The following is a 1,153,433-nucleotide window of genomic DNA, read 5'->3' on the forward strand; positions in this document are numbered from 1 at the left end:
AAGACAAAGATTGTCAGAATGCATATGACATGGAGTTAAAAGTCATTGGCCTGGATGAAGTTACTCAAGAAAAGTATTCAGACTGAGAAAAGCAAAAGTTGTGGAACACGGTACTGGGAACACAGATATTCAAGGGGTGAATGGAGGGAAAAGAGACTTCAAACAAGGCTAAGAAAAAAATGGACAGTAAGATAATTCCCTATATTTTGTAGTTAAAGAAATTAAGGTTAAATTATTCAACATCTTATGATGCTTTTATTATAAGTCTGTAAACCCTAGCTGTAAAATCTTTCAATCAGTGTAGCCAAACCAATACCAGAACCCATGCCTCAGAAGCTAGTGTTAGATTAAACCATAGGGTTTCCATAATACAAGCAAGCCTTTCTTCCTCCCTTCCCTGACAGCAACAGGAATCACATACCCAGTTATACCCTTAAATTCTTTTACACAGCCTCATCCACCATCCCTTCTTAAAAACTTGTTGCATTTCCTTTCTATTGCTACATTTCCTTTTGCAGAGGAATAGTGTATAAAAGTAGTGAAAGTCACAACCATGCTGTTGTACCACAATAAAGACCATTTCAACTAGGGATCAAACCACGGGGTGAAGAGATGAAAGGAGTGACTTTTAGGTTGTAGATCTCAACATTGGCCATGTGGTCTGTGGCAGGATACATAGCAAAACTAAGTCCACATCAATTGTAAAAAAAGGTGCCCCATTCTTGAAATTTTCAAATTAAAAAAAAAAAAGGATTGCAGAGTTATTCTTTGCTTTCAAGATAAAACACTCTTCTAACAGCTTCGGGGGTCCAAATCAAGATACAAACGGACTTCCTCATGCCATGTATTCATAATTTCTGAGTTTCCAATGATCACATAAGCAAGTAAGAAAGACACTCTTAGTACCTCTCTCCCTAGGCCTTACCATTTAACAAAAATTTCAAGCAAATGACATATTTTCAAAGAAAGGTAGGGATAGAGAAGTGGAGTGAATTGTTTTAATTATAAGGTGGAGTCATTTCAAAAGAACAAGTTTCTCCTCTGAATGCACAAGAGCATAGGTACTGATACATCAGTGATACAAAGACAACCCAACTTGCCTCAATTTGGTGACCACAGGATAACTTAGAGAAAACTTATGGGGGAAAAATGATTATTTCATGTTTTCTGGTCCTACGATGAGTTTCAGAATTAGCTTTGCTACAGTTTTGGACATTGAAAGTCCAAACAATTTAAGATAGATTACTGCAAAGAAACGCAAACATACATTTTTCAAACACTCTTACTTCCCCATTCTCTTCTATAGTTTGAAATTATTTTTTATTAAAATCATTGTGCACACCCTCCACTATCATCAATGAATATTTACAGGGCTGCTTCTGGAGCAGAGAATAACTATCCATGGTTCTTCCCAACTCTCTCTCTCTCTCAACCAAAGAAAAGACTGAGGATTCAGCCATCAGCCTGGCATCCCTGCCAGTGTCTGTATCTGGATAAATGTATCTCATGCACTTTCTTCTTTCAAATTTCATGTCCTCTGTGAAATGAGAAATTTAATTTCTAAGGTTCCAATCCACTAACTCAAAATATTATTTGGTGACACCTACTAGATGGCCAAAAACCCACAAAACTCCTCGCCTTTGAAGAGAAATAACACATGCCCTGAGCAAATGAACTTCAGTCTCGCACTCTACTGTGTGCCATATCAAAACAGGGCTTCAGAGCAGGGCAAACACTTCTCTGTGACAATCCATTAGCAAATCAGGGTGCAGTGCTGAATCATCACACATATTTTCCATCTGAGAAACCAGAGGAAAAAGAACTGTAAGTCTTAGGAGAAAAAAGGCAAAATAACAGGGAAAGCAATATGGAGTGAAGTTAAAAACACCAGCACTACAATTCCAGGCTGAGTTCACAAGACTATTTCAAGCATCCTTGCCTCATTCTACTTCAACTAAAATGCAGCAGCTCTGCAGGCATCACACACTAAATTATACATCTTAATTTGGTCTACGAAGTGACCTTCTCTGGTCGTGCTCAGTGTAAAAGCACTTTGTTTCCCGGGGAGTCTTCACATCTTCCATTTCCTCTGGAAAACTCCAGGCTGACACTCTCTCCAAGACAACACTGCTGCGATGATTTCTTCCCTGATTCTTTTTCCAATAAGCAAGTACATAATTTCATTCTACCCAAAATGGAAATATCTGTTGTACCTCATCATAATGGGAAATTACTGCCTTTAAGTAGATGTGATTCACTGCTCATAACATATTTCACCAATGCCTAAAATAAGATCCAAGAATTAGCTGCAGTCATTCAGTCTGCTTACTATAGATTTCCTAATTGATTATGGCCCTAAAAGGCCAACGCAAACCTTAATTTGCTCAGCTATTGGCACAGTCATGCCCTAAGACTCCATCTAAACCCAAGACTGCTAAGATAGATTATCTGTAACTTCCATTATTAAACTGGACATTGTCTCTTTGTTCATTCAGATTCAGGCTCTACCCTTCTGCACACCACTCTAAGCACCAGAATATTGACTTTTAAGGATTCAACCAACAAGCTCCCTTGCACTCTGGCTTCTACTAGGTGTAGCTATTGGGAATTATTAGCAGTAGATGGGAGGGCAGAATGCAAGAAGGATCAGGATATTTATTCCCTGGCTCCTTCTAGGCTATGGTTCTGCAGTAGGCATGTCCTCTAGTGTAGACCATAGCTCCTCTTGGATACCTTCCCCCAGCTACAGGTATTCCCTCTGGGTACCAGTTACTGCTCCTCCTATTGCTCATTCAGGCCCAGGTAGCTTTGAATTCTGCCTCTCATGTGTGATTTTGAACAAGTTAGTGCCTGCCTGTCTCCTTCCCACCCACCCTTGAGCTGAGTGCAGTGCTACTGTTCTTCAAATAGAAGATCTAAAAACAAAGATAAGTCTGCAATAGCTCTCTAGCTCTTTTCCCCCTGTTGGAACTTTTCTTCAAAGAATCTACACACTGTAGGAGTGAGAAAATAGGAGTAATAACTAAGGGCCCATTCTGTAAGATATCAAAGAACAGATCAGAGGAGGTCAAAGAAAGGAGGGACCACATCATGTTTGTAGGATCAGAAAATCCTTTAGGAAGAAGAAAGCATTTGAAATAGCTCCCCACTAAAGGGTAACATTTTGACAGGTAACAGTTAAGAAAAGGGAATTCCAGGAGGAGGGGCATTATACAAAACTGGGAAATCCACTAACATGTACAAAGGGAAATATTTCTCTCTTTTTTAGATATGTGTCAGGAGAGATAAGTAAGAAAGATAGAGTGATAATGCTTTGTAGAAAGATTTGAATCCAGGTTGGTGGGAAAATAATGCTAACTTTAGAGACGAATGAGAAGCCATTGATGGATTTTGATCAGGAAAGTAACACGTTCAGCACTAAACTTAAGGAAGACGAACTTAGCAGTAATGTCAGAACAGAATGGAGTAGAAAGAGATCAGAGAATCAAGAACGAGAAGCCCTGGAAAACATCAAATTATGGAAAAAGGTTGAAAAAGAAACAAATTAGAAGGGGAGATTACAGGCAGAGTTTTAGACAGTAATTTTAGTAGAGTAATAGAACACGAAATCATATTGCAAAGAGTGAGAGAGAAGGCTGATGGTTGAAAAAGAAATAAGAGTAATAACCTGTACAGGTATCAAGACTTCGTCTTTGCTGTTACTTTTGTTTTGTTTTTTAAGACACAGGAAACCTAAGCACGTTTTTAGGTTGAAAAGAAGAAGGTAGTGAAGAGGGAAATATTGATTATACAAGTGAAAGATGGGGAAAATATGGGACAATAGACGAAGGAAGGCACCAGAGAAATGAGAAGACAGGGGATGGAGGACATATGGGAAGGATCAGCCTTGACATGGAGGGCCGTTTCATGCTCAAAGACTAGGGCTAAGTAAAGGGGAGAAGATGATTATGAGATAGAAAGCAGTGAAATTGAGAGAGAACACATATTATCTCAATGATTTTTATTTTCTTCATAAAGACTATAATTTTATGATTTTCTTTGCATGCTTACAATCTCACAAGAAAGAAAGTTCTAAGCCAATCTATACTGCAGAAGCCAGTTTCTACCTTTGAAACTCTGATTTGAGTATGAAACGACCAATACTCCAAGCTAGGCCTTATTATAACGTACTGGCAAATCTCTACAAAAATAAAATAGAGGCCAAAGCTTGGTCAACAGAATTATTTTGGGTCAACAAATTTCTAGCCAAAGTCACAGCTGGTTATCAAAGGATAAGAAAAAGGGCTCCTTTTTCTGTTTATTAGTTTTTGCCCCATAAACTAACCCACTCAGATACTCCAATATGCTATGAGGTGTGAGCGTTGAAGATTTTCTCAAAGATTTCAGAGGATCCTTCCTTCACCTCTCCCTTAACTCTTCAAAGCTTCATTACACAAAGATAAACAAATATCAGCTTTCCACGCGATCTCCATGAAAATATAAGATATTGAAATCTTCAACACATCCCTGGGACTCATGTCACCATCTAGCTTATATCATCATCTGTGGGAGACATATGAGCATACTAAGGGAACAAACCCTTTCCCTATAATTTAAGAAAAGAATCTGCACCTTTGAGATTCTTACTGACTGAATGTTCAGGGTTCAATGGTCAGTGTCTGACTGCATAGCATCTCACAAAGGTGGGCTTGGTACATTCTTGGTAAGACAAAGAGAGCTTCCTTTTTCAAATTGGGAGTATCTTTTTATATATGTGAACCCATTCTGTGGAGTTGGCTTTTATGAGAACTTTAAATCAGGAACATTCCTTGCTTATGTTAAGGCAAATTTGTGTTTCCAAATTAAGGAAGCTGCTCGTGAACAGTGTCTTTCCAATTAGAACAAGGGATTTAAATAGGCTTTTCTGTTCAACAGACCATGGCAGTCCCATTTTATGAAGGAGTAAGGACCCAGGCAGTGTGCTTTGAGGCCACTCTCTTGTTTAAAGATCTGCCATAGAGCATAGCCCTCAAGTAGGTGGGGAGGAACACGTGGACTGTCAGAGAGAAGGCGACTCTGCCATCTCTCCATTCCCCCTATAGCCCCTCTGTTGGAAGAAAACCTGTTTTAACTGTATCACATGGTGTTTTAATTTTATAAAATGCTCCAAATATTTTCATACATCACAATAACATGACATTTGTATAAAATTTCCATTAGAGAATTGGTTGGGCTTGAACTTCCATTTAACCATACAACCACTCTGTGAGACAGATATGACGGATATTGTCATTGTCACTGCACACACAGCAAGGCTAAAGGAGACCAGAAAGTTTAAAGTGACTTGCCCCTGGTCACAAAACTAGTAAGCAATAGAAGGGGGACTCAAATCCAAGTTTCTGGATTCCCCGTTCAGTGCTCTTTCTACTACACCACTTAAGCTGACAGACACTTTTTTAAATAAAGAAGAATAAGAAAACAAAGTGCCACAAAAAAAATTTGTTGCTGGATAGAACTTTAAATGCAATGTAGTACTACATAGATGAAGCAAGTGGGCTCAAAGCTACTCCTTCGTAAAGGGCTCTCATTTAAATAGGATTTTTTAAAATCTTGAAGCAGATACCTTTTTAGAAGAATTCTACATCTGATTAAATATTCAAAAACCTACAAGTGACTATAATTTATAGGCAATGGTTTCTTAAGGTGTGTCTGTTTCCTTTTTGCTTTGTTGCTCTTGTTGAGGAAGACTCATTCGTGTTTGAGTTTCACAGACTCTTACATTGACGATGGAGATCAAATAAGGCCCTTATTCATCTTAATCTAGTGTCATTTCATGAAATTTGCCATAAGAGTTAGTTATTTTGAGACGTATTTTGCACAATAACAGTAACTCTCTCTATATAGTGTTTAACAGAAGGATCTCCCAAGAAAGGCACAGGGTAACCCAGTAAGGAAAGTGCTGGGCCAAGAGCTGGAGGCACTGCATGCCAAGCCAGAGTCCATGTCTGTTTCAGCAAGACAGCTGGAATCACCACTGCTGTCTGGCAAGCTCATTTCCTTAGTTGACTAATGAAGAGGGAAGAAGATAATAATTTTGGGGGCAGGCAGTAAAAACCCATAAAAATTCAAGATAGAGGTGTGGTAATAAAATAGGTAGGGTCATACTTGGTTGAGAAGGAGGAAGAAGAGGAGGGGAGGAGGAAATGGAGGAGGAAGGGAAGAGGAGGAGGAGGCGATATTAGCCACCATTTCATGAGTTAACAAGTACTAGGCCCTAGTTAAGTGCATCTCATGCCTCATTCATTTAATTCTCACAGTCCTATGAGATGGGTACCAGTAATTCTCTCATTTCACCCCTAAGAATCATGTAAGCTTAGAGAGGTTAAGTAACTTGCCCAAAGTCACAAAGCTATTAAGTCACAGAATAGGAACTTGAATCCAAGCCTGTCTGTCTTAAAAGTCTTCATGTAGAAGCTGCAAAATAGTGCATTTCCTAAAACTTCAGGGAGAGATAATGAATCTGTTAAGGGAGACACTCAGGAGACCTCTAACATCTCTACATAAGGATTCTTTCCCTTCTCTTTGGAAAAAAGATGGTTAACAGATTGTGGCTATTAAGAAGTAACACCATGAACGAGTGGCTCCGTAGGTGCCAGGGGCCGTGTGGCCCGCCCTGTGACAGCACTTGGCATCGTTCACCTGCTTTGCTATTTCACAAAAGCAGATGTGAATGTGTCCATCGAGAGAAAAGTCATCCCTTTGGTTTTTACTTAGCATGTCTTTTACAAGGGACATTTTTCTTTTGGTTATCAAAATGAAATAGTCATAGTCCGTCTGTGAGGATGTTCTATGCACGCCCCACTTTGGGTGGCATCTTTCCTAATTAACGTTGACCCGCGGTTGGTCCACGTCAGCACCGCTGCCGGCCGTGACCCCCTGGGCGCACCCACAGCAGATGCGGATGGGGAGGGAGGAAATGCCTCCTTCAGAGAGAAGCCCGAACCCCCTGTGTCCTCTTAGCCAGAATATAAATTATCCATCTGGCAGCAAAGAAAATTTTGGAGCATGTAATGTTTGCAAAATTCCTGTTAGGAATTCCTCCTAGTCCTGAAAGTATGTTAGCATTCACGGTTTAATGTTTCTGTTAGGGCCTAGAAAAAGACTTGTCCCACAATGCCCCAGAGGAAGTGAGAAACATTAAAATAGGACATCACCATTAAATAAGCCTCAAGTAAAGTAAGAGAATTATGATTGAATGTTGGTAAGCTTCTACCATAGGAGATGTAATAAAAAGTACTGGAGTACCCCCAGCCTTCGAAGAGTCCCCCTCGTGATCAGGAGCTTGGCTGTGGGTATGGACACTTGGAATTATGTCTGCTCAAACATTTAAACCATGCGACCTTTAGCAGAAGGTTGGAAGCTGCTAAGGGAATATCTAAACAATGTCTAACTAGTCCCTATCTTTTGACATCTGAATTTAAAAGAATTAAAGTCTCAGCCACAAAAGGTAATTATTTTATCCCTAATTTCAACAGGTCCCAAGACAGAGACCTTCTACGTCACAGCAGCTACAGTCAGATCTAAGAGCTTAGCAAAGGAAGAGGTACCATCTTGGGCTCAGTACACATCTTCCGTCGATAAACTGAGCTGCTCTGAGAATTTCCCATTTGACTGCCACTCAAAATGTCACTACCTTATGCAAAAATATGTCCACAGCTCTACAACTGGATATGTCACACAGAAGGTGTCTAAGAGTTCTTTCACACCATTTACATACAGTTTCAGAAGCATTTCCAGATGACGTCACAAGTTCATTCTCAACAATATGTTAATTGATCTCGATTGAAAGGCAAAAACATAAAAATGATATTATATCAGAAATCAAAAATTGCAGCTATCAAAATAGCAGGCTTGGAAAGAATAAAGGTAAACATCTAAGTACATATTTATGAAACTGATAGAAAAGCCAAAGCTTTGATGTAATTATGGTTGCCCTAGATGAAACCTGTTATGGCAGCCTCATGTTGCTTCTAGAAATCTGTTTCTGGGATTCAAAACACACCCAAAACGGGGCTGGCCAGGTGGTGCAGTGGTTAAGTTCACATGCTCCACTTCGGCAGCCTGGATTCGCCTGTTCAGATCCCAGGCATGACCTATGCACCACTTACCAAGCCATTCCGTGGAAGGTGTCACACATACAAAGAAGAGGAAGATGGGCACAGATGTTAGCTCAGGGCCAATCTTGCTCAGCAAAGAGGAGGACTGGCAGTGGATGTTAGCTAAGGACTAATCCCACCCCCCTACAAAAAAAAACAAAAACACCCTCCCCTCAAAATCCTTTGAAAAACATAAAACAATTTAATAAGAATATTTCCAAATTTGAGATTGCTAAAACCTATAGGTAGATTGAAGAAAAAATATATGCAGTAAAAAAAATTGAAATTGAATTTTGAGACAAATAGTTTTTCTGATTCTTAAGGGAGTGGTGGCTCTCTCCCCGTTACCAGCACACAAGGGAACCCCTGGGAACTGAAGGACTCTGAGCACAGTTCTAACATCAGAAAGATTTTACATTGTCTGTGGAAAATTTCAGACAGTTTGAAATAAAACAAATACATAATAAGTACAGCAAATGGGTCTGCGATGGTAGGTAGAATGCAGACTGAGAAGGAAACGAAGGCCTGGGGTTCCATAGCTTACAGCCTTTTACAAAAAATTGCAATTGGCACAAATATCTGTCTCACAAGTTGGAAAGTAAATCTGAATCAGATGAGACCACTAGGGCCACACTACTAGGTACTCTTTCGCCATTAGATTAAGTAATAACGTTCTCTAAAGTGGACACATCCTTGCATAATAAATCAATTCGCCAGTTGGAGGGATTCTGTGTGGATTAAGAGATCAGGATTTACCAAGAAAATCCTTCTTAAAGGGCCTGACATCATCAGGAGAAACAGCCGTTTGGCTGCATTGGGGCCTATCTGAGCCAAATAAATTGACAGCACTCAAATCATTCTTCTAAAAAGCATGCTTTGGAACAGCAAATATTTTAGTAAATACCAACATTTTATAATATAAACAGCTTCAGGACATACAAGTTTAATCCCACCAATGGTTCTTGAATCTTAACCATTAATGGAGGGAAAATGTACTATGGGATTTTCTTAAATCTTGACGTTGGAAGACAGGATATCTCATTTCCACATTCCTTTTCTTCGGCCTCAATTGCCTTCCCAGACCCAAAATGTCACTAATACAATCATAACTACAGTTAGTTTTTCAATTCTAAGGTGTTTCAGTAAAATCTATACAATGAACACATATTCACAATTGCAGTCAGAAATGCGGTCATTTATACAACTATGTGTCAATATCATGAGCGGCCATTATAATGTGGGGCCAGGCATGACATACAAAGCACAATGATCCAAATGGGAGACACATATTACACATTTAAGGTGTTCACAAATTTTACAGTCTTAATGAAAATTTGACGCTATTACTAAGGTGCAAAGAGGTGGCACACGTGGGCTTCTGACTAAATGATCAATCTCCATACTAGCTCAAGGTCCCACGATGAACTTGACGCAGAGGCTATAGGTATATGAGTAACCTGGGAGAAGGATGACAAGATGAGGAAAGGAGTGTCATGTGGATCTGCACGCAGTGATGAACTGCAGCCAGTTACACAACTAAGTGCAACTTGTCACCAAGGGATGGGACAGAAAAGGGAAGAAGGACAGGAGACTGACACTGGTTACGTGCTTTGACACTGAGTTGGAAATTCGCCATTTGTTATCTCATTTAACTCCAGCAATTATCTTCTGCTCATAAGGTTCTTATCTTCATTTTATATAACATAATAAATGAAGTTCACAAGAAGGAAGTGGGAGAGTTGGGTTTCAACACGAGGTCAGTCTAACCCCAAAGTCAAGAGTCCTCTCAGTACAGTACATTTGAGTAGGAGGGACCTGAAGACTGTCTCTCAATACTCTAGTTTATCATAAAGGATTTTAAAAAATAGGAAAAAGGAGAAGAGAAAGCAAATGATTTCAATAAAGCTGGAGAAAACATAAAGGACGAAGAAGTAAAGACTGACTTGTAGGAGGAAGAGAAGAATAGGGATGGGAGCCATATCACTGAAATGATGCAGAAAGTATAAGGATGCTCTTCCCAGAGGCTTGCTGATAAAAGAGCAGCATCATATATCCCACAGGAAAATGAGGGCTCAGCTGAAGAACCTCAATCTAAAGTTGTTGGGTGGCAGAATGACATACCTGAGCCCAGCCTAGGATATCCAGTCCAACTCTTTGTGAAACTGACGGACAAGGAATCCTTCATGAGCTTATTATATGAGCAGATAAACGGAGAAGTTCTGGGGATTAGAGGAACAGGAAGAAGGAAAGGGTCATACTTATAGGAATCTGGAGAGAGAGGGGAAGTTGTGGGTAAGGGATAGGAGGAGAGAGAAAAAAAGATGAAGGCAATGGAGAGAAAAGAATAGCATCTGACCTAGACAAAGGAAAGAAGGTAGCAAACTTCTCTGTGTTCTTAAAAGACTTTGTAAGACTGAAACCAAGCAGTGTTGCTTCAGGGCTCAGGTGAGAAAGCATGGCCAGACTCGGAGAAGGGGCCTTTCTTCCCCATGTACCATCTCCTTCAGTGCGCTAAGAACTCCAAAAGGCCATTACAGAAGCCTGCTGTGCTCAGAGGGTGTTGTTTTAATGGAAGGCACCAGCAGCAGAGGCCAGGACAACATGCAGTGAGGATGAGGCTGGAGGACAGTATGACAGTCCGCTGAGCACACAGAAAACTCCAGGAAATAACTAAGGAGGTTTTAGGAGGTAGATGAGTCCCATGTAAACAGGAAAGAAGTAAGATTCACCACAACAGGATATTATTATTAATGTGGCCTCACTGGAACCCATAAACAAGTGACTGCTGGGTTATTAAGCTTACATAGGGTGAAGAAGCAGCAAAGGATACAGAAAAGTATAAGAAAGAGAAGAAACTCAATGATAAAGATGGCTCCCACCCCAAAGAAGGGAGAATCAAAGTCATCCAAACGACATGGGTTTCTTTGGAAGGCTTGCTATCGTTGGACATTTTTAAGTGCATGTTGGTGACTATTTGATAGAGCTTCTGAGGAAATTAAAGCATAATCCACCAGTTCCACAGATCTATCAGTCCTTCTTAATCCCTCACCCATCTCAGATTCCAATCCATTACCAGGTCCTGCTGATTTTACCCCCAGGAACAGCTAGGTGCTTGGATGAGCTGACCTTCAGAATCACTTGCAACCTAAGCTAGTGTTATTTTTTTGTACACATTATGGTATATATTCTTCTTTGAAATGAAAAGAATATTTGCTCTTTTAAGCTATATTTCATAATACTCCACATCATAAAATTTTCACTTCAAATAAAAACAGTAGATTCCAATAATCACTAGCATTTTCATGATTCAGTTAATTAGACCATTTAATTCCTTAAAACCCAGAATCTGATCCACTGATACTTGAGGGATTAATCAAATGTATCTAGACCAACAATGGCCTCTAGATTCTTGGGAACATAGGATCAAATGAGCAAATACCATGTAGTTTCTCAAGTTCCCAACTCCCATGCTATATGAGTGTTACTAATGACAAGATCCCCGTGTATGACTGACTGGCACATATCTGGACTTACAGAATAGTTGGGCAAGCAGAAACATCTCCACGTTCTACACTGCAGTGTTTCCAAAAGCAAGGTGTAATGGTTCAATTGCATCATGACTTCTGTTTCAAAATCTGGGTGCTGACCCAGGGGACTAAATGGGGAGCTCACAACACTGAGGAGAACTTTCAGATGAAGAGAATTTTTCCCACCACATGTTGGCTTTAATTGATAAAATTAGATTCCTTTAAGAGGAAGGAACTGTTCTTTATGAGCTGAGTTTCAATCATGGTGAATTCCTAGGTTATTTCTAGACAGAGAATTGACATTCTGGAAGAAAACCCCCTCAGTCCTCTAAGTTTTTTACCATCTGTTTTCTCCTTTCATTATTTCTCTTTTATAAGAAATTCAAGAAGGCAATAAGCCCCTATTTCTCCACTTCCCCTCTCCTTTCTTTTATTTTTTTGTGAGGAAGATTGTCCCTGAGCTAACACCTGTGCCAATCTTCCTCTATTTTATGTGGGACGCTGCCACAGCGTGGCTTGACAAGCAGTGCTAGGTCCGCAACTGGGATCCAAACCCATGAACGCTGGGCTGCTGAAGCAGAGCACTCAAACCCAACCACTATGCCACTGGGCCAGCCTCCCTTTCCTTTGTTGTTTTTTTAAAGATCAGCACTTGAGCTAACATCTGTTGCCAATCTTCCTTTTTTTTTGTCTTCTTCTTATTCTCCCCAAAGCCCCCCAGTACATAGTTGTATATTCTAGTTATAGGTCCTTCTGGTTGTGCTATGTGGGATGCCACCTCAGCATGGCCTGATGAATGGTGCTGGGTCTGTGTCCAGGATTTGAACTGGTGAAACCTTGGGGCACCAAAGCTGAACGCATTCGAACTAAACCACTCGGCCATGGGGCCGGCCGGTCCCTTTTTCTTTGTTTTTAAATAAAAAAGTGAACCCTCAAAAGCCAAGCTTACAAGACTTCACACAGTGCTAGCCATATATCTGCTGAGGTGGGAACTGGAAACCAAAAGCTAGGTATGGCCCTAGTGGAGTCAAAATTTAGTACACATTAAAGTAAAGACCCTGAAAATACCTACCCCCTCTGTCTCCTACAAGCACACTTAGTGGTACTCTGCCATGGATGTCAAAAGCATCAAGAAATTCTCACCCATATACCATGGCCCTCAAATGAGAGGTTCTGCCCAGTTAGACTATTTATTATTGTCAGAGTTGAACTGAGGCTACAATGCCTCAAAATTCCACAATGCCTCATACTTTTTGAAGGAATCTCACACACACACGATCTTATTTAAATATGCAATCTATCTGAAAATTGTAGAAGACATGATCAGCACGTGAGGCACAAGCAGACATCACTGAGGAAGGCTTGAGAGAAATACCAGTTGGAGTGCTGCCACCACAGTAAATGGCACATTTTCCATTTAAAACTCATTCCTTGAGGCCAACTGTGTTAGACGTTTTTCTGTACACTATTCTAGATGCATATTTTGTCTCTGGCATCTCCAAACAGCTTCGTTGTGTTTCCCTTCCTCTCACTTATAAGACATTCTCTTTCCTGTCCTTAAGAAAATTCACTTTCAAAATCTGACCAGATATAAACCCTTTAGATTTTGACTACATATGTCAGCCATCACAGGAGTATTTTCATTTTCAGGGTGGCCCTGTCAAAGGGAAGGATAGGGTGTGCAGCCAACTTAGGGAATTCCAACTTAAATAGAAGAGGTATGATATGGTCAGAGGTCTTCCTAGCGCTGACAAAATCCTACTGCTTCTGCCTGCAGCTAAGACACGACTTAGGCATGCCAAGAGTATTTCTAAGCATTTGTTCTCAAGCGAAAGATGAAGGAACAGTCTATGTCTTTAAATAGTTAAGGTAATTACTATTTAGTGATCACTTGCCATGGTACTGGGCACTCTTCTTAGGGCTTTATCTGTTGTAACACATTCACTTTCACAAAAAAAGTCTCTGAGGTAGGTACTATCATTATTCCCATTCTACAGCAAAGAAACTGAGGCACAGAGAGAGTAAGAAACTTGCCCAGGGTCTCAGAGCTAGTAAGTGGCTGAGCCGCAATTTGAACCCAGATGGTTCACCCTAGGGCCCTGGCTCTGAAAATCCCTTACGGGACTGACTGGGGACACTGAGTCTCATTCAGAAGACAGACCCACTCGTTTACTAACTCTTCTTTTTAAGTCATAGAATAGGGAGCACTCACCCGTGGCACAACTGGTCCGGGACTGATCAAAGTCTTCCCGTGGGATAGTTTCCCCTCAGGCAGTGCAGACCGAGGAACAGTGAAGTCAGAGGCTTGGGCTCAAGTCCAGCTCTGCAGTTACTAACAGAGGGGGCTTCTGCAAGTCATTTAACCTCTCTGTACCTCAGTGTCCTCTTCTGCAAAACAGCTTTTTATTCTCCCAATTTACGGTGCAATTCCATAAAGCCCCCTGCAGAGAAATGGAGCCCACTCTCCAAACTGCTTTCCTAGGCCGAGTAAATTCAGGGCACACACGGGATCTGGAGCCAAAAGACCTCACAGGATGGTAAGGGGTGGAAGCAGGCAAGGGGAATGGCATAAGAAACTTACAAGTAGGGGAACCAAGCCAAACTTTCATCAGGAATGCAAGAACTAGAAGGAAAGCAAGTGAAGTGTTGAAAACAAGTAACACTGAATGTAAAATTAGCACTGGTGAAAAAGAAACGAATTAATCAAGGCTTATTATTTCCACCTCTACTGTAAAAGGAAGTTCCTTGTTAGCTTAAGTGAGACCCAGGGCACAGTGATCTCTCTGCCTCAGTACTTCTAGAGCATTTTTCTCCCTTTGCTCCAAACCCTTTATTTGGCACTCAACGTGCACTATCTGAAGAGGGTCTTCAATTGCTCCCTCCACGGCCTGCTCTGGGGCTCAAATCTCTTTAGCCTTCTTTGTCAGAACGTCTGGCTAAATCCTAACTATACCCATGACCTCAGACTTCAGATGTCCCTGGGCTCCGTGACTCACAGTCTTGAGGTCCTGAGTGTCCTCCCTCCATCCCCTTGGCACAGCTTTAGGACCCATTCTGCCCAGGTGCAAATGCCAGCTCTTCCCCTTAGCATGGTAACCTCAGCTATGGAATCTCTATGCACCTCAAACTACACCTAAACTACAGGTAAATCATGAAACCTGACAGACCTATTGGCATTTAGAACCCAGTGTCTGATACATAGTAGGGGCTCCATAAGTAATTGCTATTATTAGGATGTGTTCCAGACCCCCATTATCCAGGAATAGAATCCCAGCACATTCTGCTTCCTATTGACAATTAACGCTTTTCCCTGTTTGATTAAAAGCTTCCCAAGCGGAGGGACTCTCATCATCATCATCTTTGCATTCCCTTCAGTATATGCCTTCAAGATGGGGACATTCAGTAAATAGTGGACTAAAGTGTCATTATCTCAAGATATAAATTCAACCTGTGTCTCTGCCTGAAAAGTCAAGCACATTAGTATTTTAGCCAGAATGAATGATTAATGATAGCTTGAGTCTTACTTTCCAACAAACACAACAATTAAAGTAGACAAAAAATCATTATCAGAAACAAAATTGACTTTCTATCGCTAAAACATGTATCAAGGAAAGAAAAATATGAAAAATACAAAAGTTAGATTAGAGAGTAAAAGACTAGATCAATACCAAAATTTCTATTAAAGATCAGATTAAAGTGACAGTAGGGAATATGAAAAGTGAAGAGAAGAGATTTTTATTCTCTTTTTGGTGAGGAAGACCATTGCTGAGCTAACATCTGTGCCCATCTTCCTCTATTTTCTACGTGGGATGCTGCCACAGCATGGCTTGATGAGCAGTATGTAGGTCCACGCCCTGGGTCTGAACCCATGAACCCCAGGCCGCCAAAGCAGAGCAAGCAAACTTAACTACTATGCCACTGGGCCAGCCCCAAAAAGAGATTTTTCCACATGCTCCAAGATATTAACCAAGGGGAAAAACTGGATTTATGAAACCTTGACCAGTGCCTGAGACAGAACTGAAAGGTGTGATTTCAGGATTCTACCATAAACCAAAGATATATATATATATTTCATTGTTCCCTTTGCCTGACCTGCCCCAGAATGTTTATGACTCAATCTCTGGCTACATTCAGGTATCTGCTCAAATGATGCCTCATGAAAAGGCTTCCTGGGTGACTCGACACGAAAGAGTACCCTTAGCCAATGTGACTCTCCAGCCCTTACCCTGAGGCATTTGTGTCCATGGAACTTGTCACCTGCCACATTATATACCTATTGGTTACTTGGTCTCATCCCCACACACTGTAGAACACAACCACCATGAAAGGAGGAGCTTCGTTCCTGTATGCCATGTGCTTGAGAGATTAACTAGAAATCACAAGTGCTCAATAAAAGTCTGTCCAATGAGCGATCCATTTAGTAAGACAAATATTAATAAATATATATGTGAAGTGTTTAAAATAGTGCCTGGCACACAGCGGGCCCAGTTAGCTATTTACAGTAGGAGTAGGCATAGCAGTATTTCTCCCTCAATTCTTTGTGATGGTTTAGTAACAAGTCTTCTGCCTCTAGTGACTAGAAAAGTGGGAAGAATTAGATAAGGAGCGGGGGAGGCAGCTTTGAAATCTAAGAGTGGAGTTATTTACCTTATTTAGGGGGCAAATGGGAATTACTAACATGCTCTGTAGTGGAGCATGGTCAAAAAGCAAGCTTTAGTGGGATTGGGGGGCTAACAAGGTGGGAGGGGGAGCAAGGCTGGAACAAGGAAGCTGGGGATGAAGTGTGGGCCAGGGAGCAGCTTGCCAGTGAGAAGTACAACATGCGGCAATGATTTAGTCCACCTTCTTACCTAGATCGACCTTCGCTTGGGCAGGCTCCAGGCTTTGAGATGTCAAAAATGTGATGCCACCAGGCCTGTGTAGAAAAAAAATAAAGGCTTACCTGAAGCAATTTGCACCTTAGGGCTGTGTGTGTGCGTGTGTGTGTGTGTGTGTGTACTGCTATGTTGCTGTGTTGCTTATATTTTGGGGGAAGACAATTCTAAGGAGATCTCAAAAACAGGGAATCATGATCCTGACCCCTTTTTCTTCTGATGAGTCTAGCAAAGATCCTGTATCTTTCATGAGCCTACCATCATCTCTCACCCGAAAGACTGTATAGCACAGGGTGACCAACGGCACTGGCTTGCCCATGATTGAGGAGTTTCCAGGATGCAGGCCTTTCAGGGCTAAAACCAGCAAAGTCCCAAGCAAACCAGTACTGGTTGGCCACCCTCCCACTGCAGGGCCTCCAAACTGATCTGTGCTCATTCACCTGCTGTTTGCACTGCCACCAACAATCTTTTCAAGACAAAAATTTGACCGTGTCACCTCCTCAACTAGTCACACGCAGTCAAAGCCCTTCAGTAGCAATCTTGCTCTTAAGACAGATTGCAGCCCTTAACACAGCCTGAAAGGCTCTACACAGTTGGGTCCCTACTTATTTTTCCAGCTCCATTTCATACAATGCCCCAGCCACAGTGACCTTTCAGTAAGGCCACACGCAGGCCACTCTGTCCTGCCACAAGGGCTCCACACATACTCTTCCCTCTGCACAGAATATGACTGCCATCCCTCTTTTACACAGAAAACTCGTCATCATTTTTCATATCGTAGCTCCATCACCGTCACTTTTTCAGAGGAGTCTTTCTTGACTCCCCTGAGCAGACAAATCCCTTCTTCTGCACCCTTCTGGTGTCACAGCCACTGCTGTCAGGACCCACCCCTATCCTCTCAACAGGCATGGCCACACAGCAAGCACTACTCACAGCAAACACCTGTGACTTTCTGCCCCATGGCTTTTGTCTGTCCATGGGAGCACTGTCACCTGAACACAGGCTGCTACCGAGAGAGACTGGAGACTGGGGGCCATGATACAGAATCCAAATTTTATTCTAAGACCAACGGGAAGCTTTTTGAGAGTTTTAAGGAGAGACGCGATCTGATTACATTTTTAAAAGGTCACTTAGGCTGCCATATGGAAAACAGACTGTGAAAGGGCAGGCGAGAAAGCAGAGAGAGAGACCAGACCATTTTTCTAGAAGGAATCATTGTGGAGGTGCAACTGAAAACATAATAAAAAGTGGCTATTTGTAGCACAGAGCAGTCAGAGCCTTCAAGTGTAGGGCCAGCTCCTGACCAGCAGCTTATCTGAGAAGGTTCTCTGAAGTCTGTTTCATTCAATTTGGTTCTTGGGAGGGGGCTAAAAATCTTACTCTTTTTATGTATGAAGTAGAGATAAACATATAGTACATCACCAGATATGCAGTTTATCTGTGATATTAACATTTCATGGTAGGGGACAATCAGGCAAAAGTCTAAAGTAAAGAGACAATGAAAAAAAGATTGAGAAACACTGTTCCAGAATATTAGACAGGCCGCAGGCTTCTTCCTCAGACCATTAGGTGCTCTTAAGCTGGCCTGGGATGGCCCCTGGCCTCCTGGACAAATAGCCCAAAAACTGCCCTGTCCCCTCACCTTTCCTCAGAGCTGCACAGACACTGACTAATTCACCTTCTCAATGGGAAGATGGTCCAGTAAGATACGATGGTCTATTTGCAAGCCAGCCTCTCTAAACACAGATGCTCCTGTTTGGACACTCCCGAGATGGACAAGTGAAGGAAGTTTCAGGAATTACACAGGGCAATGCAAATACTGTGTGTCTGGGCAGGATCTTTCTGTCAAGACTCTGTCTACCGGGTTAATATCCAAAATATACAAAGAACACATACATCTCAATAACAAGAAAACCAACAACCCAATTAAAAAAATGGCCAAAAGATCTGAACAGAGATTTCTCCAGAGAAGATATACAGATGGCCAACAGGTATATGAAAAGATGCTCAACATCATTAGCTATCAGGGAAATGCAAATCAAAACTACAATGAGGTATTACCTCACTCCGATCAGAATGGCTATAATTAACAAGACAGGAAACAACAAGTGTTGGAGAGGATGTAGAGAGAAGGGAACCCTTGTTCACTGCTGGTGGCAGTGCAAATTGGTGCAGCCACTATGGAAAGCAGTGTGGAGTATCCTCAGAAAATTAAGAATAGATCTACCATATGATCCAGCTATCCCACTGCTGGGTATTTATCCAAAGAACTTAAAAACTCAAAGGCATAAAGATACATGCACCCCTACGTTCATTGCAGCATTATTCACAATAGCCAAAACTTGGAAGCAACCTAGGTGGCCATCAAGGGATGAATGGATAAAGAAGATGTGGTATATACACACAATGAATACTATGCAGCCATAAGAAACGATGAAATCCGGCCATTTGTGAGAACATGGATGGACTCTGAGGGTATTATGCTGAGTGAAATAAGTCAGAGGGAGAAAGTCAAATACTGTATGATCTCACTCATAAGTAGAAGATAAAAACAACGACAAACAAACACATAGCATTGGAGATTGGATTGCTGGTTACCATAGGGGAAGGGTGGGGAACAGGGTGGGGGGCAAAAGGGGTGATTAGGCTCACAAGTGAGGGGATGGACTATAATTAGTTTTTGGGTGGTGAACATGATGTAATCTACACAGAATTCAAAATATATTACGATGTACATCTGAAAGCTATATATTATTATAATCCAATGTTACTGCAATTAAAAAATAATAAACATTTTAAAAAAAGACTGTCTACCTCTCGCCTGATGAATTCCTATGCTTCCAGCAGAGCCCAAATCTTGAGGAAAAAATTATTCCTTCCTTTGAGCATCCAGAGTAGTTTGTAAAAATAGTATTAATGGCAACTATTTCTTGAGCACCTGTGGCAGGCATTATGCTAAACATTTTACCTTAATCATTTCATCTAATCCTCCCACTATTAATCCCATTTTACAGATAGGAAACCGAGGCTTAGAGAATTGAAGGAACTTGCTTGAGGTCATAGCTAATACATGGTAGAGTGGAGACTCAACACCAAGCAGCCTCTTAATCCCTGGACTGTACATACACTGTTACACTACTCACTCCACCGTATTTAAATCAGCAATTTATGTGCCTCTTTCCTGTATTACTTCTAACATAAATGACCCAAGCCAGGTGTCATGAAAAAAGAATGAGTAGTACAATCAATTCTAATGCATAATTTTGGGATATTACTTACTGAGACTCAGCTTCCTCATTTATAAGATGGAGACAATAAATGCCTACCTAATAGGTTTGTCATCAAGATAAACTTAGACATAACTTTTAATGTACTACCACAGTTCTGGCACCTAAAGGCCCATTCAATTAAACAAGTACTAATTGAGGGCCTATAGAATTCCAGGCTTCATGATGGGCACTGAGGATAAAAGAAATAATAAAATAGCTCTTACAGAGCTAACACACTAGGAATTTCATATATTCTGGTTGCTCTCAGTTTTTGAAGGCAGGGACTATGTGTTATTCAACACTGAATTTTTAGGGTTCAGTAACGCCTAGCACCAAACAGGCACTCAACAAATTTTTAGGGAATGAACGAAGGATGGTCTACACAGTTTCAGAGACCCTACATATTGGGGCTTACGAATGACTGTGTCAAGTTAGTGTTGACACTTACCAGTCAGCAAAATCACTGAAAATAAAGCACAAAGATATCTCACCCAGAGTCTATATGCATTAAATTCATTTCAGCATCAAGTTACTATTAAAAAACTCTCAAAATTATATTCACAGAGCAAAATGGAATACCATAACCTGAACAATGTGCAAACAACTATACATCGGACAACAGCCGGGAGGTGGGGAGAGGTAGACAGGAGGAAGATCCAAAAGTGTTAATCTTTAAAAAAAGAGAGTCAATGGATACTGTCTAAAGAGGAAAACACTTCATAAAAACAGCAATATAATTAACGATAATGACTCTAAGCTCTTAATATTTTTCATGATACTTTAGCCATAGAGAGATTTTTTTAAAGAAATCATATATTTTGAAATGAGGTAAAATTCTCTGAAGTTTGACCATTCTTTAGTTTCAATTCAGTTTCTAATTGCTTGAAAATTTGAAAAATTAATTATTTTTGTTATAAATAGCTTCTTCTCTACTTATTTTTATAAAAGTATTTCTATCTAAGCACCCATCCATCCTTAGCTAGGTAGGTAGGTAGGTAGATAGACAGACAGACAGACAGACAGACAGATAGATAGATAGATAGATAGATAGATAGATAGATTTATGTGTGAAATGATGGTCACCTAAGGTCAATAATGGGAACTGTAGTATTTGAGATGGTTTTAAAAATTGCTGTCTTTGTAACTTTTTGCCTTATTTGAGTTCTTGAAAATCAACAGATATGACTTTTTAAAAGTGTGTTTCCTAAAAACAAAGGGAGAGAATACGCCAAGATGTAGTTAATTCTTCCTAGTGGCAATATAGATCATTGTTATTTTCTTCTTTGTACCTTTTGGTATTTTCTACACTTCCAAAATGATTTTTAAAAGGGTTTTACATCAGATTTTACAGTCATGATTATGTTTCTCTCCTCTTCAGTTAGACTCTAAAATAGAAAGGTTTTTTTTCTACTTATGTTGCAAATGATGTCTTTAAAGTGACTTGAGAATCCAATTTGCAAAGCAGAAAAGACTGGATTCTTCTGAATGTTCTTTATAAATGTAATCCACCCACTTAAATAGAGTAGAGAGCTAATAATGGCTATATGTATGCTTGCAATTTTTTAAGGTTTTTACCTGAAGCATGAGAGATTATGAAAAGCTTCATGATGTCAGACTATGTCTGATGCAGTCTTGAAGACCAAGATTTCAAACTGAGTGGCTTTCCTTGTCCCTTTTTGTTTAAGACATGATTATTGAATGTCAACATCTGCTTGCTGTGGTAAACGACAAACTAAAATAATCCAGTCATTACCTTCTAGTTAAGAAGACTAATCTGAAATACACAAATGGTTACATAGCTGTTAAGGGACTGGCTTATGTGAGATGCTTTGGAGAGTGACAGGTGTAATACATAGGCTACCTGTACAGGTTTTGTAGAAGGGGCCATAGTAATATTTTTTCATTTACAAAGGTTTGGGAGAAAAGTTGGGATTCTGACTTATTCCTTAAAATAACTCAAGGAATCTATTCAGTTTTATGTAGCCTAGAAATTTAGGGATAATAGAATTCAGTGTTCCCTGGGTGTTGTATGATTATATTAATATTACAGAAAGTTTTTTCCATTCAGTCAACCTGGATGTGAAACCGTTGATCACTGTCAATTCCAATTTAGAAAATAGAAAATAAAAAATTCTTGCTTTTGGGAACTGTCTCCTCTCAATGACAGTTTGTAGCTTATGTTTGCTTGTTTGTTTTTAATGAAGGAAAGAAAAACATTTTCAGAAAACTGTATCTGTGAAACGCTTTAACTACTATTGCAGTCTGTCAAAACGTGGGTTGGCATTTTTCTAGTCCAGGAGTTAATAATATTCATAGGGAAAATACTGGAATCTTAGATTTAGAGAAACTAGGAGTTATCCATTCCATGCCACCTCTCTCCCAACGTAAGACCCTCTCCCTCACTGTAACCCTCATGGATGGCCTTCCAGTCTCAAAATCAACTCTGCCATGGCAAAGTGTTCTCTACCCCACGAGGAAGCCTCACAGCATTCCAGACAGCCCTAAAAGTAAAAAAAATTATCTTGTTCTGAGTCATAATCAATTTCCCTTGATATCTTTCCAGTGATGCTTGTTATTACTTCCAGAGCTGCAATGAGTAAATCCAGCTCCTCTTCTGTCCAGCAGTCCTTTAAACACCTGAAAGCCAGTCTTGTTTCCTGAGATGCCTTCCCATCCTCACAAAACCACCCCAGTCTCTCCAGCAAGCCCTCAAATGGAAGCCCTTCCATCCTCGAAAACCCTGTACACCGTCTGACTGTTCCCCAGCATCCTACTACAAAGCTATACTACAAAGCAGTGCCCGCAGCTAAAAGCAGCTCAGAAAATGCCAAAAGTTGCTCCAGGGTCACAAGTACAATTCTTGCAACAGTCACTGTAAATCATTAGACAAACACACCTTAAATGGCTAGATTCTATCTTACTATCTCGTCACCTATCTTGAGTTTCAGTTTCCTCTTCACCGTGGGTTTCTGCCTTTGCAATTTTGAAGAACATTCTTAAATTACTTTTGGTAGCACACAACTGAAACTGATTTTGTCTACCTTAACAAAAAGAGAAATGTATCCAATTTCATGAAATTCATGGGCAATTTCACGAAATCAGAGAAAGAGGAGAAAAGCCAAGAGCAGGAAGAACAGGAAGCAGAGCCTTCCAGTGGCCTCAGCAGCAGGGCGCGGAGGCCACTGCTGCGGAGGCCAACACCCTGGAGCACTTCTCTTATCGTGATTTAATGCCAGCAACTCTTAGTCATTTCAATCCCTCAATCCTAAACTCCAATTCTTGGTGAAGAAACGCCACTGGCTCAGCTTGGGTCAGATTTCTGTCCTTGGTTTAAATAGCACTGGCCAGGGACATGCTATTGTGTATATGGAGCCCAAGCTTGTCTACTGGGGTCAATTTTAGAGAAAAGGAAATGGATGTGAACAAGACAGATATCCCAAATTACCGTACTTCTAAAGGAAAGTAATATTCCAAGATATTACTCTATGTTTCTTTTCATTTCTCCTTGTGTTTTTCCCCTTTGGTTGGACCCTCCCAATAAGGCAGGTATCAGAATTGGTGTTCACTGCATCAAGAGAGGTAATGTGGCAAGGAGAAAAAGAGAAATAGCTTGAGAATATTTCTGGATTTTGTTTTCCAATCCTAAACTCTTAGAAGAACATAGGGAATTTTCTGAAGGAGATAAAAAGGAATGAGATGTATCGACATGAAGAATCTTGAAGAAACATGCAAGGATTTATCTCCCCAGGGCTGTTAGGAAAGGAGAGAGAGACTTATGGATCCTGGGAGATGGCGAAGCCAGGCCCTGCTTTTTGGCAGTGTCCCAGGGAGGCCACAAGACCCCCACAGCTGTGTGAGGTACATCTAGGCAGAAGGAACGATAGGAAATGTCACCAAAAGATTTCTACAGACCAAGGATGACCCAAACAACTGTAACTGAGAGAGCCACGTGAGCAGAAACAGCAGGTGCTACGGCGTAAGCTGTGTGGTCAGATGCCTCAATGACCAGAGGGTCCCCCTCCCAATGCTGCTCCACTGTGGCAGTCCCCTAGAGCCTTGACACAACTCTGGTAAGTCCTGTGACCCTAAGAAGGACTGAGGGTAAATCTTCCACAGTCCCAGAAGGAAGAGGCTTGAAACAGAAATGAACACGATTTGTAAAAGAATAGAGAGCTGAGGGGCCGGCCCACTTGCACAGTGGTTAAGTTTGCACATTCTACTTCAGTGGCCCGGGGTTCACTGGTTCAGATCCCGGGGTGGACCTATGCACCGCTTCCCAGCCATGCTGTGGCAGGCATCCCACATATAAAGTAGAGGAAGATGGGCATGGATGTTAGCTCAGGGCCAGTCTTCCTCAGCAAAAAGAGGGAGGATTGGTGGAAGATGTTAGTTCAGGGCTAATCTTCCTCAAAAGAAAAATTAAAAAAAATAAAAATAAAGAGCTGAGACACTATTTATATACCTGCTTTTGTAGATGGAGATTCGCATCTGATACACTTGAATGGGAAAGACAAGAGCAAAATAAGAATTGAGTAGTTCTGCTTTCATCTCTCTCTGTGATTTTGACTCCACCTTTTTCAAGCGGCAGAATCTGTACATCATGCACTACTGCAATGTTAAGAGCCCTCTTCTATAAAAATTGGCTTAGTAATTTTTTCAAATCCTCTTCTTATTCATGACTTCAGTTTTCCTGATGCTATTATTCTGGGTGCCTGGGTGGAATCTTAGACTATATACCCCTCTGCTCTCTTCTGTGTGTTTCTTCCTCTTTAGATGAGGTTCAAGTACAAGCTTCCTATACAACCACTGTAGAATCTTCAGCTACTTCTCCCTTTTGCTTTGTCATTTGCCCGATTTGTGACTAAGATATTAGAATTTTGTTTATCTTTTTAAGATTTTTCATTCATTTTGGTAAGAACACTTAACATGAAATCTACCCTGTTAACAAATGTTTTTGGGTTTGTTTTTTTTTTTGGTGAGGAAGATTGGCCCTGAGATAACATCCATTGCCAATCTTCCTCTATTTTGTATGTGGGACGCCACCACAGCATGGCTAGATGAGTGGTGTGTAGGTCTGTGCCCAGCATCCGAACTCATGAACCCTGGGCCACCAAAGCAGAGCATGTGAACTTAATCACTATACCAACAGGCCAGTCCCATCCATCTTAACAAATTCTTAAGTGTACAACACAGTATTATTGACTATAGATACAGAATTTTGTTTTTCCTTACAAATTCTGTCTTAGTTAAGATCCTAAAGCTAGCTCACCATGTTGCAATTTGGCAGCTATTGATATGTTTTAACCAAAAATGGAAAAAAAAAAAAAAAGAGCAAGCCCTAAAAGCTGAGTCTGAGAGGTGACTGTCCTTTCATTTTTGTCGTTGGCAGGGCTGTTACTTTTTGAAGAGAAGTTGAGTGATGTAATAAACAAAGCCCAAGGACTCGGGTGACCTGGATCTATTCTTGGCTGTGCCACTGACCATGAGCGACCTTGAGCAAGTCGCTTTTTATCTCCTCATCTCAGTTTTCTCCACTGTACAACTAGAAAAATATCTCATCACCTACCTAAAGAATAATTTGGGTACGAGAATTACAGAGGAAGAAACAAGATATTGCTGCTTGAGAAAACGGTAAGTTTTTTTTTCAATCTGCTTCCGTTTCCCTTACGACCCTAGGGTATCATGGAGTTTCAGTTGTTCAAATCATCATGAAAGTTAGAATTAACCTATATTTTCAGAGCTTAAAAGAAAACAGGAGCAGTTTAAGACAAATCAGAAAGTGACCTGAACACAAGGACAGTATACCCTATTACGTGTGATATGTTCTACTTATATTTATTTAGAGTGGGTGGGTAGGAAAGAGAGGATTCAAAATCCAGTTGGTCTCCTGTAGGTAAAAGGTAGAGGCTATAACCGCAAAAACAGATAAAAGGAGATACGGACATCGGCAAATGGGGACAGGACAGATGCCAATTCTGTAGATGAATTCCATTTTCTGCAGATCTGTGGGCTTTAAAAAAATTATTTGCAAAGCTTTCCAAATATGAACTAGGCTTAGAAAATTTTCTAAAGTAGCTGTCTTTATCTAAGAAGAGAAAGGATAATCATTTTAATGTCTAAAAGAAGCAACTCTTGCTTTTCACTAGGTCCATACCCAGAATACTGCACTATATTTATGACTTATCCTGCTTTGAAAGTTTAAAAAATTTTAAAGCCAGGAATGTTCCCTGTAGCTTACTAGGGCACAGACAGAAGGCAAAATACAAGGCCAGCAGGTAGAGTAAATACTACCCAGATTCCTTTCAGAGCCATACTCTTAAGTAAGTTCTTTAACCTCTCCGAGCCCTGATTTGTTCATCTATACGAGAGGTAGAATACCACTTACCTATGGCACAGAGGTACCTACTAGTAGACTAGGTAACTAAGGGAAGGAGCTTAAATCTCCTGTATGAAGCACAGGATGGACACAGAGGAAACATACAACTCATGCTCACTGCCTGCCCCTCGAACTGATTTTGAGGACATTCTTCTTAGAATAGAACATCACCAAGTTATATGGACTCCCTAGTGCAAGGATGAGAAACAGGCTTTATTAGTACTCATAGGGCTAAAACCATAGAAATTCAATCAGTGTACAGATCAAAGCAGTAATACACCCTTTGGAAACAGTGACAAATAAAGATTTTAGTGACCAAACACATTTAACCCAGCAATATTTGCCCAGTTGTAATTCTCACAGAGAAAGCTCATTAAACACTATGACAGCAATTGTCCTTCCAAAGTACTTTCTCCATGCCAGCTCAGCAATCTTTCCAACATCGAAGAGCAGAAAAGCTGCTCTGAAACACTTAAGGAACTGAGAGAAACTTGGAGAAACAGAGACATTGGAAAGAGCTCTTGGGGAGCACGAGACGGTAGTACTGCGATCATCTATGTGCTGCTCACAAGGGTTTTCTCTCAGCCCCCGATGATGCCATTCTTTCAGAGAATTTCACTGGAACTTCATCTGTGCAAACGTCATGGTCTGGAAAACGTTACCATTTCTCAAAATTACCACAGTGAGTGGATCACTGTGGGGAGCTTCTTCTCTTAAGTAGACAGGTTCTCCCTCGCCCTGAAACATCCGTATTTTTCCTTCCATGTTTCACAGGCGAAATCATTGGACAAAGCACCTCGGCCTGGATGAGTGAGGACACATACTCATGTGGGCAAAAACAGGACAACTGTAGCTGAAGAAGAGCAGCACACACTGCTCTGTTGGGCAGATTTCTAAATACTGGCCTGCAGGTCATCCCATATTCTCTGTGCTTCTTTCACAAAAATGTACACTAGAGCACCCTTACTGCGATGTTAATACCAGTACGTGACAGTGGCCCATAATGGTGTTTCCTGCCCTACTTTTACAGCCTTACCTACCCTCCCCAGTCAGCCTTCGGGCTGCATTTGCTACTTGTCCATTAATGCCCATTAATCCTGATGACCAACATGAATATTAAAAAGTCCTGCCTACCCAACCTTCATTCCTGTGGCTGTGTAGGCCAGTCAGAAAGTTCACTGGAACACCAAAGGCCATCACCAGAGACATTAAAGCTGTAAACCAGGAAATTCATCAAATTGCCACTGCCTGTCCTCACTCCATCATGTAAGTATGCTTTGAATCCAATATCTAGAAATAATCTCCACCAACTGCCCTCTGGACTCAAAACTGGGTTTATAGAGATAGAATAAATGAAAAGCAATACGGAAAGTTAACATATTGAGGTATATGAGGAAGCCATCTTGGTTTAAAACCGATTCGGCCTGAGCTTGTTTTTCCAGAATGGCCTGATGTGGCCTGCTAAGCATGCAGTGTACATCAGCTTTAAACATTTAGCAAAGCAAAGACTGATGCCTTTAAAGATAGAGATGGATGTCTCCCCCCAACATCAGCATTTCTTTAAAGATAAGCATTCCTTCCCAGAACCCACGGTCAGATTGACCTGCTGTGTACATCTTGCGACTAGAGTAAAAAGACAAAAAAGTATTCCTGTCATATGTGATGGCTGTTCCTTGTTCCCGGACAGTATATAACCATGCCGTACACCTCACTTCTCCAGAGGGCTTCCTTCCCTGGTGGAGGTCCCTCTCCTGGGATATAGTCCTCAGAATTGGCTCAAATATTAAATTCACCTCAATTTTGACCCATAGATTGATTATTGGTTATTTGCATCAACAACAGTTCATTCTAACCATTAACATTTGTCTTTTGTTCCCATACAAATGCCCCTTACTAAATGCCTAATTGCTTACACCCTATAGAGGCCTACCTTACTCTCACCGACACCACTGCTTCCTTAAATGAGATGTACCTGTTTAACTGGAATGACTTATGCCCAGGACTAGGAGACTGATTCAAGGAGATGGGGCAAGGCATTTAAATTTGTCCTTTTCTGTCTTCTCATCCTTGTTCCAATGTATGTTTTTGTCTCTCCCCTCTTTGCAGATCTCTCATCTTGCAAACCCCAACCCAAATCTCTCTAAACTACCAGCTCAGCTTTTGATATATGAAACTTCCTCAAAAAAAAAAAAAAAAAAGACATTTCAAAGGGCAGAATGAGGGGTACTGGAAAATGCTACAGCAAAAGATGCCTCTTTGGCATATGGATTATTTTGAGCTAAAGGCCATAAGAACCAAGATGCAGAAAAAGCTCTAAAAACAGTGCACATGTTTTCCTTCTTAAGGCAACTTACATTTATGAAGGAAATTTCAATTTGTAAAAGGTGGCTCCTTCTCCTACGCCAAGAAGAGTAAGAACACTTAAGAACTCTTATCAATGGAAAAGGCACAGACTTAAACCTGCATAACAAACCTTACTAAACAACCCTTGTCTACCATACTTTTCCTGGTCGCCTTCCCATAACTTCCCTCCCCAGAAGCCCAAAACTCCTTTTCCTTTAACCTAAGATGGCATGTAAGCCCATGATCTAACCACCCCTTGGAGCTACCCATGTCTGGGTGCTCCCATGTATAAGTGTGATGTACATGCTAATAAACCTCTATTTTTCTCTTTTTCTAAAAAAGTCCTGTCTACCTCCAAAATAGTTCCCCCAAAAGCACGTGACTCAGAAGACCAAGGCAAAAAAGTGTTTTGAAAGATGTTGGTCTTTACCAATGAACCACGACACTTTAGAAAAGAGAAACAGGTATCGCCCCCATATGATGGAACACAATACAGGTTAGTCTTGATTAAGGAAATAGACGAATTGGTTTAAAAAAGCAAAAACAAGGGGTCGGCCCTGTGGCCAAGTGGTTAAAGTTCTGCATGCTCCACTTTGGCAGCCCAGGGTTTGCAGGTTCAGATCCCGGGTGCAGACTACTCCACTCATCAGGGAGCATCCCACATACAAAAGTAGAGGACAACTGGCACGGATGTTGGCTCAGGGTTAATCTTCCTCAAGCCAAAAAAAAGAGGAGGACTGGCAACAGATGTTCACTCAGGGTAAATCTGCCTCACACACACACACAAAAAAAAACAAAATAAAAGCAAGAACAAAAAACCTAGCCAGTGGCCTGCTTCCTGCAGAGGTGAATTACAGACAGCATTTCAGGAAAGTAGTGAAGTAAGGTGACCCAAAGGGAATACCAACTCTTCCTCCTGCCTCAGCCCCATACACAGACTATGGCATTATATATTCAAAGCCTACAGAAACACAGATTACTCAGGGAGATGTTTACATCTAGCCAGAGAACTTGAGAAACCTAAGTGGGAGGAGATAGTCCATTTCCCAGAGCCTGGCATTTTTTAACATGTTGACAAGGAAAGGAGGTTTGTAGCCTTCTTTCCCTTTTCCCACTTTAGTAACTTTTATATTACAGGGCACAAGATGACTGCTTTGTCAGCACTTCTGCACAGATGCTAAACACAGGGCTGTTTCAATTCCCTTGCAAGGCCAGCCTGTTGGTGCAAGCTCCTATTTGCTCCACAAGGATACAATTCCCATGGTTTAGCATCTCTACAAGATCAAGCAAATCAGATTAATGGTTGTAATTCTGTCAACACACAGGCTGAGACCTGCTGAGAATAAAGCTGATTTTTAACATGGAGACTATGTGCCTCTAAAAATAATAGCTCCTGTTAAAACAAAATCCCAACAAGAAATTCTGAGTAACCCCCAAACACTATCTACCAACAGTGCAATCACTGTCTATTATTAAATATCTCTGATAAATATTCACAATTACGCAAGTAAAGTTTTAATAAGAAAACCATTAAAGGCAAGATCATCTAAAACATACCACTGCCTGGGATGACATGCATGAGTCCAAAGCTTTCATATAAAATTAGACTTTGAGTCACTATATGTGAGGTAGGAGAGAAGGGCTTCTGAACCCTCTATGAAGGATGTTTACTCTCATTCCTCCCATTCCTCTTCCTTTGGGGACAGATCCACCAATTTTCTGTCCGGAGAGGGAGGAAGGCAAGGATATAAGGACCACTCCCAGACAATCATGAGACTCATAGGACCCCATTCCCTTAGCCAAGGTATTCATTCTAGGCAGGGTTAAGCCTGTGACCGAAGACTGATCAATCACAGTTCTTTCCTAGGATTCACTTTGGAGCTAGAGGAGAAGAAAGCTCTCCTTGGGTCACAGAGCTAGACGGACATGAAACTAGAGCTTAAGAAGCCACTGAAAGGAAAAAGTCTGTGATAGCAAAGAGTAAGGCCAAGACAGAGAAAGAAGAGCAGAAATAAAAGACAGACCTAAAGAGACAGACAGAGACAAAGAGACAGAAATCAGGCTAGCAACCAGAAAAGCATCTGAATCTCAGGACCTGCCTGCGGGTAGACCAGCTTCCTTCCCAAGACATGAGAGTCTGGTCATGGCTCGGTTATGTTAGCCAAAATGCCCATTTTAGCTTATGATTTTTTTCTGCTGAATTCCTGTCCCATACAACAGGAAGGATCCTAACTAAAATAGTCGACAATATACTCTAAAATTCAAAGTGGCCCCAAAGAGCAGATAAGACAGTTAACCTCTCTTTCTAAATGAGAAAATTGAACCACATAGCTATTCAGTAATTGCTTGCTGTTTTCTACAAGGGCAAAGAGAAATATATTCTTCTTAGACAAGAAAAATATGGTAAAACACAAGTTTTTTCAGGCTCGAAAGTCAGACTTTCTTCAATTCCCAGGGAAATTTGAAGAAAAGCAGTTTTTTTGCTTCCCCTGGGCAGAAGCCAATGCATTCACTAGTCATTCTGTAAAACGCACAATTACCAAGTCAGTACACTGGACAGCCAAGGAGAAAGGAGCAGCCTGGGACAGGCCCAGAGGCCCCGCAATCATCTCTAAAGCTGCATCTTTCATGCACTTAATAGAGCTTGCTAAGCATTTGCACAGGCTGGTGAGAAAAATGTCTGTCCAAACACAGGTGGCTTCAACCAGTGCCACCCCTCTAAGACAGAGTGCTGTGAGGAACCTGAAGACTGCCATCCCCCATTAGCATCAGCTGTAAGACCAAAAAAGGATGGAGAAAGATAATGGGGAAAAAAATACACATTTTAGGGACAGAATACTTGCCTTTATTTTCCTTGTGGGCAAGTATTATTAGTAACAGTTACCATTCACTCCCCACTTACTCTGTGCCAGGAACTACTAAGCATTTTATAGTATCTCATTTAGTCCTTAAGACTTCCCCTATGAGGCAGGTAATACTATGCCCACTTTACAAACAAGAAACTAAAGTTCAAAAAGGTCAATGACTTGCCAAAATCATTAAGCTAGTAAGTGACTGGTCCAGGATTTGAGCCCATGTGACAGGTTTATGAGTTTAATCATTATGATGCACCATCTCCCAACTTTTATCCCTTGTTTTTCTCCAGTGAGGCCACTACTCCTTAGTTCCTACAGTATATCTAACCGCATTTTACTCATTGGTCCTACTACTGGGCTATAAACACAGTTGGGAAAAAGGATACTAAGGGTTAGCTCTCTCTGTCCAAGAAGAAGTAGAACTTTTATAACACTTTTAAAGCAATATCTTCTATAATAACAGGTAATCTGGTATGTAACTCTCAGTTTTCCCTCCTGAAAAAGGGTTAATAAGTCTGAGATCCAAGTAATCTTGTAATAAGCCCTAAGAACAGCTGAGCAATGGCTGTTGAATCCCAATGGTGTGCCCGTAAGATGCTACTTGCTGTAGACCACACAACATAACTCTCTCTGCCAGGAACTTAGATCGCCCAAGGTGGCATTGTCCATGATGACACACACCCTATATGTAAACACCGATCATGCTTTGGTACAACTGGAGCCATAGTGGAAGAAAGTCAGATCTCAAGCTACTTGACTTGGTCCTCTTAAAGGCTTGGGTCTGGACATTCACCTCTCCATGACTGAAGCACCCAAATTGCACAGTCTATACCACTGGTCTTGGACTCTGCCTTTAGCCCATCAGAAGCATGTGAGTTTCAAAGTCAAACTCTCCAGGAGTCAGCAAGCAGCAGTGGGGATGACTAAAACAAAGCATTCTCTGTGGTAATCTCAACTGCAAATGGGGATACGGAAACTTCCCCCATTCACAACCTGCTCCAGCTACTTGTCCTTGAGTCAAGTAAGGACTTGGCTCTGGCTTCAGGGTGCAAGGGCACTGATTGTTATTTGGGGGCATCAGCACTTACATGTCTGAACTGAGTCTGTCTTTGCAGAACTTGAAGAGCTCTGGTGGAGGAAGGAAATGTTGATGGTGGTGGTCGTGGTGATGATGATGATTAAAGAAGGAAACAGTGTGGGTGAATGTCACCTATGAATATAAGCAGAAAGCAGCACCAGATAGCCTTCTAGTCATTGCCAGTCAATCACGAAGCAGCTTCTGTTCCCAAACCAACCCCACTGAGGTGCTCCCCCTCTGAACTAAACACATCCAGCTTCAAAATAAAGCGCTGTATCCATCCCTCCCTCCCTCGCCCGCCCTTCCGTCCTTCCTGTGCCAAGCTGGGAATGAGACTGCAGCGGCGGGTCAAAGGGACTCGGACCTGAGACTTAACTACAGTTCTGTAGTGAGGAGCCTTAAGGTGAGCCGGGGGGTCCCACCAACGCACTTTGGAGCTTGAGGAACCGACGCAGAAACGGAAGAAGGTAAGGTAACCGGGCAAAAGATTTGATGCCTTTTTCCGAGAGCCCTGAAGACCCGGCAGGCGGAGCAGGTAGCCTTTGGTCGGGAAGGAGAAGAGGCGGGGCAGACTGCCAGCAAGACAGACGAGGCTCTCTTTACCTGACCAGGTGCAGCAGCCGTAGCGGCTGCGGCGAGGATGCTGCGCTCGAGTCCAGAGACAGAGCCCAAAGCGGCCGCAGCGCCAGCCTCCGCCAAGGCCCCGCCCCCAGCCCCGAGACCCCGCCTCCCTAGCACGCGCCGGCCCGACGGGCTGTTTGGGGGAGGTAAGCTGTGAATTGATCGGCGTGGCTGATGACCAATGGAAACGTGCAGCGGCGCCAGGGGTGGGCGGATGGCAAGGTGGGGCGGGGGACGTCGGCGCCCAATCAGCAGCGGAGCCGCTTGGGCCCGCAGGGTGCTGCGAGGTTATTGGGCAACGCAAATCCAGGCAGCTGGGCTGGAGGCGGTGGTCGCTAGGCTAGGTCAAGGGGGACCGCCTGGGCAGCAACCATTCCCCGATTCCTTGTCCTCAGCTTCCCTCCTGCCGGGCACCTCTCGCAGCGCAGGATGTGGACTGAGTCAAAGCGGTGGGGGGAAGGGAGCAGGTCCCAGACGACCACGATTCCCGAGGTTCCCACTCCCTGGAGACTCAGTATGGCTGTACCGCTCCGGTGGTCTGGTCAGCGCACCTTGCCTCTGCACACCCATCCTAGCCATTCTCGATCATAACTGCTAAAAGGAGCAGAGGAGGAAGGCTTAAGAAGTAGAATCCACGTGTAAATCCAAACCCTTATATTAGTCTCCCCATACCCCCAAATCCGCCTCCAGATAGCTCTTTAATCAGAACCCCCGGCAGGTAAATTAATTTGACTGCTTGGAGTTAAGAGCTAAATAAGTTTGGGTGAAAAAATGAGCTAGGACCTTCGGCGATCCGGGAAAGGAAGACTGAGTTCCGACGTCAAAAGGCCCCGGCCTCGCATTGGAGGCTACCTGATTGCTGGAAAACTGTAGCGTTCAAGACAGTGTTGCCACTGATTCTGTGCTGGTGAATCCGTGTACACCATGATACCAAGGTAAAACTATTTTGCCCCCAAATGAGTGTCTAATCATTGCTGAGATTAATGAACTACCTTCAAACCTGTCGTAAGAGATGTGAAGCCTTAATGATACTGTGATTTGGGCTATGATTCAGGTGGCGTTTGAATCTATTCCAAGTAGGTAGGCAGGAAAGGTCATTGCCTTTAATCTGCTCCCTGATAAATGCAAAATTTGTCATGCATCTGGTACCTAAGAAGAGAATTCTATCCTGAGCAGATTCTGCTTTCAAGTAATAAATAAATGAAAAAAAATTGGGAAGATGTTTTAAAGTGATTTTTTCCCTGAGATTTTTTTTCTAGAAATAATAGCTTATGGGAACTCTGGTTTATTCTTACTCATGATATTAGCCAAAACTGATAGGCACTTTATATATATGGATATCTTCTTCAATCTATACATCTACCTTGTGTAAATTCCACCTTACAGGTAAGAAAACTGAGGCTCAGAGAGGTCAAGTAGTTGTCCGAGGGTCACGTAATTAGGTAGGAGTGGAGTTAATACTAAGTCAATACTTCTGTCTAAAGCCCATCGTTATCAGTTAGAAGAACCAGAAGCATTAACACAACTCTATTTCTTTGAAGCTTTTTTTTTTAACCTGAAGAACTATCCCAAAGGGACCCAATTCCCACACTAGTGACTTCTTGAAACTGCAGCTTGAGATGCACTTCCAAGAGTGAAGCATCACCTCTGAAATGTGTTAGGAGCAATTGCAAGTCGGCCTTGCTCATAGAAGGGAGCTGTGATTTGATGGGACGGGAGTAATTTTTCCAGGGCTTGAGTCTAACTAGATTTTAATCGATGTAGGAATCTCTTAATGTAAACCAACAAATTAATATAAAAGCCATAAGAGTGTAGTCCTAGAAAGGAAAAAGAGGATGATAACCCAAAGTTTTATTCCAGCATTGTTTCAACAGCTTTCAGAAGAGTTTCTTAAATCCTATCCTGACCTTTAATCAAATCCAGAAATATGTACTTACTCTAAATTTGGGAAGGAGAAGTGTATAGCAGGTGGTTTAAAGTCAAATGCGAAGAAGAAAAATATTTTCCTAAAGAGTCTATTTCTAAAGACAAAATATAAATAAGTTAAAGGTTATAGATCAATACAAAAGTATATACTAATTACCAGGTTAATGGTATAGACATTTAGGGTTGTATAAGCTCCTTGTTTAATAAACAGTTACTAAGTGTCTAATATATCTTAGATACTGGGGATATTCATTCTAGTAAAACTCATTTCCTGACCTCAGAGAAGCACAGTTTAGTTGAAGACACACAATCTGGGTCAGACTTGAAGAGATCACTTTAGAAACATAATTGCTAGATTCACAACCACCCAACAGGATAGGTATTATACCCATTTCACAGACAAAGAAACTGAAACTAGAGAGAACAATAACTCACTTGAGGTGGCACAGTTGAGAAAAAAGTCTTAATCCCAAATCTTTCTGACCCAGAGGCCCAAATTTTTACAGTACATCATGCTGCCTTCTTAAGAAAAGAAGCAGGCCGGCCTGTGACGCAGCGGTTAAGTACGCACGTTCCACTTCAGCGGCTGGTTCGGATCCTGGGTGCAGACATGGCACCGCTTGGCACGCCATGCTGTGGTAGGCATCCCACATATAAACTAGAGGAAGATGGGCACGGATGTTAGCTCAGGACCAGTCTTCCTCAGTGAAAAGAGGAGGATTGGCAGCAGTTAGCTCAGGGCTAATCTTCCTCAAAAAAAAAAAAAAAAATGAGAGAAAAGAAGCTCTCTCTGATGATCCCAGCAGAAATGCATCCCTCTCTGAAATACAGGAAATATACATGCAATGCCTGTGAATTTTAAAAAACTGAATTTTGGCAATTTGTTTATCAGACTACCCTACTTTCTAAATGGAACCAGGAAAATACAAAAAATAGTTCCTGCCTAGTTGGGGCTTCATGTGGTGTTTACATGTCCTCTTTTTAAGCCCCTAGTGGGAGGTAGAAGGATTTCATGTAATTTTCCATCCATTCCCGACCTCTCATTTACCTCTTGGTTCACTCTTAGTAAAATGGGATAGTGACGTTCACTCCAGTGTGTGGTCAGAAGATGAGCAGGATTGACCTCATCTGAAAGCTTGCTGGAAATGCAGAATCTCAGGTCCACTCCAGATCTATTGAATTGGAATCTGCATTTTCATAAAATACCCCAGGTGATTCCTATGCGCTAAAGTTTTGAGAAGGACAGTTTAGCCTCTGTAAAATGCATTTAATAACTCCAGAAGCTTACTGCCCAAAGAGGTTTGTTCCTGACCTTAGACTGGGGACAAAAAGGGAGGAGAGGGAGGGGGAGGGGAATGTCTGCATATTCACTTACACTTCTGCCGTTACTTCCAACAGCAGGAAACATTTTACCCACACATCACTGACTCTCAACTTCTCTCAAAATATTAAACCATCCCTTATCTAGAAGAAGGGGAGAGAGAGAAACTTAAGCCAGGTTCCAATCTCAGATGGATCCTATCATATACCTGGAGCTTCCAAGTCCTACTCATTGTGACTTTCTACAGTCAATGAAAGCCCCGGTGTCATAGTTCAACCGCCAAGTGCTTCCTTTCAAAGAATGGAACAAACAGATCCTTCCACCATTAAGCTCCAGCTCACATGCCACTTCCTCCCTGAAGCCTTCGCTCACTTCCTCTCAAGAGTTCATTTCCAGCTCCGTGCTTCTGTTGCATGTTGTGTGTACTTCTCTTATCTCCTTGTCCCTTTGAAAGGGTGGCAGACATATGGTTTCCCCCTCTGGATTCAACACCACTTGCAGGCAGGGATTGGCTGTGGTTTACTTTATTTTGGCTGTGAAAAGCCCACAATGCCTTGCATATAATAAATGGTCTGCTTTGTTTAATTAAATTTAATTTAATTAACTTAAAAGAATCTCTGCCCTTCCCTGAGGTGCATGACTTCAGTGTGTGACCTAGAAAATCAGAAGAGGTGTTCAAAAATGAAGCAGAGAACCAGATGCAGAGAAAAAAACATAAACATTTTGGTGGCTGCATTTGGAAGGATTCCGATCTAGGCAGGAAAAAAGATGGGATGTGGCAGCTGACATCATCTGTGGCCTCAGAGTCCCATCTTCCCATTACGTGACCAGTCAGGGGCAAGGCGTTTCGTTGACCCAAGAGCTGATGTCTGGGAATGGGGCTCTGTAGATCCCACGTGTGGATGTCAAGGAGAGACCAGCTGGTGGGAAAACGGTAACTAGACACTCAAAGTGAATTCTGGAAGGTGAGAAGGGAACAGGAATAGGAAGAGTGGGCACTCCCAGGGGAGGGGAATGGACTTTGCTCTCCCACAAGGAAGGACTGTGCTCTGACAGGTTATGACAGCATAACAAATAATTCTAGAAAAAGCCCAACATTTCATCAGACTACAGATGTTATGTCCCCAGCCCAAATCACCTTAACCAATCTGGATCTCAGTGTCCTCATCTGTCACAGATGGAGGATGACAAAGTTATCCCCAGAGTGCCTGTCACAGGACCACTACCGCTAATGTCCTTCTTCGTCTTGACTGAACTAAGTTTATACAAGGAACCTCCTCTGGGATAGATTTTATATTTATTTCAGCCCCAAGACAAACAGTCTATGGGAGAGAAAGGCCGTCCACGGGAAACAGTAAACGTGAAACTGGTGATTACCTCCCTCTGAAATGTAGGACACCGGGAGCAAACCTAATCTCCAAGATGTTTCCACCTCATTTGCCCTCAGCTGTGTAATCAGCTTTTCATCTCAACGCCAGATGAAAGCAACGTGCCTGCTGCCACATTCGTCCTCATATAGATGCTATTCTATCCATCACCAGCTACTCATCACCCCCAAATTTCCTGAAAATTCTTAATGACATCAAAATGCCAATCTCTGCAGCATATCCAGAGACCCAAGACACAGGAAAACAGATTTGTGCTGCAACTTTGTCGCTTCCTGTGGGTTGACAGCCTGAGGAAAGATAAATTGGGCCAAGGAAAAGTCAGAATTGAAAATCCTGATTCAAACCACCAGATCGATGCCTCTCCAGACGGAGGGGCTCAGTCTCTTCTGATGTACCCTCCACATTTGTTTATTCCCCCTCTCAATCCAAAAAGGATCTGAAATGACAGATTATCTTTGTAATGTGGCAATGCGTAGGTGAACATTGTGGAGGCTGGTAAAATGTTTGCAGACTGACAAGATTTTTTTTAACTTGCCTACAGAAGTATTAAAAATATCTTAAATGCCACCTGAAGCGCCATATGGAGGAATTACTCTCGCTTAGCTACAACCCTAATTGCATTGGTGCTGTCAGTTTGTAGGAAGAAAGGAAGAACTTGAGTCTCAAGCTGAAACCATTAAATCACTCGTCTTAATTCTCTGAAAAAGCATAGGTTTGACTCAACGGGAAAAGCCATAATGACTATAACTCTTTTGAAGAAAGGGGAGTGGAGTGGAGTGATGTGTAAGGGTTTCATGCCAAGAGATATGTCCTCAGACACTACAGCAAGACTCGGCTCTCCATAAAATCCCACTGTCTCCTGATTAGCTGCCAGGTCGGTTTAGTCTGCTGCTTTGTCAAAGGGTCATCTGCTGAGTCATGAGAGCCACCAGGCTGTGCACCTGAGGGCACAGCAGGCGTCCAAGTCAACTGCTTTGTGGCGAATAACCCAAAGGATTTGGGCAGGGAAGAATATTTCCGGCTGGGACAGAATTTCAGACAATGCAGCAAAATCAAGTTCCATGGCCTAAGTTAGCCTAGAACTTCAGCCGTCAGAGGAATCAGCGCCAAAGGCAGCAGGCTCTGCAGAGAACAGCTGCAGCCTCAAAGGCAAGGAAAAGCTCTTTTTATGATTTTCTTTTTATTATAAAAGTATCACATGATCATTGTAATTTTAAAAGTACAAGAAAGCACAGAGGAGAAAATAAAAATGGGATTATATTCTCACCAATGATCTATTTAATTCAGCAAGTATTGATTTATTTATTTAATCAGCAAGTGTCTCTTGAGCCCTTTCTGACTACCAGGCTCTTTTCTAGGCACTGGGGATGGAGAGGTGAACATAGACCTGCTCTCCTTGAGCGTATAGTGCCCAAAGGGAGACAGATGAATCATGTAATCACGCAAATGAGAGTATCATTACTTACTACAAAGGAGAGTATCATTACTTACTAGGCTGAGTACCACATGGAGAGGAATGCAGTTCCTATAAGCAGAATATAAGGGAATCTGGCTAGACTTAGCGGGGATGGGGATAGGAGTGGTGGTCTTAAAAGGCCTCCTGAGGAGATAACTCTTAAACTGAGATCTAAAGGATGAGCAGGAATTAATTAGTCAAAAGAAGCAGAAAGAAGAACATGGGCAAAGCTCCCTGGCAGGAGGGAACACAAGGTGTGTTGAACAACTGAGAGAAGCCAATGTGAATAGACTCAGAGCTGGAAGAAGAGGGTGGGACTCGAGACTGGAGAGGTGGGCAGGGCCAGACCACGTAGGACATTGTCGATCTTCATATAAACCCTTCAAATATTTTGTTTATGTATATATATATATGTACATATGTGTATATACATAAATATACAATATATGTATATATAACGTATTTGTGTATATATATGTGCGTGTGTGTGTGCAAGTGTCTAGTTTAATCGTTACCATCAAACTGCCAAATTTCCCCCCAGAAAGGATGCAACTATTTATACTCCTACACTATATAAAAGTGTCAATTTCACTTCATCCTCAACAACATTCACTATCTTTTTTTAACTTCAACATTGATAAGCAAAAATATATCATTTAAGTTTTCATTTCACAGTGAACAAATATTTGCAGGGGCTTATGCATAACATACATGTGGCGTAAATGGCATCTCTTGGGACTGAAATCACACAATGTGGCTGCAAAAGTTGCATCTGTGGGGAGGTGTGGGGAGGTGTGGGAATGGGGCAGGGATGTTTACCTAGTTCACTCACTGGGACACTAGAATCTTGACAGCAGTGGTCAGGAAAGACGTAGTCCAGAGAACTCGCTGCAACAACACTGTGGTAGTTGTTTAACTTGAGAACTTTATGAAACAATAAGCTAAGAAATTGAGTTCCACATACATTTTACTACATAATCTATATGCAACAAACTACAAATACGATAAAGTATGTTTCCTGTATAAATTTCTAGTTCCAGGACGGGGGTGGGTTAAGACATTTTCTCTCTTCTGCTCTATGCTGGATTCCTCTTCTTTTTCTGGTCCCTGTTCTGTAAATGACCTTCTGTGGGTCTCAGCTCCATGTTGTAACAGCATATCCAAGTCCAGCTTCATGGGCATGTGACCTGTGCCGTCACATACAGCCCTGAGTATGGACGGACCCCACAGTTCTTTAATGCTCTGCTGTCTCTGTCTTGAAATTCTTGATAATTTTTAAATAAGGGACCTTGCATTTTCATTTTGCACTGGGTCCCACAAATGTTGCAGCAGATCCTAGTTCCGGAGATTCTTGTTTGCAACACTGAACGTTTTAGAAGATTCACGTTGTAATTGTGTGGTTAGGAGAACATGTTTGGAACAATACAGACCAGGGTTCACGTCTTAGTCCTGCCATCTCCTGACAGTGTGATTTTTGTGATACAAGATCTCTCTAAACCTCAGTTTCCTTATCTGTGCCTACCTCATAATTTGATTTTTCTATTTTTTAAATAATTAAAATGTGGCAAAGCACTTAGCACTGTGCTTAGCACAATGCATGAAAATACCATTAGTGTGTGATTAGTCACATTTTACTTTTATTGTGTGTATTTGTTTTGCTATTTAATGAAGACTTGGCTTCCCTCCAATATGATCAGCAAAATATTTGCCACTAGTTACCATAGTTACAGCTTGTCTGATTGTATGGTCCTTCAGATTGGCATCCGTCTCTGTCTCTGTGCTCTGCACATGTTATCTGGTCAGTGTTTGTTGAGTTCTTCCACATTGTCTTCCTCCCATTCAGCATTTTGCATTCTCTTTGTGGCCAAGGGAGGGTTGTTTTTATTCTGCAACTTTAGGCAGAAAGAATAACTCCCAGATTTGGATCTGGGCAAAGAATGGATTCTGAATTCCCAAATCATTCCTCACCCTCACCCACTTCACCCCCATTCCATGACAATTCCTATGTAACACCATCAAGCATCAGTCCTACCCACAGTGGTGCAGTGGCCTTACTAGTAAACCATTTCATACCCCAGGATGTATAAGCTGAGACACAGAAGCTTCATTTAAAACATGCACGTGGGTATATGCATGAACACATACACACACACGCGCGTACAGATAAATAGTTAAAAATAGATCAAACTAGAGACCAAAATGGGCAGCCAGGAGTGTTTCAGAGGAAATGTACTGATGTTTGCAATTCACATTGAAAGGCATACAAATTAAGATAGACTGATGGATGGGTAGAGGGATGGATAGATGGAAAAGTATGTGATAAAGCAAATTATCCCAATGTTTCCTGTAGAAACTAGGTGGTGAATTTTTGAGTATTCATTGTATAATTCTTTCTTATTTTCTGTACATTTACAATTTTTTTATAAAATGTCAAAGAATGTCAAGTAATGTTTTGTTTGCTTGCATAGTCTGCCAAAAATCAAGAGATGTAATAAAATCCAGATTTTTGTCTTTCTGTAAAAATCTAAATTCTGGTAATGCTGAGCATACATGCCAACAAATGGTTGGGGCTGAGTTGTAGCTGCCTTTTCAAGGGGCGTGAGTCCACCAGGTCTCCACATCCCTCCCATCTCCTGTTCTCCTGCCGCAGGTCCTCCCTGAGTCACTCATTCAGGTTTCCTGCCTGACGCTCCTAGACATTGGAGTTGCAACCCATGTAGTAAATATGCAAGTGTCAGTGGATTGATTATAGAATGATGATTCACTTCATAAAAGTATTCCTCCCACAATTCCTTTTCCAGAGAGTTTTGATGTGAAGGTTTTAAGGTTCTCCTTTGGAAGTATCTATACACTTCATGAGAGTGTGTGTGCCTAAAAGTATTGTGTCTGTCCCCTTGTATTCATTTTTCTGAAAAGAGAGTCCATAAGCTTTTTATGCCTCAAAAATAATTAGGAACTAACACAAGTTAAGGAGTGGAACTAGTATGCTTTAAATGATTCAAATAAAATAATGCTATGTGCATATAACCAATCAGGCACACTGTTACCTTGGGACCCATGTTATCTTGGATAAGAAGCTACCTGTGTCCCCCTTCCTGAACCAGAACGGGCCAGGGATCTGTGTGTAAGAATGTGAGTGAGTGAGTGAGTGAGTGAGTTAGTGAATGTGTATCTTGAAGGTAAGGTGAAATTTACTGAAGATGAAGGACCAGCACCTACAGAGTCCCCAACAGTCTGTGATCCCAGCATTAGGAGTCTACTCCATGTGCGTACATAAGGGCTGGTGATCTCCACGAAGCTCTGCACCATATGTATACAAGTCAATAGACCAAAGTATTTTGGGGGATCATACCTTGGATATGAAAAGTTTCAAAACTCTCTCCCTCTCCACTTCAAGTCCTGTGTATAAGAATGACCAGTAGTATCTTGTTTTCCCTCCAAAACTCGATACCAGGATTTCTTGGTTTTATATAGATAGTGATAGTTTATTATTCTAAGTCTGCTTGCTCACTCATCTCTCCCTTTCTGCCAGAATGTGAGAAGAGGGGTGGGCCTCGTGGCCAAGTGGTTAAGTTCACGTGTTCAGCTTCGGTGGCCCAGGGTTTCGCCAGTTCAGATCCTGGGCATGGACCTAGCACCGCTCATCAAACCACGCTGAGGCGGCGTCCCACACAGTAACTAGGAGGACTCACAACTAGAAATTACAACTGTGTACTGGGGGGCTTTGGGGAGAAGAAGAAGAAGAAGAAAACGATTGGCAAGAGATGTTAGCTCAGGGCCAATCTTAAAACAAACAAACAAAAGAACGTGAGAAGAGATAGTTGTTAAACAGTTAAGCCTTCCTTTTTATACACAATGATTCTTTCATCAGCTTTCCTGATCTTTCCATAATTCTGAGTGAATACAAACACAAGTTAGAAATGGATTTCATTCAACAAACATATATTGTGAGCCTACCATGTTTCATGAAATGTGCTAGTCTCTGGGGCTAAGAACAAATATGACTCAGTCCCTACATTCAAGGAACATTTGCTATGAACACTATTACTGGTTGTTTGAATAAGTTACAAAACAAACAAATCCTTAAGACTCTATAATATTAGAAATACAGCTTCTTGCTGGGAGTTCTTGTGTGGATTACCAAAACTTTGATTTTACTAGTCTTGAGGTTTTGCCTTTCAGAACTTTTCTAATCCCTTTTCTCTAGGGTTGCTCACTCTAAACTTGATCTTGTGAACATCCCTCCCAGCCAAGCGGGTGTTCAGGCAGCTGTGACCTAGAGTCTGGACTCAGTGGGTGTGGGTGTGGGGAGGGGGAAGGCACAGAATAAGGCATATCAGGCAAAGCAAACATCGGAGCCAAGTAGACATCTAGTAGGGGCATCATCAGGTCCTGGGCAGGGAGGTGGAAAGTTCTTAGGAATTAACAGCAAGATAAAAGTAGAGGTACCTGGATGGAGAACAAAAGTGGAAATCTAAAAAGATTCTTTTAGGTACTTCAGAAGCTTCTCATAGGGAAAAGGAAACTGTCAGGGTCTGTGGCACATTTACACAGAGATCTCTTATATAAACAATTCTCTACACCCTCAGGTACTCTTCAATCAATCATTAGTATTTGCCATCTCTCCATTTCAAATTAAGCTTTCTAATTCTGTCACTGACAATTTTCAGAATAATTCCGTCTCATCACTTCTAGCCTCATTGCATCTAAGCACATCCCTGAAAGTCAGAGTCTGGAATTACACATAGGTGATGAGTTCCAAAGAAAAGCAACTGATTTTTCCAAAGTTCTTCCAGTGACAGAACCAAGACAAGAACTCATACCTTGAATTTAAACATAACTTGAGAAGTGACTCTTCTTTACTTAAGTGAGCTGGAAGAGTCTTTGTAAATCCAACCAATTGATAAAATGCCAATATATCACCCCATCGAAAGTTTATGGTTATAACTCCGATACTAGAGGGGCATTAAAAAATAGGTACTGACTATTTCTGTAAATTCCCCAGCAATGCCATCCCACTATATTCATCTACCAACTTGGAAGCTGAGGCAGGTGAAAACTGATGACCAGACCCATATGTAACCACCAGGGATCCATATTATCACCTGAAGTTTTACTCCCCAACATCCCCTAGTTACCCCTCCCCAAATCAGCTACCTACTCAAGAAACTCACGTAGTAAAGCTCTTATTTATCATATTCTCTGAGTCAAGCAGAACCAAGACGATAAATCTAGACAGGATTTCTCAACCTCAGCAATATTGGCATTTGAGGCCAGATGAGTCTTTATTTGGGGGGGACTGCCTGTACATTGTAGGATGTTTAGGAACATCCCTGGCCTGTACCCGCCAGATGCCAGGAGCACCATCCACCCAGCTGTGAAAACCAAAAACGTCTCCAGTCATTGTCAAATGTCCTGTGGGGGAAAAATCATAAGTACGTTAACATTAATTATGTGTATCATTTAATCTTTAAAGCTCAGAGGGAAAATCTGAACTCCAGAACTCAGTCTGGAGCAAAGGTCTTCCATCTCCACTCCCAAGGTTCTATCCACCATACCACAGCTATCCCAAAACAAATGTTAACGTGCTATTGGGCCGAGGTTTTCAGATTTTTCTCTGCAGTGCTAATTCTGCTTTTTAGGGACCAGAATGAACATTGAAGTCCTTCCAGATTGTTCTCTTCTTGATCGTGCTTACTGCTTTAGTAACTCAGCTTCACCCCAGATAACCCAATTCACTCGCCAACGGGTATCACTCCTACTTACTGGATTTTTGGATGGATTTCATGACAGGTCTTCTTCAGGACAAGCTGTTCAGCTTAGTTTTTCTCATTTAACACAAAGCATCTAATGCCTAGATACTGGAGTCATGCGAGGTGGGAGGGTGCTCCTAGCCAGGAAGAAGACAATGCTGACCACTGAGCTGGAACTTACAATTCCCTGTGGAAAAGGGAAAACAGGAGCAAGAGCAAGGCGCACCTAATAGGGATCTGATCTTTCCTTCCATGCACACTTGTTACAGGGCACTGCCACCTCTAAGCCAGCAGATGGCTTAGCTTTCTGCTACAATGAAAGGAGAGTGTGTTTGTTCCTGCAATATTGACAGGCCAGCTGTTTTACTAAATGTGATCATTAACAAAAGTGCAATTCTTTGCGTGGCATCAGCTCAAAGTATTATGTCTCAAAGGATTAAAAAAAAAAAAAAGCAAGTTCACATCTGGAATGGAGGTAGGACTAAGGTGACCAGATGTCTCTGCTAGTCACTGGATTTTTTATCTTCCTGAGTCCACTCATTGGGCTCCTACACTGGAGTGGAGACTCACTGGCTCCTTACCAAAGGGCATATGAATCGAATGCCCATATTTTCTACAATTCTAGAATATTAGAAAGAGAAAGGAGATTAATTGGTAGAAAGATAGTCTTCACCCTTAGAATTTCCTTTCCTTTCAAGTTTTATGTAACAGATTTGCATATCCATTGGTTGAGGGCAGCATTCTGCAATTAGTTCATCCTGGTGACAAATAAAAATGGCAAGCAATAGGATATATTGGAGTATATGAGGAAGCCATTTGATGTAAACCTAATTCGGCCTGACTTTGTTTTTTCCAAAAGGGCCTGACATGGCCATTGAGCACGCATTGTATATCTGCTTTAAAATATTTCCTATGGCAAGAACAAATGGCCTTGAGATAAAGGTGCAACTTCCCCCAACATTGGCATTTCCTTAGGGATAAGCATCTTTCCTCAGACTAGGAACTGATTGCTGTGCTCACCTTTGACCACCCAGCTCCAGACAGCAGACCTGCCCTGCCACCCTGCTGTGTTCACTGAGACAGCAGACCTACCACTGTTTCCATCAATCGCTGTGCCGACAGAGCAGTCTCGTGACTATTGTAAAAGGGACATTTCAATCCTATGTGAAACATCCTCTCTGGGGGTATATAACCACTCTGTGCACCCCACTTCTTTGATGCCCTTTCTTCTTTCAGGAAGAAAGGCCCCGGGCCATGGTCCTCAGATTTCAGCTCAGAATAAACTCACCCAAATTTTCATTTATAGATTGGTTATGGATTATTTTCATTGACACTGGTTATATAAACTACAAAACTATAAACTATAAGACAGAGACTTAAGACACGTTATCCTGACGGTATGAAATATATTTAACGTTCAAGAAAACAGGAAGGGTGAGGAGGAAGCTCCCTGTTTTGTTTCATTTTTTCCATAATTTCCCTCAGTAAGCTAATTGGCTTATCTTTGGCAAATTAAAGAGATTAAGTTAATTTAAAAAGGGTTTTGTAATTTGAGTGCTTGGAAGAGATGACTGGGAGGGTTAAAAGTTTAAAAAGCCCCACATAAACAAATGGCATTTACCTAAAGTTAATACTAAGCTGAAACTTCCTAAAAATAAATCTTTTATAATGTGTTTGTGGAAGATTAGAAAGTCCCACCATTGGACTCTTCACACCAGGCAAAATGTTTATTTTGATATAGTCGGGATCACTCCCTCTTCCTGTTCCTTCATCCTCATAATAATGTGTAAGGGAAGATGCTGCATTTGATCTTTGAGCTCTCAGGAGCCTGAGATCTGCCTAGAGATCAACTTGGAGAACCGCACCCATGCCCTAAGGCCTAGGGGATTTAACCACACTCAGTGCTGCAGCAAATCCAGCTGAAATTTAAGTCAGCTGCCCCAAATCCTTCACGAACAGGTTCTGAAGGGGGTCCCAACTGGCTAAACTGAAATTAAGTCACCTGGGCAAAAACCTATTAGCCAGAAGGATACACCTAAGAAGACAGTTGTGCCACCATTTGAGTCATTTGGGTCGAGCCTGGCTCAATTCTATGTCATTTTTGTGTTTCGTTTTTGTTGTTGGGTTTTGTTTTTAATGGGTTTTCAATTGTAGTGAGAAAGAAAAACCTGAATAGCATGAGATCAGTAATTATAGGTTGCACTCAGGCTTAAACACCAAATATTCTTTGGGGGTCGGGGGAGGACTGAAGAGGGATAATCTTATAGTGTCAACAAAAGCATTTCCCAGGACACTCCCTAAACAAATGTCATCATCCAGAGCCAGGAAAATAGCCCCTCAATTAAGATTAATATCAGAGCACACAAAGGATAATGGTTTCATGGCTGGGCTGGTGGCATTGTGGTTAAGTTCGTGAGCTCTGCTTCAGTGGCCTGGGGTTGGTGGGTGCAGATCCTGGGCACAGATCCCAAGCACAACCTATGCACTGCTCGTCAAGCCATGCTACAGTGGCATCTCACATACAAAATAGAGTAAGATTGGCACAGATGTTAGCTCAGGGACAATCTTCCTCAAACAAAAAGAGGAAGATTGGCAACTGGTGTTAACTCAGGGCCAATCTTCCTCACAAAAAAATATAAAAAAAAGATAATAGTTTCATTGAATATTCAATTATAAGGAAACTCCTCCTCTCTGGTTGGGAACACCTTCTCAATATCATAAATATTTTGTAGTCAGAGAGTAAGGAATAAGAAAAAGTACAGGGGCTGGCCCCATGGCCGAGTGGTTAAGTTCCTGTGCTCTGCCGCAGGCGGCCCAGTGTTTCGTTGGTTCGAATCCTGGGTGCGGACATGGCACTGAGGCAGCATCCCACATGCCACAACTAGAAGGACCCACATCGAAGAATATACAACTGTGTACTGGGGGGCTTTGGGGAGAAAAAGGAAAAAAGAAAAATTTAAAAAAAAAAAGAAAAAGTACAGATGAGACCAGTTTATAAGAGCAGAGTGGAAAGGATCCCTATTACCTTGTGAAATTGGAGAGAAAATCCACAGGAAAGGAATTGCTGGTGGGATTTAAAAGTTTTGTGTGTGTTTTTATATAACATTCAAATTAGGTCATAGATCATAAAAGATCTCTCATTTTAGTTGTGTGGGGAGGTTATTTAGTCCATTCTCTTCACTTTGGAGCCATTCTGGAAATTTTTTCCCAGTTTCGTATATCAAATTGTTTCCATTTCAATTTTTAGGTTAATGGTATATGATGAGGATGAACTTCTTCAGCACATTTGTAGTTCTTTCTCTGCATCTCACATTTATCCATTGTGTTTTCAGAAATATGATTACATTATGATTTACTGCAGCCATTTCATGTGTTCTACTTTCATATTTCATATGACACAGTACTAAAAAGAATAATTTTCTATAACGAATTTATTCAAAGACTTCTAGTTCTTATTTTCATTGTATTTCATCTACAAATCAGTCAAACACTCCAGAGTTTTCATTTTGTGGGAGCTTAATATCAAGTCTCTTATTGCTCGTGAAATATGTATACCCCTGACTGTGGATCTTTGACTCCTCCTTTTATCTCTCCTGAATTTCAGCTAAGATGTAAATTAATCATAAATATCAACATGATCATCAATTACAGGTTTGTTGGAAATCTGCTGTCTGCCAGACCCTATACTTACTGGAAGAGGCAATCTGCTGTGGACTCTGAACAACCCTATGTGTTCTTGCTGGGTATGCCAAGAATGTAAGGCTCTGACCAATCTTTAGCCAGGCCATTTCTCAGAATTGTGTTTGCAGCAAGTAACCTTGAGGGATGAGGTAATGTCTCCCCCTGCACAAAGAACAAGCTTGCTTCTGCTTATTATAAAGTGATAAATCCCCAAACCTAGTGTCCCTCTCCTGTAACTCAACCTACTGTGTGTTCAAGTGCCTATCACAAGTCTTGTGTTGCCCCCATGGGCCTTGGGGGACATATAGAACCAGTGCAAATGAGCATGAAGCTCTGACTACGGCTTTTGCTGTGATTAATAAAGTTCCTTGTTTCTGACTCAGGAGTCTGGCATCTTCTGCCAGCATCCTGTGGCAGACTAAGTTGTTAAATTGTAAATAGGGTGAAATTACAGACCCTGTCTGCATGGTTCCTGACAAAGTTCTGTATGTGGATTATCACATTTAATCCTCACAAAGCCCCTATAAGGCTTTTATCTCCCCCTTTGCTGAAATGATCAATACCCTACTGGTCATACTTTTCTTCATTACTAAGTCTAGACCCTATTGTCAGCTCTCTTGTCAGCGTTCTAAACTCCATAGATTTTCCCTGCCACAGCCAGGTAAAACCCAATCCCAGTTAAACTTCTCTACATCTGTGCTGTTGAGCACAGTCCTTCCATCTGCAGTCAGTGAGATTCACAACATCCGGCCTCAGCTGAGCCATCGATGACTTCTCTTTGCTTGTCGTTGGGTAGCTCCTCATCTCATTCTCCTCAGATACTAGAACTTCACCCTTTCTCAAAAGTTCCTCCTCTAACTCATTGACTTCAGTGTCATATTTCACAGAAAGCATAGAAATTCCCAGGAAAAAAGCCCACCAACTCCCCCACACACAGACCCTTAAAGGTATGGCTATAAACGTGGCCCCCATATCCTCCTACCTTAAAAGCCCAGGCTGTTCAAGTTAAATGCTTCTCCCCTACCCATGTCATTTTTAAGTCTTTGCCCGTCTAACATCAGTCCAATGGTGAATTGGAAGGTGCATGTATCACCAGTCATGCTTGAATTCCCCTCAGCCTATAAACATGCTCAAGACTCTAGTCTGAAAACAAAACTTTTCCTCAAAATTCCTCCCCTAAGGTTCTTTTCTTTTCACAGCCAAGATTCCTCCTTCACACCTCCTCCAGGCTTTGCATCCATTGCACCACAAAAGTGCTCTGGCAAAATTCAACTAAGCTCTCCCAGTCCAGTGGATTTCTTCCTTTTGCCACACACTAAACCACAGGGATAAAGGTTACCAGAACCAGGGAGCAGGGCTAGGATGCTCTGTCCTCGTGGAGGGACACAGCCAGCTGGAGGTAACCCTGCAAGGAGTAGCCAGGAGAATTACTACCTTGATCTCACTTTCCTCTCTTGCACTTATCTATTGTGAGTGCTCCACATTGGCTGGCCCCAATTAAAAGCATGGAAGCCCTATTTATGCAGTCCATAGAAGTCAACCCCCAGGGCCAGAGAGAGTAGGTGGAAAAGGGTGAGAGTTGACTAGGAGGGCAGATGAAGAGCTAGCGTACAATCCAGCACAGCACACTGTATGAGAAGTTCTTAGCGATATTTTTTCAAACCTTCAATAAACAACCCAAATTCCTGTCTCTGGAGACAAGAAAAGAGAAAGTGGAGTATATCACAATCAAAACATGGCACAGAACCTAAAATTACGGAGGAAGTAAATGGCTTTAGTTTTTCTCCAATAACAAAGGAAAAAGCACCACTTAAATTTCTAAGATGATTTCAAACTGCAGTGTAATTGCGATGTTATTCTTAAGTGATCATAAAATGCCAAGTGTTAACTATGGTAGGAGTTGACATTTGAAGAGGCAGTGAACTAATAGGTTACTTATAATAAATGATCTTCAAACAGGATTTGTTGGGTAATTTCTGTAGGGAATAGAGGAGCAAAATATTCTTTTCAGTTTGAGGTTAACTTATTTGGTTCATTTTTGGATACTACTTCATCGTGTGCTTGTGAGTCCTCGGGTAGTATGTAACATAGCCATCAGTGCTGTTTAATTTTCTGAGAAACTTAGATATTTACCTTAAAGTATAAGAGTCAAATATTTCTTGGCCCCTTGACTTCCCTTGGCTATACTCTGTATTTAATCACTTAGCAACCTCCTCCCCCACGATGTCTGCCAAGGACAGGCATAAAATGTGAGAGTGGAAAGGACCTTGAAGATTACTGAGTTTACTATCAAAATTTTACAGATGAAGCTAAGATCCAGAGATGCCACAGGAATTACCTAAGGCCAAGCAGAATTATTAGGAGAGATTAAACAAGAATTTGAGTTCCCATTACACTTAAAAATAAGTCTGCTCTTATTTCTACTTCCCCTGACTTTGCAGGGGGCCACTCAAAATGTGGAGCAAATCTTTCCCTAAATGCTATCCCATTTCCCAGAGGCTCCTTCAGCCAGAAGCATCGTGAAGCGATTCCCACTGCTCAGTGCTGAGCATTTGGGCACCTGTGTCAGAACCAGTCTCTGACCCAACAGCATGAGTGCCCTTGGATAAGCACTTTTTTCCATCTGAGCCTAAATTTCTCCTTCTGAAAAAAGAAGTTTGGAAGGGAGTTAGAACAAAAGATTCCTAAGCTCTCATTCATATCTAATGTTGCGCAAGTGCATAACTAAAACTTGAGTTATGCTGTGTAAATTTGTTTTATGAAAATAATGGTGTGGTTGTCCTATATCTGGAGGGTATCTTAAATCTCTCTACAGATGTTTAAGGAGATTTCTAAGAATTATTCATCTAAGTGGATTATATTCTTGTTTCTAAAAAAGGAACACTGACTGGACTTTAATAACATCGGATTAGGATCGCCAAAGGTGATATACATCCAGCAGACAATTACAAAATAAACACATTTTTGACGAAATACTTTAGTGACTCCCCCCCTCCTCCAAGGACTAAGAGAGAAGAAACTGGTCCTGAATTAATTATGACTATTTTCCCATTCGAAATATTTGAAGAAAAAATGGTAGAAAGAATTGTTTGTCCAGGCCCTCCAAGAAGCAGACATTAAGCTGTGATTAAACATGCAAAGATGTTATTAGGTGATATGCCTATGAGAGAAAATGAGGAGAGAGCCAGGAAAGGCTGAGAGAACAACCAGACTATGATGCAATTTGACAGCAACTAAAGGAATGGGGGAGGAAGTTTGGGTGGAAGCAACCTAGACAGCCAGGCAGTCCCAGGAAGGTTCTGCAAGGCCATCAGGAGTCCTTGAACCAAAGCTGGCCATCAGAAGAGTCCTATCTCCAGGAACAGACTTGCCTTAGTGTCCCTCCTGTGTTCAGGGAAGAGGGATAGAGTATGGAAATCCATTCAGAACTTGGGACACTTGGTTTAGTAATTTCCCTTTTTTCTTCTTCCTCATCTTATCCCCAAAGCCCCCCAGTACATAGTTGTATCTTCTACTTGTGAGTGCCTCTGGTTGTGCTATGTGGGACATTGCCTCAGCATGGCCTGATGAGCAGTGCCATGTCTGCACCCAGGATCCAAATCGGCAAAACCCTGTGCTGCCAAAGCAGAGTGTGCAAACTTAACTAGTTGGCCACAAGTCCGGCCCCTAATTTCCCTTAATTAAGTTCTTTGAGGTGCGTTCTCAAAGCCTCCACACATTTAAAATCTTTGACTTTTAGATATCTTAGGGAGTCTTTGCTCTAGGTCCCAGTTATCATTTTACTGGTCTTCTCCTATAGGTAATCCATAAAAAGAAGAATATGAACTCTAATTTTATAATTTCCTCTTGATCCTTCTGGAATTAACTTTTTCCACATATAACATTGGCTTCCCTCATTGGTCAATCTTTAAAAAACCTTACTATAGAGAGTGATATCAGCATCATGGTGGAGTGAGCTCTTCCCTTAATCTCCTGCCCAAGATACAGTGAAAAGGACATTCATAAACCAACAGAAGACGTTCACAGAAAGCAATAGACATCTGAGAGATCTATGCAGCCACACGTCTAAAGATGGAGGTACTGGACCCCCCAGGAGGCAATGGAAGGAGATAAGCAGATCTCCTCTACCTCCCCCAGTGGCAGCAGGCAGTGATCTAGGGTGCAGGACCTTGCACGGCAGCCAGCATGCAACTGCAAGAGAAGGGAGAACAGGCAGTCCTCCATGGGACTCCATGGGAATGCTTTCACTCTCAGAATTGTTCCCCAGCCCGCAGGAATGCTCCACACCAAAGCAGCTAAGCAATTGCCGCATTATCCTCACCATGCCAAACAGCACAAGCAGGCAGAGACTGAGTCCAGAGCAGGAGCATGCAGGATCATGCATGTGAAAGAAAGCACCTCTCCAGCTCCTCCCACCTGGCACACCAGCTCAGCTGGTTGGCCAGAGTAGGGGATCCCTGCCAGAGCATCTGTGCCTATGTATGTAAAGCAGCAGTGGCCAATGGGCAAATGCAGACAGACATTGTCAGCACAGCTTCCAGTGGATAGGCAAATCTTCCAGGGGTCACTGTGAGCTCAGAAAACACAGCTCCTGCTGCCCGCACAGTGGTGGCAGGTGGACTCTATGATTAGATACTACCATCAGGCAATGGCAAAAGTCCACCCCATCAAATAGCATGAAGAAGTATATTAATACTCCAGGCCAGAAGGAAAATGAGAAGTACCCAGAAATCAATCCTGAAGTTACAGAAATTTGCAATCTAAATGACAGAGAGTTTAAAAGAATTAACATAAAAAAACTCAACAAGTTACAAAAAAAAACTCAGAAAGACAGTTCAATGAGCTGAGGAGTAAAATTAATGAACAGAGGGAATTCTTCACCAAACAGGTTGAAACTATTGACAAAAAAACTCATCAGAAATGTTGGAGATGAAGAACACAATGAATGAGATAAAGAAAAATCTGGAATCCTTAAAAAAATAGAGCTGATATTATGGAGGCCAGAATTAGTAATTTAGAGGACAGAAATATAGAAATGCTTTAGATGGAGGGGAAGAGAGAACTAAGACTAAAAAGAAATGAATAAATTCTCTGAGAAATATCCAACTCAATTAGGAAATGCAACATAAGGATTATAGGTATTCAAGAGGGAGAAGTGAGAGAGAGTGGAACAGAGAGCTTTTCAAAGAAATAATAGCTGAGAACTTCCCAAACCTGGGGAAGTAACTGGAATTACACGTAAATGAACATAATGGAACTCCTAATTACATCAATGTAATAAGACCTTCTCCAAGGCACATATTACTAAAACTGGCAAAATTCAATGACCAAGAAAAAATATTAAGGGCAGCAAGGCAGAAGAAAACCTACAAAGGAACTCCTATCAGGCTTTCAGCCAATTTATCAGCAGAAATCTTACAGGCTAGGAGAGAGTGGAATGATATATTCAAAATTCTGAAAGACAAAAACTCGCATCCGAGAATCCTCTATCCAGTGAAAATATCCTTCAGATAAGATGGAGAAATAAAAACTTTCCCAGATAAACCAAAGCTGAGGGAGTTCATCACCATAAGATCCCTACTACAAGAAATGATCAAGAAGGCCTTAATATCTGAAATCAAAAGAAAGGGTTTACAAAGCCTTGAGCAAGGAGATAAAGAGGCAGACAAGATCAGAAAATTGCATCTCTCTATCAGAAGAGGTTAGCAAATACTTAATTATATAACATTAAAGATAAAGGAAAGGAAACCATCAAAAATAACTATAATCACTTCATTTTAATCACAAAGCCACAACACACAGCAGAATAAGTTGTGACAACAATAACTTAGATGGAGAAGAAGAAAGGGATGGAAACTGCTAGACTAAAGAAATAAGAGGCTATCAGAAAATGGACTCTATGAGATCTTGTATACAAACCTCACAGTAACCACTAAACAAAAGTCAGAACAGAAACACAAATGATAAATAAAGAGAAAACTGAGGAAACCATCATAGAGAATCACCAAACAGAATTGGCAGTCAGAAATACATGGGACGAGAAACAAGGAAAATACAGAACAACCAGAAAACAAGTGATAAAATGGCAGTATTAAGCCTTATATATCAATAATCACTCTAAATGTAAAATGGATTGAATTCTGCAATCAAAAGACACAGAGTGGCTGGCAATCTTCTTCACCAAAAAAAAAAAAAAGACACAGAGTGGCTCGATGGATTAAAAAGCAAGACTCAACAATATGCTGCTTCCAGGAAACACGTCTCAGCTCTAAAGACAAACACAGGCTCAGAGTGAAGAGGTGGAGGATGATACTCCAAGCTAATGGCAAACAAAAGAAAGCAGGTGCTGCCATACTTATATCAGACAAAGCAGACTTCAAGACAAAAAAGTCAATGAGAGACAAAGAGGGGCAGTATATAATGATAAAAGGGACACTCCACCAAGAGGACATAACACTTATAAATATATATACACCTAACACAGGAACACCAAAGTAAATAAAGCAACTATTAACAGACCTAAATGGAGAAATTAACATCAACACAATAATAGTAAGGGACCTCAACACCCCACTTACATGAGTGGATAGATCATCCAGACAAAAAGTCAACAAGAAAATAGTGGAATTAAACAAAAAACTAGACCAGATGGACTTAATAGATGTATATAATGTTCCATCCAAAAACAGCAGAATGCATATTTTTTTCGAGTGTACATGGAACATCCTCAAAGATAGACCATATGTTGGAAAATAAGGCAAGCCTGAATATATTTGAGAAAATTGAAATTGTATCAAGCATCTTTTCCAACCATAATATTATGAAACTAGAAATAAACTACAAGAAAAAAGCTAGGAAAGTGACAAATATGTGGAGACTAAACAACCTGCTGCTGAACAACCAATGGATCAATGAAGAAATTAAAGGAAAAATCAAAAAGTATCTAGAGAAAAGTGAAAATTAAGATACACCATACCAACTCATATAGGGTGTGGCAAAAGTGATCCTAAGAGGGAATTTCATAGCAATGTGTGCCTACCTTAACAAACAAGAAAAACCCCAAATAAGTAATCTTAAAGTGCACCTAACAGAACTAGAAAAAGAAGAACAAATGAAACCTAAAGTCAGCAGAAGGAGGGAAATAATAAAACTTGGAGCAGAAATAAATGAAATAGAAACCAAAAGAAAAACCTATAGAAAGGATCAATGAAACTAAGAGCTTGTTCTTTGAGAAGATGAACAAAATTAACAAATGCTTAGCCAGACTCACCAAGAAAAAAAGAGAGAAGGCTCAAATAAATAAAATTAGAAATGAAAGAGGAGAAATTACAATGGGTACCACAGAAATACAAAGGATTATAAGAGAATACTATAAAAGACTATACGCCAACAAATTGCACAACCTAGAAGAAATGGATAAATTCCTAGACTCATACAACCTTCCAAAACGGAATCAAGAAGAAGTAAAGAATCTGAACAGACGAAACACAAGTAAAGAGAGTGAAATAGTAATGAAAAACCTCCCAAAAAATAAAAGTCCAGGACCAGATGGCTTCTCTGCAGAATTCTACCAAATATTCAAAGAAAGTATAATACCTATCCTTCTCAAAGTATTTCAAAAATTGAAGAATATGGAACACTTCCTAACTCAATCTACAAGAACAACATCACCCCTATCCCAAGGCCAGACGAGGACACATGAAGAAGGAAAATTACAGCCAATATCACTAATGAACACAGATGCAAAAATCCTCAACAAAATATTGGCAAACTGAATACAGTGATACATTAAAAGGATCATATACCATGATCAAGTGGGATTTATACCAGGGACACAGGGATGGTTCCACATCCACAAATCAATCTATGTGATACACCACATTAACATAACATAATAAAAACCACATGATCATCTCAATAGATGAAGAGAAAGCATTTGACAAGATTCAACATCCATTTATGATAAAAACTCTCAATAAAATGGATATAGGAGGGACCTCAATAGAATAAAGACCATATATACAAACCCACAGCCAACCTCATATTCAAGGGGAAAAACTGAAAGCCATCCCTCTGAGAACAGGAACAAAACAAGGGTGCCCACTCTAGCCACTGTTATTCAACATAGTACTGGAGGTTTTGGCCAAAGCAATTAGGCAAGAAAAAGAAATAAAAGGTATCCAAATTGGCAAGGAAGATGTGAAACTCTCGCTGTTTGCAGATGACATGATCCTATATATAGAAAACCCTAAATAATCCATTGGGAAACTATTAGGAATAATAAACAACTACAGCAAAGTTGCAGGGTACAAAATCAACTTGCAAAAAGGAGCTACATTTCTGTACTCTAATAACGAACTAACAGAAAGAGAACTCAAGAATACAATCCCATTTACAATCGCAACAAAAAGAATAAAATATCTAGGAATAAATTTAACCAAGGAGGTGAAAGACCTATACAATGAAAACTATAAGACATTATTGAAATAAATTGATGATGACATAAAGAAATGGAAGGATATTCCATGCACATGGGTTGGAAGAATAAACATAGTTAAAATGTCTGTACTACCTAAAACAATCTACAGATTCAATGCAATCCCTACCAGAATCCCAATGACATTCTTCACAGATATAGAAGTAAGAATCCTAAAGGTCATATGGGGCAACAAAAGACCCAAATAGGTAAAGCAATTCTGAGAAAAAAGAACAAAGCTGGAGGCATCACAATCCCTGACTTCAAAATATACTATAAAGTTATAGTAATCAAAACAGCATGGTACTGGTCCCAAAATAGACACCCAGATCAACAGAATAGAATTGAAAGTCCAGAAATAAAACCACACATCTATGGACAGCTAATCTTCAACAAAGGAGCCAAGAACATACAATGGAAAAAGGAAAATCTCTTCAATAAATGGTGTTGGGAAAACTGGACAGTCACGTGTGAAAGAATGAAACTTAACCATTATCTTTCACCATGCACACAAATTAACTCAAAATGGATTAAAGACTTGAAGACAATACATGAAACCATAAAACTCCTAGAAGAAACTACAGGCGGTACACCCTTTGACATGGGTCTTAGAAGCGCCTTTTTGAATCCCATGTCTACTCAGGCAAGGCAAATAAAAGAAAAAATAAACAAATGGGATTACATCACACTAAAGAGTTTCCACAATGCAAAGGAAACCACGAACAAAATGAAAAGATGCAAATCATATATCCAACAAGGGATTAATCGCCAAAATGTATAAAGAACTCATACAACTCATCAACATAAAAACCAACAACTCAATCAAAAAACGGGCAAAGGATATGAACAGATATTACTCCAAAGAAGATATACAGATGGCCAACAGGCACATAAAAAGATGGTCCACATCACTAATCATTACAGAAATACAAATCAAAACTATAATGTGACATTACCTTCCACCTGTCAGAATGGCTATAATTATCAAGACAAAAAATAACAAGTGTTGGAGAGGATGTGGAGAAAAGGGAACCCTCATACACTGCTGGTGGGAATACAAACTGGTGCAGCCACTATGGAAAAAAATATGGAGACTTCTCAAAAAATTAAAAATAGAAATGCCATACAATGCAGCTATCCCACTATTGGATATTTATCCAAAGAACTTGAAATCAACAATTCAAAGAGACTTATGCACCCCCATGTTCATTGCAGCATTATTCACAATAGCCAAGATGCAGAAGCAAACCAATTGCCCATCAACGGATGAATGGATAAAGAAGATGTAATATATATATACAATGGACTATTACTCAGCCATAAAAAAGACAAAATCATCCCATTTACAACGACATAAATAAACCTTGAGGGTATTATGTCAAGTGAAATAAGCCAGACATTGAAAGACAAACACTGCATGGTTTCACTCATATGTGGAAGATAAACACATGGACAAAGAGAACAAATAGCGGTTACCAGAGAGGAAGGGGCTTGGTGGGGGGTGCAAAAGGGGTAAAGGGGCACATATATATGGTGACTGACAAATAATAACGTACAACCAAAATTTCACAATGTTATAAACTGTTGTGACCTCAATAAAATAATTTTTAAAATTTACTATAAAACATCATTGAAAGCACCTTGTAGAAAAACTTATAAGAATGGGTTAGGCTATGGAAATTCTAGGAGCCACACAGGGAAGATAGAGAAGACTCATGGGAATGGTTGGAAAAGACACACAGTCACATGTCCACACTTCTAGAACACTTCATGTGTCTACATTTCTGACCAGCCCTCCCAGGTCTCAATTTTCTTCCCGAAGGAAGCCTTGTCTAAAGGGTGTTAGAGCCTCTTATCTAGATCTTTACGGTTCTTGTGCCACACTCCTCCGGTTCTCGGATGGACTTTCCCTTATATCGGAGACCCTATGCTAATTGCAGGAAATGTGCACACTCTCATGCGGTTAGTCATGGTTCAGATTTTAAATCTAGAATCCTCATCTGTGTTTAGAGAAAGTTGCTTTCTTCCACTTACTCTCCATTAAATGCCTGCTACCTGTTTTTTATCACTTGGGAGTGTGTTACAAATGGATATAAGCCAATTTGGTCATGCAAACTCTCTTTGGTTCTTTTTAACAACAACAACAACAAATTACAGTCACTAAAAAGTTTGAGGTGGCTGAGGATTAGCAATCCTCAGTGGCTGGAAACAGAACCAATTTGGGATCAAGCCTTGGGTTCCATACATGAGGTGTAGGCTATATGCCTCACTGGATTCTTAAACTCTCTGTTTGTGCATGAATAGGGAGTGGATTAAAAATATTTTGGCTGGTCCACAAAATTGCCTACCCTTAATTTCACCAGTAAGAGCCAACTTCCTAACATTCAAATATGTTAACTAGCCATTAATTTTATAGATAAAACTAATTTTTGAAATTCATTTCATTACCCAAGCTTCTGGTGTTGATTGGGTGATGGATAAGAGAAGTGTATGTGGTTGTTGCCTTTAGAGCACGGGCTTTCTGATTTGATGCTAGCTGACCCTCCAGGCCAGTTGCATTCATGATTGCAATACCAGCTGAAGCTGGGCTGTAGTTTAATCTAATCTAGCACAGACACATAATATCACGCCATCTATGCTGAAGTATCTCAAGGATGTTTACAGACATTGTAATGAGATGATTTCTCTGTCTCTTCTTTTTTGTCAACACCTCTGCCTGCTGCAGGCACGTGAGTTGGCCTTCATGTACTCTGACTTTTGACAAGAAATGCCTCTGCTCCCTCCTGAGCTCATCTCTCCGCATCTCTCCTTTCCTCCCAGCACCACTCTGAGGAAAGCTAGTTGTTTCCCTCCTCAAGGCCTTCGCTCTTGCTGTTCTCTCTTCTTGGAGTGCTTCTCCCTTGGCTCCTCACTTGCTTAGCTCTTTCTCATCCTTTAGTTCTCAGTTTGAATGTCACCTCAGCAGAGCAACCTTTCCAGTGTACCCCATCTAGTTCAGCCAAACCTTCTCCCCAGTTACTTTTTATGACACCCCCAGAGTGTTTCCTGCTTATCACCTTTCATATCTGTTTTAATTTGTTTGTTGTTTATTGTCTTGTCAATAAACGTTAATAGATTGTTGTCTTAATTCTTTCTTATTCGTTGTCTTATTTTAAGGGCCAAAAGGCCAGGTACCTTGTCTTCCTTGCTTACTGCTGTCTCCTTAGTGACCAGAGTAGTTCTTGTACTTAGTAGGTATCCATTAAATATTTGCTGAAAGAACATATATGGTCTCACCCACTGGCCAGGAGGGATGGACCATATGATCCTTAGGTAACACTATTAAACACTTTTGCTTATAGCAGGCAGGGTTTTCCTCTATTCATTTCAGGTCACAAAGGCATCTTTGGAGATCTTCAAAAAACAAATATTCCTTTATCTATCACTAGATCTTTTATCTTTCACTCCAAACAAACTCCCCTCCCTCCCTGTCTGTGAGAGTAGGATTGCTCTGCCTATCACTCTGTGGCTGGCACAGGTCTTTTCCCGTCATTCATCTAAGTTTTCATGCCAGTTATAGATTATTGACTCTGAACTCCAAATTCATCCTTTTTGCCTCCACTGTGAAAATGGATCTTGGCCCCTCAAATATTTTTCATTTGGCAGCTGGCCAAGTGTTAAGCTTTGTCAATAGAGGGTGCTGGAGAAATATTGCAGGAGGAAAGGATTTTGCCTCCCCCTTCCTGGTTTGCTATGCACAGATTCAACAGAGCCAGGTAACCTTGTAGAATGTGTATGTATCCCAAGCCTGGAGACAGGAAGACCTGGACTAGTATTACAGTGGAATAACGCTGGGTTCCTAGTCTTGAATTCCAACATGAGAATTCAGCATCTCCATAGGACTATCTTGTCTGCATGACCTGGTGCCAAAATTGTTAGTTAATAAAGTTTCTTCTAACTTGTCAAAATGTATTCACATTGTGGCACAGAATTTGTGCTCATGTTTCTTCTAAAAATTTGTACACAGCCCCGAGAAGCACAATTCATTAAAAGGAATCTGTTGAGAGCCTCTCTGCCATAAGTCTTCAAATAGACACTATAAGAGAATATAAGTCAAAGCTAAAGCCCTTCATCGAAAGCAGAACAATTACAAGTAGCATAGCAAGAGCAAAGTGACATATTGCACTCATGAACAGATGAATGGATAAACAAAACGGGATATATACCTAGAATGGGGTATTACTCCTCCTTAAAAAGGAATGAATGAACCTTGAGGACGTTATGCTAAGTGAAATACGCCAGTCACAGAAGGACATATATTCTGTGAATCCACTTATCTGGAGTAGTCAAATTCATAGAGACAAACGTAGAATGATGGTTGTCAGAGGCTGGGAGGAGGAGAGAATGGGGAGTTAGTTTTTAATGGGTACACGGCTTCAGTTTGGGAAGATGAAAAAGTACCAGAGATGGATAGTGTTGATGGTTGCACAACATTGTGAATATACTTAATACCACTGAATTATTCAGTTAAAAATGATTGAAATAGTAAACTTTATGTTATGTACACTTTACTGCAATATAATTTTTTTATATTGCATATTCCAAGATGAAAACCTAAATGGCATCTTGCCCTGACTCCTTCTATTTCCAACAACACACACACTCACCTCACCCTGTCTGAATTTTGTAGGTTTTGTGAACATCATTCTTTTTCCTCTGAAAAAAAGGCAGGTTAAAAGGTAAAAGGAAACAACTAAAATAGATTTTAATGTTGTGTCTTACTTAATCCAATAATTCCAAAATATTGTCACTTCAGTGTGCAGAAAATTACTAGGGAGATATTTAACTTTTTTTTTAATCATGCTAAGTCTCTGAAATCTGATGTGTTTTACACCTACCTCACATCTCATTTTGGAGCAGGCCTATGCGGCTAGTGGCTAGTGTACCGGACGGTGCAGCTTTAAGGGCTCCATAGAGAAATTTTAAAAGTAGAATGTGTTTTAAAGAGTTGATGTTTGATTTTTCTACAATCCAATGTAAGAGTTATCACATGGAAAATTGTATCTCATTTATTTTGTGATTTTTAAACTAGAATTAGAAATGGTGCATGTTAATAACATTTCATGGTTTAATTAGCAGTCTTTTTTTCCTAGTGGCACATGACATAATGGTACATATTATGATTAATGACATTTTAGATTCTAAGAAATACAAATCTTATCCCTCAGAGTCTCTGGTTCTTCCTCCGTAAGATGGAGCAATAAAAGGACCTATGGAATAGGGTTGTTGTGAGGGTTAACTTAATGTGTGTAAAACGTTTAGCATCTTCTAGAAGGTGCCTGTGTTTCTTGGCTCATGGTCCTGTTCCATCTCCAAAGCCATCGCTCCAACCTCTGCATCTGTCATCATAGCTCCTCCAATTCTGACTCTCCTCCTTTCCTATTTCACTTGTAACCACCCTTTTGATCACACTAGGTCCACTCGGAAAATACAGGATAGTCTCCTCATCTCAAGATCCTTAACTTAATCATATCTGCAAAGTCTCATATAAGGTACATATTTACAGCTTCCAGAGACTAGGTTGTGGCTATCCGGGGGTTGGGCTGGGGTGGCATTATTCTGCCTCCCATATCTGGAAAGGGGTAAGTCGTTGCTTTACCCTTATCATATGCTCTCTTCATGGAATAGAAGAACCCAATATGCTAAAGAGACTGTTCTTATCAGTGTGAGGAAAGTAGGAGCAAATATAGATCCTATTGGGAGATGCCAAAGCACCTGTAAGTAAACATGAAGAAAGAATAATCAGGAAGGGTGGCTTCATATTGAGGTGAACTCTGTCTTCCCACATAGTTATCCCTGCCTCTTCCCATTTATTTTCCCAATTTGGAAACAGCTCTCCTACCTCTCTCTTATCTTTACATAAATAGTCTGGAGTTTACTCTAAACGCTTTCAGAGAGGTGGTTCTCAACTTTAGCTGTATATTGGAATTACCTGAGGTGGGGAATGAGGGTGTTCTTTGAAAATACCCTTGCCCCTAAATGAAATCAAGACATCCGGGTTTGGGGCCCAGACACCAATATTTTTAAATATCCCCAGGTGATTCTAATGTATTTATTAAGGTTAAGACTCTGGTGTAAAGGAAATAACTGGATTCCTCTTTCACAGGACCACAAAGTGTTCTTTCCTTTTTTCTTTTCTTTTCTAAATAATGTTTCACTTTGGTCTGAGTATCTCTGGGAATCAGTGGGCTTGAAGGTATAAGAATTTAGAAAGTTCAACCTGGGAGGGTTTTGGAGGAGGTCATTGAGAGGACGTGACTGAGTTGATCTGTGAGCTGGCCCCCGGCTATCGGAGGCTCCTAAACCCCTCCCCCATCCTTAGAATGTGCTTTCCACCTGCCTTCCCCACATTAGAAGCTGCCTTAAGGTTTCAGCCTTAGGAGAGTAAGGTGTTTTTGAGACCATCTGGATGACATACTTAACTGAACCCAGTGAAGGCCTCTATATAAAATTTTAAGATTCTGGCGGGTGAGTGAAGAGATCTACTTGTCTTACAGCCGTCCAAGACAAACTTTGTGCATTAAAAGTCCCTTTCCTCATTAAACCTGCCACCTACCAATCTGGGGTGGTCTGTCTCTTCCTTCAGTCTCTCCTTGCCCTCCATGTATGGGGGCCAGTTTGCAAACCAACAGAGGCGCTCAGGATTATCTATGTTCTCTTCTCTTCAATGCTGTCAATATCTAATCCATTGGAGGCAAAAGTATATTAAATGCATTTTGAACTCTTTCTTGCATACCAAATGGTAGTGAATAATTAATAATGTCTCTTGAACAATTAGTAATCAAGTAAGCTGCTGTTAAAATTTTCTTTTCCAGGAGAATTTTCTTTCAATAGTCAAAGGATTAGTGTAGCTCTACCCACTCCCTGGGTAGTTCAGATTAGTTCATTTAAAAGCCGGGGGGAGTATCTGGATCGTGCTTCCTTGCCTTCCCTCAGTTACAAAGCTCTTCTTCCTCCATTTCCATCGTTGAAATCCTCTCTCTCTGTCAATATTTATATCCAATGACACCTCCCCTTAGTTCCTTCCTGTTCTAGATGTAATCTTTTTCCTTTGAGCCTCCTTGACACTTTGTATCCTCTTAATCGTACTTCCCTCACTCTTCTTTGCATTACAGTTACTGAATACTTTCTTTTTTCCTTGCTAAAAGATTATAAAATCTTTCAAGGTGAAATTATACAATAAAAACCGCAATCCTGTTGTGCCTATTTTTCCTAGCCGAGTAATGCAGGTAAGAGGGACATGAATATTTGTTGAATTGACATTTTTTCTTGTAAGATTGGTCAATGATGATCTTCCCAGTAGGACAAGACTTCGGTGAGAGGATAGGTTTCCCTTTGTAAAGAAAGCCACTGGTACACTAGGCTCTAGGCTCTTGTTGACTCAGACCATGCCTGGCGAAGTGGGTGGATCTTTCAGCGCCTAATCTCAGATTCACCTCTTATTTCCAGACTGCAGTGCTGACTGTGAACTGTGTAGGGTTTAAACTGTCATGTGGTTTTATTTAAAGTTGACTGCAAATATAGTTCTGGGTTAAACTGGCCTGGAAGCTAGGGAATCTCCTAACTGCCTACATATGCAAGAGGAAAATTCTAGCTAAACAAAGGATCCATGCCAGGAAATCCATTTCCTTTTCCATCTGACCCTCTTGAACTTTCCCCTTCTGCTGTGCTGCCCCATCCCTCACCTCCACCCCATCTCACCACACCTTGAACTGTCATTCTCCTGATAACTGCTGAAAGTCACTGCCGTTTCTCCTTTCACTTCTCTGTGACTTAGCTCGGTGGGGCTGAAAAACTCAGGATCTGAAAAGTCTCAGATTAGATTGAGGCTCCACCAACCTGCCAACAGACCTCCCAGAAGAAAAATAAATGCAAAGTCCCAAGCACAGGCTCAGCCTCCTACAGACTGCTGGCAAAGAGTAGACAACCACACACCAGGGCAGCTTTGCCATCTGAGAGCCATGAGGACAGCAGCAGGAAGCCTTCTACCCGCCCAAGCAAGTAGAAGGAGCAGGGCCTGCCCAGTCATGGTCCCTGCCACAGAGCTGGCGGCTCTTGAGCTCAGGACCATAAAGCCCTTTAGGATTCAAACTCACTCCCAGAGGAAGCCACTGATACTGTTCTTTCAAATTGCCACCCACACACACAGGGAGATGATCATGCCATAAAGGCAAGGATTTCAAAGGAGCTGATTAGATCCTAACTAATCAGTTTCTATGGAGTGTGGGGAAAGACCCACCATGAATGTTTCAACTGGGCTTTGCAGGGGAGCAAACTGCAGGGGATAATGGCACCCCCTGGAATGGGTTGGGTCCCCTCCAAGTCCAATTATGCAATACTAAAAGCTGTAATGACATGACAGGGACATGGCTATGTGTGAGAACTAAAGCTTTTACATGGGATCCCCAAGGGCCATTTCAGGCAATGCTGCTCTTGGTAAAGTCATTACTCTAACGATCACTTCAGCTTCTCTGCTACTTCGTCCATTCGGCACCCTCATCCACCTGTAGTTGCCAATGGCCTTACTCTTTCCCTCAGCCCCCAATCCCATAGAACCCAGTTCTCTCACTGTGTATTCACACTAAGGTATGAATGGCCCATAATGCCTCAAGACAGCATTTATCCAAGGCATTTTTAATTTTAATGGGAATCATTAAACTAGAGGTATAATTAAGCTCCAAAGTAAAATTTAAGACACTGAACTGAATGATATTGGATCTCTATAGTAAATTTAAACAAATTATAGAGAAAAGAGGAAAATACGTAATGGAAAAGTAACTGGTTAGGACTATTGATTCAATAGTTCTATTGATTAGCAGACTAATGTTGGATTTGAAGATGACTTCCAGGGTGTTTGTTACATCTGATATGTGAAAGGCAAGTGTCCTGGGCAAGTCCAGAGGTGGCCACGAGCCCTGGTGCTGCCATTTACTGGCTGGATAATCTCAGGCAGTTCACCAAACTATGAAAGGGAGACTATATGGAAGTACGCAAGAGTGTCTGTAATACAGTAGATGATCAATAAATGTTGCGGCTGTTGATCCTTCTGAGCCCCCATTAAGTCAGCATTTACACTTCAGAGAAGCTTCAGAGTTAACCTTGATGTTGGATGCTGAGATCTGCCACAAAATCGAGAGTGTTTGAGAGCATGACTTACTGCTCATTACTTGAACTGTCCCCTCCCTTCTTCCCCCATTCCCAGCACAGTCATTGTGCAGTGCCTGGCACAGAATACAAACTCAGTAAATGTTTGTTGAACTCAGCCTTTGAACCAAACTTCTTAACTCACTCTCAAGAAACGCTGTTTCTTCTCAAGAAGATAAGAATCATAGGAGCATCACCCACTGAGACTCCTGACAAGGAGAAGGGATGCTGGAAGCACTTCAGGCTTCCAGAGGGATCCCTGGGAAAGAGGAGAGGCCTAGAAAGGGCTAAGACCCCCGGGAGCGGGGAAGCCTGGTGGGCTTGGTTGGAAGAGGCTGTTTCTCACTCCTGCAAGGACCTGAATGGACTAGTTCATGGAATCAAAGAACGTCAGCATAAATGATCTTAGAAAGCACTCAGAAATCAAGCTTAGGCCTGGACAGGATGTGTGGGTTGTTTAAAACTAGATAAATAGGGCCGGCCCCGTGGTCCAGATGTTAAGTTTGCATGCTCGCTACGGCGGCCCGGGGTTTCGCTGGTTCAGATCCTGGGCACAGACATGGCACCGCTCATCAGGCCACGTTCAGGAGGCATCCCACGTGCCACAACTAGAAGGACCCACAACTAAAATATACAACTATATACTGGGGGGATTTAGGGAGAAAAAGAAGGAAAAAAAAAGAAGATTGGCAACAGTTGCTAGCTCAGGTGCTAATCTTTAAAAAATAAATGAATAAAAATAAAATAAATAAATAAATAAAACTAGATAAATAACAAAAAGGCTGGGACCAGAGTATAAGACTTGACTCTTTATTCAGTGCTTTTTTCAAGACAACACTGGGGTTTGCAAAAATGTCTTATAAAGTGCATTTTTTCTTAGAAAGGCCTTCCAGCTCTGTGTTTGGAACAGGAGAGATGAAAGGGATAGGCCACTCCTGAGGGCACGGGGTGTAATGTTAATAGATAAGAGTCTTATTTCACATTGGCCTTCTCTATCAAGGAAATTGATCTTTAGCTTGATAAAAAGGACTGTCCAAATAGTTAATAGGTAATTAAGTTTTAAGATAGGTGAGACGATATAAGGAGAGTGACTAATCCATTTAATTGAATTGAAGCTCCCAGACCCCGAGAAATTCCATTTCAGAATAGTGAAAGAATATGCAGCTTTGTAACTCACTCACGGGGGAGAGTGTGTTAGCCACTTTCGAGGAAGGGTTAGCTAGCTGCCTGGGTCAACAGTTATTGCAAGACTAAAGGAGATTTCATGCCCAAGCTTCTCTGCATCCAAAATTCAGCCTCTTCTATTCCACCAGGTATCTCTGGTCCCTAAATGGGTTAGTGAATTCCTTCATAGAATCAGGGTCTTGAATGATTACAAGAGACTAAAATGAAGCAGCCCAAACCAACAAGATGAAATTTAACAGAGCAAGTGGGAAATCCTTCATTCAGTATTATTTTCTAATCTGTACAAATACAAAACAGAGGCGATACAGAGTAAGAATAATTCACGTTCAAAAGGGTTAGGAATCTTGGTTGACTCCAAGCTCCTATCTTTGGGTGATAGAGCTGCCAAACTGCTGATGAAATCTTAGGACACATTAATAAAGGCAGAGTGTTCTGAATAAAAGGAGAGTAAGGCTATTGTACTTGGCAGTCAGACCTCATCTGCAGTGTTCTGTTCAGCTTGGGAGGTGTCCAGAGAAGGCTAAGAGAATACAAGATGTCATGTGACAGCTTAAAGGACTTGGGGATGTTCGTTTGGGGAACAGAGGCTGTTCAATTTCAGTGACTACAATATGAAGGAGACAGTCATTTTGCTGTGTCACTTTCCCAGACAGAACTAAGATTAACTACGAGATGAAGGCAAACTTTTATCTAATATAAGAGAAAGGAAACTCATGTTGGTCGAATATCCACCATGTGCTCTTTGTTGTGCTGTGTGCTTTATATTAATTTGTTAAAATCTTCCAGAAACTGACGGATTTGGGGGGCGTGGGGTGGGTGGTGGGAAGCTCCCAATCGCTGGAAGTCAGACGTTCAGCTCAGCTCTGCTCATTTAAAGCAGTGGTCACCCCTCTTCTGCTTCCTAGACTTAGGGGTGCCATCAGGCCCTTCTGGAGCCAGCTTCCTACTTGGAGGACACAGAAAAGACCACCGTGCTTCTGCAATGTGGATTCCCAGCACCACTTCAAGGTTCCAAATCCCTGCTGGACCACTAACTGTGAGTGAGGGGCTACCTAGTTCCTATTTCCCCAAGCTGACATTTCCTAGCCAGTCTTGAATATTGGGATGGGTCCATGTTTGCCTAGGATGTCTGAGGAAAGGACTGGGCAGTGGAGGAGAGCCTAGGAGTTCCATGAGCTTATGAGAGATTGTGTGACCGGAGATGGAAATAGATCTCTGTGAATCTATTTCTCCACCAGTTGCAGCCATTTGCTTTGCATATACCTGTAGTCTTAGAATGAAACCCTCCAGCCTGAGGAATGCTTCTGCCAGTGAACAGTCTATCAGCGAGGGTCTCGGCGGGAAGCAGAATTCAACTCAGAGGATTCCAGTGAAGTGAGTTTAACAAAGGGACGATCACAGACATGTGAGCAGGGAATCAGCAGGGTAACCTCAGACTCACCAGGCACGCTCCAGCCTCAAGGCCGTGTACTTGCCATCCCCACCCCGTGCTACCCACCCGTGGTATCCACGTGGCTCCTTCATCTCATTCAGGTCTTGGTTACAGCGCCACCTTCTCAAGCGAGCATTGTAAGTGCTGCTCCTCGACACTCCCTTCCTCCTCCCCCACCTAATTTTTTATATCACCTGATATTTCCATATTTATTTTTTATTTTCTGCCTCTACCCACTAGAATGTGGGCAGAGATTTTTGTCTGTTTTGTTCATTGCTATGATACCAGTGCCTAGAACACTGCCTGGCCCAAGGAAGAGGCTCAATAAAAATATTTGTTGAATGAATGAATGAATGACTACTAATTGGACTTATTAGAGCTCATAGAGAGACTTGTCCAGGAGTGACAATTGATCCATCTTTCTTGATTCAACTTGCTGATCATGTCCCTGCCTTTTTGGGGAAAGCCTGCAGACACGCAAAGAGCTTTTGTTTGGCCACTAGAGGGTGGCGTTGATCAGTCTTTTCATTTTTTAGGAGTCGTGTTCTGAGACCATTCACCTTCTTTCCCCCAGACCCCAAAAAGAAGAGGTGAGACAGGCTCATGTCTGCAGCCAAAGCAAATGCACAGTGTATCTCTCCCACCCCAACAATGCTGTCTAAATGACATTCAGTTAAAACCTGTATCAAGAATGGTCTTGAAAGGAGCAAAGCTCTCCCCCATAGACACCATCAGCTGGGCAGATGACCTCATTATTTTGTGCCATATCCCTCTACCTCCCTTCCCTTTCCATCACCAATGCCCAGTTGGCTCTATTTGTAAAACAGTGAGCTCTCACAATACAGCGTCTAGTCTCATGGTTCCAGTTGTCACTGTCCAGAAGCCCTGGGAAAGAAAGAAAAACTCTTCAAGGAATCATTCCCTCTTTTACTAAGTATCTACTTTGTATAGATGCTATGCTAGGGGCCAGGGAGGATGATACAGAATAAAGCGTCATAAGCGCCCCCACCCCCCACCCCCCCACCCCCGCCTCCAATGCATAGAGTAATGACACTACAGGTGGAAATGGGCAGGGCGGTAAGGGAAGCTGAGAGAAGGTAGAAGGGGCATTCCAAAAAAGGCAGTGGAGCTGTCTCAGGTCGGGAGAGATCAGAGGTGGCGTTATGGGAGAGATGACATTTGACTTAGGATTTGAATGGTAGGTAGGTGCAAAATTGTGTTTGGCTACATATAAAGCACTTCCTTTTTTTACACACTGCCTTTTATAGGGTGCTTGAATTGTAGGGTAATTTTCTTCTCAACTGAGGATAGTAACTATCTGTGTACATGAAAAAGGTCAGCTTTGCAGGACATCCCACTCCTGTAAGGCATAGCATAATATAAATAAAAGAGCTACGGTGGGGATAATGTGTTGTGAAAATACTAGATGGGAGCAAGACTTATATGCACCTAGTGGTTCCCCAACTGAATGCCCTTTGTGCCCACCCCACAGTGAGGGCAGAATCTAACAAATGAAGACGTGATTTTTTTTAATTTTAATTTTTTTTAATATGGAACAGAAAATGGAAGTGCTGCAGAAGTTTTTATTATCTCAAGTACAGCTTTTCTCAAAGGCATGGGCTGGAAACCGTGAGTGCCTAGTGAGGCCCCAGGACTCACAGACCAAATTCACAGACCAACACATGCACTTTGGTCAAAAATATTTTTTATTTAAAAGAGAGACAATCCAGAGAGAAAGCAAGGGAAAAGAAGGAAATGAAGAGGTCAGAGTAGCAGCTCTGAGTGAAGGCTCCCAATTCCTTGCTGGCCCATACCCCACAGGAGGCCTCGCCACACCCCCCTCTTCACTCGGTGTGGTCTGAAGCCCCCCCAGGTCATCCTAGACTAGGGTGGTAGAACTTCTTCCACTTCTAGAATGAGGAAGGGAAATAAGAGATCGCTGGGCCTCTTCAAGGTGTCCTTGCTCATTACCATGGGCAGGACGTCCGCAAGAAGGTCTGGGTTTATGTGCTGCAGGTGGAAAAGCACACAACCCAGCAGCCTAATGAAGATCATGACCATGAAGACAAGACTCTTGAAATGCCTGGAAACAGACAGTCATCGTTAGCATGGGGGAAAGAGACAGAATCCAGCAAGGAGAGGTGAACCTCACACTCATAAATGACTGTGAATTGCTTTCTTCAGGCAAAACTGATGGGGACATGGGGAATGGAGACACAAAGGGTGAGGTCAGGGGATCAGTGATAGAATATTGATGTAGTGGTTAGGAATTGAATACAGCCCTCCTGACATGTAAGCCCTCCAGCAGAATAGATGTCCTTATAGAAAAGATTAAGGTGCAAAAGGAGAAGACTTTCTGGTTACTATATATGGAATGGCCTTTTGGAGGTTGTCAGAAAATGTCCAGGACCATCACACTTGTGAGTCTCATGACCAGTGGCCCTCTTCAGGTCCATTATAGACAAAAGTGCTGCAATTTGAAATAAGACTGGACCATCTCTGACATTAACATCCAGGCAAAATGATTATGATTGGTTTTATCTAAACATCAAGCACCAAAAGAGACCAACTCAAATAATAAAAGGTGTGTGTGTGTGTGTGTGTGTGCACGCACATGCGTGTGTTTTCTTGTGTCCACCCAAGAAAATTCCACCCTGAAAACTAGTCTGAGACCTTCAGTCTTCAACTATATTGAAATGTCATAAATCATAGCTTTTCATTAAAGTCCCACATGGAGCATTTCAGAATTAGTCTCCTTGCTTCAAAAATTAAAAAAAGGAAAATGCACAGGGAGTTCACGATTTTTTTCTAAAATTTTCCGCAGTAGAAGAACTAAGAAAATTAATGCGCCCTGAATCCTCTTCAGCAAAAAGCATAGCAGAGATTATCATGTTCAGGATGTGAAAAATAGGAAGGGGCCATACCAAGGAACCTAAGAATGGAAATTGAAAGTCTAATGCAACCTGCAGCCTTCATCTTGAACTTCTCAGTAATAGCCACTTTCTCCAACCACCAAGTCCTATGTAACTCTGGGGTGGAGAAAAGATGGAAGGAAGGGTTGGGAGAAATCTGGGGATGCCTGACTTTTCTGGTTGGTGGATGTGCTTATTCTTATTCCTTATGCCCTTATCGAGTCACTCACTTCTACAGAGTGAATGTGGCCTAAATCAGGGGGGAAAACTAAGATCCTACCACTTACCAGTACCAAGAGATTCTCTTCTGTTTCTTAGTGAAGGTCTTCTCCTGTGGGAGCAATAACCGTCACAGCTGTGCCTGCCCATGTGCTCATAGAGAGGCAGTATGGTAGGGTGGCTAAGAGCTTAGACCCAGGAGGCAGGCTGCCCTGGCTCTGTCATTTCCTCACTGCCGTGATATGGTGCAAGGTACTGGACCTCATTATTTCCCAACTCTAGGGTTATTAAAGGAGCAGGGGAAGCAGGGAGCAGGGAGAGAGAAGCCATGGGAGGAAAGGATAGAGGGAAACTCCAATTTAGGACAAGGAAGACATACCACGTTGCTTTGGATGGTCTCCACCGGAATTGACCCCGGCTTCCCTCTTGAGGAGGAGTTGTTCTGGGCTTTGACTCTAAGTGAAAAAGATCAGTTCCAAGAATTATGTAGCATAATCTGAGGGGTTGATGAAAGGTGCTCTTCTAAGTCACGCAACATCTATGATTTTTTCCTAGATTCTTGATAACATTCACAATGCTCAATATTTAAAATTTGTAACTGCTCAACGTGCAAAAAACCAGGAAAATGTGGTCCATTCTCAAGAGAAAGGATAATCAATGAAGGGTAACCCTGGCATAACCTTGATTTTGGATTCAAATTGCAAAAATTTGTCTCTTGGTGGCGGTTCAAATCTCAGTTCGGGTCTGAGATCCTCAATGGGGCTGCTCACAGACTGCCCTGAGCACGCCCAGTTTGGAGGTCAGCCTGTAATTTGGGCAGAGTTTAGAAAAAAATTTGAGACTCTCCATCTCTGGCTTTCTGCTTTTTATCCAGTAGCTCTGACTACCCTGAACTCTGTCCTCTGTTTTTTAGCCCCAAAAGATGCAGGTTTTCTCCCGGTGTTTTAGCTGCCCCTCACATGCCAAGTTTAGTCTGCCTTCAGGTTAAAAGTGATGCAAATGGGGAAATCACCCCTTCCTATTCCCTTCTTCCAATTGTCAACTCTCTCCTGACTGCTTTTATTCACTCTCCAGTGCCTTCTGATTGTTTGTTCATTTCTTTTGTTTTCTTGTCCAGAATTTAGAGCTATTTCCTGCCAGAGGGTCAGATCCAGTAAAAGCTTACTCAGCCTTTTCAAGGGAATATCTTTTTGTAATCATCAAATAGAGGAGGAAAGGGAGAAGTGGCCCAGACTCTTGGTTCTGGCCATGATAGAACAGCTTCCATCAGACTAGCCAAATTCTAAAAGCAACTGTAAAAACTGGACGCAATGCATAAAACAGCTGTTTGACTGCATTGAAGAATGCAGTCAGAAGCCGAGGGGACAGTGAGGGAAGTACAGCACACTGAAGTGAGCTCCTCTTTCATCCGGGCTTTTCCCCAAGGGCATTTGCCAATTCGTGGTGTAGGGAATAGAGTCCAAGGAGCAAGCGGCAGCACTAACTGGCTGAGAGAGAGATTGGAGTTCAAGCCCGTCAGAGTGACAATGAGGGGAAAATCCAGAGGAGGGGGGAAAGCATAGGGAAATCAGTTCACATATCTGCGTGAACTTCCCTCTCAAGGCAACGCTGGCTCCTAAGCTGCGTGTGTGTAGCTCAAGATTCCGAGAAAGCTCAGAAAGCAGAAGATGCCTCAAGAGCTGAGCAAAGATTGAAGTAGTCATGCAGAGTCCTGCTGAGCCTGCTGAGTCTCAGTCATGCTGAGGAGTAAAAGTCAGAGTTCCAGACCTGTTAAACGTGAAGGGAGACTGGTACATTTCCAAGGGGAAAAATGTGATTCTTTCAATACATATAGAAAAAGCACTTAATAAAATTAATACCTGCTCATGATAAGCACTCAGCAAACTCAAAATAAAAGGGGACTTTCTTAATCTGATAAAGGGCATCTACACAAAACCCTCACACCATACTTAATGGTGAAATATTAAATACTTTTTCCTGCTAAGTTGGGTAAAAAGTCAAGGATGCCCACTCTAGCCAATATTGTACTAAATATTTTAGCTAACGCACTAAGTCAGGAAAAAGAAAAAATACAAAGATTAAAAAGGAAGAGATACAACTGTCATTATTCATAGAGGGAAATCTAAAAGAACCTATGACCAAATTATTAGAATAAGTAAATTTAGTAAAATTGATGGATATAAGTTCAATATACTTAAACCAATTATATATGTATGTACTAGCAGTAACAGAAAACCAAATTAACAAGCATCTCATTTACCATAGCATCAAAAACATCAAATACCAAGGAATAAATCTGATGAAAGATGTACAAGGACACAATACAGAAAACTACAAAACATTATTGTGAAGAATTAAAGACGATTTAAATACATGGAGGGACAATGATGTTCATGGCTTAGAAAACTCAATGTTGTTTAGATATTAATTAGCCTCCAAATTTATCAATAGATTCCATGTAATTTCAATAAAAATCTCAAGTTTGTTTGGTAAAAAGTGAAAAACTAGTTTAAAAATTTACATGGAAATTCAAAGGGCCAAGAATAGTGAAGATACTCTTGAAGAAGAACAAAAAATTACAAAACTTAAGAGACCATATGTCAAGATTAATTATAAAGCTACGGTAATTATAACAGTGTGGTATTGGCACAAGGATAGAGACCTGGACTAATGGTACAGAATAAAGTGTTCAGAAACAGACTTATACATATATAGTCACCTGACTTATAAAACAGGGCACCACTGAAGATACACGGTCTCTTCAATAAATGGTGCTGGGTCAATTGGCTATCAGACAAATGTAACCCTAAGTGTAAGAGATAAAATAATAATAAAAAAAATTCCAGGAAAATAGTTTTATGACCTAAAGAAAGCACTAAGTAAAAAAGAAAAAATTGATAAATTTGATGGATTGGATTTCCTTAAAATCAAGAAATATTGCTTATCAAAAGATTCCATTAAGACAGTAAAAAAGGAGAGCTGTAGAATAGACTGTAATACCTATATCTGACAAAGGACCTTATCAAAAAAACATAAGGAACTCCTATAAATCAATTTAAAAAAGACTGACAATCTCTCAAATATAGGCAAAAGACGTGTCACAAAAGATGATATCCAAATTTCCAATAAGCATGTAAAAAGATATACATCATTAGTAATCTGTAATGAAATACATTATTAAAATAAAAATTAGTTAGGGGCTGGCCCCGTGGCCGAGTGGTCAAGTTCGCATGCTCTGCTGCAGGCGGCCCAGTGTTTCGTTAGTTCGAATCCTGGGCGCGGACATGGCACTGTTCGTCAAACCACGCTGAGGCAGCATCCCACATGCCACAACTAGAAGGACCCACAACGAAGAATATACAACTATGTACTGGGGGGAGTTTGGGGAGAAAAATAAAAAATCTTTAAAAAAAAATAAAAAATAAATAAATAAAAATTAGTTATCACTATACCTCTGCCAGAATGGCTAATATTCAAAATCTATAAATACCAAGTGAAAGGATATACAGCAAATAGAACCCATGTACATTTCTCATGGGAGAAGATATTGGTACAGCAACTTTGGAAAATTGTTCAGTTTTATCTAGTAAATACAAAAATGTGTATGCCCTATGAGCCAGCAATTCCAGTCCTTGGTATATACCCAAGAGAAATGAGTATGTATGCCATTAAAAGACATGCACAAGAATGTTTATAGCAATTTTATTTGAATAGTTCGAAACTGGAAATAACCAAAATGTTTATCAACAGTAAAATAGATAAATCGTGCCATATTCATAGAATGGAATACCACACAGCCGTGAAAAAGACAAACCACAGCTGCGTGCAGCAACATGGATGAATCTCAGTGAAAGCTAGACACAAAAGAGAAAACACTGAATTTGTATAAAGTTCAAGAACAGACAAAATCAATCAAAAATGATGGAAGTCAGAATAGTGGTTACCTTTGCAAGGAGTATTGACTGAGAGAAGGGCACAAGCGAGCCTTCTAAGGTACTCAAAATATTCTGTATCTTGGTCTCGGTGGTGTTAACATGTGTATATACATATACAGAAATTCATGGAGCTATGTACTTAAGATTTGTGCACAATGTATTTTACATAATACATAATATAATTAAAAAGTATAAACAGAGGAAAATATGTCAAGTCCTGAAGCACGCAAGTCTTTGGATACAGAGTGTATGTCAAAGGACATCACCGGGGCCTCCAATCAGTGTGGAGACCCCCCACGCCCTGGGAAGGGGGACAGCACACACGTATGCAGAAGCATTTCTGGGTCTCTGGGCTTCTTTTTACTAGGATTCTTCTTGTTTGAACCCAGCCTGAGTCAATTTCCAAGATTGACACTCAACTAAGGACCCAAATAAAAAGCTTTTTAAAAAGACCTTTTAAACACCGATTGCTGAGAAAGGCAAGAGAGAAACCTGAATGCTGATGTTTTTCAGTCCAGAATGGAGTGACATTCTAGACATTTCAGTCTAGAACATGGAGCGGAGGCTGACAGGCATGACTTGTTGGGTGCCATGTATAGCGACACCCACTGGTCTGAGAAGTATTCTGCCCCTCAAAAACTGCCCAGGGGCTGTCATTTCAGTCCGTCAGGGAGGTCATTTTTCCAAACTTACACTTCTTTTTCAAGAAACAGTGCCTCCTTTTCCTTTTCCTTTTGCATCAGAATTTCCTGGTACTTCTTCCCATGGAAATAAAAAAAATACGTATTTGTCATAATCAAGAATTTTTATATATTTCATTACAATATCATTGATGAAAGATTCTCCTAAGACGAACTCTTAATATTCCAAATGGTGCAGGCATGAGTGTGTACACACAAGTAGAGAGATGTTCTAGCAAAAAATTAGGAGATTAAATGACCAGACATATATGAAATATATAGGAAATATATACATACACGAAATATATATGATGTGTACGAAATAATATATATGTATGGATATATATGAAAAAAAATAGTTGTCTCTTTGGATCTTGTTCGTATTCAAATCCCAGCTCTGACACTTGTTAGCTGTGTTTCCAGAGTGCGTTACTCAACTCCTTTAAACCTCAGTGTCCTCTTTATCACAACAATATCATCTCCATAGTTATTGGACAAATTGATGGAAAAAAATACTGTATGTCGAGTGCTTAAAAACATTGTATGTGCCAGGGGCTGGCACAAAGTAAATCCTTAAATACATCCGTTTTGTTGTTGTTGCTGTTGTATATCAGGCATTTTTCCCCAGTGGCAAATTTGAGCCTAATGGGAAACCAAGGAACCCATGACCTTAGCGTAAGTCTGCCTCTCCTCTAACTTTCGCCCAGAGGCAGCGTACCTTTCTGTAGTGGCCCTGGTCTTCACAGAGCTGATACATGCATTGGTAGTCGCTTTCTATCTGGAAAGAAAAGAAAGTTAACAAATCTCACAAATTAAACCAGAACCAAGCCTTGGCTGCTCCCTGGGACCCTAAGTCGTGCATTGGACATTTGGCTGGTTACCTAGCAACTCCCTACTCACAGGGAAAACAACCATGTTGCAAAGCAGTGATCTCATCCCTCACGGGCAGGGTCTAATTTCCAGCAAAGGAAACTGTTTGCCCAGATTGTCACATGCCTGTCAGGTGAAACATCAGGAGATGTCTCAGGGCACTTGGGTTTGGGATTCAACAATAGCATTTGAGTATTTGAGGTAGAGGAGTGTTTAAGAAATGGTAAGACCAGTACTTTTACCAGAAGCTTTCTTTTCCTTCACCTGCACGTGAATCAGAAATTCATTTGCCAGATGTCCTTGCTCCTCCCTCTCCCGTGCCTCAAGCTGTTCTGTTTCAAAGACCTTTGAGATTGTCTCCCATTTATACCCTGGATGGACCCTCAGTGGAGGAGACACTGCCTCTACCTTGCCCAGTTCCTTCTCTTGCTTGACACAGGACTCCGTTGACTTTTGGAGTCTCGTCTATGAAGACAATGAGTGATGGCAAAGAGTTAATAGCATTCTTTTGTGGAAGGCAAATGGATAATGATCAGCCTCTCTCTAGACAGGCAGAGAGCAAGATAATAATGGCTCTGATATATTGAGGACATCTCATAATAATCTGGGGTGGGCACGTTATTAGCCCCATTTTACAGATGAGGAGACAGAGGCGTGGAGAAGTTAAGTGCATAACGTGTTCAAAAGTCACACAGTGGCAGACTCGACATTTAAACCTTGGTCATCTAGTGATTCATATGATCCTCCTTCCTCCACTTCCAATCCCAAGCTTGCCAGCCTCTTTCTCCCTCTCATTTTCTGTAGGGTGCACACACATGCTGTCTGAATCACGTAGGGGGCGTAAGAGAAACATTATGCCTCTTTTTCTGAGAAAAACAGAAGACAGTAGGGCTCTGGCATGGTGGGTTCAGCCAAATTGCCATGTTTGCTGTATACGTCTGCAGAGAACTTCCCAATAGAGTTTCTGCCGTCTATGGGCATCCAATTCATTCATTTATTTCATAAATATTTTATTGAGCATCTACTATGTGCCTAAAACAGTGCCTACTGGGGAAATAGGAAAGAACAACATAGACAAAAATTCATGCCCTCATTGGGTTTACCTTCTAGTAGAGAAAAAAGATAAATAAAATTAAAATTTCCTTGGCCTATAAGCCATGGATAGAAAGTCAAATAAGATTTTTGACACATACTTGTATAATTGTGGAAGTTCATATTCTCTTCCTACTTGAATACGTGTATTTATGTGTCTTCATTTAGATCATAAACTTCTTAAGGGCAGGTTGCGATGGGCATTCAGGATGTGTGTTCTACGCATTAAAGGATGATGAGGTCTCTGGAGCAATTCCCTCCACTTTGATACCATTGCGGTCATCTCTGCCACTATTGTGACTAGTAATGTTATGAATGCCCATAGGCCATGAAGTAAAGTAGAGGGAACAAAGGACACTGGCTCCCCTCTGATGAAGACACAGACATACCTAGCTTGAGTGAGTCCTTGAAAGCAGTTCCTCCCAAAACCGTAATTGACACATCTCCCAGAAAATCTCTATGTTTGCTTTTCTAGTCAGCTTCAATTCTGCCAACATCTGCTTTAGGGGTCCTTTATCAAGGCCAACATTCTTCAATATCCCTGAAATTTGAAATACCATCCCACAAATCATGAACTGAACAAAGCACAAGGACATGAAAACCTGGGGTAGAGGCAGACTTGGGGGTCTCGGGGCTGCAGAATGGTGATTAATTAATTCAGATCCCAGATAGAAGCTTGACGGAGAAGTGTCTCCTTCCTACTATGGAAGCTGCCTGACTCCATGCTAGCTGGACAGACCTTTTTGCCCATTGCCCATGGAAACTATGGCACAGTAATGGAAAGAAGATGAGGAGAGAGGGAAGAGAAAATGGGGCAGAGTGGTTGGGAAAGGGAGGAACAAATCTTTTCTCCCTCCACAGCCCTTTAGCTCTCTCACCACAGATCTGTAATTCCCAGAGAACAAACGGTGGTATTAATCAGAGCTTTTTCTAAGAGATTCAGAAGGTGGCAGTGGGGAGGGATCACACAGATTTTGCTGGCTGCTCCTTCTCCAGTCTTTCTGACTGGGGAGTTCAGGAGGTCAGACGACTCCGTTGGAATTCCTAAGAAATGAGCATCCTTTCAAGGGTGGACTTATCCTGGGACCCTAAAACCCAGGGTCCTCCTTACATTCTTCTGAAGCTCCACCACATTCCTGCTTAGAATCTTGTTGCTCTTTTCCTGCAGAAAGAAAGAGGTAAAGTGGACAAGACTGCTCTACTCTTGAATATTCCCCCTAATTGGGCCCCTGAAATACCATCTGGGGATAAGTGTATCGAGTGGGAAAAGGCCACTCTGGCCCCACTCAGAGGCTCTGGGCACAGAGCCCAGGTGTCGAGCTCTCTTGCCAAGTGCTTCATTCTCAGAGCACTCTCTTAAACAGCTGTGATTTCTGCAGACACAGAAGGGATGACCACGTTGTGATGATCCCCTGGGAAAGACAGCAGCAGACTGTGCGCAAAATACGCCAGACACTCCTTTTCTAGACACCTCCTTACCAGCTTTGCCCTCTCTAATTCCAGGTCCCTCAGGGCTTCCCCCTTCTCAGATATGATGTGGTTCAACTCCTCCCTCCCATGGGCTCATCCTACTAACCCAGTGATCTCTTCCCAGACTGAAACGTAGTCACCCAGGTGTGACTCCGTCCTTAAGGATGCTGCCAGGGCCCCAGCTTGGGGAGCTACTGTCAAGGTCTCAGGGAACCAGAGTGACTAACACATGCAATGGCAATAAAATGTCAACCTAACCTGGAAATTATTGGAAAAGTCTATACATGAAGCCTTTTGAGGGCACCACAGTTGATTTTTCAGAATTTAAACGACACACCAAGATCCACCGACAAAGAAGTCAACCTTCCTCCCGCCTTCTCTCTATCCCAGGGGGTTCTCAGGTGCGGAGCCCTTCCCTCACCAACTGCAAAGCCTGACCTTTGAATAATTTCTGCTATCTCTTGAGTTTTTCCAAGAAGAATGCAATTTGTCTCATCTAGTCTCTGCAGGTCCTTTTCAAGGTCTGAGTTCATTTGGTCAAGGTTCTGTGTTTGACTTCTAATTTCAGTATTTCCATCATCTCCTTCCCACAGAAAAATCTTCTTCATTACTAAACTCAGGACAGGAAAACACAGGAGCCCTAAGAAGATTTCCCCTGGTAATCTCATTCATTCCGCCACCTTCTGTTGTTTTTGTGCCTAACCAGCCCTACATTGTCATTTTCCGTGATAAATTGATTTCTACTGTGTTTTGCCTAAAGTAAATTCATGGACTCAAATCACATTTTAAATTTAAATATTCTAAATGGAACCCATTAAAACACAAATCTTTTATGAAGCAAAAGAAGTATTTTTTCATATGAATAATTAGACTCTAATTTACTTGTTTAAAACATTTATATGGAGTATGTGGAATCCAAGCCACACCTATAAAGCATTTAAAGATCTGCAAGGGAGAGGAATTTCTTCAGTCCCCTTTTGTTACATTCTCCTAAGAGGAGTTTATGTTGAACATTTTCCACCCCAGTCACACGGGCACGTAGGCTGGGTGGGGCACAGGCACAGGAATGGATCTTTTTCCCAAATACGACTGATTTGCTTTTTGAGATGTGAGTTATCTCTGACAACCCCACGATTCTTATGATGAAGTCTGAAGAGCTGAAACCAAAGTTTTTTCTCCCCAAGAAGCCTCCCCAGACTTGAGGAGATAATGTCCTGCACCATGAAGGTTTTCTTCCTTACTGGATCGCTGTAGATTCTTCCCATAGAAAGTCCTATACTGAACTCTTCCGTCACCCTCATTACTTACACGTCGTCGTATGGGTCCTGTCCAAATTCTTCCGTCATTAATTTCCTAAAATGTTAATAAAAACATTTGTTATGGAAAGGAAGCCCTTGATGTCCAACATAGTAATTGGCCGGGGAGAGAGCAGGAAAAAGGTTTGACCAGGCAAGACAGAGCCAGGAAGAACCCCATGTCTGCTAGAGCCTTTCCCTTTCCAGGATCAATTGCAAAATTTTGCTAAATTTCAATAAGCCAGATCGTATTTTAACTTAAAATCTCATGAATGAATCCCACTGGAGTATGGAAATCTTTTTGTTTTCACAATTTTTCACATTTGGCTACCTTCCCCCTTCCTGGCCTGCACTTGCCCAGCCTCAGTTACAGTGCTGGGGGTACTCAAGCTTGTCTGTTGGCAAATATACTGAGAGTTTATTCTAACCCAGACCTTCAGGGAAACTTAGGAAAAAAACAGAGTCAGAGGGTACCCAAATTTGGCTGCCTAATTTCTATTAGTCTATTGCCATCCTGCTTTCTAACAATCTCTGGATGGTACAGGCTGAGTTGATCCTGAAACAGCAGCAGAAACAGAAGTGTGGACAGCAGGACACAATCACTGAGAGGAAGAAACAAATGCTGGGCTCTCAGGGATGGTGTCCCCTATCCATCACACCAAAATGAAAGTTCAGGATTGAAACCAATCCAAGAAAAGTAGAATATCAAAACTTTCTTCTCCTTTCTCATTCCGTCTTCTCTTCTTTTCCCTTCTCCTTGAAGCTTTTTTGTTTTGACTCCCTTTTTAATTCCTTCTCTTTTCATCACTCTCCCTGAAGTTTTCTTTTCTTTCTGCTCTCTTTACACACAAGGCATCCCAGCCTATGATAGTGCCCTCTGAGCTCACCCTTCTCTTCCCAACCAAGAGTCCTTCTGTTCCCACTGAGATTTTCAACTGAAGTCAGAACTTTCGGAAAAGGTATCTGCTTGTTGATTGAGTTCTCCACACATAGCTGGACCTGTCCTCCTAGTGGAGTGGGGCAGCATGTCATAGTCAGGGGGAAGGGGAGGGGCTGGGGCAGCAACTCATCATCATCCCTGTAGGCAGAGCGGGAGCAGAGTTCAGGACTTTAGGACAGCATAAGTCTCTCCCTAAACAGCACTAAGATTTATGGAACAAATTTCTGGACATAGTTTCAGTCTCTGCTGAAATAGCAATCAGCTCTATAGAACACATTTCTCCATTTCCCCAAATCCCTAGTCCTAGCCGCAGTGGAGATCACTCTCATTTCTCTTCCACCATCTCTGTGTGGTATGTGTGCAGATTGCTGCCCCCAAATCCAAACCATGCATCTCTAGTCAATGCATCTAAGAGGTATGGAGTAGAAATGTCTGAGAGGAGCCCAGGAAGAATCTGAGAGATGTCTTATCTATGAGTCAAGCGGTCTGTCATTCTCACCAAGTTGGATTCTTAGACCTGCAAAACAAACTCCTTTGTTTTCCCTGAATTGGCACTGCCAAGACATTGAGAAAGAAAGGTCTGATGTTTCAGAGATGGAGTGTGTGGAGGTGGAGCAGGGAGGACGAAAGAGGAGTGTTAGGTCCAGAGACCCAATTCTACTGCCCACTCCTTCAGAATTCCCTCTTTATTTTTTGAGGTCTTAAGTTACTGGAACAGTAGATGAGATTTTATATATCAGCATCACTCTCCTAAGCAATTCTGGATTCTTCTCTGTGTCCATTGAGACAATGAGGCTGGATACAGAGTTGGAGAGATATCAATGAAGGTGTATGCTTGGAGTTCCAATCTGTCCATTTCTGTCCCTTACACTCAATTCACTCCTCCACGTTGTGAGTCTAAGCTTTTCCAAGAAAATTGTACTAATCTCAAGTCCCTGGAAAGGTCTTATAAAATATACGACTATCTCTCCAGGAAAATGTCTCTACCATGCAGTAACATCTGTCATAATCTTATCCATCCCTCTCAGCTCAGCTCAAATGCCTCTTCTTCCAAACCTTTCCAGATTCCAAGCCCCCAATCCCAGCAGAATTAATCCCTCCAAGCTCTGTTCTCTTCTTTTGTTTTTTTATATTGTTTTTAGGAATGTACACACACTGGTCTTCATTCCACAATTAGGCTATAAACCTCTTGAGACAGTGTGTTTTCATCAAAACCATTTTGATTTCCTTCCCCAGTTATGCTCCAGGGGTACCATTTACACATAATTCAATGGGAATGGTGCCCCTTCGACTTGTTCAAGAAGGAATGGCCCTCAAAATAGAAAGTAGAAATAGGCTGGGCTAGATACAGAAAGCACATGAGTTTCGTTCTATCCTGGCACTTTGTAGTTGTGTTACCTTAAGCAAGTTACTTTCTCTCTCTGAGCTCAAGTGTCCTGACCTGAGAGATGGGCATTACTCCTACTTCACAAAGTTGTGGTGGAGATTAAATGAAATAAGATAAGTAAAGCTCTTAACCCAATGTGTGGCATGCAGAAGTACCTAATTCTCATCCATTCTCAGACACAATACACGTTTCATTTTTCTACCTCATATTGCCTTTGCACATAGAATATGTTGAATGTTTTTAGAAGACATGAATGAATAAATGACATGGTACTCCCTTTATCTAGCAGCAGTGTTGTTTTCCCTTTCCTTCCAACACACAGAGAGACTCTTGCCTGTACACTCCCATAGTACACTCACATTAGTAGCACAGTATGCTGTAGCGGAATTCTCAACAGAGGGCCACATAACCCAAGAGACTGATCTACAATCATCAGGGGTGTGATTTGAAAGTTTCTGTTAAACGTCCTGGAGCAGCAGTTGCCTCTGGTTGAGAATCACTGAGGAAGAACATATTCTTTCTACCACACTGCCTCTTCCTTTCCTTAAAGACACTGCACAAATTCGCTTTCTCCATGAAGCCTTCCAAAATGAACTCTTCTCAGCTTTTCACCCCAAATAGACAATGTGCACTTTGAAAGTGACTATGTCTCCCTTTTTGCTTTGACACCAAGCAGCAAAAATGCCACATTTGAAGCCCTGAATTTTTGCGAATGTGCTGGACATTGTGGTCTGTATAAGTTTCCTTCAGTCTTATTCTCCTATTCATATTTCATGTGGTACTGATTTTTAACTTATTTTCCAGTATTTTGTATTAAATATACATTTAGCTCTAGATGATACAGATCTAGATAAACAAACATGGACATAGTTATAGAGATAAATGATAGCAAATAGGTGTACATCTGAGAGGAGGTAGTGGGGTTGAGTGTAGTGCATAAGAACATTGGCTTTGGAATCAGACCAAACTGACTTTGAAAATCTGCTCCACCACTTCCCAGATGCGAGGTCTTGGACAAGTTATTCAACTGAGATTTTCTAATTTAGAAATGGAGATAACGGGTACCTACTTCATAAAATTATTGTGAGATTAAAAAAGAACCTATCACAATGCCTGACATAAAATAAATGCTCCATAAATGGTGACGATGATTATCATCATTGTTGCAAGCATCTCCATTGGCTTGGCCCTGTTAATAGTCTCCTCTCCATCCATCGCCTCAGGGAGTTCCTCGAGGCTCTGTCTCCACCAACCATCCTAAACCTTATGCTCTGCTCAGATGGCTCCCATTTCCTTTCTTAGCCACACCTTTCTTTGGTTTCTACTTGTCTGTCCAGCCCTCTTGGCTTCACTTTTTTGCTTCCAAAGTGGCCTTAAATTTTATGGCTTTTCCCTTGGACACTGTCCTTATGCTCTTCCTTGGCTGCACTCTCTGTCACCCACAAACCATCCTCCCCCAACTCTGTACTCAGTTTAGCACCTGGAACTGTAGGTCCCCATTTGTTCAGATAGGGCATGAGGACCATCAGATGCTTCAAATCTTTTGTGGTGATAAAGGAAATGTGATGACCGTTACAGAGGTCAACATAGTGAACCCAAGCTGATTTACGCCAGAGAACGGGACTCAAACTGGTAAGCAAATAACATCGTTTCACTGAGTAATTGGCTGGGGGAGAAAAAAAGGGGGGTGAGGTGAGAGGTTCACTAGAAATAGAAGTTTTAGGGGTTATACTAATTAAAAATTGAAAGTTTGCACTGTGGATAGGGGGAAATAAAATTTGTGTCTTTCATTAAATGATTTAAAATAAATGTCATTGTCCATTGGTAGAAAAGAGTTTTCAGTTTGATCCAATAAAGGGCTAGCATACTGGGATCTCTTGAAGTTCTTAGTTATTTATCACCTTTGACTGTTGGGTTGCTCCAAGAAGACAGTCTTATTTTTAAATAATTACAGGAAGTTGCAAAAATAGTACTGGGAGGCCCCATGTACCCTTCATACAGTTTTCTTTAAACAGCTTAAATAACTAAAGTACAATATTGAAACCAGGAAATTGACATTGGTACAATGTGTATGGATATTTCTATGACATTTTATCATAAGTGTAGATTTTTATAAGCACCACACAAACAATGATTCAGAACTTTTGTATCTCCATAGAGAACTTTCTCATACTATCCTCTTACAGGCACACCCACTTCCTTCCCCTCTACCATCCCTTACTCCTGGCAACCACTAATCTGTTTCTGTCTAATTTTGCTACTTTGAGAAGGTTATATAAATGTATTCACACAGTGTGTGATCTTTTGAGATTGGCTTTTTTTCTCACTTTTTTTAATTCTAGAGATCCATCCAAATTATTTCATGTACGAATACTTTATTCTTTTTTATTGCTGAATAGTATTCCAAGGTATGGATGTAATACAGCTTGTTTAAATCATTCACCTATTGAAGGACATTTTGGTTGTTTCCAGATTTGGCTATTAAAAATAAAGCTGTTCTGAACATTTGTATAAAAGTTTTTGTGTGGATGTCCATTTTCATTTCTCTGGGGTAAATGGTTAGGAGTGCAGTTGCTGAGTTGTATCATAAATATATGTTTAATTTTTTAAGGCGTTGTCAAGCTGCCTTCCAGTCTAGCTGTACCATCTTATGTTCTCACCAGCACTGTATGAGAGACCCAGTTTCCTAGGATCCTTTCTTGCATTTGGTACTGTTGTTATTTTTCTAAAGACTTTATTTTATTAGATCAGTTTTAGGTTTATAACAAAATTAAGGAAGAGGTGCAGAGATTTCCCGTATACTCCTTGCCCCTGCACATCCATCGCCTCCCCCATTATCAACATTACTCACCAGAAGGGTACATTTTTTACCAAGTATGAACCTACATTGACACTTCATAATCACCCAAAGTACATAGTTTACCTTAGGGTTCACTCTTGGTATTGTACATTCTATGGGTTTGGACAAATGTATAATAACATGTATCCTTCCTTATAATCTCATACAGAGTATTTTCACTGCCCTGAAAATTCTCTATGCTCTGCCTATTTTTCTCTCCCCCCATCCCTTACCCCTGGCAACCACTGATTTTTTATCGTCTCCATAGTTTTGCCTTTTCCAAATGTCATACAGCTGGAATCATACATGTAGCCTCTTCAAATTGGCTTCTTTCACTTAGTAATATGCATCCAAAATTCCTCCATGTCTTCTCATGGCTTGATAGCTCATTTCTTTTTAGCACTGAATAATATTCCATTGTTGGGATGTGCCACAGTTTATTCACCTACTGAAGGGCATGTTGGTTGCTAGCAAATTTTGGCAATTGTGAATAAAGATGCTATAAAGAGCTGGGTGAAGGTTTTAGTGTGAATATTAATTTTCAACTCCTTTGAGTAAATACCAAGTATTGAGATTGCAGGATCATATGGTATGAGTATGTTTACTTTTGTAGCAAATCACCAAACTGTCTTCCAAAGTGGCTGTACCATTTTGCATCCCCATCAGCAATGTATGAGAATTCCTATTGCTCCACATCCTCATCAGCACCTACTGTTGTCAGTGTTCTGGATTTTGGCCACTCTAATAGGTATGCAGTGGTATTTCATTGTTGTTTTAATTTGCATTTTCCTGATGGCACATGGTGTGAAGAATTTTTTCATATGCTTATTTTCCATCTGTATATCTTGGTGAGGTATATATTAAGGTCTTTGGCCCATTTTTTAATCAGGTTGTTTTTAGTTGACTATATTTATGAGAGTCCAAACAAAATATGTACATGATCTGTATGAGAATCACAAAACTCTGATAAACGAATCAAAGAAGAACTAAATAAATGGAGAGATGTTTCATGCTCATGGATAAGAAGACTCAATATTGTCAAGATGTCATTTCTTCCCAACTTGATTTAAAGATTCAATGCAATCCCAATCAAAATTCCAGCAAGTTATTTTATGGGTATTGGTCTTGACCTCAAGACTTACTGTAAAGTTACAGTAATCAAGACCATGTGGTACTGGTGAAAGAACAGACAAACAGATCAATGGAACAGAATGGAGAGCCCAGAAATGAACTCTCATAAATATAGTCAACTGATCTTTGAGAAAGGAGCACAGGCAATACAATAGAGCAAAGATAGTCTCTTCAACAAATGGTGCTGGAACAACTGTAAGTAGAACATTTTTTCTTTCTTAATGGTATAGGCAGAGCAGAAACATATAATTAAATATATTTTTTTGGCTTCCTAAGTAACTCTATTAGCCCTTAGCTAGTACGTATATGTGACCAATTAGTAAAGTACATTTGCATCTTTCTAAGGCATATAACATATTTTGAACTCATGTATCCTCATTGATATAAACTTTTAAGAGTATGGGCTGTGAGTTCTTTTTCCTTGGTTTATCTCTGCACAGTGTATAATCCTTCTTGATACAGTTCCATTCATGTCTTCCTAGCAAATAGAAAGAATGATATCACATGTACCAAGATGACAAAGACCCTTATAAGACCTCAATCTTTTTATGTGAATCTGAAAACAATCAGCCATTTGGACTTCCAATGGCCATCTCTGTACATAGCAGTACTTGCAGTGATGCACCAGGGGGCTCAGCTTCAGCAGCTTATGGAAACAAAGAATTGAAGGCTCCTATTTACTGTTTTGAGTTCTGCCTTCCTATTTTCAACAGTTTAGTTTTATTGAGAACTGCTCCTGTTTTGTTCCTGTGTCTGAGGCTGTAGAAGAGGTCTATGCTAATTTGCGTGGCTACAGAATGCAGTTTTAATCTTTTTGTTAGAAATCCCACAAGTCAGAAGGATTTGTGTTATCATGATATTTTAATTCTCTACAAATATCACATCATGGCAAGGCCAGTGTCAGGAATTAACTCTGTTTTCTGATTAAGGAGAATTAATTTTCAGTAATTGGGTTGCATACCTGGAAGAAGATCAAAAATGTAGATTTAATACATGTTTTAAAGACTTTGCATTCCTCACTTTACATGCAAATATGTGAAAAATTAAGTCTTTTGAGATTTAGAAGAGATCCACTTATTTTGCATTTTGTATGACTTTTCATAACATTAAGACTAAGTTGTCAATCAAAACTAATAGAATAACATAAAGATTTCCTACATCATTAAGAGAGAGTTGTTCATGAGGTAAGAGTGGAATTGCACAATTTGTGATCAAAGTTTATAATATCAAGAGGGAATTAGAATGAATAGCTTTATCACCAAAAAGGAAAAATTTACCTTCCAATCCATCATGACAAAAAACTTTTCTCTTTATTTTCTTAATATTGAAGAGGGATCTATATACTCTAAGAATCTCTGGAGTATTTTTAGCACACTGGGATCATTTAAGATCAAAATAAGGCGAAATTGGATTCTTGAAAACTCCAAAATCTGACTTCTCCTGTGTAAGACCACCTATAATAGAGTGTATTGGTGAAAACTTTGCTGGTGTCTTGCCCTTTATATTAGCTGGATTCACTGTAAAAATAAAATTTCAGTTAGACAATGTCAACATATGGCCTAATAATTTATGCGCAGCAACAAGAGTTTTATACACTGCCAATGGGATGTAAATTGGCACAATAACCATGGAAAGCACTTTGGAGAAAACAACCACTTTGGCAAAACCACTTTTGGAAAACCGTACATGGCAAAATAGAACATGCACCCATCCCACAAGCCAGTAATCTCACTCTACAGCATTCCCTAAAAAGACTTGCACATGTACCCCAGGAGAGAATGTACAATAATTTTTACGCAGCATTGTTAATAGCAGCAAAATGCTGGAAGCAACCCAAATGTGCATCAGCAGTAGAATGGAGAAATAAGTTATGACACAGAGTAGAAGAAATAATTTGCGATTATATTCAATAACATGGATGAATCCCTTAAACATAATGTTGACCAAAGAGGCGGATCACAGGAGGATGCATGCATTCTAATCTGAGATATGCCAAGTTCAAAGTAAATTCAACTATGCAATATATTTCAGAGTACATATTTAGGTAACAAACCTATTAAGAGAAGCAAAGGAATAATTATCACAAGATTCATAATCATGGTTAATATTCTGGAGGAGAATGGGGAGGAGATCAGGCTAGGACACAGGAGACTTCTGGAGTATATTTTGTTTTCTGGACATGTTACTTAAGTGTTGACTAATTATCATTCCATAAACACTACACACGTGTTTTTAAATCACATTTATTTTCTACTTTACAATAAAACATATAGAATAAAGGCACCTGAGTTTGGGGTTTTTGATGTCTGAGTTCGCTACACCCCGGGGGGGTGTGAGGGATGTGGGAGAGATTGTTCTCAGTTAACAGCTGAAACAAAGAGTAATGGCCCTTCCACGAAAGGCAGCTCTAAGACAGGCTTTTTCCCTTAGTCCAAGTCTAGCCTAAGCCAGTTGAAACAATCACTCTGGATTTGCCAAGATGGGAAAGTAATGGCAGTCATGGCTTTAATCACAAGTAGGAAGGGGCCCATTTCCAAAAAGGGGAACTTGTTCTGGGGCTCAGAGTTTGCAAACTGCCAGTGAAGGCGAGGGGCTCGTATTGGTCATGAACATGTTAGATTTGACCCCCACATACTTACAATTTTTTAGCTAGTTGGCAGCAACTTTAAAACAAGAGGTTTCATGTGAAAATCTTGAATTCCAGTTCCTCTTGAAAAATAAAAGCTGATAGCATTGGATGTGTACTTAGAATATTCGCTATTCAGTTCAGCACGGTCCCCATAACCCCCTATTGGCTTGCACTGAGGTTACTCATTTACATTAAGGGACTGACCTCTGAAGGCATGTGCAACACCTGGTTTGTGGATTCTGCGAGTGGCATGAAAATGTGGCCCTTTTGTTTCCAGTGCTCCAGAAACAAGACTGGGCATAGAAGAGGCCAAGGGAACACTCCTGGAGGCTGGATGCTAAGTGATGTGGTCTCTGAAGCAACAGTGAGGGCCCCTGGGGCCATGGATGTAGCATGGAGGGACAGGGTTCAGTGGATGTGGCCAGAAGAGCCACATGGTTGCCCCCCAAACCTCACAGCAGCCTGGACAGAGAGAATGTCAGTGGAATCCATCATCAATGGCTAACTCTTCTCTCTCATTTTTTCTGAATGATGAAATCTCAGGATCCTGGTATAACGTAAGGAGAAGTAGATGGCAAGGGGAGGAAGCCACAGAAACATGATTGATATTGGGCATCTCATTGTTCTTGAAAAGGTGAGCTCCAAATCAGATTTGACTTGATGAAGAAAAAAAAAGAAATATGATCTTTTCTGCACCTTGATTATGGTGGAAACATTCATTCATGCCTTTTATGTGGTGTTTTTTAATTAGCTATTTTGATGGAGTTGGAAAAAAAAAAAGATTAACATATGTCTCCAGTCTCCTTCTCTCCTCCCATTCAGAAAAAGAGTCTAGTGTTTGCTAGTTCTTGCCCCCTTCCTCTCTCTCCATTTATCGCTCCCAGAACAGTTCCTGTACTTGCAAATGCCAGACAGAATCCGAAATGGATGGGAAAACAGCCCAAATGACAGGAGGGGGAGCGGGGAAATGTAGGAAGGAAACCAAATTGAGCTTCATAATAAAGGGCTGGGAAAGAGAGGAGGGAGGGAAAAAGAGGACGGGATAGAAAAAGCCTGGGAGGCAGCAGGATGTGAAATCAGTCTGGGAGCCAGTGATGAGCAAGACAGTTGTGGAAGACAGAAAGGTGAATACAAGGGTTGCTCTAGTCATGAAATAAGTAAGATTCCCTTAATATGTAAAACTTTTAATATTTATGACAGACACAGGTTAAAGATTGGAATTGCTATCTGGGAGGCTGGAGTGGGTGGGAGACTGTTTGAATTCTTCTTCTTTGAACCTGATGCTGACACTTACAGAAACAGGACAACGAAGATCTACAGCTCATAAGGCTTCCCCATCACGTGGAATTCAACAGACCTCCTCTCTAGAGTGAAGGAGAGGACTTTCAGTTAGGAGAAAGGGACCTGTTCAACTTTAGAACCAGGGAGACAAAGGAATAGAACCTAATGGAACAGACAAGACTTGGGCAAAGTCTTGAGTCCAAAGGGAGTCAGCAAGGATGGTGCAGGCTGCGATGTGGGCAATCAGTGCTAAAGCAGAAGCTGAGTGCTCTCTCTTCATGTCTATACTGCCCGCAGGGGTGGCAGGCTCTCATGGTTGGCAAGGAAGTCAGATGAAGGCAAGGAAACCCTGAGCTTAGCTGCCACTGGAGCACTAAAGGTCCTCACTATTTGAGGGAGAATATTTGGTTAAACATTTTCCATTTATATGCCTATCTTGATAGGCCTCGTTGCTGATTGGTGGGGATTGATTTACTTGGAATATAAACAAGTGTTGATTTTTATGATTGCTGTAACGTCAATCATGCCACTGTAAGTATTGAAATTCAAATATATTCACATTAAACTTATGTAAATTTGATGCATATTTGCTTAATGCCTGTTGTTTATATATAGTATTTGAATTTTCCAATCATGCCAACAGTGTTCTTTATAGCATTTTTCCTATATCCAGGATTTCATCTGGGATCATGCATTGCATTCAGTTGTCATTTCTCTTTAGCCTCCTTTCATATGGAACGGTTCTGCCTTCTTTTGTCTTTCATGACACTGACATTTTGAAGAGTACAAGCCAGTTGTTGCATAGTGCATAATACATATTGTCTATATAATCTCCTTAATACCAAGAAAGATGCAGGGAGAGAGAGAATCTTAGTGCTCAAGGGGCCTGTGAGATTATTCCACATTGCTTAATTTTACAGATGAGAAAACTAGTCTACAAGCGAATTTAAAATTAATTTTAAAAAAGTGATCCAGCTGTCAAGTTTTCGGTAGACAGTGGCACAGAAGGAAAGTTTGGTGAGAGCTTCAGTATATTCAGAAGGCTCCATGAAGGAAGCAGGAGCCTGAAGCCTGGTAGGACTTAGAGAGAATACAAAGCACCAGGTACCTTATGAACAGGGTCCCTCTCAGTGGAAGATTACATTTTCCAAAGATGGCCATAATAATAGCTCTTTCTGGGACCTAGCCACTCTCCTAACAGAGAGGAGTCCATGTCACTTTCTCCTCAAATTTGGCCAAACTTGTGACTGTTTCCATAAATTGAATGCAACGAGTGACACTGAGTGGCTTCCAAGGCTAGATTAGAAAAGATCACTCAGCTTCTGCCTTGTTCCCTTGAAATTCAGCCATCATGTTTTGAGGAAGCCCAAGCAGTCCGTGGAAAGAATCAAATCACTGGGCCCATAGGCCTGGCTGAGCTCCTTGGCAACAGCCAGGTGAGCAAGAAATCTTGAAGGTAGGTCTTCCCGCTCCCCACTCAAACAGCCTCAGCTAACACTATGGAGAAGAGAGTAGCTGTTCCCACTGGTCCCTACCAAGTCATAGATTTGTGAGGAAAAAAGAAAGTGTTGTGAGAGTTTTAGGCATCTCAGTTTTGTGTGTGGTTTGCTGTTACACAGCTATAGATAACCAGAATGCTGTCTAACCCTCAGGCATCACATGAGGAAGAGGCAAGATACCAGGAGTGAGGCACTTAGAATCCTTTCAGATACAAAAACCAAAACAGTGTTCCAGTTCGCAGATACTGAAACTGAAGCGACCAGATAAGAAGAAGTTAAACAGAGGGCTCTTGACATCCACTGGACCTCATAAGCAAGAAACAGCAGTCACACCAGAAAGGCCACAGCTGAAAAACCCTGACTGCTGTCCAGGCTCACAGCACGGCTCCAAGGAGCTTTGCTGGATTATCCCTTTGACCGCCTGCACTCCGTCTCAGTCCTTCACACTGAAGACCGCATCTCATCTTTGTCCTGCTTCTGTGGATTATAGCGACCGTCTTCCACCCACTCTCTGCCTCACCCGGGTGCTTAACTCTGGGTAACTGAAACTGGGACCGTTGAGAATGTAAATGCTCAGCCAGAGCCTCTACACTGTAGACCCAAAGTCAACAAAAGCAGTCGCAGCCATCGTGCCTGAGACCAACCCAACTCCCAGCAGCAACAAGTGTCTCTACACAAGGAACCCAAGTCCTGAGACTGACTGTCTCAGGGAAATAGGGGCTCCTCTGTGACAAAGACTTCCCGAACATGGGTTAAGATTTTCTCCCATAAGCCCATAGTGGGCCCTTGACAGCCACAGAAAGAGCTTTCAATCTTTTCTAAAATTTATTAGCAACTCTTTTTCCTTTTCCCGACTACATCAAGGGAATAGTTGAAAGACTTAACTGAAATTGATAAACTGTAATTAGGGACTTATGGTTTCCCTAGAGTATAGGGCCAATAGCTACAGAATCTTATTAGAAAATTCAATTAATGAATTTTCATTACATTTTCACTTACTAGGAAGGAAACCAGAACAGTGATGGAAAGCTTTTCACAGAAATGAGAAAAGTTAGGTAAATTACCATTTTTAAAGCCTGATTACAAAAGAAAAAAACCTCTTTTAACACAATCTTGTTCAGCTAAATGAGTAAAAATATTTCTCTGCATTTTTTTTTTTAATTGCCATCCCTCTCCCTAGTTTTAAAACAAATTAAGACTGAAAAAGATATTCCAGCTTCCAGTGAAATCAGTTCCTCATAGACTGGGAAAAGTATAATCTTGATTATAAAGGGCAAATGGAACAAAGATTACTGTGGCTAAAAAACAACATTAATGTCTGATTACTCAAAGAGGGGATAATATTTCACACAGTTCTCTCTATGCTGTGACATAGACATTAAAGTCACTGTACTAAAATATATCCCCACCAATCTACCAAAATGATTGAAATTCCACAAATAGTCATTAAACCTTTTTTGCATTTAAGATCAACCTGTTAAAATATTATCATTCCTGGAAAGAGTATTGTATCAGCTGTGATCAGTTATTAAGGTTTTATCTTGGACCCTTTGAAATAGAGAATTGTTGCGTTGGAAAGCTAAAGCACGTGTCCTGAGTGAATGAGGATGTAGGGCTGATGCAGTTTGATGTGGAAAGGAGTTTAATAGCTTTTCAGGAAAGCTGGTCTTTGTGAAATGAAATAGATGCATAAAGTTAAATTGAGGGGCCGCCCGTGGCCAAGTGGTTAAGTTCGCGTACTGCACTTTGGCGGCCCAGTGTTTCGCCAGTTCAGGTCCTGGGCACAGACATCTCACCACTCATTAAGCTATGCAGAGGTGGCATCCCATATAACCCAATCAGAGGCACTCACAACTAGAATACACAACTATGTTTTGGGGGGCTTTGGGGAGAAAAAGAAGAATACAAAAAAAAAAGATTGGCAAGAATTGTTAGCTCAGGTGCCGATCAAAAAAAAAAACACAAAGTTAAGTTGCAGCTCAATTTCATCATTTTCCAGGATTGCCCTTCATCTTTGGTAGTAGAACCAGAGTAAACTAGATTACAATTTCTTAAAAATAATTACTGAATTAACTGTAATGAAAGTTTACCCCCTCAATGTCTTTCCTCTTTATCTGAAAGTCCTTCTACACTTCTTTTCCGGGCAAACACTTAGTCTTTTCTCAAGATTTAGCTCCTCTGTGAAGCCTTCCATGGACCCTCAACTCCTAGAGCAGTTAATTACCCCCTCCTTAATCTCACAGCATTTTGTGTATACCTGCATTATAAATACATAATCCCTGTGAGAACACGAGCTCCCAGAATTTTGGTGATGCCCAAACAGAATGGTGTCTAAAGGTTAAGAGATGAAAGAAGAATTGTGGCACCTGTAATTTCTGTGCAATGGGAGAATTCTTTTCCCATTCCAGTGCAACCCATATGTTATTTTTCCTATAGAGGCTTCGGGAACATTCAGAATAGAAACAGATAGAAGGCATCAGCAATATGCAAATTGAGAAACTATTCCCAGCTAATGAATATATATTGGCAGGCATTTTGTCAAGCTTACTTAACAAAGCAAATATCCTGAGAAATAAAATTGACAGGAACCCTGTTGCATAATATCTGAACCTGTACGTTTGCAAAACAAAAACCAGAATTCTCTGAAATTGGCAACAAGTGCCTGGATACAAAGCGGCAGCCAGACCAGGCTGGAACAGGAATAGCAATCAGTAGAATTTGAGTGAGGAAGAAAAGAATACAGAGCTGAAGAGAAATAATTCACTAATTTGTAGTAAGGTTGGATTGGAAGTTAATCCCCAAACACCATGATATAGCATTTTTACTTACTCTATTCCTCTTCATCAATCTGTCATTTAGCTATATTTAAATTAACTCAATGGTAAACTATTGTTCTTGTTCATCAATGTGAATTTAGGCATTCCCAATCTTTTGATTAACTTTACAATTACAAATAATCTCTCAAGTATTGTCATAGATAGCTATCTGAATCAATTCAACCTATCCCGAAATTGCAAAGGTAATCAATGTTCTAGTGCTTAGATTGAGTCACCAGATAAGCATTTTTTCTCATAGTATTTTCCCTTAATAAGGCATATTTCTGTCTGAGTGTGCTATACACCCTCCAAGTGTGCACCCTCTCTAATTTTGTATCCTCAGTTACCAGTTCATCTAGTTACTACTCTTGACATGTAGTTGGCATTCAATAAATATTTGTTGTATGGATAAGTGAAAAAAAAGGGGGGCCATGGCTCCCATTAGCTAAAATCCCAAAGTAAAGTAGTTGACTGTTTTAATGGTTGGTGCATAATCCATCTATCTGTTGATGATAAATGTCATACAATAAAATACTGGTACAATAACGACTTCCATTAAATGAAACTGTTCTTTGCTTGTGTCTTCCCATCACTATACTGAACAACTGGCATGAGTGCTGTCTTTTTTTTTAAACAGTGAATGGGGCTCCTATAATTTTTTTTAAAAATGTGTTCTTGCAGAGCAGATGGATCTACATGGGGTCAGCTAAAACTCCAAAATTTTATTTCCTTCCAGTTTAGCTGGGAATCATGAAAGTAGATGGCAATGAAGAGAAAGGATGTGGATTTTCAGTTCTATGTGAAAGAAATTCTTCTCCAAAGTCACATCAGGTCAAGTTTGCATAACTTCTGATTCTGTATCTCTAGACCAAAGTGAGCCAGAAAACACTTTTCCAAACTGAATTCAGATTGATTTGGGTTAATCTCTCAAAACTGGCGTCTGAATAGGTACTCTGAGTGTTAGATTTCAGTCAGGCTCCCTTAAGCCATAAAATACTCCTTCCTGTCGTATTCCTTCAAAATCAGAAAAGTAGATATTTTCTTTTTTGATAAAGACATATGCTAAAGTCATAATTGCTACTTGAAATGGGAAAGATGGTAGAAAAATTATTTTAATTAATACTTGGCAGATATGCACGGTTACACATATTTTTGATGAAAGTATTTGAAACTAGACGAATGTCAACACAATCAGTCGTTGTCACCATTTATATTCACACATCAAGGTAAAATTGTAACTCTGGGATAAAAGAAAAGTAATAAATAGTAACAGTAAAGAAAATACTTTTATTAATTGGTAAGTTGAGTTATACACAGAAACCTCTGCTCAAATTAGAGTCAGAGGGGTGGTTCATACAAAGATGATGACCTGAAGGACTAAAATGTTAACTATCTCAATTCTCTTTAATTTTATTAAAATAGCCTCTTTTATTCCGTAAGAAAGGGTCAAGTCTTTGAAAGACCATATTTGTCATTCTCCTGTGATGCTTTTGTGCAGTGACCCTAAGTAATAAAATGGTTCTTGAGCTAGAACCAGAAGTATGCAAGTTTGTGGGAAGTCTAACTGAATTCAAACCAAGAGGCAGGAGGGCTCAGAACTGACCTGTTAGATGTAAATGGAACTCTGGCCTCCTGCCGTACCCTCTGACCCACAGAGAGGAAGATCTGGGTCCATTTTCAGATTTTAATTATAATAGTGGGCTAACTAGACTCTTTTATTATGTGGAATGGAGCCTCAGTCATTGAGTTAAGAAAAATACGGCAAATCCTAAGGATATACAAGAACCAACCCTTGAAGGTCTTCAGGATCTGAGGCAGGTCTATTAACCACGTACTCCTTGCTTTCACTCTTGGCTGGTGAAGCCTACCTCTTATGAGGTCTTGCTTTGCTGGGCATATCTATTTCATCAGCCTGTTTCCTTATTTATAAATGAGCAGACTAGTTCTTACTGCATAGGGCTATTGTAAGAATTAATGAATTAATTAATGCAAAGCACTTAGAGCAAGAATACATTGTTTCGATCCACTCATTTTTTTCTCTCTCCTCAAAGTGCCTCTCTTTCGTTAAACCTCCCACAATGCCTTCCATCCTCACTCTCAGCTGATGACTTGCTTCATATTTCAGTGTGAATCCAAAAGCGATTAGAAGAGAATGTCCATACACTCCACCCACCACCTCAACTCAATAACCAGCATTGGTGCCCGTGTACTCTGCCTCCCCTCCTGGAGCCATGATGTCCTCCTGTGGACCTCTCCACTCCTGCATTAGGCCCGCTCCCCTCTCTTCTACACAAGGACACCACACTGTGCATGTTCTCTCTCTTTCCTGTATCATCATTTCTCTAGTGGATGAAGCTCATCGTCTAACAAACAAACTGAGTTCCTCTCTCTTTCCTGTATCATCATTTCTCTAGTGGATGATGCTCATCATCTAACAAACAAACTGATTTATTCCACCATGAAAAAATAAAACTAAAAAGACCCTCTCTTGACTCTTGCACCCACCTCTGGCTACTACCCCATTTATCTCTTTCCCTTTAGAGAAAAACTTGCAGAAAGAATTGTCTATTCTGATTCCAATTCCTCTTCTCCAATACTATCTTGAAACCACTCCCATCAAGCTTTCATCCGCCCAACATTCTACCAACACTGCTGTTGTTAAAGCCATTAACAATTTCCACAGTGCCAAAGTCCACTGGTCTCCCTTGGCTGTCTGCGGTATTTGACACAGTTTATTCCCTTCTCCTCGACTCCAGGAAACTCCTAGTTTTCCATCTACCTCACTGGCTTCTCATGCTTAGCTTCATATCCTGCTTTTTCTTCATCTCCTAGATCTCTAAATAGAGACTTGACCCAAGGATAGTGTGTAGACCATTTTTCTTCTCTACTTGCTTTCTCTCTAGGTGATCTCCTTCCATCTTACATGCTGGCAATTCTCAAGTATATTCCTGGAGGACAGTTTTATATCTAATAGGCACTTCAAACTTAACATATCCAAACTGGACCCTGGCTCTTCCTCCCATAACCTACTTCTCCCATGGTTTTCCTTGTGACAGGAAATGGCAACTTTGTCTTTCCGGTTGCTCTGTCAGCCTCGACTCCCTCTTTCTTGGAACCCCCCTTCCAATCTGTCAGCAAATCCTGACAGTTCTATCTTTAAAACAGATCAGAAGCTTGCCTCCCACTTCTCACAATTTCCATGACTACAGCTCAGTCCAAGACACTATCGCCTTTTCCCCAGAATATCCACCCTGGGCCCCCAACCGTCTGCTCTCAACCGGAAACCAGGGATCTTGTTAAAAGGAAATCAGAATACGACACTCTTCTTTGTCCACACCCAGTGACTTCCCATTTCACTTTACAGTAAAAGTTCAAGTCCTTACTGTGACCTATAAACAAGGCCCGACTCAAGCTGGTCCTCCCTCCACTCATTAAGCTCCCACCTCATCTCCTGTCTCCTCTGTTCTCCTCCTGATTCCCACACTCTAATCCAGCCTTTCTGGCTGCTCAGGGCCTTGGCACTTGATATTTCTTCTGCCTAGAATGCTTGTCCCCCCAGATTTCCACATGGCTCACTCCCTGACCTCCTTCTCGTGCTTATTCAAATATCATCTTTTCCAAGAAGTCTTCCGGGCCATTGTATTTAAAATTCTACTCTCCTCCAGCCTGCCCCCCTTTCCATTTTTCACCACTTATCACCCTTTAATATGCTATGTATTTTATTTGCTTGAAAAATTGTTTGCCTCCACCTGAGAATGGAAGTTGCATGAGAGCAGGGTTTGGTTTTATTTATCTCTACATCTCCAGTGTGGAAAAGTGCTTGGGACAAAGTAGGCACTCAAGAAATATTCACACAGGGATTGATGTGGGATAAACGGTCCATAAATATCAGCAGTAATTATTGCCTTGCTCTCAACTGACCAGTTCTGCTTCCCTGAGTAGGGTAGTTCATGGGGAAATTTAGAGAGAACATGGGCTAAGCAAACTCCCAGAGCATCTGCCTCTGTCCTTGTGGAGCACACAGCTGCCTGCTCAAACTGCTGCCGTCATATTTAGCACAACTGAATTCCACCCCTGAGAAGGTGCTGAACTGTGTTCTCTGCTTGCTCCAATGCCTTGTCTCCAGTTCCTCACCCAGAGCTAAGACCTACCCCCGGGTGGAGATTAGAGGGAGAGTGTGAGGGCTACTGTGCTCAAAGTAAACTGATGAATATAGAAGAGCCTGGAAGTGTCATCAGGAGGTTAACGGTTGTCTCTAGAAGAGTATTTTTTATTTTGCATATTTTGCTTGTCTGAATTTTCTGTAATAAACAGAAGCAAAAGGTTTGAAAACCTTGTTTTATAAAAATGAGAAAGAAATGTCAGATTCAGAGGTTTTTATGCCAGTAGGATGTCTCCAAATTGTCCAGAATAGGGAGTGCCCTACCCCAGGAGTGGGATCTACTGACCTAGGACAACTGTGTCCCTCGAGAGGAGCTGAAATGCATCCACCCCACATCAGTGGGCATTAGGTCCACCCGACTGGTTGCACTTGCTGTGATGCCCTGATCACCAAGCAATGCTCTGATAATTTAGTATCCCAGGAAAATTGCCTACAGGGAAAGGGTGCGCTCACCGAACACGAGCATCCATCTTCCTGATAGTTACATTTTATTCATTAAAAATTAATATATTAGTTTTTTGGATTTTGTTTTTAAGCTGATGGAATTTTTTGCACATCCTAACTGAGAACAACCTACCCTCAAAGCTATCCTCTTCAAAAATCCTATTCCAGTCTGGCTAACATGTTCGCCTTCATATACCTTTGGGTGGACGCAGGCTCTGCTTCTCACCTGATAGTGAGAGCCGATGTGAATTTCAGTTAGCAACTGTAACCAATTCTTCGGGGTCTTGCAGAAGATCCAGTATTTTGCTGAAACTATGGCAGGGAATAGAAGGGAGATTCCACTGAAAGAAGCAAATGTGCCTTATAATGACGGTGAAGTAACTAAACCTCCCTTTGGTGGATGGCTGCATGTTAAACATTTATTTCCTGCCTGCAGCTGCAAATTTTAATCTTCTCCTTCTCAGAGAGTGAACGATGTGATTTATGCCTGGCAATGTCTCTACAACTTTATTTGCATAAAAATCTCCTGGAGAGCTTATTTAAATTGGAATCCCAGGCCCCACTCTCAGACTTTCTGCTTTTGGCCAGCACCCACGGAGTGGCCCTCACTGGCCCTTGTTTGGTGCCTCTGTTCTGTGTTTCAAACCCAGCAAGGCTCAGCCCCCTCCCCTTGTTCTGCTTTCCTCAGTACACTTCTGCTCTTCTTGCCTACTGATCTCTGGCCTATTTGTCCTGAAGCTTCTCCTTTGCCCTTCCCGTCTGATGCTTGTTAATCCTCTTTCAGCGCTGAGCTCAGGTTTCTATCTTTGGTCCATCCTTACTCCTCAGAACCCATGGTCTGTGATCATCCCAGACCTGATCCTAGTGGCTGAGAAAGAGAATAGTGGTTGGGAGCCACTGCCGCAGGCAAATGTATCGACTTTCAGAGTCCAGGAAAGAAATAAAGGCCTCAGGATCTGCATATTTGGATAAGAACCCCAGGAGGTTATGACACAGCGTGTATGTGGAAGGAGAAGGTCTTTGGATCACATTTGAGAAAGATTTTTAAAGGAGTAATCATTTTTCAAACTACTATAGATCATAATCCACAAGTGGGCCACCACATCAATTTAGTGGGTTTCTGCCAGCATTTAATGAAAAAATAGAATAGACTAGAGCAAAACAGAATAGATCAGAGTACATCACAGAAAATAAAATGTATTTCTTGCTAAAGACTGCACTTAAAACAAAAAGGGAAAGATCCTGGTTTAAGGGATAGACTCAGGAATCATTAGCATGAACATTTGTCATCAAATGCTGATTTTGCTTTCCATACTGGAAAAGTGGGTAACTTTTCTCTGTTTTTCTTATGACCATACACTTTCCTGGGCCAAGGGTATCTCAAGTTCGGTGTGTGCTTTGCCATTGCTATGGTGATTTTAATATTGGGTCTATTCCAGCTCAATTCCCCCACAAACATGGCCTTCCTTATTTTCTAGGCTTAATTTGAGATTTAATTAGACAATGTTACAGACTCTTCTTCATTTAAATAGTATTTATTCAAAGATTATCTTGCAGGCTTTCCAATTTAATTCCTTAATAGAACAGTGGAGAGAAATAGAAATCTGCAAGACTAATTTTAACTGTTCATCAAATCATTCAGGAAGGATTTGTAGGTGAGCAAACAGCCCAGATAACCTGTGTTTCTTATCTTGGCAATGGGGCTGCAGACAAGGGGAGAGAATGACAATGTACTCTGGGTAGCTAGGTAGCTGGTGGCTGGTCCCCCAGGTGTCTCCATTCATTCTCTACCATGAGTGTGGCTCATATATGTAGGTATATAATTATATAATTATATGGTTATCTATAGACAGACCAATATAATTGATTTCTTGTCATCTTTCTTTGAGACCAATACTTTGTGGCTTCCTACCTCTAAGCAACCTTGAGGCACATTGTAACATACAAGGAAAAGGTTGATACCTCACAGAAAAAAAGAAGCCAATTGAATTTCAAATCTGAGGGGTTCTTGCTTAAGCAGTTTAGTAAATTCAAAAATGTTAAAAGCAAATCTTTATGGAGGTAGAGAAGGGATTTCTAAATTCCAAATGTCCCTTCTTTAACAGATCAATGTCTAGTGGCCTTGACCTTAGAGCCTCAGGTCGGGGAAGGCCTGTGAGATAAGACGTGGATGTGAGGAGCCTGAACTTTTCAACACTGTCAGGTCTGTGAAAAGAAGAAATGAATAGCAAGTAGGTCCAGGAGCACTTTCTCCTCATCTGGAGCCCAAGCCTTGAGCGACTGAGAGTATGGGAATGCTAAGGTAGATATTGAGGCATCCACAATCCTGGGGCTCAGGGCTGCCTTCCGGCAAGAAGCCTGAAGAAGGTTACAAGTTTCTTGGGAGCCCTGGCCCTCTGCCTGGCTCCACACCCAACATAACATTGGAATGATTGAGCAGAGGGAGCCGACTGGACCGGCGAGCCTGGTGCAGTGCTCCTGGCTCCCTGCTGGCTTCACCTTGCCTTCAGAGATGCCTGTATGCCCCACTGCAGGGATGGGAAGTGCTGGCAGAGCCAGGCACCAGCGGGATGGAGGAGGCTCCTATGAGAGGGGTCTTCATGATGGGGCAGGTGGCTGGGACCACAGACGCCAAGGACGGGCACCAGGACATGACCTGAGAAGGCCGTGTGGCACTGGTCACATCACAGTGATTACCGGTTAAGGGTGCAGGTCAGAAGAGCCATACTATAGCAGAGACCAGCAGGCCCCAGAGGATACCTACCGCAGGAACCCAGTACCTCATACAACTCTTAGGAAGGAGAAGGTATGTAGAGCAGCACCCTGGAAGGCTGAGAACTTACCCGGAAAGACCAAGTCATCCAAAATATATGATTTATGCCAGTCCTGATAGGAAACCGAACTTGGAATATTCTGATTGCTGAACTAAAAGGAGATTGTTTAAACCCCAAAGACAGAAACTTCATAGCAAGTTAATTAGCAAGTTTCTCTGGTACCTAGTGAAGGTGGAGGCTTATAGAAAATTAATTACATCTTCGTACGTATGAGTATAGAGTCTGAGTTATTTGTAATTCTGTTATATTGGCTGAGAAAACACACATGAAACCCCAAAGAAAGTTCTTTCTTTCAGTTTTGATTGATTGCAAACTCCATTTCGTCAGGGAGGCAGAGGGCTAGGTGGGCCTGGTCTACCTAAGTCACCACGCTCCACGCCCATGAGCTCAGCATCACTGTCCACCCTTTAAGGTGATGTCTTGCGGGTATCCCTCTCACCCCACAGCAAATCACTCTCCAGGACCTCTTCATCTTCCCCAACTCCTAGTGACTGAACAATAAGGAAATACATTCTATTCCATAGCTTTAATCCAGAGGCTTCAGGCTTGTTTGATTCAGTGGCTCAGCAATGCCACTAAGGCCCTGGTTCTGTTTTGTTCCATCCCTCTGGTCTGTTATCATTGGGGTCATCCTAACTCTTATGATGGTAGAAGACTACTGAGGAAGCTCCAAGAGTCACACACAGACATAACAAGGTCCTGAGGAAGGGACATCATTTCTTCCTGTGTTTTCTGTCAACCTACAAAAAACAGAAACCAGTCCAAGAGACAAAGCATTTATTTGGGATCAAATAGTTGCAATTTGGGAAGCACAGATTCAGGTAGAAACTCAAGTGGTGTGCCAATGACACGGTGAAAGAGGAGAGTTTTTATGGGGAAAGGAAGGGGCTAATCATGCAAAAGAAAAGAAGGAGGGAAAGTCATCTTTTATAGGTGTCGATAAGCTGGGTTCTTCTTTAGCTGTACATGGCTGGTTACCAATTCTGTCTTCAGAAGCAGAGCCCATGATCATCAGTCTTCATGGTCCGGATGGCTGTTTCCCCGTTAGCTTTACAAACAGTTGTTTACAAGACAACTGTTCTGGCCCAGGTCAAACAGTCCAAGGGTTCATGGAGTAAGATGTGCAGGCACTTCCTCTGAAATGGCTGCTCTGACTCTATTTTAAAATGGCTCCAATAAAGTCAACTTTGACACTCCCAAAAGCCCTCCTCAGACTTCTCCTGAGTCTCATTAGTGGAATTCAGTCACCAGCCTATTCCTAGCCAAATGCTGACAAAGGTGATCGAATTACAAAGATGAAATTAAACGAATTAACTGCAATGAAATTGGTAATTTGAGATCAACAACAAATATTCACTACTCCTTCCCCATTTTTCTGGTTCCAGCAATGGATGATTAATTGATTCTTATCCTTTGAAGTCTCGGGTATATGTTGTGTGGGAGAGAGTTCCCTAACCTCTTCTGAAACCTTCAAGCTGTTGGCATCACACCATGCTCTGTGCTGAAGCTTCAAGTGTTTACTACAGGGAGGGAGGGGCTTCAGGTCCTGAAGGAAGAGCAGGGTAGGAACTCCAGTGAAGAGATCTGACTCCGGGCAGCAGCTCACCATATTTTTCTTTTTCTCTTGGTATAATATTGTTTTAAAAAGAAAGAAGGAGACATCTCTGTGTGGGAGCTAATCTTCCACCTAACTTTCGAAGCTTATTGTGCCAAAAGAGTATCCGCCTCCTTGTCTGGGTTCACATCACAGAGCTGTCTCCTCCTTACTTCCACTCACTTTACCGCTTCAGCTGCAGGTTTGGAATTTTCCTTAACAGCTTGACTGAAACTGGTTGGTGATAGGATCACACTGTCACACCAACTGCTAATTACTTACCAGAGTAGAAAATGCCAAGGCTCAAACGATGGGCAGAGAAGTGGCATCTGTGTGCAAATGAGGACCACAGAGATCAGCTCAGAAGGAGGGAGGAGTACAGTGCCCTGTCTGCAGTCTGTACAGTTCCAAAGTGCCCATGAAAGGATGACTGGATAAAGAAGATGTGGTATATACACACAATGGAATACTACTTAGCCATAAAAAAGGATGAAATCGTGCTATTTGCAAGAACATGGATGGACCCTGAGGACATTATGCTAAAATAAGTCAGATGGAAAAACACAAGTACTGTATGACTTCACTCATATGTGGAAGATGAACAAACAAACAAACACATAGATAAAGAGAACAGATTGGCGATTACCAGAGGGGAAGGGAGTGGGGAAAGGGCAAAAGGGGTAAAGGGACATAAATGTATGGTGACTGATGGAAACTAGACTATTGGCGGTAAACATGATGCAGTCTATACAGAGGCTGAAATATAATGATGTACTCCTGAAATTTACACAATGTCCTAAGCCCCAGTCCAGGTGGGGCTTACCTTAGTTCTCACTGGTAGTTCAACTCTAATAATCTGGAGTCGAATAGGAAATGACTTTCATTTTACTTGCACAGAGTATGGTTCACTTTGTTCCTACAAAGCTCCAAATATAGCCCTTAACATTCAACTATTTTTATAACTCCGATTACATAGGTACAAAATATTAGTCCTATTAGAACATTCATATGTTAATTTAATGATCAGAGGAAAACACTCACAAAAATTGTTTTCTCCAGTTAAAAATGTGAAAACTGTACTTTACTGAAAAATTATAAACTACAAAAACACACCAAGAATAAAATAGCAGTAACGCCAACACCACCACTGCAAACAGTCTGCTTTGTCTTAGTCTGATGATTTTTCTGTATGTGTGAAATTTTTGTATGCACATACCCACACAGACTTATACACACAAACATATACGTGTGTGCGTGTTTGTGTATGTGCAATTGGGAACACACTACATACCATTTTGTAAATTGCTCTTTTCACTTAAAAGTATAACACGAACATTTTCCCACTTCATTATTTTTCTAAAACAAGTATTTTGGTCTTTTCTTAATAACTCTTAATCATCCTGATGAACACATTGTGTTGGGGGGATCTGCAGGGAGCGCTGGAGAGAACAGAGACGATCTTGCCCACCTTCCTTGCTCACAGATGAGGATATTGACCCAGGCAGACTCTATGACTTGTGTCAAGTACACACAGAAATTGGTGGAAATAACAGACTAGAGCCTAGACCTGTAGGCTGCTAATTTCCATTCTAACAAACTGTTTTATGCGACACCTCTCATTTCTCAAGTTTTCTGAGTTTTTATACAAAATTAGAATCACTCATCTACAGTCAGCAACAGTTATAAGACATTTTGATTGCCCAGAAAAGCATCCTTTGATTGGAGTCTGAAAGAGGATTTCTCTTCACAAGTTTTTCTTTGGGGGAGCATTTTGGCCCAATACGGTTTTCTAATACCCCTGGGGTCACTGGAAATTCAATGTACAACGCCGGCCCCTTTCTGACAGACTACATCATCTTTTTCTTTTTCTCATCCCTCTTTCTTCCCCCAGGCCTGTCCTGCTGCTCTGGGACTAGATGGGAAGCACAACAACATATGCAAGTAATCCTCCTGTGAACAGGGACACAAGTGAGAATGACACCTTTAGAGAGCCCAAGGTGAAGTCTGTGTCCATGTCTTCCAGAATTTGGCCTATAATCTTGACCTCATCATGAAGAGCTGCAACCATCTGACCTAATGTTACTCAGTATTCTTCCTGTCAGAATAATACATGATGAGTATTTTCATTTTGTTATCATGGTTGTGATCCAGATTCCCTGAGTCTGGATAACTACCTGGGGTGGGAGCATTACTCACTTAACAAATACATATGGAAGTTTCCCGGTTGTCAGGCATGAAGGAAGCACTGGGGCACTGGACAAACGTGGTGCCCACCTTCAAGGAGTTACAGTCCAGTGAGGACGCCCATATCTAAACAGGTGAGTACAACAGAGAGTCAGAAAGATCATGCATGACTGGAGTGCATAGAATGTGCTATGGCAGTGCTAGGCGGAATCCTTTACTCAAATTGGACAGGGGAAGGCAGTCAGGGAAAGCTTCCCAGAGGATGGTTTCTAGGCTGAGAATGGAAGGATGAAAAGGAGTTGGCCAGAGAAGAAAGCAAAAGTTGGAGCTGTGCGGGAGACATTACAGTGGAGTGAAGGGCATGTGCAAACTCAGAGTTTCTTGTTCTTAATGAAAACACTGAGTACTGCTTTTGTGTTTACAAATGTTCACTGCAGCCTGCCCTGCTCCCACCCACTTAAACTCAGAAGGAAACACAGAGTGCTGTCAGTTAGTAGGCATTCAACTGAACAGAAGTTCATTTCTGTATGTTTTACTAATAGCATTCCGAATAAGCATAGCTGTACATCGACATTTAGACACCACTAACTTGAGAGGTTTCCCCCCATAAAAGAATTTTATTCAGGTAGCTAAATGCTGGTTTAAAATAAAATTCCAGCAGTTACTTTGATCTACGGTACTGCAGAGTTGTCCCATGGTATAGAGGGATACTTAGCACAGGGCTTTTTGTTTTCTCTTATATCTCCTTTAGACTTTTATCTTCTCTCTTTCCATCAGAATGTTAGCTGTCCCTTCTCACTGATGTTTGTGTCCCTCCCAACAACACTCCTCTTCTCCTTCAATTTCAGATGTGGGCTTGCAAACCATCTAGCCATGTTTGTTGAAAGTGCATACAATATAAAAGCGTGTCATCTTTGAGTGAGGAACTCTCCTCTGAGTAATATACTTCTGCCTTTGGACATGAACTTTGGGAGCATTTATGATTTCTTCTATTCCCAGTCATTTTTTGCTCCTTTTCAGTTGTGTTCTAAAGAGGAAAGTGTGTTCTGAATATTGTCTACCTCATGTCTAATTCCTGTTCTGTGGCCTGTAAACACTCAATGGGGATGCAAGTACCAAGGTACAGCCATGATAGGTCAGAGTTGTAGGTGGGGTGACCAGAAACCATATGATCCATTGAGTAAGGGTGGTTTACAGGGGGAGGCCAGAGAGGGCAGAAGAGCCAGAGTTCAGTTCTAAAGAAGGCTTCACAGGCATCACACCCAAGGGGTAAGAGAAAAGCTACAAACCAAGTAGACAAGAGACATGTAGCTACTCATCACTTTTTTGTTGTGATTATGTTGTGTAACAAACAACCCCCAAACTCAGTGTTTACAATAATAAACCTTTATTTCTCCACCACATGTCTGTAGGGCCAACTGTGGCTCTGCTTAGCTTGGCTGGACTTGTCTGGGCTTGTCCAGACTTAGTCTAGGGTTTAGGTCCACGTGGAATAGGCTGAAAGAGGAGTCATTAACTAGGGCATGTGATTCCGGCAGAGGACAGGAGGACAAGGGGAGAAGCAGAAACAGGCGATGTCTCTACTCAGAACTTGCACCTGTCCTCTCCTCCACATGGCCCAGTCCAGAGGCAACTGGTAGAGCAGTCTCCGTGCTGAACAAGGCTGGGAAGGAGGAACTGCAAACAGAGAATACATTCTACCACAATAATTGATAAGAGAAGAAACTTGTTGGGAAAAGCAGAGATAGTGGAGGCTTAACATTTCAGGATACTGACAAACAAATGGCAAGCAGTAGGATATTGGAGCATGTGAGGAAACCATTTGGTATAAACCTAATTTGGCCTGACCTTGTTTTTTCCAAAAGGGCCTCATTATATATCTGCTTTATGCATTTGCTATGTCCCAAAGAAGAGAACAAATGTCCTTAAGATAAAGATGCATCTTCCCCCACATTGGCATTTCCTCAAGGATAAGCATCTCTCTCTAGACTAGGGATTGATTACCACGTTCACCCTGTGACCACCCAGCTCCAGACAATAGACCTGCTACTCGCTTGTGTGAATAGCTGTGTTGTGCCAGTGAGGCAATCTCATGACTGTTGTAAAAGGGACATTCCTATCATATGTGATGTATACTTTTTGTTCCAGAAGGGTATATAACCACTCTGTACACTCCACTTCTTTGGTGCCCTTCCTTCCTTGGGGAAGGAGGGCCCCAGTCTAGGTTAGTACTCAGATATAGCTCATAATAAACTCAACCCAATTTTGACTTATAGATTGGTTATGGATTATTTCATCAACAATATGAAAGTACAGTCAAGAGGGCACCAGCAAGCTCTGGTCAACAGGGGCCTCTCTTATTTGGCCTGGTCACATGAGTGGCCTGATAGCTGGGCAGGACACCAGGCTCTATGGGGGGCTGTGAGTCTGAGAGGGATGGTCAGCCCCGTCCAGCGCCTCCACTCTTCCGAAAGCTTATCTTACAGCTATGGGGCTTGCTTCTCCCCTTTCACCACTCAGCAAACTTTTTTTCATCTTTATTGGGAATTGATGCAATTCTTCTCTGGCTGATTGCACAAATAAAAATCTACCAGCTGGACCACAATTAGATTTAATTGGGTACTTTAACAACAACAAAAAATGTCAACTTACCTATTAAGTGTTCAGTGATTCTAGTCTCAGTCTGTGTTATTCTGTTCACACCTCTTTCCTGAAATTATAGTTGTTATTTTGAAATCTCATCAGTAACTCTCTACCATGGTCACTAATTAAACATTTCCAGCTGTGAAGGAGATGCTATTGTCTCTGGCACCTTGACTTGAAAACTGAGCTGCTGCATTCATGTCTATCGGGTTGCCAAAGATGGGCACCTGTGGACTGCCTCTCCCTTCCTCCTCCTGTCTAGTCCTGCCACCACCTGCCATTTGCCACCTCTCACCCAGACGACTGGACTAGCCTATTGGGAGCTTCCTAACCAGTCACTACACTCCACTCCATCACTACATTGTGTGCTTTATTTTTTATTTTAATTTTAATTTTGACATAATTTTAGATTCACAGAAAAGTACAAAGAATTCTGGAATACCTTTCACCCAGATTCCCCAAATATTAACATTTTGTCATATTTGCTTTTTCATTCTCTCTCACTCTATAGATAGATAGATACACACATCCCCCGTATACGTGCGGTTGCCATCCACATTACATACACATCCATATGCATGTGTGCATATATCTATATTTCTGAACCTGTTGACAGTTCCAGATATATGTCGTTTTACCCCTAAATGCTTCAGTGTACACTTCCCATAAAAGAACATTCTCATATATAACCACAATACAATTATCAAAATCTAGAATTACATTGAAACAGTACCATTTTCTAATATATGGACTTTATTCAGATTTTGTCAATTATCCCAATAATGTCCTTATAGCTAAAAAAAAATAAATAAAAAATTCCAAATCACCTGTTGCATTCAGTTGTCACGTTTATTTAGTTTACGTTGGAATCATTTCTCAGTCTTTCTTTATCTTTCATGATAGTAGTACTTTGAAGAACACAAGCCAGTTATTACACAGACTACCCCTCATTTGAAGTTTGTCTGATGCTTTTTTACTATTAACATCACTCTTTTTTTTTTTTTTAAGATTTTATTCTTTTTCCTTTTTCTCCCCAAGGCCCCCCAGTACATAGTTGTATATTCTTCATTGTGGCTCCTTCTAGTTGTGGCATGTGGGACGCCACCCCAGCGTGGCCCGATGAGCAGTGCCATGTCCGCGCCCAGGACTCGAACCAACGAAACACTGGGCCGCCTGCAGCGGAGCGCGCAAACCCAACCACTCGGCCACGGGGCCAGTCCCAACATCACTCTTTTTAAAGCTCCATTCTGGTCAGAAAAATACCTTCAGTTACCACCCATTACATCACATGTTCATGTTCTCTGGCCTCAAGGATCTGACTCGACTCTTCTCTTCAGTCTAACTTTTTATACCCGAGCCTGAATGGACTCCACAGTTTAAAGTCATCTCTGACTGTTCTTAAGATGTTCCTTCACACTGGAATGTTCTCTCCACTCCCATTCCACCAACTGGTATCTACTCTTCATCTTTCAAGGGTGAAAGAAAATACCACCTGAAACTACCCATATGTTCTCCTCAGTCATGGACTCTTCCTCTCCTTTTTCTGAACTTCTCTTCACTTTGTTTAGAATTTTATGTTGATCCCCAGCAAAATTAGGATGGATTATGAAACACAAGTCTATGAACACTTAAAAAAGGAAGAAGTAATCACTGGAAGCCAGCTTCCCACAGTGAGGGCAAGCCACATCAGCATAATTTCATTCCCTTTTATGATAAGACTGAAGGCTCACAGAAATAACAGAGGCATCTCCAGCTGAGCGAGGCATGTGAGCAAGCCTTGCAGAGTGAGTGGACCAGGTGTAGAACTGCGAGCTGCTTAGTACTCTTGACATGTAGATTCCTGGCCTCTAGAGCCTCCTCTCCCTAAACCTGGGGCCACTGATCCCCCACCTGCAGGTTCAGCCCTAGTCTGTCTCCAGGCAAGAAGCTATCAGGTGGTCTAGCCCAGGTCACACTTGTGGCCAGTTTAGCCAAGTGGCATTTCTAGTCAGGTTTCTTCCTCCTGAAACCAAGTCTCCACTTGGCGTCCAAGTTCCTGTAACTAGATCCAGTTCTTATTGGCTGTCCATGCCTAGTTGTAATCTTTGTTACATTCTTGGTTCTCTTTTACCTTCAGGACCAGGCTTTGATATTACAATATCTTCCCCTGAAAACTGGAGTCCTGCCCATGAGCTTGACCAGTAGCTGTGGTTCTACCAGATCATAGAGTGTATTCCTGATGCTAATGTCCCCCTGGATTTCCAAATATCTGTCTTTCACTCTGCCCTACTCACCTTTAGGAATAAGCCCGTTACATCATGTAATCCCCCTTCTCTGCCTTCCCAGTGACTACCTGCTTGATGTCTGTTACCGTAACTTCCAGATCCTGCCTGTTGGGCTAGGTTCCCTCCAGCATTGACACGTGGATCTGTCTTCTGATTCCTGGCCTCCCCTTTGACAGGTGTGCTTTCGTATCTGAGTCCTTTCCAAGTTATCCTAACCTGTCATTTCTGGCCATAGGTAGCCATAATATCTCTCATTACTGCAGAGTGTTAGCTAATTAAACAACCATATGTGTGGACAGCTGACTGCTGGATCAATGTCAATTTGGCTGGAGATCTCTAGAGAATACTGAAGGCTCTGAACTTGGTGCCTTTTTTTTTTTAATCAAGGATTAGAAGGAAGCTGGAGAAAGAATGTTCATCAAATTTTCAGATGATCTGTAGCTCAGGGAAACAGCGAATATACTTTGAGAATATTCTAAGATTACTACTTTCTCTTCCATCTAGAAAGTCCTTCCTCATTCCTTTCATCTGCCCAATTCCTCCGCATCCTATGAGACTCAGACAGTCGCCTTCTTCAGAGGTCTTGCTCCTCTTTTGTGGCCCCTGCATGTTTCTCCATCGTTGTTCTGACCACATTATGTAGTAGGTAGACAGCCTGTGTCCATCTCCCAAAGGAGGCTGTGAGAACCCTGAGATCTGGCTATAGGTCTTTTATACCTAGTGCTTAGCCCAAGGTATGGCACACTGTAAATGCTGACTAAGTAAAGATGCTAGAACAGTCTTGGTACTCTCAACAGCTTCCTCTTCTTCTCTGGGCTCACCCTGGAAGACCTAAAACAGGTTCAAGTTACCTTTCTGGATTCTACCACTAAATCCTTTGTATCCTTGGCTTTTCATCTTCGCCTGCTCCTTCTTGAAGCCATTTCACTGTGGATCTTGATTTTTATCTTGACTTGTTCCTTAGAGGTTAAATTTCTAACTTTCTCTTGTTTCTGGCCTGCTCACATTCAGGACTCTCATTTTGATTTTCTTCTTAATCTGGGCCCCCAAACCCAGGACAAGGGCCATCCTTGTTCACTCCTTTGTCCACATGCCCAGATCATCAGTGATCTTTGCTCCTGTCTCAAATCCTTCTATTAAAATCTGACTTTTTTTTCAAATTATAGAGTGTTATAGCAGACATTTAAAGCTCGGATGCATTTTTATCTAAGAGATTAATATTTTTTTTACTGTGCCATGTTCCTTGTAAGATATCTTTACAGAGCTATAAAACCTTTTTGTGGCATGAGTTGGAACACATTAACTGAATAGTGTAGCTTTAGTTATACTACCTAAATTCAGTGAGAAAAATAAAAAATATTCACTTCTTTATTAATTATCAACAGCAGCAGCAGTGTAAACACATACTTATCAAGGGTCAAAGCAAGAGATTATTCACTTTTTCAGACTGATATGAATTTGCCCTTGCAGTGGACATCTGTTGAGCTATCTGCCCTAGGCCCCAATCCCATCGAGGCCACCCTATTCACAGCTACAGTTAGATAGACTTAGGTGGGTCCCTGACCAAAGCTGGACTCATCACAGCCTCTTCCTCCAAAATCTGAGCTTGACATTAAATGTCAGGCCTTCTCTTTGTGGCTGTGTCTGTAGCATGTCAACTTTGATGCTCACTCCTGCCATATGTCCCAGTGTCTTCCAAATAATCAGAGGAAACCTTCCTCATGCATTCTTTGTTTTTCGCTGTCTCTGTAATCTGCATGCACATATTACTACGTCTGTGCTGATTACAATCTCCTGGAGAGTATTAATATTGAGTTAATATTAATTTGGCTAATATTTGGGTTGCAAGTAATATTGGAAGCATTTTAAGAAAAAAATAGGAAATTTATTTTAAGACTATTGAGGTATCTAATGAAACTCAGGCACACAGAGCTTGATAACAGCAGTATCAGGACTAAAATCCTGTCTGATGATTAAGCCTGTTGCTTGGGCAATTTTTGAAATTCAATTGTTAAAATTTTTTCTTATCTCCTGGATATTTTCTACACTTCTTGGCCTGTTTTTCTTTTCAGGTTCATTTCAAGTAGCTTTATGAAGGTTGTCCCAGCTGAGAACACCTCTTCATAAACCAGAGTGTTTCATTTGCCATCAACAATGAAAGCTTATTTACCAGACATTCTGTCAGTCTCAGTAACACAGAATTCCCATTAATGGTACTTCTGTTGATACAGTAGTACAACGAATATTACTTAGGTTCTTCAAGATCTCAAATTGCTTTCTGAATTCTTTACAAGACATTAAACAAGAACTGTAATTACGTGTTTGATGTTTCTCTATTCTGTAAAATTGTGTTTGTATTTGCTACATGAAAACGCTATTTACCAGAATGCAGAACTCAAATCAAAGGGATAGCAGACGATTCGCACGCTTTATCAGAAACTAGATTAGCTCCCTGCCACGAGAGGGCGGCCTAACCTAATTATGAGGAACTGTGAATCAGGGAGACAGAATCTGGAGCGCACCCCGAATTATTGAAGGCGAAATATCACAAGCAAGAACATAAACTTGGAGAATCAAAATACAGAGACCCATGCCCATTTTTCTTATTCATACTTCCTTGTTTCTAAAGAGCCCGTTTTATTCATTAGGAACGTCTTTACCGTTCTCTACCTGATGAATTTGCCTTGGTTGTTTTTAATCCCTGCTATTGCCTCGTTGCTGTCTGAGGTAATAAAAAAATGTGTTTCTTTAGGTCAAAAGATTATATAGAAAACAATGCACTACAACATTTGCAACTCACTGCCTAAAATTGAAAGGTGGCCTTGAGCCCCTCCTAACACAGAGGGACCCCTCCTGTTTTAAAGATTCAGTGAGGTGTCTATTCCATCAGCTTCCCTGTTCCCCTCCCCACTGTTACTACAGCAACAGAGTTCTCAGGGTCTATCTCAGATTCCTAGGAGTAGTAGAAACCCACTTCCTCCTCCTTTCCCCAGTAGTCATGGAAACATCTTGTTAAACACATGGAAAGTTTTGTTAGATCCTTTCCTTGGCCTTTCACTCTTCTAGTCAAATAACGTGCGTTCTTTTTTGCTTCTTTTCAGACATTACATGACATTGCTACTTTCCAACTTTTCTGTTATTTTGGTGGCCTCCCAAAATAGGTGGATCCGTTGATTTGATTTTCGGCACCCTCTTGTGCCAATCCCCTGCATTAGTGTGCCTCTTGCAGTGCCAACTCCATCTGTACATCATCGGGGAAGTGGTGGGTGTTTCCTTGTTTATTTTGGTTTTAATTCAAATACACACCAGAGCCAGCCATTCAGTCTGAATTCATGCTACTTTCTATTCCTTCAGCAGAACAAGAAAGCAGTCCCCAAGCCTGTCTCCAGACAAAAAGCATATCATTGCCTGAAATCAGCCCTCTGATTCCTAAATGCAACGGGCGAGTCACTGCCCCTCCCTGCTGAAAGATCTTTTGGGGGCAGGCTGCAGACACAGCCCAGCTTGCAAGGGCCTGAGAGGGGAGGAGCCTTTGAAGTTAGGTGGCTGCTGTCCCCGGTGCACATCACTCACGGCATTCATCCCTAATAATATCTCATGAAGACAATCTTTTCTGGGAAACAAATCAGGCGGCCGCGGCAATCTGTGTGACGGGCTTCCAAGCCATGTGTCACGCTGCAAATATGTGGGCATTAAGGAGTATGTTTTCCTGGCTCCAGACCTGAAAACCTACTCTGTCCAGAGACTTAGCCAGCAGCCCAAGGACCCACGGCAAACAAACACGCTGCCTGGTCAACGCCGTGTCCTTTCTGCTCCCGCCAGAGAAGCTTCTGTTCAAATGCACACAGGATCTTGCTGGATTGAAGTGGATTGTCGCCAATTCACACACAGCAGGGGGTCAAAGTGGAAGCACATTTTCTGCAGTGAATGTGTGACTGTCCTTCTCTTCCTTTTCCTTCTTTTCCTCAATCTTCTGGCATTTGATGAGAATGAAAAGCAAGATGAGCTCTGTTTTCTCCTTTCCCATTCTCGGCAAGCACTGTGGGAAACAATTGTCTCTCTAGTGCGTAGCCTATTAAATATTAACTACCAAGGAAGAACAGAAAGTCCGTTTTGCAGCCCTTCTACTCTGCCTAACACAAAGAAGTATAAGATCTATCATAGAACCTTTTTTCAGATCTTTTGCTGTGCCAGCCACCTGCGCTAAGCACTCGTCATATATTGTATCATTTAATTTTCACCACAAACTTGTATTGTATTACAATTATTTCTATTTTACAGATAGGGAAACTGAGGCTGGTAGAGTGTCAGAAATTTGCTCCAGATAGTCAGTAAGGTGAGCTTTGAGTCAGCACTGGCAACCATACTCTAGTCTGGACTTAAAAGCTGTTCTAGAAGAGAGCATGTGAACAAGTAGGACATGTTGGGTTCTATACCACCCATCACTATCAATTCATCTAAGATCTCATGCTGTAAAAATCGGTGTCATGCCCTGTCGATTTCTCTAAACAAAGCAAAACCCCAGAATCTCCTAGACTTAGTGACGCTATGGACTAAAGAGAGGCTCCGGTCTCCAGACCAGGTTCTGGCTTCTTGAAGGGGTGACTGGACCTTTCTCCTGTCCCTCCCCCACCTCGTGGACTCGCACAGTAGCTGCAACAGGCTGAGGGAGGGGGGTCTCCCTAACTGCTTGGGTTAGCCTTTGAGGTTGACGTTAAGCTCCTTGAGCTATTTGGTAGATACCCCCTTATTCAAAATTAATACATTTCGTACAACTGAAGATCAACAAAAATCAATGAATACATTTTATAGAGGATGTATCATGCGTTCACAGCCCTGCTGGCTTCTGCAGAAGATAAAGGAGGAATACAAAACATGGCCTCTGATGTGGATTTGGCCACGAGGAGAAGGGACAGATCTGAGGCTCCATGTCACTCTAAATCGCTCCCAATTCCTGGGGCCAGCCGATACCCCTTCAGGGCCCACTGTGCTTCCTGGTCCAGCAGAAGCATGATGAGTGATCTATAGAAGCAGTTTCTCAAGCTTTTAGGTTTTAGGAGTCCTTAGACTCTTAAAAATTATTGAGAACACAAAGAGTTTTTGTTTATGTGGGTTACATCTGATGATATTTATCATATTAGAAATTAAAACAGATACATTTTTAAAAATATCTCTATATTAACTTATTTAAAAATATAATAATAAACTCATTGCATTTAACATATTTTATGAAAAAAAATTGTGTTTTCCAAGAAAATTAGTGAGAAAAATGCCATCATTATACATTTTCTCAAATCTTTTTAATGGAGGACAATAAAAGAGAATGATTCTCTTATCTGCTTCTTCATTTACAATCTATTGTGATTCTTCTTTTTGTTTTTTGTGAGGAAGATTGGCCCTGAGCTAACATCTGTTGCCAATCTTCCTCTCTTTGCTTGAGGAAGACTGTTGCTGAGCTAACATCTGTGCCAGTCTTCTTGTATTTCATATGTGGGACGCCACCACAGCATGGCTTGATGAGCGGTGTATAGGTCCATGTTTGGGATGCATACCCACGAACCCTGGGCCACCGAAGTGGAGCAAGCAGGCTTGACCACCATGCCACTGGGCCAGCCCCTGTGATATATTGTTTTGATCGAAGTATTTAAAGAAAATACAGCCTTGCACAGGTAAGCAGCAGGAAAAAGAGGACCTAGCAGACCCCCTGCAAGTGTTTTGGGGACCTCTAGTGGTCCTCAGGCCACACTTCGAGACCAGCTATCTTTATGTAGAATTCGAGCCCAGATAGCTTGTGTGGCTTAATGTCGTTCTATGACCTTGAGTCCCCTCATGTGCTGATCATCAGCCTAATCTTTGGGTCAAGACATTGAATGCTCCTATTCAAATGTAAATTTATCAATCATCCTTTAAATAAATCTGTATAAAGTGACATAAAAATGTGCAAGATTCAGAAAGCTAGGAACATAAGTGTGAATAAAACAGAATAGCAGAACAATTTACTAGAAACTTGTTCCCTGAGAGAGTGGAAAATGCCACAGGTTTTGATGGGACAGAGAAGAGTGGCTGAAAAAGTCTGAAGGAGATACTCTTAAGGACTAACTCAGGCCAAAGTGAAAGTGGCCAGCATGCACAAGTTGAGGACCATCCAGAATTCTCATCTGGAAAAACAAAAAGTACCTGTAAAAACTCATTTCTTTGAGTTGACCCACTCTTCTTTTGAATGAAAATATGCCTCCATCTCCCAACCACGTAAAGACCACTTTCAGAACCTTGGATGTTCCCATCTGCGTCATTCAGGATTCCACCAGAGAAACAGAACCAGTAAGTTCTATAGTTATATACCTAGATCTAGATATAATCCACATACACACATTTTTATACATACACACGTATATGCAAAGAAACTTATTGAAGGAAATTAATTTATGCGATCGTGGGAACTAGGCAAGTCCTAAATCTGTAGGGCACACCGTCAGGACAAGAAAGCTGGAAACTCTGGGGCAGGAGCTCATGCTGCCATCCACGTAAAACATCTTCTTCAAGGAAATCTCAGTTTCAACTGATTGGATCTGGCCTGCTCAGATTATCCAGGATAATCTCTTTTACATAAAGTCAACTGATTGTAGATCTTAATCCCATCTATGAAACACCTTCACGACAACACCTGGATTCGTGTTTGGTTAAATAAGTGGGTACTACAGCCTAGCCAAGTTGACACATCAAACTGACCATCACACCACTTTACTGTGAGTCTGTTTGATCGACTTCTTTCATCCGAAAAATTTGTTATAAATTAAAATTTAAAAACAACCTAGGGATTAAGAAAGATAAAGAATAAAGAAAAATACAGAGCAAGAAGAAGATAGAAAAAGAAAGCTGGTCAGGTGGCAGGGGAATGGAGGAGAGACAGAATGGAAACAGAGGAATTGCCACAGAAAGACATACAAAACTATGGGGGAAAGACAAAGGAGGGGAAGAGAGAGAAATAGAGAAGAGTGACTGTTCTAGTTAAACTTCTCTCATCACTAACTTTAAAGTAGGAATTACAGAAATAGTATTCCCAAATCTTTATTTCCCTTACCCTGAGTTAAATGGCGTCGCTATGGGAGTTTTCCAGGTAGGGAAATGTAACTCTTGAAGCTCAAGTAACCTGAAATTTATTAACTTTAGATCCTGTCTGGAGCTGGTCCCTGGGCTAGAAGTTCCCCATCCCTACCCTCTTTGTTGAGATAGGTTTGGTTTTTCTGAATTTGACCATAGGGAAAAGGTGTGACCCCTCTCCTCTTTTGGTCAATGCCTTAGGCTCTGCATTCAGACTGTGTGGGAGGCGTCCTTTAAGACAGCCCCCAATGATCCTGTCCTCTGGCATTCACAACTTTTGTATTATCCACTCTCCTCAAGTCTGGGTTGGACCTAGCGCATCACTTTCAATGAATAGAATGTGGGAGAGTGATGAGATGTCACTTCTGAGATTAGGTTACCAAAGATTGTGACTTTCATCTTGCTAGCATTTTCTCTCTCTTTCTCTCTCTAAATCTTCTTGCTTACTTCCTCTAATGAAGCAAGCTGTCATGTTGTAAGCTTCCCTCTGGAGATGTCCACGTGGCAAGGAACTGAGGGCAGCCTTTGGCCAATAGTCACAGAGGAGCCGAGGGCCTCAGACCAACAAGCCACATAGAACTGAATCCTACCAATAAACAGGTGTTGGAAGTAGATCCTTTGCCAATCGATCTTTGATATGACCAGCCATTACTGACCTTGAGTGCAGCCTTGTGAGAGACCCTGAGTCGGAACACTCAGCTAAGCTGCACTCAGATTCCTGACCCATAGAAATCATAAGATAATATTGTTTTAAGTTGCTAAGATTTAGGGTAATTTGTTATATGGCAATACATTACTAATACTGATTGCCTGAATTTAAATCCCACCGCCTATTTGCTATGTGACCTTGGGCAAGTAACTTGAATTCTATGCCTCAGCTAACTCATTTGCACAATGTGGACAATAATAATAATAATACTGACTGCATAGGGCTATTGTACGAATAAATGATTTAATATATTAAAAAACTGAATAATGCATGGCACACAGTAAATGCACAGTAATTGTTAGCAAACTATTGCTGCTCCTGCTATCACTGTTATCATCATCATCATCATCATCATCATGGTCGTCGTCAAAAGCTTAGGGATGGATCACTTTGTATATCCTTCTTGGGAAACACGTAATGTCCCTGCGAGGCAATTAAGACTAACTGCTGTCCCTTAGGGAGTTAACCATAAATTTTCATCATTAACTTCCCAAGCTCCTGCTAGCTCCATGCACTTCTAAATCTGGAATGGCACGTGCACATATACAAGTGGTCCCAGAGAGCCCAGTGCCTCACTGCACCCAGAAGATCCTCAAAGATTTCTAAGGAATTTTGGAAATGTCTTCTACAGACATCTTTTCATATTTGATCCCTTTCATCATGGTGTCATTTTACAATGATTTTTAGTGCTCAGTCATGGAATTACCTGCTGAAAAAATGGAGGAGACTTTTGGCCTCAGGGAGTGGTGAGCCAGTCACTAAAGCAGAACACTGAGAAGACCCTGCACCTACTCTGCCTGTGGTTTGCTCCAGAATTTTGCAGAGCCTTTTCGTCTGGGGTTGCTGACTCGGGTGGGAAGAAGGGGGTGTCTGCAAAAGGGAAAGACCAAACAAAGGGTCGTTATTGGTCATCTCCCTTTCCTTACCTGCAAATGAAGGATAATGTTTTACCCTCGCTACTTTCTAAGCTGTCTTATTAGGAATGAATGAATGCGTATCTGAATGATGGTATCTTTAACACATCTGTTACAGCAAAAGAAAGCTTCAGGTAATGAGTGCCTCTGATTTAAAAAAAAAAAAAAAAAAAACTGCCAAAAGGTAACAGATGGAATGTTAAGTACTAGCTGAATAAGTCTTACAAGTTTTGCAGAAATGGGGCTGAACTCAGATCTCAAGGAATTCTTCCACTCCTAGAGATCCAGGAATGCCATAAATGCACCATCTTCTTGACCAAGGCAAAGAAGCTGTCACTCAAATGGAGTTCAATCTATTCCCTTTTGTCCCTTCCCAATTTGTTTTCCATAAGCTTGCAGCAGCTGCTAGGGTAGATGTGGCCTTACAAGAAGTCCCCAGAGCTGTGCTGATACTGAGGAGACTAAACAACCTATAAAGACAAGTGCTTTGGATCAATCTGCAGGATGTAATTTGGCAATCCCAAATTTAAAGTAATTAAGAGAGTTCTTTCCATACCTTCTCTTGAACGAGAGGCATCAAAGCATAGTGAGTTGGTCTGGCTTTGAAATCAGATACACTAGGGTACAAATCCAAGTTTAGCTGTGAAACTTTAGGGAGTTCCTTAACCCCTACTCTCAAACTCCTCATCTATAACATGGCGATAGAAATGCCCATTTCACAGGGTTGTTGATAGCTACTATTACAATTTATTATTATTATTAAACGAGAGATAATGTTTAAGAGGGAAAGTCAGTGAAGGGGTGAAGAGAGAGAGGGATCTGCCTCTGGGAGTGGTGGTTTGGGGACAATACATCACACTGGCATAAAGACTTTGCATATTCCAGGATAACTGAGGGATTGTGTTAAGCAGCAGTCCCGGTCCCCAGGCCTTCAACATTGACAGCCAGCATCCAGATCAGCAGAACTCTGGAAATTCTATCTGCCTCTGTTCTTCTAATTGAAAACTAATTGTCCTGTAGGGCTGAGCTTAATCCTATCTACTCAGTGGAGCCCATTCTGACGGCCACAGCCAACGGAGATCTCACTCCCCCAAACAACTTGTGCTCCTCTCACTGGACATTTAGTAAGTTCTAACTTCCATTGCTGCTTACCTTACTGTACTGTATTTATAATTTGTCTCTGAAACAGTTGCAGTTCCTTGAGGGCAGGAAGTAGATTTTTACCGTCTTTGAATCACTCCCAGGAATAGGGTCCATGAACTCAACCATCTGTGGGTCTCTAAGATTCTGTAGAGATGACTCAGGTATGTCACCTGGGATGAGAGACCTGGGCTCCCAGTGCCAAATCTTGGGCTTGTCACCCCCACTCTCTCCCATCAACTTCAGCCAGAAGAGCCCGGCTTTCATCTGCTTTGCCTTTGGACTTCAGTGGTGATGATGACGATAGCATATTTATTGAGGATACTGGTAGACAATGTTCTCATGCCCTACCATTGTGTGGTACTTGCCAGCCCAGTTGCCAACTGCCTGAGGTCTTTCTCTGGCAGCCAGAGCAAGTAGAAGAGCCAGAGAATTCACACCCCTAGGAGCAGCCTGCAAACACTGACTGACTGGAATAGTATATAAATATCCCAGCTTCCTTGACCCTTGATGCTGAGGTGGGTGGTCCTCATTGACTCCCGGAGTTCCCCAGTGAGATCAGGTTCTACTTTCTCACAGTGGTAACAGACTTGGTAACTTACCCCTTCCTGGCTTCTCTCCCTTCCCTCTCTCACTCCCTCACTCACAGGTATTTCCTGGGATCATTTCTCAAATCCTCATCTCAGGGTCTACTTCTGGGAAACCAGACATTAACTACTCAGCATCTGTTCATTACCAATCTCTGATCTAAAAGCTTTACAGACGTTGACTATTTCAATTCTTGAACCAGTCTATTAAAATTTTTTTCAGTTTATTTTTGTTTTGCAAATAAGGAAATTGAGGCAAGGCACGGTTAGGTGTCTCCCTGAATTCACAAAGCTGTGTTGATGCCAGGATTCAAAGCATAGGGGTCTGTAATGAAGAGACTTTCAAATTTGCTGATCCAGGTAGATACCCTGTCCATTGGCTAAGAATCACAGTGTCCTCCAGAAGTCCTTGGCAAAACTCATTTTCTCTAATTAAATCCTGAATATCGTCTTTTTTTTCAATATTTTAAGTCTAGATGGCCTTAGTCTGTGGTTTGAAGGTGACTTTATCAGAGGCACTACTTTTGTTTCTTACATACACGGCTAGAGGAGGGGAAGTGCAACAGGAAGAAGTAGCATGTCCCGACATCTTGACTGAGCGGCACTCCTTATTTCTGCTGGTTCCCTTCCCAGTGTCACTGGAGGAATCAGGCCTTGGTTCCAGTAACTATTCCTCCACGGATGGCGGTACCAATAATACAGATAGAGATGTTGGGAGGAAGGAGAAGCCAGCTGGTGTGGAATGGGAGTGTGAATGGGGAGGGTCCTCAAATATGGAAAGAATTCTGTTTCAGTCATGTTGTGTTTGAAGAAATGGTGATACTTACAATTGGAAATATTAAGTATGTAGTTGGAAAAGTGTGTTGGGAACTTGGAAGGAACTTGGAACTAAGATCGGGACATAGAAGTGGTGGTGGCTGAAGTCATAGGATAGGATAAGACTTGAGTTTACACAGGATGAAGGAGGTTCAAGGACGGAATCTTGGGGAATGCCTATTTCTGATGTCAGGATAAGGAAGAGAAGTCATCAAAGGAGGTGGAGAAGGAGAGCCAGGACAGTGTCACAATAGGGACTCCAAGGATGGGGAGTTTAGTTCCAAGAAATAGCAACTAATCAACAGTGCCAAATACCTTAAGGGTGGAGTTGGAGAACAAGGACTAAAATTTAAATGTAGTGCTTAGGCTATCTCTCCCAACCTTTGGGGTCAGAGCCTAGAATGTTGAGGTAGAAACTAAGAAGAGGGAGGGTATGGAAATGTAAAAAGTGGTGAATAATTCATGCAATTTAGTAAATCAATCCCTGGCTTTTGTGAAGGGTATTCTAGAACCACCCCCTAATACAGGCTCCACCAATCCCCAAACCTCCTCAACACTCTGTTTTTAGTGTACAATAAGTGTTTAAGTGAGGAATCTTTAGGAGTGACCTCAATCTTAACTTTCTGGGTTTCTTTTGTTTGTTAGTTTGTTATTATTGGTTTTAAAGACTAGTAAATAATCCCTTAGGGAACAAGTTGTCTAGCTAGTCACTAGAGAAATCCCACACACATACTGTTGGTTTTTAAAGGATTAGACCAGCAAATTCACTTAAGATCACGACTTTGTAGAGGACAAAATAATTGTATTTGATGATTAAGAAGACACTCCAAGATCTTGCTGTACCTCTGGGCCATTACCCTGGATTCCATTACAAAGAAGTCAGGGAAAATAAATACTAGACAAGGAGCCAGGAGATCTGGGCTCTAGTCCCAGCTTGCATCAATTCAGTTCACCTCAGATTCCTCATCTTAGAATGAGGAGCTTGACCTTATTGGTGATTCCCAAACCAGTGCTGGTCTCTGATGATGTTTTCTTCTTCTTCTTTGCAGCAAAGGACAGACGGAAGAAGAGAGAAAGAGAGAGAGGGAGAGAGAGATTATGTAATGAGTTATTCATAAAGTCACAATTTATTTATTTTTAATTCTACAATTTGTCCCCTCTACTGTTATACTAAAATGTCCCTTCTTTAAAAAAACCATGGTCATAGGCATTAGCAGTGGGATTTTTAATGTGCTTAAATAGCAACATCAAAAGCTGGCAACCTCATAGTTTGGCTGAAAATTTCCTCTAAGTTTTTGCTGGCCTATGGACCCATGGGACTAGAATGCTCATTTCCTCTTCAATTCTAAGCTGAATATGGTGGGTAGAGTTTAAAATCTCTGACTTTTATTTTGATCTCAGAGGAAAGCAACAGGAGTCACCCAGCAACCCTGCCAGTCTCTCCACCTCTTATTCGAATCTGCGAGCTTCTGCTGTACTTGTCAACAACAGTGACATATTGAGAAGGAATTTCAAAAGCAGAGCTTGCATCTCAGGACACTGGAGCTCTGAGTGCCAACAGAAAATTGTGCATCCTTGCAGTGTAGAGAAAAAGCAGATTTGCTTTGTTAAATTCCTTGAATCATTTCAAAGGAAATTTCCCCAGCCCAGAGATACTGGAAATGAGATCTGCTCAGAACAGGCTGTAGAGACAAATTGAACCCAGGGGCTGGCTATAGAAACATTACCCCAGAACCAGAATAAAAGTTACTTACTTACATTTTTACCTACTGAAATGTGGGTCTTACCTTGGCATCTGAAATAAATGACATAAAACTCCATTCGTCTCCTTCCCACTGTGTACCCACCTATTTCGGCAGGAACTATTAAAACTGTAGCAGGTCAGAGCAAATTGTCGCTGGCAGCAGCTTCAATAAATCTGTGCCACTGAACTGCAGGAAGAATTAAAATGCAGAAATTAGAAATCAAAGGCACTGAGTTTAGTGTAAGTGCGACTTATCTGATTAAGCGCAGTTCCATAAACCCCTAGATCTCCATCTCATAAAGCCCTGGGGAAAACCTGAGGGGGTGGGCACCAGTAATTTCACCTTCCAGAGGAAGCCATGAATTTCAATACGCCATAGCAACAGAATACATTTCTCATTAAAGATGAAGACGTAATACAGCTCAGAACAAAACTCCCTTGGAATCAAACATTGCAAAGTGGTATTGGTGTTCACCATTAACTTGCAACGCATGAGATCTGCCCAGAATGTTTTGCTTATTGGGGCAGGAAATTGTTTCCTGAAATCAGAGGAATTGAGCCTTTTTTTGCGGGTAAGGGCCTCATGAAAAGTCAAGTGAGAATGGAACTTTAAGAAAGGCAGGAACACAAACAGACCCGAAGGGCAGGCATTGGAAACCAACACAAAGGAGAAGGAGGGGAACAGATCTGCAAGAGACATCTCAGGATTTTATACTGGGCGCTGTTACAAGATACTCTGCAAAGCATTTTCTAATCACTAAGTTACTGAATCTTTAAAATCATCTTGGGAGGGAGGGATCTTCATCCCCATTTTCCAGAAGATGAAACAGGCTCTGAGTTTAAATTCCTTGCTCAGGGTCATAACAATCCTTCAATTGTAGAGTCTCACCCAAGACTCAAACCCTCACTCACCGAACGTCAAATTTTGCGCTATACAACAGCCAGAGTACAAGTTAAACAGAGGTTGACATGGAGGCAAATGAAAATGAACTATGATTCTGTTGGTGGCTTAGTTCATGGCTTTAACAAACTGTTCCAGCTGGAGGTGCCCTGAAGATGTCAGCTCTGTGGATGGCACTTGGTGAGAGGATGGGCCTCCCAGGCTTCTGCAGGTGTGCCCACCTTGCTTCCACCTCTTCTAAGACTCAGAGTTGAAACGCCCCTGGGACACAGCCCCTCTCAGAGTGGTTTAGTTTCAGGAGACTTTCACCAAAGTGGCATATTAACTTTAGCCTTATTTTGTAATCTTCCAATCTTAAGGTGTCAGGAAAAAAAAAAAAGACATTTCCATGTGTTCAGCTGCAGGAGGTAGCCTTAACTGTGGATCCCTCCGTATGTCAAGTAGTTGAAACACCTGTGGCTTTTATGAGAGAGAGAAAACAGATATCATCAGGAAAAAGAAAAATATTTTCCTGCACCTGTCCCCTCCCTAATGAAGAAAGGAATTCAAGTCAAGGCTTTTGGGCATGGGTTCCAATTCTTTGCACCAAGGGAATATGTCAACATAGAAGCTTATTGCAAAGATCTTGGAAACTATTGGTAATCATTTCTTAACTTTAAAAAAAAGGCTTCTGGAGGCTGGTCCCATGGCCTAGTGGTTAAGTTCACTGCACTTGGCTTTGGTGGTCCAGGTTCGGTTCCTGGGCATAGACCTACACCACTCATTAGCAGCCGTGTTATGGTGGTGACCCACATACAAAATAGAGGAAGGTTGGCACAGGTCTTAGCTCATGGCAACTCTCCCTCAGCAAAAAGAAAAAGGCTTCTGTAAGTGTGTATGCTAACCTTCCTATTGGTACCAAATCAAAGGCAGGTGTCCTTTTAGGAATTATTTTTGTTCATGGGCTTAATTGGTGACAATATCTTCTTGCCTCATCACCAGTAAAGGAGCTTCACAATTTAAATACCTGAAGAAAAAGCACAGAAAGGTGTTTTTTGCCTCTTTGCTAATGGAAAAACAAATAAATCCTCAGTCAATATACGGAGAGTACTCATATATATGATGATGTGTCAAAAAAGATGGCAGGTAGCAAAGGTCAGCCCTCTCAGCTTTACAGTTCTTCTGTCTTTGCCTTTTCCACTTTTCCTAGGTGGAACCTGTCACTGCAGACCAGAGCCATGAATGCAATTAACTGGAGAGATGTGTTTTCAGCAAGTGGATAACTCCTGTAGTTGGGAGGTGAGTCTGAAATGGATATTGAAGACAGAGTCAATGTTGTGTAGAATTTAATACATCTCCAGTAATCTGGGTGAAGGCTGTCTTTATCAAGTGTGACCCCTTTGCTTCTGTCTCCAAGCATGGTAGGTCTTAGTTAGTGACCAGGCTTGGGCCTGCCTTCCCTGTGGCTAAACCAGCAAAGATTTATGAGCCTCTCGGCCAGAGCGAAGGGGCCAGGGTCTTTGACCAGCAAATAGAGTGAAGCTAACTGGCCCTCCTGGAACTGAATCCACAACCCTGGCCTCATTAACACCACCTGGGCAATCGGCCACCATGAATAATCAACCATAGCAAATGAGATAGTGAATTATATGACTATGGCCATTTTTCATCAGTATTTTAAAGCTGTATCAATCTTGCTGGTTAAACACACATAAGAGGCCCTGTTATGACAGAAAATACTCAGACCAATACTTCATTTCAGAATCTGCCATAGGGGAAAATAAATACATGAATTTTATTTCAATAATGAGGCTTCAGATTTACTCAGGCCTTTACAAACTATATATGTAAAAGGTATAGAAGTGCTGAAAAGATAAAAATGAAAAATGTCTGGTTTGGCCCTACAGGACGAAAGTTATTATTATGTGCTTTCCAGCTGTTGATATTGGTTGCATGGTGCCCCAACGTTCAAGTGCTGCTGGATTTCAGGGCTGGCTTTGAATAACTCTAGCACCCCCAATGTATTTTATTGCTTTGTGGGCACCTCACTGAAGTGCTAATAATGGCTGAAAGCTTTCTCCAAGGGTCAGAAACCTGGGAGGTTTGGGATTTTTTTGATGAGATGATATTCTGTCTTCTAAGACCTAAGGTATAAGTCCTCTAGCTCTCTATGAAGAGTAACTGGTTTGGGGAGAGATTCAGTTTAAAATACAGGATGAGGGAGCAAATCTGATATGTGGGGGGTGAAGGGTGGTGGGGTACAAATTCACGGTCCTAGAAGCGAGGTGGTATAGTGTAAAAAGTACTAAAAAGTATTAGGCTTGGAGTCAGGCAATCCAAGTCTGAATGTCAGCTCTGCCACTTACCAGATGTATATATTTAGAAAGTAACTTAATCTTAGTTTATTCTCATCTAGACTTGATGGGAGGACTAACAGCAAAATATATGAAAGCCCAGCGTCTGAAATCTATCTATCTATCTATCTATCTATCTATCTATCTATCTATCTATATATCTATCGTCTAGCTATCATCTGGCTGTCTATCTTACCCATCCTAGTTTCCTTTCTTCCCACTCTTTCTTTCAACTATCCCTGAGGACAAGGACTTTGGCTGTCATATTCAACATTAATTCTGCAGACCTGGGTGAATTAAATCCTAAGGTGGTGAAATAATTTGATCACCTGACTACAGCATTATTATTGGTATATTTTTGGGAAATCTTAGAAAATGGAAGAAGATTTCACATAGAAGTTAATGCTACTTTCCCCAAACTATAGGCTGAAACTATAGGGTGAGAAACTATAGGCCAAGCCCTAGAACAATCCTAGCCTGCGTAATTAGACAGCTCAATTTTGAGCACAGTAAAGGAATGCAAGGATCACCAGGAATCCAAGTGGATGCACTAATGACGTCGCAGTGCTCCTTTCCCACCTCCTTTTGTGATGGGTTATTTGATGATAAACCAGGTGGTGTCCTGCCTCATGTATCTTGATTTCAGTCAAGTGTGTGAAAAAGGCATTTGTAGTATGCTCATGAACAAGAATAAATTTGGGCTGCAAAATTTACATTTAGGTAAGCTCTTGACTTATTAAATAATCATAAACAAAAGTATGAAAGTCAACCCAAGTGGTACGCCAACAGTGTGCCTTATCATAGGTTTGTGATAATTAGCACTTCGGATGGCATAATTGAGATTCAAAATTTCTTAAAGGACCATATATAGAAAGAAACTAATAAAGTGAATTATAATAGGAAGAAATATTTTTTAAAGCTGGTACTGAAGTACTTGGACATGACCAAAATGGAGAATATTTGACTTTAGTGGTTCATATGGGAGAGCAAAAAAAACAACCCTAGAAATTCTAGTCAAATGCAAACATAATAGGTGTCATTGGAGCTGCTCTGAAGCCAATCCAATATTAGGTTGCATGTGCAGACTCTCCCAAACAGGGGAGGAGAGCACGACCATTTAGGAGGAAGAAGACAAACTGGAATGCTTATAATAAGGCCATCAAAAATGATGTAGGCTCTGAAAACTGTGCTACAGGGAATGTTGAGGGGAAGAGGAATCTTCAGCCAGGAGAAGAGTGGATGGTGATACACAGAAGTGAGCATGCCAGGTGCCCTCCAATACGTGATGGGCCACAACCTGCAAAGGGTTTGACTTATTCTAGGCAGGCTTCAGAAGAGGCACTAAGACCAAGATTCAGCCTCTAAGCTGCATTTGAGTCCACCACACACACATTAGAAGGAAGCAGTTTGGGTACAATAAAAGAAAAAAACATTATTTTTCTCAGTATTTCTGATATCCAGTAGAAAATGTGGGATGAGAACTCAGGAAAGAGATTTTTAACGCAGAACCAAGAGAGAGGTCATCTACAAGGAAGCTGTGAGATTGGTTAGGGTTTCCAGTGTCCTCTGCCACCATGAGCCCAGAATCATCACCGGTACATCTTCTGGGTTTCTCTTCATCCTTGGTCTACATCTCTTCCCAGAGCCCCTTCTCTTGAATGCTTCTCTTGCCCTGGAACTTCCTGGCCAGCAGACGGAAGGGGGCACCTTGCACCCTCAGCTTTAGCAAGGACCAATTTGACAGCCCCTAACCCTGGGAATAGACCTAAGGTTGGGTGGGATGTTCGCGGCCCAAAGACCTGGAAGGGGTCCCACTGTACATACTCTCCTCTGTCCACAGGGCTGGCACCCTAAAATGCAGAATAAGTTTAAGAGATGAGAGGTAGGCAGAGAGAAAGGGTTCTGATGCCACCTGACCTCCAAATTGCGGATGGAATGGGGAGCCCGGGAGGCTTCCTAAGGTACAGAGAGAAGTTATTTTGTTCAGCAACAACGGACAATAGAGGGGTTTGGTAAAATGGACTGACTGGATTTTGAAGGGGTTCTCTTAAGGTGCAGAAAGGGCTATGGAGGGAGTTGCAAACTTTGTTATGAATGGATGGACACCCTCACCGCACCGTTTTCTCCCTGCTGCTTGAAGACCAAGGGACACCCCTCCCAGCCTTCCGCGCCTCGGAGTCCGAACAAAGCACTAGGGTCGGAGCAAGTCATTCAAGTCCACCACACACACACACACACACACACACACACACACACACACACACACACACACACACGAGGGCAAAGTGGGCAAATAGAGAGGGTTAGTGCCCAGTCTCCGCACACTGGACCTAAGCAACTGGGCTTTGTTTCGGAATCGGAGCAGGGTAAGGGGCACCCTCTTGTCGCCGCGGGGCGCGCGCCTCCGCTGAGTGTGCGGCGCCGTGCGGGGCGCTGCGGTGCGCTGCGGGGGAGGCCCCACGACAGCCGCCCGGGGCTCCGCGTCGCCCCCGCCCGCTCGGCGCGCCCGGCGCTGCGCTCTCGGCGGGGCGGGCGGCCGCCGCGCACTTGGCTGGGGCGAGAGGAGAGAGGGGTAGGCGGGCTGCTTGGTTGGCGTTGGCGCTCTGCAGTGCAGTGGAGTGTTAGCCCAGCTCCCTATATGGTCGGGGATTAGCTCGGCGCGGCTGAGGCTGAGCCAGGAGCCGGAGGAGGAGGAGGAGGAAGAGGAGGAAGAGGAGAAGGAGCGCAGCAGCCGCCAGCGCACGCCGAGCGGCTGCCGGAGGAGGCAGAGGCGCCGGAGGCTGGGGCACCGCCGACGCCTCGGGAGCCATGGCCGAAGGGGGAGAAGGAGGCGAGGACGAGATCCAGTTCCTGCGGACTGTGAGTCTCCGCGGCGGGGGCGAGGCGGCGGGCAGGTGGGAAGGAGCGCGGAGCCGGGCGAAGAAGGGCTGCGCTGCGCCGCGGTGTCCGATGCCCGGTGCCCGGCGCGTTCTCCGCACCCGCGGGCTGCAGAGGCGGACCGGTCACCCACTCGCGGGGCCGCGAGGGGCTGCGTGGGAAGGGGCACCTTCTCCTGCCTGTCCCTTCTTCCCCTACCGCCACCCCCACCCCAGACCTCCACCTCCACCTCTACCGCTCTCTGGGCAACTTGGTACTTGATCCGAAACCCTTGATGCCCAAACTTCCAGCCAGGGTTTGCTCGTGGTCTCCCTGACAGGAGGATCAGAAGTGGAAGATCGCGCCCCAGAGTCGATCCGCTCTTTCATCCCCAACACTCCACCCTAGCCCCCTGACTCCTCCGAGGCGCCCCCGTGCACTTGGGAACCGCCAGAAGGAACCAGCGGGCCGGGGGCGAGCGTGGGGAGCCCAGGACGAGAAGCGGGCGCGGGCGCTCGGTCCCAGTCCTGGGATCGCTCGGAAGGGAATTCAGCAGCGCTGCCCCTCGCACGTTAAGCCCCAAGCTGGCAACTGCTGCTGGAGCGTTACTTGACTGCCCCGAGTGTAAGAGCCATGGCTTCTGGTGCCGGCTCTCCCGAGCTCCGCAGGACAGGGAAACCCCGGTCTGTGGATCCGCGTCACTCAGGTCCCCTCCCTGGCACCGGAGGGCGCTGCTCCGCCCCAGATTTTATGAGTAGTGGCGGGGGTTGGGGAGGGGAAGGGGTAGGACGGGCATGGGGAGTCTGTTGTAGCTACATCAACCTTGCCCCTTAGGAGTTAACATAAAGCCTTAAAAGGTGGACGATAACCAGGAGGGGTGGGGGGCATTGGGGTGCGTCCCAGCTCTGTTTTCAGCCAGGTGACCTTGAGCAAGTCGCATAATCCGCCCTTCCTAACCTCAGTTTCCTCATGTATAAAGGGGAGAAAATATAACTAGCGTTTCAGGGTGATAAGGATTAGATGAAGTAGTGAATGTCATAATGTTTTGTAAACTGTAAATTGCTCTATAAGTGTTAGATCATTTTATATGCACTGTCTAGCTCTCAGGAATTAGAATGAAATTGTTTCACTCCCTCTTCCTCTCTCCTTCTCTTTAAGTGAGCCCTTCTGACCTGGTCTCTGAAGATCACAACTTAGTTCTTGTCCATCGTTTGGACCATTCCCGCTTCCTTTTGAAGTGCTTTCTTATCCCTTTAGTTTCTTTTCCAAACATGGTTCCTCTGTAGAGCTGGGACTTGGGTTTCATTTGGGAGCTATGGAAGGACCCACCACCCTTCTGACACTGCCTTCTGATACTACGGAATTATCTGTCCCCTTCATCCTGGGTCTGATCTGCAGACCCAGACCCCATCCTCATCTCCCACACAGCGCACAAGATGGCGCCACAGTTACCACTTGTTACAGCCCTTTTGGTTGTAAAGCTGCTGGTTCCCCACAAAGCGCTGTGGAACCCCTAGGCTTTTCTTCCAACAGGTCTCTTCAATATTGGATGGGTGGCATCTCGAGTCCTCCCCACCCTGTGCCCTTCTCAACCAGTCATTTCTTCTGCTTATTATTAATAGTCTTCTAGGCATTGTTGTTTGAAGGAATTACCTTTTGACAGATAGGGTCAGTGATGAATAGATGACCCAGAAAGTCAAGGTGAAATCATGGTGGTTTCCTTGAGATTCCCATCCTATGTGTTTCTCTTGGTTTCTGTGGCCACCTTCCCTGACTTTTCTTCTCCATCAGGCAGTGTAACTGTTTTTTTGTTTTTTTTTTTGGTACAACTGTAACCAAGGATTACTGCAGAGCAGTGGTTCTTTAACTGTTTGTGTCATGGTTGTCCTGCCCAAGAGATCAGAGCCAGTGGGCTCCTTTTACAGCCTAGCCATGGCCCCCTGTGGAGTTCAAGGACCCAGGTTAAGAATCTCTGTTGCAGAGGTACTGCGTATCAGTTACGGTTTCAACGGAGAGCTGGAAGTAACCATGGGGACAAGGGACTCCAAATGTGGCATTATTGATTCTCTTCCTGCTAGTATCACCATAAGTATTTTTTAGGTGAGTTTCTGTGTCACTCCGTGAAGCAGCTTAACTTCATCTTTGGCTTATTGGGGAAAGAATAGGTGATGAAACTGAGGCACAGGAAATCAAGTGACTTGGCCAGGGTTGTCCAGCAAGTCACTGATAATTGTCATCACAGAATTTTACGTTAAATTCCCCCCAGAGCCTGGCATTGAGCATTACTCTGGAGGTTATAGTCTTAAGATTATACTGAGATGAGATCTGCTGCTTTCTGGATCTGACACTCTCCCTCTATATCCATGAATTAGACAAAGTTATTTCTTTGAACTTGATCACCCTAAGTTTTTGATCTGTACAAAATTTTGACTTGATCTTGCTGCTTTTAGGGGAGTCGGGAATCATGGGGCTGTGCTGGTAGCAGGGTTTTCTCACCTTTGAATATCTCTCGGTTGGAGAAGTTATTTCAGTTTGAACTTCCTCATCTACTTTTACCTTAGGATTTCTTTCTTTTCCCAAAACAATACCTTTTAAAGCATTTTGGCTGTATGTGAGTCATCTAAAGCCTCTGCACTGTAACATGGTCCTGGACCAGAAGGTGGTTGATATTTGACGATGGAATAGAATCCTGTCTTTGCAGCCGTGAACTTTAGTGGGTTCCCATTCCAAAGAAGAGAGGCTTTTAAACCTACTTTTTAAAAATAGACCATCGAATAGCATTGTGTTGAGGATCCTCGTCAGATTGTTGGTGGTTTTGGTGTCCTGTTTAGTATGATACCGACAAAAATGAAAGCAGCTAGAACTATGGGTGACGTGAAATGGGCCAGAATTACTGCAGTAACCCCTCTTAGTGTGCGCATGGGGGCTTTCGACACTTGCTAGGTGGTGATGTTCCTCTTGGTTGCATCCTCTGATGCATTTGAAGCCCACCCTCTCCTGAGCAGTGGGCAGGACCTACACAAGGGGTTTGGAAGTGTAAGCACATTATGTTAACTAAATGCTCCTGTACCCCAAACGTTCAAATGGCTGTGTAAAACTACATATCCTCTTCTGGCCTTCTGAAATCACTGGCAGTCATTTAAGTCAATGAGAGAGTCAGTCAGACAGCTAGACGTAAGAATTTTCTTTAAGCCTAAAATTTTCCCTCCCACTGCTGCTGGCAGTGGCATCGTCCTACCTTCCGATTGCTCTTGCTGACGTAGCCAGTGTCACTGACGTGGCTCTGAAGCTGCTCAGAAGCAGATAAACCTGCCAGCCACCCAGAGCTGAAAGCAAGAAGTTACAGAGAGGAGTGACAATCACCCTGTCTCCAGACAGTTGGTGGAGCGGCTGGCACCACATCACACTTTGAGAGTGCCAGGGAGAAGATGTGTTCTCACTCCGATTTTTTTCCCTTAGACTACAGTATCCATTAAAAAGGAAAGAAAGAAAGAAGAACCTCCAAGCCTCAGCTTATTGTTTTTAAAATACCACAGCCTTCTCCTTGCCAACCTCCTCTCTACCACAAAGTTAATTGAAACAGAGCTCAAAGTGAGACAGACATTCGTTTCTATGTTTCAATGAAAGATTGGTCATAGGTGCCTACTTTGGCCCTCCTGATAGAAAGTTGTCCTCCTTCGTCTAAATTTGTGCCTCTCAAGGGACCAGAGAACACACTTGAGCTGAGAATCAAGATTGCTTCCATTGTCTTGGGTTCCTCTCTGCAAGGGGACTAGGACAAATCCTTGAATTGGAGCTGTGGCACTAATGTGAGCTCACGTCCCTCTGGAGCACATTGTCCCAGGTTGGGATGACAGTAAACTTTCACTTGGTGGTGTATATAGATTTCTACCTGCTTCTCCCCTCAGCAGAACCCATTTACATAACAGCTGTGTGATGCCGGTGTTGTGATTTTGGTAGCTTTTCTTTGAGGAGGTATGGGGCAGAGGTGGACGCCGGTGACTTCTTCACAGTGGCTCAGGGTGGCAGTAAGTAGTGATAGAGGGAGTGTTAGAATGCAGACCCCAGATACCCTGGTGTGTGTTGTGGGGAGTTGGGCTGGGCTCTCCTGCTACATTGGGTTTGATGGTTAAAGTGACAAAACTCAGAGTATTCCCACACTCTGAGCCTCCCAATGTCGCTTCTTACTTTCTCAGTCTTTTATCCCTTGGCTTCTCAGAGCCGAGCTTATTAAAGTGCTGGACACCCAATATCCTCTCCTGTCCAGGGAAATGCCCCAGGTGGATGTGGGAGGGAAGCTAAGTCCTTCTTGCAAAGAAGTTAACTTGTGTCAGGAAGGCTGCATCAGCACCAGGGGGTGTTGTCTTATATCACCCAAGGTACTGATTACCTGTGACCAGGGTTGTCTTGAGGGATTTTAAGCTGCTGAGCTCCAGGAGAAGGAGGTGATGGTGACCGTGAACTTGGAAATGTTTGGAATGTGTTGTAGCCCACTGTAAGACAAGGGAGACCAGAACAGGTCTGCAGTTGAAGAAGGTGCGTCTGATGTTCGTGCATACTTTTTCTTACGCTAATATGATTGTTAACCAGGACGAGGACAGTTAATTGAAATTCATTTTTTAACAATTCTTTGTCCTTTTTCCAATATTGATTTACAGGCAAAACAAATATATTCCTCAGATTCCTTAGGGTTGATCTGAGGAAAAAAAATGTTGAAATAGAAAGAGTGGGAAGAACTTACCTGGAGAGCAAAATACTCTGATAATTACTTTTGAAGGATTTGTATTTAAAGAGGTCTTAGTATGTGTATCTGTCTTTATTTGCCTCTTTTGCTTGTTTTATGATCGTTTCTTTTCACTTCTTCCTGGGAACGATTTGTTATTTCATAATTTGACTTTTCCTTTACCCTACTACTTCAAGAGCTTTTCGTTTTGAAGCCGTTGGCTCCATCGTTTCTAATTGACTTGGCATCCTCGTGAATGATTCTTACCAATCTCTTGTGTAGGCCCAGGAAGTCCTGCATCTTCAGAAGCCAATGCTTTAGTTCATTTCCCACAATTCTACACTCATATAAACCCTTCTATATTAACTTTTTCTTTAAGCTACCCTTAATACTAGATTTATCCAGTTGGAGTGGAATGATGTAATTTAAAAAATTGAACTTAGAGGCAGGAATTCTAATTTCTAGCCCCGTCTCACTGTGACCTTGAATGACTCACTTAAGAAAATTGAGGTTTTGTTCTTCTGCTGTATGGAGATAGCGCCTGCTTCTGCAGCTTCACAGAAGTGCGGTGAGAGGCAGCAGAAATTCCAACAATACCCCAAATGAGAGAAGAGGGTATGTATCCTAGGGCATTATCATTGTGTATCTCCTGCACTAGGAAATCAACCCTGCTTATGACTGGATCTTGTGGTTGAAAAAGCACCCCATTCCCCCTTTCTCTGATACGGTCTCTGTCACAGGTTCTTATCTCCAACCTGGAGTTGTTAGACCATCTCCAGTGCTGGTCCAGCCCCAGTATATCTGGGAAAGTGCTTGACTAAGGCAAATGCCAACTTTTCTCAATTATTTGACTAAAAGGCCATTCAATTGGTGCAATAGCCTTCAAAAGGCCAGATAGGACCCCAGGATTCCAGACACCAAATAGAACATTCAGAGTTCTTTTTCGTCTTCCCAGAAAATTACCAAAGCTACTCCTTCCCAGAGGACTACCTTTTCTTATTGAATCCCATACCTCTTCCTTTCAAAGCTCTCCTTCCTGTTTCCTCCCTCCTGTTTCTTTCATGAGCCCATTCTTTTCCCACAGAGTACTGGGACCAGGTTTCCTGTAAAGCCAACCCTGCTTTTCCTCCGAGGGATTTTGCTGTTTCAGTCATGTCTTTCTGGGGAGTCAGGACCTTTGCAAAGTTCCTCTTGGCGCACCTGGATGAAGCAGATGCTTTCGTGGTGGGAGCTCAGCCAATGCTGAGCCTGCAGGACACCACTTGTCCCCAGGGAGCCAAGTTGGGTCTTCAGAGCCTCAGGCTGGTGTCCTCTCGGCCATCTTCTTCTTTGGAAGCCAGTGGGGTCTTTTAGGGACAAAGACGTTTCCAGCCACTGCAGCTTCCCTTGCTTCAGTGAGTTTTGCCGTCATAGCGTCTCTTCAGTTCAGAGACAAGGAAGAAAAAGTACTGGCACCTGAGCCCTGATCTTGCTATAGAGATGGGCCTTGTGAGGTGCCAAGATGATTTTTTTTCCTCCTTTGTCATTTCTAATTCCTGATTGTTAGGAAACAAAGTTCAGATCAGCTCCGAGACTGATGATGCAGTATGCAAAAATAAAAGAGCCGTGTCTCCTCTCCTCAAATGCACCTCTTCCCTTCTCTAGCTCAGAGCACATTGCTGATTCTACAGGAATACGCTGGGGTATTGTCCTTTTAGGCAGGACATGGCCTTACAGGTAGGAAACACTGAGGTACCAGGCCCCGGTATTCTGGGGTTTTTTTCTCTTTCTTTCACCTTCCACCTCCTTGGACAGGGAGTTCCTCATTGATTTCGAGTCTCCTAGCCCCCACACAGGCTTGTCTATTTGAGGAGGTCTTATTTGTATTGGATGCAGCACCCAAGAAGAAGGAAAGCAAATATTATATCCTAAAATCAGATTACAAAGAGATTCAGAAATTTCACTCAATATGAACCATGGCTGTCCCCTCTGGGGTGACAGCTGCTTGCTGCATCTTCCTTTAAGAGTGCAAAGGAGGCAGACGAGAGCTCCGGAGACAGAGCTGCTGCTGCCTGTGCAGAATCTTACAGGCCATCAACAGTTTTTCTACTGAGTTCAGTTTATATGAAGTTTTGCACTATAGGAACCAGCCAGTGTGATGAGCAAGGCAGCACAGTTTTAAAGAAAGTGTAAAAGTAAAAATCTGGGCTGGTGTCAGTGTCACAGAAGGCTCTCTTTCTCCTTGGTCTGCCTTTGGGATAAGGCATTGACTCAAGAAATTCCCTCTATCAAAATACTAAAATGCAAAATTGTTAGCTCAGCAGGTACCATTAATGATTAGCATCATTAACAACTGAGCAGAGCTAGTTCCTGTGGGAATAGGAATTGGACTGGTGAAAGATGAGAGCACTTGGGAGCATTACTGAGAGGGGTAAGCCTGAGTGAGCGTTGCACTGGTGCTTGGAGGACCCTGAGTGAGCGTTGCGCTGGTGCTTGGAGGACCCTGAGTGAGCAAAGGAAGCATCAGGGCACAGAAGTCCGGGTTCTGGGGCTCGTGGGACAGAGACTCCATCTTTATCTACTTACGACCTTTTATCCGAGGAGAAGAAGTCTTGAGCTACGTGGAAGACGTGGCCAACCTCATCTCAGGCATTAGGAAGAGCACTATTTGCAGCCAGGACTGGTGCTAATAAATACTTTGTTTCAGATAATTCAGAATCAGAGATAACAGTTAAAAAAAGAAAGTCTGAGATTTTTATAAGATCCAGTGACTCTTCGTCAAAGTGAGATCTAAGATGCCGCCTTCCTGGAGTGGCAAAGTGTTCAAGCAACAAAACTCCATTATCGGTTATCATGTTTGTTGTATTACTCATCTCCATCCCAAGCAAATGCTCCAGAGTCTGCGATCCAACTTATAACAATTCCTACAGCAAAAAAGGGAGAATGCTAAAGAGAGCTGTGTATCCCTCAACGAGCAAATAGGAAAGGCTCTTACTGGAAGCTACATGCTTCTCAACAGGCTATTGTCAGGGCTGGGCATTTACTCTCTAATAATTTCACCGCTGAGTTCTCTAATGCACCAGGGCAGAGAGAGCTAGTCAGTGGGACTACAGCAAAGAAATGGAAAGTTCTCCATCTGTGGCACATAAATGTCCACAGTGTAAGAAGTATCGGTTGGAACTGCTGCACTCTGTGCCATGGACCAGATCCAGACTGTAATAATGCTAGGGCGGTAAGAGGGATCCACTTGGCCACAGCTCTACACTGAACCAAAAGCAGAATCTGAGAAGTCAAATCAAAATGGGGCAGCTACTCCTGGAGGAGTGTGAGCCCCTCATACCCCCTTCATCTCTATCATCCAGGACACATAGCTATTGTTCACCTCCAAGTTGTCCTCTCTTCTCCAGGTGGTTAGAAAGGAGGAGTCCAAGAATAAACCATAGTGATGTCTTGAACAAATCTCATTTCTTTGCAAGAGGGATTTTAAAATGAAAAACATAACAGAGAACATGCCAGTCAAGTGGGTAAACTCAGAGCTAAAACATTTGCTCAGTTCGGTGGCATTTTTATCGCCAGATATCTGAAGGATTGTCTGCCCTTTTCGCGTTTTGGTTCATCCATTTATAAAGACATAGTAATGATGATTGTATCTCAGGGATGCCTTGAAAATATGAGTGAAGAGGCTCTGAGTCTCCATCAGGAGAATTAGGTATGTGTATATTGAGGGAGTAGATTGGAGTGAAAGTTGTTTAGTTGCCCCATTGCCTGAAAAATTTCCTATTAGCCTAAAGCAATAGCCGTACGTGATAAACTGCAAGAACACAAGGTCTTCAATTCAGTCTTCTCCAAATCCCTAGGTACCTGTTGATCAGAGGGCTCACAAACTGAAACACTTTGGGGGCCAGGCAACTAAATGTGTGAATCAGACTTTATTGGCAAAGAGAGGTGGGCCTGATCTACACATTCAAATAAGGAAATGCTTAAACACTGCCAGCCAAGCAAAACACATCTGTAGCAGCATTCTGAGCTTCCTGCCAGCTCGCAGCCATGGATGAACTCTCAGATTCTGGGTGAATGTGCTCCCTAGAATGAGTGACTATTTTTATGAGTAGGATCAGGCTCACAATACATATCGAGGTCTTTGGATGAAAATGTCAACATAAAAGATGGTGTGTCATTTATCACAGTGTCTAAGAGAGAGATTGGTGGGCAGACAGATTAATAGGCTTAATAAATGATATACTTGGTCATCAAAATGAATTCAGGTTGTACTAGCATTTAAACACCCTTGAAAATTGTCATATAGGTATAGATATCATGAAATTTAACGTAAGCAAGGTATCCATTCAACATTTGTTGACCAGCTATGCTATGCCTGGCCTTGACAGGCGACTGGGAGTTCCATAGATGAATAAGACATCTTAATGTTCGATGCCTCCACCAGCTGAGGATCAACAGGGAGCTCAGTCTTGTTTTGAGGTAGCAAGTATGTCAGTCCTTCAGATGAATTTATAACAATTAATTTAAATTTTCCATACTTGTGGGGTACAAAATTTTTTTTATTAAAATGTATGACTTTGGAGGAGTTTCTTAACTTCTGTGCCTATTGCCTCATCTGTTAAATGAGAGTAAAAATAGTGCTTGTCTCAAAGGGTTGTTGTGAGGATTAAATGAGTTAATCCATGTAAGGTGCTTGGAAGAGTGCCCAACATATAGTAAGTCCTCAATAAATATTAGCAATTAATATTGTCTCAACAAACAGTGTAAACAGTGACATTAGTCACACTAGATACTCCAAATATCATTGCACATTCATTTTATAGGTGAAAAATACAAAAGGACAATACCCTGTGATTATTCCGTGGCTTTGATTCCTGACATTCTGCTTAACGATAATATGACCAGGCCTTGTGAATGGAAATGAGCCTGAAATGGACATAGCCTCAGGAGCACAGATTGATGGGCCAGTTCTCAGAGCGTCTACTTTGCAAAACCTCTTGATGCAGATGCTCGTTGACTTTTCCTCTGGCAATTTTTAATTACCCATGTCAATAGATGGGCAGCATGGTTGGGAGAATCCTAAACACAAACAACTTGTCCTTGATTTGGGGAGATTCTTTTTCTACCTATGTTTTGAATATGGAAATTTGCCTTTCTGGAAATTCACTGTATTTTCAACAGCACAAGGTCATCCCATGGTAAAGATCTGGCTATCACCTTCTCTGATCCCTTCTTATGTCTGTGGATGCGAAGCATGAACCTAAAATAAAGCTTGTTTCTTTTAGTGCCCTCTCCTCTGAGGGGTCCCAAGCTTCTGATTCCTACTCCCTCCTCTCTACCAAACATTGTTCCCATCTTTTTTTCCTTCTGCATTCCATGGAATCAAATTGGATAATGTTGTTTATTTAATCCTTATTAAGAATTTTCCCTTCCCTGGATGAGAGTAGATGCTTACCTAGTTAAAATACTCTGCAGCTTGAGGAGTGACAGGTGTAGAGGAAGTCTAGGCACGTGGGCTGGCCAATGGCGATGGCGCCTTGTTTTTGATTAGGTTATTCACCCTAATTGGCTCTTTATTTTCACTCGTAAAACTGGTGCCAACAGCTCAAAGCTTAACTGGGCTAAGTGGATGGGAAATTTAATTTAAAAAAATTAAGGTGAGATTTTCCCAAATAATAGAGAATAGGTGGGCTTTTGACTTCCTTAAAGGAGGGAGGAGATTTCTTTTCGTGCTGAATCTGAGTGTTTTACTAACTAGCAGTAAATTTTACTTTTTTAGTTGTGAATAGAAAACTATATAGATGAGCTATTTCATTTGTTCCAGTCTCAGTTTCCTAATCTATAGAATGGTGAAAATCATAACTAATTCTCAGGGAGGAGTTAGGATGAAATGACCAGACCCTAAGGTTCTCCAGAGCAAGGCCCTATTTTATCACTATTAGCTTCCTCGTTCCCCAACATCTTATCAGATGGCTGGCACTCAGAATGTCCAGAGAAAGCATACTTCATAAAGTATAAAATGCTGTAAAGATGTCACACATGCATATTAGAATCTGGGCAACAGTGAAGTCTGATTACACATACAGAGAACTCACTATTCTAATCCAATCAATTTTAGATCAAAGTTATTATGACACATTTATTTTTGTATGTAAATATTATTGTACTGATTCATAATTAGGCATAATTGTACACAATTCACATAAATGACTATAATTAGTATAAATTTTGCCTAGCCAGACCAATCTTTTTAAAATTTTTTAATTAAATGTCCTAGTTCTCTCCTGTTATCAACCTTAAAGTTGATTGTTTCTCTGGTACCACATACTATTATCAGATCGCCATTATCATCATTGTCATCGTTGTCAACACCATTACCACATGTAGTCTCTGACGAGAGAGTAGTGAAGAGCTTAAAGTAAGACAGACCTGGGTGTGAATTCTAGATTCATCATTCGCAAGCTGTGAGACCCTGACAGTTTCCTCATCTCTAAAATGGGAATATTAATAACTTTTCATGTGGCTGTTGAGATAATTAAATGGGGTAGTGTCTGTAGAGCTGTCATGAACACAGTACCTGACTCATACTATGCATATTTTCTCTTCTGTGCTACATTAGATGCGGTGATATATACATATTTTAATGATGGATCCTACTCCCCAATGACTGGGGATTCCCTTTGCCAGGGCCCCAGCAGCCATGTTCAGCTTATGCTTCTCCGAGCCACCTGGGGTCCTGACGCAGCTGCTCTTCAGTGATATGGGAACTGTTTAGGGGGTAGAAGATATACTTAAACTGTTTATTTACTACAATTTCTAACTCAATTAATTGGAAAAAAATCTAAATAGCTCTCCCACCTGCTCCCTAGAAGCCTTAGCCAAATGAAAACCTGTGGGTGTGCGTGTGTTCGTGCTTGATTTTCTGAACACATGAATGTTGCAGTCCCAAATTGTGCTGGTACCAAATAACAGGAACCTGTGCCTGACTCCCAGCTGTTTGGTGGGTGATGACAGACACGTTGACTGATGCCAGGGCTTTGCTCGGTCTCTGGCTCTGCTAAGTACATGTCACTCATGTTCACGTCCTGGTGAGGCCTCCAGAACACACATAAGAAGGCAAATATCTCACAAGGCTAGAAGAGGCTCCCAGATCTAGTCTAAACTCCCGAAATCAAAATTTAAAAGTAGGTTTATTTGGGTTTTAGGGTAAAAGACACTTAGGGTTACTCTCTCTCTAGCCCATAGGTTGGGTGTAATATGTCATTGGGGAGGATATGAGCCCTTTGCCCCAGACTTCTCTCCCACTGTATGACAGGGTGCGTGGAATTCCTGACATTCAAGATATTCCTTTGGATGAAGGCATTGTCTCCAAGGCGAATGTATTGTCTGGGGATGAGGGAGTGGATTTAGATGTTGATGTACCTCCTCTTGGATTATCAGATTATCTAGGAATAAAACCTTGGTCTGGAAATGTGGCATTTGGGGTCGAAAGATAAGGAAGGAACAGTCCCTAGGAGAGTGGCAGGTTCAATTCCATAATAATTACGCTGGATCTCCTAGAGAAATAGGAGATGAGAGGGTGCATTAAAAAAAAGAGAGGGATGACACCTAAAGGATAAGGATAAAGAGCAGAGAGGCCAAGCATCACTAATTTTGTAATTTCTACCCCAGTCTTATTTTGTAGATACCAACTTAGATGGAACTCAGTGTTTTCTATTAACAGAGGAGTGAATCTAATGTTAAATCTCTTTCTGCACTGCCTCCCTTCCTTCACCTTTGGCACGTATCACCATCTAACCTGCTTTGTATTTTATTTACTTATCCTGTTTGTATCTCTCCTACAAGTCAAGGGACAGAATTTTGTCTTTTTTTCTCTTTGTGGTATTCTCAGTGCTAAGGATGGTGCATGGCGCATAGTAGGTCTCCGTGAATGTTCTTGAATGAATGAGTGAATCCTTAGAGGCTGGCCTTCCAGCTCACATCCCTGCCTCACTGAGTTCTCTCTGCCTGAGTTCTCCTTTCAGTGCCCTTATGGTTGGTGAGACTGAGGTAAGTGAAATGTGTGTTGCCACGAAGATAAAAACCCAGCCACATCAAGGAATCATCCAGGCTTGGGGCTAGAGGTGCCAGTGTCTCAGTTTCTAACATCAATGATTTATATGAAGTCAGCTGTGAAAATTGAGAAATGAGGGTCGCTCTGACATCACTTCCATGTTTGCCTGACTCAGGACTAAACACCCTTATGGAACATTTCTAGGTCCTATGGGAATAGAAAATGGATATGGGACAATTCCATGTATATGAAATATATGTCTGCTCTATATATCATTGATACCAGTTTGATGACTATTGATTTTAAGGTATGCTTTTCTTTTTTTAAAGATTGGCACCTGAGCTAACACCTGTTGCCAATCTTTTATTTTCTTCTTCTTCTTCTCCCAAAAGCCCGGCAGTACATAGTTGTATAGTCTAGTTGTAGATCCTTCTGGTTGTGCTGTGTGGGACAATGCCTCAGCATGGCCTGATGAGCAGTGCCTTGTCTGCGCCCAGGATCCAAACCTGAGAAACCCTGGGCTGCCGAAGCCGAGCGCATGGACTTAACCACTTGGCCCTAGGGCCGGCCCCTAAAGGTGTGCATTGGGTGAGATAAGGTTGGCCCTGAGCTAACATCTGTTGCCAATCTTCCTCTCTTTTTTTTTCCCTCTCCTCAAAGCCCCAGCACATAGTTGTATATCCTAGTTGTAAGTCCTTCTAGTTCTGCGATGTGGGACACCACCACAGCATGGTTTGATGAATGGTGCTAGATTCGTGCCCAGGATCCGAACCGGCAAACCCCAGATGGCTGAAGTGGAGCATGTGAACTTAACCACTCAGGCATGGGGCTGGCCCCAGATGACTTGATATTTTTGTAGTTTTTGTGTTTCTAGCTGTTTGCAAACTGATGCTTATTTGAGAAGCTGTAGGTTATTTTGATGTCAGTCTACCTTGTAAAAGATTTCTGTGTGTTTTTAAAATCTCTAATCTGTACCGTATACACTGTACCAAACCTCTAAGCACTCTATATGTCTCCTTTATTTCCATGAGATTCTTGAGTGCTACCAGCAGCAGATACCAGCATCCTGCACTGGTGTGTGAACATGCAGGTTTGGAGCAAAACTTGGCCATCATTCATATCTACAGATGAAGGGAAGCCATTTTATTAATAGTTCAAGTTATTGGATAATTTGAGATTGATTTTTGTTTGGCTTTGAAATGTACTTTGTTACTTTTGTGTTGGTCAGCTTGTTTCTACTTTTATATGATCCCTGTTTCTTCCTAGTCTCAGTCCTCCGTTAGAACCTACAGGTTCTAAAGCTTCTTCTGAACCTTTTTCTGAGATTTCCTCCTGTAGGATCCTGATAAGACTGTGATGAGGTTCCTCTTTCTTTCTGATATGAGTCTGTTAAGGTATTTTTTTTTCAATGTCTACTGAGCTAAATCAGACCTAGTATGTTTATAAAAGAATCATAAGACATTTATGATTTATTATTACATTATGGAGCTAGGTAAAGGCCCTTGGCAATCCTCCGTTATTTTATTTTAGGGCAGCTGAGATGCTGTGCACTATCTATGTATCCATCTGTCCGACAAGCTTTTGTTGAGTACTTACTATGTGAAAGGCTTATGCTAGGGACTAGAGGTTTAAAGGTGAGCAAAATACATAATCCTTTTCTCAAGGATCTTAACTTGTAGTTAGAGAGTGAGACATTTAAAGAACTGTCAATAAAATAGGACAAAGAATGTGTTAAGTAAAGGGAAAAGTTACACCCTCTGGAAGGAATAGTTAATTTTGACTAAGGAGTCAGGGAAAATTTGAAGAGAGGGAGTATTTGAGCTGGGTGAATTCTGTAAGATGTTGGTAGATGAAAAATGGGCTTAAAAGTGTATTTCTGACAAAAGGATCCTCATAAAACTCAGAGGTGTGAAAGTATGTAGCATGTTCGGGGAACTATAAAAACTAGCACATATTCCGTACATGGAAGACTATTGGGAGATGAGACTGGCAACTTATTTTGGGATCAAATCAAGGTGATCTGGCCTTTATTGTTTATGTAATGGAGAACTATGTAACAAAAATACAATTAATTCTAAAGATTGAGAAAGATGTACTTATGTTCAATCAGTACTGCTTGGTTTTGGTAAAGTGGAATATATAGATACAGGTTATGTAAGGGCGCTTTTTATATTGGTTTCTTCAATTCACAGTTGGATATCTGATGCTTTGAGAATCTAGTTGGCCTTTTAAGGACAAATATAGATCACTTGAGCCACTGCATCTGTAAAGACTGGACTTGAGAGGTCTGAGACTGTTAGCGAGAGAGAACTGCCACTGACAGGGGACTGGCCTTGCCCCTGGGATGGAGATGAAAGAAGAGCCTCACGTTGCACCTGAACTTTTCTTCATGGACTGAGAACTACTCTATAGCTTTAGACGATGATTCACCTTGGCTCAGGCCAAGGGGTTTAAGGTGACAGGAAAAGAAGTAGATAGTCCAAGAACATCTAGAAAATAGAAACTGATTTGCACTGAAGGACCGTGGCCTTATTAAAGGCCTTATTGAGGACTCTGGCTGATGAAAGTTAAGTATCAGCAGTGTCCCGCATACGTCAGACTCTTAAACTCTATGGCTCCTGCCCTCCTGCCACAGGCCATCCCTAGTCCATGGGACACATGAGCCCCCTAAAGCCACAGTGGTGTGTGTGTGGTGCAACCCTTTCTGGAATAGACTTTATAGGCCCAACGCTAGTTCTTGCCCTCTGGTGACCTACCATTTGCTCACACCTAATAGTGAGGAAAAAGGTGATCAAAATTCAAATCAATTGTTTGTTGAAAATTTTGCTGGAAATTTAGCGAGGAATATGACCAGAAAGTAATTGTTAATTGTTGTTGTCTGAACTAAATAATCTGGTACTTGATCATGTTATCCAAACTGTGTTTCATGGTGCATGAATCTCCTTTTCTCCACAAGACTCAATAGCTCCCTGGGGGCAAGGTCTTCTTCATTTAGTTGGTTTGAATTCTTACAGTTCCTGTTGGTGCTCGTGTTTGTGTACACAGTGGTTCAGTGATTTCTTGAATTATTTATTTATTGAGGAAGATTAGCCCTGAGCTAACATCTGCCGCCAATCTTCCTCTTTTTGCTGAGGAAGACTGGCCCTGAGCTAACGTCTGTGCCCATCTTCCTCTACTTTATATGTGGGATGCCTGCCACAGCATGGCTTGGACAAGCAGTGCATAGGTCCACACCCGGGATCTGAACCGGAGAACCCCGGGCTGCTGAAGCAGAATGTGTGAACTTAACCACTGTGCTACCTGGCCGGCCCCATGAATGATTTTTTTTAAGATCATTATTATGCTTTTTGCTTGCTCTGCTATTTTCTCAGAGAGAGAAATAAATAATACAATAAGGATATGAAGAGAGACAGACAAAAAGTAAAGAGATTAGGAGGAGATTTTTGTTTTAAATTATTTTACTGAGGTCACATTGGTTTATAACATTGTGTAAATTTTTATTCAATGTTTCTGCAAGACCTCATTGCTTAGACTAGATATTCAGCAAGTATTACTTCAGAACCCCAAATGGTGTGTTCTTACTTAATTACTCATAAAAAGAGACTCCACCTTCAGAAATTGCAGGTTCCCTTCTGAATTAGACGATGTGAGTTTCTAATGAGGAATGACTCCTTTTCTGTAAAGTTTAAAAGGTCTGTGTGTGTGAGATTAAGACAGGGACTTTGGATTTTTGTTGTTGTTTCTGGTGTATCCCGAATTGCCAACCCAGCATAGCCTATAGCATGTGCTGAATAAACATTTATAGGAAGACCTAATAAAACGAAATGGAGAAAACAGGAGGAAACATAAGTTTATTTGAAACCTGATACCTCATGTTCCAACTAAACCCCACCTTGAGTGTCCACCTGTGTATATCATTGATTCTCCTGTGTGGGCTGTTCTCACAGCTCTGCCCACACACACCGTTGTCTTTCTAGAGTGCTTTGTCCCTTTTCAAGCTGACCCTTGTTCCCTGGTAGATGTGCTTAATTAGGAGGGCCATCCATCATAGCTTCTTTCTTTCACCTGATCTTCAGTCATCCTTTCTCAGATTCCTTTCTTCAGGTCTAAAGTCCTTTGCTATGCTCTAGATAAGCACCTTATCTATCACTAATATATATGGGGTCATTAAAATTAATGCCCCCAATAATATTCGCTTTGCTTTCATCAAGAGCTTCCTTATGGTTTAGATGACATTACGTATATGCAGCTGTGGGTACATGTATTTCCCATGTTTTAGTTATGATTGATCTGTAGGCTTCCTTTCCAGATGTTACAGTGGTGCAATTGTCTTGAACTTTGATTTGTGGATCTCATACTGTCATTCAAATCCCTGAGTCATTTTGCAGCTTTTTAATAAACCCAGACTTAGCATCCATTCAAATATGTATACGCCTATAAGACTACTTTTTTCCTCCTCCTTCTCATATTTATGTGTTCTCGTTTTCTTCTTCCTTTATTCACTTTTTTTACATTGTGGATTTTTTCTCTCTCTCTTTTCCTTGTTTTCAGCCGCTTCTCTCTTTCTTCCTTTCTAGCTCTCTTTTTCCAGTCTTTCATTGGAAATATCCACAAGTACAAGTAGAGTTTAGCCCTGGAATAATATCATAGGTCAGCAGGGCTCCAAAGAAAGGAAACGTAAGGTCCGAGCAACATCAGTCGCCCTTCTGGACTTGTCCACCAAGTCTGGTCTGCCAGCTTGGGGACTATCTCCTGCCTCCTCCTCTCTCCTTCCCATCTCCTCCCCTGACTGAAAGGAGGCTTCTGGAGGATGTATCAAGCACATGGGCTGGTGATTTTTTTTCTCTATTTTACATATGAGTAAGAGCTGGTATGTAGTTCTAAGCTGGTTTCCATTAGTAGGTTAGCATCAAATATTTAACTTTATCTCCTAAGAAACTAAAATTTTTATGTCCCTAGGGAAGTCACGTAGTGAGGGACATAAGTGATGCTAATAAAAGTTCCAAAAGGTTTATATAAAAATTGGAAAGTCAGGCTTCAAATTTACCAGAAGAATATACTTGGCTCAAACCTATTATCTATGTAGGGTTTTAAAGTTCATTAAGCTGTTTGATGAGTAAAGAACTGATGGTGACAAAGGAAAATGAATGTTTCTGACAGAATATTTGCATCAGGCTCACTCATTTTGGTGTGTGGAGAGGTATTGGTGAATTTTGGTCAGAAGCAGTGGAACACATTACATACTAAAAGCTGGAGCCACACTAGTAAATGCTTACTCTCAAGTTCTCAATATTCCTTCTTATCAAAATTTCTTACCATCATAATGTGATCTGTTTCTTATAATCTGACAAATGATAGTCAATTTTTTGTTCAATGCCTGCCCACAGGACTGGTCTATGCCCAGTATAAGGAGCCCACAAAATGGTACCCAGTTGCGGGAGACTGCAGACTGTTGCACAGAGAGATGCTTGTCTGTGGCTATGTAATGCCAAGATGGAGATATTCATCAGAATCCAGGAAATGGAGCCAAAAGTCAGGAGTTAGGAGGGCAACAGTTGGTAAATCGAGATGGCAGAGCAAATGGACAAAAGGAAGTGATCCTGGATCTAAGTACAAAGTCCCTGAGGATCCTTCAAGGCAATCTTCTTACACAGGATTGAGGCATTCTGGGCCTAAGTCAAGCTGGTCAGTTTTTATTCATGTTACACTCTGCGGAGGCACCATTCTGACCAGTTAATCTCATGAGTAAGTTATCTCAGCATGGGGATTCTTGTTCACTTCAGTCTCAAGGTAACATTTCCTTTGACCCTAAATTATCGGGGTATGCTGTTTTATGGGCTCCGTGGGCTCCCATTCACCAACCAAACCTACCTGTACTTCTTCCTCATGCCTTCTGTTTATTCCCAGAATTTATACAAAATAAATCTAAAAGAGGAGTTTCTTTGTTTTTATTTTCTCTGTCTTTGTATCCTCCTTCCTGAAATAATCTCACAGGAACAGTTGCCAGGAAGCCATCTTTAGCTGCCCAGCTTTCCTCCCACTGACTGACTGTACCTTCCTGAACATACTCAGGCCTGCTGCTCATAGGCTAGCTATCCTGTGCTCTAAACTTGTCCTCGTCTTCTTTACAAAGTCTGCCCGCCCAAGAGTGCATGCACATCATGATTCTGATCAGTATCTTGTTACTGTTTCCAAGAATTAATTTAAGCTAGGGTATTAAAGAGTGACCAATACCACACCTAGATAGTTTTATTTTAAGATGTCTCCAATGCTTTGATTCATGTAAGTGGACTAATAACTGGAATTCTAGACATGCTAAGAGCAGGGGGGCATTGATTGTAGCTGCAGTAAGAATAGAGCCACCCAGCCTGAGGTTATCAATGCTCTTCATCAGTCTTGTGGATATAGTTGCACAGAATTAAACTTTGACCTAAAAAGCAGTGAAATATTAGTTTTTATAGGATTATCTCTTAAAAAAATACCCACCCACCATTAGGTGGTCTTAGCTCTGCCACTAGGTCTGCAAACCTCGACTCTGGCTCATTCATCTCTAAAATGAATATGGGGCTAGATAATTTTTAAGTTCCGTTCCAGGTCTGATATTCTCTCACAATAACAGTAACTGACATTTATTTATGAAGAACTGTGTACTCTAGTAAGCATGACATTTATTCTGGTATCCAACAGGTATTTTTTGAGTGCCTACTGTGTACCAGGCGCTGCAGTAGGCACTAGGAGTATAACAGTGAACCTGACAGATAGCGATCCTGCCCTCACGAAGCTCGTGCTGCCGTGAGGGAGACACACAATGAGCATATAAATAGTGAGTAAATATAATTTCATATAGTACCAAAGGCTATGAATAAAAATAATACATAATCAGGGGCTAGAGAGTGGCTGTTTATGGAGGTCTGGTTGTTACTTAAGGCAGAGTGATCAGATGGTTACATGTGAGTCGAACTCTAAATGGTACGAGAGAGAAACCACAGAGAACATAAGAGAAAAAAGAGAGAGAACAGGTCAGAGGCCCTAGGGCTTGGGAGGCTGGTGTGGAATGAGCGAGGGGGAAGACTGCAGGACGTGAAGGTACAGCGGAGGCAGGAGTCAGAGCCACCAGGGTCTTGTAAGCCATGTTCATATATCATGTGGGGGGAGCTAGTCTAACCCTCACATCAGCCCTATAATGTAGGTACCCAGTGTTATTATCTCTGTTCTACCCATAAGAAAACTAAGGCTCAGAGAGGTTAAGCAACTTGTCCAAGTTCACATAGTCTGTACGTGCCAGAGCCAGGTGGTCTGGCTCCAGAGACTTCAACCTTGATCATCTATCTGTTCTACTCACTTTAAACAGTAGGGATTTGGGATGTTGTTCTGATGAGAAGCCATTGGGAGGTTTGAAGAAGGGAGTGATATGATTAAGATCTCTGGCTTCCGTGTTGTAGGAGAGGAGTGGAAGCAGGGAGGCCAGTTGGACGGTGGCCCAGGTGAGGTGGCAGTGGCTTAGACCAAGGTTTGCTGGCACACTGAGTCTTCTCAGAGTCTGGTCCATGTGGTATGTGCTCGTGCATCTTTGTGCTTAATATATTTGTTTTGGTTGTGTCTTTATTTGGGGTGGAGGAGGGTGCATTTGATGGATTAAATGCATTCAGAGTCATCATTGCTCTGTAAATCCAGAGGCTTCACCTCGTTTCCAGGTAGCTGCTTTCCCAGGAGCGGAGCACTCAAGTGACAGAGCCTCTTTCGCAGTTTTCTGAGCAGAGTCAAGAGAACCTATTTTTAAAGGTTGGCGCTCAAGGTTTTCAGCCTCTTCATCCTACTGTATACTTTTTAATACATTAGAGTTAATGACTTTTTTCTAGACAAACATACTTTAGACCTTTTGAAAGGATAATCTTTTAAGATTGATTCATTCTCTTTCAAATATTAATTTAAAAATGTTCTTGATACCTAGCACCTTAGGGTACATTCCCATAGTTAAGAAGGCAAAATGACCTGTCCTTCAATTCATTCCACCTTTTATCTTCTTATGAAGTAGATCACTAGCTAATTCCACATTTTAAGAAGATGTAGTGAAGCATAGTCTGGTTTAATTAAGTAATTTTTGGTAGCAAATTAGAAATAGACTCTTAGCTAGAAAATAAAATAGACTCTTAATCGTTTAGCTAGAAATAGACTTTTCATTTCCTTGATTTACCGAGTGATGACAACGCGCTAGGTATTCTGCTATGACAAAAAATATACACATGCAATATACATTTATACGTTAAATATGATGATTATATAATTCTTCTAATAAATATATAATTAAAGAATTCTACTATGACAAACATATACATATAATATATATTTATACATTAAGTGCTAAAAATAAGATATCCAGTGAAATGATCTTTTAAGAGTGAAGACTAAGTAAAAACATTTATAGACAAAACTAATCTAAGAAAGTTTGCCACCAACAGGACTTTACTAAAGGATGTACTTTATGAGGAATAAAAATAATCCCAGAGAGAGGGTCTGAAAAGAAAGGAAATGGTAAGAAAAATAAAATAAAACTAAAATAAATAAAAATGATGAACAAGCCTCTATGAAATAGTAACAATAAGTAAGTTTGGGAGTTAAAAAAATCAATATATATTTGAAATTCTGGGCAAAAATAGCATATAAATCAGGAAGGAAGTGATTGATCATAAAGAATTCTTAGGTCCTTTTATTGTTGTAAGAAGGTAGAGATATTAATTTTAGACTTTAAGTTAAATATGCAAGTTAAAATTTCTAAATTCACCTGTAAAAAAAAGCAGAGAGTAGCAAACTTTTTCTGTAAAGGAATAGCCAGTAAATACCACAATTTACTGTCACAGCTCTGTTGCCAGCCACTCACCTTTGCTGTTGTCGCACAGAAGCAGCCATGACAATGTGAACATGACTCAGTGTGGCTGTGTTCCAATAAAACTTTACTTATAAAAACAGTGAGTGGGCAGTTTTGGCCACAGCTCTTGGTTTGTTGACCTCTGCCTTAAAGGCTGGTATTAGAAAAGGAAAATAGTTGGAATAAGTGAACTAATCCTCTAACTTAAGAACTTACAAAAAAAAAAAAACAACAAGAGAATAAAGCTAGAGAAAGGAAGAGGAGGGAAATGATAAAGACAAGAGTAGAAATGAGTATAAAGAAAGATCCCGTGAAACAAAGCCAAACTCTGCTTATTTTAAAAGATCGCTTTAGCATAGGTGCTCCAGAAAGCAGAAGCTTAGGTAAAAACTAAGGTTTCTAATACTTTTATCTGGGAGGTACAAGCCCAGGGCCGTGAGAGTGAGCTAAGAAGAGCAGCAAACAGCACAGTGAATTCTCCAAGGTGCAGAACGTTGCCATCAGCACAATCCCTCCGCAGTGTGACCTTTCATCTGCTTTCATGGTAGAGGGGTGATCCCTTGTAGCTGGGCTCCGTGCAGAAGCCAGAAAGAAGAACACGGTCACGGGAATCTAAGAATGTACACAAAGTTTGTGTTGCAAAACAAAGATTAATGACGCTTCTCAAAGTCTGAAAAGACTGATGTAACAAACAAAAGGCACGAGTAAAGGATATTAGGAATAATATTGTTAAACCTCTGATACAGCAGAGATTTAAAAGATGAGAGAAGATTATGAGACACTTTATGCCAATAATTTTGAAAACATAGGTGTTAGAACAAATTCCTAAAAGAATATAAATGATCAAAACTGATTCAAGAAGAAAAAGAAAAGTGGAATGCTCCTATAACCTTTTAAATAAAATGAATCAGCATATTGGAAAAAAATGTCCACCTAAAACACAGGGCTTGGGTAATTTTATAGGCAAATTCTACAACAGCAGCAAAAAATCAAGCAACTGATAATCCCAGTCTTGTGAAACCTTTTATTTATTTTCTATTTTTTGTGAGGAAGATTGGCCCTAAGCTAACATCTGTTCCCAATCTTCCCCTTTTTGCTTGAGGAAGATTGTCCCTGAGCTAACATCTGTGCCAATCTTCCTCCATTTTATGTGGGATGCTGCCACAGCATGGCTTGGCGAGCGGTGCTAGGTCCATGCCCAGGATCTGAACCTTTGAACCCCGGGCCACCGAAGTGGAGCACACAAACTTAACCACTACACCACCAGGCCAGCCCTTGCAAAACCTTTTAAAAGACTGTAAAGAGAAGAAACATTCCCAAATTAATGTATGAGACCAGTACAACCTTTGAACCAAAGTCAGTCAATGATTATTTATCATTGGAAAGTTACCAAGTATAGTTTTGAACATAGGTACAAAATCCTAACCAAATTATCATCAGACTGAATTTATCAATAGATGAAAGGGTTAATACATCGTGACTGTTAGTTGGTACAGCCACTTTGGAAAACAGCATGGCATTACCTGATAACATGGTAAAGTTGAACATGCACATGCCCTGTGGCCCAGCAGTTCCTTTAGCTGTAGCCCCTGAACTCATGCACGTGTACATGAACATGTATTCAAGCATGTCCGTAATATTGAACAACTGGAAATAACCACACACCCGTCAACAACAGAATGGAAAAACACATGCCTACCGTACATATGTATTCATAGAGAACAGTGAAATGAATTTGCTACACTTACCTGCAACCATGTGGGCAAATCTATAAACATAATGGTGAAAACTACAAACATTTCATTTCCCTTAAAAACAAGCAAAACTAAACAATGCATTATTTAGGGATTCATACGCGTAGTAAAACTATAAAGGAAAGCAATAGATTGAAAAACCTGCGGATTAAGGATAGCTGCTACGTCTGGCAGATGGAGGAGGGGAGAAGGGAGGAGAAGGCTTCCTAAGATTGGTAATATTCTGTTTCTTATTCTATATCTATATTGGTGATGGGAACACAGGGTTGTTGTTATTATATCATGTATGACGTTTCAAACACACACGTACTCACACACACAGAAAAATAGGAATTTTCCAGAAGGAGATGCAACTACTACATACTGGGACCCAGAGGAGTGAAGGAGCATGCTAGATTTGGGGACTGGGGAGGTGTGCTTCTGCTCAGCCTGTGGAGGTGATGGGGATGCGGCCAAAGGCCAGACTGCGAGGGCAGATAGGATTAGGAAGAGCCTTGTCTGAGATTTGTGTTTTGGAGGGAAGACTTCTCACCATATGTTGGGGAGGATATTGAAAGAGTAAGGCCAGTGAGTGGGGGACCATTATGACTTCAGGTTTAGTCTAGTCAAGAGAGAACAAGAGTGCATCAAAAGTGGTGGCAGTCAGGACAGAGACGAGAGGAAGGATTTGAATGGTATTTCAGAGGCAGAAGGGACAGGATTGGGTGCTACCTGGTGGTTATGGGGGACGAGGGACTCAAAAGAGTCAAAGGTGATATCAGGGTGTCCAGGCGGCATGATCAGAGGGGTGAACCTGCCATTGCCTGAGCCATGGGACACCAGGGGAGGAAGGTTTTTGAACAGAGAAGAGAAAAGGAAGATGACACCTAGAGCCTGAGGTCTATTCAGGGTTGGTCTGTCCGGAGGCCATTTGATCGCTGTCCTTCCTAGAGATCTGTCCCAATACTACTGCCTGCTTCTTCTGGAAAGCCCTGCACTGCTAACCTTGTGTTACTCAGTCTTTGTCTTCTCCCGATTTAGTGGCCCCTTTGAACCCTTGTTGGAGGATGTAGCTCTCACATCACTGTGGTAAAACCATTACACAAGGTGCAGGTTTGGAGAACTTCCCTTCCAAGCAGTGTCTGGCCTGTGCACGTGGTCGGGGCTCCAGGAAGCCCTCTTGTTACCATCTGTCATGCTGACTGAACAGCCTGGAGATTCCTTTGTTTCTTTAGATATTGGGAGCTTATTCCAAAATTCCAAAATCACATAATTAAAATCACGTATTCCTCTCCAGAGACTCCAAAGAGCTGGTGTATTAGTTTGCTAGAGCTGCCATAATAAAATATCACCAGCAGGGTGGCATAAACAGCACAAATTGATTTCTCACAGTTCTGGAGGCTAGAAGTCCAACATCAAGATGTCGGCAGGTTCCGTTTCTCTTGAGGTCTCTCTCCTTGGCTTGCAGATGGTCGCCTTATTGCTGTGTCCCCACGTGGCCTTTTCTTTGTGTGCACACGTTCCTGATGTCTCTTCCTCTTCTGATAAGGACACCAGTCCTGTTGAATTAGGGCCCCACCCTTGTTTTCTCACTTAACCTAATTACCACTATAAGGCGCTACCTCCAGTTACACTCACACTAGGCGTTGGGGCTTCAACATACGAATTTGGGAGAGGGGCATAACTCAGTCCATAACACCTGAGTTCTAATCAAGGCCTTAACTACACACCAGAGGTAAAATATTGGTCAAGTGCCTTTTCTTGCACTCCTGTACTCCTCATCGGAAAATGGAGGAATAAGGACTAAAACAGTGAGCATGCGTTAGAATCACCTGTATGGCTTATTGACACGCATATTGCTGAGTCCATCCCCCGAGGTTCTGATTCAGTGGCCTGAGGTGAGTGAGACTTTGCCCTCAAACAAGTTTCCAGGTGCTGCAACTGCTGGTTCAGGGACCACAGTTTGAGGACCATTGGAATAGAGTGATCTGTATGCTCCTTTTAGCTTTAACATTCTGTGACGATTCCATGAGAAGGTAATATCTTGCAGCCTTTCTCATCTGGGGTTCCTCATCTGAACCACGCAACCTAGAAAGTGATCTGAGTGGCTGTTTTCTCAGTTCTCCTAAGGTTGGTACATAACTATCACCGTTCTGGATGCACAGGAGGGAAATTCAGTCATCACAGAGAGGAGATGTCTTAGGACATTAAAGCTTCATTCTCTCATGGAACCCTTGTTGAAAAAGGCTGATATCAGAAGCCCAAGCATGCTGAGAGGACTACGTTGATGTACTTTACTCCCCTCAAGGTGGTGTCCAAGGCCTACAAGAGAGCAGAAGCCCTATCTTACTTGTCACTGCCTTCTGTTCAAAAAGGACAAGAAAAAAAATCAAAAGATGTTAGAGCTCAAAGAGATTATAAGTCATTTCTGGACAAGAATTATAATTTTGTGTGTGTGTGAGGAAGATTGGCCCTGAGCCAACGTCTGTTGCCCATCTTCCTCTTTTTGCTTGAGCAAGATTGTCCCTGAGCTAACATCCGTGCCAATCTTCAACTATTTTGTATGTGGGATGCTGCTACAGCATGGCTTGATGAGTGGTCTGTAGGTCTGTGCCTGGAATCCAAACCCGTGAACCCCGGGCTGCCAAAGCAGAGTGCACGAACTTAACCACTTCACCACCTGGCCCTGGCTGGCCCCCAGAATTAAGATTTTTTAAAGGAAGATACCTTTTTTTGGGGGGGGGGAAGATTAGCCCTGAGCTAACACCTGCCACCAACCCTCCTCTTTTTTTTGCTGAGGAAGACCGGCCCTGAGCTAACGTCTGTGCCCATCTTCCTCTACTTTATATGTGGGATGCCTGCCACAGCATGGCTTGACAAGTGGTGCGTAGATCCACAACTGGGATCCAAACCCGCGAACCCTGGGCCACTGAAGCGGAATGTATGAACTTAACCGCTGTGCCACTGGGCTGGCCCCAGAGGATACTTTTTTTAAGAGAAGGAACTTGAGGTTCAAGGATGACCTATTCAAAGCCACACAGCAAATTAGTGGCAGGGCCAGAACTAGAATTTAGGTCTAAAGATTCATCTGGCCAGTCCAGGTGCTCCATACCGACATAGCGTGATAAACCAACGATTCAGCAGAGGAGGGAAGAGAATCAACATGGGAATAGACGGGCAGGGTTTCTGCTTTCTCATGGAGCAGCAGGTCCTGCCCCGCAGCTGTGGTGGGATGGATTACTTCAGCATTTAGGAGGGGTGGCATATGTTACATAAGTGCTCCTGCTGGGAGCCTTCACTGACTTCTGGCCCCTGCCATCTGCAAATTTCCATAGTGTAGGGTTTAGAAAACTGACAATTTGTTGCATCGCCTCAAAACTCAAGTTTTATGAATTAGGAATAAAATACAAGATAATGAAAGTTACTGTCATAAGAGAAAATTCTGCCCTTTCAAAGTTGGGACATGTTCATTCTTCTCAACTGAACTGGGGTATGGGGTTAATTTCCTGTCTAAGATCTCAGCCCTTTATGCCAGTTTTCCTTTACATATCTGTTTGATGAGTTGATATCCATTGACTAAGTATTGAAAATATATTAATAGGTAGAATTTCTATAACCTGCAATAGTTTAAAAAATTATTTTCAAGGAAAGCAGGTCTCTAGTTTCACATATGTGATATTATCCAATTGTCTCCTTTAGTGTAGTTAAAGCCAATTGGGATCAGTCAGTTTCCTCTATCATAATCTTTCTTCCTTCCCCAACATTCAAAATGAGAAACAGGATGCTTCTCTTCAGATTTGCATGATTTTCATTTTTTTAAAAAATTTACTCCAGCTGCCTGAATCTATGCCTCAGATTTCTGGTTCACGTTGCTATTGTAATCAAACTATAAATTTCCTGGCCATACTCTGAGACTCAACCTCAAAACCATTTCCAAAGGAAAAAGACATTTCTTATGGATAGTGACTCACAGCTCAGATGTTTTGTTGACTCTGTCCCCTAGGCCCCTCCTCGTAGTTAATGTTGGAGGACAAATTGCGATCTCTGACGAGGTATCTAGATACAATTCCTCATCTCCTAGGATGCTAAAGGGGCAGAAGCATAAGGCTCTGAAAACACAAGAGTTGGTTGTTTTTAATGTTTCGTCTTGCTCCAGTTAATTAAGACAGAAATGAACATCCACAGCGAACCTCTTTTGATAATGGAAATGAGAAATTGGAGTCAGGGAGTGTGATTTTCTTACCTGCCCACTTCTCTACCGTAAAAAAAAAAAAAAAAAAAAAAAAAAAAGCAGCCATTGAGCTGATCCATGGAGCTGTCCTTACTAGGAATGTAGTATTTTATAGCATCATCATGGTATAATTAAAGAGAATCTGTTTCCACAGCTCTTCTGAAAGTTCTGAATTACTTGACAGCATGAGGCGGGCTCTTTGCTCCCTGCCAAGTTCCCAATTTCCCTAACCTGCCCTTTGTTGTCAAATGCAAAATAAAAAATAACCTTCGTCTTTTATTTCCTTTCTCTTTTGCAGTCTAACAAACACCTCCCTTTGTGTTTCTCTGTGTTCTGTCTTCTTTGTGGTACCTCCTGCTGAATCGCACAGGAGAATTTATTTTGAGTTATTTTGTCACTATTTGGTGCCTCCCTCCACCCCCCATTTGACTTCCCAGATGTTCTCACCTCACTGTCTTTTGAATTCTCCTGCCCTTTCCATCTTCAGAGTGATTTGTGATCATCCTTGCCTATTTTTCCCTGTCTCAGGAAAAGAGAGAGTTCCCGTCAGTGGAAAAACATTTTTTTTCCTTTAGTGTTATTTCCTGTCTACATATCTTGATATTTTCAAAATAGTTTGCCATTTATGATTAGACTCAGTGCCCGTTGTTTTGATTCCATTTTTCAGATGAAAGCGGGAGGTGTCCCCTCCCAGGGTGAAAGCAGGCTTTTGCCTCAGTTTCTGATTATCTGGACCAGTTATAGACAGCTTGACTACTTAGTGCTTCAGAAAGATGTCTCCGGCATTTACATTTTTCCTATCCAGGAGTAATTCTCCATATCTTCTGGTTTTGGAGCAGTGATTAGTGGAATGCAGAAAGGTTAAGAAGATTTCCAAGGATGATAGCTTCGGGCAATCTTATTTTAAGATTCCAAAAATTCTTTGCCTGAGGAAAAGTCTTGTAATGCTGTGGCAAGCTTAAATTCAAAAATGTATATTCACTTGCAGGAATTTTTGTTGTTGCTTTTTACAAAGCAGTATTACTGCAGAATAATGAGAAGCTACCTGTCTATATCAGACAAAGAAGGAAAACTCTGCGCTCACTGAAGGCGAGGTTTCGATCCATCTACGTAAGCCTGCGCTGAACAAGGACATTCCCCTGTTGACGTCATTAAACAGTTTGTACCTAGTACCAAAATCTGCCAAATGGTTGAACGAATGTTTGTTGATAACATTCAGTTGAGTAGTGAAGTCATTTCGTCCTAGAAAATATTTCCCAGTATTGCCCATTTTAAGACTAATATTAGGAAAATTAGACCCCACCAGGGCTGTATCCACACTAGTGAGTGTTTTCTAATAATGTTTCCAGTTCTCCATTTGCTTGTTTTTATATAGCAATTCTTAGCAGACAAAAAAAAAATTTTTCCAAAAGATGTTTTTGGAATCAGCCAGTTCATATAGGAAAGAATATGTGTTTATTTTCCCAGGCAAAGTATTTTTTCTGGGTGTTTCTTAAGACGACTGTCTTCAAAACGTTTTTCAAATGTTTCCACTCAACTCTAACTTCAAAGACTGGTTCTGGGTGACAGACTCTAGGTGAGTGTAATAATATAAACATTTTGGAGATGGTTTCTTTAGACAACAAGATCTACTTTTGGTTCATTCTGCTTTCAGTTGGATTATCAAATCTCCAGCCACTAGAAAGCTGAAGTGGTAGAGGGCAGGAGATGTGACTTGATACACAAAATAAGAGACCAACACATACAGGTCATATTTAGTAAGCGTAATTGATAAGTCCTGGGCTTAGAGCATCCCTACTCAATAGGATGATGGAACTCTTGATGCTATAGCTCATTTTCAGAATTTTATCGCTGAGATCCACCTTCTCCATCCTCCCCACATTTTACAGGTAGGAAAGAGGAGTTCAAAGGTGTAAAATGACTTCTCTACATTTGCACAGTTGATAAATAGCACAACCAGAAACAGAACTCATGTTTCTTGGTTTCTAATCCATTGCTTTTTTGCAGTTGTTGCTTTTCTTGATATCAAGTAACAGTATGATGTAGTGGCCAAAATATATAATGCAAACCCAAAGAAGAATAGAGCAGAGTGTAAGCCTATCTATTCTCAACATTATGCGTTCTATAAATATTTACTGAGTTGCCACTATATACCATGAATTGTGCTAGACAGCATTAAAATGGCTATTTAGGATGTCGTTGAACAGCTATTCTATAATTTTAGGCAGCATTTAGAACTTTTTGAAATATCGAATAACTCTTAAGAACATAAAGGCTGTCTTAGGAGGTAGTGTGGTCCCTGTGTGGAGCCAGCCACTGGATAACCCGCAGGTTGGGACTCAATGGAGCGTTTCTGCAATGAACGGAGGGTTGTGAGATAGCCTGTAGGTTCTTTACAGCTCTAAAGTCCTGTGATTCCTGGAAAAGCTTCTATAAATGTGTTCATGACAGAGTTCTGGGTCTGGATTGAGCACAGGAGCAGGGGGTGTGGAACCTAGGTCAACCATATGACCAAAAAGGGCGTCAGACTTACTTCTCTGTCACATGGGCCTAACCTGGGTCCTGGCAGAGCTCAAAAGGGAACAGTGTAGCCCTTTCCCCTGAATTTCCAGCACCTCGTTGCATCAGGCCACATGATATTCAGGAAGAAATACATATACATTTTTTAATATTGAAAATTTTTCAAATTACAAAATTAGTATACTCTGTTTATAAAAGTTCGAACATTACAGAAATCCGTATGTGGAATCCTTTATCATACCACCACTCCCCATAAAGCCATCTGGAGTACGTTTCTCCAGATAGTTTCCTCTGAATATATCAACATATGTTATTTATATATATAATAACATATATAAAATATGCCATATCTTAATAAAAATCAAATTATGTTATACTTAATTTGCAACTTTTTAAAAAACTTAATTATTATAGATATTTTTCCATGTTAGTGTATTTATTTTAAAAGGCGATGTCGTGTTCCATTGAATGGGTATATCTTAATTTTACATTACCATTTACATTTCATTTTATATATCAGGATTAGGCTAGGGTTCCTGGTTTTGGGCAGGAAGATCACAGAGGTAAAGTGCCCATTTTATCACATCACATCAAGGGTACATCTATCAACATGATTTATGGCTCTTCGTGCTGACCTCAGTCACCTGGCTGATGTAGTGTTTGTCACGTTTCCCCAAAGGAAAGTCGCTTTTTACCCCCCTTTCCACACTGTCCTCTTTGGAGGAAAGTCACTATGCACAGCCCACACTTAAGGAGTGGGGAGTTATGCTCCATCTCCTTGAGGGAGGAGCATCTATGTAAATTATTTGGAAATGTACATGGGAGATTTCTCTCTTCTCTCTATTAATTTATTCAGTCTTTTATTTATTTCCATATGGAATGATGGGTGTTTGTTTTATGCTTTGAGTTGTAATCCAATATTGCTTTATTTTCTTGCTCATGTTTTTCCAGCTTTGGCCATTGGCAACTTTCTTTTGGCTCCTGTGCCCCTTTGACGTACCCCCGTTATTTTTTTTTTAAGCACATCCTTACTTTCTGACACTTACCAAGCTCATCTTGCATGTTACCTGCCCCAGTCCTAATATCAGCCATTTCACCTTTTATTGGAGAGTGGTGTTAGAAACCAAGTTCCAGGTGCTAGATGTGCTTATGGCTACTGGCATTTTGCTTATTTTAGGTCCTTTTAACTGACAGAGCAAAGAAATATACGTGTGTATATTGATCTTTGTGTATATATATGTGTATATATTTATATAAATGTTCTGCATGTAATAATCTCTACTATATTAAGTTAAACATGAGTGCTTATTGATGTCTCCAAATCTAATACATTCCCACATGGATTGTTCTAGCCTTCTCCCCTTGGTTATCTGTAAATTTCATCCCCCCTCCGGCCCCCCCCGCCCCCCCGCAATGAGAAACCTGCCTCCCACCGTCTGCCATCCATTTACTTAATGGTTCAGTTCCAGTCTACACATATAGCACTATCAGAATTGTTAACCTATACCACCATGGGAACCTACTTAATCAGCTGGAGTCCGGTGCTAAGTGCGGTTCATTTTGCCTTTAGTTTTGTATACTTTGTTCATTTCCAAAGTTGCATAGGTTAGCATCTTTTCCCCACTCCCCTCAGGGAGGTTTTTTCCATATGTTTGTAATACAATTAGATTCTCTTGTCATCATTGTGATTCTTTCCTGATGCTTTCTGATCTCGTGAATCATTTTTTAAAATGTGTGTGCATTAAAGTTCACTTTTTGTGCTATAAAGTTCAGTGGGGTTTGACAGATGTGTAATGTCATATCTAGCATTATAGGATCATACAGCGTAGTTGTTTCATCACCCTAAAAATTCCCTGTGGTCATCCCTCTTCTCCTCCCCATGAACCTCTGGCAATTAATGGTCTTTTACTGTGTCTATAGTTTTGCCTTTTCCAGAAGGTCATATAGTTAGAATTATACAATTGGTAGCCTTTTCACACTGGCTTGTCTCACTCAGCAGTATGCATTTAAGATTCCTCCATGTCTTTTTGTGGCTTAATAGCTCGTGTCTTTTTTCACTGAATAATGTTCCATTGCATGGATGTATCACAGTTTGTTTATCCATTCACCTATTGAAGGACATCTTGGTTGCTTCCGGTTGGGGCAATTATGATTAAATCTGCTATAAATAATATTCATGTGCAGGTTTTTGTGTAGACATAAAGTTTCCACTCAACTGGATAAAAGCCTAGGAGTGTGAATACTGGATTGTATGGTAAGACTATAGTTACTTTGTAAGAAGCTGCCAAACTGTCTTCCCAAGTGGCCGTATCATTTTGCATTCCCAGCAGCAATGAATGAGACTTCCTCTTGCTTGGCATCCTTGTCAGCATTTGGTATGTCAGTTTTCTGGATTTAGCTGTTCTAATAGATGTGTAGTGATATCTCATTGTTGTTTTAATTTGCAATTCCTAAAGACATATGATGTTGAGCATCTTTTCATATGCTTTTTGCCATCTGTATATCTTTTTTAGGTGACTATTCTGATCTTTTATCCATTTTTTAATTGGATTGTTTGTTTTCTTATTGTTGAGTTTTAAGAGTGCTTTCTATGTTTTGTATACAGGTCCTCTACCAGATAAATGTTTTGCAAATATTTTCTACCATTCTGTGGCTTGTCTTTTACCCTCTTAACAGTGTCTTTCATGAATTATCAATTTTATCATCATTTTCTTTACTCTCAAAGAGTAGCCTGAGGGTTGCAGCCTTCTGGTGGTAGACAAGATCAGTTCTCCTGATGCAGTCAGTGCTGTGTTCCTCCCCTTCCTACCTTGATAGCCACTGGTCTAGATTCTTACTGCTGGGCCAAGCCCACCACACTTTGGAGCCTCCCCTTGTTGCCTTAACTAGAATGAGCAATGGCGGGGTAGGTTCATAAAAACCTGGGAGATTTGGTGCTTAGTTCTGGCTCTGCTCATTACTAGCTGTGTGGCTTCAAAAAGACAGTGGCATTTCTCTGCACCTCAGTTACTTTGGATCTGATACTCTCTAAGTTAACAGTGTATGAGATATTATTCGCAAGCAAAAGCTTTAGTGTCACAGTATTTGATTACTCTCACTGAGGTTCATAGTCAGCTACTACAGTTCGCTTTTAAAGCAGAAGTCTATTCCCATCCATGGTGGTGATTTAGAGAGTCAATGTTAAAGCCATAGCTGGACCATTTCTAGAAAATATGTATCAGCCATGCCAAATGTCTCACTTAACATATTAGGACTCTGTGGACCTCTTTGCTTTTCTCTTAGTATATTATATTTACTATAGGCTTGGACATCTTCCCTAGACCTAACATGACCTCTCCTTTTGAAAGTACCTGGAAAATCTAGGAGATTCTCCTAGAATGAGATGGAGAATCTACTCTGCAAGTTCTTCTTCTGACATGCATTATACTAAGTAGAAATGTTTGTGGTGGCAAACCCACTGTTGTTTCATCTTCTTCATTCCTCTGAGGTATATGAGTGTATTTTTGAATGTCCAGCCAAGTCTGATTTTTGCCTTGCTAAGATATTTCTGTTATTCTGTTTACCAGGGGAAGCAACTGAAAACTTTTAAGGAGGGTGTTGATGTGATTTGATCTCTTTTTTGAAGAAGTTACTCCTGATGGTGTGTACAGAAGGTATTTTAGAGGGACAAGAGTGGAAACAGGAAGTGACTGTGAAAGGAAAAGCTAGAGAAGAGCTGGAACAGGTGGTGGCATGGAGTTGGAAAAAAGGCATCAGATCTGAAGCGTATCTGGGAGGAAGAGCTTAGTAGACTTGCTGACAGATTGAAACTGTTTGGGGAATAAGACAACTAACCACCCTGGTGTGTCCAAGACTGTCCCAGTTTTAGAACTAGTCATGCTAGTAGGGATTACCCACTCTTTAAAATCAAGGATTGGATTCCCCTATCGTGAAGGTTCTTCTTAGCTCTAACGTTCTGTATTGCTGCGATTCTGTGAGATGGTCCTGCAGAGCAATTTTCTCCCGATTAACAGAAGGTCTAATGGTGATCTTGGCTTTTTTTCTAGCAGGGCCAAGGCAGACACTTCAGAAGAAGGCATCCTCTATAAGAATAACACATCCCATCCTTATAACATCTATGTGAAAGAGTTCTTTCCAAGTAGGGGAGATTTAGCTCCTATAAAAGAAATAATTTTCTAACAATATATTCCTGGGAAGCAGAAAGCTATGACTCCTCCCTTTTGAAAAGTCTTTGAAGAGGAGATTAGATATTCATTCATCTGAAGGCTGCCCAAAATCAAAGGAAAGGTTGACATGACCTCCTGAGGTCACTTTTGTGACTCCGGCAAATGGTTTGAGTTTTACAGCAAAGGAATTGGCAAATGCAAAATTTAATGAGTATTTTTGTCATTACCCAAGATAAATGTTTAACATCCCATTTTCTCAGATGCAGGTGGCATTGATGAGAATCCCTTAGAGATGCATTTGACCTTGCAGCTGTTAAATTCAGCCTCTCTGCAGCACCTGCCAAGAAACCACTTGTAAAGGAACCGTGTAGTTAGATGCCCATTTGTTAGTGTTTCAATCCACTCAGTTCTAATTCTCTCTTTGGAATCTGGTCTGCCCCTCCTCCCTTCTGATAGAGAATTGCCTCCTATTTACTTTTCTTTCTGAAAAATGCACACATTAAGTGCAAACATTTTGACTAAGCCACATAGGAAGCCTTGAACCTACCCGTGGGGAAATACCAAGAGTCTTTTCAAATCCTGTAAATGAGAGCATCATTACAAAAAAGAAAAACTGCTAAGTGTCAAGTATCACTTCATAATGCAGCTCTTGACTTCTTATTATTCAGGAATGCCAAGCCTTTCATCTACTTTGTAAACCTGCTCTGGAGTTGATTTAATCAGCTTTCTGAGCTTGGTGGGAAGTTGTGGTATAGATGTGGGGGTAGGGAGCAGTTTCTCCCTAACTCTCACTTATACTCTTAATAAAATAAGGAGATCTGTCTTTCCGGGAACGGTTCATCAAGGCTGACCTGGAAGCAAACCTTTTTCTGTGATCTTCAATTTCCTTAGCAGTTCACCAGTAAAGCAGTTAGACTCCATTGGCCGGTCTATCCTAGAACCGCCTTTCAGCAGCATTCATCGTGTACCCTCACAGCCAAGATCATGTTGTTAGCTGCTTTGGGCAGGCTTTTCATCCTTATATCTTCCAAATGAAGCAGAGGATTAGGGGAGATTGTGTTTTCAAAAATTAGTTATGAAGGTTTCTAACTTGCTGTCATTTAATGGCAAGGAGAATAAGACTCCTGCTTATAATAATAGCTGATATTTGTTTAGCATCAAACAATACCTCATTTAGCAGCCTCCTACCAGCCCCTTTGAGGTGTATAATGTTATCCCCATTGAGTAGATGAGGAAACTGAGTTTTGGAACCTTTAAGATGCTTGTGCAGGCTCACATTGCCAATAAGCATTAGCAATGGGTTTGCTCTACTACTGTGGGTACCATACGATGATCAAAGCCATGATGTTTATCCTCAGGCTTCTCTTCTGCAACATTTCCTCATGGAGTCTTAAAGAAACAATCTTTAATTCAGTCTTGAGACATTCAAAATGTCTAAGCCTCCCAGGCTGGTACTTACTCCCACTGCAGCTGGCACTGTGGAGGCCCTTTGTCACTTGAGCTGCCAGAAGGAATGGCTGCCTCTTGTCCCTGGTCTTCTGGGCTGGACAGCACTGAAGCCTGTTATACTCATCTGGGGTGCAGACGAAGAGAGCCTGGTATCTCCCAGTTCCTACACTGTGTAGGTCCCTACCATACCACCAGCTCAGTTATTGGACTTTCCTTTTTTTAAAAAATCCTTCATTTATTGTTATTAAGTGCACACTTCATGCAGGACCCTGTGTGAGAGAAACAACAGAATAAAACCTTCAGCCAGGGCATTCAAATGGAGATGCCCAGCAAATGGATAGCAGAGTTGTACTTGAACTTGGGAGATAGATAAGGATTATGAAGATAGATTTGTGAGTCATGCAGGTGATGAGGTTTGATGAAGCCAAGTGATGCACGTGGATTATTGGAAAGAGCCCGTAATTTGAAGGGAGAAGGGGTGTGTTAGAGTCTCATTTCTACCTCTTAGGAGATGCTTGACTTCTGGCAATCTCTATAACCTCAACTAAACCCAAGATCCTTTATCTCTTAAAGCAAAATAACGATCATTCCTACTTCACAGCATTGTCACAAAGATAGCAATAAAGTATTCTGACGTATTTTGTAATGTGCAATCAAAATTTCAGTTGTTGCTGTTCATTATTATTATTATTGCTGCTACTATAAACAAGTGAGAAAAACAAAAGTAAGTGGGAATGGATCCACATGGAACCAACACCCTGGTTACTGGCTACCACTTTAGAGATAGGCTTCGAAGTCCGAATTTGACTTGGTGAACCTTTCCCTAGGGACAGATGTAATGGCATAGACAGAAGAAATAATGATAGTTAAGAACATATCAGAATACGTAAAATTATGTATAGAAAAAGATTAAGTCACTTAATCTCTCTGAAGCTTGGTTTCTTCCTGAGTAAAATGGAAATGATTATATACATATCATATGTTTGTTTTGAGGATTAAGAGATTAAAAAATACATACAGATCTCCTTAGCACAGTTCCTGGCAAATACCACACAGGAAGTTGGCCCAACAGCAATTTAGAAGCAGCCTAGTATTATGGGTGGTAAGCCCTACCGCTTGATTGACCAGTTACTTGTTTTCTACCCTCTGCTCCCATATTTCTATGTAGATGGTTTATTGTGACAGTGGTTGGCACATAGTAAGCATCCAATAAATAGTAGATATTATTAACAATAAGTTTACATAATGAGTTAGTAGTGGAGTTGAAACCCGTGGAAGCTAAATGTTTAGACAGATGAGACCAAATGGGAATTTCCCATCTGTTTTTTCTGTTAGTCAGAACCAGTTGTCTGGACTGGTAGGATGGTAAAGCCTGTTTCTCACAATACTGATATTCAATAGAGCGGGAGGCAAAGGACCTAGAAAAGACAGGTGAACCCGGAATTACCACAAGTGAGCTATTTATAGGTAAAGGTGAGAAGCAGAAATAGAAGCAAAAATCAGCTGAATTTGTTGCCCAAAATTGTATAGGGAAAAGGAGAGATCAGCAAATTTTGCTTACTTGAAAGTATATAACCAAATAAAATATTAAATTTATGAGCTTATGGACTTATTAACTTCAGTAAGCATCATAGTTGGGCTGTCACACAACAAAAGCTGTTAACTCCAAAACAATAATTAGAATGATGGATTGTTCTGGTAAGTCACAGTTCATCAAAAGTACCTTACAAAAGCTACTGTTATGAGTTTATGTAAGGACTTTTTAGGTGTATTCATTATGTAGGAAGCACTAGGATCTTTCTGGGGGGCTTACTATTAGCAAATCAGAGAATGCTTTTGTTAAAGTCTGGTCATTTGGTGATTTCTGAAATTTAGTTTAAGTTCCAGCTGTGGAAGCACACCACCTGTCTGTCAGTTGCCATGCTGTGGCGGCTCACATAGAAGAAATAGGACTTAACAACTATACGCTGGGCCTTTGGGGAGGAAAAAAAGAAGGAAATTTGGCAACAAATGTTAGCTTAAGGCAAGTCCTTCCCTAAAAAAACAAAAACAAAACAACAAACCACCAACCAACCAACATACAGAGCTCTACCCTTTTAGGGACTTACCTGTTTTGGAAAACTTAATTGCCACAAGAGAAAAGGTAACACTATGTAGATCAGAGTGTCACCTGAGTGTAACTCTCTGCCTCTAGTGACATACAGGTCCCTCCATATCACCCTAATCTGTCAAGACCTCAAGACCTCGCTATCTTTCAGAACTTCTCCAATGTTCATAAACCTGCAAGTTTTAAAATCAGAATCCACTTCCATAGGCTACCCCATCTAGATTTCCAAACTTGCTGTGTTTTTGTTTTTTATGTTATTTTATAACGCCTGTTTAAAATGAGCTATATTTATAAATATACTAGAAAATTTAGAATTCATTTATAAATATTTTAATAACTTCTCCTTTCACTAACTTCTAATTACCATTTAAAAACAAACATACAGGGTACTCCCCCCCACCCCACCCCGCCTCCACCATCACCATTGAATTTGATCATGTTTTAGGTCTTTTAGATGAAAAGTATTTTACACGAATAGCAAACTTGTGTTGGACCCGGCGGGAAACTTCACTAGAAGGAGGGCTGTGTGCAAGCTCTTTTTATACCAGTATAGCCAGTAACGGATGTTTTAAATTGCCTGGGTGAAAGACTGCATTACTGCCATTTACCTTAGCAACAGCTTCAGGGGGACTCTCTTCATCTTTGATTACTTCCTTCTATGCCGGGAACTGGAGTGACGGAAAGAGTATGGAGTCAGATTGGGTCCAAATCCTGGCTCAGGGACCATTGGCAATTTACAAATCTGCTCTCAGCCTTGCTTTCCTCCTCCGTAAGTTGAGGATGATAATGCTGACTCCATGGACTTGTCCAGATAAACCACAGTGAGTCAAGCTACTGGGACCCCAGAAAGTGCTGGGTGGGGTGCAGACATGGCCCTGGTGCTGGACACTTTACCCATAGGGGCACTACTGCCCACCTGTGATCTCAGACTCGGAGCAATAAGGAAAACAAGCCCAGAGTTTCTCCACTGGCAAATTCTCTCTGCCTCCATTTGGCTTACTTGGCATATGACAGTATCTCTAGCTGACCCGTAAAGAGAGGGATTTAGACAAGGTTCAAATACATCAAATTCAGTCTTGTCTCCACAAATAAAACTCTTTGTTGTGCTAACGTGAGAAGGGGCCACAGAAACAGTGACTTGATGTGATTCAGCCCAGGGCTGAGACAGAGCTCAGGTCCTTCCTTCCTGCCCCAGAGTTTAATATTCACAAGAGTTTTGACTTAGTCTTCTTGTAATGACTGTTGAAACAGGGTCACGGTATTGTGGAAAAAACGGAAATTGTTTTAACTCGATTTTAACAGTTTGTTAAATTTGCTTCTGTCGCTTCCCTAGCACCTTAGCGGTAGTTAAACTTGTGAAGATGAGGCCCACTCACCACCCTCCGCCCAAAACACCGAAGCGCTGCCTTCTCCCGAGGGACGAGGACTGTTCTGTTACCAAAGAGGAGTGATCATTCTAGCTCACACGGCTGCATCCTTAACTACGGCCCAGGTGCTATTCTAAGCACTTTTCTATTTATTTTCTTTAGAATCTTCTAAGTACTATTCTAAGCACTATTTCAGGCGCTTGGAGTATTCTAAGTACTTTTCGGATGCTTACAGTATGAAGTACTTCAATTTTTTCTCAGAGTCACCCTCTGAGGTAGGTACTCTCTACTCCCTAAATTTACCCTGACCACCTTCTCCCACCTCCACCGTCACACCCTAGTCCAGGCCACTGTCACCTCTTGCTTGGACCCTGCAGTAATCTCATAACTGTTGCTTCCTTCTTTGCCCACTTCGGTCTCTTCTCCACAAAGCAGCCAGTGTGATGTTTTTAAAACATAAATCAGATCATATCAAATTATTTTCCTTCTCATTAAAAAAAGCCACAATAACAACAAACAAACAAACCAAGAAAGAAAGATTCACCCTGAGCTAACATCTGTGCCAATCTTCCTCTGTTCTGTGTGTGGGTTGCCACCACAGCCTGGCCACTGATGAGTGATGTATGTCCACTCAGGGGAACTGAACCTGGGACGCCGATGCAGAGCGCACCAAACTTAACCACTACGAGGTCAGCCCCTTCACTCACTTTTCAACATACTTCATTCTGAATGCCTTACACGGTCTTCAGAGCCCTTGCAGGATCAGGTCTTTACTCTCTTTCTCTCAACTTTGCTCACTTGGCTTAACTAAAGTGGTTTTTCAACCACCCCAGACACAGTTCTGCCTCAGGGCCCCATTCCTAGTGCTTGGGATGCTCCTTCCCCAGATATCTCCTTCTCCCCCTCCTCTTCCTCTTTTTCTTCCTCTCTCTCTTTTCATTGAGGTCTCTGCTCAAATGTAGTCTCTTCAGAGAGGCTTTCTCTGACCCTTTCTCTAAAATCGCACCTCTGTCCCTCTCTATCCACTTACCTTGCTTTATTTTGCTTATCACTACAAATTGAATCTATTTTTGTGCATTGATTAACTGTCTTCCCTCTTTAGAAAGTAAGCCTCTTGAGGGCAGGACTGTTTTGTTCATTATTGCATCCCAGCACCTAGAACAGTACCTGGCACATGGTAGTGCTATATATAAACAGATTTTATTGAGATGTTGTTTAAATACAATAAAATGCATTCATTTAAATGAACAGTTTGATGAGTTTTGACAAATATATAAACCTATGTGACCGCTGCTACAATCATGAGATAGAACAGTTCCCCAAAAGCTTTCCTCCTGCCCCTTTAGAGTTAGTCCCTGCCTAGCACCCACCCCCGAGCCCCGGGCAATTACTGATCTGCCTCCTATCGCTATAGATTGGGTTTATCTTTTCTAGAATTTCATGTAAATGGAATCCTGCAGGCTGTCTCTTTTGTGTCTGACTTCTTCTGCTCAACATCATGTTTTTGAGATTCACCTGTTCTTGTGTGTAACAATAGCTGGTTCCTTATTATTGCTGGGTAGTATTGCATTATATAGATGTACCATAGTTTATCATTTCACCTACTGATTCATATTTGGGTTGTTTATGGTCTTTGGCTATGATGAATGAAGCTGTTATGAACATTTATGTGCAAGCCTTCTTGAGGATATATATTTTCATTTATCTCTAGCAAATTCCTAGGAGTGGCTTAAAATGGTTTTTTTCGTTTTTATTTGAGGAAGATGTTAGCCCGGAGCTAACATCTGCCACCAATCCCCCTCTTTTTGCTGAGGAAAACTGGCCCTGAGCTAACATCCGTGCCCATCTTCCTCTACTTTGTATGTGGGATGCCCACCACAACATGGCCTGATGAGCAGTGCACAGGACCGCACCTGGGATGGGAACTGGTGAACCCCTGGCCGCCGAAGCTAAATGTGCAGACTTCACCACTGCACCACCTGACGGGCCCCTTTAAATGTATTTTTGAATGAACTTTATAAGTGGGTAATCAGAGCCATTGAGAGGGTAAATGGCCTTCCTAAGAACACACAGCCAGTAAGTGGTGACCTGGGGTTTGCTCCTGAGTGGTTCAATGCCAAAGTGTCTAAGTTTTAAATCTTTCCTTGAAGGTTTCTATAGCCCAGTGAAGCTAAAAGTCTGGCACATGTCTAAAGTGGCCAGCTCTCTGTCCTTGGAGAAAAGACCATAGACTGGGGTCTGAGTAGAGGTTGGACACCCACTTTCCTGCTCAATTCCCTTCTCTCTCTACTCCCCACCCCCTCTTCTTTCCCAACTTTCTCCTCTGAGTACAGAGCAGTGGTGGCTGCATTGAGGGAAAAGCTTCTGTAGCAGGTACTATTTTAATTGGAGCACATGGTGTGTGCCCCGCTGGCTGGCGGCTTCTCCGCCTGCACGCAGCTGGGGCCCACATGGCTCATGGACCTGCATGCAGATCATCAGCTGGGCTGGGTATTGCCAGTGCACCTCCGTGTGTATGGTGAGAAATAGACACTAGGTCTCAGTTCTCCTCTATGGTAAAGATGCCTTTTTCTTCCTCACCTGGGGCTCTCCACAGGGTGCTTGCTAAACATGTGATATAGAATTAGTACAAAAGATGGAATCCCTCGGCAATCTGAAGCCTAATTGGAAGGATGGTGAACAAATATACACTAACGCAGTTTTTGCAAAAGCATCACAGCGATAAATCTATTTGCCCATGCATGGCTTTCTCCTCTCTAGCAGTGCGAGAATTATATGGTGGTATCAAGGGGATGGACTTCATGGAAGAGGCTGAGGAAGAATGAATTTCAGAGATGTTTAGTATTACACCTTTTGAGGAGTAGCCAGAGCCAAAGAAAGGTAAAAGAAACTGCAAGGACTGTAGATGCCCAGGCCTCAGGCAGCATCATAAATGTAAAATATGCACTAAATAAGCAGCAGGAAACACTTGCGTCACTGTGAAGTTAACAGCTCTCCAGCCTTGAGGAGCCCCTTCGTTTTGTACTTTTCCCTTCTGGAGTAGGAGTGGCTTTGCCAGTAGATGAGCCAGTGGTACCTAGTTCCTGATGTGGGAGGAATAACCTGGTGGCATATTATAAATACAGATTCCCAGAGCCTACTGCCAGTGATTTGGAGCTAATCAAGCTGGGATGGGGCCCAGGAATCTGCCTTTTGACAATTTAGCCAAATTTACCTTGTTATCGGGGAGCCACACTTAGAGAAAGAGTGCTCTAAGCCTAGCATCCTCCTCTGTGAACAGCTTCAGTGGGAGCCCCAGGAAGGTAACTGATTAGAGGCCAGCTCTGCTCTTAGAGAGAGAACAGTAGACTGGGCTGAGATGTCTGGTCACTGGCCATCTGTCCATTGCCAGGTCTGACCCTCTTTCGACCATCTTCACAGTATCCCACAAGAGGTGATCGCAACAGGTTAAATAATGTGTGTTATTTATAACACATCACTCCTGCCTCCTGCAGTGTGTCGGTTCTTATTTCTGTTCCAAATGCTCAGCACCTCCTGTAAATAAGAACTCCCTGTTGGCTCGTGTGATTGCATTTATTGTTGGTATTTTTGTCTTCTCTTCTCTTTTGCCTCACTGTGTTCCAGAATGAACAGCCTGACGTTTCCCCCTCCTCTATGTCACGGGGTTGTTGGGCAAATTAAATGAGCTAATGGATGCAAAGCATTGAGAACAGGGCCTGGAATATGTGATCGCTCAAAATGTTAGTTGTCATCATTATCAGCATCATCATCATCATCATCATTTCATGATTATAAACCTGCACATTTGTATAAATGCATACATATGCTTAAACCCTCTGTTCAAATGCCTTTATGGCTCCCAGTGTTCTACTTAATAGAGTCCAACTGGTAGCCTGGCAGTCAAGGCCAATCTCAGCCTTCCTTGTCAGTCCTAGCTCTTTCTTTCATCCATACGGTGTTTTAAGTGAATTGAATTGCTCAGTGTTCCCTCTCATGCTTTTTCATGTGTCTTCTCATACTAGACTTCATGCTTGGAAAGCTCTTCCCTGAAACATCATACACCATGACCATCCTTCAGTGCCCAAGACAAAACACTCAAGTCATCTTCTCCCCCAAAGTTTCCCCAACTTTCCTGGACAGTGTTAATAGCTTCCTCCTGTGAACTCTCAGGGGGTCACCTGTATAATTTGTCTCAAGTCCCTTTTGGCACATAACACTTTTCTATGCTGTGATGGAATCAGTTGAGCTTGGGTCCTCTCTTCCCTATCAGAGAATAAGGGCAGTGGCTTAAGGACAAAGTTGTGGCTGCTTCTTTGTAGCCTCACTCTGTCCTAATTGCCCCTTTCCCAACAGTGACCACATGTGGTGGCATCTCCATGCACATTGGCTGAATGAATAAATAAAAATATAAGGAACATTTCAAGGGTACCGTGTATCAGTCATCCTTAGACATTAGAACAAGCAAGCAGCTTTCTGTCTTTCCCCTCCTTTTCACCTCTCTTCATCTTTTGCAGAGAGACTGACTTAGCCAATGTGGCCTCTGCTCCAAATTTTCCCTCTTATCCTCCCCGCTCATTCCAAGGAATACGTCTTGGTTCTGTGTTAGATCATTGGCTTGCTATTATTTTATAACTAATTTTTTGAGAATGCTAAAGGTTGATAATGGCTCACAAATGTTCTTTTCCGTGTTAACTAGTCCAGGTTTCTAATGCTCTGTTTTGGGGTGTGGGGGATCTTTTGGCCAGTGGATTCTAGCTTTTGGTATGAGAACTCCTGGGGTACGGCAGGAGTTACTACGGTGGGTTTTCAAATCCACATGCATACTAAGAAGTGTGTGCTGGCTAAAAGAATACACTCTCTTGAGATTGGTGTTGGTATTTTTTAAAAATCTACATAGGTATCACTGTGATGAGTACAGTGAAATTATTAAAGGAAGTACTAAATACATCTTTTTTGTCAGTTTGCATTTTCTCAATCATGGGATGTTAGCTTAAAAATGACTATTATGTATTGAGACCAAGAATTTTTGAAAAAGAGGAGTTCCCACCCTCAAAACTTGCTGTGTGTCTGGGCTGTTTGGCAGCCATCAGCCACACGTGAATGATGCCACTTGTGCTTGGTAATTAATACCCGTATTTAAAGGACAGTGATCATTTATTACTTACTGGAATGCAAACGTTTTTAATCAATGAATTAGGTTAAGTTAAAAAAGACATACTTTTCAATTTGCAAATGTCATGAAACTTTCAGCAGTGTCTAGGATGGTGGAATGAAACGAAAGATCTTGATGGTTAGGAATGATGGGCCTTATCTAAGAAGATGAATTTTAATAGGAATTAATGTGGGACCCTGCACTTAGTTCCAAAAATTAAGAGAACCAGCAGCAATGGTACATGTGAACAAGACTTAAGGGTTTTACATTGACAGTAAATTCAATAGGAGTCAACATCTGGTGTGCCTGATGGAGAACTAACGTGAGCTTGGGCTACATTGAGATTGACCAAAATAAATTGGGGAAGGGATTTGCTAGGAAAATGCTGGGGATGTTGAACAGCTTGTTGCACTGTGAGCTAGAGGGAAGGACTGGACACATGGGAGTGTGGAGACTGGAGACATACAGTAGATGGCTTTAACTACTTGAAATAGGAGAGAATTTTGCTATATATGAGAGACTTGCCATATGTGGCCTTAGTGGGGAACAATAGGACCAATTGGTAGAAAATAAGGGAGATGGATTTAAGCCCAGCTAAAGGAAGTATTTTCTGACAGCTAAGATGGAATGGAATATTACAGGCAGAAATAAGCCACCTCCTTTCTAGAGGGATGCAAGGACATCTGGATGACATTGGGAATATCTGATATCAGAGAGGTTGTTCTAGCACTGGGAGTATAACATTTTATTTGTTCATTCATTTAAATGCTATTAAAGACATTGCAGATGATTTAAAAACTGTGAAAAATAAATAAGAAAACCTTATTTTTATTTTTGTAAGTAAATTATTTTCAGCAGCCAGAGGCCGTGATACCTCCTAGTGGTTATTATCATCAAATCAGAAAACATGCAGTTTATTACCACATGTTAAATTCTGTCACATTACATTTCTGAAAAAAGTTCAGAAAGCAGAAAGAAAATAAATAACCTAGAAAAAAACAACAGAGTCCTTGTCTTTTTCTCCTCTGAATTCTCCCTTTTCTCACTCTTTTTTTCCTCTCTACCTCTCTGCTCCTGCCTTTTTCCTCCTGGATAATCTTTTCCTGATTTGTTATCATTTTTAGAGTTTATAGATACAATTGATTTAATTTATTCTTTAAAATTTATTTACTTACTTCAACCTTAAAGATTAAAAAAAAATTTTATAAAGTTTAAGATGTACAACATGATGGTTTGACACATTTTTAAGTATTGCAAAACGGTCACCACAATAAGGTTAATTATTTATTATTATTTAAGGAGGTTAAAACATCTCCATTCCCTCACATAATTACCATTTTTTTCTGTGGTGATAACATTTTTTTTTTTGAGGAAGAGTAGCCCTGAGCTGCCATCTGCCCCCAATCCTCCCCTTTTTGCTGAGGAAGACTGGCCCTGACATAACATCCATGCCCATCTTCCTCTACTTTATTTATGGGATGACTACCACAGCATATCTTGCCAAGAGGTGCCATGTCTGCACCGGGGATCCGAACCTGCGAACCCCAGGCCGCCGAAGCAGAACGTGCTCACTTAACTGCTGCGTCACTGGCTGGCCCCTGATGATAACATTTAAGATTTATTCACTTTACCGCTGCGTCATCGGCTGGCCCCTGGTGATAACATTTAAGATTTATTCTCTTAACAACTGTTGAGTATATGATACAGTATTATTAACTATAGTCACCGTGCTGTACATTACATCCCCAGAGCTTACTCATCTTATAACTGGAAGTTTTTACACTTGGACCAACATCTCCCATTTCCCCCTCCCCCCAGCCCCTGGCAACCACCATTTCACTCTATTTCTATGAGTTTAGCTCTTTTAGATTCCACGTATAAGTGAAAACATACAGTGTTTGCTTTCTCTGATTAATTTCACTTAGCATAATGCCATCAAGGTTCATCCATGTTGTCACAAAAGGCAGGATTTCCTTCTTTTTTAATGACTGAATAATATTCCATTGTGTGTGTGTGTTTTTGTGTGTGTATCACTTTTTTTTTTTTTATTCATTCATCTTTCAATAGACACTTAGCTTGTTTCCATGTCTTGGCTATTGTAAATGATGCTGCAGTAAACATGTGGGTGCAGATGTCTCTTTGAGATAATGATTTCATTTCCTCCAGATATATACCCAGAAGTGGGATTGCTGAGTCATTTGGCACTTACACTTTTAGTTTTTTGAGCAACCTCCATACCGTTTCCCATAGTGGCTACACCAATTTACATTCCCACCAACAGTGCGTAAGGGTTCCCTTTTCTCTATATCCTTGCCAACACTTGTTATTTCTTGTCTTTTTGGTAATAGCCATTCTAAGCTCATTGTTGTTTTGATTTGCATTTTCCTGATCATTAGAGATGTTGAGCATCTTTTCACATACCTGTTGGCCATCTATATGTCTTCTTTGTAAAAATGTGTATTCAAGTCCTCTGCACATTTTTTAATTGTATTGTTTGTTTTTTTGCTATTGAGTTGTATGAGTTCCTTATATGTTTTGGATAATAACTCCTTAACAGATAGATGATTTGCACATATTTTCTCCTATTCTGTACGTTGCCCTTTCATTTTGTTGATTGTTTTCTTTACTATATAGAAGCTTTTTGTTTTGCTGTATTCCCACTTGTTTATTTTTGCTTTTGTTGCTTGTGCTTTTGGTGTCATATCCAAAAAACTATTGCCAAGACCAATGTCAAGGAACTTTCCCCCTATGTTTTCTTCTAGTACTTTTACAGTTTTAGGTCTTACATTTAAGTCTTTAGTCCATTTTAAGTTAAGTTTCATGAGTGGTGTAAGATAGGGATCCAATTTCATTCTTTTACATATGACTATCAAGTTTCCCCAACACCATTTATTGAGAGACTGTCCTTTCCACATCAAGTGTTGGCTTGTTTGTCTAATACTAGTTGGCCGTATATGCATGGGTTTATTCCTGGGCTCTTGATTTTGTTCCATTGACCTGTGTGTCTGTTTTTATGCCAGTACCATACTGTTTTGGTTACTGTAGCTTTGTGATAAAGTTTGAAATGAGGAATTGTGATGCTTCCAGATTTGTTCTTCTTTCTCAGGATTGCTTTGGCTATTCAGGGTGTTTTGTGGTTCCATATGAATTTTAGTTTTGTATTTTCTATTTCTGTGGAAAAATCCCATTGGAATTTTTATTGGGATTGCATTGAATCTATAGATCACTTTGGGTAGTATGGACATTTTAATAATATTAATTCTTCTGATTCATAAACACAGATATCTTTCCATTTATTTGTGTGCTCTTCAGTTTCTTTCATGAATGTCTTATAATTTTCAGTGTACAGATCTTTCACCTCCTTGGTTAAATTTGTTCCTAGATATTTTATTCAATTTGATGTTATTGTAAATGGGATTGTTTTCTTTATTTCTTCTTCAGATACTTCATTGTTGGTGTATAGAAATGCAAGTGGTTTTTGTATGTTGATTTCATATCCTCTAATTTTACTGAATTTGTTTACTAGTTCTAACAGTTTTTTGTTGGAGTTTTTAGGATTTTCTATCTATGAGATCATAACATCTTCAAACAAAGACAATTTACTTCTTCCTTTCCAATTTGGATGTCTTATATTTCTTTTTCTTACCTAATTGCTCTGGCTAGGACTTCCTGTGCTATGTTGAATAGGAGTGGTGAGAGTGGGCACCCTTTTCTTTTCCTGATCTCAGTATGAAAGCTTTCAACTTTCACCATTGAGTATGATGTTAGCTGTGGATTTGTCGTATATAGCCTATATTACGTGGAAGTACATTCCTTCTATACCTAATTTGTTGAGAGTTTTTCTCATGAAGGGATGTTGAATTTTGTCACATGTTTTTTCTACATCTATTGAGATGACCATATGATTTTCATGTTTCATTCTATCAATGTGGTATATCACATTTATTGATCTGTTTATATTGGATGATCCTTTTAATGTGCTGTTGAATTCACTTTGTTAATATTTTGTTGAAAATTTTTGCATCTATGTTCATCGGGTATATTGGCCTGTAGTTTTCTTTTCTTGTAGTAACATTCTCTGACTTTGGTATCAGGGTAATGGTGGCCTCATAAAATGAGATAGAGAGTGTTTCTTCCTCTTAAATTAGTCCTTGGGTGGGTAGGTCTGGTGCCTGGACCAGGTGGGCAGCTCTGGAGCTTGGATACATAGAGACCAGCTTGGTGCCTCGGCCCACAGGGTGGGCCTGGCACTTGAGTCTGTGGTGATGGGCCTGGGACCTGGATCCCGGGTCTGTAGGGGGCAATCAGATGCCAGGGGCCACTGGGGTGGACCTAGCACCTGGGTCCATGGGAGCCAGTATGGTGTTGGGACAGGCTGGGAGCCTGGTTTCACAAGAGCTGACCTGGAGGCTAGGGCCGAGAGGGCCAGCCTGGCACCGGGATGGGCCTGGAGCCTAGGTTTACAGGGGCTGATTGGGAGCCTGGGGCTACTGGAGCCATCCAGGCCGCAAGAGCTGGCCAGCACAGAGGGGTGCTAGTACCTGGGTTCGCAGGAGCCCCCAAGAGCCACATAGAGCCTCAGGAGTTAGCCTGGTGTTGGGGTGGGTAGGTACTGGGGTCTGCAAGGAAATTGTGCACTCACTTCACTCTGCTTCTCCCTCAGGGAAGGTGTTTCTCTCCTCACTGGGCTGCCCAGGCTTGAGGGAGGGGCTATGGGGGTGATGTAAATCTGTATTTCCTACCCTCCTCAATGCGTTGTTTTTGTATTTCTCTGCTTCACCCAGGTGCTATAATCCCTCACCTGGAATCCTTAGATCTTCTGAAGGTATTTCTGTGCTTGGATAGTTGTTGAAATTGGTGTTTCTGGGAGGGGACAGGTGCTAGCAATTCCTATATGGCCATCCTGCTGATGTCATCTCAGTTGATTTAATTTAAATAGTGGGGAAGTACAATTGAATTAATGGAGAAATCTGAACAATAGAACATTCTATAATAAATATAGCTCTTCCAGTCATAAGAACATGTACAAAAGTAACTCTTTGGCAAGAAGAGAGAGAAAACGAGGCCCTAGAATCCTGCCCAGGCTTTGGCTGGATGAGGACCATTTCTAATGAGCACAATTATTGGTTGGGTACCAAGGTTGCCAGTCAAGGGATTTGTTCTTAACAAGTTAAATGATGCTTGTGTACATCGTGATTTAAAAAGAAAACAAAATTAAGCCTTTTTTCATACATAAGTACAGTATCATAACCTTCTGAACTGCTTCCATATGCCTGGAGTGACACCCAGGAGCAGTGTCGGCTGATGTGATGACAACACATTTCCCTAAGTTCCCAGACTCAGTACACTACAGGGAACCTAGGGCATGTCCCAATTCAGCCTCACGATTGTGCAGATGTGAAAGTCAAGGCCACAAAGATAACCAACTGACGTATCACGTTGCCTGGCCTCTCTGCAGCCAGTGATCTTTTACACCAGAAATTTTCCTTCGCCTTGTTTATATGACACATATTTTACTTAATAAGAGTATATAGGTATTGTTAGCAGCAGAGGTAGGAAAGGGCCATAGAGGCTTAAATTAAACTCTAGTTTTATACATATCTCATTATTCTGCCAATACATTACAAAAATTCTTTAACTTTCCTCAGGCTGCCTAATCATCCCCTTTGGAAAAGCCAGCCTAACTACCAATTCACAAAGGAAAATCACAGAAAGATGTAAGGACTCGGCGTAAGGAGCAAACAAACCCCTACCAAGTGTGAATTACCTCTGCTCATCTGAATATATAATTTGGACTGGATTCTGGGTCATAGCCTGGTTTTGCAGCCTGAGAACAGGACTCTTGTCTCCCTGTCACAGCTCTTCTTTCTCTCTCTCTTTTTCCCGTGCTGGTTCCTTATTATGAGGCATCGCCAGTGACTTCGCATCTCTCCTTTTAGAGTCAGCAGGGCTTGTGCCTTAGGGCGCAGCAGGATCCAGCTCCAACAGCCCCTACGCTGGTCTGTGTGGCCCTCATCTACTGCTGGCTTTGCCCTTGGGGTCTTCCTGAGGATGTTTAAGCTGCGACTCTGGGAATTGGTAAGATGGATAGATGCACCTCCTGGTCTTATATTAGTGGTGTTCAACTCAGTGATCATGTCCAATATAAAATGGTTGCATCATCCCAGTGAGGCACATCGCTCCCAAGAGAAATGCAGTGAGTAGTGTCCTGTTCCACCTCACTGGAATGCAGCCTCTTCACCTGCAGTGTCCACAGCATTCCACCCTCAGCAGTGGATCAGCTCCTTCAGCAGGGAGAGCAGCAGGAGAAAGTCTCTATTTGGTGGTGGCGTCTAGTGCCTTGAGATCTGACAAACAAGCTTTAAGGCCCAAACTTACAACAAGGTCCAGAGAGAAGATTCAAATCTGAAAGAATGCAGTGTCCTGAGAGCTTTTCCTTCCTCAACTCACTTCAAAATGATGGGGCCTCTAAGTCATCATCAGGGACATTGCCCAAGGGTTGGGGGCGGGCCTGAGTGAGTTCTTGCTTTGCGTCAGCGCTCTTAGAAAGGCTTTACCTGGAGCAACCACTCTGCTCAGTCGTAACATGCATTGCTATGTGCCAGATACTACTTTACACATTTGAATTGTGTAAAATCATTTCACCCTAAAACAACTCTATAATCCCCAGTTTTCAGAGAAGGAAACTGAATCACCAAAAGGTTAAGTCATTTGCCAAAGGTCAGACGCCTAGGAAGCAGCCAAACCAGGCAGGCTGGCTCCAAAACCAAGTTTTAACCACTGGGCTCTGTTGTCCTGGTATAGACCTTGTTAGCTTCCTGCTTCCTCCTTCCAGCACTCTCCTTACATTCTAGCCAAACCCAACCATCCTACTGTCCGCAAATACCACTGGCACTCTTCTACTTCTGTGCCTTTGTTCTGTTTCTTGTCCTTGGATGCCCTTGTTCTTCTCCTTGTTTGTTAAAACCTACTCATCATCCATGGCTGAGCTCACCTGCTGCCTCTTCCATGAAGCCTACCTTTCTCCTTCCAGCTTTAATAATTTTCCCACCTCTTTGCTCAAGGAGCACTTTTATCATAGGATTCTGTCTGTTATCTTCATGGCAAGTATCAGTTTGTAATCCCTTAACTGTCTGTCGATCTGTCTATCTGTCATCCATTCATCCATCCTTCCGTCAATCATCTATCAATCACCTACCCATACATTTATCTATCTGTCTATCAGTCATCTGCATCATCATTTATCTATCTAATCTGTCATCTGCTGCTCAGGTCTCCCTGCCCTAGACTGTAAAGGAAGGCATCCTGTTTGTTTTTCTTATCACTGCATACCTAACACCTATAAGAGAGCTTGGACTCGAATACTTTTTGAATGAATGAGTAAATGAATATGTATTTGTACCTTTCCTTTAGTAGCTATCACGTTCTGCTTTACATTTTAGTTCTCTTATGTTTCTCTGTCAAACTTGATTTTAAGCCGCTTGGACTCCAAGGCTTAGAGCATGAACAGCATCTTATTCTTTCCAGCATCCATCCCACACCGAATACGATGTGCCTAGCACGTAGGAAGTGTCATCAATGTATGTTTGCTCACTCGAAGTGAAGGGGCCTCACTCTTTCAGCCATCACACTGCCATTTATTTGAATATTTCAAACTAGGGTTTGAAAATGCATCTTTTTCCCTCTTGTGGGAGCCTTGATACCATGGCAACGAAATTGGTTTGACTTGGAAGTATGTCTTAGGAGCTAAAGACTTTTCCTTCTACCTGCTGCTATAAAAACCATGCACTGAGACACTTTCCAAAAAAGGCTGTTGTTTCCCCCTGAGCAGATTTCGGTAGGCAGAGCCCTTCGCTCTGCATCCTCTGACATGGTTTCCACCTGGTCTGCCCCAGCTCCACCTCTCACCCTGTTACTGATGAGTTATTTTGAGACCTTTAATCATGATGTCAGAAAATCAACAGTAATCATTCCCCTGGTGCTCTCATTGGCTCAGAACTCCAATGCCAGATGTGCTAAGAAAAGCAGCTGGCAAGCTGTGCTGCTTACAGACTGGACACAGCTGGCCATAAAGAGCACTGACTCTCAGTTCTTGGCTACGGTACTCATCTTTCACATAGGTAATCACTGTTGTGGCCCAGATGCAAAATAAACTTATTGGAGTTGTTATATGGACCCAGTTTTCCATTTTCCAGTTGGTCATTTTATGGGAATTGTCATGCCAGGATATTGGCACCTTTGGTGCAAGACAAGCAAGGCTGTGAGCCAGGATGGGGAAAGTCAAGTAAAGCATCCAGAGGAAGCAGAGGGAAGACTGGAACCAGGCCTAGGTCAGGTTTAAGGCAATTTAAGGCAAGCAAGGAAGACAGACGGAAGACCCTGGAAATGAAGATAACTCGTAACTAGAGCAGCACTGTTAGAGTCAGGTGCTTTGTCACACTGTCTGCCCTCCACATTCGAGGGAGACAGAGGCCCTAGACCGTAAGCACCGTGAGGCAGGGATTTGGGTCTGTTTTGTCTCCTGCTTGCTCCCCAGCTCCAGGAGCAGTTCCTGGCATGTGGAGGGTCCTCAGTAAATATTTGATCGAGGAATAAATGAACCCAGGACAGACAGTTATATTTGGTTTAATATTTATTTTGTAACTTATTTTTAGCCAAAGCACTCACACACCTTATCTCATGTGATCCTGCGGCAGCTCTTTGAGGGAGTGCATCGTCCTGTTTTATGAATGAGGGAACAGGCAGGGAGTTAAAGGGGCTGAGGGACAGGGGGTCGCTCAGCTGGAAAGGCATTGCGGGAACCCGGCATTGCAGGGCCTTGACCTCAAGGCCAGAGCTCTTTCCACTACTTGGAGTCAGTTGCTGCTCAGCAGACAAGACATTGGGGACAAGGATTGCTGGGAGCTGGAGACAGACTGACATCTAGCAGGAGGACTCGTATCTTTTTTCTGGGAACCAGTGACTGATTCTCCACGTAGGGCAGCACAAGGCTGGAAATGCAGCAACTCCTGATGCCTTGCAGGTTATGACTAGCATGGCCCAGGTTCTACACTGCTGCCCATGGTTCCAGGGCCTGCTGTGAGGTGGGGAGTTTGCAGAGGACCAGTGAGCTGAGCCGGCAGTGATGGCTGGCCTGCCAGAGCCCTCCTGAGCATCGGCCAGTTTGTTTACTGGGCATTTCTGCCAAGAAGCTGAGGCCTGGAGGGCTTCAATCGAAGCTTACTTGCTCTAGCCAACTGGGCATTTGCCTCCCTGAAACTGCTCTGCAAATGATACTTGACACTCGTGGATGCTCACCGTGTGCCAGTCACTGTGTGAACTGTTCTGTGAGTTAATCCATTCAGTCCTCGCAGCCGTGCTGTGAAGGAGATGCCATTGCTATTCCCATTCTGTGGCTGAGGATACTTGGGCTCTGATAGTGTCACTGCCCCGCTCACCATGCTCTGTCAGCTCTTCACTGTACAGAGTTTAAGCAGCTTGAAGATCCTCTCCTCATTAGGAAGAAGCTGGCCTCTCACAGTGTGTCCCCCTCCACAGGCCGACCCAAGCAATGCCTGGAGCGCACCTTTTGCTCTCTCCTCCTCCTCCTCCTCACTCTGCCTTTGTAAGCCTCCCACCTGCAAGGGCCTCTCCTTTCTGTCTCCTCTAATGATTTAAAGTTCCCTTCACATTGTGACTCCTCATCAGCCTTCCAGACTACTCCAAGCTGTGTTAAACTTTGCCTTCCCCAAAATCATAAGAATTTTAACTTACTGCATAACAACAGATACCCTTGCATTACTCGTCTCTGTGTTTGTGTTGGCACCCAGTCAGGATTGCGCATCTTTGCAGGCAGGGACCCTGTCTTAGTCTGCTTGGGCTATCTTAACAAAACACTGTAAACTGGGTGGCTTAAAAGACAGATATTTTGTGGGGGCCAGCCCTGTGGCGTAGTGGTGAGGTTTGGTGCACTCCACTTTGGCGGCCTGGGTTCGCAAGTTCAGATCCCGGGCGTGGACCTACACCACTTGTCAGTCATGGTGTGGTGGTGACCCACATAGAAAATAGAGGAAGACTGGCACAGATGTTAGCTCATGGCGAATATTCCTCAAGCAAAAAAAGAGGAAGATTGGCAACAGATGTTAGCTCAGGGCGAATCTTCCTCAGCTAAAAAAATAAATAAATAAAGACTTTTTTCTCATAGTTCTGGAGGCTGGAAGTCTGAGACCAGGTTGCCACCACGTTTGGTTTCTGGTGAGAGCTCTCTTTCTGATGTACAGATAGCCATCTTATGGCTGTGTCCTCACAGGATGGCAGAGGATGGGGATAGGAGAGAGAGGGGTAAAGGAAGAGAGAGAGAGAGAGAGCTCTCTGGTGTTTCTTCTTATAAGGGCACTAATTCCATCATGAGAGCCCTACCCTCATGACCTCATCTAAACCCACTTACCTCCCCAAAACCCCACCTCCTAATACCATCACATTGGGGGCTGGGGCTTCAACATGAATTTGGGGGTGGGAGTCAGCATTGTCAATAGCAGACTCTCTCTCTTCTCAGGTGACTCTCTGCCCTTGCTCCCATCAGCAAGTGTACTGAGTGACCCATTCACTTTCAGTTCGTTTTCCAGGAATGGTGGATTTATGCTAACCAAGTCCTCCTTCCTGGTCTCTCTTGAATTCACCAATAAGCGTCTGCAAATGGCTGACCCAGGGAGTCCTGGTTCATCAACTTCTGTCTTAGGAATACATCTCTGTATGGCGTTCTTAGAGCCGCTACTTGTTTTTGCTTTGTTTTTCTTCTATCTCTGTGTAAATGCCAGAGAAGATCCAGATCTCGTGTTGTATTTACTCCTAGTTCACCTATCAATGACAGACTTTCAGGCAGTTATTTAACTTCTTTGACCCTTATTTCTGTGTCTATAAAATGGACGGAGTAATACCTGTTTCATAAGGTTGCTGCAAGATCTGACTGAAATAAGGCATACAAAGGGTCTGGCTTAGTAAATGATCTACCTATTTTTAGGAAAAATAATGGTATTGGTGATACACCGCTGAGTGTGTTCTCAACATATATTTCTAGGCGTTTGTCAGATACTGATGCAACAGCTGTTCTGTGTTTTGTTTTCTTTTGCTTTTTGTCTAGGATAAGTTTCCAGGAGGTGACTTGCTTTATATATTCTGATGTGTTCTAAATTGTACACAATCTTCGTAAAAGGCATCGCAGTGCTTAGTTCTAATGCAGACCCACAACAATTAAATTGAGTGCCCTTAAATAACTCCTAAGTGATTAAACTGAGGGCTGTCGGAAGTAGGGAAAATGGATGGGAAAAAGGTAATACGCTGTCTAATTTGTCTCACAATTATCATGGCTCCATGAAGATGCGGTTTGTCCCCGGGGTTGGCATGGACAGTGAGAGAGGGGACTGGGTTCAACCGGACAGTGCAGCCCACCCTGTGAGCTATGGGTGCTCCATCCAGAGCCATGAGCTCTCACTGTCGGCAGAGTATGTCCTGAAATGCCCTAACGGCTTAATGTGTGAGCAGCTTAAATGGTGCGTGGGGCTGAAAACACAACGTTTCCTTTAAAAATAGCTTAGAGTTCTGACATTACAACCTTTAAAGTACAATATACACCTCAAGGGGGGTTGAGCAAACAGCTATTTCGTGGCAAGCGATTTGGTCCTACACGGTGTCTGTTTCTGACTCCAAATACAAAGTGTTGAAGACGTGACTCGTGCCTTTTCCCCAACAGCTGCCAGTATTTATGATACTTTGTAAAAATACAAGACAGATAAAATTCAAGTTAAAACGATTTTTAATATTTTTTGGTAGGAATAGAGAATAAGAGACCAGAAACTATAAAGGGTAATTGAAATTTACAGATAATTAACAAAAAAGAAACCTTTTTGTATGTGATGGTTTAAACCCCCTTCCTCACTACGCCTTGAATCACGGATTCTGTCAGAAAGCAAAATTGGCTGGTTTAATGTGGTGTCTTTTTATTTTCTCTGTCAAGTCTCCAGTGGAGCAGCTCATCAGCAGTGAGATGTTGAAAAGATAGGGAACTAGAAGGAGGAAGATGAGTAGCCAGAAAAAAATTTACAAAGAAAAAAAAGTTAATTTCAGACCCTGCATCCTCAGTATCTGAATAATTGACTATTAACTTGTGGCTTCCTCCTGAGCTGACTGACATGTAACTGGTTCCAAGTTTGTCCCTCATTTAGCCAGTGACCTCCATAGAATCTTTGTCTAGTTGCTGTTTGTGTCTCTGGCTCTCAAAATAGACATAGACATAGACATGGACATGGATATGTAGATATCTCAAACACACACAGCACAATCCCATCCTCTCTCGATCGTGATCAATGCCATCTCTGCCGCCCTCACTTTGAGCAGCCCCTAATAAAGGGTGGTAGAAAATATCCACACTTAATGGCACAAAGATTTCTCAGCACAGCAGATCAAACATGCCCATTTGGGATGCTTGAAGTTGTATCTGGTGGCCTGAATTGAATCTCATTGGGGTTTAAAAAAATCAATAGCAAATTTGTACTCTGAATGGTAATGAAATGGTAATATTATAATTGAGAGCAGGTGAAGTATATTGCATTAAACATTCAATGAGCAGAAATGTAATTGTGATAGCATGTGTTTGGGAATTTTGGAAATCTCCCAGAGCCCTCCAGGACATTCAGCAGCTGCATTCAGCTGCTCCATGGCCATGGCCCTAGGTGGGCCTTACCCAGCCTAAATCAGAGCTTGCAACTTGATGTCCCTTGTTTGTAAACAAAAAATGTTGTTATTTCTTTCTAAAAACTATCTTGGATATTTATTATAATCATTATGTGATTTAAAGCATAGCTATCTTTTTTTTATTCAAGCAAGAGATATTTTATTAAACATTTTGAGAGCAAATAGTGTCTAGTGGAGAGATCCAGCCTTTGGAGTCAGATAGAGTTGGGTTTGAGTCCTGGGTTTTTTGTTTATTGGCTCTATGAACATGGATAAGTTGCAGAATTTCTCGAAGTCTCTATTTTCTCATCTGTAAAATGGAGATAATAGTATCTACCTTAAGGAGTGTCCTGTTTTTAAGTGAGATAATGTATATACTATAGACTGAATTTTTGTGTTCCCTCAAAATCCATATGTTGAAACCTAACCCCCAATGTGATGGTTTTAGGAGGTGGGGCCTTTGGGAGGTGAATTGGTCCTGAAGGTGGAGCCATCATGTATGGGATTAGTGCTCTTATTAAAGAGAACTCAGAGAGCTCCGTCTCCCACTTCTGCTATGTGAGATTGTAGCAGGAAGGCCGCCTATGAACGAGGAAGCAGGCTCTCACCAGACACCGAATCTGCCAGCACCTTGATCTTGGACTTCCCAGCCTCTAGAAGGGTGAGAAATAAATTTCTGTTGTTTATAAGCCACCCGGCCAATGGTATTCTGTGATAGCCGCCCAAATGGGCAAAGACAGTAAACAAAGCATTTAGAACACGGCTCGACCCACAGTAAGCACTAGAGAAACGGCAATTATTATTACTGCTGTCGTTATTATTATTAAGTCCTCACTGGTATTGGGAATGGATGAGAGTTCATTCTTTAGCTAGGAAAATAATGAGTCTAGCCATCTGGATTCAGAGATGGAGAATATATGGGGGAAGGAAGATGTGACAGTCCTCAAAGCACCTTAAAACTCCTAAAAGGAGGGAAACCCAGCCAGATAGAACGCAGGAGAGAGTGAACGAAGAGGGTTGGAGCCCTGGGTGAAGCCACATAGGGACATTTCAAGGCTTCAGACTCGAACTGGGGAGTCGTGTTATGAACCACTCTTTAAATCTCCTGCAGTAGGGTCTCTTAGGATAGAGACCCTGCCCACACGTGGGGGTGAGAGCAAGCCCAGATGCGAGGCAGGCATTATTTTTGTTGAGATTTGCTCTTCATACAGTACAATGCACAGATCTAGAGGGTACAGTTGAACAAATTTTGACAATTGCATATACCTGTGTAACCACCCTCCTGATTAGGATATGGAACATTTCTATCAACCCAAAAAGTTCAGTTTTTTTTTGACGCTTTTCAAGCAACTTTGGGCTTCCCACCTCAGAGACAACCACTTCCTAGTTTCTAGTACCATAGTTTTACCTGATCTGGTGTTTTATGTAAATGGAATCATACCACGTCTGCTTTTTTGTGTCTGGCTCCTTTGGCTCAACCTAATGTCTTAAAGATCATCCATGACATTGGTTGTATCCGTAGTTTGTTCCTTTTTAATGCTGAGTAGAATTCCTTTTATGAATATCCCACAATTTGTTCATTCTCCTCTGATGGACATTTGGGTTGCCAGTCTTTTTGTAGGCATATAGTTCATTTCTCACAGGCTGGCCCTTCAAAGTTGTTCCAAATTGAGGCAAGGGGGCAGGTCTTTGTGTCCCCAGTTTGACCATTCATTGGATGAGGACTGCTTCTGGGGACAGACTATAACTCTGGGTGAGGCACATCCCTTTTGTTGAAAGAAACATCTGGGGAGACACTCAGCTGCGAGCCACAGTAGCCAACACCTGCAGCTGGGGGACGTACAGCCTTGGTCCGAAGGAACCTGGGTGGTGCACCACCTCATTACTGTAGCTATCTAAGAAAATTTCTCCTACTCCAAAGCATGTTTTCTCCTAGAAGTTTTATGGTTCTTTTACATTTCTGTCTATGATCCACCTCATATTTATTTTTGTGTATGGAGTGAGTTGGGGGTAAAAGTTCGTTTTTTTACATGTGGATATCCAGTTGTTCCAGGACCATTTGTTGAAAAGACTTTCCTTTTCCTATTGAATGTCTCAGTGCCTTTGTTGAAAATCAATTGACCACATATGTGTGGGTCTATTTTTGGACTCTCTATTCTGTTTCATCGATCTATTTATCCTTACATGAGACAACATTTTGAAAGAAATCTGGCAGAAACAACATAACCCTTTTGATCAGGAAGGTAATTTGGTAGTTTAGGAAAGCAAAAAAAGCAGCGTGGGTCATGCAGCTTCATTTAGGCAGATGTAGACAATAATGGGCCCTAATAATTAAAACCTGAAGTAAATTGCATGGCATGTGCTCAGAACTGGCTGGGCTATGCCATAGTTACAAATCAATCCTGAAATCTTAATGGCTTCACCCCATAGACATGTATTTCTTCCTCACATCGCCAGCTGGCATGAGTTGAGTGGCTCCCCTGGGCAGATCTTCTCCAAGCAATGACTGGGACACCCCAGCTGCTACCATCTTATAATGCATCTGGAACTTGTGCCTTCTCAGACTCCATGGACAGGGAAGAGGGAGCTGAAGGGCTGCACAGGACATTTTTAAGTGTCTAGCCTAGATGTGCTCACATTATTTCCACTCACATTTCACTGCCCAGTATGCAGTCACATGACCCTACCTAACCACACGGAAGGCTGGGAAATATAGTCTTTGGTAAACACGAGCATTGTCTCTGCCACAGATTAACCTGGGAGGAAGTGGGACTGGGGGCAAGGTAGAGTTTGTAACTTTCATGGGGTGAGGCTTTATAGCCGTGCTGTTAAATGTATGAGCTCTAGAACAGATTCCTCCAGATTCAAACCCACCTCTGCCCCTTACCACATGGGTGACCTTAAGCATATTACATACATTTCCTGATACCTCAGATTCTTTATCTGTAAAATGTGCTGGATAATAATACTTCTCTTAAGGGGTTGCCATGAGAATTTAAATACTTAGTACATGTATAGCTATTAACATAGCATTTGGCATAGAATAAGCATTGAACAAATAGTGGTTATTGTTGTGTACATCCAGAGAGGCCTGTGGGCATTACTTGAAAGGGTTTGGAGCCGGGGAGCCAGTCCAGCCCAGCTTCTTCCCTCTCTATTCAGCACTTTCTTTCACAGATCCTGGGAACTCTTGAAGGACTACAGCGTGAACTGAAACAGCTCTGTGTCCCCTCCTGCTGTCTCCAAGCCTCACACCATTTTAAACTTACAAGTGTTGCCTATCAGAAATGTTGTCAAGTGGTCAGAGGCCCTATGTAGCAGAATTTTTTAAGGATTTCTAGTCCCAAGATCTTGAACTGGAGGTATTTTGAGGCTTTCTCTTTCTCTGTGACAGAGGCTAATGTGGTTGGTGATAAGCTGGTTTGCAGTGACAGCCAATGACACCCAAGTTGTTTAAATGAGAAGCAAAGGAAGAGAGAGGACCTAGTGTTTCTTTATGGAATAAACTAGAAAGGTATTTGTACCCTGAGTATTTGTTTGGGTTGTCAGAAGTTAGGATTAGGATAGAAAGTAGATTGAAATGTTTTAATATTACATTTAATGCAAGTGAAAATCTCATCTGGATTGCTGTAAATGTTTTCTTGTCTTCCTTCTAAGTGACTGTGGATAAACTTCTTCACCCCTGTGAGTGTCTGTCTCTCCACATTCATATAAAATGGAGATGTTAAAGACAGCAAAATCGGAGAGTCTTCTGGTCAGGAAAAAACGAGTACAGGCAGTTCTGGCTACTGCTTGGCAATCCCATAACACTGGAGAAATGCTTGCCTGTGACATTGTAAAACACTGGTTTTCAAGAACTTGAAAGGTTGCTGATGTAATATTATCAATAAGGATGGACATGACGCTTGGTTATCAATGATTGGTCATGTGGCTATTTCTTATTAAAGTTTAGAAGGACTGAAATTGAAAGGCCAGGCTCGGGGATTGGGACAGAAGACACTGAAAATGGGCATTTGGCCTGATTTGATGTCTGCAAGGAAATAAAAAATCATTTTGTCATTATTCTGTTAGCAAAGTTCCCTTGTGTGGACTTGAATTGTCCTGCCACCATAGATTTAATCACTGTGTTTGTTTTTCACCCAGTTCAAGGCAAACAGTGGAATTCTTAAGTCAAGAAGAGTAGAACTGAGATTGTGTCATTGAATTCTGCTCTGATTTCTTTTTTTTTTATGCTTTTTGGTGAGGAAGATTGGCCCTGAGCTAACATCTGTTGCCAGTCTTCCTTTTTTTTTTTTCTCCTTAAAGCCCCAACACATAGTTGTATATCCTAGTTGTAGGTCCTTCTAGTTCTTCTATGTGGGATGTCACCACAGCATGGCTTGATGAACAGTGTGTAGGTCCGCACCCAGGATCTGAACCAGCGAACCCTGGGCTGCTGAAGCGGAGCATGTGAACTTAACCACTATGCCGCCCGGCCATCCCCTTCTCTGATTTCTACATTGATGACTTCTCTCTCTGAGTACCTTACATAAAGGGGCTCCAGACTTAGCAAAGGAGACTGACCAAAATGCCTCCTCTTGGAGGCAGGAGATAGAACTTGGGAGGGGGTTACTTAGTAAGTGTCTATTACTCGCTCCAGGGAAAGCCTTGCAACATTCTGTTTTAAGGCATTTTCTGGCAGGGAACATTTATCTTTGAGTGACTTCTAAAGTTCTTATAACCATGGGAAGGCTGAACTAGAGATAGCTGAGCAATTAACTACTAGGATGATAAACACTCTACAATTTTCTAGGGAGGGGGCTAAGCATCACAAATTCCACATGCTATACTTATTATCAGAATGCCAAGGGAGACAACTCACATTACTTTGGCTTCATTCATCTTCGACAATATAGCAGTCATATTTATATGCATTGTCGAGCCATTCCCTGCATAGTGTTTTACAACTGGTACAGGCTGTATGGTATTCTTTGGGCATGCAGGACATGTACACTTAAGCCCAGTCTTACACAGAGATCCAAAATTGCCTTTCGCCTGCAGAGCTCTCCCCAGTTCTGCTGATCTTGGTTGGAATCATGGCAAAGAAGCCTTTATAGCCAAGTGTTTAATAGAGGCAGTATTTTTCAGGAAGAAGTGGCTCATTCATGCTTTATCAAATCTGTGCTATTCACTCATGATTTGAATCATAGGATGTTTATGTCTGAGCCTTCATCACCTTGTAAGGATCAGTTATCTCCTAAATTGTTTCCAACCTTTAATTTTCTCTCTTCTGTCTTCAGTGTATTGGACCAATCTTTCTAAACCTCCTAAACTTTGAAAGTCTTCGCTGGACACAGATCAACAAAGGCTCCCTACTGCCCAGATGAAGGAGTACCGCCTCCTTAGCCCACTATCATCTGGTCCCACCAACGTTTCCAACCTCTTCCTATTAATCTTAGAATATGGAGAGAAAAGTGATCTTAGAAATGCCCACGGCCCACATGTTATAGATAAGGAGGCAGATAAACAGTAGTGAAGAGATTTGCTCAAGGTTACCCTGGGAATTAGCAAGAGAATGCCTGCAAGTTCTGTGAGGTCAGGGATTTTATTTTGCTTACTGTTGTGTCACCAGTGCCCAGACGAGCCGGGGTTCAATAAATATTTTTTGAATTAATTCATGAAGGAGCCAGGCCTAGACCACCAGTCATCAAAATCTCAGCTCAGCCCTCTTTCCGCCTCCCTGTTCTTCCTGGCAAACCTCGGAGGCCCCAGACTAATTGTCCTCCAGGTCAATTCAATCCTACCACTCCTTGGAATCCTTCCCAGTAGTCCCAGATCTCTGGTCAAGTGGCCTTCCTAGGTATCTGCAGTATTCATGGCTCACGTAACCCAGGCTGCTGTGAGTTGATTTTTGCCTCCCTTGAGCACACTCTCTTGCTCACCCACTTCAGCACCATCCCATCCTGCAGGAGCTCTGTTCATTGGTGGTGAGCGTGGCAATGGTACGGGGTGTGATACTGGTTTTCATTCATGCTCTTATGGGCCTCATCCCGTCTCATTTTCAATCTGGTAAGTCTCTGTTATTTCACTTAGTTATATACCTGCCTTTGTCTATCTCATGTCTTGAGTGCTGGAGCAGTGGTAGGTATAACGATTATTTCCAGAATGCACGGAGCCTAGGGTAGCACAGGAATCAAGGGAGTTCAGAAAGGGGAGGAGGGACATCAAAATTAGAGTAAAATTTGCATGCTTTTGAAATATTAGTGAAAGCGGGCCAGCCAAAGAAGAGCAGAGAGGACGTTACAGGCAGATATAACCTAGCAAGACAGTGTTTTAGGAGACAGCAGGTAGCTTGAGGTGGCCAGAAGGAAGACTGCATGTGGGGAAGTGGAGGAGGTGAGGCAAAGTGTGTCTGCAGCAGCCAGATCCTGAAGGACTTGTCTGCTGAAGGATTTGAACTTGATCTGCACTCATTGCAATTTTGTTTCTGAGAGTGAAGGACTGAAAAACAACATGAATCTCCACAGAAACGTGCTAATTAAATAAATTATGGTTTATGCTTTGAATTGAATATTATTCAAAAGAATGAAGTAGGTTTATATGTATTCATATGATATAATCTTCCAGATAAATTAGGTAAGAGACATTTATGTAAAATTATATATATGTGCAAATATATATACACATACACAGAAAAATTTTGTGATGCACAAGAAACTATTAATAGCAGGCATTCTCAGGGTCTGGGATGAGTGAGAAACTCACATTTCATTGTATATGTTTTGGTCATATTTAAGCATTTGAACTTGTATATTGACTAAAAAAAAAAAATCTTTGTTAAAACATTAGCAGATCTTTACACCTAGAACCACTTGGTTTAGGTTGAAAGATTTTATTTAGGAAGTGATGCGATTACATTTCAAAAAGATCATCGGACAATAGAGGGGAAAGGAGATGGAAGAAGGGCCTAATGGAGGCAAGAGACCAGATGGTTGTTGGAGATCAAGTGGGATGGAAAAGTGAAATGTGAGCATGTCAGAGCTCCAGGACATGCGTTTGAAGAGCAGGGAGGAGGGTAGCCTGACTGCCGGGTTTGTGTTGTTGTAGCAACTGCCTATCTGGTGTTGCTCCCACTAGAGAGGGAATGTAAGAAGACAACCAAGAAAAATGAATTCAGTTTTGAAATATGTCACAGTTTTGGGATCTGTCACCTTTGAAGTGTCTCTGGTAGGCAATTAGTATTCTCTGACTAAGAGGACTGGTAGTCCTTGTTGGTGTCTTTCAAGAATTGCCTTCTGGAGTTCACACCCAATGACGTGGGTTAACATCCAGCATTTTTATGGAGTCTGCGGCACCTAAGTCTTGCCTTTCCCGCTGCAAGGATCCAGTTAGTCTCTAGTTAGTAGGACCACAGAGGCAGAAAAACCGAAGCAACTTCTGCCCTGTGTACTCTGCCTCTGTTTGAGAGGGAGGTAAGTTCCGCCCCTGGATCTGAAATCTGGGTCTCCCTTTGGGAATCTTACCATTGTGAATATGTAGGATATAGTTTTTGGGCCCAGACTGGAGAAAGAGCTCTTGAATGCTTATGTTCTTTTTTTTAAACCTTTAGAATGCCCGGTTACCTAGATCATCTGCCTCTCTCTAGGTACTTGAAAGGGTAAAGTGATGGAAGGGGCATATAGTTTACTAAGTTATGTAGGCCATAGGCATCAGAGTGGGTTTTTGCCTGAATTGTCTGCATAATTCCTTTGATCCTTCGATTGTAATTCCGTTTTGTGGACACAAATGGAGTACTTTGCATTTGTTGTTTTGACTGATTTTCAAAAGGTTAATTGGAGGTGGTGTGGAATTTTTACGACTGTATCATAAGCATTGAAAGGCAAATGGGAACGGTAAAATATGACTGTAAGACATTAGCCTTGATGGTTTTCCCCTCCACACGTAGGTGGTCCCCATAAGGTACAGAAAGAAGAAAGCTAACTGTTTCTAGGGAAATTTGATGTAAAGCCAGTCATTCAGCTTTTTTTCTTATTCCCCTATAGATGAACCTTTTTCAGCTATATTAAGGGTTGTTTATTTTCTGGATTTGTACACCACTTGCCATTTCACTCCCAGAAGCAAGATGCCACATGATTGGTTAATAAGTGTTTATTGATTACTTCTGGGCCTCCTGGCAGAATTGAAAGAGAGCCAGGTGCTATCCGTTTGTGCTCAATGGTATTTTTCTTTTTTTGGTTTCCTCGTAGAAGATGGAGAAATATGTTCTCTTTCCTAGCAACAGTGACAATGGAAATTTTCTTTTTCATCCCTGTAAATGCCAGGATGGTTAAACTTGACTGATTATTTTTAGTTGAATGATGAGCAGTATGATTCAAGTCATTTTGATCTGTAGCTGCCCCCTCTACTGCTTTAATATGTAAGGCGAGGAGACCCTGAAGTTAAAAAGTGCCTGCCTGTCTCCCTACAGTCAAAAACGAAAAACTCAGAGTGTGTTTGAAATCCGAATGGCAAAGCCAAGTACACATCTGCTGTGTTATTACTGACTCGGGGCAGGAATGACTTGCCTTTACATCAAGAATTTTCAAAAAGTGTGCTAACACCAATGCCCTCTTTTCTCTAAAAATGTCTACTTTTGTAAAATAGAAACAATATTTCTTCAGGAAAATATTTAAAAGACTGAGCTCTTTAGAAAAATCTTTTTACCTTCTATGTCAATTTTTCTTAAGTTTTGGTAGCACTTCATTTTATTCATACAGCCTGAAATTCTTTCCCTTCCAACACCACCCCTTGCTTGCTTTATCTCTTCGTAGAAGAAGAGAGGAACTAAGAATCAGACTTCCGGAGTTCTGAACAGTTTCTTCAACTCACTGGCCTTTCATTCCTTGATGCCTCAGTTTTATCATAATTACGACCATTTCCAAATACAGAACAACTTGTAAGGTGTCAGGGAGCCCATTCTCTTGGAGAAAAACTTATGTGAATGTACAATGTTAATGTTGCTATTATCACATCCCAAATTGATAAAATTGCCGTGAACTGGCACACTAAAATGCAATTGGAATGATGCTGGGATGGGCTGAAATGGTAATTACTGGGAAGATAATGGGCAGGGTTCCAGTGCTTCTGCTACAGCTCCCTGTCAGGTTTTTTTAAAAACCATCTTAGGGCCGGCCCGGTGGTGCAGCGGTTAAGTGCACGCGTTCCGCTTCAGCGGCCCCGGGGTTCGCCGGTTCAGATCCCGGGTGCAGACATGACACTGCTTGGCAAGCCATGCTGTGGTAGGCGTCCCACATATAAAAAAGTAGAGGAAGATGGACACGAATGTTAGCTCAGGGCCAGTCTTCCTCAGCAAAAAGAGGAGGATTGGCAGCAGCTGTTAGCTCAGGGCTACTCTTCCTCAAAAGAAAAACAAACATGTTAACCATTTAAAAATGTATAATTCCATATTATTAAGTATATTCCCTGTGTTGTGCAACCATCTCCTGAAATTTTTCATCTTGCAACCCTGAAGCTCTGTACCCATTAAACAACAATCTTCATTTCCCCCTCTCCTCAGCTTCTGGCAACCACAGTTCTGCTCTCTGTTTCTGTGAATTTGGTTACTCTACATTCTTTATGTAAGTGGAATCGTACAGTGTTTCTCCTTGTGACTGGCTTTTTTCATTTAGCATAATGCCTCAGATTCATTCATGTTGTAGCATGTGTCAGAATTTCCTTCCTTTTTTATGGTCAAATAATATTCCATTGTTTGTATATACCACATCTTGTTTATCCATTTATTCATTGATGGACATCTGGGTTGCCCCCACATTTTGACTATTGTGAATAATGCTGTATGAACACAAATTTACAGATAACTCTTTGAGACCCTGCTTTCAAGTCTTTTTTTTAGAGGAAGATTAGCCCTGAGCTAACTGCTGCCAATCCTCCTCTTTGTGCTGAGGAAGACTGGCCCTGAGCTAACATCCATGCCTATCTTCCTCTACTTTATATGCGGGATGCCTACCACAGCATGGTTTGCCAAGTGGTGCCATGTCCGTGCCCAGGATCCAAACCAGCGAACCCTGGGCCACTGAAGCGGAACGTGTGCACTTAACCGCTGTGACACCGGGGCGGCCCCTCCATTCTTTTGTATATATATCCAGAAGTAGAATAGATGGATCATATGATAATTCTATTTTTAATTTTTTGAGGGACCACATACCGTTTTGCATTGCAGCTGTACCATTTTAAATTCCCACCAATAATGCATAAGGGTTTTAATTTCTTCATATCCTCATCAACACTTTTATTTTCTATTGAGTTTTTTTTTTCTATTTGATAGTAGCCGTCCTGATGGGTATGAAGTGCACATAAGCTTTTTACTGCTTGATTCTTAAATTTGAGCAACTAAGGATCACCAGATATTTGAAGTCCAGAAAAAGAGAAAAAAAGATGAATGGACAGGAAAAATGGCCTTATAGAAAACAAAAATAAGTCAAAGAACAAGAGAGTGGGTTTCTTTTTTAATGATTCTTAGAAAAATGTAACTAGATACTGCATCTATAAAATAAGATGCTCTATGGGGCCGGCCCGGTGATGTAGTGGTTAAGTGCACATGTTCCGCTTTGGCTGCCCAGGGTTCGCCAGTTTGGATCCCGGGTGCGGACATGGCACCACTTGGCAAGCCATGCTGTGATAGGCATCCTGCATATAAAGTAGAGGAAGATGGGCACAGATGTTAGCTCAGGGCCTGTCTTCCTCAGCAAAAAGAGGAGGATTGGCAGCACATGTTAACTCAGGGCTAATCTTCCTCAAAAAAAATAAATAAATAAAAATAAGATGCTCTAAAAATGGAACAAATAGCAAAACATTTAAAATATGACTGTTGAAATGAAAAAAAAATACTGAACATGTGGAAGATAATATTGGGGTAATTTCTTACAAGGTAGAATAAAGAGATACAGTGTTGAGGGCCAGCCCCGTGGTCGAGTGGTTAAAGTTCTGTGTGCTCCACTCCAGCAGCCCAGGGTTCACAGGTTTGGATCCTGAGTGCAGACTTACTCCACTCATCAGCCATGTTGTGGAGCATCCCACACACAAAGTAGAAGAATCACAAATGTTGGCTCAGGGATGATCTTCCTCAAGCAAAAAAGAGGAGGATTGGCAATGGATGTTAGCTCAGGGCGAATCTTCCTCACAAAAAATAAAAAAATACTGTGGTGGAAAATATGACAGAAAGGTAAGTCATAGAGGATAAATCCAGGAGTACCAGAAAGAGAGAACAGAGAAAAGAGGGAGGAGAAAATTATCAAAGAAATGTTTTAAGATAATTTCCTAAAATTGAAGGACACCAAAGAAAAGATTGACTGAATGTCCAGCACAAATGAATAAAACATGACGTGATCTATAGAGAAAATACACTGTTTCTGCAAGTTCTGAATACCTGGGATAGAGGTAAGCTTTTATGAGCTTCTTAAGGAAGAAAACAACCAAACAAATATACAAGCAGGTCACCCACAAAAGGACATAAATCATAGAAACAAGGGATGCGATACCTTAATAGAGTAAAACTTCGAGTTTTTGAGTGAAAATTATTTTCAATTTAGATTTCTCTGTCCAGCAAAACTGTCAGGCAAGTGTCAGGGTAGAATACAGATATCTTCAGATAGGTTCTGAGAGGAGCAACGAAAAAAAGAGAGCGAAGGTGGAATCCTAGAAATAGTCATTTCAACCCAGGAGCTTAATGAAGGAGTTTCCTGGGATGACAGCTGGGTTCTACTGACTGATTGGTAACAATTAGTCACGACTGGAGGAGAAAAGATTTCTTTAGGAGGGAGGCATCAGAGAGTAGGGATAGGTAGGAGAAAGAGACTCCACAGGTACATTACTACCTTCAGTGTTTTAGGTAATATAAGGCTGTGATACAGAAGAACATTGCAATAGAGAAAACAAGGCAACTAGAAACTCCAGGAAAAATCAAAAGCTGTACAGAAAGGAAAAAACAATCACACGGTACCATTTAGCTCCAAGAGTTGAACAATGTTTATGGAGTCATCATTCTGTAAATACTGTTTGTTGATTTCAACTTTTAGAATTAAACTATAGACAAAACATGGAAGACAGTCATGGCTACAGAACCCCAAGTAAAAGGTATCAATTGTAATATAAAAGCATGAATAGGAACAACAGAAGTTCAGAATTGGAAGTTGGGGAGGAGAAATGAAGGGGAGGATAAGGGCACTCATAATTCTTCATTCTCACAGAACGGGAAATTAGGAGAGTATTACCTGTAGTAGATGGAAGAAGAAATGAAGAGATAAGTATGGTATCGAATTACAAAGAAAACAAACTAAAAGTAATAATGAATAGATAATATCTAGAAATCAATAAATTGAGAAATAATAGTATGTGTTATTTAGTGAAATAGAGATAATCATCAGAAAAATTTAAAACAGGAGAATTTAAATAAAAGTGGTTGCTATTAGGGGATCACAGCAGCTGCAATGTGGTAAGGCAAGGGACTGTCACATTTCATTGAGACTCATTTCTTGACTATGTGATTTTAAACAATGTATAGATTATGTTGATTTAAAATTAAGAATTTTTAAACAGACATATTAAAAGTAAAACTATCTCAGTACAGCAAATAATGGAATGCAATAATAATTATAACATCTGTAGAGAAACATGAAAAATACTTATATATTAAAATCTGTGAAAATAGATGCACAATATGATCATAATTTCATAAAATGTATATGTATATAGACAGTGACTGAAAGGTAATATGCAGATAAAATAGGTATTTTGTGTGAAATTGTGAATGATTCTCTCTGTAAAATTGTATTTAATGTTTTTACATTGCTTTGTCAAGGATATGGTTTAGTATTTATTGGTTATTATTATATGCAGCTGTTTTACCTTTCAGGAATATTTATGAAAATATAATGTGACAGTGAATTACATGAGAAAATAGCATCCTATAAATATGCTGCCTTAGCACTGAGGAAGGTCACTTTGGCTATAAAAGAGTTACAATGAAGAGGGCCATTTATTTAGGGTAGAATGATCAGTTTTCAATTTCTCTCATTTCAGATATGTAAATTATTGCTGAAAACATCATGTATGTTTGAAGTAAATGGATTTTATGGCACTAGATGAGTTGGCTTCAGTGCTGGAAATCTGCACTTTTATTCCAAGCAGAGTCTCGCTGTGGGGAGATAGGAGAAGAGATGATCTCAGTTTTTTATGTGCTTTTCAAATGAGAGGAATCATTAAGTATAGCCTATTTGCACATGTGTGTGGTGATGGATTGTAATTAGTCTTTGGGTGATAAACATGATGTAATCTACACAGAAATTGAAGTATATAACGATGTACACTTGAAATTTATATAATGTTATAAATCAGTGTTACTGCAATAAAAAAGTGTATATAAAAAAATATGATAGAATAATCTAATCTTCGCTTGTCTCCTTGAAATGAGTGAAGGTGGTCAAAGGTACAAACTTCCAGTTATAAAATAGAGAAGTCCTGGGGACGTAATGTACAGCATGCTGACTAGTTAATAACACTGTATTGTATATTTGAAAGTTGTAAGAGAGAATTGATCTTAAACTTTAAGTCTTAAACATCATAAGAAAAAAAATTGTACCTATATGTGGTGATGGATAACTGGATTTATTGTAGTGATCGTTTCACAATATGTACAAATATTGAATCATTATGTTGTACACCTGAAACTAATAATAATGTTAAATGTCAATTATATCTCAATTTAAAAAAATGAAGAAGAAAAGGTATAGCCTATTTGTATTATCTGTTCGAGACTTAGAAGATAAGAGGTTTTTGATTGGTCTGTTTTTTGGCTGAGCCAAGACTGACTTCAATACCGGTATACCTAGGGGCCATAAACTTCACCTAAGCTACGTAACACTGACTTTTCCAGACCACTCAGGACCAAGCTGCTGCAGAAGAAAATTCCTGTAAAACTTCCTACTAAGTTGCTTGTCTTTGTCTGTTGATCCTATGCTACTGAAAAAGGGGGAAAATTTGACCCATTTGTCTTCACAATTGCTCATTCATAGGAAGTGGTAGATGGGCAGGAAAGAGTTAACACAGCAGGCCTGAGACTTTTTGTAGAGGGGTCTGCTTGCAAGGGTCGCCCTTGGCCGGCCTTGGGGAATTTGGCGCTCCACTCATTCTCTGAGAGATAAGGGTGGTCCAGCGTGCCTAGACTGCTTGCACAAACAATGCGGTTATGCTGAACACCTGCTTTCTTCTGGGAATCTAGATAGTGGTATGGGAAGAGTGTGCCTATGTGACCACACCCCCGTTTTTACGTTGGGTGCTGAATCCCTAATGGGATCCCTAAGCAGAAACGTTATACACGCCATGCCACTTTTAGTTGCTGTAGAACGGAGCACGCTCAAATGTGTCCCCTCCGAGGAGGGAGAGGACATAAGGAAGCCTGGCGTTGATTTTTCTGCCTGTGTCTTTTTCCATTATGCCGCAGCTGTGTATCCTTACTACATGGCTGCGATAAATCCTGACAGAGGGTACAACTATGTGCTCAGTCCCATGAATCCTTCTAGCCAATCCCCGAATAGGGCGGGTGATCTTTGAGACCCATGAAACTGGAAATAGATTAATCAACCCCCTTTTCTCTCATCCCTCCAAACCACCTATACCCCCACGACTCCCACCACTGTAAGATCAAAGATTTAAGATTAAGATTCAGTTTCCTTAGGGTCCTTAACCAAATTTGATCATTTACAAGGGATTGGAAGGGAGCGTTAGGCTCTTCCACAGTGCTCCATCCACATTTGACATTTGTCTTCTCTCTGCAACGCTGTCTCTTTAAGCCTTAGGGCTTGTATATATGCTGTTTCCTCTGCCTGGGACACTATTCCATTCACTTTTTGCCTTGCTTACTCCTACCCATCCTTTAACCTTTGGCTAAAAGCTGCTTCTTAAGGAAACTCTTTTCCCCAGATGTAGATAGGTCTCCTTATACACTCTGGTTGCCTTCTGCGCTTTGTCTTCATAGCATCCATCAGTTCATCCTTTATTTTTGTCTCTCCCCTCTGTTAGAATATGAATTTAATGAGAAGAGGATGGTGTCCGTCTGGTTAACTGTTGCAGCCCTAGAATTTAGCACAGGGCGAGGCATATGGGGAACCCTCAAAAAAAAATCTCTGCTACATCTTGATGCAGTGATAAACCTTTTGGTCTCATTGCATGCGTCAGTGTCTTGGGTTGGACTGACCCACGAGCATATCTTGAGATAAGGTTGGAGCACGAGTAGTTTCTTTGGAAGATGATCCCAGGAAGCATTGCTAGGGGAGTGGGAGGTGAAGCACAGAAGGGAAGGAAGCCAACCCAGAGTGAGTAAATAGCAGGTCACAGCTGTCAGCGGCTGAGACTCAATCCTGCTTTTGGCCTCAGAGACTGTGTAGAGCATGCCTCAGAGTTGTTCTGACTAAGAGTTGAGGAATTGGATATTTATTCACTAATTCCCTTCTCTCTTGTTTGAAGGCTGCTACGTGGATCATTAACTCCCTGATACTTGTAGCCTTTTCTGCTTGAGGGCCTAGCAGACTCCTGTAGCTAGAGAAGTCCCTGAGGCAAAGAGTAGCAAATCTTAGTAACAGCAAGACCTCATCCTCTACGGGGATGGTGTTGAGGGGAGGTGAGTGGGTCACCAACAGCATCTGCTACAGTCAGAAACCCAACTGGATGAAACTGAAGCAAGGAGAACTCATAATTGTGTCATATGTTGAAAATGAAAGGAAAAAATAAAACTTTGTATGTATATATGCAGTTGTTATTGCTGAAGTGTATTTGAGGAATGTGCAAGAGAGTAACTTGCATGAGTAGCTGCCACACTGCAGATCTACGGCTGTGGCATTAGCAAAGTTCATGTTGGCTCTAGGGTTGGAAACTCTGAAAACAGCCTCTTCTAAAGGCCCTGAATGAGTGGCTGGTATTGCCTCACCTCTGTCACATGGAGCCATCTCTATCAAGAGGGATGTTGTCGACAGCATTTGTCCTTGAGCATCTTGTTTTGCAATTGCTTAAACACTTTTAGGAAACAGTTCTGCTAGGTGGATGTTAATAGGTAGACACTAATAGCTGACTTGACTCAAGCAAGGAACTGAAACGTTCCAGGGCTGAAAGAAATCTGTGGAGTATTGTGCCATAATCGTTACTTGTTTCAGAACTTGAGCACAAATATGAAGTGAACTTTCTCCATACCGACTGACCTCCCCCTCAGTGGGATGGTTTTGTATCTACAGCAGGGTTGTTATAAAGACCACAGGAACCATGCTGAGAACCTACGTAACACGTGTGAAAATGCAGCATTCTTTATGCCATTTCTGGGAAGAAGGGGAGGAGGAACCACATATTAAAAAATAGGGGGAGGAGATAGAAAAGTTTATTTATAGAGAGGGAAGTGGTTGTGTTTTGTGGACCTTGACAACAACCCCACTAAAACTCATTATAGTTGAGGAGCAAGATGAGAAAAATCCAGCAATATAGGGTGATCGTTTGGTAGGACTCAGGATTAAGAATTTTCCATTAGGTATTTTGGGCATGGCACATTGCCAGTTTGGTGAGTTCTCAGAGCCTCTGTTGGACACTGGTGCAAGACAACAATCTTGAATTCCAAACCTGGCAGACTAACAATCTTGGATCCTTGGACCACAACATAGTATTTCCTGTTGACTTTCCTGATCTATCCGAAGGAAAGAGAATGAGCAACTACTGACAAGGGCTGTGTGCCAGACATGATGTTAGGTGTTCTATGATATGACCTCCATTGAACACATCTGGCAGGCCCATGAGATAGATGTTGCAATCCCCTTTTCGGATGAGGAAACCAAAGCACAAAGAAGTTAAGCAGTTTTCCCAAGGTCAGCCCACTCATAAGTGGCAGGGCCAAATTCACCTTTGTCTGCTTCCAAAGTTTGTGTCTTTGTACTCTTCTGTGTGGCACAGGTTACCTCTCTATTCTCCAGTGACCTTGGGAAATTAGTTGAAGTGTTATTATCTTCGTTTTCAATGTTGGGGAATGTGGAAGGCCACACATTTAATGCTGCATGGCAGTGTTTTCTCCTCAAAGTGAACTAGCCCTTCGTGTTAGCATGGTGACACCCCTGCGATGGGCTGAAACAATGGACAAGAAGCAAGATGTTACAGGATACACAAACTCCTCGCTAGAGTTCGACGTTGTTTAAAATATTTTCTGCAGAGCCCACAAGAGAGATGGGAGAATCAGAATATCCAAGGATGTAGTACTCTGGGTCCAGTGGTCGGGAGAGAAAGAAAGAGAGAGAGAGAAATGATTTACGTCTTACATTCCAACTTTCCATGCAGTTTAGGTTGGCCCAGGTTACCGAACTTTTGTTTTTAGGCCTGGGGGCAGGAAGGGGTGTATGAGACACCCTGGTTTTTTCCATCATGTTGAGTCGCAAGTTGTTACTTTGGCTGCTGAGCTGATTTTCTCCTCGGTATCTCTTCAGGGTGTTACCCTGTGAAGAGAACTGTAATTTCAGTGGAAGAATTCTTTCCTTCATTGCATGAGATTCTTCGCTGAAGCCACAAACTAAATTGATTCTGAAATGATGCTGTATCGAAAAGCTCATCTTTGAATCTCTGGGGCTTCCACCAACCAAAGATGTGCCGGTTCTGTTTTTCACAAGTCAAGCTAATTTCCAAATAATGTAGTAACCAGTTAGGGCAATAACAAGAGGGAGAGAAATTGATTTTGAAAGCCAATTTTGGGAGATGAATGAAAATAAATTTGGAATTTGAAAGGGATGGAGAGCCAGATACTACACCACTCATCATGAGGAATTTTTCAAACTACTGATGCCTGGGTCTCAGAGGTTTTGGGTTAATTGGTATGGTATGGGGTGTAGCTTTGGCATTGGGATTTTCCAGGCTCCCCAAAGTTTGAGAACTACTGGAATAGAAAAGAACATGTGTTTTCCGAGGATTATGATATCAAGGTAATTTTTAGAGGAAAAACAAGAAATTTTACTCAAACACACAAAGAAGGTGGCTTTAAGTTTGGACTATGAGAAACTAGTGTCCACCATCATAGCCGTGCATATGACAAGGTGTGACTTTTCATATTAGTCATAAACATGGGGATCTAGCTCGAGCCAGTACCTCAAACAGTAGACCGATTATGGGAAGCTACTTCTAAAGCGGAGGTGATGCTTTTATGTTTATTCTTTCTCACCCATAGCTCCTGGAGCACGGCTATGTTTCGATAGTTTCTTTAAAAATGAAACTTAAAAATGGAACCCATCCAGGGCCCTTTCATCTCCAACCACTGCTGCATAAGGCAATGCACAGGAGTAGTTCAACACTGGGCATTTCTGAATGTCAGACGAGGCTCTCAGATGACTGACAGGCAAACTAGAGAGACAGACAGAGCATAAAATTTGAGCCGGTGATAGAATCCAGGCCGGACCCAGCGACTGACATGCTGCCAGTGACACAGGCAGGAGCTCTGCTAAATCCTCCCTCTGTGGCTGGAGCCCCACGTTTGTCGGACATCCTCGAAATCATTTCTGGCTGCTCCGTGCAGTGACGAACATGGACGTGGGTCACTCTGAGGATCCTGCCTGTTAAGCCTTCTCTGGTTAGCTGAGTGATTTATCTTGGGTACTACTCGCCTTGAAATTGAGTTCTTGTCTGTCCTGCTGTGCCTGTTCCCGGTAGACATCTAGGCCAAGCGAGAGGGTGAGAGACTCTGTCCACCTGTGTTGTCATTCAGGCACACAGACATCTTGGATGTATGACTCTTCCGCAGTGCCTTAAGGGATGTAGGTGTTGTCTGAAGTGATCTCATATTCAGTTGTCGGTCCACTTGAGTAATTCTGAAAGCTGGTCTTATTCTGGCCCAGAACGGGACACCTCACTTAAAGAGCCCTGCACAGGCTTCCTGGGGACTGCACTCATTTAGATTAAAAGTCGGAAAATATATCCAGTCTGTGTGGGTGGGCAGTGGAGCACTTTTCAAACACTTCCATGTTCTGTGGCTGACACCCAGACTGGCATATTGGAGCCATGCCCAAGGGGGACAATCATGGTTTTCAATGGTCTTCTTCTGACCTTTGCCCACCTGAGAGCCACTTCACTTGCTTTTTGGTCAAGTAGTGGGACGTGATCGGAAGCTGTCCAACTCCTCATCTTGTCCTCCACTCCTTTCTCTCAAGGTCAGAGACCTCAAGCCCAGGTGATCACATGGCTAGACAGATGACACAGGAATGAGACAGACCAGTGTAAGAGGCACTAGGAGTGCTGGGGACTGTGGCAAACTGGAGAACAGGTGATCTGTCTACAGGGAACAGCTGCCACTCGGCTCCAGCCAGTTGTTGCCAAGAAGAAACTCCAGACCAAGATTTTCAAGAGAAACTGTAAATATAGAATATTATATGAAATCTCCTGGTTTTATATGTTGACACCAAATGCATAGTTTTAAAACTCTTTTTGCTGGGGCCAGCCCTGTGGCATAGTGGTTAAGTTTACATGCTTCATTCCAGTGGCCCACGGTTCACCAGTTTGGATCCTGGGCATGGACCTACACACTGCTCATCAGGCCATGCTGTGGCGGCATCCCACAGAGAAGAACTAGAATGACTTTACAGTTACATATACACTACGTACTGGGGCTTCAGGGAGAAAAAAAAAAGAGGAAGATTGGCAACAGGTATTAGCTCAGGGCTGATCTTAAAATCAAAAACAAACACAAAAGCAAAAAACTCTATATGAAGCAGATGAAAACTTCCATGGGCCAGACAGGGTCTGGGGCTGCAATTTCCAGTTTCTCTCAGAAGTAACCTCTTTCTGTGTCTTTGGGTCTCTGTAGCTCCCGGCCCCACCTCTGCCTCTCCCTGCCCGTCAATACTGTACATTAGTGTGTATGAGGTATCTAGCCTTGATATCAGCACTCACTGATATCAGTGATTTAACAGATGACCTGGGTCTAGAAGCCTTGGGAGATTTTGCTCTCACCCATAGATAGATCATCCCACAGGAAGGAAGACCTGGAGAGGCACCTTCTCCTTCAATCCCCTTTGCAGACTTTGAGACCCAGAAGAGTAATGCTCACATGGCCAAATAACACAAACCAACCTCTTTATTTCCTTGGTCAAGAAACTTAGCCAGATGTATCTTATTAACACTCTTATAATAAGAGAAGGAATAATATCTGCAGAAAAATTGGAACTTAGCCCCGAGAAGGGAACATAATACATTTGTTTTTTTGTAACATATCAAAAGCCTGGTATATCACATATATCTATATAATAATATAATCTATTTGAACTCTTTCTCTTGTCCCATCAAGATAAAATATTCAACTTGGGATCCCTTAAAGAATGATCCTTTATAAATTTAAAATAGCTTTAAATAAAATGTGTGACAAACACACAATGTTTACAGAAACTCTTGAAGGAACTACTTTTTTTGTCAAGATTTTTTTCAGAGTTGTAGAGATCATGTAATTTCAGTGGTCAAAGCAAAGTTATTGGTTTTGTTATTAGAAACTGTTGTGGGTGTCAGGCATACCACACCTCGGTGTAGCGGCCGTGCGAGCAATCTGTGACTTTGTAATATCTTTACTGTCAAGAACATCAGTCGTGAACTCTCGGAATGGTGTTTGGCAACCTCGCAGTCAGAAATTTGGGGATCAGACTCAAAGGGGTTAACAGTGAGATCACTGAAAATTTGGGCAGGACTAAAATGGGCTGTCCTGATAGAATGTCTTCAAATGGCCGGTGGACCTCTAGCGGTTCCACTTTGTGTCAAATAGCAGATTTCTCTGTTCATGCAGTTTTGGGGAGAGGAATTGTACCTGCTCTTCTCACCCAGGCAAGCAGGGCTTTGTTGTCCACTGTGGGAGTGCGGTGGCGTTAGGAGCCCTGTGAAGCTGCAGAGGTGGGCAGCACAGTAAAGCTATACCCTGAACGAGAAGAATACCCTGTGAACGTTCTTTCATAGATTTTTAGTACCCGTTTCCTACCTCTGATCTCTGAGCTGCTGTCTGGGTCACTCATACTCACCTGGAGTCAAGACAGCCTAGGCAGGTACGTTTGAAATGAATGATTTGCACAGCCAGCAGCTTGCCTTTGCCACTGTGATCTGGTCACCCTGAAACAACTGTTGGTTCTGTTAGAGATATTTTCTGGTTACCAGGACATGTCAAAGGCATTAGCAAACCTGGGCCAAATATGAAGTAAGGCTCTTCTTATCCGCATCGTGTGAGAGGTATGTCCCTCGAGAATCTCATTTAGCAGTGTTTTCTGCTCAGCTATTATGAGATCTTAAAAATAGTACTGCCTTGTTGGGACAACCGTCCCAGAGGGGAACACAGTTAAGAAACTCCTGGATGCCTTCCTTGGGATGATGGAAGCATTACTTTACATGTATAGAGCACATAAAAAGACCATTCAATTTAAACTAAAAACAAAAAAAGCAGTTTACCCATTTGTCCCACCCCTCTATCCCTCTATCCGCCTCTTCTGGCAACCACCAATCTGTTCTGTGTATTTTATTTTTTTTTAGATTCAGCGTAGGATAAGAGAGATCATGCAGTATTTGTCTTTCCCTGACCTATTTCACTTAGCATAATACCCTTGAGGTCCATCCATGTTGTTGCAAATGGCAAGATTTTATTCTTTTTTATGGTTAAATAATATTCCATTATATATATATACCACAATTTCTTTAGTCATTCATCCATTAATGGACGTGTAGAAAAGCTCTCTATATATCACATTTATAGAGCACTTTTAACTTCTTAAACTCATTCAAAAAATTGTTAATTTTATCCTTGAAATAATAGCATTGGTCAGGTTGGGTGTAACTTTCTTATTGTCTCACACATCTGATTTCACAAGTATACTATATATATTTATTTCATGAACTTAACCACCTGGTAGAATCCTGCCACAGGGCTTCCAAACATTATATTCAGCTCTGTACCCCTCCCCAGCTGAATACTATATAGCCATTAAATAATGCTATAGAAATTCTGGGATTTCTGACCTATGGAATAATTTTTTACATGGTAAAATGGATGACAAAATACTATGTTCAGTGTAATACCAAGTGGAAAAAAATTGTCATATTTCTTTAAGACAAATTCTCTTCCATTGTTTAACATTTTTGAAATAAGGATACATAATACATAATATTATGATCTCTCTCCCTCTCTCTCAAATCTGTATCTAAATAATTTGAAGACTATCCACCAAAATGTTAGCAGTGATTAGCTCTTGGTGGGGGACTATGGTGATTTCTTTTCTACTTTTCTTTTTTTATCCTTTGTGTTTTCCAAATTTTCTGAGTGAATGTATAGTAATTTCAGCAATGGCTTTTTAAAAGGTGGTATGCAAGGCCCAGGGACCCTTTAATCAGGGCAGTACGCTCTAGCAGAGAAAGATGAGGTTCTTCCCTGGGATTATTATAAAGTAGTGGATGCAGAAGTGAAGCATCTACAAATATCTTCTGCAGAAATGGTTAAAGGTCTGGAGGGAGAGGTTGGTTTCAGAGAAGGGAAATAGAAGTCAGTTTAAATGTTGTATTTCAAGAACATTTTCTTGGTCATAGATATTTCTGTATAATGTGAGAATATCAGATAGGAAAGAAATTATAAGACACTAATAAATTCATGCCTGAGTCTGTGGTTGATTCATTCACAAGTACCACCTAATAGAAAGGGAGACTATAACACTTTCCATTTCATAGACGAGGAAGGGGAATGAATGGCGCCACTGAAGTGGAGTGATTAGAAAATGACAATAGAATTTGGATTTCCTAATTTGACTTTTACTCCCAAGATATTGAAGGTACAAAGGAGGCTTTCATAAACCAGTTGCATCAAATATGTGAAAAGCGTTAAACAAGTGCTGGGTGTTTCTGTCGTAATTGTCATGTAGATTCACAGTGAGCCTTGGATAAATGTCCTTTATTCATCCGCATAATCCACACCTCTACTTTAGAGCTTGATTTACGGTGGAAATATAGACAGTTAGGCTGTTGCTGTTTTAGTTATTACTACATTGAACTTTACATATTAAACAGCTTTGTTAGACTTGGGCCACCAGCTTTGAAGATGATCTGTTCAGTGTAGATCCTGCACAGACTAAGAGTGTGTCAGTCAGAACTGCCCTTAGGCAGAGGGGCCCCAGGGGCTACTTCTCAGGGACTCAGGAGACTCCCTGCTGGGGTATCAAGTTTGTCTTTTGTCCAGTCTTCCGTAGGGCTTGGTGCTATTTGTTGTTATGAAATCATCCCAACAAGGTCAAGACTAATTAGGGTGACTGTGGTGTCGGCTGCAAAGATGTGGGCAGTTGGTGAGCTTCCCACAGATGGATGTGGGTGAGCAGTGCCCGCCTCAGCCATGACCCTGCCATGAGTGACCAAGTCCACCATCAGATGACTAGAGACAGAATTATTTAATGGCATTTCACTTTGATATTTTATTTTAGTTTGGGTCTTTATCATGCCGCAGTGTAGGAATGAATGAGTGGCTGGGACAGCTGATTTGGACATGAAGAACCTTAAAGACTTCATTTCTGAACCAGGACTCTATAAAGAGGTTTGAAACCCAGTAACCAATGAAGGATCTCTTTAGCATGTCTTAACTATTTATGTTAGTATTTACTTTCTAACCATATGCAGGTAGCAAATTAAACCAGTGTGTGATAATGCTTTTTCTTTTTTTATAAACTTTGAGCCAATATCTTTAGTTAAATTAATAAAATATTTGGCTTTGTGAAGACAAGCAAATCTAAATCTAAAGATATGTGCTTCAAGCCATGAAGCTAATTCTGAAAACTATACTGAGAAATGCTGACATTTGTTCTTTTCTATTGGTGGGTGTCAGATATTTTTAGTAATCAAACAGAGATGAATTAAAATACTTTGTAAGTGTAAACAGTACATTTTATCCAGTAATGAGTATGCCTGATACATATTAAATATAAACATCCTTAGTATGTAAATACATATACACATACACAAGAAATGAAGATGTGAGTCCTTGAATATTAATAGGTTTGATGAAATCTCTGAGGATTCTTCTAGGTCAAATTGTAAATTTCACCATAGAATAATAATTCTGTAACAAAACTCTCAGTAAACGTGTATGATGCATTGATCTAAATTAATGTAATTTTAGAAAACATAAAATGAATCAATTTTTTTTCAGTGAAGTCAATCTTCGTCTCCCATCAGCTTCATAGGTAATAATCATATTCAAGTATTTCTGTGTATCCATGACATACAATGCTGAGCTGAAATGGTTAATAGAGGGAATCAAGCTGTGCATAATCAAGTCCGTTGTTTTCTCCAATTTCTTCAAAATATCTTTACTCTTAGTTGGATTTGGCTGAGTTTGTCCTTTAAATAAATCTTGGACGGTTTCCAAATTAAAGCCAAAGACATTTTAGGAAGCCATAAATTTAGAGGAGTTGTAAAAAATAAAGGCAGTTGTTAACAAGCATATGGAATATCTTGTCAACTCAGAGATAAACAGTTGTTTTGTATGGATATTCCTCACTTATAATAGCAGGCCACATGTTCCTGTTCTTTCAGAAGTGTTTTTCCTCCCTTTCAGGGGTATATGGTAGTAAAATAACGGTTAGCTTGCATCTGGAGTGGTGCCTTTTATTTGTAGAAATGATGACAGGGTGTAAAATCAAAATATTGCTTGCATCGCTGTTTTTTAGTAGATACTGTTGACTATAAATGTGAAACATATTGGTGATCTTTAAAGGGAAGGACTCACTTTTATTGAACATTTACATGTTCATGTGCTCGTTTAACTTTCACAACAATTCTAAATGGTAAATATCCATCCCTTTATGGCCAGTTTAAACAAAGGACCCTCAGAGCTGCTAGGTAACTTAGCCAAGGTCACAAGGTCACACAGATGGGGATGGCTGTGATCTGAAACTAAGTTTATCTGATCTCAAAGCTCAAGTTCATGGGGTTAGGGCATTCTCAGCTGATTGTTTATGGTAAAACTACTGTCATTGATATAGTTAATTCAATTAGCACAATGAACACATCAACAAAATAGGGATCTCTTTATGGTTTTAAATGAAGAATGACTATTTACTACTGTCTGTTACTTTTTTTTTGTTTTTTCAAGATTTTATTTTTTTCCCTTTTTCTCCCCAAAGCCCCCCAGTACATAGTTGTATATTCTTCGTTGTGGGTCCTTCTAGTTGTGGCGTGTGGGATGCTGCCTCAGCGTGGTTTGATGAGCAGTGCCATGTCCGCGCCCAGGATTCAACCCAACGAAACACTGGGCCGCCTGCAGCAGAGCGCGCGAACTTAACTACTCGGCCACGGGGCCAGCCCCTACTGTCTGTTACTTTTAACTGTCAAAGTTGGAAAATTCTAGGCTTGAGGCACTGATAAAAGTGCACAAATCAAGCAAATCATCAGAAAACTGAAAAGCATTAACTACTGTAACAAAGTCTTAATGCAAATGGAAAATAGTTAAAAGTTCATAGTTCGTAATAAAAGTATAAACAGGAGTGATACTAATTCATTTGATTTTTGAAAGCCGTAGACTAATTTTTGTCTTTCTAGATAGAACATATACCTTTAATCCATACATATAAACTTTGTATTTAAAATCTATTTCTTCGGCATCAGTTGTCAAGTATCCTCAGGGCTGACTCCTGGGGAAACTTGGAAGCAAAGTGAAAAGGGCATGAATTCTCAAGTCAGATGACCCGAGTTCAAATCCTGGTTCTGCCACTAACTAGCTGTGTGATCGCGGGCAAATGGCAACCTTGGAAGATAAGAATGATAATACTTACCTTCTAGGTTGCTATGAAAGCCCCAGTGAGATAATGTTTAAGGAAATAAGTATATAAAGTGTTCTCTGAATCAATGGTGGTGATATTTTTTTGTCATACATACAAAAGAAAACTTTGGTCTTCTCAGGTGGGTATTTTTAGTGTGAGAGGCAGCCTAGCAATCTGAGCAAGCAGCCATGGCTGGTTTTCATTCTTTAAGGCCATGGTTCTGGCATCGGAGCCCAAGGCTCTAAACCACCCTCCTGACATGCTGCATTAAGTATGTGGCTTGGTTTAACTGGGTAAGATGTGACCTTATAAACTGTCTTGTGTCTACTCTCTAGGGATGTTCCCTAGGCCTTTTCACTGAGTTATTTGGCTAAGATTCTAAGCCAAAGATAAGGTTCTGGGACCATGGGAGGTTAATGTTGGCTTTCATAGTAGAAAGAGATAGGGTTGAGCAAATCTGGAGAACCAGGAAATTTCTCTGGTGTGCTGAAATATCCTTTTAGCCTGTATGTATTATGTGTTCAATAAATAATTTCTGCTGTAGAAAGCATAGTGGTCAGCTCATTTGATGGACTAATGTTCCTCCAATATTTACAAGCAGGTAAGGCCTGTGGGTAGTAATAATGTATATTAATGATGCTCATTCAGTTGCAAGTGTCAGAAACCCAACTCAAGTAAGCTTGCAAAGAGGGAAACTTATTTGCTAATTAACTGGATAGTCCAAGCACTGGTGTTGACTTCAGACCCAGTTGATCTGAGGATTTAGATGATGTCATCATGACTTTGCTTTGCTTTCCTTGGTTCACTCTCCTTCATTTTCAGGTGGGTTCTCTCTATGGGGGCAAAGAGGCTTATAGTGGCTGTAGGTCCATAGCATCCTCACTGCTGTATATCTTGGAGAAAAGAATTTGTCTCTCTTTTCCAGCATCCCTATGAATTCTGAAAAGGACCCTTAATGGCCCTGCTTGGGTCATGTGTCTACCCTTAAACTAAGTGCTGTCTCTAGAAGGATGTGTTATTCTGGCAGTCCAGCCTGAGTTACCTACTCACTCCTGTGGCTGGAAAAGGGTGTCCAAAGATAGTAGGGGGTTGGGATGGAAAGAGTGTCACAGGGGTTCATGCTTTGTCATGAATACACGGAAATAGTAGTCCCATAGGATGCCAAAGTAATGCTTTCTTCTCATTACCACTTTCTCTAATTAGATAGGTGATTAAAGAGGAAGGAGTGGAGCAACTGATGCTGGCTAGGCTAGCTCCCTTTGGCCAGACAGCTGGACCTTTGGGTGTTCCAGCTCCCCTCTCAGGAATCCTCCAACTGTTTTTCCTCCACCTCTGGCCTCACCCCACTTCCATAAAACCTCTATCTCTGATCTATTCACATCAGCCTGACAGTGAAAGTGTTAACCAAATGAGATTTAATTGCCTCCCAAGAACATTTACACTGGAGATTTTTTCAAAGATAGGCTTCTAGGAGCCAAGGAATAAAGAATTACCATGAAATAATGGCCAGAGGGTCTGTATTTCGCAGGCGGGCAGCCCTGTCCTGCAAATCTTCAAATAATACAGTGTAGGCAGCCACCTAGTCTGCTTCAGGCTACAGTTTCCAGCCCTGTGTTCTGAAGAATCAGTTTGGATATAGCTGAAAGTTAACCATCAGATGAGGGCATGCCAGTCGAAGAGTGGAGAATGACCTCCGGCCAGTCCATTGATTCCTTCAACAAATGTTTATTGAATTCCAAATGTATGCCAACTTTGAGTGTAGGTTCTGAGGCTAGATCAATGAACAAAGCAAAGTTCCTACCCCAATTGAGTATTTATTCTAGGATAGGAGGGAGAATGGCAATAAATAAATATGCAAGTAAATACATATGTCAGAAGAGAAGTAAAACAGAGTAATGGGGGTAGGCTGCATATGGGGGAGAGGAGGAGCGTCACTGGACAATACTTGATGGAAGAGAGAGAGTGAGCTGTAGGGCTATCTGCAGAGAGCTCCAGGCAGAAGGAACAAGACGCACATGGTCCTGAGCTGAGTCATACTTGACATGACAGAAGAACAGCAGATGAGATAGCGGGAGCCAGATCACTGGGGGCCTCGGAGGCCACTGTGAGGACCTCGGCTTGTACTCTGAGGGAGACAGGAAGGCATTGGAGGTGCCCTGCCAATGAAGGTGACATGCTATTTCACCCTAGTACCAAGACCTGAGTTGGGTAACTTTGATTTTGTGTCATTAGATGGAGTTGAATGGGATTCACATAGCATCATACCAGCTAAGTAAAAACCTTGATCCATGGTAGTGGAAAAGAGTGAGTAAAGAAAAAAATGGTTGAGTCTATAGAAAACAGGAGTGTAAAATCTGGAGAAAGGTGTTTACTCCTACTGTGGCCCCTGGATTACAGATTAACCATGCATTGTTATGTATACTTGCCATCTGAGCAGTTCCTGCAGCATACGTATTCTTTCCTTCTCCTCTTCCCCCATTCGAAAGAATTAAATCTAATAGTGTTATTCTGTACAGCATTGCTTAGGAGTAGGGTTGCCATATTTAGAAAAGGACACTCAGTTAAACTTGAATTTCAGATAAACAAGTAACTTTTAAGTCTAAGTATGTCTCAAATGCTGCCATCCTATATTTTATCTGGCAACTCTACTGGGCAGAACATAAACTTGTAATGTTTCTGGTCTGAACCCCAGTTGCTGCTCCTGTAGAATGGAAAATGGATCTTTAAGATGTATAGTCATCTACTTACTCAGAATTGTCAATGCCCAGAAAAGCGCTCCTCACAAATTCAACAGAAATCCTCTCCACTGTGCCTGTGTATACAGATAGAGGTAAAAAAAAAACAACCTAAACATCACTTTGTCATAATGCAGCAGGGGTTCACTTTTTGATTGCTAACCAGTAGCCTTTCTGTCTGCAAGCATGATGGGCAGAGAATGTCTAATTATCCAGTTGGCTTGGCCAATGGCCTAGGTAGCTGCGTTCTACTTAGAAATGCAGGGCAGGCTCTCTTGTTCCAGGACACTATCGAGGGGCCCTGCTCTGTGCAGCTCTCTCCTCTCTGGCGCTCTCTCCTGTGAACACTAGCCACCTTGGTCGCTCCAGATTCTCAGCTCTGTCTCCTTCACTCGGGCTCCCCTGGGCTTCTCCTCCACATGTCACAGCCTGGGACCCCCACAGGCAGGAAGCCGGGCAGTTGTAGGGCTCACCTTCCTTCATTGCCTGATGTCCAGTGTCTTGAAAACCATTGTTTCATAGACAGTATCTTGTCCTATTCTTTTTTTTTCTGTTGTTGTTTCGGACAAGAGGATATGTCTGATCCTTTTATTCCATCTTGGCCAGAGGTAGGTGTACAGGAGGCGGTATCTTAGGAGTTTCTCACTCCTGGAGTACTCGCTATGCCTGAAAAATAGCTGAATTAAGACCTACCTCTTGGAGGAAATCAAGAATTTATCTTGTAGACTAAAAAGGCCCAGATTGGACTAGGATTATAACCTGAGAGACTTCTGAAAGAACCAGGGTCTAGTGATCCTGGAATTCAAATCATGTCCCCAGACTAGAATAGTCCAAAGCACATATAAACCCCCAAAACGTAGAAGTCAAGTTAAAAGAGATTCTGTTTCCTTTCTTTTCATTGTTTGACTTTGAACATGGAAAAATTGTACATCCCGCTACATAAACACAATCTGGGGCTCTGTGTACAGTGATAAATGATGGCAAGAGGGGCTGTATGACTGGCTCATATAATGCAGCTGTCTGGGGAATACACGTCACAACCCTGACTAAGCAGATATTTGGGCCTGATCTGCCAGCTCATCAGACTAGGTGGCATTATTGCTCCTCATGTATTTTTAAATAAGTGAACACAATGCTTTGCTTCTTCAGAACACTTGACTTGACAGGCTCAAGCCTCCCTAGTTTGGAATCATCCGAGATGAATTGAAATGTACAGGCAGTAGCCTTCATAGTGGAAATTAATTATTCACTACCTGTCAAGATGTTGAAAATGATTTGTTACAAGTTTAAACAAACTTTTTGTCACTAAAGTTCATCTTCATTATTCAAACAGGGGACCAGCCATCCATAATGGATTTAAGAAGAAAAGCTTGTCAGGTGAAGAAAGCCGACTGCTCAGAAAGCAATGAGCAGACTGTGTGTACTTCATTGCCTTATTTTCATCTAATGATCGGAAAGAGTTGGAATTGAGAAGTAAACATGTGTCAGGGAAGTTTGTTCTCTGCTGTAAATTCTTCCAGCTTTGGAGTGATATGAGTGGTGTGGGCCCTGCACAGCACAGCAGTGGGTGGGAAGCAAGTGGGTATTGCCACCATCCATCCCTGGCTTAGAAGCTGGCTTCCTGTTGCTGCCCCATTTCTCAGCCCCCTGTGCCTGGGTTTTTCTTGCTCTGGCTGTTTGAAAGTCTGCTCCCCTAAGGCTGAAGTTCTCTTACTGAGCCCCTTAGAAAAGTTATGAGATATCCAGACTATATTGAAATAATGCATTGTTCTTGTCTCTACACAACACTTAGCCACCACCTTGGCATATTTGGGGTATTAAGTGACAGAGGCAAAGGTGCTTCCTGCCTTTAACAATTATGAGGACAGAAGTTTATAATTTGCAAGTATTGAAGCAAACAAATCTATACATTCTGTCCAAATGTAGATAGTGAGAGGAATTTATGTGGCCACATAAGACAGGAGAAGGAATAAAGATATAAGGTTGGTTTAGATAGGAAACATGCAGGGGGAGTAAGCAGTGCCACCTGTTCTTTGGGCATGCTCTGTCTTCAAAAATTATTTCTTTCAGTTATTTAGTAATTGGGCAAAGCTGCCAAAATCTGAATCACAAAACTTACCAAGACATCAATTTAACCTTAAGAGTCAATTCGCCTTACTGCTCACACAGGAAAGATTATGATGGTATCAGGGATTTTGCACTTTCTGAGAGGCTGTGTTTTCATTTAAAAATCATGTTTCTGGGCAGGTCTCTCCCCTTTGGTTGTACATGATGGTTTTTCATTCACCACATTGGTGGCCGTCACCTCCACAATAAACACCGAGAAACGGGGAGAAAAGTGTCAGAAGCTTTGCAAATGTCTGATCTGTGTTCTCTATCTTTTGGATGTTTTCTGCAGTAATCAGCTCCATGAAGACATTTTTAGGGCCAAATTAACCCCTAAGAAGGAATTTGTCACAGTTGTCTGTCAAGAAATCTCATATTACTGTGAATGTAATACCAAATTTATGTTGTTGTGTGTTGGCTACACCTGTTGTTGCCATTCACTAGGCTCCTGAGTGAATAGTTTCTAGGTTACTCAGGTTACTTAGGCAAATGGATCATAAATAAGATCACTGAAATGAGAGAGACTCATTTCCCTTTCAGACACGGTTGTGAACTCATAGAGTCAGTAGTTTCTGGTGAAGGAGAGCCGCTTTTCCATTTAATAGCCTTTTTGGCCTGAGGCTGGGAAGGCCACGGGTTGTTCTGGGCACTGACTTGCTGATGACCTTGTCCAAATGCCAGAGCTATGTTCCCAAGCTGGAGCTGGGCTTTGATGCCACTGCCTCCAGGGGAGTGAGCTGACAACGGAAAACCCGGCTCTCTTTAAGGCCTTGGGAGAGGCAGCAGGTGGTGGTGTGTGGGTTTCCATCCAGTAACTTGGTTGTCACCAGTAGAATCACTTTGCAGCACCCCCAACCAACTTTCTGTGTTTGTTGGTAGAGGCCTTGCTGCTCTCTGGGGAGAGGAGAGGAGAGCCCCATGGTTTCCCTTCATGGCCTGGAGTTTGTCCTCAGGGCTCAGGAGGATGGGACTTTGGCCTTTCCCTGAACCTCTGGGGATGCATGCCTTTGGTTGTGACTCTGAAGCTGAGCAGTGTGGCTAAATCAAGCTCCTGCTCCACACTTGCATTTTCAGAACTGTCCTCCGGTTTGCCTATTTCACACCCTCCCACTTCAGCAGTTTCCTGTTTGCAAACAGATTTGCTTGTTAGATGGAGAAAACCAAGTTTGTATGCATTTGTGTCAGGGAAAGGAGGAGGAAAGCCAATCTTCCTGGAGGAAGGCAGCTGGGGTTGAGTCTTGATCAAGAGAAACGGATTCTATTCAAAAAAATAAGATTCCATAGGCTGGTTTCTCCATCTTTTTATTGCTATGCTCTTTCGGATGGCAGGAATACCATCTTGATAATTAGGATTTTTTAATACCGAGGATGTTTTTTCGTATATAAAATGACTCTCCTCTTTTGAAGGAAAAAAATGAGGCATTCTTGCAACCTCTTGAATTCTGGCATTTTTGCTTCTAGGAGGGGCTTTGTTATGCCCTTTGAGAAAAGGAAGGTAACATGCATTTCTCAGGAAACTTGGTAAAACTCATTTGTGTTGTCCAAAAGCTCTTCTTGCTGATTTAGATGATTCTCAAAAGACTTAGATCTTGGGCAAGAGTTTATCATATTTTAGCAAACGTCTCAAAGGATGCACATTAGAAAGAGATGCTGTTGCAAGGGTGATTTCCAAAAGGCCATGAAAGAATTTTGAAACCAAAGTAGAGAACTGTTCATTCCTACTGGAAGAACCATGCTGGTTGATCGATGAGATCGTGCGGCATGTTAAGCGCTGTAATAGAGAAGTGCACTAGTGCTACAGGAGCATGGAGGATAGTGAGAGAGGGAATGACCGCTGCAAGCCAGAGCATAAGGAAGGCTTCAGAGAGGAGTTGACACTTGAACTGGACTTTAAAGAAAAAGTAGAACTAAAACAGGTGGAGAAAATGGGAAGAGCATATTCCAGGAAGCAAGGAAAGCATAAAGGAAGACAGCAAGACGTGGAAGAGCTGGACAAAGTGGGTTCTAGCAAGAATTCAGTGTGGCCAGAGCAGGGAGCAAGTAGAGGAAGATGATCCTGGAAGGATAGTTGAGGAAGCTGGACTTTGTCCTATAGAACATATGCTATAGAATAAGCTAGCCTATGTAATATGTCATTGAAGGTTTTTGAACAGGAGATGACATCAGATTTGTATTTTAAGACAACCAGCTCTGGAAGCAGCAGAACTGAGTAACTGAGAAGGGCAAAGATAGAAGCCCCAGGAGACAGGCATAAGGCCATGGTCAAGAGACATGAGGGCCTTAACTTCAGATGCTGGGAATAGGGATGAAGACAAGGTGACACATTCATAAGATATTTAGATGCTGTAGAAAACAGGATTTGGAAGTTGAGTCACATTGAGGAATCAGGGCAATCTGCCAGCATGGTGAGGGCAGAAGCCAGAATGCAGTGAGTTAGGGAGTGAATGGAAGTAAGGAAGAGGCAGCCATGAAGATAGATGACTCTCTATTTCCAGAAGCTTGAAGGTGCAGGAAAAGGCAGAGAGGTGAGTAGCCTTGGGTAGGAGGACCTGGGGGTGGTGCACGGACATCCTGCTCTGTGTGTTTCGCGATGAGGAAGCTGAAGCTTGTGGTGGGCAGAAGGGTAGGGCTCCAGGCAGAAAGAGAGAGAGAGAGATAAGAGCAAGGGGATAATTAATGGGGAAAGTTTCCTGAGGAGACATGGGCAGGGGCTGGGATCAAGAATTACATCAAGGAGAGAACTCAAATTTGAAAAAGCCATGGTGAAAAATTGAGGGTGCCGAAACCCTCAGTTCTCTCTCTTTTAGGAGCAGAAGCACAGCAGACCTTAAATTTGTCCACTTGCAGCAAGCATCCTAGAGGTGTCAGTCCTGTGGCTGCTTGCTGTTGACTTTCCTGGAAGGGGCAGGGAATCCATTTCAAGTAGGAAAGTTAGTGTTGGCTCTGGGAGGTAGGCTGTGGGCCATGGAGCAATCAGTTGGATGTTGGGATCTCCTGTCTCTAATCATAAACACTGAGCTCCTGTCCCCTGCCCCCCTTTTTTTAGTCTATTTGCTTTCCTTTGTACTTTAGTTTGAAAAGATGTAGGGAAATAAAGTATCTTTCTGGTGAAGGGCTTTGCCAAACTTAATGAAAATAGTACCTTTACCTGACAACTTGACCATATGAAATTCTCACACTTTGGGGGCTTCATTTTCTGTATCTCTAAAATTTAGGCATTAGATCTGATTATTGTTAAGGCTCCTTTTAATTCTAAAATTCTGCGGTGGTATAGTTGTAAGTGAACTGTGGAATTGGTGCCCATTCACAAGCTGTGAAACAGAAGGAAAAAATGATACAGCATGTGTTCATGCAGGAGGGAGCTGCTGTATAAAGTCCCCAGTCGCTTTACCAGGCATCTGCAGTACAAGGACATTTTGCCTGCATAAGCAGCGTATGCTTCAGCTCAGAATATATGCCAAGCACACTTGAGAACTTTCGTGTTTTGCAGCTGAAGTACAACACAGCTGGCCTCCTAAATGATTTAAAGTCTTCCTCTCCACCAGCAGAATTAAAACTAAGAGACTGTTATGCTGCCTCTAAGAGAACGGAGATGCAACCTATAATTATGAATTTATCAGACAATAGGTGACTTTCCACAGCGATCCTTAATGTGTTACCCTAATCACACTTTCTCCTTTGGAGAATCCAGCCTTGTTTTCAAGAATTTGAATTGCATGGAGGATGGAATAGGGGAAATGGATGTGTTGTTCATCCATCAAGGTTGAAAAAAGAAAATTTAATGGGTCTCCCCCTTACCTGCAGCTGAACAACCCAGAGAGAGAAGAATCAGAATGTCAGGGGGATGGGTGTTCAGCAGGTGACCCGGGAGTCTGAATCCCAGGGCCCTCTGTGTATGTCCCCACAAAACTTAATTCTTTCCTGTGTGTAACGCTACTTGTACTGGTATTTTCATTTGGCTAATATTTTTCTAATGATATAGAAGAGCAAAGCGAATCTGTTGAATTTCCTGTAGGCTGTTCTTTTCAGGGATGAGGTATCTTCACGTCTCTTCTTCTTTGTTCTTGCGTCATCCTGATAAGGTAGGGTTTATCGTCCTCATTTTGCACATGAGGAAGTTAAAGCACAAAGAAGTCAATTTCAGCCAAGCGGGTCAGGGACAGGTGGAGCTCTAGAATCAGGTCTCTAAATATGCAGCATGTTCTTGTCCTTCCCTTTAGAAAGAAAAAAGAAATTCAATTTTAAAAATCGAACTGATGTTTTAGCTGTTTGCCTAGCTCTGTGCCTACCTTATAAGAAAGGAATGTGTTTGCTTCTGATAAGGCCCAGGACAAAATATGCCCAGTTAGAAGAAATAAAACAGCAAAAATATTCTGGATCAGTACCCACCATTGGTAAAACGGAATCCCACTATGCCCATTGCCCGTATGTGGCAAATGGTAAACCATCATTTTCGGGGCATTTTTAAGTGACTGTATTGTGCCAGGCACTGTGCTAGAGACTGAGGACACTGTGAATGACAGATATGGCCCCTGCCCTCCCAGAGCTCACAGCCTAGTGGGAGACAGAAGAAAGAAAACAGATGGTGCAAATTATATGAAAAATGCTATGATCGCAGCAGTACAAGGTGTCATGGAAACAGAAGAGGAGCCTCTAACCTTTTCTTGGGAGTGGTGCTTAGTTAGGGAGAATTGCCTTGACAAGATGACTAAGTGAGACCTGAATAGGTTAGCCAGGTGATAAAGGGCACACAGTTTGGGGAGGTCGAGAGGGAAGGCATCCACTTGCTATTCAGTCTATCTGGACACAAGCCTGGTGGTAAGAATGATCCTAGGGAGCTGGAAGAGAAACGTAATGAAAGCTGAATCTTAGAGTTGAGAGCGGTGCATGATGAGACGGGAAAAAGAGACAGAGACCAGATAGGACGACACTTTGTAGGCCGCGTCAGGTGCTTAGGAGGGCCTTACACAAAGGAGCTTACCTAGTCAGAGCTGTTTTCAGTCAGTCACTCTGGGTCTGATGATGGGTTGGAAGGAGACAAGTTTAAAGGTGGAGAGACCAATTTGGAGTTCATTCACAATCCAGATTAAAAGTCCAGGCCTAGACTAGGAGAATGGTATTGAGGCTGGAGGTAATCTGGATGGTTTGGGAAAGTTTTAGTGGCGCTTGGTGATAATTGGATGTGGAGAAAAAGGCAAAGGAGGGAGTCTTCAAGGATGATGTCTGGTTTCTGGCTCTGAAACCCAGGTAAATGGTGAGAGAAGAAACTCTGGAGGAGGCGGCTTTGAGGAATGATAGGAGACAATAAACTCACTTTTAGACACCATTAACTTTAAATTTTCCGTGCCAAGTTCAAGGAGAGATGCCCAGGAGGCAGTGAATGTAGGAACCAGAAGCCTGGCTGAGAAATCTAGGCTGGAGACAAAGATCTGAGTCTTCAGCAGAGGAACCGAGGCCTTTGGAGGGGGTGAGATTTCCCAGCACACAGGGGAGAGCGGAGTGAGCAGAGGACGATGAGGGGACTCTTGGCATGCACCGTCTCAGGGAAGGACAGATGGAGAAGAACGCACAGGGGAAATGGAAAGGAGCTTCAACAGCAGTCACAAAGGACAAGTATTGTACTATTCCACTTATGTGAAATGGCCAGAATAGGCAAATCCATGGAGACAGAAAGTAGATTAGTGGTTGCCAGGGGCTGAGAAGGTTGATTGGGGAGTGGCTGCTAATGGGTATGGTGTTTCTATTTGAAGTGATGAAAATGTTTTAAAATTAGATACTGGTTGAAAGTTGCACAATTCTGTGAACATACTGAAAACCACTGACTTGTACACTTTGAAAGGGTAACTTTTATGGTATATATTTTATACCTCAATAAAGCTATCCTATAAAAAAGGAACTTCAATAAACCAAACACCTAAATTATGGGAAGGGTAGGTTAATGTAAGGTTGAAGTGTACAGGGATATTATAAATTGGTGTCAACTGTCACCTGCTTTTCTCTAATTCCTTAGTAATGAGGCTGAGCCCATCCATCTCCAGAATTGCTGGTGCCTATAAGTTTATGCTTACAATTCAATAAATTAAATTAAAAACAGCAGACCAACGTGAGAAGGACATCTCATTTCTCATTTCAAAACCGCAGGACTGTGAAAAGTGTTTTCCTTGGTACAGTAAGCATAAAGCAGCCACAATGTAAAAGAACTCGGAGGCATTCAAGGCTTTGAATTACCATCATTTTTCACATCACTCCTGAGTGAACAGGGTTATCTTTTTTATTTTTCATTTAACCATAGAATAAACAGAACCTATTCTTGCAAAAATGGCAATTTAAAATCTTTCGACTCAAGTCAAGAGTCTTTTTTCCATTGTTGCTTCTTTGGGCTTGGCCTCAGCCCCTCAGACTCTCTGGGATCCCCCTGAGCTGCTGTCCCCTTGTTGCTTAAATTCTCCAGAGCTTCCCAGGGAATTAAAACGGATGAGTTAAGTGGAAGGGAGGCAGGGAGAATCCAGCCCAGCCAGTAGTGAGAGCAGGTTCATGGGCAGCAGATTTGGGAGGGCCAGGCTCATGAATCATCTTAGTAATTAGGAAAGTACAAGTTTCTGGCCCTTATGTTTGAAATGATCAGTTCTTAGTAGGACTATTTTTTGACCAGCTTTTCACATATAAAGGATTTATGTGCATGTATTAAAATTTGGAACACAGAGGCACAGAGGAGTAAATAACCCCCAGCTTACACGCGGCATTAAGTCAAGGATCGAGAGTTGAAACCTGGGCTTCAGCCCTCCTGTGAACCTCACTATCTTTTCTTATTGTGGCATCAGCTGCAATGTGGCTCCAGCCTTCAGGTGTGGGAGATGGGGAGCATATGAGTGAGGACTTATGAATTGGACTTGCTGAAGGGTGAGTATGAGCCTTAGGACTGAGCCAAGCCACGTCCTTCTGAAATGAGCACGTTAAAGCCTCTTTGAGGTTCTGTTGAAACGTGGCACAATCTTTTTAGGTAAACTGCTCAGCTAGGCCATTGGGGACTCAATCACAGCAGAGTCCAACTTGTGTCTTTTGGGAATGTCTCTGAAGACCCACAAGGCACCTGCTGTGGTGTCAGGTGGTGCCTCCATGAAAGAAGACCCAGAACACCAGTCATTTCCAAGTGCTGGGCAGGGGCCCAGGCCGCCATAATGGAGCAATGGCTCAGACTTCCCCTTGGCTTGTTGATAAGAAGCTCTGGAGAAGCAGAAGGGAGATTTTGATATTCGTATCTAATTGTCTGTTCTATAGTGAATATAGCATGCTGGTAAGGATAGGGTCTTGAGAACAGGACTAGAGTAACAGAGGGGAGGTAGAAATTTGGTAAACACTTCTTCATGGTGATTCCTGTCTAATAAGGCCAGGGGTAGCGACTACACTCCAACTTATAAGTGGTCAAAAGCTTACTTTAAAGCTGGCTGTTAGGAACATGGAATGAGTTTTCCAAAAGAAATTATGGTGTAAATGTATATTGTAGATAATAAACAAAAGTTGAGCAGAGCTGGAATTAGCTAAAAGATGAAAGGGGAAATCTAGGCAGCATAACAACCAGGGAGTGTCTTGGAGGGGAGGGAGAAAGCAAGTGACTAGGAAGAGGTCTTACTTCATAAAACCCCATTCCAGCTACAAAGAAAAGCTGTGTGCTCAGGAGGACACCATTCCAAATGTTGGAATTCTCAGTCCTAAAGAACCAAACTCTCACTTTTAATTATGCTCTTGTAGGGCTGTTTAGGCCCTAATCATGCTGACCAAACTCATGGGAGTTTATCAGTCAGAGTATTAGTTTGTTAATTTTTATTTTAGAAACCTGTCTTTCTAATGTCTGAAAAAAACCCCTTTTTATATCAATTCTGTCTGTTAGAGCCTCAGAGTAAACCAATTATTAGATGTATTTAGAAGCAGAACAAAGAAAATGGGTGGATTGTAAAGGAGGTTTAATTTAGTCACATACAGTGTGGAAGGTCTTTTGCTTGGAAGCAGACATATTTAGTGACAAAAATAATCAAATTACCCTTTAGAAGTTTGTAGCATTGGATGGTTATTAGCGTTTTTATTCTTCACCTTCAGATTTTGCTTCCCTTCCCTGCAATGCAGCTTCAGTGCATCTTTATAATCGAACGATTCTATTTCACATGCAGCACATTTTCAATAATGAGCTTCTCATTTGCCTTCTCAGAAAACTTCCTTAGGTTCCAAATTGTGTGTGTGTGTTGGGGGGGGGGGAGTTCTTATAGTCCCACAGCTGTGGATGATTCTTTCCAGCTTTTCTGACTTTGATTGTTTTATGTTTTACTTAATACCTGGTATTAATACTGAAATTTGGTGTCCATTAAAGGACATTGAGGAAGCACCAGTGGGTGACTGCTCCTTAGAATTTGGGGGAGCAGAGTCTCCACTCCCCAGCTGAGTGCTAGACTTTACTGTCTTTCCCATTTATTAAAACACCACTTATGGAAGAATACTAGTCCCTGAAGAGAGAAATGAAATGGCATAATTCTGTTTTCAACGAAATAAGAGTCTAGTAGAATATAGACATGCAAATAAGCAATTGGAATATTATCATTACTATTCCACAGGGATCAATAAAGGTGACAGACCCTGGGTAAGGAGCCTCAGAAGTCCTGGGAAGGCTTCATGGAACTGAAATTTGATGATAGATTCATTAGGCATTTGCTAGATGATACATTTGTAGGAGGAGGGGAGTGAGCACTTTCTAAGCATATAGAACAGCATGGAAAAGCAGAGAAGTATGAGAGAATGTCCTGGGCTCTTCAGTATTGCTGAACAATAAAGTTGTAGAAAGCAGAGACAATGTGGGAGATGAAATTAGACTTGCATAGGTAAGTGGGAACCAGATCAGGAAAAGCCTTGTATCCGCTGTAAAATAGTTTAAATATTAGTATGGAGATGATAGGAAGACATTGAATTATTTTGAAGGCATCTAGTTCTAGGTTCATTTGCATATATTGTCATTCTTACTAGCACAGGGGTCGAGTTTGACACAGATCTATAGACAAGAAAGGTGAATTTATTCCCTCAGCCAGTGGTTGAGGCAACTGCACATTTGTTTTTCTGTTTTTCTTTTTCTTTGGGGGGGGGTAAATATTTTATCACAGTAACATATATAATATAGAATTTACCATTTTAACCATTTTTAAGTGTACAATTCAGTGGCATCAAGTACATCACAATAACCATCGCCACTGTCTATTGCCAAAACTTTTCCATCACCCCAAACAGAGACTCTGTAACCATTAAGCAATAACTCTCCATCCTCCCCATCCCCTTCTAACCTCTAATCTACTCTCTGTGTCTATGAATTTGCCTATTCTAGATACTTCATGTAAGTGGAATCATACAATATTTGTCCTTTTGTGTCTGGCTTATTTCACTCAGCAGAATTTTTCCAAGGTTCATCTGTATTGTAGCATGTGTCAGACTTCATTCCTTTTTATAACTGAACAATATTCCATTGTGTGTATATACCACATTATGTTTATCCATTCATCTATTGATAGACACATGGGTTGTTTCTACCCTTTGTCTATTATGAGCAATACTGAAATGGACATTGGCCTACCAGTATCTGTTTGAATCTCTCCTTTCAGTTCTTTTCGGTATATACCTGGGAGTGGAATTCCTGGGTCGTGTGATAATCCTATGTTTAACTTTTTGAGAAACCACCAAAATGTTTTCCACAGCAGCTGTACGATTTTACACCCCCACTGGCTATGTATGAGGGTTCTAATTTCTCCACATCCTTGCCAACACTGGCTATTTTCCATTTTTGTTGTTACTCTATCTTTATAGCCATCCTAGTGGTGTGAAGTAGAATCTCATTGTGGTTTAACGCACACTAGTTTTAGGATATGCAAAGATGTTTTCTAGTGAGTAATACCAAGCTTTGAAGGCATTTTTGTTGATTAGGCTTCCGAAGGTAAGTGTTCCTGTTTTTGCCATAGAAAATCACGTTTGATTGTGGATTTGTGTTTCCAAGTTAAGTCTTGTAGTTGGAGCATTCTTTCACATTTTTTAAAGTAAGAAAATCCTTTGCTCTGAAATGTGCATTTAGGATCAATTCGCTAAAACTGCAGCTCCTGGCTTTCTCAGTATGCCTCTTGGACAAGTCATTTAATCTCACTAAACCCCGTGTCCTTAGCTATAAAACAGTAGTGCCTACTTGATTGGCATGTTGTGAGGACAATGCACGTTGACTCCTTAACACCTTACTTGGCACATAAAGCGTGCTCAGTAATGGTTAGTTTGAGGTCCTGTTATGCGGCCTTCAGGTTTATCTTTCTAAAAACGGGATTATGGACTCCTCTGCTTGAACTACTTTGGATTTCTTCCCTCTCAAGGCAAAATTCAAACTGTTTGGTGGTTCAGACAAGGTGTTTTGCAGTCTAGGTTGCTAGCCCTGTCTACTGCCTCACCGCTCCTGTTGAGCCCTCCTGAGCCACCAGCCAGTATAGACCAGATACCTTCATATGACCAGTTTAGTACCTCTTTCCTGTCTGCCTTATTTAGCCTTATATACGGAAGTTGTCCTTAACTCTCAAGCCTATAGAAGGACCCTTCTCTGTGAAGCCCTGCCTGGCATGCTGGGCTGGGTGATAGCTCACTTATCTCTGTTACAGTAATCATCTTTTGTCACAAGGGTGTATTTGCATTGGATTCCTCTGTCTTATCTGATTTCTCACATCCTTTTTACATCGTGCACAGTGTGGGGCCTCAATCAAGATGTGCATAGGGAATTACTTTACTCACGCAAGTCATTTACAGAAACCAGCTCTACACCCTGTTCTCTCACTTCACATGGTTGGTCAGGATTGTGGGTAGAGTTTCCGCATCTTAAAACTTGCCTCTCTTTTCATGTGGCCATATAGTCATCAGAACAGACTCCTTAAAAGTGACCCATGGATGAATCCTGTTTGCTTCTGTTGATCTTGGCAATGTTTTATGTATTCAACAACTCTATTGAACACCCAGTTTGTGTAAGTCACTTAATAGTCTCCTGAGGGATATCCGGAATTGCCTAAGATGTTTCTGTTAATGAGGCTTCTCAAGAGAAATGTTCTTGCTTATCCTGTGGCTTTGAGGAATGTAAAATCCAGAAGGAGGAATTGTAGTCTCCAGCCATTTTTTGAAGAGGCCTTGGGAAATTCTGACTCCCCATGGTATCACTGTGTTTCCCAAATAGTTCGTCCTTCCTGTTGGCAGATGAGGCCACTTGTAGTCCTGACTCAACTCCTGAATTTCTGGTTAAGTCTAAAACTGGAGAGACAAGAAATCCTGCTGTTTGCACAGAAGTCAAGAGGGAGATCATAGTAGGTAGCAATTCAGAAGTAAACACTCAACAAAATAACCCTGTGTTGTCTGCAGTCTACAGTGAGTTTTCTGGCGCCGGCTGTTTTGGTCTGAAGCTATCCTAGGTTGAGACTCCCAATTTTGTCATTTTTCATCTCTAAAGAAAATGTGTTGATATGTTCCTTCATTGTTTATAACCTCCCTGACTTTCTGATCTTATAATAAAAGCTACAAATTCAGTAGCACTCTTTTGAAAAGACATTAACGAAAGGGGGAGGAAGTGTGAGTCAGGAGAAAAGTTCTAGCAAAAAGCATGGGCTAAGCATTCTTTTTAAAACTAGACATAAAACAGTTCTGTGCTTCTTGACAGTTAAGGCAAGAGAGAATGCTAAAATAAATAACAGGAACTGAATTAACACTTTGAGATACTATGATTTCAAAACTTTGAAATCGCTTAATTGAAAATTTTTCGTTTTTATGTTAACGTGGCAATTGTCAGCATCTACTGTGGACCTCCCTGTGCTTCAGCCTCGCTTCCAGATTTGAGAGGAGATTGAATCCAGCCTTAGAAGTAAAGATGGGTCTTTTTTCCTGAGTTTGAAAGATCAGACTATAGGCACCATTCAACATTTTTTAGCCAGTCGTTAAAATTGTTGCCCATGGAAGTGGCACCTTGTCATCTTTTTAGTGGTAAGAGTGTAATTTTTTTGGTACGAATGGTAGCTTAGTAGGTATAAAAACTACCCCAGAGTTACATGGTTTATTAAATGCTTTTATATACATCTATTTGTATTCTGCCCTCGCGATAGCCCTCTAATGTTGTATTGTCGTCTACATTTAACAAAGATAAAACTGAGACCCACACAGGTTAAGTAAATTACCGGCTAATTGGTGGCAGAAACAGGATTGGAAACCAGGTTCTGGGATTCTCAGGCCTCATTTTTTCCATTCCACCATGCTCAACAGTTATTTGCTGGGTTCCATAGTTACTGGTAAGATAGTGCCTCTGATGGATACAAGGGTCCAGAGGAGAAGATGGGGCAAACCACTGAAGTATATGTGTAAGTATATGGATATGTGAGTCAGGGGGTGCTCATTCTAAAAGTACAGTAGTATCAAAATTTAATGTTTTACCCATTCTTGAATATAGCCCCAATCTCATTTTACAGAGCTGATGTCATAAGATGTTTCTGATTAAGGATCAACAAAGATTCAAACCGTGATGACTGGTAGTTAGTAATGGAGAACTCTCCTCAAAGCTACAATTTTGTATGTCTATGAGTGTTCCCTTCAGTGCATAGTTATGATTAGTGGTCTTTCTTCTTTCAAAAATACATTTTGGGATGATGACTATAAAAAAAAAAAAACCTTGGTTTTATTTTCTGAAACCAGATATTATATGATAGCGCATCCCTAAAAGTTTATTCATGACTCTCTCTGAAGTGAAAATTTACGCATCTGAGCAAAGCTCTGCTCCCATCTCCAGGTGAAACCAGTCACCAATCAATGGCATCACAATGAAAGCCAGAGGTAGAAAGGGAGCAGGTCCAGATTCACTAATATAAAACATGAAACTGGAGTCTGACATGAAAGAATTATCATGGCTGTGTATCCCTTCCGCTGTCCTGCTAGCCAGTCATGCTGGACAGGAGCTCTGATTTCAAAGAAAATAGCAAAGGGCAGGTCTTGAGTAGACTAGAAATGCTCACGCAGGAAATGCTGTCTTGGTGAAGCTTTTTGAAATCCCCTCTCCTTCTAGCCAAAGAGAGCTCTCCAACCTCACTTCTTCCCCCTTGTCTATCCCAACCATCAGGTATAATAAGCTGCCACATTATCTTTGTATATTGAGCTCCTTAAAGGAAAGATTCACATCTTTGTCTTTGGCTTGTAGTAGTAGAAGGCCATCCTGATACTCCTGAACAATCTGGAATTTCTAGGTAAGCCTGTTCATCATACAGGTAAAACTATGGTATATTACCTTCTTTCCCTACATCTCTCCATCTCTTGCATTGCGTTAGAGTGAATAAGCTGATTCTGTATCAGATGACACAGTGACACTTAACAATGTGAGCACTCAGTAATTAATAATGATGGACACTATCTCAGGTTTAACAAATTCTGCTCGAAGATGGGTTTCACTGTCCCTTAATTTCCTTCATGAAAATTGTCTTTGTGTGTGCAGATATTAAGATCTGTACTATGAAGATTTTAATTATCCTCACCTAAATATCTTGGATAAACAAAATCCTCTATATTGTTGGACAAACAACAAAAACAAAATACCCCAGATCCATGTTTCTGGGTCCTCGTACATCCATTTAAGGCAAAATAAAATGCCCACATGGAAGCAAATCCTTAGTCTAAATTTATTCAGGGTTTTCTTCTCTCCTCTCTTTGAAGAGGAAGATGAGTGGGAAAATTCTTAGCTGTATTCCAGTTCAAAGATTACTTGATTCCTTATTCTTTTCTAGCATTCACATAGTCAGACCCAATTAAGTCACACAGTTTTTTCTATGACTTGATTCTAAAATTGAATATTAAATAGAGTTGTAGTTTAGAGGAAACATCTTAATAGAAAAAATGTCAAAGTTGTTGACATGATTCTATAGGGTTTGTCTATAGTTTTTCACTAAAGTTTTTTTTAATTGAGATATAATTGACATATAATGTTACATTAGTTTCAAGTGTACAATATATTGATTCAATATATGCATATACTGTGAAATGATCACCAAAATAAGTCCAGTTAACATCTATCAGCACACATAGTTACAAATTTTTTCTCTCTTGTGATGAGAACTTTTAAAATCTACTCTCTTAACGACTTTCAAATACCCAGTACAGTATTATTAACAATAGTCACCATGCTGTCATTACATCTTCAGGACTTATTCAATGTATAACTGGAAGTTTGTACCCTTTGTCCAGCTCCACACGTTTTGCCCATCCCCTACCACACCACTTCTGGAAGCCACCAATCTGTTCTCTATATCTGAGTTGCATTTGTTTTTGTTTTTAGATTCTACATACAAGTGAGATCTTATGGTATTTGTCTTTCTGTGTCTGACTTATTTCACTTAGCATAGATGCCCTCCATCCATGTTGTCGCAAATGGCAAGATTTTATTCTTTTTCATGGTTGACTAATACTCCGTGTGTGTGTGTGTGTGTGTGTGTGTGTGTATCTGTGTGTGTATATTTTTATATATGTACACCACATTTTCTTTATCTATTCATTCATCACTGGATACTTAGATTCTTTCCATGTCTTGGCTATTATAAATAGTACTGCAATGACTATGAGGTGCAGATATCTTTTTGAGTTAGTGTTTTCATTTCCTTTGGATAAATACCCAAAAGTGGGATTGCTTGATCATGTGGTAGTTCTAGTTTTAATTTTTTGAGGCATCTCTGCACTGTTTTCCATAGTGGTTACACCAATTTACATCCCCACCAACAGTGTACAAGTGTTCCACTTTCTCCACCTCCTCATCAACATTTGTTGTTTCTTTTTGATAACAGCTGTTCTAACATGGTAAGGGGATATCTCATCATAGTTTTGATTTGCATTTGCGTGATGATTAGTGATGTTGAACACTTTTTCATGTACCTGTTGGCCATCTGTATGTCTTGTTTGGAAAAATGTCTATTCAGATCCTCTGCCCATTCTTTAAATCAGATTTGTTTTTCTGTTGAGCTGTAAGAGTTCTATACATATTTTAGATATTAACCCCTTGTCAGATATATCATTTGCAAGTATTTTCTCCCATTCCATAGATTGCCTTTTCACTCTGTTGGTGGTTACTTTTGCTGTCCAGAAGCTGTAGTCCTACTTTTTCATTTTTGCTTTTGTTGCCTTTGCTTTTGGTGTCAAATCCAAAGGTTCATTGCCAAAACCAATGTCGAGGAGCTTATCCACTACGTTTTCTTGTAGGAGTTTTATCGTTTCATGTCTTACGTTCAAGTCTTTAATCCATTTTGAGTTAATTTTTGTTCATGGTGTAAGACAATGGTCCAGTTCCATTCTTTTGCGTGTGGCTGTCCAGTTTCCCCAACACCATTTATTGAGGAGACTGTCCTTTCCCCACTGTATATTCTTGACTCCTTTGTTATAAATTAATTGACCATATATGCATAGGTTTCATTCTGGGCTCTCTTCTGTTCCATTGATCTGTGTGTCTGTTTTAATGCCAGTACCATCCTGTTTTGATTACTGTACCTTTGTAATTTAGTTTGAAATCAGAGAGTGTGATGCCTCTAGCTTTGTTCTTCTTTCTCAAGGTTGCTTTGGGTATTCGGAGTCTTTTGTGGCTCCATACAAATTTTAGCATTGTTTGTTTCATTTCCGTGAAAACTGGCATTGGAATTTTGATAGGGATTGCATTGAATCTTTAAATTGCTTTCACTAGTATAGACATTTTAACAATATTAATTTTTCGAATTCATGAGCATGGACTATCTTTCCATTTATTTGTGTCATCTTCAATTTTTTGATCAATATTTTGAGTTTTCAGTGTATAAGTCTTTCACCCCTTGGTTAAATTTATTCCTAGGTATTTTATTCTTTTTGATGTGCTTGCAAATGGGATTGTTTTCTTAACTTCTCTTTCTGATAGTTCATTGTTAGTGTATAGAAACACAACAGATTTTTGTGTATTTATTTTGTATTGTGCAACTTTACTGAATTTGCTTATTAGCTATATCAGTCTCTTGGTGGAGTCTTTAGGATTTTCTGTGTGCAATATCATATCATCTGAAAACAAAGACAATTTTACATTTTCCTTTCTAATTTGGATGCCTTTTATTTCTTTTTCTTTCCTAATTTCTCTTGCTAAGACTTCTAATACCATGTTGAATAAAAGTAGTGAGAGTAGGCCTCCTTGTCTTGATCCTAATCTGAGAAGAAAAGCTTTCAACTTTTCACCATAAAGTATGATGTTAACTATGGGATTGTCATATACAGCATTCATTGTGTTGAGGTATGTTCCCTCTATACCCACTTTCTGGAGAGTTTTTATCATAAATGGGTATTGAATTTTGTCAAATGCTTTTTCTGCATCTATTGAGAGGACCATATGATTTTTATCTTTCATTTAGTTAGTGTAGTGTATCACGTTGATTGATTTGCAGATGTTGAACCATCCTTGTATCCCTGGAATAAATCCCACTTGATCATGGTGTGTGATCTTTTTAATGTATTGTTGAATTCAGTTTGCTAATATTTTGTTCAAGATGTTTACATCAATATTCACCAGGGATATTGACCTGTAATTTTCTGTTCTTGTGTTGTCTTTGTCTGGTTTTGGGGTTAGGGTAATGTTGGCCTCATAAAACGGGTTTGGAAGTATTCATTCCTCTTCTATTTTTCGGAAGAATTTGAGAAGGATTAGTATTAATGCTTCTTTAAATCTTTGGTAGATTTCACCAGTGAAGCCATCTAATCCCGGACTAAAGTTTTACAAATACTTGAGATAATGGGACCCCATACCTGAGTGTGATTTGAATATCTGGTAACCTCTGTTTCTTCAAGTTGTTGAAATTCTTTACTGTTGAAGCCTGAGTATTTGAAGAGCAGCACCCCCACAAGAGCCTTGTCCTCCAGCCATCAAAAGAGCCAGTGTCTCCGACATCTTGGAAAAGAAGCCACACTTTGTTTGGAGACAGGACACTGCAGGAGCTTGTTCCTCTTTTTCTCTCATTCTGTACCTTTGTGTTTTCTAACACTCCCTTAGAATAATCGTTGAAACAGATGATGCAGGAGGCACAGGAGGGTAGTCTTTCAGTGTGTCTAAGTATTTTTAAGAGTTACACTACCAGGGGCCCCAGAGAAGTTATGATTTTATTTCTGTTCAGTTATTATGGGTTGATGTGGAAAGTTGCAAGGAAGCAAGGAAACATTTTTTCAGCCCAGTGAGTACCGTATATTAGCAAAGTGTAGGAGTCACTAAGAGTTGTCATGTGGCTCAGAGAGATTTAAATTCTTTCTTATAAACTATCTTCCTTGCAACAATGAAGTCAGCCTCTTCTGAGAAAGGTTTAAAAAGCTGAGATAATAAATTGCAGGTGTAGTGCTGCAAGGTTCCTGTCTTTGTCCCTCTTAGCTTCTGGGAGGCCGACGGTGATTATCAAATTTGAGCTTTTAATGGTGCTGTGATTGACTGGTTGTGCCTTGATGCCACGAACGTTTTCCTTGTGTTTTAATGAAGCTCTTTTAAGAGAAGAAACACTCCTCAGAATTCTGAATGCTTCCCCAATAATCCTGTGCATCCCCTCTCAAAACACTATTTTAAGGGACTTTTTCTTCTGTACATTTTACTTAAATAAATTTATTCAGAACTTTTTAAAGATGTATAGGAAAATCACCAAAATCCAGTAAATAATTTAGGAAGCTACTTAAAGTGACTGGGTACTCTGACAGTTGGCTTTTGGAAAAGCAGAGCTCTGTTAAATATTGTATGACGTAAATAAGATTTCTTTTCAAAAGATGGTTCATTATTAGTGTTTCTTTGGGAAATAGAAATAGCAGCAATGGAATAAAGATGTTTCTTTGGTTTTCTGCAATCCCTTCAGCCGGAGGTTCTCGGGAGCACACTAAGCCTTCTGGCTGGGTCTGCCTGGCGTGGGTCTAAGATGAGAGGGGTGTGTGGGCAAGTGAATGGGTGAGATTCCCAACCAATATCAGGAAAAGCTAGAGAAGAGGAGGTGTATGTTGTCTGTTTTGAGAGATGTGACTATTAGTAAGCTCACCAACTGCCAGGAGCCTCAGAAGACAATCTAAATTGCCCATTTCTTTAGACTCACCTTCCCCATTCATGCCTAGAAAAATGGCTAAACTCTGAGGTCCAAAAGAAAGAGTAGACCAAAGTGAACTGCCCTAACTAAAAATGTTAACAATATCAAGAGGAGGTGAGAATGTAGGAAACTGGGCTCTCACACATTGCTAGGGGGGCAAGAAATTGCTACCATCACTTTGGAAAGGGAGTTGGAAGTTGCTGTCCAATCTAGTGTTTCTACTTCAGGATTTCTGGAAGGAGATAAGCATAAGAGTGTCCCTTGCCATAAGAGAGGTGTTTCCATATCATGGGAAACTAACTATGAAGGAGCTAAAGGGAATGGCCTAGATCTATTCCAGCTCAGCATAGAAGAATCTCCAAGATGCAGAGTAGGGGCAAAAAAAGTTGACATATATGCCTTTTCTGAAATACCTTATAGTTTCTGTTGCTGCATTCGTATACAATCACACATAGATATGACTGTATGTATATGTATATGTAAGTGGGTCTGAAAGGAAACAGACGTAATTTTTGCCACTGGGAAGAGAGAGAGGAAACAGAGATGGGGGATGATCACGGAGGATTTCACCTTTTCTGAAATGCCGGAAATGTTTAAATAAGTATGTATTCATGTATTACTGAGCTAATTTAAATCTTAAAAAGAACTGCATTGCCCCTTTTGTGGTGGGACTGGGAAGTGGGCGGGGCTGGGGAAGCTTTTGCTTCAAGTGATCTGTGGACATATTTTAGGTAACAAATGACTTATTGAAGGTAGGAATTATTTCTACTGCTCAGTCACCGGGTTTCCCTCCGTCATACTGCTTTCCCTCGCCTTACTTCAGATTTGGCTACTTGCAAAATGCTAATGTAACAGCTGGCTCTTGTTTAACTCATAGGTGCCTCTTAAATATTAATTATGCAGTTTCAGATGAGAATAAGTTCATGTTCCCCATATGGCTGAATGAGTTTTTTAGAGAAAGCCAAAATGAATGTCGCAAGCAGGAGCTTATGAGGATCGGAAAAGTCATAGGTGCCAATGGAGAAAAATGACTAGTACAGCAGGAAAAAAAACAAGTGTCTGCTTTAAGTTAAAAGGAAGAACAGCTTGATATCTTGGGAGCGCAAAGGATATTACTGAGCTACATAAATGTAGTTTTCAAAGCAATACACCTACATTTAACCTGCCAGTCCTCATCCTGTAGCTGCATCATCTGTTTGAGAAAAATTGATGTTCCAAGACTTTTCCTTCCCTCTGGGCTATGAAAGCTCCTGTCACTTAAGACTCCCACTCTTGAGCTTTCCAACAATGCTGCATTTAAGTTGGGTTTTCAGGTGACTATGGAACTAGTCTTGACATAGAGTCAAGCATCATATCCAGCATTTTTGACCATGGGAACCACTTATATTCCAGTAGATGTGAGGCTGTTTCTAGTCCCAGTAGTTTCACATTGAATTAATTAGTTTTCAATGTCTGGCTTATATGAAGTGAGGATGGAAAAATCAATAGAATTCAACTCTTTGGCCTCAATTAATCTAGTCTTACAACACTGGAAATAATGCCCATTGTGTTGCCTGCATCAAATTAGTTTATTGATCAGCTCTTTAACTTGGTTTGTCCATTGCCTGAAACTTATATTGACCTTTTCCTTCATTAATCTTTGATTCATGCGAACATTCTGGAGGAAGAAGAAATGGGAACTTCCAAATCATTGTTATCTGCTGTATAGAGATGTATTTTATATTGTATATAGTCAGGTGTGTGTTTTCTGTAACAGTACACAGGGCATAAAACTGCCAGCTGGGGTTGGACCCAGGGGCCCCCTGCTGCTCAGCTTGCTGTATCCCGAGCCAGGAAATCCATTGTTACAGAAGAGAATCCTTGTGTGATTTTTTTTTAGACATTAGTATCAAAGGTTGGGCATGTACCCCAAAACCCTTTAATCCGTTATTAGACCATTAGTCTATCTTTGGGTTTATCTAAAGCTATTTTCGCCATTCATCATTTCACTTAGTAAGTACTTATTAAGTGCCAAAACTCATCAAGTACTATGTGCTGAACATAAAAGATGAACAAAAAGTAATGATACTCTCGAAGAGTTTAGAGGACATTAGGGAAGATTGATGCACAAAGAGATAAATGCAGTGGTAGAAGTATGACCAAGGGTAAGATATTGATTCTGGAGCATCTTTTGGAATAATGTTTCATATGATTACTCTCTATAAAAATTACCTCTAGTATTTCAAAAATAAAATGAATGTGTTGGCAAAAACACCTAACTTAGTAGCTAGTACATCTCAGGCTTTTGATATAAGTTGGTTTCCCCTTCCTTCTCTCAGGCTTTGAGATGCCTCATCCATACCTTTGGGTAAATTGATGCACTTCAGTTACATTCCTTTTCAAATCTCATCTTCTAGATTGGTGAACTCTTGTATTTTAGCATGACCTCATTAGATGCAACCTCATCCCCTTGATCACTATACTTAATGTTTTTGAATCTTCTCCAGATTCATTACATTTTTCTTCAAGTGCAACAATTTGAACTGCACACAATGTACCAAATGCAGAAGCACCCTTGTTCTCCAAAATTGTAGGATAATATTTTGTACCTTTTCTCATGATAGTTGACATTTTGTTGGCCATTTTTCTAGGCAATAGCATACTGGGTCAATGTCTTTAAAAATAGTTTGTGATGTCATCAAGGCCTCTTTTCTAAGTTGTGCCAGAGAGAAAGCTCATCAGGTAGCTCTTAGAATATGCATTATTTTTTCAGTAAAAATATTGTCTTGTGCTTCCCATGGTGAAATTCATCAGTTGTTTGGTGATTGTTTGCCAGTCACAGCTTGAGAAGTCTGCTCTGTAAATCACCTCCAATGTCTCGGTGGTTGCGGTGCCTATGTTCATCTTAGCTGCAGGAGCTTTGTGTCATCTGCACATTTAACGATGTCAAAGTATACTTACTCTGGAATGTGTTAGAACTCAGTTAAATCCATTTGTTCCCTCCCAAATTTCCATGTCTTTAAAACTATCTCCTCTCTATAATACAGAACAGCATTGACCCAATTTCATGGCATCATTTTTGAAAATAGAGTTTAGTGTGGAACCTTGGCGATTTTATGAAATATTTTGTACATATAAAAATATGTAATACCTATATGTAAGGTACAAAGAATAAAGATAAAATGAACACATGTACTTACTATTCAGCTAAAGCACAAGACATTATCAATGACTGTGTCCCTCATCAAGTCTGTTACTCTCCCTCCTCCTCAGGGGTCACCTCTGACTAAAATTTTGTGTTTGTCAGGCTCTTGCCTCTCTTTGGGTTTTACTATATATGGAGATTTCTCTAAACACTAATAAACAATATTTGGTTTTTTCTTTCTTAAATTTTTATATAAATGGTATCATACTTTACATATTCTTCTGCAACTTGTTTTATTAACTGTGAGAGTTTCCTTTATGTTGCTATGTGTAGTTCTCATAAATTGATTTTCAATTGTTCTACAGTATTCCAATGCATAAATTTATCACAATGTATTTATCCTATCAGTGGAGAGTTTGGGATTTTTCGTGTGTGTGTGTGTGTGCCATTTCAAACTGTACTATTATGAACATTCTTGTACTTGTGTGAGAATTGCTGCAGGGTTTATACTTATAAGTAAAATTGATGGGTGGGATGAGCTGCGTGCACCCTCACCCACATTGCATAATGCCAAATGGTGTTCCAGAGTGATGCTTACACCAGTTTCTGTTCCCAACATCAGTGTCTGGATCTTCCTTGTTCTATATCCTTGCTATACTCATTTTTGTTAGACTTGTATATTTTTTGCAAATCTGATAGACTGAAATGGTGTCACATTGTGTCTTTAATATTTTTTAACATTGAGATTGGGCATCTTTTTCATATATTTATCAGACATCTCTCTTGTTCCTTTCTTCTTTGAAATGCCTGCTCATGGCTTTTTCCCGTTTTTATATTGGGTTACTTTCTTTTCTAAATAATTTAAAGAGTTCTTACAGAGTACATTAAAGCTCTGACGCTGTTGGTTATGTGTTACAATGATCTCCTAATTTTTGGCTTGTATTTTTACCTTGTCTTTTGATGAAACTGTAATATTAATGTTAATGCCATCTTCTCTATTAGCCTTTCAAGATGTGACATTTTTTTCTTTCTTATTTAACTATCTATATGTAACACAATGCCAAAAATATTCTTATTTTCTTCTAAAATTCTTAGAAGTTTTTCTTTTTATGTTTAAATATTTAACTCATTGGAATTGATGGTTGTATGATTTGTGAAGTGGTGATTCAGTTTTGTTGTTTGTTCATGTGACTTACCAGTTGTCTTAGCATCACTTAGTGAAATGACTTATACTTTTACCTTTGTCAATATTAGTATAGTATGTGTGTGAGTGTGAGAGAGAGTTAAAATTCCATCTGATTATAAAGAATAAAAAACATTACTACAGTGGCCCATTAAACATGGGATTAGCTGGTCTCTTGCATTAAGTAGTCTGTGGAAAAATAGTTCAAGCTGGCACTGAACTTCAGAAGCATTATCAAAGGCTTTTATAAAGCATTATCATTTTCATTATGGTTGCAAGATGGCTGCTGCGCCTCCAGGCATTATATCTGTGTTCAAGTCAGGAAGAAGACAGGGGGAAGTCTAAAGGACAAAGACTTGAGCTTTGTGATGGCCTATCTTTTTAATTTTTCAGGAAGAAAAATTTACCCTGAGGATTTATACCTAAATCTTATAGTATAAAACTGTTAACATATGCCACCCTTAGCAAAAAGACTAGGAATTAAAATAAGAATGTTTAATTGGGTAGTCTCCCCCGCAGAGGAAGGCAAGAGGCAATGGGGTTGAAATAAGTGCTGGGGAGCCAACTTATGGTATCTGCCACAGTGGCCTGTTTCTGAGCTACAGTTTTCCATTTGTGTGTATGTTCATCTTGGTGTCAACACCACATTACTTATTATAACTTAAAAAGAGTGTTGTTGTGTGGTGGGGTGGGTCCCCCTTCCTTATTCCCTATTATTCTTCTTTCAAGTGTCTTAGCTATTCCTGCCCCTTTAATCTTTCATATAATTTTTAGAATTAACATATCAAGTGAAACATACACACACACTGGGTATTTCTGTTACATTGTACTGAATTTATAGATTAATTTGAGGATAATTGACAACTTTACAGTATCATTTTTATCTTTGATCATGGCCCATTTATTCAAGCTTTCTTTAATGTCTTTCAGTAAAGGTTATGATTTTCTCCTGAAATTGATAGGTCTAAAAAGATAATGATAACTAAAAGAGAGAATAGAATCAATAGTACATTGCCATTTATGTCAAATAAATATACATGCATATAAAGCAGTAATCTACACCTTACAAGAACTCATACCAACAAAGGATACACATGTGGATGTTTTTCTTGGGTGCTGTGGAACTGAAGTAGGAATGAAAGTGAATGGGCCTGTGTTGATTGATGGGCCAGGGAGTGAGGAGTATTATTAGCTCAAAGTTCAAAATGTTAAAAAATATAATGTCCTGGGGCTGGCCCAGTGGTGTAGTGGTTAAGTTCACGTGCTCTGCTTCGGTGGCCCCGAGTTCGCAGGTTCGGATCCCAGGTACAGACCTAGCACCACTCATCAAGCCACGCTGTGGCAGCATGCCACATAAAATAGAGGAAGATTGGCACAGACGGTAGTTCAGCAACCATCTTCCTCACAAAAAAAATAAAATAAAAAAGTCCTATAATCTTTTGTTAATATATTTTCCTGGTTTATTTGTTATTGTTGTTATTTAAATCTTGTTATTTTTTAAACTTTGTTTTGTAATCTTTTTCTGCTGCTTTTTTGGATGTTGATCTTAGAACTAGACACCTTGTAAAATTCTTAATATCCCTATTTGTCTTTGGATTCATTTGGGATTTCTATGCAAGAAATTATATAGACTGCAAATAATGCCAGGGTTTTTCTTTTGCCATACTGTATAGCACAGTGTTGAATAGTACTAATGAGAGTGGATATGCTCGACTCTTTTAATTTTTAAAGGGACTGCTTCTAATGTTTAATCATTGACTATGACAAGCAAGTTCCCTTCACTTTGTATCTTGCTAGCATTTTTTGTTTGTTTTGTTTTTTCTTTCTTTCTTTTTTTTTTGTGAATGGATATTCCACTACTTTTTCTGCATCTATTATGATCATCACATGGTTTTTCTGATTTATTCCATTGGTATGATTGAGTACATGAATATATTTTCTTATGTTGCATCAATCTTAAAATTCCTGGAATGTACTCAATTAGATTATGATGTCTTTTTCTTGCTCTATTGGATTCAGTTTGCTCTTATTGTTTTCTTACTTTATACTCACAGATGAGAGTAGTCTTTCATTGGCTTTTTCCCGTCTTCTCCTTACCTAATTTTAGTCATAAAATGAGTTAGGGAATACCCTCTGTTTCAATCTTGATTCAAAATGTTTTAAGACTAAATTGACTACAACCATAAAATGGATGTGTGATTATGGACAAGTTACTCAATATCATTAAGCCTTCACTTTTCTTAGAAATAAAATGGGGATGATGATAATACCAATGCCATGGGGTTATTGAGAGTGTTAGTTGAATAATCCACATGAAGCAGTCAGCTCATTGGCTGACGTACGAGAAGCAAGCATACAAAAAATGATAGATATGGTTGTATTATTGGTAGTTCCTTCTCACCTGTAAACATATGGGCTTGCTCCTTCCTTATGGAAAACAGGTTGCCTTTTGTGTCTTATAATTACACAAGCATGGATGTTTGAAACCACTAAATGCACTAGGATTAATTCCCTTACAGCACAGTTAGAATATCCAAGCATCAGAGGGCAGGTCTGTGGGAGCAGGGCCTTGCTCCTTGGATTAAAACTCATTCTGGTTTAATGTCAGAGCAACTAGCAACAGGTGGCCCAAAAGAAAGTCCCTTTAAATTCTCAAATTATAAATCTTCTTTTAACAAATTGGGTCCAACCTCATGCAAGGTGGTATAGGAAATACAAATAAGTGTAGGACTCAGTAGCCAGCTCTGGTGGTCTAGTGGTTAAGATTTGGCGCCCAGGTTCGTTTCCTGGTCAGGGAACTGCACCATCCGTTGGTTGTCATACTGTGGAGGCTCTGTGTTACTGTGATGCTGAAAGCTATGGCACAGATATTTCAGATACCACTCTATGATGGACAGGTTTCAGTGGAGCTTCCAGGCTAAGACAGACTAGGAATAAGGACCTGGCCGCCCACTTTCGAAAAAATTGCCCATGAAAACCCTCTGAATAGCAGTGAAGCATGTCTGACATAGCACTGGAAGGTGAGAGGATGGCACAAAAGACCAGGTAGGGTTCTGCTCTGCTGTACACAGGGTCTCTAGGAATTGGAATTGATTCGACAGCGCTAATAACAACAAAAAGGAGACTCAGTATATGGAGCGCTGCCTTAAACCCATTTAAACACGGAAGCACGTAGGTGAACATATGAGCTTCATGGCTTCCCTGAGGCGGTGACCCGAGTCTCCGTTCCCACGTGTATTTAAGAAAAGACAAGCTCAGTAGTTTTCAACCACGACTGATTTTGCCCACCGGGGAATGTTTGGAGGTGTCTAGAGATGTTTTTGGTTGTTACAACCGGTGTGTTGTGGTGCTACTGGCATCTGGTGGGTAGATGTGAAGGATGCAGCTGAACATCGTACAATGCACAGGGCAGCCCTGATAACAAAGAATGATCTGATCCGAAATGCCATTAGTGCTAACTTTAAAACCTGCTTGAGAAGTGATTCTCCAACATCGCATTTCTATGTATCTTTTGGGTTTCTTGTTCAAAATTCTAAAATTCTGGGTTCCATCCCTAAAAATTCTGTTTCAACTTGGTGGAGCCCTAAAACCTGGATCTTTAAACACACAGATGAGTCTGATGTAGGTGGTCCAGGAGGTTCACCTTAAGAAATACTGAAATAGACATAGTGAGTGCTCTAATAGTGACATAGACATAGTGACATAGACATAGTGAGTGCTTTAATAACTGCATTTACCAAGTACAAAGAAGCCAAAGGGAAAGAATGTTTGGGCAGCAGCTTGAGTATTAGAGCTCTTGTTTCAGGAGCAGCCCGACTCTCATTGGCTGTTTTTGTGGTGGCAAAAATGATTTCTCAAGTCACTAGCCCTGTGTGGCAGTGCTTTCTTGCCCCAGTTATATTCACAGCACAGCTGAGCAGTTTCTGTCATTATCAAGCACTTTGTGCTCAGCCAGCCACATCTTCAGGGTCACTTCAGTGGTGAGGATCTGCCGTCATTCTAGGCAGGCTGCAAGCAAGGCTGTGTGCGATGGATTAAATGTATGGTACTGTTCACAGAAAGTCATTTATTGCAATCCTATTTACAGTTAGGGTTAAGAATACTCATAGGAAATTGCACATCCAGTTTTATTCTGTGTTTGACAAATTGTTTATTCGGGCTTTCTGACTGTCCATTTGAGGAACAGCATGACTCATGTCATTTTGACCAAAACCCATTTGTAGCGATCATCTTTGTGTAATAGGTGCTTTTTAGCCACTACTTACTTAGCACTTGCAATTTTCCAGGAATTGTTCTAAGTACTTTAAATATATTAGATGATTTAATTTTCACAATAACCTGGTAAGTAGGTGCTATTGCTATCCCCATTTTTTAGGTGAGGAAACTGAGGCAGAAGGAGATAAGTAATTTTCACACAGCCAGTACAAATGAAGACTAGAACCCAGACATTTTGGTTCTTGAGTCTGTGTTCTCGGCCTCTTAAACAAACCAGCTCTCTCAGATATTTTCTCAAAACTCTGTAATCATAGAATTAAATTTACAAAATGCTCAAGTCCTAAAAGTTCATTGTTTAAAGACTTCTGCTTTTAATTGAATTTGGATTTATAGTTTTATGTATTTGGATTTTTAATTCCACTTTATTTCTGCAAATGTCCTAAGGACCTTACTGCTGTTGAACGTGAACTACCCGTTCTAGATCCTCACATGGTCATCGCATTGGACTCCAGAGAGCCTCTTGCTAGAGACTGAATTATCATGTCCTTGAGAGTAGAAGAGAGAGGAAAAGGGAAAAGAAATTAATTGTACAGAAAGGAAGTCATTTTCAGACATACCATTGGAATATCATTCAGTAAATTAATTCTCAGTGATCACTTTGTGCATTACCCATAGAAGGTTCCAAGTTTCATTTTCTCTACACTTAGCTGGGTCATAGGCTGTTGACTGTAGGATGAAACCAGAGAGACGTCAAAGCCAGAAACTGGGGTTAGTGTCAGTGAGTGCCTTCTGAATGTGTCCCAACCAAATTGGAAATTTTTGATTTCTCACCTTGGTATTGTCTGTCCCTTACATTTGTATTTTAGAGTTCACTATAGTGATAAAGTAATCAATATAATCGATTACCTTTATTTTTTTCCACCCAAGAGAGGAAATATAGCCAAAAGATGATTGTGAAAGCAATATTCAGCCAAGTGTTTGGCATTTCCACCATGCATTAATTGCATTGTTTCATGTCATTTCACTTTTATATTCTCTGGGAACCAAGTTAGCAGTTTTCATACAACTTACCTTTGAGCATTTGTGTTCACTTTTTTTTGGTTTATTTTGCTTAATGTTAGATAGTTAAAAAATTTAAATGTATTTAATGCCTTCTAAAAGAATTTTTTCCAAGTTTCAAAGAAGAATTACATTTGAGGATTTCAATGTAAAATGGTTTTGTCTGATGCTCCTGGCAGAACTAAACAGGGAAGTGAGTTTGCAATGAAGTGACATTCAATAATAGTGACGCCGATAACAAAGACAATTAGCATTGCAGGTTAGAACCATCTGACTGTCTCAGCAGATTGCACATGGCTTGGAAATGTCATATTTTGTTCATTTATTTCCTTTCCTCAAGCCAAACAGGTTTTAGAACGAAATTCCAACCAGAGCAGTACTTCATTTATCTGCAGGTCACCTATGCAGTATCTGTGAACATTTGAAATATAATTGGTAATCTAATAATACACAAATGCCTCTGAACAGCCAAAATAGATGTCACAAAGCCAAAGCACTGAGTGCATGTATTTAGTCACCAAAATGGGCTATAATCAGAATGTTTATTCTTAAGTTAGAAGAGTTCTAATTGGCATGGTAATTAGCATTTCCAGACCACAGCACATTAGAGGGTGGGAGAAAGGAGGGAATTACAAAGTGCATAAATAAAAGCAAAACGTTTCTAGTTGACAGCTAGAAAATGAACCAGACCCTGGAAGTCAGAAAAATTCAAAGGGCAACGTGCCTTGGACTGTTAAGATAGGTCACCAGACACATTAAGGGCACAACATGATGATTAAACTTGATTACTATGATCCTAAGTTATTAACAGTGGGCTAAATTATGTTCACTATAGGCCATTTAATAAAGCAAAAGTTTATAATCCATTTAAAAAGAGGTTAACCCATTTTTTCCTGAGAAATTAGTCAACAGCCCCTAGCAATGTGACAATATCATATCAAAAGTGTTGCTCATCTAAGAGGATAAAGAAAGTTAACATTGTTCAGAGCAGTAGTTGTTAGGTTGTGAAGTACTTTATTATTTTACAAAATGGGGGACCCCAGAGTCTGGAAATGATGGAGCAGATGCAAAATGAACATGCCTACCTTGTCCATCCATTCAGGAATTCACTGCATATGCCTCAGCCGTATGCGCAGTGGAGGCTCTTTATTACATTTTCCTTATAATTCCCTCTTGTTTTCCACCTTCATCTAGCTCCTTCTATCACCTTTGGTGATTTCAGCCTCTGTGTTGACAATTTATCTGGGGTTCCGTGTAAGACAGCTTGAAAATCCATTTCATTTCCCCACACCACAGTTACTGGAGGAGGCAGCCATTGCAGTAAATCAAGTTATCTCACACCCTCTAGGTTATAGTGGAGTGATAATTGCAAGGTGCCCAGTGTGCCTGAAATGAATTTGAGGGCTTTTGTGGTTAGCAATTTTTGGAATTAAATTTTTAGTCAAGAAGACCAAGTTGGGACCCACAATAATAAAATTTTGGGGGGATTTTTGCTCTATTTCGTGAAATCTGTGCTCAAAGCTGAGACCAGGAGGCTGTCATAAGAATCGGTGTAGACAGGTAAGTGACACTAATTATTTGGCTTTGTGAGTGGGAAACTTGTTAGAACAGGAAGTTTTCTTAGCAGCAGCTCCGCAAATTAAGCCAATTTGCATTTTAATTTGCTTTGTGAAAAAATAGAAGGTTTAAAAGTATTTCTTATTTTGCTAATTCAATTTCAGAGCAATCGGAACAAAGTTCCTCGTTATGTGGGGTTCAGTGTGAAATAGCCCGGGTCTCTACTCCAAGGTAGCATTTGTTCAGTGGCTGTTTACTGAGCCACATGCTTGGCAGAGTGGTGGAGAGAAAGGGACAAACAAAACAGCACCTCCCTGCCCACGAGGAGCTTACATTCTAGTGGGGAAGAGACAAATGAGAAAGCACGTAAATAGATACCGATTGTGGCAGGTGCTCTGATAGATGTGAACAATGGTAAGAAAGAAAGTAAGGGCAAAGGGCTGCCTCAGCAATTATGTTCAAGGTTTAGACCTGAGCGATAAGTGAGCCAGCCGCACACAAAAGCTATCAGAAGAGCATTGCAGGCAGAGAGGACAGTAAGTTCAGAAGTCGTGAAAGGGAAATGCTTGTCACATTCAAGGAACTAAAATAAGGCCACTGTGAGTGGGTTGCCGCGGCGAACTGGAGGGAGACTGATGGCAGTTGAGGTAGAGATGAAAGCAGTGAAGAGCTCATGTTGGCGTTGGAGGACGCAATGAGGTATCTGGATTTAAGTGAAGAAAAACTGGACACCATTGAAGGGTTTTTAGCAGAGGAGGGGGATGATCTTTTGTGTTTTGGAAAGATTACATTTGACTGCTGAGATGACCGACTGGGCTGGATAGAATAAGAATGGAAGCAGGGAGATGAGTTAAGAAGCTGTTACAGTGGTCAGAGCAGAGGTGGTGAGAGGGTGGGCCATAGAGTCAGCAAGAAGGTTACCATGAATAGGTTACTATTTTGGCATATTCACATTGAAGTGCAAAGATGGGATACGTTTTGGTGGTGGCAGTGATGGGAACGGCTGAGCGAGTGGATATCGGAGGGATAAGGGAGAGGGTGGAATCAAGAATGAATCTTAGGTTTGAGGTGTGAACAGCTGGGTAAATGGTGATATTTATAGTACTGAGGAAGACACAAGAGGAAATTAAAAGATCTGTTTTTGGCATATTCACATTGAAGTGCCTATTAGCCATCTAAGTAGAGAAATGTATCTTATTTTTCCTGATTGAGGTCCCCTCTAGGGAATGTGGCAGGCGCGTGGGAGGCCTCAGGTTTAGTAAACATCGTTAAATTCCAGAGAACTTGCCTCGTGGTTTTTCAGTCTCAGAGAGTGAATGTCAATTCTTGTCTCCTCTTATCTCATTTTGCCGCAAGAATAGACACCGCACATATACAAACGTGAAAGCCCTTTTGAGACTCAAAGAAGAAATTCAAGGGGAGAATTCAATGAGTATTGTTTTGATGAAAGTTAAAAGCCAACTTAATTGATCCTTATTTTGTACTGAGATACTGGATCTGTACATTTTATAACCAAAGAGAAAAATTGATATGATTTTTTTATACTGCTGTAAATAACAGTAGAAAGTATTTTAAGTTAGATAATGGAGATGAGCCTTAAAATTCCGAAGGTTCTGGGACCCTGAGTCACCTTAGTAGGAGATGCTGTAGACTTTCTTTCCTTAAGCCTTTACATGACCTCTCAGGAGTAGCTGCAGTGTGGTTGTCCAGAGTTGAGTCCTGAGGATAGTGGAGGCAATTTCTTAAGAGCATTGCCACCCTTAATATTTATTTTCTGCATGAGAAGTTTCTAGAATAGAAACTAAGAACCTATCTTTTTCCATGACCTGGAGAAAATGCCTTTAATGACCATTGGCCCCACTACCTTCTGTTTTCCTGATTCTCTTGCTCAAGTTTCATTCTCATGAGGACCAGGCAAAAGAGATAGGGGTAAAAGATTTTCTTTTTGGATTGAAGACATAGGAAAATTGAGATTTCCTCTCCCAGACACGAAAACCTTAGAATAACACCAAGGTCTCTTTATATGGGTGAAAATTGTTATAAAAATAGACTTTGTATATTTATATTAGTTTGCTAGGGCTGCCATAACAAAGTACCACAGACCGAGTGGCTTAACGAAATAAATTTGTTTCCTTACAGTTATGGAGGTTAGAAGTCTGAGATCAAAATGTCAGCTGGGTTGGTTTCTTCTGAGGCCTCTCTCCTTGGCTTACGGATGGCGTCTTAATCCAGTGTCTTCTCATGACCTTCCCTCTGTGCTTGTGTTCTAATCTCCTCTTCTTATAAGGAAGCCAGTCATACTGGGTTGGGGCCCAGCCTAATGACCACATTTAACCTTAGTCACCCCTTTAAAAGCTCTATCTCCAAGTCCAATCATGTTCTGAGGTTCTGGAGGTTAGGACTTCAACATATAAATTGGGGGAACATTGGGGCTGGCCCGGTGGCACAGCAGTTAAGTGTGCACGTTCCGCTTCGGCAGCCCAGGGTTCGAGGTTCGGATCCCAGGTGTGGACATGGTACTGCTTGGCACACCATGCTGTGGTAGGCATCCCACATATAAAGTAGAGGAAGATGGGCACATATGTTAGCTCAAGGCCAGTCTTCCTCAGCAAAAAGAGGAGGACTGGTAGCAGTTAGCTCAGGGCTAATCTTCCTCCAAAAAAAAAAAAAAAGGAATAAATAAATTGGGGGAACACAATTAAGCCCATAACAGCATTTTAATCTTATTAAACCTTCCCCCCATGAAACGCATGTCAGTATAGAAACTTACAGCCTTTTTAGTCCCTCAGTATAGTTAACTGTTGTTGATTCCCAGTATCTGTTCCTTCCCCTCCACCCACACCCTCCCTCTCTCCTGCACCAGTGCAGGTGTCTTTTAACTAAACTCCATGCCTCCAATCTGGCTTTTCCTTCATTCCGTCTTCCACACAGCCTTCAGGGGGATCTAGCACATCTCAATGTTACTGCCCATTTGGTGTCCTTCAGTGGTTCTCCATTTCCTAACAAAGTCTAAACTCCTTAGGATGGCCTTTTATGTTCTAATCCCCATGTATGTTTCCATATTCCTCCCAGACTTGCCCCCTAAGTGTCAGTCATGAACTGTTGATGCTTCTCAAAGGTGTCGGGCTCGGCACTCCCCTCTTCTCTGCTGGAAGCACCCTTCCTTCCCTTGCCTGCTTTGGAGAAGACGAGTTCCACAGTGCCTTCCCAACTTTGCTCAACTGCTCCTGCTCTGAGAAAGCTTTTCTGCTCTGTCTCCAACAAATGTAGTTGATTACAGACTCTTCTATGCCACTGTATTGTGCTTCTCACCCTGCACCACAATTCTTTACTTGCATCTCTAACTTTGATTAGAATAAGAGAAATGGGCTCAAGAACTGCATTTAACTTTGTGTTCTCGTGTTTAGCCTGGCATATAATAAGTGCTTAATAAATAAGAAAGTGAAATATATCCAGGTGTTAAAATTAGCTTGGAGACAGCTTCCACTTCATGTAATGTCAATAAAGGTAATCTATTGTTCACTGCTAGAACTTGGTATTAATTACTTTAAATTCACATACTCTCGGTAGCTTCACCCAGAGAAACCCCTGACTTTATCTAGCCAGTAGCCATTAGGGTGACTAGATAGAAATGTTGATAACTAGGTACCAAATTTCCAGTATTCTTCGTAACTTGTGGAACTGAAGACTCTGTTAATGGTGGTTCAGTTGCACTCTCTTTGCCTGAAATGACTTCCCTCCCCATCGCATGCCCATTTCAAAGTGCTTTCCTCTGAGCAGTACTGGGCTGCTTAAAAGGTCTTGCAGTGTCTCTGGTCAATGCAGGCAGTCTCCGTGTGTTCCCTGTGAGAAGGACGTGAGAACGCCAGGCTGCTTCATGGACAAGATATGCCTCTACGTAGATATGTCTGCTATGGTAGCCGCTGGCCATATGGAGCTATTTAAATTTAAATTAACTAAAATAAAATTTAAAATCTTGTTGCTCAGTTACACTAATCACATTTCAATAGCCACATATGGCTAGTGGTTACCATATTGAACAGCACAGATTATGAACATTTCCATCATCACAGAAAGTTCTGTCATTCAGCATGGCTCTAAAGCTTAGATCACAGCTTTTTGTTGTAGATGATAATTGTAATAAGTACCATTTAGTGGGTACTCACCATGTGTTAGACTCTAGAAAATCTCTGTTTGAGCATGTGGAAATGCAGGCTCAGTAAGTTAAGTAATTTGCCAAAGATCCCCAAATTAGAAGGTAGCAGAGCTAGAATAATAATAAAAATATATTCTTTTTAAAAATTACTAATTTAGTAGATATAAAATGATCCTGAACAGTAGTTTCAACTTGCCTGTCTTTGACGGTGCAGTTAAATCACACAGCGCTACCCGTGAGGGGGTTGTTCCTCACCCTAAGCTGGTTTCAGGTTCCCGCTGCCCACATTGTCTTGGTTCCCAATGCCTTGAGGTAGCCGAGCCTTCCGTTGGGGGCTCTCCAAATATAAGCCGCCCCTCTCAGGAAAGCAGAAATCTGCCCAGCTGCTGACAACAGAAGAATGTAAAGGCACTTTGCCATCCTGACACCTCATTTAGGAGGAAAGGTGTAAGTTCCATGATTGCTTCCTGCTCCTCCTTCTTTTCCAGATCCGAATCGTTTAATTGGGACCAAGAGTAGGTTTGGACAAAATAGGAGACCTTTTGCTCTGAGGCAACTCAGTGTACCAGAGAAAGGACACATGAGTTGAACAAGAAAAGAACCTGGAAAGATTTAAGGAGGCCAATCATTTATTCATGTTTCTATGTGAGTTATAAAACACCCCAATCGGGAGAGACTACTCTAGACTTCCTAGAGAGATGGATACATATTTCTGAGGAAGAGAACAAAGAAAAAGCCTGAAACTGAGATTTGAATATGGCTGAACACTAAAGGAATAAGACAATGTACAAAAATACCAATCATGGGCAGGAGTTTCTACAGACGGTGACAAAGTAACGAGGGGCCTTTTGCTGATGGAGCAAAGGTGAGGTTTATCCAGAAATCAATTCTTTTCGTGTTCTTACTGTTTCAGTGTAGTTGGGCTCCTGAAGAAAATCAGAGTAGGGAACGGAGGCCATGGGAAGCGGATTCTGGGCCTCATTGGGTGACAGGTTGTCAGCTGATAGCACTTTTCTCCTGTAATCAGCTCCTGAGGACAAATGGCTTTGTCTTGGTGGCCCATTCCAATTAGCTGCCCAGAATTGTGGAAGTGATTGGAAGTGGCTGCCCAGAATGTGGGGAGAGAATGTGGTGATTGATTATCCACACCTTCCACAGGTTCAGAAAGGGAAGTGGTGGTACAAATGTCGGGTCTTTGTGACTCAAGGGCCTGAGAAGAATGTCCTGGGGAGAGTTTTAGTGCTCAGCATTTCTGATATACAGAGTAATTAGTTATCTGTTGATGTTCAATAAATTACCCCCAAACTTCGCGGCTTCAAACAGCATTTATGATCTTCCGGTTTCTGTGGGTCAGGAATCAATGCAGCTTAGCTGGGTTACCTGGTTCGGGGTTTCTCATAGGCCAAATCAAGGTGTCAGCAGGGGCTGCAGTCATCTCAATGTTCGACTGGGGGAGGGTCCACTCCTAAGCTGACTCACCTGGCTGTTAGCAGCCTCTTAGCCTTGCTGGCAGTTGGCCAGAGGTAGCATTTCCTGCCACATGGACTTCTCTCCAGGGCAGCTGGTGTCACCCAGAGACAGTAAGCCAGAGAATAAGAGAGGACACCCAGCATGAAGCCACAGTCTCTTTGTAACCTAAACTTGGTAGTGACATCACACTGTTTTTGCTGTATTCTTTTCATCAGAAGGAAATCGCTAGGTCCAGCCACACTCAAGAGGCAGAGGTTACACAGGATGTGAACCCCTGGAGGCGGGAATCACTGGAGGCCATCTAAGAGGCTGTCCACGCATATGATAGTGGGAGTAGGGGCAGGATATTGAACACGTTACAGAAATACATTTGTTTTCTCAGTATTATATTTTAAAATGTAACAGCGTCATGTGTGGTTCAAAACTGAATATAAAAATAACACAAATGCCATAATCAAACCTAGAAGAATCCTGACAGTTCCCTGAAGTTGAATCTGATGGCTTTTTGCGATGCCATGAAGAGCATGGAAGTTTTGACGATGTGTGCAGCAGTAGGTCAGTAACCTTGGAGCATGGATCTCTTTGCTCCAAGGACCGGGTACCCACGCTGGCATGAAAGGAAGGTATTCAGCCAGAGGTAAGCATAAAAACGCCAAAATTTTGGGAGGAGAGAGACAAAGGAAAGTGGAATAGGGTCTAGATGAGATGGGAGAATACCCAAAAGAAAATTTAAACCTATTTTGAATTTTTGCTTAGGGACAGTCTTACGCTCCCCTACTAGAAAGCAAAGTATCCATGAGTTCTCTCTCTCAACTCAGTCTCCACTTTTCCCTGCCCTCCCTGTGACTGAAGCATTAGGACCTGGAGAGAAGATGAAGCAGCGACAGTGAGCAGTTCTGTAGACACCTTAGCAGGAAAGTGTCTTCCTCAAATGGAAGAATGCCAGGGGCGTCACTCACCCTGCATAGCCTCACTCAAGCAGAGCTTAGCGGGCTCAGGCATCTGACCAAGAATCTGAGATTCTACAATGCCCTTCTGCACAAAGAAAACATCCTGCTAAATAAGTGGTTCTTGAGTCTATTGGCTGCAGTTGACTTGAGAAAACAAGAGCCTGATAGTGAGTTTATAACACATAATTGATTCTTGAGGCTAGTGGGCAGAGATGGGAGGGACTGGATGCCACCAAGCACCAAGCCATGCACACTGTAGCTCTGCATACAGCAAAGGCACTCTGTCCCCTGCCCTCATCTCAGGCTGCCCCAAGTCGAATGTTTCTGCACAGTGGTTTACAGAGCCCAGAGTGCTGAGACGAAACTGTTTGTTTGGAGCCGAGTGGCATTGTCTGTGACTTGGCAGAGCTGTAGCATGCTCTGCTCCTTCTGGTTTGGCTGTTTGAATACAATGTCAGCTTATGGACTACATATGTAGCCTTTATTCAGACTGCAAACCCTGTAGGATCCTTATCTTTGCAGAAGCTCTCGGTCCTGGCTCCTTGACCTTCCTGCCCAGTAAACAGATTTTGATCATCCCTAGTTCACATGCACATGTAGTTGCCAGGAAAGAAAGGGCTTCCAGAACACATGCTTTGAGCCCCAGGAAACAGTCCTGCATGTCTCCTGCTGTGGTTGCTTTGTACGGCTCCAAGGTGGAGGCATATGTAAGTTCGAGTGCATATTCCCATCCCCTCTGAGGTTTTCAGTGATCTCTGAAAGAAGCAGGAATGAGATGCTCTGTGGTCCTTGCTGGAGACTCGTTGTGGTGGCTGGAGCAACCCAATGTTGGCAGAGGTAAAGTAAAGATGAGGTGACTTTTCCCTTGATCGTTCCAGCAGACCTGGATTCTCATTTCTTCTCTACCACTGTGTGTCTTTGGATAACTGACGTATCCTCTGAGGCTTCTTAGTGTTCTCATCTGTAAAATGCATATGAGGTTATTGTCAGTATGTAATGAAGTACTGTTTATGAAGTGCCTAGCACAGAACTGGTGCATAACAGGTGCACAGTAGATGTTGGCTTCCTTCTTTTCCCCAGCAGACAGCAGTGCCTGGCAGTCATTACCTCTATTCAGTGCTGCATCCCATTCTGCTCCTCTCCCTCCTTTCCCACCCCCATACGCCTTTCAGGATTGTAACTGTCCCCATTTGCCTGGTAGAGGCTCCAGTATATAAACTGGATGGACGAGAGGACCCACAGGCTGCATAGCTCAGTTGGAAGTTGTCAGGATTGTCAGAATTTTTTTTTTTTTCCAATTGGGAACAATATACTCCACAAACAGATTAGTGAGATGGATGGCAGGTTCCATTAACTCCAGGATTGTTAAGGCGTCTGTGGCACCTGCAGCAGCCTACCAGAATTTGGCTGGATGGAAGAGAGCCTGGAAGATCTAGAGGCTAGAGTTCAAGTCCGGGAAGGAGCTTGGGAATTACAGAGAAAGGACGATAGGCTCCCAGATAAATTGGGAGACTGAAAAATAAAGTTAAAGGCTAAGAATTTGGGTCATTAATATTTGTTATGATCATACTGTGTTTCACAGTTTTTAGAATGCATCTATATGCACAATTATGTTACTTCTCACAATCGTCTCTGACTTGGGCATTATTAAGTTCATTTTGTAAATAAGCCTCATAGACGTAAGGACTTACTCAAAGCCGTGCCGCCAGTGAGTAATCTAATCAGTACTCACACCAGGGACTTGGGAATTTCATTTTCGGACTTGTTCTATTAAATCACCATCACAGACTTAATCAAACTGTTTCAGGCGCTGGAAGTCTGGTTGAAGCACAGGAAAGGGCCTCTCTACTCCAGCAACCGACTAGAACTTGAGAGTGAGGCACAACTCCCTGGGCCAGGGCGTGTTTACTTGCCTGTTTCCCAGAAGTAGGACTGGTTTTAAAGAATGGGACAGAATTGGTTATGGGGGCTGAAGGGAAGTGGAACAAGCTGTTTCTTGTTGTTAGAATCAGTCTTGGTGATCCCCCTGAGTGTTGAAAGTTCATTGCAGAACAGAAACAAGACATTTTTCCTTTAACTTAAAACTTCTAGAAGCAGGACTGATACTGTGGATTCGGGTCTGTAATCTGTTGGGGAGATTTTATATTGTTTAGGTTTAAAATGGCATCTCAGTTGTCAGAAAAGCAACCAAAATCAGCCCAATTTCTCTTTCTAAATCATGGTTGTAACTTTAGAGATATGATATGTCTGTGAAGATCAGACTATTCTATTGTTATAAGGAGACACAGGCCATTGAATGTTGGTTATTCTCAAAGGGCTTCTTAAAATGGGAATAGTAATATTAACAAAACACCGTTATTGATTGAGTGCTTGTTATGTGCAAGTACTGTTTCAGGGGCTTTATATTTACTAATTCGTTTAATATTAAACAATGCATGAAGAAATTATTATTATTCCCATTTCACAGCAAAAAAAATTGAGGCAACAAGTTAATAAAATTTGCCAAGGGCCACACGGCCAGATTCAGGGATAAGATAAGTCTGATTTCAGAGTCTGGTGCTGTTCACCACTCGGTTGTAATGGGTTTTGTATGAAAACTGAGGTAGCAAAATTAATCAATGCACAAGATAGACTTAGAAAACATCTTAATGCTTTACCCATAATTACATAAAAACCTACAGCAATATGTTAGTGCCAATGGTGGTGGTATTCCTCTGCATGTGTAACTTGTCAGATAAAATCTCCAGAGTAGCAAGGCCAACAGCATTCTGGTTCTGTCTTCTTCTATCTCTCTGCAGACTCCAGCGAGGTTTGCTGCTATTGAAACTAGGATTTTCTTCTTAAGGGCAGCGACTTGAATGGTAGGTTATAGGTTCAAAAGGGAATATAATGAAGCAACAAGTTCTCTCTAAGCTCTAAATAAACTAACACCTTTATTAAAACATCCATTTGTCGACTTAAATTGAAGAAAGTGGAGAAGGTTAAGAGCCATCTTAAAGCAAGATTTGTAGAAAAATAACCCTTAACTACTATTTAGATGGCTTTTAGGCATTTTATATCTATTTATCTCTGATCCTGGCCCATACACAGCTGACTCTACAAGCTTTTTCCAGCTTTGCTAGTGGTTACCTTTAGCTGTTTTGGGGCGTTTATATATTCCTGCTCTGGAGCAATCTCTCCATAAAAAGTCTGGCGCTGCACGTGGTAGAAAGAGACAACATCTGCTTCCATGATTGCCTGGGTGAGAGAGGCCTGTATATCGATTGCTTATCCGTAAAAAGCCAAAAATATAAAGTAGGACATATGATAATTCTGTGGGTTTAATGCAAAAAGGACCAACTGGTATACTACAAACAGTGACAATTTAGCCTCCCTAAAAATGTACATCTGTATGCAAATGTTGACTCTGCCATTATACCACAAACTCCCTTATACTTGAAAATGAGCAGTTGATGTTGCATTGTCTTTGTGTTTCTGTGATAGTCAGCACACAGGTTTTAGTTCTTGACTATTTTATCAAAAGAAAAAGAAATGAGGGTGTTGTTTCTAAAGGAAGTGTTAGCTTCAGAGGGTCAAACATATGGTTAACTTACAAAGGAACCCAGACTGCACAGTGAACCATTAAACCCTTTGACTCAGTTGGAGAGGAACACTGAGTCAGACATAGCCTTTCCTTTTTGTTGGGTCCTTTCTGAGGCTCCACAGGTAAATAATTGGCTCATTTTGAATTAGGAGTTGCTGGGTTCTTGCCAGGCTGATGTTTGCGGATGTCATTGCCCCTGAAAATTGGTAATACCTCAAAATCTGAGCAACAGGCATAGTGGGAATTTGACTTAAGGCTGGAGGACATCCCCCTGGTCTGTTCCTTCATTGCTTTCTGAGGTGAGGGATTCCGTTGACAAAGCACTGTGAAGACAGTGGAGTACCAAAAAACATGGCTCCTGACATCAAGGAGCCTCCAGTAAAAAGAAGACTTGAAGGCTGAGAAGCAAAGAGTTACACTGTTGCTAAGCATTCGCAAAGCAAACCAACTGCCCGGAGAAGGCAGTTGAGGTACTTGCTTGTAAGGCACGGTTTAAACCAGCCTGTTACCCCACTGCATGTAACATTAGCCTTTTCTTTCCATCTCCTTTCTTGTCCAGTGGCTAGGCCTAACGAATAGACTGGAAATTAAACTGTGACTGTATTGCTGTAACGTGCTCAGTCTAAACTAAGACTCTAGGCCAGCCCAGCTCAGTCATCCATTCATTAGGTGTTTACTGGACACATTCTCTGTGCAAGCCCTTGTTCGAGGCACACAGATGAATCAGACATAGTCCCCTTCTTCAGCGGGGGCAGCAGAGGAGGCAGACAAATACAGCTGCGGTTAGGGTGCAGGGTAATAAATGCAGTGCCAGAGGTGTGCAGGGAGGACTGGGAACTCACAATGGTGGACCTTTCTAAATTAGATGATATGATGGTAAGTCTCAGAAAATGAGGAGTGAATAGAGACAGGCATTCTAAGCCCAAAGAACAGTGCCTGCAAAGGCTCAGAGGTGAGAGAAAAGCCCAGCACTTCAGCTGGTTGCTCCAGAGGGCTGAAGCTTAGCGCCTGGGTGAGGGCTAGTGAGGGAGGGGAAGGAAATGAGGCCATGGCAAAGAGGTCAGGAGCCAAATGAGGAGGAGGAACTTGAACTCCCTCCACAAAACCGGAAAGTTATGGGGAAACCACTGAAGAGTTTTAAGCAATGGCATGAGCTGCCCAGATTTGCCTTCTGGGGATATCACTCTGTCAGGAGCTTGGAGGGTTGATGGACAGGAGTGAAACAGAAGGCCAAGCTCAGTAAGGAAGCTATTATAGTCATCCTAGGTGCCTAAACTCAGGAAAGAGCAGTGGGAATGGAGAGGAGGGGAGAAGTAAAGGAAATTCTAATTGGATATGCAGAGGGAGGAGCTGTGGATGACTTCCAGGTTCTGCCATGGGTATGTGGGTGAAGGATGATGCCTGCCACCCATGCAGGAGTGAAGAAGTAACAAGTCTGGGAAAGGACAGACAGGGAGATGAGTTTTGGATGAATGGACTTGGAGCGTGTGAGGGACATCCAAATGGAGATGACCAGCAGCCTTCATTCTGACATAGGGGTCTGGAGCTCAGATAAGAGAGATTGAGGAGTCCTCAGTGACGGAGGTGTGATTTGAAACCAGTGACCTGGATGGAGTCACTCAGTAAATAGTCAGAGCAGAGCAGAGGCCTGAGGACAGAGCCTGAGGAACTTCCAACTCTCAAGGCATGCGAGAGCCCAAATGAGAGGTGAGAAGATGGGAGGATAACTGGGAGAGTAGTTCATTGCCTTAGAAGCCACAAGAGAAGATCCTTTTCAGAAAAATGAAGAGATTCACAGTGTCCATTGCCACATAGGTCAAGACAGACAAGGTTGGAAAATGTCCCTCGGATATGACAAATTGGAGGTTGTGGGCAACCTGGCGTGAAAGCGATTGGCTGCAGGAGCAGAGATGATATCATACATCATTGAACAAATGGATGAGGCTTTGTCACATTGCCACAAAGGACAGACCCCAGGAATCCTGGTCTCTGGATATTCATTCTAGAAAAAAGTATTAGCAAAAACAGTCTGCCTTGTTAAATAAAGGGCAGCAAAAATACATTACTGCCTATTTATTTGGACATAATGCCATGCTAAACAGAGTAGAGGGAGAATTAAACACAGTTTATACATTCATGGAGCTCAAGTCCTTTACAGCACAAGTATCAAGACTCTAAAACTAGATAAATTTAGCAAAAATAATTTTTAATGCCTATTTCCATAGAACGTGTTCTCACAGAATTCTAATCATAGGATACTTTAAATATCCCAGAGAAGATAGTTCTTTATTCTGTTTGTAAATAACTATAATCCAATCTTGATAATTTATGGTAGTATTTAACCCTCACTTTCAGTAAGTCCTTTCTCATATCTCATTTCAGTCTCTTCTGCTATATTTTTAGGGCTTTCCTGTCTCATTCTGACCTCAGTGGATAACAGATGGTTACCATCTTCCATATATCAATCCTTCCCAGACTTGCAGATGAATAATAAATTTCCTCTCTGCTTGGAATTCCTCAGGCTAAATAAAGCCTAAAGAATTCATCTCGTGGAATGCCAAGAGGATTAACTAGTTAATGGACCCTGACTGTTGGTAGGCAGAGCAGGCAAGCACATGACAAAGGAAGCTTTTAATTGGAAAGAGAAGTGTACAAAATAGTATGTCATCTCTCAGTTGATTTTTACGTTATCTTTTGGTGCTTTGTGTGTGAATTTCTTCCCTCATCATAAGAGTGGTTTGAACTTCTGTCTTAATATTTGTATGGATGAACTCCCAAAAGGTTTGGATTCAATGACTCCTGAGGTGCTTCACCTTTAAACATTCTATGATTCCATAGAGACGGTTTTCCCTTCCCTTGTCTTGGTTTAGAGGTAGGTTGCACAGGAGAACCTGATAATGGCAGTGCAGGAGGAGTGAGGTCATGAGCACTTTCTTAGGATTTTGCTGACAGAGTTGATACTGCTTTGGGCTGTTGTTGGTATGGTCTGCTCTGTACTGTTTTAGTTGGTCAAGGCTGAATCAGAAACCATCAGAACTATGATTAGTTGCAACTTAGGATAAAATAGGGGCCTTTCTGTATGACTGATCTGCTTTGCATAAAAGGAGTGGATATTGATGCTTCATTCTAAGTTGACTACAGGATTTACAACCTAAAATTATAAAAGGAAAGGCTCTCAGTCCCTGGGACCATAAATATTGCACAGAGACTCAAATTTTACTTGTGTTCAACACATGGCTGGCTACCTATAGATGATCTTTGATTTCAAAAGCTTGTTTGGAGTATATTTATGTCTAAGTCACTCAAATTAATTAACATTGTATTGTACCAACGGTACATATTTCCCACATTTTCGAAAAAAGACAAATTGCTTTCCCTATTTCCAAGTAGAAAATATGTACCAAAGAAAAAGTAGGAAGGATACATATTAGCTTTGGAACATTGTTTAGATATTCTGACTGCTGCCACTGAGAAGAAAATGTGTTTTTGTAGAGAGATTCAGAGACCAGATTCTCTTCCAGGAGCTATCAGTGTGCAACCAAGAACAGTTCCCTTACACGTTTGGAGGCCTCAGTTATTCCTAGCTATGAAGCACTTCGGTCTTTTTAGGGAATATAAAAACTGTTGTTTATTCAAAATAATTTTACTTCCTCCTTTGAAGTTACCAGAAAGTCATTCATATTTTTCATGGAGGAGTTTGAGAATGAGTTGGAGAAAGGAGAGGACGGATCTGCAAGTATCATGGCATGGACAGTGCCAAGTACTTTGAGAACATTCAATAAGTACTTGCTGCTTGGTTGGCTAGTTTTCTGTTTTAAACTTCTCAGTCCGTTGTTAATTTATGATTCTCAAGTTTTAGAGAAGTCGATGAGTTATTCGTTTCTCCTGGTGATTCGCTTATAGCTGACAGTTCATCTTCCTAGTCCCCGTACTCAGAGGAAGAAGTCCCATAAGGCGACATTATAAAGAACAAAAGAAAAAAGGAAACCAGGCCTGTGTTCTAGAGGAACACACCTAATGAGAGGCCCACAGAGGCTAGAGAGCCTTTGGTGATCGGAGGGTCTTGGATCAACAGTGGCCTAACCTTTAGATCCTTGGTTAAAAGGAAATGAGGAACCAATACCTGATCTTTCCCCCACTATTTTCCTCTTATCACATTCAAAACACTTATTTTCCCTTGTGATTCCATAGCTGTATCCAAATATCAGCCAGCCTCCTCTGATTTCCCTCTGACCTAAGCCTGTAGAGGAGTTCTCCACCCTCCCTGTGTGCATCAGTCACCTGGGGAGACCTTCACTACCTGGACCCAGCACCCTTCCCTTGAGATCCCCATCATTTGGACTGCAGTAGGGCCCAGGCATCAATGTATTTCACAAGTGCTCCAGTGACTCTCATGTTCACATGTGGTTGAGCCCCACTGCTTTACGGCTGAGCCAGGTTTGTTTATTTCTTGTAGACTCATAAAAGTAAGAAAAATTCAGGAAGAAAAAATATAGAATAGAAATGAGTTATTTCTTCCTTGTCTTTCTCAGCAAGACAGGCAGGGCTCTGTGTCCTGGAGATCCTGGACTTCCTTTTGCCCTGACATGACTTGAGACTCCCAAAGTCTCTTGGAAGGTAAAAATTTGGGTAATCCTGGTGGGAGATGGGCCCTGAGGCTTGGACAGGTTGAGGCTAAGAAGTTGAACCTGAGAAAGCCTCTCTTCAGAAGCTGGAGGGAAGGGCCAGGTGGGGGCCTTCATAGGTAGCAGAGACTTGCAACTCTGCCATATACTCTACCCAGGAGATGATAGGGCAATGAGGGTCAAGATGCTGGACCTGAAGCACTAAGACTTTGGGGACTAAGACTTTCTGTGGCTAAGAAGAGTAAAGGAGTAGTGGATACCTGCCATCAAGTGGACCACACGGGTTGGACAATGAGTATCTTGGCAGCAATCCTGATGGACTGAAGACCAGCTGCTTTGCTCCAAATTGTATGGCCTATGTAAATCTCCTGAGATTATTATACAGCCCTGGGGAAGGGAGAGCTTCCCTAAACATGACTGAGATTGAAGTTATTGCAAGTAAAGATTCAGAGCCAGACTATATTTAGAAAAAAGGGCAATATGGATTTTTTTTTCATTTGACGGATATGGAATAAATTCTCATCTCTGTAACAAAAGGAATCAAGCAATCAGGCTAAAATAAATTGAATAACTCCATCTCATATGCTTTTTTTTTTTTTAAAGATTTTTTTATTTTTTTCCTTTTTCTCCCCAAAGCCCCCCAGTACATAGTTGTGTATTTCTCATTGTGGGTTCTTCTAGTTGTGGCATGTGGGACGCTGCCCCAGCGTGGCCCGACGAGCAGTGCCATGTCCGCGCCCAGGATTCGAACCAACGAAACACTGGGACGCCTGCAGCGGAGCGTGCGAACCCAACCACTCAGCCACGGGGCCAGCCCCTCCATCTCATATGCTTTTAATTTTATTGGGTTTTCATTAAATTTTGGTTTGACTAACAACTCTGAGGACTTTCGCTGCAGGAGGACACTTGCATTTTCTAAGCCTGTTCATAGGATGTAGTGATCTCTTCGGAATTTTTTACGGCAGGGTTTAGTGGCAGCAGTGTGTGAGTCAATGGGGCTGGGGGGTGGGGTAGACAGAGAGAATGGCCTCGGGGCTTGAAGTTGTTTTTCCACTGACATAAGATTGAAAAACAATTGGTTGTTTATTTAAGAAAGAGGAAGCTGCTACTTGATTAAAGCCTTCCAGCCCCACCACCCAATTAAATAAGAAATTGAAAAAACAGCGTCACCAAATGGGAGTGGTGTCAATTATTAAGCTATTAAAATGCTTTCTTCACAAAGGAGCCTTGGTATAGTGGGAAGAACATGGGTTTTGGAGTCACATGGAACTGGATTTAAATCCCCACTTCCAGCTTTAATGCATTTGTGTATTCTCCGGACCTAGCAGTGCATGGCGTGTAATAGGTGCTTAATGAATACTAAATAAATTCATGAATAATGGCTGAACAAGAGAAATAGCCCTCTGACTCTGGGCAGTCACTTCACATATCTGAGTCTAAGCCTAAGTGTCTTTACCTGTCAAATGAGCATACTGATAACTAACTTGATGAGATTTTTTGAGGATTTTATGAAATATAAAGCGCTTAAACTGGTGCGTGGTGGATCTGCTTGGATTTGAGTTGCCTGCTGGCACACGCCTTCCCTTAGTGCTGTGTATTCACTGCTTTGTGGTAGGAAGAGCCTTACTGAACTGAAATCCTCAAGTGCAGGAAATTATCACACACAACAGCCAACTTTTAACCCAGATTGGACTCTGAGAACTAAACACTGAGTCCTGCCCTGGGAAGATGTGTCGGGAAAAGTCCTGTCAGCAGAAATAGGTGTGGCTTTGCTTTCATGGGGCCTCTGTCTCTTCATGAGGTGTGTTTTATGATCCCTGACAGCGTCTGGTTTGATGTCTGACTCTTGGATGCTCTTGCTCTACAGCTGTTTACTTAGATTTGGCCCACCATTCTGATCCACTATTTCTCTCAACCTTCATTCTTTTTATTAAACAAACATTTGTGACATGTTTGCCATATGGTTGGTATTAGGGATACAAGACAAACAAGATGAAGATGAGCAGGGTGTAATCTTCGCCTTCTCAGCAGAAGAATTCTCGTAAGAGGGGATTTAGACAAGATATCCAAGAGTTATAATATAAAGGAGTACATTCTCTGATAGAGACATATACACAGCTCAGGCTCAGTCAGAAAAGTTGTCAGGGAGGAGAGAGCAGTTTTAACATTCTTGTGTTCTTGTCTCTAGCTTAGTCAGATTCTTCTGGTCCTCAATTATCATCATCTCTGCAAACCATTGCCACTTGAAGCCTGTTTGAGCCAATGTATATGACAGATAGATAGTCATCCACTTAGAATGGGAGTTCCAGGAGGGCAGACGCCTCGCCTGTCTCGTTCACCACCATATGCCAGGCTGTGAGACAGAGTCTGGCACATCAGTAGGCACACAAATATTTCTTGAGTGAATATGACTTAGTTCTGAATGGAGCTGGAAGAAATACATGATTTTTTAAGAAACTAATCCTGGACAATTCATAGGGCTTTATGTACCATTAAATTATGAAACACTTCTTTTGCCTTTAGCTGACCTGTTTTCAAAGACTTACCCATGTAAATGTCAGCTCATAAATTTCGTTACAGTCTACTAACTTCATCCAGCATCCTTTTTGAAGGGGCATGGCATGGTGTTCCCTAGCTATTAGATTTTGTATGGAAATTGCTGGATGCTTTGTTCATGCCTTCAGATTTTACTGCATCTGTCAGTGAATTGGAGTGATTATGCACACACACAGCATATTTGAGTGTGTCCTACATGTTAGGTATTTTAATTTTGTTTGCTTTTTCTTCAAATCTTAAAGGAGAAACTTCCACAAACTACTCTGTCTGGGACACTGCCTTGTGCAGTTAGAAAGAATCTCACTAAGTTTATTCTCCAGAAGCAAAAACAGATGGTACTGTGGTTCACTCCCCTGAGCATATGTATTATTAGATGGTCTGGCTAAAAGCAGGTAGGCTATGGAGGGTGAGTCTCATGGCCCAGGGAAGGCATTATGCTTTAACTCAGAAGCCAGGGATCCCAGAACCAATGATAAAAGCAAAGGAAATTGACTTAAAAATAAAGACTAGATCTAATAACATAAAAATGCAGGTATCATTGCACAGTTTGTCAAGAGGTTTCGGTAGTGCTGGGGTAGAATCAGAATTAGATGGTTTTGTGTCTTTCTGGGGTCACAGTGCTTAGGGTCCATCAAGATGGAGACAGTGCAAACTCACCAGCATTTATGATGTGAACATGGGAAGTTGAAGCATCCTGGTCAAATCTTTCTTAAATTAGGTTCAGAGCAATGTTAGATCCAGAGACCTAAATTTTCCTGCCATAACTTTATTGTCGACCCTTACTACCTCTTAAGTCACATTGAACATTGTGATTTGCTTTAGAATTCTAGCTTTTTCCCATTCATGCTTCACCCTGGCTGGTGTGCTAAAGAAAAAAGAAATCAAAAGGGTATATTTAAGCACCTGAGTGTGGTCACTCACCTGGCGTGTTGGGTGAGAGAGAAGTATTCAAAATACCAACATTACAAACAATTTTATAGGAAACGTTCCTGTGGGGCCTGAAATTCCCTTGGTATCAACTAGATCATTATTTTTCCATCATATGAGAGTAGAAAATTTTAAGAAATTGACTATTATTTATAGGAGAACATATCATAGGTCACTGCATTCCTCCATGTCAGATAGTAGCATCTTTATCTGAGAGGGAATTAATTGCATATGTAAACCCTAGTGCCTGTGTGTCTCCCTAATCAATTTAGCGAAAGGTGGTCCCTTTTCCCTTCTTCCCTGCAAGTTCCAAATGGACCAAGCCATGGGGGAGGCTGAGTAGATTTTATCATCAAACTCTAAACTCAATTGCCTTCTCAGCGATGGGAAGTTAGAAAGAGGAAACAGAGCACTCCTTCTGGTTGCTGGAGCAGAAAGGGCCCTGTAGGCTGCGGGTGCCTCTTTTGTTTGTCAGTCCCCAACATAAGCAAACAATCCCATCTGAGACTGAGGACTGTTAAGGAATAAAGAAATGAAAGAGTGTGATGAGTTCATAAGGTTTTGTGGGCACTGTGTTAAATAGGAACTAAGATGACTAGTCTTTCATTCAATTCTCATTTGAGGACCTGCCATGTACCAGGCACTGTTTTAGGCATCAGGGATACAGCAGTGAGCAAAATAATATCCATGAAGATTACATTCTAATGGGGGAGGAGAGAGATAAGAAGCAAGTAGTATATATTCTTAGGTGGTAAATGCTAGTTGGAAAAGAAGGCAGATTAAGCAAGGTGGAAAGTGCAGAGTGGGAATAAGCTTGTAATTTTATATTGGGTAATCAGGGAAGGCCTCTCTGATAAGGTGACACTGAGCAGACAACTAAAGGAAGTGAGGGAGGGAGCCCTGCAGGTATCTAGAAGAGCATTCTGAGCAAAAGGACCAGTAAGCTCAAAGGGTTTGAGGGAGAGTCATGCTTCAGAAATTTGAGCTCCTAGAAGGAGGCCAGTGGAGCTGAACCTGAGCAAGCCAGAGAGTGATAGAAGAGAGATTGTAGGGAGATGGGGCATATGTTTAGGCCCTTGTGACAGTAAGAATTCTGCCTTTTTCCTGAGTAAGACATAAAACCTTTGGAAAGTTTTGAGTAGTGGAGAGATATGATCTCAGTTAGGTTTTAAAAGACTCCCTCCGGCTACTGAGTGGAGAAGAGATGTGAGTGGGAAACAAGTTCAGAAGTGAGTGCAATAATCATGACAAGAGAGGATGGCATGAACCACGTGGTGGGGTGAAGAGGTTACAACGTGGTCCAGTTGGATGTATTTTGTTTTGTTTTCTTTTTTGTGTGTATGAGGAAGATTGCCACTGAGCTAACATCTATGCCAATCTTCCTCTATTTTTTGTATGTGGGATGCCACCACAGCATGGCTTGATGCATGGGGTGTGTGAGTCTGCATCAGGGATGCGAACCCATGAACTTTGGGCCCCCAAAGCAGAGAGCATGAACTTAACCACTGAGCCACCTGCCACCTGCCCCAGAATTGGATGTATTTTGAAGGTAGAATGAGTAAGATTTGTTGCTGGTGTAGATGTGAGATGAGAGGGAAAAAAAGAATCAATAGGACTCCAAGATTTTTTTTAGTTTTTAATTTTTTTGGCCTGAGTCACCTAAAGAATGGACAGAATTTGGACACATTAAGATTGAGATGACTATTGAACATCCAAATGGAGATGGTGAATAAGCAATTGGAGATAAAAGTCTGGAGTTCAGAGGAGAGGTTTATGCTGGTGATACAAATCTGGGAGTCATTAGTATACAGGAGGTTTTTAAAGCCATGAAACTAGATGAGATCACTGAGGAGGAGGGTACAAGTAAAAAAGAGAACTCTGAGAAATAGTCTGGGAGCGCTACAGTGTTGGCATTCCAGGCTCTACATGAGGATAAGCGAGCCGAGGAGACTAAAAAGGAGCTGCTTGTGTATAGGAAGAAAAAAAGCAAAAGAAAGTATATCCTAGAAGCCAAAGGAAAAGTATTTAAAGTATTGCAAAAGGAAAGGAATGATAAACTACATCAACTTTGTATGTTGGGATCCTGAAATTTCCATTTTATTGCATTTTGCAACAATCAATGAATTGTAAGGAACCAGAAATGGGAGCCATCCCTAATTTTTGACAGATTCAAAGACAATAAGGAGTTTAAAAGTTGTAACACTACTGAAACCAAAACAGACAACAGCAGCATTCCCTAGAAATGTCCCAGGGACAAGATGTAGCGTCAGCCTCTGCGAGCTGCATGTTGGACTTGTTAGCCCTCTCCCTCGGTCTATAACCTTTAGCTTCATAATCTTAAAAATAGGATTAAGAATATTTCTATGTCTCATAGGGCCATTGTGGAAGAAGCAAACAGGATATCATGGATCCCTTTATATAATACCAGCTATTTCCATGTTGGCATCCCAGACTCTACAAGTGAAAAAATGCAGAGGGATCTTTATTAAGCAATTTTGATGCATAAACATTTTTGTTAATATTATTAGCTTTCAAAGTATATGATTCTGTCGACAGATTCACAAATATCTGTGCTTTTCTACTCAGTGCCGATCACTATGCTAGGCACTCAGGGCTCATAGGGAAATGAGAATCTCCTGCCCACAAGGAGCTTAGAATGTAAGGAAGCAAATAGTGAAAATGATTGATTTTTAGAACATACAAGTGGACCACCAGTGCCATTAATCTTTGTGAAATAATCTGTGGATGGTGTCATCATCCCAAAAGCCCACTTATTTTTTCATTTAAGAGGTGCTTTGGGGTAAAGCCTTAGAATGTGCTCTCTCATCCATGTCTTTGCATATATTTAGCGGGTAGCTCTAACTGTATCAGTTCCCTGAAATAGTGCCTGATGTTCAAGATGAGTGGCTAGGACACGTCTTCCTTTTTAAAGCAATAAATGGTTATGGATTTTCCTCTGCCATAATATCTGCGCTTAAATGTGGACTATGAAATCTGTTGGATTGCACTCCATTCCTCGTGCTCCCTGTTCACGAGCTTCTGGGTACCAGTGATGTGCAGATCTAACTATAGGGCTGTCATCAGCTGCCTAATGACTGACCTTAAATAGGGCTGTCGGCCATGTTGTTTTGTCCCTAAGAGTTCTTTGCAAATGACCCAGAGAGAAGAGGGAGGGCCAAAGAGCCCCCAGCCATCAACTCAAAGATGGCAAACAGGATCGTTCCAGCCCTTGGGCTGTGAGCCAGGGTGTAAGAAAGAAGCAATCGGCATAGAATAGGCAAGCTCCATTCATTTTCAAGTTCAAAGTTCTTTAGCTAGAAGAATAGAGAGAGAGCTTTACTTTGTCAGAGATGACCTGTGATAATCTGAAATCTAAGCAAAGAGAGCCAAAGGCTGTATATTCCTGTTCAGGGACAATCACTCAACACCACCACAAGCCGAATCGATGACAGGAATAGCTGGCGCTGGGAACTGCATAGCTTGGAGGGATGCTGACATATGATACACCTTGGATTTTAATCATTTTTCCCCCTCTGCTACAAGTTTTGGGATGATGTTCACTCCTTCCGGTGTTCTAGTCATTGGGGACAGAAAAATTTTGTTTTATTGGATTTTTAGCTCTCTGGCTGTTCTCTCTGGCATTGTGCTCTGTGATTTGGTTACTCTTCAATGTTGTGTGACCATGTGAGAGGGCTGGGAGCTCTCTATTTTTATCAATACCATCACCAGGGGCCTTAGAGTCAGGAAGACATGATTCAGACCTATTGCTAAGGTCAGTCTCTCAGAATAAGAGAGCCAGTTTGGCACTATGATAAAGAGGACAGTCTCCTGATTCAGGTAATTCTACATTCAAGGTCTGGATCTATTACTTACATGCTATGTGATGCTAAGCAAGTTACTTAACCTCTCTGTGCCTCAACCTCTTTATCAAGTAGAGAGAATATTGGTACCTACCTTGTAGGGTAGTTGTAAGGTTTTAAACTGAGATGCTGTAACATGGTGGCACATGATGATTGTTCATTAAATGTTCACTCCTGTTAAAATTACCTGATTCCTCTGAGCTTTGGTTTCCTCATTCTTAAAATGGTTGAGTTGTGAGGGTTAAATTCAATAATCTAGGGGAAATTTCGGCAGAGTGTCTGGTATAGAAGTGTTGGGTGAATAATGGTTATTATTATCAATAACAGTAAGAAACAGAAACTAAAAACTTTTTAAATGGACCCCAAAGCCTCATTATTGCTTATTCCCTATTACCTTTTTATGTCAGTATCTGTTCTCTTTTCATGAGATTATTCATCTCTGACTCATTCATAAAACAGTGACCCTTCCTATAAAACCTATTGTTATATGGGTGAGAGTAGAGAAATCTCTTCTTTTAATCTGATTCCATATCCCAATCAGTTAACATGTTTTTACCAAACACGTTATGTTCCCAGTTTGGATGGGAAAGCAGTTTCCTGCTCCAACAGAATTTATAATTAACTAGGTTTACAAAGTAAAACGCCTCCCATTCAATAACTGGGTGTGGAGTATGCAGAAGGCATGATGCTGGTGAGTATCCTGGTAGGTGTAAACATGAACCAGACATGGATCCTGCCTTCAGTGGGTATAAAGCCAGCTAAGGGGAGTGGGAGAGAGCATGGATACACTGCTTGGATTGGAGACCCCACTCCACCTATTGCCACCACGAGACCTTGGCAGGTTACTTAACTGCTCTGTACAGGGGCTCCTCATTTGTTATATGGAGATATCAATAGCACCTACATCATAGTGTTGATGTGAAGCTTAAATGGGCAGTTGTTCATAAAGCACAGTGCCTGTCATATAGTCATATAGACTATAGTAAATGTTAGCCATTTCAAATTATATAATATCTTTGGGGATCAAGCATGCATGTAAGCAACCATAAAGCAAGAGTGTGGTGATATTGCTATGGATGTTTGGAGAGAGGAAGGGGCTTCCTAAAAGAATGTGGTATTTGAGCTAAGCTTGCAAGGACAGGTAATATATGAACATGGAAAATAGGGCAAATTGGGGCAGCTTTACAATTAGAGACAGCATGAGTTAAGGCATGGAGGTGGAGAAGGTGAAGGAACTATAAGGGAAGAAGTTGGGAAAGAAGGTTGGAAAGTGGAGGTCCTCAGAAACAAGAAATTTGTACGTATTTGTTTTACGGACAGTGGAGAGAGCCACTGTGGATTTTCAGCAGTCAGATGATAGGGTCAGAACTATGCCTCTGGTAACAGAGCAGAGGAAGAATGCTCTAGGTCTAGTAATAGCCTTGTCCTGGTCTCCAGACCTCTAGTCTCTCCTTCCTCTGGCCCATTTGCTGTAGGACAGGAGGGAGGGAAGACTCAGCGGCAGTGGATGTTGATCTTCACGCCTGGGTTGCCGAGAGGTCGTTAACAAACATGGGGAACATAAAAGCAGACTGAAAAGGCAGGTTTTGGTGCATTGGGACATACTGGTTTGAGGTGTTGCTACATCGATGGCTAAAGCTAGGAATAGGTGAAAATTTGGAACATCAGAATGCCACCAGCTTGGAGGTACAGCTGGCATAACAACTCCACAGAATAAAACTGGAAGCCTGAAGAATGGGTAAGATTGCTAAGAGAAAAGGACAAAGACCTATCCTTGGGCAATCCCTATATGTAGGGGTGGCAGGAGAAAGAGACAATGGGAAGGATCCATCAGAAAGGTAGGAGAACTAGGAGAATCCAGAGTTGAATAAAAGAATGGAGGGATTTCCAGAAGAAGCGTTTATGGATGCTGGGCAAGACTTATTTGGGAAACAGTAAGGCAATAGGAATGAAGGAGAGATAATAGAGATGGAAGGGAGAACTCAGCTGTGGTGGGAACACTTTTTTAAAAGCCAGATAGAGACCTTTTGACTTACTTGGTAGAAAGCAGGAAACCTTTATGTATCTTACAGATATTATTTCCTGGGAACTTAAGAGATTGGTACCCCTCACCCTTAAGGACAGAGGCTAGTTCTGAAAGGTCTTACCACTATTGATTATTGTGCCCTCCAACCTAGCAATTTTTCTCTAGTTTACCTTTCTTTTATAGATGGGAGGTGTGGTTATTTGATACTGACTGAGTTGACTCTGCTGTGAGTCGTACAGAAAAGTGGAAAATTTAATGGTCTTGTTCCAGTGAAATCGGAGTTCAAACAAGCTGAAAATGTATTACAAAAAAACACAGAAATTTATAGTGTAACAAAACTCCAAAGTGTGGTATTTTCTCTATCAAGAAATCAATCATTCTCCTTCCTGGGGTAGAGGAAATAAGGAGATGGCAGTGCCATCTAGGAACTGGAGGTCTTGATGAAGGAGAGCAAGAATAGTGAGGGTGAGAGAATGATAAAGCAAGACAGAGAGAAGATTGGGTTCATGGAGTAAGATAGTCTAGTTTTGGGTTTTAGAATTGGAATTGTCCTAGGTTACGACAAGGATTGTTCATCGTTGTCTGTTACTAGAACAAAATGGAAGTCATTTGGTCAGGTGTTTGTTTTAAATAGATTGTCCACATAAACCTTGAAGTTACCTGAGATGATGGCTAAAGTGGAATGGAGAAAGTCCACAAACTGGCCTTTCTGCCCTCAGCTCTGTTATCCCAGAATTAACAGATCTTGTCTTAGAAAACCTGGTGTACTGCACAGCGTCCTAGCAGAACACTTTGTCATTGGATGATAGTCAATAAATGTGTGTTGAATTCACATAAAAAATTTTATTAGGTTTTCTGATTGTCATTAAGAGTCAGATAATTGGCGGGAGAAATAACTATGCTGTTGATAGATTACCAAAGAAGAGGTGGAGATTGGTTGCCACACACCTCAAAAGAGAAGAGTTTTTGCACCTGAGTAGAAGAGTAATCATCTGAGTTTGGCGTTGGGGGATGTGAGGAGAATGTGTGCTGCTGGGGAGAGGAGATACCAAACGTGGAAGAATTTGCAATCTCCAATTAAAGGGGCTTCCTTGGAAATAGTATTCTTTGGAAATTCCCAGGATTGATTTAAAGCAAAAGGAGAAAGGAAGAGAGATAACGAGAGGGGAGAATGTATACATCAGTGCAAGGGTGAGTGAACAAGGTAGAGCTGGTTACTGGAGGGGCTTGGGTTCTGTGTTTTACTAGGAAGTGAGGAAAGTAATGAGATGGGTTGAATTAACTCATCTTATCATTCCAAATGGAACTTTAGTGCGAAAATTTCAGTGTCAAGCTCTCAAAGGCTCCAGATGTCTGTCTATTGAAGGTTTGTGGAGATAATAGCTGTTGTCTGGAGCAAAGGCAGTTGCAGGCTGCCTCTCCAGGTGGTGTCTGCAGTCAGGTCAGCACTGAGCATATGGTTCCAGACAGCATGTGGAAAAACGTGAAAGTGTTTGGAGAATGGTAAATTTGACCCCGAGTCACACACCCATCCGTGTGTTACCCGGAGTGCCAACCTAGGAAGGTACTTGTGTCAGGTGTCTGGCTTGCTATGGGCAGATTCGTTTATTGCATTAGCTGATTGGCAGCCTAGGTTATGAGGATGTGAATTATATGACCATTTCAGAAGACAAATAGATAGACCCCCAAGGCAGCTAGTGCAAAGTCAAGCCAAGGTGGTTTGGGCATCTTGGGGTGGAAAGGGCATGGAAAATGAGATCATGGAAAGAGACGCTCTAAGACACATATTGAAGAGAGAACTTTGTCTACTTTCACCTGTTCGTGCAAAGTCTGGTCCATAAACACACTCCTGTGACTTCCAAAGGCCTGTTTTTCACTGGTGAATTGTGTGTAGGTGGAAGATACTTAAATATTTCTCAATAGGGAGTCCTCTTGACATTTTGGACAGAAAAATTATGTTTTGAGAACTGCCTCTTGCAGTACAGACCATTGAACTCCCACGGTCCCTGCTTCACAGGACACGTATCGTCCCTCAGTCATTTTGACAACTAAGAGAACTCCACCATCGCTTCTGCCCCTTAAGAGGATGGTATCACCCCTGGTCACTGTCGGATCTGGGGGAGGCTCCACCTGGGGAAAAACTTTATTCTCTTCAGAGATTTCACTAAGCCCATGTTTTGAGAGCAGTGATATTCTGGAGTTTTCTTCTGTCTCAATTCAAACAAACACCATGAATTGTGGTTTCACTATAAGAAGAGGCTCTTGAATTTATTACTGACTCAATTTAATGATGAATGGTGACATTTCAGTACTAGTAAAAGTGTGGAGGTTTTTTGTTTCTTAATCTTCTTTTCATACATCTGTGATTTGTGGGCTCTCGCATTTTGCTGGAGCCCCTGACTAATTTCTGAGCGCCAGCAGACATCTTTGTTGGGGTCTGTTACTGTTTGAATCTCTTCACGTTCCCACCAGGTGGAAGGATTTTATTTTTCAATATGACTAGGCACATTGTAGACACAGTCTTTTGTATTTAATCTGCCTTTCCGATACTCCCAGACAAACACTAGCACCAGGGGATATGAGATGAGACGGGAATAGGAGAGCAATTGCTAAGGAGGAATCTCCGGCTGGCTCTTCTCTGGTTATTCCTTTAACTTAACCACACCTGGAGATCTTGTTGATGTTTGAAGCCCAAAGTCTCCGGCGGTGGATAGAGGGTATGGACTGGTGGATTGGAGGAGCAAGAATAGAGGAACTGGTAAGGGAAATGTCTTCCTCTCAGTCTCAGGCAGGGTTGTGCAAGAGGTGAGCATATAAGTGTAAATGAAGGTCAGCCTCGTTTCTGGACCATCAACAAGAGGCATGGCATTCAAACAAGGTCTCTGAAGTTTTAGGAGGGCTGCTTTTGGGAATGATGCATACGAGGGAGGTCCCCTTGCTGGGAATTCAGAATAGCTCCTCCACTTGACCTTCAGCTCCTCTTTCCAATCTGAATCCTCAAGGCATCTTTCAGCCTTCCTTTCCCGTATGTCTAAAACTCATCTCCTGTTACCCTCCACAGCTTCCTTCTGTCATCTCTGGCAAATGTGTTACCCGCCACATACACCCCTTCCCCCAACCAGAACATGTCTCTTGCCTCCTCCGCAACCTGACGCAAAACACGCTTTCCCTCCACTAATCCCACCTCTCTCTGATCTCTGCTGTATTCTCTGTTCCCTCAATCACATCTTGCTGTTTTATTTCATGTTTGGAGAGATTGCTTGGATTTACTTTCACATCCACTCAAGCCTTGAAAATACCTGCTCACCTGGATTGTGTGCATCGTATACCACTCAGAAGTGAGGCCCATGCTGTGCATGTACGTAGTACGTCCATTCCTTGACTTGCTCCTGCTGAGCGCATGCTAGAACTGAGTAGATTCTAATTCAGAGGAGGTGCTCAGTTATGCCATTTGAATCCAGGCATGTGAATAAAAAATTCTCCTTTATCTATATAATATGCAAAAGCATGTGCCTCTCATTAGGGATTGCCAGCTTACCTGATAAAGATACAGCAGGGTGACTCAGGGGCCCGGCTCGGCATGGGAAGGCAGTCCCTGGCCACTCATTGTGTCTCTGTTCTGCTGGCAGGAGGATGAAGTGGTTCTTCAGTGCATTGCGAACGTTCACAAGGAGCAAAGGAAGTTCTGCCTGGCAGCCGAGGGACTTGGGAATCGCCTGTGCTTCTTGGAACCTACTTCAGAGGCCAAGGTGAGCTTGACTGCCTGCCTTGCACCTTCCGCCTTGCATCCCAAGCAGTCATTTATGGGATGGGGCTGCCGGGAGATGGTGATGAGGGTGATAAGGAAGAAATTGGGAAAGACATACATATTTTTTAAATGGGAAGCAGATAAGATTTAAAATATAACTCTCCCCAGCCCAGGAAACATCACAGTAGGAACCTAGAGCAGTGTGAAGAATTGGAGGTGTCTTGTCTGTCAGTGTTCGCCAGGACACAGGGATGCCTTGAGGTCACTGTCAGCCCTCGCCAAGGAGGTTCTCTTAATATTCCCAGAACGCCTGTTCTTGTTGTTAATTTTCAGAAATCTGAGTGCATGTTCTTTCCTCCCAGCTGTCATGTTATTGCTACAGGGACTCATGGGTGCTTGGGCCTGCGTTCGCAGCCAGTACACCCCTTTCAATTCTAACTGTGCTGACATTGTTGTAACTGTCTGCCCGCTGTGACTGGGGACAGAGAGGAACCTTTGCTCTGGTCCCTGCCTGCGTGGTGGCATGTAATGTCATGTCTTTTCAGCCAAACCTTTCTTCTCCATTTTCAGACTATTTCTGCTCTTCATGATCTGTATGTCAAGTAGATCTCTGTGCTCAGCATTCTCACAGGACTTTGCAGTCCTGAAAAGACCTTTATGATCAGTCAGGGTTCTCCAGAGAAAAGAACCAATAGGATCTCTCCCTTTCTCTAGATAGATAGATAGGTGGGTGGATGGGTGGGCGGATAGCTGGGTAGATAGGTGGATACATAGATATGGATTTATTTTAAGGAATTGGCTCATGCAATTTTGGGGGCAGGCAAGTCTGAACTCTGTGGATCAGATCAGCAGGCTGGAAACAGGCAGGAGTTAATGCTGTCTTGCAACAGAATTTTTTTTCTCGGGAAACCTCAGTTTTTATTCTTAAGGCCTAATTGGATGAGGTCCACCCACATTATCAAGGATAATTGCCTTTACTAAAGTGAACTGATTATAGATGTTAATCACATCTACAAAATATATTCACATCAAAATCTAGATTAGTGTTTGATTGAATAACTGAGGACTGTCATCTAGCCAAGCTGGCACACAGCTAACCATCACCCCTCCAAGCTCAGTTCTTCTCACAGAACCTTGTTTTAATCAGAAACTGGTTACATTTTCCAATAAGCCCACCTGATTGGCATGTCATTTCTCCACATGAGCAGACACAGATGCAGAGTTTGACCAAATCCTACAACACCAGATGTGCACCATGATGGCCATGTCTCCCAGAGCCCCTCTTTTCTCTGTCACTCTTTCTCCCTCCCATGTAGGTCACTGATCCACAAATACAGATATCTGCCAGTGGCACCTATGGCCAGTACTGGTAGGACAGAGTCACATTAAAATAAATGGCAGAGCAAAGAGACAAGGAAGATTTTTATCTTTTTAAAGGTCTTAGACTTGATTTCCCTGAGGTCTTTTCTCATTTGCTTTTGTTCTTAGCTAGATATTTTTTCTTTTCATTCCCAGCAGTCTGAGATAATAGGATGATCATTAGATTAGAAGTCAGGAAGTTTATTCTCAACCATTAGCTTGCTATGTGACCAGGGGCAAGTTACTCAACCTTGCTTTCAGTTTTCTCATCTGCCAGATGAGGTGCAGTCTAGTGTAGTGGAAGGAGTGTTGGCCTGACTTACAAATCGGTTGGACCATTTCCTAGTCATCCAGTGAGTGGGGCATGGGACAGTGGTTTAGGGCACAGGCTCTGAAGCCAGACGGGCAGAGTTTGAATCCAGTCTCCACCACTCACCAGCTAAGCTAGGACCTTCAGCAAGGTGCCTCACCTTTCTGAGCTTAGTTTCCTTATCTGCTTAGTGAGAATTTAATAGCAACTACCTAATAAGAAACTTATTAGGATTAAATGAGTTAATACATGTGAAGGGCCTAGCACATGGAAATTGCCTAGCACATTGTAAACTGTATATAATCGTTGGCTGTTAGGATTTAATTTTACCTAAACCAGGTTACCTAAAACAGATTAAAAACAACTATATATTGTAACCTAAGAATGCTTTGTATCCTGCAGGAATAAAAATAATGACCCATACTCCTCACAAATGCATTAAAGATGAGAAAATATCCTTCCTAACACCCACTTGACTAAGAGATTGCTCTTATTTTAATTTTTCATTTTAAATTTAAAACAAGTTAACAAGCCTGAAGAATTTTTAAAGGAGATGTAACATGTTACCCATAATTTTATCACCTTGTCGTGACTATTGTCATTTTTGTTTTTCACTCTAGCCTTTGTCCACACACACCTGTATGTTTTCAAAGTTGTATTCATAGTGGATGTTCAGACCTGTCTGTCTTTAATGTTTCAGCCAGTTCCATATTGCTACGTAGTCTCCATGGTTATCAAAAAAATTCATATATGTAGTTTTCTTGGTTTACTTTTGCTTCCTGGAGTAAATGTCCAGAAGTAGAATTAAAGGTGTGAAGAGCGTGAGCAGTATTAAACTGCTTTCCCAAAAGGATATGCCAGTTGTTCCAGTTGCCATACCCACTATCATCACATGAACGTACGTCTTTTTCTTACACAGTATGAGGAAAATGCACCATGAAGGCTTCTCACAGAGAAACAGGGTCAAGTTCCTGGAAAGGACAGAGTAGGTATTTGGAATTTCCTGTCACCATTCCTGGGTGCAACCTGCTAGTTGAACCCATTTTCTGTGGCTTCAGTCTTTCCTACAGTCAGCTACAACTATGCGCATGTCTCTTCTGACCTGTTCCCTCTCTTTTCACTAAATGTTTCCCCTAATTCTTTACCATCAAATTTCACAACTAGCTGTGCCATTCTTAGGTTCTGAGAAGCTAACGTAAGTCATGCAATGAAGTGAGAAAGTATATTCCCAAGCCTTGCACTGGGGGTGAGGCAGAGATGTAAACACCACTCTTATCAGTTAGCTACAGACCCAACCAGTGACCTTGGGCATTCCTTGTCAAGGGTATTTCAAGCTAGTTGACACTCAGAGAGATAACATTGAGATGAACTCTAGGGAGAAAGACTTCTGAGCAAGAAGAGATGAGATAAGGTGCTCAAAAGATATTTTTAGAGTACGAGCCCTAAGAAAAGGATGTCATGTTGAAGTGTGGAGTGAGAGGGTAGAAGAATAAGAAAAGTATATCAACACTTGCTGTGGACCCAGAGACTATTGAGCACTTTGGAGAGCTCTTGTGACTTTGATTCCTATATGCCATGGCCCACTCTGCTTTGAAGTTCCCCTGAAATGCAGATATTAATAGATGGAAGCACCATTATTCAGCTTCTCTTTCAAATGAGCATAGCTCCAGGATTTAAAAGGTGACTTGTTTTATAGAAGAGGCTCAGAATTATGACTAGAGATCTGGAAACAGAGAGAGGAAATGCTTCTTTATTTTATTTTATTTTTTTGGTGAGGAAGATTCTCTCTGAGCTAACATCTATTGACAGTCCTCTTTTTTGGCCTGAGGAAGATTAGCTCTGAGCTAACGTCTGTGCCAGTCTTCCTCCACTTTATATGGGGGTTGCTGCCACAGTATGGTTTGATGAGTGGTGTAGGTCCACACCCAGGATCCGAACCCACGAACCCTGGCCACCAATGCAGAGCACACCAGACTTAACCACTACCCCATGGGGCTGGCCCCTATGCTTCTTTATTTTATCAGTGGCAGCAAATGTTTATTTACTATCATTTTTAAATGGAAAATCTGTTCCCAAGAGCTAGGAACTTACTACTTTTCCTCTAGTATTATCTCATCTATTTTGTATCTGTATTGCCCACTGAGGGTGTCTTTTTGGTTCAACTTAACATCCAGACTCATAAGTCTCTCAGAGGCCACTTGGCACCAGTCAGTAGATGTCTCAGTAGGATGGGAACCACAGCTTGCCTGCTGGGAAGTGTCAGGCACACCTGCAGGAATCCCTTTGGCAGTCCAGGGGTTGGCTTCTGAATCCCCCACCCTGGATCCTTTGCACCCTCAAGTGCAAAGAGCCAAGGTCCACATCAGGCAGTTGTGAGAGTCACCATAGCTTAAAAGCCTCATGTACCACAGAAGCCAATGTATCTTGTAACAACTCCACAGGCCTAGCTTTTGGGGTCCCCACAAAGGACGGCCCCAGCTACAAGAGTCATCACACTTGGGGAATTGCAAAGGTGTGGCTTCCTATAAGGCATTGAGAGTCTTCCCAGTCCAGATGCAGACTACCAATCAGGGATCATTTTCACTTAAGCAGTGTTCCCTAGTAACATAATTAACATATCAGTTTTATCAGATTGTCCCAGGAACAAAACTGGATAGTTAACCGAAGGTCAAATTTTCATGCAGAAGGAGGAAAGAATCTCATAAGCCTTATCCCATAGTAATCTTCATTGGTGACAATTATTTAACTACTGTGGCCTTGTCAGATGTGTCTGGAACCCCAACACCTTTCTAAATCCTGATTTCCACCTTCCTTAATTATAGATCATCATCAAAAAATAGGAAGACTATGGGAACTTTTTGTTTAAAATCAGTTTCAACAGACCAGGGTTTGTTTGTTTTGTTTCACTGATTTCAACGAGGTGAAACTGAAATTAATGAAGTGGAAAATCTTACCCTAGTGCCCTTTAAAAGCCAGTGGCCTGTCTAAAGTCTTCAGGCTCTTGGTGTCTCAGAATGACATTCCTCCTCTCTGTTGGAGAACACTTTGTCTGTCTTACTGATCATGATTTATTCAAAATGAAAGAGCCAGTTTCAAACCCAATTTTCAAACTGAAAATTTCCAGGGGAAATTTTATTCCTATTGTTTTCACAATAGGAAATGAATTTGAAATGAAGGATAGTCTGGTATGGTTTTGAAAATGAAGAATGGTCTGCTGTGGTTTCTGAAAAGTTGTATAGGCTCTCACACCCCAGGATTAAACATCTGTGATTGTGCAAACATCATTATGTAGATGACATTAATTAAGATAGAATTCTTGGGGGCTGGCCCCGTGGCCGAGTGGTTAAGTTCGCGCGCTCCGCTGCAGGCGGCCCAGTGTTTCGTTGGTTCGAATCCTGGGTGCGGACATGGCACTGCTCGTCAAGCCACGCTGAGGCAGCGTCCCACATGCCGCAGCTGGAGGGACCCACAACGAAGAATATACAGCTGTGTACTGGGGGGCTTTGGGGAGAAAAAGGAATAAAATAAAATCTTTAAAAAAAAAAAAAAAAGATAGAATTCTTGGCTGAAAAAACCTTATTTTCTATTCCTTTTATTATCGTTAGCTCAGAAAGAGATTTAGTGTTTACTCCTAAAAAACTAATCCTGTGCAAGTTTGCAGAGACAGAGGCTCAGCCTGAGGTTGTACACTCTCCTTTAAGCTTCTGATTGATATCTTAGTGTGTAATATTCTCTATGAACTTGAGATCTTATAAAAGGCCAAACTGTTAGAAAACATTTCAAAAAACTCCCTTGTCATCTAATATAAAGAGACTTACAAGTTGAAGTTTTCATCTTTTTTTTTTTTTAACATTTATCAGGCATCATGTGCTTTATGCCATAGACTGCAGTGGGTGCTGACATGCTCTCATCTAATCTTTACAACCGTATGGAGCAAGTATTGTTCTTATTTATAGAGAAGAAAGGTATAAGAATTTAGGCAAAGTTGAGTGACTTCCTGAAGATTATTCATTCCAAATTCAAACACTGTCTAATTTGGATAATATTCAGCAATGAAGAGTATCATGGATCCAACTTACTTAAGGATAGAGAAGGCATATTTCTCCATGTGGTTCGATTTTAAGAATACCTGGGCAGATCTCCATACCCCCTCCCACAACCTTCCTGCATCTGTCCTCTGAATGCCTGACATTCCAAAGTTAGAAATATGTATTTTGCCTAAATCAAACAGAAACTATTAAAATGCAAACGCTCTGAGAGAGCACATGGAGCAGTGTTAAAATTTTTAAAGCTAATTTTTTACTGTATAAATGAGGTTATCGTATATTTTCTGGAAAGTAAGTTTATAAAGGGAGATAAGGCAGATTACTAAGTGCCTCTGTATTAGGATTTAGGGCACAAAAACACTGTAAATGGGGGGGGGGGGTTAAAAGATCGACTGCATTGAATTACGATGGTTTACCTGTTGTTTCTCCTGCCCTCCCCCCGTCTGTGAGCACTGAAGTCAAAGACTATGCACAGTGGGTAAAAAACATGACCATGGAGCTAGACTGCCTGGGTAATTCTGGCTCCACTGCTTAAGCTTTTCAACCATGTGCAAATGACTTCCCTCTCTTTGCCTGAATTTTCTCATCTTTAAAACTGTAACCATCTCATAGGATTATTATGAAAATTCAATTACAAGGGTTCATTATTGTAAAGTGCTTACAACAGTGCCTGACACACCCAAAGTACTATTTAAGCAATAGCCTTTATTATCCCCAGCAGAGGGCCAGACACACATTAGGTCCTCAGGAACTGTTACTTAACTCAGCTAAGTTACCCTTGTACTGAATTAATTAACTAAATAGTTTAAAGGGCTGGATTTGAGGATCAGGAGGACGTGTGTGACCTCTAAAAGTGAAATATAAAGGACATTCACAGAGGGAACGTTAGATGAAAAGGGTTAGGTAATGGCTCAATGATTTTAAAAAGTAAAATCAGTGGGATATATATTTTTATTGTTATTGATTTCTAACTTAATTTTAATATGATCAGAGACCATACTCTGTATGATTTCAATCCTTTGCAGTTTACTGGGTCTTATTTTATGGCCCAGTGTATGATCTATCTTGGTGAATGTTCCTTGTGTACTTAAAACAATTGTACATTCTGTGGTTGTTGAATATGGTGTTTTATGAATAGCACAATGGTTGACAGTGGTGTTCAAATTTTCTGTATCCTTGCTGAATTGTAGCTACTTGTTCTATCAGTTACTGAGAGAGAGGGGTGTTAAAAATTGTGGTTGAAGATTTGTCTATGTCTCCCTTCAGTTCTGTCAGTTTTGTTTCATGTATTTTAAAGCTCTGTTGTTAGGCTCATATATATTTAGGATTTTTGTTTGTTTGTTTTCTGATGACTTGATCCTTTTGTCATCACCAAATGTCTCTATTTAACCTTGGTCCTGTATTATACATTGACTGATATCAATACAGTTATAAGCTTCCTTATGCTTACTTTTAGTGTGGTATTTCTTTTTCCATCTTTATGTTTTAAATTTGTTTGTATCTTTACATCTTTGTATTTAAAGTATGTCCCTTATAAACAGCATTTAGTTAGGTATTGCTTTTTCCTCCCATTTTATAATCTCTGTTTTATTGGCATGTTCAGTCCATTTACATTTATTGTAATAATTGATACTATTGGTTTTAGTCTACTATCTTTTGATTTTTTTTGTCCCTCTGATTTTTGTTCTGATTTATCCTTTTCTGCATTCGTTAGGATAAGTCAAATATTTTTTAAGTATTCCAGTTTATCTCATCTATTGGCTTTTTAGCTCTACCACTTTGTATTATATTTTAGCGGTTCCTTCAGAGATTACAATATGAATCCTTAGTTTATCACAATCTCCCTTGAATTACTATTAAACCATTTTCCTTATAACCTTTCTGCTATTATTGTCATATACTTTGTTTCTACCAGTTATGTAATGTGCAATACTTTCTTATTCTTGTTTCGAAGAGTCAATTGTCTTTTAAAGAAATTAAGAAATGGAAAAAGTAGTTTCTCTAATATCCACATATTTATTATTTTGAGTTTACTTCATTCTTTTCTTTAGATCCAGATTTCCATCTGGCAGCATTTTTCATCAACCTGAAGAATATCCTTTAACATTTTTTGTAGTGCAGGTCTACTGCAGACAAACTTTCCCAGCTTTTGTTTCACTGAGAATGTCTTTATTTTGTCCCTATTTTTGAAGGACATTTTCTCTGGATATAAAATCCTGGTTTGACTTTTTTGTTTTTTCTTTTGACATTTTAAAGATGGCCTTTTATTGTCTTTTGGCTTCCTTTTTTTTTTTAATGAAAAATTAGCTATCATCTTATTCATCTATGTGTAATGGCTTTTTCTCTGGAAGGTTTTAAGAATTTTTTCTTTGATTTTTGGCAGTTTGAATGGTGGATTTGAAGGTAGTTTTCTTTGTATTTATCCTGCCCAGATGTTGCTGAGTTTTATGGATCTCTTGGGTTTTTTAAATCAAGTTTGGAAATTTTAAGGCCATTATTTCTTAAAATATTTTTTCTGCCACATTTACTCTCTCCTTCTGGACCTTCAATTACTTATATATTAAACTGTTTTATATTGTTCCATAGCTCACTAAAACTCTATTTTTTCTTGAACAATTTTTCTCTCTGTGCTTCAGTTTGAATAATTTCTATTGACTTACTTTTGTGTTTACTGATTCTTTGCTTTAATGTAAATGTGCTATTAACTCCTTCCAATGAATTTTTTATTGTATTGCATTTTAAAATTATAAAATTTCCAGTAGTTTATTTCTAAGGTTTTACATATTCTCCTTAAATTCTCATTCTGTTCTTTTATTATTCTCATTTTTTCCTGATAAATTCATTAATAGTTATTTTAAATTCTTGACTGCCAATGCCAATATCTGGATATCTGTGGATCTGCTCCTAATGACTGGTGTTTTCTCGTGATTATGAATCACATTTTCCTATTTCTTTGAAAATCTAGTAATTATTTTATTGTATACTGAAGATTGTAGGTGATATTTTGTAGTTATTGTGGTTTCTCTTTTCTTCTCCTGGAGAGTATTGTATTTTGTTCTAGCAGGCAGTTAAATTACTGGTGGAGCTCCTTGACCTTGTGGAGATTTGGCCTATTTTAGTTTGGCCTTTAATTGTGGGATATAGTAATTGGCCTTGGGATGTAGCCCTACTGGACTTTAATGAAGATCCTGAAGTGATTCCTAACCCCCTCTAGATAGCAAGACTTGAACACCAAATTCTGACACTCCAAAACTGAATAGCTGCTGAAACCTTCGTTCTTTTTTTAGCATTCCAGCTGTTTCTTTCCATTGGATACTTGGCATACTACCTTGTGCATTTGATCAGTTGGCCAAAAACTTGAGGGGAATTTGTCTGTTGATTTTGGGTTTTCATCTATGGTGGTTCCCTCCTTTTCAGCATGCTCCTTCTCAATTTTCTGACATTCTGACAGCCCCAAACTGAGGCCTCTGACTCTGCAGCAGCTTTTTTCTTGAGATCTATCCCCCATGAGTCCCATGAACAGAGGAGTGCCCTCAGGGGAAAATTTAATTAAATGTGAATATCACCTAGTTGACTTCCCATTCTTCAAGAGTCATATTCCCACCAGCTTTAGATTACTCTTCGGTACCTTCAAACAGTTTTTTAAAAAATATCATTTTAGAATTTATGGCTGTTATTGTCAGGAGGGTTATTCTTCTATAAGCCTCTCTTCCTTTACCTGAACCGGAACTTCATGAGTAAGTATTCATTACTCTTTGAGTGTTCAAAGGAAGAAGAGAAAATGGTGTTGAAGCAGAATCTAGATGATCAAGAAGGAGTTTCTGTGATGAGAGACACAAGCATGTTTCTAGGTAGAGAGAAAGGATGCTCTAGAGAAGGAGAGATTGAGGTTGTAAAAGAGAGCTAATAGATGACACTATTAGTCAGGGGATTAAATCGAGTGCAGCTTTGGCATATGCAAAAGAAAGGAGAGGGAGTGAGGGCACAGATTTTGAAGTAGCAAGGAAGGGAGCTTAACATGAACAGGTGCTGATTGTCGGAGGAAAACATTAACTTGTGGAAGCTGTATAGGTTCTTCATATGTAAAAAGGAGATGAATAGACAGGGATTAAATTGAATTCAAGTGTGGTTAATGGAATTCATAGGATGGCAAGGGGATTGAAGTGAGAGGAGTCAAGAGTAACTCTAGAATTACAGGCTTTAGCTGCCTGTAGATGGCATATTATTTAATTAAAGAGGGTATATTGGAGAAGGAGTAAGTTACAACAGAGGGTGGTGATGATGTTTATGGACTGAGTTTGGGACATATTGAATTCAAAATGCCTGGAAGACTTCTAAAAGGAAATTTTGACAGGCATCTGGCTCTATGGATCAGAAGTTCAGAAGAGAGGTTGAGGTGGAGATAATATTTAGGAGATATTTGATTAAGGATAGTAAATCAAGCTGTGAGAGTGAGTGGAAATAATATGGATTAAGAATAAAAGAGAAGAGGCCCTGGAAAATGTAAATATTTAAAAATGAATGTGGGAGGAGAAATACAGCACAGAGAATAGGGAGGAGAATCCTGAGAAATCAGAGAGAAAATAAGCAAGTGTAATGTCATAGAAGTCATAGAAACCAAGGGAAGAGTGTCAAGAAGGAACACAGTCATTAAGCAAGAACGCCACTTGGAGGTCAAGCAATATGAGGATGGAATGTGTCCATTAGATGTAGTGACATAGAGGCCAATTGCAATCTTGGTGAGAGCTCTTTTAAAGGGGTGATGAGGGCAGAAGGCTTTTTAGTGGGGGTGAATAGTAGGAGGAAAGTCAAAGACAACCAGTGCAAAGATCTCTGAAAGAGAGAAAGTGATAGCTGGAGAGGGTCTGAGGATGGAAATATTTTCAGGAAATGTAGTATGAAAGACTTAAGCTTGTTTAAATGCTGATGGGAACGTACAAGTGGAGAAGGAGAAGGAAGAGATACAGGAGAGGGTAGGGATGGTTTAGTGTGAAAATTGCTGATGTGGTGGAAAGGGTTGGTATTAAAAATAGAGATGAGGAACTGACTTTCATTTAAAGGAAGAACTCATATTGCTTTGAATAGGAAGAAAGGAGGTAAGGATGGGAGTAGATCTATAGGTTTTATGCAGAAAGTTTGGAGAGTGAGCTGCCTAGAGAAGAATAGTAGGATTGCCGAGCAGTGTGATGGCCCAGGCTTGAGGGCCAGTTGAGTTTGGTAACCAGGAGTTTTTTGTGCTGCCAATTTGCTGAATCATGTCATCTTCAGCAGTCCTCAGCATTCCAAGCACAGGCACAAAGAAAGTGAATACTTAAATTCCGCCAGGGTTGAAGTTTGCCAGGTGAGTGTGATAAAGGACAAAGGGGCAAAAGAGTTGGGGAGACTGGACCATGAAATCTTGGGAGTTAAGCTGAATGAGGACAGGACTAAAGATAGGAGGAGACTGGTAGTGAAAAGGAATAAGAGAGAAAAATAATGATGAGAGTAGTTGAGTGAGTAAGCAAGCAAGGTGGATTTGAGTGGATGGTTAGACAGTGGGATGTGTCAATCAGAAAGTGAAGAGTGGAGCAGCTGGACTGAAAACAGGACCTGGGTGTATGACCGTGAGAGAGGGTGGCTGAATTGAAGTGTAGAAGACCATTGATAAAGAGGAAGCAAAATAACTGAAAGGCCATAATATATGACAAGTTTTCATAGAGTATACTCATTTCCTAGGGCTGCTGTAACACATTCTCACAAATTGGGTTGCTTATAATAACAGAAATTTATTCCCTTACAGTTCTGGAGGCCAGAATCTGAAATTAAGGTGTTGGCAGAACTATGCTCCCTCTGTGAGAGGATCCCTCCTTGCCCATTCCATCTTCTGGTAGCCTCAGGTGCTCCTTGTTTCATGGCGGCATGACCACAGTCTCTGCCTCCATCTTCACGTGGCCTTTTTCTCTCTCTTCACATGCTGTTTTCCTCTTATAAAAACTTCAGTCATGTTGGCTTGGACTCCATCCTACTGACCCCACCTTCATCATCTTCAAAGATCCTATTTCCAAATAAGGTCATATTCACAGATGTCAGAGGTTGGGACGTCAACATATATTTTGGGGGAACAAATACAACAAATAATAATGTGAATGTTCAAATCACCAGTAGCAAGAATGGAAAGGAGCTAGAAATTTCAGTGAAGAGCAGATCCAGGAAATACGCAAACAGCAATAAGGGAGGGAGTGGAGGGTGATGCTGCCAGGGAAAGAAAGCTTAAAGAAGGAGTTAACTTGTGGGCCGGAGAAGGACACAGACCTCACCTTCTAACCCTGAGTTACCTGAGGTATGTGAGAATGAGCATCCTCAGGGAACTAGGATGAGATTCCCAATTGGGAAGTCCTTGGGAATGGGGAGATCCCCAAGGGAAGTGCGTCCTTTGGGAGGAGCTGGTTTCGTCTGGTGGGGCAGTATTCAGGGAGAAGACAGTGAGTGGATGATGGAAAGTGTTGATCATGGAGTAGGTGTTGCTGCAGCTTTGGAAGGGGGAATGGGCTGGGTCAGGAGATTGGGAAGGTGAGAACATTAAGGAAATGAGAAGACAGAAGGGGAAAAATAATACAGCAGGGAATTGACACAGTAGTAGTTGTCTCAAGAAAACAGAGGTACCAGCCTTTATGGGTTTAATCTGGCAATATTCTGGAGGATGGCGCCCATGCAGTGACAGGCAGGAAAATGGAAGCTGGATGGTCATTCTATTAGACCAGACATTCTTTTTCTCTTAGCTGCCGGAGTACCTGTTTGCAGGTTCAAGCCTTGCTGTCCAACATGTCGGGGTGAACAGAGGTAGCTGGGCGTGTTCTGTACAGCTTTGTATGTACAGTGGGCTGGCCCTCTGGTGGGGTCCTGGAGGACCAGGGTAGGCTCTCTGCATTCACAAGCTACCCTACATTGAGTTGTTGTTCAAACTGGGCCAGGCACTATTATTGTTCTGTGCAGGCAGGATAAAAAGGTTCATTGCATATTGGTCCATACATGAATTCATCAAGTCGAAGGGTTATAATACAATCCTAACTGTGCGAAGATTCTGAAAACTGTGGCTGCACATTCCAGTTCTTCTCAATTAGCAGCTAAAATGTTCTCTTTCCAGAAGTTTTCTTCCCATTTCTACCTCCACATTGAGCCTCATGCTCTGCTATTTCTAACAGTCAAGAGATGAAAAGGGAAACAACTATCCAAAGAAATAGCATAAAAGTTGAGTGCAACACATGTCAAGTTCATGAATGCGTTTGTCATTTGCTGGATGTGAGGATCTAGTTAAAAAGAAAAAAGAGTCCAACCTTTTAACCCTGCGATCTCTCCTCGTCTACATTGTCCTTCCTACTTGAATTGTTCATACTGTCGGGATAACTTAGCTGCTTGAGGCAATATCAGCCCACTCTTTTGTTTAAAGACAGTCTGTACCTCAGTGGTGGGAATCTTCACAAAGAATTTATTCAGTGTGTAAAGTGGCACCATAGCTCTGCTGTTCGTTTGTCATTTACTTGTTCACAGCAGGCAAATGGCCCCAGGTGAATTCCGAGTAGGTATTATTCATACCCGCGCTCCTCTGCAGCGTTATTAGTACTTTGCTCTTCAGACTAAGAGCTGCTATTTTGATCTCCATTAGCAGTATTTTTTCTTCCTCCATCAACTCCTGAACTTACTAATTAGATCACAAAGACTTGCCTTTTTTTCTGTGATTAGGAGAACATCTCTTTCCTAGTTGTTGCTTTTACGTGGAAGAAAAATGAGGCATTACATTTGTGTTAAAATTTGCACCTTAAGAACCCAAGCTGGGGCCAGCCTGGTGGAGCAGTGGTTAAGTTCGTACGTTCTGCTTCGGCGGCCCAGGGTTCGCTGGTTGGGATCCCGGTGCGGACATGGTACCACTTGGCAAGCCATGCTGTGGTAGGCGTCCCGTGTATAACATAGAGGAAGATGGACATGGATGTTAGCTCAGGGCCAGTCTTCCTTAGCAAAAAGAGGAAGATTGGCAGCAGATGTTGGCTCAGGGCTAATCTTCCTTAAAAAAAAAAAAAAGAACCCAAGCCATGTTGCATCTATCATTTTTATTCTGCATGGGTGTTTTAAAACCTAAGTCATGATTATGACCTTTTATGTGATCTTTAGAAGTTATGTGCATATTGATAATTCATAGATTAAACTATTGTTTATGAAGAACACTGGATAGTGATTTGAGAGATCTGGTTTTGCTCTCCCTCCCACTTGCTGTAAAATGTTATGCAAAATAACCTCTCAAGTCTGGTTTCCCTGTCTGCCACATGAGAGTTTTGTAAAGGAAATGTTTAAAATTGTTTTAGAAGTTAAGATTTTCAGACGTTTAAGTTGACGATTTTATTTCTCCTTTTCAGTCGTTCATTCCTTAGTTTCATTCTTTAAAGTTTCAGTCTCTTTGGTGGCCTGAACAAATGATACGAACTGAAACATTTTACGAATCATTTGCAAACAATATCTTGTTTGTTCTTAATTTCCTTGCATGCAGCAAATAGATGATTTTAAATAATTCAACACACTATGGAGAATTAATTTGTTTTTCTTCATCCAAATTATTTCAGCAAATGATTACAAAGTGGTCCTAATGCAGTCACTCCAGGAGTTAGCTGCTTTCTCTATTAGGACGTTTTCAAATCATTTTTCTTCCATTCCAGTTCAACCCAGCTGAGCTTTACCCAAAGCCTTTACCAGATGAGAACTAGTACAAGAAAGCTGCTCATAAGCTTCCCTGAAACAGCTGGTTTTTAGCTGTAGAGTGGTTGAAAAAATTAAAAAACCCTTGACCTAATGATCCATTTCTTACTGGAGCGCTTTCATCAAGGAATTTTGCCTCAGGCCCTACTTTTGCACATCACTATACATCCCAAGGTATTTCTCCTTCAGAATGGAATAGATCATCCTCTCTTCGGGATGGATCGGGAGTGCTCCTGCCTCAGAGCACAGAGGGGGGATTCTCTGATCTGTACCCCACCTTTTCCATCCCAAGAGCGGTCACTTGAGACTTGAAATTTGAATTAGTCCCCTGATAAGCTGTGGAAGCTACGTTCAAACAATTTCACTTCATTTACCTAAAGATGAGGAGAGTTTTTAGAATTTAATGCAAGCTCTGAGACTGAGTGTACACAAGGAGGCTTAACAGTATCAGTCAGCAAAATCTTCAGTAAACAGCTAAAAAGTATTATTTTTTTGTGAAAAATACAGCCAAGAAAGATGAGAACTTTTTGATGTTCATGAGAAAGTTTCCACAAGCTCTTCTGGTCACTTTTCAAGTTGAAAAATGAGCACTGTGTTTTTGCTCACTCCCTGATTTCCCAGGTGAGTTATGTCAAGAATGCTTTATCCATAGAAATGATAAGCCTGGGCAGCATCCCACAGAGCTCACCCTGAAGAGGAGTGGTTCTCAAACTTGAACAAGCGTATCTTTCAATCCCCATCCTTGCCTTGGGTGGGGCCAGAAATCTGCTTTTTTTTTAAAGCAAACTCTCACACAATTCTTATGCAGGTGGTCCTCAGACCACACTTGCAGAAATTGTGGCAAGGCTGAATTTGTAGCCATTGGCCTTACACGGGTGTTCCCTTGTTTGACTAAGTAATGATAAGGTAGCTAGCCAGTTTAGGTGTGCAGATGTCATCTAAAATGAAGCAAAGCTATGACGTTGACTTCATTAGCATTACGTTCAAACTCACCTACAGCCTGCCATGGAAAGTTTCTAGTTGCTATAGTAATGAATGAACTTGCTTCTTTCCCAAAATGTACAAGTTTAATAGAAAGCCAAACATGGTTTTCATCTCCATCTTGTTCGCTGAGAACATAAGGACAAATGCTACTGGAAAGCAACCAGCTAATTTGAAGCATTTGTCTTGATAGGGTGTGATAGACTTTGCTTAGGTCACCATGAGCAAGGACTTTCCTTTTTTGAGGTGTGGTATTGCTCCATCAGTTTCTATCAATGTGTTCATTCTCTCTCATGGTGCCAAATTAACTCAATCATCATGTACTGGAGGTAACTCCTGGTTATTCAGGAGAGGAGGAGAAAGGAAAGGCTATAATCTGTCCTGCAACACTGTTCCCTGTCCTCATTATTGGTAGAGAACCTCTGGATTAGTTACTTAGCAGAGCAGAGGAAGGGAACTCAACTGAATGCCCAGTCCTGTGAACTTGGATGGTTGGCAGAGGCAGAACTGACATATTTCCTGGCCGGCTTCACCATGCTGAGTGATGGGTTGGGTTCAAGTAGAAGGTGACTGAGTCTCCTAAGGGTTTCCTTGTGTTGATCAGAGCTGGCTAATGTCCTGAGTGAAAGGCGTCAGTGACTTCAATGGCGGAGGGTTCGAAGAGAATGGGATCCAACAGATCTCCACAGTTCAATGAACATTATGATGATTGTCCATCCTCCATACTTAGAATGCTTCCTGGTAAAGATGATACTGTTGAAGAAGATATAGCCTGAGGAGATGCTAGGTCTCTCTATTACCATTCCACTGAAGCAATGTTATTATTAAATGAACGTTTTTAACTCATGCAGCTTCTGGCTAGCAGTACTAAATCCCTGCCTTACATATATGTTGTAAAATATCTGTGGTAAGGACTGCATGCCCCCTTGCAAATGGGGGTATGTAGTGCTAATCCTTGCACGTGGTACTAAACTTGTAAATGTAAACATTTAGTGGTATTAATTTAGCTCAGACACTATGAGGCAGGTAGAGAGGTTGGATCTAGTTCTGTATGAGAGTATGGGAGGACTTCTTCCATATTGGAGAAAAGTATTTATAACTGTTATTCATTTCCACAAAACCTTTTTAAAACTGAAAATTTTATGAATATCTATCCATATACTCCTGCCCCCCTCCCCAAATTTTTAACCTAGAACTTAGTGTATAGTGATATGCTTATTTCTATCAAAGCAACAACTCATGTAGGGGACAGAAAATAAAAACTTCATTTCCACATTGGAATTTGGATTCAGTTTCAGAGTGGGAAGGAGGCATTGGAAAAAAAATGCAAGCCATTTGGAAGCCAAGCTGTTGTCCTTGCCCTTTGTCACCCTGAGCTTTGTGCCCACTTCAGATCCTGAGTCCGTGAGTGTTCTAGAGGTGGGGCTGCAGTTAAGGCAGGACCCAGTACCTGGAGGTTTTCCCAAAAAGATAAGTGATGCTGATGACAATTGAACCTAAAGGCACAGCACCAATTTTGGGCACTCAGTGTCTGTTCTGTCTGTCAGCCTTTAGTTCCAGCTTGGCATCTTCTCAGCTCTTGTGGGTGCCCCCTAATGCTTTCCTCAGTCTTCCCCTTCCTGTTATGCAGTGAAAAGGGCAAGAGAGACACATTCTCCTGCCCTGCAGCTGCTGAATACCACTGCCTTGGTTGTAGAGAATAGCCTCACCATGGTTTCTAAATTCTCTAACCACCACATCATCACTCAAGAGGGAGGAGAGTAAGCGAAATAGCAAAGGAGTCTGTGGGAGGTGCAATGCTGGTCAGTGTTCCTTCCGCCAAAACTAAAACCAAGCTCAAGACTGAAACATAAACATTAGATTGAGCTTAGACTTTCCTATTAGCCTGCCGCCTTCAGCTTTCACCCATCTCTTGCTATTTCTGCCTATTACACTTCATTCTAATTCCAACATGTAGCCCAGGCTCCTCCTCTAGCTGATGCTCACACCCCTACCTTATTCATGGAACACGGAACATGCACACTATTTTCATCTCTTTTCTGACATGCTGCCTTTCCTCTTTCCTGATCTCTTTTTTTCTGACATATAAGCTTTTGAATATCTTTGTCTTATCTTTAGAACAACAACTTCACATTTCTCATAGTAGCTCCCATTGAAAACTAGGGAATTTAGGGTCCCAGTACCTATCCACAGAGCTTGTCGTATTAACTGTGCTACTGATTCAGCTAGAGTTTTATTTACGGCCGTGTATTTTTAGGACCCTATAAAGAGTCGTCATTTCACTTATCTCTGTCCATAAACATTAGGTGTTATTTGCTGCTCTTCCGCACAGCTTGTTTTTCCAGGTGCCAGTGTTCCAAGTTTCCACCTTTTGGCGCCTTTGATATTTAACATGCCGACCATGCCAGGCAGGGAGAAAAACTTGGCTCAATCACGAACCAAATCAACCATCCCGCCTGTCAGTTATGCTTTTTCCCAGCAGGCAGTTTTACAAGCCAGCTGCCCAGCGTTTTGTTTCTGAATCTTTGGCTGCCCCTTCTTCCTTATTTTAAAGAACACAAGCTTCACAGCACTAATCTTTGCCAGGCTCTTGGTAACATTCTTCCTAACTGTGCCAGAAACAACTGATGCTTGGCAGAATATAGATGTCCAGGGCACCTTAGCATTACTTTTGGTTGGGGCCCTATCAGGCAAGAGCATAAAAATGACAATAATTGGATTTCAGATTGCTGTGTTATTCATTTGAAAGAGATTCAGGTATTTTGATGAATTGAACTCTTTAATGAAGGATCAAGAGGAAGAATCAGTTACTTTCCGGGGACCTGAATTTACTTGTTTGGTCCAGTTGCTCAAATTGGGTTCAGAGACCCCCTGCTTCAGAATCACCTGCAATATTATTTTAAAGTACCTACCTGTAGAAGGGTCCCAGGAATCTGAAATGTTAGCACTCTTACCCAGGAGATTCTTGGGCCCACCATGTTTCTGCATTAATGCTTCCAGAACGAGCTTATTTGTCATAGTTTTGTGAGAAATCTCTGAGATTCATCAAAAGGATAATTGATGTTGCAAGTGTTGCTCTCGCTTGAATTAATAAACATTCTCCTGAGCCGAGGCTAGACTGTCATGGATCTGTCAATTAAACAACCAATATCTGGGCATTTGAGGGATGAGAAAAAGAAACAGTGATTGTGGGTGTTTTTAGTTTTTTTGTAACTTTAGGTTGGCATTTCTGGGCAAGACTTTTGACAAAGGATATTTGTCCTACAATTTGGACTTCCTGCTTCTAGGTGGCAGTGGTGCATCCCTTACTTAGGAAACGGTTCAGCAAGTGTTCTTCTTAAGTAAATATTTAATGCCCTCATAGAAGCTTTTTATTTTATTTTTTAAAATATCAACACCTTTCTATAACTTGATAACCTTCGTCCTTTTCTTTGTGTATGATCAACTTATTTCATCCCTTTCTTTCTGCATACTCCCTCTTGACTTGGAGTAAACCTCAGGCCAGCATGGCATCAGATGCTGCAATCGCTCTGCTCATGGCTGGGAGTCCCTCTGCCTAGTGAGGCTCCTTGTGCCGTGGTAGTGATTTTCCACAGCTGTCACTTCTCCCAGGGCAGCTCGCTCACCCCGGGAGGAAGAACCACCTCGAGACACTGAGAGCATCGCATTCCGTGGTTGATTCCCCAGCCAGCAAAAGGAGCCTTCTTCACTTTATTCTTTTAAAAGATTCTGGCATCTTCCTCCTCTCCTCTCAGAAAAGAGTGTTTTCCAGCGATAAGTTTAAATTTTGTGTACCTTACTGTTTACGTATAACAGCTTTGTTAGCGAATTCCAAGTAAAAATTGGAACGCAACTGTTTTGGATTCGTTTCTATATACATATTCAGAAAGACCCTCTACCCTTAACATAGCAAAATATTAAAAAATAAAAAAACTCAAGCAAAGTTTTATACATTTTAACTTTGTTTCATGATAACAGTTCTTAACACAGGGGCAAATTCTCTTCTCTCAAAATGTTTACAATCTGGATATACACGGTTGAAAATCTACACGTGTATGTCCTGCGTGGAAACTTGCCCTGTCATGCCCAGTGTTGAATTGCCTTTTGGAAGAGAGAGCTTACCTGGTAAGTCAGTCTCAGATTTTAGAACTGCACAAAGATGGAAATGATCTTTCTTACCAGGAATCTCAATGTTATAAAGCTCTTATGCCCTGATAGTCCAACTAGCTGCAGTCTGTAGTGGTTGCATTCCCAGTGACCATTGCAACATAGAGAAGTCTTTCTGAGATAGTCGAGAACCTAATATGAAGTCCTTAACTTTTTATTAAAGTTTAAGAGTTGGGAGGAAGTAGCCTCGTAAGATTAGACTTCTACAACCTTTGCATGGAGATGAGAACCTTCTCTTCAGGGACATTGACATGGTATCAGTCAGAAAGAGTTGAATTTGAAATTCTGGATGTAAATGCTATTCCTAGTATGTGATTGTGGGGAAGTGTTTCAACCTTTCTGCATCTCAGTTTTCTCATCTGTAAAATGGCTATAATCTCTTCCCTAAAAGGGTTGAGGTAAGAGTTAAATGAGATAATATTTATAAAGAATTTAGCACAATACCTGGTACAATTGTATAGATAGGTAGATACATTTAAAAAATATATATATGGATTCTATCCTTGTTTCTCCACTTGCTCATGTAAGTTTTACCTAATTCCTTTGTATCTCAGTTGACCCACTTCTAAAGCAGGTGCAAAGCCGTCATCTATTTTTGTAGAAATCCAGAGACTGGGCAACAGCTTCAGATTTAAACATTCGTTACAGAACTTTCTTCATTATTATCTATCAGAAACTTAGCAGAGATGACAAAGGTAGGCTTAAAAAGCACTTAACTGCATGGATCCTTAAAACTTGGTTGGGGCAGGATTTGGGTGTTAGTTTGGTTAATGACTGGCTCTGCCTTTGAAGTATAAACACAATACAAATAATTATGTATTATCAATAGTAGAGAGGAAGTCCACAGATGAGCTCATGTCTGCTTCAGGTGGATGAGATAATGTCTATAAACTGCTTAAAACTCCTGGAATACAAGCTACATGTTCCATCTCTGGCTATCCTGATGCTATTCCATGGGAAGTTGGTCTTGTCCAATGCCACGCTCTAGCCAATGTGGCCTTGCTTGACTTGAAACATTTCCTGGAGGACAGAATAATTTTCTGCCCCAGATGGCTTTGAAAAGTCTTCTCATCCATGGTCTTTGAGTAGGACTACATCAGGCCATCATAGGGAGGTGGTTATCAGTCATGTTTGAGGCAGTGTGATAAAATGGAACAAACATAATGCATGTAGAATTCAGGCCACTGGGGACTGAGTCCAGCTCTGCCTATTACTAGCAGACCTAGTGCCCCTGGAGAAACAGAATCCTTTAGTATACACAATTTGAAATCTAGAGCCATGAGAATGATCACTGGCCAAATTTATTCCTGGACTGGGCAGTCTCAAGCAGCGTGAAAAGAGCATGAAGAAGATAATTGAGATACTGTCCTCCATAATAAAGTTCAGAAGTTTCAAGGCTTAGCCCTGAATAGAGATGTCCTATTGGTGAGGGCTGACTGGTCAAGGACCCCCAGCTTTGCCCCCTGAGTTTTGCTGCTGTCTTGTGCTTCTTCCGTCTGATGATTATTCCTATTACCATCCTGTTTGCCATATGGAGGCACCTTGCTTTCTTTAATGTTTTGACTCACTTGTAAACGAAAATTCTTTCCTCAATTTACATCATCCAACCAAAACAGGTTAGAACTTCAAAAAAATCTATTAAATGCTAAGGAATAACACAAGAAAAATAAAGGTGGAAGTTCCAGTGTATTCCAACATTCTGGCTTAAATGTTCTGATTCTTACACAGTTAACCTGCTCACTGTTCCTATCTCTGTTTACATGGAACCCCAGAGGAAAGAATGACCTGCCCAAGTCCCTTACTTCCTACCTTCAGACTTGTCACTGGTTGGATGCTTCTGTAAAATGTACTACCCAAGAATACCCCACTGGCTATATTGACTCTCCATAATGCAGATCCAGGAATGTGAGATTCACTTGTCCCAGCTAATTCAGCCCTGCTTACTCTTACTTAGTTCTGGCCTCTGTTGTCACAGTCACCCCTTTTCCCTAGGTGATTGACATTAGAAATTCACCTTGCAGTTAAGAGTCTGCAGCCTACCTTTGGCAGTAGGACTGCATCCGTGTAAACCCATCAGCACATAAGTATAATACAACATCAATGGCATTCATCTAACTACTCAGTCCTGGGACTCGAGTGGGAGGTATAGGTAGAAAAAATCAGCAAGCAGGAGTTACCCACTGTTTTTTCTTTCTTCTGCTTAATCCCTTTACTGACTCATGATACTCCCAAATACTTGACCTTTTTCTTTGGGTGGAAAAGCAAAGAGAAGAAAGGACAGAGGTTCTGTAAAGTCCTTATTTTAAAATGCTGCTTCAACTAATGGAAGTCTAAACAGGAGAGAATACACACAAGAAAATGAAAAAAAAAACCTCTCCCATTTTGTTCATTCATTAAAAACAATTGAGTTCTTGCTACATGCCAGGAGCTCCTTGCCAACATAAACCCTCTTCAGGACAAGCTGCAGCCTGGGCTGGCCTTCCTAATCATAACATCACTGAGAGGGCTTCTGGGTCCTACAGGATGTATAACTCATACCCCTCAATTTATCAATGAATATACTCTTTTGTATTGTTTTATAAAGTCTCATGTACAGTAGATCTGCCTCTTCAAATAGGTTAAAAGTTTCTTAAAGGATAGAAATCGTGTCTTACTTTTCTCTTTCATTTCCCATAGCAGTTAGCATTGTACTAAATGTATATTATTATGTTCTCTAAATACTGGCTGACTGCTTGATGGACAGGGGAAATGAAAATGAGGTTAATTGGGCTGACTTGGGTTGCTAGGTCTCCAGGAATTCTCCTTTTGTGGAGAATATGTGTCATTCGTTCAGATTCCTCCTCTTCTCCCAGATGAGCCTACCTCTGCTGACCTCTGCAGGGAAACCCATACCTAGTCACAGAGACTTCTCCACTCTCCCATCATCATTCTGTTGGCCAGCTGGGAGATTCCCATGGATAATTTGCCAAATGTAAATTACTGTCTATGTGGTCCTTCTACTACTTAGTGTGGCTTGTTCTTGCTAAATCCTATCCTTTTTGCTCTCTTTCCCATCCACTGGTCATCTTCCACTCCTTTATCATCTCCTACATCCAATTAATCACCTATTAATAATCTCTCCTAACTCCACAAGACTGTTCAAATTTATCCCCTTATCTCCATCTCCACTGCCATTACTTTAATTCGTGCCATTGTCACCTCGTAACCAGTTTGTTGTGACAACCTCCTACTTTGTTTCTCTGCCTTGGTCTAGCCTCCTTCACACTGGACCTGCAATGATCCAGAGATGCAAATTTCATTATATCACTTCCTGCGTAATTTCCTTCAATGGTGCCCCATTGCTCTGAAGATAAAGTTCAAAATCCTTGACAAGGGGACTTAAGACCCTTCTCAGTCTAATGCCTATTTCTTCCTCAGCCTCACTTCTCACCTCCCTTTGCCTCCCTCACCTTCCCCACTTCCCTCCATCCATCCCAGCCATCTTCACCTCTGTGGGCTTCCTCACTGACCTCTGGCCCTTTTGGATCATGCTTTGGAAATTATCCGTTGCTTCCCCAGTGCTCCACTAGACCCCACAACCTTTGAAGAGTAGAGATTTTGCGTTACTCTTACACAATATAGGAACTTTCAAAATACTAGCTATGTAAATGAACATTTAAGCGAGTTATTGATGTTTTGACTTCAATGCTCTGTGCTGGATAATATCTGGACATTTATTGAGTATTTACTGTGCACCAGACCCTATTTTAAGCAATTAAACACAAAAACAGTCTATGCTAAGAAGTAGGTACTATTATATCTCTATTTTATAGATAAGGAAACTAAAGCACAGAGAGACTAAGTTACCTGCCTAACGTCATTCAGCTAATAAGTAGTTGAACAGAGATAGGACCTCAGGCAGTCCCACACTACAGTATTCATTCTTAACCAGCATATGCTGTATTGCTTTTGATTCAAAGCCATTGATGCACTTACAAAGATAATGCAGTTAAACAGATGCATTAACAGAGAAGTGGGAGGAGACCCATAACAATAAGAGAAGAAGGGCCTCTTGAATCATGAGCAGGAGACTTGGGGAAGGGGCTCTGCCAGGCAGGTGGGTGCCTACAACCACAGGCACCAACAGCCACATACTCTCAGATAGTCTTCTAGGACACTGAGTCAGTTCAGGAAGACTTAAGTTGAGCACTTGCTGTTCTGTGTACTGGGGATACCAAAAGTAGAATAAGACAGATTTTTCAAGATACCCACAATCTAGTGAAACAGACTACACTTCCTAAAGACCTATATAAGCCAGAACAGACTGTGGCTAACAGTGTAATAGAGGGGAGACAATCCCCTTCTTGTAACTAACTGCCCCTTCGTTTCCCTGAAGGCTTGGCAGGTACAAGCTAGTACAGAGCTGAGTGTATATTATGAGGTGCTAGGTAGAAAAATGCTAAATGAATCCAATCACAGGAATATCAGATTCCCACCATCTTGGATTTAGTAAACCCCAGAAAAATACTTTCAGTGCAGTGAAGAAGATGTTACATAGATGTATGGATCATGGAGGGTCTGTAGGCCTTCCCTTGCACTATTTTCTACAGAATGGGGATAAATGGATACCTACTTCATGGCTTACCCAGGGCCCTGGCATCTCAAGGTTTTCTGTAGGACATTTGGAAACGTCGTGCTTCTCTAGGCTAAGGACAGGGCTGGGGAGAGTGATGAGGAGCTATTTCAGAACAGATGTCAACAGAGCCCTTCTCTCCGTGCTGAGAATCATCAAACACATGCCTCATGCCTGCCAGGCAGAGTGACTGAGGCACAGGCTCCAGAGCACAGAGACAATGAGCTGGCCTCCTAGGGGATTCTCACACTGCAAGCAAATTAGCTTTGATGGACGAGAGGCCTTTGCGCATTCTTGGGAAATGTGGAGGTGGGAGCTCAGGCCGGTGTGGAGTTTAATTAAGGATGGCAGCTGGTGTGCCAGGTCAGATGGCTCTGTGCTCTGCACTCCATTCATGTCACAATTTGCTCATTGAATTTTGTTTTTCTCCAGATCTTCCTGCTGTCCTGTTCCCTCCCTTGCCACTGCCCACATGTTGTTCTGTGTCCTATCAGAGAGGTGTGACCTTATCCCCAAGCATAGAGAGTCCAGGCAGAGACCACACTCATGAGGTAGAAAAGATAAACTGTAAGGAAACTATTTAAACCTGTGGCAGATCCAGTGTTCCCATGTAAGATGCTTCTTCCCCGTGCTCACTCTCCCCGTTTAAATGTACCCATTTGCACCAGTTATTAAATCATGACCACCTTGGAACTTTTAATTTCTGGAAGGAAAAGAAACATATAATTGGAGCATGACTAGTGTCCATGTTATCAGTGGTCCTGCATCAGGATGGAGGATGGCAATATCTGGGGAGAGCTCGTGTCTCCCATCCAAGCAAATCAGACACAGGGAGGAAAAAAAGCTGACTTCTAAGTCACACAGCCTTGTGTAAGAGCAGGATCTCTAGCATTTGGAGCTGTGAAAGTTTCTGTCTTAAAGAGAATGGGCTGAATAGAATTCTTGTAAGAGTGAGCATGAATGTTGAGATCATGCAATTGATTAGCCAAAAAGCACCCTTTAAAGTACCAACCATGACTGCAGACATTCCTGAATAGAAAAATCTCCAAATCCCATGCACTATTGAAGGGGAGGAGGAAGAGGAAACACAAATCCTGGCTTTTTTGGCTTCCTCTTCTGGTGAGGTGAGATCCAGGTAGTCTAAGAAGTCGTGGGAAAATCCTCTAAAATCTTCTGAGGGGGCATGATATTTTGGGAGACTGAGTAGGACAATGTATGTTTATGGCATAAGCTCTTTAAGGGAATGCTTATTCATATTATTGAATGCTACTCATAATGATGCTTCGTGTGCTCTAAAACTGCTTCCTAGACGTGAAGCTCTGCTCTGCATCCGCAGCTGTCTGCTCGCTCAAGCCCATACAAATGAGTTAATTACCTGTGGCAAGAACAGACTGAAAACAAAGCAAGAAACGTGTAAAATAAAAGCTGTTGTCTTCTCATGTTACAGTTTCTGTTGGGTTACATCATTTTCATAAAGACAACTGGGCAATTCCCGTAATACTAGAATTCTAGGAAGACTAGGTTTTTAGGATTTCTGATGTAGAGACCCTGAGTGGAAGAGTCTTTAGAATGTAAGTCACCCACAGACCAGTAGCCTTTGGAATAGGTTTACTCATTCTTGGCTTAGGGGGTCTTAAAACTTTAATAATGAAAATAGTAGGCAGGTCAGCAAGTGGGACATTGTTTTACTTTTGAGGGCATTGAGTTTGTGGAGAGGGAGGAAGAATGTACAGACACTTGGAAATTAAAGGGAACTTCAGGATCACTAATTCCATTATCTTTACTGTAGAAATGAAAGTGCTGAAGTCCGAGAGGTTATCTGGGCTTTAGTAGCAGGCTTGCGTAGCTTTTAAGCTGGGGCTCCATGGAAACAGCTTTACCTGTCTCAGAGTGTTGGATGTAGCTGTTGATGACTCCTGGCCCTCATTCCTCATTCCCACTATTCTCACCATGTCCATGTTTTGCTGATAATATGTAGGAAACAAAGGCATGGTGTGCAAAGTGATTTCAAGCTGTGTTCCCAAGGAAATCGTGTCCTGTGAAACTGGACTGTCAACTCCTGAAGAGTGATGATTTTGTTTTGTGTGTGTCTCTCTCTCTCAATACCAAGCACTGTGTTTATATAATATAATACTTAGATATTTGCTGATTGAAAATATTCTAGTTGTGAAAAAAAACCTTGAATATTTCCATCAGCGGCAGGAACAGTGTAGAGTTCAGTGTATGGACTTTGGAGACAGACTGCCTGGATTTGAATCCAACTCGGCCAAGTATAAGCCATGACCTTGGGCAGGTGACCTAACTTCTTTGTGCCTTAGTTTCCGTGGATGTAAACTGGAATAATAATAATCCCTATTTTATAGGGTGGTCGTGAGGATTAAAGGAGTGAATGTGTGCAAAGCACTTAGAACAGTGCCTGGCACAGAGAGTACTGAGTGAGCATTAGCTTTTACTAGTCAGTATGCAGAGAAGGCTGTCTTTAACTGTTGCTGAGAAATATTCCAGAACAGGCAGGAATATGATAATATTAACTGAGCACACAATAAATTAGAATGATTGTGGTAGGGGTCATCAGTTCTTATAGTTCTGGAGATTTCTTTGTTCAGAACTATATTTATATATTTCTTAATCCCCTATATTGCCTCTTTTTACACTGCAATATCCAGGTTTTCTTAATGAGTAAATGGATTTACAAATGTGGTCACTATTGTCTAGAGCCACATTCTGGTCTGTCCATTGCCCTCTTACAAATTATTATGGGGGAGAACCCAGTGGCTTTCTTCCTTTGGTCCCACCCAAACATTGACATAGATTAGCCTCTCCTTTCTTTTCCTTCCTCAGCAAGGCTAAATGTATGTTCTTCTTCTGTGTGTGCCACCAGCCCTCACTCAGGTTGATCCTGACACCTTGGTCACTGTTCTCTTGAGACTTGGGGATTTTCTTTTTCTCCTCCTTCAGAATCCAGCTTGAAAGCTGTCTTAACTTGAATAAGAGAGGTCCACCTTTTATACTCCTATTCATCCACCCATCCAACTGTCACTCTGATTCATAGGCTCTTTGCCCTTGAGATGTTATTGCATGACTGATCCCCAACTGATATGAGTAGGTATCCTCATTCTGGTTTTATTTCCACAGTATGTTCCTCCAGATCTCTGCGTCTGCAATTTTGTGCTGGAACAGTCCCTTTCTGTCAGAGCCCTGCAGGAAATGCTTGCCAACACAGGTGAAAATGGCGGCGAAGGGGTGAGTACCTGAATTATGTCCTACGTGGGGATTGGGACACACCACAGCCCAAAAGTACATACTTCATTTCATTCCTCCAGTTTTGAACTGAAAAACCTTAGGATCCTTGAGATGATCCATTTAGAGATAGTAAATCTTTCTCCCTGAGTTTAATTTTTCGTATTCAGCAACCCTAATCCTGCTTCCTTTGGATTAACCAACTTCTACCAGAAAATAGAAGAGATCACCACTAATGCTGCCTGAGCAGGGCATAGGACATTGAACTACTCCCCTTCCCCAACCCATAATGCACCAGGAAATGTGGAGGGGCTGAAAGGGCCTTGAGATGGAGCGTGTCTGTTAGGCAGGTTTCTTTTTCCTTGGGAAAGTCTCATTAGAGATTTATAACTGTTTCCCAGTGGAGCACAACCATGGTACAGCACTTGAGAGGATTTCCTGTGGAATTCAGAGTCTTTGACATGTGCCCAGAACTCCACAGTTTCACTCATGATGAGCAAATACAGAGCTGTCTTGAATTTCTGTTGTCAGTAACATTGTCCCTAAGTATTTACCTGAAGGATGATGCTCCATAGCTTCCGTGTCAGAAGGCCTGCCAGGCAAGACTTTGGCCAGACACTTCAGAATCATTTTTCACTCTTTCTTTCCCTAATGACCCACATTCGTTTAGATCCATTTATCATCAAGTATTTTAATTCTATGGCCTGAATATCTTAAATCCAAACACCTCTCTCCATCCCCTTAGATACTGCATTAGTTGACTACCCTCTGTCTTCTGGATTACTGCAACAGCGTACTATTTCAGTTCCTTCTGTACTTGCCCCCTTTACCATTTTTTTCGCTCAGCTGTCATAATGTTCTTTCTAAATGCAGATCCAATCATTATATGACCCTGTTTTCAAATCCTTTATCTTCCCATTATCTCGAGAACAATCCTGAATTCCTTATCTAGACATAAAGCTTTTCAGGATTTGGTGAGCCCTGCTCACTTTTCTTGACCCATCTCTCACCACATGCCCCCAGGCACTCAGGGTTCCTACCATGTAGAATTCCTTTCACTTCCTCACACGTGACAGTTCTCTTTTGCTGTGATCTTATGTGTCAGCTGTTTCCTCCATGTAGAACAGCTTCTTCCTCCTCTCTCCCTTTCCTTATATAATCTCTACTTCTCCTTCAAGGAACCCCTTTAGATAGTAGATCTACGGAGAAGCCTTTGCTGACCCCACAAGTCTGGGATGGGTGCCCTTGCTTGAGCAACAGTCTGTCCCTTTTCTATCATAGTTCTTATCACTCTGTATTATAATTATAAGTCTAATTTCCTGTGTCCTATACTGGACAGTAGACTTCATGTATGTAGGAACTTTTTTCGGTAGCTAGCACAAGTTTATTCTTACTTGACTTGAATGAACCCATATGTAATACAGACGTGTCTCATCTGTGGTAGAAGAGACAATGACAAGGGACTCAAGAGAACCAATATCTATATTCGGTCATCTTCCAGCTATTAATGTGATCTTATGCAGGTCTTCTCAAGTCTTGGGGCCATGGTGTTCTCATCCATAAAATTAGGATGCTTAATTAGTTTTCTAGAGTCCTTAACACCAATGTTTGTGATTCTTCACTCTTTTGGTTTAAAATAATAATGCTGTCATCAACTGCCTGAAAATAGCTTTGTTTTTTCTTTAGAGCATTGACATAGATGAGTTTTTGTTCCTATGATGTTCACTGAAGTCTGTGTTCACTTCTCTCTTGCACTGACCTCAGTACCCCATGCTTTCCTCCGTGGGCACACACCCTCAAATATTTCCAGTTCAGTGCAACAGTTTTTTTTAATTGCTCGCCCTTTTTCCAAGACTAATAACTCATCATTTACAGACATCTTTCATGAAGGAGACCTGATTGAAATGAAATATCATCACGTTCAATGTCAACCAAGATCAGCTAGACCCAGCCTACTTATGGACCCTGGTTAGAAATTGGGAAGATAGAGAGAAGCTACGTTAACTGGAGAATTATTTCTTGAGTGGTTCAGGGAGTCCTGTAGATAAGAAAGTAAATTCAAAGTTCTGTTTATAATCCTTGCTCCTCTTGTTGCCAAAAACTTGAGTAATAGTCTTAACTTGGTTTTTCTTAAAGAAGAATAAATAATAATTCACTATCCAAATAGAATGTGAAGACCAACTTAATAAGATCAAATGCTTAGTTTTGGAACATATGAATAAGACTTACCTTAATTACCAGCCATGTTATAGCAGAAGTTTACTCAATATAGTTATATATTTGAGGATTTGTCTTTAATTTATAATATTTAAAAATAAATACATTAAATCTTATTGGGGGATCCATTCTTTTTGAAAACTTGAGTCTAAAATAACTGACTCATGATGTTTTTATTAAATATTCATTGGATATCAATAATCACCACATTGGGTCAGATTCTGAAATTTCCCATGTGTCATATTGCCTTTTTGTTCTATTTTACCAAAGAAGAGATCTAATAGTTATTTCCCATCTTGACTTTATTATTATGATTATTATCGACTAGAGATCTTAGAGCTAGAAGGAAGAGACTTGAAAAGAGAACTGGAGTAGAAATGGGAGAGGGTACTCTTTTTAAATTATTAAGATTTTATTATTCATGGTGGCTCCACTAACTAGTTACCTGGACAGCACCTTCAGTTATTATAATCCCCTTGGAAGTCTGTCACAATTCCATCTGGGCTCTCGATCTTTATTATGAGAAATGATATTTTTATATAACCTCTTGAGTCTGATTGTTTTGCTTTTTGGAAGTGATTGCTGTGCGCGTTTACTGTTAGTACTTAATTAGATTTTAGATGATAATATTCAGCAGGGAAGAAAAAGAAAAAGAAGAAAAATAAAGAAGGAAGTGAGTTAACATGACAGACTATAATGATTCCCTGGGGAGCCTGGAGATGTTTGAGTGGGATGACACCTCCTTTGCACGCCAGTCCATTCTGTTTGGAAATAGGCATTTACTGCTTTTAAATGGATATTACTTTCACTAATGATCATGACTGCCACCAAACGGGATGCTTTGAAGAGTGTAATTTTTTTCTTCTGGCCATAAATTGGTCCTTGCGTGGTGTATCTGTTCAATGCTGTGCAGCAACTGGACATTTTTAAAAATGACTTCAATTGTTTGTTCGTTCACATGATAAGTGTACAGAAGTCTTTTTGCAAGGCTTTACAATTCTGCAGCAATTTCTCTTGCTAACAAAGAAAACAAAGGTGTCCAGCTTGGTTTAACAACAGAGAGTTTATCATTGAAATGTCCTCAGCTTCAGCCGGTAGCACGTGGGATCCAGCTGTATGTTGAAAAGGAGAAAAAATGATATGGAGGACCTGGGGGCAGAGAATGTTTCATGCCCCTCAGGGTCCACGCTAGCTAAACTCATCCTTGGGTCACTTTACCTCTGATTAAATTCTGTTTGATTTTATTCTGGGGAAAATTACGAAGAGAGAGATGCTTGGCACTGTGGCCAGTTAAATGGCTGGAGTTTGAGGTAAAATTTCTGCATACAAATACTAAAGTATTTTCATATTTTTGACTGATTGGACCTAGCCACTTTCGGCAGGACATGGGGCTAAAAGAAATGTCACCATCTCCCTCTGAGCCCTATAGACAGGACTTTGGATATAGAGCAAGCAGCATTTGTAGTGAGAAAAGCTCAGTCTTTGGTGTCAGGCAGATGTGTTTTCAGTCCAGGTTATACTGTACCAGGTGACCTCTGGGGCAAATTATTTCTCCTTTCTGTACCTAACTTTCCACATCTTCAAAATGCAACCTACTTCATAGGATTGGGGGGGATTAAATGAGATAAGTGTCTACAAGTGCCTGTGGGTATGGAAATGGATATTAGTTCCTCTTTTCATCTCTGGTCCACTTCCTCCTGTTACAGATCCTTCAGGCCTATTCAAATGCCTCAAAGGAAGGAAAGTTCCAGGCTATATGACCAGGTGCATGTCAAATCTAGGGCTATGTAACTACAAATGGGTTTTGACATGAACGGGCATAATGCTTCTAAAAATGAGAAACCTTGATTAACACAATTACCAGCTGCAGTCCTTCTGATAAGGGCTCTGGTTTTCTATAAAAGTTGACTTAATCATTGTCAGACTTTTACCACTAAAAAAAAGAGATGAAATATACATATAAAAAGAATTAATATCAGGCCGGCCTGGTGGTGCAGCAGTTAAGTTTGCATGTTCTGCTTCGGCAGCCCAGGGTTCGCCGGTTCAGATCCCGGGTGCAGACCTATGCATCGCTTGTCAAGCCATACTGTGGCAGGCGTCCTACATGTAAAGTAGAGGAAGATGGGCACGTATGTTAGCTTGGGGCCAGTCTTCCTCAGCAAAAAGAGGAGGATTGGCAGCAGATGTTAGCTCAGGGCTAATCTTCCTAAAAAAAAAAAAAGGAATTAATATCATGAGTGTCATGTTAACATTCCTCTTTAACACATTACTTCATGAACACATAAGATTATGCTTGACTTTAGATGTGAAAATATCTAGAATGCTAATACATAATCAACCTTCTAACCTTGATTGGGAAATGTGACCTGGAAAGATACTATTTCTGCAAGAACTTTGCTCATAGATATCCTCACTGAGAGCTAATTCTTTAATTCCCTGTTTTACTTATGTGATAGTCCCATTAACCCTAAAAGGAGCTTCAGGCTGCTCTCATTTGCCCATCTTTAGAGTGGGGAATACTACACACAGCACGGTTGCTGGAAGAATGCACACGTACAGCATGGCACATTAGTCATGCCCGAGGATGCTGTGCTCGTGCCTTCCAGGAAGCGAGAGTTTGTCTCCTGGCATCATGTGACCTTGTAAATGGCCAAGGAGGCATAATCTTACATTGTGCTGTATTCATGTAAAGGTCATTAAAGTACATGTCATGAGATACGTACCTTGTAGCCAAATTCAAGACATTCCTCCATCTTAAAGTCACAGAAAATTTAGTCACAGAAAGGTAACAACATCATTAAAAGAGAATTTGCTTGGGGCCAGCCCCGGTGGCCTAGTGGTTAAGTTTGGTGTGCTCTGCTTTGATGGCCTGGGTTTGGTTCCTGGGCACAGACCTACACCACTCATCTGACAGTGGCCATGCTGTGACAGTGGCCCACATACAAAAAAAAAGAGGAAGATTGCTAGTAGATGTTAGCTCAGGGTAAATCCTCCTTATCAAAAAAAAAGAATCTGCTAAAGATGCATCTCCCTGACATTGTTAGATAATGAACAAATCAAACAGCTACTAGTGAGAGGTATTAGAAGATCAGAAGCCCCTGCTCTAAAGTTTGAACTCTGGCTGTGCCTAGATTTAGAGATCTTGTGTGAACACATTCAGAATGAAGAAGGCAAATAGGATCCTTCCCTCTTTGTGCCTGGGGCCCTGAGTTCCCACCATCATTTCTGTGTTATAGAAGAGAAGGGACACTCCCATCATCCAGATTTAGCCTCTCAAGCTGAGGGCTTTGCCTTCTCTTCATAATTATCAGGAAAGAGCCAGAATGAGAATTTATTTTGGTATGTGTGTAGGGAGGGAACAAGACTGATGGAGGAACTATGTACACAATTCTAAATAAACCCCATCGTCTTTAACATTTTTTTAAAGACTACATTTTTTGAAAGAGAGAAATAAGTCATTTAATGAGTCAAAACTAATAGTAGGGATTAATTACACCTTTAGAATAGGGCAGAAGATTCCTTTGGAGAAAAAGTACAAAGTCACTTCTGTATGTACATGATGTAAGTCGCAGAACCTGTGCAGACATTCCCGAAAGCTTGGGTAGCCAGGATGCACCAAAATAGCCCCGTTGGATGTTCAAGCCTGAACTTCTTTTGCACTGGTTTGTAAAAAGCCACTGCATCCAGCTCACCAAGTACCTCCCTGGAACCTCCACTCAGGCCCTCCCCGCCCCAGTGCCAACACCTGTCAGGTTGTTCATCCTGGGGATATCACCCCTGCCCACTGCCTAGTTGGTGAGACCCAGAAACCATGGTATTAAGTTAAATTGCCTGTTAACATTTTTGTATCGACGAAATAACAACCAAATCTATTTGGTGAAATAGGCAAAAGCTTGGGAGGAGGTTTTTATGTTGAAAACTACTCTTTAAAATCTGCCCTGTGTTAGCGGTCACTCAGATTTTCTCATGGGAGGCAGCGTGTTTTGGTGACAAAGCTGGGAGTCAGGAGGTTTAGGTTTAGTCTTAGCATTGCGACCAACTGGAATCTTGACTTCGGGACAAATCTCTGACTGCCTCTGGGCTTTGGTTTGAGCACCCCTAAACAGTGACATCACTTAGATGCAAAATTACTTTGTCCTGGCTGCAGTGGTTGCAACGCATGGAGTTAAAATGGAAAAGTGTCACCACCTCACTTCCTCTGGTGTGTCCCATTGAAAATAGCCTGTCATGAATTAGCTGTAGAAATGTTAGCCTGTTTGTATTTGCCATTATTCTCGAGACCTTGGCTCCCATAATCTTAGGTAGATGGATAAATGTGTTTATTCCTTTGTGCCTTGGTACGGACAAAGAGAATTTTCCAAACCCTATCCAGAATAGCAACCTTAAAGCACTAAGACGACTATATAATTTTTTTTCTTGAGATGTGAATCTCCTGTAAATTTTCTTGTGGAAAAATATAGGATGTATTCTGTAGTTTTGATAGAATTTCTTTCTTCAAAGAGCAGGACATTATTTTCAGAAATTAAATGCTAATAAGAGGCCTCCGAACTAAGGTTTTTAGTGTGTTTTTCCACAGACCAAATTGTAAACCTATGTCCCTTCTCTTCCCCCTCTCTCTTCTCTTTCTTACTGTTCTCTCTCATGTTATGTTAGGATTTTAGGAGTTTATGCGATATAACAGATTTTAATGTTTCTCTGATAAGTCAATACTTACAAAAATGTATGCAAATAACTCATTTCATCATTGTACTGGCTTTTTGATAACACGATATCTAATTAAAATATACCACCTGGAAGACCTTGCTTCATGGTAAGAAAGCACTTCTTTGGTATAAGAAAAGTCCAATTGATTGTTTGCAGTATTTCTAAGAGAAAGAAATCCCAAATCACCGGATGTAGATACTGACCATTTTCCTTGGGTGGATTTTCTTGCAAAAATGTAATTATGAAAAAGTGCTGCAGACAAATTTAGGCTACAGCATGTTGCTTGCTTGCTAGTTTTTTGATGACATCAGCATTGTACTGGAAAAAAAAGTAAAAACAAACTTTTACATCTAATGTCACTGCTAACTTCTAGCTAGAATAACAAAATATTCACCAGGTGGGAAATCCGCCTCCTCTATTCTCCTTCGGATTTTTCTCTGTTGTAAGTTTCAAATTACTTGAAAGCTTTCAACAAGACTTGCGCACAACAACATATCCAGTTATTGTTTTGTTTGTATCTTGCTAGCTCAGTGACCTCTCAGAATGGGTATGTTACTCCCTCCTTTAATGTACATGTACTTTGCATGGACAACTGACTCCAGCTGCGTTTGTAATGAACTGGGCCTTTCACTTGTGAGTCTTCAGGGCAATTTGCATTCTCCGTGCCTCTGCAATTTAAAAAACATCACTGCACCAACCACTTCAATCTTGTGGAATTAGAGGTGGCTGCACACTTACAAATTTGTTGCCAAGAAGCTTGTTAAACCACTGCTCTGCAATTAGGAGAACAGCTTGCCTGTGGACCCATTTTTTTCCTTCAAGACATTGAAAATTGTTGTTGAAGCCTCATTTTTTTCCCCTGAATATGATCTAGATGGCCTGTGGCCATAGGTTTCAACTCGGTAAGATGACAGAAGTGTGCAGCCTTTCCTTAATCCAAGCTTCCAGTGCTATTACGCAACTCCAGCCCTCTCTTCCGTATGGCTGGAATTCATAATGAAAATGGAAAAAGCTAGTTTGATAGTCTCCCTTTCTCATGCAACATCCTCAAAATGAGCCAGCAGAAGAATCAGACGTTAACCTGAACAGTTAAGAATAACCATTAAGGTTAACTAGCTTTTTACATGTCTTCATATCCTGAGTAGAACCATTTGCAAGCGAAAGAACCCACAAAATTAATTTTTAAAGCTCCAGACTCTATCAAATCCCCCTGCTTTCTGAATATAGTGCTTCACCTTTAGTGGAACTGCCTTTTCTTTGGTGAAACTTTTTTCGTTCTGAGGTCAGTGACCCATGTTTAAAATCAATATACCCATGTGATGCTGGTGATGTTTTGCAAATGTGATAACGTTTAGCTTTGCTAATGTTACACAAACCCTGGAGTTCTCTTCCTTCTTGCTGTGGACATTCAAATGCTCTGTTAGTATAGTCCTGTCATAGTGACTTCACTCATCTTAGAAAGCTTGAGCTTCTTCCCTATGGCTGGACTAAAGGTGGTTTTTGGTGTATATGGGGTTTTTTTTTTACATTGTAATTGCAAAAAATTTAAGGATCTTTATTAAAGTTTCTTAGAGGAGTGAGGAAGGATTGAGGTGTCTAAGCTTTCTCCAGCATATACTAAGTAGGTAAATACTTATATTCTTTGGAGGGATGTTCTGATGAGAGATTTTGTTGAAAAATTTTTAAAACATAACTGTTTAGTAGGGGGGCAAGGGCAGAGATGGGTTTTAAAAACAGATTTCAGCTGCATTTTTAGGAATGTTTTAATTCCAAGTGGTAATATATTTGAATTTAGGGGAAATGTTTTGTTTTAAGAGACTTGTTTACCTTTTAAAAATGAAGCACATTTTCAATTCAAGAAATCCTGGAAGAATAGAAACCTTTCTGTTTATTTATTAGACTTTTCCTTTAATCATGTAATTTACTTTTAATAGCTACCAGAGTTTAAATTATGTGTTCACAGGGAAAACTGAATGAAGTAGAAAAACCTCCAGCTTATTTCCATTTCATGAAAGTTTAGTGAAAGCACCTATTTGGATATCCTCGTAAAGAAAAATTAACATGGTGCCAGAGCAACTGGCATTTTAATCTTCACTGGAGTAAAAACCCTCGATCAGCACCCCAACCCTATGATTACTACTATCTGGGTTTAGAATGGAAGGATCTGGAATGACCAAGTGGAATCAATGGACAGAAAGCAAGAATAAGAACAAGATGAGCTTTGGGAGGGCCATGGGGTAGAAAAGCCTCTTGCTCTGCCGAGGGCTGGAGGAGCTCCTGCAGAGGAAGAGGAGGAAAGGTGAGGCAGAGAGCTTCTGTATTTACCTGGGGTGTCCTATGGCTGAAACTGAGCTGGGAGAGGGGAAGGTGCCGAACCTTGTTCCCCAGTCCTGAGATGTTGCTGTGGTGGGAAGGAGGAAAGTGCTGGACTGGTAGAGCCTGGGCATTCTGGCCTGGGCACTGCCCCTCTCTGAACTTTGTTCTGCCCATCTGCAAAATGTGGGCTCTGAACTACATTAGTGGCTCTAAAAATCTTAGGACACTGTCCTGGGACCAGTGTCTGTCCATGAGGAAGGACTCACAAGTCACCAAGGACATGAGGAAAATAAAGACAATGTAGGAATTGTTTCACTAAGCTAATTTAACAAATACAAAGGTCTGCCTTTATTTTCTATGATTATGTCCTTTTTAGTATTTTTATAGTATAATGGTAATAAATAAGTTGATTTGTTTTCTTTTTGGAAGTTATAGTGCTAGTGCAGTTGTGTAATTGACAACTTTCTTTTTTTTTTTAATGCTCTTATTGGGCAAAATGTAAAATTGGCAGCTATGTTAATGATCAGTTTTGCTCCTCTTATTGAAACTGTGCCGGGTCGTGAACTTGTTGACCCGTAGGCCTATTCTTATGCACAGCTTATGGTCTCCACGTTCTGAGCAGTTTTACGCAAACACCAGACACCTGTTTTGGCATAAAAGCTGTTGCTTTACAAAAAAATCTTTTGATGAAACCAATATAGTTGGCATCCTCGGTTGCAGTTATTCTCGTTTTTCTTGGTGGCTTATTCCAGGTCTTATCTCTGTGATGGAATGAGAGGCACTCTGTCTGAATTTCTAGGCACCAGTTGTGCCTCCTTTTGTTCCTGTTACTGAGAGAAAAGTGGAACCAGCACTTTAATAAGAATCACCCGCTGTAATAAGAATCACCCACTGTAATAAGAATCACCCGCTGTAATAAGAATCACCCGCTGCCCGCTCATTAGTGATGTGCTGTTGGAGGCTGGGGTGCCCGCCCCCATTTCTCTACTGCGCGTCTGCTTTTATAAGGTAGAGGGCGGTGGATGGGAGGACTGTGATGCTATTGTAAAGAGTGGAGTAAAAGCTATCCTTCTGTCAGTGAGGTCAGCAGGCTTCTGCTGAAGAACAGCCTTCGGGAATTTGCTTGAGAACGTGCTTCCTCTTCCTGACTCGCCTGAGTCCTGCCCTCCAGGTGGGGGTGGGTTGGGGCCAGTGTTGGAAACCCAGAGCATGACCACTCCTGACAATACCTCTTTTCATGGCTGTAGTGAGATATTAGAAAGGTAAGTGGAATGCATTACCTTTTTTTTTTTTTAACTATGTGTATGCCTTTAAATAGTTGTTTATTTTCTAAAGTTTTTGACTTGGTATTAGAAATTTTCAGGATTACTGTAGGGGTACAAAAATCTGCAGATTTTATCAGTGAGTAGGGATAACTGAATTGTAATTATTGAGGCACCTTTAGTCAGTCAAGCATAGAACTATGGTGCTGATTCTCTGAAACTTAAGGCAACACTCTGCACTTTCAGTTCAGGACACAGCTACAGACGAGACAGCCAGGCATTTTGTCCCACTACTCTATAGGACTGTTTCCCCCTGAGACGACACTGGCAACTTTACCTTATGGGGATTTTCCATGTCACCTTGGTAAAGGGACTGCTTGAAAACCCTCATCCAATTTTAGAATTTATACAAATTTTGGAAGTAATGCCCTGATGTAGTATAGTATCTCAAATTCACGTTCCTTCTCTCAGCCTTTAAGTGGATCACTAACATGTTTCTACACTAATTTAATCTAGAGATTTCCATTAATGGGGAGAATGAAAGGTGAATATTTAACAAGATGCTAGCATTTCAGAACTTCTTGCTCTGCTCAGCGTTGTAAATTTTATGGTGGTATTGACTCCCTTTTCTACTCCCTTACCCCACCCAGCCGGGCCTCACCTGAAGGGTGATGCTGAGGGCCTGGGGTGCAGTCTAACAGTAGGAGCCACAATTCTCTGACCGTAAGCCATTGATCCAGATCACCAGGAGAGTGAGCAACTGCTGTTTCCCAGTTCATTGTTCCTTTAGGGCAGCCACGTGGACGTGTAGGGCAACCAGAACGTACAAATCCATGATTTAGTAACTACGCTGAGAGAAACAACAGGACAGCAATATTCCCAGGCTCTCTCAAGAATGCAGTCTCAAGTTAACCTGTTTATATGAAACTCCAATTCCTTGGCTCATAACCTCAGTCTCTCCCTATGGCACAAACCCCTTTTAAACTCTGTCTCTCTCCCCCAGGTGGAGCTCCCTAGGCTGCCGTTGCTTCACCTCTAATGTTATCTACATCATTTGCAATTTTTTATTAGATTTCATTAGATCGAGCTGTTCCCAGGATGATCAGGAATGATAAGTTCACTGTGCTGAATGAATCGTGGTGCTAACAGGTTCAATTCCAACTGATTTCTTATTTCCCTTAATTTTTTTGTGCTGTAGGAATGCAAAATGCTCCTCAGTTCTGCCAGTCCCTTCCCCCCATTTGTCTGTCTGTCCATAAGGACTCAGTGATTTTACACTTTTAAAAGTATATATTAACTTCATTTCAATCCTATCAATGAATCTTGACATTTTTTTTACTTGCAAATAATAACACTCAACATTTTCCCACACTTACTTTTGGCTTCCCAAACTTCTCTGCCTGTATAAAGGGAATCTATTTGTGATTATTCTTTTTATTTCTTTTCCCCCATAGTACTCTGCTGCTAAAATATAATTCTAACAGAAGAAAAACAGCCTCTATTTTAAATTTTATATTAAACTATGTTAAGAACTCAGTTGCTTCAGTCCCGTCTTCTGAAGAGTGGTGTCCCAATTGCTGTATCTTGCAAAATGTGCCAAAATAATTAAGAGATTTCCATACCCAACATTCACCCAGGTTTCATCCAGTAAGGGCTACTTTAGTTTATTCTCAGGGTCTAGCCTAAAACAGAGGTACACCCAGCCCCAAATGACCCTGTTTTTAACATGTATATATTTATGCTCAACCCTCCAAACTAAAAGACTTCCATGTATATAGGATTTATTTTAAATGTGCTCACTTGATCTGGGAAAGGAGTCACAGGCTGAATTCAGCTTTTCTTTACAAATCCCAGGGAACTCCAGTGCAGGGGGAGGCGGAGACAACACCCCACCCCTAGTGTCTGCAACCTCCCTGAAGCTGGGACCACCTGGCCCCAGACAGTCTGGTTTGTAGCCCACGAGGCCTTGCATGGCACTCTGTCCCAGATGGAGTTCCAGCAGTTTTTCATAATGGATTATTTTTTTAAAAAGTGATTCTCTTGGTAGTTCACCAGTAAGAGATAACCTGAGTCACCTTGTTATCAAAATCGGTGGCAAGAGCCAAACACATTACTCAGTGTTCTCCCACCTTCCAAATAGCCTTTCTAATTTATGTCCTTGATTTCTAATCTAATGTTTGAAAAATAACATCAATATAGGACCGTCGTAATTTGAACTACGAATCACTGCTTTAAGACTTGGACACTCAAGTGTACATTACAGTGACCCTTTTGTGTACTGTGTCACCTCATTCCTGCTTTAGTATCATCTCAAACTCGCATCTCCCTTCAAATACCAATCATGTTCCACAATACAGTCTTCATTTTCTCTGTGATGTGCAGATCCCCTCTGCATGTTCCCAGGGAGTGCGTGTTAGGCTTATTAGCATCACTGCTGACGTCCTTGAGAGCATCCTTGCTTCCTTGAAGCAACAGGGCAGCCCAGGCCCATCCTAATTCTTCTGTCACAGACATGAAATTGAACAACTCTTGAAATATCCCTGGTACCGTTTCATGGAGAACAATGTTAGAGACCAAATTCTGCTGTTAGAGATGTTTATTACAGTTGCCCACCATGACTAGTGGGAGGAGGTATTAGTATGATGCCAAAAGAAAGATTACTAAAGCATCTTGCGATACATTGTTTTTTATGAAGAACATGAATTTAAAGTTCTCAGTGATAACTCCAATATAATTCCAGCCTCACTTAATTTTTCCTGGATTACTTAAATATGAGTACTTATTAAACTACTTTTTTTACTTTGAGGTAACAGATTGCTTATAGTCCACAGCTGTATGGTACTGTGTGGTCCTTTCTCCATTTATTTAAAAGGTGCTTATGGAGTACCTACTGTATGTCATTTCCAGTCTCTGGTTTCATGGTACAGTTTTCTAGTGTATCAAGGAACATCTTCTTCTTTGATTCTTCAAGCTGCATAAACAACTATAGATGCATATTGATTACTAGACAGTGAGAAGTTACCGGGAATTTTTATAGCAACACTGGCTCAAGTCAGTCTCTCTGTCCTTCTGACACTTGATCTCACTGTGGACTCTGTTAGATAACATATTTGCTTCTTCAGGTGTCTGAGGATCACTCACAGTCAGCAATGATCTCTCCCAGTGTAAACAGCAGAGATCAAGTGAAATGGGTTTTTTTTCCCTCAGTTTTATTGAGATAAAATTGACATACAACACTATGTAAGTTTAAAGTGTGCAGCATAATGACCTGACATACCGTATTATAAAATGATTACCACAATAAGTTAACATCCATCACCTCATATGGTTATCAAAAATTTTTTTCCTTGTGATGAGAACTTTTAGTATTTATTCTTTTAGCAACTTTCAAATATACCATACTACAGTGTTAGCTATAGTCACCATGCTGTACATTACATCCTCAGTACTTATTTATCTTATAATTGGAAGTTTGTACCTTTTGATCACCTTCACCCAATCCCCCCACCCCACATCCCCCATCTTGATAACCACAAATCTGCTCTCTTTTTCTATGAGTTTGGTTCTTTTTTAAATTCCACATGTGAGCGAGATTATATGGTATTTGTCTTTCTCTGACTTATTTCACTTAGCGTATTCTGCAAGTCTATCCATGTTGTTGCAAATGGCAGGATTTCCTTCTTTTATGGGTGAATAGTATTCCACTGAATATGTATACACATTTTCTTTATCCGTTCATTTGTCGGTGGATGCTCAGACTGTTTCCATGTCCTGGCTGTTGTAAATGATGATGCAGTGAACTTGGGGGTGCAGATATCTCTGGCATAGTGATTTTGTTTCCCTCAGACAAAAACCCAGAAGTGTAATTGATGGGTCATATGGTATTTCTATTTTTAATTTTTTGAGGAACCTCCATACTGTTTTCCTTAGTGACTATACCAATTGACATTCCCAGCAACAGTGCACAAGGGTTCCCTTTTCTCCACATCCTCACCAACACTTGTTATCTCTTATCTTTTTTGATAGTAGCCATTCTATCAGATGTGAGGTGGTATCTCATTGTGGTTTTAATTTTGCGTTTCCCTCATGATTAGTGATGTTGAGCACTTTTCAGGTATCCACTGGCCATTTGTGTGTCATCTTTAGAAAAATATCTATTCAAGTCATTTGCCCATTGTTTAATTGGATTATTTTGGGGTTTTTTTTTTTTATTGAGTTGGCTGAGTTCTTCGTATATTTTGGATAGTAACCCCTTGTCAGATATATGATTTGCAAATATTCCCTTCCATTCCATAGGTTGCCTTTTCATTTTGTTGATCATTTTGTTTGCTGTGCATTTACATTTGATGTAGTCTCACTTGTTTATTTTTGCTTTTGTTCCTTTTGCTTTAGGTGTCATATCCAAAAAGTCATTGCCAAGACCCATGTCAAGAAGCTTTTCCCATGTTTCCTTGTAGGAGTTTTATGGTTTCAGCTCTTATGTTCAAATCTTTAATCCATTTCAAGTTAATTTTTGTGAGTAGTGTAAGATAGGGATCTAGTTTCCTTTTTTTACATATGAATATCCAATTTTCCAAGCACCATTTATTGAAGAGACTGTCTTTTCTCTGTTGAGTATTCTTGGCTCCCCTGTCAAACACTAACTGACCACATGTGCATGTATTTGTTACTGGGCTCTCGATTCTGTTCCATTGATCTATGTCTGTTTTTATTCCAGTACTATACTACTGTTTTCATTACTGTAGCTTTGTAATATAGTTTGAAATCAGGAAGTGTGATGCCTCCAGTTTTGTTCTTTCTCAGAATTGCTTTGGCTATTCTCAATCTTTTGTGGGTCCATATCAATTTTAGGATTGTTTTTTCTACTTCCGTAAAAAATACCATTGAAATCTTGAGAGGACTTCATTGAATCTATAGATGGCTTTGGGTAGTATGGACATTTTAACAATATTAATTCTTCTAATACATGAACGCAGGGTATCTTTCCATTTATTTGTGTCGTCTTCAATTTCTTTCGTCAGTGTCTTGTATTTTTCAGTGTAGAGATTTTTCACCTCCTTAGCTAAATTGTTCCTATTTTATTGTTTTGATGCTGTTATAAATGGAATCATCTCTTTCTTTCTTTTCCAGGTAATTCATTGTTTGCAATGTTTTGTCATCACGTTATATTAATGGTAACTGCCAATCCCACTAGGAAATGATTGATTTATTTTCCTCCAACTGTTGAAGGAGGCCAATGTCAGCACAACTGGGATTTAATTTTGTTTATTTTCTGGTTATTCTTTTCAAATTATGAACCATACTTGGTGTTTTTGAGCCACTCTCCCCCTCCTCTCACAGATAGCAGGTGCTAATTTTATTGTGCCTTCTTCCCCTTGACCACAAAGCTTGCTGTGTTTTCCTGTAGCTCAAAGGAAGTTGGGTTTTACTGTCAGTCCCAGTAGGTTATCCTCCCAATGTCAGTGTGATGAATTCACTCCCTACACGATGGGGAGAAAATAGATCAGGTGCTGCTTGTTCTATATAGGTCCTGGCTTTCATTCACAGATCAGCAGAGGAGACTTTTTTAAAAACCATTTTTCTCTTTGGCAGAAAAGCTAATTGGTGGCAGGAACACAGACCTAGGCTAGGCCTCTGAAAGGCGGGCTTTTGAAGGCAGCCATGTGAATAACCCTGCCCATGTGTTAGATGATTCAGAACAACTCTAAGAGACACTAAACTTGCAGACAGAGAGGAAAGCAGAATTCTGTAAGTAAGAGTGCAGAATCCTGAAGTGCACCCTTAATGACTGGGGACACAGAAACCAGAATGAGAACAGAAGATGGGATGTAACTCATTGGGAAGAGGGGTGACAAGTAGTAAGAGAAGAAAAGTAAAAGTCGCTTCACCCTAACCCGCTCTATTTTTTGCCACCAACTCCATCTCTTCCCAGGCCCTGTAGAGTCCAGATTGGTGGAGAAGGAAGTCCAGATTGTGGACAAGGCAGCTCAGGAAGGGTCTAGCTGACTTTGAACAGTGTGAAGATGAGTGGGTCCAGGGGTGATCATGGTGGGCCTGCAATTCTTCCTGTGTTGAGTTTGAATTGTCTAGAGCCCTCACCTCACAGATTTTATGATAGAAATTTGTATCTTTCCACCTGTCACTTATGTGGCAGCACAGCTAGGAGACAGAGAGGCAGAGTTGAATGTTAGTCTTAGAGCTATCAAGAAGGGGAAACAACCATGTTTGTTCTTTGCTTCAGTGGGGTTCTGGAGAAATGCTAAAAGGAAAATCAGTCACTGCTCCAGAATGATGGTTCTGAGAACAGGGAAGTACTTGCTGACTGCAAGCATCATACTGATTACTGGGATGAAGGGTCCACTGCTCCTGGGGAGGTCCCACAGGGGTGGCTCTCAAGCCTGGCTGTGCATCAGAATTACCTGGGAGCCCAGGCCCCACCACAGACCTACCAAATGAGAATCTTAGGGAAATGGCCCAGCCTTTGAGGCTGTAGGTTTTTTTTTTTTTCTTTCTTTTTCTTGCTTTGTTTTCAATTTTAAAGCTCCACCAGTGATTCTGACGCATAGCTGGGATTGGGGACCACTTCTTTAGAATAAATCCATGAGAGATTCAGAAGAGTCATGCCATTGTCTTCTGAGCAGCATATGGTCCACGGACAGGTAGGAAGTAATAGGAGCACCTGTTCTCCTCTCCTCCCTCAGGTGCACACATACACAGAACTCATGGAAAATCAGCTTCTCCACCCAAGGCCACTTCATATCCTTCAAGGAAAGATCAGGCTTCTGTTTGTTTGTTTTGCTTGGAAATATAAACTTGGCCGTGGGCTTATTATGTGTGTGTAGAGAGAACAGGATGAATTGGTCTCTATCCAGCAAGATCATAATTGGGAACCATGCAAGGGGGTTGGAGGGATGAAGGACATAGAAGTTGTGTTGATAAGAAATAGGTTAAGGAGTGCAGGAGAGACGGAAGAGGATCAGACAACAAACTACATAATCGAGTTCATCTTCTGCCTCATAGCCCACATGGGTAGAGGTGTTTTCACACAGTAGGACTCATCAGTAGTTTTATGATAAAAACGTATTCCTATTTTGTTATAGCCAGGAAGCACAGTGATTTTTTTTCCTAAAGAAATAGTAGATTAGAGACAGTGTTCGATTTTTCATGTCAAGGTAATCTAAACTTTCAGATGTTCAACTCTTTATAGGAAATATTTACTAAATGTTACCTGGCTGAAAGGAAATGATTGGGCAGAGTTCTTAGTCTTGACCCTATATGATCACTGGTCCACCATTTCATCAGAGGCCTGATGAATGATGAATATGGGTGATTCAAATAAAAAACAGATCAGTGACTTGAAAACAAATCTGGCTGACAGGGTTCTTTTATGAAAAAAATGAACTTGGCAATGTCACATTCTTAGAAATCTGTTAGTCAGTTATGGGAGAAAAGGGGAAAAATTAATTCAGAGAAGAAAATAATTGCTTCACCTCCTTCCAAAGTATACTTGTCATCAGTCTAAATGTCATTAATACCCTGACAAATATCTCCTGTCAATTTGCTCTTTTAAAAGACTTCATAATAAGAAACATGTGTCAGAGCTGCCATTCTAGCTGTCTGGTTTTACTGTGGCATCAGTGTTCAAAGAAAAGCATAGATGTATCTAGAATGACCCCGTGCTCAATTTGAAGGCATCCCCAACAGCCACCTTTTTTCTCTCAATGGAGAAAGCTCATCCTCCTGTTTCACAATCAGTGTTTGTGAAATCCTAGTGGGAATTTCCAAAAGTCATTTAACTTGTTCCCCAAATGTCATGGATTGGGAAAGAGGGAAGGAAAAATGATTGCACATGTCTACCATTCTCACAGATCAGAAACTCTTATTTCTAAAGACGTGAAAGGCAGGAGATCCCTCCATTGTCTTCAGTCATGCATTCCGTCTGCAACATCTAGGGCTACTTATGGCTTTGAGTACTCACAGGGAATAATGAACTTGGGGTCCCCACAGGGGCTCCTCTGCAATCCCTAATTCATCAGAGCCATCTCTCAGATTTTACTTACCCCATGGGCCAAGTCTACGCAAAAGAGAAGCCGTGTAGGCATTTTTCTGGAAGGGACTACCTCCTTGCTATGCAGGTTCTTGCTGCAGATGAGGCTCATGACCCAGAGTTTATAGTTTCTCAGATCAGGCTCTGGCCTTTCATCTTTTTGTCCTGAAATACTTCCATGTGGCTGTGAAATTAATGATGTGATCAAGAATGAGATTGCAGAATCTTGTCACCCAGGAAAATAATTCTAGGTGCTTCCAAGAGGGAGGGTTGGCTGAATTCAATAAATTATGAACCGTGGGGATGGTAATTTTGGCATTCTGTGGTGATTGGTTGGGGGATGATTTTGGCTGTGTTTTTCTTACTTAAAAAAAAAATGAAAGAAAACAAGGCGAATAGGCTGTCTTTTGCACAGCTTTTAGAACATTCCATCCTTCAATCTTGTGATACAGTGGTGCGGAGTGGGCAGCACTGAGGGTGTGGGAGGTGCGGCTTCCTGGAGTTATGGTCACCCTACTAACCTTGCTCCAAATAAAGCAGGGACTGCCATAGGCCCTCTGCGGACCAGATTCCACCTTTTCTCCTGGGTCCTATTGTACCTCACAGCCTCTGATACGTGAACCTGTCTTTTCAGTAAGGCAACTAGGGAGACTGCCATGATCACTGGACTTGGGGGAGTGGACTGTCACATGCCGCACCTTCCTTGATTAGAATTCTATTTCATGATTTTTGTTTTTAACAGTATCCCAAGAGGCCCATGAAGGATGTCAAGAACGTGGCCTCCTTTCAAGTGCATTTATCTTAAGGGCCTGAACTGTCCTGGTTGACCTGCCCCAGGCTCACTTGAAGAGTTTCTTACAGGGGAAATCTCTTCAGCGGATTCTGTCCTGATGGTGTGGCTTTCTGTAGCCAGTAGCTCAGAAACCTCTGACTAAGAGTTTTGTTTATTTATTATTTTTATTGAGGTGACATTGGTTTATAAGATTATATAAATTTCACATGTACATCATTATATTTCAACTTCTGTATAGACTACATTGTGTTCACCACCAAAAGTCTAGTTTCCATCCATCGCTATACATATGTGCCCTTTTACCCCTTTTACCTTCCCCAACCCCTCTAGTAACCACCAATCTGTTCTCTGTATCTGTGTGTGTGTTTATCTTCTGCATATGAGTGATGACTTAGAGTTTTAGATCCATGTTGACCATCCCATTGCAAGTGGAAAATCAAGGCATCAAGTAAAAGAATGATACCTTATATTTGTGCAGTGGCTTTATATGCCAAAGTGGGAAGCCCAAGAAAAGCTAGACTTGGCAGTTACCTGGCTGAAGAGTAGGGTGTCCTATCCAGAAAAGGTTGTGAAGAAAAGGGCCGAGTGTCCTGCATTGGGCTCTCCGGGATTTTACACATAGTTAGGGAATTAGGATGGCAAGATGTGCTTTTTGAATTTCTGTCGTCATATTCCTTGGTTCTGACTCCAAATCACAAGTCAAACTAATCTGGACCTGTGCCCTCCCACCCCTGGCCTACACTTTCTAAATCCCAGTGTACCACTTTAACTATCATTAAAGAGGGAAATTTGTCCCTGTTACCAAGAGTTTACAATCTAAGATGTGTTTGGAAAATGTCCCTTCAGTCCTTTTGGTGCCATTCGAGCTGGGGAGTCCCATCTGTCCACCCCTCCTAGAAAAGCGGGGTGCTTGCATGAGATCTTGGGAGTTTGGCCAGAGAGAGGTGATAACCTGCAGCAGTAGGAGAAGGTGCCCCTAGAATCTGACAGCTGGGGAAGGGGGGCAGCCTTGGGAAGCATGGAATAGTGTAGAAACCAAGTTTCCAGAAACAAGGACGGGATCTGAGAGCAGTCAGAAGACCCCATCATTTGGGATCCAAGCAGGAGTGACTCCCTGCAAGAGCTTTTCCCTATGGAGTCTGGAGCTAGGCCTGAGGGAAGTAGGAGGGGACCAGAGGTGTCTTGGATAGAGGCTGCCTGTCTGAGGTCTCCATTCAACGCCAGAGTAGGGCCAGACTCTGGAGTCAGTTCTTTAAAGCAAGCATGCTGAAAGCCAGCTGCCTTTCAAGGAGGTAAAGTCATTTACTGAGGATGCTGACAAATCAATCACACCTTGAGCAACTGAAGTTTTAACAAATAGACAAAACACTTTTGTAACTCTCTGTTTCTTTAATCACATGCAGCGTGTTGTTGTCCCCCATAGACATACATTTTTCATTGAAATGATTATGTAGTAGCACTAAGGAAAAATTTGGGAAAACTCCAATGATTCTGCAACCAACCAAATGGCTGTTTCATTTTTATGGGTTTCTTTATCATTCTTGCATATTTATGATAGTTGAAGGCACTTTGCATTCTGCCTTTTTCACGGTGGTATATCGTAAACATTTTCTGTGTTTCCGATAGCCTCTGTAATTGTCTTCTTTAATAGTTGTGGGATAGAACATCCTGAAGAAGCCCCAGGATTTACTAGGCAATATTTTTCTTTTGGATATTTAGGTTCTTTCCAGGTGTTTTGTTTGCCCCCATTAAAGGTTCTTATCACAACAGTGTGTGTCCTTTGCTTCTCTTGAATTATTCCCAGAGGTAGCAAAGGTTGTGCACTTCTTTACAACTTTTTTCATTATTGCTTTGCAAGAGAGTTGTACTCGGTGCCACGTTGTAGAGGATCGCAGCAGCTAAATTGCAACTCTGACAGCGTTAAGGTTTTTTTTTTTCCATTTTTGCAAATTTAGTTGATGTAAAATCATATATCAAACTTGCTTTAATTGTCATTCCTTTCATTACTAGAAGAGATAAAATCTCTTCCATATGTTTTAATTTTATTTCTGATATGAATCGTTTCTTCATATCCTTTGCCTATTTCTTTCTTTGATGCTTTTTTCCCCTCCATTTCAATGAGATGTTAACCCTTTTGTCAAAGGGATACAAAGAATTTCTGTAGTCTATTAAATGTCAACGTTTCCATTGCTCTGAAGTTTAGTAATCTTAGTACCATCGTATCCGTCTTTTCTTTCCTTTGAGTTCATCTGCTGCTTCAAAGCATGGATAATATTAGGTCTGTACAGGAATGTGGACTATTTATTACATGCTAGTTGTTTTAAGAATTTAATTTTAAAATGAAATATTTGACTCTATTATCTGTCTAGAATCTTTTATATTTCCTGTGGATCTTGCTGAATGCTTTTCTGATTTGCTATCCACATACCATAGAGACATTTGCTTAGTAAGCCTGCCTTCCTCCCCTTGTACTAAAAATCTGCTTTATCATATGCTACATCATATGCTACATTTCAGATTTGTTCATGGACTGCCTATATTGTGCTACATTCTCCTTTTTGAACCTTTACCAGAAGGAATTGATTAAATTTGCTCCATAACATTTACTAAAACTTGGTTCTCTTTTAGAATAAAATTTCTTACTGTTTATATTTCTAGATTAATTTTATAGGAATTTTGTTGAATTCCAAAATACCCTACTGGAATTTTTATTAAAACTGAACTAAATCTGTAAGTTAAATTAAGAGAAGAAGCATTTACAAATATTAGTATTCTGAGTCTGTAACAAAGTATACTTTTCCATTTCACCAAATCAAATTTCATTTTATAGAATAAAGGTTTGTGGTTTCGGTTTAAAGGTTTAGCTCATCATCTAAGTAAAATTCCTAAAAATGTACTATTTTGTAGCAGTCGTGAATAGAATCTTTCATTATGTTTTCTAACTGAAAATACTGGGTTACTTGGTTTTTTTTCCTACTATTAGGTGTTACTGTTTTTCTACTTATGTGGCATCATCATTATTTAGTTGTCACTTGTGTCAAAGGAAACCTCCTGGGCACTGTAAAGGGCCTCCGGCATGTTCAGGAAATGTTGCTCTGTGACCTTCTAGAAAGGCTTCTTTCTTTCTTTCTTTGATAGCCGAAAAGCATGGAACAGAAGTGGGCTAAAGAAGGAAAAGAAAATGAAAGGCACTTATCCACATCCAGAAAATGATTTCGTGTCTACAGGTCCTCCCAGGAAGGTGACCCCTAAAGCTTTCATGGGTTATGTTAGATTCAGCAAGGAGCCTTCCTAGAGCCAGGGACCTCCAGAGTACCACTTGGGGTTCCAGATTATCAAAGTAGGTGGATTAGAGATCTAACAGTCTTGAGTCATTTGTGTGTGGCTGGAGAGAAGCAAAGTCCCCCTGTCCTTTGTTGCCATATCGGGTTTATCTCACTGGGAGGCAGTGTCCTCCGGGCACCACCAAAAGAAGCATCAGTGACAGAATTAATTTTGAAGTTATAGGTGAGATGATTGAATTAATGATCTAGTGGAACATTTTCCACTGGACATGGCATCAGGGCCTTTCACCAGCTTTGCCCTGCCCCACTCCCATCCTCTGAGGTGGTACCAAATATTCTCCTTGTGCCAATGATGACAGCCAAGGTCATCCGTGGCAGGAACAGATTGCCATCCCAATGAAGTCTCACAGCCTTGAGGCCTGGATTCCCTTTGTGAACAGGTCCATGCAGTCTTCTGTGTAGCATATCACATCTTTCTTGGCATGTTATCCCAGAATTGGCATCAAATAGTGAAAAGAGCTAGTGGAACTTGTAGTTAGATCCAGGACTTGGGGTTCATATCCAAGCTCACTGCTTACAAGCTCACCATGGGAAAGTTTCTCTTTTCCCATCTGTAAAAGGGAGACAAAAGGACCGTTTTATCCAATTATTGTTCATTCATTCAGGAAGTATGAGTATGAAATATGGAAATGAGTGTCTCCTATTTGCCAGGCACTGTTAAAAGTGATGTTGATATGGCAGAGAACACAACAAAGATTTGTGGAGCTTGTGTCCTAGGGGGAGGGAGGGGAGATACATATCAAAAATAACATGTGAATTCACATCACCTAATAATAAGTGCCATTAGAAATAATAAAGCAGAAAATTCTGATAGGGTAAGAGTAATTGTTCCTCTGGAACGAGTGATCAGAGAAGACTTTGCTAATGAGATATCTGAGCACAGAATGGAATAAAGAGTGAGAATGAACCATAAGAATATTGGAGGAAGAGCATTCCAGGCAGAGGGACACATATGTGCAAAGGCCCTGCAGTAGGAGCATGCTTGTCTGAAGGATAGAGGAAGGCCCCTACTGCTGGAGCAGAGGGAGTGATGGAGAGCATGCTTCCTGGAGGTGATAAAGTCACAGAGGGGGAAGGGAAGCCAATCAAGTAGGGCAGGGATTAGCAACCAGAGCTGGCAAGTCAAATCCAGCCTATGCCCTGTTTATGTTTAGGTAAGGTTACATATAGGTAAGAATGGCTTTTAAATTTTGAAAAAGTTGTTTAAAATTAAAAAAAAAAACTATATGTTCAGAGGCCATATTATCAGCCTATTTTAGGCTGCAAGGCCTAAAATATTGACTATCTGGTCCTTTATAGAGAAAATTTGCCAACTCCTGATGCAGGGGGCTTAGAGGTCATGGTGAGGATGTTGTACTTCTAAGTGTGAAAGGAAGCCGTGGGGGGAGGCACTTTGAGCAAGAAAGTAATGGGATGTGATTGGCAGTCTGAAAAGGATGGCTCTGGCTGCCATGTTAACTCAGGCTATAAAAGGGGGAGGATGCAGCAGGAAGCACAGTTAGGAGGCCATTATTGTGGTCCAGGTGAGACAGGGCTGTTGGTTGGACCAGACTGATAGGTAGCAGCGGGATGCTGAGTAGTTGAATACAGAATGTATTTTGAAGGTGGCACCAAAGTGCTTTGGATTGACTGTGCACTGTGAGGGGAGGAAGGAGTACAGGATGCCTCCAAGATTTTTGGTCTACACACTCTCCTTATGTTGTCATGGAAACTGAATGAGAGAATGAGCTTTTCTGCCCCAGGGTTTGACACCTCCAGTCCTTCCACCATTTTGCAGCCAGGGTTACCTTCCTAAGGTACAGTTTTGATTATGACGTTCTCCTTCCAGAAACCCACCCCAGTGTCCCCTTAGCTGTGGACCGTTCATAGCCTTCCATAATCTGACCGCCCTGCACCTGCATCCTGACTTGTTGCTGGCTGTTCCCTTTCATCAACCCCAACACTAAACAGTGAATCACCCACCAGCCCCCTCCACCCCCCGACCCCCCACCCCCGGCCCCGTGCACTTCACACTTTCCGCCTCCGGCCTTTGCCCCTATGGTTTCCTCTTTCTTGGCATTGTTACATGTGAGCAGTAATATTAGAGTCTACCTTTTCAATAAAGTTATTCTTTAGCATCCTCTTTATCCTCCCGGTCTCTTCCAATGCTCTTTGTCCTCACCTCTTTTAACAGGGGTGTCATTTCTATTTGTAACATGATTTTTGTACATAAGTCCTATCTCCTCTCTCAGACTATAGAGAGGGAGACAATACAGAATATGGTTAAATTTTGACTGTACTTGGCACCCATATGATTTTGGGCAAGTTACTTAACCTCTTTAAGCCTCAGTTTTTGTTGCTGTAAAATGGAGATAATCATCATCGTTACTGCACAGCACTAATTAAGACAAAATGAGATGATTTGTTACAACACTTAGGGTGGTTCTGTGCCTGCCATTTAATTAGAGCTCATTTAATTCCAGCGAGATCAAGTCACTTTCATCAAGGAGCTGAGGAAGCATCTTTCTAGCCTATCTTTCCTGATGCTTTGTGCACTGATTTTGTACACAGTAGGCAAACGGATATATTATAAGAAGTAGAGTGAAATGAACTCAAGTTCTGGATGGAGTTAACTGAGTTCAGTGCCCACCACCACCACATCCAGCTGTAGGACATATGGCGAGACACTTACCCTCCTTGAACTTCAAATCCCTCACATTTGGACTGCAGGAAATCACTTCCACCTTGAGAAGTTGTGAGAATGAGCTCTGATGGTATGTAAAGCACCTGACGCATAGCCTGTGCCCTCACCAGGATCATGATTATCAAAGCTTCTGCAGAAAAAGCTCCTCTACCCTTCTAGGGAAGCTTACTCCTCCCTTAAAGCAGTGGTTCTCAAAATGTGGTCACTGGACCAGCAGCATCAGTGTCATGTCCTCTGGAACTTGTTAGAAGGTTCTCAGGGTCCACCCCAGGCCTAGTAAAGCAAACACTGTGGAATCGGGGCAGCCTGTGTTTTAACCAGCTGATGAACACCGGCATCTAAGAGCTACTGCCTCAGTGGACGGAGAAGATGGGATGTGAAGCCTCCCAGATTCTGCATGGTGGTGTCCCATTCAATCCCAGGGGAGTACTTCAGTCTCTGCTTTTCTGTTGGCACCGTAATCAAGGGCATGAGGGCCAGGAGATATTTCCAACAGTTCCAGAGAAGGGAAGAGCACAAGCTCTTAAGTGCCACTTGTTGAGATTGGCAACTCTTGACTCTTATGTTACTCATGAAGATAATAGGAACAAAGACCAACTGGAGGAAGAGGTGACCCAAGGTTAACGGGAGGAAATCTAATTTAGTCAGTAGTTCAATTTGAAGCATAGGACTGGTTTGGGAGCCTACACCCACAACATAAGCCATCGTGAGCTATGCGTTAACTTGTAATAACACAAATGTACTGGGAAAATTTCAATTAGACTGACATGATGTGAAAATTATTTAGTATGACAAATTTTAATGTAAGCTGTTGACACGTTTGTAAATACAGCAACTAAAGTTCGAATGATTTCGAGAAATTTGGAAATGTCGCAAAGAACATTTAATTCCTCCATAGTATTAAAGTCTGGAGAGCTTTAACGCTTAAATATCTCCACAGCTGTGGGAAAGCCCAGGCACACTTACACAGAGTTATCGGCTCTTTTTTAAACATGATACCACACTTATCTTTTTCCTTTTTTTAGGCTCGTTGTATGACATGAAAAATCATCTCTTTGACAGAGTGATTCTGTTAATCCAAATAGAGTTGAAATACAATTGCTCCGGGCCATATGCTCCAGACCACTGCCTTCCCTCCACATCACCAGAATCCCCTTCACTGCTCGGGGCTCTGATGGCGGGTAGACACGGGAGAGGAGCAGAACCTCAAACCAGCCCCTTGGGCTGCTGGTCTGTTGCTCTGAATAAAATGCAATACATAAGAGGTGCCCTTGCCATATAGAAGGAAAATGCTAGAATTTCTCTTTATGATTAATTTTAATCTCAGGCTTTGGATTCTCTCTTTGTTTGTATTTGGGGATGGGGGCCTATGCTCAAGTAGTTTTTCCTAAAAGGGGGAGTGATGAAAAAAATTGACTGTCTCTGAGGGCAGGTTAACATGACAGGGAGAGATTTAGGTAAAAGGTTGAAAATGTTGATGCCAAAAACTTCTAGAATTTTCTGTAGATTTCAGTTTTCCATGTTACCCACTCATCTATAACTGGAATAAGTAATAGTTTTGTCTCATATCATGTGCTATTCAATTCAGATAGTGATGTGTGAATCAGACTAGAGGAAAAAGTGAGAAGCAGACACCCGTGCCTTTATGTTGGGCCGTCTCTTCCTCCTGTGCCTTTCCTACTGGTTGGGCTACCATTGAGTGGACAGCCAACGTGGAGCAGCCTAGTGAGGCAAGGAAGCTACCTAGATGGTCGGTCGACTGAAGGATCTATTCCTGCATAACTGGTTGACCTTTTAAAGTCCGGGGATTTCAGAGCCTTCTCTCCTTGATGAGACCTGGGTAAATAGGACCCATTTAAGTGAATGGGCGGAAGGCACAAGTGCTTTGCAGAAAAAAGACCACAAGGCACAGAATGTGACCATATGCCTGTCCCCCAAGCTGGCTTTCTGTTGCTAGGCTGTAGTTACATTTGTTTCTCTCTCTCACTCTGAACGCTTCTGAGAAGTTTCAAAGGAAGGTAAGCAGTACCTATCTCATTTACATGCTTCTCTGGTAGAACAGCTCTGGGTTTCTGCTGATCCCGGGAAGGGGCCATTTTGGAGAAGAGATTTGGCCCCACACACCCTCTCCCAAGGATGTTGCATGGCTGTGGTCACGAGTCTCCCCCACCCGTAGGCTGGCCACTCGCTTCTAGAATGAATCCCTTGGGAGCTTTGCAGTGGGTCTTTTCTTTGTAGTCTGTCTTCTGGAATTCTTGTGCCGCTTTGCTCTCAGGCCACAACTCACGCATGCTGACATTCTTCCTCCTCATTCCCCACAGGCAGCACAAGGGGGTGGCCACAGGACCCTGCTCTATGGCCACGCGATTCTCCTACGACACTCTTTCAGCGGAATGGTAAGCACATCGGGATGTCCACTTTCACCGTTCAAGGAGGAGGGGAAAGATGAAGAGGGAGAAAGTATGGGGAACCAGCGAGTGTCTAGATGAAGTTAACGGTGGGAGTAGTTTGGAACATAAATAATTACAGCACATTATTGTCTTAGCATTTCCTTCATGTAACTGTTTTCTTAGTGTCTGACCACCGTCCTCCCCACTCCATGAGAAAAAGGACTATGTCTTTTTTTAATTTAACTAAACCTAACCCCACCCAGTGCAGTGCCTTCATATACTAGATGCTCAATAAATATTTGTTGAATTGATGAGCAAATAAATGGTGGAATAGCTTGATTTCTTGAGTATACAAGGACAACCAGCGTAGGAGAAAAATCAGTCAAGTGGGATTTTTGTGAAATTTCTCCTCTGTTACTAGCTAAGGGATAAGTGATGATATCCATTGCCTTCAGTCCTAAAAGAATTTGAAGGTATTATGTTGATCCAGAGGCAGGAAGAAGATAAAGAGCGAAGCAGTCACAGAAAGCTGATCAAGCTATAACTGAATTAGGGATCTAGAACAAGAATTAACCAAAATGGTAATAACTCAACGTAACTTGAAAAATCTTTTTCAAGTTTTAAGTGAACATAATTTGTAAAATACAGATATTGCGGATCTTTTGCAGGGAGTATTAGGGAGAGTATTGTGATCTCAATCAAGTATAATATGTGCCAATGCTAATAACATTTACTCCCAGTTCCTATGGGTGTATCCTCACTTGCTGTCAGTGTAAGGAAGATTTGTCTTCTTTCTCTCGCCCTGGTGCGAAACTGTTACATTAACTCAAGACTTGATTTTCACACATTTACACCTGCAGCGTGCTGCAAAGTTCATCTCAAAGCTTGAACTATCAAATCGGCAGTGGGAAGAGCAACTGCTTCTTAAATAATTTATTGATTGCAGCATTTTTTTTTCCTGAGCACTGGTAAGAAGTTGACCTTTTCAGCCCGAACATTTGTCTGTTGTAGTCCTTTGTGGCAAAGGACAGAGAACAAAAGTGACCAAGTAGAAGGTCATCTGAGCAGGAGATGGGGACATTTAGAGAGGGGAGACTTTGTACCTTGACAATCGCTAGAATTGAGAGGTGATCATGTATGTTTCAGAATCTGGTACTTATCCATAGGGTAAATAAAACCCTGATACTTCTCTTTTTCTCCCAAAAAAGAATAAACAAAACCTCAAACAGCACACTGCTCAGAGCTCTGAAAACTCAGGCTAACATCATGATAGAGATATGAAGACTTATGTTATTTATCATTAGATTTACTGCCCCAAGCTCCCCCCCAAAATCCCACTCGCAGTTAACATAAACTGTACTGGCTAGTTCCTTTTAGGGCCAGCTCTGAGAATAAAGCCTGTGAGATGCGACTGTGTACAATGCAATGATTCTCCGTTTTCCTGGTGCAGAGAACTGGAAGTATAATTCACAAAACACGTTCCAAGTGCATTTCTGCTTCCCAGTCTAATTCTAAGACCAGCCACTGTGCCTGTCAATAAAGGAAGCAAGGACTAGGCCATGGGTTTTTTTGCTTTACTGTTATTTTAAAATTACTTTTAAGTTTTATATGCACATGTATTTTTATAATGAGAAAAAAACAGACATTATTTGAGAAGTTTTAAAACTCATAGAAAATTTGAAAAGCAGAAGATAAATAGAAATGGAGGAGTTATCATGGTCCCTCTCACTGTCCAGAGACAACTTCTGTTACCAGTTTGGTGTAATTCCTTTTAGCCTGGTTGCTAGGTATTTAAATTTTGCATACATGTTAACTATACAAATATACCGTTTTGTAAAGATTCCATGCTGTTACATACTCTTGATAAATACTCTTAATGGTAACATAATATTCTGTAAAATGAAGTACTTATCAACCTGCCCATTATTGTTGGCCATTTGTATCCCATTTATATTGTTCCCAATTTAAAAGTTTCTCAGAGTATCTTTGAGCTAAAGCATATTTAATAGTTCAAACTTATTTCTATAACATACAGTCCTATAAGTTAAATCACTTGGTCATCAGATAAGAACATCTTTGAGGTTTTAAATATATTATAAAAGTATGCTACAAAAGCACTGTACCAATGGGCAAGACAAACAAGCCCTTTTCACAGTAGCTCAATGTGGAAATTGACAACGGGAAGCCAGCTAGTGGGGAGATGCTGAGACCTGACAGAAGAGTGTGACTTCAGTAGCATCTGCTCTTGTTTCACAGTATCTAACATGTTTGGCTACATCAAGATCCCAGACAGATAAACTTGCCTTTGATGTAGGTCTGCGGGAACATGCCACAGGTAAGTCAACATTCCCAGAGCTCCTATTCAGTGGGGTCTTGGGCAAAGGGCTGTTGAGAAGGGTACTGAATGTGTTATTCATTTGGGATTCTAAACCAACCTGGTCAAAAAAATAGGTCTGATAAAATTTTGGAGAATAATAAAGAAAGAACGTGTGATGAAAACATAGAAAGTGTGAATGAAGGATAACGTAATGCTTTAAGCACAGTCTGCCAGTGTCTCAAATAAAAACAATTTTTTAGGGTTAGGTACTGAAAATAAGTAGAGATATTCCTGATAAGAACCGATGGTAATGAATAACTACTAAAAAACAAAGATAGCATAATAAGGGCTTACATAATGAACTAGGGTGCCTAGATCAAAGGCGTAGTCCCATTATTCTACAGTGAACCAGCTATTTCTAAAGCAGAGTTTCCCAAATGTCAGTCAAGGACATCCACAATCTTGGTTTTTCCCATTCCAGTGCATCTCCTTTATTATCATTTACTTTGTATTTTTCTTTAAATTTACTTAGTTTTGTACTTAGAATTTTAGAGACAAAACTTATACCATTGCTGTAAGTAGAAAACTAGTATCTCTTGCCATAAAAGTAAAGATAGTGAAAAGAAAAACCATGTCATTGAATAATTGAAGAGATGTTGGCAAATGTTAGGAAAGTGTTAATGATACACAAGCTCCAAACTTAAAACTTTCTCTGATAGAATCAGAGAGCTTAAAGAGTAATGAAAAGAAAATAAATTTCTCACTATATGATTCATTGTCATTGAATTGTCATTTGCCACGAGTGCTATGCATCATATACTTTGGGTTCAGTCAAAAATATTGACAGTCAAGAGATGGATCCTAAGAAAGCTGGCGACCAGGATGTTGCAGGTTCTCCCTGGAAACCAGATGAAAAACAGAGAACTGAGATAACTATCTACAAATATTTATAGTTCTAGCATCAAAGGAGGGGCTGACTTGCTGTGAGTTGTCCCAAAGACCAATAGAAGTTGAGAGGAGGCAAATTTCACCTCAGCAAAGGAAACTAGTTTGTAACATCTGCAATTATCCAGCAGAGAAACAGCTGGCTTTGGGTTGTAGCATGCTCCCTGTGGCTGAAATATTCATGAGTAATTTGACCATCTGTCAAGGTCATTACCTATGGAATTTCTACTCCATTTAGATGTCCTGCTATGTACCAATCAGGATTCTTGGTTGCAAGCAGCAGAAACTGGTTCAGGTTAACTCAAGCAGAATGAGCATTTACTGGAAGAAGGTTGGGTAGAATCTGACCCAAATCTGCAGCTCCAGGCTTGGGAAAAGGGCAGGTACAAAGAGAGGCCAGGGAAGAGAAAGGAGCCTAGATCACACTGAAGGAAGAGTCTCACTTGGATACAGTCTTTAATATCATGACATTTTCCCCCAAATAGAAGGAGGGTTCCATTGTTGGGTAGCCAAAGAAGGACAAAAGTTCATGTTGTTATTCTAAAACTGTATCGGTTCATAAGGGAGTGATCCAGATTGTCTGATTTTACAGATGATCTAGAAAAAGAAATCTACAGTTTAAACCATGTGCACCTGCTGTTTCTGCATCATGCACGGTAGTGTCCTAAGAATGCCTGAGGAGAACCCCTTTCTCTCATCCTTCTCTTCCTGTTTTTGTACAAAGCAAAAGAGTAGGCCTGCCTCTGCCCATTATGTTTTCTTCTCTAAAATAAGATTATATTTGAATTTGATTTGAGCTTGCTTTGTTTTCGGCCTAAGTGTTATTCTTAAAATATAATGTCGCCTAAAGTGTTGTCAACCTTTGCTGAAAATTACAAATGAGTGAAGTGCCACACTCTCTGAATGTAAGTTGGTTTCTAAATATAAACCAGCTGTCAGTCTTGGAGCCCATAATCAGAAAAGCCATATATGGTCATTCTATTTATATCAGTATGATGACTTTTTTTGAGAGTTGGGAAGAAATTGAGAAATACCACTTTCTACTCATGTGTTCAAGTAATCTATTTTATTTAATTACTAGAACCTCCAATAAGAAATAGAGGGAAAATATGCGGCCGGCCCCGTGGTGCAGCGGTTAAGTGTGCATGTTTCGCTTTGGCGGCCCAGGGTTTGCCGGTTCAGATCCCGGGTGCAGACATGGCACCGCTTGGCACACCATGCTGTGGTAGGCGTCCCACATATAAAGTAGAGGAAGATGGGCATGGATGTTAGCTCAGGGCCAGTCTTCCTCAGCAAAAAGAGGAGGATTGGCAGCAGTTAGCTCAGGACTAATCTTCTTCACAAAAAAAAAAAAGAGAACATAAAAAATAGAGGGAAAATAGAAGCAGGGAATATGACTCTTTCCAACACTTTTTCCTAAATTCTTAAAATTATGCTTGGTGTGAATTCTGCTGACAGACCAGGGGAACACATGTACCAACTCAAGTTCAAGTTGGCTGATCAGAAGCTGACTTATCAGAAGACAGGCGGGAAAGGGTTGGCCAGGTGTACATGAAAACCCAAAGCCTAAAATAATTTATTTTACCTCCCTCCCTCTGACCCATTTCACATTCTCCTTGAAGAAAGCGGGCTTGGTATTTGTGAGGGAGATGGAGAATGTGAATACAGCTCAGAGAAGTTTCGGTGTGGCCTGGGGTGAGACTTCTCACTTCAGGAGATTCACTCAGAATCCAACAGATTCGTGTTGTGGTTCTTACTCAGGTCATTCCGTGAATGCCCTTTTGGTTCAGAAACCTCTTCAGAGTTGAAAACAAGTAAAATGCTCAATAGTTGAGCGGAATCTCTAGGAGAAGTTTGGAAGCAGTTTCTTGAACAATTCTGGAATTTTTCCCCCTGCACAGTGGATCATAAATGATTTGACTTACTTAACAGAACTGGTGACCATTTTGCCCTTGATTTTTGGTTACTGAGTTCTTTCTTTTCTCCTTTCAAAGATTTTTTGTTTTGTTTTTAGCATTTAAACATAGCTTTGGAATTAGACTTATGAGGAAAAAAAAAGAACAAGAAACCACACCCAAAGTACTGTTATGTATTTTAGGGCCATCGACTGGCCCATATCCTGTTGTTTTGGGGAATGGCCCCATCCCTAGTCTCCAGACCACTGTCTTGTTCCCAGGAGTGGGCAAGAGAACAGGAGCTTCTTTAGAGACCCACTTCACCCCAAATACCCTTGGCTGTCCAGAGTATGTAATGGATACATGTCTCATGTTCCCATTAAAGTAGAAGTCAACTTCTTTTGTCACAAAATTTTTAATTTAATCAAAATAATCAAATTTATTTTACCAAAGTAAATCAAATTAATACCTGTACAGAGTTTAAAGACATAATTAGTGTTCCTAGGCTTTTTAGAAACATCGATTTCCTGCCCTACCCCTCCCTATTCTGGATTCCTGCCTCTCTGGGGCATCTACTTTTAGCTCCTCTAATAGTGTTCACCACTTATTTATGAATAATATGATGTACTGCTATTGAGTTATTCTTTCCAGACTATGTATGATCTATTGGTATCCTGAGTGAATAATAAAAATTTAGTTCTTATGCTTCACTCTTCCCTGTCTATTCTTTCCACCCTCCCAATGTATTTACATCTATTTCTTATGTAACTACCAAATTAATATTAACTACTTACATTGGTATAACTGTGACTTTTATTTGCAAATGAGAATAATGATATACTATGATCAGTTCACTTTATTGTATTACTTTTGAGTTTTCTAGTAGTTAATAATAGCCTTATTTGTTTGTTTTATTTTCTGTGACCCAATCATTCACTCATTTTTAAACTGTCCCATAGAACTAAAACTCTCCCCGATCAGATTCAATCATGGTAGATGTTCTGTCAGTTTCACCTTCTTAGGAACATCCACCATCATCCAGGAAATTCCCTTTGTGTCTCTCTTAGATTCCATGTTTCCTGGATCTCATGTTTTTCTCCCTTCTTGGTTTACCACGCCACTTTGGTGCAGCTCATTATCCAAAGCTTTTACAGAAAAGATCCATGAGAGGTAAATTGTCATCTGAAAGTTTCTTAATTCCAGCTTCACAAGTAATTCATAGTATTCTACATTGGGCATATTATTTTTTCTCAGCATCCTAGTTGCTTTCTTTTATTTTCTTCTAGCTATGGTCTGGCTGTTGAGATGTCTGCATTCTGATTCCTGGTCCTCTGTATGCGACCTGTTTATATTTTCTGAGAGCTGCTTAGATCTTCTTTTTTGCCCTTACATCTGAAATTCCACAGTTCTATATCTGGGCTTGGATCCCATCTTTTCTGTTCTAAATCTCACAAGAATGGACCCTGGTGTGAGTCTCTCTTCTCCGCTGTGCTACTCTATAGGCCGTTTCAATCTGATAATACTTGTCTTCCAACTTTGAGAAAATTTTAATAGTATTTCTTTATTTCCTCCCCTCATTTTCTCTCTTGCTTTCTGGAAATCCTCTAGATTGACTTTCTAATTTTCTTTTCACTCCTATTTCTAATCTGTTTTTCTTCTTGAGAACTTTTCAACTTTATCCTGTAACCTTCTTGTGTCTTTCTCTCTCTTTCAGGATCAAAAAGTTTTTCTTTTTCTCTGAAGGAGTCCTTCATGGATACTTTCATATCTGCTTTGTGAATGTAACTTTTTCTTATCTCTCTGAGATTATTAATTATATGATTTTTTAAAAGTTTTCTTTGGGTCTCTGTAATTTTTGTTTTCTCCAAGTTCCTTTCTGCCCTTTTTGGTTTGTTCCTGTCTTTTGTGTTAGAGACTTTGCTCAGATGTCAGGTGATCCTTGGTCTCTGCTCGTGTTTAGATCAAGACCGTAAAAGCTGACGGACAGGAGGCTCTGAGTGTGTGGCTGTGACTTTCAATCTGTTAGGCTTCACTTTTCCATAATCCAGCAAGGGCTAGGCATTTCACTGGAAATGCCCATGCAGTAGCAGCTTTTGTCTTGTGTAGTTGGCCTCCCTAAAGAGTAATCTTCAGATTTGGCCAGGTGGGGTCAATATTGCAGCTGGCAATCTGGAAGAGACGGGAACTGGGCTTTCACTAATCAGGGGATAAAATTTAATGATTCAGCAATACTCTTTAATTCTTTGTTTGACAGTGTCTGGTATTTCCAAAACCAGTCCTTCAGTGGTTTGCTATTCCATGAATTAAACTTCTAATCTTCTCTAGGGCGGAAGACGGAGAGTCATCTGGCTGTACAAGATAGAGAAAAGGATGTAGGGGTTAACTCTTCCTTTAAAACTTTAAACCAATTCTTCTGTTTTTCAACCCCATCTTCTGCTGCCTTCACAAGTAACTGTTACTCCAATTCCAGAGACTTTCTGGGAAATACACAGCAGGAATGACCTTATTTCTTGAGATCAACTTCTCCTCCATTTTCTTACCCCAAGACTTGAGTTTTAGCTTTTGCTTGGCTGAAAGCATCTACTTTCCACTTTCCAAAATGTCGGTTTCTTTCTTTTTTTCTTTTGCTATCAACTTCTCACCTGCTGTCTTAGTCCTTGTAGATTTAGGCCTTTTGAAAATCTCTGACTTTTGAGTTAGAATTACAGATGTTTTAGTGGAATTTCATGGGAGTGGGCAAAGAGAAAAGTCTGTAAGTGGTCAGCAGACCAATGAAGTCAATTCTTAAAACAAAGAATTGTAAGTACCTATGAATAAAGCATTTTTCTATATGTATTAAAAATACTCAAAGGCTTCTTTAGTTTCTGGCCTCTAATATCTTTCCCAAACACTGTCTTTCTGTCTCTAGAGAAAATAAAAATGATAGACATAGTCAAGAGCAGATGTGGGGCTGACTGGAATGCCTATAGATTAGTAGAAATTTAGATCTGGAGTCTGTGTGTGTGTGTGTATTTGAAGGATTATCATCAGGAGGAAGAAGAATGAGGGGCAGAATTAGGGATGCTGGCTTCTGTGAAGCAATGACTAACTCAAGGAGCCTTTATGTAGGAGAAGCCTGTTGGTGGACCATACATCCCGCTTCCAAACAGAGGTCCGAGGGAGAGAAAGTTCGAATTGGTGATGACCTCATCCTCGTCAGTGTGTTCTCTGAAAGATACCTTGTAAGTACCTCTTAACACAGGCGTCTTTCGTTTTCAGAATATTTTCTTTTAGGAATAGATGGCCAAGGAGAACAGAACCACAGCAAGCTGGGTAGGATAAGATGCCTTTACACAGTATACCTGAGAGGTGATAAATTCTCTCTCCTGCAGATTATCACGGGGCCTGGAATTTAACTGTTAGTTATCCTCTCAGATTAAGGTACTGTGCCCAGCACACTCTGCTTAAATGTCCCAGGCACTTCCTGAGAAATCCAACTATTTACACATTAGCTACCATTACTGTGAATTTATCACATTGCTTAGCTCTTGTCCAGTGAAGAACAAACCAGAAAGGAGGGGATATGGTAAAATAAGCTTATGTTGGAGCGAGGAAGAGAATTTTAGATGTTTCAGCAGGTGGGATGTCACAGTGGTTAGAAGACATGGCTGAGATTTTGCACCTGGGGATGGGTACCAGGCGAGCATCATTGATATCAAGCCCTTGGCAGGGAGGGGGTCGCCTGAAGACCAGAGAAATGTCAGAGAAGTTTTTAAGCTTCTCAGCGCCAATCCTGTCAGCAGATTTTGCTTTGCTTAGCCCAAAGGCTGGAGTAATTTTTCCTATTTGTGAGTTCCCTTATCCTATCAAGAATAGACATTTTAAAGCTTTTTGTTGAATCTGGGATCCAGCTAAGGAGATGAAGTCAACACTGCTCTGCCGCCTCTGTGGCTGAATACTTCCTCTTCCCTGAATCAAGTGTCCCACTTTGAAGCTGATTCTAGATTGGGTGGCGCAATCTCCCATAGGCTATGTAGAAAGAGCCAGATGACAGTAAGACTGTTTAATTTAATCCTTCAAATTCTAGGTGAGCTGCTTCTGTCACCCCTGGCCTGGTGATTTAAAGGCTGTCTCATTTCTGTTTCTGCTGCAGCATCTCTCGATATCAAATGGTAACATACAAGTGGACGCCTCCTTTATGCAAACACTCTGGAATGTACATCCTACGTGCTCAGGAAGTAGCATCGAAGAAGGTGTGTTTTTTATATGCATTCTGCCCCTCACCCTGCCAGTCTGCCTTGTGCTGCATATATTGACATTTTCTGCTGCTTCTCGACTCCCACCTGAATGTCTTGGTACACTGTTAGCCTGATTTTAGTGCACTTAAATTTCTTTCTCTGATGTTGGTATGTATTATTTTTTGTCCTGACTTCTGATTACACGAGCATCCCTGACATTATTTTTTAATCCTTTATAGTCCACCATTGTGTTAGCACTGTATGCATTCAGGACTTGGATATGCACTTTTTTCCCCCACTGACTTTTTATTTTTGTTTATGGTTACTAGTTATAAGTGTACAGACCTCAGCAACTTCAGTTTTAGAAGAGATTATTTGCCAAGAAGGTGATATTGTTAATATTTCTCTCGAGTGCATCTCTCTATACAAGTGGAAGAAGAACTTGATAATGAAAGTGTGTTTGGCCATTTGTTTTTACTCATATTTATGGAAGGCCATTTAAAATAATAAATTAAATTGTCTCAGTATTTTATTTTTCCCTTGGAGTTAAGATCTTCAAAGTTTGTTCAACATATCCTATTTCTTGGAGCCAGGCAAAGTAAATGCACCTTTCAAGTTCTATAATAAATATACTGGCCTTACTTTACTCATGGGTAATATCACAGCTGAGCAGAATAGTCAAATACCAGTGCCCAAAGCTTATTGCATTACATTCTAGCACTTTATAGCAAGATGAGAATTTTAAAAAATACTCATATCACAGGCTCTAACTATATTTTTAATCCTGAGCCTCATAGTTTCAAACTGGGAATGCCCTTCTATGATATGATGTTTGAAAATAGAAGAAAACTGAGAATGTCAAGGTGATCCCCCAGTTTCAGAAGGCATGGTAGCTAAACTGAACTATCAGGAAACGACAGATTTTTAACTCTTTAGGCAACTTGTAGAAGGCTTTAAAAAGGCAGGATGTGTTTGGTCCTCTTCTTTTACACCAAAATTCACCCTCCACCCTACGTCTCTTGTCAATCATCCCCTTTCTATCAGGAATCAAGAAACTCTGGGTTTAATTCCTACCCAAAGAAGTTTTGACTGAATTTTCTCCATGTTAAATTTTCATTCCTACTGTAGGAATAAAGTTATTTCCCATTCCCAACAAAGGGCTTGTAGAGATTAATTAAGAAGTGTTTGCAAATGACTTCACAAGGCCCTTGTAGAAGTGTTGAGGGCCCTTGTCATATAGCTGGATAGCTCATCATTTGAGTCATCTGGCCCTGTGGATAATACCCCCTCAGAACCCGCTGGTGAGAAACCAGTTCAGCCTTGAGAGTCTAAATGACCTCACCGTGACCCTTCTTTCCTGACTATTGTCCTGATATATTTCAATAAGCAAAGTCAAGATGCACCAGCACTTGACAGTTTTCTCTGTGTGGGTAGAATATCGATTGGAGGAGCCAGAGGACTGTAAATGATGGACCCCAAAGGGGACACACCCTCACCGTCATGAGATGATGGAGAGTTTAATCAAGAGCTTGATCATGGAAGGTTTTAATTTTCCAAATAAATTGGCTGTTAAAAATTCCCCTACAGTATATCATTAATTACTTCAATGCAAAAAAAAGTATACAACTGGAAGTAGTACAGTAAGGTAGAGGAAAGTTGGAAAAAGACTTCTGACTATTTGAGGGAAGTTTAGGAAGAACTTGCCTTGGCTGAATGAAAAAGAACGTGCTAGGGAATATCAGACTGTTCCCGTACAAGATGCACTGATGACACCCTTTTCTCCTCTGGCACGACTTTCCATTCTTACTGTTTTAACCCAACACCCAAAATAGTTTGACAGCCCCTAAAGTGATCTCATTATGTGATTTTTTAAAAATCCTGATACAGACATTGAGCATATTAAGTCCATATGTCTCCTGAGAGCAGACTAGCCTGGAGAATTTTTTAATTCAAAGGAATAATAAATTCCATTTCTTTGTGCAAGGTAAAGTTCAGACTGCGGCCCCTCTTCTGCTAGTATGTTCTTTGTATTAAGGGTCAGAATTTATTTGAAGATTAATTGGTCATCAGGCCTTTGAAGTTCATTGTTTCCTATCCATCTCTGAACTCCATGGCTCCTGAGATTCCTTTCCTGATTCTGAAAGCTAAGTGCTTGTTGATGGTGGCCTCTATGCGTGTCCACTCAGGGGTACTGGAATGTCATTATGCCTTCCCCGTGGTGTGGTAGGAATAGTGTCCAGGTTTGATCTGTGTTTGTTAGATGCATTCAAAAGCCAGCTCCTCCTAAGACAGTTCTTAACAGTTTACTGCCCTCCTTCCCAGCACCGTCTGTCTTTCCCATGACTGCAGTTACATTTGGATTTTGCCACAAAGTCTATACAAGATTGTAGGCGCTTATCCAGGAACTTGGTGATGGATGTGTTTACATCCTAAGCAATTGGAAAATCTTTGTCTTCCTAACAGTAGCAATTTAATTTTCCTTTTGCCTTTTCTTTTTTGTATTTTAAAACCTATTATTTTTTTATTGAGGTATAATTTACGTAGAACATTATATTAGTTTCAGGTGACCTTTTGGCTATTAATGATATAAATCGACACTGCACCTTACCTTTTGATGTTGCACTTGCTCATCTCTGAAACGCTATTTAACTTTCAATGTTAGAATTGTTTTGACTTTCTTCTCTTTTCTGCCTGAGGCCTGAATTCTTGGAATCTGTAATTTCCCAAATGCTTCTCTCTTGGTGGTTTCCATAACTGACTCAGTTCTGCATGCATTTACCCTTTTTAAACATGGATTGTCTTTATTAAACTTCCCTTCAGTTCATGGTAGAATATAATTCTCTTATAGGATACCTACTTGGTGGGCATGTAGTACGTCTTTTCCATGGCCACGATGAGTGTTTGACGATACCATCTACAGACCAGAATGATTCCCAGCACAGGTAAGCCAATAACTTCGTCCCTTATCTTATCTCCAGTCTCAGGTTATTCCGACTAAAGAGTTTGCATTTGGAGGTGGCCACAGATGAATTCTGGAAGGGCTGGTCAATTGACAAACCTCCCTCCAGCCATGGGTGGCAGTTTGTAACACAGGAAAGGCAAGACACTAACGTTTGCTCCCAAGAATAACCATGTACACATGCTGCTTCTTAGGCAAGCAGTTCTATAATGCTTCCCAGTCTCTTCATTTTCTTTAGTTGCTCCTGAATCTAAAGAGTTTCTGGTAGCATTAATTGTAGACTGAGCACCCATTTTGGTGACGGAAATCAGGCTAATCATTCTGGTGAGTCTGTGCACTTACAGAAATTATTCTCCAAGCTCTTCAAAGGCAGATTTTCTGTTATTCCCCTTTCATGTGCTAAGTAATTAAAGTGGAGTTTGGTGATTTCATTTTGCTTATTACCAAATAGGATTGGAGAAATCAAATGGCAATATCGAACAGGAGCTGGATTTAGTGGGGGATGGTGCCAAGGGTAACACTTAGAGGGTGCTGCTTTCTTTGATCTTCTAGTTGACCCCTCAACAAATGTTTTTCAAAAATTCAAAACCAGGAGTTGGAAAATACTAATCTGGGTCTTAAATTTATACTGAGGGATCCTTTAGTATTCTGTTTATCATCAAAGGAACAGAGCATAGAAGCTTGGCCCTTGTGACTATAGAAATCTGATATATTTTTAAAAAATCAAATCTTAGATCCAAATTAGACTGAATTTGGGGCAGCAGTGACTCTGATCTCCCAGTGGTAATACATCCTTTGTTTTTGCATAATGCCTACAGGAGCCTTGTTGACTGCATTTCTTTTACTTCATTAGAAACGTGGGACCACATTCACACAACTTAGAAATCATCTAGGTCAGTCTCCTGCCAAAGGTCACACACTGGATGATTTCAGATGGGAGCCTAGAAACCAGAGCTGTTGACTCTCCAGCCGGGGCTTGTTCCTTATTTGATGTACTGAAGGACCCCAGGAGCATTGTGCTTGAACATGTTATTGTGCATCTTCAAAACCATCCACTGGCCATATATATCCCTTCTTGTTCTGAGTCTCTTTCTCCTTTCTCTGTCCTCTGAATACCCCTTCATAGGAACCAGAGGTGACCCAAAACAATGTCTAGGACACATAAAGCCCAGACCTCTGGCCAGCACCCAATGAATTCACTCACTGCCTCCCTGTCCAGTGGTTGACAGTTATCTCTGAGTAGGGAAGTTGGGCTGACCTGATTTCCCTTAGAATGAAAGGTTCCCTACCCTAAATAATGCCATGTGATCGTATTCAATTACAATTTTCTTTTTCTTTTATTTTTAAACAATAAAATTATGCAATAGCCTGCATACTGTCTCTTTAATATCTTACTCGGCTGCAGTAAGGGGAAGGTTTGCAGGTGGATAAAGAACTGAAGTTTTGTGAGTTTTGCAGAGTTATCTACATCTAAGATGGAGCACATCAGAACTCACTAGTTCTTTCTTCCCATTCCTGTTGTTTTAAGGATAGGGATTTGGAAAAAATGAAATAACCTTGTGCGTGGGCCTTTACCCACCCACACATACACACATACACACATACACCTGTCATTAAATTTAGAACCGTATTGGAAGCAGCCTGGACAGAAAGTATGTTGCTTGGAGAAACTTCATTTGGCGAGCATTCCTGTTGAGTGCTTCAACAAGATCCTGACTGAAAGGAGAAGCGGGACAAGGATTTGAAAGAGGATGCCGGGGAGAGTGAAAACAGAAAGGAATTCCCAAAATGGGCACCCTAAAGTAGACATGCGTGCCATCGTGGATACAAGATCAACCCTTCCTTTGTCTGAGGATTCTATAGGATCTAATTTGCATTCTCGAAAAAAGAAATTTGCAGATAAAATTTAAAAGGTTTATTCCTTTCCTTTGTAAGGAAGCATGAAGGGGTTGAGACTGGGGTGAATAAGCAGCTATTCATTATACTGGAAACTGAATTTTTCTATCAACTGGTCTCTCAATCAAAAGAGGATGGTGTGGTGTTATTTGATGTCTAGGTGAGGTGAGTGAGAAGCCTTGTATCTGAGGTAAATCCTCAGAATTTGCCGAGATGACTAGGAATACTGAAATCTGAGAGAGTACACAAGAATAGGAAATCACGAATAGACTAAGAGGCCCCAGCAGCCGTTAAGGCATGCAAGTGATTCCGCTGTAGAGCGGCCAACTTTCCAGAAGAAATCATTTCTCTTCTTTTTAAAGGCTGAGAGCAGCCGGGCTGAGTAGAGAGGCCGACTGTCCCAGGGTGCAAACCCTAAAGCAGCAGTGTAACCATCTGAGCTCTGATCCTCGGCTCTGCCTCTGGCTTGTCAAGCACCCTGGGCTAAGTCACTTAACCTGTCGAAGCCAAGGCTAAGCTGTCAGCCAAACTTTCAAAGCATCTCAGCTCACCACCCACTCTACCCCTCTCCTTGGACGATTGTTTTAGAGAACAGGAACAGGTTGTTGAGGATAAATGGAGCAAGCTGCCTGCATTTCCTAGGTGGGAAGGACTAACCGAGAATTCTTCAGATGTCAGAGGGAGAGAGTTCTCTAATCCTGTGACTTAGGTGAGCTGCTCCACCCTATCCACCTGATAGATCTTGCCAGCCCTCGCTGAGTGGGGAGGAGCATCAGAGAACCTCTCAGCAAATTTTCCCATGTGGCTAGGAGGTCAGGGCTGTATCATTATGATTCTAGGCCCGGCACAGAGGCTCCTGGGGTGTTGGAGCTCTAAGGTAACATAGGATTTCTCTTTTTAACATTTATTGCACATTTCCTTATAGCATGCACATTTGAAAGGGTTTAAAATATCTTCTATAATCCCACCACCCAGAGGTAGCCACTGTTAACGTAGTGTTTCATTATATTTCTGTGCCATGTATTTTTCTATGCATGTTTATAAATATCTGTATTTAAGTAAAATTTGGGTAAATCCACAATACATAGTATTTTTTACATCCGTGAACATCTGTGTGCACATTCATTACTTTAACAAACACATTAAATGCTCACAACATTTTATGACTGAAGTACCCTTATTAGACTCATTTTCTAGATGAGGGCTGAGATAAACAGAGTCCAGGGACTTGGTAAAGTCTCACAGGTAACAGATTCAAACTCAAGCCCATATTTTCAACCCACTCATAGTTATAGTCTTAGGTTAAAAAATAATTACACATTTCTTCTTTATCTCTATTGATTTCCTATTGTCTCAAAAATCTCGATCAAGATTCATCTGGGGTTTGAGTGATTCAATTGTGATATATACCAATCCCCTATCATTCGAGGTAGGTAGGATTTTAAATTAATGAAACTAAATGCAATTAAATGATCAGTCTTGATCTAAGGTCATACTTTTAAACTAGGATAGTTCATTTAATTCCTTATAATCTATGAAATAGATAGGTTTGTCCCTATTATACTGATTAAAAAACAGACTTTGCTACTCATCAGATAAAAATGAGGCAAACCCAAATCGAGGGACATTTTACAGAATACCTGATCCGCACTCCTCAAAACTGCCAGAGTCGTGAAAAACTAAGAAAGACTAAGAAACTATAACAGAACAGAGGAATCAAGGAAGACATGACAACTGAATGCAGTGTGGTATCCTGGATTGGATCCTGGAACAGGAAAAAAATTAATAGAAAAACTGCTGGAATCCAAATAAAGTCTTGAGTTTAACTAATAATGATGTTCCAACGTTGGTTTCTTAGTTTTAAGAACTGCACCATAGTAATGCCAGATGATAACATTAGGAGAAACTGTGCGAGTCTATGTGGGAGCACTGTGTACTATCTTTCCAACATTTTGTAAGTCTAAAATTATTCCAAAATCAACATTTTATTTAAAAACACATTAAAAAATCATCCTTAATGCAACACAAGAGACAACAGTAACTAATAAAACCATGAACACTACAGCAACTGAGTGTAAAGCTTTGTTCCAAGCTTCCTAGAACAATGGAAATGAATTCATACTGTACTGCATATATGTTTTAAAAGTACGAGTACGTTTTCTAAAGATCTAAAACTACATCAAGGAGCTTAACTGGAAAGAAGTGGAGCATTCGGTATCAGGTCTGATGGTGTGTGACTGGGCTGTTTTGACTCCTGACTTGGAAATGGAGCCGATCCTTTTCATCGTGCACCAGATGGTCCATGAATGTCCATGTATATATGTGGCAAGCAGTGCCCTCCCTGTTCACACCTTTTTTCCCTTATGAGAGCGAGACTGGGAAATTGTGCCTCCCGTTGACTCTTGCTTTTCGTTTTGCTGACTCTGTAAGAGCTTAGAAAGCAGCAGGGTCTGAGCAGCCTCTACAGGGAGCTGTTCCCTGCCTGGTGCTGATCAGTGTCACGCACAGAGGAGCTAATCTCCAACTCTGCTCACAGGAGGGTATTCTATGAAGCTGGCGGAGCTGGGACAAGAGCCAGATCTCTGTGGAGAGTGGAACCCCTTCGGATAAGGTAATGGAGGGTCAAGGTGGTGCTCTTTTCAAGATTATTTTCTTTTCCAAGACAGCCTACTCTCTTAAATCCTTCATTTGTTCCACATCACCTGACAAACTGTCGAAAGTTCCTTGGCCCAGAGCTAAGTTCTGAAATTTTTGTGACTTTGCTTTGAAAGGACACACACACACAAACACACACAGGATTTCCAATACCTCTGTTTTGACTCTGAAGCCAGGGGGCTCTGCTTCCCTTGCAGCGGCTGGGTTATAACAGGCAAGCTCAGATATGTCTGCTGTAAGCCATTAAAATTCTTCTCCCATTTGTTTTCTTAAACAGATGATCTGGAACCCAGGTAAGTCTTCCTCCTCTCAGTAGCCTTGTTGGCTGCAGTGGAAAGTTAGCTTTAAATGACAGAGTGGTGGTTGAGATGGCATGAGGTAGAGAAGACTAAACATCACTGGAATGTAGGTGTGAAGGAAACAGTGTTTACTAGAACTTGTCAGAAACAATATTGTACCTGATGGAACAGGATGCTAAGGCTTTGGAGCCAAGAACTTGGATAAAAACATGGAGTCTCTAACAATCAAACCACTGAAGGGGATCCATTAAGCTCTGGACCTTTATTTTGCTGAGAGGTATTGTAAGTTAGACTAGAGCTAACTGCTCAGGATAAGAAAGGAGGTTTAAGTGTTGCCATCTTTGGTTTCCTTCACTGCCTTTCCCTCTAACTCTCTGCTCAGTCTCTCTCTGAACATATGTTCAAAATAAAAGTCTCTCATGAGGAGTGTGTGCCCCCAAGGGCTCTTCAAGATAATCCACTGGAGATCAGAAGAAAATATTAGGACTTCTCTTACACACACACACACACACATACGCACAAGGAGTACCCACTTCTTAGTTGACTTGGACATTTATATTCTCTTTCCAGCCTAATTAAAATTCTTATAGTAACAAACTCTTGTTCTCAGGATTTAGGGCTTGGTTCTCGCTTAATGGATTTTTTAAATAGTCTAAATAAGTATATAGTTCCGGTTATGGTTCTTTATTTCCCTGGAGGCCTAAACATGTAGAATTTAAGCCTTTTATCAATGTTATTTGAATTCTTTGGTGCTCCAAAGAGTCAGATGAAGAGGAGAGACATTTTAAAAGTTGACTCATGTATCTCTTAAACATTTTATTCTAGCTTAAAAGATAAATGAGTTACAGCTTATTCAGTGGATAATTTCTCCCCTGACACTTACCGTAACTTTTGTTACCATATCGTCCTACATCAAAAAAAGGTTGGCATTCAACATGGAATCTCAATCATGTTTTCCTGCTTTCCTGTTTTTTCCGTAGAATTTATCTAATATACCACAATGTTTATTTCTGTATTTATTTTGCTTGTTTATTATCTGCCTCTCCCTGGCAAGCATAAGCTGCACAAATATTTTTACTATTTCTCTTGAAGAGAGGGTTCTTTGTGGTAGTAAAATGTTTGAGTTGAGATGGCACATTTGGAAAGGCTTTACTTTCCCAGAAATGAGTTTCACTTGAAAGGGAAGCTTTCCATTCTTTTTGTGTTTTTTTTGCAGCAAGACATTTCAGTGGACTGAAGGAAAGATTAGAAGCTTGGGACTTCCACTTATGTTAAGCCATTGACCTGCCCCCAGGATTGTGTTCCTTGTTGTGCTCTTAAGAGAGGTCACAAGACAGCACCACACTGAGTTGTAGGCAGACATGAAATCCTAGAGCAAGCCGGGAAACTGGTGCTGTGTCCCTTATGGGATGAATCCCAGAGAGTTATAAGTCTGCTCGCGTGTGTAAGAAAGTGTAGGATAAGTACTAAAAATGACTTATCTTTGTGTAAATGCAATTTCTTGTCTGTTCATTTGCCCAGCTGGAGTGGCAGTAACATCAGATGGGGCCAGGCTTTCCGACTCCGACATCTCACCACAGGCCACTACCTGGCCTTGACAGAGGACCAAGGCCTTATACTGCAAGACCGGGGAAAGTCAGACACCAAGTCCACAGCTTTCTCTTTCCGAGCATCAAAGGTAAAGTGTGATGAAGTGGACTTTGACCTTATTCTAAAAGTGAAAGCTCTGAGACCTCCAGGTGGGACTATGACTGAAAAGAAAGTAAGCTGGAACAAAATGGAATTGGAAATTAGACCTGTGATAAACAATGTCTTCTTGTATCTTTTGAATCTAGTTCATAGAGGACTGCTTACCTTGGATGAAGGTTGAAGTCTTAGGAGAGAAAGAATTTAAAGGAGAGTGGAAAGCCTTAGAAAACAAAGGAATTACAAGGATGGACTAGCTCAGAGGCTAATGGAAAATACTGTTGTTGTTTAATACATTCTAAATTGTTTTTAACACTTCTTAGTCAGATGCTTCACTCCTATAAAGTAATGGTAACATGGAGGTGTGAGTTTCAGTGCTATATTTGTTTAAATCAAGGAAGTAATTTCTTTCAGAAAGATGCAGAGAAGGCGTAATTCTGGACATGACATCATCTTGAAGTTATTTTTATTATACAAAGTTACTGGTAGATTCTTCATCCTTTTCCTAGGTTGTCTCTTCTCTCCAGATCTCTTAGCTATTGCCTATCCATCCCCAACCTTCATTAACTGCAGATCCTGCGCTAGTTAGATTAACCCCAAATGTGCAGCTTTGCCATTTGCTGTGTATATTGACAACTATTTTTTTAAACCTCTATCTTTACTGTTCAGCCAGGTTTTGAGTCTGCATAAGTCAGAGCTGGATCTAGTTGGCTCGTCTCAATTGCATGCTGAGCAAACTTCTGACAGACGGTTGGATGCTCTGTCACTTTACGATTTTTCTGGAAAGATCATCCAAGCATAAGAAAGGCTCTGCACAGGCGTATGCATAGTTATCAGGAAGTCCGCACCTCCTAAGAGGACAGTTCGACATCTCCTTTGGGAGTTTCATCTCTAGTCTTCTTTGCTCTTTTCCAGAAATAGATCTTGATTTGTGTTCTCAACACGATTTCAGTAAAGAGTTATTGATGATTCTGTTCCTGTAGGCCTCGGTGTAAAGCTGACAGCTGAATTTTCTATGGGGCATCTCTGCTTCTTAATGAACCAAAGGAGGACAGTCGTCCAGCATTGCCCTTTGAAGCAGGAGGTTCGGACTCCTTTCTGCCCTCTTTTTATGGTCCTGTAGTCTTTTTAGGCAGAGATTCTCTTTGGCATACAGGTTTTTCTCCACAAAATTGCCCTTTATCAGAGCCAATATCAGAATTAGGCTTTTTTCACACCTGTATTTCAAACATTAAAAAAATGTGAGCCTGCTGCCCATATCTTTCTAAATTTCTCTCAAATATTACCTTCCATCTGCTTCTCTTCCAGTGGCCTCTTGGCTCCTTGACTTCCTTCTGAGCACATCTCCTTCATGTTAACCTCAGTTTTGTTTTTTAAGATTACCAATGCAAGAAGAATTTTAAATTCGTGTCTTTTACCTATGTAGTAAAACATTTTAGCCTCCAGGAAGTGGTTTAGGGCAGTGCAAATTGCTAAAAGAACCAGTGAAACAAAGCAACAGAAAAATCCTAAGAACAGAGACAAGCAAGATCACAGCCTTCCCTGAGAGACAACTTGGACCTGAGGGCGTGAAAGCAGGTGTGGGAGGGTGGGGTGGAAGGTGGAAAACAAAAAATGACTCATCATGGCTGATGACCAAGTAAATGCCTTTCTAAGAATGCCAGCTTGGTTTTTTCCGTATTTGAGTGTTTACCCCAATCTCCTCAGCCCACTCTAAATCTCCTGCCCTGGGACAGAACCGTGACAGAGGTCTTTACCATTTCAAAATGGGGCTTCTCTAATGCCAACAGAGGAATCAGGTGGCTTCCAGGCAGCTGGCAGGATCCTGTTCCAAGGGGACTCTTCCATTCCATTCCATTCTTGGCTCAGTCTTGTGGACCATGGCTCAGCGCTGTGCCATGGTCTCTGGGGAAAGCCAGAGAAGTTCAGAGTACCATAGAGAGTCCTTATAGCATTCCTTCCACTTGGCATCACTTGTGGCCTGTGAATACACTTTACCCTCAAAAGGCTCATTGATTATCTCTCCAAGTCCCTCGATTTCCATGTACATGGAAGGCAAAGAGCTGATGGCTGAAAGTCATCGTGGTACCCTGGGGGCTGCTGGCATAGCAGAGATGGATGTAAAAGTCACCCATGAGTCACATTGTCCTGTGCACTTGGCAATGTGGTTACATTTCTTTGGAGTCACTTTGTTAGAGGTTTTAAATAACTCTCAGTGCAGCAGTATTCAGCCCAGCTACCTTCATTTTAATTTGAAAGGAACTGGAATTAAAATGACCTGGGCTCCATGGTGGGCCAAGATAAGGCTGTGTTCCCACAGGAGATCAGAGCTTCCTTGGGACATGGTGTGGGCATGGCATTTGGCATCTTAACTGTAAAGCTGCACAAAAAGGAGAAACGTGTGGGGAACACATAGTTCTGCCACACACAATCCAAGGAGCCTTGGGAGAAGAACACTGGCGGTGCCTTGATTTCTCTGGGCCTCCAGATTCCTCCTTAGTAAATGTATTCTTACCTTGCTTGGTGCAGGCTCTCTTTGAGTGCACTCTCCAGTGTGCCTCCCCTCACTGGGGAATAGTGATGTCCCTGGCAGAGACTTGTGGCTCTCTTTTTCAGCAGTGAGAGGGCACTGAGTCATCTTGCCAGTTCTTGCCTGTTCCAGGTGTTATGTGATAGAGCAGACAGCAGGCAGTGGTCTGAGATAGCATTTCAGAATCTGGGTGGTAGCACAGAGGGACTCAGTGGAAAGGCTAAGAGGTGGAGATAGAGCGTCCTTGGTGCCTTTGTGAATGGGGTCAAGTGCGGGTATTCATCTGACCCTCCCTGTATGCTGGAGAACCTGGAAAACAGAAAAAGAGACTCCTGGAAGGAGCACTGTTTGGGCTCACGTGTTTTGGGAGGATGCTGGGTTAGCTGGGCTGTGAGTCATTTGGCAATGATTGGCTTCCCACCCTATGTTTCCTGTCAGGTTGCATTAACCTGTGACAGCTATGCCTATAGGGGCTATGGAACAGCTGCAGGTGCGTGTTAACATCCTCAGGAAGCTGCCCTTACGAGGAAGATGGCAGATGCCCCTGTGAATCTTGTACACACAGCATAGGACAGGGATGTGACTGAGCCTTACTGGCAAGTGGTCGAGGCCAAGCACCTACTGCAGCCATTGCCCCGGCCTGGCTCTGGTGGAATCAAACACAGGTCTTTGAGCAAGCTGTGTGAAACGTGTAGAATGATGAGCAGAATGTGATCTCCATCAAAGTTTTTTCCCCTCTCCTTCAGCAGGATGATCCAAATCAAACTGGAGGCCTGAGATGTATTGTTGCCTCCAGACTGCAGCATCACACCTTGGTCCTTTAATCTGGAAGTGGTTTGGTGTAAGATACAGCGTGGCTTCCAGGCTGCCTGGATCTGGCCTTGACTCCCATCCACTCTCCATGAGACCTTGAACACGATTCTTAATCTGGTTGTACCTCACTTGAAGTCTGCCTTAAAAGATTCTTTAAGATCTGACTCCTCCTGCCCTTCTGTCATCTCTATTTCCACTCACTCATGGTGCCTTGAGCTCTAGCATGCTGAATATTTATCAGTCTTTGAACATGTTCTTTTTTTTCTTACTGCTAAACCTGTACCTAGAATGTCTTTTATCTCTCCACACCTCCACCAGTGACTTCCTTCTCATCCTTCCAGACAAGTATCAAATGTCACTTATGGGAGGAAGTCTCTGCCATTATCCTCCACTAGATCTCTATTCATGATTCCAATACAGTCATCACTCACTCAACTGGGAGCCCCTGGATGACAAGGACCACGCATTACCCCCTTTTTTGCACCCCAGCATCTAACACAGTGTGTAGCATGTAGCAAGTCTGAAAATTGCTTGCTGAAAGGATACATAAATGTGGTCATACACTAAAATACAGAGTGAAGTCCATTTCATTTTAACCCCTGTCATCTTCATGGAAGTGTTCTGTTATCGTTGGGTAATCATTTGGGATCATAACACTATCCCTGTAAACATTCAAGGAGAGAGATTTGTTATTTTGAACATCTAAGTCAAATTTCTATTAACTTGATTACCCTTTTCCCATGATCTTGACATTGCAAGGCCATTCCCCAAGGATTGTCAGATGATGTGATTAAAATATTTCCTCTGGCATGGCAATACTGTCTATTTAGATGTCATGTCTCAATGTCAGTTTACAACGCTGAATTCCTTTCAAGAAAAGATGAATTAATAATGTTGAAGTGAGCATTATCACATGTAGCCATTTATTTTATAGGTATTTTTAATGACTATACCATAAGTCTTGAATGATTGAGATAGAATCTCAAATTTTGCCTCTTTTATTGCATAATGTCATATAGCTATGTGTTCTCAACTGTTCTCAATTAGAGGAAACTTTTCCTCAATGTATGAGAACATTAAATTCAGTTTTGTCAACATTTATCAAATATCTACTGTGTGCTAAGCACTGTGTTCTTGGCCAAATGAGACTTCCCTACCTGCCTTTTAAAAACTGCCCACTGTTCTCTCTGCTGTGTGTGGAAAGCATCCTCATAGACTGTATCCTCATGTGCCCTTTAACCTCAGTGGCCCCCCCACAGCCCGAAACAAGATGGCAGCTGGCTCATAGTGCATCCCTCTATGGAAACATTGCTGCTGAAATAGTGCTGTTTGAGCCAGTCCACTTGCTTGCTCTTTCCATTTCCTCACCACGTTCTCAGTTGAGGAAAGAGAGGCTATGGACGAGAGGAGGGAGGGGGAGAAGAAAACATGTACCTTAAGATTCAAACACCTAGAGACAGCGCCACTTCCTGCAGTTTCATTTTAAATAAAATCTACAAAGTATTTCTAAAATTTAAGTTGATGATTTCCCAAGTCGTTATTGTTCAAAGTGGACCAAATAGAGAAGCCGAAAAGGAAAGCCGTGGACTTTGAGATGGGAGAAACTTGGGTTTGAATCTTGGCTCTGCCATTTGCTGTTCAGGCTAAATGTCCCTTTTTGTGAAAAACAGGGGTGAAGAAGTGTGTCTTGAAGGATTGTTGTGAGGATTAAATGAGACCAGGAAGATGAGCTGGGAGAGTGTTTCCTTAACCATGAAATGGCGGTAGTGCTGCCTACTTGAAGGTGACGGTGTGGGGATTAAATGAGAAAGATGAAGGAAAGAGCCCAGTGCAGTGACTTCTGCTCAAGAAATGTGCCTTCCCTAACGAGGCAGATGAGTCCGCTCCCCCAGCACTCTGTAAATGGCAGAGGGCCTTCCTTGTCCTCTCACCCAGCAGAGGCTCTGCAGCCAGCCTTGGGGCCAGCCAGGCTCCTAGCAGTGTCCTGCAGTGTGTGGTTTTTTAAAGGCCATTCTAAGACCTCCTATTCTAGATCAGCAATTCAGAAGGGGGCAATATTGGTGGAGCTGTGAACCCAAAGGTGATTTCTCGAGGTTTCTCCAGAGAAAATTAGGAAGGAGTGAGCTAACCAGGACTTTCTTGATGGCTTACCCCCACATCCATGAATGAGGTCCATCTACTTTTCCTCTGAAACATTTTTGGGTGCTTATAGTCTGTTGGAAAAGTACTTTCTTGTGTTCTGTGTGCATAGGTGGCTTCATTATGTCAAATAACAAATTTCACTATAATTCATAAACATGAATTAGGACCTACTCTGTTTCAGATACCATGCTAGATATTAATGCTGTAGCTTTCAACTCATCCATGTCTATCCCTCATTCTTTTGAATCCATTTTTCCCATTGCTGCTGGAACGATTATTCTAAGATGCAACTCTTGTGTTATCCCCCTGCTTAAAATTCTCAGTGGATTTCCATTAAATACACTAGCTTTTCCCAAGAAGTATTCCAGACAATCATTCTATGAAAATTTTTTTCTAGAAAAGGAAAATGCCGTGTTAAACAGAGTTCAACAGGTTGTTTGGGTTCTTTTTTTGTTGTGTTTTACTTTTTACTATAGGACTTACAAGTAGAGTCCATAGCATACTATCTTACTATTCCCCTTGACTCCTAGAAAAAGATACTGTACTTGTCCAAAGTCCTCTTGTCCAGAGAACTTTTCCAACAGAAGATCTATTAACATTGTGACTTTGAGAAACATTCATGAACCTATAAGATAAAAGTTCAGAGTCCTTCCTATTCAGTCCCTTTCTGGACTTCCACTACTCTCTTGCCACGTTGTGCCCATCTTACTAGAACACCGTCACCTTCCATATTTCCCTTCTCTCCTCTCTCTCTTAGCCCAGCTCACATCAAGTGTCAGTCTTGTATAAAATCATCCCTAACTCCCTAGGCAGATTGAGTTGTTCAGTCTTCCAAACTCCAGTTCCACCTTGAATATAAACCATATCAGCTTGTTGTCATTATTGGTTTGTGTGTCTGACTCCTAAAGTTTATACAAACCCAGAGCCATTTTTTAGTAAATCAATAGCATATATTTTCAGTTTCTTCTTTATAATAGCCTTCAAACAATTAAAACATTAATACAATTAATACTTAACTGTGCTAATGGCAACCATTCCAAAAATTATGTTCAAATGACAAATGGGCTTTGGAATTATGCTTCATTTTGGATTCTGTGCCATTACTTACTAGCTACAGGGCTTTGAGCAAATTGCTCAAACTCTGCAAGCCTCAGTTTTATCATCTATAAAATAGGAGAAATAAAAACAGCAGGACCATTGAAAGGTTTAGAGAAAATGTTCTTAAAGTGTCATGTATATTACATATCACTTTGAAGGACCTTGGTAAATTCACACGATGGTGTTGTCACTGTAAAGTGCTTAGCAAAATACTTCTCTCAAAGTAGGCAGTAGACAAACACTAGTTCCAGTTCCCTTCCTTGTCCTTCTAGAAATTTTACATCAATCTGGAGAGCAACAATATAATCTTCTAAGCCAAATATTTACATGACATTTACAATGGGGTCATGAGCATTTCCTTAGTAAGCTTTCAACAGAGACAAGGGATAAAGATTCTGCTTATCCTTCAACACATGTTGGGCAAAGTAACCTACTCCTTCTTGGAATCAGCTCACTATCTAACGAAGGGAAAGTTTATGCAGATAAACAGACAAATTTATGCCCACAGACCAATAAAACAAAAACAAATTATTTGCAGCCTATTTTAAGCAGATTGTTGTGTGGAATACAAAACCAAACAAATGCCAGTCTTGCCCCTGGAGGCTTTCAACCTGACAGGGAATAGGAAGTGCCAGCAAAGGATTCACATTGCAGAAGATGGTAAAGAGCCTTGAGAGGGGGGAAGGAAAGTGCCGTACGCTCAGAGACGATGCAAAGGTGGATCTGGGGGAGGCTTGATGGATGAGATGTAAAGATGCAGAGATGAGGTAGGGGAATTCCTAGTAAAAAGCGTACTGTCAGTAAAGGCCCAGAGGAAGGAGCGCCTGATACATCGAGGGAACGTAGTCCAATTTGGTTGAAGCATATGGTGTTTAAGAACTTTAGAAATGAGAATTGTGTTCTTAGGAACTGGAAAGTTAATGGAAGGGACTGCTGAATTAGCCTTATTCTTTAGGAAGGTTCCATTCCCAGCAAGAGAGTTCGTGTATCTGGGGCCATATTCACGTGAAAACAAACAGAGGAGCATTTGTTCATGCTCAAGTCGGAAGGAGATCACCAATCTGCTGTTGGCCAAATCCAGGCTTCTCCATCATGGACCCTCTCAATTCCTTGACGATGTGTCATTGCTGTTTCAGATTTGGGTCAAGTTGGCTTTAGTGCTGGTTTGTCTCTGTTTCAGTTTTTGCAGTTGTTGCTCCTGTTCTTGTTTTAAATTAGAAGCGGCCGATGCAGTGACAGCCATAGAACTTTGGAAGTTGATGCCGTTTTGTAAAAGCAAAAACACAGAGGGACACCCTGTTCTCTCAACAGTAATGATCCATTTATTTCAGAGCTCCCAGGAAACCAGATCTTGGTATTTATTTTCTTTTGGCAAAGTCATATTTAAATAAATGAAAAGCGAGAAAATAAATGAAGTGCCCATAGTCATTGATAGTTTGGGAACATGCTCTCTTTTAACCGTGAGCTCTTGGCATCAGCGTAATTATTCATATTTAACAGTTGTACTGTATATTATTTGTATTTCACTGCATTGCCTGTGGTTGGAGAGCACGCTAGAGATGAAAGCTTTTTCATATTTTAAGTCTTGTGACTGGCCTGAGTGTCTACAGAACTATGGTTATTTCTGAAATGAAAATCAAGTATCCATTGTTTTGTAGAATAAGTGCATTCTTGACCACTTGCCTATAAAGAAATCCTAATGTGTCAAATTCTATTTTCTCATTGGCTTTTGCTATAAAATCAGAAATATGTTCCTTTGAAAATGTTAATTTTGAGAAATAAGCTGTATTTAACAATCCAATCTATGTTTCAACACACATTGAAAATAAGAATTTTCTTGTAAAGAGTTAACATTGGTCAAAATGATCCTCTAAATGTGTGCAAAATAACTAATTTTGTTTTTATGAAGGTTTGAATGATAAGAGCTGAAATTAAAAAAATAGATTTGAAAGAAAAAATTACTCAGCTATATATATAAATATATACATATATTCTATCAATATATGTTTATTAAGTAATCGGCAGGTGCTGGATTCTCTGTGTGAGGAATCCAAAATTAATTGAAATCTGACCCATGCCCTTGATTTTTTAATAGCCTGGCAAAAAGACGATGTCGTGTAAACAAGCACATTTATTATGACGTGCTGAGTGGTGAATAGAGGAATGAGACTGTGCTGGGGCAATACAGCGGGAGAGACTAACTCTGCCTTCACAGAGAAGGTGATGTCTGAGTGGGATATTGAAGGATGAGTAGGAGTTGCGATTATGGGGAAGAGTGTAGTCTCTGGAGCTGGACTTCCTGGTTTAAGTCTTGGCTCTTTCACTACTTCCTGAGTGACCTCGGACAAATTCTTTTTTTCCCTATACCTTCATTTTCTCCTCTGTAACACTGCAATAATATTTGTAGCTGCATCAGAGGCTGTTACGAAGAGTTAGTCCATGCAGAGAACTTAGAACACTGCCTTGCCCATGGTAAGGGCAGCATAGATGTGCTGCCGTTGTTCCAGCATTAAGAATGAGAGTAAAGTTGTTGCAAGCCGAGGGAACAGCATGCTACATTTTTTATTCTGTAAAAGAATTCAGAATGCTGCCTAGCTAATGGCTTTTACAAATGAGCAATTTAACGCAAGAAGTAGAAAAGAAATGGAAATAGAGGAGAACCATTCAGAGGCTCTGGTTGATGAGGAGGGGACTGAGTTTCCACACACCATGAGTCTGCTTCCTGACTCACTCTGTGACAGGCACCTCAGGTTGTCACCGAGTGGACACCTGATGCACAGTACCTCCTTTTTCCATACTGGAGAGTCAGTTCCTTGAAAATAATGGCAATTGGAGAATGAAACCCATTGACTGGATCACACACTGAGGAGCCCATAAGAAACTAATATGCCAGTTACTGCATTAGTCTTAAGGCACAGCAGCCCCTACTCACTCCAAGAGTCTGCTTTCTCTGCTGATTTCCATAAGAGATATTTATATGATGATAACAAATATATTTAAAACCCCTAAGTTGGACATTTATAGAAGATAAACATTAAAATTATGGAAGATACAGCTTGCTGAAACTAATTTAATTGGTCAGTAAAGGGTTAATTATTAAGGCATGTAAGTCAGGATGAGGAAAGTAGGGTATATAATGGACAAGTGTATAAAATCAGACCTGAAAAGAAACCTTACCAGCTGCCTCCTTTTTCCATGGATTTAAATAATCACTAAAGTAGCTGAAACTTGAATTCCATTGATTTTCCAATTAACAGCAGATAAGGGAAGCAAGCCTTTCTGAAATCCTGGCTTGGACAGGCACATCATGATTATCGTGGGAACCGGTTCCCTGGCTTACAAATTCTGCACAGGTGATTTGTTTTATATATTGCATTTCTATTTAATCAGACATGCCTACGTTTGTTTCATTTTCTGTGAAATAGGAAATCAAGGAGAAATTGGATTCCAGTCACAAGCGAGATATAGAAGGCATGGGAGTTCCAGAAATCAAGTATGGAGATTCTGTCTGCTTTGTCCAGCATGTTTCCAGTGGTCTGTGGGTGACCTACAAAGCACAAGATGCCAAGACATCCCGCCTTGGACCTCTGAAAAGAAAGGTGAGGGGTCAGAAAGACTGTCCAGAATTGTTTTATGCTGAGTTGGAACCGTAGGCAAGAGCAATGATTGTGAACGTCAGGTGGAAGTGATGTATGTTTACTTCTTACAATTCTTACTATTCTGAAGAGTTGTTCTGTGACAGATTGTATAGCCTCATTTGGTTACGTTGACCTCGTATTCCGTGAAGAAAAAAAGTTAAATACATGGCAAATCTGTGAGGAGGGGGTTGAATTTGTTCAATGCACTCGAAAACCTGAACTAAATGACTTTTGGTGGTTTGCTGTTTGGGGATTATCCACATCATTGCTCCCTTCATTTAAGTGGATGATTGAGTTACTATGCAATTTTCATAATATAGAGACTAAATAGAATCTCTCCAGAGAAAATGCAAATTGCATGATAACAAGCCCACAGGAACCAACATCCAGAAAGATGAGATATTGTGGAATGATGCTGTATCCACCGAGAATGGGCCCAGATTTGAGTGGCCCGTCACAGCCTGCTGCAGTGGGAAACCGGCTTGGATACCCACATCATCTTTCTACCGGAAAGAATTGCCCTAAGAGTGTTTCTTTTGATAGGAACCAGAAAATAAATGCCTAGGGCCTGATGCTTGCTTTCTTGGAAAACCCTTACAAAACACAGGTTTGGGTAGTTGAGTCCCAAAATAAGGTTTTAGGAGGCATTGTACACTGTAGTTCAGGTACATCAGCCTAATGTGGAGGTGACGAAAAGTTTCCCAGAAGGCTGGTTATTGCAAGAAAGGAGGTTGGGAGAAAACCATGAAGTAATAGCTTACATTTATGTAAATTGTAAGATACCAGGAAAATATTTGGAAAGGGGAAAATAAAATTGTGAAGAGGAGATAGAAAACAGCATAAATAAGAGGCCACACAGACTAGCTTAGATAAGCCCAACCTTTCCTCTGTGAACGATTATAAAGACTGGATGAAATACAAAAAAACAAACCATTTGGAGGTTTCAACAACAACCAAGGCATCCACAACAACAGCAGATAGAATGTAAACGCCCTAAGGTGAGCCCTACCTTTGTCACCACTTTCCCCTCTGTGTATTTGCTGAGTTGCAGCACCAAGGAACGGGGTCTTATGTTAGCTTCACTAATAGACTGAGATAAGGTTGGTCAAGGTTTCTGGGACTTGAGGGGCCAAGACTCTAGAGTGGAGGAAACTGTAGAAATGTGAGCCTGAAATTCTGTATGTAATTTCCCCTAGCTGCTTAAGCTGGCCATGAATGGGATGTGAAGCCAAGATAGCAAACAGAAAGCCACAGCTGTGATGGAGAAGAGCAAAGCAGAGATGTTGACAGTATGCCAGTACTCGGGAGACAGAGGTTGGGGTTCAGGGTCCCTCAAGCTGGAATGGTCCTTGAAAGTGCAGTAGGCTTTCAGTTAAATCCCAAAAGGGCTCTACCCCGGGAGTAAACACCACACCATGGAAAATAAGGGCAAATTGAAAATAGATATCAAAAAACCATTATCTACCCTACTAGGCTATCAGAAGAAAATTAAATCCTCTGTAGAGTATGATAATATCATTTAAAGTCTCTGCAATTTTTCAGACCTACTAAGGTAATGAGGACATTTAAAGAGAATGGAATTTATGGATCTCAGCTGTAAGCCTGGATTGGAGGGTACACACTTGAAGGACCTTGTCAACTAGGAGCGACCCCAGTTTGAGTTATTGCTTTATTGTGCCTGGCCCTGCCTTTCTCTCCCAGGACCATAGTCTGTAGATGCACCAAATTGCTGGAATGTGCATGTGAATTTGGGAGGTGGTTTCTGAAATGCTCTCTAAATGGTGTTGTAGTGTTCAGCCCTTGACAGGGCTGCCCTGCTCCATTTAGGGAAGAGCAGGTTAAGTTCCCTTCTAAAAATATGAAGGCGCTCCAAATCTGTGTTAAGCATTTTATGAAACAAACAAACAGGAACCTAGAAAAACCAATGGAGACTGGTCATAGTGAAAAACCTGATGAATGGTAAGTCACCTTTCCCATTCCTGTCTCAGGTCTCTGCTCTCTGCTTTGGGTTATGGTCCTATTCCTCTAAGAGAAAAAGCCCCAAGAACTGGGCTGCAGCGATCACTGGGGCCCATGATAGCAACGTTCTAATTCTCCCCATTTCTTATGACTTTCTTGTTTGGCTGACCACTTTGAATGTGTTATTTGAACAAGGAAAACCTAAGAATTTTGATCTTTAGGGACCAGATAAAGGACTGAAGCCAAAGTAAATCCAGTGTCAATGTATTACCAAATCTAAATGCAACCTTGTTCACCAATTGCTGGAAACTTCTGACAAAGTAATGTTTTGAGACAGTTGGTGAATCCAACAGTAAGGGCATCCTTTACTAACACTTAAACTACAGTGTGTAGATGGATGTGAAGTCTTTTTTCAAAATAAACATCAATACTTGCGAAAGCAAGCCAGTATTCTACTTCCTGTGTAAATTCATTATATCAGGACATACTTCAGCAGGATGAAAAAAAAGGGAAGAGATTTTCACTTGGAAAGGAAAATGAGTTTTTCCTTGTGCTAAAAATGAAACCAAAAATCCTTATTCTAAAGATATTTTCTGGAGCCACATGTAGACTATTTAATTGACATACAGACTGACCGACCCCTCTCCCAACAGGACTTACAAAGTGTCTCCCTTCACATCAAGAGGAAACCATGCCAGGAACTTGAGTCAGGATTTGACCCTGACTTGAACCAGAATCAAACCATCCTGGTTAACATCTGCACATACTTGACGCTTTTAAGGAAAAAAGCACGGAGCTCTAAAACACCAAAGGCTGCTAGCCCCACCCAAAAATTGTATGATGATGTCATTATTTATGATGATGTTATTGGTGATCAGTATGCTTAGCTTCCAGATAGCTGATCTGGGATGAGTAATATACCACCCCTTATAACAAACATCCATTGAGCATCTCTTATATTTTAGGAACCATGCTAAATGACTTACGTATAAATCATCTAATCCTCCAAACAACTCTCTAAGGTAAACCCATTTGCAGGTGGCAAGGTCAAAGGAAAGAGAGGTTAAGAAACCTGCCCAAGGTCACACAGCTAGGAAGTGACATAGCAGGACCAGAACTCAAGTTGTCTGATACCAGAGCCTATGCTTTCCAACCCACTCTCTCCTCCATGAGAAGCAAACTCCGGTCATGAGCCGCTTCCCCAGTGCTACAGTTAACTATCCCTGTGTGGCTGTCCTTCAGTAGAGAAATCCAAGTGGATTTTTGAGAGGGTTTTGCTTTGACTTGTCTTTCTTCTTCCTCAATTTATCTCTGGAGGTAAATGCTGTAAACAAAGTGACTTTTCCCATCTCCAAGAATAAGGTTTTGTTTTCATTTTAAGAGAAAAATCTATTATAAAGTATTATAAAGTATGTTTTCATCCTTCCAAATTGGCCGTGTAGGCCCAAGGAACTTATTGTAACTCATACCACAGTGGCACATAAAATTTCATTTTCATCAAAGCACCGTGTCTCAGGAATGATTCATATGTCAGTAGTAGGGCGTATGGGCAAAATAACTTTGTTAATGTCCCATTTTCAAAATGGACCCAGGGGAACTTGGTTGGGTAGAAGTTGTGCAGGGATGTGGGAAATACTGCAATAAATGTTGACTCTCCAGCTGTGGAGTGATGTGTAACCTGGTGTCCCTTGCTCTGTGGGTAGGTCATCCTCCATCAGGAAGGCCACATGGATGACGGATTAACGCTGCAGAGATGCCAGCAGGAGGAGTCCCAGGCTGCTCGGATCATCCGGAACACAACAGCCTTGTTCAGCCAGTTTGTAAGGTACCTGAGCTCCTTCCTTTTCTCTACCTGTGAGTTTCTACATTGTGGCTATCCCATCCCACCTACCCACCCCCTTTTAATGCTGTGACTTTTCAGGAAATAATTAAACATCATCAAAGAGTTTTAGCAGAGAGATCTTGAGACTAAAACTTGTTTCCCATATAGGTGACCTCCTTATCAGCTTCCCTCTTTGCCCAACAAATGCCCAACCCCCTGGTTATTCAGGTCGGTGTCGTGAATACCCAAGGTCTTTTCATGAAAATTAAATGACGAGATCTGGAGTACTTTAAGTCTCTTTTGTATTCGTTTGTAAAGAGGGGAGGAGAGAGGAGAAATGCATCCATGCCTTCTGTGCTATTTAAAAAGGCTTTCTAGGGGGCTGGTCCCGTGGCATAGTGATTAAGTTCAGCATGCTCCACTTTGGTGGCCCTGGTTTGTGGTTTGGATCCCGGGCACAGACATACACCACTCGTCAGCCATTCTGTGGCGGCAACCCACATACAAAATAGAGGAAGACTGGTACAGGTGTTAGCTCAGGGGCAATCTTCCTCAAACAAAAAAAGAGGAGGATTGGCAACATGTTAGCTCAGGGCAAATCTTCCTCAACAACAACAACATAGGCTTTCTACATCATTCAGAATTATTGCTAAGGTTTGAATCCTAGTAGATTTGCATTGGAAGCTGTGGGTTACCCGGACTATGGCTGGGACTTAAATGGGAAAAGTAACTAAACTGCATGTTTGGATCATAATCCCTCCAGCCTCAACAATGCTGCCAAAACAGAACTCTGGATTGTGTTCACCAATTACTTGAGGAAGGGATTTGGTTGTAAACAATGCAGTGTTTCGAGCTATCCTTCTCCTGCAGGAAAATATCTCTAAAGCCAAGAGGGTTTAAATTGGGTTTGTGAATTTGCATGAAATGAGAAAATTTTTTCATACCTTTGCTTTTCTTCCTCTTGAAACATTGTGATCCAAGGGGTGTATATTAGCTAGGATATAGGTGAAGCTGCTGTTGCGATTCAGGATAAACTTTCCTTTCTGTTTAAAGTAATAGTACAGGGTAGGCAACTGGTTTAGGGAAAATAGACAATCCTGCTACTGGGGCTCAGGTTCCTTCCATCTTGCTGCTTTGAGATCTCCTACAGGTTTTTAAAATGTGTCCCTGGACTAGCATAGCAGCATCACATGGGAACTTGTTAAAAATACAAATTCTTGGGTTTTACCTCCCAGCTACTGAATCAGACATCTGGGAGTGGTCCCCCAGGAAACCATGTTTTCTTAGGCCCTCCGCTTGGTGCTGATGCATGCTGAAGTTCACAAACCACTGCCCTGGAGTAGGAGTCTTAACCTTGGCCACATGTTAGATTCATCTGGGGCACTTTTAACACCCTGGTGCCCAGGTATCGTCTCAAACCAATTGCATCAGAATTTCTTGGGTGGGATCCAACACCAGCTCTTTATTAAAGCTCCCCAAGCCATTCTTATATTCAGCCACAGGTGAGACCGACTGTTCTGGTATGTTTTCATCACCCACATGGTCAAGGGGAAGAAAGAAGAAGTGGAAACAAGCAATTTTTTACCTAAAAGATAGACCGAGAAGTTGATCACATCCTATTGCATTCTCTTGACTAAAACTTAGTCAAATGACCACATCTAGCTGCAGGGACGCCAAGAAATATAATCACTGGTTGGTTGGCTATGTACCCAGTACAACTCAGGGGTCCTGTTACTAAACTTGAGACAGGAAAGTAGACAATAGAGGTATTCTTGCCACAGGATGGAACCGAGACTTGCAAGTCAACGATGCTTTGTTGCTTTTGGCTCTGCCGCTGGTTTCCTGTGATCCCTGAGCAGAAGTATTTACTCCTTTCTATGCAACATTACATCTAGACTGTCCCCCTTCTTTGAAGAAAGGATATAAAAATAAATGGCTTGGTATAGGCAGAAAAAGATAATTACATGCAAACATGAGTTTTTCATGTAACCTAGACTATCACCAGAACCATTGCCGTACCAGTGGATGGTTTTATTTATCTTGTCCCCAATTCTTTCAGCTCTGCTCTAAAACCTTTCTTAAAAGTCAGTGGTCCCTATCTTACACATATACAAAAATTAATTCAAAATGAATCTAAGACCTAAATACAAAACCTAAAACTATAAAACCTGGAAAAGAAGACTAGGCTTAACTTTTCATGGCCTTAGATTAGGCAATGATTTCTTCAATATGATACCAAAAACAAAAGCAACAAAAGCAAAAGTAAATAAATTGGGCTTTATCAAAATTAAAAACTTTTTTGCTGCAAAGGGCACCATCAAGAAAGTGAAAAAACAACCTACATAATGAGAGAGAATATTTGCAAATCGCATATCCGATAAGGGACTTGTATCTAAAATAAAGAACTCTCACAACTCAACATTAAAAAGACAAATGGACCAATTTAAAAATGGGCAAAGAATCTGAATAGACGTTTCTCCAAAGAAGATACACAAGTGTCCAATAAGCATATGAAAAGATGTTCAGCACCATTAGCCATCAGGAAAATGCAAATCAAAACCACATTGAGATAACACTTTATTCCCTCTACGATGGCTGTAGTCAAAAAGACTGTCAATAAGAAATGTGGGACAGGATGTGAGAAATTAGAACCTTCATACACTGCCGGTGGGAATGTAAAATGTTGCAACCACTTTGGAATATAGTCTGGAAATTCCTCTAGAGGTTAGATATAGAGTTACCATATGACCCAGCAATTTTACTCCTAGGTATATGCCCAAGAGATATGAAACATATGTCCACCCAAAAACTTGTACATAAATGTTCAGAGCAGCATTATTCATAATAACTAAAAGCGGAAGCAGCCCAAATTTCCATCAGTGGATGAATGGATAAATAAAATGTGCTATCTCCATAAAATGGAATATTATTTGTCCATAAAAAGTAATGAGATACTGATAAACACTAAACGTGGGTGAACTTTGGAAAGAGCGTGCTAAGTCAAAGAACCCAGTCATGAAAGACCACATATTGTGCAATTCTATTTATATGAAATGTCCAAAATAGGCAAATCTATAGACAGAAAGTAGATTCATGGTTGTGTAGGGCCAGGGTGGTCATAGGGGTAAAAGGGAGAGACTGCTAATGGGTACGGCATTTGAGGGGAGCTGATGAAAAAGTTCCAAAATGATTGAGGTGATGGTTACGCAGCTCAGTAAATACACTGCTGTTAAACCATTGAACTGTACCCTTTAAATAGATGATTGTATGATATATAAATTATGTTTCAATAAAGCTGTTATTTGAAAATCATCAGTGGGAGTTACATGCCTGACAATGGGAAAATTATCTTTAAACAGCTTTATTAGATTATAATTTATATATCATAAAATTCTTTTAAGCATGTAACTCAGTGAGTTTTAATTTACAGAGCTGTACAACCATCACCACAATTCAGGTTTAGAACATTTTCATCGCTCTAAAAAGATTTCTTAATGCCCATTGCAGTTTATATTATTTGCCACGCCTGGCCTTAAACAACCAATCATCTACTTTCTGTCTCAATTTAGTACATTAAATTGATAATTTAAATCATACAATGTGTGGTCTTTTGAATCTGACCTTTTCCCTTGGCATTACATTTTTGCGAGCCATCCCTGTTGTAGCACCTAACGGTCTTCTGTTCCTTTTTATTGCTAAAGAGTATGCCTGTGTGTGTGTCTTTTATATATATATATATATATATATATATATATATATATATATAAGTACATAGATATATATATAAAACACATGTATACACACATAAAGGTATATATATGATTGTGTATTTGGACATATATAGAAAGAGATCTTTGTATATAGATATCTCTATAGAGAGAGACAGATATAGATATACACAACAGACACACACACCTCATATTCTGTTTATTCATCAGTTGAGTTGCTTCTGTTTTTGGTCATTATCAGTAATGCTTCTTTGAATATTAGTATAAGAGCCTTTTGGATGTGTTTTCATTTCTCTTGGGTAGAAATGGTAGGAGTGGAATTGCTGAGTCATGTGAATTTATGTTTAACTCATATTTTTATGGTAAAATATACATATAAGATTTGTTATTTTAACCATTTTTAAGTTTACAGTTCAGTAACATTAAAGACATTCAAATTGTTGTGCAACCATCATCGCTATCCATTTCCAGAACTTTTATGTGATCTCAAACTGAAATTCCCTGTTCATTAAGCAATAACGCCCCATTCTCCCCTCCCTCCAGCCCCTGGTACCACCATTCTACTTTTTATTTGTATGAATTTAATATTCTAGGTACCTCGTATGAGTGGAATCATACAATGTTTGTATTTTTGTGTCTGGCTTATTTCACTTAGTAAATATCTTCAAGGTTTATTCACATTGTAGCACGTATCGGAATTTCATGCCGTTTGAAGTTGAATGGCATTACATTGTATGTGAATACCACATTTTGTTTATCTATTCATCCATCAGTGAACATTTGGGTATGTTTAACTTTTTAAGAAACTGAAAGCCTGTTTTCCAAAGCAGATACACCATTTTACATTCCACTCAGAAATGTGTGAAGTTTCAGTTTCTCCACATCCTAGCCTACAGTTGTGATTGCGTGACTTTTGATTGTAGCCATGCTAGTGGATACAAAATGGTATGTCATTGTGGTTTTAATTTACATTTCCAAAATGACTAATGATTTTGAACATCTTTTCATGTGCTTATTAGCCATTCATATATCTTCTTCAGTAAAATGTAATCAAGTCTTTTGCCTATTTTTTAGTTGGGTTGTTTGTCTTCAAATTGAGTTTGAGAGTTCTTTATCATCTTCTGGTTACAAGTTGGTTTTGTTAATAGATTTATGACTTGCAAATATTTTCTCCTAGTTTGTGCTTTTTCTTATTTTCTTACTAATGTCTTTTGAAGCACAAAGTTTTAATTTTGGTGAAGTCCAACCTAACATTATTTTTGTTTATGGATTATGCTTTTGGTGTCATATCTAAGAACTCTTTGCCCAACCCCAAATCACTAAGATTTTTCTTCTGAAAGTTTTATAGTTTTAGCTTGTATATTTAGGTTTATGATTCATTTTGAATCAATTTTTGTGTATGATATTTGGTAAGGATTTATATTAATCTTTTTTTTTTAAGAGATTGACACCTGAGCTGACATCTGTGGCCAATCTTCTTTTTTATTTTCTTCTTCCTCTTCTCCCCAAACCCCCCAGTACATAGTTGTATATTCTAATTGTGAGTGCCTCTGGTTGTGCCATGTGGGGCACACCTCAGCATGGCTTAATGAACAGTGCCATGTCCATGCCCAGGATCCAAACTGACGAAACCCTGAGACATCGAAGCGGAGCATGCAAACAACTACTCAGCCACGGGGCTGGCCCCTATATTAATCTTTTTGAATGTGGATCATGTGGATAACTGAAAAGACTATCCCTTCTCCATCAAATTGCCTTGACACTTTTATCAAAATTCAAGTGACCATAAACGTAAGGGTTTATTTCTGGACCCTGAATTCTATGCCATTGATCTAAATACCTCTCATTACACCAAAATAGCACTGTCTTAATTAATGTAGCTTTATAGTAAGTATTGAAATCAGGTAGAGTGAGTCCTCCAATTTTATACTTCTTTTCAAAATTATTTTGACTCTTCTGGCTCATTTGCATTTCTATGTAAATTTTAGGATGAATTTGTCAATTTCTGCAAAAAAAAAAAAAAAAACCTGCTGGGATTTGATAGATATTGACTTAAATCTATAGATCAGTTTTGGGACAACTTTTATCTTAATAATAATGAGGCTTCCAATCCATAAATGTAGAATCTCTCCATTTATTTATCCTTCTTGCATTACTTTCAGTCAGATATTATAGTTTTCAGTGTATTTCTCACATTTCTTATGTAAAATTATTCACAAGTATTTATTTTTGATGCCACTGCAATGGGATTGTTTTCTGAATTTCATTTCAGATAGTTCTCTGCTGGCATGTATAAATACTGGTATACAGAAATCGAGTTCTTTAAATATCAATCATGTGTCCTGTGACTTAGTTGAAATGTTTTATTCTAGTGGATGTTTTTGGTTTGTTTGGGTTTTTTTAATTGAGGTATAATCGCCATACAACATTATATTAGTTTCAGGTGTATAACGTAAGGATTCAGTATTTGTAGACATTGTGAAATGGTCAGCACAAGACGCCTGGTTAACATTCGTCACTATACATAGTCACAGAATGTTTTGTGTGTAATGAGAACTTTTAAGATTTACTCAGCAACTTGCAAATATATAATACCGTATTATTAACTGTAGTCACTGTGCTGTACATTACATCCCCATGAGTTACTTTATAACTGGAAGTTTGTATCTTTTGACTCCTTTCACCCATTTCACCCACAGCCCCAAACCCCTGCCTCTGGCAACCACCAATCTATTCTCTTTATCTATGAGCTTGTTTTTTTGTTTGTTTTTTTAGATTACATGTATAAGTGAGATTATTTCACGTAGCATAATGCCCTCAAGGTCCATCCAGTTGTCACAAATGGCAAGATTTCATTCCTTTTTGTGGCTGAAGGATATTCCATTGTGTCTGTATATACCACATATTCTTTATCCATTTATCCATCAATGGACACTGAGGTTGCTTCCATGTCTTGGCTGTTGTCAGTAATGCTGCAGTGAGGATGGGGGTGCAGATATCTCTATGAGTTAGTGTTTTTGTTTTCTTGAGTTAAATACCCAGAAGTGGAACTGCTGATCATATGGTAGTCTTATTTTTAATGCTGTTTTCCATAGTGGCTGCACCTCCAACAGTGCACAAGAGTTCTCTTTTCTCTACATCCTTACCAACACTTGTTATTTCTTCTCTTTTTGATCATAGCCATTCTAACAGTGTGAGGGGATATTTCATTGTGGTTTTGGTTTGCATTTGCATGATGGTTAGTGATGTTAAACACCTTTGCATGTACCTGTTGGCCATCTGTATGTCTTCTTTGGAAAAATGTCTATTCAGATCCTCTGCCCATTTTTTAATCAGATTATTTTTTTGTTATTGAGTAGTATGAGTTCTTTATATGTTTTGAGTACTAACCCCTTATCAGATAAATGATTTGCAAATATTTTCTCCCATTTCAAAAGTGCCTTTTCATTTTGATGATGGTTTCCTTTGCTGTGCAGAAGCTTTTTAGTTTGATGTAATTTCAATTGTTTATTTTTGCTTTTGTTGCCTTTGCTTTTGGTGTCAAATCAAAAAAAATCATCACCAAGAACGATGTCAAGGAGCTTACTGCTTATGTTTTCTTCTAGAAGTTTTATGGTTTCAGGTCTTACCTTCAAGTGTTTAACCCATTTTGAGTTAATTTTGTGTATGGTGTAAGATAGTGGTCCAGTTTCATTCCTTTGCATGTGACTGGCAGTTTTCCCAACACCATTTATTGAAGAGATGTCCTTTCCCCATTGTATATTCTTGGCTCTTTTGATGTAAATTAATTGACCATATGTGTGCGGGTTTAGTTCAGGGTTCTGTATTCTATTCCATTGATCTAAGTGTCTCTTTATGCCAATACGTTACTGTGTTGATTACTGTAGCTTTGTAATATTCTTTGAAATCAGGGAGCATGATGCCGCCAGTTTTATTCTTCTTTCTCAAGATTGCTTTGGCTATTTGGGATCTCTTGTGGTTCCATACAAATTTTAGGATTAATCATTCTGTTTCTGTGAAAAATGGCATTGGAATTTTGATAGAGATTACGTTGAATCTATAGATTGCTTTGAGTAGTGTGGACATTTTAACAGTATTCCTCCAATCCATGAGCATGAAATATCTCTGTTTATTTGTATCTTCTTCAATTTCTTTCATCATTGTCTTATAGCTTTCAGTATACAAGTCTTTCACCTCCTTGGTTAAATTTATCCCTAGGTATTGTATTCTTTTTGATGCAATTGTAAATGGGGTTGTTGTCTTAATTTTTCTTTCTAATAGTTCCTTATTAGTATATAGAAACACAATCGATTTCTGTATATTGATTTTGTATCCTGCAACTTTACTGTATTCGTTTGTTAGTTCCAACAGTTTTTTGGTGGAGTCTTTAGGATTATCTATGTATAATATCATGTCAACTGCAAATAGTGACAGTTTTATGCCTTCCTTTCCAATTTGGATGCCTTTTATTACTTTTTCTTGCCTAATTGTTCTGGCTAGGACTTCCAATACTATACTGAATAAAAATGACGAGAGTAGACATTTTTGTCTTGATCTTGACCCTAGATGACAAGCTTTCAGGTGTTCATTGAGTATGATTTTAGCTGTGTACTTGTCTAGTGAGCTTTTTTCTTAAGAATTTTCTACATAAAGGACCATGTCGTCTGTGAATAAAGAGAGTTTTATTTTTTCCTTTCCAAAATGGATGCTCTTTCTTTCTTTCTTTCTTTTTTTTTTTGCATGATTTCACTGGCTGGAACATCGACTACGATGTGAAATAAAAGTGGAGAGAACAGACACCCTTGTCTTGTTTCCAATCTTGGTGGGGAAACATTCAGTTTTTGACCATTAAATAAGATGTTAAACTATAGGATTTTTGTAGATGCCCCTTATGAGGTTGAAGAAGTTCTCTCCTATTCCTGGTGGAGAGCTTTTTATTTTGAATGAGTGTTAAATTTTGTAAAATTCTTTTTCTTTGTCTATTGAGATGACCATATGGTTTTGTTCTTTATTAATATAGTTTATTACATTAATTGATTGAGAATACAGTATTGAAATTTCCAACTATTGTTGAATTATTTCTTCCTCAATCAATTCTTTCTTCACTTATTTTGGCCTCTTATAGTTGGCATGTCTTTCTGATGAATTGACTCTTTTATAATTATAAAATGTCTCCCTTTTTTCTTTATGAACAATTTGTCTTAAAGTCTATTTTGTAGAGCCACTCCAGCTCTCTTATATGCACATTATGGGTATTGTTTGAATGGTATCTCTTCTTTAGTCCTTTTACTTTCAACCTGTTTGTGTCTTTGAATCTACAAAGTGTGTCTTGTAGATAGCGTACATTGTATCTTTTTTTAATGTAGTCTGACCATCTCTTCCTTTTATTGGTATGTGTAATCCATTTATAGTAATGTAATTATTCAAATGGTTGGATTTATGTCTGCCATTTTGCTACTTGATTTTGATATGTCTCATGTCCTTTTTGTTTCTCTGTGCTTTCTCCTTTGTGTTAGATGTATAGATATATTGATGGAAAATAGATGTTTTCTAATGTAATAGTTTAATTCCATTGTTAAAGAGTTTTTTACAACTTTTTTTAGTTATATTCTTAGTGGTTGCTCTAGCAAGCTCAGTATATATTTAACCTGAAACAGTCTCCCTCCAATTAATACTGACAAGTGAAATAAAGCAATTTTGCTCCAATTTTAATTCTCTTCCTCTTCCTTTGTGATATTTCCATGTATATTATATCTTTTTGTCTTATAAGCCCAGCCATACAATTTTACAATTATTGTCTTATGCATTTGTTTTTTAAAATCAGTTGTAACAACAAAAGAGAAATACATAATCTGTGTTTTATATTTGCCTACATAACTGCCTTTACCAGTGCTTTTTATTTCTTCCTGTGGATTCTAGTTACTGTCTGGTGTCATTTTCTTTCAGCCTGAAGGACTTCCTTTAGTAGTTCTTGTGAGGCAAGCCTGCTACCTTTTGCTGATGGACCTGCGTGTGGGTTGGATAACGTGTTCAAAGTTCAGGCAGTTTTAAGTCTGTCCTGGATTTTGCTTTCTGCTTGCACAAGGCCTAACATTCAGCCAGAGATGAGTAGATCTCTAGGGCCCTCCTGGGTCCTTCCTGAGCATGTGTGTGGCCTTGCACATGGTCTACCCCCTGCCCCACCTTAAAACTTCTTTGCTATGAAGCTGAGGGAGGGGATGGGAACTGCCTCAGGCTGAAACACCATAGACTCCCACTGCTCTTACCAAGGCTCATTATTTTTATTAAATACGTACTTCTCAATTTGTTATATGCCTTTGGTCAATTTCCAGAGACCTCAAACACTTATTTGGATGATTTTGTCCAATTTTACCATTATTTTGTGGGAGAAAAGATTTACTGAGCTCCTCACTCTGCTATTCTGGAACTCCCACTCTCAACGGGGGAGCTCTTGATTCTTCCAGCCACAAGATGTTTTAGAAGAAAGGAGGGCTAATGAAAAACTAACCAATGTGGTGGGAGAGGGCTGCAAAAGCCATGGTACTTAAATTTTGCAAGAGCTGGGAAGCAAAGGATAAAAAAATAATTTGGAAGATTCTCCTCTCCTCTTTTGAGAAACCATCAGTGCATGCTGTGTACAAATGGAAACAAGAAGGAGGGGGTGGCCTTCTGGGAGAGCAAATTAAAGTTAAAAGGATAGGGAAGGAACAAGAAAGAACAATGAAGAAGAAAAGGTGAAAGTTTCCTTATGCTGTCTCATCACTCTCTGTATAGTTGCTGGGAACTGTCCAACAGGACAAATGAACAATGCGGGAGATGATGGAGTCTCAGAAATCCCGCTGAAGAGAAGATACTATCCAGCTGTCCTCTGAGTTTAACCTTAGGAGGGAAATGATATATAAATAATTATTATGGTGATGGCATGGTAAATAGAACCACCTGAGATCTTACTTGAATTTAACAAGAGGAGTCCGTGGCAAAGATCTGAGAATGTAGTGGGGCACGGACTGTAGGGAGTGGAAGACCGGGATAAGATAGATAGAGTGTCTCATCTACTACAGTAAATGAGATAGTAGTTCTTAATTGAGACATCCTCTTGTCCCTGTCCGTCTAGATCTGTCTGGGTCTCCTCCCCAAGGTTCTAGAGTAGAATGTGAGCACTGTGAAGCCATGCAGAGGTCATGTCCATTTTCACCACTGTCCCCAGTGCCTGGCATGGGGTATGTGTTCTATTTTGAAGGAAGGAGGGATCTACCTCAGTCCATTGGAGGACTGTTATACTGATGTTTCTTCAAGGGGCAAGCTGAAGCGATCCAGCAGTGAGAACCCACATAACAAAAAATTGGACCCAGAAGGACCCTGGAAATCAGAGTGTACCTTTCCTATTTCCAGGTGTAAAATTGAAGCAGAAGAGGCTTAGAGGCACTCTAAATATCATATGGTTAATGGCAGCGACTACAACCTGGGTTTTCCAACCAGCTGTGTAGTGCATGTGCTGCCCTTTTGAGCTACAAAATGTCAACAAACCTCTTCTTTCATCTTTTCTTATCACATAAAGAAACACTATTTAACTGGCATCAGTGTCTCTAGTAAATCCAAAATATTTTTAAAAAGAGAGAGAGACAAACTGCAATTGGACCAAAAATCTTGAGGAAAATATATTCATCGCCTCACTGAATCTAGAATTGGAAAGGCATTCCTGACTGGGTTTTGTATTCTCAAACCTTCCACTCGTGTCCTCACGGCATTGTCTTCTTCACTATCTTTGTGTCCAGTATCCCAAATAGTCATTCGTGAACACTTCCTGAGCACTTACCATGTGCCAGGTATTGTCAGGGGTTGAGCACACACTGATGAGGAGTCCCTCCCGCCTGCAATAAGCCTACAACGCACTCGTGTTCTGTGCTCATTGCATGCACTTGACATTTTTTTAAACAAAATTGGAATTATTGTCACTTCATAACCTAAGTGTTTTCAGGGTTTGTTAAGCCTCTGCTTTAGGCCTAGATAAGAATCTTTTCTTAGCATGTGTCCAGATTAATTTACAGACAGTCCCCAACTTATGATGGTTCGACTTATGATTTTTCAGCTTTATGATGGTATGAAAGTGATACACATTTAGTAGAAACCATACTTCAATTTTGAATTTTGATCTTTTCCCAGGCTGGTGATATGCAGTATAATATTCTCTCATGATGCTGGGCAGTGGCAGCAAGCCACAGCTGCCACTCAGCCACGTGATCACTAGGGTAAACAACTGATACACTTATAACCGTTCTCTACCCAGACAGCCATGCTGTTTTTCACTTTCAGTACAGTATTCAGTAAACTACATGAGATATTCAACACTTTATTATAAAATAGACTTTGTGTTAGATGATTTTGCCCAACCGTAGATGATATAAGTGTTTTGGGCATGTTTAAGGTAGGCTAGACTAAGCTATGATGTTCAGTACTTTAGGTGTATTAAATGCATTTTTGATTTACAATAGTTTCAACGTACAATGGGTTTATCAGGACATAACCCCGTTGTGAGTCAAGGAAGGTTTGTATAAGCAAATACACTGTAAACACAAAGAACTCATTATAAATTGACCCAAGGAAAAGCCCTGACATTATTTACACATTCAACCAATTCTCAATCCCCCGGGGCTAATGTTGCAGTTCCCCAGGGCCTGGGTCGGTTTCCCCCTTCCTCTTCTTAACCTTTGTCCTAAGAAATGGTCACCATTGTACCTTTCAAGAGGATGGGAAAATGAAGTCTTATTTTGTCATCTATGGAGGTTGATGGTCTCTTTGTGTTGAAAGGATTTAGTTACTTTCTGGAAAATTATGACAGAGGGAGTCAGAGAAACAGAGACATATTTGGATAGGAGGAACACAACAGAATGCGAGAGATATAGAGGGCCAGGTAATGCCAAGGAAGGGGTGGGGACATTGAGGCAGAGATGAAAGATGTCGAGGGATGGGGGATGCTGAGAAAGAGAGGAGGGGGCATATGCAGAGGAAGTCAGAGGGAGAAAGAGACAGATACAGAAAGCAAAGGAGACATCAACAAGTGGAGTGGGGAAGCAGCAGTGTGGATGCACACACATAGAAACGTGAAGAGAAAAATGCATGCAGAGATGTCAAATAGACACATGGAGAGAGAGAGAAAGACAAAGATCTAGATGGACGGAGAGACCCAGTGATAGAAACCCTTCCAGCTTTATATTCACCTATTCCAAGAAGGGCATGTGATCGTGTAAAAGAACTATGGGTTATTAAGTTTATTATTTTTGAAAGTGTTTTTATTTAAAAGGAAAAAGTGTGGCAGACAGCGAGGGATCATTTCCCTTTATTTATGAAATGGCTTGAAAATGGAATCAGAATATTCTCTTCTGTTGCTCTGTTGCTTTGTTGGTTGGCAAACATCAACTTGTGGTCATTCATACAACGAGTACCCCAGGAAGCAGTTCATCATGCTCAGTATGGGGCAGGTAGGAACCAGGATCTGTAGATGCTTATCAGAGGCCCTGCTGGTGGCCCGGTGCCTGAGCCTTGTCCGTCTTGTGGTTTTTAGTGGAAACAATCGCACGACTGCTCCTGTCACCCTGCCAATAGAAGAGGTCCTGCAGACCTTACAGGACTTGATCGCCTACTTCCAGCCCCCGGAGGAGGAGATGCAGCATGAGGACAAGCAGAACAAACTCCGCTCACTGAAAAATAGACAGAATCTTTTCAAGGAAGAGGTAAGTCTAAAGACTATAGAATTGAGACTCTCTTTGTGTCAGAGCTAAAATTTCCCTGTGACTGCAATTTAGCTGTGTCTCCATGCACGCACGTTTATGAAAGAGAGAACAAGAAAGCAAAGAAACTGGGGAGAAAAGGATTAATTGGAAGCTGGTCTTCCCCATCAGTGCCCCTGGTTATGTTAGCAGTGTATATTATAGCAATGTACACAGGCACATTCAAACCAGATTATATTTTAAAGCTTCAGTGCCTCATGTGTATCCAAAATCCATTTTCAGTAAACCTCAGCTATTAGAGCCTGGCATTGGCTGTGATTCCCAGTTTTTGGAGGATGTTAGAATTACCTAGGAAACCTGTTTGAAAAATACAAATACCCATCAAGAATGACTGAGGAGCTGGTTTGAAAGATACAGGTGATGCTAGGTCCTATATAGAACTTGAGCATCTGAGCCACTAGGGATGGGACCTGGATATGGAGGAAACACTAAGTTGGGACTCAAGGGGCCCCAGCCCTTGTACTGGCTCCATCCCTGGTTCTGTGTGACCTTAGACAAGTCACATACCTTCTCTGAACTTGGACATGATGATCTGGCACTAACAGGCCATGGTTGTACTCCTTCATCACCCCCATTCCTGGGGCCAGGGCTTGTCCCTTGGGCATTTCCAAAGTTAGTGGGGTGGGATATAGACCCATCCCTTCCCATTCTCCTGATCTAAGCAGACTTGGCTCAGGGGACATTCTGCATACCTTATAGACTACTAAAACTACATTTACCATCTCCCTCCTACTCTTTAAAAACAGCTAGGCACAGACATTTTTACTGGGTGACATGTTGTTGTAAATTAGATGTAAAAGTAGTTAAAAATCCTCTTTTGGTCTTATTGTCTCTAAATCCCACCTTTTTGGGGGTGGGGGAGTTAAAGAAGCAAGCATAGTTATCTTGTGCATCTGAATGGAATTTCTTGAGCATATTAGATATTTAAGAGAAAAATAGGTACTCTGTCCAGGGCTGTTTCTGGGTGAGTCAGAATCATTTCACACCAGGCACAGCGCAGGCTTCTGTGAGACTCCTCCACGCTCCCTCTTCTTCACTATGTCCTTGAGTTGAGTTAAACACGTGGGGCAAACCTATCAGAGGAGACTGCTGACTCACTCCCAAAATGGATGCTGTTTAGGTCTCTGAGGCATAAAAATGCATATTTTGTTTTTAGGAGGAAACAATCAAAGCCCAAACTGGCACCATGAAGGTCTATTTGCATATGAGTGTTTTCAGCTTTAAAAGGTGAATGACATGGGAGGGGAAACAGCAAAAAGGATCCCACTTTATTAATCAGGAATTTTCACTTTTTCCCCAACTCTCTTTCTCAGGGAATGTTGGCTCTAGTGTTAAACTGCATTGATCGCTTAAATATCTACAACAGCGTAGCACACTTTGCAGGGATTGCAAGAGAAGAGAGTGGCATGGCCTGGAAAGAAATTCTGAACCTTCTGTACAAATTGCTGGGTAAGTGCACACACAGCCCTCTCCCTGGGAAGATTTCCAAGGGTGGTCTGTATGGGATTTCCATGGGGCAAACCAAGATCCTCATCTAGCCTCATTCCTTAGGGACCTTTTGTTAGCCATCTGATTTTAAGCCATCCATCCGTTGCTAGTAGCTTGTTGTCCTTTCCCTACTTAGAGCAAGAAGTCAGCAGCACATGGAAGCAGATGGTGATCAGTTTTGCCGAAACTACCCGTGAAACCCTTGACAGTCTCTTAGACTCTCTGAACCTCAATTCCTCATCTTTAAAATGAGGGAACAAGACTAGAACATGTTTATGGTGCCCTCCACTTCTAGACTTCTGACACTTGCCGTTTATAAGGGACACTTTCACTCTCCACTTGTTGGTTTGTCATGGTTCCTGCTGCTTTGGCCTATGATTTATTTCATTTTGGTGGAGGAAAAAAAGGCAGAGGGTAAGGATTTCTTCTCACAACACTGAGTGCATGGTGATGTTCTGGTGCCTGCTATAATCAGTGCCACCACCTGGGTCCAGACTGCCAGGCTGTAGGAGGAAGACAGTATCACCCTATGCAAGAAGGTGGCCACCAGTAGTTGCTCAGACATGGTGACAAGGCAGCATTTTAGGGCTTTGCTCTGAAGTGTAAGTCCCATTAGAGGAAGTCCATTGAAAGTTGAGCAGGCCAGAGGGGAGCCCAGAGAAGTCAGGTGGGACCCATTCTCGATGTTAAAGGTCAGGCTGATTGGACTGCCACTGTACTGTGTGACCTTGTACAGTCCCTTCCAACTCTAATATTTTGTAATGATTTGATTCCACTCACTAGTATTACAACGATAATAACTAACATTTATTGAGCTCTGTGTACCAAGCAGTGGAATATCTTTTTGGTCCTCAGAGCAACATTCTGAGGTGTAGGTACTGTTACCATTTTATTGATGGATAAACTGATGCTTAGAAACACTCAAGGTCACACATGTTGTGAATGGGGAAACTATGGCTTGGGCCCAGGCAGACTGACTCCAGAGCTGCAAGCTTAATCGCCTTGCTGCAGCTGACCTGAAAATCAGTTCCAGAGCTCAGTCTGAATTCTGCCCTCCATTGAGTGCGGAGGTACAAAGCAGAGGTCCTGAGGAAGACCTTACCTTATCCAAACACCTTACAAGCAGCTGTAAAACCCAGCATTTGAAAACCAACAGCATGAAGAGCAAGTTACTTGGGCCAATCAGTTTCCATGGACTTGTTCCAGAGTTGCATCTGCAATACTGACCTATGGGAGGAAGGTTACTTGGTCTCAATTAGGGAAAATCCAATGACAACACATTCTCTCCACCTTTTGCCGTATCATCTATCAGTGGTTCTCAAACCTGAGCAGGCATCAGAATCAGCTGGAGGGCTGGTTAAAATCCAGATGCTGGGCCCCATTCCCAGAGTTTCTGATTCAGTAGATCCAAAATAAGGCCAGAGAATTTGTGTTTCTAACAAGTTCTCAGGTGACACTGACATTCTGGTCCAGGGACCACACTTTGGGAACTACTGTCATACACTGATGTGTTTTAGATATTTTAGAGTTTCATGTTTAATTATTACTTACCTGTTCGTTTAACCAACCTTTCCAGCTGTGTTTATTTTTTATTTGGATGCTTCCTTTAGCAGTGAAAAAATAGCAAATCTCTAGCTAGGTTAGAAATCATTGCAAGGAATTGAGTTCTTAAGCCAGTTACCAAACAAATATTATTTTCTTGCTTAGCACTTTCTGAAGTAGTTTTAATTTGTGTGTTTACTGTCCCTTTATCCTACTTCATGAAGGCAGGGAATGTGCTGCCATGTTCCCACTGCTCTATTCCCAGTATCTAGACAGGTGCCTGGTACAGAGCAGATTCTCTGGAAATATCTGAGTGAATGCTAGATTTTTACTCTTCTAAATATAGAAACAGAATTGCATCGAAAGGCTCCAGAGGGGAAGATCGTCATTCAGTTCCTTTTAGTTGCCAGGCAGGTGAAGTATTTAACAGCTTCCCAAGGTCTTATGCTCCTCATTGTGCCCTTTAACCTACATGATCAAACATGTCCTTGTTCACAGCTGCCCTCATTCGTGGAAACAGAAACAATTGCGCTCAATTCTCCAATAACCTTGATTGGCTAATCAGCAAATTGGACAGACTAGAATCTTCCTCAGGTAAGAATTGACAGTAAACCACTGGAGAAGGTAGGGGATTTTTTTCTTTGTGTAAAAAAGAGAACAGTGTTGAGTCTCTGAACAATTCTTTTTTCCACTGGATTGCAAACAATCCTCAAATCGTTGCTCCAATTAAAAAGAATAAAGTCCTAAATCTTCCTGGCATGCCTCTGACTTTATTTAACAAGTCTAAGCCAGACTTCAACAATCTCTGCTTTTCTGTTTCATTTTTCACTTTGTGCCTTCATCCTCATCCCCTGGGTCCTTTCATTGCCCCCACCCAGGGCTCTGGTCTCCTTCTAAGTGTTCCTCACACCCTTTTTTTCTGGGTTTCTAAACCCTCTCTGGACATGGTCCTCCTAACTATTTTGGTTGAAAGCAGACTGAAGGATGACAGTGGAATAAGAGGAAATGATGATCCTCCCACCCTCTGAATCACCCTTGACATCGTCTATAGAGCCCGTCTTGATGACTCACAGAGAGTTTGACCAAAAGAGTGGTCATCATTGGTAAGTGACCACGCTCATGAGGCTCAGCAGTTGGCTTCCTCGGAGACAAGTGAAGATGACAGGCATGGGCCCCCTTCTGGGAAGCTAAAAGGTTTTGATGCTGTTGTCATTGTCTAGAGGTGGCAGGAGTGTGAACAGACAAGCCAAAGGAAGATTTCCCCAAGGACTATCTACCTACACATATGTCTTCTTAAGCTTCTGCTTTCTTTAGCACCTCCTCCCATGGGCCAGGTTACAATTTAGGGTAATTTATGAAAACGTTGAGAAAAACAGAATCAAGAGGAAATTTCTCAATAAAACCAGTGAAGATATTGGCCATCTACTTCCCATGCATTTTCATGGTGTTACCCTTGTAGGTACCAGGCTGCAAGCGCACCAGTCAGTTTTTCTTAAGCCTCTGCTTAATACAGAAAACCATCCAATGTGCCAAGAAAGGGAGGCAAACACAAATAATCTTTATTTACTGAGCTTTTAGATTGTTCGATCCACCAGTGCATCTAAAATAAAAATAATTTCTGGGGTGGTTCCTAGAAAAATTCTTATTTCAAGGAACACTCAAGAGTATTTTCTAACTGCTTGAATGACCTTTAGAATTTATAGTAAACTGGGCATCTGCTTTTCTATCTATTTTTAAATTAAGTATTACTTGGCTTGATCAAATTAAGGATTCCGCTTTAAAGCTGCTTCTCTATATTTGACACAGAAGGATCGGGTCTTTGTCCAGGAAGAGGGAGATTGGGTTAGTGCTAAATAAAACTCACGTCTAAATTACAGACTGGTTGGCCCCCAGAGGCTCCTGCAGTCACCAGAGATGACTGCACCTTTCTTCTGACTGGAAATATTTAATAGGGTCAAAGAATTGATCATATTCTGTCCCCTCAGGATGGTTTTTTCACTTTCAGGTTTCTAAATTCTGATCAGTTCTGCAGCTTATTTGATGTCCAAATGATTTTTGTGGCATTCATGTAGGTATCTTGGAAGTTTTGCACTGCATCCTGATTGAAAGCCCAGAAGCCTTAAACCTGATAGCAGAGGGCCACATCAAGTCCATCATCTCCCTGTTGGATAAGCACGGACGGAATCACAAGGTGAGCGTGGAGAGAAGAACCCAAACAATAAGTGCATTTACCAGGCTTTTCCCTCCCTGCCGCTTAATAACCATCGTGTGCTATTGAGAGCGTGTTGACCACTCTCTTTCTTGGCTTTGCTTAAACAACAGAAAAAAGCCTTGGGAAACTGAGATTCTGAAAGACCTTTCCTTGCCTAGGAGCACACTCCTGGCCATTCATGCTGGATCTTGGGTGGTCTCCCTCAGTTTCCACCAGCTTCCCAAAACATGCTCATCATCATTAGCCCCTAACACACAGCTGACTGTGTGAGGGACTCACCTGGGCTCCATACAAGGCCAGCTGCAGGACTGACTCCCACCCCGGGGTCTAGGAGCTTATTAGTGAAACAGCTAATACCAAGCTCTATGACAAAGATACACAGAAATCGGATAAAAATAGTGTGTAAAGTCTTGGCACTTGGCTGCTCATTACGTGAAATCAGATTTACCATCAGTCAAAGCAAGTGAAGTAAATGAATCTGCATGAGTAACCGAGAGGGCTGAAGCTGTAGATCTCTCCCTTTGATACAAAGCAGCTGTGTGACTTTGTGCCTCACTTCTTTCATCTGTAAAGTGGAGACAAGGCCACCTCACTTACTAAGGTGGAATGCTATATGTGTCAATTTTTTGAGGTCTCTTATAGTTCTAACATCTCTGTTTTTAATGCAACTGTATCTCCAGGATACAGTGATTTATGGGGAAAGTCTATTAAAATGCATTTTCTCCTGACCCTTCACCATCTGCCCCACACGTGGGGGTTGCTGCACTGATTAATTAGCAAGCAGGCAGGTTCTCCAAGGCGGAGGGGGTGCATTTCAAGAGCAGATGGCGTGATTGGACGTGAGGGACAGTAGCTGGGCTCCTGCAGAGTGGAGAGAACTCAGCTTGGTCACTGGCCCTCTCTGTTCGCAATCATTTGGTGGCGCTGCACATCCAAGACATGTCTCAGGGGATCCAGGAGAGCAAGCCTCTGCAGGATTGCTTAGATGGTATGTGTCTTCCTTAGAAAGCAAAAAAAGCCGTGGTCCTTAGCATCTGTGAAATTGCTTGGCAAAGAATAGAAAGAAATATATGGGGTCTGTAATTGCTTTCCCAACTGTGGTAAATCAAAAGCAGGCATGAAGTTGCAGCTTCAGTCCAGTTTCTCTGTGTTACAACATGTTCCTTCCTGTCTGCAAAGTGTAATAAGAATAATTGATAAGCACCCAAGTAACACATGGCCTGAGCCATGAGCTACGTGCAGATGTCAAGAGAAGCCCTTTGACAGGAAAGCTGCTCTCATGTCATTGTGCCTGGGTTTCTGTATGGTCACACCGCGTAACACACTTAATGAATAACCAAGGTTTGCTATGGCTTCTTTTAGTCACAAGCCTCAAAGCACTTAATGGATGTCACTTGATAACAAGTTGAAAATTATTCTGCCCATTCCACAGTTGAGAAAACTGAGGCCTGGGGAGTTGAGGGACTTTGCTAGGAATCAGTACCTGGTCTGCTATGTTACGAGAGTGAACTAGCAGAGTAGTTTTAATGTTCTAGAGCCAAGAAATTCTGTTTGAGAAATTCTGGCAATGTTGTAAAAGTTCAGGCAATGTAATCTTGGCCCATAAAGAGTCTCCTCGAAGATATCTTCTTTTTTCTTTTGATGGATAAAGGCTGGCTTGCCATGAATTCAGGTTGTCCCTTAGAGGTTTTTCAATTGGATAACTTTTATTTTCAAAGAGGAACCCAGTGTCAAATCATCACCAGGGGTATTGGTGGTAGCTTTGCAGATAATGTGCTGAGGCCAGACTTCATTGTGACACTTTGTCTTGGCTTGGAAAATGCCAAGGTAATGTTTTCCTACCCAGGCTGCTCTATTTTCTCCAGTCCTAGGTTTTCAGGCATCTCTAACCTATTCACTTAATTTTCCATGAAGACAGTGATTCAAAATATACCAAACTTTAGAGCCACAGGACACCCCACAATTCCAACAACAGTGACAGTAATGATGATGATGATGATAGCTAGCATTCATTTTGCATTTGACAAATGCCAGGTACTGTCCTCAATGTTCACATCTGTTTTTTCAGTCCTCATTATGACCTCGTGAAGTAGCATTCTTTTACTTCCACTTGATAGAGGCAGAAACAAGGCCGGGACATAGGCCCTGAAATGTATAAACATTTGCCAGAGGCCACACAGCTGATTAATGACAGATGAGGACCAGAATTTCGTTCGCCCAACTCCAAGTTTAATATTCTTTCCAATGTTTCTCAAGCTGTAGTCTGTGGACTTGTTCTTCAGGCTCCACATGCTGTGTGATAATATATTTGATTTGGTGTTCTTATTTTTGTAGTTATCTAAATACCAAACTCTTTGCAGTGGAAAATTCACAATTAGAAAGCATTTTCATATGACAGGTTAGTGTTTCTCAAACTGGAGTTTGAGGGCCCCTGTGGGTCCGTGAAGGTGGTCTTTGGGGTCTTGACCTTTTTCTTTTAAAAAAGGTTTGTAGACGTGGCGGATTTGAGAGACCCCCCCTTCTGTTCCACGGCCCCTCCTATCACATGCTTAGAATGAAGAGCATGTACAGTAGTGGCAGATATACCTCCACTTCCTCTTCAAGATTTTTCCATTGTTAGCTCTCTCCCTGCCATGGAAAGCATTGCTACTCATCTAAAGCCTTGTCAAATCTGAGGTCAAAAAGTTAGAGGGAGGGGCCAGTCAGGTGGCATAGTGGTTAAGTTCACACCCTCCACTTTGGTGGCCCAGGATTCTTGGGTTTGGATCCCAGGCATGGACCTATACACCGCTCATCAAGCCATCCTGTGGCGGTGTCCTGCATACGAAAAACAGAGGAAGATTGGCATAGATGTTAGCTCAGAGCCAATCTTTCTCACCAAAAAACAAAAATTAGAGGGAAAGCACATAATCTCTGGAGTAAAAAGGACAGAAATTGGGAACACTGCCTACTCCCCATCTTCTGAATGCACTGTACCCCTTGACCTCTCTTTGACGCAGCTCTTGCTGTTCCCTCAGTATCTTTGCACTTCCTCCTTTTCCAGGTCCCATCAAAATTCTATCTGCCTTTTAAAACTTAATTCAAATGCCACTCCCTCCATGAAGCTTTTTCTGATTCCGGTTGGACGTGGTCTCCTCTCCTCCATCCTTAGATGACTCACACTCTGTTACATGGTGGTCCACTCTGCCTTTCGCTATAGTTATGTTTATATGCATATTTCTCTCACAGACTCTTAAGTTCCTTCACAGCAGGGCCATCTTTGTAATCCCCATAGTGCCAAGCTCATATGTTCTACATGGCACATATTTAATACATGTTTGTTGACAATGTAATAAATGAATGAAAGGAATGAATGAGTAGAGCCAGAATCCCTGCCCATCTCACTTTGAATGGATGGAAGCTCACATATATGTGCAGGACTTGTCTCATCCAGCAGATGGCTTATCGGTGGTAAGAAACACATTTACTGTGTTAGTAGCACTGATTTTATTGTTTGGTAAAAAGAACTATTGTTGAAAATTATAACCGTCACCCTTTAATTTTCCCATGGATTAAACATCTAATAATAGTAAAATATGCCCCTTTTACTTGCCCCCCCAACCTACCTTACTCCAAGCCTTTTCAGCAATGTCACAGATAAATATTTTTTATCTTCTTTGTTTCACAAGGATTTGGAGCCACCCATGAGAAAAATATATCATAAAATGGTAATATCCTTGGTCCCAAGAAAGTATAAATAGAATTGAAGGTTTGGCCTGGGTTGGGGGGAAGAGAGAACCCGGTAAGCAAACCACGAACCTCCACACAGTTGCTACAATAGCCCCATAAAGTCGGTTCTGAGCTCCAGGCAGCCAAGGCAATATAGCAGCGTTCCCGACCACCCAGTTCACATCCACAGGGAGAATAAAATCGGTTCCTCAGGGGCTACAAAGCACTCATTTTTCAAATATAGGTCTTGATACAAAAATCAGAGAATAAGTACATTTAGCATTTTTTTATAAAGCTGTTTTTGTAGATAAAAGCTGAGGACAAAATGCAACAGCAAAGTGATGTTTCCATGGATATACACAGGTATTTTTTTTATCTTTAAAGGAGAATTCCCACATAAGCCTGTGTTTAGGGTAGAGACTTGTGGAAATAAAATCAAGAAAGAGGATCAGTGATAAAAATGAGTACAACTAGAAGCAAATGAACCCCACAGAATGGGCCAGAGTTGGCCAGGTGTATAGATTAGAGGAGCGTAACTCTCATGACAAACAACCCCAAATTCTCACAATGGAGATTTATTTTTGTTCATGTTACACACAGTCCCAGGCCAGTGAGTGGGAGGGCTTGCTTCTCTGTGATCATTCAGAGACACAGGTTCCTTCCATCTAGTGGCTCCACTGGCCCCCAGGACAGGTCTTCACAGACTATAATGTGTTGATGAATCTCTGGGGATCATGTTAATATGAAGGCTCTAATCTGATATGTCTGGGGGAGGTCTGAGCCCCAGGACTTCTGGAAGAGTCCCAGGTGATGCCCAGGCTGCTGGATCATGCTCGGAGTCAGGAGACCCTTGGACTTTGTCATCCTTTCTTGGATCTCTGCATCCAGCTGGAGGGAGAAAGAATGCAGAGAGAACTGTGCAGGAGGTTTTCCAGGGCCAGGCCTGAAAGCAACATACGTCACGCCCACCCACTTTCCATTGGCCCGAACTCAGTCACTTGACCACATGTAACTGCAAGGGAGGCTGGGAAATGTAGCCTCTTCATGTGCTCAGGACTAGAAGGAGCAGAGTCTGTTAAACGCTTGGTGGTACTTGCCACAGCCAGCCACGTATCCCAGAGGTCGCTGAGATCCTCCCTGTCCATCAAAGTAAGATAACCTCTAGGTACAACGCCTTGCATCTCCCATGGCAGGCTGGCCCTGTCTACATCCCTTTACTTTCAAGAGCCCCTTTAACCTGTTTTAGGAAAGGAAGTTAGCCCCCATACCTCCATTTTAGCCAAAGAAATGCCTTCTAAAACAAAACCTGAGCCCTGTCAGTGTGATTCTTCATGGCACCCTTATTTACAGGTGAGGTGCTACGCTATTAGGCTGTGTGCTTTTCAGAGGGAACTTTTTCTCCTTGCTGTTCCTATTGTGTGTGGACTAAGCTCTGTTTTCCTCTGGTGTGACAGCAAGGCTCCTGCAGCTGTCACTCCAAGGCAAACAGATGAAAATGTGTGATAGCCTGGACGATAAGTATTTAATTTCCTGGCCATCTATGGCTCTTAGAGTGAGAAATTTATCCTCTGGATTTCCAGTTCCATAGTCGATATGTTTCGTGGAGTGATAATGGTATGAGTCCTTCATAAAATCACCTTTGGGATTCTTTTCTGCTTGTCCCATAAATGTGCTTTGTATTTATCTGGAACGAAATTGACATTCAGGGAGTCAGATAGAAAATTGGTCTGTGAGAATTATGGATACAATTGCCATCAACAACCTGAAGCTATCCAGCCCCACTAAGCGCTGAGTCTTCGATGGCCACTTGGAAAGACTGAATTGTAGCTGTGCCCCTCCCTGTCGGTACAGCCTGCCACAATCCTGACTGCTATTTATCGACTGCTGTTTGCACATTCCTCCCAGTAGGGGAGAGGGAGGAGCAGTGTCTGGCCCAGCACAACTTGCTTTACCACGATAGGAACACAAAATCTGAATGAAAGAGGATGCAGCACAATGAGACAGGGCAGATGAGAGGCCAGTCCACGGTGGAGGGGGCTGAGGGTTGTTCCCACTTCCCAAACAGCTGGAAAACAAAGTGAAGCTGAAGTGGCTTGGTGACTGGTCTCATATATTACGGGGCCACCTGGGCTCTTGCAGGTTTGCACTCACTCTGGAAGGGAAAAGGAGAGCAGGTGAAATGTTTTGAATGTGGATTTTTAGGAATATAAAGGTATCCTCAGGAGCTTTGATGATATCACAGCCAGAGACCCAAGAACCAGAATCTGCCCTGCTGTCACCTCTGCCCCACCTACATGAGGTTTCCAAGCCTGCTACATGTGAAGGACCTTAGCCAAGTGGGACTGGAGTACCTTTCATGGAGCTGTGTGAGAGCCTGTTGATCCTGGTGCAGAGGCTGTCAAGGCCAGGTGGGAGCACGGGCTTCAGCTTGAGGCCGATGGAGGGCCTTCCAGTCCTCCCCACTGCTCCTGCATGACTCCGAGAGGAAGTTCTGCCTGGGTTTTGTGGCAGGACCTCACCCTGGTCCTGGCCTGGCTAGGATATTAACCTAGACAGTTTGTCTTCAGAGCTCAGACTCTTACCCACTTTAACAGAATGATGCCCACAGGTGGTGTGCGTAGTTTGGAGGGAAGGGGCACAGGACTAGGGCAGAGGGGCTATAAAAGAGCCAAGCGTCATTTCCCCAAGAAGCAGCAGGCTCAGGGGCATCACTCATTCACGCTTGGTAAGGGGGATGCGGCTTCTTTGACTCTGAACAGGACCTCACACCTGTCATCTCCCCCACCCTTCACGACGCCCACTTCCTTCATGTGTCGTGGCAATCAGGTCCTGCCCACCATGCCCTCCTGGTGATCCTAAGGTTTGGCGGGTGTGTCCTGCTGCAGGTTCTGGATGTGCTGTGCTCCCTCTGTCTCTGCAATGGGGTCGCAGTGAGAGCCAACCAGAACCTGATCTGTGACAACTTGCTGCCCCGGAGAAACCTGCTCTTGCAGACACGGCTGATTAACGATGTGACAAGGTAAGCCCACCCCTGTCATTCCAAAATGCCCTTCCTGTCTGGAGAACTGATCTAAACTCCAAAGCTACCCATCCATCATTTCCATGACAATGGGGGCACATAGGACGAGACCAGGCAAACATACTTTTTGAGGACCTCATGCTCCAACCCTTTAGCAGAGTTTCTCAACCTTTTCCCTTGAAGTGGCCAAGGGGGGAGTATATATTCCACCTGAAAGCTGAAAAATTGCCCTGAAGTGGTCTGCTATCTTTTACCTTAAACATTAATGCAGATCTTGTACCTTCTCTGTAACATATTCATTTTTATTTTGACATCCCAACATTTTGTTCTGAAAATCCCTTATAGAATAGATGCCCCATGTTGGTTGATACTGTGGTTTCTTGTATCTTCCTGCACACAGCCACTTAACCCGTGGCTATCTGTGAAGGCCTGGATGAAGAGCGCAGGTGCATACAGAACCCAATCCTGCTGGTCCATACATGCAACCACATGTGAGTCATGTGAACTCACTGAGCCTGGACCCGGCAGGCCTGGGGTTCTTCAGCACTGCTCCACCTAGGCCCGCTCCCTAATCTACAGTGTGAGAAAAGAACTTCCCCTCTAAAGTGTAGAGCAGCCCACAGACCTGAGCCATCCACGCAGACTTCCTTTCTTCTTGGTGCCAGCCTGGTTTATCCCTGTCCACCCAAAATGGGACCCAGCCCCAGCCCAAAACAGTAGACCTCTAAGAAGAGGATTCTAGCCAGAAAAACTCCTAGAAGTTTGTTCAAGATTTTAACCATTTTGCTGGATTCATGAAAACCTCTAGCCCTTGACAAGGTTGCCCGGTAGTGAGCTCTTCCTCTCCCCTTTTTCTGTCATCTAGGTTGAATTTCATTTTGTTCAGCTTTATTGGGGTATATTTGACAAATAGAATTGTAAGATATTTAAGGCATACAATGTGATGATTTGATATACGTATACTTTGTGAGGGGATTTCCCCCATCGAGTTAACACATCCATCACCTCACATATTTACCTTTTTTTTCCTTTTTTTTTTGGTGAAAACATTTAGTTCTACCCTCTTTGCAAATTTCAGGTACAATACAGTGTTATCACTGTAGTCACTATGTTGTAAATTAGATTCTCAGACCTTGTTAATCTTATAAGTGGAAGTTTGTGCCCTTTTACCAACCTCTCCCCATTTCCCCCATCCCTCTCCCCAGGCTCTGGCAACCACTTTTCCACTCTCCATTTCTATGAGTTCAACTTTTTTTTTTTTAGATTCCACATGTAAGTGATACCATGCAGCATTTGTCTTTCTCTGTCTGGCTTATGTCTAATAGTGACTTCTTAATGCTTTCAAGAGGCCATTATGATTAATAATGCTTAGATGACTAAATGACTGTTATGAAAGTTGGGGTGCTTAAACCAATTTGCCAGAAGATAGAACTTGAGTAAGTCATTTATTTCACTTACAGAGAGAAGCAAGGGTTTGTAATCGTGCAACTCTGTGTGATATTTTCAGCATCTTTACCCATGATTGGCACTCAATAAATGCTAGTTGCCTCGAATGGAATATTTTAAAAGACATCCTTTATATTTTGTAATGGAATTGATGTCCTAATGCCTCCTACTAAGAATTTGATCAAGTGTTGGAGGCTCGAAGCTTTTTCTACTTTAGAAAAATATGAAAAACACAAAATTGTTCTTGCTCTTGGTTTAATTGGGCCAGAGCTTACTATGGTCTGGTTCAACTTGCTTTCTCCCTCCTGTAGAGTCTATAGATGCCACATGTCTCATGTTTAATTTCAGTATTCGACCAAACATCTTCCTGGGAGTCGCTGAGGGCTCAGCGCAGTATAAAAAGTGGTACTTCGAGCTAATTATCGACCAGGTGGACCCCTTCCTAACAGCAGAGCCCACACACCTACGGGTGGGCTGGGCCTCTTCCTCAGGCTATGCTCCATACCCCGGAGGTGGAGAAGGATGGGGCGGCAATGGTGTTGGTGATGACCTGTACTCCTATGGCTTTGATGGGCTTCACCTTTGGTCTGGTGAGTACCTTGCCAAAGCTTGGCTCCTTATCGCTCACTGGGGATGATTGAGGCTCAAATTCTTCAAGCTAGAATGGTCACTTTACATTGAAATGATATAGACTCAAGAGTCTCAACTAATTAGATGGTTTAGGTGAGAAGGGCATCAGATCTGAAATGAGACTTCCTGCTTTGAAACTGTGACTTGGGCACTTCCAGCTGCATGATCCAGTATGCATCACTTAACCTTCTCAAGCTCAGTGTCTGTATCTGTACAATCCTAATTGCATAGGACTGTCAAACAAGGGAAGGAAAAGGAGACTCAGCATTTATGTATTGAGAAGTGAGTACGTATCTTTTGTACATTTTTCCCCTCTTTTATCCATATGATAACCCTTTAAGGTAGATAATATTAACCTCATGTTACAGATGTGGAAGGAGGCACAAAGGCGTTTAAGTGGTTTATTCACAGTCCCACTCAGAAGAATCCAGGTCTAACTACAAGTCCGTCATCTTGTCAATGCAGCATGTGGCTTCATAGTACATTTTATAAAATGTCTGGATCTATATACCTGACACATAATAGATGCTGATCTCTTAAAGAGAATCCAAACCTTCTTTTGTGTTAGATAAACATTGATATTTTGCCCAAGCATATCCATGGCCTGTGCCTGTGGAAGAATGGGTTGGCTTCTGCCTAGGTGAAAACGCAAGGTTAACTCACAGGCTTTCACCCAGAACAAAACTCTACCTCTCCTGTCTGTTGTCCACAACATGTCTTCTTTGTATCTTTTGCAAAACTGTATTTGGAGACATTGTGTCCCTTACAGAAATTCCTTACGTAAGCACTGTGCTGCATGCCTCTTACGTAAGGAACCATGACACACATTCTTCCTTAAATCTAGTACGAGGGAAAAGTTCATCTCTATGAGAGAAACCTGTCTATTTTCTTTTGTAACTGGGAGCTACGAAACCCATCCCATTGTCCATCGTCCCTTTAGCCTTCAGTCCAAAACCGTTAGTTCGGGTCCTGATGACATGCTTCTTACAGTTGGTCTTTATTTTCAATTGGCCAATATTTCTTAAAATTTTTTGTACTGTTTTACATTCAGTGTAAACATTTTTAAATTTTTTAGGAATGGTGTAAACTTATTTATATACTTCTTTATCTTGGATCATTTATAGGAAGAAAGAGAAAGTCTTTGTCCATTTTTTTGTGTCCCAGGGGCAGCATAGTACAGACAAAAGCAGATGCAAAATGGCAGGATGATGGGTTTGAGTGAGTGAGAGTCATGTCTTCTGTTCTCTTATCCTCCCAGCTTACCACTTAACCTTCCCTAGTTCTGTCTTCATCGGGGGTGGTAGTGAATCTTTCCTTCTTGGTTCTCAGAGTCCCATCATGGGACACTGGCTCTGTGACTATACAGTAGTAGCCTTAAACTTAGGTTATCATCAGATGTATAAGTATCTCAGAAAGCTATCTCTGGGATATGATTTGGGAAGAAAGAATCATTATGCTCACACGTATCTACAGCCCCTGAGTTTGGTAGAGTTGAATCTGTGAGGGAATGAACAGCATTGACTTGTGAAAAATCATTACCCCACTCCCTGCTGATTGCTGCTCATCTCCCGCCATCGTGTCACCATAACCCAAGAGTATTCTGTGGATCCCAGGCTACACCTGAAGAGAAGTCTGTGTGGGGATTGGTTAAGGAAATAGGAAGTACACCTATACCCTTGGATGAAGCAAATTGGACCCTTGTTGCAAAGAGAACTAACCATTCTCGAAGGGAAGAGTTTACTCAGTGTTTTCCAGACTGTGCAGCACTACATGGGACTCTTAGTGTATGTGTTTGTAAAATTTGAGAAATGAATACATCAATGAGTCAGGAGGCAGAGAACCCATTCATTGTGTGTCCAGATAAGGCCTACCGTCGGTGCATTTCAGGACCTGTATGTCTGTCTAATTGACTGTCTTTCCAGGAGCATACAGTGCACAGGTATGTACAGTGCTCTCCTCATCCCTTTTGTCCTGTCTTCTCTGAAGACCGGGAAGCTGGATGTGCCGAGCCCACGCCGGTCACTAGCAATGGCTCCTGTGATTGGAGATAGGGGAAGGGGGCTTGGGACTCAGCTTTTCAAAAGCTGACTGTGACTTTCTAAAGATTACCCATGCTTAGTAATATAATGCCATGTAGGTGCATTCAGGGTACTTGACCCCTCAGTCTTCAGCATCTGATGAGATTAGGAGAAACGGATATCTACGAGATTTAAACCTTTCATGCTCACTAAAACACAAAGCTTTCTTGGACCTGGGCATCATTCTGAATTCTCCAACCAGCACACAGGGAACATGTATCTTATAGAAAGTACTGCAGGTAAATGTGTCAGCATGTGCTTCAACTGAAGAAATAAGGTCTCTGTTAATGACTCCCACCAGGACAGCAATGAATTTCAGACTCTCTGATGAAAGGTAATTGTCTGATGAAGAAATGAAAATGGAACAATGTCACTCTGACTTACCTACTATAGGAGGGAATGGAGAGTGACTAGGGAGAGAGATTTGAAACTGGTCCTGACAATTTTTCTCCTTTTGCTTGAGATGTAAATGCCCAGGTCCATTAACTTTAAACTTATATATGTACATAAATTAAGCCACTGGTCTTCAGTGCACAGTGTATGTTGCAGTCCTTGGAAAGACTTGCAGTGCCCCTAATGCTCTGTCGATGGAAAAAGTCTGGAGTTATGCCTGAGTGTGAATCCCAGCTTCTCCACCTACTGGTATTTTGACATTGGGCAGATTACGTAACATCTCAGAGACTAGTTTTCCTCAGATAAGATGAAGATGATATAAGGCTCTTATGAAATTCAAATGAGATAAGGGACCTGAAGTTCTTGGCGCACACTAGATACCCAGTAAATATGATTTCCCTCCCCTCATTGTCTGTGAAGTCCACTGTAAGACCAAGTCCAGAGTTCTGGGTACCTCACTGGAGACCATGAGCGTAGCCTCATCTTAAGGGGATGAAGATCCCAGGTTCCATGCTGAATGGGAAAGGAAGTGTCAAAGTGACATCCTGGGAGTATGAATGAGCTTTTCCTCCGTGTAGGGAGAGGACAGCCTTAATAGGTCTTTTTAGCCACTGAGAACTATGAAGTCACTTTCAAGCGTCAGCTATAGAAATATGCCCCATCGTCCCCCTCCTGACATAGCCTCCATGTAACCTTTCAGAACAGCATTTGGAGGTGAATTTGGCTCAGAGCAGCCTATAGTATGTTACTGGCTGGGGAGCAGTTTCACAAGAGGAAATCACACGTGCTCTTCCCTTTTAACAACTGTTTGTCTTGCAAAATTAGAATAAGCAGGGCAACTCACTTTCCCGAGAATAAAAGATACAGGAAGTGAATGAATGGAATAAACTTGTGTTTCCTGATTTATTATGACCTCTGACTCATCAAGATCATTTAGCTCTGCAGTCAAATTTGTGTGAGAGGGTCTTTACCTGAGTCTGTACTGAGATGAGTCCCAGAATATTGATTCGTCTATCATAGCACACCCCACTGTGACTCAGACCTCTCCAACCCCAGTGCCATGAGGAGAGGCTCCAAGGAGCTGTAGAACAACAGCATTTTTATGTATTTGGATCCTCGCTCTTTCCAAATGCCTAAGTATTTGTGTTTATGTTATAATGCCAAACTCCGCAGAGCCTGGGGTGATGGAAACGCTGAGCATCCTGTTTCCAGTTGCCTACATTACTCATCAGAAGAGGCTAAATCCCGCAGTAGAATATCCTTGGGTTAATTTGAAGATGTGCAGCATCTGATAAAGTGGCTTTTTCCTTTATCTTAAAATGCTAGGTTTGGCATGGCCTTTCCGAGCTTCCTGGGACCTTTGGGTGGGCCTGAGCCTCTAATTCAGGAGAGGTTTCTTCAGACCAGCAGAGGCCGTGGGACTTCCCAGCTTGTCTCAGTGGGCGAGCTCTAGGGTTCCTCAGTTCCTAATATCTTGAAAAGCAGCTGAGGCGATTTAGAACAACTCCCTGAAACAAATTTGCTTTGTCTTTCTATAGCGTCACATTTCTGTTGGTTGTTTTAAAAGGGTCAAATACATTAAACATATTTGAAAGAGACTGTTTTTAAGCATTATCTTTCAATAAAGGGATTTATTGATTTCAATAACTCAGTATAGTGATTTTTCAAATCACTTTCTAGACTCAGCCCTCAGTGTTACAATTCTCCATATTGTTATTTTTTCCTAATATTACAAAAGATATAAGCTTGCCAGAACATTGTAGGAATATTATCTACTGTTAGCCTAGTAATTAGAGTTTCTGGGGCTACAAAAGCAAAGCTAATAATAATAGCATCTATTGTGGGTTACAATGTGTCAGGCACTCTTCTAGTCACTCTACGTGGAATAATTCATTCAAAATTCACAACCACCCCATGACATTATTACTTTCATTTGACAGATGAGGAGACTTGAGTCCACAAAGGTAGGTGACTTGTGCAAGGTCACACAGTTAGTGACAGAGCCGGGACTCAAGCCCAGGGAATCTGGTTCCAGAAACACTTCTTTACTGCCTTTTGTGTGGTATACAGGACATCGGTCATTCGTTTTATCAAAATCATGGGAATAATAATGGTACCTTACAAACGATCCTTGACAGCATCATTGTGAGCATTACTATACCCATTTTATGAATGTAAAAGCTGATTTTCTAATAAAATCACAGGTCCAGATTCATGTAGCAGATAAAGACTTGGGATTTGAACTCATCCCTCAGACTCCAGAACCACTTCCCACCCTCACCCCCAAGCCACCTCATCATAGAGCAATTGGAAGGATTTGTGTCTTCTTCTTTTTTTTTTTTTTTGCTTGAGGGAGATTTCCCTGAGCCAATATCTGTGCCAGTCTTCCCCTATTTTGTATGTAGGACGTCACAGCATGGCTTGATGAGTGGTATGTAGGTCCATGCCCAGGATCTGAACCCGTGAACCCGGGCCACTGAAGCAGAGTGCATGAACTTAACCACTACACCACTGGGCTGGCCCCTTAAGTATCTTTTTAAAATGTGGGTCCAGGACCCTTCTGAGTCATTTAGAACCTTGAAAGCCCTCACAACTATACAGACTGCTCCCTCTAGATGGGAATGGATTTATAAAACAGAGTATACAAAAGCAATCTCACAATTCCGTTGTTTTCTAGTTTCAAAATCTTCAAACTACTCACATTAAAACTATCTATACCTTACCAAATGGCCTTTTACAACATGAATATTATATGAAATGGACTCTTTTATTCAAATAGGTTTCCCGTTACATTGCTCTAAGTACTTGCTAAGCACATTCTTCCATCCAGGATAAACAGTCTCCCTTTAGTTTCTAGATAATATTGGTCCCAACTCTGTATTCTCTACTATATATGCTTTAAAAATAGGCTCAGACTCAGAGGGCCTACAATGGAGAAAAGAAAGTCTCTTCAACAAATGGTGCTGGGAAAACTGGACAGCCACATGCAAAAGATTGAAAATTGACCATTCTTTTTCACCACACACCAAAATAAACTCAAAATGGATCAAAGACCTAAAGATTAGTCCTGAAACAATAAGTCTTCTGGAAGAGAATATAGGCAGTACACTCTTTGACATCAGTTTCAAAAGAATCTTTTCGGACACTATAACTCCTCAGTTGAGGGAAACAATAGAAAGAATAAACAAATGGGACTTCATCAGACTAAAGAGCTTCTTTAAGGCAAGGGAAAACAGGATTGAAACAAAAAAACAGCTCACTAATTGGGAAAAAATATTTACAAGCCACTTATCCGACAAAGGGTTAATCTCCATAATATACAAAGAACTCACATGGCTTAACAACAAAAAAACAAACAACCTGATCAAAAAATGGGCAGAGGACATGAACAGACATTTCTCAAAAGAAGATATGAATATGGCCAATAGACACATGAAAAGATGTTCATCATCGCTAATCATCAGGGAAATGCAAATCAAAACTACACTAAGATATCACCTTACACCCGTTAGATTGGCAAAAAACATCCAAAACCAAGAATGACAAATGTTGGAGAGGTTGTGGAGAAAAAGGAACCCTCATACACTGTTGGCGGGAATGCAAACTGGTACAGCCACTATGGAAAACAGTATGGAGATTTCTCAAAAAGTTAAAAATAGAAATACCCTATGACCCAGCCATCCCATTACTGGGTATCTATCCTAAGAACCTGAAATCAGAAATCCCAAGAGTCCCTTGCACCCCTATGTTCATCGCAGCATTATTTACAATAGCCAAGACGTGGAACCAACCTACATGCCCAGAAACTGATGATTGGATAAAGAGGATATGGTATATATACACAATGGAATACTACTCGGCCATAAAAAAAGACAAAATTGGCCCATTCGCAGCAACGTGGATGGACCTCGAGGGTATTATGTTAAGTGAAATAAGCCAGTCAGAGAAAGACGAACTCTATATGACTCCACTCATAGGTGGAAGTTAATATATTGACAAGGAGATCTGATTGGTGGTTACCAGGGAAAAGGGGGGGTGGGGGGAGGGCACAAAGGGGGAAGTGGTGTACCCACAACATGACTAACAATAATGTACAACTGAAATCTCACAAGGTTGTAATCTATCATAACATTAATAAAAAAAATAAAAATAAAAAAATAGGCTCAGACTATGATTTCAATTTGCCTATAGATGATCTTAGCAAGTGTTCCCACAGCAACTTCTATTTGGCGTCCAGTCTCCTAGAATAAGGAAGGCAAAAGGCAGTGTCATTCACCACAAGGACATAATTGCTTGTCCTGGCTAAATACAGCTCAGAACTTGGCCTATGATGGCATCAAAGCTTTGCTATTGATGAAGAGCATCCCCCAGGAGAGCTGTTCTTTATCTTAACCGGCCGAGGCTCAGACTGGCATAGAAGCCAACAGTGACCTCTGAGATGGTGGGAACAGAGGGTCTGGGAGTCAGAATTCAACACTGTCAGTTTTGTCCTTCTTGATACGAGTCTCAGAAAGGTAAAGATCTTTCTAATTTGTATTTTTATCCCGTAAGAATTTAGATTCTTAGCATTTCAGTTGTCCAAACTAGCATTTCCAATTAGGGCCTGGTTTTCCCAAATTCACAGAAATCTCTTGGGATTTGTTCAAATGACTACAGTGATATTCTCCAAAAGTTAAACTAATTGAAAAAGAAACAGTTGAAGCAGGAAAGATTGGTTTTTAATGGGAAAATAAGAAATCTTAAGAATGAGACAATCATAGTAAGGTTTGCTGAGTTTTACTGTTGTAGATTCCTTTCATAACAGACTTGAATGTGATCAGGAAGAAAAGATGCTGGCACCTGGGATATCTAAATTCTGTAAAAGGAGCTAAGAGTGTTTAATCTCCTCAGATAGAGATATTGGAAAGGTGTCAAACCTGCACACACTTCAAGCTTGGTTTAGATTTGTTTTAAATAATATTGACTGTAAGTTCCTCATTCTCTGTCATGAAACAAGGTATAAAGTTACAAAAACAGAGCCTGAGGCCATGCCAGGCTAATTTTCCAATATGCACCAGGTATATTACGTGTTGTTTCACTATTGCGGTGCAGGTGGTCCAGTTTCTATGTTCTGGTCCAGCTTTATTCCCCCACCACAACTCCTCATCAAGCCCCCATCAATCTCAGGGTGCCTCAGCTGCACGTTCCAGCCTCACCAAACTCTAGCCATTCTGGAAATATGTCATGCTCTCCTTTTGCATAAGCTAGTCCTTTGTCTGGAATGTCTTTTCTTTCTCATCTTTCTACAGCCTCTCAATCTTCAAGTCAGCTTGTCCCATGTGCCCGGGCCCACTTGACATCATCTACCTCAAGAAGGCATCTCCTTCAGTCCAACACTTATAATGAATTGTAATTCTTTATTTGAATGTTTATTTCCCACCACACTATGGCCTTCTAAATAGCAGGAACGGGGTCTTCTGTGTTAGATCCCCAGTCTCAAGCACAATATTTGGCACAATATAGAGCCTTCTCATTTTGTGGAAAGGTAGGGGGAATACAATACAGTTTTGTCAATTGCCCAAAATAATCAGGAGGTACCTAATACATATATTTTTTTTATTAAGGGAAGTGTTATAGTTTCACTCTTTGAAAATCCACCACTTATTTTAGAATCTGTTACTAGAATAGGAATAACCACTGAGAACATTAAATAATGAAAACTAAATAGTTCTAAGTTGAGATTAGAAATCTTACATTTTTTAAGTAGAGGAGGATGGGCACAGATGTTGGCTCAGGGCTGGGCTTCCTCAGCAAAAGGAGGAGGACTGGCAGTAGTTAGCTCAGGGCTAATCTTCCCCCCCCCCCCACAAAAAAAGAGAGAAATATTACATTTTGTAGATATATGTATACGATTTATAAACAACTCACATACCCATCAAAAGAAAAATTTTTTATAACTTTCTTTTCTCTCCCCAACACCCCAGCATGTAGTTGTATATCCTAGTTGTAAGTCATTCTAGTTCGTCTATGTGGGGTGCTACCACAGCATGGCTTGATGAGTGGTGTGTAGGTCCACACCCAGGATCCAAAGCAGTAAACCCTGGGCTGCCCAAGCAGAGCATGCAAACTTAACCACTCGGCCTCGGGGCCAGCCCCAGGAGATTTTTTTTAAATTACCTTTTATTAACTTTTTTAAAAGGTAATTTCTTTTAAATTACCTTTTCATGACATATTATGAAGCCATTAAAATCCAGTTTTTAATGACTGTTTCTCTATAAAATAAAATGTAATATGATAAGTAGAAAAAACAAGTTATCAATCTACAATATCCCAGTTTGGATGAAAAGTGTATGTGTGTGTATATATATGTGTGTGTGTGTGTGTGTGTGTGTGTACACACATATATGAAACACACACACATATACGAAAGAGTAGAAGCATTTTTTATTGTTACATTTTTTCCTTGTTTATAGATATACGATGAACATTTGTAATGAACATGCTTTTTCATTATGCTTCTGTAATCAAGAAACAAGATATATTTTATAAGTTTTTTTCCTGAAGACCCATTTTAATACCTAACTTCTGCCCCTTTACTGCTCTCTTCCTAGTATAACTGTAAACCTGGTAGGGTGATGGGGGAGTGGTTATGATAATTTGCTTTTAGAACCTTCAGAATGGCATGTTGTGACATAGAAAGACTGAGAGGTGAGTTTCTCACTAAGGTCAGGAAGTGACAGATTACCTGTGAAAGAGATACGCAACAATGAAAGTCACCAATACAGGGTATAACTGACCGTGTGTTTCCCTGCCTATCTGAAGTAATGAAATTCTTTAAAACAAACAAGCAAATCATGCTGCCCAGTTTCCTGGCAGATGGCCCTGACTTTCTTTACTTTGATGGCCCCTGCATCTGATGCCAAAGTGGCCGTACCTCTACCCCCGTGAGGGCTTTCGAGGCTCCAAAAGGATTCAGAAGGGTCCTACAGTCCACATTTAAACAAGATGTCTGTGCTTCCAATTGCTCTGTAATAAGAGGGAATGGGAGTTGGGGTGGGGAGGAGTCTTCGAGTCACAGAGGGCTGAGTTCAAATCTCAAGTCTTGACCTACTACATGAACCTGGACCTGTGATTTTACTAGAAGATCAGCTTCTACATTGGTAACATGGGTACAGTGATGCCCACAAAGAGGCTATCAAGAGTTGTATGTAAGGTACCATTATTGTCCCTATGATTTTGGTGAAACGAATGATTATGTCCTGTATACTACTTAAGAGGCAGTAAAGGGGTGTTTCTAGAGCGAGAGTCTCTGGGCTTGAGTCCTGGTTCTGTCATTTACTAACTGTGTGACCTTGGGCAAGTCACTTACCCTTAGGGACTCAAGTTTCCTCATCTGTCAAAATAATAATGTCATGGGGTGGTTGTGAGTTTTGAATGAGTTATTCCATGTAGAGTGATTAGAAGAGTGCCTGACATATTATAACCCACAATAAATGCTATTATTATAATTATTTTTGTTTTTGTAACTCCAGAAACTAATTATTAAGCTTACAGTAGATAAGCTTGCCAGAACATAGTTCAGAGGAAGTAAAAGAGAACAAGTTCTTGGGCACCTATGAACCAACACACATGTGCACACACCTCACTCTGGGACCCACACCCAGAAAGGGCAGTTTGTCCACTATTTAAGACACCAAGCCAGAATCTGAGCACACGTTGAGCAGGTTGAATTCTTGTTGTCATTTCTGGCAGCTTGAGTTTCCTCTGAGACTCATCTTGTCTCAGGCTGCCCGCTCACCAGCCGGGAAATCATTTCTCATTGCTTATCTCACACGGGGAAAGCAAAGTTGCATTTCCAGTGCAGCGGCATATCCGGACCCCTGTGTGCCATCATACCTCCCCACCTCCCACTGGTAGCCTGTGAGCGTTTGCTCCAGACTCCCACATGCCTACTTCCTGTTCTTTGCTCACCAGGCCGGATACCCAGAGCTGTGGCCTCCATCAACCAGCACCTCCTGAAATCGGATGACGTGGTGAGCTGCTGCCTCGACCTGGGAGTGCCCAGCATCTCTTTCCGCATCAACGGGCAGCCTGTGCAGGGGATGTTTGAAAACTTCAACACAGATGGGCTCTTCTTCCCTGTGGTGAGCTTTTCAGCAGGTGTCAAGTAAGTTATGGCTGGGATTTCGTGGAGAGTAGCTGTTACCCCATCTCCCCACTGCTCCTGTGAGCTGGGGAGCACGGTAGTCTCTTTCTGAGCTTCAGCACCATGAGCCAAACTCCCCTAAGAAAGTGATGGTGAAAGGGGAGGAGCAACCCCGAGTCATTCGTTCCATATATGCTTGTTGAACACATGCCTCCTGCCAGGGATTAGAGAATGTCCTCAAAGAAGCAGTAAGATGAATCATCTTATGAAGAAAGCTACTTTAATAATATAAGAAGTATTCCATGCTCATTATAAGAAGTGTAAAGATACAGTTATAAATAAGACAGTAAATATCACCCACAATCCCAACATGTAGCTGTAACCTCTATTCGTATTTTGGTGTATTTTCTTCAAGTCTTTTATTCTACAAATATATGCATGTTTTTTAATTGGCATCACAAGGAATATGAAGTTTTATGTCTTGATCATTTTTCATTCAACAATAAATAATGAGCCTTTTTCTGAGTCATTAAGTATCTTCCTTAAAACAATTTTTATGGCCATATAATATCCTTTTATTTGGCTGTCCCATAATGTAGCCGTTACTTTGTTTTTAGACTTTCATGCTGATTCCACTTTTATTGTTATAAATAAAATTATTATGAACATCCTTGAGCATAACTCTGTCTGCATTTCTGTTAGTTCCTCCTAAAAGTAGGTCAAAAGGTATGAACCTTTTAAAGTCTAAACTTATGATCACATGGCCAAATAGATTTTCAGGAAGATGGTATGAATATTGCAGAATTCATTATCAACAATTCCAAAATCTAAAAAGCTCTGAAAACCATAAATTTGTTCATAACTCACTTCACAGCATAATCTGACCTGAACTCATTTTGTAGCAAAAATGGTCATCAACAGAAACGAGGCTGATTTTAGTCTTTGGTTTATTCTCTTCTTGTGAATATTTCCATGTTTAACTGCAGGAATATTAATGTATTTAATTATGGGGTACAGCCCCTCTCCTGGCTGGAGGTTTCATACATACTCTATTCTATTTAATATATACATATACATGTACCCTTTTTCTTTTTTAAAATCCAGTGAATTCTAACGTCTGAGACGCATCTCCGAATATTTCAGATAAAGAATTTGGGCCTGTAGTATCATTTATGGCAAGATATGAGAATATTCAATTGATTGGATCCTCATTAACTTTTACTGTTGTTGGTTATTTTTAATCTTTGCAAATTTGAGAAAATTGTGTCTTAAAGTTTTAAATTTCTATTTATTTGATTACCGATGCGGATAAGGATTTTATATTGTTTCGACCCAATATTTTTGTTTAGCGAACGGTACATCCAATCTTGCATGAGGCATAATGACTTTTAATCATTAACTCATCTGTCCAATCTCCCTCAGAGCAATGAGAGAGGATTTTTGAGTGCTTGAATTTTTTTTTTTTTTCTCTGTTGGCAAAGACCAGAAATCTTCTCTTGGCAAAGACCTACAGCCAGCAGGTAAAGAAATAGGCGGCTGAAGGATACACACACGTAGAAGATGTTCCTAGTATCTTGTATCTAGGTCGGCAGATCATGCAGCTTTCTCAGAGCACAGGAGAAAGAGAAGCAAAGTTCTAACACAGGAAAAATGAGATGTCCCACCCATTTATAAGGCATAACTGCTAAGAGAATTTCAGAAACGGAAGAATCCAGATGTGTTGACTTGAAAAGTTAACACCTTAAATATGGAGAGCTTCTTGTTTATAGCAGCTGAACAAGTGGTATGCTGAAGAGTGGGGCCAGGGGACTTGATGTCTCTGAAGCCTCCTTTCTATCAGGAAAGTATCACCTCTGACATGCTCTGGTCTTTGGTTCTCAGAATATGATATGGTCTGAGGAGAGATGGAATCACAGTTGCCTGCGTGCTTAGGAAGTACTTTTCCTGAAGTATGTCCAGTCCATCACCTGATGTCTTTGGTTAGGGTCAGTGCTGGTCCTTGTTGGAGAGCAGCCAGTTGGTTTATTTTCACTTATGAGCAAATAAGATCAATACACCAGTACTTACTCTTACATCAACTGGGGAAGTATGATTTGGTGCTGAAACCTGGCAGTTCCTCTCTGTTCTACTGTAATTCCATTGTGCAGAAAGCTAGAAAGAGAAACCAGGATATTAACTCAAGTTAATTAAAGTATCTTATTGAAAATAAATGTGCTTAATAATAAAATTGAAAAGAAAGTATTGTTTTCATCCAATGCAGTAGAATACTTGCCCGGTTTTATAGTGCCTCTCCCAGCAAGGTGCAAGGTTTTGCCCATGGAGAGAAAGATTCTTCTCCCATCGTAGAAGCATTCAGAAATTTTCTCATATCTTTAACTTCTGTGGGGCTTCTAAGTTAGATTTCTTTTTTACAGCCCCATTTCCTCCTATTTAATGGTCTTTACTAAAGCCATAGTCTTGATTTTGTGACCCTACAATTATTTTTATAATTACAAACTATATTGTTAATAATACCTGATTAGGATGTCCCTGCTAGCAGTCACCGAAGAGCAAAATCCTTTTCAATGAGATTAACCCACAGTGAAGTCAAACGCAGCGTGAGTAATTACTAAAATCCACAAATCAATGTGTAGTTTCTTTTCTAACTATTAGGAATGTGACTCCTTAGTTTTCTCCTCAGTGTGGTTTGTGTATGGACAATACAATTAGTATAACAGGACTTCAATGTAACAACCCTATTTATTATAGGATGGAAGCAAGGATAAAGTGTGTGTACCTTGGAGCCCACCCAAAAGGCTGAGTTACTCAGATGCCAGGAAGTTCTTAATAAAAGGTAGTCTTACCCTGCAAAATGGCATCATGGCATGAACCACATGGAGAACATTACGTAGAAGCTGTAGTATATAGTGGCATTTGGGTGCTACTTTTTGTTTTGTAGAACATTGATGAATTAGTCACTGTAATAGAATTCATTTTATAGCTATAGTTGAACTCCCCATAGATCTATTTAATTACCTTACATAACTCTTTTACCAGTCCTTTCTAATTTATAAAGACAACAATCCCCTAAGATAGTTGGTATTTGCGGTTGCTGTTTGTTTTCTGTTGGTGTCCACCAGACCTGGCTAAAATTCAGGTAACCAACTGCTTAGCTATTTCCAGCTTGCTGTGGTCAATGCTGTGGAAATTATTGCTGAGATAAATATACTTTTGAGAAGAACATGATGAGCACTGGCTGGATTGCCCTGGGCTTTCATCAAACACTGGCCAGAAAGAAATATGAATGTGGGAACGTACATAATTCAAATTGTTCTCCCATCTTAGTGATACGGACTAAAGATGCAGTTATGAATATGACTTACGAGTTGAATTCAGGTCAGCAAAAGCTTGCTAATTCCTTCTCCTGTTAACCACAGGCTGTATCCGTTTTTTCTTTGGAATGCTATGCCAACTCTGTGGGAGGATTCAATAGCAGATAAGGGTAATGAGACATCTAGTAAGTAAAATGAAAGTGACTTCACATATGTGCTAGTAAGCTATGAGTAAGGAAACCTAGTCATGCTTTCTGAGCACAGTAAAGCTTTGTCTTGATTTTTACTGTATTTTTTATTCATGGGTCAGTCTTTCAAATCTGGGAATTTGCAAGAGGTGTTCTCATCTCTCCTACAAATTGGCAAGCAAAATGCAGAAATATCAAAAGATGAAATTGAAAATGCTCGTGGGGATTTGTCAACACAATTTGCTTTGTTTTCAAAAGTAGTCAAGTAAATAAAAAATTCTTCTACACATCCCAGACTTCACTACTCCCAAGCGGCTGTTACTGAAGCTATTGCTCATCTCTGCAGTGGAGAAATCTAAAGACACAGTTGCTTACTGTAATCACTTTAGGAAGAAAAAAAACCTGCTTTGAGAGCTGATGGAATGTCTGAGTTATAGGAAGAACCCCAGAAGATGATACAAGTGCTTTAGTGGAAGAGATGAGATTGATTAATGAAATTGATTTTTTAAATCCATTAATGTAGACAGAAATCAAAGGATAAAGAAAAACTAATTTTAATGAACTCAATTCTAAAATTATCTTTTTATTTTAAACTTAACATTTTTTGTAATGCTGGAAGATTCAGTGGAACCCAAAGAACAGGGGAGAATACCCCTAGAGAAGAGAGATTTACATTCTAATTGGAAATTTCTTGTTTATGATGAGGAAAAAGATTTAAAAGGTAAACGTTAAGTGCCAGATAACAGATTTCTTGAAAGAAGTAGACTAGGTAGGTGTGACTTTGTTGTTTCTCCTTCTACCCCTTCAAATCCAAGCTCTGGATTTCTGGCCCTGGATAAGTTCTTAGGTGGATCCTGTAGATTTCATTACTCCTTTCAAAACCAAGAACAATCTTGTCAGTAATTTAAAAGTTCCGTCTGTTTGATATAAAAACTCCAGGTTTGTATCCAGTTGTTGTTTGAGCCCTCCCCTACTCTGGCCTGCAATTTGAGGCCACCCTCTTGTCCCCATTGGCTGGGCTTCTCCCCAGTTGGCCAGCTCCAGTCTCAAACCCCTCTTAAGTTGAGCCCAGGGGGGAGGTGACTGGGGGAAGGTCACGTCATAGGAAGCTGGCACAGCTGTCATGTGGCACCCACTTTTGTGCAGCAGTTGCCCACTTGTGCCTCTTTCTCTTCTGGGCCCCTTTTCTAGTTTTCTTGGAGAGCCTCAGGCTGGGAGCTTCTGACTGCAGTTCCTTAGACACAAGCTTTACCACCTGTGCTGGCTGCTGCCTTCTGGCCGACCCCAACCCTCAGTCCATATTCCCCCGCCCCCTGCACAGGCTTCCTGCCTCCCCCAGCCCCTGGGTTTTTCATCTCTGCTCAGTCATTTGCCTTTCTGGCCATAATTCCTTTCAAGATGGCTGACAGCTGGCTCATTTGTGGAATCTTCATCTAGGCTTCAAGGAGCACAGTCCAGGCCCCACCCTGAAGAGAAAGACAGCTTTTTCCCATGAGGCTCGCTCTCTCTTCTCTCTCTGCTGTATCCTCATGGCAATGTGTTCCTCATGAAACTCCAGGGGACACTTGCAAGCTTCTGAGCTCTATAGTTCCTTAAAGCCCTCATCGTTTGACTTCAGACAGGAGAGAACTCACCCCTTTCTTCCTGACAGTTCCCTCCAAATGAATTCTTGACCTTATCAGCGTGGAAGTGTTTGTTGGACTAAAGCTGTTAGAACCGATTTCACAATTTTTTGGTGGATCCTCATAGTTGATCTAGCACCTCGCTTCAGGATGTGGAAAATATTGGCATCTTCTGAATTATCTGCCTTTGGGACCTCAGCTAAAACTCTGAGACAGAGGGAAGCTCACTTTAATAGCCTGAAATAATTAAAGTGGATTTCAGGTATTTTCTTTCTTCTTTTTTCGATTGTTCCCTTGAGACCTATGTTTTATCCCTAGTTATGTCCATTGGCCTGGTCAATGTGATCTCTCAGAGCCAGTGAGGAGGACCATCAGTATTGGTGGCAGTTTGTTGGAGCCCTTCCCACAGACTCTGGGCAGCTCTTCATGGGCAGTGAGGAAGAGCCACAGATGGTGGATGTGCCTGGCAACCCCACCTGCTGGGCAGAAGGGCTCCTGTCTGGCAGGGCTCTGGAAGCAACCCAGGACCGTTCCTTCTACCCACTGAAGCTCAGCACAATGGCATTGAAGACGAATGCTTCAGTAAGCAGTAAACGCTGATTTCTGGCTATGTTAATTTTTTATTTTACAGTTTTTGTGGCCAGTAGAGGAGATAAGATTAAGATTTATAACCAAATAATCATTCTCTTTTCATAAGTGAGTATAAAAACAGAAAGCATTGTTCTCCTTCCGTGCTACATGGAACTCCACCTTTCTTGATTTGTTATTTATCCAGAAGACGATAGCAGATTTTAAAACGTAAGAGAAATTTTAAAACTCAACAGAACTGGCAAGAGAGCTCATGAATAATTAAATCCATCCAGAAGTCCTCGTAGGAGATCATTTACTTATTCTTGGCATCCGTACACTGTGAGTAACAAAGAATAGACTTGACGTACAAGCTCCCGGGCATTGGCTTCTCACAGGAAGGATGCTCAATGAGGAGAGAGAGGCAGAAAACTTCCCACACTCATTCTTTGCTCAAAAAAACTCTAGTTTTATCCCATAATTTCAACATGTCAGTAACACAGTCTGTTGCACTGGTTTGGAAGTTCTCAACAAATAATTTCATGATTTAGTCATTATGTCCTGAAGTTTCACTAAATTAGTAACATTGCAGGCTAATGACTCAATTTTGTTTTAATGTCGTTCATATTCTTAATACATGGATCATGCCCTGTTACGTAACAGTTAATGTAGGCACATTCACAAGGGGCAATTGTGGTTCTAATTCTATCTCATTGTTGGTTAGTACTTTAAAATGGGAAAGTGGGAGGTTTCAGATGATTTCTATAATTAATTTTGAAATGGCATTTTATAAAATGCTGTTTGGATAAAGACTTTGTATTGGGAAGGAAAAAAACCTTAATATCTCTCACTTGGAGAGATTTTTATTTTCCAGTTTCATAATCAGGCTATTTCCACAGTGAAAATTACTCAGCCAACACTAAGACCTTCTTGCAAGGCTGCCCTACCAGAATATTCCAGTTAAAGGAAGTGAGGCCTAGGAGAGAGTATTGCTGTGAGAGCTCTGCTAGGTCATAACCCTCCCTCCATATACCTCATCCCCCTCTATACACACATGCCAACTTTATCACCAATTTCTAACAGTCCTAATCCCAAAATAAAACTGGGATCTGACTGCTTCTTTCCATCTTCGTTGTCATCACCTTGGCCCAACCCTCCCCATCTCTCGCTGTGACTAGATTGGCATCAGGTGCCTCCAAGTGCCTGCTAATTGGTCCCCAGACCTGTCTATGAGAGCAGCTAGAAGAATCTTGTATTTCTCCTTAAAGTCCCTCATAAACTTCCCACCTGGAAGAAAGTCCCAACTATTTACCATGGCTCACAGACCCCGCTTCATCTCCTGCCCCTCGGCTCTCTGTGTTCTCACCCACACTGCCTTCCACCCAAGCTCTTCCCTACCTCAGGGCCTTTGCATGTATCGTTCCTCTGCCTGGAATGCTCTTCATCCAGATTCTTAACCTATTGGCTCCTCCTTATCCCTTAGAGTTAACTTACATGTCTCCTCCTCAGAGAGGCCTTCCTTGACTCCAATCTGGGAGCCACCCCATTCCCCGGGTTATTTCCTGTCTCCCTCTATTTCCTCATCAGATGTCTCTCAATCAATAATTACTCCTTTTTGTCTAGTTGGATGCCTGCTCTGTGCCACCAGGGATGTTGCAATCTTTGTTCATTGCTGAATCCCCAGTGCAGAGAACAGTGCAAGTTGTATGGGCTCAGTAAATAGTTGTTAAACGGAGGGAAGGAGGGAGGGAGGAAGGTTGTGGGCAGATGCTGTGTGTGTATATTGATTTTCCCGTGTGAAATTGTTGTTGACCCTGCAGGGCTACATGTCTTGCCATGTTTTAATTACCTAAAGCTGCAGTCATATTTCCTCAGCAATTTCATGTGGTTGCAGGTGACTTGCAAAAGCTGTGTTTCTGGCTGCAGACCTAGAAGCATAGGAAGTGTCATTTTGAAATAGTTCCCTTTCACCTTCTCCTTCTTGCAGGGGGAGCTTTGGGGTCTAACCCTAAGCCTAACCTAACCCGTATAGATGGGGCTGAAATTCATCCAGAATGCTGAATTAAAATACTGAAAGCCTTCACTGTGTTGGTAATTAGTACCTGCCATTACTGTGAGCCCCCAAGTGTTCTTCCCTCTCCCTTGGGAGGTCCCTGTGGGCACTGCTGGAGTGGGCCAGGGTGTCAGGCCTGGATGCCAGCAGGGAGGTGGTGCCCCTGAGAATGGCACTGGGACCCTAGTGAGGAAACCCCTGCTGCCCATTTGGCCCCCTATGGCTGTGGCCACCTGCTGATGCTTCCTCAGAGTTGCCCTCCTATGGCTGCTTTGGAGGACTGCAACCTCTGCAGTGTATCGCCTGGCATACATACTGTCTGATACTCTGGTGTTACTTCATCTTTTGCCTGCCTCTTAAAATAAGAATTTCCTATTTTCCCCAGATAATTATATCATGTTTTCTTTCATTGGTGTATGAGTCATCTCCCTCAAGTAAACAGACTTGAAGTTCTCGTGCTATAATTTCAATAGGATCTTTTCAGAGAATAATGTCATCATCACTGTTACTCTTTCCAATACTCTAGTATTATCTATAGTAATGGTTTGCCTACTAGAGTAAGGATAAACTTGATTTTTAAAATCTAGTGATATTAACATATAAATTAATTTTTAAGAACTTAGCTGATGTGAGTCAACTGAGGATCATGCATCGACAATTGGTTCTCTCCCTACTGCTTTGTTGCATTCTTTAGGATGTTTGCCGTGCTGAACCTGAATTTGGTCACTTCCCAACAAAATAATTTGGGGATGGGGGGAAGTAATCTTTAACTTTCATTTATTTGAGCTTGGATCTTTTTTGAACCTCTCTCTTCCTGGTTTCTCCATGTGACACAGAGTACGTTTTCTGATGGGCGGACGTCACGGAGAATTTAAGTTCCTGCCTCCCACTGGCTATGCCCCTTGCTATGAAGCCTTACTTCCAAAAGAAAAGATGAAACTGGAGCCCGTCAAAGAATATAAACGTGATGCTGAAGGTGTTAGAGATCTGCTGGGTACCACCCAGTTCCTCTCCCAAGCCTCTTTCATCCCATGCCCCATAGACACCAGTCAGGTAGGTTCAAGCTGGCAACAGAAGGCAATCCACGTAGGTGAAATAATAGGGTTAAATCCTTCTTTCTGTGTTGTCTTTGAACCATTCTTGTTGTACAGTCTGTAGAACTGTCGTGTAATGTGACAACTCTTATTACTCATGTTTTCACTGTATGCATAGATTGAGCTTTGAGGGATTTCTCAGCCAGTGAACAAGTTGAGCACTTACTGTATGCAAGGCACTGAACTAGGCTCCGTGAGGCAGAGCAGAAATATTTCAGTATTCTCTGGAAATTCACAGCCAAGCTGAAGAGCAAATGTATTATTGTTTTCCCTTTCCAGGGTCTCTATTTTGAGAGAGACGTGCTCACACAGTTATGCCAAGGGGCACGCAACAGCTTTCAGTATTTCCTACACACCAGTTCTGTTCGAATCACTGTTCTAGATGTTAGAGGAAATAAATGGAAAGGAGCCTTGTCTTTGAGGTGCTAGGTGAATACGTTCTAGGCATATAGCTCTATCAGCCTGTAGAAGGTCTCTAGCATGTATTTTGCTGTAACATTCGTATGACCCTGGTACATTCTGCTGCGTGTGCATGTTCAAGAGTCTGCTTCTTCCCTCCTGTAGCTAATGATTGTGAATCCCCATAGATTAGAAACAGCAGCATTTCTCTGCCTGTCTCACAGAGCCTAGAACAGCACCTTGAAAGTAGATGGAGTTGAAAATATCGATAGGAAACTGGGGAGGAATTTGTGAGCCAGAGATGATTCAAGGAATCGGATCATCTGGTTCTTGTGTCTTCTAGACAAGAAGCTTGAGGGCCAAAGAACTAAGCTGGCTTCTCTGTGGACACAAGGCTGCTAGTGCCCTAGCAGGGAGAGAACATGCATATGAGCGTGATTCCTCCTTCTCTGCGATGCCCCTCCTTACTGGATGATCAGAGATGTATGTTACTCAGAAAGGCTTCCTGTAAGAAGCCAGCCTCAAAAAGTGTTCAAGGAAAGAGGGAGACGTTTTGATGAGGGAGGAGAGGAGGGTTTAACTAAAGAGTGAGGAGAGTTTCTAAACATGCAGAATTGGACATTTGGAAATCCAAGAGTGGAGATAAATCAACAAGCCAGAAGAACCTTGATGTCTGGACCCAAAGCTGAATTTATATGGACCTTGAAACTAGGGAAATGTTCCTGGGAAATCAAATAATAGGGAAGTTCTCGTTGGAAAGGAACAATCTGTTATCTTGATTGAGACCTTGTAATTTTTTAGAACCTATCATTCTGTGAAATTATTGTCAAAGGAGAAGTTAAGTGTAAGATACTCACCCACTGTCAACTCCATCCTCCCTGGGGCACATTAACCAGTTTGCAGGCTAAGTATTGCCAGCTGGAGCCTTGTCGTTACACAATGACAGTGCCTGGTGCTTGAAGAGCTCTAGCCCCTGGCTGAGCGCTGGGAGGAAGGAGCCCAGCTTCCAGCAGCCTTCCCTTGGGACTTCAAGCCCAGCCCCCAGACACCCAGGAGGCAGGTATCAAGCCAGTGTTACTCTGTCCAGGTAGTCACCAACTGAGGTCACTGAAATTACGATTTGGGGTTATTTGTGAAGGCCTCTGTCTGCATTTTGCCCCTTCACTGAAGCATGTGGTTCTTCTGACATGCAAATCCCCTTCCAGGTTGTGCTCACCTAAGGAATACTTACTTTAAACAGATGATCTTAGTTAACCCATAAAACCAAACACACTGTAATTTGTTTGCTAATAATTTTCCCCATTTTGCTTCTTATCAAAACATCATGCTATTTATTAACTTTGACTTTTTGATAATTAAAGTTAGTTTTTTAAAAGAATGTCTTTAATTGAAAGGCAGATAGTGATCATAACCTGTGTTTTAAATATCTCATTGCTACTTTTCTCTATGATCTCCTTATGCATCACTGACTTGATATACTTTTTCTGTTAAAAAAAAATATTTTCTCCATGAGCTTCCCTCCTCAAGAGATTTTTGTAAGTAGTGGAAACACTAATAATCACTATGACAGGGCAAGGATTGTAAGGCGAGAAGGTGACGCAGAAGTGAATCAGGTCAAGTGTGCAGAGTCTGAAGTGGGTGGCTCTTTCCAGCTCCAGCTGATAGGTGCCAGGCAAAAGTGTGAGTCCACTGTTAACCATCTTCCAAACGGTCAAAAGAAACTAGAGATCTGGATTTTTATATGAAATCTCCCATTTCTTAGGAATTGTCAACTACTAAACATGAAAATAATAATTATTATAGTAGTAGTAAATTAAAATAGGGAAAAAAGAAAAACAGTGTGGGCCCCAGTTTGTGACCTCTGTGGAGAGAGGTGAGCAAAGGAAAACACAGAGAAACTCTCCCTGAAGGAAATTGGGGAAGACTTCCCAAAAGTGGTGACATTTGAGCTAAATTCAGAAGGATAAATATTGAGGGTGTTTGTATTAAAACGAGAGCTGGACAGCAGTTAATGGAGTAAAAACAGATTTCGCTTAGGAGCTATTGTAACAGGAGAAAAGGAACTCCAGTATAGAACAACTGGGGAGTTATAGCCAAGGAGCAGGTTGGGCGGGGCGGGGGTGTCAGTGATGGAAAATCACTAAGAGGAAACAGCGGGGGTTGGGGTGCATTCTTGCTGAAGGTGGGCCACAGGGAGCTGATGTGATTGGGGGGTGGCGGGGGTGAGGAAATTTGATCATATGCAGAGGGTGATCAGATATCAAGGGTGGTGGATTCTCACTCAACTGAGGTAGCAGGATTCTTGCTAAAACTGGAGTCTTGAGGACCCAAGGCCCAAGGATGGAGCCTAATCGAAAAGGGCTCAGAGGTACCTGTCTAGAGCTTGGTCAGGGAGAGAGTCTTTGTCATTGGTCTTGTGGCATGGAGGGGTGTGTGTGTGTCCATACTTCATGTATTTTGGAGAGAATTAAGAAGGATAAAGCTTGTTTATACAAGGGCACAGCACTGTGAAACAGTGTAACCTTTTGGGAGAATTTCAGGACGTTTGGAAAGGATGTGTTTGGGAGGACCACGATGAAAGATATGGAGAAGGGCACTGTATCCTTGGTTATACATCCAGGCTGTGTCTTAGGAGTTTCAGGGAACACTTGGGGACACTCAGGAGGAGAGTGTTTTGATGTGATTTTGCTGTTGTGGACTCATCACTCTGGCCACAGTGTGGAGGATATGTTGGTGAGGGAGTTGGGGAGACCACTTGTGAGGCTCTTACAATGGTCCAGGGAGAATATAATGAGGTTGAATGATATAGAGGAGGGGACCCTTTGGAAAGATGCCTAGGAAATAAGCATGGTAGATTTTGTGACTGGTTAGATGTGACTGGGGGGCAGGGAGTAATGCCGAAAGAGAAGACACTAGGTGACTTCTAGGCTTGAAGCAGTGAGCCATTCAACAAAAAAAGGGAAGGAAAAATAAGAAGAGAAAAAATATTTGAAGGATAATGAGTTCAATTTTGAATTAACATATTGAGTTCACTTTGGTGGAAAAATCCTGCAGACAGTTGGAACTGTGGGTCTGAACTTGAAGAGAGACCATGGCTGGAGACGTACTGACTTAGGAGTGACCATCTACGGGTAGGGGAGATCTCCCAAGGCAGGAGCCTAGAGAAAGGGGAGATCAGATCCAGAGGAAGCCAAAGGAGAAAGGGATCTCTGGAAACAGCCTCTCCTGGGTGAAATTTAGTGAATTCAACGAGGGCACCTGATCCACATAGATTTTAGAGTAGATTTCCATACAATTGATTCTCTCAATTCTGCTTCTGACTTTTTCCTTTTCCTTTTAGGTTGTTTTGCCACCTCACCTAGAGAAGATCCGAGACAGACTGGCTGAAAACATCCACGAGCTTTGGGGAATGAATAAAATAGAGCTTGGCTGGACTTTTGGCAAGGTGGGTGTTTCAGTGGCCAGGTTGGGGTGGACGGTGGGATTGCCTTGTTACCTGGAAGGTTCTTCAAAGACTCAGATGAGAAAGGGAACCTCAGGAGCCAGTACTCGCTCCTTCTGACTGACCGGTGTCTAGCTGCCGCAGCAGCCTTGCTTGAGGGTTTGTCTAGCCGCAGTCAGGAGAGCTGGGAACTCAGCTCCCCACAGACAGACCCGGGAGTCTCTCTCCCTCCTCACTCCTAAATGCTGGTTTCCTGTATTGGGGGAATATCAAGTGTGGTCATTCTTGGGTAGCTCCTACAGAACCCTTCCATCTCCCTTTCCCTTCAGAAAAAGCTGTCCCCTTGGCAAGGGTGGTGAAAGGAGGCTGATTCACTGTTTTGAATCAGAATTTGTTTAATATGGATTTCAGATGTATCACTAAGATTAATGGACACTCAGAGGAGGTTAAGGCATCTATTTCACTAGAATGCATTTTTCAAGGAGGATGTAAATTGACTTTATTCTATGACTTGTGTAAGGTCATGTCTGAAGGCAGAAGGATTGGTGAGTTCTGAAGCTTCCTATGACCCTGACATTGACACCCTCAAATTATGCTCGTTCGAGCTTAGTTACTGGAAGGGTCCCTGCACCCTCACGCTTACGTATTGATAAAGCTTCTGTAAAATGTTCTCCTTACATATGACCACCTCTCTGCTGTGTGCTCTTCTAACGCCACAAACCTCTCCTTTAGAGAACAAATCACAATTGCAATTTTCTGTTTATTTCTATGATTATTTTATCACTGCTTCCTGCCTGATTAGACTGTATCCTTCATGGGGCTGGGGCTATCCCAGCTCACCACTGAACTCCTAACATCTAGCTCAATGCCTACCACATAGTAGACATAAAACAAATGTTTGTTGAGCAAATTAATTAGTTAATGTCTGCATCGGCACTGTCCAATATAACAGCCATGAGCCACATGTGCCTACTGAGCACCTGAAATGTGACCAGTCTGAGTTGAGATGCACTGTAAGAATAAAATACACACTGGATTTTGAAGACTTGCTATGCAAAGCTAATATAAAATGACTCGGAAATAATTTCTTATATTAATTGCTTGCTAAAAATGGTAATATTTTTGATATATTTGGTTAAATAAAATATGTTATTAAAATTAACTTCACCTCTTTCTTTTTGCTTTTCTAATATGGCTGGTGGAAAATTTGAAGCCACAAATATGGTTCACACTTGTAGCTGATTTTGTGTTTCTATTGGACGGTGCTGGTCAGATTCTGTAGTCCTTTATGTTCTAAAGAATGCTACCCTTCGGTCACCTTATGGTTCCGTGAATTTTGGGCAGACAGGAGCATGGCCACCACGTGTAAAATTGCTTCTCTGGGAAAGTATGTTCTGAATGCAGACACCTGACTGGAAGCAAATCCACAGAGCACAAGCCACTGGCAACCTGGGGACTGTGGGTATCATTTACTAGAGAGAAGATCGTCTCTTTCCCTATCAGCAAATAGCTGTCTGTCTTACCTGATACGGATTGCCTGGGCCGTGTTTCAAAGTGTGTCTTTTTCTGTTTTCCAAGGCAGTGCCCACTGTCAAACCTTAAATATATTCTTTCTTATGTTGTCACCTAGATACGGGATGACAATAAAAGACAACACCCCTGCCTTGTGGAGTTTTCCAAGCTCCCCGAAACTGAGAAGAATTATAACCTGCAAATGTCAACTGAAACCTTAAAGTGAGTGTTTAATTGAATTGAATTTGGACCAAACAGTGAGTGGATGATTTATTGCCTATGACTAAACTGCAAAGGTATGTCTCTCGCCTTGAGAACGTGACGCATTCAGATAAATTAGAGGGACAGTGATTATTCAAGCCACAAAAGGATTTGGCACAGTGAATAACACATCCGATATTGTTATTTAGCATATATATTTCTTTAGAGACCATTTGCTATTTGCCAGGGAGAGGAAAAAGGGAGGCAGAAAAAAAAGCAGAGAAACTTAGAACTGAAGTACCAAGTGCCTCTTGTAGTTCATTTTAATGAAGAAAAAAAAGATACGGCATTTCTAAAAACCAATGGGAAAGCATTGTTTGAGTCACTAAAATTCAGTTTTAAAACTACTTTTAGCTTCTCCGTGATTCTACTTGTGGTTAAAAGCCTAATTCAGATTTTTTTAAATTTTAATTTAAATTTAACTTAATTTTAATTTTTTAGCCCAAGTTTATATCTCCCTTCTTGAATTCCTTTTGTGCCTGTTACCCCTCTCTCTGCATTGTATTTCTCTCTTCTCTAGTTGTCACTGAAGAACATTTTAATGTCGTGGCTTTTTTGGTATAACAATGCTCTGTCACGGTGCCTCGTCTCATAGGCTCACACATGTGACATCTTCTGTCACACTGACTGACGTTTCTTGAGGGTCCAGCTCTGGTACCTCACGGCATCAAGCACAGCTCAGGGCACTGTGCAGGGAGTACACAGTCAATACTCGCTGCCCCAAGGATTTGCTATTAGGATCCCTTCTTCTCCCTGGAATCAGAGAAGCAGGATGCGATCCTAATGCAAATTTGTAAACTAGAAGATGTCTCCAAGAGCGGCTGTTAATGAACTTCTTTTTTGCGTTCTTATTTATGCTTGCCACCGTCTAAATCAAGAGCTGGCAAACCACGGCCTGGAGGCCAATCTGACCAGACACCTATTTTTGTAAATAAAGTTTGACTGTAACAAAGCCAAGCTCATTGGTTTGCTTATGGTCTGTGGCTGCTTTCGCTCCATAATGGCAGAGTTGAGTAGTGGTAACAGAGACATATGGACCACAGAGCCTAAAACTGACTACCTCCCCCTTTACAGAAGAAGCTTGGCCACCACTGGTCTAAATGAATTACTGGTGTCTGTTTTATCAACTCAGATGCAGGTTGGGGTTCTTGCTGCCCTTTATCTTCAGTTGACTCTCGTCTCCTCTCCCTGTTATACCACAGAACCCTCCTGGCCCTGGGGTGCCACATTGCTCATGTTAATCCAGCCGCAGAGGAGGATCTCAAGAAGGTCAAACTGCCCAAAAAGTAGGTGATTTTTTTAATTCTTCAAGACTTTAATACTTCAGCCTGAAGTTTTAAACTGAGAGGGTGAGAGGCCCATGTACAAAGGCAGGTGACAGCTCCAGATTCTTGCTAGCACCAGCTCAAGATGGCTGCTCCAATGACTTAGACTGCACTGAGACCCCTAGTCAGAAGCCTGCTGAAATACAGGTGTTTCCAGGTTTTCCCTCTTTTTGCTCCTTCCGCCCAGACCTCACACTGCTATTGTTAATTCTGAGCCAAGAGAGACAGACTTCTCAGCTGGGCGCACTGTCTTTGGTCTGTAACAATAGTGGTTGGTTCAGGAGCTTGAAAATGGTTGGTCACCACAGCAAAGATTCACTCTTCTGGCATTGGGCCAGCCTTATAAATCCTTTGTGGAAATGGGTGTCTCTGCCAAGGTTTAATTTGGCCCCCTAAATCTGCATGTGACCTGCTCTCTCTCTCACCCCATCCATTCAGAGTCCTGTGTGCTAGCACATTGAGACACATGCTCACTGGGGCATCTACTGACTCGCTTGCTCGCTGTCCCTGTGCGCCAGGCTTGGGTGCGCACACATTCACACACAGGTGTCATAATTACTTATAAGTCAAGGAAGGTAGTGCCAGCTTTAATCAAATGCTTATCTTCCCCTTCTTCCCTGTTAAACTCCCAAGCTGCCAAGCTCCACTCTCAAAGGCAATTCCCAGTGCCGAGAGCAGCACATCTGAGAGGCAGCAGCTGGAGGGGTAGCCTGCTGGCTGAGGCTGCTGGGGGGGGGGGGGGGGGGGGTCAGTGCTCAATGACCAACACATGTGGAAAGATCAGACATCCCAGGAAGGTGAATTAGAGTTATTAGAGTTAGTATCTTATGCCTACAATGGGACCCTGCGTCTCATGCTGCTCAAGGTTCCTGGGTGGAGTGAGCCCTGCTCTGCAAGTCATCACATTTAGATTCTGGCCCTGATCTGGGCAGCCAGTGGCCCTGGGGCTGTGGACGCCTCTGGACTCACATTCCCACGTGGCTGTGATCAGCTGCTGCCCTCAGAGTCACTCCACGGTGTGCCTGGGTCCTCTTCATTCACACCATGTATCTACCTGGACTCACACTGAGCTTTTTCCCATCATCTGTCAAATTTCAGACATTTGAGACTGCGACTCCTGGACTGGACAGCACACCACTAAGGTCACGTCATGCTCACAAATTCTCTAGTGCCATGACTTTTTTAATTCCGAAAGTAAAAGTTTATCTTTGTAACACCGAGTGCTCATACTAGGCTGATTTTTAAGAAACCATTTGGTTTAAAGTCCTGTCCTTGCCAATCTAGTTATAACCTTTTGTGTTTCTGAAGTGAGATGAAGGAGCTTCTGGTAATGTTGTGGCATGCTGAATCTGTATCATTTGTAGGGCATATAAGTAGTTTTCTTAGAAATAAAAATGAACTTGCACTGACCATCCATTTTTTCCAACAGTCCCCTTTGAATCTGTGACACATATTAGCAAAAACATGGTAGATTAGGGGTTTCATCTAAGGACTTGAAATAGAGCTGAGCTACCCATACTCCCAAAGAGTAGAACCTGTGACTATGGCCTTATTTTTATCATGTTCTTACCATGTGCTATTGGTCTAAGATCTGGAATGGGGGAGCCATACAGATCTGTTCAAAATATATGTTTTCCCATTTACTTATAGCTACATGATGTCCAATGGCTATAAGCCAGCCCCTTTGGATTTGTCTGATGTGAAGCTGTTACCTCCTCAAGAAATTTTAGTGGATAAGCTTGCAGAAAATGCACATAATGTTTGGGCAAAAGACAGAATAAAACAAGGATGGACCTATGGCATTCAACAGGTGAGAACTACTGGGTCGGGCATGCTGGAAAAGCTGGGAGATGTGATCATCCATCAAAATGCCATTTTGCTTTGGTGGGTATTAGATTGGAAGATGGCGGTTGCCCTTACACTCTTTCTGTCATGCTTCAGGGCATTCGTTATTTATAGAATCACGAGACTGGATGGAATTTGTAACGGTCACATTGACATTAACTCCAGGCACAATTGCAATTTTGCAGAAATGGATAGGCTTGCCTTTCCTTTGTTAGTCTGCTTCACTCGTGATCATGCTGCCCTGTGTTTGTGCCTGCTGGCTGCATCTTCTCTCATTCCACGTCTTGGTGCTTGCATTGTGGAGAGTTGAGCTTTCATGCCACTCTCCCAGGCCAAGGTAAGGCTCACAAAAATCAACATTACAGCTCAGCAGTATTTCTGGGATGATCCCGAGTGTCTACCACTGAGGGTGAAGAGGGGAAGGTAGCCCAGGACGGGGGCAAACCAGCCTGCCAAGAAGCCTGTGCCCTCTTACTTCAGTCCATTGGGTCAAGATTCCTGGGCAGAGTTCTTGGCATGTACGAGAGGCAGCCTGAGAGCCAGGGCACAGCGAGGAATTAGATGGAGTGTAGAGCCAGGGTTCGGCCCCAAACCATCTGGCACACCTCTCTCCTTGAAATGCTTCCCTCTTCTCAGTAAGTAGCAGGGTTAGTATCAGGGAAGACCAGGGATAGCTGTGTGCGCACGTGTTCATTCATACCTGAGCCTCTGAGCCTACACATGTCTGGAAGCCAAGAAGACCACAACTATGGAAACTATAGTAGAGAGGAGTAAATGAGGGGTTCAAAACAGCAGGTCATGAATATTTGTTTCTGATGACTTATCACTGCAATTGTCATTATGGTCTTCCCAGCAGCCCCCAGGAACTGAGGAGGACTCTAATACAAATGTGTGCGACTACAGTGAAATGGACCCACTATGGCTCTACCACCTTTCCTCATGTTTCTCTATGAGCATGGATGATTCTCTGTGATGTTTCTCTGTTAAGAGGCTGTTATGAGGAGGCTGTAACAGTTTAAATCATGGCATGATCTGTCATAAGGGAGTAGTGACGCAAATCCCCATCTGCCTTGCCTTGGGAATGGAGTTTTCTAACCAATTTCATGACACTTCATTTTATTCACAGGCTGACATTATTAAAATATGTTTTTTAATACTAGCTTTGAACGTTAGTAACAAGTTTCCATTTATGCTCATTTAATCCTGAAGAGAAGTGGCAAAGATGTTCATTGCTAAATATCAAGGCACTGGGGGAAGAGCAAGAAGACGAACATGAGGAAGCCAAGACTGTTGCTGGGAATATATGAGTAGGACAAGCTATTTGTAAAGACAAAATGTGTTTTCTCAGAACCTCTTTTCTCTGGCTTTGCATAGGATTTGAAGAACAAAAGAAATCCCCGTCTGGTGCCATATGCATTACTGGATGAGCGTACCAAAAAGTCAAACAGGGACAGCCTTCGTGAAGCTGTTCGGACATTTGTTGGTTATGGCTATAACATCGAGCCATCAGACCAAGAACTAGGTAATGAGTGGACGTTGTTCATTCTGGCACCAGTTTACTAAACAGCTCCTCTTCCGGGGAAATGCTAACTTTGAATTGGTCCAACTTGTACTATTAGAATTGAGATTGGAGGGGCCAGCCTTGTAGCATAGTGATAAGTTTGCACGCTCCACTTTGGTGGCCTGGGATTCACAGGTTCATATTCCAGGCATGGACCTATACATGGCTCATCAGCCCATGCTGTGGCAGTGTCCCACATACAAAAGAGAGGAAGATTGGCACAAATGTTAGCTCAGGGACAATCTTCCTCAAGCAAAAAGAGAAGAATGGCAGTAGATGTTAGCTCAGGGCCAATCTTCCTCACCAAAATTAAAAAAAAAAAAAAGAAATGAGATTGGTGCTGAAGAGCACTAAAGTAAATGGTGTGTTTTAAGAAGTGAGGAGACGGGTTGGGAGAGGCATGTTTGATAATAAAACATTGTCCCGTTGACAGATGTTTCTATGATGAGCACTTCTATGACCCAATCCCACAGGGAATAAGTTTTTCTCCAGGGTAGCTGAGTTTTTCAGGATACTGGGTCACAAAACCAAGTTACCTTTATTTCTTTTATTTCCCAAACATGTGAATATCAGTGTACTTTTGAGCCAGGTAATCTCATCTCTCAATGAAATTCTAGCACTAATTAAAATCACCAGCTTCTAATTGATGAACGTGTTGTTGTCATCCCCTACCCCAGGAGGTACCTTAGGTTAGTGGGGCAGTATTACAAGTGGTTAAGGGGATGGATTTGGAGTAAGACAGACCTTGGTTCAAATCCTTGCTCTCCTCAGTTGATTGGCTCTGTGCCCTTGAGCAAGTGATTTAACCTCTCTGAGCCTCAATTTCTTCATCTGTAAAATGAAAGCAATATAACTGACCTCATAGGATTGTTGGGAGGGAAAACCGAGATACAGTCTCTAAAGCATCTACTACAAAGTAATCGCTCAGTGAATGGTGGCTTGTATTGTTAGATACGATGGTGATAATGATGATTATTATACTATGAACAGAATGCTATATTGGATAGTGGGAGATCTGTCATCAGTCTGTCGTTGTCAAATTCATTTGAGGAATGCTACCTAATTATTAAAGTCTGTATTCTCTCTTTCCCTCCTGTACCCTCTACTCCCTTTCCTTCTCACTGCAGCTGACCCAGCTGTGGAGAAAGTCAGCATAGACAAGATCCGGTTTTTCCGGGTAGAGCGGTCTTACGCTGTGAGATCTGGCAAGTGGTATTTTGAGTTTGAGGTGGTGACCGGAGGAGACATGCGCGTCGGCTGGGCCAGGCCAGGCTGTCGGCCTGACGTCGAGCTGGGGGCCGATGACCAAGCCTTTGTGTTTGAAGGCAGCAGGGTGAGTCTGGATAGCGTCCACACATCCTCAACCCAAGTTTTTCTTCTCCACACATTTCCCCAGAAGTTAGAAGTACTGAGTTCCTGGATCTCTGGCTTCAAAAGTGGAGTGGCCGCTACCACTGGCTAATTTAAACCATTGAATGATCATTGCCTAGTGATTGTTAGTTTGCTTTTTGGCTCTGATGAAGTGGAGGACTGTAGGCCTAAGTCCCTTCTGTAATTGCCTCCATATCTGCTCTTGCACCAAAGCCCACTGCCTCTACTCCAGAGGAGGTTCACCGAATACCATGTGGCCAGTATGTGGGGAAATCTTACCACTTTGCCCTAGTGAGACTTCTGCCTGTTGTCATAGCTGACTATTATTGGGAGACTCAGGCCACCTTTTCTGATGAGGCTTAAGTCTCTGAGTTTCATTCATCTGTAAGATACACTACTCTTCCTTGTGAGTTGTCATTGGTGGAGAAGTGAGTGCCTTGTAGAAACCAGATACCACTCACAATTAGGAGAAATCATTTCTCCAGCTGCATCGGGGTTTCTCCATTTCTCCAGCTCCATTTCTTTAAGTTCTGGGGTCTTGTTTCCTAGGGCCAGCGTTGGCATCAAGGGAGTGGGTATTTTGGACGTACCTGGCAGCCAGGAGATGTGGTTGGATGTATGATTAACCTGGATGATGCTTCGATGATCTTCACGCTGAATGGGGAGCTGCTCATCACCAACAAAGGCTCTGAACTTGCCTTTGCTGACTACGAGATTGAGAATGGTAAATCTACCACCTTCCCCCATTCCACCTCTAGGAGCTGAAGGAATATCCAGGGAGAGCTGGGGGAGCTCTTCTACCTCCTTATTTAGGGTGTGCTGACCTTTGCATATTTTAAACCCTGGCGGTGAAGACCAGCCCTTAGACTATCAGTTTTGAAGGAGCAAGACAAATAATAGTGATAGTTGATATGTGCAGCATAAACATAAGCTCTGAATTTCCGAATTGACCACGCAGCTCTCCTCTCATTCCCGACACTGTGCCTTGGCGTGTTAAGGTTCACCAGGCTTCCCAGGGTTACAAAGGAAATGCTAATTGTATATGGACTAAGGTCCCTGGCAGAAGAGAAAAGTCAGTGGATTAAAGAGTGATCCTTTTATTCTGATTTGTCAGTCTGCAGGTTTGTGTAATTGAACTTGATACTTTGATGAGAACCATTGAAACATGAAAGTTCGACATAGCTATTCCCTTGAATGAAATGTAATTTATTTTGAAATTCAGACACGCTGTGAAATCCAAGCATAGTTACACTTATTAATGGCCATGAATAGACTGCCATTAGGGCAGTGCTTCCAGCTACACAAAGGAGCAATTGGCATTTATTTCCTGTGTACGTAACTACATTGCCTACACAAGGCTGTTGGCATGCACGGGGAGGAGCACTGGACTGCAAGTCAGCTGTCTCACTCCTATCAAGCTATGTGGCTCCCAGAGAGGCTTGGCTTGACTTCTCTGGGCTTCAATTTCTTCATCTATACCAAAGAAAAAGATGATAGTCTACATGAGTTCCAACATCCTTCTTGATATAAAATTCCATGGCAATGACTTGATACCTGCCGTGTACACACCCCTGTGCTTCTTGCTCTACCACTTTCTGTTGCTTCATTAGAAACAAGGAGGAAGGCAGAGGGGTTGGGAGGGAAAAAGACTGCTCTGGGTCAGGAGACCTGAGTTCTGGACCTGCTGCTGCCCCTCCCCAACCGTGACATCTTGGGTTGACTTTATTGAACCTCTTTGCACCTCATTTTCTCCTCTGTAAATGATTAGGGCTCCTGGTAGCTCTAAATTTCTGAGACTTTACCAAAAACATAGTTCTTTCCTACAAAGCTAAAAAAGATAGAACTACATCGGCAAGAGCAGCAGAAATGCAAGAAAAAATATATATTTTTAAATATATATATATAAAACAGTCTTTATTTACAGAGTATTTTTAACCTTATAAATCACTTTCACACTTTTTACAGACACCTATTGTCTACAATATGCATATCCAACTGTACCTTAAAAGAGCTTTATAGTTTCTATGAGCCGTATATTTGTGGAAATAGAAAAGTTGCAAGTCAATTTATTTTTCTAGAAAGACAGGATGACTAAAGCCAGATGGGGTCATATTTTAATGCCTTCTGAAAAGACTTAAAATCAAAGCTTTAAAGAAAGAATCTTATTTTTGGAGACAAGTGGGAAAGCCGCTGCTAGCAGAAAGAATGGCTTGTGTGCTGGCTCAGAGGCAAAGGAGAGGAAATTGTGTAGGTGGACATAAGGGCAGCGTAGACAAGCCATCTTCTGACTCTGCTCTTAGGACACAGATGTTTATTGAGTACCCGCCACAGGCGATGCTCTCTTCTTGAGGCCAGGAGGAAAACGAAGAACGAGAAGATTCAGGCACATTCCCAAGGAAAGTGGCTCCCTAGAGTAGAAAGAGTCTGGAGACCGAGAAACTTTTCCTGGCTCTGCTGTGTGTGAACTGGGGGAGGCAACTTACCTATGAGGCTTTGGCTCAACATAAGGAAGAGTTAAGAATCTCACATGTTGTGTAGAGTTAGGAGAACTTTGTAAAGTCCAAAGCTTTGCTCCTCAAAGTGTGGTCCACTTGTTAAGAATGCAGAATCCTAGGGCCCATGTCAGACCTACTGAATCAGAAATTGCTGACAACATGCTCCAGTGGTTGTGTGCACATTAAAGTATGAGAAGCAGGCGTCTACGGTGCATACAAATGCAAGCAGGGGTAGCATCAAGATATTCATTTTCTAGTTGGAAAAAACATAAGACGAAAATATGAAAAGAACTAATAATGCAAAGCAGTAGGTTGGAAATGGCGAATGATGATACAGAATGAAAATTCTGTAAGAATGGGATTGGAATTGAATGTTAAATAAATAATACGAGATGACTACATCTAAGGAGAAGGGAATTCCCCTCAGGGTATATAACTAGAGTAACAGTAGTAGTGTGTTAATAGCATGAGTAATATATGGAATCAGGAAACCACAGGAAAGGGTGGAACAGTTTGAAGATTTGTGTATGGAATTTATGGAAGATGAAGCTGGAAACACAGATAAGGTGCAGATTGCAGCCTCAAATACCAAGACTTAGGCTTTTCGTTCAAGACATTTTATTGTCTAATCTGGGCCAAGCACCCTTGGACTTCACTCTGTAGGACATGGGGCTGTTGTGGGGTTCGAACAAAGAAATACTATAGAGAAGAGGGATGTTTTAGGGTAACTGTGTTTAGAGATCATGAGTGTTGTGATGAAGGAGGTGCCTCATAGACCTTTTGTGTACAGGGACATGATCTGACCTATAGAATAACAAAGTCTATTATTAGGCATCTGTTTTATAGTGGAATTGTACCGTATTATGTTAACACATTATACCGGAGTATCATATCACACTTTAATAACACAGAGACAAGATAATTGGAAGGTTCTTTCGGTTCTGTGATGGCTCAGGAGTCGGCGGAAGGGCAGTGAGAGGAAGTAGTCATGCCATTCTTTGATAACAACAGCCCAGAGGCCTGGAAAAACCATAGAGCATCCCTCTGTGCTCTGCATAAAGTGGAAAGAGGCAGCAATTCTTGCCCTGAGCTATTAGGAAAAGCATCTGTTGAAAATAAAACATTTTGGGCCTTGTAGCCCCTCATAAAGCAAAATCCCCTATATGCTTGTGTTCTAGTGGCCAGCATCCCAGCCTTGATTCAGGCCAACACCCTAGTGGAGTTGTGCTGTGGAAAGTTTTTTTGTCCTTTAGGGGAAGGAATGGGGGCAAGCATTATAATTCATGGCTGTTTTTTCCTCTGGGTTATTTATAAGTTGTCTCCATCCTCTTCTATACCATAGATGATATATTCTTATCTGCCTCATTAGAATTTTTCTAATCGTCATTCCCCACCCGTGTTCCTGGCCTGGACCATCACAGCTCCCAATGTTGTTGCCTAAAGGCATCTGAAGCTCAGAAACTTCCATGATGAAACCTTTGCTATTTAGTCTTCTCTTTTGTTCCATTTAAAGGAAAGGAAGGTAAAATCCTGAACATCCTGTTAGACCTCCAGATGTGACATCTGGAAGAGGCTTTAGAGCCCGTCCCCTGGGCTGCCTCTCTGCCAGGCACTCCCCTGAGGGACATCCTGTTCCTGCTACAGCTTTGGTGTCTACAGGGGCAGCCCCCCAGGCTGTTCCTGCATTGGCCTGTCAGGGTTTAGCAGATCTCCCAGCTCTGCTCCCGTAGGCGGCAGATGAAACTTACTTGCCAAAGTGTCACTGCCATCTGCGTGCAGACACATCAGTACCAAGGTCCCCCTGCCATTCTCCCTTCAAATGGACCCTATGCTTCAGAAAGTGGCTGTGGCAGGAGAACATGCCCTCTTGTTTCCTGTGTTTTCTGCCAGGCCTGTGACCATCTCAGCACTGTCCCTGAACTCTATCTTTTTGAGGATGAGCATGAAATAAAAACTAATGGGTAAAACACGTGCTGCTGGATTGAGACTCTTGAAACATACCCAGAATTGTCTGGGCAGGCATTTAACCACCTCTCTCCAAGATCTCAATTTTTCCACAACTGGTAGTAATTTACTCTCATGTCTTCAGCTTGAAATGGATTGAAAATGGATCCATGGTTTGGATTTTCTAGAGAACTGGTTTCTTTCTGAGCTCCTGAATTATAAAATGGTAACCTCCTGGCTGTCTCCCTTCCTAATCACAAAACCCGTAGGAGGCCTTCTGATACAAAGTTTATCAGATCCTGGGGTCCTCTACAGAATTAAATGCATGTGTTCCTGCCATTTCTTTCCTGGAACAAGAACTCTATGCACATCTTGGTTCAACATAATGCCATTGGCAAATTTTCTCCTCAAACCTCCTCAAAGATTTCAGCATAATTCCACCTATTAGGCCACATGTTAGAGAGAGGGTATTGCCTTCCTCCTTAATTTTTCCATCTTCTGACTTCTTCAGTCTCACTTAAAGCTATGGGTTAATCGGATTGTGTGTGTTGGGGAGGAAGACATTTCCTCTACCCTCTCTGGGTTCGTCTGGCCAGAAAGTGAATTAAATTCACATGAGACAGAATAGCAGGAGAAAATTAAACAAAGCTGTATCTAAAATCTGAGGACCATGGCCTGGGACCTTTCTTCCCAAAGGAAGAAAGGGCACTGAAGAAGTGGGGTGCACAGAGTGGTTATATACCCCCACACAGGATGTTTCACATAGGATTGAAATGTCCCTTTTACAATAGTCGTGAGACTGCTCTGTCAGCACAGCGATTGATGGAAACAGCAGATAGGTCTGCTGTCTCGGTGAACACAGCAGGGTGGCAGGTCTGTTGTCTTGAGCTGGGTGGTCACAGGTGAGCTGGGTGGTCAAAGGTGAGTGCAGCAATCAGTTCCTAGCCTAAGGAAAGATGCTTATCCTTAAGGAAATGCCAATGGTGGGGGGTGGGGGGAGTTGCACCTTTATCTTAGGCCATTTGTTCTTGCCATAGTAAATGTTTTAAAGCAGATATACAGTGCATGCTCAATGGTCACCGTCGGGCCATTTTGGAAAAAAGCAAAGTCAGGCAGAATTAGGTTTACACCAAATGGCTTCTTCATGTACTCCAATATATCCTATTGCTTGCCATTTCTGTTTGTCAATGTATGCATGGGAGAGGCTCAGGCAAGCTGAGCAACCCACCAAAATGGCTGAAACCACCACCCCAAACATCATATCCAGCTAAAGACAAAGGAGGATGTTGGGGATGGGGGGAGTCAGTTACAGGAGGTTACCAGACAAGCACAATAAACAAATGCAGATTTAAGTCCTTGCCTTCCCCATTGATTAAGAGTTTCTAGAGATAAGGTTATCTGCCCTTCCTCCTGATACAGACAGGGAGATATCTTTACAGATGGAGATTTCCTTTACAATGTAAATGTCTCTTACAAAGGGTAAGTAAATTCTACTTTTCAGTTGCTTTCCTGTCTGCAAAGTAACGAGCCCCAAATAATCATCATGCCAGAGAGACATATCTTGGGGTGGCCAAATCCAGGCCCCCACATGTGCAAAGTGCAAATGCTTGCTTATGAGAGTCAGTGTTCGCAGTTCTGCCATGTGGCCTTACCAAATGGAGCTTTTTATCCATGTCAACTCCAGGGAGCCATGTGGCCCCTTGTGACAGGCAGCTTTTTCCTCTAAGGAGCGTGGAGTGCTTTGTGGTCATGGGTCTCTAGCTGCCTGATCCGGAGGCAGGCTGGTCAACTGCATGACACTTAGGCAAATCATTTGAAAAGTGAAGCAAGAGTTAGTCAAAGCAAGTCATTATAGATGAGAGAGAGCAGGCAGCCTGGCCTCAGTCCCCATTGCTTGCTCTGGATTGCTCAAGCAGCATTGTTTGCATGCTGGCTCTGCAGCTTACTAGGTGAAAGACCTTGAGCAAGTTATTCACCTTGCTAAGCCTCAGTGTCCTCATCTGTAAAATGGGCATCATAGTGAGATAAATCTATAGAGCACCAAGCCCAGTGCCTGACACTTAGAAAGTACTTGACAAATATTAGCTATTGTGCTTGATCATCGTTGTTCTCCCATCTCTAGCTATCATGCAGAGTTATAAAGTTACATGAAGTTTTAATACCTCCAGTAAAGAAGCTTTAGAAATGGAGAGACCATTAGTTGGAGCCTCTCTACCAGGTGGAGGAAGCTAATTGAATGTATCAAGTGTTTTTCCCCAGGAGAAAGTGCTGGCACCTTACGAGGATTTATCTTTGCTCCTGGTCCTTTCTGGGTTTCCTCTTTTCTGACTGAAGCCTTAGATTTAGCTTCTCTGCTGCTGCTCTACAGAGCTGTCACAGCTGTGCCCACTTAGCCCCCAGGGGGTCCCTGACACTCGATCCCTCCCATTGCTTTCACATCCATGACTCGTGTTGCCATGCCTTTTTTCAGGAAGTGCTCAGCTCTCCCCTGTGGAGAGAGCTTCTGCCCTGGAGGGACAGCATTTGACTCTGTAATGAGTGTACCCTCCTGCCCTGGGAAATAACCGCTGTTTAAATCTGGGGCACTCATCGCCTGGAACATTCACCCCCTCTCTCGCACACTGACTGGCAGCTGGTCTGAGTCAGAGGGTGTGGGGTCTTGTCCCATTTTGTTACTTGCCCTTCTCATGACCTTGGTCAAGTCCGTTAGCTCCTCAAGTCTGCAATTTTGTCTTCAACAAAGTGCTGTCTCCTGCACTTAGGAATGAGGAGGAACCCAAGTTCCTTAGAAAAAAGGCTTCATGCAAATATTACCTTTTCTCCTGCATGTGTCCTCCATTGTCAGTGGGTTTGTAACTAGGAAGTTATTCAGATGACCTGCGTTGCTCAGAAGTCCTCATCCTTGCTTCTTCCCACTCGGCCTTTTGTACCAGCTGCTCACTTATTCCACCACTCAAGTTAACAGAGACAAAGGATTCCACCACTCAAGTTAATAGAGGAGAGATTTTAAGACATCCTGTCTCTGCTCACGTCAGGGCTGGAACACTTCGTGATCATGGCTCCACAATAAAACTACTGTAGTGACAGTTGTCTGGGTTGCGTTACCCCCTTAGCAGAAACCAAAATACTGTCTTGGGAGTAGAGATGTCTTACAGCACAACATTCACTCTTCTATATCTCATTTGTCGTCCCCTTTTCTGTAAGCTTCTTGGGATCAAGACAGTTTCCTCTCCTTCCTTCTCATCTTTTCATAGCATATCACAGAGCCCTCTTTCCCAATGGGGACCCAAGAAATTTTGCCAGCAGGCAATCCTTATTCCATTATGGAGTCAGATCTCCAAAGGTTCCTTATTTATAAAAATCTCTGTCTATAGAAAGGAAATGGTTCCATCTGTTACAGTCCTGGGCACAACGATGTGAGAAGCAAAGCAATGCTTGGGAGGTTACATGAATGGGTGCTTGTCTGATCGACCTGTCCATCTACCTTCCTGAGGGCCATGGCCACCCGTCCACTCTCAGTCCTCGGTGACCATGAGAGGAGGCTCTCTGTGCAGACATCACCCTCATTCTGCTTAGACTGCATTAAAGCTCTTTTATTTAGAAATGATATTAAACAGTATTAGTGTCCTAAATCAGTTCATAGTTTCTCAATGCAACCAACTTAGCTTGTGAGGGATTTGTTTTTCATTTATGTGACTTATTTACATAGAAACTTTGTGGCTTAAATAACAGTATATAAGCACTCGCTCTAGAAGAGTGCATTTTGGCCTTGGGTTCTGTGAATGGCTGCTCTTACTGTTGAATGTAAATTCTCCCAAAATTGGCCTTTAAATTCCCCCTAAAATAAACACTCCTGTCCTAAGAGTGACACCAGTTGTCTTTTCGGGGGCTCCAATCCCTGTTCTAGTCACCAGCCTTGTACCCCTTCCTCCCCTTCCAAGTGTTCTCCGGCCGCCTGCCTCCGACATCCTCCCACATCCAGGATAATGAGTGCTTTCCCAGCTCTGCCGATTTGTTGGTCCACAATTATGATTTATAAATAGCCCACAAACAAGAACACCAAACAATTTGAACTTCTGCTTTGGTCTGTTCTGCATGGCAATTTTTTAATATGATGAGGATACAGAAGAGAGCTTGGAGAGGCAATCACTGTAGGAGGGGGAAGAGGTGTTTCCTATGGTTCCTACCCAAAAATCTCCCCTTCCTGCTTAGGTGGGGACCAGAACAGTAGACTAGGGGATGCAAGTTTGGCAATTGTATTTTGTTAAATTTTGTTAAACAAGCAGAGTCATAGTGTTAACATTTAAAACTTCCTAGAATCATACCCTCAAAACAGAAAAAACCATTAGGCCTCTCATTTCACTGGAGAAGATGCTGAGACCTAGAAAAGTTAGGCACTTTGCACCACATCATTCTTTAGGTTTCTTGTATTGTTTGGGGCAATATTTTAAAATTTCCCAGGGCCTAATGTCAATTTTAACTAAGGTGTAGGTCAAGAATTTCACTTTTTCTCTCATTGGTTTTACTTTTCCAGCTGATATTTATTTACTTCTTAAGAATAATCTTGGCTTTTTTCCCAAATCATTTTGAATCAAATTCACTTTCTTTCCCATTCACCAAGGGCGGCCATAGACTCCACGTGGCCTCACGTTGTTGAGTTTATGTGCCAGGAAGACAAAGGATGGTGTCCCATCTTTCCTACTGGGACTCAAAGCCGTTAAGGAAGCACAGTCTTGGCTTCCTCACATCTTCCTGAGATGGTACCACAGGCTGAAGCTGAGCTTTCTTTCGCCGTTCTGCAGGCTTTGTGCCCATCTGCTCTCTGGGACTGTCTCAGATTGGCCGCATGAATCTCGGGATGGATGCCAGTACCTTCAAGTTTTATACCATGTGCGGCCTACAAGAGGGCTTTGAGCCTTTCGCTGTCAACATGAACCGAGATGTTGCGATGTGGTTCAGCAAGCGCCTCCCAACGTTTGTCAACGTCCCAAAGGATCATCCACATATAGAGGTAATGTTACACGCAGTGGGTGGCCCTGGCGGAGCAGGTGGGCCAAGACGCTAAGCTCTCGCTAATGCTTCTGTCAACAGGCAGCTGCTTGCCAGCCACCTCCTCACTGGCCCTCAGAGCTGCAGTTTCAGGCACGTTAATTAGGGCAGCTCAGTGGCAGCTTATAAACAGCAACCACCTTGCAGATACAGCCTTGCCGATCAATCCCCAAGCCTTTGGGCCCCTGTATTTTCTTCAGAAGTTCCTATACTGGTATCGTGATGGCAATGCAGTATCCAGAGACCTTAAATGTTACTTTCCTGAAAAAGTTCAACACTCAAGATATCTCCTGGACTTGATCCTTCTATTCCTGTAACTTGATTTCTTTTAGGCCCTGTTTGGTTTCTACAGAGCCATTTCCAACCTTTTAGGCTGAGGTGTAGTAGTTGATTATGATGCTCCCATCTTATAGGGGGAGCTGAGAGGAGCCAAAGATGGTAAGGAGCCCAGTTTGGGTTCTGGCTCCACATCTCCTTGCTCTCTTTTGCCCAAACTCACCATCCACCATGGTTTTTCATAGTGTGTGTGTGGGAGGGAGGTTGATGGAAAGTCAGACAATCAGCTCCATTGAAGTGTTAGATTCAGTGGCTTGCTTCCACCTGCTGTAAGTTCTCTTAGCTCACCTTCCAATCTAAATTCAACAAGCATCAATGCTTAACCCCCCACTTTTCCCCACAGTCTTAAATAGTAGAGGCTTTTATTTCTCTGATTCCTGCCTGACCATTACTTTAGGACCCCTTGGACAAACTGATGGAACCTAGAGACCCTCCACTTAGAAAAATACGCGAACCACACAAAAATAGTTAAGCATCTAGATAGACCCCAGGATAGGAACTGTTCTCTAGAATTTAGGGAGAAATGCTTAGACCATAAGAAAATTATGTCTCAATTTACTTCTTCTGCTTCCCCCCACACGCACGTTTTAAAAATCCAGTTTTGATCTTTCCTCCTCTGATCCAACCCCCTGCAATGCTTGTGCCCTGGTGCTGGGAATGTCCTCAGGGAGCCTCAGTGCTCAGGCTGTGACTGTGGCAGAGGTGAGAAATGCTCTGGGTGGGAGACGGTGTCCTCCGAGGGAGGTGGGATGTCTCTTCTTGAGCTTTGGGCTTTCTAGCACCTTCTCCCATAGATATTCTCATGCCCACCAACAAGGGAAATCTTTGGAAAGATTTTCTTCTTTGGCCACTTGCCCCCTGACCTGAAAGGTCACCCTTGGCAGGCCCCACACTGCATCATCCAGATAGTGGCCCCCTGTGTTGCACCTGTTCTCCACATTTCACCTTGCAGAAAATCCGGTGGACGTATTTTTAAATCTCTAATTTCTCCAGCCAGAGGCAGATCTGTTATTTTCTACAGGACAGGGTCCAAGGAATGATGAAAGTAATAGTTTGGTTATCACTCATGACAACTTTTATAGTTTGCAGACAGCCTTGATGTATGTAATGTCAATGAGGGAAGGAGGGACAGGGTCAAGTTCGGGCCTGAGATGTGTCAGGTAAGGACTCGTGGTGTTTCCAGGTCGTGAGGATCGATGGCACCATGGACAGCCCGCCATGCCTCAAGGTGACCCACAAGACGTTTGGCACACAGAATAGCAATGCCAACATGATCTACTGCCGCCTGAGCATGCCCGTTGAGTGCCATGCCTCCTTCAGCCACAGCCCCTGTCTGGACAGTGATGCTTTCCAGAAAAGGTGAGGGCGGGGCCTCCAGTTCTCAAAGGTGCTCATTGTGTCTGCTGTAAAATTGGCTTTCTGTGTCTTTGTTTCTTACTCTACCTCAACACTGCTAGAACTCTGGGGTTCTCTCTGCTTTCAGTCAGGTAAAGAAGTGAGGATGTCCGTGTACACGTGTGCATACATGCGCTGTGTGTGTTTGAGCAATGTATAATTAGGGGACCAATCAAGCTTAACAGGGTCACATCTGGTGGAAAAGTTTCTGCTCTTTTTGAGCTCTCTGAGTCCCTGGCCTTCTTGCAACCTACAATTCTTGTGTTTTGGAGTAAAAGGAATCTAAGTGCATGAGAGGGTGCAATTGTTGTTGCCTTTGTGTGAACTTAGAAGCTTCTGGAGACAAATACTGCCTTCTTTGCATAACTGTGGTCAGTGTTCAACCCAGCAGCTATGTGACTCCTGAGTAATGTGACTCCTTCCTTCCTGATAAAGAGTATATTCCTTGCTATCCTTCTTTCCTTTAATGTCTTTTTTTTTAAATATTGACCCTAAGCTAACATCTGTTGTCAATCTCTTTTTTTGCTTTTTTTTTCCTTCTCCCCAAAAGCCCCCCAGTACATAGTTGTATATTCTAGTTGCAGCTCGTTCTAGTTGTACTATGAAGGATGCTGACTCAACATGGCTTGATGAGCAGTGCTAGGTCTGTGCCCAGGATCTGAACTGGCGAAACCCTGGGCCACCAAAGCGAATCACGTGAACTTAACCACCCGGCCACAGGGCCGGCCCCCCATTATGTCTGTTTTCAATCGTTGTTGTATGTCTGCCTCTCTGGAGCTGTCTTGGCCAGCTTTCCTCTAATTTCACTATCTACCAACCTTCAAACAAGCACTTGAGAGAACAGGATAATGTATTCAGAGTTATCCCTGCCCATTGTTACAGCTTCCCCAACCTCTGCTTAGCTGTAATTTACCATCTGGGCTGAGGGACAAGAGTTGGAAGTCGCAGCCCTGGCTTGTGGTAGCAAGTTACAAATGAACGAGTTCCAAGACAAGTTGGAATCACTCATGTATAGGAAATGGTTTCCTAAACTGGCCTTCATCATTAAAGGTAGATCAGTTGCCTGTCAGAATTGTGGAATTGTGTATACAGCTGAATAACTAAAGCATGGATTATCTTCCCCCCAGGAAACAGATGCAAGAAATACTCTCTCATACAACAACAGTAAGTAAATGTTCTCAATTATGGTTTTAATTATTGGATTCTTTGCTGTGCCTGGTAACATGCCCCTTACAGCAGAGATCTGTCTAGAGATCCTCTTTAATTGCCAATTACTCTGTCTTTTAATATCCATCTCGATGCTTCCAGAACATATCTATGGCATTTCTCAAATGTGGGAGAGAAAGACAGTTATTCAGTGCAAAGCAGAAGCTCTACCTGGAGCTCCTAATTGGGCATCATGGTGTACTTGTTGCCCATTTGTTACCAGGGACCCAGCACTGCCTTTCTTATTGAAATGAACATTAGTTGGGGAGGAAGAGGTCTTAATTTAATTCTTTTGTTGGCTCTTTTATGTAAACGTCTATGGATCAACTCTCCCATCTCTCTGAGCAGTGCCAGGAATAATGTTGAAAGCAATCAAATGAGAAGAAGAAGCAGGGAGCCAGTCCGGAAGATGGAAGCTACTTTTGGTCCCTTTTCTATAGCTAGACAGTAGTCAGAAAGCAACACTTCTTAATTTCTTTCTTTCTCTCATCCTTCTTTAACACCTGACAAAAGACATTTCTTTGGAAGACATGCTTGTCACCCCTTCTGTGAAGTTATCCTGCAGTCCTGAGTCCATAGGTTAACTGTCAGGAATAAGGTTCTTGCTGCAGCATGTCACACACCTAGTGTGTGCAGGGCACTGCCCCAGGCCCATTGCATCACCTTCCCACCTAATTCCCACAGCAACCCCGGGAGATGGACAGTATTAAGCACTCTGAGGCACAGAGAGGATGAATGACTTGTCCAAGGTCACATGATTAATAGCTGCCAGTGCCAAGTTTCAAGACGCAGTTTGTCTGGCTGACCTTTTTATCTTCCAGTCAAGAAAATGTGACAGATTACACGTAAAAGTAACTTCGTTCAGAGTAAATGTACTCAATTTCATTTAAAAAAAAAAAAAAAGATGAAGCAGTCACTTACCTCAGTGCTTTAGCTGTTATTATAACATCGTGATACACTTCACAGATGGTTATGACGCTTGTCAAGAACTGCTGTAATTCTCACCCCTGCCTGTCACTGAGTCTAATGGTCACACAGAGGGTGCTCGGCCACAGTGTGGGCTTTTTCTTTTACAACATCTTTTTCAAGACTTTCCAAAAAAAATACCTTGGACTTCCCTGTAGAAGTGGAAAGTGCAGCAGGAGTTCTCTGACCCTCGACTGGTCCCTCTCCGAAGGCGAGGACAGTGCTCAGCTCTCCCCTGCAGCCCAAGTCTGCCCTGGTGCCCAGGAGAGGGTTAGGGCTCTGTGCTGACCGTTCTGAGGTGCTGCCACTAATTTCATTAGCAGCATCTTCTGGGCCAAGGGTGGTAGATTGAGTGCCTGGTTCTCCAAGTTCTAAAGCACGACAGAAAAGGGAAAAATAAGGAAGCCAAATTCTATAGTCAGCCATTCCTCCCAGTCTAGGATGCCGGGCAAGTCCCCTCTGGAACAGGGTGTACTTTTTAAGAAGAGAGGACCGTGTGGGCCGCTGTGTTATTTCTGCCTGTCAAGGCTGCTCCTCGTGCTGGGGGGCCGCTCACTCCCCTCTGTGATCTCTCCCCAGCAGTGCTACTACACAATCCGCATCTTTGCTGGCCAGGACCCCTCCTGCGTCTGGGTCGGATGGGTGACTCCGGACTATCACTTGTACAGTGAAAAGTTTGACCTGAATAAAAACTGTACGGTGACTGTTACTCTAGGGGATGAAAGAGGCCGGGTCCACGAAAGGTAAGGAGGCTCCCAAGGGGCTCTTCACTCCCTGTCCCCAGCGGTCTTTTTCCCTTCTACCCCCAAACCCAAGAAGAAGGGAAACATCCCAGCATCTATTAAAAAGGGAAGATCAAGCATAGGCTTAAAGTCCTTAGGTAAACCAGGAGCACCATGGTGGAGAAGTGTTGTTAGTGAAAATAGAGCATAATTTCATCACGTATATAAAACGTGACCTAGGGCTGAGAGACACAGATGGGCAATTGGGAGATCTGGGCTCCCTCTCAGACTCTTCTCCATGATTTCTGGGCAAGCCCCAGTTTCTACAACATCAGAACCAGCACAGAAAAATCCCGGGGTGCTTGAGAGAAGTCAAGTCAAAAGAAATAAAAAGATTTACCACAGCAACTGATCAACTCAGAACTCTTCATCCCAAGAGTTTGCAGTGGCTGCAAGCATGAAGAACATACAAGAGACATAGCACATTCATGAATAATAACCACCAAATAGAAATTAGGGGTCTTTAAAGAAAACATGTTTTAGACACACCCATACGCCCCCCCACCAGTCCACTGGTACTGCCACCAGAGAAAGAACCCTGGGTCAGCTCTGCCCCAGAGGTGACCCTGGAGACCAGACCTTGTTTCCACCTAGTGAGATTAATAATCTTTCCCATACAGACATGTATAGAGACATAATAAGTTGTTTCTCAAGCTGACGTTCATCCCCACAAAGTCAGGAACATTTTGCAATCAGTGCTCTTCAGATGCTACTGGCTCATCAAAGACTAGTGGCCAGAGGTCAAGTACAGTTGCTGGGTCATAGGGGACCATCGTGGGCAGGTGATAAAGAGCATGGACTCTGGAAGCAAACTGCTTGGGATTTAAACTGGGTTCCAGTACTTACTAGAGGTGTGACTTTGGACCAGTCACTTAACCTCCCTGGGCCTGAATTTCCTCATCTATAAAATGAGAATAATAGTTCCAATCTCATAAAGTGTTGTGAGGTTTAAATGAGATAGTACATAGAAAAATGCCTAGAACAGTGCCTTTACCCAAGCACTCAATAAATGTTATTATTATTACCGTTACTGAATGTCTGTCCTATGACAAGACCCAGAATAGATGCTATAAGCGACATCTGGCTAGGTAGGAAAGGAGAGTATGCAAAAGCAAGTGATCAATTCTGACTTTGCTCTTCAGCCAAAAAAACAAAAGGCAGACATGACCGTCCCATTTGGGTTTACTTCTCCAGTTTGCTGGCTGTGCCACGCCAGACAGATTACTTGATTTATCTGAGCCTCAGTGACCATATTTATTTCAAAAATTTACTGACACGTTAGCACCTAGAATAAGACCCAGTAGACAGCACGTGTTCAATAATTCATAGTTCTTTGTCTTGCGTAATAAATAAATACAGGATCAATTTTCAGGTGTTTTTAGGCATTTCATATCTGGGCCCTTTAAAATATGACAAGGCGTGGCATTTCACATGCCCATAGCTTCAATACATTATTGATTGAATTCTGTGTAGTCATCAGTGTATTTAGTACTCTAATCACTAAAAGCTGCGGTACCACAGATGCGGTTTAACCTTTATGGAACTCTAGCAATGGCTATAACTCTGTGAAGTGGTAATTTTCACTGGCCCTGCCTGAGGGCATTCACGCTGAAAAACCAGCCCAGTTGGTGCCCCAGAGGTGAACATATGCTTACAAAGGGGATTTACAGTTGTAGGGAAAAGTGATAGACTTCTAAAATTGGAAAAAACCTTGGAGAATTCTAATCAAACCCTTGGCTTTCCAAGGTCAAATCAGATTGGCCTTAGGAGGTTTAATGGGGCTGCTCTAGCATCAAGTATAGAGTTGCTCTCCCCTTTAGCTTGAGAAAAATCACTTCATGTTACTTCAAGTGATGGAGTCCCTCAGGTGATGTACACAGGGCTGGGCATGGGAGGAGAGCAAATCAGCTGTGTCTTGCCCACAGCCATCGTGAGGGGGTCTGGGAATCACCTCTACCAACTCGATACTTCTCCAAAGCCCACCCAGGTTTTGAAATCTTACAATTAAGGATTCAGGCTTTGGAGCCTTAAAGGCTTTTTGGGTATTATAGCTGGCTTTTAAATCCAAATGCCTATGATGGAGTTTGCATTCTGGGGGTTAGGAGACAGCTAGCCGAGAAAGGCACCCAAGTTGGCAGGTAGTGAAGAGTGTGAGTTGGCAGGTAGTGAAGAGTGTGAGAGGCAGAACTCCAGGGGGCTGGGACAGGCAGCACAGTATAGGTCATGAGGTGAGATGGCATCAAAGACAAGCTTTATCTACTTTGTCTGTCTTCCTGGGCCCAGGCCAGCCATCTTAAGGAAGTAGGCCTGAGTTTTCTCATGTCTTATAGCCTTTTGCTCTGACACTGGACTGGGACTCTGAAGGCAGATTTTTGTTCTTGCGCCTTGTACCAAATCCCCATATAAGTCCACCTATGGTGGTCACCCTCTCTGGGCCTCCACTTTCCATCTCTAAGGTGGGAATACTACCCTCCCCATTATGTGTTTCAGTAGGGGAATTGACGCTGACCTGGGAACAGTTACCTGAACACTGTGCTCTGGAGGGAAGGAGCCTGGTAGATTGCCTTGTCCCTAAACTGAGTGGTTTGTGCCTCAGGAGACTGGGGTGAAGCTGAATGAATCCACTTAAGAAAAAAATTATTGGGGGCTGATTAGAAAGCTTCTTTGGAAGCTTTGGGGGCTCTTCATTCCTGAGTCCTGACTGCAAATTGCCCCAGTCCAGATTCTGTGCCTTTTCCTCTCTTTGGCTCCTAGTGTGAAGCGCAGCAATTGCTACATGGTCTGGGGGGGAGACATTGTGGCCACTTCCCAAAGATCAAGTCGGAGCAACGTGGACCTGGAGATTGGCTGCCTCGTGGATCTGGCGATGGGCATGTTGTCTTTCTCGGCCAATGGGAGAGAACTTGGCACCTGCTACCAGGTAGGGGTAGCTTCTGGGGCCAAGACAGGGGCGTCCCAGGCCTGAGTGCCTGAGGCTCTGCTCCTCATTCTTCTCCATGTTCAGCATGTGGAGTTGATGAGCCCATATGGTCCAAACGCCATCTAGGAAAACAAATAATAAAGTGATTTCATTTTGTTAAGAGATGGGAAAATATCATTAGTTGGTTCATCAGATATGCTGGTCATCTTTCTAGAAGATAAGATGGGTTTTCCTTGGTGATAAGCTCTAAAAGGTCATTCATTTATTCCGTAAGTATTTTTTGTGCAACTCTTATGTTACCTGTGCTGTGCAAGATGCAAAATTTAAAAGGTGAAGAGAGAAACTCCTCATTTAAGAAACTTACACTCACTTTAAGAAACTTCTATACTCAAAATATAGACCTATAAGAACTGATTAATTTGCCAGGGAGTATCCCCTTTGCAAAAAATTTATTCTCATTTCCTATGGATTCCTTACAGAAGTCTTTTAAAATGCATTTATATAAATAATGTGTTTCCGTATTTCATTGACCGTGAACTCCGATAGAACTACTCAGGATAAACATCAATTATACACATGTAGGCTTACCTGTCATTAACCACAAGAAGACTGATCTCCTTTAAGCAGGATTTTCAGCCTTGATGGCCAGGCAATCTTGGGAAATGCCACATACTATATCCTCCTTTTGAAGTTTTGCAATAAACATCGGTACAGGAAAATTTTGAGAAATGCTTCAGAAAGAAACCTGCCTGACCAAGTATTTCTCTTATTATTTAACCAAGAAAGCTTTTTTTTTTTTTTTTCACTTTAACAATTAGTAACATTCTCTAAGCCTGGAGTTCTAAAGAGCATACCATGGGAAAGGCTAAGGAGTTAAATTTCTGTATTAAACCTTCTTGACACTGCATGGGGAGAATGGAGAGGCTCACGTGTGTGTTCACAGAGAACGTTATCCAAGTTTGAGGAGGGAAGAGCTTCCACTGAGAGTGATCAGGAAAATGTTCATTACCGAGAAATCCTGATTTTGAAGCAAAAAGGAATTCTTCCAGGTGGAAAAAGAGGAGTATAGTAGGTTGAAAGAATGGCACAGAAGCATCATGGAGAGAGAGGATTGTAAGGGATGTTTGAGGAACAATGGACAGAATAGAATGGGGCCTTTATGGTTAGTGGTAACAAATTCATTTGGAGAGGTGGGAGGTATTAACAAGAAATGAGGAGCTCCTGAAGGTTTCTGACCAGGACAATTGCAGTCCATGTTTAAGGAAGCCTAACTAACTGCAGCGGATAAAAAGCATCCTGCTACTATGTAAATGGATAAAACCCCAGATTCGAGAATCAGCCCCAGGTTACAGCCTCCAGGCTGAAAAGCTCCTTGGCAGTCCTTTGTCTGGCCTGTGGTTGGAGAGCTGGAGTCTGGAGGGGAGAGAGAGAGTAGCCACCCCAAATCTGAAATGTTTGGTGACCAAGAGCAGATGGACCAAACCCTTCCTGCGGGCCAGGGACAGCCTGCTGGCATGGAGGCACTCTTCAGTACCTCCTGCAGTGGGTGACACTTTGTGCACCTCCTTCTCCTCCTGGGAAAAGGTGGAATCATTAACACCACACAGCAGGCTTCGTCCAGCAGCTGAGACCCAACCAGCTGTTCCCAGAAAGAGGCCTTTGCAAAACCAGGCTTGGAAGCAGAGAGTGAAGGTATTATTCTTCTAGTACTTTCTCATGATTCCACCTTCCCCCTAGTCCCCTAAGAAAACGCTTATGGACATTACTGCTGTCTTTCAGAATCCATTAGCTTTTTCCCATTAACTTTTGAAATGAGTTTGACTGAAGGGTCCTCCCCGAGCTGCAGAGAGCTCTAAAGCATCTAATAACTTTTAAGGCTCGTTGGGCTTCGGAGGTCCCTAAATAAATAAATAACCCAGGGCATTCACAGCAGCAGTGACTTGGCTGCCTCAGGGACGAGCCCATGATGTTGAGGAGATGTTACAACAAAGAGCAGAATACTGTGGCCATCTTGGTCCCATCGTTCACTGTAGTTCCTGGGTGACATTGGGCTGGTCTGTTGTTTTCTCTGAGCTGCATGTTGGCACCTGCCTTCTGGATTGCCTTCCTCTACTCCATGCATATAAATCTTGATTACTCTGCTCAGTGGTCCCAGTCCTACCTCCCCACCCAAGGAATGTTGCTGTGCATGGGGAGAATGTCAGGGCTCTGCACAGGGACCTTTGCTAGGCTCGCACCCAGCCAGCCCACTTCTCATTCCAGGCGAGGCAGTAATGTGTCCAGCCGTGCATATGGTCTCCCAGCAGTGGGATAATTGTTATTCTGCAGCTGTAGCCATTTTCATTTTTCAATTATCTCAAGAAGAGCAGGGCAGCAATATTTATACACTGTCTTTCTATTCAGAAAGGACCGGTAACCAAAATAATGAGAGAAGGATTCTCTCAAACCCTGTTTCTAGACCTCCCCATTAAATACTGCTATGCAATTTGAAAACCTTTTTCTGTCCCACTTAATGTAATCATGGGAGAAATGAGAAATAAAATGTATGTCCAAGAGATACTCCTCGGTCATTGCCACCCCAGCCACACTGCTCTGAGAACAGAGGCAGCTGTAAGATTCAGATTTACGAGAGGGGTTAGCTTTCAATTCAGGCTAGTTTCTATGTCCTGACCTTCACACATGATTAGAAATAGAGTGTCTCTTATTGCAAGGACAAGATAGACCAGCCCATGATAAAGGGTACCTTAAACACAAAGGGAAGAAAGCGCTTGGTGCTTCACAACACCTTCACATCTGGGCTCACTGCTCATTCCGTTAGAATGGAAGCTCCCCGTCCAGAATGTAAGCTTCTTAAGGACAGAGGCCGTCTCTGGTCTCTCGTGTGCACTGCTGTGTCTCGTGCACGTGAACAGTACGTGGCACCTGCTGCATGCTTGCTAAGTGTTTGCTGTCAAACTGACCAGCTTGGGTGGGAAGCCACTGTTTTTTAGTTGCAACCTAACAAGTTACCACAAAATTAGCAGCTTAAAACAGCATATGTTTATTATTTCACAGTTCTGTAAGGTTGACTGCGTTCTCCCCTCAGCTTCTCACAAGGCCGAGATCAAGGTGTTGGCTGGGCTGAGTGGACTCTGCCTGGAGACTCTGGGAGGAATCCACTCCTAGCCCATTCATGTTGTTGGCAGGATCGGGTTGTGGTTGTAGGCTGAGGTTCTGAGGTCCCTGTTTCCTCACCAGCTATGAGCCAGGGCCACTTTCTATTCCCAGAGGTACATCCATTCTTTCTCACGTGTCCCTTTCCATCTTCAGAGTCAACAAGAGCACATCTGGTTCTTCTCATGCTTCATATCCCTCTGAGTTTCCCTTTTGTCCCCAGCAGGAGAAAACACCTACTTTTTTTTTGAGGAAGATTAGCCCTGAGCTAAATTCTGCCACCAATCCTCCTCGTTTTGCTGAGGAAAATTTGTCCTGAGCTAACATCCATGCCCATCTTCTTCTACTTTATACGTGGGATGCCTACCACAGCATGGCTTGATAAGCAATGTATCGGCCCGGGCCTGGGATCTGAACCTGTGAACCCTGGGCTGCCAAAGCGGAGCACATAAACTTAACCACTATGCCACCGGGCCGACCTCAGAAAACACCTTCTTCTTAAGGGCTTGTGCGATTAGATTAGGCCCCTAAGGACAATCTCTCTCTCTCTTAAGATCTATGGTTATTGCCTTACTTACATCTGCAGAATCCTTTTGCCATGTAACATTCAGGATCACAGGAGTAACCCCGGGGTCATGAGGCCATCTAGGATTCTGATCACACCACCACCAGTCACTGTTTTTATCCTCATATGCACCTATCATGAGCCCACAGTTGGATTTTCTTCTTATTTTAGTGATTGAAGAGTGTCGACGAAAATAATCCATAACCAATCTATAAATGAAAATTTGGGTGAGTTTATTCTGAGCTAAAATCTGAGGATTATAACCTGGGAGAGTCTTTCCACAAAGGAACAGAGCACTCCAAAGAAGTGGAGGTATACAGGGTGGTTATATACCCTCAAAGAGGGTGTTTCACATATGATTGAAATGTCCCTTTTACAATAGTCACAAGGCTGCTCTGTAGGCACAGCGATTGATAGAAACAGCAGATAGGTCTGCTGTCTGGGTGAACCCCTCAGGGTGGCAGGTCTGTTGCCTCAAGCTGGGCGATCGCAGATGAGCACTGCAATCAGTTCCCAGCCTAAGGAAAGATGCTTAATCTTTAAGGAGATGCCAACGTGGGGAGGGGGAGGGAAGTTGCACCTTTATCTCAAAATGTCTAAGCAGATATACAATGCATGCTCAATGGCCACAGTCAGGCCCTTTGGGAAAAAACAAAGTCAGGCCAAATTAGGTTTATACCAAATGGCTTCCTAATATACTCCAATGTATCCTATTGCTTGCCATTTCAATTTGTCAAGAGAAATTTCCATGGTACATTTTGTTGGGAGTATCTTCCGCACAGTGGTTATAAACCTAGCCCAGGGCATCCTTAGTGCTTTCAAAGCACCTCTTCTCTGAGGGGGGTTTGAGGAGGGCCCTGGTGGCATCTAGAGGGAGGTTTATGAAGGTTGCAGGGACCAGTTCTGAGGGACCTAAACACGTGCCACCGTCTTCAGCCTGTAGCTCCCTGTACTGTGTGATTTAATTCAGCATAAGTAACCTATGGATGAATGCATTTCTCTCTCCCCATGAGCACAGACTCATGGGCCTCTTGCTGGTCCAGGTGAAGTTTTCTCAGCCACCAGAGCTCTGCTTTCTTCAGGTTGTGATGACTTGAGGATCGTGCATTGTTCTAAATGTCACATATTGGGTATTTGAGAAATCTGGGGCCTGCCCAAGGATGACTCTTACCTTATGGCCAAAGTCACTACAGCATCAGATCAGAATTTCCTATTTGTGTCCCCACCACTGTAAACCCAGAGTCAGCACAAAGCAGGCATATGGCAGGCACTAAATAATTACTTGTTGAATATCCTTAACATGCTTATTTCATACACAGCCAGGATGTTCTAGCAATCCTGTCCCCATATTTTGATTTTACAGGCATTTATCCCTTCATATCACCCATGGGTGCCTGAAGCATTGGGTACCATAAAGCAAATATTTGTGCCTGAAATATGAGCCACTGCAGTGTACTAGAAGACCGTGTGCTGGGCACAAGTCTGGGGTTTAACCAGTCTGGCCCATTTCATCGTGAGCAAATGATAGCACTGGACTTCAGTGCAATCTTTTAGGTCACTTTTACAGCCCCCCAAAAGTGTTTTTTTGTAAAACTTATGTCTAACTTGAGGAAGTTCATTATTTAAGGGATGCTTGTAACAAATACCCTGACAAAAAGAAAACTCACTATATTAATTTTCTATTGCTGCATAACAAATTACCACAAATTCAGTGACTTACAACAGCATACGTTGGGGCTGGCTCAGTGACATAGTGGTTAAGTTCATGTACTCTGCTTTGGTGGCCTTGGGTTCTCTGGTTCAGATTCTGGCACAGGCCTACACACTGCTCATCAAGCCATGCTGTGGCGGCATCCCACATACAAAATAGAGGAAGACTGGCACACATGTTAGCTCAGGGTCAATCTTCCTCACCAAAAAAACAAAAACAGAACAGCATACATTTATTGCCTCACAGTTTCCATAGGTCAGGAGTTAGGGCACAGCTTAGCTGTGTCCTCTGCTCAGGATCTCACAAGGCTGCAATCCAGGTGTCAGCCAGTGCCATTTTTTTCTGGAGCTCAGAGTCCTTTTCCAGGCTCACATGGTTGTTGGCAGAATTCAGTTTCTTGCATGTGTAGAACTGAAGCTCCATTTCTTGCCGGCTGCAGCCAGGGCCGGCCACTCTCAGTCCCATGAGACCCCCTGGAATTCCTTATAATGTAGCCCTCTCACAACAGGGCAGTTTACTGCTCCAAGCCCAGCTGGAGAATCTTTCTAATCTGCTGAGATGGAGTCTTATGTAATGTACCCTAATCAAGGGAGTGACAGTCCTTTCACTTTGCCGTGTTCTGTTTGCTAGAAACAAGACACAGGTTCTAGGGAATTATAGGGATTATACAAGGCGTGACTCACTGGGGGACACCTCAGGGTATGTCACCACCGCCTACCACCCACTAATTTGGTGCTCAGGAGAGTTGCAAGAATTTCCTAATGTCTGAATTTTCTTAGAGGCAAAGGACTTCAGTTGGTGGAATTAAAGTTCCATTTCTCCTCCCATGATCCTCTGAGTCTGATCAAAACCCTGACATCAAAGTGAGCAAGGACTAAGTGGAGCCCCGATGTCATAAATAAATCAATCCACGCACCTCATGGAAGTGACAGCTAAGAGACAGTCACAGAATCCCGCGCCATTCAGTGTGAGAACCAGAATCATAAAGAGTGAGACGGAGGTGGAGAGAAATCAACAGGAACCAAGTGAAAAGAGAGATTTTGAGTGAGGAGACAGGCTCTGGAGGCAGACTCGTCATGTTATTCCAGGGAAGCACCTCACGGCCTCTGCCCGTAAAGCAGCAGTTCTCAACTAGGAGCACTTGTCCCTTTGCAAGACATTTGGCAATCTCAGAAGACATTTTTGGTTGTCATGACTGTGGTGGCGGTGGGGAGTAGTACTGGTATCTACCTGGTAGAGGCCAGAGATGCCACTAAATACCCTACAGTGCACAAGACCCCCTCCAGAACAAAGAGGTGCCCAGCCCAAACTGTCAGTAGTGCCGAAGTTGAGAGACCCTGCTCTGAGTCCCCCTGGGCTTGCCTGACCCATGTCCATTTGCCTTCGGAACTAATTCTGAAATCACTGCACTGCCCCCAATTGTCACCTCCTGTGGGCAGGAGTGATGAATGATAGTGCAACCCACGTGCACTGTGAAGAGCCAGCACATCACATTGTTCCGTGACCAAGAGCAGGCATTGCCTTTGGTGGCAAGTTAGTTGCTCTCCACCTGTGACCGTGTCCTGAGCACTGGAGAAAGCTGCTGGCTGGAGTTACCTGAGAGAGAAAATGAAAAGACGTGAGATGGTTCAGCCCCAAGTAGAGCGAGTGAAAGAGTGATTAAGGTGGGGAGCAGTGACAGTGTCTACCATAGGCACCAGGTCTCTGAGAATTTCTGAGCAGTGGAGAACCACCCACCAGCTACCTGTCCTCTTTCAGTGGAGGTTGGAATGAAGGTGTTGATTAAAACTCTCAGTGAGGGACTATCCCAGGGACATAGTGGTTAAGTTCACACACTCTGCTTTGGCGGCCAGGGGTTGGCGGGTTTGGCTCCAGGGCGTGGACCTGCACACCCCTCATCAGGCCATGCTGTGGCGGCATCCCACATACCAAATAGAGGAAGGTTGGCACAGATGTTAGCTCAGAGCCAGTCTTCCTCACCAAAAGAAACACTGAATGACTTAGCCACCTATGATTTTGTGATTCTGGGCAAACATCTCGATTTGCTTTGGTTTCCAGGTGGAGCCCAATACCAAAGTGTTCCCAGCCGTCTTCCTGCAGCCCACAAGCACTGCTTTATTTCAGTTTGAACTTGGGAAGCTGAAGGTATTTATCTGTCCCCTCTTCTAATGGCTGTGACAAGAGAAGGCAGCAGTGACCAGGGGGGGAAAATCCCACGCCTCAGAAAATGAGAATCTTTCACTTCTTGCTTTTCATATAGCGCCCCCCCCAAGACTCTACACTTGCCTGTGAAATCTATATGACAGAATGTAGATTTTTTTCCCCTTCTCCCACTTCTATTGGGTGCTGAAAGAATTAATTAGTGATCATTTATCCCACTAGGCAAGGTCTTAATTAAGGCTAATAAAGCCCTTAGAGGTCCCTGGATGCATTTGTCTCTCTTTAATTTCTACTAACCACATTGGTTGTCATGACCCAGGTGCATTCTCCAGCAACCGAGAATCTCCGTATTGCACGTGTGTTTCCTCTCTAATGCCTTTCCGCCCTGCCCCAGAATGCAATGCCCCTGTCAGCGGCCATATTTAAGAGTGAAGAGAAGAACCCAGTCCCACAGTGCCCACCTCGCCTGGACATCCAGACCATCCAGCCCGTGCTCTGGAGCCGCATGCCCAACAGCTTCCTGAAGGTGGAGACAGAGCGGGTGAGCGAGCGCCATGGCTGGGTGGTGCAGTGCCTGGAGCCCCTGCAGATGATGGCGCTCCACATCCCTGAGGAGAACAGGTAGTGAAGGGGCCCAAAGACGCAGGGGCGGGCCTGGGAGGCGGGTGAGGCAGGACCCAGCAAGCCCAGGAGGAAAGGAGGAGCATCCTTATTGGCCAAGGGCCCTTCTCAGTCCCAAGATGACTGTTGATTTCCTCCAAGCCTCTGTTTCTCTTCTTTCCCTTCCCTGCTTTCGTATTCACTCAGAAACAGCGGGATATTCACTACAATGTGCCTGCCACAGGGCCTTTGCTATAGCTCTGAGTGCCTGCACTCAGGAACGTTTCCAAGCCTTCAGTTAAAAACTCTAGTGTGACCCTAAAATACATGTATTGATGACAAGAAGGCAAAGAATGAAGTATGCCTAGCTTGATTGGAAAACTGAGAATCAGGCTCCTGGTCTCCTCTTGTTAAGAAATACTCTTGGCTATGGCCTAGGTTCAATTCCATTGCTTCACTTTCTGGCTGTGTGGCCTGGGGTAAGTTACTCATGGACTCCAGGCCTCAGTTTCCTCATCAGTACAGTAAAATAATTTCCCACCCAGATGATTATTGGGAGAAAAAAATGAGATTGTTTAGGTAAAAGCTAGTCCAGTTTCTATATGTGGTAAGAATTAAATAAATTTTATTGTTACGGATATCATGACCCCTTGATCTCTTGGACTAAGAAAATAAAGTCATGGGGAGTGAGTAGAGGTATTTGACACCTGCACAGCTCCCATTCAGGTGTTCCAGTGGGTTATGGGCAGCAGCAGGACAGGCTAGTGTAGGGAAGGAGGAGAAAAGACCAGGAGTCCAGCCAAGTAAGCCAGCTGCAAAGGGTCCTCAGATCCATGGTGAGGAGCAAGACAAAAGGGAAAATCTAAGCCAGGATCAGAGCCTATGCCCTGGGCCCCCACAAGTGAGGGAGTAACACACAGGCAAGTAGACTTCTAAAGTCAGGAAGAAGGAAATGAATTGAGTATGCCGATTGAGCTCGGGGTGGAGAATGTTTTCTCTCTGGACAAGAGTGCAGGTGTGTTTGTTTTCAGGGGAGGGAAAGCCCCGTGGATGATGGTAGACTGGAGATTATACAGATAAGGTAGGTGGTAGATTGACACAGGGCTTCAGCTGCATCTTCTTAGGGGCTCTTACATCAGGAACAGAGGATCACCTTGAACTTATAAGTAAGAAGACCAAGTCACCTCTGAATGTTTTTCAGTTTTGAGGTTTTGGGTTCTTCCCGAAAAAGGAAGACTTTCATATTTGGTAAGCCATGTGTCTTAAGTGTTCAGACCTTTGAGACCCTTGTAGTTAGGGAAGGAGGATTATCAGGAACTGGGATATGGATCAGAACTGGGAGAGGAATGATAACCTGTAAGAGAAAGTGTGGCAGAGACTCCTCCATCCTTCTACCCCTTCTGCCTTCGCTGGGTTGGGTGAAATCCCTGGGGATTCAGAGAGCGCGAACTCTGCTGACTTCTGGTGCATTCTTCTCCCCGTGGAGTGCTTGATTGCTTGTGCTGTCCTCAGGTGTGTGGACATCCTGGAGCTCTGCGAGCAAGAAGACCTGATGCTCTTCCATTACCACACTCTGAGACTCTACAGCGCTGTGTGTGCCCTGGGAAACAGCCGAGTGGCCTACGCCCTGTGCAGCCACGTGGACCTCTCCCAGCTCTTCTACGCCATTGACAACAAGTACCTCCCCGGCCTCCTTCGGTCTGGTTTCTATGACCTGCTTATCAGCATCCATCTGGCCAGTGCTAAAGAGAGAAAGCAGATGATGAAGAATGAGTACATCATCCCCATCACGAGCTCCACCGGGAAAATCCGCCTGTACCCAGATGAGTCCAAGAGGCATGGACTGCCTGGGGTAGGCCTGAGAACATGCCTCAAGCCAGGCTTCAGGTTCTCCACCCCTTGCTTTGTTGTGACCAGCGAGGAGCACCAGAAACAGAGCCCCGAGATTCCCTTGGAGATTCTCAAGACAAAGGCTCTGAGCATGCTGACAGAGGCAGTGCAGTGCAGTGGCGCTCACATCCGGGACCCTGTTGGGGGGTCTGTGGAGTTCCAGTTTGTGCCTGTGCTGAAACTCATTGGAACCCTGCTGGTCATGGGGGTGTTTGACGATGACAGCGTTCGGCAGATCCTCCTCCTGATCGATCCCTCTGTGTTTGGCGAGCACAGTGGGGAGATGGAGGAGGGAGCAGAGAAGGAAGAAGTGACCCAGGTGGAGGAGAAGGCAGTGGAGGCTGGGGAAAAGGCCAGCAAGGAGGCTCCAGTCAAAGGCTTATTACAGACCCGATTACCAGAGTCCGTCAAGCTGCAGGTAACTCAGGGCAGCAAAGATCCTGCCCTTGGAAAGAGCTGGGGAGGGAGACAGTGCTGCCTGGTGGTGAGGGTAGGACTGGGCACTGGCCTACATGTGGAGATGCTAAGAGAGAGCATTCACTGGTCATGCTTGTTTCTGACGTGGCATGTACTCTGTAAGTCTCCCGCAGCCAAAACGAAAATACTAACCCTTGTCAATAAGGCGTGTGCTTTGGAATTGTTCTTCTGATGACAAGGATGGATTTGCCCTGATCTTATCTCTTACTCTTTGGCACTAAAGGGCTCCTTTGTGGGATCCTGTTTGGAGAGGGGGAGGAGCCTTTGGCTGTGGAGTAGACCAAAGGAACTGGCTCAGAGGGTGCCCACACCCATCACCTGCGCTCATTTGTTGCCATACTCAGTCACACCAAGCTGATCTGGTCTGTCACACTGGCATTCAAAGAAACTGTCATCTGAGCTAAGAAAAAGAGTCATGCCCACTCAGAGTTGCCCCTTGTCACCACCTAGGAAACCTCAACGTTTCCTAAAACGTAGTCTTACCAGGTGTAAACCAGCATCAGTGGTGCCCTGAAGACAGCAGTGTTTGTCTCCTGAGCACTAAGATAAGAGAAATGAAAACGAATAGAGTAGAACAGTCTGCCCCACGGAGCGAGCCCAGCTCAGCCATCCCTCTCCTGAGCTTACTAGCTACATAACTGTAGCTTATTACATATTATTAATACATATTATTGTTACATAGCTGTAACCTTACTAGCTACATAAACTTGCCAACTCAGCCCATCAGATCCTTAGCCTTATGATTTGTAAAATGTTGATGATAGTATAATAAAAAAAATCAGAATGTATTTTTATAAAATATGAAATACATTTTGTCATAAGATGTTTATAATAAAGTAATCTGCAGTTGAAACTGTCTTATCCAATGTGATGGGATTGGTAAGTGGTCTGTTAATCAAAACATTGAATATAGAGAAGCAACATAACAAGTTTTACACCTACGCCTTAAACATTTTATTAAAACATATAAATGTGCTATTCTGATGTAGGGCCAGGACCTTTTCTTTATTGTGAGTCTGATTGGCACAGAGTCCGCTCTTTTGCATAGATAACACTTGTTACACACCGTCTGTGAAGACCAGTTTGGGGGTCTTTAAGGTAGGCTGCAGATTTAGAGGTAATTGGAAAGCAACCTGAGTGTAGAATGCTTCTAGATTTTTATGATTTCCCCCATCTTTTGGTAGTTGTCTAGCTCACGCCTAATGTTTAGCATTTCTTTTTAAAACGACTTGCCTTTTCCAGATGTTCTCTAGTCATTCAACTTAGCTTTCCTATTTCATTGGCTCACATAATTTTTAATTAAATGTAATTATAATCACAAGTCTGATGGGCATAAGCTCTGAGTCCTGGTTCACCGGGTGGGAGCAGAGCTGTGCGGAATGCAGAGGGAGAGCACCCCACTACCAGGGGCACCGTCGTCAGTGCCTGGACGTACTGGAGAGTGTCCGTTAGTCACGTGAGGGGTTAATAGTCACAGAGGTGAGTTAATAGAACTTCTGCTTTAATAAAAAGATCAGCAACATTAATGATTAACGGAGATAAAGTATGGCAAGTGTCTGGCATAGTGTGAGGCAAATAGTTAGTGCTCAATTAGCTATGGTTATTGTTCTTCTTATTAGTATAAATTCTAATAGTAATAGGATTAGTCATAATAACAACCTTAAAGAATGGATCACAGAAAAACAGTGCCAAGAAACAAAAACAATGAAAGATGGGAAGGGAAACAAAAGTCTCAATTTCCCATCAGCCAGAGCCAGAAATGGTCAGGAAGGAGCCTGTGCTCACACATGCAGTTCGGTGGTGGTTCTGTACTGAGGTTGGAGCCCTGTAGGAACACTCTAAGAAATGCTGCTCTCTCTCCAGAGGCAGGTACACTGTCTTTTATGAGCTCATTTTCTTGTTATTCTGCTGGCCTCAGCCCTGAAGAGCTGGTCTTTGGATTCAAGTAACAGCTCTGTGGTGACTCTGTGACACTGGACAAGTTACTTAAATTGCATAAGTCTCAGTGTTGCCATCTGTAAAATGGGGATGATAGCCACTTCACCAGTGTACGTAGAGCATTATTATATCAGCATATCTATACGCTTCTGTTGCAGATGTGTGAGCTCCTCAGCTACCTCTGTGACTGTGAGCTGCAGCACCGAGTGGAGGCCATTGTGGCATTTGGCGACATTTATGTCTCCAAGCTCCAGGCAAATCAGAAGTTTCGCTACAATGAGCTCATGCAGGCCCTGAACATGTCTGCGGCCCTGACAGCCCGGAAGACCAGGGAGTTCCGCTCACCCCCACAGGAGCAGGTAAGGACCCCTTCCTGAGCGTCCAGCCCTTTCGTGTGGAAGAACTTGAAGCCTACAAAGCAGGGGACATGAAACCTTTCTGTGCCCGGTGCAGCCACAGAGCTGTGGGAGATCAAAAGGCCCAGCACAAGACCAGGAGACAGGCCTCGTCCTCTGCTAATGACAACTGAGGAGCATCTGCCGATTATCTTGGGTGGGAAAATAACCCTTCCGAAACTGTACCTAAGGCACAGCTTCCTTCCCTTCCCCTGCTCGCTCATACCTATGCCCCCATCACTGAGTCAAAGACCAGATCACTGTCAGGATCCCACTTTCACCCAGCGAGGATCCACCACGTGAAAAGATATCTGTCCACTCCTTCCAGAAGTCACTCCTCTCTATCAAAGATCAACAGAATATGGTCAGTGTAGCCCAACTTATGAGAGTGGGTGCACAGTCTTCCTCATCCCAGTGCCCACATCCCATTGCCCCTTGACCAAGACCCCACAAAGCCTCCTCAGCCTCAGGCAGCCTGGAGGTCAGGTCTGGGCAGGTGAGTCCTCTTCTGTGATGTGCCATCTTCATCCTTTGCAGTACCCACCTTGTAGTCAGCCTCACCCCATGGGAAGGCTACTTTGAAAAGAATAAAAATCCTGTTGAGAAACTTGCAAATAAAGGAGGGCCACCTTAGAAAATAAGTTTCCATTTGTTCCTTCTGCTCAGCTGCTCACCTATGTCCTTCAGGCTGCTTGGCCACTGCTCCCTCAGTGTTCAAAAGAGATCTTTCAGTGAGGAAATGCATTTTCTGGCTCTGAAACCAGGTTTTTGGATCTTATATATATTTAATAAGCAGCCTCTCCATAAGTTGTTGCCAGTATAATTACCACCATTTTATATTAATGGCACGACCACAACTTGGTCCAGTTACTTTCCTAACCTGTTTTATAGAACACAGGTATTCATATTGGCTTAAAAATGAACCACATATCTTCGCTTTTAAGAGATTCACTTGAGTGATACTGGCCATGAAAAGAGCAGGCAGAGCTTATGTCTCTTTGCTAGAGGCAAAATGAGAAGGCCCTTGGGATTGACTGGAGTAGATAATTGGTGCCGAGGAAAATGCAGTGAGTGTGAATTACTCTTGAAGGCTTTACAAATGTTGTCAGACTACTTTTAGACTGGCAGCAGGTGTGAACGATCCCCATTTCACTGGGCAAACACTGGCTCAGCTTGTATTTGTGAATAATGGGAAGGCAGGTGATGTGGTAATTAGAACACCAGTGTTGGCTTCGGACTGTGGCTCCTGTTCTGGCTCCCTCATCAGTCGCTGTGTGGTCTTGGGCACGTTACCTCTCTCTGTCTCAGTTTCGTCAGCTGCAAAATACAGATAATTTTGGCTCTCCCTCCCAGGGTTCTTGTGAGGATCCCATGAGATAATCTATTTAGATTGCTTTATAGTGGACATTCTGTATGTACTGCGAGCTATCAATAGTTTTAGCGTTAGTGGTATTTGCATTTGCCTCATGCCATGTTCTATGACCTTCTGTCAGTGACCCTGTGAGGAGAATTTATGCCTGTTTTCTGGCATCTCCTTAACCCAGCCAGAACTGGGTTGTCCATCTAACACTATCCTCATGGACATAGCTCTTGATCCTGGCTCCACCCTTCTTTTTCCTTTCTGCCCCCTGACCTTCTCTTCTGGTGTCCCCAGGGCCTGCATCACTTCCTCCTTTAGCCTTCTAACCAGTCCTCTGAACAATCATTTCAGACGTCTGTAACTCTAGAAATTCTTCCCTCATGTGTTAGATCAGTGATTCTTGCGTAGACGTCGGAATCACCAGAAGGGCTTCATAACACACGGATTGCTGGTCCTACCTCTAGGGCTTCTAATCCCATAGGTCTAGGGTGAGGCCCAAGAATTTGCATTTTTAGCCAGTTTCTAGGTGATGCTGGTGCTGCTGGTTGAGGAAGAAAATGAAAGAAGGGACACTAAGTGTTATCAAACTCAGCTGCCCCTTGGGCACCCCCTCCCAGAGTGTTCATTTCTACAAGGAACCTACCCCTAGAGCTCTCTAAATAATTAAGAATTTAATGTCAACAAAAGATATGGAGGATTGTGATCAATTTTAGGGGATAGCAATGCAAAATCACTTGGAAAATAGGATGCATAGGAATTTGAATTTTAAAACAGCTATATGATTACCTCATTCTTCTGTAACCTTTGAGGAGAAAATAGAGGTTTTCAGCCCTGTATCCGTACAGTATTCAGACAGAGAAAAAAAATACTTGTGGATGTAACTGAGTTCGAAAGAAGCTAAAACTGAGGTTAGTCTAATGGTTGTTGGCAAATTAGCCAAACAGCGAGCCTTTCCCTTTCGAAAGGGCTTCGTTAAAGGGTATGACCTACGGCAGAAAATCCAGCTCACTCCCTTTTGGTTTTATGCCCTGCAGGCTGGTGGGCCACTGCTTCCTAAGTGGTCCCCCAAAGGACAGATATTTCAGTAAAGAAAGTAATTTTCTCCCTCTGAAACCAGATCACCAAATCATATTTTTATTTAATAACAGCCTATCATTAGATGTTGTTGATATAATTACCATAATTTAATGTTGTGGAGCAACCACAGAAGTTACTCTTCCAGCCTGTTTTATGGATATTATTTTACTGCAAACACTACCTCTACCTACTTCAAAAAATGATTTGCAGGAGAAGCTTTGAATAAGGATTTCCCTAACAACGTTAAATAAGGTTCATGTTGAATAAAAGAGATTGTAGGGTTTTCTACCTAGAATCCTAAGCAGAAAGAAAATAATACCCCTTTGCCTGGTGTTTGGGTTACCCTGCCTGTAGGAGCAAAGTGGACAAGATTGCTTCTAGTTATTGCTTCAGACCCTCCCAGTGTTGACTAACCTGCGGTTCGTGAGTCTGTGGAAAGAATTAGGATATCCAGGAATCTGTGAATAACAGCTTCACTTCCACCAACTTGTCATTAATCTCTGATAGCATTTTTTTCAATTATTGACATAGGCAGCAAAGCAAGTACCTGCCTTTCTTAAAAACAGAATGTACCGATTTTCTTATATCACATGACAGTGGTTATGATATCTTGAAATATCATTTACATTCATCACTACTTCAGGATTACAGTGGACGTGAGACCTGCCACTAGATCTTTTTGTCTAGTGAGTTAATAAACAAGTACCTATGTTAGTATATCACAGATTTATTTTTTATGATCTTGATAACTGAATTTCAGTATAATCGCTTCTCTTTGCAACCCCACACATTTTATTTCTTGTATTTAAAGTGTGAGAAGCAATCCATAGGTTTCACCGTCTGTCAGAGACACAAAAACAGTTGAGAATCTCTGAGACAAAATTATAAAGAAAGAGATGATAGACTGACTGTAAAATACAAAACCTAATGTGAAAAAAATCCTGTAAACAAAATTAAAAGCTCACTAAAAACTGGGAAACATATTTGAAGTATATGTTACAAAGAGCTAATAATCTAGAGATGTGCAAAGTACTCACCCATTAGTTTTTTTAAGGATAATTACCCAACAGAAAAATGGAGGAAGAACATGGATGGGAATTTATAAAATATGAAATAAAAATGGTCCTTATGTGTGGGAAAACGAAGTTCAACCTCACCAATTAAATGCAAATTAAAGCAACAGGAATATGACATTTTTCACCCATTAAATTGGAAAATGTTTGAAAATGTATTAACTCCCATTACTGTAGTGAAGATGGCTAAGTAAAACACACTCTTTTATAAATTTGATAATAATAGAAATTATTGTGAGCTTTCTAGAGGGCAATTTCACAATTCATAGAAAAAGCCATTAAAATGTACAAACCATTTGATCCAGTCCTTTAATTTCTAACCATTTATCCTAAGAAAATGATCAGACATGAACAAAAATTATGTAAAAGGAAATTCAAACCAACTTTATTTATAAAAATAAAAAATGAAAACAAGTTAGTAGAGTGTTATATTTTCATAAATTTTCCATAAATTGCTATTCATTCATGTGATAAAATGCAGTGCACCTATTAAAAATCAGGTTAAGAAAATGCTCAAGATAAATTGTCAAGTGGAAAAATCAGGTTTCAAAAAGTTTGTCTAGAGTATGATCTCCGTCTGCGTACATAAAGACTGAAAGATGTTAAGTAAAATATTGACAGTGGTTATCTTTGAGTGGTGAGACCTCAGTAAATTTTCTTTTTTAGATATTCTCCAAAGTTTGTGCAATTAATAAATTACCTTCATAATCAAAAAAAAAGTGAAAGTCACTTATGAATGTTGACTGTCTTTACAAAAAAAAAAAATTGAGCTAAATAAAATTTGCAAAGAATGGTAGGCGTCTAAGGCAAGATCGGAGTTCTTTTGACCGACCTTGAGAACCAAGCAGCCATTCTTCTTTGTCCCTCAAAGATCAACATGCTTCTTAACTTTCAACTGGGAGAGAACTGCCCCTGCCCAGAAGAGATCCGGGAGGAGCTCTATGATTTCCACGAAGACCTTCTCATTCACTGTGGTGAGCTTCCGGGATAAAAGCTTATCAAAGATGTGTCTGCTTCTGATTCCTTGGTTCAAAGTTGGTGGCGAGTTAGGAAGTTAGTTTTCTATTCAAAATTGCAATCCTAATTGTTCAGGAAATGAGCCTCTCCAAACTCTTTGGGCCAGAGGAGAAATAGGAAATAATCCTCATAATATATGACCCAAACTCCTTCCACCTAGAAGACATTTTGCTGAGATATAAGAGTAGGAACTGAGTCTCTGAAGAAGGAAAGAAAATATCTGATCCTTATGTAAACCTCACCCAGTTTAAAGTTAGATAGTTGGGACTCTGCTCCTAGCTGAGCCAAGTTTCTGATGCCCTTTGCTTTTTAACTTTTAAGTGATATAAATGTGGCAACTTTTCCCCTTAAGGATTCTAAGCCGGCGTTTCCTACTTTGATACCCATCTGCTGGTTTTAAGTGGCTCTCAGCCTTCATGCTGCTTGCACAAGGGTGGATTGAGAAATGTATGGATAAGAGATGATCTTTTCATTTGAAGTAACTCAACGTTAACTCTTCCCAGAGACTCTAGAGCCCAGTTTGGGTATAGGTTTAAAAAAGTTAAGTCTTGAGCTTGAAATTCCTTGATGCTCTTGTACACAAAAATCATCTTTTTAAAAAACTTGCTAAGAGACATTATGTAGATAAATATTTATGAGAGGCTGCCTATAGTATCTTTAGAAAGTTCCAGAAGGGTGGGAGGCAGTCTTTTTATGTTCTTTGAATCATTAGTGGTTTCATGTACTATTTGAGGTTTTCACTCTGTTCTGTGCCTTGCTAGGGGTTCCCTTGGAGGAAGAGGAAGAGGAGGAAGAGGACACCTCCTGGACTGGGAAACTCCGTGCCTTGGTGTATAAAATCAAAGGCCCTCCCAAGCCAGAGAAGGAGCTTCCAACGGAGGAGGAGGAGAGATGCCCTAGTAAGTGACAGTGCCTTTCAATCACAATACTCCCAACACGGTGCTCTTCTAAGACTTCGTTAAGGTAATTGGCTTTCTAACAAATACTGTAAGATAGAGATGGGCTGCTTAGCTTCAAAGGAACATCTGGGCATTTTGTTATAATTGGTGATAGTTATTGTTGTATATTTGGTGCTGTGCTTTTTTCCTAACTTAAGGAACTTACTTTTAGAGTCTTCTGAAACCTAAAAGAGTAATTGCCTGGTGGGCCTGCTCTTGTCTGTCGCCTTAAAAATGTCTGTGAAGAGATTTCTGTCCTTCTTTCTTTTATGTTTCCGTAGTCTTCCTCTTCTAACTATTGTCTCTGTCACTTTTGTTTGTGGTTCCTTAGCATTGAAAGTTGCCCCAGAAAGGAAATAAAATAATAAAAGGGGAGTAAAGGAAATAGGATGTGGAGTCGGGGGCATTGTTTTTGGCTTTGGGCCATGATTTTCATGATGTTGCATCTTAGAAAACTTTGACCTTCTATTTTTCATCATTCTTGAACCCTGTCTGCATTCATTTCTCTAATCCTAATAGCATACATGGTTCCTACCATTTGGGCCCATGTTGCAACAAGATCATAATTTGCTCTACAGGGCAGTTTACTCTTTATAAACCATTAACATTTCAAGAGGAAGATTGTCTGCATATTATGTATTATCAATCTGCTCTTTATTACCAGATTCTGCAAATATTTCATTTGTCTAAAGAAGAAGAATTTCCCAAGTTTAATATAGTTGCCTTTTATCTTGTTCCCTGTTCCTATCCATCTTAGAACATGCTTTCAAATCATAATCTAGAGCAATAGACTGTCAAGATATGATCGGTTTGTCTGAAAACACTACTTTGGGGTTCATACGTCTTATTGGCCTTTATATTGACCTTCCATCTTTGTCAGAATGTCTCTGAAGGGAAAGAATCCTCACAATTTATCAGCAGAAGTGTTGAAGCCTCTGGAAGAATGTATGGGGTACATGGCAGCAGTTGCAGTGGCAACCCTTGATCAGTCCTATTCGTCACCATGGAAAGGGTGGGTCTTTGGTGAGGACATGCCAGCAGGATTCAAAGGCACAAAAAAGTGAGTTTAGACTCCTTTTGTGGTTACTGCCAAAGCAGAACTAAAAATAAACTGAGCTGACCCATATTACCTGCTGAGAGTCTATTTTGAAAGTGGATACTTCTTTCTTACTTTCTAAGAGAATATGTCCTACAAGGTGACCATTTCATGTTAGGTAGATGGAGTCAGTCAGATTCAATCCCCTGGCTCTGTGAAGTCTCCCTAACTCTAAGAATGGTGTCCGGGATCCAAGGATTGCAATTTTTAGCATGACTACCCCATGGCCTCAGGCAGAAAGACCATGTTGTGTCTGTTCTGGTAGAACATGCAAACCTGAAAGGCCACCCCAGGGTGAGACTCCTTGTCTTCACCCCATGCTGCATCCCTTCCACAAGCAGAATTATGAGAGGTATCAGCTTTGTGTCCCAAGTCTATTCTGGAGGCCCAGAAACAGAAATAGAAGGTGGTCCAGCCTGTCTGGTTGTTGGCATATGGGTTCTCTGCCACATGTTCTGAAGACATGAAGCTCCTCACACAGGGCTGACATTTTAAGAGGAAATCTTGGGACTGGTTTAACTGCCATACTCCCAAAATTGTTTTTAACTTGATCAAATGGAAACACTTTCTGAATACATAGCCAGTTGCAATAAAGGGGCCAAATCCTTTAAAATATTGGTAAGTTTGTCCATGTTCTTGCTTATCTGGTTTCTCTTACCCTTCCATTTGATAAAATATTAAAAGTATAGATAATGAGAATAATATGCTATAGTGAATTGACAGTTTACCAAAGACTTCACATATTTTAGTTTACTGCTGTTGGTTTTTTCACTTCTCCACTGTGTAGTTGATGAAAATAGGACTCAGAAGAATTAAAGAGTACTTGTTCATGCATTTATTCTTTCCACCCTACCTGGTTCCAGAAAAATTTCAGGGTGACTGGATGTCACAGCCCAAGGTAACCAAGATGAGTAAAGCTGTGACTTGACTGAGATCTTCCCACACTCATTCCCTGCTCTTTCCATTGTCCCATGAAGCTTGCCAAAGAATTTATCAATATTTACAGCATGAGCCCCTAACATAAATATTACATACAGAATGGCTTTTTAAAACCATCATCTTGCGGGGCTGGCCCTGTATCCGAGTGGTTAAGTTCACACGCTCCGCTACAGGCGGCCCAGTGTTTCGTTGGTTCGAATCCTGGGCGCGGACATGGCACTGCTCATCAAGCCATGCTGAGGCAGCGTCCCACATGCCACAACTAGAAGGACCCACAACTAAGAATATACAACTATGTACCGGGGGGCTTTGGGGAGAAAAAGGAAAAAAATAAAATCTTAAAAAAAAATGATCATTTTGTCTTTCTTACTACGTCTGTGAGGTAACTCACTACTCTGACTCATTATTAACATGTGAAAAAGCTGAACCCAACAGAAGTCAAAATTTTAACATCAAAAAGCCAATCAACCCAAGGATCTAGATTCAGAGTTTTCAGGGTAGGTGGTGCAATTTGTCCTCTATGAGCAGTTGGTGTTGGCCAGATAACCTACAGGGGAAGCTCAACTTTTCTGGGAAAGAGGAAGCAACAGGGTCCTGAAACTCATGAGAATCCTGCTGGCTGTTACAGGGATTTGCCCAAACCTACTCCAAGTCACATTGTCGATGAAAGCTGTTACAGTCTTACCAAAAGATCATATGATAATGAAGAGGTAATCAAATCTAATAGGAGCCACCCACCGTACTGAGTCGCATTTCTTTTTAATATCCCAACCCAGCGAATTCCCTAGAAAATCTTTTGCCTGTTAGTTCTAGGCCAGTGCTTCTTACACACTACAATTTAAGCAGTGTTTTCTTGAATATAAATCTGTAGCCACTGAGTTATTCCTCCAGAAGAAGCCAGCCAGCTATTTCTGCTAAATGCTAAAATTAACAAAATGAAAATCACCTGTCACTTTACAGATCCAAGTTGGCACGTTCCTGATCTCTGTCGTTCGCTGGATGCTTTCCCCATGGGAAGTTTTTTCATCATCACCTCTCTACAAAGAAAGCTGCTACTTGTGCCAGCTCTTGCCCAGTCCCTGAATGGCCTGAGAGCCCTACACCAAAATTCTCCCCACCTAAAAAGTAAAATAACTCAGCAGTAGGTACAGCTGTGGTGCTCAGGCCATATTTCTAAGCCTCTTTAAATTCTCTCCAAACTGCCTCTTTCCAAGACACACACACACACACAGAGACGCCTCCTCCATGGAGTCCTTCTTTCAACCTCGTCCTCCTTCTCCCCGGCCCTGCCAGATCGGGAAATTTCTCACAGGGTGTGTGCAACTTTCCACCTTAGGCGGGGTGTCTGTGGACCTGTTTGTTTTCCTTACCAAGACTTAGTGCTGGGACCACATCCTCCTTATTTCCACGTTCAGTTCATGGCACAAATCTTTTTGACCTCCGATGCTTGTTAGTTACTCGAGGTTCACAACGATGATGTAAACGAGAGCCTTACAGACAAAGGAGGAAATGAGGGTGGACAGGCAACTCAATACAATCATGAGGTCCTATGTGCTATAATAAAAGTGCAGGTAAGATACAGTAGGTGGCCAGAGAAGGGGATTGGGAAAGTGTCTGTGAAGAATGTAGATGGGTAGATGAAATAAGAAGGGAAAGGCATTTTTGATGAAAAGAGTTGCTTCCACAAAGGCTCAGGGGCAAAAAATTTCATAATCCGAGAGTGGCAATGAGTTGAGATTGGCTGAATTATGAGATGGGCAAAGTGGAAAGGTAGAGAGGTGTTAGAACAGAGTGTCTTGAAGTTGAGTATTAAACTGTATTCGGTCTTAGAGTATGACAGGTTGTTGTGCCCATGTATTTTATACTGCTTGGCCTTGCAGTGTCAGGGAGGGGTTCACATTTATATGGCCCACTGTGTCCTGAGCATTGTCTTAAGCACTTCCGTAAGTATCACCTCATTTAATTCTCACAACAACAATATGCAGTAGACAATTTTATTCTTATTTGACAGTTGAAGAAACTCATGTAAAGAGAGATTTAGTAACTCTCCAAAGTCACATAGTGGTGGCGTAAAAGTTCAATCCACCTGAGTCTAATTCCTATCCATATTATATATACAATAATATCCTTCCCCCTGTAGACAGTGTCTATGAAGGTTCTTGAGGACTAACATTCATTTCCTCAAGAGTGCAGAGGTGGTTATGAGAACAGGGCACTAGAATTAGACCACCTGGTCTCAAATTCTTGCTCTGCCACATAATATCTGTGAGACTGAGCATGTGACAGCTTCTCTGTGCTTCAGTGTTCTCATCTGTAAAATGGACATAGCATTAACACTTACCTTATTTGGTTGGTATGAGGATTAAATTAGTTAATATATGCAAGGTGCTTAAAGGTGTGCCTGGTGCAGAGTAAGCACTTAATTTTAACTCTTTTTGGCTGTTAACATGTTTGTCAATCACCTCCATATCTCAGGCACTGTCTTAGGCACCGGTCAGTTCTGTTTTAGCAGGATAACAAGCCAAAGGACTTCAGGGGGAGACGTGGAGGCCCATTGGGATGTCCTGCCACTCTCTAGCAGAGAGATTCTGAGGACTTGAATGAGGGCAGTGTGGTAGGCAGGATAATGGCCCCTGAAGATGCCCATGTCCTAATCGCTGGATCCTACAAATATGTTAGGTTCAGTGGCATAGGGAGATTTAGATTGTGGATGGAACTAAGGTTGCTCATCAGCTGACTTTAAAATAGGGAAATCTCCTGGATTACTGAAGCGGACCCAAAGTAATCACGAAGGTGGAAGTGAAAAGTGAAAGAACGTGGCAGAAGAGAGTCAGAGTGATGGGGCATGGGAAAGTGTGGCTCAAGTTTCCTAGAGGAAGGAGAACATGAGCTGAGGAATGCAGGAAGCTTCTAGAATCTGGAGCTCTAGGGTTAGCCCAGGTCTGGGTCAGATATCTCATCTCCAGAACTGTAACATGGTAAATGGGTGTTGTTTTTCCACTAAGTTTTTGGGGACGTGTCACAGCAGCAATAAAAATCTAATATAGATGTTAACAGCAAAAAGTGACTTCCAGGTGTCAGATACATTATAAAGGTAGGGTTGGCATATCTTGGCAACTGCTTAGAAATGTGATGAAGAGGAAGGTGTTACAGATGGTCTTTATGGATTTCTGAGAGATGGACAATTTTGTTAACAGACCGAGGGGAGGAGCAGAACCTTACTTTTTATTTAGCTCCATAGAAGTCCCAAGGTTTTCCACGCCTAGTCTCATTCTCCTGAAGAGCCTGCATAGCAGACAAAACAGGCATCGTTAGCCATAGCTTAGAGATGAGGAAATGGAGAAGCTGAGGCATTTAGCGACTTGCCCACCTGTGAGAAGGCAAAGCAAGGATCAGAACTCATTCCGATGATCACTGGCTCCTGGTCCAGGGCTTCACAGCAATAGATGAGTAACAGGTATCCCGCACCTGTTTGATCAGTCAGTGGCAGGCCTGTTCTCTGGCAGCCTGAGTTTTACTGAGGAAGAAGAGAGTTTGGTTGTCAGAGGAAAGGAAATCTAACATCCATTGAGCATCTACTTTGTGTCAGGTTCTGTGCCAGAGGCTTCACATCACTTCATCTGCTTTTATCCTCACAGCAAACGACCAGGTGTAGTGGCAGCCAGGTTCCCACTTTGTGCACTAGGCAACTAAGCCTGAGGGAAGCAAAATAATTTGGACAAGGTTCTTGCAACAAGTAAGAAAGAGGCCAAGATTGGAATCATGCTCCGTATCCCAGGCCCACTGCACAAGGCTGGGTGGGAAGGGAGCAGGGAGGGGTGGAAGGAAGAGGATGAGGAAGCACAGATACTGAGGACACGTGGCTGGGCACTGTCTCAGAATCAGTTTATTCTCCATGCTGAATAGATGTAGAAACTAGAGTCAAGGCAGTTTGATTACTTTCCCAGCAGAGTGAAGACAGAGACCTCAAGCCCATGAGTCCTTTGCTGTCAGATCTCCGCTCCTTCGTTTCAGGGATTTCCCTCCCTCACACATCAGTCTCTTCTCTCTGCTCTTTTCCCTGTTGTCATCATCAATCTTTAATCGCCTGAATGTTTTTGAGAAAGTGATTATGAGGCTGGTTGACTGATTTCAAAAACAACAGGCTAATTTTCTGGAAGTGATGGATGAAACCCCAGGGGGCTACAGGGATGGACTGGCAGAATCCGGCCACAGCGCCTACGTGTGGTTTCGCTGGTGGCTGGCAGGGCTGCCTCTGACGGTTAGGGAGCATCTGCCAGCTGGAGAAATAGGTGTAGGGGTGAAGCAGTTTGCTTCCACACTTGTCTCCACCCTCACAAGTGGAAAGGCTCTGGCCAGGTAGAAAACTACCGTGGGAGGGAAATTCAGAAATGGATTTAGCAGAAATATCCAACTGCCACATGACCGTCCACACATGGGGTGAGAGCCACGCCCCAGGACAGCCTGGCCAGCCTGACTAGGGTGATTTCTGGCATCCACGCCAGTGGCAGATGGAGGCAGGAGGCTCGGTCTCCAGTGCTCCTTCTCCTGTGCAGCACTCACTCCCACAGCTGCCTCAGCAGACTGCTATTTATGGAAACCTTGGTGTGTTTATGAAATTGAACTGTTTCTTTGTCTAAATAAAAACAAAAAGTGGGGATTGGGCTAATAACAGCCAGCATTGTTGGAGAAACTCAATTCCTGCCACATCTTTTTTTTTTTTCTTTTGTGAGGAAGATTGGCCCTAACATCTGTTGCTGATCTTCCTCTTTCTGCTTAAGGAAGATTGTCGCTGAGCTAACATCTGTGCCAATGTTTCCCTATTTTATGTGGGATGCCACCACAGTGTGGCTTGACAAGCAGTGCTAGGTCTGTGCCTGGGATCTGAAGCATCAACCCCGGACTGCTGAGGTAAACCATGCAAATTTAACCACTATGCCACTGGGCCGGCCCCAACAAGTCTTTCTTTTCTCTTCTTACATGATGGTTGTGAGGATTAGACGATAATCCAGGTATGGTGTTAGCACAGGGTTTGACATATGGGAAGCCCTTGGTAAACATTGGCTACTATTATTGTAATGAGAAGTAGAATGTTCTAGCAAGCAGCTTATTCCCCAGCCAATGAAACCAGCAGAGAAGGAAACAAGTGTACACGTCCAAACATTAAAGACAGAGCTGGGATGATGAGAGCTGGCTTAGATGTTCAGCTGCTTGCTTCAGAGCCTGGAGTGGGCCCTGCACCACAGCACACCTCTTGGGGCCTGACAGCCAGTGCCTGCTTGTTGGGCCCTGATGACACATAGTCAATCGAGCCGTTCTTTCTTGTCACCCAGGAAAAGAGCTCCAGGTTGTCTTTGCAGGCTTTTCCTTTCAGGTTTTCGGAGCCTTGTAACCTTGTTCTCAGTGATCCCGACAGCATCCTTGTTCTAGTGAAATGAAGCAAAGGTGGTACCAACTGCACAGCCTGGGCCAGAGAGGCACTAGCAAAGCACAGAGAAATTAGCATGATGAGTTTTCCAAGTCTCCTCGGAGTTGCTGGGTTTGCCTTTCTCCCTGACCTCTGCTAGTAAGGAGTAGGTGTTTGGCCACTTGGTAATGCAGACCAGACTTCCAGCCCAGAGGCAGCCCTGGGGCACAGAGCACAGAGGGCATGAGGCCTTCCACAATAAATCTTCCCCACTAAATCCAGAGGGTGTTATTATGCCATCTGACCCCTGACATAGGAAGGGCTCTTTCTCCACTAGCAATCAGGACAGTCGTCAAAAAGGCCATCAATTGGCCACAGCTCATCTCCCCAACGTAAGTGATTAGCAGTGTGTGGCAATGCTTTGATAATGGCCACTTACTCACCATGGTCGGTAGCTGCCGGAATTATAAGATTTTGTTTTATTTCTTCAATCTCAGGTTTTACTATTAGTAAAAGCAAGCTGGGTAACATCATGATAGGGCCGGTTGGCATTAAAATGTGGTGGTAAAATTCTTGATGTTCATCAATTTAACCTGATGAAGCCATAGGCATTCATTTGCCATTTTAATAAATTAGTACAGTCCTTTCAAGAGCTCAATGGGTCAGATAGACATAGACTCCTAGAATATTAAGCCACAAGTGACTGAACTTGATAGAAGTGAGCAGAGGGACACAGAGAGGTAAAGCAACTTAACCAAGGTCACACAGGCAGAGCTGGAACAAAGTACCCAGCACTCTTGTCACTACCCCACACTTAGGTTCATTTCTTCAACATCAATTTTATATTGTTAACTTCATTTTATTGGTGAAGAAATTGAGGCTCTGGGAAAGTGAGTAATCTGCCTAGCTCAGAGTCAGTTAAAGAAAAAGCTAAAGCTTTATGATTTTCAGGATTTATTTCTGGATCTGTTTCATAGGTTATTAAGAGAGCATCTAAACAGTATAATATAAATTTAAAACATTAATAAAAATAACTATTTTTTGGAATTTGGTGAAGCTATTGAAAGTAAGCAGCTTCAAGATGGTAAAGAAGATGGGTTTAGATCCCAGCAGGCGAGGTTGAATCCCATCTGTCTTTTACATTGTGATGTTTAGCTAGTTCCTTAACCTCTGTGTGTTTCAGTTTCCTTGTCTGTGAAATGAGACTGACAATAGTTCCTAGCTCCTGGGGTGGGGGTAAGGAGAGTAAGAATTCAATAAAATAGTGCTCAGTGTTCTCGTAGTTAGAAGTTTGTACATCTCTCAGCTTCTGAAGTGAATATACAAAGTAGAGGTCATAAGAACTTCATCTCCATATTTATCATTTCAGATACTTGCAGTAAAAAAGAATAGAAAACCCAACTCAGTTAGAATAGCCAATAAGGGACTTCATTGACTGGCGTACCTGGACGTTTAAAGATGGAGCCAGCCACTGGGTTGAGTTAATCCCGTGCCTCTGCTCACTCTCCCCAGACTTCTTGTTCCGTGTTCCAGCTTTGCCCTCAGACTGGAGCAAGATGGTGGCCGCAGTGCTGGGCCTCACGTCCATGCACAACGGTGTCCTAGGGAAAAACGAGAAAGTTTCTTCTGTCCTGGTATTCGAAGCAAGGATCCTGAGATCACCTTCGACTGGAGAACTTGGTCATAGAACTGGTCATGAACCAATGAGTGTGATCTAGAAAGTAAGATGTGCTGGCTGACTTAAGTCAACAGAACCCACCTTTGGAGTGGGGTTGGGTCAGCTTTCACGGAGGAACATGGGCTGTAAGGTAGAGAGACAGATATGTGTACAAAATCAGGGTTCTGTTAAGAAGGAAGGGGGACAAACGGATGCTGGATATGTGATCAGGAATATTCGTTATGCCATGATGCTTATTATCTTAGCATCTTTCATTTACTCAGTGTTTAGATGTAGGCAGTTCTCACCTTGGTCAGAGAGAAAGTAGAGGCCCAGAAGCTGTGTTTCAGGAACTAGAGAGGATGCTGTCTGTGGTCTGTGTACCTTATCTAGTGGGCCATAGCAGCTCTACAATAGGTGCTTTCTGCCTTTAACGTTGTTCTGGTTTGACACAAGCTATGGGCCAGATCCAGACAGTCTTCAGTTATGTCAGCAGCCCTGTTTTTTACTACAGTTGCATCCACAAAAACTCAGTTAACTGAATCTCTCTCAGATCCCAGCTTCTGTGGGCACTTCCATAGTAGCTTGCTCGCCAAGACTCTCCAGTCTGAATTGTACCCTCGGGAAAGGAGTCAAATATCCTCAACCCAGGACTTTGTATCAGTGGGAATATGCTAGTTTCCTCTTGCTGCTGTAACAAATTACTACAAACTTAGTGGCTTAAAATAGTGCAAATTTATGACTTCCGGTTCTGGAGGTCACGAGTCTAAAATGGGTTAGTAGCATTCCATTCTTTCTGAAAGCTCTAGGGAAGAATCCATTTCCTGCCTTTCCCAGCTTCAAAAGGCCTCCTGCATTCTTTGACTAGTGGTCCCTTCTAGCAGTGGTACCAGTCTGACCTCTGCTTCTGTCATCACATCTCCTCTCTGATGCTGACCCTCTTGCCTCCATCCTGTAAGGACCCTTGTGATTACATTGAGCCCATTCAGATAATCCAGGATAATCTCCCCATCTCAAGATCCTTAACTGAATCCCATGTTCAAAATGTCTTTGTCATGTAAAGTAGCATAGTCATGGGTTCTGAGAATTAGGAGGTGAACATCTTTTGGGAGCCATTATTCAGCCTACCGTAGAGAGGAAGAAAGCAGAGGTCAAAATACACTTGTTCTTTGTACTTGGAAACGATCTACCACCTGTTAATGTCTCCAGAGCATTTAAAGCATACCACAAGCTGACTTTTTAATCACCTAGAATTTAAAAATAAGTGTATGTAATTTGGATGCACATAATTATTTTTCTTTTCCCATTGTAAGTGTGAGCATTATAAATTTCTTTCTAAGTTTAAACTAAGTACAGTGGAATTTTGTTGGCTCCCTCTTTTCAATGTAATCAGAACACTTTTTTCCTCCAAACTGACCCAGATTTAAGAACACACTCACAGAAATACAATACCAGCATAGGTTTGGGATCTGTGAGCTGTAGGGATTTGCTTTGCCAGTGGCCACCATCTGCTCTTTGATAGTAAGCATGTGCCTCCTTGCATGATGGCCACTTGGACTGTGATCTAAATTTAGAGATGAAAAGAAAAGATTCTTTCCAGACCCCTGCAGCCTAAAAATGTAAACCTGCACCATGAGAATAAATGACCTTTCTCTTCTTGTAGTTGGCATTGCAAAGCTGGTAATTTGACCATTTCAAAAAGAGTTATACCAAATGTGGTGAGTGACTCTCCAAAGAATTTTCTTATAAGGTTCAAAGAATGGTGGGCTTGGGGTTCTGAGGTCCAACAGCAGGTTTTTACAAAGTGACAAGTAGAAGGAAGTAAACAACTTAACAATAAATAATACCTGGGCTCCCAAACTGATAGGCTAAGACTGGCTCTAATTTAAAGACACTCTAATCCTATCTTCTAATGTGGAACATCTAACTAGTCCAGAAATCAATTAGTGATGTAGCTATTTTTCTTCTAAAGCATCTTTCAGGGCATCAAGTCTCCCTAAACAATACAGTGCCTTAGAAATACTTCCATTCTGAGTTAGCCTGAACAATCATTTAAAATGCGATTACTATATCATATATTTGATGTAATTGCCTAAATGTGACTATCCCTAATCATACTAATTGCAAAAGTGGAGGGAGTTAGAATGTTAATAATAATTTCATAAGTGAACCTTTATAATTATCAAGGAGCCTGGCTGTACATGACTAGCTTTCCAAAAGCATTCTGCTTCATAGGATTTGTTTCATTTCTCCTCAGAAAGCAAGTGCTTGTTTACGTATCTCTCTCTTTTTTGTTTTTGAAAAGAACACTATAGCTTTCTTTAAATCCCAAGAGTTGAACCATCTAGTTCTCTTGCCAAGGCCTTCTTGAAATAGGTATTTCAGTGGATGAAAATCCTAGAGTTGCCACAGAGACAGCAGAAGCAACTTCACATACACATGGTGGAGGTTCTGACTGGAGTAATTAGGGGTGTGTGTGTGTGTGTGTGAGTGTGAGTGAAGAGAGTAAGATGGGGCCGTATGTTATGGCAAATGGCAGATTTAACCTCTCCACCTCACTGCCTTTCTCCTGGAGTCTGTCCCCCTTCAGGAGTTGTGTTTCTTAGGAGTACTAAGTGTTTTTTTAGTCATTAAAGGGCAGCCTTTCCAAAGATGAACTTAGAAAAGCAAGATTAATGAAATCAGTATTTGGTTGTAACTGTTCTTAATGTACCTGTCTCTCTTTGGTTAAGAAAGAAGTTCAAATATATCTCGAGAGTTGACTCCCTTTGCTTTTTTGAAAATCCTACCAAAATTGTCAGCGTTCCCCATTGAAACCAGGAAGAAATATAAAGTATTTACGAGAGGAACTACTTGTGTGAACCATCTTTTGAAGGAAAATAGACTCCAGAACACTCGCAGCGAAGAGTCATGTGTTTTCCATCAGATCATTTCCTACATCCCTCGGAAGAGCTTCTTCAGCATAGAGCTTCTTCGTCCCTGTTGCTTTAGTCTCCATGTAATGTGGACCTATTCTACAAATATAAATAACTTTAGATAAAAGACCCACTGGGGAAAAAAAAGTAAGAGAGGAACATCTGATCATTTCTCTTCTCTGATTTCTTTCTAATGTATGTATTACTATAGAAGTTGTGCCTTCTTGTGAATTGTCTTATTTTCTAAATGTCTTGGATAACACAGTCCTACTCATTATTTTACACTTTATTTCTTATTAAATGCTTCACAAGTATGTATCTCATTTCCCCGACTAGGCTGCTGTGGGTAATAATTGTGTTTTGAAATAGTTTCATATAGAGTACCTAACTCAATATTGGGCACTTAACAGAAAATAGTGTTTGATTAATAAGCTAATTCGGTAGTGACACAACTGGAGGTAACTCAGCTACCTGAGACAGCTACATGACGACGGGCAGAAACTGTGAATGAGATATGTCCTGAGGCCTAATACACATTGCCTCCAGAGCAAAGCCTTCTGTAGTTGACAGCCCTGGTTTCCAGTATGAATAAGAGTAAAGTCATTGCTGAAGAGTCAGCTAATGTCAGGGGCAAAGAATTAAGTGCCTCTCTCTCGAACCTGTCGCCCACTTTTCGCGGTGTGTCCCATTGTACTAACTGGAGAGCGGGCTAAAGAAAGCCTCACAGCCTCAGTGTCAAAGATAGTCTTGCTCTGAAGATGACTGATCTTAAACCCAAACTGAAGAGAGAAGCATTTAGGGCCCTTCAGGCTGGCAGGGAGCCCTTTGGTGATGGATGAACAGTGGCGGGGGCCCTTGCTGACTGCCAGGATCTAATTTTCAAAATAATGGTACTTTAATCCTCACTTTATTTCTCAATGTGAGCTGTCTTGCTCTTTGTATACTCACATTTACTCTACCTCAAATACAGAAACAAACATAGAAAGCTTCCTAAGCTGCAGTTTTCAAGGTTCAGGTCTCAGCTACTTGATTAGAATCACACGGTCTAATGGAACAGGATTCATCTTACCTGGAGGGAAAGCTTTGTTTCCAGCATGGCCACCACCTGAACAGAGGCCCTTTGTATAGATCAGTGATTCTCAAACTTTTTGGTCTTGAGACCCCTTTATGCTCTTAAAAGTTATCAAGGACCCTAAAAAGCTTTAGTTTATATAGATTATATCTGTTGCATTAGATATTTTAAGCTGAATTAGAACTAGAATTTAAAACTAAGAAATTTTTTAAATATTTCTTAATTCATTTAAAAGTAGGAAAAACCTCAGTACATGTTACGTAAATAGCATACTTCTATGAAAAATAACTAAATTTTTCAAAATAAAAAAATTATGAGTGATATTTTTTACATTGTTCTAAGTCTTAGGTCTGACTTAATAGAAGATAGTTGGATTCTTATATCTGGTTAAAAAATAGGAAGAAAATTGGCCTCAAACATATATAGTTGGAAAGGAGAGTAGTATTTTAATAGCCTTTTCAAATAATTGTGAATATTCTTTGATACTGTATCAAAATTCAATAAGCAGTAGTTTCTCAAAAGTTAATTGCCTGTGGAACCTGAAACCATATTAAAGACATTTTTGTACTTGATTATATAAAAAACCATTGATCTATCTTACACGTTGAATGTAGCTTTTACCCATGAATGTTTTTGTAGCATTGTGCATCGATCATTGGGAAATTATTGGTTCACTGAGTTATGCAGAGCTTCCAAATGTTGACACATTTCATTATAAAATATTTTTTAAATCACATTTGTTAACATCAACAATTTAATCAGAAAGGTCTTTAAGTCTTGGGAAGCTGTCAGACTCACAGTGGCAGACAACCATTTTCCAAAATTCTAGTTTTCACTTGAAAGCTCGAATTTTATTATTGGCACAGACACTATCAGTTGTTTTCCTTGAAGTGACAGGCTTGCTTCTTTCATTTTTAAGAAAATGTCTGTCAGTTACTCAAGTCTGATTAACCACAGTTTGTCTGTCATTCTTTTAATTAAAAATGGCATTCTGGGCCAGCCCTGGTGGCCTCGTAGGTTAAGTTCAACATGCACCGCTTCAGTGGCCCGTGTTCGGTTGCCAGGTACAGACCTACACCACTCCTCTATCAGTGGCTATGCTGTGGCAGTGGATCACATACAAAAAGAGGAAGATTGGCAGTGGCAGCAGATGTTAGCTTAGGGTGACTCTTCCTTAGCAAAATAAATAAATAAATAAAAGCGATCTGAAAAAAAGGCAGCATTCTATGAAACAAGAGTCTAGTTCACCTGATGTCTCTCACAATAGCACAAGTGCTTTCCCTCGGGAAAACCTCTGACCTTTGACCTTTGGCAGATTGCTTTAGGCATCCTTTCTTTTGTGTCACACAGAATATTAAAAAGATGTATACTTGAGTGTATTATTAATAAAGTAGTTTTTCTATTTCCTTTAGGACATTCTTATGAGACTGGGCATTTTCCTGGGGATCTGGCAGTAAAGAATAGAGTATCATGCTAAGGCACCAGCAGTTTTACCCACCATTGCTTTTACACCATCAGTGCCCTTATCAACACAGTGAAAAAGGCAAATAACATCTTAGAATTGCTATGAAAATACATTTGGCCTTGCAAACTGCCAAAAGGGTCTTGGGGTCCCCAAGGGTCTGTGAACCATGCTTTTATATTTCTGGTATAGATAATATAATAGTTAACCTTTATTAAACCCACAGTATGTGCCAGACATAGTCATAGGCATTAATTATTTTAATTCTCAGATGTACAGATTTCTGGGGAGCCTACCACATTCTAGAAAAATGTATTCTTTTTAACCTCTCAACCCTGGTACATTGATACTGCTCTGCTGCTGGTTCATGGGAGCTAATTAAAACCTGAGGAATTTTCAACAGCGTTGCTGCCAGGGCTGTAAAGCTCTATTTTCTCAGTCCCAGAGGTGTTGAGACCATTAGAAATTCATTGATTCAGCTTTGGTTTGCTCGGTGGGTGCTGGGTCTCTAGCAGATGTCAGCCCACAGAATATGCTGTGCTTTTCAGGGCTCTTGAAAATGTTTCCTCCCACTCCCCCCGGTTTGCGTTCTTCTCATAGTCATTCTTTCTCTCATTTTCTGGACCTCTATCTCACAATCTGGAACCCTGTGCAACAAGAATGGCCTTAAATGTCATGCCTTCCACTGAGTTACATCTGTCCATCAATAACACAATGATGATGAGTCTTGCTTTCTCCTTTTCTGTCGGGATCTTGGGGCCACGTTTTTTTCACTGAGCTTTAGCCTGGTCACACACATAGATTTATTTGCCCCATCTCTAATACTCCCCTTGAAGGCTGGCCTGGACCAGGAACCCATGGTGTTTCCTATTCCATCCTTTCAAGACTAAAAGGCTGTTTTCTTTCCCATTTGCCCTGTAGTGAAATGTTTTGCTGTTAATGATCCATTCTCAAGAGTATAAACTTTGATTTGTATTTTTAAGTTGGTGTGAGGCTAAGAGCTCACCTAACTCCTGAATTAATCTGAAAGCCAGATTAAGGGGAAGCTAATATTTACTAGATTTCATTATGACTTCGTAAAATTCCCAGTTGAAAAGAGGACGGTCCTTGAGCTGATTAAAAATTCTGATAGTTGCTTTTCACGTGTGGCAGCAACTGTGATGATGTGATGAAATTCTCTGCAGAGAATTTGATTGTTAGTGGTGAGGACCATTACTCTTTTTAGGCCAAATATAGGCTTAAGAGGTGATTGTTCTTATGGGACTGGATAAGCTTCTGTTGAGTCCAAGAGTGTCTATGTTTTTGTCTTGCTTTCATTCCTTGCTGTGACTGTTAACCAGGAGAAAAAGGAACTTTTCCATTTGGGTACTGAGGTGACAAGTTCCTGAGAGGAGCCCAGCCTAGTCCATAAATAACTTTTTCCCTGGAGGGTACAGGTATTACCTAACCTAGCAGATATTAGTCAGCCATCCCTGCCTAGTGAGATCTCTTAGGAACTTCTTTTAGCTGTGCTTCTCTCTGCCTTGGGTATCCTTTTTTCAAGTTTTTCATCTTATGTCTCCCATCTGAACCTAAAACACCCACAGGGTTGACAGACACAGCAGTGAGTTAAACTAATCCTTTACATCTGCATCTCTTTTGGAGCTTTGGTGACCAAGTTCTATTTTTATATCCTTACGATGAGCCAAGAGTGTATGTAGAGCAGACGTCTGCTGTATATAGTGAAATGGAGGTAGAAAACTAGACTGTTAGAAACAGCACGGGCTACCGAAAGCACCGATCTGAGTTTATTCCCAGTCCTTTCACTGATGGACTGCGTGGCCTTCCTCATCCCCTGAGCTCTGCCTTTATCACCAGATCTGAAATAAGGATCTGGGTGTCATCCATACCTCTCAGGAATGTGAATTCACAGAGCCAGACTTGGATGTAATTATGATTTAAGAGCAACATTTCTTGCCTCTGTCATGGCATCTTCTGGAAGTGTGTGTATGGCATGGGGAGTGGTGAGCAGTGCCTCCTTAGCCATTCTGGCAGGGTCCCCTTCTACTTCGTCCTCCCTCTCAGATCCGCCTCTCCTTTCTGATCACCCTTCCACAGCAATGCCAATCAGCACTTTTCAGGGGCCGTTTTGTCCAGCCTCTGAAGGTCCCACAGCTGGTTTGAGTCCCACTTCAACGATCTTTTCTTTACTTGTGCAGCCAGTGGCATTTGTGTGCAACCAGTATGAGCCCCCAAAAATCCCGAATTCAAAGTCATACTGGTTGTTCTCCCTTGATGCTTGTGAGAGCAGTCTGTGATGCAGTGTCAGCTGAATCCTGCCTAAGATTGAGGGCCACAAGTCAGTTCAATGGGTGAAGGTCAAATGTCCAATTGCAAAGGCTTTAGACCTGAAGAGTGTTCTCAGTCCACTTCTCTCCATCTCCTACTGTATTTTTATGTTTATGTCATCTAAACTATCTTTTGCAATTCTCGAATGCATGGTATGGCTAATCAGTTCATGGTATGTGGTATCTTTACAATTCTTGAAGAACAATACCTATGGTTAAGAAGTTCCAGTGCTTACTGGTATTTTACTCTAAAGAGGCAGGGACCAATGTCATCTTCTAATGCCTTCACCCACCCGGAATCAGTCGGTCCCCACAACATCCCATGGCACTTGCCCATACCCCCATTTTAGTATTTATTACCTTCTATTATAAAATAACAATAAAATTTGGTTTTTATAAAAGCAAAATGAAAACATAAAGAACTGGCTGTGAGCACCCTGAAGACAAGGACAATGTCTCCTTTAGTCCTCTATTTCTGGCATTAATTCAAATGTCGTTAATCATAATAGAATATTTAGCACCCTCAATTCAAAATGGAGATATCTTTTCTTGTAGTATGGCTCACATATTTGTCTTTTGATGATGTATTCTACTTCTCTGCTTGTCATATCCCACCCTTAAAAACAAATTATTTTAGGGGGCCTGCCCCGTGGCCTAGTGGTTAAGTTTGCTGTGCCCCACTTCGGCAGCCCAGGTTCAGTTCCTGGATGCAGACCTACACTACTCCTCGGTGGCCATGCTGTGGCAGTGACCCACATACAAAATAGAAGAAGATTGTCAGAGATGTTAGCTCAGGGTGAATCTTCCTCAGCCAAAAAAAGCAAAAAAACCCACAAATTATTTTAGCCTTGACCAACTGAGGATGTGTCTTATAGTTGAATGAAGTGGTTGAAATACACAACTCTCCCAGAACCATGACAACCACAGTACTGGTACATCCTGTTGTCCTTCTAGCGACACTGAAGGAGCTCATCTCACAGACAATGATCCGCTGGGCCCAGGAGGACCAGATCCAGGATGCGGAGCTGGTCCGGATGATGTTCAACCTCCTCCGGAGGCAGTATGACAGCATCGGGGAGCTTCTGCAGGCGCTGCGGAAGACCTATACCATCAGCCAGGCCTCCGTGAGCGACACCATCAACCTGCTGGCTGCCCTGGGCCAGATTCGCTGCCTCCTCAGTGTCAGGATGGGCAAGGAAGAGGAGCTGCTCATGATCAACGGGCTGGGGTAGGTCATTCACAGATAAGTGACAGTCTCTCAAAAGAGCTTCAGGTGAGAAAACTGATTTCCCTTGATATATGGATACTCCAGAATCAAATCCCATAGAATCTCTGTGTGCCCCCATCCTGATTTCACTCCTTATGAAATTATATCCTTGCTAATCAGTCACCTTTGATAATCTGAGAGGCCAGACTCCCTGCTCCTCAGGGGAAAGAGATATTGCCGGAGGAAGTGGAGAGGAACGTTGGAGAAAAGCAGTCACTTAGTTTGAATCTGATGAAAATTGCCCCAGGCGGGCAATGAAAGAAGTCAGAGGAAGGGACAGTGTGTTCAGCCCAACAAGAGAAAAACCTTTTGAGCACTTAATCCTTGACTGGAAATATTCTGAGACTTCCCTCGGAAAAATTGCCACCTGATCCTTCTCTTTTCTCAGGACGAACCTAGAGAGTCATTTTTGTCAGTTCTAAGAGACACCTTTACCCATAACAATAGGTTGTGGCTTTCCTTAGAAGCCAGGTTGTCAAAAAGATAGCATTTTAGACATCAAGAAGATCTCCTTTAATTAGGCAGCACAGCACTTCCATTTTGCAGATGAGAAAACTGAGACCCAGAAAGGTTCACTGACCAGCCCACCGTTTTACTTGATTAAAATCAAAACCTAGAACTGCAGCCTTCCTGCTTCTGGCATTCCATCCCGCCGCCTTTGAGCCAGCAAACCAAGGGAGCATCCACTGCCGAGGCCCAGAAAGGGGACTTTGAGGACCCCTGGGCGGGGGTCCAGGATATGCACATGTTCCTCAAATTCATTTCTAAAGAGGAATCTTATAATAGAAATGAAAAGACTTTTATGGCAAAAGAAAAAAGCTCCAGAATTAGCCTGTCCCCTAGCCCTTGTAGTAGACGGAACTGCAGTAAAAACTAGTGCTTTCTCCTCTTGACAGCTACACCCCTGGGGGAAGGGGACGAGCAGAGGGTCACCACCCTGCAAGGGATTGTGCAGCCAAGTCACAGGCTGCTTCTCTATTTTGATTTGTCTTCAGCTTTATTATGTGAATTTGTATTGAATGATTTAAAAACACAATCTTTTTACATTTTGTTGTTGATAACTTCACTGGGTTTCAAAGACTGCTGTCCAAAAATGTCATTGCTACCTAACATACAGTTACCTTAAGAAAAAGGTGCAGGTATCAGTAAGAAAACTGAAGTGCATAGAGATATAGATATAAGGACAAGAGAATTAAAAATAGAAGGCCCTGAGGACATGGAGGAAGAGAAATTCAGGGATTTGGGCTGCCTTAAATTATTATGAGCGAAAGACCAAAGGACAGCTATTTAATACGTTATTAGAAGGAAATGTCTTAAAGAGAGAAAGCAAGTACTTAATAGAAATAAAAGAACACAAGATATTCCTATTAGCTAAAAAAAGAAAAGACACCCCACATATATTCCAGCTGCCCCAGTGCCGCCTTATTATCTTTTCAGCCATCATATTTACATTACTTCACCCCTAGTGTGTTCGTGTATTGGTGTTCTCATTCCTGAATTCTCATAGCATCAAAATAAGCAAGTCCTGACGCCTCTCTCCGATCCTTACCCTAGAGAGATAATGAACAACAAGGTGTTTTATCAGCACCCCAACCTCATGAGGGTCCTCGGCATGCATGAGACGGTGATGGAAGTGATGGTGAACGTGTTGGGTGCAGAGAAATCTCAGGTAATGCCACAAGGAGAGCTGAGCCAGAACTTGACCCCTGGGCTGGGGCATGTGAAGTGAATGGTTCACAGCCACATGGCTGGTGTCCGTGGCCTCAGTTAGTCTTCCCAGGGAGAAACAGGGACACGCACAAAGCCAGGAAGGAGCCAAAAGGTGGGATGATGCTGAATGGAATTCAGCCAGTGTAGGAGCTCCAGGTCTTGAAGCTTGGGGGCTTTTCTAGCTCATTCCACTGGGCTATTCACTTGCTAAGTCTACTTCCGGTATTCTGCAGCCTTGCTCCTTCCAAGACGGAATTCCTCTGGGTTCCACTTAGGAGCCTGGTGTGTTTTGCGCTGTGTCAGGAGTAAGCTGTTCTAAAGGAGAATGAGATCTTAATAGCGATCCTGGCAGTGCTCCCTCAGGGGTGCGCATTTCCTCTGTGAGCCAAGCTCCCGATGATGTTGGATTTCCCTGCCAGTCCCCACCCCCATCAGGAGCCTACTGTCAGAGGAAGTTCTTGCTGGCAAAGCGAAAGGAGTGAGGAGAGGTCCCAATGGGCATTTATCCCAACTTGCCTGGGGTCCTGCTCAGAGTTAGATAGCTTCTGAAGGCAGTAGATGGGGTTTGTTTTCAGATGTTGGAAATTCCAGAGTGCCAGGGTCCTAGGAATGAGTGATTTCCAAAGCAGCTCCACCAGTATTGACAGGTGGGCATGTGAAGGAAGAACAGAAGCCAAGCTCGCATTCCTTCTCACCCGCTTCCTTCTGATCTCTCGGGAAAATGGACTCTTTCTAGAAGATCCTTTGGCAAATGTCTGGATACCTCAGCAGGCAGGTAGACTTTAGGTTTCTTAGAGCACCTTCCATGATTCTAAAGGGGGAAACCAAGGACTTTCTAGGATCCTGAGCAAGGTTAACACTGCCACTAGGTATTGAGCATTATTGAATCAAAAATAAGACGTGGCCAGGCCCTGGAGATGCTAATTACTTTGTTAAGCAGAGAAGCCAAGTGCAATCAACAGTAATACAAGATGGCATCTCAGGGCTAAATTGTAAGAATCAGTTTACAAGTGCCATAGGAGGCCACAGGAGAGCAATTATCAAGGACAGAATTAATCAGGGAAGGCGCCCTGTCTGAGAGGGGGATGCTCTCTGGGCTTCCACAATGACAGGGGCCAGCCTTTACCCAGAGGACTCCGGTTTGATACACTGCTGGGCCTTCTTTGTCTGTGATCACCCATGCCCCTTTCTGAAATTTCCCATCAGAGTTCTGTCCACTCCCTTCCTAGTCGGAAACAATAGTCTGATGTAGAATAATGCAATTTCACGTGATGTCTGAGGATGCCTGGGTTTCTTATTTGACGTCTGTTTCCTTTGAAAGAAAAGATATTTCAGGAACTATAATTAGCTCTCAGTAATTTGGAAGCCTTGTCTTAGGTTTCCATTCCTGTGAATAAGTCTTAGAATATACTGGAAGTAAGGGGAAAATTCATCTTCCAAACTTCACAGCTTGCAAGACTTCAACCTAAGACTCTTTGAAGTCAGAAATTCCAGAAGGGTCTCATGATAGATTCCTTTCCTTGACACTTGCCACTTCTCCCTACAGATTGCTTTTCCAAAGATGGTTGCTAGCTGTTGCCGCTTCCTTTGTTATTTCTGTCGAATTAGCCGGCAAAATCAGAAGGCCATGTTTGAGCATCTAAGTTACCTGCTGGAGAATAGCAGTGTTGGCCTAGGTATGTCGTCTTATAACTTCCTCATTTGGGCTTAGAGGTTACACTTCCCCTACTGAGCACTTAGGAGGGAAAGGGAAAGAAGCCACGTGTATTTTTAGATATAAGAAGGAACCCTTCCTGATCTAAAAACAAGTGAAATCATGATACCATGTCTCCGCTCTCCAACTTAAGTAGAGATGTTGCTACCAACAAGCACTGGTGACAGATTTGTGTTGGCATAGTCACATAGACTTACCTTGTCTCTCTTAGGACCAAGATTTATGGGGACAATATTTATTTATGGCTCATGGTTTGTGAAATGCTGCCTCAGATTGCGGATATAGTCTGGGGACACAGCTCCTCCCAGCCCACTCAGCTGACCAGGGAGCAGTGCTAATGAGACCAAGGTCACGGATCCAATCCCTTCTTGGCAGGCTGGCTGCAGGCTGCGTGCCTGTCCCATCAGCCAACCAGCCAGTGCTGGCCATAGCCACACGGCAGACTGGCCAAGAGCAACTGTGGATAAACAGTGTAAATTGATCACCACCACTAGAAAAGCAACGCAACACATATACCTCACTCATGGTTCTGAATGTAAACCAACTGAATCTGTGGAAGATGCAAATGTGTGCGTGCACGTGAAATCTCACATCTCAGGTTTCCTATTTACCAAATGCAACCTCAGGCTGCCAACCTTTTTGTAAAATGCCACCTGAAGTTTTTCTTCATTCTAGCCTAAGTACCAAACAAAAGAAAATCAAAGACAACATTGGTGACCTGATGTAACTATATGAGCTAATGCTGTGTGAGGCTATTTTTACACTCTAGGTTGTGGCCCCAGAAATGGCCAAGTCATTTGAGCTTAGTTAGTCAAGTGACATCTGTGTGAGTCTTTTGAGTGATCACCAAATGGAGGCCTCAAGAAGTTTCATCTTAGAAAAACAGGTGAAAATACATGGTCACAGCAGATCCTATGAACTGATTTTCTAACTTCATCCATATTCACAATCACTAATGCGTGTGGGGAGGGAGGGTAGCAAATAGAGCTGTTCTTAACTTGGCCAGGTAGCCCCTGGAACAACAGCGATGTGACCCAGGTTTAGTGTGTCTGCTGCCCTCTTCTGGTCATTTATGTGCACTGCAATCTCAGCTCAGGGCTCAGTAGCCTTTTGGTCCCTTTCTCAAAGTCTCCTTCTCTCCTCCTCCTTCAGCGTCCCCATCGATGAGGGGATTCACCCCGCTGGATGTGGCAGCTTCCTCTGTGATGGACAACAATGAGTTAGCTCTGGGCTTAGAGGAACCAGACCTTGAGAAGGTAACTGGCCCTGGAGAGGCAATGTGTTTGTTCTCTCCTGCTTATCATGCAGCCAAGCCGAGCAGAAACAGACCAAAGGCTGGGTTTCCATCAGAGCCTCTTTAGTGTTCGAAGGAAATGTCATCGAAAGTGAGTAACTGGCAGCAGTATGATAATTAGGACCATAGCCTCTCCTGTGGGCAGGGAGAGCCAACTTCGTAGACGTAGATATGTGGACAGACATTTGTGCTCTTTGTATGTGGAGGCCCAGCCTCATTGGTCTACATGGAATACTACCAGGGACCTATGGTTCCTAATATGGTTCAGTGTCATCCAATTTTTAAGTTTACATACTAAACAAAGATATGACAGAAAACTATATAATCAGTATACAGGTAAAGAATGCCCACACATGTCCTCTCCATGTACAAATGAGACACAACAGACATATTAGGATTGTGAACTGTATGTCTGGTGGTGGTGATGACTGGGGGCTAATTCACCTCCATCTCTTTCGTGTCCCATCTGGGAGCTAGATCCTTGACTGAACGGCTGACAAAATTAATAATGTACTTTCTGAGCCTGGAGAAGAGCAGGCTAGTGGAGGGAACGGGGGACAAGTAAGAGGTCATCCACTGTGTAGTGGCTTTGGGAGCACCTAACCCTGACATGGGATCTGGAGGGTAACTCAGAAAAGAGATGATCCAAGGGGTGAATAGAAGCTGATCAGCCACTGAGTTGGGAAGAGTGTGCCAAGAATGACTGAGGTTCAGAGGAGAGCATGGTGTGCTTGAGAATCAGAAAGCTGGCTATGACTGGATATCAGAGAGCTGGGGGAGTGGTGAGAAACAAGGATAAGCAGTAGGAATTGGACTTCATGCTTCTATTACTATTAATCATAGAGTTCATACTCCTACAGAATCACCATGTGCCAGGTCCCACTTTGAATTAACTCCCATGGCCCTCAGAACACACCTTTTTATTAGTGTCTTCAGTTATAGGAGAGGAAACTGAGGCATAGAGAGATTAGGTAACATCCTCAGCATCGTGGCGTTTGTAAGTGTCAGAACCAGGATTCCAAAGAGTTTAGCTCCAAAGACCGTGCTCTTGCCTGTTATAGGACCTCATTCTAGAGTCAAGAGTGATAGAAACCACTGGATGGCTTTAAGCAGAGGAGCAGCAGGATACAATGTGTTTTAGAAAACACATCCTGGTTTCAATAAGATCTGAACATAAACAAGACAAGCCGCCCACACACACAGTCACAAATGCTGTGCCCCCCAGCAGTAAACTGTGTGATAGCTGTTCCACAAATGCCATGTGTATTCATGATCTCTGCCTCTAGTGGGACATATTTCAGACAAACTCTGTTATTCATACATTTAAACATCAGTAAATAACTCGGTGTTTTAGGTGGTGAGATGATAATCAATTTCTGTATAAAAAAGTAGCTATGGTTCTCTTACAACAAGACAGAGCCGCAAGGTTTAAAACTCATTACCCATCCTCAGCCCCAGTTTATATTTTGAAATGACGCTACTCAACAAAGACCCCAAGCCTTCCTTGGAAGATGCAAGATATGGTAAGTGGAGGCTGGGAGAGGGGAGAAAAGGGGCCTTAGGGAAATCTGTAAAGGGGATGATGAGGTTTGCTGCCCCTTTTCAAGTGGTTCTGGGGGCTCAGCACAGCGCACAGACTTTATGCAGACCAGTGTTGATAAATTACCCAGGTTTGGTTCCTGGAGAGAAAGAGAAGCACGGGTGAATGCTGCAGTTCCTCCCTTCTATTGATCACAACAGAAACTAGGTCCCTTAAGATTGAACAACCACACACACACACACACACACACACACACACGGGCATTTATTTTATTGGCCAGTAAAATGCCCTGTACCTGTAACCCGAAAACTCTGCCTAATTCCTGCCTTTATTGATGTTTTTCTCAACATTCCTGAGGCCAAACCAAATCTAATCTCCAAGCAGAATAGTATCCTTATTGTTTTAAGAAGGAAAAAGTGTGATGATAGTTTCTTACTGAGTTTTGACTTAGATTCATTATTCTTGCAAAATGACTTAGGGTATTTGACATGAGCAAATTCCTGATTCATTTGACAAACATCTATTGACACCTACTATGTTCCAGGCCCTGGGGATTAAAAAACTGAAAAAGACACCATTCCTGACTTTGAGGACTTTGCACCACAATGGATTCTCCTCTTCTCCCTATTTACAGAAAATATCAAAGGCTAGATTAGAATAACAACCACATTGCAAGCAAAGGTCTATTTGCCAGACTTTTTGCCTGACACCTTCTAAAAAGTAGGCAGATTCTACACAGAGCTCATAAGTGTCTGGTAATCTAGAAGCAAAGCAAACACTACCGATCCTAGTCCTTAACTGCCTGTGGCCTCCTCACTAGCCACCCCAACCTTACCATCTTGGCTTTTGACTTGGGACAATGGCTGTTGATGCAGAACTTGGTAGCGACCCCTGGTGGGTCAAGGGCCCACTCAGAGTCAACCAGACACTTGAAATACCATAACCAAATGAACATGACCCACCCAGATCCACTGTTATCTTCCAGATGCCCCCTAGTTAGGCCCATTTTTAAATGACAGCTCCCTCTTGCCAGAACAGAGACAACCAGGGAACTGACAGCTCATGACGTATTCCTACATAACCGTGATAATCACTCTTGTTGATTACTTGGAAACAAAAATGAATTGGAGGTTGTGGTCTCAAACCTACTGAATTATTAACTTTAAAAGTCTTGGGCTCTCTCTAGCTTCTAGGGAAATGAAAGCCCTTCAGTTCCTAGAATTTTGTAGGCCTTACAGCTATCTCACAAAAAGCTTAGGCACTTACTTTTGTACTGTTCTTGGCAGGTGGTGACCTACTTGGCAGGCTGTGGCCTGCAGAGCTGCCCCATGCTTCTGGCCAAAGGATACCCTGACGTCGGCTGGAACCCCATTGAAGGGGAGCGCTACCTGTCCTTCCTGAGGTTTACCGTCTTCGTGAACAGTAAGTCCCAAGTTTTCCATGCCGTTCAGACCCAGGGTGGCACAATCGTGGGTACATACAAGGAAAAGGAGATCCTTTGCATTACTTCCTATTCATAAATATGATAGATTCTACAGGTAGGTGGCAGCTGGAAGAAAAATCTCAGGGAGAGTCAGCCTAGACAGAGATCAAGAGTGGGATCCAATGGACAGAGTTCTGAGCTGGAGGACCAGATCCAGCCAGAAACTCACTGCATGGGCTTGGCTTGTCACCTCTCTGTACCTCTTCTCCTATCAGTAAAAGAGGGGCCTTATTAATATCTTCATCTCACCTATTTCACAGAATTAAATGCAGATGTGTCTCCAGATCCTTAGACTGTTCAATGGATGGATAGATGGATGGATGGATGGATGGATGGGTGGGTGGGTGAGTGAAGGAATAAAAATCAAGTATAACTGAACGGCTGTAAAACATGACTAAACTCCCAGGAGAAAAAAATTGCTATAGCAACCCTAAAAATATATTCTGTTTAATACCAGTCACCTCCCATTTATAGTGATTTCTAAGTCTAAAAATTCCTTTAGCTGCACTAGTACAATGTGCTGAGTATGGTGTAAAATAAGTGGACTACCTTCTTGCAAATGTACCTTGTCTGTCAAGATCCTGTTAGAATACTAATTCACTTGTATTTACATTATAGATATGATCCTCTCCCTTCTCGCAGTTTGGAGTTCCAGGCTAACAAATCCAGCTGGGTGGGTTCAGTGATTGCAAAGAGGGATTGCCACTAATAAGCAATCACCCCAGTTGTTCTGAGTGTGAGAATTTCCCTTACAATAATGACACGATGTGATCATTACATTCCCATGAGCTTTTCTTATCTCCCTTCACCCCAACCGCTTACTTTCCTACACCTAGTACACTCTATTGTTAATATTTTGATGATTTCCGTTGTCCAGGTTTTTCCACTTTCCTGACAGGGCACAGACCTCAAGATGTCTGTGTTGTGTTCTCCTGGGACTCATCCAGCCTGATGCTTAATCAGTGTCTTCTGCTTTGTTCTGTGTATTCCTCACTGTTGCTCTATCTGGTCACCACCAGCTTTGCGAGGCTCCATTGTCTTCCTTGCTGACCAGTTTCAGAGTATACTGTACTAGTCTGTTCCACTTGAATCCAAATGATTGCATGTCCAGAATTAATGAGGAGTTACTGTAGTAATACAGAAAATTTTTTGCAAAGTGGATTTTAAGGATTCATAAGTCTCCCCAAATTATGTAAATAGATTGTATGACACAAACCAGATCAAGACAGGACCAATTTATTCATCTTGGCCATCTTCACAGTCAAGAGCAAGAGCTTTAGGAGTCATTTAGTGGAACTGTCTATGTGGGTTAGGAAGGGAAAGAAATCCACTTGCTGTACTCCTGTATGGATTGCCTGAATTCCAGCACTTGCTTATGCTGGTGAGGTACAACCATATTGAAATAAACTCTGGACCAAAATGATTGGTCCACCGTTTTGCTTTCCAGTTGTTTTATGCCTTTTAACATATTCTCTACAGTGCAGTTTCATAATGCAACAAGCTCCAGCAAATTGGCCCATCAGTAGCAATATATGTGCATTTTAATTTAATGTTAATTGTGTCTCTATATTATAAAGACCGTATTTGGTTTTGGCAAATCATATTAGCTTCTGCTTTCAAGGAATTTACAGTCTAGTAAGGGGAGTAGACGTGGATACAAGTCACTGTAATAAGTAGAGTAAGGCAGGGAAAGCGTGCTGGAGGGCTTCCTGAGGGAAGCTCACATCCTGTTGAGGAGATCGGAAAAGGCCTCACGGAGGAGGTGATGTTAGAGATGAGCTTTGAAGGGCCACATTTGCAGATGCAGGGGTGCAGGAGAGGTGATCCAGTTGGGAAACAGCATGAGCAGTGGTGTGAAGACTAGAGTGTGCTATGCTCAGGAAACACAGTGATCTGTAAGTTGGAGGATGGATACATGGATGACAGTGGTAAGAGATGAGGTGTAGAAGGGAGCCAGGCAGCTATAAGGGGGAGGACATAAATGCCAAACTGAAAAGTTTAGTCTTAATTCATTGTGTGGAGAACTGGAGACCCTTTCTGTCAGAAGAGAGACTATTGGGAACTACTGGGAACTTCTGTGCCCAGGTTAGGACAAGAAGTTTCTGAATTATACCAAGTCAAAAGATTGGGACTGAATAGACTTGCAGGTCATCTGTAGTTGAAATAGTGGGGTTGACTTTCACAGGGAAGAGCATGAAAAGGAGTTATGGAGAGTACGAAAAACACAAAGTTAGAGTCCTGTTGAAGGGGCCAGCCTGATGGCGTAGTGGTTAAGATCAGCACGCTCTGCTTCAGTAGCCCACGTTTGTGGGTTCAGATCCTGAGCATGGACCTATACCACTCACCAAGCCATGCTGTGGTGGGAACCCACATACAAAATAAAGGAAGATTGGTACAGATGTTAGCCCAGGGCCAATCTTCCTCAAGCAAAAAGAGGAGGATTGCAACAGATGTTAGCTCAGGGCCAATATTCTTCAGCCAAAAAAAAAAAAAAAAAGAAGAAGAATCTTGTTGAATACCTAAAGGAGGAGAAAGAATAGCTAATTACAGCAGAGTGATATGGAAGTTGGGGCTGAAAAATGGAGTATCTTGGGTTCAAATATGGCTCTACCCCTTACCAGTTTTGTGAATTTAGGCAAGTTATTAAAACTTTCCTAGCCTCAGTTTTTTTATATATATAAAACAGAGATAATAATAGTGCATACCTCACAGTGTTGTTGTGAGGCTTAAATAATCCATGGGAGACTTAGACTGGCACAGTGCCAGACACACAGCAAGCCTGCAGTCATGTTACTTGTCATTGTTGTTCATGATCCTTGCAAGAATATTAGGGTATTTGAAATAGGAAGACTATAAATATATTCCTTGGTATCTCAAACCCCTTTATAAGTTTTCATGTCCAAGAGGCAATTGAAAGGACTTCCTGGCTGGCCTCCTTCATGGCCTTGGTTCAGCAGTAAAAGATAAAGGTGTTATAGGTGATCAATGGTAGATGATGGGAGTGGTCATGGTGGGTGATGGGGGGTGGTACTGATGATGATAGTGATGATAGGATATGACGGTTGAGTGGTAGACATAGTGGGTTTGGAGGGTGATCAGTGTGGTTAGTGATGGTAGGTGTGGTGATAGTTGTGGGTAGTGATGGTGGGCGTGGTCATAGTGGATGATGATGGTGATGGTGGGATATGATGATTAGGTGGTGGATGGTCATAGTGGGTTGTAGGAGTGACTGTCGTGGGTGGTGATGAGTGATGATGGAGGTGGTGATTGTGGGTGATGAGGATGATGGTAGTGATGATAACAGCTAACACTTACTCAGCATTTACCTTGTGCCAGGCACTGTGTGAAGCGCTTCTATATGTATTAACTTACTTACATTATACAACAATCCAATGAGATAGGTACAGTTATCTTCCTCACTTTAAGATGAAGACCCTGATGATTAGAGGGATTGAGTACCTTGCCCAGAATCACACAGTTCATAGGATATAATGCCAGAATTTGAACTGGAGTAATTTGGCTTCAGAGGCCAAACCTTACTCACACCATTATACAGGATTGCCTTGGCAGCACTGTCTCCCTAATGAACAAGGAGAAAGAGCATTTTTTCCTTTGAGCTCATCAGAAATTGTGACATTATTTAATAACTGTTTGGTGCTGATGCTTTTTAAAAAACATTTTTAAAAGCCAAATTAAAAGCTCCTGCTATATCAAAATAATAGAATGGGAAACATTATTTTACTAGTCTCTCTTAATGTTTGTATTAAATCTTCTTAAAAAGATTTGTTTTTAAAAGAACTTCTTAAAGCATATAATTTTCTCCACTTCATTTTTATTCACTTGCTGGGGAAGCCTTGAGTTGTGTTTAACTCTTGAAGAGTTGAATAGAAGTTGAGAAGTTTCTATTTACCCAGCAGTTGCAAACTCTGTAGCCAGTCTAGACACAAATGTGTCAGGGTGTCTGATTAATTCCTTCTTAATGTAGATTCCAAGAAGGAAGAGATTTCTTACCAATCCACAAGAAGAAGGGAAAAGTTATTCTGTGCTTCCTTTGAGTGTGTAGGGTGTTTTGGTGATGTCTCCCCCACGCTACAAACTTAATTGTGAGGGACATGATATCTCCTGGCTTTGCTGAGTCTGTTTCCCTGGGCAGATTTATCATCAGTGGCCATAACTGGGGCATCTATCATGTGATGTGTGAGGAGTATATGAGGGGCTATGAGAAGTGACAGGAGACATGCTCTAAAAGTTCTGCCCTGAAGTCACTTACAAATCAAAGCAGAAAAGAGAGCCAACCTAATAGAATTATCAGAAACATAAATGGAATAATTACTAAAAACTCTGTAATCAAACACACCTACCTACAGATTGACACATGTGACTGTTGGCATGCCAAAAATGACAGTGCTCATTGGAATCTGTAGAGTGAATCTCAGAATGCCTCCAGAAAAAGGCAAGTGTTGAGTGACATCTTGAAGAAGGAAATGGACATAGTTTACCAGGGTAGTATGGGGAGACCATACTGATGAGCCCTTGAGCTGGGAGACATAAATCTGCTAGGATATGTCAATTATATCTCATAAAGCTGGAAAAAAATCTTTTAGGGTCAAGAGGACAAAGTAGCATTTGAAGGGCATAGTAGATATAGATGCTTAAAAGAATCAGCTGGAGGCCGGCCCGGTGGCGCAGCAGTTAAGTGCACACATTCCGCTTCTCAGTGGCCCAGGGTTCGCCGGTTTGGATCCCGGGTGTGGACATGGCACTGCTTGGCACTCCATGCTGTGGTAGGCATCCCACATATAAAGTAAAGGAAGATGGGCACGGATGTTAGCTCAGGGCCAGGCTTCCTCAGCAAAAAGAGGAGGACTGGCAGTAGTTAGCTCAGAACTAATCTTCCTCAGGGGAAAAAAAAAAAGAATCAGCTGGTTCATTTCTGTCCATGTATTCAGGTTTTTAGAGACAAAAAAGGTGTAATAACCATTCTTCAGTGTGAGTGGTACTGAAGGGGAGGATGGCTAGGATTAAAATGTAAGATGTTGTTCTTATTCTCAAATTTACAATCTGAGGAAATGGACAACCCAGGCTGTTGGAAACAATGGCTGATAATTGGTCTGGTAACACAATGATGGTTAGTCACCCTCAGCTTTCCATTCAATCATCTCAAACTTCTAACTTGATGTTAAAAAGATGCTTGAGCATACAAGGTTAGATAACTCAAACGTAAAATCCCGTTCTTATTAAATACACAGTCTACTGAGGAAAATACAAATGGATACAAACAATTCTTTAATTAGACTTGTGTTCAATGCTTAAAGAAAGAGTATGGGGTGTTTGAGAGGACCAGATCTTCTGGAGCCTCCTAGTGTAAGCCGGTCCTCAAGGATGAAGTGGAATTACGTAGGTCAAGAGTTATGTAAGAGGAATGAGAAGGAAAAGAGCATTCCAGCAAAGGAACTTAAAACCGGGACCCAGTCAGAATATAGACAGAAAGAAAAGCGGTGGGATGAAGGTAAGATCATTACATCCCTACTAATCATCCCTGTGGTGAGAGTGACTTCTTCAGGGTGAAATGGGGAGAATCATTGCCTTTCCATCCAACTTCTCAGGAATGTTCAAAAGAAGGTAGTAATGTGAAGACAGTGTTGAGAGCCTTTGAGGAAAGGCACTGTGAAGATTCACACTGTTATTAAGCTCATGATTCGTCTTGGAACTCGAGCAAAAACATTGTTGTAAGCCCTTGGGCAAAACTAGTTTACCTCAGATCTCTCTCTCCCTTGAAAAGTTCCCTCAAGGAGCTGGCCCAGTGGCATAGTGGTTAAGTTTGCACACTCGGCTTGGGCAGCCCAAGGTTTGCAGGGTCAGATCCCGGGCGCAGACCTAGCACCACTCATCAAGCCACACTGTGGTGGCACCCCACATAAAATAGAGGAAGATTGGCACAGATATTAGCTCAGTGACAATCTTCCTTACAAAAAAAAAATATACCTTCAAGGTCAATATTCAGCTTTCCCCAGTGGATTTGGCTGGCAGTCCAGCTTCCTGAGCTACAGATAATTAAGAAGAGAATGTTCTCTCTCTGCTAATTCATGCCGTCTTCTCTTTGTGAAGCCTTGGGAAATTCTTTTCCTCGGTCCCCCCTCTAATTAGCAGCAACAGTTGCTCTTCAGTTCCTTCCTCTTGCAGGGTGCCCTCTGCATCCCCCACAAATGTCCGCAATTCAGTAATCAAGGATGGCTTCCTGGATCAGTTGTAGCAGCCAACCTAATTAGGTTAGATCTGAAGAACTGAGCTTCAGATAAAATAAGGCTAATTTGGCAAATAAATTTCAATAGCAAACTCAATACAGAACTTATAGTCTGGTTTTTCCCATTCTGTTGCATATTGTGATCCATGTCGCATTGAACTCCATGGCACTCAGCACTGTGGGAAGAGCTGTGTTGAAGTCAGCATGCTGGTAAAGACTCTGGCTGACCCACGAGTGTTTCCATTATGACAACTGAAAGAATCAGAGAATAATATTTAAATAAACTTGATTAACAGGGTTGTTTTTTCTCCAATTTTGACACTTAAAATTTCAAAATTTTAGCTTCATTATCCTTGAAGTGAAAAATGACAACTGGGAAGGTAGATGTTTGTGCTACCTGATAAATTTTGGAGGTCAGCATTTAAAACTAGTGAACTTTGAGTTATATCTATGGTTAAGCATATTTGCTTTCAAATGTATTGATTTTCCTATTGCTTTTCTTTAAGTGTCTCTGCTTTGGTTAAACTCTTATCAGGTATAAATGCTAGGTTCAACTGATAGGAAAGCATGGGCCTAGGAATTAGCATCATCACTTTATCTAAGCTCTTCTACAAACTGCACGATGTCACTTCACCTCTCTTTGGTTTCTCTCTTCATTGACTCTTTCCACCACACCATTATTTTAATTATTTTACCCTTTTAGCATCTCCTGAGAATTTTCTTCACATGGATTCTGGTTTAATAAAAACAAATTCTTTTTTGATGTTCTTCATTAGATGAAACTTGAAGGCAAGCTTCTTTACAAAAGTTTTAGTCTCCTTAAAGGATTTAGCTATAAAACAGTGAATGTATGCTGATGGGCTATGTGAACTCAGTTTAATGAAAATTTTTCTGAATTAAGTTACACAATTTTAAAACTTACAGTGGTATGTATTCATAATCTTGAATTTTACCTGCAGTGCAAAAGGTTGAGGGCTAAAAAAGGATGCCAACAGGCCAAGCTCTAGACCAGGACTATGGCTTTGACATAGGGCAGGCTCTCCAGTGCTGTGAGACATGTCTTGTGTTCGAGTATGAGTTTGTGTGATAGATGAGGACAAGTTAATTTCAAGCATTCAGACAGCAAGCTCAGCCCTCTGATCTTCTGGACACGATGGGAGAAATCTCTGCGTATGGTTTACACTAATAGACTCACTCGAAATCTGGAAGAGGCATGAATATGTCAACAGGGCAAATGAGGCCCAATGAGGTTGTGCAGCATGCACACTCACACAGTGATTTGCTAAAAAGCTATAATAGCAAGCCAGGTTTTCTGAGTTTCCATTCTAGTGCTCTACTGACAGCACTTCTAAGTTGACTCATAAGAATGTTCATTAAACAAAACTTAAACTCCTGTGATGGTTTTAAAATACATCTGTATTCTTCAATGCTCCTTCCCTCCAAAAGATGGAGCCTGACTCTTCTCCCTTTGAGTGTGAGCTGGACTCAGTGAATCACTTCTTATGAATAGGCTATGGCAGAAGTGACAGTGTGTGACACGTTGTAAAAGGGATCACAGCTTCTGCCTTACACTCCCTCTTGGATCATTGACTCTGTGGGAAGCCCGCTACCATGTCATGAGAACACTCAAGCTGACCTATGGAGAGGTCACGTGGTAAGGAACTGAGGCCTCTAGCCAACAGCCATGCGATTGAGCAAGGAAGCTAATACTCCATTTCCAGTCAAGCCTTCAAAAGACTGCAACCCTGGCTGACATTTTGACTGCAACCTCACAGGAGCTCCCAGCCCGGGACCACTTAGCTTAATCACTCTCAACTTCCTGACCTACAGAAACTGAGATAATGAATATTTATTATCTTAGACTGCTAAGATGTGAGGTAATTTTTTACACAAGAGTAAGTAATTAATACAACAGTTTATCAGGATGCATCCTCTATTATATAGCTGAATCCTCCAAGAAATATCTAATGATTTCGTAGAAAAGTTTTTCTTCAGACTTCATCCAGCAGACAATATTAAAAAAGTCTTGTCTTTGAGTCTTAGTCCAGGAATAAGTTCTCAGACACAAATTAAGATTTCATCTGAGACAAAGTTTGTTTTATGAAGTTGTTTAAACAAGCGGTGAAACTGCTTTTGACTCGAAGTCTTGGCTCTGACAGGCATTGGCTATCCCTGTCTACATGTGACAGTTCCCCTGCTTAATCACTTCTTCAGGAAATAATACCCTGTCTTAGTTGTCTGTGGTTCTTCCAAAGAGAAACACCAGCAGAATACAATTCTCCAACCTTAACTTTCTACAGAGCTATTTTAGGAATAACTAAGACAACTTTACCAAGTAGGTTTTCACCTGGATAAATGATTTCAGAAATACCCTGAGGTACATCCACACAAACCTGGTTGTTCTGGGGCGTGTATTCGACTCTGTGAGGATACAGCTCAGGAGCTAACATGTCACTTCTCCAGATGTTAATTGAGGCACACCAGCTCAAGTTACCATTATAACTTTTAAGGAAGTTAAAGGAAGGAAGGAAATACCTTTTAAGCACCAGTCATGGAGTTACTAAAGATGTAAAGTTCTTTTATTCTCTGTCACTTGTGAATTAGTCAGTAATCTGTGGCAGACTCCGTAGTGTATTTCTTGCCCTCTGAGGACCTAAATATAATGAAATAATCTGAGCTGCACAAAATCCTGAACTGAAAAGTAAGATTCTGTTCTATATTGGTTAATTGTAGTTCTTCGAGTAAGTGGATTCCGACCTAATTTATCAAAGCTCACCTTTGTCTCCATCACTGTTACCAGCTAAGAGTGAGTGACAAGCTCAATCAAATACTGTTCTTCTAGCCTCGTCAGTTAGCAATAAATTCTGGGGTTGTCCTTTCCAATGAGAAGGTAACAATGGCTCTTTTCCTTAGGTGAAAGTGTGGAAGAGAATGCTAGTGTCGTGGTCAAGCTGCTCATCAGACGCCCAGAGTGCTTTGGCCCGGCGCTGCGGGGTGAAGGGGGAAACGGTCTGTTGGCAGCCATGCAGGGTGCCATCAAGATCTCTGAGAACCCAGCCCTCGACCTCCCCTCTCAGGGATACAAGAGAGAAGTGTAAGTGAATGGAGTTGCCTTCTGGCACCAATATGCTTGGTGAGCTCCCAAATATTGTCAGTGCAGGGATCATAATGGAAGTGTCAATAACTTCCCCTGGTAAAGGACGCACAGGTGTTTTACAGTTGTGGTTAAAACATTTTAAATCACTTTGTCAAGCACGCTGTTGTCTTGACTCTCCCAGTAAGCCTAGAGATCAGTATCACCTTCACTCACTTCCATTTCTCCTACTCCACTCAGGACAATTGGGAAATCATGAAGTCGGCAAGCTCTTTTAGCCAACTGCATCTCCCTACAGCATCACCACAGGAGGAAGTTGTACTAGAGGCTAAAGGGCCTGGACCCACAAGGTTACAGGCATTGTCTAACTCCAGCCAGTTCCCTTCAGTATTTTAAACCTTGGTGTCTCATCTCATACTTCACTTTTAAAAAGAGATAGTACCCTCCACTTCCTCTTCTTACAGTGTTTTGATTTGATTCCTGAGGTGAAAAAGAGAGCTGCAGAATGTGAAAAACCACAGCATTCATAATCTTGGTATTTAAAGGTTAGGGAATGTAGTTGGTGCATTAGCGGCTTGCCTTGTGACTTTCCCCTTGTCACGTCTTGTAAGCATTCCCTTTCTTTTATCACGGCCTCTAGATTAGACTCCAGAATCTTGAGGAGGGGTATAACCCAGCAGAGGTAACTCTCCAGCCAGTTGGCTTTTTTTTTTTCATCATTAGTTCCGGTATGTGATCTGGTAGAGTTAGAAAGAACCCAAAATATAAGCTGTCCCAACTTCCTCATTTAACATGAGAAAAACTGAGGCCCAGGGTCGGATAGCTTGTTAGCAGCAGAGCCAGGGCATGGACTCGGCCCTCCTGACTCCTTGTCCATTGTGAATGGAAGAAAAAGGGAATGAATGTTCAGGAAGGAAAAGGAAATGAATGGTTGGTAAGAGCTTTGGGGATTACTGTGCTGTTCCATGAGTATGTGTCGTCTGCAGGATCAGCTCATGTCAGTACTCATGCCTTAAAGTTCATGGGACCCTAGGAATGTCACAGACAAATACTTCAGTTCTTTGAGCTTGTGAGTAAAACCACCTTGTTAATTTCTGGAGGCAAAGAAGGTATCCAATGGAAAAGATGCGTGATTCCCAGGACAAGCAGAATAGGTATTTCCATATCATGTGTAATAACATGGCCACACCTGCCAGGCTTCGTCACGCCTCCCTGTGTTGGTTCTCTCTCAGCAGCGTGGAGGATGCTGAAGATGACGAGATCGTGCACATGGGCAATGCGATTATGTCCTTTTATTCGGCTCTTATAGATCTGCTGGGCCGCTGTGCTCCTGAAATGCACGTAAGTGACAGAGTTCCCAGAGAGCAACCTTGAGGGACTTGAACCAAGAACACTGTAGAGTTCCTGAATGTAATTTCTTCTTCTGTCTCTGTCATTTGCTAACATGCCTTTCTCTCAGTTCCTTTTAGCTAACATCAAAAGTAGTTTCTATCTCTGGTGCCTGATTCGACAGCTTTCTAAGGAGTGACTCCTGCGCAAATCCCTGTGTTGTATGATTTCTCTGTGACACTAATAAGGCATATCCTCTTCATATTCTGTTTTGAAAACCTCCCAAAATTATGTTTCTGTGTGCCTCAATTTGGTCAAAATGTGACCAACTTGTTTCTTGTTTGTGGCCACAAGAGCACTCCACGTGGAAAACCTTTTCTTGATGACCACGGTGTTAGGCACCAGGAAGGTAGTCTGTTCCCATGGTTCATTTTGATTATTTCCCAGATGTAAGCTTTGCAGACGTTCAAAAAGGATGATTCTATTTTTATGGGATGTCTTCTCAGACTTCCAGTTTTGAACTAAAAAGTTGTGCTCTTCCTGTACCCTTTTTCACCTCTGCAGGGGGTTGAGAGAGATTGACCTTATTGCACATAAGTTCTCACATATCGTATGTGAGAGAGGAGATATTACTTCTTACATGAAAACAGAAAAGATAGCCTTTTATATTAAAAAAAATACTTGGTAATTCTTTAAAAGAACTATTTGATTTGTTCGTTCAGGGCTCAGGTGCCTGCCTGCCTCCATCTGCAGAGCTCACTGCCTTTGGATTATTCCAAAGCATCTCCCAAAGCACTTACAATGCAGATTGGATTGATATAAACAGTGCTGTCTGGTATAGATGAGATTGTGTATTTGGCCACCGCAAAGTTAACAGTGGATGTGTTGTATTTTTTTAATACTAATGAAAGTCAGAACCCATTAAAGTAGTGGCTTTCACACTTTTTGAACAAAAAAAATTGTTTTGACCATAGTAAGAAGTATAATTTACTTTGCACCCTGGTATATATATATTCTGGAAACAAAATTTACCCTTTCTACAGATACTGCACTCTATTATTTTCTATTCTATACTAATCTATTTCATGCTTTTTAATGCCAGCCACAACCCACTAACCCACTATTTGGTCTTGACCTGTAGTTTGAAAGACACTGCATTAAAGCATCCACTCTCATCTCTCCTCAGGTATGTCATGGTCTTGTCAAATACACAATCTAGCCTATTTCCAAATCCATCAGCAAGTATTAAGGGAAACCGTGGAAGAATCTAGGCTAAAAGTACTGTGGCTAGAAGAAGGTCTAAATCTTGAAAAGGGAGGCTGATTAGAATTTGTAACTCAGGATTCTTGTTCCTACTGAGATAAAACAGCTTTACCCACATAGACCCATCTGTGCCTTTAAACAAATAAAGGAAACTTGAAAGGGAACCAGAGAAAAACCCTAGTTTTTCAGTCTTGGGGGAGGTCTGTTCCCCTCATTACCTATCATCACTTTGGAAAGCAAGTTATACAGTTTGCTTGTTCTCAGGAAGACAGGCAGCATGGGATAGCTAAGCCATCAGAGCCCCATCTGGGAAGGCGTTTCTCCCTTGCTTAGTGCGCCTCTGGCCCAACATCCCCTCCCCTGGGCCCTTGTTCTGTGTGTGGGGAGTGGGGGCAGATGCCATGATCACTGACAGCCTCCCCTCTGCTCACAGGAATGAGAGGAGGCAGGTAGGATCAGCACACAGGCATTCTCCTTTCCCTGGATCCTTCAAGCGTTGTAGCCCAGCATGCCATCCAGCTGACCTGGGGTAGATTCAATTCCGAGGTTGTGACAGTTCAGTTCCTGGCTGAGGGCCCAAGCCCAGAAGCATACCTGCTGCCCCACATGCAGGAGAACGTGCCCCTGTCCGTGCTGGTTGGCCCATCCGTGGCTGTACGGATCAGGTTATCCGTCCCGGGATAACTCCACTAAGATGCTCAAGTTCACTCTGACATACTCGACACCCCTCTTGCCTGCCCACGTCCCAGCGTTAGTCAAACTTTTAGGAAACTGAACTTCATAAGTCATTTCTATGTGTAGCAGAATTCTGGAGTCTGAAATTGTGGCCACGTTGTCAACATTTGTGTCGTGGCCACTGAAAGCTCCTGATGTTGCTGTCACACTGAGACTCACCAATAGGCTCCACAATTACTGCTGAGACGTAATACACGAACTGCATGACCGATGTAACCCAGCAAAGGAGTCCAGTTGCTCTTCTTGGTCAGAGTTATTCCCTCCGTAGCACGTCTTCTAGAAAATCAGGAGAAAGGTCTTCTTTTTCCCTGTGGCTACAGGTGTCTGGAGCAATTAGGGAAACATAGAAGTAAGTGTACCCACCCCCCCAGAGAAAACCATTTTATTGCCAGAGGTTTGGAGGTGGGTGGAGCAGGGGTGTGGGAGATTCCTTTATCTTACTCTCCGACCCTGCATTGCAGCTTATCCAGACAGGAAAGGGGGAAGCCATCCGGATCAGGTCAATCCTGCGCTCCCTGGTCCCCACCGAAGACTTGGTTGGGATCATCAGCATCCCCTTGAAACTGCCATCCCTGAACAAAGGTAAGGGAAGCTGCTGAAGGCCCAGGGGCCACTCGCTCAGGGGCAGGACTGTCCACCAGCACAGCGCTCCTTACAAGCTCCGACTTGCAGGGCAGGCTGCACAGGCCAGGTGTCTTGCTCTTTTTCTGATGATGAATTCTCTCTTCCTGGCTCCAGCCAGCTACTGCGTGGGGAGACAGTAGCTCCCCAACTCCTGTCCCATAAATACGGATAGTCCAGACCTCGCAGTCTTCTGAACTCTAACCCTCTGGAAGGAGGCTGATGGAATGGGACCAATGAAACTCTCACCACAGCCTGCCTTCTCCTTTGCCTCTGTGTTCCCAGATTGTGCAGCCAGCTGGAGCAGCAGAAGGCTAGGGCCTGGTACAGACACCCTTCCGCCACGGTCCTCTGTACCTCGCAGCCATGGAGCATAAAGAGTTTTTCCCCCCAATGCCTCTTGTGACATTTGGCATCAGTCAATGTTAACTTTACCAAACTTATACTCTCTCAAAAGCATTCTGTTTCTCCATGTCACTCCACCTGCTATGCAGGCGGTTTCCTCCTGGCAGATGGAGGAATTGAAAAGATAGCATGACTCTGTACAGCGTTCCAGAACTGGTGTTCCATGGAACGTTTCTGTAGGAAATATTAATTGGTGTAGATGTTAACAAGGAGTTTGGAGTCACATAAGTTTGAGAAGTGCTGTGGAATATACCACATTTTTTCCATTTTCGTTGAGATACAATTGACATGTAACATAATGTAAGGTGTACAATGTGATGATTTGATACACATATATATTGCAAAATGTTTTACAATAAGGTTAGTTAACACATTCTTCACCTTACGTAATTACTGTTTTTGTTATTTTTAGGTGAGAATATTTAAGTTCTATTCTCATAGCAACTTTCATGTATACAGTACAATATTGTTGGCTATTGTCAACATGCTGTGCATTTGGTCCCCAATTACTTATTCATCTTATACCTGAAAGTTTGTACCCTTTGACCAACATCTCCCTTACCTCCTCCAACCCCTGGTAACCATCAGCCTGCTCTCTGTTTCTATGAGTTCAGTGTTTTTAGATTCTATATATAACTGAGATCATACAATATTTGTCTTTCTCTGTCTGACTTATTTCACTTAGCATAATGCCCTCAGGGTCCATTTTGTTGTTGCAAATGGCAGAGTCTCCTTCTTTATTATGGCTAAATAATATTTCTCCGTGTGTGTGTGTGTGTGTGTGTACACCAACGACACACAAGGGCTCCCTTTTCTCCACATCCTTGCCAGCAATTCTTATCTCTTGTCTTTTTGATGATAGCCATTCTAATAGATGTGAGGTGATATCTCATTGTGGTTTTGATCTACATTTCCCTGATGATGAGTGATGTTGAGCACCTTTTCATGTACGTGTTAGCCATTTGCATGTCTTCTTTGGAAAAGTGTAGATTCAGGTCCTTTGCCCATTTTTTAATTGGATTATTTGGGATTTTTTGCTATTGAGTAGTATGAGTTCCTTATATATCTTGGATAGTAACTCCTTGTCAGATAGATGGTTTGCAAGTACTTTATCCCCTTCTATAGGTCGCCTTTTCATTTTGTTGATTGTGTCTTTAGCTGTACAGAAGCTTTTTAGTTTGATGTAGTCCCACTTAATGACTTTTTCATTTGTTGCTTATGCTTTTGGTGTCATATCCAAAAAATCATCACCAAGACCAATGTCAAGGAGCTTACCCCTATGTCTTCTTCCAGGAATTTTACAGTTTCCAGTCTTACATTTAAGTCTTTATTCCATTTCAAGTTAACTTTTGTGAGTGGTGTAAGATAAGGGTCCAATTTCATTCTTTTGCATGTGCATATCCAGTTTTCCCAATATCTTTTGTTGAAGAAATTATCCTTTCTCCATTGAGTATTTTTGGCTTCCTTGTCAAGTATTAGTTGACCATTTATGTGTGGGTTTGTTTCTGGTCTCTCAGTTCTGTTCCATTGGTCTATGTGTCTGTTTTTACGCCAATACCATACTGTTTTGATTGCTATAGCTTTGTAATATAGTGTGAAATCAGGAAGTGTAGTGCCTTCAGCTTTGTTCTTTCTCAAGATTGCTTTGGCTATTCAGGGTATTTTGTGTTGCCATACAAATTTTAGGATTATTTTTTGTATTTCTGTGAAAAATGACATTAGAATTTTCTTGGGATTGCACTGAATTCACTGATGGCTTTGGGTAGTATGGACGCTTTAACAGTATTAACTCTTCTGATTCATGAACATAGGATTTTTTCCACTTATTCATTTCTTCATTTTCTTTCATCAGTGTCTTATAGTTTTTGATGTATAAATATTTCACATCCTTGGTTAAATTTATTCCTAGGTATTTTATTGTTTTTGATGCTATTGTAAATGGGATTTTTTTGAAATTTCTTTTTCAGATAATTCATTGTTAGTGGATAGAAACACAACTGATTTTTATGTGCTTATTTTATATCCTGGAACTTTACTGAACTTGCTTATTAGTTCTAACAATTTTTGGTGGAGACTTGGATTTTCTATATACAAGATCATGTCATCAACAAACAGAGACAATTTTACTTTTTCCTTTCTGACTTAGATGCCTTTTATTTCTTTTTCTTGCCTAATTTCTCTGACTAGGACTTCTGGTACTATGTTGAATAGGAGTGGTGAGAGTGGGGCACCCTTATCTTGACCTTCATCTTAGAGGGAAAGCTTTCAGCCTTTCACTGTTGAGCATGATGTTAGCTGTGTGTTTGTCATATATGGTCTTCATGATGTGGAGGTATGTTCCTTCTATACCAAATTTGTCAAGAATTTCTTTATCATGAAAGGATGTTGAATTTCGTCAAGTGCTTTTTTTGTATCTATTGAGATGATCATATGACTTTTGTCTTTCATTCTATTAATGTGATAGATCACATTTATTGATTTGCATGTGCTGAACCATTCTTGTATCCCAGGTATGAATCCCACTTGATCATGGTGCATGATCCTTTCTAATGGACTGTTGAATTTGGTTTGCTTATATTTTGTTAAGAATTTTTGCATCTGTATTCATCAGGGATATTAGCCTGTAGTTTTCTTTCAGTATCCTTATATGGTTTTAGTATCAGGGTAATGCTGGCCTCATAAAATGAGTTTAGAAGTGTCCCCTCCTCTTCAGTTTTTTGGAGGAGTTTGAGAAGGGTTAGTATTAATACTTCTTGAAATGTTTGGTAGAATTCAGCTGTGAAGTCATCTGTTCCTAGGCTTTTCTTTGGGGAGAGGTTTTTGATTACTGATTCAATCTCTTTACTCATTATTGGTCTGTTCAGATTTTCTATTTCTTCATGATTCATTCTCACTAGGTTGTATGTTTCAGGATTTTATCCATTTCTTCTAGGTTGTCCAATTATTGACATATAAATATTCATAAGAATAAGATCATTTTTATGATCCTTTGTATTTGTGTGGTATCAGTTGTAACATTTCTTTCATTTATAATTTTATTTGAGTTTTCTCCCTTTCTTGATAAGTCTAATAAAGGCTTGTCAATTTTATCTTTTCAAAAATTCAGCTGTTAGTTTTGTTGATCATTTTGTTTTCTATTCTGTTTCATTTATTTCTGCTCTGCTCTTTCTTATTTCCTTCCTTACAGTATTAGACCATTCTGGATCTGACTATATACTTATCTTTAACAGTGTGTTGTATATTTCATATGTTTTCATGTTATTAATTAGCATCCTTTCATTTCAGCTTGAGGAACTCCTTTCAGCATTTCTTGTAAGGCAAATCTAGTGGTGGTGAATTCCCTCAGCTTTTGTTTGTTTGGGAAAGTATTTATTTCACCTTCATTTCCGATATTCTTGGTTGCATAAAATATTCTTGGTTGGCAGGTTTTTCTTTCAGCACTTTGACTGTATCATCCCACTCTCTTCTGACCTGCAAACTTTCTGCTGAGAAATCTGCTGGTAGCCTTATGGGGGTTCCCTTAGATGAGAGAATTTTTTTGTCTTGCTGCTTTTAAAATTCTCTTTATCTTTGATTTTAGACAGTTTTATTATAATGTGTCTTGAAGAAGATTATTTTGGATTGAAATTTCGGAGTGACCTATTAGCTTCATGAACTTGAATATCCAAATATCTCCCCGTGTTTGAGAAGTTCTCAGCCATTACTTCTTCAAATAGCTTTCTGCCTCTTTCTTCCTCTCTTCTGGGACTTCCGTGATGTGTAGATTGTTTCTGTTAATGGTGTCCCATAAGTCCTGTAGGCTTTCTTCATTCCCTTTCACTTTTTTTTCTTTTTGTTCCTCTTACTGGGGAATTTAAAATGGTCTTTCTTTGAGTTCAGTGATTCTTCTGCTTGGTCCACTGTGCTGTTGAAGCTCTCCATTGAATTCTTCTATTAGTCGCTGTATTCTTCAGCTCCAAAACTTCTTTTTCATTCTTTTTTATGTTTTCTATCTCTATGTTGAACTTCTCCTTTTGTTGTTGTTTTGTTTTCTTCATATCATTAAATCGTTTATTTGTGTTATCTTTTAGCTCTCTGAGCATCTTTAGAATAATTATTTTCAATTCTTTGTCAGGCAATTCCTGTATTTCCATTTCTTTGGGGTCAGGCACTAGAAGTTTACTGTGCTCCTTTTGTGGTGTCGTGTTTCCCTTATTCTTTGTGATCCCTGTAGCCTTGCAGAGGTATCTGTGCATTTGAAGAAGCAATCAGCTTTTCCAGACTTTATGGACTGACTTGGGTAAGGAAAGACCTCCACCTTCAGGTGAGGTACACTAAAGCTTGCTATGACGCCAAGTCTAGTGGTGCAGGGCACCAAATGCAGGAGTGTTTGACAGCTTTGGGTCCAGAAGGGGCATAATGTCTTGTCAGCTCAGGCCACAAGGATCCACAACATTGACAACTGCGTAGTCCTTGACAAGTGCTGTCAGGGGTCCTCAGTGGCTACCAGGGCTGTTGGGGTCCTCAGCCGTGACTCTAGGTCTAGCAACTGGGGACCAGTGCAGGTAGTGGTGGTGGCTGGAGCCAGTGGTATGCACACACTTGGCTGCAGGGACCAGCTGCATGTGCCTTTGTGTGGCAGAAGCCAATTGCAGGCACACATGTAGTGGTGAGGGACAGGGCCAACAGCAAAGACCAGGTCCAACTATGGGTGCACTAGCAGCAGTGGAGATCCTGCCGGCCAGTATGCACTCCTGTGGCTGCAGGGTCTTACTGTGGGTACACACACAGCAGTGGAGGCCAGTGATGGTAGTTGGGATGGCAGCGTGCAGGTGCACAGCTGGAGTGGCTAGCTCTGAGAGCGCACATGGCAATGGGGATGAGCCACAAGGATCTAGGCAGCATCTTGCACCGCCATGGAGTCTGGGGCTGGCTGCCAGTGCAGATCCTGGGTTCCAGCTGTTGGTGGGGAGGCTGTGGGGTGAGACTCAGGTGGTTGGGCATCTGTGAACATGAAAACCTGTGGGGCAAAAACCAGTGAAATCTGCTGCAGTTTTGTGGTGGTTGTACTGGCCCTTGGTTTCTTCAGCAGTGAAAGCTTCTGGGTCCTCAGCATAGCAGGTCACTGGGAACCATGGTCATTCCTGCTGCATGGCCGATACTGGTAGCCACTATCCTTCTTCCTTGTTCCCAGACATCTCAGCTTTGCCAGTCTCTGGGTGTGGTGAAACCAAAGTTGGCCCTTCACAGAGTGCACTAAAAAGCTGGAGAAGCTGTCACTCACCCCACTCTCCCTTCCCTGCAAGGGGAACTATTCCAGCTGAGGAGTTCCTTCTTAGCACTGAGTGTTACTGGCCTGGAAGGTGCGGGCAGAATGAAGCTGTTTTTCCTTCCCTTTCTGTGTGCTTATTCTCAGGGGTTTTGTTCCACGGTGTTGCTGAAGTTTCCTAAGTGGACTCCTGGGCTCTCCCAGAGCTGTTTTTGCTCATGGATAGCTTTGTAATTGGGTTTTTTTGTTTGGTTGTTTGTTTTTAATTATTTTACTGAGGTCACATTGGTTTATAACATTGTGTAAATTTCAGATGTACATTATTATATTTCAGCTTCTATACAGACTGCATCCTGTTCACCACCAATAGTTTCGTTTCCATCCATCACCATACATATGTGCCCCTTTACCCCTTTTGCCACCCCCCCTTTCCCTCTGGTAACCACCAATCTGTTCTCCTTATCTACGTGTATATTTATGTAATTGCTGGTCTTAGTGGAAGGACAGAGGCTGTGGTCTCCCACTCCCCGATCTTGGTGACATCACTCTTGAATATATCACATTTTTATAACTTCATGAAGATCTTTAAGATTATAAAAGCCTCTGAGAAATGTGTGATAAAGAAAATAAATGTTGAACTCACTGTTTCCGAGGCTTTTTGATCACAAAACACTCATTGATATCCCGTAAAAATAATGTTCTTCAGAACACCAAGTGTGTCTGAGAGATTAATTCAGCCTCAGCTGTTCAGATCCAGCTCCGCCTGGTGCTCAGGGGAGGAAAATCAGGCCGCCTCCAATCCCTTCCCTCCTTGCTCTCCAGGAGTGCTGCACTGACACCTGGGCTGAATTAGGTTCTGGGCTGAACGCTAAATCTTGCGACTCTCAGGGTGCCTTATGAAGTGCAGTATTTAAATACGCTCTGACTATAGCTTGATCAGTTAGGGGCTCTCTTTCCTAGTTTGTGGTGTTAACAAGATAGTAAATAGGGCGAAAGCTGTTTCTCTTTTTTATCTTCTTCCAAAATCCTATCTTTATACTCCAAGTCAAGCAATTTTTATTTTCTTCACAGCATTCCCCTACTTCATCTTGGAAACTTTATCTTAAAATATAGTTAGAATTCTTGGATGATCTGATCTAAATTTCACCAAAATCAGCCAATAGCTTCTAAATACTGGAAGAATATGTCCTCGGTTTTGTGCTGTTTATGATGTAATGGCTACAAACATGGCACACTTTTAAATTTCATCTTCCTTATATTTCCCCCTCCCTTTCTTATGTCATCATTCAACAAAGCAATAAACCAAGCCCTCATTCCTGGCATTTGCCCATTTCTGTGCTGTTAATGCTCTCACGTTGGCCGATTTCAAGCTGCCAAAGAGATGTCACTGAGCACAAAGTTGGAAAGAGAATGCACACAGCACACCATTGCATTGTATTTCCCATATACAAATATAACAAATGTAAATCACCTCAGGAGTATAGTTTATGGTAAAATAATTAGGAAGTGACAAGTTTTAAGTATTTATTACCTTTTTAAATATAATTTACTTAACTGTAAGTTTTAATTTTTAACAATGGGCATGTCCTATAACTGGCTTACAAAATTCCTGAAATTTTTACAATCAGCTCTTCCAAGCCAGTATAAGCTGGCTCCAGCACAATATCGTATTATTTCCAAAATTCCTGTTGCGTGTTTAGGAGAACAAGCCGTAGACAGACAAGCTCTGTGTCGCCTCTTGAGACTGGAGATAGAAAAAGGGAAATGACATCCTCTGTGTGTCTTTCAGATGGGTCGGTCAGCGAGCCAGACATGGCGGCCAACTTCTGCCCTGACCACAAGGCACCCATGGTGCTGTTCTTGGACCGTGTTTATGGCATCAAGGATCAAACTTTCCTGCTCCACTTGCTGGAGGTTGGATTTTTACCTGACTTAAGAGCCTCTGCCTCTCTAGATACAGTAAGTGGCTAAAAGAAGCAAAACTATTTTCCCCATCATTTTAAACTAGTAACATTGGATTTAGAAATGAATATTTGCTACCCACTTACTGATGACATATTAGTAGCTTGATTTAAAGGGTGAGAAAACAGAGGTACCAAGAAATGGAAGATCTTAATTTATTGGGCCAGAGACTTAGATGTACATAAACCTGACCTCAGATGTTCAATCCAGCTCCCTCTATTGCAGAGTTTCTCAACCTTGGCACTGTTTGTTGTGGGAGGCCATCCTGTGCATTGTAAGATGTTTAGCAGCATCCCCGGCTCTACCCACTAGATAGCAGTGGCACCACCCTCCTAACCCCCAAGCAGCATTATAGGCAGGAATACTCTTCCCACTCTCACTCCTTAAGCTACGTGCACTGACCATCAGGAAGGAGAGCCTGAAGCTCAGGGCGTGACAAGGTCAATATAAGAGACCAAGTGCAAATCCAAGTTTGGAAGTCAAGTGTGAGGCAGAGTAATCCAACATCAACAGCCTTCAAGACCAGAGGCCCCAGAGTTAAAGAGCATAGGTGCCAGATGCCCCAAGTCAGGACTAAGCAGAGAGACAGTGCACCAGGAGTCCTGGGTCCAAGGAGCAAGACCAGTTAGATCAACTTGAGTCCGAAAAGGATCTCACCGGTTTAGGGTTGTTTTTAGAGAACCAGAGGCATGTCTTCTAGATCAGTCATGAAGTTTCTCAAAGGCTCCACCTGGTGTCTAACAGAGATAGAAGTCTTCGCTCTGGTAGTGGATGATCAGCCAGCCAATTCCTTAACTGAGATGGATTCCATTTGAATGGGTTACACAGAAACGGATGGGGTTACCCAGAAATAGAAAGCAGTACAAAGTCCATCTGAATAGGCACTCCATCCCCATATGTGGCATGGAGGTAAGAAATGGTATATCCATAATGTGTTAGGGGCATATGATCCTTTTGGATAATTAAAACTATGCTTCCACAGCTACTTTTGTTTTGAGCTTTCCTATAAATTCCTTGATTTAAAAAGTAATAATGTTTTTTAACTTGTGGAACATTCCTAAGGTTCCTGATCAATGCATTTGGTTTTTTTGTAGATCAAATAAACAGCAGGTGCTATTCTAGCACTTGGTGTTCAAATCACATGCTTGCCTAAGCACCATTTACAGCAAAAGAAGTTTTATATTCAGTTCCTCGGCACATGCATTTTCATGCATTCTCTTTTGAAAACTTTTAAGCCACTGAAATCAAAGCTCTGTCCTTCCTATTTTAACAACTCTGTCTTCTAAAGTGATAAATGTGAAAGATAAGCTGTTTCTTTTGGTATGATTACTGAAGCTTCTAGGAGAAAAACTTTTGATAATTAATAGGAACCCCCAGAGATGTGTATAGTTCAAAGAAAACAGCTTATTAAATCATAAGCTATAGAAAATGTGTTACAAATATAACGTCTGTGATCATCACAGGAAATGATAATATTTAATCTCTGTGGATCTCAAAGCTTCCTTTGAAGTTCTGCACTTTTCCAAGATGGCAGTTAAGCATGTTTTGGCTGTATTTAGTGTCACTAAATGGGCCTTCCTTGAATCCAACTTGTCTAAATGATGAGAGAAAATGTGAGTGAGAATTACAGCAGAGTTTTAGAGAAAGTCCTAGGTTTCTGTTCCTTGTACGCTTTTTCCCGTGCAGAGTTAGGTTTCCTTTGGTGACTTCTACCCTCATGTCATTTACCAGATGGCAAATTGCTCACGATGGTTATAAATTAAATGATGGGGGTCAGAGTTTGATTTTCTCTCAGTAAAACTGTCCCCAAACCAGTGAGTTTGAGAGCTTGCTCAGCCTATAACCATTTACTCATCTCAAAATCACAAGAGGACAACTTATGAGTCTCCATAAGGTGAGAAAAGAGAGCTAAAACCAGAATAATCACGTGGTAGCTTGGCAGTCGGACTTTGCAAACATCAGGCATGTTGGGTTAGACTGGTCATCAACTGGTTTTAATAAGGGTTTTGAATTTTCCTTTGAAGGGAACGGATGTCTGTGGATCATTTGAAATGAGTTAGGATCAGCCAGCTAGCCTTTGCTTTCCTTCTCTTTATCTTTTCTTTTAACCTGATTTTTTCATTTAAAATGCAAAAGAGAAATAGGTCTGCTGACAAGGTGGAAAGTTGTTCGCTCTGTGGCTGTGAAACACAGATGTGTGTAAGCTTCCCACCCTGCTAGATGGGAGCTCAGTACACAGGATAAGCTTGGCTCTGGCTTTCCTGGAGAGATTAACCAGCGTCCCAATCCCCTTTCCTTAGGTTTCCCTGAGCACCACAGAGGCGGCGCTGGCACTGAACAGGTACCTATGTTCCGCCGTGCTCCCACTCCTCACAAGATGCGCCCCGCTCTTTGCTGGAACAGAACACTACACCTCGCTGATCGATTCCACACTACAGACAATATACAGGCTTTCCAAGGGCCGTTCCCTCACCAAAGCTCAGAGGGACACCATAGAAGAATGTTTGCTTGCCATTTGCAAGTGAGTACCCCTCGCATGTTCTTCACGTCTGTGTATGTGTCCATGTTGGCTGCATTTAACTGTATAATCTAAAAACTGGTGCATCTAGTCTGAGGAAGCTTCCAGGACTTTCTTGTACACCAGCCCTCACTGAAACCTCTCCTCATAGGATGTGCTGGGTCCCCCATTTGCCACAAGCTCTTTCTGATCCCCTCTTCCTTGAGGCTCATCTCTCACCATGAGGAAGTCGGGAGGCACAGCTCAGGCTCCAGCCCTGGGGTTGGTGGACCAGGAGATGAGACTGACCTTCAGGCCAGTAGTATTCAGACTAAGAATTAATGCTCTAGTTCCTAAGATAGAGCCAGAAGCAGATTCCCCCCTTCTGAATGAGTGGACCTTTACACAGAGGCCAGATGCTAAAAGTGTGACTCAAGGCAACCCACTTCGATGCCCCACAAGGCCTGGGGCAAAGAAAAGAAGGAAACTCCAGTCCCAGTGGGGAATTAAGGGCAATAGTTTTCACCTCTGCAGATGGGCATCAGATCCAACTGAGGACAAAGGGTAAAGTCACCCCAAGAATTCTTGGATCCTCAGGAAACTATGTCCAGTCTGGTGGGGTCAAAGGAAGAGGGCTCCTCCCATGGCAGGTCTCAGCAGCACATCCAGAACCAGGATCTGCTGTTTCAAGCCAGTGGTTTCCCACCTCAGCTGCATGTTAGAATCACCTGGGGAGCTACTACATGAAGGCCCCAGTGTCCAGGCCACGGCTCAACCCAAAAAATGAAAACCATTGGGGATGGGACCCCGGCCTCTAGCTTTTGTAGCTCCCCAGTTGATTCCAAGATGAAGCCAAGATTGGGAACCACTGCTTTAGGTTGTTCTGAAGACAGGACCAGCAGGCATCACCTTTAGTGGCCAGCTGGGCATGGTCCTGATTCTTGTGGAACAGGTTGTTTCATAATCACACAGGAGATGACTGTGCAGTAGGGGGCTGGGGCTACCTAGGAAGAAGCAGTTGATCGTTCCTTTTAGAACATCAAGCTGAAAGGCAATCTCACATTTATATTTCAAATGTAACAGTGGTCCTTACATTTAAAATGCTGTATTAAAATTAACTTGTATCCCCTCTTTCTGTCTTCTAAGGCCTCCAGGCTTCAACTACTTTAGGGGACAAGCTGTGTTGTTGCCCAGGGTGTGGAGTGGAGGGTGGGAGAGTGCCTCCACTCGGGCCCTGTAAAGGGGTTTCCCTCTGAGATCCTCTATGAAAATCAGGCCCTGTGCTCTGACACTACTTCATTAATTCCAGTATTTTTATAACTGGCAGAGAATTAAGCTCATTAGGATGTCATGGGTCTTAGAAGAGAGACAAAGCTTGGTAAACACACTTATAGGCCTCAATGAATTCATAGGATAACTAGGGTTTCCATTCTGTCACTTCAAAAGGAAGAGCAATGGTCCCATTACTTGTGTATCTCGGCTTCTCCTTGTCTTCTCAGTGGTGGCTGAGGGAATAAATAATGGGTTTACACAAAAAGAAATCCTTCCTATCAGCATGGATTCTCTAATTGGCTGTAACTCCATCAATAGAACTGCACATCTTAATTCTACCTTTTGCTAGATCTGAACTCAGCAGGTATCTTAGGAACCAAACCAACCAAGGGATGCTGTCTCCCAGCGTACACTATTCCTAGTCAAAAGGTCATGAGGAAATTGATCTTAGCTGCAAATGTTTTTAAATAATCAGACCTTAGGGAAATTAGAATTTTACATCAAACCAGAAACATAGCTCACAGCCCTAATACATACTATATCTTGGGGGCTTCCACACTCCTCCTCTTGGCCCATTTGAGCTCTAGATAGAGCAGACAAATTGATACTTAACTAGATTTTTCATTATTTTTAATGTCAGGAATTAATAGAGATTGATTGCACTCCTTGATTTTATTCAAGTTAGTCAACCTAAGGTGATATTGCTAATTAGCTAAACAATGTGAAAATTTGAGGAATTTTACATCATAATTACTGCCTTCAGAGACAAGGCCATTTACTTGCTGTATATTTTGACTGACTTTTTCACTCCAGGGCTTTTAGCACAAGGCCAGCTCTAGGAAAAGTTGTGAAACTGCTAAGTCTCGTTGTCCATATCCATTCAGGTCCATTGTCCTTGTAGAGGCCGCCTGGGCTTTCTTTCCTGGCATTCCAACATTTCACTTCTTAGTTACGAACTTTGCCTCCATGGCTCCTTAGGCTTCTGTGGAAGGAATTCAAAGGGTCATGAAGTGAATTTGTAGGCCAAATTGTATGTGCATGCATGTGCACTTTTCTCTGGGGAGAATCCAGAGCTTCCACTAAGTTTTTAAAAGGTTTGGCAATCTAAAAATAAAGACTAACTCATGTTGCTTCTCTCTCCTTTCTCTATCTCAGAATTCACTTGCACCCAATGCCAGGGCCATGAACTCTTTGATAATTTGGTGAATTGTTCTCTAATTAGTGCATTTGCCTTTCAAAGGCGGTTTTTTTTTGTTTTTTTTTTTTGAGGACAGAGTTTAACCCAAAGAAGTTATTCCAATAATGAGAATTTCAGGGATCAGATACTAACTCAGAGGGCCTTAATGTTACCTTCAGATCACACCGGTAGGTGGCCTCAGATTCCACCTGTGCAGCTAGTCAACTCTAGGTTCTCCCTTTACAGAGTTCAAGGGGACGGTCGGTCCTTAGAGATGACTATAAAATCAGCTGCACCTTCTTTCTGTTATATTCTTTGCACATAATGACTGGTGTAGTTTGTGCACAGACCCTAGAACATCTGGTCACATGATGGTTGGAATTTAACCTTAGGTAGCTCTCAATTCATTAGCCACACGTCCCTCTTTCTGTATTTTAACTATACTCAGTTTTTAAGGTGTTTTATCATTGACCGTGGTTTACCCAAGATCTTGTGTTTCAGGAACTAATAGTTTTGAGGCTTAGCTCTAATATTTGGTTTTTGCTGGTGTTTCTTTCACTCTTTCTTCCTTTGTTACTTGCTTATTTCTTTCCATTCTATCCTCCTGTTTTTCTCATTCCACATGGCAGCCACTTGAGGCCTTCCATGTTACAGCAACTCCTGCGACGTCTTGTTTTTGACGTGCCTCAACTCAACGAGTACTGCAAAATGCCTCTTAAGGTAAACCTCTCCGTCGTTACAGAAACACAGCCCAGGGCACAGCAAACTGCCTTGTAAAACGTGATGTCCTCACAATTTCAGGAGCAAAATCCATGGGAAGTGGGTTTGACTCCTTCATGTTGAGGGCTGACAAGATACAAACCACAAAATCGAATCCCGTCTTGAGTGTCCAGATTGAAGAGAGTAGATCAGCTAGACTCATTGGCTGTTCCGGTTTTCCTTAATGACTTGCCACCGGCTACTTGTTATTTAGCAGAGGTTAGTGAGGGACCTGGATTTTGTGCTTTCCCACCCTAATTAGGTTTTCAGAATGTTTTCAATCTCAAAAAGCCTTGAAGGCCCTGTGATTATTCATCTAAGTGCAGAAACTAAAGCGTCCCTTTTCTATTTCATACTGTTTTGTGCTTTTTTCTTCTTTTGCAACAGATCCTCTCTTTTGTTTTTTACTTTTTTTCTTTTTCTTTATTAAGGAAAAGTAAGGCCACAGAGCCCTCTTCTTTTTTGGTTGCCTCATTCCTATTTTTCTCATAAATGACAAACACTGTACCACTAGCACTGGGTGGGGGGACCCCAGAATCAGCTGCGCCCCCAGGAGAGCAGTGTTTTGATCTTTTACTTCTGAGGCACCTGCCATATTTGCATATTCAAAAGTATCAGCAGTGGCCAGCCACACCTGACGATTCTGCCTGGTGATTTGAACAGAACTTTTCCTTCGTTTCAGAAGTAGTCCAAGCAAGGATCCCAAGAAGCATTTTTCTGGGATAAACAGAATTCCCAGGAGCCTGTAGTTCAATTCTCTTTCTCCATGCCAGGCGGAAAACAGCTTGTATGTTGCCAGAGACCCCACAGCCCTCCACAGGCCCATTCTTCTCTCTAACCCTAACAGTCCCAGTTTTAATCCCCAAAAATGCTTTAGCTGAAAACCACAGTTTTCAGAGTTCAACTTGGCCTTGCTTCCTCAGAAGCCCGGTGCTGTCAGCTGGATTCTGGCTCCCAAAGAGGCATCACTGAGAGCACTCAATAAGCTCACTTTTACCTCTCAGATCAGTGGGATTTTCCTTGGAGGATGTGGATCCCACCTGCTGGGATGGGAACATTGGTGGTGTACTTCTCCCCTCTCCTGGCCATATGTGGAACTGCTGTAACACAGCAGGGCCATCAGAAGGCTCAGAAGAAAGGCAAGGAAGCCAGGAACAGTAACCAATGTAGAGAAAAATCTTCAGACCCACAGTGTGCATCCCACCAACCTCTCCCCATATCAGCGTTACCCAGGATCTTCCAGATTTATAAGCAAAGGTCTCAGAAGCAATTCTGCCCACCTCTGACGAGCTGAAACAGCACACAGTGACTACTTTCAGAGGGTATCATTTTCTCACTTGGAGCAGAAACAATTCATTTCCTAGTAACTGACAGGGGCACCTTAGGAGGTACCAGAATTAATCAGGCAGATTTAGCTCAGGCTGGAGCTCATTAGCACAAAAGCAGACCGTTCCCAGTGGTGTTTGAGGGCCTCTGTGTGGATAACCCAACTGTTTCAAATGTTGGTTTCACTCTCGTAATGGCTGCTTGCTGTTTTGTTCTCCCCTGCATGTTGTTGCTGCCTGTGGATCTTCTCTACCCCACGCCCCCGCTGCAATGCTGTGCTGAACCTCCCAGCTGCTGACGAATCACTATGAACAGTGCTGGAAGTATTACTGTCTGCCTTCAGGATGGGGGAGCTACGGCCTAGCTGTGGAGGAAGAGCTACACCTGACCGAGAAGCTCTTCTGGGGGATTTTTGACTCCCTCTCCCATAAGGTAATGGGAGTGCTTCCTGAACAAGAGGGAGGCCCTCAATGCCCCAAGCACCTACGAATACTAATAACTAATGTCTATTCAGCGTTTCCCACATGCTAGGAACCGTGCCAAGCACTTCACAAGCATTTTATGTTCATCCTCACCCCAAATCTCTGAAATGGGATCTACTCTAATCCTCATCTTACAGGTGAGGAAAGTCTCAGAGCAGCTGAATACCTTACCAGAACTCAGAGCTGATACATAGGAGAGCGACTTTCTGAGTAAATTACAGAAACATTTCCTCGATTCAGTCTTGACGATTGACCCCTGCCCACATTCTTTTCCCCCTAACACTGTCTGGCCCCTGTTAGCCAGCCTTTACCAGGTTCAGGCCTAGAGGAGAAGCCGTGACCTCTGCTGTGTTGTTGGGATGTGGGATTATAGACCTTACACCATTCTGGGGGAGTTCTTCACAGCCCCTTGTTTGAGGAGACGCTTGAGGAAAGCTGAGGGTCTCTGAACCCCAAGCCTTACTGTACTGTCTGATTGAAATTCTGTTCCAATGCTCAGATTTGCCTCCACTCTTCTTAACCCAGTTTTAGAGTTTTGAGGTCGCCGGCTTTAAAGGTAGAAAATGTGTAGGTCTGATTTTCTTACAGAAGCCTGGAGCATGTTTGTAGCTGCATCTGTTGTTCACCTGCACTTAGATTTTCTCTACTCCTCTATTCCTGTGGTGTAGAATAAGCAGAGCAAAAACTGTCCCTAACCCCATGTTCTTTGACTGAAATTCCCTCCCAGCCGGGTTCAAGAGAGAGTGGATGTGATATTGAGCAGTCTGCTGCTGATATCAACATATGAGCCACAACAGCTCCTGAGGGGCCTGGCAGAGCTTCCGATGCCCTCTCTAGTCTCAGGTTGGGTCAATTTCTATAACCATCTATGGCAGACAAGTTTGTAGACTTCTGTGGCCTAGCAAGAACCACTTTAACCCTTAGATTTTCTTACAGTTAACTATTTGGGAACTATTGATTTAAACCTTGATATAAGATTTTCAACTTAAAGCAAATGGTAATTGAGGGCTTTACAGATTCACTTCATCCTCCAAGGATACTTTAGTTTCCACGAGGAAGTATTTAAGGGCGTCCGTGTTCCCCATTTTGGTTAACCTGGGCAAAGGCATGCATTTTATTTTTTTCAGCTAATGGGTGAATGGTTCTGCCTGGTGGCCATGGTTCGGTTTCTGTACTAATGTGGTCTTTGTTTTTCCTCACAGAAGTATGACCAAGATCTTTTCCGAATGGCCCTGCCTTGTCTCAGTGCTATAGCTGGGGCCTTGCCACCAGATTATTTAGATACCAGGATCTCAGCCACATTGGAGAAACAGGTCTCCGTGGATGCAGATGGCAACTTTGACCCCAAACCTATCAACACCATGAAGTGAGTCCAGAATCATCTCTAAACTGGTTCTTATATTTTGCCCAATAGCCAATGTTTCTCTTGCAAAAGGTAGCAAGAAATTTAACTTTCCCTTTCTTTGCTCCTGCCAACACTGTTTATCATTTCCCTTGACACTGCAAGGCACATCAGGCACTGGATTTTGTCCTCAACTTCTGAAGGCTTAATCCATCCATATCTGATTATATACTGTATTATTATATTCTAGGCTTTCTATTTTGAAGAGTGGGATTGGTTTATTTGTTATAAGAGATAGACGCTCTCCACAAATAAATGTCGCCTGAAGCATTGCAAGAACCACCCTGACAAATGATGCAATTAATTTATTAATGAGTTTTTTGACAAAATCTTCAGTCTTTGTGAATTAGGCCTGTACAGTTCTAATAGTGTCGTACATCAAAACAACTCCATAAATAACACTCAGCTGAGCTCCAGCAAGGCCTCAGGGTGTGATGGCAGAACAGCATGGGGTCCTTATTTGAGAGGCCGGACCTGCCCTTTGTCGTGCCAAGGGTTATGGAAACTTTAGAATAACCTACCACCTTTTACTTTCTTCCTCTGATTCTCCAGCACACCTCACTGGTGATGATTAGGCCATGGACAAAATATTGGACAACACGTGCCCAATTTTGGCTTGTGGCAGTTCTGCCCCTGTTATAATTATGTGTCGTGGGTCATACAGTCTTCATGTCCAGGTGCATTTTAAACGAAGAGCTCCAAAACTGCCTATAATGAGCAGGGAGAGCAGGACATCCTATCTGAGCCCCTTGGACTTGTGCTCTGTGATAGTAGTTCTCATATGAGAGGAATAGCCTGTGCCCTTCCTAGGGGCTGTCAGCTTTGATAAAGTATGAAATGTGTCTTTGGGAAAATTAAGTACATGTTCCATCAGATGGAGCCTTGAGCTGAGTGGATGGTGGGAAACAGAATTGAACCTGCTGTAAGGAAGAGGTAAAAGCCTGGGGCCAGAGAGAAGGCAGGTGCTGACTTTGGAGAGTGTCACCCTATGAAAATGTAAGTGTGCTGAAGGCTGACAAGTGGTGTGGTAACGTGAACGCTTTTATAAACATTATGAGACAATGCTGTCCTCCAGCACTTGTGTGCTAATGATGAGTGGTTCAGTCTTACTTTGAGAGTTCTGATTTCTTCACGTACACCTCTGACATCAGTATGGCTCTTCAAGTAATGTGAGTAATGGGGACTGACTCTGGCTAACTTAAGCAGAAAAGGACCTTATTGCAGGGATACAGGGTCATTATGAAAACCTAGTAAAAGCCTGACTAACCAGACCTCAGCAGGGACAGGAACCAAGGCAGAGTGACCAAATGGACGATCTCCAGGTGTCCCCATTGGATGAATCACTTGAAGAGTTCGCTGCTCTGGTCTCACCCGATTCAAGATTCAAATTCCAGGGGGAGAGAGAATCTGATTGGCCAAGTCTGGTGCCCATTCCCAATGAGACTGTGTGCACTGCGGGAAGACTTGCTCCTTAGAGGAAAGTGGAGGTGCTCTCACCAACAGAAGGGATGAAAGCTGCTGGGCTCATAGAAGCAACAGGTGTCTATCCTACTTCCGTAACTCTGGTGTTTAAACATGAGACACCAAACCCGAAAAGGTAGACAAGCTCTATTTTGTATTATTTGGTCCTCCAGCCACCCAGGTCAGCCATTCCCAGTTTGGAGCTGTGAGAGGACAGGCCAGTGTCTTTGGATGCGGGGATTCTCACTGGCTAACCTGGACAGATCTGGCTCAGGAGCCAAAGTGATTCTTCAGGAGCCAAGGGAACCCAGAGCCACTGGAGGGAGGCCGCCTATGCAGCAGAGCATACAGCAGAGACATCCCTTGATTAGCCAAGGCGAGGTGTGTGTGACCTACTCCTGGATATGCCACACCTTGAGCTCAGGAAGTTCACTGTGTCTGGAGACCAGCTTCAGCTTTGGGGTTAGCTGGTTGATCACATCCAACTGTGACAGCTGACTATTTGATCTGGCCATCTTTTCAGCACATCTGGCTGAAGTGCTTGGGGAGATTGTAATTTTTTTTCCCCTCTTTTCGCAGTTTCTCCTTGCCTGAAAAATTGGAATATATCGTCACCAAGTATGCTGAGCATTCACATGATAAATGGGCCTGTGACAAGGTAGGGATTATCATCCAACTGACAATTGTCAGGGGAAAAAAACAGCTCAAGAACATTAAAGGGTCCAATCCTGGAAATCTGCCTGATTTGTCCAAGTGACAGACTCGCCGTGCCAAGAGCATTCATTATTTCTGAGCAGCAATTTCCCAGGGTTGGTGGAGGTCGGAGAAATAGGTGGCGGCAGCTGCTGGTGCTGCTTTTTGTATTTCTCAAGAAAGTGATCGATTCTGGGAGTGTTAACTTCTTAACATTGCATTTCCTGGAGTTTGCCCCAAGCAGGTGCCTGTGCATATTTCACATAAATGCTTAATGCGGGGTGGGAGGCTTTCGTGAAATTTTTTCTTTGAATGTAGCATTGCAAAAGGGAAAATGAAATTGAAAGCCTTGCCCTTGCGTTTGGCCAGGAAGCTGAATTTTATCCTAGGGAGGACCCATGTCTTCCTATGGCAGGCAACGGTAGAACTTCCAGACACTCCTTCATTAATAAGCCTGTCCATCTGGTGTTTAAAATTCCTCGCCACATGAGGTCAGGCTGCTTAATAAGTTTAATTGCTCTGTCAGCCCTTTAATGCTGGCAGGCAAAGTGAGAAGAATGTGCCAAAGCCATCCAGGATTCCTGTGGGCAGCCAGTTAAGGATTGGGGCCGTTGTTTAGCTGCAGTCTACAGCATGTTACAGTGGCTGTCTCCACAGCGAGGCCACAGAAACCACCTCCACACAGTGCGCCCTGGGCAGGGGAGACCTTGAACCACTGGCTCAGCCTCTGTGATGTTCTGGGCTCAGCTCTCATTCTTTCATGAGTCCCTATGGGAGCTGATGGTAACCACAATCACTGTAACTACAGAATGGGCTAATAGCCCATGATTCTAGAGCAGGGGTTGGCAAACTTTTTCTGTAAAGGGCCGGATAGTAAACATTTTAGGCTTTGTGGGCCAGACATTCTCCGTTGCAACTACCCATCTCTGCAGTTGTAGCACAAAAGCAGCCTTAGACAACACATAAATAAAAGAGCGTGCCTGTATTCCGTAAAACTTTATTTATAAAAGGTGGTCAGTTGGATTTGGCCCAGGGACTGTGGTTTGCTGACCCCCCTTTCTCCAGAGCATCTTTGTTTTCTCAAGACTCTGTACCTCTGCCCATTTGACTGGCTTATAAGTTAGGGGAAAGGGACGCCTCCATGAATCCATGGCAATATCCAGTCCCTCCCTAGCGTGTGGATTTTACCTCTCAGTCTCTCTTGAATTTACTTAGAGTTCTTTCTGTCCCCGTTCCCTGGCTTTAATCCAGGCTACTGTCATCTTTTGTCCAGACGATGTGATAACCTCATAACTAGTCTGCCCACATGCACTTTCTCCAGTCTGTTCATGCTGCAGGCAGTTGACAGTTTCCTTGTGCAAATTTGGTCATATTCTACCACTGGTCTCCAGGCCAGCCCCTTCTCCTTACTATTAAGGAAGCTACTAGAAGCTTCCTTAAAGAGATTATTAAATTCCCTTAATAGCTTCTAACTATTTCTAATATAAAGATCAAAATCCTTAATATGGCCTGATAGGCACAGCCAGATCTGGCCTCTGCTACCATCTCTGGCCTCATCTCTCCCTTCACCCTCTGCCCTCCAGCTGCATCCTCTGCTTTTAGTCCCCTGCTCACACACACACAGATGCATACACATGCACAGACACACATGCACACCCTACACAGCCTGAAACCTTCCTCTTGTTTGAACCAGGCACCCATCTGCACTCGGACACGTGCACACACCATTTACCAACCCATCTTTCAACTATCTGTGCAAATGGTAATTCCTAGGATGCTTCTTTCCATACATTTACTGTTTCCATACATACAACCATACATTTACTGTTGTGGTATTTGATTAATATCTCTCTCTTCCACTAGACTGTAAGCTTCACATTTACAAGGAAACACGTTTGCTCACCATTGCCAGGTGGGCATTGATTATCTAACAAGGAAAAGAGTATTTTCCCTTGCCCTCAAGAACCTCACAGGCTTGTGGGAGAAACAAAATGAACCAGCTGTTGTGGTACAGGTTGTTCATTGCAGTGATGGGCGTGAGTGCAGGGTGAGAGCACATAGGAGTCCCTAATCCCATAGTGGGGGTCCAGGGACACTTCGTTGAGCTGGTGACATCTACAGAATGTGATAAAGGATGGGTAGTTGTTCGGACACAGGGAAGCAAGTGCACTGCAGGCCGTGAGAGCAGCAGGTACAGACCCAGGGAAACAAGAGAGAGTTTGGTGGCTTTAGGAAGCAGTAGTTCAATATGGCGGGATCATGGAGGAGAGTTTGGGAAGAAGGGCGAGAGATGAGCCTGGAGAGGTCAATAAGGTCTTTGCCACAGCTTTAGAGGCCAGAAAGAGTTTGGATTTTACCATGATGGCAGCTGAAAGTCAGAAAATTTTAAAGCAGGAGAGTGCCCCAATCAGGTCAGTTTTATAAATATCATCTGATAGTTGTATGAAAAGTGGAGTCCATGCAGAGGTGGTGAGACTGGAGGCAGGGAGACTGCTTAGGAAGCTGTTGCAGTGATCCAGGTGAGAGCTAATAGGGGCCTGAACTAAAATACTGGCAGGGAAGCTAGGGAGAAGCAGATGAATGAATACGTCTCGGAGGTTGAACACATGTGAGAAGGTGCAGAGGAGAAGTGGATGTCAAGGAAGATGCCCATATTTCTGGCTTGGAAAGTGAGTGTAGGCTAGTGCTGTTTGCGGAGATAGGGGGAACCCAAGAGGAAGAGCCGTTTAGAGACGTAAAAAGCCGGGTTGTGTTCCAGGAATGTTGAGAGGTACCTGTAGAACATCCAAGCAGAGTTTAAATAGGTTTGGAAATGAAGATAGAGGTTTGGGCTGGAAATACTGATTTAAGATTAGTCCATTTGTGGACCCTGGGCCTAGATTAGATCACCCAGGGAGGATGTGCCTCTTGAGAAGGGCCAGAAACTGGAGAAACATACACATTAAAAAGGGAGGAGAGGCAGAGACTGAGAAGGAGCAGCGGGAGGCTATGGGCCATGAGGTTGTGGAAATCAGGGGCTGTTAGTTATCTCTGTATCCACAGTGCCTAGGACAGAGCCTGGCACATACTGTGGTAGGCATTCAACCAATATTTGTTGAATGACTTTTAAAATTCTTAAACTTCTATGACTCTAGGCAACATACATTGCTGTAATTTTGCTGTGTTTGGTGGGCAAGGGGTGCAAACCAAATCAGGCCACTCCACACTGAGGGCAGGTGGTCCAATCCCCACAGGCCTTTTAGCCTTGACCTCTGTCCTTGCCTGTGAACATGACACACCGACCTGAGCAGCATTGTTCCCAGAGTCTTTTGACTCTGAGAGTCTGTCTTAAGTGGGCCTGAAACACAAGTGAGTAAGTGGAGTGGACAGCAACTAAAGCAAGAAGGAATGATAGAGCAGAGTTCAAGATTCAAGGGGCAGAGAACCTGACAGCCTTAAAGGATCAATTAGACATTTTTGAGGGGAATTTCCAAGCTCTGTCACATTCCATTATTCCATTTGTTCAGTGAAAATAGAAGCAGGGATTTGGGTCACACAGCAGGGCTCTTTGGGTGCCAAAGATATTTGAACTGAGAACATTTCTACAGAGTCAGAATGGATGGAAATATGGAATTTCCCTGGATGAAAATGTGAAGACACATCCGTTGATAAGGCCTTTCAAGACGTTAACGGAGAAGGTAAGGAGTGGGCCTCTAGTAACACTGAGTGACCTTGCTGACTTTCCTTCCTTGGGAACTGTGTCAGATGGTCAGAGGAGTTCAGGACAGTCACCCTCCAGTTCCTTAGAGACTTTCTGGGACTAGGTAACTCCTCAGGAGCATGCAAGTGGGCAATAGCCCCAGGACCAGGTTCCAAGAGCCCAGCCTCACCTTCTGTTCTTTGGCTCTGAGAGCCCATTGGAGAAAGCCCATTATCTAATCATGGAAGATAAAGGGAGTAGAGTAGAAAGTCCCCAAGAAAATATGGACAGGTCTCTTGGGTTTTTTTAATTAAGAAATTTGGTTCAACTCAGCTCTGAATTCCAATCTTGCAATCAGTAAGAGTTGTATGTAAGCTTTAGCCCTAGTACCACACATAAAGGATAGCATGGGTATTTTTGGGTGCATGTTGACCATCTATAAAATTGTGCATGTCTCTAAAGAAAATTCTAGATCTAAGAAATTCCATGTCCCAAGCTGGAAGGAGAGTTTTGTGCAGATGCATTTTGATAATGTTCCATCTTAAACAGCTACGAGAACATGAGGAGTCCCTGTCCTGTTCTTGCCCCTCTGTATCCACAAACCTTGGATAATGTCTGGTACATTCCCTCCAAAGGATGGACACTGTAGGGTCTCATACTTAACGTCAGAAAGACTGGTTGTGGGTTTCCAGTGAGATGCAGCAGAAGATATTTTGCCATAGTAATACTAGAGGAGGCGGGAGCCAATTAGCGCCCTTATCCACTGGTGGGGTCCAAGTTCTGCTGGGAGACAGGCCAGTCAGAGTGCTAGAGTGTGCTCTGCAAAGCTCTTGTGCTCACATTTTCTTCCAGGAGAAGGAGATTTATCGCTGGCCTGCCAGAGAGTCCCTGAAAACCATGCTGGCTGTGGGCTGGACCATAGAGAGGACCAAAGAAGGAGAAGCCCTAGTTCAACAGCGGGAAAACGAGAAGCTTCGCAGCGTGTCCCAGGCCAGCCAGGTATGACGTCACGCCCAGAGGCCAACACTGAGCCAGTAGAGCCCAAGGAGAAGCTGGCAAAGCTCTTCCTGGGGTGTCAGAGGCAAGAACCACCAACGACGAGCCTGGTATCTTTCGGGACACATCTTTGGCAGCTGAAGTAGGGGATGCTGATAAGGATAAGGAAGATAAAGGCAAACCCAGTGATTCTGCCTCTGCTTTCCCAGGGCAACAGCTACAGTCCTGCTCCCCTGGACCTGTCCAACGTCGTGCTCTCCAGAGAGCTCCAGGTCAGTGCTGATGCTTTTAGAACAGCGTAGCTTGCTTTCTAAAACCCCTCAAGGGCAGGACATATTACCCTCCAAAGAGTTAAAAAAAGAAAGGGGGGGAGTGGGGAAGGGAAGAAGGCCTAGAACATATTACCACTAAAATATCAAAATTGAAGAGGTTCACGCTGTACAGAGACCACAGGGAAAGGCTCAGCAGAATTAGCCAATCATCTAAGAAGGCAAGGCTTCACTCTACTTCCCAGGACATCATAACAGGCCATGACCTGATCAAAGGAAGAACAAACAGCAAATTACTGTAGTAAAACCCAACACAGACTAATAACAGCTGGAGAAATAACTAGTAACAAAGTTAGTTCCAGCTAGGAGGAAATCTATGAAACAACCCCTGGGTGGGGGTGCTTGCCAGGTCCCGGGAAGTCCCCCCACCTGTAAGGACATGTGCATATCCCACAGTGAATTCACTCGCATTGCCCATGATGGTGCCAACAAGCAGTCACTGCAGGATTTAGGGACGTACAACCAAGAGGGTGGAATCAAAAGCCGTGAGCTACCTCCTCCCCATTCTCCCTCCTGCACATTGGTGGCCATGGCTGGCCCAAGCCTGGGGCAGTTCCTCTTTGAAGAGTCCATCAGACCAGCCCATAATCCACCCTGCATTTCAGGGCACTGTTTTATGAGCCTTATAAAGATGAATTCTATTTGAGAAATCTTATTTACAGCACTTTTCTCCAACATGTGATTATTCTTCATTTGCTAGGCTAAAGGCTTTCAGGGATTCTAGATTTTTGCTGAACCCCCACTTCCACCTCCCTATCTCAGGTCAGGAATAAGATATGGAACTCGGGTGACAAATGAGGTGCCGCCAGAATGCAGTTTCAAATGGAAATGTGTGTTTCTCATAAAGGCATCAAGCTGCCAGAATAATAAGTTACAAGGGAAGGACAGAATTAGAAATTGTTTTCTGTGTGTATGGAAAGATATCAAACTAATGAGGTGCATAAGCACAGACTAATTAATGATGAGAGACCCTCTGCCATGAGCCCTTAGCATGTGGTGGTGTTCCGTTCCCAAGGCAGCCCAAAATAGCCTGGCAGACGTGAACCCATTTTTCTTTCTCGCTTTCTCTCTGACTGGCGTTTCCTTGGTGGGACACAGGGAATGGTGGAAGTCGTGGCTGAGAACTATCACAATATCTGGGCCAAGAAGAAGAAGCTGGAGCTGGAGAGCAAAGGTGAGCCTGGTGTACAACGTCCCCCACAGAAGGTGAGCTGTGGGGGCGTGTATGTTCTCCCAGAAGTGCAAAGGGAGAGCCAAATATTTTGTCATCTCTCACTCTACTGACCCCAGGTGGTGGCAGTCACCCTCTTTTAGTGCCATATGACACCTTGACTGCCAAAGAAAAGTTCAGAGACCGAGAGAAGGCGCAGGACCTGTTTAAATTCCTCCAGGTGAATGGCATCGTGGTCTCCAGGTGAGTCATCTTCCAGGGGGTGTTAGGGGGGCAGGGGCGGGCTTGGGGTGTGGTCTCTCCCTCTCCACGTATTTTATCACCTGCCTGCAAAGCACATCAGAGGAAGGATAGCTGTTGAGTCTTTTGAAACGAGAACATTTTTATGTTGGAGCCTGAAGCCCTCTTTTCTGACATAAACGAGACTAGTCAATATCAATTTTTAAATATCAGTTACAGCAAAGAACCATGACAAATTTGACATACATACTTTGCACATTTAACTTTAACTTAAGACGTATCAACACACATTCATTCACAAATCTTGTGCTATAGGCCCCAAGACCTTGTCTTTGTATGTTGTTTTATCAGTTGGAATTATAAACCACACCCCAAATCCATCCCCAAAGCTCTGGAATTTGGGCTTCTTTAAAGAGCAGTGAGAGTTAAGGTGCATTCCAAACAATTTAAGTGCAATATTCTTCTAGAAATTTTTTTTCCATTTCCTCCCCCGTCTTTTACAGCTGTCTCACTCATACCTAATTCAAAAACTGTGTATTTGGAACATTGCAATTGCAAAATATGCAACTTAGTTCTCATAGAATCGGCAGTTCTCTTCATACTTTTATTTTGTTGCTTTATATATTTAATTAAATTGCATAATAACGAGAGTAAGCATAACTGACATAAACAGTCTTTGAACAAAGAGAACTGATTCTTGGATGCAACTCCACTGGGAAGATTGAATGAATCATGATTTTCGAAGGCGTTTTGTCTCAAACTTAGGTTTATCATAATGTTTCATATGAGAATGGTCTTGGCTGCTTAAGTCTTGAAGATCGAAGCTGTTTTCTTGCTGGTCAAATGTGACGGTGAGCTGTGCCTCACAGGATCGTGCTCACTGAGTCCTTTGCACAATGAAAAACAAGCTCATGTTCCTATTCTGATATAGCCATTCCTCCTAAAAGAAATGTTTGCTGAGCCAGCTGCCGTTTCTTCTTTTGGTTGCCTACAGAATTTTGGCCACTGAATGGCAAAAATCCAAATAAAAATCTATACAAATATTTCTGTTGTAGCTCATATGGAAAAATAATAAAACTTATTTGCCATGTTGTCAGCAGGAAAGGTCAGGCGGCGGGAGACAGCCTCTGGGGAAGCATTTGGGAAAGATTCCCATCATCATTTTAATCCCATTCTTCACACCCAGATGAATGTGTACTGTGATTTGTTGATAAATAACTGGCTCACAGAAATGAAAAATTCCTCTTTACTGTAACTAAAAAGGAAATCATGGAAATAGGGGGGAAAAGGGAAAAGATCATTGAATTCAGCAAATATACCCTAGTAGCCATTTACCATGTGCCAGAGCCTATACACAGATGAGGCGGTGAGATCCCTGTCACCACGGAAGACTCCTGGTTCCCTGCTCCCCACACCTCAGACCTCTCCATTCTCAGCTTCCCCAGCGCTCCCTGACGGCCCATTCTTCCTGATGATCAAGCCAAAAACCTTGACTCTTCTCTTTTTCTCCAATCCAATCCTTCAAGAAATCCTGCTGTATCTACCTTTAAGATACGCAGACTCTGACCACTTCTCACCTCCTCCATGCTGTCAACTATCACTGCTGAGAGAACCTCCTATCCAGGCCCCCTGTTTCAACCCTTGCCCCCCACACTCAATTTTAAACCCAGAAACTAGAATAATTCTGTTACAGTGTAAGTCATATCACGTCATTCCTCCATTTAAAGCTTTCACTAGCTTCCCATCATAGAGCAAAAACAAAATGCTAGGATGGCCCACAGGGCCCTAATGATTTATTCCACTGCCTGCCCCACACCCCTCTGACTACCTAGTCATTTCCATCCTGTCCACAATAGCCTTGACAGATACCATCAACTCAGCATGTATGCTCCCGCCTCAGGGCGTTTGCATCACTGCTCCCTATGCCTAGAAAGCTCTTTCCCCAGATGTCCCAATGAGACCAGCACTGACTACCCTATGTGACACTACAGTGTTTGCCCCCACTTCAGGCACTCTTGGGCCCTTTCATCCATCATTTTAATTTTTCTTTTTTTCAGAAAATTATTAACTTCTAGCATCCCACATAATTTTTATTTTGTTTTATGTATTGTTTGTGTCTGTTGACAGCCAGCATGTAAGTTCCATGAGAGCAGAGATTCTTGTTTGCATCTCTGATTTATCCCCAGCTCAATATTTGTTGGATGAATGATAAAGATCTTTCTGAAAAATCTTCTCAGAAATTATTGTAGTGCAGGTCTTGGGTGCTCACAGAGGCAGGCTCTGAGTGCAAGGGGAAATCAGTCAGATGATGACTCAGGCAATAAGCCAGAATAGCCATTTTCACATTGGGAAAATAAAGTCACCACAGGTAGGACTGCTGATGCTCCAAAGTCACATGGTTATCTCTGTTCTCCCTGGGGTTTACCCATTTCCCACCTAGAGGTATGAAGGATATGGAGCTGGATGCCTCCTCCATGGAAAAGAGGTTTGCCTACAAATTTTTGAAGAAGATCCTGAAATATGTTGATTCTGCTCAAGAGTTTATTGCCCATTTGGGTACGTATCGTGAACTATCACAAAAATATGTGCTTCTCATAATAACTCATAACATCAAAAAGAATTTGATGGCCAGCTCAGTGGCACAGTGGTTAAGTTCACGTGCTCCACTTTGGCGGCCCAGGGTTCACAGCTTCGGATCCCGGGCACAAACCTACACACCACTCATCAAGCCATGCTGTGGTGGCATCCCACATACAAAATAGAAGAAGATTGGCACAGATGTTAGCTCTTCCTCAAGCAAAAAGAGGAAGATTGGCAACAGATGGTAGCACAGGGCCAATCTTCCTCACAAAAAGAAAAGAAGAAGAAAGAATTTGATACTTTATCAAGGAATGATGCTTTCATGCTTAGCTGTTCATGATTCATTTAGAGATATGGTTTTTGGGGGTAAATGGTAGCTGAGATTTTTTTTCCCCCACACTTAAAAAAATCAATTTCCTCCTTGGTTTCCTTACTGGGTTTGATTGAACCATTTGTCACTTTTCATATAACTCATCCTATTTTAATTTTTCCGTTATTTGCTTTGTGACTGTGGGCATGTGACTCAACCTCTCCAAAGCTGCTTTCTCATCCATAAAGTGGAGAAAGGATAGTGAAACTGCTTAGAGAACTGACACGAGAAATCACTCACCAGCACAATTGTGAAGTACTTTGTAAAATATAAGATATTTTGTAAAATCAGATGGCCTTTTCACGGCCTTTGGAAAAGCTGCTCTGTTTCTAAAATGCTGTGACTCTTTTTTTGTTTTCTTTAACTCTGATCAACTTAGTGTTACTTTTGCCTTTATAGAAGCCATTGTCAGCAGTGGGAAAACAGAAAAGTCGCCACATGACCAGGAGATCAAATTCTTTGCCAAAGTAAGTGACTCTCTGCACTTAACCCCATCACTTTCTTCTTAGGATCTGCACGATTCAGGGTACACGTTAAGCTGATCCAATAAAGATACCCAAAACTCCAATGGCTTCAATGAGATGGACATGTATCTCTCTGTTGTGGAACAGTCCCAAGGCAGGTGGGTGGTCTGAGGAGGTGGGCAGCCTGCTCTGCTCTACGCCGTCACCCGGGGACCCAAGCTCTGTTGATGCTCCATCATTTTCCAAGGCGTAGTCAGTATGGTCCAGACAGGCTCACCTGTACCACATGTGTGAGAAAGGGAGACGGAGAGGGGAGGAGAGGCTGTCTTTTCTTTAATATTTCTATCGTAGTGGCTACAACTTGGTCATTTTAGCCTCACCTGCCTGCAACAGAGATTGGGTAATGCATTCTCTAGCTGGGTGACCCCATGCCCAGCTAAAACATGGGGCTTTCTGTTGCTAAGAGAAAGAAGGGGAGAATGAATTTGTGTGCCAGTGAGCAGTCTCTGCCATCCAGCCCTACTCAGAGGACTAAATGTCTGTGAGGCCTTGGGGCAGACACACAATGCTCAAAGCTTGTAGTGCCAGGCAAGGCCTCAAGTGTGCCTGCTGGATGCTGTGCCCAAGAAGCCCTGTCTAAGTACAGATGTCGCACAGGACTCTCCTGAAAATGCTGACTCAAGGCTGTACTCCTATTTCTTTGGGATCTTAGTGGGTGGCCCTATCCTTTCACACATCTCCAAGGCCTCTGCTTTCAGAGCATAGAAGAGGAAAATGTATTAAAAATAGGACCAGCTTTCACAAGCTTTTTGCTCAGTGAGAAGGAACTTTTTCAAAGGAACCAAAGGAAAGGCTTTGGCTGGCCTCCTAGAAGTTAATTTCTGGTGGATTTTCCAGGTTCTTCTCCCACTGGTTGACCAGTACTTCACCAATCACCGCCTCTACTTCTTGTCCTCCCCTCTGAAGCCCCTTAGCAGCAGCGGGTATGCCTCCCATAAGGAAAAAGAAATGGTGGCCAGGTGAGTCTACAACAGAAAGAGAAGGTCACGGTGCTGATGTGATTTATATAATACCTCCACTTCCTGGGGACTAACTGGTGAATCTTTTGGAGAAATGAACTGTAGCCTGATGAGTGGTAGCTCAGAGGTCTGGGTTATCATCTTGGTTTTGAAAGTAATTTTATTCGTACTTACCTATGTATTATTTTGGCAACCAAGAGAAGTATACTGTTTGGGGGGTGTCAGTAGGGCTTGGGGAAAATGTACATACTCGGGTGAACTTCTGTCCTGAAATAACATTTAGAAAAAGGCAAAGGTAATTCTGAAGTTTGGGAAAAGCAAACCTACAACATTGAGAAGGAACAGATTAATGCTGCTTTCAATCCCATTCTCATCATGATTTTTAAGATTAAAATTTTAAAAAAGAATCAGATCTTACAAGTCCTGGTGTGGATGATCTGAGATTTGATATCTGGAGCGACATAAGTCAATTTAAATTCCTAATAGGGAAAAATTTGTCATCAAGAGCACTAGCCTCCCTTCTCATTCTACTAGGCATAACATGTGAATACCTCAACAGAGATAAGAACAAAGTACTTCATGATCAGGCTAAGAGATGGGTTCTGCCATACTTCAGGTTCTCTCTGTGTTTGATGTATGAGTGACAAAGAATGAATTAGACTTCTAAACGGCGAAGAGTTAAGGACTCTAAAGGGAGCAGTCTGTCACCTCTTTCCCTAGCATCCATTGATGGTGAATGGTGTACATCATACTTTCCAAGGGCCCAGCCATTAAATATCACCATCTTTGGGGGATATTACATCTTTGGATTTCTCTAACATCTATGAAACACAGCATGGCTAAGCAATGAGCTCAGTATTTCATATGCAAGAGTTATTGCCCACCTGTGTAAGTACCATTGTGAAACATCACGATGCCCTAAATTCTAGGAACTGCCTGTGTATTTTGGTCTCCATTTCACAGAGGAGGAAACTGAGGTTTGACCAGGTCCATTCCAGTGCCTGCAGTGACCTGGGTAGTAAGTTAAGGCAAGAAGGAAAACTCAGTCCTCTCTATCCAGGTCAAGTGCCATTTTCCCTGCACTGTGATTGCTTAATCTCATGTATTAAGGGAGGAGCTCATGCTGTCAAAATGAGATACACCTACAAAAAATAAAAATAAATTTAAAAACTTAATTATTTTGAAATGTACAGGGAAGTTTGCTTTGAAAAACTTCCACATACGAATTATTGCTAAAGCTGATCATCATTCTCAAATGAATGCGCGCGACGAGATAGTGTGTGCTTGTAGTTATAAAAAGGAAAGGTAAAGAAACAGATGCTCCCTTCGAGTCTCAAGAAGGAATGCACCCTTCTAATCCATTTTAGATGTTGGACCTCCAGAATTGTAACATACTAAATTGTATTGTTTTAAGCCCAAAAAAAAAAAAAAAATGAGATACACCCAGAATAGTTATGGACCAAAGATTTCCTAAATATTTTCAGGACGCACCAGTGTATTTTGTAGGAAGTGAGGGAAATGAGGGGCAAAGTGAGATATTCAGATAATCCAACAGAGGGAAGGTGTGTCTGTTTTCTGCATCTATTTTTCTTAGATTATTAATTCATGGAAATGTAACATTTGTTCAGCCAGGCACCATTTGTCACGGCTGGAAAACAACCTGGAGCTGATGATCAGCCTTGCAAATAGCTCTCAGAGCCATCCGTGTGCTTGCCGCCCTCCCACGGAAGCAGTTGTGTCTGCACTGAACGTGTTCACATCTCCAGAACCCTCTTGTTTGCCTCCTTCCCCCAGCCCCACCTCTTCTGCATCTGATGCCATTCACCAGTGCTTCCCAGACTCTCTCCTCTGGGATCCCTCTAATTTATCACCTCAAATCTGAGGTGGAGGGAGGTGCCTGGGGACTCCGGCCCCTCATAATCTCTGGGCTAAGGACAATGCTTCTACTTAAATCGTGGGCTCCACAGGGGACAATAAGGGACTCCTGGGAATTTCAGGCCCTGGCTTCGGCATGCCTGAGAAAGCACCTCTGCCAGCAGGGGAAACCGTGTTAGTGTTAGGATCGAAGAACCCAACCATCTGCTTTAGTTAGAAAAATGTCATTTTGTATTTAGACAGAGCATGAGTCCACTTTGAAGTATTTCACCAGAAATAACTGAGTCTATCAGCCCCTAATTCTAAAAATTAAGAGGATCATATGATTACTCTCTACTTACAGATGAGAAAGCTAATGCCCAGAACGGTAAAGTGGCTTAACCTCAACAGCCCAGCTAGTTATGGCGGAGCCACAGAATTCATCCTCCTCCAGGATGTCTCCTCCCCCAACTCCAAGAGTCCTGATCAGATACATATCTCCAAAAAACACCATGGGAAGAGAAAAGAAGCAGCAGTCCATATTTAATTTCGCGCTGGCTGGCTGCCAAATTTCTATTAATTTATTTTTAGTTCTCTTAAGCTCTAGGCCAAGGGTTCCAACTTATTTCCACCACAAAAACAAAGGACTAACCATGAGGGTCTTTGGCCATGATTTCCAGTAGATGGCCCAGAAAGGCCCAGGGCATTCATTGAAAACCATTTGCAGGTGAGCAAATTTTCATTCCTGCCAATGCCTGGGATGTCTTTCTTCTCCATTTGAGCTGTACTCTAAACAATTTCTGCCTTGTGTGAGGCAAGAAGCCCATGACTTCTAAGACCTTGGGAAGAACTGCGGCTCCATCTCACCTTAGCATCCCATGGCCTGTTCCAGGTGTTTTTATTCTACCTTCCCTCCTTCTGTTCCACCAGGAAGGACTGCTTTCTGAAGGGATTGCCAAGTTCTGTCTGGCCTAGCTGCGCCAGTGTAAATAATGTCAAGAGTTCTGAGAAATGCCCTCCCAAGAACATCAGTACCACAGGTCAAGTGATGGTCGTAGGGTCTCTATATAGGGTCCACCAGAAGCGTGTTCAGAAACATTTATGGGTTCTTTTTAACTGTACAATGCCTTCTATTAAACACTGTGGAAAGTAAAACAGTAAGACACAACAGGACCTCCAAGAGGTTCCATGGTAGAAAATATGGGTGAAAGCATGGTGTAGGGTCAAAAAGCACAAAAGCGTAGGATGTGGGCTTTCCTAGCTTCCAGGGACACAGCTAGGACAGCAATCTGGTCAGGCCTGTAGACTGGTGGGAGATGGCAAAGAAAAGCATTTCTTAAAATGTTTTTGTTCAACACAGTGTCCCCCATACCTGAATCATTACCTTCTTGCAGTTCTACCTTCTAGCCCACCTTCCAACTAAAGACTCACACCCCCAGTGAAGGCGGCAAAATCGTTTGCAATCTATTGCAACAATGGAAAAAGGGTGCTTCCTTCCAGAATCCTCATTATTCCTGAATGTCATACAAATGAATGTTTCAACACACAGTGTTCTATAGCTAGGGATGGTTTCCAACAACCGGGTCACTGCAAAGTACTGTAATGATTGCAGAAGGATTGTTTTCTGTAAGGTTGGAGCGGCCTGCAAGGTACCTTTCATGATTCTCCAAAAAGACAGCGGGACCAACACGTACTCATAGTGTGGTCCAGAGGAGCCTTTGAGAAGAACAGAGTGCATCTTCCTAGATACCATTCTATGGCCTTTGTTTTTCAGCATGGGGACCGGGGGAGGTACAAAGTAGTCCTTGAATCTCTGAGCCTTTCTCACTTGCGTTTTCTGCTTCAGCCTGTTCTGCAAACTCGCTGCTCTTGTTCGACACAGGATTTCCCTCTTTGGTAAGTGAAGAGAAGCATTGCTAAGGACTGCGCTCCTCCCTGTAATTACTCTGAACTTGGCGTTTGCCTTTATTTGTGACTCCCACAGACATCCGGAGCCTTAGGACTAAGGTGTCACCTAAATTTGCCATAGAAAATTGCTCTGAAGTGTGATAAATGACCTCTCTACCCATTTTACAGCTCAGATTTTCCACGCCAGTGAAGGTTTTAAGCTCTGCCTCTAACATCCATCATAAAGCGGATGTGTCAGGCCAGAGATAAATGCGTTGTCCCTGAACAGAGGCTTGGCACTTGGTGTGTTGCTGGTTAATTATGCTGGGCTGTGGTTTGTGCACATTGAGAAGATTGCATTTAAAAAACAGGCTTACAAATGTCCCCCTTTATCCCTTTTGCCCTCCTCCACCTCCCTTCCCCCCTGGTAACCACCAGTCTTTCTCTGTATCTATGTGTTTGTTGCTTTGGGGCTTTTTTCCTATGTTCCACATATGAGTCATACTTGTGTTTGTAAATGGAAGTTTTCTAATCCAGTCACTCCTGTATACTTGTATCTGCTGGCATTGTGCCGTGAAAAAGAACATTCCCTCCACCTTCCATACCATTGACATCTTTTTTTTTTGACTATCAAAAAAAAGACAGGCGAATGGTTTGGGAAGTCACAGGTGATATTTTTTATTCCAGGGAGCGATTCCACTACAATGGTGAGCTGTCTTCACATCTTAGCTCAGACACTTGACACAAGGTAAGTCTGCCTGGTTTTTTCCAATAGTTTCTCACAACTCCTTCTCTGACCCTCTCTCCTCACTTATTATGGTACTGCAGAGAAAACATGTCACGGTTCTGCAGGAGCTGGGGAGAGAGGCAGCCAGGGAAAAGATGGTGCTTACTCTGACATTAGCACTCTCTGTTTCTTGGTGGACGTGATGGAGAGCCATGTCATGGCATACGCTGAACACTAAACGCTGAGCATTTCATCAATTCTTGTCTCCTCTTACTAAGTTCATCTTTCAGAAGATAAAATATATAATGTGCTAAAGTGCCACTTTGTACCTCATTCTCCACAAAAAACGAAGAGCTGCCTGATGGGTGGCAAGGCCATAAGCATCCTTGGAGAAGGGAACCACAGCTCTCTGAATTCTAAGTGGCCAGGAGCAAAATGCAGGGAGATGTGACTATCAAAGGATCAGAGACACAGATAGTTTTGAGCCATGGCCTGAGGTTCTGGGAGGAAAAATGGCTGAAAGGGGAGAAGGGTGTCTTAAAATGTATCTATGTAAATTATGATCATATAAACATAAATGACTTATGAGATAAAAAAGAGAGGAATTGTGAAAAGGACAGGCAGGGAGCTTTCTTTAACACACCGCATTTAGTAGGGCCCTTGTCAAAGCTGGGAGGAGGACACACATTCCAAAACCCAATGCAGAAGAGAAATCCCCGCTTAAAAGTGTGGCCAGCAGATGAAAATCTCCTCAAAGAATGGTTACCTAAAAACAGTTAAGGCTAATTAAAGGGAAGTTTTGGGTTTTTGAGAGAAACAAACATGTTGTAGACATATGAGGACAGCACACAGTTTGCAGGATCAACCAAGACATCCCAGGAGACTGAAATCCTTAGTAATCGGGATGAGGAATCTACTCCCAGAACCATACTTTTAAAAATGCAGGTCAGTGTGTTTGATAATCATTCCTGACAAAACCTGCGACTAGAAAGTTCGGAAGAGAGCTTGAGAATATTTACAGGATCGGAGCAGGCTCCAATGATATTATTTCCTTGCTTTTATTTTTCTTGTTGGTTGGATGAATACTATCAAAAAATGCTGTAGATAAAAAGCATCTGTCCTTGTAGCAAGCCTGTCATAGTCTTGTGAATAAGATGTAGAAATATGGAAAATAATAGATGACTTGTAGGTTTTGTTACAATTCTAAGTTTTATAAAATCGTTTTGAGAGAGGGCCCCAGACACCCATAGCTCATCTCCATTCCCTCAGGTCACATTTCTGTGGCTTTTTCAGTGTCTGATTAAGCTGATGGTTTCAAAAGGGGCTGGCTGTCCCTCCTCCCTCCCTTTTTCCAAGCTATGACATCCCTGCAAGCTAATAGGAATCTAAGCTTCAGTTGACTTATTTATTTGTTCTCTCTCCCTCCCTCCCTCCCTCCCTCCCTCTCTCTCTCTCTCTCTCTCTCTCTCTCTCTCTCTCCCTCTCTCTCCCTCTCTCTCTCTGTAAGAGGTCCTACATCATAGGGAGAGCTAAAAGTTGCTTATCCCATGGTGAGCTGCAAGCAAAACTCCCTTCTCCCTCCTTTTGGTTAGATATTTACAGAAGTATGTAGCCTCCTGCACCATTGGCTAGATGGCAGGTGATCAATACCAGTTTCCTTCTGAATCGTCCTCTACATTTCCTGAAGAGTTGAGCACTGATTCCCTTAAACTGAGCACCCCGTCCAGTTGCTAGGCCCCTTGGGGGGTTGTGTGATCCAGGTTTCTTCCTGGATGCTAACTACTCTCTCCATTTCTCCTGACACAGTGTCATTGGGTGACTGGAGTGTCAAATGTCTGGCCCAGGTTGCACTGCAAGTCACCAGTTTCAAGAAGGGGGTTGACCCAAGGTTCAGATTAGACTTCTGTTTTGAACATTTTTTGCTTACAGGACTGTCATGAAGTCAGGCTCAGAGCTGGTGAAGGCCGGGTTACGAGCCTTCTTTGAAAATGCCGCAGAAGACTTAGAGAAGACCTCGGAAAACCTGAAGCTCGGGAAGTTTACCCATTCCAGAACGCAGATTAAAGGCGTTTCTCAGAATATTAACTACACCACAGTGGCTCTGCTTCCCATCCTGACGTCCATCTTTGAGCACGTTGCTCAGCATCAGTTCGGGGTGGACTTACTCTGTGAGTCAGACTGCCGTCTGTCATGGATTTATGTGGACATGGCCACAGATAGGAAGAATGTGACTCACTTATGTTGACCTTTAGGGCAGAGTAGAGAGATAATTGCTACACACTTTTTTCTTCTTAGATTTAAAAATGAAGTAATAGACTCTTGGAGGGAAGAAATCCCCAAATTTGAATATATAAATTTAATCTTTCCCACTATTATTCTGGACCAGAATTTTCCACCCACTGGGTTAGCTCTCAGCCATTGTGCTCCTACTTAATTTGAAAAGGTTATCTGAGTAATCCAGTAGGAGATAGAGGTTTGCTCCCAGGGTTTTTCAGACACCAATTTTCCTGTTAAGAAGTCCTAATTTATTCATTGGTTACCAGGAGCTAAGGAAAGATGCTAACATTTCATTATCTGTTCCTTCAGAAGACCATAGCCAGTTGGTTTTATTTTAGTCTGCATTTAGTACCATGTACAACCCTCTCATGCAAATATTCTGCCACCAGGCTTTAGTTTCACACTTTAAATGTTGGCATATGATTCAATTTAACCAGTTGTCTGATAGCTAAGACTGTGTCTTCCATGCCTCTGAACAAATGAAAATCAGTTATTTCCATGCAGTAGGAGGGAGGGGTGGGGGAACATCAAACTCATTATTTTGTGTCATGGAAACAATGCACTTCCTTGTTGAAAAGTAAAAAATTATATTAGTTCTCATTGTGTTAAATTAGTCCCAGCCTTATTATGAGTTCCAGACATTAATAGGGCCATGTAGCCTAAAGATTGAACTCTGTGAGTTGCTAAGCAGAACAATGCCCTTCCCTTAGGAAACAGGGCAAATTCATGACATGATTGAATTGCCTTTTGAAAAACATCCATCAGAGAGCTTGGGAGAGGCAGACATGAGGAATTTTGCTCTATCTCTAAAGAGGTAGGGATATTGTACATATCTTCCTAGGGAATGAATGAAAGTCTCATTCAAACTTCAAATTTCTTGCATTCTTCCTTTCAAAGGAAGGAAATATTGTCCCAGACAAAATTTGACCACAGTATCTCCCTCTTTTGGGGAAAAAAAATCCCATTGTGGAAGGACTCGGTCAAATGATTCCTTTCCCTGAGCAGCAATGAGATCCACATCATAAGCCACTCAAAGGGCCTGGGATGGTTCAGTTCCTGTCACTGTGTTCTCTCTCAGTTCAGCAACTAGCATCTGGGTAAAAAGGCACTATATTCAGTAGAGAGAGAGAGATCTTTGGATCTTGGGAGATGCCGGCACGTTTTTTCTGTTGGTGGACCCTTTCCATGGGGGGGAGGTGGAGAGCTGGGATTGCAGCACAGTGATGACAGCTCTTTTTTGTTCTTTTCAGTGGGCGACGTGCAGATTTCGTGCTACCACATACTGTGCAGCCTCTATTCCCTTGGGACAGGAAAGAACATCTATGTTGAAAGGTAAGTAGAGAACAAAAGAGGCCAACACATTTGAGCTCAGAAAAATGTTACATTCTTTAAATACGTAATAACATCTTTTCATTCCAGCAAAATCAAAATGCTCATGGGATGGTGGTTTTGGCCTAGGTTATGAAATGTGTATGGCAATAATAAGAAGTATAATGAGGCTCTTGAGATTTATGACTTCTGTGCAGATAGCTGGTGAATGTGTGTGGCTGGAGGAGCAATATAGCTGAGCTAAATCATGTGCTAGTGACCAAAACAAGTTGAAGAAATGTCTATTGCTTCATAATCACAGCTTTCAAATAGCTTCCAGAGTTCCTGTGGTTAAAACTTGCTGAGAAGCTCAAGGGACGCGAGGCAGTTGCTATTGTGTTTAATGAGTTTCTATGTGATACAGCCCTGGACCTTTAGCATGCTCGGCTGTCAGATTAGCTATAGTTTTAAACAAGTCTGCACTCTGGGAGCAGAAATGCTATTCAATAAGCTTGAATCTGAACAAGCTGATTTGGGAGGTGCTTGAGTTCAACTTTGCTCTCTAATCTTCCTGGAGCAACCGAGGCCTTTGGTGACCCCCTGCTTTTCAGCCTCAAATGTCATGTGTTTGTGTTGTTCTCTTTAAATCCACAGGGAAGATCAGGAGGATAAACACAGTATTAACCAACTCTGGAGTTAGTCTTATCCTTGAAAGATATTTTTTCCTTTTTTGCCCTTTCAAACGAGGAAACTGGAAGAAATTCGATCTGTGCTTAAAATTACTTCATCCAAACATCCCCTTGGTATCTATGCTCCCTGTGCCTCCTCGATCTATGATGCTTTTATCTAACAAACCAATGATAAATCCTTGTTTCACATCAAAACTTACATAAATTTAATTGCAATTTCTTCGCAATAAAGCAAAAAGACTTCAGCTCCTTCAAGAACTAAAGAACTAATGAAATCATATACTATTACCCAAAATATGCATTGAAGAAACATCTCTGTCTTTAGAATAACAGCTTCCAAATAGCTGCCACAGTTGAAGAAATTAGTTGAAAAACTAATGACTAATTTATTTTTATTATGATTTTAATTCCGATGGTTGCATAGCCTTCCTTATTTTACATAAAATATGGATAGTTTTGTCACTTAGAAATAGGACCTGGGCAGACCAAATAAATAAGAGAATTAATAAAATTTCTTTCACTTACTATTGAATTTCACTTAGGGAAGGTGTAGGTGTCTTTAATTCATTTCTTCCATTAAGCTTTTGTGAATATTTTCTCAATATCTTTTCTTAGTCTCTCAGTGTATAAGTGTGTATACACAGACATCTATATGTGTTTCTTTGTGCAGTTTTTTGAAAAGCTTATGCATTGTTCTCTTGGAAAAAAAAGGCAAAGAAGGGTCAACTCTGAAATGTCAGACCGGAAAAAGACTGCTCTTCATATGACTTTTTCTGCATTAATCATATATTCATTCCAGTTTTGTCGCATATCTGCTCTCCCCAGCACTGAATATTGGCGCCTGTGTTTTATACTCCATGTTGAAAGAAGTCAGGACTTGAAGAAGCACCTAGATCGAGGCTCCCCCTACTGCCTCTCTGTTAGTTAATGAAGCAACTAAGGAACTGAAGATTTAAAATCTTAGAGTTGTGATGCTGCCACTATTAATGACTTTCGTTTATTTTCTTTTGTGCTGTGAAAGTAAGACATGCTTATTAAAAAAAATCAAACTAGAGAAGTAAAGTTAAAAGTCCACTGTTTTCTTAGTACATCCTATAGTCATGGGACTTTGAGTTAGTGATTTAATGTATGTTTATCCTCTACTTCAGGGGACTTGGGTCAGCAGCTACAAAACAGGTTATTTCTCACTCTTCCACTCCACCCACCTCCAGTGGTTTCTGCAGGCTGGGAGTCAGGTCATAGTTGTGGCAGGTGGCATGTACCCTCCATCCCTGCTCTGGTCCTGTCTGCCACTCTGCAATGTGGAACCTGGGCCCCAAAGACACGTCGTTCAACAGGTCTCCTAGGGCCCGCTCATACCCTCAATCCTCCTTGTTTCAAGCAAAAACTCATATTCTGGGGTCCTCAAAATCTCCATGTTTACTTCCGGAGATTTCTACACTCTGCTCTAAGTCTGGACAGTATGTTTCAGTCTCAGCATCCTCCCTGGATTTGGTCCATATTTTGTGGTTTGAAGTTATCACACATTTTCCAATTTTAGCATAGATCCAAATTTCTTCCCAGTTTTTCCCCCAGTTCCTGTGGGTTTTAGGGAGGAAAGTACAATAAAACCCACCATTTCTCAACCACCTTTTACTGAACTTTCTTTGGCTAATGAATGTCTGTAGGTTGCAAGGGAACCGCTAAATGTTTGGTTTCCAGCTATAGCTTGAGTGTGCCTTGTGGGTAGAAAAGATTCCAGACACTCAGTGATAAGCTTAGCTGTGAGGTGCAAAAGTCACTGAGACAGAGTAGGGACCTTTCTTTTGGAATATTTTCTAATTGAGACAATACTGAGAAGGTGGAGTTTTCAGATACAAAATTTCAGAGAAGGGTAAAGGTTCTAGGCATTTAACCCTGGAGAAAACTTACATTCTTTAACATGGAGATTCTTTGATTAATTGATAGAGCATTTGCTGAGGTTGGTCAAGAAAACTAAGTTTGGAAATTGATTCCATTAAGCATTGAGTCTCCATTTTATTTCAAGGAAAACTATTTTTCCCTTCACACTTTAGAGAGATTTCTTGGTTCCTGCCCTGCCCCCTTTGATCAATTGTTTCTAATGAAACATTGCACACTTTCCCTAAACCTCTGAGATTACTAGTGTTGCTCTCTAGCACCGTGCCCTGCCCCTGCTGTCTGCCCCTCTGCTACGTGTGCCATCCTCTCCTTAGCATCCTCTGGAATATACATGAAGGAACTTTCAAAATTGCAAAGCACCAGATATGTGCAAGGCATAATTATTATTACTATGATGACTGTGTCTCAGCCTGTGCCTCTAACAATAGACATTTGAGAAGCAAGACCCCAGTCCATGGAAATAAAATTGAGAGATGGACTGAGGAAATAACAGAGACTGAAATGCAAATTGAACCCTCTTCAGTCCGTCACTATTGACCAAGTACTATTATATGCAAAATACTGTACTAGGCAGTAAGAACTGAGGTGGAGGAAAACAAAGAGTTTCCATATCCAGTGATAAACTCTTCATGTAGAGCCTTTTTGCTTTGTTGCTGTTTCCATAGCCAGTGATAAATTCTTCATGTAGAGCCTTTTTGCTTTGTTGCTGTTTCCATAGCCCTTGCTCTGTTTGTTCCACACCCACACTGCCCCCTAGGGGGCGCTAATGGCTGGGGAAGCCTTATAACAGCAGACGTTGCTCAGTCTCTCTTGGGCCTGGAGGCCAAGGTCATTCACTGTGGTTTTTCACAGCCAGGAGTGTTAATTGGCAGACTTCTGGGCTTTACTTTTACAAAACTTTTAACAGCTCAGCCAGAAGAACTGTTTATCCCTCTTGGCCGAGTGGCTAATTAGCATCATGTGTGTGCTCCAGACTAGAAAATACCCTGTTGTGAGTTTCTTGAGACTCAGATTTGTCAGTAATTAATATAGGAGAGGACAGGGACGTGCATGATCCACAAGTCAGCGCAGCACTGAAGAACTGTCTTTTGCCCCAAGGATTGCCTTTGTATCAGACTAACTTTCTAGAATTCCACTTTTGTGAGATGGTGACTTTAATTTTGGTGAGAGAAAGAGAAAAGAGAGGAATAATGAGTCAATTTATCACCAAGGCAACTCAGGACCAGCAGTTTTGTAGGTCCTTCTCCGTGGGCCAACTAAAATTTGCTCTCAGATTTGACATTACCCCTTGTCACCCCTGATTTTCACCTGGACTTTCTTTCATCAATGCTGTCCCGTGGCATTTCTTTCCCCGTCATGATTTATCTCCTTATTTCTTCCTCTTCCTCAAAAGGCAAGACTGAGGAGAGGAAATACAATATTTCTCCTCAGTGGCCACTGTGGTTGGTAAAAATGGTGAGACTTGACTGAAAAAGACAGCCGCCACGTATGGATCTTCATATTTGATGTACACAGGCCCTCACTCTCCTCAGTTGTCACTGAGGGTGTTGGTCATTCAGGTCTGAAGTTAAAATGATGTCCCTCTTCTTATGCCTTTCCACTACCTTGAGTTTAGCAAAGATGGGAAATCATCGAGGAAGAGATGGTGAGAAGGAACGCATGGTGGGGGTAACAGGTCTGGCCTGGGCCTGCTCAGAAGTGAAGCCACGTTGCAGAAGCTTCTCAGAGAGGAACCCTGGTCTCACACCCTCCCCTCCCACCAGGGGTGCGGCCTCCAAAGGGATCCCGAGCAGCATTAATACTCAGGGCACAGGAGGACTTGTTTTGTCCTAGGGCTGCGGCTCTGCCTCTGAGCAGACCTGGCTGGGGGATTTAACAGGCGAACCTTCAACAGAAGGACAAGCCTGCGCCGTTAGCTAAGAAGTGATGGCCTGACTGAGGACGTTCTTGCTTGCTAGAGGCTAATTTTAAAGTTACCTGCTCACCTATAAACTGAGCCTAAGAAGACAGAGCATAAGAAAGAAAACCATGTATAGTACCTGTCCTTTAAAGTAATTAAAAGATCACTTTTTTTCATAAGTTTGGTAGCTTGACGGAAGATTGTGTAAGAGTTCCAAGGAATACGCAGCTTTCTACCAACTCGTTCGCTCACTCGCTCCCTCATCCTCTCTCTAGTCCAGCAGATTCCTCTAGCATCTCCAGCAGGACAGTTCTGTGTCCCCTCAGACTAGCCCTCTGTAGGTTCTGATTCTGCCCCCAGATAGTCTTGTCAAGTTGTTTTCTCAGGACCAGTTAAGATAACATTTTTAATCCAATTCAAATGTGTCTCTTTCTCTGTGCTTTACTGAAGTTGCAAGTTGATTCTAATCCTTATAATTAGACTATAAAGCTATGTTATCACATTTCTTCAGGGTTCTCTATTTCCTCTGCATTTGTGGAGAAAGAACTTTCACCACCTGGAAGACAAAGCTAGGGTTAACACTGTCTGGTTTACTCCTCAGTCAAGATGGCTCCCCTAGCCACCCCCACTCCCCACCCCCGAGTAAATGCTTGTTATCCACGTCCAGTCCAGAGACCCTACAGTTTTGGCATTCTGGCTCCTTGGTCGTGCTGAAATTGTTGGCTGTCGTAGTAAAGGGCAACTGACACAGTCTTAGGTACAGTTTTCCATGGGGAGCTGAAGGGAACCTGAGGGCTGAGTGCCTTTCTGTTTCCACAGAATTGCAGAGTCGAGTAAGCATTTGCTCATGGCTCCAAGTGTCCCCTCCCTAGCTGACAGTTTTCTCCATGATGGTTTTGTAACATCCCCCAAGAAGCAGGCTAACACCCTCAGCCCCCCGGGATTCTGCTAGTGGGCTTCATGTACACAGCATCAGTGCTCAGTTTGAGTTGATCAGTCCCAGAGAAGGGCAAACGAGATGGGCTTGAACACTGAAAGCCCTTCCAATTCTTAATTATAATCTGATTATCTGCATTTTCACTAATTGTCTTTGTATCATGGGCTCACATTATTGGTTTATTTGAAGAAATTTTTCCCCTTATCTGGGAACTGACATCACATGTGTACCTTACAGGTCAGGTGTGTAGTCGGTCCATGATTGAATGCCAGTGAGTGGCGGAGAGATCCTGATGGGCAGAAAACAGATAGCTCTGGTCTCTCATTCATCAGAGAGCAACAGATGTCAGCCCCATACAGGGCCCTTCAAGCCAGCAGTGTCACTGTATTGTGTCACTAACAGAAAGGACCTGCTGGGTTAGACAATACAACTCGAAGGCTAGGCCCAGGTCTGGGCGGGGGAAGCACTGTTTCAGGACTAGCTCTGCTTTGCCCAGCCTGTGGCTGCTTCCATCACTTACACCTGCAGGCTCCGTCATCCTGCAAGCAAGCACACATCCTCTCAGTTGCAGAACTAGAAATCTGAACTAGGAATCCCAACCATTTTGTTTTCATTTGATTGCTTATTTCACAGAAAGACTTAAAACTCAGAGCTGAATACATGGTGGACACAAAAATATTTGTGAAAGGAAAAGGGATGAGTAACAGGTTTTAGAGATCTTTCCTCTAAATCAAGTCTTATGCTGTAGGACCTATTGTTTCTATTGCAAAGCAGGATCTCTTTTTTTTTTGAGGAAGATTAGCCCTGAGCTAACTGCTGCCAATCCTCCCCTTTTTGCTGAGGAAGACTGGCCCTGAGCTAACATCCATGCCCATCTTCCTCTACTTTAGACGTGGGATGCCTACCACAGCATGGCGTGCCAAGCGGTGCCATGTCCGCACCCGGGATCCGAACCGGTGAACCCCGGGCCACTGAAGCGGAACGTGCGAACTTAACCGCTGCACCACCTGGCCAGCCCCCAAAGCAGGGTCTTTTGTCTTGTGTCTTATTGGTGCTTTTGGCCCATTATCTACTGTTCCTACTGGTGGGCAGAGGCTCTATCCATTGCAAGGAATAGACACAAAGAAATCACACAGAAGATTTCAAAAATATTTTAGCAACAAGAAGGATCAAATTCGATCTGGATGCCTGCTAAACTTGCTCTCACACATGCTGGGAGAGAAGAACAAAGCTACATAGTGTAGAATATCGCCTTGACCAGTTAAGAACCAGGTTCTGGGTAGTGAGACCATTGTAAAGCATTGGTTAGTGTCCAGAGGAAGATGGGAGAGGAAGAAGTGCTTGCAGCCTTCTGAGCCCAGGGCCCAGGGATATCCAGTGGAGTGATCTATGGGGAAGTGGCCTGAGATCCTGGGAAAGGGACCTGGATGCCAATGCATGGGGCCATCATGTGAGTGGCACCAGTTCTAAAGGAACTTCTTTGTTTCCAGGCAACGCCCTGCCCTTGGAGAATGTCTGGCCTCACTGGCAGCTGCCATACCAGTGGCATTCCTGGAGCCCACCCTTAACCGCTACAATCCACTTTCGGTCTTCAACACCAAAACCCCCAGGGAGAGGTCTAGTAAGTATCTTCCTGCAGAGGTCATCAACCCAGGTGCTGAGAGGAGAGCCGCTGGGAAGGAAGGCCACAGAGGCAGGGACCAGCAGCCCTGCAGCACTGTTGGTTTGCGTGATCTGAGAGGAGCCGGGATGTCAGAGCTGGGGCTGTGTTGCGTGTCTCTGTCTTACTGGGAAAATGGGCTTGGGCAAGAACTGTGTCATCATTAGACTTTGGTTTTTGTCCTCTATAAAACGAGGAGACAGTGTAGTTGATTTCTAAATCCCTTCTATCCTAAAACCTCAGGTTCTATTGTCTGCCCTGGGCCTCAGTTCTCCTGCATCTGGGGATGTGACTGCTTTCTTAGAGTTTCAGCAGAAGGGGCACGCCTGCACTAATAACCTAATTACACTCCGCAAGTCCAAGGAGAGGCTGTGTTTCCAAGGCTGATGACCACATGTTCTCCATCTTCATGGGAAATAAAGCATAAAAAAACACCAGAAGGAACTGAAATTATGCAAGAAACAGAATTTAACAAGAGCACTGATGCACTAAGTTCTAGGACAGCAGTCAGCAAACCATGGCCATGGGCCAAATCTGGCCGGCTGCCTATTTTTGTAAATAACTTTTTAGCGGAACACGGTCACACCCACTCATTTACTTGTTGTCTGTGGCTGCTTCAGCACTATATAGGGGAGGAAAAGTAATTTTCCTTCTGCCATTCCTTGTTCTTGGCTGAGACCCTTCCCTCTGTAAAAAAAGACAGATTAACAGGAAGGGGAAAAAAACCATTTTAATTACATACATACAAGTCTGTACAGGAACCCCGTAAAGATATGAGACTCAAGAGGCAGCCAGATGATTAAGCCCTTATATACCATCCCGAGCTAACAAAAAGGAGAGGGTTCTGGGGCTTCAAAGGGGAGGAGGCAACTATGAGTTGAGAAGGAGGGTGAGAAGAGGAAATGTATGGTCAACAAAGGTTCCACTGCCCTGCAGATATCTCTCAGATAAAAGGGGTATGTTTGGTAATCGTTCTTGTCCTCATATTAGCTCCCTTTCTATGTAAATTTCCTTTATAAATGTAGATTTCCCTTACTCTTTTTTCAGAGCTTCTCCTTGTGCCATTTCTTAAAAATAATCAGCTTAAAATAATCCTTGGAGTGGCACATTCTGCCAGTCTTCAACTACCGTGGCAGAGTTGAGTAGTGGCAGCAAAGACTGTCTGGCCTACAATGCCTAAAATATTTACTCTCTGGCCATTTACAGAAAATATTTTTCATCCACCATTCTAGAATAACCTAGAACTGGAATCCCAGGCAGGTTGTAAACCTGCCTCTGGAGGGTGGAAGGGAGAATCTTCATATGTGTATGAATTGTGATCTTGTTGACGACCAAAGGAAGAGAACAGAGGAGCTTCAAGCAGGAACCCTGGAATCAAGCTTGGACTTCAACTGGAAAGAACTACAATGATTTAATAGGAGATGAAGCAAAAATCACCACACCATAGGCCTAAGAAATATTAAGAAAAAGAAGAAGCCATAGTAAACCGTTTCAAATTAGAACTCATCCTATCCAGAACTAGTACTTCCTCAAAATATTAAAACGCAAGGCCAGTAGATGACTGGAGTGCATAGCAATTCCTTTAGTTCGAGCCCCCTTTTCACACTGCCATGAAACCCTAAGGAAGAGAGTTCTAAGGGAGTTCGGGTTCATGGCACACTTTCCTTTGTCACCACCCTTCTTGCCATCTAAGAATGTGGAGTGCTAGGCCATGGTGCTTTCATTCCCACTTGCTTCTTCTTACTTCAAATAAAAGAAGCAAATCGCCCCCAGAAATGAGGACCAGGACAATTTAGACAAGGCTGCTTAATGAAATTCTTTTCCTGAGCTCGAGTACAGTGGAGACTAGTGTTCTCAGAGCTTGTCAAGAGAGAAGCATTGCCAAGATGCCTCAACTTTCCAAAGTCTCGTATGAAATCTCTAAGTCAATTACCCAACCCCCTCCGCCTCATCTCACCCTCCCTCCCCTTTCTTGGACTTGCAAAAATATGTTTCCAAACCTTGTTTTTCTCCGCCCTCTCATGATTTTGAGTGAGTCACATCTCACTGTTAAAGTGGGAGCTGAGCAACTGAGCAAGCTTTGGTAATGCTGAGAAATAAATGGCTGTGACATCTGTAGGCAAACACCAGCCCAAGTGTTGCTGTCGAACTCCAAAGGGACATGGGCCCTGGCGTGACAGTGCTGGATACTTACACATTTATTCTTCTCCAACTGTGATTCAGGAAATAGTGTATTTCTATCTCTGTATCTCCAATGTGTAGAACTACGCCTTGGGAAAGAGAGAGACCCACTCTGCTCTTGAGCTCATAGAAATACAGTAGCAGGCAAAATGACTTGACAAGGTGGAGGAAACCCTGGACTGGCTTTGGGAGGGAGTGGAATGACTGTCCCATTGTTCTCCTTCTCAAGGGCTATTTAAAAAATGTTCCTTCTTCTTTTATATACCTTTACATTGATTTAATAAGATATATTCATAAATGAAAAATAAGTATCAATCATTGCATACTCCACATGGAAGAAAGACAAGGTTGTGATTAGAGAGGACACAGTTCATCCATCAGTGACACACTGTAGAACTCAGTGCCCCAGTCCCCTGAGCCCATGTTTTTCGTCATTCAATTAATCAACAAAGAGTGAATGCTGACCATGTGGATGGCTCTTGAAGAGTAGAGTGTACATGAATATGTATTCTGGAATAACCAGGTTTGCCTGAAGCCAGAGAATGACAGATGGCTTAATGGACTCTAAGAAGGTAGACTTCATTCATTATACAAAGTGGGTGGCCTGAGGAATTAAGTAGGGGGATGGATTTATAGGGTGACAAATGATGGGAGCCTCTGCATTAGAAATGCAATATGAACTGATTGATCAAGCCTTCAGTCAATTGGACATCTCTATTAAATGACCGTTGTTTTGCCAGCAGAGTTACTTATATTAGTAACTCTTCTGTCCTGTAGGATCCTGGAGCATTTTCTGACTCATCCAAAAGTTATTAACATATGCCTAGAAAAAGTTTAATGCTGTTAGGTGCCAGTTATTCAAAACTAGATAAATCTTTGGTTATGTGTGTCAGTGGTCTCTTAATCAGAATCTTAGATTGACCAAAACACCCTAGTCACCAGCAGTTTACTTTCCCAACGCTTATTGGAATAATCAACCTGAAAGGAAGGAAGTCCAGCTCCCAAGTAAGCTGTCTGTCTATGCTGCAAAGAGGAGGTTCTCTCTGGTGCCATCTTCTTGAGGGAAGAGCTGTGTGGTGAAGAAAATAGGGCTTTAGAATCTAACTCTGTGGTTCTAACACCCTAGCATATATCAGAATCACTTGGAAGGCTTGCTCAGTCCTACCTGCAGAGTTCTGATTCAGTAGGTCTGGCTTTAGTAGAGCCTAACAAAGTTTGCAGCCAATGCTGCCGCTGCTGGCGGGAGGACCCTACTTTGAGAATCATTGATCTAGAAGATGAAAGGACAGTGTGTTCTAATGATCCCCTAACAGTCTTGTGTCTGATTCTAATAGGACCCAGCTGAGGCTGTTTCTCAGGTAGATAACTCAGCCACATTCATTCTGTAGGTCTGTGATGTGGCATTTGAAGTACAAAACACCATCTAAATCACAAATGTTTCTTCCACTCAAGGACCAATTACATATAAATAACTTTTAAAGGTTATTATAATGACTTTGGAGCAGCAACCTCAAGCAACTCTGTTTTTCTTATTAAAAAAAGGTGTCTATGATGATGTATTGCCGATGTGACATTTAAACACACACACCTGAGCTTTCTCATTTATAATTTTACAGCAAACAATTGTAAACTTCAGTTGCATCTGTGGCAGTTGGCATCATTCCGTGTGCAGAGCCTCAGGGTGGAAAGTTGACTTCCCTGCCTTTACCTATTTACTGACACTGTATGTGTATAATTATTTTGTTTGTGAGGGTCTCCCCAGACCCCTGTGTTGATATCACCCCTGATTCTTGTTGCTCTGCTGCAAAGTATAGGCCAGACTTGTTCTCTACAAATGACCGCCATTAGCAGTGGACTATGTCTGACGCATGTAACTCCCTTCTGCTGTAAATCACAAGAGTTCAACATTCTTTGGCTTTCATGCTCCTGGCCTTTTGAATTATGTGGATTTTAAAGGACATTGGTCCACTCCTGACTTCCAAGGAAGAGGGATCTTTAGCCTTCTGCTTACCAAAGGGCCACAGTTATAGCAGCAGAGTCATCACTAGGGAAAGGATGTTGGTACCTCATGGGGGCTGCTCCATAGTGGGAAGTCTTCTCCCAGTCCATTGCTTTGGAGCTGCACATGCCATCCACTGGAACCGCTTATCTCAGCTGCCGATTCATTGTCTCCAGGATAGCCAGGATTGTTCTGTATCTCTGCTCCAGACGGTCCAATCATGGGAGAAGTCGATACAGTTCCTTTCAACTGGCCAGTATTCCCAAAGGCCAGAGAATTTGCTGTGGCATCTCTTAACTCATTAACCCTTCAATTCCCAGGGACCTATAATCTAGAAAAGAGACACCTCAAGCCAGCAGTAACCCCAGTGGCAAAGGGCCTGCAGGCATAACCCAATTTACTGAACATAAAATTTTATTTGGCCGACACCTGGCCAAGTGGTTAAGTTTGCACGCTCCACTTCGGTGCCCCAGGGTTTCGCTGGTTCGGATCCTGGATGCGGACATGGCACTGCTCACCAGGCCATGCTGAGGCGGCATCCCACATGCCACAACTAAAGGACCCACAACGAAAAATACACAACTATGTACCAGGGGGCTTTGGGGAGAAAAAGGAAAAATAAAATCTTTAAAAGGGACTGGCCCAGTGGCACGACAGTTAAGTGCACATATTCCACTTTGGCAGCCCAGGGTTCGCCGGTTCGGATCCTGGGTGTAGACATGGCACCACTTGGGATGCCATGCTGTAGCAGGCGTCCCACATATAAAGTGGAGGAAGATGGGCACAGATGTTAGCTCAGGACCAGTCTTCCTCTGCAAAAAAGAGGAGGATTGGTGGCAGATGTTAGCTCAGGGCTAATCTTCCTCCAAAAGAAACAATTTTATTTGAAGTCTTTTGCTTTGCCCTTTGAAATTCGTAAGAACTTTGCATTTGACTCCTAATATCAAAAGTAACATCCTCAAATCATCTAGTGGAATTGGTATTCCAAGAGAACGCTCCACATTTTCCTGTGGCTTCTTGGACCCCCTGGCACCCATGGTGCCTGATGCTTTGGCCCATTGTGAGAAGTTTGGCCTGGGAGTGGAGTCTACATAGGATCTGCCTCCCAGCCTGGGCAGACTCAGTGGGGAGCAGTGGGATAAACTGATGCCCCCACAGAGCTTTAGGTATGTGCTTCTTTCTCAGACGGTCCAGTGTCCTTCCATTCAGAGCCCTTGTTATCTTCTCACCTGTCAGGAACCTCAAGATGTTTCTGGTCTCTTCCTGTCTTGTCCTGTCCTTTAACTTAAGGAGAACAGGACAGATATCCCCTGCTGCTTCTGTTTGCAATTCTCGTATCTGACAACCTTCCTCGGTTTGATGTTGAACTCTGTCTGTTGACACTTCATCCTGTCTCTCCTTGTTCAGTGAAGTGACCTCAGTCTTCAGTGTGAGGAAAAGATAAAACTAACTCACTCTTCCTTGCACAGAAGCCTTCAGAAATAAAAAGGTTCAAGTGACTGACAGGAAGTCTTGGCACAGGTCGCCTCAGGTTGCCAATAACTTCTGTTGTACATGCAAAAATCAATGCAAGTGCAGGGTTTTTCCCAAAAATTTCAACCGGTTGTCATCTCTGGTCCAGCTGAAGGAATATTTGATGCAGGGGTTTCTTTTTCCTTGTCTAACCAGTACAGATACGATCCAGGCAATTGAACCATGACTGACACCTAAACACTGATGAGTTGCTTTTCTCCTCCTAGTCCTGCCTTTGCTGCAGCGGGACGCACAAAGGCCCAGGCAGCAGGGGAAGAGGGAGAAGCCAAGAGACTGGCTTTATCACATTGAAGTCTTATGAAATGTCCCTCAGCCATGCCTCTGTTATGCTGCTTTAACCTTCTGGTTAAGTGTTTTCACCTGAATATGACATCTAGCAAGATAACCCAGCCTCTGGAAGTTGCCGTCTCTCCAAGACAGCTGGAGGACAGAAGCTCCTCCATAGCTTGCACTCACTCATATGAGGTTCTGGGATAGAAACTCACATCTAAAGACCAAAGGAAGGGTGGGACGGGGGGAGAGAAGGTTGCACCGTTCATGCTTTTGAATTACTGTCCCTTCATTCTTCCTGTACCCTCTCGGTCAGTTCTGGGGATGCCAGACACGGTGGAAGAGATGTGTCCTGACGTCCCCCAGCTGGAAGGCCTAATGAAGGAAATCAATGACCTGGCCGAGTCAGGGGCCCGGTACACGGAGATGCCGCATGTCATCGAGGTGATCCTGCCCATGCTCTGCAACTACCTGTCCTACTGGTGGGAGCGGGGGCCTGAGCATCTGCCCCCTAGCACAGGGCCCTGGTGCACCAAGGTCACCTCTGAACACCTCAGTGTCACCCTGGGCAACATCCTGAAAATCATCAACAACAACCTGGGCATCGACGAGGCCTCCTGGATGAAGCGCATTGCAGGTACCGCCAATGCCTTTCTCCCCAACCCCTGGCCTAGGGCCCAAGATGCCTGGATTCTCTTTTCATCTCTTTTGTTGATTCCATGATGGTTTCAAGCAAGCTCTAGTCTATCTTTAAACTGTTCTTTCCCACCACCCCTTTAGTTGCTTAACAGTAGAAAGAATCAACTTCTTCCTTTGTCGAGCTTCCTGAAGCTAAAGTTCCTGCTCCACTCCCCAACTAATCCAGGCCTCTCGAATCTCCAGGAAGCCCTTCTTGATAAACTCTACCCAATTCAGATGATCATTGCTTTGTTTGCTTTCACTACTTAGGAATCCCATTTGCTCTTAGAGTAATAATTGTCCATATTTTCTTGGTAAGTGATCCTGTGTGCTTTCCACACATATAAAACTCACTCCCATCTGGGCTGTGCTGTAAGTTCCTAGCATTTGTATTTCACTTTATGCTTTCTAAGGCACTGTCTAATTTAGGTTCACAGTAGCATCACTTTGTTTTTTCTTTGTCCTTTTTTTTTTTTAATATTCCTCTAGAACTCCTTGCATGCAGTAGGCTCTAAATGAATGTTGTTAGCTGATTTCTGTTCCTGAAGCAACCTCAAAAAAAGGAAAGGCTTGGAAAATGAATAACCATAAATATTTAGTGTCCTCTGTGTCAAAGTAGAGTCTGAGGAGATAGAACCTAGGGCAAAGTCGTAGCCTTTGATGGACCTATGGTTTAGACAGACAACTCCTCCATAACAGCTTCACCCATATACTCCTGCACCATGAAACACAGCGGCCAGGTCAAAGGCAGCTATCAGCCCAACCCTAGGTATTTACCTTCCTGGACACAGGAGTGGATGATGTTCTGCAAGACCAAGGAAGAAAACGTCTTACTCCTTTCCTGTCTCTGAAATGAACTGAGATCAGAATTATAAATCTTTTAAGTGCTAACGGCTACTGGACTGTATAGGCCTCTGTGAACAAATGAGTAAATAAAGATGTTTCTTTCTTACCCATTAGCCAGAGAATAGTGTTAACACTAAGGCAATTTGTTGAGGAGCTCTAATTTGTAAATCTGGATTAAGGAAAGGAAGGAGATCAAAGGGTCAGTTCCCTTAGCTCCCTAGAGGTACAGAGAGGAAAGATGTCATAGCAGGAGCCCTGCTGAGAGAAAGTGAACTTGGTCTGTTATTCCACAGGTGAATCCGCATCTCATCAGCTGGGCCACTTAACTCTTGGTGCCTAAACAGTCGATTTTAAATAGTGACCTCAAATCACCCACATCTGGAATAGCCATTTTGATGGCAAAGTCAAAAGCAGAGGTGCACTCAGTGAGGGTAGAGCGTGAAATGTGAGCCATCCCAGCACGAGTTTCAGCTTCTTGGTTAATGCATCTCAGCAGAGAGCTGCCTTCACTTTCTCCTTCGAAACAGTCTCTTTTAGGAAAGTATAAAATAAGGCAAAGTGACATTAAAAAGAAAAGTGCTGGAATGTAGGCTGTTTCCAATTGAAATGCCCTAAGCTAAAGAAACTTCACAATACACAACATACACTATACACATCGTCAGTGGTTCATGACTCTTCTTAATTTTATTTCACTTTTTTTTTTTTTTTTGAGGAAGATTAGCCCTGAGCTAACTACTGCCAGTCCTTCTCCTTTTTGCTGACGAAGCCTGGCCCTGAGCTAACATCCGTCCCTATCTTCCTCTACTATATATGTGGGACACATACCACAGCATGGTGTGCCAAGCGGTGCCATGTCCGCACCCAGGATCCAAACCGGCAAACCCTGGGCCAGCGAGAAGCGGAACATGCACACTTAACCGCTGGGCCACTGGGGTGGCCCCTCACTTATTTTTTTAATAATCACTCTGATTCAGATCTTTATTGGGAATTGGACCAACAGGGTATTCCACTTGAGCAATAGGATAAGACATGTAGGTTTTATCTTTCTCTTTAAGAGGACCAGAATCACAGCCCCACAACACCCTGATTGCTTGTTTCTGCTCTTTGACTTCTAGCGGCCTCCCCAGCCTCTCCCTCAGTTCCCTACAGCTGAAAACAGCTCATCAGCCTTTCTCAGGGGGCAGAGGAGCCTCCAGGCAGTAGGTTGACAGTTCTCAAGTGTTGGGGACTGAGAACTGGGGTTAGGTTAATGTATTTTTAACGACAAGTTTTTCTATAAAATAACCAGAAAGCATCGTATTGAATGCCTACTCTGGGCTAAGCACAGTGCTGGCTATTATGAACAAAAGGCTTCCTTCAAGGAGTTTATAATCCAGCTAATGAGCCAAAACCAACATGAACGTGCTATAAAATGATACAAGATAGTCTATTGTGAAGAGCTAAGAGGTGTGGCAAATGCTTTGCATGCATGAGGAGTTCAGGGGTGGCAGGGGACAAGCAGAACAGGAATAGGGACCTCCTCCTGTAGCTCCACCCTCCCAATTGTGGCTTCATAAGAAGGAAGTGCCAAGTGGAAGATTAAGGCAGGGAACAAGGGGCAGGTGCCATTCTGAGCTGATGGGTTTTCACAGCTTCACCTTTCAGTATCCCTTTTTTTTTTTTTTTTTTTTTTAAATCAATTGTTATACTATGTGAAATGAGCGGGAGGCCCTTTTGTTTGCAAACACAGTGTATGCCCAGCCTATCATCAGCAAAGCCAGGCCTGGCCTGCTGAGAAGCCACTTCCTCCCAACTCTGGAGAAGCTGAAGAAAAAGGCCGTCAAGACCGTGCAGGAGGAGGAGCAGCTGAAAGCCGACAGTAAAGGTGACACTCAGGAGGCAGAGCTTCTCATCCTGGATGAGTTCGCAGTCCTCTGCAGAGACCTCTACGCCTTCTACCCCATGCTGATCCGCTACGTGGACAACAACAGGTACAGGGAGGCCTGGGGAAGCCTGGCCACAGGATGGAATGATTGGGTTGTGTGACAAGTGAGAGAGGGAGGTCATGGCTGCCACCAGCAGAGCCCTCTCATGCCACCCCCCCAAAAATTCCTAGTGTAAGAGCTCTGGGTAGGGCTTTTCTTGACCAGTTGATTCTATATGGTCAGTGGAATGGCCACCCCTTCCATCCTCACAGGCTACCATAGGTAAAAGGGAATTGGTTGAATAAGGGCAGCAGTAACCCACTTCTGCCCCTCTGCTGTTCTGTCACACATTCATTCAACGGACATTACCGACTCTGTGTCAGGCACTGTTCCAGGCCTTAGGGGACAGGAGTGAACAAAACAGACCAAGATGTGTGGCTTAGGGAGCTTTCAGTTTGGCAGGGGAGTGGGGCATGCACCAATAAATAAAATAAGTACTTATACACTTAGATATTTACTTCTATACTTTATGTATACGTAAATTATACAAAGCAGAGTAAGGGGAATTAGGAGTACCAGGGTGGGGTGGAGTCACAGATTTAAATAGAATGTTACTGAGAAAGTGAAATTTGAGCAAAGACCTGAGGAGATGAGCTTGGGAACCATGTGGGTCTGGGGAAGGATGTTCCAGAAAGAAGGAACATCTAGTGCAAGCCCAGAGGAAGGAGTGTGTTTGGGAGGTTCAAGGGACCACAAAGAGTCCAGTGTAGCTGGAGAAGAGTGAGGGGTGGGAAGAACAGTGGGAGAGATCAGAGAGGCAACACAGGGCCAAGAGTACAGGGCCTTCGAGCCCACTGTAAAGACTCTGGCTTTAACTCTGAGTGAGATGAGAAGTTGGTGGAGGTTTTGAGCTAATCTGTGATGTGATCTGATTCACTTTTTGAGCACTGGCCATGGGATGGGGCAAATAAAGAAGTGAGGAGACCAGATGGGAGGCTCACAATGATCCAGTTGAGAGCTGATGATAATCCAAACAGACAGAGCAGACCAGTGGTTGCCAGGGCCTGGAGGGAGGTGGAATGAGGAGCAACTGCTTAATGGGATTGGGGTTTCCTTTTGGAGTCCTGAAAATGTTCTGCAACTAGATAGTGATAGTGGTTGCCCAACAGTGTGAATGTGTTAAATGTCACTAATAGCAGATTTTATGTTATGTGTATTTTTCCACAATTAAAGAGGAAAAAGAAAAACAGAGTTATCAGTGGCTGGGGCCAGGATAGTAGCAATGAAGGTTGCCAGAAGACGTCAGATTCTGGGTCTATTTTAAAGGTGGAGCCGTTGGGACTTCCAGACTGGGAATGGAAGAAAAGAGGAAAGTCAAAGATGATTCTGGGCAAATGGAAGGAGGGAGTTTCCAGCAACTGAGTTAGGGAAAACTGTTGGGTACAGAAGTTTATTAGGGGAAGATCAGGAGATCACTTTTGGACGTGTTAAATGTGACTTGCCTATTCAGTATAAAAATGAAAATGTTAGTGGGCAGTTGAGAATATGAGTCCAGAATTCAAAGAGAGGTCTGGTGTAGAGTTACGAATTTGGGAGTCATCAACATATTGATACGTAGTATTTAAGAACCTTGAGACTAGATAGGTAAAGGATTGAGGAGGAGAGGGAAGAGTTCTAAGGACTGAGCCTTGTGCTCTCCAACGTTAAGAGGTCAAGCAGAAGAGGAAGGACAGCAAATTAGGCTGAGACTGAGAGGGAGCAACCAATGAGACAGGAGGAAGCCAACAGATTGTTGTGTCCTGGGTGCCAATTTCACAAAGCGTTTCCAGGAGGAAAGAATGATGAATGAAGGTTATTGGGACCTTGACAAGAGCTGTTTCAGTGGAGCAATGGAAATGAAAACCTCTTTGAAGTGGACTAGAAGAAAATGGGAGAAAAGGACTTAGAGACAGCAGTACAGACAACTCGTCCAAGGAGTTTTACTATAAAGGGGAGCAGAGAAAGGGATGCTAGCTGGAGGCAGATGTAGGGTCAAGAGAAGAGTTTATAAGATAGGAGACTTGTTGACTTGTTTCTTTGTGAATGGGAAAGATCCAATAGAGAAGAGGAAATTGATCGTGTAAGAGTGAGAGAGAGAATTTCTGAAGCAATATCCTTGAGCAAGCAAAGGGTCAGCATTAGATAGTTCATCCATAGGAACAAGCAGGAGGGCAGGGAGCATGGATGCTGAGGCTGGTAGATAGACACACACACACACATACATACATACATACATACATACATATACCTCCATCCATATATATGGATGGATGGAGGTCTGTAGGAGTCCTTTAGTGATTGCTTCCATTCTCATTAATGTAGGAAGCAAGATCATCAGCTGAGAGTGAGGATGGGAGAAGGTGTTTAGAGGTTTGAGGAATAGGAGAAGATATGAGGCAGTGGCCAGGGAGAGTGGGAGAGTAGATGGACCACGGAAGTGCAGTGTGATTGCCGAGCAGCATTAAGGGCCCCATTTGGGCTCTGTGGTCATGAATTTCAAGTGAGACTTGTCAGCAGCTTGTGTTTTCTCCAGCCAGTTTAGCCATCAGGTACAGACCCAGAGTAGGAAAATAGTTGGATTTAACCGGGGTTGGAGTTTTACAAAGTGAATATGATAAAGAAAAATGGGTTAGGGAATTGAGGGTATATGTAAAAGGGTAATTATAAAGATTGACCGTGGAATTTAAGCTGGACGATGAGGGAACTGAGGACATAGGAGGCTAAGGTCCATGAACAGGCAAAGGAACAAAGGATTGTTGGTCCCAATGAGGGCAAAGACCAAATAGCTATTTTTATTATCCTAACCCTTTTAAAGTTTAAAGGCCTAAAATATAAATTTGGGAAAGTTTAATTTTAAAATATTCCACTGTAGATATTGAAAGGACCTAAGAATATTTGTGGAACATTACTAACTCTTTGAATGGTATGCCATTCTGTCGTGGGTAGGGAATAGGTCTGGAACTGGCCATTTTAGTATTTATTTTATCAGATAAATTCTGCTTACTATTTAAAATAATTTACTTAAGATTACTTATATTTCACATTTCAAAATAAATACCTTACACACACTATATATATATATATATATATATATATGTATATATATAATCTCTTACCTATCTATGGGAGATTTTAATCACTTTCTCAAAAGAAACCCTGCTTTGAGGGTCATCATTTTAGTCACTTCTGATAACATAATTATGTTAGAAGTTTAGAGAAGGAATTTGTCAGAGTTTGAGATGAAAGTGGAGTAAGGTTGCTCCTGGAATAGCTCTTTAATTGCATTTGTCACTATTGACGATCAAGACTCAAGAGAGAGTGTGTTCCACTTACACAGTGTTTGACACTTGCTAAAAATGGCAATGTCAGGGAGTCTTTGAGATCATCATTAATTCATTCATCCCCTCTTTTCAACGCATTCTTCCCTGAACACCAGGGAGGGGAGCATTATGGCCATCTGAGCCTTGCTTAGAAATACTTCCTTCCAATGTGGGTGCCTTTTCCTTCTTCAGGTCTTTTCTTCACCCAAAAGAATTAGCTGGCTTAGAATTAGGGGGTTGTGGAGTTGGCAGGAATATTAGAGAATAACTTACTTCTTACTTCTAACTAGATGAATAAATACCCCTTTCCTTTTTCCTGGCCTCTGATTATCCGCCACAGTTATAGACGACAGGTGCAGCCTTGCAGTGTGCACTCCCATTCTAGTTTCAGACAGTTTGAACCATTTTGAGCTTAAATCTGTAACTCCCAGCCACCGGCTCTGAGGTTGCTCTTTAGAGCCATGCAAAACTACTGCACTCTGCCTTGTGGCAGTTCTTCAAATATCAAAGGATACCATCTTGTCCTGTCCTCCTCCTGTTTTCCACATCATAGTAAACCTCAGCAGTATTTCAAGTTTCTTCACCATCGAGAACACTGTTCTGAAGAGAAACTTCTGTAGGTCAGTCTTCAGCCTGAAGTTGACCCCGAAAGAGCAAGAACTCCAGGCGTGGTGTGATCAGCAGAGAAAATCAACTCTCTGTCTCCTCGTACCAGGAGACACAAGTCAATGAAGGTTAAACAAATCTCCCTACATGAGGCAACGGCTTCTCAGCTTCTTTCTGGAAATCAGAAATGCTGGGAACATAGAAATGAACAACTTTAAATAGTGTGATTTTTGGTGAAAACCCATCTCTCACACTGTTGGAGGGAATCCAAGTAAATCCTGTGCAGTGACTGCCTCAGGCTGTGTCCTCTACAGGGCACTTAGGAGCAAGGCAGAAATAAGCTCTTCCCTCTGACTCGGACATCCTGACCATGAACAGAGGAGCATGGCTTTACTTTGAAAACCTGGTAACTCGACATTTTAAAAATGGAAGTCCAGCTCTCCTTATTCTTGCTGTCATCCAAGATTTGATTCTTTTTTTTTCCTTCTTCTTCTCTTCTTCTTCTCCCCAAAGCCCCCTAGTACCTAGTTGTATATTTTAGTTGTGGGTCCTTCTGGTTGCAGGATGTGGGACACCACCTCAGCATGGCCTGATGAGCGGTGCCATGTCCACACCCAGGATCCAAACCAGCAAAACCCTGAGCCGCTGAAGTAGAGCGCACAAACTTAACCACTTGGCTATGGGGCCAGCCCCCAAGATTTGATTCTTATGCTTCGTATTTTCTGTTAATATGCTCGGTAATTTCATCCACTTGTGTTGCTTCTACCATCACCGCCACAGATCTTTGCCTCTAAATCCAGCTTTCTTCCGACGTACAGCCCTGCATTTTCCGACTGCCTTTTAGCAGCACACAGTGCAGATGGTAAAAGAAACCGGCAGATCAGTTAAGTACCTCCAAAAGGATCAAGTGTCTGAGTATTGAGAGAGAGCTGAATTCCGTGGAAGACTGGGAGCAGGGAGGAGACGAGTCTGGTTAATCATTTGGGGGTAGAAAGAATATGGGCAAGTAAGAGAGGTGAGGTCAGCATCTTCTGTTCTGCAAATACCATCTTAATCTAGTTTGAGAGAGGTGCCCAGAGGTTGTGTGCCTGGGGGAAAACATTTAATGAGATCCTCTTTATTCACGCCCACCACTCTGAACCTGAAGAAAAGACCTCACTAGAGATCAAGAGTAAAGATTTGCTTTTATCTCTAAGAAGAAGAAGGGTGTTGAAAACAGAATTCATTCAGCTGAAACTGCATTCCCATGTGAAGGCAGAGGTATCAAAATCCTCCTCTTTCTCCTGTGAGGAAATGTTTACCTAAGATTTTGTTTTCAGTGCTCCTGTTACTCAGTCCCTGTGGCTGAACATTTCCTTGGCAGGACAGGACATGACCCCTCGCCTCTTCCCACTCAAGACATAGTGCAAACCTGGGAAGCTCATTTAAACCAAAACACTAAAGAGGGAACAGCTGGCACTTCTGATAAAACTAGACGCTTGACCCTGAAAAAGCACTCCTGAAAAATCAATGTGAAAGGAATCAAAAAGCATTACCCATCTCAAGTCTCAAGCTTGATTGCCTCTGGATGCTAGTAATGGATACCTGATCATAGTGGCTTAAAGAAATTAGAAGCTAAATCTCACACATAAAACAAGTCCAGAGATATCCAATCCAAGGCTAGTGTGGTTGCTCCTCATTAGAGACCCTCACTTCTCTGTCTTTCCATCCTCTGGAAGATAGATTGGTTTCCATCCTCGAGGTTACCTTATGGTACAATATGCCAATTAGAATTAGAGCCATCATATTTTCATTCCAGGCAGGAAGTAGGAAAGCATCAGGGAAAGGCAAAAGGACACCTTCAGCTATCTCTCATCCCTTTTAGAGCTTTTCCAGAAGGCCCATCCAATAACTTCCACTTCCATCATTGATCAGAATTTAGTTACATGGCTATCTCTCAAGGGAGGCTGGGAATATGATCTTCAGCAGGGCACAATGGTTCCTTGAATAAAACGGGATTTTGTTCCTTAGGAAGAAGAGAGTCAATGTTGGGTAGACGACCTATAGTGTCTACTATATAAAGGAGAGGCTAGTTGAGGTAGAAAACAAGAAAGATTAGACAAGAACATCTGTGAAACTGGAACTCAGGGCAGTAAGGAGTTGAGATGGTGAGAGAGGGATCCGAAGGTGGTCTTGACCTCACGAGTCTTCACCTTTCTTCCTTAGCTGTGCTCTCCATGAGTGGGCAGAAGGTACAGGCTGCTCAGGGCAATTCAATCTGATGTCCTAGGGCTTAAGGAACTGGCTTTTGATAGCCATTACCCTGCATGCGTCAAGGAACATTGGGTTTTTCAGGCCACTCATAAGAGCCAAAGTTTTGTTTAACCTAAGAAAGACGACAGACAATTTAACTTCACCTGTGTCACTCTATGCAGATATTTGAAAATGGCAACTCACCAAACCCTTTCAAAATATAATTTGATTCAAATGTGTAAGATACTTAGGGGCAAGACAACTTTAAGGAAATGACTGAATTCTACTGCAATTTATCTGTCTTGCTGCCACTACGAAATTTCTTAACCTAGCCTGGTTGAAAAAAAAAAAAAGAGGAGTAACATTTATGGGGAATTTCTAAATCATTTCAGAGGGCATGGGAGATGTTTGGTCTCTATCCGTAAACTTCAAATAACAGTGAAAAACATATTATCTTACAAATTGCATTCATAAAATTGACTTTGAAAGGGAAAGGGGTGCAGCCTGGGCTGTTTATAGAGTGCTCAGAATTTCAGAGGTTTGACAATGACAATTGTCAATGACAAGATTAGACGTCATGGTGACCAAGACTTGCCTGGTCTTGCTAGCCTTCTGGATTAAAGGAAGCCTGTCCCAAAAGATGGTGTGCAACCTTAATCACCTTATCAGTTTAAGGAAGAAAAAACCTACCTTTGACAATTTTGAAATGTTGATTTCTGACATCTGTTTGTTAAGATAATCCTTGAATCTTTTGGTAAAATGGAAATGATTATTGTAGGTCCTTCAGAAGTATCTACAATTATATGCCTATAAGCATTGTATTGGTGTTGAGTCTCTCTGAAGATTGCCTTCGTATGGGAATGCGGTTTTATCTGGATAAATGTGTGCATCCGATGTCGGTATAGTTTTTAGAGTGTGACTGTTTTAATCATTACTGAATTTCATATGCATATTCATTTACTTTTCAACTCAGATCTAACTGGCTCAAAAGCCCCGATGCTTATTCTGACCAGCTCTTCCGCATGGTGGCCGAGATCTTCATCCTGTGGTGTAAATCTCATGTAAGGACACATGTAGGCCCTGGCTTTAGAGATGGCTGGGAAAGGCCCAGACCTCAGAAAACTTTCTTGTAATGTTTGCTTTTTTATTCCCCGCCCTCCCCCCCCAAACCTAGAACTTCAAGAGGGAAGAGCAAAATTTTGTCATTCAGAATGAAATCAACAACTTGGCATTTTTAACCGGAGACAGCAAAAGCAAGATGTCAAAAGTAAGTCCTTAACAATCAATTTCAAAGACTCTTCGCCCTTGACCTAAGCTCTGAATCTTGGATGTATGAAGGGGTTAGCTCCGTAGTGCGTTTAGGTCAAACCACGAAAACCAACAGTCTCTACTGTTGTTTCTTTGAGAATGAGCCAGAAGAAACTGCTCTCAAATAAGCATGGTCATCACATTTTATGAAATAGCTGCTTGTATGTTAAAAAGTTTAAGTTTCAAGACTTGCCTAAGGCATTCGAGAGGTCTTCCCAACAAAGGCTGCTGTTAGTTGTTTTAAAATAGAACTACTTCCTGTGTTGTGAAGCTACAAAAATGCACGCGCTTAGAGCCACGTTTTGATTAGCTATGACGAAAGTACCTTGCTTGGAAGAGTTTGTTAGGACATATTCTTACAGTGTACTTGTTTTCCTCCTATCTGGAACATCCAGTAGCTGTTTTATTTCAGTTGTGCTGACCTCTTAATGCCTTCTGTTTATTTTTCCATGTGATTTGCATTCAGAAACCCAAACATTTGTCCATCTCCTGCAGGAAGTGGTTGAAAGAGGGCATACCAGACATCTGTCTGAAAAAAAAGAGTAACCTATAGGGAGGATTGTAGCAGGAATATGGCATGGGGCTGGGAGTGGGCCAGGGGAGAAGGGGAGAGTTGTTGGGGGTTGGCCTCCCGCTCCTCCTGAGTCAGCTCTGCTTTGCTGTTTTAATTGGAGAGAATTCTCAGACACACTCCTTCAGGCGTACGTACAAAAGCAAGACTTAACATAAATGTGATGTTTTGTCACCAGCTGTTATGGCTTACCCTTGGCTCTGTTCCCTTGAGAAGTGTGCCTCAATGAGGGTTGACTGTATATGTCAAGTATAAGTGACTGACATGGAATGCCTGAGATGTGCAACTCTCTCATTGCTGGTACAGTGCTGCCTTTGAGGAACATGAAGGTGGAGTGTGCATGGGGACCCCTCAGAAGTGAAAATCATTTCTGGAAAGATGACAATCATGGGTTTGTAGCAAAGCCTTTGGGGCATCTCTCCAAATACCCATTTGGGATGGAAGACCTGTGTATGTGGAGCTGCAGACATGGGACTGATATGACACCAAGAATGAAAACTTTAGCACCCAAAACTTCACCCTATGTGGCTAGCTCTGGTCAGCTACAGCCACTCTGAACCTTCCATGTATACAGTGCTTAATAAAATTTGATAAATAAAATTGTGCACATACACATATAGAGGTCAAAACTATATATTCACATTCAAGAGGAATCTTTGCTTCAAATAAACGTTACTTATGGTAGGTTTTGCTTTAGATAATTTTTATTTGATTTTCCAAAATTCATTTTGCATTCAACTTTTGGCAAACCCATCTGCTGCTCATGTGAGGTTTATAAGGTAGGGTTTTTCAGACTCCCAATCCCTGGACATTTATCTTAAGTTTCCTCCAAAGGGTCTTTTTACAACTATCATAGGCTATCTTTTGACCCCATCCACCTACAGCAAGTCAGTAAATCCCAGACAGATTCCATGCTACCTTCAACTTGGGGTGGAGCCATTGGCTCAGGACTGAACCAGCTGACATCCATTGTTATTGTCAGTGGATGGCAGCAAACCAATGGAAATGACTATGATGTAAGGATTTGGATCCCAGATGAGCAGAAATGGTAAAGACATCTCAACCTTCTGGTGATGAGTGGACACTCAGGGTCCTTGGGTTTACGCTTGGAAAGAGATGAGGTGACAGAGCATAACATTTCAAAACTAACCTACTAACAAATTAACATGAAATTTTGTCATTCACATCACTGTATGAGGAAAAGTGTATGTTTGTCTTGTCAGAGGATTGTCATATCCAGAATCTGTGCATCTTCCCTGTTGGTAAGGTTAGTCTACAGGAGCAAATGCTTTCATTTCATTTCCATTGACATTGTATGCCATCTTTTTCTGAGCCACAAGGGAAAGGATCAAAGTTGCATTGTGATGGATGTGAGGACACTCCCTAAATATTAAATAATATTGGCCATACTCTTCATGGTAACAATTATTGATATTATTCTTGTTGCCTCAGTCGAGACACAAAGCGTAGTGGTAAATAGGACTAGAGACTGAAAGGAAGCTAAGCCCCACCCTTGGCCCAGCTCTTAACTGGGGGTATGACCATGCATCATTCACTTAACTCCTCCTCTGGGCCCCAGTTTACCAACCTGTAGAATGGGCTTGCCACCTGACTCTTCCTAACTCTACCAGGATGCTCTGTTTAAAAGTCAGTTTTAAATTGCATCTCTAGGATAGAGATAAATGCAGCATATTATTTCAGACAGAGATACCGTGCCTCCAATAAACAGCACGTTATAGCCATTTCTGGTATTTTTTGGATGTAGAACTAGAACTACGTATTGAGAGAGGGGGGAGGGAGTATTCTTCCTTATTATCAGTTGAATCCCCATTGCTTCGCCTCCTTGAAATTAGATGTTCTCTCTCCTACCTGATCAGAGTGGTCACCTGTCACCTGTGCTTGCTTTCATCTCCAATCTTAACTAAATTCTGGTGTTGTATAAATGAAATTGGCCTCATGCATATGGCAGCTGTTGCAGAGAAATGTGTCCTGGAATGCTGCATGCCCACACACACTGCACACGCCATTGCGGATGGAAAGGAAGCAGGAAAAAAATATACAGTGGGCCACACTGTTCACACTTGATTAATTGAAGATCCGTTCAAAGATGTGTTATTTTTCTGGCAGCTGCAGCAGAGTTTTGGGAGAGCTCATTGTATATTTTGTTTATATAACACCGGTTTGTAAATATATTTTAAACTAAACGTAACTAAGCTGAGCAAGTGTTTTTTTGTTTTGTTTTTAAACTTGTTTTGTTTTCTGGAAAAATGGCAGCAGCTTCCTCGGAAGGGAATGGTAAGTTAGAACGTGTTTAGCCCAAGAAATGCCAGCTCCTTGGCCAAGACTGTAAACAATGAAAGAGTTGTGATGCAGGAAATATTAGTGTGCCTTGTTGTTTAAAGCCACCGCGCCTCTTGAGTTTGATTTCAATGTATAGAAAAGGAACAGGGAAGATGTTAGAAGACAGCTTTGAGTTTTTCAGGGGTATTCAGAACTACATGTGTGGGTTTGCTTATTGCTTCAGTCTCCCCTGCTGCTCACTCTCCTCTCTCTCATTCCCTCCACCTCCCACCTTTTGTCACTTTTATTTATATTCCCTTTGCTGTTGCATTTGTGTAGCTCTGGTCCCCGCCCCCCACCTCCCTTTCTCTCTCCCCCTCCTCCCCCTCCCTCTCCATCCCCTCCTTCCTCCCTCCTCCTTCCCCTCTCCATCCCCCATTCTTCTCACCCTCCCTTCCCCTCCCCTCTCCTTCCCCCTCCCCTTTCCTCCCCTTCTACTCCCTCCCTTCCCCTCCTCTTCCCTCCCTCCTCTTCCTTCTCCCTCTCCCCCTTCCCTCTCTCCCTCTCTCTCTCTCTATCCCTCCCTGCTTCTCCCACTGCCCTTCTTCCTTCTTTTCCTTTGTCTTTCTCTTGCTTTCTCATTCTCAGATTGGCTTCTGGAAATTCTCCTTTCCCCTCAATGTCTCATGTTGGGTTGACTTTCAGTGGGGATGAGAACTTCACACGGAGCAGATTTGCCCTCGCCCTGGGCTGTCTCAGTGTAACACACCAGCACCACGTGTGTGTCCTCCCCAAACTCCCTTTCCCTGAAGAATCTATGTTTTTTCCTTCAGTTCACACATAAAATCCTCTGTTTGATCATAAACTACTGGTGATAAAGTGTCAGAAAGTGAAATGATTTTGATGGTATAGGAATTCAGAAATTTCTGTTTGGAAAATAAAAAGTTTCAGCTACCTTTGGAAAAAAAAAAAAAAAGCATTTCCAGCATAGGAAAATGCATTGAGTTAACTGATCTTAGCAATATGTGAAGAAAAGAATAAAATTAGAACCTGTAGCATGTAGGAGCCTTTGACCTAAGGTATATTTAAAGGTCACAACACAGGAAGGGAGATGCTCTGTTGTTCTGGGCTGTAGGGTAGTCCTGAACCACTTTGGATGTTCCTAGTGTTTTTTTATTAAACTGTTTTTTAGCAAAAGCACACGCAATTGCCCCTTAGCTCAGTTCTTGCCTCTCTTTTGGTAACCACAGATCTGCTGGAGGTGATAATGTGGTGGGTGGAAGGAAGGAAGAAAATTGGGGTCTTTGGTTACATGGCAGATTGTCTGCAGCCCACCCGGGAGAGAGGAGGGAAGTGGGAGGGGAATGACTCTAGATCTAAGAGTTCGTGTGGGTGGCCAGATCTGAAGACCACCTGGGGCTGAGAGTCACACTCTGGAGGGCTGGTCTCTGAGCTAACCTCACCCCGGGTGCATTGCTTAGTCTGGGTGTAAATCCTTTTGACTAAATTAGCCTCCATCCTAACCTCCTGCTCACTCTTCATACCATGCTCAACTGGCCTCCAGAACGATTGAGTTTCTGTTGTGTGGGCTGAGAAGCTATGACTAACATGTGCTACCTAATGCTTTGGACCCCTCCTTTTACTGACCGACTCTTCTCCTTGTTTCTTCTCTTTTGTCTTTCCACACAGGCCATGCAAGTAAAGGTACAGGTCAAATGCATGACGTGTCTTTTCTGTTCTAGTAGTAGAGGTGCCAGGCTCTGGCCCCCTCTGCACTGTGATCACCATGGGGGTGGTACAGAAGCATTCCTCACCTGGAGGTCCCCCAGACCTGCTCCAGGGAAGACAACTGCCTGTCAGAATGAATGTAGGCCTACCCACCCTTGGAATGGGGAAGCCGGGGAAGCCAGCCCAGCCTCGCCCTACCTGAGGTCTCCTTGCTATCTCTGCTCCCATCCCCAGCTGCCCACTCTGCAGCCAGCACATAACAGAGATAGGGACGCTGACAGGGCTGGCTAGCACGGGAGACTCACTCCTCTGCTGGGCCACCAGGTCCCATTTACTGTCAGCAGTCCCAGCCCTTTCTCTCTATACATTTTTGCCTCTTGTACAAGGTTCTCATGATTCAAAAAGAGTTTTCCAAAGACTAAACTCAAGGATTTGAAATCAACAAATAGCCATGACTTTTTGCATAAAATGTGCATGTGGTAGGATAAACCCTGGGACAATTTTCTGGTGGCCTATACAGCTTATTACTTAGAAATATTTCTCCATCTCTTTATCAATGTGTGTCTGCTGCCATTGTCCCAAGCCCTCTGCCCTGAGGTATGTGGCAAAGAAAGGGAGATACACAGGAACCAGTCACATGCCGCTCTTAGTTAGAAAAGGAAAATGGAGCCATGGCCAGATAGACTTGAGTCTGGACCCTGGCTCAAACACTTAGCTCTTGTGTGACCTTGGAAAAATCTCTTAACTTCCCTGAGCATTATGTTTTCATTTATAAAACTGACTTGTTCATATCTCAGAGTTGTTGGGAGGATTCGAAATGCTTTATTTAAGTAGCAGTCACATTGGAGTCACATCGTATATGCAGCATTTGTAATTAGAACAACATGAGATTGGCCAAATAAAATAGCAAGAAATTACTTAAATTGTTTATCAAATCCACATATTTACATTTTGTATATTTACTCGATTGTATACTACATATTACTATTTACCTTTTACATTTGTAGGTATACGATACCTCATAGTATTTATACACAAAACCATGTTCTATCCTTTATGGATGATTTGAGGCATTTTCAAGGGCAAATGTAGACTGTCAATGAGTTTTTCTTGGGCGGAACCATTAGAATTCTATACCTGATGGAAAAATGAGTAAGAAATGTAGCATGCACTCAATAAATGATAGAACTCTCACGGTCTTTGTGGGAGTCAGATTTCTGCCATGTTCTAGAACACAAGAAGCCTCCTCCTCTTAGCCTCGTTTCTTCCCCCTGCTCATATTTCTCACTGCCCCTCCCACTGCCGTCCTGGGTCTGACCTGCTGTTTTGTAGTACCAAGCACAAAGTGTCTCTGCACCCAGAAGATTGTCTGGCAGTGTTTGGCCAGGCTGGGTTTTACCAGCCGGGGGCTTTGCTGTGGTTTCTGTGATGTAACCACCTGAAGGTACAGCCACCACAAACTGGGTGAAAGAAATCATATCCATTTTAAGAATATCTATTAATAATTATGAACCTCTTTCACACTTTGGAAATTAATTTAAAGAGATCAGTACCAAGGCAGTGTTAGTTCTGACCCTCCTCTTCTCTCAGAAAGCCAATCTCTCATAAAATGAATTCTGTGCCAACTCAGGGTCCCAGGTCTTACATGCCGGTTCCAGGAGAGGCATCTGGCCTCCCCCTTGCTCCCCGCCTTGTGTCTGTATGTCACTGTAAACCGCAACACTGCCACCTCGTTGCTGCAAATACTCATGGGCACCTCATAAAGCAAAGCTTTGGTGAGCGCCATCTCTCTCTCCCTCATGGTCCCTGACTTCACTCTCTGCTCCTGGCTACCCAGCCCTCCCATACTTCCAGCAACTGCCCGCTCAGCTGAGGCCAAGTCCTGCAAATGAGGTACCATGTGGGCAGCTTTGCTCTTTTGGAGCCTGACATCATGAAAATTGGGCCACTGCAGCGCCTGGTCTCCTTGAGCCCACCTGTAGCCACCATGTGTTGGGGACACTGAGGGTTCTCTGTTGGTAGCCTCAGCCCAGTGCGTTGGACTCTTCTCTGAAACCTGCTACTTCATTGGATGAGCTCTCCCTGAAAGGGACGAGAAGGTATCAGCCAAAGAGGGGCGGACTCTTGAGGAATTCCATTCTCTAGTGTCTCCAGTGTTTCTTCTCACTTGCCCCCAGCCAGATCCCAGAGCAGCCCTGCTTTTGGATTTCCCTTTTCCTGGGCGAGTTTACATTGCCTCGAGGTGGAGGCTGAGTGGGATGCTGGTACTCCAAAACACTAGTGTCAGCCCTGGCAACAGAACAGTTGTTCTATGGGAGATGCTCTTTCACTTGTTTACTGAGCCCCCAGCATCAGGAGTCTCAGTTCATTTCCAGAGTCATTTTGTCAGTTATCAAATCATTCTTTTTGAAAAACACTAGCTTATTTGTTCATTCAGTCCAGAAGTGAGTCTGCAAAGACTGTAGGTGTCCGTGACGTGTGTCTGGTGGCGTAGTTCTGTGAGCATGTGCACAAGGAGAGGGCTCAGGGTCAGGACCAGTGTTTTATGGCCACCTGGTTGAAAACACTCCTTTTACTATCCTTTGAAATATAGTAAGGCCCGACCTGTACTGACAGGGCCACAAGGAGGCAGGCTGCCTCTGAGGTGAGGCAGTTCCTTTCAGAATCACTGAGCCCCTCTGTTTATTTCAACCTCATCTCCTAGTCTGGAGGACAGGACCAGGAACGGAAGAAGACAAAGCGGAGGGGAGACTTGTATTCCATCCAGACCTCCCTCATCGTGGCTGCACTCAAGAAAATGCTGCCCATTGGTTTGAACATGTGCACCCCAGGCGATCAGGAGCTGATCTCCCTTGCAAAATCACGATACAGCTATGTAAGTTGCCCATCCGCTTTGGCTGAGCATATAATACAGGTGGTGGTGATAGGTGCTCATTAGTCCTCCTCCTTGGGTGGCAGATGAAACCAAGGTGCACAGAGGCAGCATACCCTCATCTTGAAAGCTGTTTTGGGAGTTAGTACATCCCTTTTGGGACACTTCTCTGTAATTTCTCTGCATTCGTTCTTATAATAAAGATCCCAGCAAAACTGTCATTGGCTGTCCGTACATCCCTGTACCCTATTTTACATTTCTATAGTGACCTCTAGGAATAACATTTGACATCTCTTTCCACAGAAGGACACAGATGAAGAGGTGAAGGAACATCTGCGGAATAACTTGCACTTGCAGGAAAAGGTGATGCAGCGGGAAGACAATGAGCTCACACAGTTTTCCTTCCAGCTGCAGGGTGCCATCCTCCCACTTAGTTCCTCATGTTTTTTTAAATGTGTTCTAAAAACAGTCTCAGAGTACTTGTGTTTAATCAGTAGGACTAGCTCTCTGTCCTTAATTTTTGTTTCTTTGCCTTTAATTTTTGTTCTTTCCTTTGCTATTACAGACAGGATGCAAAGAGGCATTTAATAAAGCTGTCTTCCCACCTCCCACTCTGTGAACATCCAGCCGTAGCAGAGTGGTTAGAGTAGGTCTCAGGATTTACTGGCTGTGAGGCTTGTTTAACAGTGAAGTGGACACCTGGGGAAGTTTTGGCACCTCCTGCTCTAGAGATTTGGAAACAAAGTAGCTTTGTATCTGAGTTGATATAATCCAAAAAGAATCGAGACATATTTTGATTTTAAGACTATTTGAGATCTTTCCAAGCCTGCAAATCTGAACAACTCTTTCCTCAGATACATTATGCCCTAAGATGGAAGACTACACTGACACACACAACCTCTCCTTTCCAGTCAAACATATAGAAATGGTGGGGAAAAAATATGCTCTAAAAAAGGCAGTAAAAAGAAATCCTAAGAGCCAGAAAAAAGAAGATGCTGTAAGTCACAGCAATGAGGAGAAGTTGATGCAGTTGGGAAAACTGGCAGAGTTCTCTGGACCAGCTATGTATGTTAGGGGTTAGAGTTTCTAATAACCTTAAAAGAAGAGGAATATGGGACCTAGTTACCCATGGTGTGCACAAATACAGAGCAAGAAATTTACATAAAAAATTAGCCTTGAACCAGTGAAAACCATGAAACTCCTGCAGAGACAACTATAAAACCACTTGGAGAGTTTCCACCCTGTAGAATGTGGGCTCAGATACCATTATATAAAACTCCTCCTGAAGATAAGCTCATATTAAAAAAAAAAAAAAAATACAAGGCATGAAAGGAAATTCACCACCATTAAAGAATCAGAAAACGCAGCAAAGGGAAGAATTCAAGCCTAAAGAACTAGGAAAGGGAAGGGATTTAAACATAAATAGAGTTAAAATTCAAGCCTAAGGACCTAGAAAAAGATACGGATTTAAATATAAATAGCGTTGAAATTTTTAAAGAGGTAAAGGTAGCAATAGAATCCATAAAGCAAGACTTGAAAATTATTTATTTTTTAAAAAGGAGAGGACAGATAGGATTGAAAAATACTACATAGTGATTGCAAAAATTAAAAAGAGTCTTTGAAATTGGGGCTAGCCCCGTGGCCGAGTGGTTAAGTTCGCGCGCTCCACTGCAGGCGGCCCAGTGTTTCGTTGGTTCGAATCCTGGGCGCGGACATAGCACTGCTCATCAGACCACGCTGAGGCAGCGTCCCACATGCCACAACTAGAAGGACCCACAACAAAGAATATACAACTATGTACCGGGGGACTTTGGGGAGAAAAAGGAAAAAAATAAAATCTTTAAAAAAAAAATAGTCTTTGAAATTAAAAATCCAATTTTGGGGTTAAAAAAATAGGCTAGACGCAGCTGAAAAGAGAATTTACGAATTGGAAGATTGCCTTAAGGAAATTAGAGTGCAGTACAGAGAAAGAAAGGGATGGAAACATGACAAGAGTTAAGAGACAGATAGGCTAGCATGAGAAGCTTCTATATAACATCTTCAGTGTTCTGATGAAGATAATAGAGAAAATGAGAGAGAAGCAATAATAAAAAAGAATCTTGATTACTATGTAACCATACTAGGAATAAAAGGCTTTTTCAGTATAAGAGGTACAGGAGATTGCTTATTTCATGTGTGTGCTTCAATTTTCAGTCTGACGATCCAGCTGTAAAGTGGCAACTGAACCTCTACAAAGATGTTTTGAAGAGTGAAGAGCCTTCCAATCCAGAAAAGACAGTGGAACGTGTGCAGAGAATTTCAGCAGCTGTCTTCCACCTGGAGCAGGTAAGGAGCATCTTTCCTGAGGATTGAGGAAGCAAGACTATCCTGGAGAATATAAAGCTTCTCTCCACAATCAGCTGTTAGTTAAAAGTGTCCTCATAAGACAGAAAACAGGGAGCAAGGATCATCCCAGCTCACCCCCAAGTGTCATCTTGGTGCCTTGTGGTAGCAGACTCCTCAATTCTTTCCCATCTCAGTTTTTTATGAATTTTTGCCATTAGCTCAAATGATGTGTTCAAGTCCCCTACCCATTTGTAAAGCTGTTGTTAAGCAATAAACAACCAAAATCAGTTGGGAGAAGGAAGAAAACCTAAGACCTCAACAAACAGTCATTTACTGCTGGGTACCTTTTGCTCACTACGGTTGAGAAATCAAAATTCTTCCAGGGTCAAGAAGTCTGGTGTGCAAGTAACTACCTTCTGCCACCCACTCAGCCTAGTGCACACCTATCCATTTAATTTCTTCTCAGGTGGAACAGCCTTTGAGGTCCAAGAAGGCAGTCTGGCACAAACTGTTGTCAAAGCAGCGGAAACGGGCAGTGGTGGCCTGTTTCAGGATGGCCCCTCTCTACAACCTGCCCAGGCAAGTATTCTGTCATCTTCCTCTGGCATGTGAGCCAGTGATAGGAATTAAGGTATCCTCCCACAGCTGTGTTCTCTCCTGGCCCTGACACTCATGATCCAAGGGGTAGGAATTGGAGTCCTTCACCCATGGAGCCATTACAGTCTGCGTTTAGTATAATGGCCTGCTAAGGCAGTCAAGGTAAACATAAAAACTGAAAACAGATGCAATTCCCTAGTACCCCATGCCTGCCTCAGCTTACTGTTTTGTATCATAAAGTCAGCCCAGTAAGCACATGGAAGCTCTTATTTTACCAAGGTGGAATTCTTTGTGAGGATGGAAAGGCACCCTGGAAAAATGGAACTATTTTCTAAAATACTTTACCCCAAATTCCATCAACAGATCAAACAATATTTCTCTGCTCAGGCACTTGGATGGCATAAAAATTACTATGTTCCCTCAGCAGTACAGAAATGTAACTTGAGAATCCTTTAGCGTAGTGTACTTGCCTTCAAGGTAAAGAAAGGGCACTGCCTAGAGATGTTCTAAGAGGCCCGTCCTGGGCATGATGCCCTTATCTGTGTGTTTAGTCTGTACTCTGAAGTCAAAAATATGTAAACGCTTTTCTGGAATGTATGTGAACATGTGCTGTGTCAACATAGAGCAGAGTATCAGTGCAGGCTGGGCCAGCATCAACCACTGAGACTGACTCAGTGCCATTGGTGACGTGGCCACATTCCAATCCTCACACTGATTGCAGAGTCAGTAAGGTTGGGCCTATGATCCATAAAAAAAGCTGGTGATTGAACATCAGCCTCTGCTTCATCAATTTTCAAATCAATAGGAATCTCCTCATCTGGTCAGGAAACATAAACTGACTTGGACAAGTACATTCTGAATCCCATGTAAATAAAGGTGTTTCTTTGGAATAGCAGATAAAAGACTGTTCCTGTGCTTGATATTTTGCACTCATGAAATTGTGCATCTTGACCATCATTTGTCCAGAGTGTCCTATAACCCTGTCCTGAGCCAACTGGCCAACTGAACTTTCCTAGTTAGGGTCTTTGAAGATGGTGGAGAATCATGGCCTCTGAGACACACACCTGCTCCTACAGGTCTTGCAAGAAAACAGACTAATGTCTTTGAAAGGGGATGAGGCACCACAAAATCAAGTAGAGTTCATGAATAAAAAGCTGAAAAAATAAGTCAAGTGGCCATGGGCATGAAGGCCGAAGTCCTGGCAACAAACTGAAATTCATAGCCCAGTGGAAAAGCAAAAATGCATAGGATTTTTGTTTGTTTTCTAGAAGTGATGAAACATCGGAAGGCCTTCACTTTCCCCTCTGGTAGAGATCCATACCTGCTGTTGTGCTGATTTGGCCTCAGCTCTACGTACATGTCTCCAGGGCCAGCTAGGCAGAAATTACATCTCTCAAAAGCAAGCATTTTTTTCTAAATCCACTGACAATGTTAGTACCATCCTTTCATATTTTGGTTGCTCCTTCTGCGACTCTACCTCTGCATGGGTAAGAGTAAGCCCAGGAATTCTCTCTATCCTTGATGAAACATGGCCACCCCCACCCCAACCCCGTTGTTTTAGAGGGGTTGCCCTGGCCAATCTCCCTGGCACGGAGCAGTGTGACTAGATTTCATAACAACAAAAACAAATACTAAGAAGATGATGATGGAGACCACACTTCTCCATCTTGTGATGATCTGAACTGCAGGGAGTGTCCCAAACTCAAGGGCTAAAGGGATTTCTTTTATTATGTGGAAACTGTTTCTCTGGTGTTAGTTTTTAAAAGAAAACCTGTATGCTTTTCTCCAGACACAAAATTAACAATTTCTTCCTGAGCACCTTTCAACGGGTTTGGCTGGAAAAGGTTAATGAAAAAACTCAGTATGACAGGCTTATACCTATTTTAATGGTAATGTAACCTGTGGAGAGACATACTCATTCTCTGCACACTCTTCTTTTCTTGATCATAATTTAACATTACCATAAAAACACACATTTGTACAATTTTTTAAAAAGAACTCTGATTGGTCAGATTTTGAAGAAAGATGGCAAGGTCTGTCTTCTACCGGAAACCATGACCAGGTCTTGATCACTCTGGTCTTGACCTTTATCTTCCTTTTCTCTCTCCTTCCTTTCTCACTATTCTGCTCACATTTGATGACCACTTTGCTATTCAGTGGCTCGTATTCCCAGAAGTCAGTCCTGGCTTATAGGGAGTCAGTGGCTCGTGCCAGTTATTCAGTGTTCCCAGATACCAGGGCCACAGCGGGAACTCAGGAGGCACATAGAAGTTGTGCTAATGAGAGCAGCATGCCCAAGCCTGGCCTTCCTAAGTAAAGCTGGCACACCTTGCAGGCGTGGTGCCTGACACACTTTGCTGTTTTCAGCATATCCGAGACTAAACCACTCACCATTAGCATGATTTAGATTGGATTACCTAGACAGGTGATCAGCCAAAAGGAATAATCAAATTGCCATATTAAGCAAATATTTCGGACTGTTCCATGAACTAATGAATTACTTCTCATTAGAGGGGAAATGTGATAAAGACCCTGTGAGACCAGAGCAGGATTACAGTAACTACCAGGTCTTGCACTAACCATTGTTATTTCATTCAGAAGATGTTCGTTCCAGATATTTGGGAACCACCATGATAGAGGGTTCTTGTTTCTTTGAAATAAATACCTATGGGCTTCCACTGGCTACCCTGACCAATCAGAAGATAAGAATTGTACAAAAGTCTGTCCTGCTTACTAACCGTTAACCGCCCCAACTAAAATAAGGTGTCCCACGGATCCCTCTTGACCTCACTCTTACCCCTTCCGCTCAGGCACCGCTCTATTAACCTCTTCCTCCATGGCTATCAGAGATTTTGGATAGAAACAGAGGAGTATTCCTTTGAAGAGAAACTAGTACAGGATTTGGCTGTAAGTACTGACTCAAATGGGAGCAGATATGGGTGTGAATGAATTTCATTTTTGTATTCATGTCTGTGCGTTATAACAGTTAAATATTCACAAAGAATCAAGTGTATAAATTGAAAGAAACTAACTATAAATTATCAGGGGAGGCCCTGCTAATCATCATAAGAGCCAGAGGATGAATTTCACTTGGAGGTGCTAGTACTGTTGTCATCCTCCTCATCATTATTAACAACTAATATTTCGTGGGCTGCACAGCCATGCCATGGAAGGTTCATGCTAAGTTAAGTTTTGAGCACCATTGGTTGTAGGAGGCCACCCCACCCTAGCCAAGGCCCTGCATTTCCGGTCAGTAGCTCTGCTTTGGGGAAGACACATCTAAATCTCCTTCCTGCATCTCACATGTCTGTATTTGGCCCTTCAGAAAATTCATCATGCCCCGTCTCTAACAGACTTCATGCTCTAAAACTACTTAAACCAACTTGCAAGGGGGATAAAGCTTATTGCAGCAGCACAGTTGAGCTTTAGTTCAGAAAGAATCGAAACCCTCCTCTCCTTTGGGCAGCCCGTGGATCTCTTTTCTCTTTCTCTTTGTTTCTCCAATTGATTCTTTTCTCTTATCCCATACTCTGTCCATTAGTCCTGCCCTGTGTTTCTCATATTTACTCTTCCCCACATTTCTTTCTCTTTCTATCTTTCCCTCTCTCTCTCTTTTTTTCTATTAATCTTACTACCCCATTTTCCTTCCATTTGTCTTCACACCCTTCATTCCTTTCATATATTCCTGTCAGTAGAAGTTTCCGTGGTTTTCCCAGTTTTTTGATTAGCGTGAAGTTGACAAGGAGCCTGACTTCAGCCCTCCACTTCTGAACCATTCACACAGCCTATGCAGTTCTCACCAATTTACAGAATATGCTCCACCCTGCTGGCTCTGCCACTGCTAGAAAACTCACTTTTACCTCTGGCGTCAACTTTCTGTAAAAGGAGATGGAAAAAAGTCTTGATAAGAGGAGAAACCGCAAGGCTTGCAGCTCCAGGATAGCGTCTCTTGGGAACAGCAAGATGTTTAGAATCAAGAGTGAGGTTAGGAAAGAGAAATGCTTATCTGGGTTGAGTCTAGAGTAGTATTAGAATAGCTATTAGACCGAAAATAGCCCCAGTGCTTTGTACCTCTTGCCCCTCCCCTACTTCCAACCCAGCTCTCCCAGAGAAATTTCAGGTGTTAGCCGAGAGATCCAGCCTCTCGGATGACTCTCCAGGGCTTCCCTCCTGAACTCGGGTGCCCAGAGCTTGCATGAGAGTTCTGCTGATTGGGGTCTGTAGCTCCTCCCCCGTGGTCAGGGCTTTGCTTTTTCTTTCATTTCGTTTTAACCTAAAATTGGAATGTCTCTTTGATTGGCTGAAAAAATATATATACATATATATTCCAAACCTTGCATTCTTAGGGCTTCTATCCTGAAATAAATCTGTGACGTAGTGGTTTCTCTTTGTGCTTTTAGTCTGATGCACTCCGTGCCTTGCGCTTTACCTTCTCTTTGTTTGCATGCGGTTGTGTGGCACGTGTGAAATCCATGCCTAAAACCTGTTTGCATTGGTTTGTGTAGAAATCCCCCAAGGTGGAAGAGGAAGAGGAGGAGGAGACAGAAAAGCAACCAGATCCACTTCATCAGATCATTCTCCATTTTAGCCGCAATGCTCTCACGGAGAGGAGGTCAGCACGACCAGAGCAGCCTGCCTCTCCCAGGCACCAGGCATGGTTGTGTCAACCCCAGACCCTCTCACAGATGGCAGTGCATGGAAAGGGGATGGCAGATTGGAGAAGCCCTCCTTGCTGCTCTTGTTGGCCATCAAGAAACATCTGGGGAAACTACATAAACCACAGCCCTGTCAGCATAATGCCAGACACTGAGTCTGAAGATTAAGCAGCCCGAAACTGTAACCTTCATCCCTGAATTCCATGTCAAGCCAATGCTGATGCAGATTTCAGAGTGGTTTCTAAGGATCGGGGTGGAAGGGGGTTTTCTAATTAATTCACTAGTGCAGTCATGCATCACTTAACAACAGGGATACTTTCTGAGAAATGCATCATTAGGCAATTTTGTCATTGTGTGGACCTCATAGAGTGTACTTACACAGACCTAGATGGTATAGCCTACTACACACCTAGGCCATATGGCACTAATCTTATGGGACCACCGTCATATATGCAGTCCATTGTTGACCAAAATGTTGTTATGCGGCACTTGACTGTACATATAATTTCAGATTTATATAGCTCTTATTCTTTTCTGCTGGGTCCAAAAGGTAGCCTGCTAAATATTTCCTCTATTCTTTCCAGCAAATTGGAAGACGACCCTTTGTACACCTCCTATTCCAGCATGATGGCCAAGGTACACCTGGGTTTTCTGCCCATTGTTTCACTCTTTCTGTCCTCCCTTAGAGCTGTGCAGGCACACAGAAACTGTGAGGTCAAGCAGCAAGCCTGGGACTCGGGCATGACGTGGGCTCCAGGCATTGCACGACTCATGTGCCGAATGGGTGACATTAGTAAACCACTCTACCATCCTCCTAAGGAAACCTTGAAGCTTTGCACAAACAGTGGGTTCTAATGGCTAGGTGTACATGGCAGTTCTAAGTCAGCTAAACAGGGCTAAGGCATATAGACCATCCATACATTTTCACTCAATGTTCAGAACACATCCAACAGTCCAAACACATCTGTAAATGAAGGAGGTTCAGTACTTATGGAAACAGGCTTAGAAACTAGAAGGAGATCCTAGTATTCTAGAAGAGGCAAAGTGACTAGAGATGATGTTTCTGTGTCACATAGAGGGATGGTGGCTCTGGAGTGCTGTGTAGATAAAGGAACTGCTCCTTCTCACATGAGAAAACTTCATGTCAGGCAGAAAGGGGGATATGCTAGGGTGTGGGAACAGCTATTCCTTTCCAGCTGCACCACAGGGTCTCGAAGGGAAGGGGCACTTGGGGATTCACATCCTAGTTGTCCCTAATCTTATTGCCAGGCCTCTGGTTCTTGTTTAGAAAAGGACAGCTCCCTGCACTCCTGTCTCTCAATTTACACCAGAACTTTGCTAAGTAGAGGCCTTCAGGTCTGTGGTTAAACCAGATAGGTCCCCACTGATTCTGTGATCCTGGTGTTCCCATTTCTCATTTCTGAACCCTTTGGTAACTGCAGAGATGGCATTTAGAGTAGAACATTGCCCTGCAGTGGTCACAATGTTCTTGCTTTTACAAAGTGCTGAGGTCCTGAGGTGCCTGTGAGTTACATCCTGTCCCCTGCCCTTGCAGAATAGAACAGAGTCTTGTTTATGAGGCTCACCTTCAATTTGTTTTCTGTCTCCTCCTTTCCCCGCTCCATGGAATCCAGAGTTGTCAGAGTGGGGAGGACGAAGAAGAAGAGGAAGACAAGGAAAAAACATTTGAAGTAAGTTTTCACTAAGATTGAAGACAGGGCTAGCCTCCAAAGCCAACAGGCAGGACTTTCAGAGGTGGGCACTGACATTACACATGCCTTACCCAACATATGTATCTGGCGGCAAATACACAGGTCTGCCTGGATAAAGCACATCCATTAGCTGCACTACTGTTGTCTGTCTGTCTGTCTGCCTAACAAAAGGTAGCAGGTAGCCAGTCAGTCATCAAATCACCCCATTAGGTCTGTTCTTCTGGGAAATTCTACTTCTACCCAAGTGTGGTAGTAACAAGGGCCATAGAAGGACAGGTTCAAACGTGTAAAAATGAACATTCAAATCAATGGAGACACCAGGATGCTTTTGGCACTACCATTCTGTAAATGTAATTAATAGCAAATTTATTTTGAGGCACTGCAGGACCCTGGATCTCCCAAGATAAAATTCTATTGGTTGATTTCTGCTCTTTTATAGACAAAGTATACAACAGTAAAAGTGAATGAATGTAATTCCAGTTCTGGAAAGCCTTGACATTCTAGTCTCTCGTATCTCCTAGAGACTCTGTTAACTGTGTTCCGAATGTTCTAGATAAATGGGTGTTTCCTACATTCAGACAAATATACTCTAGTTGACCACTCAGCAGATTTCCCCATAGGATAGAACATTGAAAACAAACACATTTTAATCTGGGGTCATGTGCTATAATTATCGTATCGAAGGGAGTGGACTGTGTGTTACCTATCAGTATAAAAAGTGGAAAAGTCATCATCAAAATATGAGGGAATTGGGGTCCAGCTGCGTGGCCGAGTGGTTAAGTTCGCGCGCTCCGCTGCGGCGGCCCAGAGTTCGGATCCTGGGCGCGGACACAGCACCGCTCGTTAGGCCACGTTGAGGCGGCGTCCCACATCCCACAACTAGAACGACCTGCAACTAAGATATACAACTGTGTACAGGGAGGAGTTGGGGAGATAAAGCAGAGAAAAGAAAAAAAAATATGAGGGAATTATGGGTGGACAGTTTTGGAAAGCTGGGTAGCGTCTGGAAGTAAACTTCAGAGATCTGCTTTGTCCAAAATGATGTGTATTGCCTTCCTTAAGCAAGTAAAGATTCTCTCAACTCATTTCATCACGGTGAATTTCCTGGGGGTAAACAAATCTTACCTTGCCTTTTTTTTTTCCAGGAGAAAGAGATGGAAAAGCAGAAAACCCTCTATCAGCAAGCTCGGCTACATGAGCGTGGAGCCGCAGAGATGGTCCTTCAGATGATAAGTGCCAGCAAAGGTAATTTCCCTAATTTCTGGATGAGCCCCTATAACTACCACGGTGATGTCATGCTATGACATGAAGTCATTATTAAAGAGTCCTGATAAAGCCCAGTAGGCTTGATTCACCCTGTTTCCTTGGTAATTCAATCAAATCTTCACCATGGCAGGGGAGATGAGCCCCATGGTGGTTGAGACTCTGAAGCTGGGGATCGCCATTCTGAATGGGGGCAACGCTGGCGTGCAACAGGTAATGGGGATTCGCGGGAGGTAGTGCAGACTTCCTGGGGTCTTCCCATTCGACAACTGTCATGCTTCAGGGAAGAAGTGTTGACTCTGCTACAGAGGGGGCTACCCGCAATCACCTTTGCTGGTGTTTGTCCTTAGTGGCCAATTATGTCAGAGTAGCTGGGAACACAGGGCTGAGATAAAACCAGGGCTGAGAGTCTACAGACAAATGTGTACTTATTAAAGAGGATTTACCTAGGGTTCGAAGAGGAAAACATTTCTTTTTTCATCATTAGATGATTTTTTGCAGAAGTATACTCTAAAGTAAGTTTTATAAACCTTGGGTTTTTATTTCAACCCTTTCACTTAGTTGCCTTACTGTGAGCAAGGAGCCTGACCAATTAAGTTATAAACCCCACACACCTGTTGTTTGTTCACTCATCCATTTATTCATTCATTCAATAACTGTTTAGTGACTGCTGACTATGCACTGGGGCCAGACTCTGTTCTAGGGGTGGAGCATGTAGCCATAAATAATGCAAATAAAAACCCCTGCCATCATGCATTAAATGAGACAACACACAGAAGCATCCTGCAGAGTGCCTGGTGCATGGAATTCATTCAGCAGTCTGAATTGAAACTGGCTGCAGAAGACAGGAATGCACTGGTGTGTCTCAGGCACTCCAGGCTCTGGCTAAAAGCATCTGTGCACAGGAAAGTGAAATTTGAAAGACTTTTGGCATTCATGAGGGTTACATCTCATGATATTCGAATTCATAACTACTGTTATTGCATATAATTTTTCCCAGCCTTTAATTCATCCCAAACAAATTGCTCATTAAGAACTGCCATTTTCTAAGATACTCCTTACTTTCTGTTCTCTTCCATCATCGCCCCACCAGTTGACTTTCCCACAGAGCCTTTTTTAAAAACAAAGCCACAACATTTTTATTACATCAGACAAAGTTTCTGCCTTCCCAGTAACAGAGAACAGAGGAAACAAAATCTCATTGTGAAGGAGATAATGAGCTCTCAACCAGGCTCATTACTGGCAAAATTCCTTGCTACAGTGCGCAAAACTCATTGCATGAGCTGTTCAGATTATACCTCAGCAACAGGAAACATTACCAGATCACAGTGCTGGTGCTTATTCCCAAATAGGAGAGACTTCAAACAGTAAATCTGGGAATGTCAAAGATCTACTGTACTGCCCCAGCAGAAATACTGGTGGACTTTCATAAAGTATAATGTCCACCCTAAGAGATTCTGGTTCCTTAGGTAGAGGATAGGGCTCAAGCACATGGAAGATTTGAGTCCACAGGTGGCTCTGCCCTGGGTCTGCCTCAGTGTGCCTGCATGGCTGGGACTTGCCATTTCTCCATCACAATTAGAAGTGTCAGTACGTAGTTTTCATTGTTTTCCCTTTTAAAATGTGTCTCCCTTGCAGAAAATGCTAGATTACCTAAAGGAAAAAAAGGATGCTGGATTCTTTCAAAGCCTTTCTGGTCTTATGCAGTCTTGCAGGTAAATATGGGAAAACCAACCATAGCATTTTTTTAAAACTCTTCACTATTCACAGGAAAGGGGGGTGGGGGGAGGACCATAAAATAAACTGATTTATCATGGAATTATTGGAGAGGAGTGACCTACTTTAGAAAGCTTAAGAGGATGGGTATTGTTCCTCCAGCAAATAGCATTCAGAGAGAAAAATGTAATCTCCTTTAGCCACAAACACACACACAACCCCTATTTGTTTTTTTAATTGCCCTTACTTCATTTTCTGTTATTTTCCTCAGAGCTGAGTATGCATGTTGAGTTTCTTCTAAACACACATGCTCATAAAAGTCAAACCTGAAAAGAATGGAAAAGAGGAAAAATACCTCACTATGACTCAAGGCTGTGTTTTCATTAGACCCATTAAGCACTTGGTTAATCTTTGTCCTTAACTAGTCTTTGAGCCTGAATAGGTATTTGGTGGGTACATATTTTGACACATCCATTTTGACAAAGGTACATTCTGACATGGGAACATTTTGACATAGCCTAAAAAACAAAGCATTAAGCATTCCATTTATATTACTAAGTTGTGTAAGCCTCCTCTCATGGCTGAACCCCCTGACAAATGAATAATTCGTAACCAAAAGTCGTAAGGTTACCATTTCAGAAATGAGCCAACAATATAAGAAAAGTGTCAGCTTATTCTCTAAGATTCACATGTATTTTTAATAGTCTGCATCTCGTTCTGAGAAAAATCAAAGTAATAATTATCTAGTTCATTTGCCTCCAATTAATATTCTTAAAAATGGAGCATTAGGTTTTCCATTTGTAAATTTGAAGGATGGGCATTCTTTTGATGAACTTCATAATTTTGCTCACCTTATTTGATTGGGTGGGATACCCTGGAGTCGCGGGGAGCATACTCAAGCTGCAGTACAAGCCCTTGTTCCCAGCTCCTTTTTCCCCCTCCGACGGCCACCTTGTTTATTACCTCTCGCCGGAAAAGAAAATGTAATATTGCCAGACAAGACTCACTGAGGCTAAAATAGTACATGTGGACTCAGAGATGGCAAAAATCAAGGCAGTTCAGCTCTGTATTGCTCATCAAATTCTCAAGTAAATTTCCAGAGTTCCCTTGGTCTGTAATATTTAATATTGCTGAACTCATTTATGGTGATGGCTTGGAGGGATAGGTGACATACCCTTAGAGGCTGAGTTCTAACAGAAGTTTTAAGATGTTTTAATGGTTTTTTGCTGATTATAAAAATAATACATATTTGTAAAATATTTAAGCATTAGAGAAATTAAAACATTTGAAATGGGTGTTTCGGGATGAAGTAAGGGTCAGCAATGTCTGGTGCATAGATTGTCTCCTGAATCAGAACTGCTGCTTCAAAGCAGCTATGTCCTGTTTCCAAATGTCCTGTTTCCATGTTATCCCCCCTTGACAGCAAAACCAAAGTAGAAGGATAGTTTTGTGTTATTGAGCAGCCCCTTTTTACAGCAGGATTGGGGAAAACCAACAAGATGGCAATAGGAATTCTCACTGTTTTCTCTTTTAAATTCATCTGAATTGCAGAATGTGTGTAACTCCCTAAAAGGGGAAAAAGGATGTTGGGTTTTCACCCAATGTCTTTCCAATCTGACAGTCATTTCCCTTGCCCAATAGTAAAAGGAAGGCAAGGTTTTGCAGAGTCTTAATGGACTCAGCCATAAGCATCCCTAAGAGCTATATTCTTGTCAGACAGTATGCTCTTATGTTCTATGAAAACTTTCAGATTAGGAAGGAGTTAGACCCTACCAGAGAAATTGAGTGAGCCCCAGTTGGAAATATGATCCTACAGTGTCCTCATTATCAAGTTTGTGGTTGTACTAGGGGTTCCTGGCTAAGTAGGATTTGGTGGTGGCTGTGACTGGGAAGCTTGGGGAAAGTGGAGACAAAAATGAAGGCCAACTTGTCACAGATTCAAGAACAGCTAGGGACACCATTGATTCTAGAAAGCTTAATCTTGGCTACCACTGGCTCCTGAATGGTGCAAGAATTCTAAGAGTATGGCGAAATCTGGAAGTTTGTAGCTTTCTCCATCAGTATTCATCCTAAACACTAAAAATCGCAATTCCTTGTGATTCTCAAAGAAACCTGGTAAATGTGGGAGGTCAACATTAATTAGTGCAATTTAAAGTAAACTTTCCCTTGAGAAATCTTAGAAACAGATTATTCCTTCTTTATTTGGAAAGGCTTTCTAAATCTTCATCCAGAAGAAAGGACTCAAACTGGACAAAAAATGAGTCATCATAAGTGTTTCTGACTCCTCTCCATGCACGTGACAAGGTCTGTGAGCCATAGGCATCCTTGGACAACACTGCCTGGCACAAACCCAGGGAACCATTAGGGTGTCAACCACACTATAATGTGTTAGTGCATTTATGATAATACAATGACAGGATATTCTTAGTCAATAGGTACATTGACATTAAAAATCCATTTTCCTAGCGTGTGTAGCCCTGAACCTTGTTTTCTTTCATCTATTACAAGTGTCCTTGATTTGAATGCATTTGAGAGGCAGAACAAAGCTGAAGGCCTGGGGATGGTTACCGAGGAAGGAACACGTAAGTAAATAATGAATGTGAAGGCCACTCTCTTCCTGATTAAAGTCTTAATTAACTATTTCTGGTTAGAGCCCCTGCTTATTCCTGCTTTATCTGCAAGGACTTGCTCCATTTCAGCAAAATATTTCCATCCCTAGCTTTGATAAAGCCAGCATCCAGGCTGAATTTGTTCATAGAGCCAGTTTTAACGAAAGACAATTTGTCACGGTGTTTATGGTTTTCTTACTTTGGATTTCTCTGTTTTTCTCTTATCACCAGTCATTGTTCGTGAACGTGGTAAGTTTGAGTTTCTGACCTGAGTTCCCACAGTGTGTGAATCCTAAGGGATCTTATTTAATTGCCTCAGTGCAGACACATTTTAGGCCTGGTGGTTGCATGTTGAGTTTAACTCAAAAGTTTGATGCTTAATTAAGGAAGAGTCTTCCATCTGCAAAGCATGGTTATGGGCTGTGAATCATTGCTGCCATTAGCCTCGTTGGTTTCCTTACAAATGCATCCTGGGGCCAAATGTTTTAGCTTTGTTGGTAATTGTGTTCTGCAGCCTCCCGTCCAGTTAATCGGGTTTGTCCCCATTCATCCAAAGTTCCCTTTCCAAACCTTTCTGACAGAGCTCCTTTAGCATCTTTGCAGTCATTGGCATTGGAAGGTGTTCTGTGTTGAGAAGCTAAACAAATGCTCACCAGTATTCTGTGTTTTGAAGGTGAAAAAATACTCCAGAATGACGAGTTTACACGAGATCTCTTTAGATTCCTACAGTTACTTTGTGAAGGACATAACAGTGGTAAGTGGAACAGATTGATTTGTCAAGGGAAAACAACATTCAGGTGCAAAATTATGATTCATTTCAGGATGCCACATTTAATACAACCAGTTGCTAACTCAAGGACAACAGTTAATCCATTCCTCAATAAGAAACCCCGTGTAACGTGATCTTTAGCTTCATGGCTAAAGTGATTTAGTGCCATCTGGGGTTAAGCTGCTTCCAGCATCTTCAGTTGGTGAATCTAAACACCCAATCCTATCTGTCAAGTTGCTCAGGGCTCATTAGGTCCAGTTTCTGGTGTCACGGGGACACCTGCAGGATGTGCCAAGACCCAAGCAGTGTGCCTTGTAAGGCTTTTCACATAGTGTGTCGCTTCTGAGTTTAGTCAAGAGGGTGTGACTAATTCCCTAGGCGTGACAGGTACCAGCTCTGACCCAGCCCTGGTGTTCTCAGACTTTCAGAACTTCCTGCGGACTCAGATGGGCAATACCACCACCGTGAATGTCATCATCAGCACTGTGGACTACCTTCTGCGTCTGCAGGTGAGTGGGAGGGCCTTGGAGGGTGGCACACCTCACATACACTTCTGAAAGCTAAAGACACATACACAGGCTCAGGGAAGGCCCGAGATACAGTCAAGCCCCAAAAAGGAAAGTGTTGTGACCTATGTCCACACACTGTGGGCAGTCAAATACCTAAAAAGTGTGTTTGAAGAGTGAAGTGGGGGAAGTGGTTAAATACCAAATCTTATATTACAAAATGGTGGTTTACTTTAGTTTTGCCAGTGAGAAGCTAGCCACAGTGCCCTAGAGCTATAAAACTGTCTGTGAATGAGACCAGCGTTTTCACTAAGAAAAAGAGGTACAGAAAGTGGTAGGAAGAACAGGAGTTTACAAGTTCTTAGTGTTGAGAGTCACTTGGTCTAATTGTTTGAAAGAAAGTCTAAATTCTATCAAGGAAATCTCCACAAACATAAAAAAGGATTGTCTTTTCTCTTTGCTGATTCTTCATCCTGGTTCTGCCACTTAGCAGTTTGTGACCTGGAGCAATCTACTTAATCTCCCTTTGTTCCATTCTCTCATTTATACAATGGGCAGCACGTGTTTCCTAGGGTGGTAGTAAAGATGGAGAGGTTTAATATATGTAACAGGCTCAGAACAATGCCTGGCACTTAGAGTGTCAGCTATTATGTTGCTGCTGTTGTTATGATTATTTGGGTGGTAATCATTATAATCTTTAATGTACATTTTCCATTGTAAATAAATTATTCTATATCATAGCCACCCAAGTTGGGGTGAATGCTGTTGTCTCTCCTATCTGTTCTTCCCTGCAGAAGGATATTTGTACTTAAAAGATGCTGGGGATCAGATATCTCAGTGCTTCTTCACAGTCTCCAGCTCCAGCTCCTGTCATAACGAAGAGGTCATAGAGATGTTCTCTTGTCCTCTTCCTGAACATTGAGTTCAGCTTCACTGACTGAAGTCTGAGAAATACTAACCTCTACTTGTTTGTTCTTAGGAATCAATCAGTGATTTCTACTGGTATTATTCAGGGAAGGACATCATTGATGAATCTGGACAGCACAATTTTTCCAAAGCTCTGGCGGTCACGAAGCAGATTTTCAATTCTCTTACGGAATACATCCAGGTGTGTGCCACACAGTGCATGCTTGAAGACAACATTTCTAACATTTCCATATTCTGTATTCCCTACAGTATTTCTTTATCTATAAATAAGACAATATTTATTTCTTTATCTTTACCTATGCTAAACAATATTTCCTTATCTATAAATTTCTTTATTTCTTTATAATTAAGAACCAATATTTCAATATTGGTTCTTTGTCTCTTAATAAGAACAATATTTCTTTATCTGTAAATAAGAACCAATAGTGCCTACACTCTGTGAGAAGCTATAGTTTATTGTCTTCTACTGTGACCTCTTCTTAGCATTGTCACACTTTATTTGCATTTATCTAGTTACATTTTGCTTTCCCTCCTAGACTGAAAACTTTCTGCGGACAGAAAATTTCTTATTCAATTTAAAATTCTTCATTTCTAGCACTATGTCTGGCACATCATAGGTGTTCAGTAAGGGTGGAGAAATGATTGATAGAATGAGGGAAAAAGGTATTAATGATGTTATCTTGAGTCTTGAGATTGATACCAGATTTCGTGAGATCATACTAATTCGTCAGAAATTAACTGTATGGAAGAGGTAACTTCAGAAGTACATGAACCATGTGCAATGGCAGTCAAATCTACAAGTGAATTTCATGTTGAGTGTCTGGATCTCACAGCATTCTTTCTCTGCTCACAACATTCTCTGTTCATTGCCTACAGTGGTCTAGCTACGATGAAAAGGAGCAAAGGGCATCCTCAGGCATCATTTGCTATAAAATCATTAGCCATATCACAGCCCTCTGAGATGTAATATAAGATCCATATGATGAGCCAGCTGGCACACTCAGATCATATTTGCATATTAAAATAAACACAAAACTAAGGCTATCAGCTTGAAAAGGAAGGTTTTAAGGGAGAGATGGATCCTTGTCATGCAAGGATTGTAAGAACACCCAGAGATAAACCTAGGAACAAGTGGCTGATCTGAAGTTTCACAGAATGTGAAATACCCATGAAGATCATGGAACAGATTTGCCAAGCATCTGATTTGCTCTCTGCAGAACCCATCCTAATCTGCAGAATTTTCTATGGAGCACTTAACCCAAAAGTAAAGGAGAAGCTTATTTTGGTGAATGTGAGTTTCTTTCAACAACCGGTTTTGTTCCAAAAAAGATCTAGAGGCTTCTAGAGATCAAACACGAAACGTACATAAACAGTGAGTTTTAAATAAGCTCACGTGATTTAGGGATGCAGGCCATGTTTCTCCTGCTCACCTCTTCCCTGGGAATTCTGCCAAGCCTTTTCTAGAACTTGAGGTATATCCGTATTCTTTTTGGAAATTTCTTCTTGAAGAGTGATTTGGAGACTGATTAAAGGGTAGAAAACAATAAACTATAAGGAAGAGTTAAGGATAAGAAACGTTGGTTCAATAATGATCTTCAAAAATGGGAAAGGTTATTAACATGGAAAATACAACCCGGTAATGAAGTCGTCTCCCTATATTTGGCTTTCAGAAAAGATGGTTAGAGATGGTATTATACCTGATGTTTAGGTTGATGATAAGAAAATCCTAAAAGTAATTGAACCCTAGGAATATTATTCAGATTTTGTTACTTGATTAGTTAGCCATGTGGTCATAGCATTTTATGTATAGCTTTGCCTGAAACAATAGGTGGGCCAGGGCCTGGTTTTCAAAGTGTGCTCCACGGAACCCTTGAGTTCCTCAGAACTCCTTTTAGGCCGAGGTATGGGGGAGAGCAGACAGGAGTGCTCTTCAGTTCTGCTTCAACCAGAGCATTTCACTCGTTTCAATAATATTGTTCAGTGTAAGATATTATTTGAAGATTGCATTCTGAGGCTAAAAGAAAATCTCTGAAAATCACCAGACTGTGAAATTCCTAGTGGTTTTTCCTTTGATCAGGGGTAGGGGGAAAAAAAAGAAAGTAAGGGGTCCAGCCCCATGGCCAAATGGCTAAAGTTCCATGCTCCACTTTGGTGGCCCGGGTTCACGTGTTCCGATCCTAGGCATGGACCTACTCCATTCATCTGCTATGCTGTGGAAGCATCCCACATACGAAAAATAGAGGAAGATTGGCACAGATGTTAGCTCAGGCTGAATCTTCCTCACCAAAAAAAACCCAGTAATATCCTGAGAAAATATTGAGCACAAAATATGTGACTTTTGGAATAAGCTGTCTGTTCATGTAAGCTGATGTCAAATGCCCTTATGAGGACAAGTTTCAGAGCAGCCCATGATGTTTAAGTGAACTAAGGATGTCCTCCTCTCCATAGGGCCCTTGCATTGGGAACCAGCAGAGCCTGGCTCACAGTAGGCTGTGGGATGCGGTGGTCGGCTTCCTCCATGTATTTGCTAACATGCAGATGAAACTCTCTCAGGTACTGTGGCCCGTTCCCCAATGTGTTGTTGGTGTGAATGCTAAGTCAATTCCCACCCCTTGGTATTCCCGTTGTGGATATGGCTGCTTGATCAAAAGGCCTGAGAAGCCATGCAGACTAGGTCTCATTTTTAAAACTGAAAGTCTAAATGGGAGACAGGATTGAATGCCTCCAGGGGGGGTCCCAGACAGGCTTTTGCATGGACGCAGCTTCCTTCCTTGTGTCCCACCAACCTACCCTTTTCATAATTGCCTCCCCACTGCTTTTTATGGTGCTAATCCTTTTTGCTTCCTTGTCACTGTTTTGTCACTTTATCACCATCTACCAGCCCTGTCTGAACTGTCAAATGTCTGCATGTCTCCGTAATTCACATATCCCTTCTCTCTCACCTTTGCTTCCCCCTCTCCCTGTCTCTGCCTTTCCTTCTCACTCCCCATCTCTCTGGCAAGATGAATCAGAATCGCTCAGAGCATTTATTATGAACAAATAAATGTAGTGTATGGAGTAGTCGATCTCCTCTCTCCATGGTAACACGTGAGGGAGAACTTCAGGATGCGTTTCAGGCTGATTAGAGTAACATTTGCAGCATTAATTTAAATAATGTGGATCTAAAATTTTCAAGGCTGTCACACCTGCCTCCTCTCTTCTGGAATGTGCTATTTAACTCTTTGATTTTTCCCCTTTTGACTCTGGCCTTGTGGGAGGAGAGAGTTCTTGGGAGGGCTGCTGATTCAGCGGTAATACGTCCACTCCTATGTCAGCCTAGCCAGGGCAGTGCAGTGGAGAGGCTCCAGAGATGAGAGTCTGGCCCGGCCACCTCCTCACTGGTGGCTTTCAGGAAGTCAATTCCTCTTTCTGGTTTTTGGTTTCATCATCTGTAAAATATTGGGCATTAGACTAGATGACCTCTGAGGTCGCTTCCAGCTCTAGTATTCGACACTTCCATTTTGTGTATAGCTGTGACACCCCCAAAGATGGGGGGGAAATCCCTCTGAAATTTGAAGGGCCAAACAAAGAACTGTCCTTGTGAGAGAGTCTGTAAAAGAAGTGTGGCCCATAGTGCATTTTTCAATCTCCCCCTCAGATTGCCCACCTCAGATCTTCCAAAGTTTGTTTTCCTTCTGTGACTTCAAAGGACTTTAAAGCACAGAGCTAACCTGGCAGTGCCCTGTCTGCAATGCTGAAATTCAAACCAAACAGACTAGTATCAAAACCATCCAGAGGAATCGCCTCAATACTATAACATTTTAAGGGACCAGTGGCACCCAGATCACCACCAACTAGAATGAGGAGAACCTAAATTAATCCAGAAAGAAAGGAGAACCCACTGGGCGATTATAACCTGATACCTTAATTGGATTGCAATAGTATTCCCCAAAAGCTCACTGGTAATTCTCCAGTATAAAAAACAATCACATAAATACTAGAGATCCCTAACAGCTCTTTGGTGGATTGGATTGTTCAGTAGTTTTGGACAACAAGTGTGTGTCTACCACACTGTACTAATAAAAGGAAAGCTGTAAAGGAGCACTATGGACGAGTCCTGCTACAGTGAGCCTCCTGATGCTACAGGCGGTGGATGATGAGACATCACATTCACAATGAGAAGGGAGCTCATTCCCGAGATTGAGGCAGCCTTCACCTGACCTTTCCAGAGCAGGCTCTTCTTGCTCACTGCCCTGTACTTTGCTGAGGGATCAGATAGCTCAGGGGTATCTCCTGTTTCTGTTCTAGGATTCCAGTCAGATCGAGCTGCTGAAGGAACTCTTGGATCTCCTTCAGGACATGGTGGTGATGCTTCTGTCCCTCCTGGAAGGTTGGGCTGTTTGGTATAACTAGGCATTCACACAACTGTAATTGGTCCAAGCACTAACCGTACTAATCACGCAGGTTATCCTTCTGGCAGGTCACTGATGCCATCTGGCATTGGTTAGAAAGGCAAATTTTCAGAAACAAAAAATGAGTGAGGGGCACATGGTCTGATGGACAAAGCCTGAAACCAACTCATTTTATATCAATAGGAAAGCCAGAATGAACTGGGGAAAACCTCCAAGCTTTGCTCTTCCCTATCCTCTCCCTCTCCCCATTGCTTTTCAGTACATCTGGCTGCCAGTGTGTATGCCAGCCATCTAGTTGGGCACCCTCCTAGGTCTAAGGGGATAAGAGGGGCACCACTTATCCCTATGTGTCCCCAATAATCTGATCATGAAACCACTTCCCAGGCCCCAGGCCAGATAAAAGGCACTGGTGTGGCCATCTCCTTATTCCCTTTGTTTCTTTCCCCCTTGGCTCCTAGTGGTGTAGTCTTTATGGCTTGCTGCTCCCTCCTACCCATTTCCAAATCATCACGGTCAGAAAACAGCTGACTGATTTGGCACATAAGTCTTCTAAAAATAGCTACCTGACCAGTTATGTGATGGCTTGGGTTTATTTATATATTTGTATGTCTTTTTGAACCTGCCTCACAGGGAATGTGGTAAATGGAACTATTGGCAAGCAGATGGTTGACACACTGGTAGAGTCATCTACCAATGTAGAAATGATCTTGAAATTCTTTGACATGTTCTTGAAACTTAAAGACTTAACCAGCTCAGACACCTTCAAAGAATATGACCCAGATGGTAAAGGCATTATCTCCAAAAAAGAATTCCAGAAGGCCATGGAAGGGCAAAAACAGTACATACAGTCGGAGATTGACTTTCTCCTTTCGTGTGCAGAAGCTGATGAGAATGACATGTTTAATTACATTGATTTTGTAGACCGGTTCCATGAACCAGCCAAGGACATAGGGTTTAATGTGGCAGTGTTATTGACAAATCTCTCTGAACATATGCCGAATGATTCTCGCCTTAAGAGTCTGTTGGACCCAGCAGAAAGTGTGCTAAATTACTTTGAACCATACCTAGGACGCATTGAGATTATGGGTGGGGCCAAGAAAATTGAGCGTGTTTATTTTGAGATCAGTGAATCCAGTCGAACTCAATGGGAGAAGCCCCAAGTGAAGGAATCTAAGCGACAGTTCATCTTTGATGTTGTCAATGAAGGTGGAGAGCAAGAAAAAATGGAACTGTTTGTGAACTTCTGTGAGGATACCATCTTTGAAATGCAGTTAGCATCTCAAATCTCTGAGTCTGACTCAGCTGACAGGCCAGAAGAGGAGGAACAGGCAGAGGAAGATTCTTCTTATGTGTTAGAAATTGAGGGTGAAGAGGAGGATGACAGGTCTTTTGAGTCTGTCTCTGCATTTGCCATGGCCTGTGCCTCAGTGAGGAGAAATGTTGCCAACTTTCTCAAGAGGGCAACCCTGAAGAACCTCAGGAAGCAGTACAGGAAGGTGAAAAAGATGACTGTGAAGGAGCTGGTGAAAGTGTTCTTCTCTTTCTTCTGGACGCTGTTCGTGGGGCTCTTCCAATTGTTCTTCACCATATTGGGAGGTATCTTTCAGATCCTCTGGAACACAGTGTTTGGAGGGGGCCTAGTAGAAGGGGCAAAGAACATCAGAGTGACCAAGATCCTGGGTGACATGCCTGACCCAACCCAATTTGGTATCCATGATGATGCTTTGGAGGCTGAGAGGGCAGAAGTGACTGAGCCAGGTATCGCAACTGAACTGGTATACTTCGTAAAGGGTGAGAAAGGAGATGCGGATATTATGTCAGATCTCTTTGGATACCACTCAAAGAAAGAAAGTGGTTTAAAGCATGGGCCCGAAGTAGGTTTGGGTGACCTCTCTGAGATTATTGGCAAGGATGAACCCCCTACGCTAGAGAGTGCTGTACAGAAGAAAAGGAAAGCACAGGTAAGCATAATTTGTTTCTATCATCTTTCTTTATCCTCAGCAAAAGGCTTGCCACTGTAACTTCCAATCAGTGTGGACACCAATTCCCTAGGAGCCACCATTGTATTAGATACCAGCTCTTCTGTGATTACTCTGATCTTATAATTCCAGCTCTGCCGTGTCTGGGGAGAAGGAGACTTAGATGGTTGTCTCAGTGTGTAATTGCTGCATGGTCTTTCAGTTTGCATTGTAGAGTTCAAACAGGATGGTCTGTGACCCTCACCTTTGCTTCCATACAAGAAAGAAGGTTAGTTCTCATAGTACACAGGTTCATTCAGTGAACTGAGAGGGTAGAAAAGCAGGTATAGGATAAGAGGAGAACTTTCTTCTGAGACAATACTTCTGCAGCGTCCCAAAAGACCCAGATGATATCATGTGATTTTGTAAGTGTCCCAGTGAGTTTTATCATGCTTGGGACATTTTTATTCTCATGGCACCCATCATCCAATTTCAACTTCAAGTCAGTCTACTAGGTTAAGTGTATAAAATAGCAGTAATTCAGAGCCCCTTGGCCTTGGAAAGTTCTTGTTCCCCTCTGTTGCAACATCCAACTCACAGCATCATTCTAACATTAAAGAGAGTATAGAGAGAAATGTGAAGAGATCATAGCCCGTGGACAACTTTTATTTCTTCATTTCATTGATATTTATTGAATAGTTAATATGCACTTGTCACTGTTTTAGGCTCTGAGAATACAGTGATGAATGAGAAATGCATTGTCCCTATAATTTAGTGGAAAAGATAGATATGGGACAAGTCATTACAGGCATGAAAAATGTTAAGAAGGCAGAACGCTAGATGCTATGGAAATGTGTAGGAGAGAACTCTCACCTGGTTTGGAGAGTCAGGGAAGGAAACATCAGAATTGTAGGCATTCTTACAGTATTACAGTATTAATTTATTTACTCTGTTTTGCTCCCTGGTGTGGCCCCAGGTCCTAGGACAGAATTTCATACGTAATAAGGTTGCTACATCCCAGGCTATGTTCCTAGGATATGAGAATACATTGCTTAACAAGAGAGACATTTTTGCTTTAATAGAGCTTAACTTCTAATGGAAGAAGACAACCAATAAAGTCATTACCATTTGTGACACATGCTACAATAAATGAACAAGGTCATGTGTTACAGAGTGAATGTGGGCCCTACTAAAACTAGCATGGTCAAGAAGACCTCTGAAAATGTGTCATCTGAACCAAGTCCTGAGGGGTGGCAGGCATGTAAAACACCAGGATAGTCATACTCCAGGCAGAGGATATGGCTATTGCAAAGGTCCTGGTGCACTGAAGGATTTAGAATGTCCCAGGAAAGGGAAAGAGATTTGGGTGTAAGAAACAAGTCAAGTGGTGCAAGATGAGGATGGAGAAAAAGGCCATGATCATGCAGGCCTTGTAACAAGGCTTTGGTAAGGAGGTTGAATTTTGTTCTAAGTACACTGGTCATCAGAGGGACTAGGGTGGTGGTAAGAGAATTGAAGACAAGGCAAGAATCCTGTCTTATGGAAGTGGGTTCTGGATTGGATCTGGTATGATCTCTGTCTGTCCCTGACTTCATGGAGCAGTAGGACCACTGCCTTGGGGCTCTGACAATGTCCTAGCACAAGTTTTCTCTGAGTTGAATAATAACAAGGCAGTTGAGTTTTCAAGTTTGAAATCTTTGTCTTGGTATTTCTCCAGAGTAGCTTCATATATAGCAGGACACTTATGTTCTGTGATCCTGAGAAAAGCAGAAGCGTGAAGAAAGAAAGCCACTGGGACTTGTGACCAAGGAGATGAAAATGGCCAATATGGCTCATCCCCATGAGCTCATTTATTCGAGGAAACCTTGACTGATTGTTATTTTTGTCTAGGCAGCAGAGATGAAAGCGGCACATGAAGCAGAAGGAAAAGTAGAGTCTGAGAAGGCAGAGTAAGTTCTTGGTAGCATCCACCACTCTAACTGCCATGGTAGATAGTTCTAGATAACATCTACTTGATAGCATCCACTATTCTATTGCTATGGTAAATGGAAAACTTGATTTCTGTTAATACAAGACAGATATTGTGCAAGCTCTGGATACACTTATTTTTACTCTAGCTATACAATAAACACATTCTAATAATCCTGCTAACTTTATAATCCAGATAGTAGATCAGAGTTTCACTATCTGGCCAAACAAATTATCAAACATTCACACTTAGTGTCTTCATATGATGCTGCTGCTGATGATATCTAATAATTATTGAATACCTTTTACATGCCAGGCCCTGTGATAAGCTCTTTTATACAATATCTCATTTAACTCTTACCACAAGCTTAGAAGAATAGGTACTATCACTAATTCCCATGAAGGCTTAGAAAATAAAGGACAGCTTTTCTGAAGGGAAAAAAGTTGCTAAGCCTAATTTCAGAAGAAGACTACAAACTTGTGTATAACTGATGTACACCGGTGACCATGGCTCATCAGAGTGGGCACCACTTGTGAATACGAAGTTGATATCCCAGCACTGTGGAGTGATGAAAACCTAAAGTTCCCACCCTCAAGGAATAATTGTAGTTCCCACTTCTCTCAGCCCAGATTTCTCTATAATTGAGTCTCCCTGTCAGAGCTAGGCCTCCCTCTGTCCCCCTCTACTGAGTGGGTTTCTCTTCCTGCAGCATGGAAGATGGAGAGAAGGAGGATACAGCCAAAGAAGAAGTGCAAGCCGAGGCCCTGTGGGCCGAAGCGACAAAGAAGAAGAAGCGACGGTGTGGCCAGAAAGTTGAGAAGCCTGAAGCCTTCATGGCCAATTTCTTTAAAGGACTGGAAATCTATCAGACCAAGCTACTGGTAAGCATTCAGGCCCTGGCCCACTCCAGGTGCAGGCGTTGGCCCAGGCTGACCTCAGAGAAGTGGCCCCATTGATTTTGTTTCACCATTTGATTAGTTACGCTTCCTTATCTTTCTCATTCCTTCTCTTTTCCTCTTCTTGTTTATCTGCCTGTTCCTTTTGTGTTGGAGGAAAAGAAAAAGGGGTAACCTGGAAAAAACCAAGCACACCAGCTCCTCTGCCCAGCAGTATCTGACCTGTGCTCTCACGAGGAGAGTGGGAACACCTCTTTCTAGCTGGTCCTTCATGTGTGTTAGGTGGGGACTTAGCTGATCCTGATCCAAAAGTTCAGAAATAGTTGATCATTTGGGATGCAGGAAGAATATTTCTTTGTTAGGTTAAGTTCTCACATAGTCCTCAAAAGCTTTATTATTCCACACACAATCAGCCCTCAGCACAGCTTGTAATGTTCTTTCTCTGACAAATTGTCCACTGAGGTACAGTTGCCGATGGCCAGGACACCGCCTTCCCCAGCACCAGCCCCCTCCGCAGAGACTGAAAGCTTTCGCTAAGCAGCCACCATTCCAGTGCTCCTCGAGTGCTGATTTTTTCCAGGGAAGGTGGCAGTGAGAATGGGAATGGGGCCTCCTGAGAGGGGAGAGGGAGAGGTTTTGAGGCTGTGACTTACAAAGGGACAAGAACTCTAGGCCACAGTCTGGCTGCACTCAGAGTGGGAGCTGCAGAGGTCTTCTGTGGGCCTAAATCACTCAAAATTTTCAAATAGACTACTTCCTGAATGGAGTGTTCACGAACACACACACACACACACACACACACACACACACACACAAGTACCTTCATAGCAGGATTTGAGTCCTCTGCTGGTGGCAGGTTTAGGCATTTGTTTCCCTGAGGGATAAGCCAGAGCAGAGTTCCTTTGAGCATCATTCTAAGCAATTTTTTTAAATCAACATTTCTGGTCGCCCCCCCCAAATAAGTCATAAGAAGGCCAGGATTGTCCTAAAAGAGTGGTTACCAAGACTAGGACTAGTCCTGTGTGAACTTCTAACCAGAAAAGACCTTCTGTGTGAGAGAGGGGCGGTCCCTTTCCCTTCCAAAGCTCTTCTACTTCTGCCTGTCCTTTTCTTTTCAGCATTACCTGGCCAGGAATTTCTACAACCTGAGGTTCCTTGCTCTGTTTGTAGCCTTCGCTATCAACTTCATCCTGCTCTTTTACAAGGTGATACTTCATTCAGGGGCTATTTGCTAAATATACTATATATTGGGGAAAAAAAGAAAATGTAAAAGAAGTTATGCTCTTAATGAGAGCAAAAATTCTAATATCTAAGGAAATTGCTAAGACATTAGCTTCTAAAAAAGAAATAGAGAGATGGTTTGCAAGGGAAGCTGGTGAGAGCACTGTTTCCATAATTCAGAGTTGTTCTAGTCATTACTTACTTAATTCTTCAAATATTTATTGGGCTTCTACTCTGTGCTAAGACCCTCTAGTAGGAACTATGAGGTATTTCAAATTGAATAATAAATACAGTTCTTAACTTGAGGAATGAGGTAACAGAGAGCCATTATAGTTGGCCCATATGTTAGAACAATTATGAAGGAAGAATTCACAGGAGTTGTTTTCTGGATGTGGGAAAAGAAGGACTGATTGAGATAAATGAAGGTTTTGAACATTGGTAAGTGGGTCTTGTACACCGTAGGCACATAGTAAGAGTTAGTGGAATGAATTAATGAATGATAGGTTCTGGGTCCTTGACAAAGTCCTTAACTGGCTATTCTATCCCTTGCCTCTCTCCCCTCCTATTTCAAACCACCAATCTAATTTTTATAAAACTTTCTTTTGTCCATGTCCACCTTCCACTTGACAAACTAATGGCTTTCTGTTACCTGTAGTGGAAAAATAGAAGCCTCCAGCGGGGTGTGACCAAGCTTGGTTTTAAACATATTGAGGTGGAGGTGAGGTGGAGGTGACTGCAGGCAGCCATTTAGGTGGAGATAGCAGGCAGTTGGAGCTGCAGGATGAATGCCTCAAAGCTGTAGACCTGGGAGCGTCTGTGTAAGAATGGCACTTGATACCATGAAAGTTAATGACATCTCATAAACAGTGGAAAATGTTGAGTGTGTGTGTGCACCGTATGTGTACTGTGTCTGCACTTATGTGTGTGCATGTTTGTGTCTTAGCCTCCTCCCATGCCACAGCATTTCAGAGATTGCCTCCTGCAGCATGGGGATTATAGAATATGTAGTAAACTTCTCTAATTTTTTGCCTTTTTTTTCAAGAGATAGCTTTTGTCTCTTGAAAATTTTGTAATTATTGGAGATACTGGGGATTCCTGGGAATGAGTTACCCCAACACCTCATTCACTCAGCAAGTAATACCGAGTCACTGCTACTTGCACAGCATATGCTAGAGATATAAAATATGTGTGGAGAGCCCAGTGGCAGGGGCTCTTTCTGATGTTTATGAGAGAGTGTGTGTCTTGGGCCAGGTCACTGAAGAACCTTTAGAAGAAGAGACAGAGGACGTTGCGAACCTGTGGAATTCCTTTAATGATGAGGAAGAGGAAGAAGCGATGGTGTTCTTTGTCCTACAGGAGAGCACTGGGTATATGGCACCAACGTTGCGGGCCCTTGCCATTATCCACACCATCATCTCTTTAGTCTGTGTGGTGGGCTATTACTGCCTGAAGGTGAGTTGCTGGCCACTCTGAATATAATCTGACGCTTTAATGAGGAAGCATCCTTTCTGGACCCAGCCAGCCCTTTGTTCACTAACACTTTGCTAATAGACTGAGGGTCATGGAGCAGCAGCATGGGCATCACCTGGGAGCTAATTGGAACTTCAGAATCTTGGGCCCCACCTTAGGCCTTTTAAATCAGAATCTACAATTTAACACGATCCCCAGGTGATCTGCATTCAAACTCTAGTTGGAGAAGCCTTGCTCTAGGGGGTCCCACTTCAGGCACCTCTTGCTGAATTTCATAAAACTAGAATCATCAGGAGGCTGGCCCAGTGGCATAGTGGTTAAGTTTGTGTGCTCCACTTTGGCAGCCTGGGGTTCACAGGTTTGGATCCTGGGCACGGACGTACACACTGCTCATTAAGCCATGCTTTTGTGGCGTCCCACATACAAAATAGAGGGAGATTGGCACAGATGTTAACCCAGTGATAATCTTCCTCAAGCAAAAAGAGGAAGTTTGGCAATAGATGTTAGCTCAGGGCCAATCTTCCTCACAAAAAAAAAATTTTTTAAACCCCTAGAATCAGCAGGCTAAGTCACACATGGAGGTAGTGATGAGAGGTTCTTCTAATCTTTTCACTGATGTTGGAATTTTTATAAATATTGAATTTCAAAAATTCAAAACTTATTCAAAAATAGTTAATTTAACTATTCGAGATATCAGAAGAAAACTTATTGATGAGTAGCTGTGTTATCTATTGCTGCATAACAAATCACCCCAAAACTTAGTGGCTTAAAATGACAACCGTTTTCTCTCTCTGATTCCGTGGACTGATGGGGCACATTTGAGCAGTTCTTCTACTCCATACAAAAGTGGCCACATCAGCAAACATCTGGTAGCTTAGCTGAGATAGACGCTCCAAGATGGCACACACTCGTGCCTGGCATGTTGGCAAGGGAACAGCTGGAAGGCTGGGTCATGTAGACTCGGGGCATCTCCCTTTCCATGTGGCGTCTCCACATTCTCTCTCCAGCAGAGTAGTTGGACTTCTTGCATATTATGGCTTTGGGTTTCCAAAAAAAGCACAAAAATGAAAGCAGCTAGCCCTCCTTAAGGCTTAGGCCCAGAATTGGCACAGTGTCATTTTGACTGCATTCTCTTGGTTAAAGCAAGTTATAGGGTCAGCTCAGATTCATTGTTACACAGGGGGTGAGGGAGGCCAAGCAAGGGCATGAAAACCAGGAAGCCTGGTTCAATGGGGCCATCTTCAGACATTACTACAGTTACATCAGTCTTCAGTCATTCTATTTTTGGTGCTGTAAGCCTCATTCTGTTTCTACTATACTACATTTTTTTCCCCTCATTACATTTTTTCTTACTTCTCTTTCGTAGGAAGTCTCTTTGGCTGTATACCAAGCCATCCTCTCCCTGGGAAGAGTCCAGGAAATACATTCCTATCCTTGTGGTCCTCATTTCCCCCAGTGAACTATAGTATCGTATAGGAAGTCCAGCTACTCCGCTGGAGAGATCATGAGCCCTAAGCCACACTGAGGACTCCGTTGTGACAGTGAAAGCGCAGATTCTGGAGTCAGGCTGCCTGGGTTGGACTCACAGCTCTGCCGCTTAACCTCACCATCCCTCTGTTTCCTCATTTGTAAAAATGAGTATTGTAATAACGACGCCAATCCCTGAAAGTTGCTGGGAGGGTTAAATGAATTAATATGTGTAAAAGTACTCAGAACACCAGACATAGTGACCTCTCTGTGTCAGCTGTCGTTCCTTAGTTCACCATCCTAGAGCTCAGCTTGCTGCGTGGGGTAGAGATATACTGATGACCCAGAGAACTCAAAAGAGAAACACTATCTGAGGAATAAAAATGTACAAGTCCCACTACGAGGGTACGCAAACTCCTAGAAGATTGAAGGGGAATGCTTCAAATCCCAGAGATCAGTCCCGCTCTAAAACTTGATGTTATTATTGTCCTTCAGAGTCATTTCAAAATGCAGCATAGCTTTATCCTTGCTTCCCCTCCCACACCGTCCATTAACCGACAGCAGCGCTGTTGGATTCCCCACCATGTGCAAGGGCTACTATTAGCCTTTGGCACCTTCCTACTGTTGGTCTTTTATTTCCTCAATGGTCTTTGGTTGTTTTAAAGAAAAAAAGAGCATGAGTTAACTCTATGCAAATCGTTATCTAAATTTTGTCTTTTTGTCTTGGAAATAAAGGAGCAGTGTGGGGCATATGGAGATCATGAGCTTTGAGAAAGAGTTAATGGAAGAAACAGTTTGGAGACCAAGGTCTCAAGGGTGTTGCCCGGTACCCAGTGGCTTCCCAGCTGAATGAGAAGCCCTGGGTCTGTCTAAATTAAGCTTCTCTGACTATTCGGACTTCTCTTTTCCTGGGATTTCAGTAGTATCCTCTGACCTGCCTAACTCTGTCCCGTATTTGAAGTGTGGGTGTCTGGTGATGGTTGGGGTGAGTGGATTATTTTCCCATCCTTTTCTGTTTACCTCTTTGGTGGTAGGTCTTTACAGCCATGCCACCATATCTAGTCTAAAGTGACAGTTACAACTGTAAGAGAACAGGGAGTGACAGAGGGAACAAATAAGCATGCTACTACCTGGCAGGAGCTCTTCTCGGAAAGAATCTCAGGAAGAAAACTTCAGTACTGAAAGACTATGTCCAGAGCCCAGTCAGCTCTCATGTTCTATCAAACCATGTTTTATTAACCAAACTTCAAAGCCACGAGATGACTATGACCCCAGCCACTGAAGCGTTTTGGAACATTTCATGGTATTCCTGTGGCTGACCAATCTATTCCAGAATAGTTTCTCTTGTTTCCAAGTCTTAGTTCAGCTCCACTTGGAGTCAGGAGCCCTAACTCCTTGGTGCAGAGACTCATATAAATATGGCCTTCTCAGGGATGGCCCAATGGTGTAGGAGTTAAGTTAGCATGCTCTGCTTCGGCAGCCTGGGACTCGCAGGTTCACATACCAGGCTTGACCATTTGTCAAGCCACGGTGTGTGAGCGTCCCACATAAAAAAGAGGAAGATTGGCACAGAAGTTAGCTCAGCAACAATCTTCCTCACAAATAAATAAATAAATAAATATGGCCTTCTCGCTAGGATGGATCAAGGAGTCCAGTTTGTATTAATATCAGCTGTTTAACCCAAATCTTAAAGGGTGGCCCACATCAGATCAGCTTTTGGAGAGGGAAGTGTATTAGCCAAAGGAGCAAGAAGAGATTTATTTGGCTTTGGACCCACAACTAGGCACCCTAAGGATCCCACCACAAAGAGATTGCGGCCCTGAAGTTGGAAGGCTAATTTGTGAGAAATGCTTGGGAGAGGACGCTTTAATTAGAAAGCCGTCCTGAGGAAGCAGGGTCTTCCCACTCCTAGGTTCCTCTGGTGGTCTTCAAAAGGGAAAAAGAAATTGCCAGGAAGCTGGAGTTCGATGGCCTGTATATCACTGAACAGCCATCTGAAGATGACATCAAGGGACAATGGGACCGCTTGGTAATCAACACTCCGTAAGTAACCCCTCCAACCCCCGCCCTAAAAAGGAAAAGGTGTCGCTGCTGTAAATAGAATAACACCTTCTTCACCAGCCTTGGAGACCGATGAATACAAACCTTCCTTTGGTTTCTGGCACTTGTTTTCTCACCTGCCTTTTCAATAAAGTAGGCTGTTGCCCCTCAAACAGTTGTATGTATGTTTCTCTCTGCCTTTAATGAGGGACAGAGGATCTTATCAGGAAGTGCTGAGCATATTTAATTAAGACCAGATGGCCCCGTCCAATATTACTTAATCTAGTTTTCTGTGTTCGAGTCATATGGAGTGTTTCCCTGGCTCAGGGGTTCAGAGATCAAGCTGATCAGCTTCTCCGAAGTCCCCATATGGCACAGCAATCCTGTAACATCACCATCTTCAAAGTCTTCTCCTTAAACAAATAGCCGGGTTGGTAAGAGAACTCGTCCAATATAATCTGACAGGCAGTTCCATGGGCAGTTAAAGGGGGGCCATCTGGGCAGGGATGTTAAGATGCGTGGAGTAAAGCCGGCCTTGTTGGTAAGCGCTTGGTATAATTAGTACTGTGGTGGGAAAGAGCATTGATTCTAGAGGCAGAGAGGTGGGATGCTACATCAGCTCTGCAAGGTCATCGCACCTTCGAAGCCTCAGTTTCCTCCTCAGTAACAGAGGGCTGTGAATCCCACCTCCTACAGTCTAGGAGGATTCATGCCTGTAGTCACACGCTTGGCCCAGTGCCTGGCACTTGGTAGGCATCAAGCTCTTAGTTATTCCCTTTCCTCAACTGTTCAAAAGACGGCCATCACCACTGGTGAGGGTAATGCTCGATGCCAGCATATTCATAATTGTGAAAATGAGACTTGGGGATAAATTAATGTGCTAAAAGAAAAATAAAGAAATAGGGCTAGATATGTAAACAAAGGTGACTGAAACTCTGAGCTGTGCCACTTAAAATGTGCACATCTGGAACCAACGGCTCTGACCCCTGGGGAAAGAAAATCGCTCCTTATGCAAAGATGGTCAGGGAAACTGAGAGGGGCAGCTCTACCAAGGCATGACTCAGCTTTTTTTAACAGTCTCTAGAAAGAGAAGACTCTTCGCTTAGGAAGAAAAGTGAGCATGCAAATCAAAAGCGTGTCCCTGCCTGCAGGTCCTTGCCAGTCTTTTCAAATAAGGAAAGATAAGGAGAACTACTGAGCCTTGTCTCTGACCCTTTGTCAAGACAGTACAGACGTTTTGGATATTATTAAATACTTGAATTCTTTGGTAAGCTTTCCACAATTATCAACAATATTTGTGTCTGTGGCCAAGATGATATGGCCTAAGAGTCCTAGTAGAAAGGCAGTTCAGTTTCCAGAAATTTATCCTAAGGAGATAATGAGATAAGTACGCTAAAATATCCCAAGAAGGGTATTTGCCAAAATTTTTTATTTGAAATGGATTAAGTGTCCACGAGTAGGGAAATGCATAAATAAGTAGCTCTTTAAAAAGTTTTCGATCAGTGAACCTTTAATTTTTTTCATGATAATGGCATTATAGTGCATGTAGTACTTTGTAACCTGGTTTTTCAGTTAACCATATATCATGGAGTGCTTTCTTTTTTAATATTTTTATATTGTTAAATACACGTATAGAAGAAAATATAAAGTGTGTATGTATATTTTAAAGTATAATAATAAAATGAACTGCAAAGGTTAAAACATGGAACATTGATGAAATCTTTGAAATCCCGGATGTTATCCTCCTTAATTGTGTCTTCCCCAACCCCCAGGTAACGACTCTCCTGACTTTAGTGATATTCATTCTTTTGCTTTAGTTTATAGTTTTACCACTTAGGTACGTGTCTCTAGATATACTGTTCCATTTTGACTATTCTTAAAAAAGTATAAATGGAATTATACTATCTGTGTTGTCTGTCATCTGAATCTTTTGTTCAACACTACTTTGGGAACTCACCTGTGTTGGTGTGTGTAGCCTTAGCTTGGTCATTTTCAAAACTGTAGCATTTTCCATTATATAAGTACATTATTGTATATTTATCCATTTTCCTCACAGTAGATATTTCAACTGTTTCCAGTTTGGGGTTATTACAAACAGTGCTACTATGAACATTTCTATACCTCACACACAAATAAAAGAGTTTCTCTAGGGTAGAAACCCAGGAGAGAAATTTGCTGAATAGTAGGATATGCAAATGTTTGTCCCAACTTACATTCCAAGGAGGACTGTATGAGAGTTCCTGCTTCTCTGCCTCTTTGCCAGCATTTATTGTCAGCAGATAATTTTGCTAATCTGGTAAGTGTGCAATGGCATCTCATTGTGCATTTCCCTGATTTCTAAAGAGGGTGAGAATCTTATATTATTTTTCTTGACCGTTCATATATAGATGTATCATTTATTTATGCATTTCCCTTCAGAAGGTTCTTTCATCCGATCCACTCTTTAAGGAATATTACCAAGTAAAAATATGTTTTCTACATTCAAGGAGCTTACATACCTAGTCAGGAGACAAGAATACTCAGACCAAGGTAAGATAATATCTGCGAAAGGGTCTTCCCCAAAGCTTTCAGTCAAGGGCCCTTTGGCATTACTTGTGGAATTTTCCACTTATGACAAAATATGACTATGGCTGAGTTGTAAGTTACAGACCATTTCTATAAAAGATTTAAGAGAAAGTAGATATCAGTGTGGACAGAGGAAGCCTGGCTTGATTTTTATTTGTTTTGTTTATTTTAGATTCTAAATGCAATACATGAAAAAATCAAGTAGCAGAAAAATGTACAAAGAAGAAAGTCAAAGTAATTATTTCCATCCCCCAGAGATAAGATCTGTTAGCACTTTACTCTGTAAACCCAGCACTTGTTCTTGTTTTTAAGTGGCATTTGGATGTTTAAGACAAAAAAATAGCTTTAACTATAAAAAAAAAATTTGTTTTTTAAATTGCCACCCTGTTGGCGGAGAGGTAGCATTTGCTCAGGGTTATTCTTCTGAGAGGTCCATGAACAGAGGGAGGCCCCCACTTCTTCATCACCCACTGGGGTGGTCTCTATAGAATAGGGGCTGTTGTGTTCCAGAGCAAACAAGAATGACTCAAATAAAGGAAAACAGAAGTAAGAATGCATGCACCAAAGGACAGAGGTTCCTGGGCTGCAGTCTAGCCTCCCAAGGAACCCTCCCAGGAAGCATCAATCATTCTGGAAAGGAGCAAAGTATTTTAAATGTTTTTTGCCAACAAACCTGAAAGTGACAGTTCTTTCTTGACTTTAACAGTAAGAAACCATTTGCAGTAGAGCTGGCACAAGCTACCAGGCAGAAGGAAGAAGTTCCCTCTGGGGGGTAGGGAGGGGATGGTGTAGGGAATCACCTCCAAAGGAGAGAGGGATCTAATTCCCTGAGGAAAGCCGACCCCACAGGAGTTACATGGGAATGCAGAATAGAGTGGAAGAGCATTCTGGTTAAGAAAAACCCCATGAACGTTAATTAAAGGTGATCCCCAGACTGGAAACATCATAGAATTAGGGACCTTGTCTGCACTTTCCACCGCTGTGTCCCTTCATGTACCCCAGCTACTGACATAAGGTAGGTACTCAGTGAATGAAGGTTGAAGCCATGTGGTTCCTACAGGGTTTGGTTTCTAGTTATACTGGGATCAAAGAAAGAATCAAGAAACATATTTCTGCTTCTGTCTGGTCTGTCATCATAATTCCTGGCTCTTAATTTTGAGGTGGAAAGTGCAGAGTGGCTTTCCAAGTGTTCCAGAAGTAACACAAAGTCATGAAACCATAAATCAGTTAGACCTGTGGTGACTCTGAACTTCAATCAAGTCTCGAATTCTTCAATGATCAGGACAAAAACCAAAGAGATCACAGGTCCAGACACTCAAACTACAAAGTTTCTTGATGTGCTGGCCCTTGATGTTGAGAACCTCTCTTTTTCATTTTCTTTTCCAGATCTTTTCCTAATAACTACTGGGACAAGTTTGTAAAGAGAAAGGTATGCCTTATCAGTGGGGGGGGAGTTCCATGACCACCAAAGAAATGCAGTAGATTTTTTTTTAAGTTCTCAGTATACAAACATGAATAAATTCGATGCTCCTTTTATGATGTTTCCTCGAGAAGAGTAAGTCACAGAAGGGGTAGATGAACATCTGTAGGTTTTCAGCTTCATGCCTATCCTCTTCTGCCTTAAACAGCTGAACACAATCATTGTTTTCTGCATGCTAGATTTTTTACTCCCTTCCAAAAAATCTCAGCTTGAAAAGCACTTTTCACTTAATTGTCTTTGTTGCTTCTGTTTTCTCTGGGGGTTATTTTTTGCTCTTTATTTTCCTGTTGCATTTTGACTCATGTCTTTCTCAACCCCTTGAAAGAGCCCAGAGTGTAGCAAAGCTCTGAAGTCATTGGGGCCAGAGTAAACATTGATGGTGACCCGTGGCCTGAGCTCACCCTGTCATCCTCTCTGCTCTAGGTGATCAACAAGTATGGAGATCTCTACGGAGCAGAGCGCATTGCTGAACTCCTGGGTTTGGACAAAAGTGCCCTTGATTTTAGCCCAGTAGAAGAGACCAAAGCTGAGGCGGCCTCTCTGGTGTCATGGTACTGAGCTTAGGAGTTAAAATCCAAAGTCTAGCTAAAGTGGATCTTTCATTTTTCTAGCCCCCTTCGGTGTCCAAGAGGGAAAAATCGCCATCCTGTCTTGGTTCTCTCAGGCTCTGGGCTGGCTGAGGTGTTTCTTCTAGGTTCTAACATATTGGGAGAGCACTGCTTTAGGAAATTTAAAGGCCTATCAAGAGAAAGACTAATTAAAATTTTAGGATGTGCCATTCTAACATTGTTGGTCTCACGGAGAACACATACAACTTGATAAAGCTCAGAGCTGTATTTACATTATCAAACCTAAGAGAAAAAATTTAATTTTTTCCCCTTATTAAACACTTAACTAAATCTTGACACTTACAAGTTTTGAAATTATTTGTTCCCCTTTAGGCTAAGTTCCATCGACATGAAGTACCATATCTGGAAGCTAGGAGTTGTTTTTACTGACAATGTAAGTATGGCATCTGAAAAACAAGATTCTGCACCCCCGGGGTCAGGGATGTCATTAGATGCCACAGGTAAACAAGCCAGGAAGGATGCCCTGAAAGATGCAGGGATTGCTTATCAAAGACGGAGGGCCTTAAAGGGGCTGGGGGATTACTTCTCTCTTGTGCAATAGTGTGAGGCAGATGGGGTTTCACTTGGCAATTCTGAGGTCAGTTCACATCCCCTTAGCACCTAAATACCCTCTATCCTCACTCTGTCCCCAAAGATAAGAACAAATGGTTTAATGAGAACGTCACGAGGCATGAATGCCTGAAAAGTTGCTAAATTCCTTCCATTTCCACAGTCCTTTCTCTACCTTGCCTGGTACACAACCATGTCAGTCCTGGGCCACTACAACAACTTCTTCTTCGCTGCTCATCTGCTGGATATTGCAATGGGCTTCAAAACACTGAGGACTATTCTGTCATCTGTGACCCACAACGGCAAACAGGTATTGGGTTTATACTGATGTAGAATAGGGCAGACCTAGATGTGGATAGAAAAAAAAAACAGGTAGTGTACTAGTGTGTGACAGGAAGGTGTGTGTCATAGTGGATAATACACCTCCCTTGGCCAAACTCTTAGACTATGTAATAGTGATTGTTTTTGCAAAATTGCAGCCATCACTTAAGAGGCATAGGACCTTGATTCAGAAACCCTTAACATTTAGACCAACCAGGGAAGAGGGGAAGGGAGGGAGGTGATGAACATGTCAGAATCACTTTGGAAACCTTTTTCAGGTTTACCCCTTCCTCCATGGATCTGATACACTCCCTCGGGGTTAGCAAGTGGGCATATGTAGTTAGAAGACTCCCCAGGTTCTTCTGACATGTGCTTCCAATTAAGAACCAGTGACTCAGACCACACATACACACATATAAACACACATATACAGCTATATGTGTATATACGTAGGCATATATATAGCTGTATACACACACACACAAACACGCACATATCCATGTGTGTGTATGTCTATATACATCTTTCTGTATATCTATATAGTCATTGCTATATCCAATCTCATCAATATCCAGTCTATCTTTTATAATATTGTCAGGGTCATCCCTTGATTAAAATCCTCTAATGGCTCCTTCTGTCAACAAATTCAAACTCCTTAGCATTTCATTCCTCATTAAGTGCGATTCCATGTTCCCTCACAACTCTAAACCTTTGTATAGGAGGAGAAAAGAAGGAAGTTCAGATGTGCCCAGGTTGGTACAGTCATTATGGAAAACAGTATGGAGGTTCCTCAAAAAATTAAATATAGAATTGCCATATGATCCAGCAATCCCATTTCTGGGTATCTATCCAAAGGAAATGAAATCAGTATTTCAAAGAGGTATCTGCACTCTCGTGTTCATTGCAGCATTATCCACAATAGCCAAGATATTGAAAAAACCTAAGTGTCCATCAGTGGATGAATAGATAAAGAAAATGTGGTATATACATACAATGGAATATTATTCGGCCATAAAAAAGAAGAAAATCCTGCCATTTGTAACAAGATGGATGGACCTTGAGGGCATTATGTTAAGTGAAATGAGCGAAACACAGAAAGACAATACTCTGTGATCTCACTTATATGTGGAACTATGTTAACTATATGTTAAACTCATAGAACCAAAGAGTAGAATGGTAGTTACCAGAGGCTGAGGGGTGGGGGAAATACAGAGTGTTGGTCAAAGAGTACAAACTTTCAGTTATAAGATTAATAAATTCTGGAGGTCTAGTGTAAAGCATGGTTATTATGGTTAAAAATACTGTATCATATGCTTGAAATTTGCTATGAGAGTAGACCTTAAGTATTCTCACCACACACACACGGAAACAGTACCTCTGTGAGGTGATGGATATGTTAATTCACTTGACAGTGGTGATCATTTTATAATGTATACATATATGAAGTCATCATGTTGTACACCTTAAAAAATAAAGATTCTAACCAAAAAAAAAAGTCAAGTTGACCTTTAATTGTTCTGAAATGAAAGGTACTAGATCATCAAGTGTTTGGGTGGCTTATTTCTTCTAGGCTTCTGGTAGTAGCAACTGTCAATGTCTCTTGTTTTGGTTGATGATAAAAAGAATGGAGGAAGGCTAGAGATAGAAGTTTGCTGTCACCTACAAGAAACTAAAGTTTGGGGAGGTAATAACAACCTGTGATATAGATGTTTTCTTAGAGAGTATTAAATGCTTCCTAATAGGTTCCCGGGAGAAGGGGCACTGTGTGTCTTTCCATGTGTGTCTTGGGGAGTTTAATCTATAAAGGCAATGTTTCCCAAGGTGTCTTCTGTAGAATACCAGTTCTACAATTCTTTTAGAATCATTTTCTTCCCCTTTCCTCAGATATTGAAACTTCAGTTTTTATTGATTTGGTTTAATGGCATTACACGAAACTGTGCCTTAAACAGAAAGTTTAAACAATGAATTTCTTATATGGGCTTGCTGAATACTCTGGCAAGACTGTAAAAAAACATGTGCCCAGCTTGTGCCACGTGCCAGGTTCTGTGACAGGCTCACAGCTACCTTGTAAGGTAGATGTTGTACTCACTTGACAGATAAGAGAACTGAGGCTCAGAGAGGCTAAGAGTCTCACCCAAGACCACACAGCTGCTAAGTGGCAGAACTAGCCTATTTCTTCCTTGGTGCAAAGCCCCGGTTCTTCCTCTCTTTCTAAAACCATCTGCTTTCTGTGAAGTCTGCTCTCCAAGGTTTGGCAAGTTACTATTCATTGTTCAAGAAGTGGCTGAAGATGCCTCCTCTGGTACTTGTCTGGGCATCATGCCCTCCCCCTTTTGTGTATCCCCTCGAGATCAGAGGTTTTATCTTGTCAACCTTCGTAGCTCCAGCTCCACACCTGGTCCCTCATACAGGCCAGAGGAGCAGGTCCCAGGTGCTCCTCACTTTTGGTACCTCTTAAAGCCAGGAAATAAACATGCCCTGTGACCTTTGCAAAGGTCCTAGGCAAATTTCTTGGTTATGAAGAATGTCACTTGGCTCAACCATCATAAATAATTCTTAGGGCAACTTCAAAGCTGTGACAATTATCCAGTTCGTGGTTATTTATGAAAAAGTGTAATGTAGGGACACCCACCAGTCCAAAGAAGGTGGCTTCTTTAGAAGCCGTGTTAGAGTGGAAGCCGCCTCAGGCAGCCTCAGGTCACTGCTGGTCTCTACAAGAAACAAGGTGACCCTCCTCCGAGCATCTTCGTTATTCGATCCTTACATCCCTTTGTAGTTCACACAGGCCAGCCAATACCCCAGCTATTAGCCTGCTCCAGCTGCCATACCACACTACCACAGACTGGGTGGCTCGAACAACAGACATTTATTTCCTCTCAGTTCTGGAGGCTAGAAGTCCAAGATCAAGGTGCAGGCAGGCAGGCAGGCGTGGTTTCCTCTGAGGCCTCTCTCCTGGGCTTGTACCTGGCGGCCCTCTGTGCGTGCAGCCGTCTGACATCTCTGTGTCCTGATCTTCTCTTCCTACAAGAACACCAGTTACATTGGAGTAGGACCCGCCCTGAACGCCTCATTTTAATGTAATCACCTCCTTAAATGCCTGTCTCCAAATGCAGTCACATTCCCAGGTGCTGAGGGTTAGGGCTCAGCATACGCATGTGCGGGGACACACTGGTCCGTAACACTCACCGTCACTGTCTCCTCGCAGTAGCCTGTCTTTCTGCTCTCATCTGTCCTTCCTCACTTGCAGGATGGCTTTCCCCTCTGCTCCCCTCACTCGGCCTCGCCTTTCCTCTCTGTTTTCTTGGAATCTCCTGAGAACCTTTCAAGATGAAGACCCACCTCTTTCTCCTTTTCTCTCCCCTCCCACTCCAGCTGGTTCTGACTGTCGGTCTCCTGGCTGTGGTGGTTTATCTCTACACCGTGGTGGCTTTCAACTTCTTCCGCAAGTTCTACAACAAAAGCGAAGACGACGATGAGCCGGATATGAAGTGTGATGACATGATGACGGTGAGAGCCCACTGTGGGGCCACCCCTCCTCAGTGGGAAAGAAGGGCTGTGAGTGGTCTGGAGAATTAAGTGAGAGGGGTAGAGTTACAGAGCAGAATAGAGATGTTTCGTCCAAGAGGGAGAAGTGTCTGGAAAGACAAAAGTGATGGAAATAGAGTTCATGATCACTTGTCTAAGCCCAGGTGGAAACAGAAGCGCAGTGCAGAAGGTCATCATTCATCTACCTTTGTTTGTGGTAAAGATGTGAATTACCTGTATCTAAATGTGAAGGGGGACCAGCCCCGTGGCCGAGTGGTTAAGTTCATGCACTCCACTTCAGCGGTCCAGGATTTCACCAGTTTGGATCCTGGGTGTGGACATGGCACTGCTCATCAGGCCATGCTGAGGTGGCGTCCCACATAGCACAACTAGGGGGACATACAACTAAAATATACAACTATATACCGGGGGGCTTTGGGGAAAAGAAGAAAAACAAAAGGGAGATTGGCAACAGATGTTAGCTCAGGTGCCAATCTTCAGAAAAGTAAATAAATAAATAAACGTGAATGGACCTGTATCTAAATTTTATGGAAGTCAAGTTTTGTTTCTTTGTCTCTGAGAGCTGGGAGCAAAGTCCCATGAGTTTGGTGTTCAATTTATTTCAGCAAGCGAGCAAGGGTTCTTTCAGAAACAGCCAACTTGGTCTGAAAAACATAGCAGCAGGATCGGGTCAGGGGGCTCCCGTCAGGCCAGCCCCTCATGGGAAAGAATAGCATAGGCCAGGGTGAGCCAGCACAGCCGCAGTAGCATCTCTCAAACTTTCTAATGACCAGATTTCAAGAAAAAAACGTGTGTCAGGGACAGGTGACAGTGCACTGCCCCAGCCTGTGATCATTTCTCTAGACAATGGATACTACTTCTTGGTTAGAAACTCTCCTTACACTTTCTTGGGGCCAGCACCCAATGAGATGGCAACACTACAGTTACTACCAGACCAGTGTGACCAGCACCCGTCTCCATGCTGCCCCGGCTTTTGATTTCCCAGTTGTTGGACTGCCTTCTTGCTTGTGGAGGACAACAGTTAGCAGCATGAATATTGCTTCTTCTGCCTTAAGGCTGTCATTCTTTCATCTAATTACATGAACTGACCCATCTTGTTAAAAACAATAAAACTCTGCAACTTTTACCTGAATTGCCATTATTTTCTTCTCTAGTGTTACCTATTCCACATGTATGTGGGAGTGAGAGCTGGAGGTGGCATTGGCGATGAAATTGAAGACCCTGCTGGCGATCCTTATGAAATGTACCGCATTGTCTTTGACATTACCTTCTTCTTCTTTGTCATTGTCATCTTGCTAGCCATCATTCAAGGTATGGTTGCCATTTATGTTAAGTATGAACAGGGCTTAATAAATCTAGTTCTCTTTACCTTTCTGCATCTGTGACTTCTTTTATATAAAGAGATTTGTACATTCATTTACTTGTTAATTCAACATTTATTGAGCATCTACTATATATCAGGGCTTGGCTGTATACAAAGCCAAAGATATACCCAGGCACTGATAACAAGAAACTTGAATCCTTACAGAGCATCCGCCTCCTTCCATTCCCCACTCTGAATTGATCACTTCCTTCTATTCTGCTTCTAGATGTCTCCTGGGGCTAGTCTAGCCCCACAGCCTCATGATTCCTGCCCTTATCATTCCCAGGCACTGGGGTGGGGAAGGAACAAAGGGAGGAGCTATGAGAGTGTGACATGTTTTGTCTTCTTTTGGGGGAGGGGTACTGATATTTTAGTCAATAGCTTGTCAGGAATTTTAGTTTGAGTCATGCCAAGTTGAGGTACCCATAAGACGTGCAGGTGTTGAGGGCTAATAAGCAATTAACTGTAATAGGTCTTTCAAGAGACGAGTCAGGAATGGAATAGGAGAGAAATAATAAATATAATAAGTACAAATAAAATAAATATAAATAAATACAAAAATAAACAATAGAATTGGGATCCATCAGTGGTGGTGGTAGTCAAAGATGTGGGTGTGGAGGAGATTTCCCAGAAAGAGAAGCAAAGAAACTGAAGAGGAACCCTGACACACTTCAGTGCCTAAGGGGCCGGGAGAAGAGGAGGTGTCCCTAAGGAAGACTGAAAAGGAGTGACCAAGCACAAGAGTACAACAAGGAGGGACTAGAGCAGAGCAAAGTGTCAAGGAGGAGTGAGTGCTTAGCACTGAATATTGCAGAAAGGTGGATTCAGAGGAACAATGACAAATGGTGAGCCAGGATGCAGCATTTGAAAACACAAGTATTTTTTCTGATTTTTCTTGAACTGAATAGTTTAGCTTGATTCACATTTTTACAAAACGAAGTGGCCTCTACCCTGAACCACTAAACAGATTATTTAAAATACTTATCTGTCTTTGTGGGGCTGGCCTGATGGCATAGTGGCTAAGTGCCCATGCTCCACTTTCAGGGCGCCGGGTTTGCGGGTTCGGATCCCAGGCATGGACATACACACTGCTCATCGAGTCATGCTGTAGTGGCATCCCACATACAAAGCAGAGGGAGATTGGTACAGATGTTAGCTCAGGGACCATCTTCCTTAAGCAAAAAGAGGAAGATGGGCAACAGGGTTAGCTCAGGGCCAATCTTCCCCATCAAAAAAATTAAAATACTTTATCTGTCTTTGTATTTAAAATTCCAGGTCTTATTATTGATGCTTTTGGAGAGCTAAGAGACCAGCAGGAACAAGTGAGAGAAGATATGGAGGTAATGTTCTACTAATTCCAACTCTATTTTTGTATCTCACAGCACATGGATCTTTTAAACAGTAGGTTCTGCCATTGCTTAGGGCCAGCCCTCGGCAAAATTACCAACAAAGCTTGTTTTCCATGCCTGTCCTCTTCTCTGTGCCTATCTACTAGCTCTAGCATTTCTTCTGCTCTGTAATCTTCCATACCCCTCCCCGGCCTGCCAGCCTGTTGTCTCCCCCAGGTCCATGCTTGGGTGGGAGCAGTATCCTCAGCTAGCGAGGAGCTAGGTATGTGGCACTATGGAGGAGATGACTAATAGCCAAAAGCATTAAAGAGAAGTATTTTTCAGTGTCTCATTTCAATCAGAGATTGTCACTGTCTTTCCACCTGCCTGTACTGTCATGCCTACTGATGCCTTTACTGCCTCTGTTATTTTTCTTAGACTAAATGTTTCATCTGTGGGATTGGCAATGACTACTTTGACACGACCCCTCATGGTTTTGAAACACATACCTTACAAGAGCACAACTTAGCCAACTATTTGTGAGTATTCTTGGTCAACAAGGTGATGGGGCAGGGGAAGGAGTGGTGGAGTAAAATAAACAGTTAAGTCATATGGTTCACCTCCCTGCTGATGTCACTTCCTCCTATTTCTCTGAAAAAGTAGAGGCTCTTAGCAAAAATCTTTGAGGAGTTTCCAGGAGCCGTCTCTTTGTCCTCAGCCTGGGATTCAGTCCCATCCCTTCTCAAGGTCACATGACTCCAACAATTTCTCTTTCTCTACTGGATTTTCCCCATCACCATACAAATGTTATTTTTTCAATCCTACACAAAGACAAATGTCTGTGGCCCCACCTTTGCCCTGCTTCTTTCGTTCCCTTCCAGGAAAACTGGAAAAGTGTCCATGCTCCCTGTCACCAGTTTTTCTCTTCCCATTCCCCGTTGAACCCATTCCAGTCAGTCCTTCCTTCCCACCATGTCACATTTGCTTGTCAAGGTGGCCAGTGACCTGCATGTTGCTGGATTCCGTGGTCAATTTTCAGGCCTCATCATGTCCGTCCTCTGCTAGTTGTACGTAAGCTCCAGGAGAGTGGAGTATGTTTGATGCGTGTGTTTTCACACTGCTCCATCCCAGGACTTAATGCCTGGCACCCACTAGGCAAAAAATAAATATTTCACTTTTTCTAAGGTAAAGCATTCACTCAAGAACAAGTTATTCAGTCTATTATGTGCCATGGACTGCCTATGAAACTTACACAGAATGTATAGAGAATATAGATTACTTGACATTTCAGCTTCTGTCAGTGATCATTTTCAAGAAAAGAAAAGAAACCTGGTGGGCTTTGTTCTGTACCCTCCCCCCCACCTACATGTTATTGTTTAGAAAATCCTGCTCTTTCCTTAGCATGGAACAGGCCTAGCCATTGGGAAAGGTGTTATTGTCAAAGAGAAGTAGCAAAGATGTATCTTTTTGCTAGAATATGAGTTTTTGAAGACAACACCACAAGTTTTTAGAAAACAACTTTAGCACACCCTTCCTCAAGTCATGAGTATTCATTGTTAATTCTTCTTAAGTGACTTTGCATCTCAATGGAGGTGATCAGGATGGATGTGCTTCCATAAAAGGTGAGCACATGGCCATATGTCAGGACCAGTGAATACAGGAGTGGAAGGGTGCTGTGATGTTATCTGTCGGGGGGACCCCCTCCCGCATCTTCCCACAGCACTCTGTATTATAACGGTCTATTTTCTGTCTCTGTGCCCCTCTTGCAGCCAGCTTGAGGGAAGAGAACCCATCTTATCAATGTTTGAAACTCCACCCAAAAATATGATGCTTTGTCAAGTAAATGTCCTAGGAAAGGAATGTCCCACATGCCTGAATCTCAAACATGATAAAGATATTGGCCATGCCTTCTTTCTTAGTCTTAATCAAGGAAAAGGGAGGAAGGAAATTTATATATTTATGCCTCTACTGTGGGCCACGACCTGAAGCTATAAACATAATACCCTGAGAGAACTCAGTGGGGCTCAGGTTCTCTCTACCCTCAGAAAGATGTTATTTCTAACGACTTTCTCTTCCTTACCACCAGCCTCACAGTGCTTTTCCTGAAGCACATGAGACTGGTTCCTTTGGAAGTTGTCTCTGAGATCACGTAATGCAAGCCCAGAGAGCAGGTCCAGCCCCCTGGGATACTTGTGTATTCCAGACAAACAGACTCAAAACTCAGTCACACAACACGGTCAGAGCAAGTGAAACTACACTGGCATTTTCCAGTTGTCTATAATAAAAACAAAACTTTTTCCCAGATGTCTATAACAAAAACAATACTTCTGGAACAATCCGAGCAACTTAATGAGATTAAATACTTTCTACCTTTTTCATGACACATCTTTGAGAGACACACATAATTTCAATTCTGCATTCTTCTAAGTTGGCCTACCAAAAATTGCATGTGAAGAGTCTGGGTTACCATTTTATTGCTTAGATTAAGATTTTTTAAAACAATAAAATAGTAGCCAAAATGCGTCCTCAGTGGGGACAGTGAAAAGGATCTTTCCTCACAAAAAGGCTTTTTTTTTTTTTTTTTTAAAGATTGGCACCTGAGCAACATCTGTTGCCAATCTTTTTTTTTTCTTCTTCTCCCCAAAGCCCCCCAGTACATAGTTGTCTATTCTAGTTGTGAGTGCCTCTGGTTGTACTATGTGGGAAGCCGCCTCAGCGTGGCCTGACGAGCAGTGCCACGTCCGTGCCCAGGATCCGAACCAGCGACATCCTGGGCTGCTGAAGCAGAGCGTGTGAACTTAACCACTGGGCCACAGGGCCAGCCCCAAAAAGGCTAATTTTGAGATTAAAGTACATTATTATTAGACAATAATGGTTTGTGTCATTATGCCACATTTCCCCAATTCTGAAAGGCTGAGTGGACAGAATGATGCTAAGCAACATATTTAAACCCTCTCTCCAGTTCACTTGACTAAATGAACTTAGGTTTCCTAACCAAAGTATCTAATACTTTTTCTCATTTATTATACTTTTTTCCTGGTTCCAGGTTCTTCCTGATGTATTTGATTAATAAAGATGAAACAGAGCACACGGGTCAGGTGAGAAATAAAACGTCTTTAATTAGGAATCATAGCCCCCTGTAAGAGCTTTCCTAAGTCCCGAGACTCACGAGAGCAGAGGCTATCTGAAATAGACAGATGACCCCATCCATCTCTTGCATGCATTTTCCCACTGCTTTCTGCATTATTCCACCATCTCTTTGTGCCTTCAGAAGCCAAAATTCTAAGGCAACTCTAATCTATTCCAAAAGACCTCCTGGTTGTCCTTCCCAACCAACACTGACATTTTCTAAACACTTACGGTTACTGCTTCAGAGTCGAATAGCTGGAGGTGGGGGGAACATTATAGAAAAAATGACAATGAGCAGCTGAGTGGGTGGCTGTAACAAAGAGCTGGAGAATCAGAGTAAAATGGGGAGAGAGAAACAGCATAAGAAAGCCAACGACCTTGTGTGGGTGACATGGGGAACGGGGAGGTGTGGGTGTATGAGTGAAAGTATGTGTCAAAAGGGAGTCTGTGATTAAGTATGAAAAGGAAATGTAAAGATTGAGAACAAGGGAGGAAAAGGTAGGTTATCAAATACTCAAACATGATTGGATTTGTAGGAAAACTTCACAGCTCAAACACTTATGAGAGAGGCAGCTGGTTTCCAGATCTGGCTTTGGCTCTTCAGGCATCTGCCTAAGCTGGCACTCAGTGTTCCCTCATCACCCATTCTTCTGCCTTCTACCCCTTCCAGATGACAGGGAATCAGCCTGCTGATAAATATTGAAGTATTTTTAGTGGCAATCATCAAGTTGGTTTCAATGTTTGGGGGTTTTTTATTGGAGTGAGAGGAATGATGGTCAGAAAGAGGGAGGAATGACTTCTTGCTCCGAAAATAGCCTGGGCTGGGACAAAACAAGAAAGAATGTGCCAGTTGGGCCTCATAAATCCACATCAGTATTCCTAAAGGGACTCATATAGAGTAAAAATAAACTGGGTTTAACTTACTGTGATTTAAAATGAAGTACCCTTTGTTCCCATTATTTCAGGAATCCTACGTCTGGAAGATGTACCAAGAACGGTGTTGGGATTTCTTCCCAGCTGGTGACTGCTTCCGGAAACAATATGAAGATCAGCTTGGATAAATCTGAATGAAAGAGCTCCACCATTCTGGGCAGTCAACTTCCAGTGAAATAAAACCCTTCTTTTACAGTTCTGCAACATATTTGAAATGTGACATTTTCTAACTGCCTCCCTTACAAGAAAGCGTTTGTTTAAAAATCTGATATTTTGGAATTGATTTGGCTTTTTGTACCTAATGGATGTACACTGTGGCAGATAACCTGTCAAAACGTCAAAAGAACAAACAAAGGATGGCAAAGAAAGAATCAAGGAAGCTCCAGTTTGAATGCCTTCAAGTTTTTCAGTTCTAACTGGTTTGCCAGGATGGCATCTTTAGGGAAAGGGTGAGAGAAGTATGAATTCTTGAATGCATAGTACCTGAAATTTTAAACAACACTTGAATGTCACATGACAGCATCCCACTAGTGACTCATGGTCTGAGCTACAAAAAATCGTTTTAACTGCAGTCTAATTTTTCCCATGGTACGTGCTAGTGAACGTATCCAGAATCAGCTTGAAAAGCTTTAAGCAGTTAAAGAAATAGAGAAAAACCACCACTTTGTCGACACCGAAATATCGATTAAGTGCCTTAAAACCTCTTTAGATATAGCTATGCAAGTTTTTTATGTTTCAGATGGACAGTTCCATTAAGTAGTTGTGTTGATCTTCTGTCTTACTTTATGAAACTGCACTTGAAGGTTATTCATATAATTTTTTTCAGTAACAGCTTATCAACTGCTGTTATTAGAAGAAAAGTACTGTACTGAAAATTCAGAAAAATCTCAATCTTATGCCAAATTGAGTAATGCTTCATGGTCCCTTGTAAGTAGTGGAGCTGCTGTGTTTAGATGAACCTCCTTAAATAAAATGAAGTGCCCACTGCAATAAAGTAATACACACCAATTCATGGTTTGGCCTTTTTTTAATGCACCACTTCTGGATGAGTCTACCATCACTCTGTGTCTTCTGGGAAAAGGGACATGAGACAGCCTAAAACCCCACACAAGAAAGAAAAAAACCATAGACCAGCGTTTGTTTTTATTTTGGCCAACTGCATGCCTTGCTGCCTGCTTCTATGCTCAGCAGCCGCACCTGCTATGTTGTAAACAAACATTGAGAGGAAGGAGGTTGGAAATGAGGGCCAGAACATCCCCTGCCCTCAAGGAATCTATTAGATTACTAAGCCAGAGAACAAATGCGACAAGCCTCTTAAATGTATTACTTTGGATGTCGCCGTTGAACACAGAGGTAGGCGTTTACTGCGGTAAGCGAGATGGAACACAGTGGCTTGGGGCATGCTCATAAACCAGCTGTTCCTGAAGGACAGCCTTGGGCCTGCCCTTACTTGCAAGGCAACCAAAAATTGCGTCAGGCACTTTTTTCATTTTCTTTCTCTCTGTCTCTTTTTCTTTTCTTTTTTGTTAGGAAATCATGCTGTCCAACCAGTCTTCAAGCTCTTCCTCAGTAACATGTTTTGATGTACTTGGTTGCTCAGATTCCACATTCTTTTCTTCCATCACAGATGCTTTTTCAGGAACTGGGGAAATAAAAGCAATGTTAACAACTTTGTCCCAAAATTGAGGGTTAAAGCTTCCCTGGGGTTCGTTCCATGATATAATTCAGCCCTAATTATTACTTTACTTTACTTACAAGGGGAAACATTCTATTATTGCTCCTACTACCTAAGAAGATACAATAATATCTAAACAAATTAATGGGGTAGAGATTTGCTCTTCAATTTATTCTGAAGTTGAATTTCACAGTTCACTAGTTTCTTTAAAACGACTAAGAGCTCAGCTTTCTTTTTCCTGTTGCAGCAATCCTGGAAAGTCATTAAAGATTCTAGAATATGGTGTGTGGATGGGGCAGTCACCCTATGCCTCTCCATATCAGATGGGCCACCATCTCGCAGAACATGCACAAATGAAAGTTTCTTCTTTTGAAAAAAAAAAAAAAAATCGAAATAGCGAGCAAGAAGTATGGAGAGCTGGTTAACTGGCCTGTTCAGACAGTCGATTAAAAGGTCTGCTGCTGCACAGCTGGGGACTGCAAGGATCTTAATGCCTTTTTATTAGCACAAGTTCCATTTGCTGCCCCCGGTTTAATAGTGCAATCAGGCAGGTAGCAGCTTTGGAAGCCCAGTATATAGAGTGAGAGGCATGTTGTCAGAAAGGTCAGTTCAGGGGGAAGCGGAGGGGTGAGCACAGAAATAGATGTCAGTGGACAAGCCCAGATCGATGTCAGACACTGATGGAGATGGGTATGGATGTGACGCAGGTGGGGCTGTTCTCACACAGACACCAGAATCAAGAAGATGGATAGGGACTAAAATGAAAGCCATACCTTTTTCTTCTTGGGCCACTTCCCCTTCTTTCTTGGGTTCCAGGTCCTGAAATATCTGGTCTGGTAGCATGTTCTCTCTCTCTCTTACAGGCGCGTCTAAATTAAGCAGCAGATCCAGTTCTTCTTCCAAGTGGTCTGCTGCTGACGGCAGTGGGGAGGCGGGTTTCTGAGAAACCTTAGAGGGCCCCGGCCTCGGGCTGTCGTTACCCAGGTACATGGGGCAGCCAGCAGTAGCGGGTTTCAGCTCTGGGATGGACCCCTTTCCTCCAGGCCCCAAGGGCCCTTTTAACTGCATCCCTAGTCCCTTGCCTTCATCATTTCTCTTTGGTTTCACCTGAGGAAGCTCTAACGGAAGGGCGGTCTGAAAGAGATTTATAATAACTGAGTTAAACAGGAGTCCTGCCACAGTTGCTGAAGCGGAAACAAAAGCTAAGGAAGCCATCAAACTGTGCGTCATAGGAAACTCAGTTCCGACCGGAAGTTCACAAACCCTTTCCGGCCTTGCCCAGCACCCTTCCTTATTGATTTAGGGTAAATGTGGGAGACTTCACTGGAACCTAAGAGGGCGGTGCCTCCCACTCTACCCTCCTCAGCTCTGTGCTAACTCAGAGGTGAAATCAAAAAGGCCATGTCTTCCTATTCGTGGCCTGAGAACTGACAGTACCATAGGTCTACTTGAATGTATGCTTCAATCTGTGATGAGACTTAAACATCTAAAAGCCGCCGAGGAGTGATTAGCCAATCAGATCTGTTCACTATACCTAAATGCATGAATACAAAGGTGAAGGGGCAAATTCGCCAGGAAGAAAACAAAGAATGACTCTTAGTAACATTATTTGAGTAAAACATGCCAGACACGAAAGAAAACATCCTATCTGATTACATCTGTAAGAAGTCCAAAAACAGACAAAGCTAATCTTTAGTATTAGAAGTCAGGATAGTGGTTTTAAGGAAGTAGTGACTGGCTAGTGGTGGGGGGTGGCTTCTGGGGGCTGGCAATATTGATTCTTGATCTGGAAGCTGATTTCACGGTTATAAATACTTATGCGTGTACTTTTTCTGTATGTCATAATTTAATAAAAGTTAAAAAACTCCCAGGTGACTGAAATGTGGGACTAAGGCTAAGAACCACTGTTTTGGAGGGAGGCGCCGGGTGACTAGCCTGGTGTCAGAGGGGGTAGGTTCAGAATGAGGTTCAGCTACCATTGGAGCATTGCCCCTTTATTTGTACATTTCAGCATGCTGAGCAGACCCAGTTTGTTAATGACTCCTCAGGAATTTTAAGACAGTGTGACTTTACACAAAAACTTAAATATTCATCCATCATTGTCAGTTGCATGGCAAAGCCAGGATGTGGTCCTCTGTTCTAACCCTGGAATCATTTAGTTGGTTTGGACTGGGTGTCTGGCATTGTTTTTCTTTTTTTAACTCCCCAGGTGATTCTAATGTGAAAACACAGTTGAGAATAATTGCTCTACATCATGGGGTGGGGGTTGGGAGTGTGGCTTTTAAAGCTATTTAGCTAGGATTTCAGAGTTACTGCAATTATTTTATACCTTTACTTGAGGGCTGGCCACTGACACAACATCCTTCACTTCTGAATGCTCACAACACTCCTGTTTCTCTCCTGAGTCCTGGGGCCCCATCAGCTTCACCTCGCTGTTTCCCTGATGTGTTCTGTTAACCATTCACATTGTGAGGGGCCAAATTATGCATGTCAGAACTCCGACCATCTCTGGACACCCAGCAGGAAAAGCAGCACTCTCCCAATCACTAGGACACCCCCAAACACCCCTAAAGCAGCCCCAGCATGATTCCCCATCACAGGCAAATGCCATCCTCTCTTCTTCTCTGCCTGGCCTCTAACTATCCTCCAGCCCTCAATTTTACTTGCTGACCTCAATTTGAGACTAGTAAGTGCAATGGAAACAACACTTGGGTGGGTAACAAATTTATGGCTATCCTCAAGCCTAGCATCACATTATGCTGCAGAACGAAGCTGATCAGTGTAACTGCTGGGATTCTATTTAAAATTAGTACTGCCCAGGGTTTCACTTTTTTAAAAAATTCAATTGAACCGCAATTAAATTTGGGGTTTTTTTGAGGAAGATTAGCCCTGAGCTAACATCTGCTGCCAATCCTCCTCTTTTTGCTGAGGAAGACTGGCCCTGAGCTAACATCTGTGCCCATCTTCCTGTACTTTATATGTGGGATGCCTGCCACAGCTTGGCTTAACAAGCAGTATGTAGGTCCGCACCTGAGATCTGAACCGGTGAACCCCAGGCCGCCAAAGCAGAACATGTGAACTTAACTGCTGTGCCACTGGGCTGGCCTGAACCGCAATTAAATTTCGAAGTTCCTTATAGTATAGTCCTTGAGCCTTCTCCTCTCTTCGTCAAATCATTAGTTGCCATCTTACACTGATTCCTCCCAAATTTATATTTCTAGCCCTTAATTCCAAATGATAAATTTCTATATCCAACTGAATAACATTTCCACTTTGTTTCTCAGAGCCACAAACTCATAAGGTCCAAACCTCTCCCTCCTGATTCTACCTACCCCTGAGTTGCACAAGCTGGAAAACCTAGAATAATTCTTTGCCTGCCCTCTCTCCATTTCCAGTATTTCACCACGTCCTGTTAATTTTACTTTTGAAGCACCTCTTGGTAAAGTCCAATTCTCTGCCATCTCTCCCATCATTACCCGAGGCTGAACTATAGTATTACTTACCTGGACCCAGCAGCAGCATCCTAATTTGCTTCTCTCATCTACTCTCTTCTTGCATGTGTGTGCAAGTGCAGATTTACCAATAAACACGTCCACCCCAATCCCATAGCCCACTCGCAGTCTATAGCCAGAATGTTCTTTATTATATTCTTGTTAATGTAGATCTGAGTGGGTCACTCTGCTTTAAATTTCAACTCAAATGTTCTTGCACCTTGGATCTCAGCTTCTCCGTCACTTCCTCAGGAAAGCCATTCCTCATCCTGCCAAACTTGATCAGGTTCACTATTGTACCCTGTACTTTTCCTTCACAGGACTTATCACAATTTGATAATCTGATGAATGCTTATCTTTCCCAATAGATTAAGCTCCCTGAGGGCAGGAACCGTGTCTGTCTACTCACTACCATATCCTTATGCCTAACACAGAGCCTGGCACGGAAATATTTTAAGTAAAACACCAGCCAGACTTTATACTTTTGCATTACAATGAATTCTAATACAGTGGGGCCTTTAAAATGTTTCAAATAGAAAATGTAAAGATAAACACTTTAAAAAATTATTTCATCCTCCCTTAAAACTTGACAAAATGCTACCTGCTACAAAACTCTCAGCTCTACGAAAGGAAAAGCTGTCTGAGACATCAGCAGAGGGATATTTTTCTTCTCCTACCCTAATCCACACCAACTTGAGGATGCTGTCAGGGTTTTTACCTGGACCAATTCAGCAGCAACATTGAGTCGGAGTGAGATAGGCAGTTCTTGAAGGGCTCGAACCAGTGACTCGCAGTCCACGTAAAATGCTGAATTCTATTAAAAAAAAAAATATATATATATATATATGTGTATGTCAGGTGATGATTACATATGGCCTTTTAGAAATAAAAAAGCAGAAGATGATCGGAAGTAACTGTAAATAAATCATCCATTGGAGTTACTTTTAGCTGAGAGTCAGATCATAAATCACACTTGATGTGGTTATACTTTCTATCATCTCTGCACTAAGATGAGCAAAACCAAAACCAAAACCATGTTCTTGAGTCACAGCTCACGCTGTCAGAACAGCTGCAGGGCTGTGATCACCTCCACATCAAGCCTGCACGGTAACCTGGAAACGGGGGACAATCTTGGAATTACTAGGAAACTGAAAGAAAAAGAAGCATTTAATGTAATCTAAGTGGACCCCTCCCTCAAATTCAGATGGCCAGTCTTTGGGAGAGGAGGGAAGAGCTCTCCAGGCAGCAAGATGGGGCTGACGGGCGTCACCGAAGGAGCCCATGCGGTATATGCTTCTCTTCCAACCAGAAAGCAGAGGACAGAAACTTACCCTCTAGAGGGCAGTACTCCTTATGAGGCCAATACTGAAAACTTCCTTTGACTCCTGTCCCATTCATACAAGTCAAGTCATATCCATGCAATGACCTCACAAATTGACAGTATTTGAGAAAACATTCCAGATTATCACATGGCTTCATAGCAGTATAATAGCTGCTTTTCAGTGCCCTGGCCACTCAAGAGAAGGAAGGAAAACTAAAATGTGGTTACAGTGACTTCACATTAGAGGCCAGCACCACCAACCACCTCGTCTACAAAGGACTGTCACAGGCCCAGATAGAACCACGTCTTATCCTATAATCATTGGCTTCAAGTGAGATGAAAACCCAGGCATCATCTAGTCTAATCTCGACTCCCCTGCAGGACTGTCTCGGTAGCTGGGAGATGGAGAGTCATTCCTGGTGCGCTCAAGAAGAGTCCCAGTACTAAATCCAGACCTACTGTCACCCTAATACCCCCAACAGCAGTATATGGAGATCGAAAGAAAGAATGTGGCTTTTCAATCGCCCTTCTGAAATTTCCCAGAGATGGCTGGCTCTTATGTAAGCAACATTGGCAGCACCAGAGGTGGCCCTTGCCCTGGAAAAAAAGGAACTTATATCGAAAAGAAATAGTGTATTTAGGGAACTGGATGGAGGGTAACAAAGTCCTGATAAGAAAGTGGAAAATTCAGTATGTGTCCAGGCCTTCCCTCAGTCCTGCGCTCACCGATAAGTGCTGTGGTCAAGACCAGCATTTCAAGTCTTTGATTGGAGAAACTTTCTCAATCTACTAGAAAAGTGTGATCCTGATTGCTTAACACACGGGTAAGTCACCACACTACAAACTGGAAATCTCACTCTTTCCACCGCCAAGGTGTCTGCAAAGTCATACGTGTAGCCCCTTCTTTCAGCCCATAAAAGAGTAAGAACTTTCCCTCTGTGATGCCCCCCAACCATTCACCTTCTGCTCTCTTAGCTGTAGAGAAGGACCCTTGAGACATGCTGGGGTCTGGGTGGAAGTGTCCAAACTTCCTCTGCCCTCTTTTGCATCATGTGCAAAATGACCACAAGGTAAACAACGAAAAGTCTGTGAGGTTGCACAAAGACCTGGGGACCAGCCAGGCTGTGCTCATGAGCCACGTCCTGAATGACGGGTGTTTGGCTGTGTCTGCTACTGGAATGTCTCCTTCTCCCATATTTCTAATTCCCACCCATCATCCAAGGCCCAGGTGACATTGCACCTCCTCCAGGATGCTGTTGAGATACTTCAAACCACCACAGTGATAGTGACTTCTCCTCATTTCCTTGCAGGAGTCCCAGAGCCTAGAATCCCCGTCACATGCCACTTTGTGAGAAGACTCTCCTTTTCTCATCACCAGTTTTCCCCTAAAGAGCTAAAGCTGAAGGCCTTAGATATAAAGTGATCTGAACTGAATTGCTTGTAATAGTAAAGTGTGAACTTAACTATCGGCTTAATTGGAATCATAACCATGACTCAGCTTTTTGCTACATGTTTTAAAATAACTGATGGGCTATTTTTGCCTGGAGAGCCCAGGCTCCATCTGCACCTGGCCAACTGTGATGGTCAGTCGCAGCTGGAGTGCACAGCCTGACCTGCAGTGCCAGGACACCCTACTGCCTTCTCTCCTGTATCCTCCATTAGTGGCCTCACCACTCACCTCGTCATCAAGCTAGAAAGCTTAGTGCCACCGCAAATCTTTCTTGTCCTTTTTTGACCTAGATCTGGTCAGTGACACAATCTACCTCATCTTCTGCTGAAGACCCATCTATCAGGAAACCATCTTCCCCTCTCACTGCAGCACACTGTCAGGCCCTCGTTCCTTTCTGTTCACCCAACGTAATACCCTCCTAACTAGTTTCCTTACCTCCAGTCTCTCATCGCTCTAATCCCTACTTCCCAATATTGCTGAGGCCAAATCTAGCCATTTCCACTTTCTTGCTAAACAAAACTTTTGTTAACAAATAATAGTAGTAATAAGAGCTAATCCTGAGTGTTTCATAGGTGTCAGGAACTGCACTAAAGGGCCTTTACTTACTATTGAATTTAATCCTCTTTACAACTCCAAGTTATATTTTATTAGTAGTTCCATTTTACAGATGAGAAAACAAGAGAAGGAAAGAAGTATGCCAACTCGTAGAACTAGGATTCACACTCAGGTTTCTCTCTCCAAAGTCTGAGTTCTTACCCACATGCTAAACTGTCCCCTGAAGAAAGTGAAGATCAAGCTGCTGGTATTAACTGGCCCAGACCCACCCTTGAAGCCCCGTCCTCTGGGAATATGACACTCCAGCCACACCCCCCACTCTGACGCAGCCTGGCCTTTCCGATCTCCTCAACCTTCTCCTATTGCTGCTCTCGACAGGACCACCAGAACCACAGTCATCCACCAAGGCCCATTCAAATGATCTTTTTCCCATGGTACTGTGCTTAATCACTTTCAGCCCAAAGTAGCTGTCCACAGTATTATGTTAATTCGCTTATTACACCACTTATTTTATGTTGCATTCTTTTTCATTTATTATGTAAGTATTTACTGATCACCTACTATATGTCAGCCACTGTGCTAAGGTGAGAGGCCCAGGGCAATGACCAAGCCTAGACTCTGTCTTATTCGTCTTTGAATAAGCTGCATCTTTACAATAAAATATCTAGTAAATAATAAGTGCTCAGCGTTTTGATGAAAGAAGAACCTTGGAATTATTTGAAACTCTCAGGATAAATGAAATATTCTCTGATAGCCAAACATGGTTCAAAAGCAGTTGAAATGTGAGTTGTTTGGCTTTCTAAACTGTACCTCAGGTATATGCCCAGACAGACTCAAGTAAAGACAAATATTTTTAATTCCTAGCTTTTTCCATATTATAATACATACTGTTTGTAAAGTGGCAGGCAGTCATTTTACAACTTCCCTCCTGTTGGTCTGTATAATCAGTCAATGTCCATCCCAAACAACTGAACAGAACACCAGCCTAGAGATAAAATGAGTCACCTACAGTGTGTGTCCTGAGCGGGTAGCAGAATGGGGAGGAGGTGCCTTAGCTTTGGGATTCGGTTCTCTTGCTCAGCCACCTGTCTCAAGCTGTGGGCAGACTGTCTAATCATCGTATCAGACAGCATGCTCTAGCCCCGGAGTCAGGGAACATGTGACAAGCCTCCACTAATTCTCTGCACATTGTTAAAGGGTAAGAATACTTGTCATCTCTCATACGGAAAGAATCAGTGAAACCCTGCTTGAAAAATACTGAGAACTTCTTGGGAAGAAATGGCATGAACACAAAGCAAATGAAGTGTTTGGGCTTTACGGATTCACTGAAAGACTTCTATGACGTTTGTTCTTATTTTATAGCTTTATCCTCCTAATTATAGAAGAGTTATTTAAAGCTATAAAGTTAAGGATTTTCTCACCTAATACCAAAAGCAGTGTGGGAGAAAAAAACTAATTTCTAACCCGAAGGAGAATTTTCACAGCAAGAGAAAAGAGGGAAGACCAAATGACAAAGTAATTCATCCAACATCATGACTATAAACTTTCTACCTGGTAACCTAGTCTATATAAATAATTCACACAGATGGCCATGTATAAAGGTGAACTCTAGCTTCAAGGACCTGTATAATTTAAGCTCCTTGAAAATTTCCTGAACAATTTAGACAACTGAGACTAAACTATACACGAATTACTAGACTCTCTTCTACATGAAGATTCTATCTCAATAATAATGTAAAAGGTGTTAGTCTTCAGCTTTGAGATGAGCCAATCTACAGTCAAGATAAAGCTTCATCTCACCTGTTTTGGACATGAAGCTTCAGCATCCCACTCTTTCTCCTCGGCAAACCGGAACTGTGCGAAGGAGTCCCCTAGGAAGAGGAGAAAAACATACAATTTTATTCAAAAGCCAAAGGAAAACACTCAGCTCTCTCAATTTCCCTTTTGGAATAAACTGCCATTGCTGAAGAGCTAACCGTTCTGAATTCAGTGATATCATTCAACAGAGGGTCCTGGCTTCCACATCCTTACACAGCAATCTGTGCATGGTTGGCCACTTGGGAATATTGTTGGCAACTTCATTCATTGTTTCACTCAACTCTCAGCAAGCCACCACCCTACATGCCTCTTGAGAGACAGCTAAACTTCTCAGGCCTGCAAACACAGCCATCTACCCAAATTTAGCATATTTTCATCTCATCTGCTTAACGTATGCAAGGCAACTTACAGTTATGATTTTGGGGGTGGGCAAAGCAGAAGAGGGAGGAGAAGAACAGAATTGAAGGAAAGCAGTTCTAGGCTGATCCACAATATGAGAGACTTAAAATATCTCTTTGAAGTGAGGTTAGTAACTTCAACCATTACTCCAAAAATCATCTGGTTAGAATGTCAAATGCAAAATAAAACTCAAAAGATGTGCAGTAGATTAGTTAACGTGAATCATGGTGCATGGCTCTGAGCTCCTGGAATAAAGGAAAATGAACATGTAAGATCAACATAAACAAGCATGAAAGATGATCCTATGCAGCAAGCTTTGAGGCAAGGTTTATTTTGTAAATGTGTACTTATCCAATTATTTGCATTAAGAACAGCTAACTTATAAATGAAGAATTATTTCTCTGCCTACTTTTCAGGATCCTCCAAAATGTGGTCCTACCTCATTAACCCATGTTTACTTCCTATTTGTTCAGACTTTCTGCTCCAGAGTCAGCCTCTTTTCACATTCCAAACATGCTTTTAACCCCACCCTATCCTCATTTCTTTTTCAGTCCTTCCCCCTTGTCTGGAAGATGTCTACCCATTCATATCCTATTCAGACTCACTAAAAATAAAGATGGCTGGAAACTAGACTTTTGGTGGTGAATATGAGGTAGTCCATACAGAAGTCGAAATATAGTGATGTACGCCTGAAATTTATATAATATTATAAATTGTAACCTTACTAAAAATAAATAAATAATACATATAAATGCCTTATTTGCATTACTGTTATCTTGTGCTGACTATACATTATAGTAATCTGTGCAATCATAAGATCGTTTATAATATAGAAGTTCAGGAGTGCAGGAGGAATGTATCACTAGTTCTGCATGAGCGCTGCATTTTAAGCTCCATTTTCCTGGCTCTTGTTTATCACGATCACCTTCCTTTACTTCCCTACAGCCCTGAGAATATGCCCTCAACGAGGACACCATGTCCCTGGGAAGTCAGAAACGAACTCTGTAGGTTGATAAGCTCACAATCTTCATAGAAAAGAGTATGTCCCAATAGTCACCACAATGGCTGCTATAGCAAATGAAATGTACACTTTCTTTTCTCCGAATTTCTCTATCCTCATCTATGAGAGATGGCATATTTGGAAGGTCAAGGTGGATCCTGAGTCCACAGGCTGACAGATCTATCCAGAGATGATTCATAGCTCAGCCTATAGGACATAAAAAATCCTTGCCACCCCGAATTTCTAGCTTCCATGGATGAGCCTGTCTAGATGCAGAGGTCAAGCACTTCGATATTTACCCTAAAACAAAGTAACAGCTAACATTTTGTCTTTTGTGAAGAAGACTATACAAGCCACTACAGGGATTAATAAAAAAAATTAGATTGAGCCAAAAGAACAAGAGGTAAGAAAAATCTCTCCTCCTGCTCAACAGGGACTTATAATTAGCTTTCTCACCAGGTGTGGGGCCCCAAAAGCTCCTGAGCATCAAATATCCACATTGAGCACTACATAATGGGATGTGCCTATCTTCCAACTCCCCTAAAAAGTTGCTTCCCCATCCGCATGGATTATGTTGAAGGAAAAGCCAAACATACTCAGGTACCACAAAAAGGTTCTAGGCTTTATGAGAGAAGGATGATGCTGACATTCTAGAATTTAGAATCTTGCTGTTTTCCCCAAAATAGTTGGTGAATATTCTGTGTTAACCTGTACCACTGTAGATAATCTAATAAAATTTCTCAATTATTTTCAGAAACAAGGCCAACATCAAACCCTGGCACAGAACTCGAAGAGTAAATAATTAGGCAAAGCTAAATAAATAAGTGAATATAAAGATCAATCCTCAGATGAACAAGGAAGTTATAAGATGTTGGAACTGCTCTGTAGTAAAACAATGTGTCACTTAGGATCAGGGCTGGCTGCATGTAACAAAGACCTGAAAAATTATGGCTTAAACAAGATGAAAGGTTCTATCTCTGACAACTAAATGAAGTCGAGACTTAGTTGGTCAAAGGCTGGTATGGTGGCCCAGGCCCCTTCCAGTTCATTGCTCTGCCATTTCTACAGAAGCCCTTCTTGTCACAATCTAAGATGATGACCAGAGCTCCCACTATCCCATCAAAATTCCAGCCAGCAAGAGGAAGGAAGAGTTGTAGAAAAAGGGGGGAAAGGCATGCAGCATCTGTCTAAGTTTTCTCAGAAACTACCACAGAACATTTCCACTTATTTCTCTTTTGGACAGAACTGTATTATATCATTTTATCAAGCCACAAAGAAGGCAGGATAGTTCATTTCTTCCCAAGTGGCCATGTGCCCAGATGAGAATCAGGAGTTTGAGGATAAAAGGGAGAATGAATATGGGGTGGGGAAGCAACTGCTCTCTGTGACAAATTACCAGAAGGTTCCACCCAAGAGGTGGGTAGTTAATAAGGGTCAGCTTCTAGTGTAGTGATTGTGCTCACTGAAGTATGAGTTGTCTCCAATTATTTCAATGAAATATTTGTAACATCCAAACTTCTCAAATTGCAATTAAAATTAATTTTAGAGAATATATGCCTTTCAACTTTTTTTTCCAATTCTGATATGAGGGAAGTGGGGGATAAAATTCTAGTTTCCAGCATTATGCAAGACCTTTTTACAAAAGTAAATACTGTTTACTACCTTCATTCATTTATTTATTAATTTTTTTCATTCTTTCATACATTTTTCAGCACAATTATGTGCCAAACACTATTGGGTGCTAATAACATATATAGCAAAGACACATTCTCTGCTCTCTGTGCTCTGAGATCCTGAGATGAACAAGACAAAATGAGACTAAAATAAACAGAAAAATATGAAATTTAAAGGAAATTGAAGAAGGGTTTGCACTCTCTCCCTTTCTTGTTTTACAGATACAAACAACATAACGATATACTCATGGTGTTAATTTACTTAAAAAAGATTTTGTCCACCTAACAGCTTTTGTGTATTTTATTTATTTATAACCTGACACCCAAAATGTTGACTTTGTTGGTTATCTCAGTTGGTGAAAACCATCATACAAATAGTGAAAGGTGCCAAGTCTAATACCTGAAGTAGACTGCCCTCTAATCCTTTTAGCAATCTTGCAATGACATACAACTCACTCCCAGAGGGAGTAGATGAGAAAGAAGAGCTAGATTAATGTCAAACTGTGATTATCTAGAAAATACCAATATTTGTAGGATGATGCTCAGATTCAAACACATGCACATGTGCACTTCAATGAAGTAGTTCAAAAAAGCAGAGTCCCACTAGTACAATGACACTCTCCAAAGATCACTGTGAAACTCTGTAAAACTTGGTCCCACAGCAGTCAAACCCTGCCTGAATTTCCTGGCCTGTAATCCATTCCTCCTCATTATTTCATTTTCTTTTCTACACTGAGTACTTTTTTGAACGTCCATATATTCCTATTACTACTTATGTCTCTCAAACATGGCATTTTCTATCTTAATCTGCCCAAGTCTTCTTCCTGCTAATAAAAGTTCTCCATCAAGAAGAAAAAGGAACCCTCATACACTGTTGGTGGGAATGCAAACTGGTGCAGCCACTATAGAAAACAGTATGGAGATTCCTCAAAAAGTTAAGAATAGAAATACCTTATGACCCAGCCATCCCACTACTGGGTATCTATCCTAAGAACCTGAAATCAGCAATTCCAAAAGTTCCATGCACCCCTATTTTCATCGCAGCATTATTCACAATAGCCAAGTCATAGAACCAACCTAAGTGCCCAGCAACTGATGATTGGATAAAGAAGATATGGTATATATATACAACGGAATACTACTCAGCCATAAAAAAGGACAAAGTCATCCCATTCACAACAACATGGATAGACCTTGAGGGTATTATGTTGAGTGAAATAAGCCAGACAGAGAAAGACGAACTCTGTATGACTCCACTCATAGGTGGTAGTTAACATATAGACAAAGAGAACTGATCGGTGGTTACCAAGGGAAAGGGGGCTGGGAGGAGGACACTAGGGGTGAAGTGGTGTACCTACAACATGATTAATAATGACGTACAACTGTAATTTCACAAGGTTGTTAACTTTCATAACCTTAATAAAAAAATTAATTAAAAAAAAGTTCTCCATCAAGATTAATGTTAAATAATTAAAGTCCCAAACACTATAATCCCATGATGAAACAGACAGCTTAAAGCATGGCCTCAGAGAAAACTGTAGGGTTTGCCAGAGAAAAGGTCTCAGCCTTTTTCTATGGGGAATGAGGTTGTTTTCAATTTGTTGTTTATTGGAAAAATGTATGCTGAGTCTCATAAACTAAAGAATTAAGAAGTCCTACCTATTTCTCATCTTTGACGTACCTGATTATTTTCTTACTGCACCTCATCTCAGTTCATTGAAATCATCTCTCTGATACTAATTCACATCTTCCTAGTATAAAATCCAAATTCATATCCACACCTTTAGCTGCTGACAGCTCTTCTTTCAGCTTCTTTCATTCAAAAGATTCTATAAAGCCTCTTTTTAAAATCACATAAGGATTTTCCTAATAGAATCCACTGCTCATAAGCACAATATTCTTCATAAAATCTCCAGTTGAGCGGCTCTAGCAAGCAGTAGTAATATCCAAGCTAAAGAGAGGAAACCATTAGTCAATACATTTTTATTCAGGTCAAGTCATGCAAGTTTGGTAGGGCAGCGTGTCCCCAGAGAAGCAACATGAGGCCTCATGATAGAAGGTAGTTTGGCCATTCAAGGAGCAGAAGGAAGGCCAGTGTGGCTCAAGCATGGTGAGGGGTGAAGAGGCAAGACGTGACTAAAGAGAAGGCCAGGGCATATTCTTTATGTGACTCAGCATTTTTCAACCAGTTACCAAGTTTCACCGCTTAACAGTGTATTCCACAACAATAACCAGGCTTGGTGGAACTCAACTAGTCCTGGTTGTTATCTGTTAAACACATTTCACATAAGTACCCAAACACATGCTAATTCTCAAGTGACAGTTATCCTCAAACTGTTTACAGATTAAACAAGACAGCACAAAATATTAACAAATAAAATAGCAGGGCCTGTCAAATTGTCACCTTCAAAACAAAAAGGGTGAAAGATACAGAAGTTCTCTTTGTCTGCACTGGGTAATTGATCGCTCTAATTAATGTTATCATGACTATACCCATTTCCCCAAGCCATTCTTGAGAACCTGGAATCCAAATACGAAGCTGAGGAATTTGGGGAGCTATCCTGACTGGTATTTAGCTCAGGGAAAAATTTCATGAGACCTCTACGAAAAGTAAGGGCACAGGAAAATCTCCATGCCTAGGAACATGCCGCTTCCCTAATTAATATCCGGAGTCACTAATCTGGAAAGCAACAGACCTTCAAGCAGTCAGTGATATAAAAGAGGGGAAATGTAGCAAGAGACAGAAGTAAATTGGGGAGAAGTATACACCTCGCCTAATAACATGATAATTCCCTGTCTCCTGTTTCAGATTAGCAGAGAGGTAACGTTCAGCCTCCTGGTTCTGTTCCAACTCAGAGTTGCCCAGAGATTCTAATCCCAGGGTCTGGCGTTGGCCATTGAACCCCATCTCCTAGACTTTAGCTATTTAAGACCACAGTTATTTCTAACAGCACCTTTCCTGATCCAATCGCTAAATAGGAACCTTGGCCTATGTTTTGACCACATTTAACTTCCAGCCTTCCCAGGTCTGCCATTTTATTTTGGTATGCATTTCATGCCTATTTTTTTCTTCACATGGATGGCTAGCAGATATTTTGATTATAGTTTACAAGTGTTCAATGCTTAAGTGCAGCACTATGAAGCAGAAATGCAAACAGCATGTTCGGGGGCCTCAGTAGGTGTTATTACTGAACATGTGTAGAGGGGCACTTTGGGGGTCCTGGCATTATTTATGTGAATGATAGGTACTGCTTTTATTGGAAAGTCACAAGTTGCCTTGTGTTTGGTAGATCTGTTTGAGAATGTCAGTCGTAAGGATGTTGATTCTCATTATTTACAGCTGCCTAGACTATGCTTGGCTTTCTTTAAAGTTTCCATTTGCATCTAAAAGACAGAGAGTGCTGAGTTTTAAGAAAATCTGATATACAAAAACACAAAATTATATGACAGTAACTTGATAAATTGAACGCTTATTGATTTTACCAAAAGATTCATGAGCAGATTCTCTTAAATACAGAGATTCCTTGACATAGTATTTAAATGTGATTGAAGTTCCAAAAGCTTTACTGAAACCTTTCAGAATACGTTGATTGTTAAATGGTAGGAACAGCAGTGGGGTATCTATAAAGAAACATCTGTTGTTTGGATGCTACTTCTCAAGTGTTTCAGTTTGATGATCATGTTTGCATTTTCTTGTATACTCCAAATAAATATTTTGCTTTTCATGGGTATTGTCAAAAGGAGCAACATTTTTTCAAGGTTTCAGAGCTCAAAGTATAATTTGCATAAGTGAACTCTCAGAGTGGTACCTCTAAATCAGCGGTACATCTCTCATGTTTTAGGAGAAGGATGAGGGTACTAAATGTTGGGTTCGTGTGTTTGCTATTTTAAAGGAAGAATTATCTTCTAAATCTTTTTACCGCCACTATATGAGAAACCTCGGCCAGGCAGGGTGCCAGTGGAATCTGGTTACCAAATTCCATTTGACAAGTTTTAGCAATCATTTTTACATAATTATCCAGCTTTGCTCCGTTTCATGATTCCAGGAGATGCCATTGGACAAAATTCAGCAAGTTAAGGGCCTAATTTGTTTTAAGCACTCACATCTGCAAATTTAGCCCCATCTGGGGCTTTCCAGGTGAGTATTAACTAAATAGCGTGTGTTTTTGGTTTTTGTTTTTAAAGATTTTATTTTTCCTTCTTCTCCCCAAAGCCCCGGTACATAGTTGTATATTTTTTTTAGTTGTGGCTCCTTCTAGTTGCGGCATGTGGGATGCTGCCTCAGCATGGCTTGATGAGTGGTGCTAGGTCCAAGCCCAGGATCCGAAGTGGTGAAACCCCAGGTGGCCGAAGCAAAGTGTGCAAATCCAACCTCTCGGCCGGCCCGTGTTTTGTTTTTTTAATTTTGCTATGTACCTTGTAAGTATAAGGTCTCTTTTCAATAAAATCTAACATTAATACTATCATATGTAAAAGCAGCAGTAACTTAGAATAACAAATTAATATTATCGAATATGCAGATAATATTTAAATATCCCTCTAAAATGTTTTGGGTTTCTCTTGGCGGGGCAGAAGCATTGTTTTTCATAGTTGGTGTATTCAAATCATGATCCAAATAAATTCCCCACGATGCACTCCATTGATGTGTCTCTTAAATCTCCTTAGTATTCACAGTTTGTTTACTGAGGAAACCAGATCATTTGATCTGTCAGTTTTTCCACTTTCTGGATTTTGCTGATTTGTTCTCTCATATTGTCGTCTAATCTCTTCTTTTAATCCTTATGTTTCCTATACACTGGTAGTTAGAACCAGAGGCTTGATCAGGTTGAAATTCAATTTTTTGGAAGGATGCTTTTTAAATCAGAGAAAATTAATACAAAATTTATAAGGACAGAATCCAATTTTAAATAAAGATGTAATGTTGGCTTTTAGAGTTATCTGGGCAGGAGAAAAGCATCCCAGACTTACTGTTGGCCTGAAATTTTGGGGAAATGAGTAGATCCTAAAGTTGCTCATCAGTAATCTCATTTAGTAGTGAAATTAAAATAAGCTTAAATTATAATAGAGCAAAGTTTTAAAAAAATGAAGTGACTGATAATGCTCAACCTGTATAATCATCAATAATGCCATTATACAAAATCCAGGATGTTCATTGACAATAAACTTTTATTTATTTTTTTTTGGTGAGGAAGATTGGCCCTGAGCTAACATCTGTGCCAATCTTCCTCTATTTTGTATGTGGGACGCCACCACAACATGACCTGATGAGTGGTGTGTAGGTCTGAACCTGGGATCCAAACCTGGGAACCCTGGGACACCAAAGTGGAGCATGCGGACTTAATCACTATGGCACCAGGCCAGACCCAACAGTAAACCTTTATTCAGATGAGAACAGATTAGATCAAGATCATCCAGGGAAATGATTGTATACATTTTCTTTTATTTGGTGAGGAAGAGTGGTCCTGAGCTAACATCTGTGCCAATTTTCCTCTACTATGTATGTGGGACACTGCCACAGCATTGCTTGACGAGTGGTGTGTAGGTCTGTGCCCGGGATCTGAACCCATGAACCATGGGCTGCTGAAGTGGAGCATGCAAACTTAACCATGATGCCACGGGGCCCACCCCAATGAGTGTACACTTTTATCCAGTTTTGAATCCATTTTGTTTTCCAAGGAAAAGAGGTATCAAGTGGAAGTGATGAGAGACACTTTGCACACCACTTTCCCATCTTGGTAACACAGAGGTAGAATACAAAGAGAAGCAGATTCATCCCCAGGGTAAATCTGGAAGAATCCTGTGCTAGGAAATCTAAAAAAAATGGTGCCGAAGTAAACTGAGATTTCCAAAGGGGGAATTATAAGAGATCGGAAGTTCTTCAGCCCACACTCCAGGCTGGCTGCTTTGTGGGGCTTCTGCAATGGCATGACTCTTGCCCCTGCAGAGTTCACACACAGAAGGAAAAGAAAGGGTGGCCACCACACACGGGTTCCCACCCCAATTCACACACAACCCCAATGTCTACAAGTTTGGTCCTTTCATTTCCTCTGCTGACTATGGCACATGGACAGTAATCTTTTTCCGCTAATCCAGGACTTCCAGCACTAAGGGAGGGGAACTTAATCTGCTTTCTGCTACTCCACATGCCTATTTCCAATGGACTGTACAAAGCATTCTGCTGTGTCCTCAAGCTAAATTTTAGTGAATGATACTTATCAAGCTCATTTATTTATAACTGTTATTGTGAAGATGTAATATTGCTAAAATGGTCTTTATATCAGAATTGTAAAGCGGTATTTTGTTACAACATAAAACTTCCATTTTTATCACCCCTTTTCAGGAGAGGAAGTCGAGGTTTTCTCTTTTTGGGGGGAATGAGGAAACAAGAGCTATTTGAAATGTCAATGTTTCTAAACCCAATGTATATTTAAAACTATTTAAATGTAATAAATTCCAGCATTTCTTTCCTTTGGTTTCTTTTCTGGAGAGGTCCATCCTCCTGCCAAATGGGAAGTAGACTTTTTTTTTTTTTTTTACAGTTGTACGTGACATTCAAAAGCTGATGATTCTACTTGTAGATAGATATAAAGTCCATCAAGGCAACTTACTGTCTCTAGAGAAAGATTAGATTATTTAGTTTACATATATTTTATTATTTTTAACTTTAAAGTTTCTTGATAATTTGTTTAATTAACATGATTAACTTTTCCCTCTTCTTGGCTTGGTTGCTGGCCCTGTGATTGCCTAATAGCACGAGGACCACACTATGTTGTCTTCATAGTGATGCACTTAAGCAATGAATTCTCATAAACTACATCAAAATATATACTAGCCACTATGTGGAGAAAAAATAGCCATGAAATGGACACTAAAATAGGAAACATGAGCTATTTGAAAATAAAAAACAAAGATCAACAATGTGCAGAGGGCCATCCATGAAAAGAGAGAGATCTTATTTAGACTTTCTAAAGTTCTCAACACAGCTCTACTCATCAAGGACTATGAACCATGGCACGTGTATGGCACAAAAGGCCACATGATCTTGGACAAGCAAGATCCAAGACACCGTTTGTTCTGACCCAAGACTATGAACCAAAGCCCAGAGCTCCCTTTCACCTGCTCCTGCCACCCAGTCCCCAGGCAAGAATCCACAGGGACCAGAGTAAACTTCCAGCCTTAGAGAAGTCTTTCATCAACACAGCTAGTGCCAGAAAACTGGACACATGTAAAAGTCTCATCCGAGTCAAGAGTGCCAGGTCCAATGATCACATAAACCAACCTGGCTGACAAGGGATATGGTAACTAGACATTGTGGATATAAAAGGAAATTCACAAAGTGTTCGTTTGAGACTTTCAGATCCATTTTTTGCCTTACAATGTTTTAAAGAAAGAACAAAAGTTTACCTGACAGATTCAATGATACTAGACCACATCATGCAATATTCAAGGACACTTTTAAACGTGAAGAACTGGATTTTCTCAAATATAATCAAGGGTGCCAAGAGAAAAATGAGATCAACCTGAAGGATACCAAATCAGACCCTCAAACCTAATTTTCAAAGAAAGAGGGAAAAGAGAGAAGAAAGAAGTGAGCCACTGGAGCAAAACTGGAGATTTTAATTTAGGGATATTTATTTTGGTAAATCAAAGTACAAGTAATATATCTGTGCTTTTATGGTGGTTAAATGATCAGGCTCTGAAGTCAGACTGAGTTTGAACCCTGGCCCCACTATATAGTGGCTGTATGTCTTTAAGAAAGTCACTTGAACTCCACGTCTCCACTTCCTTTCTGTCAAATGAGGATAACAGTAGATCCTAGCTTCATAGGACTGGGAGGATTAGACAAGCTATGCACATAAAACTTCAACACAATCATCAACAGGTAGCAAATCCTTAGTAATATTTAGTTGTTATTGACATAATCACCAAGCAAACAGTAAATAGAAACTATGATGCCACTCCACCCTGAGATATTTCATGACCCCAAAAGCCAAGTCATGCCAAGACTCCCAAAAATGCCACTTAATTCATCTAGGGCTCAGGCTGAGTTCCCTGCACCAAATTTGGAAAGACATCATAGCAAAGGAAAAAACCTTTTGCCACTGGACCACAGGAGTTAAATGAAATCAAAAAAGTGATAGCCAAATTTTGTGACTGTTTGAAAGCTTACATTTGCCTTCTACTGTAATAAATTTCTACTATAATCTTGAGTGAGAGTGAATAAAAAGGTTATGGTTAGAAATTCTACCTAAGAAATTAATTGCCTTCAAAGACCAGTAGTCTACTGCCAAACATCAAGGGTTGAGCCTAAATTATGAGGATTATAGAAATGCCATTGTTCTAAGGCATTCAAAGTACTTTTCAGAGTGTGATTTTTAAAAAAAAAATCCCACTATAAATTGTTCCTTTATCATGATACAAAGAAAAACATAAATACTAAATATTAAATTTCTTATATTTATTTAGAAATAATTCTACATCAAATATCAGTACATAATCATCATCACAAAAAATTATTCCAGAGTAAGAGGGAAGAGACAGTCTCAAAATTCACCCATCAATGTATCGTGATGTTCCAACCACCAAATCAACCTCATGTTCACCTTGTTCATCTGTATAACTCATTAATATTAATATAACCAAATTTCCCTCACAAATACAGATTTTTTAATGGTACTTAATCATTTGGCTCTAGTTTGCTGAGGGGATACCTAAACAATATACCCACATAATATAAGGTAACCAAATCTGAACTTGGTTTACATATTACTTCGATAATAATTGATTTAATACACAGGAAAATTAAAATATCTTCTGAAATAACACATCTAATCTTCCTTTAATAGGAAACCATTTTCTTAAAGTAGAGAATAATTTTTAAAAATTTATCTCTGTCAGGGGCTGGCCCCGTGGCCTCGTGGTTAAGTTCGCACGCTCCGCTGCAGGCGGCCCAGCGTTTCGTTGGTTCGAATCCTGGGCGCGGACATGGCACTGCTCATTGAACCACGCTGAGGTGGCGTCCCACATGCCACAACTAGAAGGACCCACAATGAAGAATATACAACTATGAACTGGGGGGCTTTGGGGAGAAAAAGGAAAAAAATAAAATCTTAAAAAAAAAAAAATTTATCTCTGTCACTTCCAGCTACCTGTTCCCAAGCTGTCATATCAAGAATTTAACAACAGTCAAGGGAATCTACCTGAAAAGTTAGAGAAATTGAGTAGAAGGCTAATTACAAGATAACTGAAAAAAAATCAATAACTTTTCCACTTACTATCAGTAAACAATTAGACAATGGTAGGAGGGGGAAGAACCCCTTCATGACAGCAACAAAAACTTAACAAGAAATGTTGAGACCCATATGAAGAAAATTATAAAACTATAAAGACTCTTGTTTATTGATTTAACAAAAATTTACTAAGAACTGGACTATATTAAGTGCTGAAAGTATACAATTTTATTGGCCAGTGCTGCCCTTGATGAATTCACAGTTATATAAATAAGCAGTTACAGAATATAAAATGAAAGACATAACGTCTTATGGGAGCATTGTGTGTATGTATGTGTGGGTGGGGGGAAATTAATTCAGGTTGGGACAGTGTCAGATGAAGGTTCCTAGAAGAGGTGACGCCTGACTTGAAAGATAACAGAGTTGTCCAGGCAAAAGGGTAGGAGATTATAATTAAAGGAAGAGCCAAAATCACAAAGTGAGAAAATGCAGGTATTGTGGCTACCTGCATGCAGTGTGGTGTTATTAGAGCATAAAATTTGAGGAATGAATAAAGAAAGATAAAGAAAAGGTATAAACGGAAAAATATAACATTCCTGGATGAAATCCTTCAGCTATTAAAGATAGTAAAGATGTCAATTCTCCCCCCAAAAATATTTATATTACCCATAGAAAATATTTGAGGAATTCTACTTTTTTCCTATTTTGGTAACTCAAGTAAAATGAACTCTTCCAGATATTCAAAAAAATTATTCTTGTAATTTCATATACTTGAAAATATATCTTTCAGAAAATATTTAATTACCATATTTTATATTTTGAACATTTTCCAAATTTCTAAGTAAAAACATCAAGAATTTATCCTATTAACAAAACTATAAAAATGGGCATCTTTTGACTGTTACACTACAGAGACTTCAAACGATGAATATATTAAATTTAGAAACTTTAAGACCCGCTTATCCAAATAACGATGGGTTTTTTAATCTAAGTCAGTATAATGAAAACTTCTCCAAGCAATACCAAGATCATTCCTGCGAGTATCCAGCAGATTTCTGGGTATATTGCCCTCGCCACTGTTGCCTTGTGAAACTCATCTTGTTGTTTGCTTCTGCGCACACTAGGACCTCAGCTGAGCACTCTAAATTAATGTCAGGCTCATGGAGAAGCTTACGTTGTCCCTTGGATTCACTCTCTCACATTCCAATGTAAACCTTAAACGATCTGTTTCTCTGCTCATCCTATTCCTCATCCTATTCAACCCAATGGGCGCAAAATATGTTTCTGCAGGGCAAGAAGAAAAATCAGCATCCCACTTGCCTTCTCATCCCATTAGATTTTCTTTCCTTTTATTTTTATTTTTGAAAACCACTAAAGTAGTATTCTGCTCAGCTATGATTTAAATGACCAAATGATATGCAGAGTAATTTGAATTCTTAAAGTTTTTTGTTTTGCCTTTCTGTCAAAAATTAAAGTAAATAATGTGCAAACTGTGGTTTTAATCTTCTTCGAGTCATGTCCTCTGAGACTGACAAAGCAGCTACGGTTCCTTTTCCCTGCATACACGTATAGAAAAGCTGGCATACTCTTTGACCAGGGGTGGGAGTGGCAGGGATCACAGAGCCTGGCTGTGAAAATGATGTGTGAACAAATGTGCTTTCCTCCAATGGGGTTGGGGTTTGGCAAGGTGGCTACAAACCCAGCATTGTGCAATACCAAACTTGACACAGAGCCAATATGCCACAAGGTATCAACCCAAGGTCCCTTCAGAGCGTGCCACACTCATCTCATTCTGATAGTGTGGACACAACACTGATAATGCCTAGGTTTCTGTTCCTTGATACTTTGGGTTTTTTCCTACTTCCATGAAGGAAAAGGGGTACTGCAAATTATTTGTTCAGTAGTCTGACTGAGTATGCAGTGATCTGATCTTTGTGGGGGATCCACACCATCTTGTTCCACACAAAGCCAAGATTATTTCTGCATTTTACACACACCTTCACTAAAGCAATCACCTCAAGTATTGTAACTGTCAGAGCCCACTCTTTTCATTATCACATCCTCCTGGGACTAGCACAGTGCCTGACACACAGTAGGGAGTTAGTAAATGTCTGCTTACTGTATGAACAATGTGTAAATCTATGCATGCAAGAATGAATAAGCAAATGAGTAAATAGAAAAATTAAAGAATAAATCAGTAAATTAATATAAGCCATCTACGTGACATAAAGGCGGTAGCAGACAAAGAGATAAGGGAAAATATTAAACATGTTATGTTCATGAAATTTGCAAAAAATATAGGGCAGAAACATAAAATACATAATTACGTTTGCAATGAGAACTTTCTGGTAAATCAAGGACCTCAATTAAGAACAAGTGGGAAGGAGAAGATACAGAGATCTTCAATGGAATTTCTCTTGCATTGCCCTCAAGTGGAGAAGGATGAAAAGAAACTAAGGATGGATCTCAAAATAAAAATATTCTAACAATTAACCCCAATCCAAGGCAAGTGAATGGCACAAATTTATGAGCTGATGAGCTATGAACACGATCACTGAAAAGGGAAAAAGTCCTATAGTTAACTAATTTTTGACAAGGGCACCACGAACACACATGGGGAAAAGACAGTCTCCTCAATAAATGATGCTAGGAAAACTGGATATTCACATGCAAAAGAATGAAAGTGGACCCCGACCTTACACCACTCACAAAAATTACCTCTAAATGGATTAAAGACTTAAATTTAACACTGGAAACCATAAAACTCCTAGAAGAAAACATAGGGGGAAATCTCTTTGACACTGGTCTTGACAATGATTTCTTGGATGAAACACCAAAAGCACAGGCAGCAAAAGCTAAAATAAACAACTGGGACAACATCAAAGAGCTTCTGCACAGCAAAGGAAACAATCAATAAATTGAAAAGCAACCTAAAGAATCAGAGAAAATATTTGTAAACCCTATCTGACAAGGAGTTAATATCCAAAGTAAATAAAGAATCCATACAACTCAATAGCATAAAAGCAAATAATCCAATTGAAAATGGACAAAGGACTTGAATAGACATTATTCCAAAGAAGACAAACAAATGGCCAATAGGTACATGAAAAAGTGCTCAATGTCACAAATCATCAAGGAAATACAAATCAAAAGCACAGTGAGATATCATCTCACTGTTAGGATGGCTGTTATCAAAAAGACAAGAGATAAGTGTTAGAGAGGTGTGGAGAAAAGAGAACCCTTGTGCACTGTTGGTGGGAATGTAAACTGATATAGCCACTATGGAAAAGAGTATGATGGTTCCTGAAAAAATTAAAAATAGAACTACCATATGATCCAGCAATCCCATTCCTGGGTATATATCCAAAGGAAATGAAATCAACATCTCAAAGAGATATCTGCACCTCCATGTTCACTGAAGCTTTATTCACAGTAGCCAAGATATAGGAACAGCCTAAATGTCCTTAAACGGAGAAATGGATAAAGAAAATGTTATCTAAACACACACACAGGGGCCAGCCCGGTGGCACAGGGGTTAAGTTCGCACATTCCGCTTCTCAGTGGCCCAGGGTTCGCGGGTTCGGATCCTGGGTGCGGATATGGCACCGCTTGACAAAAAGCCATGCTGTGGCAGGCGTCCCACATATAAAGTAGAGGAAGATGGGCATGGATGTTAGCTCAGGGCCAGTCTTCCGCAGCAAAAAGAGGAGGATTGGCAGTAGTTAGCTCAGGGCTAATCTTCCTCAAAAACAATAAAAATAAAAAATACACACACACACACAAATACATATATACATACGCAATATGCAGCCATAAAAAAGCCATTTGCAACAACGTGGATGAATCTGGAGGGCATTATACTAAGTGAAATAAGCCAGACAGAAAAATACAACTACAGCATGATCTCACATATACGTGGGATTTAAAATAGGAAACTCATAGAAGCACAAAGTAGAATGGTGGTTGCTAGCGGCTGGAGGGAGGGGGAAATGCGAACATGTAGGTCAAAAGGATACAAACTTTCATTTAATAAGAAAAATAAGTTCTGAGGATCTAACATACAGCAAGTTGACTATAGTTAATAATACGGTTTTGTATACTAGAAAGATGCTGAGAGTAGATCTTAAGCGTTCTCACCACACACACAAAAAAAGACAACTACGTGAGGTGACAGATGTGTTAATTATCTTGATTTGGTAATCAGTCCACAATGTATATGTATGGCAAATCATCACATTGTACACTTTAATTATATACAATTATATTTGTCGATTATTTCTCAATAAAGTTGGAAAAAATAATAGAAAATTTTTAAAGTCTTGAAGTATTTAAAGAAAAAATAGCTCTAAAATATTTGCCTGCTATTAATAAGCAAGTTTTAGAAATTCATCCCTAGAGAGACTTTAACATATAGAAAGAGATTCATACAAACACCAGCCTTGCTTATAATAGAAAGCAGTATTTGCCTGAGGAGTCTCTACTTTTAAACTATCTTTTGCAACACATGATGACCTAACATAAATTCTTTAGAAACATACTTTAGTTCTTTTTGCACTTTACCTGTCCTGAATAAAAACTGTGGTCACTACTACAAGCAAAATGAAAACAAGCGGAGATGTCTGGGAGCTGATCATAGGAACAGCAGGAAGGGGCATGCACGCCATGGGTCCCCTTCTTTGCTTAAGCAGCACCTCTGATCAGCCACTACTGGCTCAGATGAAATGTGCAATAAATCTAAGAAGCAGTTGGAAGAGATGATGGTCACAGTGTTCCCTCAATATACCAAGTTCCTTCTCAAGGTTTCTCAACCAGAAAAGAGTGGGAAGAAGAAACAACCCCAATGCCAAGAATTTTAAATAGCTCTTCACCAGCTCCTAAAAATGGAGAATGGGAAGCAGCTGCTGAATCCCATCAGATCTCCGGAAGGAGCCCCCTCTGCATAGCGTGGTTACAGAACGATAAGGCACTGACGGGCCTTTCTCAGGATCTCAACGTCTCTTTTCTGGGAAGAACTTCCACTCAGGAAAGCCTACAGGCAAAGACGGACGTGATTTTCCTTCCACTCACAGCAAATACCAACAATCTAACTAAAAGTGCAAACAAGTAAAAGAACACACACAGTTGGAGTGATAAGGTTTCTCCCCCTTTAAAAAACAAAATCTGTCAATTGCATATTCCTTTCCTATAGCTGATTCTTCAAGATTCACACTTCAACAGAATGAAAAGGTTTTTGGCATTTTCAATTCCTGACATATATTATGGAAACTGGAATTATTGGGTCCAAGGATAAAATATAAGTATACCATGTTTGCTTGTTGTTCTACTGATCTGCTGAATCCAATCTGTAAGTCTGCTTGCAATGTGTTCATCCACTTTTACACAGTATTTATTAAGTGCCTACTAGGGGCCAGACTAAAAGCTGGAGACACAGAAAGTTAAGCAAAGTCTCTGCTCTCTTGGAATTTATATTTTACTACTTATATGTCTACTAAAGGGCAAGAGTCATTTACATTAGTTCACCTATTTCCTGAAAGCCCTATCAACAACTGTGGTATGTATATTCACAATTGTACTAAGAAGTATCAGGCTTCTTAATAAATATACTTAATAATAAGTATATGAAGTATAAGGTTTCTTGCTTATTAAAATAGTAGAATGGTGTTTTAATTTACATTTAATTACTTATAAAGGTCTCCATTTTTTCATATAATTTTTTCCTAACTCTTATTTCCTTAGATGCCAATGGTTGTGTGCAATCCGTGTGATTAAAAGGCGATACCTGGGAACTAAACTTTGGGCCACATTTTGGATGCCCAGATTCTACAGCACAGCAAGATTTGAGAATGTTCCTTCGTTGAAAGCATTTTGTCTTCTTTAACCTTCCTCAGGGGCTTAGTGTCACAGCTCTTTCACACCCATTCTCAAGTTTTCAGGTTCCGCCTCTGGTGGGCCTCCTTTCTGAATTCATACTAACTCACCCTTACTCTCTAGCAGCAATATCTTTTATAAAAAAAGTCAGATCTGTGTGTTAATAGATTTGTTGTTTCTGAAGCTTACACTACTGATTTTCCATTGTTGTTGTTCTTCTTTGGTTCATATTTTCTACCTAGCGGATAGCTCTTAGATATGTACACTGCTGTCAATCCATGTTGATGATTTCCTGGTAGCAGTCACCACTGTTTGTTAACTGAATTATTGCAGCAGCGTCCTAATTGGTTACCTACCTCCAATATAGTTTTCTCAGGTCCTCAGCAACTCCACCAGGTAAACAGAAAAATCCATTCTCTATGTTACATTCAAATTGATCTTTAAAAATGCAAATCTGAACCTGTCAGCCCTTAAAACTCTCTTCAATTGCCCTCTACTGATTTTAGGTAAAGTTTAACATCTATTTCCAGCCACGTTGGAGCACCAGGAACCCAACTTGTCCTCCCACCTGAAACAACTGAAAAATCTGGAGGAAACCAGGCAGAGTCCAGCAGACTCCCTGAGTTGAGAAGATGGAACTAATTGTCCAGGGAAATCAAGGTAAAGAGAGTCTGCAGGAGAGAATTCCAGAGAGAAGGCCCCCAGCACTTTAGAGACAGGGAACTCTGGAGATCCAGGGGGTCTCCCTCAAGTATTCAGCAGCCCATGATCATTGCATAAGTGTGAGGAACTACCCAAGGCCAAGAAAAGAAATCACCAAAAGGATTATAGGAGCCAGGTGCTCTAACAGGGCCTGGAGTAGTACCTGTTCCCACCAGCCAGACTACAAAACCTCATAATTCATGGGGCATCAGCAGAGTATTCAAAAGGATCTTGCTGCAGTAGTAGGAATAATTAACTCTACACTAAGCATTGCTCTGGTCCCACCCAAGGAGTCTTAAAAGCAAGACTCAAAAGTGTCAAACTGTTTCCAAATAAAACTTAACTGTATCCCAAAACAAAACTACCTAAGATTTATAGAAATACAAGATTACGAAAGACCCAACATAGTAAAACACAATTTCTGACACACAACCAAAAATTACCTGGCATGCAAAGAAGCAGGAGAATAATAATTCTCCCTACTGAGGAGAATAATCCATCAACTGAAACCAAGCTAGAACTGACACAAATATTAAAATTAGCAGAAAATGACATTATGGCTTATTAACATGGCTACATCCCCCAATACAATCTGGACCCCACTTAATTCTCCCCCAACACTCTATACTTCAACTCTACTGAATTTATTTTAGTTCTTCAAAAATGCCGTGCTCTCTCTTGCTTTCATGTCAACTATCTCCCCCGGTTATAGTGCTTGTTCATCCAATGTGGTGTGCAGGGAAACTGAAAAAAAAAAAAAAGTCCTGATTTGATGTGTTTAATACTGTCCATGGTGTAAATACTCCCACTGTGGCCAATTTCAAGCTATCAATGGCTTAAGAACCAGCTTGCAAAGTTCCTAAGTTTTTACAATCAGCTCTCATGAACTGTTAAAAGCCTGCATTCATCCCTCCCATCATCTGCTCGGAGCCTAATCACTCATCCTGAGGTCTCAAGTTCAACATCAGTTAATCACGCATCCTCAGGCCTCAAGTTCAACATCAGTTCCTGCGGGAAGCCTTCCATGATCCTTCAAATCTAAGTTAAATGTTCCTCCTCTGTGCTCCCATAAAACACTGCACTCTCAACATCACAGGACTTAAGATATTCTCTCATTTATACCTGTCTGACCCATAAACCCCAAGAGGGCAGGTATGGTGCCTACCTTATTCATTACTGTATCTGCAGAGAATTAGCACAACAGCTACCACTAACGCCACAATAAAAATTAGCCAAATAAGCAATAAAAAGGAGCTACATGCAACAATATAGATGATTCTCAAATGTGTTATGAAATGTGAAAGAAGCCAGACACGAGAGGCTACATACTACATGATTCCATTTATATGACCTTCTGAAAATGACAAAACCCACAAATCAGCTGTCGCCAGGGACTAGGAGTAGGGAGAGGGGATTACAACAGGGAAATTTCTGGGTTGATGGAAATCTTCTTTACACCATAGTATCCTCACTAGGCAGTGGCCATCAACAGCAGATATTTGTAAAAACCGTATGCCTAAAAAGAGCGATTTTACTGTCCATAAATTATACCTCAGTAAACAGGAATTTAGGCAGCCCTGGTGGCCTAGTGGTTAAGATTCAGGGCTCAGTGCCACAGCCCAAGTTCATTTCATGGTCAGGGAACCCCACCACCCATCTGACGGCTGTCATACTGTGGCAGCTGCGTGTTGTGACACTGAAAGCTATGTCATCGGTATTTCAAACACCAGCAGGGTCACTCATCGTGGTCAAATTTCAGCAGAACTTCCAGACTAGACAGACTAGGAAGGACCTGGCCACTCTCAAAAAAATTGGCCATGAATAGCAGCAGAGCACTGATATAGTGCCAGAAAGTGAGAAGATGGCAAGAAAACTGGGCAGGGCTCCCCTCTGCTGCACACAGGGCACTAGAAGTCGGCATTGACTTACGGCACTAACAAACCAAAAACCCCAAGAATTTATTTTTTAAAAAAACAGCAGAATGAATCTGTTAATGCTGAAGAGATGATGAGTAAAATACAACCCAAATTCTTAACCAATTTACAGCATTATGGGGAGCAGGGAGCAGCAAGATTAGATAAACACACTGTACTCATTTCCTAAGGCTGCCCGAACAAAGGACCACAAACCGGCTGGCTTACAACAACAGAAATTTACTCCCTCACAGTTCTAGAGGCTACAAGTTCGACAGTAAGATGTCGGCAGGGCCACGCTCGCTCTCAAGGCTCTAGGGAACGAGCCTTCCTCGCCTCTTCCCAGCTTCTGGTGCTGGCAATTCTTGGTGTTCCTTAGCTTGTAGCTGCATCACTCCAATGTCTGCCTCTGCGGTCACGTGGCCTTCCTCCTCCTGTATCTCTCTCCTCTGTGTCCAAATTCCTCTCTTCTTCTAAGGACACCAGTCATTGGATTAGGGTCTACTCTAATCCAGTATGACCTCATCCTAATTTGATAATATTTGCAAAGACCTCATTTCCAAATAAGGTCATAGTCACAGGTCCTGGGGGTTAGGAATTGAACATACCTTTTGAGGGAACACAATTTAACCCAACACACAAATAGCTATGAAATAAGGCAAAAATATGACAACACAAAAAGAAGTATAGAGTGCTTTGGTTCAGAAGCTCTTGAAGGGTTAAGAGAGGGCTTCACGGTATTTGAAAAACAGTATTTGAAATGGTCCTGGATAGAAAAGAATGATTTGGGCCAGGAGGTATGAAAGAGAAGAGGAGGACATCGTAAGTCACAGGAAGAAATGCCATAATGTTCTAAGACAGAGGCAGGAAAGGTGGATGATAAGCAGGAAAGAATCTAATTTGATGAAAGCATTAGCTGTAAGTGTGATATATTGGAAAGGTAGGTGGGAAGCAGGTAGCAGGTGGTCAAATGCCTAAATAAGGAGCCTGTACACCATTCAGTTGATGTTTTTGGGCCACTGAGTGGGTAACAGTGGTAAAAATAGCTCTCTTTTCTCACTTCACAGGTTCACACAAAATGACAGGTGACTTTTCATTGTAGTTCTTTGGACCATTCACATTACCCACGTATCAGCAGGCATTCACATTACCCACATATCAGTTAGGGATGCCCGGACTGGTGATTTCCCTTCTGATCCAGCTAACATAATGTCAGATCTAGAAACAGCTGGAGGGCCCCCAGCACTTTGCTACTATGTTTAATCTATTTCATTCATCTGCTGAAACAGTGCCCTCTTGAAAATGCAACATTAATTCAAAAAGTTCTCATATTTATTTGCTTCAGTAAGAGCCTTTTTTATAGTTCATCTGCAAGCTGGCATAAAAAATTTAGTAAGAGTTCTAACTTGCAGAGAAACTTGTCTCTTAGGTAATTCCTCTCTCCAAAAGATTGTTTCCAGAATGCAAACTAACTCATTCTTTTAGGTTACAAAGTTGAGAATCCTGGAACTATAGTTAGGTTATTTTTTACATACAAGAAGAAAGCCAGGTGAAAACAAGTACTCAGAATAGAGAATCTAATTGACAGCAATTCCACTGAAATTCAGAGCGAGAATGCCAAGGCCACAATTATTAGATGTATCCTTGTCCTCACACTTACATGTGTATTTAAGAACCTTTTTTATCCCCCTTTTCTTCTCTTTAAGCCCTTTTCCAGGACTATGCAACTGTAATTGTTCTATGGAAATGAGTCCTTGAAACCCTTTGGGATCTAGAAGGTCACCTCTCCCACAAAGCTACATTGCGTCTACATGTTCTCAAATGTCAGATTATGGCAACTCTAGTGTGGAAAAGTGGATAGATTTTCTGAAAAACAATTTTTTTTTATTTTAAATACAAAAAAATCTCATTGCATAGCCAGATAAGTCAATTAAAATATCATTTTGGTGTCATAAGTCATATTTCTCTTCAACCACAATACAATTTCCTTAAGGTCTAAAACTTGACATTTAGCTATCGATAACAAGTTTAAATCAAATTCTATTTCCAGCTCCTAATTATTCAATTTCAAAAATGGCAACAGCCAGTCAACTATTAATTGCCAGGGACTAGCTAATAGTTTCTCCCTCAGCAGAAACCATGAGGCATCTCTCTTCCCTTTCCCACAGATTCCCCGGTTTGGGGCTAGAAAGAAAGAAGTGATGAGATGAACAAGTCTGAGTGCTGTCTCTCTAACTATATTTCAAAAGCAAATACAAACCACGTAAGGATAAGCCACTAATTTGGATTTTTGGTGCCTTTCCTGACCTCAATTAATTGAGAGCCTTGTTTCCTAAATTATCTTGCTTCACTTTCCTTATTTCTTTAATAACAGGTTTACTGAGATATCATTCACATACCACACAATTCACCCACTTAAACATTTCAATGTTTTTTAGTATATTTACACGTATGTGCAACCGTCACCATAATCAAGTTCGGAACATTTCATTATCCCAAAAGGAAACCTGTACCCATCAGCCAACACTCTCCATTTCCTCCCCACCCCCAAGCCCTAACCAACCACTAATCTACTTTTTGTCTCTATGGATTTGCCTAGTCTGGAGATTTCCTATAAATGGACTCAAACAATATGTGGTCTTTTGTGACCAGCTTCTTTCACTTGGCATAATGTTTTCAAAGTTCATCCACGTTGTAATATGTATCAGTACTTCATTTCTTTTTATTGCCAAATATTCCATTGTATAGATATAACATTTTATTTATCCATTCATCAGTTAATATGGCTTAACTTTCTTTGACCCCAGATTGTGCTTGCTTTTTTTTTTTTTTTTTTAAAGATTTTATTTTTTCCTTTTTCTCCCCAAAGCCCCCCGGTACATAGTTGTGTATTCTTCGTTGTGGGTTCTTCTAGTTGTGGCATGTGGGACGCTGCCTCAGCGTGGTCTGATGAGCAGTGCCATGTCCGCGCCCAGGATTCGAACCAACGAAACACTGGGCCGCCTGCAGCGGAGCGCGCGAACTTAACCACTCAGCCACGGGGCCAGCCCCAGATTGTGCTTGCTTTTATACTTTAAGTGAATAATTAATTTCTGCCTTAATCTTGTGTGTTTATCTTTAGCAGTCTCTCCTATAATTTGATGATCAATTTGCCCTCGACAACCTCCCAGAATTGCCAAAGCAACTGTCACCTATCAGAGCCATTTATCATTCTTTTAGTCACTAGATCTGAATCCCCTTCTTTATAAAACAGAGTCCTCTTCCTACTATCAAAGAGGAAATCCCAGATACTTCCTTTTCAATTCCCTTGCTCTAGGACATGGTCACAAAAAAAGGTCATGTTGATTATAAATACCCATCCCTAGTATCTGAATCAAACACTAATGACAAGAATAAGGAACCATGCAGAATCCACTACTAGTGTTGGGTGGCGGCAACTACAACCAGTTTCCAAAAGGACAGGAGTGGTGTCCAGTGTCAATAATATTGGTGTAGATGGTACGAACTGCAGTGTCCCCATGCATAGCAGCAGCCACAAGCTCCCCCCTCATCAGGTCTGCCATGTCATTTGGGGCCCTGTTCCCGGCCCTCCGGCCTCTGAGCCTGGTTCTCAGGCCCTTCCAGAGAGGCCGTGAGCTGCCCAATACATTTCTAGCAAATTCCTTTTTGCCTAAATTAGCCGAAGTCAGTTTCTGTTGCTTACAACTAAGACCCTGATTGATACAGTATCTTGATCCACTTAATTTTACATAGTTTTGGCATTATATGATCTCATTAACTATAAATTTCCTGAAAGCACATGAGTAAGAAAAGAAAATGAATGAGGTCAAGCTTAAAGCCATTCGCTTACCTAAAAATAGGCCCAGCTTTCCCTTAATGTCTTGATCAGAGCGGTAGTCAAATGCATTTGTGCACCCGCTCTCCTCAGTGTGTGAGATGGGATGGGGGGGGGGGGGCGGGCAAAGAAGGCAAACACTGAAAAGGAAACAGAATGTGCACCCAAGGGAAGCAGAAACCCTCGGTGCCAAAGCATCACAGAGAGTATTAGAGATACGTGAGGCTTCAGAGATTATCTGATTCAACTGCCTCACTTTACAGACATAAAAACGAGGCCCAAATTGGTTAGCTGACTTTCCAGTGCCGAACAACTAGTTAGTGGTAGAGCAGGTATTAGGACCAAGTTCTTCCAGCTGATGGTCCACAGCTCTTCCACCAAACCAGGAATGAAAAGGAAAATGATTATGGACTTGGAATGTCTTCCCATATTGGCATCTGCACCACTGCTGGTCTAGTACTAGAAAATTCCAGATCCCACCAGGATATGCCCCAGCTCACCCAACTCCAGTCCTCTGCTGACACCTACGAGGCACTAAGTTAACTGGGCCTCCCCTTACAGCTGAGACGTGAAATGCTGGAGCTGGAAGCCATCTGCTTTCCTCCCCACTCAGACATCCCTGTGCCTCAAGGGCAGCCACCTGAGGCCGGCTTTCAGGACACGCTCTGGAAATTTTAAGAGGTGATCTCAGAGGAAAGCCTGGGGTACCAAGGTCAGTTATTTTGCTTCCAAACTGGATTATGCTTTTTAAATGAGACGTTGATTCATAAGGGACACTGTCAACCCTCTGCTCCATGTTTTCACACGGTAAAAAGAATTTTGCTAAGTCAGCTTATCCAGAAGGAAAGAAATGTGACCTTGCACTGTCCTAAATCACAAAATTCCCAAGACCACAGCAAACTGTATATGGAGCAAAGATTTAAACATAAAAAAACGATGAAAGTGCTAGCAGAAAACATGGGTAAATCTCACTATATTTTATAATCTTGGGGGTAAAGACCTTTATAAACACAATACAAAATGCATATGACTCCATAAAATGGAAGGTGTCTGTATAGCCAAAAACTATCAAGTCAAAAGACAAATGACAACGTAGGAGACACATTTTCAACACAACAGATAAAAGACTATTCTTCACCCACTACAGTGGACACTTCACAAACCAATTTTTAAAAATTTCTCGTGGTAAAATATACATAATATAAAATTTATCATTGTAATTTTTTGTGTACAGTTCAGTGGACTAAGTACATTCACAATGTTATACAACCATCACCAGCATCCATCTCCAGAACTTTTTAATCTTTCCACAATGAAACTCTGTACCCATTAAACAATAAGCCCATGCCCTCCTTTCCCCAGCCCCTGACAACCACCATCCTACTTTCTGTCTCTATGAATTTGACTAAGTACTGCAGATACATGGAATTGTAGAGTATGCGTCCTTTTCCGTGACTGGCTTATTTCACTCAGCATACAGTTCTCAAGGTCCATCTATGTTGTAGCACGTGTCAGAATCTCCTTCCTGTCTAAGGCTGAATTATATTCCACCGAACGTGTATACCACATTGTTTATCCATTCATCTATCAATGGGCATTTAGGCTGTTTGTGCTTTTTGGCTATTAAAAGAAAGGACAAATAATCCAGTTAACAGACAAAACTCTACAAGGTCTGAGTCCTGGTTCATGCAGAGGACTGCTGCCAGGGAAAAGAGAAGCCAACAAAGACGGTAGTTGTCATGTGGGTCTGGAGTGACAAAACTGGATCTCGGGAGCACGATCAGTTTCCCTCACATAAGGCTTGCTGAATTCTGAAGCTGCTTGATAAACTAAAGTGTTTTTGCACATTTTTAACATCCTCTGCAGCAGCCCTCCGCCACTCTAAGCTGCGTGCCTGGGCTGTCCTTCAAATTATCTCCCTAAGTACTAGTTATTGTTTTGGTTACAGCAATCTGGTTACAAAGTTACATAGGTTCTGAGTGGCAGGCTTCTAGCCCTATTTTTCCCTTAAGCCTCGTTATTTCAGTGGGTGATTTTGCAGACTCTCAGGTTTCTCAGGAAGGCATACAGCAGAGATATCTTTACTCTACACTTGAAAACAAAGAAGACATTTTGTGCTTTCTGTCTCAGAGAGAGGAAGAAAGCTAGGTAATAGGCTGGAAATTCAGAGAGAAAACAAAAGTAAAATGTGCAAGGAAAAAAGCCGTAAGTGCTCACACGTGAATAAACTATTTGTCCACTTGTGATTATAAAGTGAGTTTATACTAGATTAACACACTAACTGTAACGTGGATAAATACTGGTATGCTACTAGTTCAAGGTTTGAACGAGAAAGCAGTAGTCTTTTCTTCCTATAACAAAACACTGCTGTAAGATACAAAATTATTGTACACAAAGGTGAGATCTTAATTGCAGGCACTGTCGGCATACTGTTCCTTGGAATAAGCAAATTTAGCTTTAGAAGTAAAAGAATCTTGGTTAGATACTAAAAGTGTCAGCTATATTCCTACCTCCATCAAGCTACCAGTTAAAAATTATCTAAGCATTTCATTTTTCAAATGTTCAAAATCAAAACAATTTTAGAACAATTAAAATTACTATAATCTAACAGATGTACAAAATTATAAACACCACAACTTTGCACTTACCTGCGACTGTTTTTTAAGCATTAAAAACATTTGCTTAGTAAGCAAAGTACAGCCTGTTAAAATGAGTCTCTTTTAGGGGTCCCCTTGGCATCTATGTAAGGCACACGTTCCCTTCCTCTCTCTGAGATCTGTCAATAGGGAGCTAAAGGAAGTGTTAAAAAACAGACAAGGTGGGAAGCTGCAAGGCGGCTGTGAACTTTGTTGGATAACTATTAAGGCATCTATTTACAAATCACCAGCAGGAAAGAACAAAAGAGAAACAAAAATAATACAAAGGCAATACACTTACTCCATGCACAACATCTGCAAGGCATTGTGCCTGGCGCTGTAGGACGGCCACACAAAAAGTGCGTGGAAGGAACTGGGGCCTGAAGACAGTTCTACCAGTGTTCGTGTGTATTCAATTATCCCATGGCTAAAGTGATGCTGGGCGTAGGCTTCCTCTCACAGAGCACTACTGGGAATTTCTGCTGTTAGATTTTCAAAAGTGACAGGGAGAGAGAACGTATCTCATAAAATGCCCAACTCGCCCAAGGGAGCGTCACTCATTATGGCAGATCTGTCTAGCGGGACACACTGATGAGGCTGGAATAACACAAACATTCTACAGATGGGCCAAGGCATTTGCTCCTGTAGGGACAGATCTGAAAAGAAATCAGTTTACTGCAGTCCAGCGGATAGTAAAGGCAGCTCTAACCAAGAGGCGAGAGACACACTAGTTCCGTTGCTACTGTTGACTAGTCATCACTTCAATTCTCCACGTGCCCACTTCTCCATATATAAAATGGGAGACATCGAGATCATAAATATTGTCTATTAAAGTGCTCTGAGCTCTCTGGAAGCAAAGCAACTTTAAAGTGATGAATCGTTGTGACAACAATGAATTAGGGGAGAAAAGCTAAAACAGTTTTTAAAAAGAAGAGTTTCAAAAACTAAACCGTATTGAATCCAATTCATTAAAATCTTCCCTCAAAAATATTTACAGATGTTAAATAAATGTTCCTTACTCCCCTCAGGACAAACTCCAGCACTGCCATCACGCCCAGTATCAAAACCATCACTGGTTTGCTCATCACTCCCAGTATCAAAACCACCTCTGTGCCAATGCCACATTAGAGGTCAAGCAAAATACATGGTGAAACTTGTTCCACCCACCAGATCTCACCATGAAGGCAGAGGACAAAGCCAGAGCCCTTTGAGGAACATGGGAGGAGAATATCCACAACACACGACAAAATCAACTGCGTCCCTAGCTATTTTCATCTGTGCTTTCTTTTTGATGAGATACACTTAATGACAAAATATTTTACATTGCCTTTCACATGGCACTATACCCCTTTCATTCAAAGTGACTTTCAGAAATAATGCAAAGCCTGGAGAAAGAGGTATACATTTTATTCGGTACAGCAAGATCAAATGGGAGAATAACTCTTTGTTAAAAGCATAAATTACATTTGAAATCTAAGGTACTCCCAGGGCAAGGGTTTTAAAGTAAGAGTTTCTGAGCCATAAACTGAGACAGTTAAAAGAGCTAAAGACAATAGTTAATAATACAAAGCTCTGAAAATAAAAGCGCATATTAAACCTTGAAAAGATACTATGTATTCATCTAATTGGCAATATGAAAAGATGGAAATCTAATTTGTTATAAATTACACAGAAAATTGGAATAGCAATTAAGAATCATCTTAGTGGGGCCAGCCCAGTGGCGTAGTGGTTAAGTTCACATGCTCCACTTCAACGGCCCAGGGGTTGTGGGTTTAAATCCTGGGCGTGGACATACATACACACTGCTCATCAAGCCATGCAGTGGCAGTGTCCCACATATAAAATAGAGGAAGACCGGCATAGATGTTAGCTCCGGGACAATCATCCTCACCAAAAGAAAAAAAAAAAAAAACCCATCTTAGCAACCTTCCCATTACTTAGAGGTTGACAACTAGCTGGTGACTTACATAGTTCCTTTGCTTCTTCTCAGTTAACAGAGTGAGAGAGAGAGATGTTAACTCCATAGGCCCAAGAATTTTCAGAGAAAGAGAGAAGAGATGAAATGCAAGTCAGCTCCCTATTTTTATGTTGGATCTTCCAATAACTGGATTTGATGAGGGGAAAGAGAAGGAACTGTGGGCTTCAAGAAAGATCTGTGTCACCTATATATTCCCTGCATTATGTAAAGTATCTGTGGATCTTTGGAAGCAGCATGAAGTAATGCAAATCAAAGAGGCATGTGTTGGGGGCCGGCAAGGTGGCGCAGCAGTTAAGTTCACCCATTCCGCTTCAGCGGCCCGGGGTTTGCCGGTTCAGATCCTGGGTGCGGACATGGCATCACTTGGCAGGCCATGCTGTGGTCGGCGTCCCACATATAAAGTAAAGGAAGTTGGGCACGGATGTTAGCTCTGGGCCAGTCTTCCTCAGCAAAAAGAGGAGCACTGGCAGTGGTTAGCTCAGAGCTAATCTTCCTCAAAAAGAATTTTAAAAAGAGGCATGTATTTAAAACTCAGCTCCACACCCATTAGCTCTGTGACTTTAGTAAAGTTAACTAATCTCTCTTAACTTTCTTATTTGTAAAATAAGGTTTAATACTATCTCCTTCATAGAGCTATTGTTAACTTTAAGTGAAAGAACACTTGTAAGTCTTTTAGAAGAGATATAATAAATATTAGCATTCCCTACATGCTTTCACTGTCCACCACTCACAAGATAATAGATCAGAGTTGGAAGGTATTCTATATAATATGGCAGTTTTTGCTTAATATTAAAAAGCCATCATTTATGGAACAGTAGTCATTGAAATTAGGTTTATGAATAGTTTTTTTTTAAAAACATGGAGAAATGTAAAATACTCACAGAAGTTAGTTAAATAAGAGCATCTAAACGAGATTCCTCACAAAATTATTATCTATAACATTAAGGATAATTCTTGGTATAAGAGCAAAAGTACAATATAAAATACCACCAACACAAATTTGCATCATTAGGTTCCGCGTAACCTGTCCCTCTCAAAGAGGGCACCTTGGTTGAAGATCTGCCCATTTGAAATGTTTAGCTGTTCTAATCTTAGCTCTCTCATGCTCTCTACTAAGGGATAAGCCTGGCTTTCACTGATAATTGAACAAATCAATCATCACAACCAGACTGGTGACATACGACACTCCTGTGTGCCCCACTCCCACTGATGCAAAAGGAAAAACCTGAGTCCTTATAGGCCAGCGACTAAAATCCATATTTGGTGAGAACTTTCTAAAATTCATTAGTAAAAATTAATCCAACAGTTATTTACAGACTGGATATATTGTTTAGAGATTATCATGTAAAAGACATGATAAAAAATTGAAAAAAATGCAGAGGAACTGCGTAATATAAAGAGACTAGAACTGAAACACAGTAGCCATGCCTACTTTTAAACAAAGGCTGAAACCAATTGTTAAACTTTTAAACTGATTGGTTTTAAAGAGAGTAGAAATATACACAGAGTGCCCAAATAATACTAATTCTCAAACAGTCAACACTGCACTTGTATTATATATGAAGAAGATAAAAGAGACGACCAAAACATCATTAATTTGGGACTATGCAGCACATTACAGAACATAAGGGGCTTTGAGCAGATTTACATTCCTAATTATGTTTTGCTTCATCTAATATTAAAATTACCTTGCAGAATTTCCTAAGCCTCATGGTGGGGTGACTAGGAAAATGCTGAGTGGCAAGCAGAGCAAGCCTGGGATGAGATCGAACATGGTAACTCTCTCACATACAAATTACCTTACGTCATTAAAGTTTACACATTTCCTGTGAAACTGAAAAATCAGCCCACTGAGTCATAATAAAATGACCAAGAATATAATTAGTCTTAGTGTATTGAGTGCTTTTCCCATAAAATCAGAAACAAGGCAAGCACTTCCTCTCCCAGTACTTGTCAGACTCAAAAGTAGACTTGAACACATGAAGACACCCCTTGCTCTTGGTAAGGACATGTCATCGTCATCAAAGGGTACCAGATGGGAGCTCAGAGCTACAGAAATCAGTGAAGAGCACAGGAAATGGTAATTATTTGAGTAGATATAAAAGGCCGTTTTTCTTCTTCTTCTCTCCTCATTTCCTGAAAAGGTAACTGAGGTTTAAAGCAAAAATAACAACATTGTAAGGTGGGGTTCACAGCATATGGAAAAGTAAACAATTGCCCAAAGAGCAGGGAGGAGGCGAATGGAATTATCCTTACATTCGAGGAGTTGGAAGAGTAGAATGACAGTTCTCCCTAAGTTAGCGTATAAATTTAATGAAATCCCTCCAAGATAGCAATGAGATCTTTCACAGTAGTTTTAAGGCTGTTCTTTACAAAGCTCGAATGTAAAAATAAACACACAGGCATAGGTAGAAACACAATGAAAAGGAAGAGCCACTAGAAAGATTAAAACACATGAAAAAGCCTCTTTGATTAAAACAGTGTGTAGCACAGGCAGACGCAGAAATGCCAGTGGAATAGAAAGTCCAGAAATAGAGCTGTGTCTAGCACACGCTAAAGAGGCATCTCAAACCACTGAGGCAAAGACAGCCCTTTTAACAAATAGGATTGGTAAAACTGGATAGCAATTTGGAAAAAGATAAATTAGATCCATTCCTTACACCACAGAAGAATAAACTCCAAATGCATCAGAGATCTAAATGCAAAATATGAAATTCAACAAGTGCTAGAAGAAAATATAGGTGAATTCCTCTTTAGCATGAATATAGAGAAAGGCTTTCTAACTATGACTAAAAATCCAGATGTGAAAAAAAAAAGAGTCATAAACTTTACTACACAAAAATAAAGACTTTTACATAAGCAAAGTCAAAAGACAAACTGGGGGAAAATATTTGCAACATACAACAGAGACAAGGGGTAATACCTCTAACATACAAAGAGATTTTAAAAATGAGGAAAGTTGGGGCCAGCCCAGTGGCATAGCAGTTAAGTTCACATGCACTGCACTTCAGTGGCCCAGGGTTCATGGGTTTGGATCCCAGGCATGGACCTACACACCACTCATCAAGCCACGCTGTGGCAGCATTCTCATACAAAATACAGGAAGACTGGCACAGATGTTAGCTCAGGGCCAATCTTCTTCAAGCAAAAAGAGGAAGATTGGCAAAAGAGGAAGATGTTAGCTTAGGGCCAATCTTCCTCACAAAAAAAAAGCGGGGGGGGGGGGAAGAACAAGAATAAAAGGTCTATGGGAAAGTAGGCAAAAAACATGAAAAGATAATTCACAAAAAAGATATAAAAATGGCCCTTAAAATATGAAAGGATATTCAACTTGACCCACAATAAGAAAAATGCACTTTGAACCATAATGAGATACTATTTTCCAGTCATCTTATTGGCAAAAACTGAAAAGCGTGATAATAAAATCTCTTGGCAATATTGTGGGGAAACAGACTCTTATTCATTGCTGCTTGGAATGCAAGATGGAACAACCTCTATGGAGGAGACCTGGCAAGATCTATTAAAGCTACATATCCATTTTCCCTTCGATCCAGCAATCCCACTTCTAGAAAAGTACCCTGAAGATAACCCTCACAGAGCGTGAGAACATATGTGCACATGGTCATCCACTGCAGTACCGTTCATAATTGAAAAAGACTGAAAGCCACCTAAATGTCCAAAAACAGGAGACTAGCTGAATATACCATTTTATACACACAACGGAGTACTAAGCAGCAGAAAAAGAGCAAAGAGCTCTATGAACTGATGTGAAGTGATTTCCAGGAGACACAGTTGAGTGTGAAATAAGCAAAGTGCAAAAAGAGTACATATGCTACTTTTTTTAAAAAAACAACTTCATTGAAATATAATTCACATACCATACAACTCACCCATTTAAAGTGCACAATTCAATGGCTTTTAGTACATTTAGACTTGTGCAACCATTACCACCATTTTAGAACATTTTCATCATCCCAGAAAGAAAGCCTGTACCCAATAGCAGTCACTCTTCATCTGCCCCCAACCTCTATAAACCCTAGGCAACCACAAATCTACTCTCTGTCTCTGTAGATTTGCCTGTTCGGGACACGGTATGTGAGAAGGAAGGAGAAAATAAGAAAGCATATATATGCTTACCTTTATCTTTACAAAATGAAGTCTAAGAAAAGAGAAGCCGGAAAACAGTGAGTGAAGTTACCTTCACGGGGTGGGGAAGCAGGGTCGAAGAGAAATAAGAGTGAGTGACACTTCTCTGGGCATGTCCCGCATAGCTGTAACTTTTGGAAGATGGCAGCGTTGTACCTACAGGTAAATCAGTAAGGGGGAGAAGGAGAGGAAACACCTAAAACCGAAAAAAATAAACATGCTCCTTTGCATTTCAAATGACTACCATAACCACACTGAGGGAGGGTGGGAGGGAGAAAGAACTAATTCAAGAAATTGATAAACACCGTATTCGACTGTATACTCTGAACTGTGGGGGGAGACAGCAAATAAACCCGAATTCTTTCTAGTAGGTTTGTTTTTGTAGTGGAAAAACGAGAGAAGCAGTTTGGAAACTATACTAGATGAATTATAGGATTGAGCAAATAAGTGTCTCGGTTGATTTGCTGAGTGCCAGGGATCTCATCATGAAAGAAGAAATACACACAAAGATGGAAGAGAGCCAGGCAAGAAAGAACTCTGGGAACAGACTAGAATTGTAAGTACTGGCATGTACTCATAATTACAAAAAAAAAAAAAAATGTATATGTAGAGATATATACATGCATATGTGTGTATGTACACACATGCACACAAGTACTTGTATTCTCTAGCTCTGACCACCCAGCAAAGGCACCCAGGAGCAATGCACACACCTAGCACCCATATCTTGGTCTTTAAAACTATTCAACTAAAAGGAATCAGGGCTCCTGAGAGAAATGGCTGATTCCAGGGTTGGGACAGGACAGGTACAAGATGAGTTTGGAACATCTTGAATGCCAGAAAGTAAGGAAGTACCCAAAAAAGATGGGGCGTGTCACAAGTATACAGCAGCCACCTAAAAGAAGCTTCCAACTGGTCGAATCTGGGATAATTTGAGAGGTGCCGTAAGTATAAAATACACACTAGACTTCAAACACTTACTATTCTTCCACCAAAAAAAGAATGCAAAGTATTGCTATAATTTTCAAACTGGTTACATGTTGAAATGATATTTTGGATACATTTAGTAAATAAAATATATTATTAACTTTAACTGCACTTCTTTCCGTCTACTTTCTATAACATGGCTAAAGTAGTCCCCCCTTATCTGTGGTTTCACTTTCTGCAATTTTAGTTACCCGTAGTCAACCCTGGACTGAAAATATTAAACGAAAAATTCCAGAAATAAACAATTCATAAGGTTTACATTGCTCCCTGTTCTGAGCAGTGTGATGAACTCTCTCACCCTCTGCCTCCATCCTGCCCGGGGTGTGAATCATCCTTTTGCCCAGTGTATCCACACTGTACACGCTACCCACCCATTAGTCACTTAGTAGCTGTCTTGGTTATCAGATCAACTGCGGCAGTATCACAGTGCTTGTGTTCAGGTAACCCTTATTTTACTTAATAATAGCCCCAAAGCACAAAAGGAGTGCTGCTGGCAATTGGGATATGCCAAAGAGAGGCCATAAAGTGTTTCCTTTAAGTAAAAAGGTGAAAGTTCTCAACTTAATAAGAGAAGAACTGTCACTGAGGTTACTAGGATCTATGGTAACTTTTATTACAGTATATTGTTATAATCATTCTATTGTATTATTACTTATTGTTGTTAATCTCTTACTGTGACTAATTTATAAATTAAACTTTGTAAATGAAACTAAGTATATATGTATAGGAAAAAACATAGTACATATACGGTTGGGTTCTATTCGCAGTTTCATGCATCCTGTGGGGTCTTGGAATGTATCCCCCACAGATAAGGGGGAAACTACTGCACTAGAACATTTAAAATTACGTATGTGGCTCCCATTATTGAACAGTGCTGCCATAGATTAAAAGAGATTTTTAAAACTGACCTACTTTTTATTTTAAAAAAAGAGGTAAACGATAGCGTCTAGAACTACATTAGGGTAATAAAACCATTTTTTTTAAACACAGGAAGCAATTACTACAAACCAGGACAGTGGTTACTCTTAGGGGAAGGTCTGGCCAGGACTGGGATGGGGCATAAGGGGGACTCCTAGACATGAAGTTCTCTTTCTTCACCTGGTGATCACAAGGGTATGAACTTTCATTAAGCTATCCATTTATTTTTGTGCAGTTTTCTGTACCCATATTTTACATAAATTTTAATTATGCAACAAAAACAGAAATGAGACATTTCACTTGAAGCTTTCTCATACAAAAGCAGATTCTTACACATATCTGAGAGCAGCAAAGCAAATGCTATTGGCAGCTTGGAAAAGATATCAACTTTTTAAAACTTCCTGAAGCTTCTTTTAAATGACCATAAAATGTAAGCTTATTTTAGCTCCCACTCCATATTTTTAAAATCAAAATGATATAAATCTAGCAGCCTTTTTCTAAATCTTGTTTATTAAATAATTTAGACAACACGAGTTGAACATTGCTATAATTTGTGCCAAAGAAAAAGAGCATTTTATAAAATTTAATGAAGCATGTTATGTCTTCTCAGTCTTTTAAATTACAGCATCCTTTTTATAATTAAACTTTTTCTTATAAGTTATATCGTTTCAAATGACTAAAAAGAATTTCTTCAATGTGGAGAAAATTAATCTACCTTTTTTTAATGAAGGTTAATGCTGTTGACTTCTCATCACCAAACACATGAACTAGCAAATGCCTTTGCTTTTGTTTGTATTTTTAAGATTCATATTAGTATCTTGCTGACATAAATTTTCTTAGCAAAAGAGAAAAATAAGTTCCAGACTCTACTCAAAACTTCAAAAATATCTAAAAACATTGGGTAATAGTAATATCGTCACCAGGCCAGGTACCCCGCCCAGGGCCCCAGCCCAAGAAAGTGGTCCCTTGGGCACGTGAGGAAGGAATTCAAGAGACAGCCACAGAATAAAGTACAAAACAGTTTTATTAAGCAATTAAGCAAGACTTAGGTAAGGGAAAGGGACAGGCTGCAGAGAGCCTGGGCTGTCTCGGAAAGGGGATTCTTTTAGGGGTTCTGGATGGGGGAAGGTGTCGCCATGGCTGGGGATTGGCCGCGGGTCACATGATCAGTTGGCTGATTGGTTCTGGAGCTGCACGTTCAGTCTGTGGTCCCTCTGCTGAGTGGTGTGGAGCAGGCATGGACGGGTTGCTGACTTGCTCCATGTCACAGGATGTGTGGCTGACTTCAGGCAGATGTGGCTTCCTATATGTGCAGACGTGTTTAACCTAGGGCCCTATCTAGCCCACTGAGATACCTGTCTCAATATTATATAGCAAAGACAAATACAGTAAGGTAATTCTAATCTTAGAAAGACAAAATTGGTATTTCTCATAGTTGTGCAACTTTGGTGTATATCACAATCACCCAAGAAGCTGTTTAAAAGAGAAATGCCCAGGTGCTACCCGAAAGCAATTAAATCAGAATCGACATGGTGGAGTCAAGATCTATAACATTCTTCCCAAGTCTCAGTGGAATATCAATTCCCCCTAGACAGAAAACAAGAAGGGCACAGGAATGGACCATATGAATGCTGAGCCCTACCTGATGAACAGCTCAGCAATGTGTGGCTCAGAATAAGACTACAGAAGGCAAAGACACGCAAGCAAAAGGCATTTTCGACGGGTGGGATGCTACTTCCAAATGTGTGAGACTCAACAGAAGCACATTCTTCAAGAGATAAAGAATTTTACTGAGCACATTTAGGTATTTAGTCTCATTCCCTCAACTATTACAAAGCACAAATATTCCAGGTAAACTCTAAGGAACTTCCCATCCATCAGGAGAATGGGATTTACAACGAATGTAGGTAAGCGTCACTTGCACAGAACACATTCGAACTTCCATTTCCTAGTCTCTGATTCCAATCTCCTGTCTCTGGCATCTTCCCAATAAAGCTGCTCATCAAGAGCCCTTCCTAACCTCTTATTTCTTCCCTCTCCATCCCCTAGCGCAGAAGTAACTGACCACATGAGTTTACTCTCCCTAGCACCTGTATTCCCTCCTAAACTGACCCAGCCAAACCCTAACCCTGGATTCAAGGCATATCTGCTTCTATACGCAACAGGACACCAGGGACAACTATGACACGCAGATTTGTCCTACATTTTTTTAAATTGTGGGAAAGTACACATAACAAAATTTACCATACTAACCATTTTTAAGTGTACAGTTAAGTATATTCATATTGTTGGGCAACCAGTCTGCAGAACTTTTTCATCTTGCAAAATTGAAACTCTATACCCATTAAACAACTGCCCATTCTCCCCTCCCCCCAGCCTCTGACAACTACCATTCTATTCTGTCTCTGTGAGTTTCATTACTCTAGGGACCTCATATACATGGAATCATGCAGTATTTGTCTTTTTGTGAGTGGCTTACTTCACTTGGTCCTATCATTTTTTGTCATTTCTTTATGGTATTTTTATAGCAGTCTCATTTCTAAATCTAACATATCTTAACGCCAGTATTCTCTTTTATCTTTCTCCTACTGTAAAAAGGACATATTCCTTTTCTGATTATAAAAGTAATCCCTGTTCAAAGCAAAATACTTGAAAAGCACAAAGAAAAAGGCATTGATTCCTGAATTCCTAGTACCCAAAAAGAATCACTATTAACCTTAGGGATGTCGTGGTCTTAATAAGGTCCTTACAGTCATTATTTTCTATGTGTCTGTTTCTGTGTATATACAGATGCACGAAAAAAAATTTTTTAACAAAGTGGTATTAAAACATACATGCTGTATTTTTCTCTCTTACTTTTATCAATCCTTCTATTGATCTGTCTTTCTCCCTGTCCTGTTCCCCTCCTGTTTTAGGTCCACCCCTGCAAAGGCCATTTAACTGCTTGCTCTTCCTGCCTTTGGACTTGCCACATATTCCACCAGATAGTCTTCCTAATTTGCAAATCTCATAGTCACTCTCTACTTAAAACCCCTGAAAGGCCACTGCATAGAAAATAAAGTCTAAGATCTTTAGGACACGGCAGAGGGCACTGTTATCTGCTCCTTGCCTACCTCATCAGCCAGACCCCTACCACTACCTATCTGTCACTTTATACTCCAGTAACGGGCACCCCCCTCTATCCCCCATGTATCTCTTCCATGTCCCAGCTCTTGCTGTTCCTTCTCTCTGGAATGACTGCTCCCTTTTCTTCTTCATCTAGCTCACTCCTTCACATTTTAAATTAACCATCATCTCTCTTCATCATCTCCTTCCTGAAGGAGTTCCTTTTGCCCACCCAGCCTGAATTAGTGCCCCTCTTCGAATCGCCATAATAGCCTGGTCATTCTTTTGCTACTGGACTCACCATATGGTTTCCTAACAACTCATTTGTGTGTACATCTATCTTTCCACCAGACTGTGAGCTTGATGGCAAGGGCACAGCTGATTCATCTTGGGATCTCTAGCACAGTGGCAAGTACATAAAAGACACTCAATAAATGTTTGATGATTAATTTTCTAAATATACTTCCTCATTTCTCAATTTTCAATACCTGAATTTATGTTTGCCCTTGATAATTTTTAAATTCTTTTCTACAAAGTCTACCTTCAACCACTTATTGTGACCATAATTCCCCCAGCGAATTTTAGTTTTAAAAAAAAAAGTGACACTCTCTGCATTAAGATTCTTATTCTCTTTAGGCTGCTAACAGGGAGAGGCAAAGTAATTAGGTCCAACCTCCCTAGAGATTAATTTCAAATCAAGGAACACGTACAGAACCCCTATTTTCTGTCATGCTAGACTTAGTGCTGGCAAACCACTGCCTCTGTTAGCTTACATGGATGTCAGACCATTAGCGAGTCTGATGATGGGGGCTCTGATCACAGGAGGCAACAGCTCTTCATTTCTTAATAACATTTTTTCTAATTATAAAAGTTAAAACAAGGTTTCTTTAAAAGAAATTGAATAAAGTATATACAGAAATCCAAAATTACCCACTATTCAACCAAACTGAGATAACCCCTCATTTTATTTTCATCCAGTCATGTGTTTATAATTTTATATGAATTGTATGCATTCTAACAACACATTTAAAATCAATATTAAATCACAAATATGTCCAAAGTTACCATATATTCTTCTACAGCCCAAACTTAACGGCTGTACAATATTTCCTTTTACAGCTATCACATAATGTAATCATTCCAATATAGGTAGAAATTTAGATAGTTTCCCATTTTTCATTATAAATGATGATTCAATTAACTTCCTTATACCTAAATCTCTACCTGATCTTCTATTTCTTCATGAGAGATTCAGAAAAGTTATTAGAAGGGAGAACTTTTTTTAATATTTGAAACATATTGCTACAATGCTGCCTTAAAGGTTCTATCAATTTACACTGCCATTAACTACATAAGCAGAGTGCCTTTCACACTATACCTTCGTCAATAGTCAACATTATCTTCTCACTTATATTTGATAGGAAAACAGTATTTTACTTTTAACCATTTTAATCGGTATTCCTTTGATAAGTATATAAAAATAGCATTCAATCTCACTAGTCAACAGTCAGCTCTATTTCTAACAGTCACAGCTTTAAAATCTGACTTTTAGAAACTAATGAGAGGAATCTCTCTGAACTGGTTGATGTGACAGCACCTATTCTCTTACCTCGCCCTCCTTACCATGTTCTGCATTTACAGAGTGATTATTATTGAATACTTCAAAGCCTACGAAATGATACCTATAAGCTCTGACATAGTCCTAACTCTTACCAATTCTGCTTATCTAAGTGAATATGGATTCCATTATCCAAATGTCTGTTTCCTTCCCCTATCTGTCACTCTCTATTCCAGGTCACTTTTCAAATTAAAAAAAAAAAAGCCCAGAGCATCTTACTTTATACTTACACTTCGTCTTTTGAGTTGCTACTTACTATTTCAAGAACTATGCTGGCATCAGCACTTTCCCTTGTTGTCACTTTATTAGGACTCTGGGGCTCTGATAGCTTAAGGGAGGGAAACCTTGTCCTAACCAGACCAGAGCTCCATCACAAAAAATTTGGCTTTGGAAATCAGTGTGCCCTGATAATGTTTCTTGCACTTAGGTAGCATGAATTACTCTGCGTCAGAACTCATCTTCAAACACAGTCAACATCTCTTGAAGGCATAACTTGCTCCCTCAAGTAACTTGACCTAGTTTAGGACATTGAAGGAAAACTGTTGGCTTTTATTTCTCCCATCTCAACAACAATGGCAATATAATAATGAAAAGCAGCAGCTCTACTATGTGCCCGCCACTGTGCTACGTACTTCACACGTTACTCAGTTAATCTTCACAACAACCGCATACAGTAAGTTCTACTATTGCCCCATTTTACAGATGAGGAAACTCAGAGGACTGTGTGACTCACTCAGGATCAGATACATGCAATTCCAGTCCCCGGGGACTTGTACTGGCCACAGAGTCCTCTACTCTTACCCACCATGCTGTCTGCATAGACCTGGCCTCACGCAGGATTGATAGGTCTGAGCTTGAAAACAAAAACAAAACATAGAAAAACAAAGAAAACAAGTATCTTACCAACTTGAAAAACGTGGCCCTGACCATATATATCACTATTATTATTCAAGTACTCTCTCGACACATGGATCAACTCCTAATAGACAGAGATCAATCCTTGCAGTACTGTATCTAAGTACCTAAGGTAGTAAGACAGTGCCCCTTCTACAGGGATCCAATTAGGGAGAAAGACAAGTTCCAGGTGACAGACACAAAGAGTAACGACTAGTGTTTCAGAAAAGAGCCTGCTGTGAACTGATAGTCAGAAACGGTTTTGCAGAACAGGCGAGATTTAATTTGGAACTGAGAGAGGAGCGGAATTCAGATAGACTGGGGTTAGCAGAGTGAGAGGGGGACATTCCTGGCAGAAGGAACTTCCCAAGGTCACAGGGATGAGGGAGTCACATTGCAGGTAGAGGTGGTTCTATCTCATTCGCAAGGAGGATTCTTTAGGAAAATGGAAACCAAGGGAGTTGAAAAGAGAAGTCGGGACAAGACTGTGCATTGCCTTGAAATGGTGGGAGAAGATATTTACATCACATCCCATAGAGTGAAAACAGAAATACTGTGGAAGCAAAGACATACGAGGACTGAATGCCAAGGATTCATTTGGACACTCCTCTTCCTATCCTGAAAACACAGATATAAGAATCATACTCAAAATCTAAGCACATCCACAGATCTTAATAAACTTTAGGAAAAAAAGAACACAAAAACCCCTCAGGGCAAATGCTGACTGGCATGGCGGTACGGTCCGCCTCTGCTCTTTCGGGTCTTTGATCGCCTGCCACAGCACAAATGCTTGTATCTGATGGAGAGGCGGAGGAGGACAAGGCGAGGGAGAGAGACTGGGAAGAAATGGTTAGCAGCAAGCCTACAGTTCATTTTCTCCCTTTGTAGGTGGAAGAGATGGGGTTGTGGAAATGCTCCTAGGAAAGAAAGAAGGCGGTTAACCTGGTCAGTTCTCCTTGTAAACATACTAGTGTCAGATCTCTTGACAAAAAGTCTAATGTTTATTAGCAGGAGAGTCCTTATCTATGGAATCATTTTAGCAGATGTACTTTGTCTGTCTTGGATTACTCATGGTTAACAAATCTGGAAGTGGCTAAACATTGCTTAGACAACTGTACCTCAAATCCAGGCCAGAGCATCCTAACGCAGCCAGAGGGGAGCCAGGGGGGAGGTTGGCAGTCCTGGTCCTCACCATGCTGTGCGGTGCCTCAACCATCTGTACCCTTGAACACTATTGGTAAAACCTGATGCACGATAAGATCTGATTCTTGCAAATCTGATTGAACAATCCAACCGTCTGTTACCTCAGAAACCTTCTCTTCTGAAGAGCTTACTTCACGAAATGTGTTTTCTGATTTTACTTTTGCTACTTTAACGTTTCTCTTTTTTGTTTTGTTTTGTTTTGTGACCAAATCCTTAGGACATTCACAACTCCCTGTACAAAACTCAAAGTTTTGTTAGGAAAGAATGAGTAAGTGAATGAATGAATGTCAAATTTATATCTGGTTTACAGGGATTCTAATCAGTATCATATATATGTTTAATAACTATTAATTTAAAACAAATCTTAGGCTTTGGAATTAACCTATGAACATATATTTTAAGGATGCAAATTTTATACTATAATTAGAACATTTTTACAAGATTAAGGCAAATACATTAAAAAGGGATAAGCTAATAAGAAGAGGATATAAGCTTGGTAATTACCGTGCTTTGTTCCATTTCAATGAAACAACCTTATTAGGCTGAAAAAAGAATTAGCAATGTAAGATTTAGTCAAACATTGTTTTACCAATTGAAGGAATGAGTACTTGGGAATTTATTCTACCCCTGAAATGTGTTTAACTCCCGAAATGCTAATGATAATTATATGTAACCTTACAATAATAGTCAAGCAGATGCACTAATGAAGAGTAATCACAGTTACTTCATCAAGGCATATTAATTGATTTATTCTGTGACTTCCAAATTGTAAGACATGCAATTGTGAGAGCCTGCAATGTTACAAACACAGAGTAGAGATCAGCAAACTTTTTTGGCAAAAGGTCAAAGAGTAAATATTTTAACCTTTGTGAGTCACATGGTCTCTGCTGCAACTATTCAACTCACTGTTACCGTGCAAAAGCCCTCCTAAGCAGTAAGTAAATGAGTGGGTGTGGTTGTGTTCCAATAAAGCGCTTTTTTTTAATTTACAAAAGCAGTCAATTGGACCAATTTGGCCTTCAAGTGGTCATTTGTCCACCGGTGATGCAGAGGATGTCCATCTCCACTAACCGTTCACCAAATGCCTAACGCATCTGGGTGCGCAGAGGACCAGGGAGACCATCTGGCCCTCATCCTCCAAAACGTAACAAAAAGCTGCTCGATAGTATACAGCAGCACATACTAAGCGTAAATAAGATGAAATAAGGTAGGATTTAGACAAGTGGAAAGAGAGGTGACGTAAGGAGTGCTTCCAGGTGGGGGAAAACAGCCGGGTGAAATGCAGACAAGCATTAACGTCATCACGAAAGTATGACGTGAATTTTGAGAGGAATGCAGGACAGGTGTGGGAGTTTGGGTTAGAGGGCCAGTTCTACATAAAGTGGGAGGCAAGGTCATTTTCAAAACCCTAAAAACCTGGATGTGATTATTAGGTGGTCAATACGAGGCTGTTAGATCTAACACAACTTTCAAGAGCAGCCCGGTCCAGCGGAACTTTCTGTGGTGATGGAAATTTTCACATCTGCACTGTCCAGCATCCAGGCGGCAGAGTTTAGAGGATTCCTTGATAATCTTTCAATAGCCAAAAAAATGCATTTACATACACCCACTTACATTAAATCATACCTCAAATTATGCTTTTCAGAGCACATCACTTAAAATGCTTTACTATGATCGTCTTGTACTATTTTATCGAATATGCTCATGGGCTTTTTCAAAGCATTTTGAAACATTAAAGTTATACAGGTGTAAGCCTTCAGAACACACTCCTGCTTCTCTTGTAGAATATTTCAGTTATCATGGATCCATGATTATTTGCATTATTTGAAGAAGCAGGTAGGCAATAAATAATTGAAAAAATTTGGTTCCTACTTTGAATTAAATAGAGAAAAAATGTAATTCTATGTTTTTTAAAACTATAAATTATATTTACAACATATATAACTGTGGTTAAATGTATTTTAAAAAATCCTTTTGTCTTATCTATAAACACTATGTTATAAAAAGTCAGTTTTTAAAAATATTTCGTTATTCATGTCAAAATTCGATTTGAAACTCGTTCTTCATTAAGCCACGTGTCAACCATGTTAACTTTTACATATCTTCTGATTAATAAAGCAACTCAACGAAGACTTCAAACAAGCCCCTTGGATCTTCCTCCTGATGACTCCCTAAAATGATTACCAAAAAACATACCGCTCTATCTCAACCTCACCAACTCATTTCTGCATTGTCTCAGAAGGATAGATGACTAGTGCTGGCAGTGGATGGAGAGAAACCTGCACCCAATCTCCCTTCTGATACCTTCCTTTAAGGCAAACCCAGGGCTGCTCACCGGATCCCAACAGGACTCAGATGAAACTGACCAGCACAGAGGACATCTCTGATGCCCATCTACGACACTTTGGTGGAAGAAATGGGTAAAAGAAGAATGGGACTGTTCCACTATCATTAATCTCCCCCATAGTCCAGTCACTGCAGTGACACCACTGCAATGGTACTGCCAACCATTGAATCATAAGGCGGTGCTTTTAAGACAGGTGTGTGGGTTAATGGCTGTTAATTGCATAAGGTACTTAAAAGTAATTCCTGTGCATAAGCACAAGTGAGAGCTGAATAATATAAACTAGTAAGACTGTAGCGAATGAGGTGCATAATTAAGGAGATTTGTATCTAACAAGGTACCACAGCCAAGTTAATTTATATGCTGGATCTTTCTTAAGTGAAAGGAAGAATTCCAAACCATGGCTAGAATTCAACCCCTTACTTGTTTGAGACAGAAAGCTCTTAATCATATGTTATACACCCTTAGAGACTGAAATTCTATACCTCCTTTTGGTGCACTGTTCTAATATTATCAATAAGAAAGCATTCTTGATGTCTCAAACTCCTCTGTGTTACTTAACCTATTTTCTCTCAATTATTCCTTTTCAGCAAATGAAGATATAGGACAAGAGTCTTTTTGTAGCAACCCTTTTATGAGCTGTTTTTTGCAAGACACCATTTTCATTTGTATCCTCAGTTTAAAAATAACTTTCAGATGGGGAAGCAGGGAGGGAAATACTACCACATCGCCTATATACATCTGGAAGCTCATATTGACCAAAAACATTAAAAATGTGAAAAGAAATACTTCTTGGAATCTAGAACACACAGTAAAATGAAGTCGTTTTTCAATAACTGCCCTCTCCCTGGCTAAACAGTCTCAACTCTTGTGTTTTCTTGGGAACCCTACTGCTTTCATTTTAGCTTCTTTTCTATGAATCTTTTCCTTTTTCACAGCTTTGCTACAACAGGAACAACGGAAGACATCCACACTATGTACACGGGAAAGGCTCCTTCCTGACACTGTAAGTCAGGTCAGGAAGATGGCGGCTCTATCAGGAATTGAGAGACAGGGCAGTGGGTTAAGGACTCAGACTGTGGAGCCTGAGCTCTAAGCCCAGCTCTGTCATTTCTTGGCTGTGGCAGGTTATTAAAGTCTCAGTGCCTCAGATTTCTCCTCTTTAAAATGAAAATAATAATGGTACTAACTAAACTCATAGACTTGTCCCAAGGACTAATTGAGATAAAATGTTTAGTGCTCCTAACAGAGCCTGATGCGTGGGAAGTGCTAACTCACTGTCTGCCATTGTTATCAACAATGCTATGTGCATGGACAGTTATGCACGTCAGTGAACTCTCTAGCACCAGCCATATGTACAAGACACTCTCAAAGGCACTGAGCCTAGACATACTCAGATAAGACACTCAGAGCTTTTTCTACCACAGAAGGTAAGACATGATCAGGACAGTTTGCAATAAAGCTAATGAAACTGACACTTCTGGGATCCTCACTTGCACATTCTTCTTTCAAGTCCCTGAGAGGTCTAGCAATATAGTCACGTGGTCATATGTTTTTACAGAATTTGCAAAAGTGAGATATTTTAACTGCAATCTGTTAAGGGCACTCTTTCTTTCTTCTCTGACTTCACAATTTCCCTTGTGTAGGGTAGCTTTGGTGTGGCCCTGGGCCTTTGGGGGATATGGATAAAGGGAATTTGAGTTGGGACATAATTTGGGTTTAGTGGGATATATGTTTGTGGTTTGCAGTCATTTCTGTAGTGCCAGCCATCTTGGAATAGGAATAGCTTTCAGGAATACTCCCACTGTGCCAACTCACTCAGCATCAGGGCACAAACGTACAGCGCTGGAGTGCTCACTGTGTGTCCTGGCAGGCCTGGTGATGAAGTATGCGGGTAGTAGAGAAGAAACAAGGTCTGAAATGTATAAAGGCAGAAGCTAATCCATGCCAAACTCTTCCAACCCTCAAACAAGTAAACCGGTAGGCTAAAGATTCATTTCTCCTCAACACTTAGTCAAAATGGAAGTTCTCTCTGTTCAATAATGCAGTGGTACTACTGTTAAAGAATGTTCCATAAAATTCACGATAAGCCACTACAACAAAGACAAGAACCAACTGGTTACTGAGGGTTGTCAATTCAAAGATTAGTGTCTACACAAGAAAACTTGAAAGCGTGGAAATATTACAGCTCATATTATAAAAGAAACTTAGGAGACATGTTCCTAGATTTGACAACAGAAACAAGGCCAGCAAGGTGAAGTGGGAGATTCATCTGAAACAGACAGGGCTGTCCAGTTGGCAGGGAAAGTGGCCCTGAAAGAATTCGAGGTAGAGAGTGATGCAGCCAGCAAATCTAGGCTGAAGAATGCATTTTGAGGACGAAAAAACAGGAAGGGAGTTTGAAGCTGAATGGATGGGGACAGTAAAACAGGCAGAGTGCTCTCCAAGAAGCAACTGACTGGGGAAGAGAGAAAACTTGCTCTTGATGGGCCCTCAGAACCACGGAGGTGCAGGATGGGAGACCTGACCCAGAATAATCAGTTGTGTTCAGCATATGAAGTATGCGTGCCTTATCACCTTAGCACCTGAGTCTTAGTTGTTCTTTGACGCATTCTGCCTCCCACGCACATTTTATTCCCTCCCAGGTCTTTATGTTGACTTTGTCACCACGGCATAGAAATATCAGCCCTGGTCACCCAGGAAATCTAATGTCATACTGCTAATGTCCTAACTTCATATTTTGAGTGATGATTTCAAGTTGCCCACACCTCGTAGCTGTAGACAGTCTTTCAAGTGACAGGACTGGGGCCAACATCTGGGTCAAGGGAAAAAAGGAAACCACTGTAGGACTGGTGCTGGTGCCAGCCCCGTGAGCTACCAAAGGACAGGAGGCTAGTTGTCCAGACTGCTAAATTTACAAATGCTTCAAGGATTCATTGGACTTTTAATTGTTTAAACAAACCATGAAACTAAAGAATTCTCTGCCAACATGACAAAATTAGAATCTGTTTCAGCAAGCAACCTAAATTTGCACACAAGATGAAAAAAAAAGTCATTACTATGACGAATTACTCTTTACTACCCTTTTCAAAGATAGATCAAAACACCTTTTAACAAATGTCAATTTGATTTTACCGCAGAAGATTAGCAGCAGGTGACAAATGGGAAACACAGTGTCCCTAAATACACAGTGAAGCAGATCAGTTTAATCTTCATGTATCTAAGAAGGGAAATTTATTCAGGACAAATAGGAACATAAGGCATTAAACTACTAGGGAACTGAATAAAAAGCAGATGAGAACAGACTGATGAATACGAGTATGCTCAGTTATATCTGGCATAACTGCTGCTAAAAAAAAATCCATCCAGTCCTTGCTCATAAGTGCCTCAGATCAATCACCTGTTTGAGACATATCAAAGGAGTCCTATAAATGCACTAGCATCTAATTAGATTAGATTAGAACATTGCTCTAATATGACACGGTAAGTCCCCAAGACAATAGAAAAAATTAACAAATACATCCCATCATTGGACAAATAATCTGCTATCTTTCTCTGTCCCTCTGTCTGTGGTTTCCTAATCTTTAAGGAGTGAGCAGAACCATGTCTCAAAGTTGAGAAGATTTTATTAGGGGAATAGAGATCTGCTTCAGGATAGCATCTTGACACCTAGCCACTCGAGACAAGGAAGTAAAGCACAACACTAGAACTATTTTGAGTCCATTTGTGACCAAGAGCCACTTTAGTAATCCTTAAAGACAGTTTATTAACTAAATACTAATTTCCAGTCCAGTTTAAGCCAAGTAAAAGTCATGTCCCTAGACATAATGAGACTTTCTACAAAAGAATATTAGCATGAATGAAATATGCATAAATTATAATCCATAACTCTTTGAGCAAAATATTCCCTCTTCCCTTCACACAAAAGAGCCTATAAATACTTTCTTGCTAAATGTAAAATGCTACAGGAATAATCCCTTATACCTGAATTTAAGATTATCACATTAAATATGAAATTCTTAATGAAAAGCAATCTGTTATAATTTATGAAATACTGAGGGCAGATTGCATGATAATCATGATAACCACGATTTTATGATTTTTAAACATCCCTTTACCTCTCTGGGTATATCCTATATTTTACATGCATATATCACCTATTCCTCAGAAAAAATAGAAGTTACAACTTCCCCTAGATGCTTTTCTTTCAGAATGATGACCAATGACAGGTATGGAATAAATAGTGAGTAAATTATATGTAGCCTGAACCATAAACCATCATCCCTCTTCACTTAAAGAAAGGCAGCTTTCAAAAACAGATTTAAATATTTAACTCCAGTTCTTGCGGTCAGCACATAACCAGCAAATTAAGGGACCTTTTAAAACCTTTTTATTTATTTATTCGTCCAAAAGAAACTAGGCTGAATGTTTTCATTAAATTCATTGAAATAAACAGTATTCCAGCAAAACCAAGTACTTAATTTTAAATATTTTATTACATCTTTTTTTTTCTTAATAAAGAGATTGGTCATTAGAATTCATGAAGCAAGGAGAATACAAGATCCAATGGGTTAGGAGGATCCTTTTCTCACAGCTAGAAGTACGGCTAATTTGCAACAGAGAAAATAGCTCATTGTAGTCAAAGTAATCCCCCTGACAGAAGAGAGAGAGATTAGAGAAAGAATAAAATATCCAGAGTCTTCACACTCACTTGGATAGGCTTGATTCTGAGACGACAACGATTTCCAGGGAAATAAATCACAATGAGAAGTATTATCCAGCATCCTATAATGTTAGTTTGAACAGACTCCCAGCATGCAAAAATGAGAAAAATCACCAGGTTGGTTAATAAGTACCTCTCACGAGGTCAAGACACAGCACTAGATGTTAGAAACAAGCTACATCTACTGACACAAGTGAGCAGAAATTTGAAGAACAAAAAACAAGTTCTGAGAATCTTTGGTCCTTTTTGCAATAAACACTGTTTAAAAACATATACCCAGGGGCTGGCCCCGTGGCCGAGCGGTTAAGTTCGCGCGCTCCGCTGCAGGCGGCCCAGTGTTTCGTTGGTTCGAATCCTGGGTGCGGACATGACACTGCTCATCAAACCACGCTGAGGCAGCGTCCCCCATGCCACAACTAGAAGGACCCACAACAAAGAATATACAACTATGTACCGGGGGGCTTTGGGGAGAAAAAGGAAAAAATAAAAAAATCTTAAAAAAAAACAACAAAAAAACATATACCCAGTTTGACAAGTTCGTAACTACTATTTCCAAGTCAACAAAATAGTTAGGAGTTTCCACTTCCACCAGTGGATACGCATGTTGAAAAGTCATACAGTAATGTTGTTAGTTGCATGTGTGCTCAGAGAAGACAAACACTTCCCAGGACAGTTACGTACACTGACATTACAACGTACACAGTACACAACTCATCTGTTCTACACACTACTGGAGTATAATGGTCTTTCAGAAGCAGGAACAAGGTTGTAAAGCTCTGAGAAAACATGGTTAGACTTGAGTGGTCTGTCCAGCTTCATATGGAGATGCAGAGAAACCCAGAGCCAGGACATGTGACAATTACACAGTGGCCATATAACAAAAGCCTTCAGTACTTCAATAATCATTACAAGATGGGGAGCTACAACAGAGGAAGCTGGGTTGTTATCATTATGACACAAAAGAACATCCTGTCCATATCTTTATCAAATGGCTGTAAACCTGGCAAGTCTAAAATACAGAATAGAAAGCAATTTTTTTTCAACTGTAAGGTTCAACCTGTTAAAATGACTATTATTTTCCACACAGATTCACCCCCCTCCCCAGTTGTCTTCACAATACTGACGAGACGGTGCCTCTGATTCACGTACTTTCTAGCCTCACTACGTCACACAATAACTGGCTGTGATGAAAGTCTCAGTGAGAAACTATCTGTCCTTTTATAAAAGCTGAAAGTGAGAAATCAGAAAGAAGTTCACTACAACTAAATTGTGTAGAGTCCACACATTCCATCATCAGAGGTAAGGCACCTAAGAAAGGGGAAATCTTTGTTCTAGAGGGATCGAGTGGCTCTGTCTCCAAAGGAACCTCAAAGAGCCAAACCTGCTAAGATACTTATGAGGGACGACTTCTCTTTTCTAAACACACTTAAGCATAAAGCAGACCAAAAATAATAATAAATGTGCAAATCTGTTAAATATGTATAGCCAACATACTTTTTTATGGCTACACATAACTTTAAACATATTCCCCCACAAGGTCAGAAGAGGTTCTAAAACTATTTGAAAGAGAAAATAATGAAGCCTCATTCAAAAAGTTAGTTGAATTAAAAGAAAAAAGTCACCAAGTCAGTTAATAAGTGCTTTACACTTACAATGAAGACTTGGATCACAAGTTATTAAGACAGATCAACCAGCTTTGATCTCAGGTATCAAACATGTTTAAAATTAAAAATCAGTATCAGGGGCTGGCCTGGTGGTGTAGTGGTTAAGTTCACACATTCCACTTCAGTGGCCCGGGGTTCATGGGATCAGGTCCTAGGCACAGACCTACACACTGCTCATCAAGCCATGCTGAGGTGACGTCCCACACACAAAATAGAGGAAGACTGGAACAGATGTTAGCTCAGGGACAATCTTCCTCACCCAAGGAAAAAGAAAATCAACATCAGCAAAAAGAGGGACCAAAAATGGTAAAAGAGTGGTTTGAGAAAAGGAATTTTCATTGCTAAAGAAATCCCTCTTTGCTCATGGCTGAGACTCAATCTATAACTTAGCAAAAGTACCTAACAAAATTAAGATAACAGGATTTAAAAGATCTTCAAGAGCTAGATTTCAAGCGAGACTTCTGAGAATCCAAAGAATAGAAAAGGATTTACAGGAGGGAATCAAAAACCATACAAAGTGTAATCAATCCGCAGGTTGGTTTGGTTTTTTACATCGATCTATCTCAAAATAACCTTGGATAGTCATTCAGAGCAATACAAATGTCAGCTAGTTCCCTTCCCTTTGTTGACTCTCTCAGCAGCATATTAACATCCTCAATAAGAGGATGATTAACTGGTAAATGATGAATATATTTAACTCTTTGCACGGTGAAATCAATACACTACGGACACAATCTGAAAATAATGTATTTACCTAGCGTCCTGGTTACATATTTTCTCAGAAATGAAGTAACTCAGTGAAAAGAACAGGAGCTCCAGTATCACAAAGATGTGGTTCCAAACTCCAGCTCTGCCACTTTTTGATTGTGCAACTCAGGAAGTTACCCACTTAAACCCTAACCTCTTTCCTCAACCATAAAAGGTAAACAAGAATACCTACTTCATGGGGTTAGGTAAAAATCAAATGAAATCGTGTAGGTAAAGTAGATAGCCCACTGCCTGGCACATCACAGGTCTCAAATATTACCTACTTTGAAAATAATCACACCCATCTCAAATGCCAGACACTCCTTCTGATTTTCAGGTTGTTCAGCGATGAAAAGAGGAAACTGCAACAGGTATCACTAAGGCCCCTTTCAGAAGTGATGTGATCCACCGAAGTGCGATGATTCCATGGTAACAATGTGCAGACAGGATGAACGTATTTTGATGGCTATATTTTTCCCCTACTTTGAACAACAAATGCACAAACTGAAAACTTTGAGACACTTAAAGTGAAGAAATCACTTTGTCATAGGTTGCCATAAAAATACTTTGCAAGACATGGAAAGTCGGGCATAGCAGCCTTTTTCTAGGAATCACACAAAAATGCTAGCACACGTAGGTGAAGACGTATGTCCACGTGTGTTCAGTCTATTACTGCAATAGTCAAAAACTGGGAAGAACTTCCTTCACAGGGGGATGTTTGGCTTACGGTATGTCCATATAAGGGAATTCAAAGTAGCATTTTTTAAAGATTGAGGAAAATGTCAATTAAATATTGTTGCATTAGAAAAGCTGCAAAATATATGTAGCATGATCCCACTTGGAATTTTTTTGAAAGGCTGTGTATGTATGTATATAAATGATCAGTCTACTTTCTCTCTACATGCAGAAAAAAAAGGTAGGAACAGTATGTTTAAATCAGTTCAGTGTTTACCAAGCAGTAAGCAGAGGTGGGGGACACCTTCTTCATAAAAGATGAACAGAAGCTTTTAAATAGCAAGATTATGACTAATTTTTACTTCCTTTAATGTGCTTGAATATTTTCCAAATTTTCTATAATGTACCATAAATGTTTAAGACTGAGACAGGCTCCTTTATTATCTCACTTTTTTAAAAAAAGTTACCCTTACTGAGTCACACATGTTCACAGTTAGTTTTGCAATACGAGGCAAGAGATGTGACAAAGAGTAACCATTTAGCTTCCTGAAAACACAGGCATAAAATGAATCACCTTCAAGATTAAAAGAAATCAAAAACAAAAATTGGAATGGAAGGAAACTTTCTTAAAGTGATAAAAGTTACCAAAAATTTATAGCAACCGTTACACGTAATGGTGAAACTTTAGAATCATCTCTGCTAAAGGAAAAACAAAACAAGGACGCCCTCCATCACTGTCTCCATTCAACATCATGCAAAAGCTAGTGTGATAAGAAAAAAAAACCAGTGGCATAAGAAGTGGAAAGGAAGAAACAAAACTGGTCTTATATGCAGACAACACAGCTGACTACATGGACAGTGCAAAAATATCTGCAGACAAACTATAAGAATTAATATGAGAGTTCACTAAGGTAAGTGAATCAAATGTATTCCATTGATAACTAAAAAATATAACTGATAAAAAAAATCCTATGCACCATATCAACAAAACCATAGATTAACCTCAGAATAAATCTACTAAAATATGTCAAAGACTCTTGCGGGAAAAATTACAATACCTTATTCAAGAATATAAAATAACTGAATAAATGGAGTAATGTGCCATGATCATGGAGGGAAAACTCAGTATCATGAAGAAGTCAGTTCTCCCCAAATCATGTATAAATTTAATGCAAATCGAAACAAAATCCTTAAGTTTGGGGTTCTACTTTAGTGTGTGTGTGTGTGTGATCTAACTACTCCTAAAATACACATGGAAGAAGAAAGCACCAAGACTAGCCAGGACAATTTTAAAGAATAACAAATTGGGAGTCTTACCTTCTCAGATATTAAGACATTATACAACTTATAATTAAGACAGTGTGGTGTTGGTACAATTAAAGATAAAGCAGAAATAAAAAATTAAGACTCCAGAAACAGACCCCTATGCCATTATAAATCAGCGGGAAAAGGATGGTTGATTCAATAAATGATGCTGGGGCAATTGGTTAGCAATAAAAATAAATAAATAAATAAAATCCTGCTGTGGACTGAATTCTCTCCCTCTAAAATTTAGAGATGGGGCCTTGGAAAGCACTTAGGTTTAGATGAGATCATGAGAGTGGGGGTTCTTGTGAGGGGATTAGTGCCCTCATACAAAGAGATCAGATTGCTTGCATGCTTGCTGGCTCGTTTGTACACAAGCTTGCTCTCCTCTCTCTCTCTCTCTCTCTCTCTCTCTCTCTCTCTCTGTTGTTTAAGCCCCCCAGTCTACGGTATTTTGTTATGGCAGCTCAAGATGACTGATACAAATGCCTACTTCACACACACACACACTCACACATACTCGCTCCAAGTGAATTAGTATTAACTATGAAAATTAAAGGATTTTAAAAAAAAGAAAGTAAAACATATTCATAAGATCTTAGAGGAAAAGAAGGATTTCTTGAAGCAATAGACCTGGAAACAAGAAAGAGAAAGGCTGATAAATTTGATTACTATAAAACTTAAAACTTGTATTCAACAAAAGACAACCAGAACCAAAGTAAAAAACGGGCCACTCTCTTTCCGTCACTTGGGGAGACGACGAGAAGTCAGCAGTGTGCAGCCTGGAAGAGGGTTCTCACCAGAACTGACCATGTGGGCGCCCTGATCTTGAACCTTTAGCCCCCAGAACTGTGCGAAATAAGTTTCTGTTGTTAAAAGCCACCCAGTCAATGGCACCCTTTCATAGCAGTCCAAATGGACTTTCAGAGGAAGATCGATTTATTTTTTTTATAGTGTGTATATTTTGAGTCCTATCTACAAAACACCCAGCTCAGGGCCTCAGAGATTTCCTCCTGTATTTTTGCCTAGAAGTTTTATAGTTGTAGATCTTACCTTCAAGTCGATGACTCATTTTGCTTTAATTTATTAAAATTTATTAAAGCCAATTTTTAAAAATTGAGAATGTCTCAATTATATAGTCAGAATAAGTGATAAGATTATGGTTTAAAATAAACCCTAGATGTCTAACAAAAAATATCAGGTTTCCTGCCAAACCCTCAGTGTCAGCTATGCCTATTTCTTTTAATGGCACCATCGCTTTCCCAGTTACTAAAGCCTTGATGCCTCAGTCTTTCCTCTCCCCTCTTCTTTACTGAATTTACAACGTGGTCAACAGAATTTGGTCAAATTTTAATAATCAATTATAATTCATGAATTGTCAGAGTAATGTCACCATTTCAGGAGATATGATCAGAAGCTAGAATTCACTATCAATTGTCAATTATGGAGTAACATGTATGGCTAAATAAAATATGCTAAAGACAAAGTCCCCTACAGAGATAAATTCTAAAGGAACAATACAGAGAGAAAGAGAAAGAGAGAGAGAGAGAGAGAGAGAGAGAGAGATTGATCACTGCCACACTAGGAAGTTGCAAAATGCATTGGAAAGAATTTTAAACTAGGAACCAGGAGACCCGAATTCTAGTCTAAACCCTGCCATAAACTAGCTGTGAGTTAAGTGAGTTACATAATATCCCTAAGTCTTCAGCTTTCTCACCCTTAAATGAAATGATCGCTAAAAGTTCTCAAAGCTCTAAAATTCTATGGTTCTATAAACTCTTTTCCACAGATGGGGAAAATGTGGCACAGTGAGTTGGAAATAAGAATTTGAACTGAACAGGTGTGATGTAAATCCACATCTCGGTTTCCTTTTAACAACCTTGAGAAACCATTAAGGCATTTATTATCTCCTTTAATAGGTAAAATTAAGAGTGTAAAATCAAGTAATACTAAATATTTCAACAAAACAACCTCCTTTTATTTTTCCTCTTATTAATCAACCTTTCAGTTCCTCCCCACGTTCTGAAGTGCAGATACAATGTTATGAGTTACTGATTGGCAGAACATCTGGTCCCCATTGTTCTGCGTCCCCAGGGTAGACTTCAGTCACACCTATGAAACTGGGGAGCAGGATGGACACATTAAAATCTAGTTGAAATGTCTATGTGGTTTGTGAGATTCTTATCCCTGAGGCTGACTATGTGGGTTTCAATCTCATTTGAACCATACATCCTTCCCGTAACCTACAACAAAACTCTGGCTCTAGTCATTCCTAACCCACCTTTCTACAGTCTGTTGTGCAGAATATTAGTCCTGCAAGATGCTCTAAGAAAAAAGAATGCCACAAATGTTTCAGAAATGATGCACGCTTCACCTCATTCTTGAGCAATTCACAACAAACATGCAAATATTAAAGAGTCAGGAAGCCCTAGAGTAGGGAAATCTGATTTCTATTGTTTAATCCAGGGTTCCTCAACCCAAGTAACCAAAAATCTCTTTTTTCACAAATATCTATTTACACCCTATGAAATTACTGCTCCAAAGACGCCACTTTGGAAGGTGCTTGCCTAAACATAGTTTGCTCAAAATATGATGATACTTAATTCACACATTGCTAAACTGAAACTGATTTGGTTTTTGTTTTGTTTTTTGCTTCTGCTACTCTGTATCACTCAAAGAATCATTTACTAATTTCTAAATAAGGAATTAATTTGCCAACATCCAGTTGTTCCAGGTTAAACAGTAAGGCTTTCCCCCTGACACAGCACCTGAAACCTACCAACCAAAGAATATGGTCAAGGGTGATAGAAACCATCACCAGCTCTCTGGTCCAGGTACAAAATCACCATTACCCTGTCGGAGTGTAACTTACATCCATTCTTGTCTGGTTGTTTTAGTTTAGTTTTGGTAAGTGCACAGTTTACATTAAAAAACAAAAAAGAACTTTCAAGAAAAAGATAATTAAAATACAACCAAAGTGAGGATAATTTAAATCACTGGCAGAAGTGGGAAGATTTAAATACCAAAAATGGACAAGTCTTAAGATACGCCCTACAAAAGGAGAAAACGTATGTAAAAAACAACTCCTCATAAGATTTATGGGACAACAGGCTCATACTCAGCATTTATATTGAAAACAGAAGTCATCACTTAAATTAAGACTGACTTAGATTCACACAAGTTGGGCAATAATTGCAAAAAGCAGAACACTTTGTTAGCTCTCTATTCTCCTCAGTTTCTCAGCATTTGCTTTCTTGACAGTAAATGTTCTTTCTTCCTTCTAGCCATGCCAAAGAAAAAGAAAATAAAGGAACAGCCTAACCCGAAAACACAGTTATCAAAAAACACTTAGTCCTAGGAAATTAGATAACAAAACAGTGTTTATCAAGTAGTCTTTTAATCCACTCTAGGAATTTTGTGACACAGATCATTGTGGTATTTGAAGACTGACTATCAGATCTTGATGAAAATCACAATAAAAATAGTGAACCTGTCCTCATTAAATAAACACACAGTTACTACATCCAATTATAGCTATTACTAAATACAAAGACGAAAAAATACTACTAGCTCCCAATGTCAAGTTCTGTAACTGTACAATTATGAGATCACATTTTTCTTTACATTAATGCATAGTCTTCTTGCCATCAATTCACATTTACCAGCCTCCTTCAAGCTCCTATTCAAAATTTATCACTTTCAGGATGTCTTCTCTTATTGATATAATTAGATTTCACTCCCCTATTAAAAATGAAGTTGTATTTTGTGACATGCTGCTTTGGGAAGATGTTCTTTATCTTCATGTATGTGCGTGAGTTCTCAACTAGATTATCCTGAGGATTTCTTTTCTAATTCAGGGCTTCTCAAATGTTTCCACCAAAGCACTTTCATTAGAGGATCTACCACAAAATGAAGATTTATTTGTCTTCTGTTTTACCTTTAAAATTCATTCAAAATGTAAGATTCAACACCATAGTACATTTGTTTTAACATAAAAATGTTTTAGTGTTGGTGAGGATGTGGAGAAACTGGAACCCTTGTGCACTGTTGGTGGGACCATGAAATGTTGTGACCGCTATGGAAAACATTACGGAGTTTCCTCAAAAAACTAAAAATAGAACTACCATATGATCCGGCAATCCCGCCTCTCAGTATATATCTAAAAGAATTGAAAGAAGAGTCTTGAAGAAATATTTGAACATCCGTGTTCACAGCAGCACTATTCACAATAACCAAGAGAAGGAAGCAACCCAAATGTCTACTGACAAATGAATAGAAAATTAAAATGTGATAGATACATACAGTGGAATATCATTCAGCCTGAAGAAGGAAGGAAATTCTGTCACATGTTACAACATGGATGAACCATGAGGATATTACGGTAATTGAAATAAGCCAGTTGCAAAAAGGCAAAAACTATATGATTCCACTTAGATGGGGTATCTAAAGTAGTAAAATTCACAGTAACAGAAAGTAGAATGGTGGTTACCAGGGGCTGGAGGAAAAGGGAAACGGGAGTTGTTATTTAACGGGTTGAGAGTTTCAGTTTTGCAAGATGAAAAAAATTCTGGAGATCTGTTTCGCAACAATGTAAATATACTGAACACTACTGAGCTCTACACTTAAAAATGATTAAGATGGTAAATTTTATGTGTGTTTTACCACAATTTTTAGAAAACATTTTTACTCACTTCATTTGTCCCAAACGTCCAAGTAAACTGACGTTACTGTATTTACACAGCACATACAGGCACCCAACTGAATGAAGCTGCCTAAGAGTCCCACACAGCTCTGAATGTGGCTCACAAAACAAAACCTTCCACTTATCTCACATCCCCTTCCCAGTTCAACAGTTACCAAGCAAGCAACACCACTGTGGTGACTGAAAAGGAATGTCTAGATTAATTAGGCCATGATCCCTGCCCCTGAGCAGATCAGGAAACCCACTGCACCTAGCTCAGTGCTGGGAACCTATTAGCTGGGCATCGAATCAACCAGTTCTGCAGTTCTCCTCCATTGCCTGCTAAATTGTACGAGAAAAGTGGGATTTCTCTGGACTGCAGCTTCTCTGGACAAAGATCCCCTAACAGTACGCACAAAGAACAATACCCACACGTGGGACGGAAGTCAATACAAATTTTAAAACATTCGAATAGCCTAAAGTTCTTTTGTTAAAAGAGAAAAACTTGAAGTAAAAATGATAGAAATGCCCTTCCGCTAAAGCAGATATATAGAGAAGCCTTAAGGCACTTATTAGCCTAGCAAAGGGGGAAAGACGCTCCACAGCAACAAGAAAAAAAGCTGCCCAATGAAACAGAAATTTGCAACCCAATAAAACAGAAAATTCATGGCTGAGATAACTCTAAAGAAATTTATTAGTACAAATTCCAACATTTTATCCATCAGACCCGTTGAATTCAGTTCTGGGCAATGTCTCATAATGACAGCACACGGAGCTGTGCCCTGGACGTGATAATCCACGTTACTTTCTGGTGGATCTTTTTGTATATTGCTGTATCAATTTTGTCATAAATCCCAGTTCTTCGTCTCTGGGTACAACCACAAGAGACACTTAGTCTACAAGAACAAGCTTACTTTCCTTAATAACGGTATATCGGCAGGTTGTTACCACAGAAACAGCTTTACCTCCAAGGGAATCTGATAAAACAGGCATTATGGGAAAAGCAGCTTTTCTCCATCCTCAGCGGCTCATCTCAGGCCTTCATCATTTCTGGATTATCACAGAAGCCTCCTACCTGCTCTCCCTTCCTCCAGGCTTGCATGCTTCAAACCCATCCCGGTCTATGCTCAGAGTTAATCTGTCTAAATTCCCAAACTTACCACAGCACTGGCCTGCTTAAAACTTTCAATGGTTCACAAAGCCTTCAGGATCTCCGACGTGGCAGAGAGGCTCTTTACAATTTAGTCCCTACATGACACATTTAAAAAAAACCTTTATTTTTAAATAATTTCAAACTTACAGAAACGTTGCAAGAATAGTAAAAAGAACTCCTGATCTTTTTCATCCAGATTCACCACTCACTGCCCTAGGACACAACCTTAGTGAGAGCAGGAACCATATATTTCATTCATAGTGTTCGGCGCAGAGTTGATAGTCAATAAACTCATGGAAGAAACTAATCTGTAAATGAATGAAGGAGGAATTAACGGAGGGCCCAACTTCTGGTTAAACAGAGTGGACTGAATACAAATGTTACCTCTATTCCTTCCTGAACTCTCTCTTAAATAACTGTTAAAGATGTTTTTAAAAGCATAAATCCATAAGGACAAAGAGAAGAGATGACACAGCCAAATTTGGGGAGGCAATTGACCAGGCAGCCCTAGTAACATGAACCTTAGAAGGGCAGCCCAGAAGAAAGGCTTAGGATTGGAGGCACAGGTATCTCTGAATGTGTGGATGCAGGGAGGGCTGCAACGAGATAAGGAAGGCTGAAAAAATCCTAGACAGAGCAGTTAGACTCCCCAGACCTCCTGCCCAGCACAACACAATCACATAACCGACCCTTCCTCCAAGACCAACAGAAAAACTTCCCTACAAAAATCCATTCAACTGTTGGTCAGCAAGCAACTACTCTGTGCCAAGCCCAGTCCTAGATGCCCAGAAGTCTCCAAGGGAACAAAGGTAAGGCCTGCTCCCATGGAGCTTCCATTCTAGTGCAGAGAAACAAGCAAGTGAATGTGTGATAGATCAGATGTGATGACCGCTCTGGAGCAAGGAGAAGCAAGGCAGGGGACAAGGAGTGTGGTGTGGTCCTTGCTAAAAGGAAAAGTGAGCCATGCAGATACCCAGGAAAGAGCACTCCAGACAGAGGTGGGGGTGCACAGACCTCGAGGTGGAAGCACACCCAGTGGGTGGACAACATGGAAGTTCACATGGTGGATTGGTGAACATGAAGGGGACAGAAGGGGTCTGAGATGGAGTGAGGGGCCAGATCATAGAAGGATCCACTGGAGCAATGATTCCCCTACCTGGCTGCACATTGGAATCACCTGGAGAGCTTCAAAAATCTTAAGTGAGTCCCACCCCAGAGTTTCTGATCTGAATTTTGCTTGTTACAGGGCATGGCTGGTTATCAGTAGTTTCAAAATTTCTGCGGGTGGTTCCAATGTGCAGATGAGGTTAGAATCATGGATGCAGAGGAGCTCTGGGCTCAGGGAGGCTGGGCACAGCTGGGGATGAAGTGGAGGGCTCCACTGAAGACAGGAAGATTAAGCAAAAGGTGACAAACTCCCAGCCCCGCCAGCCTCTTTTCCCATCAAACCCTGAGAAACCACTGATGGAAAATACTTTCACTCACACTCACGTGCATCAGTTGGAGATGGATATGGTCAAAAAAGAAAGAATGAATGCTCCCGGCGTGAGGCAGGGAAAAGCCAGGCAGCTGGGGTGCACCTACTGCTTTAAGTTCTTGAAAACTAAGAGGACTAATGGAAGAGGAAAACCATCCTGAGAGGTTCAGAGAAAAAGAAGAGGAAAATGGAAATATCTGTAACATGCAGGTGCATTTAGGGACTATGTGATTAAATAAGTAATTTAAACATGAGGTGTAATCGCTTAGACTCCCTTGAACACAATCATTTGGAACAAAAATGATAGCTATGCTATGTCTGTGATGGAAAATATTGCAATAATGAATTTCTACTAGGTAGAAAATACAAGAACAATTCCAACTGTTTTAAAGGTTTTCCATTTGAGAATGACATAAAAAAAGCTTTTGAAACTATACGTGCAAACCTACTCAAGCATATATACAATTAGATATTAACACAAGATACCACATGCTATTTCTAAAAATATTCACTATACCTCTAAGAATATCAAATAATGTCTCCTCATTGCCTATATCAGCTGTCTCAGTTGCTGTACAAACTGATATAAAGAATCAAGCATCACCAAACTATTTTGTATATTTTAAAAGTAAATTTTAAATATCTAAATGTCTAAAGAACATCAATACTATAAAGCGCCATTGATGCAGGAGGCATAACAACAAGGAAAGTAACAATACTTTTAAGTAACACTTTTAGTATCTTTTAATAACTATTTAAAGATACCAAAAATGTAAGGAAAAAAAAAAGTCATCCCTGCACTCACGGATACTATGGCAGGATTTTGAGACCCCAAGAATGCATCTAAGACAAAGTCCGGTTTTTGAAGGTTGTTTAAATATGACGATTCAACTCAATACATTTAAGCAGACATTTACTGATGTCCTACTATGTGCCCAGTATCCTTCTGGGTGCCAGGACCTCGATGAAAGGTACTGCTTCTGCCGTCAAGGAGTTCAAGAGTTGAAAGGGAGACAGACACCAGACAAGCCCTTACAACCGCTGTGAGAACTGGGGTCCAAGGTGGAAAGACAACACAGAGAAAGGAAGGATTGACTGACTGCCCTGGGGCATCAGGGGAGGTTTCAGGATGCAAAGGAGGATTACTGAGAGGTTTTAAGGAAAACGCGGGGAAAGTCGATTAGGGGAATAATCGGATAAAAGGACCAGTAAAAGGTTGAAGAGTATGATGTATTCAGGAAACTGTAAGTAGTTTACTAGAAGAAGGGCGAGCTTATGAGAGAGGAGGCAGGAGACGCCGAGGCCAGACCTTGAGGAGTCTGTGTGGCTTTCCCCTCTTCAGCACCGAAACCTTGTACTATTTGTCTCCCGGGCTCCACTTGCTTCACAGTATTCCTAGAACAATTTCTTAGCAGTTAATACTCTGACTGTGGCAATTTAATACTTACAGTCATTATTCCCTGAACCAAAACTTAAATAAAAACTAAACAAGCCTTCAAATCCCTTCATTAGTTTCCCTTTGCCTTCTCGCAAGGTCTCTCATCTCATTATTTCTGAGCCAACTCTCTTCCATTCTCATCAAACCTGTCTTCTAAAAGGCAGGAGACGTTTTACCGAAATGGCAGCACATATAGATAAAACAAATTTCCGTCCCAATCTACCTAGATACACAAAAATTCTGAAATAGAAGCTCTGCATCCATCTCCTTTAGCACATTTTCTCTACACAACCTCAGTAATTCTATAACCTCTATGCACAGTTTCTAATTCACCTTCTTTCTGAATTCGCCTAGCTTATACCGAATGTCACAGTGTGGAGAATTATGTTACTGATTTGATGTCTACTGTATCTCCCGTTTGTGGTGAGCATAAAATTGTCTTTTAGGGTTCCAGGAGACTAAAGAGTGGAGATACAAATGAAACAAAATGACCTATGGCGTTAATGATTTATATTACATATCCTTTCCTACCTCCTTGCAGATTTTGATCTACAGATTACTACCCCTTTTTCTTTAATCTTTAGTCTCATCCTTTATCGCTTCTTCTCCTCAACCCACCAACAAGCTCAATCAAGTCTTCTGCACTTTAAGATGTTTCAAATATTCCACAATCCAGGCACATCTTTCCTTGGACTCCCCTCTCCCTCAAACTCTCACTGCCTCTTCTCCACAAACTTGGTCAAACAACCCGCTACATTGTTTCACAATTCTCCCTCCCTTTTCTTCTCATTCATTCTTCAAACCCATCACTGGCTTCTGCACTCATTGCTCCACTGAAACTGCTCTCCCAAGATGCTCCTCTGCCAAAGCTACTGGCACTTTGAAATTGACATTCTACTTGACTGCTCTGTGGCACTTAACGTTGTTGATCGCTTCTTTCTTTAAACCTCTGCCTTTTTCCTTTCCTCCACAAACTATTTTCTAGTCTCTACCCCTCTTTCTACCGCCAACTCCTCCTTTGCATATCACTTAAAATACTGACACTCGCTAGGAGCACCTCTCTGTACAGATTTCCCAGAGGAGAACACTCACTTCCTCTTTCATTTTCATACACTATGTACCTCTGTCAGGTGTTGGTCACATATTTGCATATGCATCCACTCCACTAGCCTGAAAGCTCCTCAAGGGCAGGAACCAAGCCTTGTTCCTCTTTGTACTTTCACCAGCCTCCCCAAGCTTCTAGCACAGCGTCCAAAGACACTGTTGTTCAACAGATGTTTCTAGAATTAACAATAAATCAGTAACCAAAACTTAATACAAATTATTTGTATTTAAATATATATATATATATACACGTGTAATATTAAGATAATTCTGTTTATATTTCCTACAAATCAAATTTATTTTATTTTTTTATTTTTATTTTTTTTTTATTTATTAATGTTATGATAGATTACAACCTTGTGAGATTTCAGTTGTACATTTTTGTTAGTCATGTTGTGGGTACACCACTTCCCCCTCCGTGCCCTCCCCCCACCCCCCCTTTTCCCTGGTAACCACCGATCAGATCTCCTTCTCAATATACTAATTTCCACCTATGAGTGGAGTCATATAGAGTTCGTCTTTCTCTGACTGACTTATTTCGCTTAACATAATGCCCTCGAGGTCCATCCACGTTGTTGTGAATGGGCCAATTTCGTCTTTTTTTTTGGCTGAGTAGTATTCCATTGTGTATATATACCACATCTTCTTTATCCAATCATCAGTTTCTGGGCATGTAGGCTGGTTCCACGTCTTGGCTATTGTAAATAATGCTGCGATGAACATAGGGGTGCAACGGACTCTTGAGATATCTGATATCAGGTTCTTAGGATAGATGCCCAGTAATGGGATGGCTGGGTCATAGGGTATTTCTATTTTTAACTTTTTGAGAAATCTCCATACTGTTTTCCATAGTGGCTGTACCAGTTTGCATTCCCACCAACAGTGTATGAGGGTTCCTCTTTCTCCACAACCTCTCCAACATTTGTCGTTCTTGGTTTTGGATGTTTTTGCCAATCTAACGGGGGTAAGGTGATATCTTAGTGTAGTTTTGATTTGCATTTCCCTGATGATTAGCGATGATGAACATCTTTTCATGTGTCTATTGGCCATATTCATCTCTTCTTTTGAGAAATGTCTGTTCACGTCCTCTGCCCATTTTTTGATCGGGTTGTTTGTTTTTTTGTTGTTAAGCAGTGTGAGTTCTTTGTATATTATGGAGATTAACCCTTTGTCGGATAAGTGGCTTGTAAATATTTTTTCCCAATTAGTGAGCTGTTTTTTTGTTTCAATTCTGTTTTCCCTTGCCTTGAAGAAGCTCTTTAGACTGATGAAGTCCCATTTGTTTATTCTTTCTATTGTTTCCCTCAACTGAGGAGTTACAGTGTCCGAAAAGATTCTTTTGAAACTGATGTCAAAGAGTGTACTGCCTATATTCTCTTCCAAAAGACTTATTGTCTCAGGCCTAATCTTTAGGTCTTTGATCCATTTTGAGTTTATTTTGGTGTGTGGTGAAAAAGACTGGTCAATTTTCAATCTTTTGCATGTGGCTGTCTAGTTTTCCCAGCACCATTTGTTGAAGAGACCTTCTTTTCTCCATTGTAGGCCCTCTGCTCCTTTGTCGAAGATTAGCTGTCCATAGATGTGTGGTTTTATCTCTGGGCTTTCAATTCTGTTCCATTGATCTGTGGACCTGTTTTTGTACCAGTACCATGCTGTTTTGATCACTGTAGCTTTGTAGTATGTTTTGAAATCGGGGATTGTGATTCCGCCGGCTTTGTTTTTCTTGCTCAGGATTGCTTTAGCAATTCGCGGTCTTTTGTTCCCCCATATGAATTTTAGGATTGTTTGTTCAATTTCTGTGAAGAATGTTCTTGGGATTCTGATTGGGATAGCATTGAATCTGTATATTGCTTTAGGTAGTATGGACATTTTAACTATGTTTATTCTTCCAATCCATGTGCAAGGAATGTTTTTCCATCTCTTTATGTCATCGCCTATTTCTTTCAAGAAAGTCTTGTAGTTTTCATTGTATAGATCCTTCACTTCCTTGGTTAAGTTTATCCCAAGGTATTTTATTCTTTTCGTTGCGATTGTGAATGGGATAGAGTTCTTGAGTTCTTTTTCTGTTAGTTTATTGTTAGTGTATAGAAATGCTACTGATTTATGCACGTTAATTTTATACCCTGCTACTTTGCTGTAGTTGTTGATTATTTCTAATAGTTTTTCTGTGGATTCTTTGGGGTTTTCTACGTATAGGATCATGTCGTCTGCAAACAACGAGAGTTTTACTTCTTCGTTACCTATTTGGATTCCTTTTATTTTTTTTTCCTGCCGAATTGCTCTGGCCAGCACCTCCAGTACTATGTTGAATAGGAGTGGTGAAAGTGGGCACCCTTGTCTTGTTCCTGTCCTCAGAGGGATGGCTTTCAGCTTTTGTCCATTGAGTATGATGTTGGCTGTGGGTCTATCATATATGGCCTTTATTATGTTGAGGTACTTTCCTTCTATACCCATTTTACTGAGGGTTTTTATCATAAATGGGTGTTGGATCTTGTCGAATGCTTTCTCTGCATCTATTGAGATGATCATGTGGTTTTTGTTTTTCATTTTGTTGATGTAGTGTATCACGTTGATTGACTTGCGGATGTTGAACCATCCCTGTGTCCCTGGTATAAATCCCACTTGATCATGGTGTATAATCTTTTTGATGTATTGCTGTAATCGGTTTGCCAAAATTTTGTTGAGGATTTTTGCATCTATGTTCATCAGTGATATCGGCCTGTAGTTCTCCTTCTTTGTGTTGTCCTTGTCAGGTTTGGGGATCAGAGTGATGTTGGCTTCATAGAATGTGTTAGGGAGTTCTCCATCTTTCTCAATTTTCTGGAACAGTTTGAGGAGAATAGGTATTAAGTCTTCTTTGAATGTTTGGTAGAATTCTCCAGAGAAGCCGTCTGGTCCTGGACTCTTGTTTTTGGGGAGGTTTTTGATTACCGTTTCTATTTCCTTACTTGTGATTGGTCTATTCAGATTCTCCATTTCTTCCTGATTCAGTTTGGGGAGATTGTAGCAGTCTAGGAATTTGTCCATTTCTTCCAGGTTGTTCAATTTGTTGGCATATAGTTTTTCATAGTATTCTCTTATGATCTCTTGTATTTCATTGGTATCTGTTGTGATTTCTCCTCTGTCATTCCTGATTTTATTAATTTGCGATTTCTCTCTTCTTTTCTTGGTGAGTCTGGCTAGGGGTTTGTCAATTTTGTTAATTCTTTCGAAGAACCAACTCTTTGTTTCATTGATCCTTTCTATTGTCTTTTTTGTTTCAATATCGTTTATTTCTGCTCTTATTTTTATTATTTCCCTCCTTCTACTGACTCTGGGCTTTGTTTGTTCTTCTTTTTCTAGTTCTGTTAGGTGTCGTTTGAGGTTGCTTACGTGAGCTTTTTCTTGTTTAGTGAGGTGAGCCTGTATTGCAATGAATTTCCCTCTTAGGACTGCTTTTGCTGCATCCCAAATGATTTGGTATGTCGTGTTCTCATTTTCATTTGTCTCCAGATAATATTTGATTTCTTCTTTAATTTCTTCAATGATCCATTGTTTGTTGAGAAGCGTGTTGTTTAGTCTCCACATTTTTGCACCTTTCTCTGCTTTTTTCTTGTAGTTGATTTCTAGTTTAATAGCGTTATGATCAGAAAAGATGCTTGATATTATTTCAACTCTCTTGTATTTATTGATGTTTGCTTTGGTTCCCAAAATATGGTCAATCCTTGAGAATGTTCCATGTGCACTTGAGAAGAATGTGTAACCTGCTGTTTTTGGATGAAGTGTTCTATATATATCTATTAAGTCCATCTGGTCTAATTTTTCATTTAATTCTATTATTTCCTTGTTGATTTTCTGTCTGGATGTTCTGTCCATTGGTGTTAATGGTGTGTTGAGGTCCCCTACTATTATTGTATTGTTGTTGATGTCTTCCTTTAATTCTATTAAGAGTTGCTTTACAAATTTTGGTGCTCCTGTGTTGGGTGCGTATATATTTATAAGTGTTATGTCTTCTTGGTGGAGAGTCCCTTTTATCATTATATACTGTCCCTCTTTATCTTTCTTTATCTGTTTTGCTTTGAAATCTACCTTGTCTGATATTAGTATAGCGACACCTGCTTTCTTTTGTTCATTATTAGCTTGGAGTATTGTTCTCCATCCCTTGACTCTGAGTCTGTGTTTGTCTTTGGGGCTGAGGTGTGTTTCCTGGAGGCAGCATATTGTTGGATCTTGTTCTTTGATCCATCCTGCCACTCTGTGTCTTTTGATTGGGGAGTTCAATCCATTTACATTTAGAGTGATTATTGAGACGTGGGGGCCTTCCACTCCCATTTTGTGTCTTGTTTTCCGGTTTTCTTCAGTTTCCTTTGTTTCTCGTCCCATGGTTTAATCTGTTCTGATGTAGAGCTGCTACTCTCTGTTGTTGTCCTTCTACTTATCTCCTCTGCTCTTGGTTTTGTAGCCCCTTTCCTTTTTTGGATTTTTCAGGAGTGAGGGTTTTCCTGAGGATTTCCTGAAGAGGAGGTTTTGTGGCAATGAACTCCCTTAATTTTTGTTTATCTGGGAAAGTTTTTATTTCTCCATCGTATTTGAAGGATATTTTCGCTGGGTAGAGAATTCTCGGCTGTAGATTTTTGTCCTTCAGATTTTTGAATATATCATTCCACTCTCTTCTAGCCTGTAAAGTTTCTGCTGAGAAATCTGCTGATAGCCTGATGGGGGTTCCTTTGTAGGTTAGTTTCTTTTGCCTGGCTGTCCTTAATATTTTCTCCTTGTCGTTGACTTTTGCTAGCTTCACTACTATATGCCGTGGAGTTGGTCTTCTTGCATTGATAAAGTTTGGAGATCTATTGGCTTCTGTCACCTGCAGATCCATCTCCCTCACCAGATTTGGGACGTTCTCAGCCATTATTTCTTTGAATAGGCTTTCTGCCCCTTTCGCCTTCTCTTCTCCCTCTGGTATACCTATAATCCTTACGTTGCATCTCCTAATTGTGTCTGATAATTCTCGGAGAGTTTCTTCATTTCTTTTAAGTCTTGCTTCTCTCTCCTCCTCTGCCTGCAACAATTCTATATTGCCATCTTCCAAATTGCTAATTCTTTCCTCCATATTATCGGCCCTACTGTTCAGAGCATCTAGATTTTTCTTAATCTCCTCTATTGTGTTCTTCATTTCCAATATTTCTGTTTGGTTCTTCTTTATCGTATCAAACTCTTTTGTGACATAGCTCCTGAACTCGTTGAGTTGTCGGTCAGAATTCTCTCTTAACTCATTGAGAATCTTAATGATGGCTGTTTTGAAGTCATCATCATTTAGGTTATATATCTCATTTTCTTTGGGATTGTTTTCTGTGTATTTGTTACTTTCTTTCTGTTCTGGAGATTTAATGTATTTTTTCATATTGCTTGATGTTGTTGATTTGTGCCTCCGCATGGAGATAGAGTTTAGTTGCTCCTTTCACTTGTTTCAGCTGCTGCGGTGGGGGGAGCAGCTGTTTATACTTCACCAACCAGGAACCCTGTCCGTAGTTGCTAACTGGGCCTGGGCCCCTCTTCGTAGCCACAGTGGCCCTTTGGATTCCCTCCTCTGCCGTGGGGGCCGTCACAGGGGGGCTTCAGGCTGCAGGTGCCTACTGTTGCAGCCCACCTAGATGTGCTCTCTCCTTGGGGTCTGCAACGGTGTTATGGGCTTTTCCAGCGGCCAGGGGTGGGATCACTTATATTTGTCACTCCGTTGCTGTCGGCACCCACCAAATCTCACTTGTCCTCTATGGGTCGCAGGAGAGCTATTGGCATCTTCTACAGTCTGTGGTTAGTGCACCTAGCTATGCTGCTTTTGCCCTGGGGTCTTCCAGCCTTGTGGCTGGCGGCTGGGTGCCTTCTACTGGTGCTGTGCAGAGGCTTTCCCTAAGGCTGCTGTGAGCCTGTAGGGTTTCCCCCTAGGCTATTAAGCTGGGTCTCTGGAACTCTCTCCAGCCCCAGTCCTCTCCGAGATCTCCGGCAATCCCTAGCCTCACGGAGCGGGCAACGGCAGCTGGGGGTCGCCCCGCCCTCAGGGCTTCTCTCCGGGCCTCGGCCGGGAGCCCTGAATGCTGGGCGTGGCCCCTCTGCTAATGGCAGACAGAGAGTTTTGTCTGCTGCCTGGCGGAACTCCGGCGCTTCCCCCCACCCCCCGGGTCGCAGAACCGGCCTTTGAAAGTTCCCCCCGCCCCGGTCCTCTCCGAGATCTCTGGCAATCCCTAGCCCCATGGGGCGGGCAACGGCAGCTGGGGGTCGCCCCGCCCTCTGGGATTCTCTCCGGGCCTCTCCCGGAGCCGTGAATGTCAGCGTGGCCCCTCTGCTAACGGCAGACAGAGAGTTTTGTCTGCTGGCCGGGCGGAGCTCCAGCGCTTCCCCTCCGGGTCGCAGAACCGGCCTTTGAAAGTTCCCCCAGCCCCGGTCCTCTCCGAGATCTCCGGCAATCCCTAGTCCCACGGGGCGGGCAATGGCAGCTGGGAGACCTCCGTGCCCTCCGTGTCTCTCTCTGGGACCCTCCGGGCGCCCCTAGCACCAGGCTGGGTCTCCCCGCCAATGGCGGGGAGCGACTCTCCCCGCGGGCTCAGGTGTGCAACTCCAAAGTTTCCCTCTGCGTTTAGGAGTAATTGTGGGGGGTTTAGGTAGGGTTCTGGTCACCTGTTTCCACCGTCACTCCTCTGTTGTGTTCTCGCTCCTGCCCTAGATGTGTGTGGATCCTCTGGGGGCGTCCGTTGGAAGAAAGCCGCTTGCGGGTACTAGGCTGCCCGTCGGGGTCGGAGAGTTTTCACCTATTTCCACATCCTCCCGGAGGAAAGTCCATCCGCCTTCCGATGTATAGTCGCGTGGGTGTCTCAGACGTCCTGAGATGCTGTCTGGATATCCTTTGTCAAGCGATAAGTGTCCAAATAATTGTAGACTCGAAGGGCGAGAGATAAAGAGGACTACTCACGGCGCCATCTTGGATCTTCCCCCAGATCAAATTTATTTTAAATATTTAACCAAATAGTAAAAGTTAGAGTTTCTACAGTTCACTATAGTTACCATGACAGCATCCAGTTCATCCGGTATCAAAGGCTATACAAGGTACTCCTTCAGCGAAATGAGGCTGGGTGGCCTCAAAAGCAAAATTCACTTCATGCTATGTGACAAGCATTCTCTAGCCTCCATACTCGGAATAAGGAAAATTTAAGTATTTGGCTACTCTCAGTTATGAGGGAAAACGACCTACTCAGTTAGGGGGACCCTACACCAAGCCAAGCAAACAGACAAGGTAGAAGAAAATGGAGATGAGGGCTACTTCCTAAGTTCGAGGACCATGTCTGCTGGTAAAGGATCACACAGACAATGAATATAAAATAATTATAAGAAGAAATTGTTTAGGAAAGACCATGAGAGCACAGGAGGAAAGTTTCATAGTTAGACTTCAAAGTAAAAATGTATCTTAATTGAGAAGGATGCTTCTATTCTTCAGAGAAATTACTCTCAACTCCATTTACAAAGCTGGGTAAGACCAATGACTAATGTTAATTTCCTAAATAGCTACCATACCCAATTCACAACCTCCATCCAAGGAAGCACAGCTCTAGAGCTCAAAAGTCCATTCAATTCCAATAGCAAGATCTCTAGATCACCTAGGGTTTATGTGGCTAGAGTAACAAAAAAGGTATTGCAGAACCAAATTCTCTCTGTCTGGTCTAGCTTCAGAAACAAGAGTCTTTACCAAGGTGGCCATAGAGATAACAGGAGCTCACAAACAAGGAAGGAGGGGATTAATATTATCTTCAATTAGAAAAATAAGTCAGTTCTGTTTTCCACATCAAAAAAGAAAAAAATTCACTCTAGGTTTCAAGGGCACAGATGGGGAGCGTTGGAAGAGGCAAAGCAATTGCTGAGAAGACAGCAATATACCTTGCAACCTATTCCCTGAATTATTAGAAGAGGACTCCTATATTTATCCCACTTGCCTGTCTCTATAGACGCCTGTCTATAATTGGTAGCACCTGTATACTTGTTGGTTAGAGGGAAATGAGAAATTCTCATTCAGTGCAATTGCAGTATTGCTTCTCTTTCCAAGTCAGACATCAACACACTCAATGGAAAAAATTACAATGAATTCCTGAAAAAATACGAAATTGCATAAATGATGAAACAGTATTAAGTTAACTCTTGTGTTTAAAAATGGCTCACAAAACAGCAAAAATGGAAAAATAGAGATTAAAGATGTATTAGGTTTTCATAACAACTCAATTTTACCTCATTTTCTGAGACGGTTGAACTGGATGTGGAAATGAGACTATCCAACTGAGGAAAACAACATAGACAAAAATTTGTCAATTAACCAATACCTATATTTGAGGGCCTAACACGGCACTATAGGAAGACAGCTACATACACACAAGAACACTAAGTTTGACATGACCCTTGCTCACAAGGAGCTAAAGAAGAAAACAAAACCACACGCTTCAGGGACACACACAGATTCCCAAGTATCCCAGAAGATTCTTCCCTCTACTTCTAGCTTCACAAACGCAACCCTTACTTGAGATGAATAACACCTGAGTTATCAGTGCCAACCTTTCTCAATCATTAGGTTTTCCTACCTAGACAGGCCCTTGAAAGGACCATAGAAAAGTATCAGATGGTTATCTTTCTACAGCTTTGCACTGGAAGGCGTATAAGACATCCTGGATAGTGACTGCCTGTCCAAGAATCCAATACAAAATGATACCCTTACTTTGCAGATACTGTCATGATTTAACATCACAGTTTAGCTTTTCTAAACAGCACCTACAGCCTTGCCTATCAGAAAATCCTACAGGATCTGTGCTGATCCGCATTCAAAATACTCTATTAGGTTTATCCTTTGCTCAAGCTTTTGCCTTAGTAACTCAAAGGGACTATTGAAATATACTTGGGCATAGGATTAAATTTTCTTTTAAAGTCTAGATAGCAACCAAATTGTGAGTGAGAAGGAAAATGTAAATCAAGTTAACTTTTTGGTTTGAGCATATAATTACATTCTTTGTTAGGAATGTAAGCAGACAAGAATCTCATTAAATATTTGGTGCCCTGTTTGCCCCTAATACTTATAAAATCTGAAGGCATAATCCACAACGTACAAGGCTTAAAACCAGGAGGACTGCAGAGAATGATAACATTCTAGACCAAAAGGTTTTTCAAGTAGTTATCTGATCTCACCTTTCGCCTCCAATACTAAACTAGTCATGAAAAGTGACAGCAACCTCATTTTAAAGAGCATCATGAATTTTAGAACTCTGAGAGTAAAATGAGCAATGAAGCAGAAGTAAAAAAAAAAAAAGAAAAAAAAAGAGGATAAGAAAGATGGGGGGCGGGGAGGGAATGGGAATTAAAAATCAAAGCGCCCTCCTGTTAAGTTACACCTATTACTTGCTTTCCAGCATCAAGCACTAGTTCATCCCTCTCCCAGTCAGGAAATTATGTTACCTGTTCCTTGGCAACCCAAGAGGGACAGAGGGTTGACAGGCCACTAGTGTCCTAAACATTCTGTGATGTACCATAATAACTCAGCGTACGAGAAGCTAGGAATGGCAAGAAGCAACTGAAACAGCAGAGACATATTTCATTTATTCAGCATCTTCAAATACAAAGTATTCTCTAAAAATTAGAGATAACTGGAAAAAATCTATATCATTTATCGAGTGTGCTAAATTTGTTTAATTTAAAATTCGACTTTAATGCTTTCTTAAATGAAAAATGCTGGGCATAACGTAACCTTTATGGTGACCCTGATCAGTCATCATAAAGGGCCACTCCTGGCTGCTCCGGGTGGAGGGCTGTTTGCCTGCACAGTAATGGACACTGTTAGTTACTTCTTTTGATGTGTCTAGTTTCCCTGTCTTCTCCCGACGCTGGTTCGCTGCTGTGGCTCCTTGCTACTGTCAGCATGCTTGCCCCTACCTTCCCCGCCCCGTCCAGATTTGCTGATCCGACTTCTCAGCCTCCATCTCTCTGCTCCTGCTAGTCCCTCAACTGAACGCCTTTCTCCCACACTACTCAGCCTCACCCTCGCCAACACGGTGTCGCCTCGAAGTTTCTGTCAGTCTGATAACTGAAAATATGTATTTCAGCTTAATTTTAATTTGCATTTCTCTTATCACGAGTGGGCTGAGCATCTTTCCACGTTTAAGAGCCATTTGCATTTCATTTTCTGTGAACAGTCTGCTCACAGCCTTTGCCCATTTTTAATAAGGTTGTTAAAACTCATCATACATATATAGGAAATTAGTTCTCTGTGATATGAGCTACGATCCTCCCCACCAACCCCCAGCCCCGGGCACATTTGTCTTTGGCTGTGGCTATGGTAGGTTTTGCCACGCAGAAATTCTTAATTTTGATATAATCAAATTTCAGAGTCTTTTCTTTCATGGTTTCTAGATTTTTTGAGACATTAAGAAAGACCTTCCCCATCCTGACATTAGAACAGAGCTTGTCAGTGATTTGTCCTAATACTTTCATGGGTTTTTTATTTTACATTAAAATTTGTGACCCAAGTAGACTTTATCATGTTATATGGCATGAGGTTTGAATCCTACTTTTTTCCACAGATGGTGACTACACTTGGACCAACACCATGGAATGACAAATCCATCTTTTCCCCAATGATTTGAAATGCTTTGGAGGTTCTGGTTTTTTGCTTATGTCCTGCTTCCCAGGTGCTTAGAACTTCCGGGAAAATGACATTCAGATAAACTAGAATTAAGAGCAGTTTAGACGGAAGGCATTGCCGTACACCTTCTTAAAGTAAAAGAATTCACTTTATCTGTGAGCTCCTTGGGACAAGTATTGGGACTCACATGCCCTACATGATTAGCACACAGTAATAACTGCTTAAATAAAGGTTCTTTGAACAGTGATCTACATTTTTTAAGACCAGCATAGATTTAAGTTCTCTAAGGGTTTGGAGGAGAGTTTCATCAATGCTGATTAACTAAGTATATGCCCCAAGGGTAATTTTGCCAGGATTCCCTGTCCATTCTAGCCCTTTCCTTCTTTGACAAAGGTCCTTCAGTCTAGTCGATATCTAGCAACCTCATTAAAGTCAATGAAAATTTAATCACAATTCAACTAGTTAAGTTACAACCACTATGGGAAATGATTCAATAGTTTCTTGGAAAATTAAGCAGTAATCTACCCTATGACCCAGCATTTCTACTCCTAGGAACAAACACTTATGGCCACAAAAAGATTTATACATAAATAAATGTTCATAGAAGTTTTATTCATAGTAGACCAAAATTGGAACCAAAACAAATATCTGAACAGAAGAACTGATAAACAAATTGTGCTATATCCATATGATGGACTACTAGTCAGCAATAAACAGGAATAAACTGCATGCAACAACGTCGAGTGAATCTTAAAATCACTATATTGTGTGAAAAAAGCCAGACATAAAAGAATACACATATTGTATAATTCCATTTGTATGCCATCCAAGAACAGGCAAACTAATCATGGTAATAGAAAGCAAACCACAGTTCCCTGGGAAGCGAGCAAAGAGGAGAAAAGTCTTTCTGAAGTGACAGTGACGTTCATAGCAGAGATTTTCAAAGTGCTGTCCCTGGACCAGCAGCACCTGGGAATTGTTAGAAATGTCAATTCTCAAGTCCCTGCCCCAGACCTACTCAATCTGACACCCCCGGGGGTGGAGCAGCAATCCGTGGTTTAACAAGCCATCCAGGTGTTTCTGATGCATGCAAAAAGGTGAGAACCACTCTTCTATATTTTGTTTGTGGCGGTGATTTCACAGGTGTATACAATTGTCAAAGCTCATCAAAATGTTCGCTTAGGATCTGAGCATTTTCTATGTAAATTATACCTCAATTTTTTAAAATTTGGATATAATTCTTTAAATATTATCTTTAACCCAAATCTGTCTCCTCCTCTTGTTTTCCTTACCTTGATAGATGGCAAAGTCATCCACCTAGAAGCTTGAATGAGAAAACTCCCTCTTCCACTCCTTCCCCTCCTTTGCTCCACCCAGTCAATCACCACTTCTGGTAAATTTACCTCTCAAATGTCTCTCCTCTTCAGTTCTTACCCTCCACGCCTAATCTTCCTAACCCCAGCACCCCAGTTCAATGGATACCTTCATTCTTTACCTTGTCTATAAAAAAGCATCCTTCTGCCCTTCTCCAAATCAGTCTCTAAATTGCCAGAGCTATTTCTCTACATCAGCTCAACATCTCCTTGCTGCTTTTTTTAAGACCATGGCTCCCTTCTATCTATCTAGAGCATAAAGGCTATTTTCCTCAGTCAGGCACCAAAAACCTTGGGTGACCTGGTCACAGCCCAATATATCCAGTCTCATCTCAAGCTACTGGCTCCCTCAGACCTTACACTGCACCAACATCGGCACAGTCAAGACTTTCCTAACGTGCCGAGCATGTTCTTGCCTCCAATACTTCATTCAAGCTGCTTGTCATCTCTAAAATGCCATCTCCCCCACTTCCCTGCCTAGTGTGATCCCAGCTACCTGTTAAAATTACCCACTGAAATATCGCCTCTTTCATACACATTCCCTATCATCATACTGGAGGCAGAATTAACTGCTCCCTTCTCTGTGCTCACATTTTCCTACTTGGGAGAATGTTCGTCTGTGCATGCCTCACTTTTTTTTCCATGCACAATTCAGTCTCCAAGTTAGCAGTTCCAGGTAATCTCCTCAGATCATTCCCTGCTTATGACCTTTCGATAGTCCCTATTACTACTAAATAAAGTTTACATTCCTTAGCAGGAAGTCTAATACAAGGCGACCTTCAGGCCCCTTAATATCTCTTTAACCTGTTTCTCACCACTCCCTTTACTGTAGTGGAAGCAACAGCCCTCAAAGCGCCAGGCTCTCGAGTTTCCAGACTTCTCCACGTGCTTCTCCCTCTGCCTGGAACACCCTCTTCCCCCTCACCACTTCCTCTTTCCTGGAGCTCCTCCTCTCATGAAAAGGTAGAGTGCTAAGTGTCAAACTAGAATAAACCAGTAACAGACCATTAAGTCCAAGCATTAGGAGGAGGCAATAAAGAAGATCAGCAGCCACGTAAACTGGAATCAGAGCAAGAAGAGGCTGAGCTGTTCTTTCCCAGCAAATACTGGAGAAATCAGGAGTAAAGCATGCTATCCGACCGGGTGGAGAAGCTCGGTTTAGTGGAGATTGGACAGACATATAAACAAATTTCTACAATGCAGCGTGTGACAAAAGAATGCTACTACACGAGAAAGAACACACATCAAATGTACAAAGAGAGACATATTTAAATAAGTTAAAGGCATGTCATTGTGAGATTTAACCAAAGCTCAAAGAGATCGCTAAGAACAAGATGATACTGAACTCTCACCACCTCAGTGCTGTGATGTGTTAACTACTAAATTCCTGTGGAAATATCTGTCCTCAGGCAAGTCATTTAACCCTTCAGAGCCTCAATTTCCTCATTATAAAATAAGAGAATTGATCAGATATGGAGGCTTCGTTCAACAATAAAATATTCACAAAAAAAGCAGAATTCCAGACACTGAATATATGGACTTTTTCAACACGAGGGGAGAGAATGACTTTTGGATATTCGGCTACAGGGGAAAATGAAATCAATAGATAGATGGAATTTCATATGTCACATCAGTGAATATGACGCTGAATTTTAAAATCCTGAAAATTGCAGCCTATAATGGAACTGCTGACACAAACTCAACCCTAGTAGTAAATGCACCACCATAACCAGGTTGTTATGGCAACTGGAATACTTCGGTTAAAAAGAGGAAGAGAGTCTGTGTATGCCTCAAAGATTTTGTTGCCACTCCCGTTAGAAATACTGCAAATGTTTTACATATAATCTCAAACTACACTCTTCACTTAGCACACACCAAGCCTCTCATTAATGTTGTGGGATAAACAAGAAAAATAAAATGGGCTTCTCACAATGACTCTTCCGGATGAGCTCAAAGAGCACCTAGCCAATGTCTACCCCAGACTCAGCCTGACATACCTCCTGTAGAAAACCTCCCTGATCTCTCCAGGAGAAACCAGCCATTTCCTCCTGCGGGCGAGCCCCATGTTATCTCCTCTTCTAGAACGACTTTAGTAACTATCACACTAAGGACAACACTGTTCGTTTATATGCTCGTCTCCCTCACTCCATGTCGTCTTCTTGGGAACAGAGTTTATCCTTAGTCACCTTTATCCACCAGCGCCTAGAACGATGCAGATGTTTTGGGTGCTAAACTGTTCACCTGAAGACTAAGGTATCAATCCTACCAAATTATAAACATGAAATCTCTACAGGAACAATATAAGCATTTTTACCTTATCAAACATATTTCTTGTAAAACATATTTCGTTTCTGTTATTATTCATAGGAATTTCTCTTATGAGAGAAATTGAGAAGTAACTGGTATGACTCGTGGAAAGAACTGTAGGCTGGGATTCCAATTCTTGGGGTTCTACTCTTCTAACCTGTCTACTTTTAACCAGTTGCAAGATCTGCATCATTAGGTAAATGCCAACCTCTCAGGTGACCAGCATTCTCATCTAGAAAATAAGGGGTCTGGACCATCTGAGGAGAACCCTTCCTGCTTAGGAACCATTACAACCAACAAATTTTTTTAAAACATCAAAGAAATTTGGACATGTCAAAGACTGTACATGGGGGGCTGGCCCCGTGGCATAGCGGTTAAGTTCACACACTCTGCTTCGGTGGCCTGGAGTTCACAGGTTCAGATCCTGGGTGCAGACCTACACACTGCTCATCAAGCCATGCTGTGGAGGCATCCAACACACAAAATAGAGGAAGACTGGCCCAGATGTTAGCTCAGGACAATATTCCTCAAGCAAAAAAAAGGGGAGGACTGGCAGCGGATGTTAGCTCAGGGCCAGTCTTCCTCACACACACACAAAAAAACTGTTCATGGAAGATTTTAAAGAAATTATTCTCGACCAGTTCAGGGGAGGGGTAGAGGAGTACACCATATTTATTCCCAGTGTGACTTTTTCAAACCACACTCCATACAGGGAAATTGATTTACTAATTCATTTCCTATCTCCCTGGAATACCCGCAAGGAGAGCAATTATGATGAGTATGCTCTGCAGCTAAATAGCAGAGACAAGAAAAAACAAAGCGAGGTTAAAAACCATCATTTAAAACAGAAAAAGACCTCTTGACAAATATAACATATAAGAGTATACTGATTCTCACATACAAAGACTGTACTCTTTCACACGCCTCAAGCATTTGAGAAGGTAAGAATGGCCGATCCACAGCCCCTCTTGTTCAATATTCTCTCTTGACCGTTCCCTTCCCAAAGCTGCTCCTCATTCAGCTTCCTCAGTTTCAGTCAATGGCATCTCCATCCAGTTACTCAAGCCAACTTTGAAAGTCATTCTCAACACTTCACTCTCCATCATTCCCAGATACCCAATTCATCAGCAAGTTCTATCTGTTATACCTCCAAAATATTCCTTTAATCTGTCCACTTCTTTCCTTTCCATTGTTATTCCCTTAATCTAAGGGACGGTTAGGGACTGAATGTTTGTGTGGCCCCAAAATTCACATGTTGAACCCCTAACCCTCAATGTGATGATATTAGGAGGCAGGGCCTTTGGGAGGTAATTAGGTTCAGATGAGGTCAGGAGAGTAGAGCATCCATGATGGGATCAGTGCCCTATAAGAAGGGGGCATGGGGCCGGCCCAGTGGCGCAGTGGTTAAGTGCGCACATTCCACTTCTCGGTGGCCCCCAGGGTTCGCCAGTTCAGATCCCGGGTGCGGACATGGTACTCCTTGGCACACCATGCTGTGGTAGGCGTCCCACATATAAAGTAGAGGAAGATGGGCATGGATGTTGGCTCAGGGCCAGTCTTCCTCAGCAAAAAGAGGAGAATTGGCAGTAGTTAGCTCAGGGCTACTATTCCTCAGAAAAAAAAAAAAGAAGAGGAGGAGATGCCAGAGCTTCGTCTCTCCGCTACATAAGGACACAGCAAGAAGGCAGCTGTCTGCAAGGCGGGAAGGGTGCTCTCATCAGAACCCAGCCATGCTGGCATCCTGATCTCGGGCTTCCCAGCCTCCAGATCTGTGAGAAACAAATGCCTGTTGATTAAGCCGACCAGTCTGTGGTATTTTGTTACAGCAGCCGGAGCTGACTAAGATGGGAATCATCATGTTTTGCCTAGATCATTACAATAATCTCCTTACTGGTCTGACAATATCTTACCAAGCCACAGGACTCAGAGAGATCTTTTAAAAACACAGCAAATCATGGCATGCCCCTGCTTAAAACCTTTAACTTCCCCCTTATCTTACTGCATATCATCACATAGTTATGATTAAGATTATTTTCACTTATTCATGCCCACACTAAAATGCATCTACCATTTCTCACTCACGGAGCTCTACCCTAGAATTTACCCCAGTGGCTTTATATATTACTACCCAATCTTGGGGCTTTTCTCATACCTCTGTCTTTCAAATAATTTACAAAAATGTTCAATGAAAACTGTCTCAACTCCTGGAGGATCCCCAAAGTTCCTCCATTCCAAGAACTGATGTGTATTCCCATTGTTCTCTTGCTGGCTCAGACAACTGGCTATTCATGGAAAAGTCCCCAAGGTTATTTATATATTTAGTTATTTATCAAGGTTTTTAAAATAGACTTTAAGGTATAAACTTTGTCAAAATATTTTTTCAAATCTAAAATATAACCCACTAGTTTCTATTCATTCATATAGTTATTTCAAAAACCAAGCTGCCTTTTCTTCATTAATTGTTCACCTAAGTATTCATGTATTCTACACTTTTAAAAATAGATCCACCATCCAGAAAGTCACTAATCTATAATTTTCAGAACTCCCTCTGGAACTTTTGTTACAGTTAAAGACTAACAAAGTGTCAGGCTTTCTATATCATCACTGATTATGTTGAAATGTTTTGTTTAATGCTTTACCGATTTCACCCTTAACTTCTTTAAAAACACAATTGCCTGGGGCCAGCCTGGTGGCACAGTGGTTAAGTTTGCACGTTCTGCTTCGGCAGCCCAGGGTTCCTCAGCTCGGATCCCGGGTGTGGACCCAAGCACTGCTTGTCGAGCCATGCTGTGGCAGGTGTCCCACATATAAAGTAGAGGAAGATGGGCAAGGATGTTAGCTCAGGGCCAGTCTTCCTAAACAAAAAGAGGAGGATTGGTGGCGGATGTTAGCTCAGGGCTAATCTTTCTCAAAAAGAAAAAAAGACCCACAATTGACATTTAGTTCAAAATATTTATCCCACATAAAAATCTCTATGAAATAGTGTAATCATTAAGCTGATAATGACTGAATCGAAATTTTGACCTTCCCAATATGGAACAGATAGCACTAAGGATGATTAACTCCAAACAGTTACACAGCCTACAAGAAAAAGAACACTGAAACTTATCATGTAAAATGAGTGGTTGAACTAAATTACCTCTGAAGTCCCTTCCAACACTAAAATTAAGTTCCATAATAATAATGAGAACTGCTGACATTTATTGAGCACTTGTCCTCTACATGCTAGGCACTGTGTTAGGAGCTTTCCACGGATCACACAGAATAAGACTATAAACATGTTATATGGGACACTTCTCTATTTAAACACCCCTAAAATGCAAGAGATGCAAATAAGACACAGACCCTTTCTAAAAACCTTCTCTAGTGTAAAGCAAAGTAGAAACACAAGGTCCCAAATTGTGCGGCTTTCCTTGTTCCCTGGGGTTGGGAGAGGCTGATTCTGGTATGAAGTGGTTCCCTAAAGATTAGATGCCTACAGCCACTGAGAAGGGCATCAGAAAACAAAAACCAGAGCCTAGCCAAATAATCCTATTTGCCCCAGAGAATGGCTTCTTGCCAGACTGATGAAGATGCAGTATCACGGCTCATCAAGAAAGCAGAAGTGATCTCGCTATAGACGAAGAGCTACAGAAAAGTTCTGGAGTATTAGTGGAGCTGTGACAAACCTGGATACCTGACGGACCCTGGTAACTGGGATCTAAAACTATGTTATGTGGCCAAGCCAAACATGCAGTTTAGTGACCGTGTGTTCACACTTCACTGTTGCCACTAGACTGCAGGGTTTCTAGGGGCAGAGACCTTACCATTTTTTAATCTACCCTCACGAAATAGCATGGTCTAGGATCTAGAACATAAGAAGCACTTAATAAATATTTAATGAGAAATATTAGTAACCAATCTCCCTGGGATTCCTTATTGCACTCACTGTGCGTCTATAAGATCGGAGCTTTCTAAAGTGTGGTCTGGAGACCCCTAGTGGTTGTCTGCAGCTCACCAGGAGGAGTCAAACCTGAAGGAGGACAGACCGGAAAGGGCGGAACACCAGGACAAGCTCAAGGTCTGAGAAGCGTGAAACCAGTGAGAGCAATGGCGGAGTAACGCGCTGGAGAAGTTGAAAAATGAAACATAAGAAGCTAAAACTGCAATCAGGTTTTCTGAACGTGATACAGATGAAGAAAGCAACTGTTTCCTGATCATCGATTTTATTATAAAGTACAAGTCTAGTTCATATCCCCTCATAGCACTACACTTAGATTTAAATTTTTTTGATTAAATATAAAGTATTCTAAAAATATTTCTATTTGAGAGGCTATAAAAGAACAGAATGAACAATTTTGGGGGGAAAAATCACCCCTTTATAAATTCTAAGCATGGAAGACAGGAAGGAAAAATCCCTTCTGTCTCAAGTTCACTCTCTTTTACACAAAGATAGTCAACTCTTAGGGTCACCTGCCAACTCATCTGGGATCTCAGAGAAACTGCAGCTCTCACTTTGGAAGAATGCTGGTTATGCCAGTGAGGCACCACGCTTTCAAAATTATACTGGGAGTCTCGCACTTAAAGGAAAAGTCTCCATGGTCTTTTTTCTCAGTAGAGAATCTTACTGAATTCTGGGCTCTGGACACACCTTACCTTGTTCAGAACACAGTTCATCTTACTAGCTGGGTCAACTTGAGCAAGTTACTCAATGCTCCATATCTCAGTTTCCTCCTTTATAAAATAGGAATAATACTCTTTGCCTCAAAGCTGTGAAAAGTAGATGCTATACCTTCAAAGGACCTAGCGTAGAGTCATATACCTAGTAAGGAATAATACATATTTGTTAGTTATTACAATTAATGGGCTAAAATCATCTAGAGTGACCCTAGTATGCCAACAAAGTTTTTTTTTAAAGATTGGCACCTGAGCTAACAACTGCTGCCAGTCGTCTTTTTTTTTTTTTTTTAATTCTTCTCCCCAAAGTCCCCCAGAACATAGTTGTATGCTCTAGTTCTGAGTGCCTCTGGTTGTGCAATGTGGGATGCCACCTCATCGTGGCCTGACGAGCGGTGCCATGTCTGCGCCCAGGATCCAAACTAGCGAAACCCTGGGCTGCCGAAGCTGAGCGTGCGAACTTAACCACTCAGCCACGGGGCTGGCCCCACCAACAAAGATTTGATGTCTTTAACAAGAGCAACAAAAAAGCATATATATTTTAGAAAGAGCTTGCATGATTCTATGATACTCTCTTAAAATGCAACTTTTTTCTTGGTTTATTAACTGAAAAATAGTCATACTCAATTGAGATTATGAATATTTAAAATTCCCTAAAAATAAGTAGTTGCCACAGAAGAAATCCTTAACCACAAATCCTACTCATCTAAGAACTGAAGAACATAAATAGGGGACTAGTTTTTCTTTATAAAAACAGTTATAATTTTGCAAAGACTCAAAAACAGCTGTGAGCATGCTCCTAGGTATGGACCAAACATTCCTGTAAGAAAGAACTTCGTGGGGAAAAAGCTTGTTTATCTTATTATACATAAAACTCTTAAAAACCTACGAAGCCTATGAAACTTCTGAAGTTGGCTGGTCAACTTTATAGTGGAAATGGGAGAGTTTAGATTGAATATGAGAATAAAAGGGGTTGCAAAATGGGAGATGGGAGTTGAGACATCCGAACGAAAGAAAACTGTGCTTTATTATATGCATCAAAGAGAACATAAAATCCAATGTCCTGAGACTTTCCCTCTTCTCCTGTATCAGGGGTGAGAGGAGGCAATGGGGAAAAACAAGCCATTTACCTAACTAGCTATTCGACCAGTTAGATCTCTGAACAGTATTATTCACAGAGCCAACACCTTGCTTCAAAGCAGAAAATCCATCCTATGGAAAGTAAAAATAAATGCGGCTTTCTAAAACCATTATCAACATCAGGGATACCAAACACAAGGTCTTGGAGGAGAGTGACTCTCACAATGACTGAGATGCGCCTCTTTGGTTTGCAACTCTACAGGTCACTGCTTGAGTCAATGTTTTCTGCTCCTTCAGTTCACAGCTGGTGCACTGGGAGATGATGATCTGAAACAGAGTCAGGAATTGCGTCCCAAATACACTCACAATCTATTACTTTCCTTTTCTATGTAACCACTCTGTTACCAACCATACAATGAACCTGTCCATTTGCAAAGTGCCCACCTAATGCTGACATTGCATTATAAATGACTGGGGAGAAAAATTACAGGGACAACTTAGGGAGGAAAAAAGAAGCATTTAGCTTACCTTTTTCCATCCAGTTTATGTGCATATGATGGTCATAGGAAATAAAGCTCATGTGTAGGTAATAAGCACACATACTCCTTATTTGGCAAGATTTAAGGGACAAGACATAATTTGAGAACATAAAAAAGTGGTACAAAAAGCTACCAAACAATCATGCCATAACATGACAAATGACAGGAGACATGGCCAAGGGTGTACCATCTATGAACACCTTGGGAGAGCAGAATTATATAACCCTCTATAAAAATGGGAGCAGGGTCCTCAGTAGCAACTTTGAGCCTAGGTATAATTCTATCTATGCCCTTTTAATGGCTCCCCATATTTCACTTTCCCCATTCTCACTAATCTAGCCAACTTAGAAGATGAGGGCAGGGGGGAGAGAGAGAGAGAAACAGAATCTGATTGAGAATGAACTTCTCAGGGGAGAGTGCAACACAAGTTATTTCAGGACCTCACGTTATTGCATTCCTGGAAAAGTTAAGTAGACAATCACATGCTCTGTTTTTTTAGAAAGGAGCTAGGAATTTAAACCTTATAGGAAAATAAAAATTCACAGGAAAAAAAAACCCTGATATTAATCAAAAAGTTATATAATAACTTTTGTAATTATATATTATAGATATTATATAATTATATATAATTATATAACATAACAGTCGTTGGTCCTCATGAACACAGTGGCCTCATTTGATTTTTACTTCTGTCTTTTCAGATCTTCACAGAACTCTAAGCCACATTCAAATGTTGAAAAGTAGCTTAATAATCACTGGCTTAAAACTTGGAGTATTTATTATAGCAATGCTCCACTGTGTTTGATAAGGTAAACAAGCAAGATGGTCTTTTTCAGCAAAGTAGAACTGACCTTGGAACATGTCTGATTGAATTTGCCCTGCCCAAAAGGTAGCCTCAAAACCATGGGGCAGAATCTCGAACTACATCCTTAGAACAAGTCAAGAAAAACTTACAGAAAGCAATGAACCTAACCAACAGCCAATCATTACCAAATAAAATTACATTCCTTTTCAGTATCATGCATAACATTAAGTGGAAAAAGTTCAAGAAAATATTCTAGAGATATGTTCTCTTATATAGATATCCATATTATACATGTGTGTAGAAGACTAAACTAAATTTTCTTTCTTTCTCATATATGATTATCTAAGTATTTAAAGTTCTAATGCCTAACAACTAAATATAATGTATGGATTTTGTCTAGATTCTAATTCAAAACACCTATGTAAAGAGTTTCTGAGACATGAGAAATTTGAAATAGACTAGATATCATATGATCCCAAAAAATTATTAATAATTAACTCCATTGTTAATTACTGTTAATTATAATTATACTGTTAATTATATTCTTAGGTGTGATAATGGCACAGTGGTCATGAGAGAAAGTGTCCATACTTTAAAAATATACATACTAAAGTATGCAGGGGTGAAATGAGATCTGCTTTAAAATATCTCAGTTAAGTGAAAAAAAAAGCTAAATGAAGCTAATGTAGCAAAAATCTTGGTAATTATTGGATCTGGATAATGGGTTTATGGAAGTTCTTATACATCATTGTTTCATAGTTTTGTATAAGTTTGAAATTTTTCATAATAATTTTCTAGAACATTTAAAAGAGTGTTCTATTGTCCAGAAACACCCCAAAGGGATTCTATGGATAGGTAGAAAAAAAATCTTGCGATATTTAAGAAATGAAGTACAAAAATTATGAAATTGACATTTTCAGATGTATTCTTTTACATAGCTACTCAGAATTCCTTCCAGCTAATTTAAGAAAATTTTTAAATGAAGACCCTGCTAAAATTTTACATCAAGTTATGACTCATAATGCCTTATTGCAAAGCAACAAAATGCATGTGCCCAGAAGATGGCTAAAAACAGGTGTGCCTTTCACAAAGGGCTGCCTTTTCCCCACTACAAAGTTTTAAAACTCACAATAGGCTTTTCTATCTCAAAGACTTTTTAAAAATTATTGTCCTTCTTCAGAGAAAACTGTATCTTTAGAAAACAGCCCCGCATAATTTCTGCAAATGATGCACAGGTAAAATATAGAGTACTTTCTTCTAGCCAAGGACTAACAGGGAAACATGAACATTTTCAAAAGCATTTTGGAACCTTATTCCAGCCTCTTCTGTGCTCAGCTCTCTTTTTCCTCCCCAAATACGTCACTTAACTGTCTGTCAAAACACTCTTGCCCATTCTACCTGATCACATTCCAAAGCTGCAGCTTTTCCTGGATCCACTTCTCAGTGACAAGCTGCTCAAACAGGGAGCACCTATCAAACCGAATGTGAGCATCTGCTCCTGCCTTCGTTTCCTTTCAGGGCACGCTGCTGTCCATCAGGAGAAGTGATTAATGGGTTCATTATGTATGAAAGCGTCATCCCATCAGTTTGCTGTCTGGTTTGAATAGCTCATATCAGCTCTTCATTCATGCCAAGTATGCTCACTGTCCGGAAATATGATAAAGCCGTACCTCCTTTTGGATTTTTTCCCTCACTATCCACAAAACAGAACTATGTGTTACAGAAGCACAAGGAGGACAGAAGAAATCCCAGAGAGGAAGCTAATGGACTGAAAAGTTGGTAAATGAAAAAACAAGGAAAGCAAGAGAACATCCACGCTTCCAGCCCAGATTATTTTTTTAAAGCAACTTGATTCGGGAGTGTGTGCAATTCTGAAATATGGACAGCAGAACTTTTCCAGAAGGTAAAACGTCTATACAAAGAACCAGGATTTCTCATCGCTGAAACATTCAATGAATTTTTAATAAGTTCTGAACACTCAAGTTGTCTGTGGTCAAATCAACTGCTGTTATCAGAGAAAGGCAAAATTCACCCTTCTATTCCTATAATCCTATCCAAATGGAATCATCTACTGCGTGCTGTCCTAACTAACGCTACAGGATTACCAGGAATACAGATATAGAGACGCTGCAAGAAACAAAACACGAAAGGAAAGTAGAGAAAGCATTCCAGGTATCGAAGCTGACTATTTCCAGCCAGAGTTCAAATTACTGAGCTTCCAACAAAACACTGCCAGGTAAGATTTAATTTTCTAACATTAATGTATATCTTGACTACTAAAACTAAACCTGCTGATGCTGTGAATGAGCCAGGAGATTCGAACGTCATGCAATCCTCCCGTAAGCTTTATGCAGATTTAAGACTTCTGAGGGAAATACTTGTTTTTACTTATGCTGCATAAACTAATCACTCATAACTAGATAATAAACCACCCAAAAAATCTCACTCATTTTTCACAGGATTTGTCCCATCTTTGTGTTCATTTTAAAAATCTCAATTTTGCTTTTATTTAATAGCTTGAAAAATGCATGAAAAAAGCCCTGAATGGGGCATACAAGCCACTCACAGATGCTATTTACTAAAGAGACTCAAATGAAATTTGTTTTCCAGGGCACTTAGTAAAACAAAGGAAAATTAATGTGCTTTTAATATTTCTATTAATGCAAAAGAACAAAGCTCAATGACTGATTTTTATCATTACAAAAAAAAAAAAGCTGTGATGTCAGTCTCATTCACACTAAAGAAAAACAATCTCTAGTAAAGTAAACTAGATATAACAACACTGCAGAAGAACAGGGTTAACTTACCCTAAAGGAACTGGGCATACTTTCATAACAGACTAAACGACGACATTTTTCTGATTTAACAACAGAACAAAAAGATGTCTGTTATCCTAATGCCTCAAAAGCTTTAACTCAGATCAATGGTCCAGGCTGCAAAATGCCATCAAAGAATTTTAAAGGGTACAGTGCCTCTTAGAAATTCCCTACAAATCACTCCCTATTGAGACTTCCAGAGAGACTATGTTGTGTAAGAAGAAAAAAAAAAAAATCAGAAAGGATTTATCAGAATTTTAATTCCCTACACAGATTTTTAGCAAAAATTCAACCATATTAGTTTTCATATAACTTCAATAGGAAAAGTTCAAAGCTTAACATTTTCATAAACAAGCTCTACAACAAATATTATATTTCTATTATCTTAAAAGACAGGAGATAAAGGAAACAATAAAATCACACCTAACTATAGAGATCTTCTGATAATACAAGGAAACTTCTCAAAGGTAATTATTCAGTGCTTGTCTAAAAAACAGTCAAATCTGACATTCTTGCCCTCCATTTTACTGAATTCTTTCCTTTTTTCAAATTTTAATTAATAGAGTGAATTACATGATCCCATCATTCTTGTCTTGAATAGCCTTAAATATTGTAAATCTTTTGCATCTGAATTCATTACAGAAATGCACCCCCATTCTCCAGTACCAAAGGAAAGCAGCAACTTAAATACAAGCAGTGATAGTGTAATGTACTAATTTGTTGCAGAAAAAAATGTTTATTCGGAAATTTCAGAATTCTTACTTTGTATACTAGCCCTAACTAAAAGTAAAGCATTGTTTTTTACCTACACTGAGACTTACCTGAACCCTTAAGGATTCTTTTCATCTTTTTCCTCCTTATTACATTTTGTAAACTGATATGCTTTAAAAATATGTATAATTTTGTAAGTGAAAAAAATTAATCAATATTTCAACTCATAATTAGATTTTTAATTAACTTGGGCCAAGGTGAGATTAACAATATTCTGCTCAAACAATTTGCTTCCAATAAATGGAACTGAAAGGGTATAAAGTTATATTCCTGAAGTCTTCTGGATTTTATTGACTCGTAATGTACACAGAGACTTACGCCCCACACCAGGCTGGGGACTCTGCTTCTGTGACAAGAGATGGGCAAATGGTCACTACCCTCCTCCCCTTTAGCTCTGGTCAGCATCAGTCCCAATGAATCTTCATCTGCTTTCCTATATAAATCAAGGTTTTTCTCTATAATAAGCCATTATGAATAATGGTTACTGAGGTTCAAATAACAGCTTTCAAAAAAAGAAACAACTCTATAGCATTTGGAATAATCTACATTTTCCTCTTCATTTTAGTGAAGAGTAAAAAACACTAGCTAATTTTTAACACATCACTTATAAATGTTGAAAATTGCTTCAACTTTAGCATCTCATGGGTACAAATGGATAAGGAATATTATACTAGTACCTGAAGATTTATGGGAGTTTTTCCCTTGTGCTGATAGATTTAACAGAGATTTCTAACATTCTTGGGAAGTACTTAGTGACTGCCTAATTGTTTCTGTAATTTAGAATGTATTTTATGTGCACATTATATAAAAGTATTCTATTATAAAAGTAATATGATTGTGTATTATTGGATTCTTTCACAGAAATAGAGCAAATATTTTGGCTACCATATCCTTACAATGATATTACTATATCCTTAAACTTTGCTCATTTTAAGTCATGCAAAAGCTATAAATTTTTAATTTACACCATGACAAAATAAAAGTAGGTATAAAGGTCAAAATAAAGTACCTCCATATAGCGTCTCTGTTGACTTCTCTTTTTAGATTGGTATGTGATCTTTGATGACTTAAAATTCATTTTTGTGCTAACATTTAACTTAAAGGGACAGGCACTACATAACATTTTTAATTCAGTAAACAAGTATTTACTGAGATTTGCATTATCATAACTTTCAAAATTTTCCTTAGAATTTTTGAAAGAATTTCTTTCATTCCAGAATAATGGAGAAGTTTTTCAAGCTTAATTCAACAGGGTATTTCAACTAGTCAGTATATTTGTCCTTATTATGGTTAATATTTTTTCATGAAGTGATCAAATTTAAATAAGGATGACGGTTCATCATGGAGATTCATCTCCTCTCCAGTTTTTTCCTGCTGAGAGAGAATAATCTCTGGTTTGTGACATCACAATCGGTAGCTGGGAAAGTGGCTGTGATACCAAAGGATGATTATATCCTTTCAGTGTGAACTAGCTGCAAACGATGTGAGCACTATCATTTCAAGTCATATCACAGGGACACTAAAGAGATGCGTGACAGGAGCTGAATTAGAGAAAGATGCTTTCATTGCATTTGTCACTTTTCAGCGTCAACTATTAAAAATAAAAGCACCATTTCACAGTTTACTTCATTAATAATTTAAAAGAGGGAGTAAACGTCACGTTAATAAAATTCACAGATGATGATAAAACGGGAGTGAGGAAAATACCAACAAGCAAGGAGATAACAATGGAGGAGGAACCTAGAGAAGCGAGGAAGAGGTGCAAAATTTCCCCTTGGTTCAACGGAAACACTCATGCTACTCAGGAAACTGAGAAAATTATCAATACATTCAAAATGGGAAAGAACTTCTCTGAATGAGAAAGAGACTCCTAGAGATTATAAAGTGATCCCATGACTTAGATTAATTAGCATGTGGCAACAAACTAGCATTGCAACATGGGGGCGGAGAGAGAGCTGGTGAACATCCTTTTGAGAAAACATGAATTTATAAAAGAAGAGGAATCTCTTTAATAAGCAAAACTACTGTATTCTATGAAAGTCTCCAACAAAAATTTGTGAAAAATAATTTGGGAGTTAGAGCTCAGCAAAGGAGACAAAATAAGAGCTCCTCTCACAAACACACATACACAGACCATCTCTCCTCTTCACATCTCTTATGCAGCTCTAGCTGGAAAAGACAAAGCAGAACCACCAATCCTTCCACACTGAACACATGTGCAGTTTATCCTTTGATTAGGTGCAATAGCCCTGATTCAAAATGTCAGTCATTTGTGTCTTAGCCTTCTAGACTCAGAGCCTATATAAAGATTACATATAAAAAATAACTCCATGAATAACTACAAGCCGAGCTGAAGTCTTGTTATCTATAGTTACACAGTTTGCTTGAAACAATGCTGTGTAGAGAATTCTTAAAGCATTTTTCCAGTCCTATGTCCCAGTTAATTACTACCATGTTACTATGAACAATTGTTTGAGGATCCTGCTATCCTCCATTTTCACATGGTATTGGAGCTATTAGTGAAATAACTCAAGAATCCAGACCAATCAGAAAATATTACCATTTTTATAGACCATAGTTTGATGTCACACTGTCGTCATCATCAGAATATGTGGGCTTCCTATTTACTGATTATCCTTATATGAATGTAGCATTGAATAATGTGCTCTTTGAGTAGCAAAAGTCAAAGATAAGTTCCAGTTCAGCTATGCCAAAAAAAAATCTTTAGCTGTTTACAGAATTTTCTTGGTGTAATAATCTAAATATGCCAGTCGATGCAAAATCTAAATCTATCAGGCTTAGTACATAAGATGGCGCTCTCTAATATTTAATCCTCCATCAACTGCATGTCTTCCTTCATATGTGTTGCAAGGACACAGCCCTCTGCATGCAGTAATTTCTCGGTAACTTGAGGTAACCTCTGCAGAAGAGTTTTTCATGCCTAGGATCTTCCACAGCACTTTGATAACACCTCTTTTATAACACCTTGTTAGACTGCACTGAAAATCTTTTCATATACTTACCTCGCCTACTAAACTCTGCATCCTCCTGGGTGAGGGCCTCAAGAATGAGGACCACATCTCATTCATCTGTCTATTTCCAAGGGAAGCACAAGACTAGTTAATCAATAGATGTGCTACATGAATGTATCCTAATATATTCTCAAGTACAACCTCCATAAACAGGCAGAAGAACAGTGACCCTAAAATATACCTCAGTTTCAACTCACTAGGAACGAGCAACTAGGACAAAATAGAAGAGTCTCAATGTAGGCAAATTTTTGGAGCAGTCACACTGAAATTATGACTACAAGAGATTAGATCTATTAAGTATATTATATGATACTATGAGGTGTACAAATATAGGATAGCAAATTTATCCCTTACACTTTTGCTGGGGTTTTTTTTCCTTGAGGAAGATTAGCCCTGAGCTAACTGCTGCCAATCCTCCTCTTTTGGCTGAGGAAGACTGGCCCTGAGCTAATATCCATGCCCATCTTCCTCTAGTTTATACGTGGGACGCCTACCACGGCATGGCTTGCCAGGCGGTGCCATGTCCGCACCCGGGATCGAAACCGGCGAACCCCGGGACGCCGAAGCTGAACGTGCGCACTTAACCGCTGCGCCACCAGGCCGGCCCCATTTGCTGTACTTAACACACGGAAATCACATTTGCCATATCATATTGTGATGTGAACTTCATCAATAGTCCAAAAGGATTCAACTGGTCTATTAAAAAGTGTTTACAGGAGAATTTGCATAAGCATTTTGCAAAAGAAATTGAAATGATGCTACAATCAGCTTTCTACCCAAAGATGAGAGTGCGGAAGTGATACACTTAAAAATCTTACATTTATTCTATGCTCTATGTAAGGAATGAATCTATGCAACTACCTAAGTCAAATCTCCTGAGTTTGAGAGCTACAGAATCATCAGAGTTATCTGTTACATCGATGCCAATAATGCTGATCTCTTTGAAAGTAGGGGCAAAGACTAAAGCCTATGCTGCACCCCATACTCTCTGTTCAAAATTAAAGTAAGAAGAGCGTTAAAGTAGGCCAGCATCACTCTAGAATTCATCTACAAGTGTGCGGAGGTGGAGTCAGCTACAGTCTCAGAGATGCTCAGGGTATGTGGACAAACGCATTCACTAAGTCCTCACAGAAGCCTGTGATTTGATGTTGGTGCGTACAACTCAAGATTTTTTGCCCTTTGATACGCCATCACTTTTTAGCACCGTTCCATTCTTTCAAACAAGATCTTAGATTAAACATCAAGATGTAAAGCATATAAAAGCAGATCTGCCCTGGTTGGGTTTAGATAGAAAGCCCAAAGATCTGCTAGCTAGAAGGTCCCCTTCTCACCCCATCTCTCCTTGCTCTCCTCTCCCCACATTTCTTGGACCGGCTCCTAAGGTATATTTGTTGTAATTGTCCTGCCATCTAGAGGATCCACAAAGGTATTCTTCTCCATTTTAACACACATATTTGATGTCATATAGACACTGCCAAATAATCTAAAATTCCTGGTATGAGCTGTGTCAAGCAATAGTTTTTGCTAGCCCAAGCGGGCACAGGTTGCAAAATGGTGCTGCTCAGACATGCAGAATGCTACTCAATTATTCTGTTGACCCAGCAATGACCAAACAACCAACACGAAGGATTCAAGTAAATCACAAGCTGATTAAACAAGGACTTGACATCTTTCAATTGGGTTAGAATAGCCCAGAAGTAACTAAAACTAGCAAAATCTGAGAAAATTTTATCATTTGCAATCAAGAAATAAGGCACAGAAATGAAACAGTGAGAATGAATTTGTCATAATAAAAGTCAGAATTCAGTGTGAGAAATCAACAGAATTTAATTGTTGGAAATACCAAGAAGCACCCTTTATAGTATTTTTTCACCTATAACATTGTGCCAAACATTTTTAGTTGCCGTTAATTGATTCCAGGTTTGTGGGCTGTGTAATTTACTTGACTTTCAGAGTGAGATTAAGTATTCAAACTACAAGGATTTAAAGTACAAACCATATATAACGAAATTTCATATCTAGTAGGATATAATGGAAAAAAGCAACCTTTTTTTTCCAAGAGGAAATATCATTTTAAATCCAAAAAAAAACATGTTTTAATTACGGTGACACACTAGTTACGTCATAATTTATTCATTTCCATTCACTGATCATCTCCAGCACTATTTCCTGTTTACTAAGGAATTCTCATAACTGTTATTCCAAAATCTCAAATGATTCTCATTTTGAAACCAATCCCCCAAGTGAGCAACGTCTTTTTTCCCCCTAAAATGCCTTAAAACATTTCGAAATATATTCTTGAGATTCTATTTTTAAATATTTTATTATTAATTATTTCAAACAGACAACACGCACCCATGGACTTACCATCCAGGTCTAACAAATACAATTTTTGCCATTTTTGCATCAGATTGTTTTTATGGCCCCTCCATAAATAGGTCTTGGAAGAAAAACTCCAGTAGGCAACACAACTTTATTCTTTGAGATAAGCATGCTAGGAACTGGTTATAATTTATGCATGTATATGAAGGTTTTTAAATATCAGGAGAAGACCTTTGTAGCCATAATTATACAGCTATCTTGATTACAAATATTTTAAATAAATGTAAACATCAAGAGACAAAGACATTTAAAAAAAAATTTATTGTATCTTTCCTATCTCCGATGCCCTGGTGAATTTTGAAACAAATGTCCTGGACAAAAGAATCATAGGCTAGTTTCTTTTCCCTCCCCGCTGCGTCAGCCTCCTGTGGTGTACTGACATCCTCAAGAGAAGTAAAATAATCAATATTACATGGTCCCTTGGGAAAGAAACCAACTCCCAACAGTGAATTCTGATGTGGAAAAAAAGAGACCTAAACTCATGGCCACAGAGACTCGAACTAGTTATAGCAGAGTTAATATCTTATAAAGGAAAAAAAAAGAATTTTGGCTCAAGTCAGTACCAAAGACCCAGACAGTTGAAAACGGGCATCTCCTCACTCTAAGAACAGTCAGAAAACCCACCCACTCCCATTTTTAGAAACAAAATACACACAAACCACAACAATAACTACCTGCAAAGGGAACACAAAGGCTGGACCTTACAGTGAGATAGGGAAGCCTGCCTGCAGGATAACATCTTAGAGGGAGCGCCAATACTCTCACCTGAAGAGACATTGTTTCTCATATCCTGCTACCACAGAAAGATCACCTGATTAACATTTCAACAAATGCTGAAGATGAGACAGATTCAAACAAGCCCTCCCCTCCTCACCGCCTCCTCCTACTTTCCCCTCGCCTTTACGCACAAGCACATACAATACTGCACATCACAATCATTTCCAATTCTATAGATTCACATTCTCTCTCCTTAGGAGGCTGTGGCAGCACACTTAGGGTCAGGCTGTTGTACCCCAGCCCAGTGGCTTCACTGAGCACAATTCATGTGTTCTCTCCCCTACAAGGACACTTTGAAAGAAAGGATGGTCCCTGCATATTTTCCTGCTCTTTACATCCCCAGAACTATGTCTGTGAAATTTCACACGTTGAAACTCTAAGTATTCCTACAAATGAAGAATCACAGGTTCTCTATTGTACTCTAAGTTTCCAGTAATATGGTAAGTCAGTCCTCCCTGTTAAAGCAGTCAGGCTTCAGCCAGAAAGACTATTTCAAAATACACTGCTCTTATTTAAAACTACAAATGACTGGTCCAGAAAAACTTGAGGATCAGAGTAGACAATGAGAGAAGAAACTCTCTCTCAAGGCAGAGACCCAAAGCAGACTGGCCATTCTGAACAAAGTGGCACTTACATGTTATTACTTCCTGAGCCCCCACTGAACATGTTGTGGACTAGACTATGGTAAATCCACTGGTTGCGGGGGGGGGGGGGGGGGGGGGGGGGGACGACGGGGACAGAGAGAGAGAGAGGAAGGGAGGGAGGGAGGAAGGGACAGAGAGCGAGAGAGGGAGAGGGAGAGGGAGAGGGAGAGAGAGAGAGAGAAGTATATTTAAAAAATTGGAAACAAAAATACCAAATGAAAATTAAATTGTATAAATTGGTCCCTAAAGAGTCTGAGAAAAATAAAAATCAGCCTCGGTTTTTTTCTTTACCATGGTTCCTACACCCAAGAAACATTAGCAGGATATAAATCACAAACATGGAAACCAGTGAGTAACACTCACTTTTACCCTGAAGTCCCAAGTCCACCAAGAGCAAACGTGAAAGACGGATAGAGGAAAGAGACACATGTCCATGTCCAGCAAGAGGAGGGAGTAGGAGTAGTGACACAAGATAGACCAGAAAACAGACAACAGATGGGACCTGGTGGCTCACACAGTACTCCAGGCTTTTTTCATTCATATAAATCTGTTTAGGAAAGTCTACATACTTGACAATATCTATAATTTTTAACTCTGAAGAGAACCATCTCTATTTCCTCTCTACATACCAATCTGATTATAATTTACCCCATAGGACACAACCCCAAAGGAATCAACTCAAATTCCTCTCTGAAATAAAAAATGGAATTCACTTGGTGTCTACCGCTACGATTTAGAGACCACACAGTCCATGAACCTCTGGAACAGAGACTTATCTGACCAGTTCATCTCCAACAAATATCTATATGGCCTGGGGTTAAACCCCAATTTATAGGAGTCTCAGTTTCCTCATCTGAAAAGTGAAAGATTTGGATCCAATGATATCTAAGATTGTTTCATGGTGAACACTCTGTGAATGCCCCTTAAAGAATGAGGAAAAAGACCCCAAAGTTCAGAACACACCAACGTCACTCAACTGAGAGTAGTCAGTTTGGCACCCTTTGGGAATCTTAAAGGCCACATGCAGAGAAGCAATAGGGACCTTAATTGGTCAAGAAAAATGCAACATATATGTCTGTACAATTTTCTCATGTTAACTGCTGGTGATTGAAACTGTGGGAGCAATCCTAGAGATTTAACATTGCGATTAGAAGAAACCATTCAGGGGAACACTAACCATTCTAGCTACGAATTCATTTTGTAATGATAGTTCTTAATCCTCTATTCTCTGGCTTTCAAAACAAGAAACAACTCACTTTTTTACTATAATTTTGAGTGTTAAAGGGAAAAAAAAGAAGCATAAGGATAACAGGGGAGAAGACTTAAGATATTCTGGTTGAATTAGTGCTATTTTTTTTTAAATGATCCCATAGCAAACTAGCATGGCTCATAGGAACCAGGCCCAGTGGAGAGGAGGAACGAGATCAAACACGTGGAGCTGCAGATACGTTATTTTAAAGCTACATCAGGAGCAGCAAATTCTTATTTAGAAATGACAGGGCATAGCTGACAGACATGCCCACTGCTACACAGAGGGAATTTAATAATATCTTTTTGTTAGCCGCACACCTTGCCAAGTACCAGTGCACTGGGAATGTCAACGTGACAAGACCTCACCGAGCAGCCTGCTCTCAAATGGTCTCACTTTACCTGTTGCTTCACTTCCATAAGGGTGTCCTGGTACAGTCGCACACACAAACACTCCAAACAGAATGCCCCCAAGACCACCCACTCCAATTTCTCCACTTGTAGCCTAACGGCCGTATACAATAAAAATACAAGTATAAATATTCAGTATACCTATATGAGTTTCCTGGGAGAAGTACCCTGAGAGCAGGCAAAGCACAAAACAGTACGTAAAAGCCTTGGGCATTACAAGAGGGAGTCAAGTATCTAAATGGGAAAACAAAAGGGAGCGCCAAAGAGAAAAAGGAGGCAGAGGTCTCAGGATAAAACTTGCCCCACAACTTACTTGGCCCATTTATCACCAGCTGTACACAGAGAGAGCCCAGAATTCCTTCCTGCTCTAAAGAGAGGGACAGGCAAGTATATTCGCTCACTCTCAAATCCCATTTACACCATATGCAAATTAAATCATCAAGAATAGTGTGAAAATTATTAACTTGCAATACCATTCTGACTTTTAAAATAAGGGAAACAATACAGCTCTCATACAGTTCAATCTAGCCTGCCCTAAAAATGATATCACTAGACCCTCCAATCAAAGCTCATAAAAGACTAACCTGGGATTCAGAAACACTTTGCAAATAAGTACTCCCTCACTTTAAAATAGGGATCACCTCGTCGCAAAGATGCTCAATGGTCTACTGAGGTTAAACTCAGTTCACGTATGAATATACAATCACAACTTTTTCTAAGACTTCTCCAAGCCCTGGCAGCAATCTCTTCTGACTTTCTCTCAAAATTTGGGGGAAAAGATATCTAAATAAGAAATCCAAGAGGTAACGTGAAAAATATTAACAATAGCGATATCTTGTCAGTCTTCCTAATATGAAGCAGATGAATTTCATTTACACATACATGGCATATAAAGTTGAACACATAATTATCTTCTTGCTTGAGTTAATAATTATCAGCAGTCAAGAAAAACTCATTTCCATATTAGAGCTCCTGAGTACCTCTGTCATAAGAATATATGTCAGATAGTTGAAACAAATCTGTATTTTGTTTTCCAGATTTCCAGTATAAATGAAAAAAACCAGCAAGTAATAACAGTAATATTCCCATTGTCGTGACCAGATCAAAAGGCAACGAACTACCCAAAACAGATAATTTCTTAAAAGTAGCCAAAAGTTTTGTTTTGTTTTGTTTTTTACTACAAAAGGGGGAAAAAAACATTACTCCCAAACCATGAAATGACCCATTTCCATCCAATATACCAAAAGGGCCTATTGTTGCACAGCCAACTGTATGCATACTGCAGCAGGCAACAGGTCAGCATAAAAAACAATAATGGGTTTTGGAATCAGACTGATAGGAAATCATACCACAGTTCTACTATGGACTAGTTATGTGACATTAGGCAGGTTATCTAACCTCCTCGAGCTTAATTTGCCTCATCTGTAAAATGGTCTAACAGTGACCTTACAGAGTTATCTTGAAGTTAAATAAAATATTGTTCATAAAGTACTGAATACTCAGCTAGGTTCTCTATGAATAAGAACCATTTTAACAAATTTGCTATGCCTACACCTCATTTACCCCCTCCAGCCCAAATTAAGGTAGTTACTCCTATTCAACCTAACTGGTCCCAGTACATTTCACAACACTGTTACCTTCTCTGTTGTGAATTCCTGCATGACCATCAACCCCCCATTCTTGCCTCACCCAAAGTCTACTCTGATGACAGCAAGAGTTAGAAATGCTGTGCTCCACAAGAAAGAAGGGAATAAATGAAAATATTTCTGACAATAGCTCATTACTAAAATCTGTTCTGAAACATAGCAATAACATATGGTTAAGAGGCCAAATCGCAGTCCAATGGTCAAGTTCAATTTGACTGACTGCTATTAAACCACCACTGCCAAATCCTGATCATATTTTTTTGTATAGATTTCACGAGTTTCTTTTTTAAATGATACAAAGCCTTACCCATATCTCGCACTGTATCAAATACTGCTACTCCAGACTTTCTATCACTAAACTCAAATATCTAAGCAAAAATACATGTAGATTACGGGGCTGCTGAGAATAGTAGTAAGGAATAAATGGTTGTGTGATACATCAAAATGTCATGATATTTTCCCCTTACGAATGTAAAAACACATTAACCACCTTATCTCTCTGGACCAGCCCCTGTTTGGACATCACTCTAGAATTATCCCAGCTTCCAGGTGAGGTCAGCCAAATAGTTGGTATGTGTTGGGATGACTGCTGGCTCATTGAAACATGCCTCCTTCTCATCTATCAACTCCTACCGGACTAACTTTTGGAAGACCACACATCCTGAGTACATGGGACTCCATGACTCTCTTGCATAAGAAGCACAACCTTAAACAAGGCTTTTCTGATCAAAAGAATTTTAAACATGTCATGGAATGCAGACAAGTCATTTGGAATGTAGCTAATCATATATACACACACACATATGCAAATATGTATATATACACACATAAATATATATGTGTGTGCATGTATACATGTATATGTGTTTGTGTGTGTATATATATAGCTTCTTACTTGGTAGCCAACAAACACTAAGAGATAAAATAAGCATTTTGTAACTGATTAATAAGGAAGAAATTAAAATCAATTACTGATGTTTTACCTTGTTTCTCAGATGCACCCTCATTAACCCCACTTAGTTCATATAACGGCTTCCACTCTTCAAAGAAACTGACAATAGGGCCAAGGACACAAGAATAGCACCATTTAGAATACAGATAGCTCTGCAATAAAGCGTAAACAAACAAAAAGGGTCAAATAGTCAGTCATTACAGCTTGACCTCTTGTTTGAGGCAATTTTCAGCCTCATTCTTAGAGAACTGGTTCCCCTGAGCCTTTAAGAAGAAGCAGGATGCTTTTGCATAACCTCAAAATATTTCCCCCAAGATATTTTTTTTCCTTCTTCTCCCCGAAGCCCCCCACTACATAGTTGTATATTCCAGTTGTAGGTCCTTCTAGTTGTGCTATGTGGGACGCCGCCTCAGCATGGCTTGATGCTCAGCAGTGCTAAGTCCCCGCCCAGCATCCAAATCAGTGAAACCCTGGGTCACTGAATTGGAGCGTGGGAACTTAACTACTCAGCCACGGGGCCAGTCCCTCCCTCAAGATATTTATTATTTATTGCCATTGTTTCAACATATGCCCACAAATTCCTTGATCCTCCTCCCTCCAGCAAGTCTAATTCCCACCACCTTTGGTGTGAGTAGGACTTAGTCACTCCCAGTGAACAAAGAATGGGAAGTAAGTTTACAATGGAGAAAACTTGACAGATACCATCTTAATTAAGTGATCAAAGTTAACATTATAGTAATATGTCATGCTGATATCACATGTCCACTGACATGAATCAACAACAACGGCACATCATCTCTTCCCCAAAATCCATAACCTCAGTCCAATCACGAGAAAACATAAGAAAAAGCCAAACTGAGGAACATTCTACAAAATACCTAACTGCTATTCCTCAAAAGCATCAAGTCCAGCAAAGGCTGAAACTGTCACAAATTACGGGAGACTAAGAAGACAAACAAATCCAATGTGGTATCCTGCGTTGGAACAGAAAAAGGACACCAGTGGGAAAAAAATGGGGAAATTCAAATGAAGTCTGTAATACACCAATGTTAATTTTTTAGCTTTGATAAATATACTGTGATTATGTAAGATGTTAACATCAGGGGAAGCTGGATGAAGACTATATGGGAACACTCTGTACCATCTTTGCAACTCTTCTGAAAAATCTAAAAACTATTAAAAAATAAAAAATCCAAAAAATAAATAATTGGGCCTTCATGTCATTTAGTATTAAATCAATCCACACAAATGATATTCTGCAACTCAACCACTTTCCTTACTTGTTAGAGTAGATTCATGACAGGCTATAAAGTGATTTGCTTTTATTGAAGATGATCTTTCCAGGACTTCAGGTCTTAAAAAGGAGACAAATTCTAATAGTAAACATATGGACCTTTGATGAAGTAAATCACACCAGTAACCACAAGTAACAGCTTATTCATCCATTCAAATAGCAAGCTTTATAGTTGTGAACTATGTGTATGGATTGTGCCTTACACTAAGGATAAAAAGATCCACGCTCAATAGACATACAATTTAGTGTATTAGTTCAAAAGCAATGCACTCAGAAAATCCTGCCTGACCTTTCCAAGCTGAACCGAGCGTCCTCTCCTGGTTGTCCCACAGCACTCTGAGCCTCCCACATTGAACTGAAATTGTTGGTTCTCTCATCTACATCACCTCACAAGTGACATTTGCCAAGGACTATGCAGGGTCTGAGATTTTATCCTATTTGGAAGATAATAAATTAGCCTATTACTGTTTCATGGATGCTGGCAGAAGACATGAGACTCCTGGATCAGAGACAATGCCTTGATTATTCACAGCAAAAGCAGTAGCCAAAGCTTCAAGTTCATTTGAATTGGTTCATGCCCCCACCCTCTCAGAGGGGTAATTCAAAGAGCCCATCATGCAAGCCTGCACATGCTGCAGGTTCTATTATAAGAAAGGAACACTAAGCTTAGAAGACTCACTGCTCTTTAGTAAATGGAAGCAAGCCTGATCTTTTCCTGGGGGAGACGTTACCTCATGTCTCACGGTTGCTCGTTGCCCCAGGTAGACCGTGGTCAGGGTCCTGCATTCTTGGCCTGTCCAGCAAGAACATGCAGGAATGCTCAGGACCCATGGCAGATTGCCTTTGCCAATAACACTCTTAATGGCAGGGACTATGTTTTAGGCATTTCTGTACCCTCAGTACCCGGCATGACACATGAGACCCTGCAGATACTCCTGGTGTTTGCTAAATGAATGACTACACACTACACATCCTGAGTTTGAAGCCAAAGAGAACTGCTCGATGTTGTGACCATGTACACAGTCACTGAATCTCTTTAAGGTTTATTCTCTTAATTTCTAGGATATATACAATAATAGAAGCTCAAGAAATGTTGAATGAAAGAACTATCTCCAAGGATTATCCTATCTCTAAAAATGAAAGTTTCTACAATTCTCTAAACAGCAGAATGCCAGAAAACCCAGGTGCCTACTCATCTCTCTGACAAATGTGACACACACACCATTCCCACTGTGGAGGTAGAAATTCATGATGACAAACTTACAATTCTATTAAGTGAATTTTGGCTATTTGTGATAATCTCAAATTTCACTATAAATTTTTACGAAGATTAAACTCTTTACAAACATAAGACAGAAACTCTCTATAACCACAGAATTCTAAAGGTAAATACTGAAACCACATAAATTATCTATTTAGATAGCAACTAATAAATGAAGTGATGAAGAAAACAATTAAACTTTGTAAAACTTCACGATTTTAAAAGACCAGCAGTATCATTATTAAAGATGAAATACTTCCCTTCATGTACAAAACACAGGAGGCAATATTTAAAGGATACTAGGTAACGACCAAGAGGCTCTCCATTAGGTTCCTTTCACAAATGCCAAGTAAACACATAAGATGCAGATTATTTTCAAGAGGAATTCTTACTACAGATTATGAAGAGCAGTATGCTGACATCCTCACTATTCTTTGGGGAACATACACCACAGATTCAGTTACTAAATTAAGCAATAGATATTGATATTTCATTTGTATCAATTCCATTCTTCAGTAGCTAAAAATTCTGGGACCAATATAGTATACTCACAAAAAAAAAATGTGAAGGTATTCTTTCCATTCCACTTCAGGTATGACAATATACTAAGAATATACAATGCAGAACCCTATATGTGTTTTAATCTTTTGAGTATGTCATCTTTCAACTGGAAAAAGTATTTTTGAGGGTTTTTTCCATCTAAAATATCACCAAATTAGTTCATGATGTTGGCTTTTTTTAACCAAAAGAATGGACAGCTACCAGGCAGTCCTTGGATCTGTCACTTGCCTCAACAATGTTGGATGAAACAGACCTGAGAACTCCCTCCTACGCCAGCTTCTGACCACCTTCCAACCTCTTCTCTAGCTGCAGGCTCCAGGACCATATCTTTGCCCATCCCTTGCTTCCCAGACCAGTTAACACCATTTCTTGTGGTCAGTTCCTTGTCTCCAGTCAGCCACAAGCCCTTAGATCCACCAGATTACTCCACCAAGGTCAACACTGCCATCACCCACCTAGTCTATGGGCATCTGTGGGCTTCCTATACCTATCTCTCTTTGGGCTTCTATTGCAACTGCAAAAGTGTGGCCCGGGAAGCCAGGCACCAATTCTTCCACAAGTTGTGGGAGAAATGGAAGGGCACCAAGCATGTCTGGAAGATATAAAACCAGCACTGCAGCTGCGTCCTCCTCCAGGACATGCAGAAGCTGCCTCACGATGAGCGGGGTCACACACTGGGTGCCAAGGAAGCTGCCCTAGCCCTGGAGGAAACCCTAAACCGGGTCCTACTGAATCTGCATGCCCTAGATTCTGTCCACACAGACTCCCATCTCTGTGACTTCCTAGAGAAACACTTCCTAGACAAGGAGGTGAAACTCATCAAGAAGGACAACCACCTGAGCAACCTTCTCAGGCCAGCCCCAGGCAGGGCTGGGTGAGGTCCCTTGAAAGGTTCACCTTAGGCATGACTAGAAGCCTCCCAGGGCAGCACCCTCTGAGGCCCAGCTGCAGCTCCCTGGCCTCTGGACTTCCGCCTGAGTCTCCGCCTCCAGCCCAAAGCTTCTCAATCAACCACAAACCCTCTCCCAAGCTGCAGACCAAGTATAAATAATAATGCTTCTTTTTGCAGAAGCAAACAAATAAGAGAATGTATATCTTAGACAGTGATATATATGTAGATTTTAATGAACAGTATCAAGGGGGAAAAATACCAACTTTGAAGCCAGACATACTTAAGCTTGAATCCTTCTACTGCTTGAATCCTTGTACATATTAGATATGTGAATTTTGTACAAATTATTTAACATTGTTTTTAAGGCTTAGTTTCAGCATGTATAATGAAATCGACCATATGGTTACAGTTACAAATCAACAATATAAAAAAGTGCCTAAGTAATACATCTTACACAGAGCTGCACATGGTAATGTTCAGGAAATGGTAACACATTATTGCCATCAGTTTGTTAGCTTAGGGTCATTTGTTGTCACAGGGTCACTAATGACCACAGGGCTCCATTTACACACAGATCCCTTGCCTATTTATTTTAAACTTAACCTTCCTATGAACACTAGATGTGCTAACTTAATGCACTTGGGCAAAACGCTATAGAACTATTGCAAAATTAAAAGGAGCCAGGAGAACAGAGTTGAAAAAAATTCCCTGATAAATCACCTTGCCTATCCCTATACTGCAGGAAAGACCACTGTTGAAGCCACACTGGTTAAATGACACCAAATTCATTCTGAAAGATTTCCAATCAACCCCAATTCTCCCTAAGATGCATAGTTAACATCTCATGTACAAAATGCACACAAACATGTCATCTAAATCCCCTGCGTTTTGGTTAAGCACATTTCATGTTTTTCTGTTTTCTTTAGGGCTTAGAACACAAATGACATAATTAGTAAATGACTTCTCAGGCTTCTTTTCCTTGGCATCATAAACCTTTCATCACAGATCCTATTCTTCCCATTCTTAATCATCTTTCATGTTCCCTGTGTCACCTCTGTAGTTGTAGATTGAAAGAGGTCAACAAATCCCATAAAAGCAGCTAAATAAAGAGAAAGTGAGGTACTGTTCATTGTGTTTTATATTCTAATTATATATATATCAGTACTATGCTTGGATATATTAATGACAATCCCACGGTAATGGCCTGATTTCAAATATGACCATTAGCTTTTCTCCCCCCATCACTCTTCCATACCATATTATACCCAAATAGTTTGCTTTTTTTTGGTCTATAAAATAATTCTTAACTTTTGTATAGCACTTTACAATTTTTAAAATAATTCTACATGATCCTGACAACCACCGTGGATTAAAGCAAGGCAGGTATTATTTCTACTTCACAGTTTGTTTGTTTTTTTTTAAAAAAAAAGGAGAGCTCAAGAGTTTCACTCCCTCAGGGGCATGTAGCTAGTAAGTGACAACCAGAACCAAGACTTGATCCACTGACCTCCATGGATGAAGCGCTCCTTCCATTCTACTACCAAAGTACATACACCACACTTCAGTTACACCCACGGAAACAGACAACTTTGCTACCCAATCCTAAATTTACAGTTGCCCTTCTCATAGCCCTTGAATTCATGTGTTTCATGCTTTCTATACTAGAAGAGTTTCTACCCTGACTTTCATTAAAGGCTTTGCCAAAATAACTCTTTTTATTCTCTCTTTCTAGAGCAAAGAGAACTTATAAACTTTCACTTAAATATAACATCGATTGTAAGCATTTATTTGCGCTCCTTCCCAAAACCCTCCTTAAAATGATGGTAAATTTTTTAAAGGGAAGCATGAGTCCATAAGAATAAACAGACTGAGAGAGGAGACAGCAGCAGTGGAGAGGAATATGCTAGATGCTATTAGAATGCAGCACGCCAACTTGATGACGCAGACATTCAGACATTTATCAACCAGAACAGTGTCTGGAATACACGTCAAATCCAAAAAGATTCAATGTTCTCTCATTAACATACTTCTAGTAAGAACAGTCTAACTTATCTAATAATCTAAGCAAACATTCAGTTCTTATAATGACCTTGAGACACTGTGGTCACCGCTCGCGATTCTGTGGCTCAGCCCTGGGGGACAAGGAGCAGAACGATAGCCACAACAGCCGAAAATGGTGACAGTGAAAAAATGGCTAGTCTGGACCAAAATCTATCACCAAATCAAGTATTATTTTAGTGACTTTAATTTGCCATGAGACAAATTTTTAAAGGAACAGATCAAACTGGATAAAAGCTGGGTACCTCTGGAGATAATAATAAAATTCAACAGTTTAAACTGCCTAACAACAGACTGCAATATAATAGAAGCATTGAGCAAATCACAGACAGAACTTGTGGAAATAAATGAAGAGAAAGCTAAAATCAGGAGATCTCCACACAAACCTCTCCCTGATAAATAAAATGTTTCTGATGACTGAGCATAAAAATGATGTAAAAACAGATCCATTTAATATAAAGAACTTATACAACTCATCAACAAAAAAACAAACAAATCAATCAAAAAATGGGCAGAGGATATGAACAGGCATTTTTCCAAAGAAGATATGCAGACGGCCAACAGGCACATGAAAAGATGTTCAACATCACTAATCACTAGGGAAATGCAAATCAAAACTACAACGAGATAGCACCTTACACCCATCAGAATGGCAAGAATTAACAAGACGAAAAATAACAAATGTTGGAGAGGATGTAGAGAAAAGGGAAACCTCATACGCTGCTGGTGGGAATGCAAACTGGGGTAGCCACTATGGAAAACAGCATGGAGATTTCTCAAAAAATTAAAAATAGAAACATCACACAATTCAGCTATTTCATTACTAGGTATTTATCCAAAGAAAATGAAATTAACAAAGAGATTTATACACCCCTACGTTCATTGCAGCATTATTCAGAATAGCCAAGATGTGGAAGCAACCCAAGTGTCCAGTGAGTGGATAAAGAAGATGTGGTACATAATGGAATACTACTCGGTCATTTTAAAAAAAGACAAAATCGTCCCATTTGCAACAACATAGATGGACCTTGAGGGTATTATGTTAAGCGAAATAAGCCAGACAAAGGAAGACAAACACCGTATGATTCTACTCATGTGGAAGATAAACACATGGAAGGGAGAACAGATTAGTGGTTACTAGAGGGCAAGGAGTTGGAGGGAGGGCAAAAGGAGTAAAGGGGTACCTATGTATAGTGACAGATAAAAACTAGCCTACTCAGGGTGAGCAAGATGCAGTCTACACAGAAACTGATATACAATAATGTACACTTGAAATTACACAATGTTATAAATCAATATGACCTCAATAAAATAATTTTTTTTAAAAAAACAGATCCATTTATATGAAAGTCTTCCCAACTGATGCAACCCTCTGTGACATAAAAGAAAGATTAGAAGATAAAGGTCAAGCACAAAATATTCAAATGAGAAACACATTACACAAAGCATTTAAGGGATCAATGTTTGCAGTGTCTGATTTTACTAAAAAGTTTTTAGAGACCGCCCCCAACCAAAAGCATAAAGACAAAGACCTTCTAAAACCTTTCAAGGAAGAGTGCTTTGCTAAAAAAAAAGAAAAAATGAAGAAAGAAAGCAAAATAAAGTGTAAGCTAAATTGAGAGCTAAACAAGAATAAGAAGAAAAACAGAAGTGCTATAGATGCTGAAACGAAATCTCTCAAAGAAAAGATTGGATGATTGCTGAAATTTTTGGATAGAGATCTCTCAAAAAATTAAAAATAGAAACATCACACAATTCAGCTATTTCACTACTAGGTATTTATCCAAAGAAAATGAAATCAACAAAGAGATTTATACACCCCTACGTTCATTGCAGAGATGAACAGACTTGTAGAAAAGAGCCACATTTCCTTTTCTCAAATGATGGGGAAATACAATGGATAGATTTTATCAGATGAGTAAAAGGGGGAATAACTCTATTTAAAGAAAAAGATTAAAAAAGCAGATAGAAGCTAGATAAAGCCAAAGAAGCCAATAATGATAAGCTACAATTAAGGAACAAAGAAGAGATGTGGGAAGGACCAGGAGAGGTGGAGAAAAAGCAGCACTGAAAAAACTCACGTTGGACCAACAAGAATCCCTAAACAAATGGAAATCAAAAGGTCACAGATTTAAAGGAAAGAGAATTAAAGCTGCCAGGCTCGGGCTGTTAAAGGAAAAGCAGAGTTTTAGGGTAAGAAAATTTAAGTTGATAGTGATGATGAACATGATGAAACTGATGCAGCTGGACCAGGAGAAACAGACACAGAAGAACCTGCATCAGAACACGGTGTGGGAGACCAATAGGTTAGCGAACAGATTTCTAGATATTCAGCTGCTTTGATCTTTGGAGGTTTGAAAAGAGAGAATCAAATTAGGCCCACTTCAACCTCCAGCTGTAAAAAAGGAAAGATCTTTTGTGTGGCTTAAACTGTCGTTTTTTGTTGTTATCCAAATAAAGATTTTTTTTTAATTATAGTTCTGTTTGTTATTTCAAATGAGTCAAATATCAAAGGGAAAGTTCTTCTACTAAATTGCCTATGTAATACGAGAATATATTAGTAAAATCTAATAAAATAATCCCATATAAAAAGAGGAAAAGATGAACTGAATCAATGAAGGCAATACAACTGATTTGCTGCTTCATGGGAGGAAAAGGTTCAAAGTTTAATTCAAAGTGGAGGATGCTAGAATGAGATGCTTTCTTTTCCCTTTCAGTTGAATTGCTGGCAAAAGAATATAGAAGGGAAAAAATCAAATATCATTATAATTAATACTTCCCCCCAAAATTAACTTTTCATAAAACTATATTGAGGAAGATAGCTTTAAATGAAAATATGCCTAGACAACTATGCCAACCAAACTGTAGTCTAATCATTTCATTTTTATTTGTTCCACTTAAAATAAACAGAGCTTATAGACTTGCACATAAAAGATTTTTTTCCCCAAGTTTATCTTCCATATTGCGCCAATGCATTCTGCTCACACTCTAAACATTTTTCCAACTCTGATTATCTGTGACATCTTGAAAGGAACAGACAAAGCACATGGCACGAATTCAATGACTCACCATTTGGAAAAAAAGTGGGAGGCAGGAAAATTGCTTAAAGATCTAACTTGTTATGCCTGAATGTGAATGTGAGTGTATGGTACCATTCTCAAAGCTCATGAGCCATATCTTAGAACTGCAAGAATACTGATTAAAAAGAAAAGCTGAAATCATGATTATCTGTAAGCTGACAGCTTAGAGAGAGTAGTAAAAAGACATCTAAAGACTCCTAATCCTACCAGGGAAAGTATGATTTCAAACAAATTAGTCCCCTTCCCATATCCTCCACTTATAAAAATGAGATGCCACTGCCCATGGCCAGAAATTCAAACAAGGTAGGCAGCACCTGCATGTGGAAGGCACCAGAAAGGACCACCTCTCCAAAACTGTTTCCCATGGTCCATAGTGGTAACTGAAATTCTACTAAATTCTGAGAAACCCATTTTTAAACTTTTTTTCCTTGCATAGAGAGATATATACAATTTAAAGGATAATTATTCAACAAAACTAAGTAACCATCATCCAGGTCAGGAAAGAGAATACTGCCAACATCACAGAAGTCTCCCCACCACCCCCACCCAGTGGCCCCTCCCCAGTCGTTATCCCTCATCTTTCCCTCACTAGAGGTGACCACGATCCTGATTTTTGTAATAACAATTTCCTTGATTTTCATCTTTCCATTTAAATATGCATCCCTAAGTAACACAGCTTACTTTTTTCTCATGTTTGAACTTTATATAAATAGAATCGTACTGAGGTATTTTGTGGATATGTAGTGTTTCTTTTACTTCACAGTATGTGTGAGAGACTCATCTACTTATTTACGTATTCATTCCCCTAGTAATGGACATTTGAGTTCCTTCCATTTGTGGCTCTTCTGAACAATACCTCTATGAACATTTGTGCACATGTCTCCTGGTGCACATGTGATAGGAGAGTATCTTCCAAGAGTGGAAGTGCTGGATCTTCAACTTTACTAGAAAATTACAAACTATCTTTCAAAGTGAATATACCGACAGACATATACACCAACTGTGTGTGAGAGAAATTCACTCTTTGAATTAATTACCTTTCTGCAAAAATTCACTGTTACAATGGAAATCCTATTAGGACAATAACAACACGTTGAGCTAGATATACTATTAACAAAAGGTGTGTCTTCAAAATGGCATTTGAGAATTGGACCAGAGGGGTATGCATAGCATAGCTAATTCTGGAAAAAAAATAATAATGTATAAAGAACAGTACAAAGCATAGAGCCCTTGTCTGAGAAACCAAGCCTGTCATCCATTACAGTGACAACCACGGCCATCCTCCAGGGCATGTGGCAGACACAGAGATTGGGGAGAAAAACAATGAACAGCTACAGGCAGAAGAGTGGAGGAAAGGGGGAAAAAATTGTCTTATGACTTAACCTAAGATTATCAACTTTTAAATGCTCAGAGACTCAGACTACTACCACTGGTTAGTCAATAAAGAGACTCAATAATCAGTTATATTATACCCAAGAAGAACTTTTAATTTCTCAGAAAAATGATGACATACAAATTCTGTTGGCAACTATTACTATTATGTCTAACATCCAAGGAAAAAAAGAAATTAGACTTTGACTTTACTGAATACAGCCAATTAAGCTTCTATCAACAAAAAATTTCAGACAGATACTAAATCTAAGCATCATGGTTACCTACTGAGCAGAGGTAAAACCAATGGTAAGTTTGGGATAAGATGCTGACCTCATCAAATCAAGCAGTGTTACTTCTTTCTATTCTCGCATTTCCTACTGAGAGAAGGAGTATTGCCCAGGGTTAGACAGAAATATGACAGGATAGGATTCAAATCCAGATCTGTTCTAATTAGAGGGCTGTGCTTATATTAAACCACACTGACAAAGGAATGACTATAACAACATGAGCCAAACTTAAATGTCCAATATTAAAAATCAAATTTTCGATGTTGGTAAGTTACTTCTAATTTTGGTTACTTTGGTAGTTAGTAAAGAAATTATATACTAAAAGAAAAATAGAAAATGGAACCAAAAAGGTTATATACTCTTCAACTAACATGCAAGGTAGAGCAAGAATGCCACCTCACTCCACTAATCTAAAATGGTTGTGAAAGTTTCAGTTATACAAGATAAATAAGTTCTAGAGATCTACCATACGGCATAGTGCATATAGCTAACAATACTGTATTATATGATTAAAATTTGCTACGAGGATAGATCTTATGTTAAATGGTCTTATCACACACACATAAAAATGATAATAATAAAGAGGGTGGAAAACCAAGCTCATAGATACAGCGAACAGATTGGTGGTTGCCAGAGGCAGGGGATGAGGGATAGGCGAAATGGGTGAAAGGGGTCAAAAGGTACAAACTTCTAGTTATAAAATAAATAAGTCATGGGGATGTAATGTACAGCATGGTGACTATAGATAATAACACAGTAATATATATTTGAAAGTTGCTAAGAGAGTAGATCTTAAAAGTTCTCATCGCAAGAAAAAAAAATTTTAACTATGTGTGGTGATGGATGTTAACTAGATTTATTATGGTGACCACTTCGCAAAATACACAAATATCGAATCATCACGTTATATACCTGAAACTAATATAATGTTATATGTCAATTATACCTCAATAAAAAATGATAATAATAATAATAAAGGGGGCAGGAGGAAACTTTGGGAAGTGATGGGTATGTCTATGGCCTTCATGGTGGTGATGGTTTCACAGGTATGTACTTACCCTGAAACTCATCAAGTTGTATTAAATATGTACAGCTTTTTACATATCACTCATACCTCAATAAAGTGGTTTTAAAAAATAAAATGGTCATGAAAGAATGTAGCAAGTGAAAATTTAACACATTTCAGAAAAGAAGGCAAAATTTGAACTTTTATGTGAAAATATAAGAGAACATCTTTGTGATCTTGAGGGAAAGATCTATTTCTCAAACAAGGCACAAAACAGCATAAACTGTAAGACAGAAAACTGATAGATTCAATTACATTAAATTGAAAACTATGCACTGAAAGACATCATTACAAAAGTAAAAGTCAATCTCAGAAGAAGATATTTGCAAATATAAACATCAAAAGATAAGTATTAGGATTAAAAATATCTATAAGTCAACAAGAAACAAACAAGCCAAATGGTCAAAGAATTTGTGCAGGTAGTTCACAGAAAAGCAAGCAAGCACGGCGAATAAAGATGCCCGATCTCAAAGGTTAACCAACGAAATGCAAATTAAACTTCTGGTGACCAGGTCCTCCCCTCTAGCTCACTCCGAGCCAGTCACCCCCTGTTTTACACTAGAGTATATTATCACCACCATCTACAAGCCCTGCCCCCACCAAATCTCAGCATCAAACACTCTACTCTCCGGCCACCACTTGCTGCCTTTCCACTCACACCCCTCTAAGGAGGTCAACAATCCTTCCGCACAGAGGAATCTATAGTCCATCAATCCCACCACCTTTTCACTCCCCCTCACCCCTCTCATGCCTGCACTTCCCTCCTTATCCAGCTTAAATTCAGTGTCAATCATTCTAATCACCTCTTTTCTGTCTCTCACGGCATGCATTTGCTTGGCTAAACTGTAATCATAACTTAATCCTACTCTCCATCCCACTATACCTGCATTCATACAGCAGAAAGCGAACGCGGGAAAACATACCTCTTCTCACCTTAAATTCATGAACGCCAACCTCCAATGGGCCTCTGTTACCAGCCAGCAACCATACCATATTTTCCTATTTCGTTCTTTGTCCCACTCGCTAGACAACTTCTTACCCTCTACTCTTTCATACTTCCAGAACCTCCTCCTTGACTCTCACTCACAGTTTTCTTATTTCACTAAGAAAATTGAAGCAACAGAAGAGAACTTCCTTAAGCCTCCATTGTATCTACCCACTTACCTATATCTACACCCATACGTTCTGCCTTTTCCTCCAATTACAATTAAACTGTCCAAGTCACTAGCAATGTGCACTGTCTCCACCTGTACAATAGGTTCCATCACCTGATGTGTACCAGAGAACGTAAATCCAGCAATTCTCACCTCTCCCCACATTATTTTTGCCCTCTTTTCTGGATCTTTCTATCAACAAACAAATTTGCAGTTACTTCTCTCATCTTTAAAAATACATGACTTGACCTATTCCCCCACCAGTCCATTATTCTCCTTCCCTTTATAACAAAACTCCTTAAAATTCAGAGTTGTTTATACTTGCTATCTCAAATGTCCCTCCTCCTGTATTCTTTGTAAATCCCAGAAAGAATTTATCCTACCACTCCAACAAAACTTCTCTTGTCAAGATCACTAGTAACCTCACGTTGTTAAATTCAACTGTCAATTCTTGGTTGTCATCAGCTGCAACTGACACAGATCCCTCCTCCTTCCTGGAAACACTTGAAAACACCACAGTTTCTTGGGTTTTCCTTCTTCCACTCATGCTCAGCCTCCTTTGCTAGTTTCTTCTCATCTCCCTAAACTCTAGACGCTGTGGTGCCCATGGCTCGGTACTTTTCTAGCTAATAACTCCCTTGGGCATCTCATGCAGTCTCACAACTTGAAATATCATCTACAGGCTGGCATCACCGAAATATGTATCTCCAATCCAGACCTGGATCCTGAATCCCAGATGCCTTATCCAACAGCCTGCTAGCTATTTCCTGTTGGATGTTTGTTGGGTCTCTTTTACTTGCCGCTCCAGATTCACTGTCCACCCTTCTCCTCCCTGCTCTGCCCTAGGAGATTGATCTAGATGGATGACAGCAACAGGCTTCCCTTGCCTTCTGACCTCCAATAGGTTAGGCTCATGGGAAGCCCTGGCGGGAGAATGGAGGAGAAAGAGAACGTAAGCCCAGGAATAAATATATTCCCCTTTCTCTCTCCCTGTGGAGTAACCTTTGCTAGCTAGATCTCTTGACCAAAGGTGATTCATTCTCTCAAGGTAAATTTCTCTACATGAAGCTCTCCTTGTGAGTTCCAGTAACTAGGGGGGGGTAACATCTCTGCTCCTCCCTGCTCTCCCAATACAGTACTATCTCTGTGCTTTCCCTGCATCCTACCCATATCTTTGTGAATGAGTCCTTTGCTAAAACTTCCTTCCTCATTATATTGAGCATGCCATCTATTTCCTACAGGAACTCTGACTGATACAAATGTCTAACTGGCATCTCAATTCTAACACATGCAAAACTGACCACCTCCTATAGTTTTACCCATCTCAATTAACAGCAACTCCCTTCTTCTAGTTGTTCAGGCCAAAAACCTGGCATCATCCTTATTCTCTTTTTTTGTTTGTTTGTTCAATCATCTTTATTTGGACATCAGAAATTATGCCTTGGATCACAATGGGCAAGCTCACTTCCATTTTTCAGCCACTTCCAATTTGGCTGAAATAAAGTAGGAAAACTGCTTATTATTATTATTTTTTTTTGGTCCCACCTTGGGTTTTTTCCTTATATTCTTTTTATCTCATACCCGACATTTGCGAGTCCCATGTGCTCTTCCCTCAGAATAGATCCAGAACCCAACCACGTTTCACCACCTTCACTGCGACCACCCCAGCCACAGCCACCATCATCGCTTGTCTGGATTACTGCAGTAGCCTCCCAACTGGTCAACCTGCTCCCTCCCTCATCTGTCTTCAGTTCATTACAACACAGCAGCCAGAGTGATCCTGTTAAAACAGGAGTTAGCCATATCACTCTTCTCTTCAAAACCCAGTGGCAGCTCATCTCACTCAGAGTAAAAGCCAACATCTTTGCAATGGTCTCCACGTGATCTAGTCACATAAATCCTCTCTGATCTCATCACCTATTTGCTCACTTTGCTCCAGCTGCACTGCCCTCCCTTGCTATTCCCTACACTGCTATCTCAAAGGTTTGAACTTGCTGTTCCCTTTGCCTGGAACATTCTTCCCACAGTGCTTGCTCCCTCACCTTCCTCAGGTATTTATTCAAATACTATCTTCTCAGTAAGACCTTCTCCGGCCACTCTTTCTAAAATTGCAACAGCCTCTCCTCATTTTATTTCTATCTTAAGCAATTATCACCATTTAACATCTTATGTACTTTCCTTTTATTCCTTTTACTGTGTGTCTCCACCCTCTAGAAAGTCAACTCTATGAGGCAGGTGTTTTTTTGTTTTTTGTTTTTTTTTAAAGATTTTTTTATTTTTTCCTTTTTCTCCCCAAAGCCCCCCGGGTACATAGTTGTATATTCTTCGTTGTGGGTCCTTCTAGTTGTGGCATGTGGGACGCTGCCTCAGCGTGGTTTGATGAGCAGTGCCATGTCCGCGCCCAGGATTCGAACCAACGAAACACTGGGCCGCCTGCAGCAGAGCGCGCGAACTTAACCACTCGGCCACGGGGCCAGCCCTGAGGCAGGTGTTTTTGTCTGTTCTGTTCCCTGCCATAAGCTCAGCCTCGAAAACAGTACATAGAAATAGTGGGTGCTCAAATAACTGTTGAATGAACTACAACTAGATACTATCCAATCAATGGCCACAATTAAAGTCTAACAGGACTACATTTTGGCAAAGATGGTGAACACTAGGAATTCTAGCTCATCTCCACCTTGGAAAGCAATTTGGCAATATCTAAAAATGATTATGATGTGCATGCCTAACAAACTAGCGATATTTTTTCTGGGTTGTGTATCTATTTATACAGACAAAGACAGTATACTAAAAGTCAGAATCATTCCAAGGAGTATGGTCAGCCTATCTAGAGGATGTTCTTAATATTTTATGATCACAGAAAGTAAATCGACAAACAGCCCTACTCCAACATATATGAAGAAAGTATGGTAGCTCTTCTCGGGCTTATGCTACAGTGAAAGGAAAATGACAAACCAGCAGAAGAGTGGGGAAGAAATGTAAGCACATATAAAAAGATGTGACAATTATGATCTCCAAAAAACCAGTCACAGATAAACAAGCCACTTAAGAAATCAGTAAGCAAAGATAGACTACAAGAAAAATACATATAAGACACAAACTATGACGAGTTTTAAGTTATAAACAAAATGGTAAAATAAATAACCAAAATCATAAGTGATGGGCATAACTGCTTGGTTAGACTAGAATTGTGAATCACTTTCAAACATTTACGCAGTAACTTTTATTGCCAGATACTGTCCTAGTAACTGACTGCACAAGTGATTCAATGAAATCCACAAGCAGTCTACATGTTAACTTGATTGCACTACTTCAATTTTTCCCAAATCTTTTAGCAGAACAGCTGATAAAAATTGAAACTAACCAGCCCACATTTTACCTCTCTCCTACCTTCAAGAAAAGTACTTATAAATCCATAATTGGCCAAAATGCAGGTAATGAGAAAGAAATACTCATCTGACTGGCAAAAGATGAGTTACCAGTGTTGGTCAGTGAGTTATGCCACCAGCGCACCCCTACTTAAGGAGGTTACCCTATCTGCAGCACACAACAGAATGACCCTAGAGTGACTCACACTCTAATACTCTCTCCACTTAACTCTTTCTTTCCTGCTCAAAGAGTATATTCTATTAAGTTGGAAGAGCATTCATCACTTTACGATTCTTAGTTTGGTATAGGCATCAAAAATACAGGTAGATGAGAAAAAAGAAAGACAGAACCCAACAGCAACCTAAAAGTTAGGAGGAAGAGGGAATTCAAAACAAATTGTCTGAAAATTCTACTTTCACTTTATTTCTCTGCTCCTCGCATCTTCATCCTTTAAATTTTTTTTAACCTAGCAATATTTTTTTATTCAGGTAATTGTAGATTCACATACAATTGTAAGAAATACTACAGAGAAATCTCATACACTTGGCCCAGTTTCTCCCAATGATAACATTTTGTAAAACCATAGTGTAATATCACAACCAAGATACTGACATATTGACAGCAACACAATCCATCAGTCTTATTCAAATTTATCTAGTTTTATTTGTACTCATTTGTGCGTGTGTTAAGTTCCACACAATCTTATCACTTGTGTAGGATTTTGTATCTACCACCACAGTCAAGATCTTGAACAGTTCCAGCATATCAAGGACTCCTCATGTTGTCCTTTTATAACCACACTCACCTCCCACCCTCCCATTCCTAATTCCTGAAAACCACCAGTCTATCCTCTCTTCATCCTTTAAATTCTTATTTCATACCTGTAGGGAGTAGCCATCTATACAACCAGCCCTGCTCCATTATTTCCTGTGACTATTATCTCCAGCTTCACTCTGCCGCACATCGCTCCAGGTGGAGTCGATCTTAAAAAACAGCTGGCCAGGGGCTGGCCCAGTGGTATAGTGGTTAAGTTCATGCACTCCACTTTGGTGGCCCAGAGTTTGCAAGTTCAGATCCTGGGTGAGGACTTACACACTGCTCATCAAGCCATGCTGTAGCAGTGTCCCACATATAAAAATAGAGGAAGATTGGCACAGATGTTAGCTCAGGGTCAATCTTCCTCACCAAAAAAAACAAACCAAAAACAGCTGGTCATAGAAGGAATGAGTTTTTCACCATACTGATAGAGAAGACTATCCAAAAGCAAAACAGAAAAGTTCTGGTGTTCAGGTGCATATGGCTCTAATATATGCATCTCCACTAATATGCATATTCCTGGCTATCAAAGAAGGAAAAAAAGAACATATTCTAGAAACTTTGTAAAGCTTTGTATAAACATAAGTGCTGATTGCTCTGAAATCAAAGAAAATAGTTCTGTCTCTCAGACTACCCAATTTAGAGGGGCGTAGATCAGCATTTTTCATTTCTATAAAGCCTTTTATCCATTTCAACCAGGACTTAAGTTATTCTACATCAATATATGGAAACCCTGACTTCCATTTAAAGAAATGTCATTTTTCCTTGCAAACCATTAGACACACAGTCCTTTACTTGGGTTTAAAATCCAAAGAACAAACAATGAATTGCTAGTTATTAAAATACAAGTTAAAAAGGAACATAAATAAAGTGTCTATGCAACTTTCACAGTGCTAAGCGGTATGCATGCACCTGGAATTCATACCTGCAGAGCTAAGGAGAACACTGAAATCCGTCCCCCTCTGTGATTCTCCACTTTCATTATCCACCTCTTTTTCAATATCTTGATATCGGTCCCAGTTAGTGACTATCTTTCTTTTAGAATAATTTCCCTGTTCATCATTCTCTTCTCCATAGGTCTCTGCATCACTGTCATCTTCAACCTGCAATCATTAGAGACAAATCAATAAGCAGGCAGTGGGAATCCAGATCTTAGTAGTCTTAGCAGTAAAATAAAACCAAAAAAATAGTACAGAGGCATCATGATAAAAAGCACACTTATAGACCAAGCTTTCTGAGGATATTATATAATATTTCAAGAGAATCCCATTATACCAGAGTACATTTTCAGGGTAAACTTTTCATTAAGCTTTGAAAAGGAAATCTAGCGAGTTATTACCTAAAAATTTGTGTAACTGGTATCTCTAAAGTCTCCCCCAGTGTATCCTGTTTCAACAGTTGTTTCTTCCTATTGAAACAATCAAGGCTGTAAGACTCTTAAACCCAAAGGACTTTAGGATGGAAATCGACTCTTTCAATTTATAGCTTTTACAATCACACCCCATAAAAATGTTTTACAAGCTTTACATGGGAACCCTGCTCAGATGCATTCTAGAGAAAAGTTTCCAGTCTTGGGCATTAAAAGGTTAAGAGAGCCTAGAGCAAAATGCAGAATGTGAGAAATTACAAAAGCTAAAGGGCCTATTTCTTCAACAGATAAATTGTAAGGGGAAAAATGGTGGGGGCGGAGGGAGAACCCTATAAATTAAAAGAATTTAATGGACACAACCATTTGTAATGTCGCGAACTTATTTGTACTCTGATTCAAACAATATAACCAGAGGAAATCACTTATGAGACAATTGGAGAAATGTGAACAATGACTGGATATTTGATTATATTAAGGAAATACTATTATTTTATTCATTTATTGTTTGGTGCGGTGCCAATATTGTAATTTTTTTAAATGTTCTTATCTTTTAGAAATAAATATTGAACTACTTATGGATAAAAAGATATGACATGGGATTTGCTTCAGAATAATGGGTGGAAAGGAATGGTGGGTACAGATGAAATAAACTGGGCATAACTGATCATTGCTGAAGCTGGATGATGGGTACATGGAAATTCATTACATTATTCTCTTTACTTTTGTATGTTTGAAATTTTCCATATTAAAAAATTAAATTTAAAAAAAAGAGATGCCTGTAGTATCTAAAGACACAGTTAAAAGAAGTATCCCAAAGGTTGTAAAATCCTTGTCATGAAAAAAACTTTTGAAATATATTTTAAAAACCCTTCTGTACAGGATGGGCTAGTATAGATGTTTTTTAAAATAAGTTTTTATTAACACAGAAACAGGATGTGTACCTTGCTGAAAATTAGAAGAGAAACGCAGAAAAAATAAATAACAACCCCACATTCCCATCACCTGGGAGCACCATTGCTAACACCTTAGCACATATACTTCCAGATCTTTTCCAATGTATATATTTATACATACTTTTGTTTTTGGTAACCAGACTTTTTCACCAATATCCTCCATTTCAGTAAATATCATTTCACATAACATCCAGGCTATTTCCAAATTTCCCTAACTGACCCAAAAAATTTCCTTTACAGCTGGTTTGTCCAAGCCAGTATCCAATTCAAGAGCACGCATTGTATCTCACTGTTTGTCCCTTGAGTCTCTTTGAATCTAGCACAATCTCTATTTTATGACATTGATTTATTGAAGAGACCAGTGCAGGTAGAGCGGAGAAAGACTCATCTTCTGTCTGGCTGCTTCCTTGTGGTATTTGTGTATAGATTAGTTTATAGAAAATATTGGATAAAAAAAAATCTAAGAAATTTAAATGCCCGATGGAGTCAAATTAAATATTTTTTGGCTAAAGTACATCATAGATGGTGCTCTGAACTTTACGTTATATCACATCGAATAAGAGATGATAAACGGCTGAGCCAACATAAGTAATGCTAAGATTAACCACAGAGTTTGGGTGATGAAGTCTGAGCTACCCACTGCAGACAGGTTTCCCACCCTTGCATCCAGGACACTGTCCGCGTGGTGTTATTTTGGTCCACTACAAATTTCCATTTCCAGGCCCCCATCAAGCATTCACCTAACAAAATTTTACGCACATTAATAATCCTCACCTGAATCAAATTCCATTCGTTTTCATGAAACAATGGAGTAAGTGACCTTTCAAGATCATTCTCAACCCTTCAATATCATCATAAGCCTCCTAGACAGCACTAAAACATGGCAATCCACATTATAATTTAGGGACTGCAAAGACCACCTAAAACCTAGAGGTTTCCTGCCATTCCTGAAAGCTTCTCAGAACCAAAAGATGCTGGCAGATTAAAGGTATGTGACTGAACGAGATCTGCTGTATAAAGAACAAATACCAGGAACATTTTAAAGAAAACAGCTTTGTAACTGATGAGAATTTGGGGGATGGAACTACAGCTAAGAATACTAGCAGGGTTTAATCTGGGAAAATTCAATTTGTTGGCCCAGGTTTTAATCTGGGGAAATTCAATATCCTTTTGTTGGCCCACTGGGGAAACAGTTCAGAGGCTTCTCCAATTAGTACAAAACTTCTGCACACAGTATAACACATGACAAAAATGTAAACCTGAGAGAAATAATTAGCTTGATGAAGAAGAGGATTATGATCTGAAACACCTAAGGAGCTATGAACAGTGAAACAAGCACTGAAATGTGAGGCAAGAGACCTAGAGAGAATTAATGGCCCCGCCATCACCATCATTTAATATTTACAGTGTTTATAATAGGCTGGACCTCACACAGCTGAATGACTCACCAATTCCCAACTTAGAAGAATCACTTAACAAGGATCTCATTACTCCTACCCAATTACAGAGCCAAGAAGAGGTGTCATTAGCCTCCATCACAAGAGGATAGTAAGAAGCAATAAACGTTAGAAGACATTTGATGTAACTTAGAGAAAGGTGTATCTTATAACTCCTAGAGATTTTATGTTTGGTTCATTTTGCAAAAATCTGGGACAAACTAAAATAGGCAAAGTCCCATGATGAAGAGAAAGAACACAACAAATAAGAAAATACTGATGAAAGCAATGTAAAAACTAAATAGGAAGACATTATTATGTTAATATCATCACTATGAAATTAGTCTGGTGTATACTGAAAACTATAAGACACTGATAAAGAAACTGAAGACACAAATAAATGAAGAGATATTCTGTGCTCATGGATTTGAAGAATATTGTTAAAATGTCTATACTACCCAAAGCAATCCCTATCAAAATTCCAAAGGTATTTTTCACACAAATAGAGCAAACAATCCAAAAATTTGCATGGAACCACAAAAGACCCCAAATAGTGAAAGCACTCTTGAGAAAGAAGAACAAAGGTGGAGGCATCACACTTTCTGATATCAAACTGTATTACAAAGCTATATCAATCAACACAGTGTGGTATTGGCATAAAAACACATACACAGATCAATGAAATAGAATAGAGAATCTAGAAATAAACTCATGTCTATATCGCCAGTTAATTTACAACAAAGGAGCAAAGAATATACAGTGAGGAAAGGATAGTCTCTTCAATAAATGGTGATGGGAAAATTGGAAGCCAAATGCAAAAGAATGGAACTGGACCCCTATTTTATACCATACACAAAAATTAATTCAAAATGGATTAAAGACTTGAACATGAGACCTGAAACCATAAAACTCCTAGAAGAAAACATAGGCAGTAAGTTCCTTGACATCAGTCCTGACAACGATTTTTTGGATTTCACAATAAAAGCAAAGGAAACTAAAGCAAAAATAATCAAGTGGGACAACATCAAACTAAAAAGCTTCTACACAGCAAAAGGAAACCATCAACAAAATGAAAAGGCAGACAGGGAGAATGGGACAAAATATTTGCAAATCATATATCTGATATGGCCTCTCCTCTCATAACTGATTTTTAAAGCAATTGTATAAAACAATATGTACATAATTATATTCTATATGTTATATTTCTATACATATAGAGACCCAATAATACATTTGCCAATAACAGCAAAAAAGAAGGTGGTTGGGAGCAAAACTGTACTAGATCAAGGAAATGACTTCTTCATATGGGAACTCAAATACACAGAAACGAAGAAAACTAGAAGTAGTCAATAAGAAAGCTAATATAACAAAAGCTATAAATATATGCTTACTCTTCTTTCTTCTCTCATATTCTTTAAAATTATATAAGGTAATAATTATAACAATGTATTGTTGATTTGTAACATATAGACATAATATGTTATAACAATAATGCCACAAAAAGGAGGAAGGAGAATAAAGCTACATAGGAGTAATGTTTCTGTATCTCATTGAAAATAAGTTAGTAAAAATCTGAAGCAGATTCTGATAAGTTAAAATGTATATAGTAAGCCCTAGAACAACTGCTAAGAACTGAAAAAAGTGAAAAAAAAATCATTAAAGGTATTAAAATGTTACATTACAAATATTCAAGTATTTTTGCAGGGGCTGGCCTGGTGGCGAGGCAGTTAAGTATGCACGTTCCACTTCGGCAGCCCAGGGTTCGCTGGTTCAGATCCCAGGTGCAGACATGGCACCGCCTGGCATCCCACATATAAAGTAGAGGAAGATGGGCACGAATGTTAGCTCAGGGCCAGTCTTCCTCAGCAAAAAGAGGAGGATTGGCAAGAGATGTTAGCTCAGGGCTAATCTTCCTCAAAAGAAAAAATATATTCACTTAGTGCAAAAGAAAGCAGTAAAGGATGAATAGAGGAACAAAATATACATGAGACACATGGAAAACAAAAAGCAAAATGGCAGACCTACATATCCAACTATATCAATAACATTAAATGTGAATAGATTAAACAATTCAATCAAAAAGGCAGAGACTGGCAGAATAGATTTTTAAAAATCCAACTATATGCTGTTTACAGGAGACACATTAGATTCAAAGATAAACATATCATTATAATAAAGTGTAATATGGAAAAAGATATTCTATGCAAATAGTACACAAAAGAGAACTGGAGTGGCTATGCAAATATCACACAAAATAGGCTTTAAGGCAAAAATTGTTATACGAGACAAAGAACATTATACAACAACAAAAGGGTCAATCAGAAGGATACAACTATAAACATATGCTCCTAACAATAGAACCCCACAATATATGAAGCAAAAAGTGACATAATTGAAGGGAGAAGCAGTTCAACAATAACAACTGGAGACTTCAACACTCCACTTTCAACAATGAATAAAACAACTAGCCAAAAGGTACCATGTGGACATCAGAACCAATAAAAGGATTTACTCACTGAAGCTGTGGTCCTAGTCAACTTACAACGATAATTTACACTAATTTACAATCTGCTTAATGTAACTGGCCAGCCAGTAACATTTTGTTTGGGCAACATTATTTACTGAATATCCTCTTATTTTTTCTTCCAAAAAAGCAACGGTCTGCCAAGAGAATATTTAAAGATTATCATGAAGAGCCCCCAGACAAGCTGGTAAAATTTAGGAAATTACTAATGATACATAACATCTAGACAGCCTTTTATACTCAGGAACCTAGCTTTTGAAGCTTCCTGTTCTACTTTCTTCTGGAGTAAAGGGGTGGAGAAAATGCTTTTCTCCTTTGAAACTAGTGAGGAGGTTGAAAATAGTCAATCACACATTTTTCAACAACCTCCTATGTTCCTCACAAAATGTAATCATACTACAGAAGAAAACAAGCAGGATAGACAGATGTGAGAGAGAACACAGTTAAGGAAACCTGCTAACAGAAAGTCACTGGAAACTAATTTTAGTAATCAAGTAATAAAGTCAAATACATTCAACCAAAACTGTTGCAATGTGTGTAACTGGAAAATTATACTAATTCAACCTGCTTTAAAATTTTTTAATGTTACCAAGCTTAAAATATATCATCATTAATTCTTTAATTCCAATCTCTATATTTGTACCCTATTAAAGTCATTGTTATCTTACATAATCATTTCCACCATAAGTAGCAACAGATGCTTCACCATTTGAAAAAAAAAAAGTATCTTTTTAACAATAGAAAAATCCATAAACCATCGTAATTAAATAGTTCAATGACAGCTTTTGGTATCAGAAAAGTGAGTGCACTGGCAAAAATAATTATATATTATTTCAAGAAGCTAAATTTCAATAAAAGACTGAAAAATACATGTACTATATAGCTAACATACAAATATACTAAGGGTGTTTCCATTTGTCACTGTGTATGAAATAAAATATACATTAGAGCATAATCATATTTTTAAAAATTAGTAAATGCAATATATGGCATATATCTAAATTATCTGGGGCTGGCCTTGTGGTGTAGTGGTTAAGTTTGCACACTCCGCTTCGGCAGCCCAGGGTTTGTGGGTTCGGATCTGGGGTACAGACCTACACACCGCTTGTCAAGTTGTCAAGCCATGCTGTGGCTGCGTCCCACATACAAAATAAAGGAAGACTGGCACAGAAGTTAGCTCAGGAACAATCTTCCTCAAACAAAAAGAGGAAGATTGGCAACAGATGTGTTAGCTCAGGGCCAATCTTCCTCATCAGGAAATAAAATAAATAAATAATCTATTGATCCTAGTACAATGTGCATAGTATTTGAGTTCCACAATACTGTGGCCATTAAGAATGGGAAAAAAAGTGATGCAGACTATATTCAAATTCAACTGTTTCTCCAGCAAGAGAATTATATACAGCTTCTTCTCTTGTCCTTCCTTGCAACCACTATGATTATGGGAAAGAAGAGTGGGTAGAGGAATCTAGAAACAGAAAAAACGTAACACAACACTCAACGCAGCTCTTCAGTGACCCTCTTCACAGGGCTCCTCACTCGCCCTCAGTCCTTCCATCTTTCTCCAAGGCCCTGTGTCTTTCTCACCAGCGATATTTTGTTTTAGAGAGTTGGCTAAAAATAGGAGGGATAGAAAGGTAATTACCATTTGCTGGCAGCCCATAAAAGGGCTAGACTATGGGATATCTTATTGTAAAGACCTTGAGAGTTTTATGCTTCTCTGACTTAAGGGTAGTTTGGGAAGTCAGACTGCAGTAACTTTCATTGGACTAACTGAGGATTTTAAACTAGACCTTGTGGAAGTCCTTATATGGAAAGCGGAGGAGTGTGGCAAGAATCAGTGTCATTTTATCTGCTTTTCAACTTGAGCTTCATGTAAGAAATCAGGCTAAAAAAGGATTAAGAACTACCAAGTTAATCAAACTTGCAAGTCCCAACTCCCAGGTAAAATTCTATGACCTAGATCAATGTCAACGATTTTTCTAGTCCAGAAGGCACTAAATGGAACCATAACAAAGACAACTTGATGCTTGGTGTGGTTATGATCTAGGAAAAAAGACAGTGTTTTACTTTGTTGATCTATCGAATATAGAGAGACACAACAACTACAGATGCAACTAAGAGGTCTTCACGTAAAAATTTTCCTTTGTTAAAAACATTTAATGAAAAGGTTTTAAATACACCAAAATAATCAGCCTTTATATGAAGGTTGCATATAGACTCTGAGCTTTCCTGGGTAAGCTCCATGTACAAAACATCCTCTCCACGACCAGAACCGCTGACAGTTCACCCTTCTCCTTAAGGTGGTCCTTCAGGTGCGTCCCTGGGATTTCACTGCTGGGCTCAGAGCTGGAAATGGCCAGATGTTCTTTTAACTCTGTCTCAGTTAAATTTTCTCCTCTCTTATCCACCAGCACAGGACTGGTTTCCTTGGTTACTGAGGTTTTAATGTCATCACCTTCCACTTTCCAGAAAAGTCACAGACCATTAAATAGCTGTTACTTATCTGGCCAACTTTAAGAAACTCCTCAAACCCTCAAGACACCAGAGGGAGAGAACTTAATTAACAAGGAAAGAATTATTGAACTAGAAAGAACCTGGTCCACCCTCTGCCCTCAGCAAGATCATGCTGAAATCACATCAGGCCAGTCTCCCCTAGGCCTGGGTCTGTGTTTATGTTCTCTACCTGAATTAACCCTATTGCTCCCTTCATAAGCACAAACATCCAATTCCTTAACCATTATCATTATTTGTTCTAAATTTCTTAAATTTCCTACGACCTTTTTTAGTGGTTGCAATCAAAATGGACTTGGTAATGCAACTTAGCCAGGGCCACCTCCTCCCCACCACAAATTTTGAAAATAAAAATAATTACAGTCACCTTTATAGTTCCTTCTCAGGACACATTTCTTTTTTTAAATGTAACTTTAAGTGGCACTTATCTTCCCTCCTGTCTAGCCTACAACATCTGTGAAGAGGACTGCTTTTACTCCTTGTGCTGCTAGATTGCCAACATTCCTCCAATAAGCAGCTCCTGAGTAGTTACTGAGTGCCACGCACCAGTCCAGGCACTGCAAATACGAAAACAAATAAGCTCAGGTCCCTAGACTTAAGGACCCACAGTCCTGTGGGGAAATCAGAGAAGGAAACCTGTACTTAAAGCAGCAGAGTGAACTGAGCTATGATAGGACACTCATAAGATGCTATGGGAGCACAGAAAAAGCACCAGAACGGAGAAAGGAGAGGGATGGACATGTCTTCAGGACCAGTCTGTGAGCTGGGGAGAAGCGGGAGGAAGGCATTTCAGGTGGAGGGAACACCAGAATTCAGTTCTAACTGTGGACACGTGGCCTGAGATTAGTCTAGTGAAGGAAATAGCCACTATCTCCTGCTGGAAGGATGTTCCCAGGCTCAGAGAGAATTTAGCAAAGAACATGCCTTTTTTGTCCCTGTTCTGCTCAATTTGGATTCTACCCCCAGCAATTTCTCTTTAGAGAGGGAGAAGGGCGAGATGGGGACGGGGGGCAGACAGGGATGTACCACATTGGAGAAGGTCCATATTTTTACACTTCAAAATAACAGAAGAGGGTTCTCCAGAGCCGTGATGAAAAGCTATCCTTAAGTGTGTGTCTCCCTTTTAAAACTTCAGGGAAAATGATTTCACGTGAAAATCAGGAACAACAAAAGGATCACGGTTAAATCCCATGCAAAGTTGTTATTATAAGGACACAGACACTAAAGATAGGAGCATTTTTATCATCCATTCCACAAAGCATCTACAAATGCTTTATTATAATACCATTTCACTGTTTTAAGTGCATAACTAGAAACTCCACCCACAGCCTTTAGGGGCAAAGGATAACAAAGAACAGCTGTCCAGTCTCAATCTTGCTCAGAAAGATCAATACGGTAGGAAAAAAAAAAAAAAAGAGTGAGGTGGAAAGAATCTGAGAATAAGAGAAAAAAAGGTAAAGCAACCCAGGAACAGCCCAGTTGTTCAATGACTCGGCCCACACAGCTCTTCGCGCCATCCCTGTCCTTCTCCACATTCTTAGCTCTTTCTCACAGGTGTTATTTTGTTTCAGAGAGTTTGATAAAAATGAGAGGCATGAAAAATTACCATTTGTTAGCAGAATCAAGAATGTGGGAGACCATGAGTCTTCTCTCCATTTCCAGCTCCTCAGATGCTCATTACCTCTCCTTCAATCAGTACACCCCAGGTCTGAACAGTAACCACTATGTGGACACAAAACTGCAGGAAAATTTCTCTTTTCTAGTTTATCAGAAGGCAGTTCACAGTGCTATCAGATCAACACAACAGATTTTTTTTTAACTTATGTTATAAACTCATTATACTAAAGACAGCCACTGAGATGGACCCTATGGGTATTTATCTGTCATATGGTCGCTTATCTCCTTGTTACATCCCTATTTGAATGTGGCTCTCTTTGTTCTCATAAGTCTACCCCTTTACTTTCATACGACACTTTGATCAAGAGTATCTCAGCAATATTTATCTCCTGAGCTGCAAAATGTAACCTGAATCTTTTATAAAATAGTTCTAACAGGAGTTTTTGATCCCACCAACAAACTTCTCTCCATCAAACCTGTGAACCCACTGTTAGCTCAACCCAAATGTCTCTGCGAGCTTGTATGCTACAGAGCACGCAGTAATGAAGAAACGATTTACTTAGAGAATTCCCTCTTGTGGTGAGCTGCTCCATTTTAAAACAACAGAGGTGTGTTGACAAAGATGAAAGGTTTGTTTCTTCTGTATTTTCAGAGTTCTAAACCACCGCCTTCCAATCTCGTGTTTATCAAAATAATATTATTTACCAAGTGTCTTTTCACCGACAGTGAACCCACCACCCATCCCAAATTCACCCACTAAGTCTGCTTGTTAACAAGTCATCAGAAAGCCTAGAAGGGAGTGCTCAACTCTCCCTACAAAATGAGACAGAAACCACCACCACGTGCCATTTTAAACAGTACGGAGATCTCACCCTTTTCCAATAGTTAAGCACTTTCCTCAAATAACTCCCTTATCACCTATTTTGGAATATTTATCACTTAAGATTTTTCATGCAATGTCCCTGTTACCATGCATCTACCAATTCTAATAAGCTGCCAATTACCAAGTTAAGCATTTCAATAAGCCTTATCCAGATATTCTCCAAGGATTGAAAACTCTGTTACCTGGCAACTATTTATTCTAGCGACACTTATACGAATTGTAATGTCATACACAATTCTTTTGTATGCTCTTGTACTTTATCCAATGCACACACTAGGGTCAATAAATTCTTGATTTTTTTTTTTTTTTTTGAGGAAGATTAGCCCTGAGCTAACTACTGCCAGTCCTCCTCTTTTATGCTGAAGAAGCCTGGCCCTGAACTAACATCCGTACCCATCTTCCTCTACTTTATATGTGGGACACCTACCACAGCATGGTGTGCCAGGCAGTGCCATGTCCACACCCGGGATCTGAACCAGTGAACCCCGGGCCACTGAGAAGTGGAACGTGCAAACTTAACGGCTGCGCCACCGGGCTGGCCCTCTTGATTTTTTTTTTTTAATGAAGTCATCTAGTCTCTTCCAGGCCTCAAAGCAGAGATCTTACTACTAGATAATGTCCTTTTCTACCTATAGAATAGAACTTCTTACTGATGATATCTTTACAAGCTTGCTCCACAATATCAACCCAAGGAGGCAAACTGAAATTTGGCTGAAACAGTATTATCTCTTTTAAAGCATCCTTGTAGATCTTCTGGCTTAAGCCCTAAGGCTTTAGAGATGAGATGAGGTCAGAGAAGGACTCTGCCAATGTCTTCCTTAACACGGCAGAGGCAGAACAACAATCTGCCTAAAATGCAATCCTGTGCTTTGGCAAACATGTCTCTTTCACTGAGCAAAATCGTAGTGAAATAAATCATTCTCTCTAATGTTTTAAATCTCTTACGTTTCTAAGCCTTTGCAAAGCTTCTACTCAAAACTCCTAACCACCAGAGGAGAAAAACAATGAGGCTGTTTAACCAGCAGAAGAGATGTAGAAGTCAGAGGCGGATGACTCAAGAATCATCTTCTGGTGTGTGAAACTACCTTCCCTCCATTACTGACACCATCTTGGTCTCTCAAAACTCTTTCTCATTCTGTCATCTTACTTAATTTCAAGGAAGCCCTGGGAGACAGGCAAATCTTACACATAATCAATTATATGCACACAGATGGAATACAGTTGAAACAGGTCATGTCCCCACTCCAAAAACTTAACAACCACACAAGAGAATAAATCTCTGACCCAAAGACTTATTCCCTGGAAGCCATTCATAATAATCATTGAAAACAGCAAGGGTCACAGTATGGGGAAATGGCTTGATAATAACAAGTTACCTACAGTTAAAAGCAATAAATATGACCATAGATCGGGGGAGAGGGACACACATAATCAATGACCATAAAGAAAAAAATATGCAATTAAACAAGCAAGTTGAGCATTTGCAAAAACTGTCAAAGTACTTCAGAGGAAACTAAAACAGAAGATGAAGTCAACTGGTGCCAAACTGGTAAAATGTGAAAAAAGAAACTATACAAAAGTAGGAGTGATCTAAATTTTAATCTATTCTTGCTAATTAAAAGACTAATGCTGTAGAACACCCTTCTCACACCTCCTCACAGCTGAGTCGAATGGACAGCAGCTCTCTCCGCGCCGTCGTTAGCGACTGGGCTACTTACAGACGTGCCGCCAGAAATCTGTGCACCTTCATAAAGGCTCCTCACATTACGCCATGCAGGTCCCTGGGCTGAATTACACACTTACTCTCCTAGTGGCGAAAAGCTATAAGTTTACCTAACTAGGTCAAATTTCATAAGATACAAGGTATAATCTCCACATAACGTTTCAGTTGTTCTGTCTTTTTAGACAAGGGCCAAACTCAAGCCCTAACTAGTAAAAGTTGTTTAATTTGCCATTTCACATGAAAGAACAAATGGAACTTCCAGAATTCTCTTCCTTTCAAGTATCTACCTTACGTGGGACGGCCCATATTCACACACTGACCAAACGAGAAGGAATGAATCACGAGACCAATCATCTGAAAAGTCTTTCTTTGTACATGTATTTTACCTGACACTTACGAAGGAATTTAATGCTTCCACCTTCTCTAGCTTTCTAGGAAGGGCCTCTTTTGAATTTATCCTTCTTTGCAGTTCTTCCCTGATGAATAGAATCTGTATAAAATCTATAACATTTCTCTTTTGTGGGCCGGCTGATGTTTTTAATGTTAAAATCTTTTATCTTCATGAGCACTTACACACGACAACATCAACAGGAAGAGAAGGACGTGCGCACTCCCAGCACGCTCGGCAGCGGGCTCCCTCACAGTCCACAGAAATCAAGTGACAATGACCACAAAAATCATATTTAAAGATTTCAAGTGCAAATATTTTGTGGATGGAATAAAGACTGCATTGTCTGCAATGAAGACAAGTGCGTGCATTAAAATTGGAACCTGCTTTTGCCACACAATGCATGACATTTGAAAGACACTCAGCTGGCACGCTCTTCTTTTCTGGCTCAACTGCATTCTCTCGTTCCTCAGCCATCAACCCAATGACATCATGGCTCCATCTCAGGAAAAATTCCTTCCTTCCAATCCACACTACTTTAACCAAAATCGAGAAATAAGGAAAAGAAAATGCACTTTTCCGAGGCAGAGAGATTCGAGACAATTTCCCCTATGAACGGACAGAGGACTATAATCTGCATTTCTCCTCTGCAGCTCTTTTCAAGTGTGACCTTTAGGAAGCTCTTCCAACACTGGGGAAGAAAAAATTTTAATTAAAAGAAAGGGCAGCAAAGATGCCTAAGGAAAGGAGAAAGCGTTTTACCTGGCATTAGAGAAAGGGGGATCTTCTCAAAGCTCCCAATCCTCAAGGACAAAATGCAAATCCCAGGATCAGTATAATGCAGAGCACATGAGCTAACCACGGCCCGTGAGCCTGAATAACCGCGTGTTGGTGAAATTCCCCTGGAGTTGGCAACACTAACATGAAGTGTGCCTTATCTTTTGTGTCAGCGTGAGACTATCTCTGCTTCATGGACATTTAAAGCAACACTTAATTCCACCTTTTCCAGATCCCCACCAACAGTGTCCAAACACTCTTTTGTGGAAGAAGCACAAATTAAACTCTACTATTGCTCTCCTCTAACAAGGAGGCCTGTGAACTTAAAATCATAATGGAAAGACTCAAGAGGAATAAACTTAAAGCAAAAGCCTATTAGGAGAAGAGCTGTAGCTTTGGCAGAACATAAATGCTGTCTCTTCCTGCAATATGCTGAGCACAAAAGCCTCATCTGCCCCCAAATGGTGCCCCCACTGGGATTTCTATGGAGGCTACATTGACTAGATTGAACTAACTCGAAATTCAAAACCCTTCCCTAAGAGTAACACACTGTCATTATCACAATTTTGACAGGGAGAGAAGAAAAGAAAATGACAGGAGTGTTATGTACCATAAAGATAGTTCCAGAGAATAAAAAGGACAGGAAGAGGGGCCTGGAAAGAGAGTCTGTCCCAAAGAAAATATCACAACCATCAGCAAGATAAACTTTGCTTCCTGCTACACAAACCCCAAAACTAGTCTCCAGGTTTTATCCACAGCAATTCAGTGAATTAAAGGTTAAAAAGAAAAAGGGAAACTCCTCTTATATCTAATTGTCCTGAAGCCACTCAAAAAAGCAGTTAAGAGTGAGATTCTGCAAGAACAGAGTCCTGATCCAGAGGGGTAGATGTCATTAGTGGAAGCACACAATTCATTGTAAAAAAGAAACCACAGATTTACAAGTCTGCTAAATGGTCATGCTCTGCTCTTTCATCTCTGAAGAGGGCAGACGACCTACTGCCCAAACCCCAAAGTATTTCATGTGAGCAATAACAGCCCTTTCAGTCTGGAATACCTACATTTTTAGGATCTGACAAAAATTATAACTAGAAGGCTCCTCAGTAATTACTTCTTTTTTTCCAATTTACACACAGTAAAATACAAAGTTCTGTGAGTTTAGAATGGAGTCATGTAACCACCAGCACAATCAACATACAGAACAGTCTCATCATCCCAAAACTTTCCATCATGCCGCCCCTCCAAGGCTTCTTTCCCTTAACATTGTACATCCACAGTAGATCCATCCATATTGTTGAGAACAGTGATTCATTCCTTTGTATTTCTAGGTTGCAGTCCATTGTATGGACTTACCATAATCGGTGCATCTATTCAGCAGTTCAAGAACCTTTGGGTTGTTTCTGGCTTTTGTCAATTATGAAAAAACCCACTATAAACATTCACATGCATTAAGTTTTCATTTCTTTTGGGTAGCTATCTACCTAAGAGTGGGACTGCTGGATCATTTAGTAAGTGTATATTTTCACTTCATAAGACACTGCTGGCATTTAGGATTCCCTTTTTTTTTTTTAAAGCCCTTCTAGTGGTTTCTCATTGTGGTTTTAATTTGCATTTCCCTAATAACAAATGATGTTGAGCATCCGTGCTATGTGCCATCAACATATCTTGTTGGATGAATCGTCTGTTTAAATCTTTTCCTCATTTTTTTAATGGAGTGTTTATTTTCTTATTATTGAGTTTTGAGAGTTCTATATATTTTTCTGGATACAAGTCTTTTTTGGATATGTAATTTGAAAATATCTTCTCCCAGTCTATGGCTTATCTCTTTTTTTTTTAAATAGGACGTATTCTTTAGAGCAGTTTTAGGTTCACAGCAAAACTGAGTGGAAGGTCCAGAGATCTCCCATAAACCCCCTGTATGGCTTATCTTATTTTCTCAACAATGTATTTCCCAGAGCAGAAGCTTTTAATTTTCATGAGGTCTAATTTATCAATTTTTTTCTTTTGTGGATCAGGCTTTGGTGCTATATCTAAGAAATGTTTGCCTAACCCAAGTCACAAACATTTTCTCCTATATTTTCTTCTAAAAGAAGAGTGGCTTTCCTTCCCTTCATTTCAAGACAGTTGTACTCAGGAAGCACAGTTACAATAACTGCTTTAAAGTCTCTGTCTGATGATTCCAATATCTCTGCCTTCTTGGGATTGGCATTTGTTGATCGTCTTTTGCCTCAAGAATCGGTCACATTTTCCAAGTATATTAAGAAATTTTAGACTCAAAATAACATTCTAAATATTAAGTTTAGACTCTGGGTCCTGTTAAAAATCCTGTGGAGAATGTTCGGATTTTGTTTGTCCATTTTATCAGGTAATCAACCTGGTTAGGTTCAGATGGCAAGCTCTGTGTCATCTTTGCAGGCGATGGTTCCAATGTCACTTCAGTTCGGAAGGCTTTGCTACGCTGCTTGGGGTCTGTCTCCGGGTGCAGCCCAGGGTAAGCCCTGGCCACAGGCCAGTTCATACACAGAGAGGATCCCCTTCCAGCTCTTTCCTCTGTAGGATTCTGCCAATCCTTTGGCCAAAGGAGGGGCTTCTCTTGGAGTTCTAGCTGCCCATGTTGTCCTTCACAGGGCAAAGCAGAGAGAGAAAAAAAGAAAAACGGGCACTCTCCCACACCCTTTAGACTGCAGGGGCCCCTTCTCTGGTTCCTTTGACCAGAAAGACAGGATTTCTACAGGTGTTTTAGTTGCCGGCACTGCCAGCCACCCTGGCTCTCCCGGGGGTCCACCCACGATGATGATTCAAGGAGGGAAGGACCCCACCACCACCACTTTCCAGCTTGCAGTTTCCTGGTCTTCTGACCAGAAAGATGGGATTTCTCTTGGCTTTTAGCTACCTCTGCACCACGGCTGCTGCTCTGCTGAGAGCCTGCCTTTGCCTCAAGGCCAGAGAGAAAAGAAAAACAACGAGAATCTCACCCCACTGACCCCCACACAGGTCGCTTCTCGAGTCTTCACTCCCTTCCCAGTCAGCCAGCTTTACCGTCCTGAGTCCTCAGGTAATCTACCCACACTTTTTAGTCACAATCAGCAGGAGAAATAGGCCACGGTGGGCTAACTTCATCTTGGACGTGTCCTCCCAGTAACTTCACTGTTCTTACTAAGGGAGGGTCTCGCTTGACCACTTCACATAACAATAGCTTCCACACACCTGAACTGAGTGGTGCCAGCCCATTTCCCACCTTCCACTTGATGATACTGCCACGTAGAGAACACCCCATCACTGATTTTTAAAGTACCATGACATTCGGTGCACATTTTTTTATCCTCCTTTTAGGTCTCACTCTTTATTTCCTGCCCTTAAAAAGGTGGGGGGAAAAAAACTACCTGACATCTGGAACACTGTCCTATTCTAGTCCCTACTCTGTCAGCCTTTCCTCCCAATCACACCAGGCTTAAGAGGCCAGGTGGGTAGTTAAACAGCAGTTCATCAGGTATAGAGCCTAAAAACTACACACGTTCAGGCTGTTAAGAGCATCAAAGAAAGAAAGGGTGTGTTAGAAATTGTGACAGATGCTTCTTTCTTTAGCAGAGGCATTTAAACTCATTCTGGCTCTTCATTGATGGCAAAATCGAGGATTCTCCACCAGAGAGTGGATTTGGTTTCAGATACACAGCTAAACCTATCCTCCTTTCACTGCTTCTCGTTGTAACAGGAAAAGCATAAACCCACTAAAAGAAAATGAATTTGAATGTTTCCAGAATATTGGAAGCACTGCCATGCTTACACACAGAATGTATTATTCAGTCACATAACAAATATGTAGTGAGAGCCTGTAGAATGCCAGACACTGTTCAATGTGTGTGGAAAACAGCAGTGAATAAGACAAACCCCCTGCCCTCATGGCGCTTACATTCTACTGGAGCAGCCAAACAACAAAGAAATGAGTAAATAAATATATATGTTTGTATAAATACATAAAACATGGTGATTTCAGGTAGTGACAAATACTACAAAATAAGGGCAGGTAAGGGGTTAGAGAATGATGAGAAATCTATTTTATACAGAATAGTCAGGGGAACCCTTTTGGAGATCATATTTAAGCAGAGAACCAGATAGGGTAAGGAACAAGCCATGCCAGGATCCAGGGGTAGAAAGGCAGAATGTTCCAGACAGCACATGCACAGTCTCTCAAGAGAGAACAGTCCTACCACAGTCAAGGATCAGAAATAAAGCCAGTATCACAGCTTCCTGAGAGTGAACTTAGAGGAAAGAGCAAAGTAACAAGGTCAAAGAGGTAAGCAGGCATCAGACCACAAAGGGCCTGATGGTGCATGGAAAGGAATTTGGATTTTATTCTAAATGTGACATGAAGGCAGACCTATGGAGACCTGAAAACTCCAGGGTTTAATCTGACATCTTTCTCACTCTCAAACCCAATCAGAAATTACTTTCCAATTCAGAGCTAAACCTAATGTTCAAACCCACTCCATACTCAGTCTTAACAGATCAAGAAGTCAACACAAACTCAAATCACAAATTTAAGAATGAATAAAGCAAATTAATCCATCCCAAAAAATAATATTTATATTTCATAAATAATACTCTCAAATGCAAAATTATTCCTTTTCTACTACAGAAGAAAACTGAAATACTTTATTTAGCTTTTGAACTTCTATTTTTATTACAAAAATCTTCAAACAATGCAATAAATCCCCGGAGGCCCATAACCCAGCTTCAATAGTCCTAAATAACTTGCCCACCTTGTTTTTATCTACCACCCCCTGCTTTCCTCAAACACACACACACAAGCAGGTACACACACACACACGCACACTTTTTAATGTATTTTTTCAGGAATATTTTTAAACAAATCCCACACATCATTTCACCCATAATATTTCATTACGTAGCTCATATTAAAAATTTCATTAAATAAACAGTGCCTGTAACATACCTAACCAAAGAAACAACAATCCCCTAATGTTATCTAATACCTAGTCCACATTCAACTTTCCTCCAGATGTTTCCCATCTCTCCCTTTACATCGGGTTTGTAAGAACCAGCATCCAAACAAGGCCAACAAATTTCACGTGGTTAGTATGTGTCTTAAGTTTCCTTTAATCGCATTTGTCCTGCAGAATTTCCCACACTCTCGATGTGACAAATTGCTTCTTTGTAGTGTCCTTTAACTTATTACTCTATCCCACTTATGTCCACAAACTACAAATGGATCCAGTGGCTTGATGACAGCCCAGTTTAGCAGCCACTGATGATTACTGCTTGGATCTATTCGTTCATTAGCGGCTGAACAACGGCAATTTTCTAATTCTACCATTTCTTCTGCATTTATTAGGGGCAATACGTCTTTTTTTTTTAAACCTTCAGCAACTATTTGGTTATCCTAAAGTACAGTTCATTCAGGAGAGGATAATTGCTAAATTCTTTCCCTTAGTTTATCAATGTTCTGATCTGTGCTTTGTTAGCTAAGCAGTATCCAAAGATAACCAATGATGTGGGTTTTTTCTTTTTAGTATGATCAAGAACTCATATTTGATGTATTTCAGTCAACTGCATTTATTACTCTTATCAATGCTCAAATACTCCCATCCAGTTGAAGTTCCAGTAACCTTTGATAGTGTTCTTGCTTTCTGCCCCACACCTGGAATCAACCTTTTCTCCAGTGTGTCAGCTTCCTTCAAGTGGGAAATAGTATTTAGGAACTATAATCTGAGTGCTAAGAGGACACATGCTCTGAGACCACAGACCAACAAAAGCAATCACCTTGTCCTATTGCCATGAGTTGTTTCAGTTGATACAACAAGACTGAAAATTAGCTTCTAATCAACTAAGCAATGGAGACTGTATGTCTTTTGACTTCTGAACAAGCACTGTCTACACACTACCTCCCTCCTAAGTAATGGACACTTTTAGAAAATATTCCTTAGGCATGCTTACCTCTTTAAATAAGCTCACAATAGTGAGCTGTGATAAGAATAAAGCAAACACTACACAAATTTTAAGTCTGAACACAAGTGTGAACACTATATCCCAGAGCCTAGAATAATCCAGAAGTCTGGAACCATGGCCCAGATGTAGGCTGGGTATTGGTGTGACAAACCTTATTTAGCTCAGACACTTGGGGGGGGGGTACGGAGAGGGATATGGTTATGTGAATATTTTAGGGGGAAAAAACTAATATGTTTATTATTGAGCATAGAATAGATGAGATTTTTGTTTTTCTAAAGAGGGCACGGGTCTAAGCGGTTGAGAAACACTCAGAGCATGATTCCTCCAGGAAAAGATAGGCTGAAAGACAAGAACTCCAATAGTTTTCAAAGCAAACTTTCCTTATACTTTCTACTTTATTAAATATATCATATTCTGCCTGTGATAAGCAGAATAACGGCCCCCAAAGACGTCCATGTCCTGACCCCCTGAACCTGTGACTACGTTAGGTTACAGAGCAAAGGGGAATTCAGGCTGCTAGTCAGCTGACCTTAAAATAGGGAGACGACCCTGGATCATCCAGATGGGCCCAATGTAATCACAAGAGTCCTTAGAAGTGGAAAAGGGAGGCAGAAAAAGAAAGGGAAAGAGATGTGACCACGGAAGTGAAGTCACAGAGAGATGCTATGTTGCTGGCTTCAAAGACGGAGGAAAGAACCAAGAGCCAAGGAATGTGGGAAGCCTGTAGAAGCTGGAAAAGGCCAGGAAACACTGTCCCTAGAGCCTCCAGAAAGGAACACGGTCCTGCAGACACCTTGATTTTAGCTCAGTACGACCCATGTCGAGACTCTGGAACTATAAGATAATAAATTTGTATTGTTTTAAGCTACTAAGTTTGTGGCAATTCATTAACAGCAACAAAAAAAAATGAATATACTGCCTACAGATAAAACTCTCCTGCTTCAAGCAAGAGAGTCCTTCTAACCCGATATCAGGGGGTATTTTTACCACAAGCCAATTAAAGGAAAGGAAAAAATATGTTATTCATGTGTGTGAAGTAAACAATCACAAATAAGAGAAGCAAAAGATCAGGAACTAAAAGAACTGACATATGTAAGCTACAGCAAAAAGCAGGCTGAGCCAGCCATTTCGGGAACAGGCAGGGGGCCTTAGCAGTAAGATACCTGTCAGTTTCCTATTCTACTTCATCTGAAGTCTTCACATCAACCACTGTAAAAAATACCTACTTATCTGTGGTTAGAAAGTTAGCCATCCGTATTCGTCGACCTCAGACTGCAGTAATAAAATGCCACAGACTGAATGTTTAAACAACAGAAATTTCTTTCTCAACGGTGCTGGAGGATGGAAAGTCCAGGATCACGGTGCCAGCAGATTCGGTATCTGGTGAGGGCCTGTGTCCTGGCTTGTCGACAGCTGAGTTCTCCCCGTGCCCTCACATGTCAAGGAGAGAGAGAGCTGGTCTTTCTCTTCTTACAGGGGCGCCAGCTCTGTCAGGTTATAGCCCCACCTTACGACCTCATGTAACCTTTCTCACCTCCTCACAAGCCCTGTCTCCAACACAGTCACCTGGGGGTTAGAGCGTCAACACGGGAATGGTGGGGGGACACAGGCATTCAGTCTATACCACCGTCAATAATCATTATTTAGTTCAGTAAAGAAAAACGGGAAGCTATTTTGCCCACAGAATACTCATTAAGGAAAACTATCAAGTCATATCAATTACTATAAACAAAAAAGAAAAAACTGGGACTATAAAGAGCTTCCAAATAGCATATTAATATACAACTTATATATTCATCAATAAATTAATATACGTGTAGATAGAAAGACGGGCACTGCCCAACTGTATGTGTTTATATACCAGACAGTCAGCTCCTGCACTGAAAGAGAACGGCGCTTCTTTGTTCTTTTAAAATCAATGCGTATTTAAAGACATACCAGCTTTGGAAGTGGGGAGAACAATGGCTGTGGCACCAAAAAGTCACTATATATGTAAACTGCAACTGTAAACTCAGTGTCTACAATCCAGAAAATTTGAGAAGGTACTATAAGTAAAAGCCAATATATCAGAAGAGGCTCATAACACAAAAGAAAAGAACAACTCCCAAAGTTTGCTGTTTATTCCACAAAATTTATTCCGTAGATCTAAGTCCTACTTGGACTCTAAGCCATTAACGCTCAGTAAGAAATCAAACGATACTGAAATTTCACAAATAGAATACTACACATGTAGAGTTTATACCACAAGTCAGTTTCAGTAAACATTTTCATCTAGAAACACTTATGTTAAGGATAGAAGATTAAAGGGCACATTAAACTCACGCATTGGCTAATCATCCTTGCCTGAACTACCCTGGGCCATGACATACACATTGATGATCAGTCAGAGAGAATGCCCACACATCCAAAACATAAGACACTCCATCATCAAAGTTAGATTTTCCTCCGTAACTTGTTTTTCTGATTCCTACTCTTTTTTCCTCTATGGGTCAGACTGTACAATTCCAACAAAATAAGAGGAGAGACACAAAAGAGAACGATGACTGTACATCGTTTGAGATTTTCCAGTCTGGTTTGAAATAATATCAACAATCTAGGAAGCGGTCAAAATTGAGGAGTAAAGAATTATAATCGCTATCAAGATTTCGTTGCTGTTGTTGTTTCATCTGCTCAGCTAAGGTGTGAACATATTCAGCTTCACTCGTATCCCATGGCTGTTCAATCAATGACTAAAGTATGAAATGAATGTTACGCCCACTTGGAAAAATGTTGGACTGCTTGCCCCACCTGCTGTTCACTGTGCACCCGTCCTTTGGCTGCTGGTTTCACTTCAGCTGTGAGCAGACACATGTTGTGTGCAGCCGATGATACCGAGCCTGGCTGAGATGTTCTTCTCATTGTTCTTTTGAAGCTGGACAGGGCCGTGGAGTTAACACATCGAGTTCAACCATCATTGGGCAGATGGCTCGACTGGCCTTTATCTGATTAGGCTGAAAAGCACTTACATATTTGCTTTTAACTCTATTATTCACTTCTTACTTTTAAAAAATGCTTTAATCCTAACTTTTATAAAGAGAAACGAAGCGGCATCATTTCACAGTCACTTTGAAGCTGTTTGCACTTCCAGAATGTACTTCCAGAGCATATCTGAATGGAACTCAATTTTTTTTAAACCTACAAGGATGATTTAATTGATTATAAACTATAATGATGGCATTCTAAAACTTAGTGGTCTATGAAAGGCTTCTCACATTTAAATATTTTATAAGTGAGACAGAATGACAATGAATTAACACTTCTTTGCTACAGATGCCCCAAGTTTAGAAAGAAAAGAAAAAAGAAACTGAGAAGGGAAGACAAACGGGAGGCGAACGTTTCCCAGTCTTTAACATCACGCATCACGGCAGCCCACTTAGAATCCCTTATGTCGAAGGAACTGGAGTTTGCGGGATGGGAGCATAGCTTTTGCAGCTTGGCGAGTACAGTGTGGTGGAGCCGCACGCCTAGAATTGGGCATAATGGGCAGAAACTTCAGTGTCCAAGTTTTTTGGAAACCTTAAATTCCCCTCTCCACATTTTACTACCCCGCCTTTTGCCATCTCTAAGAGCAATCAGATTCATACTGAATGAACAAGAAAAGCTTAAGATCTAAAGGAGAAACTACAATTCAATACAGCTTAACCACTTGCTGTATGAGAAAAGAATGATATACATGGTTGACAGGACATAATTGCTCCAGGCGGGAAAACAAACATTTCACAATTAGTTGTTTTGATCATTCATAAACAAAAAGTTAAGGTTTGACTTCCTAGAAGTCAGAAACCTCAAGTTCAAGTATCACTCCCACCACCAACTACTCGGCCGTATCCTTAAAAAGGTCCAAATCCATTCAATTACTCTTTCCTCATCTGTAAAAGGACATTTAACGCTGCCTGCCTCCACCACAGGGAGGCTCTGACAACCATTGAAATGCAAGGATTTCTTTTACAACCTACTCTGAAAAAGCCGTTTTTGTTCATATAATTTATTATTTAATTCGTTTCTTTACTCACAAGAGTAACACATGTTCATGGCAACAAAATAAAAATATAAATGGTTCAAAAAGATATAAAGGAAAAGTTCCCACATCCTCCTCAGCTCCGAGTCTCATTCCCCAAAGGTAATACCATATATGTTTCCTATATGGCCTTCCAGAAGTATTCTGTGCATACGTACGAATATCTTCTCTCTACACAATGGAATAATACTATACTAATTTTTCTGAAGTAATTTTTCCCTCCATATTGGATGTTTTCCATATCTACCTCATTCTTCAGCAGCTGCATGGTATTCCTCTGCATAGACATACCAAAATTTATTTAACCAGTACTTCTTAATAGAGATTTAGGAAGGTGTTTCCAGGTTTTCCTTATTTTATACAAAGTTGCAAAGAACAATCATCTACTTACATTTGCTATCTCTCGAACACATCTGTAAGATAAATTGCTAAATATAGAATTGCTGGACCACAGGCTAAATTTTGATGCCAAATTGCCTCATTGATGGGTTGTATCAACTCCCACCAAGAGAAAAGAAGAGTAAAAAGAAAATGTACAATAGAAATTACACAATGTCATAAACTATTAGGACCTTGATAAAAAAAAAAAGAGACTATCCAAGTTCAGCCAATACTGAATACTATCAATACTTTTATAAAAACAGTTTTAAAGGTTCTTTCTGTGTATAGTTTCATTAGGAAGTTTATCTCCAAGGAAATTAACATAGATTTTTAAATATATTTAAGCAACCTAATTTATGTTTCCACCATCTCTCTGAAGCAAATAAAAAACCTACAATTTCCATTTGGGAAATGGAACAAAATTAATAATAATAATAGTAATTTAAAAATTGAGGCACAAGAAATGCTCTGTCCTAGGTTAGTCCTGACCTAATTTTACTGCATAAAGAAACACTGCTAAAAAGCTGGTGTACTTTAATTCTTCCCTGCTAGGTTCAAAAATAAAAAGATTTCTCTGATACCATTATTCTATACCTGGAACTAAAGTGATACATTTTTATTAACAAATTCTAGTTTAAATTTAACAAACATGTACTCTTGCCAGTTCACTGCTAATAGTTTAGGGAACAGTTAAGAAAAAAACAGAGAAATAAACATCGAAATTTCCTATGGAATCTAACATTTCAAATATAATTTAAAAAATACAGAATCAGCTTTAAAAAACAACTTTTCTATGTAATAATTGACCAAAAAAAATGGCAAAGGCACAAGTGTTGAGAACTCCAGGGTATAGACAAAACAAGAATCTAGCCTGAATAATATATAAAACCAATGAGTGAAAAACAGATAAAAACAGAACAAGCGGCCAGCCCAGTGGCGTAGTGGTTAAGTTCGCACACTCCGCTTCAGCAGCCCAGGGTTCACTGGTCCAGATGCCAGGTGCAGACCTACACACTGCTCATCAAGACGTGCTGTGGCAGTGTCCCATATACAAAGCAGAAGAAGACTGGCACAGATGTTAGCTCAGGGACAGTCTTCCTCACCAAAAAAAAAAGAGAGAGAAAGAGAACAAAATAGTGAAATAGGGTTCTATAGACATAAGACTTCTGAAGGCTATAATTCCTGTTGTATTCTCACAGTTAAAAAAATCTGTTGTTTGCATTAAATTGGAACGTTTAATAGATGTAGAAATAGGAGAATATAAAATGCAATGTGATTTAAAGCTCTTTATATAAATCTGGCCCTTGTGAGAGCAATAACTTCTCAGTTCCTGAGCTTTCAACCACCAAAAGAAGGTACTTCGAATAGTTTAATAAAGGCAAATGAAACACAAAGGGTTTTCCTGACCTGAGCTCCCAAAATGACACTCTCCATTTACCTTCTAAATGCAATCACTCATTCAACAAACATTTACTGAACTTTTTCCAAAAATCGCAGTGCTGTATCGTGTACAGGCCTTCAAGTAGCTTACAATTCATGAAGGAGACATACAAGGAAATAATTAACTACAATAAAATGAAGGATAAGAGCTATATGTACAAAGTACAAAATTACTGAGGAAAACCAGAAGCTCCACAAAGAAAGGCGGCATTTGAACTGAGCATGTAAAGATAAATAAGATTTTGAAAAATGGAAAGTGTGAAAAACGTAATATACCAGAGTTTAGCTTTCAAACTATAGAAATCAATTCTGGCTAACTTAGGCAGAAAGGGAATTTACTAAAGGAATTTCAAGTAGCTCATAAATTGATGAGAAGTCTAGAGGCTGAAAGAAAAAAAAAACAAGCAGGAAACAGGCAGCTGAGAACTCAGCCACATAACGGAGACAGACTAGTTAGGATGCCATGGTAACCGCCACAGTGAATAATCTCCAATTGTCCTACATCTATATGTCATTGCCTCAAGATTCAAGCCTAACAAAGGACATTATGGGTCAACTGGCAAAATCTTAATAACGTTAGATGATAGTATTGTATCAGTGTTAATTTCCTGATATTGCTAATTGTGCTGCAGTTATGTGAGAGATTTCCTTGCTTTTAGGAAATAACACACTGAAGCATTTAGGGGTAAAGGGACAACACATCCTACCATTTACTCTTAAAGATTCAAAAAATCTTTAAGAAAAAAAAAAGTGTGTGTATATATGGAGAGAAATGGAAGGCGAGAGGAACACGTACCTGACCTGTCCAAACTAAGCTGATCAGCTTCCCCCACAAAGCCTGTGTTTGTATTTACCACAGTACATGCACCACAGAATCCCACCACCCAGGGATAATCCCTCTTATTCTTACATCCATCATCATGCCCGCCTGTCTTGGCTGATTTTATAATCAAGTATATTTGTAGAATCCTCTTTTCAAAATGGAATATGTTTATGTTTCTGATAAAATACAATGTAAAAAAATCTGAATAAAGGGAAAGATAAAGTTCCACATAATCCCTATATTTTCCCCACTTCAATCACAGATTAACTGTTGGATATGTATAAATATCCTTTCAGGGTTTTAAAGGTATGCATATATCTAGAATTTTCAGATAAATACAATATTGTCTTTTTCTCCTGAAAAGTCTCACTATGACATTTTTCCAGTTTTATATCAAAAGGATGTACAGCAAAATGTTAACAGGGGTTATTTCTGGGTGGTGATATTAAAGGTAATTTTTTTATTTTCTTCTTGGTATTTTTCTGTTATTTAACAGTAAAACAGGTAAAACCATTAGCCTCAGGAGATGCTTGTATCTTTGATACAAAAGGGAAGGAAAGGAAACATTAACTTTGACCGCAAGGGGAGGCATCTTGGAAGAGGCCATACTTGAGAGAGGTTTAGAATTGAAGACATCACATAATGGAGACCATGACATATGTGGATCCATCACATATCAGTGGACACCATCCAGGACGTAGTAAAAAATATAAACTGTAAATTAAGTGCCAAAATCTTCAGAAGAATGATGTAAATGCCTCATGAAACAATAAAATATCACATTTGACTAAATAATTAAATTAGTTTTTGCCTTCTCAATATGCTCTTTGTACACGTGATCCATCCCAAGTTGACAGCTTCAGAAAAAAAAGTCTCCCATATTAAACATTAAAAAGTCCCCCAGGACATTGTTTAGTCTTCAGAGAGCTCTGTGTTTTGGCTGAATCAAAAATTCTGTTCTTCCAGGGAACAGAACTCTGGCCAACACATAACAGAGTTAAAAAGAGACATGTTTTGTCACAAACGAACGAAGAAGTTTCCAACAATTGGAAAGAATGGCAATGGCTGCTTCAAAGAATAGTAGCATAGAAGCACTTCCAGAATGGTGGAGTAAGGACCTCCAAAAACCCATTCCACTACAATAGCAACAAGAACACTGACAAAAATTGCCCAAACCAACGCTTTCAGACTCTGGAAATTAATCAAAACCCTGCAACAATCCAAGGAGCATTTATTCAAGAAAAACAGCTAAATTTCTGTAAGAACAGCAACTTGCCCCATTTCAATCCCACTCTACCCAGCTCTGCGGTAGCTTTGAAAACCAACAGCCTCACAACTATGGTGACTGTAAAAACCAGTGGCCTTGCAGCCATTGGAAAGGGTAGAAAGCTTGCCAAAAGCCCCTCCCCAGAGAGCTGTCACCATTTGACCTCTCTGGAAGCTCTGTGAAAAGCTCCATTCTCAGATCTTGTCTTTATTTGACCAGACTTAGATCTCACTCTGTGTAAACAGTCCTATAGCCAGGGAGTTTGTAAAAAACAATCAGCAGCAAAGGTTTAAAATCATAACTGCCTGAGGCAATGATACCAGGAGGGGTTCAAAAGAGACTGAAAAACAAAACAAAAAAATAAACCTGTAAGGTAAAACTGGGGAATGAGAGGTCCAAGAGGGCTTTGTAAAGCTTTGACATATTCCTGAGAATCTAGAAGACCCTGCACATATGCAAGCCTGTGGGCATGCCCAGGAAAAGATCTGAAAAGGCCCTAATCTCTTACCTCAGGCTAACCTTGAGGCTCTACACAGGAAGGAAGTCAAGGCTAAGGCAGAGTTGTAAATTTCCTGATGGAGCATTAAAAACATACCCAACAACACACACAGAGCCCCTTGGTAAAGGCTGGGAAACTCAATGCTTCAAAGCTTTTAGGGAAATTTTAAATGGAGAAAGATAATTTCTTATGCAATAAGTAATACAAATTCTAAATATTCTATAGCTGTATATGTTTGCATGTGAATAAGTGTGTAGTTTTGCACTTGACCTGCATACTCTAAGAAAAGAAGACTCTGCACGAGGGAGGACAGCAAGGAGCAGAGTGACTACAGATATAAGAACTACCCTTGATTGTGTTCATCTAGTTTCAATCTTTACAACAACTTTGTAAGGCAGACACTCTTAATCACCCTTTACACCTCAGGAAACAGGTTCAGAAAGTTTAAGGAACCTTCCTGAGGTCTTACAACTAGTAACCAGGGAGTTGGAAGGTAGAATTCTAATCAACCTGCTAGACTCCAAAACACACATTATTGACCACCATGTGATATCTCCCCCTGAAAGATGAAAACACACACACACACAGGTGGAGGAAAAAGGAAAGAAAGAAAGGGACACAGGGAAAAAGCAGAATACTTGGTAGGTTCTGAAAAGTTATGCCCTAGTTATTCATTTGTCTATAAACTTATGTTATCCACTACCTTGAAATAATCATTACTATTTGTCCATAATTCTTCAACTCTAATACTTAGGCTTTCAGAGATACACTTCTGCATGGGATCGCCGAGGTGTCACCCACCAGAGTGGACACTCATCCTCGGGCTTCAACAGCACTTTCCCCTTTCCTCCCCCAAGAAGCCAAGTGGAAAACAGATGAGGTGCAAACTTACAGGCCCCCTCTCTGCCAAATCTGTCTAAAACCCTCTATTTTACGTCTACTTCCACATTATAAAAATGAGAAACAAGTCAACTTGTCTGCTTAAGTTTTCCCTCCAATATATATAAAATATGTGCTCCTAAAATAGTATTTTCTGGTCACCTCTCAATTCGATGATTGTCTTGCCTATGAAGAAGAAAAAATACTTTTTAAAACTTAATAGGGATCATTCTACAAAATCACAGTACTACTGACATAAAAAAGGAAGCGGCAAGCCAAAACACAACCTGGTAGCGGGGTGAAGAACAGTAATGAAAAATAGGAAGCCACGCTTCATCTTTAGAAAAATACTCATTTTTCAACAAGCTTCGCTCCCAGAAAACTCATAACTTCTTTGGAAGGACCTGAAGTTTGTGTATCTGTAACAGGGATTAAGCCTTCTTCAATAATATAAAATAAGACTAGGCTTTAATTAGCTCAAATCTTAAATTAAGACACGTTATTTTATTATCAGCCCTGTCGTAAAAGGAAAAAATGAGGGTGAAATATCCAAGTTCTCAATATCATGATCCAGCTACTGGGATGTGACCTTTAGATTCACAATTGAACTACAGATTCAAGATCCACTATTTAATGAAATTCATACTGCATTAAAGTTTGAGAATGAATACTAGCTAAATATTTTACATTTTCTCAAATTGCAGCTGTTAATGGTCCTTTCAAGGCAGAGATTATAGAAATCTAAATACGGAATCTAAATCACAGAATACACATCCATTAACAAAATCTCTCAGCATTAGAAACTTCCCACAGCTAAATACTGAAATGGAGGAACCACAGCACTGATAATCCGAGAGTATATAAGAATTTTTGGTAACAGTCTTGTCATCTCAATTATGCTTTGCTTAGGTTAGTATTAAAATGTGCCTGCTATCTCTCAACGTGAGTTTGACTTGGTACTAAAGAAATATGGATCATACGTATTTGTATCAGTCCTTAATAGCCAGAGGACACAAAAGGAGAATTGAATATGTACAATAGGGAATTCATTCTATCAATCTCCTACATATTTTTTAATATTCATGCTGTTTGCACATACCAGTGATGTGACATGGATGGTAGGAAACAACATACTTGGGAGCGTCACTCTTTACAGAAATTGTCTTTTTAAGTGATTTAAGGCTGACAGACATCAGATTAGTCAAATTCTAAACACTGCATCCTAGCAACATCAGGATAAAATTAAGCACATTGATTTGTACTTCTTTCCAACATCCTTTGGCAAAATCCACTCAGAAGTTAAATATTACCTATAACAATTATCCATGCACTTCCCCATGACAGCTTTATAGAGATTTCCAGACTAACAAAGTTGTTATTTCCACCCAAAAGGAAAAAAAAAAGTATTAAAGCATTTACTCTTAGTACCTCAACACACACACAGATACACACACACACACAAACAAATGGCTTCTAACAAAAGGAAATAAAATTTTAAAGAGAATGAATCCAGTGCCCTAATAAGCTAATCGGGAGCTTCTACAAAATAGAAATAATTATGTGCAGCATGGTCTTTATTTCTCCTGCTGGCATTTCAAAGCGCATCAGGAAATAGTGACATCCGAATAGAAAACACCTGTACAACCACTTAAATTAATTTCTAAAAAAAGCTTAGTAAGTGAGGCTGTATTGTGGTTCTCTCTAGAGGTCGCTTTTTGCCCAGTACTGTGGAAAGTAATCACTACTTTTTCTGGAGAAAACAGGACAAAAGCAGCAATGGCTTAGTACCGAATTCCCCAGGAAACGTAGCCTAGTGGGCTCGAATTTGAGCTTGCCATTTTCCATCCTAGCAGCATTTTAAAACAAAGATAGGAATACTATTAAGAATGACAAAAATTGGAAACCATATTCTGCAAATGGTGCATAACCTCCCCCAAAATCCAACCCTCTTAGTGAATTCATGCAATAAACTCTCTTATTAAGGAAAAAAAAGGTAAGTAACATGATCTTTTTTTTTCAATTTTGAAGGCTGAACAAGGCACAGCCCCTGTTCTCAGAGACAACAGATTTGAGGTGGACTCAGACAAGTACAGCACTGGTTAACAATTCAGAATCAAGGGGCCAGCCCAGTAGCACAGCGGTTAAGCTCGCATGTTCCGCTTCTCGGGCCCAGGGTTCACCAGTTCAGATCCCGGGTGCAGACGTGGCACCACTGGGCAAAAGCCATGCTGTGGTAGGCGTCCCACATATAAAGTAGAGGAAGATGGGCACGGATGTTAGCTCAGGGCCAGTCTTCCTCAGCAAAAAGAGCAGGATTGGCAGCAGTTAGCTCAGGGTTAATCTCCCTCAAAAAAAAAAAAAATTCAGAATCAAGGGCAGTGGCAGGATAATGCAGCTCAGACGAGGGGCACCAAACCCAGAAGGAGGGAGGGCTCAGGGATGAGGAAATGAGGACACAGTCCTGGAAGTCATCCCTGAAAAGGAGATCCTGAACGGGGCCTCTGACAACCACACAATGAGCAGAGCCTTCGGATATTGACTTCCTCTGCTCCCTGGCATCACCTTTTCTCACAGGGCTCCACACAGGCTCCTGAGAAAGGAGAGCTCCTAAGTAAAGTGATCTTAGTCAGGAGGATTCAAAATGGAGTATGCACACAGCGGGGGTTCGTGAAGATTTTCCAAAAGGTATATGAGCAAGGATGCTTGCAAGGGAATCAAAGCTCCAGATACTCAATGTCCACGCTCTATCCTGAAAGAAAAGAAAGCACCGGAGGACAAGTGACCCCTTCTCAGCCATTCTCAGTCTGACTGTGGTGCATTCCCTGAGGCCCAAGCAAAGGGTAATTTTAAATATAGGTGTAGATGGTGAGAAAGTGCAACACTCAAGACCCAGTAACAAGTCCTTTTGCAAATCAAGTAGTTTCCAATCCCCTGCTTTCAACAAAATTGAAGGAGGACCTATCTAGTTGTCAGCTGACAGATCATTAACATTTTTTATAATAATGATTTTGGCATATAATTTGAAAGGTATTCAAAGAACTGAGTGACACTTATATGACAAAACTCCAACCATTCCCACCTACCTATTTATGAGAACTATGTTTCTCAGTGTTTACAGCTATAAAAACAAAAATCAGGAAGAGATTTGACAGTGAATCCTGTCTCATTCAGGCAATAAGTAATATTCACCCATGGCTACCTAATTAAACTCATTAGGAAAAATGAGATGCATTTACAATAAAATTTTACATTTCTGTTTAACAATTTCTAATTAAACTGTACATTACTCAATGTAATAATTTAATCGAAAGGAAAAAAATTTTATACCCAAGCCTTAAGGTTACAAGACATTTTTTTAAAAATCAAAATTCGTTACAGGGAAGCAGACAGGGTGATTACTAAAAGATTTTTCATGCTTGAAAATATATTACACTGGATAAAGCTCGATAGGAGATGTGGAATTAAAACACAAGTTAAAAGGAATAAGGGATAATGTAAATCTCACTGCTAAAGAGCTTATTAATGTGATTCTTAAATGGATAATGGTAATTATCAGATGACTAGAGTATTTAGACTCTATCCATGTACAAGAATGATGTGACAGTTCTATTTAAAATGTCAATATATACAATATGCTGGAAATTTCATATTCTGAAACTGAGTCACTGATTAAAAATGCTAGATATAAAAGCTCAAGTACAAAGTCATACATAATTTATCAAAATGTTTTTAGGCAGACTATAAGCAGAAAGTTTCAAGGATCAGTTGCCTGTGTTGATAATGACATGTGAAAGTGAAATAATGGTCAGTGAGAAAAGCAGACCTCTAAACAGTATACAGGGGGCCGGCCCCATGGCCGAGTGGGTAAGTTCATGCGCTCTGCTCCGGCGGCCTAAGGTTCGCAGGTTTGGATCCTGGGGGCAGACCTATGCACCGCTCATCAGGCCATGCTGTGGTGGCATCCCACGTAGAAGAGCTAGAATGACCTACAACTAGGATATACAACTATGTACTGGGGCTTTGGGGAGAAAAAAGAAAAAAAAAAAGAGGAAGATTGGCAACAGATGTTAGCTCAGGGCCAATCTTCCTCACCAAAAACAAAAACAAAAACCCTATACATTAGCAAGGCTCAGGACGCCAACATAGTGTCTGAGCAGTGGTTTGCAGCAGCAGGGGAGAAGGCCAATTCATGGATTACCAAGAGCTGATCGTAAAGCAATTTTCTTTGAGAACACTTAAACACATTCAGTTTCTAACCAAACTTGCTTCAGCCTTTCTGAAAATAGGGGAAATACAGTCTAGAGGCTGTTGTTTGAGTTTGAGCTTTAATAGACTCTCAACCTCTCTCTGGCTGACATGATGAGGGTGAGTCCTTACAGCCACAACGAAGGAGCAAGTGCCTTGGAAACTTGACAGCAACTTTGATTTGGCATCGTTTCTTCTTCCCAGTTCACATTAAGCTCGAACATCAAAGTCAGAGATTCCCCTTTTATAAGTGAAATACAGTCATGCACCACATAACGGTGGGGATACGTTCTGAGAAACGAGTTGTTAGGCGGTTTCGTCATCTTGCGAACATCATACAGCACACTTACACAGACCTAGATGGTGTAGCCTCCTACACACCCAGGCCATATGGTACTAACCTTGTGGGACCACTGTCATACATGCGGTCCGTTGTTGACTGAAACATCATTATGCGGCACATGACTGTAGGAGCAACGAAAACGTCAAAGGCATCTAGTATTAACTATTACTCAGGCAAAGGATTTATATTACTGTTTGCAAAGCAAAAGTTTGGTCAGAAAAAAATGCTTCCAACTTCTACTCTCCTTAAAGCAGCTAGAAACAGCTGTCATCTTTCACTGGACGTAAGTAATTAAAAAATGAATAAGAGCAGCTTCTAACATATAAACATGGAGCAAGAAAGCAAAGATCCGCTGACACCCACAGTCACTGAAGATGGTCCCTGTATCACCTTAGAACGTTATAATCATATCGAGTCATCAGGAAAACAGGAATATGAAAAGGATCGCTCAGTCCTCCACACATCCCCTTTTCAAATCTCAAAGTCCCTCCCAGAGGCAGTTTAGGGTAGTAGTTAAAAGAACCGGTTCTGGGGCCGAAATGCCTGGGGTGGTCCAGGCTCTGCAATGTGGCGGTTGAGTGAGACTGGAGAAATTGTTTAACCTCTCCTAACTGCGAGTTATTTAACTGTGCTTCCATTTTCTCCTTTCATACTCAGTGCTCAATAAATGTGAGCTACTATATTTATTACAGGGAGGAAAAAATAATAACTCCGAGGACTGCGAATAGGCCTTGACTTCCTTTCTGCTAATAGTTCATCAAAAAGATAAATATAATACTAAACAAATTTTAACATTTGAGTTTTTTTAAGTTAATCATTGTATCAGGTACAATATCATAATTAGCCTTCTGATACGTTCACCCAAACTCCGTAGGCTTGGGGTTCACAGCATCTACAGAGGGAACGACTCGAGAGCAAGAGACTAGCAGATGCAAGGATTTCAACTAAGCCACCTTGAGCATTGCCTCAAAGTTACCTTCAGTATTACCTACCTCGAAGTTGTTTTGCTTAGTTTTCTTTTGTCTTATTTCCCATATATAAGGCACATATATGTAGTGCTCTAAAGTAGAAAGCAAGCAGCCCTGGCGGTCCAGTGGTTAAGATTCAGAGCTCTCACAGCCTCGGCCTGGTCTCACCGCCTGGGCTCAATTCCTGGTCAGGGAACCATACAGCCCACCTGTCAGTTGTTATACCATGGTGGCTACTTGTTACTGTGATGCTGAAAGCTTTGCCACCAGTATTTCAAATACCAGTAGGGTCATCCATGGTGGACAGGTTTCAGCGGAGCTTCCAGACTAAGACTAGGAAGAAGGACCTGGCCACCCACTTCTGAAAAAAACTGGCCACGAAAACCCTATAAATAGCAACAGTGCATTATCTGATATAGCGCCAGAAGGTGAGAGGATGGCGCAAAAATACCGGGCAGGGTTCTGCTCTGCTGTACACAGGGTCTCTAGGGGTCAGAATCGACTCAACGGCACCACTAACAAAAAGCAGAAAGCAAAGGGCATAAACAGTATTAAACTCTGGGGTTAGCCAACCGGTCCTTACACAGGTAAGGCTCTGCTGTGAATTTTTTTCTTTCTAATCATTTCAATTAATCTCCATTTGGGGCACAAATGAGTTATATGAGATATGAGAACAAGGAGGCCTCAGGCAGGGCAATCAATCCTGTCCCATTTAATCTCTAGGCACCGAGAATGGTATTCTCATAAACCTAAATATAAACAATACTTCAGAATCTGAAAAGCAGAAGGGACCTTAGGGGTCACCAACTCAAACCAAAATGAAGGAATAATCTTTCCAAAATCTCTTCGTCCAGCTTTGCCTGAAAATATGATGTAGCGGTAACAGTGGTAAAAGCTAAAAGCAGTGGTGGCTGCAACTGTCATTTATGCCCCAGGCCCTGTGCCAAGCATTGACATACACTGACACATTGAATCATTAAACTGTGAAGTGAGAAAATCCTAAAAGAAAATGTAAGATGGAATTTTTAAGACCACTCCAAAAAAGGATAAAAGCCTAACATTTTAATAGAATGGGTTATAAATGTTAGCATAAGTCAAAAAAATATATGGTTCATTCTCTAAATGATATAGCATCATTTTACTTAATTTACTTCAAGATGAGTAAAACAGAAGCACCTTCACTCACTCAGTTCAACGGGTTAAAGACACTTCTTATTAGGCCTGTGTGCCAGACACTTTAGTAAGTACCAAAGGGACCATTACTACAAGTACTGTTAAAACACCATCCCTGCAGCCAAGAGCGTCTACTTTGTTCTCAGCAAAGCAGTGACTGGTTGACAGAAACGTGAGAGATAAAACATAGAGGAGTCAAGGGCAGCTTGGTGGAAATCCCAGCTCTGCCACCAGCTATGACAGCTTAGGCAAGTCAGTGAACCTATACAAATGAAGATTTTATATATACAAAATAAAATTGTTTACACAACTTTCAGTTTCTTAAAAAATAAGTTGTCATAAAATGCTATATAAAGTTTTTTTACATATACATGAAATAATGTTATAAAGACAAAACGTGATACATCATGTGCACTAGACAGACCTGAGTCTTCTTCATTTCCTCGTAAGCTCGCCCTAAGAATTTCTTCATACCTCACTCAAATTTGACTTATTATCTACCTTAATCCTAACAGGGTTAAATATGTCACACTTAGTTTTAAGTTTTATAACTTTTTCCAACTCCATTTCTGTACACAACTACTATCTTTAGGGACGTCTGACCTACTACACCCTTATGATATTACAAATATTTCAGTAATAGGAAATTTTGCCTCAATCGGAAAATATAATAACTTTTTAATCTATGTGCCTGAGAATTCAAAATATAAAGACAGTTTTTAAGTTTTGTACCACAAATGTTAAAATAACAGCAGAATGGCTCATAAAGACAGTAATCTAACCCCTTGAGCTGGGATACCAGTAGAGTTAGAGTTCGCCCCATATCACTGCCTGCTCGGAGCTGTAAGAAATTTCCTTCTATGAATGTGGGAAGCAGACCGATCATACTGCTATTAAAATTCAGACCTGCCTGCTGAAACATTTACACACTGAAAATTCAGGAAGACGAAGGCTAGTGATCCTCGATTCCTACACATATACAATAAAAGAAAACTACGCTATTTTAAAAAAAGAACTGTGCATCTGATGCTGCCCCCAAATACTAGAGTCCGTCAGGGGCATTCTTTCAATAAACATTTATTCTGCGCCTACTGTGTACCACGCACTGCACAGGCAGTGAACAAAACAGACCAAAAAAGCCTTTCCCTTCTAAGAACAGGGATGACTCCCCGTTTTAGAAGGCTGCCCAAGTCTTAGCACCTGGAGACCGAGCGATGGGCGCGCCCCCACGCCACCAGAGTTAATCACGCTGACACCCACCCGAACCCAAGAGCCCCCTAGCCTTGCAGCCCGGACACTCAGCCTCACCCCGGGTCCTGAACCATAACGGGCCCAGGATCCCCAGGCCAGGCTGGGGAAGCCCGCAGACCACGCCCTCCCAGGCCCCGCCGCGGGGAGGCGGCCAGGGGCGCACCCTCGCACGCGCCACGTGCACACCGGCGCGCGCCCCCGCCGCCCGTCCCGCGCAGGCGCCGCCGCCGCCGCCCGGCTCGCGCGCGCCCCGCACGCCTCTCTTGGCTCTGACTCGCGCCCCGGACGCCTCAAGCCCCGGTTCCGCGCGCCCGCGGCCCCGACCCCACCAGCCGTCGCCTCTTACCGGCAAGCTGGCCCAGGCGCCCCGGCCTCCCGGCTCCCGGCGGCCGCCTCGCGGCGCGCCTCCTCCTCGGCCCCCGCGGCCGCCGCGGAAGCCCCGGCCGCGGCCCCGGCGACCGCCTCCGTCCCCGCCGCCGCCGCCTCTCGCCACGGCCCCGGCGGCCCCCGCCCGCTCGCGGTCGCGATCTCCACCCGGCCGGCCGCGACCGGGCCGGCGTCCGCGGCCGCCCCGAGCTCCTCGCTCCACCTGCATGTGGCCGCCGCCGGCGGTGCTGAGCGCGCGGGAGCCGGGCCGCCGCGGAGACGCCCTGGCCCCACCGGAAACGGGCCGCACGGAGGAGCGGCGCGGGGTGCGGGGCGCCGGGGCCGGCAGGTGGGGCCGGAACCGGGCGCGCGGAGGTGGGGGTGCCGAGCAGAGGCCCGGCCCGTGCGAGCTGCAAGGGGGGTGGCGGGCGGCGAGTGAAAGGACGCGCTGTGGGACATAAACAGCTTGTATGCTAGGAACTCGTTTTTGTTGAAAAGAAAAGAAATCGAAATATGGGTGTATTTGCATAAGAAAATGTCCAAAAAAGTACATACCAAAACGTTAGCAGTGGTTCACTGTGTGGTGAGACTTCTAGTGAGTTAATTTTTCTATTTTTTCTGTTTAATCTCCTGATTTTCAAGAATGAATATGTATAGGTATTCAAATTATACTAAATTTGGGATTCAGGAGGAGGTATGGAGGAACAGGCGGGTGGGTCCCTGGTGAGAGATGTGGACTGCAGCCAGCCACGGGGCGTAGGGACAACACTGCGGAGCGGGTGAGGCATAGAAGGGGCTCCGAGGTCCTCAAGAGAATTTTTGTAGAAGTGGCTACTTTTAGCTCAACCTTAGCACAGGAGCGTTTACTTCTAAGAGCCCTGTGGTAGGTGCAACTGTCATCCTTGTTTTGCAAGAGGAAACACCCTAGAGAAGTTCAACAGCGCGCTTTATGTGACACAGCTAGGTAGTGGGAACGGGCATTCTAACTCAGGCAGGCTCGCTGCAGTCTAGTGTGTGTTGCTTGTTTTGTTTAGTAGAAAGTTTTTGAGACTCATCCACGTTTTACGATTTAATATTCTGTTCCTTTTTCTTGCGAAATAGTAGTCCATTTTCTAATCTAGTTATTCTTTTAACCAAGGGGAAGAAGGGCAATTGGTTATACCCATACTCGAGAGCTCTATTTAACTTTGTGTTGTGGAAACCACATGAAAATAATAAAAACAAGGGCTAAAATGTCCATCATCCAGTCAGTGTAGCAAAACAAGTGTTTTGTTCCTTCCCAGTCCTTTCTGGACCCTAAAAAATCATATATAGTTAGCTCTATTCATTGCTTCTCATTGTCTACTCTGTGGCAGGCACAGTGCTTGGTCCTGAAGATTAAAAAGAAAAAAAAAAGCTACTGTCCCTGCCCTCAAGTAGCTCACTTCTTACAAGGAAGAAAACCCTGTGAACAGATTATTACACTTGCGTGCTGAGTGCAGTGAGGTTCCAGGTGAAGACCCAAAGGAAGAAATGTTAAACTGCCTAAAAGAGTGGCCCAGGGCTTCATGAGAAATAGGCCCTGGAGGCAACACTTGATGGTGGAGCAGGAGTTTGCCTGGTTGATAAGTAGGGCGCTTTCTAGGCAGAGGGAGTCACTGAAGGATGGTAAACCGGAGAGAAACACAATCTTAAACGTAGTAATGGCACGCTTCTAAGAACTTCCCATGTAGCGCTGCCTTAACTTCCCAGCAGCCCTGTGAGGAGTACTGGTGTCGTCCCTGTTTTACAGCTGAGGGATCTAAGACAGGGAGGTTAGGTAACTCCCAGCGTCACACAGCAGTAAGTCATGGAATGATTGGAACCCAGGGCAACTGGCTCCAGAGTCTGTGCTGTTAACCACTACCCTCAGAAAGTCATTCTGTGGAGGAGAATTAGACTAGTAGGTAGAGCCGAAGGAAACTACTGGAATAGTCCAAGCCACAAATAATTAGGGCCTGAATTAAGTCAAGAGCCAAGGAGGCAGATGATGAGACAGATAGGAGGTGGGAGAATGGACAGGACTTTGTGTCCAGTTGTAAGTGGGGGCTCAGGGGTGAGAAGTTAGGGGTGATGCCCAGATTTCCAGCTTGAGTGACCAGGTAGTTAATGATGCCATTAGTCAGGAGAGGGAACACGGGTGGGGGAGGAGATGGCAAGGAAGGTTGTCAGGATAGTAGTATTTTTTAACATTGTAGTCTGTATTTTTCTGTGTTACTTCGTTGTGTTAATAGTTAACATTTTTGTTAGACACTGTTATTTCCAACATAGTACATCCATTTTCTTTCTTTTCCTTCTCTATTCAGACTTTCCCCCATTTATTTTTTATTCCTTCATACCTAATTTCCCCACCCCCTTTTTTTCTTTGTCTCTACTTGTGAACTTAAGACACTTAGGGGCACTCAGGATTAAGTCATTCATCCCCATGCTAAACTCTCAAATTCAATAATCCCACCCCTAGAGAAACACTAAACAGCAAGATGGGAATAGTACAAAAATTTTATCCTTTCCTCTGCACACAGTAAAGGAACTAACAGGAGATGCAGACAGATGTGAGAGGCCTTTTTGACAACCTGGGACCCCATCCCCCGTGTGGTCAGGAACGGTACATTATCTCTTCCTAATTCTAAACATAAAGTTGGTAGCTTGAAATGGGCCGTGGTGGGAATTTTTACACCACATAAACTGGCAAATTTCTGCAAATCAGGGCTTTGTTGGGGAGGAGAGCAGAAACACGTTGTTAAATATTTCCCAGCACACCACCCATTTGGGCTCTCATCCAGATGAACATCCACGTATTAATCTCGTACCAGACAATAGCACAAATCAGTTTCTCAACTTTGGCACATTTAGGGCTGGGTAGTTTTTTGTGGTGGTGACTTGTCCTGCGCCTTGATGTTTCACAGCCATCCCGTTCTCTACCCACTAGCATCCCTCTCCACCCCCCGCACACCTGTTGTGATACCAAAAAAACGTCTCCAGACATTGCCAAATGTTCCCTGAGGGGCAAAATCATCCTGGATGAGAACCGCTAGCGCAAATTGATTTAACTCTGTAACTCTCCCTGAGGAAGCCTCCAAAATTTGAGGTTGAAAACATAGTGGGTTTCAGGTTAAGCCATCTTCATTAGGACACCTTCACTATGTTTGATACTTTCACTTAATACTCAATTTACAACTCAGTAACACTACTGAAAGGTACTATTATGCTTGTTTTACAGATAGACTTCCTTGTGGTTAGTGAGAGCTAACATTCACTTAACATGAACTTTGTGACTGGCACTGTTCTTAAACACTGCACATACTAACTCATTTATTCTTCATAATATTCCTATGAGATAAATACTATTACTATTCCTAGTTTACAGATAAGAAAACTGAGTCACAAAGGAGTTAAATAATCTGCTCAAGCTAGTAAGTGACAGAACTGGGATTCATACACGCACAGTCTGGTTTCAGAATCTGTGCCCTTAAGTCTATGCTGCAGATGCCATCAGAAGTTCAGGGACTGCATTACTATTCCTTCCCACATCTATTAATTCAAGGTGTTTTTTTTCCAGTTCAACCGGGAGTGTTTAGGATATGGAGAATTCTGAGGTCCCCTGCTAATAGGTCCTGATTGAAGGATACCTCTAGCTGAGGTTCTTCCTTTTTTTTTGCTGAGGAAGATTTGCCCTGAGCTAACATCTGTTGCCAATCTTCCTCTTTTTTTCTTTTTTTAAATATGTGAGCCACCACCACAGCATGGACACTGACAAATGATGTAGGTCCATGCCCAGGGACCAAACTCACGCCACCAAAGCAGAGCACACCAAACTTAACCACTAGGCCACTGGGCCTGGCCCTAGCTTAGGTTCTTTTAACCAGGATGTCAAGTATGCTTTCCTCATTTGATTCTGATCAGCATGGAAAAAGTATGTCACAAGGGATGAAAATGTCACATAAGTACCTCCTGCATTGCAAGAAACCAGAGACCTTTTGATTTGATAAATAACAAAGGAAAGGAGGATTTTCTGGTATTGCTTTTACTTGATAGTCCTGATTTTAAACATATGCCATTGCATGAATAAGAAATTCAGTTTTCCCTTAGGTAGTATTCATGAGACATCAAAAACAAAGTGCTGAATTACAGAGGTAGCTCCTTAAGAAAACAAACTGCCCTTTTTGCATATTTTTAAATATATATAATCTAATTTTTTTTTTTAAAGGAAGCCAATTCCTTAAGGCAATAGTTCTCAAAATGTGGACCAGAGCACAGCATCACCTGGGAACTCATTAGAAATGCAAATTCTCAGGCCTCAACCCAGGATCAGAAACTGTGGGGACGCGGCCCAGCAATGAGTGGTTTAACAAACCCCCCATCAGGTGATTCTGATGCACGCTGGAGTCTGAGAATCACTGTCATTGGAGCCTTCAAACATCACAGGAAAACCTCATAATTCCTAGTCCAAGACCGTGGATCTTAGAAGCTCTCACTGTTTGATGAAAGAGGATGTTATGATAGGACTTAAAAAAAAAAGCACTGTCTCCTTGCAAATATAATTTTCACGGAACAAATGTTTCTTCCTGATTCTTCTCTTCATAGGCAGGCAGATTTTCTACAATTTAGTTGATTTCTGATGCTTAGTATGTGAACAGCACAAACCAGAAGACACTGATAAGATCTCTTGAAAAGATGGTTTTTTATTTACTGTGTTTTGAACAGCTGCAACCACTCTTGAAGGGTGCCCTCCGGCTGCAGTGGGAGGGACTTTAGCAGGAGCTATCCTTTCCGGCCAGAATCCCCAGCCTGTAACCTGGTGGCAATGAGGGCAAGTGAACCGCCTGTCAGGTCACAATGGTGCTTTGGCCACTAGAGCTGGAGTCGGGGGCAGAGACCTCCCCAAAGTGAGCAGAGAAAACTCCTAACATACAGAATTCACAACTTGATCCTTTCTCCTCTCTCCCTCCACCCTCACTCTCAGCTGCTGCCCTTCTTTCTATTTCTCAGAGAAATCGAAGCAATCAGAAAAGAATTTCCACCACTGCCATTACTACTACTCGCAGCCTACCTACATCTGTACCCATATACACTGCCTCCTCTCCTGTTACTACAGCGAGGTCTCTGCTCCAGTGTGAGGCCAATGGCTGTATTATTGTACTAGGTCCCATCCCCGCTCACCTACCTGAGGACATCTCTCCAGCAACTGCCCTCACTCTCCTACATGTCAGTTTTTACTTTCTAACGGATCATTCATATTAGCATACAAACACGCTATATTTCCGCCTTTAGTTTTTAAACAACTCTTGGCCCCACATCCTAATCCAGTTTCTGCCCCATTTCTCTACTCCCTTTTATAGCAGAACTCCTCAGAGGAGTCATCTGTAGCACTGTCTGCAATTCTCCTCCCATTTACTCTTTAATCCACTCCACAAGGCTTTCGTGCCTACCACTTCACCACAATGACTGAGCTCTCTGTCACTGTGCTCTCCATGTAACTAAATCCAATAGTCGGGTCTCACGCCTAATCTTTCGTCTTATCAGCCTCATTTGGTACAGTTGGTCACTCCTTCCTCCTTGAAACATTGTCTTGCTGTTGCTTCCAGAACAACACGCTATCCTTGGGGATTCAAAGACGACTATATAATCCGTACCTTTAAGTCTGTTGAGAAGACTTGGACAATACAGGCAGGAGCTTCTGGACTTCCAGATTCTCACATATTCTGTTTGTGGCTGTACTTCCCAGACTTTTTCATGTCATGGCACACATAGAAAATGATAATATGTGCCCAGTATTCTGGGATAACAAGACAGGACAGATCACAGCAGAAGGCGACCCACTTAGGCCACTCCAAGGCCTGAGGGGGACACAGTGCATGCACTCAATGGCTCCAGTTTCTGCCTTCATGTCAAGCAATCCCACTGCTGTTTTCCTGTCCTACAATGAAAATTCAATCGTTTGATGTCCTTGTATTAGACTTCTCTGTCACATAAATGTAGTGTAAAGCCTCAACTTAATTCTTATATCCTCTTTTTCTTAGAACTCTACAAGATTAACTCCTTCAGTTCAAGGACTATTGTAAATCTCTTTTACATGCCCCACAGCATCTAGCACAGTGGTAAACACAGAACATATTTTTTAAAAACATGTCACATTAAAATTCCATTCCAGATATTATTGCTTCAGTGACATTGAGAAGGCATTTCTTCATCACCATATATCTTTGGACAGCATTCTATCCTAGCAATCAAAAGAGGTTAGATAGACCTCTCTTTAAAATAGAAACCAAAAAGGCAGGTCCAGAACCTCCCTTACTCACACGTTCAGTCACTGGAAGTTCTTCCCGATATCTAACCAAATGTTCCCATGTGTGTTTAAGCTTACTTTCTCCTGATTTATCCTTGAAAAGGAAGGTGGGGGAGGGAGAGCAGCTCATGAATACTCTCCATAACAACATGAGCTGGTTATGATGATGTCCTCATATCACTGGATTGTAGATGCTATTAAAGTTTTCCACTGTGGTTGCTATAGAAACAGTGAAGAGTGGTTCAGGCATAAAGCTTCTCAGAGAAAAGGTATTTCAGAAAAGCAAGGTCTAAGCTTATCTTATGCAAAGTCTCCGAAGTCATCAAGGCCCCTGCACAAGGAAAGGAATTCATTTAGTACACAGTGTTACCTTTTCTGGCTTTTATGTTGTTTTGCTTTATTTGTAATTTATTGACAACAAAGAAGCAAGAAACAATCTGCCAAAGTTGGGAACAAGGAGAACTTTATTACTCTGGGATTCTTTGTCTTCTGTTCAGTGGTGGAAAATAAACCAGGGATGACAATTTCCTCACTGTTGATGGTGGCACAATAGAAATAAACACACTCTTGACACTGTGAGGAAAAATGGGAAGTTTTATTTTATTTATTTATTTAAAATTTTGTCTAAAGGTATGGTTTTTGGTGAGGAAGAGTGGCCCTGCACTAACATCTGTTGCCAATCTTCCTCTTTTTTTTTCCTCCCCAAAGCCCCAGAACGTAGTTGTATATCCTAGTTGTAAGTCATTCTAGTTCTTCTCTGTGGGATGCCTCCACAGCATGGCTTGATGAGCAGTGCATAGGTCCACATCCAGGATCCAAACCAGCAAGCCCCGGGCCTCGGAAGCGGAGCACATGAACTTAAACACTCAGCCACAGGGCCCATGCCAAATGGGAACTTTTAAAATTTGAGTAACCAAATAAGAATGCAGAAGAATTCTCACCCCCCAATAACCACTCCATTTCATTTGTCTTTGCAATCCAAAAAAAAACCCAGTGAGTTACCCCTCCCCCATAAACACAATCTTTTACTCAAAAATCTTTTAATGATTCAAAAAGTTTATTGTGGAAGACCATCATGCCTGAAACTCAATTTTCACACTCAACTATCATGCACAAAAAGAAGTCAATCCTCCAGTCATCGAACCTACCTCATATCCCAAATACCTTTGTCTCTGGAAAGATCTGTCCATTCCCACCAGCTTAGAATCAGGAAAACTCATTCTCTCAAAAATAAGCCAAGAAAAAAATGGAAAGAATAAGGGAAGGAAAGCTGGAAAGGAAATATGTATTAATTTCAAACAGGAGAAATAAAAAGAACTCAAATGTCCTTGAAAGGTAGAAGGAGATCCAAATGTTACTGCACATTTCAGTTGGAAAACCCTGTTTTCAACAGCACCTTTTCAAGAAGTTGAGAAATTATCCTTAGCCTTGCTATTTAAAGCACGGTTCACAGATCAGCAGCACAGAGCACTCAGGAGCCTTTGAGAAACGTGGAATCGCAATCCCATCCCTCCGCAGTTTAACGAGATCCACCAGGTAGTTCATAAGCATGTTACATTTTGAGGAGCACTGATTCTAGTCCTGGGGGTTTTTCTGTTTCTAACCTGTTCCCAGGTGGTGCCAATACTGCCCGTCTATCAACTGCACCTTGAGTAGCCAAGATCGAGAGAGGTCACTGATTTCCACCCTGGCTGCACGTGAGACTCACCTGGGGGATTTCAGAACGGCATGATGCCCTGGGCTCTCCCACAGACACTCGGAGTTAGCAGGTCTGCGGTGGGGTCCAGACATTAGTATTTTTCAAAAACTCCTGGATGATTCTAATGAGCCTCCTGTGATGAGATCCACTTTCCTAGACTAACCCTTCATTTTATAATTAAAACCCCAGACTGACGTTAGAATAGCACTTGGTGGTTTCCCTACATTATCTCATTTGGGAGCCCTCAAAACAACTCTCTAGGGGAAGTGGAGCAGATACTGTTATACCCATTTAACGGATGAGAAAACTGAGGGCTCGAAATTAGGTGAGAGCTGCTTTCACTACACTAACTTCCAGAGCAGCTAACTGGTATTTCCCCAGCTCAAAATAGTGGAAAGTTGAGGGCTGAAATTCAGACAATGTCAAATGTTTTCATTGTGAGTCTATAAGAAAAGCCTGAGCATTTTAAAGGATGAATCATCAATTCCAATCTCTTAATTTTATATGTAGGGGAACTGAGGCCCAGAGATTTGTCTCAAACCACAAGATTTTAGCTGAAATGAGAACTGTGATCTCCATACTCCTAGTTCAGTACGTTTCCTACTAACCCGCATTTCTCAAGCGCAGCCTGTGGATTCCACAGGATGCCAACAGATGTTCCTCTGAAAAAGCTTAGATATGCTAAGACACCTCTGGGTTAAACCAAATTAAACAGTGTCCTTGACCTCAGGACCTCTCAGCCTTCCCTGGGCTCACGTGTCTTCTGAAACTCTGAGAGCTTTGTACAATACATGAAATTTTCTCAATTTATTTGACTATAGAAGCACTTCTTTCGATCAAGTATCTTGAAGTAGTCCTGGTCTAATGAGCAGACTTTCAGGAAGACTGTTGCCCTTGGCTCTCTTCAAGGTTATTCTGCTTCAGTGGTTGGGACCAATTGTTACACCCTTAGAGGGAGAGCACCAAGTACTATAACTACAGGGAAAAGGAGCATTAGGACCGTGAAGCATCTAAAACAGCCAGCTCAAGGCCACAGAAGCATTGCCTCATCATTTTATTCCGCCTTGTCCCTTAATATGGCAGCCTCCAGACCCACACCCACAACACGAAGAGTCATTTGATGTCCCTGTTGCCGGATTGCTACTTTGTAATGAACATTCCCCTGTGTCAGGCACTGTGCAAAAATCTTAAAGTGATTATCTCACTTAATCCTTAAAACAACGCTATGAGGTAAAGACTCTTAGCATCTCCACTTTAAACTTTAAAAATCTCAGACTTAAAGAGGTTAAGTAACACGTCCAAAGCCACACAGTAAGTAATGGAACTAGATTTTGAACCTGTAGCTGCCCGATGCCAGATTCAGTTGTATGATTATGAGATGATGTTGCCAGTATAAATGATCTTCTTTTCCCTTTATCAAAGTGTTTATTCCATTTATCACTGAGACAGAGAGAGAGACAGAGATTTCTAAAGAAGTTTTAAGGATTGTAGGGGCTGACACGTCTGAAATGTGCAGTGTAGGCCAGCAGGAGTCAGTGTTGTAGTCTTGAATCTGAGGGCAGTCTCGAGGCAGAATTCCTTCTTCTGGGGACCTCAGTCGTTTCCCTTAAGGCCTTCAACTGATTCGATGAGTCCCACCCCTGCTATGGAGGATAATCTGCTTTACTCAAAGTCTACTGATTTACGTGTTAGTCACATCTAAGAAATACCTTCATAGCAGCATCTAGACTCAAGTGTTTGACCAAACAACTGGGTACCATAGCCTAGCCAAGGTGACATTTTAAAATTAACTGTCATACACTGTAATATACAAAATTGTAAAAACGTAGATATCTTAGATCCTATAGACCAATTTCCTTATTTTTGCAAATGAGGAAACCAGTCAGGGAGGATAAGCCCCCAGTTATACATGTGCATTCACAGGAGAACGTGCACACCCAAATTCCCAGAACCTTTCATAAATTGCTCACTGCCTTCCAATAAAATTAAGTGGAAAAACTAAATCCTTCCAAAATACCATTTATTTCCATTTTGAAGACTTGATTAGAAAAATTCAGCAAGCAGTCAGTTCATTTTATTACTTCTCTCCAGACTAATGATCCCAACACCGCAGATGTTGGGACACCTTCAGAGCAGATCGGGAGTCTGGAAACAGCTGACACAGTTCTCCCAGATAGTAGACTTCTCTCTTAAGTCCACTCCTCTCCCTCCTACGCCATCCCCTCAAAATCTCTAGACTCACCTCTCTCTTCTCAGGCTTCCTCCCACTTGATTGCTCCTTTTGCTTCTGGGCTTACAATCAAGCTCTTCCCCTCTGAGGCTGAAACACTCTCTCCTCAACACACCCCCACACATGCCTTTTGCCTAGCTAAAGCCCATTCTGCTTCAAGTGTCAGCTTAGACATCTTCTCCTCAGGAAGTGCTTCCCCCATCCCCACCAGACTGGGTTAGATGTTCTCTTCATGTGCCCCCGTGGCATGCAGTACTGACCCGCTGATATTTACTACCTGTTTATTTATCTATATCCCCTCTAGAGTCTTGTTCCGTGGTATTCCCAGCATTAGAGTCTGTCACATAAAAGACATTTAATAAATACTTTTGGGAGGAAAGAAGGAATGAAGGAGAAAGGAAGGAATTTCTGTAGACCCTTTCTTGCACTGTGCAGCTTATATCTAATAACTAGAAACAGGCTGTGATGGAATTTGCCCAAAGGACTGTAGGGTGTAGAGTAACTTTGGTCTTTTCAGGTGCTAGGAAGTCTCCGTCTAGTGACTTGGCATCTTGGGGATCTGCTTTGCGTCTTTGGATGTTGACAACACCAAGGAGTTATCAGTATAAGGTAACAGGAGGCCAGACCAGGGTGGCAGCAGCATGAATGGAAAGGGACACATGAGGGGGATATTTCGTGGGTAAATTGTTCTGTATTAGGTGGGATGTGAAGGAGAAGGGTGCAAGATCAGGAAGTCAGGAGAATCCGGTTTCTGATACGAGACAATGTCATCAATTCCATATTGAATTTTAAGGCAGTAAAAAAATCTAAAATATAGTTGAAAATATAATACAAAGCCAAAAAAACCTATAGCCCTTCACAAATTTGTCATCTTTATATCAATTTCTGTTTCAAAGAAGGGTCAAGACTGGCCAGTAGGCAGAGTAGGTATTGCCTACATGGCACACCTTGAGGGTCATCACAAAGACTCTTCTCCCTTTGCTGTCTGTCATGTCACCGTGCCTGGAATTTTGTAATTAAAATGGAATTTCCCATGTATCATCAAATATACATTCCTGCACATATTACACCTCTGGAAGAAAAGATAAGAAATAGTAACACTGGTTACCTCTGGTAAAGAGAGATTGGTAGCTTGGAGGCCATAGGTGAGAGAGAGATGTATCTTTTACCGTTTATACTTTTGTACCCATTGAAGCTTTTTATTTATTTCATTTTTATTTATTTATTTTATTTTTATTTATTTTTTTTTCTTCTTCTCCCCAAAGGCTCCAAACACATAGTTGTGTATTCTGGTTGTGGGTCCTTCTAGTTGTGGCACGTGGGACGCCACCTCAGCATGGCCTGACGAGTGGTGCCATGTCCACACCCAGGATCCGAACCAGCGAAACCCAGGGCCATCAAAGTGGAGCGTGCGAACTTAACCACTTGGCCACAGGGCCAGCACCCCATTGAAGCTTTTTATCATGTACATAGATTTTTAATCTAAAAAAAGAAAATTTTCTTTTATTTTTACAAGTTGGAATTTGTCAGTGGGGGCTTGATGAAATAAATTATAGTACATCCATTAAGTAGGATAATGTGCAGTCATTAAAACGAAAAAAGATAGCTTTGATCCAAAAGAGGTATTGATACAAAAGATGTCCATGATGATTTGTTAAGTAAAAAACAAAATTGAGAGTGTAAACATTAAAAATTCACCCATTTGAAAATAATTGTATTTAAATATTTGTTAGTGTATGCATAGGAAAAACCTATCAAAATACACACTAAACTCCTAGCATTGATTATCTCTGCAAGATGGAATTAGAGGAGACTTTTGTTTTCTAAGTTACACATTGTGACGCTGCTTGAACTTTCCTAAGAAGTATATTACTTTATAATCAGAAAAAAAGATAAATTTTTATGACATACAAATAGCTCAAGAATGGAGGGAGGGTCATCATCTTCAGCAGCTGGGGCAAATTTCACACTCTCAAGACGAAAACCAGGTATGCACTGGGGGTTTGTGCATTAAGTCAGGGAGGTGCCTTAATATTGTCTTGGCTCACAACAGTCCCTCGATAATGTTAAATAATTGAATTTATCATTAAACTCAATAATGTTTAATAATTGCACTATAGAGTAGCTACAACTTGTCTTTTTGTTTCTGCCCTTCAGGCCATTGCAGTCTAAAGTAATATCATCATCTGCTTTCTCCTCTTTACTGCTCCCCAACAATCCACTACTTTTCTTTTTTTTTTTTTTTTTGAGGAAGATTAACCCTGAGCTAACAACTGCTGCCAATCTTCCTCTTTTTGCTGAGGAAGACTGGCCTTGAGCTAACACCCATGCCCATCTTCCTCCACTTTATATGTGGGGCACCTGCCACAGCATGGCTTGACAAGGGGTGTGTATGTCGGCACCAAGGATCCAAACCTGCAGACCCCGGACTGCTGAAGTGGAATGTGCAAACTTAACCACTGCGCCACCAGGCCATCCCTAACTTCTTTTCTTTCCTTTTCCTTCCCACTCCTCATCTTCTCAGCCCTCTTTTTTTCCCCTCTTTTTTTTTTCCTGCTTCAGGAAGATTAGCCCTGAGCTAACATCTGTGCCAGTCTTCCTCTACTTTATATGTGGGACACCACCATAGCATGGCTGACGAGTGGTTGTAGGTCTACACCAGGATCCCAACCGGTGAACTGGGCCACCAAAGCAGAACACCCAACTTAACTACTAGGCCACAGGCTGGCCCCTTTCTCTCTTTTTTTAATTGCCCAGTGGAACCACAAGAGGGCAGCAGCGTCATGTATAAGAAAGGCTCTTAGGCATCGTAATCATAAAAACCAAAGGAATAAAGCCATTATAAAAATGTTACCAAAACTTTAGAGAGTTCAGCATCTTGCTCTGAATATCTGTGTGACCACATTTAATATTCTGTTAGAAATGATAAACAAGGAATGGAAAAGAAATTCACACTAGTGAGTGGAGCTAATGTATTTCCCTCTCTTCCAGATGTTGGCCAAGAAGAGGTGAGGCAGAAAAGAGAACCGTCTAGAACCTAAGACTTAATCCTAATGTAAATTCTTGGACCAGGATGGAAGGGGAATCATACCACAATGCCACCACTGTCAATGGCACCCTGGTAAAGCACCAGCCTTTGGAACGCCATGGGTTGTGGGAAGTCATCACCATCGCAGCTGTGACTGCTATGGTAAGCCTGATCACCATTGTGGGCAACGTCTTAGTCATGATCTCCTTCAAAGTCAATAGTCAGCTAAAGACTGTTAACAACTACTACCTGCTCAGCTTAGCCTGTGCAGATCTCATCATTGGGATCTTCTCCATGAACCTCTACACCACCTACATCCTCATGGGGCGCTGGGCCCTTGGGAGTCTGGCTTGTGACCTTTGGCTTGCGCTGGACTATGTGGCTAGCAATGCTTCCGTCATGAACCTTCTGGTGATCAGTTTTGACCGTTACTTTTCTATCACAAGACCCCTGACATATCGGGCCAAGCGTACCCCAAAAAGGGCTGGCATCATGATTGGCTTGGCCTGGCTGATCTCCTTCATCCTCTGGGCACCAGCAATCCTCTGCTGGCAGTACTTGGTTGGAGAGCGGACGGTACCACCAGATGAGTGCCAGATCCAGTTCCTCTCTGAGCCCACCATCACTTTTGGCACTGCCATTGCTGCCTTCTACATCCCTGTCTCTGTCATGACCATCATCTACTGCCGAATCTACCGGGAAACAGAGAAGCGAACCAAGGACCTGGCTGACCTCCAGGGCTCTGACTCCGCCGCTGAAGCTGACAAGAGAAAGCCAGCTCACAAGGCTCTGCTCAGGTCCTGCTTTAGCTGCCCTCGCCCCACACTGGTCCAGAGGGAAAGGAACCAAGCCTCCTGGTCATCCTCCCGCAGGAGCACCTCCACCACTGGGAAGCCATCCCAAGCCACTGGCCCAAGCACCGAGTGGGCCAAAGCCGAGCAGCTCACTACCTGTAGCAGCTACCCCTCCTCAGAGGATGAGGACAAGCCCACTACTGACCCTGTCTTCCAAGTGGTCTACAAGAGTCAGCCCAAGGAAAACCCAAGGGAAGAATTCAGTGCTGAAGAGACCAAGGAAACTTTTGTGAAAGCTCAAACTGAAAAAAATGACTATGACACCCAAAAATACCTCCTGTCTCCAGCTGCTGCTCATAGACCCAAGAGTCAAAAATGTGTGGCCTATAAGTTCCGATTGGTGGTAAAAGCTGATGGGACTCAGGAGACCAACAATGGCTGTCACAAAGTGAAAATCATGCCCTGCTCCTTCCCAGTATCCAAGGGCCCTTCAACAAAAGGCCTTGACCCTAACCTCAGCCATCAAATGACCAAACGAAAAAGAATGGTCCTTGTCAAGGAGAGGAAAGCAGCCCAGACCTTGAGTGCCATCCTCCTGGCCTTCATCATCACGTGGACCCCTTATAACATCATGGTCCTGGTTTCCACTTTCTGCGACAAGTGTGTCCCAGTCACCCTGTGGCACCTGGGCTACTGGTTGTGCTATGTTAATAGCACTGTCAACCCCATTTGTTATGCCCTCTGCAACAGAACCTTCAGGAAGACCTTTAAGATGCTGCTTCTCTGCCAATGGAAAAAGAAAAAAGTGGAAGAGAAGTTGTACTGGCAGGGGAACAGCAAGCTCCCGTGAAAAGTTTACAAGTCCCCTCACAGGAATGCCCATGTTCAAGTTCCTCTGAGGATGGGTAAGCTGATTCTGGCTTATCTTCAAAAAAGACACCTGTTATTTTGAGCCCCTGTAAAGGCTCGAGGTCTGTCGCCAAAAGGAAGGAGTCATGGCTGCCACGATTGCTGCCATACTGAATAATTTTTGTCTATGACCAAGGTCACCTGATGCCACTGGAGTCTGCCATTGAACTAAAGAGACAGACTCATGGCCCTGCACGAGAGGAGACTGCTGGATCTCAGTGGGCACTGACAGACCGAGCTTTCATCTACCCTTCTGTGAGGAGCAGCAGGAACTGGCTGGAAACCTCCCCCTGGGGCAACCTGCCATGGAATTTTGTGCAATATGTCTGTATCTATGAAGTTGTCTCACACCACCGAGAACCGGGGGACTGTAAGTCAGTGTCATTTGTTAACACGCGTGGCATTCAACTCGCTTCTAAGGCTCTATTTCTTTATAAACTGATCAGTATTTATTATGCAGCTATTACGTCCACTGTACTGTGGTATGTTTTCCTGTCCCTACATCTGAGCAAAGCTCTTGCTCTTCCCTTTCACAACCAATGTCAATTCCTGCAACCCCCTAAAATCATGCTGGTCCTCAAGGAAGCATCCTTCCTCCCAGAATCCTGGGTCTGGAAGGACACTGAAACCTGGTCATACCCAGTCCTGGAGAGGGGTCTCTATTCTGCTAAGAATGATGATCAAGTCTCCACAGCCAGTTATTTTAGCTTTTACTAGTGGGAATTTTTTCCTTTTATCTAAACCAATATTGATTATTCCATTTTGTGCCCATTTGAACCCATTTATCCACGCTCCGTTCTTAGGAAGACTAGTTGTAAAACAGTCCTTCAGTGGGGAAAGCTCTTCTCCAGGCTAGTTCATCGCGGTTCTCTTAAACTGTTTTCAGAGCTCTTACTTTCTCATCTCTTCACAAGGCAACCTGAGGCAACATGTGGAAAACGGATTTGGTTTCACTCCAGCTTTGGAACTTCCTCCAGGGCCCTTGTGCAGGCCCCAGTTTCCTTCATCCAGACCCCAATTCACACCCAGGCACAAGCGGGTCAATGTGCTGCCTCCAGCCAGAAGTACTAATTGAGGGACAGTGGGGGAAAGGCTTCATTTTTTTTTTTATAGGTCCTTTAAATCATGGCTCGGAAATGAATTATGTATTCGTTTCTCTCCAAATTCACGGTCAAAGATGAAAGGCCCAGAAAAGTAAAGTTGAGGTCCAGTAAAGCTGGCTATGGTCATCCAAAATGAAAGCCTCATCTTTAAAAACAAAATGTAGGCCACAATAATGTATAAAAATAAAAGTTTTCAGCATACATTAGAGTAGCAGAACTGTTGCAAACCAAATTTAATTGAAATCTCTGTGTATATAAATAAACTGAACCGGTCTCTTTGATAATTCTGAAAATAACCCAAAGTGCAAGATACTGAAAGTATAAAAGAGTGCATAAAGTTAATGGAAGATCCACAAAGAAAGCAGCAGTGCCATACACAGTGAGGATTTAGAGATGAAGCACCCCCGTCAGACAGCCTGTTGATGACATCTGCAGTAGTGTTTAAAAGTCTCCAGACCGCTCACTTCACGTAGGCCAGTTCTCTTTCAGCCTCATTTGCTAAGGGGATATAGAAAGCCCTGGGTTGGTTGTCCTGGGAATTAGGTATGCACTCGAGTACAGGAGAGCTTCACCCTGCCACTGAGGAGCGAGTCCGCCTCTCACCCCAAGTCCCATCGAGGCTCCGGGCAGTAGAAACGCAGGCCTCTCCTCCAGCCCTGCAGGGACTTGATGTTGCAATGAAACATCTCAGAAGCCACGTAGCTGCTGAGCCTTTGAGAAGGGCAGGTTGACACTCGCCAAGAATGTGGTAGAGAATATTAATTAATTGGCTCAGTTCTCCAGGACAGAGGCTCCCAGGCCTACATGATGCCAACAGGGCGTGACTTCTTCAGCAAACCTGCTCAGCCAGTCTAGATAAACAGTTGATTCTTTGAGTCTAGGGCTTTGATTCCTAACAAAAATGAAAATCCCTGCAAGAGAACAGCACTTTAAGCCCGTATTGGATATTTACTGTTCACGGTGGAGAGAGAAATAAGCTAATTCAAACAAAATAAGGCAGAACTGGGGTGGGGGGCAGTAGGAGGCTGCTGGGGCAGACTTCTCACATTTCACAACTGCCTAGGACTTAGCCTTTTTTGTTTACCTTATGTGAAATTAGTTGAGAGGCCCATGCTTCCTTCTTTATCATTCCAAGTGGGAGGCAGCCTGTTTTGCAGACTACTTACCCTCCTTGACACAGACGAAAAAATGCCTCAAACTACTAGCGGAAACTAGACTTCTTTACAGTAGGGCCTCTGGTGGGGTCCTCAGAATGAACAGATCCAACTGTAAACTACAGGGACCTGGCGGGTGGGTTGGTGGGCATGGGCCGACTTCAAATCTTAAGCCTTCTGTGCCCCCTGTCTCCCGAGCTCTGTCTACGGTAAACTATGTACAGCTTTGACTAGTTACCTATTGGATGCTGCTATGTTGCTAACACTGTGGTTTGTTTCTCCATGCCTGTGAATTTGATGGCTTTTCGAGGAATCTGTTTCCAGTACCATTTTTGGTTGAAGCATTTTGTCAATATTCCTGGCCCCGCTTTGCTCCTTTGGTGAATGTCCTTTGAGGGAGATATTGATGTTCGGCTCTTTGTGATTGTGAAATCTGTATCTAATCTCTGGATTGGAATATCCAATTGTTTACTGTAAATACTGGAATTACAGCAAAGGATGTGGGGACTGGGCTGCTTTTCTGTATCATTCGAGCGTTGTTCTGGGTATTAAAGAAATTTAACCACATAGTAGTCCAATGCAAAGTGTTTAAATAAGAAAATGGTTTCAGGTTAGCTTGATAGATCCAGCTATATTGGAGATCCCAAGCACATTTACATGCCCTGGCCTCTTAAGAAGGGAGAGTTGATACCCAATATAGATACACATCCCTCTTCCTACCCTCGTGACTTCCCTTTCCTCTCAGTTACCAGTAACTAAATTAAGATGAAATAACAATGACAAGATTCTCAGCTAAAATGATTCCGATTCCCTCCAGGACAAGGGAAGCAGGAAGACCTCAAACCATGGCCCTTTAGCCAGTGCAGACCCTGCAACAAAACAGAACAGCAGCATTTCCTCTTCACTCGCTCAAGGAGCTGGGGTCCCAGTCATTTCATTCTCATTTTAAGTGACACTAGTTTCCATCTCCCCCATGCCATTTCATCAGTAAAGTTCGAAATCTTTGCCCAATAAGGAATCCAGACTGTCAGTGGGAGGGGGAAGAGAAATAAGTTTTTTAAGTATCAGGGAAGGAGCCAGAAAAAAATTTTAACAAAATAAAACTTTCTTTTTTTGGGGGAGGGAGGTTGCCTCTGAGTTAACATCTGTTGCCAATCTTCCTCTTTTTGCTTGAGGAAGACTGTCCCTGAGTTAACATCTGTGCCAATCTTCCTCTGTTTTCTACGTGGAACGTGCCACAGCATGGCTTGATGAGCAGTGTGTAGGTCCGTGCCCGGGATCCAAACTCACGAACCCCAGGCTGCTGAAGCGGAGCATGTGAATTTAACCACTATGCCACTGGGCTGGCCAGAAACAAAACTTTTTTAAAAAATAATTTTAAACTTAGAGAAAAGCTGCAAGAATAGTATAAAGAACTCCTATGTCCTTCACCCACATTCCCCAGTTGTTAACATTTTGCCACATTTGTGCTCTGTGTGTGTGCATGTGCCTGTGTGTGTGTACCCACACACATATTTTTTCTCAACCATTTGGAGTAAGTTGCAGACAACGTATCCATTGACCACTAAAAAATTCAGTGGGTATTTCTTAAGAACAAGGAGATTATCTTGCATAACCACAATAATAAATATAAACATCAGGAAATTTGACATTGCTACAATATTATTATGTAATACGTAATTACACAATTATGTCATATAGTCCATACTCAAATTTTACCAGTTGTCCAAATGATGTTCACCATAAAAACTTCTTTTCCAGTTCAGGATCTAATCCAGGATCACACATTGCATTTAGTTGTCATGTCTCTTTAGACTCCTTTAATCAGGAAGGGGTCCTCAGCTTTCCTTTGTCTTTCATGACATGGTCATTTCTTAAAAGTACATTCCATCCAATTTAAAAAAATAATTTTCATCAGTTTGGATTTGTCTGACATTTCCTCATTAGATTCAGTTTAATTTGTTTGTTTGATTTGATTTGGGCAGGAATATCACAAATGTGATATTGTGTCCTCGGTATATCACATCAAGAGGACATGATGTTTTATCCCATTATTGGTGATCTTGACATTGGTCAGTTGGTTAAAATGCTGCCCCCACCTCCCACCCAGGTTTCTCAACTATAAATTTACTGTTTTTCCCTTTGCCATTAATAATTTTAGGAAAGAGACTTTGAGCCTATGTAAATTTCCTGTGGGACATCAGGTTTTCATTCAATAATTGTAGCATCTATTTATTATTCTCACTCAAATAAGTTATTACTATGATGATTGCCAATTGGTTGGCATTCAACTGTAAGGAAGTTTTTTTCCTTCTTTATATTTATTTATGTACCTATTTATTATCATTATGGACTCATGAACTCTTATTTTAGTAATTGCTTTAAATCCATTACTGTCATTATGTCAATGCTCAAATTGTCACAAATTTAGGCAGTGAGAGCCCCTTCGAATTGACCCCTGTGACCCTTTGACATATCCAGAACATGTTGTGAACACTCTCTTACTTTCTGGTACAACAAGATGTTCCAGGCTCATCTTTACTCTCCCTACCCCAGCCCAGTAATCAGCCATTTCTTCAAGGAGCCCTGGTTTAATTAAGTAGAGAATGGAACCCTACTCAGATCTGGATTCAGGATATACTCACTGCTATCAGGCCTTTTCAGTGGATGGAACTAAGAAATATGTACATGTGTATACTCATTAAAAACGATACGTCCTTATGGTCATCTGCAATTCCAATCCTATACAACAGGATTGCATAATTAGCAAGACAGCTGAAATTCCTGTATTTATTGAGTTTGCTTTACAAGTGGCTTTGAGCTTGACCTTAACTCCCTCTTGGGTGCTTTACCATTCTTCCCATTCCATATTTGCATCTGCCTTCTCCAAAAGTGAGAATCATCAATTGCTATTTGCTCAATTTGCTGAATCCTTCAATAGTTTCAGAATTGCAACATCCATATCACTGTGAAAAAGCAACCTTTTAGTAAAGATCCATGATTTGTTTACAGTTCTTTTGTCTTAAGACTGAAGGGAAATAGTCAAATTACTATGTTCAGTAATTGCTTCTGTTAATGAGGACACCAAGTAGAACAAGTTGAACAACTCTGGAGACATTAAGTAATAATAGGCAAAAAACTGACACTTAAATATTCATATTAAAGTCAAAGAGGACACAATCAGCAAGGTAAATTCTCCTCCCAATGAACTGCACTGTCCCCCAGCTCCCTTGATGAATTAATGTGTGTGGGGTGGGGTGGGCAAACTACAGCCTTAAATTTATCTGTGATTAGGCAAAAAAAAGCCACAGCCTAGCTCTATTCTGGCTTGCCCATCATCTAGACTTGTCTACATGAGTGTGCCTTATGGCAATCTATTTGTCCAAAAAGTCCTAATCTTCTTATTTTATATGGCCCTTGAATAGCCTCATACCATCAGATGCCTCCACAAATGCCCTTATGCTCCTGTTAAGAGCAGTTCTCCAGTTTTATTTCCCAATCATTGGCAGTGATTTTCTAGAGAAGTTATCTTGCATAAATGCATCTGCAGTGGTGTCCTAAATGAAGGGGCATTCTTACTTTCAACAAAGAGCAGCTCATACTCAACCCACTTATCTCCAATATCACTGGCTGGGGAGCTGGTGCTTATTTTTAGTAGTCTCGCATATATCCAAAGTTAGGCTTATAGTCCAGCCACTTTCAATCAAAATACATAAGCTACTGACCACGATGTACTAACCACAGCCCAGTCCCCCGACTGTACCACAGAGTAGACTGCAATCGAAAACACCACAGGCTGGAAGACGGCAAAGAGGGAAAGACAAAATAGATTTAACCTGGAATTTGGAGGACCCCTCTTCTCACTGAAAAATCAGATCACCATCGCTGAAAATCTTTTGACAAGTTCTTTGTACCCAGAAGTAGGGCCTATCCAGGAGAGCTAGAAACAAACAACTATATTAGGTTTGTTTTATAGCCTCTATAATACATTTTATAACATAGAATATATATGTATTAATACATATTTTCTTGAAAAACTTGGAAAATAAATAAGCAAATAACAAAATACCAGTAATTCTACCACTCAGAGATAACCTCTGCTAAACATCTGTGTAGATTCTTGTAGTCTTCTTTTCTACGTACAGATATACACTTTTTAAAACTCACAGAGCCGTTCGGCAATCCTCATGTTCATATCTTGCAGAAAATATCTGGCCACCAAAGCTCTCCAAAAGCAGAAAATCATAAGGCTTCAATTAACATGAGGCACTCCTATCCACGACTAACGTAGATACGTAGATTAGAAAGAGATTACTTCTGTCCTTTTTCATCTCAGTTAGATGTACCCAATACAGCTTAATCTACAGGGATTATTGCCCTCTTGTCTGGAGGAATATATTTTTTAAAGACTTATAAAATCTAATTTAAAAAGTAACTGTAGTTGATCCTAGGGCTGCCATACACAGTACCACAAACGGGGTGGCTTAGAATAACGGAAATGTGCCGTCTCACAGTTCTGGAGGCTGAAGCCCAGTATCCAGGTGTCAGAGGGGCCTTGCTTCCTCTGAAGGCGCTGGGGAAGGATCTATTCCAGGCCTCTCTCCTAGCTCCTGCTAGCCTCAAGCATCCTTGGCTTGTAGATAGCTGACTTTTCCTTGTGTCTTCATGTCATCTTCCCTCTGTGAATGTCTGTCTCTGTGTCCAAATTTTCCTCTTTCATAAAGACACCAGTCATGTTAGACTAGGTCACCCTAATGACCTCATTATAACTTGATTACCTCTATAAAGACCCCATTTCCAAATAAGGTCACATTCTGAGGTCCTGGGAGTTAGGATTCTAAAACATTTTTGAGGGCACAATTCAACCCGAAACAATTACTGAGCAAGAAAAATACTATCCTATTTTATAGAGGTATAAACTGTAGACCAATGCTGGGTAGTATCAAATGGGAAGGGTTTCAGAGCCACCACTGAGAAGATATGCGGGGTCCTCAACTCCATCACAGAGAGCTGGCAGGACAGGGCAGTCTTGACTGCACAGAACAGCTACCTAGTATTTTTCTAATGCAAGTTTCCCTCTGCTCTCCTGGCCTGAAAAACACAGGAAACTAAAGGAATGGAACCAGATTTTGAAAACTCCTCCTATGTGTGCAAGGGGCACCTCTGGAGGCTTTAGGCCCAGAGGCCTTAAGCCTAGCTAAGAGTATGCTCTCTGAGAGTGCAACTCGGAAATTCTTCAAGGGAAAGTTTCCTTCCTAAATTCCCAGCATCACCTCTCTGGGGCCCTGTGGGATAAAATCTCAGAAGAGGACAAAATAAAGACCTTCGGCTATTTATTATCTATAACCAGGAAGAATGAATCATTAACTTGATCCTGACCAATTTCTTAAAAGTGATAAGGAAAGTACTTGGGTTTTATCTTCACAGTAAATACGTTCTATTCAAAACCAGTAACGTTTGTTTCATTTTCACTCACAATAATTTTTTTCTTTCCTCTACTTGTCACTGGAGCCACCTTCTCCGAATGCCCCAAAGCTTTACACCCTTTCCTTCACCATCTTCTTAGATCCAAGAACCACCATCCAGGCAACCTGATTACTCCTTTGTTTGGTTACTCATTTGTTCAGCAAGTAATTATCGATCTATGTGGGAACCTTGGGGATTCAGATGGGAATAAGACATTGTCCCTGACCTCCAAGAACATAGACCAGCAGAGAAAGGGACAGGACGAAGAGAATCACTCTAGTGATGGCAGAAGGCTCTCCTCTTCCCCAGGCACAAACATTTCCCTTCTCTTTCTTCCCCGTACTTTGGTGCAGAGGGGGAAACTAGTACTGAAGTCTGAACTGCGAGTGGTAGAATGCTTATGTGATTGAAGAGAGAGGGTGAGTGAAGAGTGACAAGATGAGTGTGGATTACATCCAACATTCCACTTAGAAGCTCTCATGAGCACAGTCCTCTGCTCTTTTTTTCCAGTTTGCTTCCCAGTTCCTGGGCTACACGCCAAGATACTATGCCTTTCAGAAAGGAGTCTTGCTCTGTCTGGATATAGCCCAACCTTCCTATTCCATAATCCAACTCCTTCTCAAGGGTAGAAGTCAGGTAGGAATGCAGAAATTAGAGTTGTCAGTAGGATCCTCCAAGGACACGTTCAGGGTCAAATATATACAAGCACACATGTTTACACACATACAGCTTGAAGCAGCAAGGACAGAAAAGAGCCTCAATTTCAAGGTGGGAGCAGCTAGTTCAGGGTGGGAGGGCTAAGAGCCCTCTGAGAGGCCGTGCAGAACCCACCCCCACCAGCTTCAAAGGGAAAGAGAAGCTGTCTTTATGCCATCTTTAACGGACTTCTGTGAGGTCACATCATTTAAAGATTTGAAGTTGGGCCAGAGGTGGGCAGGGAGCAAGGCAGGAGGGAAGTCAAGGCTTGGTTTTCTTCCAATTAACGTATTATCTCAGTTTCTGGTACCCTGACATTTCTACTAAAGATTCTAGGCTTTTTGGCAATGGTTTTCTTTTCTTTTTTTTTGAAAAATAATATGAGTTTGCTCAGCAACTGGTTATCAGTAGTGGGTCACAGCCAGGTGACCACGGAACTCCACACACAGGGCTTTCCCTTAGGATCTGTCCTGAGAGGAGCAAGGTGTGTCCTTGGGAAGATACGGTGAATTCAGGCCTGTAGTGCATCCAGGCGGCCTCTGCCTACCTCTCCAGGTACTCTCCCCTTTCTGGAAGTGCTCCAGCCCTTAGCTTTCTTCCAGTTCCGTCAGGAGCCGACCTCCCTCCCACCTCAGCTCCAACTAGGAAGCTCCTCACTCTTATCTCTTCTCAGCCCCAGCCTAGTTAATCCCCATATAGTCTTTCACCTTCCCCACGGGTCACTTTCTCAGGGAAGTGTCCTACACTTGCCCTCTCCCCTCTCATCCAGGTTTCCTTGTTATGAGCTTTTACAGCAACTAGGACTCCCTTGGAGTACCTATCAAGGTTCTCATTACACATGTGTATGTGTTTAGCTGATTAATATCTACTTCTGCCCCTAAACTCTAAGCTCTGAAACCAGAGTTCAGGCTATTTTGCTCATCATCGTATCCCTTACCTAACAGCCCTTGGCACATACAACAGTATAGGTGTTTCATAATGTATTCTTTACAAAATAAGTGTGTGCATAGCTGAGATAGGAGATAGTTGCAAGGCAAAGTTCCTGGGTTTTGTTGGGCTTCTTTTTTTTTTTTCTGGCATGGTTAGTATCTTTGTGGTTCCTTGAGAAGTAGAAGTGAATTCACCAGGAGTCTCTGATCTCTATCTTGGTCTAATGGTTTGAGACGGCATCCCAACAATACCTGATGAAGCTCTATGAGGCAGCCACCTCCAAACTGCTTTAGTGGAGAAATTAAGATTCCTCCTACCCTTCCTTGAAGACAGGACTGTTGTATTATTAGTACCCTACAGTCCAGGCAGCTTAGGGTCCAGGGAGGGAAGTCAGAGAAGCAAACAGGTAATCCGATAAAATGATGTGCTATGGTGACATAAGCATAGGCATGAAAGGGGACAAAGAAGAGGCTCTATCCAAACCTTGTGGGCGCTGGAAGGATTTCTGTCTGAAGGCAATTTCTACACTAAGTCCTGAAGAAGATGCAGGGATAGGAGCGGGATAGAGAATTGAGAGGAAGAAATAACTGAAAAGGCCCAGAGGTGAGCACACATATAGAGCTTAAAGTGGGGAAATGAGAAAAATTCCAGATGTATGTGGGGAGAAGTGGCAAGAAGTTAGTCTGGAGGGACCGTGGTCAGGGGGTTTATCTTGAGAGTCTAAAGAGGGTCTACAAAAGGTTCTAATAGCGGAGTGACCCCACCAGATTCGCTTTTTAGAAAGATCTTTAGGTCAACAGTGTCTGAAGTTCCAGGCACCAGAAACTAGGTCTAGAACTGCTTTTTTTCGAAGCCAATTTCTCCTGAGTACCTCACCCCTTCTCTCTGAGGAGTACTTGGAAGGAGAGAAGCAAGTCCCTAGGTCTTGCCACTCGAGGTAGACAGAAGGTGGGCAAGCTGGAATAAACGTATGGCTATGTGTTGATCATGGGTATGTGAATGTTTAGTTTTTTAATTTTAGCTTGTGAGAGCAGTACTATAGGAAGCAGTTAACAGGATTTGCTCTAGGTTACCAACTGGTGAGCTTGGGAAAATTTTAACCTCTATTTCCTCATCTGAAAAATAAGACAATAATTATAAACTTTTACTGAGGACTTACATGCTTAGGGTTAGTACAAATATCAAACGAGATAATACATGTAAAGTGTTCTAAACAGTTCTACTTAGGAAGTAGATATTTCCCATTTTACAGATGACTCTGTGATCCATTTTACACATGATGAAACTGAGGCTCAGAAAGGTTAAGCAACTTTCCCAAGATCCTACAGTTAGTAAGTGATGGAGCCAGGACATGTGTTCACCCAATCTCTCCCTTAGTCAGAGAGTTCCTTCTGACCCATTCATTCAAGATGGAGGCAACAGAGCCAATTTTGCAGTGACTGAGAGAAAAGGAGAGGGCTTTCAGCAGGCTGGAGGTCATTTTGGTCAGTTCTGGAAAAGTGTGGACTCTTGGATTCAAGTGACAGAATCCTAGTGCAGCTAGTTTAAGTAAAACACATAAACACTATACCACAGCATACAGCAATGCTCCATGGAACCCAAGGGCAAGAAGGCAGCCACCTCAGGGAAGGATTTGAAGGAAAGTACAGTCTCAAAACTCATCTTCCATTTCAGCTCCTCTCTATGCATCTGCTTCATTCTATATTTTCTCTCTGGAACCTGTTTTCTCCTTTTTTGTAGTGTGCATGATAGACTGTATAGCCATGCACATCTTGCAAGTTTATATGTAATCTATTCCTTCAGTCCCTCAGTTTTAATTTCAAATTCCCAAGGAGCAGCCTTTGGCCTAACCTGGGTTAGATGCCCATTTCTGGAACAGTAGTGGGCCACATTCCAGAAATACAGCTGCGGAGAGAACAGTTCTTTGGGTTGCACCCACTCCTCAGGGGAGAACCAGTTACCAAGGGGTAAGATAGATGACAACTCAACAGATGTGCATTAAAGGAAGGAAATCTCTTATTGTCAAAGTTGAGATTTTCTTCTGCCCTTCCCCACAGACGAATTTTGTTGATATATCTCATTTCCTCCTCCAGAAAGTATGGATCCTACCATTCCTCACATTCTGGGAATAAAATAATTTACTTTTTGGGATAGAAGGAAATTTAAGAGACCATCAGGTAGGTGTACCTATAAATCATCCTAACAGGTGATTTTTTTGTCCAATTTTTTAGGAACTTCAAGAAAAGCAAACCCCATAGTCACTAGCATTTCAGTTTTGTTTACCGTGCCAAAAAATTCCTCTTCACAGCAAACGAATTCCTTCTGCTGCAATTTAAGTCCATTTCCTTTCTCAGACTTCATGGAGTGGTACACAGCTGATCAGAATTTGCTTTAAAAGGATTATCAAGCATTTGAAAAATCCCCTCAGCATTCTCTTTACTAAACTGTAAAAATTACAGACCCTTTAATCCTTCCTAAATTATATCTAAAAAATATAGTCCTGAGGTCAGTAAAATCATTTGTATAGAAAAACATGAATATTAATCACTGGCAGCTTTTCTCTACATCTTCTCTGTGTGTCTCATTATAGAGGATCAAACTGGACACCGTACTCTCCTAGTCAGAACGGATGACAAGTAAGGGGTTAGGGTGGACATGGTGGGGGAAGGGATTCAAGAGGCTTTCACAGACTCCACTGCAAGAAGAGCAGCTGAGCCTCCTTGGATTTGGGAGGTTATCCGGCAGCTACTCTCTCCACCACTCTCTGGGGTCACCATGGTCTCTCTCACCTGGCTATTTGCTATACTCTCTTTGCTGGACAGATTCTTTAGACTAGTAGATTCCCCTGTTAATTAAGCTTACCTGTGGCTCAGGATCAACTTACTGCCTTCTCTTCCAGTGCCACCCAACGAACCGCTCATGTCCCACCCTCAGTCCAACCAGCTGTGCGTGGGAAGGCAGGTCCACCCAGAACTATGGAGAGACAAACACGAAACAGTATTTTTCCTTCTTTCTTGTGTGTAATGCACAGGATTCCATGATAGTAGTTATTGCAGAAGCTTTCCTTATACATCTTCTCATGATCCTTTATGAATCATCTCATAACATTTCTAGAATGATTCCATTTCTTAGTCTTCATACCAAATTTTCATGATCATTTAATTCTAAATATTTCCAATTTTTTTTACTATAGTTATTTAAAAATATATTTTAGGGGGCAGCCCCGTGACATAGTTGTTGGGCTCAGCGTGCTCCAGAGCACTCTGCTTCAGTGGCCTGGGTTTGTGGGTTCAGATCCCAGGCATGGACCTATACCACTCATCAGCCATGCTGTGGCAGTGACCCACATATAAAGTGGAAGAAGACTGGCACATATGTTAGTCCAGGGCTAATCTTCCTCAGAAAAAAAAATATATATATATACATGTTTTAAAATATCCAAATTGTTGGGGTCAGCCCCACGGCCGAGTGGTTGAGTTCGTGTGCTCCACTTTGGTGGCCTAGGGTTTCACCAGTTCGGATCCTGGGCACAGACATGGCACTGGTCATCAAGCCATGCTAAGACAGCGTCCCACATGCCACAACTAGAAGGAACCACAATTAAAAATATACAACTATGTACTGGGGGGGGGGTTGGGGAGAAAAATAAAATTTTTTAAATATCTAAATTGTGTAGTAGGAGCTCATTAAAAGTAAGTAGAATAAATTATTTACATTCATATATATGGAAAACTTGATTTCAAAATTACCTGAGGAAGTACAGATGTGAATCTTCACTAATTACTAGTTTATTACATTTTAGTGGAATTAAATAACTCGTCAAAAGTTTTCTACTAGAAAAGCTGTGCACAGCTAGTTTTTATGGTTCTGCTCATTATTCCTGTTTACTACTTGACCTTATTAATTTACTCCTCCCTCTTCTCAAGTTGCTCAGGCTGGCTCAATCCTACCAGACTGTAGCCACTGTGAAAGGCTTCAGCTCCCCTATGCTCCCATAATAAAGTTGTCTTGCTGTGGGAAAAGAGAGAAGCTAATATTTGGTGCTATTTGGGGGGTGGGGGGCGATTTTTTCTCAAATAGCTCTTTTAGTATTTCATCATCTTTTTTTCAAGGATATTAAAACAATGTTCATAATTTATAGGCAACATCTGAATTTTTCAAAACCTATCTTCAAGTTCTCCTGAATAATACAAACACTTTTACCAACTGGATATGCTTATATACCACACAAATTAAAAAATAATTGGCTCTGATGACAACAGTCACACCTAAAATGCTAAAAGAAGAGCACAGCACAACTAGGCCCTGTCTTGACACACTCTTTGAACTGAACTAAAGGACCTGGCCACCAACTTCTACTGTGTTCTGAGACTAGTGCTTAGCAGAATTTTTGTTGGATCTAAATGCAAAATGGTACATACATGATTCTAACTGTGCAAAATATGTCTATATGTGACCTGGAAGGCAATAAATAGAAATGAAAATAGTTGTTTTAATTTTTTAAGATGTTTAATAAAAATATTTTCAGTAGAGTACTGTGAAAATCCCAAACTTCCTCAAAGTCTGAATGACTACTTAAATGAAAAGCTCTCCTTTAGCATTATTGACATTGCTCAACAGGACCTAGAAGCCCTTCCAACTGAAAAGCATGCCAAATGGTTGCTTCTTCCCTCCTGTCGGAAGAAACATAAGGGAAAAATGAGAAGATCCTTTACTACCCTGGGAAGGTTAGGTAAAATGCTGAATCTTTCCAAAATGTTAACCAGACTCAAGGTGAGTCCTGAGGTTTGACTCCTAAAACACTGCTTGAAAACTTGGGAGCTATGGATCCACCCTAAAGAAGTTGTCCTGGACGCTTAGGACTTCCTGGCAAGAATGGGCAACAAGATTTGTTTTGCACAAAGTCACTACTCAGGTTTAGTTTAGTAGACGTGAAAAAATTTAAAATACAAAACTTACATTTAACAGGAGACACAAGTAAACTGAAGCTAAGCATGGCCCTAAAGAGCAAAACAATACTTTGTCTCCAAATGGGGAACAGCAGAAAGAACCCAAGTATGTGAAAAAAAGAAAAAGTTGGCACTGATCATGTGATTCTTAAGGATAGGAAATATTAGGACTGGGTTAAAATTATAACAGAATTTTAGATCTGAAAAGGAATTTACAGGTCTAATCCAAATCCCTCAATTTACACATGAGGAAACTTCAGGCTCATTTATTTATTCATTCAACAAACATTTATTGTGTGCCTACATGCTCAATGCTGGAAATACAACAATGAACAAGACAGAGTCCAAAGAAGGGAAAGTGACTTACCCAAAGTCACAAAGCAAGTTAGCAGCTAAACAGAGGCTCTCTGCACAGAACCCCATATTATCTAATAAAATACATCATTTCCGCACTTGTAAGCACACTAAGATTTGATGAAGGTTCTGTGCAAAGATAAGATTTTTCAAATGCAATTGATGTATTAACATTCTGTAATATAATAAGGGATATATATATCATATTCAGATGGTGTTAGAATTTATGTAAAATAACCACAGTTTCTTATTAGCAAATGAAATGATAATTTCCTTGGAAGTGCTTTCTAATTTCTTAGTCATTAGGTATTTCGTGTGCAAATTTTGACAATTCAGATTTTGAAATTTTCAACAGGATTTCTGGTCATGCAACTATGACTGTTACTATATTCTGTCATTTTTGACTTACAACGTTCATTCAACTAGTGCTTCAATATTTTAGTTATTTGCAATAAAGTACTCTATTTTAAAAGATCTAGTTCTACCATTAAACCAGTTTATCCGCCTTCATCATTCATAGCTTCACCAGCTTTATAACTTTAGTGTATGTAATACAAACAGAGATATAGTTAATAAAATGCCCTGCATCAAAACATTTCTTTAAAAGAAAACTTATTTACCTCATTTCAAAATGAACAATGGCGCCTACTGCAAAAGGGAAAATCAAGAGTTTGGAACCAATCTTTTTTTTGTTGTTTTTTGCTGATTTAATAACCTTAAGAAAGCAATAAGGGAGTTCTTGAACACGGGAAAGATGGAAGTCCTCTACTAGAAGCAATACTGTAGCCTCAGAGTTCCTCTTTCATTAAAGCAACCCAAAAGAAAAGTGCGAAATTTTTGTAGCTTACCGAAATAAAAAGTTTCTGAGATACTCCTGATTGGAAAGTAGTGATTTATATTCCAACAACTCTGAGAACCAATGATGAGAGAGATGAGGCGATTTAAAAGCCACCTGTGCTGTACTACCAACATTACAATATGGAGCTCTAAGGTTGATTTTCCATCCTTAGACTCTAGAAGGCTCTCCTACTGCTGCACTTCTTTCTCTGGCCATTCGCTCCCTGTTATTACTTGTGCTTCCTCCCTACATAATAAGCCTTACTGGGGACAGGCACTGGATATTACCCACTCCGTGTCCTACCTTGAATCACAGCACAGAGCTGATACTCAGTAACTGTAAAATGAAACCACAGATGGTAACCAGAATTTAAAAATCGATAACATCTATTCTAACTCATACATCCATACTCTGAAACGAACTGTAATAATAAAAGTTAAAACTACATAATGAATATGTGGTTCTACCTGAAATATCAGGGAATGTTAAATGGCAGGGCAGGGCTGAGAAGTCTGAAAGGTCTGGCTACACAAAAAACCATGGTGGATGCTGCTCTAAAAATAACAACCACTTCTTTCTAAGCAGGAAAGGCCAATTTCAAGCCTCAGATAATGAAAAATAGAAGAAAACTGTCAGGAATAAAAGAAACATTAAGTGGAAAAAAATGACAAGATGATGTTATCTCTGGATTAAGACTTATTTTAATATACATAATGTATAGTACTTTATATAATTTATTAATGTCATTTTCTATAGGACACTGTAATTAATTCAGTGACATCAATATTGACCTCATACAAAGGATGAAAGCTGGGTTTTTGTGTGTACCAAGTACAAAACGTGCTGAAGAATTATCACACACAACAGTTATAAGAGATCAACTTTAAGGATGACTCAGGGTTACAGTAGTTGCTTCACATGGTTTTCCCTCGAGACTTGGATGCCACCCAGTGTTGCTGTGTTTGTGCAAACGCATCTCCGGACCACCCCACTACCTCCTTTTGCCAGCCCCACTTTTGCCTGTTTTACTGCTGCCGCTGCTAGACTTGCCCGATGATTTTGAAGAGAAGAGTCTTGTCATAAATTCAGAAACGTCAGGCAGTTCGTGGTTGGAATTCAGCATATTCATCGACTGCTCCATCTCCTGCAGGAAGACACAGCACAGTGACATGACAGGCACTGCGATCCTCTGAGCCGCTGAACCACTCACACTTCCACCACGAAGGACAGGAGTAGAACAGTAAAAGGTGCTGGTTCTGAGCAACGGTGCAATGTCATACCCGACAGCACTTCAGAAACCATGTTTCACACATCCTTTATACATGATACATTTTGATCCTTAGTAAATGTCCAATAAATTTTGTCTATGGTTTGATTTAGCTTATGTTTTCATAAAGGGCATTTTCTCTGATAATGGACATATGTGATCATATTCCTGCCATCTTATTTTCTGTTTTCTGATTAAAATGCTTTTTTATTGTTTAATGAGTATTTTTTTTAAACTCATGCTTTCTTTAGATGCGTATAACCAGAATATCAATCTTTAATTACATAGAAAGGTATCGGAAAAGTTTGGAAGATTAACAGCAGTATTTCCAAGACTTGATTCCTAAGGCCCTTAGTAGTAAATCTATGAATACTGTACGGCTTGGGTGACCTCAATTACTCTTTCTAAAGCAAGCAACACAAATGTTACAAAACAAGTCACTGGCAGGACCAAATAAGGATCTAGCACTTTTATTTTGAGGCCTTGTCCTCCCTCCTTCCTAAGCCAATAATCTACAAAGTATTGTTCTACTTCTGGCAATATTAATGGAATATTTGCTTCATTTGCATTTTGCCACATTCCAAAAGTGAACTGAAGATTGTATTAGTTCAGATACGAAAAAAACAGCAAATACTATATTATTCATCACTTAAAATTGAACACCATTTAGGTATTAGCTTGGGCTTTCTTCCAAAAGGTAGAATTTACACACGAGTTTTCAAGGAGAAAGTGCTTTTACAAAGAAGGCCAGGAAAAGCAGCACAGTAAACATAAATTTGTTAACATGCACTAATCATCAAGAATTAAATACATGGTCCTGAGTCCCTGCAAAGATACATCAACTCCATCTTTGAATCTGTTCAATTCTGAAGCTCTTGAATGAACAACTTTTTACGCTGCTTACTATGTGCAAAGCACTTTGCAAGGAAGGAACTTTCAATCCAATGTGACTGCTAATGTTTCCTTCTACTGATACCACAGAGTTAACCGGCTTAACAGACACAAGGATTCCACAGGATGTATTCTTTTTGACCCATGCTGAAGCAAAGATGTCAAAATTTAGCAATAAAACATTTTGAAACATCATAAAGCTGTCTTGTTTCATGAAGCTTTTTCTGCCATTCCAGCTTGGAATAAATACCTTACCTCCTACAGAACTTTATCACCTACTACCTCAGCAAACATTTTTATTTATTTTATGTCTATCTTAATTTCCCATTTAAAATACACACACACACACAAAACCCCCTGAGGCAAGAAGAGTGTTTTATAAATCCATTCTACTTTCTACATTTTACTGGACTATGAGCTTGCTGATGACAGGGATGACATATAATTCATTTTTGTATCCCCAGTATCTAGAACCTAGAAATTGATTAATAAACATTTATTCAGTGATGAATAATGTGTCAATACATCAGTATATTAAATACAGCAGAAAAACTTCAAACTCATGAGATGTTTGTTGATGGTTTTTGGGTGGAAGAATAAATAATGTTTTTTAAAAAATTCTGAAGATTTTACATGGAAGCCAATATTTAAAAGAGACAAAGTGGTGGCATTAAACTTGAAGCATCTTACTTGATAACCTCACTCCCCCTCGTTAAACCAGTATGGCTTTGTAATACAGTGTTTGAAAGCGACTATTCAATTTTTCTCCCTTGGTCTATCTGAATTTCTTTTGCGTGTCTGTAACACACAAACTAAATGTGTACTCTAAAGAGTTTTATAAAGTAAAGATAGATAATAAGAAGCTATCGTTTTGCAAAATATTTGGATTAGGTATACCAGGATTATTATGCATTTCAACCATTTAACAAGTAAGGCACAAAGAAGGTTAGTATCAGCAGAATGTTTTAGCTATATGAAGAGACCCAGGCTTCCATCAAGTAGAACGAACTCAATTTATCTGGTCCAATGGAAACAACTAATTAAATTCCAGGAACATAATACTGTGTTAACATAACTTCTAGATGAATTTGGCTTGAGAATTTGGATAAAGCTTAAAAAATCCAAACCATTCAGCCACAATGGATGGACCAGGCATCAGAATACAGTTCAAAAACCCAGAGCCTGGGCAATCATCTTACCCGTCTCATGTCAGGATCACTTGTGTTGACCACTTTGGGCAGAAGCACAAATATCAATAATGGAAGAACCATCATCATAACCTGTGGAAGCAAACAAATTCAGAAACTGTTTTTCCCACTTACCAGAACAAAATCGGCACTTAACAACCAATGATAAAATTAAAGATTCAAATGTTGAATATAGAATAAAACTCGCAGCCACTACCTCAATTCCACTGAATCAGCCCTGTCAACAGCAAAGTGCTCCTCGATGCCTGACTGCTGTAGAGTACATAAGAGCCTTATCTATGAGCGCTTGGACTTCACAGACACCTCACTTCACATTTGTGCCACCTAGCATTTTGCAGAGTTTAGTTTTATTTAACACAAATAGTTTGCAAACGGAACTACCTATTCACTTCTGTTAATCTGTAGTCTGGCACTGGGATTGGTGATCCTGATGGCCAGCTGGGCTCTCTTTACAGATGACTTTGTGGTTCCCTTGGAGAAAACGCTGTATTACCCCTCTAATTAATGTACATCCTCTAGAGCCTGCAATATAGTACTAGGCAACTACTACAGCAGATCAGTTTTGAAAAATGACCTAGAAGCTTCCAGCACTGGATATGTTCCCATGGAATTTCAGAAATGAGAACATGGAAGATATTTCTCAATAAGTTTTAGAGTCTCATTGCTGATTTCTCCCATCCACTCTACCCTTCTGCTTCTTTATGCCTGACAGCAGTTTCTAGGTAGTAATTTATTCCTCTCAAAGGATGTACAGCCCCCAAACATTTCTCTTTGTGATCTAAACACTATCAGCAAGGAATATGATCAACCCATAGACAATTCTAAGATAATTCAACTTCCAAAAACAGCAAAAAAAAAAAGTCAATTTGTTTCTAAAGAATGTATTCTATGAGTGTTTTATTATTTGTGGATATCGTAACATCAGCTTCATGATAATACTAAGTACTGAAATTACCACAGAATAACTTCTCTGTTTACTTTACATGGGAAAAGGAGAAAAAACCTTACTCATGCCATCAATAGGGGCTGGTTAATAAATGATGGCACATTCATCAATGGACTACTATGCAACCAGCTCTATGTGTGACTTACCATACACTCTTATTCTATTTGAATTTTAAAACATTTCATCATAAGTATTTGTCCAACTTCTGTCACATGTTTCCATGTCAAAACTACTAGGCAATTTTCACTATATTCTTCTCATTATGTATTCGCAAAGCTACTATTTTCCTGAGATCCACAGCTATTCACAATTATCCTTTCGTCCAACAATCTGATCTCAGCTTTCCTTCTCACAAGAGTTAGAAGTTTTCGACTGCCTGCAAGCAAGTTAAAAATTAGTGAAGATACTTTATTGTAGCCTGATACATACCATTGGGTTCATCAGAAAGTCTGTCCAGCCCCATGATTCTCTTTTAATAAAGTAAGAAGGTGGACCTGAAGATTTCATTTGGAGAGGATAGGGCAGTCTGACCACTTCTGATGTTTTGATATAATTCACATATCTTGCTCTGATAAAGCAACGTGAAAAAAGCATCAGCAATTCTACTGAAAACATCACAAGTTACAAGAACTGCTTATAATATATCAGCAAGCCCTTATAAGTACCTTTAGATTTTTCCAAAATGCTTTGGCATCTAAACCTTTGACCTTGAAAATCTGATCAAAGTAGATGTATCTGTATATCTAAAATACTTAGCAAAATTTAAAGAAAGAAGACTAAATTTGCAATCAAGAAACCTAGGTTCTAGCTGTAGTTCCGTTATTACCTAGGCCTGTGGGCTTAGACAAGTTCTTAACTTCTCTGGTTATACAAAAAGTTCTTTTAGAATCCTTCCAGCTCTAAAGCTCTTTGGTTATATTTAATAATAACTTTATTATAAATATACAAAAATGCTGGATTTTATTTTTTTGATTGTCTGAGATATGTTTTATTGGGTGCACCCAATTTTCAATGCTATTTTGCAGGAAAAATTTATGATTTAATAAAGTCTCATAACAGCACCATAGGTAACACTACATTTTCAGCAGAGATGCCACTAATTTTAATCAAAACTCTCACTCATGTTCAAACATATTCAGGTTTACTTTTTGAAAATTGCCTCCCCTATTTTCTCTAACATTTCCTTCTGGAACTTCTATTAGACATGTGTTAGACTTTTTCAATATTTACTCCAGATCTTGTAAAATTATCACTTTCATAGTGTCCATTCCTGTATCTGTATTGTATGCTGGGTAATTTTTTCTGATCTATCTCCCAGTTCATCAAACCTCTGTTCAGACGCTTAACACGTCCATTGAGTTTTTTATTCCAATGCTGATATTTATCGCAGAAGTTCTATTTTATTCTTTTTTCAAATATCTATGGTCTACTTTGGTAGTATCTTATTCTTATGGCAATTAGTCTTTCTTTTATTTCTTTAAGCATTTTAAATATAAAATATTTTATAGTCTATATCCAATAATTCTACTATTTAAAGTTCTTGGAGGTCTGATTCATCTGCTGACCTTGTTTTCTTGGGTATTCTGAAGTAGACTTTATTTATGCGTGGGCCTGGACAGAGTTTCTCCTTCCAGAGAGGTTGCACATTTGTCTCTGCCAGGAGTCTGGGATTACGACCAGAGACTATCTTGTTAACTGTTCAGCTTGGAAGTTTCTGGATCATGCAGGACCATACCCCAAATTTCAGTGAGGGTAGGACTGTGACTATCAACTTTCAGGTGAGATTTTTCCCTCCAAAAGCCAGGGCCAGACTGGGAGTCTGGTCTTTTAGATTTTAGCATCAAGGGTCAAAGGGAGAATCAAGTCTTAGATCTAATTCCGACTCCAAGCAAGCCCAAGGCTTGCCTCCTATCTACACACTGCTAATAAAATCTAGTCCTTTTGGTTAGAGAATATCAAAACCCCCAGGTGGGAAAGTGGTTTATAGTTTATCCCCTGGGGATTTCCCTTACTTTTTTGGGAGCTATACATTTAAAAGGACATGCTTGTCAGATTTTATCCAGCATTTCTAAGATTTTCCATTCTGCTAAATATCAGAAATGAAAGTCCCACATATATTTGAGACTAACTTATGCACGCCTACAAAATATTGGTCAAGAATATTAGGACCTTATATGAATTCTACTTTGTTCTCTACTCTCTCCCACTGCCAATTATTAAAATGACAAGGGCCTTGTTTTTTTTAACCTATGCTTCAGGCATCCAGTCATCAGGAAGGGATCTGAGAATATGAATACCACAGCCGCAATCAGTCCTTAAACGCCAAAGCAGGAAGTACTCTTTACCCAAGATAAAAAGGCAAATAAAACTTTGTATTTAGAAAAATATTTCCATTTGCTTAGATGACTTTATTCAAAATTTAGAGTAAAAAGAATAAAAGTAACTTATAGTTTTTAATAGACAAGTAACTCCTTTTAATAACTCTCATTTCCTCCAGTATTCAGTGTTTTCAATATTTTTTTAAAACTTTTAAATCTGTATGTAATGTATACTGTAACTCATATAACCCACCATCCCTAAGCTTGCAATTCTAAAATATGTAAAAAGTCATGATAAGTCCTTTAAGGTTTAGATGTAACATACTAGAATTTTACTTATTTATATTTTTAACAATCTTTATGCCTCTAAAAAGACATGAGAAAGTCAATACCTAAAGAGGTTCATGACTTTGAAACAATCCATTTATTCCATCAAAAAATATTTATACATATATTTGCAAGGAATTACCTTCAATTGAAGCTTCACCCTTGCTTTAAACAGGCAACAGCAAGAAATATGACTAGTATTTGAACAAAGTAGAATATTCTAAGGCAACAATTTAGCTTCAAAAGTAGGGGGAAAAGTAATTTGTTTCCAAAGAAGGTATTTTTAGTGGCATTGTGGTATCGGTTTCATGATAATATCAAGAATGTAAATTACCACAGAATAATTGTCTCTGTTCACTATATGTGCTAAAAGAGAAGAAAGAAAACCCTACCTGTCCACCAACAGGAGCTGGCATCAAGGGACTAATATGCAGCTGCCAGAAAGGATGAGACAGCTCTCGGTGTGACTCACTATCTGAATCACAGATACTTACAGTACACTTCAAAAACTTTTAATGTCGAAAAAAAGCAAAGAAAGAAGGAAAACATTTTAGGAGTAAACACTAACTCAAATGTGAACATCATGGTACTAACCAAACATCTCTCTATTATGTCACCTCAATTTGAGGTCTCTAGAGATCAACCTAAATATGCCTGGCACAGACTGAAAAGGTGAGCAATGAAATACAGCTCCTCCAACTCCAAATTATTTTTACCTTTGCACAACTCGTGCTTTATTACTACACATGGAGTAATTTTGGGATAGCTCAAACAAAGAAGACACACCACCACGTAAAACTGTTTCATGTTTTTCAATTATACCTCAATAAAGCTAGAAATAAATACATAAATAAAATTGCTTCATATACTTCCTAGTGAGATTAGACCAAAGAGTACTATTGGCATGAGACAACAAAAAAATAAGCAAATAAATAAATGGGGATTATAACAGAAGGCTGAATCTGAACACTGTGGACAGTTGTGTATACAACTGATGCCAACTTCAGATGCGTTTGTGATATTCCACACTCAAAACCTGAATTAGTCCAAAATTATTTTCACCTCAACTTCAAAGCATATGTTCATCTACTTAGAAATTCTGAAATTTTTTCCTAGTCTGCCAGCCTCTGACACTGTGCTTTCTTTTTCTTATCATAATCCTCACTTTGAGATAAACTCCACAATGCAATCAATCTACTGTTTTCTGAAGAAATACCAAATTTCTACTGCACACAAATATTCCAGAAAAGAACTATAGAAATTTTTAGATCAACATACTATCAGATAGGTACTAAAAGGTATTATTAAAATATCTCACTGAAAAACAGTGATGAATAGTATTTTCAATGTATATAGTTAATTTCCCACTTAATATGTATAAAGTTAATTTCCCACTTTAATAATCACGTTTCAACTATAACTGTCACAGCGCTTTTGCTCCCATAGTAAGTGATCTTACCTCTTCTCTATATAATCAATGTTAGGAGCTTTAAAATAAATTTGAAGCCAAAGCAGGAGGAAGTTCAACTTTACAATATTATCAATGCTCAAATTAAAACATCATAAGGATGTTTTAAATGCTTTAAGGAACACTTGTCGTTTAAATAAGAAACTTTTCAACCTCAACTATAAATTCTAAAAGGAATATATAATGAAGTATTCAGTAGCCTAGCCTTCAGTAAAAATTAAATCCAGTGCCCTCACCTCATTTTTCCTTTTGAAGTGATATCCACTCGGACGGGATCAAACCTGTAAGCTGGAGATATAACTTCCACTACATAGGATCCTGAAGGTATATCATGAACCACAAAACTCCCATCTGTCCTGGAAAAATGAAAATCATCTTTAGTCACTTCTTAGCAATAGCTTATTCTTTTCTCAGGTTTTAAATCATCTGTTAACTCCCAAATCAACTCCTTCAAGATGACATTCAGAGCAATTAGCAAAAAACTGGCAAGAGGTGTCCCACACTTCAGCTTCCATAATTACACTAAACGGGTTCTGAAAATGCCCTAGACCACTCCACAGTAGCAGAGAACTCTGACGCTGAAAGTCCTTCTATTCCTTCGGTGGGGCAGAGATAACAGGTGACAGGAACATGTTCCTATTCTGAGGCCATGTCCTCACTCAAGGGAAGCTATCATATACATTATTACTACAATATTAGGGTTCCAATTTTGCTGATCTCCTCCAACAATGTCTTAAGTAAAAATGGTTTTTCTAGTTTTAATTTGCATTTTGTTGTTTTTCTTTTTTACAAAAGTGTATTTAAGTAGTGTTTGTTCCACTTGTTACAAATAGTTCCCATCCACTTTGGTTAGTTCTTTTTGGATGTGCACAAGTTTAAAATGCTTACGTAGTTAAAACCACCCACCTTTTCCTTACTGATTTATTCTAAACCTTCTAGACTTAGAAAACCATCCCATCAAGAGCTGATAACTTCATGTTCATAACTCAAAGTTAATTTGCTTTGATAATGAAAAACTGCCATTCTGAGAAGTTTCTGTTTCAGGAAAACAAATGGTTCTAAAAGGATCAACTTTATCAGAGAATTCCCAATATCATAATAATACACTAAAATACTGCTTCTTAAATCATTAGGCTCTTTCAAGGTTAAAGGAATCATTGGTTCTGCCACATCCACAATATTTACTAAGAAGAGGAAAAAGTGTTCCTTCAAAGTACACAGTAAACTAAACCAGAATTGAAATATAAACATCAGGTTAACTTATTCCTGAGCTGGATGCCTTCCATTTGCCCTTCAGATCCACTCTCCACCCTCTTGCTCTCTACAGGCTGGAGGAGGGAAGAAAATGAGCTTAGTGTATTTTCCCCCAGCTCTCTCTAGGAGAAACCATCTCTGACTGGCTGTGTCAAGACACACAATTCTCAAAGTGGTCTTTTCTTCCCTTCTAGGTTCTCGTAGCTTTTACTTCCTGACTTCCCTTCAGGCTTAGAGGTGATAACAGCCTTGAGGTTGTAAACTACAGGGTACTGCACAATCTGGTTGTTTCCCTACACCATGACTACACTGTTTAATCCCTTCATTAAGTTATCCTTGAATTATTCTAATTTGAGCATATCTTCTGCTTCTTGATGGCACCCTAACTGAATGAATTTCAAAACGTTTTTCTAGATCCAGAAAAAAAGAGAAGCAAACTAATAACTATGCAACACAAATAGTAGCAGAACTAACCGCCTAAAGAAAAAGAAAATAGGGACAGCCCCAGTGGCCTAGTAGTTAAGTTCCACGCACTCTACTTCAGCAGCCCAGGCCCGGTTCCTGGGCACAGACCTATACCACTCTCTGTCAGTGGCCATGCTATGGTGGTGGCTCACATATAAAAAGAGAAGATTGGCAGCAGATGTGAGCTCTGGGTGAATCTTAGTGAAAAAAAAGAAAGAAAGAAAAGAAAAGAAAGAAAGAAAGAAAAAGCAAATATATTTTTGACCCTAAGGTAAATAGTTTACTTTAGAAAGAGAACATATAAATTTTATAATGAAATTTTAAAACTTGGCTTTAAAAAAGTACTCTACAATATGGAGGCCTTGTTGGATCCTGATTTGAAAGAAGAACTACATAAAAGCATTTTTGAGATAAATGAGGAAACATAAAAATGTACTGAGTATTAGATGATGTTATTTGGGCATTATTATTATTTATTTTACTGAATCAATAACGATATTGTTATTTTTTAAGCCCTTATCTTTCAGAAATACACAATGCTTTTACAAGTGGAACTATATTATGTTTAGGATCACATTTAAACATTCCATAAAAAAATATGAGGTGCACAGAAAATATGAAATGAAACCATAGACTGTGATGGGTATCTAAGGATTCACTAAGCTATTCTGTTCATTTTAGTCTATGTCTGTAATTTTCCACAATAAAAAGTTCAGAAAAAGTAAGGTGCATAATCTTACTACGACAAAAAATTGAAAACTATCTAAATGCCCCAAAACAGAGGACTGGTTAAATAAATTATGGTTTATACACACAGTGATGAGAGCAAGAAGAGGCTTGGGGAGTCCTCAGTTGAAACTCTCCTCATCCCCATTAGCCAAGTCCCAAGCCACCTCCAATAAGAACACCTATTAGTCAAAATTGCATGCTAGGTATGCATCACAGGCACAAATCACCTAGCCCTCTTCCAACAAGTTTACCACCATAAGATCCTATTAATTCTTTTTTTGGGGGGGGGGGGAGGAAGATTGTCCCTGAGCTAACATCTGTGCCAATCTTCCTCTATTTTATATGTAGGATGATGCCACAACATGGCTTGATGAGCAGTGTCTAGGTCCATGCCCAGGATCCGAACTCGCAAATCCTGCTGAAGCAGAGCATGCGAACTCAACCACTACACCACTAGGCAGGCCCCCACATTAATTCTTAATCGACCTTCCCATATAAAAATGGAAGAACATGAAACCGTATCAGAAGCTGCTCACAAAGTATTGAGTGAAAAAAACCAGGTTACAAAATACTATATGCTGTATTTTATTATTAAAAACATAGGTCATATGATTCCAAAAAGATACAATAAAATGGTAAGGGTTGTTATCTCTACTTTCTTGTTTATATTTTATTCAATAAACATACTACTTATATATTATTTTAAAATAAAAATGCTTCTTAAAAGAATTATATACTACAGAAAAGAGAGGCCAAATGGTCAATTAAGGCTAATTTTCCAAAGATTAACATCATTATTTAGGGTAAACCTTAAAGAAACATCATTAATTAGGGTAAACCCTAAAGAAAGCCCTAATGCCAGATTTTTAATGACAAATGGCATTAAAATACCAGTTGTCAGCTTCTTGTCATTATTTATTAATCTGAGGTTGAATTCTCATTCAACAGCACCTGGATAATCTGAATATCAGCAAATGAGATTTAGAAGTAAATGTCCACATTTAACTTGTCTGGTTTTCAGACACCACTTGCTGGTGTACAAATCCATCAGAGAAACACTTTCTTTCCGAAATATTTTCTTCCAGTTCGTAGTTTCGGTTTCCAAGCAGCGACAGAAAGATTTACAACATCGTACTTGTGCCTAGACATCTGAAAATCAGGCTGCTACCAATCTAGAGTGCTAATAAATTCACCACGTCTTTTAATACAGGCTGAAATCCCATTTCTCCTAATAGTTAGAAAGGGCAGTAGCGTGTAAGCAACGTGGAGAAACCCTAGTCTCACATAAAATGGCAAGTGTGACGCTACAAATCCCTCGATGAATTCAACTGTAAAAAAGAACAACAATCCCACCTCCAGGCAAAAAAGGTGCCTTGATTAGGGACTTCAGGGCCCATTAATTTTAGAAGCAGCAACATTAGCCTCCTAGTCTCTGTCATCACTAGAAGCCCTTTGGGCTTTGAGAATTCCCAATTGCTTAGCAACTTTCTACACAACATCAAGCTACCAAGACTGAAATGAACGCAAAAAGCGGGCAGATTTCAGGGCAACCAGATGAGATGCAAAGTTAAGAATTCAGCAACAGACAAATGGTCCACTTGTCCCCAGGGCCCAGGAGTGGTCGTCCCCAGATACGGCAGAAATGGAGTTGAAGTTAACCGACCCCACTGCTCCATCCCCGGGGAGAGCACCTGCCATCCTCATTTCTGAGGTACGGGACCGGGAAGGGGAAAGTGTCCGACTGGCTCTCCAGGTCTCCCTGTACAGACCGCTGGCAGCGCCCGCCCCTCTACCCTCCGACAGCGACGTCGTGAGGTTTTGACACTTAGCTCTCCTAACGGGAATTCCCCTCCGGCTTCCATCCCAACCGCTTTCCCGCTGCGCTGAGGATGCTCACTTAAGGAAGCCGACGTGCTCTTCTCCGTCTACCAGCACTCGGGCCGCCGAGATCCAGTCCTGGGGCTTCACCCCTGGAACAACTGCCCGCCCTTCAATCTTGAAGCGATCTCCTATGCCGACCCCACTCCCTCCCGAGCCCTCGGCGGTAGCCCCAGGCACTTCCGAGCTCTGGACATCCCCTGATAGCAGCAGCAGCAGGACGAAAAAGAAGCCCCACGGAGCAGCCGCCATGACAGCAGCTCTCACAGGTCAGGCCGGCAGCCCCGGAAACCCGCCCCGTCTCCCAGCCGCCGCTGCCGCCGCCGGCCGATGTCGTCATCGCTGAGCGCCGGGTTCTGGCGAGCGCTGTGGGTCAAACCGGAGTGAAGAAGGCGTTGGCCAATCAGCTTGCGAGACGAAAGTGAGGCGGAAGTCCGGCAGCGAAATCCAGGCGATGGGGGTGCAAGGCGTCCTCGGGAGTGTGTCAGGTGCCGCCCACATTGACAGTGTTTAAGTTAGTGTTGCTGTGGCAGCCGCCAACGCCGGGACCCCACGGGAGTAGAAGATGATAAGACTGAGAGGAACAAGGATGTGAAGTAGCGTCTGCAAATAAGGCTCCGCTTCGGGAGAAACAGGTCCGGAAGAGAGCGTTTAAAAACTTCTGGGGGCCGGCCCGGGCCAAGTGGTTAAGCTCCCGCGCTCCGCTTCCGAGGCCCAGGGTTTCGCCGGTTCGGATCCTGGGCGCGGACGTGGCACCGCTCATCAGGCCACGGTGGGGCGGCATCCCACATGCCACAACTAGAAGGACCCACAACTAAAAAATATACAACTATGTACTGGGGCGGGGTGGGGGGGTTGGGGGGAGAAAAAGCAGAAAGAAAAAAAGAAGATTGGCAACAGTTGTTAGCTCAGGTGCCAATCTTAAAAGAAAACTTCTGGAGAATCTTTGTCTAGGAGTGAAATGGAATGAAAGGGCTCTCGTTTGTGTGTTTAAAGGAGATAATGCCTCTGGATAGAAAATAGGTGGGAAAATACGTAAACTGTTTACTAAGGGTTGCCTCTGGTAGAAGGGGAAAGAGTTGGGGGACATTTATCTGACACACACCATTCGTCCTGTTTTGAATGTCTTACCGTGAGCATAACCACCACGTTAGGGGATAAAACCTGGCAGTCTTGATCATGGGGGCTAAGCCAAGATTTCAGAGATCGTCTGCCCCAATTCTTCCATTTTCTTGATGATAGAAAGGGGAGTGACTTGCCCAAGATTTCTGTTGGCCTTAAGCATTGCCTTCTACGAATCCCTGTTGAAGATTATTGAGAGAAATGCATGTTTTTGCCCTGTGCACTCTTAGAGTTAGCCTCGCAGGGAAGAGTAACAAAAACTGGACAAAGAGATCCAAGAGCCACGTACTCGGAGCCCTGGCTGGGAGGTAGGGTTGCAGCGCCAGGGGCCACCCCCATACTCTATTCTCTTGAGGGTCAGCAACTGCCGTTTAGGGGTAACTTTCCCTAAGTCTTCTAAAGACAAGCCATTTCTTCACATTTGATCTTTGGAAGAAGCAGCGCTGCTGTAAAAAGATTTTCATGTGCTACAACCCTCTCCACCAACAATAACCATTAAAACTATGCTAAACTATGAAAGTTTCACTTTTCTTTTTTCCCTTTTTTCCTTTTTTTTTTTCTGCTGAGGAAGATTGCGCTGACATCTGCTGCCAACCTTCCTGTTTTTTTTGGATGTGAGCTGCCACCACAGCATGGCCACTGACAGATGAGTGGTGTAGTGGGAACCAAACCCCAGTTGCCGAAGTGAAGCATACCAGTCTTAACCACTAGGCCACTCAGGGTGGCCCCCACGTTTCTAAAATGGTACAAAAGTTACAAATACACTGAATGAAAATGCCTTCTTCCCAAATTTTTCTGATGTTCTTTCACATATTTTTGGTGACCCTGCTTCCCTGTTGTCTTAGACACGTGTTCAATGAGTAATAGGTAATCAGCGCTGGTCTTCATACTCCAGGTAGGAGCTGGGATGTTTGCTTTGTATGTGGGACAAAGGGTGGAAGAGGCCCAGCAGCAAACAGCAAATGAGCTCTCTGTAGCGTTCTCTGTAGCCCCATTTCTGCCTTTCTCTTTCTACTTCTACCTTATTGTCACTCCAGTACCAAAGTATCCAATGACTTGAACCCCTCAAATGTCAGGCTGCTATTGCACAGGCCTTGCATGGAGGAGAGGAGCTGAAGTTTTTTCAGGGAGTGTGAAATTCTGTTATCTCTAGTTTTCCAGGTAGACCACAGGAATTGCGTAGATATTCAACTCCAAATTGTACGAGTTATTCCATAATGTAGCCCTTGGACGTATGCCTTATAAAAGAAACTATAATTGTGATGAAATATTTGGGAAAGATTTTTGATTGGACTTGCTCTGCTTGCCCAGCCAGTTCTACTTTCTACCTTTCACTCTGCTTCGTGCCCTGGAAGGCTGGACCTTGAAGGATTGCAGAAACTTTAATGAAGGCATAATTTGCAATCACCCCTTCAAGTCGTCCATTTATTTCCTGCCAGGACCCTGACCCACATAGATTTCAAGCAGACCTACTTAGTTTAATTATGGAAAATAGTGTTAAAGTGAGAGGTGATCAGTTTATTATCCAGGCCCTTTACTTTTCTCTTTCTTTTTTGCTGCCTGACTCTTGGCTTCTTCATATTATGGCCACAAGGGGGTGAACAAGGATAAGGACAGAGACAACACTCAAAAACCACACTTACAGAATTTTTATAAATGTTGGATTATACCGACAGAGGTTAACTGAGCTTTCCAGGTAATATTTATTTTCTTCTTTTAAAAAGTGTTCTTTATGTTTCTGATTTTTTGTAATATTTTTATAATTGTAAATATTTTAATATAATAAATATTTTGATAACTATAAAAATAAAAAGCTATTTTTCAAACTAAAGATACAGGCTAAAATTGCTAACAATATAAAATAAAATTTAATTTGGACTCAAGATTTGAATCAACCAAAAAGCATTGCCATCTCTACCTAGAGCTTTCATTATCATTTTAAGTATCATGTTTGGTGGTGATCTTGGTCTTTTTTTCCCCTCTGTCTCAGTATTCTGCTTGTCAGCATCTCTTAGTATCAATAGGTTTGTTTTTTAAAAATAGAGTAATACTAGCAGAATGCTTGGGAAACTTCAGCTGTGTTCATCCCCCGTATACCCTGCTATTTAAGTGATTTTTGCCCTTTGAGTTTTCAAACCTCGTTTACTTCACGTAGATTAGCTAATCTTTTTCATTCAAGTAAACTGGAGCCAATTCTCTTAATATTTAAAAATGCCTATCATCTGCTAGGACCCCAGGTTTGGCTTTCTGAAGCTTCCTATCGAAGTCCTCTGAAACAGGATGTGTCATCCACCTTTCTCAGAGGTGGTCAAGTGGCATCCTAACTTGCCTTAGAGCCCTGCAAAAATAAATTACAAGGAAAGATTTCACTTTCTTCATTTTACTCTAAGTTCTCATCCCTTCCACCAAATTCTGTAGAAAACATAAGTAAAATAAATTGGGGAAGTGTGAGGACATACTAAACAACTTATAAACACGAGGAGGAAATAATCATCTTTGGTAGTAAGAAAAGAGGCAAAATTCTAAACATCCTGGGATATTCAAGCAAAAGTGCTTTGTAAATACTAAAATATAAATATTGTTAGTTACTGTATTTGAGCAATAATGAATAAGAAGCCAAAGTGTTAGACTATGGGAGTTATGTGACACTAAGTACCCTCTGTGCTTTTGGGCTCTTCTGGCCTGGTGGACCCAGCTTCTCTCCGGCCTGTGGCTGCAGTTTAGCAATGTTCAGTGCACCACCAGGACTAGGTTACAGGGGCGGCTCCAAGACCCATCAGAGAACCTGAGAAGCACAGGATTTCAACGCCAGCTCCATACAATTCATCCCTATGCCCTCCTTGTTCCTTCCCTGTGTTGTCTGCCTCACATGCCAGCCTTTCTAACGCGTTAGGCCTCTATTGACATCTGTGCAGAATAAGTGTAAAAGCTGGATCTTCTTCATGCCTTGATTTGAGTTTTACCTTTTTTAAAATTGTGGTAAAATACAAATAAAATTTACCATCGTACCCATTTTTAAGCGTACACTTAAGTAGTATTAAGTACATTCACATTGTTGTGCAACCAGGGTCCAGAATTTTTTCATCTTGCAAAACTGAAGCTCTTTGAACAACTCCCCAACTCCTCCTACCCCCAGCCCCTGGGAACCACTATTCTCTCTTCAGTTTCTATAAATTTGACCACTCTAGATAGTTCATATAAGTGGAATCATACAGTATGTGTCTTTTTGTGACTGGCTTATTTTATTTAGTATAATGTCCTCAAAGTTCCATCCCTGTTGTAGCATGTGTCACGATTTTCTTCCTTTTTAAGACTGAGTCATAGTCCATTCTATGTGTATACTACATTTTTTTTTTAAGGTTTTAATTTTCCTTTTTCTCCCCAAAGCCTCCTGGTACATACTTGTATATTTTTTTTTTTTAGTTGTGGGTCCCTCTAGTTGTAGCATGTGGGATGCCGCCTCAGCCTGGGGTGCCATGTCCAAGCCCAGGATCCGAACTGGAGAAACCCTGGGCCGCGGAAGCGCAGCGCCCGAACTTAACCACTCAGCCACAGGGCCGGACCCAACTACGTTTTTTTAAATCCATCCATCATTGGACATTTGGGTTGCTTCCACCTTTTGGCTATTGTGGATAGTGCTGCTATGAACACGTGTGTACGAATATCTGTTCAAGTCCCTGCTTTCACTTCTTTTGAGTATATACCCAGAAGTGAGATTGCTGGACCATATGGTAATTCTGTTTAATTTTTTGAGCGCTCGCCGTACTGTTTTCCACAGCAGCTGCACTATTTTGCATTCTCACTAGCAATGCACAAGGGTTCCAGTTTCTCTACATCCTTGTCAACACTTGTTATTTTCTGTTTTATTGTTGTTATTGTTGTTGTTTTACATAGTCATCCTAATGGGTGAGAAGCAATATCTCATTGTGGTTTTGATTTGTATTTCCCTAATGACTAATGCTATGGCCTGAATGTTTGTGTCCCCTCAAAATTCATATGTTGAAATCCTAACTCTCAAAGGTGATGGTATTAGGAGGTGGGGCCTTTGGGAGATGATTAGGTCATGACGGTAGAGCCATCATGAATGGGATCAGTCTACTTATACAAGAGACCCCACAGACATCTCTAGCCCCTCCTACCATGTGAGGACACACGAGAAGACAGCCATCTATGAACCAGGAAGCAGGTCCGCACCAGAAAGAGACCATTCTGCTACCTTGATCTTGGACTAACCAGTCTCCAGAACTGTAAGAAATACATTTCTGTTGTTTAGAAGCCACCCAATCTGTAGTATTTTATTATAGCAGCCCAAATGGACTGAGACAACTAGTGGTATTGACTATCTTTTCATGTGCTTGTTAACCATTTGCATATCTTCTTTGGAGAAATGTCTATTCAAATGCTTTACCCATTTTTTAATAGAGTTGATATTTTTGTTGTTGAGTTGTAGGAGTCCGTTATATATTCTGGATATTAACTCCTTATCAGATTTATGATTTACAAAGATCAGATATATGATTTAAATATTTTCTCCCATTGCATGGGTTGCCTTTTCACTCTGTTGATACCATCCTTTGATATACAGAAGTTTTAAATTTTGGTGTAGTCCAATTTGTCTATTTTTACTTTTGTTGCCTGTGCTTTTGGTGTTATATCTAAGAAATCGTTGCTTAATCCAGTGTCATGAAGTTTATCCTCTGTGTTTTCTTCTGAGTTTTGTAGTTTTCTTACTGTCTTTTTTTAACAAAGTTTTATTGGCACAGCTACATTTTTTTTTTTTAAAGATTGGCACCTGAGCTAACATCTGTTGCCAATCTTCTTCTTCTCCCCAAAGCCCCCTGGTACATAGTTGTATATTCTAGTTGTAGGTCTGGCTCTGCTAATGTTGGGACACCACCTCAGCATGGCCTGATGAGTGGGGCTAGGTCCACACCCAGGATCTGAACCAGCGAAACCCTGGGCCGCTGAAGTGGAGCGCACAAACTTAACCACTCGGCCATGGGGTCCGCCCTCTTGCTGTCTTCTTATAACCACTTTTTCCACGTTTGTTGGAAGATTCCTCTGCTTATAGTGGGATCTGAACTGCTCATTTTCTTATGGGTAGAGTTGTTGATCAAGGATTTTTTTTTTACTCAATTATATCACTTTTGCATAAGTCTTTCCTATTAAAATGCAGAGTATTTCCTAGGTATAGATTCTTCTAAAACTGACAGAGCCTCTCAATTTTCCCATAGCACCTGAGGATTTCCTAAAAATACACATTCTGATTAGGAAGTTCTGGGAAGGGCCTGAAGTTCTGCATTTCTAACAAATTCCTTATGCTGCTAGTCCATGGGCTACACTTTGAGTAGAGAGATCGGGGGAGAGCTGTGATAATCAAAGTATGGTCCTCTGATCATTGGTGAACCATAGGGATCCTCCAGTCCAGATGCTAAAATACAAGTTCTTCTTTAGTTCTCAGGATCATATGACAAGCAGCTCCATAAATTTTCATATAGCACTAAATACTATATTTTGTGAGTTATTAAGAGCCATTAAAATTTGGCATCCATGAGCTACATTAGCAGAGTATTAGACTTTACCACAGGGCTGCATCATGGTTTTAGGGGGCTCTCGGCACTTTTGCCTTTGTAGATCCTTTCCTCCATAAAAAAATTTAAAATTCTGTTTTATAACTTAATTGGTATAAAGACAAATATAATCCAGCACGTTTATTATTGTATATTCACTATTGTTTTATTTTCATCTTATTTTCAAAGAAATTAAGAGGTTTTTCTGGGCTCCTGAAAGTATCCTGGACCCTAGGCACTGTGCTTAATGCATAAGTTGGCCCTGATTTACCAGACTGTAAACCAGAATTCCATGAGGAAGACTGGCAGACATACAATACTTGGCAGGTTGCTGAGCTCCACAATTAATGAGCAGAGGCAGATAGAATTCCTACAGTTTTCAGACAGGGGGCTGTCTGAAATGCTGCACCCGCAGTGTTGTCGCAACTTGGTCATAATTTTCAACTGCTGCTCTTTCTGCTTTGTAATATAAATCACTGTTGGTGTATTTTATCTGTTTGTGTGGAAGTTAACCCTAGAGAGTTTAATGAAACAAATTGATATATTTTTGCCTATAAATTTCCAAAAACCAAACTTTAAGATATGTATTAAAGCATCTATATAATTTCCCATGGGTGTAATTTTCAGTTGTTAGAGCATGTCTATAAGTTCATATTCTTCTCTTATGAAATAAGTACAAGTGACTCATAGAAGGAGTTTTTTTGTACTTTGTTTTACATCGGAAGAATCAATTTGAATGTTGAAGACATTATCAATGATGGTAGCAGTCTAGGTAGAACCAGATGCTAAAAAGATGGTGGCAAAATATCTTGAATAGATTGGCTACAAGTGACAAAAAGAGATCACAGTAGTTTCAGGAAAGAAGACCCATGATAGAAGGACTAATGTCTGGAAGCATCAGGGCGGAGAGAGGAGAATGCTGGCCTCTCGTTCTGGTCTCAGGAAAAGGAGAATAGAGAAGGGACTGTTTCCTGGATGCGTAGCTGCCCTTCACTGTAAATTATAATTGAACTGCAAATTTTCTTTTATGCTAGTGTCATTTCCACCTGTGATTAGTGTAACAAATCTCTCTATGGAATTACTAAACTTTATTTTTAACAAAACCTATGTGAATCATGAATTTAGTCTAAGATCTATAATTGTAAGTGCATCTGTACAGAAAATAGCCTGACATGCTCTGGCCATGGAACAAACACAGACAACATAAATAGTGAGGCATTCTGTGAACTTCCGGAAAACAGCAATCAGGGAGTTACTTTCTTGAGCAAAGAGTTTGGCTGATTTGAGTAGGAAGTTCTGACAAGGGGGTTAGAACTAGGACCAATGCGTGGAAACTAGAGAAATAGGTTTCACCTTATTATAGGGAAGAACTTTTTAAGTCAGACAGAATAGACTGTTCCCAGGAGGTGCCAGCTATCTAACAGGAATAGGCCAGTGAGCCACTTGGTGGAGACGCCGTAAAGGAGAATTCAAGTAACATATGGCCATACACAACGACTTTAATCTTGGGATTTTGTGATTCTTTATTTGGAGTCTGAACAGTTGTTTAAACTGCTTGAAATTTTATTAATAGTGGTTACTGGAAATGGAACCATTTCTCGCATGCCAAGTGAAAAAGACTCAACACATACAAAACAGAATGCTAGCTATTATCCTTAATAAACAATCTTTCAAAAGGAAAAAAGAAAAATGAGATGACAAATGGTTCCATTATGAAAGGGCATACCACAGATGCTGCCAGTTGACAATTATGTGATAAATTTAGATAGGATAATGGTTTGGAATTTATGCATTATGATTTAGCCATTCCCAAACTTCCTCTGAGGCCCTAAGTAAGACTACAAACCTGAGAATTATCATCCCTTAAAAAAACCCTCCCACCATTCACACCCCTCAGTGACTCTCAGACTTCTGTGTGTGTCAGCATCAGCTGGGAAGCTTATTAAACGTCAGATGCCGGGATCTGCCCACAGAGATTCTGACTCAGTGGGCCAGAGATGTGGCCCTGGGCATTTCTATGTTTACAAGCTCCCTGGGTGATTCTGATGCACCCCAAGTTTGAGAGCTGTTGACTTAGGGGAAAATATTTGCTTCAAATAAGTAATCTAGTAAAGCTCTTAAAAGCTAAGTATAATATAAATGCTGGACTTTATTTTTAAGCAGAATGCTTCGTGTGTGGCTGTTAATTATTAGTAAATTTCCAGAAGCTGAAATTGTTATGTCTATATATCAGGATACTAATGAATTTCTGTTCAGCTCCAATTCAACACTTAAAACAGTGTGGGGGTTAAGAATACACACACAGGCTGTGGAGTCAAACCAGGGTTTGACTCTTGGCTATGTCAATTGCTAACAGTGAGACCTTGGCCTAGTGGCTTTGCTTTGCTGAGCGTGGATTTCCTCATGTGGAAAAAACAGGAATTAGAGTACTTATCCCACAGTGTTGTTATAAGGATTAATTGAGATAATGTAAGCGAGGCATCTAGCACAGCTACAGGCATGTGGAACGCACTCGGTAAATGGAAGTCCTATTATTATTATGGTGATTCGTCACTAGATGATTTCAGTGTGACCTTGCTGTGATTAATGCAGGATTAGAAATAGGATCAACTTAAGGAGCTTCTGTGACCATATATTTGTTCTTGGGGAGGGTGAAACATGTTTCCATTTCCATTGTACACAATACAATCAAATGTTTTATCTATTTTAAAGTAAGTAATTTTATCTAGTCCCTTTCAATCTTCATTTGCTGACGTCACTTAGAAATAAAGTCACCTGTAATCACATAGGGATATCATTTTACAGAAAGAAATTAATGGCTTAAAATGTCCACCTGTGTCATATTTTAGGCCACACAGCAAACACAGCTATGGAAACCCAAGATTTGGGAGACTGATTTTGCATCCCAGACCAAAGTTCTCCATCAACACCAGAAAGCTTTGCTAAAAGAAAAAATTAATTAGTCTCACAGTGGCAAGGGTCATGTGTCCTATTACCAGACAGAAAAGTGACAATAGTAATCAGCAAACAGCATTAATCATTGTTCTTTTAGCTGGAAAACTCTGACCCATTAAATTAAAATGAATATGAGTAATTTTCAGATAAGGACTCTTCAACAGCTACATTTCTGTTAGAGCAGTTCAGTTCTCCTATCCCAGACTTACCCAACTCTTTGTTCTCAACGGTCCCTAATCTTTTTCTATATAAACAACTTTTCATTTCTCAGACGCTTTATGATTTTGCATGGGTATGGGTGGGGGTGAGTTGAGAGCAGAAAAAGGCCCAGAAGTTAACAGCGAAGTCCTTGAACAGAGGTGGATAGTTGCTGAGCTCCGTACTCCCATCCCTCTCTGGGAACTGGTTAGAGGAGCAACCAATATGGTGGGGGCAATGACCTTCACACCAGATCTGCAATAGAGATCCTGATGAGCTGCTGGATGTCCCCTGGGTTTTATCATAATTATCAGCGCATATCTACCAAACAATTAAACTGTAAAGGGTACTGTGCTGCGTACCTATTGAGCAAGCACCTTACATTAATTCTGCAACAAAATATGCAGTCCTACAATTAATGATCCATGTGTGAGGCGTCAAATCCCAATGGCCATAACAGAGGGTTTGCAGAGGTGCTCATTGACAGCATGGCAGGGTCCTGTTACAGGGGTTCTATTACTGAATGAATCTTCCTTTGATAGAAAAACAGGTGCTAGTTGGTGGCTACAGCCAAGAAGAATGGATGACTGATAAGTACTGGCACCTGGGTCTTATCTAAATACTCTGGTTTAGTAAAAACACCCAGTAGCCCTTTGTTCCTTTGTTTACTAATTTATTCAACAAATTTGCCTTGAACATTTCTTATTTAGGATGCACAGAGCTGGGATATAATGGTGAGTTAAAAGATTGATCCTACGTAAGAAGCTATTGACAAGAAAATAGGTAAAATGCAGTATAGACAATTGTACATACGTACCATGTTAGGGGAAGTGCAGAGTACTCTCAGAGCACAAAGCAGGAACACCTGACATAACCAAAAACTAGAAGTGAAGAATAAGCTAAGACTCAAAGATTCAAGGAAGAGTTATTTTAGGAAAAGAGAGGGAGGGTGGTGGGTGGAAATAGAGAGAGAGGGAGGAGTGTTCTTTGCAGAAGGAATAACAAATTTGAAAGCCTGGAATTGAAATTGCAGGACGTGTCAGAAGAACTGGCCAAAGAGTACCCTGGCACCCAGTGTGTGTGTGTGTGTGTGTGTGTGTGTGTGTGATGTCAAGGCAAGATGAGGCTGGAGAGGAAAGCAAAGCCAAGAACATTCGGGGCCCAGTAACCAAAGTACTTTATCCTGAGGCAGCAGACAACTACTGAAGCACTTTAAGTCAGGAAATGATTTCATCTTCTTGCAAGTGGAAAGATCCTTCTATTTAGGGAGAAGATTTAGTAATTCTCTTAAACTTGTGCCTCAAAGACAACTGCCAAATAGGTTCATAAAGTTTTGCCATCCAAAGTAGTAGCCTCATAGTATTTTCTAAATTTCCTAAAACCATATTAAGGTGCCAGGAAGGTACGATTAGGTCACTAGCAGTAGTGAGTTGAAGAGATTAAATGTGAGCAGGTTCAGAGCCAAATTGAAGAGGGTTAAGCTTTTTTTGTTTCTACTGTAGGTGTTAGTGTGTTCACCCTTTATCTTTCTAAAGCCAATCTAATCCTGATTAACTGTAAGATACGAAGAACACAGCAGTTTGGCCGACCACAATAATAAAACTATTCCAATTAGATGACAAAGATAAAGAAATTCTATCCAGTGTCAACACAAAAAAATCCATAAACAATCTATAAATCAAAATTGGGTGAGTTTATTATGAGCCAACCCTGAGGACCATATAGCCCGGGAGAGTCCCTTCCCAAAGGAAGGAAACACTCCAAAGAAGTGGGCTGTACAGAGTGGTTATATACCACCTTGGAACAAAGAGCATACATCATGTATGATAGGAATGGCCCTTTTACAATAGTGACAATATTGCTTTGCTGGTGCAGCAGATCGATGAACACAGCAGGTTGGGGGGTCACAAGGTGAGTGGTCACAAGATGAGCACAGCAGGCCAGTAATTAATCCTTAGTTTAGGGAGAGATGCTTATCCTTAAAGAAATGTCGATATGGGGCTGGCCCCATGGCTGAGTGGTTAAGTTCGCACGCTCTGCTGCAGGCAGCCCAGTGTTTCGTCGGTTTGAATCCTGGGCGCAGACATGGCACTGCTTATCAAACCACGCTGAGGCGGTGTCCCACATGCCACAACTAGAAGGACCCACAACGAAGAATATACAACTATGTACCGGGGGGCTTTGGGGAGAAAAACGAAAAAAAGATCTTAAAAAGAAAAAGAAATGTTGATTTGGGGAAACTTACTTCCCTATCTTTTTTTTTTTTTTTTTTAAAGATTTTATTTTTTTCCTTTTTCTCCCCAAAGCCCCCCGGTACATAGTTGTGTATTCTTCGTTGTGGGTCCTTCTAATTGTGGCATGTGGGACGCTGCCTCAGCGTGGTTTGATGAGCAGTGCCATGTCCGCGCCCAGGATTCGAACCAACGAAACACTGGGCCGCCTGCAGCGGAGCGCGCGAACTCAACCACTCGGCCACGGGGCCAGCCCCTTACTTCCCTATCTTTAAGGGCATCATTCTTGTCTTTGGGACATAGTAAATATTTAAAGCAGATGTACAATGAATGCTCAACAGGCCACGTCAGGCCCTTTTAGAAAAGGTCAGGCCAAATTAATTCTAACCCAAATGGCTTCTTCATCTACTCCAAAATATCCTATTGCTTATCATTTATTTATCAACAGTAAGCTTATAAAGTATTTGTCTGAACAAATTTAGTATTTACTATATACTGCCCAAAATTGCTAATTTGAGCACAGAGACCATGTTTCCCAGAATCCTTCCAACTAAAGTAATCAATCTCTATCCAGCTACACCCACCAAAAAGAAAAACTTAAAAACAACACTCACAATCACATCCCTCCCTCCACGTGCTTTATGCCACTTATTTCACTTTTTTTCATGTGTGTGCCTCCTTATAGAGCCCACCAAGCCTTGCACAGAGCAGGCACATAAAATAGGGTGTTTTTTCAATGAAGGTATGGTTTTAAATCTCTTTGCTGATGTGCATAAGAATCTTTTGGCCACCACACACTTGAAAATTTAATTCAGAGTTCATACTCTTCCAAACTTTTGTGTTGAAACAGAGAGGAAAAGTGTAGTAGGAACTTCTAAACAGATCAACCAAAAGGATTTCATCCTCGACATGGGCAAGAGGATTGCCAAAGGACCCTAATTGTGCTGATTTCCTGTGCCCCTCCCATTGCAAAAACTTGAGATTTAAAATGTGAAATTCTAGGGGCTGGCCCCGTGGCCGAGTGGTTAAGTTCGCGCACTCTGCAGCAGGCGGCCCAGTGTTTCGTTAGTTCGAATCCTGGGCGCGGACATGGCACTGCTCATCAGACCACGCTGAGGCAGCGTCCCACATGCCACAACTAGAAGAATCCACAACAAAGAATACACAACTATGTACCGGGGGGCTTTGGGGAGAAAAAGGAAAAAATAAAAAATCTTTAAAATGTGAAATTCTAATTGCTATCCTTCAAGAATAAATAACAGATTCCTTGGCTTTCCATGGTGCTCTTTGGTACCCCTGACCTAGGCTACCATCTTTTACTTTTGCTGAAAGATCAGGTCACATGGTGGTGGTCACATGGAAAACCTAAGACACAGGCTGGTAGAGGGCTGCATTACTTCAGCATGAGAATGTTCTACTTTTAATTTTCATTCTGCCATCTTAGGGAGAGACACATGTTAACAACTTATGTTAAAGTCTCAGTTAAAAACAAACAAAAACAACAAAGCACAAAATGATTGCAGACTTTCTTTAGAGGGGCTCCTGATGTCATTCCGTTTCATTTTTTCTTGGTACCTTGCTCTAATACTCAAATCAAGAAATCCTGATTTGTAGCATTTTCTCATTTCTGTGGTATAAATACTCCCACCATGACCAATTACAGCTATCATGTCATACCACTGAGGGTGGTATTGGGACATGCACAGCTGTCTTTCCCAGAAGTTGATGCAACCTGGTTCTAGCATACCAATGCATATGATCAGAGTTGAGCCATACCAGAAGACTGGAGTCACCCCAGCTTAGGCTCCAGTCATGGTGGAGTTCCTGCTGTGCCCTGCCAAAATGCCTGACTCCCAAAATTGTGAACATAATAAAAGTTGTTCTTTTATGCCACGAAGTTTTTCTTTAAAAACAGCTTTATTGAGACATAATTCGCTCATTTAAAGCATACAGTTCAATGGCTTTTAGTATAGAGTTGTATATCCATCACCATAGTCAATTCTAAACCATTTTCATTACCCCCTCAATCCTATCCCCCTTAGTTGTCACTTCCCAATCTGCATCCCGCCCCCCCCCCCCCCCCCCCCCCGGCCCTTTTCACATCCCAGGCAACCAATATTCTATTTTCTGTCTCTATAGATTTGCCTGTTTTGGGCATTTCATATAAATGGGATCATACAATGTGGTCTTTTGTGACTGGCTTCCTTCACTTAGCATAATGTTTTCCAGGTTAATCTACGTGGTAGCATTTATCAATACTTCATTCCTTTTTTATCAAATAATATTCTATTGCATGGAAATACCACATTTTATTTATCCATTTATCAGTTGATAGACATTTGGGTTGTTTACCCTTTGTCTTAGTCCATTCAGGCTGCTATAACAAAAATATCATAGACTGGGTGGTTTAGACATGGACATTTATTTCTCACAGTTTTGGAGTCTGGGACGTCCAAGATCAAGGCCCTGGAAAATTTGGTATCTGGTAAGAGCCTGCTTCCTGGATCACAGCCTGCTCTCTTCTCACTGTGTCCTCACATAGCAGAAGGGGCAAGAGAGCTCTTTAGGGTCTCTTTTATGAGGCCCATTCATAATAGTCCCATTCATGATGGCTCCACCCTTATGACCTAATCACCTCCCAATGCCCCTCCCTCCTCCTTTACCCCCCTCCCCCCAGCAATACCGTCACCTTTGGGTGGGTTAGGATTTCAACATATGAACATTCAGTCTTTATCACACTTTCTGGCTATTATGAATAATGGTGCTATGAACACTTGTGTACAAGTTTTTTTGTGGACATATTTTCATTTCTCTTTGGTGTATACCTAGGAGCAGAATTGCTAGATCATATGGTAACTCTGTTTAACTGTTTGAGGAACTACCAGACTGTGTTCCAAAGTGGCTGCAGCATTTTACATTTCCATCAGCAGTGTATGAGGGTTCCAGTTTCTCTGCATCCTCATCAACACTTGTTATTATCTCTTTTTGATTATAGCCATCTTGGTGTGTATTAGTAGTATCTCATTGTGAATTTGATTTGTATTTCCCTGATAGCTAATGATGTTGAGCAATTTTTCATATGCTTATTTGTCATGTATATCTTCTCTGGAGAACTGTCTCTTCAGACCCTATGCTCATATTTTAATTAGGTTGTCTTTTTATTATTGAGTTGTAATAGTTTTTTATATATTCTAGATAAAAGTCTCTTATCAGATATACGACTTGCAAAAATTTTCTCCCATTCAGTAGGTTATCTTTTCACGTTTTGGATAGTGTCCTTTGAAGCACAAAAGTTTTTTTGATGAAGTCCAATTTATCTGATTTTTTTTCTTTTGTTGCTTGAGCTTTTGGTGTAATGTATAAGAAACTACTGACTAATCCAAGGCCAATGATTTATATCTATGTTTTCTTCTAAGAGTTTTATAGTTTTTGCTTTTATATTTAGGTTTTTGATCCATTTTAAGTTAATTTTTGTGGATGGTGTAAGAGGTTCAAATTCATTCTTTTGCATGTAGATATCTGATTGTCTCAGCAACATTTCTTGAAAAGATTACTATGATTTACAATTTAAAAAATTACTGTGAGTCCTTCAATTTTGTTCTTTCCAAAGACTGTTTTGGCTCTTCTGATTTCTTTGCATTTCCTTGTAAATCTTAGGATCAGCTTATCAATTTCTGCAAAGTCAGCTGGGATTCTGACAGTGATTGTGTTAAGTCTGTAGATCAATTTCAGGAGTACTGCTGTCTTAACAGTGTGTTCCAAACCATAAACATGGGATGTCTTTCCATTTATCTAGGTCCTCTAATTTCTTTCAACAATGTTTTGTAGTTTTCAGAGTATAAAATTTATTTTCCTAAATTTATTTCTAAGTATTTTATTCTTTTTGGTGCCATTGTAAATGGAATACTTTTCTTAATTTCATTTTTTATTTTCTCATTGCTACTGTATAGATATATGACAGATTTTTCTATGTTGATCTCGCATTCAGCAACCCTGCTGATATGCCAGTAAGTTTTAGAGCAATGGATAACTGGAACACCAATCATTCATTTATTCCTACAATTTCCACTTTAATCTCTTTCATATCCTATTCTTATTCCACTGCCTTTGTTTTAGTTCAGGACCTCTCCCCTACTGGCCTGGGTCATCCCCATAGCCTTCTAACAGAGCTTTCTGCTTCTCTTGAGCCCCTTGCAATTCCTCTTCCACACTGTTGCCAGAATGAGTTGTCTGGAACATAAAGTTGCATGCAATTTACTTGCTTTGAATCACTGAATATTAACTCAGACTCAAGGATTTGAAATATTATTCTCAAAGCTCACAAAAACTTTTATTATCTGGCCCCTCATTATAACTCTCCTGTCACCTTCCATGGTGTACCTTTTGCTTCCTATCAGAATGCCTTCAGACACACTGGTTACTTTGCCCGGACTACCTTTCCTCAACTAGCTAACTCCTACCCATCTTCCTTCAACTTAGGATACTTCTGTGAATCTTTTCTTTATAGTCTCCTTTCCCACCATCTGTTTAGATGTTCTTTCTCTGTGAGCCCATAGAGTCCTATATTTCCTTACACTGAGCCTAACACACTACGCTGAAAGTGGAAACCGTTTGAGGGCAGAGACCAAGTGATTGATTTTTGTATTCCAAACACTAGCACACCAGTAAATGGTGTACAAATCAAAGAGGAGAGGGTAAGAAATGAAAGCTTGGAATGGATTGGCTTAACTTCAGAATTCAGTCTCCAGACTCACTTTTGGGGGAAGAGGCATTAGTAAAGCTGCAATCGAATAGTAACAACTCTTGGGAGAAAAATAAAGGGAGGGGAGGAGAAAAAAATCACTTGATTCTCACAAATCTCTGACTGGGGCAAATTGTCTTGGGTAAATAGGTTTAAAATGTTGGAAGAGCTCATGAGTGGAAATCAAGATCTGTATGTAGGAGTCAAAAATGTGCTTGTGGGATACGATTACAGCTTTGCTGGTGCTTCAGAGAAATAACATTAAGTTCACTAAAAGTGCAGAAGAGGCCACAAACTGAAGGGAGTGATTCAGCAAATCCTGTTAGAAGGCAATGCATTTATTGATTAGTCTTCCAAACAAAGTTTTATAATGTTTCTATAAATACAGAAATTCAAAGCTTATAATCCACTAGCTGTTGTGTATTTATTGAGATCTTTAATATCTTAGGTATACAAATATGGGCAGGCCAGGCTACAGCGAAGGAGCTAAGCTTATTAAGGATTAAGGATTTAGCTCAGCTTCTGGCCCAGCCTTCAGAAATATAAAAAAGGTTTCAGTTGATACAAAATATTGTCTACCGTCTTTCCAAGCCTAATCTGACCTAGCTTTATCAAGATAATCTTGCTCTGTGGTGTCAAAGCAGAAGTTGTATATTATACTGAGGATTTATCACGGACCAGAGTTTATTATTTTGAGGTACTGAGCTGAAGTCAAACTCATTTCTCCTAATCCACACAAATAAAACCTACTTCACCTGATAATCTCTCTGAGCCTCAGTTTTCCTAAGTGTTTAAAACTCAGGGTCCCCTGATTTAGTCCAGTGCTCTTTCCCCTGTCACACTACTTGTGACTGTGCATTTGCTACGGAACAGCTTCCTTCTGAATCCTTAAAAGGAAAAACTCAAATTCCCCAGAACATAAGCAACTCTGTCTGGAATTAAAAGTTCAGCAATTTCATTTGAGACAGTTCAGGAAATGTATTTATTCTAGGCTAACCACACCCCTACAAAAGGAGTGCTTTTGGCATATAGCTTTATTTTGTGCGTTAGGAATGCAATCTGCCGTCATCGTGTAACCACTGTACCATGCCAATTTCACCAGGCCATGTTAGTTAAAATCTTATCTCAGGGAGAAGGTGAGGGGTGGGTATATTTTCAAGGCTATGATTTTACATAATTTATATATAAATTTTTTTTTAATACAAGATGATGGCATCGCAAACCCAAAGGAAATCTACAGTTTTGTTTTTGCGTATCATTTGTAATTAAAAATGTGACCTTTTCTTGAAGAGCCAAAAGCAGTCATTTAGAAAGAATGTTGCTGCAACAATTAAGGAAAGAAAAAGTGAAAAATGGATACTTAGAATTTGCCAAGCAGCCATTTACTTAGTACGATGCAGGACACAAGCTCTGAGGGCATGTGTAGTCTAGCAGACTTACAGTCTAAATTAAATACGAACAAGGATGTACATGGCATGTAGAAGAAAATCAAAAAGCAAAGTATTATAAAGCAAGCTGGAAAAAGTCAACTTTATTTTTAGCAAAAATTTGAACTATATTAGTTTCTTTAATGGAATATTCACCTCAGCTTCCAAAGGTATTAATGGCTGAACAAGATAGTCATTCTTGTTAACAGGCTCTATGTTGTACAGCAGATCTCCAGAACTTACTTATCTTGTAGAACTGTAACTTTACACCCATTGAACACAACTCCACATTTCCCCTTCTTCCCATCCGCTGGCAATCACCAGTCTATTTTTTGCTTCTGTTAAGTTTGATTATTTTAGATACCTTATGTAAGTGGAATCATAAGGTATTTGTCCTTCTGTGACTTATTTCACTTAGCATAATGTCTTCCTGGTCCATCCATGTAGTCACAAATGGTAGAATTTATATTCCAGTGTATGTATAAAACACATTTTCTTTATCTATCCATCTGCTGATGGACATTTGGGTTGTTTCCTTATCTTGGCTGTTGTAAATAATGCTGTATTGTGCACTTAAAATTCTGTTAAGAAGGCAGATCTCATGGTAGATGTTCTTGCCACACACATATACAAAAAGGAGACAAGGAACTTTGGAGGTGAGAGATATGTTTATTACTCTGATTGTAGTAATAGTACCACAGGTATATATCACCTGTGTATAGGTCCAAACTCATCAAATTTTACGCATTAAATATGTGCAGCTTTTGTATATCAATTATACTTGAATAAAGCCGTAAAAAACTAGAATAAATTTAAGATGACCTGGAAATGGTGTAATCAGAATTCTTTTGGGTCAAGCTCTTGTAAGGATAACTTCCCAGCATCTACCCATTAAACAGGTCATAATATGCAGGAAAGGGTGGAAAGAACACAAGAGAAAATGTCCTTGAAAGTTGTACCTCAATCCAGTTGATGCCACTATTCTCCAAAGACATCAGTGTGGATAATGAATTAATATATAAGTATGGATATCATATACTAATTTAGAAATAAAGTGATAGCCATGGTATACAAAACTCCCTATTAAACTTAATCATTACTTGAGTTTTCATTATAAAGGTCTGAGGGACCTATCAACACCAAGGCAAGTAGCTTCCCTCTTTTGCAGCTAGCCATCTCGTAAAAAGTAACGTGCACTACATAAAGAAAAACTTTAAAATGTTCAATATACTACCTTCTGCATTTGAGTATGAAATTGCTTAGATCTGGGTCTTCCTGAAAGTATATATAAGAACTAAAGCTTTCAAACTCTTTCCCAGTAGTCTGGTTTTAGAATCACAGTACATTTCGTAGTTTAGAACTCTTTGCGGACAGGGACTGTACCTAAACTATGTGCTTAACATCAACAAGCATATAGCAAGTAATCTGTTGATTATAAACAGCCTCACTACCTGAGCCAGTTCACATCTTATTACCCACTGGGTATCTGGTAGCTCAAGGCCTCTTTAGCATCTGGAAACAATGACATGCAGTAAATAGAGAACTTTAGACAAAGCTTCAATCATACCCGTTAGCATTCATTGGGACATAAAACCACCTTAATTTTCCAATAAAAGTTTAGGGAAACTTACTTGAAATATGACTTTTAAAGAGCTGTATAATCAGAACAACTAACAGGAGAAAAGAAATTTCTATTAGTCGAACTTAAAGAAAAAAAATTCCATAGATTCAGCTTTAATTTTGAAGCTCTGTTCTTCATACAAATTTAACACTTGTTAACAACTTATTTGTTGAATGTTGAACCAAATATGTTTCTTTTGTATCTTTAAACATTTTGCTTATAATACTTGTATTCATATATTTCTCAACTCAGATCACTGCTAATAAATATTATTAGAATGTACTTCAGGAAGCTTTTCCTTCTATATAGTCAGCTGTTGATTTTTTCTTTAAAAAAAGATGGAAAAGACGGATCAAGAGATAAAAGTAGCAGACAAGAAACTCATACCACATGTGATACGACAAATGAGGGTATGCCAGCTGCTACAAGCGGCTCCTAGAAGCTGTGTATATTTTATAAATATCTTTTAATTAAGGTATTTGATTTCAAAGATATAAGGCAGTTCCTTAAATATCACAGTAGTCAACAGCTGAATTAACATTTTGAACAAAAGCACTAAGTTTTATGTCATTTAAACACAAAACTTATAACTGAGTCCTCCCATACCAATTTATATTTTCAAAGATTAGGTCCCATTACCCAATAAAGATCATAGAAAAAGAAAGTCATGTTATTTTCACTTAATTCAAATTACGAAAGTCTATCATTTGTCCAAAAAAATCTTAAGAAGATATATGGTATACTACTCTCAAACATTAGCTACCCTCTTGAAGATTACACCAAACACACGTCAACTATTATAATCACTGTAGCTCTCATTATTTCCAAACTTATGTCAGTATTTAAATAATTAATGAAATTTATAGAAAATAACTAGTTTAGATAATTTTACCAAAGTATAATTTCTAGTTATCACCAGAAACTTTTAAAGAAAACTTTTGCTATTTCATATTTTGAAGATTTGTAGGATGAAGTCATCACACATTAATCTAACTACATGGATCCTGACAAAGCAGAAATGATTAATTAAATTATTAGACAAAGGCAACAATAACATGGCCCTGAATCAATGCTATCAGGCATTCTTAAAAGCCTAACACGTTAGGTTTATTTTGTTTCAATTGCTACAGTCACCTTTAAAAACTAATTTTATCTTTAATTAAAAGGCTCAAAACCAAAAAATAAAAAATTTTTGAATACTTAAAAATTATTAATTACAAGGGTAATAACAATTTTCTGTTGATCTGTTTAGCTGTTAAATTGGCTTAATAAGTGTAAGTCAAAAAACAAAACTATACCAGGTTAAATCACCAATAATTTATGTGAAGAATAAAGTTTTATTGCTGTTCTCTAAAACAAACATTTAAATCGTTCTTTGTGAAAACAAGCCAATGTAAAGTGTGACCTTAGAGTTGATGAAGACTAAGGAATTTCGCCTAGTTAGTAGTGTAAAAACACTAATATGCTATAGAATGATCATTCAATAAAAGTCATTAGTGCACCCATTTGTAAGAAAACTGCCCTTCCTTTTCTCAACATAAAGATATAATAATCTTTATGGTTGATTATAGTATAGGATGAGAGAGTGATCCTAGGCATAGGACAATATTCATTTTTAATATATATGGGTATGTGTGTGTATGTACACACATATATAATTATTAGCCGTACCTACTTCTGTTACTATTATTCACCATTAGTTAACTTTTTCTAACACTGTGACTTTCCTCCAGGACAGAATGCAATAATTACTTTTTAATTATGGATATAGAATCTAAACGACAATTATTTAGGCAGAAAATTATTCAGTTAGAAGTATCCTGGGCCCAGCCCTGGGGTGGCCCTGTGGCCAAGTGGTTAAGTTCACACGCTCTGCTTCGGTGGCCCAGGGTTTCGCTGGTTCGCATCCTGGGTGCGGACATGGCACTGCTCGTCAGGCCATGCTGAGGCGGCGTCCCACATAGCACAACCAGGGGCACTCACAACAAGAATATACAACTATGTATGGGGGAGGCAGGCGCTTTGGGGAGAAGAAGAAGAAAAAAGATTGGCAACAGTTGTTAGCTCAGGTGTCAATCTTAAAAAAAAAAAAGAAGCACCTCATTAAATAGACTCGTTATAGAAAATGTTTTGAGAGTCAAGTTATTAGAAATTTATTTGGAAAGGGCTGAAGCTTAAAAATCAAATCTTAGTTCTATCCCAACTCAATAGTCATAGTATTGCTCAATGTTATGTCAGTTTCATACATAAGGGCTGAACTATTATTTATTTAGAAAATTGTGTTATGGCTAGAGGAAATACACCACAGTATAAGTTGAAACTTTGTTCCCAAATATTTAGGATAATTGAAACAAATCTACATGATGTTTCTTTTCAAAATAGAGAAGTTATATTCCTTACAAGACCTCTCCCTAACATTAAAAGAAAAAGGTAATGATTAGCAATGGTCAAAGAAAACAGAATCCTTTAATAAGAATGCTTCAAAAGTAATTCTCAAATATTTTTTTCGGCTTCTTCCAAATTCCCCAAGTTATCAGTAACCGCTCAGAATATACAGCTTTAATAGGCAAAAACAGGGGCCAGCCTGGTGGCACAGTGGTTAAGTGCGCACACTACGCTTCAGTGGCCCAGGGTTTGCTGGTTTGGATCCCGGGTGCAGGCATGGCTTGGCAAGCCAATGCTATGGTAGGTGCCCCACATATAAAGTGGAGGAAGATGGGCATGGATGTTAGCTCAGGGCCAGTCTTCCTCAGCAAAAAGAGGAGGATTGGCAGCAGATGTTAGCTCAGGGCTAATCTTCCTCAAAAAAAAAAAAAAAAAACGGTGAAAACATTTTTCAGTTACCTTCAAGCTTTTCTAGTGTTTGGAAAGTAGGAAACAATATACCAAATATCACTATGTAGAATATGAACCCATTTGCATTAAAAATATGCATACACATATAAGAAAATCCAGAAGAACACACACAGTGGGTCCTTTAGATGGATGAGATTATGGGTATTTAATTTTCTTCTATTATTCTATTTTCCTAAATAAGAATGATCTACTTTCGTAATTTCAAAAAGGAACTTGTAGGGGCCGGCCCGGTGGTGCAGCAGTTAAGTTTGCACATTCTGGTTTGGAAGGCCGGGGTTCACCGGTTCAGATTGTCAAGCCATGCTGTGGCAGGCGTCCCACATGTAAAGTAGAGGAAGATGGGCACAGATGTTAGCTCAGGGCCACTCTTCTTCAGCAAAAAGAGGAGGATTGGCAGTAGTTAGCTCAGGGCCAGTCTTCCTCAGCAAAAAGAGGATTGGCAGTGGATGTTAGCTCAGGGCTGATCTTCCTCTAAAAAAATTTTTTTTAAATTTAATTTAAAAAAATTTTTTTAAAAAAGGAACTTATAGGAACAAAACACTATCTCACATGAGTCTCAATCATTTTAAGATCAAAGCAGAAGAGAAACATAAAACACCAAAGGGACACCCTCAATTCCAATAAAATTTATATATTTTACACATTACATGAAAATACCTTAATTTTGCGCTTTATAGATGGTCCTCACTTGCATGGATCTTGTATGGAACGTAGAAACATACAATAGAAAAACAAATGTAACAAACTTTAAGAATCAAACACATTTTAGCTAAGGTTTTATTTTTGTTGTAGCATCAACATTTATAAACCAACTTCCTAAAACAAAGAAGTGAGAGAAGAAAACTGGATAGTATTCTAGAACTACTCATTTTTAGCTGCTATGCTATCACAAACAGCTTTAGATTACTAAATTATTTCTTCATACCATGCATGCCCAAAGATGCCACACCCTTGTATTTATTCATAAGAACTAAATGCCTGCTATTTGCCAGACTTTGTGCTAGATACTGGAGATGTGACAGAGAACATGGTCTCTGGCCACATGAAGCTATCAATTTAGCTAAGAAGACAAATAAGCAATTAGAAAACACTGATAAGTAGTGTTAAGAGAACAGGGTTGAGATGACAGTTATGGCAGAGACCTCTAACAGCCAAAGAGGCTTCAGAGGCAGCTTCCCAGAGGAACTCTTCTCACTGAAACCTGAAGGCTAAGAAAGTGATAACTGGGTGAACTTGTAAAGTGTGTTCAGGCAAATGAAGCCTTGCAGAGAAAGTCTACAGTTTTCCAGAAATTGAAACAAGTTCATTCTAGCTAGAGCATCGGGAGTGGAGGGGAGGAAGTGTTGTTGAGAGATTGTAAACCATACTGTTTAGACTCTCTCCTAAGAGGCCTTAAGGAGTGACATGGTAAGATTTGTGCTTTACAGACTATTATGGGGCAACATGTATGGAGAACAGGTTGTAGGGATGTAGGACCCGTGCCAGAGAGACCAGTCAGGAGGCTGCTGGAATAATATAGACTAAGGTAATGGCAGGAGACGTGGAGAGGGGTAGAAAGATGAGAAATTTAGGGGTTTGCACTAAAAAGATTTGATGAGTGACTTGGAGAGATGATTCACAGGTTTGTGGCTTAGTAATTGCTGCTATTAGGGCTATTCAACGAGACTGGAAACCCAGGACTCAGTAAGAACAGACTTTTTATCCCTGTGTGTGCAGGGGGAGAAGGGGTAAGGCCAGTGGAAGGGAGTGGAGGTGGAAGAAGGAGGTCAATTCTGGATATATTGAATTTAGGAGGTCTACAAGATATCCCGAATGGATGCTTCCAGTAGGTAACTGGATGTATCACTTGTGAGGGAAGAGTTACGTTTAGGGCAAGATATGTATTTGAGAATGATAAACATATAGTTCGATGTTTTCTCAACTTTTAAAAAATCCATGTCATGTGATCAACCAAAAGCAGCCTCCCTTTCACCCCTAAAATGAGAACAATTAATGTAGATGGTAAAGGAAGCCATGGGAATAAACAACATTTTTCAGGGAAATGGTAGATTGAGAAAGACCTTAAGACAAGACTTTGCAGAACATCACTGTCTAAGGGATAGGCAGAGGAGCCTTCAAAAGAGTTTGAGAGAGTTGGTTTCTCTCCTTTACTGACTTCTTATTATCTATTCTAAGTAGGGGAAAAGGAATTTGGATGGCAACTGGAAGAGATAAGCCTCTTCCAAATCTTTTGTAAGCTTTTTGTTGTTATTAGTGCCATCAAGTTGATTTCCTAGTGACCCTGGGTACAGCAAAGTAGGACCCTGCCGGGTCTTTTTGTGCTATCCTCTCACCTTCAGGCACTATATCAGACAATGCTCTGCTGCCATTCACAGGGTTTTCATGGCAAATTTTTTCACAAGTGGGTGGCCAGGTCCTTCTTCCTAGTTGGTCTTAACCTGGAAGCTCTGCTGACACCTGCCCACCATGGGTGACCCTGCTGGCATCTGAAATACCAGTGGCATAGTTTTCAGCATCACAGCAACATGCAGCCACCATGATATGACAACTGACAGATGGGTAGTGTGGTCCCGACAGGGAAGTGAACTCAGGCCATGTACCATGGAACCTTAACCACTAGACCAGCAGGGCTGGCTTTTGTAAGCTTTAGAACCTGTGTAAAAGAAAGCCATCAACCTTCACTTCTGTTGTTGTTGAGGCTAAGCTGTTACAGAGAGGAAATGGTGAGAACACTGCAGGGCGAGTGAGAGGTGGGGTAGGTCCCCATTCACCTGTTCAACTAATTTTATACAGAGGGCTAATGAAGTTTTCTTTCTTTTTTTAAAAATGAAAACAGAAAAGTAAACGGATGCTAACTCTGCTCCTGACTCCTGGAAGGTGAGGTCTAATTCCAATCCAGGCTCCATGTTGCAGGTTTGATTGATAAACACAATACAGTAATTCTGGAAGTAAGCAATTCTGACTACTCATCTATTCCAAAACTCCCATTACAACTCTTTCTTACCATAGAAAATACTTTGGATCAACTCATCTTAGCTTTGGTGTAAATCCATAGTGTCATAACAGTCTCAGTTGCGTCCAGGATGTTAAAAAAAAAAAAGAATCCTGGTTTAAATCTGAATGAAAATATAGAATACGCAAAGCATAGAATTAACATTAGTTCATGTATATCTGGGGGCTGAACCTTTAGCTAGACTCCTGGCATCTTCCATCTGAAAACTTCGTAGTTCAGAGAATATTAATTTTGTATATCGAAACAGTACTAGATAACAAGCTTTGCTATGGAAAATACTGGCAGCTGTGGGGCTGCCCTTTCACAGAACTACTGTAGACAGTAACTATGTAATTTTGTGTTTTATGATTAATTATAGTCTATAAGGGAAAATACTGTTATATATACTATGTTTCATTTGTAGTTGTACTTAATTTTTACTGAAGTTTGATTTTAGCAGATACTAAGTCAATGATCTGACCCAGAGAAAATTATAATGACTACATTATTTTAAATAGTTTTAGTACAGCATTGGAAAAGGTACTTAGTATACTGGGCATATGATATACAGTATTTATTTTTATTGTTATACTTGGTGCTGTTATTGACTCAATCAAGCTATATTACAAACTAGAAGCATATAGTGTTTAGGGATGAACTTTTTACTCTATATTCCTGTCACAGAATCAAAAAGGAGGGGGAATAGTGTGTCATAAAGTTTTATGACAATTTTCAAGCTAGAATCAGAAATTAAGGGAAAAAGAATAAGATTGGAGTAAATACCTACCAATAAATGTTCACCAATACTATTTTCATCTGAAGTAATCCAGAAAATAAAATCTGTATCGAAAGATAAGTAGTAGTGCATCCAAACGGATCACTCCAGTTGAGTCAGCTGCTTGTGATTCTATTTTTTTTCTTTAAATAAACAAAGGCAACTGACATTACCATCTTATTCTTAAATACGAAGACAGATAACTGGGAATGACTGATGAAATATTAACTTAAATTTTGCTTTTTCAAACTCCTTGAATAACCACCAAATAAACATTTAAATATGATGTCTATTATCAGTATTTAATAGCTAATACTCATTACTCAAATCTGTTACCATTAATGTTAACTATATCAACAACTTGCCAAAGACAGAAATGTTCTAAGTTTGAGAAGACCACTATTTCAAAGGGCATAAATACAGCTTTGAACCCACACAACCATTTTTAAGATTAGGACATGACATGTACATGTCTGTTTAGGAGCATTAGGATTTAATTCCTCAATATCCCTTAGAGTTCAGTGCTGATATTAATGATTTCTCAAAACAGATATAGATATTTATATCTATATTCTCATATCTTAGGATTCATGTAAATAATCTGTGTCAATTACTTTTGAAATTACTGCCAAAAGATTAATTAAAAAAACCATCTGATAATGCTTGCTTCCTAACTTTTAACCCTTATTCTGATCATGATGACTCATTACAAAATCCATTTACTTTATTCCTGGTAGAAACAAATTACTTGATTATAACCCTCTATCACTTCAATAAACTACCTTTTTCTAGACTTGCAAAGTCTGCAAAGCCCAGTACAAAAGACCTAAGAAGGTAGAAGAGGTAAAAAGGGCACGGAGACCTTAGGTAGTCCCTCAGTTCTGTACACTGCTTAGCAGCACAGCAACAAATGAGCAATGACAGACAGCAATTGTCCTAATCTAGGTCAATACAACAGCCAAAATACTTTGTAAACACTTTCTTTGGCTCCTTCTGGAGATCAACACTGTTCTGATCAAATAGCATGAGAAGAGCTTAATAGCAACAGAAGTGTTCAACAATATTTACTTATCTAACATCTTTTATCCAAGAATCTCAAAATCACCTAATACTCATAACTCAGTAACTGAGAGAGGTAGGAACTAAGGTAAACTGCAAAGGCCAAGAACAGAAATTAGGAGTGTGCTACTGAATAATTTTTGTGAGCTAAAGACTCTGCTGCCTTATATTCCTCTGAGTATATAAAATGGAGTGTTGTCTACTCTCATTCAACAAATCCAAACTTAGGCACAAGAACTCAGTGTTAACAGGATAGTACCTTTTCTTAGTATGTTTCATTTGTATTTATACTTAGCTTTTACTGAAGTTTGATTTATTGAAGTTTAATTTTTAGAAGATACTGTTTAGTCAATGATCTCAGAGAAAATTATAGTGACACAGTATTTTAGATATATTATTTTAATATATTATTTTGAAGATTAAAAGTCTACAATATCACATAAATTATTTGAGTTATCTTTCCATTTGAGGTGAAGGGTTTATGCTAAACTATACACACCATCTGCCTTGTGACCAAGAGCTGAATTTGTGAGATAGATAGCTAAGAGAAGGTGCAATCTGTAGCCATGAGTAGGTGCATGTATGTATAGAAGGATGGAACTCCTGTCCTTAGCCTCATTAGCACCAGGCTCCATGTTAACTGGTTCAAACTGCTAGATAAGACAGTGATAACTAAAAGAATAGGACAAAGGAAGGTTATATTTCATCATTGTCAGGTTTCACAGAGATGACACAGGTTTACGATTCAAATTCCCACCTCCTGAAAAACAACTTCTTAAATAACTCAACTCTCATATCACAAAAGTGCAGTAATCTGAAATTATTCTAATCTAAAGACTTAAAGAAAACAGCCAATTACTACAATTGATGTTTACTGTGAGGAATCCATAGCTATATGAAATATAGCTACACAAAAAGAGAACTCAATGAAAGAGAACATTTTTAAAGCAAGAAAGATGCTTGTTTGGGATTCACATCAGTAGTCACTGATTGGGTCAATGCTAAAGATTTACATTCAAGTGCTTGAAGGAGTACTGCATAGAAATTTGATTACCAAAAAATCTTTGCTCAGATGCCTCTTGGGTTCATTACAATGAGATGATGTACGAACCAATAGTGGTATTTAAATCCCAATCACTTTCAAGATAGGTAAGATATACAGCTGTTAAGACATTCCAGAAGCGGGTTCACTGACACTAAAAGTGGTATTAAAAAAAAAAAAAGACCTCATTCTGCTGGCATTTCATACCAACCATTGGAGGAGGTAGTAATGTAAAGTGTTGGAATTTAAAATACAAGGTCAGCACTAACTGTAAACATTTCTAAAGCATTGCATGTAATTCTTTAAAACATATGTAGTGAAAAAGAATTAGAATTTATATAAAAATCAGAATTAAAAAAAGCAAAAAATAGAAATATTTAGTGAATTTACTCAAATGAAGGAAGCTTAAAGGATACAGAACTGAAAATATTAGAAATCTATGTACAATAAAAAGTGAATATAAATTAGCCAACTCCATGAACATTTCCACTTAAGCATTCATACAAATACATATTCACCTTTCTCTTTTATATAGGAATAACACATACACACATGACATGATGATTCTGGCAAAAAAAATCAGAGATGCTAAAAATATTGTCAAGTTTTAAAAATGGTGTGGAATAAGTTTTAACAACAACATTCTACATGAATGAAAACCCCTGATTTAATTCCATAATTTTATCATGCCAGAGCATGGTTGGTTTTAGTTTTTTTAAAACAGATATTGGTATCATACACATTGGCTTATTAATAATTAAGGCATTTTGTATACACAGTATCTCAGTGTGGACAAAAAACTTTTAGTATTGATTATTTGCTATGATCTTTTAAGCTTTCAAAGTCTTTTCAACATAAGAAAATAGCTGCACACATTTAAGTGTTCTCTTATAAAACACAGTCTTTAAAAAAGTAGTGATGATTGGTCTTTGTGGTTCCTAGTAATAAGTCTTGTCTTATTTTTTTCATATAGTATAAATTATATTCTTACGCAGGACTGCATTAAGACCCAGTAGTTTTTAAACAATGTTACCAAATAACCATATAAATCCCAAATGCAGCAAAGGCGAACAATCTTCATAGTGCACTTTCACCTCACTGAAGTTGAAGCTGCTCCTTTTGGATATTTTTCCACTTCAATGTGAAGTAGATGGTTAGGATTTCTTTAGTGGTTTCATTATGTGGCTTTTAAAAAAAATGGTTTTGACTTCTTCCACAGTTCACAGTTCTCAGATAAGACATTTTTTGGGAAATCATATAGTCCAGGGATGTTGTGAATAACCACATGCTCTAGAGTAGATGAAGTTTCTCAATGCAACTGTAATAAATAAGCATCTACATCCTTAGAGAACAAAACAAAAACACTTCATTAGTAAGTACAGTAAATACACATATACAGAACCCATTTTCTTCTCCCGTTTCGTCACTTGATTTGCCTTAGTTTCCCTTTGTGATCTTTTGAGGGTAAAAGATGTATCTTACTCAACTTTTTATCTGCATTTGTTTAGCACAGGGCCTGGCACACAGCATGTGCTCTACAAATGTTTGCTAAGGGCTGAGTGAATGATCTGGTTCCTATGATGAAGCAATTCTGCTTTTATAGTTAAGCAAGATCATTAAATCATTCACGACAATTCGTCCAGTGCTATATAAACTCAAGCCCAGCTTGATGATAGCCTCTCTCTCTGATTTCTACCCTCAAGAAAATTACAATTGAGGGTTTAATATTATAAAAGAGGTTTTATCGTAGCTTAAGGAGCTTCATAGAACTTTTAATCACTCAATATTATCTTCAGTAATAAATATAGTATCTTAAGGTCATGTTCACAATAAAGCTTCTCGCTTTATACAAAATTACAATTGAGAGCAAATTTCAAAGGAAACAATAATTTTTCAGGTCTACTACCAAGAATACAAGGCCCCTCCAGAACAAGGTGATCTATCAGGTATGCTCTAAGAGTACTCCATTTTCTACCAACCTTTACTTCATTTTCTCCCCATTATCAAAAGAACACCAACAACAAAACTTCTGGGAAATTGATTTCTGTTTATAAGATTTTCATTATTAAGAATTCTACAGAGTAAAATTATACTCAGTGGTAACACAGTTGCTTGATATATCATTTTGCTTCTTTTACTGAAGGAATCCAAGAAGACTTTTACAAGTAAGTCCATGACAAAAATCCTCTTATTTAGAATATTATATTTTTTAAACCAAAGAATGTTTTTATATTTCTGGCTAATACCCATTTATGATGGTAGAATGCCCAGTAAAAGGGTGGAAATATTTCTTAACAATGACTTTTTTCTGCAATTATATTTTAACGACCAATGTTTTCCAGAGTTTAAATATTAAAATTCAGAATTCCTTTAAGAGACAAGCAAATCAATAAAGACCACTGTCAAACTCATACTGTAATCTGAACAGTTTACTTTCCCAAAAAGCCTAACATTAGCAAAAGCCAAGTAAAAATGAATACCCTCAAACCATTTGATTGTATTCCTCACCTCTTGCTTCCTGAGTGACACTGTGTTTTCAGCTGCCTTCCTTACCGGATTTCTTAACGTTTTTTCAAATATTTTTCTCTAATTGGAACTAGGTCATTAAATATCTTCTAGCACATTATTTCTGTGGCTGTATCTGAAATGCACTTGATGGCTAATTCCTGTGTTCCCTGCCACATTCATACCCAGAGGACCTTAAGCATTTGCAAATATGAAATTGACTTTACCTTATCAGAGTAGTACTGAATTACTTTGTCTAGAGATTTCAAAGAATTCACTTTTAAATGCATAATACTAATACATTATTTCTATTTTTTAATTAAGCTTTCATATAGACTTTAAGCTTAAATTTTTAAGCTTAAATATAGATTACCTTAGCTATATTACCAGTATATCCTGGAACCAAAGTAAGATGGTGTTCCTGTTCCCACAATCCACTTAACTGTTGTTTTAAAATCTGAATATTTCTAGGAGAAAAAAAGAAGAAAAGTTACAACACAAATATAGTATGATATGGACTTTGGTAGTAAATAGTAAATACACTTAATGAAAACAGTGTTAAATTTTTCAAGTATTTATCAGGAGAAAATTATACTATTTGAAGTCAAGCAACTCTTTAAAATAGTACATGCCAATTATGGAAATTAATGGTTACTTCGTTGTTAAACCAGGTAAGAAAACTAGGCATTTGGACAACCTGTTCCTGGGTATGAAGTGGGAAATTTTGAAAGCCTAGAAAGAAAATTATGAACTTTAGGAAGACTATTAGGAGATTTTTTTTGTAGCTTCATGATAATCTAACTCATTTGGTAGAATAGCCACACATTTTCACATCAAGACAAAGTCAAATTATGATTATAATACAGTTTTTAGAATTGTAATCATGCACACTGGACTCTCAGGTTAACGTCTACGTAGCCAAAGGACCCTGCAGGACGCCTCCATTCTGTGCCTCAATACTTATCCCACTCAAGCCCATGTCTTTTTCTCTCCCTTACTCATTATAACTGACATGAGGGTTAAGAGAAGGCTGTACTTCTCCCTTCTAAAGTGAAGGGCAGGGTTCTACTAGGAGGAGAGATACAGGGGGTTACTGGGCTCTGGAATTCAACTTCCATGCACAATTTTCACATGCGAACAGTGTCCCAATTTAACACTTCTCTGAAAAATGAAGAGAATAAATATTATATACTGACAATCTTGGAATAAAATTATCACCTAGTTTAATCAAGCTGCTTTTCTAAAAAAGATTTTAGGAGCATGAATTTATCTTTAAAAGTATACTTACCCATCATTTCTAATTTCTGTTTTGGATGACAGTTCTGACCACCACCTTTTTATGACTGCTTGAAGCCAGTTTAAACCAACTATTATGTACCTGAAAGGACAGTTTGTTAGAAAATTCAAGTGTTTTCAGCTTTACAAAAGATGGTATCCATGCTCTCAAAAAACACATACACACATTGATTTTTCCCCCTTTTAAAAATTTGTTTACTTTCACAACACTGTATTTTATGTAACTTGTTTATAGATGCTTTTGTAATTGTTCTTTAGTCATTTTATATTCTTTTCCTAATTGGACTATAAGCAACTTGAAAACAGAAACCACGTACATCTTATGGAGCTCAATCAATTACAATGCATGCACAAGGCGCAAAATCAAGGATGCTGAAAGAGAAAAGTGAACGAGATTCAGACTAGCACTTACTCTTCAAATTTGCTTTTAAGTAGTGACTTTACTAGAGGCAACAAGTCCACACAGCAGCCAAGTGAGATGTATTGTTTTTCTTCCTGTAAACTAAAACAAAGAAATACTCAGTAATAAAAATATGAACAGGCCATAATTTTTCCTTTTTTAAACTAATTTTTTTCTTAAAGATATTCTTTTTACCTATTGGTGAGAACAGGAAGGCAATCCACCACGACTCCAAGGTCTTCTATCCTGTGGGTACAAAAAGGATAGCCTTGCTTAGAGAGCAGATTCCTTATTTACTTTCATGTGATAACTTTCACACTGCTTTTGAGAAATTCACTCATTCAACAAATAATCCGAGTGTCTATGATGAGCCAGGTGCTGAGGATACAGCAGTCAACAGATAGAGGGCTTGCACTCCAGTGTGTATGTGAGTGTGGGAGGGGGCAGGAGAAGGCAGAGACGGACAAGAAACAAACAAGTAAAATACATAGAGCACACTGATGGCAGTAAGTGCTATGGAGAAAAATAAAACAGGAAAGAGAGATAGGGAGTGAAGAAATATGTATTTTTAAATAAGGTGGTCAAGGAAGGCCTCACTAAGGTAACATCTAACTAAGGTAAGAGACTTGAATACAGTGAGGAGGGTAATTCTCAGGATTTTCATTCAAAGGAGATTTTTAAAAGGTTAGTCTCCCATACCAGTATCTCTTAGTTTAATGGATAAGAATCTTAGAGAAGGTAACCGCTTTGTTCAGTCTGATAGAACAGATGGTTTTCTGTATTTTGGTTACTCTTAGACTGATGATGAAGGTAAGTTAAACCATAGTGTCTCTATTGAAGCTAAATATAGAAGTTTAAAATTTTAGCCAGTAAAGAAGAGGCGCTTCTAGATTAACACATTTGAAATTACTTTTTAAAAAAATTTTCTTTTCTTTATTTCTTTGTTGAGGAAGATTGGCCCTGAGCTAACATCTGTGCTAATCTTCCTCTATTTTGTATGTGGGATGCTGCCACAGCATGGATTGACAAGTGGTGTGTAGATTCACACCCAGGATCTGAACCCCCAAACCCTGGGCTGCCGAAGCAGAGCATGCAAACTTAACCACTATGTCACTGGGCCGGCCCACTGAAAATTACTTTTACTGAACAAAAAGCATAAAAGGTCACACTTACCTTACCAAATAAGCTACAAGTTCACTTATACTTCTCTTTCTCCAGAAAGTTAAAGCTACATTCAATCTCAAATTCCTACTGAACAAAACTTGTGCCATTGTTTCATGGTCCTGAGAAACCTGAAAAGCAGACATCTAATTTATTATAAAGCACATTGAAATGTGATATGAAGCTATTTTTTCCAAATAAATTATTCTGGTAGATATATTTTAAAATTATGCAAAGATGACTCCTTTTACTGACCCAGAAAAAGAATATTGCAATTGAACATAGTAAACAAAATGATCTGAATAAATTAGGGCCTGTTTATATTTTACCAATACTTTTTATTTGCTACCATTTTTCTTCTAAATTTCAATAATTTGTAAAACAAATTATTTTTAGCTCACCTACAAACCTAGGATTCAATTTGTAATGTGGATTAAAGGAAAAGGTAAACATGTAGGCTAGTTATTACCAACTGAATAGCATAAGAAGGGTACCATAAAAACTCAGTTCTGTGACAAGTATTTAAATTCATTCATTCATTTTTTTCTATATAATAAAGTAATATATTCATGTTGTAAGAAGTTTAAATAATTTAGAACTGTATAAAATAAAAAGTGAATACTCTCTACCTTCCCACAAAAACATCTAATATCACGTCCTAGAAGTAATCAGAGTTAACAGATTAGTATATATCTTTCCAAACCATTTTCTAGACAAAGACAAATTAGGTACATAAAAAATTAAAATCTTATAATACTACATTTTTGAAAATCTTGCTTTTTCACATATATATGAAGATTTTTCAGTATCATAACATAGAACCACCTCATTTTAAAAAAACACTTATATATTCTCCAGTCTTTATGTACCATAATTTATTTAGAGTTATTCTGGTTTTTCCCTATTAAAACTATGCATCAATGAACATCCTATTTATGCAAATATGTGCACTTGTACAAATACTTCTGTAGGATTAATTTTAGGATTGGAACAGCTACATGAAAGGTTACAGATATCTGAACTTTGACAAAATAATGTGGTATCACTTTTAGATTTAGGTTTTTAGAGCAGGCACTAGTCAATCAGGAAAAAAGGTCTGAAACAACAACAGAGCAATCAATAAATCTATTAGTTAAGTGCAAGGTTAAGGAAGGTTTGCAAAAAGTAGTGAAAATGGGAGAGCAAAGGAAATGTCTCACTGTGACACTAATTCAAATGCACAACTGAAATCTTTTTTTTAAAGGCATTTACACTCAGAATGTTTATTCCCTCAGTTCAACTGAAGAACCAACCTAGGTCACAATGTAGACCAGATTTCTGGATTATAAGCCACATGTTCTTTCCTTCAGGGTATGTAGCTTCTATGATTATCTCATCAGTGTTGGCCTCATCACTTCTATAACTATGTGAAACCAGGATTGGTGTGTTTTTTGCCCACCAATCTTTATCTCCTCAGAGCCTGCAGAATGCATTACACAAGAGGAAACCCTCAATACGTATCTGTGAATGAATTAGTATGACAGTGATTCTCTTTTACCTTTGTTACCACTCTCCAGGGCCCATTATAATTCACTATTAAATCAAATTCTCCTTACTTCCTCTTTTCTCAGATACGACACACACTTCCTTCACTTCTCCTAACATTGTTAACTTTCTATTACTCCAGGACCTAATTTTTACAATAATATTTCACTAGTAAAAAGAATATTTTTTTGCATCATTTCATTACGGTTTAATTAATAACGCTTTATTTTCTACCTTTCTTTACCCTAAATATGATGCTCATCTTCATTCACCTATACAGACTTATGACCATTTTACTTTAAATAGATTTTTTTCTGCTTATACACCACAGAAGATGCTTTTTAAGCTATCATGCCAGAGAGAAACAATACTAAGTTAACCAAATCATAGTTATAAAAATTAAGGTACATTCAAGCAATGCAATGTTACATGTATCTATTAAAAAACTGTAGCAGCATTATTTAATCACTTGGGAAAATATCCCAATTTATTAAACATAAACATCAAGTTATTAAACAATATATACAGTATGAAGAGAAAAGAGATCTCAAAAACTTAATACTGTTATTTCCAAACGTTGAGATTATGGATAATTTTTTCCTTTGGGTTTATTTACTACAACATATACAGTAAACATGTAATAATAATTTTTATTATAAACTCGTGTGTTTATAAATTTTATCAAATCATTCCTTCAAAAGACCAATTTTTTTTAAATGACTATTTTGAGGTAAAATTTACATACCATAAAATGCATCCATTGAAAATACATCATTCAATAATTTTAAATAAACTTATACAGTTGTGCAACCATCACCACAATCCAGTTTTAGAGAATTTCTGTCACCCAAAAAAATTCCCTTGGGCCTATTCAAACAAGTAATTTTGTCTGAGCCAGAAGAACAGCACACCTTAGCAGGTCTGCCTGAACAAAGCTTCCACAGGGCAGCAAAATGTGCCTGCATGACTGGCTTTGGTGGTCCACTTTTTAGGCAAGATTTCTTCCCTTCCTTTAAATCTCTACTGGCCCATTTGCCATTCTGGATATATACAGCAGCTTGTCAATCATTTCATTCCATTTCAGACATCATTGACTTAGAGAAATGGAATAAACTGCTGATTCAAATTTGGTTAATATAGAAAAATTGTACTGGGAGTTAAAATCATTCAAGTAAGTCTGAAATCAATGGGTGGCGAATTAGTCTGCTAGCAGAATGTGGCAAAAAAAACACAAAAAACCCCAATAGTGTAACAGGAATAAAGTTAAGCTTATATAAATGACTTACCTCAGAAAAAAACCCACCATATTTTGATGATGGGCTTTCTGTCTGTGAAGAACTAGAATCACTGGAGTTAACCAAATATGTTCGGCTATCATGGCGTAATTTTTCAGGCAGGTGGCCTGCACAAGCCAGTTCGTTTTCTTTATTTGCCATGTCACAGCCCCCACTTCTAGGGGACTGTTTTTTTCTGTAACAAGTATTTGGAGAAGAATGATGAACTTTCTTTCTATGATAGATCACCTTACGTAGTTTATCTGGGCTTTTCACAGCTTGTCCAACTGTTCTGTAAAAACAATTGATTTTCTTAAATGAAAAAGAAGCACATGAAAACCTTTAGAAGTTTTTAAGAGAAAGATTTAATACGTAACATTTTGTGATCACAATCCACTAAAATTAGAAGTAAATAGAATTAAAAAATTCTTAACTCTTAGATCGAAGAGAAAAATTACAAACCATCTGGAAAGCAATGAAAGGATGATACTTTATACCAAATGAAAATGAAAAGAAGCATAACATGCTTTTAAAGTGAAATATTACAGGCCATTTTGGGAGTAAGAAAATTATAAAAATTTCTAGTCACCTAATCTTTTTCTAACAAATTGACACAATAATTATGTAAGTTTGAATATCTTAAAGTTTATTTTGATTAAGTTGAAGTATATTTAATTTTGTTTGAATCAGATAAACCACAATAGGGCAAACCTCATGGTTTCGTATGGTGGTTCTCAAATGTTTTGGCCTCAGGATGCTTTGCACTCAAATATTCTTGAGGTTTCAAAATAATTGTTTTATGAAGGCAATATTTATTGATATTTACAACAGAAAGTAAAACTGAGGAAATTTGTTAATTCATTAAAAAAAGACTCATTACATATTAATATAGAATATTTTACCCAAAAAAGTCCTATATTAAAAAAAGTCCTATATATATAGTGAGAAGAATGGTACTGTTTTACATTTTTGCAAAATCTCTAATATCTGGTTTAACAGAAGACTCCTGGATTTGCACATCTGCTTCTGCATTCAGTCTATTGTGATATCAAATATCATGGAGCCTCTGGAAAACTCTACTGTACACTTGTAATAGAGGGAAAACGAAGAAGGTGAATATGTCTTAGTATTATTGTGAATATAGTTTTGACCTCACAATCTCCCTTTTCAGGCTTCAGGGACCTCCAGGGTCCTCAGATCACACTCGGAGAACCAGTAGCTTAGTAGAAAGTGCCTTTAGAGTTTGGCAGGTCTGAGAATAAATGCCATTTTTACCATTTTCTGGGTGTATGACCCTGAACAAATCAGTTAACTTCTCTGATCTTCAGTTTTTCTCATCAACTGTTAGGGTAATGCTATCTACTAGTAGGACCATTTTAAGGAGTAGAGATAATACTGATGTGTTTAGCACAGTGCCTGGAACAAAGGAGCTGTTTGACAATATATTAATTATTATTATAATAACAGAGAATATTTATTTTTTATCTATTTTCACTCTTACCCAGTTTTCAATATTTGCTGCTTCCCATAAACTTTAAAGCAGCTCTTACCTATTTATATAAGCAGCCAAGTGTTTTGGAGATTTCTTAACCTGAAAAATAAAAATAGTTACTTGTAGCACACTTAAGTTCCTTAATGAGGCTATGTAAACTTCGTGATTGTTACCAATAAATCTGAAATTCAACTGTTAAATTTTTCAGATTAAAGCTTTTTCTGTTCTAAGACTGTAGTCTCAACCATTTGCTACAACAACATTGTATGCAGGCATTTTTGACAAAGCAACATATCCATCTATTTTCCATACCACTAGTCACATATTATATTTACAAGGTGCTTAATAAGTGAGTTGAGTTTTATGGTTTTTAAAGAAACTATATCAGTGCTAATGAGCCTTGCAACAGTGAACAGTGAACAAAAAGCATTTCTGAGATTCCTCTTTAATATTAAACCAAAACATTCAAATTATATCATATCAAAACAGTACACTGGCCAAAAAGTTTTTAGAGCTTTCAGAATATAAAGTTTTCAATATTTCATTAATTCTACTTAATTCTGAGACATTAAGCAGACTCATCACTCTCTCATTGTTTATTATGGTTTAACTAGAACTATCCATAGACCTAACAGTTTAAACTACCTGTGATGGACTTAAGGATTACGCCTCCCCAAAATTCATATTTTGAAATTCTAACCCCTAAAGTGATGATAGAGGAGGCAGGGCTTTTGGGAGGTGATTAGTTCATGAAGGCAGAGCCCTCACAATAGGATTAGTGCTCTTATAAAGAGACCCCAGAGAGCTCTTGCCCCTTCCACCATCTGAGGACACAGCAAGAAGACAACCATCTATGAACCAGGAAGCTGGCCCTCACCAGATACCAAATCTACCATGACCTTGATCTTGGACTTCCCAGCCTCCAGAACTGTGAGAAGTAAATTTCTGTTGTTTATAAGCCACTTAGCCTATGATAGTCTGTTACAGTAGCCTGAACAGAGTAAGAAACCTAGAAACTATGGACTTACCTCCTTCATGTTCTTATTAGTGAATTTAGAGATCCTTTTTCTAGGAAGATCAATGTAATGATCCTCAATATTATTACAAAAGTTCCGCTTTTTAACATTGTGGGTTTCAGATGCCATAATCTCTTAAATACCTAGACATCAAAATAAAAATAATAAATGGAAAATACAAAAAGCAAAAGAGCCTGATTATTTCCTTAATACACATACAAAAATACAACAGCAGCTCCATGCTATGTAAAAGAGGTATGTGAGTAAAACAGAGGACATAGTTCTAATTCATACATTTTTAAAAACCTTAAACAGGAGGAAGCACAAGGAGGGCATTCCAGGAAATCAAGGCTCTTTCTGTTTTCAGTCTTCAGTTGCAACCAGTTACAATAATATGGAATGTATTTTTTGCCCATGCAACATGTCAATCTCCCCATTTTCCATATTAGTAGCCATATATTAAATTTAAATTTACAGGTTATGAAATCAGGTCTATATAGTAGTGGTATCTGTGACATCCAAATGTACAGAAGCCTAAAATTTTGGAACCAAATCACTGGGTCAAATACAACCACAAGCAGCTAGAGGAACCAAAATCAGACTATATACATCTGACTTGGTTTTATGCCAAATCCTTAAATTCTTCTTTCACTCTTGCAGCTAGCTCTCCAAAGCTTTCCTCTACCTTTGAAAAAGTAACCCATACTCTCCTACTCCTCCAATTATACCCAAAGGGGGAAAACAGATGCTATGACTTCATTTAATATAACAGAGGAAATCAGTGAAAAATTTCCCCTTTGTACTCAGGTTTCACACAGGAAATTTGTTTCAGATCATGCCCTGAACACAAGTTCCTCCCTCATTCTTTCCTTAAACAGTTACTGAGTGTTCACTATATGCCAGGCCCTGGAGTTAATGCAGATGATACACAGAGACCCTGTTCTAAAGAATCATTTAGGAAGCCTTTTGAAAACATACCTTTCTGGTCCCTAACTTCAGACTATAACTCAGGAGAGGTCTCTGGAGTAAAGCCCAAAGCAATTATATTTTTAAAAAGCTCCACAGGTATTTCTGATGCACACTCCTAATAGAAAACCTGCCTTAGAGAATGCTCCAAAAGTATGCACAACACATGAAATTCTGCAAATAATTTTAGGGTACTCTAAGATTTTCTACTGCTAATCCATGGACAGCCTTCCACCTGTACACCCAGGTTAAGAAATCTCTAGGATGAGACTTTTTAAAAAGTAAATAAATAATTGCAGCAATGCAATAAGCATTTTGACAGAGGGGACCCTGTGAGCTAGCAAAGCCTCAGTGAGGAGAGTCTTAAAGGACAAACAGCACACTGAGAAAACAGCATGTGCAGAACTGAAAGGCATGAAGCAACATGGTTTGTTTGGCAATCTCTTAAGTAGATGCATGTGACTGCAGCTTAGGCTGGGGGTGGGTTACAGTGGAGTGAGAAATGAGACTGGAGAGATAGGCAGAAGCTAGATCATAAAGGATCTTGCCCACTTTTTTTTTTTTTTTTAAAGAAAGGGGACTTTTATTTAAAGATAATGGACTAAACATATGCTATTACTTCTAACCTTCCCTGAAACTCCATTACAATGACAGTAAGGAGTTTTTAAAGGCATAAAACCCATAAGGACAAAGAAGAGAAGATGAGTTGATGCAAAACTGCAAAGCAGAAGTGACAAATGACAGCAGATCTGAGAAAGCCAAATCTTAAGTCAGCAATGAGGAAAGGTGAAAAGCAGAATCCCCCAAAGGTTCAGGAATTGGCAATACTGAGGATCTCAAGAAGTGGGGATAAATTTGGGCTTAAGAATAAGCAGACTGACTGAATATCCACTTAAGATACCCTTCCTCATCCCAGTAAAAGACTATGGTTTTACTGTATGGAGATTTTAAAACACAGTCCTTGGGATGGGAAACGCCAAGCACAAAGGAGTGTGAGAGGAACAAATTCTAAAACGGGGATCAAGTGAAAGTTTACATACTAAATGTTGTGACCTCTAACCTTCTTTCTACTTCTTGCCTCACAAGGGCTTGCAGCCAGGCTTATATACAGGGAAGAAGACTGCAGAAGATACTTCTTTGGGAACTCTGATCAGTCCTTGAGGGAAAGACATATATACTTACATACAAAGACATATATACATACACACACATCGAAAAATATTGACATCAGTGATGGTGAAAGTGCTCAAAGAACAATGTTTTATATCTTGATTATGGCAGTAGACCCAACTGTCAAAACTAATAGAACTATGCACTAAAAAGGGTGACTTTTTCTTGCATGTAAATTATATCTAAATAAACCTGACTTTCAAAAATCTTCAAGAGATTAGAACAAATCACATCCATGAAACACAAATGAGACAAAAAACAAACCAACAGACTCTTGAAAATTAAAAATAGGATATAATAAGATAGCAGAAAAACTGAACAGAAGTTGAAGAGAAAGTTGAGGGTATCTCCTTTTTACAGAGTAAAAAGATAAAGAAAGAAAAATCATAAAATTGGCTTAGAAGGACATGGAATTTCATAAAAAGTATAGAGGAAACAAAGAGGAAATCAAAGAAATAATTGAAGAAAACTGTACAGGGTTGAAGGACATGAATTTCCAAAGTGAAAGGGCACACTGATGGTCAGCATTGTGGATGAAAATAGACCTACAAAGCACATCATTGCCAAATTTTAGAGGACTAGAGAAGCTAGAGAGGGTGTAAACATACAAAAAAAACAAAACAAAAAATAAAGCCTAAAATCCAAACCAGTCACATACAAATGATAAAGACATACAACAATGCCTTCAAAATTCTTAGGGAACCTAAAATATTATATCCAGCCAAATTATCAATCAAGGATGAGTATGGGCAAAAGATATGTTCAGACATTCAAAGTTCCAAAAAATTTCTTCCCAGTAGCAATCAGAGAAATAATAAACAAAAATGAGAAACCCAAGAAATGGAGATCCAACAGGAGAGATGGGAAGGGAATTCCCAGGATGGTTAAGAAGGAAGATCCCAGGATGAAGGCAATGCATCAGGAGTAGAGGACAACCATTGCAGCAGGTTAACAGGCAGAGAGGAGAAGTCTCCACGTAAATGAAATTGATTTATAATACTTGGTGCTCATTAGAGAGGAGACAAAGAGAACTGAGGGAGAGTCAGACGGCACATTTTTTAAGTGCTAAAAGGAAAGAACTGTCAATCCAGAATCCTATATGTGGAAGAAATATCCTTCAGGAATGAAGGGGAAACCAAGACATTCTCAGGTGGAAGAAAATTAAAGAAGGAATCTTAGAACATCAAGGAGACAAAAAGAAAATCATAAGGCAAGTTACATTTGACGGTTGAAGCAAAAATTATAACACTATCTGATATGGTTCAGAATATACATAGAGGAAATATTTAAGACAATTAGATTACAAGTGGGGAAGGGCAAAGGGACATAAAGCGAGGTAAAGTTTCCACACTTCACTCAAACTGGTAAAATGACACCACCAGTAGACTGTGATAAGTTATGCATATGTGATGTAATACCTAGAGCTACTGCTAAAAAAGCTGTATTGAGAGCTATACTCAAAAATACTACAGAGGGGCTGGCCTCGTGGCCAAGTGGTTAAGTTTGCATGCTCTGCTTTGGCGGCCCAGGGTTTTGCCAGTTCGGATCCTGGGCATGGACCTAGCACCACTCATCAAGCCATGCTGAGGTGGCATCCTACACAGCAGAGCCAGAAGGACCTACAACTAGAATATACAACTATGTGCTGGGGGGTTTTGGAGAGAAGAACAAAAAAAAAAGAGAGAGAAAGAAGATTGGCAACAGATGTTAGCTCAGGTGTCAATCTTAAAAAAAAAACAACCTATAGAGAAATGAAAACGAAATGTTTAAAAAATGTTCAAGTAACCCATAGGAAGGCAATAAAAAGAAAACAGAGAAATGAAAAAATGAAGAGAAGAGAAAAAAATAAAATGGGGGAAACATATCAATAATCACATTATATATAAATGATCTAAACATAAACGTATCAGTTAAAAGTCAGAGATTGGCAGAGTAGATTAAGAAACACAATCTAAGGACACACTGTTTACAAAAAATTCACTTCAAATATAATGATATAGGGAGGGAGAAAGTAACAGGAAGAAAAAGATCTATCATGCAAATATTAATAAAAAAAGCAGAAGCTATATTAACATCAGATAAAGATGTCAGAGCCAAGGAACTTATCATGGATATAGAAGAACATTACATAATGATAAAAGGGCCAATCCACCAAGAAAACACAGCAATCTTAAATGTGTACTTACCAAACACCTCAGCTAAAAAAATACATAAAGCAAAAACTGATAGGGCTGAAAAGAGAAATAAAAAAATCCATAATAATCTTGAGACTTCAATATCCCTCTCAACAACGGATGGAAATTCAGCCAGGCTATAAGACAACACCATCAACTCACAGGATCAAATCAACACTTTTAGAACATGCAAACCAACAACAGTACATTATTTTCAAATGCTACAGAACATATACCAAGACTAAATCCTGGGCTATAAAACACACCATAACAAATTTAAAATAAGTGAAATCATAAAGAGTGTGTTCTCCAACTACAATGAAATCAAATTAAAAATCAATAACAGAAAAGATAATTTCCAAACATTTAGAAACTAAACAGCACATTTCTGAAAAATTCATGGGTCAAAGAGAAAGTCTCAAGGGAAATAAAAAAAATTACATTGAACAAAATGAAAATGGAAATATCAAAATTTGTGGGACACAGCTAAAACAGTGCTGAGGGAAATTTATAGCACTGAAATGCAGAAAGAGGAAAAGTCTCAAATCAAGAATCTAGGCTTCCACCTCAAGAACCTGGAAAAGAGAAGCAAAATAAAGCCAAAATAAGCAGAAGGAAGGAAACAATAAAGAACAGAAACCAATGAAACTGAAAGAAGAACAATAGGAAAAAAAAAATCAATAAGAGCTAGTTCACGGAAAGATTAAAAAAAGAGAAAACTCCAGGGAGAGTGACAAAGGAAAAAGAGAAATTACCAGTATCAGAAATGAAGAAGAGATATCACTATAGACTCTGCAGACACTGAAAGGATAACAAGAAAATACTACAATCACCTCCACAAACATAAATTTGACAAGTTAAAGGAAGTGGGCCAATTACTCAAAAAGCACAAACTACCACAACTCACTTAATATGAAATAGATAACTTGAAGTAGCCCTACAATTATTAAGGAAATTTAATTCATAATTTATAAAGCTCCCCAACTAGAAATCACCAAGCCTAGATGGTTTTACTGGAAAATTCTACCAAATATTTAAAAAAGAATGAACGCCAAATTTTACATAATCTTTTCAAGAAAACAAGAGTAGGGAAGACTTGACAATTCATTTTATGAAGCTAGTATTATCCTGATGCGAAAATAAGGCAAAAAAGTACAAAAAGAGGAGAACTACAGACCAATGCCCTTCAAGACTGTAGATATAAAAACTTAAAAATATTAGCAAATGAAATCCAACAATACAGAAAAGGAATTATAAACCATGAGCAAGTGGGGTTTATTCCAGGGATGCAATGCTGGTTCAATATTTGAAAATCACACAACCAGAAGAACCTACAAATAGAATATACAACTAGTACTGGGGGGCTTTGGGGAGAAGAATAAAAAAAAAAAAAAAAAAGATTGGCAACAGATGTTAGCTTAGGTGCCAATCTTTAAAAAAACTGAAAATCAATCCATGTAATCCACCGTATTAAGAGGCTAAAGAAGAAAAATCACAGTCATATCAATTGATGCAGAAAAAGCATGTGACAAAATTCAACAGCCATTCATGATAAATACTCTCAGAAAAACAGAAATAGAGAGAAACTTCTTCAACTTGATAAAGAGCAGAGCATCTACAAAAAACCTACAGCTAACATCACACTTAATGGTGAGAAACTCAAAGTTTTCCCACAAAAATCAGACACAAGGCAAGGATGCCCCCTCTTACAACTGCTTTTCAACATCACACTGGAAGTCCTAGCTAATGAATAAGACAAAAAAAAAGAAGAAAAAAATCCATCTTTGTTCACAGATGACATGACTGTCTATGTAGAAAACCCAAAAGAATAGAGCAAAAAAACACCCCACTTAGAACTAACAAGCGATTATAGCAAGGATGCAGGATACAAGGTTAATATAGAAAAGTCGATCACTTTTCTATATACCATTCATGAACAAGTGGAATTTGAAATTAAAAACACATTGCCATTTACATTAGCACCCCTACCCGCAAAATGTTCTGAATTCGAACTGGACATGTAGGGAAATCACGATGACAGTCAAAACTTTGCCCTCTCAGAGTAAAAATGATCAAGGTACATAGCTACTGAGTCAAAATACTGAAGATAAATATATCTAACTATTATAACTCTCTATGAAACTGGAGAGGCCAGAAGAAAATAAATGAGAGGAACTACTTCATTCATTTTCTTTAAGAGATACTAATTAGACATAACATTAAAAAAAAAATGCAGTATGCAAAGAACAGAGCATTGCTCAGAAGAGATTTCTAAAACCTACCTAGTAAAAGACAATTCATTTGCGATCTGACACAAATTCAGAAAGATGTCTAGATTTAGAAGAAAATAAAGCTCTGCTTACAAGGTTTAAACCTAGAATATAGTATTTAAACCAAATAACTGAGTAAATGAAGCAAAGTTATGAAAGTAAAGAGGATGTCTTGCCTCTAAGAAACTTACTATCTAATAGAGGACATAGACACATGATAGTTATTAATTCTATTGGCTGTATATCTCCATAATATACACACTAAACTTACAGAAAATTAAGTTGTATAGGAGTTCAAAGAGGGATATAACTAATTTCTATGGACCACCACGATTAGGAAAGGCTTGGAATGAAGCAAGGCTTAAACTGAACTTTTGATGATGGATAGGATTCAGGTAGGACTAAGTGAGAGCTTAAGGCCAGAAAATGAACGATGGAAACTATACCTCAGGAAAAATACCAAATATCTCAATATTGTACGAGGTGGGAATCACTTGGTTATTTATTAGTATAGGTATCCAAAGAATAAGTTTAAATCCACTGTATACAAAAGGCATTTACTACAAGGTACCTCCCTCCACCTTTGTTCCTACCTGGGGATGTTTAGGAAAGAATGTATTCTCAGCATCCTGAGTTGGATTCAAGTTGCATTTTCCCACAGAAATCCAATAAACAGTACTACTGGCTCAGCTCTAAACAAGCTTTTAAGGCCTAGGCTTAGAAATTAATAACTATTAGAGTAGACCCTTGTTTCTGTCAAAAGATGTAATCAGATTATTAAACAATCTATAAAAAGTTGACTTTTTGAAATCCTACTTATCAATAAATCTATAGTTGCCTTTATCGTAAATGAACCTTAAGAAATAAAATCGGAGAAAAATAAGTCTCCAATGTCATTCATATTTTAAAAATAAATAAATACAGTAGATGATAATCAAAAGTATAATAGTTTGAAGCTGGGGTAATTGTCCTATTTCATCAAGATTATGATATTCTTAAAATGGCAGTATCTGCTTTAAGATTCTACAAATTATAAAAGATACAAAAAGGAAAGATTACTAAAGAATACTAGCTGGAAAACTAATTTTTAAAGCTTAAAATGGGTGGTCTCATGATCTTTCGGCATACACAAAAATTAACTCAAAATGGATTAAAGACCTGAAGGTAAGCCATGAAACTATGAAACTCCTAGAAGAAAATATAGGCAGTACACTCTTTGACATTGGTCTTAGAAGGATCTTTTCAAATACTATGTCTACTCGGGCAAGGGAAACAAAAGAAAAAAATAAACAAATAGGACTTCATCAGACTAAAGAGCTTCTGCAAGGCAAAGGAAACCAGGAACAAAACGAAAAGACAACCTACCAACTGGGAGAAGATATTTGCAAATCATATATCCAACAAGGGGTTAATCTCCAAAATATATAAAGAACTCACACAACTCAACAACAACAAAAACAAACAACTCGATCAAGAAATGGGCAGAGGATATGAACAGACATTTTTCCAAACAAGATATACAGATGGCCAATAAGCACATGAAAAGATGTTCAACATCACTAATCACTAGGGAAATGCAAATCAAAACTACAATGAGATAGCGCCTTACACCCACTAGAATGGCTATAATTACCAAGACAAAAAATAACAAATGTTGGAGAGGATGTGGAGAAAAGGGAACCCTCATACACTGCTGGTGGGAATGCAAACTGGTGCAGCCGCTACAGAAAAGTATGGAGACTTCTCAAAAAATTAAAAATAGAAATACCATACGACCCTGCTATCCCACTACTGGGGATATTTATCCAAAGAACTTGAAATCAACAATTCAAAGAGACTTATGCACCCCGTGTTCACTGCAGCATTATTCACAATAGCTAAGATGTGGAAGCAATGCAAGTGCCCATCGACTGATGAATGGATAAAGATGTGGTATACATAAATATACAATGGAATGCTACTCAGACATAAAAAAAAAGACAAAATTGTCCCATTTGCAACAACATCGGTGGACCTTGAGGGTATGATGTTAAGCGAAATAAGCCAGACAGAGAAAGACAAACCTGTATGATTTCACTCATATGTGGAAGATAAACAAACATGAACAAACAGAACAGATTAGTGGTTACCAGAGTGGAAGGGGGTTTGGAGGTGGGCATAAGGGATAAAGGGGCTGACAAATAATAATGTACAACTGAAATTTCACAATGTTATAAACTATTATGACCTCAATAAAATAATTAAAAAAGGGTGGTCTAACAATAACAATAATTTGCAGTAAAATAATAGCTACCACCATTTTATCACTTAATGTGGAGTTATAGATGCTTTATATTGAGGATCTCATTTAATCATCAGCACAATCTCTGATGCAGAAATTATAATACTCATTTAAAAAATATATAGGTTTTGAGAAGTTAAGTAACATGGTCTAATGTACCAAAGATATTGTACCTTTATTTAGGCCTAAATTTGCCTGATCAGTGGAGGATGGATTACAAAATTTCTCAGCTCAAGGCTCTGTGTATTTGCTGTACTCTGTAACTGAGGAACGCTTTCCCTTCATATATTCTTATGGCTTTCTTCCTTACAACATTTGTAGGTTCTTGCTCAAATACTCCCTCCTCAGAGTGGCTTTCCCTGACCTGCCCTGTAAAGAAGCACCTCCCTTCACTTCTCTAGCTCCCTACCCCACCCTATTTTTCTTCAAAATACTTACTACTACTAGACATATATATTTGTCTGTTTGTTTATCATGTCTTCTCCACTAGAATGTAAGCTCCATGAGGGGTGGAACCTAGCCTGCTTGTTCACTGTTATATTCCCAGGGCCAACACCACCATCTGGCACAAAGAAAGTACTCTGTGTGCATATGTTGAATGAATTAGTAAAAATTTCACTCTATACTATGTAAAAATAATAATTAGTTGAAACAACTTTCACCTTCTGTCTTTAGTTCAATCTTTTCATAGTACAGACTACCAGAATCCTTTATCCATAGATTAACCGATTATTATATTTATATACACACACACACACACGTGTATATGTATGTTTTTAAGTCTATAGAATTCAAATATTTTTTCTTCTAGAAGATAACATTTATTGATAGTCTGTCTCCATTTCATATGGGAAAAATATTCATTTTTTCATAGGCTAAAACAGTTTTTTAAAGAACCAACAATGTCACATTTTTTTGAAGAGTGAAAGACTTTACATCATTAGAAAAATGCAAGTCAAAACCACAAAAAGATACTACTTTACAACCACTAGAATGGCTATAATAAAAATGACTGATGATAACAAGTGTTGAGAAGAATGTGGAGAAACCAGAACCCTTACACATTACTGTGGGAATGTAAACTGGTACAGTAACTCTGTAAAATAGTTTGGCAGTTTCTTAAAATGTTAAATATAGATACACCATACGACCTAGCAATTCCACTCCTACATATTTATTCATGAAAAATGAAAGCTTTTATGTCCACATAAAGACTTATATGCAAATGTTCATAACAACATTATTCACAATAGCCAAAAATGTGATAGACCCAAATGTTTATCAACTGGTAAATGGATAAACAAAATGTGGTATATCCATTTGGAATACTACTCAGCAACAAAAAGGAATAAAGTACTGTTACATGCTACAATATGTAGGAACGTCACGCTAAGTAAAAGCAGCCAAACACAAAAGACCACATATTACATGATTCCATTTACATGAAATGTCCATAAAAGTAAAATCTATAGAGGCAGAAAGCAGAGTAGTGGTTGCCTAGGGCTGGGGTGGGGGTGGGAATGACTACACATGGGCACAAGGTTTCTTTGGGGGGGGTGTGTGTGACAGAAATGTCCTAAAATTTGATTTGGGTTGATGATTACACAATTCTTTTTATACTTAGAATCAGTGACATATATTTAAAACAGGTGGATTTTATGGTATGTAATTATACTTTAATAAAGCTTAAAAAAGTGAAGGAAACTATCAAAATTGTAATGGCAAATACTCATTACAAAGGATTTTTACACTACCAATTCCCTTTTGCTTTATGCCTCATGCACTTGGTAGTATCTTCTTGGGCAATAATATAGGATAATCATTTTCCTGAAAGAGCATTTGACAGTGCTACTCAAATAGTTTAAAGCAATTGTTGAGGTTCATAGGCGTTTGTGAAGTGCCACTTGATAATATACAAAAAGAGAATAAGGTGAAATGGGATTGAGTGGTTGAAGACAGTGACTATAGAAAATAGAAAGAATAATCTCTTAATGAAAAAAGAATAAAAGGAAACCAAGGCCCTAAGAGAATAAAAGCAAGGGCTAGCAAATACTGAGAAGAGACCAAAATACTAATTTTACTTATAACTATTCTTAACAATGGATATAGTATATATATTTTTTCTTAAATAAAGACAATACAGTCTTTATGCTATGGGTATATTCTTGAGAATGGAGAAAAAATGTGGCACGGAGAAGGAGCTGGAGAGATGAATTCCCTTTATATAATAGCTATCTCCTACCAGAAAGATGAAAAGGGATCTATTCATATAATTTACTACCATGGCTGCCAAATCAAGAGATTAAATAGCTCTAAGTGTTCAGATACTCCCTACCTACTCATAATGAGAAAAGCTCATCATACAGGAATGAAACATGTCTGGACTTTTGCCTCTAAGTTACAGCTCAAGATCAAATTAACTTAAACTTTTTTTTCACATGAATATACTAGAGTATATCAATTATTTACATCATATTTAACTGTGCAATTTCATTACGCCAATTTCATTCCTCTTCTTGAAAAACAACCCATGCTTGTGTATAAAGAATTATAATTAATATTCCTGGTATCAATGATTCTCCTGTAATCACCACCACCAGAGTCACTGTCACTATTACAAAGGGTGTGTATGGTATTCCCCAAGAGTCTTGAGGCTGAAAACAGTTTATGACCACTATCTTATAATAACAAAATAAATAAATAATAAAGAGGTTTTAGAATTTAAAACTTCAGCCTAATTTTTTTTTAACCCAGAGAGATCAAGTCACTTGCCCAAAGACACTTAGCTAGTTAGTGGCAGAGTGCAGGGCACAGAATCCCTGCCAGTCTATCATATCTTTGTTTTCATTAATTGAATCTAATTCATTCTCAACTAGAGTCAAGAGTTTCAATCCTTAATAGCCAGATAAGCCAAATAAGATGAGTACTAATTTTTCTGAGGAGATGACAAGAGAGGGACAAATGAACATAAAGTATAAGGGAATCCTACTCTCACCCTATCAGGGTAACCTTTTCTTCTCTCTTCTAAGGCTCAACAGGGGATTTATAAGGCTTACAGACAAACCGTAGGTCTCTCCATGAGGCAGCTGCCACACAAAAAATGAAAGGGAAGGATGAACACAGACTTTTTCTTCAAGAATTTCAGTGAAGGCGAGAGGAATAGAAAGCACGATGAGATTTTCTAAGACAATCTTTAGGGTCTGGGGCTACTGACTCCTTCCTCCTAAATTCAAATACCATATTCTCAGTAACTGCTTTGGTATCTGTAGCACTTGTTTAATAATGGAATTTGGATCAGGTAAAAAACAAGGTGATAAAAGGGGAATTGAGAATGCCAAGGTTCATCTAAATGGGATCAGTGCTTACAATGGAATATTAAACACACTATTTACAAAGAATATTTTGTGAAGTGGAAGAAGGTTCAAAACATAATGCTATTATAAAAAGGATAGAAAACTGAATGTATAGCATAGTCCTGGTTTTTCAAAAGAGATCTCTCTCTATGTAATATATGTATACACATGATACATATATATGATCAATCCATTCAAAAGGGCTCTATCAAAACATTAACAGAATTTATTCGTTGCCAGGGGGATGACAGTTGACTTTTTTCTTCATTTACGTTTCTCTATTTTCTACAATGAACATGAATTATTTTCATAATCTAAAGAAATAAATATTTTAACTTAATGAGGTCACTGTCTTATAAAAAGCAGCTAAATTATATAACTCCCTTATAGTAACAAAGTGAAAAAGGTTAAATGCCAGCACACAAAGGTAACTTACATCATAGGATCCATTTTAACTTTTCCAAAATTAGGGCAACCTCATCTAATTTTCTCAATTCTCGCCTTCTCACTTCATTTGGGACTTAGCTCTCCCCCACACTTTTCTATCTTCGATTTCTCCCTTTGAACTGATTCCTCCCCTTCTGCTTTCAAACATGCTCAGGTTTCCCCTATCAACTCCTATACTCTTTCTCTACTTCTCTTTCCTGCCAAATTTCTACAATGAGTGCTTTTTAGTTTCCACTTTCTCTTTAACCCTTTACAACCTTGCTTTTATTCTGCCCTCTCATTTGAAAAAATTGCATCTTCAAGGTCACTTGAAGCTGTAAGGGAGCCTTTATAGCACTGATGATGCTCACGAAGGTCAGCAAAGCCAACTCTAAAAGTCTTTGCTCATTCTTCACCACCATTTAGCTTTTTCATCACTTCATTACACCCCTCCACCCAATCATTCTGTTCACATGATAGAGCACTATCTTGACTCTCCTTGTTCCCTTACTCCCTTTTAGTTACTTGCCCTTCAACAACTCTTTTCTCTCTACACTAAAATTGATAAAATATGCTTTCATGGCTTCAGCTTTTTCTCTAGACCCAGTCTCTCCTCTAACTTCTATGTCCTTGGCTTCTTGATCTGCCATTGCTACGTCCAAGTCAACACATCCAAAACAAACCTCTTCAATCTCTTCCAATGTCAAACCAACTAGCTGCCCTTCCTAGCTACCACATTTTAAATTACTGACATCAAAGTTCTCTCAGAATAGAAACCTGGGAGTTATTTTGATTCCTCTCTCCTTCCTTCCAAGCAATCACTAAGTCTTCCTGAATCTTCCTTCAAAATATTTCATAGATCCATTCTGATCTTCCCCTTTCCATGTCAGAACTCTAGCTCACCACTTCAAGCCTAAATTACTGATTTTCCTGTGACCAAGTCTCTTTCTGTCCCCATAAATCATCCTTTAAAACCACTGCCTATAGTGTTGACGGCAAAATCCCCAAATCCTCAGTAGTTTCCTAATGTTTACTACAAAATTTCCCAAATTATGTTTAGAGTATCCACATAGATTTTAATGGACGTTTTACTCTGTTTAAGTAAGCTTGGATATGCTGCATGTTAAGCCATTTCTTGGAAATTAATTAAATACATTAAAAAGGCTCTGAGAAGCCTGCAAAATTTTATTTAACTCTGATTCTCAAACTTAGCCATCATCCTACTTTTTTTTTTTTTTAAGATTGGCACCTGAGCTAACAACTGTTGCCAATCTTTCTTCTTCTTCTTCTTCTTCTTCTTCTTCCCAAATCCCCCCAGTACATAGTTGCATATTTCAGTTGTGGGTCCTTCTAGTTGTAGTATGTGGGATGCCGCCTCAGCATGGCCTGATGAGTGGTGCCATGTCCGTGCCCAGGATCCAAACAAGCAAAATCCTGGGCCGCCAAAGCAGAGTGCACGAACTTAACCACTCCGCCACGGGGCCGGCCCCCATCCTACATTTTTTTTTTATTTTGACAGACGCATATAAAATTTGAAAGATGCAGACGATCCAAGGAACATACTTTGTGGAATTGATTTACTACATCAAGACTAAACTATTTGGGGTGGCGCAGCAGTTAAATTCGCACGTTCCACTTTGACGACTCGGCATTCGCCAGTTTGGATCCCAGGTGTGACATGGCACCGCTTGGCAAGCCATGCTGTGGTAGACGTCCCGCATATAAAGGAGAGGAAGATGGGCACGGATGTTAGCTCAGGGCCAGTCTTCCTTAGCAAAAAGAGGAGGATTGGCAGCAGATGTTAGCTCAGGGCTAATCTCAAAAAAAAAAGAAAGCTGGACTTTATCAAAAGCTTACCATGTGCTAGCCATCGGCATTGTAGATATATCATAATATGCCCTTTTTATAGGTGAAGAAACTGAGACACAGAAAGATTACATAATTTGCACAAGGTCAAACAGCAAAAAAGTGTTGAGTCAGGATTGGAACCCAAGCATTCTGTCACCATTGCCTCCACTCTTAACGAATACACTAAACTGCCTCTCAATTAACACGAGAGATTAAGAGCGAATGTGTAGATAGACGATGCACGTTTCATCACTTTCTAGCTCATAGTTTTTGGCAGGTTATTTATTCTATTCTGAATCTTTTCTCAAATGTAAAATGGGAATATTGTTGTGAAGATCAAAATGGCATTACATGTAACTTATTACTGCTATTATCACTCACAATATTTATTAATATTGATACAAAATATAAATACAGTCAGCTCTCTGTACCCACAGATGCGAAACCCGCAGGCACATAGGGCGAACTCTATTTGTTGTACTGCACCACTTTATATAAGGGACTTGAGCATCCGGGGATTTTGGTATCTGCGGGGGCTCCTAGAATCAATCCCCCACTGATAACCAGGGACAACTATCTGTATATCCAATTTTGGTATTTTGGAAGGCAAATTTGACAACACTGTAAAGTAAACTATGTCAGTCTCTTGTCACTTTTTACAGCGACCATATCATTTATCATCCAAACCAGAACATATCTGAGAGTGAAAGGAGATATTATTAAAAATTACGCTGGGCCAACAGGCATAAACCAGGTTTGTCCCAAGTAAATTAGGATGTCTGGGCACTCTGCCTCGGTTAAAATGTTTACTTTCCTAGATTGATTTTTCTATAAAAATTACCAACTACTCAACAATAAGATGGATCAAATTACTGATACACACAACAACATGAATAAGTATCAAATGCATTATGCTAAACGAGAAGCCAGACTCAAAGGCTACATACTATACAAACTTCATTTTTATGACCATCTAGAAAAGGCAAAATTATAGAGAAAGAAAAATACCAATGGTTGCCAAAGTCTGGAGGAAGGGAGAAGTTAACTGCAAAGAGATAAGAGGGAACTTTTGCAATGAGGGATGTGTTCTATAACCTGACTGTGGTAGTGATTACAACTGCGTGTATGTCAAAACCAATGTAAATAATACATCAATAGCCTGACTTAAAAAAACTGGGGTCCAGAGCACATGTCATTCTTGGCCTTTCAATAGCCTCCTTGGACACTCAGCATTCACTTGACAGAAGTGAGAAATACAGCTTCGCTGGGTCCACATCTGTTCTCTTTTCACTAGGAAATTGGTCCAACTTTCAGTCCTAGAAGTTCCAGAAATGTTCTTCAAAGCACCTGGCATATATACCTGTTTTAACTAGTAATTATTAAGGCCTGCCCTTCTTGCTTTCTCTTTGTTCTGCTCAGCCACGTAGGGTGAGTCTGGCCCTGAGTATAGGAGATGCCCTCAGCACCCTCTGTGTGCAATGATGTGAGGTGAGTGCTCCCACCTGGAGGCTGGTAGCAGTTAAAAGCTTAATCTGCAAAAGCCTCCAGGCTCCTCCTGCCTCTCCCAGCTCTCGGGAAAGCTTTCTGCTCACTATGCAGTAGGTATCACAACTCACTACCTGGGTAAAAAATTAAAGACTCATCCCATCTTAAAGGCTAGTGCAGCTAAAAGATTAGGTCAAACAGACCCATGTTCAAATCCCCAGCTTTCCCACTTCACTAGCTATGCGACCTTGGAAATAGCTAAGCCTCATTTTCCTCATCTATAAAAGTGAAGATGTTTGTGTATTTACCCTCCTCACTCCAAAAGAATAAGGAAACTTGCAGAAAATAAAATTGTTTTTTAAAAATACAGGAGGAAACTAGGATAAAGAGAATGGAGGATAAATAAATTAATTACCAAACTGTTAAAATTTAAGGAGAGAATATTTTGAGTGATCAAAGTGACTTCAAAGTAGTAGGCAAACTTTGGGGAAAGCAGAGGGCTAACAATGGAACTTCGCAGAGAGATCAAAGGAGTTAGTTTATGAGAAGATGGCAAAAACTTAAGAAACTAACCACATTAAAGCTTTCACGAAAGGAAACAAGGAAAAGGGTAGAGACTCCTAAGCTCACTGTGAGCATCCTCAAACACAGAAAGTATACTTTGTAACATTAGGTCTCATTTTCTAAACCTGCCCTATTAATACTTCCTCCTGATGTTTCATTTTTATCGAAACAAAATGTTTCCCCTCCCTGAAATCTGCTTTTCCCTCCCTTCCATTTCATCACAGCCTCTGTGATCATAATGATTGCGTTCAAATCTTCCTCTCTGAAGCATTTCTTGATCCCTATCTTCAATGATCTCTTCCGAATTCAGCAACTTTTTATGGCACTTAGTTAATATTACATAGTTTAGGACTTTAATAATCAACAAATAGTTGAGGGCCTAAATGTAAGACATGACTGAACATTAACTGATCCAGACGTATCCCCTCTTGCCAACTAGACTGCAAAACAGGGGCAGGGACTGCATTTCATACCTTTATATACACAACCTAAAAGGCAATTCAACTCCTCTTAGTTCATTTACATATATACAAAGACACAGACATAGATATAGATATGTTATGTATATCCTCCAGTGAGCAAATGAGTATCATCACAATCAAAGTACTACTACTTTAAGGTTCATTTTCTAAACAATTAAAGGAAAGAAAGCATACGTATTCAATTCAACATGAATTTACTGAGCACATACTATGTATTGAGATGAACAAGAAGTACATGTCTTATTTCTCAGGAAGCTTACTGCCTAGTGGGGAAGAACGACGAGAAAGCCAACAAATATAAAGCAATAAGTGCTATAAAAGAGGAATAGATAGTACAGCTTGCTAAATAAGCAGTAGCAGTGCATCTAACTTGAGAGGCAGCAAAGCATCCAGGACTATATCTCAGGTCACACTAGATCTGAGTCTTGAAGACAAACAGGAAATCGTAAAAATGAAATGAAGGGAAGCTCTCTGCTTAGGCATCCATGGTAAAAACTCTTATGTACTCAAAAATCAGAATCTAGAGCTTTCCTTATTTCCATATTTTCAGTTCTCCAGAAATGGTTGTTCAATTTGAGCATGAATAGAAAGCAAAAATAGATACAGACACAGATGGGGAACTTTATAATGGATAGATCAGGTTGGCAACATTCAAATCAGTAACCAATTTTAGCATCACAAAAAAGGGGACAACCAGACATTATACGCCTCCTGATGTGATACAACAGGAAATACTACACAGCACTACTGTTAAAGAGTCTTGCCAAAAAAATTGAACCATAACATAATCAAGCCTAAACTACCTGTTACCAACTACCAGTTTCAAGGAAATACAGAAGACAGAGATGAACCTGTTAAACACTACCATGAGGATATAATCAGAAAAATCCAGAGAAGAGAAATTCCTTAGGACACAAAACTCAGTTTCCTCAACAAATACTTTGCAAGAAAAAAAAATGAGGAGGAACCTATATATTAAAAGAGACTGTACCAACTTAACACAATGTGTGGACACTGCTTAGATCCTAGTTTTTTTAAAAAACTGTTAAAATGTGTAAGAATCAGGGAAATTTGAATATTGACTGAATATGTGATATTAAGGAGTTATTATTCATCCAAACTATAACATGTAATAAACTGTACATATTTAAAATGTATTTATGTATAAACCCATACATATATATCCATTACCATAATCAAGATAAGGAGCCTATCCATCATCTCCACAAATTTCCTGTGTCCCTTTGTAATCCTCCCCAACCACTTGATCTGGTTTCTGTCACTATAGATTAGTTTGCATTTTCTAGAATTTTATATAAGTGGAATCATATAACATATGCTCTCTTTTTGGGGTGAAGGGGGGGTATGGTTTCTTTCATTCAACATAATTATTATGAGAATCATCCATGTTGTTACATGTATTAACAGCCCATTCCTTTTTATTGCAGAACTGTTTTCTATTGTGTGGATATACCACAATTTGTTTATCCATTAACCTGCTGATGGATATTTGGGTTGTTTCCAGTTTGGGCTGTTACCAATAAAGCTGCTACAAATAGCCATATACAAGTCTTAGCATGAACAGATACTTTCCATTTCTCTTGGGTAAATACCAGGATTGGAATGGCTGGGTCGTATGGTAGGTGTATGCTTAACTTTTTAAGAAAATTACCAAACTCTTAAAAGTTGTTCTACCATTTTATATTCCGAACAGCAGGCTATGAGAGCAAGGAATTATTATTTATGTATTTATTTTTTGAGGAAGACTAGCCCTGAGTTAACATCTGTTGCCAATCCTCGTCTTTTTGCTGAGGAAGACTGGCCCTGAGCTAACATCTATACCCATCTTCCTCCGCTTTATATGTGGGACGCCTACCACAGCATGGCTTGATGAGCTGTGCCATGTCCGCACCCAGGATCCGAACCAGCGAACCCCGAGCCACCAAAGCTGAATGTGTGCACTTAACGGCTGCTCCACCGGGCCGGCCCCAGGAATTATTATTAATCATTGTTAATTATTTCTAGTTAAATGGTATTATGGCTATGTCTTTTTCTTTTTTAAGATGAATGTTCTAGAGATATGTACATCATACAGATGAAGAGAGATGATGTTTAGGAGTTGCACAGAACTCAATAAAACAATTGAAAATCAATGAAACAAGAAATGTTCTTAACTGTTGAAGATGGGTAATTGGAATGTTCATCATACCATCCTCTCTACTTTTCTCTATGATTAAAAATTCCCATAAGTTAAAAGAAATAGATAAGATACTAGACTACTTCAGTAAGCAAAGCTCATTTATGGGCTACATATATAGCAGGGTTCTGCAAGGATACAGTTAAAATGGCATGTCCTTGCTCTTTGGGCTTGAGGTAGTATTCCCTTTAATGATTGTAGATGCAGTCAACTTTGTCTCAATGAGAGGAATGTAAAGTCAGGGAAGGGTAAAAGGGACAAAAACAAAACAGATGCATGAAGACTATGTCCTGTTCCTCTCTCTCTCACTCCATATCCCTGGATTTAGGGGCAGAAGAAAGTGTGTTGCACAAAAGAAAAAAAAATCAGAAATAACCATGTATAAAAACACTCTCTCTCACTTTAGAATATCCTAACAAACACAATGAATGTTTCCACAGAGGTGAACTGCAAAGCTGGGGAACAGTAGAGAAAGCTTTTATTTTATGCTCCCTTCACATTAAATTTTGCATTTCATACAAGTATCACGTACTTTAAAAATAAATTAAATTAAAATGTTAAATCAATAATAATACAACCACCAACAATATTCTGGTGCTTTACCTCTCGTGAAGTTTAGTTTTATATGCTGCATTTTGTCATTAACATTATATTTTCCTACATATTAAAAAGTCTTTTTGAAAATTATTTAAATGAATTCATTTTATCACATGGATGCTGTTTATTTTTATTTTTATTACATAAAATACTTTGATGAACATCCATATATAGAAATACTATACATATCTGATTATTTCCTTTGGATAAGCATATTACTGGGTTAAAATATATGATTATAGAGCTCTTGAAATATATGGTAAAAACCCTTTCATGTAATGTGACTGGGAGAGGTGGTTGGCCAAAAACAATCATTTAAAATGAGGATTTATTTTAAAAAAGGAGAGAGATCTACATGCGTACCTTAAACATCTTAATTTAAAATCTAAAAATAATGCATATGCATCATCTATAATTTCTCTTTTGAGTTTCTTTAAAGTGGCTCAAGAACTTAATGATATTCAGCAAAGCATTATAGGTGCAAAATCCTAAATGGTTATAGTTTTACTCCATTTATCTTTAGCCCTCTAACCTATATCAGATTTGATAAAGTTTTTGAGTCACTTGCCTTCAACCAGTCTCTCCAAAGCATTCCAATTAGTTTTCATAGAAACAATGTTTTTAAACTATTTTAAATTGTTATATTTACTAAATTGGGTAACTACATAAGTTTGGCAAATGTGGCAGAGATGGACAGCTGCCCCAAAGATCCAGAATTGTGCCAACAGAGGTAGGGGATGACCACTGTCAGCACCCTTGATAACAGAAGATTCTGTATTATCAATTTTTCACCTTTGAAAATTTGACAGACAATAAATACCAGGTTTTAGTTTGCTTTTGAAAGATTTAACATGAAGTTGTACTTTTCTTATATGATTAAACTGAAAGGACTAAGCGGTATGTTGTAACAGGGAAACACAAATCCTGGAGTCAGACTTCCTGAGTTTGAGTCCTGCTTTAACCATTTACTAGTTACATGATCTTAGGGAAGTTACCTAACCTCCTATTTTCAGAATAGTGTTGTGAGGATTAAATAAAATAATCCATTTACCACAATGTGTGGCACATGGTTAAACACTCTGTAGCTATCATTAAGCTATACAGAAACATCACTAATGAAACAAGTAAACCTTTGGTGTAAGAAACATGATTCATGGTGTCAGCACATTTTAATACCAGTTCCTAAACTTGTTATGTGTTCTTCCATATGCACACATGTAGTAGAGGGGGGGAAAAGATTGAAGGGATAAAAGTTCTTTTTAAAGAGTGGTATGCCAGTTTAATCCTTTTTTTTTTCCTGTTTATTTTTCTACAGTATTAAGATTGAATCATTTCTTTGGCTTATTTTTCTGTATCAGTTTTCTACAGTAAAAAATTTTAATTAATAAAAGAAAACTTTTTTAACATAGGAGGATGACACATTAATAGGAAATGACAAAGTTTCTTAAGCCTTGAAACAAATTCTTAAGTGATGTAAAGGAATACAAAATAATTGTAAAATTATAAAACTCAGTGACCTGAATCATTTTAAGGTAGAAGAATTCTTGGTGTTACATACAGCTACATCGCAGCAACTAGTAGTTTCCTCCGTCATTCCTGCTCATCCCCTTAACATTCCCAACCTTTCCTATTGCAAAATTCTCACCACCACCACAAAGTTGATATTGGGAGAAACATAAACCAGCAATTATAATACAGTATGTTAAGCATGGCAATATCTAAGCTCTTACGGGAAAAAAAATTGCTCTTCGAGTTAAACTATGAAATAGAAGATAGTGGTTTAGAGCAAAGATATTTAGACAGTCATTTTACAGAGTAATAGTTTCTAGTCCAGTAGGTCTTGCCCAGTGATTCTCAATGAGTGCTTCACTAAATTTTAATCAATGTGCAAAATTTATTTTCATAACTATTACAAGGTGTTCAAAAATGTTGGGCTGAACAGATTATGTGACCCAGTGAAGCGCATGTACAATTTATCATAAGAACTAAAAAAAAACTGTACTTCAAAGTTAAGCCAGATTCAGAAAAAGATTACACGATTCCCTAACTCTGACATTCCTTTCACAGGTCTATTTGGGCAGGGGCAGGGGCAGGGGCGATGGGGTGGGTGGTTTGCCGGGAGAGGAGAGAGTTACAAAGAGGGCAAATACTTGTACTCAAAAAGTGACAAAGTTAATAGTATGTTAACTGTGCCTTTTATACTTATATAAGACGCTATTACACTGGTAAAGTGATACATTCTATTGACTTGTTTAGTTTTGTTTGAAGGCTTTTAATCTTTCTAGATTCTAATCTGATTGAAGGTTAACATTTTGAAAGAATATGTCAGTTAGACAGGGCAATGGATGCAGGGGAGGAGGTGAACAAGAATGGAGAAGAAGAAGAGAAAGAGCAGCAGAGAAAACAAATAAAAGCAGTGCTTACTCATGCCCTGTCCAGGGCAAGAGTGTCCCGTCAGGTTACCTGGATTGTCTAGTATACTTGCTCGGTTTATTCCTTTTTTTAAAAAAATTTTTTTTATATCTTTATTTATTTTTTAAGGATTTTATTTTTCTTTTTTCTCGCCAAAGCCCGCCGGTACATAGTTATGTATTTTTTTTTTAAAGATTTTATTTTTTCCTTTTTCTCCCCAAAGCCCCCCGGTAAATAGTTGTATATTCTTCGTTGTGGGTCCTTCTAGTTGTGGCATGTGGGACGTGGTTTGATGAGCAGTGCCATGTCCGTGCACAGGATTCGAACCAACGAAACACTGGGCCGCCTGCAGCGGAGCGTGCGAACTTAACCACTCGGCCACGGGGCCAGCCCCTCAATTTATTCTTATTGAGAAAATGGATTTACCAAGTTCTCAGAGCCTGATATCATTAATTATTCAAAATCATAAAACTAAGTCTTCTTATTGTGATTCCATGTTCAGAACAACTCAAAACCGCTAGTACATGGAATAAACCCAGAGGGCTTTGTTGCTGAACGTTGTTGAATGCTGAGTGTTGCTGAATGATGATTCATCCCACCACCTTCTGCTAATTCAGTTTCCCATGGAAAGCTGGTTTGAGAAATAATGCTAAACTCAGAAAGGCAGGTCAAGCATGAGAATATAGGTTTCTGGAGATTCAGTGGACACAATATGATGATACATCATTTCAATCAATTAGACCAAACTGAATTCCAACTCTCTTATGACTAAGTCACCCTGAAATAAAAATTACAAAATTAATGCTAAGTGGGAATTACCATTCCCACCACCTCTTCCTCAATTTTAATAATTAAGTCCATTGAGTATACTATACTAAAGAATTGGGATTAATAATGGGAAAAGAAAATTAGCTAAATTTTGAGAGCTAGGTGGCTGTTTATCATTACCTTATGAGTAATTCTGGATCTACAGACTTAATTTTTTCAGTGACCTTACACCTTACACTGGAAAAGGGAGGGGGCGGGGAGGGGGGAGCACAAGGTGCAGAACAGTATGCTACCACTTAGGTAAAAAAAAAAATGTGTATGTGAGTGACTGCTTGTATATTCACTCAATCTTTGGAAGGATACATAAGAAACTGGGGACACAAGTCACAGCTGGACAGAGGATATATGTGGCTTGGAGATGAGGTGGGAGGCAGACTTTTCCCTTTTAGATTTTTTGAATTTTGTATCAAATGCAAGTATTATGTTTTAACTAAATTAAAACATATTAATAATATAATAAGCATTTCTTCTTAAATGGCTAAACACCTGAATCTTTAAGAAGACTAGGGTCTCTTAAGACAAGTAGATGACTATCTTAGCATGTTCTGGCAAATATCCCTTACTCTCTCTGTTAGAATATTCTAGTATTTTTCTGGAAATATTCACAAGGAAGAAAAATACTCTAATCCTTTCTAATTGTCTTCTTAAACTCAGAAATGGAAATATATACATACACACACACACACAGATAAAACATGTCACCTTAAGGATTCTTTTTGACCCCTTGTTTAGCTGCTAAAGGTATTTCTGATGCTTTCAGGATAGATTCTCTATATATGAAAGGATATACCAATCAGACATACAACTCTCAAAAAGACAGGCTAATATCAACTAATTTTAACATTCTATCTTCATAATTTGAACTAAGGTTACCAATCTCTAACACTTGTGCCTAATGTTTGTAGTACCTGAAGTCAGAGGGGTGAAGTATACCCTAAGACGTTGAAAATAAGGGGAGACTGCCATTTGAGAACTAAACAAAGAAATCAACAAAAGACGATGCTAGAGTGCTTTTATAACAATGGTTCCTAACCCTTCTTGTACTCCCATGCTTATGAGGATTACTACACATCCCTATCAGTTACAGCGGTTTGTTACCACTCTGTCTCCTGGACTGCAATCAGTATATATGTTGAAGTTTGAAAATGCCCCCCTTCTCTTAGGAAACACTCCCCTCTCCAGTAGAGGACTCATACACTGCCTTAAGGAAGTATAATGACTCCCAGGTCCAAGATTTAAACCAAATTTAACATATTAACCCTATTTTTTTTAAAAAATCGCTTATCTCAATGTTTCGCCTAAACTCTGGATTCATATCTCCAACTGTCTAAGAATCAGCTCCACGTGGATGTCTAACAGTCAGCTATTCCTGAACTTAACATACTGAAAACAGAACCCTTAATATCCACCCCCTCAAATCTGCTCCCCCCAACTGTTCCTAAGTCAGTAAAAAGAACCATCATCCTCCCAGTTGCTCAAGCCCCAAACAAAGGATTCATCCTTGATTTATATTTTCCTAAATTCCCTACATCTAATCCATTGACTCTGGCTTTATAAGATATTCCCAAACTTTTTCTCTCCATTTCCATTACTACCATCGTAGACCAAATTACTCCATCTCTCCCTTGTAGTATAATATCAGTTTCCTCCTAAATGCTCCAGCCACATTGGCCTTCTGTCCTTAAACATGTCAAGCTCATTTCCATTTTGTGGTCAAGCCATTCCTTCTGTTTAAAATATTCCTCCCACATATTCTCAGGGCTGCTGCTTCTCAGCTCAAATGTCACTCCCCTGAGAGGATTTCCCTGACCACCAAATCAAGAATAACCCCACCCTCACTTCCACTTATTCTCTACAGCAGTACCTTGCATTTTTTTCCCTCCATAGCATTTATCACTATCTGAAATTAGTTTATTTGCTTATTGTCTGTCCTCCCACTAGACTGAGAGCTCCATGAGAGCAGGAACCATATGCATTGTATCTAGAATAATGCCTGGCATATGGTGGGTGCTTAATAAATAGCTGATGAATGAAGGAACATACTTAAAGAAACACTATGTCAACTGTGAAAGATAATGGTCAGCTAGGAGAGAATAGTGACAAAATATTCAAAACATCAAAGGAAGAGTGCCCAACTGTGGTAAACCTTAAAACTGTGCCATGAGGGGCTGGCTCGCGTAGCAGAGTGGTTAAGTTTGCGCGCTCCGCTTCGGCGGCCCAGGGTTTCCCAGGTTCAGATCCTGGGCGTGGACATGGCATCGCTCATCAAGCCATGCTGAGGCGGCATCCCACATGCCACAACTAGAAGGACTCACAACTAAAAATACACAACTATGTACTGGGGAGCTTTGGGGCGAAAAAGAAAAAAATAAGATCTTTAAAAAAAACAAACAAAACTGTGCCATGATATTCCAGCTCTCCTTTCAGATATAGGTTTCTATTTGCACATCATCTTGAAGTTAGGCACGGTCATGTGACTTGCTCTGAACAATGAAATATAAATAGAAATCTTTAAGAGCCACTTTGTGTAATTCACTATTACTTTCCTTTTATCATGGCAACCAGCACAGGCCAGAGGTTAAGGTTCCATCTGTCCACATTCCTGAGCAAGGACAATAGAGCAGAGCCCCCAGACAACTCACATGTAACATGAATTGAGGAGAAATAAACCTTTGTTATTTTAAGCCACTGAAATTTGGTAGTTACTTGTTACTGCAAAATAACCTAGCCCATCCAGACTGACAAATCAAGCAATCTTGAGGGCACAGAATGATGCAGTCAGTCTCACTAAGCAATCAACTGACGCCACTAAACATACACACATAATTTCCTTCTGACTACTTAGGTTCCAAATAGGTCTGCCAACAAAGAGAGAAAAAATTGTTTATATTGAGTTTTAAGGATTCTTGTCCCTGACATTTTTCAGTAAATTAATTCATCCAAATAATGAATGCCATCCTACCCAGGCTTCTTGAGAAATAGTCTGACAAGCTTTCCTTATCTGGAAACATACTTTCTAGGTGAGAATAACTGTGCTTTTCATTTCATTATTATCTATACCAACTATTCAATAATTAAATAGTTATTGAGTCCAAGTCACTGTTGGAGAAACAGACTAGAAAGGTAGACTGGCTAAAATGCAGAAGTCCGTGAATGCCGGGTCAGGAATCTGGGCTTTACTTTGTAGACAAAATAGACTTACTGAGAAACTCTGCATAGGAATCATATGACTAAACACCATTCTTGAAGATTATTTGGTATGGCAGTTGCAGAATTAGGATGACTGAAATAGGAAGACCAAGAGTACAAGTTTCCAAATGATGTGCCATGAATCCTCCATAGATGAAAAGCCAAACTTTAAATCATATGATTTATTTATAATCAATACATATTTACTTATTATACAACACTAAACATACTGTTAATTATGATACTAAGTGGTATAGGGAATAGGCAGGGCACAGGTTTCTGCAAATAAGAGTAAAAGGCAACAAGCCCACAGCTAACATCACACTCAACGGTGAAAAGCTGAAAGCTTTTCCTCTAAGATCAGGTAAAAGACTAGGATATCTCCTCTCACCATTTTTATTCAACATAGTATTGGAAGTCCTACCTAGAGCAATTAGGCAAGAAAAAGAAATGAAAGGCATCCAAATTGGAAAGGAAGAAATAAAAATGCCACTGTTTGCAGATGACATATTATATACAGAAAATCCTAAAGACTCCATCAAAAAACTGTTAAAATTAGTGAACAAATTCAATAAAGTTGCAGGATACAAAATCAACACGCAAAAATCTGTTGTGTTTCTTTATGCTAATAATGAATGATCAGGAAAAGAAATTAAGAAAACAAGCCATTTACAATTGCATCAAAAAGAATAAAATACCTAGGAATAAATTTAACCAAGGAGGTAAAAGACCTGTATATTGAAAACTACAAGATATAAATGAAAGAAATTGAAGACGACACAAATAAATGGAAAGATATTCTGTGCTCATGGATTGAAAGAATATTGTTAAAATGTCCATACAACCCAAAACAATATACAGATTCAATGCAATCCCTATAAAAATTCCAATGGTATTTGGAACCATTGGAAATAGAACAAACAATCCTAAAATAGCCAAAGCAATTTTGAGAAAGAGCAAAGCTGGAAGCATCAGGCTTGTTGATTTCAAATTATATTACAAAGTTACAGTAATTAAAACAGTACAGTATTGGCATAAAAACAGACACACAGATCAATGGAACAGAAGAGAGACCAGAAATAAATCCACACATATATGGTCAATTAATTTACAACAAAGGAGCCAAGAATATGCAATGGGGAAAGGATAGTCTCTTCAATAAATGGTGTTGGGAAAACTGGGAAGCCACATGCAAAAGAATGAAACCAGACCACTATCTTACACCATGCACAAAAATTAACTCAAAATGGATTAAAAACTTGAACATAAAACCTGAAACCATAAAACTCCTAGAAGAAAACATAGGCAGGAAGCTCTTTGAAACAGGTCATGGCCTGTGATTTTTAAATCTGACACCAAGAGCAAAAGCAAGAAAAGCAAAAATAAACAAATGGGGCTACATCAAACTAAAAAGCTTCTGCACAGCAAATAAAGGCATTAACAAAATGAAAAGGCAATCTACTGACTGGGAGAAAATAATTGCAAATCATATATCTGATAAGGGGCTAACATCCAAAATATATAAAGAATTTATACAACTCAATGGCAAAAACACCAATCTGATTTTAAAATGGGCAGAAGGTCTCAACAGACATTTTTCCAAAGAAGACACACAGATGGCCAACAGGTACATGAAAAGATGCTCAACATCATTAATCATCAGGGACATGCGAATCAAAACCACAATGAGATATCACCTCACATCTGTTAGAACGGCTATTATCAAAAAGAGAAAAAATAGGAGCTGGCCCCCTGGCACACTCCACCACTGCGGCTGAGGTTCAGTTTCCGGGCACGGACCTATACCACTTGTCGGTGGCCATGCTGTAGCAGCAACCTGTATACAAAATAGAGGAAGATTGGCACAGATGTTAGCTCGGGGTCAATCTTCCTCAAGCAAAAAGAGGAAGATTGGTAACTTGGCAACAGATGTTAGCTCAGGGTGAATCTTCCTCAGCCAAAAAAGAAGAAATAACAAGTACTGGCAAGGATGTGGAGAAAAGGAAACCCTTGTACCCTGTGGGTGGGAAATGTTGCAAATGATGCAACCACTATGGAAAATAATATGGACGTTCCTCAAAAAATTAAAAGTAGGACTACCATATGATCCAGCAATTCCACTTCTGGATATTTATCCAAAGAAAACAAAAACACTAATTCAAAAAGATATATGCACCCTCATGTTCACTGTAGCATTATTTACCACAGCAGACATGGAAACAACTTAAGTGTCCACCAATGACTGGAAAGAAACAAATTGTGAGATACACACACACACACAAAAACACAAAATGGAATATTATTCAGCCACAAAAAAGAATGAAATATCGCCATTTGCGATGGGTGGGCCTCAAGGACATTACACTAAGTGAAATAAGTCAGACAGAGAAAGGCAAATACTGTATGATCTGTCTTTTATGTGAGATCTAAAATAAATAAATAAATAAACCCCCAGCTCATAGATTTAGAGAATAGATTGGTAGACTGGTGGTTGCAAGAGACAGGGGATGGGGAGGGCAGTGGGAGAAATGGGTGAACTGGGTTTTTTACTTTTTTTCTAGTTTAAATAAATCGAATAAAAACAAAAAAAAAAAGAAAGAAGAAAAGGCACACTGAAAAGTCAAGCTGGTACTAAAGTAAGATCTGCTGACGGACAAAACTACTTTGTGAGTATAAGCGGCAGTTAGGGCAGTAACTACTTAGCAGTTCTGAAAGGCACCCAAGTGAACAATGGACACTTACTACCACTAGGAAGTATTTTTATATTGTAGGAATGACTGGGCTGTAATCAGGTTGGTTTCTATCCTGAGTTCTTTCAAGGCACTCAGAGCATCCGCAAAAAGCTTGTCTTTCCTCAACAAGAACCCATTCCTTCATTCTTTCACTCATTCAACAAATATTAAGCACATGTGACAGGCTAATTACCATTCTGGGCACTGGGGAAATATCAGGAGGAAAACAAAGGTCCCTGCCCTCCTGGTGCTTATATTCTAGTGGCACTTAGATTCCATTCTATAATTCCTACCCCAATCCTACTATATAGAAGCAGCTTTTACAAATCCCTGTAGAAGAAATTTGTCTATGACTAATTCACACTAAGAATTGAAAGACCAACTAACAGTCTCCCCAGAGGTAATTAATCTTGAAAAGTAAATACTTCACAGATTCACAGACTCTTAAATTGGAAATGACCTAGGAGACAATTTCAATTTACAGATGAGATTAAGGGATTTTCCCAAGAACACTCAGTTACTAGTAGGAGAGCCAGGCTTAGAACTATGACTTCCATTGTTAATGCCTTTCCCATATAAGACCAAGCTGCCTGTTTTAAGATTATACTAGCAAGAAGAAGAGATGCTAGCAAGGGCATTCATGATCCACACATAGGTGGTACGTTCCTGGGTGACTTGTTCAAGGCAAAAAGAGTTTCAGGCAATGTGTAAAACTGAAGGAGAGAGAGGTGGTCATAGGGAGGCAAAGTGGGAGGACCTTTCAGAAGACCCTTTCTCCCATCTCTACCCCATCATGTCCCAAGGAAACAGAAAATTTCTCCAAAGTTGGTGTATATTAGCTATTAGTGAGAAGACACTTGGAGATGAACACAAAGTAGTAAACACAGCATTTGAATCCAGCCAAGTCGATTTATATCCCATTCAATTTGAAAAGTGCATGCTCCCACTGAAACTACCATGTGTATTTGGTTTAAGAGTTTTTAAAAAAATTTACTTTCCTAAATACATTTTCCAGAAAGCACTAAATTAACTGATATAGATCAATAACCATAATGATTGATAACACAGCAATGTAATATTGACTGTGTGATGTTATGAGGCATCCCATCACTGGGCAAGCATTTTTAAAAGATAATTCCTCCTTCTCCCAAAAAAAGAGTTATGTTCACTTCTTGCTTATAAACTGTAGCAATCTATACATTTAGGAAATTCAACCTAGTCCTTTAATCTCTCAAAATACAGACTCATGACCAACAAACTTGAGCCTTATTTAGTAATCTAATAGAAAATACATTTTAAAAAACCTTTCCAAGAAGGGGAAAAGGGAAGCCTGGCTAAGAAAGAAATGAAAAATAAGCTTAGTACAAAAACCAAAAAAAAAAAGAAAGAAAAGGACGATTAATCATAGGAGTTTGGGGAAGAATGTAAGCTGATAGGCATCCAGGGGCCTCATTAAAATCTCATTAGGTGTCTCTGTGAATGGCAGTTTACATACCTAAAATGAAAATTATTATGAGAATCCCAATTTATTTCAGTAGCTCCACCCTTCTTTTAGCTTCCCAGATTTAAAACCTTGGAGATAACATAGACTTTGCCCCCCATTGCCTTCTACAGTTAGTCAGTCATCATATTCTAATATTTCTTCCTTCAGAATTTCCCTTTTGAATGCAAAGCAAAATTCCCAATTTCAAAAGGACACACAGAAAAAACAAAGAACACTCTGACCATTAAAACGAATATTTTTCAAAGAATGAGAAATACTCATGATACGCTGAGTCAAAAAAAAGCCCACAAAAAGACAAAAAACAAAAAACCCCATAGGGAGAAAAATGAATGCGCCTAGTTTTAAAAAAAAGGAAAATAGTTATCAGCACAAAAAATGTCTTGAAAGGAACTACCATATGAAAACGTTAGCAGTTTTCTTTCTGCTTGGGGAGGGTGTTTATAATCCCCCCCACACACACACTTTCTTTATATTTCTTGAATTTCCTACAGTGAACATGCATGATTTTCAAACTTGGAAAAAATACCATTTAAATAATTGTCTCATTTTACCGCTACCTGTCCATTCTCAGTGCTCGCATACTCTCTCCTTACAGCCTCTCCCTTCCCCTAGCACTCCAACAACAGCCTCCTTCTTGAGGGCTCTAAGCCAGCATCTCCCCAACTTTAATATTGTTTGTAGTTATGATCTTAAAATTTATCATTCATATTTATCTACAGCACATGGAAGCAGAGGCTGGCCGTATAAACAATCAACTTAAAACAGGGTTTCTCAAGGCTGGCACCACTGACATTTGGGGTAATTATTTCTTATGGAGGGTTGTCCTGCTCTAGGATGTTTAGCAGCATTCCCAGCCCCTATCCACTAGATGCCAGTAGCGCCTCCCTCAGTCTCTAGTTGTGACACTGGCAAATGTCCCCGAGGGGGCAAATTTACTTCCAGTTGAGAACCACTGATTTAAAAGTTCTGAGGCTGGCTTGGTGGTGCAGTGGTTAAGTTCGCACGTTCCGCTTTGTCAGCCCGGGATTCGCTGGTTCTGATCCCAGGTGTGGACCTATGCACTGCTTGTGAAGCCATGCTGTGGAAGGCGTCCCACATATAAAGTAGAGGAAGATGGGCACAAACATTAGCTCAGGGCCAGTCTTCCTCAGCAAAAAGAGGAGGATTGGTGGCAGATGTTAGCTCAGAGCTGGTCTTTCTCAAAAAAAAAAATATATTAAATTAAAAAATTTAAAATAAATAAAAATTCTAAAACTCCCCAAATCATATCTGTCTCTGCTCATATACATATATATCAGAAACTAAACTTCTTTGGCATGTGTCTTATACAACACTCCGCACAGTCTTACCCATAAAATCTTATTTTTCTCAATAGGAACTTTCTAAAAAGACCAGACTTACTGTTGCCTAGAAAATCCATCTTCATTCTCAATTCCAAGTCTTTGAACACAGTTTCCTCACTAAAATTCCCCATTCATACTTCTATTCAAAGGCCTACACCCATCCCTCAATTGTCAGTTCTTTGCAGAAGCTTATGGATCCACTCAGTTCAGCATACACCCACTGTACTAATGAAGAATATCATATACATGTATATTTTTGTTAATCTCATATCCCAAACTAGACTAACCTTCCTAAGCCCTGTTGCCCTGGCCCATTTCTTTTGTACAGCCAACTGGGCCTAACCCTGTGCTGGGCATAGAGGCAACCAAAAGCTTAATAACTGATGAACGAAATTTAAATACTCTGCTGTAAATAAGTGTAAACTGCTGATTTCTTACTAAATGGTTTTGCTTTAGTGTCATGGAGCTATTAGCTAAGTGTCATCATTTCAAGTACAGAGTAAGGGGTCGATACGTTTTCAGGGTGAAAACATTAATATATAATAGTATATTTTAAGGAATATATAGGTTTTGAATTGTTCCCTACACTTTCAAGTAACGATACAAAGGAATTAAAACTATAAACTACAACACAAGCATGAACTTTATGAACTCCATTTATCTTAAAATGTCCAATGGATTGTTTTGCTTAGTGTACAAAACTTAAGTACGGCCAACAAGAGCAGACAACCTGATCTAACAGTGTGTGAATGTGTGTGTACACAAACACACTTCACACATATATTATATCCCCAGGGGAGAAAAGTAAATGAAACGAAAGCACTTGGTAAACTAAAAAGAGCCATGAACAAAGAAGGCAGAATAGCATAGTTCAAAGCATGGAGCCAGTCTGCTTGGGTCCAAATTATATTAGCTGGGTAACCTTGTACATGTCACTTAACTTCTCTGTGCCTCAGTTTCCTCCGTGCCAAATGGGGATAATAATAGTATCTGTCCCAAAGCAAAGCTCTCAAAACAGTGCTTAGCATACAGAAAGCACAAAATAAATACTAACCATCGTTATGATTACAAAGCTAGTTATTGGCCAAGTAAAACCCTCAATGTATAAAGTTCTGATTCAAGTTTGAAGCTGATTTAAAACAAAAAAGCAGGATAAACTATTTACACAAGTTTAAGCTATTAGGTGGACTAGATTCTCAGAATTTCTGCCGGCGCCAAACTGGTGATTCTTACAGAATTTCTGTTACAGTTCTTTTTTTTAATCCGCAAAGAAATTGACATAGACCCTCTGTTTTCAAGGAGCTTTACAAACCACAAGAAAACAAATCAACTCTTTGTTATCTTCATATTTAAGCCAATTTAAGGGCGTGGTAAAAGCCTAGGTACTGTTACAGAACAACTTTTCAGAAAATACAATGAGGTTTTTAAAGTTGCAACCAGCAATTCTTATGCAGTTATGTCAAGTTTTTGTGCTGCGAAACAAAAGCCTGTCTGTCAGGGAACCAGGACCCGTCAGAAAATAAGGAAATGCCACGGCCGGGCCCAGGCGGCTCTCGGGAAACCCTGTCCTCGACAGCTCGCCGCGGACGCGCTCGTCCTGCCCTCTCCGCGAGGCCCGGACGGCGGCTCCACCCGAAGGTAAATAAGTGACAGCGGGCTCCGTCCCCGCCTCTGCCGCCCGGACCCTCCGGCCCGCCCGAGCTGCCCCCAGCGCCCGCTGCCCCGACCTTCCTCACCGCGGCCGGGCCGGCGCTCCACCCCGGAGCCGCCTCGACCCCGAGAGCCCCGCCGCGGGCCAGGCCCAGCAGACGCCGCCGCGGGGCCTGCGGGTGGGCCCAGGGCGCGGCCCGGCCCGAGGAGAAGCCCTGCCCCGGCGGGCGCAGGGCTCGCACGGGCCCGGCCGTCACTTACCGGCGCCTCATGGTACCGCGGCGCCTCCGCCCAGCCCCGGCGGTGACCAAGTGCGCGCCGCAGCCTAGAGTGTCCCTCGGCTCCCCGGCCGAGCCCCAGTCCCGGCCATTCAAACGCGACCGCGCGCGGCCCGCTGGGATAGCTCCCCTGTGGGCGTCTCACAGGCACCGCCCCACGCCGGCTCCGCCCCTCTCGGGTCGCGAAGCGCCGGAGGGAGGAGAAAGAGGACGTGTGGTCGCAGCGCTCCCTGGTGGCCATAGGGACGCACGGAAGCATTACTGCGGCGAGGCAAGTAATACTGCGCAAAGACCTGAGGGAGGACAAAAGTCAAAGAAGGACCCTGCGCCCGTGACAGCCTAGTGCGGGAGACCGTGCCTCAAGTGTTGTACCAGGAGGTGCAAACAATTTGCTGTAAAAATGTGAGATTTCTTCATTCGCTACCATTTAAATGCACTAAGGAAAAGTACTTAAAACCTCGACTCTGGAGCTATGTGACCTTGGGCAAGTTGCAGACACTCGTGTGTGCCTTGGTTTCCCCATCTGTAAAATGGGATGATAATAGTATCTGCCTCACAGTTGTGAGGGTTAAATGAGTTAATTCATATAAGATGCTTAGAGAAATGTATCTGGCACATGGTGAGCACTATATAATTGTTAACTATTATTTTCTAGTTCCTAATATGTACCAGACCCTGTGCTAGACTCTTATGAACACGAGAAATGTCTGTGATGCGGACCCTGGCATCAGGAAGCAGGCTCAGTCTCCTTGGGGTGGGAAACACTAAATTAGAGTCTGAGGTTAGCGGTGGGTCTGTCCCTGAAGTGTTCTTGATTACTGAGGGTAGCTCTCTTCGTTTTAGTGGAGCCAGAGTCTGCCTCTTCACAGGCAAGCCACTGGTCAAGGTTAACCAAACGGTGACAGGAGCAAGTTTGTCTCTGGTGGCCCTCTTACCCTCTGCAGACGCCAATCAAGTAGTGCATTTGTTGGATCATTTCTGTACTGCAAGCCTATATCTCTTGACTTACTTTGTTAGGCACTCCTTTCAGAACTTTCCAGAGCCTGACTAAGGAACAAGTTTGGTTCAACAGTATTTTTGAAGTCCCACTATGTGCCGGGCTGACATTGTACCAGGTGCTGGAGATAGCCTGGAGGAGCTCACAGTGGCTTGGACAAACAGAGAAAGAGATCATTCCACAACACTTTGGTGAGTGCAGTGATAAAAGGTCTATCCTCCAGAGCCTGGTCAATATAAAGTCATATAAAGGGGCTTTATGCTCGACAGACCATGCTTATAATTTTACAGGGTTCGTGGACTGCACTTGCTTACAGATGTGCCTATGGAGTTGGCTAACCGTGCATTGTGATGGCTCTGGTTGCAACCTTTTTCAGGCTGTGTGTTCGCTTCTCCTTTATGCTATGGGTTTGTGCAGACTCTGATGTACTATTCCAGAAGACCCAATGCTACTCAGCTGTGGATCAGACAGGCCTGCTGCCTTGTGCTCTTCTGGAGATGCATGGAACAAGGCCTAGAGTGTCCTTTTTAGTATTTGCAGAGCCGGCTGACTATATCAGTCAAACTTGTGAGTTTAGGGATCTCACTGGGTCTGCAGGAAGACTTATCGTGGTGTAGTTCAAGAAATTGAAAAAATGTCCATATTTGTTACAGGTTATATAGTTGTGAAAAAGAAGACCAGAGAGATGGATGGAAAAGATGAAGGAGGGAAGCACATGAGACACCCGAGAAAGACATTAGAGATTAAATCCCAAGAGTAAGAAAAGTGAATGCAATGAGAATAGAGATATTGAATAATATGACATGTTTGTACTATATTGGGAAATTTTATTTTAAAAATGTTACCTCTAAAATGTAATTGCTTATTGCCAATATAGGGTTTTGTTTTTTTTTTTTTTTGAGGAAGATTAGCCCGAACTAACATCCACTGCCAATCCTCCTCTTTTTGCTGAGGAAGATTGGCCCTGAGCTAACATCTGTGCCCATCTTCCTCTATTTTATATGTGGGATGCCTACCACAGCATGGCTTGATAAGCTGTGTGTAGGTCTGTGCCTGGGATCCGAACCGGCGAACCCTGGGCTGCCAAAGCAGAGCACACAAACTTAACTACTATGCCACTAGGTGGGCCCTCCCAATATGAATTTTTTAATGTATTTTCATCATGTTTTAACACATCCCATTTGTATCAAAGCTAATGGTGTAATATGTAAAAATAAATATACTCTGACCTTGTAAAAAAAATGTCTATCCTAAATGCCGTGGGAGTTCAGAGCTGTGGAAGTCCTGGCAGATAAACTGATCAGAGCTAAGATGTCATTAGGTGAGAATAACAATGTACCTTTCTTCCCTAGTACAGAGCTCTTACTTGCTTACTCCAAAAAATTAAGTGATGGTGAAAATTTTGAGCCCTACTTTAGGTCGGTGGGAGAAATATTTTTAGGATATATTTTGCACAAGCAATATGTTTGAGAACCTCTCAGATCATACCAAGCACAAGCAGGCACATGCCTCTGTGTGGGGCCACACCTGTTCACAGGTGGGACAGTTGAGGGAGTCCAGCGGGGTGAGTGAGTGAAGGGAGCAGGAGCCCTGGGTTCCAGGGGTGTGTAGTGTAGAACATTCCTGAGTATGACTTCCACTAAGTAGGTGTATTGTTTTAAAGAAAATAAAAATTCCACACACATGGGTGAAGTCACTTTCTCTCAAACTGTTTCTTCATCACCATCATCGTAAACAGGAATTTCTTGATGACCCACTATGCAAAAGACATTGTGCTGGGCCCTCAGCAGGAAAGGGTGGAAAGGGTGCAAGACATGGCACTTACCCTCAAGGGAGGCTGGATGCTGAGGTCAGACAAATAACGGAGTCCTAGCACTCAGGGAACCTGCTATGTTCACATAGAAGGATCTCAGCTAAAACAAGGCCTCAGGTTGTCTGACGGCCGGAAAGTCTTGATGTTCTCATTTCTAGAGCTTATTGGGGCACAGGGTCTCAGGCAGGTTCGTCTCCAGACTCAGGTCCTGAGGTTCACACCAGTGATGAGCAGCCCTGGCCCTTAGATCTCATGTGGCTGCCAAGTGTCAACATAATTTAAGGTGGAAATAAAGGAATTTGCCTTCCCATTGCTGCTTTTGCAATATATATCACTTGATGAAAATGCAGGTCAATTTTTTTCATTGACACTTTTCAGTCGATGAAATTGAATTTTTTTCCCTTGGGGCTCAATCAAGTTTTGTTTTGTAATGGATTTTTAAAAATGTAGCCTGTACATATTTTTATCATCCCTGCACCAGTCCTTGTGCAGAGAAAGGTGGTTCCTGGCTAGCCTTCATAGTGGGCAGTCTCTGAGGGGCTCTACCCCTCTGGCCGTTCCCTCATTCCATCTGACTACCTTAAATATTCCTTCCATCTGACTGAACAGACAGCTGAGTTAGCCTTTCTGCCCCACATCCCCCTCTCTTAAGGGTATGGACATAATTTAGGGACAGTGTGTAGAGTAACCTGGACCCATAAACACCCAGACGAGAAAAGAAGTCTCATGCATAGTCATATGTACCCTTCTGAGTGGAGAGTCAGGGGAGGGATCATGGAGGAAGCTTTGAGCCGGGCCTGACAAGCTGGACAGGATTTGACAGGCAGCATTTTCCAAACAAAGGGGTAAGTGCTAAGTCAGTTCCAGGACCACTGTCTATCTCTGTGTGAGTGGGGTGGAGAGAGCTCTGGAGAGTAGCAGGAGTGAAGACTGTAAAGGTATGTAGTCACCTGACAGGTTGTGAAGATCTGGAATGATCCAGCAAAGGTGTCTGGAGTTTATCCTATAATCAGTGAGGAGACAGTAAAGACTATTGAGCGGGGAGTGACAGAGTTAAATCAGTACTTTAGAAGGATTAATCTGTCACCAGGATACAGGATGGCGAGGGGGAGGGGGGAGGCCTGATGGCAAGAACTTAGGTGTGAAAGTGTTGTAGTTCAGGCCGGAGGTTCAGGGAGCCGTAGCATTTTCTGTGCCGTCTGTCATTCTCATCGACTCAGACTGATGCTGGACAATGCTTGAAGAGGATGCTTGAAGAGACCTAAGAGACAGCAACAGCTCATCCACTCTAAAGGTAACTACATCCCCTACTCAGCCTCAGAACCTTTGGAAAGCTCCAGGCAGTTGACTTTGACAATCCACGTGAGAAGTCAATCACTTTTTTTTTGCTCCTAGCCTTCCCTACCTTCCTGTGCAGTCTGTGGAAGGAAGTAATGGCAGGGGGGACATTTCAGATAAGGCAGTAGTGGTGGGAATGAGCTAATCTCACTCCTAGTTTACAAGGTTCACAATTGTTTCAAACACCACCACAGTACTGGCGCCCTCCTTGGTGGCAGAAGCAGCAGTTTTGTTTGGGGCTTTTTGGGGGGTAGAGAGTGGGAGTGGTGGAGGGTGTTGAGTGGTAGGGGAGCCTCCTGTTAAGATAGTTTGTTTCTGATGCAGCTGTCACACCTCAACAGCTGGGAAACAGGTGACAATATTTGATATTTATAGATTTTCAAATCTGAATCCTAGGAGACCATTTCCCTCCACCCCCAAGTAGATTTCCTGCAATTACGGTACACTGTCACCAAGCGGAAGAAAGTAGAGGGCAGCATGTTAGAGTGGAAAGAACACTAGCTTTGGAGCAAGACTCATTTCTATCAGAAGTCTAGAGCATTGCCTTTGGGCCTTTTCTGCACCATTTTTACCTTACCTGCACAATGGGGATAATAATACTATTTTCTTGGGAGATGTTAGGAAATAGGATAACCTCGTAAAACACTACACTAGTAATTCGCACAGTGATTGTGTCTCTCTCTGCAAAACATCCCCACCCCTAATTTTACCTGTTCAGTGATTTTTCCAAGAGAGAAAAGAACACAATGTGGTTGACTGCTGCCTTGGAAAAGCAGGAGTCCTGGGATTAGACCAGCTTGCGGAGGGGGGCCCATGCTGGAGAGACAGACCCACAGCAGTGCTGATGGCCTGGGAGTCAGTACAGGGCATCTGAAAGCTATGACCATATGCAAAACATGTCCAATCATGCAGTTGCTTAGGGGGCTCGCTACTACTGGGGCCTCATAACAAACTGGCAACGTGGAGAGGAGTTCAAGGGCGGGGGGCAGGTAGGAAAGAAATGAAATGGGCAGGGCAACAATCATCAGAAGCAGGATGATGTCCTTGGGAAGGGGACTTGAAGGAGCACAGCAGGTCCCCAGACTCGAGAGATGGAAGCAGTAGCACAATTACCTAGACTGGAGTCCACTTTATGGAGCTGGACATAAAGGCAAACCACCCTCGCAGCAACAAAATTGAATCTGAAGCTAAACTCTCTCAAATTCCTACCCCAAATTAGCTGGGTTCTTCAAAACAGCAGTTCTTCAAGATGTTGATAGATTGCAAAAAGGGGAAAAGAGAAAAAGAAAAAAAGAAAAGGCTTCCTTGGCCACAGAAGTTTGGTAATGGCTCGATTAAACAAATATTTCTTTACCATATCACTTCTCAGAGCCTTTACAATATTAACATTAATTGTGAATCTCTAAAAGAAAGATCTATGTAGTGCTGCCTAAACTTACCTGAACTCTGAATCCTTTCAAGGGGAGAGCACAAATATTCTGAAGAATTATTCTTATCTAAAGAGCAGCAGGACTGTCCAGGTCCTGGGAAGTGGGGTGGTCTCCAGCTGCAGGTTCGGTGGGAAGGAGTGTGAAAGTTGTGGTGGTGGTGGGGCTGGGGGGGGGTGCATCATGACCTTGGCCAGGGCTGGATGAAAGCCACATAGCCTGAACATCTGGCAGAGCTAGAAGAGACATACTTTTTAAACAATTATTTTATTGGGAGCATAATAGTTTATAACATTGTGAAATTTCAGTTGTACATTATTTGTCAGTCACCATATAAATGTGCCCCTTTACCCCGAATGCCCACCCCCAACCCCATTCCCCTCTGGTAACCACTAATCTGTTCTCTTTGTCCATGGGTTTATCTTCCACATATGAGTGAAATCATACGGCGTTTGTCTTTCTGTCTGGCTTATTTCACATACCCTCAAGGTCCATCCATGTTGTTTGCAAATGAGACGATTTTGTTGTTTTTTTATAGCTGAGTAACATTCCATTGTATATATATATATATATATATATATATATATATATATATATATATATATATATATATAGACCACATCTTCTTTATCCATTTCTCAGTCAGTGGGCACTCGGGTTGCTTCCACATCTTGGCTATTGTGAATAATGCTGCAATGAACACAGGGGTACATAAGTCTCTTTGAATTGTTGATTTCAAGTTCTTTAGATAAATACCCAGTAGTGGGATACCTCGGTAGTATGGTAATCTATGTTTAATTTTTTGAGAAATCCCCATACTGTTTTCCATAGTGGCTGCACCAGTTTGCATTCCCATCAGCAGTGTATGAGAGTTCCCTTCTCTCCACATCCTCTCCAACACTTGTTATTTTTTGTCTTGGTAATTATAGCCATTCTAATGGGTGTAAGATGATATCTCATTATAGTTTTGATTTGCATTTCCTAATGACGAGTGATGTTGAATATCTTTTCATGTGCCTATTGGCCGTCTGTATATATTATTTGGAAAAATGTCTGTTCATATCCTCTGCCCATTTTTTGTTCAGGTTATTTGTTTTTGAGTTGTTGTTGAGTTGTATGAGTTCCTTATATATTTTGGAGATTAGTCCCTTGTTGGATATTAGTCAAGACATATTTTTAAAAACTGAAATAAAGATTTAGCTATACTTTTTTCTCTGTCATTTTTAAAAATAAAAATATGGCTCTTCATGAAATAGCATGTTATAAAATTGTATGTTAAATAAGTCTAAATATAAATAAAAAATGTCTGGAAGTCTAAATCAAAATGTCCATGGAGATTTTTTTTTTGCATGGTAGGATTTGTTAACTTCTTTTTTACTTATTTGTATTTTCCATTTATACAATGAATGTCCATCTTTTGTAATTAAAGTAATTTTTAAAAATCACTTTACTAGGGAGCTGGCCCGGTGGTACAGCAGTTAAGTTTGCATGTTCTGCTTTGGCGGCCCAGGGTTTGCCGGTTCGGATCCTGGGTGCAGACATGGCACTGCTTGGCAAGCCATGCTGTGGTAGGTGTCCCACATATAAAGTAGAGGAAGATGGGCACGGATGTTAGCTCAGGGCTAATCTTCCTCAAAAAAAAAAAAAATCACTTTACTAAAGGAACCAATCATAGCAACTAGGAAATTAAAACTTTTCATGCAAATTTTTGAAAGTTTAGGGTTTGATTTGGCAGGTTTCGCAATATTATTTTGTTAGTTGTTATTTTTTCTGGCTTAAACTAACCTTAGCTTAATTCCTTTGAATGGCACCTCTTTTTGAAATAAATATATTATTTTCCTAGGGTTGATGTAACAAAGTACCAGAAACTGGGTGGCTTAAAACAACAGAAATGTAATCCATTTCACTTCTGGAGGCGAGAAGACCAAAATTCAGGTGTTGGCAGGGCCACGCTTTCTCTGCAGGCTCTAGGGAACTGTTCATTACCTCTTCCTAGCTTTTGGTGGCTCTGGCAATCATTGGCTTGTAGCTGCATCACTCCCATCTCTGCCCCCATTGTCGCATGGACTTCTTTGCTGTGTATCTGTGCATCCTCTCCTCTTCTTATAAGGACAGCAGTCATTGGATTTGGGACCCACCGTAATCCCATACGGCCTCATCTTAACTAATAGATCTGCAAAACCCCTACTTCCATATAAGGTTAGATTTTGAGGTTCTGAGTAGATGTGAATTTTGGGGGGACCCTATTCAACTCACTACAAGACTCTAGAAATATTTAGTTCACAAACTCTTAAAAGTGTAAATTAGCACATTTTGGAGGATGTATTTGAACCTATCAACATTTTAATTGTATAACCTCTGTGGTAAGCAATCCTAATTGTGTAACTTTCCTATAGAACTGTGTTGATGAGGTACCTGGGGATGTTTACAGCAACATTTTCTGTAATAGTGACAAGTGGTAACAACCTAAATACCCATCAGTTGGGGGCTGGTTAACTAAATGTATGTTATCATACATCCATGCCATGTATATTCTTTAAAAAGAATGAGGTAATTTGAATGACAGACATGGAAGACATCCAAGATAGATTAAGTGAAAAAAACAAGTCAGTGGACAGTGTTTAGTATGTTTCCATTTACATAATAAGCTCCTAAAAATTAAACAACCCTACATTTATATATATGTTTTAAGGGATGAGTTTGTCTTTCAAATACCAAAAGTACCTATTGTTCTCCTTTAATTCTTCTGAATCCCACTTCATCCTCATATTAGTCAGCTTGGGCTGCCATAACAAAATACCATAGACTGGGTGCTCAAACAAAAGAAATTTATTTTCTCACAGTTCTGGAAGCTGGGAAGTCCAAGATCAAGGTTCCAGCTGACTCGGTTCCTGGTGAGAGCTCTCTTCCTGGCTTGTAGATAGCCAACTTCTCACTATGTCGTTACATAGTGGAGTGAGAGAGCAAGCTCTCGTGTCTCTTCTTATAAGGACACTAATCGCATGATGAGAACCCACCTTCATGACCTCATCTAACTCTAATTACCTTCCAAAGGTCCCATCTCCAAATACCATCACAGTGGGGTAAGGGCTTTATCATATGAATTTCGGGAGGACACTAACATTCAGTGTGTAGCAATCCTCCTTCCAAAAAATTTAGGCTATAAAACAATGCTTTATATCTGAACCAACTGAGGCTTTTTAAAATTAGCACATAGGAAAAAAATGCCACAAAGGGCCTCCACTGGTCATTCAGATACTTGATGTATAGACAGATCAGCCCACTTCCAAGAGAGCTGAAATTAGTCACGAGAACGAATTCAGAGTAATCCAGCTTGAAGAAACATGTTAGGCCATCAGTGATGTCTGATTATGACTCATGCTGTGGTTGTCATTCTTATCCTTTAATGGGATCTGTGGGAATGGCAATCCTCCCAGCTTCCTAAGCAAGTGCTGGCGGGAAGTGCTATAATGGGAACTTGTTAAAATGTGAATTGCACAACAGCCTGCTGAAATGAAAAAAAAGGTAATTGCGAAGAAAGAATGGTATTACTAATTACTAGTTCATATCACTGCTGACAGAGCATTTCATGACACCGCAGTCATAAAGCAGAAATAGAAAAAATTTGTAATATGCATAGAAATGATGCAGAAACCCAACAATAACGGGCAAGGTAGGATTTTACAAAAAAAAAAAAAAATTTTTTTTTCAGTCAAGGGGTTTGAAAATGTAAATAGACAAAATGGAGGAAAAGTTTCCTCTTGTTAAGACTCCTTTACTGACATGGACTAACTTGCATCATGAATAAAATAGTCTAAGGTGGTCCTTTTCAGAAGGCAATAATGATACTATAGTTAAATAACAAATAACTGGGGACTTGCAATGGAAGCCCATTTTGTTGAAGCTGCCAAAAGGCTTAGGAGCTTTTAGAGGACAACTCGGGGAACTGGTTGGACCAGGGAAGACAGTCAAACAGAATTATTGTAGAGACATTGTTAAATGGCATAGACTAAAAACTTAAGACATATCTTAAGACAATGCTTTATAAAAGCTTTTTTCCTTTAGAGGGATCCATTCTTATAAATCTGGTTGTTTGAATAGAAAATTTCTTTGTTCAAGTTTCAATCCAAATGCAACTGCTCAGAAGAGTGGCATGAAGTCTTAGAAATAGTTTTTTAGACTAAAAAGAGGTGTGTGGGGAGAGCGAGATACAAAAACAAATACGAAACTGTGCAGGTGGCACAAATTATAAAAGTCAAACAAGGCAACTCATATGACTTATGGAATCAGTTTGCCTTCTCAGAATTTCTTTAATGAAAATCACATATACTCAAAGGCATAAAGTAAGGGAAGTTGGATATTTATTTTTACAATTTCAGTATTTCCATTATTTTCTAATTTAAGTTTAGTCCAGTGGGAGGTACAAGGAGGCTCTCGAAAACTGATGGCTTAAATTACTTTGTGTAAATTCAAACCTTGTTATTTTAGAACAACAAAATGCTCTAAGTCAGTGGTTCTCAGTCCTTGCTGCACAGCAGAATCACCTGGAGAGCCATCAAGGTACTGATGCCCATGTTCCACCCTAATCAGATGAATTAGAATCTCTGGAGGTGTGGCCCAGGCATCAGTATTTTTCAAGAGCTCCCAAGGTGATTCTCTTGTGAATCCATGACAGAGAACCATTATACTTCTAGATTTAAAATCATGTCATGTTATAACTACTAACATTTATATTTTTCTGAATCCCAAACTGGTATCTGCACAATGCAGAGAACTAGGAAAAGTATGGGAAAGCACAATTTTAAAAAAATGATCTGAAATCCCACTACTCCTTTTTATGTTTATCATTTCTTTTTTCTATGAATATATATGAAAGAATAATATGCAAAATGTTGTTTTAAGAAACATTTTTAGAACTAGAAGTTACCCTTAGAAGTCATCTAGTGTAAGTCCCTTATGTTATAGATGAAAAAATTAAGGTCGAGTTCCTAACTCAAAATAACTTAGGTAGTTCATTTGGAGTCAGGATTAGAATTTAGGTTTCCCTTTAGTTGTCTTGCATAACATAACTTGTGCAAAAACTTGAATCCTCAAAAGTTGAATGTCACCTGGAAACTCAATTTCCATAAAGGATCTATTATTTCTAATGAGATTCTATAATTGTAACAAACAAGCAGAGCTTTACGGGGAGTGCCTTCATCTTTCTCCTGAACAATTCTAGCATTCATACAGCAAGTTGCCTCCATCGTATTCTATGGGACACTGACTCTATTGGATGTTAATAGGTATGATAAGAAAAAAAAACCACAAACGGTTTCTTATTCAGGTAGACTGGGAAACAAAATTAAAGGAAAGTCTTTACTGAATCATTTCTCACGGCTTTAATGTTATACTAACAGCCCCCATTGAGAATCTCTGCGGTGCATGTGCAGAATATGATCTGCAGTATTTCTCAAATTTATTTGACCTTGGAACCCTTCCTCGGTTCAGTCCCAATAGCTTATGTTCTTTGGAACATGTTTTAGCAAATAATACTGAAGATTCCTAAGATAAAGGAAAAATGACCTGGAGCAACCTATTGAGGCCAAAGCAACTCTGATTTTGAGTTATGGTTTAAATTTTTTTATAGCAAGTAGGAGAGTACTTTAAAAGGGAAGGAATATATGATTTGAATAATTGATGTTTTCAAAAGTGGTTCTTTAAAACGTATTAAAGAAGAGTAACAAGAATAGCTTGAAAATCAGACAAAACTGATGAAAACCATTACCCAGATACAATATTTAACATTTTTTATGTATTTCCTTCTACTTTTTACTTCTTATTTACATAAACCTAATTATAGTCACAGTTTTGTATTATATTTATTTTTAATTAATTTACTCACATTCACTAAACATTTATTCAATGCTTTATGTACAAAGCAATAGGCTGTGGAATTAAGCACAATTAACACACAGCTTCTACCTTCAAGGAATTTAGGGTAGGGTGTGGGGGGAGGGCGGCACGGTAGAAATAAGCGTTCAGGGGATGTCAACAAACAATGCAATGTGGTTAAGTGCTATTATGCAGAATACAGTGGGCCAAAGAGGAATGCCAAACAGGGCCAGGGTCCTCGTGAAGCTTGAGATGAATCTCAGAGGTTCATGAGAGACAACGTGATAAAGGCAGAAAAGTAGAAAGAAGCCTTATTCAAACAGTCCACTATGAACACATAATATTTCTAAAATCAGAAAACAAAGTGGGGTTGGAAATCTCCAGATCACCATCATATTCGAGCGTCCAAACTCTTTACTTGGCCCTTTTCAACCTTACATCCTAACCACAGTCACAGCACTTCTCCTCTCCCCCGACTCCCGCCATATCAAATAACTTGGAATCAAAGAAATTCGAACTAAAAAACAATACAGTACCATTTTCAAACTGGCAATTTAAGAAAATTATAAAGCTTATGGAATGTAAATGGGTGTAATTATCCTAGCGGGCATTTTAAATGAAAATTCCTTAAAAACGTGCATATTCTTTGATCCAGCAATTGCACTTCTAGGTCTTTAGGAAAATAAGACATACAAGGATGTTCACAGCAATAGTGGTTATAAAGGAGAAAAAAACAGGAAACAAATATCCAATAATAGGTTAAATTATTATATAGATAGACAACTGAATACAAAACCCAATCGCTACAAATAATATAGATTATTTAAAAACACATCATGCATATGTGGCGGGCATTCATCCATTTAATCTCACAAGACTTGAAAGTAGGTAGATTATCCAACTTTTACGTATGAAGTTTACACACAAAGGATTTAACTTACCCAAGGTCACATAATTATTAAGTAATAAAGCCAGGATTCAAAAGGAGGCCATTTGAATCTCCAGCCCACGAACCTTGCCATGCCCACACTGCCTCTCAGCTTTTGAGCAGCACCGGACAGAACTATTTACCTCGCGGGATTACTGTGAGAATTAAATGAAGTAATAAACACAAAGCTCCTGGAACACGGTGGACATTCAACAGAAAGAAGCTACTAAATAACTCGCTCAAGATCACACAATCCTTGGGGAAGCCAGGATCTAAACAGAGATTTGAATCTTGCGTTCCCGTAAGCACACAGGAGCTCAAGAAGCTTTTCTTGCTTCAACTCCTGACGCAGAGTCAGGACAGACTTTCCTTCTATCCCGTGGGGATAAAGTCAGGGAACACACAACTGGCCTCTTTAGAAAGGAGGGAAGCGCGCTGGAGTCGCTTCAGGAAGCTAACTTCCGTCTGCTCTTGCCTCCTCCTTGCTTCTCTAGCTCCAAGTACCCTCTCTTCCGTCCACCACCCGCCAATTTCCGGGGCGGAAGTGACGCACGCACAACGCGCCGGAAGTGGGCTTGCAGGGCGACACCAAGAAGCTGCGGGAGCTGTGGGCTCGAGCCCCGGCTAAGCTGTAGAGTAAAGAGATTCGCCAGTTTCGTTCGTGGCCGTTGCAATGACGGCCCAGGGGAGCCTGGTGGCCAACCGAGGCCGGCGCTTCAAGTGGGCCATTGAGCTGAGCGGGCCTGGAGGAGGCAGCAGGTGAGGAGACTGGGCGAAGCTCGACAGCAGAGCCTTCACCCCAGATCTGCCCCAGAGGAATAGGACCTGAGCCCTCAGGAACAACTCTCTGAAAAGGATGGGTGGCACAAAGACGTCTCCTGGGGAGCGGGGGGCTTCTTTGCCGTGTCGGTTTCTGTGTCCGAAGGATGCTTATTTCAGTCCTCCCAATAGGCCAGGGTCTGACGAACCCACGAGAGGTTCTAATCTGGCTGGGCGCATCTGACGATCTTTATTGCTGATTAGTAGAACAGGAAATGTGGGATAGGAAGTGTGACAGGCTGCAGCCTTAGTTTCTTGATTTGGTTCTTTAGGGGCCGAAGTGACCGGGGCGGTGGCCAGGGAGACTCGCTGTACCCAGTTGGTTACTTGGACAAGCAAGTGCCTGATACCAGCGTGCAAGAGACAGACCGGATCCTGGTGGAGAAGGTACAGAGGTATTGGTGTCACCGTCGTCCTTGGGCCAGTCCTGACCTACACATCCACCCTCCTCTCCCAGGCAGCATATGAATATCTTACTATGGATGGCCCTTATCCCGAATATTTGGAAGCTAAGTTGCTTGAGATTAGTGTTACAGTCATTTACATATCAGTTCCCCAAAGGCTTAATGACTGGAAAAATAAAAGATGTTTGAACATAAGGCATAAGAAAGTAGGTTGAAAATTATCTCTTGGTGCAACGCCTTCCCGTTGAAGTCATCCATTTCTACTCTAGTTCTCTTGCCCCACACAACTAATCTGTCAGGATGTTCTATTGGCTTTACCTTCAAAATAGATTCAAATCTTACTACTTAACTTATTGCTCACTACTACTTACTACCTTCATCTATTGTCTTAGTCTAAGCCACTTCATATCCTACCACTTTCCACTTTGTTTGCTCCACTCTCGTCAGAATGGCCTCCTTGCTGCTCCTTAAATATGCTAGGCAAGCTTCCATCTCAGGCTTTTTGTATGTTCTTCCGTCTTCCTGGAATACTCTTACCCCAAGATCCCCGTATGACTTGCTCTCTCACCTCCTTCAGGTCTCTCAAATGTTACCTTCTTAGTGAAGCCAACCCTCATGGCACCCTCTATCCTGTTTCCCTGCTTTATATTTCTCCCTAACATTCATATATATGATATAGTTTACTTATTTTATTACCTATCTGGCTTTTCGCTCTTGTAAGCTCCATGAGAGCAGAATTTTGTCTTCCAAGTGCCTAGAACAGTGCCTAGCACTTTCTTTCCTCTCAGCCTTAATATTGTTCAATACTAAATGATCTTTGTTTCATAAAATGCAGTGATTTTTTTAACATGAAAATGACAGAGCCATTATGAGTGCTTTTTTTTGATAATTATCAACCTATCATTTTTCATCTTGGTACGTCAAAGTGTAATATGAATAATATGATAGTAAAGTCTTATTAAAGTGGCTTTATTTTAAAGGTACATTATCATAAAATACTTCTTTTAGAACAGTTTTGTTGTATGGATGATTTGATTTTTAAACTCCCAGAAAAATGGTCTTCTATGTAAATGACAAATTAGGGAACTGTTTACAAATATGGCCATTTATTCTTTTAACGTGAATAAACCCAAATGGATAGAGGTATATCATTCTTTTTCTATAGCTAGATTTACTTTGTTAATATTTTGTTGAGGATTTTTGCACTTAAGTTCATGAGTAACATCAGTCTATAAACTCTCCTTCTAATGTCCTCGTCAGGTTTTGGTATTTATGAGGCCCCCTGAGTTGTAGAATATTCATTTTTTTATTCTCTGAAAGAGTTTATATAAGATTGGCTTTATTTTTTCCTTCAATGTTTAGAATTTGCCAAAGGAAAGCATCTGAGCTTAATTACAGAATTAATTTCTCAAAGTTATAAGACTATTTAAATTTCCAATTTCTTATGCTATTTAGGTGTTGTATTTTTTCTAGGAATTTATCCATTTCCCAAAAGTCATAATATGATCACTTGAGTACCTGCAAGACCTATAGAGATGTCCCTTTTGTCATTCCTGATGAGTATTTATCTTCTGTCCTTTTGTCTTCATCAGACTCACTAGTATTGATTTTATTAATCTTTTCAACAAAACTCCTTTGGCTTTGTTGATTTAGAGAAAATTTCATTAATTTCTGCTCTCATTTTTGTTTCCTTTTCATTTCCTTGGGTTTATTCTAACTTCTTGAAATAGATGCTTAGATACTTTGGTCTTCTAATACGTATTTAAGGTTGTAAAGGTTATAAATTTCTCAAAGCTCTGTGTCCCACAAGTGTCAATGTGTGTTTTTTTATCAGTTAATGATATTTCTATTTTCTTTTGTAATTTCTTCTTTGATTCTTGGGTTATTTAGAGTACATTTGTTAATTGCAACACATAGAGGATTTTCTAGTTACCTTTTTGTTACTGATTTCTGGCTTAATTGCCTTGTAGTCAAAGAACATGCTTTGTATGATTTGGGTTGAGAGTTACTGACACTTTCTTCATGGCTCAGCAAGTAGTGAGTTTTTGTAAATGTCCCATGTATGTTTGAAAAGAAGGTGAATTCCGCAACTGCTGGGTGTAATGTTCTATGTCAGTTGGGTTAAGTTTGTTAATAGTGTCATTCAAATCTTGTGTGTCTTGATTTGTCTGTTGTTCTCTTATTGAGGTATGTTAATCTACTATGTGGTTTTATCTGTTTCTTCAGATGTAGATGGGACAGTGATAGACACAGAAGTAGAAGAGCAAAAGTAGGGAAGTCGCTTTTTTTCCAGAGAAGTTTTGCCCTAAGCTAACATCTGTTGTCAGTCTTCTTCCTTTTTCCTTCCTTTTTACCCCTCGAAGCCCCAGTATGTAGTTGTGTATAGTTGCAAGTTCTTCTGGTTCTTCCATGTGAGCATGGCTACTGACAGGTGAGTGGTCTGGTTCCACACCTGGGAACCGAACCCAGGCCACCAAAGCAGAGTGCGCCACACTTTAACTGCTAGGCTGTCAGGGCTGGCTCGGGAAATCTTGTCTTTAGCCAAAATCATAGGGAAAAATGACATCTGGAAAACCCTTAGAGAAAAACAACAAATGGTGAGGATGCCTTATCTTTCTTTTGTAGAAAAAGCTTCAGCTGGTAACATGGGGAAGGGCAAAGGTGGTGGAATTGAGGAGTTAGCTCAGTCAGAAGCACAAATTTGGGAATTGTGTTCATTTGACATCAGTGATATGATAAATGTGGGACTGAAGATAATAATCAGAGGTTAAAATTGTGTTTTAGCGCTGCTGGGACATCGCCTTGGGTCCCCTCAAACAGATTCCCATGAACCTCTTCATCATGTACATGGCAGGCAATACCATCTCCATCTTCCCTACTATGATGGTGTGTATGATGGCCTGGCGACCCATTCAGGCACTTATGGCCATTTCAGCCAGTAAGTATCTTTTTTATTATATTATTAAAGATTGGTACCTGAGCTAACATCTGTTGCCAATCTTTTATTTTTCCTTCTTCTTCTCCCCAAAGCTCCCCAGTATATAGTTGTAGATTCTAGTTGTGAGTGTATCTGGTTGGGGTATGTGGGATGCCACCTCAGCATGGCCTAACGAGTGGTGCCATGCGCCTGGGACCCACACCGGCTAACCCCTGGGCCACCAAAGCCAAGTGCATGAACATAACCACTCAGCCACGGGGCCGGCTCCCAGGATTCTTGAAATAACTTTTCCCTAAGTTTTAAGAATTAAAGCCAAATTCTTAGGCAAAACCTGTATTAGAAATCTTTGGCACAGCTTTTGGTTAGTTGCAGGGCGAGGGTGTGCAGGGTGGTCATGGTAATGGTGGTGGCATGGAGGGGCAAGCAGTGCTTATCATGGTTTTTTGTTCACCTTTAATGATCTTATTTGCTCTCCTACTATGGGTCTGTCCATATTATTTATATTACTTTAATATATAGCCTGACTCATATTGAAAAAAAAAGTTGTTTTGGTTTTGACACTTTTCTCTTACTCCAACAGCTTTCAAGATGCTAGAAAGTTCAAGCCAGAAGTTTCTTCAGGGTTTGGTATATCTCATTGGGAACCTCATGGGTTTGGCATTGGCTGTTTATAAGTGCCAGTCAATGGGACTGTTGCCTACACATGCATCAGATTGGTTAGCCTTCATTGAGCCCCCAGAGGTAAGGCAAAAGAAAAGTTAAATTTTGGGCAGTTGTAATATACAGTAAATAGCAGGCCCATTTGATGGTGGAGGATGAGGGTTGGTATTAGAGATCCTTTCTTAAGAAATAAGAACTGTTAGGAGTTTGGAAGTTATTTTTTAAGGATAAAGCAAAATACATCTTGTGATTAAAGTACTGAGTACTTGATTCAAGAAGTTATTTCTACACTCATTCACCACTCACCTTTCTCTTGTTTCAGAGGATGGAGTTCAGTGGCGGAGGACTACTTTTGTGAACCTGAGAAAGAAGCACTTGGTGTCTCATTTACAACCTTCTTTATGCCCAGTGGGCTCCTCCTCAGCATACTAACCCTTAACATTATCATTGATGCTGAAAAGAACCAAAAGCTCTCTTTTCTCCATGGTGAGGAGACAAATCCTGGAAAGACAATGTACATATCACTACAAACACAAAGAAACTATACCACAACCCTTGACCGAAAATAATGTAGAAAACTTTATTTATGTTTCCAGTACAGAGCAAAACAACAAATAAAACCACAACTCTATGTAAACAAAAGAATGGTTGCTGCTAAATCAAGATTTACAGCAGCATCTCCTTTCAATAAATTAAATGGAGAATAATGCTTAAAAAAAAAGTTGCACAAGTTTCCCTTAAATCTATTTTGCCTTAATATTTCACTTCTATTTTACATAAGCTGGGACATAAAAATTCTGTTGGAGACACTTGTGGAAGATGTGAGAAACTAATGCTGGATTCAGATTATACATGATGAAAAGAAAAATAAACCAGACAAAAAGAGCACAAAAATAGGCTTACAGCGTAACTGCTACTTTAATATCCACAATAATGGATTTTTAACACATTTAGGGGGAATGAAGATTGGTGGGATTGTTGGGACCACAGGAATCTGAGGCAACGGAAGATACAAAGTGATCTTTCCCCTGCCAAGAGGAACCTGGCACCTGTCAAACAGATGCTGCACAATCCAAACGTCAGCTTTTAAGATAGCTATAGAAGGCAGAGGGCCAGCAGTTAGAGAATGGATATTATTATAACCTGCCCTGGTAAAGTCATAGCCAAGACTTAAAAGCTAGATCTTATTCAAAAGGCAGGAGGAAGTCTTTCCTTTCTCTTCCCTCTTGAAACACAAAGCCCCTTCCCCTAAGGTGCATTCTGTCTCAGGTTTTCGGTATTGCTTTATTTGCAGTGATTAAGAGACAAGACATTTTAAAGACAGACATAAGCAACACAAACATGAAATGCTCAGGACAAAGATGACTTTAAGTCTGGCCTAACAACCATTTTCCCAATGTAATGGTGATTTTGTGTTTTAGGGGCTGAAGTAGTGGCTCTGTTAGTAGCCACTAATTCTTTTATCCCTTTAAAGGATTCTTACAGAGCTCCTACCACAAAAATCTCTTGTAAAACTAACTTTATTTTCTGCTCATATTTTTTCTATATGGAGGAAAATGTACATATAATTATCACTTGGGCCAGAGGGTGTGTGTGAATGTAGAGGAATTCCTGGGCAGGCTGACCTTTAGAGCATGGGTCTTTGATATCTTGGGTCATAGGGGACCGGTCCCACTACTGCTGGACTCAACTAAGCAATGGAGTGTTGCAATAGAAGTTGTAAACAATGCTTCTACCTTCTGCAGGAAGGAGCAGGAAAAAAAGACTGACAGATCTTGTCTGCTTTGCTACCCTGAGCCTGGAAGTTGAAAGAAGAGCAAAATCAAAATAACTCAATTTCTTAAGCCATATTTCTCCTTTGTCCATAAGGGTCAAATGAACAGTCTGCTGGCACACAGGTCAGCTTGCCCCATATCCTGTTGGGTAATCAAAAAAGAGTGGCACTATTTATAAATAATATAGTGAAATTGAAAAGCAGCCATGAATACAGGCAAGATAGTTTTTCTATATAGCTATCCTGTAAAAGAAAGATTTCACATCTTTGAAATTACCACTCTGCCACACAAGGTAGTTTTCCCTATGCTTGAAAGCCAGGTGTTTTGTAATCAGTAAATTAGTAAATAAAAAGCTAAGCTGGCACAAGTATTTCCTTGACACATTTAGAGCTTTCAGAAAACAAAACTGAAACAGCAGAAGTCTATTGGCTTGGATAATTTCTTAGTTCAGAGCCAAGCTGCAGGCAGAATGAAGAATGAAATTGAAGGAAAAAGAAAAATGCTCATACTCTGGGCATTTAGGTGGGTGCCTCAAGTCTTTGCTATGGCTTTGGAAACGAGTCCACAGGTTTCTTAGTGAAAGAAAACTTTCTTGAATTAGGACAATGCCAACTGTATGCCACTTAGTTAAGTGACATAGTTAAGGAGAATAGCAGCAGCTCAGTAACTGGTACTCTGGAAGGAATATGGCTCTAGAACTTTGAATTCCATTGCTGGATTCTCCCTTTAAAAGACAGTCTAAAGCTCTTAGGGAAGGATTTTAGCCAGTCTTCCTAGTGTTTGTTCCTATGATTTTGGACTTGTGCCTACAAACCCAGAGGGCATTAAAAGGGAGAAGGAAAGGAGAACCTATTGGTCACTGTGCACCAGCATCTGTTTTTCTTAAGTAACAGCTTGTATGTTTTGCCCATGTCACATAGGTAACCACAGACTGTATTTCAGTAAATCTTAATAGCTACTTTTTGGAGTTCCCTTAGTTTGGCCATTTGAAAAGAACCTGAAAGAAATTATTTTTACTCCACCTTTAAAAAAATAATTTCCATGGTAACACTGTCTATGTTACAATCTTAACCACAGAATGGGTTTTGAGAAACAGCTGAAATATACACCACACAATATGTGTACTTAAACCTGGTATTTTGGGGGAATCTTGTTTTGGAGGAAGAAGTAGAGGCTGCAGCCATGTTTTAGTTTTTTATATTAGTACCCTAATATAAAATTAGAGCTCTAGAGAGCAGTGGATGCACTAAAGAAAATTAGCTAAAAAAGTTTTTCATCTTGGCTTGCCACAGGTTACCTCCATAAGAATGCTAGGTCCCCTATACTTGGTCATGAGTTATGATGAGGCTGTGTCTCTGGCTGTCACCCCCATGGTGTCATTATTGAATCATGACTTCTGAGACTCATCTTTAATGCTGGATATGTACTTGCTTTTTGTCTTGAGTTGAATTTCTAGCATCCCTTTTGCCAATTCATTTTATTGATTTAGCTAGTTAATCCTAACTTGCCTTCAACTGGTACAGACATGGCTTTTAGGACCTGACCATTGTTCTGATGTTGAGGGAATATTTGCTTCTGTAAGGACAGCAGATCATGTGGTAGCAAAGAGCAATCTATTTGTACTTTTTTGCACAAGTACTTGAGGCTCAGCTTGTCAAGAGTTCGGTGTGATGTATACAGAACACAGGCCTCTAGTTGATGGGAGTGGTGGTAAAGAGCTGGCTCTTCCATGGAGGTTAGAAGCCTTTTAGGAAAGGTGAGGTCATGTAAAGTCATTCAGGAGTAGATTAGGAATAAATGGTGATCACTTCACTGCCACCACCTCGGACAAGGAGGACTCGCTCTAGTCCCTCAGTGAGCACTTCTAGGAACTCCATGTCTTCAGAATTTGTCAAGGATACAAACAGGTAGGAGAAGAGCATACTTTAGAACCTGGCATCATGATAATCTGAGTTTATCTTACTGTAAAGCTGCAAAATCAACATGCTTAATTATTATATACTCAGAACTGGAGAAGTCTGAACTCTGTGTTAAATTCAATTTAACCCTGTGAAGTAATCCAGGGATCTAGTACTTTTGCATATATGACTCCTTTCTCGTTTGTCAGATTTTTTTCTAAATGTTATAACAAAATAGGGGAAACCTACAAGTAATGTGTTATCTCTACATAGTAAAATAAGCCAAAAAAAAAGAAAAAGCCACAACACGGCAGCTTGTAAGAGTCCGAGAGAGAACCCAAGTAATAAATAAGTGAAGCTGCTCAAGTCAGATTTTTCTTTTTTCTTTTAACCTCTTTTCTTTAATGGTACTGGTGGGAATAGGCCAGTCTACACCACTGCAGTGCTTAAAGGGTCCCATAAAAAGAATCCTGGGAACGGTATGAGGAAGAACCCTTATCTCTTTTTTTCCCCTCAGTTAGAGGAGCTTCCATTTCAACTGCTTCTCCTCTAACTCCATCCAAAAGAAAGAGGCTTTGCAAAGTGGGTAGAGCCTGAAAAGGAGAAAGAATGTGGGTATTTTGTCTCTAGGATTGTCATAAAGGGTTCCATATACTGAATATTAGAAGTCATGTTGCAAATGTACCACCTAAAAAGTCTCTTTAGGGTTCAGAGAAAACATATTACACCCCCAACTCCCCACAAGGAGATTAATTTCACTATTCTGTAAGAATCTTTGCCTAAGACTTTTAACAGTCTTTCCTCTTCACGAGGGAAAGGGGGCAGAGACAGTGACTTTTACAGTTATCCAGTGGTCTCATCCAAGAAACTGACTAAGATTTCCCCTACTGGTAGCTCCACTCTTGGAAAGGATACAGTTCTCATCACCCTCAGGGTTTCGAGGTGGCCCTGGCATATTCAACAAAACCAGCTTTGCTTCATGGGACTTGTTAACTATAACCTCGTTGAGCTTCACTGCTGTATGCATCCGCCTCACATTGGACTGGTCCCTGTCGGGGAGAGAAATAGAGGTGTTTAAGGCAAAGAGAAAACCAGGCATAGAGTCAACCTTAAAAAACTTGAGATAGAGAGTTTTGCTTTGAATATGAATAATGTAATGAACAAATTATTTCCTTGTAATATTAACATCCTGGGTTTTCTCACTCTACAATTTCTCATTGTTTTATACCAGGAACACAGTATGGAGAGGAAGGATGGTTAGTTCGTGTTGAATGCTAATTGGTAGCTGATATGCATAAGCAAACATAGAAAGGTGGCCAGATTTGGGGTGAAATGAAGAACAGACTCCATCCTGTGTATCCAGGCAAAGTCACATTTGTGGCACCGACCAGGATACTATGTTATATGATAAGCTTGTGAGTTGGAAAACTTACGGACGCATGTTAAGCAGTTCCTGGAATCCTTCCATTGACTTAGCCTTTTGCCCCCGGGATGCCATGTACTTGTCTTTCGTCCAAGTCATGTGCACCTTCTCCTGATAGGTTTCTGTCTCTTCATCCTCATCAGAGCCAATGCTGGTCAATCGTAGCATTGAGTTCCGATCTTTCACCAACTGTGCCTGAGGAAGGCCCAATACATGCTATGACTCTATACCCAATTTTCTCTCATGCTTCATCTTTAATTATTTTGAAACAATAATGTGGTTATAGTGGAATAACTGATAAAGCAAGAAGGAAAGTATCTGTCATCTATGAGAACAATACAGTATCATTGCTTTCAGTGACAGACTTCATAGGGCTAGGATTAGATCAATGCAGTAAGGTCTCACCTCTCTGTCCCGCTCTGTTTTGGATAGTCGCATTTGCCGGAGCATCTGGGACCTTTGTTCCATCATTAGGGTGCGCTCATAAGTATAAGCTGATATGTCACTGTCGTGCTGCCGAAGATATCATGCAGAGTGGGCAATAAGCACAAAGGAGAAAGGATAAACCATACATTTTCATTTCCACTCACTAAATTAAACCAGAGAAAGTACCACAATATCAACCTAAGTTTCACTCCTATTTTATTTAGTCATTGAGCTACATAAATACGATACTGTGGATTGTAGGTCAAATCCAGAAGCCCTGAGAGTCTTTTTCATAATCTAACCATTACGTATGTGTTTCCTTGAATCACAAAACACAAACTCTAGTCTATTTTTTTAATACTGCCAGGTTATTAAAAAGACAAAAAAAAGCTATATGTGATTTTAGCATGAATATTAAGCAGGAAAAAATCTGGCAGAAATATAAGGGCTGTGTAAAAAACAAACAAGAAAGCAAAATTAAAAACCACCACCAAATACTCATCATATACACATTCTACTCATCTAGATCAGTATGGTACGGTTTTGTTGGAAATAACGGATTAATCCACATTTGCAGCTGAAGAATTTCCCAAACCAGAAAAGGGTCTAGGAAGACAGGGTGGAGGGAGGTGTGGTCTCCTTGATCTCAAACTCAGCTTTCTCACCATTTCCACCACTTCCACCTCTGCCTCAATGCGCAGGTGATAGAGGAAGGTGGCCAGGTCCTTCTTCATCTGAATACTATTGTCTTCCAGTTGGGCTACTGTGAAGATCCGTATGCTGCATTTTCGCCACACCTGAGAAAGTACCATACATTCATGGAAAATTAGATGCAAGGAGGCAAAAGAGAGTTATTTCCTAAAACACAAGGCATTTTTGCCTAAAGCAATCTTGCTATATTATCAGGGTATTTCTTCCTAGCTTCCTGCTTTTTATATTATATTATTTACTAGGGCAAAAGCATGATTTAAAAAACACATTAAATACAGTTTTTAAGGAGTTTTTAATTTCATAACAAAAAATGGGAAAAAGGGCAAGATGGCATGTTATACGTTAAGAGGGTGCTTTATGCAGATAGCATATCGATGACAGCCTGCAGACTATAATGTTTGCTATTTTAAATTTCAGTTTAGTTAGTCTTACCAAAGGATGAACATACATATGTGTAAGATACATACCCTTAGGTTTCCAGTGTTTGAGAGACTTTGGTCTTTTTTTTTTAAAGGATGTGTTCATTTGTTAATATTTTTTCCAAGGGCTCATATAGAACTTTATTAATTTGCTGAATTTCACCTGGAGATAGGTAGGTATCAACTACAAAGAAAACTATTTCTCATAAGGTTGAAACTGAGATCACTGAAGAGCCAAGAATAATCCCCAACTCTTCTGATTCTAAGCCCCAACACTACAGAATCAAAGAGGAAGAATTTGTCTAGTCAACCAGGACAGACATTAAGGGGGAAAGACTTTTTGAAATAGATGTCTAAAATACCTTGTGCTGTTTAAGTAGAAATGGTAATAACATGAGCATCCCCCCATCGTGCACAATCCACCACACATCAATGTTGCCCTCAGAAAACTGCTCCAAATTGCTGGGAAAGAAGGAGATGTTTTTAGCCACTAGCAGGGCCAGATGGGCAGCAGTTGTCACTCGAACTGTGCCTAGGGAGAAAACAGAATCAGGATAAGCAGAGAAGAATCCTTAGGCTTGCCTTACTTCCTACCATGTCAGGAAAGCAAGGATAACACTCTTCTACATTTCTTTGAGCAAAGTGTCCTATTACACCGTAGGTTACATCAAGTAACAAAAATCATTGAGAAAAACCAATAGTTAACAGAATTAGATCGAGAACCATGATTTACATTACTGGATATATTCTGATTACTACATTTCTGAGGGGAGGATATATGAATTTGGGAGATTTTGATGCTGAAGGACAATCCTTCCAATTCCTATACAGATGTCAATGTGGGAGACCACAAATGAAGACATGGCAATTTCAGTGATAACTCCTCACATAGGACTTGATGGAGACAAACAATTTATGGACATAATGTATAGCTGGAGGGGTGAGCAGAATCAGGTTATGACTACCAGTTATAAGACCATGCTTCAGCAATGGCATAGTCTCTATTTTAGGAGGCTAGGGGGTGGGGTTAGGGTGACAGAGATTTAACTATATCCCTTATTTGGGCCCTCAGGATAATATGAAAAGTGTTTTTGTACCAATAAAAGTCTTCCAAGCTCGAGCATCTTCACTCTGGCGCCAGCCATTAGGCCATCCCATCACCACTGTGTTATGCTTCATGCCCCCAAGGCCACATGACTGGATGAGGTGGGAAATGCCCTCTCTCAGCTTGGCGGCCACCACCAACTGGCAGAATCCTTTCACTTTCTCTCCCTCCATTAGGTGCTTTATGGTCTGAAAGAGAGCAGAACCTCACACTGAACTGTTTCATACTGGACCTTTTAACCTATTCCTCCATCCCTATAATACATTCTCATCCTCTTTCCAAACTCTGCATAAAACCCTATCTCCTAAAGAACAGTTCAAACAGTTAAAATTTTCCCAGTGAAATGGCATTATCCCTTGTCTTTTTTGCTTTCTAAGTACTTACAACATAGACAGTTGGGGGTCTATGTGTAGTTCCTGTGCCTTTTCCTCTCTTCTGCTTTTCTTTCCTTGTAACATACCAAAAAAAACTGAGAGCAGGGACCTTCCTCAAGGGGCTACTCAATATTTCTTTCTTCATTGACCAAAGGTGAACATGACCTCCTGCCTTCCTTAGTCCCAGGCATGCCCAGACTTCTAGTGCTAGAAATTCAATCTATGATTCAGTTTCACTTTAGAATTTTCTCAGTATGTTTTTCTTTTTTGTTTCTCCTATTTCCATATCCTTTTTGATATTTAGTGATTATTGATGACACTTGTATTTGATTTACTATTCTTTCATTTATTCAGGCCAATTTGGAGATAATATTTCATTTACTCTTACTCCACCCTCTTGGGAAATGATGTGGAAAATGGGTATGATGTTCCCAAAGGCACAGATTAAGTCAGTGGCACAGGTAGGATAATAAGTGAGGTCTCTTGATTTCCAATCCTGAGCTTTTTATTTATGTTTATCATTATTCTGGACTAATGTTTCTTCAGCATTTCTAGTTTTTAGGGTTTCAAAGCATTTCAAAATGCAATCCAGTAAAAATTTTGAAATGTAATTGAAAATTTCTCTAAACAACAGGGTTAGTTCTATCATTTATAATAAGTATTAGAGTGAAAACTACTTTCTTCTTCATGGAGAACTTTAATATTCAGTAAGCTAATCAGAAATAGCAAAGGAATCTTGCTCACGATACCACATAGATTAGTAAAGAGGAAGAAAAGTTGCTCATTGCTCCTTGTCACAAGATTGAGAGGAACCATCTCCACAGCTCGAGGGACGGATCTGTGTACGTGACTTCTCTCATGGCTGAGTAAATGTTTAGAGTCAATTTGGAAATAATGCTTAGCCTTGATTATCTTATAGTTTAGAAATGCTTTTTAAATGAAAGAAGGAATAAATTACCATCTTCTGGTTCCTCTTATTATTTTGGAAAATATGACTGTTCAAAAGCCAGCACTAAGAAGGAAACCTCCTACGTCACTCAGGAAAGGGATTAACTTAGAAATCTGAGGTCTTACTCTAACATCACAAAACCATAAGCTAAATTCCACTAAGCCAATAAGCCTTGACTCTTACCTGCTCAGCAGCTAAAGCTTCACCATAGTTTTCCAGGAAGTTCCCCACGATGACAGAGCCCACGATAGTAAGACCCTTTCCTGCTTTAAGCTGTGAAGCAAAGGTGAGGAGGCGAGGATGCTTGACGTGTAAGTCTTCATCCAGTTTCAGTAATACAAGCAACTGAGGCCTGTAAAGAGGTTGGCAGGGGAGGAGGGGAGAAAACACTGTGGGTCTGGCGAAAAGAATCACAATTCTACCCTTTAGTTCAGGAACTCTGTAAAAAACATGACCTGACAGAAGGAGGAGATTAGAGGAAATGATAGGATGAGAGGATAGAGTTATTTTGAATCTTCCCAATATTATCTCAAATTGATTAATCTTCAGTGAGGAATAAAAATGGTGGAAGTCTAGATCATATATCACATGAAGAAAAGGGAATAAAGGATCAAGGATTTGAGACCATTCGAAGCAGGTCCGTTACACCAATTCCGGAGCCACGAGATCTCCTTATCCTGTAATCAATGAAGCACACATTTCTGTGTGTCAACTATGTGCCAACCACCACTAAGCTTGGTAGATTTCTTTACCTCCAGTTTTTAGTGTGTGGAGGTCCTTCCTCCAGCCGAAGCAAAGCAAACCGGGCTGCACTTAGGGACAGACCACGGATACCGTCACCCCATTCTTTCTCAGCTCTGTGACAAAAGGAGAAAAGAGCAGACACAGATTTAAACTATAGAAAGTACAATTACAAAAAAGAAAGTTTATTTTTTCTTTACCTAAAAGTAACATATGCACAAGGTAGAAAATTAAAACTCATATTAATTATTTATATAATCCTCTTTCCTAACATAATGAACCCGCTGTAAGCAGAAGAGACTGCACTGCACAACAGTTCAGAATAAAGCCTGGAACAGTCACTTACTCATCATTCTATGTAACTACTCAAAAGCAATAAAGCAAAATAGCAATTTGGATTAGGAAATTACTGCAGATCCAAAGTTTAAGTTATTTTGAAAAAGATGGGGAGAAAGTAAAACAATGTAATCTTCTGAATCAGAATGTTATTTATTCCTAATTTTTGGAGGTTGTTGGTGATGTCTTAGTTGTTAAAAAGTTATTCAGGACTAAATGTCATTTTGGAGACAATCTCTTGACTGAAGAGATAAGCAAAAATATTTATATTTGTGTTATACTTTGTTTAATACTCATCATTTTAGTAATTTTCTCATTGATCTGTTCATACTTTCTTGACAGGTTCCCCTTGTGATTAAAAGCTTTTGTCTGTAAGAAGGTTAAGAGAATTAGGGCCTGTGCAAAACTTAGTACAAATGAATGAAGTTATCTGGATCCTTCATGCAATTTTTATTGGGCTGGCTCTAACAAAAACTAGCCAGTTTTGATACTTTTAGCAGTGATCAAGGTCATTTCCACAGACTCACCCTTGGTACTCGATGTACTTGTAGATCATACCAGCTATTACCATAGCTACGATGGCATAATACCAGGAAGAAATGAACATCAGAGCCAGACAGATACTCATTCCCATGAAAGAGAGGGCCCTGGAAAATTAAAAACAAAAACACAAACAGAAAAATGTTTTTCTAAGCAGCTAAAAAAGAAGTCTGGGAGCCGGTCCCGTGGCTGAGTAGTTAAGTTCACACCCTCCACATTGGTGGAACAGGGTTTTATGGGTTCGGATCCTGGGCGCGGACATGGCACCACTCCTTAGGCCACGCTGAGGTGGCGTCCCACATGCCACAACTAGAAGGACCCACAACTAAAATATACAACTGTGTACTGGGGGGATTTGGAGAGAAAAAGCAGAAAAAAAAAATATTGGCAACAGTTGTTAGCTCAGGTGCCAATCTTTAAAAAAAATAATAAAAAGAAGTCTGTGCTAGAGGTGCTTCTTAACCTGGTGAGGGATTTTTTTTTTATTTTTTTTTTAAAGATTTTATTTTTTTCCTTTTTCTCCCCAAAGCCCCCCTGGTACATAGTTGTATATTCTTCGTTGTGGGTCCTTCTAGTTGTGGTATGTGGGACGCCACCTCAGCGTGGTTTGATGAGCAGTGTCATGTCCGCGCCCAGGATTCGAACCAACGAAACACTGGGCCGCCTGCAGCGGAGCGCGCGAACTTAACCACTCGGCCACGGGGCCAGCCCCGTGGTGAGGGATTTTTTTAAAAAAAATTCCAATATATTGCAGACAGAACTTTTGTAAAATACAATAAAAATGAGTTATTAGAGGGAGCCGGCCTGGTGGCACAGTGATTAAGTTTACATGCTCTGCTTCTGTGGTCCAGGGTTCACTGGTTCAGATCCCAGGTGCGGACCTATGCACTGCTTATCAAGCCACGCTGTGATAGGCATCTCACATATAAAGTAGAGGAAGATGTGCATGGATGTTAGCTCAGGGCTAATCTTTCTCAAAAAAAAAAAGTTATTAGAAAAATAACTATACGCTGGATGCTATAATGATGCCAAATTGCTCTAAAAGTTCCTAAATGCTCATTCTCCATCTCTACAGCCGTCTTATCATGGACTGGCAGCAGTTGGTAGATCTTCACTGAGCCCCACACCATCCTTTGTGCTGACATTTCCCATTGCTGGAAAAACATACAAATGAATAAGGATGTTATGAAAATTATCTGTAGTCATGAGGACAATTATTACTTACTTTGCAAAGCAGGAATGGGACATGTAGTCAGAATTATTAAGAACTCTATGATCTTTAAGAAGTATTTCATGTAAATATTGCTAAAAATTTTATGAACATTTATTAGTGTAACTGCAGAATCTACTGAAAAAAATTTGCCATTAGTTTTCTTACTTTACATTAAGAGAAATTTGGCAGAGAATAATAGATTGCTTGTTTTTATTTTGGTCAAATAAATTAGGAAGACAACTACATCTACTGAAGCTCTTCTGTGTACAGAATGAGCTTCTTTGCTCTGTGATGAATTTTAAAGAATGAACAGGAGATTTGTTAATCAGGAGATTAGGATCTATTGAAAACATAAGGCAAAGAGAAAAAATAACACAGGCAAAACAGTAACACAAAAAGAGTTCATAATAAACCTTTAAAGTTAAAGCTAGAAAGATTACAGGTATTAAGATGAGTTGAAGATCTAAATTTTTGCCAGATAAAGGTCACATCACTGCCCACCACTGATTAAGTGAAGCCAGAAAGGGGTCAAGGAGAAAGTCAGCAAAGACGAATCTGGCAACAGGTACATACAGGACATATTAAAGAACTTTTGGCCATGAGAGAAAAGAAACTGGAAAGAGATGGGATGGTAGCTAAAAATGTGGTGGCTCCTTTAGGACTGAGGAGATGAACATAATAGCAGCAGCTGTAGCAACGGTTGATGGAGAACTTTACTATGTACCAGGTGCTGCGTTAAGCACTTTAGACTATCTCAAAACAACCCTATGAGATAGGTAATACTATTAGTCTCATTTTACAAATGAGTAAAATGAAATTTTACGTGGTTATGTGCTTCGTTTGAAGGTTACAAAGCTAGGAAACAGTAGAGCTGACATATGAATTTAGGTCATCTGACACTAAAACTCACACTCTTAACTACTAAATTAAACTGTCATAAGGAAGAGAGTTTGAGAATGAAAACCCATAAGAATATGAGAGTAAAGAGAGAAACTGATCAAGTACAGTATTTAGCTAAGAGGGAAACAGATATGTAAAGGGAAGGTTGTTTTTTCCTGAAGAATGTTATTTCATAGTTTTGGATCTTTATTCTCAGGTGGGTGTTTATCAGTTATTAAAAAGCAATATAGAAACAAACATGGTAGTAGGTTGGGAATTCAGATGAGCACTGAAAGTTGAAACAGACAGTATGGAATGGCTGGCCAATAAAAAAACTGAATCAAGAATCCAGAATCTCTGAGTTTTCTAGTTCAATGATGAATTCTCTCCAAATGTGGGGAAAAAGATGAAGAAAAAAGCACTTACCAGTGGTAATAGCGGAACCGGGGTCTCCAGTTGGGTGTTCGAAGTAATGTCTGCAAGGCACATGCCAAGTTCACAAAGAGGTAACACATAAGAAAAAACCTGACACGATAAAAGTAAGAAAATGATTACTATTGTAAAATGATTCTTCAAGGGCTATGTTAAATAACTGAAGACCTTTGCTGTATTTAAGCCTTTGTTCCAGCCCACTAGCTTTTAATTAAGACTAAGAAGTAGAGAAACTTAAGCTTCTCTCTACAAACCTGCGCATCCTTCTATGTCTTTTTCTCAGTGAACGACACAACCACTACTCAGTTGTTCTTGGGATAATCCAAGCTCCTTCTCTGTTATTCATCCTTGTTCCAAATTTGTGTATCAAGTCCCAAAGATTCTACATATTTAAAAATCTCTAAACCTTCCTCCTTTCCATCTCTACCGCTATCACCTCAGTTCAAGCTCTCACTTCTGTTTTGCTAGATTAGTTGAATAAGGTTCAGATTGGCATTCACAGCTCAATGTCAGCCTCCTTCTAATCTACCTTTTATACCAAATTGATCATTCTAAAACATAAACCTCATCATTTTGTTCTCAAAGGATTACCCACTACTTTCAGGAAAAAGTTGCAGGTCCTTTGTGATCTGGCTCAATCTACTTCTCTGCTCTGCTCCTCCCCAACATGCACCCTCCATTCTATCAAAGCCAAACTATTTTCACTCCTCTGGATGTGCTGCATTATTTCATCCCTCAATTCCTTCACACACATTCCCTTCCTGGAATATCTTTCACCTCTTCGTTGGTTAGCAAAAACTAGTCTTCCTTCAAGATACAAGTGTCATTTCCTCCAGAAAACCCTCCTTGAGTCTCAGTCCATTTAGATGCCTCACTTTAGAGTTCTTACAGCGCTCAGTGTTTCCCTTCACCACAGTACTCATCACACTATACAGGGACCAGTGCTTTCTTTATCTACCATATTCCTTAAGATTATGTCTTCTTCATCTTTGTATTCCCAGCATACTGCCCAGTGCCAGGTAGGTAGTAAATCATCAATAGGTCACAGGTGAATGAATAAAAGCTAACAGTAGAAGTAAAAGCTACAACCAACTGATAATGAATCAGAAATAAAAGCAAAGAACTTCTGAAGTTACAGAGGCAGGAAGAAACCACAACAACTTATAAAAGTTAGTCTTATATGAAACTTCTCAGGAATAGTTATTACACCTGTACTTCGCTCACTCTGCTATCAGTACTGTTATATGCCTGACGGAAATCAACATGTCTTATACATCACATAAGCAAGAATAAGTGAAGAGAATTACTGGCTCTTACATGGAAAGAATTGGGGCCACAAGATCCAGGGAGGCGATAAGGATTCCCAGCTCTGCAATGGCAGCAGTTAGAAGTAAAGCCCAGGTAGGTTCGCCATTGGCTTTGCTGTGACCAAAAACCTGTACACAGAAAGGAGTGTGGGGAGTGTTTGACAAAGTTCTCTGATTCCTCTATGCTACAGTTTCAGATATCTGAAAGATAATAGTGTTACAACTGTAATATCTTTTAAATACCCTATTCACATATAAACTCATACTAGGGATTTAGAGGGTTCTAAAATCCCACGTCTTCATTATCATATGATCTAGTAACTCCTAAGCCTATGAAGGCCACACTGTTTCTCATAAGACCTGCAGAAAAAGTAAGAGGGCATAGGGAGGTCACTCACCCTGAGAAAGGGTATGATGTTATCCTTGGCTATAGCCTGCAGTAGCCTCGGTGCACCTGTGAGACTCTGAAGTCCAGCCCCACATGTTGAGAAGAAGGAGCCAATAACAATCACCCACGGGGATGGCCAAGATAAGGTACCCACCACCAGATTACCTTTCACAGCATCCCCAAACCTGGGCGAGAAAGAAAGAGTGGGGAAATTTCATCTGGAAATAACTTTAGACTGAAAGACTAGAGATACATTCACCCAATTTTTTCTACTTATAATTTTTAGAGAATCAAAATTGAGACAAACATGAATAAGAAACATAAAGGTAGGCAGATTTGATCAAAAGGCATTGGGGGGGGGTTGGCCCCATGGCCTAGTGATTAAGCTCAGCGTGCTCTGCTTCAGTGGCCTGGGTTTGAGGGTTCTGTTCCTGGGTGCAGACCTATACCACTCGTTAGCCATGCTGTGATGGTAACAAACACACAGAGTAGAGGAAGACTGGCACAAATGTTAGCTAGGGCGAATTTTCCTTAAGCCAAAAAAAAAAAAAAGGAGGATGATTGCCAACAGATGCTAGTGCTCAGGGCTAATCTTCCTCAGCAAACAAACAAAAAAGGTACTGTTAACCTATACCAAGAACAACCAACCTGTAGGGCCAGAAAATAAGCTAGGCTTCAATTATAACTCTTCCCTTCAAATTATCAAAATATCTGCTCTTTGCAGAAAAGTACACAAAAATACAAAATAGCAGGGAGAAAAATCTGTAATCATAATATAACTGCAAACATTTAGCATACTTTGCATATTTTAGTCTTTTTACTGTCTTTTAAAATGTAGGTGAGATCACACTGCACCTATAATTCTGTATTCTTTTAAAACTTATGAGTATTTTCCTACATCATGGAAAACTCTTTATGAATAAGAATCTTTAAGGGTTTTAATAATATTGTATCATAAGTCACATTACCCATTCCTCTAGTGTTGATTTTCTACTATTAAAAACACTGTGATTCATAGTACCATGCATGTACTGACATTTACACTTCAGATAGTTTTATGGCAGATTCCTAACAGGGAATAACTTCAACAAAAGAGATCAAGATCTTAAAATATTCCCAAATCACTACCAAATGGCTTTCCAGAAAGGTTATACCAATTTTTATTCCCACAAGAGGTATATGAAGGTTCAAGTCTTACGGCACATACCTACTTCACACCAGCCTTGAGTACTAAAAATTAAAAATCATTGCTTATTTGATGGGTGAAACATGGCAACTCACTGGTTCATTATTTATGGTTTTAACAGTTTATTAAATCACATAAAAAGTAACATGCAAAAACAAATATGCATTTAGATAAATTTTCACAAAGCAAACATCCATGTAACTACCATCCAGTCAAGAAACAGAACACTGCCAGCACTGAAAAGCCTCTTATGCCCATTCCCAAGCACTAGCCTCTTCTTTCTCCCCACTATTCTGACTTTTAATACTATGTAGTTTTACGTTTTTAAACTTTAAATGAATGAAACAGTATTTATGTTTTATGTTTGGTTTCTTTCACTTGACATTGTGAAATTAACCCTCTTTTGAATATAGCTGTGGTTCATTTACTTTCATTGCTATATGGTTTTCCATTGCATGAATACATAATTTATCCATTCTACTGTTGATGGACATTAGACTACTTCCAGGTTTTGACTATTAAGAATAATACTGCTTGTGAGAATTCTTGGGCATGATTCTTAATGCATATGTGCATGCATGTCTGTTGGATATATCTATCAGTAGAATGGGTGGGTCATTAGTTATGTGCATGTTCAACTTTAGGAGATAATCACCAACAGATTTCCAAAGTGGCATTCCAATTTATACTTTCAATAATTTTTATATTATGGTATAATTTACCAAAGCTCTATAAACCCATAAATTTTCAATTACAATAGTATAGTAATAATAAAGTATTTTTGTCAACAATATTTATATAGCATCTATTAGGGCTCCTGTCCTCAAAGAACTGGATGTAGTAGAGGGGAGAGTGATATAAAACAGTAGCTGCGATATAGTATGGCCAGTGCAACAATACAGTATGTTCGAATACAATGGTTGAACAAAGGGAGGAGTGTTATCCTTGTTTGGGTGAGCCTGGCAAACCTTCACAGGACAGAAGACACTTTGTGCAGTCTTAGAGGATGGACATAAGTCTTCCAAGTGGGAATAGCCATTCCAAGTAAAAAAAATGTGTGGATGGATGGAGATCTGAAACAAGTTATGGCTGGAGTATAGGGAGTTTATAAGGGGATGGTGGGAAATGAGATTAGAAAGAGGTAGACAGGGCCATCTCAAAGTAATGGGGTTTAAGGGGCTGTGGCAGGCTCTGAAGCAGAAACGTCTGTATGATCAAATTTTGTATTTTAGAAAAATCATTCTGGTGGCAGTGTGGAAGGATGAGAAGGCAGTAAAACTGAAAGAGAGATTATAATAATAATCTAGGCAAAAGATCCTGAGGGCCTGTACAAAGTGATGGGGATAAAGAATAGTGGAAAGAATGAGATCTATGATGGTGAAAGGAGGATTTTAGAGTTTAGAAACCAAGTGGATGAGGGGATTGATGGAAAAAGCCTAGGATGACACCAGGTTTCTGTTTTGAGAAAGGGATGAATGGTAAGGCTATTGACTCACCAAAATGGGGAAAATGGGAAGAGAAGCAGCAGGTTTTAGGAAAAGATTTTTCTAGGAATCTCTTGCAAAAATATATTTTATACTCATAGGTGAGAGAAAAGGAAAACCAAACACTCAGCAGCCTCTTTGAAAGAACTTAAGAAAGTAAGTTTCAAGCTTTCATTTAGAATGCCCAACAGAATTAGATAGAATCGGCCCTCCACGTACAGATCCACAGTTGGCTGAATCTGTGGATGCGGAACCTTGGAGAGGGAGGGCCAACTGTATATACTTAGGCCTCATAAAGGAAATGCTAGAGACACTTGAAAGTTTTGTTTTGTTTACTTGCCTACCTTTACTTATGGTCTTAGTTTTCCAACAGCTCTTAATGTACAAGGAAGTCTTTATTATTCAGACAAATTCATTGCTTTATTGAAGAGGCACATTCATTGCATCTCACATATTTATAACAACATACTGGCCCTTATTATTCACTAACCTTTTTGGGAACTATATACATATATTTTCTAATTGTTAGTCATGATAGACACCACAAACCGGTTGGGTTTTGAGTTTATAACTATCTTGGACCTATGTGGGATGACCAGACATAATGGAAGACAGACACATGATTATTACAAAGAAATAAACTACTCACTTGTCTCTGAGAACAACGCCTTCAATACATGCACCAAAAAGGACAACATTGCTTAAATCTACAACATTGAGAGTCAAGGAAAGTGGCATTCTCTCTCTAAGATGAGATTAGAAAGTAGACACTCAAGATATTCCTTCTATCAGTAAAATGAGTTGCTAAATTCACTAATCCTATAAATTCTTGCTTGAATTTCAGAGATGAGGTGGGTAGATTATCTGGTGAGAAGGGAGGTGGTAGAAAGCGGATACCTTTACTACCAGGATAAAAATACTGATAACCCGAGTTCTTCTGGATGTTCCTATGACTAAGACTCAGACAGAACCCATGAAAAGGATACAGACAAAGGAGGTGGTCAAGATGGCAAGGATAGTGCCAATGGGAATAGACTTTTGAGCATCTTTCAGATCTCCAGATCTGTTTGATCCAGCCATGATACCTTTAGAGAAGGAAAAAAGAACAAGTTAACTTCTTGAATTCCTGGACACTTTGATTTTCACAATGATACCAAAGACTAGAGGCAAATGTAGGAACTCTGAGAATATAATTTTGTCTCCTAAGAAAAATCACTCCTTGGGTCTGCTGGCTTCTAAAATAGACAAAAAGCCTGTCTGCTTACCTGTGACAGAGGGAAAGAAGATTCCCACCAGAAGAGTGAAAGAGGCAGTGATGTCAACAAGGACATACTCATGGCTTAAGCTGCCTAAGACATCGGAAGATTTGGTTGAAGGCTTTTCAATGATCTCTCCTTTTGGTAGATAATTACTCCAAAGGTTCTCTGTAGTGGGAATAAAAGGAGATATAAGCAGCAGCAGTATGGAAAGAGGATATAGATGATTTTCTACCCAAACAACATTCTAAATCAGACTCCTCATTTACGCAGTTTTTAAAATTATGTTTACTTCCACATGAGCACATACATATTGCACAATAAAGTGCACACAGATAAAAACCTAATGCCCTTCCTCATCTAGTTCAAACATAATTTGACAAAATGCTTCGGTACATACGAATGCAGTTATGTTTACCAATGCAAATTAGCAGAAGTTAAGCAGACCAAAGCTGAATGTCCTGCAAACCCTCTTACTTTTCTTTTATTAGTCATCAACAGTGTTTCTAACACCTTAGTGTAAACTTGCTTACATGCAAAGAAATTTGTGGACCTAATATTTAAGATAGAAGTCACTTAAGGAAAGAGTTTCAGAAATTTAGCTAAGTTAAGCAAACACACATGGGGATGTGGTGACATTAAAATAGTTCCAGTTCAGTTGTCACTGAGGGAAGTACATTAGCAAGTTTACAATTAACACAACGAATATTTTATTATCTTATCTTATGTTGAAAAGTGATTTTCTGGGATCAGCCCAGTAGCATAGTGGTTAAGTTTCTGCACTCTGCTTCAGTGGCCTGGAGTTTGACGGTTCAGATCCTGGGTATGGACCTACACACTGCCCGTCAAACCATGCTGCAGTGGCAATCCACATAGAACCAGAAGGACTGACAACTATGATATACAACTATGTACTCGGGCTTTGGGGAGGGGGAAAAAAAGGAGAAAAAGTGGTAACAGATGTTAGCTCTGGGCCAATCTTCCTCACCAAAAAAAAAAGTGATTTGTTCAGCTCTGCTCTCAAAAGGAGGTAAGTTTTGGCAGATAACACTGCAAGGGAGTCCTGAAAAAGAATGAATTCACTAGTAGAAAAGCAGGAAGATGTTGAATTAAGAGCTGTATGCTGAGCTTAAGGAGGGAAGTGGCACCATGGCAGTACATCTTCAAGGACAACAGAAGAGTCTAAGATGACAAAGCCCGTTTTCCTCAGAGAAAAATAATAAACTTCTCCAAAAACCTCCTAACTTACCTGTAATGACACCACTAGCCAATCCAGGTATGCCCTGGATTGAAGTAACATTATTGTGAACAAAGTATTCATCACAGGTAGCATTGAAAAACTGACTTGAGTTACAGAAGAAGCCCCATAACTTTGATGGCACTGTCATGTTGCCAATTTCCTTGGTCTTAGAGCAAATGTCAATGTGTCGTGATGAAAGGGTGCGGTTACCCAGCATGCAGACCCTACGTAAAAACAAACAAGGGGAAAGGTGAAGCAAGGGAAAAAAATAAATAAAAAAAGAAAGTAGGTTAGAAATAGGTTAGTAAACAGTAAACTGTTTAGTAAAGCAAAAAAAATCTCATCTCTAAGAGCTTCTACTGTCACGGATGGGAAAGGAACTAATATTTATTGACTAGCTCTATAAATAGTGACTTACATTTTCTGGCAACTTAATCCTTACAGCAATCTCACAAAATATGTATTAGTATTTCTATTTTGTGGGTGGAGAACTGAAGTTTAGTGAGATAAAGTAGTCTGCCTGAGGTCATGCAGGTGGTAGGTGGTAGCAAGAGAATTCAAACATAAGAACTGTCTAAAGACATTATGCTGACTCATCTTCCAAAATTTCTAGGTTATTAACCAATTGCTAGGTCTAAAAGAACCCGAGTCTTTTTATGTTCTTACAAAAAAAAATTTCCCCTATTTATATTTTTTGGCCTAGAAAAGCCTTATGTTCATAACAACCCCCTTTAAAATGTTACGCTAAAGGTCAAACCTTCTGGCTACTGTTTCAAGGAAGACAGCTTGGCTAGAATTAAAAAGCACATCCCTCTGTGGCCTAAGAGAAAACTCTTCTTGAACTTAAGCCTAGACCCAGTGGGATATTTAAGGATAATACAAATATTAACTGCTGATTTTATTTTTTTCTCTAACCCAGAGATATAAATACAAACAAAGGAATAATACACCCACAGTTAAAATACCTCTCAGGAGGAACAAAGCAAGTTTTAAAATCTGCAAAATGATAGCACACATACATAATGAACCATGGATCCCTTATCAGCTTCAACAACTCTCAACATTTCCTAGTCTCATTTTATGCATTCCCCTAGGTTACCTTGTTTTGCTGGAATATTCTAAAGAAAATACCATGCATCATGACCTTTCACCTACCAAAAAAGAGAAGCATCAAAGAAGAATCTGAGGCAAAAATGGAAGTTTCCAAGTTAGGATATAGCCAGAATGTAGCTTTAGTATTGTTATGACTCTAAAATGGATCTTCAGCTAGTTTGCGGCCCCTAGATAAGTAGACTAAAAATTTATGATGGAATTTATTGCTGACATCACTTAGCACAGAAGAAAAACTGGACTAGGAGTCAGGAAATCGCAAAGCTTGTGTTCTTGCTCTGCCATTAACTAACTTTAACTGCCATTAATCTCCATGGACCTGTATTTTCATTTTGAAAACCTATTTTTCTGTAATCAGGTTAAATCAACATAGGATTGATGAGTTTGATCCCTGGATGATCCAGATGACTTTTCAAAGACAATCTCTGTAACGAGATTACAAACAACACTCAGAGCTGGCTAGTCCTTCCGCCACCAGTCAAACGGAGAACAGGTGAGCCTGTGAGTCACAGGGCTGTACAAATGCAGCACCACCTCGAAAAATAGACTTGAAGCTACCTGCACTACTTACGGTATGTAATATAATCTATATATAGAGATATATATGCAAATGATTTGACATTTATTTTCCTTTACTTTGTGACTAGAAAGTCCATTATGGTACTAACAGCAAAATCAAAAATTTAACTACAAATATTTAGGCAAGAGTTTGGCTTTTCTTGACTCTCTTGATTTTTCATTAATAAAAAGAATCGAACATTTAAAAACTTTATAAAGGTTGATGGCAATAACTATACTGTTTGTAAAGCCCTTCGTGAATAGCTCAAATATTTACAATCATTATCAGGGGGTTTTGAAGAAACCTAATATCTATACACAAATGATAGTTACAGTTGCCAGCTCTATGCTTGGGACTTAAAGACAAGGATCGACAGGACAGTATGCTGAGAGGCTTCCTGCCTAGATGCTAACTGGGCTTATCCAAGAGGGAAATCTCAGAGACTCTGAAATTTTGACTTGAAATAGTCATATCCCCAGATACTGTCAATGAGTACTCAATAATGATGGCTAGTCAGAGAGACAGACACGTACGGGAAGTGCGGAGGGGCAAAAGAAGACTTGATGGCTCCAGCATAGATGGCCAAGATGGACACAATGACACAGGCCAGGAAAAGTGAGGCAAACTTGTTCACATAGCGTACGCCGATGAATACCACCAATACCAGGAGGACCAAGAAGGCTGTGCCATAGACACGCATGTTATTTAGCATGGCTGCTGATTCCTTGAGTGCATCATCGCTACGGAAGATGGCAGCCCGGGGTACAATGTATACCTATTAAGCCAAAGAAGTAGAAAATGAAGTCATTTCAAAGTAATCAAGTAAAAGGGCTGTTGTAGTTTGCATTTGCTTTCACAAAGGAAAGCAAAGCTGTGACAGAAAATGTCTGGAGACTTAGCCTAATTCTTATTTGGATCTGGAGTGTCTACGGAAATGGGATATCACTGATTTTTTTGTTTCAGTCTACATGCTTTTCTGAATAACTACACTTCCAAACGGAAAAAACAAGGAATGCATTAACAATTTATTCGAAGGGTTATATAAAATAATTGCAATGATTATCGTGAGTCCTATTTCTGCTATCATTACTTTAAATGGTAAAAAATATATCCCAGTGAACAAAGAAAGAAATGAAAAACATGTTATTTCATTCAGATACAGGTACCAAAAAAGATAAACTAAATTTTACTTTTTCCTCATTAGCGCAAGTCTTGCCTCTGGAGACTAACTTCTTGGTTGAGGTGGTGGAGTGATGGTGATGGCGGGGTGGGGGAAGGAGCAGGCAGGCAAAGGATACCCTCAGCCTTTCTGCCTCATATCCACACGAGGAGGTCAATAACAGGTTAGCAGTCAATCACTTGATTGATTTCTATAGCTGATCTCTCAGAAGCTCTGATATCAAAGAAAAAAATAAATCCAAATCTATATATTTTCTACACTGAAGACCACAATTAAGTCATTACTCACCAGAAAAATTTCAATGGCACCAAGGATATACATGGCTGCTGCAAATGTGGTACCAAGGTAAAAGCAGAGGCCAACAGCCCCGCCAAACTCTGGGCCCAGTGCCCGGGAAATCATAAAGTATGAGCCCCCAGCTAAAAGAGAAAATAGAAGGTGAATAGCATAAAAAAAAAGGATATTAGTAAGAGGAATATAGATAAGTCATAAAGAAGAAGAATAAAAATATGCATGAAGGATAAACCTTTCAGGCTTTTGAAAACCCTGAATATGATAAAAAGCAGATTTGCTAATGGGAAGTAAAAGATGAAATCTATTACATCTAGGGCTCCACATGAAGCAGCACAATTTGACAGTATAACTGAGAAAATTATCAGAAAATATTTACTACAGGCATGAGAGAACCAAATAAAATACATTCTAACTGAAAGAAGCTAAGAAAGTGATGGAAATTAAAGCATTCTAGCTTAGAACATGAAGAGATTTTTAAAGAGGGTATCCTAAAGTCACACAGTATTAGTGTCTACGGCCAACAGACTAAATATCCTATTCTTTGGAAGTTTGCACCTCTGATTTCATAACATAAACATACAGTAATCACTGACAACCCATGAAATCTGGCCTTAGCCTACTGACCTGGTACCACTCCATTAGTGGCAATGGCACTCATGGAGATAGCAGTCAACATTGTCTGTAAAGAAACGGAAAGGAGAAGACTGTTACTGTATAAGACGACATTTCTGTACTGTTTTCCCATCTGTGAACCTCACAGCACTTATTGAATATTTAACTCTACCTACATCTATAGAGGGAGTTGCCTGTCATACCTCACAGTGTGGAAACGAGATGTGATTCAACTCATTGCACTAGTCACACTACCATTATCTGCAGTATTTCTGTTAAAATGCCCCTGCATCGTAATCAGTAGGTTAGGAGTTATTAAGAACCACTGATCCTGCCATGGATCCCTTGTTAAATACCTTGGAAAACAGACTGGAAAATGACTAATAATATTCAGTAAGGAAGGGAACCACCGAAGACTTCTGAGCTCATAAGAACTTATTTTAAAAACATTACCTGGTAACACAGCTTAAAATGGATGGCAGATAGGGAGTAGATGGAGGGAGAGTGACTTGTTAGTAGCTATTATATAGCAGTTCAGTGAGAGGTAAGGACTACAGTGACGGTGGTGGGAGTATAAAGGAAGGGTTTATTTATAAATGTAAGAGATTTCAGAGGGAGACGTGATTGGCCTGGGTAGCTGATTTAAATGTGAGAGGCAATCAAGGAGCAAAATTATGGCCCTGAAGTTTCAAGACTAAGAAACTAAAAAGAAAAAAAAAAAAGGTAGTACCATTAATTCTAAGTTATTATAGAGACTATGCCTGTGTACCTGCTTTGTACAGTACTTAGCTGAGCATAACGCACAGAGAGAGTATAATGGTAATAATAAAGTGGTCAGTAGACACTGAAACTTATAATAAAATAGATAGATGTGGCTGGGATACACAGATAAGAACAGTTTAAACTAAAGGAAAATCAGAACGTTCTCCAGAGAGTGGAGAGAAGACCTGGAAAGAACACTTGAATTTCTGGGGAAGGGATAACAGATGAGACTTCAAAACAAAACAAATACCCCTCATCGCAAACAACAATCAGTTTTGTTTCTCAATACTACACTGGAGTAGTACAGCACATTTTCTAACACATTTCCTGTCACAACCTTGGTGCTATCAAGCTCAAATGGTTTGCCTTCTGAATTCTTTGAAGATGGGGACTGTATCTTCTACTTCCATAGGAGTCCTCCTTTATATTTCTAGTACATCATACTATACATATAAACAGAATAACTGACGCTAAATAACTAACATCCTTTAGATTTTAACATCAAAATAATTTCTCCTGTTGAGATCATGACTCTTGCCCTACTATTATTTGTTTTAATTCCCCAAGAGGTCAAGTGCATATACTCTTGAGCTCTCGCAATGTTGCAGGTGATCTCCAGGAGCCACTCAGGACTTACACAGCAGCAGCAGATAAGGACAATCGCAAAGGCCTGAAGAACTCCAGCTGTGCCCACCACCCATGTAAGGCGTAGAAACAGGATCACTCCAAAAATATTCTGTAGACACGGGAGGTAGACACCCATGAAAGTACCCATTTGGGGGATCTGGAAAGAAAGAGGTTGACAGATGAAAAAATCATACAGTCATCTAGAAGAGATGCTTTTATCTCTTTACCTTTATATGAAAATTTGCTAACTACTATATTAATCTCAAAGCAGAGATAATAAGTTTAAGCACTATCTTAAAAGAGACACATAGAAAATCTCCATCATATTACAGATGTCTATCACCATACCTTTTGTTATTCCTAGAGCTATACATTTTTACTTTACATAGGTCCCTACACTTTGTTTTTTTAGCTGAGGAAAATATGCCCTGAGCTAACATCTGTTGCCAATTTTCCTCTTTTTGCTTGAAGATTCCCCTGAGCTAACATCTGTGCCAATCTTCCTCTATTTTGTATGTGGATTGCTGCCACAGCATGGCCACCAACGAGTCATGTAGGTCCACATCTGGGAACTGAACCTGGGCCACCAAAGCAGAACACGCCGAACTTAACCACTAGGCCATGGGGCTGGCCCGAGGTCCCTACACGTTTTTACATAAACATTTGTTGATGAACTTTTAAGTGTAACCCCAACAATTTAAAATTTTCTGTTCTCCAAAGCTATTAGCTTTCTCTTCTCATCTAAAAATAGAATAATGACTTAATGGAATTCCTTCAGAACTTGGCATAAATCCTTCACAGTAGTTGGCAAAGGTAGTTGGTAAGATGAAGATCTAAGGGTCGTTTTACCCCTGAACAAGCAGAAAGCTAGCCTGTAATATTGTTCCATATTTTGATTTTGAGAAAAACTGCTATTTGGTCTTTAAAAAACTCAACCATTTCGCAATAGAGAGATGGTACCAGCAGATGGGCATGGACCCTCTTCTTGTCAAGTGTTGTTCCCTCTCCCTGGAATGCGCTTCTCCCAGCTAGTCACGGTTCACTCCTCACCTTCCTTAGCTCTCTGCTCAAATATCACCCTGTCAGAAGGGCTTTCCCTGACCAACGTCTCTAAAACAGCAACACCCTCTGCCCTGGTGCCCTTGCTGGACAGTCTCAGTCTCTTTACCCAGCTTATATTTTGTTAGAGCACTTATCAGTGCTTACTATGTTATGTTTTTTAACACAGTTAAACAGCCTAAAGACTGTCTCCCCACACTAGTATTCAGACTGCATGACAGTAGGACATTGTTCTGTTTGTGCTGTTACCCCTGTGCCCAGAACAGTGCCCGGCAAATATCAAGCATTCAATAAGTAGTTATGGAGCACAGAGTGATGCCCTGGATATTTCCTCCTTTCTTATATATGGGGCTTGTTTATTTATCTTTGTTATTCTAAGGCCGCACCTTGGTGGGCTTCTTTCTCCCTTCACTGATGTTCTCCGCCTCTTCATGTTCCTTTGCTCCTTGTGTTAGATTGGTATAATTGGCCATGCGGCTGAGGAGAGATGACACCTTTGGTCTGGTGTCCATTTCCTCCTATAAAGCCAGAAATATGGAAGAAAGGAGTGATGAAGAACACACTGTAAATAAGCATCAATATGACCCCTCTACCAGAAAATTACAAAGTAAATGAGAAAATATTTCACAGGTAAATATTTTAAGAAACTTTATCAATGAGACTTTTCCTCCTACATTAAAATGTCACACTTAATTAGGGCTACATGAATCCTCATAAAATTCTTAAATGAAAAGCTTCATTATTCTATCTAATAGCTTAACTTTACAGTAGAAACAAAATCACATTGGTCCCTACAGACAGCAGTAATCTTGTAAAGAACACTGATAATGTGATCTTTAAGCACAAAACCCCCTTTCTTTAGGCTACTAACATTCAAGACTATTATTTACAGCATCAAGCACAGATGAAAAACTTTTGTGACTTCACTAAATATTCACTTCAGACCGTTTCTTGAAGGAAGCTGAGAGAAAATATTTTAAAAATAGGTATACCGAGAGAAGTGACACACACATCATTGTCCAAAGCTAGACAAAGGCAGTGCTGGACTAAACCCAGCCTCCTTTAAAGAACTCAGCCGCAGACTCCATCAGAGTCCATGCTGTCAGTCAGATAAGACATACAGGTCCTCCTAATCTAGCAGCCTGCTTCCTACACTGGTTTTTGGTTAGTACTTCTAAGGTAAATGATAGTCTTCCCAAACACAGAGTTGAAAAAACACTATTTTTTACTTAGAAGATAATTCCAAAGTAAACATTTAAATCCTAGCTAAATTAGATAGCAAGGTTCTCTATATGCCTGTGGTGTCAACATTCCTCCTCATTTCACAGAAATTCAAAGTTCCTCACTAATCAGCAATAATTGATTAGATTATATAGATGAACTACAATGACATTATAACTATTGTATTTTAACAATTAATTATTAAATTATCCAGCCTGTACCATTTTAAAACTAAACGTCGTAGAAAACAGCTATCTTGAAATCTCCGCCCTAGTTTTCTCCCAAATATTACCTCAAAGAGTGCCAAGTTTCTATCAAAATATTCATCTCCTTCTTCATAATTGGAATTATTGAGATAAGCATTTCGAGCTTTCTTATGCCCATCATCTGGAAAGAAATTAAACCAAGTTAGTTTCTCACTGGTATTGAAGAAGCATCAGTACCAAATAACTGCATGTTGCCTCTGTATAAAGAGAATCCATTTTCATATGCAAATTTTAATCTGAGAGCAGCAGAACTTAATCAGCATTGTTTGGAGAATGTGGCTCCCTCTCCAACAGGAGCAAAACCAAATCTCTAAGAAGGAAACATAGGTCATTCCTTTTCTTAATCTGAAGACCTGTGGAAACAAGATTCTTTTTAGGATTCTGGCCTATAGAGACCCTACTCTTGACATCACTCAAATCTAGGATGAAAAAAATAGAATACTGACTGAGTAGCTACTCAGTGTACAACACTATGCTAGTAGACAGGGGCCACTTTACATACTGTTGCTGTTGACAACAGCAGTCAAAGTGCTCTGCTTCCAGGGCTCTCCAACTTTTTATAAATGACATTAGGTTATTTAACCAAGTATTATTTTTGTACAAACCCTTGCCACATATTTATGTTAAAAGAGGCACCCTACAAGAATCTGGTGACGCAGCTATGGAAAAAAAAAAAAAAAACGGATTGTTGTCTGAGCACTTTCTCAACTTTGGTTCTTTACTGTGTAAAAGCTATAATTATATATAATTATACAAAAAGTATATAATTACAATCGTCTGGTAGGAGAGAAAGAGAAAATAAAAAATTATGTGAATGTTATTAAGAACTAAGATTTTAAGTTCTTAGGAAATAAGACACCAAAATAAAAATTAAGGAAATTAATTTAAAGTCGTATAAACTTAAACATATAAGGTGAGCTTGAAAAATAGCCAATAGGCTATCAAAATAATTGGGTCACCTCAAAGGACACAAAAGCCAAACTGAAGGGGTTCCCACGGGCTAAAAGCAGGATAATATGAGCACTAAAAATAAATAACACAATAGATTGAAATGCAAATATGGAAATACCCAAAATGATTTTTTTAAAAAACTAGTCACCTTTGTGGAATTGCTAAGGAAACAAGATATAACTCTGAAAAATGATAAATGGAAAAAATTAAGCAATTTCCTGCTTTTCCTGTACCAACTGTATTTCACGGTAACCAAATAGTTAAAGAAAATTTCATCATTATAGAAATATTCTAGCTAATAGATGCAGTTAGAATGATATAATTAGAAAAAAATCACCAATTTTCAAAGCCTAATGAAATAATGGATCTAGGCAATTATCATCAATAGCTGCTAAAACCATTAGGTGAAAGGCAGGGGCAGAACTTCATAACGGATGGATCAGCGTGATCTGGAACCCACAGATCAATCTTCACATCACTGAAAGCAGGACAGCACAATCTCCTGATGTAATATAATGAAAATAACACTGTGTAACCTATGATGTGTTCTTACCAGAAGAATGAAAATTGAATCTAATCAAGCCTGTAAATCTAACTACCAGTTCACAGAAGACAGAGGAGGAACATGTTCGACATCACCACAAAGATGCAATCATCAAATTCAGAATGTGGGAAATTCTACATGACAATTTGATTTTTTAAACAAATAAATAACTAGAAAGAGTGAACTCTTTCTTATAAATTAAGAGACCAACTGCAGGATATGAAACCTGTTAGAATCCCAACTCAAATCAAATGTAAAAAAACATTTTTGAAACACAGAAATCTGAATATGGACTGGTTATGTTTTTAAAAAAGGGTAAGTGAAATGATATGATGTCTGGAATTTTCTTTAAAATATTCCAGGAAAAAATTAGGTAGGGGCTTGAAAACAGATTCGCAACATTGTTGAAGCTAGGTGATGGGTTCACAGAGGTTTATCATGCTGTTCTCTCTATTTTCTTATACCTTTGGAAATTTCCATAATAAAAACTTACAAAAAGGAAGGAAAATGTGGGGTCTGGCCCTGGGGCATAGTGGTTAAGTTCAGCATGCTCTGCTTCGGCAGCCCAGGTTCAGGGGTTCAGATGCCGAGTGTGTCCCTATACCACTTGTCAGCCACGCTGTGGTGGCGACCCACATGTAAAGCGGAGGAAGACAGGCACAGATGTTAGCTCAGGGCTAATCTTCCTCAAGCAAAAAAGAGGAAGATTGGCAACTGATGTTAGCTCAGGGCTAATCTTCTTCAGCAAAAAAACAAAACAAAACAAAACAAAAAAATAAAAAATAAAGGAAAATGTAATTCTTGTCCTCTCTTTAATGGTTCCAGAAAGATCTAAAGACAATGACACAGCTTAAAATTAACACTACTTTTGAGTAATTCACTTATTCAATTAACTCAACAAGTATTTATTAAGTTCTTATGATGTGCTGGGCACTATTCTAGCTTTTGGGGACGCAGCAGTAGACAAGGCAGTTAAAGACCCTGCTTTCACTGTGTGTATATCGAGGTCACAGAAGGCAGAAAATAAGAAATAAAAAAAAATTTCCAGAAGTGGTAAGTTCAATGAAGGAAATGACACAGGTACTGGGATAGATTATGGCTGAGGAGGGGAAGGACAACTTCAGGTAAGATCAGTGGTGTGCTGGTAAGCAGGATCTCCAGAATGAAAAAAAAAATTCTGATTTTATGGTATTTGCTGACTTCTGTGGTATAAGCATTCATACATAGACAATTTCAAAGTACTAATGTGAAGTCACTGAACATGGTTTTGGGAAGAGAGCATACAACTGGCTCTCATAAGCTGGTATGAGCTGGCAGTAGCACACCTCCTGCATAAGATGGTCAGGAAAAGCCTGCATTTCAGGTAGAGAGAATAGCAATTTTAAAAGATCCTAAAGCAGAAACAATCTTAATGGATTCATAAAACTTAACGAATAACATGGCTGAAGCAGAGTGAGGAGAGAGTAGTTAGAAATGTAAGAAGCCAGACCATGTAGTTAGCAGATGGATAGTTCTTCCAAATCCATTTATTGAATAGTCCCTCCCTGTCCCATTGACCTATTCTACATAATGACAACATGATGGGTATTGGGGCCGGGGAGAGAGAGTGATGTGAGGGTATGCTAATATTCTTTTCTTTGTTTGGGGGACTGGAGTAACATAGATAGCATTTCTTTTTTTTTTTTTTTTTTGCTGAGGAAGATTCACCCTGAGCTAACATCTGTGCCAATCTTCCTCCATTTTCTACGTGGGGTGCCGCCACAGCATGGCCACCACTGACTGGTGCAGATCCATGCTCAGGATCTGAACCCAGGCTACTGAAGCAGAGCACGCCAAACCTAACCACTAGGCCACAGGACAGGCCCCAATAGCACTTTTTTTTTTTTTTAAAAGAAGGAACTAAAAAACTAACAGAAAAAGTGGGAAGAATGGAAATAATAGATTAAGATGGCAGAATGGTTCAAATGAATCAATAATACCAATAATGCAAATAGGCTAAATTCACTCATTAAAACAGAAAGATTGACAGACCCAATTCAACAACAAAACCCAGGTATATACTGTTTACAAGAGACATAATATAAGGACACACAAAGGCTGAAAGGAAAGAGCTATATCAGGCAAATATTAACCAAAAGAAAGCTGATATAGTTTTATTATTATCAGATAAATTTGTCTTTAAGAGAAAAACTTTATTAGGGATGAGAAAGCAACCATGTAACAAAAGGCTTAATTTTGATAAAGTATAATAATTTTAAACATCTATCTATTGTTTAGTTTTCTCTTTCTGCTAACAAGTTACTCCCAAATTTAGTGGCTTACACAACACATTTATTATCTCACAATTTGTCTGGGCTAGAAATATGGTCATGGCTTAGCTGGGCCCTCTGCCTCACAGTCTCCCATGAGGCTCTAATGAAGCATCTGCTAGGACTGCAGTCTCATCTGAAGGCCTGGGGAAGACCCACTTCCAAGCTCACTCACACAGTTGTTGGCAGGATTCAGTTCCTTTCAGGCTGTTGGCCAAGGGCCTCTCTCTCTTCCTTGCTACCTGGGTCTTTCCATGGAACAGCTTACAGCATGGCAGCTGGATTCCCTCATAGTAAGCCATCAAAGAGAGCCACGGAGGAGTGCAAGACAGATGTCACAGTCTTTCTATAATCTCATTTAGAAAGTGGCATCCCATTGGTTTTGTCATATTCTATTAACTAGAAGGAGTCATTAAGTCCAGCCCTTACTCAAAGGAGAAAGGATCACACAAGGGCACAAATATCAGGAAGCAAGGATCATTGGGAACCAATCTAAGAGGCAGCCTACCACATCCATCCATCCCCCTATCCATCCATCCATGCCTCAAAATATTTGAGGCAAAAATGGATAGAACTATGGTGAGAAATTGATAAATATACCATCAAGATTTTAACATACTTCTCTAATAATCAATAGATGAGGCAGATAAAATAAGCAAGAGTAAAGAGATTTGAATAATACAATGAGTAACATTAACTAATGGACATAGAATTTGCATCCAAAATTAAAGAATATACATTTTAATCAAACACATGAAAACTTATAAAAAGTTATCATGTACTAGACCTTAAAGACTAAACAAATTTTAAACAGGTATCATATAGGCCATGACCTTGGTCCATAACAACTAAGTTAGAATTGTAAAAAGATGAATTAAAAAATCCTTGCAAATTTAGAAATTAAAAAAATAACACACTGACGAACAACTCAAGGATCAAAGATTAAAAAAACTTAAGAACTGAATAACAATGAAAACACCACATATTGAAATTTGGAGGATCCAGCAAAAGCAGCACTTCAAAGGAAAGTTATTGCCTTAAAATTTTACATTAGCAAAGTAAAAAGAATAAAAATTATATGAACTAAGTACCTGTTTTACGAAGCCAGAAAGAGAGCAGAATAAATCCTAAGACAGTAGAAGGCAAAAGATAATGATAACTATACCAGCTGTCTTTTGATTAAATGTCCTTTTCTGTCTTTCAACTTCCCATTTTTCCTGGGTCTTTATGCTTTAGGTAAATCTCTTGTTAACAGCAAATAGCTGGATTGTTAAAAATCTGACCATTTGTTTTTTTAACCATCGTTTACTCCATCAACTTTAGCAACTGACATATTTGGCCTGAGTTCCACCATCTTTTTATTTCTATATGTTCTTCCTTCTCTATGATTCATTCTCATTTCCTCTGGATTTTTTGGTTTGTTTTTCCCTTATTCCATTTCTTCTCTCTCTTCTCTTGGAGTTCCCACACTCTATTTCTATTCTTGTAGCAATTACTCTTGAAGTTTTACCACATATTTTACCTAAAACAAACTGATAAAGTCTGAACAAAAGCTTTTCATCCTCCCAAACATCAAAAAGACTTTTGAACACTATAGTTCCATCTCTCTCCTCCTGACTTACCACAGTATTATTGTCCAATATTTCCAGTAGTCTATTTTTTTTTTGAGGGAGATTAGCCCTGAGCTAACATCTGCTGCCAATACCCCCTCTTTTTCGCTGAGGAAGACTGGCCCTGAGCTAACATCTGTGCCTATCTTCCTCTACTTTACACGTGGGACGCCTACCACAGCATGGCTTGACAAGCGGTGCATAGATCCGCACCTGGGATCCAACCCCGTGACCCGTGCTGCCAAAGTGGAATGTGCGCACTTAACCACTGTGCCACCGGGCCGGCCCCTCCAGTAGTCTATTTTTTCACTCCACAAATACGACACTAAAATTATTTCATAGAGACAACATTGATTTGAGTCAAAGTCCATGTTTACCATTTCATTTGTTCAATGTTCTTTGTTGCATTTCAGAGTACTAGTCTTCTGGGATCATTTTCTTTTTACTTGAGGTACATTCTGTAGAATTTCTTCAGAGGATTTCCCAAATTCAGCACTATGAAACTTTGGACAATTTTGGACAATTATTTGTTGTGGGGGACTGTCCCAATGCACTGTAGGGGATGTTTAAGAGCATCCCAGGCCTCAACTCACTAGATGGTAATAGCACCTCCAGTAGTGACAATTAAAAATGTCTCCAAACATTTCCATATATCCCTTGGGGGGCAAAACTGTCCACAGTTGAAAACCACTAGTTTAGAACAAGTTTCATGGTGAAAAATGTCCTCTGCTTTTATTTACCTACAATTGTCTTTATTTTGCCCTTATTCCTGAGTGTCTTGTTAAGCACAATTGTACGATAATAAAATTTTTGCAAACAATTTAAAGAATTATTTGTCACCTGTTTTGCTGTTGAGAATTCTTCTGTCATTCTGATGTTCCTTTGGTGATCTGTCCTTTCTCTCTGGCTGCTTTCAGGATCTTTCCTTAGGTGTCCTGCAGCCTCATTAAGATATGTCTAGATGTAGTTTTCTTTTTGTTCACAAACACTCTTCACCTGTTTCTAATTTATTCTGTAACCTCTTCATTTTTTATATCAATAATTATATATTTTTCTTTTCTAGAAGTTCCATGTGTTTTCCTTCTCCCTAAACAGTCTTCTATTCCTGAGTAGAATATTCATTTTCCTAATTGCATCCTTTATTGACTTAGACATTGAATAGTTTTGTATCTAAGACTCAGGACCACTTCATCCCTCTTGAGGGTTATAGGCAGAGTCCCAGCTTCAGCATACTACTTCCCTGCTGTTCAATAGCCTGAGAGTGTTGTTGCTATAAAAATCCAGCCTCAGAACAGTCCTGCCTCATACTACTGCCTGCTGGTCCAAGCCACTTCCTAGCAGCTCTGGCTCTCCTTGCTGCAGCCCTGGCACCTCTACATTTGGGGCCTGTATAGTCTCAGATTTCAGGTGCAACCACCTTAACTTTCAGACACTCTGGTCCTGGCTGTTTCTGGCCCAGCTTCCATTTGCTTGCTTCCTTAATATTTGAGAGGGTGTCGGGGAGTGGAGACTTTGTCTACATTTAGGAGACCAATGATGCCTCCAAGATTGTCCTACCCAGGATCTACTTGTGGCAGTGTTGTGGAATGAGAAGGTCTTACAGAGCTCCAGGTCCATCACGAAAGGTCACAGCTTTCCAGGCTAGGAACAAAGGTCTCATCAAGAGTGGTTAATTGAAAAGGCATGAATCAATGAGCCACGAAATCAGGAAAGGTTATACTGAAAGGCATAGATCAATTCTCCATCTGAATATCTTAGTCGGAAATCATGCTGCTTCAGATGTACAGCCTTCAGAAGTCTGGATCACTACTGTGACCCCAGAAATCCCAGATAGAATGGAAGTTCTAAAGTTTCTGAATAGTAAACAACCTTTACTCTGCAGGAACTAAGAACCAAATCCATATCCGAGGGCTGTTTTAAGATTATCCAGAATCCTAAGAAGATTCCTTTGGAGGATACCTACGGAGACTAGCCTCAGTAATGCTTTGAATTAAACAGCCCATCCGATCACTTATGTTTCTTTTTTCTCACTTTACTATCTAAATAATGCTGACATTACTGGGAAACTTACTGGTGTTTCACTGTATCATTCAAATGAAAGCTCATAGGAGTGTCACTATTGGTTCTACTGAAGATTTCAGATTTCCATATTTTATACATTTTTTTGTAAAAGAAAAATGGTATACCAAATGTCCTGCTCTTTATAAAAACATTATCGTTGTGGTGATATTATTTCTATAACGTTGCTTTTGTCAATTACCACTTACACTACAGTTTGGGCCTAAGATAAATCTCAGGTCTCTCCCTTAGTCTCCTGATCTTGTCAAATGGCCTTTGCTGGTCTGAGCTAGGCAGGAGGAGAGTAGCAAATGTATTTAATTTCCTTGGCACAGGTTTGGGTTTGAACTATGTGACTACATGAACATGAAAAGTTATCTCAAATGCTGTACATTATGTTTTTGATAGTATAGCTTGAATCAGTACCAAATAACAGGCATACATTATGACTGGTTGCTGTATCTCAAGTCTATAGCTTACTCTCTCTTCTTGTTCTTTGCAATTTATTTGTAGACGAAACCATGTCATTTGTTCAGTAGAGTTTCTGACTGCCCGGATTTTGACGATGGCATCCATGTGTTGTCATTAAACATGTTGTTCTGCTTTTTGTATTTCCTAAAAATTGGTAATTAAGTCTAGAGGCTTAACCACATTCAGTATTTTTTGGGGTGGGGGAAAACTTCTTCATAGTGGTATTTTGATGTTCTATCAGGGGGTACGTGTCATCTGGTTGTCCTTCTTTTTGAGATACTAGTAACCGTTAATGATTAATCCCTAGACCATTAATTTAAGAGGGGTTACAAATAGTGATATTCTTATTCTATTTATTAGCTATGCTTCTTTTGTTTATTAGATGAAATACTTTTATAAGGAGACATTCATTCTAATATATTATTTGATCACCCCTTGGTATAATTAGAGGCAAGACAAAGACTTCATTCTTTCCCTTTATTGACCAATTCTCAGAATAATAAAGTAGTTCACTAGAATACTCCAATGGTGACCAATTAATATTTTAAAGTATCATTATGAACTCATGAATTTAAATATTGGATATGTTTCAAATCAAATGCTTTTTCTGCATCTATTAACATGAGTATACCATGTTTCTCCTTTAATCTGTTAAGATACTGAATTATATAAATATATTTTTAATGGCAAACCAACCATGTATTTCTAGCACAGACCCAACGTGGTCACAGGAGTAACTTCCTAAATATATTGCTTGATTCAGGTGGCAAATATTTTGTTTAGGATATTTGTATCTGTGTTCACAAGTAAAAGTGACCTATGCTTTTCTCATATTATCATTGTTAAGTTTTGGTATCAAGGTTATGAAAGCCTCAAATTGATTTGGGGAATGTTTACTCATTTTTCTATTCCTTGAGAGAAACTGTAGAAGTATGGGATTATTTTTCCTCGAATGTTTGGTAAAACTTGCTGTGAAAATGCCAGGGCCCAATGCTCATTTGCTTGATTTCTAAAATGTTTTAAATTGAAAATTATTACACACACACACAGAGAAGTTGATAAATCTTAAGTATACAGCTTGATTCTTTTATCACAACAGCAGCTTCACCCTTCCATAAGTCTCCTCAGCCTGACCCTGAGTTTTGCAAGTGATCTGACGAGTCAGTGGGAACAATAGATATATTAAAATAACTGTACCTCATTGAGAGGAAAAAACATTTAGAAGGTCTTTATGATGCTATTATAAATTCAACTGAGCAGGCAAGGCAACTGAACCAGTTTTTCACCTACTAGATCAAATTGTTCTAAATGAGATTTTCACAGAGAGCTGGCAAGATTTTATTTCAAAATACCAATGCCTTTTCTGAGGAACTCTAAAATGGTTAGAAAATATAACAAAAAATTATCTTTCACTCTTTTGCAAACCCAACTTTTTTTTTTTTTTAAAGATTTTATTTTTCCTTTTTCTCCCCAAAGCCCCCCAGTATACAGTTGTATATTTTTAGTTGTGGGTCCTTCTAGTTGTGGCATGTGGGACGCCACCTCAGCATGGCCTGATAAGTGGTGCCATGTCCGCGCCCAGGATCCGAACCAGTGAAACCCTGGGCCACCGAAGCAGAGAGTGCCAACTTAACCACTTGGCCACGAGGCCAGCCTCAAACTCAACGTTTTTTTAAAAAAAAACAGTCTTTCAAGGATTTTGAGGTGTCATTAAAACAAAGATACCTAGGATGGGAGACAAAAGATGTTAGTTATTAAGAGCATGAGCAAAAAGAATATGATCTGACTTAATGAATCTGGGAGAGAGAACCCTGGGCAGCAGGATGAACTTATCTGAGAATCTAGCTAGAAGACTCTGGATAAATTCCCAGGTTTATTTAAAATTGAATGCAACCATAGGTTGCCAAATGAGATTATTGTCTGGAGTAGCCTCTTTGCAAATACTATTAGGGGTCTCGGCTGTACTGACTAAGAGAACTCTTTCTTCACAATCACATACTATTCCTTTTTACCTACAATTTGCCTGCTATCTTTTACTGCAGTGCTTAATAGGAAACAAAATCCAGCTTAGTCCTGGAACAGTATCAAATCCCCTGACTGTCCATTTCATTAGCTAAGTCCTTCCCTACCTCCATTACACGAGTCCCTACTCTCAAAGTTCTTTACCTGTCAGGCATTATCAGAGACAGAAGCAATTTAATAGTTTACGGGGAATATGTTCTTTTCATGGTCTGGCAAAATCTTTCAATGAAATCTTAACTATTCTTGATCCAAATATAAAATTTTTATATAGAGAAGACTAATTTTGAACAGTATGAACAACATAAAAGTATAAAAAAGAAATGAGTGACAGCTTTAATACCACAAAGCTAGGACCCTGGTGCTCAGATTTCTAGCTATATGCTGACGTCAAACCATTTACTTAACAAATATTTATCGAGTGCCGAGGGTGTCAGGTATTGTTCTAGCACATAAACTCACTCAAAGGAATGAAAATTAAGACTAGAAACTTATGTCCTTACCATAGAAAGAGCAGAAAAGGAGAATTCCAGTCACTTCAACTAATACTCTGAACCTTTAATAAGCAAGCGAGTCAAGTGCCTTCTCTACTTTGGACTTTTTGCAAATCAAAAGACACATACACACGCACAAAATGGCTGTTAACATATTTAAAAGTACTTAGCCTCACTCATAATTAAAGAAACATAAATAAAAATTAAAGATGCCATTTTCACCTATTAGGTAAAGAAAATTTTTTAAGTTTGATAATGCCTACTTTTGATGATAGGGAGCTGAGTATGCCTCCATACTCCTTATCAGTGGGAGTTTAAGTTGGTGTATCTTTTTGAAAATGTACATACCCTTTGACCAAGGAATCCCACTGTTAGGAATTTATCCCACACACTGGCAATGAGAATACAAGGATATACGTACAAGATGTTCACTGCAACATAATTTGTGACAGTAGAATACCTGGAAGTAACCTAAATGCTCATGAATAGGTAACTGGCTGACTAAAATTATAGAATAGTATTCCATTGTATTCCTCTACTATCACAAAGAATGAGGCAGATCTTTATGTATTGATATGAGATGTCCAAAATAAAATGGTCATTGAAAAAAAGGAAGTCACAGAATGGTCTGTATAATATAACTCCATTGATAGGAAAAAAATGATAGTCATATATAATTAAAAATTTCTAGAAGAATGCCCAAGAAAGTATCAACAGCAAGTACCTCAGGGGAGTAGAGGAGAGGCAGTGGGGAGAAGAGATACTTTAGAGGACTTTACTTTCTTCATATTTACTTTTTTTATTGTCTGAATTCCTCACCAGAGTATGTTTTAAAAATGTATCAGTTCTGGGCCCACCTGGTGGTGCAGCAGTTAAGTGCGCACGTTCCGCTTTGGCAGCATGAGGTTCGCCGGTTCAGATCCCGGTGTGGGCATGGCACCTCTTGTCAAGCCATGCTGTGGTAGGCATCCCACATATAAAGTAGAGGAAGAGGGGCTCGGATATTAGCTCAGGGCCAGCCTTCCTCAGCAAAAAGAGGAGGATTGGCAGCAGATGTTAGCTCAGGGCAATCTTCCTCAAAAATAAATAAATATAAATTTTAAAAAAATGTATCAGTTCTGAGATGTTGTGAAATTCTTGTCAAATTACAAGCTTACTGAAATTTAAATAAGCTGTACCCAGAGGAGATTAATTCATTTCCATAACTTATTTCATAGATAAGGAACTAGAACATCAATTTCTATCACCAAAGCCATGTTGTTTATGAAGTACTTTCAGTAATTAAAAAGAAGATGATCAAAAGACCAAGAAAAATAACAAAAAGGGCAAAATAGCTGCAAAGCTCAAGATATTGTAGAGTATTATAATATCCTTTCCAAAATTATTTTGGAAAAAAGCTCTAATTCTTACAGATTTTTTTAAACCACACACTATGTAAAATTACTTTTTAATGTAACTAAATTGAGTCTTAGCAATCAATTGCAGAAGTAGTTTCCTAAAACTTACCAAGTTGGGAATAAAAACAGCAGGAAAAAAAGTTGAGGAATGAAAAGTAGAAAAGGAAGGGATAGAAAATAGAATTAGAGAAGGGAGTAATGTCTGTTAGTATAAGGGGGGATGGGGTGACTTCAGAGAGCGTCAGTCCCCACAGTAATACTATACCTAACAGCTGGCTGTGTTCCCCTGTGATGGAGTTCTGACTCGGGTCTGCAAAACAAACAATTGAAAAGAAAAGAAAACATGAATGACCAAAACAAATAATTTCTTAAAAATCAGCAACAAAAGTCAACCAAGGCAATAAGCAAAAAATTTTTTAAATGCTCAAGAAACATTAATGAAAGGATATTTATTTAAAAAAAAAATCACACAGCTTCTTTCAAAAGTTAAACAATACAATTACCATGTAACCCAGCAATTCTACTCCTAGGTATATACCCAAAAGAACTGAAAACAGGCGCTCAAACAGGAACTTTGTGACAATGTTTATAGCCGCACTACTCACAATAGCTAAAAGGTGGAAACAACCCAAGTGTGCTTCAACAGATGAATGACTAAACAAAATGTGGTATATACATACAATGGGATATTATTCAGCCATAAAAAGGAATCGAATTCTGACACATGTTGCAACATGGATGAACCTTGAAAACACTATGGTAAGGGAAATAAGCCAGATGGAGGAGGACAAATATTGTATGATTCCATTTCTACGAAACATCTAGAAAAGGGAAATTTATAGAGACAGAAAGTAGAGGTTACCAGGGGCTTGGGGAGGCGGGGGGGAATGGGGGGGCTACTGCTTCCTGAGTATAAAGTTTCTGCTTGGAGTGATGAGAAACTTTGGAAATAGATAGTAGTCATGTTTGCACAACATTGTGAATATAACTAACAGCCACTGAATTGTGCACTTCAAAATGGTTAAGACGGTAAATTTTGTGTTATATATATCTTACTACAATAAAAAGTAAAAAAAATAATCACACAAATTTGACCAAGCAATAATAGTTCCATAAAGTAGAAGGCTGATTCAGGGCCTAGGACATGAGTTACATTTTCTCTTCACTAACAAAGGAACATATTGACCATGGCAGCTCAAAGTCAAGACACAAGTAAAGCACTCATTACTACTAGCACATATGCTCTGATTTGACTTTAAGATGAAATGACTAAACTGGCTTTTATAAATATCTCTTCCTTCAGGAATCTATAATTAAATTAGTGGCAATAAGCCAAGTTGCTAATGCAAGAGATATTGACAATCACCATTTAACAACCAACCACTTGTTTATTTTAAATGCTTGAAAAGCATTAAAGGCTAAATATGGAAAAGACTCTGAGCTCCATTTTACTCTAAGATTAAGTCTCTTGAGATATTGCGGATAACATTTGGCTTTCTCAAATGTGTCTGGGGCAATAAAAATAATTTTGGACCAGAGGGTCTGTGAACTATTGGAAAAAAGTTACATCTTCATTTTCACTAACTCTAATTGAAGTTTAATCTTTTCTCCAAATGTGATGTATGCAACAAACTACATAAAGTATTTGCGATTTTTGTCAACAATAAATAGCAGTTATTTTCACATCATATTACAATTGTTGCATATATCTCATAGTATCTTTCAGGTCCATTACTACTTTGAAATTATAGTAGTTATTAGAATGGCTGCTAGGTCTTATTCAATGCAATGATAAAGAAACACTTATTAGATTACCAATTTAATATTTTCATAAATGTATTTTAGTATAATAGGGTTCTTTTTAATCCTATATATGTATTTATGTGTGTATATTATTTCATGCATTTATTTTTGTTGTTTTTTTTGTGATGAAGAATGGCCCTGAGCTAACATCTGTGCCAATCTTCCTGTATTTTGTATGTAGGACGCCACCAAAGCATGGCTTGAGGTGTGTAGGTCTGCACCTGGGATCTGAACCTGTGAACCCTGGGCTACTGATGCTGAGCATGTAAACTTAACCACTATGCCACCGGGCTAGCCCCTATTTTACACATTTAAAAACATTATTCTGAAAATGAATTTGTAGGCTTCAGACTGCCAAAGAGGTCCAAGATACAAAAAGATTTAGAATTACTATTTTATACAAAATTCAAATAATATTTTCCATGGTGTTTATAAATAGAAATGTTTCATATAAATAATTTAATTAAATCAAACACTTTAAGCATTCTCAACAGAAATAACCAATCAGAACACTTAACAAAGTCTGGCTTCTGATGTGTAGTGCATACTGGAGTATACTCTATATACGCTAATCAAGGAAGAAGTAAGGTAGAAACCTGAACCTACAACTCAAGTTTTAAATGCTATATGAGCATTTTAAGATATATTTTTAGAAGATCTTCTTCCTTAATTTAGTTTTGAAAAAAAATTCCAAATTTTTGTATTCTAAAATATTGTCCCCAACATACCAGCAAGTGAATTCCCAGTTTTTAATTTAAACTTGCCTTACTTATCTAAGTAATGAATATGGGGTTGTTCTTGCACGTAAGACAAAGTAGGACTAACAGTTCCACAGTAAGTTAATGTATTAGAGCCGCTCTCTCATGTAGGGGAAAAATTGGGCCCTAGCACTATAGGGAAGCAGGTACATAATAGCATGGAAGGAAGAGTAGACAAAGAATCACAGACTTTTAGAACTGGAAGAACTTTGGTCATCATGGATCTACTCTAGTGATTCTAAAGGAAAAGTTGGAGAGGGGTTATCAGTATCATCTATTTTTCTTGCTAAAATCATGCCAACGCCCCTTCTCAAGATTCTGACTCCCAGGTACCGTCATTAATGAGAATGCCTCTATCTCTCAGGTGTGCTGGGACAGAACAAAGTTGAGAACCTTAGATCTTAATATAGTTTATAGTTGAGAAGATGAATGCCTGGGTTAATGGTGGCCAAGATACATCACATTACTGCCAAAAGAGAAAAGTCAGAGATAGAGTCTTGACGTTTTGAGAACCTATGTTCATGCTTCTCAATACTCTGTAATTTTAACTTTCTTGTTCTAAAACAAAGTAGAGTAGCCTAAAACAAGCTACCTGGAATTGCCAGGGAATCTATCTATGAATAAAAATAGACAAACTTCTCAGATAACTCAGGTACAGTAGGTATGATTTACAGGGGGGGATATAAATGACTTTTTTTCCCCAAAAATGAATTACCTCCTTCTGTACTGTATACTTCCTTGCCTTCTGAGCTGTGCATACATGATGTATGTGCATTTTCCTGTCAAGTCAGGACTCTTTCTTTGAACACCCTCCTATATTTGAGATGAGTAGAAATGAATCTTTGTGTAGTTCTCTGCAAGTTCAACCTAGACTGTTGTTCTTCACTTACTAGAATTAAAGGAACATGGGGCAATCTTTACTTGACGCTTATTTGGTAATTTGAAGACTAACTTCCAAGAAGCTGTAAATGCTTCATTAATACATGTAAAAGCTGAAACAAGGGCAAATCTGGGAGTAAACAGGTTCATGCACTTACTAGAATGAAACTAGCCATGTCTGTAAAAATCACAATTGGCAAAAGGGTTTAAGCTGAAGGGCGTTTCCGGGTATGCAATCCAAATTGTGTAGTCATCCTAACACTGCTCTGAGATATGTCTGGGCACCTTTCTATTGTCCTATAGCTGAACTCTCCCATTTAACATTTTTCCTGCCTATCTCATTAGCGAGGGCACACCCAGGTTTGCCTAAGACTAGGAGTTGTCCTAAATATTACTCAACATGACATTTATCTTAACCAAATTACCTCCTGTAATAGGAACAACTTGGCAATAACGTGACTATTTTTAACGGCCTTCCTAAATTAAGCTACTCCTAGGCTATAATATAACCAGGTTATAATCAAAAGCCTGTGATACTCTTATCAGTCAAAATGGTAGTTCAAATAAAAAATAAATGTACACCTTTTCACAACAGGTAAATGCACTCAGAAAAATGAACTGAAAATATTGTTTTGTAACAGTAGTCACATAGTTTTACAAATAGGCATTTGCTCAATATATTTCATTTATCCTGGGTAAATGGTAAAGAACAAAGATTTTATTTAGTTTCTCGCCATGTGCCCTGGAGAAGAGAGAGAGAGAGAGAAATGACTGTGGGTGGTACTCACTTGCAAAACTGCTTCTGTAAATAGTTTTTCTGAAGAGCCTTATTATTTCCCTTAGTTTGTCCATAGCAATCGCCTTTTTCTGTATTTCCTTTGATAATCACTTTATCTACCATTCTTGGTAGAGAATTTGAAGCACATAAAGACTAGCCAGTATCCTGCAGCTAAAACTCACTGTAGAAGGTTTTAGTCTTCATTAAGGATAAAATCAGGAATTTCACTAAATAACACGATCAATAGCAGAAACTGGTGCCTAATGTTTAGAGAAAGAAGTAGGTATGATCAAGTGCATATATATCAGGACAATTAGCTTGTTATGCTACAGCCCATATTATCTAAAAGTTATCTAAAAAACCTATTTCAGGATACAAAACACCTGAAATCACCAGTCTTAACATGTCTACTTTTCTGAACTCTGATTTTTTAAAAAACCAAAGCAGCATCATCATCATAAGAATCCTGGTGGAGGGGCCGGCCCGGTGGCACAGTGGTTAAGTGCACACGTTCTGCTTCGGTGGCCCAGGGTTCGCCAGTTCAGATCCTGGGTGCAGACATGGCACCACTTGTCAAGCCATGCAGTGGCAGGCGTCCCACATATAAAGTGGAGGAAGATGGGCATGGATGCTAGCTCAGGGACAGTCTTCCTCAGCAAAAAGAGGAGGATTGGCAGCAAATGTTAGCTCAGGGCTAATCTTCCTCAAAAAAAAAAAAAAAAAAAGAATCCTGGTGGCCTAGTGGTTAAGTTCAGTGTGTTCCACTTAGGCAGCCTGGGTTCATTTCCTGGGCACAGATCTACACTGCTCTGTTAGCAGCCATGCTGTGCTGGTGGCTCACATGCTAAAAACAAAAAAAAAAAAATAGAGGGAGACTGGCATGGATGTTAGCTCAGGGTGAATCTTCCTCAGCCAAAAAAAAAGATCTTGATTTGAATCTTTAATAAGAATATAATTTTTAAAAGGTATTCAGAGTTTTCTTCGCCCCAAAAAGATAGTTTTTGCTGACATTTACAGTTTAGTTCAATCTATCTGCCACGTAAGCGATTTGTGTCGACAGCTAACCATGGAAAGAATAAGCTGTGGTAGCAGCTTTGAACCACGGACTGTACTTCATGTACAGTGCATATTCCTTAGTGGATAGTGCATATTCTTTAGTATATTAATAGAGAGTTGGTGAGAAAATGGTTTGTGGCAGGGAAGGTAAGTGTGGCAAATCTATTTAACAGTCAAGTAGATTTCTATAATGTATAACTTCTCATATCCTTCAATATGCTAATGGCTGCCTGGCTAATCTCCAAAAGAATAATATAATATTTGGCAATCCTAAATATATCAGAAGAGATAACTCGTTTTTCATTAAACATCTAATGTAATTAGTGTTCTATAGTATACAATTTGGGAAATGTACAATTAATTCATATCAATATACCAAAGTTAAAAGATAACTCCCTGGATCATCATTCCCATTTACTCATTCATTGACTCAGCAATATTTCCACTAAACTAATATTTTCCAAATTTGACTAGTCAAAAGAATCATTTGGAATATTTTTTAAACCACAAATTCCTGGGTCACGCAACTAACTCTAATGACTCAATCTTATGGGAGGAGCCTGAGATTCTACAGGTTTACCAAATGTTCCAGATGACTATTATACAGCTTGCTTCATTTATTCATTCATTCATCCAATCATCCATTTAAATATCTGAGTGATTAATAAGTCCCAGGCACTGTTCTACGTTCTAGAGAGAGAGCAGTAAATAAGAAAGACAAATTTCCTGTTCTGATGCAGATATGGAAAAATAAAGAACACTTAGCATAAGCCAAAATTAAGAAGAGTGAATGGGAGGTTATTTTGGATTGGGTGGACAGTGAAGGCCTTTCTGAGGAGGTAACCTATAAGATGAGACCTGCATGTAAAGCAGACAAACATGTAAGGATCTTGAAAAAGACTATCAGGGCAGAGGATTAGCTATGCATGGGCCCTAAGATGGGAAGAAGGTTGGTATGCTTGGGAAACATCCATGTGGCTAAAGTACAGAGAGTTAGAAAATGGTTTGAAAAAAAAAGGTCAGCAAATTAGGTTGCAGCTACATTTTGTAGCATTGATGTGAAACAACTGGGAGGTTTTCATTAGCGGCACGACAAGTCTGATTAACTATTTAAAAGATGCAGGCTGCTGATTGGAGAATGGATTATGGAGGGAGCAAGAGTGAAAATGGAGAACCAATTATCAGTCTACTTCAGACACCTCAGAAAGATATGATGATGAATCTAGTGAAGATGGTGAAAGTCGACAGGCTGATGATACCTTCTGGAAGGAGAGCTCATGAGTTAGTCTTCAAAAGTAATTCCATGTTACTTTAAAATTTATAATTCTTTCATTCACTTATTAAGTATTTTTTGAGCACTGTCTACATAGGAAACACTATTCTAATTACTAGAAATGTAGTAACAAAATCTCTGCCATCAAAGAGCTTACACTTCAGTGGGGGAGAGACCAACGGTACACAAACAACATATATGTTGAGAGCAATAAGAGTTATAAAACAGACCAAAAAAGCAGAGTAAGGGAATAGAGAGAATTAGTAGGGGGGATTGTTTGTGTGCTCGTTTAGATAATGAGTCTAAAAGAGTCTCTCAGATAATGTGACATTTGAGCAGAAACTTGAAGTGAGGCATCTAGCCATACAAACATCTGCAGGAAGAACACTCCAGGCAGAGGGAACAGTTAGTGCAAAGACCCTAATGCAGGTGTGTGTTGGCCCGGTCAATGGACAGCAAGGAGGCCAGGTCACCAGACAGAAGAGCAGGGTTAAAGTGATAGGACATGGGATAAGAGATGGATATGTGTGCTGTGGATGGGGCGCAGATCATGTAGGGCGCCTTGTAGGACACAGTAAGGACTTTTGATTTTACTTTGAGTAGCAAGCTACTGGAAGGTTTGTATGTTTTAACATGAAGGCTCTAGCTGTTGTCTAGAGAATAGACTACAGGAGGCAAGTGAGGAAGCAGGAAACAGAGGCTTGTGCAATGGTCCAAGAAAAGATTATGGTAGCTTGGATCAGGTCAGAAGTAGTGGAGGTGCTGAGAAGTGGTCAGATGCTGGATATGTTTCAAAGGAAGGATTCATAAGAGCTGGATATGGGGTGGGAGAGAAAAAAAGGAGTCAAAGGTTTTTCCAGAGCAGTTACACAAACAGAAATGCCATTTACTGAGTTATGGAAGACTGGGAGAAGAGCGGTGATGGTGATGACGAATGAAGATGGTGAAGGGGGGCCCACTGTGATAGCTGAGCAGCTGTCCCGGAGCAAACACGAGGCACAGTGAAAGAGAACACAGGATTTAGAAGCAGGTAACACTCAGGTGTGATCCAGCTCTACCATACGCTATTTATGTAACTCAGGGAAAATTATTTTATATTTCTTAGCCTTAATTTATTATCTATGCAACAGGAATAACACTACACCACAGAAAATTATTGTGAGGATTAGATATGGTAGATACTAATTAAATGGTGACTCAAGAAAACCGCGATAAGCCATGGAATGATCAAGAGAAATAATAAAAATTGTAGTGTGCAAATAATCATGGTAAAAATTAGAATTTAGGTAGCTGGAGATATTTCTTAGAACTTTAAACTTTAAACATTTTGCAGTACAATAATACTGAGGAAAACATAAAAGTAACGTGGGTGAATACTTGGCACTGATATACACATCGACTTAAAAATGTACAATCATCTGATACTAATAGTTTGATTTACTAGTCTTACTTCAAAGTTTGATACATTTACACTTTGCACTAAATATGCATTAACACATGATTTGGGATTTTTTTGATAAAATAACTATAATAGTAATTACCCAGGAGTGCCTGTAATACATTTCCAGTACAAATTTATTAATGACTCCAATTCAAATAACAATGATAATTTAATTCAATAAGTTTTAAACATGCCTAAAATTGTGTTGGATACTGTGAGGAATAAGGGAATGAGCATAAGCTATTTCCTGACATTAAGAAGCTCATAATCTAGTTGAAAAGTCAAATTCAACATAAGAAACTAAAGAAGAATGGTGGTAATAACAGTATCTTACATTTAATAACATTTTACAGTTTTAAAAATGTTTTCAAATACTTCATTTGATTCTCATGATATACCTGTGATACAGGCAGGAAATATATAAAGAAGCTAAAGGTAAGTTAGGCTCAATGGTTTGGCCAAGGCAGACTGAGTGTAAACTTCAAAGACTGGCTTGAACTTGGATTCTGATTTTTCTATTACATTATGCTGGTTGTTTATAAAATTTAGGTTCAAGAACAAATATTGGTAATATAGTTAACTCTTAATTATCCAGGGATGAAACAACTAAGGTAAAAGAAACTACAACAAGGCATTTATGAAATAAATTACGAATCAGCAAAATATATATCAGATGCGTGGAACCACACAGTGACAACAGATGGTTATATCACGGCTACTGAAACATAAAGAACTCAGAAACACTACTTACCCCATTAAGACACAGCTCATCTCCCTTCAGTGCTCCCACCCCCCCAGCATGAGAAGGTAAAGGGAAGCTCATGTGGTTACGGAATCCAATAGACAGTCAGGCCTGAAAGGGTAGAGAACTTAGGAAGAGATAAAGATATCCACCTAGAACAGTAAATAAGTTTCTACTTTTAATATTTGAAAAAGTTTAGTAACCGTATTATTTTTGTTATTTTTATACTTCTGATTACTTCTGTAAGAATACAAGTATTCATAAACATTTATTATAATTTTACCTTTAAAAGTTTATTAAATTCATTTTGTCCTGAACATCTTGGTAGGTTTTAACTGTGATTTTAGATTATCAAGATGTGATTCCACCTTCTCCACCCACCCCTGCCTTAATCCTGTTAAAACAGAGTCGAAGCCCTTCATCAAATATCATTTTTTATGTCTGTGCTAGACTATCTTGAACATCTCTTCAAAACTTGATGATCTCTTTTTTAACAGGCTCAGAGCCTCTGCTTGGTAACAGTATCTAGCAAGATTAATATCATTTGTTTTACATCTATTTTTAGTTTATACTCTATTTATGGCAAGCATGCTGGTATTTCATTTAGTGACAAAGTTTCCTTTATAAAGGAAACCAGAAAAGCAGTGACTCAATTTAAGAAAAAATATTAAATAAATGCAAAGATGACACATAAAAATGGAAAGATTATAAAAGTAGTCTCTAAATGACTAAATTTAGGGAAAATTTCCTACTCATCATACCAAATCTGTACAGCAACTCAAGAGGAAGAATTATTCCCATGTTCCAGAAGAAACTAGCTCAGAGACAGCTGAAACGATTCACCCAAGGTAGTACAGCCAATAACCTGTGGTATTAGCTGTTACTGCTGCAAGGCTCCAAGAAGGAGAGGAGCAACATGGATCGAGGCAGCGTAAGCTTTAAGTAGAACTTTTACAAACCTTAAGAACCATGGAGAACTCAAAATCACAGGGGAGGAATAAACACAGCATATCTCTGGGATGGTTTGCTTGGAAGGGTTGGGTCATATTAGAAAAAGTCTTGGAGGTCTAAAGGAGATGGAAAACAACTGAAACTATGTAGAAGTCCAAAAATGAAAGTAGTATTACAGGTAAGAAAACATGAGTGAAACATGCAAAATGAAATGAATTCCACATTTATTAGAGACAGGCAAGCATACTCATTATTAGACCACTGTAATTTATCCACGTGCTAACAAGCATCTCTAGCATGGTCCCTAAGATAGCAGTAATAGGTAGTTGTTTTTATTAATTCAACCAATTCTCTGAATGCCTACTATGTCAGGTACCGTGCCAGGCACTAGAGAAACCAAAAGAGTGACCCTTTGTTCTCAAAAAATTTGGAGAGGAAAGAAATACACAAATAAATATGAAACAATAAAAATAACTGTCATAGGTACAAATACCGTGAGAATCAAAAAGGAAAGAAAAATAAAGGGGCCGGCGCCATGGCCAAGTGGTTAAGTTCTTGCGCTCTGCTTCGGCGGCCCAGGGTTTCACCAGTTTGAATCCTGGGCGCAGACATGGCAGGCTACACTGAGGCAGCATTCCACATGCCATAACTAGAAGAACCCACAACTAAAAATACACAACTATGTACCAGGGGGCTATGGGGAGAAAAAGGAAAAATAAAATCTAAAAAAAAAAAAAAAAGAAAAGAAAGAATGGTCAGGGATTGTGTCAAGGAGACAACTGAGCTAATCTTGAAGGATGGACAGATCATCAAAAAGCAGAATGGGTTAGGAGCTGGCCGAGCGGTTAAGTTCGCGCGCTCCGCTGCAGGCGGCCCAGTGTTTCGTTGGTTCGAATCCTGGGCGCGGACATGGCACTGCTCATCAAACCACGCTGAGGCAGCGTCCCACATGCCACAACTAGAAGGACCCACAACGAAGAATATACAACTATGTACCCGGGGGGCTTTGGGGAGAAAAAGGAAAAAAATAAAATCTTTAAAAAAAAAAAAAAGCAGAATGGTTTAGAGAAAATGGGAAAAGGGAGACATTCAAGTCAGAGGGACTGAAAATGAGGACACAGCCAATGGATAAGTTCTGGAGATAAATAAGAAATATATACCTAACAATATACCTGTATGTAACATTGGGTATATATTACAACTAACATATAATGATAAAAATGTATGCTATATCATCATACATATAAATATATTGTACCTAATATATATCTAACTGATAGGAAAGGAGAAGAGAAGAGTGTTGTCATTGACAAAAAAGTGGTAAGAAGCAGAACCAGTCAGCATGTGTTTCCAGCTTTTGATTCTCCCCATTCCCTCATTCACCAAATCCAGTCGATGGTGGCTTCCATACCAACCTCTTCTTTTTCATTGCACCGCCATCATTTAGATTCTCATCCTTTCCAGCTTGGACCATTAAAATAGTTCAATTATTCTCCCTGCTACCAATTCTCCCGCCTTCAAACAATCCTACATTTTCCTCCATATTAACAATCCTAAAATTCTACCTTTATCAGGTTGCTTCATTGCTTAAAAAACACTTTCAAAGGTCTCCAAGTGTCACTGCCAGAAGTCCCCAACCACTTTGAAGAGAAGATCATTCTCACTTCTTGTTTACTTATATCCTGACATCATGTGGGGGTGCTGATCCAAGTCTCTCCAAGGAAAGGGAAGGCCTGCCTTCCTTTTCCAATGAAAAGAAATGGGCTCTGCCTCCATTTCCATCGTGAATTCTCAGGCTGGGTGTGGAGGTGGTAGTAGAGGTTAATGGCTTAAATACCTACAAATAGATCCTGGTTTACTTGTTTGGACCCCTTGGCTTACAGGATAAACTCCAACAACCTCATCTTGGCTGTCAAGCCCCTTTATAACCTAGCACTAGCCTACTCCTCTCTAACCTTCTATTATCTGCTGTCCTTAGTCATGAACCCTCTGCTCCACTCTCTCCGGAATGCTTTGTGGGCCTTGGTTCTAGACCTATGCATCTTTGCTTATGTCAGTTTCTCACTGAAAATGTCCTTCTCTTTCTTCTCCACTTACCTGACTTCTACATCCTTCAAAGGTCCAACTCAAGCGCTGCTTCTTTCCTTAAGCCTACCCTGAGGTTTAATTTTCTAACAGGTTTTAATCTTCCTTTGAACTCTTGGGTATATGCTGCCTTGCCTTATCTTTTAATTAATCAACCTATTAATTCAACAAATATTTACTAAGCGCTTGTAAGTGTCAGATTATACGCTAGGTGCTGGGGGATACACAAAGACGAATAGAACACAACAGGTACCCTTAAGGGGCTTACAGCACATATGGGTAAGACAACTAATTACATCAGGGTGATTAAAGTACTATATTAGCGGTACAGACAAAGAGATATGGGAGTGTGTACATCACATTACATTCCCTAGAGAATGCAAAAGAGAAGCCATCGAGGAAGAAGTGATGTTTGAGCTCAGTCTTTTTTTTTTTTTGGTGAGGAAGAGCAGCCTTCAGCTAACATCTGTGGTCAACCTTCCTCTTTTTGCTGAGGAAAATTAGCCCTGAGCTAACATCTGTGCCCATCTTCCTCTATTTTGTACATGGGATGTTACTACGGCATGGCTTGATGAGTGGTTTGTAGGTCCATGACTGGGATCTGAACCCACGAACCCCAGGCTGCAGAAGTGGAGCACATTAACTTAACCACTACGCCATCGGGTTGGCCCCTGAGCTCAGTCTTAAAGGAAGAGTATGTGTTTGCTTGGTAATGGGAGGAAAGAACACTCCAGGAAGATCAAATAAATGTGTGGAAACAACAGAGACATGCAAGAACACTGGTTATATCTAGTGTTCAGTATGTATGAAAGAGTGATAGACAAGAGGCTGTTAAGGTGGGATGTTCTAGATCATGAAGGTACATGCATGATCTGCTAAGCAGTATAGACTTTATTTTGTGGGCAATGGAGAGACACCACAGGGTTTTAAGTGGAGGGAGTAAAAGGATGAGATTTATATCTGAGAAAAATTCCTCTGGTAGTTACTGCAATGGATGGCTCCAGGAGACTAGACAAGAAATGACAATGGACTAACCTGAACTAATGTAGTAGCAGGATGGGGAGAAGGGGAGAGATCTGAGAAATATTTGGGAGACTAAATGAGCAACAATTGGTGAGAGAGAGGAATAGAGAGAGAAAAAGGGGGAGGGAGAGGCAGGGGGAAAAAGAGATAGTGAGTATTTTAATATATTGAAGGGAAGGAGTCAATAAAGAAGTAGAAAACAGGAGAGAGAAGGCAAGAAAGACTCCAGAGCACAGGTACACAAATGGTGATGGTGGGGGGGGGGGAAGGGGGGGAGGGGGAGGAGGAGGAGGAGGAGGAGGAGGAGGAGGAGGAGGGGGAGGAGGGGGAGGAGGAGGAAGGTAAAGGATGGGTGTCAATACAGGTGTTGGTAAGAATTTGGGAAGAGGCATCTGGGAAATCCTGTTTACTCTGTGAAGCAGAAGTTCTGTCATATGCTGAATATAACAGGAATGGACAATTGGGGACTTGAGCATTTTAAGTTTCGTGAGGAACTTAGAGAAAGGAGACTAAATCGGATCACATGAAGAATTTTCGAATAGTGTTAACAGCCCAGTTAAGGTTGGAAATGGTGGATTTGTGCGGCTCTTTTCATAGCTCGCCTAGCTGGGAAGTAACTCCCCCACCTCCTGTCCCACAGCAACACAGCTGCCAAGATTAAGAATGAGAGGAGGAAACAAATAAATAAGTGAATAAAAAATGTTTTTAAAAAGAAAAGAGAATAACAGGAGGCCCAGTGAATCAATCTGTGGTTGAGGGGTAGGGGTGGAGGCAGGGCCCTATCGGCTCGTGTAAGTGCTTTCAGGGCAAGAACTTTATTTTAATGCTGCTGTGACAACTACAACTTTTTATAAGAATAGAGCTTTGTACATGCTATAAAATGTTCAGTACAGGTTTGTTATTTGACTTATGGTGAAGTGATTTCCAAGAAGAATACCCAGAGATAGAAATTCAGGACTAGTTTCAATAAAAGGTTAATTAAGGAAATAAAGATTTTGGGCCAGCCCGGTGGCATAGCGGTTAAGTTTGCACGTTCTGCTTTGGCAGCCGGGTTTCGCTGGTTTGGATCCTGGGTGCAGATCTATGCACCACTTATCAAGCCATGCTATGGCAGGCGTCCCACATATAAAATGGAGGAAGATAAGGCGCTGGCCCGGTGGCGCAGCGGTTAAGTTTGCACGTTCCACTTCTCAGCGGCCCCGGGTTCACTGTTTCGGTTCCCCAGTGCGGACATGGCACCCCTTGGCAAAAAGCCATGCTGTGGTACATGTCCCACGTATAAAGTAGAGGAAGATGGGCATGCATGTTAGCTCAGGGCCAGTCTTCCTCAGCAAAAAGAGGAGGATTGGCAGTAGTTAGCTCAGGGCTGATCTTCCTCAATAAAGAAAAAAAAAAATGGAGGAAGATGGGCATGGATGTTAGCTCAGGGCCAACCTTCCTCCAAAAAAAAAAAAAGATTTTAAAGTCATCATTAAAACATAGAGTTGAAGACAAAAAGATAAACTTTCTTAAAAGTCAATGTAAAGAGAGAGGAGCTAAGATCAAGCCTTGGAAATAAGAGAACAGAAAAAAGTGCAACCATAAAAGAAAACAAAAAAATCACTGAGCAAACTATGACCACAATGCTGTCATGCCAATTTTCCCCAACAAATCTAGACACTAAAAGGATGAGAAAGGTAATTAAGGCAGGAAGCAGAGAAAAAGCAGAGTCAAACATGTCTATGGGAGCAGAGAACACTATACACAAGTCCTGAAGAAATTTATGAGAATTCACTTAGCAATTTTCCCTCTGATCCATCTGACTTGGCCAAAAGAAAAGGTGGTGAGACAAAAGCAGCCAGCAGGAAAGTAACTGAAGCTGGAGTGGACCAAGAACCAGGAGCGGTCACGAGTCTTATCCAGGCCACTCAAGCCCATCTCTTGTAGCAGGGGCCTACTGTAGTGCAGGGAGCGGGACAGCTCAATGTTGTCCTGAGGAGGTGAAACTGATGGCCCTGGGGGACAATACAGGGCTCCAAGCAGGAAGAAGTGGAAGGAGACACTAGGAGTTTCAGGCAGATCTGCCACCAAAACTGGATGCTCATCAACAATATCCTTCAAATTCTGGTGCACATGCTCAGTATAAGCATTACATTAATAGAGGCCCCTGAGGAAACCAGTGCTGTTTAGGAGTGTCCCAAGCAAGAGAGACGTTCTCGGACAACCACTTTTTTTGTTTGGGCCTCAGATTTGTGTAAAGAAAATGAAAATGAAGTAAGTTATGTTCTGAACTCATGAATAACTAAGTTTCGTTGAAACTCTTCCTAAATAATATGGAGGTCAACTCACTAGAAGTTGAAGAACTCACCTGTCATGAAGATAGCTGTGATTTTAATGCACAGTTTATAACCAATGGAAGAGAGCAAGCATAATAGCAAAAAGCAGATTTAATAAAGCCCACACTATAATATAAAAATAAAGACAGTTTCCTGGGCCAAGTCCACAAATTAATCAGCCAAGAAAAGTATAAATTTTAGAAGAGGGCAGTACTTACACAGTTAAATTAGAAAAGAGAAATCTCAGCAAGAAGTATCAAAGAAGAAGAAAGGATTTGGGGATTGCTGCAAACATTCAGATTGTTGATACCTTACATCTTTCTTTGGCTTTGTGGATGATCCAAATTATTTTCCATACATTGTAGAAAAACATATTTCATGTTGCCTTCATTTTAAAAGATGGTTTTGCAAGAATAAGGCCTGATCATATAGACTACCCCCTTAACAAGGAAGGGAGGGAAGTAATCCAAACACTCAAATTCTGAGGGGCTAATAAAGCTTTGTGTTATGGGGACTAAGAGGATATGGTAAACATTTCTGATATTTTAAGAGCCTATACTGATTTCATGTCATGGTCAAAGGTTAACTGTGTAATGCAAACTGAATTTAACATTTTCTAAATTTTTAAACATACAGAGAAGTTAAAATAGAAACAACTACTGTACATGCTGTATGTTGAAATTTTAAAAAATATTGTTTTTTAGGGGCTGGCCCCGTGGCCGAGTGGTTAAGTTCGCGCGCTCCGCTGCAGGCGGCCCAGTGTTTCGTTGGTTCGAATCCTGGGCGCGGACATGGCACTGCTCATCAAACCACGCTGAGGCAGCGTCCCACATGCCACAACTAGAAGGACCCACAACGAAGAATACACAACTATGTACCGGGGGGCTTTGGGGAGAAAAAGGAAAAAATAAAATCTTTAAAAAAAAAAAATATTGTTTTTAGTGTGCATATATGTATATATACAGATGCACACATAGATAAGTATGTTTTGATTATTAGTATATGTGTCGCAATCTTTCATAATTTAAAAAATATATAAAAGGAATCTTACAGTATGTAACCTTTTGATACTGGCTTCTTTCATTCAGCATAAGGCCTTGGAGATTCATGCAAGTTGTTGCATGTTATCAGTACTTAGTCCTTTTATTTAAAGACAGTTTGAGACATGATTCACATACTGTATAATCCACCCATTTAGTGTTCAATTCAATGTTTCTTAATATATTCACATTGTCGTGCAACTGTCACAATTTTACATTTTGGTCCCTCGAAAAGAATCCATGCTCCCATTTTAGCAGTCAATCTCCATCTCACTCCCCTACCTTGCCCAATCCAAATCTATTTTCTGTCTCTATAAATTTGCCTACTCTGGACATTTCATATAAATGGAATAACACGTGGTCTTTTGTGACTGGCTTCTATCACTTTGCATAATGTTTTCAAGGTTCATCCATATTGTTGCATGTTTTAGTACTTCATTTGTTTTTATTGCCAAATAATATTGCATTATATGGATATACCACATTTTATCTATTCATCAATTAGTGGGCATTTGGGTTGTTTCTATCTTTTTCTGGTTGTTATAAATGCTGCTATGAACATTCCTGTTCAGGCATACCTCATTTTATTGCATTTTGCAGATATTGTGCTTTTTATAAGACCCTCCACCAGGAAAGATTACGACTTGCTGAAGGCTCAGATGATGGTAGGCATTTTTAAGCAATAACGTATTTTTTAATTAAGGTATATACATTGTTTCTGTAGACATAAAGCTATTGCAAACATAACAGACTACACTAGAGTGTAAATATAACTTTTATACGCACTAGGAAATAAAAATATTCCTGACTCACTGTATTGTGATATTCGCTTTATTGTGGTAGCCTGGAATCAAACACGCAATATCTGCAAGGTATGCCTGTGTAAGTTTTTGTGTGGACATATATTCTCTTTCTTCTGGGTATGTATCTAGGAGTAGAATCGCTGGGTCATACGTAACTCTGTGTTTAACTTTTTGAGGAACTGCCAAATGGTTTTCCAAACTGGTTGCCCCACTTTATGTTCCCACCAGAAGTATATGAGGGTTTCAATTTTTCCATATCCTAGTCAACATTTGTTATTGTCCGTCTTTTTGATGAAAGCCATCCTAGTGGATGTGAAGTGGTGTTTCATTGTGGTTTTGATGTACATTTCCCTGATGACTAAAGATGCTGAGCAGCTTTACAGGTACCTATTGGCACTTTTTCCCCGCCTCATCTCCATTTGGAAAGCTTTTACCTCTCTTTCCTCCCACAATTTTGAGGTTCTGCTTTGACATATTTCGTACTCTTACATCATAAATATTATTGAATTGTTCCCTAAGGTATATCCCTTTGGGTTAGAGTCCCTACTTAGCATTTATATAGCACATTCCCAGAAAGTCTGTCATTTTCCACTATTTCTATCCCTTTCATCTTGTGATTTCTGTTCTGGCTCATTTATTTGGTTAAAAACCTTTCTTAAATACTTTCAGAGGGGTTAGGTGGGTGACAGACTCTTTAAATTTTTGTATATTTATAATATAGTTCCCTCTTGTAGGGAGAATGGTATCTTCACTGGGAATAGGGATTTGGGATTATGGTCTTTTTCTCTTGGTGATCTGTGGACACTCTTCCACCATCTCCTACTTTCCAGTGTTGTGGATTAGAATTCTGATGCCAGTCTGATACTTTATAGGTATAACATGCTCTACCTAGAAGCCTCCAAGATGAATCCTCGGAATTCAAAATTTTTATCAGGATAACCCCAGGTGTGTGTTTTTCATCACTGATCTTCCCGGGAACTTCACTCTGTACACTCAAGTCTTTAGCTCAGAAAATTTTTTTCTATTTGTTTAAATTATTGCTTCTCCATTTGTTCCTTTGCCTGGAACTTATATTAGACATGTTAGGTGTCCTGAATCTATCCTCCAGCTTTCTCACCTTTTCTTTTTCCAATCTCTTTGTATTTTTGGCTCTGAAATATTTCTTCCACTTGATCTTCTGGGCCAATAAATGATCATATTCATTCTTTTATTCAATAATCATGTACTGGGTGCTTATTAAGTGCAAGATAGTGTTCTAGGCATTGAGTGTTGACAACAGATCAGCAGTATACATAAAATAAAAAGTTTCTGCCCTTATGGTGCTTACATTTTAGTGAAGATAGTAAAAAAAAAACCAAAAAACCCCACAAAAACAGAAGAGTGTGTGCACGGGTTGAGTCAGGTGGTAATAAGTATTTACCTGGGAAATCATAGTTTTTGCTCCATAAATTTTTTACTCCTTTTTGTATTTCACTTCAACTTCCTTAAATGCTTCTATTATTTATTATTTTCATACTCAAGTTACTGTCTCCTCTAGCATTTCTATTTAGCTGGTCCACTACATTGTTTATTCTAAGAGGTTTTTCTCTTTCTGGTTGCCTGGCTTCCCCAGATGGCTTGTTTTCCTTTGTTACCTCAGAGGGGCTTAGGTTTCGTTGTTGGAGGACCGCAAGTGATAGCAGTCTCAAGGGAACAGAAAGACAAAGCGATCTACTCCTGTAGGTGGGCAGTACAGCAGGCAAGCTGCCAGCCCTGTGCCGGCCCAGGAAGAAGCCTCCAGGCTCTGAGGTCTCTTTATACCTCCCAGCCTCAGGGATAGGGAGATAGCAGTCCACAGGCTCTTTCCCTTTCTCCTTCCGCCCAGGAGTCCATGGATCTCTACCAAGCCAAGCTCTTTCCTGAATCTTCCCTTCTTATCCTCACCCCAAGGCTCTTGTCCAGCCCTTGAGAAACAAGTCTTGGGCCAGCTCTCCCTGATGGAGCTTCCAGAGAGCCAAGGCCTCACTTGCACCTAACTGTTCATTGGCTCCAGGGGCCATTTGGCTGAACAGAGGCAGATATAGGCTAGAATTAGGAACAGAGGGATAGTGAGATGTCACCTTCCCAGAACCCTCTCTGGAAAGCAATTCCTGTTTACAGACTAGGCCCAAAAACATTTAAACCTCGGCAGTAAGTCAAAATTTTAAAAAGCATCTGTGACGTCCAGACATTTGTGGGTTGAATCATTTTCAACTACAGCCCTAAATGTTAAGCTCTGAGAAATAAGATCTGAAAGTTAGTCAGATTTAAAGGATACTGACTAGATGGATGAATCTCAAAATAATTATGTTGTATGAAAGCAGTCAGACAGAAGAGAGCACAGACTGTATGATTCCATTCATATAAAATTCTAAGATATGTAAACTAATATATAGTGACAGAAAGCAGATCAATGGTCGCCTGGGGACCAGAGAATTAAGCGAGTGGGATATAAAAGAGTACAAGGAAATTTTTGGAGGTGATGGACTGTTCATGATATTGATTACGCTAATTAATTATTTCAGGGTTGTACACACATGTCAAAACTCATCAAACTATACACTTTAAATATGTGCAGCTTAATTTATGTCAATTATACCTCAATAAAACTTTAAAAGGAATATTTACAATCACAAAGGGTTGATATCCCTAAATATAAAGAACATCTAAAAATAAAGAAAAACATCAACAGGTAAGAGAAATGAATAGAAAGTCACTTAACTTTTGTGAGTTTGAAATTTTCCATAATAAAAAAATAAAAATATATAATTTTCAAAAAATATTAAAACAGTATCCCTCACTCTCATATAATTCACAATACAGTTGAAGAGAGATAAATACAATTACAAAGCTATTGCAAGTTCAGGGCACACTGCAAAGTATATTTGAGTGCTGATGGATACTGATGGAATAATTAAAGATGGGGTAGAGGATTAGGCAAATCATCTTGGAGGAAGTGAGCATGAGCCTAGTCTTGAGATGATGTGGGTTTGTGTAAATTTTTATGGTAGTCAAGGAGTAGAAAGCAGAAGAGAGTTCAGATAAGAAAAATATGTGAACAAAGGCTATGTGGTAGGACAAAGATGAAGACAGCTTTTGAAAAGGACTCTTACTATAGGTTCACCATATCTAATACAACCACAGAAATCTCTTGTCACAAAAAGGTTATATACACACTGCAGTAGAAAGAACACACAGGAAAGGAAATGAGATCTAATTTACTATATGGGGGTTTGGAATGCATCAAAATCATTTATGTTATTTATGCACCATATTCAATCTTTACCATGTCTATGTTCTACCTATATTAGTACTTTTCTCTAAACAGACTTGTGTTTTTACCTAGCTTCATTTTATCCATATCCCCATTTTTTCCATCATTAACCTTTAGTCTTCAAGCCTCCTATTCCTATCTCCCTGATAAGTGTGCATCTGTGTAGAAATTCAAGGAGTGGAGGGCTAATAAGGACTGTCAGGTTAAGCCCAGTTCCTTGCCTGTTCAGATTTCTCAATTTTAGCATCATGTGAAAGAATTTTCTATATTTGGAAATACTCTACACTAATAAAAAAGCAAGCCAACACACGAAAAGGTAGAAGCAGCAAGTTACTGTCAATTAATTTTGAGAAATCCCTGAAAACAAAGAAAAGAAGAATAAAGATATGAAGAAAAGAAATGGAACCTAAGAATTAGTAACTACTGAGAAAACAGAGCAGTCTAGTTCATAAAACATAAATAATTATGTATGTGTTTAACGTAGAGGGATGGTGTGGTGAAAAGAAAAAAGGCTATAGCCACAGAGACTTTAGTTTGAATTTCACACCTACAACTTAAATAACCTAATTTCTCGGCACCTCACTTTCCTCATCTCTAAAACAGTGACAACGGTTACCTGCCCTGGTGGTTGATCCTCACAAACACCAGGCCAGTATTTGAAAAGCTCCTGGCATATAGTAGGTGCTCAACAATTATTACTATAATGTCGATGACATTTTTTAATGTAAAACTGTTTCCCCTTTCAACCTGGCAAGGCAAAAAATGCTAGATTCTTTAAAGTTTACCAGCTTATAATCAGTTTTGTAAGCTATGCCTTATGTTCAAATTCAGTCTGAAATTTGAAAACTTTCTGAATATTTTATAACATGCTAAAATTACACTAAATATGTTTTTATAATCCTAAAGTAAATGTTGCTTTAAGTATAGAATATAAAATGTAAATATATTTATAAATTAGTTATAAATATAATAGAAAATATAAATATATTTATGAAATATAAAAATAAGCAATATGCATATGCATGCATGTACATTTTGGAAAATTTTTATCTTTATAGAATTAAATCAGTTCTGATCTCGTATGTCTCCTTTGGAGCAAAAGCAGCAGATAGTACACAGAAGGGTGGTACATTAAGCAAGAAAAATTTGGGGAGTGGGAGACTCTAAAAATCTGGTATAACAGTATTGAAATAGGGAACAAGAAGTGTTCAAGACTGTCAGAGTGTAATATGATGAAGGGTCAATAGTCTAAATAAAGCTTTAAGATGTAAAGAACTGAAAGGAATCAGACTCAAATTTGTATTCTTTTATTAAGGTCTTAGATACAGTAAAAAAAAAAAAATACATGGTAAAAAGAATCGGGAAGAGTTGTTAGTCTTTCTGACAACGATGGAAGATTGAGGGGTGGGGAGGGAGGCAGAAAAACATGCCTCATCAAGCCAAGTTTAAGGATAAACTTTTGACCCTGAGATTTTAAAACATGTAGATATGAATTTGTTAGTTGAGTTGGTAAAAGCCTCATCTAAACAGTTAAAAAAATAAAAATAAAGCTTTTAAATCTTCACTACAGATTTTTTTATCAATACAAAGCAGCTCTTTAGTTGTCTATTTAACCTATTTTAAAGTCAGTCAATAAAAGAAAGTAGTCATATCAACTTCTTTAGAACACAAGCTTTCATGGGTAACTAGCAGAACTAACATTTAGTTTAACAGTCTAACTTTTGTGAGTTCTTAATAAAATTTAAACTCCATTTAACATGAAATCTCTCTCACAGTATGCTCTCATACCATCTGGATTACTTGAGAGTTAATGTCTGGAGATGCTGTTCATCTCCAATATGTTCCTTTCTTTTCTGCTATAGGTCTGTTTCTGAAAATTTCCTTAGAACTCTATTTCAAAGGAAGGGGAAACCTTGCAACCTGCCATCTGTATCAAGTGAAGGCAAATTCAGCAGTCAAAATCTGTCTAATCCTTAGACACTCTTAAGAAGATCTGAGGAGTGAGAGGATTTGGGAAAATTATTTCACAGAAATACCTAAACTCAATAAATAGTTAAATAAATGAACAAATGTAACATTTATACCTGATTAAGTAAATGTAATAAACAGGAAAACTCTGTTGTATTGTTATAAAAAACATCACAGGTTTGATAATGCTCACATCAAATCCTGTGGCATGCACATTAAAATAGAAAGTAACTTTCTCTTATTCTTATTAAGCTAGGACTTGGCATCATGGTATGATGGAAAGCACAGAAAATTTAGAAGTTTGCACACTGGCTCTGCTACTACTCACCTTGTAGCCTGAGGCAAGTTACTGTCTACAGCCTCAGTTTCTTATCTCTAAAAAGGCTTTAACCTCACTATTCCAGAGTGGAGAGAGGATGAAATTGATAACACTTCATTAAGTAGCCCCATCTCTTAGCTCTCTCTACCACAGGCCCAATGTGCTAACTACCTTAAACTTTTGTTTCCCATATGCACTACATCTTCCTCTCATACCTTCTAATTCTTCCTATTGCTTGTAATTGTCTTCTCTAGACCTCCCTTCAACAATCAGTTGTGTCCCATCCTCTGCCATACCTGTCCAGGGTCCCCTCCAGGCAATATTATTATTCTTTCCATCTGTTATTCAAAGCAGTTTCTTTTTGTTTTTATTAAACCATTAATCCCAATATAAGAAGTAAAAGGTAGCTCTTACCTTTGAGTGCTGTGTCATGTGTTAAGTGCCTTATATTTTTCCATGTAATTCCATGTAATTCACAACCACTGTGTAAAGCAGGTACTGTTATTCCTTTTGTTTTATCAATGAGTAAACTAACGATTAGAGAAGTTAAACAACTTGCCCAGTCACTCAGGTAATAATACAAATTATCACTACTCCTAATTAGTAATAATTAGTAGGACTGGGCTTCAAAGCCAGGTTCCTGGCTCTAAAGCCATTCTGCCACCTTTGCTGGGGAACTTATACCTCCTATGCCTTTGGAGCCTTAGGAAAAAAGTACCACACCTGGCCTGATATTTGCACTGAACATGTGTTTGGAGAATAAAGAAGGCAGAGAACAAATCTACTCACTGAATTGCCTATTATGTGTAATTCACCTGGACCTGGAGATACAAAAATGATTCCAAAAGGTCTCTACCCTCAAGGAGACCAGGTTAGTCTACTGGGGGAGAGAGACAAGTAAACAGATGATTACAATACAGAGTATGGGAGGTGCTGACTCGATAGACAGGTTGCTGAGGAAACCTAGGATGGGGAGCCTAAACTGGACTGGAGAGGAGGAAAACAGTCAAGACAGACGCTAGGGAAGCTTCTGCTCTTCCCTTCGAAATCAAAATTAAGCAGGGTTTTACTTGATGGACATTCTACTAGCTAGCATGGCAGGGATTAACGTACTTTTTAAAATTAGTTTATGAGACTACATCAAACTAAAAAGCTTCTGCACAGCAAAGGAAACCATCAACAAAACAAAAACACAACCCATCAACTGGGAGAAAATATTTGTAAATCATATATCTGCTAAAGGGTTAATATAAAAATTATATAAAGAACTCATACAACTCAACAACAAAAAGATGAATGACCCGATCAAAAAATGGGCAGAGAATCTGAACAGACATTTTTCCAAAGAAGATATACAGATGACCAACAGGCACATGAAAACATGTTCAACAAATCAAAACTACAATGAGATATCACCTCACACCAGTCAGAATAGCTATTATCAAAAAGATGAGAAATAACAAGTGTTGGAGAGGATGTGGAGAAAAAACAACCCTTACACACTGCTAGTGGGAATGTAAACTGGTGTAGCCACCATGGAAAACAGTATGGAGATGTCTCAAAAAATTAAAAATAGAAATACATAAGATCCAGCTATTCCACTTCTGGGTATTTATCCAAAGAACATGAAAACACTATTTTGAAAAGATATATGCACCCCTATGTCCACTGCAGCATTATTTACAATATCCAAGGCTTGGAAGCAACCCAAGTGCCCATCGACAGATAAATAGATAAAGATGTGGTAGATAGGCACAGTGGAATACTACTCAGCCACAAAAAAGGAGACAAAACTGTGCCATTTGCCATAACATGGATGGACCCTGCAGGTATTATGCTAAATGAAATAAGTCAGACTGAGAAAGACAATTACCGTATGACTTCACTTACATGTGGAAGATAAACAAACAAACCCATAGATATGGAGAACAGACTGGTGGTGTGGACAGATTTTTTGGGACCCCTCTCCCTGGTCTAACAGGTGAATCCAACAAACTGCACAGGCTTTAAGTCAGTACAATAAAATCCATGCTGTACTGTGAAGCAGCCATGCAGGCCACCTGTGGCCTGTGTCAAAATGACTTTGCAACCTCACACCTCATGACTGAAGATGCCAGCTGGAGAAATCTGCAACGGGAAAAGACAAAAGGTACCTAGCTCCTGCATCCCCAGCTGCATTTCTTAGAGATTAAGGGAATCATTAAGGACCCTGGTCCTTGCCTCCCTCCACATAGATAACATCAACATCCCTGAACTTGTCTGATGTATAACCAAGAAATTCCTGTTTATGTTATTTTTAATGTAAAGTCTAGAGGAAAAAGATGTACCCTATCCCTTTTTAACATATATGAAACCTGGTTTTCTTCCCCCCTCTTCCCTGCATGTACAGTGTTTGTGAAAGATATATAAGCAGCACTTAAACACACACACCTGGGAGCAGTTCCGCATGTACACTCTGTTGAACTGTTTCCCAGGGCTTGAACTCCTCACTCTGATTATTGAATAAACTCCTTCACTAATATTACCTAGACTATTTCAGTCGGCAGTGGTTACCAGAGGGGAAGGGGGTCGGGGAGGGTGAAAGGAGTAAAGGGGCACATAGGTATGGTGACAGATGGAAACTAGACTTTTGGTGGTGAACAGGATGCAGTCTATACAAAAGTTGAAATACACCTAAAATTTATATGTTATAAACCAATATGACCACAATAAAATAAAAAATAAAGTTAGTTTAGATGTCTGTATTCATATGTTTTATCTCAAATTACCTGCCTAGTTCAAATAAATCTCATCTTTTAAAAAACACACTTTAAAGGATGATCTGCTTTCTAAATATGTTCAATTTATATGACAGCACATATTTTTCTCTCCTCACAAATAAAGAATGAAAAGCACAGTGGCCGGCCCGGTGGCACAGTAGTTAAGTTGGTGCACTCTCCTTCGGCAGACCAGGGTTTGCAGGTTCAGATCCCAGGCACAGGCCTACACACCACTCTTGAAGCCATGCTGTGGTGGCATCCCACATATAAAACAGAGGAAGATTGGCACAGATGTTAGTTCAGGGACAATCTTCCTCAAGCAAAAAGAGGAAGATTGGCAACAGATGTTAGCTCAGGGCCAATGTTTCTCATCAAAAAAAAAAAAAAGCACAAAAAGCAACTGGTCACATACGTGGCTAGTGCTAGAAGTACTAGCAACAAAACCAGGATCAGTTTAGCAATTTTTAACTCAGACGAACAGGGGACTAAAACTTACTGCATTTCAAGCAACTGCTCCAAAGACACCATCTATCCTCAAGAACATTTTACTCCAAAGTAAAAAAAAAAAACAAAAACACACAAAACTTTCAGGTTTTCCCCATATTCCCTAATTTAACCCTACAATAAAGATAAATACAATTTAGATAATATATTCCCATCAGTTGTTCACTTACCAAACAACACTTGATTCAAGTGGATACTTTCTGGGCTGTCACGGAAAATGCCAAATAAAAAGCCTTACTAAATTCAAGCTAGATGTATCTGTCACTTCTTCCTCGACCAAAGCAATCACTATGGAATAACTAAATTAAGCCTGGGAATGTCACTTATCACAAAATTGCTTGCTACCAAAAATTTTTATGGATTTCTAGGTGGTTGCTAATAAATCAAATGATTTCAACACTGCTCTAATCTGAATAAAGCAGATTTCTTCAAACATTACTGGATCAGTAAATATGAAATAATAAAACAGTAGACGCGATGAAGAAAGGAAATAAAAAACAATGAGAAGCGAAATAAGGAACAGATAGATGTCATTTTGTGAAATTAATGAAGACAACAGCAAAGACAAAAGCCTAAAGGGATGAAAATCTAAGGGCAGCAAACATATGCAACTAAGAAAGTACAGCTTCAAATAGACACAATCCCAAAAGAGAACTTAACTTCTTTGAGCTAAAGTTGTGGAGAATCAGGCTCAATTTCAAAGTAGATAAAACTTACTTTCAACTTATCACCCTGACTACTCAGCAAAATGAAAATAACCTGGGAGACAGAGTTTCCATAAAACCTTCATTCTTTATCTTCCCCTAGTAAATTCTCTCACTAGAAGGAGAAAATAAACAAGAGGAATTTTTTTTTGATAGTCCTTTTCCTTAAGTTACAGATTCTTAAAAATTCATGAAGGCTTGGTAAAACAAGAGAGTCAATACCTGTTTACAGCAAGGAATTGTGATATGTTACTTGCTAAAGAGGAAAGTTAGAATCATGGAATCAAAAAGGATTTTGAGAGATTACTTATTCCCTTAGCCTTTAGTCACATAGCAGAGGAGTTTCTGACAATCTACGAAATTTAGACTTAAAAAATAAAGGGCTTCAAACCACGACTATATTCAACACCATAATATTGACTAAGATTTTAATTGCATGTTTAAAAACTCAAAGCCACAATTCCTCCAGCAAGTTTAACTGTTACCATTTAGAGAAAATAATAGGGATAATCACATTCATCACATTTATTAAAGCTGACGCTATGCTGGTCGTCATAATGCTCTCCTGTACTTCTGTTCTTTCATGAAAGAATTCTTAGACCGCTCACTATTGAATTACTGTTTAACTGGTAAAGTGAGGCAAAACACTGAATAACTTGAAAAGTCACAAGTGCAAAGTCCACTCTACAAACTACTGAACCATGCTCCTTCTTTATGTGCTTTTCTAGATAATTTAAACTATCTTAGCAAAGGGTGAATTCTAAATTCTGCACAAATTGACTTTTCTGCGCCTTTTTGCTTGAAAACTCTTTTCATGCGTTACCACTGATTCAGTTTCACCTGTAGGTAATGAACACAGAACTCACTGTAGGGAAAAACAAACCAGAATGTGAAAAAAGTAAGATAAGTTATCAGATATACCAGGGAGTGAAACAGTTGACTGAGAAACACTTTAACCACACTACTTTTTCTCCATCCTTAGGGAGGTATTTTGAATATTCTAGTTACCATTTCTTTCACGAAAAACCCTACAGGTTCCAAAAGCTGCCAAGTTGAGTACTCACCTGGTTCATTTGAATATTGAATCCAGTCTTTTATTTCTGCTAAGCTGGGCTCCCCTTCTCGGGAGACCGAAGCTGCTGCCCCCTCCTCTGGGTCCTCTACCTTAGTCACCGTAAAGTGTGGCATTGTTATAGTTAGAAATACCGTGCTTTTGCTGTATTTAAACTTCCTTCCAGTCTACTTTCCCTGCCTACCTTTTCCTTGCTGTGCCCCTTTCAGACTCTGATTACTGGAGACCGAGGCTGGGAATCGGGAAGTACTTTCAGTTCACGTGACCTACCTTCAGCCCCAGCCCCAAGGGAGTGGAACGCTGAAAGACACGCCTTCCACAGTGTTTATCAGTCATTCAAAAGGATTAAGCACTCCACCCTTTACTTATTGTTATTAAACTCAAAAATCCCAAGAACTGTTTAGGCTGCTTTCCCGGAGCTGCCAAGAGCTGGAGAGTGGGCAGAATTCATGACCTGCCACCCACTTGTTTCCTTCACTTAAGTTATTTCTACTCCTGCATGCACCATCATGATCTCAGTCTCTGCCCTCAAATTTCACAAGAGAAAGATTAGGGAGCAGTTCATTTTACAAACTTTCCTCTTTAAAGAAATAATGCCAATTTAGAAAATGAACCATAAGCTATTTGTAAGTTTCTGTTGTTGCTGCTTTATTTCAAAGCATACGGAAAACAGTCACGCAACTCAAAGTTTCTTCTCTTTCTGATGAGAACGTTCACCAAGTATTTAACGAACACCTACATATTTCACATGTGGCATAATTCTAGATGCAGTAGTGTGTACAAGGACATCCAAGAAGAGACATTAACTTTCCCAAGAGTCCAAGTTTGTTTAAAGGAGCAAAATATTTTTTAAAGAGTTCAGAATTTTTCGTATTGTACAGAATTTAAACATCATGCTTTAAAGAAAAAATTTCCAAGAAAATCCCACTGATTAAGAGGTTCCTAGTTCCTTCAGCACACACTTAAAATAGCATACTTAACTCTTGGTATATTTTATCAGATAACTGTTTGTGTCAAGTTCTCAGTTGATTACTTTAACTACAGAGTGTGAGGCCCTACCTACACTTAGACAAGGGCATTCAGTCAATTGAGCCCTGTGCTAACTTCCAAGTTGATGACGTCATATAAGGGCTTTGTTGTAACACCTGACAAGTAAGATGGTGCTAAACTTAACCGAGAAGGAATGATGGCTTATAATCCGTTTATTTGAATATATGCCACTTCTAAAAGAGATGGAAACTAACAGTAGTTAAACACCTACTTTGTGCTCTGCAGTGCACTAGAAACTTTTCATTATGATCTCATTTAATCATCAAGGAAACATTAGGCTAAGGAACTTGCCCAAAGTTACAGAGTTTGTAAATGGTGACACCCAACTGAAAAACCCCTAATACCCTTGTTGGTAGGCAGCACAGAAGTTGTTTCATAGAAAGAAAACTCATATACACTCACCTAAAGTTCATTTCATGGGCTCCTATATGGCTTGTTTGTAATCTTGGCTGCACAATGGAATCACCTGGGGAGATTTTAAAACTCCTGATGTCTGGGTCCCATGCCAGGTATTGTGATTTAATTGCTCTATAGTAGAGGCAGGGCAACAAGACTTTTAAAAGCTACCCGCCCCGCCCCTATCCTGATGGTTCTCACACACAGCCAAGGTTGAGAATTTCTACTATTTGGGAAAGAGAAAAGTTTATCACCTTGAGAAGTCTTTGTAACTACTTTTATCTTTGAAAGAAACTAAGTCAGGTGTGGTAGTGCCCTTGGAGATTTTTCCTTATTTCTAACCTAGGTAGCTACTCCACCAATTTATTTAAAAGAACTTAACTACCAAGTTGTCAAAGATTTCAATATGCTGGGTTCCAAGTTCTTTCATACTTTAGTGCTACTGGATATTTCCAATAGGCTCTTGCCTTCATATCTATTTTATAAAGAGAGTTGAACGGTGGGTAATCTATAGTCGATGGACAGAAACAGTGACTTGTGTTTATAAATCTGTGCAGAGCTTGTGCATGTAAGCCTATGTACAAATGTTATCCTGTCACCTTTCCCCTCTAAAAAAAAATCCCCAAACTAAACAAGCAGGAGGACAACAAATTCCTGCTAATCTACGATAGTAGTAATTTACCACCTTGATGCTTTGGTACCACAGTGGTCAGCAATTTTAAAATACTTCTCTCCTAGAGTGGACTGTAGATAAAAGTGCGAGGGCATAAAAAATTGAAGGCAAAGTTAAAGTAATACAGAAAAAGTTAGGGGGGAACTGGTAAAGCTGAGGTGTGTGACTGCTGTGTATGGTTAGTGGTTAGAGAAAGTGGGATGTAAGAAATAGCTATTTAAAGTCTAATAGACTACCACAATGAGGAACCACTACACATCTACCACTATGGATAAATTGATAAGACTGACAACAGCAAATATGGTAAGAACATAGAACAAAAGGAACTTCCATACATTGTGACTGGGGTGTAAATTGGTTCACTCACTTGGAAAGGGTCTGATACTTTCCCCTATAATCCAGCAATTGGACTCCTAGGTATTTACCCCCTAAAAGGAAAACATATTCCCAACAAAAGGACTTATACAAGAATGTTCTCAGCAGTTTAGTAATAATAGCCCAAAACGGGAAACAACCCAGGTGTACATCCACAGAAGAATGGATAAACAAACTATGATATATTCATACAAAGAAATACTATTCAGCTATAAAAAGGAATGAACCAGTGATACGCTCAACAATATGGATGAATCTCAAAAACATTATGCTAAGTGAAAGAAACCTCAAACAAACAATTACATAATACATGAATCCACTGATACTAGGTTTTAGAACAGGCAAAACTAATCTATGGTGCAAAAAAACCAGGACAATGGTTGCCTCTAGGGGGATGGTGGTGGAGATTTCCCGGAATGAGGCATGAGAGAACTTCTCAGAGTGATGGTAATCTACATCTTGACACAGTTTAGAGTTCCACAGCTGAGTGCATTTGTCAAAACTCAGCCAATGTTCTCTTAAAATTTGTGTTATTTCATTGTATGGAAAGTTTACCTCAAAAGAAAAAAAACTGCAAACAGATACTGAATTCTAATTAATAATATGCATTTTGAACTATTTGGGGGAAGTGAACTAATATCTGCACTTTACCTTGAAATGCATATAAGACGACAGATAGATGGATAGATATGTAATAGGAAAAGTATAATAAAATGTTAATGATAGACTCTGGGTGGTGGGTGTACGGGTGTTCACTATAAAAGTCTTTCAACTTTCTGTATGTTTGAAAATTTTCAAAATACAATGTCGAAAAAATACAATAAACTGACACCATTATGAAAATAAATAGGCAAGTCACAGACTGGGAGAAAATATTCACAAAACATATACTTGTATGGACTTGACAAGGGACTTCTATCTTGAATATATAAAAATTCCCTACAGTTCAATAATAAAAAGACAAACAACTCAGGCTGGGCCCCATGGCCGAATGGTTAAAGTTCTGTGTGCTCTGGTTAGGCAGCCCAGGTTCTCAGGTTCAGATCCCAGAAGCGGACCTACTCCACTCACTGGCTGTGCTGTGGAGGCATCCCACATACAAAATGGAGGAAGACTGGCACAGATGTTAGCTCAGGGCTAATCTACCTTTAAAAAAAAGAGGAGGATTGGCAATGGATGTTAGTTCAGGGCAAATCTTCCTCAGCAACAACACAAAACAAAACAGACAAAACTTAATGCAAAGTGGGCAAAAGATGTAAACAGACAATTCACAAAGGACGTTATACAAATGGCTAATAAGCACTTGAAATAGTGCTCAACATCACTGGCCACTGGGGACATACAAATTAAAATCACAATTAAAATTGCTGGCAAGGATGTAGAGCAAATGTTAGTGGGAATGTAAAATGGTACAACAACTTTGGAAAAGGTCTGGTGTTTTTTAAAAATTTAAACACACGCCTACCCTATGACCCAGCAATTCCTCTTCTAGGTATTTACCCAAGAGAAATACAAGCATAAGTCCACAAAAAATTTTGAAACAGTATGTTTATAGCAGCTTTATTCATAACAGCCCAAACACGAAACAGCCTGCCCAGGTATCCATCAATAGGATAAACAACTTGTCTGTGAAAATGAATGGCATCAGTGGTGAATGTATCACATATTTTGCAGCTAACAACTGAGAGATAAATATTTTATGTAGAAGACATTATTTTCTGATGGATTCATAATACTGTAGAGTAAAGAAGACAAAGAGTTCTCCAAATCAAAACATCAGGAAAATCCCACGACTTACTGAGGCTGAAGGAATCACGCATTTATTCAAAATATATTCGAGTGCCCACTATGTGCCAGGAAATAGGAATGCAGTGGAGAACAAGAGACTGTACCTGGCTTCAAGCTCACAGTCTTGCTATCCAACTATTTAATAAAAGACAATATAAAACCAGGATCAGAAGTAAAATACAGGATAGGCATAGAGACAACCTTGAGAGAACAACACACTACCATCTTGCCCAGTTACTTCTTCAGGGACCTCAAGTTCTGAGTCTTCACTAGAGGAAAGAATGTAGTAGGATAGTTGATGACTAGCTAATTTGATAGCTACGTCAGCCATTTTGGCTGCTGACCCAAATAGTAAAGAAGGCATGATTATCAAAAGCCTCTGAGTACTCAGAGCCCTCAGGTTCCACTGTTGCAACTCCCTATGTAAGACTGCCTATCTGTTTCACTACTCTCATGTCATTACAGCCCAGGTAAGATAGGACCCAAGAATCACCAGCCAAGGAGGTAGCGCTGGCAGCTTTGAACACGGACTACTCAGTAGCTCACTCAGAAGTTCACTTCTGATGCAGGACACTTCATTCTTCTATTATGAAATACTTGCTAGATGGGCTTCTAGTCAACACTACAAACAGTATATAGAAAATAAAACTGATACTAGGCAACGTATTGTCAAAACTTAGGATACATTTTTAAAAATGTAAAGAAAGGAAAATAAAAACACAACTCAAAACAAAATTTCCTTGTTAATTTTCACCTCAGTGAACAAGTGTTTTTATAAGTTACTGCTTCCTTCCTCCCCTGCAACAAAACTCCATTTAAAAATAGATCTACTGAGACGTGGGTCAAAATATGAATATTCATTAACTTTAGGACAGAAGGAGTAATGTAACTAAATTAGTAACTGTTCATGTAATTCAGCAGTACTAGGTATTTGCAGACCATTTGTGTAAAAGACAGTGAAATATACATCATTAGGCCAGATTTCCTTTTATGAACACAGAACCTTAAGCTATTCAGGAAAGATGCAAGGAGTCTAGGTAATATTAGGAAGGAGTTTATTCAATAATCAGAGTGAGGAGCTCAAGCCCTGGGAAACAGTTTAACAGAGTGCTCTGATGGAACTGCTCTGAGGTGTGTGTGTAAGTGCACCATATATCTTTTTCACAAACACTGTACATGCAGGGAAGAGGGAAAAAAAAACCCTTACAACCAGATTTCATTTATGTTAAAAGGGATAGGGCACACCTGGTTTTGCTCTAGATTACACATTAAAGATAACATAAGAATTTCTTGGTTATACATCAAACAAATTCAGGGATGCTGATGTTATCCATGTGGAGGGAGAAAGGACCAGGGTCCTTAATGATTTCCTTAATCTCTAAGAAATGCAGCTGGGGATGCAGGAGCTAGGTACCCTTTATCTTTTCCTGTTGTAGATTTCTCCACCTGGCATCTTCTGTCGTGAGGCATGGGGTTGCAAAGTCACTCTGACACAGGCCGAAGGTGGCCTGCACGGCTGCTTCACACGACAGCATGGATTTTCTTGTACTGACTTAAAGCCTGTGCAGTTTGCTTGTCAGATTTGCCTGTTAGATGAAGAAGAGGGGTCCCAAAAATCTGTCCACACGTCATTTATTTTACTACTTTTTTTTTTTTTACTATTTCCTGTCATGCACCCAATGCCAGGCAAAATAATTGCAAAAATGTAAACAGAACATAAAAATTGCATTTCTTTTATGATTCCTGCACCCTATATTTGCAATTGACAAGAATACTGGTATTAGCATCACACACACCTGGGTTCAAATTACTATTCTTCTAATTACTACTTGCATGACCTTGGGCAGGTTACTTAACATTATCAGCTTGTTTTCTCCTGGATAAGAAATCCCATTTTAGCTCAAAAGAAAATGACTTTTTTCCAAATGAAAAAATATCAAAACTGCTAATTTTTCAGGAAAGGGAAGAATTAACCTTATCTAATAATCCAGGAAGAATCTTTTCTATTTCTTATTAATTCTTAAAATTTTATTTGGAAATTAGCACACTGCTAAACTAGAAAAAAACAAATCAACAGAGGATAATTTTTTACATGTGTCTTAGGATGCAAATTAGCTTCTTTTGAAAATAAGCATTTCTGGATATAAAAAAAGCTTAAATGTTAAATGCAAATGCTCTCAAAATAGAATAAAGACAAATTTCAGTTGACTTTGTCATAGCTCCTCAAGGTGAAAATATACACGTGTATAGAAGAGTTTTTAATTAGTGATTTTTTTTTTTCCTGAGGAAGATGAGCCCTGAGTTAACATCTGTTGCCAATCTTCCTCTTTTTTTGCTTGCAGAAGATTAGCCCTGAGCTAACATCTGTGCCAATCTTCCTCCACTTTATTTGTGGGTCACCTCCACAAAATGGCTGACGTGGTGTAGGTCCACGCCTGGGATGTGAACCTGGGTGCCAATGCGAAGCATGCCAAACTTAACCACTACACCACAGGGTGGTGCCACTGTTTTCTTTTTTTAAACTAGCAATATGAAAAATGAATAGCCTTATCCCAAAGTAAAAGCAGACTTGTCTAGTAAAATGGAGGAAATTCAGGTGTCACTTTGCCAAAAATTAAAGCTATCTACCAAATGGTTCCAATTGTAAACAGATGAATGCTATCAATTGAATATCTTGCATGTATTTCTCAAGGCCGTTAGAAATGTAATAAGGCTTAGCAATGCACAAATAATAAAAATAATAATAACAACACAAAGCAGAAGATACCACTGATTGATTTAGCAAGGGAAGTGGAGAATGAAAACTGAGCTAAGATAAGAGGAAATTTTAAAAAAACCCAAAAAACTAAAGTTAGGAGTAAGCCTAAACATACCTGTCATTTTCTAATAACTTAAATACAGCTTTTGCTTTCTATTTCTGTGCTTTTCAACTACAAAAACTTCAGTTTTAAGAAGAAAATAAAAAATCTTCAGCCTTTACATTTTTTCAGTTAAGACATCCAAAGGTAACTTCAAAATTTCAGGTTTTGCATAGCCTCTCAGGTTGATTTATTTACAATATTGACTTGATTTTGAAACTTTAACTGTAAGTTCCACCAATGATTTAACAGTATCTTAAAATTCTTCAAAAGTAAAATGCACCTGAATATCAGAATTGTTAAAAATTTGCTTAGACCTGAGCAAATGTGGTAATATTTCCTATTAAGCAACTATTGAACTTTTGCAATTAAAGTAAGGTGCCGTGTGTGTCTGTGTATGTGTGCATTGTATGTTCTGCAGTTTTGTGCTCTTATCTTCATATACAATCACTGGGATTCTACAAAATACACCAAAGCACTAAATTATAGAATTTTAATGGGGAATATCTTTTTGTTTTTCTATTTAACATGTAAAACCTCACTGAAATAATACATTGTTTTACACAGTCACAAAATAAAATGCTTTCATAATTCCTACAGTATAGTCCTCCAAACTTTCATATCTACTGCTAAAAACATATCACCTTGAACTTAAAATACATATACTCTATATTATTCTGAGTCAACAAGCCCACCGGTGCAGCTGTGCCGATTGTGTTGGGCCAAAAGGGCAGTGGGGTTGGGAGCTGAAATTCAGTTTGCCCTTCTCCAGCGAAGCTTGGAAGGGGTACCTTTTTAGAATTTGCACAAAGGTCTTGCTAGCCCGTAAGTATTTATTAGGCAGAGGGGCAAAAGAGAGGCAGCTACGATCCAAAAGTTTACAGCATAATATCATCCTCACAGATCATTATACATTGCTTTAAATGTCAGCATTAGAAACATTCCCTTTATTCTAACAGCCATAAAATGGGAAAGCATGACTTTTATAAGGTTCCCTGGTCCCCAAGAAGTGTCCTCTTCCTTCTTTTCCATTCCAGTATAGGTAATATCAAAGCAAAGTTTGAGAATCTGCAATTGAGAAACATGTCACTGAGAGGAAAAGAATGAGGCCCTTGGTGGAGAGAATTAGTGAGGATGTGGAAGACACCGCGAAAGATAAACCACAAGAAGGTGAAGCAATCACTTTACCAATCATTGATATTTAATCAAATATCTAGAGTATTCTAGGACAGACTCTATAAAAAGAAAGTCCTTTCTATTAAAGCAGCTTTCTTTTTTTTTTTTTTAAAGATTTTATTTTTTCCTTTTTCTCCCCAAAGCCCCCTGGTACATAGTTGTATATTCTTCGTTGTGGGTCCTTCTAGTTGTGGTATGTGGGATGCTGCCTCAGCGTGGTTTGATGACCAGTGCCATGTCCACGCCCAGGACTCGAACCAATGAAACACTGGGCTGCCTGCAGCACAGCGCGCGAAGTTAACCACTCGGCCACGGGGCCAGCCCCTGAAGCAGCTTTCTTAACTGCAGTTTAACCTTTTAAAAGTTTTTATTATATCTATTTTCAAATGTACACAAAAGCAAAGAGAACAGTAAAATGAATCTTCATGTACCTTTTATTCTGATTCAACAAATTATAAACATTGGCCAATCTCTCAATGCTTCTGGCGGGGAGGGGAGTACATTTCCTTTCACCTGTAAATACTTCAATATGTATCTCTATAGGTAAGGGCTTTACATTACCACAGGGTCATAAATACACCTAAGAAAATTCACAATAGTTCCTTAATATTGTTTAATACCAAGTACATGGCCACATTCCCCCGATTATCTCAAAAATGTCTTTTTACAGTTGTTTTGTTCATATCAGGATCCAAACAAGGTCCACACATTGCATTTGATATGCTTTTTATCTGTCATAGCTTTCTCTTCCTTTCTATCACTCCTCTCCACCCCAGCCATTTATTTGCTCAAGAATCTAGTTATTCAATAAAATTTCTCCTATTCTGGATTTGGCTAATTGCTTCCTGTGGGTAAAGTAATATATTATAAAGTTTATCACTGGCTCTGGAGTATGGAGAAGAGGGGAAAAACAGACGTGGTCTATAACCAAAATATTTCAGATAAGTGATACTGAAAAACCGTTTTTTAAAAAAAACCACCCAAGGATGCTATCAGGCAAGCTAAGAAGGTATCAAATCCAAGTATTTTTATAAAACTATTCATCCTACTACCTTATACAATGTTATAGCTCACTCTTAGAGTGCCAAAGTGAAAGGGATAGTATTCAATAACATATAATATGAAAGCTGTATTTAAAGAAGAGTAATAGTCACCTGTGATTGAAAATATAATGTAATTCATTCATTTTGGTCTGGGGCAAAAACGTACAGGGTTTTTTCAAAAGTTAAAAAAAAGTGTTTGGTACTTTGAAACATATTCTTATGAAAAAAGTAGAACGCTAAGTTTCTTCGTAAAATAGTACTCTGATTTAACCCTAGCATGAGAGACTGATGAGACCTACTGAAAACACACAGAATTGGTAGATCAGCCGAGTAGGCTAAACGTCTATGTGTAATGTAACGGCTCCAGGTGCAGATAAATATTCTATAAGACTTACTGACATTTAAGGAAAAGCCTGCTGTGCCTTAGCTACTTGGTGAACTTCTGCTCACCCTTCAAAGCCCAGCTCAGGTGGGAAAGTTCCCATGCATGTAGCATTGATCACTCTTCCCTTTTGAGCTGGGGTCCTCAGCTCTGGCTTTATATTAGAATCAGCTGAAGAGCTTTTAAAACCTACTGATGCAATTAAATCAGAATCCCTGGGAATGGGGCAGAGGTATTTAAAAAAAAATCTCTAGATCATTCCAATATGCAGCCAGGTGAAACATCACTGCTCTAGTAGGTATATTTCATTTGACTTTATCATAGTATGTTTTAATTTTTCTTTATATTTGTCTCTTTTTTTAGTCTAGAGGATCTTCAACTCAATGTTTATTTATTGAGTGCAAGTTATATGTAGTATCAGGTATTATACCAGGTGCTGAAAATACAAAGACAACTTCATGTCCCTGTTCTCAAAAATCTAACAGCCTAATTGAAGAAAATAATATGTAAACAAAAACAAAATTAAATGAAATAGGTGCTACAGTAGTAGTCTGTATAAGGGATAAAGGGACATCAAAAACTGATCTATCTGCGTGTGGGGTTGAATCAGAAAAGGTTTCAGAGAGAAGGTGACTCTTTGAAGGAGGGACTTATCTAAACTATTTTTGCATCTGTACCACCTAACATCCCTCAGTAAAAACTCTGTAATAGCCAGCCTCAAAGTTGGTACTTAGAGCTCCTTGACTCAACTGGCTTTTACTTTTACTCCACTTCAGAAACCCACTCCCAAGGCTGCACACTAGATCATGTTAACTCGGGAACTGCCCATCTCTGAAACCATTAACCCCAACATTCAACTGTCTGACCAGTCTTTAATGCTTCCACGTCTTTCACTACCACTTTACCTCATCAGGTCCTCCAGTTCTCAGTGTCTCCATTTTACCTCAGTTCATCATTTTCTTTTGCTGTATCTTTCTACTGCTTTTTTGTATTTTGCTGTATATGTCCATTGTTGCATTTATCACACAGCATTATAACCTATGAAAGTTTGTTTGCTTTCTCCATTAGATCATAACTTTCCTTAGAATAGTTACTGGATTCTTTTTCTCAGTCCTGTATCCTTAACACTCAGAACAGGGTCTGACCCAGAATAAGCGCTCAGTAAATGGTGAAGGAATGGATAAAGTATTATCATTCTCACCACTATACCATGAGCTCTCCAAAGGCAGAACCTGTATCTTACCTGCGTATTTCCTATAATTCCTACCAGAGTGCCTCACACATATCAGAGCCTCAGGGATCATTTGGTGAATTGTAAAAGGTTGAAATGTATTACAGCCTGTATAACATATAAAAATGTGTTACTTGCTCTTTTTTGGTATTATAACAATCATTTAAGTTAACAAAATGGTGATGAGGCAAATGTAAAAAATGTTCATCATGGCAGAAGCAAAATGATATAACGGAAAGTACTGGATAGAAGTTAGTAGGCCTACGCCTCAGTCTTAGCTTTGCTACTCTGTGTTCTACCAATAACTACCTCTGTAAACCTTAGTTTCCCCATTTATTAAAATGGGGTCTGACCAGAATTCAATTCTTGATCATCTGAGGTTCCCTAACACGCTATGCCTCTTAAAAATTTTCTTTATTATAAAAGTGATACACTCTCAATATAGAAAGTTGTACATACCCTTCCAAATTGTTTAGGTAAAGGAAAATTCCCACTCTCCACCCTATTTTCATAACTCTCCAGAGGTATCCACTCTGAACAGTTCCTTTTGTATCTTTAAGGCATTCTTCATGCAAAAGCAAGTACAGTGCTAAGATTCTTGATTTTATTTACCAACTGCACAGTCTCATAAATTCTTATGGAACCTTGACAAAATGAAAGGAGAACTATAAATATTTTGATAGCAGAAAGATAATTATCTACTGAAAAGGTCAACAGTAGAAAAAATTAAAACAAATAAGTATTTAAAACTTGGTATGTCATCCTCCTTCGTTGTGTAATGTAATGTAAATAAAAGGTATATGACAAGAAAAGAAACTTAAGGTGGGAAGCTCCTCTACAGGAAAAAATGTGGGAGACATGGGAATTGTGGGGTAAGGAGGGAGAATCATACCAATGTCACAACCACAGACGGATGCAGAAAGGGCCAAAAATATCACAGAATTCTAAAGATTAAAATAGCAAACAATTCTGAAATATGCGATGAGACTAAGGGTAGAGTCAATCGTAGAAAAGGAAGTAGCTATTTTTCTGTACTAAATCTAGCCCAAAGACCAACGTAGATTAACATATGTCCTTGATTTTCTTGACAACTGCATCCTTTGAAGATCTTCATCTAAATCTAACAAGGGCATCCACATATTATGAAGCCAAAGGTGGAATAATTATATTTTTAACCAGTTCTCTCTACTGGTGGGGAAAAATATCACAGGATGGTAGTCATCATAAATTTAAAAATTAATTTTTAAAATAATTTTAACTAAACAAGAATTTTTTAAAAGATAGAAAAAGTAGGCTATTGGAAAAGTAGGAAACTAGTTTTCAGAGAATACAGTGGAAAGAGTGGTCTAATGGCTGGACTGTTAATCTCCTTTTCATTTTGTACCAGAGAGTATTTGAACACTAAGGAATGTGTTAGAGAGCCAAGCTTTAACTTCTGTACCCACCTAAACAACACAGATTTCACTTAGACATGTCCCGAGGTTTACACCTATAGCGTGAAACGATACCACTCGAGACTGTAAAGAACGCTTATAGGTAAGATAAGAACAGCAGCCTGGACAAGGATCCTGTTCTGTAAGGCTAACACGTTACTGAAATAAGTCCACTTTTTAAAACAAAATGAAAATACAGTTCCATAACATATAAGTCACAAGTCTAACAACACGTAACTAGTGTAAATTACCTAATGACAATTACAGCATTAAAAAAACTAACACTGTTATAGTTTTTACCTGATATTTTTACAACCTAAATACCCTATGATGAATAAAAATGAAAACTACAATTTAGAATTAATTTGGAGGAAGAGGAATGACAAAATTATATTATGGAATCAAAAATAATTTAACACTGTGGTACACAAAGTTTGTCAAGAAGTTGAAAATAGTTAAGTCCAGGAATCAACCTGTAACAGCTCCTTAAAAAAAATGGTTAGTCAAGGATAAGTGTATTCTGGAATCAACCTGTAACAGCTCCTTAAAAAAAAATGGTTAGTCAAAGATAAGTGAATTCTGGAACCAACCTGTAACAGCTCCTAAAAGGATAAGTGAACTCTGGAACCAACCTGTAACAGCTCCTTAAAAAAAATCGTTAGTCAAGGATAAGTGAATGTTAGGACTACAACCCTTACTAAATCTACCTTGTCTCCAGACATTAAAAAACACAAACAGAAATAAGGAACCAAAATCATTCTGGTTTCCTGTACCCTTTAGGTTAAGAGGAACAATGTTTCTTGACACCGGAAAAATGCAAGTCAGCCTCGCTGAACAAGTCAGTGGCTGAAGTTATGGTTTTCAAATTTGGGTAGAATAACATTTTAAGATTCTTGAGAGAAATTTTCATTACTAGACAGATCTAATTCGTTAGAATAGAGCACAAAACTAAATATATAAGGCAGTACAGCAGTTCTCAAACTTTTCTACATCGGCATCTGAAAAATGTTATGACCTCTCCATTTTATTTCATCTCTCTCTTCCATCACCTCTTCCCACCAAAGCCAACGAAAACTTCCAAGCCAGCTGACACAAATTGGTTTAAGAAGCTAAAGGTCTGCAGTGGTCAACAGAAGTCAGAAGTGGCTTGTGTGCTACTTCCAGACCACAAAGACTCAATACTCAATACATTCCATCTAAAGTACAAAGTGGAAAAATTATGTGGGACTGAGGCCCTAAAAGCCTCTTTACAATTTCTCCATTCGACAGGAGCGCACGCTAGATCTACCCAGCCTCACCCAGAATGAGCTTAGCTACCTGAACCAGTGTCTCTGTAAAACACAAATTTTTAAAAAGAATTTTGCAACACAGTATCTGAAGTCTTTGTAGGAAACCTAGTAACTGAGATATGATCAATAACTACTCCTCCTAAGTGGCCCTGAAAGCAGACTGTAATAGTTAGAGCCCTAAAGCTAGACCTCCACTAAATTTTACAATTAAGGATTCACTGTGCTCAAAACCTATCAAACTCTTTGATATTCATTCTTAACCAAAATACACATTTCAATTCTAAGGAGACAAAAACGAGGAAGTCAAAACATACATCTACTTTCCTTCTTGCAATATACCTTCCCCTGTGCCAAATTACCCCTGCAGAGAGCCACTGTGCTAACCATTAGTCCAAAGGATTCCTAAGCATCTCAAAAAGAGGTACCTTGGTTCCTGATGGTCGTCGTATAATGGAAAAATGATCCCCCAGTAGATGGTCATCCTGGGTAAAGAAGCCAGTAATGAAAGTACCCCGTCATCTGGGTTTCTACTTACCCTCAGTAACATCCGGGGGGTTAGAAGTCCGGTCACTGGCTGGATCCAGTGCAACAGTTCCCAGTGAGGTGGTGGCTCCAGACATCTCACTCATGGGCTCACTACGGCTTGTTTCAGGCACACTTTCCCGGGAGCTAAATCTTACTCGGGAACTGGATCGAGAGCTGAGGTCCGGGCTGGTGTCTGACAAACCTGGAATGTCATCGATCTTTGTTGGTGTCACCATGAACCGAACTGAAGCCATCTTGCTGGTGGTTTCTGGAGGATGCATTTTTCCTTTTCCTTTCCTTTATAAGGACAAAGAAAAAAGGAAAACCCCGCAAAATCCTTCCTCCTACGCTAGCTACTTTTGCTTGCAAAAATAGAAAAGATAACTTTTTTAAAAAAAAACCTTGACACCACACAAAAAGCCCCAAATAAGATTCCTTTTCCTCAAAATTCAAGCAGATTGTCCTCTAAGTCCACCACCAGTAGCTGAAAGATATTTTAAAAAAAAACGACAAAATGATGCCAATCTCGTGTAACTTCGTTCCCTCAGAATGAGGAGCTACCTAGCTATCTCCCCTGGTCCACGGCTGCGGGCTCCGTGCCATGGTCTCAGAGAAGCAGGTGAAGCCTTTCTCCTCCTGAACCCCAGGTTTCGGCCGAGGTAGTCAGTCCTTTATCTGGCAAATGTCCCACGGTTCTAGTTGAGCAAAGCGCGCGCAAGCCCACCTTACCAGACAAATATAGCATAGATCAGATTGCGAAACTGTGTACACCGGCCACCTGTTGTGTATCAGGTGAATACTCCGCAGGTCTGGCTGGGAGGAGGTGTGTGCAGAGCCACCCGATGTTTCTGAGGCCGATAATCCACTTGGGTCTGGCGGGAGAGGTGCGCATGCATAACGGGAAAAATACCCTATACTACTAGATGGAGGAGAATGAGCAGAGCAGGGTGAGCAGAGGAGGAAGCAGGGGCAGAGCGGATTCCAGCCTCTGAGAGGTCTGCCGGGGTGGCCCGCCCGCTCTTCTGGCAAAAAACGTCCCTGGGATCTGTGAGGAGGCGGCTAGCCGATGGAGACGACTCGGACTGCAGCTCACGGTCGTGGCAGCTCGTTGCTAGTCCATCGAGCCCATGGCCGGCAGTGTGACAAGACCCGCCACCCTCTGCCGGGAGATGCTTTCTCCCCTTCCAGGGCCCCGGCGCAGGTCAGCCCCTCGCCCCTCTTCCTTCGGGTCCCAGCAGCGGAGGAGACGGCCTCGCAGGCTGGTCCTGGCTGAGCAGGAGGGACAGAAGGCGAGGAGGAGGTCGCAGGTGCGGAATCCCGGCGCCAGCTGATGCGGGTGCGCGCGCAGCTGTTGTTTACGAGCCGATAACAGTTTCCGCGCCGCGGCGCGCGCAGGAAGGCTCGGGCTGCCGGGGAGGGCGCCCCCTCCCCGGCCAGACGCGAGAGCAGCCGTTACGTGACCTCACCGCCCCCGGCCCCGGGCCCGGAGGGCTGTGCCCGCGCAGCCGCAGCCCCTCCCGTCCCTCCCCACTCGTTCCTCATTCGAGGCTAACGGTCCGAAGAGAAGCCTCGGGGAGCCGTCTGAGGGCGGTACCGTCCCGCAATCGCCCGACAGCCCCGCCCAGCCTCTGCAGCCCGCGAGGCACTGGAGAGAGCTGCGCGCATGCGCTCGCTCGGGTCGCCCCAGGACTGGAGGGCGAGGGGCAGGACCCAACACGGGAGGCCCGGAGCACGACGGGAATTGTAGTTGGGTGTGGGGGCCTGAGCTGCACGCACCAGGGATAACCACATCCTTTTCCTTCTTGGTTCTGCTGTGTTGCATAAACTCATTCTGGAGGCATCTCAGAGAACAGACGACATCCTTTGCCCTCAAAATCTCAAAACCCATCTCTTTAATAAGACTCTCTGAAAATACCATTAATAATTTAAAAATCACTAACTTCCCAACACCATGTATCTAGGTATGACTCCTACTAGAATTTTTATGTAGAGGTGTATTCCTAAAGCATCGTATCCTCTAATTTATATACACTTTGTGCTACATTTCTTTTTCCGTTTTCTTGTCCTTTAAAAAAAATGCTGTCTTTCACAATATATACATCATATTAGGTTGCACACCTTAAATATATGCAATTTTGTCAATTATACCTCAACATAGCTGGAAAAAAATGTTATGTTCACTTTCTAGTCAGACTTTAAGTTCCATTAAAGAAAACGTCTTTAATATTAGATCTGGAAAAGACATTTAGATACTTTCTCTTGACTCCATTTGCCGTGTTTTCCCTACTACTGTCATCAGAATATTTTTCTTAGCATGTTTATTTACTGCATGGATAGAGGTGTTGAATAAATTTTGACTAGCAATGTTTTGTGAGATGGTTATTTCCTATAGCTTTGATCAAGATGTTTAAATTTAACAATCAAGGCCCTGGCTTTGCCTGGGTCCTTGCTCCTCACAAGTGGAAACGTTCTTCCACTTGTGGAATGGTATTTAAGACCTGAGCCACGATATTCCCTTTTATCAAATGACACACAAAGTCCAAAGACTGGTAAAAAAACATCCAGGTAACAAAATGAAAAATAAATCCTCATTTAAAATGTAAACCTCCTTAAAGCTTGAGTCTTTATAAAGCCTGTGATTATTGATTCAGGCTCACAGGCGTCCTACCTGAGGAAGCAAGAAATTCACCTCCCTAAAGGATCTGTTTTTTCCTCAGGCAGGCCTGCTATTCATTCAAATCTCACAGAATTTCCCTTTATAAAGAAATGCTGGATCTTTAAAATACCCAATTTTGTTTCACAACAGTGTATTTCATCCATTTATATATACTACCTAATACCAATACATTATACCTCTTAAGACTCTTGTCCCATTTCTGAGCACATCTCAGAAGACATTAATACCCAGGGGATCTCTTAAGGAAAAAGTCCTCAGTATATTCAAACCTGTTTGCCTTTTCTCCTCTCCTTTACTTAGGAATATTTCCAGGTTAAAGTCTTTTCATTTCAGTCTACACCACAGGTAGCATGGAACAATGCTAATCCTTTTTCTCTGGTGGGTGAGGGAGTGGGAGTAACCTATAAAGACAGAATTACAGTCACCCTTAAAAAAAATTGGTAGCAGAATTCATTTACTAACTTTGGTGCTTAAGAAACTTCCATAGCAGATCCTTTTCTAGTCATTTGCAGAATTTTTAATATTTCTTCAATCATTATCCCCTTAATAGTATAAAATAACTCTCTAACATCCCTCAGATCCAATGCTAAGAACCCTCTAAGTGAATAGGTTAAGAAATAAGAAATTTTTAATTAACTCCCAACACTAGCTTGAAAGACAAGATCCCTGCTTGAAGCTCTCATATCTCATCTTCTAAATTAAGATCCATGAAGAGTTCCAAATAGCATCTAGCTGCCAAAGAGAATATAAAGTTAGGTGTACCTAAGAAGACAACTCCTTGATGGAGAACTAAAAGCCTGGAATTATTTCCAGAAGGGGTGTAAATATGCATAAAGGCACTCCTATTCATAATGGTTGGACAAACACTGTAGATACATTAAGAACCACCAGTGAACCCTATCAATTTTAGAGTTGGAAGAGAACTTAGAAAGGATGAGAAAAATGGGACTAAACACGTTAAGTGACTTTCTCAAAGTTAGACAAAGAGGGGAGAATCCTGGTCTCCTGACTTCCAATTCACTGCCTTCCCTCTACAAAACAGCTATTATTTTTCAAGCAACTCTTCCATTTTGAGTCAAAATTTCAAAGGGCAAGAAATTACTTAAATGACAACAGGGGTATTTTTCAGTGAATGTTAACCATTGTGGAAGCATCTTTCTTAACCCTTCTTCCCCTTCCCCAACATCCTCCTATCACGAAGAGCACAGCGCGACTCCTGCTACAGCAGCAAATTAAGTTTTTCTTCCAAGTGGACTTGCTGTATCTTTGGGAGTACTCTTCCCTCTCATCTCCCTCGTTTTTGCTTTTATTTTTAAACCACTTCTTTCTTCCCACGACCTACAAAACAAGAGCTCTTTCAAATTATTTTAATAACCTGGCAGTGATTGAAAATACGAAAAGAAGATTCAAACTTGTCCCCTCTAAGGGGGATGCTACCATGATTGCCTCACACAAACATGATCAAAGGCAATGATGAGACGGATTCCAAAGAGCAAGGGCGGTAAGAAGGCTTCAAGGCTCACAGATTGAAGAGCTTCGTTTCGGAAAGTCTCTTGAGGCGTGGCAGGCGGCAGAAGAGACATGAAATTTAAGGGACTCTCAGAGGACAGGGCGCGGTTGCTGGGTCATGAGCACCTTGAAGCGTTTCTTGATGGTGATTCGGTGTCGAGAGTATTTGTCGTCTGGGGAGAACCGAGCAGGATGGGCCGAGCAGGTCTGTTGTCCCATAGGGTCAAGCTTCTGCTCGAGAAAGAGAGAACATAATCTTAGTACCGGAGTGATGGGAAAACTTAATCACTGGAGTCATAAGTGAGATGGAGGCTGGGATAGGGAGCGGGCTGCGCAAAAAAAAGGAAACAGGAGGACAGGAGACGCGACAGTCAGCTCAAGAAATCACACACTCCTGCTTCTACCACGCCTGCCTCCTGGGCCTTCTGGTTCCTCTCACCCAGCGAGGCAACTCGGTGCCTGGTCTCACCCGCTCCTCCGAGCTACATTTCTCGCCATGTCTATTTACAACCTGTTTCCTCCACTCACCTTGAGCGTATAAACCCGGTCTCCCTGCTCGTTGAGATAATACTGGAGAAACATGATCAGACTAAACCCAGAGATTCCAACTCCGTCCGCAGCCGGGTCTAGCAGACGGCAGCGCGTGTTTGCCAATTTCCTTCCTGTGTAGCCGGAAGTCTCTTTCTCAAGGCATGCCGGGAAATGTAGTCCATTTAGGCCTTTCTCCAGCTGGCCGAAAGTGGGCGCCCTAGTGCAGGACTTGGCCCAGTTGCAACCCAGTTGCAACTTTTGCGGGCGTTGGCGCCCAGTTGCAACCTTGCAGGCGTTCTAAGACTCGTGGAGTATGCCCCCTGTGTGCCAGACACTGCTAGACTGCTAGGCATTAGAGGGGGGTAAGGATGGATGTGGGTTGAACATTGATGAACAGAATCCTGTCTTTATTTCTAGATGCACACCCATTTCAGGCGCAGTATGTTTCTAGAACGTGGAGAAACAATAGCTCCAGGATTCAGAGCCCCTTTACCTTAGGGAAGAAAGAAGAAGGTTTTCTTCCCTCCCCTCTTTTACATCCGATCCCCCCGCCCTATTTCAAAGTATTGGCGGTAAAGAGTGCATGATGGGTATTCAATATTCTGTACAGCGAGGAGAGCGTGAAGTGATTTTATGAAACTGGTGAAGTATATTTTGAAGTTGAACCAAGATTCAAACTCAGTTCTCTTTACCACAAAGTCAGCGCTCTTTCTTATGGTGGTGAGTAGCTAATAATAGCATAATATGATGCACCTCCGAGGGGGTATTTCGAAATTTTAAAGGACTGTCCTTATAGGACTCTATTTTAAAAAACGCAAATTGGAACCCAGGTATTACAAAGATGATCGTTGCAGTATTATCTATAATGGAAAAACATTGGAACATATATTAATTTTATAACCAGAAAAATTGAAAGGCTTTTTTTTCTTTAAGAATATAGTTTATATTTACTTGTAGTTGCATAAAATATCTCTGCAGGGATTCACATAATATTGGTTGCCTCTGGGATAAAGAACTCAGTTCCAGAGGAAAGGAGTGGGAGGGAGACTTGTTGTATATTCCATTTTGCATAGTTTGACTTTTGAATCATGCTGATATATTACTCATTTAAAAAATTAAAATTATTTGGAAAAATTTTAAAACAACAAAGTAATTTAACAAACAAAAAGAGGGACTTTTTGGTCTTGAAATATTAGGTGGAATGGCAGTTGATAGAGTGGGGCTTTTCAGCCAAGGGTAAGGCTGAGCCTTCTGTGGAGTGCAGAGCTGATGGAAGTAGCCTCTTTGGGAACTGCAGGACAGCCTTCCAAGGAAATGATACGAATACAGCAGTGGAACACACTGGATTTTCTGAGACAATCCTAATTTCAGTCTGTTCCCTTGATCCTTAAGTACACCAGACTATGTGCTCTGAATTTGGTTCAGAAAATATTGCCAACATTGAATTAAGTCAAGGGTCTGCCACAACCTACTATTAATAGGAAATCAGGTACAGAACTGGGTGGGATTGAAGGGTACAAAACTAGATATATTGGTGAAGCATTGTATAGGGAACTGAGATGTAAAACTATAATGCTGGGAATCTGAGAAGGAATTTACAAATTGCCCTAAAGAGGTACACAACAACTGTGTCGCCATACTCTGGTTTGGAGCAAATCCCTGGTTACTGCTTACTTACTAGAGTCATTTGCGGAATATCTCCCTACCCCTGACCATGTATTCCCCTCTCCCCTCCCCCACTGCAGAATGCCTTAAGTCCTAGATTCTAGTTCTGTTCTAATCTGATTTTTACCCTCCCTTCCTTGGATCCCTGTGTATCTACTGGAGCCAGGTTACTCTCTGGGTCCTGGACCTGACTGTCTCATTCTGGAGGCTTCCAGACAGCCTTGGTTAGTGCCCAAACCTGAGAGGATGGCTTCAGATGGAAGTAAGTCTGCAGGTGAGTGGGAGGGGGTGGGAGGGTCCCTGCCACCTGCTTGCATCCTTGGGGATTCAAATTTGACACTTTACCCGGGGACAAGCTCTTTGGGCCGACCTAGAGGGATGTGAGATCAGTAGAGACCCCACCAAAGGCCTCACACTGCAGGAGGCTGGGGAAGGAGATTGTGTCATTAAGACTGGGGGCTGGGGAAGGAAGAGGGCCTCCTGGGAGGCAGATCAAAGCACCTCAGAGGAAAGTGCTTAGTATTGAAAAGGGATGGCAGTTAGCAACTTGCTTCTCTGAAAGAGGGACCCCTTTAACATGTGTTTGTATGGCAGGGGCAGGAGCATGGGTGGGGCCCAGAGAGGGTTCAAGGGGAAGCCTCGAGTTCCTGTGTCTTCTTTAGGCAACTGGAGGCTGCTCTAGGATTTTGCTCTTAGAGAACTGAGCTGGGGCCATTCTGGATCTTACTGGGGGTGGCGGGGGGCGGGGGGAGGGAGGCCTTAGCTGGAAAACTGTTCAGTGGGGTTATCTGTTGCCAAGTCTGTACAGAAATGGCCTCCCAAAAGCTAGACTGGTATGTCCTGTAAGTGCTTCTGCTCAGAGCCTCATGGCTCCTTCCAGCCCCAGAGATGGCTTCTCTCTCAGTTCAGGGAGCAGTTTTCCTTGATTCCCCAGGGGCAGGGGAGGTGGGTCACTCCACCTGGGATGAGAGTTGGGGCTTCCCTGACATGCTCTCAGCTTTTGTACCTTTTGTGGAGCTCAGGCCTTCAGACCCATTTCATTGAGTTCTGTACTTAGAATGCTCCTGGCCCTCTGCTGTATGGGTGAGATGACGAGTTTGCTTATGTTCCATGTCTCCTTCATAGTCTGGAAGCGGAAGCTGAGTGTTGTTACTTTGCCAGTGGGATATGCTTTATAAGAGGGGGAAGAGAATAGCATGAAATTAGGCAAATGATCTTCTCTTGTTACTGTTAACAGTCCTAGGAGACACATGTCCTGATTAATTAAGTACATGTTTTATGTATTTATCGTTGGTCTCTTTGGACCAGAGTCCCAGTAGCTCCTCCTCAGCAGGTACTGTGTTTCGGACTTCATTATCAGTGCCTTGTTCATAGTGGGCCCAACATTTCTGATATTAGGAACTGCAAGCAGAGGGATCACAGATAGTCTCCACTGCCAAATTTTAACACGTCCAGCAGCTACTTAAAGCTCTGGGAACCTCCCTCCCCACACTTCCCTCCCTTTGCTCATTTCCTGACCCTTATCTCTAGTCATTCCTGGCTGTTATATAATGAAATTTCTGGGAACCAAACATCTAATCCACACACCCTCTTCTGGGAACAGCGTTTCTGTGAGTGGTGGCAGAGACCACAGAGCAGTTAGGCGTAGGGTTCAGGTGGTTTGAATGTGTTGGGAATGGGTGGGAATAAAAGATATACCTGTCTGCTGGGTGGGATGTGTTATGGCCTATGAGCTCGTAGGTTCAAGGATCATTGCAGCTTCTCTAGTGCAATAATTCTCAACTGGGAGTAAGGGACATCAAAATCACTTGGGGGACATTTGCAAACTACATGAGTTCCACCTCCATATCCCCTACCTCACCTGTTGAGAATCAGAGCTCTGATTTTTCAGGGACTAAAGTTGAACTCTGATGACCTAACTTCTGGTCTCCTTTTTTCCTTCTCCACTCCCTCTTTTTCTTTGTCTTGCCAGCATCTCCGTTGCCAGGACCAGATGTGACCATGAAACCTGGCGCCACCCGATCTCCTTTCACTGCACTTCCCTTTCCCCCACCTGCTCCTGGCCCACCAGACCAACCACCTTGGGAGCTGCCTCCACAGCCCCCCATGCCTTCAGCTTTCTCTCCAGGCAACCCTCTGGTGCTCTCTGCTTTCCCCAGCCCCTTGTTGGTGACAGGGGATGGAGGCCCTGGCCATCCATCCAGTGGGGCTGGACCTGTCAAAGTCAAGACAGAAGAGGGGCCAGCTGATTCCTCACAAACTCAGAACTTGATCCTTGCTCAGACTGCCCTCAGTTGGATTGCCTCAGACACTCCCTGCGGGGTCTCCGAGGGTCCTCCCCCTCAATTCGTGACAGCCACTAACATCAGGACCCTTCTGCCCACTAAGGCTGTTGGAGTGAGCCAAGAGGGCCTCCCAGGCCTTCCTGCTCAGGCTCCACCACCAGCTGCCCAACTTGCCCCCATTGTGGCCCAGGAAAAGGCTTGGCCAGGGCCACCTGGGGCATCCAGGGAAGGAGGTCCTGCAGCCGCCAGATCCAAGTCCTCACTGGGTGACCTCTCCTATACTTCCAAGGGTGTTTATGAGAACTTCCGTCGCTGGCAGCGCTACAAAGCCTTGGCCCGGAGACACTTATCCCAAAGTCCTGATGCAGAAGCCTTTTCCTGCTTTCTTATGTAAGTGGGGAGCTTTGAGAGTAGTTATCCTAGGGCTTTAAATAAGGAGGAGTTTGGGATGGACAAAAGAGATTAGGCTATTTAGGAATACTTGAGAGCAGGTCCTAAGAGCGATGGAGATGCTATGAGAACAAAAAGCATAATAACTATAATAATGATGATGATAATGATAATAAGCCTTTTTACCCACTTCCCAGATTATAACATTCTTAGAAGTGTCTTCTCTTGGGTCCTCAAATCCTTGTGAGTTCAGGCAAGCATTTTTACGGTAATCCTCACTTTTGGATGAGAAGACTGAAGCTCAGGGAGGTTTCCTGTCATAGAGTGAGGAGAAAGGGTTAGAATTTAGGTCTCTGACATCAAGTGCCAGAGTCCCTCCATTCTGGTTTCCTACCTTCTGACATGAGACATGGAGTTGAGCTGTGTAAACTGGCTAGGATGAGGAGTGTTGGACCCTGCAGGGCCAGGCAGATGACCTTGTATGTGCTATCCCCGCACTGCCTCTTGTTTTATTCAGAATTCAAGTTGAAATAGTGAGGTGGTAGAGCTTGTATAGTGGTCAAGGGCCTAGCCTAGGCTCCACCACTCACTACATTTGTGACCCTGACATTTAAATATCTTTGCTCTCAGTTTTCTTATGTAGAAAGGGGATGATTATACCTACCTTAGAGGATTGCTGAGAAGGTGAAATGAGTTAATATATGTGCAGTGCTTAGCAGAGTGCCTGGAACAGGGAATGCCTCATTAAATGGTAGCTGCTATTATTTTTATTATAAAAAGGCAATCTAGAAGAGAAAAAGAACTCACAGAAGGCTAAAGTGTCTGTGTGAGTGGATGCTTAGCCGAGGAGCCGAGGACCCGTGGGCTGTGTTGTATTTATAAAGCAGTCATTAGCTATCTGAGGAATTTTCTCTTTTTCCCATCCAGACCCGCTGCCTCTGTCAACTGCACTGTACTCTCAACATTTTGTGTAAACCACTGCATAACACATACCACATTTTACTGGACTGAAAAAAATGTAAATGTTGTTTCTCCAGTGGTTGAACTCCTAAGGAATCTCCCTTTCCACCCTGACTCTGGGTGAATAAACCAAAAGGCTCCCCCAAAGTCCTTAGTGTAGATCACCTCACAGGGTCCCCGTTTTCTCCAGACAGCTCCGAGTTCTCTCTTGAAGGCTGGCAGGCTGACCTTCTAACTCTTGAGCCAGCACTGCTGAATTTCCATCTCCTGGCCTCTTCCTGCTTTCCTCGCTCAGGGGCTCTGGGAAGGGTCGCTCCAAAACTGCTGTCCAGAGCCCCTGCAACAGTCACTTGGGAAGCTGGTACAATGCTTGGTCCTGGGGTCCTGGGGTGCTGTAATCCATATTTATAACAAGCTTCATCAGGTGATTCTAGACACAATAATGCCTGAGGACTCCTGGGAAGTCAGAAGGGCAAAAATGAACCAGAGAGCTCAGAGAATTGATATTTGATTGTGAGGGGTATCCCGGAGGCAAAAAAAACCCCCTAAAAACCAACAAGTAAAAACACCACACAATCTTTAAACAGAGATATGTTTCGGGTAGTGAGTGCCTTTTATTAAAATGCAAGAGCCTTTGGACAGTTAAGCCTACTGTACAATAAGTCCCATTAATTTAATAACCTGTTATTATAACATTTTTATATATTATATAACATATGTAATACATAACACATATATAACATATTATAATAATATATAATATATATAACATGCTATATATTATATAACATTTCTTTCTAATGTTTTGTTGAGGAGAGCACTGTGAGAATTAAGGATGGTTTACTTCAAAAGGTGGGGAGAAGAATCACCTGTTTGACTTGTATGAGATTTGTAAATTTCAGTGGGAAGACAGGCCAGTCTGGTAAATGGATGGATGGGAGGTGTGGGGTCTGGAAGTCTTATCAGAATTGGGACATAACAGGGATTGGAGGGCATGGGGTGTGTATTGAGGTGGATGAGGGGGCACACTTGTGGAACGTGACTGACCCCCTGGGGGTTTTAGCCCAGTGCTTCGTTCTCTGGCCCGGCTGAAGCCCACTATGACCCTGGAGGAGGGACTGCCAAGAGCTGTGCAGGAGTGGGAGCGCACCAGCAACTTTGACCGGATGATCTTTTATGAGATGGCAGAAAAGTGAGTCAGACCGACCCTCATTCTCCTGGGAGGGCTGTGTGGCTAATGGATGGGGGCAGGTAAGAGAGGCTTGAGTCTGGGTGTGCGGGTGATTAGGAGGGGTGTAGAGTAGGATAGGGCCTCTTGGATCCTCGCTGCTTTTTCCACCACCTTGACTCTTGGGTTTTTTTCTGTCCTGTCTCCTCTTGGAAGCTCTCCCTTCTCCAGATCTTGAATTATATAGGGGCCTTGATATTGAAGCTCTTAGGGTGGGATTGGAGCCCAATTGGTGTAAAAAATTCCATGCAGAAGGGACCTAAGAATGAGGAGGTAAGCCCTATTAGGCAGGTTCCTTCCTATCTGATTGACCAGGAAGCAAGTGACTACTGATGCAGACCTTGGGACCACTCCTCCTCTGGAAATAGTGGCACAGAAATCATTTACCCGTCATCTCAGGGAGGGGCAGGTTCTTGAAGAGGTTGGTCAGGTGAGAGTCCTGGGTGCCCAAAGTGGTGTCCTGGCTTATATCCCCTATTTCTCCATGATAATCTCCTTCATTAAAAAGATAACTCTGAGGAAAATGAACTCTTTCCTCCAAGCTTAGCTTCCACTTTCTCCCCGAAATCTTGTGGATGCATACCTCCTAGATTTACTCTTCCAGGGCCAAGCCCAGCCTCAGGACTCCTGGATCTCAGCACTGTCTCCTGGCAGGAATTGCCTTCAATTGCAACCCTAGGCTGGCTACAGGATTTCAGCCATTCTTTAACATTTGTAGGCAGGGGCAAATGAGGCCTTGAGGAGGAGCCCCTTGTGGGATCCTGCCAGGCTGTGGCACAGGCCTGACTGAATTCAACAAGCCTGTACTGATTGCTGCTGCATACCCTCAGTGATGCTGAGTGAGGCTGGGTGTGAAACAGAAGTGAAAGTCATGGTTCTGTCCTAGAGAAGCTTATAAGCTCTAGATTGTTCATTTTCTTAACAAGCTTCCTAAGTGATGACTGCAGGTGAAGGGACTCTGTAGTGACCTTGTGAGGTTTCCCCAGAACTCTTATTCAGCCATCTGTGAGCAGCTCCCTCCTGGTGTCTGGGTTCCTGAAGGGTCTGGCCTCAGCGCTGCCCGGGCCTTCCTCACCCTCTGCAGGTTCATGGAGTTTGAGGCTGAGGAAATGCAGATTCAGAATACGCAGCTGATGAATGGGTCCCAGGGCCTGCCTCCTGTAGCCCCTCCGAAACTTGATCCTCCAGGGCCCCTGGCCCCTGAGGTTTGCCAGCAGCCAGGTAAGGCTACCCAATTCCAACAGGAGCCGTGAGCCAAAGGTACAAGGGGAGGCACACAGAAACCAGTCACAGGTTAGGGAAGGCATGGCCCTCACTTCTGCCACTTTACCTCCAGAGAGTGGCAGTTGATGTTCCAAACAATATGTACATAGGAGGCTGGGTTCTCAGGTTCCCTTGGTTCTACACGAGGTATTGATGTTAGGCCAAGTAGACTAACTACTCCCTCACCGAGACTGTAAATGAGGCACACAATACCACATCTGCCTAAGAAATGGGGGCTGTATCAAGGGACTTCTTGGAATTTCAGAGGTTCCAAGATTCCTCAGTGATTCTCTTAGACCATCTGGCTCCTAAATCTTCTCCCATGGCTGGTACTCTTTCAGCTTGGCTTGATCCAGCCTGGAACCATTTCGGTGTACCCAGATTGCTGTCCTTACAAGCACGGGATTGGGAGGCAGAAGTCGTAGTCTCTGTGCCACTTCTCATTTTTCCTCTCCATCTCTTCCCTTAGTGTACATTCCCAAGAAGGCAGCTTCCAAGGCACGGGCCCCCCGCCGGCGACAGCGCAAAACCCAGAGGCCTCCAGTTCCTGAGGCACCCAAGGAGATCCCACCAGAAGCTGTGAAAGAGTATGCTGACATAATGGAAGGGCTGGTGGGGAGCCACTTGGTCACTGAGGAGTCAGACGGAAAACAGGCAGAGGAAGAAGAGCAGCAGGAGAAAGAAGGGATATATCCAGATCTGGGTCTCCAGAGCTACATCGATGAGCTGTGTTCTCAGGAGGTCTTTGTCTCCCAGGTGGGCTGGGCTCGGAGGTCTGGTTTCTAGCAGATCCTGGGGTGGGAACTCCAGGGAACCAAAGATCTAGGGTTCCGCCTGGGGCAGTTAGGAACTAGGCTCTCTTCTGTACTGAGAGATGTCCGTGCATGCACGCACACGTGAATTTGTATAGGTGGTGGAGGTGAGTTGGGTAGGGGGGCTCATGGCTTCTTCTCTAGAGCGTCTTGGCTCACAGGTTACCTCCTGTCAAAGACTCACATCACTTTTCCTTCTGTTCCCCAGGTGGAGGCTGTCATTCACCCTCAATTTCTGGAAGATCTGCTGTCCCCAGAACAACAGAGGGATCCTTTGGCCTTAATTGAGGAATTGGAACAAGAAGAAGGACTCAGTCTTGCCCAGGTAAACCTGGGAAGTAGGGAATATCAGAACAGGAAGCTTGCATGATTTTTTCTAACCCTACACTGTCTTGGATGGTATGACTTCTGTAGGCAAACAGCTTCAGGATTGGGCTTCAGGTGCTGAGCAAGTAGGTAAGGGACAGTGGTAATGCAGGAACAGGGGAGTTTGTGGGCTCAAAGCACGAGAATAAGGCCCAAGAAGGGAAGAGAAGAGCTACGGTATCTGTCTTTGATACAGTCACTTATGCTACTTGCTTGCATTCTCTGCTCTGCTCAAGTACCATCTCCTTACTACCCACTCAGCCAGCCCTTCTGACAACCATGTATAGATCAGTATTTATCCATTCTCCTTCCAGCTGGTCCAGAAGCGACTCCAGGCCTTGGAAGAAGAGGAGGATGGGGAGGCACCTCCAAGTTGCCATGGAGCTCAATCGGACTCAAGTCTTTCTGTTTCTGATGAAGATGAAGATGGGAGTGGGCGGCTTCGGCCCTCACCTGGGTCTCGGGTGGCTGGGGGCACTGTTCGCCTTGGAAAGGCTGCTTCTCCAGGAAAGCGGGCAAGAGAAGTGCATGGTGGGCAGGAGCGGGCCCTAGATGGCCCAAGGGGGATGCGTAGGGATGGGAACACTCTGTCATCCTCCAGCAGCTGGGACCTGCAGCTAGAACTTGCAACTCTACAGGGAACTCGAGGACCCTTAGGTACAGAGAGAAGAGGGTCTGGGAAGGTTACAAACCAGATATCCCCATATCAGGTTGACCACTTGGGAGGTGCTGGGACCCCTGCGCACTCCCTGGTGGCTGATAGGACTTCCGAGGCTCTGCCCCTTTGCTGGCAGGACAGCCCCCAGCTAGAGATGGTTCCCAGTTTGGATGCTGGCCTTGTAAAGCCAGCTCCTCTGCAGGGACAGGGGTTAGAAAGGCAGGTTGTGGGCTTACAGAAAGGACAACAGACAGGGGGTCTTGGAGCGCTTCCTCAAGGGAAGGAACTGTTGGCAGTGTCCCAGGAAGGCTCTTCAGGAACCATGTGGGAAAATGACAGAGGTCCTCCCCTGGCTCAGAGTTATGAGCAGAGCCCTTCCCCTAGAGCAGCTGGGGACAGGGAGAGGGACATGGATGGGGATGGGGCCTCTCTCAGTCCAGGACTTTGGCTGAGCAGTGAGATGGATGCCGTAGGCTTGGAGTTGCCCTTACAAATTGAGGAGGTCATAGAAAACTTCCATGATGGGGAATGTGGAACTGAGTACCAGGGAGGCTGCCAGGCCCTGGGCTCCAGAAGTAATATTTCTCTGGGTCCTGGAGAAACCACGGCACCTGGGGATGTGGGGAGCAGTGTAATTCTCTGTGGAGGCCCCAATGCCACAGCTGTCCTAGAAAAGAGAGACCACTGCAGCTTGCCAGAACCTCTGAGGGCCAACAGCCCTGCCTTGAGGCCTACAGACAATAGGGAACAGAGCCCTGAGGCTGTACAGGATCCCAGTGACCTGTGGGCAGAAGGTTGCCCTCCATTGCTGGGAAGCAGAATTGGTGCCTCCACACTGGGGGCTTCCAAAGAAAGCCTCTTCCATGCATGTCAAGGTAATATCCTTACCCTGGGGCCCCAGGATACCACCTCCTTCCCCGAGGCCAGCCAAGAGGCAGGCAGCAGAGGCAATTCCATTTCTCCCCTGTTGGAAACCACAGAAAACATCAACATACTAGATGTTACAGATGCCTGTGGCCTCCAGCTAGGGGTCAATGAGGATACCTGCCCACCAAATTTTAATTCGTATGACCCCGAAGGAGAGGGCAGAGAAGATACCGATTTATCCAAGCCTAAAGACCTTGCCCCCTCGCCAGGGAATCAAGAGTCTTATGCACATGAGACGCCCAAATCAACATCTCCTTACCAGGGCCTTGGAAGCACTTCCCCTAGATGGGGAACCAGGGATGCCTTAACTCTGAGAGAAGCCTCCCCTGTTAGTGAAACACGCAGTTCAGCAGATGGGGCCAAAGGAAAGGAGGAGGAGGAGGAGGAAGATGAGGAACTCTCCAACTTTGCCTACCTCTTGGCCTCCAAACTTAGCCTGTCGCCAAGGGAGCTTCCCCTCAGTCCTCGTCCAGCCTCAGGCCTGTCCTCCAAAGGTAGGGGGGTCCAGAGAGCATCCCACTCCCTCTCTGCTGAGGCAAGAGGCCTTGGCCAACCTCCGTTTCCTGTTGCCAAGTCTGGAAAGCGAGCTCTTGTTGGGGGTCTAGCCTCTGCAGAAAAGAGGCCCTATGTGGAAGCTGAACTTGGGGGCTCTGGGGAGAAACCCCTGGCTCTGGGTGTGGTTCGACCCTCACAGCCTCGTAAAAGAAGGCGTGACAGTTTCCTCACTGGCAGAAGGAAGAAACGACGTCGTAGCCAGTAGGGAACATGGGACCATCTTATCCCACCTGCCGGTCCCTGAAGGTGGGGCCCCCGAGTATGTTTCACCCAGGCTGCACACCAACAGACTTGTTCTCAGTCTTAGGTTGTTTTGTTGTTCTGCAAAAGTGGCAAGTGTGGGAAGGGAGGTCCCCTTGGTGGGAGGTGAGGGGGAAGTACCTTTGGAAGGAGTTGTATGGGGAAAGAAATGAATACAGATTTCTTTTGTTGGAAAACGCTCTCAACGTGCCCTTTTGTACTCACCTCTTTGCTGGTAGATGGGGTAAGAAGCTGTAAAGAAGAAATTAGGTGGGGGTGGTCCCAGATTCTATGGATCCAGACACCTTTCCAGCCTCCAGCCTTATCTAGACTCCCTGATAAGAGGTCCCCAGGGATCACTTTATTCCTCCCCTCATGAAAAGCCTGGACATCCTATCATTGTCAAGTCTCCCTTTAAAAGTCTATGGATGGAAAGATTTTTCTTTTTTTTTAACCTACCAGATCTTTGAGATAGATACCTTATTTTTCTAAATCTAATTAATTTTCTATAATTGTACCAGGACACAGCACCTTTCTCTGGCGGAGGGTGGTGACTTTTCTTCTTTTTTGAAGAGACTGACAGAAGGGATTTAATGTCCTCAACTCATCCCACAGCAAAAATGCCTGTGTGGTTGGTCTGAGTTGCAGGAAGGCCTGGTTCCTATGACAAAGCTTTCTGATCCCACCAGGGGAGAAGGAGTCAATCTCAGTGGGATTATTAAAATGGAATGGCGGTTAGCTATTTTTTAACCTCTAATGAGGACAGAACGAGAGGGAATAGGCTAAAAAGAGGTTCATGGGGAAGCCTGTTAAAATGTGTGTCTGTAAGGTATGACAACAGGAGGGGAGGATATGAAATTTGCATGATTTCTCTGCAGGAAAAGGGCCCTGTCCCACTGGAAGTAAAGATTCATCCAGCTATGGCCAAGAGGACCAACCTTCGGAACCATCGGGATATTCCAGTGGGAAGCCTGCAACCATTAATCCCTTTTCTTCCCAGCTAACGATACTATCAATGTGACTGCGCTCCATTTTTTTAAATAGATATAGATATATATTTATATTTATATATAAAATAATTTCTTACAAAAAAAAAAACCAAACAAACGAAAAATGAAAATCAACTTAAAATAACAACAATAACAAAAAATCAAGCAGGAGCAGAGATGGGCTTGAGGCACAGGGTGGGCCCCTGGCCGCCCTGAGTCTGCGGGCTGGATGCGAGTTCGGGAGGCTGAGGTGGCTCAGTCGCCCTTCTGCTTGGGTGCCTGCACAGTCCCGTTGGCCCGAGCAGTGGGGCTGCCTGGGGATGAGGCATTTGGTATCTGGGAGGGGCGCAGGTAGGTGCTGAAGAGCTTCTCATGGAGCGGGTCACGGAGGGAGAAGTCCTGGAACTGACCTGGACAGATTAAGAGTGAGATGGGGAGTAAAATAATCCAAGAAGGACAGGAAGAGGGTGCCCCTGCTCTTTTCTCAGAATTGCTACGTCCCATCCCTCTCATCTCTGCTTCACTTCTCAAATCCAAGCTTACGTCGTCTCTGCCTTCCCAGCTGGTTCCTCCCAGCCTGTCTGCCTCTCAGATGTTCTGATCCCCGGCCCTGGCCACCAGCCTTGTTCCCTCCCAGCCCAGGGCTGATGGTGCCCGGAGTGTTGCATGTGGAGCTGAGAAGGCAGTGACTTACAGAGGGAGAGGCCTTGGCAGGATCCTGCCTGGCACAGCTCAGCATGCAAAGTTACGGCAGCAGGGCGAGGTGACCCCAGCAGGAGGTGTAGGATGGTGCTGAAGCCGTCTCTGTACAGCAGGCGGGTGGGTCCCTCTGTTTGCTCCTCAGCGAACAGCTTGGAGAGAAAGGAACATGAGTCAAGCCATCTCCTCATGCCATGGCCCCACTCTGCCCCGCAGGTCTGCCTCACACAGGCTCTTCCTCTTCCAAAAGTGTGGAGCACAGGCCCTCCCTGTCCCCTGGTTCCTTTCTGCAGAATTGTAAACTTCATAGCTTCTGCTCTCTTCCTAGTCCCAGCTCTGCTTCAACGTAGAGACACTGGGGCTCTGCAGTTCAGACACTGTGGCACTAGGGTGGACACCAAGCACTATCTAGAAGCTATTGGGAAGAGCACACACACAGGCCTCCAGAGGGGAGAGGTGAGCACAGGCATCATGTCCCCCCAACTCCGATACCTCAAAGGCCAGGCAAGTCAGTTCCTCCAGGCTCCTGTTCCCATCCAGAGCTGCCAATGCAAGGGCCACATCCCGGAAGTCCACCAAGCCGTTGGCATCCTGGAGGATGAAAGAGAAACCAGGATTATGTGGGGACTAACCCATGTGCCCCTTCTTCTAATGAAGCCCTTCTACTCTGGATTTTGGCTCCTCCCCCTCCTCAGCAGCCACAACGGTGACCCCTATGTCTGCTTCCCTCAAAATTGTGAGCCCCAAGCTGGAAAAACTGGTTCTTCCCTTACTTAGCCTATGTGGGAACACTGGTCCAATAGACTAAAAGATCACTGGCATAATTTCTTACAAAAAAACCCAAGGGGGATGCATGCTGTGCCAACTCTATGGGGGACCATGGGCATTCTGGTTTTGGTTCTGTTCTGCTACAGACTAAGCAGGGAAGCTCCTTTCAAGGACAGTCTGTCCTAATCTAAGAAATCACACTGATCACTCTGTCCCTTCAGAGTATGATGAGAGCCATGGTCTGCATCTTAGATCAAAAAGAGCTCCTTGGGACCACTGGTGGCTGTTCATAAACATTAGGAGTCTTCTGAGGTTATTATAATTCAACAGGAAAACCCAGTGTTAAGTAACAGGAAATAAAGTTTGCCAAGATTCTGGAGAAAGTTCAGGAATCCCCCGGAGAAGCTGTGGGATATTTTTAAAAAATCTTCCCAAGTACTGTAAATACTTCTGTGTCTCAAACTCTTAACTGCCGAGCCTGTCCAGTGTCATCTCCTTCATATGTCATCGTCCCACCCAACCTTCATGACTCTTCTCGGAAACCTTCACACAATGCCCTACAGGGTCATATAATGATCCCCCATCTTTGCCAACCTCTAAAGTGGCTTCAGAAATTTATGGACCTCACTGACCCATTATTTCTCCACTGTTCCTCCACTACAACGATTAAAACATTGCTCCTCGATGCACTGGGTACTCTGTAAGAATGAAGCCCCAGTGAACCTCAGAAAATGGCCATCTAAGAACAGCTGTTAGAACACTCAGCACAAACTCCAAATTGGCCATCCAAAGCAACTGACATGGCCACTCAAATACTGATCTTAAATCCTGAGCACAACTGCCCAGAGGGCAAGCTCTGGGCTCTGTCCTCTGCATCTTAGCTCCTTTTTACCTGCTGGAAGTAGCTGAAGGCACCGGCCACCGTCTGTGGGTCAGAGAGCTGTAGCTGCCTGGCAAACTCTTCCTGGCTGATCATTCGACTCCGGCCTGGCTCTGCTCCAGCGTCCACACAGCCAGGGGACAGCCTACAGTGGAATTGTAGAAGGCAGAAAGCTGAGTCAGTTTCTTTCTGGACATACCACCCAGCAGGACCTTGGCCCCAGCCCCAGGAGTTCTCATAGCACAGGTACATCTAGTGTTTTTCTAAGATATACTCTGACTCATAGTCCCTTGAGAGCCATTTCTACTTTTTTTTCCTGGGGTTATTACATATAAAGATGTGTAATAACCCTTTCTTTTTTCCTTCTTCCTTTGATTCGATTATCTTTTAAAAAGTTCCTCTATCTTCCTACTTTTTTTTAAGACTTTCCTTCCTCATTTCCATTTCTTCCTTTTCTTCTTATTCTTTTTCTCTATGTATATGTGACACTGCCCACACCATCATCTTCAAGGTCACTTACCCAGCCTTCCGAAGCACCCTTCTCAGTTCCCAGAGCTGTGGCTCCAATGCTACCTTCAGCCGGCCCACCACAATCACAGGCAAGCTCCCTACAAACTCACACTCGGTGGCTGGAATGCCCAGGGCCCTACAGGATGAAGAAGGATGGAATGGAGGGGAAATGAGGCAGAAGAATCTTCTGGGGGTCCATTAATGACTCTGGCCTGTGGACTAGGGAGAGCAGATCCGGCCCCTTTAACTGCCCCCACCTGGCCCCAAGTCTCAGCTGTCCAGTAGCCGTTCCACCTGCCCACTCCGCCATCTATGCCTCAAAACCTCAGCCCTCCACCCCTCCCATGGTTTCTTTGCCCTGTATATCTACTCCAGGAAATACTTTGTGGGACACTCACTGTGCCATCACCCTCTGGACATTGTTGGCATAGAGGGTGGGGTCCCTGCTCTCCTCCAGGCTGGGGTGGTACACAGGGAGGAACTGAAACACACATAGCAGGACCTCAAAGCTGGGGGTGACCACCTCTATCCTCTTTCCCCAAGCTTCAGGGGTCAGCGGATGCCCATTCTCCCATCCCACCTAAGGGGGTCATACCTCCACATCCACGATGCTGCAGGGCTGAGAGGCTGTGAGCCAAAGGACTTTGAGTCTAAGAGAAGAGAGATGTCAGATGCTCACCAATCCCTAATTATGGGCTCCTCCCACCCAGAGGAGGGGAGTGGGAAAGTTCTGTCCATTGATATAAAAATGGATGCCTAGCCATACAGTCGGCTGGGTGACTAGGAAGTTGGGAGAGACAAGGGTCAGAAAGGTGGCAGGGCAAGAGAAACACTGCAGGGAGATGCCAGAGGGAGAGCTGCAAGCGAGAGGAGGCTTGAATAATGGGGAGAAGGGAAGAGGCAAGCCTGTTGGTGGTGGTCTCAAGAAGGGATGACTGAAGGAGAAAATCACTTAGAAACCTAGGAAAGTAAGTTAGAAGGAGCTATAACCACAGCAGGAGTGATTAGGTGGCATAGCTGAAAGCACTTCCAGACTATATAGGGAGATCAGAACGAAACAGAGGCAACGGGCATCCCCTTCTCTAGAGTTCTCTCAGTCTGAGAATGAAGAAGGGCCGTTCACCTTGTCTGGAGATTGGAAGATGGGCCAGGAATTCTCTGACGGACCCTGCTCCCCACCCTCACCCCAGGAACACCAGAACTCACACTCCAGGGCCCCTCCATGCCCAGCTGGTGGTGTCCTATGGGAGAAGCAGAGATAAGGGGACAAAAACTTTACTTTTCTTCCCCGGAACTGGCCTGGATTCTCTTTGAGCAGAGGCCCTGACCCCGCCCCAGCCCTACCCCTACATGCACATCCCATCATGCACTAACAGTTTTCAATGATTCCCACTTAGGGTGGATTCAGGCTTCAACAGTTCCCCCAACCCCCGCCCCCACCTCCTCCAGACTCACCAGACTGTTGGGGTAGCGGATGAGGACAGGCTGCACAGGCACCCCTGCGATGAAGGCTCCTAAAGCCCATTTCCACCCCCACCCCCCAGGCAGAGGTTAATGCATGGAGGCAGCTAGATGGCATGAAGTGTGGGGGTCTGGGACGGTTCTCAGATGAGATGTGGCCTGGCTTCATTTCATTTATAATTTTCTCTCTGACTCCTGGAGACTTTTCAGGGTCAGCTAGGAGGTTCCCTGCCTCCCTTCCTCCCCGACCCCTCCAGTTCTTGGGTTATTCTAAAGTCCCTTTCCAAATCAGGGGCTCTTTTTTCTTATAGTCCTACCACCCACTACTGTTTTATTCACCTGGCTTGAATTTAAGCAAAGCCTTCTTGTTGGAACAGGTGCCCTCAGGAAAGAACAGGACCTGAGGAAAAAGCCAAGGGACCAGAATGAAGTGGGGAGGCTGAAGGCGAGGAGAGAAGAAGAGAAGCCTCTTCAGGAGCACAGAAAAGGCGAGCAGATATTAAGACCCTTACCCACCTGGGGCCACTTGCCTCCTGAGGTAGCCCGTCTTCGGACCTCCTCTACCACCCTGCGCCGAGAAGCCGGGTCATGACGGGACACTAGGATGGCTTGGTTGAAGCGAAGAAGGGCTGGGGTCCAGAGAGGATATAAGGAGTCACTTGGTTCCTACCTGGGGGCATTAACACCTGCAGCCTCCCCTTCCCTCCACAGTAGGAGATGCTTCGCAGTTATCTTGTTGCCCTGGGACTCTCTTTTTACTGTGTGCTGACCTTCTAGGGGACTGACCAGAGCTGCCTCCAACACCTTCTCTAAGCCCCAGCCCTCAGAGCCTAAGAGGTTGGTTCACAAATGCTGTTAATCTGCATTTCATTTGCCAGCATCAGTCAACATCCCTTCTAACTTCTCCCTCCCGTGGCGGCCAGTTCTTTTCTCAAGTGTGTGCACGTCTCCACATTGCTGTCTTTTTTGCCCAGAGCTGTCGCCTCTCCCCTTCACCTGTTACACTCTCTCACCTCCAATGACAGGCACGGAAAGGTTTTCAGCTCGGGACACAACCTTGGGCAGGTCACAGGGCAGCAGAACAATGGGGTCAAAGAAAGTAGAGTGGGGGGCAGCAACAAGCACAGGGGCTTGAAGGCATGAGGCCCGCTGGCCCCGAACGCGAATCCGGAGGAAGCCCAGCAGGAAAAAGAGCAGGCGGCTGAGACCCAGCACCCCGTTGTGGCACACGGTCCTGCAGAGCAAGGCTGAGTCAGTGGAGGCTGCGATTCTGACCCTCACTCACCCTCAGGCTTTAGGCACCCAGTAAAGCAAGTGCCCTTCTTTTGCCCTCTGTTACTCTGGTCAAGGGGCTGAAGTCTCTGGCTACTTTGGGACATACTAGGACATGTCACTTAGAGTTGAGGTCCTTCTTGGGCCCCAGGTCTGAGCCTGGTGACTCATCTCACTGACCCAGGCTAGGTAGGAGAGCTTCAGAACCCTCCTTCCTCTTCTCAGAGGGAGCAGAATGGATAGCAGGGAAGAGAAGTGAGCAGTAGGGTCTCTAGGGGCTGATCCCCCACTTACTTCCTCCATCCTGTAATTGGTTCCTGAAGCTGCTCCTCAGTAAGACCAGCTACTTGCAGCCAGGCAAAGGGCCAGAGGAGAAAGAGGACGATAAAGGCCAGAAGCACTCGGATGGGGGCCAGCAATGCTCCCAGGAGGCAGAACTGCAGAGGGTGGGAGAGAATGCCACTTCAGGGATGGGAGACTCCCTCCACAGCTGCCCCTCTCCCTTGGCTGCCCTTCTCCCATACAGACAGACCCAGGAGCAGAGAGCCATCACCCCCTGTAAATCAGGAGACACGTGGTTTGGGAACAGGACAGGGGATTGGAATCCAAGGTGGGATGAAAACACCAATGATGGGAACAGGATGAAAGACTAATAGGATGAAGGGCTTCATTTTCCTCTTTCAGTTGGTCCCCACCCCACCTATAAAATTGAATGTCATATGTGCATCTAACACTTGGGAAGGCTGTTAAGAGGTTTTAATGATAACCCGTGTGAAAGCGTCCACCACAGTGCTTGATGTAGAGTGGGCTACAGATGCTTCTTCCTCCTCCCCCACGTCCCACTCCATAAATAGCTCTTCTGTCCAACAGAAACCAGGTGCATAGTTCTCCACTTTGGGCCTGAGAGGCAGAGGGTTGGAACACACAGAGAGGTCCACTTTTCAGGCCTCAGACCAGTCTCTAGTTCTGCCCAACGGCACTCCCCTAGTACTGGGGGATGGCAGAGAGAAAAGCTAGGCCTACTCCGCAGGGTAGGGGTTGCCAGGAGCCAGGATGACTCCACGGGCTGCCCTGGGGAGAATGCAGGTAAACAAATGGAGTCCCAGGAGCCCGCATCAGGGGAGGTGATGGCAGCAGAAACCTAGGGCACTCCCTTCCTACACCACCTCCCACCCAGTTTCCCTAGGTTGGTGCAGCCCTCCACTTCCTGTAGCCAACCCTCTTCTCAGCCTCCTACCCCCGCTCGCCCCCCCCTCCCCCGGAGGTGCTGCAGTGCGGGAGGTGGGGGCAGTGGATGGAAAGGGTGTAGGAAGGGAACGGGCGCAGGCTCCGGGCCCAGAAACCTCTTCCCTCTAATTCACAGCCTCGGAAAAGCACTCGGCACGCCCCTGCCCCCACCCCCGGCTTTCCGTAGCCTCCAGCTCCATCCTAGCTCATCGGTCTCCGCAGGATGTATTCCGCATTCCCCAGTGTCCTCCATCTCCCCGACCCCTGGGTCCCCTGCGGTCCTCCATCCTCACCTAGTCAGTTCTTCCATACGTCGGAGCTTGTCTATCGCCCAAGCCCGCGTCCTCCCCAGGACTCCTCGCCTGCTCCCCGCCGCCCCCACGTGCGCACACCTAGACTCGCGCCCCGTAAGCCTCTCACCCACCACCTTTCCGGATCCTCACCCTCATCTTTGCCAGGGCTCTAAACGGCCTCCTGCTTCTATCCCCGCGAGTCGTCTAGACGCCCCCCGCCCACAACCTTACCTTAACCCTCTGGAGGCGGGAGAGATGTAACTCATGCACGAAGGGGTTGGGGGGCGCTGAGGGTCCGGGGGTGGGGTCGAGGGGGACCCAGTCCCCCGGACTTCCCTGGCTCATAGCGGCGGGAGAAGGTGGAAGGGAGGGCGCCCTGGCCCCAGCCCCGGGCCCCGCTCTGCAGAGCAGCGGCTGCGGCTGCGGCAGCGGCAGCGGCGGCGGCGCTCTGGCCCGGCCCCGCCTGGTGCGGGGCGCGGAGGGGCGGGGAGCAGGCGGCGCGGCCGGGCCGCGCAGTCAGGGAGCCGGCCGAGGGGCGGGGCTTCCAGCGCCCCAACACCCCGGCTCCACCGCGACCGCCGCGCCGCCCGCGACCCCTCCGGCCATTGTTCAGAGGCTGCCGGATGCTGGGGCGCGTTGCCGGCCTTGGGGCTGCCCCAGGCCTGGCCCTTCGGCCGTTCCTTTCTGAAGACCCGGCCGCCGCCTCCCCGCAGGCCTCGCTTGGAGCGGGTTTGGGGCCGCGGGGTGGGCGCAGAGCCGAGGGCGCCCTCCGACCCCGCCCGGGCGTCGAGGTCACCCCGCGAGCGCAGATCGGGGTGGGGCACTCGGGCGGATGGGAATGGAAGGGCGGGGGCGCCGTGCGCCGAGGCCGGCAGCTCGGGGCAAGGCGGGGCCCCGGTGACCCCTCCTCGCTGGCGGCCGACCACCTTTCCTTCCTGGTCCAGGCGACGCCATCCAGGCGCTCGCGCCTTCTGCCGGCGGCTTTGAGCCTCACGTCTGGGCATCCGCGTCCTGCCTGCGCTGGGCCGGGCGCCTCTTCTGATGTGAGCACTCCTCACATCACACAGCCAGCAACACACAAGACACTGGCCCACATCTTTCCCAGGAACAGGGCAAGGCCTGCCTGAGGAGGGCAGTGGGAATCCGGGAAGCGGGGCTGACCCCAGAGGCAGCCTTCTTTTTCCTCTTAGTCTCTCTTTTCTGTCTCTCTCTCTCTCTCCACTGTGTGAGAGGATAAGGTGTTACAGAACCAGGTTCCTTTTTGCCCACCACCCAGAAAGCCAAGCACCAACATGACAAGATTACAGCAGAGAGAGAGTTTAATCACAAGGCAGCCACGTGAGGAAGCAAGAGCATGAGTCTCAAATTCTGTTCCTCGAAAACAGGGATTCAGGGATATTTATGGAGTAAGGGGAAAGGTGGTCTGAAATGTGGAGACAGGTGATTGGAGGTGAGAGCAGCTGAGGTGATTGATCATCTGTGCAAGCATAGTCAGATGCCATGCCTCTTCATAGGACCCATGGTCTCAAAATGTTGGCATTTGCGTGGTCTGAGGGTGGAGTTTTTAGCCTCTTGATGTCAAAAGGTTGCCTGTTAGACATCTGCTCAGGCCCAGTTGATGGGGTGGTGGTCTCAACTGGCCTGAAGTGGACAAGGAGTTCTAATTCATGAGAAACACCTCACGCACACATTACCATGGTGACTCAGGCTCTAGGAAAATCTTATCTATAGGAGCCTAGTGGCAGTCAGATAGCATATTGCCTAAACAGCACAGTTAACAATGGGGGAGTTAAACCACTGTGGGGACCTGGAATTGGCCACCCCAAGATATGTCTCTTTGGCATCAGGATTATTTGAGGCTGATTGCTTTTGATAAACTGGGACAGGGAAGGAGGCTCTGAGGAATGGAACTTGCCCTTTGTTAGGACATGTTTACATTTGTAAGGTAAATCTCTATCTGTAAAAGGTGCCTCCCTCTCTGTACCAGGAAGAAGAAAGGCCATGACCTTCTCTCTAGAAACTCTTAGTCAATACCAAAGGCAAGGACTTAAATCTGCATTTTATTGTGCTTCTCTGGTAACCTCCTGTAACTGACTTCCCTCCCCCTCCCAACGTTGGCCTTTCTTTAAGGATTAAGCATGTTTCCTTAGGGAAGGAACTGATTGCTGTGCTCACCTGTGACCGCCCAGATCCAGACAATCGACTTGCCTCCTGCAACGCCCACCAAGATAGCAGACCACTACCTGCTGTGTCCATCAAGCATTGTGCCGACAGGGCAATCTTGTGACTGTTGTGGGAGGGACATTTCAATCACATGTGAAACACCCTGTTTGGGGGTATATAACCACTCTGTGCACCCCGCTTCTTTGGTGCCCTTTCTTCCTTTGGGAAGAAAGGACCCGGGCCATGGTCCTCAGATTTCACCTCAGAATAAACTCACCCAAATTTTCATTTATAGATTGGTTATGGATTATTTTTGTCGACATCATGTTAACTTGAAAGACATTTGGGTTAGTTTCTATTATATTTACTTTTACCCAATTAAACAAAGCTCTTAATTTTAGCCATACAATCCAGAGGTAAAAATATCACACACATCGGACATATATATAGACATACATACACAGAGTCTCTACAGTTATTGTTTTAAAAATTATTGCCATGAATCAGGTACAGGGTGCCCTAGTTATGAATACAAATTTTTGTTTTAAGCCTTTTTTACTAATATTTTTGGAGAAGACACTCAGGATGCTAGATTTTTGGTGAGGGTGTTCTTCTGGCCGTTTTTTGGCCCTTTTCCTTTTTTTCCCTTCAGTCTTAGGAACTAGTGATGGGCTAGATAGAGCCCAGAGGATTTGCAAGCTCTTCAGGATAAGGGAAGTGGGTGGAACTGCCCCTAAAGCTGCATTTCCAGTCTTACAAGGATTTTCCAAGGACGTTTGCTCTTGATTTCTGAGAAATTGGGTTGTAAATCAAATGAGATTATAGGTTGATCTACCTGTCCAAATACATCACAAAGGCACAGAGAAACCACTCAAGTTTTCTCCAAGATGGAGTTTCAGGGGCATAACCCATCCAAAGTTGAAAGCATTTCCAATTAATTAAAGTGCCCCATGGGGTGAGTCTCTGGAGATGCTTGGGGCATTCCCCATGGTGGTAAAGCACTGTCAGTGTCTAACTGACAGTGGGCTGGAGAAGGGTGCAGAGCCCGACTGCAGGTGTCAACATAGTTGTAAGATTTAGTCAAGTCCCATTCAGCCCAGGCACTTAGTCCCTTAGCCAGCACAAGGCAAGCCAGGGAGACAAGAGGCAAAGGCCTGGAGCTGACCAGGGTGGGCTCCCAATGCCAGGGTTGCGAGTTAAGTCCCTAAGTTAAGGGAGAGAGTTTTTCAAGTTTTGATTTTACAGGTCTAGGTTGTGCTTGGGTCCAACCTGAACTGAACCCTGACTTGGTAACAACAGAGGAGGTGACGAATGAGACAGACAAAGAAGGGAAAGAGGTGATCAGGACTCACTCTTCCGGCCTCTTCCCAAGAGTTATCAAGATAAAGGTCACACAAACAACAGTTCCCAGGCAAGACAGTTTACAGAATAAATTACAGATCTCCTGTCCCCACAGCTGACTTAGTTGCCGCCTAAAATCCTCAACAAGCTCTTGACAGGAGACAAAACAGGGTTCCAGATTGTCAGCCAAAGGATTGATCAAGGGGCCAACCTGGAATCACTCCATGTGCCCCAAAACCAGAGGAGAGCTCCCGGGAGGTGGAGTGAGGGGGGGGGGGGCATGGAGCTTTCATTAGCATCTGTAAGATTCCAAATTTGATTAAGTTCTTAAGACTAGTCGTTGCAAGAGCTCTCTGATTATGGCCAAGTGGTGTTACAGAAAAATACCATCCTTTTCTTTTTCATGGACTCAAGTGAAAGTAGCACAATTTTGAAGAATGCAGTCTAGGGGACTGCAAATGGGAATCAAATTAGGGTTACCCATTGTTTCAGAATTTAGACAGGGCTGGTCAAAGTATACTTATGCTGCAGCTAGAATCGAAACCAAACCAAGCCAAGAGCACTTCTGTGAGTGGATCCCCTAATTCTTCCTTATTACCGAGCGTCCCCAAAACCAAGACCCTCACAATGAAGCCCAGACCAAGGCTTCCCTTTTCGGAAGTCGCAGAGGGTGTCTCCTGCCAAACCAAGGCTTCCTCTCGGAAGTCAGACTTAAAGGAGGAAGAAATAAGAATCTGGTCATTTGTACCAAGGTTACTAACCAAAAAGATGGCTTCCAAACCAAGAAACCATCTACTGCAAAGTAAAAATATGCACCAAGGATTTGGCAGCTCCAAGCCAGGAAAAAAATCCTGGAATAGTCCCAGGAGAAATGCTCCCAACAGCTGCTGGACTCACCCATGGGTTCTCCACACTGGCGAGGGGCTGACGAATCTCCGGCAAAAAGGTCCATCCATCTGGACTTAGCTCCTGGCTGGCTCACTGTTTTTTACCGAACCAGATTCATTTTTGCCTGCCACCCAGAAACCCAAACAGTGAGACGACAAGATTGCAGCAGAGAGAGGGTTTAATCACAAGGCAGCCACGCGAGGTAGTGAGAGCATGAGCCTCAAATTCACTTCCTCAAAAATAGGGATTCAGGGATATTTATGGGTTAGGGGGAAAAGTAGTCTGAAATGTGGAGACAGGTGATTGGAGGTGAGGGCAGGTGAGGTGATTGATGATCTGTGCAAGCATAGTCAGATGTCATGCCTCTTCATAGGACCCATGTTCACAAAATGGTGGCATTTGCATGATCTGAGGGTGGAGTTTTTAGCCTCTTGATGTCAAAAGGTTGCCTATTGGACACCTGCTCAGGCCCAGTTGATGGGGTGGTGGTCTCAACTGGCCTGAAGTGGACAAGGAGTTCTAATTCATGAGAAACACCTCACGCACACATTACCATGGTGACTCAGGCTCCAGGAAGATGTTATCTATAGGAGCCTAGTGGCAGTCAGATAGCATATTGCCTAAACAGCACAGTTAACAATGGGGGAGTTAAACCACTAAAAGCTGTCATCAGTAATTGCAAAAAGGAAAAACACCTTTAGTTCCTAGCTACTTAATCATCAATGGCTAACTCTTTGCCAGTTTCAAAAGTAATTCCCATCATCCTCAAGCTCCAAACTATCCTAGAAATCTCAAAAACTGATCAGCCTCTGGTTTTCAGGTGATAGTGAGATTAGGGAATTAGGTGGCCTTTGAAATCCACAGCCAGTGGATCAGAAAGATAATAAGTACCCATGACAAAAAGGGGATAAGAGCCTCGTTGCTTGTGGAAAGAAGTTGCCTTCGGTTCACCTTGTTTTATTTCTCTCTCTGCATCCCTGTCAATCACCATTTCGTGAGTAGTGGGGACAATGACAGATCAATGGGTTGCTGGATCATTGGATTCCGTTAATCTTTTATTGGAATGGAGACCAGACAAAAGCCAGAAGTCACTCTACTTCTATTTAGATACCCTTCTCTTCATTCCCATCCCGTAATTTTACTCATTTACACTCCTGCCTATTGTCAAGAAGAGAACAGTCAGCTTTCTCAGAGAAGTAAGGGGATATCTTAGTCAAGATTTAGTTATTTCTTAAAGGTTCTTAGGAAAGATTCAATAGCTCTCTTTTACCTACTGTTCAAAAAATTAAAAATTTCCTGCTCTATTGAGAAACTATTGACGTATAACTTATGTACATTTAACATGGACAATGTGATGATGAGAGACATGTATATCTTCTACCTGCTATTTAAGGGAGATCAGGTTTCTGTATATCTTGGGTTTTCCAAGATAGTTCCAATATTTTTATAATTTCTTTTTCTTCAATTAAGGCAATTCATTAAATACATAATTACACATAATTTGCTTCTTATGTCTTCAATATTTTAACATAAATTATCTATAACCATACCTGGAGGAGTTATTAAACTTAGGACTCAAACCCACAGAGTAGTAACAATTATATGCAAATTACTAGGTAATTAAATTAAGCATCACAGCATACTATCAATGATATACAGAGAAAGTTTTGGTACTAATTTCTAATTCTTTCTCTCTATGGAAATGATGAAAACCCTTAGGCAGTGTGTCTGATGTGGATTTCTATTCTTCCATCATTTGTTTTTTTCATCTTCTATGTCTCTTGCAATGTTCTTGCTCCTTGCTGCTCCCCGCCAGGTTGTTACTTTGTTGTCTCACGTTTCTTATCACTGATTGCAGAGCAATCTCAGTCTTTGTGGCAATTTTTAATATTTTAAATGTCTTCATTAACTTTTTGCTAAACTGCTCTGCAAATATGCTTGCTATTAGCTGCTTATTGCCAAGGAACACTGTCTTTGTTTTTGCCCCTCTACTCTCTCTGTCTTTTTCTACTTTAGATACTCTAGTAGAATTCACTCTGCCAGTGCTGGACTGATGGGCTGGAGGTTTTATACACGTTGTCTTTTTTGTAGAGTGACTGTTCGATTGGGATTTTTAGTGGATGTGTTGGTCCTTTCTCCCCTTTTCTCCTTAATAGAACTGTGATTTAGTTCAAGCATCTAGCTGCCCCACATACTCATTTTCCTCCGGGGCAGCCTGGTTAAGAGGAACCCTGTCTGAGGTCATCCTTTTCTCCTAGTCGGTGACTGATTTGGAGGGGATGTGTGACCCTGGACAATGAGACATGAAGGAAAGCCTGCTGAGGAGCTTCTGGGAAAAATTTCCTCATTCTTCATGAGAATGCCTTACAAATGAACACTTTCTTTTTATCCTCTGGGTGTTTCTGAATGTGACACCTGTGACTGCTGGAGCCATCTTGAAACTACCCTTAGGACCCACTATCGCTTAGGATAGCAGCGTGGTGAGATGAAAAGAATCTGGGTCTTTGATGACAGAATTGAGCCTCTGAACAAACCAAATTGAAATCTGAAGTATTTCCGGGCTTCATGTTACATGAGAAAATAAATTTCCTTGCTCATTAAGCCAGTTGGAGTCACAGATTCTGTTATATACCAAAAGCCAGTGTATTAGTTTTCTTTTGCTGTGTAACAAATCGCCATTAAATTAGCAGCTTAAAGCAGCCTCCATGTATTATCACAGCTTCTCAAAGTCAGAAGTCCAGACGTGGCTTAGCTAGGTCCTCTGCTCAGAGTCTCACAAGCCTGAAATCAAGGTGTTGGCAGGGCCATGCTCTCTTCTGATGGCTTGAATAAGGAAGGATTTGCTTCCAAGCCCCTTCATTTGTTGGCGGAATTCATTTCCTTGAGGCTGTAGAATTCATGGTAGCTTGATTCACGGCACCAGAGAGAGATAGAGTCTCTGGCTGCTTCAACTCTCTGACCTCCAGATCCTCTTTTAAAGGGCTCACCTGATTAGGTCAGGCCCACCCATGATAATACCTCTTCTGATTAACTCAAAGTCAACTAATAGGGATCAGGGACCTTTTTTTTTTTTTTTGCTGAGGAAGATTAGCTCTGAGCTAACATCTGTTGCCCATCTTCCTCTTTTTAATTTTTGCTTGGGGAAGATTATCCCTGAGCTAACATCTGTGCCAGTCTTTCTCTATTTTATATGTGGGTCACCACCATAGCATAGTGGTGGGGCTGCACCTGACATCTGAACCTGTGAACCTGGGCTGCCAAGGCAAAGCATGCCAGATTTAACTACAAGGCCACAGGTGTGCCCCAAGGGACCAGGGACTTTAACTACATCTGCAAAATCCATTCACCTCTGCCATATCATGTAACATAATCATGCGAGTGCTCTCTCATCACCTTTGCCATAGTCTATTTTTAGAGGCCAGTGACAGATTTGGCCTGAACTTAAGGAGAGGGAATTATATAAAGGCATGCATACTAAGGAGCAGGAATCATAAGGCCACCCCAGAGGTGTCTGCTACAGACGCTTACTGATTCAGGGTCCAAGATAAAAATTCTTTCCTCACTGTGGGGAAATACGCTTATTTTTCCTGAGTGAAAGTGACATTCTTCTCTGGTTCAGCGTTTATTGTTTAGCCATCTCGTGCTCACAATTACATGAGTGATACTGAAATACAGATCTGAACAAACGCTCTTGGAGCATAACAAAGGGAACGACTAAGTAGATCACGATATCTCAAAAGAGACTACCCTAGAGAGGGTTATTTGAATTAGATCTGGACAAATAAGTAGCAGTTTGTAAAGAAGTTGAGGAGGAACAAATTAGACAGAAGTAGGAGCACTTAGTCACAGACAGGAGAAAGTTAATGAGGGCGTGAGTTCACTCATGCGGTCACATTGCTGCGAAGAGGATAGCAGATTGGGCTGGCGTTGGAGATTGAGGGATATTGTGTAAAACTTTTGACATATTCTAAATAATTTGCATTTATCCCTACCCCTAGAAAAGAGTAAGCTGACATCAAAGAAAGATATGGCAGTGTTCAATAGATGTTCTTTATGCACCGATACAGTAATATGTATAATTACACATATTCCACACATGTCGCCTGGTGACGTGGTTATGTGAGTTCTATTGTTTATTCAGCTTGCAGATAATATTTGGTATTTCTGTGAATTTCTAGACCTCTTGGGATTACTCTATGCAATGGCACATGTAGAATATTTGGCCCCCTAGATGGGGCCCTCATGATGGGATTAGTGCCCTCATAAGAAGCGAAGACAAAGAGCTTATTGTCTCTCTCTCTGAAATGTGAGGACACAGTGAAAAGTCTGATGTCTACCAGCCAGGAAGAAAGTCCTTACTATAAACGGACCATGATCTCTGACTTCCAGTCTCCAGAACTAAATAAAGGGAAAATAATTGTCTCTTCCTCAAGCCACCTATGGTATTTTGTTTTGGATCCTTGAGCTGACTAAGAAACTATCACTATGCTACAATTTTTTATCTCAAATCTACCATTTAAATGCAGGCATATGGAGTAGCACAGGGCTAGAGACGTGAAGGATGCCTGAAGGAGTCTGGATGGATTCCAGACCTTTGCAAACTTACTCTTAAATGCATGGGAATAGCTACTGCATCCGCTGGTGTCTGGGGGCAGTTGCATAATTGGGTGTTCTTTCTTTCTTTTTTTCTTTTGAGGAAGATCAGTCTGAGCTGACATCTGCTGCCAATCTTCCTCTTTTGTTTTTTGCTGAGGAAGATTGGCCCTGAGCTAATATCCGTGCCCATCTTCCTCTATTTTATATGTGGGATGCCTGCCTCAGCATGACTTGATAAGCAGTAAGTAGGTCTTAACCTGGGATCTAAACTGGTAAGCCCAGGCTGTGGAAGCAGAGCATGAGAACTTAACTGCTGCGCCGCTGGGCCAGCCCCGTAATTGGGAGTTCCTTGAGTTAAATTCCGTATAGAATATGATGTTTATTAAAGGGTAAGTAATACAAATGTCCAACGTGGAGCTTAAATAAATATTATTAAAAGTCAAAAGCAACCACAGCAACAACAAAAAAATCAAACAACCCGATCAAAAAATGGGCAGGGGACATGAACAGACATTTCTCCAAAGAAGATATACGGATGGTCAAAAGACACATGAAAAGATGCTCATCATCACTAATCATCAGGGAAATGCAAATCAAAACTACACTAAGATATCACCTTACACCTGTTAGAATGGCAAAAATATCCAAAACAAAAAGTGACAAATGTTGGAGAGGTTGTGGAGAAAAAGGAACCCTCATACACTGTTGGTGGGAATGCAAACTGCTGCAGCCACTGTGGAAAACAGTATGGAGGTTTCTCAAAAAATGAAAAATAGAAATACCTTATGACCCAGCCATCCACTACTGGGTATCTATCCAAAGAACTTGAAATCAGCAATTCCAAGAGTCCCATGCACCCCAATGTTCATCGCAGCATTATTTACAATAGCGAAGACATGGAAGCAACCTAAGTGCCCATCAACTGATGATTGGATAAAGAAGATATGGTATATATACACAATGGAATACTACTCAGCCATAAAAAAGGACAGAATCGTCCCAGTCACAACAACATGGATGGACCGTGAGGGTATTATGTTAAGTGAAATAAGCCAGATAGAGAAAGACGAACTCTGCATGACTCCACTCATAGGTGGAAGTTAACATATAGACAAAGAGAACTGATTGGTGGTTATCAGGGGAAAGGGGGGGTGGGGGAGGGCACAAAGGGTGAAGTGGTGCACTTACAACATGAGTAACAATAATGTACAACTGAAATTTCACAAGGTTGTAAACTATCATAATCTTAATAAAAAGAAAAAAAAAGCAACCACAGCAATTTTAAAACTTGGACCCATAGTATTTTTTTTGGGAGGAGTATATTGTCAATGACATTGTTCAGAATTGCTGGTGCATAGTAATAATAAAATGCTGAGTGTTAGCCAGTTTTATCGTTGGTTTTAAATTCTCTACAGACAGTGCACACCCTTATTGCCTGCACTGGGGGCTGACTCCCTCCATAAACCTACCTTTTGTACCCTGTTGACTCCATGATCTCTTAGGTGCTTGTTTCAAGGTTGAGAACCACTAGTCTAGCTTGGAAGACTAGTAAGATTTGGGACTGACATAATTAAACATATTCATCGGGAGGCACCAGCCAGATCCAAGTGACATGTTTAGTAAGCCTTTAAAAGTGTGGATCTGGGGCTCAGGGATGGAGATGAAAATTTTGGAGAAGCCTATGTATGTGGTAGATGTCGTCCAATTATGAGGTAGACTCTAAGACTTAAACCAAAAGAAGTTTATTTAGAGTTTGTTAGGACTGCAGGCTGGGAACACAGATTCAAGTAGCAGTTGAATTGTGTTCTGGCTGTTGAAGGGAGAGGCAAGGTTTTATAGTCATGGCTAAAAAAGGCAAAGAAAAAAGTGAAAGGGATGTCTTTTAACAAATTCCAGGTGCAAGGTAGTCATTGGGGTGAGGGTTGGCTGAAACAAGCCATTAAAACTTAGGAATGTAGAAGATGACCTTATAGGAACGAGGTCTCTGTCCCAATAATCTTATCTTCCTTGAGAAGACTTGCAGATGCATTCCCGGCATCTAACGAGTTCAAGAGTTCATCCTGAAGGAGGAATTTGTTCCTCTCTCGTCCATGTCTGCCCCTCTCTATTTAAGTGCCTTAACATGGAAGACTCCATCGTTTTTCAATTCCATAAAGAGAAATTAAAATCAGGAGTGTGTTTCCCACATACTTTTGGGATCAGAGGTATTTCTGTTTGTTTCAGAGATGCCTTAAATCAAGAGGGAATTCTGACAAACCATGTTGTTTGCTTTCTTAATTAAAAATATTTATTGAGCAACACCTATCTACCAGGCACCATGCTAAGTGTTAGGAGTATATTGACAGGTGAATTGGACACAGTCTTTATTATGGTTGTGGAACTTGAATTCTGGCTTCCTCATCCCATCTTATTCTTTTTTGTTTTTTAAACAGGAGAAAAACAAAAAGTTTAATAACATGTATACATGGGAGAGACCCAGGAAAACTGGGCAACTTGCCAAAATGGTCAAAGTGCTCACCTTAAATACCATTTCAGCAAGACAAGGGGATGTTGGAGGTGGGGAGAGTCAGTTATGGGAGGTTACCAGGAAAAGCACAGTAAACAAGGGTGAGGTTGTTATGCAGATTTGAGTTGTTTCCTTCTCCATTGGTAAGAGTTTCTAAAGATTTATATATCCTCCTCTTCCTGATGCAGTGAGGGAGACACCCTAACAAGTAGAGATTTCCCTTACAAATGGAAATTTCTTTTACAAAGGGTACCTTCTACTTGTTTTTCAGAGCTCCTCCCATGTCTGATGTTTCTTAAAAAATAGCCAGCCTAAAATAAGCCTTATGCCAAAGAAACATATTTAGAGTGGCAAATTCTGCCCCCTACAGTCCCACTTTTCAAATTTCCCCATGAGGTTTCATAGTGCAGAAGCTAAGTTGACAGATTGCTCCATATCTCATTGAAACAGTCACTCAGTCCTGAGAACAGGTTAGTTCAGTTAAATAGTTATATCTCATTTTAGGAGGTGATGATACAGGTGGGCTCCCAAAGTTAGGCCTATATTGTGTGAGAAACCAGGTATTTAAATAGGGGGCATTACTATGGGAATAAAAGAAAAGGTAGCTAGTCAAGAAGATTTCGAGATGTCAGAGTTGAAGCATCTTTTGCGGTATGGAATGTCTCTGCTAATGTTGTTGAGCATTCAGGCAAACTCTCTGAGTGGCTTACCTGGCATTAGGCACAAAGATTATCCAAACATAAGTTTTTGTGGTGACCTTTCCTGAGTCTATATCAAATTGTTTATGTTCAGTTTGCAGGGCTTCAGGAAAAAGGGCAATTTTAGTTCTCAGTGGTTCCGAGTCAAATATAGGAGAAAACTGGAAACAATCTTTTGTAGAATTGTAGCCATACATTTGAGAAAACTAGAAGAATTCAGGATCCAGTCCACTTCACAGGTGGAAAACAAAACCTCGAAAGAAAATGAACAGCATTTGAATCTAATATCCACAAATGTGTATTATATTTTTCTCTGAAACATAATTGTTCTCTCTAAAAATCACCCTCAGTTTTACTAAAGAGAGACAAAGTAAGACTAATTTGTTGCAAAATAAGTTTAGTTCCCATAAACTTGGCCTGATTATTTACATAAATTCAGCAAGAATAGCAAATGATCAAATAGGCTCTTTTAAATCTGCTTTCCTGGAACTTTTCATAAGGAATTTCCAGATTGAACTTTAAGTAGCCTCTTGAGGCTAGGAACCCATGCCAAGGGCTTGCCAGAAGACTTTACCTGCAATACTTGTAGATTTGGGTGAATTCCTCTCTTCTCAAGGTCCCCAAATATCCTGAGATCCTCCACCTACCAGGAAGTGACCTTTCTCACTCACCTGGAAATGCTGCTGGGAACTTTGTAAGTAAGGTATCAGGCTGTTTTTTCCCCAAGGGGCTTTATTGGTTCCATAAAGTCAATCTTAGTTCCTTAATACTGTTTGGTCATACCTGAGTCTATGCATGTCTCTCTCAAATATGACATTCCAGTCAAAGCCTTGGTAATATAACCAGTTTCCAATTGTGTCCTGCTACAAAGAGAACAGATTCCTATTGAACTTATGTAAATAACTATATTGCCATGAAAATAATACTCACTCACTAAGAATTTCCAAATTCTGGAGGGATCATGTAGGGAAAAAAGTTGTTTCATCTTTGTTCACAAAGATATATATTTTACCAAATTGTTCTAAGTCATAGGTAGCTTAAGAGAAAGAGTTTCCTTAAATCTGGAAAACAAAGATTAAAGAACCAGTAATATTTCAAATAAAAAGTCATAAAAATTTTAATGATACTTATCAGTTTAGTCCCATGTAATTAATTCTTGTTGATCTTGACATTTTATTAGTAGTTTTATGAATCCAATTTTTCTTTAGAGTTCTATAAATTCTTATCCAATTCAGTTTTATGATCCTAATGTTATCAGAAACTTATGTGTCAAAAAGCCATTTTTATGAGTCTTTTTTCCAATTGCTTCTTTCCTTCTGGGTACATAGTTTTATTTTAGCTAGCGGTGAAGTCCTTAAAGACAATCCCTATCAGCTATGGTCAGAAGTTCAGTCAGACTGTTGGCCTCCCCTCTTATTTTCTGTATTTTTATCTATTCACTAATCTCAGGAGGTAATCCATTTACAAAAACTTTTGAGGACACTCCCTGGGATTAAGAAATTCAACTATGGCACTTGGTTTTAAGTGTACTTCTTAAATGATCTTATTTGATTGGCAAGTCCTCATAATGGCCAACGTTCTAAATCTAGTTTCTGTTCTTTCATCTTGTTAATGGATTTCCCAAGCCCAGCTGTTACAGTTCTTTGTGTCTACTTTTCAACTTAGTCTTCCTATAAGTACCAATAAGAGGATGAGAGCTCCCTAAAGATTCTTTTCTTTCAAATCTAGCCAATTCAGAAGATCCATCCTCTGGCCATTGATGAGTAGGATCTCATATTAATCTCAGTAGTGACTCAAACCAATAAGGCTTAACCAATGACATAAGAGGTGTCTCACAAGAGAGTGCAAAAAATTCAGCCTTTATGAGATCCAGAAAGTTTATTCCCAGAGTTAGTCTGAGAAAGTAAAAGCCCCTTCTGCTACAGGAGGTAAGAATGGTGTAGTGAAAAACGGTGTGCTGATGCAAATAGTCCACAAGCACTGTATATATCAAAATTGGAGTGAGTTTCTTATGAGCCAATTTGAGGACTGTAGCCTGGGAGAAACTTTGCACCAAGGAAGGAAGTTTTCTGAAGAAGTGGGTTTTACATAGTGGTTATTGTATCATCTTGGAACAAGAGCATCCATCACATACAACAGGAATATCTCTTTTACTACTGTCATAAGATGCTTTGCTAGAACATCAGCCCAGTGGTCACAAGGAGAGCAAAGCAAGCTGGTGGTTGGCAGGCCAGTGATCATGAGAGTTAAAGCAAGTCAGTAATTAATCCTTAATTTCTGGGAAGAAATGCTTATTCTTAAAGAAATGCTGATATGGGGGAGGCAACATCCCTATCTTTAAGGGCATCATTCTCAGCTTTGGGACATTGTGAAGGTTTAAAGCAGATGTACAATGCATGCTCAACAGGCCATGTCAGGCCTTTCTGGAAAAAAGAGGTCAGGCTGAATTAACTGTAAAACAAATGGCTTCCTCATATACCCCAATATATCCTATTGCTTTTCATTTATTTTTCATGTGTCTCTAGTCTCCAAGAAAGATGTGAGACACCCCTAGTTACAAACCCACTGATCTGTGACACCAGGCAGGTGCTACTGGAATGGGACTTTTCCAGCACTAACAAAGCAACAAGGGTTGAGACGACAAAGGCCCCTTGTGGATTGGGACTCCTTATGACAAACTCCCCTGAAAGCTGGCACAGTTGGACAAAGAGAGGGCTGTGTGTCTCAGAACCCTAGTCTAATCAACCAATCACCAATATGTGTATCCTCTGGCTGGTGAAGACCAGGAAGAATATTCTCAGTGGTCACAAAGCTAAGCTCTCAAGACATAGAACAAGACAAAGAATACAACAGATAGGGTCAAAGAAAAACAGTGACCATTTATGGGAGGAAAAAAGTTCAACAAAGCGAAGAGTCCTCTACTTTGCCAGAGTTGATAAATCCAAGGAACTAGCTCCACAAATATTTTCTCCTGCTAATTTAAATTTAGAAAGAAAAGAACTCACCGCTCTTGCTTACATTGCACCCTGCAGGCAGAGGTCCAGGAGACTGATGTGGTAAGAACTCTCACCTCTGCCAGCTCTTGTCAGAGGTCCAGGATCTCTCAGCTGCAGCAGTCCCAGAGCGAGCCATGTTCAGCCAGTTAAGTTTGTCCCTTTGTGGTCACCAACTATAGGGGATGAAATGTTCTTCTCCCCTTCTGGGTTCTTCTGGTCTAAGAATTAAATTGGCATGAGATAGATTAACAGGAGAAAAACAAATAAAAGTTTAATAACATGTATATGTGGGAGATATCCAGGAAAACTGAATAACTCCCCATCTTATTCTTGAGTCAGGATTTATATTGGAACATTTTATGAAATCTTAATAATCAAGAAGGTCATTTAATACCAAGCCAGATTCCTTTTTGGGGGGGAACTAAGAGGCTGGACATAGCACAATTTTTATGCCTTCATTCTAGGTTCACCAAGAGTGCCCTTAGAAGGATTAGAGATTGGAAAAAAAATCACAAACTTCAACATATTCAAGAATATTCAAGATAGTCTTGAGATGAGATAAAAAGTTTTAAAAGGGGAGCTTACTGCATAAGGGCACATGTGAGCAAGGGAGGAGGGGAGACTCCATCTCTGTAGTCCTGAGGGTACCATAGTGCTGAAAGTCCCTGAATTTAATAGATGTTGTCTGTTGCTTGAGAGTCTCATATTTTTAAAAAAGCAATAGCTGATGTAGATCTGTGAGTCACCCAATTTCAGGGGCCTGGAACAATGTCCATTGATCACTTCCCGAGATCTGCATTCACAGGGAACTTTATAGAATGTAGGCCACTAAATAAAAGAATATTTTTCATATTTATGAAGATGCCCCTACTGTCTGAGCTATTTCTTTTTTCCAGTCTTGGTGTTACATTTGCCCTAATCCTTCCTGGGAATAATGGTATGAATTAGAGTTGCCAGAGTGAGGTTAGTACAGAAGAAAGTAAACAGTCTTGGATTTGGCACCACACAATAGTTCATGGGACCCTTGTACAGTAACTGCTTTGCTTGGGGCACACACCACACTTCCTTCCCCACATCCCCTTTTGAATGTGAGCTGCTCTGCAGCCATTCCTTCCAATGACTTCTTCTTCCTGAGCTTTCTTATTTTCTGGTGGCAATCAGATTTCTGTTTCCTGCCTTTTTCTTTTCCTCTCAGAAATACCACTTAAGTTTTGATGAAAGATCCAAGAACAACCAAGGAAGTATGGGAGAGAATTAGATTAGGGACTGTGTGTGGATGTGGGGAGAAGTGAAGGTGGTGGTGGTGGGATGTACAAAGAGGCAAAGCAGAGCATGTGTTCAGGTATGAGTCATATCCACAGGGTCTAGGACAGCGCCCGGTGGAAAGTAAGTGCTTTATAATTGTTGGCTAAATGCGAAATAATATTTATTGTTTTTTCATGCCATGTTTTACAAAATTCTCGTGTTGGCTCATAATCAGAATACATAAAATAGAATACAAACAAGGTTGAAGAATTAGAAACAGGGAAATGTAAGTAAAATAAATGAGATACTATATGCAGTAAGAGATTAATTTATTTGACTTGTTCTCATTAGTTTTATTTAGTTATTTTTTATTGAGGTCACATAGGTTTATAACATTATATAAATTTCAGGTGTACAATATTATATTTCGACTTCTGTGTAGACTGCACTGTGTTCACCACCAAAAGTCTAGTTGTCATCTGTCACTACAAATGTGCCCATTTGGCCCTCCTCCTACCTCTTCCTCTCTGGTAAACACCAACCTGTTCTTCATATCTGTGTGTTTGTTTATCTCTCACATATGAGTGAAATCATATGGCGTCTGTCCATCTGACTTAGCATAATACCCTCAAGGTCCATCCATGTTGTTGCAAATGGCACAATTTCATCTTTTTTATGGCTGAGTAGTATTCCTATGCATGTATATACCACATCTGCTTTATCCATTCATCTGTTGATGGGCACTTAGGCTGCTTCCAAGTCTTGGTTATTGTGAATAGCCAATGTGCTGCAATGAGCATGGTGGTGCCTGTATCTTTTTAAATTAGTGTTTTCATGTTCTTTGGATAAATACCCAAAAGAGGAATTTCTGGATTATATGGTAGTTCCATTTTTAATCTTTTGAGGACTCACCATACTGTTTTCCTTCGTGGCTGCACCAATTTACATTCCAACTAGCAGTGTATGAGGGTACTCTTTTCTCTGCATCCTCCCCAACACTTGTTATTTCTTGTCTTTTTAATAATAGCCATTCTGACGGGCATGAGGTGATATCCTCTCATTAGTTTTAAAATCAACTTTATTGATGTATATTTTACACTGTAATTTTTAAAATCTTTTATTTTGAAATAATTATCAATTCACAGAAAGTGAATTGTACAGAGAGGGGGCCGGCACAGTGGTTAAGTTCACACATTCTGCTTTGGCGGCCCAGGGTTAGTGGGTTCGGATCCCGGGTGTGGACCTATGCACTGCTTGTCAAGCTGTGCTGTGGTAGGCGTCCCACATATAAAGTAGAGGTAAATGGGCACAAACGTTAGTTCAGGGCCAGTCTTCCTCAGCAAAAAGAGGAGGATTAGCAACAGATGTAAGCTCAGGGCTAATCTTCCTCAAGAAAAAAGAAAGAAAAGAAAAAAAGTAGTACAGAGAGGTCCATGTACCCTTCTCCCAGTTTCTCTCAATGGTTATACATTTTATGACTATAGTACATTATCAAAACTAGGAGGGGCCAGCCCGGTGGTGCAGTGGTTAAGTTTGCACGTTCTGTGTCGGAGGCCTGGGGTTTGCCGGTTCGGATCCCGAGTGTGGACGTGGCACCACCTGGCAAGCCATGCTGTGGCAGGCGTCCCACATATCAAGTAGAGGAAGATGGGCACGGATGTTAGCTCAGGGCCAGTCTTCCTCAGCAAAAAGAGGAAGATTGACAGCAGATGTTAGCTCAGGGCTAATCTTCCTAAAAAACAAACAAACAAACAAACAGAAACCAGGAAATTGATGTTGATAATGTGTGTAGATATTTCTATGCCATTAAATCTCATGTGGAGGTTCGGGTAATGACCACCACAATCAAGATGTAGAACTATTTTGTCCTCACAAATATCTCCCTTGCATTACCTCTTTATAGTCAAAGCTGCCCTTCCTCCTCCTTATCATCCTTCATCCCTGGCAACCACTAATTAATAGGTTTTCCATTGCAGCAATTTTATCATATTGAGAGTATTATATAAGTGCAATCATACAGCATGTAACTTTTTAAAAATCTTTTCAGATTGCATTTTTCACTTGGTATAATGCTTTTGAGATCCATCCAAATTGTTGCGTGTTTCAATATTTCATACCTATTTTTTGCTGATTAGTATTCCATGCAATGGACGTACCACAGTTTATTGAACCAGTCTCCTATTGAGGGACATTTTGCTTGTTTCTAGGTTCTGGCTAGCACAAATAAAGTTCCTATGAACCTTCATGTACAGGTTTTTGTGTAGACATAAATTTTCACTTCTCTGGGATAAATGCCCAGGAGTGTGATTGCTGGGTTGTGTGGTAGTAGCATGTTTAGTTCTATAAAAAACTGCCAAAATACAGCTGTCTATTTTACATTTACACAGCAATATATGAGAGATCCAGTTGCTTTACAGCCTCACCATCATTTGGTATTGTCACTATTTTTTATATTAGCTGTTCCAATAGGTGTGTGGTTATATCTCATTTTGGTCTTCATTTGCATTTCTTTAATGGCTAGCGACGTTGACCATCTTTTCTGCCATTGGTTTTTAATCTTTCTCCAAAGACTTCTTCCTCTTGAATCATGATAACCAACTGAGACCACATGTTAACATTCATGCTCAGTCCTAATTAATATCGTTCCTCCCTTAACTCTCTGTGGGAGGGTGGTTATTTTTTGTAAAAGTCTCTGTGTTCCCTGGTCTCTAGCATTGCCTGGGGTGAAAGCTAATAAAGCTGTTTACAGCAAAGTATTTTCCGAATAGAAGTCCTGTGTTTGGAGACACTGCCTCCAGGAGACAAAAATGTTGCAGTGAAGGCTCTCATTCATTCGTGTTTTGAATACATTATCTCTACATCTTTTTCACTCTATAACTGGATTTTATAGTTTATTTTATATCTTAGGGAACAGATTGGCCTCAGTAAGAAGTTCTGTAATGTTATACTTAGAAATTAGGCTCTAGAATCAGAACAATGTGGATTTTAATTTCTGGTTTTGCCACTTCTGAACTTTGCGAACTTGCACAAGTTATTTAAACTCTAAGCATTCGTTTTCTCAAATACAAGATCAGGATAATAAAGGCAATTACCTTATAGGGTTTTTGTGAAGATTATCTGCATTTCAGTTATTTGTTGTTGTGTTACATGTTATCCCAAAGCTTAGTGGCTTCAAATAAGAATTATTTATTATCTCTCGTGATTCTGTGAGTTGACTGGTGCTATAGACTGAATGTTTGTGTCCCTCCAAAAATGCATATGTTGAAACCCTAACCCCCAATGTGGTGGTATTAGGAGGTGGGGCCTTTGGAAGGTGATTAGGTCATGAGGGGGGAGCCTTCATGAATAGGATTAGTGCCCTTATAAAAGAGAACTTGGAAAGCTGTCTTGCCCTTTCCACCATGTAAGGACACAGTGAAAACGGGGCTAGGATCCAGAAAGCACGCTCTCACAATCTCGGACATCGAACCTGCCAGTGACTTGATCTTGGACTTCCCAGCCTCCAGAACTCTTATGTCTCTTTAGTCTTTGCTTTTTATGACACGTTTTTCTTTTCTAGAAGGCCCAGGCCAAGCATCTTGTTAAATTTCCAGGTTCTTGGTTTATTTCTTCATGCTGCCATATCATTTGTTTTTCTTTCCCTGTATTGTCTGTATACATGATTGGAAGTTTAGAGATTTGATTAGAAGATTCAGTTTAAACAATTTTGGCAAGAATATATCTTATTTAATGTTGTGTATTTGATATTGCATTACCTAAGGAAACAACAATGTCAGGTTGTTCCACTATTAGTGGGGGTATAGATGGTGAATACGAGATCACTCCATTGAATGGCACGTATTTTCACCTTTGCAATTAGTGACTAATTGGTGTGGTTTTAGATCAGTTAGTTATTGCTGTATAGAAAACCATCTCGAAAATTGAGTGGCTTAAAACAACGATTTATTTAGCTTGTGATTCTGAGGGTTGGTAATTTAAGTTGAGTTCACAGGGCAGCTCTCCTGGTTTCAGTTGGACCTCCTCACGCATTGATGGTCAGCTGTGGATTGGTTGCACGGCTCTGCTCCCCGGGGTTGACTCATTGTTGCCTGTGGCACCTCAAGTCTCGGCAGGCTAGCCTGGATTTATTCTCGTGACAATGATAGGGTTCCAAGAGAGCAAGTGAAAGTGTGCGAGGGCTAGGCTAGGAACTGATACACTGTTACTTCTTCCATATCCCATAGGCCAAAACAAATCACAAGGCCAAGGCCAGTTGAGATCCATGGGGTAGGGAAAAAAGACTCCATCTCTTGATGGGGGAGCTACAAAATCACATTGCAAGAGGCATAGCTACAGGAGAAGGTGAATTGGGGCCATTCTTTACAATCAATCTACCATAGGCATCATGTTTCCTACCACTCTCTCCTAATGACTTTGACATCCATTGATAATTCCCACCCGAATCAATCATCACATTGTGCTGACCAAAGGGTGATTTCTTAATTCAATCATTTCTTCTATATTTTCTAGTTAGCATTCATCTGTAAAAAGAACCTCCTTTTATTTTCCTTTTCTGTCTTTTTTTGAGTATTATAGACAATTTTCTAATAATTATATAAAAATATATGCTTAGAAAAATTCAAACAATACAGAAATATGTAGGGTAGGAAGCAAAAACTTTCTGCAGTCCTAGTCTTCAGAGGGACCCATTGTTACAATTTTGCACAGATTCTCTCATATTTATATAAATATGTATAATATATAAAGGAAGCAAAAATGGGATATTACTTACATAACACTTAGATTTCAGATGTATTTGAAATAGCAAAATAAGCATCTTACACTAATAAAAATACTAATGCTTAAAAACAGAATGAAGCGGCAGAATACTTTCCCCAAAACTTGTTCTTCCCTTTGCATTCTTATTTTTTCTTAGAAATACGTATTGTAAATCCAGCGTCATCACTTCCACATCCAATTCGTCACCACGTCCTATTTAAATCCTGCCATTGTCCATGGATGACAGTATATCACTCTCAACTTGGCCCACTAGCTACTGCTCAGTCCATTTACGCCCATCATCCCCAACCTCACCTCTTGCCACTTACTCTTTCTGCCTCAGTCATGCCAGATTTCTTTCAATTCCTTGAACTCACCACATACTTCATGCCTCCTGGCCTTTGAACATGTGGTTCCGTCTCCTGAAACACTTCCTCCTCACCTTCCCCCTAGCCCAGCCTATGTCTGACTACAACCTGGTCACCCTTCAGCCTCAGCTTAGATATTGCCTCCTCGGGGAGGCCTTCTCTGACTCCCAAACTGGTTTACATGCTCCTGTTTTGTGTTCTGTAGCACTTGAAATTAATTTAATGTTTCTATTCATGGTCAGACTGTAAGTGCCAAGAGGACACAGTAACTGTATTCTCAGGGCTGGCATAGCAGTTGGCACATTATAGGTGCTCAATAAATGTTCTTTAAAAAAAGTAGAATAGTGTTTTGGAATACTGGAAACTAGTATCACAGTCCTATTTCCAACCACATCCTCCTTCCTAGCCTTTCAGTTCCTGAGCACACTGTAGTTGATCTGTCAGTGCTCTGCCTAGATCCTCCTGGACCCCTTGGTAAAGCATTTCTGCATGATTTTTAATGGTCAGCACCTGCAGCTCTCTTAGGAAGACTGTCCCTGGGCTATTAGAACTGCTTTTTCCCCCTACAACCTTAGTGAGGTATAATTGACAAATAAAAATCCTATATATTTAGAGTGTACAATGTGATGATTTGAGATACGTATTCATTGTGAAATGATCACCACAATCAGGTTAGCTAACACATCCATCACCTCACAAAGGTAGCCTTTTTTTGTGGTGAGAACACTTAAGATCTACTTTCTTAGCAAATTTCAAGTATGCAGTATGGTATTGTTAACTATTGTCACCATGCTGTACATTACATCCCCAGAACTTAATCATCTCATAAGTGAAAGTTTGTACCCTTTGACCAACATCTCCCCATCTCCCCCACCCCCCAGCCCCTGGCAACCACTGTTCCATTCTCTGGTTCTAAGAATTTAACTTTTCTAGATTCCACGTGTAAGTGAGATCATACCGTACTTGCCTTTCTGTGACTGGCTTCTTTCATTTAGTGTAACTTTGGAGTATATAGCCAAAGGAAATGAAATCAGCATTAGAGCTGCTTTGTTCAGGCAAAGATAAAAGGAAGTCACTGGGAGTTTACATTCTTCCTGCACCAACCATCCCAATCCTTAGCTGCTGCAAAGCCTAGCTCCTTTGACTCCAGTTGGGATGAACTCTAAACTCGGAGCAATAATCTACATTCCAGAGGTCCCCTGCAGGATCCGACTGGGGCTCGACTTTGCATGAGATTGCACTCTTTCTTGGCTTTCTCCTCTCCCAGACCTGCTTCCCCATCTCCTTTACTAGTTTCTTTTGGGAACATTTTCCTGTTTTTTTTTTTTTTTTTGTTTGATGAGAACTTTTAATATTTACTCTCTTAGCAACTTTCAAATATACAATACAGTATTATTAACTATAGTCACCATGCTGTACTTACATCTCTAGGACTTATTTAGCTTATAACTGGAATTTTGTACTTTGACCACCCTCACCCATTTTCCCACCCGTCACACCCTGCCTCTGGCAACCACAATCTGTTCTCTGTAACTATGAGTTTGATTTTTTTTAGATTCCACATATAAGTGAATTCATACAGTATTTGTCTTTCTCTGTCTGACTTATTTCACTTAGCATAATGCCCTCAAGGTCCATTCCTGTTGTTGAAAATGGCAAGATTTTCTTCTTTTTATTTTTCATTTTTTTTTGGTGAGGAAGATTGGCCCTGAGCTAACATTTGTTGCCAATCTTCCTCTTTTTGCTTGAGGAAGATTGTCGCTGAACTAACATTTGTGCCAATCTTCCTCTATTTCGTATGTGGGACACCACCATAGCATGGCTGTATATGGGACTCCACCACAGCAGAGCTTGACGAGTGGTGTGTAGGTCCACGCCTGGGATCTTAACCTGTGACCTCCAGGCTGCCAAAGTGGAGCAGATGAACTTAACCACTATGCCATTGGGCCAGCCCAGAGATTTTATTCTTTTTTATGGCTGCATAATATTCCATTGTATATGTACATACCACATTTTCTTCATCCGTTCATTAATCCAGTCATTTGTTGATGGACCCTCAGGTTGTTTCCATGTCTTAGATATTGTAAATCATGCTGCAATGAACATGGAGTGCAGATACATTTTTGAGATAGTGATTTCATTTCCTTCAGATAAATATCCAGAAAAGGAATTGCTGGACTGTATGATAGTTATACTTTTAATTTAAAATCACTGGAATATGAATCTTGGTCTCAGTCTGCTGCTGGAGCACCTGACCTAAGACCCACAACAAGGTTGCTTTTGACTCAGGGCACATGACCTTACTTTGGCTTTCTTCCTCTCTTCATCCAGGTCTCTGTTCAAATGCCATCCCCTTAGAGAGGTCTTCCTTAACCCCTGATATAAAGTAGCAGCCCTCCTTTCTTCCCATCCTGCTCCTGTGGCCTTCCATCTCAGTAACGTGTTTTATTTTTCTTTCATAGCACAAATGACTCTCTGATTATATGCTTATCTCTTTGTTTATTGACTGTTTCCCTAACTGTTTCTCTGGTCTGCTCCATGAGGACAGGGACCTTTGTCTTTTTTTGCTACTGCTGCTCTAGAACAGAGCACAGAGTGGTACTCAATAAAAATCACTTGAAAGAATTATTACTCTTTAGTACAGCAGGGAGATGTAGTAGTGAAAATTTTGGGTCAAAAGAATAAAATTCCATTATTAAACTTACATTGTCCTGAAAATTTTATATAATCTTTAGAACTACTCTTTTCTTTTGGTTACCTTTTTTTTCATTTTGCAACTATTTGTCAGAAATAAATGTTTTAATGAGTGTTGCATGGCCTTCCTGTAGGAAGCCCAAAGACTAGTGTCATTTTATGAGTTCTTCCTGAGAACTTTACACCATTTTAGATAATACAGATGAAAATAATTTGCAATGGAAAGAACATGAGATGGGGGTTGTAGCCCTTGTTTTCTGTAGACTAGCTATGTAGCCTTGGCCATCATACCCCTCCTGTAAAATGACTGGGTTGGGCTGGGTCAGTAGTTCTCAAACTTTTGTGTGTTTCCAGGCAGATGAAAATTTCCTGGCCCAACCTGAGAGATTTTAGTTCAGGAGGTCTGGGGTGGGCCTTGGAATCTGCATTTTTCCATAACCACACAAGATGACTTAGGAACAGATAGTCTGTAGACCACACTTTTAGAAAACTGGGGGGCTAGCCCAGTGGCCCAGTGGTTAAGTTTGCATGTTCTGCTTCTCGGCAGCCTGGGGTTTCCCGGTTCGGATCCCAGGTGCGGACATGGCACCGCTTGGCACTCCATGCTGTGGTAGGTGTCTCACATATAAAGTAGAGGAAGATGAGCACGGATGTTAGCTCAGGGCCAGGCTCCCTCAGCAAAAAAGAGGAGGACTGGCAGTAGTTAGCTCAGAGCTAATCTTCCTCAAAAGAAAGAAAAAAGAAAACTGGGCATGATGTTCATTTATTATGTCAATCATTCCACAAAATTCTGTTGAGCATCTACTATGTGCTCTGCTATGTGTCCTAGAGTCTGGGGATACAGCTATGAACGAAATAGATCAATCTCTGCTCTCCTGGAACTTCATTCAAAAGAGTGTTTGTGTGTGTGCGCGTGTGCATGACAGGAGACATAGACAAGAGAACCATAAAAAATACATCTATGGTGTCAGATGGTGCTAAATGCTAAAGAGAAAATTGAAGTAAGGATGGGACATGACGAGTACTAAGCAGGTTGGGACAGTGGTGATTGCGGTTGTAATCAGGCAAGACCCACAGAGATGGTGACACTTGAGGAGAGAGAGAGTGGATGATAAGCTATCTGGGAGAAGAATCTTCCAGAAAGAGGGAAGAGCCAGTGCAAAAGGCTCTGAGGAGGGAGCCTGCCTGGTGTGCTGGAGGACGGGCAAGGAGTGGAGTGATGGGAAGAGAGTAACAAGAGATGTGGTGGGGAGGATCCTGCCAGATCACATAGGGCTGTGCAGGTCATTTTACAGTCTTCAGTTTTACTCTGAGGAGAATCAGAAGCCAATTGAGGGTTCTGAGTGGAGAAGAGACATGGTTTATACTGCTCTTTAAAAGAGTCACTCCACAAAGGGGGCAAGAGTGGAAACAGGCCTGTGCTAAGTGCTGTATACAGGGTAGCTAATTTAATTCTCACAACAGAGAGCTTTAACATTCTATTACCTATTGGTTGCCTGAGTTGGTGAAAAATTTAAAAAATTCATTTTATTCCATTCTTTGTCCTAGCGGCTATTTCTGTTTATGTCACTTATTCATTCGCAACAATTTATGATTTCCTGACCTTTTCCAGGCAGGAGTGTGGCAGGATAGGAGGTGGGAGGGTCATTCTTTTTTCTCTCCTGACATTTCCTTCCTTGTGGATGGGCATATGTTCACCCAACACTGTGGGGGTGGGGGATGTTGTACAATGTCTGATGGGTGAGTTTGGAGGGAGAAAGTGGACATGTGTCTCTCCTTCCTGCCCTCAGGCAGTATTTGTTCTTCTCTGTTCCTCCAGACACTGTTTTATAAGGTCTGGCTTCCACTTGGGAAGGTCTGTGGTGGTTCAGCACTGCTGGGACCTGGGTGGGTCTAACTTGGGGTTCAGCATTGAAAGTTTACGTATCTCAGACCTCTATACAACATGAACTGACATCAGCTTTATCAATAACAAACGCAATGTTTGGCCTCCAAGCACATTATTTATTGTCTCTATCCTTATTGGTCACAAGGTAGAAAAGGGGTATGATTTTTGGGTCAGCTCAAACTCTAGTGGTATTCTTTGCAGCACTTCTCTTAGTACTTAAAACAGTGTTAATGGGGTTTTATTCCAAGTTTTTCTTAGGTAAAAGCACCTTGTTGGCGGGTCATTCACAAAAATTACAGTAGGTGGCAGACAAACTCTATCAAAATCAGCCTTCACAGCAGTTCTATTAAGGAGATAGCCAATTTTTGCAATGTCCCATTAGAAACCAGATTGTCTTTGTTCAGGCTGCTATAACAAAGTGCTATGGACTGGATGGCTTTTAAACAACAGAAATTTATTTCTTACAGTTCTGGGACTGGAAGTCAAAAATGAGGGTGCCAGCATGGTTGAATTCTGGTGAGGACCCTCTTCTGGGTTGCAGACTGCTGATTTCTTGTTGTATCTTCATATGGTGGAAAGAGAGTGAGAGAACTCTCTGGGATCTTCTTATAAGGGCACTAATCCCCTTCATGAGGGCTCTACTCTCATGACCTAATCACCTCCCAAAGGCTCTACCTCCAAATACCATCACATTGGGATTATGGGTTTCAACATAAGAACTTTGGAGGAGCACAAACAATCAGTCCATACACAGATCCACTTAGCAAAGCAACCAGGTTAGACTACCTTCTGTAACATCGCATCATGCTGGAGTCAGAAACCATATTGTCTAGGTCATTCTGTACATGTTGGTCTCCCCGTGAGCTGAGACAGTCTGCAGTTCTAAACTTGGGATGTTAAGAGTAACAACAATAATGACCACAAGAAACAGTTATTAAGCACTTAATAATTGCCAGGCAGGGGCTAGGTGTTTTACATGTGTTATCTAAATTAATACCCACAAGGGTCTTATGATGTAGGTGTTGTTATCATCTTTGCTTTGCATATGAGGGTTTAGGGAAGGTGTTTAAATTTGCCAGCTGGTGGCGAAGGTTTCCCAAAGCCCTGCACTGAACTGCTGCCCTTAATTGCCTCAGTGGGCACTAACTCTGTGAATTAAAGGAATCAAAGGATGAAAGGGAGCCTCAAGAGAGATGTGAACACCGCCTTTAAGGGTTTGAGGGGCTGCCATGTGAGAGCAGACTTACTTTGTGCAGCTTCAGAGTAGATTCCAAGCCAGTGGGCAGGGAGTTCCCCCACAGAGGCAGATGTTTCTAACATTTAGAAGAGACATGGAATGGAACAGTTGGTGAAATAGTGAGCATCTGTCCCTGCAGAAAGATTCTCTCTCTTCTGACTGCTTTGTTAAATTCTCAACATAACATAAAAAAAAAGTCATGCCGAGTGCCTGGTACTGATGTTCAATTTGGGTTCACATCCTGGCTCTGCTACTTGCCAGCGTGTGAACTGGAGCAGCGCCACTAGGCGGGGTTGATGGGCCAGACATGGCACCTAGACACTCACCAGATATGTGACATTGGGCAGGTCACCTCTTTGTGATTCAGATTACTCATCTTAAGTGGGATCATTAAGAGATTTCTCTCATAAAGTTGTTGTGAGGATTGTGTAAGTTGATCTAAGTGCCTCTGGTAAGTGCCTAGTAAGTATGAGCTATCATTTCTTGATTTGTGATTATCCCTGTTATGAACTGAGTGTTCGTATCCCCCCCAAAGTCATATGTTGGAGCTCTAACCTCCAACATGATGGTATGAGAAAGCAGGGCCTTTGGGAGTGATTAGGACATGAAGGTGGGACTCTCATGAATGGGATTAGTGCCCTTATGAAAGAGACCCCAGAGAGCTCTCTTGTTCTTTCCACCATGTGAGGACACAGTGAGAAGATGGCCATCTACGAATCAGGAAGTGGGCTCTCATCAGACGCTGAATCTGCTGGTACCTCAATCTCAGACTTCTAGTCTCCAGAACCGTGAGACATAAACACTTGTTGTTTAAGCCACTAGTGCACGGCAATCTGTTATAGCAGCCTGAACTGACTAAAACGGTCACTATAGCACTTGTCAAATAAAAATGTCTTCCCATCTCCAAGCCAACATTATTTTTGTAATTAAAGAGTAAATCCTGCTGGTTCTCTCAGGGTTAGCAGAGTTTTTTGAATGTCTGTCAAAGATGTTGAAGGAATTGTTTGAGAGTAGATTTTGTTTTTTGCAATAGTCGAAAGTTATTCAGAGCCAAGCCTTTCAAATAGGAAAAGCCATTAAATTGGGTTTCTGATGTGTGGCAGGATAAATTTGGGAGGCATTAATTTCCATTTGCCATGTCTTATTTCTGTTCCTCCAATCCAAGCGTATAGCCAGACACTTTAGAAATTCTTTGCTTCAGATATTTTTTGTAGGCTATAAATACAAATTTTGATGTCACTAAGTCTTCTTTGATTTTGATAGAGTATTACCTCTATGAAGTATAATTTATGTCCTGGAGGGGTAAGAAAGAGAGAATAGACAAACACAGAGAGAGAGAAAGAAAAGATACTAGAGACTGGGAAGGGGATAAAAGTCATGGAACTTGTGCTTATTAGAAATTTGGGCTCCAGGCACAGGGACTCCAGCCTTGCCTGACTCCAGCGCTCAAAGCAAGCACAGAAGATGTGAGATGCTTGACTGGAGGAAATCATAATCTGTTGGGACAATGGGCTTCTTAGCAGTCTGGATAGGTGTCAGAGGAACTCTCACATGCTTCGGTGCTGAAAGATCCCAGGATCTTGGCACAACTCAGGAATTGGGAACCCAAAGAATGGATGGAACGGCATTTCTCCAGCATCTGGCAGAATGGGGCTCAAAGTCAGATTGAAGATGATTAAAAGAAAATAAGGTGGGACTGGCTTAGTGGTTAAGTTCACACGTTTTGCTTTGGCGGCCCAGGGTTTGCTTTGGTGTCCCGGGGTTCAAAGGTCCAGATCTCGGGTGTGGACCTAGCACCGCTTGTCCAGCCACACTGTGGCAGCATCCCACATAAAGTAGAGGAAGATTGGCACAGATGTTAGCTCAGTGACAATCTTCCTCAAGCAAAAAGGAGAAGATTGGCAACAGATGTTAGCTCAGAGCCAGTCTTCCTCAAAAACAAAAACAAGAACAAAAAAAAAAAAAAAGAAAAAGAAGAAACTAAGGCAACACACTTTTTCTTGTATCCTTGAATTTGTGGACCTTAAGTCATACCTACTATCAATATTTTGTTTGGTAAATATGGGTGTACGTCTCTAAAATAACCATATTTACCTTTCCAGATCTAACGTTTTATAGGTCTGAGAGTGCCCCACATTTTCTGAACAATTCCAGCATCATTGGAATAAGCATAAAATTTTCTAGGTGGCTTTTGAAGATCAATGCTTTTTGGCCTGTATAGATTATTTTTTCAAATTGAGATGTAATTGACATAATGCCTGTGTAAACCATTAATAAATAAAACTGCCTAATTACTCTTAATTATCTTGTTTCATTACTTTGAATTCCTTTGTCTATTTTGAGGAATTCTTGAGAAAAGCCTGAAATTAGGTGTGAGATCCTATAGCATCTCCATATAATGATATTTACTTCTCACAGATATAGATTAAACTAACAGATTATGAGGCAATTAGCTTGGCCAAGATCATATTGGTATACTAGTAATAATAATAGTGTTCTTGATGATGATTATGATGATAACCTAATTGAAATGATAGAGACAAAGAAGAAGACTACACAATAAAGTCAAAGAAACATAGTATTTTTGGGTTTAATATTGTCATTTAACTATTCAATGAATACTTTTATAGAACTTATATATGTGTTGTGTACTTTTCTAAGAACTTTATAACACTAACTCACTTAGAACTCATACAATCTTATTAGGTAGACACTAGTGTCTTCTATACTTTAAAGATGAAGAAATTGAGGCATAGAGAGCTTAGGGAACTTGTTAAAGGTTACTAGTGATGGAGTCGGAGTTTAAACCTAGGCAGGTTAACTCTAGAGTCTATGCTCTTAACCACTGTGCTACACTACCTCTCTCTGACTGGGTCTAGTGAGCAACTGAGATCCTCCTTTTAGGAGAGAAATAGAAAGGCATGGGGGATCTGTGACAATGTAAAGAAACTGCTCATTCATTCATTTGGTTCCTAGGCCCAAGTCGTTTGGTTCTCAGGCTCAATTTCTATTCCAGATAGTTTATGAAGTCAAATCAACTTTGTTCCTAACTGCCCCAATTTAGTACTTAAGTGGTAAATCTGTCCATCAACTATGCAGCCAATTCATGGCTTCATTGGTATTATTGAACGATTTTCCTTCATCACCTTAAGAACAAGATCCATATTTCTGTCTATGGATTTACCGTGCAATGAACAAGATAAAGAGACCTGTTTACACCTGTCCTCATCTTTACCCACCAGAGAATCTCCTGAAAGATCACATATTAAACATCTCAATTTTCTGTTCTCTAATCAAGACTGGAACAATCTCACTAACCATATGCTATTTTGCCACAAACTGCAATTGCTTCCATTGACACAAGTATCCAACTCACTGCAGACTCTAGAACCTCCTAGTTTTCCTTTGGTTTGATACTTCTTTCTGGTTGGTTGTTTACCTGTAGGTAAATGAAGAGTGCAATGGAAGTTCCCAGGGGCATAATGATTTATATAAGTCTCGAGTTCCTAATCAAGATATTTACTCTTATTGAAGACACCTTGAAACAAAGGGAAGGCTTGATGTACCATGGAGACACACTGTCTCCCGGGACCCCCAAACCAGGAAGGCAGGAGAGGACAGCTCTAGCCACAGGCTGGAAGATGGTGAACCAGAAGTTAAGCTTACTGTCAGATAGAGGGTTTTGGGGATTTTCTTTCCTAGACAGTTTATTTTCTGTGAGTGTATACAAGGTTGACACAAACTGTTTGTGATGCAAGGGAGTCTCTATCATTCTAAGCAGACAAACTGCACATTGTCCCTTTCCTGGTAGCCAGGGTCCTGTATCATCTCAGACACAGGAGGAATTTGTTCTCTGTGTACTTCATTACCAAGTAAATAAAAACTTAGGGTGACAACATGACACAATCCCCAGGCAAAACAGTCAACTATTTTGTGGTCTCAGTAGAATATATTGTTATTTATATCCAGGACTGTTAATTAACAACTTACCTACCAGAATAGAAGCTTATGTAGTAATTAGTGTTCAGGATAATTTTTACAATTGGCTGTTTTGCGATTTCTAACCCTGAAGTAGATATTATGAAAGTGTTGGCCACCCCTTATATCATTTTTATTTTTTCTTTCCTTTTTGTCTTTCTTAGGGTTCTTTTCATTATAATTTCTCTGTTTCCTCCTCTCTTCTCTTTCTCTCCATTTTCTTATTTAAAAATGCTTCCCTGGGGTCAGCCCCATGGCCTCGTGGTTAAGGTCTGTGCACTCTGCTTTGGTGGCCCAGGTTCGCTGGTTTGGAATCTGGGCACGGACATACACCACTCGTCAGCCATATTGTGGTGACCCACGTATAAAATAAAAGAAGATTGGCATGGACGTTAACTCAAGGCTAATCTTCCTCAGGAAAAAAAAATGCTTTGTCATGTTCTGAAAATCTCCTTGAGTCAGGTCTCAGTTTAAATGAGTTTCCCAGGGAAGCCTTTTCTAATGCCCGGATTAGATTAGGTAGCACTATTAAAAGTACACATAGCTCATACAATCAATCAGTTCACTCATTAATTAATGATGTGAACAGAATCATATTTATATTTTTAACATTTGTCCTCCTCTCTGCCGTTAGCCTCAAGGAGGGCAGGGACATACCTTCTTCTTTCATTGCTAAATTCCCAGGGCTGACACATAGTAGTAGATGTCAACAGTTAATTGCCATCATTTTGAAGGTTTTTAAAGAATCTCTCATTTTTTCTTTTCTATTTCATCAGATATTTCAAATGTATTTGTGTGCAATACAGAATATTTAACCTAGAAGGGATTGTCAATATTATCTAGTCCAAGTCTCCACCCTTTTCCCTTAATTTAAATATGAGAGAACTAAACTCCAGATAGGTGAAGTGACTTCCACATGGGTACATAGAACACAGGTGACAGACCTAGGATCCTAATTCTCCTTATCCTACACTACATAGGTTTTCCCACTTTGTTTCCCTTTGTGTCAATCCAGGTATCTAATAAGTAAGGTGAAGGGAATATTTCTCTTCTGTTTAGTTCTATAGTCAGCCCTGGTGATCTAGTGGTTAAGAATTGGAGCTCTCACTGCCATGGCCTAGGTTTGTTTCCCGGGCAGGGAACCACACCACTTGTCTGTTGGTTGTCATGTTGCAGTGGTTGTGTGTTGCTCTGATGCTGAAAGCTATGCCACAAATATTTCAAATACCAGCAGGATCACCCATGGTGCACAGGTTTCAGTGGATCTCCCAGACTAAGGAGGGAGGACCTGGCCACCCACTTCCAAAAAAATTGGCCGTGAAAACCCTATGAATAACAGTGGAGCATCATCTGATACAGTGCTGGAAGGTGAGAGGATGGCACAAAAAGACCAGGCACAGTTCTGCTCTGGTGTACACACGGTTGCTAGGAGTATGAATTGACTCTGTGGCACTAACAGCAAAAATTTACTTCAGTCCAATGTATCTTAAATTTTCAAAGCCTTATTTGGGGACGATTTTAAAAATATTTTGAAGTGTAGGAAACAGGATAAAAATTTTTGTAATTCAACATTAGTGGGTCAGGTGCACATAAAAATATCAACCTTGAAGGTGCAACTTTCCTTACAGTGACACTGTTATGATGGAAAGGAGGGGGAAGGAGGACATAGATAGTGCCTGGGAGAGAGAATAATCTGATATGGAATTCATAATCCCATAGATCTGTGAGGCTGATCTGGCCCGCAGAAAAGTAGTCTTCTCTTCCCTTGACATAACATCTGCCTTCCTAAGACAAAACAACTTTCTGAGATAGAGAAAGGTGCTTCATCCAGAGGACATAGGGATTTGAAAAAGCCATCCTGATCAGGAAGAATTATGACGTAGTAGGATTGTAGGTATTCCAGAGGGGCTATTAGCCTAGTAGCCAAGGGCAGTGCTATTAAAATAATTCTCCTTATTCTTATATGGAGATGAGGCATTAGCACAAGAGTGTTTTTGTGAGATTGTGGTGTCTTTTAAAAAATATTTTTATTTATTTTCTTTTTTATTCTTTTATTGCAGTAAAATTGGTTTATAACATTATATACATTTCAAAGGTATATCATTAAATGTTGATTTCTGTGTAGATTACATCGTGTTCACCACCCAAAGACTAATTACCATCCATCACCACACACATGTGCCTAATCACCTCTTTCACCTTCCTCCCTCCCCCCTTACTCTCTGGTAACCACCAGTCCAGTCTCTGTCTCCATGTAATTGTTTGTTGTTCTTATCTTCTACCTATGAGTAAGATCATATGGTATATCACTTTCTCCCTCTGACTTATTTCATTTGGCATAATACCCTCAAGGTCTATCCACGTTGTCACAAATGGCCAGATTTCATTGTTTTTTATGGGTGAGTAGTATTCCATTGTGTATATATACTGCATCTTCTTTATCCATCCGTCCCTTGATGGGCACTTGGGTTGTTTCCACGTCTTGGCTATTGTGAATAATGTTGCAATGAACATAGGAGTGCATGTATGTTTACACATTTGTGTTTTCATGTCCTTTGAATAAATACCCAGCAGTGGAATAGCTGGATCATATGGGGGTTCTATTCTTAAGTTTTTGAGGAATCTCCACACTGTTTTCCTAGTGGCTGCACCAGTTGGCACTCCCACCGGCAGTGTATGAGAGTTTCCTTCTCTCCACATCCTCTCCAAGAATTGTTTTCTGTCTTGTTAATTATAGCCATTCTGATGGAAGTGAGGTGATATCTCATTGTAGTTTTGATTTGCATTTCCTTGATAGTTAATAATCTTGAACATCTTTTCATGTGCTTGTTGGCCATCTGTATATCTTCTTTGGAGAAAAGTCTGTTCATATCTTTTGCCCACTTTTTAATTAGGTTGTTAGTTTTTTTCTTGTTGAGATGTGTGGGTTCTTTATATATTTTGGATCTTAACCCCTTATCTGATGTATGGTTTGCAAATATCTTCTCCATATTGCTATGTTGTCTTTTTATCTTATTGATCGCTTCCTTTGCTGTGCAGAAGATTTTAGTTTGATGTAGTCCCATTTGTTTATTTTTCCTATTGTTTCCCTTGCTTGATCACATATGGTACTTGAAAATCAGCTGCTAACTGGTGTCGAAGAGCATACTGCCTGTGTTTTCTTATAGAAGTTTCCTGTCTTACATTCAAGTCCTTAATCCATTTTGAGTTAATTTTTGTGTATGGTGAAAGATAATGGTCTACTTTAATTATTTTGCACGTCGCTGTCCAGTTTTCCCAATACCATTGTTGAAGAGACCTTCTTTTCTCCATTGTATGTTTTTGGTTCCCTTGTCAAAAATTAACTACCCATAGATGTGTGGGTTTATTTCTGGACTCTTGATTCTGTTCCATTGATCTGTGTGTCTGTTTTTTTGCCAGTACCATGCTGTTTCGGTTACAATAGTTTTGTAGTATATTTTGAAATCAAAGAGTGTGATGTCTCCAGCTTTGTTCTTTTTTCTCAGGATTCCTTTGGCTAATTGGAGACTTTTGTTGTTCCATATAAATTTTAGGATTTTTTGTTCTATTTCTGTGAAAAATGTTGTTGGAACTTTGATAGAAATTGCATTGAATTTGTAGATTGCTTTAGGGATTATGAACATTTTAACTATATTAATTCTTCCAATCCAAGAGTGTGGAATATCTTTCCATTTCTTTGTGCCTTTTTCGATTTCTTTTAACAATGTTTTATAGTTTTCGGTGTACAGATCTTTCCCTTCTTTGGTTCTGTTTATTCCTAGGTATTTTATTCTTCTTGTTGCAATTGTAAATGGGATTGTATCTTTAATTTCTCTTTCTGCTACTTCGTTGTTAGCATATAGAAATGCAACTGATTTTTGTATGTTGATTTTTTATCCTGCAACTTTACCGTAGTCACTTATTATTTCTAAAAGATTTTTGGTGGATTCTTTAGGATTTTCTATGTGTAAATCATGTCATTTGCAAATGGTGACAGTTTCATTTCTCCTTTCTGATCTGGATCCCTTTTATTTCTTTTCCTTGCCTGATATCTCTGGATAGGACTTCCAATACTATGTTAAATAATACTGGTAAATGAGGACATCCTTGCCTGGTTCTGGTTCTTAGAGGGATAGCTTGCAGTTTTTCTCCATTGAGAATGATATTAGCTGTGGGTTTCTCATATAAGTCCTTTATTATGTTGAGGTATTTTCCTTCGATACCCATTTTATTTAGAATTTTTATCATAAATGGATGCTGTTTCTTGTCAAATATTTTCTCTGCATCTCTGGAGATGATCATGTGATTTTTATTCTTCATTTTGTTAATGTGGTGTATCTGGTTGATTAATTTTCAGATATTGAACCATCTTTGAATCCCTGGAATAAGTCCCACTTGATCGTGGTGTATAATCTTTTTAATGTAGTGTTGGATTTGATTTGCCAGTATTTGGTTGAGGATTTTTGCATCGATGTTCATCAGTGATATCGGCCTGTAATTTTCTCTTTTGTGTTGTCCTTGTCTGGTTTTGGCATCAGGATAATATCAGCTTGATCAAATGATTTAGGAAGCTTCTCCTCCTCTCCCATTTTTGGGAAGAATTTGAGAAGGATAGGTATTAAGTCTTCTTTGAACGTTTGGTAGAATTCACCAGAAAAGCCATCTGGTCCTGGGCTTTTATTTTTTGGGAGATTTTTGATTACTTTTTCAGTCTCCTTACTGGTGATAGTTCTATTCAGATTATCTATTTCTTCTTGATTCAGTTTTGGAAGGTTATATGATTCTAAGAATTTATCCCTTCTTCTAGATTATCCAATTTGTTGACATTTAGCTTTTTGAAGTATTCTTTTATAACCTTTTGTATTTCTGGAGTGTCCGTTGTAATTTTCCCTCTTTCATTTCTGATTTTATTTGAGCCTTCTCTCTTTTTTTCTTTGTGATTCTAACAAAAGGTTTGTCAATTTTGTTTGTTTTCAAATAACCAGCTCTTAGTTTCATTGATTTTTCCTATTGTTTTTTAGTCTCTATTTCATTTATTTTTGCTCTAATTTTTATTATTTCCTTCCTTCCACTGATTTTGGGCTTTGTTATTCTTTTTCCAGTTCCTTTAGGTACACTGTTAGATTATTTGAGATTTTTCTTGTTTGTTGAGGTAGGTCTGTATTGCTACAAATTTCTGTCTTAGAACTGCCTTTGCTGTAACCCATAAGTTTTGGCATGTTGTATTTTCATTTTCATCTGTATCCAGGTATTTTAGATTTCTCTTTTGATTTCTTCATTGACCCAATCATTGTTCAGTAGCATTTACTTAATCTGCACATAGTTGTGGCTTTTCTGACTTTCTTCCTGTAGTTGATTTCTAGTTTCATACCTTTTTGGTCAGAAAAGATGGTTGGTATTATTTCAATCTTCTTACATTTTTATTTTGAGGAAGATTAGCCCTCAGCTAACATCCACCACCAATCCTCCTCTTTTTTGCTGAGGAAGATTGGCCCTGAGCTAACATCCGTGCCCATCTTCCTCCACTTTATACGTGGGATGCCTACTGCAGCATGGCTCGACAAGTGGTGTGTAGGTCTGCACCAACTGGATCCGAACTGGGAAACCCTGGGCCACTGAAGTGGAATGTGTGAACTTAACTGCTGAGCCACTGGGCCAGCCCCAGCAATCTTCTTCAATTTATTGGGACTTGTTTTGTGGCCTAATGTGTGATCAATTCTGGAGAATGCACCATGTGTTTTTGAAAAAAATGTGTATTCTGTGGTTTTTGGATTAAATGTTCTGTACATATCTACTAAGTCCATCTGGTCTAGTGTGTCATTTAAGGCCAATGTTTCCTCATTGATCTTTGGTTTGGATGATCTATCCATTGGTGTAAGTGGAGTGTTAAAGTCCCCTACTATTATTGTGTTACTGTATTATTGTGTTATTGTATTATTGTGTTCTTCTTTTATGTCTGTTAATAATTGCTTTATATATTTAGGTGTTCCTATGTTGGGTGCATAGATATTTAGTTTGTTATATCCTCTTGCTGGATTGTTCCTTTATATTATGTAGAGTCCTTCTTTGTCTCTTGTTACAGTTTTTGTTTTAAAGTCTATTTTGTCTGATATAAGTATTGCTACCCTGGCTTTCTTTTCTTTGCCATTTGCATGAAGTATCTTTTTCCCTCTCTTCACTTTCAATTTGTGAGTGTCTTTGGGTCTGAAGTGTGTCTCTTGTATGCAGCATATATATGTGTCTTGTTTTTTTATCCCATCAGCCACCCTATGCATTTTGATTGGAGCATTTAATCCATTGACAGTTAAAGTAGCTATTGATAAGTATGTACATATTGCTATTTTGTTACTTTTTTCTAGGTGTTTTAATTCTTCTCTGTTCCTTTCTTCTTCCCTTGCTCTCTTCCCTTCTGGTTTGGTGGCTTTTTTTAGTATTATGTTTGGGTTCCTTTCTCTTAATTATTTGTGTATTTATTATTGGTTTCTGGTTTGTGATTACCATGAGGTTCATATATAATAACCTATGTATATAGCAATCTATATTAAGTTGATGGTCTCTTTAGTTTGACCTCATTCTAAAAGCTCTACTCTTTCACTCTCCTCCCCCCTCATTTTATGTTTTTGAGATAATATCTAACCTCTTTTTTAATGTGTGTGTATTCATTATCCTCTTATCGTGGAAACAGGTAATTTTAGGACTTTTGCCTTTTGATCCTCATATTATCTTCATAGTGGTTGATCTGCTACATTTATGGTATTTTAGTCTTTACCAGAGATTTTATTGGCTTTCTTATTTTGATAATTTTCTTATTCCTATTTGTGCTCTTCTCTTTCCCACTTAAATAAATCCCTTCAGCATTTCTTGTAAAACTTGTTTCTTGGTGATAAACTCTTTTAATATTTGCTTGTCTGGGAAATTCTTCATCTCTCCTTCATTCTGAATGACAACCTTGCCAGGTACAGTATTCTTGGCTGTAGGTTTTTTCCTTTCAGCACTTTTTTTTTTTTTTGGCAAGGAAGATCAGCCCTGAGCTAACATCTTTTGCCAATATTCATCTTTTGTCTTGAGGGAGAGTGGCCTTGAGCTAATATCTGTGCCAATCTTCCTCTATTTCATGTGGGATGCCAACACAGCATGGCTTGACAGGTGGTGCTAGGTCTGTGCCCAGGATCCAAACCTGTGAATCCCAGGTGGCTGAAGTGGAGCATGTAAACTTAACCTCCTTGCCAGCCCCTCTTTTCAGCACTTTAAATATATCACACCCCTCCCTTCTAGCCTGTATGGTTTCTGCTGAGAAGTCAGCTGCTAGCCTTATGGGGTTTCCTTTGTATGTAACTTGTTGCCTTTTTCTTGCAGCTTTTAGAATTCTCTGTCTTTAATTCTTGATGTTTTAAGTATAATGTATCTTGGTGTGGGCCTCTTTGCATTTATCTTGTTTGGTGTCCTCTGTGCTTCCTGTACTTGGATGTCTATTTCTTTCCTTAGGTTAGGAATGTTTTAAGCTATTATTTCTTCAAATAGACTCTCTGCCCCTTTGTCTCTCTCTTTTCCTTCTGGGACACCTAGAATATGAATGTTATTGAGCTTGATGTTGTCCTAGAGGTCCCTTAGACTGTTCTTTTTATTTTTCCTGATTTTATTTTTGTGAGGAAGATTGACCCTGAGTTAACATCTATTGCCAATCTTTCTCTTTTTGCATGAGGAAGGTTGTTGCTGAGCTAATATCTGTGCCAATATTCCTCTATTTCATGCAGGATGAGGCCATAGCATAGCTTGATGAAGGATGTTAGGTCCACCTCTGGGATCTGAGCCTGTGAAATCTAGGCCGCTGAATGGAACACACAAACTTAACCACTACGCCACAGGGCCAGTCCCTGTTCTCATTAAAAAAAAAAAAAACCTTTGTTTAAATCTGTTCAGCTTGGGTAATTTCCTTTAGCTTTTTGTCCAGCTTGTTGATCTGTTCTTCTGTATCATTTACTTTGCTATCGCGTCCCTCTAGTGAATTTTTCATTTCCAGTATTGTATTCTTCATTCTGATTGGTTCTTTTTTATATTTTCCAGTTCCTTTCTGATGTTCTTACTGAGTTCATCCATTCTTCTCCCAAGACCAGTGAAAATCCTTATGACTTTTTGTTTGAACTTTTTGTCAGGTATATTGTTTGTTTGTGTTTCATTTAGTTCTTTTTTGGGGTTTTGCCCTGTTTGCTTACTTGGAATGTATTCCTTTGCCTGCTCATTTTTCCTCTTTCTCTGTGCTTATATCTATGTATTAGTTGGGTCAGTTACATCTCCTTATCTTGGAGAGGTGGCCTTATTTAAGAGATGCCTTATGAGGCCCAACACTGTGCTTCTCTCTCATCACCAGTTCCAGAGTGTTCCAGGAGTGACCCCTGTGTGAGCTACATATGTCCTTGTTTGTGGCAGGATTGCTCTTGCAGGTGCCCAGGGAGACTAGGCTGTGGTCCTGACGGGCTGATTGTAATGATCAGCTATGTGTGGTTGCCATGGGCCCTTCGGTCACTTTATTGGGTGTGGGGAGCCCCAGCACAGTTGTCTGCAAGATCTAATAGCACATTCCTGTTGCAGTTTTTCTGCTAAGTGAGTAGGCCCCCATTGTGGCTAAGTGCTAGTCTCAGGACCTTATAATCACTGTAGACCTCTGGGCTGCAAACCTGTTGTCAGCTCTCTCAGGATTGTAGCTGACTGGGGCTGGGTCCAGGCATCAGAGTGCTCAATTGTTTCAGGCTTTGAAAGGCGGGGCCAATTCCCTATGTGGCTGTTTGAGAAGCACAAGTCTGCTGCAGCTGGCAAGCCCTACTGCCTGCAGCACCTCAGACACCATCAAAACAGTCCTGCCCTGTGTGCACACCCTGATCCACGGAAGTGAACCCAGTGGCCCCACTGCAGATGTCCCACATACTCCACCAATGCCCCAGACACTCCACCCACTCCTCATGCATGCCATGACCCACAGAGGCAGACCCTGGATGCAGAGGTTTCAGGCACCCAGACTATGCAGGCCCACAAGTTGCCCAAGGGCTTGCTGTTGGGTGGGGCCAATCCCTAGGGCTAAGCTGGATTAAATCTAGTGGGTGGGGAAGACCCTGGGCTAACAGGCCAGGGGAAGAACTTCAATGGTGTCTCCCAGCATCTGTGTCAGCATGCCTGTACTAGCTCACAATAATGGCTGCCACCAATGTCTCAGTCCCTGGAGAGGTCTAACCTCTCACTGAGCTGCACTCAGAGCCTATCAGGTGAGTTTCTTTCCACTAAAGGACTGTGCACCTTTCTTTCTGGTGATTTTAGGTTGCTTTCTGAAGTGGGTGAATTTGTGCACGGGCCCTAAAAGACCCCAATTTTTTCCCTTATGTGTGATAATTTTTCTGGAGATATTCCCTGTTGTAGTTAATAGCCAGCAAAGACTGATGTTAGGATGCTCATCTTGGTTGTGCTGAGTCCAAAGGATGCTTATAGAGATAATCCTCCCCTGCTCAGGTCCCCTACACCTCCAGGGAAGGCTGTGTCCCTTAGATTGCTCCTGTCTGGCCATGAAGTGCCGTGGCTTGTGAAGGCGGCATTTTTACTCTCCAGAAAGGAATTCTGCCTCTTCCACCTTGATCAGCACTGTCCCTTGTGTGAGGGTTCTTTCTATCCAGTTTTCAGTTCTCTCTCAGAGGAAATTGTATCTAGAGTAGTTGTAAGTTTGTTGTGGGAAGAGGTGAGTTCAGAGTCTGCCTACACCACTACTTTGACACCTCTCTGAGATTGTGAGGTCTTAATAGTACATTATGTGCAAAAATCAAGGGGAAATCATTTTTTATTCAGCCCTAGTTTTGCTTTAATAAATGGCTTCATAATATTTATTTTATTTTATTTTTAAATTTATATTTATTTTATTTTTAAATTTATATTTATTTTATTTTAAACAATGTGGTTTAGAGATGATATAGAGTGTAAGTAGAGAAGAGCAATGCAATAATGGAAGAGACAAAAACAGATTTAAAATGTCTTGATTACTCAGATGGAAGAGTAGAAGAGTGAGTTAGGAAATATTTAATAGTCCTTTTCTCCAAATACATAACACAAATTAGACAATAAGTTTGTTACATAAATGGAGAGCTAATTATATGGCATATAAGGTTATTTTCTTGATATGATTTTAAAATCACTCTGAATAGCTGCTTGAATTCAACGTTTTGGGGACTGACTCCTCTGGAAGGGAAAGGCTGGTTATATGACCAACAGGCAACTCTTGAAGCTTGGGGGATTTTTATCTCTTGCTTTGTCAGTAACCATGGCTGAAATATATTTTGAGGGGGGACTCTGTAGAACAAAATTCCAAAACAAGAAAAAAGATCTGTTTATTATTTTAGTTTATGGAGAGCTCCTGAGTGTTTCAGGAAGTAGAACCAACTGCTGATTTAAAGAAAGCAGTGAACCAAAAGAAGCTCTTCTCCTCCAAATGATCTAAGAACAACCCAAAAATCATTTCAGTTTTCTACATTTCTTGCAAAATAAATAGTACTAGATTGGACTGAATCAGCCAAGGAAGATTTGATTTTCCTTGTTCCTTGGTTATGCTTTGCAACTATTCTTTTTTTTTTTCCTCTTCTCTTCAAAGCCTGCAGTACATAGTTATATATTCCAGCTATAGGTCCTTCTAGTTGTGGCATGTGTGTTGCCACCACAGCATGGCCTGATGAGCAGTACCATGTCCGCACCCAGGATCCCAACTGGCGAAACCCTGGGCCACTGAAGCAGAGCCCACGAACTTAACAACTCAGCCATGGGGCTGACCCCTGCAACTATTTTTTTTTTTTTTTTTTTTAAGGATTGGCACCTGGGCTAACAACTGTTGCCAATCTTTTTCTTTTTTTTTCCTGCTTTATGTCCCCAACTCCCCCCTGTACATAGTTGTATATCTTAGTTGCAGGTCCTTCTAGTTGTGGGATGTGGGACACCGCCTCAACGTGGCCTGACGAGTGGTGCCATGTCTGCACCCAGGATCCGAACCCTGGGCTGCCGCAGCGGAGCGCGTGAACTTAACCACTCGGCCATAGAGCTAGCCCCTGCAACTATTCTTTAAATAATATCTCAGTGAATCTTATAAGAGATATTTAAGAAGCAGAGTGGAAGATTTGAATGATCTAAATTCTAGGACAAAATTCAACACTATTTAAATGAATACAACAAAATGCAATGATCAACAATGTAAAAATCACAATAACTAGCACCCGAGAAAAATTCTCAGGCATGCAAAGAAGCAAAAAATATCACCCTCAGAAGAAAAATAAGTCTACAGAAACAAATTCAGAAATGACAGAAATCATGGAAGTATCAGAAAAGGATGTGAAAAGCTCACCTAGGCAAATAATTAAATTGCTGAAAATCAGTGATGAGGAGTAAAATTGAAAGGCAGCTAGACAGAAAGAATTCATGGCATATAGAATGAGAACAAATGACTTCTCATCAGAAACTAAGCAATCTAGAAGACAATGGAAACATATTGTTAAAGTTTTAAACAAACAACCCCCTCCTCCAAATCCACAAACCACTGTCATCTAGAATTTTTAATTCAGTGAAAATATATTTCACAATTGAACGTGGGATAAAGAATTTTTTCGACAAACAAAAACTTAGAGTTTTCATCTAATGCAGATCTACACTATAAGCAATGTTATAAAGTACTTCAGACAAAAGGAAAATTACACAGGATATTAATTTGGATGTCCATAATGGAATGAAGAGCCATAGAAATGGTAAATATGTATGTAAATATGTGACTTACCCCCCTGATTTTTAAATCTCTTTAAAAGACTGTTGAAAGAAGAAATGATAGCTCTGTGTTATGGGAATAATAACAAGTGTAGAAATAAATTGTATGACAATAGCAGAAAGAAAAGGCTAGAGGAAATGGGTTTCTTACACTATATGAGAAGTAGTATAAAATTATTTGAAGGTATATGTTATAAGTTAAAAATGTATATTGTAAACCTTACAGTAAATACTCAGAAAAAACCCACCCAAACAAACACTATGATGTCCCATAAACTAAATCCTTGAAATACATCTATTGATTATCTATCCAAGTATCTACATATCTATCTAATCTATCTCCTGCTGATTCTGCTTCCCTGGCCGACACTTGACTAATATATGAGTACATACCTATCATGCCAAAATAAGAAAATAAGAGAAAAGTGGACTTCTAATGTGCTGTTAAGGCATAGTGGAGTCTGAAGTATTTTGTTCTTGAGTTAGATGGCCAATATTATATTTCTTAGGCAATGACACTGTTTGTGCTGAGAGAATACAATGTATGGTATCATTATTATCAGACTACACACTCACCAGAAAGCAGTGGTCAGAAAAATCAGAACATTTAAAACGGAATATCTCACTACAGCAGAATTTTTCTCCCCAAAGAGAAAAAAATGAAAATGAAGCTATAACCAAAGTAAATTTCCAAGTGGTTTATTTGTTAACCAAGCAAGGAAATCCGTTTATTAATGTGAGTCAATGCGAATTTGACTGTGTAGCCAAAGAAATGTGTCCAGATAAAATAAACTTATTTAAGATGAGTATTAGCGTTTCAGTGGGAGCAGTTGCTTGCAGAGTTGGGGACATTGGAGCAACATTGATAGTAAATTAACAAACAAGGCAAATTATTTCAAGTGGTTTCCTTTGGCTGTTATAAGTTGACAGATGTTACTGATACTTCTCAATTGTCATTTGTTTTAGGAGTTAATGCTGAGTTTGAAGTGGCTGAAAAATTAGCCTCTATAGTAGTTTCCATGGAACTATAATATAGGTGATACATTTTTGAATAAGTGAGAAAACATAAATTCAGTACAATCTGAAGTGGAATCTGCTAAGATATGTTACAACTGATGGTGATAAAAATATGCATAAGCAGTAAAAAATCTTCACTAGACAAACTTACAAAGCTTATGAAAATGTAAGATGTTTAAAATCTATGGTTATTGATTCTGTTAGTCATCAGCAGGTGAAACTATCACGTGTTTATTGAATCAGTAGTGTCAAAGGCAAACTATTCACTCTTGAGGACTCAACCATTATTAATTAATGGATTTTTGTCAAATAAATCTATTTGTGCGCTTAACAGTGGTAAAGTTTTACTGCAATTTTTTGAGATCAGGATCAAGATTGAAATTTTTCTGAGTCAATATAGATTTATCAGTTCTATATAAGAGAAGAAGAGAAAGACACACATAATATATCTAGATTTCAGTAAAGTGTCTTTCAGGCTTTCATAATTAAAAAAATTAAAAACTGTGAATTCTATGGAAACACAGTTAGATGAATTTGAAACTTCAGGGACACATTTCCATAAAGTATCAACTTAAAGAATATTGCATGAAGTCAAGCATACACTTATGCTCTTATTGTTTTCCAACAGTTTTGCCAATGATTTAGATTTAGACAGAAAAGGTAAAAAATGAGAAGAGTTTAGGGTTAAATAATTTGAAAGAATTATATTGGCTGAATACTCATGATAAGTCAAGGATATTGGGGTTTCCCACTCCCAATCCCTCAAAGCTCATAAAAGTTCAGGTTTTTCTAATAAAAACACAAGGAGAATCACAATCCCACTATTGCCAAGTGGCCAGTCCCCCTCCTGTATCCACCTCTGTGCTCTTTGACAACAAGCTGGTCTGTGATGTGTGGTCATATCTTCTCTCATTAACCCAAGATGCCCACAGTTATTTCCAAGAATCCTCAACCCTCTTCACAAATCACAGCCTTCCAAGCATAAACTTCTGGCCAGCCTCTGAATGTGCTATGCTCATTCAGATTTTCATATCTCTACATGTGCTGCTTCCTCTGTCACTGCTCAAAGCCAAGCCATCATCCAGATAGCACCTCTTTGAAGAAGCCTTTTCATACTTTCCAGTCATATTTTATTACTTGTATTCTGTGTGGGCCTTTTAATACTACACTTATCACTCTATTTAAAATACTTCTTTACCTTTCTCTTATCTATAGACTGTGAATTCTTTGAGGGAGAGTCCATGCTTCCTCTTCTTCCTCCTTCTTCTTTTGCATAATTATCATCTATAAAAGAACTTGGTATATTAGAGTACCAGTTAGCATTTTTTTCCTCTCTTGGATGATGAGGTGATTGGTGTTGCCGTTCATTACAGAAATAAAGCGAAGAGAGGAATACAAGCAGGTTTAATGAGTTAGGGATATTTTGAAGCTGTGACGCCCATGGGAGCCCAGGGAAGATGTATAGTATGCAGTAGGAAAACAAAGCTGGAAATCAAGCAGAGGTTTGGAAGTAGCCAGAAAACTTATCTAGAGAAACCATGTACCTGAATTTATTCTGATGGTTTAAAACCCTGAAATCTCACCTAAATGGGTTCATTTCCATCTTCTCTAGTACTTCTTGTCTGTGTGCCAGGAAATCTTACATTATACTCACAAAGATCACTTGAAAATTTCTCCCCTGATTGCTATGGTCTGAATATTTGCATCCCCCTAAAGTCCATATGTTGAAATCCTAACAACCAATGTGATGGTATTAGGAAGTGGGGACTTTGGGAGGTGCCTAGTTCATGAGGGTGGAGCATTCATTAATGAGATTAATATTCTTTTCCTTTTCTTAAGGAAGGGAGGTGAGACATGGGGCAGGCAGAACAACAGATGTCCTGCTGCAGACTCTTCAGGACTGCACTAATTAGCACAAACGTCATCCAGTTCAGCCTGGAACTTCTCATAATTTCCATGGCCACTTCTGCCCTCTACCCCTTTGTGCATGCCATCCTCTTTATCTGAAATCACAGTCGTTGGCTGCCCCAAATGTATGTACTTGCCCCAAAGCCACACATCTGCAAGGCCCATCACAAACACGCATCCCCCTGAAGGTCCATCTTGATTTTGCCAGTTAGAAGTGCTCTCTCTTACTCTCAGAAACCTCTCTAGATTTTTTTTTTAAGATTTATGAAGAATAATCTCATTAATACTTTTGAGAACATAATGAGATCTCACTAATTCAGACCCCATTAACCATCATGATTCATGAACTGAGAGCAAATTTACATTGGTATTACCTGCTTTTTAAAAAAATAATATACTTAGAAATTAAGCATATAAACCTGACTCCAAATTAGTGTTTCAAGAAGTGACTTGAACTCCATGATCTTCTCATTCTTTTCTCTACCATCTTGATCAATGGTCTATGAACATTTAAAGAAAAATATTTCATCAAGAGCACTAACTAGACACTGCAAAGGCCTCAACTGAAACAGAAAATATACCCCGACTCATAAAAATCTTATAAATATTTATTTACCAGATCAATAGGTATTTAGAGGTAGGAATATTGATGAAAAGGTTTAGGTCAACAGGCAGCTCCAGGATAGCTCCAAGAACAAGGGGTCTTTATATTTCTGGTGACTCTTTCTCCCAGATTGTTGTTGTATTTGCTAAACCCCAGAACATAGCTGTTTTTCATTTTTCAACCTGCCCAAATACATGAGTCTAGAAAATAAATATCCGATTGTTTATGTTTGTGTCTGTCTTATATGAATGGGAGAACAATAAAGATGATTTTCATTAGAAAATAATTGAAAGATATTAGCATGAATCTTAGGACTTCATCTTCTCCTCAAGCCCAGAGAATAGGAAAATAACCTGATAAAGCTTATTTATTCATGTGGGATCTCTGCCCCTAGGTGACCCATTAACTGCCTCCTCTTATGTTGCTCTGGGAAAATCAATCTTACTCTTTGAGACCATTCCCAGAACAGACTGAAGTCATACTGTCCTTCCCTGTTCTATTTGGTACCACTTTTTACTACCCTCTTATTCCTAATTAGCTATCTCTTTCTACTCTGGGGGAATTTCAAATAGGTCCGTATGCCAGGTGAGATTATTCTGAAGACGCTGCTATTTCATATCTGCTAGAAAACAGGTGGGTGAGAAGGAGAGGCAGAATAGATTCAGATTGCTCTGCTTTGTCGACTAAGATATTTTCTGGTAACTAAGTCACAGTTTGAAATCACCACTGGAGATTTCAAACTGTGATTTAGTTGTGGAATGGGAGAAGAAGGCACCCAGAAGAGAAAGAATTGATAACAGTAGCTGAGTCAATGGGCAAGGTTTAAAAAATACTCAGGTGGGAAACTACCTTGGTTTTAAACAGGGACCGAGAGGGTGTCAGGTAGCGAAAGGCAAGAATTGTGATGTGAGAGAGTCAGGCATGACCCAGGAGGCACACAGGAGTGTAAATACCACTAAGATGCATATGGAATACTTAGATTTAGCTCTGGATTCAAATTAGTTAGGCAGTAAACATCGATTCCAGATCTGGTAATATTACTTGGTCTTGGTTGTAGAAAACAACTTCTACGTGGACCAAACAAATAGAAATATGCAACTTAGGCAGTGTTTGCCAAAGAAGCAGGAATTGCTTGTTTTTTTCCTCCTGCACTGACCATTTAATCAGTTATTATAATAAATGACTGAGAAGAAAAAAATCTCCACCACAACTAGAAGGACCCACAACTAAAATATATATAACTATATACTGGGGGGCTTTAGGGGAGAAAAAGGAAAAATAAAATCTTTAAAAAAAAAAAGACAAAACATGTCGATATAATGTTTTAAAAAAAATCTGAAGTGATTGCTGAGGTCAAATATTCTCTCTGAGTAATTCAGTTTGACTCCAGTCGTCCTGAAATATTCACAGAACCTTGATATCTGGGTTATTTGTACATTCATTCAACAAAAAACTCTTCTTCAGCTTCTGTTGTTTCCAGCATTGTCTGGAGTGCTGGGAATACAGAGAAAATTACAAATTTCTTCCTCCCATGAGCTTGCACCCTGCGTGGGAGATAGACTCAGCAACAGAAAGTTCCATTGCATCGCTGCGCACCTGGATCAGGAACAGCTGAGAGGTAGAAAGGTAAGTAAGGGAGGAACATTCTTTAAGGAAATGTCTCATTAGAAAAGAAGTGTCCGGAAAGGGGAAAACTTTGGTTTCAAGTTAAGGATCTACCCTTCTCTATGGCAGATGACACTTTCCGTCAAATATGTCCTGAGAAGGAAAACTCAGGTCCTGTCTTTGTGAGGTTAGCGTTTCCTTCTAAAGCCTTTCACTGGGTGTGTGGCTAGGACTCTTTGGAATTCTACAGGTGTAAGCTAGTTTTTAATTTCTTTTCTGTGTTTTTCCATTTGGGCATGTTGGACTCTAGTCTCAGAACTTGAGGGAAGTTTTTTACTTTTTTCTTTTCTCTTTCTCTTCTAGATGATTCTTTTCATCATTCTACACATAATTGTACCACAGAGTAAATGGTGCTGTGATAAGTATGAAGTGCGATTGGAAAGGAGGGGAACAAGATTTTTTTCCAGCCAGGAGAATTGAGGAGTTTTCATGAGATGGGTGATGTTTAAACTGGGCTGTGAGAAATGAGCAACATTTCAAGATGGATGAGGCAGATATTTTATGTGGAGGGGATAGTTTGAACAAAAGGATGAAAAGAAAGTTTCAGAGATGATGAAGGGACTGATTTAGCTGAAGATAGGGTGAGAGAGTGCTGGGGCCAAAACACAGAGGCCCTAGAATGCTATGTTGTTCTGTAGCCAGTGGGAAATCACCAACTGTGAGTGTAGTAGAGAGGCACAGCTAGTGTTTTTGGAATATTAATCTGCTGTAGAATGGGCTTAGGGGGCAGAGTCTGGGAACTGGGGGCACTTTGAATTTTGCAGGACCCTCATCTCTAGCTGGTTAATCCTCATTACTGTGTCATCTTGAAGCTCTGGTCTACTGGTTCATTTTCTATTTCTTATTTCAGTGTCTTTTACTAGCCTCCCTGGATCCCACTCCATCCCAATCAGATTCCAGATAAATCATGGAAAATTTTGAGTTTTTTTCTTTCTCAACTACTCAAACTCTGGGATACCTGATGATCTTTCCCTAGGTTTTTTCCTTTGTTTATTTGATGGTGATATTATCAAATGAAAAAAAAGGGGCAGTAATAGGTAGAAATAATTTTATACATCTCCTTTAAAATCTAAAGTTCATACAATTCATTGACAGTATAGCCACTAAAAGACAGACCTTCTGAATTCTGGTGCAGTTAAAATTCACCTGTCACTACTTTAGTGGTCTTTTCACTATAACAAAAAACCTTATTATAGATAACATTTCTTTATACCTTCACACATTCTTTTCCTTTTCCCCTCTTGATTCAGACCAACACATGGCCCTTTTATTTTGCAAGGATAACCTTTCTTGTCTTTAATTTTGATTTCATCCATGTCTGCTACTCTACGACCTTATCATCAATTGCCTCTGACTCTTATGCACTTTCACATTCTCCTCCAGTGGCTCCTATGAAATGCTCATTTCTCCTGTTTATTTGGTTGCTAAAAAATCCTTTTATTTTAGAGTATCTTCATGTATTTGTCTCCTTCTTTTCATTTTTAACTTGTATACTCTCAACAGACTAACTTTTTTAACAAATTGTCTTTACCTTAACCCTAGGCAACCTGAATTCCTCCTTCTCTTATTCATTCATTTATTCCATAAATATTTATTGAGCATATCTGATGTGTTAGGAATGTTCTAGGCACTGGAAATACATTAGTGAAGAATTCCTAGATGTTCCTTGTCTTCAAATACCTGTTTTCTTATTAATGATCCCAGAAACTCTGAATTATTCTCCTTGACTCCATTGCAACACTCTTCACCTTCTTGAAATAATCTCATATTTTAGCTTCTAGAGCCCTGAACTCTCCTGGTTCTCTAGCGTCCATTCTCTGCTTGCATCATAAGTTTTGTTTCCTTTTCCCAGACTTTAAATCTTGGGCTTTTCCAGTAGTCTTCTGATCCTTTCTCTAGATCTATATTTCTTATGGCTTCAATTATCATCTTTATACAAATGACTACTAAGTTACCTTTCTAGCCTTAGCTTCTTTTTAAAACACTACTGCACATAAACAAAGCCCTACTCTACTTAAAAACCCCACCTGACTACTCTTCCACCATAGAGGATTTCATCCTCTATAGCCTGGCTCTCCAGGGCCTCTACAATCTGTTTTCTACATATCTTTACAGTTTTTCTCCTATGTCCCTCCTATACTACCATTCCTTGAAGCCAAAACAGTCATTGTTCCCCCAAAAAACTGTTTGTTCACTCTCGCCACTGTACCTTTGCACATGTTGTTTCCTCTCTCTGGATTGTCCCTATCCATTTTCTCCTCTTATTATTTTATTTTTTAAAAATTGTGAAATATATTCTACAGACAGAAGAGTATATAAAATGTACATGTTTATTGAAAATAATAAAATGAACTCCTGTGCAATAGTCTCCCAGGTTAAAAGATAGAGTTAGAAAGCACCTGTGTTTCTCTATTTTTATTCCCCTCCCTCTCTTCTACAGTTAGCTACCATCTGATTTTGTGTTAATAGTCCTTGGCTTTTTCTTTTTATCATCAATGTATGCAAAGTAGGCAAAGCAAAATAAATACATTGTTGAAAGACGTGTACTACTGGACACTGCTACCTGGATGTCCACCTTTCACTTCAAACGTTACACGTCTAGACTAGACTCCATCTTCTCCTGCCCTCCCCATCACTGGATTTCCCTTCAAGGAAGGACGTGCTGCCCAGCTATGTGATGTGCCATCAGCAGACAGCCTCTAGCTGTCAGCCCCCTGGCGTCTACTTCAGCAGCAGACCCTTGAGGTCACATCCTGCCCGGAGCAGCCTACATGAGATGGATGACTGAGTGAAGGTGGGGTATAAATGCCCAGCTGTTTCAACCCCGAGTGGGGCAATTTGATGGAGCAAAACTCACCCCAGAGCTCCGTGTGGCAGGGCTTTGTTATGTCTGCATTGTAGTTAGACTTCTTCCTTTGCCCAATCCTGCTTCTTCTGACTTCCCTTAAAGGTGTTGATCTCTCATAAGCGTCTTGTACCTTAAACTCAGCCTCAGTGTTTGTCGGTGTCACAATCCAATGTACACATCAGGATAGATGCGGAGAGGGCTGATGGCCACTCTGAGTTTATTATAACCAGCGTTTCAATATATACATAGCTTACATCTGTTAAACATACACAGGTGTTCTGGATGAAGTAATTAGCGAATGCCAAGAATTCTTAGTGATTTCTCAAGGAGCCCTCCCTTGGTCTCTGTTTTGATATTATCATGTTGTTGCTGTGCTCCTATATTTTTATCTCAGAGCAGGCAAGGTCTCTTAGGCAACGGTCCCTCTTGCTCCCGATATCGATATCGTTTCTCCATCTGTGCCCCCCGGGCGGCCGCCGCCTGGCTTAGGTTGCCCCCCCAGGGGGTCTTACCCGTCATTGGCTAACCGGCCTTCTCACCTCTGGGTCACAGTTTGTTGGCAAGCTTTTTCCAGTGATTATTAACCCTTCCTATGTCAGGGGGCGGCTACAGTGTTCACTCTTGGGGGAACCCAAACTGCAACACTATCCCGCTTTCTTCCTTTTGGCAAAACCATTTTTGTCAATTTTGCATCTAAAGTCCACGGGTGACATTGGCCTGAAAATTTTTTTTCTCATATTGCTCTGGTCAAATTTTAGTATCAAAATTACATTAGTCTCATAAAATAAGAAAGGGAGAAAGTTTTCTCTCTTTCTATGTGATTTCTGTAGAATTTTAATTATTGGTTCCTTGAATTTTTGGTAGATCTCATTAAAATCAGAATTGCGTTTGCGGGAAGATTTTTAAATGCAGTTATAAGATTATTTAGGTTTCTTGTTTTATCAGTTGTGGTCCCCACAGAATACAGATAGCACACTCAAGTAGAGTACTAGAGGGAAGATTAGTAATGAAGAGACTACTTCAAAGGCAAGGATGGGATTAAGGAAGCCAGTAAGAAGGGGTGAAGCACCCCAGGGTGTTTGCTGGAATCTGCAAAGAAAGTTATGGAGGTAGGAGTGGGCTGCCCTATTGGAGAGAAATGACACCTGGAGGAGACTAAGTCAGGAGATTAAGATCCTTATCTTTTACTCTCTCTTCCTGGCCTCCCATTTCTTGTCAGTTCCTGCCAATGACCAAAACCAACCAACAGTGAGAGCAAGAGAGCCCAGTTTACAGTCCTTAAAGGTCAGCCCCAGGGCAGGGTGGAGAAGGGGGACAGTGGATCTAGAATGTGCAACACAATAATTTTGGGTAAGTTATGTTTTTCTAGATATTTGCTCACATTATCAAATTTTTGAAATATATTCACATAAAGTTGTTCATTATAGTCTCTTATTATGCTTTTAATGTTGGTAACATCTCTACTTATGTTCCTCTTTCATTCTTAATATTAGTTCCGTGTGCCATTTCATTTTTTCCCTTGATCAGTCTCATCAGAGGCTTATCAATTTTACTTGTCTTTTCAAACAACAACTTTCATTTTTTTTGCTTCTCTGTAGTTTATTTTTGTTTTGTATTTCATTCATTTATACTCTTTATGATTTCCTTATTTTTCTTTTTGCTTGTTTTGCCATTCTGTTTACTAACTTTTACTTAGCTCATTAATTTCTAAATTAATTTTAAGCCTTTTTTCCCTCTCTAATAAAAGCAATTAGACTATATATTTCCCTCTAAATACTGCTTTAGCTGCATCCCACAGGATTTGGTATATAATATTTTTACAACTCTGACTAAAATGCTTTCCAATTTTCATTGTATTTCGTCTTTGACCCAAGAGTTTTTGAAAAGAGTTTTACTCAATTTTCAAACACATGGAGATTTTCTACTAGTCTTTTGTTTTGTGGCTCTACCTTAATCGCCTTGGGGTTGGAATGTGGTCTGCATGGCAGCAATCTTTTGAAGTTTGTTAAGATTTGCTTTATACAAGAGTACAGTATATGGTAAATTTTTGTTACGTTCTATATTTGCTTCAAAAGAATGTTCTGCATATGTTGGGGCCAGGGATCTATATAATTCAATTAGGTTAATCATGTTTTCAAACCTTCTCTCTGCTGACTGATATTTCATCAGTTTGTCCTATTGTTCACTGAGAGGAGTGTATTTCACTCTCCTACTATTTCCACAAATATACAGGATTTGTCTATTTCTTCTTGTAGCTCTGTTAGTTTTTTTCTTTATATGTTTTTGGGCTATGCTATTAGGTGCATACAAGTTAATACTTGGTATGTCTTTCTGTGAAATTGAATTCTCTGCATTTTGAAGTGATCATTATATTTTGTAATGCTTTTGCCTTAAAGTTGATTTAAATAACATTATTACTAACCATATCAGCTTTCATTGGTTAGTATTTGCTTGGTATACATTTCCCATACTTTTATTCCCAACTTTTCCATCCTTCTATTTTCTTATGTTTTAAGTATATCTCTTGGGGACCAGCATGTGGCCTAGTGGTTAAGTTCAGTGCTCTCTGCCTTAGTGGCCCAGGTTTGGTTCCTGGGTGCAGACTTACACCACTCATTGGCAGCCATGCTGTGGCTGTGACCCACATACAAAATAGAGGACGATTGGCACAGATGTTGGCTCAGGGCAAATCTTCCTCAAGTGAAAAAAAAAGAGGAAGATTGGCAACAGATGTTATCTTAGGTTGAATCTTCCTCAGTGAAAAACAGAACAAAAAACCCCAAAACAAACAACAAAAAATATCTCTCTTGTAAATAGTATATTGTTGGAATTTTTAAAAAACAATCTGATAATTCCTCTTTTTTTTTAAACTGGAGAATTTAGTCTACTCATGTCTATGGTGATTTCTGATCTATTTGCATTTATTTTTTAATCATCTTATTGTGTTCTATTTGTTCTATCATTTCTATGTTTCCTTCTCATGTCTTGCCTTTTTTTGGATTTAATATTCATTCTGATTCTATTTTTTTTATCCTCTACTAGTTTGGAAATTATACATTCTATTTTTATTCTTGTAGTGATTATACCAGAAAATTAGCATTCATACTTAACTTATTAAAGTCTAATACAGACCTGTCATAGAATACAATGTGAATAGTGCTTCCTGGATTTGTGCAACATGGTAACTGTGAGGACCTCATATATTTTAACTCCATTTGCCATCCTCTCAGTCAACTTCCTGTTGCTACGATGTGTTTTAATTCTCTCTCCCTCAAATCACACAGTATACTATTAAGTTGTTTTATATAGTCTTTGTTTATTTAGATTTGGGCACATATTTACTTATCCTTCCTTCTTGCATTTCCATCTTGGATTACTTTCTTTCCGCCTGAAGTACATTCTTTAGAATTTTCTTTGGTTATGTTCTCTGAGAGAAAACTCAAGTTTTTGTTTGAAAACATTTTATGGTCATGTGTCACATAATGACAGTGGTATGTTCTGAGAAATGCATCATTAGCTGAATCATCATTGTGTGAACATCATAGAGTGTACTTACACAAACTTAGATGGTATAGTCTACTATGTATCAAGGCTATATGGTGCTAATCTTATGTGACTACTGTCATATATGCATTCTGTCATTGACCAAAACATCATTTTGATGGGTTCTTGTCATTATCTCTTCAAATATTGTTTTTACCCTATTTTTTCTCTCTCTCTTCTTCTAGAGCTTCGGTTAGAGTATATTAGGTTTTTTTTTTACCCTGTTGTCCATGTCTCTTAATATATCTTTTATATTTTCCAATTCTGCTTTCTCTGTTGCATCTGTAGATATAACTTCCAATTTACAAATCCTATGTTTGACTCTATCTTCTATGCTGTCAGATCTCTCTATTGAGTCCTAAATTTTAATTATTTTATTTTCAATTTCCAGAAGTTTTATTTGGTTCCTTTTCAAATTTATTTCTTTGGTCATTTTAGTTTCTTGTTCTCTGTTTATGTTTTCACTTCTGTTTATTAAACGTATGAAATATAGTCATTTTATTCTGCATATGATCTTTCTAATATCTTAAGACTTTGTAGGTTTGTTTTGGTTCTCTCTCTCTTATTAATTTTCTATATGGTTCCTAATTTTTTTTGTGCGTGTGTCTTTAGGGATGTGTTTATGAGTTTTTGTTTTCCTCTTGGAACTTTAGCTGTGGGAATCATTTGAGGCCTTGGATGAAGATCAAAATTCAAAATAGATACAAGTTTCTTTGCAAGCTCTCTGGGGCATGAGGTGGGTGGTTTACTCCTAGTTTACTTTTCAAAGAAGTAAGACATTTTGGAGTTCCAGATTCATTAGGGGAGATTTTTATATTAGATTTCCACTTTAACTGGACTCTGGGCTTTTGTTCTTGGTCCCTGCATCCTGCTAGGCCTTGAAAAACTAAGCTCAGAATCACTTGATTTGGGCTAAGGTCTTAAGAGCAAAAGTCAGTTTCACTGCTGTGCTTGTTTCTCTGAGGTCACACATTTACTGAGTTTTTAGCTAGAGTGTTTTTTATTTTCTTGCTATTTATTGATATGTTTAATAAGATGATAACTTTTGTTCAGTATTTTAAGTTTTCAGTGGAAGATTTGTTTAGATAGCTCTGCCATTTTGTCAGAAATGAAAGTCTCCCTCTTATTCTCTTGAATAAACATTTGTTTAAGGGTCAAATCCTATTCCTGGAAACTATATTATGACAACAATTTCTTTTAGAATCACAAATGTAGGGGATCAATGTATTATTTTTGTGTTCTAAGGATCACTCCAGTGCACTAGATTCTTGAACATATGAGAACATATCTGGTTCTTGAACATATCATATCTTGAACAATAAGCAGTGATAAATATGCACATTTTATTTGTGCGTATGCTGACATCTATATTTCTAATTTCTATCATGTGTAAAACATGTATTCCTTACTTTTGTGAGCATTAGTTCTCTGATTGTACTCCAAAGCTAGTGTAAAGTTATCATTAAGACAGTAAAGCATCCCTTATTAAAATGAGGGCTAGTTCTACAACACTCCACTTTTGTTTTACCACATTTAGAAACTAACTCTTTAGAGGAAGATAACTAGGATTATAAGTGAATTGAGTCCAATATCATTTAAAGAGTTTTTGAAGGAACAGAAAAATAATTTGCTTATAATGACTTTGAATATATATGAAAGCTGTATTTAAATGCTTGAAAAGTTGGCATATAGAAGATGGATTTGATTAATTCTGTGTGACTTCAAAGGACAGAACTTGGACCAATGGTTAGAAATTAAAGAAAGTAGATTTCTTCTCACTATAGACAGAAGAGTTTTAGAATGATTGCAGATGTCCAACAATGGAGTAAGTTACATCAGAAGCTAGATTGTTCTCCATCAATGAAATTGTTCGTGGAGAGTGTGAATGACCACTGGCAGAGAGTTCTACAGAGGGAGTTTCTGCTCTCTAAGAACCAACGATTCAGTGAAATTCTTGGTGATGCTCACTTCTATGAATTTCTGAACCTCACAGTTGACCCTTAATATGTTCCATTGTGTATTACTGTTTATTTTGATTTATTTCCTCAGATTTTAAGTCCATTGTGATTAGGAACCTTGCTTCATGTTTTTCTATTTCACACAAGACAATACTCTACCCAGAGTGGATACTGTTTTGAACATAATTGTTGATGTTTGTTCCATGTGTGGAAGTCTATTTGGAATATTTATAAGGTGATCTAAAATGAGTCTCACTTAATAGATTTCTGATGTTGTGTTCTAAACCACCACAGAGGTGCCCAAATTGTCCATAGACCAGTTCTGAAATCCCAGAGAGATCTCAAAATACCTGGAATGGGGGAAAGAAAGGACAGTCTCCCACATCTCTAGCGTTTTGAAGTCCTTGTGGGCTAGTATAAGCGACAATTTATTCCCATTTAATATGGTACTTATACCTTTGTTTTCCTTTTCATCCCAAAACTCGGTTGAAATTCTTTTTAATTTCTCACTTGGCTCCCTGATGTCAGAGGAGAACCCATGGTGCAATTTTAAACAGAATCAGTAATAACAGGGGAAGTTGGTGAAAGATGGAGCGAGATTCGGACCAGTATCAAATCTTTGTCAAAAGAGGTTCTAGTTAATTTTTGAGATTTGTACATTCTTTTAAATAGCCAGTACGGTGGCTTTGTGTTACGTCAACTTTTCTAGATTGAGCTAAATTCCCAAGAAATCCCATTTCTGTATGTTTCCAGCTAGAATGGGTTGCAAGAGACAATCTTTGGCAATATTTGGAGAATAGAAGTGAAACAGCAGCCATATTTGTAGCTCACACATTTTGTCATTTTTCTGTGTTTCCTCATTGGTGTGAGGCAGTGGCTGGGACTGCAAGTGCCGCACCTTCCTTGGATCCTTCTTTAGCTTCTCTGACTCATGTGCCAGGTGTGTATTTAGCTCTGTGGTGAAGGGCCCTGGCTTCTGCAGTGCACCCCTTCCATTAAAGTCAGAGATAATGAGCTCTCACACTGGTTTTACTCTGTCCTTGCAGTCTTTAGCTCTTGCTTGTGTGTTCCAGTTTATTTTCATTCTTCTCCATCTTACATCCATCTTCCATTCCTGACTGCTTGTCCTGCAGACTTCAAGTTACAGCACCAGATGCAAAGACAACAGACTTATAGAGACTGCTGAATCCAACTTCCATTTTGAAAGTTCAAGTCACTGTCACAAATCTCCAAGTATACTATGTCTTAGTGGTTCTACTTCTCTAATGGAACCCTGACTGATACTGCCAGTAAGTCCAATTTCTTATTTTTCTTGTTCTTCTAGGCAAATTTGGAGCCCAAAGTGACTGAGACCATGGCGGGAAGAAATCATTCGGTGGTGTCTGAGATTGTGTTGGTGGGACTCACCAGTTCCTTGGAGATGCAACTAGCCCTCTTCCTAGTTTTCTCTGTGTTCTATGTAGCAGGTATTTTGGGAAACCTCCTCATTGTGCTCACAGTGATCTCTGACCCTCACTTGCACTCCCCCCTGTACTTCCTGCTGGCCAACCTCTCCTTTATTGACATGTTGGTTTCCTCCAATACAGCTCCCAAGATGATTTCTGATCTTTTCAAGGAGAGAAAAGTAATCTCCTTCCAAGGCTGCATTGTTCAGACGTTCTTCATTCATATTATGGGAGGAACTGAGATGGTTCTGCTCATTGCCATGGCCCTTGACCGTTATGTTGCTATATGTAGACCTCTCCACTACCTGACACTCATGAACTTCAGAACTTGTATTTTACTCTTGGTGGCTTCCTGGACCATTGGAATCATCCACTCTTTGATCCAACTTGTGTTTGTCGTAAACTTACCATTCTGTGGCCCCAATGAAGTGGACAGCTTTTACTGTGATCTTCCTCGACTTATTAGGCTTGCCTGCACAGACACTTACAGCTTGGGTCTCATGGTCACTGCCAATAGTGGTTTCATCTCCCTGGGAACTTTCTGCATTCTGATCATCTCCTATATCTTCATCTTGGTCATTGTTTGGCAACGTTCTTCAGATGGTTTGTCCAAGGCCCTCTCTACACTGTCAGCTCACATCACTGTGGTGGTCTTGTTTTTTGGCCCATGTATTTTTGTGTATTCCTGGCCATTTCCCACAGTGCCAGTGGATAAATTCCTTGCCATTTTTGATGTAATTATCACCCCATTTCTGAACCCCACCATCTACACTTTTAGGAACAAAGAGATGCAGGTGGCAATGAGGAGAATATTCAGTCAGGTGTTGAGTTTCAAGAAGTTGTTTTAAGTGATTTTGATATCAAGAAAGACAAGCATCTCAAAGACTCGCTGCCCATGTTGCAGACACGAATCCAGCAAAACACAGCACCAGGGGATGCTTTTCTTTATACTTTAACTTCCAATGTCCAGGATTTTCTTAATGTCTTTTCTGCTCATAACCAAGGAGGATATGGTATTCTTCTTTCTTATGCAATGTGATGGAATAAAACGTATTAATATTTCCACAGTTTCCACATTTTCTTCCCCTTCCTTGATAAGAAGGATTGCAGACTGGCCTCTTATATCTCTTTTCCTATTCTGTGTTCTGAGAAGGATCCTCCTTTTCAGATTGATTTTTGGAGTTTGTGATGCAGAATCAGTAAAAAAAGTCATTTGTAAATGTGACATAATTTGCAATTATTAGTTATAGATTTTTTTTGAGGTTTTGTAGTGAGACATGTATGGGAGCAGCTGTAATGTGAGAAGAAACAGATGAAAGATAAAAAGGGGATTTTAAAGAGATACTTTTGTCTATCTCTAACCCTTCAGTATATGTTGCCCCTTCAATAAATGAAAGCCAAGAACTAACTTATTTTGAATTATTTGAATTATTTTTGATTTCTTTTATCACAATGGATCATGGGGTTATGGTTTCTTAAGCATTTCAACCACTGCATGTAGTAACTATGAATTAAAACTTATAATTACTCCACTTCTTTCAAAAGCTGTGTTCCTGTTCTCACAGGGGATTTGAACAATGGGGACCACGTAATGGACAAGGACAATGACCTATTTAATAATTCTGTCCCAAATAGTGCTAAGCCCTGTCAACAAGAGATTCCTCAGAGTTAGGCAAACTTTTCTTTTTCAGTGACACAGTTACAGGCACAGACTCTTTAGCTAGACTCCCTGACTTCAAAGCTTAGCTTTGCTTTTTACTAACACACAAATTGCTTAACCTCTTTATGTCTAAATTCGATCATCTGTAAAACAGAGATACATTGAAACATCTGAAATTTCTGATATTTGACTGTTTTTTGAATTAGAAAAATGGCTAAAAGTACCTTCTTCATATGGTTATAAGGATAAATTGAATTAATATTTGCAAAGTGCTTTAAACAATTCTTGGTCTATAGTGTTATATAAGTACCTGTTCAATAAAATGAAATGAAATATTAAAACCACTTCTCAGTTTTGATAACCTTCTTTCATGCTGTCTACAAATTATTTCTTTCCTTTTTAATCCCATTCATCAGACTTTGATGAACTTACTCTTTTCATAATTAGACTAGAGTATTTTAAATGATAAAATTTCTCAAATATAGAGACTTCAAAATGCCACAATTCAATTTACTTCCTATACTTTCTGCCTCTTATGTTCAAATGCTTTCTTATATGCTATGCCATAGTTCTATGAAGCTTGTTTTCATTATCTACAGTGCTTTTTATGTACTGGAGGAAGTTACCAAGCTGACTAGCTTCCAAAAATTAATCACATAAATAGAAATTCAATTAATCGAAAAAGATATTGAATGCTCACTGTGTTCTAAGTCCTGTGTCAGAAACTAGAAAATTGTGTTAGAAGTATACAATTCAGTTGTAGGAAGGGCAATGGTCTCTGAGGCAAAACAATCACTGCAGGTAAGTAAGAGATGTGGTAATGTGGGCAGACTCAAACAGGTCTGAGTAGAGGGGATTCATGGATTTGTGAACGTTATGGAATGGGACCAGAGACCACACTGACCAGTTTTCTGAGGTAAGTGGAGGCCCTGGGAAGGAGAGAAGCTTATAGAAAGCTCTGGAGGCTAAGGGCAGGTTGACACCACAGCATGATGGGGGATGGGTATCTATTCTACTTCATTGCCTAACCAGGTCCCCACAGCCTGGCCAGATCTGGCCCTGCCAACTTCATTGACCCTTTTTTGTTCTTAGCTGTTTTGGACTCTCTGTTACTTGAATACGCCAAGTTCATGGTCAGAGACCTGTACGGTGGCCCTTCCCTCCACTTGCAGAGAGCTTTCCCTGGGTATATGCAGAGCTGGCTCCTTCTCATCATTCACGTTTCAGCTTGAACATCTCCACAAAAATGATTCCAAAAAGACTTCCTATCTAAAATAGTTTCCTGTTGCCTTCCTACTCCAGTCATTCTCTATCACATGAATTGTTTAATGTCTTCATAACTTTATCTCTCTTTGAAATATTGCTTTGTTAGTTATTTTTTGTTTCTCTCCATAGGTAAAAAAGTCCATAAAAGGGGACCACCTGGTGGCGCAGTGGTTAAGCTTGCACATTCTGCTTCAGCGGCCCAGGGTTTTCCTGTTTGCATCCCAGGTGCAGACGTAAGCAACGTTTATCAAGCCTGCTGTGTCCCCTCATATAAAGAAGAGGAAGATGGGCACAGATGTTAGCTCAGGGCCAGTCTTCCTCAGCTAAAAGAGGAGGATTGGCGGCAGATGTTAACTTAGGGCTAATCTCTCTCAAAAAAAAAAAGTCCATAAAATAGAAAACATGATTTTTTGTTCTTTGTACCTGGAGGAATGCCTGGTCTATAGCAGGAAGTCAATAATTACTTGTTTTTGTCCAAAGAGCAATGATAAATAAAAGCTGAGAAAGAAAATGAAACAACTCTTCTCTTCCACATCACAAAGAATGGGAAAATCTAGTAGATTTAGCACAAATGTTAAAATAAACTTATTCAGGATAATAAACTGGTGGAGTTTAAGGTACATTTGTAGGTTGCATACAGATAAGTACAAGGAAGAAAAGAAAAAGAAAATCACCAAAAATCATTTCACTTAAATATAACTCAAAATGTTGGTATATTTCTTTTTGGATTTTCTGTTACGCATTTATAAGTTATGCAAATAAAGCTCCCATTGTTCTACAATCCATTTAATAATGTGACATGTAAGTCTTTTCATGCTGGTAAATGTACTTCTAACATGTAATTCTTGGTGGCTATGCGGTAATCCATTGTATGGATATAGCTATAATACTTGAGTCAATACTTCATTGCTGACATTTAATTATTTCCAATTTTTAGTTATCAATGGCTCTGCTATGAACATTCTTGACATATCTCCTATACATACATGGGTTTGATTACTTCCTCGTGACAACTTAATAGAAATGAAATTGCTGTGCCAAAAATGTGTTTGCAAGGCTTGATTACATATTGCAAAAGTGCCCTTTAGAATGGTCGGATTAATACTACTCAGCCATAAGAAATGATGAAATCCGGCCATTTGTGACAACATGGATGGACCTTGAGGGTATTATGCTGAGTGAAATAAGTCAGAGGGAGAAAGTCAAATACCGTATTATCTCACTCATAAGTAGAAGATAAAAAGGACGACAAACAAACACATAGCAACGGAGAATGGATTGGTGGTTACCATGAGGGAAGGTGGGGGAGGGCAAAAGGGGTGATTAGGCTCACATGTGAGGGGACTATAATTAGTTTTTGGGTGGTGAACATGATATAATCTATACATAATTTGGAATATATTATGTACATCCGAAAGCTATATAATGTTATAATCCAACTTTACTGCAATTAAAAAAAATAAATAAAATGGTCGGATCAATTTAAGATTCCATCACCAACAGTGAGTTAGAGTACTACCTGCCCTCATCTTTGCAAACAATGGATATGTAATTAATTTGAATCTTTGCAAATCAGAAAGATAAAAAATGTTGTCTATTGATGTAATTAAAAATTTTTCCTACTTTTTGTTATGAAATATTACATATTTACAAGATACATAACATATATTTGATTTGAAAAGCATACTGAGATAAATACCTGTGAGCTCACCTATCATTGCACCTACTCTCCCATCTCCTATCCCTTTACTCTGCCTCCCACACAGAAGTAATTGCTTTTCTGGATTTTTCGCTTATGTTTCTTTTGCTTTTTTAAAAAATAATATTATTAAAAAAGTATATATCCATGAACAATACGTTGTTTAATTTTGCTCATTTGTAAAGTTTGTATATGAAGTTTCATTCTGTGTGAATACTTTTGTTTGTATCTTTCCCTCAGTATTATGTTTCTAAAATTTGTTCATATTGTTGCGTGTAACTGCAATTTATTCACTCGTACTTCTTTTTAATATTCCATATGAGAATATACCACAATTTGTTTATTAATTCTCTTGTGATGGACATTCTACAGATTTTTTTCTAATAGAACAGTATACATTGTGTACATGTATCTTGATATACATATTACAGAGTTTTTTTTTTTTTTTTACGTATTCCTAGGATTATAATTTCTGGGACACAGGGAATGAGAATGTCCAACTTTATACAATAATATCAAGTTATATTCCAGAGAGGTTGCATTAATTTCTACTTCCAACAATTACTCCATTTTTGCCAACACTTTCCATTGTGAGATTCATTAATTTTCCCAACCTAATGAATATAGAATGATATCTCATCGTGGTCTTAATTTCCATTTTCATCATTATTAATAAATCTTTCCTTCATTAAGAATGATGTTTGCTGTACACTTTTGGTATACATTTTCAGATTAAGGAAATTTCCTTGTATACCTTATTAGCTATTTTTTTTTCTTTTAAATCATGAACGGGTCGTAAATTTTATCAAACGCTTTTTGTTTGCATCTATGACATGATCAATTTTTCTCTTTAATCTGTTAGTTTGGTTACTTACATTAATATATTTTCTAATTTTAAGTCAATCTTATTCTCCTAAGATAAATCCAACTTCTAAATGATGTATATTCTTTCTTATACACTACTGAAGAAAGTTTGCAATTTTCTTTTTAGTTTTTGTATCTATGCTTATGATTAAGATTGGCCTCTGACTTCTCTCTCTCATGCTTCTTTGACTAGTTTTGATATGTTTATACTAGTCTTGTAGAATAATTGGAGAAATATTCCCTCTGTTTTGTTATCAAGAAGAGTTTGTATATGATTCGAATTATCTACTTTTCCAAAGTTTAGAAGAACTGCTTGCTTAGTAAAACTACCTGAGTTTAGTTTGCTTTTTGGCAAAGTATTCAGTTTTTTCTAAAGATATAAGACTTTTCAGGTCTCCTCTTATTTTCTTGAATATGTTCTAAGTTGCATGTGTATTTAAATAATTTGCTATTTGATATTTTCAGTTTTAAAATTTATTAGCATAAGGTTTTTTAAATAGTAGTTTTATTCTTATTATTTTTAAAAGACATATCTATATCATGTAGATATGTTCCCTTCTTTGTTCTCTCTCTGTCTCTGTCTTTCTCATGTGTGCAATTTTATGAGTCTGAATATATGCAAACACTCATGATGCCATCACCACAATCAAAGTAATAGACATATGCAATGCCTCCCAAAGTTTACTGTTTCCCTTTTTTTCTTTTGTGGTAATAACACTTGACATGAGATATACTGTCCTAACAAATTTTGAAGCATACAACACCACATTGTTAAATTTAGGCACTATGTTGTACAGCAGATCTCTAGAACTTATTGATTTAGCATAACTAAAATTTTATGCCCACTGAAAAACAACTCCCTATTTCTAATCCCCTGGCAACCAGTATTGTATTCTCTACTTCTATAAATTTGACTACTGTAGATACCTCATATAAGTGGAATCATGCAGTATTTGTCCTTCTGTGAATGGCTTATTTCACTTAGCAAAATGTCCTCCAGGTTCATTCTTGTTGTCACAAATGGCAGGATTTCTTTCTTTTTTTAAGGCTAAATCATATTCCACTGAATGTAAATACCACCATATTTTCTTTATCCACTCATCTGATGATGGACACCTGAGCTACTTCCATATCTTGGTTATTGTAAATAATGCCATAATGAACATAGAAGTGTAGCTATCTCTTCAAGATACTGATATGGTAGTTCTTTTTCAAATTTTTTGAGGAAGGCCCATATCATTTTACGTAATGACTCTACCAATTTACACTCCCACCTACAATATACCAGAGTTCCAATTTCTCCATATTCTCACCAATACTTTTTATCTCTCTCTCTCACTCTTTTTTTTTTTTTTTGGTAACAGCCATCCTAAAAGGTGTGAGGTGATTTCTCACTGTAGTTTTGATTTCCATTTGTCTGAAAATTAATGATGTTGAGGATCTTTTCAAATACATATTGACCATTTGTATGATCTTGAGAAAGAAGAAAAAAGCTAGAGGCAACACACTTCCTGATTTCAATATTACAAAGCCACAGTAATTAAAACAGCATGGTATTGTTACAGACACAGAACAATGGAACAGAATAGAGAACCTAGAAATAAATCCATGCATATGCAGTCAACTGATGTTTGAAAAAAGTGCCAAGAATACACAATGGGGAAAGGATAGTCTCTTTAACAAATTGTGTTGGGAAAACTAGATATCCACCCACAAAAAAATGAAATTGGATCCCTAACTTACACCATACACAAAAATCAACTCAAAATGAGTAAATGCTTAAATGTAAGACCTGAAACTATAAAACTCTTGGGAGAAAACATAGGGAAAATCTTGACGTTGGTCTTGGCAATGATTTCTTGGCCATAACACCAAAAGCACAGGTAGCAAAAGTAAAACCAAAAAAGTAGGACTACATCAAGCTAAAAAGTTTCTGCACTGCAAAGGAAACAATTAACAAAGTGGAAAGGCAACATATGAAATGGGAGAAAATATTTGCAAGCTACATATCTGATAAGAGGTTAATTTTATATATATATGGAACTCAAACAACTCAATAGCAAAAAAATAAATAACCCAATTAAAAAATGGGCAAAGGCCTTGAACAGACATGTCTTCATAAAAGACATACAAATACATAATTTTATTTTGCTTGACCAAGTTAACAAGAAGTTTGTCTAGTTGGTTTTTTCAAAGAACTTCTGGCTTTGTTGGTCTTCTCTAGTTTATATTTATTTTCAGGATCTTTAATTTCTTTGCTTTTCTATTTTACTTTCTCTGAATTTATTCTATTACTTTTCTAACTTCTTATGTTGGAAATTTAGATATGTGCCTTTTTGACTTTCTTCTTTTGTCATATATGCACTTCCATTGAAGTACATGTAGGCTTTCATACCCTACAAGTTCAGTTCTAAGTATTTTAAAACTCCAACAAATTTTTCATTGAAAGAAAAATTATTTAGAAGTTTTAAAATTTGAAAGTGTATGAGAATTAGGAAAAAACTCTCTTATAAACTTGTAAATTGATAGTATTGTGGTCAGAGAGTTAGGTCTACCTGATATTGACTCTTTGAAATATATTAAGACTTACATTCTCTTTCTTGGTCAGTTTTTGTAATTGCTCCATGTGTCTTTGAAAAACACATATAACATGCATAATATTAATATAACATTAATATTTTCTAAAGCTAATACGAGATCAGAATTAACAGAAGTATGATCTACAAGATTCAGGAAATAATTATACTATATTTATAATTAGATAGACTCATTAAGGTTTTATAACAAAGATTCATTAGGACACTAAGGAAATGGAAATGATGGGTATATAATGAAGAGGATCATTAGAACTGCTACTATGTTAAAAAGAGTTGAGAAAAGAGATACCATTAATAATAAAAAATTTTAATTTATTCTGAATATCGTAAGATTAAGGAGAAGTGTAATAGTGTTTTAAAAAATTATATGGCTGATAAGAAATGATGAAATCTGGCCATTTTGACAACATGGAGAGATTTTGAGGGTATTATGCTACGTGAAATAAGGCAGAGGGAGAAAGTCAAATACCATATGATCTCATTCATAAGTAGAAGATAAAAACAATGACAAACAAACACATAGAAACAGATTGGATTGGTGGTTATCACAGGGGAAGGAGGGAGGGAGGAGGGTGAAAGGAGAGATTAGGCATGTGTGTGGTGATGGATGGTAATTAGTCTTTGGGGGGTGAACATGATGTAATCTACACAGATGTCAAAATATAATGATGTACACCTGAAGTTTATATAATGTTATAACCTATGTTATTGCAATAAAAAAAAGAAACTTTAAAAAAACAAAAAATTATATGGCTGAGTCATTGACCAGTAGATTTAGTTGATGGCTCCTTTGGCATTTTTCACGTGTATAAAAGATCAATTTGTTGTTAGTACCCTGGAGTCGATTCTGACTGCTAGTGACCCTGTGTACAGCAGAGTTGGACATTGCTCTGTCTTTTTGCTCCATCCTCTCATCTTCCGGTGCTACAGCAGACAATGTTCTACTGCCAACTTTTTTGGAAGTGGATAGCCAGGACCTTCTTCCTAGTCTGTCTTAGTCTGGAACCTCTGCTGAAACCTTTCCACCATAGGTGACTTTTCTGGTACTTGAAATATCAGCGGCATAGCTTTCAGTATCACAGGAACACACAGCTGCCACAGTATGACAATCAACAGATGGGTGGTGTGGTTCCCTGAGTAGGAAAGGAGCCCAGGGGCCGGTGGTGAGTGTGCCAAATCTTACCCACTAGACCACCAGGACTGGCTATAGATCAATATCTGGTGGATAATAATAATTTTAATTTCAATTTCTACTGAGGATTCAGCAGAAGTAAATGGTTCTAAGTAGTCATCTTGAGTAAATTATGTCTGAGAGTTTGGAAAGGAAGTAAGATAATGATTTATGAAACCCGCAACAGGTTGCTCAAAGCAAGTTTTAGAATTTGCACATTTGCACATATTTAAAGTTTAGTTGTGCATTGTGTATTTAGGCATCATTCGCCCTTTGGCCTCTAAGCTACAAGGATTTAAGTCATTCTCTATGTTAATGATTCTATTTAGAATTCTTATTTGAAGAGTTATTTTCTTTAGGACCAGCCTGTAGAATAGACATTACCAATAGAGAGATGACAAAGTCTTTGCACATCCCACTATCTACAATACTTCTCAGAATGTAGGCAACGGTGAACAGTATGAAATGATACAGAGAGATCATAAGCATGAAGATTTAGCTACTCTGAGGACTTTGGTGATCTTCACGAGACTATTTCCAAGAAGGTGGAGGAGACAATTGTCAGACTGCAAGGAGTTAAGGAGGAAATTGTTGATGGGCATATAGTTTTAAAGAGGAATAAGTATTTCCTGAAGGTAGGAGCATAGAGGGAGATCATGCTGGAAAGATAGTTTGGAATCAAACTAAAGTAGCACATTCTAAATGAGGAATTTGTACCTTCAGAGGCCATGAAATCCACTGAACAGTTTTTGGTGGTGCTACTTAGATAATCAAAGTGCTACTTAGTAAGAGTAATTTGATGGCCATGTTTAGGTTGGATGGGCAGAGATCAGTTGTCCTGTGTTGCAGAATTTCACTAAAGATTAGTGAAAGCAAATGGAAGATTTGAGAAGAGCAGGATGGATGAGATGCTTGCAGTATTATACATAACAGATCTGGAGGAAAAGTTGCATTGGAGAATAAAGAGATGATTATGAGGTGTTTTTTTTGTTTTTGTTTTTTTTTTTGGTGAGGAAGATTAGCCCTGAGTAGCATCTGTTGCCAATCTTCCTCTTTTTGCTTGAGGAAGATTGTCACTGCGCTAACATCTGTGCCAATCTTCCTCTATTTTGTATGTGGGATGCCACCACAGCGTGGCTTGATGAGCAGTATGTAGCTCTGTGCCTGGGATCCAAACCGGTGAACCCTGGGCTGCTGAAGTGGGGCACGCAAACTTAACCACTATGCCACCAGGCTGCACCCCTGAGATGAGTACAAATTTTTTTGTAGTCATGTGAAATTTCACATACACAAGATTAAGACCAAGCATTTGGTGATACTATTTAGGAGGCTAAGGGAAATATGACTATATCATTTAGGATAGAATTAGAGGATTAACAATATACATACTCACATTCAACTAGCATTTAAATGCTCTTGAAAATGCTAGACACTTTCATATATATTGCCTTTCATGCAGTGGTCTAGCTTTTCTAGGGTACAATTTGAATACAAAGAAAGCCCATTAGGAGGAGAGAACAAGGCAAGATCTTAATGTTATTATTTACATAGTGAATGAAGGATGAATAACCAGGGAATGATAAAAGGAGGAGTCTGAGAATTAGATTTACCAGGAGAGTTTAGTGCCACTAAAGTTGTTTATAATAATATCATTATAGCTAAGAACTGTTGACTTTTTGCTGTGTGTCAAATACTGTTCTAAGCTCTTTAATCATAGCATTTTTTAAGGCCAGAACTATTACTACTCTAATTTAACAGATGTGTAAACTTTGACAGTAAGATTAAGTAATTTATCTAAGGTCAGGGTAACTGGTAGTTGAGACAAGTTTAAACCCAGCAGTCTGACTTGTGATTCTTCATGTTTAGCCAATATTTTACATTCGTCTCTTCAGAACAGAAAACATTAGAAGGACAGTGAATAAACCAATTTGAATAAACTACCTGATACTCAAATTTGGATATTTGGAAAGATAAACATCATTGGATTTTTATTTTAAATTCTAGTTCTTTGTTACCTTGTAGAGAAAATTTCCCTTATCTTCAAGATCAGCCTTCATTGTGACAGAAAATATTTGGGATGAGATTAATCCTAAATTTGGAGCCTTGAAAAATTAAACTCTCAAGTCAGCTTTTCTTTAATTACTTCATCACAAAGCAATAAATAAGAATATTGTTACTGAGAGTTATAGTTTACTTCAAACCCCAATGCCCTGATATTTATTTATTTCACAGATTTTTAGGCACCTTTCTGTTGTCAAGTTATTACTCTAACAACACTTAACACAGAGTCTAACACTGTGTATTACTGGCTTTTACACCCCTGGAAAATTAGAGAATGAAAACTTTATTAGACTAGACTGGATGTATTGAATGAATCTCAGAGTCAGATGATTGATATAGATGATTTCTGAAGGTTCATCTCAAGTATTATAATTTTACGTGTAAAATATATTAAGTATATGTGGTATTAGTCTGATGTTGGATACAGGGTTGCTGGAAGAAGCAGATGCTAATTTCAATAAAAAATAATAATAACATGTAAAAGGATTCATGAACAACATAAACAAAACCCTTAGGAGCGGAACAATTAAGATGAATTTAAACAGAGAATCATTATTCTTGAAATCCAAATTTGAGGCTTGAAGACTAAGATATCTTAAGCACATACAATGTAGATGGAAATCATGAAGGGAAACAAAACAGGGAGGATAGATTCAGGAGGCATAATATGTAGAACAAATAGAAGTTCCAGAAGGATAAAAAGGAACAGATTTAATTTAAGTGGCGAGAGGAGGTGAGAAGATGGGGGAGAAAAGTATTTTAAAGGTCTCATCTCAATGGGTGTTGCGGGAAAGTAGGAAACTTGGCGAGTACGCCCTGAGAGGCAGGTATTATACAGACTTACCTTCTCCTACTGTGGTTAAAAAGCCAGTATGAATACAAATGTGTTTCAAGTAGCTTAAGAAACTCAGATGCATATGAACACTTGAGGACAAAGCTTCCTTCTTCATTCGCTTAGATCTTCCTAGGTGCTGAGACTAGAACATGGGGCATCCAGGAAGGGACTAAGGTGTCTCCTACAGTCAGAGTCATGAGAAAAACGCAAGTGTTCTTTACATACTGATACAGCCCAGAGTAGCCACACCAGTTCTACCACTTAGTTTTGTAACATGTGTCTCTTTTCTTAGTCTCGATTTCCTTCTCTGTAAAAAGGAGCGAATAAAACCAACTTTTTTGGCTTTTGTAAACATCAAACAAGATAGTGTATGTAAAGGAGTTCTTGTGGTGTCTTGCACATGGTAGCCACTGTTTTTGTTTTGTTTTTGGTTGTTATCATTTCCATAGATAGCTCATTGACCACTGCTCCAGACTGGGAGATATTCCCTGATTATGTCTCAGTAATTCTTTAAGCTCTTATATGAAGCTGTATATGCAAATAAATTATATCCATATCTTACTTTTTTTCTTTTTACTTCTTTTTTGAGGAATATTAGCCCTGAGCTAAGATCTGCTGCCAATCCTCCTCTTTTTGCTGAGGAAGACTGGCCCTGAGCTAACGTCTGTGCCCATCTTCCTCTACTGTTTTACATGTGAGACTCCTGCCACAGCATGGTTTGCCAAGCGGTGCCATATCTGCACCTGGGATCCGAACCAGCAAACCCTGTGCCGCTGAAGCAGAACGTGCGAACTTAACTGCTGTGCCACCAGGCCGGCCCCTATATTCTTATCCTTATTTTACACATGAGAAAACTGAGGCACAGAAAGATTTAGTAACTAGCCCAGGGACACACAGTTGGTAAGTGGTACAGCTGGGTTGTAAATCCAAGAAGCTTCTGCTCCGGCATCTCTGCTTTTAATCATCGTACTCACTGCCTCCCAAGTTGGTGGATCCCCCTTACTGGTACTTCTGAAATCTGAAAGTATTTTTTCTGTCTCTACTTAATAACAAATGTAAACAAATTTAACAAATGTAAAACACACATCAATTCAATAAAATATAGTGCAGTTCATTATTTATGTTCTGTCATTTTAATCTATCATTATAATATCCACCTATTTACTATCAAAGGGTGATTTATTCAGAGTTGATTTATATAATAAAATCACTTTATAATTTTCTCATATTCAAATACAATTGTGCGTGAGTGGAGAGCACTGTACCACCTACACCTTGGAGATATTTAGTCTGTGATAGTCAGATTATTTGAGGAGAAAATGGAATGCTGAGTGGACACCTCTTGGGGATCCTTCATTTTCTTAGAACCAGAGAGTTTGCATTAGTCCAGGAAAAGATGAGCTAATTTTAATAAGACTATTTGATTGACAGCTGGAAATGACTGGGCAAATGATACACTGCTTCCTGATTCCACACCATGAGGCCCCTCCAACGTACCCCAGCAAGAGCTTAAAGAAAAAAAAATGCACACTAACCTTTAAGAACAGCTCTTTCTGGCACACACAAAACTCTCTTTCCTTAGTTAATATATTTAACCAGTAGGAGGCATTTTGAGATGGTTTCTGCATCACCTAAGTAGGTATCAAAATAAACAAGTGTCTCTATGTCAACAGTTAGTGGACAGAAACTTATTTTTATTTCTTTTGTCCCCAACTTTATTGAGGTATGATTGACAAATAAAGATTATATATATTAGGTTGTACACGTGATGCTTTGATCTACATATACATTGTGAAATGATTACACAATCAAGCTAATTAACATATCCATCACCTCACATACTTACCTCCCTCATTTTTTTTTGTGGTAAGAGCACTTGAGATCTACCCTCTTAGCAAATTTCCAGTATACACTATGATTCACTATAGCCACCACGCTTTATACTAGAGCTTCGGAATTATCCATCATGTAACTGAAAGTTTGTATCCTTTACTAGGATCTCTCCTTTACTCCACTCCCCAGCCCCTAGTAACAACTATTCTATTCTCTGTTACTTCTATTTTTAGATTCTGCCTACTAGTGAGATCATTCAGTATTGGTCTTTCTGACATTTCGCTTAGCTTAATCTCTTCCAGGTTCATCCATGTTGTCATTAATGGCAGGATTTTTTTATTTGTTAAGGCTGAATAGTGTTCCATGGCTTCTACATATAACATTTTCTTTACCCATTCATCTGTTGATGAATTTAGGTTATTGCTGTATCTTGCTTAATGTGAATAATGCTGTAATGAACATGGGAGTGCAGATAGTCTTTGAGATAATGATTTTTTTCCATTGGATAAACATCCAGAAATGGGCTTGCTGGATCATATAGTAGTTCTATTTTTAAGTTTTTCAGAAACCTCCATACTGTTTTCTGTAGTGTCTGCAAAATTTACACTCCCACCAGCAGTGCACAAGCGTTCCCTTTTCTCCATGTCCTCACCAACACTTGTTATCTTTTCATTTTTTGATAATAGTTGTTCTAATATGTGTGAGGTGATATCTCATTGTGGTTTTGATTTGCATTTCCCAGATGATTAGTGATGTTGAGCAACTTTTCACATACCTATTAGCCATTTGAATGTCTTTGGAGAAATGTCTATTAAAGTCCTTTGCCCATTTTTTAATCTTTTTTTTTTTTTTTTTTTTACCATTGAGTTCCTTTTATATTTTGGATATTAACCCCTTATCAGATATGTGGTTTGGAAATATTTTTCTCATTTTGTAGGCTGCCTTTTCGTTGTGTTGATTGTTTCCTTTGCTATACAGAAACTTTTCAGTTTGATGCAGTCCCAATTGCTTATATTTCCCGTTGTTGCCTGTGCTTTGGTGTCAAATCCAAAAAATCATTGCCATGACCAATGTCAAGGAAGTTTCCCCTATTTTTTTTCTAGGAGTTTTATAGTTTCAAGTCTTACGTTTAAGTCCTTAATCCATTTTGAGTTGATTATTGTGTATAATGTACAGTAAGGGTCTGACCTCTGAGTGGTCCACATACTGCAGCCTGAAACACTGGGGACTGTTGGCCCTGTGCTTCTTTTATGCTCCTCCTCATAGCCTCTTCTGTGGGAAGGGATTCCCACAGATGAGATTTATGCTCTAGTTTCACAAGTCTTTCCTTGTGTCACAGCCCTATTGTTTCCAGAGAGCACAGGGACATGCAGGAAGGAGTAGAGAGGCTGTGTTGGAGGGTGCTCATGCACACCCTCACTCTGTACTTGGAGTTACTGCCTACTCTAACACCAGGCCTTGCTGCTTTGTCTGCCCTATTCTGCCAGATATCTCTGTTTTCGTAGTGACTTTCAGATGCATCAGACCACCCTTCTTTGGACACCTCATGTTCACCAGACAGTTCTGTATATATCTCATCTCATTTGTTGATGGTGACAAGCTTCTTTCTCTGAGGACCTGTAGGCTCCTTTCAAATCAAGTAATGTGGCTCTGTCTCTGCCTCAGTGTTCTTGAATCTTCTTTGACGGTTAGGAGGCTGGTCTGTCCTGGGCACAGAAGACTCTAGAAGGTCATGTGGCATAACCTAGTCTCATATATATTATCAGGATCTAAACACATTAAGAAAACTAAAATAAATTATTACAAATCTGGGGGCCAGGCCTGTGGCCGAGTGTTTAAGTTCTCGTGCTCCACTGCGGTGGCCCAGGGTTTTGCTGGTTCGGATCCTGGGCGTGCACATGGCACCACTGGTCAGGCCATGCTGGGGCGGCTTCCCACGTGCCACAACTAGAAGGACCCACAACTAAAATATACAACTATGTACTGGGGTGATTTGGGGCGAAAAAGCAGAAAGAAAAAACAAAGATTGGCAAGAGTTGTTAGGTCAGGTGCCAATCTTTTAAAAAAAATTATTACAAATCTTTTGAATCTAAGGCAAGATCAGGAATGGAAGAGAGCTGATGCTTTTTTGAGTTAGTGAAAGTTGGAGCAACAGCACCTTAGAGCCCTATAGGACACATACCAGGTCCCTATATTAAAGTTATGTCTAACTGAGATGTAGCCACACAACACAATCAGAATGGGCATTACGGAGTCTGTAGTTGATTGAAAAACATGTCTACAATATTTTGCACCTATTAGTAAGAGGTGGAGTCTATTTCCCCAACCTTAAATCTGGCCTGATCTTTTCCTTGCTTTGCTCAATGGAATGTGGCAAAGATGATGTTGCATGAATTCTAGAACTTAGGCATATTTTGCTTTGTAGCTTCTGCCTTTGTTCTCTTGTAATGTTCCCCACCATCCTGTGTGGAAGCTTGAGCAAGACTACTGAATGAGAAAAGATTCCTTGGAGAGAGAAGCCCAGCTGGTAGCCAGCATTAAGATCCTAGATATTTGAATGAGGCCGTCTTAAACCCTCCAATCCCAGTCAAGCTGTCAGATAACACATAACTAGCAGAAGGAATGGCTAGCTGAGCTTAGCCCTAATTCCAGATTTGTGAGCAAGTAAAATGTTATTGATTTAAGCTACTTTGTTATACAGCAATGGATAACCGATATAAGGTATTCTGTATAATTATTGTTCATCAATGGCCTTTTCACTGAATCTCTGCATAGTTTTGATGTAAAGATATAAAATATAAACAGAGGATGTTTTCTGTTGTGTTGATGTCTCTTTTTAAGAGGCTGACTCATGAGGGATTGAATTGTTAGTGATATCCCCGCTCTACCAGCATTTTGAGTTCATCCCTTTATCTTCACTTCACACACATAATAAAGAACTAACTAACTGTTGATGGACCATCCGTATCTGTTATTACCTCGAATTTAGTTATCCTTCTAATGGGACATGGGTCACATTCTACTGCCACATTGGAGGCCAGTTTTTCTTCCTCTTTCTCTCCCTCTCTTCATTTTATAGAGATGATAGGCATTATTTTCACTTGTTTGAAGGTATATGTTTTGATTCCTATAGAGTTTCTTCCTTTAGAAATAAGCAAAACAAGCAGATAAAAAGATAAAAATCTGTAATTTTCCAAAAATTCCCTAGTCTCCCTTCTTCCTTCCCCTCAAGTGACCCAGTAACGACGTTCCCATTTTGCTGCTGTGGCCTGATTTCTGTGGTCCTAGGAAACAATTCCCTTGGCTAAATGCACTCAGGATGGCAATCTCAGGTCTCTACAGCAGCATTTAAGTAGCTTTTCAGTGCTGCTAATTAGCTGCTTTTCCTGCTATGGTGGTATTACATATGGCATTTTTTCCCAGGCGTTGATAACATTTCAATGGCAGAGCTCTGTATTCTGTGGTTCTCTAACTCCAACATCATTTGGACATTGGTCCAGGTAGGTTAAATGAATGGAAATGGTCTTTGATGTAGATCAGAACTTGAAGTGGAAATTTACACAGAGGGGGAGAAATCTGATTAACCAGAAGAAATTACTCAATTTTGTTACTTAATAAGGAGATTGCAGCAGATAAACTCACAATCAAAATATAAAAGACAGAAGAATGAGTGGAGTCAAATCATGACTTCATGGTCTGTATTACACAAGTTATTCTAGTGACATTTGCAAAGATGTCTTGGATGTTGATCTCTAGGCAAAGAATAAAGCAGGAGCAGAAGATTTGAGTCCAGTGGGAGTAAAATGTATAGAATTTTAGACAATGTTGAAAAAAATAGCTTTATGTATTATGGCTGCCTGGGTCACAGACTGGATGCAAATGCTGGACCATCACCACAATAGTAGTGTGGTGTAGTGGAAATAACCTGGATTGCCTGGAAGCCAAGGGCCAAATACATTAATGTTGGATTTACTATCAACTCATTCCTTGGATTCAGCAAAGCTATTTATCCTCTCTGTACCTTGGTCTTCTTAATTCCAAAAGAAAAGGATTTTACAGTCATTCACAAACTTTCATTTAGGTCCCAGAAACAACAGCCTTCTACACAGCTTGCTGCATTGATAGCAGTAAAGATAACCATTTCAGGAGCATGCATCTCTAGCACCCATTCCTGTACACCTTCCTACAATACTGAATAGTGTCCTGAGCTGTTTTACCCATCTCAGGAATAGCAGACCAGTGGGACATCTCCAGGATGACCAGATTGAGATGTTTCTCTGCACATTTTATTATATTCCAATAATTCTGATTTCAACTCAACCTTTGGTAATTTGAGACTGAGCTTAGGAAGGAGAGGAGTTAAAATCTCTATCTGAGTGACCATAAACATTGATCTACTACTAAAAACACCCTCTAAAATTGTCAGCTGCTTGAATTGGTGGTAAGCTCATATTATTTATAATGTTTCTTATTTGTGTTGGCCAGCACAAGGATGAGCAGATCTGAATAGAGAAGAGAGTCAACTGGGCAGGAGATGATCTCTGAGGAATCTCTCATTTCATGTATTTTATTTTCTTATATTTTAGTAGTGGGAGTGTGGGCAGAGGTCAGTGCTCTATGTGAAACAAAATCGTGGGATTCAGGACAGTACAAGGCACACCAGGATTTAGTTGCTGATCACTATGGATAACCTGCTTTCCTTTAGCAGAAGTGAGGTAAGTGGACAGGTTCAATCTGTTTCACTGAAAAGATCAAATTTAAACTACTATTCTGCCCTTGTTTAAAAGGGAAATTATTTAGTGGAGACAGATACAAAGTATGGCACCTAGAGACCTCAGATTTTTAGTACACACAGAACATGAAAGACTGGCTGGGAAGCAGTGCCGCCAACAATGAGTGTATAATCCTCTTCTCCAATTTATGACTAACACTAGGAATTATCTAACTTTTTAAATCTTTTCTAATCTGATATTAAAAAATATGATCCACTTTTTGGAAGATAAAATAGGGTCTTGTGTAAAAATTAAAAAGTTTTTGGGCTTGAGTGGGAATTGGAAGCATTGATAGAGGAACTTTTAGCTTCCAGGGGAGTAATTTAGAATTCAATTATTTGCTTGATACATTGCATTGTTGGGGAGGTTGCTGATGATAATCTCTGTGAAAGGAACCAAATTGATTCCAAGCTGAGTTACTTTTATGAATGTTAATATCATTTATATCATTATCAAGAAAATGTCTAAAAAAGACACTTTAAAATCATATTTAAAAGACTTCATAGTGACAGAGAATTAGATAGTGGTCCTTTGTTAGAACACTTACATAACACTATTACTATTAGTGGTGTGGTCTGGTTACCACAAATTAAGAAATATGTATCTTTAACTAAAGTATGTAAAATATGTAAAGAGTATCAGGGAGGACCTCATGGAGGGACGTCTGCAGAGCGGACTGTGAAGAACGGGAAGAATCAGAGAGACGTAATGAAGGCAAAGGCATTGAAGCCCAAGTGAAGAATGTGGGGGCCAGCCCGGTGGCACAGTGGTTAAGTGTGCCCGTTCTGCTTCGGCAGCCAGGGGTTCACCGGTTCAGATCCCGGGTGCCGACATGGCACTGCTTGGCAAGCCATGCTGTGGTAGGCGTCCCACATATAAAAAGTGGAGGAAGATGGGCACGGATGTTAGCTCAGGGCCAGTCTTCCTCAGCAAAAAGAGGAAGATTGGCAGCAGTTAACTCAGGGCTAATCTTCCTCAAAAAAAAAAAAAAAAGAATGTGGAAGGAACCTGTGAGCTGGGGTATTTGAGTGCGTGTGCGAGGGAGGGTAGATACCATCTGAATGCATGTCCAGGAAAGAGGAGGTAGTTTAGCTTAGAGTGCAGGGTATAGGGAGGAATGGAGTAACACAGCTAATTCTGAAAATCTAAGGAGTAGCTTTGATCTTTGTTTTAATTTGGGAGACATGTTATGATTCTATCTTTGGAAGCTTTGAATCTCTGAGGATACAAATTGTGCAATTTTTCACATCCACATATATTGACTTTTTTGTAAAAGTGAAATTGAGATATGCTCACTGCAAAAATGTAAGATAGTAGATAAGCGCATAAAGTGAAAAGTAAAATATCCCTTCTGCCATAATCTTCTCGAACCCGCTCCTTAGAGATAAATTATTGTTAACAGATAATTATTTTTATTATTTGGTTTATCAACCTAGGCATTTTCTATCCATTTATTGTTTTATTTATGTAATTTTATATATGGAATTTATTTATATGGCTTTTTGAAAAGCCAGTTGGGATGAGTACAAGGTACTCCCTCCCTCTTTCTCCTACCTATCCTGTCTTTGTACATTTCAGTCTACCTTAGCATTACAAGTGGCTGCATAGTATTTCATGGAATGGGTCTAACAGAAATTATTTACCTAGCTGCCTGTTTCTACACATTTATTTTCATCCTTTTGCTGTTAGAAGCAACAGTGCTTCAGTAAACATCTCTATCTTTTTTTCATCCACCTTGTTCATGTGCACACATACATATACCCAGAGATTTTTTTCCTAGAAGTAGAGTAGCTGAGTCAAAGTGTATGAGCAAATAAAACTTTGGAAGGTATTGCCAAACTGGTAAACATTCTATCAGTTTACTCTCCCCCCACCAGATATGAGGTTACCTTTTTCCCTATTTCCCCTCAGACTCTGAATTTTGTCAATTGTTTACATCTCTGCCAATCTGATAAGACAAAACTGGTGTCTTGCCAATTTGTACGCATTTATTTAATTATGAAGGAGGTTAAGTATTTTTATATATAAGTAAACAGAGCCATATGTAAAGCCTCTGTTATTGTCACTCTTACTCTTTCTCTTTTGCTTGGGATTTATGACTCATCATTGTCATTTTGGTCCCACATTCTTTCCTCTCTCCACCCCTGGTCAGAATCTCCTCCACAGAACCCATAATTGGGTCACTTTCTCTCACATTTATCCTCCCCCTCTGGGATAGTGAGTGCCTTGCTCTGGCATCCTCTACTCCTACCTTTCCTTCTTTCCTCTAAACAACTCATCTTGTCTTCCTAATTTACAGAGAAGAGAAATTTACATCTCAGGCTTAAGAAATGTTTCCAAGGATTTTGAAAGAACTTGCAGACGTGACCATAGATATGGTATCAATATACTGAGAGATGTCCAAATTATGAGATCCACTGTCACTTAATTATTGCCTATAGTTAAGTTATTTATAAAAAGCCTTTTAATTTATAGTCATATATGGGATATGATAATTAAATAATGACACATAAATATACAATAAATCTTTCCATCTAAATAAATAAAAGGATCCTTATTCTATACATTATTTTGACAATGAAATATACAACAGAGGTATATATATATTGCTTTGTGATTGAAATGGTCTCCAAAGACGTGCATCAGCCTTTGCCTGGTTTTCTGACAACTATTGAATGGTCCAATATTAAGATCGGTGCCATTTCTCTTAAATCAGTTTCTCCTTACTCTCCTCTTACACGTAGCAAGAAGGTTGTCACTGCTGGCGGAGGCAATGGATGAAGCCAATCACTCTGTGGTGTCTGAGTTTGTTTTCGTGGGACTTTCCAACTCCTGGGAGATCCAGCTCCTCCTTTTCCTCTTTTCCTTTGTGTTTTATGTGGCAAGCCTGATGGGAAACCTCCTCATTGTGCTAACTGTGACCTTTGATGCTCATTTACAGACTCCCATGTACTTCCTGCTGGCCAACCTTTCCATCATCGACTTGATGTTTTGCTCCTCCACAGTTCCCAGGATGCTTTACGATCTTTTCAGAAAGTGCAAAACCATCTCTTTTGAGGCCTGTGTAGTTCAGATGTTCTTTACCCATGCAGTTGGGGGCACCGGGATGGTGCTGCTCATTGCCATGGCCTTTGACAGATACATTGCCGTATGTAAGCCTCTTCACTACCTGAGCATCGTGAGCCCACAAAGGTACATTATAGTTTTAGTCATTTCCTGGGTTATTGGTCTTATTCATTCAGTGACCCAATTGGCTTTTGTCGTAGACTTGCCTTTCTGTGGCCCTAATGAATTTGACAGCTTTTTTTGTGATCTTCCTCAATTTATCAAACTTGCTTGCATAGAGACTTATACATTGGAATTCATGGTTACTGCCAATAGTGGCTTGATTTCTGTGGCCTCCTTTTTAATTCTGATAATATCTTACATCTTTATTTTGGTGACTGTTCAGAAAAAATCTTCGGGTGGTATATCCAAAGCCCTCTCCACTCTGTCAGCTCATGTCACTGTGGTGTTTTGTTCTTTGGGCCATTAATCTCTTTCTATGTGTGGCCATTTCCCACATCACATTTGGATAAATTCTTTGCCATCTTTGATGCAGTTATCACTCCTTTTCTAAATCCAGTCATCTATACTTTTAGGAATAAAGAGATGAAAGTGGTGATGAGAAGACTATGCACTGAGGTTGTGAATTACAATAAAATCTCTTAAATATACTGAGGATATGTAAAAAGGTAAAGTATAGTAGAATTTTAGATAGATAGAAACTAAATAAGTTATGTTGAATTTAACTAGAATGTCAGTATCTACTACTATATGTTGTTTCCTATCCTTTTTTCCCCCCTCTCCTAATTGAATTACAATGTCAATCTCTGGATTCTGCTTGTGTAGGAGAGTTAAAGACTAAAGGTCATGGCTTTCTTTCTTTTTTTTTTTGAGGAAGATTAGCCCTGAGCTAACTGCTGCAAGTCCTCCTCTTTTTGCTGAGGAAGACTGGCCCTGAGCTAGCATCCGTGCCCATCTTCCTCTACTTTATATGTGGGACACCTACCACAGCATGGCTTGCCAAGTAGTACCATGTCCACACCTGGGATCCGAACCAGCGAACTCCAGGCTGCCTAAGCAGAACATGCACACTTAACTGCTGAGCCACTGGGCAGGCCTGGTCATGGCTTTCTTATCTCACCAGAGGTCGTGGCTCTATATAGTGCCAAATAGACTTAAAAAAATGTTAAACAATCCCTTTTGAACGCCACTATGTGACTTATTGTCCATTTTCTATTTTTCCCATGTTAAGTATTTAGTTTAAAGATAAATATTAAATTTTACTTTATCTTGTTTTTCTTACTATCTACTGGGTTTGTTTTCTATCTTTTCAACTCATTATCTGTTAGTTTCCCTCATTGTTTCATTGATAATCTGTCTTTTTCAGGGTCCAGTAAGGAGAGAGAAACCATACTAGTTTTTTGAACAGACAACGTTCGATATAAAGAATTGTTAGCTAAGTATAAAGTTGTTAACTAGTTATTTGTAAAAGAATGAATTTTAAGATGTCACAGACATGGCATTTTAGGAAGCGCCTTTCACTTCTAGGGATGGGAATTAAAGGGAAGAAGTTAGAATTATTACAACTTGAAAACAAAACAAAAAAACGATTAAAAGCTTGGAGGAAGGACCTGCAGAGTTGAATATCACATATTTGGGGAAGGGATGCTGCTTGGCTGGTGCTAGGGTCTCTGAGCTTAGAGGAGGGCCTGTGGGGCGGGGACACAACCCCCGAGGAAGAGGTGCAGCTGGGTAACACAGGTGTCCCTGAGGAGAGTGTGATGAGACCAGTTCCTCCAGTGCTGAAAAAACGGTAACTGGATTCAGCTCCTGCTTTGGAAAGAAACCAAGTTTGCTGATGTGAAGAGGGTGGTCGGGTGATGCTCACAGGCTCAGTGAGCAGACAGGAAGCCTGCAGCTAGCAAACAGGAATGATGAGCAACTCAGTTTTTCCGCTTCTAGACTTGCAGTCTCCCTTAGTGCCCTCTAATGGTAGAGCTGGCAAAAAAGAAATAGTTGCAGAGCCCCAGCTCCTGCATCACACAGCCTAGATAGGTACTTTAGAGCTGAAAGATAATATAGTGCATGTAGCTGTAAACCTTACACAGAACATGTAGCTATACAGCTTATACAGCACATGTAGTTGCTCATAAAATTATTAAAATTCAATTAGGATCATCCAGTTTTTGGATGTTAAAGTAAATTATAAATCATCTCATAGAGTTTCCCTATTTTAGAAAGTCTCAGGTACTGGAAAATTAACTACTTAGCTCAAGATCACAAAACAAATATATGGAAGATCCAAATCTAGAGTCTAGGTTGACAGACTCTGAGTCCCTTGCCATCTTCTGTCATTTTAGACCTTATTTCCTCAGTTGCTGAGTCCCATGTTTCCTTTGGACTATTAAGTTTTCACCGATATGCACCGTTATAGTATGCACCTTGTATCTTGACAGTCCATTTGTCAAATAGTAGAGTTTCAACAAATGTTCGTGAATGATTTTCTCGTAATAAACCTATTCATTCCTAGTTTGTATTTCTTTTTCTGATCTTACTTTTTTTTTTTTGAGGAAGATTAGCCCTGAGTTAATATCTGCCACCAATCATCCTCTTTTTGCTGAGGAAGATTGGTCCTGTGCTAACATCCATGCCCATCTTCCTCTATTTTATATGTGGGACTCCTGCCACAGCATGGCTTGACAATTGGTGCATAGGTCCGCACCCGGGATTCGAACCAGTGAACCCCAGGCTGCTGAAGCAGATTGTGTGAACTTAACCACTGCGCCACTGGGCTGGCCCCTGATCCTACTTTTTCAAAAAATAAAGCTTTTATTTTGGAATATAATTTTAGATTTACAGAGAAGTAGCAAAGATAGTCCAGAGAGTTCCTATATACTCCTCACTCAGTTTTAATTTCGGTTTCCTCTAATGTTATCGTGCTATGTTTCCTTTTTACATTTGTCAAAACCTAGAAATCAACACTGGTGCCTAACTGATAGCTGTACACTAGACTTTACCCAGATTTCACCAGCTTTTCCATTAATGTCTTTTTTTTCTGTTTCAGAGGGGATCCAGGATACCACACTACATTTAGTTATCATGTCTCCTTAGTCTCTGGTTTGTGAGTTTCTCAGTCTTACCTTGTTTATCATGGCTCTGACAGCTTTGAGGAGTATTGCTCAAGTATTTTGTAGAATGTCTCTCCATTTGGGTTTGTCTGTAGTTTTTCCTCACAATTAGACTGGGGTTTCTGGGCTTTTGTAGAAAATAACAGAGAGGTGAAGTGGTGTTTTTCTTTACTAACTCATATCAGGAGTTTCATAATATTCATATGTCATCACTAGCAGTGTTAAACCTACTCAGTTGGTTTATCATCTGATCCTAAGAGAGGAAAGTGAGTTATTAGTTGCTAGTTCTGCCATTTTTCCTTCCTACTTCCTACTTGAGTATTCAATCCTTTATCCCAAGTTATGGAAGAACTTGATGATGGTTTACCATGATTTTTGCATGTGTAACATATTTCTCGGGGGGGGGGTGTCTAAGCAAGAGTTTATTTCAATCCCGTCTCACCTTGGTTGGACTACAAAGGCAAGCTGTGTACATGATTGCGTATGGGCCTCTTTCCTGTAGAATTGCTTTAGAATTGATGTTTGTATCTCAAACCTCTATCAACTCTTAGCTGTCCTCAGCACTTCTCATTGGTGCGTCTTTGGTAGTGTAGTCATCGTAGCCAGCTCCTAGTGCCCCAACATTTTATCCAGGCTCTCTAGTCTAATTCTACTTGAGTGGGCATTTTAATATTTTGTCATGAATCTTTGACACGTAACTGTTACCACAGGGACACAGATGAATTAATGATTACTCTCTGTACCCTCAGCTGGGGTTCAGGACAGTGCAGATGAAACTTGTCTCCCCACCCACTGGATATTGTTTCTAGCACTGGAATTTACTCCTCAGTTAGATCAGCCTTCTGCTTTATCTGTATTGTTTTTTCTATGCCATAAAAGAGTGATTAATAAAATATTGATTACTTTTCAGAAGCCAAAGCTTCTTAAGGCATCGAGAGGCACTGACCCATCAGGACAGATGCTTGCCACGGAGTTGGAGCAGGGTCCTGGAGACCCCCACTTTTTCATGCATTAACATTTAGTAACTGATTCCTAAGGAATTCTGGGGCAAGAACTTGGGTGGCAGGCGGAGCCTCAAGGAACTTGTAACAGTGACTAGATTCTAAGTACTGTGCACATGGTTTAGAATTTTAATAACCAGTTTTACCACACAGTAGATTCGAGCTAAATCTTACCATTTTGGGAGGTAGGGTTTACATAAGTTGGAGGCAGGGTCATCTAATTCTTGTACAGTCATATGCAGGGGTCCTGAAAAACTTGGAGATGTCTGCCGTTAGATGATCAGAAAGGCAAAAAATAGTGCACACTCACTATGGATTACCATGCGAGATTTGGAAATGACAGACTGGATGTACACATAGCAACATGGGATAAGTGAAAAAAAAAAAAGAATTGGAGCGATATGTATAACAACATTTTATATGTATATGCATACAAACAATATACATATTTTATGTTAATGCATACAACACCAGGATACGTTTTAAAAACACTAGAAAGGTTGCCTCTGAGGGAAAAAGACTGGAAATGGAGACTGGAGATTAAAGGGATAAATCAGCAAACAAGAGAGAGGTCCTCTGAAAACCAGTGCTGATTATGGACCATGGACTCAAGAAAATGATCACCTCAGTTTTCTGCACCTGAGGCTAAAAAAGACTGAGGGGAACAAGTCTTGTTTCTTCCTCCTAATATTTTGAAGTGAACCTCCTGATTCATATTATTCCTATTTCCAAATGACAAGCACAGTAAGGGACAATGGAATTATTTCAATGACTCTATTCTTTTAAGTTCAAACAAATATTATACCCCTTGATCACAGGAAACTCTACAAGTTACTTTGGAAGAAACAAATATAAATTAGACAAAGTGTATCTTCAGAGTACTTATTACAATCTGGTAGATTTATTATTTATGAAAGTCACATTATGAGCTATTTTTAAAATTATTTTTTTGTAGTTTCTTCTTTCACTTCCTTAGTTTATTTTTGTATAGTGAAAAATGATATTATAAGGCTGTTCTATATAATATTTATGAATCTCTTGGAAAGTGAATATTATCAAATTACACAAAGATGCTTTCATTCATCATGCTAGGGTTTGAATTGGCAAAGAAAATGACATATATTGTTGTTCTTAAAGATTCCAGTGTCATTCCTCCCTCCTGTACTCATTATCAACATTTCACCTCTGTTGCTTTGATCACAGGGAATACATATACATATTTTTAATTATTTCATTGAGGTCATGTTGACTTATAATATTGTGAAAATTTCTGATGTACATTGATATGTTTCAGTTTCTGTATAGACTGTATTGTGTTAACCACCAATAGTCTAGTTTTTTTTTTTTTGAAGATTTTATTTTTTTCCTTTTTCTCCCCAAAGCCCCCTGGTACATAGTTGTATATTCTTCGTTGTGGGTTCTTCTAGTTGTGGCATGTGGGACGCTGCCTCAGCATGGTTTGATGAGCAGTACCACGTCCGCGCCCAGGATTCGAACCAATGAAACACTGGGCCGCCTGCAGTGGAGCGCACGAACTTAACCACTCGGCCATGGGGCCAGCCCCCACCAATAGTCTAGTTTTTATCCATCACCATACGTGTGTGCCCTTTGATCCCTTTTGCCCTCACCCCACCCCCACCTCCTCTGGTAACCACTAATCTGTCCTCCTTATCTACGTGTTTGTTTTTCTTCCATGGATGAGTGAAATGATATGGTATTTGTCTTTCTCTGTCTGACTTATTTTGCTTAGCATAATACCCTCAAGGTCCATCCATATGGTGGCAAATGGCATGACTTTGTCTTTTTTATGGCAGAGTAGTATTCCATTGTATATATATATAACACATCTTAATCCATTCATCCATTGATGGGCAGTTGGGTTGCTTCCACATCTTGGCTATTATGAATAATGCTGAGATAAACTTAGGGATGCATAAATCTCTTTGAATTGTTGATTTCATGTTATTTGGATAAATACCCAGTAGTAGGATAGCTGGATCATGTGGTTTTTCTATTTTTAATTTTTGGGAAATCTCCGTACTCTTTTCCACACTGGCTGCACCAGTTTGCATTGCCACCAGCAGTGTATGAGGGTTCCCTTTTGACCACATCCTCTCCAACATTTGTTATTTTTTGTCTTGGTAATTATAGCCATTCTGACAGGTGTGAGGTGATATCTCATTGTAGTTTTGACTTGCATTTCCCTAATAACTAATTATGTTTAACATCTCTTCATGTACCTGTTGGCCATTTGTATATTCTCTTTGGAAAAATGTCTATTCATGTCCTCTGCCAATTTTTTGATGGGGTTGTTTATTTTTTTGTTGTTGAGCTGTATGAGTTCTTTATATATTTTGGAAATTAACTCTTATTGTACATGTGATTTGCAAATATTTTCTCCCAGTTGGAGGTTGTCTTTTCATTCTGTTGATAGTTTCCTTTACTGTGCAGAAGATTTTCATCTGTTGTAGTCCTGTTTGTTTATTTTTTTTTTTGTTTCCCTTGCCTAAATAGACATGGTATTTGAAAAGACACCGCTAAGGTTGATGGCAAAGAGTATACTGCTTATATTTTCTTCTAAGAGTTTTATGGTTTCAGGTCTTACGATCAAATCTTTGATTCATTTTGAATTAATTTTTGCATATGGTGCAAGATAATGGTACACTTTCATTCTTTTGCATGTGGCTGCCCATTTTTCCCAACACCCCTTACTGAAGAGAATTTCTATATCATTATATTTTGATTTTTCTGTAAATTACATCATGTTTACCACCTGAAGACTAATTGCAATCCATCACCACACACAAGTGCCTAATCACCCTCTTGGCCTCCCTCCCTTTTTCCCCTCTGGTAACCACCAATCCAATCTCTGTCTCTATGTGTTTGTTTGTTGTTGTTTTTAGCTTCTATTTATGAATGAGGTCATACAGTATTTGACTTTCTCCCTCTGACTTACTTTGCTTGGCATAATACCCTCAAGTTCCAGCCATGTTGTCACAAAGGGCAGGATTTCATCATTTTTTATGGCTGAGTGGTATTCCATAGTTTGTATATACCACATCTTCTTTATCCATTTGTCCATTGATGGGCGCTTAGATTGCTTCCACATATTAGCTATTGTGAATAATGCAGCAATGAACATACGGGTGCATATATCTTTACACATTTGTGTTTTCAAGTTCTTTGCATAAATATCCAGCAGTGGAATAGCTGGATCATATGGTAGTTTTCTTCTTAATTTTTTGAGGAATCTTGATACTGTTTTCCATAGTGGCTGCACCTGTTTGCACTTCCACCAGCAGTGTATGAGAGTTCCTTTTCTCCACATCCTGACATTTGTTATTTCGTGTCTTGTTAATTTTAGCCATTCTGATGGGCATCAGGTAACAGCTCATTGTAATTTTGATTTGCATTTCACTAATAATTAGTGATGGTGAACATATTTTCCTATGCCTGTTGGCCATATGTATATCTTCTTCTTCTTCTTTTTTTTTTTTGAGGAAGATTAGCCCTGAGCTAACATCTGCTGCCAATCCTCCTCTTTTTGCTGAGGAAGACTGACTCTGAGCTAACATCCGTGCCTGTCTTCCTCTACTTTTTATGTGGGACATCTGCCACAGCATGGCTTGCCAAGTGGTGCCATGTCTGCCCCGGGGATCCGAAATGGCGAACCCCGGGCCGCTGAAGCGGAATGTGCAAACTTAGCCACTGCGCCACTGGGCTTGCCCCTGTATATCTTCTTTGGAGAAATGAATGTTCAAATCTTTTGCCCAGTTTTTAATTGGATTGTTAGTGTTTTTACTGTTCAAATGCATGAGTTCTTTGTATAGCTTGGATGTTAACCCCTTATCACATAAACGGTTTGCAAATATCTTCTCCCAATTATTAGGTCATATTTTTATTTCGTTGATGATTTCCTTTGCTGTGTAGAAGCTTTTAGTTTGATGTAGTCTCATTTGTTTATTTTTTCCATTGTTTTCCTTTCCCAGTGAAATATGGTACTTGAAAGTATCCTGCTAAAACAAATGTTGAAGAGAGTACTGCCTATGTTTTCTTCTAGAAGTTTCATGGTTTCAGATCTTACATTCAAGTCTTTACTCCATTTTGAGTTAATTCTTTTGTATGGTTTAAGATAATGGTTTATTTTCATTATTTTGCATGTAGCTGTCCGGTTTTCCCAACACCATTTATTGAAGAAGAGACTCTCCTTTCTCCACTGTATCTTCTTGGCTCCCTTGTCAAAAATTAGCTGTCCATAGATGTATGGGTTTATTTCTGAGAACTCAATTCTGTTCCATTGACTTGTATGTCTGTTTTTGCATCAGTACCATGCTGTTTTAGTTACTATAGCTTTTAGAGTATTTTTAAATTAGGGAATGTGATACCTCCAGCTTTGTTCTTTTTCTTCAGGATTGCATTGGCTATTCAGGGTCTTTTGTTATTAGATATAAATTTTAGGATTCTTTGTTCTATTTCTGTGAAAAATGTCCTTGGAACTTTGATAGGGATTGCATTGAATCTGTAGATTGCTTTAGAAGTATAGACATTTTGACCACGTTAATTCTTCCAAACCAAGGGCATGGTATATCTTTCAATTTCTTTGTGTCTTCTTCAATTTCTTTCAACAATGTTTTATAGTTTTCAGTGTACAGGCTTTCACCTCTTTGGTTAAGTTTATTCCCAGGTATTTTATTTTTTTTTGTTACAATTGTAATTGGGATTGTATTCTTAATTTCTTTTTCTGCTGCTTTGCTGTTAGCGTTTAGAAATGGAACTGATTTTTGTATGTTGATTTTGCATACTGCAACTTCACCATATTCATTTATTATTTCTAGAAGTTTTTTTGTGGATTCTTCAGGATTTTATGTATATAAAATCAAGTCATCTGTAGATAGTGACATTTTCACTTCTTGTTTTCCAACTTGGATCCCTTTTATTTCTTTTTCTTGCCTGATTGTTCAGGCCAGGACTTCCAATACTATGTTAAATAAAAGTGGTGAAAGTGGGCACCCTTGTCTGGTTCCTGTTCTTATAGGGGTAGCTCTCATTTCTTCTCCACTGAGAACAGTGTTAGCTGTAGCTTTGTCATATATGGCCTTTATTATGCTGAGGTACTTTCTGTCTATACCTATTTTATTCAGAGTTTTTTTATCATAAATGCATGCTGTATCTTGTCAAATGCTTTCTCTGCATCTATTGAGATGATCATGCGATTTTTATCCTTCATTTTGTTAATGTGGTGTATCATGTTAACTGATTGATTGATGTTGAACCATCTCTGCATCCCTGGAATAAATCCCACTTGATCATGGTGCATGATCTTTTAAATGTATTGTTGTATTCAATTTGCTAGTATTTTGTTGAGAACTTTTGCACTGATGTTCATCAATGATACTGGCCTGTAATTTTGTTCTTTTGGGTTGTGCTTATCTGGTTTTGGTATCAGGGTAACGCTGGCTTCATAGACCGCTTCAGGAAGCTTCCTCTCCTCTTCAATTTTTGGAAGAGTTTGAGAAGGATAGGGATTAAGTCTTCTTTGAATGTTTCTTGGAATTCACCAGGGAAGCCGTCTGGTCCTGGACTTTTATTTTTTGGGTTGTTTTTGATTACTATTTCAATCTCCTTACTGATGATTGGTCTATTCAAATTCTCTATTTCTTCTTGATTCAGTTTTGAAAGAATTTATTCATTTCTTCTAGGTTATCCAATTTCTTTGCATATAGCTTTTTGTAGTATTATCTTATAATCTTCTGTATCTCTGAGGTGTCCATTGTAATTTCTTCTGACACTTTTATTTTGGATTTCTGGCCTCCAGGATGGCGAGATAATAATTTCTAGTGCGTAAGCCAGTCAGTTAGTACTTTGTTACATCAGCCCTAGAAAACTAGTACAAGATCTAGTCTCTATCAGATGAGAAATGATGGAGAATTTGGTTTGTTAGTTTTGGGTTTTTTTTTTTTTATCTATTTGCTTTTTTGTGTAAGAATATGCCTGGTTTCCACTGAAAGTAGTAATGGTCTTTGAGATCCAATGTCTGTATGTGTCTCCACTTTGGATGTCTTGGTAAATCTGATTCTACTTTTGATCTGTAGGTGAGGTTGTAAAACTGAACTTTGCTGGTGTATGTGTGACTGTATTTCTCTAATTGAGAAACCTTTTACTCTCATTGTGTGAATGTGAAATTCTTTCCTATCTCAAAGAGATATTAATAACTTTTATACAAAGCCTCTAAAAATAAAAAAGCTCTGCAGGAACTGGTTTATAGAGATTGATAAATGCTGACATCAATCTGATATACCTTATACTGCAAAAAAATTTAAAAACCGAACTACTATTTTAAGTGTTTTAGTTTTTCAGGAAAAATTCTCGTATAAATTATTAGCTCCAAAGCATTTTTATATGAGAATCAAAATTCACCTAATTAAAAGGACTTCTTGGACAATTCAGACTAATTTGATAATATTTTCTATAAAACAGATATAGGTCTTCTCCCCGACTTTACCAGTATGGTGTATAAAACAAACATTTAAAATTAGAAAATACGTAAAATTATGTGTTCAATAAATTTGAGTTATACTTCTGAAAGTTCTATAGTTTATCCACGTAAGCATAATGTTTAATATCCTTAGCAATTTTAAGACCTTTGTTTAGTGTTAAGTACAGTAATCGGTGGATATTCTTTGGGTACTTTTAAAATAAGGTTGAACATTGAAACACTGGTCACTACGTGTGTGTGTGTGCATGTGTGTGAGTGTGTGTGACTTTACTTATATTTTCATAAAGTATCTGTATCTTTTGATCAAGGTATTGAATGTGTTCATTTTTGCTACTCTAAGAATAACATTTACTGCCTGTAGGAAGGTGTAGTAGGATGTCTGTGGCTGTTGGGGTTTGCATTTAGTGTGCTCATGAGCTTTGCTGGTTTAATAAAATGATTGTATATGACAGGCAATTCTCAATTACCTTCATGAACTCTCAGTGAAATAGAAATTAGTTAGTTGGTTAAAAATTTTAATTAACATGGATGAGTGAGACTATACTAGAAGTAACATGACCAAAAAATATTACTGACTATGCAAGTAATAGGATCTAGTTTTGTTTATCAAGGAGAAAAGAGTACATTTATCTTAAGATAAAATGTTATTCCAGAATGTAAAACAGGATACTAAAAGACAAATCTGAATGGAGATAGACAACTGTAGATGGTTTTGAGGAAGCGTATTTTATTTGCTTAGGTGATATATATAACTTCAAATAATGAGTCTGAAAAGAAGCAATGACATATGTTAAAATTTTGGCAAAGTTTGCATAGGTCAGCTTTGAGGGGCTTATTTAATTAAACTTAGAAATACTTTACTATCAAATAGCATATTAAAGCCAGACTAGAACTTGGCTTTCTCTATTAGAATGATATAACAAATTTATCTTGGTACATTCATTCTGTCCTTAAATAGAAGCAGTAGATGTAATTCTCTGGCTTCTGTGTAATTTTCCTAGTAAACAGAGATTTCTGTAGCTCACAAAGGGGATTGTAAAGAGACATTTTTAGTAGAGGAGAATAAAAAAAGAAGAGAAAGGAAAGTTCATTTAAAAAAGACATCATTATGTGAAACTTGGATTCGGTTCTTTATGGGGATGGCAGGGTATTTACCGTAGTGTATCTTGTCTTTCTTACTGTGGGCCAATGTCAAAAAGTGTGAAAGCCATTGCTCTAAGCAACACTACCCTTTCCATTGTGCTATTCTCTTCTCACTCACTCTCCACAGGTGAACTATTTGGCCAAAACAAAAATTTCTTCAAGACATGAAACCTGTGGAGGAGGCAATTTGGAATAATTATAATAGAGCAATTTAAAAGGGACAGCAGTTATATACGGTCATGGATGTTAACTAGACTTATTGTGGTGAACATTTTTTGATATACACAAACAAACATCATCATGCTGTACACCTGAAACTAATTCATGTTACATGTCAATTATACCTCAATAAAAAAAGAGAAGAAAAATAAATGATTAAATTGAACCGCAGTAAGATAAGTTAGAAGTAGATAGAGCAGCAAGTGAAGGGAAGTGCAAAAAGAAGGAGGAATAATGGAATGAAAGAAGGAGACAGATGGAAGCCTGAGAAAGGAGAGGGAAAGAAGGAAATCCCAGAGACCATAAGTGGCTGAGGAAAAATGAGGAGAAAGAAATAGGAAGAAAAGGGAGAAAAGGAGAATAGATATTGAGTGGGGGTGAATAGAATAATGGTAATCAGGGAGAAAAATCCTGCTGTTTTCCCAGTTCTGTGTGTTCCAAGAACAGATCACATGGCTTCTACCCAAAGACATGCACCCTTTGGTCTTCGGTATGTGTGTTCTCAAAGATTCTGTGTGTGCTTTCAGAGTCGGCCCTAGTTGCATAGTCCTGGCAGAGACCCAAAGGAGGGGTAGAAGTTGAGCAAGCCATAACATACAATATGAATACTCAGTTCAATCCTCCCTTAGCAAATCCTCACTGAGCGCTGAATTCCTGTCTGTGAGACAGACGCCTGTTAAAAAGAGAGAGAGTTCTCCCTGTGCTGAAGACCTTAAAAAAGCCTGCCCTCTTTCGTATTTCTAATAATTACATCATATACATATTATTCCTTAGGAATTGAGACTCAAGATTATTATAAGTTTTGATTATAAATATTTCACATGTAACTCCATCTCTCTTCTCAGAAGTGAATTTCCCTTGCTCCTAAGTGAAAGACAAAATGAAGTCAACATCAGTGCGTATAATCAAATCAAGGTGGGCCAAAGAAAGGTTTCTCTCTGAGTTTGACCATCGATAATGAACAAGGGCTCTTCACAACACAAGAATCACTTAGGAGATCTTCCTGTAATTCACTAGCTGTCTGCATACTCTCCTTATTGCCAGTTTCATTTCTTTATTCCTGAATGTATAAATGATGGAATTCAGGAAAGGAGTGAGAACTGTATCAAAGATGGCCAGAAACTTATCCAGGTGTATGGAGGGAGATGGCCATGTAGAGACAAATATCAAAGGACCAAAGAACAGCACTACCACAGTGATGTGAGCTGACAGTGTAGAGAGAGCCTTGGATGAACCAGATGAAGAGTGTTTCTGAACAGTAAGAATGATGACGATATAGGAAATGATCAGTAAGATGAAGGAGCCAATAGAGATGAACCCACTGTTGGCTGTGACCATGGACTCTAGTCTGTCAGTGTCTGTGCAGGCAAGTTTGAGGAACCGAGGAAGATCACAGTAAAAGCTGTCCAATACGTTAGGACCACAGAAGGGTAAGTTTACCACAAAAGCCAATTGAACTGTGGAGTGGATAAGGCCAGTCATCCAGGCAGCCACTAAAAAGAAGATGCACATTCTTGGGCTCAAGATGGTCAGATAGTGGAGAGGTTTACATATGGCAACATATCTGTCAAAGGCCATGGCTATGAGCAGCACCATCTCCACACTACCAATGACATGGATGAAGAAGATTTGAGTGATGCAGCCTCTAAAGGAGATGACTTTACGCTTTCTGAAAAGGTCATAAATCATCTTGGGAGAAGTGACAGAAGAAACTCCCAGGTCAATGAAGGAGAGGTTGGCCAAGAGAAAGTACATAGGGGAGTGTAAGTGAGGGTCAGAGGTCACAGTGAGCATAATCAGGGAGTTTCCTGTCATGCTTGCCACATAAAAGGTGGAGGAGAACACAAAGAGGAGAAGTTGGATCTCCCAGGAATTGGTGAGTCCCAGGAACACAAACTCTGACACCACAGAGCGATTCGCTCCATCCATGGGCTTTGTTGGCGTTGCTACCTGAAGGAGGATAACAGGAGAAAATGTAAATTATGATAATTATGTTAACAAATGAGAAGAGAACATAAAGTTATGAAAGCCTATTTATACTTTAGTATTAAAACTTTCTGAATATGCTCATGGTCTCTGAAATAGGATCACAGAGAAACTGGTGGCTGTCACATGGAGCTGTTCTCTACCACCAAGTGGTCTCTACATTTAATACCCTCTGCTTCCTTCCAGAGTTTATCCCATGATTCCGCCTGTGTGATACAAGATAGTTAACATGAGTAACAGGAATTCAACCCCAAATCTTTTGATTTTTCATCAAAAGTAGTATGACCTGGCCCTAGTCACATAGAACTAATCACTATTACAAACCCTTCCAAGCCAATAAAACTTCATCTGGCAGACAGATCCTTTTTCTCTTCATTACCAGTCCCCACTTATGGGAACATATTCATCTTAAATATTTCTGAAATGTTTATCAAGTCTGTGAAGTCTCCTTTATTAACACTAGCATTTATTATTACTAGTGTAACCACCATGTTTTCTCTGCATTTATGTTAATTTTACTTCCCTTTATCTCACTTGTCCATAATAGTGGTCATACATGAGACAAGTGAATGAATAACGATAGAAGATGGTATTGGCTAGTAGAGAGCATCAAAATTCGGTGTCTGAAAGATATTCCAATAATGTATTATGATTATCTCCTTGTACATAATAATAGTAGATTATAATATTCATATTCTTGTAGTGGTTAAAATAAAAACCATTTAGTGTAGATTGAATACATTTACTCTCAAAAAACACTCTATTTCTTTGTTACTTACTACAATTGTAAGTCATTGATTCTTTGTTCTGCTTCCCGATGAGACTGTCGCTCCCATAAAGTTAAGGACAACATCTGTCTTGTTCTGCAAAGTATCCTACAACTTAGAATCACACCAGGTACATAATAAGAATATGTAAATATTTCAGGAAAAAATATTTTCTGGAAGATAGAAGAGGGTGTATTTGTATGATTAAAAAATACACATAATTATATAATTAAGGAAGGTGGATAAAGAGACTGTGCATAGTGCCTAAGCAACAAAGAGAGATAAAAAATAAGGGATATAAAAGTGAAGAAGAATTAGACAAAAAGAAGAAATAAATAAGATAAAAGGGAAATCTAAAAAGAAAAGTGAAATTAGGAAAGTATGTGTATAATGACAGAAAAAGAAGAAGAAAGCCTACTTTAAACTACTAAAGGTAGTTTATGAGGTATGATGTGTACGACTTTCTGGACCTTCTCTTCAGAAATTCTATAATTATAGATAAATTATAGTATTATATCTCCAGGTGTCTTTTAAGTGCTAAGGCTCTTGGGAGAGTTTCCCAATAAGCCTTTATCAGCTATGCACATAAACTGAATTTATTTGCCTTTTGGCTCTCCAATCCCCATCAACTAGATAAGAACTGGGAATTTTAGGAAAAGCAAGTTTAAAGCAGAACAAGATATAAATATGGAACCTAGATGTACCAAAACCATGAGCACGTATCCATTCATGTATTAGGGAATATAGAAAGCTGAAAAGTTTGGGTCATCACAATTTTAAAGTCACTCGGGACAGAGTCAGCATTCAAATCTTCATCCAGAGCAAAAGTCATAGAGAGGTTTCAAAATGGATGCACAAGGATATGACGTTTATTTGCCTAAAAGTCATCAAATACCCATAGGGAAAACTCCTGAATTATGGTGTTCTGAAATCATCTTCTCTATAAATTGGCTGTGCTTTGAAATACAATTCCTAAGCATATTAATTGTACCCATAATTTTTTAACTAATTAAGTACCTACGATGTAAAAAACAAGGCCAACTCTTTGCCTTCTATTGTGATTAATCCTTTTTCTTGATCCATGTAGAAGTGATTAATCCTCCAAATAGATTCCCTGACATTTACCTCTTTATAGATAAAGAAAATATTGTTAACTGAGGTTCCAGATAATAGAGTCACCAAGTTGAAAGGGATCTACAGACAGTTGTGAGGTTTGAACAAGGTACTAATCAAACTCACCATCCATACAATGTCCTCCTCAGTTTAAAAATATTGTGAGTTTAACATCTCCCTCAGCTCAAACTTTCTGCATTTTCATCTTTTAAATTGTCACAAAACTACCTTTATGCCCCCCAAAAGTCCTCTAATTAAAGATCACTTCTACATTTACTTTTTGTAACTGAAAGAAATATAGGAAATTCTGTGCCCTTTTCAAGGAATCTTTGATGTACATAAATGCAACAGATTAAGTCACCCCTTAGCTTTCTGTTTGCAGCATTCAACAAGCTCCACAGTTTTTATATTTCCTGTTAGAATCTCTTTCTTACTTACTCCCTTCCATCCAATAAAAGTCTCATTTATCAGCTTTCTCTAAACTTTTCTTCATTTTACTTACAGCTTAGAGATAAAATTAATACAAAACACTCTAATTCTAAAACACATAGAGGCCAGGAAAACTAGTTCAATCTCATGGTAGTTTTATGTACTTTTTTATTTTTCACATCGTATTTTAAAATAACATTATACACTGGAAATTATTTATTCAGCTTTGGATTTTTTGGTCTCCATACCTTTTATTTCTATTGGCAAGTCTATAAAATCCTTTTCCGTCTTGTAAACTTAACAAGTTGCTAATAAATTTGCTTCCCTTTTGGCAGAAGATGGTTATTTTGTACTCATCTCTTTTGAAAAGCTAATGGAGAGAAAAATACAATTACCCTTTTTTTACGTATTTCCTATGTCATCAATTTTTCTTGCCTGTTTATCAAGTGACAGAGGGTGAGAATCATTCACTTAATCAGCATTGGGAACAGAGGGATTAAATGAAACCTATGCTGAATCCAAAATATTACAAAGCCATTTGACTTTTTCTAATGTCTTTTACATTATCCTAGGAACAATGTAATTCTAGCTAAAAGTCAAGTTAACCTTTTCCAATATGTCAATAAACTTTTTCACAATTATTCTTCTGTACTATTCAATTCCTTATCCTGGATGTTATCTACTTTGCTTTAGGATAACACTCATGCACTTATAAATATGACTCATATTCATAGCAATTCCAACAACAAAGTCTTGTCTGAAACTAAAGTCACTCTTTGCAATGTTAAGTTTATTTTGATCTTTCCATTTTACCTGTATAAAGAGAAGACCATGTTCAGAGAGTCAGATTTTCTTATGTTCTCCAGCACAAAGTGCCATATAAAATCCTGCCCTAGGAAGAAATAAAGTTAATTAAAACTCAGGAAGACAGTGACCAAGTGATTCTGCAAAAACATGATAGTTGAGAAGGAGCTCATGAATCAGGGGATTTTGCCCCTAGAGAACTATTTGGTTTGACCAGAGCAAACAAAGGACCTAAAAACTCATAATAAGACACTACAGAGGAAGAGGGAAACAACAGTGGAATATTTTTATTTAATATCTTTGTGCTATTTTGTTGGAAATTTTATAAATATTGGTAATTACACTTTAGAATTAATTTCTAAAAATAGGTAAATATTAACTCAAAAAACTTACTATAATCGTCTTGGTGATCTCCAAAAGAGCCAATGTGCTTAATTCTTTAGGCCAGTTTAAATAGTAGAAGAATGTACACTAGACTTCATTTTCATACAATCCTATATTGAGCAATAGTGCATGAGTACAAAGATTTAGCTATGCGGAAGTTCATTCCAGTGAATAGACCTTAAAAGTGAAGGAAACAACTGAAACATGTATCAATTGATGATAAATTAAAGACATTATGATACTTCCATGCAGTCAAATTCTCTGAAGTCATTGAAAATGAAGTTCAAACTCTATACAGTTAGAGATTATAACAACACACGGTCGAATGAAACTCTGGGTAGCAAAATAGCATGTACAGTTTCTTTGGCATACAGTCGTCCCCCCCTTGTCTGGGGGGGGTATATTCCAAGATCCCCGGTGGGTGCCTGAAACCACAGATAGTACTGAATCCTATATACACTGTGCTTTTTCCTTGCGTACATATCTATGATAAAGTTTAATTTATAAATTAGGCACAGTAATAGATTAAAAACAATAATAATAAAATAGAACAATAATAATAATGTACTGTAATAAAAGTTACCTTAGATCTTAGGAACCTCAGGTTACAATTTTTTTTCTATCCTTAATAAGTGAGAACTTTCACTTAAAGGAAGTACTTTAGGGCGTCTCTTTGGCATATCCGAATTCCCAACATCACTACTCTTGTGTTTTGGGGCCATTATGAAATAAAATAAAGATACTTGAAAACCAGCACTGTGTTACCGTGACAGTCGATCTGATAAACAAGTCAGCTACTAAGTAACTAATGGGCGAGTAGCTTATACAGCATGGATATGAAAGGACAAATGGATCATTCACATCCTGAGTTGGGCGAAGTGAGATGGTGTGAGATTTCACCAGGCTACTCAGAATGGTATGCAATTTAAATCTTATGAATTGTTTATTTCTGGAATTTTCCATTTGATATTGTCAGATCATGGTTGACAGCAGGTAACTGAAACCATGGAAAGTGAAACAGTGGATAAAGGGGTCCTAGTATATAAATATCTATACTTATCTGAGCAGAGAAACAATAAACTTTTTTTGATAAGTACTTCAGGAAGTGGAATAGTTAGGTGAGAAAACAAGGATTTTGATTTTCAATTTTGTATACTTGTATCAGTCAAGATCCTGCGAGGACAAAAAAATGGCACACTCAAATTAGGTAACTGGCAAAGAACTTAATCAAGGCTCAAAGTCAGCTGGAGAAGGGTTGAGTGGAACTGGAGGGGCAAATGGAAGCTATTCTTTTTCTCTCTGCATCCACTCTTTTTCCAGGGGACAAACAGGGCAGGAAAGACGATATCAAGGTAGAAGAAACTGAGCATCATAGAAGAATAATTAGTTATTATACCATTGCAGAGTCATCTAAACCCAAAATGTTAGCTTCTACTAATATAATTCATATGAACTATGTAAGGGAAAACGAGGGAAGAAAAAGACAATTAATATAAAACATGCATATCAAAACCCCGTTTGTATGGCTGGTCATGAGGTCAATTTTTATAACAGAATTTCCCTCATTTCACCTCGTCTTCCATCAGTACGTAGGCTGGCCAGTGTACTCTACCTGGTGGGATGAAAAAACTTTATTCCTATAGGTTATCAGTCTTGATACGATCCTTTGTTTAACGGGATGCCATTATTTTCCATTGATGGGAACTACTGGGCAAAGAAGTACTAAGAAGCACTCCCATAAAGCCCCTGAATTCTGGACTTAATACTCTTTGTTTCCATTGTGGAATAGGAACCAAATTTCCCCCTAGTAATTGGAGTCTGTCAAACTAACAAGCAGTACTATTCTTGGACCCAAATAAGGGAATCCCCTACCCTGGTCCCCATCCTACAGAAGACCCTAAATTGGCCCCTTCCCAGTCACACCCTTCACCATGGTGTGAAGATTTCAAGGAACCAAAGAGATACGTTTACCTGGAACCTATGCCCATCCTTCTAGATCAGGTTCTGGTCTCCAAACCCCAGGAATTTCTTTTCAAACTTCCCCCAGTCCACAAACCTGGCTTTCCAAGATTTAATATAGATATGTATACATAGTTATCACATATATATTTATCAACATGGTTGGATAGAACATACTGTACTCAACAGTTTGTTACCTTGATTTAGGGACTTCCAGTTTTACTCTTGCTTCAGTCACCAAAATGTCAGAGGCAGGTCCTTTTCTGTCTGCTGGTTCAGTGATATGAGGAGCCCAAAGGGGTCAAAGGCTAATCTGGGCTGTGTTCCCTTTGGAAACATTCTTCCCTGGGGCACTAGGACCTCCAAACCTACTAAACCAAGGTTCAAAAGAATAGAAAGCACAAATTTCCTCAGTAAAGTATTTAGTCTCACTGTTAGAGTGACTTTTTCCACCTTGGGTTTACACATTCCAAGTTTAAGACAGATAGTAATTTATATATTGGCCACTGGTTTAAGATATGTACTGCATCGAATAGACAGCATCCTAAACTTGCAAGATGTTCACCTCCCAGTTGGTACAAAAGCTGAGCATTCTCTAGGCCATTCCACTAGTCCATCAAGCCCGTTTTTTCTGGGTGTTGGAGCATCAATTAAGTCCTGTGAATGCTCTGGGTGTAAGCCCATGGTCACATTTCACTTTCTATAAAAATACGTGCAGGGACCGGCCCCGTGGCTGAGTGGTTAAGTGCATGCTCCGCTTCGGCAGCGCAGGGTTCGGATCCTGGGCCTGGACATGGCACCGCTCATTAGGCCATGCTGAGGTGGCGTCCCACATCCCACAACTAGAAGGACCCACAACTAAAAATATACAACTATGTACTGGGGGCATTTGGGGAGAAAAAAAAAAGCAGGAAAAAAAAAAGATTGGCAACAGTTGTTAGCTCAGGTGCCAATCTTTAGGAAAAAAAAATATGTACAGATGCAATGTTGCATGTGACACCATAGCAATAGATGAAACATTAAAGGTATTCTATGAATCAATAAATGGTAGCACCTGCAGTGGCACTGTGGGAGGGAAAGACAAACAGTACCTAAAATAAATAAATAGATATAGAGATGGATAACTTATATTGTATAAATATATTCTATATATCATATATAACATATGTATTATAAACACATATATTTATAGTATATTTTACATATTTATTTACTTTTTTACATTCAATTGTTATTTTTAATATGTTACATATTTTCAAGTAACATTTAATAATTTAAGTAATTAGTACCATTGAATATCTTATTAGTTTATTCACTTTACAAGGAAAAGTATTTTATAGAATATTTTATTTTTATTAACTAAAGCATATATTTATTGACAAAAACCCATATTATTAGAAAGTCAGTGGAATTTTTTGGCCTAGTAGTAATTGTTTTCTTTTTTTTATTGTAGTGGTATTGGTTTATAACATTATATGAATTTCAGGTGTAGATAGTTATACTTGATTTCTGTGTAGTTTCATCATGTTCACCACCCAAAGACTAATTACAATCCATCACCACACACATGTGTCTAATTATCCCTTTCCCCCTCTCACGTCCCCCTTCCTCTCTGGTAACCGCCAATCCAATCTCTGTTGCTATGTGCTTGTTTGTCGTGGTTTTTATCTTCTATTTATGAGTGAGATCATACGGTATTTGACTTTCTCCCTCTGACTTATTTTATTTAGCATAATACCCTCAAGGTCCATCCATGTTGTGACAAATGGCTGGATTTCATTGTTTCTTTTTTTTTAATTGCAGTAACAAGACATTATAACATTATATAGCTTTCAGATGTACATTGTAACATATTTTGAATTCTGTGTAGATTACATCATGTTCATCACCCAAAAACTAATTATAGTTCATCACCACACATGTGAGCCTAATCACACGTTTTGCCCTCCCCGCCTCCCCCTTTCCCTATGGTAACCACCAATCCAATCTCCATTGCTATGTGTTTGTTTGTCATTGTTTTTATCTTCTACTTATGAGTGAGATCATATGGTATTTGACTTTCTCCTTCTGACTTATTTCACTTAGCATAATACCCTCAAGGTCCATCCATGTTGTCGCAAATGGCAGGATTTCATTATTGCTTATGGCTGAGTAGTATTCCATTATGTATATATACAACATATTCTTTATCCATTTGTCCCTTGATGGGCATCTAGGTTGCTTTCAAGTCTTGGCTATTGTGTATAATGCTGCAATGAACATAGGGGTGCATGTATCTTTATGCCTTTGCATTTTCAAGTTCTTTGGGTAAATACCCAGCAGTGGCATAGCTGGATCATATGGCAGATCTATTCTTAATTTTCTGAGGATAGTCCATACTGCTTTCCATAGTGGCTGCACCAGTTTGCACCCCCACCAGCAGTGTATGAGGGTTCCCTTCTCTCCACATCCTCTCCAACATTTGTTGTTTCCTGTCTTGTTAATTATAGCCATTCTGACTGGAGTGAGGTGATATCTCATTGTAGTTTTGATTTGCGTTTCCCTGATAGCTAATGATGTTGAGCATCTTTTCATATGCCTGTTGGCCATCTGTGTATCTTCTTCGGAGAAATCTCTGTTCAGATCCTTTGCCCATTTTTTAGTTGGGTTGTTGGTTTTTTTTGTTGTTGAGGTGTATGAGTTCTTTGTATGTTTTGTATATTAACCCCTTATCTGATATATGGTTTGCAAATATCTTCTCCCAATTGTTAGGTTGTCTTTTGGTTTTGTTGATGGTTTCCTTTGCTGTGTAGAAGCTGTTTAGTTTGATGTAGCCCCATTTGTTCATTTTTTCTTTTGTTTCCCTTGCCCGGTCAGACATGGGACTTGAAAATATGCTGTTAAGACCGACGTTGAAGAGTGTACTGCCTATGTTTTCTTCTAGAAGTTTCATGGTTTCAGGCCTTATATTCAAGTCTTTAATCCACCTCGAGTTGATTTTTGTGCATGGTGTAAGATAATGATCTGCTTTCATTCTTTTGCATGTGGCTGTCCAGTTTTCCCAACACCATTTATTGAAGAGACTCTCCTTTCTCTATTGTATGCTCTTGGCTCCCTTGTCGAAAATTAGCTGTCCATATACGTGTGGGTTTATTTCTGGGTTCTCAATTCTGTACCTTTGATCTGTGTGTCTGTTTTTGTGCCAGGACCATGCTGTTTTGGTTACTATAGCTTTGTAGCATATTTTGAAATCAGGGAGTGTGACACCTCCAGCTTTGTTCTTTTTCTTCAGGATTGCGTTGGCTATTCAGTGTCTTTTGTTTTCCATATAAACTTAGGATTCTTTGTTCTTTTTCTGTGAAAAATGTTGTTGGAACTTTCATCAGGATTGCATTGCAAGAACTGTAGATTGCTTTAGGAAGTATGGACATTTTAACTATGTTAATTGTTCCAATCCAAGAGCATGGAATATCTTGCCATTTCTTTCTATCTTCTTCAATTTCTTTCAACAATGTTGTATAGTTTTCAGTGTACAGACCTTTCACCTCTTTGGTTAAGTTTATTTCTAGGTATTTTATTCTTTTTTTTTTTTAAAGATTTTATTTTTCCTTTTTCTCCCACAACCCCATGGTACACAGTTGTGTATTCTAGCTGTAGGTCCTTCTGGTTGTCTTATGTGGGATGCTGCCTCAGAATGGCTTGATGAGAGGTGTCATGTCCATGCCTAGGATCCGAACCAGCCAAACCCTGGGCTACCACAGCAGAGCATGCAAACCCAATCACTCGGCCACCGGGCCAGACCCGGTATTTTATTCTTTTTGTTGCAATTGTAAATGGGATTGTATTCTTAATTTCTCTTTCTGCTAGTTTGTTGTTAGTGTATAGAAATGCAGCTGATTTTTGTATGTTGATTTTGTATCCTGTAACTTGACTGTATTCATTTATTATTTCTAGAAGTTTTTTAGTGGATTCTATAGGGTTTTCTATGTATAAAGTCATGTCATCTGCAAATAGTGACAGTTTTACTTCTTTTCCAATTTGGATCCCTTTTATTTCTTTTTCTTGCCTGATTTCTCTGACAAGGACTTCTAATACTATGTTAAATAAGAGTGGAGACAGTGGGTATCCTTGTCTGGTTCCTGTTCTTAGAGGGATACCTTTCAGTTTTTCTCCATTGAGAATAATATTAGCTGTGGGTTTGTCATATATGGCCTTTATTATGTTGAGGTATTTTCCTTCTATACCCATTTTATTTAGAGTTTTTATCATAAATGCATGCTGTGTCTTGTCAAATGCTTCCTCTGCGTGCATTGAGATGTTCATGTGATTTTTATTCTTCACTTTGTTATTGTGGTGCATCATGATGATTGATTTGCAGATGTTGAAACATCCTGGAATCCCTGGAATAAATCCCACTTGATCTTGTTGTATCATCTTTCTAATGTATTGTTGTATTCAATTTGCTAGTATTTTATTGGGGATTTTTGCATCAACTTTCATCAGTGATCTTGGCCAGTAATTTTCTTTTTTAGTGTTTTCCTTATATGGGTTTGGTATCAGGGTAATTATGGCTTCATAGAATGAAGCCTCTCCTCTTCAATTTTTTGAGAAGAGTTTGAGAAGGATAGGGATTAAGTCTTCTTTGAATGTTTGGTAGAACTCACCAGGGAAGTGGTCTGGTCTTGGACTTTTATTTTTGGGGAGGTTTTTGATTAGTTTCGATCTCCTTACTGGTGATTGGTCTGTTCAAATTCTGTATTTCTTCTTGGTTCAGTTTTGAAAGGTTGCAGGATTCTAAGAATTTATCCGTTTCTTCTAGATTACCCATTTTGTTGGCACATAGCTTTTCATAGTATTCTCTTATAATCTTTTGTATTTCTGAGGTGTCTGTTGTAATTTCTCCTCTTTCATTTCTGTTTTTATCCATTTGAGCCCTCACTCTTCTTTTCTTGGTGAATCTAGCCAAAGATTTGTCAATTTTGTTTATCTTTTCAAAGAACCAGCTGTTGGTTTCATTTATTTTTTCTCTTGTTTTTTAAAATCTGTATTTCATTTATTTCTGCTCTGATTTTTATCATTTCCTTCCTTCTGTTGATTTTGGGCTTTGTTTGCTCTTCTTTTTCCGGTTCCTTTAGGCACACTGTTAGATTGTTTGTTTGAGATTTTTCTTTTTTTAAAAAATTTCTTTAATTTAATTTATTTCATATGTACATCATAATATATTTTGAATTCTGTGTAGTAATCCTGCCATTTGTGACAACATGGATGGACCTTGAGGGTATTATGCTAAGTGAAACGTCAGAGGGAGAAAGTCAAATACTATATGATCTCACTCATAAGTAGAAGATAAAAACAATGACAAACAAACACATAGGAAGAGAGATTTTTCTTGTTTGTTGACGTAGGCCTGTATTGCTACAAACTTCCCTCTCAGAACCACTTTTGCTGTATCCTATAAATTGTGGTGTGTTGTATTTTCATTTGAAATTGTGTCCAGGTGTTTTTTGATTTCTTCATTGGCCCAATCATTGTTCAGTAGTATTTTGTTTAATCTCCACTTATTTGTGGCTGTTCTGAGTTTCTTCCTGTCATTGATTTGTAGTTTCATACCATTGTGGTCAGAAAAGATGGTTGGTATTATTTCAATCTTTTTAAACTTATTGTGATACTTGTTTTGTGGCCTAATATGTGATAAATCTTGGAGACTGTTCCACACACATTTGGAAAGAATGTGTGTTCTGAGGTTTTTGAACGATAACCTTGCTGGAGTATTCTTGGCCATAGGTTTTTTCCATTCAGCACTTTAAACATGTTGTGTCACTCCCCTCTAGCCTGTAAGGTTTCTGCTGAGAAGTCAGCTGATAGCCTTATGGGGTTTCCTTTGTATGTAACTTGTTGCCTTTCTCTTGAAGCTTTTAGGATTCTCTCCTTATCTTTAATTCTTGACATTTTAATTATAATGTGTCTTGGTGTGGGCCCCTTTGGGCTTATCTTGTTTGATGATCTATGTGCTTCCTGAACTTGGAAGTCTGTTTCCTTCCTTAGATTAAGAAAGTTTTCAGCTATTATTTCTTCAAATAGGTTATCTGCCCCTTTGTCTCTCTCTTCTCCTTCTGTGACACCTATAATATGATGTTAGTGTGCTTGATGTTGTACCAGAGGTCCCTTAGACTGTCCTCATTCTTTTTAAATTTTTTTCTTTTATCTGTTCCTCTAGTCTTTCATCCAGCTCACTGATCTGTTCTTCTATATCATCTACTCTGCTATTGAGTCCCTCTAGTGAAATTTTCCTTTACGATATTGTATTCTTCATTCCTGATTGGTTCTTTTTTATACCTTCCAGTTTTTTGTTGAAGTTATCATTGAATTCATTCATTCTTCTCCAAAGATCAGTGAGCATCCTTATGACTATTAGTTTGTACTCTTGATCAAGTAGATTGTTTACCTCTCTTTCATTTAGTTTTATTTCTCGTGTTTTGTCTTTTTCCCTGACTTGGAATGTATATCTTTGTCTCCTCATTTTGCCTTTTTCTCTGTGCTTTATCTATGTATTAGGTATGTCAGTTACATCTCCTGATCTTGGAGAGGTGGCCTTATGTAAGAAATGCCTTATGAGGCCCAGAAGTGTGCTTCCCTCTCATCACCCATTCCAAATGTTCCAGGAGTGTCCTCTGTATAGGCTATGTGTGTCCTTCTGTTGTGGCAGGGTGGCTGTTGTTGCAGGTGCCTGGGGAGGCTAGGCTGTCCCCTTGGTTGACTGGCTGTAATGCTCACTTGTGTGTGGCTGCTACAGTCCAATCAGTCACTTTATTGGGCCTGGAGAGCCCCATCGCAATTGGCTGCCAGGTCAAATAGAACATTCCTGTTGTGGTTTTTCTGTTAAGTGAATAGGCCCCCAGCCTGGCTGGTTATTAGGCTTAGGAGCTTACAATTCCTGTAGGCCTCTAGCGTGTAAGGCTCTTGTCAACTCCTCAGGATTGTAGCTGAGTTGGGCTGGCCCCAGGCATGGATGAACCCAATTGTTTCAGGCTTTGGGAGGTGGGGCTGATCCCCTATGTTGCTGTTTGAAGCACAAGTCTGCTGCAGCTGACAAGCCCCACTTCCTGCAGAACCACACACTCAGTCAACTCAGTCCTGCCCCATGTGTGCTCCCCAACCCACTGAAGTGAACCCAGTGGTCCCACTGCAGAGGCCCCACACACTCCGTCAAGACAGGCCTGCTCTTTGTGCATCCCTGTCCTCCAGAAGCTGATCCTCTTGCCAGGTTACAGAGGTTCCAGGTACCCCACCTCTGCATGCCCACAAGTTGCCCCATGGCTTGTTGTTGGTTGGAGCCCGTCCCTAGGGTGGGCTGCCTGCCCTGATTGAGCTGGGTTAAATTTGTGTCCTAGTGGCTGGGGCAGATGCCTATGCTAATAGACCAGGGGAAGAACTCAAATGGGGTCCTCCAGTGTCTGTGTCAGCACACCTGTACTAAGTCACAATAATGGCTGCTGCCAATGTCTCAGTCCCTGGAGAGGTCTCATCTCTCACTGAGATGCACTGAGAGCATATCAAGTGAGTTCCTTTTCATCAAAAGGCTATGCACGTTTCTTTCTGGTGATTTTAACTTGCTTTCCCGAATGGGTAAATTTGTGTGTGGGCCCTTTAAGATCAGGCTTTTTTCACCCCTTATGTCTAATAACTTTTCTGGAGGGAATGCCTTGTTGTTAATAGACAGCAAAGACGGATATTATGACTGTAGTCTTGGTTTTGCTGAGTCCAAAAGCTGCTTATTATGGTAATGCTTCCCTGCTCAGATCCCCATACCTTAACATTGCTCCTGGCTGGACGTGAAGTGCCATGTCTCAGAGGTGGCATTTTTCTCTCCAGGAAAGAATTTCTTCTTCTTCCACCTCTGTCAGCACTGTCCCTTGTTGTAGGGGTTCTTTTAATTCAGTTTTCAGTTCTCTCTCAGGGGTAGTTGTTCAAAAAGTAATTGTAAATTTGTTGTGTCTGTGGGAGGAGGTGAGTTCAGAGTCTGCCTATGTCACCATCTTGACACTTTCTCCTCTATTTCTTCTTGATTCAGTTTTGGAAATTTGTATGAGTCTAAGAATTTATCCATTTCTTCTAGGTAGTTCAATTTGTGGGCATATAGTTTTTTACAGTATTCTCTTATAATCTTTTGTAATTCTGTGGTATCTATTATAATGTCTCCTCTTTCATTTGTAATTTTATTTATTTGAGCCTCTCTTTTTTTTTTTTAGTGAGTCTGGCTAAGGGTTTGTGAATTTCGTTTATCTTTTCAAACAACTGGCTCTTAGTTTCATTGATCCTGTCTATTTTTTTAAGTTTCTATTTCATTTATTTTTGCTCTAATTTTTATTATTTCCCTCCTTTGGCTGACTTTAGGCTTTGTTTGTCCTTCTTTTCCTAGTTCTGTTAGTTGCAGTGTAAGATTATTTATTTGAGAGTTTTCTTGTTTGTGGAGGTTGGCATGTATTGCTACAAATTTCCCTCTTAGTACCACTTTTGCTGTCTCCCATAATAGTTGGTATGTTGTGTTTTCAATTTCATTTGTTTCCAGGTATTTTTTGGTTTCTCCTTTGATTTCCTCATTGATCCAATTCTTGTTCAGTAGCATGTTGTTTAGTCTCTGCATGTTTGTGACTTTCTTAGCTTGTTTCTTATAGTTCATTTCTAGTTTCATACAATTGTGGTTACAAGTGTTAAATGTAAAAGATGCTTGATATGATTTCAATCTTCTTTTTATTGAGGCTTGCTTAGTTTCCCAACATATGGTCTATCCTTGAGAATGATCCATGTGCGCTTGAGAAAAATGTTTATTCTGCTCTTTTTGGATGGAATGTTCTATCTTAATGGGCTTGATGTATTTATCAAGTCTTGCTGGTATAGTGTTTCATTTAAGGCCACCGTTTCCTTGTTGACTTTCTGTCTGCGTGATCTATCCATTGATTAAGTGGGGTGTTGACGTCCCCAGCTACTATTGTGTTTCTGTCAATTTCTCCATTTAGGCTTGTTAATAGTTGCTTTATATACTTTGGTGTTCCTTTAGGTGCATATATATAAATAAATGTTATGTCTTTTTAGTGGAATGTATCTTTTATCCTTACATAAAGTCCATCATTGTCTCTTGTTATTGTTTTTATCTTAAAGTTTGCTTTCTCTGATATAAGTATGACTACATTTGCTTTCTTTTGCTTGCCATTTGTCTGTAGTATCATCTTCCATCCCTTCACTCTGAGCCTATGTTTATCTTTAGAGCTGAGATGTGTTTTCTGGAGGAAGCACATTGTTGCATCTTGTTTTTTAATCCATCCCATCACTCTGTATCTTTTGATTACAGAATTCGATCCATTTTCATTTAGAGTGATTATTGATATATGAGGGTTTAATACTTCCATTGTATCTCTTGTTTTTAGATTGTTCTATATTTCCCTTGTTTCTTTTCCCTTGTATTTCTGACTGCCATTTCAGTTTTGTGGCTTTCTCATTAATTATGATGTGGCTCTGTTCTTATTTTTTGTTTTTTGGTTTCCATGAGGTTTGTATAAAAGATCTCATAGATGAGATAGTTCATTTTCTGATAGCCTCTTATCTCTATTAGCCTATGCATATTCCATCCATTTCCTTTTCCCCTTCTGAGTTATTGTTGTCACAAATTATTCTGTTTGTGTTGTGGGTTTGTGACTAAATTGGAATGTTTATAGTAATTTTTGATGCTTTCTTTCTCTTTATCTTTTATAATTACATGTTTGTTAATCTGTTCTGCTAGAGAGCTGCAATTTTTGTTATTTTGTCTGTATGTTTATATTCTTGTTCAAAGCTTTGTAAACTTTTGTATTTTTGTTTCAGGTAGGAGGGCTTCCTTCATCATTTCTTGTAAGGCAGACCTAGTGGGGATAGATTCCCTCATTTTTTGTTTATCTTGGAAAGCTTTTATTTCTCCATCATATCTGAAGGATAGTTTCACTGGATAGAGTATTTTTGGCTGAATGTTTTTGTCTTCAGTGTTTTGAAAATATTCAGTTCTCTCCTGGTCTGTAAATTTTCTGCCAAGAAAACTGATAAAAGACTGATAGGGGCTCCTTTGTTGGTTATTTTCTTCTGTCTTGCTGCTGTTAATATTTTTTCTTTGTCACACTTTTGCCAGTTTTGCTATTATATGCCTTGGAGGATGTCTTTTAGCATCGTTGTAATTAGGAGTTCTATTGGCTTCATGTACTTGTAATTCCAGTTTCTTCCATAGGTTTGGGAATTTCTTAGTGATTATTTCTTTGAACAAGCTCTCTGCTCCTTTCTCCTTCCCTTATCCCTCTGGAACACCTATAATACTTATGTTGCTTTTCCTAATTGAGTCAGATATTTCTTGAAGAATTTCTTCATTTTTTTAAAGATCTTAGTTCTCTCTCCTCCTCCACCTGAAGCATTTCTAGATTTCTATTTTCTAGGTGACTTATTCTCTCTTCCATAATGTCAGCTCTATTTATGGTTTCTAGATTATTTCTTCTCTTATTAATGGTGTTCTTCAAATCCAGAGTTTCTATATAGCTTTTTTTAAGGACTTCAGTCTTCGATGAAGTATTACTTCTGCTCATTAATTTTGTTCCTGAGCTCATTGAACTGTTTTTCTGAGTTCTCTTGTAACACATTGAGTTTCTTTATGATGACTATTTTGAATTCTCTGTCATTTAAATTGCCAATTTTGGGGCCAGCCCTGTGGCTGAGTAGTTAAGTTTGTGTGCTTTCCTTCAGCAGCCTGGGGGTTTGCTGGTTTGGATCCTGGGTGTGGACATGGCACTGCTTGTCAGTCCATGCTGAGGTCATGTCCCACATAGCTCAACCAGAGGGACCTACAACTAGAATATACAACTATGTACAGGAGGCTTTGGGGAGAAGAACAAGAAGAAGAAAAAAAGATTGGCAGCAATTGTTAGCTCAGGAGTCAATTTTTTAAAAAAATTCCAAATTTCTGTGACATCAGGATTGGTTTCTGGGACTTGTTATTTTCCTTCTCCTCTGAAGTGTTACTGTAGCTCTTCATGGTGTTTGATGAATTTATCATTTGCCAGCACACTTGTAGTAGTATCAGATTTCAGATTCCACCTGCCACCACTGGGTGGAAGGCAGAAGCTATGTTTTCTGATCCCACTCTGTCTCCTGGTAGTTGTGCTGGTAGGGCTTCTCTGAATTTGTGCTGGCTTCCTGCACCTACTTGGCTGGATGTGATTTCATGGGTGAGGCCTCTGTGCTCTGCAGGCAGGTTGTGTTCTTCAGGGAGGGCCTCTGTGATCTGCAGCAGATCACTCCTGTGTGGGCAGGGCCACTGCTTTCCCACAGGGTGCTGGCTGAGCTGCTGTGCTGGTCGAGAGTGGCTACTTTCCTTGCACGGGTGGGAGTCACACTTGCAGGTGACTCGACTGAGTAGCAGCACTAGGTGGGAGGGGAGCCTAGGCAGAGGCTGTGTTGCCACCCTCCAGTGGGAGAATTCCCATAGATACAGCTGTTGCAGTATGGTGGGCACTCCTATGGCCTGGCCACCACCCCAAAAGCATTTGCACATGGGCTGGTCTGCCCCTGTCTCCACTCACAGTCATGCTAGTCTGGCTACTGTGTGAGGATCTATACCTTGCTCAGTGCCACCAAGGAGGGGGAGAAATATCCTCACTCAGTTCCACTGCTTCCCGGGGATCCAGTCTACACCTTCAGATGTATGACTGTGCAGATCTCTCAGGCATCCTGTTGTGCTGTGTAGGGAATCCTCTGCTGGTTAATGAATGTCCATTTAGTTGTAACTTACAGCAGAGAGACAAAGGGAACAACTCACTCCATCATGATGCTACATCACTATGTAGGACACATTTTAGAACACTAGAAAGCTTTCCTCTGAGTGTAAGGGACTGGAAATGGAGACTGAAGATTAAAGGGAATAAACCAGTAAATAAAAGGGGAGCTCTCTGTAAACCAATGCTGATAAGTACCATGGACTGTGGAATAAGATTACCTCAATCTTCTGCAACTGAGGCTAAGAAAGACAGAAGGAAACAAGTCCTGTTACTTCCTCTTAGTATTTTGAAGTGAACCACCTTATTCATATTATTTCTACCTCAAAATGACAGGCACAGTAAGGGACAATGGAATTATTTCAATGACTGGATTCTTTTGTTAAGTTGAACAAATAAATTTTAAGCCTCTTGATTGCAGGAAAATGTACAAGCTTCTTTGGAAGAAACAAATATAAGTTAGACAAAGCCTGTGTCTTCAAAGTACTTATTACAATGTAGTAGATTTATTATTTGTAAAAGTTGTATTATAAGCTATTTTTAAATTACTTTCTTGTAGTTTATTATTTCATTTGTTTAGTTTATGTATGTATAGTGAAAATTGATATTTATAAGGCTGTTCCATGCAGTTTGTATGAATGACTTAGAAAGTGAATATTATCAAATTACACAGGGATCCTTTCATTTATCATGCTGGGGTTTAAATTGGCAACGAAAATGTCAAATGTTGTTATTAAAGATTCCAGTGTCATTTGTCCCTCTTGTATTTACTATTAACATTTCCCCTTTGTTGCTTGATCACAATGCATACATATATATATATATATTTTTAATTATTTTATTGAGGTAATTTTGGCTTATAACATTGTCTAAATTTTAGATGTACTTTATTATATGTCAGTTTCTGTACAGACTGCATCGTGTTCATCACCAATAGTCTAGTTTTTATCCCTCACCAAATGTATGTGCTCCTTTACCACTTTTCCCCTCCGTCCTTCCTCTTCCCCTCTGGTAACCGCTAATCTGTTCTCCTTATCCATGTGTTTGTTTATCTTCCGCATATGAGTGAAATCATATGGTGTTTGTCTTTCTTTGTCTGGCTTGTTTTGCTTTGCGTTATGCCCTCAAGGTCCATCCATGTGGTCACAAATGGTATGATTTTGTCTTTTTTATGGCTGAGTGGTATTCCTTGTATACATATATATATTCCCTTTTTTTTTTACCTTTGGCTAGACTCTGTCTTTAAGTAAACTTTATGCAAAATATCATATATTTTTTTCTGCATGATCCAAAAATTCTTCTGACTTTGCTGACTGTATTTCTTGTAAATTCATTATCTAGTTTACCACCATTTCTTTTTATCTTCATTTGTTATATTTTGCTATTCGAGTTTCAATTTGGAGGAAGCACCACTTACACTTTCACTTCATAGTATATTCTCATTGTTCTTCATAGGAGTCTTAAAAAACTTTTGGCTAGCACCATTTTTTCCCTTAGTGATCAGAGGATATTCATTTTGCCTTATTTTCCTGCTCATTCTTACAGAAATTTTGATTAGTTAGTTTGTACTTCATGACCTGTGAATTTGGTTACCAGTCATAAAATGGTTTATACAATTCTTACTTGAGATTACCCTGATAACCTTAGAGACCTATTTTATATATGTTCAACTTGTATTTCATTACTTTATTCCTACATAGTTGATGCCTATTATTTTTTCATATATATATTATCTCTAAGGCTTAGCAGAGTACTAGGCACTTTCTAGATGCTGCATAAATATTGATTGAATGAATAAATGAATAAGCCAAGAAATACTCCAAGCATCTTTTTTTTTTTTTAAGGAAAATTAGCCCTGAGTTAACATCCGCTGCCAATCCTCCTCTTTTTGCTGAGGAAGACTGGCCCTGAGCTAAACATCCATGCTCATCTTCCTCTACTTTACGTGTGGGACTCCTACCACAGCATGGCTTGCCAAGCAGTGCCATGTCCGCACCTGGGATCTGGACTGGCAAACCCCGGGCCACTGAAGCAGAACGTGCGAACTTAACCACTGTGCCACTGCACCGGCCCCACTCCAAGCATCATTTTTGAGCAGATTTTCAATCAGCATAAAGAATTATGATACATGGAACCTGCCCCAAGTGTCACAATGTGTTTGAAGAAAAAATCCCATATATTTATTAGAAAGTCACGGAAAAATTAGTGTGACAGAAATTGTGGATGTAGAAGTTCAGATAAAGGAGGAAGTCAGAATACTGAAAAGAGACTTCCTGAAGGTGGAAACTGAACTAGCAGCAAGCAGAGCGTTTGACACTCCCCAGGGATTTGATGACTGTAGCATTTCTTCAAGTGTTCTTATTTTTTCTGGAGAAGGAAGATCTGCATGTAACAGTCCAAAATTGCATTTTCTGTTATGAATATGGACTCCACAAAGCAGGAAATCTTGTCAATGCTGCACCCCAATGCCTGGAATGATGCCTGGCATTCTGGGCACTCAACAATATTTATTGAATTAATGAACAAAAACCATTCAGAGAACCACTCAAGAGTTAATTATTAACTACTTCTCCAAGAACATAGTGGGTGGTTGATTGTCATAGGTTCCCTATCATCAGTGGGCTTAGTTGTTTAGACTTGGTCCTCAATGTAGTTTTACTGATAGATCACTTACACGTAGTTTCAGAGAAAATTCAGGATGCACTGTCTATCTTTCATCCTTCTATGTCTCTTCCATCTTCCTAACAGGCTATCTGAAATGCCCTCTGTTAGATTCATTGCTTAGTTTTAAGATTTTCCTTTTTCTCCTGAATATAAAAGAAAGTTGTGGTACACAGAAAAATGGTCCCCAAAGATGTCCATGTCTTAAATCTCTGGACCTGTGAATATATTACCGTACATGACAAGAGCGACTTTGCAGATGTGATTAAGAATTTTGAGATGTGGGACTGGCCCAGTGGCATAGTGGTTAAGTTTGTGCGCTCCGCTTCTGTGGCCTGGGGTTAGCAGGTTTGGATCCTGGGTGCAGTCTTATGCACTGCTGATCAAGCTATGCTGTGGTGGCATCCCATATACAAAATGGAGGAAGAGTGGCACAGATGTTAGCTCAAAGACCATCTTCCTCAAGCAAAAAGAGGAATATTGGCAACAGATGTTAGCTCAGTACTGATCTTCCTTACCAAAAAAAAAAAGAATTTTGAGATGGGAAAATTATCCTGGATTATCTGGGTGAGCCCAGTGTAATCACAAGGATCCTTAAAAGAGGAGGGCAGGAAGATCAGAGTCACAGAGATATAAAGACAGAAGCAGAATTTTGACTGATGTACTCTGAGGAGAGAGGCAGGGATCATGAACCAAAGAATCCAGGGAACCATGGAAAGGTAGGGAAACAGATTCTCTCCCAGATCCTCCAGTAGGAATGCAGCTCTGCTGATGCTTTGATACTAGCTTGGAAAACACATTTCGGCCGTCTCATCTCCAGAACTGTGAGATAATATATTTGTACTCTTTTTAAGCCACTAAATTTCTTGTAATTTTTTACAGTAGAAATATGAAAGCATTAGAAAGACTGTTTAACACAAAGAACCTTCAGTGGGAGCCAGGAGTTCTTGATCCCACCAGTTAGTTTTGTGATAATGAGCAGGTCACTTCCTGTGTCTCTTTCTATATCAGTTATTTCACTGGTAAAGCATGGATGTTGTACTGAATCAGGAACCCCACATGGAACGGCAGACCTCTGATGATTTATCTCTGGCAACTTTTTGCCTTTGAGGAATTGCAATTTTGTCTTTACCTCTCCATGCTGGGATCTCTCTACTGTCCTTTTGTTCTTTTTCTGGAATTTATAACTCAACCCTCACCATTTTTCACTTACAGACACAGACACTGCTTGGTTATTTTCACCCAGTAATTTATTTTTGTCGGTTTTTGAACCATTTCAAATGTATTTTGAAAAAGAAAAGAGACTGCCTTTATGTGGCAGAGTTGTTATCTTTGGGGATCTGTTGAATGTGTGTGTGTGTGTATATGGACATACACATACTAGGACATTATTAGCCTCAGCTCATCACATATTTTATTTAGAAATTGAGATTATTGGGGGGCTGGCCCCGTGGCCGAGTGGTTAAGTTCACGCGCTCCGCTGCAAGCGGCCCAGTGTTTCGTTGGTTCGAATCCTGGGCGCGGACATGGCACTGCTCATCAAACCACGCTGAGGCAGCGTCCCACATGCCACAACTAGAAGGACCCACCACGAAGAATATACAACTATGTACTGGGGGGCTTTGGGGAGAAAAAGGAAAAAATAAAATCTTTAAAAAAAAAAGAAATTGAGATTATTGGGGGGAAAGTGAGCATAATTTATAAAATAAAACGTTTTTTCCATTTTGAAATACTTCAAAGCCCTTTTATTATTTTAGATTAATAATTAATTTTGCATATTTCTTTTGATGACAGAACTTTCTGTGTACTTTGTGTAGTTAAACAACTGCAGGAATGGGGCTTCGGATCCCCTGATAACTCCTGATTGGCAACACAAATCATACTGTTAATATGAACCTTGCAAATTATGATATACTCTCTTGACTCCAGGGTCATTCTTCAGTCTCATTAATTTCTTCCCTCATCAACAAGTGTGAAGTACTCATTAAATAACTGATTGCATTAGCCACTACAGTTGATTGTGATGGAGGGGGTGTTATTCATATGAACTGAATATGATTCCTGTACCCAAGAAGCTACATTTTAATTGAAGAGATGTAAACTTATGTCATCATGAGAGTCAGAGTGAAATAAATGCCAACAGTGCAGAGGGAGTATAGAGACTTGGGCAGATTTGGAAGATTCACAAATGAGGGAACATTTGAGCTGGGATGTTGAGAATTGGATTTTGTGAATTGGAGAATAGAATGAGAGAAGTTTTGGAAATTGAAAGAAAGAAAATGTTTAAGGTCTAATTGAGCAATATGAATAATGAAACATAGACTTTGAAAGCTGTATCCTGTGCATTAGAAATTGTTAGGTGGCTCATATGAAAGACTGAAACCATATTCATTCATAGGGAATCATACTCTAAAGTGTTTAAAGATGACTTTATATGTTATTGAACTTGAACATACTGGGTAAGAGGAAGTAGGAAATATCCATGTAATACTAGAAGAAAGCAGAAGGGAAATATGTCCAGAGATGAAATTAATTTAGTAATAGTTGTTTTGTAAACCATAATGCCATTTGGGAACCCGTTGATTGCTCTAAGTAGAGGCCAGATATGAATGAGATGATTATTTGGCTGTGTGAGATGTTAATATGATAATTGTTTTCATGGACTGGAGGCTTTCTTTCTTGGACACTAATAGTGGTCTAAGCAATTCTTATCTATTTTCTTTGTCCTTCAGCTAATATGAAAACTGATCCTGGAGTGGGAGGCAATGGAGGAAGGAATCATTCCATAGTGTCAGAGTTTGTGTTCCTGGGACTCACCAATGAATGGGAGATCCAGTTTCTCCTTTTTGTTCTACTTTTCAAGCATGATGGGAAACCTTGTCACTGTGTTCACTGTAACCCTAGATGCTCATCTGCACTCCCCCATGTATTTCCTCCTGGCCAACCTCTCAGTCATTGATATGTTATTTAGTTCAATCACAGCCCTTAAAATGATTCATGATATTTTCAAGGAGCACAAAGCCATCTCCTTTTGTGGCTGTATTACCCAGACCTTCTTTGATCATGCTGTTGGGGGCGGTGAGATGGTGCTGCTGATAGCCATGGCCTTTGACAGATACATGGCCATATGTAAGCCTTTCCACTATCTGACCATCAAGAGTCCAAGAATGTCTATACATTTTAGTCACTTCCTGGATCATTGGCCTTATCTCTTCATTGGTTCAACTAGTTTTTGTGGTAGATTTGCCTTTTTGCAGCCCTAATATATTGCAGAGTTTATACCCCGACCTTCCCTGGTTCGTCAGACTTGCCTGTACAAACACTCAGTACTGAAGTGCATGGTCACTGTCAATAGTGGGCTCATTTTTGTGGGCTCCTTTGTCTTGCTGGTTATTTCCTACATCTTCATTCTGTTCCCTGGTTGGAAACATTCTTCTGGAGGTTCGTCCAAGGTCCTCTCCACCTTGTCAGCTCATATCACAGTGGTAGTTTTCTTCTTCGGGCCACTGATGTTTTTCTACACATGGCCTTCTCCCAATCACACCTGGATAAATATCTTGCTATTTTTGATGCATTTATCACTACTTTTCTGAATACAATCATCTGTACATTCAGGAACAAAGAGAGGAAAGTGGCCCTGAGGAGATTGTGTGGTCACTTTGTGCATTACAGGAATATTTCATAAGTGAAAATATGGAACTATAGATTCTCATGCTGGTTGCGGAAAAGACATTATACAATTTCAGAGAAATATGCAAGATTTAAGCCATGTTGTAAGGCGTATAAACTTACCCTCTATTAAATTATGGTGTTTATTTCATCATTAAATTAGAAATGGTGTTATTCTTTGACACGCTGTACATTACAACCTACACAGTCTAGGAGAGGGCCATGTAATTGAGCAAATAATGATATTTTCTTTCCTATATTGGACAGATTATTCTATTGATAGACAAATTATGCATTTGCATTATCTTTCACCTACTTTCTATCTATCTTGATTTTAATTCTCTTTGTTCCTATGTGATTTGCTTCTTATTTCCCCAGTTTCTACATGTTTTGCCTCTTTATCAGGCTCTTGTATGTGGCAGTCTGGGAAATGATTAATTCTATGTTAGAATTTTAGAATTAAAAGCTAAGATGGATCACCAACACCATTTGTTCTAATTCCCTCCGTAGCACATGATAAAACACGGGAATTGAGGCGTGACTGTAATTTCCCTGAGGGCACACAGCCAGAAATCACCAGAGAGAGCCCGTCTCTGGAAATGATGCCTCTGGTTCCCAGGTTAGTGCTCTTCTGCTTTCAAATGAATTTTGCAATTGAATTTCTGCTCAGATTCCTCTCTTCCAGATTTTTCATGTAGAACAATTTGGAGAGGGAGATTTGCACCTCATTTCTATTCCTTCTTCTTAGTAAATTGCCATTAACATTGAACACCTTTTTTTTTAACAATTTCTAAATCCTTTACTAATTTCCACTGTTACCATACATTTCCTTGTTCAGATCTTACCAAAACCAAACTTTAAACCATTGCCTTAATCATGAAAATAATGTTTGAAATTCATTATTAAACAGTATTCCTTTATCTATTGTTGTCTTCAGAGAGATTTTTGATTAAATTATATTTTGTAGGGCTGAAATCCTCCCCAATACTTACAATTAATGATGTTCTTTCTTCTCTGGGAAGCAAATGTGATTGCGTACTCTACTTAAGTAATTCACCTCTCCTGGAAAGAAAAACTTAAAATATTTCAGCAGATAGAAAATGAAATACTGATAAAATATGCGTGAAGTTTCTCTTTCCCCTGCAATTTTGCAGCCTGTTATTTAACATGGTTACTAAGGAACAGAAAGGAACCTATTAATTGAAGTTTTCTTCCTGAAGCAATGGAGTTATGATTGTCTCTCATCATTTCTGTCCTAGGGGCGGTAATAATGGAAGTAGTTCAAATAGTGATTTTTACAGTCTAGGTATTGTTTAAGCACTTTATGTTGAAACTTATGAAGCAAATACTCTCATTATCCCTGTTTTACAGAGGAGGGGTCTGAGGCACAAAGATGTTAAATGTCCTCAAGATCTATTAAGTAATAAGCCTGGACACAAAGTCTGGCAGTTTGAAACCACTCCTGTATTATAATGCATCTCTGGTAATAAAAAATATCAGAATAACCCCTTTACCTAAAAAACAGTCCCTACTTGTGGGCCCTCCTCTGGTTACCCCCTCACCTCTACAACCCAGCATTTATGGAGTTAATGAATTTACAAAGATTGATTGTATATGTAAGACCAACTAGGCATTTTGTTCTAGGCACTCACTACTATCAAGGAAATTGAAATGCCAGAATTTGCCTGATGCACTGTAGATGAAGGAGTCTAAAGGCTTAGGAAGATGTTTAAATGGATCTAATATGTGTACCCTACATATATAACCCCAAACTCTATTCTTCTGGGAGGGGCTGAGGAACATGGCATCATGAAGGCTGCTTTAATAAAAATGCCAGGAGAAAGGACTGTGCAACAGCTCCATAAAGATGTGTGGTAATGATTCTCCCAGTACTTTTTCCAAAAGTAACAGTGACCATTTATTTGTATAATCATACATCAAGAAAAAAAAGAATGTCACCATATTTTGAGGATTGGTGGACACAGACCTGAGCTGGTATATACACCCATATCCTTAACGGTTATTGCGGTCCTTCTGTTTGAATGGAGGCATGTTGGTATTAGGCATACATGGAGTCCTGGTCTAGATCTGGTGCATAGCAGGTTCACTGGATGACAACTCCCCAGTCTTCATTACACCATTTCCTGAATGTATAATTTGAATGTATATACTGGTATTTGGTACAACTCCCACATTGTTTCCTTGCTCTGTGGGTTACAGTTATTGCAGAAGGGAAGGTACTGAAACAGTCCTATCCCCAGGCCAAGACAGCATTTCAAATTATATTGCATTCTGCAGGAGTAGTTGTGGCAAAAAGATACCCAAAGGATACAGGAAAAGTCATCTGTGTCACATCTCCATTTAATTCACCACTGTGGCCCCTACCAAAGCCAGATAGATTCTGGAGAATGACAATGGATTATTGTAAATAACTGAGTATTAACATTAATTGGATAATGCTGTACCAAAGGCGGTATCTTTGCCAGAGCAGATTAACATAGCCTTGGGTATATTGTATGTTAACACTGATCTCATAAATTTTCTTTTCCATCTCTTTCAGAGGAGAAATAGGGAAAGTATTTAAATGGAATGGACAACAGTATACATTTACAGTTTTATCTTTTTTAATAATATAGTCTGAAGTGATCTGGACCTCCTGTATATTTTACAGATCATCATAATTGTCCATTATATTAAAGACATCATACTATCAAACAAGATGGGGAAAAATGGTAAGCATATTGGATGTTTTGGTAATATACATGTGCTCTCAAGGGGGGAAATAAATTCTATGAAGGATGAGGAAATTGCCACATCATTAAAATTTTACAGGTTCACAAAATGGATCAAAGGCTTAAATCTAAGACCTGAAACTATAAAACTCCTAGAAGAAAACAGAAAAAGCTCCTTGACATTGGTCTTTTGCAATGATTTCTTGAATAAGACACCCAAAGCACAGGTAACAAAAGCTAAAATAAACAAGTGGGACTACATCAAACTAAAGAGCTTCTGTATAGCAAAGGAAGCAATCAATAAATTGCAAAGGCAAACTACAGAAAGGGAGGAGTTGTTTTGTACACCATATAGCTGATAAAGGGTTATATCCAAGTTATAAAAGGAAATCGTACAATTAAATAGCAAAAAACCAATTAATCCAATCAAAAAGTGGGCAAAGAAACTAAATAGACATTTTTCCAAAGAAGACATACAAATGGCCAATAGATATATGAAAAGGTGCTCAACATCACTAGTCATCTGGGAAATTCAAGTCAAAGCCACAATGAGATATCATCTCACACCTGTTAGAATTGCTATAATTAAAAACACAAGAGATAAAAAATTCTGGCAAGGATATGGAGAAAAGAGAACCCTTGTGCACTGTTGGTAGGAATTCAAACTGATAGAGCCACTATGGAAAACAGTATGGAGTTTCCCTCCAAAATTAAAACTAGACCTACGTGTGATGCAGCAATCCCACTTCTGGGTATAAATTTGAAGGAAATGAAATCAGTACCTTGAAGACTGATCTGCACACCCATCTCCCTTGCAGCATTATTCATAGTAGCTAAGATATGGAAACAATGTAAATGTCCTTAACCCGTTGAATGAATAAAGAAAATGTGAGATACACACACACACACACACACACACACACACACAAACACACCTATATAATGTGTATATATACACACAATGGAATGTTATTCAACCATAAAAATGGAAATCCTGCCATTTGCAACAACATGGATGAGTCTGGAGGGCATTATGCTAAGTGAAATAAGACAGACAGAGAAAGACAAATACTGTATGGTATCACTTATATGTGGAATCTAAGGGAAAAAAAGCTTATTTTATAGAAACAGAGAATAGAATAGTGGTTGCCAGGGGCTGGGGTGGGGGAGCAGGAAATGAGGAAATGTAGGTCAAAAGGTAAAAACTTTCAGTTGTAAGAAGAAGTTCAGACGATCTAATATACAGTGTGGTAAATACAGTTAATAATATGCTATTGTACACTTGAAAGATGCTGAGAGTAACTCTTAAGCAGTCTCAGCGCATGCGCGCACACACACACACATACAATTAGCTATGTGATGTGATGGATGTGTTAATTTTCTTGATCTTGGTAATCATTCCTATATATATTATGTATACATATATATTATACAATTATCTTTGTCAATTATTCCTCAATAAAGTTGGAATGTTTTTTTTTGAGGAGGATTAGCCCTGAGCTAACTATTGCCAATCCTCCTCTTTTTGCTGAGGAAGACTGGCCCTGAGCTAACATCCATGCCCATCTTCCTCTACTTTATACGTGGGATGACTACCACAGCATGGCTTTTGCCAAGCAGTTCAGTGCCCTGTCTGCACCCAGGATCTGAACTGGCAAACCCCGGGCTGCCGAGAAGTGGAATGTGAGAACTTAACCGCTGTGCCACTGGGCCAGCCCCAGAGTTGGAAAAATTTTTGAATTCAGTCTTTTGGGGACGTAGCATACCTTGTGGTATTAGAAAAATTGGTAGTGAGAAGAGAAAAGATGTGAAACTTATAGCAAGCACCACCAGTTGGATAATCACAACACAAACCTTGGGTTCTGGATCAACAATTTCCTAAGGGTTACAGAGCGATTAACATACAGACATGGGATGCCACAAAACATCACATCATACCATGGATCCATATTAAAGAAAAGGAGATGTGCGAGTTGGCACATGACCATTGCATCTACTGGCCCTATCACATTCTGTACCAATGAGAATCTGCTGATCTAATAGAGCAATGGAATGGCTTACCTCAGGTGCAGCAGAAGCACCAGCTTGGAGATAATATTTTGAGTTATATATGTAAAATACATATCACTTGATGCTGTGTCCCCATTAGGTAGCATATATGGGTCCAGGATTCAAGGTACAGTTGGGGAATTTGAGCCTCCCCTCCCTGAAACTCTGAGCACTATGGGTTTAGAAGTCCTGGTTTCAATAACAAGAGGAAATATTCCCCCCAGAGACACAGAAGAGTTCCATTAAATTTTGGTCTATTGCTATTGTCCAGGGAATTAAGGCTTCTTGCACCAGAAACAAATAGAGAAGAGGAGGAATCACCAACCTGTCGGGGTAATTGATCATTAGCAATAAGTAAGGCTGCTGTTACACAATGAGAGTAGGGAGGACACAGTTTGGCAACAGTTGATCCACACGGGTGACTTTGAGAACCCCCTTAACCAATTTTGATGGTAAATGGACAAATGCAACAGCTATGGCTTGAGAAGAACATGGTAAACAGGGAATTGGAGTCCTCATGATGAGACTCTAGGTCACCTGATCAGGGGAGGCAACTAGGCCAGCAGAGTTGGCAACTAAGGAATCTAGACTATACAGTAGAGCAGGGATATGAGCACCAGTGTGGTCTCACTATCCACTTCAATAGCAGGTGTTGTAATTCATTCCATTAACTTTCCTCTTGTAAGATGCCCACAGGATAAGAGGTTAACCAAAGCCCCCAAGAAGCTGTTTCTAGAAATCACATGAATCAAGGAGATATGAGTAGCTTAGGGGTAGATGTCAAGTATGCTATGTCTACCACCCACACACCCCCCGTTCAGGAAGGAAAGTTTTATTCAGAACAGCAAGATTTAACCCCCAGCTGCTGGGAGTGTTGCTGTTTGACATTTCTCATCAATCTGCTCTTTTTGGAATGCCCTTGTCTAAAGAAAGCTGACATACTCAAAGCCATACTCACTTTCTATGTCAATTTGCATCCAATGATTGGTTATCAATCCACTTGGGACAATTTTCGAACTTCACATCAGAATTGATTCTGATAGAGCTCCCTAACAAGTTTCCTGTGTGCTGATCTTCATCTCAGAATCTGATTCTCTGGGAACTCAAACTTTGACACAATTTTTATGATCCTTCTCATATTACTGTCAGAGAGGGTACTTGAAAGTTTTGGTATCATATGGAATATTATGTTTGTCTATTACTCTAATGACATCATGCTAATTACACTTTTTCAGCTAGAAGTAGTAAGATACATGTGTGCAGGGTGATGAGAAGAATCCATGAAAATTTATGGATCTTCCACATCAGTGGCATCTTCAAGTGGTTGGAGCATTCCAGGGCATCTTTTCTAAAGTTTATGCACCTTGCAATATTCACCAGAGAAAGAAGACCAATCCTTGGTGAATTTGTTTGCATTTTAGAGACAACATACTAGACTTCAGTGTGTTGCTTCAATCAATTTATTGAGTAATTTATAAGGCTGCCAGTTTTAATTGTGGCTGGGGCAAGAAAAGGCTCTGTAGACAGTCTGGAAGGCAAAGTAACCTATGTGAGCAGGAGGTTGAGACTCCCATAGTCTCCTATTCTTGCACTACATCTCTCTCTTAGGGCATTGGAAAATCTCTATGACCAATTAAGAATGGAGGAGAAAACACAACCTGGTAGAGTACCCTGTCAAGCCTAGATACCAATGGAAGATGAGATGAAATGAGAGAAATTGTTATCAAAATAGGCCTCATATCCAGCTATACAAACTGGGCTTTTGATAGCTATGCTTTATATTAATCATCTTATTTTTCCCCTTTTTTCCTTACACAATTCATATGAAGTACACTGGTAGAGGCTAACACTTTGGGTTTAGATCACTTTGCAATAAAATAATAGCTAATTATTCTTCTGTGATGCTCAGTTTCTCCTGTCCTGATAGTACCTTTCTTGCCCTCTTTGTTCCTTGGATAAAGGACAAACATGGATGCAGAGTAAAAGGATGGCTTCCATTTGTCCCTCCAGTTTCACTCAACCCTTTTCCAGCTGACTTTATGCCTTATCAAGCTCTTTTCCTGTTGCTTAATTTGAGTGTGCCATTTTTTGTCACCGCAGGGTCTTGACTGATACAAGTTTACAAAATTAAAAGTCAAAATCCAGGGCTGGCCCCGTGGCCGAGTGGTTAAGTTCGCGCGCTCCGCTGCAGGCGGCCCAGTGTTTCATTAGTTCGAATCCTGTGCGCGGACATGGCACTGCTCATCAGGCCACGCTGAGGCAGCGTCCCACATGCCACAACTGGAAGAACCCACAACGAAGAATGCACAACTATGTACCGGGGGGCTTTGGGGAGAAAAAGGAAAAAATAAAATCTTTAAAAAAAAAAAAAGTCAAAATCCCTGTTTTCTCACCCAACTATCCCACTGTCCTGAAGCACTTATTGAAAAAATGTTACTGTCTATTTGCTCAAATATGCATGTATATTTATACAGTAGTCCCTCCTTATCTGTAGTTTCATTTTCCATGGTTTCAGTTGCCAGTGGTCAACTGTGGTCTGAAAATATTACATGGAAAATTCCAGAAATAAACAATTCATAAGTTTTAAATTATGCACCATTCTGAAGAGCATGATGAAATCTCAGCCATCCTGCTCCATCTTGCCTGGGAGGTGAATCATCCTTTAGTCCAGGTTGTCCATGTTGTAAAGGCCACCTGCCCGTTTAGTCACTTAATAGATGTCTATTGACTGTAATGGTATCTCAGTGCTTGTGTTCAAGTAAAGCTTATTTTACTTAACAACGGCCCCAAAATGCAAGAGTACTGCTGCTGGCAATTTGGATATGCCAAAGAGAAGCCTTAAAGTGCTTCATTTAAGTGAAAAGGTGAAAGTTCTTGACTTAATACGAGAGAAAATCATATGCTGAGGTTGCTAAGGTCTAACTTTTATTACAGCATATTGTTATAATTGTGCTATTTTATTGTTAGTTATGGTTAAACTCTTACTGCATCTAATTTATAAATTAAACTTTATCATGGGTGTGTATGTATGGAAAAACCTAGTATACATATATATACATATACATACATATATAGGGTTCAGTACTATCTGCTGTTTCAGGAATCCACCGGGGGTCTTGGCACTATCCCCTACAGATGAGGGGGGACGACTGAATGCACAGCAACAGACTATGCACGTCCTTCTGCTGCTCAGAATTTCATTTAACAGTATGTTATGATTGTCTTTATCTAGAGTTTGAACTTGATTTTCAATGGCTTCAGAGAAATTCGAGTGTATAGATGTATCATAATTTCTTTAATTTATCATCAATTGATATATGTTTCAGTTGTTTCCTTCATTTTTAAGCTCCATTTGCTGGAATAAATTTCTATATAACTAAATCTCTGTACACATGCACAGTTACTCAATATATGATTGTATAAAAATGAAGACTTGAGTACGTTCTTGTACTATTTAAACTATACTAAAAAATTAAGCACATTGGCTTTTTTTGAGATGACCAAGTTGATTATAGTTAATTTTTTGGTTTAATATTTACCTATTTTAAGAAATTAATTCTGTGTAATTACCAATATTTATAAAATTTCCAACAAAATAGCACAAAAATATTAAAAATTTCCACTCTTGTGTTCCTCTTCCTCTCTAGTGTCTTATTATGAGTTTTTAGATCCTTTGTTTGCTCTGGTCAAACCAAATAGTTCTCTAGAGGCAAAGTCCCCTGATCCATGAGCTCCTCCTCAACTATCATGTTTTTGCAGAATCACTTGGTCACTGTCCTCTTGAGCTTTAATTAGCTTCATTTCTTCCTAGGGCAAGATTTTATATGGCACTTTGTATTGGAGAACACAGGAAAACCTCAGACTTCCTGAAGAAGTTGTTCTCTTTATACAGGTAAAATGGAAAGGTGAAAACAAATTTAACAACGGAAAGAATGAGTTTAGTTTCAGATATGATTTTGTTGTTGGAATTTCTACGATTATGAGTCATGTCCTCAAGTGCGTGAGTGTTATCCTAAAGGGAAGTAGATAACACCCAGGATAAGGAATTGAATAGTACAGAAGAATAACTGTGAAAAAGTTTATTGACAAATTGGAAAAGGTTAACTTGACTTTCAGCTAGAATTACATTGTTCCTAGGGTAATGTAAAAGACATTAGAAAAAAGTCAAATGGCTTTGTAATATTTTGGATTCAGCATAGGTTGCAATTAATCACTCTGTTCCTAATGCTGATTAAGTGAATGAGTCTCACCCTCTGCCACTTGATAGACGGGCAAGAAAAATTGATGACACATGAAAATATATATAAAAAAGAGTAATTGTATTTTTCTCTCCATTAGCTTTTCAAAAGAGATGAGTATAAACTGATTATCTTCTGTGAAAAGGGAAGCAAATTTATGAGGTACTTGTCAATTTACAAGATGGAAAAGGACTTTATAGATATCCTGATAGAAACCAAAGACATGGAGACCAAAAAATCCAAAACTGAATAAATAATTTCCAATGTAATGTCGTTTTAAAGTATGATGTGGAAAAATAAAAAAAATAGATAAAACAACCATGAGATTGAACTAGTTTTCCTGATCTGTTATATCATTTAGAATTAGTGTTTTGTATTAATTTTATCTTTAAGCTGTAAGTAGCATGAAGAAAAAAAAGCTCAGAGAAGGCTGACAAATGAGAATTTTTTTGGATGGAAGGGAGTAAGTGAGAAAGAGATCCTAAGAGGAAATATAAAAGGTATGGAGTCTGTTGAATGCTGCAAACAGAAAGCTAAGAGGTGACTTAATTTGTTGCATTTATGTACATAAAATGTTATTTGAAAAGGACACGATTTTTAATATTTCCTACAGTTGTACAAAGTAAAAGTAGAAGTCTTAAGTTAGAGGAGGCAGGATTTTACTTGGGTATAAAGAAGGTTTTGTGACCATTTGAAAGATAAAAATTCAGAAGGTTTGAGCTGAGAGAGATGTTAAACTCTCAATATTTTTAAATTGAGGAGGACATTTGCATGGACAGTGAGTTTAATTAGTACCTTTTCCAAACCTTACAACTCTCTGTAGACCTCTTTCAAATTGTTGACTCTATTATCTGGAGCCTCAGTTACCAATATTTCCTTCATCTTTAAAGGAATAAATGTGTGGGAATCTGTTTGAAGGATTAATGAGTTCTATATGGATCAAGAAAAAGGATGAATCACCACAGAAGGCTAAGAGTTAGGCCTCGTTCCTCATCATGGATATTTAATTAGTTAAAAAATTGAGTATAATTAATATGTTTAAGAAAAGTTATTTTAAAACAGCCAATCTGGGGTCCAGCTCCGTGGCTGAGTGGTTAAGTTCGCGCAATCTGCTTCGCTGGCCCATGGTTTTGCCGGTTCAGATCCTGGGCTCAGAAGTGGCACCGCTCATCGGGCTGTGCTGAGGCGGCATCCTGCATGCCACAACTGGAAGGACCCACAACTGAAAAAAAAAAAAATACACAGCTATGTACTAGGGAGCTTTGAGGAGAAAAAAGAAAAATAAAATCTTTAGAAAAAAAAAAACCCAAAAAAACCCACAGCCAACCTGTAAGAGAAGATGATTTCAGAACACCGTCACTCAGGAGTTTTCCCTATGGGTCTTTGATGACTTTTAGGTGAATAAACATCACATCCTTGTGCGCCCATTTAGAAACCTCTCTATGACTTTTGCTCTGGATTGATTTGAATGCTGACTCTGTCTCAAGTGACTTTAAAACTGTGATGACCCAAACTTTTCAAGTTTCTGTTTTCCCCGATGCATGAATGGATATGCTCTCATCTTTTTAGTACATCTAGGTTCCATATTTATACCTAGTTCTGTTTTAAACTTGCTTTTCCTAAAATTCCCAATTCCCACCTAGTTGATGGGGATTGGAGAGCCAAAAGGCTAAATAAATTCACAGTTTATGTGCATAGCTGATAAAGGCTTATTGAGAAACTCTCTCAAGAGCCTTAGCACTAAAGGACACCTGGAAATATAATACTATAATTTGTTTATAATTATAAAATTCCTGAAGAGTTGGTCCAGAAAGTTGTGCAAATCATACCTTGTAAACTACCCTTACTTAAAGTAAGCTTTCCTCTTTTTTTGGTCATCATTTACATATTTTCATGATTTCATTGTCTTTCTTAGATTTTTCTTTTAATCTCATTCATCTCTTCTTTTTGTCTAATTCTTCTTCACTTTTATGATCCCTTATTTTCTATTTTTCTCTGTAGCTTAGGAACTGTGCACAGTCTTTTTACCCATATTCTTTAATTATATAATTAGGCACACTTCCATGTATTTTTAATCATTCAAATACATCCTCTTCTATCTTTCAGCAAATACTATTTCTTGAAATATTTGTATATCCCTATTATGTACTTGGTGTAATTCTAAGCTTTGGGATGCACTGGATAACAAGACAGACATAGCTCTTAACTTTATGAGAGTTCCAGTCTCATCAGGAAGGAGAACAAACAAACAAAATCAATGAATTACCTTTGCAGTAAACACTACAAAGAAATACAGTGTTTTTTGAGAGTAAATATATTCAGTCTAGACAAAATTGTTTTTATTTTGATCACTAAGAGGGTATGAATATTATAATTGTCTATTATTATGTACAAGGAGATAATCATATTATTGAAATATCTTTTAGACATAAATTTAATGCTATCTGCTGGTTGCTACCATTTTATATTCTCATTCATTCATTTATCTCATGTATTGACCACTATTATGGACAAGTGAAAAGAAGGGAAGTAAAATTAATATTTATTGAATATTTAATATTAATACTTATACAATGAATACACAATTACAAAACTTTAATTATTTTATCCCTTGGACTAACTCTGAGAAGTTAGTATTATTAATTACAATTTCATAGATAAACTGAAGTTCACTAATTTAAGTAACTTGATCAATATCAACTTGTCAGTAGCTGAACTGTATCCAAATAAAACTAAAATTACAAGATAATGTGATGAGTCTTTACTCAGAGATTTGAAGAAAATACTTTTCACTACACCGTGATGTCTTTCATAGTATTATGCTCTTCAGAGCATGTGTTAAGTACTCTAGCATAGTGCTTCTCAAATTTTCTTTGGTCAAGAACCATTTTTTCCCCAATCCTTCATGGACTGATAATTTAGTAAATACAAACTCATACACTTGGGTTTTGTGGTGATGTAAAATTACTAGAGAAGTTTCTAAACACTCTCCATTTCTGCACTTAATGTGATGCAAAGTGGTAACAGGCAATTCATGGACCTGAAGCTCTGTGTGGACCACTTTTTTATTGCTTCAGGGAGTCCAGATATGAAGGTCATAATCTCTGCCTTCAAGAAGCTTACAGTCTACTTGGTGAGTTAGAAATGTACTGTTTACTAAAATACAAGAGATTTTAAAATAAATGCTAGTAATGTAAATCAAGACCTCACAGATACGGTTAAAATTTGATAAAACTTGATGATAAATCTCCAGAGGTGGAGAGTCAGGAGGAAGGGCCTATTTGCCAGAATAAAGCTTCTGGTCTTGGAAGTGGATGGAATAGTCAAGGAGTGGTGAAGAATTTTGTGTGACTGGATCCAGGCTATATTAATATTGAACCAAAAATCAAAAGAATTTGGGGTTGAATTCCTATTACTCATCTTGACCAGTCTTGTATCTCCTGAAGAGCATCATAGCATCTACCCTAGGAGGAAGCAAAAGGATATTAAATGCAGAGAAAGTTTGAGGGTTATACTGGTAGTAATAAATGAGAGTGTTAATAAACTAAGACTTCATAGATGTGGTAAACATTTAAGAAATATTTAAGATGAATATGTTACTAGAGATGGGCCTGGGAAGGAAGAGAACAAGCATCTGTCTCTATGATGAAGGTTTATAGGCTTGGAAGGGATTTAATAGTGATTAATTCTATGAGGCTGGGGCCAGATTCTATTAGCTTTGAATCAAAAATGAAAAGGTTTGGGGTTAAATTCTGTTACTCATGTTGACTACCGTGTTTCTCATGAGTAGTATCAGACCACCAACTCTGGGAGGAAGAAGAGAGTATTAAATGTAGGGACCACTTGGTGGGAGAGAACAGCTCCACGTGACAGCCACCAATTTCTTTTTGATTCCATTTCAGAGGTCATGAATATATTGTCAGTTTTAATGTTAAAGTAGAAATGGGCTTTCATAACTTTGACCTTTCTTATTCTAATTTATTAACATAATTATCTTAATTTACATTTTCTCCTATTATCCTCTTTCAGGTAGCAACGCCAACAAAGCCAATGGATGGAGTGAATCGCTCTGTAGTGTCAGAGTTTGTGTTCCTGGGACTCACCAATTCCTGGGAGATCCAACTTCTCCTCCTTGTGTTCTCCTCCACCTTTTATGTGGCAAGCATGACAGGAAACTCCCTCATTATGCTCACTGTGACCTCTGACCCTCACTTACACTCCCCTATGTACTTTCTCTTGGCCAACCTCTCCTTCATTGACCTGGGAGTTTCTTCTGTCAGTTGTCCCAAGATGATGTATAACCTTTTCAGAAAGAGTAAAGTCATTTCCTTTAGCGGCTGCATCACTCAAATGTTCTTCATCCATTTTGTTGGTGGTGTGGAGATGGTGCTGCTCATATCCATGGCCTTTGACAGATATGTTGCCATATGTAAGCCTCTCCACTATTTGACCATCATGAGCCCAAGAATGTGCATCATCTTTTTAGTGGCTGCCTGGATGACTGGCTTTATCCACTCCATGGTTCAATTGGCTTTTGTGGTAAACTTACCCTTCTGTGGTCCTAATGTGTTGGACAGCTTTTTCTGTGATCTTCCTCAATTCATCAAACTTGCTTGCATAGACACTGCCCGACTGGAGTTCATGGTCACAGCCAACAGTGGGTTCATCTCTGTTGGCTCCTTCTTCATACTGATCATTTCCTACATCATTATCATTCTCACTGTTCAGAAACGCTATTCAGCTGGTTCTTCCAAGGCTCTGTCCACACTGTCAGCTCACATCACTGTGGTAGTGCTGTTCTTTGGTCCTTTGATACTTGTCTATACCTGGCCATCTCCCTCTGTACATCTGGATAAGTTTCTGGCCATCTTTTATGCAGTCCTCACTCCTTTCCTGAATCCTCTCATTTACACATTCAGGAATCAAGAAATGAAGGTGGCAATGAGGAGAGTATGCAGACAGTTAGTGATTTACAGGAAGATATCTTAAGTGATGCCTATATTGTGAAGAGTCCTTATTGGTTATTGATGTTCATTATTGATAGTCAAACTCATTTAGAAACTTCTTTGTCCCACCTTGATTTGATTTACACACTAATATTGAGTCTATTTTGTCTTTCTCTCAGGAAGGAGGGACATTCGCTTCTGAAAAGAGAGATGGAGTTACATATGCAGTATTTCTAATCAAAGATTTTAATAATCTTGAGCCTCAATTCCTATGAAATAATATGTATATGATGTAATTATTAGAAATACAAAAGACGGCAGGCTTTTGTAAGGCCTTCAGAACAGGGAGAACTCTCTTTCACTTTTTAACAGGCATCTGTCTCACAGACATGGGTTCCCACACTCAGTGGGGATTTGCTAAGGGAGGATTGAACTGAGTGTTCAGATTGCATGTTGCGGCTTGCTCACATTCTACCGCTCCTTTGGGTCTCTGCCAGGACTATGTAACTAGGGCAGAATCTTTGAGAACATACACACAGAATCTTTGAGAACACACATACTGGAGCCCAATGGGTGCACATCCCTGGGTAGAATCCATGTGAACTCTTCTTGGAACACAAAGAACTGGGAAAACTACAAGAGTTTTCTCCCTGATTACCATTATGCTACACAAATCTATTAAACTGTCTTTCCCCTTTTTCTTCTCCTTTGCTTTCCTAAGCCGCTTATGTTCTCTAGGCTAGGGAGCTGTCCTCCTCCTTTCTCTCTTGTTCAGACTTCCATCCTTATCCTCTTCTGTCCCATCATTCTTCCTTCTTTTCCCACTTCCCTTCACTTGCTGTTCTGTCTCCTAACTTCCCTGACTGTCATCCCTTTTAATCATTTATTTTTTTTTCTCTTTTTAAAATTTTATTTTTTGTATATGTTATATAACATTATGTTAGGTTCAGGTGTACAACATGATGATGCAATATTTGGATATATTGCAAAATGATCACCACAATAAGTCTAACTAACATCCATCACCATACATTACTAATGTCCCTTTTAAATTGATCTATTATAATTATTATAAATTGCCTCCTCCACAGGTTTCATGTCTTGAAGAACTTGTTTTGGACACAGGAGCTTAGCTGTGGAGTGTGAGTGACAGGAGAATAGCTAAATGGCAAGGGTAGTGTCACTTAGAGAGGTGGTTTTTCACACTTTTTGACAGTGACCACAGAAAGGAATACAAGATGCTTTGCTGTATTTACCCTGCCATCCCCATAAATGACTGAATCAAAGTTTCATGTAACAATATTATTTTTTTTTGAAAATATTTTTCTTTCCTTTTCGCTTCTCTTCTATTAAGAATATCTGTTTACAATCCAATTTGTGGGCTACAGAATCTCTGTTTACTAAGAAAATTACACAGAAGCTAGAGAATTGCATGTACTGCTTCTAGTTAAGAACAGAATGAACACACCAAGATAAATTTATGTCATTCTAACAGAGAAAACTAAATTCTAGTCTTGATTTAATATCATATTTGATAGTAAAGCATTTCTAAGTTTATTTAAATAAGCCTATCAAACTCAGCTGTGCAAACTTGGCCAAAATTTTAACATATGTTGTTGTTTCTTTTCAGACTCATTATTTGAAGTTATATATATCATCAAAGCAAATAGAATACGCTTCCTGAAAACCATCTACAGCTTTCTATATCCATTCAGCTTTGTTTTTTATTATCCTCTTTCATATTCTGGAATAACATTTTATTTTAAGATACATGTACCCTTTTTTCTTTGATAAACAAAATCAGATCCTATTACTTGCATAGTCAGAAATATTTTTTTGGTCATGTTACTTCTAGTATAGCCTCAGTCACCCATATTAATTATAACTTTTGTCCAACATAACTAATTCCTATTTCACTGAGAGTTCATGAAGGTAATTGAGAATTGTTTGTCATATACAATCATTTTAGTAAACCAGCAGAGCTCATGAGCACCCTAAATATAACCCCAACAGCCACTACTTATGACTTCTTCAGGTGGTGAATGTTACCCTTAAAGTAGCAAAAATAAATGCATTCACTAGTTTGATCAAAAGATACAGTTACATTATAGATATAAGTAAAGTCACAGACACAGACATGTGCACACACACGGTCCCCAGTGTTTCAATATTCAATCTTATTTTAAAAGCATCCAAAGAATATCTACTAATTGCTGTGCTTAACACTAAACCAAGGTCTTTTTTTTTTTTTTTTTTTTTTTTAAGGATTGGCACCTGGGCTAACAACTGTTGCCAACCTTTTTTTTTTTTTTCTTCCTGCTTTATTTCCCCAACCCCCCCTGTACGCAGTTGTATATCTTAGTTGCATGTCCTTCTAGTTGTGGGATGTGGGACGCCGCCTCAACGTGGCCTGAGGAGCGGTGCCATGTCTGCGCCCAGGATCTGAACCACGGGCTGCCGCAGTGGAGCGCGCGAACTTAACCACTCGGCCGTGGAGCCGGCCCCTAAACCAAGGTCTTAAAATTGCTTAGAATATCAGACATTATGTTTAACTAGATGCACTGCAGAACTGTCAGAAGTATAACTCAAATTGATTGAACACATAATTTTACATGTTTTCTTATTTTAAATGCTTGTTTTATTCTGGTAAGGTCAGGGAGAAAACTTACAGCTGTTTTATAACAAATGTTATCAAATCGGTCTGAATTATCCAAGAATTTATTTTGATTATGTGAATTTGGATTCTCATATAAAAATTCTATGAAAATTTTTTTTCTGAAAAATCTAGCACTTTTAAAATAGTAGAAGCTCAGTTTTCAAATTTTTTTTTGAGTTTAGGGTGTATCAGATTCATGTCAGCACTTAATCTCTATAAAACAATTCTTACAGGTCCTCTTTATTTTTAGAGGCTTTGAATGAAAGTTATTAATATCTCTTTGAAGGAAAATATTTCACATTCACACAATGAGAGTAAAAGGTTTCTCAATTAGACAAATACAACCACACATAAAGCTGTGGGGTTTGGTTTTGCAACCTCATCTATAGATCAAAAGTAGAGTCAGGTTTATCAAGACATCAAAAGTGGAGACACATACGGACACTGGATCTCAAAGAACTTTTCTACTTCCAGTGGAAACCAGACATATTCTTACAAAAACTGAAAAAGAGATTAAAAAAAAAACCTAACTAACAAACCAAATTCTCCATAATTCCTCATCTGATAGAGACTAGATCTGGTACGAGTTTGCTAGGGCTGCTGTAATGAAGTATCGAATGCTGAGTGGCTTAAACAACAGGAAATATTACCTCAGTTCTGGAGCCTAGAAATTCAAAATCAAGGTGTTGTCAGGATTGGTTCCTTCTGAGGGCTGTGAGGGAAAAGTCAGTTCCAGATGTCTTTCTTTGACTTGTAGAAGGCTGTCTTCTCTCTGAGTCTCTTCACATTGTCTTCC

At 40.6% G+C, this 1,153,433-nt stretch overlaps 13 protein-coding genes, 3 long non-coding RNA genes and 1 pseudogene across 31 annotated transcripts; 10 read left to right on the forward strand and 7 right to left on the reverse strand.

The window, feature by feature from the left end:
• Positions 1-25,213: 25,213 nt before the first annotated feature.
• Positions 25,214-41,963, forward strand: LOC139044364 (uncharacterized). The gene is made up of 5 exons (XR_011501299.1): positions 25,214-25,436; positions 26,956-27,447; positions 28,288-32,924; positions 33,069-34,013; positions 36,403-41,963. It is a non-coding gene; the product is annotated as an uncharacterized lncRNA (long non-coding RNA).
• Positions 41,964-130,677: 88,714 nt separating this feature from the next.
• On the forward strand, positions 130,678-615,588 carry RYR3 (ryanodine receptor 3). Of its 8 annotated transcripts, none has more exons than XM_070503827.1 (103): positions 130,678-131,103; positions 275,846-275,965; positions 303,299-303,406; positions 331,091-331,165; positions 333,416-333,494; positions 339,425-339,537; positions 340,449-340,548; positions 343,382-343,475; positions 347,925-347,999; positions 349,864-350,020; positions 360,037-360,210; positions 363,912-364,033; positions 377,321-377,489; positions 378,860-378,995; positions 381,075-381,170; positions 382,649-382,767; positions 389,382-389,515; positions 391,310-391,551; positions 402,016-402,208; positions 410,765-410,981; positions 414,762-414,866; positions 416,494-416,597; positions 417,839-417,922; positions 419,612-419,771; positions 421,181-421,328; positions 422,495-422,700; positions 423,288-423,462; positions 431,980-432,188; positions 433,746-433,921; positions 435,085-435,121; positions 436,709-436,872; positions 439,666-439,831; positions 447,319-447,405; positions 447,815-448,041; positions 449,533-450,328; positions 452,484-452,684; positions 457,102-457,204; positions 458,009-458,146; positions 476,015-476,288; positions 477,882-477,996; positions 479,584-479,713; positions 480,904-481,007; positions 483,872-484,007; positions 493,226-493,406; positions 494,639-494,747; positions 497,195-497,315; positions 504,797-504,966; positions 507,270-507,490; positions 510,545-510,635; positions 512,292-512,432; positions 513,685-513,848; positions 515,925-516,003; positions 519,626-519,715; positions 520,570-520,716; positions 520,923-520,985; positions 522,141-522,216; positions 522,333-522,456; positions 524,894-525,009; positions 525,803-525,870; positions 526,765-526,886; positions 530,587-530,636; positions 531,315-531,375; positions 533,284-533,522; positions 534,882-534,963; positions 541,855-541,985; positions 548,324-548,644; positions 551,261-551,501; positions 558,606-558,693; positions 558,807-558,899; positions 566,224-566,394; positions 566,695-566,754; positions 568,585-568,716; positions 569,183-569,295; positions 571,103-571,202; positions 573,819-573,925; positions 574,553-574,604; positions 575,603-575,659; positions 576,826-576,925; positions 577,077-577,156; positions 578,582-578,658; positions 581,168-581,241; positions 581,500-581,517; positions 581,942-582,022; positions 582,458-582,546; positions 583,523-583,651; positions 585,919-586,023; positions 587,758-587,839; positions 588,492-589,822; positions 591,710-591,768; positions 592,498-592,669; positions 593,803-593,889; positions 595,157-595,357; positions 598,755-598,885; positions 602,834-602,876; positions 603,351-603,478; positions 603,869-603,929; positions 604,269-604,415; positions 607,799-607,933; positions 609,127-609,283; positions 610,611-610,675; positions 611,102-611,202; positions 613,710-613,761; positions 614,758-615,588. In XM_070503827.1, exons 1-103 carry the CDS (start codon positions 131,053-131,055, stop codon positions 614,851-614,853), a joined length of 14,601 nt encoding a protein of 4,866 aa, XP_070359928.1. In that variant the 5' UTR covers positions 130,678-131,052; the 3' UTR covers positions 614,854-615,588. The 8 variants fall into 8 exon arrangements, with proteins under 8 accessions (XP_070359928.1, XP_070359969.1, XP_070359944.1 ...); XM_070503868.1 differs by having other exon boundaries at positions 571,103-571,157; XM_070503843.1 differs by having other exon boundaries at positions 494,642-494,747.
• A 145-nt stretch (positions 615,589-615,733) lies between these two features.
• On the reverse strand, positions 615,734-780,152 carry AVEN (apoptosis and caspase activation inhibitor). The gene is made up of 6 exons (XM_070503897.1): positions 779,565-780,152; positions 742,670-742,847; positions 625,018-625,088; positions 620,610-620,705; positions 617,174-617,534; positions 615,734-616,367 (listed from the first exon to the last, which is right to left on the reverse strand). Exons 1-6 carry the CDS (start codon positions 780,135-780,137, stop codon positions 616,252-616,254), a joined length of 1,395 nt encoding a protein of 464 aa, XP_070359998.1. The 5' UTR covers positions 780,138-780,152; the 3' UTR covers positions 615,734-616,251.
• Positions 704,309-810,902, forward strand: CHRM5 (cholinergic receptor muscarinic 5). The gene is made up of 2 exons (XM_044765204.2): positions 704,309-712,089; positions 792,809-810,902. The coding sequence occupies exon 2, from the start codon at positions 792,891-792,893 to the stop codon at positions 794,487-794,489; it is 1,599 nt and encodes a 532-aa protein (XP_044621139.2). The 5' UTR covers positions 704,309-712,089; positions 792,809-792,890; the 3' UTR covers positions 794,490-810,902.
• EMC7 (ER membrane protein complex subunit 7) lies at positions 810,717-823,145 on the reverse strand. The gene is made up of 5 exons (XM_014847297.3): positions 822,809-823,145; positions 818,700-818,819; positions 814,780-814,918; positions 813,396-813,476; positions 810,717-811,182 (listed from the first exon to the last, which is right to left on the reverse strand). The coding sequence occupies exons 1-5, from the start codon at positions 823,039-823,041 to the stop codon at positions 811,030-811,032; spliced, it is 726 nt and encodes a 241-aa protein (XP_014702783.1). The 5' UTR covers positions 823,042-823,145; the 3' UTR covers positions 810,717-811,029.
• A 49-nt stretch (positions 823,146-823,194) lies between these two features.
• On the forward strand, positions 823,195-834,684 carry LOC123283018 (uncharacterized). Of its 3 annotated transcripts, XR_011501355.1 has the most exons (4): positions 823,284-823,424; positions 824,483-824,655; positions 825,506-825,607; positions 827,335-834,684. It is a non-coding gene; the product is annotated as an uncharacterized lncRNA (long non-coding RNA). The 3 variants fall into 3 exon arrangements; XR_006523447.2 differs by lacking the exon at positions 824,483-824,655 and having other exon boundaries at positions 823,195-823,424; XR_006523448.2 differs by having other exon boundaries at positions 824,483-825,607.
• Positions 834,685-850,719: 16,035 nt separating this feature from the next.
• Positions 850,720-895,963, reverse strand: KATNBL1 (katanin regulatory subunit B1 like 1). 2 transcript variants are annotated; one of them, XM_014847296.3, is made up of 10 exons: positions 895,779-895,963; positions 862,059-862,189; positions 861,089-861,129; positions 859,551-859,830; positions 856,753-856,871; positions 855,775-855,825; positions 855,592-855,681; positions 855,172-855,261; positions 854,257-854,350; positions 850,720-852,720 (listed from the first exon to the last, which is right to left on the reverse strand). In XM_014847296.3, exons 2-10 carry the CDS (start codon positions 862,173-862,175, stop codon positions 852,688-852,690), a joined length of 915 nt encoding a protein of 304 aa, XP_014702782.1. In that variant the 5' UTR covers positions 862,176-862,189; positions 895,779-895,963; the 3' UTR covers positions 850,720-852,687. The 2 variants fall into 2 exon arrangements, with proteins under 2 accessions (XP_014702782.1, XP_070360016.1); XM_070503915.1 differs by lacking the exon at positions 895,779-895,963 and adding an exon at positions 895,604-895,713.
• Positions 895,964-896,011: 48 nt separating this feature from the next.
• On the forward strand, positions 896,012-898,026 carry LOC123283019 (uncharacterized). Its single transcript, XR_006523449.2, has 3 exons — positions 896,012-896,197; positions 896,813-896,983; positions 897,446-898,026. It is a non-coding gene; the product is annotated as an uncharacterized lncRNA (long non-coding RNA).
• A 10,681-nt stretch (positions 898,027-908,707) lies between these two features.
• EMC4 (ER membrane protein complex subunit 4) lies at positions 908,708-913,714 on the forward strand. Of its 2 annotated transcripts, XM_014847295.3 has the most exons (5): positions 908,708-908,931; positions 909,264-909,378; positions 912,180-912,333; positions 912,914-913,074; positions 913,316-913,714. In XM_014847295.3, exons 1-5 carry the CDS (start codon positions 908,846-908,848, stop codon positions 913,349-913,351), a joined length of 552 nt encoding a protein of 183 aa, XP_014702781.1. In that variant the 5' UTR covers positions 908,708-908,845; the 3' UTR covers positions 913,352-913,714. The 2 variants fall into 2 exon arrangements, with proteins under 2 accessions (XP_014702781.1, XP_044621148.1); XM_044765213.1 differs by lacking the exon at positions 908,708-908,931 and having other exon boundaries at positions 909,264-909,386.
• On the reverse strand, positions 913,549-996,023 carry SLC12A6 (solute carrier family 12 member 6). 4 transcript variants are annotated; one of them, XM_014847288.3, is made up of 25 exons: positions 994,413-996,023; positions 952,884-952,928; positions 940,792-940,886; positions 939,665-939,796; positions 938,230-938,376; positions 936,843-936,897; positions 936,213-936,343; positions 935,278-935,519; positions 933,085-933,299; positions 931,845-932,003; positions 931,566-931,664; positions 931,229-931,286; positions 927,920-928,094; positions 927,532-927,650; positions 926,209-926,307; positions 923,678-923,797; positions 922,826-922,930; positions 922,257-922,425; positions 920,743-920,938; positions 920,008-920,177; positions 919,181-919,312; positions 918,495-918,602; positions 918,100-918,284; positions 917,582-917,715; positions 913,549-916,647 (listed from the first exon to the last, which is right to left on the reverse strand). In XM_014847288.3, the coding sequence occupies exons 1-25, from the start codon at positions 994,681-994,683 to the stop codon at positions 916,556-916,558; spliced, it is 3,453 nt and encodes a 1,150-aa protein (XP_014702774.3). In that variant the 5' UTR covers positions 994,684-996,023; the 3' UTR covers positions 913,549-916,555. The 4 variants fall into 4 exon arrangements, with proteins under 4 accessions (XP_014702774.3, XP_014702778.3, XP_014702775.3 ...); XM_014847292.3 differs by lacking the exon at positions 994,413-996,023 and adding an exon at positions 980,176-980,396; XM_014847289.3 differs by lacking the exon at positions 952,884-952,928 and having other exon boundaries at positions 994,413-995,148.
• A 2,409-nt stretch (positions 996,024-998,432) lies between these two features.
• On the reverse strand, positions 998,433-999,269 carry NOP10 (NOP10 ribonucleoprotein). Its single transcript, XM_014847287.3, has 2 exons — positions 999,117-999,269; positions 998,433-998,819 (listed from the first exon to the last, which is right to left on the reverse strand). The coding sequence occupies exons 1-2, from the start codon at positions 999,168-999,170 to the stop codon at positions 998,679-998,681; spliced, it is 195 nt and encodes a 64-aa protein (XP_014702773.1). The 5' UTR covers positions 999,171-999,269; the 3' UTR covers positions 998,433-998,678.
• A 1,761-nt stretch (positions 999,270-1,001,030) lies between these two features.
• On the forward strand, positions 1,001,031-1,010,583 carry NUTM1 (NUT midline carcinoma family member 1). Its single transcript, XM_044765214.2, has 7 exons — positions 1,001,031-1,001,058; positions 1,002,757-1,003,459; positions 1,005,483-1,005,611; positions 1,006,732-1,006,868; positions 1,007,380-1,007,666; positions 1,007,931-1,008,047; positions 1,008,403-1,010,583. The coding sequence occupies exons 1-7, from the start codon at positions 1,001,031-1,001,033 to the stop codon at positions 1,010,431-1,010,433; spliced, it is 3,432 nt and encodes a 1,143-aa protein (XP_044621149.2). The 3' UTR covers positions 1,010,434-1,010,583.
• Positions 1,010,584-1,011,505: 922 nt separating this feature from the next.
• Positions 1,011,506-1,019,067, reverse strand: LPCAT4 (lysophosphatidylcholine acyltransferase 4). 2 transcript variants are annotated; one of them, XM_070503932.1, is made up of 15 exons: positions 1,018,799-1,018,983; positions 1,017,815-1,017,947; positions 1,017,342-1,017,484; positions 1,016,789-1,017,009; positions 1,016,292-1,016,404; positions 1,016,115-1,016,175; positions 1,015,770-1,015,828; positions 1,015,521-1,015,555; positions 1,014,910-1,014,964; positions 1,014,713-1,014,795; positions 1,014,325-1,014,450; positions 1,013,817-1,013,949; positions 1,012,649-1,012,747; positions 1,012,152-1,012,308; positions 1,011,506-1,011,867 (listed from the first exon to the last, which is right to left on the reverse strand). In XM_070503932.1, the coding sequence occupies exons 1-15, from the start codon at positions 1,018,831-1,018,833 to the stop codon at positions 1,011,713-1,011,715; spliced, it is 1,608 nt and encodes a 535-aa protein (XP_070360033.1). In that variant the 5' UTR covers positions 1,018,834-1,018,983; the 3' UTR covers positions 1,011,506-1,011,712. The 2 variants fall into 2 exon arrangements, with proteins under 2 accessions (XP_070360033.1, XP_014702771.1); XM_014847285.3 differs by lacking the exon at positions 1,017,815-1,017,947 and having other exon boundaries at positions 1,018,799-1,019,067.
• A 57,531-nt stretch (positions 1,019,068-1,076,598) lies between these two features.
• Positions 1,076,599-1,077,537, forward strand: LOC106835209 (olfactory receptor 4F6-like). Its single transcript, XM_014847380.3, has one exon. It carries the CDS (start codon positions 1,076,599-1,076,601, stop codon positions 1,077,535-1,077,537), a length of 939 nt encoding a protein of 312 aa, XP_014702866.1.
• Positions 1,077,538-1,098,220: 20,683 nt separating this feature from the next.
• Positions 1,098,221-1,099,158, forward strand: LOC106835208 (olfactory receptor 4F6-like; annotated as a pseudogene).
• Positions 1,099,159-1,111,469: 12,311 nt separating this feature from the next.
• Positions 1,111,470-1,112,408, reverse strand: LOC106835207 (olfactory receptor 4F3/4F16/4F29-like). The gene has a single exon (XM_014847379.3). It carries the CDS (start codon positions 1,112,406-1,112,408, stop codon positions 1,111,470-1,111,472), a length of 939 nt encoding a protein of 312 aa, XP_014702865.2.
• A 36,669-nt stretch (positions 1,112,409-1,149,077) lies between these two features.
• LOC106835205 (olfactory receptor 4F3/4F16/4F29-like) lies at positions 1,149,078-1,150,120 on the forward strand. The gene has a single exon (XM_014847378.3). The coding sequence runs from the start codon at positions 1,149,086-1,149,088 to the stop codon at positions 1,150,022-1,150,024; it is 939 nt and encodes a 312-aa protein (XP_014702864.3). The 5' UTR covers positions 1,149,078-1,149,085; the 3' UTR covers positions 1,150,025-1,150,120.
• The last annotated feature ends 3,313 nt before the right edge of the window (positions 1,150,121-1,153,433 follow it).

This window comes from Equus asinus, chromosome 2 (genome assembly GCF_041296235.1).
Source record: "Equus asinus isolate D_3611 breed Donkey chromosome 2, EquAss-T2T_v2, whole genome shotgun sequence".
NCBI classification, from domain to species: domain Eukaryota; kingdom Metazoa; phylum Chordata; class Mammalia; order Perissodactyla; family Equidae; genus Equus; species Equus asinus.

Coding starts and splice junctions, on each gene's coding strand:
- RYR3 (XM_070503827.1), top strand. CDS start 131,053: ATGGCCGAAGGGGGAGAAGGAGGCGAGGACGAGATCCAGTTCCTGCGG. Junction 531,376..533,283: donor GCTCAGACACTTGACACAAG/GTAAGTCTGCCT, acceptor TTTTGCTTACAG/GACTGTCATGAAGTCAGGCT. Junction 548,645..551,260: donor CTGGATGAAGCGCATTGCAG/GTACCGCCAATG, acceptor TTGCAAACACAG/TGTATGCCCAGCCTATCATC.
- AVEN (XM_070503897.1), bottom strand. CDS start 780,137: ATGTACTTTTTTGGACATTTTCTTATGCAAATACACCCATATTTCGAT. Junction 620,706..625,017: donor AAGCTTCATGTCCAAAACAG/GTGAGATGAAGC, acceptor TTTTTTTAATAG/AATTCAGCATTTTACGTGGA. Junction 617,535..620,609: donor TTGCTGCTGAATTGGTCCAG/GTAAAAACCCTG, acceptor AATCTCTTTCAG/ACCGCCCTTCCGTTAGAGCT.
- CHRM5 (XM_044765204.2), top strand. CDS start 792,891: ATGGAAGGGGAATCATACCACAATGCCACCACTGTCAATGGCACCCTG.
- EMC7 (XM_014847297.3), bottom strand. CDS start 823,041: ATGGCGGCTGCTCCGTGGGGCTTCTTTTTCGTCCTGCTGCTGCTGCTA. Junction 814,919..818,699: donor ACTTCAAAAGGAAAAATGAG/GTGAGGGCACTG, acceptor TTGCTTTATCAG/AGCAAGATATGTGAATTATA. Junction 811,183..813,395: donor GTGATCCTGACATGAGACGG/GTAAGATGATTG, acceptor GTCTTCCTGCAG/GAGATGGAGCAGTCGATGAA.
- KATNBL1 (XM_014847296.3), bottom strand. CDS start 862,175: ATGGCATCTGAAACCCACAATGTTAAAAAGCGGAACTTTTGTAATAAT. Junction 859,831..861,088: donor TTGGCTGCTTATATAAATAG/GTAAGAGCTGCT, acceptor TTGTTTTTACAG/AACAGTTGGACAAGCTGTGA. Junction 854,351..855,171: donor ACAGAAATTAGAAATGATGG/GTAAGTATACTT, acceptor TTTTTCTCCTAG/AAATATTCAGATTTTAAAAC.
- EMC4 (XM_014847295.3), top strand. CDS start 908,846: ATGACGGCCCAGGGGAGCCTGGTGGCCAACCGAGGCCGGCGCTTCAAG. Junction 908,932..909,263: donor GGGCCTGGAGGAGGCAGCAG/GTGAGGAGACTG, acceptor TTGGTTCTTTAG/GGGCCGAAGTGACCGGGGCG. Junction 912,334..912,913: donor ACTTATGGCCATTTCAGCCA/GTAAGTATCTTT, acceptor TTACTCCAACAG/CTTTCAAGATGCTAGAAAGT.
- SLC12A6 (XM_014847288.3), bottom strand. CDS start 994,683: ATGCATCCTCCAGAAACCACCAGCAAGATGGCTTCAGTTCGGTTCATG. Junction 952,929..994,412: donor CCCCCCGGATGTTACTGAGG/GTAAGTAGAAAC, acceptor TTTGTTTTGCAG/ACCCGAGTCAGAACTCCATC. Junction 936,344..936,842: donor CACTAATGGAGTGGTACCAG/GTCAGTAGGCTA, acceptor TTTCTCTTTTAG/CTGGGGGCTCATACTTTATG.
- NOP10 (XM_014847287.3), bottom strand. CDS start 999,170: ATGTTTCTCCAGTATTATCTCAACGAGCAGGGAGACCGGGTTTATACG. Junction 998,820..999,116: donor ACCGGGTTTATACGCTCAAG/GTGAGTGGAGGA, acceptor TTTCTCGAGCAG/AAGCTTGACCCTATGGGACA.
- NUTM1 (XM_044765214.2), top strand. CDS start 1,001,031: ATGGCTTCAGATGGAAGTAAGTCTGCAG. Junction 1,005,612..1,006,731: donor TTTTATGAGATGGCAGAAAA/GTGAGTCAGACC, acceptor CACCCTCTGCAG/GTTCATGGAGTTTGAGGCTG. Junction 1,007,667..1,007,930: donor AGGAGGTCTTTGTCTCCCAG/GTGGGCTGGGCT, acceptor TCTGTTCCCCAG/GTGGAGGCTGTCATTCACCC.
- LPCAT4 (XM_070503932.1), bottom strand. CDS start 1,018,833: ATGAGTTACATCTCTCCCGCCTCCAGAGGGTTAAG. Junction 1,015,829..1,016,114: donor TTTGCTTAAATTCAAGCCAG/GTGAATAAAACA, acceptor AATGGGCTTTAG/GAGCCTTCATCGCAGGGGTG. Junction 1,013,950..1,014,324: donor AGGGTGCTTCGGAAGGCTGG/GTAAGTGACCTT, acceptor ATTCCACTGTAG/GCTGTCCCCTGGCTGTGTGG.
- LOC106835209 (XM_014847380.3), top strand. CDS start 1,076,599: ATGGCGGGAAGAAATCATTCGGTGGTGTCTGAGATTGTGTTGGTGGGA.
- LOC106835207 (XM_014847379.3), bottom strand. CDS start 1,112,408: ATGGATGGAGCGAATCGCTCTGTGGTGTCAGAGTTTGTGTTCCTGGGA.
- LOC106835205 (XM_014847378.3), top strand. CDS start 1,149,086: ATGGATGGAGTGAATCGCTCTGTAGTGTCAGAGTTTGTGTTCCTGGGA.